The sequence below is a fragment of the Scyliorhinus canicula genome, chromosome 2 (genome assembly GCF_902713615.1).
Source record: "Scyliorhinus canicula chromosome 2, sScyCan1.1, whole genome shotgun sequence".
NCBI classification, from domain to species: Eukaryota; Metazoa; Chordata; class Chondrichthyes; order Carcharhiniformes; family Scyliorhinidae; genus Scyliorhinus; species Scyliorhinus canicula.
The window spans coordinates 196,897,581-197,850,122 of record NC_052147.1 but is presented as its reverse complement, the minus strand read 5'-3'; the positions used below and the strand labels follow the sequence as shown (position 1 = coordinate 197,850,122).

The window sequence follows — 952,542 nt, the reverse complement described above, 5'->3', positions numbered from 1 at the left end:
TTACTGCCATTCAATTAGATCATGGCCAATATGGCCTCAAGACTTGCATATTACATTTTTTCACTCCAATCACTTATTTTCATTCTACAATGCAGTTTGCTACCTGTTTCTCGGTGCTGCAAAAGTAATTTTCCAACCTGCTAAAGCTATTATTTCTCCAGCACTCTGCTCTGGTCCTCTACCTGCAATGATACTGATATCTCCATCAATCTTCTCCACAAATCTTTCACATCAAAACTTCAAAACATTTCTCTCCTAACCTTGTTCAGTGTCTTTTTAAAATCCTCATGATCTTCTTGGTATAAGTACAACCTCCAATAACCAGGAAAGAAACTTGAGTGCTCTTTGTATTCACCTTATCTGTCATCTCAGGTTGGATTATCTCCAGTTATGTTATTGCTCCGCCAAAACTGCCTACTGCTCCAAAATCAAACACCACCACCAAGAAAGCACAACGGCGCCTATACTTCCTCAGGAAACTAAGGAAATTCGGCATGTCCACATTAACTCTTACCAACTTTTACAGATACACCATAGAAAGCATCCTATTTGGCTGCATCACAGCTTGGTATGGCAACTGCTCTGCCCAGGACCTCAAGAAACTTCAGAGAGTCGTGAACACAGCCCAGTCCATCACACGAACCTGCCTCCCATCCATTGACTCCATCTACACCTCCCGTTGCCTGGGGAAAGCGGGCAGCATAATTAAAGACCCCTCCCACCCGGCTTACTCACCCTTCCAACTTCTTCCATTGGGCAGGAGATACAAAAGTCTGAGAACACGCACGAACAGACTCAAAAACAGCTACTTCCCCGCTGTTACCAGACTTAAATTACCCTCTTATGGACTGACCTTATTAACACTACACTCCTGTGTGCTTCACCCGATGCCGGTGTTATGTAGTTACGTTGTGTACTTTGTGTTGCCTTATTATGTATTTTCTTTTACTTCCTTTTCTTTTCATGTAGATCTGTTGAGCTGATCGCAGTAAAATACTTTTCACTGTACCTCGGTACACGTGACAATAAACAAAATCCAAATCCAATCACAATAGTACAGCACAGAAAGAGGCCATTTACTCTGTGCCAGCTCTTCCAAAGAGCAATCCACATCGCTGCCTTTTCCCATGTCCCTGCAATCCTTTCTTCTTCAAATTCCAATTCCCAACATATCTGAGCTACTACTAAATTTGTATCCACTGCCCTTTTAGACAGTATATACCGAATCCTAACCACTCATTGCACAGTAGATGTTTTTCTTCATGTTTGGGGAGGTCATGTCTGACAAATCTGTTGGAGTTCTTTGAGAAAGTAACAAGGAAGTTAGACCAAGGAGAACCAGTGGACATGATTTATTTAGATTTCCAGAAGGCCTTTGACAAGGTACCACAGAGGAGACTGTTAAATAAGTTAGGAGCCCATGGTGTTAAAGGTAAGATCCTGGCATGGATAGAGAATTGTCTGACTGTCAGAAGGCAGAGAGTGGAGATACAGGGGTCTTTTTTAGGATGGCAGCCGGTGATTAGTGGTGTGCCTGGGTCGGTGCTGGGACCACAACTTTTCACAATATACATTAATGATCTGGAGGAAGGAACTGAAGGCACTGTTTCTAAGTTTGCAGATAATACAAATATCTGTAGAGGGACAGGTAGTATTGAGGAAGCAGGTGGCCTGCAGAAGGCCTTGGACAGGCTAGGAGAGTGTGCAAAGTGGTGCAAAGAATGTGATGTTATGCACTTTGGAAGAAGAAATGGAGGCATAGACTATTTCTAAATGGGAAGTTGCATTGGAAATCTGAAGCACAAAGGGACTTGGGAGTCCTTGTTCATGATTCTCTTAAGGTTAATGTGCAGGTTCAGTCGGCAGTTAAGAAGGCAAATGCAATGTTAGCATTCATGTCAAGAGGGCTAGAATACAAGACCAGGGGTGTACTTCTGAGGCTGTATAAGGCTCTGGTCAGACCCCATTTGGAGTATTGTCAGCAGTATTGGGCCCAGTATCTAAGGAAAGGGTCCAGAGGAGGTTCAAAAGAATGATCCTTGGAATTAAGAGCTTGTATGAGGAAGGGTTGAGGACTCTGGGTCTGTACTCGTTGGAGTTTAGAAGTATGAGGGGGCATCTTATTGAAACTTGCAGGATACTGCCTGGCCTGGATAGAGTGGAAGTGGAAAGGATGTTTCCACTTGTAGGAGAAACTAGAAGTAGAGGACACAATCTCAGACTAAAGGGACGATCCTTTAAAATAGAGATGAGGAGGAATTTCTTCAGCCAGAGGGTGGTGAATCTGTGGAATTCTTTGTTGCAGAAGGCTGTGGAGGCCAATTCACTGAGTGCCTTTAAGACAGAGATAGATAGGTTCTTGATTAATAAGGGGATCAGGGATTATGGGGAGAAGGCAGGAGAATGGGGATGAGAAAAATATCAGCCATGATTGAATGACGGTATAGGCCGATTGGCCTAATTCTGCTCCTATGTCTTATGGTCTTAACTCTGGTTCTCTTGCCAATCACCTGTGGCTTCTGGTTATTAACCCTCCATCTACTAGACAGAGTTTCTCATTAGTTACTCTGTCAATTTTTCTTTTTAAACACCTCTATCACATCTCGTAGCCTTATCATATCATAAAAGGGGCTGTTTAGCACAGGGCTAAATCGCTGGCTTTGAAAGCAGGCCAGCAGCACGGTTCGATTCCCGTAACAGCCTCCCCGAACAGGCGCCGGAATGTGGCGACTAGGGGCTTTTCACAGTAACTTCATTTGAAGCCTACTCGTGACAATAAGCGATTTTCATTTCATTTCATTTACAGTGCAGAAGGAGACCATTCGGCCCATTGAGTCTGCACCGGCTCTTGGAAAGAGCACCCTACCCAAGGTCAACACCTCCCCTATCCCAATAACCCAGTAACCCCACCCAACACTAAGGGCAATTTTGGACATTAAGGGCAATTTATCATGGCCAATCCACCTAACCTGCACATCTTTGGACTGTGGGAGGAAACCGGAGCACCCGGGGGAAACCCACGCACACACGGGGAGGATGTGCAGACTCCGCACAGACAGTGACCCAAGCCGGAATCGAACCTGGGACCCTGGAGCTGTGAAGCCATTGTGCTATCCACAACGCTACCGTGCTGCTCCTTTATGTGGTAAAGGAGAATTCTCAACTTCTCCAGTCTATCCACATAACTGGTGAATCTATTGAATCTCTTCATACTTCTCCATAGCTTTCATGTCCTTCCTAAAATGTGGTGCCCAGAATTGGACATACATCCCCAGCTGGGAACCAAATTAGTCTTTATATAAACTCAGCATGACCTTTGCCACACAATGACAAACTTGCTCCTCGACTGTCTATTCCTATCCTACTCCACCTCCTTCAACTCTAAATATGCGGAAATTGATTTAACTTGTGCTTTAAATTGAGGCTCTCCACCCATAACTGCGACTTTAACTTACTCATTGGGCCCACATCTACAATCCACATAACACTGCCATCAACCTCCTTTTCACATTCCTTAAAAAAAATCTATTTATTCTCGTTTTCAACAATAAACAACCAAAGAAAATAACCCCATATACAATAACAATCCCCTACACAAAACTGACCCCCCTCCCACCCATATACAGATCAAAGCATCTACCCATATATTCCAGGTAAAAGAAAACACCACAAATTAACAATTCGTAAACAGTGCAACCGAAGACAGCAATACCGCGCCCCTCCCCCCCACAATGCTCAATGGCAACAAGTCTCGGAAGTGTACAATAAACAGCCCCTATAAATTGTGAAACCTCCCTTCGTCCCCTTTAGCAGAGACTTCACCTTCCTGAGAGTCAAAGAAATTCAAGTAGGTCCCCCCCCCCCCCCCCCCCCGCCAAGCTGTGTCACAGGATGGAGAAGCTAACCTCCACCCCAACAGGATCCGCCTCCGGGAAATCAGCAAGGCAAAGGCTTACATTTGCAACACACACGCCTGCCACCCGAGCCGCCCAAGCCAGTCCGACCCCCCACAAAGGCTTCCAGAGGCCCTGGTTCCAAGTTCACGAGCACTAACCGCCCAGATAACCTTGAAAAACCTCCCTCCAACAAATCCCTCACATTCTACGTAACTCCTAACCGGGGGGTCTCTCACCTCCCCCCTCCCCTCCTGTCCACCATCCTCAACTTCAGGCCCTGCTCACTGGGCTTGGCCTGCCCCATCCCATTGTTACCAGTATCAGTCCCTCCCCCAACCTTTCACACCTCCTAGGCACATCAAAACATGTCCACAGCCCCTCCCCCACCATAGACCCATTCACTGGCCAGCTTGACCTAGCCAGTGTGGAGGCCCCTGCCCAGGTCTCAATCCACTCCACCCTGCCTGGTCCCAGGAAAACAAAGAAATACCCTTCAACACACAACTCCAGTGTAAATACACAAACCCCAAAGAACCATCATTGCAAAAGAAAATCCCAACTCTTAACTTCTCCAAACTCATTTAGCACATATAACAACACCCCCCCCCCCCCCCCCCCCCACCTGCCCTCCGTGCAAGACCAATTCCCAGTCCAATTTCTCACTTCTGGCCCAGTCCTTCTGCCTTCACAAACATCTCCGCCGCTTCCACTGTCACAAAATGAAAGTCTTTGGAGTTGTAGGTCACCCTCAACTTAGCCGGGTACACTGCAGAACCGCACCCTGCTGTTATACAATACCGTCTTCACTGGGCCGAAGGCTGTCCGCCACCTCGTCAACTCCACAGTAAAGTCCTGGTATATATGTATACCAGCTCCACCCCACTGCACCTCCCGCTTCTGATTTGCCCAACACAGGACCTTCTTCACTCGGTACATACAAAACAAATCAGCACTGCTCTTGGCAGCTCATTCACCTTTGGTTTAGGCCTCCACGTCCTTTGACCCCAACCCAGTTCGTACCGAGAGGTGTCTTCCCCTTACCCCCAACAGCTCCGCCAACATCTTGGCAAAATATTCCGTCGGCCTCGGGGCCCTCCATCCCTTCAGGCAGGCCCACGATCCTCAGATTTTTTTCTGCCTAGATCTGTTTTCTAGGTCCTCCACTTTGGCTCACAGACCATTGGTTGGCCTCCATCACTCTCTGCAGCTCCTCACCCATCAAGGTGAGCTGATCACGGTGTTGCGACATGGCCTCTTCCACTCGCTTCAGTTTCTCATCCTGCTCCTGCACCTCAGCCGGTGTTCACGGCATGGCCGTCTTCACCGGGGCAATCATCTCCACCACCAGCACCGTCAAATCTGCTATCATCCCCTTCCTCATCACCTCCATGTGCTTTATGACTTGTTTTTCAAGTTCCACAAATATCACCTCGGTCACCTTTTCTGCCATGAACAGTGCGGCCCCACCCAGCGACCCAGCCTCCGCCATCCTTCCAGTTGCCGAGCCGACCCTCCCACTCGACGGTAAACCTTTATTCACCCACTTTTTCACACATTCTGCAAGAAGTAGCAGCTTTCCTTTGGTTTTTGGACACCGTTCTTCTTATGTTTTCCTGCACTTATTTAACCAAAAATTGCCCCTGGAACCGGGCATTAAATTCTAAAAAATCAAACCTCGAACAGGAGCCATCCAATGTGTGACCTCCTCCTACATGCTGCCACCGGAAGACATTCCTGTGACATTTTACTATGTCAGAGGCAATGTATAACGGAAAATTGTTTAGTTCATTCATATTTTCCTTGAATCCCATAGTTTATTCCCATTCCCATTCACACATTTGAAATGCAAATGTCGGCCTGTCACTGTCACTGATCTAACATTTTTCACACCTCTGCTAAAATTGCTATGGGATTTTCCCTCTAAGGCAACCAATCTCAATTTTGTCAATTTTTAAACTACTGCTTTTGCTTAAATCTTTTCTTTAAGCCTTGCTAGTTGCGAGCTATCCAACTCTTGCAACACATATCCCTCAAATCTGGCTTCAACCTCACCCCTTCATAGTACCAAAACCTGTAAGTCAATTTGTTTGCAAACTGAAGCTTCAAAGTCACAAATGGCATCCATTGTGAGTAACTGGCTCCATCTCTCCCTCTCACTCTGCCCATCTTCAATATCTCCTTTACAACCCACCTCAAAGGCACTGATTTTCTCCTAAATCCAGGCTTGTCAGATTCCATGCAGACACTGCATTTATGACAATAGTGTCATAACCTCCATACAGATATTTTTAGAATAATATTTGAATTTCCAGTCTGGACTTCCAGACTGGAAGGATTACATGACAACATTTCAAGTTTTAAGACCTTTTCTGTAATAAACTGGAAGCACCTTTGTCTAAACGATATTCAGTTGGCAACTCGTATTGTAAACTGCATAAAAGAACCCCATCAAAAAATGCTCCTCCATGGTTCTACTTAAACTGACCATGAGATGGACATTTCATTCTACAAGAACTAGCCCGAAGCTATTCTCTATGGACATTTCATTCTGCAAGAACCAGCCCAAAGCTATTCTCTAGGTGCCTTGCTTCTTTCTTCCTTTTCCAGCTGGATAACTTCTAATTCCTGAACTGACTTTCACGGTGAGGGAAGAATTGAGATGCTTCCTTTTAGCAAGATAGGCGGATCTTGGTTAACTCCTCACAAGCTCAGTTTCTACAATCTTAGCACAAGCCCCCATGTTTTGCGTGGTGATTCACAGGTGATTTTCTCTGTTAAAGTTCAATACTAACTGCCTCTGTCTTCCTTCTCCCTCTCTCCTTGCCTGCCCAGATTATTGCCAATTTACCTGTGTAAGGTTCAAGGATATGTTCAGAACCAATCCCACAATGATTTCTTATGGGCTCTTCCGCCATCAAATAGCAATGAATTACTTTAGTCTTGAATTCAGGTGGGAATGCTAATTAGCTGTCCTTGAGACTCTAGCTCCTTTATCTGGAATTAATTAGTTTAAAGCATAGCCATTTACAAAACCTGATATTTGCAACATATGCCTGTGGCTAATGGTCTATCTACTGTTAGCACAGCTGCCCCTGTCATTGTTTACAGGTGTGAATATCACATAATGTCTTCCCAGTAAGATGTCCTGGGTCCCCCCCCCCCGAACATTTACCGACCAAGTCACCAAAGCTTGTTGTTAGGCAAGAATTCAGAACAAGTTACATGACCCCTTTTATTCTGCCATTTTACCCGACATTAAAGAGACAATACTAAAACATAACAATGTTGCAAACTTAAAATTTGTAACAAATGGTTTTTCCTCATTTATTAATGCAATGTCTGATATACCCATAGAGTTTTTGTCAATTACAATCTACTTGTTTCCCTCAATATTATCTTCTAGACCTATGGAGTAAGCTTCTTAATCAGTCTTGCCTCTTGCTTTGACCCAGAAATTGTTTGTGCACACTCAAACTACCTCTTCCATCAAGATTTGAACGAGAAAAAAATATTCTCTAGCTAAATGTCAGCACATTTAAGGTCCAATTTACATTGTGTATTTTATGTTTGCCCTATTATGTATTTTCTTTTCATGTACGGAATGATCTGTCTGAGCTGCACGCAGAACAATACTTTTCACTGTCCCTCGGTACATGTGACAATAAACAAATCCAATCCAAGCCTTCTGTTCCCACCAGCTCGTCTGGTCTCCTCTCCTTCAATCTCTCCTGCGCAGGCTTCAGATTCCTGATGTTCTGTCTGATCCCCAAACCAAACTTCCTCCCTCCAACCACTTGGTTACCAAAGTCACTTACTTCCAATTGTGTAATGGTGACTGTCCTGTCTCCCTCATCCCATAGCTCATTACCGGAAGACAAAAACCTCCCATACTCCCATCACCCTCATCCTCTCCAAACTACACTGGTTCTCTTTGTTTTCAGCATGTTTCGTTCACAATTCCAGTTCTTGTTTATTATTGTCACAAGTAGGCTTACATTAACACTGCAATGATATTACTGAGAAAATCCCCTCGTCGCCACACTACGGCACCTGTTCGGGTACACCGAGGGAGAATTCAGAATGTCCAATTCACCTAACAAGCACGTCTTTCGGGACTTATGGGAGGAAACCCATGCAGACACGGGAAGAATGTGCAGATTCCGCACAGACAGTAATCCAAACTGGCAATTGAACCTGGGTCCCTGGTACTGTGAAGCAATAGTGCTAACCACTGTGCCAACGAGCTACTCCTGCAGCATTTTTCTTTCCCATTTCTACAGCACGATGGCACAGTGGTTTGCACTGCTGCCTCACAGCACCAGCAACCTGGTTTCAATTCCGACCTGGGTATCGTGTTGCACATTCTCTCCGTGGCTGTGTGGGTTGCCTCTAGGTGCTCTGATTTCATGGGATGGCATACCTACATTGCAGAAGGATGCCATTCGACCCACTGAGTCTGCACTGACATTCCGAAAGAGCACCCCACCCAGACCCTATCCCCGAAACCCCACCTAACCGTTGGACAATAAGGGGCAATTTAACATAGCCAATCCACCTAACCTGCACATCTTTGGACAATGGGAGGAAACTGGAGCACCCAGGCAGACATGGAGAGGATGTGTAGACGCTGCACAGTCAGTCGCACCGTCCTTCCACGGCCCCAAATTTGCAGGTTAGTTTGTTGCCATGATAAAGTGCCACTTGGTGTCAAAGAAAGTTAGTTGGGGTTACGGGGATAGGGCAGGAGAGTGGGCCTAGATAAGGTGCTCCTTCAGAGAGTCAGTGCAGATTTGATGGGCTGAATTGCCTCCTGCACTGTAGGGATTCTAATCTGTAGTTGGTTGCTGCTTGTTCATTCTCTGCATTTTGGAAACTTGGTTCAGTTAACCACTGCTTTGCCAGCAACTTTCCTGCTTCCAAAAAACTTTATTCATTTTCTCCTTATATTGTAAAGTGCTCTGGGATTACTTTCTGGATATGAGAAATATTGTCCACTGCAAAATTTGGATATGTTTACTAAACTCACCTTTTGATCTGCATGATTCTATACAGCAGTTTCCTCATCTCACTCCATTGTTGGAAGGGGACATTAGGAAGGAATTTGAATGTATTGTTCATGTTAGAATGTATTTTTCTCAAATTCTAGTTGTTATAGTTAGAGTGCAAGAACTTGCCTGCCTTGTTAGGAGGGGATAGTGTATCAAAAATAGAAATTAAACAGGAACTCTTTCAAATTACAACCAGCAAAATGAAAAGGAATGTGCAAATGCTGAAAGCTGGAATAAAAACAGAAATTGCTGGTAATATCTTTAGCAAACAGGGTTAAGGAAAATCCCAAAGCCTTTTCTTCATATATAAGGAGCAAGAGGGTAACTAGAGAAAGGATTGGCCCACTCAAGGACAAAGGAGGAAAGTTATGCGTGGAGTCAGAGAAAATGGGTGAGATTCTTAAGGAGTACTTTGCATCGGTATTCACCGAGGAGAGGGACATGACGGATGTTGAGGTTAGGGATAGATGTTTGATTACTCTAGGTCAAGTCAGCATAAGGAGGGAGGATGTGTTGGGTATTCTAAAAGACATTAAGGTGGACAAGTCCCCAGGTCTGGATGGGATCTATCCCAGGTTACTGAGGGAAGTGAGAGAGGAAATAGCTGGGGCCTTAACAGATATCTTTGCAGCAACCTTGAACACGATGAGGTACTGGAGGACTGGAGAATTGCTAATGTTGTCCCCTTGTTTAAGAAGGGTAGCAGGGATAATCCAGGCAATTATAGACCAGTGAGCCTGACATCAGTGGTAGGGAAGCTGCTGGAGAAGATACTGAGGGATAGGATCTATTCTCATTTGGAAGAAAATGGGCTTAACAGCGATAGGCAACATGGTTTGGTGCAGGGACGGTCATGTCTTACCAACTTAATAGAATTCTTTGAGGAAGTGACAAAGTTGATTGATGAGGGAAGGGCTGTAGATGTCATATATATGAACTTCAGTAAGGCATTTGATAAGATTCCCCATGGTAGGCTGATGGAAAAAGTGAAGTCTCATGAGGTCCAGGGTGTACTAGCTAGATGGATAAAGAACTGGCTGGGCAACAGGAGACAGAGAGTAGTGGTGGAAGGGAGTTTCTCAAAATGGAGAACTGTGACCAGTGGTGTTCCACAGGGTTCCGTGCTGGGACCACTGTTGTTTGTGATATATGAAATGAAAATGAAATGAAATGAAATGGAAATGAAAATGAAAATTGCTTATTGTCACGAGTAGGCTTCAATGAAGTTACTGTGAAAAGCCCCTAGTCGCCACATTCCGGCGCCTGTCCGGGGAGGCTGGTACGGGAATCGAACCGTGCTGCTGGCCTGCTTGGTCTGCTTTAAAAGCCAGCGATTTAGCCTTGTGAGCTAAACCAGCCCCTTTATACATAAACGATCTGGAGGAAGGTATAGGTGGTCTGATTAGCAAGTTTGCAGATGGCACTAAGGTTGGTGGAGTAGCAGATAGTGAAGGGGGCTGTCAGAGAATACAGCAGAATATAGATAGATTGGAGAGTTGGGCGGAGAAATGGCAGATGGAGTTCAATCCGGGCAAATGCGAGGTGATGCATTTTGGAAGATCCAATTCAAGAGCGAACTATACGGTAAATGAAAAATCCCTGGGGAAAATTGATGTACAGAGAGATCTGGGTGTTCAGGTCCATTGTACTCTGAAGGTGGCTGCGCAGGTCAATAGAGTGGTCAAGAAGGCATACAGCATGCTTTCCTTCATCGGAAAGGGTATTGAGTACAAGAGTCGGCAGGTCATGATACAGTTGTATAGGACTTTGGTTAGGCCACATTTGGAATACTGCATACAGTTCTGGTCGCCACATTACCAAAAGGATGTGGATGCTTTGGAGAAGGTGCAGAGGAGGTTCACCAGGATGTTGCCTGGTATGGACGGTGCTAGCTATGAAGAGAGGTTGAGTAGATTAGGAATATTTTCATTAGAAAAACAGAGATTGAGGGGGGACCTCATTGAGGTCTACAAAATCATGAGAGGTATAGACAGGATGGATAGCAAGAAACTTTTTCCCAGAGTGGGGGACTCAATTACTAGGGGTCACGAGTTCAAGGTGAGAGGGGAGAAGTTTAAGGGAGATATGCGTCCTTTACGCAGAGGGTGGTGGGTGCCTGGAACGTATTGCCGGCAGCGGTGGTAGAGGCTGGCACGATAGCCTCATTTTAAGATGTATCTAGACAGATACATGAATGGGCAGGGAGCAGAGGGATACAGATCCTTAGAAAATAGGCGACAGTTTTAGGTAGAGGATCTGGATCGGCGCAGGCTTGGAGGGCCGAAGGACCTGTTCCTGTGCTGTAATTTTTATTTTCTTAATGTGGTAGTTTGTCAGCATTTGTAAACGAGAGCACAGATGCGTCTGTCAATAAATTGACTTTCTACTGATGCTGAATAACTTTTACGTAAGCACTCGCCTCCACCCTATCCCTGTAACCCAGTAACCCCACCTAATCTTTAAAAAATATATATATTTAGAGTATTCAATTATTTTTTTTCCAATTAGCGTGGCCAATCCACCAAACCTGCACATCTTTGGGTTACAGGGGTGAAACCCACGCAGACACGGGGAGAATGTGCAAAATCTACTCAGTGACCCAGGGCCGGGATTCGAATCCGGGTCCTCAGCGCTGTAGGCAGCAATGCTAACCACTATGCCACGTGCCGCCCTCTCATCATTTTTTTGGACACTAAGGGGCAATTTAGCATAGCCAATCCACCTAACTTGCACATCTTTGTGTGCAAAGGAAACCGGAGTACCCAAAGGAGACCCACGCAGACATGGGGAGAAAGTGTAAACGCCACTCGAACAGTCACCTGAGGCCAGAATTGAGCCTGGGACCCTGGAGTTGTGAGGCAGCAGTGCTAACCACTGAGCTACCCTCCCACCCCTAATGTTTGTGGAAGGGGGAGCGATCAAGCAGGTTGCTTTGGCCTGGATGGTATTGAGCTTCTTGAGTGTTGTTGTGGCTTTAATAATCTTTATTGCCACAAGTAGGCTTACGTTAACAATGCAATTAAGTTACTATGACATGCACCTAGTCTCCACATTCCGGCACCTGTCGGGTACACAAAGAGAGAATTCAGAATGTCCAATTCACCTAACAGCACGTTCTTCGGGACTTGTGGAAGGAAACCGGAGGAAACCCATGCAGACACTGGGAGAACATGCAGACTCTGCACAGACAGTGAACCAAGCCGGGAATCAAACCTGGGACCCTGGCGCGGTGAAGCAACAGTGCTAACCAAGGACAGCATGGTAGCACAGGTGGATACCACTGTGGCTTCACTGTGCCAGGGTCCCAGGTTCGATTCCCCGCTGGGTCACTGTGTGGAGTCTGCACGTTCTCCCCGTGTGTGCCTGGGTTTCCTCCGGGTGCTCCGGTTGCCTCCTACAATCCAAAGATGTGCAGGTTAGGTGGATTGGCCATGATAAATTACCCTTAGTGACCAAAAAAAAGGTTAGGAAGGATTATTGGGTTATGGGGATAGGGTGACAGTGAGGGCTTAAGTGGGTCGGTGTGGACTCGATGGGCTGAATGGTCTCCTTCTACACTGTATGTTCTATGGTCACTCTGCTACCATGCTGCACTCACCCAGGCAAGTAGAGAGTATTATATTACACTCTTGACTTGTGCCTTGTAGAGGTGGCAGACTTTGGGGGGGGTCAGGAGGTGAGTTACCGTAGGATTCCTAGCCTTTGACTTGCCCTGGTAGTATTGATATGGCTAGTCTTGTTCAGTTACTGATCAATGGTAACCCCCAGGATGTTGACTGTGGGTGATTCAGCGATGGTAATGCCATTGAATGTCAAGGGATAGTGGTTAGATCCTCCCTTGTAGGAGATGGTCATTGCCTAGCACTTGTGTGGTGTGAATGTTACTTGCCATTTGTCAGCCTAAGCTTGGATATTGTTCAGGTCTTGCTGCATTTGGACATGGACTGCTTCATTATCTGAGGAATTGTGAATGGAGCTGAACATTGTGCAGTCATCTGCAAACATCCCCACTTCTGACCTTATGATAGAAGGGAGGTCATTGTTGAAGCAGCTGAATATGGTTGAACCTAGGATACCCCTGAGGAACTCCTGCAGTGCTGTCCTGGAGCTGAGATGAGATTAGAATGAGTGAATGACAAAACAAAGGTGAGCAGTGTGTCAAAGGACACTAGGAACAAGGAACAGATGGCCCAAGTGGGGTGGGAGCAGGGGGGACAATGGTGAGGGAAAAACAGATCAATGGAAGAAATGAAAATGAATGATATAAATAAAAATGGGGTGAAGGTGGAGGAGAGAGTTCATAGTCCGAAGTTGAACTCGATGTTAAGTCCAGAAGGCTGTAACATGCCTAATGGGAACATAAAGTGTTGTTCCTCCAGTTTGGTTTCACTGGAACATTGCAGCAGGCCAAGGATAGACATGTGGACATGAGAGCAGGACGGTGAGTTGAAATGACAAGTGACAGGAAGGTCTGGTTCCTGCTTGTGGACAGACCGAAGCTCTTCTGCAAAGCGATCACCCAGTCTGCATTTAGTCTCTCCAATGTAGAGTAGACAGGATTGGGGAGCAGCATATGCAATAGACAGATTGTGCAAGGCTCACATTTAACACATTCTGTGGTATTTGCTGATGGACCCCATAGAATCCTTTCACCGACTCCCAGTTGAGAACCCTTGTCCAATGTAACATCATATCTTGCTCATCCATTACTCTGTGCTCACTGACCTAAATCGGCTGCCAGTCCCTTAATGCCTTTGATTTAAAGTTCTCATCCTTGTGTTTAAATCCTTTCATGGCCGTGTCTTTCCCTATCTCTGTAACGTACTCCAGTTCAGGAACCCTACATTTCTCCAGATCTTGTGCATCCCAGCTCACGTCATCCAATCATTGACAGAAGTGGGGGAAGGAATAGGCGTGGTTGGGGAAGAATACGATGTGATAATGCTCTCACCACAATATCCCTCCCTCTGGTGGCATGTTATGATGCTGGAAAGTAACCCAGCAGGCACTAGAACTGAACACAGAGCTGGTTTATAATTCTATATAACAAACCTAAAGGTCCATTTTAAACTGGGACAGGAAAACGAAACACATGGCAAGGAGATGGCCTTCAGAGTCCAGGACTAACTTTAGAGCCTGCAATGGGGTCTCCAATAGCACCCCACTCCCCTCCCCCCACCCGACTGGAGAAACATGTGTCAAGCCTCTAATGTGATCAAGGGCTCAGTAAGGCAGTAATTTTCAAACTCAGGGTTGCAACCCGCGAATGGGTTGCAGACTGATGTCGGGAGGGTCGCGAGGCCATTGTTCATGGCATTCCCGATTGTGGGAAGAAGTGCCCAATGGCTGCGATCAGCTTTTAGAATTCCAGCCGTCCTGTGCATGCATGCCCCCTCAGCAGTGCACAGGCCCAGAGCCCAGCGAGGCAGACCGCTTCCTCCTGACATCAGCCCACTGACCGCGGAGTAGATTCTTTTAAAAAATCGATGGAGTCTTCTCTCAGAAGCAGCAGCAGAGAGAAGGTCATTGACGTGCATTGACGTGAGGTAATCTGATTGCAAGACAGATAGATGTCAGCAGTGCTACTGTGAGCCCCAGGGCCTCTGGTGATCAACAAAGCTGGAATCAGGAACAAACCAGTGTAAAGAAGTTTTATGCAGGGAAGTACTGGCAAATGAAAGATTAAAACCCTCAACACTTCAAAGGCATTTGAAGACTAAGCATGGCAAGTTCGAAGACAAACTTCTTGACTTTTGTCAACGGATGCCATGAGAACTTATATCATCAGCTGAAATCCTTAGCAGAAATGTAACATTGAATAACAAAGCAAGTGAGATTGTGAGGACCAAGCAGGCTCACCTGTCGCATTAAAGGGAAGCAAAAATGGTAGGTCGTGAAGTTTGGGCTGCGTGGGCCGGTTGGTAAAAATGTGTTCTGGACAAAAAAGTTTGCAAAACACTGCTGAAAGGCATAATTCTCTCCCCCACTCAATCAGACAGCAGTAGCTCCATATTGCTGGAAGTGCCACTGAGAGTGGTGACTGCTATTGATAATTCAATGAGGGCTTCATCAATGATCATTCCTGGATCTACAGAAAGAGGTGGGTGGGGTGGGATGGGGTTACTGATGTTGAGGGGTTGGATACAACGGTGGGAGATTCTGTTCAGCTGACCCTCCACTTCCCGATGCTGGATTCCTTGATCGAGCATCCTAATAATGTTGGGAGTTCTGTGTGAGTCTTGTTAAAGCCCGACGCCACTATTAAATCCCAATGGGTTTTAAGTGACTCTTCAGCCTAATTGACATTCCATCACTAATGCGCAGAATTCCGGTGTTCGGCACTTCCCAATTGCCACTAAATTAGGGAATGTTTTCCCAATGTCGGGAATCAGACAGGGTGTGCACCGAACCGTTTCTCCCAGCACCTTTTGCTGTCCCCCACATCATGCCTTCTCCGGTTAATTCTATTCAATTCCACTTCAGGCGACACAACGGACGCTCAACGAAGGAGGAAGCAGTAAAATTGGAAGCAGCAAAAATGGAAGCTAAGGCCAGAACGGTTCGAGGGCTGCAAGTCCAAGACAAACTGTGGTGAGAGAGTCGGCGGTCAGGGCTGGTTGGCCGGCCTCCCCTGTGTATCATCTCCCCCGTTCCCTCACTTTGCTCACCTCGGGGCACAAACTCCTCGAGCTGAATGTTGTGGAGGTGAGCGGGTCAGTAAATTCCCGTCTGATTTGCTGATATGTTTCCGAATCTGGGCCATGTTTATGGAGGAAGGTCGGGCAGGGGGATGGTTCATTTTAGGGTCCAATCTAAAACAATATAATGAAGGAAATTAATTCAGGGACCAATTAAAAGGAGCCGCTCCTGGTAGGGGCATTTAACGTTAAATCATAATATGAAAGGAGGGGCTGATAAAGCAACCCACCCCCTGCTGTGCCCATAGGGCCCGGAATGCCTCGAGAGTGCCCGTGGACACCAAGTGCTCCCTCACCAGGGACACCTGGATGCGAATGAAGCCACGGAAGAGGTGCAGGGAGTCTGGCTGGACAACCCCCTCGGTCGCTCGCTGCCTGGACCTGTGAAGAGTGTATTTCGCCATGCCCAGGAGCAGGTTCACGAGGAGGTCCTCCACCTTTCCTGCTCCTCTCCGCACCAGGTGCCTGGGGGCATGGGGGTGGCTACCCACCCAGAAGCTGCAGGTAGCTTGGTAACATAATTAAACGGCCTATTAAGCCCAATGGGCAGTGGCTGACTGGAGATCACTTCAAGCGAGCATTTTGAATTCTCGTTTTTAATCTCTACAGCTGGATTTACAATGGAAGACACCATGTCTAGGCACAGGGCCCCAACCTAAGGAGCCTATCAGTGAACACCAGTCAGAGCCTGATAGTCCGAGCTTCTCAGTGGGCAATTGGGAGCGCCATCAAAATCTGGTCAAGTCCCCTCAGAACGTGACTGGTCGGTTGAGGCGACTGGGGAGGAGATCTGGGTTTTACTTTTGAGAGTGAAAGCCATGACCCAAGGTCAACCTGCCAGTCAGCAGAGGAGAGTAGGCGAGGGGCGACTCGACCCAGCCAGGGCGGAGGAGGAGGAGGAGGGCAGGCCAGGCCAGCCAGCGCTGCTGGGCGAAAGCCATGAGGTGGTGAGCCAGCCGGGCGGGGCCAGCAGCCGTTGAGCAGAAAAGTGGGCAGGTGAGGGGGGACATGACCCTGAGAAGGGCAGGCTAGGCCGGCCGAGCCGGTGAGGTGTGGGGCAGCAGGTCGGGGCCAGCGGGGAAGGGGACCCACAAAATGTAAATCCGCCTCTTGTCTCTACTGTTTCGCAGATTATCACTTTTCAGCAAGTTCTTCCGAATAGTTTTAAATTTCGGACCCATTCATATTTATATGCTAATTTTCATTTTCGCATATTCGCATTTAATGTATCTAAATTATTAAACAACAATCCATGTTTCATATTCTTCAGTTGGTTCCCACCCCCAACTACATTTTTAATGCCTCCAGACTATGCCGTTTAAGGTTCTCTAATATTCACTCAAAGCTATTTTTTTAAAACTTGAGGTAAATACTGTTACTCTTGTCTACAATTTCCACAGCATTTTTGGTGGTGCTGAGAATTGAACATACTGCATAATGCAATAATGCTCCTGTCGGCATGAATTGTCTTGTGCATATAGACCCCAATAAATACTAGGTAAGCCTACTCATTCAGTGCTGTAGATTCTACATAATAATTTTCAAACCTGGGGGTACTTTGTGACCTTTGCAAATTGCCACCTGTTTGTGATACAGTTAGGGCAGCACGGTAGCATTGTGGATAGCACAATTGCTTCATAGCTCCAGGGTCCCAGGTTCGATTCCGGCTTGGGTCACTGTCTGTGCGGAGTCTGCACATCCTCCCCGTGTATGCGTGGGTTTCCTCCGGGTGCTCTGGTTTCCTCCCATAGTCCAAAGATGTGCAGGTTAGGTGGATTGGCCATGATAAATTGCCCTTAGTGTCCAAAATTGCCCTTAGTGTTGGGTGGGGCTACTGGGTTATGGGGATAGGGTGGAGGTGTTGACCTTGAGTAGGGTGCTCTTTCCAAGAGCCGGTGCAGACTCGATGGGCTGAATGGCCTCTTTCTGCACTGTAAATTCTATGATAAGGGGAGTTCTTTTACTTTATTACATTAGGCATAAACTCATTTTCAACAATTAGTTGACAAAGACTTTGAGAATTCTTGTGGGGTTACTTACTAACAAATGAGAATGCCTCTATTTACAAAGAACTAATACCAGGATATTGCCTTTAATAGTTCATGCAGAGAATCTTTAGCTTGTGAGCTGGCAAAGGAGTGGAAGGAAAACATATATCTACGTCAACCTGGTTACTCTATAAAGTTATAAATGTTATAAAAGTTATAAAGTTTTACCCTGACTAGCCATGACTCGTACCTTCAGAAAACCAACAGGGACCTCATCATCTTCAAAGAGGTCCAAAGATGCCAACACCGTTTTACATTTCTATGGCAGAGTTCCAGCCAACGGAGATGGTATGTCTATAAGGAACAAAAGGGAATCTGACTCTTCCATTAAACCCCATAGGATTCCAGATCTGGGAAAATACATCATTTGTCCAACACCCAGGAGAAGTGGGAGTTTTGGCACCTGAACCTCTCCCCCACCCACCGCCCCAGGGAAATTGCGTGGCCCTCATCCACACTGTGTACTGCTGAAACGTTGGAACTTCTGTGTCTGTGCCTTCAAAACTAATTAATCTCTATGTGCCTTCTCCCATCATGGAAGTTCTTGCTTATGGAAAGACAGATCACCGTGCCATAGTCAGACTGCTACCTTTTGAAGGAATGCACCATTGGACATTTGATTCTGGACTCATGTAAAATCATAACACTTATTTTTCTCATGGTCGTGCCCTGTACCCCTTTCTTACCCTTATCCATCTTTTATTGTACAAGTGCAAAAAGGGACAGGCGTTGTGAAAGCTTCTTCCTGTATTTTGTGTGTGTTTAAAATAAACCTCCCTCTTATCATTTTTGCTGTGGTGTTATTTGAGGTTTGACTTGGCTCAATATTATGCATGTGAAATATATCTACATTTAAACAGTAAGTAGAAAAACTCTGCAGGGTTTGAAATACCCACCTGAATGTAACCACTTTAAGCCCATTTTCATGTCCACCCTGTATCTTGTTTTAGCCTCTCTTTAAATACTTCCCTTTTTCCAATTTAAATCATACTACAGCATTTGTCTTAACATCCATTTGTGGGTAAAGCATTCCATTTTTTCCTCTAACTGTGGAAATATGTCTTCTCCATCCCTTCTCCATTTTCCTGATGATAAACCTGAGACTTGGTCCTTTTGTTACCAATCCACCAACCAATGCTAAAGATATTTCACTATTTCCTTTCAAAACCTTTCATTATTCTGAAAACTTCTGTTGAACGCTTGCTCTATATTCTCTGTTCTGTGAAAAAGCTCCAAGGTACCTATCTTTTCATGATAACTTTAATTTTCCTGTTCCCAATTTCAACATAATTAGCCTTCATTTTACCTTTACTTAAGCTCTAATTCCTATGAGTAATATGTAATGCATGCAATTATATATATATATATATGGATAGATTGATATAGTATACCTATATATGTTAAAGTATAGATCAAGTTATATAATTATATTCAAATGATGTAAAATGATATTTGCTAGAAGCTTGTCTGATTAAATAATTGAGCATTTTAGCTTTTTTGTAAGAATAGTCACGCACGCTTTTGTAAATTATCCTTTTAATTCTCTTCATCTCAATATTGTGCTGCAGTATCTCATTGTTGATTATCACATTAAATAATGCATTATGCTCAAAATAAAAAAAAATGAAGCCTTTAAGCCCATGAAGAAGTGCTAATGGACAGCATTCAGTTTTTGGTCTCCCACAGGCATGTGAAGCTTACTGCACTTGAGGCCTGACTTCTTAATAGGCTTCAATAAATCAGTCATCATTATGAAGCTCAGATTTTGAACCACAAATTGCAGCTTTGTTTCTGTTTAAAACTCCAAATAAAAAGGTGTAAAACTAGAGGCAAATACCATGCCTGCGGTAAACCATCAGTATTTAGAGACTGAATGCTTCAGCAAGAAGGAGCAGATGTGCAGCACTCGGGGAATTTGAGAACCTCAGTGGCTGGGTAGCTGGTTGGAAGGGAACAGAGCCTAGACACAGCAGAATGAACAGAAGGCTACAACTGTGGTAACCAAAAAAATTGAAAATAGCCAATCTCCAATGGTACTGTGGACAGATACATTATTTCATAATAGACATGTTCATGTTTGGGAAAACATTAGAGCCCCTGATTTAGTGTATTGTAAAAATCATGTTTGTAGTTTAGTTATGTTTAATAATCTAATCATATCAATCAACCCAATATTCCACTTAATTGTAATCAATGTCGGCACTGTTCCTATGTGATTGCATCTTTATGAAGATGTAGCTCTATTCCTTTCTGACAGGTGAAGTGTACCACATGGTCTGGGCCTACGTGCAAACGTACGAACCTGTGGTTCAATTACAGAGTTATTGATGTGAAGACAGTCACGGTTGAATGGCCTGGTGCCTGGAGCTGAGACTCGATACAAACTCTCTGTCCATTAAAACATATATCAGTTGTACCAAATATAGGATTCAAAACTGAGTTAAGTGACCTATTTTATGCTAGAACAACTGTCAGCCTTCAGCCTTGAGTTCTATGTTTTAAATCCACTAAATTCATTTAATGTGGCATAACTTGTTAATTATGCAACAATGCCTTAAAAGGCAACGGTTACTTTCAAAGAGGAACTATATAATCAACCGTATGTGTTACTTTGGTTCTGTAAGATTAAGTTCTGTATTCTAATAGTTTTTCTTTTGTTCTTATTACTTATGATCCTGTATTAATTTAGTGTATACTGCTATATTTTGTAAATGCAACTTGCAACCTCATCGTTACTCACCGATTATCTTTACACGCTGGTTTCATAGGTGTTATTTGTGGATTATGTATGAAATAGTTCTGTAATTTCTGTATTAATCTTAAAGTTGTGTGATGTACTATTGTACTCTTTTGTTATGCTGGTCACTTTTAATGAACTTACACCATACACTGTTAGCTCCCTTTGAATTCCACACTAGTGATTCAGTTCTTCAGTCATAACATTGATAAGTTTTAATGAGAATTCTCGAGGATATGCAATATAGACAGCTGTAGCTCCATCAAACACAGAGGATGATGAACCACAGAGTACGAATGATGCCCACACCACACGATTCTCTTGTCTCAGATAGGTGGACAAGGAGACTTTATGATGGTGGGTACTGCTTATCACAATGTGTTGCAATATCTTTGTAGGAAACCATTAAACTTAATGAAAAGACAAAGGAATTCTGTAATGAGGAGTTCTGTTCTGCATGTGACTGGCACCTTAAGAAACCAATCGGAGATTGTCTGGAAGCGTAACTAATCATGAGAATGGGCAGTGCACCGACAAAAGTACAAAAGACAGTAGCTGCTACCAGCCCTTTGTGCAGAGTGTGAAATTCAAGACTTGCAGAGTTGAAAGGCCCATCTATGAACAGCAAGACCGAGGTTGCTGAACCCAAAGTGACAGAGAGAGGAGCCCCATGTATTAACCTACACAAAAGGCTAAATTGGGATGCAAGGCCCCTGTTAAGCCAGCAGTCACTGCCTAACCTTTTGATAGGTATTATTTTCATTACTTAAACATTTCCTAATATTTTGATGCCAGATCATCTCTTATTGCCTACTGTCAAACAAACAAATTATTCTGAACAAAGTAGGTAAAGACAAGTTAGAGTGACACATGCAGAAAGCTCTTGACAGAATTAATAAATCAAATTCTATTTTTAGTATTCTGGGATTTATTGATGTTTTGGGGATTGGATTCCTGAACTCTGTCCATTGTTCTATGAAAACTGTAAATGAATGGCCATTTTTTGTTCCATAGTAATTTAAAGCTGGCCATGCGTACACAATTACACAGCTAAAAATAGATAGCTGGTATTTGGACGTTTTAGGGAATGTGCTGTCTGCATTGGGAAATTGTCTAGGGTTTAATGCTGAGGGTCTGGGAGGTTTGCAGGATGTATGGGATGTAATGCCTGAAGCATTAGACTGAACCTTTGATTCAGCATGTTGTGGAGAAACAAACAGGGTTTGACCTATACGGAGGTATGGAAAGTGGAAAACAAACCTGATTCCATGGGTGTGAGGGCCTGGTCTGATGATACTGGTTTATATGTTTGAAAGAGAATACTAAAAAGATTGAATTACGTTTATTGTGATTGATTCTGTATTTATATCTATCTGTTTCCCTCTCCAGCACTCACGCTGACAGCTGTTGTTAATTGGAATGTTTACATGTTCTTACATTTATATGCTGTTCATAATTCCAGTGGGAACAATATTTACAGGTGTATAATTCAGTGCATTTGGTCATTTTAAACTGATTTGTTCTGTCATGTATGCAAACACATTGGGCAAAATCTTCCAGGCTCCAGATGATTGAAGACAGAATGTATGACTGACGATGCATATTGGGAATCTGTGGAAGTCCTGGTGTGCGGGCCTACGTGGAGATTAATTGGGCAGTTTCAACTTCTGAAAGGCAATTCCCCTGTATTCTGGGATCCTACGTGAAATCATCTTGGGCGGAATTCTCCGCACCCCACACCGGGTGGTAGAATCGCGGGAGGGCCGGGCGAATCACGCCACGCCGCCCTGGCACCCCCCGCGATTCGCCCACCCCCCCAAAATGGCGTGTCGCGTTTTGCGACAGGCCGCTCGGAGAATCGCCACTCGCCGTTTCTCACGGTGACCGAATGGACCGAGCGGTCTGCTGAACCCGACCGGTTCACGCCGGCGCCAACCACACCTGGTCGCTGCCGGCGTGAACAGTGCGTGACCAGTAAGTGTGGGGCCTGTGGGGGGTGGAGGGAGGATCGAGCACCACGGGCGTGCTCAGCAGATGTCTGGCCCGCGATCGGTCCCCACCGATCGTCGGGCCAGCGTCTCTAAAAGATGCACTCTTTTCCCTCCGCCGCCCCACAAGATCAAGCCGCGATGTCTTGCGGGGCAGCGGAGGGGAAGATGGCAACCGCGCATGTGCGGGTTGGCGCCGGCCAACCTGCACATGCGCAGCTGACGTCACTTCGGCGCCACCGGCTGCGTCATTCCCGGCACGCCGCTTCTTGACGCAAGCGTCAAGGCCTGGCGTGCGGAATTCACGCGCCGCCGCTCCTAGCCCCCCGGGGGGGGGGGGGGGAGAATAGGGGGCGAGGAGCACTCTGGGTTTCACTCCGCCGTCGGCTGTTTGTCTCCCTTTGGGAGAATTGTGCCCTCTGACTTTGGGTTAGAGTCGGAAACTTCAGAGTTCCGTGGTACGTACCTGGATTGTTACCCAGGAAATCTTATAATCCCTACATTTCAGAGGTAGGCCATTTGGCCCATCTTGTCTGCACCGGCCCTGCTCCGATAGAGAACCCTACCTAGGCCCAATCCTCTGCCCTATCCCTGTAACCCCACCTAACCTTTGGACACTAAGGGCAATTGAATGCACCTGTTCATCCTTCATTGATTCACAGGTTTTCTGCTCAGAAATTGAATATCTGTTCTGTCAATCGAGCTGGAAGCTTTTGTTATGACAATTTCTATTATGAATGCTTGGCTGGGTATCACAAACTTCAGTTCGGCAGCTGGTCTAATTGATCCAAGAATTAGAATTCCTGCAGTGCACAAGGGGACCAGTCGGCCCATCGAGTCTCCACTGACTCTCTGAAAGTGCACCCTACCTAGACCCCCATCCTATCCCCACAACCCTCCAAGCTACATATCTTTGGACACTAAGGGGCAGTTTTAATAAAAGCTAATTCACCTAACCTGCATATGTTTGGACTGTGGGGGGAAACCGGAGAACCCGGGGGAAACCCACGCAGACACGGGGAGAACGTGCAAACACCACACAGACAGTCACCCAAGGCCAGAATTGAAACCTGGTCCATGGCACTGTAAGACAGCAGTGCTAACCACCAATTATTGAAACCTTTACCTGTCTATAATAATAGAATATTCCTTTGATGTGGGTTCTTGTTTGTTTGCAACCTTAATAGGCACTTGAACAATTGCAATTTTTCCCCCTTGGTTTTTTGTCCAGTATTTATGATGGGGGTTTGAATTTGGGGCTTCCTTGGATTCTTAGAGGTTTAACGGTCTTCTGGTGATTTCAAAAAAGTTTCCATTGACATTGCAGGTATACTGAGAACTGTACATAATGCATACTATGAGTGGATATGGAGGATACGTGGGGGTATAGAAGTGGTTTGGGGTGGCATGGTGGAAATTGAGGTGGCATGGGGGAATGTGAGGTAACAGAGGAATCTGAGGAGGCAGAGGGTGACATGGGAAAATGTGAGGTGACTTGTTGGTGTGGTTTAGGGTGCCTGGAAACAACGCTGGGAGCTGAGCTGCTGTGTTGGAGGCAGGTCTTCTAACTGCACCCACACTCCATAGCAGCCTGCAAAACGTGCAGTGAACCCCTGTGTGTAAGGACGAAAATCCCTTGAAAAGTCTGACATGGACTAGGGGCACAATTTGCCAGCCGCAAAAGTGTGCAGATCTGATTTCTTCAAGCTCGGTTGAAAATTCAATCCCTTAACTTTGTTGCTCCAGACGCGATGCTGCTATTTCTATGGTTAACAATCCATCTACATTTTTAACTGCTTTCTCAAATGGTCTTGCCTCCTTCACCGATTTGTGCACGTATGCCGTCTAACTGATCCTGTAACTCTCTAGAATTGTATCTTTTATTCTGTATTGTATTGGATTTACTTGTGTATCCTGAAAATGTATCATTTTATACTCTGCATTAAATTTCACCTGCAGACTTCCGGTGGTGGCCATGGAGTGAGTGGTCGCATATTTTGTGGCTCCCGCTCAAGGCAGCCTTTTATGGTCTTTTCCCCGCTCGAAGGGCAAAGTATTTGAGGGCAAAAAGTACAGGAGTGCCTGGGGAAGGTAATACTCCTCTAGTGTGGCTGGGTATGGATCAGCGAATGAGGAGCGCTATGAGAATGGAAGTGCTGTTGGAGCAGGAGTTTTTGTGGGAAAGATGGCAGAGGGAAAGGGAGCTGTGCTGCCTGCTCTGTGGTCGACGAAGCAGTTGTTAGAGTACGTGAATGAAAAGCAGAGGAAAGAGGCCCTGAAAGACCAAGCCAAGGTGGTGGAACTGCTGAGATATGGCATCAACCAAATTGAGCAGAGGCTGGAGTCCCAGGGCCTGGCGATCCAGAAAGTGGAGGAAGCAGTGGGGGAGCAAGAGGGGCATTTGGCCTTGTTGGTGGCTGAGATGGGAGTGATGTGGTAGAGCAGGAAAAGCTGAGGCAGAAGGTGGAAGATTTGGATAATCACTCGTAGGCAAAACCTAAGGAGTGTCAGGGTGCCTGAAGGCATTGAAGTTGGGGAGGCTGCGTTGTATGTCGCAAAAATGTTGGAGAAGTTGATGGGGGGAGGGTCTTTGATCGGCGCCTGGAGGTGGACTGGGCGTTGAGGAGGAGGTGACAGGCAGGCGAGCTGCTGAGGGCGATGGTGGTGCAGTTGTACCATGTACCTGAGAAGGGAATGAGCTGCGGGTGTACCAGGACTTGGGTGCGGAGCTGGTGAAGACGAGGGCCAGGTTTAACCTCTTTGGGGTACTGTATCCGCCCTGTCTGTCCAGAAGGGAGAGTGGTATTTTGACACGCCAGAGGAGGCGATGGAATTTATGAGGGACAATGAACTGGGAGGAATCTGAGGACATTGAACTTTGGAGGAGAATTGAGTGTTCTTTGGAGTGTTTGGTGGTGGGTTTTCAGGGGCAGGTTTTGATGGGGAGCAACAATGGTGAGTGTGAGTGTGCCTTTTGTTAATCTTGAGGGATAGATGGTTGGGTTGGTTGGGGGAGGGAATTTGGAGAGAGGCAGGACGGTTGAAGGCCTTGGGTGGGGGCCACCATGCTAGCTGGGCGGGATATTTAACGGGAGTGAAGTGGGGGGCTGCCAGGAGGAAGGCATGGGGGAGGAGGGGGGAGTTGTTTTTTTGTTTGAGGGTGGGGGCAGAGGATTGCTGACATGATTGTGGCTGGTATGTGCACTGGCAGTACTTCCAGATCACTTTTTTTCATGTTGGATAAGACATTGCTGGCGGGCGTGGCCGACTCGGAGTATTCAGTGATTGTGGTTTCTGACCAAGTGCCGTACTGAGTGGATTGGATTGGATTTGTTTATTGTCACGTGTACCAAGATACAGTGAAAAGTATTTTTTGCGAGCAGCTCAACAGATCATTAAGTACATGAAAATAAAAGGAAATAAACACATAATAGGGCAACACAAGGTACACAATGTAACTAGATAACACCAGCATCGGCTGAAGCATACAGGGTGTAGTGTTAATGAGGTCAGTCCATAAGAGGGTCGTTTAGGAGTCTGGTAACAGCGGGGAAGAAGCTGCTTTTGAGTCTGTACGTGCGTGTTCTCAGACTTTTGACGGGGCTGGACACATGGTTTCGGGGTGATGGCAGGCAGGGATTGAGCGCTTTTGTATCTCCTGCCCGATGGAAGAAGTTGGAAGAGTGAGTAAGCCGGGTGGGAGGGATCCTTGATTATGCTGCCCGCTTTCCCCCGGCAGCGGGAGGTGTAGATGGAGTCAATAGATGGGAGGCAGGTTTGTATGATGGACTGGGCGGTATTCACGACTCTCTGAAGTTCCTTGATGTCCTGGGACCATGCAGTTGTCATACCAGGCTGTGATGCAGCCCGCTAGGATGCTTTCTCTAGTGCATCTGTAAAAGTTGGTAAGAGTTAATGTGGACATGCTGAATTTCCTTAGTTTCCTGAGGACGTATAGGCGCTGTTGTGCTTTCTTGATGGTAGCGTCGATGTGGGGTGGACCAGGACAGATTTTTGGAGGTGTGCACCCCTAGAAATTTGAAACTGTTAACCATCTCCACCTTGGCCCCGTTGATGCTGACAGGGGTGTGTACAGTACTTTGCTTTCTGAAGTCAATGACCAGCTCTTTAGTTTTGGTGGCATTGAGGGGGAGATTGTTGCCGCTACACCACTCCACTAGGCTTTCAATCTCCCTCCTGCGCTAACCACAGGTTTTCACCGACTGGGCTGGACACATGGTTTCGGGGTGGTGGCAGGCAGGGATTGAGCATTTTGGCTATCTGTTTATAGGGGGCAAATTTGCCAAGTTCGAGGAACTGGGGGAATGGCTTTAGGAACCTGCAGGGTTGGGACTTTGTAAGGAGAGAGGTGCTGTCCTTTCCTGGGCTGCCATCCTTAGGGTTGCAGAACAAGATGCTGTCGAGGGACAAAATAGGGGAGAGGAAGGTGTCAGATGTCTACAAGGAGTTAATGGAATAGGAGGGAGCCCTGTGTGGTCATTAAGCACAAGTGGGAGGAGGAGCTTGGAGGAGAGTTGGGGACAGAGACATGGGAAGCCTTTTGGAGGGTAAACGTGTCCTCATAATGTTCAAGGCTATGCCTCATCCAGTTCCAGGTGGTACATAGGGCGCATATGATGAGGATGAGTAGGTTCTTTGAGGGGGTAGAAGGTAGGTGTGGGCAGTGCGCGGGTGGGCCCGTGAATCATGTCCACATGTTCTGGGCGTGCTTAAGATTGAGGGGTTTCTGGCAGAGGTTCTCTGATGTGATGTCTAAGGTGTTGGGTGTGTAGGTGGTCCCGTGTACAAAGGTGGCGATATTTGGGGTGTCGGAAGACCTGGGAGTCCAGGGGGTGAGAGAGGGCAATATTATGGCATTTGCTTCCCTGATAGCCCGAAGATGGATGTTGCTCAGGTCGCAGGACTCAGAGCCACCATAGCGGGTGTGTGGGTGAGCGACCTGGCAGAATCCCTGATGTTGGAGAAGGTTAAGTTCGCCTTGAGGGGGTTTGCAGATGGGTTCACCGGAGGTGGAAGCCGTTTATTGATTTCTTTCAATAGGTTTGAGAGGCCAACAAGGGAGGCAGGGGAGACTTCCGGTGGCGGACATGGAATGCATGGTCGCATACAAGGCAGAGATAGCTCAAAGCCGTTGATTTGAGCTCTTTTAACCCGAAAATGGGGGAATTTTGTTGGGAAAGTGTAGCTGAAGGTGTGGAAGAAACGTTCTCCCTGGGAATCTCATGTCTGCTGGCCATTAGACATGGCAGAAGAAGGTTAAAGAATTGGCCAAGGTGTTCAAAGAGACCTGTGGCACAGCAACAATTGGAAAGATGACGGAGGAGGAAGGGATGTCGCATACTGGAAAACTCCAGATGGAGCAGCTCATGGCATTTATCAAAAAGGAGTTCCGCCAACAAAGAAAGGAATGCTGAAAGACCGATTGAAGGCGATCGAAGGAGAAGTGCATCCCTGAAAGGCTCGATGGAGAGAGTTGAGAAGTGCTTGAAGGCACAGGGGACACAGATCCGGGAGATGGAGAGGGTAATATCTGACTATTGTGATCGGGTAGTGGCATTGGAGGCTGATAGATTACAGGTTTATTGATTTACTAATTGCTTCATTGATTTATTTGGGACCTTTCAGAATTGATGCAGTATAATTATTTAATTCAGTACTGAGACAGAAAATGGAATATCCACAAAGCCAAAGTCATGGTTTCAGATAGAAATATGAGTAAGTTATAAAATTGGTTAAACTTTTGAATACTGTCCATGAATGTCTCAAATGTTGTGAATAATGTACTGCAAGTAAACGTAACGTAGGGAGTTTAAACTTGGGACAAGAGTCGTGGGAAAGTTAATTAATTAATTTGGAGTAATTGATTAATGTCTAATTAACCAATCGTCGGTTAAGTGACTGACACTTTCCTGAACAAATCAAGGGGGTCTCAGCTGAGAATTAGGACCAATGAAACTAAGGGGCTAAGCCCAGTTAAGGATTCACTTAAGAATTTGACTGATTAGAGAGACGAATTTTAGCTGTTGGAGAATCCTTGAAGCATTTGTGAAAATTACTTTTAAAAAGGCCTTTTGTTGAAATTACCTTTAATTTGTAAATCTGGAGTCACTATTATTTTGAAGTTTGTGCTTTCACTTTTCAGTGTTTCAAGGATATTTCAATGTACAAAGAACAGCTTTCCGATTTAATTTTGTGCAAATGTACCAAATTAGTTCTTAAAGAAATAAACAGTGCTTCGTATATCTATTCAACCAGACTGAGACCTTGGGCTGGTTTTTCCATCCCGCTGTGCCAGATTTCTGGTTCTGCTCTGGTTCTCCATTTCTCCGTCTGGTCAATGAGATTTCCCATTGTGGGGCAGCCCCACTCCGTCGGGAAATCCTCGGGCTGCCGGCAAAATGGAGCATCCCGACAACAGAGAATCCGGCCCCTTACCTATGAGTGAGAGATAAGGGAAAACTTACAACTTGGCGAGTCAGGTCGGGGAGAACAACGGAAGAGATACCGAATACCTTTCCGGAGTACCGGACATGGAAGATCAGAAGCCAGGTAAGGGATCTACAAATCTGTGACCGTGCGTAGAAATCTGGTGACTCTTCACGTTCTCTTTGCAAACCAAATGTGTCTGGAGTGAACCAAGGTTAAAAGTACTGTTTCAGAGTTGAAATCTGCTAGCAACCTCTAGGGGTGGTCAAGATCCACCAGAGATTTCAATAGAAGAAATATTTGGTTTGGCAAACAATGTTGTAGACAAGCAAATTCAGTGAATCAAGATCAGTACAGAAATTGAACAAAGGTTTTCAAAGCACGATGCTTCAAAGGGACAAAGTGGTCCACTGATGATTTAAGAATGGTTTGGAAAAAACTTACCAGTATGTCACTGGAAAATGCAAAGCTTAAAATGAGCACAGCAGGCCTTAGTCAAAATTGGCAAGGACAAAATAGACCAGTGGAACTCTTGACCTGGGTGGAACATCTTTTCAATGGCTCCCCGAGACACCCAGACAACAAAACCCCGTCCCTTGCACAGCACACTCGATTACCGACCACCGGCCAGTGAGGTAGCAGGGTCCACCCCCAGTGTAAGACGTACTGTCCCGAAAGGAGGGAAACCAGAGACAGCCACAAGCAGTCAGGTGGCAGTCTCACATTTAAAAACAAATATAATTAGATCAAAACAATTCAAAAGGAAAAAATCTCTGAAGATAACCTTACATTCCGAATTGGTAACTGAACCGGAGACTTCAGAATGTTTGGAATCATCGGAGTCTGATGATGATTCTGAAGCAGAATTCAGGAGGGAAATGCTTGAGAGACACAAAAGATCCAAAGCTTAAAAAAAACCAGAAGGTATTCGGCTAGCTCCCTTAAAGACAAAGCGGTATAAAACTCGAATAATAGAAACAATTGCTGGGGAAGGGGACAGGAGGGTCACTCAAGTCCAATATGATCAACATATAGTCCATAAACCTGCTGACCCAGGTAGAATTGACCAGTGGTTCAAAGAATTGCCTAATCCAAAGAAAGGAGGAATGGTAACATGGGAGGGGCTTGAGAGCCAGAGAGAGATTTACAATCTCCACCCACTACATGGAGTTCAAGGTTTGACCGTAATAACCCCTAAACGAGAGGGTGATCAACTTTTGAGAGAAGTCAAAAGAGCACTAGGGGAGGGGGAGCAGCAAATAGAGGATAGCTGGCTTGTAATTAAACAATGGTTGTTAAGACATAATCTGCCAAGAACTAATTGGACTAAAATTACTGCTTGTTTGCAAAAAAAAATTGGAAGATGTATTAGATTATGAACAAAGATTTATGAAAGTTTGGACAGAACACTCAAGACTGAAGTTGCCAGGGGAACTAGAGTCGTTGGATGACAGTACTCTTGAAAGTCTGCATTCCTTGCTGGTTTAAAAATAGATGTGTCCAGTGCATTGAAACTAATGTTTCCTGATTGGGATCAAGGGGTGACAACATACACGGCATTAGTAACTCGATGTGCTCAAATTGATAGAGATTTAGATTCTAAAATCCATATTTTTCAAACAAAGATACAACCAGTTCAATCAGTCAAAAATGCCATGTACAATTCAAATGCTTTTCAAAAATTGCCAGAGGAAGATGCTATTTTTGTGGAAAGGATGGACATTGGGCTAGATCATGCCGAGCTAGATTACAAGAACGGCAAGGACAATATGTGCCTTTAAATTCTGCCCCCATTCCCAATTTCACACCTACATGTTATCCACAATTTCCACGATCCCAATCTAATTCATCCTCAAATGATTGGGAGATTGAGAGATTATCACCAAACTCATTGTGGAACAAGATTTGCAGTTAGCTGGTGCCCGTGGACACAAGGGCAAAGCCTTTTGAAGAAGAAGAGATTCTACAACTTAAGACAAAGAAGAGATGAACTGGACATTAATAAAAAAAATCTAAAAGCCAACAACATTGTTGGGACAATTCTGAGATGTAGACAGAAAACGTAATTCAGCAAGCTACGGTACAAAAAATGTAGTTCAAGGCAAAGAACAAGCAATCAAAATATTACTGGCTGGAATCAAATGGAAATGTTTAATTTCTGTTTTGAACATAAAGATATTTTATTGGACTGTAAGATTTCTCCAGAGGTCATGATTGGGACAGGATTAAGTAATTTAGGATAGACATCTGAGACAGGAAGTTAAAACAGGAAATGGGAATTGGAATATTGGGTGCAATTCAATGAAATATTTTAATCTGGCATTAATACGAAGGGGACAGTCTAGAGGAAGCTAGTAAATTGATAACTATCTCTTGGTAATGCTTGTGTCGTCTGTGCTTTTATTTAAGCGAACAAAGTCTGATACTCTGGCCACCATGCAAGGCATCAAGATCATACGTGGAGAGATAAACAACAACTTTGAGATCTTTTGATAAGATCACAAAAGGTTCAAGAATGTGTGGCATGACATTAGGAGCACTGCGTGAGTGTGCAGATAAATTACATGTGAAGTGACTAATAGGCAGGCTTGTCATAATGCACTAAAGAGCAGGTCCCATGCATGCACACTACTTGACAAACAGCATGGCCGGCAATGGGGCCAACAGAGTGAAACAACATCATTGATCAAGGCACTGACACATATTCCATAGAGAAACTGACTTTAAAATAATTGGGATAGAATCAAACACACAGATACCTGTCGAAATGAGCACAATTGAAGTGACATTGTAAATTATTTGGATAAGAACAAGTAAGGGCCTGGTAGCAAGTAAACCTGGTGAGGAATATCCACATGATGGATGCAGAATTTAGAGAGCAGGAGAATATTTTAAGTCCATGCGTGATGTTATTTTGAATGATATTTGAGTGAGATGATTTGCAAATAGTGTCAGAGAGAAAGGGATAGCATTCCAATTATTATGGGAAGAGAAAACTGGAAAACAAAAACAAAGAAGTGAATTTTCTCCCTGCACAGATCATCCCACTCAAGGGTTAGAGAAGGAAAATGACCAAGAATAATAAAGAGATAAGGGGTGGAAGAGTAGGATCTCACCCTGTGAAAACTGGAACCATATTATATGTTACTCACAAGTTGAAATGACATTTATTTTAGTTTAGTTAACACATAATCTATGTATGGCAACTCAATATAAATTTATAGTCAATTTCGGATCAAAAGCTCATTCCATGACCCGATCTCAGCATCACACTCAACATTGATAAGGGAGAAAGAACATATGGCCTCAAGACAGTGAAGTGAGACGTCAAGGTTGAACAATTGCTGATACAAACTATCAGTCCAAAGCCGTACTGTGGCCTTACAAAATCGAATGGCTCTCGATATATTCTCGCCACGAAAGATGGAACACGTGCCCTGATTGGATCAAAATGTTGTACTTATATTTAAGATAGTTCCAAAGAAATCACTAATTTGACAAAACAAATCAAAAGGAAGTGGAAAAATTAAAACAATCCGAGTCCATCTCTTTGGAGTTGGGCTACGGAATGGTTGGGATCCTTCGGAGTTTCAGTGGTGCAAGGCCTGGTTATGTTCTTTGCAGTTGTTTTTTCTCTATATCTTGGGTTGGATTCGCCGCAGCCTCCGTGCCGAATTCGCGGCCTTTCCCTTTCACGGTTTGGCAATTCTCCGGGACCTGAAAATCGGCGTGACCATGGAGTACGCTGCGCCACCAGGAGGCCATTGCCAGAGGCCCACCCAGCAATCCTCCGCTCCCGACCAGCCGAGTTCCTGATGGTGTCGAACTAATCACTTATTGCCGGTTGGGATGCTGGTGTGGCGGCTGTGGACTCAGTCCATGGCTGCCCTGGTCAGGGGCAGGGGGATCAGAGACCGGGGGAGGGGATTAGATCTGCGTGGTTAGATGCTCGGGTGCACGGCCAATAGGGGGGGGTCTCATTTTTCCGTCTGGCTCCGCGGTCTGAGTCCGCTATGGAGCTCGGCACGCCCACTGGAGGCCGCCACAATGCAAATGCACGGACTCCAAACCGTAATTGTGGGAGCCCATATCCGCAGCTAAAGCTGCAAGATTTACTCCTTAATCCTTCCTGCCAGGGCTTTTTCATGCCCCCTTCTAGCTCTCCTAAGTCCATTTTTGAGTTCCTTCCTGGTTACCTTGTAACCGTCTAGAGCCGTGCCAGGTCCTTGCTTCCTCAACCGTACGTAAGCTTCCTTCTTCCTCTTGACTAGAAGCTCCACTTCTCTTGTCATCCAAGGCTCCTTCACCTTACAATTCCTTCCTCGTCTCAATGGGACAAAACTATCCAGCACTCGCAGCGGCAAGTGCTCCTTAAACAACCCCCACATTACTGTTGTGCATTTCCTCAAGAACAACTGTTCCCATTTTATGCTCCTCAGCTCCTGTCTAATAGCAGTATAATTTCCCCTCCCCCAATTAAATACCTTCCCATACAGTCTGTGGATCTGGAGTCACATGTAAGCAAGACCAGGTAAGGATGACAGATTTCTTCCCTAAATATTAATATTATTTATGAATCTATTAATTGATCTATTTGATTAAGTTTGAAATAATAAAAAAGGGTTGAGTGATAGATTACAGGTTTATTGATTTACTAATTGCTTCATTGATTTATTTGGGACCTTTAAGAATTGATGCAGTATAATTATTTAATTCAGTACTGAGACAGAAAATGGAATATCCACAAAGCCAAAGTCATGGTTTCAGATAGAAATATGAGTAAGTTATAAAATTGGCAAAACTTTTGAATACTGTCCATGAATGTCTCAAATGTGAATAATGTACTGCAAGTAAACGATATGAGGGTACATTCAACGAGTTTTAAACAATCTCATAACTGAGACCAGACATCACATAGAGAGTTTGAACTTGGGACAAGAGTCGTGGGAAAGTTAGTTAATTAATTTGGAGTAATTGATTAATGTCTAATTAACCAATCGCCTGTTAAGTGACCAATAAAACTAAGTAAGGGGCTAAGCCCAGATAAGGATTCACTGAAGAATGTGATCCATTTGACTAATTAGAGAGAAGAATTTTAGCCGTCAGAGAATCCTTGAAGCATTCGAGAAAATTACTTTGAAGAAGGCCTTTTGTTGAAATTACTTTTAATTTGTAAATCTGGAGTCACTATTATTTTGAAGTTTGTGCTTTCACTCTTCAGTGTTTCAAGGACATTTCAATGTACAAAGAAAAGCTTCTCGATTTAATTTTGTGCAAATGCACCAAATTAGTTCTTAAAGAAATAAACAGTGCTTCGTATATCTATTCAACCGGACTGAAAATTTATCTATGAGTGAGACATATGGGAAATCTTACAGAAGCAGAGGTGGGGCTCCTGGGGGGCTTATGCAAAAAGACCCTATAAAGAGCAGGAGAACAGATCTAGAAGGCAGAACCTGCGTATCGGCTTGCTTAAAGGTGTGGAAGACATGAGTACTACGAGATACGTCTCAAGGATGCTGGCGGGGCTGGTGCAGGAGGTGCTGGATAAAGCCCCAGAGGTGGATAGAGCACACAGGTCTCTAAGGCAGGAGCGAGGAGCGGGTGAGCCGCCGTGGGCAGTGATTGAGGCACCACAGGCTTGTGGAGAAGGAGAAGATCCTACGATGGGTCAGGGAGAAGCGGAATGTGAATGGGAGGGGAACAAGGTCTGAATATATTAGAACATTGGAGCAGAGCTGGCAAAAAGGCATGCTGGGTTCTGCAGGGCCAAGCAGCTCTCACTGATCGAAGCAGGGAAAGGACCCCAAGCTGTGCGGGTCTTACAGGCCGATCTCCCTGTTGAAAGTTGATGCCAAACTGTTAGCTAAAATCTTGTCATCAAGGATAGAAGACTGTGTCCCGGAGGTGATAGGGGAAGACCAGACGGAGTTCATTAAGGGTAGGCAGCTAACGGCCAACGTTAGAAGGCTCTTGAATGTAATCACGATGCCCCCAGAGGGAAAGGAGGTGGAGGTAGTGGTCGCAATGGATGCACCAGAAGGCCTTTGACCGGGTGGAATTGAACTAACTGTGGGAGGTGTTGGGGCAGTTCTGGTTTGGTCGAGGTTTCATCAACTGGGTCAGACTACCGTACCAGGCACCAAAGGCAAATGTTTGAACGAACTGGCTGACTGCACTGGGGGACTAAGCAGGGATACCCCCTCTCTCCGTTCCTGTTCGCTTTGGCCATATGGTGCTCAGAGCTTCCAGGGGCTGGTCCGGGGTGGGGTGGAACACAGGATCTCGCTATATGCCGATGATCTGCTCCTGTATGTCTCCGACCCGTTAGAGGGGATGGGAGAGATCATGGAGATTTTAGGGGAATTTGACCGTTTTCCGGGGTACAAATTGAACATGGGGGGAAAAGCGAGATGTTTGCGATCCAGGCACAGGAGCAGGAGAGGAGACTGGGAGAGCTGCCGTTCAGAGTGGTGGGAGGTAGTTTCCGTTATTTAGGGATCCAGGTGGCACGGGACTGGGGGCTGTTACATAAACTAAACTTGACCCGGTTAGTGGAACAAATGAAAGAAGACATCCGAGGGTGAGATATGCTCCCGTTATCACTGGCGGGGAGGGTAGAGACAGTGAAAATGATGGTAGTCCCAAGTTTCCTGTTTGTTTTTAAGTGCCTCCCCATCTTTATCCCAAAGGCCTTTTTCAAGCGGGTAAATAAGGCGCTCTCCGGTTTTGTTTGGGCGGGTAAAACCCTTTGAGTGAAGAAGGTAATGCTGGAGCGGGGCCAGGGATTGGGGGGGGGGGGGGGGGGGGGGGGGGGGGGGGGGGGGGAGAGGGGGGGGGGGGCAGTGGGAGGGTGTACTGGCACTGCCGAACTTTAGCTATTATTACTGGGCGGCAAATATAGCCATGATTAGGAAGTGGGTAGTGGGGGGAGGGTCGGTGTGGGAGTGGATGGAGGCAGCATCCTGTAAGGACACGAGTTTAGCGGCATTAGTCATGGCACCTCTGCCGTTCTCACCGGCCCGGTACTCAACAAGCCCGGTGGTAGTAGCAGCCCTGAGAGTCTGGAAACATGTGACAGCAGAGGCAGCATCAGTTTGGGCTCCAATCTAGCAACCATTGGTTTGCCCCAAGAAGACTAGATGGAGAGGTTCGGGGATGGCAGAGAGATGGAATCGGGAGGCTAGGAGATTTGTTTATAGATGGGAGTTTCCCCGGTTTGAGGGAGTTAGAGGAGAAGTTTGAGTTGACAGGATTTAGGTATCTGCAGATTCAGGATTTCTTGCGAAGGCAGGTTCCAACCTTCCCGCTCTTATCGCCACGGGGGATACAAGCTAGGGCAATTTCTAGAGTATGGGTAGGAGAGAGGCAGGTCTCAGATATCTATAAAGAACTCATGGAGTCAGAGGAAACGCAGACATAGGAGCTAAAGCACAAATGGGAGGGTGAGTTAGGAGGAGAGATAGAGGCAGGTCTCTGGGCGGATGCGTTAAGCAGGGTCAACACGTCCACACCTTGCGCCAGGCTCAGCCTGATACAATTTAAGGTCGTTCACTGGGCACACATGACGATGGCCCAGATGAGCAGGGTTTTGGGATAGGTGTGCGGGAGGGCCAGAGAACCATGTACTCATGTTTTGGGCATGTTTGAAGCTTAGGGGATTCTGGCAGGGATTGCAGATGTCATGTCCACGGTGTTAAAAAAGGGTGGCACCGAGTCCAGAGGTGGCGATTTTCGGAGTGTCAGAGGACCCGGGAGTCCAAGGGGCGAGAGAGGCCGACGTCTTGTCTTTTGCCTCCCTGGTAGCCTGGAGACGGATACAGTTAGAATGGAGGGACTTGGAGCCCCAAAATCAGAGACCTGGGTCAATGACATGGCTGGCTTCTTCAGTCTTGAGAAAATCAAGTTCGCCGTAAGAGGGTCAAGGGTCAATGCTAGGGTTCGTCCGGAGGTGACAGCCGTTTGTAAACTTCTTTGGAGAAAATTAACTGTTGGCGGTGTGGGAGGGGGTTTCGTCTAGATTACTGTCCAAGGAAGGTGGGACCTGTGAGGGAGGTAGATGGCCTTTGCACTATGTTTATAGTTGTTTGTCTATGGTTTACTGTTACTGCTATAAAATCACAAATGCCTTAAAAAAGTATTTTACAAAAAAAACATAAAATCTTGTCTCCTTCACACTGTGTTGCAGATGCAAAGTGTGAATTCTGTTTTTTGTGACACTTCCATAATCCAGTAGGAGTCAGTATTGAAATGGTTTCTCCAGTTTGCCTGCTGGAACAGTATGGAATAAACAGCAAAGTAACAAGAAATCATTCATCAATTTTTATCCCTACCTGAACAGTGCAGTCTTTTAGATGATGAATCGGTTAAATTCATTGCTGCGCTTAAGATCTGTTTTCCTGGCTGTGTGCATGCCTTTCAGCTGAGGTACTGCTGTAACAGAATCATTATTTCAAAACCTACCAACCAGAGATCTTTGTCCATTGAGACTGACTCATAAAAGGCAGAGAATTCAATAAAAGGCAAACTAATTTACAAATAAATGTGGCTCGTGTAAAATAATGAAATAACACTTTTCTTGGTTTAGGTTTTCATATCACCTTTTATTTATTTTTTTACAAAAGACAATTGGGCAATTGTCTCATTGATCATTTGGTGACCGATTATGCAGAATCTTGCACATATCCTAATTTGTACGATCGTATACTTGTAAAGTCTTGTGGATTCTAAAGATCTTGGGATTGGAACTTCGCGAGAAGTGATAACTTTGTATTTTTCATGGCTGCCGCCTTATTTCACTGGCGATAATTATCATCATGATTAGAATTAATTAAAATAAATAAACATTGAGAAACAGAATTAAAACGAGATCAGATGTGATTAAAATAATACCTCAAAGGTCAAAGCTATTTAAAGACAGCAATGTAGAAATTAGGGTTATGTAGGAAATGGTTAAGTACATTTGCATATTGAATTCAAAAGCTGGGCTGGGTAAGACGTCTAGTAGTGTGTGAATTTGAAAATGAATGGCTTCCTGTTTTGAACATCCACAATAAGAAAATAAGACTTGCATTTATGAAGCACTGTTCACGACCTCGAAACGTCTCAAGGCGTGTTATAGCCAATCAAGTATTGTCACTGCTGTAATGTAGGAAACATGGCAGCCAATTTGTGCATCGCAAAATCCCACAATAATAATCTTTAAGAGCAGTAACCAGAAAATCTATTTTTATTGATGTTGATTCAGGGGTTAATATTGGCTAGGACTCCTCTGCTCTCTGATATGGTGCTTTGGAAACATTTACATCCCTCTGAGAAAGCAAACAGAGCCTCAATGGTGCCTCTGATAGTGCAGCACTGCCTCAATGCTGCATTGAAGTGTTTCATAGATTTCATAGAATTTACAGTACAGAAGGAGGCCATTCGGCCCATCGAGTCTGCACCAGCTCCTGGAAAGTGCACCCTACCCAAGGTTAACACCTCCACCCTATCCCCATAACCCAGTAACCCCACCCAACACTAAGGGCAATTTTGGACACTAAGGGCAATTTATCATGGCCAATCCACCTAACCTGCACATCTTTGGACTGTGAGAGGAAACCGGAGCACCTGGAGGAAACCCACGCACACACGGGGAGGATGTGCAGACTCCGCACAGACAGTGACCCAAGCCGGAATCGAACCTGGGACACTGGAGCTGTGAAGCAATTGTGCTATCCACAATGCTACCGTGCTGGCCTTGATTTTTGTGTTCAAGCCCCAGAGTAGGACTTGAACACAGCATCTTGTGACTTGGGGGTGAGAGTTCGACCAACTCAGCCACCTAAGTAGTCTTTGGGAATAAATTGAGGGTCACTGCATAGAATATTGTTGTAGATGTCAGCCAACGAATATGGAATTCTGTTCAAAATGGCTGGCAAAGAATTACAGCACTCATAAATGGAAATAGGTGGTGAAGGAAGGGGAGGGAAACAATGTGTTCATTCTCCAAAACAATTTATCCATCACAGGGTGAACAATCTTACAAATATTTTTCCACATTTTACAGATGCAGATGTGAAATGCATGCATAATTCTTCAAATCAGGCCAGGAGACTTTCAGGGATAAGCAGCCAGTTCAGTTTCTGCTCCTGCTAGTGTTCCCTCTGACCCTTCAGCTGTGAAGAATGTCACACAGAGCTGAAGATTCTGTTTTGTTTAGTTATAAGTTTTCATGCTGACAAAATCCCATGCCACCCACAGCCTGTTAATTGTACAGCTTTGATATGATTTGCTTCATCATGCATTCTGTTTAACATACAACTTCAACCACCACTGGCTTCAAAATAATCTTGCTTAAAGCAAAAAGCAAAGCTGTGTTCTCATGTTCTCTATGATTCAGTTCTAACCACCACAGCTCCACCTGTCAAAGGCTGCCTGTAAAAGGGTTTTGCCTCTGTACATCTATCATTCCCATTTTCTTCAGTACAGAGAACTGATTCCCAGGCATCCTCACATAGAGAAGAATTGAAGTAGAAAATTGTTTAAGTATTTGAAAAATAGAAAATACAACCACAAGGACATTCTAGCATTTGAAGGAGAACATAAAAGCAGACAATAACTGGCTCATAACTGATTTGGCTGATGCAATTACAAAGGATGCACAGAATACTCCAGTTCTCTATCCTGATGTCTCAATAATAGATGTTCATTAGACCAGCTTCCTATTTTCATATATTTTCCACAGAAGACAGCAAACCCTTAGTAACTGGTAGCACCGGATGAAGCTGCATTGTCTGTGCACTTGTAAAAGAGCTTTCTCTGCTCCTCTGCGTAAGCATCCAACAGGATAGTTGTATCGCATTCCTTATTTTGTTGTTTTCTCTCTCAATTGTGAGTAGAGGGGTTCTGCACTGTGCAGCAACTCATTGGGGATTTCAGCACCGTCAATCACCCTTGCAAATCACAACCGAAGATTTTTTTTTTTATCCAGTTGAATTATAGCCAAGTCAAGCTGATTGCCCATCCTCGCAAATGATGCTCGGGGTTTTAACTGACGCCTTGTGTGGACATGCTGCAGCTGGCATTGTCTTTGTCGCCTTGTCTTTTTCGGTGCATCTCCTCCCACTTGCACCTGTTTCTTTTAATCCCATGTAGCATTGGCTTCAGTTTTGGGTTGACCTTCACCAGAGCCTAGGGATCATTTAAGAAAAGGAAATAAATTTTTCATGTGAATAATTCCAGCACATAGCGAATTAGCAATACTAATTTTAATGGGAAAAGTACTTGTCTGTTTTCATGTCTCAGTTACCCTTTCCTTTGAATTTGCAAGACATCTGGGTAGAATATTTCGAAAATATAAAATTTAAGAAGCTTTAATAATTTAGTTTATGTTTAATGTTGTGACATTCATCAAGCCCAGATGATATAATTATGGTATAATGTCTCCTAGCTGCACAATAAGCAGTCATTCAAATGTTTTATTCATTACAGGACACAGTTGTACTGATTAAAGAATATAACAAATGATTTTGGGTACAAGAAAAATTCTAGCTGATAGAAAATAATTTTTCACCACGCTGATCGATGTTGGTGTCTAGCTGGCATGTGCAGTTACGCAATATGTGGTGTCATAGTTTGTAATACAATCAGAACCCAGCTACAGAATTGTAAATCTTTCCACAATATCAGTGATTCTATCCATGATTATAATACAGTGCAAAAAAAGTCTACCTTTTAAATGGTCAATCCAACTTTAAACAGTAAAATCCCTCAAGCTAGCAATCTTATCAAACCAGCTGTATTACTCAAATTTTCTTTGATATCAAAATTAGTGTTCTGACAACACTAGGTAAATATTGATGTTGTCTGTAGTAAGCTAAAGATTGACATGTCAATAAGTTAAAAGTATTAGAGAAGAGCTTTGTTTAAAATGTAAAGAGTAGTCAGCAACTAAAATTACGGCTGTCTGTAATGACCCCCTTTGGGACTGACTGCAGCTCGTCTCGCTCTCCAGATCATATTCATTCAGCTACATGTTCCCAACTTTCAGAGGCAGCCTTCCACTTTGCTGAAAAGTTGGAAGGAAGCAAAATTCCAAAGAGTGCAGTTGGCCACTGATCTATCCAGTTTGCCGAGATGTTGGCCTCTTCCTAGACGATGTGATTCACAGGAGATAGGCTATCTTCAATGTGCACCAGAAGCCCCCAAAAAGGTAACTTTGGAGTGCTGGGAAGAGGTTCCTGCCAGTGTTAGCGATTGTTCAACCATACGATGCATTTGGAAACCATGCAGGGAAACCTTTAGATAACTTACTAGGTCAATCAAGGAATGAGAGTTCACCATCCCTTTGTATTAATGCAGAACACTAAATATGTTTACATTTACAATTATATGCTCCTCTCATAACCTTAAATAACTTATACATTTTGCAGCGAATGCATATAGGATTGCAGCCTTCATTCAAAGCCCGATGTACATTCAGCGCAAAGGGAAACCTCACTGTAATGCAACTGAAACTAACCTTCAGTAAGCAAGTCATCACACAATGGGCTGATTGCTGACATTGGATATTACACCTGAGAACAAAGGTAGCTGGGTAACAGTTAGAGGTGGGAAGAGGAGGAAGCAGTCAGTACAGGGATCCCCTGTGGTCGTTCCTCTCACCAATAAGTATCCCGCTTTGGATACTGTTGGGGGGGATTACCCAGCAGGGGTAGGCTGCAGTGACCGGGTCTCTGGCACGAGGTCCGGTCTGGGGCTCAGAAGGGAAGGAGGGAGATTAGGAGAGCACTAGTTATAGGGGACCCAATGGTTAGAGGTTCAGACAGGCGGTTTTATGGGCACGGGGGAGACTCTCGGATGGCATTTTGCCTCCTGGGTGCCAGGGTTCATGAAGTCTCGGATCGTGTCTTCAGAATCCTTAAGGGGGAGGGTGAGCAGCCAGAAGTCGTGGTGCACATTGGTACCAAAGACGTAGGTAGGAAAAGGGGTGTGGAGGTAATAAACAAGTTTAGGGAGTTTGGCTGGAAGTTAAAAGCCAGGACAGACAGAGTTGTCATCTCTGGTTTGTTGCCGGTGCCATGTGATAGCGAGGCTAGGAATAGGGAGAGAGTGCAGTTGAACACGTGATTGCAGGAATGGTGTAGGAGGGAGGGCTTCAGGTATTTGAATATTTGGAGCACGTTCTGAAGAAGGTGGGACTTGTACAAGCAAGATGGGTTGCATCTGAACCAGAGGGGCACCAATATCCTGGGGGGTAGGTTTTCTAGTAGTCTTCGGGAGGGTTTAAACTAATTTGGCAGGAGAATGGGAACTGGATTTGTCGTCCAGCAACTAAGGCAGCCGATGTTCAGGACATCAAAATGTGTAGTGAGGCAGTGGGGAAGGTAACACTAATAAAGGAGAGTACTTGCTGGCACGGAGATGGGTTGAAGTGTGTATACTTCAACGCAAGAAGCATCAGGAATAAGGTGGGTGAACTTAAGGCATGGATCGGTACTTGGGACTACGATGTGGTGGCCATCACGGAAACTTGGATAGAAGAGGGGCAGAAATGGTTGTTGGAGTTCCTGGTTCTAGATGTTTCAATAAGATTAGGGAGGGTGGGGGGAGGGGTGGCATTATTAATTAGAGATAGTATAACAGCTGCAGAAAGGCAGCTCGAGGAGGATCTGCCGACTGAGGTAGTATGGATTGAAATCAGAAATAGGAAAGGAGCAGTCACATTGTTGGGAGTTTTCTATAGGCCCCCCAATAGCAGCAGAGATGTGGAGGAACAGATTGGGAAACAGATTTTGGAAAGGTGCAGAAGTCACAGGGAGTAGTCATGGGTGACTTCAACTTCCCAAATATTGAGTGGAAACTCTTTAGATCAAATAGTTTGGATGGGGTGGTGTTTGTGCAGTGTGTCCAGGAAGCTTTTCTAACACAGTATGTAGATTGTCCGACCAGAGGGGAGGCCATATTGGATTTGGTACTTGGTAATCATAGAATTTACAGTGCAGAAGGAGACCATTCGGCACATCGAGTCTGCACCGGCTCTTGGAAAGAGATCCCTACCCAAGGTCAACACCTCCACCCTATCCCCATAACCCAGTAACCCCACCCAACACTAAGGGCAATTTTGAACACTAAGGACAATTTAGCATGGCCAATCCACCTAACCTGCACATCTTTGGACTGTGGGAGGAAACCGGAGCACCTGGAGGAAACCCACACACACACGGGGAGGATGTGCAGACTCTGCACAGACAGTGACCCAAGCCGGAATCGAACCTGGGACCCTGGAGCTGTGAAGCCATTGTGCTAACCACAATGCTACCGTGCTGCCCCAAATGAACCAGGGCAAGTGATAGATTTGTTAGTTGGAGAGCATTTTGGAGATAGTGACCACAATTCTGTGACTTTCACTTTAGTAATGGAGAGGGATAGGTGTGTGCAACAGGGCAAGGTTTACAATTGGGGGAAGGGTAAATACGATGCTGTCAGACAAGAACTGAAGTGCATAAGTTGGGAACATAGGCTGTCAGGGAAGGACACATTTGAAATGTGGAACTTGTTCAAGGAGCAGATACTACGTGCCCTTGATATGTATGTCCCTGTCAGGCAGGGAAGAGATGGTCGAGTGAGGGAATCATGGTTGACAAGCGAGGTTGAATGTCTTGTTAAGAGGAAGAAGCAGACTTATATAAGGCTGAGGAAACAAGGTTCAGAGAGGGCGCTGGAGGGATACAAGATAGCCAGGAGGGAACTGAAGAAAGGGATTAGGAGAGCGAAGAGAGGGCATGAAAAATATTTGGCGGGTAGGATCAAGGAAAACCCCAAGGCCTTTTCCACATATGTGAGAAATATGAGAATGACTAGAGCAAGGGTAGGTCCGATCAAGGACAGTAGCGGGAGATTGTATATTGAGTCTGAAGAGATAGGAGAGGTCTTGAATGAGTACTTTTCTTCAGTATTTACGAATGAGAGGGGTCATATTGTTGGAGAGGCCAGTGTGAAACAGACTAGTAAGCTCGAGGAGATACTTCTTAGAAAGGAAGATGTGTTGGGCATTTTGAAAAACTTAAGGATAGACAAGTCCGCCGGGCCTGATGGAATATATCCAAGGATTCTATGGGAAGCAAGAGATGAAATTGCAGAGCCGTTAGCAATGATCTTTTCATCCTCACTGTCAACAGGGGTGGTACCAGGGGATTAGAGAGTGGTGAATGTTGTGCCCCTGTTCAAAAAAGGGAATAGGGTTAACCCTGGGAAATACAGGTCAGTTAATCTTACTTCAGTGGTAGGTAAAGTAATGGAAAGGGTACTGAGGGATAGGATTTCTGAGCATCTGGAAAGACACTGCTTGATTAGGGATAGTCAGCACAGATTTGTGAGGCGTAGGTCTAGCCTCACAAGTCTTATTGAATTCTTCGAGAAGGTGACCAAGCATGTGGATGAAGGTAAAGGTGTGGATGTGGTGTACATGGACTTTAGTAAGGCATTTGATAAGGGCCTCCATGTAGGCTTATGCAAAAAGTAAGGAGGCATGGGATATTGGGAAATTTGGCCAGTTGGATAACGAACTGGCAAACCGATAGAAGTCAGAGAGTGGTTGTGGATGGCAAATATTCAGCCTGGAGCCCAGTTACCAGTAGCGTACCGCAGGGATCAGTTCTGGGTCCTCTGCTGTTTGTAATTTTCATTAATGACTTAGATGAGGGAGTTGAAGGGTGGGTCAGTAAATGTGCAGACGATACGAAGATTGGTGGCGTTGTGGATAGTGAGGCGGGCTGTTGTTGGCTGCAAAGAGTCATTGATAGGATGCAGAGCTGGGCTGAGAAGTGGAAGATGGAGTTTAACCCTGAAAAGTGTGAGTGTCATGTGAGAGTACCTTTAAGAAATGGATGTTTAAGAAATGTACCTTTAAGAAATGAAGCTAATCATATTACTGAAGTGATGTCACGGGGTGGGGGGGAGGGAGCTGAGTTCACTTCTGCTTTTTGGGAGTTTTAGTTTCAGTTTGAGAGAGCAGCTGGGAGTGTCTGTGTGTTTTGCTGAGAGCTGCAGGAAGAAACACCGAGCTGGTCTGTTGATGTCTGCAAATCCAAAAACTATAAATATATTGATGATGTGGAGATGCCGGCGTTGGACTGGGGTGAGCACAGTCAGAAGTCTTACAACACCAGGTTAAAGTCCAACAGGTTTGTTTCAAACACTAGCTTTCGGACCACTGCTCCTTCCTCAGGTGAATGAGGAAGGCCTTCCTCACCTGAGGAAGGAGCAGTGCTCCGAACGCTAGTGTTTGAAACAAACCTGTTGGACTTTAACCTGGTGTTGTAAGACTTCTTACTATAAATATATTGAATGTAACCTCATGTTTGTTTGAAGGATTTCTCTTGGATGTGTAAAGGAACAGATTGCAGGATTGGGTAGTGTAATATTTTTGGGGTTATCTTTGAAGTAATGGGTGTTAAGAGATCCAATGTTTATTTAAAAGGTTAATTTGAGTTCATAGAATAAGCATTGTTTTGTTTTAAAAACCACGTGTCCATAATTGTAATACTACACCTGGGGAAAAAACCGTGTGCTTCAAAAGCAACAATCCATTAAAGGTGGGGGTTGGTTGAACTCCATGATACATTTTGGGGTTCTGAAAGCACCTCTCCCATAACAGTGAGGTTGTCCATTTTGGAAGGACAAATATGAATGCGGAATACAGGGTAAACGGTTAATGGTAGGATTCTTGGCAATGTGGAGGAGCAGAGAGATCTTGGGGTCTCTGTTCATAGATCTTTGAAAGTTGCCACTCAAGTGGATAGAGCTGTGAAGAAGGCCTATGGTGTGGTCGCGTTCATTAGCAGAGGGATTGAATTCAAGAGCCGTGAGGTGATGATGCAGTTGTACAAAACTTTGGTACGGCCACATTTGGAGTACTGTGTGCAGTTCTGGTTGCCTCATTTTAGGATGTGGAAGCTTTGGAAAAGGTGCAAAGGAGATTTACCAGGATGTTGCCTGGAATGGAGAGTAGGTCTTACGAGGAAAGGTTGAGGGTGCTAGGCCTTTTCTCATTAGAACGGAGAAGGATGAGGGGAGACTTGATAGAGGTTTATGAGATGATCAGGGGAATAGATAGAATAGACAGTCAGAGACTTTTTCCTCGGGTAGATCAAACCAGTACAAGGGGACATAAATTTAAGGTGAATGGTGGAAGATATAGTAGGGATGTCAGAGGTAGGTTCTTTACCCAGAGAGTAGTGGGGGCATGGAATGCACTGCCTGTGGTAGTAGTTGAGTCGGAAACATTAGGGACCTTCAAGCAGCTATTGGATAGGTACATGGATTACGGTAGAATGATGGGGTGTAGGTTAATTTGTTCTTCATCTGGGACAAAAGTTCGACACAACATCATAGGCCGAAGGGCCTGAACTGTGCTATATTTTCTACGTTCTATAACTGCATCTTGACTTGATTTTCTCACATCTTTTCCTATTCTTGCAAGAGGAAACTGCCCATAACCTTTACATATCCCAAGTCGGGAATCGAGTGACCCAAGTCGGGAATCGAGCCTGTGTCCCTGCCGCTGTGAAGCAACAGTGCTAACCACTATGCTACAGTGCCGCCCTTACTCCACCCTCCCGTCTCTCCGCCCCTCCCGATCACAATCCACCATTCTATCCCCTCTCGTCCCAAATTTAAATTTAGTTTTTAAGCTTAAAATATTGCCATATAGTTGCCAGTTAACTGTCAGTCAACCGTGGGTACGATACTGACCAGACATCAATTAGATACTGTGGAGCTGGGCTTTGACTGTAAGGCTGATGCTCTCATCCTGAGCTGAGCTGAGCTGTCTGTCACACAGTGAGTTGATAACTGAGTGAGCTGGAAATACAGTGAGGAGGACTGCTAAGATGGAAAATTGGTGAGCGTAAGATACCACGTAAATTAACTAAAGGACAAACGAAAAAGAGAGGGAGAGGGCTGGAATTTAGAGACAATTAATTGAAGTTGGTTATTCTTTGTCTTTTTTTCTCAAATTATTTTTGTAATGGCCCAAAACAAGTTCAATAATTTGAGTTTTCATCACAATGGATTATGTGTGTTGTAGAAACTGTGAGATTTTTTTCTAGGCTTCGTTTCTGGAGTTTCTTGGTTTCAGTGGCAGCAGCTGAAAGCTAGTCAATATACTCAAAGTGGAGGAGGCCCACTTTAGTGAGTGACTGGCTCGTTCAGTCCAAAGCAGATCCTTACTATACACCGCGGCAAATAAACTGACCCATTGTATAAGATGACTCAATTTTTCTACCTCCAAAAGTCCTGTTTTTGCATATTCCCGGTATATATATGTTGACTCTCCTTTTCAGCCATGACATGCTATACTCGCATTAGTAGTCAACCTAAATTTTTTGCTCCACAAATGCATGTTTTCCTTCCCTTCTTACTGGGAACAAGGGATCAAGCGAGCTAGGGTTTCCCAAACTTTTCAATCCTCGGAATCCTTAATGACCTCCCAACAGAATCGGGGAACCCCAGACATTCTCATAATGTCGCCCCTTTTTTCCGCGAACACAGAAATCAAATGTAAACAAGTCTTTCCTAGCTATATCTGTGCATATATTAGGACGAGACACACGTTGATAAATATATTTGCCAGCGACATTAACCCCAGGCCAAGCTGCCCTCCCGTGGCCCCTTATCAGTAACCCCTTGAAGTAGTCCCCACTTTAAGAATGGGTAATCAGGTAATAATTAAAAAGTTCTCTTATTAAAAAAATACTCAAGTCTTATCTTTTGTTTTTTTAATGGGAGGAATGATGCTGGAAAGCTGATTCTGATATTGGACACGTGCACCTCTCTCCCTCACATACATGTACACACACACTCACATCTCTCTCTCTCACGTTCATACACCGCTCTCGCTCACCCCTCTCGCTCACACAGTCACCCCGAGAAGCTAGGTCATTTCAGAGGGTATAGAAGAGTCAACCACATTGATGTGGGTTTGGAGTCACATGTACAACATTACTTCGAAATAAACAATGCCAATTAGGTGTGGGCCATGAATACTGTCAAAACCAGCGAAGCCCACATCCATATTTATTGACTACAGCTCAGCCTTCAACACTATTTTTCCCATGAAACCCATCTCCGAATGCCGTGGTATGGGCCTCAGCTCCTCCCTCTGCAACTGGATCCTGAACTTCCTAACCCACAGACCACAATCAGTAAGGATAGGTAACAACACCTCCTCCAGGATCATCCTCAACACTGGTGCCCCACAAGGCTGTGTCCTCAGCCCCCTCCTACACTCCTTATACACCTATGACTGTGTGGCCAAATTCCCCTCCAACTCGATTTTCAAATTTGCCGATGACACCACTGTAGTGGGTTGGATTTCAAACAATGACGAGACAGAGTACAGGAATGTGATAGAGACTCTGGTGAACTTGTGCGACGACAATAATCTCTCCCTCAATGTCAACAAAACAAAGGAGATTGTCATCGACTTCAGGAAGCGTAGTGGAGAACATGCCCCTATTTACATCAATGGGAAAGAAGTAGAAAGTGTTGAGAGCTTCAAGTTTTTAGGTGTCCAGATTACCAACAACCTGTCTTGCCTCCCCCCCCCCCCCCCCCCCCCCCCATGCCGACACCAACGACTCCATTTTCTCAGAAGACTAAGGAAATTTGGCATGTCAGCTACCTTTACAGATGCACCACTGATAGCATTCTTTCTGGCTGTATCACAGCTTGGTATGGTTCCTGCTCTGCCCAAAACTGCAGGAAACTACAAAAGGTCGTGAATGTAGCCCAGTCCATCACGCACCCCAGCCTCCCATCCATGGACTCTGTCTATAATTCCCACTGCGTCGGAAAGGCAACTGCATAATTAAGGACCCCACGCACCCCAGACATACCCTCTTCCACCTTTTTCCATCAGGAAAAAGATACAAACGTTTGAGGTCACGTACCAACTGACTCAAGAACAGCTTCTTCCCTGCTGCCATCAGACTTTTGAATGGATCTACCTCATATTAAATTGATCTTTTCTCTACACTCTAGTTCAGGGGTGGGCAAACTTTTCCGTGCAAGGGCCACATTCAGAAATTAACAATTTTAAAGGGCCGCATAGTATATTAAGTAAAATAATTACTTCACCCGGTTATGATTCTGGGCGCCTCATATAGAACATAGAACAGTACAGCACAGTACAGGCCCTTCAGCCCGCTAGTTATAGAACATAGAACAGTACAGCACAGTACAGGCCCTTCAGCCCGCGATTTTATGCTGACCATTTATCCTAATCTAAGATCAACCTAACCTACACCCCTTCAATTTACTGCTCTCCATGTGCCCCGAGTCACTTAAATGTCCCTAATGACTCTGACTCCACCAACCCTGCTGGCAGTGCATTCCACACACCCACCACTCTCTGTGTAAAGAACCAACCTCTGACATCTCCCCATACCTTACTCCAATCACCTTAAAATTATGTCCCCTCGTGACAGCCATTTCCACCCTGGGGAAAAGTCTCTGGCTATCCACTCTATCCATGCCTCTCATCACCTTGTACACCTCTATCAAGTCACCTCTCTGCCTTCTTCGTTCCAGTGAGAAAAGCCCTAGCTCCCTCAACCTTTCTTCATAATACATGCCCTCCAGTCCAGGCATCATCTTGGTAAATCTCCTCTGTACCCTCTCCAAAGCAACCACATCCTTCCTATAATGAGGCGACCAGAACTGGACACAATATTTCAAGTATGGTCTAACTAGAGTTTTACAAAGCTGCAGCAAAACCTCGCGGCTCTTAAACTCAATCCCCCGTTAATGAAAGCCAACACACCAAACGCCTTCTTAACAACCCTATCAACCTGGGTGGCAACTTTGAGGGATCTATGTACATGGACACCAAGATCCCTCTGTTCCTCCACACTTCCAAAAATCCTGCCTTTAATCCTGTATTCAGCATTCAAATTCGACCTTCCAAAATGAATCACTTCAATTTATCAAGCAAGAACTCCATCTGCCACTTCTCAGCCCAGCTCTGCTTCCTGTTAATGTCCTGTTGTAACCTACAACAACCCTCAACACTATCAACAACTTCCCCAACCTTTGTGTCATCGGCAACCTTACTAACCCACCCTTCCACTTCCTCATCCAAGTCATTTATAAAAACCACAAAAAGCCGAGGTCCCAGAATAAATCCTTGGGGGACACCACTGGTTACCGACCTCCAGGCGGAATACTTTCCATTCATTACCACTCGCTGTCTTCTTTCGGCCAGCCAATTCTGTATCCAGACAGCCAAATTCCCTGTATCCCATGCCCCTTAACTTTCTGAATGAGCCTACCATGGGGAACCTTATCAAATGTCTTACTGAAATCCATATACACCACATCCACTGCCCGACCTTCATCAATGTGTCTCGTCACATCCTCAAAGAATTCAATGAGGCATGACCTGCCCCTCACAAAGCCATGCTGACTATCTTTAATCAAACTATGTTTTTCTAAATAATCATAAATCCTATCTCTCAGAATCCTTTCCAATATTTTGCTCACCACAGACGTAAGACCGATGGGTCTGTAATTCCCAGGGATTTCCCTATTCCCTTTCTTGAACAGGGGAACAACATTCGCCTCCCTCCAATCATCCGTTATTACTCCAATGGAAAGTGAGGACGCAAAGATCATCGACAACGGCGCAGCAATCTCCTCCCTCACTTCCCGTAGTAACCTTGGGTATATCCCGTCAGGTCCAGGGGACTTATCTATCCTGATGCTTTTCATTATTTCCAGCACATCCTCCTTCTTAATATCAACTTGTTTGAGTCTATTAACCTAGCTCACACTGTTCTCATCGGCAACAAGGTCCTTCTCTCTAGTGAATACCAAAGCAAAATATTTATTTAGGGCCTCCCCCACCTCCTCAGACTCTAGGCACAAGTTCCCTCCACTATCCCTGATCGGCCCTACTCTCACTCATATGACTATAACATTACATTCTGCAGTCTCTCCTTCCTTCCCTATTTACGGTATGCGTTGTCTGTACAGCATGCAAGAAACAATACTTTTCACTGTATATTAATACATGTGACAATAATAAATAAAATAATTGAAGAATAATAACAATAAAATGAGCTGTGAGATATTCAACAATTGAACATCCAGAAGCCACGGTAGCAGAGTATTTGACTGAAGTAATTTCACCTTATTTTGGTCCCAGTAAATTATTTGATTATCTTGAATCTGTCCAGCAACACACTCCCTGCACGAGGTAGAGGCAAGGGCAACCCAACAGATATCAGTATTCTCAGATAAGGAGATATGCACAGCTGAGACAGATTATGAACTGTTTATTTACAGTACATGAAATTAAGAAAGGTACCAATGAAGGACATTCATGTGAGATGAATACCAAAATCAATTACCTTGTATTAACTCCATGGTCACAGCTCAAAATCTCCCAGAGAAAGATGGGAGTCAGGAACAACTGGGCCTCACAGGCTGGTTACAATCGTTCTGCTTGCAGCCTTTACCCATGAAAAGTGAGAGGAGGAGGAGAAGACAATGACAGCAGAGCAAAGACAGGAGATTCATCCTCAGGACCAAGGGGCAGCAGGGCCCCATTCACCCTCTGAGGTTGTGGCTCCCAGAAATGTAATTTGTAGGCACTTTGCATTACCCAGGATGTACAGGACTTGCACAATCTCCCTGGCAGCAAGCACGTGATACAGCAATAGTGCTTTCACTTGCTAAATGTGCAGCTGGTGTGTGACCACAAGCAAATTGTGCAAAGTCTCCTGGAAGCGTCGACAATTCCTATACTTGAAGCAGATCACAGATCCCAGAAATTAAAAAATATATATTTTTATTGGCTTTACAATTATTTACAGTAACATTTGCTGTTGATAACATACAAAAAATTTAAAGAAGAAGAAACAAAAGAAAAATTAGATCTACAAAATAGATATACAAAAGGAAGTAATGAAGGACAAACAGATCTTTATACATACAAGAAAAGGAACCTATGTACAGGTATGGGGACTCCTTATCCTCTCCCTCCGCCCCGTTCCATTCCACCCTACCTCTTTCATCTCTTCCTTCATTGTCTGATTCGGTCTTCCCCTCTTCCCCCCCTTACTTATTGCTGGTCACGAACATGTCTTGGAACAGGCTGGGGAATAGCCTCCACATGAAGTAAAAGCCTTCCTATGATTCACGAACCACGTATTTTATTTTCTCCAATTTGAGGAACTTTACCAAGTCGGACGGCCAGTCTGAGGCCTGAGTGGCGCTGCTGATTGCCAGCCGTGCAGGAATCTTTGGCAGGCGTTAAAGGAGACAAAGGCTGAGGCGTCTGCCCCTCTCCCCATAAAGAGCTCTGGCTGCTCCAAAACCCTGAAGACTGCAGGCATGGCTCTACCCTCACCCCCACAACCTTGGACATGGCCTCAAAGGAGGCTGCCCAGTACCCGGTGAGTCTGCGGCAAGACCAGAACACGTGGGTGTGGTTGGCCGGGCACCTGGGCACTGTTCTCATTTGTCCTCTGCCTCCGGCAAGAACCCGTTCATTTGTGTTCTGGTTAATTTCACCCTGTGCACCACCCTCATGCTCAACCCTGTGCATGAGGAGGTGGAGTTCGGCCAATGCAGTGCTTCCATCCAGAGTTCCCCCCCACCTCTATTCCTAACTCTTCCTACCACTTCTCCCATGCCTCATACAGTGGTGACTGTACCTCCTTGAGTATCCGTCTGTACATGTCCGCCCAGTTACCATCCCCTAGCTTGCCTGCAGACAGAGGTTTGTCCAAAATGTGTACCCTGGTAGCTGGGGAAATGTTGCCGTTTCTTTTCAGAGGAAGTTCCTTATTTGTGTATATTGTAGCTTGCTCCCTTTCGGGAGTTGGACTTTTCCAGGAGTTTCCCCCAGGGTCATTATTCTGCTGTTTATGTGTAACTGCCCTACTGTCAGTATGTCTTCGTCCTGTCTCCACCTTTTAAAGGAGCTGCGCTCTGAAAGCTAGTGTTTTAAACAAACATGTTGGACTTTAACCTGGTGTTGTAAGACTTCTTACTGTGCTCACCCCAGCCCAACGCTGGCATCTCCACATCCTGGCCTTTTAAAGGAGGCATCCATCATTGCAGGGGGGGAACTTATGGTTCTTGCAGGTGGGAACCATGGTGGACATTGAGGTCAGACCGAAGTGGTTTCTCTGTTGGTACCATGTTCTCAGTGTGACCACTACCACTGGGCTTCTTGAATATCTGGCTGGGGGAATGGGAGTGGGGCCACGGCCAGTGCCCGGAGGGATGTTCCCCTGTAGTAATTCTCCATTTTAACCCATTCCACTCCTGGCTACTTATCCCATCTCCGCACTCATTCTGAACACTTCTGGTGTGTCGTCCCTGGGTGGGGGTCGTACCACGTACAGCAGCCGTCTGATGTTCACCGTTGGTTGTCTGCCCTTGACAAAGCCGGCCTGATCCTTTGCGACTACCTCTGGCATGCAACTCTCCAGTTGTCTCGCCAGGGCCTTTGCCAGAACCTTGGCGTCAGTTTTTAGGAATGAGGTGAGTTTGTATGACCTGGACTCCTTTGGATCTTTGACCTTTTTTAGGGATCAGTGAGATTGAGACCTGTGCCAGTGAGGGTGCCAGGGTCCTTCTCACGAGTGAGTCATTGAACCTCTCCTGCAGGTGCGATCCCAGAAATATTTGAGGGACAAAACAGCACCCACAGTTGGCTCCTGAGACACAAGGGTTACCTGCAAAGGGCATGACTGATAATGCCTGTCCAGCGGCCACAAACCATTTCGGAGAGAAGGTATAATGATGCTCATGCCGCTACTTGAATTATGGTGGAGCACACCATTGACTTTTTAACAATGTGATTCTGATGCCTGGACGGACCTTGTGGAAGGTCTAATGCAGGTAGGGAATATATAGTGAATGGTCGAACCCTCAAGAGTATTGACAGTCAGAGAGATCTAGGTGTACAGGTCCACAGGTCACTGAAAGGGGCAACACAGGTGGAGAAGGTAGTCAAGAAGGCATAGTGCATGCTTGTCTTCATTGGCCGGGGCATTGAGTATAAGAATTGGCAAGTCATGTTGCAGCTGTATAGAACCTTAGCTAGGCCACACTTGGAGTATAGTGTTCAATTCTGGTTGCCACACTACCAGAAGGATGTGGAGGCTTTAGAGAGGGTGCAGAAGAGATTTACCAGGATGTTGCCTGGTATGGAGGGCATTAGCTATGAGGAGCGGTTGAATAAACTCGGTTTGTTCTCACTGGAACGACGGAGGTTGAGGGGCGACCTGATAGAGGTCTACAAAATTAGGAGGGACATAGACAGAATGGATAGTCAGAGGCTTTTCCCCAGGGTAGAGGGGTCAATTACTAGGGGGTATAGGTTTAAGGTACGAGGGGCAAGGTTTTTACACAGAGGGCAGTGGGTGCCTGGAACTCGCTGCCGGAGGAGGTGGTGGAAGCAGAGACGATAGTGACATTTAAGGGGCACCTTGACAAATACATGAATAGGATGGGAATAGAGGGATACGGACCCAGGAAGTGGAGAAGATTTTAGTTTAGACGGGCAGCATGGTCGGCACGGGTTTGGACGGCCGAAGGGCCTGTTCCTGTGCTGTACTTTTCTTTGTTCTTTGTATAAGGCACCACACAAAAGATTACTTAATAAGATAAGAGCCCATGGTGTGGGGGCTCGTACATTGTTTCTCTCTGGGCTCTAGGGTGCCTTGTCGTCTCCTTGCAGAGAAAGGTTTTGGTTGTAAATGTTGGAGTTCCTGTCTGTTCAGTAATTCCATTCTCTCCATCAGCTCTGCTAAGGTCTTCTAAGGCAAGTCTGTGCCCCATACAAAAGTCCCTGACCACTAGTGTCTCTCCCCCCCCCCAGTCCTGCCTCTACCTCTTAAAGGTGGTGCCTAGCATGGCTGGTGGGACGTGTGGTTACTGCAAATAATAATCTTTGACACAAGTAGGCTTACATTAACACTGCAATGAAGTTACTGTGAAAAGGCCCTAGTCGCCACATTCCGGCACCTGCTCGGGTACATGGAGTGAGTGTCCAAATTTCCTAACAGCACGTCTTACGGGATTGTGGGAGGAAACCGGAGCATCCGGAGGAAACCCATGCAGACATGGGGAAAACGTGCAGACTCTGCACAGAGGCCTGTCCACAGACAGTGACCCAAGCCGGGAATCGAACCTGGGACCCTGGCACTGTGAAGCAACAGTGCTAACCACTGTGCTACTTTGCCGCCCATATGGGGGCAATGGTGGACACCTTGGTTAAACCGAAGTTTTACCTAATCTGGTTCCAGGTTCTTAGCGATGCTACTACCACTGGGCTGGATGTGTGTTTTGCCAGTGGGGATGGGAGAGCTGTCATGGCGAGGGTTCGGAGGGTCGTTCCCATGCAGGAGGACTCCTCCAACCTAACCCATTCCATGTTCGATTACCCATCCCCTCATCTCTCGGCTGTGGCTGCCCAGTGGTAGTATTGCAAGTTCGGGAGGATGTACAGGAGTTTCACCCATGCGGTGAACCCTGTTCCTAGCCCAAACTACTCCAGTGCCCCCATGAGGTACTTCCACTTCATTTTGTCGAAGGCCTTTTCTGCGTCCAGGAAGACGATCACTTCTCGTTTTCTCTCCCCGGATGGGGTCAGTATCACATTCAGCAGCCATTGCATGTTCGCAGTTTGCTGTCTACAAAGAAAACCAAACCCCAACACACATGTAAACAAATGTAAACAAAACCCCCACATTCAAGAAACAGAGAAACAAAACCCCAATCAAATAGAGAACCCTCCATAAGAAAAACACAATCCCCTTCCCTACTAACTAAGTCCAAATCCCAACTCTCATCTCAGTCCTTCAGCCTTAATGAATGCTTCCACCATCTTGAAATAACAATCCCTCGAGTTGTGCTTCACTCTCAACTGTCCAGGGTAGATCACTCCAAATCTCACTCCCCTGCCATACAATGCCACCTTCACCCGTCCAAACGCCGTCTGCCTTCCCGCCATCTTCGCCGTCAGGTCTTGATATATATCATATACCAACACCTTCCCACTTCACCTCGCGTTTCTGCTTTGCCCAACTCAAGACCTTCTCTGTCACGTGGAACCTTTGAAAGCAGGCTATAACTGCCCTTGGGGGCTCATTCGCTTTAGGCTTTGGCCTGAGTGACCGATGTGCCCTGTCCAACTCGTAGCAGGAGGGTTCTTTCCCCTCCCTAATCAACTCCGCAAACTTCCTTGCAAAGTACTCGGTAGGCCTCGAGCCCTCCACCTCCTCAGGCAGGCCCACGATTCTCAGATTTTGCCTCCTTGACCTGTTCTCCAGTTCCTCCACCTTAGCTCTGAGGCCTTTGTTGGTCTCCGCCACCCTCCGCAGCTCCTCACCCATCGAGGTGAACTGGTCGCTATACTACGACAATGCCTCCACCACCCCTTTCATCTTCTCTCCAAGCTCCTGCTTCTTGACCAATAACTTCATCACTGCCGCCTTTCCCGGGTCAATTGCCTTCTCCACCTACTCTTCCATCGCAGTCACATCTCCCTTCGAAGCACCTCCATATGTTGGCAAACTGCCTCTCGGTCTCCACCAACATCACATCGGCAGAGTTTCCACCATGAGGGGAGCGGCCCCACCTGACGACCCAGCCTCCGCCATCTTTCTTCCTGCAGGACTCACATAATCACTCGATAGCAGACCTTTGCTCACCGCCTTCTTTCCAGCACCCTTCTTCTAGGTCTTCAACATTTCATGTCTTTCTTATAGGGGCTGATTTAGCTCACTGGGCTAAATCACTGGCTTTTAAAGCAGGCCAGCAGCACGGTTCAATTCCCGTATCAGCCTCCCCGAACAGTCGCCGGAATGTGGCGACTAGGGGCTTTTCACAGTAACTTCATTGAAGCCTACTCATGACAATAAGCGATTTTCATTTTTCATTTCATAACTTCCCACACCAACTCATTCACAAACTACCCCTGAGACCGGGCATAAAAGTCCAAAAAACAGAGACTCTAGTAAGAGCCATCTAACATATGACCTCCACCTACATGTTGCCCCTGGAAGTCCCCAATGAACTGATGCTTCTGATGGTCAGCTTGATGCTAAAACTACCCCGGGACTTTTACATCGAATTGCATCTGAAATCTTGGCTTCAATGCAAAATTGGTTGCATAATGGCATCCATTAATGTTAATTTATGAGGGACAGCTATGTGCTATATCTGGAATGTTTATGCTCCATCTGGAATGTAAACCATCAACACATCGCACAGTATTGGAAGGAGATGAGCAGGAGCAGGTAAAACATTGTTAATTGGATCTCCCTTCAACAGAGCCCTTTGGTACAGAGTACTTGTCAGGGAATGGAGTGGGTGATTATACAATCACAATTTACAACACAAAAGTTTGATAGTATTTCCTTTTGAATAGCAGATCAAATCACGAGCAGTGACTTTTTTCTCTTCAGCTGTTTAAAAAAATTATGAGAAAACATTTAATGCGTTGCTTCTCATTTATGATATTACTCCAGAGTACAGTACGCAAGTGGATGAATACCTTGTTGATTTCATCAGAGTAATTTAATTACAACATTTCTTGGCTGTCTTTCCTACTCTTTGACATTGTTACAGGCCTCATGTTTCCTTACTGCCATTACTTGGAACTATTGAGCCATTTCACATTGAAATCCCATCTGTTCTTTTATATATTACTCCTGTATTGTTCAACGGAAGCTGCACTGTCTTCTTCAAGAGGTTTGCTGCAAAGAACTTGTTCTGTTTTCTAAGTAATTGGTTTCAGTTTGCATTGCAAGTTGTTAAAAATGTCAGCAAGTGCAGACATTAGTACATTTTCTTCAGATCCATTGATGGTGATTTCTCTGATGGGCCTCTCATGACTTCATACAAACTTAGTTTTCAGTTTTCACTTCATTTAAATCATTTTGTAGAGCAAGATTCTTTTTTTTTAACAAACAATTTTTAATGAGGTATTATGGCATAACAAACAGCCACATTACAAAAAACAATAGAGTACAAAGAACAGTAATCAGAAAAACAGCCGCCGACATCCATCCCTCCAAGGCCCGCCTATATAACCCCCTACTCTATACTACCCTAGCCCCCCCCCCCCCCCCCCCCCCCCCCCAACCCCCCCTGCTGACGATTAATTCCCCACGAAGAAGTCAATGAATGGTTGCCACCTCTGGGCGAACCCTGACACCGACCCTCTCAAGGCGAACCTGATCATTTCCAGGCCGAGAAAGCTTGCCATGTCGGTTAACCAGGCTTCTGACTTCGGAGGCCTAGACTCCCTCCATTCCAGTAGTATCCCTCGCCGGGCTACCAAGGAGCAGAAGGCCAGAACATCTGCCTCTCCCTCCTCCTGAACACCCAGGTCCTCCAACACCCTAAAGATCGTTACCCCGGACACATTTCCACCCTTGTCTTCAATACCCTGGATATGACATCTGCGAACCCCTGCCAATATCCCCTAAGTTTTGGGCATGCCCAGAAGATATGGACATGGTTCGCTGGTCCACTTGCACATCTGACACACTTGGCTTCCACCACAATAAATCTACTCATCCGGGCCACTGTCATGTGTGCCCGGTGCACCACCTTAAACTGGATCAAGCTGAGCCTTGCGCATGTAACCGACGCGTTGACCCTGCTCAGCGCCTCCGCCCATAGGCCATCCTCCATCTCACCCCCCAGTTCCTCCTCCCACTTACGCTTCAGCTCCTCTGTATGCGTCTCCTCCGCCCCCATTAATTCTTTGTAGATGTCTGAGATGTTCCCCTCCCCCATCCATCCCCTAGACACTACCCGATCCTGAATCCCTCTTCGTGGCAGGAGTGGGAAGGATGGTACCTGCCTGCGCAGAAAGTCCCGCACCTGTAGATATCTGAAATCATTCCCTGCTGTCAGCCCGAACTTCTCCTCCAGCGCCCTTAAGCTAGGAAAGCTCCCTTCCAGAAACAGGTCGCCCATCTTCTCAATCCCCGCCCTTTGCCATACCCAAAATCCCCCATCTAGGCTCCCCGGAGTGAACCGATGATTGTTACATATTGGGGACCAAACCGTCGCCCTCACTGCACCAACAGATCTCCTCCACTGACCCCAGATCCTCAGAGCTGCCACCACCACGGGGCTGGTGGAATATCTCGCCGGCGGAAACGGCAATGGTGCCGTTATCAGTGCCCCTAAGCTGGTGGCCCTGCATGAGGCCGCTTCCATCCGCTCCCAAGCCGCCCCCGTCCCCACCACCCACTTCCTTATCATCACAATATTGGCCGCCCAGTAATAGTCACTACAATTTGGCCGGGCAAGCCCCAAATCCTCTCGAGCATTGCCTTTTTTACCCGTGGGGACATACCCGCCCAAAATGATTTTGTTGATCCTCTTTAAAAAATGAAAATCGGGGGCCATTGGAGCACAAATAAAAATCTTGCCAATATTGTCATCTTAACCGTCTGCACCCTCCCCGCCAGTGATAGCTGGAGCACATCCCATCTCCGAAACTCGCCCCTCATCTGCTCAACCAGCCGGGATAAGTTCAACTTGTGTAACCATCCTCAGTCGCGCGCCACTTGTATCCCCAGATACCTAAAGTTGTCCCTCACTAACCTAAATGGTAGCTCCCCCAGCCGACCCTCCTGGCTTCTTGCCTGGACTACATACATCTCACTCTTCGTCATATTCAGTTTGTATCCCAAAAACCGGCCAAATTCCCCCAGAATCGTCAAAATCTCCCTCATCCTTGCCCCTGGATCCGCGATATATAGGAGTAAATCATCCGCATATAGCGATACCCTATGCTCCAACCCCCCTGAACCAGCCCGTCCCAGCCCCTAGCAGCTCTCAGAGCAATTGCCAGCGGCTCTATGGCTAGCGCAAATAGCAGCGGGGAGAGGGGACATCCCTGTCTTGTCCCCCGGTACAAGCTAAAATTGTCCGAGGTCGTCTTGTTTGCCCTTACACTAGCTTCCAGAGCCTGGTACAGCAGCCTGACCCAGTCAATAAAGCCCCTACCAAACCCAAAGCGTCCCAACACCTCCCATAAATAGCCCCACTCTACCCAGTCAAACGAGTTCTCTGCATCCATGGCCACAACTACCTCTACCTCCCTACCCTCCGGGGGCATCATAATCATGTTAAGCAGCCTTCTAATATTGGCCACCAACTGCCTACCTTTGACAAATCCGGTTTGGTCCTCCATAATCCCCTCCGGCACACAATCTTCTATCTTTGAAGTCAACACTTTGACCAGCAGTTTAGCGTCCACATTGAGCAACAAGATCAGCCTGTAGGACCCACACAGCTCCGGGTTTTTGTCCCGCTTCAATATTAACGGGATGGTGGCCTGTGACATCGTCTGGGGCAGCACCCTTCTATCACTTGCCTTGTTAAAAACCTTAACCAGCAACGGCCCTAATATCCCCGAAAATGTTTTGTAAAATTCTACCGGGAACCCATCGGGCCCCGGAGCTTTGCCCGACTGCATTGCCTTCAAGCCCTCAGAAATTTCCTCGGCCCTAATCAGAGCCCCCAACTCACCCACCTGCTCCCTGCCCACCCTTGGGAAAGTCAGCCTGTCCAAAAAGCGTTTCATCCCCTCGGGCCTCGAGGGGGACTCCGAGCGGTAAAGTTGTAGCCACCTGGGTTGGCCACTTCCTCACACAAAATGGAAGAACGCAAAGGTTACAGGGAAAAATGGACAGTTGCAAAGAGACAAGCAGTTTGCAGAATCCCCCGTGTATTCTAGCTGCTAAAGAAACCAGACAGCATTGTAACTAACCAGCTGCGCATACTAAGTGAGCGATTCACGGTGATTCCCAGGCACAATGGACACAACAGTTAACTGCAATCGCTACATTCTATAGAAGGTCAGACTTCTCGGCGCCAGAGGGAGTCTGAAACAATAAGCCCCAAGAACCGCCCAGTGATCAAGGAACAGCCCTGTTATTGGGGAAATTCAAATCAATCGATTGGGAAGAGACCCAATCGATTGCAGGTTTAGGGAGGGTCCGCCCAGAAGGGCGCGAAGCCTCTGGGACCTATAAAAGTCAGGTCCCAGGACTGATTCTTTCTTCTTGACCAGCCGGCCCTCCCAGCAGAACACCTTTGCAGCAGAAGACCTTGAGAAGGAGAGGCCTGGTCAGCAGCCGCCATCAAGTAAGTGTCATACAACGCACGCTACGAGAGTAGACACTCCTGACCCCTTTAGTCCACACCAACTGGAAGCCTGCGGATCCAGGACAAAGTAAGAGGCCATTGTTCCCTGATCCGGCAGTTCCCTTATTTCAGATAAGTATTGGCCTGTTAGTGATAGGAATAGCCTAGTCTTTTAGTGTTATATGCATGAGTAGTAAATAACTGTGTTATAATAAACGTGTCTTGTATTGAACTTACTAACTGGTATATTGAGTCATTGGTCTGAACTTGAACTTGAATCTTGTGGCGGTATCATAACGATACCTGGCGACTCTAGAGCTAAGTAATAAACAGAGCCAATTGAGTGTAAAGCACACTCACCCAGAACGAGCAACAAAGTCCGTTATAAAAATCCCTGAACGCCCTATTTAGCCCAGCCGAATCCCCTACCAGATTCCCATCCCCGTCGACCACCTTATCGATTCCCCTGGCCGCCTCCCTCTTCCTCAACTGCTGTGCCAGCATTCTGCTGGCCTTCTCCCCTTTTTCATACAGCGTCCCCATTGCCTTTCTCAGCTGCTCCACTGCCTTGCCCGTGGACAGTACCCCAAACTCCGCCTGCAGCCTCCGATGCTCCCTTAACAGTCGGTCAGTCTCTGCCCTATCCGTCCTGTCACTATGTGCTCGGATTGAAATCAACTCCCTTCTCACCACTGCCTTCAGTGCCTCCCAGACCACCGCTGCTGAGACTTCCCCCGTGTCATTGACCTGCAAGTAGTCCAGCACACACTTTCTTAGTCTCTCACACGTCGCCTCATCCGCTAACAGGCCTACGTCCAATCGCCACTGCGGGCGTTGGAAGCTGTCTTCACTGACCTGCAGTTCCACCCAATGTGGGGCATGGTCCAAGATAGTTATGGCCGAGTACCCTGTGTCCACCACTCCCGCCAGCAGATCCCTACTCAAAATGAAAAAGGCGATCCGGGAATACACTCTGTGTACATGCGAGTAGAAAGAAAGCTCCTTAGCCGTCGGCTGTCTAAACCTCCATGGGTCGATCCCCCTCCCCATCTGCTCCATGAATCCTATCAACTCCTTTGCCATCGCGGGCACCTTTCCCGTTCTTGAGCACGACCGGTCCAGACCAGGGTCAGTAACCGTATTAAAATCCCTTCCCATCACCAGCTTGTGCAAGTCCAAATCCAATATCTTCCACAGTACCCTCCTAATGAAATCAACATTGTCCCAGTTTGGCGCATAGACGTTGACCAATACCACCTTCCTCCCCTCCAGCTTACCACTCACCATGACATAACGGCCACCCCCATCCGAACCAATACTATCCGCCTGGAATGGTACCTGCTTATAAATTAAAATCACCACCCCTCTTGTCTTAGTATCCAGCCCCAAATGGAAGACCTGACTGACCCAACCCTTCCTCAGCCTAACTTGATCCGTTACTTTCAAGTGCGTCTCTTGCAGCATCACCACGTCTGCCTTCAGAGCCCTCAGATATGCGAACACACGGGCCCTCTTGACAGGCCCATTCAGCCCTCTAACATTCCAGGTGATCAGCCTGGTTGGCGGGCACTGCCCCCCCCCCCCCCCACCGCCGATCAGCCATCCCCCTTTCTGGGCCCGCCCCCGTCCATGCGTCGTGCCGCCAACTGCCCACCTCCAGGCAGCCCCCACCCCCAACCTCCCCTCCATCCCCAGACCCAAGTCCCTCCCTCGTCAGCAAAATAGCTCTCCTCCCCCCCCCCCCCCCCCAGCAACATCACTCTATAGCCCAACCCCCGCCCTGTATTGTATCAGTATATACTCCCCACCATGCTTCCGCAAACTAGCTCACTTAGCTAGCCTGGTGGCCTCCGGTGCCACAAAGTCTCCCACCTATTGTTCCCTACATCCCCCCCCCCACCCGCCCCCGCCCATCGAAACCACGTCCCTCATCAAACCAAGGCCGAACAATCTCCTAATTACCATAGGAGATATCCCAAGACAGACAGAGACCCCCCACAGCACACCCCATCAATAGTGCAAATTAAAATAATACAAAATAAAACATAGAAAGCCCCCACCAACCACCCCCATCAAAACACCAAAACAAACCAACAATGTAGAACAAGATTCTTAACCTTCCTCTCGTCTCCCACGAACATTAGGCAGCAATATTTTTTTTATATACAATTAGAAATGTCCGAATGAAATCCCTGGCTCTTTTATTGTAATTAAATTCATTTAATACTTCTTTATAGAGCTACAGGAAAATCTTTTCATGCAACATACATTCCTCCCAGAATGGCACTTTCGACATCTGGAATAATAAATTGGCTAATCCTGTGTTACTCTTACTGGCATACGATACGAGAGCAAAATCAAAACTGAAATTAGGAAAGCAAAGCGAGGACGTGAACAAATATTGACAGGCAAAATGAAGGTGAACCCAAAAAGGTTTTATCGATGCATTAAGAGTAAGAGGATAACTAAGGAAAGAGTGGGCCCATAAAAGACTAAAAGGTAACCTCTGTGTAGAATTGTGAGTATGGTTCCGAATGAATATTCTGCATCTGTCATCACAAAAGAGGTCAGTATAGACATTGTAGTGAAAGAGAAGTGTGAAGTATTAGATGTGATAAATATAGGGAGAGAGGAAGCATTGAGGAGATTAGCATCTTTCAAAGTGGATAAGTCACCAGGGCAGAATGAAATGTGCCCCAGACTGTTAAAAGAAGCCAGGGAGGAAATAACAGATGGTCTGACTATCCTCACTGCATGCAGGTGTTGTGCTAGAGAACTAGAGATCTGCTAATGTTGAGCGGGATTCTCAGTTTGCCGACGCCAAAATCGCGAAATGCAATTGGGCGGAGAATAGCTTCTGACGCCGAAATCGGGGTAGGCGCCGGTTTGACGCCAAACAGGATGCCCCGGCAGACTGAAAATGGCGTAAATGCATCGCTCGCCGCGTGGGGTGTAACTACAGTCGGCATATCATTAGCGGGCCTGACACCCCATTCTCTGGGTCCTCCGTGATTCACCGCCTCTGATTGGCCGAGTTCCCGACGGCATCGTTCACTTGTGGTTTTAAAAGTCGTGAACCTAGCGTCCTGGCTGCTGAGCTAGAGAGAGGTAGGAAATGGCGTGGAGTGACTGCGGTTTGCCGGCCAGGACAATGGCGGCGGGGGGGGGGGGGGGGGGGGGGGGGGGCCTCTGCCAGGGCAGGGGGTGGGGGTGCAAACCGAGTAGCCAGGGTGCCTCCCCCCACAGGACTGGGGCAGTGCCCAGGCACTGACCGCTAATATGGTGGCCATCTTGCCGAACACCCACTGACCACCCACCCCGGCCCCTGGTTTACACAGTGGCACCGGCCGTATGGGTGCGCCCACCCCTGCCACAGCATGTCCTCCCCGCCCAGAAACCCTGCCCAACCGGCAGCCACCCATCAGCGGGCCACCCAGGGCCACACCCAAGGCAGCCACCAGTGAGGGCAGTGCCAGCCAACGGTACCCCTGGCAACAGGGATGGGCACCAGACTGAGGGGCCGGATACTAACGGGGCGGGGGTGGGAGGGGGACATGCATGGGTAGGGCCCACATTGCCAATCGGGGCCACCGTGTAGCCCATGAAACCTGGATGGGCATGGGAGTATGCACCATGCTAACATGTTGGCCTTTGACCCTCTGCAGACAATGGCATTCAGACATTAACATGTGATGTTGGCCGCTGTGGTTATGGCCGCAGCTCTGTGAGATACCCTGCAGCTGCGTGTGGGGGAACCGCTCAGAGAGGAGGCTGAGGCCGCAGCAGAGGAACGGGCTGCAGAGGGGCAGGTGGCAGCCGCACAGGCTGGAAGGCCGGCCGCCCAACAGGCCGAGGAGGAGAAGGTGCCATGGTGGCGCTGCATGGCGTTTGAGGACCTGCCGGACCGGGCATGCCGACGTAGACTGCGGATGAGCACACACACTGCACACACCTTCTGCACGAATCCCACATCGTCCCAATTGGGACCATATACACTTACCAGCACCACTAAACTCCTCTCCAGCGCCCCTGTCACAATCACATATCTAACCCCTGATCCGCAACCACCTTCTCAATCTGGAACCATACCCTTTTGCTGACCATTACTAGTGATATATTGTATGTATTACAGCACTGCCCGTGTATTACAGGTACTACGGTAAATTCCTGCCTGCTGGCTCCTCCAAGCAGGCAGCGTATAAAAGTGTAAGCTATCCTGCGCTGCTCCCATTCTGGTTCCAGCTGCAGGAGGCACAACATCGTGCAATAAAGCCTCGATTGTTTCACCATTCTCATCTCGTGGTAATTGATGGTACATCATTGATGAACCATCAATTGGACGCGAGACACGATGAAGATCCAAACTGTGGCTTTAATCAGCTAGTTGTTAGCCCGGTGGTCGACTACAGAAAAAGGCCGACCGCCGGGAACCCTGGGAACTTATACCCCGCCTCGGAGGCGGGGTCTACTTGCCTCTCGACCAATTGGTGAGCAGTCACATGACTAGTCCCAGCCAATCAGACGAGAGGCACATGACCAGCCAGAGCCTATGGGAAACCAATGCTCTGCACCAATGGCAGTGCTCCCACTCATATCGTCACAATCATACCACTACCCCTCAAGCCCTTCCGTCAAATCCAGAGTGAAACACCTGGCTAACCCAGCCCTTTTTAAGTCTCACCTGGTCCTTCACCCTCAGGTGAGTCTCCTGCAGCATTGCTACATCGGCCTTCAAACTTTTAAGATGCGCCAGCACCCTTGACGTCTTTGCTGGACCTCCTAACCCCCGCACGTTTCACGTGACTATCCTAACTGGGGGTCTCTCACCCCTCCCGCCCCCTTCTAATCCACCATCATCATACCACCGGGCCCTGCCCCATGAGCCTGACCTGTCCTTATCCATTGTTAACATTGAACCCCCTCCCCCCTCCCAGAATCTCCCCTGCACTTCCTCTCGAAAAAACCTCACCCAGTATGTATTTCCCCTCCCCCCCCGCTCACCTCGTAGGCCCATCAAAACCTGCTATCCAGGCTCCAATGTCCACAGCCCTTCTCCCATCTCACCTCCGTTCACTAGCCGACTTTAGTTAGCTAGCGCGGGTAGACCCCTCTCCCCCCAAAAGGCGTACTGTCCCCTCCCACCCAGTCCCAGAAGAAAAAGAAAAACAATCCAAACCATACAACTCAATAAAGTAACATATAACTGTCGCAACAAAGAATGCCAATCAAACCAAACAAAAAAGTTAAACTCTATCACAATGTGAGGTCAAGTAAGTTACAATACAGGTCAGTGAAAAGCAAGTTCTAACATTTATACATTTTCCAGCTCCCTAATCACGGTCCACAATCTCTCTTACAGCTCCACTCCTCACTTCTGTCCCAAGCCTTCTGCGTTCATGAAGGCTTCAGCCGCCTCCACCATTTCAAAATAAAAATCTTTGGCATTGTACACCACCCTCAGCTTTGCCGGGTACACCATACCAAATCACAGTCCCTTGTTGTACAGTGCCGCCTTCACTCGGCTGAACGCCACTCGTCTCTTTGCCAACTCCACCGTCAAGTTCTGGTAAAACCGAACTCTAGCACCAGCCCACTATACCTCCCGCTTCTGCTTCGCCCAGTTTAACACCTTCTCCTTCATGTGGTTTTTATGGCAACAGATAATTACTGCTCTCGGTGGCGCATTGACTTTGGGTTTCGGCCTTAGTGACTGATGAGCTCGGTCTAATTCATACCGGGAGGGGTCCTCACCCTCCCCCATCAACTCTGCCAGCCTCTTAGCAAAGTACTCTGTTGGCCTTGAGCTCTCTGTCCCTTCGGGCAAGCCCACAATTCTCAGATTGTGCCGTCTTGAGTGGTTCTCCAAGTCCTCGAGCTTTACTCGGAGACCTCTGTTGACCTCTACCACCCTCTGTAGCTCGTTCCCCATCGAGGTGAACTGGTCGCTGTGCTGCGACACAGCCTCCTCCACTTCCTTCATCTTCTCGACTGCTCTCTCACCTCGGCCGATGTCTTTGCCACAGCCACCCTCGCCGGGGCAACTGCCTTCCCCACCAATGATTTCTGTGCAACTACCATCTCCTTCCTCAACGCCTCCATGTGCCTCGCAAACTGCTTCTCCAGCTCCACAGCCATCACCTCAGTCATCCTTTCCACTGTAAGTAGTGCGGCCCCACCATGCGGTCTGGCACCGCCATCTTGCCAGCGCTTTTGCTGGCCTTTCACTCGATGGCTAACCCTAGCTTCCTCCCTTCTTCACACTGCTCCCGGCAGCCCTTTTAACATCCTTTAGCAACTTATTATCTTTCTTTCTTCAATCCTCCAAAAATTGCCCTTGGGACCGGACTTCAAGCCTCTTAAAATACATCTCAAACGGGAGCCACCCAACATGCGACTTCCCCTCTATATGCCGCCACCGGAAGTCCACCAATGGTGTTTAATGTATCTGCTTTCTGGAAAGCTGATAGAACATAGAAAATACAGTGAAGGAGGCCATTCGGCCTATCGAGTCTGCACCCACTTAAGCCCCCACTTTCACCCTACCCCCATAACCCAATAACCCCTCCTAGCCTTTTTGGTCACTAAGGGCAATTTATCATGGCCAATCCACCTACCTGCACATCTTTGGATTGTGGGAGGAAACCGGAGCACCCGGAGCAAACCCACGCACACACGGGGAGAACGTGCAAACTCCGCACAGACAGTGACCCAAGCCGGGAATCGAACCTGGGATCCTGGCGCTGTGAAGCCATAGTGCTAACCACTTGTGCTACCGTGCTACGCAGTATGATGCCATAGTCAAGGTGATGGAGAATTATGATTTGGCGAGAAACCGATGCCCGGTTGATCCCGGCGCTGGAACCGACTTTCTGTTCAATCCCGTTTCCCGAATCCGGCATCAGCTGCGCAGAATCCTGTCCCGGATCTTTGGAGAGGTTATAAACCTCACGAGGACCATGGGGGATTGCTGACTGATCTCTCCGTGGGCTTCATAGAATATGAATTCCTGTAGTTAGCGGGCGGAGTCCCGCTCAGCTGGGGCTTGTTAGCAAGACCTTCAAATGTAGGTCCTAGATCTGGACCGGCAGTTCCCAATAGGCCTGCCTGAGACGTTTGTTTTGTGTGTCGTGGTAGCGGCTTTATTTTCAGTTTGAAACAAACCAGTTTGGCCTTTCACTCCGTGCCTCGTGGAATTATTACAGATGAGTGGAGTGCAGGTTTGCGTTATGGACCTGTGTGTTCCAAGTTAGGTCTGCTGGTGTTGCATCAGCCAATTGGGCCATGTGATATCAGGCTGGTGATGCATTGAGGTGTCTGGTACACACTGGGGATGCTGGGTCAGTACCATTTTCAAGAGGTCGCACTGGAAGTGGCTGGCAGCATTGTGTGTTCCAAGAAAGTAGTGCAAGACTTCTATTGTGCCGCTGGAGGTGGCTCTACATGTATACATTTCACACCCTGATGTCCAATTTTGTCTGTTATCTTGACAGTTACATTTTTAAAAATACTTCTTCCCATCCTTCCAGAGTTATAGAGATATACAGCACAGAAAAGGCCCATTTTGTCCCATTATGTCTGTCAGTCAAAAACAACCACCTAAGTATTCTAATCCCATTTTCCAGCACTTGGCCAATAGCCTTGCACGCCTTGGCATCGCAACGGCACATCTAAATGCTTCTTAAACGTTATGAGGGTCTCTGCCTCCACCATCCTTTCAGGCAGTGAGTTCCAGACTCCTACTACCTTCTGGGTGAAAAGGTTTTTCCTCACCCCCCCCCCCCCCCCCCCCCCCCCCCAACCTCCTGCCCCTTACCTTAAATCTATGCCCCTTGGTCATTGATCCCTCCACCAAAGGGAAAAGTTTCTTCCTGTCTACACTATCTATGCCCCTCATAATTATTTACATCTCAATCACCAGCGCCCCCCCCCCCCCTCCCCGCATCAGTCTCCTCGGCTCCGAGGCAAAGATCCCCAGTCTATCCAATCTCTCTTCGTAGGTAAAACTCTCCAGTCCAGGGAACAACTCCTTTGCACCCTTTCTAACGCTATCACATTCCTGCTATAATGTGTATTCCAGAACTGCACACAATACTCCAGCTGTTGGCTAACAGATGTTTTATGCAGTTCCAGCATAACCTCCCTGCTCTTAGTTGAAACAACTAAGAATTCATCTTCTCAAGCTTCCATGTGTGAAGTTCTTCCCTACGATTATTTTAAATATATTTTATTCAGTTTATAAAATCTGAATTTGAATGGTTGGTAAGCTAGGGATTGCAGTAATTGCTGTCATCAATAGTATTACTCTTACATTTGGATTCTCCTAGGAACTTGCTACCATTTATATTGTTCAAATCGATTTACATTTTTTTGGACAGTCACTATATAGTCAGCATTGATCAGGAATGATGAATATTATTGTTGCCTCTTCATTCTGATAAAGTTTATACACTATTAGATTTATTTTGAGAAGCACAGGAAATTGACCAAGGATTGTCATATAAGACACCATCAAAGTTTAAAATAAGATTAGTTAGTTAAATTATGTTGGTTAGGTGATAGCAAGATTGCAATTTAAATGCATTTTACTCTCAGTCTACCGGAGGGCTGCAGTGTACTGTGGGGTATATAGAAATCACTGATCTCCCAGCTGCTGCAGCCAGTGGGGAACCCTCTTCCTGTTTGTGGAGAAGGATATAGAAGGATGGAAATCAGGGAAAAAAGGTATTTAATAAAGGAGTTTTTTCGCCAGTGCTAGTAAAGCATTGAATGTGTCACTGGTTGTTTCTAAGCTCTTGTTGAACGGCGTTTCAGGTTAATAGCTAAACAGCCCAGGGGCGGGATCCTCCATCAGCTGATGCCAGAATTGGGAAACGCGATTGGGGGCGGAGAATCGGTTCCGACACCAAAATCATGGCTGGCGCTAGTCTCATGCCAAATTGCAATTCCCCATCGCCTTGACAGCGCCGTCAATGCATTCCAGAATGCACGTATAGTAAATACTCTTGGCATATCATTGGCCGGCCCAACCCGGTATTCTCCAGAGCTTTCACGGGAGCGAATTCCCGACGGCGAGGTTCACTTGTGCATTTAAAAATCGTGAAAGCTGTTGCTAATGATGGAGAGAGAGGGCGTAGGACATGGAGAGATGCGACTGTGGCTGCTGGGCTGGACACTGGCCCAGCTGGCTGGGGGTGGGAAGGGGCCCTACCAGGGTGTTGGGGGGTGGTGACGGGGGAATTGGTCGTGTGGCCAGGGTGACCACCTACAGGACTGGGGCGCTGTCTAGGCACGGACCGCCATTGCTACGGCCTGCAGCCTGTCGGCAGCCATCTTGCTGCGCACCCCGCTGACCACCAACCTTGGACCCTGGTTCTTCAGAGTGCTCGCACACCCCGCACCCCAGCATGCTCCGGACCAGGCATACCGTCGAACATTCCGGCTGAGCAGGGGAATCATGCACACATCTGCTGGATCATGGTATACCTGGCACCCTGGGAGAATGGGGGAAGACACCTGCTCCCGTTGGCCACCAAGATGACAGTCGCCCTGAACTTTTACCCCACCGACTCCTTCCAGGTGCCGAGTAGGAATGTGTCCGTGATCTCACAGAGCGTGGTGTACAGATGCATCCACACCGTCACAGAGGCCCTGTATGCCCAGTTGGCACAAAAAAAACATTTCAATGTGGACCAAGCCCACCACGATGCTCGGGCAGTAGGGTTTGCCGCCGTTGCCGACATGTCCCGGGTCCAGGGGGTGATTGACGGGATGCATGTCTCCCTAAAGCACCTGCAGATGACTGGACGCTCCACACAAACTGAAAGCGGTTCCTCGATGAACATGCAGCTCACATCAGATACCCATCATATCCTCCCGATAGGAGGGCAGTGTGCATGAAGCTTTCATCCCGGCATACTCAATGATTCCCGGCCTCTTCGAGGTGCAGCCCTGGCTGGGGGGTTGGATCCTGGGCAACTTGGGCTATCCGCTGTGGTCGTGGCTGATGACACTGTCCGGAGGCCACAAACCTAAGCTGAGACTTGCTACAACCGCGCCCATGCAGCGACCAGGGGCATGATCGAGTGGTGCTTCAACATCCTGCACTCTGTATGGTGCTGGGAGGGTCTCCCACATCGTGGTGGCAGCTGCGTCATAATAATAATAACCTTTATTGTCACCAGTAGGCTTACACTGCAATGAAGTTACTGTGAAAAGCCTCCAGTCGCCACATTCCGGCACCTGTTCGGGTACACTGAGGGAGAGTTCAGAATGTACAAATTACCTAATAGCACGTCTTTCAGGACTTGTGGGAAGAAACCGCAGCCACCGGAGGAAGTCGACGCAGATAGGGGGAGAACGTGCACACTCCGCACAGGCAGTGACCCAAGCCGGAAATCAAACCTGGGATCCTGGCGCTGTGAAGCCATAGTGCTAACCACTGTGCTACCATGCTGCCCATGTCATCCACAACATGGCACAACGTAGGAGCGATGTGATGGAGGAGGAGGATGAATGGCAGGCCTCATCCAATGAGGAGGATTCTGGGGAGGGTGAAGATGGGCAGGATATGAGTCCCAGGCAGGCAGGGGATGTGGCATGATGTGTGCGCTAGGGCCAACACACACGGAACGCTCTGATTGCCTCCAGGTTTACCGACTGGGGAGGAGGGAGTGGCCAGGGGCACGAACACCACATTCCACCCCCACATCACCCTCGTGGAGACGCCCCTCCCCACACCTGCAACACCCTCTGTGATACTGCAGGGTGTGGGCCCTGGGTTGGCAGTAACACCGAGTCTGGTCCATGGGATGGAGGATGATGACTACCCGCACTGCGATGAGCTCTGGTGCTTCGCATGAAAATGAAATGAAATGAAAATGGCTTATTGTCATGAGTGGGCTTCAATGAAGTTACTGTGAAAAGCCCCTAGTCACCACATTCCGGCGCCTGTCCGGAGAGGCTGGTACGGGAATCATTCAACGGCATCATTCAACAATGTCTGACTCCTGCCCACGGTAACACTTCTCACTGTCCACCTGGGTGATCCTTGCATTAGAGCTGGCCATTCCATCACACGGTGCCATTGGATCCCTCGGGTGGCAGCGGTGGTGATGGGGGGGGGGGGGGGGGGTATACTGGCGGTGAGCAACGACTGATCTTTGGTCCGTGAGCCCAGCCCACGTCAACGTCTGCCCATTCCCCCACACCGCACCCCCTCTCTGGCAATCCCTCACACCCTTCTGACAGAGCACTGAGGCAGGTTGTAACAGTGTGAACAGGTGTTTACATAAACAAATATATACAGAGTCATGCCCTAACCCCTATCACTAAACAGTGCCCTGCACCCGTGCCAAGTTAACTGGTGTCTAACTTTCCAGCCTTACAGGCCCTTACGCTTCCTCCAGATCGGTCCTCAGTACATCAGGAGGGGAGGCAGCCTGCTGTGATTCCTACCCTGCCACTTACCTACTGCAGTCATAGCTACCCTATCCTATCCAAAGGCCAGAGATCGATGCGGAGGCCTACTGCAATGACACTGGTGCCATGACCAGAGGCCTGATAGAGTGGTAATTTGGCCTCCTGAAGATGTGGTTCAGGTGCCTGGACCATTCTGGAAGGGCCCTCCAGCATGGTGCTGAAAGAGTTGCCCGCATCGTGGCGGCCTGCTGCGTACATCACAACATCCCGCAGCAGAGGGGCAACTTGCTGGAGAAGGAGGATGAACACCAGGCCTCGTCCAACAAGGAGGATGCGGGGGAAGGCAAGGATGGGCATGACATGGGGCCCAGGCAGGCACGGAGGCCGCACAACGTGCCAGGCCCAATGCGCATTGCGCATGGGATTCTCAGATCACCTCCTATGGGGGTGTGAGCCCTGGGTTGGCAGTAACAGCGGGTCTAGCCCATGGGATGGAGCCCATTCCAGTCCATAGTGACCGCCCACTCCCCCGGCCCACCCACCCTCCTCGACCCTCTCTGGCCAGCCCAGACGTGTCCTAGCCCCTATCACTATACTTTGCCCTGCACCCGTGCCAATGTAACTGGTGTGTAACTTTCTTGCCTTACAAGCCCTAATGCTACATTTAGGTGGATCCCTAGATGGTACATCAGGAGTGGAGACGATCTGCTGCAATTCCCGTCATGCAGCCTGGATCCCCGTTGACTGCTGTCTTCTGGGGCGACTGGGCCTGGATGGGCTTGGCGGCTTCTCAGGTGTCCAAAGTGGCGAGGTGCTCCCTGTTCTGCCCACTGCCCACCAGATGCACCAGGGACAGGAGTGGGGGGGGGGTCACAGGTGCTGCAGTGTTCTGGCACCTCTCCTGCGGGACTCACTGGTAGGGATCCTCCTCCCTTGGGGTGCCTGATGGCCCCAGGCTACTCCATGGGACGGGGGTATGAGCGGAGTTATCCCCTGAGGCTCCCCCGCCACCTGGCACTGCCAGACCTGGAGGGTCATTCTCACCTCGTCCTGGGTCTGCATGCTTGTGGCCATGGAGCATAAAGAGTGGACCATCTCCATCTGGGACTACGCCACATCAAGCTGTGACTGTGCTGTCATCTTATGGGTCTCTGCCACATCAGCCACTGACTGCGCATCTCCCTCTGGGACTTAGCTACCTCCCTCTGCATCTGTGCCACGTCGGCCAGAGCTTGGGCAATGCCGCCGACGTTACTAGCCATGGCCTGCTGTGACTGCGCTACGCTCAGGAGTGCTGCTGCGATTTCCAGGTGGCTCTGGGACATGGTTGCCTGTGAGGTAGCAGCCCTGTCCTGGGCCTTGGCCTTGGCCTGCACCTGCAGAATGCTGCAGGCCTTCATCATGCTGATCCATAGCCGAAACCCTCACCACCCCCCCCCCCCCCCCCCCCCCCCCCGCAAGTCCTCCACCACAGACGCTACCCATGTGGTGTTGGCCTGGGCGGCACGCATGGTTCCTGCACATGGTTAAACCTCTCCAACTGCACCTGCAGATCCTGGATGCTCACCGACAACCCCTCATGAAGTCCCTGGCTCTATGACTGCATCTCCACGATTGATGGGACTGTCCGTTCCAGAAGCCAGAAACCAGTCTGGACGACGGCTAGAACCCTGGGATCATAGAATCATAGATTTTCCAGCGCAGAAGGAGGCCATTCGGCCCATCGAGTTTGCACCTTGGAAAGAGCACCCTACTTAAGCCCATACCCCCTCCCTATTCGTGTAACTCAGCAACCATACTAAAACGTTTTGGACACTAAGGGCAATGTAGCATGGCCAATCCACCTGACCTGCACATCTTTGGACTGTGGGAGGAAACCGGAGCACCTGGAGGAAACCCACGCACACACGGGGAAAACGTGCAGACACCGCACAGACAGCGGCTCAAGCCAGGAATCGAATATGGGACCCTGGAGCTGTGAAGCAATAGTGCTAACCACTGTGCTACCATGCTGCCCAGTGGGTGCCCTCCGACTGTCCGTCTCCTCGGGTGTTCCTACCTCCACCTGCTTTGTTGGAACATCTGTGCGGTCGGTGCGCAACAGAGGGTGTCCTGGGAGCCTCTCACTAAAGTGTCCAACCGAGAGAGTGTCTCTGGGATGGTGGAGAGTGTTGGAGACAGCTGTGACAGGAAATAAGTGTCAATATCGGAATCGAGCTCCGGGGTGTCGTGGGTTTCAGGCATATGAGTCAACTTCATGTCGGTATCGTCATCACTGCTCGGCACACGGGCGGATTCTGGCTGTGGCTCTGGCCGTGGCTGGGGGAGGGGAACACCAGATGGACCCGTCCCATCAACAGCATCTCCTGCAAGACACAAGATAAGGTGCATGATTAGACTGGGCTGTGAGGATCAGGTGGGGGTGCGGATGGTGTGGGGGTGAGGGTGGTGTGGGTCTGAGGGTGGTGTGGGTCATGTTGGGGCAGGGTTGATGCACGTGGCACAGGGAACTGCAATTAAGCGTCGTCTTGCTTCCTCGCCTGTGGCCGGTCTTCACCCTGGCGACTTCCCTTTCCTCAAGCTCCCCAACCACGTCAAGGACCCAGTGCTCTGCTGCATTAGGGGCCGCAGGTCCGCCCGTCCCCCTCCAGTTTTCTCCCGCTCCTGTCAGTTATGGGTGATCTTCTCCTGGGTGGGAGGGGGGTGGGGGCGGAAACAGTCTGATGCTTAGTAGCTGGTGACTTCACACAGCCATGCCGGCCGATATGGGAACCAGCATAAGATTCAGGGTGAGGGTTCAGCTGCCCTCCGGGTGGGTGTGTGTGTGTGGAGGGAGGGGGGGGGGGGGGGTGAGGTTACGGGCATGTGGGATGGGGTTGGTGCCAGGGGAACAGTGCTGCCTACTCACCCTGGCTGCCCTGAGGAGGTGGTGCAGTTTCTTCCTGCACTGCAGGCTGGCTTGACGATGTTGCTCACTGTGCCCACTGCCTCTACCACCTGCGCCCAGGCCCAGCGAACGGTGGCAGCTGGCAGCCTCCTTCCCAGGCCGGGGTACACGGTGGCGAGTCTCTCCTCCACGGGATCCAGGAGGGTCTCAAACTCGGCATCTGTAAAACGGGGTGCCGTGTTTCTTGCTGCCATCTTGTTGGTTAGGATGCTGTGTGTGGGGAGTTCAGTGTGTATATGCAGCTGCAGCTTGTCAGCCTCCTGAATGTCAATCACAAATCCTGCCCGAGGGTCTCGGGAACGGAGAATCCCGACGCAGATCTTTGAGGCATGGAAAAGTCTGAGGAATCAGTAAATGAGTCATTCTGCCATGGTTAACTATGGCCTTGTCATTTTTAATGGGTTTTAGACCATAAGACATAGGAGCAGAATCAGGCCTCTTGGCCCATCGAGTCTGCTCCACCATTCAATCATGGCTGATAATTTTCTCATCCCCATTCTCCTGCCTTCTCTCCATAATCCCTGATCCCCTTATTAATCAAGATTTCATGGAGAGAGCATGCTTTGATTCCTTTTCCACCTAATCTCATTAAAACCCTGTTTAAAATATCTAAATTGCCCTCAAATAAATCATGACTCCTACCTTTTTCCTGAAAACCTTTCAATATTTACCCAAAAGCAATAAAGACATTTGTGTGAAATAGCTCGACACTCAGGGAGACAACTGCTGAGCTGGTGATTAACTGTTAACTAAACATGGTACTTTGTGGTTAGTCATTTCCAAATGAAATTTTATTATCCAGATCAGACAAAAATCAATGCTAATGTCACATAGAGCTCCCAAAAAGGATTACTACAAGCATTAAAAAAAATAATTCATTGACTATTACAGTAACAATGACAAGGGTTACTATTCCTCATCCATTACAGTCAAGTCAATGTTTTGCATCTCATTTGCTTTCTTTCACATATAATTGCCCTCGTAGATGTTCGAACCTCTCATTTCCCATCTCTTTGGAGATGAACATTTAGAATTGCCAATGAGCAGAGAAGAAACTTACTTATATTTCTGGATTGTTAGTACAGTATTCTTAAAATTAAGATTGATTTAAAATATTAAAATCAGCAAAAATCCATATACATATACCGATATTCCTTCTATGTATATGCGGTAACTTGTTTTTAGTTTGTCTACTTATAAGCTGCATCTGGACAAACGAGCAGGTACTGCAATTTTAAGTGATGTTAAAATTAATGGTGTCCAGTATACTTTCACCTAGATCTGATGTACAGCCATTTATATGAATGAAGTAAATTTTGCAGTGAAGCGTGTAAAGGATAGTCAGTTGCCATTAATATTATGGTTAATTTGTGAGGTGTAGCTACCACCATTTTTGGAAATTAAAATCATAAGGAATGTTTCAGCATGCCACAATAAATTTTGTAAATCTAGTATTTAGTGATTAGACTCGCTGCAATAAGCATTACAGCTGGTTTGGCAAAAGCTATTTACTTCAGATCTAAAGGGTTCTAGATCAGAGTGTCCAACAATATACCGTGGGCCATTTATACTTCTTGCGGCCTGAAAATCCAGCTAATGAAGTCCAATTTTATTTGCATTTGTTTTCTTACTCGCTGGTTCATTCCCTTTGAATTTGATGCACCTCAAAGGCTTATTTTCTGAAAACAGAAAGAGAAAATGTCACCACAGAAGGAGACCTCATCAGCTGTCTGCTGCGAAGGAGCAGCTGAAACAAGCTGTGTAACAGCTTCTGAAGACATTGAGTCAGTGTTTCTGCATGGGTCTGACAGGAATCAGATCTTGCCGTCAAAGCAGTGTCAAAAGATCGCTTTCTCAAAGAGCATCTCTGGAGAACAGGTATTCTTGAATGCCATTGGTAGTTAGTGCATTAAGAGCCGAGGTGTTTTTTTTCTTGTTGTACAAGTGGGAATAAAGATAGCAATTAAGGGTTTTGTGTTCACTGTATTGAGTAGTGTTGTTTATTTTTAATTTTTGGTGTGATGTGAAAGATTTTTATACCGTGATAGTAATAAAGGTTGTTTTAAAATACCACAGGCGGGATTCTCCGTCAGCTGACAGCGGAATTGGGAAACGGGATTGGGCGGAGAAACAATTTTGATTTTGATGGCAAAATCATGACGGCGGCAGTTTCACGCCAAATCACAATTCTCCAGTACCTCAACATGGTGTCAATGCATTCCACTCCGCATGTACAGTAAACACCACTGACATCTCATTAGTGGGCCTGACCGGTATTCCCTGGGGCCTCCACGATTCTCCGCCTTCACCAGGGCAAATTCCCAATGGCGAGGTTCACTGGTGCTTTTAAAAATTGGGAAACAGGCAGCATGCTATGGCTGATGAGGGAGAGAGAGGAGGTAGGAGACGGAGAGGTGTGATCATGGGCTGCAGGTCCTGACACTGGCTGGGCTGGCTGGGGAGGGGGGGGGGTCTTTGCCAGGGTCAGGGTGATTCCCCCATGAGACTGGGGTGTTGTCCAGGCACAGATCGCCATTGCCGCAGCCTGCAGGAAGCCATTTGCTGTATACCCCACTGACCATACACCTTGGCTCCTGGTTCTTCAGAGGGTCACCGTCCGTATGGATGCTCCCACCCCTGCATCCGAGCCTCCACTCTCCCACCCCACCACCCCTCACACCTCAGACCCCACCCAGTGCCCTACCAAACACCGCACCCCAGCCCCTACACTCCACCCCACCACCTCTGCACCCCACCCTCTGCTATACGCCCCCAACCGTCCGCCACCCTCTGGCGATGCATCACGAGACCCACCCAAGGACGACAGCCACGGTGGCCCCCACAGGGCGGCGGCGGACGGGGGCCGCGGAGTGTACTGCTATTCTGGGCGACACCAGCCGACGCTACCCCTGGCAGAATAGATAGGCGGCAGGGCAGAGGCCCACACGTTGCAGGGCATGGGCAGGGCCAGGGGTGTGGATGGGAGAGGGAGGGTCCATGCAGGGGCACAGTTCGCAGTACCAACGAGGGTGGGGGGGGCACCTTGTAGCCCATGGGACCTGGTTGGGCAGTTGGGGTATATACCCCGCTAACATGTCGGTCTTTCACCCTCTGCAGACAATGGATATTGGAATACAACCAGCAATGGTGGCCTTCCTCCTAGTCGCTGCAACCCTGGGGGATGTACTGCGGCCGTATGAGCTGGAGTTGTTTGAGGAGGAGGAAGCTGTAGCAGCGGAACATGACCCAGAAGAACAGGAGGCAGCTGGTGAGGATGGAGAGCCGGCCGCCCAACAGGCTGAGGAGGGGGTCCGAAAGAGGCAACGCTTGTGTACCGGCAGCGCCTGCCGGACCAGGCATGCCATCGAAGAATCCGGTGGAGCAAGGACACAATGTGACATATCTGCCAGATCATGGTGCATCTGGCACTGCGGGCAAATGTGGGAGGAAACCAACTCCCAGTGGCCGTCAAGGTGACCGTCTGTCTGTACCGTTACACCATGGCGTCCTTCCAGGCGCCGGGTGGGGACCTGTCTGGGATCTCACAGAGCTCGGTGCACAGGTGCATCCACGTGGTCAAGGAGGCCCTATATGCCCAGTTGGCACAAATCCATTTTGGGATGATCGACAGGATGCATGTCACCCTACAAGCACCTGCAGATGACAGACATCTCTACACAAACCACTTGATGAACGTGCAGCTAGTGTGTGACGATCAGATGTGCATTATCTGTGTCTGCATGATACCCGGGCCAGCGTGAAGGCGTCACATGGTGTGCACGATGCCTTCATGCTGGCACTCAACGATTCCCGGCCTCTTTGTGGTGCACCCCTGGTTGGGGAGTTGCCTCCTGGGTGACAGGAGTTATCCGCTGCGGCTGTGGCTGGTGACGCCTATCAGGGGGCCGCAGACCAATGTGGAGACCTGTACAACAACGTCCATGCAATAAACAGGAGTGTGATTGAGTGGTGCTTCGGCCTCCTGAAGATGTGGTTCAGGTGCCTGGGTTGCTCTGGAGAGACCCTCCAATATGACGCTTGGTGGGTTGCCTGCATTGTGGCGGCCTGCTGCATTCTCCGCAACATTGCGCTGCAGAGGGGTGACGTTCTCGAGTAGGATGAACGCCAGGCCTTGCCCAGCAAGGAGGATGCAGGCAGGGCGAGGATGGTCAGGACATGGGGCCCGGGCAGGCACGGGAGGCCACACAATGTGTGTGCCAGTGCCTACACACACAATGCTCTGAACGCTTCCAGGTTTATTGACTGGGGGGAGGGGAGGGAAGGGGGGGAAGCTGTCCAGGGGTATGGACACTGCATCCCACCCTAATACTCCCCAGTCAATGTGGAAACATCTGCACAGATAGGTGCCCCCTCACCCCCATCACTAAACTGTGCCCTGCACCCATGCCTACTTAACTGGTTGCTACTTTTCTGACCTAACGGACCCGAATGCTACGTTTAGGTGGATCCTCATAATGGTAGATCAGAATGGAGGTGGTCTGATGTGATTCTCGCCCTGTGACCTGGGTTCACTTTGGCGGCCAACTTCTGGGCGATCAGGCCTGGATGGGCCCGGCTACTGCTTAGGCATGCCCTGTTCTTCCCACCAGATGCGCCTGGGATGGGGGGCAGTGCTGCCGTGTTCTGGCACCTCCCTTGTGGGAGTCACTGGCACAGGCCCCATCATCTCCTCCTCCCTCAGGCTGCCTGGTGGCCCCTGGCTACTCCATGGGATGAGGGTGCGAGTGGAGCTAATCCCTGAGGCTCTCCCACAACAAGGCGCTGCCAGTCCTGGAGGCCTGTTGCCGTCTCGACCATGGTCTGCATTCTCACAGCCATGGAATACCCCTGACTTGTGCCTTGTAGATGGTGGACAGGCTTAGGCTTTGGGGGGGTCAGGAGGTAAGTTACTCACCATAGATTCCGAGCCTTTGACTCTGGGATGTAGATTATCAAGCTTCTTCTTTCGTTTGGGAAAAAATGTGCTTTCCTTGTTTTAAATGTAGTTTTTTTGAAGGCCCTTCAGTGTAGACTGCTTTGCTAAACTAAGATTTCAGCATTTCCATAATGCACAGAAGGATTGTATTCAAAGTGTTGTAATACTGCAGGAACTTTTACTTCATTTTAACCGTGCACTTCAACTTTCTGTATTAACGTGCCAGCCTTTCTTATTGCAGCCAATGTCCATCTTCCCTCTGTATTCTCTGCCTTGGGACTGCCACCTATTCTACAATGTAAGTACAGAGGGTGGGATTCTCCATTGGCTGATGGCAAAATTGCAAAACGTGATTGGGCGGAGAAACAGTTCCAACTTCAAAATCGCGGCGGGCACCGATTTGATGCCAAATCACAATTCTCCGTCACATCGACAGTAGCGTCAATGCTTATGGAACGCATGTACAGTAAACACCGTTTGCATATCATTAAGCTGCCCGACGCGGTATTCTCCGGGCCCTCCGCGATTCTCCTCCTCTGATGGGCCGTGTTCCTAGCAGCACGGTTCACTTGTGCTTTCAAAAATCGGGAAACTGGCATCGTGGTTGCTGAGGGAGGGAGAAGGGGTACGGAAAGTGTCCAACATCGCCATGGTTTTCTGTCAGTTGTACCTCTCATCGGGGGGCTTCTGCCAGGGCCGGAGGGGAGTAGCGGGGGGTGGCCAGGAGGTGGGCTATGGGGTCGGAGTTACAGACACGATCACCATTGCCACAGCCGGCAAGGCAGCCATGCAGCTGCGCCACCGCTAACTGCCCCTGTGAACTTAGGACCACGGGTCACATTGGTGTCCCCCCAGGCCACCTCCCTGGGTGCCCTCTGGCTCCAGCCGACCTATCAGCTGTATGGATGCGCTGCAGCATAATCAGTGCCATCTTCTTGGCTGGGATGAGTGTGTGTGGGGATTGTAATGTATATGTGTGTCAGCCTCCCGAGTGTCAATCAGGACCCGGCGAATCCCGCACTGTTTTATATTGTAATCGACTGTGTTTCATGCAGCGATGGTGCTCATTCTTTAACAGTAACGGAATTGGTCCAGGTGCGGGGCCAGTTTTGCTGTCGTGAAAGTGCACGGATTCTGCGTTGGCGTCAATATTTAGGGCGGGATTTTCTGATTGCCGATGCTGTAATCGCATTTGGCGATTGGCCAGCGAATCTCTTTTGATGCAAAATTGGGGGCGACGCCAATTTTCCCCCACTCCAAAGCGGCGTCATTGGAGAGTACGCCACACTCCGTTGGGACGGCCTCAGGACATCACCTGAAGGCCCTACCCCGATCCTCTGCCCCCGGTGGACCGATTCCTGATGGTGTGGATCACTTTTGGTCTGAGCATAGCAGCTGCGACTGTGACCAGCGCCGCCAGAGTCGGGGGCGGGGGCGTAGAGCCGTTCAGCTTGTCGGGAGGGGGGGGGCTTCGGCGGGGGCTGGGGGTACTGGTGGAGGGTGTCCAGGGATGGTGAGGGAGGTTACTGGGGGCACCATCTGGCAGGCCGGGTCCACGTGCAGCCGCGCCATGTTGTACGAAGTGACCGCTGCAGGTTGCTGCCTGTGCATGTGCGGCCACAAACCCGGAAATTCTCCGTCCGTATCTGCAGGCAAAGCCGGGGGTTTTATGTGGCACAGCTAGTAGCCCCCCACCGGGCAGAGCATCGGTGCAGGGCGGCACCAACTTTTTGGTCATCGTACTAGACACATGCTCTGGACATAGCCTCAAAATTGAAGAATCCAGCCCATAGTCTCAGGATTGGAGAATCCAGCCCAGCTTCTTTTTTGAATTTGTGCTCATTGTGCTGTGTCTATGTGACTCAGGATCTTGCAATTTTCTGTTTTTTTCTCACTGATCTTGTGGGCTGGGCAGTTTTTTCTTTGCTTCTTTGCATGTATCTTGCAACAGATTTCCACTCACTGCAGTGAATTCCTTGACTTTGAAGTTTGTGGTGAAGCTACTTTAACTTTGTCTTTAATTTTTCTTCTTGTGTGCACGTCTCTCTAATCCAACTTCAGTTTTTCATAACTTGAGATACTGATCTGGATTCATGCGTTTAGTTCATATCACCGTGGGTCACCATGTTGGATTATGGTACCATCTTTGATGCAATATATTTTAGGTGATCTCATCGCTACCACCATGTTGTAATATAGTGTGTGGTGATGCCATGATGATGAGGTCTTGAGACTTGTACATTTTAATATGAATCATTTTTTGTTAGCCTTTGACTTATTAGTATGCATGGACCTGTTGTCTCCAAGCAGGCATGCTGCTTACTTACACAGCTTTATTTCTAGACTGTTCACTCAGAATCTCTTACCACTTGACTCTATGCATCATAAGATGGTGCCATTCTCCAGTCCCACATCAACCCTTGTTCTGCTGATCATCTTTACATTGCAGACACATAATACAAAAGCTTCAGTAGTTTTTTTAATTGTTGGAAGAATAGTTTGGTTGCGGTACTAGACTATTTTCTGTGCCTTTCGTAGGCGTGTTGATCCAGACTATGATCATCTTGTACACATCTTGTGCTGGATCTACTTGATTTGTTGATGCTCGCATTTGCAATTTTCATTTTGCCTCAGCCTTTCCATTTTACTGGGGGTAATGTGGAGATGGTGCTGTGCTGAATTCCCCAACCATTCATGAAGTGCACAAATTCTTCACTTGTCAACTGAGGGCCATTGTCGCTCATCACAATGCTAAGAATGTCATAATGATTAAAGTATGTTTTTAGGTATTCTATGATCTCACTGCTAATCATTGACATCATCTTGTCCAACTTCCAGTAATCTGAATAGTAGTCAACAGTGTCAAGATAGTTTCAGTGAGAGTGAGCTCTACTCCAGGCTTCATCATGGTCTGCCTGGGATGTCCCAGGGCAGTCACATATAAACCAATATTCTCCTCCGCTTCCTGAGCCCTAGAGCTGGATTCTCCACCCACTGTTTCTGTTTCAGCACGCCGGCGCGATGCTCCGTTACGCCAGCTGGTCAATGGGGTTTCCCATTGTGGGGCACCCCCACGCCGTTGGGAAAACCCCGGGCTCCCGGCAAAATGGAGCATTCCGCCGGTGGAGAATCCAGCACCAGATGTGAACACATAACATTCATAAATAACATTAGTAGAGGATTTAAGATGGGCCTTAAGGACTAGTAAATTTCTGCTTCTCAGTGAGGTCTGGGTGCAATACAGATGTAGGGCTCGTTTCCCAGCACTGCTAACATAGTTACTACTCTACTTTGTTCAAGTTTCTAGTTCTGCCATTGAGACAGAAAGAATTTCCAATTCATTCTCAAATCTGCTTTCACCTCTATCGGAGCCAGCACTAAATATTCAAAGCCATACTGACTCACCCAGAATTCAATGTCTTGTTAAAAGTTGCAATCTGGAGGTTTAATTATTGTTTTCTGTTTCTTACAATGGCTGGCTCTCTTCTAGCAATCAAAATCCATTTGATTTCAGCTGCATGTTCCTGACACCTGGAGCGGGATTCTCTGATCCTGAGGCTAAGTGTTGACGCCATCGTAAACGCCGTTGCGTTTCTCGACGGCGTCAACATGCCCTCAGGAGCAGCGATTCTCACCTCCACAGGGGGCCTGCACAGCACTGGAGCAACCCAAGCTGTTCCAGCTGCCAATCAAGTCTGCACATGTGCAGTGGGACCGGCGCCAATGCACATACGCCAGTGGGACCAGCGCGATTGCGCGCTTGCACGGTGGCTCCCTTCTCGGCGCCGGCCCCAACGCAACATGGCATATGGCTTCAGGGGCCGGCGCGGAATAAAAGAGGCCCCCAGCCCGAGAGGCTGGCCCGCCGATCGGTAGGCACCGATCACGGGCCAGGCCACAACAGAGGCCCCCCCAGGGTCAGAGCTCCCTCCTCCCCCCCCCACCACGCCACCCTCGGGATGCATGCACACCGAGGTCCCGCCAGGTAAGACCACACGCGGACAGTGCCGGTGACTTTCTGTGCGGCCGCTCGGTCCATCCCGGACGGAGTGTCACCGGAAGGGGGGCGCGTTGAGCGTCCCCCAACTGGCGCCGCTCCAACCGCTCTGGCACCAATGGTGCCGATTCTCCACTCTCGGAGAATCGGCGTCGGGGATGCGTCGCGCGATTCGCGCCCGTCCCTGCGATTCTCCGGTCCGGCCTGGGCTGAGAGAATCCCACCCCATGTTCCATATGGTGAGTAAAAGGGCTTCTATCCGAATCCTATAGTCTCAAAGGAACAACATCAGAGGTTAACGAGTTAGAGGTCACGTGACTATGGCAAGCCACAGTACCCAATAAGCAACTGTGCACAAAAGCATTTCTCTAGATACACATTGTCAATTTTTATATCACCTGCAAACCTGTTAATCATATTTATGTACAAATCAGTGATATATAGTATGAAGGGGAATAGACCAAGTATTGCACATTGCAGAACTCTACTAAAAACAGCCTTCTGGTCACAAAAGCACCCATCGACCATTAGCCTCACTTCCTGCCACTGAATCAATTTTGGATCCAACTTGACACCGTCTCTTGGATCCCATGAGCTTTTAATTTTCTGAGCAGTCTGCCTTGTGTGACTTATCATGAGCTTTGCTCAAACCCACTTAGACCACATCAAACACATTACCTTCATTTTTCACCTCTACAAAGGATGCAATCAAGTTAGTCAGACTTGACCTTCCCTGTCAGCAATACAGGCTGACAGTCCCTGATTAACCAGTGCCTCCCTAAATAATGATTTATACTGTCTTTCTGATTTTATTTCCCCCAACCACCGTGGTTAGGCTGACTGGCCTTTAATTACTTGGTTTATTCCTTATGTTCGAAGGAAGGAGCTGCGCTCCGAAAGCTCGTGTTTGAATCAAACCTGTTGGACTTTAACCTGGTGTTGTAAGACTTCTTACTGTGCTCACCCCAGTCCAACGCCGGCATCTCCACATCATTCCTTATGTTAGCAGTTCTCCAGTTCTCCGGCACCGCACTCATCTGACAATTAGTCAGAGCCTTCGTTATTTTTACCTTTGTTTCTGTTAGCTGTCAGATGGGATACATTTCATCCAGGTCTGGTTCTTTAGCCACTTTCAGGACTGATGAAAACATTAATATTTCCTCCGTCACTATGTTTATTGTATCTAGTACTTCATCCTCTGTTTTAATTGCAATGTCTGCTTTGTCGCTCTCTTGTGAAACTGAATCAAAATATTCAATAAGAACGATGCCCATATCTTCTGCCTCGCCACACAAGTTACATTTTGGTCTCTATTTGGCCATAGTTAATCTCTTGCTCTTTATGCATTTATAAAGCATTATTGGCTTTTCCTTGTTTTTACTTGCCAGAGGTTTTTCATCTCCTCTTTGTTTTTATAACTTCCTTCTTAAGTTTACCCCTTCTAAACACCTCTAGGCTTTCTATTGTATTGAGTAGTTGGCAGCAGACTTTCTTTTTCTGCTTTATCTTATTCTGTATGCTTTTTGGCATTTAGGAGTTTAGATCTTTGGGTCCTGCCCATTTTCTTGGCAGGTATATTTGTTAGGAATCCTCTCTCCTCCTCGAATGCCTCCCAGTGATCTGACATTGACTTACCTTCAAGCAGCTGTTTCCAGACCCCAGAATCAAAGAAGAATCACACTGATCCATATTAAGAGATATTTGGTCAGATGACCAAATGTATGATCCAAGAGGTAGGTATTAAGGAGTGCCTGAAAGAAGGAAATTGAGGTAGACAAATGGAGAGCTTCGGGCCTAGGCAACTGAAGCCGTGGTTACGAATGTTGCAGCAATTAAATCAGAGATATGCATGAGGCCAGCACCAGACGAGGACAGATGTCTCAGAGGGCTGGAGGAGATTATAGAGATAATAATCACTTATTGTCACAGGTAGGCTTCAATTAAGTTACTGTGATAAACCCTTAGTCGCCACATTCCGGCACCTGATCGGGGAGGCCGGTACGGGAATTGAACCCACGCTGCTGGCCTTGTTCTGCATTATAAGCCAGCTGTTTAGCCCACTGTGCTAAACCAGCCCCTAAGGACGGGTCAGGTCTTGGAGGGGCATGAAAACAAGGATGAGAATTTTAAAACCAATACATTGCCTGATCAGGATCCAATGGAGATCAACGAGTACATGGGTGACAGGGGAGCTTGCTGTGAATTAAGACCAGACCAGCAGAATCTTGGATGACAGCAAGTTTCAGAGGATAAACTGTGGGAGACCAGCCATGTGTGCATTAGAATAGTCAAGTCGAGAGGTAAAGAATGCATGAAAGGGGGTTTGAGCAGACGATGGTTTAGATGGGGGCAAAGTCGGGTGATGATACAGAAGTGGAAATAGATGGTCTTTGTACGCCTTCATAATCACTTTGGCCACCTGTGTTGCCACTTTTAGGGAACTGTGGACCTGCATGCCCAGAGCCCTCTGTATATTAATGTTCTGAAGTGTTCCGCCATTTACAGTATAATTCATACCTAGATTTGATCCTCCAAAATGCATCACCTTGTATTTGTCCGGATTAAACTCCATCTGCTATTTCTGTGCCTGAGTCTCCAATTTATCTATATCCTGTTGTATCCTCTGACAATTCTCGACACTATCAGCAACTCCGCCAATCTTGTGTCATTCGCAAACTTACTGATCAGACCATCCATATTTTCCTCCACCTCATTTATATATACTACAACAACAGAGGTCCCAGCACTGATCCCTGTGGAACACCACTAGCTACAGATTCTCATTCTGAAACACATCCTTCCACTGCTACTCTCTGTCTTCCAAAACCAAGTCAGTTCTATATCCATCTAGCCAGCCTACCTGAATCCCATGTGATTTTAGTTTTTGTACCAGTCTGTCATGTGGAACTTTGTCGAACGTCTTACTAAAGTCCATCCACAACCCTTTCCTCATCAATTTTCTTTGTCACTTCTTCAAAACACTCTATCAAGTTAGTGAGACATGACCTTCCCCATACTAAACCATGCTGCCTGTCACTAACTAGTCCTCCAAATGTGCATACATCCTGTCCCTCAGTATCTTTTCCAAAAGCTTCTCCACCACTGATGTCAGGTTCACCGGCCTATCATTTTCAGATTGTCCCTGCTTCCTTTCTTAAACAAGGGAATAATATTGACTAATCTCCAGGCCTCTGGAACCTCACCTGTGGTCAATATAGCTGTTAAGGCCCGAGCTATTTCTACCCTTGCCTCCCGCAGTAATCTGGGGTTGATCCCACCCGGCCCCGGGGACTTGTCTAACTTAATTCAATTTAGGATACTCAACACTTCATCCTTTGGTATATTGATGTTCACTTTTAAAAAATATATATTTTTATTCTCCATTTTCACATTTTGTTCAAAGTTTCCACCCCACCAACAAGCAGTAAACAGTAACGAATACAATGTCAATCCCCTTATTAACAATAACGATTCCAACCTCCCACCCACCCCCAAACAACAGCCCGCATGACAATAAAATAAAACAAACCCTCCCAAGGGAAAAAAAAAGAAAAAGGAATCAGGAATCGCCTATGGTTACCATTGACATATATAGTCCACCCTCCCAACACCCCTCCCCCCTACTATTCAACACCATCCAATCCCCGAAAGAGTACTGTGAATTACACTCATGAATTGTAGACCCCCCCCCCCCCCCCACCACACACAGATTCCTTCCCTCCACTTCCTCTTGTAAACTCCTCTCCCCCAGCGTCGATTCTTTCCCCTAACCTTTCACCCTTGCTAGACTCGCCAAAACCTGGTCTACCAGGCACTGATGGCCGCAGCCCCTCCCCCTACCTCACTCCCGTTCACTGGCCGGCTTAAACCGGCCAGCGTGGAGGCCCCCGCCCGGGTCTCCTCCCCCCTTGCCTGGTCCCAGGAAAACCAAGAAATCTCCTTTAGCACACAACCCCAGCATACACACCCAAGCCCCAAAGAACCATCATTGCAAATCAAAGTCCCAAGTCTTCCCTTGTCCAAATATACAGCATTGACTCATTTAGTACATACACCAACACGCAGTGAAAAAATAAAGTTACATGAGGCTACATCTGTACAAGATCCACTCTTAGTCCCATTTCTCAATTCTACCTCAGTCCTTCTGCCTTTGCAAACCCCTCCGCCGCTTCCGCCATCCCAAAATAAAAGTGCTTGGATTTGTAGGTTGTGGTGAATGTAATTCACACTGTAATATATATGATACCATATTATTGTAAGCGCAGTTGCGGCGCCCGACCACTAGGGGGAGTAGCCCTGGGAATGCATAGGAGTTTGTACAGGGCTCCACCCTTGGCTCCGCCCACGGCTCCTCCCCCTGGACTGCTGTAAAAAGATCGATGCCCAGAGCCACCGACCAGTTCATCCAGGGTTCATCATGTTACAGGCTGGCTCTGTTGTAAGTAGATTAAAACCACTGTTCATATCTTAAAGCACGTGTCTCGTGAATTGATGTTCTCATCAATTTAATCTACTTAAGAAACAGTAAGGAACAATCATGGAATCAGCCCTCAAGCCTGAGCGATTGGAACTCGACCCACAGGATGCAGAGGCAAAAGAAATCTTTTTGCATTGGCTCCGATGTTTTAAAGCCTACCTGGCTGAAGCAAGCACAGCTGAAACGACGGAGGAGCAGAAACTTAGCCTACTGCACGGAGGGTAAGCCACAGAATTTCCACTCAACTAAACTGTACCGGCTCATATACTGAAGCCCTAGCGCTACTCGACAAAATGTATGTGAGGCCTGTCAATGAGGTCTACACGCGACACGTGTTTACTACTCGCCGCCAGCGGCCTACGGAATCACTCGAAGAATTCCTCAGAGAACTAAAAACTCTATCTCGGGACGGTAACTATCAGGCTGTAACTGCTGCAGAACATAGAGAACGTGCTGTCCGCGATGTCTTTGTTGCAGGCCTGAGATCAAATTACGTGCGCCAGCGACTGCTGGAAAAGGGGCCCCAAAATCTTGAAGATACCGTTGAACTTGCTACGACTATGGAGGTCTCATTTCGCAGCCTCACCTCGTTCCCCGCAGACCCCGCGACCCCGTCATGGGCCCCCGACCAGCGACTCCCCCAGGCCTGCGCTGCGCAGCCGCCCAGCCACCATGCTGCCCCAGCCTGCTACTTTTGTGGCCAGCCCCAGCACCCGCGGCAGCACTGCCCGGCCCGCAACGTGACCTGCAGCAGCTGCGGGCGAAAAGGACACTATGCCAGAGTGTGTCTGGCAAAGAAAGCTCCAACCTCTAACCCTCCCATGGCTCAAAGCACTCGTTCCCCGAATTCACAGGCCCGCGGGCCCCGAAATGCTGAAGCCTGTATGCCGACTCTGCCCCCACCCAACATGTGCGACTCATGGGGGTGGCCATCTTAGCAATCCTCCTCCATGCGGCCGGCCATATGTGGCTCACGGGGGCGGCCATCTTTACAATTCTCCTCCATGTGGCCGGCCATGTGTGACTCATGGGGGCGGCCATCTTGGGATCCATCCCCTCCAAACTCTGAAACTTACCTCACGACTACGAACTCAGAGGGCAGTCATCACGGGGCCACTCCAGCACAGCTGATCGAGCCGCCGACTACCCGCAACTCAGCGCAGTCACACTGGACCAATCGTGCCCAAAGCACCTCCACAACTCGATGGCGACGGTCCAAATCAACGGGTACAGCATGCCGTGCCTTTTCGACTCCGGGAGCACTGAGAGCTTCGTACACCCAGATCTGGTAAGATGCTGTTCACTCCCCGTTTTCCCTGCGTGGCAAACTATCTCCCTCGCTTCGAGCTCCCACTCTGTTCAGATCCAAGGGCGCACCGCCGCGACTCTCACAATCCAAGGCGCTAGCTATTCTAACTTCCAACTCTACGTCCTGCCCGAACTCTGCGCCCCACTCTTATTGGGACTCGATTTTCAATGTAATCTCAAGAGTCTCACCTTCAGTTTCGGTGGACCCCTACCCCCACTCACTATCTGCAGCCTAGCCACTTTGCGAATCTCCCCCCCCCTCCTCTCTTTGCCAACCTCACCCCGGACTGTAAACCCGTAGCCACTTACAGCAGGCGATACAGCCTGCAGGATTGGGTGTTCATCCGATCGGAGGTCCAAAGGCTCCTCAGTGAGGGGATCATAGAGGCCAGCAACAGCCCCTGGAGAGCTCAGGTGGTGGTCGTCAAGACCGGGGAAAAATTCCGCATGGTCGTAGACTATAGTCAGACCATAAATAGGTTTACGCTCCTCGACGCGTACCCCCTCCCCAGGATTGCAGACATGGTTAACCAGATCGCCCAGTATCGGATTTTTTCCACGGTGGATCTGAAGTCTGCGTACCACCAGCTCCCAATCCGCCTGGAGGACCGCCACTTCACGGCATTCGAGGCCGATGGCCGCCTCTTCCATTTCTTCCGGGTTCCCTTTGGCGTCACAAATGGGGTTTCGGTGTTCCAAAGAGCAATGGACCGAATGGTGGACGAGTACGGGCTGCGGGCCACGTTTCCGTACTTGGATAACTTTACCATCTGCGGCTATTACCAGCAGGACCACGACGCCAACCTCTACCGTTTTCTCCAGACAGCTCAGAAACTAAATCTAACATATAACAAGGAGAAATGCGTTTTCCGCACGACCAGACTCTCCATCCTCGGCTATGTCGTGGAAAACGGCGTCCTGGGCCCCTCTTAGAACTTCCTCTCCCTCATTGTCCCAGGGCCCTCAAACGATGCTGGGGATTTTTTTCCTATTATGCCCAGTGGGTCCCTCAATATGCGGACAAAGCCCACCCACTCTTTAAGGCCACACTATTTCCCCTGTCAGCTGAGGCGCGCCAGGCCTTCAACTGCATCAAGGAGGACATCGCCAAAGCGGTCATGTGGGCGGTGGATGAATTCCAGGTTGAGAGCGATGCCTCAGAGGTAGCTCTTGCAGCCACACTAAGTCAGGCAGGGAGACCAGTCGCATTTTTCTCCCGAACCCTCTCCGCTTCGGAACTCCGACACTCGGCAGTCGAAAAGGAAGCACAAGCCATTGTGGAGGCTATTCGTCACTGGAGGCACTACCTCGCAGGTAGGAGGTTCACCCTCATCACCGACCAAAGATCAGTTGCCTTCATGTTCGACAACTCGCAAAGGGGCAAAATTAAAAACGATAAAATTCTGCGGTGGAGGATCGAACTCTCCACCTATAGCTACGATATTAAGTATCGACCGGGGAAGCTCAACGGCCCCCAGATGCCCTATCCCGCGGGGTGTGCGCCAGCGCACAGAGCTACCGCCTAAAAGTCATCCACAACGACCTCTGACACCCGGGGGTCACCCGGCTCGCCCATTACATCAAAGCCCAAAATCTGCCTTTCTCCACTGAGGAGGTAAAAGTGGTTACCAGGGACTGCCCGATCTGTGCGGAGTGCAAACCGCACTTCTATAGACCAAACAGGGCCCACCTGGTCAAGGCTTCTAGGCCCTTTGAACACCTCGCGATGGATTTCAAAGGGCCACTCCCCTCAACTAACAGGAACGTTTACTTCCTAAACGTTATAGACGAGTTCTCCCGCTTCCCATTTGCTATCCCGTACCCCGATATGACCTCCCACACAGTCATTAGGGCCCTGCATAGTATCTTCACCCTGTTTGGTTTCCCCAGCTACGTACACAGCGACCGGGGTTCGTCCTTCATGAGCGACGAGCTGCGTCAGTACCTGCTCGACAAGGGCATCGCCTCGAGCAGGACTACCAGCTACAACCCCAGGGGGAACGGGCAGGTGGAGAGGGAGAATGCGATGGTCTGGAAGACCGTCCTACTGACCCTCCGGTCCAAGAAACTCCCAGTCTCCCATTGGCAGGATGTCCTCCCAGACGCGCTCCACGCTATTAGGTCCCTCTTATGCACCGCGACCAATCAGACCCCTCACGAGCGGCTCTTTAGTTTTTCTAGGGGCACTACCACGGGGGTCTCTCTCCCGGCATGGCTGAGGACACCGGGCCCTGTACTCCTCAGGAAGCACGTCAGGGCGCACAAAACTGACCCCCTTGTAGAGAAGGTGCGCCTGCTTCACTCAAACCCCAGAATGCCTTTGTAGAGTTCCCTGACGGCCGTCAGGACACCGTATCCCTCCGGGACCTAGCACCCACAGGATCCAGCACCCCCACTATCACTGCAGAGGTACCCCTCACTCTACACCCCACCCAGCCGCCCCCTCGCGCTCCTGAGCCCACGAGCTCTCTACAATTGTTTCGTGCACCCACACCGGCTAGCTCCCAGCGCCCCCAGTCCCCAGTCGAACCAGACGGGTATGGAGTTCGGGCGCAATCGCCCCCGGAGTCCGCCATCGTACCCCAACCCACAACACCCATCCAGCCACCTCAAGAGGCTGCAACCCCGGTGCTCCGCTGATCGCAGCGGACGACTCGACCACCGGACAGACTCAATTTGTGAACCACCACCCCCGCCGGACTTGATTTCTTTGTAGGGGGTGAATGTAATTCACACTGTAATATATATGATACCATATTATTGTAAGCGCAGTTGCGTTGCCCGACCACTAGGGGGAGTAGCACTGGGAATGCATAGGAGTTTGTACAGAACTCCACCCTTGACTCCGCCCACGGCTCCTCCCCCTGGACTGCTGTATAAAGATCGATGCCCAGAGCCAGCCGACCAGTTCATCCAGGGCTCATCGTGTTACAGGCTGGCTCTGTTGTAAGTAGATTAAAACCACTGTTCATATCTTAAAGCACGTGTCTCGTGAATTGATGGTCTCACCATAGGTCACCCTCAACCTAGCTGGGTATACAATGCCGCACTGCACCTTGCTGTTGTACAGTGCCTTCTTCACCCGTCTGAAGGCCACCCGCCTCCTTGCCAGCTCCACCGTAAAGTCCTGGTATATGTATATACCAGCTCCAGTCCACTGCACCACCCGCTTCTGCTTTGCCCAGCACAGGACCTTCTCCTTCACGCTGTACCTACGGAAACAAACAATTACGACTCTTGGCAGCTCACTCGCCTTTGGTATAGGCCTCCACGACCTATGAGCCCGATCCAGTTCATATCGAGAGGGATCATCCCCCTCCCCAACATCGTGGCAAAATATTCCATCGGCCTCGGGCCTTCCACCCCTTCGGGCAGACCCACGATCCTCAGATTCTGCCGCCTGGATCTGTTTTCCAGGTCTTCCATTTTGGCTCGCAGACACTTGTTGGTCTTTATCACCCCCTGCAGCTCCTTCCCCATCGAGGTGAATTGATCACTGTGCTGCGATAATACCTCTTCCACTTCCTTCAGTGTCTCACCTTGCTCCCGCACCTCCGCCTCGTTCGATACCACCGCCCTCGCTGGGGCAATCACCTCCTCCACCAGCACTTTCATTACCACCCCCATCTCCTTCTTCATCGCTTCCATGTGCTTTGTGAACTGTTTTTCAAGTTCCGTGACCATCACATTGGTCATTTCTTCTGCTGTGAGCGATGCGGCCTCCCCTGGCGCCCCAGCCTCCGCTTTCCTTACAGTTCCTGCGCTGACAATTCCACTCACCGGCGGACTTTCATTAACCCCCTTTTTCACGGCTGTTTTTCTCCCAAACTTGGACATTTCCCCTCACTGTGCCTTCCTACTTTTTCAGCCTCCGTTGCCCCTGGAACCGGGCATTAAAACCACAGAAATTCTATTCCCGAGCAGGAGCCCTCCAGTGTGCGGTTGCCTCCCGCCCGCCATCACCGGAAGTCGGTATATTGACGCTCTCAAGAGCGTTCTCACAACCCTGACCTCAACGTCCGTCATGTCCTTCTCCCTGGTGAACGATACAAAGTACTCATTAAGGATTTCACCCATATCCTGTGGTTCCACACATAACTTCCCTCCATTGCCCTTGAGTGGGCCTACTCTTTCTCTTGCTACCTCCTTGTTCCTAATATATGCATAAAACGCCTTGGGATTCTCCTTGACCATGTTTGCTAAAGACATTTTGTATATAAACCTTCCTCACTGCTGTGATTGTTTCTTTAATCAATATTGTGACCCCTCTTCCTTTTTTAATCACCCCCCCATCATGGTAACCGGCGCCGCGCCAACTCTGTTGGTGCCAATGGCGCCGAATCTCCGCAGAGTGTGCCGGTGTCGGGGCAGCGTGACGTGATTCGCGCTGGTCGAATTCGGGCTGGGAGAATCCCGCCCAGAACCTCCCTTGACAATATCAACCTGCCCTGAGGAATGGTAGTATGTTCTCACTGGAACGACGGAGGTTGAGGGCCGACCTGATAAAAGTCTACAAGCTTATGAGGGGCATGGACAGAGTGGACAGTCAGAAGCTTTTTCCAGGGTGGAAGAATCAATTACTAGGGGGCATGGGTTTAAGATGCGAGGGGCAAGTTTTAAAAGAGATATACAAGGCAAGTATTTTACACAGTGGATAGCCTGGAGCTCGCTGCCAGTGGAGGTATTGGAAGAAGATATAACAGTGATGTTTAAGGGGCATCTTGACAAATACATAAATACAATGGGAATATAGGGATATGATCCCCGGAAGGGTAGGGGTTTTTAGTTAATTCAGGCTTCAATTAAGTTACTGTGAAAAGCCCCTAGTCGCTACATTCCGGCGCCTGTTCGGGAAGGCTGGTACGGGGATTGAACCGTGCTGCTGGCCTGCCTTGGTCTGCTTTAAAAGCCAGCGATTTAGCCCAGTGTGCTAAACCAGCCAATTATCAGCTTTAGAATGTAAGTTGATTTTGCAGAAATAATACATTGTCTTGACTGGGCAAGGTCCACAAGAACACAAGAAAAAGAGGTAGGAATGGGCCACCAGGCCTTTCAAGCCTGCCCCGCCATTCAAAATGATCATGGCTGATCTATGCGGGCTGCAACTCCATTTCTGTTCCATTTCCCCATGTCCCTCCATTCCTCAATCGATCAAATACTTATCCACCTCCACTTTAAGTACTTCGAATGATCCAGCTTCAACCATCCTCCGGGGAAGAGAGTTCCAGAGATTCATCATGCTCTGCGATAAGACATTTCTATGCACCTGAATTTTAAATAGTGTTGACTCAATTTTAGTTTTACCCGTAAAATTGCTTTCTTTGAGTCAATCATGAGGAAAATTACATACTAACAAAAACTTAATTTCTTCAGTCATTTATGTTTACAACTAAGCAACTCAATGCCCTTTGAGGTTTCAGGTTCAGTTGAGGCTTGCTTTTTTGAAAAGGGGGAAAACTGGCCAAACTACCTTGTTAATGGAATAATTCTGTCTCAATTGTTCATCAGAGATGTGCAACTCTGCAGAATAGATTTCTTTCCCAAGATTTTATACATGCATGCCTGTAGATCTAATGCGAGAATGATCCTCTCTGTGATGGTTGCCAGTTCGACAGGAAAAAAAGGCCAATTCAGAAAAGTTAAATGCTGACAGAAGACATTAGTTAGACTGAAGGAGAAAATACATGGAATCGAGGCAAACACAAATAAGCAACCCATAAAACAAAAGAATTGAAGCAGAAGTATGCCTTGATTTTTTTTCATGTTAAAAAAGGAACATCGAGTGCCTCCGGTCAAGAATTAGAGTTACAATTTGAATTTCTCCTAAACATTCAAAATGAATCACGATGAGTGAATTGTTGAAGTGAACCATTTTCTCTATTCATGGTGCTTGTGCCTAGAGTCAGTGTTTTTAATTATTTCTTTGTGCATTTCTTAGATGTTACTGAGGACTTGGGTGATAACTCCTCCTAAATGTCTCCTTTGGCTGAGGACCGGTTTTGTCCAATTATCCTTATATGAAGCACCTGGAGATATTTTCTTCTGTGATAGAAGTGCTATTTAAATGTAAGTTGTTTCTTCTCAGAGTAGTGAGAACTATTTGTTTTATATTGAAAAATAGAGAAACATCTTGGTTGGAAGTAAATGGTAAGAATATATCCTACTTGGATTTCAGCTAAAACATGAATTTACCTGCTTGAAATATTTACCATAATCTTAGTTAAGTGGAAAAAGTTGTAATGCCAATTGAAGCTAATTCTGATCGGACATTCACTGAATTATTCAATTCAATCACACAAAATAGAACAAAAACAAATAAAAAAGTTTTGTTTTTCTGGGTTTCCATTTATTTTATTTATCTTTATTATCCCTTTCCTCAAGATCCTGGGCCGGGATTCTCCCCTACCCGGCGGGGCGGGGTGGTCCCGGCGTACCGGAGTGGCGAGAACCACTCCGGCGTCGGAATTCTCCGCACCTTTAGGGGCCAGGCCCGCGCCGGAGTGGTTGGCGCCCCGCCGACCGACACGAAAAGCCTTTGGCGCCCCGCCGACTGGCGCCACGGCTGGCCGAAAGGCCTTCGCCGGTCGGCGTGAGTCCGGGCATGCGCCGGAGCGTCAGCGGCTGCTGACGTCACACCGGCAGATGCGCAGTGGAAGGAGGCACCATGGTGGAGGCTGTGGAAGCGGCGGAAGAAAAAGAGTGCCCCCACAGCACAGGCCCGCCCGCCAATCGGTGGGCCCCGATCGCGGGCCAGGCCACCGTGGTGGCAAGCCCCGGGGTCAGATCGCCCTGCGCCCCCCCCCGGACCCCAGGGCCCGCTCACCCCGCCTGCTGCCGCCGGCACCAGAGGTGGTTTAAACCACATCGGCGGGAGAGGCCTGACAGCGGCGGGACTTTGGCCCATTGCGGGCCGGAGAATCGCCGTGGGGGGCCCACCGACCGGCGCGGCGCGATTCCTGCCCCTGCCGATTCCCGGGTGGTGGAGAATTCCAGCCACGGCGGGGGTGGGATTTACACCGGAGAATTCTGCCCCTGGTTCCCACTGCAAAATGCTTTCTAGGCAGCTAGGTGTGGAGACTCTGCATTAGTCTGGTTGTACCTTGCCTAATGAATTAATTTTAGTCGGCTGTTTCGTAGATCAGCTCGCAGCGGCACTGCCAGGGTGCCAGGTTGGCACTGCCAGGGGCAAGGTGGCTTTTTGTTTTGCATGGCAATGATCAGGCAGGGGGGTGCCCTGTGGGGATGAGGAGTCCTGGGGATCCTGTTCTGGGGAGTTGGGGCTTGGGGGGTTGTTTCATGGTTTGTGTTGGTGGCTCAAGAGATCGGGACTCTATTTTTAAATGGCGCCTGATCTCTCGCTGCACTTAGGAGTTCCTGATGGCGGAGTTCTTCAGTGCAGAAAATGGGGCTCAGTGCGGCCTCGTTGGGGAGTTCCTCGCTAAGGCCACTGATCTACCCGGATGGGGGTTTGGTAGCAGGGTGTTTCTTGATGCTCCGAGTGCCGGCAAACATCCAGCTAATTTTGCGTGCTATCCGGCTTTGTCCTCCTTAGCTCACATGATGTGATGGGAAATTTGATTGGCCAGTGATTGGATACAGGGGTCAGAAAGTACGATGAACCCAGGTTAGTCATGTTGAGACAAGCAACATGTAAATGGAGTACTGACTGCTCTTCAACATGATTTACTGTACATCCCAGTGCAAAACAGAGCTGTTGACTGGCTGCATTAGCAGGGCGGTCCAGGAGTTTGCGTGGCCACGTTGACAAACAGTTAGAACAAAGAACAATACAGCACAGGAACAGGCCCTTCGGCCTTCCAAGCCTGTGCCGACCATGGTGATGCTCCATCAATGACTCCAGAAGCGAGATTGGACGACAATTGAAGGCTTTATTGGACTAGATGTTTCCTCCAGCAGCGCAGGTACAGAATGCAGGAGCTGGGGAGACACAGACTCTTATACTCTGCCTTACTGGGCGGAACCAGCAGGCAGGCTTCACCAATGATCTTGCTGTCTCAGGTACCTCCCACACCAATGGTCTTACAGCTTCGACCTGGGTACCCTATTACCCCTAATACCGACTACCAGATTCACCCCCTGTTTAAAAAAGAGTCCGGCAGGGGTGGTGGTCTTGCGTTATACAGTGGTAGAGGTTGAGTATGCTGGTACCCGTCGGTGGTACAATGTTTTGGCTTGTTACATGTCACAACTATTTACAGTATTTATTTACATGTACATATCAAAATGAAGCAATTAGTCGATTGGGAGTCCTGGCCGTCCTCTGTGAACGTCGCAGTTTCGGCGGTGATGCAGGCGCCGGCTTGGGCATCCGTGACTCCGGGAGCGTGACTTTGGTTTCCTCGGTAGCTTCATCACCCCTAGATGGGATCAGTGGGAGAACTGATCCACCTGGGAAGGGGCGGCCTTGGGGTGCGCCGGTGGGAGGGTGGGGGGGGGGGTGTGGGTGGGGATCCAGCGGGTGCCAGGTCCCGTGGGGAGACCGTATCTTGTCGGCCGTCGGGGTACGCCACATAGGTACTGAGGGTTAGCGTGAAGGAGGTGAACCCTCTTAACCAATGGGTCCGACTTGTGCGCCCACACTGATTGCGGAGCAGGATGGGTCCAGGAGCTGCCAGCCAGGGTGGGAGCGAGGTCCCGGAGGAGGACTTCCTAGGGAAGACAAGGAGATGTTCATGAGGTGTTTCGTTTGTCGTGGTACACAGCAGTGATCGGATGGAGTGGAGAGCATCGGGGAGGACCTCCCGCCAGCAGGAGACTGGGAGATTTCTGGACCGCAGGGCCAGTAGGATGGTCTTCCAGACCGTTCCGTTCTCCCTCTCCACCTGCCCGTTTCCCCGGGGGTTATAACTGGTCATAATGCCCTTGCTGAGCAGGAATTGACGCAGTTCATCGCTCATGAAGGAGGACCCCCTATCGCTGTGTATGTAGGCGGAGAAACCGAACAGTGTAAAGATACTGTGTAGGGCTTTTATGACGGTGGCTGCGGTCATGTCGGGGCAGGGGATGGCGAATGGGAACCGGGAGTACTCATCAATCACGTTCAGGAAGTACGTGTTGCAGTCGGTGGAGGGAGGGGTCCTTTGAAGTCCATACTGAGGTGTTCAAAGGGACAGGAAGCCTTTACCAGATGCGCTTTCTCTGGCTTGTAGAAGACATTAGTAAAGCAGGGCCCTTATTAAAGGACTATGGTGCAATTCTCTGGAAAACATTTTAAGTGCGGTAGCGAGCGGGAACTGCTATAACCTTCCCGGCACTCGACCTGGCGAGGCCGGCAACGTTATTCAACGTTGATTGGTCCACTTAACAAGGCCCCGCATGCTTCTCGCCATAAATGAAGACTCACCAGCCGATTCTCCGGCACTGCGTTCACTGGCCCCCACTAACAAGGCCGAGCAGCACTTATGTAGCACTTGCTCAGCCAACCCCAACCAGCTCGCAATAATTTTGTTTTTTGGAAATCTTTTTATTGGCATTGCTCATATTTATAAACAATTGTATATATACATCACATTTTTCCTACCCACGTTAATTTAATTTACTGTACAGAGAGGTTTATTCTGTCTTTCATTTAATTGACTGTATATGTATTTTGCCGCCCTCTGGATTGGTCTATAGTCCCTCCCCTTCCCGTACACGCCCCCCCTTTGGCTTCAGCTATGTTTTGCTTTTATTTTCAGGGAAAACCCCCCCCACCCCCCCACCCCCCCCCCCCCCCCCCCCCCCCCCCCCCCCCCGCGCCTGGGTTGCGCAGACTTTTGGTTCCTCATCTATCTTGTTTTTTCATTCTTATCTGATTCCTCGTTACTAGCAAGGTTGTGGGGTGAGAGTGAAGCCATGCCCGATAGTGGCAATCTTCGGGGTATCGGAGCAGCCAGAACTACACATGGGGAAGAGGGCTAACGCCCTTGCTTTCGTTTCCCTAATCGCACGCCGCCGGAGAATCCGACTCGGCTGGCGAGCAGCAGTATCAGCCATAGCTGCAGACTGGCTCGCTGACTTCTCGGAATTTCTCTACCTGAAGAAGATTAAGTACGCCATCCGAGGGTCCGAGGAAGGCTTCCTGGATACTTGGGGGCAGTTTGTCGACCTGTTCCAAACCTTATTTGAGGCCAGCTGGCAATAAAGGTGCCCAGGAGACTGGCCTCAAGATTCAGGGATGCAGATCTGGAGAGGCTGCCAGACACAGTGGAGGCCAGGAGGGATGCCCTGTTTCTCCATGGGTCCCAGAGGGTCAGCCTTAGGGCAGCTTGTGCTGCCTGGGATGAGGTGGTGGCAGATGTGAGCTCGGGGAGTGTGACCAGGAGGACTGGGCTCCAGTGCCAGAAAATGATCAATGAGCTACACTGTGCAGCAGGAGGGAATAGACATCCATGGCCCCCCCCACTGAGACCTTTCCGCCCCATATGGGCATCCATCCCCAACTTCTCATGTGACCCCCAACTGTCCCTTCACCCCCCCCTCACCCTACAACCCCCTCACCCCTTCCTTCACTCTCCCCTTTCCCACCACTGTGAACCACGCGAGTGGATAATGATGCCCTCTCTCTGTATTCTCAGGAAAAACTCTCCCGCAATCTGTGGGAGAGGACCCAGTTTGGCAGTGGTGTGCCGGAAATAAGAATCCTCACCACCTTCGAGGAGCGTGCCCTGGAGGTGACGGGCATTCCCGAGGACCCATCGGTCACCCTCGCGGAGTCTGGCGAATGCTGCAGAGGTGAGCAACTACTGGGTTACACCAGGAGGACCTGTCAAACGTGAATTGTTATTACCTTACTGACTGACCCATCCCTCCCACTGACCACATGTCCATTCTCCCGCAGGTCCTCCAGCCGAATATGCCGGCCCATCCCGGGTGGCTCCCTCTCCAGCCTTCCATGAGACCACCTCGGAGGAGAGCTCCAAGGATGCCACCATAATAGTCGCGCCACAGCTGCCATCCCCTCCCTCCACCAGCGCACATACACACACCTTGGTGGGAAATGTTAGTGGTCAGGCTTCTGGGGCACAACCTGGTGAGCACCACACCGCTGCTGATGTACATCAGGTGGAGGCAGGAACCCCCAGGTGAGACAGCAATCGGAGTTCTGCTGGATCCCAGGACCCACAGGTCCCAGACTGATGCTGAGCCTGTGGACGAGGTCATCCTGGAGCAGATGGAGATGTTAAGATCCAGCCAGGACATTCAGAGGGAGATGTCAGCGTCCCTCCAGCAGATCCATAGCCGCTTGGAGGAGCCTATACAGATCCATGATGACCTTCCTGTTTGATAAAAGCGAGGGTCCCATATGTCTTCTTCACCACCCTAATAACCTCCCTTCTGCCTTCAGAGATCTATGGATAAATGCACCTTTGTTCTTCGGAACTTAGTGTCAGACCTTTTATTGTATACTTCCTTGTTAAATTACTCCTTCCAAAGTGTATTACCTCACACTTATCAGGTTAAATTCCATCTGCCACTTATGTGCCCATTTGACCATTCTGTCCATATCTTCCTGTAACCCCAGACACTCAACCTCATTGTTAACCACCCAGCCAATCTTTATGTCATCTGCAAACTTACTGATCCTACCCCCCACATAGTCATCTATGTCATTCATAAAAATTACAAACAATAGGGGGCCCAGCACGGATCCCTGTGGTACGCCACTGGACACTGGCAGCCGTCTATCATCACCCTCTGTCTCCTACTGCTAAGCCAATTATGAATTCACCTTATCAAGGTGTACTTATCTTCTTTATAAGTCTCCCATGTGGGACCATGTCAAAGCCTTTGCTGAAATCTACGTAAGCTACATCAACTGCAATACCCTCACCTATACACTTGGTCACATGTTCAAAAACTTCAATCAAGTTTGTTCGGCATGACCTCTCTCTGACAAAGCCATGCTAACTATTCCTGATCAAACCCTGCCTCTCCAAGTGGAGATAGAACCTCTCCTTCAGAACCTTCTCCAGTACTTTCCCAACCACTGACATGAGACTCACTGCTCTGTATGTCCCTGGCTTGTCTCTACAACCTTTGTTGAATAGTGGGACCACATTAGCTAACCTCCAGTCCTCTGGCACCTCCTCTGTGGTCAGAGAGGAATTAAAGATATGGGTCAGATCACCTGAAATGTTCTCCCTAGCCTCCCACAGCATTCTGGACACAATTCATCCAGACCATGAGATTTGTCCACTTTTAAGCCTGCCAATTCCTCCAATACCTTGTCATTCCCAATGTTCATTTGCTCAAGAACCTCACAATCTCTCTCCCCGAGTTCTATGACTACCTCCTCATTCTCTTGGGTGAAGACAGATGTGAAATATTCATTCAACATCCTACCAATGTCCTCTGGCTTCACACACAGATTTCCCCCTTGGTCCTTAATGAACCCTATCCTTTCCCTGGGTTATCCTCTTCCCATTGATATACTTCTTGAATATCTTGGGATTTTACCTACTTTTACCAGCCAGAACTTTCTTATATCCCCTCTTTGCTCTCCTAATTGATTTCTTTAGCTACATCCTTCACTTCCTGCACTCCACTAAAGCCTCTGCAGAATTGCTCCCCTTATACTTTCTAAAAGCCTTCCCTTTTCCTTCCCATCGTATCCTGAATGTCGCTGGACATCCATGGTTCTCTGGGTTTGTTACACCTTCCTACTACCCTAGAGCGACCATGTTGGGCATGCATCCTCTCCATTTCATCTTTGAATGCACCCCCCCCCCCCCAACACTGCTCTTCTGTAAGTTTTCCCACAAGTATCTCTTTCCAGTCTACCTTGGCCAGATCCTGCCTTATTTTGTTAAAATCTACTCTTCCCCCAATCCAAAACCTTTTTTTGCAACTTGTGTATTTCTTTGTTCATAACAAATTTAAATTGAACCATGTTGTGGTCGCTATCACTAAAACTCTCCCCCACAAACACATTAACAACCTGCCCACTTAATTTCCCAGAATTAGGTCCAGCATTGCACCATCCCATGTTGTATCCTCTGCATATTGAGTTAAAAAGTTCTCCTGCATACATTTTAAGAACTCTACTCCATCTAACCTCTTAACATGACGGCTATCCCAATTAATTTTGGCAAATTTGAAATCACCTAATATAATTACCCTCTTCATATTTTACATCCCTCCGCGAAATGTGCACATATTTGCTCCTCAATTTACTGCTGGCTATCTGGGGGTCTATAATAAATACCTAGCAACGTAGCTGTCCCTTTATTTTTCTAGATAAGCTTTTGCCATTCCCCAGTTAGAAATCTTCTATTGTCAGTCAAAAAGGGGTTAGAATGAGTCTCCCGTCTGGAAAAAAAAATCACTTTAACCCACTAAAGCAGATATTTCATGGGAATACAGTTAAACAATAAAACGGGCCAGGACCAAAATTATAACCTCGTCGCAGCCTTTGTGGTTGTTTAGCAGCACAAGAGCAGAGAGTAGGTCTGCAGCCTCTGCACCATAAACCAGGCAGAGATTTTTTTTGTGCTGTACAAGCATCTGAATGTAATTTGCATGATATACAAACCTGAATTCGATCCTCCTGCAGAAAGTTGCTGGCTGCTAGACAACAAATACCAAAACTGCTGACAAAAAGTTTCAATGAGAAGATTTCAATGTTCACTGAAAGTGTTAAAATTACCACGTTTAAAAGAAAGTAAAATTACCACGTTTGAAAGAAAGTACCTGCTTGAATGTTTGTGAGGACTTGCTAACCACATGAAATTGGATCTGATGGTAGGTCAGTACCTTGAGGGACACAACATGAATACTAAGTGGCCAGCAAAGGAAGGTCAATTCCACTACTGTTTGCCTAAAGCTCAAACAATTTTCTGTTCTGTAATAGCTATCTTGGGCCATAGGTTTGTCAACTTTCTGATTGCTTTAGTTGACCAATTCCGTGTTTTTTGGCTTGGACGACTAATTGCGCCATCAAGTTTAGAATTGCCTGTGCTTTACAGAAGTGGCAAAAGAGCAGACTGCTCCTAAGGCACCAACATTTATTAACTGAGATTCACAAACCTATTAGAGTGTACATGGAACTAATTCACTGTTAGCTACAGGCCAAACACAAGGAAGATCATTTGTGCTTTGAAAGTATCAACGTTCACAGAGATACAACAGCTGGCTTAGAAATGATGGCATGCTTTTTAAAGGAGAAATATTTTGTTTGCTCAATTTTCTTCTTAATTGTCCTCAGAATACTGCAGAAAATATCCAGCTTCATAATACAATCAGTTGCCCTGTCAGAACAACCGAAAAATGATTTTATTTTAAGGCTTGAGTTTCCGATTAATCGGTTAGCAGGATGAAAGCACCAACTGGTTACCTGGCAAACCTTGGAGATCAAACAGTCTTCAGTTTTTCCATAATTCTGACCTAATATCGATTCTATTGGGGAAAGATGTGATGGATTACATACTTTATAGATATTAGACTTCAACTGCTTATCCTCATTACCTCATAGAGGGGCACACATATCCCATCGATCCATTCCAACTGCAGTCTTGGAAGTTCATCTTTTCTATTACGATCAAAAATGGCCTGAAAACAATAATAATTAGGAATTAGATCTTGCTGGAATCTGACCTGATGTTTAATATGCTTCCGTGGAAATTAGTAAATTCTAAAATATCTTCATTGTTTTTAACATTGCCAGAAATATGTGTTTGCAAAAGGTTTTGGACTGGTTTTCCCTTTATTGAATGCTGAAAGCAAAAGGCTAGAGTTTCGGCTTTGAATGCAATTGGGAAATTGCACTCAAAATGTGCTTGAAATTGCACAGGTTAGGTTACTGATGAAAATCCAATAAAATTTTTGTAGAATCACAAAGGTAAAATCGTCAATGAGCCAGCACAATCATTTATTTGCTTCCTTTAAAAATTATTTGTCGATGTAATTAAGAGTGATAACCCGGTACAGTTTTATTAATATCACTGAAAATACGTTTAATTGGCAAAAATAAGAATATTGTGTGTCCAGAGTCTGCACTATTTGAGTAACTATATTTAAAATGACTAAAAATGACTTCTAAAAAACTACTGATTCATTAATAAGTTTAATTGGCATATTCGTGTCAAGTTTCTTAGTAAATTAAATAATTTTTGAGACGAAAAAGCATTTGAAATGTACCTGTAAGTATCTGTGCACTCAAGAAAATGAGCTTAGTTTGACGAGCCACCTTAAAACAGCATAATCTGCTGAATCTAGCAATTGTGTCCTGCTGACCAATGTAATAAATCACAGAAAGTATGAACATAAAAGGGTGTAACTCACTTGCATTTTAAATTCCCTGGGGCGCGATTCTCCGGAAAAGTATTGTAGTGAGCGGGAATTGCTGCGAGCTTCCCGGCGCTCGGCCCAGTGTGGCTGGCAACGCTATTCCATGTTATTTGGACCTCTTAATGAGGCCTCAAGGACATATCGCCGCAAATGGGGGCTTACCGGCTGATTCGCCGGTACCGCGCTTGCCAGCTCCCCGCTAACAAGGTCGAGCAGCACTTAAGCTGCACTTGCTCAGCCAACCCCAGCCAGCTCACAACAATAGCGCCCAGGAGACCGTCCCCAAGATTCGGGGACACTGATCTGGGGAGGCTCCTAGTCACAGTGGAGACCAGAAGGGGTGTCCTGTTCCCCCGAGAATCCCGGAGGGTAAGCCATAGGGCAGCCAGTGCTGCCTGGGATGAGGTGGCGGCAGCTCTCAGCTCGGGATTGTGACCAGGAGGACTGGCCTCCAGTGCCAAAAAATGGTCAATGACCTACATCGGGCAGCATGAGTGGGTAGCCATCAACGCCTCCCACCCCCCTCAAGGGAGCATCCACCCCCCAACTCCCCATGTGATTCGCAACCTTCCCAACCCCCCCCTTCCCCTTCAACCACCCCCGCAACCCTCCCTTCCCACCACTGTGAACCAAGCATTTGGCTAACGTAACCCCACACCCCCTCCCCCCCGACTCCTCAGGAAAAGCTCTCCCATAATTGTTGGGAGAGGGCCCAGACTGACGGTGGGGTGCCAGAATCCTCACCTCCTTCGAGGAGTGTGCCCTGGAGGTGACTGGGATGGCCAAGGACAGATCAGTCAGCCACATGGAGCCGCAGAGGTGAGGACCCACCAGGCCCCACCCACAGGACCTGTCAAACGCGAGTTGTTATTGCCTTACTGACTGACCCATCCCTCCCACTGACCACATGTCCATTCTCCCGCAGGTCCTCCAGCCGATGGCGACGGCACATTCCGGGCAACACCCTCTCCAGCCTCCCAGGAGACCATCTCGGAGGAGAGCTCCAAGGATGCCACCATAATAGTTGCGTTACAGCTGTCTTCCCCACCCTCCACCAGCGCACATACACACACCTTGGTGGGACATGTTAGTGGTCAGGCTCCTGGGGCACAATCTGGTGACCACCACACAGCTGCTGATGTACATCAGGTGGAGGCAGGAATCCCCAGGCCAGAAAGCAGTCGGAAATTCCCTGTTTGCTCAGATAGCTAACTATATAAACGTTGACCTGGACCAAGTCCAACAGGATGCCCGGGAAATAGGCCTGTCTGCCATCGACGGGGTGCCCCAGTGGGGTAATAGATGGCACACATGATGTCACCTTGCACACACCGGGCCGTCAGAGAGTTCCCTACATCAACAGGAAGGGGGTCCACTCCCTGAACGTCCAGCTCATGTGCAGTCACCACATGAAGACCATGCACGTTTGTGTACATTTCCCAGGATGTGTGCATGGCAGCTACATCCTGGGGCAGTCAGACTTCCCGGCCTCTTTGAGGACCACCCCAGGATGGCCGATTTGCTCTTGGGGGATAAAGGGTACCCGCTGAGGATCTGGCTAATGACGGCAGTATGGAGGCTGGTGACCGATATGAAGACCCGATTCAGCAAGGCCCATGTGGCCATCCGGGCTGTCATTGAGCGGTGCATCAAACTCCTCAAAATGAGATTCCGATACCTTGACCGCTCCGGTGGTGCACTGCAGTATATCCCGTAGAGCAGGGGTGGGCAAACTACGGCCCGTGGGCCAAAGGTCTTTATGCGGCCCACCAAGTCATTAAAAAAAAAAAATTTTTTTTTAAGGTCAATGAGGGGGGGGGGGGGGGGGGGGGGGGGCTGTTGGGTTACTTACTGGTATAGGGTGGATACGTTGACTTGAGTAGGGTGATCATTGCTCGGCACAACATCAAGGGCCGAAGGGCCTGTTCTGTGCTGTACTGTTCTATGTTCTATATGAGGCGCCCAGAATCATAACCGGGTGAAGTAATTATTTTACTTAATATACTATGCGGCCCTTTAAAATTGTGAATTTCTGAATGTGGCCCTTGCACGGAAAAGTTTGCCCACCCCTGCCGTAGAGGGTCGCCCACTTTACGGTGGTCTGCTGTGGCCTCCACAATCTGGCACAGCAGCGGGGTGATGTGCTGGAAGTGGAGGGGACGGAACACGCGACCACCTCTGAGGAGGATAAGCCTGACCAGAAGGGGCTGGAGGGCGAGCCTGGGGAGGACCCGCAGGACCAGCCAGTGGATGGAGGACAGGTGGCAGCGGCAAGGGTCCACTAAACCTGGTGGGCCAGGGAGGCTCTCATCCTTGCCCGCTTCACATAGGACATGGCTTCGTCCATCACCACTCCCCCTGGATTAGGTTTACCTGGAGCTGATGCAATCAATAGGATGTGGCCGTGATATTCACAGGGGGATGTCAGCTGACATTGTGCACCAGGTTCTCCACTGCGGAGTCACCCTAGCAGTGCTGGCCTTGGTGACACACATTGCCAGCACCATCTTCTGCGGCAGTAGCCTCTGAGCCTCCTCCAATCGGCAATGGACCTGCTGGAGTGTCGTTGATATCCGCCTCTGAATATCACGGCCGCAACCTAACCACTGCATCAGCTCCGGGTAAACCTGGTCCAGAGGCTCAGCATCTGACTGGGACCCAGCTGGGTCCTGGCATCCAGCAGACCTCCGACTGCTGTCTCGCCTGGGGATTCCTGCCTCCACCTGATGTGCATCAGCAACTGTGTGGTGCTCACCAGATTGTGTCCCAGAAGCCTGTCCACCGAGGTGAATGTCTCTTGAGGTAATTCTTAGTCTGCAGAAATGACAAAAGTCACTTGTCCTTGCCTTTTTAGTCCTTTTTAAAAAGTACTCAGTGTTTTTCTGCCACTAAATATATCAAGCCACTTTTCGTAAAGCATGTCTTCAGAACAATATATTTACAACAAAAATATCACTACTTAAAAAGTTGAGATCCTGTATTTCAAACATTTTGCAGGTAGGATTATTCTCTAGGATTCCATAAGATATATGGCACAGAAACAGGCCAATTGGTCCAACCAAATGTTACTTGCTAGCCCAAGCCTGGATATTATCCAGGTCTTGCTGCATTTAGACATGGATTGCATCAGTATTTGACGAGTCATGAATGAGGCTGAACATAATGCAAAGTCAGTGTATATTTCCATTTCTGACCTCCTGAAGGAAGGTCATTGCTGAGGCTCGTGGTTTGCTCCACTCAAACCTCCTTCCATCTTTTATCATCCAAATCTATCAGCATAATCCTCAAATCCTTTCTTGTTCATATGTTGGCCGATCTTCCCCTTCAATGCATCCATATTATTCACTTCAACCACTCCCTGTGTCAGGTTCCACATTCTCCCAAATCTTTGAGTTCCTTCTGAATTCCTTGCTGGATTTCTTGGTGACGATCTTATATTGATGGGATCCAGCTATTTCTTTCCCACAAGAGAAAACATAGGCTGGGATTTTCTGACCATTACACTTTTGAGCAGTGAGGCATTCAAATCTCCACTGGATTCTGTGGGACCAGAAGATCCCACCCATTGTCTCCATATCCACTTTATCAAAACATTGCTTTATTTAAAACACCTCTATTAGGTCACCCCTCAGCATCCTATTTTCAAGACAAAAGAGACCCAGCCTCTCAATTCTTTCTCGAAACATATACCCAGAGAAATCTTATTTGCACCCACAACAGTGCCTTGATAAGCTTTTTGTAATATAGCAAACAGAACTGCACACAATACTCCATTCCATTTTTACTTTATAGATATCCTGTTGTATTAATCTCAGAAACCTGTTGACGTATTTTGCTGTTGTGTGACTAATGGAGGACTTTAGAATATTGGCATGAAAAATATTGGGCAATTTAAGGGTTAAAAACCTGGGGTCATAGTGTGTTAGACTGCAGTGATCATGTTTTTAAAATTAATTTTGCTTTGCAGGACCTGGGAGTTTTTAAAAGTCAGAAGGTGAAATTGACCAGAGGAATGTAGTTTTCAGTCTGGGATAATGCACTGTGGTTTGACTGTGAAAAATCCCTGGGGAGTTAATGTGCTTTCAGCCTGGAGAGTTAAGTTGTTTTTTAGCTTGGGGCATTGATGTCATTGCTGGGTGGAGCTAAGGCATGCAGAGCCATTTTGGAAAAGCTTTGGAGGGGAGTTGAAATCTGATCTGTCTGATACTGAGTCCACAATTCTCTCACAGTAGGATAGTTAGAAAAAGAGTAATGATGTTTGATGGAACCATCAATTCACCAGACATGTGCTTTCCGATATGAACAGTGGTTTTAATCTACTTACTACAGAGCCAGCCTGTTACCCGTTGATGAACTCTCGGTGAACTGCAGGCTAACTCTGGACAAGGGTATTTATACAGCAGCACAAGGGGGAGGAGTCGTGGGCGGAGCCAAGGGTGGAGCCCCGTACAAACTCCTGAGCATTCCCAGAGCTACTCCCCCTAGTGGTTGGATAACGCTCCTGCGCTTACAAAGGTACAGTGGGAATTACCAATTTACATTCACCACAATGTTTAAAGCACAGCAGTCTTGTCTGAGGTCAAGGAAGAAGCTGAAATATGCCAGGTAAACCAGCTTTTCTGAAGATATTCAGCCAGAGTATGAAGGGGTTCGAACAGGAGCCAACTCTGTTCTGTAAAGCAAGTATTACTCTGTAGGCCTTGCTGATTTTAAACTGGATTGAGAAATGTATATTGCTTTTCTTGTTGCTTAATGGCGAATTGAGTAGAAGTGTTTATGGGGTAATTATAAGCTGTTCTTTTCAGGTGTGAAGCTAAAGAGTTTCATATAGTATTCCTGGGAATGTTTGATAGGACTGACAGGCAGCAGCTGTAGTTGACCATGTTATGAGTACCCAAAATTTTAAAGATGGCTTGAAGGCCTCACAGACAAAAAGCCCCTCAGCAGCCCCCCTCCCCACACCCGGTCCAGGGGTGACCCCCGACCTGGGACGTTTAAGCCCCCGACCAAGCCCAGCCCCCTGACTGGTTCCCCACTCTCCTCTCCTTCCCCCCCTCCCCCCCCCCCCCCCCCAACCCCCGAGCACTGGGCCAGCAGCTCTAGTGCCCTTGAGCTGCAAGCCAGAAAATGGAAATGGCTACTCACCTCCTCAGTTCCCTATAGCAGCCATTTCGCAGCTTCACATTTTTAAAAAGAAGTACTGAATGACGGCCATGTGATTTCTCACTGGGAAGCCTGTTAATTCCCCGGAGGCCATTACATTCACCTTCAAGCATGCAAATGAGATGGAAATTAATGCAAATGAAGATTAATGATATGCTTGTCATGTTTGATCGTGATCCGGAACTCGCCATTGGGAGCTGGCTGGTTAGATAGTGAACTGATTCACGCCTGGCGTGAATCTTGATTTTGGCCTTTCCCACTATTTAACTGGCGTGCCCAGTTCCGCTCCGGGCACAATGCAGTGGTTAAATCACGCCCTGTGTTTCTCGCTCCACTAATGCTGCCAGATATGCTGAATATTCCCAGCACCTTCTGATTTGATGATTGCTTCCATTCTGACAGCCGAGTAGCTGCTCAAGTGTCAGCATTGGGGGTTGTACCCATTCCCTCTGAGTCAGAGGGGAGAGTGCTCAAACTGAGTCAAGGCTGACATGTTGATACCAAAATGCTGGGAGTGGAGAATGCTAAAGAGGCAGCTAATGACGTCCAAATGAGTTTGTTAAAATATGCAATTATATTTAATCAGGGCATTTGATCACGTCACTGCATTAAAAATATTTATTTATGCACAAGTAAAAATGCCAACACGTAACAATTTCAGCAAACCTTATCTTAGTAAATTGAAATTAAGAACCTTCTTTGTGTATTGCTACAACATTAGGTCCTGTTGCCTACAACATCTGTCTTTACCCTGCACTGCTTATTTTACAAGCCTCACTAAATGGTGAGTGATACATTGCCTTCATCCTTCAGCAGTCATTGCAAACGGAACTCATGCCATTTCTTAATATGTCACTTCACCAGAAATTTTTATCTGGCAGGATAAATAACACTGAAGACCGATTACAATACATTGTAATCCTTAAAATTAAATACGATCGTGTTGTGATTATTTTAGATTTTGGCAGGTTTTTCACTTGCTGTATTAAATTCTTTGCACCCCAAATATTTAATTCCCTTCAGAGTTGAGGTGATTCTAGCACCGGCCACATTCAATTCAATTTTTAAGAATGCCATTTACCATCAAGGTAAATATTGTGGTCAAATTAACCTTTCTAAATAATAAAGTGCTATTCAAAAACGTTATATATTGTTTCTATTTTCTGTAAAGCATACTATGCTTAACCTAAGTTTTTTTTCCTTTTTACTTGGGTATAATTTATCCAAAAGTAGAATTTAAAAAAAATCTCTTCCCTTTCCTTAGCATATTATGTTTATTTTTCTTTCATCTCCTGTGAGGAGGATGGATTTTCAGGCACCTGTCAGAGTTGCTCAATATCCAGTTATTAAGAGTTGCCCAAGGGACTGTGCATTATATCTCTCCGTTGCTGTGGGAAAGTACCTGATCTTTCCCATACAAATGTCTCCAGAAACAACCGCTGACAACAAGAAGTCATTTTGTAAAACTCTTCGGTGAGAGCCCTGTTCCTTCCAATACCTAGTACAGTGTGTTGCTGTCCAATGTACTAGACGACTGCATTACTGTGTCTATCAATGCATTCTTAATCGATTGTTCCCAGTAGGTATAATAAATTATTGTATGTACATTAATAAGCTGAATCTAGGTTTATATTTACAGATGCAGTATAAATTATTATTTTGTAACAAATTATTTCACCATTAAGAGGGAGGGATAGCACATCAAAGTGCTGTCAATGTGTTTATTGTTAAATTATCACAAGGTTTAATTGTCTCCTCTCTGTGGATTTAGGTCATCTGGGGCGAAATTCTCCCATCGGGAGACAAAGGGCGCGATTCTCCCAGAGAGGGAGAAATCGTAAGGCTGCCGTCAAATCCGGGCGGGTTTGACGCCAGCCTCCCCCTCCCCGACCGGGAACCGATTCTGGTCCCCGGTCGGGGCTAGCATGCCGCCGCCGTAAACTCCGGCATCGCGGGCTTAACGAATTTCGTTAAGCCCGCTTGCCAGAGTTTGCGCCGGCTGACGCGTCACATGACGTCAGCCGCGCATGCGCGGATTGGAAGACTCCAACCCGCGCATGCGCGGATGACGTCATCGCGCATTTGCGCGAAACTCGCGCATGCGCGGGCCGGGATGCCCCTCAGCCGCCCCGCGAAGTGATACAGCGGGGCGGCGGAAGGACAAAGAGTGCGCGGGTATCGGACCCGCTGCCCGCGATCGGTGCCCACCGATCGCGGGCCCATGGCACCCTTGGCACGGCCATGGTACTGCCGTGCCAATCGGTGCCATGGTTTTAAAATTGGCACTTTACGGCCGTTTTTACGAACGGCCAGACCAGGTGTGTTTGCCGTTCGTAAAAACAGCCGTAAAGGGCTTGGAATGCGGCCCATCGGCCAGCTGAGAATCGCTGCTGGCTGTAAAAAAACGGCGGCAGCGATTCGTATCGGGAGTCGGGCGTGGGGGGGGGGGGAGAATAGCGGGATGGCGTCAGACTAGCGTGGCCCTAAAATTTTACGAACCCCGCTATTCTCCGCACCGTCGTGAGTGCGGAGAATTGCGCCCTAAGTGCCAACGCCGGAGTGAAAACCGGAGTGTTTCACTCAGGCGTCGGAGGCCGCTCCTCGCCCCCTATTCTCCCACCCCCAGGGGGCTAGGAGTGGCGCCGCGTCAATTACGCGCGTCGGGCTTTGGCGCTGCGTCAAAGAGGCGCTGTGTAAATTATGCGGCTGGCGGCGCGTACATGACGACACCCGTGCATGCGCAGGTTGGCCGGTGCCAACCCGCGCATGCGCGGTTGCCGTCCTCCCCGCGGGCGCCCCGCAAGACATGGAGGATTGATCTTGCGGGGCGGCGGAAGAAAATAGTGCGTCCTTTAGAGATGCTGGCCCACCGATGGGTGGGCACCGATCGCAGGCTAGACCCCTACTGAGCGCCCCCCTGATGCTCGATCCTCCCTCCCCTCCCCACAGGCCGCACACGCAGCATTCGCGCACTGTTCACGCCGGCAGGGACCAGGTGTGGTTGGCGCCAGTGTGAACCCGTCAGATTGGGCAGGCCGCTCGGCCCATCCGGGCTGCAGAATTGCCGCTCGACTGTTAGAAACGGCGAGCGCCAATTCTCCAAGTGGCCTATCGTGAAACGCGGCACGCCGTTTTGGGGGAGGGGGGGTGGGAGAATAGAGGGATATGGACCCCGGAAGTGTAGAAGATTTTAGTTTAGACGGGCAGCATGGTCTGCACAGGCTTGGAGGGCCGAAGGGCCTGTTCCTGTGCTGTACTTTTCTTTGTTCTTTGTTGTTCTTTGGATGAAGGTATGCAGTGGGGCTCCCCAGGGGTTGATACTGGGGCCACTGCTTTTCTTGATCTATATTAATGATCGAGACTTGGGTGCACAGAAGACATTTTCAAAATTGCAGATGACACAAAACATAAAGAAGCACAGTGAATTTTAATGAAGATAGCCATGAATGTCAAGAGGGCATTGTTGATGGAGGAAAACGTGGACACATGGAAGATGAAATTTAACACAGAGAAGTGTGAAGTAATGCATTGGTAATAAGAACAAAGAGAGGCAACGTAAAAGATACAATTCTGAAGTGGGTGCAGCAACAGAAAGACCTGGGGAATCAGCCAAATTGTTGAAGCTGACAGGGTAAGTTTTTAGTAAGAATAATCGTTATTGCGTCTGTTCGGGTACACAGAGGAGAATTCAGAATGTCCAATTCACCTTACAAGCACGTCTTTCGGGACTTGTGGGAGGAAACTGGAGCACCCGGAGGAAATCCACGCAGACATGTTGAGAAAGTGATTAAAAAGGTATACAGGAGCGAGGTATAGAGTACAAAGGTAAGGAGGTTATAATGAATCAAACACTGACTCGGCCTCAACTGGAGTATTGTGTTGAATTTTGGTACCACACTTTAGGAAGCATGAGAAGGCATTAGAGAGAGTTCAGAAAAGATTTACGAGGATGGTTCCATTGATGACGGGCTTCAGTTACGTGGGAAGATCGGAAGAGCTGGGGTTGTCCTTTGTGAATGTTGAGAGGAGGTGTTTAAAATCATAAGTGGTCTGGACAGTGTTGGTAGAGAGAAACTGTTCCCATTTGCTGCACTGTCGAGTACCAGGCAAGACCAATTTAAAGTGATTGGCAAAATGACAACATGAGGGAAAACATTTTTATGCTGTGAGTATTTAGGAGAGTGGTTGAGACAGATTCAATTGTGGCTTTTAAAAGGGTATTTGTTAAGCTCCTGAAGAGAAAACATTTTGTAGGGCTACAGAGAAAGGGCGGCAAAGTGAGACTAGGTGAGTTCTCTGGCAGACAGCCAGAGTGGACATGACAGGCTGAATAAGAACATATGAAGTAGGAGCAGATGATGGCCTAGTTGCCTCTTGAGTCTGTTCCACAATTCAACATAATTATGGTTGGATTACCTCAGCTGTTCCTCATAACCCTTGACTCTCCTATAGTTCATGAATTTGTCCACCGTGCATTGAATATATTAAATGACGGCCTCCACAGGTCTCTGGAAATGAATTCCAAGGATCCACAATCCTCTGAGAGAAGAACTTCTTCCTCATCTGCTCTTCAATGGTCATTCCTTATTTTGAAACTAAGCACCAGGAAAGGAAACATCCTCTCAACATCTATCCTGTCAAAACCTCCTCAGGATATTATGCTTTAAGCCTCATTCCAATGAGTATAGCCCAACCTGTTCAACCTTTCCTCATGAGATATCAACTTCATCAAATAAATTGATCCAATAAAACTTCTATGACCTGTCTCAAATGCAAATTTGTTCCTCCTTAAATAAAGAGACCAAATAGTTGGAGAGTTGCAGCATGACATCCCGACTTTTATACTCCATTCACTTTGCAATAAAGGCCAACGTGTGATTCGCCTCCCTAATTACTTCTATACCATGTTACAGAAAAGGGAGAGAGGAAAACTGAACTGCTTTATTTTTCACACCTTCTGTCGTCCATAAGCCAGTGGTGTTTTAATTTTTGAAATAGAATGTGGGGTGTTTGCCAAACCCTCTGTTTCTGATGCCAATTTTAAAGTAACTTGCATCAGACACTCTTTAGGGTTAAATCAGAAGTATTGGGTGAGAGTTTGCATACTCCCCACAGATGCTTTGCAGTGGTGGAGGTGGCCCATCATTGTGTGGCAGCGGGATCTTCCAGACTCACCCCTGTCAACAGTTTCCCGTTGTTTGTGCCCTCCAGCACTGGGGAATGCATGGCAGGGTGTCACCATCGGTGGGGTGGGGGGGGGGGGGGTGGAGGGCGGGGGCTGGGGTGTGGGGGTGGTGATGGGGGCACCCATAAGCCCGGTGTTACTCTGCACAACCACGGGCTACGATGGGTGTTCAGCTGGGTGCACAGCAAGATGGCTGCCGTGCAGGCCATGGCAATGGTGGTCCGTGTCTTTACGCTCCGGTCCGGGTGGGGGGGGGGTGGTCACCCCAACCCCACAGCCCATCCCCTAGTAGTTCCCCCCCCCCCTCTCGTCACCCCCCTTGGGCCTGGCAGAAGAGCCCCCCCACTCAGCGGCCCACCCCCCAACCCGTCCAGCTGCAGGGCTGGCAGCCTACTGCATGTCCTACCTCCTCTCTCTCCCTCATCGGTTATGGAGCCTGTTTCCCAATTTTTAAAACCACAAGTGAAACTCGCCCTAGGTAATTCTCCCTGGCGGAGGCAGAGCATTGCAGAGGCCCCGGAGAATGCTGGGTCAGAATACTGCGTCAGGCCTGCTAATAATATGCGAATGGCATTTACCGTACGTGAGGAATAGAATGGATTGACGCCGCTGCCGAAGCACCAGAGGATGGCATTCTGCTGTCCGCCCGGTGCCCACCACAATTTTAGCTTCACAACCGATTCTTTGCCCTATCGTCTTTCCTGATTCCGCTGTCGGCCGGCGCAGAATCCCGCCCTTAGATTCTGAAATAGAGAATCCCGCCCCATGTTCCCCTGCTGGAGCTGAATTGCACCTGATTTGTACTCCCAGCTCAGGAAGTGATTCCCAATCCTTAGCCATGCGTTGGATCTCCTTGTCAGTGCTGGCCTGTTGAGAGAGGTGGCTGCCAAGCTATGGGATGTGTTTGACAAATTCCAGAGTCTCCCCTCCAACATACATGGGATGTGTAATGTTTGACTGACCAGCTGTGGGTTAATATGAGTTTTGTTTTGGCAACATTCAAGAACTGGCTGAGTTTCTTGCTCACAGAGCTGAAGAGAGTGGCTTGTAAATTTGGTGCAGAATAGACAATGACACTGCAGTCATCCTCAAACTGTTGACCATGTATGTTTATGGTGGTCAGTTTAGATTTGGCACAGAGGGCAATGAGTTCAAAGAGTTTTCCATCTAGGCAGTATTTAATACTCAAACCAGAGGCAGTTTATCTTGGAGGTGAATAACCACTGTCAGATAGATTGTAAATAGTATGGGGCTATCACACAGCTTTGCTTGACTCAAGACAGTTGCTGTCATATCATCATAAAACAATGCAGGATTGTAATGAAGGTTCTCACAATTCTAAATCTTTGGAGCAGAATCCAGAGAGCCTCACAATTTACTATGTCAAATGCTTTGGTCATGTTGATAAAAGCAGTGAATTCCTGATGTCGTTCTTGACATTTTTCTTAGATTTATCTGACAACAAAGACCATGGGCAGGATTCTCCGCTTGCCGACGCCGAAATCTCAAAACGCGATTGGACGGAGAATATCTACCGATGCCAGTATCAGGGTAGGCACCGGTATGACGCCAAATCGGGATGCTCCAGCTCACCGAAAATGACATAAATGCATCGCTCGCCGCGCGGGGTGAAAGTCTAGAAGGCAAATCATTAAAAAAATTTTTTTTTTATTTTTTTTATTTTCGCGAACGCAGTCCCCCACTACCACAAATTTTGTAGTTGAGTATCCCGCATTTTGGGACATCGCAGGCGTCAGCACACCCGAAGTGCAATGGGCTAGCCTCGTCCTGGGCGAACCACCATCTTGATCATGGTTTCACCCCTGCCAGGTAAGTATTAGAAGGCAAATCATTAATGGGCCTGACCCCTATTCTCCGGGTCCCTCAGAGATTCACCGTCTTCGATAAGGCCGAGTTCTCGACAGCGTCGTTCACTTGCGGTTTTAAAAATTGTGAGCTTGGCATCCTGGCTGCTGAGCGAGAGAGAGGAGGTAAGAAATGGCATGGACTGACTGCGGGCTGACAGCCTGGAGACCGGCCGTGCAGGGCCCGGCGGAGGGTAGGGGGAAGGGGGAGGGGTCTGGGCCAAGCAGCTGGGATGCCCTCCCTATGGGCGGTGCCTTACTGACCCCCATTACGGTGGCCATCTTGCTATGCACCCACTGACTACCCACCCCGGCCCCTGGCTCTACACAGTGATACCGACCGTATAGGTGTGCCCACCTCCGTACCCCATCCCTGCCACAACGTGCCCCCCCCCCCCCCCCACCGGCCCCAAACACCCCTTCCACCTGGCAGCCACCCACTGGGGGACCACCCAGGGCCACAACCAAGGCAATCCTCAGTGAGGGCCATGCCAGCCAACAGCACCCCTGGCAACAGGGGGTGGCACCACGACCGGGGTCACTGATCGGGCCGGATACCGAAGGGGCAATGGTGCGGGGGTGGGAGAGGGCCATGCATGGGTGGAGCCCGCAGTGCCACCATGTAACCCATGGAACCTGGTTGGACATGGGAGTATACGTCATGCTAACATTTTGGCCTTCCACCCCCTGCAGACAATGGCATTTGGACATCAACCTGCAATGCTGCCTGCTGTGGTGATGGCTGCAGCCCTGTGGCCGCGTGAATGGGGGCCGCTGAGAGAGGAGGGGGGAGCTGCAACAGCAGAGCGGGCAGCAGAGGGACAGCTTGCAGCCGCACCGCCTGGAGGGCTGGCCGCAACAGGCCAAGGAGGAGGAGGAGGTGCCAAGGAAGTGCCACATGAGACCTTGCATGTACCAGTGCCGCCTGTCATTCGAGGACCTGCCGGACTGGGCATGCCGTCGGAGACTGCGGATGAGCAGAGAGACAGTGTGACACATTTGCCACATGTTGGCACACCTGGCACTGCAAAGGTATGGGGGAGGCCACCAGCTCCCGGTGACCGTCAAGGTGATGGTTGCCCTGAACTTCTATGCCACGGGGTCCTTCCAGTCGCCGAGTGGAGACGTGTTTGGGATCTCACAGACCTCAGTGCACAGGCCCATCCGCGCCATCACGGAGGCCCTATATGCCCAGGTGCCTCAATACATCCAGTTCCATGTGGACCAAGACCACAAGTATTCCCGAGCAGCGTTCGCTGCCATCGCCGGGATGCCCCGGGTCCAGGGGGCAATAGACAGGATGCATGTCACCCTACGGGCACTGGCGTATAACAGGCCGCTGTACACAAACTGAAAGGGGTACCACTCGAAGAACATCCATCTGATCTGTGACTGTCAGCTGCGTATCGTGCACCTCTGCGCCTGATACCCGGGCAGTGTGCATGACACCTTCATCCTAGCACACTCGGTGATACCTGTGCTTTGACAAAGGGTCATCTGGACTCGAAGCGTTAGCTCTTTTCTCTCCCTACAGATGCTGCCAGACCTGACCACCCCCTCCCCGCCCTCCAACCCCCCCCCCCCCCCCCCCCCCCCCACCACCACCACCACCCCGGTTGCGGTCGTGGCTGATGATACCTATCCAGAGGCCACAGACCAACGCCCCCTCGCCAAACACGATTTCGGCACGGGGTTGCGGAGAATCCAGCCCAGTGTTTCTGAGAGGAATTCCTCAGCCACAGAAGAACGTGTGTCAGGATTTTCACAGCTATGGACAGAGGGAAATACCTTAATAATTTCTACAGCATGATTTATTTCCCTTCTTGAAGATAATTACAATTGTCGCATTCCTGAAGTCAGGCAAGGTTGGGGGGTTTGGGGAGTCTTGTTGTGAGCAAGAGCCCAGCAGCTTTGAAGATCTGAGCTGGAATACCATGATGGCCGCCAGATTTTCATTCTTGTTGATTGCTTGTTGCAGCTTTCCTATTGATGGCGGTTCAACGATGGATTCTGCAACAGAGAACTGAAGGATTCACCTGGAAGGCATCAGCTGCCTCTGTAGATTCATGGTTGAGGATTTTAAAAAAAAAGTTCCTTTCAATGTTAACGATGGCATTGTCATCTTTAAGAAGAGAAAGAACATCCTGTGAGTGAAGAGGATTTTACTCATTTGATCTAGGTCTATCAATGGCCCTGGTGGAATCAAAAAAGTTTTGCATGTCATGATGGTTTGTATATATTGGATCTCATGGGCTTTCTCTTCTCACCACATGACCTTTACTTTCTGATTTATCTTTCTGCATCAAACTTGAGCTGTTGGAATGCTGCCTTCTTGACTTGCGACCTTGGGTTTTTCTGGCAGACAATGAAGGCTACTTGTATTTGTCTTGGTGATGACAATGCTCACACTCAATGGCCTGGTCACAGGAGTCTAGTATAGCTGACTTTATTTGATTCCACTGTTCCGGAATTCAGTTAGCTATGTGAAAATTTACCACATTGTTTGTGAACTGCACTTGGAGTTGCTCTCCTTGGTTGGCCTGTGTTAGGGCTGTCATAATATACACACAGGTATATGATGGTGCACAGACAGGCAGTGATTGACACACAGGCAGACCAATGAACACACAGAACACAGCAGCCAATCACCAAACAGGACATGACCACTATAAAGCCAGAGGGCACTAGTTTTCCCGCTCTCTTGGGATGCAGCCTCTGAGACAGTCAGAGCCCATGAGCCACAACTAGAACATACACCATGTGGTAGTAAGATAGTCTGGTCAGGTTAGCCTCAGGTCTCCAGTCAACTCAGCATAGTGTCAACCCACAGTTAAAGTATGTATAATAGTTAAGAGTTCAATAAAATCAAATTGCATTTCTTCAAGTGTTGGAAGCCTGTCTCTCTCACTGCTGCAGTAAACGCAGTCCTCGCAGACCCAGCATACCCAACACATCATGGTACCAGTGAGTCATGCTCGAGTTTGATGGACCTACCTTGAGATAGTCTGCCATTGACCAGCGATCAGCCATCCGGTAACATGGACAGCGTCCACCCTCCACCGCTGCTCCGCATCGCCGGCAACCTCGGTGCAAACGGGAAGATTTTCAAGCAGAAGTTTCAGCTCTATCTCGAAGCCACCGACCTCGAAGCCGCATCGGATGCCAGGAAGATCGCTCTCTTCCTCTCTACAGCCGGGGACCACACCATCCACATTTTTAACTCCCTCACCTTTGCTGAAGGCGAGGACAAGACAAAGTTTAAAACAGTCCTGCTGAAGTTCGACAGCCACTGTGACATCGAAGTCAACGAGAGCTTTGAACGCTATGTGTTCCAGCAGAGGCTTCAGGATAAGGATGAACGTTTTCAGTCCTTCTTAACCCATCTCCGTATCCTCGCGCAGTCCTGCAACTACGGCTCCACTTCCGACTCCATGATCCGGGATCAGATCGTTTTCGGGGTCCACTCCGATCCCCTTCGCCAGCATCTCCTTAAAGTTAAGCAGCTCACCCTCACCATTGCCATCAAAACCTGTGTCCTCCACGAGCACGCTAACAACCGGTAGTCCCGGTACTCCCATATCAAGGTGGCAGAGACGACGCGGCAAGGCCCCTATGATGCGGAGCAGGTGCAGGCCGTAAAACAGCTCCAGGGTCTGAGTCTGGATGAGGGCGGCCATTTCGCGCGCTTTTCCCGGGCTCCTGCGCATGCGCACCATGACCAAGGAGACGGAAAGGCCGATGACTAAACTGCGCAGGTGCGCACATCGTTCAACCGCACCGCGCATGCGCGGTGGCGCATGGAGCGTCCTGACGTCGGCGCCATGACGTGCAACAACTGTGGCTCAGCCCATTTAAAGCGGCAATGTCCCGCGAAATCTCGACGCTGTCTCCATTGTGGCAAGCTTGGCCACTACGCAGCCCTGTGCAGATCTGCTCAACTGCCCAACACACAGTGATCCCAGCCACAGTGCAGGAACGTCCGGTCAGTACAGCAACCCGTTGCAAACTCCGACTCCGACATGGTTCCAGATCCCGACACCGAGGGCCTCACATCCCCATTCCGTGTGGGCATCATCACCAAGCACACAATGCTTTCAGCCAAGAAGGTGAAACAACTCCCTGTGATGAGCATTGATCCGGACGATGAGTGGTGTGCCACCCTTACGGTCAACAAGGCTCGCATACGCTTCAGGCTGGACACCGGCGCTTCAGCGAACCTCATTTCAAAGTCTGACCTTGACACCATCCGCGTCAAGCCAAGCATTCTTCCACCGGCCTGCCAGCTACTCGACTTGCTGCCAGTGGCTCATGCCAGCTTGCGGTATCCCATCGTTCTTCAAAAGCAACGCTGCGTTTTGAAATTGTAGGAACCAACAGAGCTTCCCTGCTCGGTGCTCAGGCCTGCAAAATCTTGAATCTTGTGCAGCGGGTTCACACCATGTCGTCCGCGGAGACAACGGCCTCGCCAGATGTCAACTTCCAAACCCAATTAGATGACACCATACCACAATACCACAGTGCCTTCGAGGGTATGGGCACACTCCCCTACCGATACAAGATACTACTGAAGCCGAATGCCACACCTGTGGTTCATGCACCATGCCGGGTGCCGGCACCCCTTAAGGACCGCCTCAAGCAGCAGTTGCAAGACCTCCAGAGCCAGGGCGTCATTTCTAAGGTCATGGAACCCACGGACTGGGTTAGCTCCATGGTTTGCGTCAAAAAAAACGTCAGGGGAACTTCGCATTTGTATCGACCCCAAAGATTTGAACCGTAACATCATGAGGGACCACTACCCTATACCTAAACGAGAAGAGCTCACCAGTGAAATGGCTCACGCCAAGTTTTTCACGAAGCTGGATGCTGCCAAGGGGTTTTGGCAAATACAGCTGGACGCGTCCAGTCGGAAGCTCTGCACATTCAACACCCCGTTCGGCCGCTACTGTTACAACCGAATGCCCTTTGGCATCATCTCCGCCTCGGAGATGTTCCACCGAATAATGGAGCAAATGATGGAGGGTATCGAGGGGGTGCGAGTGTACGTCGATAATATCATTATCTGGTCCACAACTCCTCAGGAACACATCAATCACCTCAAGCGAGTGTTCCAGAGGATCCACGAGCATGGCCTCCGGCTCAACAGAGCCAAATGCTCATTCGGTCAAGCAGAAATAAAGTTCCTTGGCGACCACATTTCGCAGTTCGGTGTGCAGCCAGATGCAGACAAGGTGTCGGCGATCAACGCCATGAAGACCCCGGAGGACAAGAAGGCGGTCCTCCGCTTCCTAGGGATGGTCAACTTCCTTGGGATGTTTATCCCCAACCTTGAATCACACACCACAGCTCTCCGCAATCTCGTTAAAAAAACGACGGACGACTTCCGGTTGCGGTGATGCGGAGCTAAGCCTCACGTTCGGTAGCTCCTGCTATTTTCAGTCTTTTGGGCTCTTTTAAGGGCCAGCAGCGGTACTGGTTGGACTTTTCCCCGTGTGGGAACACTTCCTCTAAGATTCTCCGCTGGTGGATGGCCTGGACCAGGAGCGGAGCGGTCAAAAAATCGGCTTTGGAGCAGAGAAAGGTGCGAGGCAGGAAAGGCAAGATGGCGGCAGGCAGGGAATCAGCAGCTTGGCAGCGGTGGCTGCGGGAGCTGAAGGCAGAGATCCTGGAACCACTTAAGGCTTCCCTGGACAAGCTCATGGTGACCAAAACAGCTCAGGGTGCGGAGATCCGAGAGCTTTGGCAAAAGGCCTCGGAGAGCGAGGACGAACTCCTGGGCCTGGCAGTGAAGGTGGAGTCGCACGAGGCGCTCCACAAGAAGTGGTCAGCGAGGATGGAGGAGATGGAGAACCGCGCCCGTCGGAAGAACCTGCGGATTCTAGGCCTCCCAGAGGGGCTGGAATGTTCGGATTTGGGGGCCTATGTGACTATGATGCTGAACTCGCTAATGGGCGTGGGGTCGTTCCAGGGACCATTGGAGCTGGAGGGTGCCCATCGGGTGCTGCTGAGGAAACCCAAGCCAAACGAGCCGCCTCAGGCGGTGCTGGTCCGTTTTCACCGCTTCGTCGACCATGAGTGTGTGCTGAGATGGGCGAAGAAGGAGAGGAGTAGTAAGTGGGAGAATGCGGAGGTCAGGATCTACCAGGACTGGAGTGCGGAGGTGGCAAAGAGAAGGGCTGGTTTTAATCGGATGAAGGCAGTGCTCCACAAGAAGGGGGTCAGGTTTGGCCTGTTGCAGCCGGCACGCCTCTGGGTCACTTATAAAGACCGCCAACTCTACTTTGACTCTCCGGAGGAGGCCTGTGCTTTCGTCCAGGCAGAGAAGCTGGACTTGAACTGAGGACTGGGGGCTGGGGAATGGTGTACACAGCCCAGAGGCTTTGTTCTCCTTGGTATCCTTTCGCTTTTATCGGTTCTATTTGATGATGTCTTTTTGCTGTTCTGCTTTTTTGCTTTTTTGGGATTGTTATCTGTTTACTTGGGCATTTTGTCGCGTCTGTTTTTTTTTCCACTGGTTGAGAGTTTGGGAGTGGTTCGCGTTCCTGATGGGTCATGTGCCCGTTTTTTCCTGCGTGTTGGGTCGGGGGGTGGGGCTCGGGATGGACGCGGGCTTCTCTCCCATGCTGGAGGAGCAGTGGGCGGGGCCGGCACTGGGGTGGGGGAGGGGGGGGGGCGCGGTGGTTGTATTGCACTGGGGAGGGTCATTGGGGTGGCGGGAGCAGCCGGGGTCAGCAGGAGTCGGCTGACTTACGGAAGTACAATGGAAGGGGTTACGCAGCTAGGGGGGCCCCTAGCTTGGGGGGGGGGGGGGGTACTGGGTTTCTGCTGGAATGGCCGGGAAGGAGCTGGAGCATGTAGAGGGGGTCAGGATGGGGGTCTGTCGCCGTGGGGAACGGGCTCAGCGGGGGGCGCGGGCACGAGGCGGACTGAGGAAGGGTAATGGCTAGTCGACGGGGGAGGGGGGCAGATAGCCCCCTGATCCGGCTGATAACCTGGAATGTGAGGGGACTGAATGGGCCGGTTAAATGGGCCTGAGTGTTTGCGCACCTGAAGGGGCTGAAAGCGGATGTGGCCATGCTTCAGGAGACACACCTGAAGGTGGCGGATCAGGTTAGATTGAGGAAGGGGTGGGTGGGCCAAGTGTTTCATTCGGGGCTGGATGCAAAAAATCGGGGGGTGGCGATCCTGGTGGGGAAGAGGGTGTCGTTTGAGGCGTCGAATGTGGTGGCAGACAGTGGAGGGAAGTATGTGATGGTAAGCGGCAAGCTGCAAGGGTAGCGGGTGGTGCTGGTGAACGTATACGCCCTGAACTGGGACGATGCGGGTTTCATGCGGCGCATGTTGGGCCGGATTCCAGATTTGGAGGTGGGGGGGCCTGATACTGGGGGGGGGGGGATTTCAACACGGTGCTGGATCCGCCACTGGATCGATCTAGATCCAGGACAGGTAGGAGGCCAGCGGCGGCTAAGGTGTTGAGGGGGTTTATGGGCCAGATGGGAGGGGTGGATCCGTGGAGGTTTGCGAGGCCGAGGGCCAGGGAATTTTCATACTTCTCCCATGTGCATAAGGCCTATTCCCGGATTGATTTTTTCATTATGAGTAGGGCGCTGACTACGAGGGTGGAGGATGCTGAGTATTCGGTGATAGCCATTTCTGACCATGCCCCGCAGGGGGAGGATCTCGAGCTGGGGGAGGAGAGAGACCAGCGCCCGCTTTGGCGCTTGAGGTGGGGCTGCTGGCGGACGAGGTGGTGGGCGGGCAGGTTCGAGGATGTATCGAGAGGTACCTGGAGGCCAATGACAATGGGGAGGTCCGAGTGGGGACGGTCTGGGAGACACTGAAGGCGGTGGTTAGGAGGGAGTTGATCTCCATTTGGGCCCACAGGGAGAGGAGAGAGCAGAGAGAGAGGGAGAGACTGATGGAGGAGATGGTGAGGGTGGACAGGAGATACGTGGAGGCTCCGGAGGAGGGATTGCTGAGGGAGCGGCGTAGTCTCCAGGCCGAGTTCGACTTGCTGACCACCAGAAAGGCGGAAGCTCAGTGGAGGAAGGCACAGGAAGCGGTGTATGAATATGGGGAGAAGGCGAGCAGGATGCTGGCGCACCAGCTCCGTAAGCGTGATGCGGCCAGGGAGATAAGGATAGGGGAGGAAATGTGGTGCGCAGGGGGGTAGACATTAATGGGGTCTTCAGGGACTTTTAACAGGAACTGAATCGGTCCGAACCCCCAGCGGAGGAGGGGGGGATGGGGCGCTTTTTGGACTGGCTGAGATACCCGAGGGTGGAGGAGGGACAGGTGGAGGGACTGGGGCCGTCAGTTGAGTTGGAGGAGCTGGTCAAAGGGATAGGGAGCATGCAGTCGGGGAAGGCGCCGGGGCCGGATGGATTCCCGGTCGAATTCTATAAGATGTATGCAGACCTGTTGGGCCCCCTGTTGGTTAGGACCTTCAACAAGGCAAGGGAAGGGGGCGCTCTGCCTCTGACGATGTCTCGGGTGCTGATTTCCTTGATCCTTAAGTAGGACAAGGATCCCCTGCAGTGTGGGTCATACAGGCCGATCTCACTCTTAAATGTAGACGCCAAGCTGTTGGCGAAGATTTTAGCCACGAGGATAGAGGACTGTGTGCCGCAGGTTATCCACGAGGATCAAATGGGGTTCATGAAGGGGAGGCAGCTGAACACTAATGAATGTTATAATTGAATGTTATAATGATGCCGGCGGTAGAAGGGGAGGCGGAGATAGTGGTGGCGTTGGATGCGGAGAAGGCCTTTGATAAGGTTGAGTGGGGGTACTTGTGGGAGGTGCTGGAAAGGTTGGGGTTTGGGGAGGGGTTTGTCAGGTGGGTGAGGCTGTTATACGAGGCCCCGATGGCGAGCGTGGCCACGGATTGGAGGAGGTCGGAGTATTTTCAGTTATACCGAGGGACGAGGCAGGGGTGTCCCTTGTCCCCCCTGCTTTTTGCGCTGGCAATTGAACCCCTGGCCATGGCGCTGAGGGAGTCGAGGAACTGGAGGGGGCTGGTGCGGGGTGGGGAGGAGCACCGAGTGTCGCTCTATGCAGATGACTTATTGTTGTATGTGGCGGACCCGGTGGGGGGAATGCCAGAGGTGATAAGGATTCTCCGGGAATTTGGGGATTTCTCGGGGTACAAGCTCAACTTGGGGAAGAGCGAGCTGTTCGTTGTACACCCGGGGGACCAGGAGGGGGAGGGGGATTGGTAGACTCCCACTAAAAAGGGCGGAGAGGAGCTTCAGGTACTTGGGGGTTCAGGTGGCCAGGGGCTGGGGGGCCTTGCATAAGCTTAACCTCACAAGGCTGGTGGAGCAAATGGAGGAGTTTAAGAGGTGGGACATGTTGCCGCTGTCTCTGGCGGGTCGGGTGCAATCAGTCAAGATGACGGTGCTCCCGAGATTTCTGTTCCTGTTCCAGTGCCTCCCCATCCTTATCCCAAAGGCCTTTTTCAGGCGGGTTAATAGGAGTATTACGGGGTTTGTGTGGGGGCATGGGACCCCGAGGGTGAGAGGGGTGTTCTTGGAGCGGGGCTGGGATAGGGGGGGGACTGGCGCTGCCCAACCTCTGTGGGTATTATTGGGCTGCCAACGCAGCGATGGTGCGTAAGTGGGTAATTGACGGGGAAGGGGCAGCATGGAAGAGGATGGAGATGGCGTCCTATGTGGGCACGAGCCTGGAGGCGCTGCTAACGGCACCGCTGCCGCTCCCTCCAACGAGGTATACCACGAGCCCGGTGGTGGCGGCAACCCTCAAAATCTGGGGGCAATGTAGACGGCACAGGGGGGAGGTGGGGGCCTCGATGGGGTCCCCGATACGGGGGAACCACCAGTTTGACCCGGGGAGAATTGATGGCGGGTTCCTGAGTTGGCACAGGGCAGGTGTTAGGAGGTTGAGGGACCTGTTTGTAGATGGGAAGTTTGCGAGCCTGGGTGAGCTGGAAGGGAAGTTCGGGCTCCCCCCGGGGAACACCTTTCGGTACATTGAGGTAAGGGCGTTTGTCAGGCGGTAGGTGGCGGAGTTCCCTCTGTTGCCGCCACGTGGGGTCCAGGACAGGGTGCTCTCGGGGGTGTGGGTTGGAGAGGGGAGGATCTCGGCAATGTACCAAGTAATGCAGGAGGAGGACGAGGCCTCGGTGGAGGAGCTGAAGGGTAAATGGGAGGAGGGGCTAGGTGAGGAGATTGAGGAGGGGACATGGGTGGACGCCCTAGGAAGGGTGAACTCCTCCTCTTCTTGTGCGAGGCTTAGCCTCATACAGTTTAAGGTGCTGTATAGGGCTCACATGACCGGGACAAGGATGAGCCGGTTCTTTGGGAGCGAGGAGAGGTGTATTAGGTGCTCAGGGAGCCCAGCAAACCATGCCCATATGTTCTGGGCATGCCCAGTGCTGGGGGAATTTTGGAAGGGGTTAGCAAGGATGGTGTCGAGGGTGGTAGGATCCAGGGTCAATCCAGGCTGGGGACTCGCAATATTTGGGGTTGCAGAGGAGCCGGGAGTGCAGGAGGCGAGAGAGGCCGGCACTCTGGCCTTTGCATCCCTAGTAGCCCGGCGGAGGATTCTTCTTCAGTGGAAGGATGCGAGGCCCCCAAGCGTGGAGGCCTGGATCAATGATATGGCGGGGTTTATTAAATTGGAGAGGGTGAAATTTGCCCTGAGGGGATCAGGGGTTCTTCAGGAGGTGGCAACCATTCCTAGATTTCCTGGCAGAATGGTAGAAAAAGGCCAGCAGCAGCAGCAACCCGGGGGGTGCTTTATTGATATTTTGTGAAAATTTTAATAAAAATTATTTTAAAAAAATCAAAAACGACGGACCTCCAGTGGCTCCCCGCTCATGAGCGAGAGTGGCGTGAGCTCAGGGCGAAACTCACCAAGTCCCCGGTACTGGCGTTTTATCAACCCCGCCAAGGAGACGAAGATCTCCACCGACGCGAGCCAGGCTGGCATTGGGACAGTACAACTCCAGCGGGACGAATCCTCCTCCTGGGCCCCAGTCGCATATGCATCCAGAGCCATGACACCTACTGAGCCACGATATGCTCAGATTGAAAAAGAATGCCTGGGCCTCCTCACAGGGATTGACAAATTCCATGACTTCACCTGAGCGTCTATCTGACAGATAAAGTCCGACTGCTCACACAGCTTGGTGATGGATCTAGAGAGTGCGTCGGCCACAATGAGCTCTTTGCCTGGGGTGTAGACCAGGTCAAAATCGTAGCGGCGGAGTTTGAGGAGGATCTGATGCAGCCGTGGCGTCATGGACTCCCCAAATTCATGGTCGAGAAGGACCACAGGCCATTGGTTCACATCATCCAAAAAGACCTCAATGACATGACGCCACGGCTGCATCAGATCCTCCTCAAACTCCGCCGCTACGATTTTGACCTGGTCTACACCCCAGGCAAAGAGCTCATTGTGGCCGACGCACTCTCTAGATCCATCACCAAGCTGTGTGAGCAGTCGGACTTTATCTGTCAGATAGACGCTCAGGTGAAGTTTTCTGCATCCAACTTTCCGGCCACTGATGAAAGGGTCGTGCAAATTCAGCAGGGGTCAGCTAGGGATCCTTTACTCCAGCGGGTCATGCGACATCTCACGGATGGTTGGCAAATGGGGCAGTGCCCACAGTTATATAGTGTAAAGGACGATCTAGAGGTAGTGGACGGCATACTAATGAAGCTGGACGTGATAGTAATCCCACAGAGCATGCGAGAGCTGGTCCTCGGCCAAATCCACGAGGGTCACCTGGGGGTCGAAAAGTGTCGCCGTTAAGCCCGAGAGGCAGTATATTGGCCAGGCATCAGTCAGGATATCGCCAACACGGTCCTCAATTGCCCAACGTGTCAAAGGTTCCAGCCCGCTCAGCCTAAAGAGACTCTACAGCCGCATAAAATGGTGACCTCCCATGGTCCAAAGTTGGTATTGACCTCTTTCATGCAATGGGCCGAGACTATGTCCTCCTCATGGACTACTTTTCTAAATACTCCGAGGTGGTCAGACTGACTGACCTCACATCAGCAACAGTCATCAAGGCATGCAAAGAGACCTTCGCCATCATGGCATTCCACTTACGGTCATGACTGATAATAGTCCTTGCTTCTTCAGCCAGGAGTGGACGGATTTTGCCCGGCAGTACAATTTTACGCACGTCACTTCAAGCCCCCACTACCCCCAGTCGAATGGGAAGGCTGAGAAGGGGGTCCACATTGTTAAAAGACTGTTGTGTAAAGCTGTTGATTCGGGTTCAGACTTTAACCTGACGCTGTTAGCCTACAGGGCGACTCCTTTGTCCTCTGGCCTGTCCCCAGCACAGCTGCTAATGAACCGCACACTACGGACGACGGTGCCGGCTATCCACATCCCGGACCTTGACAATTTTCCGGTCCTGCCAAGGATGCAACAGTCTCAGGCCCAATGCAAGTCAGCGTATGATGCCCACGGCACAGATCTCCCTGCTCTGGTCCCTGCTGACCGAGTTTGTGTTCAGCTGCCTGACGGTGGCTGGTCCGCCACAGCTGTGCTGGCTAAGCAAGCGGCCCCGAGATCGTTCCTCGTTCGCATGCATGATGGCTCCTTTCTTCGGCGTAATAGGCGGGCACTGCGGCTACCTCCACGCTCGCCACCTCAACGTGATGTCCTGCCTCACATGCTGGTTCCTCAGGACGCGCCCTTCCACGAGGCCACCGATCTGCCAGTTCTTTTACCGGCCTCTACATTGGAGGCAGTTCCGCCCGTTCTAGTGCAGGCGGCCCCTGACCCACCCTTGAGGCGGTCAACCAGAATTCGTCGCCCGCCGCAGAGACTGAATTTATAGACTGAATGTTGCTTTACCTTGTGATCCGTTTACACATCTGTACATATTGTTTCTTCCTAATTTGTTATCTGCACCAGACACCTTCACATGTAAATACATTAACATACTTTGTATATAGTCAGACTCCTACACACACACACTCACTATTTATTGACCGACACACATTTTTGTTTAAGTAAAAAAAAAGGGGGGGAGATGTCATAATATACACAAAGATATATGATGGTGCACAGACAGGCAGTGGTTAACACATAGGCAGACCAATGAACACACAGAACACAGCAGCCAATCACCAAAAGGACACGACCACTATAAAGCCAGAGGGCGTTTCCCGCTCTCTTGGGATCCAGCCTCTGAGACAGTCAGAGCCCGTGAGCCACAACTAGAACATACACCATGTGGTAGTAAGATAGTCTGGTCAGGTTAGCCTCAGGTCTCCAGTCAAGTCAGCAAAGTATGTATAATAGTTAAGAGTTCAATAAAATCAAGTTGGAAGCCTGTCTCGCTCACTGCTATGGTAAACGCAGTCCTTGCAGCCCCAGCTTACCCAACACATCAAGGGCTGAGGCCTTAAAATGTCTTGGTGCTAGGTGGATGTTCATCACGGCAAGTCTGACTTCTGTCCAGAAGGCAGTAGTCCCCTGCATGGATCGAATGACACAGGCATCACTTAGATCTTTGATTTGACATAATCCCGGAGAATCATAGAATTTACAGCGCAGAAGGAGGCCACCCTGCCCACCAAGTCTGCACTAGCCTCTGGAAAGAGCACCCTACCCGAACCTACATCTCCAACCTATCCCGATAATCCAGTAACCCCATCCAACCTTTTTGGATACTAAGGGCAATTTATCATGGCCAATTCACTAACCCGTGCATCTTTGGACTGTGGGAGGAAACCGGAGCACCCGAAGGAAACCCACACAGACACAGGGAGAACATGCAGACTCCGCACAGACAGTGACTAAAGCCAGGAATCGAACCTGGGACCCTGGAGCTGTGAAGCAACTGTGCTAATCACTGTGCTACCGTGCTGCCGGAGGTGACAATGGAGGATCTAGGATGCTTCCATGTGGTTTCGTATTTCCTTCTGTTGGAAGAAGGTGTTCATTATAATGAGGCCTTGCTGGGCACGCATTAACAGCAGGAGGACATCATTTGCATTGGCGTTTCCCAGGCCATTGTCCTAAACTTCAGACACTGGAGTCACGGCCAACCCTGGCATTAAAGACCTCAGACCGATGATCTTTCTTTCTTTTGGATGGCAATGGCGAATTCATCAACATCAGAATCGAATGTTTCCTTAAAATTTAATAATAATAATCACTTATTGTCACAAGTCGACTTCAATGAAATTACTCTGAAAAGCCCCTAGTCGCTACATTCCGGCGCCTGTTTGGGGAGGCTGGAACCAGAATTGAACCCGCGCTGCTGGCATTGTTCTGCATTGCAAGCCAGCTATTTAGCCCACTGTGCTAAACCAGCCCCTAACATTTCATCAGAATTAAGGCTCTAAGCATAAACGCTAATTATAGTGACATATAGTGACTCATAATGGCTAACCTGTAGGTGAAATGGGAGTCAGGGGAGTTCTGGGGAATTCTGTCAGTGCATCCAAGATCCTATTCTGATGGCAAACCAACTCCATCAGTATGAGGATCACTGTCAGCCTTTCTTTTGCAGTCAAAGGTGTATCCTCTGATTGTTTCTTCATCTGCCCCTCCTCAGGAAGCAGCTCTGACTGAGGGCCAATTTATTGTTAATTTGGAATTTTGATATTTAATATGAGATGAATACAGTTCTTCTTTCTTTACAGACGCCCTAGACATTCTCCATGAGCATTCTAACATTCCAAGTCACAAAATGCTTCCTTTGACCATGAAGATGGAGATCCTGCAGGACAGGAGAAAATAGGACAGCCTCTTGTTAGGGCACACTTTCTCGTCCCTTCTCTATTTGGGGTGAGCCGAGGATATCTGGAAGAGGACTGCTTGGTCACAGATACTGCTGCCCAAAGACAGCTCTGTCCTGAAGCAGGTATCCAATGACCTTCATGTCTCTATTGCCTGTGTACAGATTCTTAACCAGGGATCCCTATGTTCACAACCCTACCCCTGTTGCTAATTCTCCATTCCACAGTGCTTGGTAAATGGACCCTGGTAGAAGCCTACATGTGATTTTGTTTAATGTGGCAACCTGTCATTGCCCACATAATCTTGACAGGTTGGTGGTTATTTTTCAGTGACGTATCGAACCAGGTGATTGAGACTACTTTGCCGCTGCAGACGTCCTCCTTCTGTACAGCCTCCCAGAAGCAGTTTCCTTTTGCCAATTCTGCTATTGAAAACCTCTTGGATTGTGCTTTATCTGGCACCCCACCTCCACCTTGCTACCATGGAGGACCCTACTGGAAGCAAGGAGCTCCCAATAGCATTCCACAACATATTATCGGAGTGCACAAGCTTCTCCAACATGCCAAGATGGCTACACAAGGAGAAGGGGGAGTTTGTTTGATAACACATCTGTAAAGCACTTTGGGACTCATTACTATGTTAAAGGTACTTTAGAAATGTTGTTAAGTCTTTGCGAATGCCAGTAAAGGGCCTGTTTGAGATTCACTTTTCAAAATGTGTTTGTAATAGACAATAACGTACACAGTGCATGGTGCAGTCAATATTCTAAGGCACTTGTTAGCCAAACTAGCAATTCTTAAAATGGTACCTCTTACATTGTTTTAGTTATTTTATTGTGATGCTGGGAGGAGCAGGGAAATCTTCATAGCTTCACATTACATTCACAACTTACTGAAGGTCATGTCTCATGCCTTCCAGATTGTCCAAAGCTCCTGTCCTCTCTTCTGGACTCTCCAGAGGACTCCAAATGGTGTCTGAACTGGCTGGATCTTAACGCCTCTTTGTGAGCTGGCTCCTGCACCTTGCCCATAATAAATAAAATAGGCTGATGTACTGAGTGTGCATGGACCTCCTGCCTCTAGTTATGTGTAGCACTGGGATCGTGCTCCAATTCAACCATGAACCAATTTCCAGGCCAAGGTTCATAATCATTACAACAGTGTTTAAAACAAAGTACAACTTTCTAGTTTCTGAAGTGGGCAGTTGAGATCTTCATTTATTGGCAGCAAAGTTTTGGATATATAGAAAGCAAATTGGAGAAATATTTTTAAATCCTTCATTCGTTGTCACTACAATTGAACATGTCTTTGCATTGGTTGGAAAAGGAACATAAATGTTCACGTGATTATCACAGGGTGGACAATATTCTCTGATTTGAACATGCGTTTTGAAAGTGAACGGAACTGTGAAAGAAATGGGCTTTGACTTACTGAAGGGGTGAGTTTCAGCTCCGATCTCTCCCTGTCTCCTTGTTCAAAGAATTCACTAGTAACCAGTTCTGCAACCTGCAAGAGGATTAGAGGTTTCAGTGAGGGGAGAATCTGTTCTGTGAATGTTTTCTCATCAGCTTTCATCATTACTTTTGATTCTCCATTGTTAGATGCTGCAGTTCTCTTTTGTCAACGTCTTAGCTAATCACTATGAATGAACAGCACTCTGAACAGATGTAATATTGCATTTAGAGTCAAATGGCATTCGTTAAAATGTATGGAAGCATATTGATAGCTCTGAAAATTGAACCACGAGAGAGGAATTTCTACCTTAACATGGTAGAATGCAAAGCTTTTCTCTCTTCGTTATAAAAGAACCAAAAATTTGGCTTCCCACACTGAACTGCAAAAGTTCTCCTCCATCGCACAACCAGCCAGCTGGTTCAGGAAATGTAAATATTTCTGATGACAAAATTGAAGTTTGAATTCTCTGCATGAAGAGAAAAGTCTCAGTGGACAGTAAGTTGCTATTGAGCAGAGGGGCAGGTAGTGGAGATGGGGAAATGGATAGCATAAAAGAAAATAATTTGTTCGGAAATTACAAAATGGAGCAAGGCCCAAACAGTCCATGTTGGTATTTATCCCAATAGCATTTGAATGCAGCTTATGGTTAATTTGTAAGTTGTTATACTTAAAGGTTTATCCTAGTAACTAGGCTGCTGAAATTATATTTTCTCAAAACATCAGGGTCATAAGATCATAAGAAATAGGAACAGGGAGTAGGCCATTTGGCCCCTCAGGCATGCTTCACCATTCAATAAGATTACCGTAACCTTAACTCCACTTCCCGTCTGCCTCCCCATAACCCTTGATTCCATTGTCAATAAAAAATCTATCAAACTCAGCCTTGAATATGTTCAATGACCCAACCTTCACTGTTTTCTGGTTCTCCACTAAAGTCTAGCATAGCTGCCCTTTGAAATGGCTGAGCAAGCTACTCAGTTGAATCAAACCATTACAAAGTTTACAAAAAGGAATGAAATTAGACAGGACCACCCAGCATCGATATAGACACAGGAAACAACACTAAACCCATGTTGTTCCTGCAAAGTTCTCTTTACTAATGCCTGGGAGCTAAAAGTGGGAGTGCTGTCCTACCAACTAGCCAAGCAACAACTGTGATGCTGGGGACCTCAGGAAGAGGCCGAGATGGATCATATACTTGGTACTTCTGGATGAGGCTGGTTGCAAATGCTTCAATCTTGCCTTTTGCATTAATCATTGAGGATGGTGATCCTCCAGTGATACACACTGAAACATGCCTTACAATGGCACAGACACCATCATTGCCACCTGTTCTGGAGGTGGCGGAACAGTGGTATATGGTCAGGACGGAATTGCCCTGGGAATCTTCAACATTGATTGAACGTGACGTTTTGAACGAACCCCATGACGTTTCATGGCATCGGGTCAAACATGGGCAAGGAAACCTCCTGTTAATTACCACCTGCTCCACCCCTCAGGTGATGAATCAGTACTCCTCCATGCTGAAAACCAATTGGAAGAAGTGCTGGGTGGCAAGGGCACAGCTGGAGAACCTCACTATCCATCACCAAGAGTGGCTTGATAGCATCATTACTGAACAAGCTGATATCCTAAAGGACATAACTGCTCGACTGAGTCTGCGACAGATGGTGAGAGAACCAACAAGAGGAAAAAACCTTGTCTTCAACAATGCAACTGTTACAGATGTATTTGTCCATGAGAGCATTGGTAAGAGTGACCACCACACAATCCTAGTGGAGGTGAACTCCTGTTTTCACATTGATTGTGCCCTCCATTGTATTGTGTTGCACCACAACCATGCTAAATGGAATAGATTTCAAACAGATCTAGCCACTCAAACCTGGTCATCCATGAGGCACTGTGTGCAACCAGCAGAATTGTTCTCAACCATAATCTGTAACCTCATTGCCTGGCATATCCCCCATTCTACTATTACCATCAAGGCAAGAGATCAATCCTGTTTCAATGAAGAGTGCAGGAGGAAATGCCAGAAGCAACAGCAGGCATACCTAAAAAGATGAGGGGTGGGATTCTGTTTCTGAGACTAAGAGCTGGATTCTCCGATTCTGCGACAATGTCCACAGGAACCGTCTGATATTACGACCGAAAAGCCGGCACCGCCCCCACACCGATCGAACGCCCGGTGGGGGGCTAGCAGCGTAAAGACCCCCTCGGCTGTACCTGCAGATACGGCCGCAGAATGGCCGGGTCCGTGGCCACACACGTGCACGGCGGCGGCCTGCGATGGCCGTGCTGTACGACATGGCACTGACCGCGTGCAGACCCAGCCTGCCAAAATCTGCCCACCTGTAAACTCCATCGCCACCCTTGGGCCACCCCCCCCCCCCCCCCCCCCCCCCAGCCCCCGCCGAAGCTCCCCCTGTCAGCGGAACGGCTCCCCCCCGACTGTGGCGGCGCTGGACACAGTCCACAGCCCCACGCGAGGTCCCTGAAACTTGTGAGGACACGTTGTCGGGGACTTGGCCCATGGGGGGGGGGGGGGGGCGGAGCATCGCAGGAGGGCCTCTGGTGACGTCCTGAGGCCGTACCGACGGCGTGAGTACGCCATTTTTGAGGGGGTGGAGCATCGGAAAAATCGTGCCTCCTCCGATTTCAACATAAAAATACATTCTTCTATCGATCGCCGAACGGGATTTTGGCGTCGGCGATCGGAGGATCCAGCCCTAAGAATTGATGCCGACACAGAAATTTTGGACGTTCATGACAGCAAAACTGGTGCCGAGCCTGGATCAATTCAGCAACTGTGGAGGGGCTAGCACCGGCGCCACATGGAACACAATTGATTCCAATGAAAAACGGTGCAGGATTCATCGGGTCCGTGATTGACACTTGGGAGGCTGACAAGCTGCAGCTGCATATACACATTATAATCCCCATACACACTCACCCCAGCCCACAAGATGGCGCACCCATACAGCTGATAGATTGGCTGGGCCATAGGGCGCCGAGGGAGGGTGGCCTGGGGTGACACCTATATGGCCTGTGGCACTAAGTTCCCTGTGGGCTGTTAGCAGTGTGTGCAGCTGTATGGCTGCCTTGCCGTCGGTAGCAATGGTGTTCCGTGCCCATCCATCCTGACCCACAGCCTACCTCGTGGCCATCCCCACTACTCCCTCCGGCCCTGGCAGAACAGCCCAGGCCAGCAGCACAATTGTCAGGAAACTATGATGACGTTGGTCACCTTCCGTACCCCCTTTCTCTCCCTCAGCAGCCACAATGCCGGTTTCATGATTTTTAAAAGCATAAGTGAAAAGCGCCACTGGGAACTCGGTGCATTGGAGGCGGAGCATCGTGGAAGCCCCAGAGAATAATTATAATAATAATAATTGCTTATTGTCACAAGTAGACTTCAATGAAGTTACTGTGAAAAGCCCCTAGTCGCCACATTCTGCCGCCTGTTTGGGGAGGCCGGTATGGGAATTGAACCCGCGCTGCTGTTCTTGTTCTGCATTACAAGCCAGCTATTTAGCCCACAGTGCTAAACCAGCCCCAGAATACTGGGTCGGGCCCGCTAATCACGTGCAAATGGTGTTTACTGTACGTGCGTTCTGGACCGCATTGACGCCGCTTGTGATATTATCATAATTGTAAGAACTGCAAGGGTTAATGAAGTGTCTAGGGAGCCACTAGAGGGAGCTACAGTTACCACTATATAAGGCAGTGATGCTAAGCCTTGTTGGAGTGTGTGTGCAGGTGTTAGCTAGAGAGAGTCAGAAGTACAGATAGTATTTGTGAGAGCAGATCATTGTCTATATCAGTAGTGAGATTAGCTGTAGATGAGTGTAGTTTAAATGTTAATAATCAACTGTGTATTCTTTAGGAGTACGTTTCAAATCAAAGTTAGTAATGTTAATAAATTTATAGCTTTGTTTAAGTTCAAGCTATTTTATTGTCTTTGTGAACACTGTGCCAACCATCCTGAGATAAGCAATACAAAGAACACCACATGTTACCAGGAGTGGAAAACTTTGAATAGTAACAGTCCCACATGGTACCAAGAGTCTATTTCTGTTAGGAAATAGTTAGATTAGGAAAGAATAGCATTAGGAGATTGAAGAAATAATCCAGAAGCTACAGAACTCATAAAACGAAGACTAATCGGAAAATGGAGGGTCTCAAGATGCCTGCCCACTTCAGGGTAAGTGGTAAACTATGCCAGAACTGGGCTTTCTTTAAACTGAAATATGAAGTTTTCCTTTCTGCCTCTGCGCTTGAAAGTACCTCAGACCAAAGGAAATAGCACTCCTGTTAAATTTGGCTGGACCGCAATCATTAGAACTTTTTAATTTGTTTGAATTCAGTGCTGATGAGGATAAAACTAAATACACATGGTGCTACAAAAGTTCAATACACACTGTAAGAAGCAGGTGAATGGGGCCTCTGAGCGCTCCATGTTCAGAAAATGGTTGCAGTTAAGAGGGGAGTCAGTAGATTCTTTCATAACAGCTTTAAAGTTGCGAGTGCAGTCCTGTAATTTTCCTTCCGCCTCCGATTCAATGCTGCGTGATCAAGTTGTGTCGGGGATAAATGATGAGCATTTGTGAGAGAAAATGCTAAAATGACCAGCTTTACCGCTTAAAGACGCGATTAATATGTGCAAGGGCAGTTAACAGGCATCGGCTGAATATGCAATTTGTGGCAAAAGAAAAGAGCGCAAAATTGGGAAATGTGGCTGACACCGTTAATGCTGTGTCGCAGCAAAGAAAACTGCGTATAACGACTGACAGATATTTTGAGAGTGACGTCACAAATGTGATGACCTGCACACGCTGTGGCCACATCCACTGTAAAAAAAATTGGCCGCCAATCGGCAAACAATGTTCCGATTGTTGTAAGTTGAATCACTTTGCAGCACAGTGTCATTTATCAATTTCTCCAGTAACCAAATTTTAAAAGTCCTACAGTGATTTCAGACGGATCCAAAGTGTTAAGAGTGAAGCGAAAAAGATCGAACATCATAGCGGATAGTGAGGATTGCTCACCATATTCACTGTCGGATACTTTCATGATTGAAGCTGTCACTGGGATTAATTTACTGGATTGTGATGAGAGACCAGTACAAGAGCTCTCGAAGATAATTAAGGAGTGGACCGTATCATTAGAAATAAATGGCGAACACATACCATTTAAAATTGACACAGGAGCACACACAAATATTATCACGGAACGATCTTTAAGACCACTTATAAGAAACCACTGATAACACAATCCACTTGTATGCTCACAGATTACAATGATAACACAATAGTCACAAGAGGGTCCTGCTGTTTTGTAAACAATGAGAACATTGAGATACCCATCGACTTTGAGGTGGTAGAGGATGAGAAATAATCATAATTTGGGGTGGATGCTTGTGAAAAATTGAAGCTAGTTGAAAGGGTTCACTCAACCAGTACTTCAGCTGACTGAGATGAAGAGTCAAGGGAAGACAGGTGTTGTGGACAACCTCTCCAAAGCTACCACTGATGCTGAAACATCAAAATCCAAGACAACCACTAATGTTGAAGCATCAGAACCCAAGATAGTCCAATTAGTGGAATCTCAAGCCTGTTTCTTTACCGAGATACTACCAGTGGCTGACTGAAAACTACTTATAATCAAAGCTGAATCTGAAAAGGATTTGACGCTCCAGAAAGTAAAGCAATACCTAAAAGGATGGCCTACTTGATGTCGATCTGCCTTTTGAGATATACGAGATGATCTTTCTACTGTAGATGGTTCCCTGCTCAAGGGAGATAGGATTGTGATTCCTGGCAGTTTACATATAGGGGTTCTGCAGCAGATTTACGAGGGTCATCAAGCCATTGTAAAGTGTCGTAAAAGAGCCAGACAGTCGGTGTATTGGTCAGGAATAAACAGAGATATTGACCAATATGTGCAAGCATGCACAATCTGCCAGATGCATCAAACGGTACAGAGTAGAGAAAGCATGCAAGAGGTGGGAATCATTACCAGTCCATGGAGCAAAGTGGGCATGGGTTTATTTTATTTCCAAGGTCATGACTATCTAGTGGTCATAGACTATTACTCCAACTTTCCAGAGGTGATGATGCTGAACGATTTGACTGCCAGATCTGTCATAAAGGCAACAAAATCAATTTTTTGTGCGCCATGGGATACCTGTCAACATTGTCTCTGACAATTGTCCGTGTTTCTCAAGTTGGGAGTGGACACAGTTTGCAGAGCAATACAATTTCAATCATATTACTTCCAGCCCATGTTATCCTTAGTCAAATGGAAAAGTAGAGAAAAGAGTAGAGATAATAAATAAATTATTCCGCAAAGCAAGTGATGATAGTCAAGATATATCGTTGCCGTTGTTAGCGTACAGAGCGACACCGCTGTCAACTGGATTATCACCTACTCAGATGTTAATGAGTAGATGACTTCGCACCATTCCTTATATGGATAGTAGAGAGATACATGAATGTATCACAGCAACAAAAAAGAAGCAAAAAGAGGACTATGATAAGTGAACCAAACCTCTGTCTGAACTTCGAAGAAGGTGACTTTGTACAGATTCAGAATCCAGAGGAGGATGGCACCACGTTGCAAAAACTCTGAAACAAGTAGCACCAAGGTCCTACTTAGTCAATACAGGACAGGGATGGCTGTTCAGGAGAAACAGACGAGCATTGCTACATATCAAACATAATGCTCAACCTCAGCTTCAGAATGTTATCGCACCAGATAACATCTTCAAGAACATTGACTTTCCAAATCCTTATTTGACACAGACACAGCAAGAAGATATGGCAGAGCAATCGAATACCTTGAACATGCCATTAAGGAGATCTACAAGAAGAATCAGACCACCTGAAAGACTTAATTTGTGATGACAGTATAATTAAACATTTGCTCATCTAAGTGAAATGAAATGAAAATCGCTTATTGTCTCAAGTAGGCTTCAAACGAAGTTACTGTGAAAAGCCCCTAGTCGCCACATTCCGGCGCCTGTTTGGGGAGGCTGGTACGGGAATTGAACCCACGCTGCTGGCCTGCCTTGGTCTGCTTTAAAAGCCAGCTATTTAGCCCTGTGCTAAACCAGCCCCTGCAGTGATGTAACAGTTGTTTATGAATTAATGTACAGGGTTATAGCGGGTTTATGATAAATACTAGCAAAAAGTCAGATTCACACCTGAAATATAATGGTTAAAGAAAATATCGCAGCTTATGTTACAATAATGTTCTTTTACAAAGAAAAGCCGCTTTTGGTATTATCATAACTGTAAGAACTGCAAGGGTTAATGAAGTGTCTAGGGAGCCACTAGAGGGAGCTACAGTTACAACTATATAAGGCAGTGATGCTAAGCCTTGCGGGAGTATGTGCAGGAGTTAGCTAGAGAGAGTCAGAAGTACAGATAGTGTAAGTGAGAGCAGATCATAGCTTATATCAGTAGTGAGATTAACTGTAGATGAGTGCAGATTAAATCCTATTAATCAACTGTGTATTCTTTAGGAGTATGTGTCGAATCCAAGTTAGTAGTGTTACTACATTTATAGCTTTGTTTTAGTTAAGGCTATTTTGTGGTCTTTGTGAACACTATGCCAACTATCCTGAGATAAGCAAAGCAAAGAATACCACATCGCCATTGAGGTGATGCAGAATTGTGATTTGGCGTCAAATTGGCGCCTGCCACGATTTTAGCGTCGGAACCTATCGCCTTTTGCGATTTCGTCATCAGCGAACGGAGAATCCCGTCCGAGGTGTGAACCTGGTGAAGCTACAAAACTGGACTATTTGCATGTTAAATAGCAAAAGCAGTGTAAGGGTGCATTAATAGATTTAGTAAAAGGGGGATAGATCTAACACCCCTGAATTAGCGTAAAATCATATGTAAGTCAAATGCTTAGACCTCATGGACCTGAGATCAGCAGAGCTCACCAGCAAAGCTGTTTACTTTTAGAAGAAAAGACAGTTTCTAGCTAAGATTTTTGATGAGTATTTGGGTGAAAGTTTAATAGTAAACCTACGTAAACCAGATCAGAATTTTAAAGCAATGTTCTGTGTACTGACTGACTGGATAATCAACGTCTGTATCTGTGACTTGGTGGAAAGTGTTGTATTAGAATGCTCTCCCTGTGATTGCTGTACTAGAGTTGTGTTAGAGCTGTGGGGGCTGTGAGAATGCTACTTCAGAGGTTTATCTGGGGTAGTTCCCTTTCTGCTTGAATCATGAATAAACTATTGTAACCTTTTCTGGGGCCTCCTGTGGTTAGTTGGAAGAAGTTCAGCAATGGATCTTCCCACGACCAAAGTATTGGATCTAAGCTGTGTAGCACTGCCACATGCAATTGTGAATGGTGGTGGACAATTAAACAACTCACTGGAGGAGGAAGCTCCACAAATATCCCCATCCTCAATGGTGGGGAAGACCTGCACATCAGAGCAAAAGACAAGGTTGAATAATTTGCAACCATCTTCAGCCAGAAGTACCAAATGGATGATCCATCTTGACCTCCTCCTGAGCATCACAGATGCAAGTATTCAGCCAATTTGATTCACTTCACATGCTATCAAGAAATAACTGAAAGCACTGGATTACACAAAGGCTACGGGATCTAACAACATTAGAACTGAATACTTGTTCTCCAAAAGCAAAAACACTGGATCTACCTGGAAATGTGGAAAATTACCCAGGTACGTTCTTTACACAATAAGCAGGACAAATCCAACATGGCTAATTACTGCTCCATCAGTTTACTCTCAATCATCAGCAAAGTGATGGAAGAGGCCATCAACAGTGCTATAAAGCAGCACTTACACAGTCATTAGCTCTTCACTGACACTCAGTTTGAGTTCTACCAAGGTCACTCAGTTCCTGACCTCATTACAGCCTTGGTTCAAACATGGACAAAAGAGCTTAACCCCAGAGGTGGGGTATGATGTGAACCAAGGCTGTAATGAGGTCAGGAGCTGAGTCCTGTTTTGGTCGTGAATAGGCACCGAGAACAACCCCAATATCAAATGGGACTTTGTTTTTTTGGGCCCTGGCGAGGAACGCCCTACTGAGGCCGTACTTACCTCAATTCCTGCATAGACTCAGCCCTTCAGTGCAGGAAGAGATCGGGGCACCATTTTAAAATGCTGCCCCGATCTCTCAACCCCCTCAGCCAGCCCACTACAGCCTCTGTACCCCCCCCCCCCAACTTGCCTCTTAGGAGGTTCTCGAGCCCCCACTCACCCCACGTATTAAGGGCTGGGATCCCCAAACTTGATCTCTGGCATGGGTAACCTGGTACCTGGGCACCTTGGCATTGCCAGCCTGGCACCCTGGAAGTGTCCCTGCCACCCAGTGCCATCCAGGAACCCTGGCAATGTCAGGGTGGCACTTCCAGGGTGTCTGTCTGGCACTGCAAGGGTGTCCGTAAGCGTGCCGAAGGTGCTAGGCTGGCAGTGCCAAGATAGATTGGTGGCAGTGGGAATACCAGGGTACCACCCTGCCAGAGCCCGACAACACTGGGCCTCTGATAGCTTGGGAGACCCCCAGGTGCCATTACGCCTGGTCCACGTTTGTGTGCTAAACTAGTGCTAAGCAAAGTCTCCCAGGTGCAGGCATTTGAACGCTGGCCTCAGGATAATCTGTCAGGCATATTTAAATGAGCCTAATGGGTCATTTAAATATGTAAATCTTGATCTTGCGAGGCGTTCTGAACCTCACAAATCCCACGGGAGGCCTCTTGTGAGATTTGAATGGCCTCATCATGTTGCTCAGTCGGGTGCGGCGAGGCCATTCGATTGCACTAGTGAGGTTAGAGTGACTGCCCTTGACATCAAGACAGCATTTGACCAAGTGCAGCATCAAGGATTCCTAGCAAATTGAATTCAATGAGAATCAGCGGGGGGTGGGGTGGGAGTGAGGAACTCTCCACTGGTTGTAGTGATTCGAGCACAAAGGAAGATGGTTGTGGTTGTTGAAGACCAATCATCACTGCTAGAGTTCTTCAGGGAAGCATCCAGCACCCAACCACCTTTGGCCATTTCATCAATAATCTTACCTTCATCTTAAAGTCAAAGATGGAGATGTTCATTGATGATTTTACAATGCCCAGTACCATTCACGACTCCTCAGACACTAAAATAGTCCATGTCCATATGCAGCAGGCCCGCATCAACAGTCAGGCTTAGGCTGAAATGTGGCAAGTAACATTCACGCCACACAGGTACCAGGCAATGGCCATCTTCAAATAGAGAGAATTTAACCTCTCTGCATGACATTCAATGGGAATACCATCCCTGAATCCTTCACTATCACCATCCTGGAAGTTACCATTGATCATAAACTGAACTGGGCTAGTCAAATATTGTGGACTGAATTCTCTGTCAGCGGGATCCTCTATTTCACCGGCAGTGCACTCACGCCCGCGGATTGCCTGATGGCGTGGGGGTGCCCACAATGGGAAACCCCATTGGCCGGCTGTCTGGACGGAGAATCCCGCTGCCGACGGGGGCATGCTGCACCAGAAAACAAGTGCGGCGGGATGGAGGATCCCGTCCAGTGCCTACCAGGGCATGTCAGAGGTTGGAAATCCTGTTGTGAGTGAATCAGCTTCTGGGTGCAATATACCGGCTGGGTTGCGCTCGACCGGGAGTGTGGAGCATCCAGTACATTCTGGGTGCTTTCCAGCAGCCAATACGCCTCACGGATCTACTCAGATCTCGCGAGGCATCAAGATTAGGATCCCCACCACAATAGGCGTGACCAAGCCGCACTCACTTAAGTAGGTTGCAAACGTACTTGGACGTGCTGACTCAGTATCTACCAGTCTCCCCAGGGAGGCTCAGCCGGGCACCGTTCAGTACTGGTCCACACAAACATGGCCCAGGAGGAACGGCACCTAAGCCAATGGAGGCCCCTGTGTGGTTAGGAAAAGGCAAGCTGACACCCTGGGCCTCCCCCCGGAATGAGGGCACCTTGGCACTGCCAGGCTGGTTGGGAATTTGCGAGGTGGCAGCCAGAACGTATGTCAGGAGAGAGGTTCTAACTTACCCCTGCAGCTCGTTGGAGGTCGTTGGTCTTCTTCCGACATTCAATGGTGGTCCTCCTTGTCATGTTGCCCGCACTGGCAGCTGCCACTGCCTCCCTGCTACTCATCCTCTGACCCTCTTGGGGGAACAGGGTGCACCGCCTCTCGTCCACAGTGTTGAGAAACCTTGTGAGGTTGGCATCCCCAAAGCAAGGAGCAGTCTTCGCGCTGTCATGCTTGTGTGATGACTGGGAATGAGTGATGAGTGTTAGCGGTGAGCAGCTGAGATCCAAGTCAGGCAAATCAGATGCCGAGGGAACCAGTAATGTTGAGCATCCCATGGGGGCTCACTTTTGGCACTCTAAGCCGTTGAATACGGGCCACGATCTCGCCAACGTGACCGTTGCGAAACTCTCTGCCAAACATGCCCAAAACCAGGTTTTAATTTTAGTCTGCTGAATTGCGCCCTATGATTTTCTGAATGGCCTGCTCCCATCTCATTAATAATGGATTCAATCATTCTTCCAATGACAGATGATAGGCCAACTGGTCTATAATTTGCTGCTTTCTGTCTCCTTCCTTTCTTGAATAACAGTATTAGATTTGCGGTTTGTAAATCAACTGAGATCATTCCACAATCCAAGGAATTTTGCATCCACTATGTCTCCAGCCAATTCTTTTATGACCCTGGGCAGCATGCCATCAAGCCCAGGGCAGTCGTCAGCCTTTAGTCCCAATAGTTTTCCCAGTACCTTTTCTCGAATGATTGTAATCATTATAAGTTTCACCCTCTCTTTTTTGCGCTTGATTTTCAACTATTTTTGCGATATTTTTTCTGTCTTCTACAATGAAGATTAATACAAAATATGTGTTCAATGCTTTTGCCTTTTCTTTGTTTCCCATTTTAATTCATTAGTGCCATCCTATAAAAAGGGACCAATGCTCACTTTGGCTAATCTGTTACTTTTTATATACTTGTAGAAACCTTTACTGCCTGTTATTATATTTATAACGAACTTTCTCTCCTGCTCTAATTTAACTTTCCATTCTTTTTAGTCATTCTTTGCTGGTTTCTAAAATTTGTCCAATCTCTTGACCTACCACTAATCTTTGCAATATTATATGCATTTTCTTTCAATTTGTTTTTGTAATAAACCAAAAGGGGAGAGATTGGCTAACCCCAAAAATTGATCCTATTCTGAGCTTTCCCAAGTTGGCGACAGATGATGCGTCCTTCTCATAAAGTATTTCTTTCTCAATGGAATACATTCCCACATCTAACTGCAAAGGGTTGTCAGTTAGTTAAACACAATTATATCTGTAAAAGAGATACACCTTTGAAAGAAAAACTAAACATTCTAAATCTTGCTAGGTTCATTTTGTAAAGGTGCCTCTACACTCACCTTTAAAAATTTCCTGGCGAAGATGAACAACCACTTTGCCCTCCTTTTCTCATTATATTCCAATTCAATGAGATGCTTCACTGCAACAAATAAACCTAATTTATTGGGTCCCCATGCTTATTTTACAGGAAAAGATGGCCTTTAATGAAGGACAGATTCCTGGTCCTCAAGTTCTGTCATGATTAACATATTTCATACATTCTGCATAAATTCATTTTTAAAGTTTTAAATTACTAATATGATGATATTATATGGCTAAAAGCTAAAAGATAAGTCAGTTTAAAAGGCCATGCATACGGGACTTGCTGACCTGTCTAGATATCTCCCAAGGTTTAGTTACAGCCCCCAGGTCGCAGGCAGTCATCAGCATCGACCTACAATGACAACACAGTTCCATCAGAACATTCCTTACACATCTGGAAAGCTTTATTCAGAAGCTTAATCTATCATGAAATATTTAAAAAATGATCTCCAAAGGTTTTCCCTGTGGACGGAAGCAGGCTATTTGAATGCATTTTTAAAATTTGTTTTTGTAATAAACCAAAAGGGGAGAGATTGGCTAACCCCAAAAATTGGTGTGGAGTTCATGGTGTTCTGTTAAACCATGCGTGTGCATTGTGTTTCAGGTACAATGTTAAATTGGTGCGAGCCGATCTATTAAATAATTGCTGTGTTCAGCCAATGCTCCTCACATTGTTCATTGGTTGCATGCATCAGCAACAGGCCCAGATATACTTGTAGAAACTCTTACTAACTGTTATAGTGAGTGGCATGGTAGCACAGTGGGCGGAATGGTAGCACAGAGGATATCACTGTTGCTTCACAGCGCCAGGGACCTCGGTTCGATTCCCGGTTTGGGTCATTGTGCGGGGTCTGCATGGGTTTCTTCCGGGTGCTTCGGTTTCCTCCCACAGTCCAAAGATGTTCAGGTTAGGTGCTGTAAATTGCCCTTAGCGTCCAAAAAGGTTGGGTGGGGTAACTGGATTATGAGAATTTGGTGGAGGTGTAAGTTTAAGTAGGTGCTCTTTCCAAAGGCCGGTGAAGACTCGATGGGCCAAATGGCCTCCTTCTGCATTGTAAATTCTATGATTCTACGCGTGGCTAGCGCTACTTGAAAACAATCTGTACGTCCTTGGAGGGGAGATGCATTCTGGCTGCATGAAGTGGTCGATGTTTTCTTCAAAAGTCTGTGATAGGTTAAACAATGACTGAAATGACTGAAATCTAAGGATTTCGGACACTGTCTGCATCCTGGGGAACGTGGAAAGAGGAGCATCATCCTTTATCTACAAGCAGGAAGCCCTCCAGACATGCATTCTGGAGACAAAGTGAACATGTAGAGGTAGAGAACCACTTCAGGCATATTGCTCTATGAACATGGATGCACTACAGGATCTACAGGTTTAATGATCTGACATGTGTTGCTAAGGCAAGTGAGTTCATCTTTAACTGGTGTATCCTGCCAATGCTTAATTCTTACCAACTGTTTTTGCCAACCTTTCCAATGCATAATTCACTCTACCCTCATTACCCATCTGCCAACAATCTCTATCAATCAATGTTGAGTTGTTCATTTCATCAGCTTTAACTCACTTTTGTGTGCTTAGCACTGTCACAAACATCACACCCACAATTCATAGCTCAGTCACACCTGCAGCTATTTAGTCATGACAGTTAAATTGCCCAAACATATTGCAGAATACTCAATGGACAGAGGAACATAGTAGGAGCAAGAGAAAGCCTTTTGGCCCTTTGAGACATTCAGTAAGATCATGACCAATCTGGTAGAGGTTTCAGCTCTACTTTCCTGTCCGGCCTCCATAACAGTTGACTCCCTTGTCTGAACAAAACTCTGCTTTAAATACATTCAAAGACCCAGCCTCCACTGCTTTTTGGGGAAGAAGATTACACACACCAATGAGCCTTTGGGAGAAAAAGCTTCTCCTCGTCTCTCTCTTAAAAGGGATCCTCTGATTTCTAAACTATGTCCCCTAGTTTTAGTCTTCCCCACAAGAGGAAACCCTTTGGATATCCACTCTATCGATTCCCCTCAAGATCTCGTGGGGGCGATTCTCCGAGCACCTCGCCGGGCTGGAGAATCGCCGCAACCGCGTCATGACGCCTCGATGCCAGCGCACGATTCTTGGAGGTGCGGAGAATTGGCGCCATTTGCGCTGGTGTGTTTGGCGCGGCGCCGGCCCTGGGCTGCTGGAATCAGCGGGGCCACCGATTCTCCAGCCCGGATGGGCCAAGCGGCTGCTCCGATACGACAGGGTCCCGCCAGCGCCATTCACCCCTGGTCGCTGCCGGTGGGAACTCTGCGGGAACGGTCGGGGGGGGGGCAGCCTGTAGGGGAGGGGGGCTCCTTCACCGGGGGGGGGGCCTCTGATGGGGTCTGGCCCGCGATTGGGGCCCACCGATTGGCGGGCCGGCCTCTCCCCCCCTGGGTCTACTTCCTGGCGAGGTCGGCCCCTGAACACCGACCCCATGTTGGTTGGGGCCGGCATGCAAAAGAAGTCCCCCGCGCATGCGCAGGTTGGTGCGGCTGAACTGCGCATGCGCAGGTTGGTGCGGCGCCCATTTGGCACCGCCTAAGGAGGCTGGAGCGGCATGAACTCATCCAGCACCATGCTGGCCGGGGGGGGGGCCAGAATCGTACGTAACCGGGCCCGGTTCGCGCCATCATGAAACGCGATGGCGCTCATGACAGCGAGAACTCTTGGGCCCGATATTGGAGAATCACCCCCTATATGTTTCAATAAGACAACTTCTCATTCTTTTGAACTCCAATGGGTATAGGCCACAGGTTAGTTCAACCTTTCTCCACAAGACAGCCCATTTAATCCCATGAATGATTCCAGTGAACCTTTTCTGAACTGCTTCTAAAGAAATTGTATATATTTTTTTCAATATGGAGATCAAGACCGCCCACAGTACTCCAGATGTCTCACCAAGCCCCGGTACAGCTGTAGGAAAACATCCCGCCTTTTATATTCCATTACTCTTGCCTTCCTAATTATTTGCTGTAGCTGCATACTAACATTTTGTGATTCATGTAAGAAGATACTTATGTACTACAGTTCTGCAATCTTTCTCCACTCAAGTAATGTACTGCTTTTCTATTCTTCCTGTCAAAGTAAACAAGTTTGCACTTACCCATTTTATACTCCAACTGCCAATTTTTGCCCACTCACTTAACCTTTCTATATCCCTTTGCAAATTCTCTCCCTGTTCTTGACAATTTACTTTCCTACTTATCTTGGTGCCATCGGCAGATTTAGCTGCCATTCATTCACTCCCTTCATTCAAGTTGTTGATATAGGTTGTAAACAGTTGAGGACCCAGCAGTGATCCTTGTGGCACTCCACCAGGTACAGCTTGCCAATCTAGAAAAGACTAATTTACCTCTAGCCTTTGCTTCCTGTCAGCTGACAATCTTTTATCCATGAAGCTGTTATCTCCTACAGCATGTGCCCTGATCTTGTGTAGTAACCTTTAAGTGCCTTTTGGAAATCCAAGTACACCACATCAGTGACCACATCTACTGTTCCCCTTTATCCACCTTGAATATAGCTTCATCAACATCTCTTTCTCTTTCAGAAAGACATGTTGGCTCTGCCTGGTCAGATCGTGATTATTTAAATATCGTCTGTAACTTCTTTAATAATGGATTTTCCTCCTTTCCCTTTGGCAGATGTTAGGTTAACTAGCCTATGGTTTCCTGTTTTCTGCGTCCCTCCTATCTTGAATAAAGGTGTTACATTAACTATTTTCCAATTCGCTGGAACATTTCCAGAACTTAAGGAATTTTGGAACATTATAAACAATGCATCTGTTGCTTGTGCTGCATTTTATTTTAAGGCCCTAGGATGCAGGCCATCTGGTGCTGGCACTTGTCAACCTTTAGGTCTAATAGTTTTCTCAGCATCCTTTCTCCAGTGATGGTGATTGGATTAAGTTCATCCCTCCCTATCATCTCTTGATTTTCAAGAACCTCTAAGTCCTCTACCATGAAGGCAGACACAAAATACCTGATCTGCCATTTCTTTCTTTTCCAATGTCAATTCCCCAGACTTCCTTTCTGGAGGCCCAACACTAGTTTTAGTTACCCTTTTCTTACTCAGATAGTTATGGAAAGAACTGATGTATTTCTCTCAGTCATGAAGGATAAGCTGCCAAATAATAACAGACAGCAGGAAAGAACTGGAGGAGACTACGCACACTTTGACTTCCATGAAGTACATGCTGCTCGGGATCATGGGAAAGGAAATCACAAGGACCAATGATGAGGAAATCCACATAAACAAACTTCCTTCTCCTTCCACTTCACCAATGGCCCACTATCTCTTCTGACTCACAAGATGTAGGCGGTGTAAGCACACTCTCCTTCCTTACTCCTCTTCCCTCACCAGAGCCCTTTTGTATTTCAGATAACCAAGAATTGGAACCTTTCCAATCAAATGTGGAGGAGTATGACAGTGAAGATGAAGATGGATCAGTACTCAATCTTACTCTCACAGGCACCAACTTAGGGACTGACGGTGCATATATTTGCATATCGGAAAGAAGACGAGTCTGCATGGGAAACACCATGCATAAGTGTGCAGGAGCGAGGATGTAACTGCCAAATCAGTGGAGGGTGAAATAACACCCAAATTCTGCAGAGGAGTAGAATAGGGATGGGCTAGGCTTCAGAAGAAGGCTGTGGTATGTAACAACATGCCTGGTATCATAGAATGTACAGTGCAGAAGGAGGCCATTCGGCCCATCGATTCTGCACTGGCTCTTGGAAAGAGCACCCTACCCAAGGTCGACACCTCCACCCTATCCCCATAACCCAGTAACCCCACCCAACACTAAGGGCAATTTTGGTCACTAAGGGCAATTTATCATGGCCAATCCACCAAACCTGCACATCTTTGGACTGTGGGAGGAACCGGAGCATCCGGAGGAAACCCACGCACAGACGGGGAGGATGTCAAACTCCGCACAGACGGTGACCCAAGCCGGAATCGAACCTGGGACCCTGGAGTTGTGCAGCAATTGCGCTATCCACAATGCTACCGTGCTGGTATACTGGGAAGCTTGTCAGAAAGATTGTTCTCAATACCAAGGAGGAGCCCAGCACCAACTTGACACAGGGCTTTGTACAAGATGGAGTTGTCTAACATGGAGTGAGTGGCCACTTCAATCAGGATGACTGTGGACCCCACGAAGATGTAGTGTCGGCTGGCCAATGTCACAGCTTCTATTGCAGCACAAAAAGCTTCCAGCAAGGTCTGAGTGCAGCAGTTTAAGCTCAGGCAGCTGCCATTATGGTTGCAGATACCACTGTTCAAAGGGGCTTCAATAACAATTGGACTGCTGAGTTGCTGCCCTGGGAGAATGGTATTGGAACACAATCCTGCTGTACTTTCTCAAAATGGTAACATTTCTCCTCCCGCCCCTGACAGTCAGCTCAGACTATTGATAGAAAACTGAGGTGGTAAAATCTGAAGCCAATCCTCTAGGCTCAGAGTTGCTGAAGGTTGCCCTTCAAAACCACCTGCAGTCTCTTCAACTGAAGGTCAGCAGCCTTTCATCACCCATGCAGCAGGTTCTGGGGAAGCACCTCATTGGAGCTCTGGGATAGTCAAAGAAAAAACACACTAAGGGTGATTAGTTTTTCATGTATTATATCATGATTGAATTGTAGAATTGGATTAGTGCCTTTTCTTTGTTTTTTAGAATCTTTGTGCTGCCAGAAAGAGGGACGCTGTGAATTTCAATGATAGAGAAGAAGTTTGGGACTTGGTGAATAGAAAGTGCCGTTGAGGTTACTCATATCACTAATCGATTGTGTAGGGTATGGGGAGAAAGTGGCTGCCGATGATGTAGCCTCCCTTCCACTTTGTGTTCCTACACTTCCTGTTAATGGCCAGGTTGTGCGGCACAGTACATAAATCGTGATACATACTCAGCTGAGTACTACCAGGCTCCTCCCGAGCACCCCAGGCAACAGACAATTTAAGAATGCAAATGGTGTGCTCCATAATGTTCCTTAAGGAAGCATGGTTATCATTGTAGGCATGCTGTGCACATGAGTTCCGGACAGGCGTATGAGCAAATAACCCTGCCACACAGTAGCATAAACGTTCACAGCAACTGTTGCCTAGTGTTGTAAAAATATGGTTCATGGTTTATATGTTTTAGAATACATTTTAGTTTTAGGAATTAAAGTGTTAAACCTACTATAAATGGAAAACCCTGATCGAGAAAATGGTAATGATTCTGATGTAAATGCAATTCAAATAAGCTTGCAGTTGATCACACTCTTATGTTTATGTTCAAGGTCAGAGTTAACAGTGTTAACAGAGTTAATAATATAATAGAGCCAGAAGGCCCATCCTTACTTCAATAAAAGATTTAAATTATGTATGTTGCTGAAAGGAAGCTGTAAGTAGTGTTGTAAACATGGTGTTTCTTCGTGAATCCAGGGGATCTGGAAAAAGGGTCGCAAACTCCATTGGAAATACTGCTGCCGCACGGCGCCGGGGTCCCAGGTTCGATCGCGGCTCTGGGCCACTGTCCGTGTGGAGTTTGCACATTCTCCCCGTGTTTGCGTGGGTTTCACCCCCCCACACCCCAAAGATGTGCAGGGTAGGTGAATTGGCCATGCTAAATTGCCCCTTAATTGGAAAAAATGAATTGGGTACTCTAAATTTATTTTAGAAAAGAATTTTTAAAATAAAATTTAAAAAAACTCCATTGGCAATATAAATTAGTTATATGGCCTACAGAATCAAAAGATAGAATGATAGATATAATAATATATTTACATTTCTGCTTCAAAACATCTCAAAGCATGCCTTATTGTCATAAAGACAGGCTGTGGGGATGGTATTTTCATTTATTTACTGACATAAAGAAGTAGTTCAGTTTAGGAGCAGACAGATCCAGTTGCAGCTTTGCTTTGGTGTAGACTTTATCTCACCAGATTGAGGAAGCCAACAGCAGATGGAGTCAACTGGAGCCTACATTTTAAGCAGAGAAAATACTAACTTCGCCATTCACTGTGGAATGTGGGTAAGGATCTATCTCATATTTGGATTCAGTGAGGGAAAACCAGCTGGAAGGTTTATTCCAGCTTGGAGCTAGTTGAAAACATTTACAACGTCCTCAAAGAGCTTTGTGGCAGAAGGCAGTCAGCAGAATTAGCCTAGAAAGAAATTGGAAAGCAGTTGGGTAGCTGCTTGCAACCAGAACAAGGAGCTGAAGCAACCAGAGCCATGTGGTTCATAAAGAAAAAATGGGGGGGTCACACAACCAAAAAGTTAATGGTAAGATCCCATAGAACCTTACCTCTGGGAAGAGCTGGAACACTGAGGAGAATTAAAGTGAATTCCGGAGGGCTGTGACATACCTTTGAGTTGGTCTCTTGAGAAGTGAATGTAACTTCAAGACTATTGTAATATAAAAAGGAATTCTTGGGGGTGGGGGGTAAAAAGTGGAACATAGTTCATAGCATTGGTACCTGTAATTATGAACGATAGAGCCTTAACATCTGAGTTCCAGGGCAGTAGAACTGGGGGGTGAGGGGGGGGGGGGGGGATGTACCCTAAAGATTTGTTCAGGAACATCCCACCCCCAGAGGATCCCTGGTAAGGTTTGCACAGCAATTGCTTGGGAAGCTCAAGCTTCTTTTGGGCAATTGCCCTGCACTGGGAACATCTGAAAATATCACTTAAATTGCAAACTTCAGACTGTGTTACATCAATAGTTGCCCAGAAAAAGTTAGAAGAATTAAAAACCATTTCTAGCTTCTGGATAACTATTGCACAGATCCAGAGCGATACCCCCACAACCCCCCCCCCCCCCCCCCCCCCCAACGGTTATAGCCCCAAACCCCAGCCGCAGTGGGACACACACCACCCTTCCAATACTACACCCTCCAACCCCCATGGGTCTCTCCAACTCCCCTGGCTCTCATGGGACTCTCACCACCCCAAAACCTTCCCAGGAAAATCCCCTATCATCCCCCCAACTCCAGAGTCCTACCCCAAGGTCCAACTCGGAAGTTCCGTTTTCCACCCCCCCTCTTTCCTTTCAGGTCTGATTCCCAATCACATGCCCCACATTCCCAGGCCCATAATCTGACAACCCCTCTCCAGACCCGACTCCCAACTAAAAACATGAAATCTTGTGGTATAGTTCTGCTGGTTGATTGATGGTTGGGTGTTAGGATTTCTCTTTAAACATCCCCAGCAGGATCATATCACCTTGCCAGCCACAGGAAATGCTGTCCTTGCCCTATTTTGATGTTGCATTTGAGGCTGCAGCAGTTGGTATTTTAGTCATGAGCTCTTTTGTAAAGTGGAAGCACCCCGGACATTAGTCCTTGCTGAAGTTGAGGTATGGGGACACAGCCTCCTGCTGACAGCACTTTTCCCCCTACTATAATAATAGTAATCGCTTGTCACAAGTAAGCTTCAGTGAAGTTACTGTAAAAAGCCCCTCTTTCTTATTCCAGCAGATTGCCCTGGTCCGTGTGATTCTCTTCATTCTCCCAGCTCTGCTTAAGTTACAAAGAAAGCCCTACTAGGCCACTAAAGTATGGAAACAATTTGTTTTAGTACAAACTTCAAAATCAGCAAATTATGTACATCAACACCAGTCAGACCACTCTGTGTAGAGTATTTATACTTCAGGCAAGTATAGGAAAGTTCCAAACATATATAATTGCATCAGCAGACAGAAAAATAACTGATCTGTAAGTACTTAATGATCTCTTTAATTAGTGCTGGAGAGGTGGGTGTGAGGGTCTACTTTCAATTTAACTTCTGTTCAACTTTGCAAAGTTATGGCAGGAAGCAGACTATTCAAAATTGCAACGTTGGCATCAAATTGACACCATGACGTTCAAACTCTCTATGCTGCTGGCAATCATTAGGAGCACATACACAAGCCCCTTTACCAAGATTGAACCTCACACTTCTTGTTGTAATCGTACGTGCATACCTCAAAACCCATTGCGTGTTAGGAGCCCATGTTCGCACTGAAAGAACAGGCGCTTTACAGCCCAATTTCTCGCCCATGCAATCTCTTTGCTATGTGACAATTTCAACTTTTTTGGCATTTATTACCAGGCAATGAAATATAAATCTCTTGACCTGAGCATTTCTCGTTGATCCTTTACATTCCAGTTGTGCTCTCCTGAATTAACGAGTTCAAAAAATTTCATTCTTCGCCTGGAAAAGAAAATTGTCGTAGTGTGTAAATTTTAGATTATTAGATTATTTCTAGACATTATATTCGTCATAGAATCACAGAAGCCCAACAGGACAGTTGGGCCCATTGAGTCTACACCGACCCTCTGAAAGAACACCCTATCTAGGCCCATTCCACCGCCCTCTCCCTGGGCGGGATTCTCTAATCCAGTGGCAGAATGGCCATGCCGCCGTAAACGCCGTCGCGTTTTACAACGGCATGAACGGGCCAACCCCACGACTAATTCTGGCCTGCAAAAGGAGCCAGCACAGCACTAGAGCGGTTCTCACCGCTCCAGCTGCTGATCCCGGCATGAACTGGGAGCCGCGGGATCCGCGCATGCGCAGTGGCGCCAGCGACAAGGCGCGCATGTGCAGTGCCTTCCTTCAACGTGCCGGCCCCGATACAACATGGCGCAGGACTGCAGGGGCCGGCGTGGAAGAAACGAGGTCCCCAGCCAGAGAGGCTAGCCCGGCGATCGGTGGGCCCCAATTGCGGGCTAGGCCACACCGGCGCCCCCCCCCCCCCCCCCCCCCCCCGGGGTTGGATCCCCCTTTCCCCCCACAGGCCGCCCCCCGACCCTTCCACGCCAAGTTCCCGCCGGCTGAGAGCATGTGTGGATGGTGCCGGCAGGACTCGCCGTTTTCACAACGGCCGCTCGGCCCATCCCAGGCCGAGAATCGGCGGGCCGGCTACGTAGAGCAGCCCCCGACTGGCGGCGTGCCAACCACGCTGGCGTCCATTCTCCACTCTGCAGAGAATCACGTGCCGGCGTCGGGGCGGCGTGGCGCGATTCGCACTGGTCGCAGGGATTCTCCAGCCCGGCCCCGGGCTGAGAGAATCCCGCCCCCTGTAACCCCATAAGCCAACCTAACCTTTGGACACTAAGGGACAATTTGGAATGGCCAATCCACCTAACCTGCACATCCTTGGACCGTGGGAGGAAACAGGATCACCCGGAGAAAAGCCATGCAGAGATGGGGATAATGTGCAAACTTGACATAGACAGTCACCTAAAGTTGGAACATAAACAGATGTTCAATGGTAAATTGAAAATTAAAGTTGCACTCTGTCCATATTACAAATGAGAAAAGAAACAAATTTTGTTCAGGCGGATTCAAATCCTCTTACTCTGTGGCTGTTTCAAATGCTGTCTGGGGAGTTGAGAATCTTTGTTCCCAGTTGGCACTGATGAAAGTTAATTGGTGCCTTTTTTATATACACATTGATACACAAAACAAACAGAATGTAGAATAAATCCTGCATAAATAGGAATCAAAACAAAATTTAAACCAAACATGCCGCTCTCTTGACTATACCACAGCAAAAAAACACTCAATTCAAATATAGTCTTTCTTCTCTTTGAGGGAAACGCATGCTAATAGGTAGAATGCCTGTTCATGCTAATGAATGACATGTGGCAGTAATCGGAGCTTTATGCAAGGATCATTTTAACCGAGGTGGATTTTAGAGGGAATTGTCTTGGGATTACACTGCCAGGCTGATTCTGCTGTAATTAGTTCCGGCTGGACAAACACTACCATAGCAGAAAACTGTGCAGGGACAAGTTTGCAATTTTCAGCAGTGTGGGACTTCAATACCATTTTTTGTTCAAGCAGTAAACCATTACTAGACTTCAACAATTAAACAGTTGCTTTTAGAAATATGTTCAATAAAATTAACCAAATTTTTGGTTTCTGATCAGTTTGATTTTTTCCAGACAAGGTTTAGACCAAGAAAAAAAGCCAGTGTTTAGACTTCAATCATCAATTAAAACTATGTTGATTGAATTGAAAGAGGCCTTTCAACTTATTTTATCTCACTTTTCTCCATTACCCGCTTTATAATCCTTCTAATACAGCACACAATTATTGGTTAAATGGGTTCAGTTAATTGACTTTCCTATTATTCCCCACAACCCATCAATATATTGATTATCAGTTAATTGACCTTACTACTCCTGTGAGCTACACATCCATATGGCGATTATCCACTGTATAAAAAAACTTTACGACACCTGCCCCACATTTCCCATTCACAAGTTGGAGTTTATACCATTTTGCCTTGTAGCATCTGAACGTATTGTTTAGGGTCTATCTCATTAAGCATTTTATTCCTCTGGATATCCATTTTCAAAGCTGGAAGGCTCTGGTTTTTCAAATTGTTCCTTCACAACTCATCACTCTCATGCCAGGGATCAATCGTGCTGCTCTCCTTTGCACTGTCTCTAGGGCTTAGATAGTGCCTTTATGTCACTGATCAGAAATGGATGTGCCATCACTATGGTTTGATGAAGGCACTTCACTATGGTTTGATGAAGCTGCTTTCACATATCCTTGAAAGATGTGGCTATCGAATTCAACATTCTGTTTGTTTTGACATGCTGAGAGATACTTCAATTAATATCCCTGAGTTTCTTTATGTTTCTGTCACAGCCTGGAAGAAATTGGTCGACACCATGAGTGAGATTGGCTGCGAGTGAATCAGCAGCCTGTTTCACAGTGCACCAATTATCCTTACCGCTGACATCTACCCTACTGGAGTTAATCCGTTTCAATCCCAAGAAGCGCTACCCAACTGACAAAGGATCCCTTCTGTTTTTACTTTCAAAACTTGCTTTGATCCATATTGAACTTAATTTGCACTTATCAACCCAACTGCAAATCTTTTAAGCTTTCATTTTCATGACCTAGAATGATTCTTTCCTCTTGAATCCAGAGTCTTCACTTAACCCCATCTACCTTGGTGGCATTTGCAAATGTAATTACTTTTCATTGCCAGCAAATTGGTCACCTATTGTGACCAAATTGGACTGGAACAGAAATGGTTCCCGCACAGATCAAGTAGCTAGGACAGGGGAGGCATACTACTTAGTTTTTCCCTTATTTTGACCGAGCACCCCTTACAACTCTCTTTGCTTCCATCCTTTTAGCTAGTTACTAGTTAACAACCATGGCTAAACCTTGATAATCATTGCCTTTAGTTTATTTAAAAAGAGTCACATATAGTACTGCATCAAAAGCCTTCTGCAGCCAAAGTATGGCCAGCTCACTTTTTAATAATGCAAAGCTTATAAATTAATTTTATGGATATTGGCAAAACAAGTTGCAATGATCCCTTGGTACTTCTGTTATGGCCTCCGGTGATGCTTACTTAGAATTTTTGAACCATAAAAACAATGGGAATATTTGCAGACTTCATATTGATAATCCGTCTATAAAAAATATAAACCTTTGAAGTTAAAGTTGCAGTTTAATCCATTTCTCTAGAGGAATCTGCTTGAAATTATCACTCTCGCAAATGAAAATTGTTTTGTTACTCCTCAGGCCAAACATAAATTGATTCCGTGTATTCGATTACTTTAAGATTAAATAATGTGACCGCTTAAAAAAAAAACTCTATATACAAATGAACCTTATTAGACCACATCTGGAAAAGTAATCAAACGGTCTGAACAAGTAACTCTCCCATAAAATCAGTCAGTGAGTATTCTCTGTTGCCACAAAAACCTGGCTGTTCTTTACTGGCACATTTACTGTTGAGTTAATGTCTATAATATTAGCTTCAAGAGTGATAGCAGTGCATTTAGCAGTGCTGTTCTGAATTGGCTTCCAGTGAATTAATGAGAGTAGGTAGATTTTACATAAATCAGTATAGACCTGAGCTTTAAAAAAAGACTGTGAGAGCGGCATGTGTTGCAGTGGTTAGCACTGGGACTATGGCGCTGAGGACTCGGGTTCGTATCCTGGCCCTGGGTCACTGTACGTGTGCAGTTTGCACATTCTCCCTGTGTCTGCGTGGGTTTCACCCCACAACACAAAGATGGGTAGGTTAAGTGGATTGGCCACGCTAAATTGGAAAAAAATAAATAATTGGGTACTCTAAATTAAGAAAAAAAAGTATGTGAGCATATCAGAAGTATATGTCCATGCATGAATGGATTTATTTTACATTCGGTTAAGTATAATTGGGTCTAGTTTCACACATGTGTAACCTTTGTTTAGATACTCAATCAGAAAAAGCCAGTCAACCTGGTGATAATTAGTGTAGTACTGGAGAAGCAGACATTCCATGCCTGTTTTTCAAATATTGGCATCCATACCTGAAATCAGAATATGTGGCGGGATTCTCTCAGCCCAGGGCCGGGCCGGAGAATCGCCACGACCGGCGTGAATCATGCCACGCCGCCCCGATGCTGGGACACGATTCGGAGAATTGACACCATTGGTGCCAGCGGGTTCGGCACGGCGCCGGCCGGGGGCAGCTCTACGGGCCCCCCCCCCAAGCGGCTGCAACAAAAAACCCGAGTCCCGCTGGCGCCGTTCTAACCTGCTCTCAGCTGGCGGGACCTCAGCGTGGAAGGGTCCGGGGGCGGCCTGTGGGGGGAGGGGGGGTCCGACCCCGGGGGGGGGGGGGGGGGGCTCTGTTGTGGCCTGGCCTGCGATCGGGGCACACCGATCGGCGGGCCGCACTCTCGGGCTGGGGGTCTCCTTTCTTCCGCGCCCTTGGCCATGTTGCGCGGGGCCAGCGCAGAGAAGGGAGCAACTGCGCATGCGCACGTTGGCGCCAGTGCCACTGCGCATGCGCAGACCCCCGCGGCGCCCAGTTGACGCCGGGATCAGCAGCTGGAACGGCGAGGGTCGCTCCAGTGCCGTGCTGGCCCCCTCTACGGGACAGAATTGCTGATCCTGAGGCCATGTTGATGCATTGGGAAACATGATGGAGTTTCCGACGGTGTCAACAATTAGCCTCAGGATCACAGAATCCCGCACATGATGTTTAGAAATATGTGGATGGTTATCCGAGGACAGTGTATCAAGAAACTGTATGCCAGCAAGGAATTTGGGTGAGGAGAAAATTAATCTTATTAAAAAAAACATATTGGGACATGAAAATTGAAACACAACTGTATATGACATCTCTTTGTACATGGCTAGGGATAAGCCAAACTGACTCAAAGGGCTGAACGTGACCAGAAGATTCCAGACATCGGGGCTCAAATTGGGTTGCATGACAGCTTGGGTGGGAGTCAGGACTTGGGAGCAGATTTTGCTGCTTTCATCTAATTAAAGGCTGACGGGCATGGGAGGTGGCCAATAATGTGTGATGGTGGTTAGGTACGAGTGGGGAAGTCCCAGCCACTGAAAAGCAGGCACCATATTTAAAGACATAAGCAGCACTCAGTTTAAAAATATCTCACAGAAAAACATAATGAATGAACACTAAACAAGGGTGGCCCCTTTAAGATGGCCACATGACCCAAGGAAACTAATCAGGGACCAGGATAGGGATTCATCCTAGCAAGTGCAGGCTATTACCTCAGATCGATTCTGGACACAGACTGGAAGCCACAAGGTTACAAGACTCTGTAAAAAGTATGTTGCAAATAAACATTAGCTGTACGATCTAACCTGGGCACCTTGGCACTGCCAGCCTTGCACCCTGGCAGTGCCACTTGGGCACACAGGTGGTGCTGCCAGGGTACCATGCTGGCACTGCCAAGGTTCCAGGTGGCAACAGCAGTGCCAGGCTGCCACCCTGCCTGGATACCAGCCACCTGGGGGCCTCCGATCACCTAGGAAACGGCCCAAGTGCCATTCTGCTTGGTCCCCATTTGTGGGGACCAGTGCTCAAAGGCACCAAGCTAAGGTCTCTTCGGTGAGGGTCGTTAGATCCTGGGAGCCGGTTCAATCTGGTGAAGGCAGAATTAAGTGAGTTTTTAAACTCACTTAACTTTGCGAGTCTGTGTCCACCCATTGTGGGCAGGTTCCAAATTGCAATGTCTTGTGAAATCTCATTATATCTGGGCCCATCGGGACGGAGCATCGGGGGAGGGCCTCAGGTGACATCCTGAGGCCGTCCTGATGGCATGCAGTATTTTTTGAGGGGGCAGAGCATCAGAAAAACAGCACTGCCCCCGATTCCAGCGTAAAAATGGATTCTCCAGCCGATTGCCAACCATTGCAACCTACATTATGAAGTTAAGGAAAATTGCAGAACAATGTAACCATGGAACCACCCTGAATGATATGCTGATAGATCGCCTAGTTTGTGAAGTCAATAATGAGGCCATTCAGAGATAGCTGTTAGCAAAGACAGATGTCAATTTAAAAAAGATAGTACTAGCAGTGGAGAGCACTGAGAAGGGTGCACCGGAACTGCAAGGCATGTAAAATGGTGGCGCAGTTCATCAGTTAGGGCAGGAAGCTGAATCTGCAGTGGTGCCAAAAGGAAAGTTTTAAATGGAAACATATGGAGCAGGGTCAAGCAGAGTGTTACCGGTGTGGCAGTAATTACTCCCCAGAAGCTTGCAGATATAAGGAAGCAGATTGCTATTCATACCACAAGAAGGGGCACTTGAGGCACCAGTATAATAGCAAGCCAAGCCTGCTCAGCGCTAAAGGCGGTATCATATTGCAAGTTCACAGAGTAGAAGATTTCCCTACAAATGATCTGAATGTTCATTCACTCAACAATGTGAAAGCGGGTAATGTAACTCCCATCACAGTGGTGCTTTTGGTTAATGGTAAACCTATATGGATGGAAGTAGACATCTCGCTACCATAATAGGGAACACATGTACAGGTAATTGTGGGCCTTTGGGTTTAAGGAACACATCAGCAAAATTGGCATCCTATACAGGACAGGCCATCAAAATCATCCCACCATCCCAGTGAGGTGTCAGCAGCAATCTGCCCAACTCCCACTAATAGTTGTATCAGGCCGAGGAGCAAGTCTACTGGCCTGCGACTGGCTCAAAGAAATTAAATTAAATTGGACAGACATTTTTCAAATAAAAGAAGGGGGTCCACGCAAATTAATAAACAAGTACAAATATGTATTTTGTGATGAGCTAGGAAAAGTTAAGGATCTGCAGGCCAAGATTCACATAGACCCAGAGGAAGCCCACAGTTTTTCAGGGCCAGGCCCGTGCCTTATGCCTTGATAGAAAAGGTGGGGACAGAACTGAAAAGGTTAGAAGAACTGGGAATCATCTATCCCTCTAGTTTGCAGAATGGACATCCCCATAGTCCCTGTGATAAGACCAGACAAACCGTCTGCTTCTGTGGGGACTCCATTCCAAAGATACAAGACAAGTATCCCAATCCAAAGATAGGAGACAAGTAACCCATTGCAAAGATAGAAGACAAGTATCCCATTCCAAAGATAGAAGACAAGTACCCCATTCCAAAGATAGAAGACAAGTATCCCATTCCAAAGATAGAAGACAAGTACCCCATTCCAAAGATAGAAGACAAGTACCCCATTCCAAAGATGGAAGCCAAGGAACACATTCCAAAGATGGAAGATTTGTTTGCAAAGCTGGCCAGAGACGAATCTTATATGAAGTTAGACCTGAGCCATGCTTATCAGCAGCTTGAGTTGGATGATGCTTCCCAAAGGTATGCTCCAATTAAAACACACGAGGGTTTGTTTCAGTATACGAATCTGCTGCCTTTTGGCATATCGTCAGCTTATGCCATATTCCAGAGAAGGGTGGAAAGTTTGTTGCAAGGATTGCCAGGTGTAATAGTATAGCTGGATGATGGGGGATCGACGGAAGCCAAGCACCTAGCTAACTTGGAAGAGGAGGTAAGAAGATTTCAAGAGGCTGGAGTTGTCTCAAGAAGGAGAAATGTACTTTTCAGGCCATGAAGTGGCTTACCTGGGATACCGGGTAGATGCACATGGGTTGCACCCAGTGGAGGAAAAGTTAGAGCAATAAAGGAGGCACTGGTCCCCAGAAACTCATCTGAGCTTAAGTCCTTCTAAGGAATGATGAATTATTATCGACGTTTTCTGCCAAATTTGTCAACATTAATGGCCCAGATACATGTGTTACTGAAGAAGCACCAGCGTTGGGTTTGGAGGATGTCTCAGAGAGAAACTTTCAACAAAGTAAAGTAGTTACTACATTCATCTTGTTTATTGGAGCACTTCGACCTATCGTGAAAATTGGTGTTAACTTATGACACACCTCCTTATGGCGTCAGTGCGGTTTTATCTCATATAATATATGATGGGTCTGAAAGACCTGCAGGATATGTCTCCAGAACCCTCTCAGAGGCTGAAAAAGGCTATTCTCAGATTGAAAAAGGGTTGACTGTCATGCATGGAGTAAAGAAGTCCCACCGGTCTGTGCACGGAAGGCATTTTACCATTGCAACGGCCCACAAACCACTTTTGAGTCTTTTTAAGGAAGACAGGGCTATTCTGTGAATTGCATCAGCAAAGATTCAGCGTTGGGCATTAATCTTATCAGAATACACGTCTACATTCCAACACCAGCTTGGAATGCAGATAGCAAATGTGGATGCACCGAATCGTCTACCATTGCCTGAGATTGTGAAAATTACATCATACTTTGGGGAGCAAAAGTCGTCCCAGTACCAGAAAGGGATTTGCTCTTGGTTGAATTACATCATGCCCATCTGGGTCTGTCAAAAATGAAGATGCTCGCCCGGAGTTACGTTTGGTGGCCTGGTATAGATGGCAAACATTGAGAGGTTAGTGAAGCACAGCAATCAGTGCCAGTTGCAACAGAGGTTTCCTGCTACAGCCCTTTTGTATACTTGTGAATGGTTAGGCCAGCCATGGGTGCGCGTCCACATTGATTATGGGGGGCCATTTTTGGGCATGATGTTTTTGCTCCTGATAGATGCCCATTTGAAGTAGATGGAAGTGTTCAAAATGAAGTCTATGATGTCACATGCCACAGTTAAGAAATTGTTTCAGTGTTTTGCATTCCATGAAGTACCTGAAGTAATTGTGTTAGATAATGGAACGGCCTTCATGAGTGCTAAATTTCAGAATTTCACCAACTACCCAGCATCCAATGGACTGGCTGAACGAGCAGTCCAAACTTTCAAGGCAGGTCTTAAAAAGCAATCAAGTGTGACTGCGGAAACCAGAATATCTTGATTTCTTCTCGGATACTGGACAATGCGGCATTCTACAACAGGACTGCTGCCAGTGGAATTATTGATGGGTCAGCTTCTTAGGACCAGGCTAGATCTGGTGTTTTCAAATTTGTCTGGGAGGTTAGAGGCCAGTCAGAGCAATCAGCAGAAAAACTATGATTCAGGCAAAGCAGTAATGTCATTTGCAATAGATGAACCAGTGTATGTCAGAAATTTCGGAAGCGGACCAAACTGGGTCCCAGGAGTTGTAGCTAAGACTTCCTGTTTATGAAGTGAATGTACAAGATAGGATTGTCAGGAAACATGTGGATCATGTACGTGGTTGAGAGTTATCCCAGCAGCCATTACTACAACCTGAAACCATATTGCCAACAGGAAATATTGATGATTGTCCGAGCAGTGAAGTACCGAGTCAACCTGTCACAGTAGAGTCTGCTGTCACCACAGAAACAGATGAGGTTGAGTTGCCAGTACCTGAGGAGATAACGAGTGCAGTGGTTTCTGTAGAATGTACCCCAGTAGAAGCATCCAGTTCTGTGGGGTCATGCCACTTTACCAGACAACAGAAACCACCAGAGGGGCTAAATCTATGATGGACTGGTTGAATGGGTTAAATGTTATATTTATTGGAGAATGTATAGTTTAACTATTATTATTGTGTAAAAGGACTTGTTGGAGTGGGGGAAGGGGGAGGTTTGTGCCATCTGGCACCTTTAAGGGGCGATTGGCTATTAGGATCACATGACCTGGGGAAACCAATCGGGGATCAGGGTGGAGTTTCATCCTAGCAAGCATGGGCTTTTGCCTCAGATCGATTCTGGATGCTGGCTGGCGGCCACAAAGCTGCAAGACTCTGTCAGGTAGTGGGCGCAATAAAACGGCCACATTGCATTCAAAAGGCGGCATGGCCGGTAGATGCTGGGAGATCCCTATTCCAGGATCAACTCGTCTCGCCATACCTTGCAAGATTTAAGGGAATCTCGAGTGATGTCGCAATCTGAATCCCACCCATGTGGAGGGTCACTGTCTGGTAAATCTGCATATTAGAGCAAGACAGCTAGTTTCACTCTAATATGCGCTCCCTGATCTACCAAGGCCCTGGGATCTAACCCCTTTGCTCAGAGATCTTGGCCCAGCACCGTTCACTGCTGGTCCCCACAAATGGGGAACAGACGGAACAGCACTTGTGGAGGTCTCCCAAGGGATTGGAAGCCCCAAGATGCTTGCACTCTGGGAAGGGTGACACCCTGGCACTGCTGGTGCCACATTAGCACGATCAGCCTGCCACCCTGGAACTGCCACATGGGTGTCAGCCTGGAACTGCCCGGGTGGCAGGGGCACTGCCAGGGTGCCAGATTGGTGTTTTTTCTGCAGTGGGGATCGGGCTTGGGGGCACCCTGTGTGTGAAGCGGGATGCCGGAGTGGAGGGGGGGGGGGGCGAGAACTCCCTTATAGGTGAGTTGGGGCTTGGGGGGGTTTGGGGGTCGAGTCAGGGTTTGAGAAATTGGGGCAACATGTTCCAAACTCTTCTTGCACTGAGGGGTTCCGGCGAGTGGTGCTCCTCAGAGCAGGGAACGGGACTAAATGTGACCTCGGCGGGACATTGCCCATTGAGGCTCTGAATTGAAACAGAGTCCTGATAGATAGCATGGTGTTTCTTGGTGCTGCGAGTGCCGGGAAACACCCGGCTAAACATGCTTGTCACGGAACTCTATTCCAATTTGGTTAGATCGCGCCCAATACGTTGTAAATAAAGATTAGTTCTTTCATACCCAGCTGGTAAGCCAAAGCTATTACAAAGGGTTTTCAAGGAATAGCTGCAGTGAGAGGAAGAGTGGCTCCCAGGTTTAGCGATACTTCCCTGGAAGTTGCAAGGGCTCGGAGGAATGTTTTGCCCAGTTAATGGGAGGAAGACTCCAGCAAGCCCCACTGGGTTGATGTGGTTGGAAGTTACAGAATAAGTTAGCAGTCCCAGGGTGTTTGCATGAACATGGTTGCAGTACTGCAAGTGATTCCATAGAATACCGACAGTGCAAAAGGAGGCCATTCAGCCCATAGAGTTTTTACTGACCCTCTGAAAGAGCACCTTACCTAGGTCCACTCCTTTGCCCTATCCCTGTAACCTCATAACCCCACCTAATTTACATATCTTTGGACAATAAGGAGCAATTTAGCATGGCCAATCTATCTAACCTGCACATCTTTGGACTGTAGGAGGAAACTCACGCAGATACGAGGAGAACATGCAAATGCCACACAGTCACCTAAGGCCGAAATCGAACCCGGATCCCTGGCGCTGTGAGGCAGCTGTGCTAACCACTGTGCCACTGTGACATCAGTCAATGACGTGTCATGATCTGACAAGGTGAGTTAATCTCGTTATACCAAGCTCACAGCCTTGAATGTCGCTAAAGACACCAACGAAATAGGAGAAGAGATTGCTGACCCTGGCAGAAGGCATGACCAGGCACCAGCATTCGCAGCGAAATGCACAGGTGCTTCACAGCAGATGCCCTGGTCACTCAGCACTGATGGCTGCCTTGCCAATGCTAAACCTCACCAACCACTTCTCATATTTTATTGTGCCTGGAAGCAGGACTCCCAGTGAAACTGGCACAGAATGGCAAGCTCAACTGGGCTATGAGAGATCATGCATGAGTCGCACCTGATCTGCCTGGTCAGTGGGCCCAGAGAGAGGGCAGTCGCTGAGGCGGAGGTCAGCATTGGGGATCCAGGTGAGCTCCCGCTGAGTTGCAGTGTCCCGATGGCACACCACCCCCACAACACCCCTCACCACCACCCCAGCTCCCCCGCACCACTCCAACAACACCCCTCACTACCCCAGCTCCCCTGCACCACTCCCACAACACCTCTCATCACCCCTCACCATCCCCACACCACCCCTCGCCACCCCCACACCACTTTCTCACCACCCCAGCTCCCCCACACCACCCCACAACACCCCTTACACCGGGTCGGGTATGTTTTGGCGCCGCCCTTTTGGCACCGATCATTTGACACCGCCATTTTGGTGCTAAATTGATTTGGCGCTCATTATTTTGGCGCCCAGCAGTTTTGGCGCCTTTGTTGTGTATTGAATATATTGCCAGGAATGTAATGATAGGTTAATAGGTCGGCACCAAATGATCGGCGCCAAAAGGGCGGCGCCAAATAGTCCCATTCCCCCTTACACCACCTTCTCACCACCCCATCTTCCCCTCATCACCCCCACAACACCCCTCATCACCCCCACATCACCTTCTCACCACCCCATCTCCCCAGCACCACCCCCACAACACCCAACCTCCCCCTCACCACCCACCACCCCAACCCGTGATCCAATCATGTGGTCTGTCTTGTGTCTTGCAGAATCACCTTGTGACAAGGCGGGCCCTTCTCGTGTCCCACTTCCTTGACCCCAGGTGGAGGGAAGGTTTGGTGGTGACGTGGAGGTGGGGTGGACGGAGGGGTTGGGAGTGGGGGTTGGTGGGGTGGAGGTGAGATGGAGGTAGGGGTTGGGGTGGTGGGATGGAGGGAAAGGTTGGTGGTGGGGTGGGAGGTAGGGTGGAGGGAGGGTTGGGGTGGCAGGCGTTGGTGAGGTGGAGTGGAAGGAGGGGTTGGGGGTGGGGGCTCTCTGCGCAACCATGGGCCATGGTGGGTGGTCAGTGGGGTGCGCAGCAAGATGGCTCCCTTGCAGGCTGCAGCAAAGGTGGTTAGTGCCTGGACACCCTGGTCCCGGGAGGGTCACCCCGATCCCACGACCCATCCCCTGTTCGGCCCCTCGCTACTCACCCCCCCCCCCCCCCCCCCCCCCCCACTCCCCGAGGCCCTGGCAGATGCCATGTCTCTGGGAACATGTCCTACCTCCTCTCTCCCCCTCAGCAGCCACAGAGCCTGTATCCCGATTTGAAAACCACAAATGACCTCATGATCGTTTATTCCTCTTGGCGGATGCGGTGCATCGTGGAACTCTGGAGAATACCAGATCGAGCCCGTTAATGATATGCCAAAGGCGTTTACTGCATATGTGAGTAGAATGCATTGACGCCACTGTCGAGGCACTGGAGCATGGCACTCTGTTGGGCGTCCGACTCTGCTCATGTGCGATTCTCCACCCAATCGCCTTTTGTGATTCCAGCGTCAATGGACCTTGCAGATAGATATAGATAGATTGAGCCTGTGGGCAAAAATCTGGCCGAAGGAGTATAATGTGGGAAAACTTCAAGTTGATCACTTTGGCAGGAAGAATTTTTTTTTTTTTTTCTTTTTTTTTATAAATTTAGATTACCCAATTATTTTTTCCAATTAAGGGGCAATTTAGCGTGGCCAATCCACCTACTCTGCACATTTTTGGGTTGTGGGGGCGAAACCCACACAGCCACGGGGAGAATATGCAAACTCCACACGGACAGTGACCCAGAGCCGGGATCGAACCTGGGACCTCAGCGCCGTGAGGCGGTTGTGCTAACCACTAGGCCACCGTGCTGCCCTTTTGGCAGGAAGAATAAGATGATGTTCATAAGATGATGAGGGGGATAGGTAGAGTGGACGCTCAGAGACTATTTCCTCTGGTGGATATAGCTGTTACAAGGGGGCATAACTATAAGGTTCGGGGTGGGACATATAAGAGGGATATCCGAGGTAGGTTCTTTACTCAGAGAGTGGTTAGGGTGTGGATTGAACTGCCTGCTGTGATAGTGGAGTCGGACACCTTAGGAACTTTCAAGCGGTTATTGGATAGGCACATGGAGCACACCAGAATGACAGGGAGTGGAATAGCTTGATCTTGATTTCAGACAATGCTCGGCACAACATCGAGGGCCGAAGGGCCTGTTCTGTGCTGTAATGTTCTATGCCTATGTCTAATAAGAAAAGCAGAGTATTCATTGAATGCAGAACGACTGCAGAATGCTGAGATGCAGAGGATCACGGCATTCTCATGCATGAGTATTAGAATGCAAGTGCAACATGTAATCAAGAAGGCTAAAAAGGAATGCTATCCTTTTTAAGCCAGGAATTGAACATAAAAGTATGGATGTTATGCTTCAGTCAGACAGGGCACTGGTGAGGCCACATCTCGAATACTGTACACAATTTTGGTGTCATTATTTAAGGAATGTGTAAATGCATTGGAGGTGGTTCAGAGGAGGTTTACTAGATTGATATCTGGAATGAGTGGGTTGTCTTATGAGGGTAGGTTGGAAAGGTTGGGCTTGTTTCCACTAGAAGAGTGAGGGATGACTTGATTGAATGGTATTGACAAGGTGGATACTGAAAGGCTAATTATTTTTGTGGGTGAGGCCAGAACTAGGGGTCACTGTTGTAAAATTAGGAGTCGCCCTTATAGGACAGAGATGAGGAGAAAGTTTTCTCTGAGAGTTGTGCGACTTTGGAACTCTGTGCCTCAGATGGAAGTGAAAGTGGGGCTAATAAATATTCTTAAGGCAGAAGTAGATAGATTCTTGTCGGACAAGACCATCAAAATTTATTGGGGCTAGATGGGGAATGTGGAACTCAACACAAACAGATCAGCCCTGATCTTATTGAATGTCGGAACAGGTTCAAGGGGCTGAACGGCCTGATCCTATTTCGTATGTATGTAATTGACTGTCAGGGCAGCATAGTGGTGCAGTGGTTAGCACTGGGACTATGGCGCTGAGGACCCGGGTTCGAATCCCAGCCCTGGGTCACTGTCCGAGTGGAGTTTGCACATTCTCCCCGTGTCTGCGTGGGTTTCAGCCCCACAACCCAAAAGATGTGCAGGTTAGGTGGATTGGCCACACTAAATTGCCACTTAATTGGAAAAAAAGAATATTTGGGTACTCTAAATTTATAAAAAAAGTAATTGACTGTCAATGGAATCAGGTCTGGGTTCTATTCTGACATGTTCCCCTTCTAGTTTAGCAATCCTTCCACCTCCAATCATGTCAGCCCGGGTTTGGTAAAATTTTGGCCAAAAATATCTAAGGGCGAACTTGGATATTTTGTTTAATTTGAATACCTTTGAGTTTTGAATTTAGTTTAATGAATAAAGCTACCATTATGGTTAAGCCAATTGAATTTTACAAGAGTGCACTGTTAGATGTCCCTGACTTACTCTGTGTTAATGACATCCTATATTGATGACCTTTAACCATGTAATACATATAATGAACCACAATTTTATAAATGTTTGCTTTGCTTGTGAATTTCATCATTTAAAATACATTCCACATTTGTGCGAAGGGAAGAACTTGCATTAATATAGCGCCTTTAAAGGTTGGAGTCAGCTACAAATATTCATATCTAAAATTGCCACATAATAAGTTTAGAACTAGTTTAGTTCAGCTGACTGATGGAATATTGACACCCAACATATAACCCAAATCTTGCCTTTTCAGAATCCAATTTCATCCTCTTTAACTCATTCCCCCATTACTTTTAACAGCCCATATTATGTTTAAAAAGGTATTTGAGATCCTTGCCTTTATTAATAGATGAATAGAATACATAAGCAAGGACATTATACTGTACCTTTATAAAATTACTGGTTAGGCCTCAGATAGAGTATTATGGTTCAGTTCTGGACACCACAGTTTAGAAGGATGTTAATACTTTAAAGAGAATGCAGAGGAGAATGGTACCAAGGTGAGAGGCTTTCGTCATGTGGAGAGATTGCAAAAGGTGGGGTTATTGTCCTTAGAGCAGAGAAGGCTAAGAGGAGGTTAAGAAGAATTCAAATAGTTTTGATAGAGTAAATAAGGAGAAACTGTTCCCAATGCCAGAGGGTCGGTAACAGGAGAACACAGATTTCAGGTAATTGACAAATAACCAGAGATGAACTGAGGAAACTTATTTAAAAAGACAGTGATATGTTGTCATCTGAAATGCACTGCTTGATGTGCTATTAGCAAAACGTTTAAAAAGGGAAAACGATTACAGGGCCACGAGGAAAGAGCAGGAGAAATAAATTAATTGGATCGCTCTGCCAATGAGCTGACAGAGGCATGATGGGCCGCATGAAGCTTTTCTGGGCTGCATCATTCTACGATTTGATGATCAGTATTAATTGGTTCCATGGATAAAGTAATGTAAAAACGTCTCCATTTTTTCCTTTAACTCTTGACACAAAGTAATGGCCATCATATAATAGCACTGTTAAACACACTGTCAGTCACATGTGTGATGGAGATTTAAACCACAAAAGACATGAGAGGGGTGGCGCAGTGGTTAGCACAGCTGCCTCACGGCGTTGAGGACCCGGGTTCAAACCTGGCCCTGGGCCACTGTCCATGAGGAGTTTGCACATTCTCCACGTGTCTGCGTGGGTTTCACCCCCACAACCCAAAGATGTGCAAGTTAAATGGATTGGTCACGCTAAATTGACCCTTAATTGGAAGAAAAATAACTGGGTCCTCTAAGTTTATTAAAAAAACAAAAGACATTTGGTCCATTGTCTCTATACTGCCTCTTCATTGGTGCAATGAAAAGATAATGACGGTGCTCTCTTCTCGGTCTTGTTTCTCCCTTGGTTTCGTTTTTTTCTCTATTCTTCCATCATGGTCTCGTCTGAGCTATCCCTGTAACAAATCATTCCATGTTCCGTGTCCTTTGTGTAAAGAAATCTTTCAGTCAGGAGAGTTTGAGTTTAAGATCTGAAAATCTAATGCAACGCACTGCAATTTCTATAACAGTTAATAATCTGTGTGCAGATCGAGGGGACAGATCTTGATTGCGTAACCATGTAAAACAGGTGTTACTGAGTAGCAGCTACTACATCTGTTCCACTTTTCAGTTCCATTGCAGTCAATGAAAATAGAAATGCGGATCAATGTAAAATAGGCTGTTAAACAAAGTCAATATCAATCCCCTTGTGTCCATGAGCATTAAGAGGAAGAATAAAACAACATTGCTCTTATAAGCACCGTTTGCTACATTGAATAAATTTCATTTCCAAGATTAATATATTTGAAATTCATATTCCTCCAAATATTGTAAATGTATCGACACTTACAGTTCCTCTATAATTTCCATTTTAAAATCCATATTTTTTCTATATTTTTTAATGTTATTTTACAATTTCAAAATGTTACTTACATTCCTAATGCTGGAAATTATAATAAGTTTTGGATTTGTGTGGAAGCACTGATTCTGTCATCTGATCTAAATAAAGGGTGTTAAATTTCTGTTGTGTTTCTTCAAGGCTTCAAAGGCAACCCATCGGTTGAAATCAAGGTTGCATGAGCTACAAAAAGGAGGCAACTGCCTGCTGCATTCTCCAGCAGCTCTACCCAAGACCCCATGAAATCAATAAACATTATCACTTCTGCAAGGGCATCTTGGAGAACAATGGGATTTTTTTCCAGATTAACAGAGATGTGATTGTTATATGAGGTACAAAAGTGGATCGAAACCTACTCAAAGTAGAGTGTCAGATCAGTTGCTAGTATTGACTGTTTCAAAAGCTGCATGATGTCACTGTACACCCTGGAGGATAGACTTGCAAATATATTGTGCCCCTGTGTGAAAGAAAGAAAAGAAAAATATTATTAAAGTACATATTAGAAACTAAGAAAAATTCTAACTAGAAAAATTCTAATTATAACTTGGTTCAAGTGATTGTCTTTGTTTTAGCGACTCGATCCAGTGGACGGAATTTAATGCCGCCTTCATTACACAATCCCCTCCCCAGGGCTGAGGTCTGAGATGGATGTGCCATTTGATCAGGTAGGACTGCGCAGGGTGAGGTCCCTTCTGACTCCTCTCCCAATTAAGTCCAGGGCAGGAAGTCTTGCTTGAGGGTTTGCTTGAGGCCTAGTAGGAAGATCGGTCAGATCAAGGGATCGTTTCAGGAAGGTTTTGGGAGGAGCGGGATTATGATGATGAGACCCATCCCCCTCTTCCTTTCCTCTGATACTCCTTCCTGCATTTCTCACTCTCACTTACCTTTCACCAAGGATCTATCACCAGGGATCCATGGTGAAGGTACAAGTGTATTACTCCTAGTGGTGCTGCTGGTAATGGGGAGATTCCAGTCTTCGATTGGCTGTCAGCTCTCTGGCTGGGGGTTCCACACGATTGGGGAGTGTCATAATATGCACCCATGCGCATCATGAGGTAAAAGCAGGCAGTGACAGACACCCAGGTGTGCCAATCAACATACAGAACAAAACACAACCAATCACCAGACAGAACACCAGAGGGGGGCTTCCAACTATAAAACACACGAGGCATCAGCACTCTGCCTCTTTCCACTGGTGACAACTGTAGTGACAGTCAGGGTGTACAAATCATTCAACACCTTCTACACGTGGATCAGAGCTAGCCTGGTCTAGATAGTTAGAGTTAGTTTACTTAGAGTAGTAGCGAGTAAACCCACAGGCAGCTGTGTGCTTCGTTACTGAAGTTCAATAAATCTTACTGAACCAACGCGTATGTTTGGTGTATGCTTTATTGTTTATCTGCATCGTGTTGCAGTCCGTGTTACCCCAGGGTGAATAACACAATAGGGATGTCCTGGAATTACATGTCTCCTGTGAAGCCAGGACCCCTAGCAGCCCCCCCCCTCCCCCACTCCCACATTAAACCTTTCCCCAAATATTGGATGCAACATAATCCCAGCTGTTTAAAATGGAACATAGGTTCAACAAGATATTCCAAAATTGATTGCAAATGTCTTGACTTTAACATAGCCAGTTTGCTGGCTAGATGAGCTGATTTTTATTAATTTAGAAATTCCTGTAACCAGCAATGGACAGAGCCTTCTATTAGTTAGATTTTCCCCTGCCAGTTTAATGTCAACAATAGATTGACCTAGGAGTTGCTGGAAGTGTAAAATGGACAAAGCATGACACCCTCAGACCGAACAGGGCACACAACTGGGAATTTCCTTAATCCATCAGATTAAAGTATTGGAAAATAAACAGTGTGAGATCAGAAAAAGGTTGTGCAATTTAAAATGGTAAATTCAATGTCAAACCAGATACAAAAAGAGAGAAAAATTGAGAATGCAGTAAGCAAGAGAAAAAGGAGTCAGAAAGGAAGAGTAACTTTTAATTAAACTTTTCTTAAACTAAAGCCCGAAGAAATGGTTCTCTGCTATTGTAACAGTTAATATTTAGTGCCAGAGTTGTTGACTGGCAGTAGTAAACACTTGGGGCAGAATTCTCCACCTCTTGCAGTTTTCCTGTGGCAGAGATGGCTTGCCATCAACTGACGGGAGGATCCTCTCGTCTCTCCAAAGTCAATACTGATTTACATTCCTCGCCCGTGTCGCCATCGGGGAATCCACGGTGACGGTCGACTTTGGCGGAACCGGAAGATTCCGCTGACAGGACAAGAATTTCACTATTACCACATCACTAAAAGTGTCCATGGACTTGAAATTATTCACTGTAACTTTGGGCCGAATTCTATTCTCCCCTGGGTATAGGTTGGCAGGTAGGCTTGGGGTGTGACATTTGGCATGATGCCATGCGTGCCTTTCCCAGTGCCTGTCCACCGACCCACGACTCCACCACAATTCCACATGTAATGGGGGAGATGTTAGGTTGTCCACCCATCATTTGACGAATTGAAGGTCTAAAGTAGCCAATTAATGGCCACTTTGCCACAGCAGTAGAGGAAGAAGCCAGGTTTGAGGTATGTCAGGTCCCATTACTGGGGCAACATTTAGGAAAGGAGCGTGCATCATATGGGGCCCCCTGCCCCCCACTCCCTCCCCAAGGTCCGGCTCCTTTGCCACAGGTTTCCGTTGCTCATCCCCCAAGCCTGTGCACTCAGGCTCCCCACCTACCTCACCTTCCTCAGTAGGGTCTCCTAGCTGGTCCCACCGAGAACCATCCCAGCCTCCATCTTTCCTCTCTCCGCCTCCAGCGACGGTTTTCTCTGGGACTGGTTTTGGCCACTGTTCCCGGTGGCATTGTTGGAATCAGAGCGTTGCCAGCCATTTGATTGACAGGCAGTTCTCAGAGGTAGGGTTAAGGGGAATGAAAGTCTTGCCCTGAGCCACTGGAACTGACTGGGTTCTCCGATGCCTTTTTCATTTGGGGAGGAGATAGGGAAGTTCAGTAATCCATAACATCCTGTCCTTTCTGTGGCAAGTTTCCTTCATATTTATAATAAATGGACTTCATGTTGGTCAATGCATTTAACTAGGAGCCAATTGTAAGATGCCAGTTCTCACATAGCCAGCAGTGGAGCAGTGCATCCCATTCAGAAAAGTCTCGATTTCCATATTTAATTGCATATTTGGCCTTGCCTGAAGTTGTTGTGGTATTTGCTATTTACCATGCCATAATTTTCACAGCAAATTTTTCCACTTATAATTTATGAGCCACCTTGGAGTTAAATTAGTTACCAATAATTTTCCTTGTAAGAAAGAATGTGAAATTCACAGACTACCTCATCAAAATATGTTTCGGGCTCATTATTTCTTTCCTCTGTGGCTTCTGTTGCAAGATTAATTATAAAAAGATTTTGCTGTCATATAAAATTTTATCGCTACCAACCGTAACCAAAACAAATTATTTACTTGATTATTAATGATTAATTGTTACTGAAAAGATTCAGTTTAAAATGTTAATCTCAATATTTCTTTTTGAAGCCTTCTTCGAATCTCAAAATGCCAAGCACGATTTAGTGTTTTTTCTGATGTACGGTAAGATTCGGGATTCTCTGACCCCCGGCCGGGCCGGAGAATCGGCGGGGGGGGGGGCGGTGTGAATCCCGCCCCGCCGCTGGCTGCCGGATTCTCCGGCGCTGGCGGGAATCGCGGTGCGCCGGTCAGGGGCCGTTGGCAGTGCCCCCCCCCGCCAGCGATTCTCCGGCCCGCGATGTGCTGAGTGGCCGCCTGTTTTCGGCCAGTCCCGCCGGTGTAAAATACACCAGGCCCTTACTGGCGGGAGCTGGCTCTGCGGTTGGCCTGCAGAGTCCTCGGAGGGGCGGGAGGGGGGGATCTGGACCCGGGAGGGGGCCCACGGTGGCCCGGCCCGCTATTGGGGCCCACCGATCCGCGGGCGAGCCTGTGACGTGGGGCACTCTTTCCCTCCACGCCGGCCGCTGTAACGGTCTGTCATGGCCGGCGCGGAGAAGAACCCCACTGCGCATGCGCTGGGATGACGTCAACACACGCTGGATCTCCCGCTCTTGCGCCAACTCTTACACCGGTTGGCGCGGCGCGAAGCCCTTCGGCGCCGGTTAGCGCGGCACCAACCCCGCCGGCGCCGGCCTAGCCCCGGAAGGTGCGGAGGATTCCGCACCTTCCGGGTGTCCCGACGCCAGAGTGGTTCACGCCATTCCTCGGCGCCGGCATGGCCCACCCTGCCGGATAGGGGAGAATCCCGCCCATTAATTTTCATTCTGAATGCCTCTGAAATAGTCTGGAATTTCAAAGTGTTCTTTGGTGGACTTTGTTTTTTCTCAATACTATAGGAAGGGTAATGCTAAATTTACTGCTGTGGCACAGCGTTTCATGGAAGCTTGAAGAATTTACATTTCTCTATTTAATTATATCTCACATCCTTTCTGTTTTAACTTTGGTTTCTGTTGAGTTAGTTGGTTGGAAGGAAGATATTTGATATGCCTTTCCGAGTTAATATGGATTTTACATCATATCTTAACAAAGGAAACCTATTGAAATGTAGTATTTTGTAACATTGAGGTTCTGTCATACATTTTACACTTCAATGATAAATATAGTATAAAACAGATTTTTAATCTAGCCAGGAGATGACAGGGTATGTTATGGTCTTGGAAGCAGACCCAGAGTGTGAAGACGAATGATATTGTATGACAACAAGTCTGAACCATTAAGCCATCTGACATTTAAAGATGTTCACCACAGACACAGCTGACTGATTTAGGCTGCACTGGCTTTGATCAATTTACTCAGTGAACTTTCACAATTCTTTTTGAACGCAAATTATCCCAATGCAGCAAATTACTTCAGAGTAGAAATACTGTTGTGCTGCATTAATGACCTGAGGTATTACCTTGCCGTATGAATATGTGAACATATGAATTCAGAACAGGTGTCGGCCATTCGGCCACTCGAGCCTGCTCTGTCATTCGAATAGTTCATGGGGTAAAATTTTAAAGCACATGCCATCCCGACAGTCAACATCTAACATGCAGCCGCCAACTCTTTAACTTTCACTGCCACTTCATGATTACTTGAGAGTTGACTGGCAGTGGGTGAGACTTCCATCTGGCCTTGGAAGGAAGTCCTGCTCATGAGAGCTGTTGACCAATCAGATTGGCCGACTGCTCTTCACCTGACCACACACAGTGCTCCAGTGGTCAGAAGTGGTACTGCAATGCTCTCCCTGGAATGAAGTCCAGGAACCTTCAAAATGGTAACTCCCAGGGCGCGGCAGGGTAGGGGAGGCCATGGGTGGGAGAGGGTGGTTTGCAGTGTCGCGGGGAGGGGTTAGGTATGTGGGGAGGGGGTCCCAGAGCTCCAATGTCCCAGGCGGGGGGTTCTCCCAATTCTAAGGCGGCCTTCAGAGCTCACCCCACAACCTCTCACCCGAGATGGGGAGAAGTGCAAATGTCTCTTTCTCACCCTACCAGTCTCGACATTGAGGCTGGGCGGGATGAGGCTATGAAGTGGTCATTTAGGGCTTTAATAGGTGAATGGGCATGGTTTCCCGCCCGAGGCCCTGCCCGCTCAAGTGTGAAATTGCGTTTGTGCTTGAGTGGTTGGGTTTTTGGGGGGAATCCCATCCAATCAATTTTACACTCCCATGCCTCAGAACCCACCTTGGGGGAGTGTCAAATTCTGCGCATGGTTGGTCTGATTGTGATCTCTGCTCCACTTCCCTTCCTACTCTTTATACCCTCTGACCCCCTTGTCCATCCAGAATTTACATATTTCTCTCTGAGAATGAAAGTTCTACAAACTCAGCGTCTCTCTGAGCAAAAATAATTCTCCTCACCTCTGTCCTTATTTTTAAATCGTGTCTCCTGGCTCTAGTCTCTTCCTCAAAGGGAAAAAATTATTTCAGCATCGACCCTGTCAGGTCCTCTCAGGATCTTATGTTTTAATAAGATCACCTCTAATTCTTCTAAATCCTCATGGATAGAGGCCAACCTGCTCACCCTTTCTTCATAGGATAGCCCCCTCATTTCAAATCTCCCTCATTCCAAAAGTCAATCGTAGAACACCAATGATTAATATTACAATTGTAACATTGAAAAAAATGGGCTCGATTCTCCGGAAACATTTCTAACTGGTAGCGAGCAGAGAAAACCGTGAGCTTCCTGGCGCTCGGCCCGGCGAGGCTGGGAACGCTATTCAGCATTCTGAAGGGTGAACAGCAAGAGGTCGTGGTACATATTGGTACTAACAACATAGGTAGGAAGAGGACGAGGTTCTGCAGAGCAGTTTAGGGAGTAAGTTAAAAAGCAGGACCTCTAGGGTTGTAATCCCAGGATTACTCCCTGTGCCATGTGCCAGTGAGGCTAGAATTAGGAAGATAGTACAGCTCAGCAAGTGGCTAAACAGCTGGTGTAGGAGGGAGTGTTTCTGGACCGTTGGTATCTCTTCCGCGGCAGGTGGGACCTGTACAAGAAGGACGGGTTGCATCTAAACTGGAGGGCCATAAATATCCTGGCTGGGAGGTTTGCTAGTGTCACACGAAGGATACAGGGTGTAGTGTTAATGAGGTCAGTCAATAAGAGGTCATTTAGGAGTCCGGTGACAGTGGGAAAGAAGCTGTTTTTGAGTCTGTTCGTGCGTGTTCTGGACCCTTTGGTGGCAATATTTGGGGTTTAAGATACGCCGGAGCTCATGGAGAGGGGGAAGGCCGATATCTTGGCCTTCCCTCTCTGATTGCACGGCGGCGAATTTTGCTGGAGTGGCGGTCGGCATCGCCAACGGGTTAGCGGCTTGGTTGGGGGACCTGTACGACTTCCTGCGATTAGGGAAAATAAAGTATGAGTGAAGGAACTCTTCAGGGGAGTTTGAGGAAAGGAGGGGGATGTTTGTGACCCTGTTTGAGGGGCTGTTTGTTGCGGGGAATGGGGGATGAAAAAGAGGAAAAATCTGTACAGACTGTATAGTTGATTGTAGGGAAGCATGTTTCCCGAGGTGTTTGTTCGCTGTAACCTCTTTGATACATGTTTGTAATAAAATAGATTTTTAAAAAAACAATTCAGTAAGTTTAAGGTACTGATGGATAAGTGCAGTCCTCAGGTGAGGGTGCAAAATTGAGGGAAGGCTAATTGCAACAATATTCGGCAGGAACTGAAGAATGCAGATTGTGGGCAGATGTTTGAGGGCAAATCAACATCCGGCATGAGGGAACCTTTCAAGTGTAAGTTGATAGGAATTCAGGACCGACACGTTCCTGTAAGGATGAAGGATAAGTATGGCAAGTTTCAGGAACCTTGGATAAAGAGAAATATTGTCAGCCCAGTCAAAAAGATAAAGGAAGCATTTGTCAAGGCCAGGAGTCTGGGAACACACAAAGCAAGTGTGGAATACGAGGAAAGTCGAAATAAACTGAAGCAAGGAGTCAGGAGGGCTACAAGGGGTCACAAAAAGTCATTGGCCAGCATCTCAAGGCTTTTTATACATATGTAAAAAGAGCAAGAGGATAGCCAGGGAGAGGGGGTGGGCCCACTCAAGGACAGGGGAGAGAATATCCAAGGGGCCAGAGGAAATGGGCAGCAGGGTCGTGCAGGCTATCTAACTATCTAACACCTCTTAACGGCAAGGTACCCCGGACCCGACCCTGGCACGAGCAACCTGGCACCTGGTAACTGCCAGGCTGACACTGCCAGTGTGCCTGGGTGGGAGTGCCAAGGTGCCAGGCTGGCAGTGCCAAGATGCCAGCAGGAGTTCCAGAGTACCACCCTGTCCAGAGCCTGGCCACTCAGGGGTCACCAATGGCCTGGGAGACCCCCTCACATGCAGTTACGACTGGACCACGTTTGTGTGGATCAGTAGTAAATATGTCGAGGCCTCGCTGGAGAGGCCGTTAGTTCCTGGGCTCAGGGAGAATACGGTGCAGGCATATTTAAATTAGCCTAATAGATCATTTAAATATGCTGATTTGGATCATGCCCAGTGAGGGCGAGATCCAGATTGTGACGTCTTGCGAGATTTCGCTAAATCTCGCGAGGCGTTTTGAGCATCGCAAATCTCATGACAGGCCTCTCGCGAGATTCAAAGGCCTTGTCCCGACACCAAGTTGGGTGTGACGAGACGGTTAAATTTCGCCCTGTAATACTAGGTGGCTGACTCAATCAAAAGATTGGAAAAAACTAGTAAATGTATTTTGGTGTATACAAACGTGAGATTATTCACTTTGGATCTAAAAGTGGTAGAATAGGGAACTTTCTAATTTGTGAAAAGCGATAAACAGTGGATCTCTAAAGGGTGTTGGGGGGCAACATGGATATGTTAAAATGCCATGGACAGATACAGAACACAACCAAAAGCCTAATGGAATGTACATCTTTCTATTGAAAGAACTAAAATACAAAGGGATAAAAGTTATTCTTCATCTGTATAAAGCCATGGTTATGTCAAAGCTGGTGTACTACAGGCAGTTCTAGACATCACACTTTAGGAAGGATGTAATGGTCTGAGACGAATTGCAATGTATAGTATAACCTGAATGATACCAAGGATAGCTTACACTAACGAGGGTAGTACTCCCCAGAATGTAGAAGGTTAAGGAAGATATCAAGGGAAATTGATCGGGTCGAAATAAATAAACTGTTTTCTGTGACAAGAGACTCCTCAGTACCTTAGAGAATGGAAAGCAGGGCAGTCCAAAGTTCCACTGAAAGGCTGAGGGAAATGCAGCCTGACACACTTGAGGGTTCTTCTCAAGCCACCCTGAGTTATCAGGAACTCTCCAGCTCCTCTGCCTGTGACCCAAGACTTCTCCAACAGCAGTGGCCACAGGGCCCAGGGCTAACAGAGGATATCTGCCATGGTCACAAAAGGCAGTGGGGAAAAGACGCAGCAACCTGTTCCCACCACATTTGCAGATGTTGGCGTTTAACCTCACTGCAGCATGTGGAAGCGTTTCAAAGAGTTGAGTTGCTCACAGTAAGGTAGCACTGGTGTTTCTATTCTTATGTTAAGGGAGAAATGTTATTGTCACATTAAAATTTTGTTGAGCTTTATTTATTTATCTGTGTGTTTTTTCATATGGCCTCTCATGACCCTTCAGAGATATAGGGGACAGGATTCTCTCACCCCGGGGCTGGGCCGGAGAATCGGCGGGACCGGCACGAATCGCGCAACGCCACCCCGACACCGGTCCGTCGATTCTCCAGAGAGCGGAGAATCGGCGCAATTGGCGCCAGCGTGGTTTGCGCGGTGCCGGTCCGGGGGCCCCCCCAGCGATTCTCGCCCCAGGATGGGCCGAACGGCCATGCTAAAAAAGCCGAGTCCCGCCGGCGCCATTCACACCTGCTCTTACCCGGCGGGACCTCAGCGTGGATGCATCTGGGGGCGGCCTGGTGGTGGGTGGGGGTGGGGGGGGGGGGGGGGGGGGGGAGAGGGGGGGTCCGGCCCCGATGGGGGTCTTCCGCTGTGGCCCGGCCTACCGATCGGCGGGCCGGCCTCTCGGGCTGGGGGGGTCTCTTCTGTTTCGCGCCAGCCCCTCTAGCCCTACATCATGTTGCATCGGGGCCAGCACGGAGAAGGGAGCCACTGCTCATGCGCGCATTGGCGCTGGTCCCACTGCGCATACGCAGACCCGCGGCACCTATCTGACGCCGGAGATCGGCAGCTGGAGCAGCGTGGGTCGCTCCAGTGCTGTGCTGACCCCCTGTAGGGGTCAGAATTGCTGCTGCTGAGGCCATGTTGACGCCGTCAAGAAACGCGATGGCGTTTACGACAGCGTCAACACTTAGCCTCAGAATCAGAGAATCCCACCCTGGTAGTTGGATGTGTTTAAGGGACACTGGCTGCCCACTCACAGATTGAGATGCAGTCCTCTGTTTGATCACCAAGGAAGAACATTGTGATGTGCTATCAATGAAGAACAGGGAAGGCAGCTGATATTATGTTGCTTCGTGGTGACCAGATATTTGGGGTCAGTATGAGGTGGTCGCTTACTTCCTGTGTGTTAACTTCCATGGTACGCACATCAGCAACAGCCCATTAATGTGGATCCCATTCCATGTGACTCTCTACTTTCCTATCCTCTTCAACAGTTGAGGCTTCTGCCTCCTCGTCCTCCAGGCTGATGTTATCAATCCTCTGCATGGAAATGTTAAGCAGTCCACGGCACATAACAACTGTCTGTGACACCTTTCTTGGATCATACTGGAGAGCACCCCAGAATGATCGAGGCAGCGGAAGTGCATCTTCAGCTGATCAATTGTTTGCTCTGTAATGTTCCTTGTTGTGCCATAATTTAAATTGAATCTCCCACCTGCCTCACTGTGAGGGTTTCTGCAAAGAGGGAAGCCCTATCACCTAACATCCAGCCCCTCATTTGTGGCCTTAGAACAAACAAGTACAGCCCCTGTGTGTGTTAAGCACATAGACGTCATGGCTGCTGCCAGGGCAGTGAGTCCACACCTGTATGATTTACTTCTCGTGCATCACAGATTAACTCTACACAGTGATTAAAATCTGCATGTTCCTGAGTGATTAGAATCCCTTTCTGTTATTAAATGTGGCTAGTTGCTCAGACGGAGCTCTGATGGCAACATGGGTGCAGTATATTACACCTTGAACATGTGGGGAGATGGCTAAAGCTGTGAATCCCATCACTCTTTCTCTTTGGCTGCCTTCATCCATTCAGGATCTTAGGAATTCTCCAGCCCTCTTATACAATCCATTTGTTTCCTCTTTGATGCAGCGGTGAGTGGCTGTTGGAGAGATGCTGTAGCTCCTGAAAGGAACCGGTTACTTAGAATTTAAGAGCTGAATTAACCTTCAATTCCACTGGACATTGGGTTCCCACCATGTCCCCATGGATCCAGATAATCCTGCATTGGAACTTACAGTTCTGTGACTATGTCCCTGGAGAGGCGTCCTCTCTTCAGGCATAGTCTCTCTGACATTTGCAGGAAAGTCATTCTGGTCCTTGTCACAATATGTGGATATTGTAAATACATAAAGGGTTGATGTAATGTTAATACTCTAGTCATTAGATGGTGCTACAGAGCAACCATATAAATATCACATGCCTCCTTGACTTCTGGGAGACAAATGGAGATAGATGGAGAGAGTGGAAGAGAGCAAGATAGAGTAGTTGTGAGATAGTTGAACTAATAGTATAGTTAATGGTGTAGATGTAATAGGTTAGTGTAATCTTTACTTCACTAATTTCTTGGTAATATGTTTGAATCTAATTCAGTGTTGCGTAATAAATTAGCTTTGTTTGTTAACTCTGCTTGCTGTTCTTTGTTAACACTACCACTACCATGCTGAAAGAACTAAAACAAAGAACATAACAGTCCTATGTGCCAGGAATCTGCGTCTGCCTCTGCCTTGCTGTCTGAGCTTATGTCATTGTGTTCCATCCTGCTGCTGCTGGTGGGCTGCCTGCACTGGTTCCAGCATTGCTCCCTCCTGGCACTTGAGGGTGAAGGAGTACAGGGTGGGTGATTCTTATTGTGCAACACGCTCTCTCTTTCTTTCAAGGCAGCCTCTGAAGTATTGTCCCCTTAGGGACTCCGATATATGATGCCACTTTACTGACTGACTCCTCTATTCTTAGGCTATGCACTTCCCCTTTGATTTTCGGAGCCGACCTTTCGGATTAGCCACCTCATAGCTCAGTCTCTGGGCCTCAGAATGTCAGATTATCAAGTTTGAACAGAGAGGGAAAACTCTCAAAAGACAATGCAACTTCCTGTTACAGCTGTCTTGCTAGTCAGAAGAGCTCTCACGCTTAATTGGACGTAAGTCACCAGCCTTCAGCTTGGGTCACTGTCTGTTCGAAGTCTGCACGTTCTCCCCGTGTCAGCGTGGGTTTCCTCCGGGTGCACCGGTTTCCTCCCACTAGTCCCGAAAGACGTGCTGTCAGGTAATTTGGACATTCTGAATTCTCCCTCTGTATACCCAAGCAGGCGCTAGAGTGTGGCGACTAGGGACTTTTCACAGTAACAATGTAAGTCTACTTGTGACAAAAAAAGTTTATTTAAGTCGCAGGAGATTTATGTCAGTCACATTTAATCGGGAAGGGTGCATTAAATCCTGACAAGTCACATTTGAATTGTCTGCCAGTGGTTGGTTTTGAATATTTATGAGGTTCCTGCTGTTTCCAGGCACATTTCTTGCTTGCTTACCCTCCCGCTGCTGGCAAAATCGGGAACTGTTTCCCATTGCCAGGGTTCTAGTGGGTGACCCACTAATTCTCTGCCCCGGTGGGTGGTGGAGGCTGGATCATTAAAAGTATTTAAAGTGGAGGTGGATAAATATTTGATTGATCGAAGATTAGAGGGTGATGTGAAATGGAACAGAAAGAGTTGAGGCCGGCATAGATCAGCCATGGCGGGACAGGCTTGAAGGGCCCGGTGGTCTACTCCTGCTTCTATTTCTTGTGTTCTTCTGACCTCCGACGCAATTCTACGAGCCTGCCCACCATCTTGCCCGCTCCAGCGGACTCCTCAAAACCCAGCCCAACATATTGGGAATGTTTTTGTTTTGGAGGAAATAGCCAGTGTGCAGTACCTCACTCTGAAGAATCATAACCGCATGGTTGAAGTGGTGAAGCTCTAGAGTAGCTGAGGTGCCATATAGCTGTGCCAGGGCAGATCCACTCCTAGAGGAAGAAAAACATTTTTGAAAAATCAGAAAGTATTTTCTTCACTTTCAAAATTTAAATGTTCTGCCTTCCAGAATGAGTTCTACCACATTCCTTTACTTTTAGGTTTACTGATTAGTTCTTGAAAGTTCTTTTGGGTCCAAGTGCAATTTGTCACTGTGAACTCAGCTCAATGATGGACTTACATTTCCTAAACAAGTACTAAGAACAACTCACTAACAAACTTATTTAATCTGATTTGGAAGGCAAACAGATGTAAGAAAAACGGTTTTGACTAAATGAAGAACGCTAAATCCTCTCAAGTGTCGATTTTGATTTAGGGAGGGATCAACTGGTCGCGTTGCACCCAAAGGACAGCACGGCACGCCTGGTAGATACGGCGGGAGATCTCTCTTCTGGGATCTACCCGACTCGCCACACCTTGTGAGACCTTAAGCGATCTTGCGAGACATCATAATGTGTATCCCACCTAGTGTGGGCTGGATCACTTTTTAGCAAATCTGTATATTTGAGTGAGACAGCTTGTGAGATAGCTAGTCTCACTCTAATTTGCATTTCCATGATCTACCCAGGGCATGGGATCAAACCCTCTCACCTTGCAGGTCTCGGACCAGTACCATTCAGCGCTGGTTCTCCCAAACGGGGACCAGAGGGAACGACACTCATGGGGTCTCACAGGGAATTGGAGGCTCCCAGGTGCTTGCAGTTTAGGCAGGGTGTCACCCTGGCAATGCTGTGACATCTTGACACTGCCACCCTGGCAGTGCCACCTGGGCACCAGTCTGGCACTGCCAAGATGCCCAGGTGGCACTGCCAGCTGTCATGGGCTCTGCTAAGATGTCAGGCTGATGATGCCAGGTTCCGAGCGCCGGGAAACACCCAGCTAATCGAGCGCTTTATGGGACTCTGTTCCTATTCGAGTAGATCGTGCTCAAAGTGTTTTACGTGTTTTTAGATCCAATTCCCGTTTTCATGTTGGAATTTATTCATTGCTGCTGATATCATTTCAGTTATACTGCACCTTACTGGATTTTACACAGGAGAGGTGACCATGATTTCTATAAATAAAATGGGGTAATTGTTAACAATTGTATTATTAGCACAATAATAAATTGAGATGCAGTTTTCAAAGAGAGGTGGGGGTAAAAAATTAAACTTTTGAAATTAATTAATCTCTGAAGCTGCAGTGCCTGGTGGGTTATCAGAAAGTAGCTTTTCAACTAGAAATAAAAACAGAAAGTGTTGGAAAAATTAGGCACGAGTTCCAAAGAAGTCATATTGGACTTGACGCGTTTACAGCCTTTCTCTCTCTGCAAGTACTGCTGGACCCGCTGAGTTTTTCCAGCACTTACTCTTTTTATTTTAATATCTCCACCATGTGCTTCAACTTTGTGTTGATAACATCTGCTTCCCTTGTGTTGTTACTCGTGTCTTAATAAAGCTCGTAGTCTCAAATGTGGAGAAGATGCTTTATTGTGAATTCGTTCTCTCTTCAGAGCTGTTACCTACGGCTACCTTCAGTGCTACTTGCTGGTGTGTATCTGTGTCCTGCTCCAAGTTCTGCCCTCCGTGAAGTGTGTCCTCACTTCCTGTCCCCGTCTATTTATATGGCTCTCCCGTGCCCCCTCTAGTGTTTGCTCAGTTGTATTGCATCTAGTTAACTTGTGATCACCACATCCCCCTTTTTCTCTTTTACATATTTGCTGTACATCGTTAAAGAAAATTATAGAAAACAGTTACTTATGATATGCGTATCTATACAGGTGATGGTGCTATTGCATATTTTACAAAGCCAATGTATTTATATGTCCAATCTTAATAAAAACATTTATGAGTCCAAACTTGATGAATTTGTTCAGAGCTTTTTTTCTTTTTGTTGTTGATGACGTGGTGATATTGATATTGCAAGTCGACTGTGAATGTTGTTGGTGTTCCTTGTTATTTTAAGTACCCAATGCATCACCCCGAGGTGTTTGCATGGTCACCTCACTGATGTTGACTGGCATGGACTTTTTTCTGTGCTTGTGGTATTGATTTATTGTCTTATCCGCCTTGGATGCTGGTGTGCTTGCTCGTTCTGGAGCAGACGTGAGTTCGTGCGATTCGTTGTCATCCCATGACATGTTTGTAGTCTTGTCATCGTTTTGCAGTGTGCTGTGGCATTGTCCTTCATGTGCCGAGTAGTACCATTGTGTACAAGTCGTTGTTTCATTGCTGTTGTTTCTGTCGTTCCTGTTTTTGGTGTTGGCACTGTCGTTGTTCCTGACTTTGTTGTTTTCGTTGCCGTTCGTGTTGCTGTTTTTGTCGTTTCTGTCTTTGGTGTTGTCGCTATCTTTGTTCCTGACTTTGTTGTTTTCGTTGCCGTTCTTGTTGTTTCTGTCTCTGTCGTTGTCGCTATCTTTGTGCCTGACTTTGTTGTTTGTCTTGTTATACTCTATTCGTGTCCCGAGTGGATAATTTGAGTCATTGAGCATTTCGTCTCGAGAGTGGTGCGAATGGTCTGATGTTGCATCGGTGCAGGTGACATCAATCATTTGTGGAGAATTGGATTCCTCATCTTTGCTTTCTTGGTGCTCCTCTTCCGGAGTCAAATTCTTCTCGATTTCATTTGACGCGGTGTCTCTGGATTCTTGGCGCTCCTCTTCTGGAGTCAAAACCTCCATGATTACAATTGACGTGGTGTCTGTGGACTTCTGGCGCTCCTCTTCTGGAGTTGAAATCTTCATGATTTCTGTTGATGTTGTCTCACTGGACTCCAGGTGCTCCTCTTCTGGAGTCAAAATCTGCATGGTTTCTTTTGGCTTGGTCTCTCTGGACTCCAGGTGCTCCTCTTCTGGAGTCAGAATCTGCATGGTTTCTTTCGGCGTTGTCTCTCTGGACTCCAGGTGCTCCTCTTCTGGAGTCAAAATCTGCATGTTTTCTTTCGGCATCGTCTCTCTGGACTGTTGGGTGGCCCGACTCTGTGCTTCTGTACAGACAAGCTGAGAACTGTCAGTCTCGCTGTGATCCTGTACGTCGAGTGCGATCACCTTGTTACTGTTTTCGCTCTGTGCTTCGGTACAGACAAGCTGAGAACTGTCAGTCTCGCTGTGATCCTGTACGTCGAGTGTGATCACCTTGTCACTGTCTTCGCATGCAGTGGGTAGAGGTGCATTGTCTTCTTCTTGTTCATGTGAGCTTGTTAAACTTTCATAGTCTGCTTGTGGTTGCTCAGATACGGCAGGTTGACCTTCATGGTCTTGTGCATGCATGGTGTCAGTGGTTAGATGTACGTTGTCTTCTTCTTGTTCCTGTGAGCTTGGTAGACTTTCATAGTCTGCTTGCTGTTGCTCAGATACAGCGGGTTTACCTGCATGGTCTTGTTCATGCATGGTGTTCGCCAGGGAGTGTTTGCTTGCATCCCTTTTGGAGTCTTTCATCACTCGCACTGTGGAGCCTGTCATCGCTCGCTCTGTGGAGTCTTCCTGTGCTCTCTGTGTGGCGTCGTCTTCGTCTAGGGTATTGCTGTCATCCAATGTATCGACGAGCTGCCATGGCATCATGGTGTTGGATTCATCTACCATGAGTAGAGTCGTGTTGAGCTTTGCAACGGTGTCGCTGATGCTGTGATCAGCATGTCCAAATAACTCCTCCATGTCGGAGTAGTATTCTTTGAAACCCATTTCATCTTCGTTGGCTTCTTCTACCACGAGTTGATTCGTGTTGAACTTTGCGACCGTGTCGCTGATGCTGTGATAAGCATATCCGACTGACTCAGCTGTGTCTGAGTAGTATTCTTCGAAAACCAAATCATCCTGGTTGGATTCTTCTACCACGAGTTGATTCGTGTTGAACTTTGCGACCGTGTGGCTGATGCTGTGATAAGCATATCCGACTGACTCAGCCATGTCTGAGAGGTAATCTTCGAAAAACAAATCATCTTTTGTTGTTTCGGAATTCTTTTTGTTCTCTTCACTTTGGGTGGTGCAGACTGCTTTTTTCAGGGTGTTGTGCAAGTTGTTTTTTACTGTTGGTTTAAGTTCAGGCGTTTTTCTGTGTTCTGAGGCAAGAAAATTTGTGTTTACCACTTTAAGTGTCTTATTTTCAATTTTCGGGCATTTCCCTTTAAAGTGGGCGTGGTCGGGATGCTCAGACGTCATGACGTCACGCGTAGGAATGAATTGCGCATGCGCAAATCGGCTTTCCTTCCTTGTGCGGTTCTGTGTCCATTGCGCATGCGCGGCTTGCGCATGCGCATGACGATCCGCGACCAAGACTTTTTTTGACTGCGCGTGCGCGGCTTGCGCATGCGCATAACGATCGGCACCGCGATCTTTTTTAAACTGCGCATGCGCGGCTTCCGGTTCCGGCGCATGCGCAGACGCGATTTGTAGTTCTTTGCTTACCGGAGACTGCAAAATGTGCTCCGACGCCATTTTTTCGCGGATTTCAGGGATTTTTCTTTCCCACCAGGACTGGATTTCTAAAAGTTGTAAGTTATCTTCTCTTCCCGATCTGGACAGGATTTCAGCGTTTTGGCTTTGTGAGAAATTCTTGTTATTTCTTCTTTTTGATCTGTACTTTTCATTCGCGATTTCTTGTTCTTTTCGTGATTTTTTAAGTTTTGCATCACTCAGTCTCTGTGCAGTTTGGACTCTGAGCATGCCTTGCTGTTCAAATTTCTCACAGTACTCTTCAAATTTGTTTAGTAACGTTTGTAAGCTGTTTCTGTCTTCATCTTTTGAGTATTTAAATCCATTATACACTTTCCTATTTACAGGCCCTGCGGTGAGAATTGCTATTTTAATGTTGTCTGAGGCTTCTTGTACATCATTAGCTGTGAGATAAATATCAAACATTTGTTTAAACCTTTTCCAGACATTTCTTACAACGCCAGTCTGGTCCAGCTGATCTGGGTATCCATACCACTTCCTCGAATTAGCGATGTCTTCCCAAGTCAAATGTCCAGTAGGAGATTTCCATGCCATTTTGAGCTTTCTGTATCTGCCACTGAGTTGTCCTGTAGTAAGCGTCTGAAGCCACTCCTGGGTACCATGTGTTGTTACTCGTGTCTTAATAAAGCTCGTAGTCTCAAATGTGGAGAAGATGCTTTATTGTGAATTTGTTCTCTCTTCAGAGCTGTTACCTACGGCTACCTTCAGTGCTACTTGCTGGTGTGTATCTGTGTCCTGCTCCAAGTTCTGCCCTCCGTGAAGTGTGTCCTCACTTCCTGTCCCCGTATATTTATATGGCTCTCCCGTGCCCCCTCTAGTGTTTGCTCAGTTGTATTGCATCTAGTTAACTTGTGATCACCACATCCCTTGCAGTGTATATTTTAAACCAATTAGCCAGAAATCGCTGATCTAAATTGCCAGTTTCTGTAACCGAAGCTATAAGTGTTTGGTTAATAAAATACATCAATTCAGAAGGCTAAAATCAAAACTGAATAAAGAAAGAGCAAAATTACTTTGAAATTATTTTCATTGTGTGTATTGGATATGGACAGAGCTGGATATGTGCTGGTTCAAAATGATTATTGGTAAAAGAGTTAACAATATATTCACAACCATCAGAACTTACTTTGCCTGGAACGCATTGTTAGTGCCTCTGTGGTCCAAGTCATGACACAGGCAGCCTACCATTAGACCAAGAACTTCTGTGTCTGTTAAAAGTTCCTGAAAATCTGCAGTCTGGCAAAACAACAAGCATATATATCAGGCAATGTTGGGTGGCTCCATAGCTTTTGGCAGTGGGGTTAACTGAGAGCAAGGTAGAAATATTTATAGCAAGTGAGCTTGATTTCAGAAAGAAAAGTCATATCCAATAAGCTTAATTTTACAGACTGGAGTTATACTGTCCCACAGCTCCATATTCACGTGGCTTTTTTTTTGAACACTTTGTTTTATTTGTATTGAGGTATTATAAAAACAGGATAGAACTGCAGAGAAATCTAACATGGAAAGCACTTGACAGGAATCTTCACTGGCACTTCACTGGCATTAAGCTGAGGTTTGAAGAGGTCACAGTGGATTACCAACATGGAAGTCACATATTTTGCATAGTCAGCCATCTTGGTTTAGCAAACAATGGTTGACTCTGCATTTAAACACCTGTGTAAAAGGGAGAATTGTGAGCAATGGCATGGGTTGAAACAGCTCCACATGAGGAAGAATTAATGCTGGAATTCTATAAAACAGAATATTATTTACATTATTAGAATATAATAATATTTTAGGAGAAGCTGCAGCAAATTTATCCCCAAAACATTCATTCATGGGATGTGGTGTAGCTGGCATTTATTCCTCATCCCTAATTGCCCTTGAACTGACTGGCTTTCTGGGCCATTTAATGGTCAACCACATTGCTATCGGTCTGGAGTCACATGTAGGCCAGACCAGGTAAGTGTGATGATATGCTTAAGAGGTCTTGTATATATTAATGCATACAACCTCCAACCAGCAGGCGACAGTGTACACCTACCATGTGACGCTGTGCCTTGGGAGTACATTGTGTTGGTGGATAGATGTATTTTGCAGTAGCTCAAGGATAGTTAGTGTTAGTAGTTTGTTGTATGTTTATTCCAGTTATCTTTATCTTTAAATTATTTTAACTAGTCAGATGTTCCGTAGTGTATCATTCATACCAGTCAGTGTACAAAACATGACAGTAAGGACAGCAGATTTCCTTCTCTAATGGACATTAGTGAACCAGCAAGGTTTTTACAACAATCAACATCAGATACATAGATACATAGAAGATAGGAGCAGGAGGAGGCCTTATGGCCCTTCGATCCTGCTCCACCATTCATCACGATCATGGCTGATCATCCAACTCAATTGCCTAATCCTGCTTTCTCCCCATAGCCTTTGATCCCATTCTCCCCAAGTGTTATATCCAGCCACCTCTTGAATATATTCAAATTATATTAGATATTAGACTTTTAATTCCAGATTTTTATTCAATTCAAATTTCACCATCTGCTGTGGTAGGATTTGAATCCAGGTCCCCAAACATTACCCTGGGTCTCTGATTACTAATCCAGTGACATTACCACCACCTCCCCCTATTACAGCCCTGTATAATATGTGGTCAATTATCTAGTAACCTACTAAGAAAAACACTTGACCTTAGTCTGATGAACTTTGTGATTCCAGCCTGGGAAGTACAGCAAACAATCTTATTGCAGGGATTTCTTCTGCACTTATATCAAAACAATTTTCTTTGTGATTTTAGCAGATGCATTTATCTTCAATGAATAAACTGACGTTTTTGACAATAACATTGGCTGACAGTAAATTTTAGACATGTACAATGGAACTTGTCACTTAAGACACTGCTAATGGGAGATGATTTCTCACGTGCAACTATAAATTACAAAGAAGGTTGGCTATTGTAACTGACCTGTAATTAAAAACAACATGCCAAATATGACCAACAACTAGAGCTGTCCAATTGTAATGAAAGCCCAGCTGTACATTAGCTGAAAACCAATTGACCAGAGTTTACTGTCGCTGATGAATGAATAACACTCGCTGTTTCTTAGACTTTCCTTTGGCCATTTAATTTCCATAAGATTTTGCAGCACAAGTTGCTGCGAGTGGGTTTACAGTGCATCCAGGACTTCTGTAAATGGAGCTAGCAACTGTGTATGCCAGTCAGATAGAAGGATTGGGAAATGAAAGGTTGAGTTGCAACCAAGATATGTTGTTAAAATAGTGATTGCAGTGCTAAATAAAATACAGAAAATTAAAGAGAGGGAAGGAAAAGTCAGATTAAAAGAAGGATTCCAATTCTTCTGGTTCACAATTTTTGTGTACTGGCGGGCTGGAAACCTAAAAAACAATCCATTTCCATGGAGAGTTTGTGACCACCAGGTAAAAAGTTTTCACGCCTTCACATGTGATTATTAGATGCTATATTGCAATGTAGATGCATTTTTAAAGTCATCTTTCCAACATCTCCTGCAACCAAGCCGAGGCCAAATATAGGGCGGGATTCTCTCAACCTGGGGCTGTGCCGGAGAATCCCCGCGACTGGCGCGAATCGCGCAGCACTGCCCCGAAGCCGGCACGTGATTCTCTGCTATGCAGAGAATCGGCACCATTGACGCCGGCGCGGTGCCGGTCGGGGGCCATTCTATGCGGCCGGCCTGCCAATTCTCGGCCCGGGATAAAACTGCCGAGTCCCGCCGGTGCTGTCCACACCTGCTCTCAGCTGGCGGGAACTCGGCGTGGTAGGATCGGGGGGTGGCCTGTTGGGGGGGGGGGGGGGGAGGGGGCTCCGACCCCGGGGTGGAGGGGCCTCTGTTGTGGCCTGGCCCACGATTGGGGCCCACCGATTGGTGGGCCGGTCTCTCTGGCTGGGGCCACCTTTCTTCTGCGCAAGCCCCTGTAGCCCTGTGCCATGTTGCGTTGGGGCCGGCGCGTTGAAGGAAGCCACTGCATATGCGTGGATCCGTGGCGCCCAGTTGATACCGGGATCAGCAGCTGTAGCGGCGTGGGTCGCTCCAGTGCCGTGCTGGCCCCCTGTAGGGGCCAGAATTGCAATTGCTGATCGTCAGGCCATGTTGAGAAACGGCGTCAACACTTAGCCTCAGGATCACAGAATCCCGCCCTCGGTAATTTGCATTTCTTTGGACTCAACCAATGAAAACGAGAGGGGGACTCTGATATTTGGGCAGCCCAGGATCTCCATAAATCTTTTCCAAACTTACATTCTGGAGAGGACACTCCAGTTTCACTTCACAGTGTTAACTGCAGAGTGTTAACACAACAGAGGAGTCAAAGTTAGCAGTGATAAAGTCCTAATGTTTGAATGTGAGAATGTTTGCTATATGCTGTCTCCAATGGTGGGAGGGACCATTGTATCCCATTAGTTAACCACCAACTCAGGTTGGGCAGCTCCCCCCAACTAGTAAGGTGTTGATCCATCATTGCTTCAGTGGGTGCTTCGAGCTCAGAGTCTCTGCTTAACCAGTGCGTGGAATCCATTGCACCAGGCGACCAAACAAAAACAAACAAAATGTCAACTCTTTGATCAAACTGGACCATGTGCACATGACTGACAGACAACTTGTAGCTGGTTGACAACATGTGCAAGACAGCTGTGATCAATGTGCAACTTGATTGGCTGAACATTGAAATGGCTTCTTTAAAACACATCAGGCTCACCGAGAACTGATCACTGAGAGAAAAACATTATGAAATGAAATGAAATGAAAATCGCTTATTGTCACGAGTAGGCTTCAATGAAGTTACTGTGAAAAGCCCCTAGTCGCCACATTCCGGCGCCTGTCCGGGGAGGCTGGTACGGGAATCGAACCGTGCTGCTGGCCTGCTTGGTCTGCTTTAAAAGCCAGCGGTTTAGCCGAGTGAGCTAAACCAGCCCCATTACGCGTTCATTGGCAGGATGGATTTGAGACGAAACATGTGAGCAAGGCATAGGTTTTACTGTAAGCAACCCACTACTCTTGATGATAGAACCCCCCAAAATGGTTCAGAACACGAGTCCTCCATCCATCCGCAACTCGCATATGGCCAGTTACCTCATTAGCATCTATGCTTCAGTAGTGTGCTCCACTACAAAGTTGAAGGATCATGCATAGCTTGATGCTGCTATCAGCAGAATCCCTAAGTTAGAACATCTTTAACTACTGGGGGATTTCAATGCAAGAGTGGGCTTGAACTACGAGGCATGGTCCCCCTGCTTCACGGACTGGATTCTCCCGGCCGGCGGGATGCTCCATTTTGCCAGCAGCCATGGGGTTTTCTGACGGCATGGGGCTGCCCCACAATGGGAAACCCCATTGACCAGCCGGTGTAACAGAACATCCCGCCAGCGGGGTGAGACAGAAATGTGGCGCGGCCGGGGGGGGGGGGGGGGGGGGGGGTAGAGAATCCAGCCCCATGTTTTAGATGAGATAACTGAGAATGGACAGATACTACTTGAGCTTTGTTGCTACATTAACTTTGTGTAATGGACCTTTCAAATCATGCCACAAGGAGTCCTATGATATTGTGGGCCGGATTCTCCGATTCTGCGGCTATCCCTCCCCCAATGTCCGCTCTCCCCAATCCCCTGCCCACCACATATCTATGCACCATCCCCCATGATGCGTCCACTGCCCAGATTTGTAGGGGGAGGGTGCTGGTGGGTTGGAGGTTATTTTACGAGGAAAGGTTGGACACGTTGGGCCCTTATCTACTGGAGATTAAAATGTGATCTTATTGAAGCATAAGAGCCTAAGGGAACTTAACAGGGTGGATGCTGAATGTTTCCTTCCCCTCGTAGGAGAGACTAGCTCAAGCGGACACAGTTCAAAAATAAGGGGCCTCCCATTTAAGATGGAGTTGGGAATTTTTTTTTCTCTCAGAGGATTATGAATCTTTGGACCTCTTTTCCCCAGAGTGTGATGGAGGCAATGTCAATACACAGTGAATGGTGGAGCAGGCTCAACAGTCCGTGTGATCTCCCCCTGCTATTATTTCTTATGTTCTTGTGAATCTGTCAGCATTGAGAAGGAAAAGGGTCTGATTTACATTGGGAAAGTAGGCCTTGAGTCTGTTCACACTGGCTAATTTTTTTTGATATGTCTTTGAAAACGGTGCATGAATTGCTTTTTGATTTGATTTTTGACAAAATATCAACATACATTTCCTCAGAGGTTCACCCAATCAGTCACTGTAACTTGGACATATGGCAGGTGGAAACACCGCTTTACAGATTATCAGCCGGGCCCTGTCGATTCTTCACCAAAGTTACAGAACCCCCAGTAACTGTTTTCCTTCGATAAATATTAAATTGCAGATACAGATTCCACTCTGGTGATTCTACCTTTCTAATAGGGCACGTTATTTAGCAAGCATGAATAGTACAAATATTTTCTGGATAAAACATAAGGACGATATGTTACCAGGTTAATATACAGAAACAAATCATTGTATGCAAGTTTTGGTATTTTCCCACTTCACAGCAAATGTTAAGTAGCAGCTGTATAAATAGATCTTTTCAGAAGGTGATTAGAAATAAACAGGTTAGTGTCTGTTTCTTCTGTGTGCCCACCTTCTTCCCTCCATCCCTGTCCCCATCCAACTTCCCCCATACATAATGCTGTCTATCCATTCTCCCCTTCATCCTTTCAACTTTCCTCCTCCTTTCTTGCCGTCATCTAGTTTTCTCCTCACTCACCCACTAATCCTGCTTCACTTGGATACTTAACTTGCTCTTGGCTCCCGTGTGCAACTGGGAATGAACAAGTGTATTTGAGGGTAATTTTACACCTGGGATTTGGTTGCTTAGTCAGACTTGAATTGAAATAAAACCTGAAGATACGGACTGTTGGTAATTGGAAATATTTCAGATGCCATACTGCATCAAAACAGACTTTCATCAGTCCCCTGGATTCAAACAATTTGAAGGAAAGACTCCAACAGAAGTATTAGTTTGTCTTTCTTCATGGCAGCTCATTATCTTTGTTTACTTATTGCTGTCTCTGCAGGCTTATATTTAACTGTAACTCTTCTTTAACTCTGATTTATTATGATGATTTTGTTTTCGTTCATTTGTCCAATTAGAATGAAAGGTCCAAGTAGTAGGGCTCCTCAGTTTGATTTAATTTTACATCCTTCATGATGTTTTTTGCTAATGCTACAAGATTCTTTACATTATAACCTACATGCCAATTTCATACATTTTAATTGGCTAAGTAATAAAATCTTGATTGTTTATTTATAAATTACTCAATGTACAATTAGTAAATAGATGGAGACAAAAAAATGCCTTTGTTTGCCTCATGCACTAAGCAAAGGAGCTTTTTGGAACTTCTCAACCCAATCTCCTTGGAAGATTGGTTCCAAGTAAGGGGAGAATGTTTCTTGCCTTCATAATTATCCTAAGGACCTTTATATTGAGCATATTTTGTAGTGGGTGGAGAAGCAATGGTGCTTGCTACAACCTGAAAGCAAGTTGCCCAAAGCAAGTTGCCCACAAAGACTTCGGGTGGGATTCTCAGTTGCTCGACGCCGATATCGTAATCGGTGATCAAGCGGAGAATCCATTCTGACACCCAAATCGGGGCTGGCGCTGGTTTGGCACCAGGCAACATGCTCCACCCCCTCAGGTGTGGCGTAATCGCGTCACGTGCCGCACACCATTACAACATCATTGGCACGTCATCAGCAGGCCCTCCCGCGATGCTCCCAATGGGCCTAGTTCCTGACCGCACGGTTGACGAGTGGTCTGAGCAGCCTGGAATCCGGTGTGGCGGCCGCGGACTATGTTCAGTACCACACCCAGCGGGATCTGTGCCACTGGCCGGGGGGGGCTTCGGCGAGGACTGTGGGGACTGGTGGGGAGTGGCCAGGGGATGGCCTGTGGGGGCACGGATGGGGGGTTGGGTCCATGCACAGTCGGCGCCATGTTGCGCAGCATGACTGCAGCCGGTCGTTGCCATGTGCATGTGCAGCCATGGACCCGACCATTCTCAGTCGCTGAAATGGAGACTTCAGCCCCTTTAATTTTTTTTAAATTTAGAGTACCCAATTATTTTATTTTCCAATTAAGGGCCAATTTAGCGTGGCCAATCCACCTAACCTGCACATCTTTGGGTTGTGTGGGTGAAACCCATGCAGACACGGGGAGAATGTGCAAACTTCACACGGACAGTGACCCAGAGCCAGGACTGAACCCGGGTCCTCAGCGCTGTGGGGCAGCAGTGCTAACCACTGTGCCACGTGTCACCGTTCAGCCCCTTTCCTGACATTATTTTCAATCTGGTGCCAAATAAAGGAAATCGTCAGGTCTCCGGCACTGGTGATATCACCAAACAGAATCGGTAGCTGATCCCATCGAATAATCTTGACAGATAGCAAACCACTTCACTTTCAATTACCTTTTAGATAAATTACTGGGGATTGTTATTTTCTTTTTTAATGTGTTTTTTTTTCAGAATGGAGAAATTTGACATTCCAGAAAATACAGGGTGGAATTCTCTGGTCTTGTCTGTGGTGGGACCCATTGCGAGCGAGAACGGAAAACTTGGCGTTCCAACACAAACTCCATTCACTTTCAGCGGCACTGGAAAATTCCAGCCAGGATTGAGGACGGATGCATTTTCGGTCATGGGGCTGGTTTAGCACAGTGGGCTAAACAGATGGCTTGTAATGCAAAACAATGCCAGCAGCACAGGTTCAATTCCCGTACCGGCCTCCCCAAACAGGAGCCGGAATGTGGCGACTAGGAGCTTTTCACAGTAACTTCATGGAAACCTACTTGTGACAATAAGCGATTATTATTATTATGAAATTAATTGATCAGGGCTGGAAAGGTTTTTTACAGTGGTAACTATGAACAGAGTACACCATGAAAAATCCAGTTACACCTCTTTCAACAAGGTGTAATTTTTTTTACAGGATTTTTACAGTGAGATTAATGGAGTAAAAGTCCATCCTCTGATCAATTCAATGATTTTTACTTGATTATAGTCAGGGGGGACTTTAACAATTCATCCTTCTAGAAGTGTGGAATCACCACAGCAAATTCTGGATTTTCATGTTTCGCTGCACATGTATGAACTCTAGAATTTCCTGTCAAATTCAGAGTAGTAATTCTGATCATTTTGCTGTTATTACTACCACAAAATCCAGGTGTATATTGTTGAATTTCCTCCATGATTTATTCCAAATGGCTGGAAATGTTACTCCTGGCATGTGATTTAAACAACATTTGTTAATTTATAACATCCAATCCAGTGGACACCCTTTAGGGTAGTTTGTTCAATTGTGGCTGCAAAATCTTGCAACAACCTTTAGCTATGTGTTTAAGCAAAATCATCTCCTATGCTTTATTTACTCATTGTCCTTCCAAAATCATAAACTAATTTCTTTGAAATCTTTTTAGCATTACTATGAATAGCTGTATTGGGACATGATAATGACGACACAAATTAATTTACCTATCAAAGCTCAACAGTGTAACAGCATGGCGGTATTGAAATTGTATTCAAAGTTCTAGAGGATTCTGTATTAAATTTATGTTATTACAAGCAAATTAAATTTGACTAGATAAACAAAGATAACATAAAATGCAAAAAATATTTCTGATAAATATATTGGGTAAATCCAATACATATTTTCAACAAATCTGAACAACTTATTTTAATACTTTGCATCATAGTGATTACTTAGAATACTCACTGTTAAGATTGCAAACATGCACTGAGACACATTAAATGCATGCCGCCAGTTGTGGTAGAGAACCATCCTATAGTTCTTCCGGACAGTCAGCAACCATCTGCACAAAGTCTGTAAGACACAGCTTGTAAATACAGTGTATGGAATAATAAATTGCATTTATATAGCAGTTTTTAAAAAATAAATTTAGAGTACCCAATTATTTTTTTTCCAATTAAGGGGCAATTTAACATGGCCTACCCAGCTACCCTGCACATCTTTGGGTTGTGGGGGCAGAACCCACGTAGACACGGGGAGAATGTGCAAACTTCACACGGACAGTGACCCAGGGCCTGGGATCGAACCTGCGATCTTGGCGCTGTGAGGCAGCAATGGTAACCTCTGCGCTGCCGTAGTGCCCTTATTTAGCAGCTTTTTTTATTTTATAAATTTAGATTACCCAATTATTTTTTCCAATTAAGGGGCAATTTAGCATGGCCAATCCACCTACTCTGCACATTTTTGGGTTGTGGGGGCGAAACCCACGCAGACACGGGGAGAATGTGCAAACTCCACACGGACAGTGACCCAGAGCCAGGATCGAACCTGGGACCTCAGCGCCGTGAGGCGGTTGTGCTAACCACTAGGCCACCGTGCTGCCCTCTTATTTAGCAGCTTTAATGGAAAATAATATTCAAGGCTCTTCACAGAGGAGCAGTGGATTATAGGCACTCGTGGCAGGATTTCATCAATTTCATGTACGGACTCTAGAATCTCCTGTCAAATTCAGAGTAGTAGTTCTGATCATTTTACTGTCATTACTACCACAAAGTACAGATGCATATTGCTGAATTTCTCCATGTTTTATTAGGAAAGATGGCTGAACATATGGTCAAAAAGTTACACTTTGAGGACACTTTTAGAGACACGGTAAGATGCAGAACGGCAAAGATGTTTAGAAAGAGATTGAGATGACTGAGATTTATGTAACCAACTAAGAAGCAATGGAATTTGATAGGTCAAAGAAAAGGAAGGGGTAGTCTGTGACATCTGGCCAAGGGAGGAGGTTATACTGGTTTGAAATCTTTGAAAAATGTATGAGCTTTTGGCTGACTTTAAAGGCATTAATGGATTCTGTACCATAGGGTTTTTTTGCATAGTGTCCTGTGGTATGAGAGTTTGAAGGCCTAGCTACCTTCCAAAGTACTAATGGATTCTGCCCTGCATGGTTTGTTGGCACAGATGTCCAGGAATGTGTGTTCAATGGGTTTTACAGTTTTCTGAAGATTCTGAAAGTGCCCTTTCAATTGATTTTTTTTAGAGTTATGAGTTTTTCAATGACTTCCAAATGTTATAGGGCTTTTGAGTTTTGCTTATAAAGTAGATACTGTGCGAATGGGTTGGTAGGGGTGAAGGAAACTGAAGGAAATGGAGAGGTAAATGGGATTGAAGGAGTATTTGAAGGGAGGTTGAAAGGGTTGGGAGTGTGGGTATAAAGGGAGTGTGGGGTGTGAAGGGTGTTAAGGGGTGAGAGTGAAACAAGCTTTGCATTAACCTGAAGAACAGGATCAAAGTTTCTGGGAATGGAGGCAGATGTTTTAACCTGGCTGCCTTGCCATCAGCCCACTTCTGTCACTATGGCAGCAGACTCAAATCAAGGCTGTCCCATCCTCCAGCAGATAAAAGTCCTGCTTGTCGGCACTGCAGAAATGGAAATTCCATGTCCATGATGAAAACCCAGCCCTACCTCACATTCTTTTAAACTCCAGAGAATATTGATGCAATTCGCTTAGCCTCTCATCACAGTTCACAGTGACAGCATCCTGATGGTGACTTTTTGCCCCTCATTCAGGGTGCAATGACACATTCAACAATCAGGGAAAGGGATGTTAGATTGGTGATGATACTTGGACAAACAGAGGGATTGAGGCAGTGCAAGATTTGCAAAATGGTAATATGAGTGAAAGATATCAAAAGTGAGGAGAAAGGCCCAAATGGGACCTGCTGATGATGCCACTCCACCCCAATTCAATTGTGATGGTGGGATATAAACAGCCAGGTGAAGGGACTTCAATGAGAGAGGAAGGAGTTACTGCCCATTTGTCAGGACACTGACCCAAATATCAATAAACTCATCCAGGATTACGTCTCACAAATTTTACGTCTGTATGAGAAGCAAATATCTTGAATAATACACGGAAATTACATTTTATAAATCACTCGACATGTATTTGGATGAATTACCTCATAATCAATTTTGAATTTCTGCACCATTCCAAGCTCCATGAACATTCTGAGAGCTGCAGTGATCATAGCATCCTTGTCAAGAGAGAAGTCATTGAAATGGAATTCATCAATACTGAGTTCAGTAACAAGTGGGAGGTTTGCTGCCTGCAAATGGAAAGAATTCTCAGGCTGTTAATAATTCAGCATCGAGGTTTCGCTTTAACTTTTCACCTGCTCTGCACAACAAAATAATGCATTGAGACAGAGCGAGAGTGAGAGAGACTTTCTTTCATAACTCCAAAAAGTGCAAGATAAGCTACAACTGCAACTTGGGGAGATGTTTTAAAAGCAGTCTTTAGTGATGATGGTGCATCAAATTACAAGTCACAGACCTTTTCAAAGAAATGATGCTTTGCCGTTCACCCACCATTCTATGAAGTGAAATCTTAGCCCATTTCATCTTTTATTTGCCAGTACAGAACTTGAATATTGCTGAAAAGAGAGGCATGTTGCCGAAGTTTTTTGTCTGGCACACATCGGACAAATACAAGAATGCCGAATTTCAAATGATCACAACAATTTATACTACGGGATTGATCGACAAATAGACACTGATGACCAAGGCATTGCCATGGGAAAAGCCACAGAAAACTCTTGGCTCCCAAGCTCCTGGGTAATTCAATAAAAAGCAAAGTTTGAACATATTATTTTTGTTTGTTGAGAACAGGCCCTTGGGGATGAATATGGGCGGGGCTCTCCGACCCTGCGCACCGAACTCTCGCTAGGCGCGGGGGCGGAGAATTACCCAAAATAGGCCGCCACGCCGGCACGTGATTCTCTGCCGACTGGAGAATCACCGTAATTTGTGTGTGCGCAATCGACGCAGCGTCGGTCGGGGGTCATTGGAAAAGGCCCCCCGGCGATTCTCCGCACTCGACGGGCCGAGTGCCCGCCAAGTCCCGCCGGCATGATTCTAATGTGGCTCAACCAGCGAGAACTCGGAGTCGCGGCTGATGTGGGAGTAATGGTCGGGGGACATGGGGATCGGACACTGGTGGGGGACTCGACGACGGGCAGGCCCATGATCGGGAGCCATCGATTGGCGGGCCATCGCGATCTGGGAGTGACCTATCTTTCTCCGCACGGGCCGGCAGTGTGGCTCCGCCATGTCGGCGGCGCCCGCGCCGACGTGGGCCACCGCGCGCATGCGCAGATCCACTTGCGCCCACCATGCGCGGCCACGCGATCTGTCCAGCAGGGCTCCGCCGGCAGCAGAGCTACGGGACGCACACCAGAGGCCTGCTAGCCCCCTGGAGAATGGGGAATCACCCTGGACTTTCAAAGAAAAAGTCCTGAGTGGTTCTCGCCCGTTATCCGGCGGGCGTGGGGATTTAATCCCCCAAAGGGAGAATCCCGCCATATATGTTGTTTCTAGCAAGTATAAATGAGCCATGTTATGAGCTTGGCAGATTATTGTAAATTGGTTGTTAGTGTAGCTGTTAGCACACTCAGAATTGTCCAACAAGTGATGCCTAATTGTGGAATCACAATAGATGCTTTGTTTTAGATTTTATTATCTATAAGTTTGCTGATGACATGACTGTAGTGAGTCAGATCTCAAACAATGATGAATCAGAGTACAGGAGGGATATAGAGACCCTAACCCTAAGCCGGTGGTGGGGGGGGGGGGGGGGGGGGGGGGGGGGGGGGGGGAGGCGGGTAATTCTTATAAAGCACACTTAACAGGCCTGTGAACGGAATGGCAGTGACTGATTGGGATGACATTGGAAACTGATACTGCTATTTGGAAGACCCTACTCTGGAGTTGCTGGTAACTAGGAAGCAGCTGTAAATGCAGTTTGACTTGGTATCCACGGGGAAGGTGGTGGGACAGCTATGGCACTTGACGGGATGGTTTACGGGCATGGGGGAAAGCCGGCCACCTCTTGGGTCACCAGTTGAGGCGGCAGCCGGCTTTCCGGGAGATCATACAGATCAGGGATGCCGGCGGCAGCTTGGTTTCTGCTTCAAGGGGGGTTAATGCAACATTTTAGTCTTTCAATAGGGATCTTTATAGGTCAGATCCCCCGAGGAATGGGTTGGCATGGTGGAGTTTTTGGATGGGATGCCCTTCCCGGTGATGGAGAGAGAGAGTAGGGAGGAGTTGGAGGCTTCATTAAGCTCTGAGGAAATGCTGAAGGGCATTGGCTGATGCAAACAGGTAAGGTCCCTGGCCCTGATGGCTTTCCCGTTGAGTTTTATAAGAAGTCTATGAACCAATGGGTGCCATTCATAGTGGATATGTTCAATGATTCTTTGACTCGGGGATCTCATTGCCTGATACATTTTCGCAGGTCTCTATCTCCCTTGTTTTGAAAAAGGATAAGGATCCCATGGAACATGGTTCATATAGACCCATCTCTCTTTTGAACATAGATGCCAAGATATTGGCTAAGGTACTGGCACTGCGATTGGAGTCTTGTGTCCCGGAGGTAATTGCAGAGGAACAGGCAGCCTTTGTGAAGGGACCAAAAGAGAAAATGCTGGAAAATCTCAGCAGGTCTGGCAGCATCTGTAGGGAGAGAAAGGAGCTAACGTTTCGAGTCCGATGACTCTTTGTCAAAGCTAGAGTCTGTGAAGGGGCGGCAGCTATCGACTAATATACGGCATGTGCTGAATGTGGTCCTCTCCCCTTTTCCAGCCCCTGAACCAAAGGTGATTGTATCTATGGATGCTGAGAAAATATTCAACAGGGTGGAGTGGAGCTACATTTTTGAGGTGCTTGGCAAATTCAAATTTAGCAGTTTATCACATGTTGTCTAAAGCCCCTATGGCCAGTATATGCTCTATTGCGTTGAGTTCAGAGTATTTTCAACTGAATAGGGGGACAAAGCAGGGGCGCCCATTGTTTCCGCTTCTGTTTGGCAGCGCCAGTGGGCTCCGCTGGCCAGCGCAAGTTGGCTTGTGCTGGTGTGATCCCAGCGCATGCGCAGTGGGGTTCTTCTCCGCACCGGCCATGGCGGATGTTTACAGCAGCTGCGCAGAGGGAAAGAGTGCCCCCACTGGACAGGCCTGCCCGCGGATCAGTGGGACCCGATCGCGGGCCAGGCCACCACAGGAGCAACCCCCGGGGCCAGATTTCAGGTTAACTGCTGGGAAAGGGGAGTCAATCTGGGTGTATTGCCTTTTTGTCTTGTCAGATGTAGCTTCCGGTGTCTGGGTACCTGAGTGGACCATGATTGGTCCATGCTTCATAGGTTAAATTAAATGTTTGGTGAGGAGGGTGAGATCCAATTTACTGAGTATTTCAAATATTTATGGGCAAATCTTGTCAATGTAAGCTGCTCCGCTAGAGTGGGTAAGGGCAAAGTGGGAGGAGGAGCTGGACCCCTATTCTCAATGAGGATGTGTGGAATGAGGCCCTTTGTAGGGTGAATTCCACCTCCTCTTGTACACAGCTCAGCCTCAATCACCTTAACGTGGTACACAGCACTCACCCAGCTGAGGCTAGAATAAATGGGTTCTTCACCGAAGTGGAGGACAGGTTTAAGCGGTGCTCTGTGGGCCTGCTAACCACACCCACATGTTCTGGTTGTATCCAAGGATGGTAAGGTTTTGGGTCTCCTTCTTAAGCATCATGTCAGCGATTCTTAACACTGATCTGGAACCGTGTCCATTGGTGGTCGTTGTCGGGGTTTCGGACATGCCGGGGCAGCAGACTAGGGTGAGGCAGATGTTCTGGCATTTGTGTTACTGATAGCCCTGGGGGTAACTCTGCTGGGTTGGAGATCTTCCATTGCACTGAGTGCCTTTTCTATATTTGGAAAAGGTCAAATACACCGTTAGGGAATGGTGGAGGGGTTGTCCCTGAGATAGCAGCCATAAGCTCATACTTCAAAGAATTAGTTCCTATCAGCTGTTAGAAGGGGGGGGCATTATTATTATTGTTGTGGGTTGGTAATTTTTGTTGTGTTGGTGGGAATTATAAGATTGATTGGGGGTTTTGTTGGTTTAAAAAAAAATATTGTTATTATGACACTGTACTATTTAAGAGCTGCTTTCTGGGCTGTTTGGTGTTGATGTTGTGTTTGTTATCAATGAAAATTTTTAAATAAAAAGATATATTTTAAAATTATTTTTTGTTTGTCAGTCGTCCTGTGCCACCTTTGTTTGTTTGCCCCAACCAGGTTACAGGTTGGCAACATCTAAAGCATCGTCTGCAGTGCACAAGGCATGCAGATAAAGAGCCACGTCTAAAAATGTGCTGCCTTTCATGAATATATGGATATATATCAGAACCTCACCAATGCTGCATGACAATGTTAAGGGAATTAGCATTAATATATGTACAATTCTCAATGGTGGCCAGTATTGATGTATAACTTATGTTAATACTATTTGTAGCATGCTGTATTATACCTTTACAATGCAGTCATTAATCATTTGAAAAACACCAACTAGTAATAGAACATGCTTTCTCCACAGTTTGAAAGTTGGCATTTGCCCAGTTCATTGGGGCATAAACAAAGCACTGCATTATGATAGGACAATACTGTAATACTAAAATATATCACATTCTCAAGATTCAAAAAGTGATTAAGACTTCAGTATGATATTAGGCAGTATTATGGTGGCGTAGTGGCATTGTTCCTGGACTAGTAATCCAAAGGCGCAGGGTAATACACTGGCAACCTGGGTTGGAATCCCACCACGACAGATAGCGAAATTCGATTCAATAAAAATCTGGAATTAAAAGTCTAATGAATACCATGAATCAATTGTCATAAAAACCCATCTGTTTCACCAATGTCCTTTAGTGAAGGAAATCTGTCATCTTTACCTGGTCTGGTCTACATGCGATTCCTGACCCACAGCAATGTGGGGGTGAATTCTCTGCCACCCAGCAGTGCGCCATTCGCTGGCAGTGGGATTTTCCATTGCAGCGACCCCACGCCATCGGGAAACCTGTGGGCGGGGGTGCGCTGCCGGCGGATCGGAGAATCCCGCCTGCGAGGAATTCACCCTGTGGTTGACTCTTAAAGGCCCTCTGAAATGGCCTAGGAAGCCATTCAATTCAAGGGCAATTAGGGATGGGCAATAAATGCTGGCCTAGCCAGTGACACCCACATCCCATGAATGAATTTTTTTTAAACTCACTATATTGGGAAATTTTGTGAGAGGTGCTATATGGATTCATATTTTTCTGAGGGAAAGGCAAAGAAAATAAAAAATTAAATCCACAGCCACATGTAATAATTTCCTTACATGTCTTAATGGGCTCCATCTTGCACTCAAATTCACCTTTGAAATGGAGCAGTCAACTGAACACCCTTTCCTTGATGTACCAGTTGCAGAATTGGGCAGGAGGTTCTCACCATGGTCTACCGCAAGCCTACCGTCACTGATCAGAACATGAGTTAGGATTCTTACAGTTTCACACGGAATAAGATTGGCCTTATCAACAACGCTGTGAATAAGGCTTGAGCCATTTGCTCACCTTACAAGCTTGATGCTGAAAAGGGCTCATCAAAGACATCCAGTGGGATAATGGCGACCCTGATCAGATCATTTCACTGTGGGTCTCACACAGACTCACAAATGGGCTGAAGGCCATCGCTTTCCACCCTGTGAAGTACCCAGTCCTGAAAGAGCAGGTATCTCAAACATTTGAGCAACAGGTGACGCTAGCTGTTTCACGCTGCTACTATGCACTAGCAACACGGGTGGTAAACGGCACTAACAGGATACTATAATCAAACCAAAACGATGTTCTGCTTATAACATAAATTAGCACTGTGATTTAATAGTGGCAGCATGGTAGCACAGTGGGTAGCACTGTCGCTTCACAGCTCCAGGGTCCCAGGTTCGATTCCCGGCTTGTGTCACTGTCTGTGTGGAGTCTGCACGTTCTCCCCGTTTCTGCGTGGGTTTCCTCCGGATGCTCCGGTTTCCTCCCACAACTCCCGAAACATGCGCTGTTAGGTGAATTGGATATTCTGAATTCTCCCTCTGTGTACCCGAACAGGCGCCGCAGTGTGGCGACTAGGGGCTTTTCACAGTAAATCCATTGTACTGTTAATGTAAGCCTACTTGGGACAATAAAGATTATTATTGTAATATTCCTTTGTCAATTTAATCTGCTGGCTGCTAAAAACCGCCCAAGCCCTGCAGAACAGAACTCTTAAAAAAAAGTGATCATTGCAGTCAAACATATTCTAACCACAGTCCTGTAACCCTTAAATTGCCCAATACATTAGTAATCCAATTTTCCTAAAATCTTCCAATCGTCACCCAACTCACTCCCAGTCAGCACACAAACATGGCACAATGTAGACCTGCTCCATGCTTCGAAGATGCCGACCTGGTTAGGCTTTTGGACGCCATGTAGGTGCAATATGACATCCTGTTCTCCCGAGGGGACAGAGGACCTGCAGCAGAGCCGTCAATGCCTCTTGAGAGGCAGTGGCAGTCAGTACAGGCAGTGTTAACAGGAGGACCACCGTACAGTGCAGGAAGAAGACCAACAACTTCCACTGAGTTGCAAGGGTAAGTGAACACCGCCCCCCAGCATATGTTCCGCTTGCCACCCCCTTGGCTCGACACCCCACCCACTTCACAAGTCAGTGTCTGGCACCTCACACCCTCCCCATATCCAATCACTGTGCTTGTGCCCCAGCAGATACTGGCACCCATCAGCACAACCCGTCCAAGTCAAGGTGAGGTGCCCACACATTCACCTGCTGAAGACCCCGGATGCATCACACATGCAGCTCACAATGCCTCCTCTCTCTTCCCGCAGAAGTTAGCACATAATACGGTGAAAGGGCCAAGACGGCGACAAAGTTCCAGATTTAGAGTCCTCACCCCCTATGAGGAATGGGCCCTGGAGATCATGGGGTTGACTGAGGAAAAAGCAGTCACTGACAGCGAGATTGGTCTGTGCCGTAGAGGTGAGGATCCAACTCCCCTTCACCCAGATGACCCGTCCCCAGTTAGTTGTGCCTGTCAGACAAAATGTTACTTTCCTCTCACTGACCGCATGTCCACTCTATCACAGGATCTCCACCTGAGGGGGCTGGACCATCCGGGGTAGCACCCTCCCCCCCGCACTCCCTCCCCGCACCTCCCACCACCCGAGAGACTACCTTGGAGGAGAACTCCGAGGAGACCATCAACGGGGCATCACATCTGTCATTGTTTGTTTGTTGTTTGTTGTTTGTTATTTAAAACATTGCAACACCTACCAAAAGAGCAATCTAGCTTGTCTCATTCCCCAGTCCAAGTCCATACCCCTCGAAATTCGTCACTTCCAAATATATATCCAGTTCCCTTTTGAAGCCTCCTATGGAATCGCCTCCACCTCTCTCCCAGGCAGCTCAGTCCAAATCCCAACAACACTCTGAGTAAAGAAGTTTCTCCTCATCTCACTCCTAGTTCTCTTGCTGACCATCTTGAAATTGTGACCCACTAGTCACTGACATACTAAATAGTGGAAACAGAATATCCTTATTTACCCTGTCAAAATTGTTCATAATGTTGAACACCTCAATAAGGTCACCTCTTAATCTTCTCTGCTCCAAGGTGAACAAGCCCAATTTCTCCAATCTTTCCTTGTATCTAAAATTCCTCATTCCTGGTATCCATTCTAGTAAATCTCCTCTGCACTCTCTCCAGGGCTTTAACATCCTTCCTTGGTGCCCAGAACTGAACACAATAATCCAAATGTGGTCTGGCCAATAATTTGTAGAGGTGTAGCATTAGTTCCTTGCTTTTATACTCTATGCCTCTATTTATAAACTCAAGCATGCTGTAAGTCTTCTAACAACTGTTTCAACTTGCCTGACCACTTTCTGAGAATTATACACTTGAGCACCAAGGTCCCTCTGCTCCTGTACTCCCCTCAAAGTTGTACCATTCAGCCTATATTGTCTCCCTATGTTTCTTCAACCAAAATGCATTACCTCACATTTCGCTACGTTGAAGATCGTCTGCCAGGTGTCTGCCCAATTGTCATCCTCACAACTCACTATTCTCCCTAATTTAGTATCATCTGTAAATTTAGAGATTTTACCCTCAGCACCCACTTCTAAATCATTTATATAAACCAGAAAAAGCAAGGATCCCAACACTGAGCCCTGGGGAATACCATTTTTAACTCGACTCCAGTCTGAGAAATACCCATCTATACATACCCACCGGTTTCTATCTGTTAGCCAATTTCTAATCCATGAAGCCAAGGACCCATCAATCCCAAACATTTTTAATTTTCTAACCAACCTGTCATGTGGCATTGTACCAAATGCTTTCTGAAAGTACAAATGAACAACATCCACGGCACTACCTTCATCCACTGCTGGTGTCACCTCGTCAAAGAACTCAATTGAATTTATCAGGCATGACCTGCCCTTGACAAACCATGTTGACCTACTAGTATTAACATATTTTTCTCTAAGTGTATATCCCATATTATGGCCTCCATCAGTTTTACCAATTGATGTCAAGCTGACAGGTCTGTAATTTCCTGGGTTATCCTTTGCCCTATTCTTAAATAACAACGTCACATTTGCAATCCTCCAGTCCCTCAGGATTAATCCTGTGTTCAGAGCGGCCTGGAAACTTTCTGTCAATATGCTCCCTTATCTTTCTCAGCAATCTAGGATGCATCCTATCCGGGCCGGGCGACTTTTCTACCTGGAGTGTTGGCAGCCTTTTAGCACCTTTTCTTTTTCTATCACTATACTGCTCAGTTGCTCAACACCCACATTTTCAACTGGGCCATTGTCACCATCTTCTAATTTGGTAAAGACAGAAGCAAGGTACTCATTTAGTACCACTGCCATACCCTCCGCTTCAGAGAGCAGTTTACCCTGCTTTTCTATTATGGGCCCCACTCTATCCTTCACTAATCTTTTACCATTAATATGCTTGAAGAACATGGGCGGGAGTCTCCGACCCTCCGCCAGGTCGGAGAATCGCCGGGGGTCGGCGTGAATCTCTCCCCCGCCGGCTGTCGAATTCTCCGGCCCCCCCAAACCTCCCACTGACATGAATCGCGGTGCCCACCTCGGAGAATGGTGAGGACTGGCACGATGCTATGGGCCCTGGGACCGCCTGAATTCCCCGGTCCGCGATGGGCCGAGCGGCTGTCCATTTAGGCCGGTCCCGCTGGCGTAAATTAGAGATGGTACCTACCGGCGGGACCTGGCTCTGCGGGGGGCCTCTGGGGTCCTCGGGGGTGGGGGGGTGGGGGGGGCTTGGCTCGCGATCGGAGCCCACCGATCCGCGGGCGGGCCTGTGCTGTGGGGGCACTCTATTCCTCCGCGCCGGCTGGTGTACCGGTCCGTGATGACCGGCGTGGAGATGAACCACCCTACGAATGCACTGTGACACATGCTGGCTCTCCTGCGCATGCGCCAACTCGCGCCAGCTGGCAGAGGCCCTTTGGTGCCGGTTGGCGTGGTGCCAAGCCCCTTCTGCGCCAGCCAGCGTGGCGCAAACCACTCCAGCACTGGCCTAGCACTTGAAGGTGCAGAGGATTCCACACCTTTGGGGCGGCCCAACGCCGGAGTGGTTCATGCTACTCCTTCGCGTCGGAGTTGCCCACCCCGCCGGTTTCCAAAGAATCCCGCGCCATTTTGCTATTTGTTTTAGCACAGTCTGCAGTCCTTTCCTCATATTTCCTCTTAGCCTTCCTTATTCCAGTCTTAGCTACTCTCCTGCATTTGAGATACTCTTCCTGATTTATATTGCTATTTGTGTTCCAGCATGAACCATAGGCTTCTTTTTTCTTCCTTATTCATCAATATCTTTAGTCATCCAGCTTTGGATACCCCGTGTTTATTTCTCATGGGTATGTATCTAGCTTGCACCCTATTCATCTCTCCTTTGTAAATTTCCCAATGATTTATCCACCAAAATGCGTTTCCAATCAACCTGCTACAGTTCAACTTTCAGTCCACTAAACTTTGCCCCTTTCTAGTCTGGGATCTTAATCCTTGACTGATTTTTATCCTTTTCCAACTTAATCTTGAATTGTATTGTATTATGATCGCTACTTCCCAATGGCTCCCCCACTCTGACATTCTCCACCTGCCCTGTCTCATTTCCTAGGACCAGATCCAGCACAGCTTGCTCCCTTGTAGGACTAGAATTATACAGTTCAAGAAAGTTCTCCTGCACACACTGAAGGAATTTCTCCCCTTCTGTGCCCCACACTCTACCCATTTCTCAATCTACCTTAAGGTAATTGAAATCCCCAACTATCGCAACCCTATTTACCCTGCAGGTTTCCATAATCTGTCTACAAATGCTCCCTTCCACTTCTTCCCCAGTATTTGGAAGTCTATGGTAAATACTAAACAAGGTAACCACTCCCTTCCTGTTTCTCACCTCCAACCATATAGATTCTAATTCAGGAACTGCATCTCGTTCAAGAACGATAATATTATCTTTGATCAAGACTGCTACACCTCTTCCCTTTTTACCCACCCTGTTCCTACTAGAACACCTTGTAGCCAGGAACGTTAAGTATCCAGTCCTGTTCTAGCTTCAGCCATGTTTCTGTCAATGCTACTATGTCATATGCCCCTAGAGCAATTTCTGCTTCCAGTTCCCCAATTTTGTTCACTCTCCTCAAGTTATTTGCATACATACAATTTAACTCTGCCTTTACCTCTTTCTTGCCATTTGGGAGGTGACCATTTCTTTGTTCACTGTCAACACTCAAGCCTTCTCTCACTTCCTTTTCCCTATTTCCCATCTTCTCTCTTTTGCCCTCATTGGTACTTCTAAAACTAGGCCCATTAGTCAACCCACCCGCCTGCCTTACAAGTTTAAATCCACCTTCCACCAGTGCAGAGACACATACCACAGTGGGCGACATTGGTGGACATGATTCCGGGGCACAATCTGGTGAGCACTACACAGATGCTGATGCACATCAGGTGGAAGCAGGAACATCCAAGAAAGTCAGCAGTCGGAGGTCTGCTGGATACCCGGACCCAGCTGAGTCCCAGTCAGATGCCGAGCCTCTGGGCAAGGTTCTCCCGGAACTGATTCAGATGCTACGGCACGGCCATGATATTCAGGATGGGATGTCAGCGACACTCCGTCTACTGCATAGCCGATTGGAGGAGTCTGAAAGGCTACGGACGCAGGAGATGGCGCTGACAATGAGTGGTACTGAGGTCAACACTGCTAGGGTGGCAACCACGGTGGAAAGCCTGGAGCACAATGTCAGCACCTTGAGTGGTGGTGTCCAAAGCATGGCTCAGTCTGTAACAACCATAGTAAGAAGTCATACAGCACCAGGTTAAAGTCCAACAGGTTTGTTTCAAATCACTAGATTTTGGAACACCGCACCTTCCTCAGGTGACAACTATCGCTGAGGATCTCTATGGCAATGCTTCTACCAATCAGAGCCCACTTGCCAACCAATTTGAATTCTCTTTGCATACTATATAAATGGCTGTTTTCCCCTTATGCCGCTATTTTTGCAAAGTGTTCTGATGAGTGCAAGGTGAAATGCTTTGACGTGCCTCTTTTTCAGCAATATTAAAAATTAAAAAACAGAAAATGCTTATGGCAAATGTCAGGAGCAAGATTGAGTCAATAGCCAGAAAGATTATGGAAAGTATAGGAGGGATTTAAAAATAATAATACAACAAAGAGAGGCTTTGACAAAAGGCTTGCAAGCAAAATTGAATATGAAACCAATTGATAAACACAGAAAGTGTGAGAGTTTAACTTGGAAGAAGGCTGAGTCTATTAAGACCCTAGGGGAAATCTTCAAGCAGAGGCAGGGGACATGAGTGAAACATTAAATAAGCATTTTGCATCTATCTTCATTTGGGTACATCGAGCCCAAGAATCTACTTGCTGAATGTCAAATTGCTTTGCAAAGTAGATTGAAGTGGAGAAATATTAAAAAAGGGAAACATTACTGGAATTCAATCTGTCACATGTTCCACAATATCACTTTGCTAAATATAGGTCTGGCAAAAGAAGAGAACCTCCGCCAGTGAAAACAACTGTCAATGGTGAATGGTTCCTATTGATTAATTCTAGAACAGTCAAACTATACTGATGTAAACTATCCAAGCAAATTAAATTCAATAGCAATTTATCCAGTTATGCTAATTGTCAATTTATCCTTTAAATGTGGAATCCAAACTAATGCCAACAGACCCATGATGGTAAGAAGGCTTTCTCTATTGCCAAAGGTCAGTGGCAGTGATTCACCAGGTAGAATAGCCACAGCAATATTTTGTGAATATAAAAATTATATCCACACATTAAAAGATTCATTCTGCACCAATGTAGTGGCAGTCATGAATACTGCAGAGAACTAATGAGTACTCATGTGGAATATCCAGACTTTAAAACAACATCAAATGCATGCAACTACCCTTAACGCTAAGCAAATTTACATGTCAACAGCATTCACAGAGCACGGTAAAATATGATACCACTGTTGTCTTATATAATTAAACATCTAAAAAATATTGTACACAGGAGCCTCTCGAACCTTTAACCTAGTTTTGCTAAGGCAGTCAAGACGGCACATTTATGACCCCTGAAGGGGTACTTGTTACATGAGTTCTAGTACTGATGATATCTGATATATGTTGAAATTCAGGGCTTGCATTTTATTACATCATTGGCTTGATTTAAAAAAGAGTATTCTGACAGATGTTTCAATGTTTCCTCATTCTGAAATTTGTTATCAGAGATAAAGGATGTATATCAATATCCTCCACATAAGAACAATAGGCTATATGATTAGATCCTATATAAATCCAGCAGTTGACTTTATCTCACTGTGACAGTTTATGAAAAGGTCTTTCTCCTGTTGCACTCGTAGAATAATCTTCAAGTGAATAGATGACAACAGCTAGTTTCCAATAATTCCTACTGATTTTGAAGTCCCAGGGATTTAAATATAAACTGTGCAGGAAAGTCTTTAAAAATGATTGGATAGAGTACACAGTTCGCTCATTTAAGGTTTTCAGTTTCAGGATTTGAAAGCAGTTTTTGTACACATGGCCAATGATAAAAAAAGTAAGGCGTTATGTCTAATGCTGATGGGGCCATGAGTAAACAAACAATGAGGCATTGAAACTGTATGTAGTAGGAAATTATTGAAGTAAACCACAAGCACCTACATTTCCTACAGCATGCTTTAGAATAAGAACAGAAGGAACAGAAGCAGCAGTAAGTCATTTGGCCCCTCGAGTCTGTTCCACTATTCAATAAGATTATGGCCGATCTGATTCTGACCTAAATTCCACTTTCTTGTTTGCCCCCCCCATAATCCTTGACTACCTTGTCGATCACAAACCTCTCTGGATCAACTTAAAATATGACCTAGCCTCTATTGCTCTCGCCGGATGAGAATTCCAAAGATTAATGACTCTTTGAGAGAACAAATTCCTCCTCATCTCTGTCTCAAATGGAAACCTCTTTTTTAAAAGGTGCTCACGAGGGGAAACATCCTCTCAGCATCTATCCTGCCAAGCCCCCTCAGAACCTTATGTGTTTCAATAAGATCACCTCTCATTCTTCTAAACTCTAATGAGCTCATACATTCCTCATTAGAAAAGCCTTTCATCCCAGGCATAACCTGATTAATGAACCTTCTCTGAACTTCCTTCAATGTGAGTATATCCCTCCTTAAATGTGGTGACGAAAACTGTACACAGTCCTCTAGGTGTGATTTCAGCAATGCCCTGCACAGTTGTGGCAAGACTTCCCTATTTTTGTAATCCATCCGTCTTGCAATAAAGGCAAAGATTCTATTTGCCTTAATTACTTGCTGTATCTGTATGTCACTGTTTTGTGATTGATATATGAAGCCACAAATCCCTCTGTACTGTAGAATTCTGCAGTTTCTATCCCTTTAAATAATATTCTACTGTTCCATTCTTCCCTTCAAAATGGACAACCTCATATTTTACTTACATTATACTTCATCTATGTTTTGCCTACTGTCTTAACCTATCTATATCATTTTACATGATGTGGAGATAGATAGGTTAAGACAGTAGGACAGTGAACAGTAGTTCACCTGAGGAAGGAGCTGCACTCCGAAAGCTCGTGTTTGAATCAAACCTGTTGGACTTTAACCTGGTGTTGTAAGACTTCTTACTGTAATATCCTTTTACAGACTCATTATGTCCTCCTCACAGTTGCTTTCCTACTTATCACACAGGATCAGAGGTGAGGTGGTAAGATGGATACAGAACTGGCTCGGTCACAGAAGGCAAAGGGTAGCAGTAGAAGGGTGTTTTTCTGAATGGAAGGTTGTGACTAGTGGTGTTCCACAGGGATCTGTGCTGGGGCCTCTGTTGTTTGTAGTATACATAAACAATTTGGAGGAAAATGTAGCCGGTCTGATTAGTAAGTTCGCGGATGACACCAAGGTTGGTGGAGTGGCAGATAGTGTTGAGGATTGTCAGGAGATACAGCAAGACACAGATAGGTTGGAGACTTGGGCAGAGAAATGGCAAGTGGCGTTTAATTTGGACAAGTGTGAGGTAATGCATTTTGGTAGGTCTAACATAGAGGGGAAATATATTGTAAATGGCAAAACACTTAGGAATATAGAAATTCAGAGAGAACTGGGCCTGCAGATCCACAGATCTTTGGTGGCAACACAAGTGGACAAGGTAGTCAAGAAAGCATACGGAATGCTTGCCTTCAATGGACGGGGCATCGAGTATAAAAACTGGCAAGTCATGCTGCAGTTGTATAGAACCTTGGTAAGACCGCACTTGGAATATTGTGCGCAATTCTGGTTGTCACACTACCAGAAGGATATGGAGGCTTTGGAGAGGGTGCAGAGGAGGTTTACCAGGTTGTTGCCTGGTCTGGAGGTTGTTAGCTATGTGGAGAGGCTGAATAGAAGCAGATACATTAACGGCGTTCAAAAGGCATCTTAACAAACACATGGATAGGATAGGTGTAGAGGGATACGCCACAGGAAATGCTGAGGGCTTTGGTCAAGCGTGGTATCATGACTGGTACAGGCTTTGAGGGCTGAAGGTCTGTTTCTGTGCTGTATTGTTCTTTGTTCTTCTTTGTTATCTTTGTATCCTCGGGAAATGTGGCTACAATACTTGGTCCTTTCACCCAAGTCAGTAACATGGATATAATTAGTTGAGGCCCCAGCACAAATCCCTATGGCACCCCATTCATTACAGTTTACAACCTGAAAAATGGTTCCTTTTTCCCAACTCACTGTTTCCTGTCAGCTAACCAATCCTCTATCCATGCTAATATACACCATGCGGCATGGAGGCGCAGTGATTAGCACTGTTGTTTCACAGCACCAGGGACCCGGGTTTGATTCCCGGCTTGGGTCACTGCCTGTGAGGAGTCTGCATGTTGTCCCTGTGTCTGCGTGGGTTTCCTCCGGATGCTTCGGTTTCCTCTCACATTCGCGAAAGACGTGCTTGTTAGGTGAATTGGATATTCTAAATTCTCCCTCTGTGTACCCGAACAGGCGCTGGAATGTGGCGATTAGGGGATTTTCACAGTAACTTCATTACATATTAATGAAAAGCCTGCTTGTGACACTAATAAAGATTATTATTGTGAACTTTTATCTTGTGTAATAACCTTTGTTTATGATGCCCAGTTGAATGCAGTTTGGATCCCCTTTATTCATCCTGTTTCTTAGAATCCCTACAGTGCAGAAGGCCCATTGAGTCTGCACCAATCTCTGAAAGGGTATCGACTGAGGCTCTCTGCCCTGCACATCCCTGGACTCTGAGGAACAATTTTATCAGAGCCAATCCACCTAATTCCACACAGTCACCTGAGGCCGGAATTGAACCCAGGTTCCTGGTGCTGTGAAGCAGCAGTGCTAAGCACTGTGCCATCATGCCGCCCCTAATGATTATTTCATCCTCAAAAAACTCCAATTAATTTGTCACACCTGATATCACTTTGATATGAGTATTGGACTCGATTTTTAGTGGACTTTACTGTTTCAGCAACTTTAAAATATAAAGCAAACATTTTGCCCCTCTAATGCGGAATTATGCACTGGTGCTGTTCTGCCTCTGCAGTCAGCTTTTAGCCTTTATAAAAACATTTGGAGCTATATCTCCTTTAGGACCTGCTTGCACTGTCCCCATGGCGCCAGCTGAGAATTAATTGAAATGATTAATTAATTGATTCATTTGTTGATCTTGCTTGATACAATGAAGCCAGCTTAGTGCAGCAATGATGAATGCTGCATTCTGTATAAAACAGTGGTTATCCAAATATATAAAGAAAGATAGGTAATTACTAGCTGCTGCATTGAACCAACACTATTTCAACAGAACTATACTCAGATCACATCACTGGCAACACTCTGAATGCTTTTCCATCTTGACCTCTCCCCCAAACCTGTAATGCAGCTGTGAATATGCTCCTTGAGTCTAATATCTGGAACTAATATTTGTGGTCTGAAACTTGGATTCAGAGAGACAATAAGCGTGATTCTCCGTAAAAGATTTCTCAGTGTCGTAGCGAGCGGGAACTGCCGGGAGCTTCCCGGTGCTTGGCCCACCGAGGCCGGCAACGCTATTCAACGTTAATTGGTCCACTTAACGAGGCCCCACGGGTTTCTCGCCGCAAATGAAGGCTCGCCAGCCGATGCAACAGCACCGTGTACGCCAGCCCCCCGCTAACAAGGTTGAGCCGCACTTAAGTAGCTCGCAACAATGATGTCCAAGAGGTCGGTCCCGAGATTCAGGGATGCAGATCTGGCCAGGCTCCTAGATGCAGTAGAGGCCAGGAAGGATGTCCTGTTCCTCCGAGGTTACCAGAGGGTCAGCCATAGGGCAGCCAGTGTTGCCTGGGATGAGGTGGCGGTGGCTGTGAACACCAGAAGTGTGAGCAGGAAGATTGGCCTCCAGTGCCATAAAAAGACTTACACCGGGCAGCACGAGTGAGTAGACGCCAATGCAACCCCACCCACCCCGAGACCTTTCTGCCCCCACGCGAACATCCCCCCATAACTCTCCACGTGATGGGCAACACGGTGGCACAGTGGTTAGCACTGCAGTCTCACGGTGCCAAGGTCCCAGGTTCAATCCCGGCTTTGGGTCACTGTCCGTGTGGAGTTTGCACATTCTCCCCATGTTTGTGTGGGTTTCGCTCCCACAACATTAAGATGTGCAGGGTAGGTGGATTGGACACGCTGAATTGTCCCTTAATTGAAAAAAAATTAATTAGGTACTCTAAATTTATAGAAAATACTCCCCATGTGATCCCCAACCCTCCCTCAACTCCCCTTCTCCCTTCAACCCCCCCAACCCTTCCTTCACATCACTTTGAACCACACGTGTGACAAACGATGCCCGTCCTGTGTCTCCTCAGGAAAAGGTCTCCCACAATCAGCAGGAGTGGGGTGCCGAACATAAAAATCCTCACCTCCTTCGAGGAGCGGGCCCTGGAGGTGACTGGGGTGGCCGAGGACAGAGTGGTCACCCACGTGGAGGCTGGAGGATGCCGCAGAGATGAGGAACAACCAGGCTCCACTCGGAGGACCTGTCAAACATGAGTTGTTATTACCTTACTGACTGACCCATCCTTCCCAATGACCACACATCTAATCTCCCGCAGGCCCATCCCGGGTGGTTCCCTCTCCAGCCTCCCATGAGAACACCTCAGAGGAGAGCTTCGAGGAAGACATGGTTGAGGCATCACAGCTGTCATCCCCACCCTCCACCAGCGCAGATACACGCACCTCGGTGGGAAATGTTAGTGGTCAGGCTTCTGGGGCACCATCTGGTGAGCACCACACCGCTGCTGATGTACATCAGGCGGAGGCAGGAACCCCGAGTCGGAGGTCTGCTGGATCCTCGGACCCAGCTGGATTCCAGCCTGATGCTGAGCCTGTGGAAGAGGTATTCCCGGCACTGATGGAAACGATATAAAATGGTCAGGACATACAGAGGGAGAGGTCAGTGACACTCCAGCAGATCCATGGCCGATTGGAGTCCCAGAGGCTACGAGTGCAGGAGATGTCATCAGCAATGTGTTACACCAAGGCCAACACTGCTAGGGTGGCGACTGCAGTGGAGAGCCTGGTGTACAATGTAGGCAGCATTCTTGAAGGTGTCCAAGGTGTTGCACAGTCGGTCGTGGCAATGGCTGAGGGTCTCGGCAGAGTGGCCGCCTTGCTGGGGAATGTCACCCAGTACCAGGCTGAGGTTCTGCGGGGCATGTCTGCTCTCAGATGGGAATGGCTGAGGAGCTGTTGAGTTTGTCCCAGTTGCAGGTGAGCAGAGCATTACTGAGACACTGCCGAGCATGTCTCAGTCACTGAGGAGCATTGGCGGGGCATCACCATCGGGATAGTGGGGAATTGTTACATACAATAAACAGTTTGATGCCTCTGTCACTTTCTTCCACAATGCGGGCTGACCTCTAAACCCTTGGCCCACCTTCCAGCACTCCAGGCTTGCCAGACCCTCACCGCTGTCCTGGTCCTATGGTTAATGCTTCAGCTTGTCATTCAGCCCTGCTGGTCCGCCGCCACCTCACCATCCTCGTCCTTGTTGTGTTCCGCGATATAACTGTTATAATGATGTACACATAACATCTAGTTGTTTAACTAGAGAGATGATTTATTAATTAACACGTGGAGAGATAACTAACAAACTATTTTACAGACAATGGCTAGTAGGCGAATTTAATTAATTCTCCTGGAGCTACTCTAAGTGCGACTATCTTCTTGTATGATGTCTGACGCCACCTGCTGGTCGGAAGTCATACCAATAACCATGTGCACTGATATGCAACCATATCCATTTCACCACATCCCCCTTCCTTTGGAGGTGTTAACATTTACAAATGTGACTGTTATTTAAACAACCTGATAGCCATGATAACTTTCACATATACTGTACACAGTTTATTACAAGTTCAGTCTGTCAGGTTTGTGAGATAATCTGGTTGATCTCCTGAGCGATGGCTGAATCGGTGATCGTCCACCACCTTCATTTGTTGCTAGTGTTCCTGCTTGTTCCGTATTCACTGCTGCATATGTTTATCTGATTGCTGGCTCGGTTGGGTGGTTTGTGTCCTCTTCAGCTGTTTTGGGATGACACACAAGCTCTTCTGCTGGAATCAGCATGAAAGGCTGTTGGAATTTCAATAGTGCTCTTCAAGACTGACCTTCCTCAGTAAGAACCAGAAATGAATGTGGACCTGCCTGTTGCAAAACCTGTGCCAGTCTTGACCATTGATTGCCATTGGCATCCTTGAGTTTGACGGTATCATCTAGATGCAGTGGCTGGAGCTTGTGAATCTTTCGTAGACCTCTTTCTGCCTTCTCTTTTGAAAAAGCAATTTTCGCTCCAGCCATCGATCCACAGGGGGAGTTGCAATGGAAGACAGGTCGTCTGCAGCAGTCTATTCATTAGCAGGTATACCGGTGGCATCCATTGACAAGTGGTGCCAAACTATAGCTTAGTAGCACCAGATAGATGTCTTCCTGGCTATCAATGGCCTTCTTTAGCAGCTGCTTCACAATGTGCACACCCTTTTCTGCCTTCCTATTCGACTGGGGATATAGAGGACTGGAAGTGATGTGCCTAAAATCATAGTGACTATTTCTGCCTTTATTAGGAGCAACTTCTCATCGGAGACTGGAAGCAATGCAGTGACGAGATTGACATGTAATTACACATCCTCATCAACCAGGTGTACCTCTTTGATGTCCATGGCTCGAGAAAGCATGTCAGCGACGGTAAGGTACTTGCCTGGTGTATGTATGAGGTCAATGTCATAGCGCTGGAGCTTTATCCTTAGGCAAATTCTTGGGGGCATTTGGCACAAACTCTTTTGCACAATGGATACAAGTGATGTGGTCAGTCTCCACCAAATACGTTGGCAGCCCGTACACATAATCATGGTATTTTTCCAAACCCTGACTAACTGAAGGCATTTTTTTTCAATCTGTGCATATCTGCGCTCCGTTTCAGACATCGCCTGGATGTGTATTCCACCTGCAGCCAGCTGTCGTCTGAACCATGCTGCAGATATACTGCTCTTAGGCCATCCTCGGATACATCGGTCAAAATATTTGTCTTTTTCACCAGACAAAGAAGGTGAGGACTGGCGCTGTCGTCAGCGTGATACGCAGTGCTTGTCACTTCTACTCATATTTGGGAGGCCATTGAAACACTACGTCCGTTTTTATTGAATCTTGTAGTTGGGAAGCTTCAGAGGCCAGCTTGGGAATAACCTTGCCCACAAAGTTAATCAACCCTAGTATGCGTAAGATGCCTTTTTTGTCTGTGGGTCGTGGCATCGTTGGAATGGCCTTCATCTTTTCGTTATCCAGCTGCACACCTTGTGCCGAGAGCCTGTCCCCTAAAAAGCTGATGTATCAACCCAGTTTTGGCATTTTGTTTTATTGAGCTTGAGGCCATTTTTCTTTATTCGTTGTAGGACTCTAAGAAGCCTTCCATCATGCTCCTTACGTGTGGAGCCCCAGATTATGATATCATCGACATAAACGCAGACTGCTGATAATCTTTCCACTAAGTGCTCCATGGCACGATGTAAAATTTCAGATGCTGAAATTATGCCGACCGGCATCCTCAGGAAACAGTAGCGTCCGAAGGGTGTGCTAAACGTGCTCAGCCTTGTGCTCACTTTGTCCAGCTTGAGCTGCCAGAAGCTTTGTGAAGTGCCCAACTTGCTGAAACACGTCGGTCCAGCCATCTCGCACACTATTTCTTCCCTCTTCGGGATTGGGTAGTGCTCCCTTTTGATGTTCAGGTTGAGGTCCTTGAGGCCCATGCATATCCTCAGATCACCATTCCTCTTTTTATCACACACCATGGAGTTAACCCAGTAGGTGGGTTCCTCTATACGCCTGATGACTCCTAGAACCATCATTCTGTGTAACGCAGCCCTCAGTTTGCCCTTCAGCGGAGCAGGTACATGTCTCAGCGCATTCACGACAGGCTTCACATTCTCCTTCAGCTGGATGCAATATATAAAAGGCAGAGTGTCAAAGCCTTGAAATACCTCCAGATAGTCCTTCATGATAGATTCAACAGATACCTGTTGGTGGGTTGCTATGGTTTCTGCAGTGTATACCTGCTTAACCAGCCCAAGCTCTTCACACGGTTCCATCCCAATGAGCGATTCACGCTCTGTCTGCACTTTGGGGAATGTTATCATACACGTTCTGTCTTTGATAGTTGCTGAAAACTCACATGCCCCTAACATCCTGATCTGATGGCTGTTGTAGTCCTTCAGGAGTACTGCTCTTGGGACCATTTGTGGCTTGATTTTCAGTCGACAAAATGATTAGATTAGCCATCGCTCCCGTGTCGAGCTTACATTTGATTAGTGTGCCATTAACCATCACCAAAATTATCCATCTATCCTCTATGGTCTTCACATCCACATAATTATGGCTGTAGCTTGTGAGGAAAAATTTGCCGCTTTGACTGGTCAGAGTATTCGTGTCCCCTGTCGCGATTATGTTCCCAGCAGCCAGGTCATCAATGCATATCTCATCATCCACACTAATTGGCTCTGTTTGGTCAACTGCTGGATGTCTCTCGTTCCACCACACTTGTCCTTGTTATATCGTTGTGGCAAATGTCTATTGCCACATTGCTGGCACAAAATGGCAGATCCTGTCGGCTGCTCAAAATGGCCGCCCGCAGTTTTTCAACTGCGACACAGTGCTGATGATGTCAGCATCTTCTCCCATATTGTCACTAAAATGTTGCAAGCTGAGCGTACTTATCTGCTGTGTAGCCAGCTCACTTGCATGGCAGATCTTGATAGCATTTTCTGATTTCAAGTCTTCTTCCCGTAACAATCTCTCACGGAGCTTATCATTCGATATCCCAAACAATTTGGGCGCGGATCATCGATGACTTCGGATTACTGAAATTACATGACTGGGCCTTCAGCCTGAAGTCGGTTACAAAACTAGCAACAGATTCACCTGCTTTTTGAGTATCTGTACGAAATAAGCAACAGCCAAATGTTTAATTTTTCTTTGGAGAGCAATGCCGACAATGTACTTTATCTGCATTGTTGTTATCTTTAAATGTTCTGCACTCCTTTTTTTGTAATAAATTTAGAGTGCCCAATTCATTATTTCCAATTAAGGGGCAATTTAGCGTGGCCAATCCACCTAATCTGTACATCTTTGGGTTGTGGGGATGAAACCCACTCAAACACAGGGAGAATGTGCAAACTCCACATGGACAGTGCCCAGAGCCAGGATTGAACCTGGGACCTTGGTGCTGTGAGAGAGTGGTGCTAACCACTGCGCCACCGTGCTGCCAAAAATGTTCTGCACCCCTGGTACCATGTTGTGTTCTGTGATATAACTGTTGTAATGATGCACACAGAACATCTATTTGTTTAACTAGAAAGATAATTTATTAACAAACACGTGGAGAGATAACTAACAAACTATTTTACAGACGATGGCTGGGATTCTCCCCTACCCGGCGGGGCGGGGGGTCCCGGCGTAGCGGACTGGTGCCAACCACTCCAGCGTCGGGCCTCCCCGAAGGTGCGGAATTCTCAGCACCTTTAGGGGCTAGGCCCATGCCGGAGTGGTTGGCGCCACGCCGACTGCCACCAAAATCGGCGCCAACGGCCTTTGACTTCCGCCGCCCGGCGTCGAGGCTGGCCGAAAGGCCTTCGCCGGTTCGCCATGCGCCGGTGCGTCAGCGGCCACTGACGTCACCACCGGTGCATGCGCGATATGGGGGGTCTCTTTTGCCTCCGCCATGGTGGAGGCCGTGGCGGCAGCGGAAGAAAAAGAGTGCCCCCACGGCACTGGCCTGTCCGCCGATCAGTGGGCCCTGATCGCGGGCCAGGCCACTGTGGGGGCATCCCCCCGGGTCCGATCGCCCCACGCCCCCCCAGGACCCCAGGGGCCCGCTCGCGCCGCCAATCCCGCCGGCACCAGAGGTGCTCCAATTCCTGCTGGCGGGAGAGGCCTGTCAGCGGCGGGACTTCAGCCCATTGCGGGCCGGAGAATCGCCGCTGGGGGGCACACCGATCGGCGCGGCGTGATTCCCGTTCCTGCCGATTCCCAGGTAGCGGAGAATTCCGGCCACGGTGGGGGCGGGATTTACGCCGGCCCTGGGCGATTCCCCGACCCTGCGGGGGTCGGAGAATTCGGCCATATGGCTACTAGGTGAATTCAGTGATTTCTCCTGGAGCTACTCTAAGTGCGACTATCATCTTGTACGGCTCATTACCAATTGGAAGGTGTCTCCCATCACGTGATGGATGCCAGAAGCCTTGGCAGTCGGTGGGGGTTATGGGTGGTTGGTGGGGCAGATGGGCAAGGACCAGGGTTTCCCCAGAATGGTTGCCTCTCAGTTGCCCTCCCAGCATTTTCGGCCTGTCCCACTATTCACCAGACTCATTTCGCTCGAGCAAGACCACAACTAGGCCGGAGACTCACGCCCAATGGGTGGAATTCAATGCCCTTCTCTAAGGTATGTTTGGAAGGGTGGGAGCATATAATCGAGCTACAGGGTGTGGGGTGGGGGCACCGCTGCCTCCACCTCTGCTCTGTTAAGTCTGGGATGGGAAGGCTCATGGACGATTTACCCCTCCAAAGACAAATGAGGCCTTTAAGTGGCCTGTAATACCCACATACCACCACTGGTATTCAACCAGCAACAGGTAAAGCAATCTCCACTTAGGGAGTCCTAATAGCAAACCCTGTTGTGTTTGCTTGTGGACTCTCAGGCAAGTCCCTCATTCAAAAGCGCTCAATGTCAGATTGAGAGACCTAGAATTAGGAAAGAGGATCCCGCAGAGAGCCATCCCACTGTCCTTTGTTCTGGTCCCCTGCTCCTACTATCCCAGCAACTCCCTGTGTGATCCCTGTCCTGTCCTCAATGATCTGTGGCCTGCTCTCTTGCTGATCCTGGGTCATTGCGGCGAGCACTGATGGCAGTTACCACTGGTTCTCGCCTGCTCTCCTGCGTTGGACACAACTCCCATCAACTGGATTAAATGTGACCAATTCTATGGAAGTTGTAAGCCCTCCGAGTGGGGCATGCAGTGCCCCCAGTGACTTCCAGTATGGTCTGCATGTCATCCAATGCTGGGAAGGAGGCCACATGTGCAGGCATGCTATGGATATTTCAGAAGTCTCATGACTGCCAGATTGTGGTTTCAACACTGCTGGATGATTTGATGCACATTTTCCAAACCTGGGCCATGAAGAACCACCCATTGTAATCACTTGTCACACATCAAAGAGCAGTCCTAAAGCTGCAATAGGAAACAACTACTAAAGTCAGCCATCCAACTTTCAGGAACACTAACCTCTGCTATTGCATAGTCCACAGATTTATTGTGAAGTGTTCCAGGAGGTATTTTGGTGAGTTCCTGGACTTAGCAAGGAAGGAACGAAGCTACACCTGTACAGGGGGGACAGTGAATTTGGTGACCAAGCACAATAAAGGGTGCAACAGGTTTGGAGGCTGCAGTTGCAGTGCTTCTGCGTCTGCAAAACAACAGGATGATGGGGTAGAGGCAATGGAGAGGGGAGGTTCTGCCCGATGCCCTCTGCCAAATTGGAGCCGAATCCCTCCATGCTCCTTGACAATGACTGGAGGAGGCTGTCTTATCATCCTCCTGATGCATCCTCAGCACCTGGGTTCCCATCAGGGTTCTTAAACCCTTGAAATCCTCATCTGAGTCCCCTGTAGCAGAAACCATTTGTGACCTCATCCTCCAGGGAGTCGGGAAACAAACAATCCTGTCAAACAGGCCTGGCTGCAACACCATTAGTGCCCAGTGACTCATCATGTGCAGATTCCAACTCTGTACTAAGGTACCCATGGTGTAAGTATCAAACTTGGTGGTTCTGAGAGTCAGATCAAGTGACAGGACCTCTTCATCAAGGCCTCTCTCTTTCTCCTGGGTGTGCTGATACTGGGAAGACGGCAGTACTTAGGTGTCTGAAAACAGAAAATCTGCAAGGGAAGGACTGGGGAGGTGGAAGGGGTATTGGGTTGGAGAATAAAGCAAGAGGTATAGTACCACTGTCAGCAGTTTCAACATCATTCCAGGTAGCAGGATGAGGGTGAGAGTTGAGCTGAAGAAAGGGCAGAAGACAGCCATATTCCATTATCCTCAATATTCTCAGTGACGCCAGATGCTATCGGTTCTGTTGAAATGAAAAATGAAATGAAAATTGCTTATTGTCACGAGTAGGCTTCAATGAAGTTACTGTGAAAAGCCCCTAGTCGCCACATTCCGGCGCCTGTCCGGGGAGGCTGGTACGGGAATCGAACTATGCTGCTGGCCTGCTTGGTCTGCTTTAAAAGCCAGCGATTTAGCCAAGTGAGCTAAACCAGCCCCTGTTGCAGCCGGTGGCACAACGCAGACAACTATCTCCTTCAAAGGGCTCAGGAGAAGCGGGTATCCTTGTCCGCTGCTGGTTCTGCTCTTCTCCATGCAGTTATGGGTGACTTTGTCCTTCGAGAGAGGAGGAATGTCATTGATTGTGTTGCACTGTGTTTGTGTGATGTGTCTGCCACAGCTGACTAGCTGGAGGTCTGTGAAAGCAGCGCAAGCTGGGTGTGACGTTGGCAGCATTTGTGTGAGGGTGAGATGGAGTATGAGTGTTAGACCTAAATCCTGATTGATGTTGGGGTGAGTGAAGGGGATGTGGTGCATTAAAGCATCACGAGATGTTGTCGGGGTGGTGGGCAGGAGATGTCATGTGAAGATACATTCACTGACTTTGACCGCTCATGTGTGAGGTCATTAAACTCCTTGGGGCACTGCTGCCAGGTTATTGGGGCCAAATTGTCCGCTCTGGGAACCTGCTCACAGTCTCTTCAGAGGATGGTCTACTGGTCCCCCTTAACAATAATGGTCTCTCTTCTCCTGTCCATCTCTACCACGAAAGTCTCCAGCAGTACATGTGTGAACCTACCTCTTTCCATCGAATCCATGGAATCTCTACAATACAGAAGGAGGCCATTTGGCCCATCAAGTCTGCACTGACCCTCTGAAAGAGCACTCTACAGAGGCCCACTCCTCTGCCCTATCCCTGTAACCCTGTAACCCCACCTAACCCTCACATCTTTGGACACTAAGGGGCAAATTTAGCATGGCCAATCCACCTAACCTGCACTACTTTGGACTGTGGGAGGAAACCAGGGCACCCAGAAGAAACCCGTGCCGACCTGGGGAGAATGTACAAATTCCACACAGTCACCCAAGGCCAAAACCAAACTCGGGTCCTTGGCGCTGTGAGGCAGCAGTGCCACCCACCGTGCCACCATAAAGCCCAATGCCCTTGAAATTCTACTTTCCTCCTTCAAAATTGAAACAATGGGAGTGTCTCTCCGGCCAACTTGTGCCCGGCGTAAATTTCATTATTTCAAGAGAATAGCAGGAGAGTCTCTAAACGAGGATCAAGCTGGGCGCTGAACAGAACGTGCTGCTCCTAGCCCACTGCTACTGACGTAATCTGGTTCACATCCAGTTAGAGCGTTAAATATTTCGGGACAGTTCTCCTCAAAATAGTGTGAAGCCGGTGTGAATCACGACCGGTCTCCTCCAGGAGACCAGGAGCTGGATTCTCCATCAGCGGGATCCTCCATTTCGCCGGCAGCGGCGTGGGGGTGCCCACAATGGGAAACCCCGTTGTCCGGCTGCCGGAACGGGAATCCCAATGTAAGCAGGGGCGTGCAGCACCAGAAAACGGGTGCGAAGGGACAGAGAAGCCCACCCCTGATGTGATGATCACATTGAGGGGCCCTGAGGACATGGGAGTCCCCAGGTGGTTAGGGACATGCCAGGGCAGTATGTCAGAGGGCACTGCCAGCCTGGCACAGCCATTGGGTGGGGTTGAAACTCTGTGGAGTTTGCACGTTCTCCCCGTGTCTGCGTGGGTTTCCTCTGGGTGCTCCGGTTTCCTCCCACAGTCCAAAGACGTGCAGGTTAGGTGGATTGGCCATGCTAAATTGCCAATCGTGTCCAAAAAGTTTAGGAGGGGTTATTGGTTTACGGGGATAGGGTGAAAGTGAGGGCTTAAGTGGGTCGGTGCAGACTCGATGGGCCGAATGGCCTCCTTCTGCACTGTATATTAATTGTCTATGGTCTACGGAAAGGAGGGATCTGAAAGGAGGGCATGAAGGTGGGGTATGGGGGGAGCATTGTGAAGCCAGGTTAGCCAGTGTGTTTAGGCCACGCCCCTCTCAGTGTCAGTGCCAAACCCACACCCCTCCAAAATAATTTCTAAGCATGGGTGGATTGTAACCTGGATCGTGTCCAATCTGCCCGGTGGGAATTGCACCTCGTATCCCACCGGAGTCTGCATCTAGACATTCTTTTGTGGGAGTTCTGCCCACTAGCTTTCAGTAACATAACAGCAAAATATTGCGAATGTTGGAAATCTGAAATAAAAGTAGAAAATGCTGGCTTTCAGTGACAGCCTTGTACGATTCATTTCTGCTTCCCTTAGGGGAGCAGATTGCCTTTAAGAGCAGGAGGCTGATGGTTCAAGTGCTGTCAGCATGTGCTGCTTTGACCCCCTGCTGTGAACTCAGGCAGCCTGACGTGCAGTCCCACTTGGGCTATTTCTACAATCAGGTAAAGTTTACTGGCTGCTCGCAACGGGTGAGAGCCAGCAACAAATTGTGACCCTTGTGCCCAAAAATGGGTGTACACAAAATTCCATCCCTTCTAAATTCTAGCCCTTAATCTTCCAGTTTAATGAGAAAAACATTTTAAATAAATATTCAGTGTATTAATTTATTGATGGACTTTAACGCTGGTGCTGGATATTAAATTGGTCAATAATGTTTGAGCTTCCAACCATTAGAATTGAAGAGTCAAATAGAATTTTAAGAAGGCAAAAGAATGAAATAATTGGCATACCTTTTATGAATGTGATGGGTTGTCAGTTGATGCAAATTAGCGAAGCAATTTTTTTTTTTAAAGATCAAAGAACAATACAGTACAGGAACAGGCCCTACGGCCCTCCAAGCCTGTACCTCAAGCCTGTACCTGTCATGATACCACCCTTGGCATAACTCTTAACACTTCCTAAAAGAACAAAACTCACATGATTTCTGGATAGAGTGATATAAGAACATAAGAACTAGGAGCAGGAGTAGGCCATCTAGCCCCTCGAGCCTGCTCCGCCATTCAATTAGATCATGGCTGATCTTTTGTGGACTCAGCTCCACTTTCCGGCCCGAACACCATAACCCTTAATCCCTTTATTCTTCAAAAAACTATCTATCTTTACCTTAAAAACATGTAATGAAGGAGCCTCAACTGCTTCACTGGGCAAGGAATTCCATAGATTCACAACCCTTTGGGTGAAGAAGTTCCTCCTAAACTCAGTCCTAAATCTACTTCCCCTTATTTTGAGGCTATGTCCCCTAGTTCTGCTGTCACCCGCCAGTGGAAACAACCTGCCCGCATCTATCCTATCTATTCCCTTCATAATTTTAAATGTTTCTATAAGATACCCCCTCATCCTTCTAAATTCCAACGAGTACAGTCCCAGTCTACTCAACTTCTCCTCAGAATCCAACCCCTTCAGCTCTGGGATTAACCTAGTGAATCTCCTCTGCACACCCTCCAGCGCCAGTACGTCCTTTCTCAAGTAAGGAGACCAAAACTGAACACAATACTCCAGGTGTGGCCGCACTAACACTTTATACAATTGCAACATAACCTCCCTAGTCTTAAACTCCATCCCTCTAGCAACGAAGGACAAAATTCCATTTGCCTTCTTAATCACCTGTTGCACTTGTAAACCAACCTTCTGTGACTCATGCACTAGCACACCCAAGTCTCTCTGAACAGCGGCATGCTTTAATATTTTATCGTTTAAATAATAATCCCGTTTGCTGTTATTCCTACCAAAATGGATAACCTCACATTTGTCAACATTGTATTCCATCTGCCAGACCCGAGCCCATTCACTTAACCTATCCAAATCCCTCTGCAGACTTCCAGTATCCTCTGCACTTTTCGCTTTACCACTCATCTTAGTGTCATCTGCAAACTTGGACACATTGCCCTTGGTCCCCAACTCCAAATCATCTATGAAAATTGTGAACAATTGTGGGCCCAACACGGATCCCTGAGGGACACCACTAGCTACTGATTGCCAACCAGAGAAACACCCATTTATCCCAACTCTTTGCTTTCTATTAATTAACCAATCCTCTATCCATGCTACTACTTTACCCTTAATGCCATGCATCTTTATCTTATGCAGCAACCTTTTGTGTGGCACCTTGTCAAAGGCTTTCTGGAAATCCAGATATACCACATCCATCGGCTCCCCGTTATCTACTGCACTGGTAATGTTCTCAAAAAATTCCACTAAATTAGTTAGGCATGACCTGCCCTTTACGAACCCATGCTGCGTCTGCCCAATGGGACAATTTCTATCCAGATTCCTCGCAATTTCTTCCTTGATGATAGATTCCAGCATCTGCCCTACTACCGAAGTTAAGCTCACTGGCCTATAATTTCCTACTTTCTGCCTACCTCCTTTTTTAAACAGTGGCGTCACGTTTGCTAATTTCCAATCTACCGGGACCACCCCAGAGTCCAGTGAATTTCGGTAAATTATCACTAGTGCATCTGCAATTTCCCTAGCCATCTCTTTTAGCACTCTGGGATGCATTCCATCAGGGCCAGGAGACTTGTCTACCTTTAGCCCCATTAGCTTGCCCATCACTCCCTCCTTAGTGATAACAATCCTCTCAAGGTCCTCACCTGTCATAGCCTCATTTCTATCAGTCGCTGGCATGTTATTTGTGTCTTCCACTGTGAAGACCGACCCAAAAAACCTGTTCAGTTCCTCAGCCATTTCCTCATTTCCCATTATTAAAACTCCCTTCTCATCCTCTAAAGGACCAATATTTACCTTAGCCACTCTTTTTTGTCTTATATATTTGTAAAAGCTTTTACTGTCTGTTTTTATATTCTGAGCAAGTTTACTCTCATACTCTATCTTACTCTTCTTTATAGCTTTTTTAGTAGCTTTCTGTTGCCCCCTAAAGATTTCCCAGTCCTCTAATCTCCCAGCAATCTTTGCCACTTTATATGCTTTTTCCTTCAATTTGATACTCTCCCTTATTTCCTTAGATATCCACGGTCGATTTTCCCTCTTTCTACCGTCCTTCCTTTTTGTTGGTATAAACCTTTGCTGAGCACTGTGAAAAATCGCTTGGAAGGTTCGCCACTGTTCCTCAACTGCTAAATAAATGAATCTCTAATATTCTGATACTGAAGACTGATTTATTTTTGCATTTCCCGACAGATGAGAATTCTAATCTAATGTTCCATAGAAAACACTCTCTCTACTCGGCTGTCAATCACCCAGCAGAAAAACATTGCTGCCAAGAGTTAGATGTTGCATGCTGTATATTTTTTCTTTCTGTCTGTGTATCTTTGCCATTCTGTTTATCCTTGCATCATGTATTGCCTTGTATATTATTAAAGTATATATGGTCTCATTAAAATCTTTTTGTAGCCACATTGTCACATTGTTTAGTTCAAGAATCCATATTTTTCTTTCTTCTATGTAATAAATACTTCTGTGCTTGAAATCCTCAGGCTTCGCTGCCAATGAATCTGATGGCTGTGTTTATCTTTCATCTTATGCTGATTATATTAATATTTGAGTCAGTCAATTTATGAATGTTACAGTAGATAATTAAATTAAGTTCAAAGGACCAGAATTACCAAAAACGTTGGTTTATTAGCCCTCAGACTAACGCTCAGTACTTTGAGAATATTGAAGTAATGTAAGCTTCTAACATCAGTGTCCCAAAACTTAGAGGCTAGGGACTGGACTTTTAGGTTCTGTTGGGGGTGGGGACAGAGGCAGGCAGGGGGTGGGAATAAAGGCAGGCCGAGCCCCAGCCGTGTGTCTGATTCCCATTGTCATTCTCAGTGTTTGCAATTTACATCAGTGCAGGGAAAGGCGGCCCTGAGAACTACCCTATCCACTGAAAACACGAGGAAAAAGTGCAGAATCAAACCCGGGTCCCTGATGCTGTGAAGCAACAGTGCTAACCACTGTCCTACTGTGCCACCCAAAAAGTGAAAGAATTTTTTTTTTCAACTTTAGTTTGTCATGAGGATGTTATTCCATTAAAGGAGCTATAATGAATAGAATGTGGTGATCACTCGCTGACGAGGATGTTTGTCCACCTAAGATACTCCGTACTACTGGTCACGGGTTCTGTGGGTCCTTGCGTATGAGCCCGATCCTCGAGCCGGGTCTTCAATCACTCACTTGGCAGAAGTTTCCAAAAGATGGGATCAGTCCTTAGATGCCAGGTCACGGATATTCCTTTCTCAGGCTCCTTTTCTGGGCCTCCTTTGCTGCAGGTTTTCATGAAGAATTGGGTCTCCTCTGAGCAACGGTCTCCTAGGCATTGACAAAAATGTTCCATTTCTTGAGGTAAGCCTATAAGGGGTCTTTGAAGAGCTTCATTCACCCTCCTATTGTTCGGGATCCTTCCTTCAGCTGGCTGAAGAAGATTTGCTTTGGCAGTGGGGATTCTGACATCTTAAACATATGGGCGGCCCAACGGAGTTGGTTGTGGATGATCACAACCTCAATAATGGTGCTATTAACTCCTTCAAGGATACTAATGTTAGCATGCCTTTCCTCCTAGCTGACTCAGAGCTAAAGTACATTTGGATTTTGAAATATATTTTAAGCTGTGTTGTTTGAGAGCCTCCTTGATGTAATGTTCATCCGAACAAGCCTCAGTGATTACTTTAAATTTTTAAACAAAGTTTAATGCCTTAATTGATGTATGTAAGCCTCCTGTAAGCTAATGTGAACTATCTCTCTGACAGGTATTGCAGAATCCAGTGCAGATTCAAAATCTCTAGTCAGGCTACACCTTCGCCTGGTGAATAAGAACATCAATTACCCATCCCTAAGAGTGTACAAATAAGGGTCATCCCAAAATGATGTCAGAGGAGATGTGTGCCAGGACACTGTGCTTTAACAGGTGCTGCTTTCGGACTTTGAGCTTGTAATATTAACAAATGATATGTCTAAACCCTCCCCTTCCTCTGTCCCCATCCCCCCTTTCTTTTCCTCCCTCCCTCTCCCTCTCCTCTTCCCTCTTCCTTCACTCCCCTCTTCCCTCTCTCCTCTTCCCTCCTTATATAGACAGAACCATTGTACTTCAATGAGAAAATATATTTTCCTGCAAGAAATTTGTAAAAATTGAGGTTTTATGTCATTGTGCAGCTGATAAAATTAAATGTTAACTGGTTTCAAAGTTTTGTATTTGTAAAATTACCTTTGTTAATAAATGTTTTACATTAAACTTTACAAGCTTCCACAAATGTCTTACTGAAATATCAAAACACAGCATATAAATGAATAAGATAATTGAAGTAAACAAGGCAGAAACATAACATGATTGACATGGTGGCACACTGGTTAGCACTGCTACCTCACAACACCAGGGACCCATATTAAATTCAGACCTTGGGTGACTTTATGGTGTTTGCACATTCTCCTTGTGTCTGCATGGGTTTCCTAGAACCATGGAATAGTACCATAGAAATCCTACAGTGCAGAAGGAGGCCATTTGGCCTATCGAGTCTGCACTGACCCTCTGAAAGAGTACTCTACCTAGGTTCACTCCACTGCCCAATACCCGGAACCTAACCTGTACATCCCTGGACACTAAGGGGAACTTAGCAAGGCCAATACACCTAACCTGCACACGTTTGGGCTGTGGGAGGAAACCAGAGCACCTGGAGGAAACCCACGCAGACATGGGGAGAAAGTGCAAACTCCACACAGATAGTCACCCAAGGCCGAATTGAACCCGGGCTATGAGGCAACAGTGCTAACCACTGTACCACACAGTTGGGATGCTTGCAGAAGTAGAGTTTAGCAAGGGGAAATGTTTAGATTCTCTCTTGTTAGAAATAGCTATAGATGATACAGGTAAAAGGTTTAATTGAGAACTCATTAAGAGTAATTAACTAAATCATATTACTATGAGAGTGAGGAAAGCCGAATAGCTGGGAACATTTTACAAGTTGCTTGAGACTTGCTTAAGATTGTAAGAATAATGACGTCAAATAGCTAATAGGCCCCATTGTGTGAAAGAACGGGCAGTTCCGTTTCTATGGTAACAACCAGTCTAGGGTGTTAAGTCCCAGTGAAGAATGTGTTTTTCTCAAGAGATGGAATGGGAAATTCACACCAATATAATTAAATACATATCTCTCTAAAATTGACGGACAGACAGTTTGGCCGAATTGAGTGAATTATAAATGAGTTAAAGCCAATCACAGCTGTAAAGAAAGCGAGACCTTAAGAGAATAATCTCCTTATGAATCACTTGTTGGGATGGAAATATCCATTCCGGAATCAATCAATCTCTTTCTGAAACCTATTTTCTTTGCTTGCTTTTGCTAAATCACCATCTTTCTTCTGTTTAAATCACTAAGTCATTTTATACTGTGTATTATAATTTGAAGAATTACCACAATTTGTAATTGAATGAAAACTCAACTACTGTATTCACTAAAGACAATCAATCTGACCTAATTTTGTATTGACAAATAAAGTTCACCAGTGGCACAAGATGACAAATAACGTTCAACTGAACTTTGCCAAAAAAGCACAGACTGTTATTTGGGAACTAAGAAGGGATAACGGATATGCAGGGTTCTGAATAGACATAGAGGTCCATCACTTCCTCTTTATATACTTATAGAAGCTCTTGGTATCAGTGTTTCTATTTTTTGCTAGTTTCAGTTCATAGTTAATCTCATCTTTTTTGCTTCTATTTTTAGCAGCTTTTTGCTGACCCCTAAAGTCTCCCAATGCTCAAATTTACCACTAGCTTTTGCAGTATGGTATGCCCTAATTTTTGCCTTTATGTCTTCTTTGACTTCCTTGTTTAGACAATGTTTTTCTCCCTTTTACAATTCCTCTTCTTCTCAGGAATACACTTTAATTGAGAGGTATTTAATATCTCCCTGAAAATCCACCTTTGTTCCTCAACTGTCCTACCCTCAATTATTTATGCCCAGTATACTTGGGCCAATGCATTCATCAGGCCGATATAATTACCTCTGCCTAATGCTAAAACTCTAATATGGCACCCTGTCCTCTCTCGCTCAATATGAATTTGAAATTCTAGCATGCTGTGATCACTCCTTTCAAGAAGATCCTAGTGACAAGACTATCTAAGGCCATCTAATCTCTGTGCCATGTAAGAATTCAGCCACGAGAGAGTTTTCCCCAATTCCCATTGACCTCAGTTTTACTAGTGCTACGACCACGGCAGATGTTATTTGCCGAGCAAGACTGGTTCCAGAGGAGAATCTGCCTTACTGATCTTAACCCGTTTTTCTTGAAGGAGGAAAAGCATTGAAGTCCAGCAACAAATTTAGCACATTAGATCAAAGTTATGGAGTTAAAACAGCCTTACAGATCAACCTGGCAAAATCCCACTTGGTCAGAACACACAAGTAAACTGCTTTCTTGGTAACAGCTCACCATACAGATTTTTAACTGTAAAAATTCAGTAATATGACCCAAGGCAAAGCCTACTGTCACTTTAATAAAGGTATGCCACATGACTCCTCAAGCACTTCTACTCTGATGTGGAGTTCCAAAACGAAGATTCAGAAACAGCAGGATTCTCTGATCCTGAGGCTGATCCCGGCATCAACTGGGCGCAGCGGGGTCCACGCATGCGCAGTGGCACCTGCGTCAATGTGCGCATGCGCAGTGGCTCCCTTCTCCCTGCCGGCCCACACGCCAAACAGCCCGAGAGGCTGGCCCGATCGGTGGGCCCCAATCACGGGCCAGGCCACAACAGATGTCCCCTGGGTCGGACCCCCCTCCACCCCACAGGCCGCCCCCCGGACCCTTACACACCGAGGTCCCGCCGACTAGGAGCAGGTTAGAATGGCGGCGGCGGGACTCGGACTTTTGTTATGGCCGCTCGGCACATCCTGGGCCGAGAATCGGCGGGGGGAGAGGGGCGGGCGCGTAGAGAAGCCCCCGACCGGCGGCGTGCCGACCACACCGGCGCCAATGGTGCCGATTCTCTGCTCTGCGGGGAATCTCGTCCCGGTGTCAGGCGGCATGGCGCGACCAGCCCAGGGCTGAGAGAATCCCGAACAAATTGCTTTCTGAAAATAAATACTTTTTTGGCTTGACTGGATGGCTGTTCCAAATTCACACATTTTACACCTTCTCCCAGCACAGATCTGGGGCGGGATTTTCCATCCTGCCAGACCCGTTTTCTGGCATGGCGTGCCCCCACCGGCAGTGGGATACTCCGTTCAGGCAGCCGGCGAAGTGGAGGATTCCACCGACAGAGAATCCAACCTGGTCTCAAAACATCTTCCCCACACAGCCACACCACTCAGCTAAACCCTTTAATATCTTTTTTTTCCCTTTCATCTCAGATTCTCACCTCAAAACCTTTTCGAACTCAACATTGTCCAAACATAACAATTAAACACCAGCCAGCTTTGCATTGGCCAAGAATCGAACCTGGGCCTCCCGCGTGGCAGGCGAGAATTCTACCACTGAACCACCAATGCTACTCCAACTTTTCTAAACATAAGAATCTTTCATCTTTTCCTATTTTGCTTCCACTTTTGAGTCAATAAAATTCAGTATTCCTTTGTAATCTGCAAGAGTTCCTTGTCACTTTGAAACTTCCACGTTGAAAGTCAACAGTCCCTATTTATCTTATAATGCAAATGTTAAACCCACAGTGGCATTGTGGGTAGCACAATTGCTTCACAGCTCCAGGGTCCCAGGTTCAATTCCTGGCTCGGGTCACTGTCTGTGCGGAGTCTGCACGTCCTCCCCGTGTGTCTGTGGGTTGCCTCCGGGTGCTCCGGTTTCCTCCCACAGTCCAAAGATGTGCAGGTTAGTTGGATTGGCCATGCTAAATTGCCCTTAGTGTCCAAATTTTCCCTTAGTTTTGGGTGGGGTTACTGGGTTATGGGGCTAGGGTGGAGGTGTGGACCTTGGGTAGGGTGCTCTTTCCAAGAGCCGGTGCAGACTCGATGAGCCGAATGGCCTCCTTCTGCACTGTAAATTCTATGATTTACTTGTAAATCCAACATCACCATGACCTTTTATTACAAATGCATGAACATTGCGGGTGGGCTTCCGCCGTCCGTGATGTGATTTGTGGTGGCAGAGGTGGCCTGCCATTGGTTGGCAGTGGGACCTTCTCGGACTGCTTTTGTCATAGAGGTCATAGAATCTACAGTGCAGAAGAAGGCCATTAGGCTCATTGAGTCTGCACCAGCCCTTGGAAAGAGCTCCCTACTTAAGCGCACACCTCCGCCCCATCCCTGTAACGCAGTAACCTCACCTAACGTTTTTGGACACTAAGGGCAATTTAGCATGGCCAATCCACCTGAGCGGCACATCTTTGGACTGTGGGAGGAAACCAGAGCACCCGGAGGAAACTCAAGCAGACATGAGGAGAACGTACAGACTTCACCTGAAATGAAAAAATGAAATGAAAATCGCTTATTCTCGCAAGTAGGCTTCAAATGAAGTTACTGTGAAAAGCCCCTAGTCGCCACATTCCGGTGCCTGTTTGGGGAGACTGGTACGAGAATTGAACCGTGCTGCTGGCCTGCCTTGGTCTGCTTTAAAAGCCAGCAATTTAGCCCTGTGCTAAACCAGGCCCTCATAACCACATAAACCAATGTAACCACATAAACAGTGGCCCGAGACGGGAATTGAACCTGGGACCCTGGAGCTGTGAAGCAACAGTGCTAATCATGGTGCTACCATTTCCCATTGTTTGCATGCTCAGTCGCAGATGGGCACTGTTGGCAGGACTGGAAGATCTCCATGGCGGGAATGACTGGAAAAACTCACCCTACAACTTTACCATTTGGTCTCTTAGCTCTCACAGACAAGTTGTTTCTATTAACCTCCCCCCTTGTTTAATTAATCACAGTCTTCTTTACAGAACAGCACAATATCCCCAAAAATATGTTTTTTAAATATCCATCATCACACTAGCTCTCCTTGATTCAACATTTAGTCAAATGCTGTTGTAATGTCAAAGGCAGTGACTCACCTCCCAACATCCATAGCCCAAATCGGGAGGATGGTATTTCCTATTTTCCATTTGTCAGTCTTTACATGTTTCTTCTACAGGATCTGCATCCTCAATTTTACGTTCAAAAGAATGCTCCATTCTTTCATAATTATCAAACACTGCACATCACAGTCATGTCAGCTATATAGGGCGTGGGAGTTAGTTGACACCAGGGTGTTCTGAAAACTTCAGTTTAAAATGCCAGGTCTCTACAGATATCAATTCAGTCAAGGATCATCTGGTTTGATAGCAAACTATATTATTGTGAAAAGGTGCTGTTCAGCTTCAGCCTTCTTCCTTGATTTGCACAGCCAGTCAACTAATCAGAAGTCTGAATGAATTAAACTTAAGAAAAGAACTGAGCAAAGTTATGTTTAAATTCCAAGTAAAAATGCAGGGTGGGATTTTACGTCCGCTGACGTCGGAATCGCGAAACGCGATTGGGCGGAGAATCGGTTCCAATGCTGAAATCGTGGATGGCACCGTTTCACGCCAAATCGCAATTTTCCGTCGCCTCAACAGTAGTGCCAATGCAGGTACAGTAAACACCATTTGCATGTCATCAGCAGGTCCGACCCGGTATTCTCCAGGGCCTCCGGGTTTCTCCACCTTTGTTGGGCCGAATTCCCGATGGCAGGTTTCATTTGTGCTTTTAAAAGTCGTGATACTGGCGTTGTGGCTGTTGAGGGAGAGAGAGGGGGTATGGAAAGTGTCCAACATCGCCATAGTTTACTGACAGTTGCGCTGATGGCCGAGGGTGCTTCTGCCAGGGCCGGGAGGGGGGTAGAGGGGGAAGGCGAGGAGATTGGCTGTGGGTCAGAATGGATGGACAAAGTGCTCCACTGCCGTGGCCTGCAGGCAGCCATGCAGCTGCGCATGTGAACTTAGAGCCACATTCCGTATGGGTGTACCCCCAGGGCACCTCCCCTAGGTGCTCTTTAGCCCCAGCCGACCCATTAGCAGGATGGGCGAGCTCCACCCTAACCAGTGCCATCCTGTTGGCAGGAATGAGTGTGTGTGGGGATTGTAATGTGTATATGCAGTTGCGGCTTGTCAGCCTCCCGAGTGTAATTCATGGATCCGGCGAATTCCCGCATCGGTTTCATTGGAATTGGTTGTGTTCCAGGTGGTGCCGGTGCTAGCCTCTCCACAGTCGCTGAATCAGTCCAGGTTCAGCATCAGATTTGCTGTCGTGAAAGTCGGCGAATCCTGCCGAGGCATCAACACTTTGTCTCGCCTTTCAAAAGTCAAGCTCATTTGTATAGGTGGACACCATACTCATCAGCTGCAGCTGGTGCATTGTAACTGATTATTGTGCACCAAAAGAGGGCTTAATTGGCCAAAGTTGCACTTAAAGAAATGAGTAGAAATTCAAATACCCCCAGTATATCACTTTGCAGCTGCAGCTTAAATGATGTCTGGGAACAAACCTTACTCTTCCTTTTCCATCACTGAGAATGGAGTGCACTTTATTAATTGCTCATCTTTCTAAATGCATAGATATGATCATATTCCTCCCTAGGCATTTTAATGTTACCACAGCAACATGTTGACCATTAAAAGTAACAAGTTGAAGGCACAAAACAGACACCTGCACAATGTTCCTTGTTGTGAAATGTAACCTAAGGTGCTTGTGTTTGAAAGCAAACATATTCTTCATTATTCATCATTGTAATATGTGGGGGCCAAGATTCTATATAGATCTCAGCTGATTCTGGGAGCATTGTAATTGCTTTGTACAGATTGGAACATCTGTCCACTCCTCACGAGGCAAAGGAATGGCCACGGAGTGGAACGTGTGGTGGAGATTTATTCAGGCACTTCCTGCTGCTTGGATTTGAAGAGCGGCTGTCAAGTGACTGGTAACTTGGAAGAGAATTTGTGGTCCCACCGATGTAGCCCAGATCAGAAATGCAATTTAAATTTTACTTTAATTTGGAACATCGGTCCCTTTGCTCAGAGGGCCCCATTGATAAATTTGGCCTTGGATCTTGTTCTCATTATGGACGGAAGATAACAGAGCACTCTGCAGGCTTGGGCAGGTGGATGCTAAGGGTATGCATTAAGTAATACTTGTGTGTGTACGATGCAAGTTAATAAGGTGCCATTCTTACATTGATGTTGCATGCTCTGCTGAACTCGGCACTGGAGGACACCATTGGCTGCAATCTTGGCATAACCATTGGGATCTTTACCTGAGGAATTTCAAGGTTTCATGTCTTTTTCATGTAATGTTTGCAGGATAACATTCCGGATGCGTGGTGGCTGTACTCAGTTTGTACTAGAAGAACATTGAAACTACCATGGGCCCACTGACTACATGTATAGTAATTTGTTGATCTGGTTGAAGGACTGCGCCCAATTCTCCTCCAACTTCTACGGGAATTGTTCTTGTATGAAAGGTGACATGAATCTTCTCCAGTGACAAAAAGAGCAAATTATAAACAAGGATAGTAGTTTGGCTGCTTCTTAACCTTCTCCTCTGACTCTCTGTTTGGGAGGTATGTTTTCCCGGAGGAGCTGAACTGCAAACAATTTACAATCCCATGGGAGCGCAAACCAATAAGTAATTCAGTGTTGCATGCCATGCAAATTTATGCATGGCGTGGAAAAAGAGGAATTCCCAGGGCATCCCTCTATCGGGCCACCATCTTAAGCGGGTAGCCCAATAGCAAGGTCCTGCAGGCGGCCACCTCCAACCCCGCACCCCAAATTGGCCCCAAACCCCCCCGTCGCACCGCAAATCAGCATCAATTCTTCTCCCCCGCCGCACCGCACAGCAGCTTCCCACCCGCAGATTGCCTGGGTGTCACCCCAACCCTCAAGTATGGGGATGACCCAACCTGCCCCCTCTCAGACCCCTGTAATAGGGAGGAGTTGCGGGAGAAATATGGGTTCCCTTGGGGGGAGGTTTTTAGGTATATGCAGGTGCGGGATTTCACGAAGAAGGTTTTCCCGACTTTCCCGGTGGTACCACCCTCCTCGCTGTTGGAGGGGTTGTTATCAGTGATGGGGCCGGAGGGGGAGGTCTTCTTGGCGATCTATGGGAGGGTTGTGGAGGAGGATGTGGCATCTCTGGAGAGGTTTACGGCCAAATGGGAGGAGGAGCTGGGGATAACAGAGGGATTGTGGTGCAAGTGGTGTGAAGGTTGAATGCCTCAACCTCGTGTGTGAGGCTGGGGTTGATACAGCTAAAGAATGTCCATAGAGCGCACCTGGCGAAGTCGAGTATGAGCCGGTTGTTTGAGGTGGTGGGGGTGGAGGACATTTGTGAACGGGCGTGGGAGGGGCCCGGCCAGTCACGTACATATGTTCTAGTCTTGCCCAAAGTTGGAGAAATTTTGGAGGTTGTTTTTCAACACCATGCCAGCGATCCTGCATGTGGATTTGGAGCTAAGTCCACTGGGAACCATATTTCGTGTGGTCGGACGTGCCGGAGATGCTTTAGCCTTCGTCTCGCTGATTGCTCGCAGGCAGGTCCTGTTGGTGTGGAGGTCAGCTTCTCCACCCTGTGCCTTGATGTGGCTGGGGGTTCTGTTGGAGTTCCTGTATTCGGAAAAGGTCAAATTTGTCTTGAGAGGGGCAATTGAGGGGTTCCACAAGGATTTGTTTGTATTAAATTTTAAAGAGCTGGTTAATGTCTGCTGTTAAGTGCAACTACGAATCATTTGTGCCTATGTGGTATCATCAGCTACTACCAATTTCTGCTGTATGAAAGAATTATTTTAAAACACCAGCTTGAGAAATTGTTGAGCACTGATCTCCCTTGAAGCACCAATTTGAAATGTTTTTTTAGTCACTCCATGCACATTTCCTGAAATAACAGTTAGGGCCCTAAGGAGCCCAATGCACAATGCACACATAGACCCCAGCACTCAAACTGCTTCCAGATTACCATAATGTATACATTGGTGCAGTGACGGATTCTGGTCTTTGTCCCTGATGAAACAGGCCTTAGGTCAAGCACAGCATATGTTACAGATATAAATGTTTTTATTACTGGTCCCAGTGATTAAGAATACAAGGTGCAGCATAAACATGTCACAACATGTGTTGCTGATATTATACTGTTTCAACTAAATGTTAGACCAACGCACAAGAGCTTCAGAAGTAATAGAGTTGCTCACAGCTAAACTGGACTACTTGGTCTTGCCTAACAAATGGTCGCAAATAAAATATAAATGCCCATAAGAAAGCACTCACTATTGACTCCTATTCCAATTTCCTTAGAAAGAAATCTGATCAACATTTAGACTTGAATTACTGTAAAGTACAATATTAGTATGAATATTGTCTTAAACCTAAACCACCATTAGCAATGAGGCATTTTAATAATACTCAAAGGACATAATTGAATAAAACAGTGAGTTTTAATTTCTTACAAATTTGTTATCAAGCTCTTGGGTGAACTTGCAAAATGAAAGGAAAAAATATTCACAATATGAATTAATAATTGCTGTGATCAAATATTAATCTTGTTGACATTTTCAGGGCTGCACATTTAGGACAAGTAGTTTACTCACAGCTCATTTTACATCCATCAATAGACAAATGCATTTGGACTCCCAGGTGGCCATCCCAGGTGTGGCCGGTGAGTTCTGGGCACCGGGTGAATCCAGCTTCTGGGTATTTAAATGAGCCATTCAGACCTGGATCTTGACCAGAGAGGGCGAGATCCAGACCATGCTGGGTGGAGTGGGCAGGTGACTTGTGATCAGCCTAGCGCAGAGCCAGATTTTGGGCTTGTGCACGATTCACAGCAGTTGCTCTTCAAAAGCGATGCCCAGAAAAAGTGTTTGATCAAGAAACAGGAATCAACCTTTTCTGCTAGGGTAATAACATAATATTGGTCCTTGCTTGTAGGTTATTTTGTTTTGGTAATTCAAGAAAACAACCCAATAATTAATTGTTGAAGCACTAACGATAAAAAAAGATTGTGGACTTAGCTAGTAATGATTGTAAAGCATGGTAACATTGTATGCACACTCCCGAGTCTATGATCTGCTAAATCTCTGATTATTTGTTGCTGTTGTAAATCATTTGTGGGTGTTCCTGACTGTGGGCTGACATGTAAAAACAATCACAAAACCCTTAACGTCAAGATCCCATATTTTCCTTGATGTACAAATGGTACAGTTAGTTCTTTTGTACCTGACTATGTGCAGTTTACACAACAGGAATCTAATAATCTTGAAATGGTCAGAAATACTTAGAACTGTTGTTTGCAAAGTCATCTATGTGCAGTATTATTCCTACAATTTTAGATTGAAAAAAAATTATTCTATTGCATTCACCACAGAATCATTCTTCCCTTGTTCTAACCGTCCCTGGGAGCCAAACATTTCATGAATTATTCTCTCACGATTGTATAATATTTAACCGAAAAAATTTAAGAAGCAAGAGAATGTAAGATATATTTTCAGTGTTTGTGCGACCTACCTTAAATTTGTCCACTTCAGTCTTTAAACATGTCGCATGATAAGAAAGGACCTGTAATAGAATTAAATAATATTAGACGGTGCATTTACATCAGTTCCAGGAAGCTGCTGGAATTGAGCAACTATTAACATGTATTGTCAGTGATGCAATAACAGAAAGAAAGCCCTAACCAGTTCTTTATGTCAAAGGTCTAGGGTGTCATTCAGCAGACTGAAGTTAAAATTCGCTAAACACCGCGTTTACTGGGGTGTTTCTCGGCAGCTGCAGCGCCGGTAAACATCCCGCTGTCCAACTGCACTTTACCGTTTTTTTCTGGCCTCAGTTGTTTCTCTGCCGAGTTTGCAATTAAGAGGCATTTCCTGCTGGCGAGCTTAAAGGCTGCTCACAGATTGGGGTGCCATTTTGTCCAACAACCTCAAGCTTTTCCTCCCCATTTTATTGACCCCCCTTACACCACACCACCCCCACCACCTTGGGGAGGCCCCTGGGAACACCACCTCCACTTGGCAAAGCCCCCTCCCCAGGCCAGACACCTGGCAGTGCCAATCTGCCACCTGGGCACCTTGGCAGTGTCACCCAGGCACCCTGGCAGTGCGAGACTGTCACTGCCAGGGTGCCAAGCTGGCAGTGCTAAAGTGCCCAGGGTGCCACCTTGCCCCATCCCTGCCCATCCCAGGTCTCTAATGGCCTGGGAGATCCCCCCCAGGTGCTGTTATGCCTGGTTCACCTTTGTGCGGACCAGTACTAAACGCCGCCCCGATGAGGTATCCCAGGTGTGGCCGGTGAGTTCTGGGCACCGGGTGAATCCAGCTTCTGGGTATTTAAATGAGCCATTCAGACCTGGATCTCGACCAGAGAGGGCGAGATCCAGACCATGCTGGGTGGAGCGGGCAGGTGACTTGTGATCAGCCTAGCACAGAGCCGGATTTGGGGCTTGTGCACGATTCACCTGTTGAACTCTGTTCTGTGCCAGTTGCAATGAGGTCATTGAATTGTGCCCATGGTTTATATTAGGGTGTTAATAATGAAGAGTGACCAAGATATGTTGAACAGGGTTTTGCTGGCGTTAGGAGCCTGGCATTGGCATCATTTCCATGGTCCCAACACTGCACCAGTTTAAGGGCAGGTTTAGCAGCCACGTGGTGGTTGCAACAAAATGTGTATTGTAAGGAATACAAGGGGTTAACAATAAGGTAATAATACTTCTCACCACTAGATACCGATACATAGCAGTGGTATAAATATGTGACTTCTAGGATTCTGGGAGAAGGTTGTACGGCATAAGAGAAATCAGGTGTATAGCATAGAGTTCTGTTGTAAGAGATATTGTATTGTTTTATTTAATAACTTAGTCCCTGTTGACTGGTTAGAATCTTTAATTTAGTAGTGTAACATAAATCAGCTTTGTTCAATAACTCAGCTTGATGTTCTTTGTTAACACTACATTCTGTGAGCATCCTGATAGGCCCAACAGAGAACATCACATGGCATCATAAGTGGTCACCAAGGTAGTTTAGTTAGTTTAGAGAGAGTAAGAGAAAAAAAAATCTCAACGGAAAAAAATCTCATCCAGACTCCGATGGCTAAGACTTCAAACCGAGAAGTCCAGTCAAAGCTCAATGGAAGATCTACAGACTCCGAAGCAGTTCAGCACTACAGGTTAAGTAGGTGTGAACTGGAGGCAATTCAAACAACAATTTGAATTCTACCTCTCAGCCTTAAACCTCGAAGCGGCCAGTGATAAGCGAAATATTGTGCTGTTACTGTTAATGGCTGGACCTCTGGCTATTGAATTGTATAACTCATTCCACTTTGAGAATGCAGTGAGAAAAATACATATAACTAAGTTATTGAAAAGTTTGATAGCCATTGTGGGCTGAAAAGAAATGAAAACCTGAGTGAAAGATTGCAAAGGCAACAAAAAGTAACGCTAAAAGATCGAGGTAAAATGTGCCATGCGAGCTTACTCGCTAAAAATAGATGTTCCGAAATATTCAGCCGGAAATGTGGCGCGAAAGTGCACAATGTGGTTGACGGCATTGAAACTGTGGCGCAGTTGAAAAATCAGCACGCTTCAGTCGGCAGCAGTGTTATGCTGCCGCACTTTGGAAAACGGGGCGCTCTGGAAGTTGACTGTTTTGCGCATGCGCATGATCATTCTGTGCTTGACGCAAACAGTGTCATTACATGTACGGGTTGTAACCACGCCCACCTAAGAAAAAAGTGGCCAGCCTTTGGAAAATAATGTGCAAAGTGTCACAAGCAGAATCATTTTGCTGCACAGTGCCGCACAGTTACGAAAACACCTCCATTTACTTAAAGAGGTTTAGTGAATGCAAAGAAAACTGTTCAGAATATTCAGAAAGATAATAATGCTGTACAAATGAGTAAAACTGACACAGTTCCAGACATGTTCAACCTGGAAGATACATTCTTTGTTGGAATAGTAAAAAAGATTGAAGATTCTTTAAATTCTTTTTCAACAAGACAAAATTTGAAACAAGTCTCCACAGTCCACAACTCAAATGACTGGACAATTCCATTAACGGTGAATGGAACTGACATTTTATTCAAATTAGACACAGGTGCTCATGCGAATCTCATCAAGAGATTGGACTTCGCCAAATTAAGTCAACAACCTACCATTCATGATACAGATTGTAAACTACGTGATGAAAGTGGCAACAAAATCAATCCAGGGGAACATGTAATCTAGCAGTGCAACACAAAGATACAAGGATGCATTTGAAGTTTGAGATCGTAGGTCCCAAAAGATCAACACTACTGGGCGTGCAGGCATGTGAGTCATTGCGATTAGTGAAAAGAATTCACAGTGCTGACCAGATTGCAGCCCATCACAAGATAAAATAGATGCTATCATTGGAGGATTTCCAAATGTATTTCACGGTATGGGTACACTTCCATTCCAGTATAAGATTCAGTTAAATGAGGATGCCAAACTTGTGATTCACCCACTGAGGAGGCTTCCAGCTCTATTATCAGAACACTTCAAACAGGAACTAAACTGAATGCAGCAGTTGGGAATCATCACAAAAGTGAGTGAGCCGACTTCTGGTGAGGGCTATGAAGGAATAAGCCGCACATTTGGTGATTCCCGTTCGAGTCGGACTTTTGGACTTTTCCCCTGATTTTCTACCGGACTTGAACTGTAAAACTGAAGACAGAGGCAATTGTGTGCTGAATTCCCACATCGGTGCACGGAGAGAAGGACTAGAAGTGCTCGTAAAGGCAGAAACAGAAAGATAGAGAGGGCTTGGGCTGAAGCTGAAGCGGGAGACAGCATGGCGGAGGACCAGACCTCTGGTTTGTTGACTCAGCGGTCAACAGAGTTATTCAGGAAGGCTTTGCTAAGCAGAAACGGGACTGCTTGGACCCGATAAAAGAGTTGATTGAGCGGCTGGAGCTTAGATTGGACGCCCAAGATCGGGCGATCCAGAAGGTGGAGAAGGCATTGGCTGAGCAGGAGGAATGTCAAACTGCGGTGGAGTTGGAGGTGGGGATGCTGAGAGACCAGCAGAAGAAGTTCCTGAAGAAGGTGGAGGACCTAGACAATAGGTCCCACCGGCAGAACTTGAGAATCGTTGGGCTCCCGGAGGGATCCGAAGGAGCGGACGCTGGGGCATACATCGCAGATATGTTTGAGAAGCAGCTGGGTGATGGGGCATTCTCCCGACCCTTGGAGGTGGATAGGGCTCACAGAGTACTCGCGAGGAAGCCGCAAACAGGAAACCCCCCCCCCTGGGGCAATGGTGGGATGACTCCACATGTACTTGGATAAGGAGCGCATTCTACAGTGGGCCAAGCAAACATGGAGCTGTAAGTGGGACAAAAGTATCCTGCGGGTCTACCAAGACCTGAGTGTGGAGGTGGCCAGGAGGAGAGCAGTTTTCAACCAGATTAAGCCGATCCTTTTTAAGAAAAAGGTGAAGTTTGGACTGTTGTATCCGGCCCGTCTCTGAGTCATGCACGAGGAACAGCACTTTTATTTTGAGTTGCCTGAGGACGCGCTGGACTTCGTGAAAAGGAAAAGACTGGTGGTGGATTGAGAACTTTTGAACTTTGCTGCAGCGTTCTTGCTTTTTTTTCTTTTTGTTTCTCTGTTCTTTAAAAAAAGTTTCTCGTTTTTCGTTTTGTGGAAGCTGTTTGTAATGCCTTCTGTATTGATTTAGGAGCAGTGGCAGAGCTGAGTGAGTTAAGGTTTTCATTTGCACTGTCGGGGGATGGAGGTGTGCTTGTTTAGATTTTGCTGTTTTTCTGTCGGGCAATTATGTGGAGATTGTTTGATGTTGGAGTATGTTTGTATGAGCGGGGGAGGGGGGGTGGAGAGTGTGGGGAGGGAACAATAGATTGGAGACTATCCGGCACCATAAATGGGGGCCACCAAGCTAGCTGGGTGGGCTAGCTCATGGAAGCGCAGTGGGGGGTGTGCATATGTTCGGTTTATTAAAGGGGTTGGGTTACAGAGTGTTACTAGGGGGAGGGGGGTAAATATTCTGCTGACGAGGGAGGGACTTGGGTTAAGGGACAGAGAGGAGGTTGGGGGCGGAGGCTGCCTGGGGGCGGGCCGGTGATGGCACGGAGCATGGGCTGGAGACGGGCCCAAAAAAGGGGATGGCTGATCAGCGAAGCGGGGGGGGGGGGGGTGCAATGAGCCCCCCAACTAGGCTGATCACCTGGAATGTTCAAGGGTTAAATGGGCCGGTCAAGCGGGCACGTGTGTTCGCGCATTTTAGGGAACTGAAGGCGGACGTGGTAATGTTGCAGGAGACGCACCTTAGAGTAACTGACCAGATTAGATTGAGGAAAGGCTGGGTCAGTCAGGTCTTTCACTCGGGACTAGATTCAAAGATTAGAGGGGTCGCGATCCTGATCAATAAGTGGGTGGTGTTTGAGGCGGATAGAATAGTTTTGGATGTGGGACGTTGGTACATTATGGTCAGTGGGAAACTGGAGGGGGTGCAGGTGGTATTAGTAAATGTGTATGCGCCAAATTGGGATGATGTGGAGTTTATAAAGAGGATGCTGGGGAAGATACCGGACCTGGACTCGCACAGGTTGGTCACGGGAGGAGACTTCAACACAGTTATTGACCTTGGCTTAGACCGGTTAACCTCGAAAACGGGCAGGGTGCCAGCAATGGCAAAGGAACTAAAAGGGTTCATGGAGCTGATGGGGGGGGGGGGTGGTGGATCCATGCAGATTTGGGCAGCCGAGGGTGGAGGAGTTCGTCTTCTACTCACACGTGCATAAAGTGTACTCCCAGATTGATTTCTTTATTTTGAGCAGGGCCTTGCTGGCAGAGGTGGTGGACTCGGCGATCACAATCTCAGACCGTGCTCCGCACTGGGTTGACCTGCAGGTTAGTAAAGACAGTAACCAGCGCCCGCAATGGAGGTTAGATGTGGGACTTTGAGTTGACGAAGGGGTGTGTGAGCGGCTGAGGTAATGTATTCAGAACTACCTGCAGGTCAACGACACGGGAGAAATTTCAGCAGCAGTGGTCTGGGAAGCACTGAAGGCGGTGGTCAGAGGGGAGCTGATTTCGATACGGGTCCATAGGGAGAAGGTGGACAGGGCAGAGACGGACCGACTGGTTAAGGAGATACTACAGATCAATAGGAGGTATGCGGAGACCCCACAGGCAGGGCTTTTAAGGGAACGGCAGAGGCTACAGGTGGGGTTCGACTTGTTAACCACAGGGAGGGCGGTGGAGCAGCTGAGAAAGGCGAGGGGGGGAAATCTATGAGTATGGAGGGAAGGCCAGCAGAATGCTTGCACAGGGGCTTAGAAAGAGAGAGGCAGCCACGGAGATAGGGAAAGTAAATGACAGAGATGGGAACCTGGTTGGAGATTCAGCAGGGGTGAATAAGGCGTTTAGGGATTTCTACAGTAGGCTGTACAGGTCGGAACCCCCTACGGGGCCGGAGGGGATGAGGCACTTCTTGGAGGGGCTGAACTTCCCAAAGGTGGACGGGGAGCTGGTAGAAGGGCTGGGGGCCCCGATCGGGTTGGAAGAGATAGTGGAGGGTCAGGAGGCCATGCAGGTGGGTAAAGCCCCGGGGCCGAACGGGTACCCAGTGGAGTTTCATAAAACGTTATCTGGGATATTGGGGCTGGTGTTGATGAGGATGTTCAATGAGGCAAGGGAAAGAGGGGTGCTGCTCCGACGATGTCACAGGCCACGATTTCACTGATTCTGAAGCGGGACAAGAACCCGGAGCTGTGTGGGTCCTACAGGCCGATATCCCTGTTGAATGTGGACGCCAAACTGCTGGCCAAAGTTTTGTCCTCCAGGATTGAGGATTGTGTTCCAGACGTTATTGGGGAGGACCAGACGGGGTTTGTTAAGGGAAGGCAGTTGGTGGCCAATGTAAGAAGGTTGTTAAACATGATCATGATGCCCCCGGAAGGTAGGGAGGTGGAGGTAGTGATCGCAATGGATGCAGAAAAGGCTTTTGATCGGGTAGAATGGGATTATCTGTGGGAGGTACTGGGATGGTTCGGATTTGGGTGGGGTTTTATTGACTGGGTCAGGTTGCTGTATCAGCCTCCTGTGGCAAGTGTACAGATGAACAGGACAACCTTGGACTATTTTAGACTGCACCGGGGGATGAGGCAGAGGTGCCCCCTCTCCCCACTGTTATTCGTGCTAGCTATAGAGCCATTGGCAATTACTCTGAGAGCCTTAAGGGGCTGAAAGGGGCTGGTCCGGCAGGGGGGGGGGGGACAATGGAGGAGACATGTGGGAGCAGAGGGAGCATAGGTCTGGTCCCCAATCTGTAATAATCACCGGTTTGCCCTGGTAAGTATGGATGGGAGGTTCCGGATATGGCGGAGAGCAGGGATTGAGAGGATGGGAGATATGTTTATAGAGGGGAGCTTTCTGAGTATGAGGGTGCTGGAAGAGAAGCTTGGGTTGGCGAGGGAAAACAAATTCAGGTATCTGCAGGTGCGGGACTTTCTACGTAAACAGGTGTCAACTTTCCCGCTCCTACCACTAAGGGGGATTCAGGACAGGGTAGTTCCCAGAGGGTGGGTAGGGGAAGGGAGCGTCTTGGACATTTACAAGGAACTTATGGGGTCAGAGGAGACGCAGACCGAGGAGCTGAAGTGCAGGTGGGAGAAGGAGCTGGGAGTAGAGATAGAGGATGGTCTATGGGCGGACGCGTTGAGTAGAGTCAACAAGTCCGCAACATGTGCCAGGCTCAACCTGATACAATTTAAGGTCGTTCACCGGGCTCACATGACAGTGGCCCGGATGAGCAAATACTTGGGGTGGAAGACAGATGTGTGCAAAATGTGCGGGAGCACCAGCGAACCATGTCCACATGTTTTGGACATGTCTGAAGCTTCGGGGATCTTGGCAGGGGTTTGCAGATGTCATGTCCACGGTGTTAAAAACAAGGGTGGCATTGAGTCCAGAGGTGGCGATTTTCGGGACGTCGGAAGACCCGGGAATCCAGGAGGAGAAAGAGGCAGACGTTCTGGCCTTTACTTCTCTGGTAGCCCGGAGACGGATACTATTAGCATGGAGGGACTCAAAGCCCCCGAAGTCGGAGACCTGGCTATCGGACATGGCTAGCTTTCTCTGTTTGGAGAAAATCAAGTTCGCCTTGAGAGGGTCACTGTTAAGGTTCGCCCGGAGGCGGCAAACTTTTGTTGTCTTCTTCGTGGAAAATTAATCGTCAGCAGAAGTGGGGTGGGGGTCAGTTTAGCTTGGAGTCGAGGATTAATAAAGGTGGGACCGGTAAGGGAGGGAGACAGCTTTTGCATTTTGCTTATAGATTCATGTACATTGTTTATTGTGTTGTTGTTATAATACCAAAAAATAACTCAAGAAAATGTTTATTTTTAAAAAAGTGATCGAGCCCACTGACTGGGTCAGTTCGATGATGTGTGTAAAGAAACCGAAATGGGATCTTCGAATATGTATAGATACAAAATATCTAAATGACAACATTAAAAGGGAACATTATCCCATTCCAAAGCGTGAAGAAATTAAAGAGGCAATTGGTGGTGATTTTATGTGACCCGTCCACTGCGGACGGGTCAGGTGACTTCCATGTTTTCACAACAAACATGTTCCAGAATGGGATAAAACATCTGGGGTGATATAAAATAAAAATAGACTTCTGAGGGCTGAGGTCCAATGAGGTCTGCAGTTAGGTGTTTGAATTTGCAGTGCAGATACAGTGAGCAGCATTCCTTTCAGTTTCAGGAATAGCATCGCACAGCAATAAATTGTGGCACTAACAATTATACTCAAAGACAAGAGACAAGTACAATAGAGGCTCTATTGTTGTGCGATGCTATTCCTCCATCAGCAACTGTAGACTAGGGTCTGAGTGACTCACACGCATATTTATACACAAGCTCCCTGTGGGCGGAGCTAGCCGGCAGGGGCTTACTGGAGGAACCTGTATTACAGGTATAGGCATACATCCCCCTACTGCAAGTACACATCACTACAGTGGTTATATCACCACAGGGTCTGATTGCATCCAAAAGCTCTGACCGCATCCGGGCCTGCCGATGGCACTCGCTCAACAAGCGCAAAATCCAGGACAAAGAGTTACTCATCTGCTCGCAAGTGAAACTGCAAATAAATTTGTGGACACATTTTGTTGACATTGATTGTGATTTTCTTGTTCGTTAGACAGTTTCAAAGTGGTTGCAGTTTCTATCGAGCACTCTGAACTCTAAATGGACCTCTACTACCTCAGTTATTTCTTCATTGTGGTCCTTCTGAGAATGCCACTCTGGCAAGAGGAGCAGGAGAAAGAAAAGTAGCCACAATAGAAGGATAGAACAAACATAGCCACAGCTTGAGAGAGACCAATTAGAAAGAGCCTTATTGGGAAAAATCTTTGCCCTATCAATGGTGTAGGACCCAGAGCAGAATATCTACATTTCTCTGAGTTGCAATGCATAAAGAGACCTCACCTCCCTATGGACACTGTCACAGTGTTGTATTGCTTCTCGCAACAAGACCAGTAACTATCTGTCACCACATCTTATTGCCTGTTTCAGTCAAGGTCACTGCGGCTGGAGGTTCTTTGCCTCTGGCTCCTTCTGGCTACCACACGTGTATCAGTAATATCACTGAGTCTGCAGTTCATTCTTGCATCGCCTTGTTTGTTGCAGCACATACATTAATCATTTTTCCATTGGATACCTGTAAGCAGCAGGATTGACCCCTGGAGTTTCCACATATTGCACAACTCCATTACCTTCATGAATGACAAGGGCTTCCTGATGTGATTGTAGTGTACCATGATTGTGACTATGTTATAGATGGAAACAAGACTCCTGATTTAGAACAATGTATGAAGCAATATAGATACTCACGTCAAGAGCCACGGATTGCTTTGCCCAGGACTTATTCACTTGATCATACATTATGGTGTTGTTGATACCAAGGCCACAGAAAATGACAAATGCCTGAAACAAGTTTCAACAGAATCAGAATTTAAGAATGTAAGTTCTACCTGTATAATATTTCTCCATTGTTAAGTACCTCACATTAATAATGACTTTAAATTTTAAAGTTATACTTTGACTTTTTCATTTCCATGTTTTAGATGATTTTTTTCTGCAAAAAGTGAACCACCCTTGTGTAAAATAGCATTCAATTCCATAATTGGAGATAAACCTAGAGCTTATCAACATGCATCATTTTCTAGCATTGCTCCATATATTGAACAATGTCTTTCCAATACATTTTACTTGTTTGTTTGCCAGCCACCTGACTTTCACTGGCCATTCCAATCTTGAAAATTGTAATGCAGATTTTGAAGACAGAAGTTATTTTCTGGGTCTTTAAAAGATTGATCTGGTGAAAAGAAAATTAGATCCGAGAAAGAACAGTAGAAGCCTTTGGTTATAAATATCGGCTGTTATGTTTAATGGTGAATATTTTTGCAATTCTGTGACTGCTAAATAGAATTGATGACAACAACATCACCCTTATGAATGAAGTGTGTCTTTATACAATGTTGCTCAATGACCATAATAAGTCTCATAATTTTTCAGGAATCTACAACTAAATCCACATAGAATGAAATGACATTATGCCTATCAATACTCTTAAGGGTTCTGCCATTTACTATATAGTTCCATCTGTACCAGACCTTCCAAAATGCATTACCTCACATTTTTCCGGATTAAACTCCACATGCCATATCTCTGCCCAAGTCTTCAACCACAAGGTTACTATTCAAACCAGTTACATTTTCCCTAAATCATTTATATATATTACAAACAGCAAGGGTCCCAGCATTGATCACTGAGGAATACCATCACAGCTCTTCATTCAGAAATGCACTCTTCCACTACTACTCTCTGTCTTCTCTGACCGAGCCAGTTCTATATCCACCTTGCCAGCTCACCCCTGATCCTGTGCAGCTTCACTTTCTGTACCAGTCTGCCATGAGGGACCTTGTCAAAGGCCTTACTGAAAACCACATCCACTGCCCTACTTTCATCAATCATCTTCTTCACTGCTTCGAAAAATTCAATCAAGTTCAAGAGACACGACCTCCTCTTCATGAAACCATGTTGCCTCTCGCTAATCCGTCCAATGATTTCCAAGTGGGAGTAAATCCTGTCTCGAAGAATCCTCTCGAATAATTTCCCTACCACTGATGTAAGGCTCACCGGCACGTAATTACCTGGATTATCCTTGCTGCCCTTCTGAAAGAAAGGAACAATATTGGCTATTCTCCAATCCAATTGGACCTCCCCTGTAGTCAGTCAGGATACAAAGATTTCTCTCAAGGCCCCAACAATTTCCTCCCTTGTCTCTCTCAGTATTCTGGGGTATATCCCATCAGGCCCTGGGGAATATATTTCAAGACCCTCAGTACCTCCTCCTTTTTGATTTCAACATGACTCAAAATATCTGCACACCCTTCCCCAGACTCATCATCCACTAGTCCTTCTCTTTGGTGAATATTGGCACAAAGTACTCATTTAATACCTCACCCATTTCCTCTGGCTCCACACAATCATCAGCCCCCAATCTACATTCTTCAGTTCCTGACTAATATTGTTGTAATTAGCCTTCCCCCAATTTAGCACCTTCACCTGAGGACTATACTTATCTTTATCCATCAGTACCTTAAAGCTCACTGAAGTGTGGTCACTGTTCCTGAACTGCTCCCCCAATGAAACGCCGACAACCTGGACGGGCTCATTCCCCCAATACCAGGTCCAGTGCAGCCCCTTCCCTAGTTGGACTATCTACATACTGTTTCAAGAAGCCCTCCTGGATGCTCCTTACCAACTCTGTCCCATGCATGCCCCTAGCACTAAGTGAGTCCGAGTCAATATCGGAGAAGTTAGAATCACCCACCACAACAACCTTGTTAGTTTTACACTTTGCCAAAATCTGTCTACATATCTGTTCCTCTATCTCCCGCTGGCTGTTGGGAGGCCTATAGTAAGCCCCCAATGTTGTGACTACACCCTTCCTTTTCCTGAGCTCTGTTATATTACTTTACGTAATATATATATTACTCTTTGAACCAGCCAAGTTGATGAAAGAGACAATAGTCTTCTTTTAAAGATGAATTAATTTAATGAGTAATATAAATAATATTCTGTGAGTCCTTTGTACTTAATATTCAACTAGTAAAAGAAATAAAGTACAGTAAAGATAACTAACTAACTAGACAATGTAATAATGAAATAACTTATAACTTCTCTCTCTCTAGATAATCTATGTCTTGTCTGTTCACTCTCCTGAAGCACACTCTTAGAAAGAGCGGGAACGTCTTTCTTGTACCATCTGATAGTGAGACATCTAGTGTTGAATTGACTGTACTACATTTACATACACTAATCATGTATATTCATATACAGAGATCACTACAAGCTCTACCCATATTGCCTCGCCGCAAGAGCCCTCTAGGTGTCCTCCCGCACTACAGCTGTGATTTCTCCCCTAACCAGTAGTGCAACTCCCCCACCCCTTTCACATCCCCCTCTATCCCGCCTGAAACATCTGTATCCTGAAACATGAAGCTGCCAATCCTATCCTTCCCTTAATCATGTCTCTGTAATGGCAACAACATCATAGTTCCAAGTACTAATCCAAGCCCTAAGTTTATCTGCCTTACCTGTTACACTTCTCGCATTGAAACAAATGCACTTCAGTCCACCAGACCCTCTTTGATCAGCAACTACCGGGGCAGCACGGTAGCACAAGTGGATAGCACGGTGGCTTCACAGCACCAGGGTCCCAGGTTTGATTCCCCGCTGGGTCACTGTCTATGGAGTTTGCACGTTCTCTGCGTGGGTTTCCTCCGGGTGCTCCGGTTTCCTCCCACAGTCCAAAGACGTGCAGGTTAGGTGGATTGGCCATGCGAAATTTCCCTTAGTGACCAAAAAGGTGAGGAGGGGCTATTGGGTTACAGGGATAGGGTGGATTTGAGGACTTAAGTGGGTTGGTGCAGACTCGATGGGCCGAATGGCCTCCTTCTACACTGTATGCTCTATGTTCTATGTTCACACCCTGCCTGCTCTTCCTCTGAGTCTTACTGGCCCTATTCTCTAATTCCCCTTCAGTTAATTGACCTTTGCTTTCCTTCCCACCTTACTCATGTGATCTCTGACGTCATTTTATATAAATAAAGGTTTTAGGCAGTAGCCGTTACATGGAACATGATGTCAGAAGTGTGCAGTTGAAATTGAGTGGAATTTGAGAGCAGTCAGAGGGACAACAGTTGTCTAAAGCAGCCAAGAATCATTTAAACTTCACTCTTCAACTCTGTACAGGATATCGATGGTTGTGAGAGCCATTATGGCTTTGAATATTCCAATACCTGCTTCTATGGAGATGATTCACGAATAACAGAAAAATACAGTGCAGAAAAGTTGATGGGGGGGAGGAAAAGATGTCTTCCCTGGAACTGGACAGGGCCCGCCGAACACACCAGGTGAGCAGAGTAAGAAGTCTTACAACACCAGGTTAAAGTCCAACATGTTTATTTCAAACACTAGCTTTTGGAGCACTGCTCCTTCCTCAGGTGAACTTTAACAGGTTGGATTTTAACCTGGTGTTGTAAGACTTCTTACTGTGCTCACCCCAGTCCAACGCTGGCATCTCCACATCATAACTCCAGGAGAGGCCACAGGAAAATGAGCCACCAAGGACGATGTGCTTTCATAGTTACCTGACGAAGGAGCGGGTCCTGAAATGGGCCAAGGAAAATCATGAGGTGTGGTGGGAAGGCAGCAACAATTGGATCCACCAGGATATCGGGGCAGCGCTGGCAATGAGGTATGTGGCCTTTAATAAGGCAAAGTCGGCACTATGTAAGAGCAGTGTGCCTTTTGATGTGTTGCACCCTGCGAGGCTGAGTGTAACACACAACTCCAAGAATCACTGTTTTGAGACAGCAGCGAAGCGGGAGATACTGTTCTTTTCTTTGTTCATTGGATCTGGGCCCTGGTGGGGGCTACCTCACTAGGAGGCAGAGTTCAGCTAGTGAATGGGAGTGAAGTGGGGGGGGGTGGGTAGGGGCTACAGCCTGTTGGACCTGTTAGGCAGGTTTTGATGAGCCTAGAAGGTGTGAATGGTGAGGGGAAGGGAATGGTGAAGAGAGATTATTTTTTATTGGGAGGTGGCTGAGGGATTTCTCGGATGGGGCAGGAGAGGGAAGGGTATATTTCTGACAGTGAACTGGGTTTTTTCTTTGTCTCACTTTATGGGTGGGGCTGGTGGCCATCTTGGGTGGGCTCTGGTATTAGGGATTTGGAAGATAGAGGGGATAATCCCTCACAGTGAAAATGGCTGACTTGGGGAGGGGGGGGGGTGGGTGAGAGACATGGTAGGGGTTTGGGGGGGCCTACTGAAACGAGCGAGCGATTTCTCTCATTTGAAGATTTTAAGGGCTGATGTGGTGCTTCTGCAGGTGACCCACCTGCGGGTGAGGGGTCAGACTAAGCTTCGGAAGGGCTGGGTGAGCCAGGTATTCCACTTGGGCTTTGATAATAGGGCAAGGGGTGTGACAGTCTTAATTAATCAAAGGTCTGTTTTCAGGCAGGTAGGTCATGGCGGATCAGGGAGGTAGGTGCGCAATAGTTACTGGGATGTTGGAAGGTAAGCAGCGGTGTTGGTGAATGTGTACGCCCCAAAATGGCATGATTTAACGTTAATGAAGAGATTGCTGAGCGTAATACCAGACTTGGCCACGGAGCAGTTGGTTGGGGGGGGGGGGGGGGGGGGGGGGGGGTGGACTTGAACAGTCTCCTGAATCCCAGATTAGATCAGTCGAAGATAAAGTTGTTTGCCCCTTCAGGGGTAGCAAGGGTTTATGCCGGAGATGGGGGGGAGGGGGAGGGGTAGGTGGGTGCCTGGTGGTTTATACATCATGGGGGTGGGGGGGGGGGGGGATCCTGGAAGTTTATACATCCTGGGGTAGGGAATTTTATTTTTTCTCTTCAGCACATACTCACGGATTGAGTTTTTTATGATGCAAAGGTCTCTTTTGTTTGGGGTGAGGAAAGCACATCACGCTCCACAGCTGGTAGATCTGACATTTGAGATGGGTCCGATTCAGCATCCATCATGGAGCTGGATGTGGGGTTATTGGCAGACCTGGGGTTCTGCGGATGTATATCAAGGGCGATAGATGAGTATATGGGGTATAATAAGGATGAGTTGGTCTCCCCTTGGTTCTGTGGGAGGCCTTGAAAGCAGTGGACAGAGGGGAGATAATCTCACATAAAGCACGTATAGATAAGAAGGAAAGGGAGGAATGCCAAAGGTTAGTAGATTATATCTTGGAGCTAGATCGCAGATACTCTGGGGGACCAACCCCAGATCTCCTAGTTAGCCGGAAAAAGCTGCAGATGCAGTTTGACCTATTGTCCACAGATAAAGCGGTGCGCTAGTTGTGGCACTCGGGGGGGGGGGGTTATGTACCTGTATGAGGAGAATGTCAGCTGTCTTTTGGCTTGCCAGTTGAGGCAGCGAGTGGTCTCCCAAGAGATTATTCAGGTCCGAAACTCGGGTAGCGGGCTGGTGTCTGTGCTGGTCAAAGTCATTGGGGACGTTTGAAGCATTTTATAACAACCTTTATACGTCGGTGGAGGAGGGGGTGTCAGGTATGATGGATTTCTTGGAGGAGTTTGAGTGTCCCAAGATGTAGAAGGAAGAGCGTGAAGGGTTGGAAGAGCCGTTGGGTGCGGAGTAGGTTGTGACAGCTATAGGGAAATTGCTACGGGTAAGGCCCAGGGGCCGGATGGGTTCTCGGTGGAATTTTATAATAGGTTTGCAGGACTATTTATACCGTTACTGGCCGAGGTGTTCGAGGATTCGGTAACATGAGATTCCCTAAATTAGACACTGATGCAAGCAACCATTTAACTTCTTTTAATAAAGGACATGGTAGAATGCAGGTCATAACAGTCTATTTCTTTATTGAACGTCAGTGCCAAGGTATTGTCTGAGACTGGCACTGAGACTGGAGCAATATCTCATGTTATCGGGGAGGATGAGACAGGTTTTATTAAAAGTCGGCAATTGTAATCTAATGTGTGGCGATTGTTAAATGTTGTGCTGCTCCCTGAGGGATATATCAGCTAGTGCATTGCTTGAATTGAACATCAAGTTAAATAAGTTAAAGAGGCCGTGATAACTCATGACATCCCAGGCAACAGAGTGAAGCTTGGAGTAGATCTGTTCACAGTCTCACTGATATAGATTATCTTGTCACAGTTGACTGTTATTCAGACTACTGAGAGTAAGACCAGCTGATGTCAATAATTGTGAGATGGAGAGTGCATGGAAGCACACTTCAGTTGCCATGACATTCCCGACATTGTGATGAGCAACAATGGCTCTCAGTTCATGAATGAAGAATTCAGGCACTTCATTAATGATTGGGAAATTCAGCACTGCATCATCTTCAAACCAAATCCAGGTAAATGGAAAGATTGAAACAGCGGTGCCAAAGGGATCAGCAAAAAATTGAGTAGATCTTGAACAGGTGTACACAAAGCAGTCTTACAGTGGAAAAACACACTTACTGAAGGCATGGAACGTAGCCCAGTCTAGTGATTAACATCACTACACACCCTGGCTACTTGGCTACTCTTTTAACAACTAAAATAGTATTGAAGCCAGAAGTAGTAACAGAAGTGACAAAATCAAAGTGAAATAACAGAAAGCCAAATTTCACTACGAAAAAACTTCCAAGTCGTTGTCAGAATTGAGCTTTGAAGAGCCAGTCAGATGTAAACATTCAATGGACCCAATAATAGTCTTTGCAACCTGAGTGTAGAGATGTTATCACCTTGATCATAGATGCTAAAAGTGAATGGTTGGATCTATTGTCACAGCCATAGACGCTGACATGCAAACAGAGAAGCTGCTCTTTCAGAGTGGACAGTTGATAAGACAGATTTGATTTTGCGAACTGAACAATCAATCTCAGAGATCAGCTGTTCCCCATTAAATGCGACGGACTAGAAACAACAATTGCCACAGCAGCATTTGGCCGAGTATGGCATCAAGGAGCCCTGGCTAAACTGAAGTTAATAGGAATCAGGGGGGAAACTCTCTGCTGGTTGGAGTCTTACCTGGCACAAAGGAAGATGGTTGTGGTGGTTGGAGGTCAATCATCTCAACCTCCAGGACATCACTGCAGGAGTTCCTCAGGGTAGTGTCCTAGGCCCAACCATCTTCAGCTGCTTCATCAATGACCTCCCTTCCATCATAAGATCAGAAGTGGGAATGCTTGCGGATGACTGCACAATGTTCAACACCAGTCGCAACTCCTCAGTTAATGAAATAGTCCATGTCCAAATGCAGCAAGACCTGGGCAATATCCAGGCTCGGGCTGACAAGTGGGAAGTTACATTTGTGCCACACAAGTGCCAGGCAGTGACCATCACCTACAAGAGATGATCTAACCATTGATATTCAATGGCATTACCATTGCTGAATCCCCCACAATCAACATCCTTGGGTTACCACTGATCAGAAACTGAACTGAACTAACTACCTTACTAGGGCAAGTCAAACCTAGAAATCCTATGGCAAGTAACTCACCTCCTGACTCCCCAAACCCTGTCCATCATATACAAGGCACAAGCCAGGAGTGTAATGGATTACTCTCCACTTGCCTGGATGAGGCAGCTCCAACAACACTCAAGAAGATTGACACCATCCAGGACAAAGCAGCCCATTTGATTGCTACCCCTTCCACAAACATTGGAACCCTCCACCAGCGACAGCCATGTGTACCATCTACAAGATGCACTGTAGTACCAAAGTTTCTACCATCTAAAAGGACAAGAGCAGAAGAAACCGGTGAACCCCACCACCTGGAAGTTCCCCTCCATGTCACTCACCATCCTGACTTGGAAATATATTGCCATTCCTTCACTGTTGCTGGGGCAACATCCTCGAACTCTCTCCCTAACAGCATAGCTACCTACACCTCAAGGACTGCAGCGGTTCAAGAAGGCAATTCACCACCACCTTCTCAAGGGCAACTTGGGCAATAAATGCTGGCCTAACCGGTGATGTAAACCTCCCGTAAATGAGTTTTTAAAAAAGTGTTGGATTAAATGCTACAGAGTGAATGCAAGTTTAAAATATCTGGATGAAATGACATGGGTTGAATAGCCTGCCACATCTAGATAACCCCTGAGAATGTAATTTTGCTGCAAAAATATCTCTGCAGGATTTTAATTATTGACAGTTGTAGTTTCAACGAGTTTCTCTGATTTTAAATCAAAATAGTGGAAGTTACTTGGCTGATCTCACAGTAAGAAAATACTAATTGGTTTCTTTACCTCAAAAAGTCGCTGATCATCGTCATCAAAGTGTTTCCCATCAAGCCTATTGAGGACTTGTGCCACTCCTGTAAGTCAAATAAATGTTATTCGTAGACATGACAAGCTGCAATGGATTTTTCTGCCCCACAATTCCCATCGTAAGTCATTGTACTTTTGGCCATCTCACCTGCGATTTTCCCTGCCTGGAAAATCCTGGCCTCAGTTACTGAATTCAAAGATAAATCATCTAAACATGGTGCCCAAGGCAACTGATTTGAACATTTTCATATTTAACCAGTCTAAGTTTTATTTTCAATTTTTAAAAAACGTAATTCTTGCTCTTTAAATGAATTTATATTGTCTTCCCTTCCTCATTTATCTTTTCCTTGTATTTGGCATCATATATTGCTGAGAGATTGCACCTTTGACCTGCTGACAGAGCATCAGCAATGGATTGTGAAATCATCCATTGATCATATGTACGAATGGCCAAGGTGCCTTGTTTTGCTTAATCTGTGCATAGGGCATAGATATTTCTTGGTGTGTCTCTTTTATGACATGGCAGAATTTCCAGGAGAACTACAGCACCAACTCTCCATGGCATGCATTATTAGAGTCATAGTGTTATAGGCCGAGATTCTCCGGGGCCCCCCACCAGTTGCAGGATTCGCTAAATCCCATGTCTGGTCAAAATTGGAATTCGCGACAGGCATCTCCCGGTCCACCATGTTACGTGCCAGCGGGAACATGCAAAGTGGTCATCATTCATTTGAATGTTAATATCGATTTGGAATCCCAATTCTACTGCGGTTCATGTTGCTCCCGCCCTACCCCAGAGAAGAGTCATGCAGGCGTGGTTTGTGTAAGTATTCAAAAACAGGTTCCTGGCGGCTTGCAGTCTGAGGGATGACAAGAGGGTGAATATCCTCTCTCCAATTGCCTACAGGTGGCTAGGAGACTCCTTCAAGGGAGGTGGGGGAGGGGGGGGGGTCAGGGGGGCTTGTGCTGGGCTGGAGGGGCTCAGGCTGAGGATTTACCCTGGGATGGAGCCATTTGGCTGCTCTTCCCAGCTGCAGCCTTTAAGCCCTTTAAACAGTCAGTATCTAGAAATTAAAGTTCTCTCATCATAAAGTGAAAGTGTTCCCATCTATACCCCTGAAACCTTTAAACAGTCTGTCAGTATGCCAAACTCAAAGATCTGTGGGATGAAGCTAAAAATAATGCCTTTGAAGTGGTGGAAACCTTTGAAGTGGTTTTTACACAGTCAATTTAATTGTCTTTTAAAGTGCTGACGCCTGTTTCATGCCTAGAAGGCTAAAAGCTTTGAACTGCTTAGTTTACATTCAAATTCATGCACCGTTGCCGCTTAAAAGCTTTTCTTGATTGACAGGTCAAAGCAATTTCAAAGGGGCATTAAGATCGTTTATATATATATAGCGCTGCAGTGATCCATTAACTCAGGGATGCAGAGGGATGGCGCAGTGGGTTAGTCCTGCTAATGGGCCAAGGTCCCAGGTTCGATCCTGGCTCTGGGTCACTGTCCTTGTGGAGTTTGCACATTTTCCCTATGTTTGTGTGGGTTTCGCCCCCACAACCCAAAGATGTGCATGATAGGTGGATTGGCCACGCTAAATTGCCCCTTAATTGGAAAAAATTAATTGGGTACTCTAAATATTTTTTTTAAACTCAGGGTCGCAGGCGAGTCTAATCTCCTGTCCCTATTGTTCAACACTCTGTTCTATTACCCCATTTATCTTAGATTAATAATTTCTCAGTATATGCTGATCAGCTCATGTGTGTTCCCATCAAAAAGAATAGAACCATCTGGAAGTAAGTCAGTCCTCAGTAGAATTCCACCATCAACTAGAAGAAAGAGTGATTGAGGAGGAAGAAAGAACCAAAACAGTGTTGCTTTTCCTCCCTCTTTTCTTTCCTTTCCTCTCCATGGAGGGATATCCAAGTTTAGCATGTTACTTCACCCTGCTACCCACACAGTCGTACTGAGAATTATTGAAATGATCCACATGAGGCAGAGGAAATCAGCATGACAGGCAAAGCTTTTTAAAAATAAATTTAGAATACCCAATTATTTTTTCCCAATTCAGGTGCAATTTAGCGTGACCAATCCACCTAACCAGCACATCTTTGGGTTGTGGGGGTGAAACGGGGAGAATGTGCAAACTCCACATGGACAGTGACCCAGGGCCGGGTTCGAACCTGGGTCCTCAGCACTGTAGTCCCAGTGCTAACCACTGCGCCACTTGCTGCCTTTGACAGGCAATGCTGGAATGTACAATGAACCCTGTCGCATCTCGAGATTTTTCTCTTTTGCTATTTGCCTGCTTGATAATATATTGAGTGCGATTCAGCGGACAAAAGTTAAAGTCTGCTTTTGGGCACCTGTGGTGGTGTGTTCCTTGGCAGCCGCATTGGTGAGATTGTGGCCAGTATTCAATGGTACTTAGTACCACAAATGAGCCCGTATGTAAATCTTGCCATTCTGGCTCCCTTGCCATCTGATGCGCCCGACATCAAGGCACTATCTGGTAAGCACCACACAGTTGCTGTTGTGCATTAGGGAGAGGTAGGAACATCCGAGGGAAACAGCAACTGGAGATCCCAAGATGTAACTGAGTCCCAGTCAGATGCTAAGCCTCAGGACAAGATGCTCCCAGAGCTGATGCAGATGATAGACCAGAGCTGTGAGATTCAGGAGGGGGTGCCAATGACATTCCAGTGACTGCAAGGTTGATTCGGAGGAGTCCCGAAGCCCTCATGTGCAGGAGGTGGTGCCAGCAATGCGTGGAACCCAGGTCAACATTGCTAGCATGGTGACTTCATTGAAAAACCTGGAGCACAATGTCTGCACCTTGAGTGATGGTGTCTGAGGCACAGCTCAGTCTGTGATGACCATGGTTGAGGGCCACGTCATCATTGTCCAGCCGCTGAGGGGTGCGTAGACATTGCCAAGGCACTCCAGTGTGTGGCCCGGTCACTGAGGGCCATCGCTGAGTGTATCGACACAATGGTCCAGACAATGGGACGTCTCCAGGACTGGCAGTGCCAGATGACTCAGGAGCTTCTGGAGTTCACTCCAGCTGCCTCTCCATCCCGTGGAGTCCCCCAGTGCACTACAGGAACTGTCAGGGAGGAGGAAGAGCTGGAGGCCTAGCCACCAAGGAGACTACGGTGATCTCCAGTTCTTCTGAATCTTCCCCTCCTGACACCGGCGCATTTCAAGGGCACAGGCAGATCAGGGTAGCACAGTGACATCATTGATACCAGTGAGTTGGTCAGAGTTCTCCTCCTCAAAGCCCTCCAGAGGACATCTGGAAGGGGTGTTGTGCTGCTTTGGGGCAGGGGGGAATGGGGGGATGGGGAAGATGTGGGTGGGAAATGGGAGGAAAGCAGTGGGAGGAATTGTTGGGGGGTGGAAATTGGGGAGTGATGTTGAGCTGACAAGTACAGCCTTGTCCTAGGAGAATTTGGAGATGATGTGGGCCTCCTTGGTCTTCCTGGAATGTCGGACCCTCAGCGCAACCTGTCCTCCATCCTACGGTTCCTCCTTGGGGTAGTCCTTCAGTCGCTCCTGGTCCGCCTCCTCTTCAGACAAGTCTGCATGTCCTACCACCTCCTCCTGCTCCTCCTCCTCCTCTTGTCACCTGCTGCTGCTCCAGGTTGCGGAGAGCACAGTAGACCACCACAAAGTGGGAGACCCTCTGGGGGGTATCCTGCTGGGTACTGCTTCACAGCGCCAGGAACCCAGGTTCGATTCCCACTTGGGTCACTGTCTGTGTGAAGTCTGAACGTTCTACTCATGTCTCCGTGGGTTCCTCTGGATGCTCCGGTTTCCTCCCACAAGTCCCAAATGATGTGCTGTTAGGTGAATTGGACATTCTGAATTCTCCAACTGTGTACCCGAACAGGCGCCGGAATATGGCGACAAGGCGATTTTCACAGTAACTTCATTGCAGTGTCAATTTAAGGCTACTTGTGACAATAATAAAAGATTAGATTAGTGGTCAAGGCATCGGAACCGAATCTTGAGGAGCCCGATGCACCGCTCAGTGACAGCACGGGTGGCAGCGTAGGCCGCAGTGTATTGGATCTCTGCCTCGGTCTCAGGCCTCCGCACCTGCATCATCAGCCATGTCCACGCAGTTATCCCTTCATCCCGGCATTCTGGGGTAGTCCTCAAAGACACCAGAGATCTCAGAGTGTCCCAGGATGTTGCTGTCATGCTTCAATGGTAGGGGGAAAGCACATGCATGATTCTGAGGTGGTAGTCACAAAAGACTGAACATTCAGAGAGTGGAACGCCTTCCTGTTAATATAGGGCACTCCCTGATACCCCGGTGCTCGCAGGCCGACATGTCTGTGATTGATGGCCCCCATGGACATGGGGCATCCTGGCGACGGCAGCGAATCCTGCAGCCCGGGCATATTGGTAGGCCTGTCCGGGTTGAAGGTATATAGTCTGATGCTCGGGCATACGTCACCTGCTGGATGCACCTGTGGGCGGATGACTGCAAGATGCCACACAAATCCCCGCTCGAGTCCTGAAATGACCTGGTGGCTCAGATGTTTAGGGCTGCAGTGACCTTCATGGCCACTGGGAGCAGGTGTCCTCCTCCCTCAGGTCATCCGTTTTGGTAGCAATAATAGCAAAAGGGATTATTGTTTAAATGTTAAAACATTAAAACATGTCGCTGTGCAGAGAGACCTGGGTGTGCTAGTGCATGAGTCGCAAAAAGTTGGTTTACAGGTGCAACAGGTGATTAAGATGGAGTTTTGTTCTTCATTGCTAGAGGGATGGAGTTTTAGACTAGGGAGGTTATGCTGCAATTGTATAAGGTGTTAGTGAGGCCACACCTGGAGTACTGTGTTCAGTTTTGGTCTCCTTACATGAGGAAGGATGTACAAACGCTGGAGGTGTGCAGAGGAGATTCACTAGGTCAATCCCAGATCTGAAGGGGTTGGATTACGAGGAGAGGTTGCGTAGACTGGGACTATACTCGCTGGAATTTAGAAGGATGAGGGGAGATCTTATAGAAACATATAAAATTATGAAGGGAATAGATAGGATAGATGCGGGCAGGTTGTTTCCACTGGCGGGTGAAAGCAGAACTAGGGGGCATAGCCTCAAAATAAGGGGAAGTAGATTTAGGACTGATCTTAGGAGGAACTGCTTCACCCAAAGGGTTGTGAATTTATGGAATTCCTTGCCCAGTGAAGCAGTTGAGGCTCCTTCATTAAATGTTTTTAAGATAAAAATCGATAGTTTTTTTGAAGGTGAAAGGGATTAAGGGTTATGGTGTTCGGGCGGGATAGTGGAGCTGAGTCCACAAAAGATCAGCCATGACCTCATTGAATGGCGGAGCAGGCTCGAGGGGCCAGATGGCCTACTCCTGCTCCTAGGTCTTATGTTCTTATGTTCCTTCATGGGGTGCCATGTGTGCAGGGATATGGCACAGGTGCCGCACTGTTTCTCTGCTGAGACGTAGTCTGCTGTGGCATAAGGTGTCCGTCAACTCATTGAATGACCAACAACACTATTACACATTGGACCACCACTGGCCTCCCCTTCTGTGTCTGTTCTCAGCCTGATAGGTCTTCAGGGTGTGCGGCGACCCCCTGCACATGTGGTGCCGCCTCCAGTCTCCATTGTCCCTGCTGCCTTCTGTGGTGTCTGCCCACCTCGGCTGCCACAGGCACAGCGAGGGCAGCCTCTGTGGTATTCACACCAGCAAACATAGCTTTATCTGGAAGGAATTGGAGAAGGAGGGAGACCTACAGTCCGTTAGGGCTTCCATCCCAGGATCTTTAAATCCCCAAAGCCTCGCCCACCTTTACCATGACTGTCCAGCCTTCTCTAAGAGTGTCATTCAGTGAGCCAGTTGTGCTTGCTTACCTTGCTCTGTGCACTCACCCAGGCCACAACAGGCCCCAGACCTCTGCTGGGAACATTAAGGAGGCTGTGCTCAGCTGCCCTCCGATCATCCACACACTTATCTTTGGCCATGTGAGGATGCGCAGTGCTGAAGCCTGCTGTTTAGTGTTTGATTGTTCGCAGCTGCTTCTATGGTGCTGACGCTCCTACAGTATAGGCACACAGTCCAGGCATCAAAGTTTGCTGGACATGCAGTGCTCTAATCATCCTCTGAGACATGGAACCTGTGCCTTCAAGGATGCACTTGAGAATTCAAGGGTGTGAAGAGCTCTCATAACTAACAAGGCTAATCCCTCATTTGAAATAGCCTTCAACTGTGGAGCTAGAGGCTGCTCACAGTCAAAGGAGGTGAAATTGACTTTGAGGAGAAAAGCCACAGCAGGGCTCTGTCCTGGGGAGTTTGGTGGAACAGACAGGCTACAGCTGTGGTTGCCCCTATTATGGGTCTCCACTACATTTAAATATGGCTTGTAAGCCTCGCAGGCAGAAAGCCCCTCATCCTCTCCACCCCCCCACCTCCCACCGGCCCAGGGGGGACCCCTGACCTGAAAGATTCCAGCTCCCTGAATAACCCCCTGAAGAGTCTCCCCCCTTCCCAAGCACTGGTGCAGCAGCTGCGGTGCCGTTGAGCTGCATGCCGGTAAATGGAAAAGTCTACTCACCTCCTCACTTCTCCTCTTAACCATTGCACCAGCACCTCATTTTTGAAAATGAGTACTAAACGGTGCCCACATGACTTCCTGCTGGGGACTCGGGTAATTCCCGGGAAGTCACTGCATTCAACTTCAGCCTCGTTAATGAGATTGAAATGAATACATATTAGGGCGAATGATATTCTCGCCATTAAAAAAAAAATTCCAATTGAGGAGCAATTTAGCGTGGCCAATCCACCTACCCTGCACATTTTTGGGTTGTGGGGGTGTGAGACCCATCCAGACATGGGGAGAATGTTCAAACTCCACATGGACAGTGACCCAGGGTCCTCGGCGCCGTGAGGCAGCAGTGCTAACCACTGTGCCACCCATCCGAAGATGGGATCCGAAACTCACCATCGGGAGCAGGCTGGGTGAATTGCAAAATGGTTCGTGCTCGACACAAATCTCGATTCTCCCCCTCCTGCTATTCGCCCGGCGGGCTCTGATCCGCGCTGGACTCAACACAGTCGTTGAATTGCACCCATTAGTTTTGAAAACTAATCACATCGAATGTTCAAATAAATTTCAAACAAATGACAAGGTTCACTAAACACATACCAATTATCTGATGGCCACTGTTCCATATTGGTACGCAAAGGACTGAACGAGTATGGAAACCAGAAATCTGATCAGCCTAAATGAAAAACCAAAAGTTAACTTAAATGGTGTATTTGACATCAAAAGTCAGGCTTTAATCTTAATTGAGGACTGATTAAATTATTGCACAGTAGAAGTTAATCAGACAACAAACCTTCTGAAGATATCAACTAAGCAGATTGGTACAGCGGGGCACTTAGAAGCAATCCATGTACAAACACAGGTAAAGTAAGTAAGCATCAGGTAAGCAGGAATAATATTTAACTATTTCCATGTTCCATTATAATGAGTATAGAAATGCCCCTGCTGCTATAGTTAAATGCATTCCCCAAATTTAATATATGCTATGAATTATGACTCTATTTGGTCAAACAGAAATAAATGGGACACTAATACGGTATTAGTTTGTTGCATGTTCTATATTTAGAGGTTATTAAGTTTCAAAGTACCTAGATAATGAAAGACATATATCGTTTTAAGGAACAACTATGTCAAGTAACTCAGTGATGTGCAATGATCCAATATGCGACTTTTTATAACATAAAATTTTCGGGTATAGGGAGGAGTATATTATGAAAACTATAATATTGTCCAGGAAATGTGCAGTATAGTTCAAAAATCTAATTTATTTTAATTGAGAATCCAAAAACAGGACTTTTCGGAATCCTTTTGCATTTAAACTTGTCAATCAGTGGAATTTGTAACTATCCATTTGCGCATGGAGACAGTTAACTGAAGCTCCAGATGTATGTCCTCTGTAAGAGTAATCTGTTATTTCTACTTTCTAACCATTTATCTGAAGAGATTTTATAGAAGAGGTTTCATAGAATCAGAACAGTGCAGAAGGAGATGATTCGACCCATCGAGCCTGAACCGACCCTCCAAAAAAGTACCCTCCCTCAGCCCACTGCCCTGCCCTATCCCCACAACACCACCTAGCCTGCACAACTTTGGACTGTGGGGGGAACCAGAGCACCCGCAGGAAACCCACACAGACACGTGGAGAACCTGCAAACCCCACACAATCACCCAGGGTCAGAATCGAACCCGAGCTCCTGGCGCTGTGAGGCAGCAGCGCTAACCACTGTGCCACCATGCTGCAAGAAAAGCAAAAAACATTTTCTTAAAGAAAGTTAGTCAAACATTTGATAGTTTCAGTTGGTAAGGTCAGTGTATGGCTGAACCGTACTGAACAGAAGGTTCCATGTTCAATTTGCAGCTTGTGGGGAATTAGCTAATCTCATTGAGCTCCATGTCCCTCAAATAAAAATAAATCAGACAGCTTTTCTGCTCCTGTTCACTTTCCAGTGGCCCCAGTTGTATACATGTAGATGAGAACAGGATTAGGTTCAGCTTTGGTTTCCCCTCTCTACCTATAATTGAATGATCCATTTATGATGTCTGATTTCACACAAGCCTAGTGACGACTTTGTGAGATGTCAGATGGCATCAGCACCCATAGAACTATACCCCAACATGAATCACAACTTTCAGTGTGGGAAGAGAGAAAATTGAAGGAGTGTGTTTTTCAAAAATGAAACTGGAAAAGTGAAGTTAGTAAAGACCATCTGCGGGATTTTCTGTCGGTTTTCTGTCAGATGGGTATGAGGGATGGGCTGGTCTGGGCTGGCAAGACAGGGGATGCGGGGGGCAGAGGGAGGGGGGATAGGCGGATGCTGTGAAAGTGCTGGGCTCCCCCCACCGACCACCCCAGGGATCAATGAGATATATCTGCCATTAACTTGGTCTGCAATGTTCTTTGGTTAAGCAATAGACCACAATAAATTATTTTTGTCTTTGGGGGTCTGGTGGAACTTTAGATTTTTGAAATAATGTTTGCTACCATAGTGTTTTGAGTCTTTTATTCCTCATTTCTACTGAGTCTTTTATTGCAGTAACATGCATCCTCATATGTGTCCTAATTCTGATTAGGAACAACATTAATAGGAACTGGGGGCAAATCACCCATGTGTTCCCCCAGCTGCAGCCATGCATGGTAGCACAGTGGTTAGCACTGCTGCCTCACAGCGCTAGGGACCCGGGTTCGATTCCGACCTCGGGAAACTGTCTGTGTGGAGTTTTGCACTTTCTCCATGTGCCTCTGTGGGTTTGCTCCGGGCGCTCCGGTTTCCTCTCATAGTCCAAAGATGTGCATTGGTCATGCTAAATTGCCCCTTAGAGTGGGGTTGCAGGAATAGGTCGGGGATTGGGCCCAGGTAGTGTGATCGTTCAAAGTTTTGGTGCAGACTCGATGGACCGAATGGCCTCCTTCTGCACTGTAGGGATTCTCTAATTCTCTGATGTCCTGCAGAAACCAAAGGAAGTAATTATTTAGCTCACTGGGCTAAATCGCTGGCTTTTAAAGCAGACCAAGCAGGGCAGCACTGTAGCATGGTGGTTAGCATAAATGCTTCACAGCTCCAGGGTCCCAGGTTCAGTTCCCGGCTGGGTCACTGTCTGTGCGGAGTCTGCACATCCTCCCCGTGTGTGCGTGGGTTTCCTCCAGGTGCTCAGGTTTCCTCCCACAGTCCAAAGATATGCAGGTTAGGTGGATTGGCCATGCTAAATTGCCCGTAGTGTCCTAAAAAGTAAGGTTAAGGGGGGTTGTTGGGTTACGGGTATAGGGTGGATACGTGGGTTTGAGTGGGGTGATCATTGCTCGGCACAACATCGAGTGCCGAAGGGCCTGTTCTGTGCTGTACTGTTCTATGTTCTATGTTCTAAGCAGGCCAGCAGCACGGTTCGATTCCCGTACCAGCTTCCCCGGACAGGCGCCGGAATGTGGCGACTAGGGGCTTTTCACAGTAACTTAATTGAAGCCTACTCGTGCCAATAAGCGATTTTCTATTTCTATTTCTAATGGGCAGGAATAATAATTTATTTTTAAAGAGATGATTTTAAAATTAACAAATATAGCTTGCCTTCCAATCTGAACGTGAGAGAAAATTTTGCTTTGTAATTACACACAATTACGTTAAAGCAAGAACTATCTGCAAGACAGAAATTCCCACAGAAGAACTTAAATGGCAGAATTCAAGTCAACTGTGACAGATCAGAAACATGTTTATGCACACGTAGAAGCAGATGTTTTGATATGTTACAGGCAAATAGAATTGACTTTAAACCCTTTCTGTAAAATATCCAAGTTAACGCTGTGAAGGATCAAGGCTCACTTCTAGAAAGACTTCCTCTTGATTCTGCGGAGACAGGCTTCTGAAATTAGTCAATTTAATATAATGGTACATGGAATTCGATGCAAATAGATTTGAGTTCAGCATCTATTATGAGACTGTCAAACTAATGTCAGCCAGGTATTATTGTATCTTTAGGCTGATGAGCATTAAGTAGCCTGACTCTCATGATGAGGTATTTATTGACAATACTGGAAATACATTTGGTAGCTTCCTGCCTTTCATCAGCTCTTCTTTTCTGAGCATTATAGAAATGAACACACAAAGGCTTTGTTCGGTAGTCTCAGTTCACAGACAGGTTCATTTTTTATGTACTGGTGCAGGTTTCGGGCTATTTGGTGAGTTTGTGAAATGTTAGACATTATATTACAAGTTGAGTATCTTCATTGGAAACTTTTGGGGCTGGATGCGTTTCAGTATTCAGATATTTTTGGATCCACCGTATATATGATAGGCCTACTTACATTACAATACCATAAGCCTAGGCTAGCTATAGTCTACAAATACTCGGTTCTTTCTCCACCTCTCAATTCTCACACACCCTACCTATTAACACTTACTACATCTGTAATACAATATTATATTACTTTTTAACATACAAATTAACTACATATCCATTCAAATCATTTGGTTTTTTGATATGCTGGGTTTTCGGATGTATAGTTAAAGGATATTCGACCTGTAGTCTGTGAGCCCAGGGGTTGTAAAATTAGTGGAACAGTGGGATGGACACTGGCCTATTATTTCTAGGTATCATTTACTATCTTCGGTGGATGTAAAAGATCTTCATGTCACAATTCAAAGAAGATGGGGGAGTTCGCCTGGTGTCCCGGCCGATTGTTATCCCTCAGCCAACATCGGCAACAGATCATTATTTCATTCCAGTTTGTGAGACCTTGCAATGCACAAATTGACTTCTGTGTTTCACTCCATTGACAGTCACTACCTATCAAAAGTAGTTTACTGGCTGGAAAGCACATTGAAGGATCCTGAGGTCATGAAAAGTGTTATAAAATGCAAGTTCCTCTTTATTCAGATACAAATGCAGCCCAAGTTGATGGACGAGTCTCCTCTCTCCGCTAGCTGTGAAGATTTTGTACAGAATAAGTTTGGGCAATTTCAAGCCAGTTGCTTGTAATCTGGTGTTAATTGGCAGTCCCACTCAGATGCTGCAGGATGGCAGACGTGAAATGGGAAAAATGTTGCATTGATGCAGTAGAGGGTGCTCTTTTCAGCTTGAGGCTGCAGTCGGTTGTTCGCATAATAAAGTAAACTTTATTGTGCTACGATATATCTGACTGTGGACTGCTTGCTGGTGAAAGGCTGAAACTGAAGTGTTTCATTCTTCAGTGTAAACATTTCTCATCTTGAGGAGCACAAACATTGGGGGTTGCATGGGGGTTAGAAGTTCTAATTCGGTAGAATGTGCGAGTGTTCTGCCAATTTAGTTTAACTTTAATAATGTGATACATAGGGCAGCACGATGGCCTAGTGGTTAGCACAACCGCCTCACGGCGCTGAGGTCCCAGGTTCGATCCCGGCTCTGGGTCACTGTCCGTGTGGAGTTTGCACAGTCTCCCCGTGTTTGTGTGGGTTTCGCCCCCACAACCCAAAAATGTGCAGAGTAGGTGGATTGGCCACGCAAAATTGCCCCTTAATTGGAAAAAATAATTGGCTAATCTAAATTTTAAAAAAAAATGTGATACATAGATGTTGGCCCAAACCACACAGCCTGCCATCCTTGTCATTGAAAAACTAGGAATACACAAGCAGGCTGCTTCATTTCAGGGGCAAAAATCTTCTGTTTAACCCTATAATATGCCAGTTAACAGTGAAAAGCTTTTGAAATGAAAATCGCTTATTGTCACAAGTAGGCTTCAATGAAGTTACTGTGAAAAGCCCCTAGTCGCCACATTCCGGCGCCTGTCCGGGGAGGCTGGTACGGCTTTTGACATTGAGCATATGACAAAAGTTATCATACCCATTATGTTCTTTACAATAATGTTTATTTTGAAGCATTGTAAAGGGATTTTAATGGGTTTCTTTATTTAAGTTTGTTTTCAAAATATTTTAGTCATATTTTAAAATAAACCATGGTATGGAATTATCACAGTGGACCTCTATTAATCTTGTGGCACTAAACTGACATCACAACTGTTACAACTTCAGATGATTTTACATTACAGGACTATAGATGTCAAGTTCTGCCTCTTATCGATTATACTCCTTCATTTAACCTGATATTCAGGCAAGCCACCCACAAAAATAAAGGTCTAGCAAATCTGTATTCAGGATGCATCTTTATATCTTTCTAAATACAGAACGGTTCTCCATTTGCTCACTGTAGCAATTGGTTCCCATGATTATAAAGTGGAGCCTCAAGGAGATCAGCATCCAGCAGATATGTTGTAAAATGGGACAGCACCTCACAGAAGTAACTCTCCTAAAACATGAGAATTTGTACAGTTATGTCATTTGAGAACTAGTTTGAAGGTTTACTCACTTCAGTGTCGAACCGTGGATCTTGATATGCATCACTGATGTTCACTGGAAGACCTGTTGAAGCCACAAGCTCAGCAATGCTGTTGTTAATTAGCCAATCTGGATATGATGTTTTTTCTATGCTGTCTTTAAAGCTTTTGAGAAACATAAAGGACACATTTACTTTAAACTCACAGCACACATCACTTTGTTTAAACTGTTGTACAGTTAAATTGGCCAAATTAGACAGATGTACATTTAATCAACTAATTTCCTGAATACAACCATATTACGACTAAACTTTAAAAGTACTTGTCGTCACCAAAGTGATGAATGGTGTCTCTGACAGTGCTACTAAGTATCATTGCTCACCAGTGCCAGCTTGCCGATGTTCAGTTTTCATCTTCCAACACCAGTCATTTCCAGGCTTCATTACAGTCTTGGTCCAAACAGAGACCAATAACTTAGACCAAAGAGAGCTGAATTCCACAGAAAAGTGAGAGTGTCTGCCCTTGGCACATAGTCAGCATTTGGGTGAGCATATCACCAAGGTGTTCTAGTAAAATTGAAGTCAAAGGGAATCAGTAGGGAAACTGTTCACTGGTTGGAGGCCCACCTAGCACAAAGGAAGATTGGTGTGGTTGGTGGCGACCAAGCATTTCAGCCCTAGGATATTGCTGTAGGAGTTCCTCAAGGAAGCATCCTAGGCTCTACCATGTCCAGCTAATTAATCAATGGCATTCTCTCCAATATAAGATCAACAGTACGAAAATCCACTAATGATTGCAGTGTTCAGTTCCATTCGCCATTCCTCAGATAGGAAGAACTGCATGCTTGTTCACAGCATCAGCTGGACATCATTCAGGCTTGAACTGATAAACAGCAAGTAATATTTGTTTCACTAAAGTGTCAAGCAAAGACTATCTCCAACACGAGAGAGTCAACCACCTTGGGATTCAAAGACATTGGTCAAAATTCTCCCTTTCAGTGTCTAAGGGTGGGTGATCCTCCGTCGGCCGACACTGGATTCGAGAAAGGTGATTGGGCGGAGAATCAGTCCTGATGCCAAAATCATGGTGGCCGCTGGGTTCACGCCAAATTGCAATTCTCTGGCGCCTCGACAGCAGCGTCAATGCATTCCACTCCGCATGTACAGTAAACGCCATTGACATATCATTAGTGGGTCTGACCTGGTATTCGCTGGGGCAAAGGCAATCCTCCATCTCCGCCGGGGATAATTCCCAACGGCGAGGTTCACTGGTGCTTTTAAAAATTGGGTAACAGGCACTATGGCTGATGAGGGAGAGAGAGAGGAGGTGAGATATACAGAGGAGCGACCATGGGCTGCCAGTCATAGATGTTTATAGCATGGAAACAGGCCCTTCGGCCCAGCGTGTCCATGCTGCCCAGTTTCTATCACTAATCTAGTCCCACTTGCCCATATTTGGCCCATATCCCTCTATACCCACGCTGCCCATGTAACTAACTGCTTTTTAAAGGACAAAATTGTACCCGCCTCTACCACTGCCTCTGGCAGCCCGTTCCAAATGCTCACCACCCCCTGTGTAAAGAAATTTCCCCTCTGGTCTCTTTTGTATCTCTCTCTTCTCACCTTAAACTTATGTCCTCTAGTTCTAGACTCCTCTACCTTTGGGAAAAGATGTTGACTATCTACCTTATCTGTGCACCTCATTATTTTATAGACCTCTATAAGATCACCCCTAAGCCTCCTACGCTCCAGGGAAAAAAGTCCCAGCCTATCCAGCCTTTCCTTATAACTCAGACCATCAGGTCCCGGTGGCATCCTTGTAAATCTCTTTTGCGCTCTTTCTAGTTTAACAATATCCTGGGTGACCAGAACTGAACACCGTATTTCACATATGGTCTTACCAATGTCTTGTACAACTTCAACAAGACATCCCAACTCCTGTATTCAATATTTTGACCAATGAAACCAAGCATGCTGAATGCCTTCTTCACCACCCTGCCCACCTGCGACTCCACCTTCAAGGAGCTATGAACTTGTACTCCTAGATCTCTTTGTTCTGCAACTCTCCCTAACTCCCTACCATAACTGAGTAGATCCTGCCCTGATTTGATCTACCAAAGTGCATCAACTCACATTTATTGCATCACCTCATCTCCTGACACTCGCCCAACAGTCTGAGAAGCAGGAGGTGCAACAAATATATGCAGGCTTGTTCCCTAGCCCATAACGCTATACTGTGCCCTGCACCCATGCCAACTAAACTGACTTTATAGGGCCTAACGTCTAGGTGGATCCCGAGGTGGTACAACAGGAGTGGAGGCGGCCTGCTGAAAATCCCATCCTGTGACATGGAAGGCAGCCTCCTTCTGGGGCAACCGGGCCTGAATGGGCCCGGCTGCTGCTCAGGTGTCCCAGGTGGCGTGGTGCGGCCCTGTTCTGCCCACTGCCCATGTGTTACGCCAGAGACAGGAGAGGTGGCTTCCAAGGCGCTGTGGTTTTCTGGCAGCTCCCCTGTGGGAGTCAATGGCATGGGCCCCATTGCATCCTCCTCCCTCAGGGTGCCCATATGGCCCCCGGGCTACTCCATGGGATGAGGGTGCAAGTGGAGCTAACCCCTGAGGCTCCCCTGCCACCTGGCGCTGCCAGTCCTGGAGGCCCGCTCTCCTCTCGACCAGGGGCTCCACGCTCGTGGCCATGGAGCACAGGGGGTGGACCACCTCCGCCTGGGACTGCACCACATCACCCAATGACTGTGCCACCACTTTCTGGGTCTGTGCCACATCGGCCAGTAACTGCACCATCTCCCTCTGGGACTGGGCTACATGCCTCTGTGTCTGTGCCATGTCGGCCAGTGCCTGGGCAATGCCACTGACGCTCTCAGCCATGGCCCGCTGAGACTGGCCGACTCTCTGGAGCATAGCTCCAATGTCCAGGTGGCTCTGGTACATGGATATTTGTGATAGGGCAGACTTGTCCTGGGCCTCAGCCTTATTCATTGTGGCTGGGGACTTCAACAAGGCCAACCTCAAGAGTGTACTGCCAAAATTCCACAGCACATCTCCTGTCCCACGAGGGGCGACAAACACTGTTGACCACTGCTACACAAAAATACTGTTCCACCCTCAACCACACTTTGGGAAATTTGACAATAAGACGATGCTTCTTCTCCCAGCATAGAAGCAGAAACTTAAGCGGGAGAATCCGGTTAAGAAGGTAACGCAGTGCTGGTCCGAGGAAACAGAAGAACTCCTACATGACTGCTTGGAGTCAGTGGACTGGTCCATGTTTAAGAACTCAGCGACCAACCTAAACGAGTATCCACCACCATCACAGACTTCACCAACAAATGTGTGTACGACTGTGTGCCAAAGAAAGTATTACATATGTTTCCCAACCGGAAACCATGGCTTAATCGGGAGATTGACTCCCCACTGAAGGCCAGGTCTGAGGCGTTCATGTCAGGTGACCCTGACCTATACAAGAAATTCAGGAACGACCTCCGCAAAGTCATCTGGGATGCCAAGAGACAATATCAGACCAAGCTAGAGTCGCAGACGTGTTACAGACTCTCGTCGGTTGTGGTAAGGCCTAAACAACATAGTGAGCTACAAAGCGAAGCTGAGCAGTATCTCCAGCAGCAGCGCACCCCACCCCGATGATCTAATTATATTCTATGCTCAGTTCGAGCAGGAAACCATCAAACCACTATCACCTGTCCCAGCAGCCTCGGACACACCCATACCCACCGTCACAGCTTCTGAAGTCAGGTCGGCATTCCTGAAAATGAACCCTCGGAAGGCGACGGGTTTGGATGGGGTTCCTGGCCGTGCACTCAGATCCTGCACGGACCAGCTGGCACATGTGTCCGTGGACATCTTCAACCTTCCTTCCGAGGTCCCCACCTGCTTCAAGAAGACCACCATCATACTGGTGGCAAAGAGGAACCAGGCAACGTACCTCAATGAGTACCATCCGGTGGCCCTGACAGCGATCGTAATGAAGTGCTTCGAGAGGTTGGATATGAGCCATATCAACTCCATACTCCCAGAATGCCTAGATCAACTGCAATTCGCATACTGTAGTAACCGGTCCACAGCAGATACCATCTTCCAGGCCTTACACTTATCCCGAGAGCATCTCGACAACAAGGACTCCAACATCAAACTCTAATTTATTGACTACAGTTCCGCCTTCAACACCATAATCCCAGCCAAACCCATATCAAAAGCTCCAAAAATCAGGACTTGGCCGCCCTCTACAACTGAATTCTCAACTTCCTGATGCATAAACCACTATCAGTAAGAATAAGCAACAACACCACCTCCACAATAGTCCTCAATACCGGGGCCCCGCAAGGCTGGGTACTTAGACCCCTACTCTACTCCCTATATGCACACTACTGTGTGGCAAAAGTTGGCTCCAATTCCATCGACATGTTTGCTGATGATGCGACCGGAGTAGGTCGGATCTCGAACAATGATGAGTCAGAGTACAGGAGTGGGATAGAGAACCTAGTGGAGTGGTGTAACAACAACAATGCCAGCAAAACTAAGGAGCTGGTCATTGGCTTCAGGAAACAAAATATTGTACAAACCCCGGTCTGCATGAACGGGGCCGAGGTGGAGATGGTTGACAGCTTCAAATTCCTAGATGTGCGCATCACCAAAATTCTGTCCTGGTCCACCCACGTTGATGCTACGACCAAGAAAGCACAACAGCACCTATACTTCCTATGGAAACTAAGGAAATTCGGCATGTCCACATTGACTCTTACCAACTTTTACAGATGCACCATAGAAAACATCCTATTTGGCTGCATCACAGCCTGGTATGGCAACTGCTCGGCCCAAGACCGCAAGAAACGTCAGAGAGTTGCAAACCACCCAGTCCATCACGTGAAGCCACCTCCCATCCATTTACTCTGTCTAACACCTCCCGCTGCCTTGGGAAAGTGGGCAGCATAATGAAAGACCCCTCCCACCCGGCTTACTCACTCTTCCAACTTCTTCCATCGGGCAGGAGATACAAAAGTCTGAGAACACGCACGAACAGACTCAAAAACAGCTTCTTCCCCGCTGTTGCCAGACTCCTAAATGATCCTCTTATGGACTGATCTGATTAATACTACACTTGTGTATACTTCACCCGATGCCTGTGTCTATGTATTTACATAGTGCACCTTGTGTTGCCCTTTTTACGTATTTTCTTTTCATGTACCTGACCTCATTACAGTCTGGGTACAAACATGGATAAAAGAGCTGAACTCCAGAGGTGAGGTGAGAATGATTGCCCTTGATATCAAGGCAACAACAACACCTCCTCCACAACAGTCCTCAATATCCCCGCAAGGCTGTGTACTTAGCCCCCTACTATACTCCCTGTACACACACGACTGCATGGCAAAATTTGGTTCCAACTCCATCTACAAGTTTGCTGACGATACGACCATAGTGGGCCGAATCTCGAACAACGACGAGTCAGAATACTGGAGGGAGATTGAGAACCTAGTGGAGTGGTGTAGCGACAACAATCTATCCCTCAATGCCGGCAAAACTAAAGAACTGGTCACTGACGTCAGGAAGTAAAGTACCGTACATACACCTGTCAGCATCAACAGGCCAAGGTGGAGATGGTCAGCAGTTTCAAATTCCGAGGGATACACGTCACCAAAAATCTGTCCTGGTCCACCCACATCGATGCTACCACCAAGAAAGCACAACAGCACCTATACTTCCTCAGGAAACTAAGGAAATTCGGCATGTCCACATTAACTCTTACCAACTTTTACAGATGCACTATAGAGAGCATCCTATTTGGCTGCATCACAGCCTGGTATGGCAACTGCTCGGCCCAAGACCACAAGAAACTTCAGAGAGTCGTGAACACAGCCCAGTCCATCACACAAACCTGCCTCCCATCCATTTACTCCATCTACACCTCCCACTGCCTGAGGAAAGCGGGCAGCATAATCAAAGACCCCTCCCACCTGGTTTAGTCACTCTTCCAACTTCTTTCATCGGACCATAGATACAAAAGTCTGAGAACACTCAAGAACAGACTCAAAAACAGCTTCTTCCCCTCTGTTACCAGACTCCTCTGATGGACTGACCTGATTAACACTACACCCTGTATGCTTCACCCGATGTCAGTGTTATGTAGTTACATTGTGTACCTTGTGTTGCCCTATCATGTATTTTCTTTTATTTCCTTTTCTTTTCATGTACTTAATGATCTGTTGAGCTGCTCGCAGAAAAATACTTTTCACTGTACCTCGGTACACGTGACAATAAACAAAATCCAAATCCAAATCTGTTTTGACTGAGTATAGCATCAAGGAGCCCTCACAAAACTGGAGTCAATTGGATTCAGCTGGAAAACTCTCCACTGGTTGGGTCATACCTGGCACAAAGGAAGATGGTTATGGTTCTTGGAGGTCAATCATCTCAATCCCGGGATATCACTGCAGAGGTTCCTCAGGATATAGTCCACGGCCCAACAATCTTCAGCTGCTTCTCAGTGACATTCCCTCCACCATAAGGTCAGAAGTGGAGATATTCACTGATAATTGCACAATTTGTGACTCCTCAGATATTGTAGCAGTTCATGTCCCTCTGCATCAAGACCTGGACAACATTCAGGCTTGGGTTGATGAGTGACAAGTCGCAAGTTACATTCATGTCACATAGTTCCAAGCAATGACCATTGCCAACAAGAGAGAAGCTAATGTACTCTCCACTTGCTTGGATGAGTGCAGTGCCAATAGCTGAGGAAGGTCAAGAAACTCAATTCCTTCCAGGACAGTGCAGCCTGTTTGATTAGTACCCCATCTACCACACCATCAACGCACGGTGGCAGCAGTGTGTACCATCTACAAGATGCACTGTACCAATTCACCAACGTTCCTTCGAACTGCACCTTCCAAACCTGGGACCTCTACCAAGAAGAACAAGGGCAGCAGGGACACATGAAGACCACCATATGCAAGTTCCCCTTGATTTGGAACTATATCGTTGTTCCTTCACTGTCACTGGGTCCACATCCCATAAAATAATTTAAAAAGAAATGCAATCACTGAATTCGCCAACATCAAAATCCTCTGGGCCATGAGACTTAAGTGGACCAACCAAATAAATAATGTGACTACCGGAGGAGGTCTGAGACTGAATATTCTGTGGCCAGTGACTCACCTCCAGTCTCTCCAGAGATTTTCTGCTAGTTTACAAGACACAATTCAGGATTATGATGGAATACTTGCCATGTCTGCATGAGTGCAGTTCCAGCAATACTCAAAAAGCTCAACACCATCCTAAATAATGCAGCCTGCTTGATTGGCACCTTAATAGTTCACTCCCTTCACCACCAGTGCATAAGACCATAAGACATAGGAGCAGAAGTAGGCCATTCTGCTCATAGGATCTGCTCCACCATTCAATGAGATCATGGCTGATCTGACACAGTCCTCAAGAAGCACTGCAGCATCTCCGCTAGTCTTCTTCGACAGCACCTGCCAATCCTGCAACTTCTGCTGCCTTGATAGACAAAGGCAGCAGACGCATGGGTACACAACCATCTTCAAGTCCCCATCATGTCACACACCTGGCTGGATTGAATGCAACTGCTTGCAGCAAAAAACGTGGGGTGGGATTCTCTCACCCCGGGGCTGGGCCGGAGAATCGCCGTGACAGGCCCAAATTGCGCCACGGTCTCGATGCCAGTCCAGAGAATCGGCACCATTGGCGCTGGCGTGGTTGGTGCAGTGCCAGTCAGGGGCCGCTCTACGTAGCTCTCCCGGCGATTTTCTGCCCAGGATGGGCCAAGCAGCCACGCAAAAAAGGCCGAGTCCCGCCGGCACCGTTCACATCTGCACTTACCCGGCGGGACCTCGGCATGGTTCCATCCAGGGGCGGCCTGGTTGGGGGGGGGGATCCGAACCCGGGGGGAGCCTCCGCTTGTCTGTCGTGTTATTGACCCTGGGGTAACACAGACTGCAACTGGATGCAGTGAGACTGGAAAGTAGACACCAAACTTAGACATTGGGACATAGATTTATTGAACTTCACTAACAAGGCACACAGCTCACTGTGGGTTGACACCCTACTACTCTAAGTGTGCTAACTATAACTAATTAGACTAGACTAACTCTGAGCCACGTGTAGAAGGTGCTAATTGATATATACACCCTGACTGTCACTAGTTTTCACCAGTAGAAAGAGGCAGAGTGCTGAAGCCTGTGTGTTTTATAGTTGGAAGCGCCCCTCTAATGTTCTGTCTGGTGATTGGTTGTGTTCAATCCTGTGTGTTGATTGGCTAACCTGGGTGTCTATCACTGCCTGCCTTTACCTCATGATGTGCATGAGTGCATATTATGACAGTGGCCTGGCCCGTGATCAGGGCCCACCGATCGGCGGGCCGGCCTCTCGGGCTGAGGGCCTCTTTTGTTCCGCGCGCCCCCTGTAGCCCTACGCCATGTTGAGTCGGAGGTGGCGCGGAGAAGGGAGCCCCTCCGCATGTGTGCATTGGTGCTGGTCCCACAGCATAGGGATGCTGGTCCCACTGCGCATGCACAGACCCGTGGCGCCCATCTGATGCCGGGGATCGGCAGCTGGAGCGGCCTGGGTCGCTCCAATGCTGTGCTGGCCCGCTGTAGGGATCAGAATCGCTGCTCCTGAGGCTGTGTTTACGGCGGCGCCAACATTTAGCCTCAGGATCAGAGAATCCCGCCCATGGCCTCTGGGCCCACTTACTTGCGGAAGGAGTCCCATGTCAGCCTCTGATAGCTACAAAATCTCTACTGATCAATCAAGAGAGTGGGAGAGGCAGGATTCCTGGTCGCTGATGGTAGGATATCACCTCCCAATCACCCCTTGTCACACTTCACTACTACCCCTCCTCACACCTTCCTATCCCCCCTCCTCACACCTCCCTACCATCCCTCCTCACACCTCCCTATCCCCCCTCGTCACACCTCACTACCACCCCTCGTCACACCTCCCTACCACCCCTCATCACACCTCCCTACCACCCCTCGCCACACCTCCCTACCACCCCTCATCACACCTCCCTACCATTCCACCTCACACCTCCCAATCACCCCTCGCCACAGTCACTACCACCCCTCCACATACCTCCCTCCCGTCCCTCCTCAGACCTCCCATCACCTCTCGTTACACCTCCCCACCATCCCTCCTCACTCCTTCCTATCACCCCTCCTTACTTCTCCATATCACCCCTCGCCATACTTCCCTATTACACCTCCTCACACCTCCCTACCACCCCTCCTCACACCTCCCTAACACTCCTCGTTAGATCTCCCTACTACCCCTCCTCACACCTACCTATCACCACTCATTACACCTCCCTACCACCCCTCCTCACACCTCCCTACCACCCCTCCTCACACTTCCCTACCACCCCTCCTCACACCTCCCTACCACCCCTCCTCACACCACCCCATCACCCCTCCTCACATCACCCTACCACCCCTCCTCACACCTCCCTACCACCCCTCCTCACACCTCCCTACCACCCCTCCTCACACCTCCCTACCACCCCTCCTTACACCTCCCTACCACCCCTCCTTACACCTCCCTACCACCCCTCCTCACACCTCCCTACCACCCCTCCTCACACCTCCCCATCACCCCTCCTCACGTCACCCTACCACCCCTCCTCACACCTCCCTACCACCCCTCCTCACACCTCCCTACCACTCCTCCTCACACCTCCCTACCACCCCTCCTCACACCTCCCTACCACCCCTCCTCACACCTCCCTACCACCCCTCCTCACACCTCCCTACCACCCCTCCTCACACCTCCCTACCACCGCTCCTCACACCTCCCTACCACCCCTCCTCACACCTCCCTACCACCCCTCCTCACACCACCCTATCACCCCTCCTCACATCACCCTACCACCGCTCCTCACACCTCCCTACCACCCCTCCTCACACTACCCTACCACCCCTCCTCACACCACCCCATCACCCCTCCTCACATCACCCTACCACCCCTCCTCACACCTCCCTACCACCCCTCCTCACACCACCCTAGTACCCCTCGTTAGACCCTATCACTCCTCACCACACCTCCCTATTACACCTCGCCATACATAGAATTTACTGTGCAGAAGGAGGCCATTTGGCCCATCGAGTCTGCACCGGCCCTTGGAAAGAGCACTCCACTTAAGCCCCACACCTCCACCCTATCCCTGTGACCCCACCTAGCCTTTTTGGTCACTAAGGGCAATTTAGCATGGCCAATCCACCTAACCTGCACATCTTTGAACTGTGGGAGGAAACCGGAGCACCCGGAGGAAACCCACGCACACACGGGGAGAACGTGCAGGCTCCGCGCAGACAGTGACCCAGCCGGGAATTGAACCTGGGACCCTGGCACTGTGAATCAACCGTGCTAACCACTGTGCTGTCGTGCTGCCCTATTTCCCTAATCATATCTTCCTATTGTCTCTCACCACTATTACTCAATGCCACACCTCTCTGACATCCCTCCTCATACCTCCTTATTCCCTTGTCACACCTCCCTATCGTCCCTCATCACATCTCCCTGTTACTCAACATCAAACATTTCTACCACCCCTTGTCATACCTCCCTATCATCTCACGACACACCTCCCTATCATCCTACATCACATCTCCTTATTGCCCCTCCTCACACCTCCCTTTCGCCCCTCCTCACACATGTGGTTCGTTGAATTCCAGCATTCCACCTAAGCAGGTCTGCCACCTAAACCGACAATCTACTCCAAGGTTACCACTACAGTGGCATAAACCCATTGTATAGTGTTAACGTACTTATTGAGTATGGTATGTACCTACTGGCGACAAACAGCCCAGAAAGACTCAGTGAAGCATTTCTGCTTCATTTCTGGGCCTCAGCGAGGAATGCTCCATCGAGGTCGCACTTAATCCCATTTCCTGCACTAACAAGTTCTGCTCACCAATGCAGGAAGAGATTGGCGGTGCCCCGATCTGTAGACACCACACCAAGGCCTCCAGAGCCTCCCCCCCCCCCCCCCCCCCCTCCAAAGCCCAACTCACCATTCAGGGGGTCATCGAACCTCCCACACCCCACCTCATAAGGGCAGGACACCCCGGGCCCAACCCTCAGCATGGGCATGATGTCACCTGGGTATCCTGTCACTGCCAACTTGACACCCTGACAGTGTCCCTGCCGGTCTGGTGGTGCCACCTGGGCACCCTGGTAGTGCAGAGTGGCACCCGGATGGGTACTTCCAAGGTGCGCAGGTGGCACTGCCAATGCCACCCAGGCATTGCCAGCCTGGCACCCTGGCAGTGTCAGAATGCCACCCTGGCCAGAGCCCAACCACCCAGGGCCCCCCGATCACCTGGTAGGCCCCCTCAGGTGCCATACGCGTGGTCCACATTTGTAGAAACCAGTGTTAAATGGCAGCCGCTCGAGGTGCTCAAGACAAAGCCATTAGGTGCCAGGCGCTGGGTAGAACTGGCGAAGGCAGATTTCAAGTGAGACTAATTGCTCACTTTAATATGCAAATATGGGTCCCGACCTCAGTAGGCAGGATCCAGATTGTGACATCTCGCTGGATCTCATTAGGTCTCACAAGGTGTGACAAAGCCAGTAAATCTCGCAAGAGGCCTCTTGTGACATTACCGGCCTCATCATGTCCCGAGTTGGATGCGGCGTGGCCGATAGATCGCTCCCCCAGAACATTAAAAATTAGAAGCAGTTAATCTAATCAAGGCAAAGAATTCTAGTCTGGCTGTTTATATTCAACGTGTTATAAAATACCTGAAAAGCCGAGCATATATTTTGTACACTGACCCACTTCTCTCTGCACTTTTAGCTGAAGTGCAGCACAAGGACACTCCTAAAAGATTAGCTGACAAGTTCAGATTTATGAATGTAATTATAAGTGTGAAGGTCAATGCAATATAAAACCATCAACTTGCCTCGTTGGGATTATTTACTGTTTCCTCCAATAGTGCTGCTTTGTTATCTACCATACAAATCAACCAGCCTCATTACCATTTAACATGAACTCAAGTCAACAAGTTAGAAAGACCCATTAGAAGGAACATTATTGAAATGTTATTTTATTTCAGAAATGCTTCACTGAGTCTTTCTGGGCTATTTGTTGCCAGTAGGTACACCTATTGAGTATGGTATGTACCAACACCACTCAATAGATACGTTAACACTATACAGTGGGCTTATGCCACTGTAGTGCTTACTTAGGGTAACCTTAGACTGGATTGTAGGTTTAGGTGGCAGACCCAAGGTGGAGACTGCTTAGGTGGAGTGCTCGGATGGCCAGAGGAGGCTGCCATGATTTGGAAGCACACATCTTACTTGAATATGACTGGTGAACCAGGGATGTTAAATGGGCTGGGATGATGTCAGCAGCTTCAGGTAGGTCCAGAGAGCGAGAGAGAGACACAGATGGACAGACAGATTCACAGATAGGCAGGAAGAGTCAGACCTTCGGACTCCAGGTGGTCATTCCCAGAGGTAGTTCCAGAAGATACGCTGGGGGTCCCCTTGGAAGTCCCAACACAAGGACTCCACTGAAAGTGCCTGGGATGTTTCAAATTCCATTAGTCAATTACCCAGTGTCTGGAACCCTCCAAAACTCTGAGCTAGAATCAGACAGCGAGATTCTCCGTTGTCGGGATCCTTCGCTTCGTCGGCAGCGCACTCACTCCTTCAGATTTCCCGATGGGGTGGGGGCGGCCACAATGGGAAACCCTAGTGGCCGGCTGCTGGGACAGAGGATCCCACTGCCTGTGGGGGTGCGCTGTACCAGAAAATGGGTCTTGTGGGATGAAGAATCCCACCCAGAAACTTTGGATGGTTCCAACTCACTGAGCAGAATAGTTATCCAAGAAACATTAGAAGGATTAAACAAGTTTGAACTGCAGCGTCACTATTCTACTCACGTTCCGATTCCTCACTGGACCCCCGTCTATGCCCCTGACCCCATAATTACCTCCAGACCGCTCAACTACCTTCCCAGACCCAACTACCTCCCAAACTCCTGAATATCCCATCACACCCACCCCATTCATAACACCGCAAACTCAACTACCTTCCCCACCTGTGACTACCCAGTCATCTTCGATTATCGTTCATGAACACCCGAGCCCCCGACCATCCTGACAATCCCCAGCCTCTTGACTACTAGCATACCAACCTCCCTGGCTACCTCCAACATTATCCCTGATAGCCCAGCTACCCCCAACCCTTGACTTCCCAACTACTCCTAAACTACCCTTGATTACCCTCTAGAACCCCCAACACACCTTCGCCCCTCACCCACCCACCTGCTACCCTACCCCAATCGCCAACTGTCCAACAATGACCCCTGACTACCCTCTCAAACTCCTTGACCCTACCCCCTCACCCATCCATCCACATGCCATCCTATCCCCTCAACTACTTACCTTCACTCAATGTCAAAGAGGCTTGGGGACATTTAAACATACAGGAATATGGCAGCTAGTGCCATAAAAAGTGGACATGACTTGGCTCCCTCCACTGCTCCTGCACAATGAGTAAAGGACTCCAAGAGCAGGAGGCCCAGTTCGGAGGTCTGTGTGAGAAATATGGAGCTCCAGCAAGGTAAGTAAATAGGGAGGAGTAACAATCTGACAGTGATTGCCACTCCACGGAGATAGATAGATCAATGACAGAGATAGAGAGATAAATTGATCAGTTGATAGATCGAATGGTAGATCGATAGATTGATTGGGAGAATGATATATAGATCTTGCTGTAACAACTGATGGCAGTGGTAATAAGGACAGACCTTTCATGAATCACACCCGTGGTGGGAGAAAACCTGGAAATATTATACTGAGAGACCAATGATTTTCCTCATGTGCTTCAGCAATACAGGTTCAGCAAACGAGCTGTTGTCACATTTTGCTCCATGCACTAATTGGTTTTACCCGATTGTCCTCAATGTGTGTTTAATTTATCACCGTCAGTAGTTTACTTCATTATTCACGCTTGGTGCTGGCTTTGAAATCTCTTTGTAAGGAGTGGTGGGAATGGATATCCCTTTGAGGGATCTGAACATTCTGGATAATTAAGAGAAGGAAGAGGAATTCATAATGGTCAATAAAGTGTTGGTGCAATAAAGTCTGAGATGGTTAGGCCAAAGCAGTCACTATCTGGGGACCAGTGGACGTGATTTATTTAGATTTCCAGAAGGCCTTTGACAAGGTGCCACATAGGAGGCCGTTAAATAAGTTAAAAGCCCATGGTGTTAAGGGTAAGATCCTGCCATGGATAGAGGTTTGGCTGACTGGCAGAAGGCAGAGAGTGGGGATAAAGGGAACTTTTTCAGGATGGCAGCTGGTGACTAGTGGTGTGTCTCACGGGTCGGTGTTGGAACCACAACTTTTCACAATATAGATAAATGATCTGGAAGAAGGAACTGAAGACACTGTTGCTAAGTTTGCAGATGATACAAAGATCTGTAGAGGAACAGGTAGTATTGAGGAAGTAAGGGGGCTGCAGAAGGATTTGGACAAGTTAGGAGAGTGAGCAATGAAGTGGCAAATGAAATACAATGTGGAAAGGTGTGAGGTTATGCACTTTGGAAGGAGGAATTTAGGCATTGATTATTTTCTAAATGGGGAAATGCTTAGGAAATCAGAAACACAAAGAGACTTGGGAGTCCTTGGGCGGGATTGTCCGACCCCCCCCCACTGGGCGGGAGAATCATCGGGGGGGGTGGGGGGTGGTGGCGTGAATCCTGCACCGCCGCCCCAATGGCGGCTGCCGAATTCTCTGGCTCAGTTTTTTGGCGGGGGCGGGAATCGCATCGCGCCGTTCGGGGACCGTTGGCAGCGCCACCCCCCCCAACCCCCACCCGGCGATTCTCCACTCCGCAATGGCCGAGCGGTCGCCAGTTTTCAGCCTGTCCCGCTGGCGTGAATTACACAAGGTATGTACCAGCGGGATCTGGTTCTGCGGCCTTGGGAGTGCGCGCGGGAATCTGGCACCGGGGGGGGGGGGGCACATGGTGGCCTGGCCTGCGATCAGGGCCCACTGATCTGCGGGCGGGCCTGTGCCGTGGGGCCACTCTTTCCCTCCGCACCGGCTGCTGTAAAGCTCCGCCATGGCCGACGCGAAGAAGAAACCCCTGCGCATGCGTCAACTCGCGCCAGCCGGCGGAGACCCTTCGCCGCTGGTTGGCATGGCACCAAACACTCCAGCGCCAGTCTAGCCCCCGAAGGTGCAGAGGATTCCGCACCTTCCGGGCGGCCCAACGGTGGAGTGGTTCACACCACTCTTTGGTGCCGGTACGGCCTGCCCGCTGGATACCGGAGAATCCCACGCCTACTTCATGATTCTCCTAAGGTTAATATGCAGGTTCTGTCGGCAGTTAAGAAGGCAAATGCAATGTTAGCATTCATGTCAAGAGGGCTAGAATACAAGACCAGGAAGGTACTTCTGAGGCTGTATAAGGCTCTGGTTCGACCCCATTTGGAGTATTGTGAGCAGTTTTGGGCCCCGTATTTAAGGAAAGATGTGCTGGCCTTGGAAAGGGTACAGAGGAGGTTCACAAGAACGATCCCTGGAATGAAGAACTTGTCGTATGAGGAACGGTTGAGGACTCTGGGTCCATACTCGTTGGAGTTTAGAAGGATGAGTGGGAATCTTATTGAAACTTGCAGGATACTGCGAGGCCTGGATACAGTGGATGTGGAGAGGATGTTTCCACTTGTAGGAAGAACTAGAAGCAGAGGACACCATCTCAGACTAAAGGGACGATCCTTTATAACAGAGATGAGGAGGAATTTCTTCAGCCAGACGGTGGTGAATCTGTGGTGCTCTTTGCCGCAAAACTGGAGGCCAATTCACTGTGTGTCTTTAAGACAGAGATAGATAGGTTCCTGATTAATAAGGGGATCATGGGTCATGGGGAGAAGGCAGGAGAATGGGAATGAGAAAATATCAGCCATGATTGAATGACGGTGCAGACTCGATGGGCCAAGTGGCCTCATTCTGCTCCTATGTCTTATGGTCTTCTGAACCTGCATTTATTCAGCCCTCGACATGTACTTCAGCATGTGGGAGGAGGCCAGCTTCTGTTTTACATGGCCACTGGGACACAGTTGTACCACGTGGTACATTGGCAGTCTGTCGGGCATACTTGTATCAAATGATTGACCAGTACTTTTGATGGCAAGGGCAACATTTTCACTGGTTTCCCCAGCCAGAAGACAATGGCAGGACATGGTGTAGGTATTTCACCAAGTGCAGGATTCTTTTCTGAGCGAGTTGCCGAAGATGGCACTCACACGAGTATGTGACCGCCTTGAATTAACCTAATATGTGACCATTTTAATTCAATTATTATCCAGTCGATATCTGATCATTTTCCACGTGATTTCTTCTTCTCCTGAAAGTTCTCCCAGTGCTTTCATGACGGAATGCCTGAAATATTTGAACAAAGTTCCATTTTTCCAGAGCATAGGGTTAATTCCTGCATCCGTTGTTGCTGATCCCACTGAGAAATCACAAAACAGAAAAGCAACTTCAGCTTGTGGCGTCGGCATCAATTTGCTGTTCCTCAGCTGCCACTTTCACCAACAAGAAATGTGTGTTGTGTAGTTTTCACATTGAAAGAAACAGTGTGTACCAAGTGGAAGCGGCTGTGCATAATATTTCAAATGATACCTCTGATCTTATAGCAGCTCTCAGCTCAGGGCTGACCGTGTTTGAAAGGCTCAGTAGGAATGTGAGCAAAATGAGGACGTGTAATTACCTTCACTCTCCTGTTGATAGAGCAAATTGCTTTCTAATTTGCTAAATATCAAACTCTTCAGGTTTAAATAGTGTATTCTTCAGTCTGATACGCTGATTTCAAAATCCAGCAGCATGAATTCCTTTTTCCTCCTCTTCTTTAGGTAGGAAGGAGCTGGTAGTAAACTGATCAGCCCTAACTCAGCCCTGCAACAATCTCAACCACATTGTTCCAATTTAAACAAGCAGAAGGAAATGCAACCTGAATTTAAAGGATACATCACGGGATTCTCTGTTTGCCGACGCCCGATTGGGCGGAGAATAGATTCCGCCAAAATCGCGGTGGGCGCCGATTTGTCGCCAAATCGCGATTCTCCGTCACCTCGACAGCGGCCTCAATGCGTATTGGAATGCACGTACAGTAAACACCGTTTGTATATCATTAGTGGGCCCGACCCAGTGTTCTCCAAGGCCTCCGCGATTTTCCTCCTCCGATGGGCTGAGTTCCCAACGGCGCAGTTCACTTGTGTTTTTAAAAGTCATGAAACCGTCGTGGTGGCTGGTGAAAGAGAGAGAGAGGAGATGGGACACAGAGAGGAGCGAATTCAGGCTGCTGGGCCGGACACTGGATGGGATGGCTTTGGGGGGTGGGGGCTACCAGGGCCGGGGAATGGGGGGGGTGGTGCGGGGTGACCTCCGAAGGACATGAGATGGTGTCCAGTCCCAGGCCGTCATTACCGTGGCCATTTTGCTGCGCACCACCTTGGACCCTGGTTCTGCAGAGTGACGCTGGCCATATGAGTGCACCCAACCCGTCAGCCCCACACCCCACCCTCCACCACCTGCTGGTGGCCCACCGAGGGCAACACCCACAGTAGTCCTTATGGGGGTTGCGGTGCATACACCTGGCGAGGGCAATGCCAGCTGACAGTACCCCTGGCATCAGGGCCAGAGGCCCTCACGGTGCCGGCCACCAACGGGGCCAGGAGTGCGGTGATGGGAGGAACATTCAGGGGCAGAATCCGCGGTACAAACTGGGGCCATCATGTGACCGCTGGACCTGGTTGGGTACAGGGGTACGCACCACGCTAACATGTCGGCCTTTCGCCCCCTGCAGATGATGGTTATTGGAATTCAACCCGCAATAGTGGCCTTCCTGCTAGTCTCCTCAGCCCCGGACGATGCCCTGCGGCTGTACGAGCTGGCGCTGCTCGAGGAGGATGAGGAAGCTGCAGCAGCGGAGCATGCAGCAGCGGCGCGTGCAGCAGTAGAGCGTGATGCAGAGGACAGGTGGCAGCCGCACAGGTTGGAGAGCGAGACACCCAAAAGGCCGAGGAGGAGAAGGCGGGAAGGAGGTGCCACAAGAAGTCTTGTGTGTACCAGCAGCGCCTTTCATTTGAGGACTTGCCGGACCAGGCATGGTGTCGAAGAATCTGGCTGAGCAGGGAGACAGTAAGACATATCTCATAGATGATGGCACACATGACACCATGGGGGTATGGGGGAAGGACACCCGCTCCCCGTGGCCATCAAGGTGACCGTCGCCCTGAACCTTTACGGCATGGGGTCCTTCCAGGTGCCGAGTGAGGACCAGCCCAGGATCTCACAGACCTCAGTGCAAAAGTCTCATTCCCTCTCTAAAGCCTGCCCATTCTTCCCCTGCACACCCCCCCCCCCCTCCCCGCCTCTCACACCCATCAGATAGACCACTGAGGCAGGTTGTAACGGTGGTAACAGGTATTTAATGTGAACGGATATATACAAATTTGTGCCCTAGCCCCATAACTAAAATGTGCTCTGCACCCGTACCAACTTAGCTAGAGCCTACCTTTCTGGCCTTACGGGCCCTATCGCAGCATTTAGATGGTTCCCCAGATGGTACAACAGTAATTGAGGCGGCCTGCTGTGATTCCTGCCCTGAGACCTGGGTCCCGGTTGGCGGGCGTCTTCCGGGGTGACCGGGCCAGGCTGGGCTCGGCTGCTACTCGGGTGTTCTGGGGGGCGTGTTGCCACCCCATTCTGCCCGCTGCCCACCAGATGCACGAGGGAAAGGGGGGGAGGGGGAGCCCAAGGTGCTGCTGTGTTCCAGCACCTCCCCTGTGGGAGTCACCTGTATGGACCTCATCACCTACTCCTCCTTCGGGGGGCCCGATGGCCCAGGCTACTCCATGAGACAGGGGTGCGAGCGGTGCTATCCCCTGAGGCTCCCCCACTACCTAGCACTGCCAGTCCTGGAGGCCCACACTGATCTTGACCAGGGTGCGCATTCTTACTGCCATGGATCACAGGGAGTGGGCCATCTCCATCTGGGACTGCACCACATTAGACATTGAGGGCGGAATTCTCCGCTCCCGCGAAAAATCGGGAAGGCCGTCGTGAACTCGGCCGAGTTTCACGACGGCCTCACCTTATTCACCCCCACCCGGGGGGCTAGGAGCGGCACTCCGTAACTCTCGGCTGCCGGGCCTTGACGCTTGCGTCAAGGCGGTGTGCCGAGAATGACATGAAGGCGGCTCCTAAGTGACATCAGCCGCGCATGCGCAGGTTGGGCGGCTCCAACCCGCGCATGCGCGGCTGACGTCACGATGGCTGACGGCTCAAACCCGCGCATGCGCGGCTGCCGTCTTCCCCTCTGCTGCCCCGCAAGACGTGGCGGCTTGATCTTGCGGGGCGGCGGAGGGGAAAGAGTGCGTCGCTTTGAGATGCCGGTCCGACGATCGGTGGGCACCGATCGCGGGCCAGTCCCCTCCCGAGCACGGCCGTGGTGCTCATCCCCTCTCCGCCCCCCACAAGCTTCAAACCAGCTTTTGGCGCCCATGTTCACGACAGCAGCGACCAGGTGTGGTTGCCACCGTCGTGAACCAGTCGGGAACGGCAGGCCGCTCGGCCCATCCGGGCTGGAGACTCGTCGGTCGCCGTGAAAACGGCGATTCTTCCGAGCAGGGGGGTGGGAGAATCGCGGGGGACGCCAGGGGGGCGTGTCGTGAGTCGCCTGGCCCTCCTGCGATTCTCCCACCCAGCGTGGGGAGCGGAGAATCGTGCCCCGAGTGTGCCACCACCTTCTGGGTTTGTGTTACATCAGCCAGTGACTGCGCCATCTCCCTTTGGGACTGGGCCACCTTCCTCTACGACTGTGCCTGGGCAATGCCACCGACATTCCCAGCCATGGCTTGCAGTGATGGGCCACGCTCAGAAGCACCGCTGCAATGACCAGGACGATCTGGGGCATGGTCGGCTGTGAGACGGCAACCCTGTCCTGGGCCTCGCCAGCATCTGCACAGAATGTCCAGGCGTTGGACACGCTGATCCATAGCCACGACTTTCATCCCCAATGCCTCCACCGCGGACGCCACCCATGCCTGGGTGGCAGGCATTGTCGGCACCACCTCTTGCCCCTGCACCTGGGGAACTGGATGCTCGCCGACAACCCCGCATGTAGGTCCTGTCTTTGCGACTGCATCTCCACTATAGATGGAACTGTCTGTTCCAGAACTCGAGACCTGTTTGAACAGCAGCTAGTTCCTCGGGTCGGCCTGCCCTCCGATTGACCGTCCTCTCGGGTGTTCCTACCTCCACCTGCTGTACTGGAGCTGCTGTATGGTGAGCACCAGATAGTGTCCCAGGAGCCTCTTCACTATCATGTCCAACCATGATGAGTGCTCCGGGATGGTGGAGGGTGTTGAAGACAACTGTGACAGAAAACCACTGTCACCCTCCGACCCGAGCTCTGTGTCACAGAGGGCTGGTGTCCGAGCTACTCTCCCTGTCACTGCTCGGCTCACGGGGGTGCTCTGGCTATGGCACTGGCTGGAGGAGGGGGGCGCCTGTAAGACACAAGACAAGATGCATGTTCAGACCGCGGGCGAGGGGGGATGGGGGTGGCGTAGGGTGAGGTTGTGTGGGGGTGAGGGGTGAGAGTGATGTGGGGTGAGGGTAGCGTTGGGGTGAGGATGAGGGTAGTGTTTGGGTGAGGGTGATGTGAGGGTAGTGTTGGGGTGAGGGTGATGTGAGGGTGAGGGTAGTGTTGGGGTGAGGGTGATGTGGTGGTGAGGGTAGTGTTGGGATGAGGGTGATGTGGGTGAGGGTGGTGTTGGGAGGGCGGTTTGGATGTGAGGGTGGTATGGGGTGAGAGTGGTTTGGGGGTCACGGGGAACAGCAACTAAGCGAGGTCTCACTTCCTCACCCGTGGCCGAGCTCCACCTCAGCGACCTCCCTTTCCTCCAGCTGGCGACCACGTCTAGGGCCCTCTACTTGGCCATGGTGAGTGGCCGCAGGTCCGGGGATCCCCCTCCTATCTTCTCCCACTCTCAGCCTCATGGCCTCAGTGGCCCAGGCACTCGGCCATGGCGGCCAGTATGGATGCTGGCATGTAGGGTAGGGATGGGGGTTCGGCTGCCCTCCGGGTTGGGGGGGTAGGGTTACGGATGTGTGGGATGGGGTTATAGCCAGGGGCACAGTGCTGCCTACCCACACTGGCCGCCCTGAGGGGGTCATTTAATTTTTTTCTGCACTGCTGCTACGATGCACTTGCGCCCAGGCACGACGAATGTTGGCGGCTGACAGCCTTCTTCCCAGGCTGGGTTACAGGGTGAACCGCCTCTCCTGCACTGTGTCCAGGAGGACCTCCAACTCGGCGTCAGTGAAGCGTGGATGTGCTCTCCTTGCCGCCATCTTGTTGGCCGGGGTGGTATGTGTGGAAAGTGAAATGTGTATGTGCAGCTGCAGCTTGTCAGCCTCCTGAGTGTCAATCGTGGAACCAGCAAATCCCACACTGTTTCTCATTAGAATAGATTGTGTTCCACGTGGCCTCAGTGCTAGCCCCTTAATCAGTCACTGAATCGGTCCAGGTGCTATGCCAGTTTTGCTGTCATGAAAGTCCATGAATTCTGCGTTGTCGTCAACACTAGCTTTAAATAGGCTCGGGCAGGCTTCCAAAATTATGGAGTGAGAAGGAATTAATTTTTTGTTCCTTGATTGGATTTGGGGGGTGTGGAACAACCTGTCAAACATATTAGAATGAGGATTGGGAGTTGAAATCATCTGGGGTTTACACTGGAATCCCTCAATCTCCATTATATTCCAGCTGGTGTTAAAATCAGAACTCATCTGAAAGTGATTTATTACCATACAGCAAAAGACCTGAAAACCTATTAAAGCCAATAATGTATATATTAATAACCAGTGGTTTCAAAAATGTAATGCAATCTTGTAATTTAGACAACATTTATGTTCAACTTTTCTCTGTAGTTAATGATGCAACAATGAAATACCTGTTTAAGTTCAAGATTTGCGTTGAATTTGTATCATTCATTCTCAATTTCCTAAGTTCACAACAGCAAGGTCCACAATTTTCCAACTTGTATTGACAACAAACAAGGGTTCTGCCATTTGCCACAATCAGGAATCTTTAGACACCACCGTATTCTTGTTAAGTACAACATGGACCTTACCCGATTTCAGCATCTGCGCTGCATTTGGGAGACAGGAGCTCAAAAGATTTTGTAAACTTTACCACCTGCCACAAAATAGAGAGAAAAAGTGAGCCATAATGTGCAGCAGAAAAATGTCTTTATTCCAAGCAGATAGATCATTCGGTTAAAATGTCATTCCACCTCTAAGAGATGGAGTTTAAAAAAAATTTCCAATGAAGGGGCAATTTAGCGTGGCCACAGTTGCTAACTGTGATCTTTCATACGAATAACACGTCTAGCATTAGTTATTAGTCCATTATATTGGAAAAATCATATGGACGGAATGAACATTTAAAAAAAGATATACCTCTTATAATACAAATGAATGGATGATTAGACATCCTTGGGTTCAGCTTCTTCCATTGCTTACAAACGTTTTAGCTCCAGAAAGGCTTTCTGACAATTTAAAAGTATTTTGTTTCTCACTTCATATTTTGATCATGTCCTACTTTGTGCCTTTTGGAGCCAACTTACCGGTGACTCGATGTTTTCAAGGAGCAATACAGAACAGCGTTCGCACTTCAGCAGTGTCTGTGCACGGTGCATTATTTTCCTCACAATCTTTTCCAAATCTGTTTGCTCTTCAAACAAATCATTGACTACTTCCAGCAGAGCCTATTCATGACAATAGGGATAAAATTGCACATTAGTATCAGAGTACCTAATTCAATGGCTATATGAGAAATGAAAAATGCTCGGAACTGCTGATAACCAATGTACAAGTTAAAAAAAAAATAATTCCTGTGGTTTGGCTATCACTGGCTAGGCCCATCCCTAATTGCCCATCCCTAATTGCCCTTGAGAAGGTGGTGGTGAGCTGACTCATTGACCCCTGCAGTCCATGTGGTCTAGGGACACCCACTGTGCTCTTGGGAAGGAAATTCCAGGATTTTGACCCAGTGACAATGAAGGAAGGGTGATATGCTTCCAAGTCAAGATGGCATGTGGCTTGGAAGGGAACTTCCAGGTGGTGCCCTAGTTATTCTAGGTGGTATTGGTTGTGGTTTAGGAAGGTGCTGTCTAAGGACCCTTCATCATAGATTGTCATAGAATTTACAGTGCAGAAGGAGGCCATTCGGCCCATCGAGTCTGCACCAGCTCTTGTAAAGAGCACCCTTCCCAAGGTCAACACCTCCACCCTATCCCCATAACCCAATAACCCCACCCAACACTAAGGGCAATTTTGGACACTAAGGGCAATTTATCATGGCCAATCCACCTAACCTGCACATCTTTGGATTGTGGGAGGAAACCGGAGCACCCAAAGGAAACCCACGCACACACGGGGAGGATGTGCAGACTCCGCACAGACAGTGACCCAAGCTGGAATCGAACCTGGGACCCTGAAGCTGTGAAGCAATTGTGCTATCCACAATGCTACCGTGCTGTCTGCAGTTCATTTTGCAGATGATACACACTGTCACCACTGTGCATTGGTGTTGGAGGGAATGGATGGGTGTCAGTTAAGTTGTCCTGGATGACGTGGAGCTTTTTGAATGTTGTTGGAGCTGCACTCATCCAAGCAAGTGGAGAGTATCCCATCACACTCCTAACTAGTGCCTTGTAGATGCTGGACAGCCTATGTGGAGTCCTGAGGTCAGTTATGTGCTGCAGAATCCTTGCCTCTGACCTGCCCTTATAGCAGCATCATTTAACTGGCTGGTCCAGTTCAGTTTCTGGTCAATGGTAACCCCCTAGACTGCCCCCCCCCCCCCCCCCCCCGCCCCCCGCCTTAGATGTTGATAGTGGGGGAATCAGCAATGGAAATGCCATTGAATATGAAGGAGCAAAGGTTCGAAGTGGCCATTGCCTGGCACTTGTGTGAACAAAGAACAATGGCATGAATTTTACTCAGCCCAAACCTGGATATAGTTCAGGTCTTGATGCATTTGGACATGGACTGCTTCATTATCTGAGGATTTGCAAATGGTGCTGAAAATTGTTCAATCATCATCAAACATTATCACTTCTGACCTTATGATAGAAGGAAGGTCACTGATTAAGTAACTAAAGATGGTTGGGCCTAGGACACTTCCCAGAGGAACTAGTGAGGTGATGTCCTGGGACTGCGATGATTGACCTCCAACAACAACAATCATTTTCCTTTGTCCTAAGTATGACTCCCAACAGTGGCAGGTTTTCCCCCTGATTCCCATTGATTCCAGTTTAGCTAGGGCTTTTTGGTGCCATACTCGATCAAATGCTGCCTCAATGTCATTCTCACCTCAGCTCTGGAGTTCAGCTCTTGTGTCCATGTTTGAACCAAGGCTTTAAGGAGGTCAGGAGCTGACCAGGAGTGACTCTTGGTGGAGCCCAAACTGAGCAGGTTATTGCTAAGCAAGTATCGTTTGATAGCATTGTTGATGATCCCCCCCATAGCTTTACTAATGGAGACCAAGCGTAGATGATGGGCGGTAGTTGGCCAGGTTGAATTTGTCCTGCTTTTTGTGTACAGTACAGAACTGGCTAATTTTCCACATTGCTGGGTCGATGAAATGTTGTGGCTGTACTGGAATAGCTTGGCTAAGGGTGCAGCAGGTTCTGGAGCACAATTGTTTTCAGTATTATTGCTGGAATATTGATCAGGCCATAGCCTTTGCAGGATCCAGGGCCTTCAACCACTTCTTTATATCACATGGAGTGAATTGAATTGGCTGAAGACTGGCGTTTGTGATGATGGGGACCTCTCGAGGAGGCCCAGATAGATCATCCACTTGGCACTTCTGGTTGAAGACTGCCACAAATCCTTCATCCTCATCTTCCACACTGATGATAAATTCTAAGTGGTATTTTTTGTTCTTTTTGAAACAGATTACTTATTTTTATTTTATAAAAACAATGCTACAATTCTCCAATACCAAAACACCTAAAACTGAGACATTTCTTGGGTTGGATTCTCTGTTTCTGCGGTTATGTGCTGACATTGGCGTGGGAACTGTGCCGTTTAGTGACACCAAAATCAGTGGAGAATCCTCACCGATTCCGGGACCGCTGAGGGGCTAGCAGCCGTGCCGGGTAAAACTTCCAGCTCCCGCGGCAGAAACGGCCGGAGAATGGCTGGGTCCGTGGCTGCGCATGCGCACAGCGACGACCTGCAGCGGTCGCGCCGTACAAATGGTGCCGGCCGTGTGCGGACCTGACCTACCAAATACGGCCCTTCAGAACAACCCCTGGCCATCCCCCACCAGTCCCCCCAGCCCTCGCGGAAGCCCTCCCGGACAGCAGCATGGCTCCCGGACAACTGTGGCGGCACTGGACACAGTCCTCAGCCGCTACGTCGGGTTCCCGAACACTCAGACCACGCGTCAACTGCGCGGTCGGGAACTTGGCCCATTGGGGGCAGAGCATCGGGGGACGGCCTTCGGGTGACGCACCAACGCCGTTCCAACGCCGTGTGACGAGTGATGCGATGACACCATTTCATAGGGGGCGGAAACTCAAAAATCGCGTCAAACCGGCGTCGCCCTGATTTGGGCGTTGGAAGGGATTCTCCGCTTGATCACCGATTATGATATAGAGTGTTGCTAAAATCGCCCAAAGAAGATTTTGTGAATCCCTAACTCAATCTAATTTCTCACATGACTCCAGTTGACAACTCTTTGCTAACAACTTAATGAACGTGATGCTGATGGATTGTCCCAGTTTAAAGGTGGAAGGAATGGGACAGGATCTTGTTGAAACATTGGGGACTTGCCTGCCAGCCGGAAGAGCTGTTTAGTGACCCACGCTGCTTCTTCTCGGGAAGAGTTGTTGAACTACACACCAATAAGGCAGTGACAAAGCCAGTGGTGGCCTCTTCCTCTTGAATCAGGACCGGGGAGCACTGGACTCCCCCGGAGACCTGTCAGCCAATCATAGGTTGGCAGTCTGGTGCCCAGGAGTACCAAGGGGAAGGCCATGGCTGCTGCCAGAAGGGCAGGTGCCTGTGTCCCAGCATCGCAGACTGATCCAGGACACAGGTACTCCCACCTTACGAACAGGGAACTTACAGCTATAAATTAATTTAATTTCAGCATGTGAACCAACATCAGGAGTCGGTGTAAATTATCCCAGATATACAATCCCATTATGTACCTTTTCCTTTCTTTGTAACACTAATCCATAGGTATGACCGAGAAGTGAACTCCATTGCTTATAACTACCTAGCTGTGGAACACTATAATCAATTCTTAATCCCCCTTAACAAACATTTTCTTTACTGTTCTGGCTAATTTTCAAACATATTTTAGTGAGGGACCAAACACGCAGCAAAAATAGTGAAAGAATATTAAATTAGTGCTTTCTGCTGAGTTTGCTCAGCTATTTCTTCATGCTTAATGATGTTAAATTTTATCCACAGATGGACTAGCTAGTTTGAAAGTATAGGGAAAGAGTGAGTGTGTACAGACACGCACGAGGGACTAGTTAAATTCTGTTCTCTGTGCGAAACTTGGTTGCATGAGCAAGAATGATAGACCTAAAAACAATTGGCATAAGTGCAACTAACAGCTGTGCAGAAAGCTAGTTATAGGCATGGAGGTTGCTCAATATAGATGGCACCTACATAGAACATTACAGCGCAGTACAGGCCCTTCGGCCCACGATGTTGCACCCTCCTGCGAAACCCTTCTAAAGTCCCTCTACACTATTCCCTCATCGTCCATATGCCTATCCAATGACCATTTGAATGCGTTTAGTGTTGGCGAGTCTACTACTGTTGCAGGCAGGGCATTCCACGCCCTTACTACTCTCTGAGTAAAGAACCTACCTCTGACATCTGTCCTATATCTATCTCCCCTCAATTTAAAGCTATGTCCCCTCGTGCTGGACATCACCATCCGAGGAAAAAGGCTCTCGATGTCCACCCTATCTAATCCTCTGATCATCTTGTATGCCTCAATTAAGTCCCCTCTTAACCTTCTTCTCTCTAACGAAAACAGCCTCAAGTCCTTCAGCCTTTCCTCATATGATCTTCCCTCCATACCAGGCAACATTCTTGTAAATCTCCTCTGTACCCTTTCCAATGCTTCCACATCCTTCCTATAATGTGGCGACCAGAACTGCACACAATACTCCAAATGCGGCCGCACCAGACTTTTGTACAACTGCAACATGACCTCATGGCTCCGAAACTCAATTCCTCTACCAATAAAAGCTAACACACCATACGCATTCTTAACAACCCTCTCAACCCGGGTGGCAACTTTCAGGGATCTATGGACATGGACACCGAGATCTCTCTGCTCGTTCACACTACCAAGAATCTTACCATTAGCCCAGTACTCTGCCTTCCTGTTATTCCTTCCAAAATGAATCACCTCACACTTTTCTGCATTAAACTCCATTTGCCACCTGTCAGCCCAGCTCTGCAGCTTATCTATGTCCCTCTGTAACTTGTAACATCCTTCTGTACTGTCCACAACTCCACCGACTTTAGTGTCATCTGCAAATTTACTCACCCATCCTTCTACGCCCTCCTCCAGGTCATTTATAAAAATGACAAACAGCAACGGCCCCAAAACAGATCCTTGTGGTACACCACTAGTAACTGGACACCAGTCAGAGCATTTACGATCAACCACCACTCTTTGTCTTCTATCAACTAGCCAATTTCTGATCCAAACTGCTAAATCACCCTGAATCCCATGCCTCTGTATTTTCTGCAATAGCCTACCGTGGGGAACATTATCAAACGCTTTACTGAAATCCATATACACCACATCAACTGCTTTACCCTCATCCACCTGTTTGGTCACCTTCTCGAAGAACTCAATGAGGTTTGTGAGATCACAGATCACAGAATTCCATTTGGGAAAGGGTTAAGGACATTTCCTGCACAGATAAGCTTAGGCCTGGTTAGAATTGGGTCTATTATTCTTGCTCATGCAACCAAGCTTTGCAACTAGTCCCTCTTGCTTGTGTGCACACACTCCCTCTTTCTCTATACTTTCAATGCTAGCTAATGCCTGATGCACATTAGGGAAGATAAAGAATGAGTTGAGGGGCTCAGCAGGGGAGTTTGAGAAAAGGTGGGGGATGTTTGTGACCATGTTTGAGGAGCTGTTTGTCGCGGGGGGGGGGGGGGGGGGGGGGGGAAGCGGGGGATGAAAAAGGAGGAATACCTGTACAAACTGTATAGTTGATCGTTGGGAAGAATGTTTCCCGGGGTGTTTATTTGCTGTAACTACTTTGATACAAGTTTGAATAAAGTATGTTTTAAAAAAAAACCAAAAGCATTAAAAGCTTTGCAGGACACTAATAAAAGATCACTATGCAGCAACCTTGAGAGATGAGACCTCATAGCTAATGGTTTAAGTCAGTTTCAGACAAAGGGTGTAAGGGTTAATTCGTAACCTATGGCCAAAGTAGACCTGGATGAGCAGTGTTGTTGATCCTCGGCGGGTATCCAACTTGGAAGTATAATCGACATATTTACTTGTTTGTTGCCATGTTTATGTCCAATGAAACTCTCTTAGGACTGGACTAGAAATCTTACTTGGTATCATGCCAACATTCAGTTAGTTCTTATCATCCTCTACACAGGGGACAAAATTCAATCGCTTCTGAAAATAGTTGCAGCAATCACAATTCCCTCCTCACCCCATCTGAGTTCTAATGAAGGTAGCATGCAAACTTTGTGCTGCCTTCACATTTACATGATTGTAGCATGCAATTAGAAGTAACCATGCTGTTGTGTGGCTGTACACCTGAGCAGCCAGCATAAAATTGTGAAAGGATAGAATCATTTAAAGTCAGCTGCAGTCTGTGGAGGTGAGAGAGGCATTTTGAATGAATAAAGTTGTAGAAAGCCTTCTAAAAATGAATTGGATCTGGAAAAAGAAGATCAATGGAACAACAGGGTAAAGAATGCACTCCAGATTTGTCCGATACTGCACAGGAAGCCTTGCTATCGGGGGAAAGAGGTTCTCTGTCCACAGAGAGCAGGAATCCCCCAGGACAGACACTGAAAGAAGTGGGAGCAGATAGTCATCGCGATCAATGCTGGCAGTCGCGCCTTGAAGATCTGGATGCAGTGCCAAAAGAACATAGTGACCTCATGGGAGTAGTCAAGGTGAGTGAATGCATTTTCAATTGCTATATCCTTACAACTGAACTTCAAGCCTCACGCACTGCAGAATTCATCTTTTTTTAAATTCATTTACGGGATGTGGGTGTCGTTGGTTAGGCCAGCATATTTATTGCTCATCCCTAGTTGCCCTTCAGAAGGTGGTGCTGAGCTGCCTTCTTGAACCATTGCAGTCCTTGAGGTGGAGGTACACCCACTGTGCTGTTAGGGAGGGAGTTCAGGGATTTTGCCCCAGGGACAGTGAAAGAATGGTGATATATTTCCAAGTCAGGGTGGTGAGTGACTCGGAGGGGAATCTCCCGGTATCTGCTGTTCTGTCCTTCTATATGGTAGCGGTCATGGGTTTGGAAGCTGCTGTCTGAGGAACCTTGACGAGTTACTTGTAGATGGTACACACGGCTTCCTCTGTTTGTCGGTTGTGGAGGGTTTTAATGTTTATGGAAGGAGGAGCAATTAAGCGAGCTACTTTGACCTGGATGGTGTCAAGCTTCTTGAGTGTTGTTGGAGCTGCACTCATCCAGGCAAGTGGAGAGTATTCCTTTACACTCTTGACTTGTGCCTTGTAGATGGTGGTGTTGGGAGACTGTGTGGAGTTTGTACTTTCTCCCCGTGTTTGCGTGGGGTTCCTCCAGGTGCTCCGGTTTCCTCCCGCAGTCCAAAGATGTCAGGTTAGGTGGGTTAGCCATGATAAATTGCCCGTTAGTGTCCAAAAAGATTAGGTGGGGTTATGGGGATAGGCTGGAGGCTCTTTCCAAAAGCCGGTGCAGACTCGATGGCCGAATGGCCTCCTTCTGCACTGTAAATTCTATGATCTCTCATTCTATGAAGATCCATAGACAACTGGTTGAAGGAGGTGAGTTACTCGCCGTAGGATTCCTAGCCTTTGACCTGCCCTCGTAGCCACAGTATTAATATGCCTAGTCCACTACAGTTTCTGATCAATGGTAACCCCCAGGATGTGGGGATTTCAGTGATGGTAATTCATTGAATGTAAAAGGACGATGGTTAGATCCTCTCTTGTAGGAGATGGCCATTGCCTGGCACTTGCGTGGCACAAATTTGTCAGCCCAAGCCTGGATATTGTCCAGGTCTTGCTGCATTTGGATCTTGGTCCAGTGCCAATATTGAGGACCCCCAGGGCAACTCCGTCCTGACTGTATACCACTGCGCCGCCACCTCTGCTGGGTCTGTTCTGCTGATGAGATGGGTCATACCCAGGAATGGTGATAGTGGTGTCTGGGACATTGGTTGTAATGTATGATTCGGTGAGTATGACTATGTCAAGCTGTTGCTTAATTATTCTGTGAGACAGCACTCCCAACTTTGTCACAAGTCCCCAGGTGTTAGTAAGGAGGGCTTTGCAGGATCGACAGGGCTTGGCCTGCCATTGTCATTTCCGGTGTCTGGTTCGATGCCGGGTGGTCATTCCTTTTTGTGTTTTCGTGGTGGCAATCAACAATTGACAATGGCATCATCATTGGACTTTTAATTCCAGATATTTTATTGTGTTTAACTGCCATCACCAGCCATGGTGTGATTCGAACCCGGGTCCCCAGATCATTATCTGGGTCTCTGGATTACTAGTCCAGCGACAATACCACTATGACATGCCTCCCCAATCACACAGATTGATTGATTGACTGATATTTATTGTCACATGTACCGAAGTACAGTCAATAGTATTTTTTTGTGGCAAGGGAACGTACACAATACGTAAATGAGGAACAAGGGTCAAATAAGAGCAGCATAGGGCGTCGTGAATAGTGTTCTTAAAGGGAACAGATCAGTCCAAGGAAGAGTCATTGAGGAGTCTAGTAGCTGTGGGGAAAAAGCTGCTCCTATGTCTGGATGTGCGGGTCTTCAGACTTCTGTATCTTCTGCCTGATGGAAGGGTCTGGAAGACGGCAATGCCTGGGTGGGAGGGGTCTCTGATAATGCTGTTTGCCTTCCTGAGGCAGCAGGAGGTGGATACAGAATCAATGGGAGGATGGCAAGCTTGTGTGAGGTAAGATCCTCATGGACAATAGTGAACCCAATGGGTTTTTACGACAATCGACAATGATTTCACGATCATCATTAAACATTTAATTCCAGATTTTTTATTGAATTTAAATTTCACCATCTGCAGTGGTGGGATTGGAAACTGGGTCCCCAGAGCATTACTCTGGGTCTCTGGTTTACTAGTCCAGTGACACTATCACTACGCCACTGCCTCCCCTGGAATGATTCTGTGATTCCCAAACCCAGTCCTATTGCTGCTAACTTTCAGCAGTACACGATAAGAGTGTGGGTAGTGAGCCCACATCATTGCGGGGGTGAGCATTTCAGACTGCCTGCAATTTTTATGGAGTTGGGCCAACCTCTGAAGATGATGTGGTTCCTATTGGCTCAGACGAGTCAGGAACTGTAGAGATTCCAAGTATGGAATCGGGAACCTTTTCACAGATAAACTTAAAAGGTGTGGCCAACTTCACATATCATGCTGAAATGCTGTATGATGAACTGAATATCTTCCTAACGATAGAGGTTTGTTCTTAAAAGATAACTGACAATTAATTTGACCAGCATAAGTGGAAAAGATTTATGAAGCATTGGATAATATGCTCTTCTGCATAGAACAATGCTGATATTCAGATTTGGTTGTGTCAATTGTCCCCTGTGATTTGATCTTTTCATAAATGTTAGTTCCAAAATCTGTTTCTCTGCTTCAAAGTTTGAGCGGATAGCTGAGCTCTTTCAAACATTTCAAAGGCTTTAATGTACTCTTTAATGGAGATTTTGTTGATATAGTTGTGCAATTGAATATTATTGTGAATGCTTGGCTGAGTTCCAATCTCTATCAATGGATTTATTTCAGCAAGGGTTGTTACTTTACTGCCAAGAGACTGATTTATTTTAGCTTGACAGCTTTATAATTACCGAGTGGAATTATGGTTTTTCTGCAGTAGTTGTTGACTGATTGCTTTCTTATTTTGACAGTTTTATGAGCAAATCAAAGATTTCCCAATGTTATTATAGGGATCAAGAGTTCTGTACATGGTGGATACAGGGTGAGGGGATATAGGAGATGGAAGAGTGGGCATGGGGGATATGAAGGAATCATAGAGGAGACATAGAGAGCAAAAGGCTCCAAAATCATATAAAGAACTGGGCAAATGTCCCAGCATACAGAAGCGAGCCTTCTAATCTGCCCACCTTGGCATCTGGCTGCCTCTGTTTTTACCTTGGGCCTGCTTCCAGAAGTGGCAGCCCAGACACCAGCCACTTCAACCACTTCACCATAAATATAGCATAGGTGGGCATTACCAGCAGGAGGTGTGATCGTGACCTTGGGAAATGGTCCGACTTGCTATTCCCGCCTTGAAGATGAAAATTTGGTCCATGGAGTCTGATGTTTCGGCTTCTATTGCAGCATGAGCAGAAGCCACACAAAGTCTGGGTGCAACAGTGAAATCTCATATTGAAGTCATGCAAGTGCAGCTTGCTTCCTAACAAGCTGAGATTGCTGCTATCACGGCGACCGAAACCAATGTTTAATGGGGCTTGTAACGTCTCACAACAGTTCAGCAATCTGTCTTGCAAAACCATTGCTAAGAATGCTGAGGCTCCACCCAAGGGAATGGCAGTGGCTCCGTGCAGCATGAACCTGCTGTCCTATCTTAGATGACTGCATTTCCACAGAATCCCTACAGTGCAAAGGAGGCCCATCAAATCTGCACCGACCCTCCAAAAGAGCACTCTTCCTCGACCTACTTCCCTGCCCTATGCCCATAACCCCGCACAATGATCATGGCCAATCCACCTAGCCTCCACATCTTGTGGGCAGAAACTGGAGCAGCCGGAGAAAAACCCACGTTTGTTCTCCCAGCACTGCCACTTCATCAGTTCTCTTGCTGTTGCCTGTGAGCCAATCATCCAGACTGTTGCTGCCAATGCCGAGATGATGCAGTCCAAAGCTGAGTATTCAAGGCTCAGTTTTTCAATCACATTCTGAAAGTCTGCACTATGCATTGCCTCCCTCTCACCTACAAAGGTTAGCAGCCCATCAGAAGCAATGCTGCACCCACTGGGGAGTGCTGGGTAGGATCTGGGACAGGCAAAAGCCGCATAGAAGACAGTCATTCAGAAATACACAAGGGCAATTAATTTTTTAGAAATATATTCAGAGTACCCAATTCTTTTTTCTTCCAGTTAAGGGGTAATTTAGCTTGGCCAATCCACTATGTCAGTGCCGTGAAGCAACAGTGCTAACCATTGCTTACCCCTTACACGCCCACACCTTACCCTTTTTCATTACTGAGTTGCACAGCATCCTCTTGCTGACAATATTGAAATAAAAGCCACGACAAAATAAACATTCAAAATGAACTTTATCAATGAAACAACTTAATTTGCCATATAAAAGTCAATTAATTGCCCTTGCAGGGGTGGCACGGTGGCATAGTGGTCAGTGGATAGCCCAGATATTCAGTATCCACCCTCTGGTTTCTCATGTTGGCTCAAATGCTGATGGTTAAGTGGACTGGCAGAAAATAAAGACATCTTGATGCCGTCAGGGTATTGGGCATTGACCTGCATAGTTGTGTTGAACATGGTGACACACTAACTGCCCTTTGAGGGAGTGCTACATCTCAGAGTTTACATGCAGTCAATGCTGCACTGCAGCTTTGAGAAGTTTGCTGTCCTTGTGAAGCTAATGCTCATGCTATCTGCTTCTCCCTTTGCAAACAGAACATCAATGGCTTAGTTATTCAACTGTCATGATGTGGAGATGCCAGCGGTGGACTGGGGTGGGCACAGTGAGAAGTCTTACAACACCAGGTTCAAGTCCAACAGTTTTGTTTCACATCACTAGCTTTTGGAGCACAGTTCCTTCAACCGATGAAGGAGCTGTGCTCCGAAAGCTAGTGATTCGAAACAAATCTGTTGGACTTGAACCTGGTGGACTTGAACCTGGTGTTGTAAGGCTTCTTACTTATTCAACAGTGGCACCTTTAAATAGATCTGTCAATGATCAACTGTGTGAGGTTAAGAGAGGGTGTTAACAGGAGCACTGATATTGAAAATACCACCTAGTCTTCAGATAGTGTTTCAAACTGAATGGTGTCATAATCTGCCTGGTGCAACTCTCAGTGCCCACACTAACTACACATCCAGAATAGCATCCAGTGCTGCTGCACTAAAAGTGTGCACAAACTGAGGGCAGCACGGTAGCGCTGTGGTTAGCACTGCTGTCTCATGGCGCCGAGGTCCCAGGCTCGATCCCGGCTCTGGGTCACTGTCCGTGTGGAGTTTGCACATTCTCCCCATGTCTACCTGGGTTTTGCCCCCACAACCCAAAGATGTGCAGGGTAGGTAGATTGGCCACGCTAAATTGCCCCTTAATTGGAAAAAAGTGAATTGGGTACTCTAAATTAATTTTTTAAAAAACAAGTGTGCACAAATGGGACAGACACAATTTTGGACCCAAAACAGCAGCCATAATGCCAAAGATGTGGGCACTATGTAACTGAATTTTGCAGCCAAGTGTCTCTGCTTCTATGGTATTACAACCTCCAGCAGATCTGCAATGATATGGGCTCACTGATAGACTGCTACCTTGGACTGTGTCTTTAAGGCCTTTGCTAATAAACAAGAAAATCCAGGCAACTGAAGCTATTTGAAACAGTCTGATCCGCAATTTCTTGCAAATGTTAAGATCCAAGTTTATGATTAAATTTATTTCTTTAAGATTATTTTACATCAGCAACAGATGATAATGCCTCTGTGACAAAGTGACATCTGGAGTAGCTGATACAAGATGTTTTTGAAGTGAGAGTCATGAATCTCCTTGGCATTGCTGATGATGAGTCAGAGCATATGACATTTTTAATATTATATAATATTATTGAGCTAATTTATTTATTAAATGCCAGAACAAGGAATTGAATTTGCAGACATTAAGATTGTTATGATGTATGAAATGAAAGCGAGCGGAGGGAATTCATTTTCTTGACTTCTGTTTACCTTAAGAATAATAGCACAGAAATTTATTTACCAATTTGTACTTTTGGACAACTGATAAAAGGCAACAGGTGCAAATTAAATTGTTTCTGTTAGGATTGGTGTTATCAGCCTTTTAATTCAAAAAACAATGACAGCATTGATTTAGCTATTTAAAAATTGGTACTTCTATTTATGAAAGGGCAATGGTGCGAATGGAATCAAAGATTAATTTGCAGTGAAAATGTCAATTTTTCCAAAAATACTGGACTGGATTTTAGTTTTGTGGTAAAGCAACAGTACTTAATATTAGCCTTGAAGAAAGGTGTCGACAAAAATCTAGCGATCTCCTAGATTTCACCTTTCCTGACAGAAGTTTGAATTTGGCACCAGGTCAAGGAGATCTCCAGGTGTCCAGTAATAATAATATCAACAACCAAGATAATCAGCTAATCACATTGAATTATTCTCACAACAACGCAGGATTAAAAGTACTAAATTCCTTTACTTTGCATTTATATTGTCAATTTGCGATACAAACAAATATAACTAAACTTTATTATCATAATGGAGAAATTTGACATTTTGCAAATATAGAATTAATTTTCCAGGACCAGTGAGCATGTTTAGTAGTAGTTATGAAGTTATCATGCCATTAAAAACCCAGTCACAACCTGGTCCAATTTGTATTTTTTACAGCGAGACTAATAATGTAGAGGTGGGAGTTTTCATTAATTCACTGGTTGCTTAGGAAGTGTACTCAGTGGAGATGAGGGTGGGAGCCCCCACAGTGTATCCACTAGAGGAGCATAGCATCACTGAAGAAACCTCTGGATTTTTGCTTCATTCTGCACATATGTGAATTCAAAGTTCTGTTAGTTTCAGTCGAGAAATGATGGAGAATGCCGTCAGTTTCACAGTCTCTTACCGCTATAAAATTTATGGCAGTTCGTTTAAAATGGGGGGAGTGAGTTGGAAGAGTGTCATTAAATTAGAAGCGGGGACTTTGTTACTTTCTCGTAGCAACCGAGACCTGAGGATTCAGTGAAAACCGTAAACAGCAGAAAATAGAAAGTAATGCTGCACAGCGGAGCAGAGGCCATAAAAGAGCCCAATAACAAAATAGGTATTACATGCATTTCTGTCAATACTTTGCGGTGCCATATACTGAAAGTATCATGAAAAAACATTCCTAACTGCAGTGAACCGTTACTCAATCATGTCATTGGAAAATAGGCATGACAAAAAGAAATATAAAATAAACTAGATACTAGTCGAACTTTCATGATGCGTATAGTGTATCAGAGGTTACACTGAGCAGCAATTGTGGTAAAACAATATGCTTTCAGACCGACTGATTTGTCTAGCTTCTTTCCTCATGGCTGATTTGTACATTCCTTATCATTTCAATGATTTTGTAAAAAAATACTTTGAATAATGCACAAAATGATTTGAAATAAGTGTGACATTTAAAGGAAATGTACGCTATGTAAGGCTTTAATAATATTATTGACAAGGCCTTTTCACTTTTCATGTTTCGAGCAAGAATCAATGTCATTCCCTTGACTTCACCAACAGTCAAACGTGATCTCATTAATACTACATGCAGTTTCAGTCTCAGTCACTTGGACTTTACATGTTTAAGTAAACAACAGTAGGCTGTAATTTCCCTTCGGCACTGGGAAACAGAAATCTGAACAGTTTCTGGGTGCGAAACGGCCCCTGGGGGAAGGGAGTCACTCCTTTGGATTTTTCATTGCGCAACATTGGCATAAAGACAGGTCGCAGCATGTAATTTATAAGGACTAGAGTATAAAAGTAGAGAAGTATTGTTGCAAATGTATAGGGTGTTGGTGAGACCATGGGCGAAATTCTCCGACCCCACGCAGGGTCGGAGAATCGGCCGGCGGCGGCGTTATTCCCACTCCCGCCGGGTTTTGAATTTTCCGAGCGGCCAAAAACCGGCGTTGTGCAAATCCCGCCGGCAGCCTCTGAGAACAGCTGGCGCTGGCGGGAAGTCATTTAGATCAGTAGGTTTATAACGGCGTCGACCATTGATGATGGTTGACTCCGTTCAGTAACCTACATCGAGTGCGGGGGTAGCGGCGTTGGAGAGGGGTGGATGGAGGGGAGAGGGGTGGATGGGGGGGGGTTGCGGCATTGAGAGGGGGGGTTGCGGCATTGGGGGGGGTTGCGGCGTTGAGAGGGGGGTTGCGGCTTTGAGAGGGGGGGTTGCGGCGTTGATGGGGGGGTTGCGGCGTTGAGAGGTGGGTTGCGGCGTTGAGAGGGGGGGATTGCGGCGTTGAGAAGGGGGGGTTGCGGCGTTGAGGGGGGGTACCGGCGTGAGAGAGAGGGGTGGGGGTACCGGCGTGAGAGAGAGGGGGGGGTACCGGCGTTGAGAGGAGAGGAGAGGAGAGGGGAGGGGGGTACCGGCGTTTAGAGAGAGGGGGGGCGGTACCCGGCGTTGAGAGAGAGGGGGGGTACCGGCGTTGAGAGAGGGGGGGTACCGGCATTGAGAGAGAGGGGGGGCGGCGTTGGAGGGGGGGTAGGGGTGGTGGGGAGGGGGTTAGGGGTGGTGGGGAGGGAGGTAGGGGTGTTGGAGGGGGTAGGGGTTTTGAGGGGGGTAGGGGTGGTGAGGGGGGTAGGGGTGGTGAGGGGGGTAGGGGCATTGGAGGGGGGTAGAGGCGTTGGAGGGGGTAGGGGTGGGGGGGAGGGGGTTAGGGGTGTGGAGGGGGGTAGGGTGGTAGGGGGTAGGGGCGTTGTGGGGGGGTAGGGGTGGTGAGGGGGGTAGGGGTGTTGGAGGGGGGTAGGGGTGGTGAGGGGGTATGGGTGGTGAGGGGGTAGGGTGGTGAGGGGGGGTAGGGGGCGTTGGAGGGGGGTCGTGGGTGGTGAGGGGGGTAGGGGTGGTGAGGGGGGTAGGGGCGGTTGGAGGGGGGTGGGGCGTTGGAGGGGGGTAGGGGTGGTGGGGGGGTTGGGGTAGGGGGGCAGCACGGCGTGCAGAGGGGGGGCAATGGATGCCCGGGCCAACGCACCGTTGCCGCCCCCTACTGCACGTCGCTGCCCCCTACCCCAACCCCTCCCCACCCACCCCTACCCCCCTCCAACGCCCCCTACTCCCCTCCAACGCCCCTACCCCCTCCAACGCCCTACCCCCTCCAACGCCCCTACCCCCCCTCACCATCCCTAACCCCCCTCACCACCCCTACCACCTCCCCACCACCCCTACCCCCCTCCACCACCCCTACCCCCCTCCTCCCCCCCTCCTCCCCCTCTCCACCCCCCCTCCGCCCTCCTCCCCCCCCTCCGCCCTCCTCCCTCCTCCCCCCCTCCCCCCTCCTCCCTCCTCCCCCCCTCCCCCCTCCTCCCTCCTTCCCTCCCTCCCCTCGCTCCCCCCCTCCTCCCCTCCTCCTCCCCCCTCCCCTCCTCCCTCCCTCCTCCCCCCCTCCTCCCCCACTCCTCCCCCCCTCCTCCCCCTCCTCCCCCTCCTCCCCCCTCCCCTCCCCCCCTCCTCTCCTCCTCCCCTCCCCCCCTCGCCCCTCGCCCCTCCCCCTCCCCCCCTTCCCCCCTCCCCCTCCTCCCCCCCTTTCCCCCTCTCCCCCCTCCTCCCCTCCTCCTCCTCCTCTCAACTCCGGTACCCGTCCCCTCTCTCTCTCTCAACGCGCCACTTCCGCAGCGGGTGAAACTGACGCGTATCGCGTCAGTCCACTGCTGGCCCTTTCGGGAACGGAGATTAACGGCTTAAAAGAAGGCCCCGACGCCGGAGTCATCCGCACCGCTTTTGCCCGCCGGAAATGGGCGTCACGCATGTCTTCGGAGAATTTCGCCCCATATCTGGAGTATTGTGGCCAGTTTTGGTCTCCTTATTTGAGGAAGGATGTGGTGGCATTGGAGGCATTTCAGAGGAGGTTCACCAGATTCATTCTGGGGATGAAAGGGTTGATTTATGAGGAAGGAGTGAACAGTTTGGGCTTATACATGCTGGAATTTAGAAGGATGAGAGGGGATCTGATCGAGGTGTATAAAATACTAAATGGGATTGATGAAGTCAACATGGACCAAATCTTCCCCATTCTAGGGGCAATCTAAAACGAGAAGTCGTTTAGGGACTGTTAGGGACCTGGAGCTTGAGCTGGATGAACTTCGGATCATTCGGGAGGCAGAGGGGGTCATAGATAGGAGCTTCAGGGAAGTAGTTACACCAAAGACTGGAGATAGATGGGTAACCGTAAGAGGGACTGGGAAGAAGCAGTCAGTGCAGGGACTCCCTGCGGTCGTTCCCCTGAGTAACAAGTATACCGTTTTGGATACTTGTGGGGGGGACGACTTACCAGGGGTAAGCCATGGGGTACGGGCCTCTGGCACGGAGTCTGTCCCTGTTGCTCAGAAGGGAAGGGGGGAAAGGAGTAGAACATTAGTAATTGGGGACTCAATAGTCAGGGGCACAGATAGGAGATTTTGTGGGAGCAAGAGAGACTCACGTTTGGTATGTTGCCTCCCAGGTGCAAGGGTACGTGATGTCTCGGATCGTGTTTTCCGGGTCCTTAAGGGGGAGGGGGAGCAGCCCCAAGTCGTAGTCCACATTGGCACTAACGACATAGGTAGGAAAGGGGACAAGGATGTCAGGCAGGCCTTTAGGGAGCTAGGATGGAAGCTCAGAGCGAGAACAAACAGAGTTGTTATCTCTGGGTTGTTGCCCGTGCCACGTGATAGTGAGATGAGGAATAGGGAGAGAGAGCAATTAAACACGTGGCTACAGGGATGGTGCAGGCGGGAGGGATTCAGATTTCTGGATAACTGGGGCTCTTTCTGGGGAAGGTGGGACCTCTATAGACAGGATGGTCTACATCTGAACCTGAGGGGCACCAATATCCTGGGGGGGAGATTTGTTAGTGCTCTTTGGGGGGGTTTAAACTAATTCAGCAGGGGCATGGGAACCTGGATTGTAGTTTTGGGGTACGGGAGATTGAGAGTATAGAGGTCAGGAGCACAGATTTGACTTCGCAGGAGGGTGCCAGTGTTCAGGTAGGTGGTTTGAAGTGTGTCTACTTCAATGCCAGGAGTATACGAAATAAGGTAGGGGAACTGGCAGCATGGGTTGGTACCTTGGACTTCGACGTTGTGGCCATTTCAGAGACATGGATAGAGCATGTCGGGCCTCACGGTAGCATGGTGGTTAGCATCAATGCTTCACAGCTCCAGGGTCCCAGGTTCGATTCCCGGCTGGGTCACTGTCTGTGTGGAGTCTGCACGTCCTCCCCGTGTGTGCGTGGGTTTCCTCCGGGTGCTCCGGTTTCCTCCCACAGTCCAAAGATGTGCGGGTTAGGTGGATTGGCCATGCTAAATTGCCCGTAGTGTAAGGTTAATGGGGGGATTGTTGGGTTACGGGTATACGGGTTACGTGGGTTTAAGTAGGGTGATCATTGCTCGGCACAACATCGAGGGCCGAAGGGCCTGTTCTGTGCTGTACTGTTCTATGTTCTAGCAGGGACAGGAATGGTTGTTGCAGGTTCCGGGGTTTAGGTGTTTTAGTAAGCTCAGAGAAGGGGGCAAAAGAGGGGGAGGTGTGGCGCTGCTAGTCAAGGACAGTATTACGGTGGCGGAAAGGATGCTAGATGGGGACTCTTCTTCTGAGGTAGTATGGGCTGAGGTTAGAAACAGGAAAGGAGAGGTCACCCTGTTTGGAGTTTTCTATAGGCCACCTAATAGTTCTAGGGATGTAGAGGAAAGGATGGCGAAGATGATTCTGGAAAAGAGCGAAAGTAACAGGGTAGTTGTTATGGGAGACTTTAACTTTCCAAATATTGACTGGAAAAGATATAGTTCGAGTACATTAGATGGGTTGTTCTTTGTACAATGTGTGCAGGAGGGTTTCCTGACACAATATGTTGACAGGCCAACAAGAGGCGAGGCCACATTGGATTTGGTTTTGGGTAATGAACCAGGCCAGGTGTTAGATCTGGAGGTAGGTGAGCACTTTGGAAACAGTGACCACAATTCGGTGACCTTTACGTTAGTGATGGAAAGGGATAATTATACCCCGCAGGGCAAGAGTTATAGCTGGGGGAAGGGCAATTATGATGCCATTAGACATGACTTCGGATGTGTTGGTTGGAGAGGTAGGCTGCAAGGGTTGGGCACACTGGATATGTGGAGCTTGTTCAAGGAACAGCTATTGCATGTTCTTGATAAGTACGTACCAGTCAGGCAGGGTGGAAGGGGTCGAGCGAGGGAACCGTGGTTTACCAAAGAAGTGGAATCTCTTGTTAAGAGGAAGAAGGAGGCCTATGTGAAGATGAGGCGTGAAGTTTCAGTTGGGGTGCTTGATAGTTACAAGGAAGCAAGGAAGGATCTAAAGAGAGAGCTGAGACGAGCAAGGAGGGGACATGAGAAGTCTTTGGCAGGTAGGATCAAGGAAAACCCAAAAGCTTTCTATAGGTATGTCAGGAATAAAAGAATGACTAGGGTAAGAGTAGGGCCAGTCAAGGACAGTGGTGGGAAGTTGTGTGTGGAGGCTGAGGAGATAAGCGAGATACTAAATGAATACTTTTCGTCAGTATTCACTCAAGAAAAAGATAATATTGTGGAGGAGAATGCTGAGACCCAGGCTATTAGAATAGGTGGCATTGAGGTGCGTAGGGAAGAAGTGTTGGCAATTCTGGACAAGGTGAAAATAGATAAGTCCCCGGGGCCGGATGGGATTTATCCTAGGATTCTCTGGGAAGCCAGGGAAGAGATTGCTGAGCCTTTGGCTTTGATTTTTAGGTCATCATTGGCTACAGGAATAGTGCCAGAGGACTGGAGGATAGCAAATGTGGTCCCTTTGTTCAAGAAGGGGAGTAGAGATAACCCCGGTAACTATAGGCCGGTGAGCCTAACGTCTGTGGTGGGTAAGGTCTTGGAGAGGATTATAAAAGATACGATTTATAATCATCTAGATAGGAATAATATGATTAGGGATAGTCAGCATGGTTTTGTGAAGGGTAGGTCATGCCTCACAAACCTTATCGAGTTCTTTGAGAAGGTGACTGAACAGGTAGATGAGGGTAGAGCAGTTGATGTGGTGTATATGGATTTCAGTAAAGCGTTTGATAAGGTTCCCCACGGTCGGCTATTGCAGAAAATACGGAGGCTGGGGATTAAGGGTGATTTAGAGATGTGGATCAGAAATTAGCTAGTTGAAAGAAGACAGAGAGTGGTAGTTGATGGGAAATGTTCAGAATGGAGTTCAGTTACGAGTGGCGTACCACAAGGATCTGTTCTGGGGCCGTTGCTGTTTGTCATTTTTATAAATGACCTAGAGGAGGGCGCAGAAGGATGGGTGAGTAAATTTGCAGACGACACTAAAGTCGGTGGAGTTGTAGACAGTGTGGAAGGATGTTGCAGGTTACAGAGGGACATAGATAAGCTGCAGAGCTGGGCTGAGAGGTGGCAAATGGAGTTTAATGTGGAGAAGTGTGAGGTGATTCACTTTGGAAAGAATAACAGGAATGCGGAATATTTGGCTAATGGTAAAATTCTTGGTAGTGTGGATGAGCAGAGGGATCTCGGTGTCCATGTACATAGATCCCTGAAAGTTGCCACCCAGGTTGATAGGGTTGTGAAGAAGGCCTATGGTGTGTTGGCCTTTTTTGGTAGAGGGATTGAGTTCCGGAGCCATGAGGTCATGTTGCAGTTGTACAAAACTCTAGTACGGCCGCATTTGGAGTATTGCGTACAGTTCTGGTCGCCTCATTATAGGAAGGACGTGGAAGCTTTGGAACAGGTGCAGAGGAGATTTACCAGGACGTTGCCTGGTATGGAGGGAAAATCTTATGAGGAAAGGCTGATGGACTTGAAGTTGTTTTCGTTAGAGAGAAGAAGGTTAAGAGGTGACGTAATAGAGGCATACAAAATGATCAGAGGGTTAGATAGGGTGGACAGCGAGAGCCTTCTTCCGCGGATGGAGGTGGCTAGCACGAGGGGACATAGCCTTAAATTGAGGGGTAATAGATATAGGACAGAGGTCAGAGGTGGGTTTTTTACGCAAAGAGTGGTGAGGCCGTGGAATGCCCTACCTGCAACAGTAGTGAACTCGCCAACATTGAGGGCATTTAAAAGTTTATTGGATAAGCATATGGATGATAAGGGCATAGTGTAGGTTAGATGGCCTTTAGTTTTTTTTCCATGTCGGTGCAACATCGAGGGCCGAAGGGCCTGTACTGCGCTGTATCGTTCTATGTTCTATGTTCTATGTTCTATATAGGTTGAGAGATAGTAGATTTAGAACTGAGATGAGAAGGAACTACTTCTCGCAGAGGGTGGTGAATTTGTGGAACACGCAGCCCCATAGTGCAGTGGAATCTGAGCTATTAAATGGTTTCAAGAAGGAGATAGGTGTATTTCTGATTTAAAAACGGGTTAAAGGGATACGGGCAACAGGTGGGGAGGTAGATTTGAGACCGGGAACGGATCAGCTATGATCTGATTGAATGGCAGAGTAAGCTCAAAGGGCTGAATTGCCTACCTCTGCTCCTAATTCCTCTGTTCTCTATCCATCTGAAGGTGGCAGGTGGGCACTCAAAGCTGGGCAGCCAAAAACAGGCCTCACAGCTGGAGAGGGGCAGCAAGAAGGTAACTAAAGGAGAGTGTAATTCAACACAGAGGTACACTCTCCCTAACCTTTGAAAATAATGTATTTATTATGTAGGGTAATGGGTTAATAGATATGTTAATGATACCATGATGTTATTAATGATGTAAGTGTGACAACAAGGGCCAGGTAACCAAGAGACTCCAAGAAAGCAAGACGCAGAACAGTCAATCTCCTGAAAACCATGTACTTGTTATGAAGTCTTATAAGCAGTGTTAAGTAAATAGGTTTTTAAAAAACTACATACCCACTATCTCAAATCACTCATCGATGTCCACAAAACAGCCACCATTATCTTGGGGCGAGGCGGGGGGGGGGGGGAGTAGGTGTGACCTGTGGCTGCTCTCATACCCAGGAGGGGCCTCCAGGCCTGCCTGGGGCTCTGGGCTCCCAGTGTGCCACTGGGTGCTCACCTTCAGGCACCAAAGCAGTCCCCTGCCAGGGCGGGAACTTGGAGGTGAACTGGAAAACTCCAGTCTGCCTCATTTAAATGGACTTAATTAGACCTTAACAAGCTTAATCAGCTTCATGCGGCATGTGAGTGGATAGGGCTGCTGGCCTCAATCCTGTCTTCCCCAAAAATGATCCAGAGGCAAATGAACCTGACTGACATCCAACTCCAATATTCTATTGATCTTTATAATTCTATGTCTACATTAATTCCTACAACATGAAAATGATAACAAATCAATATCTCATCATAACACAGTTTTCTCCTGCGATACTTTATTTAATGTTGAACCCCTCATAACAGTGCACTAATTAAAATTACCTTAAAAGTATCTCAATCATAGAAACATAGAATCCCTACAGTGTAGAAGGAGGCCATTTGGCCCATCGAGTCTGCACCGACCCTCTGAAAGAGCACCCTACTTAGGCCCAATTCGCTGCCTTATCCCTATAAACCCATAAACCCACATAAACTTTGGACACTAAGGGGCAATTTACCTTGGTCAATCCACTTAACCTGCACATCTTTGGACTGTGGGGGAAACCGGAGCACCCGGAGGAAGCCCATGCAGACACAGGGAGAATGTGCAAGCTCCACACAGTCACCTGAGGTCGAAAACAAACCAGGGTCCTTGGCGCTGTGAGACAGCAGTGCTAACTACTGTGCCACTGTGATGATATTTAATGATATTAAATATCATTTAACATTCTTGCTTCACAGCGTCAGGGTCCCAGGTTCAAATCCCATCTACGGTCACTATATGTGCGGAGTCTGCACATTCTCCCTGTGCCTGCATGGGTTTTCTCCGGTGCTCCGGTTTCCTCCCACAAGTTACAAAAGATGCGCTGTTAGGTAATTTGGACATTTTGAATTCTCCCTCAGTGTTCCCAAACAAGCGCCGGTACCTTGTGTTCCCCTATTGTGTATTTTCTTTTATTTTCTTTTCTTTTCATGTACTTAATGATGTACATAATGACGTGTTGAGCTGCTCGCAGAAAAATATTTTTCACTGTACCTCAGTACACGTGACAATAAACAAATCCAATTCAACTAGGGGCTTTTCACAATAACTTCATTACAGTGTAAGCCTATTTATGACAATAATGTTTATTATTATTATTATTAGTTTGCCGGTTTAATTTTCAGCTATGAATCTCTGAATACATCGTACTTTGGAAGATTCTGATTTGCACATCAGTTTGACTTCCACACCATTCAGTCTGCTTCATTTTCATTAAAACCATCAAAAATACAATGATCTGTACTTTAGGCTGTACTGTGGGACCAGACAGGGCTGCCCGCTCTCCCCGCTGCGTTTGCGCTGTCCTAGAGCCACTGGCGATTGCGCTGAGAGCCACAAAGGGATGGAAGGGGATGGTTAGGGGCGGGGTAGAACATAGGGTCTCTCTTTATGCGGACGACCTGCTCCTGTACGTGTCGGACCCAGTGGGCGGGATGGGAAGTATACTGGAAATGTTGAGGAAATTCGGCCAGTTCTCAGGATACAAATTAAATATGGCCAAGAGTGAAATGTTTGTGGTGCAGGCAAGGGCCCAGGGGAACAGATTGAGAGGGCTACCATTTCGGCTGTTTGAGGAAAATTTCCGGTACTTGGGGATCCAGGTGGCACGAGACTGGGGCAGGCTGCACAAGTTAAATTTGGCCAGGGTGGTGGAGCAAATGAAGGGAGTGTTTTGGAGATGGGATGCACTCCCGCTGTCGCTGGCAGGGAGGGTGCAGACTGTAAAGATGACAATCCTCCCTAGATTTCTATTTATTTTTCAGTGCCTCTCGATATTTATCATACAGTCCTTCTTCAAAAGGGTTAACAGGATGATCATGAGCTTTGTCTGGGCGGGAAAATCCCCGCGGGTGAAGATGGCGATGCTGGAGAGGAACCGCAGCGAGGGAGGACTGGCTTTGCCGAGTCTGATTAATTATTACTGGGCGGCCAATATCGCTATGATAAGGAAGTGGATGGTGGGTGCGGGGTCTATCTGGGAGCGGGTGGAGGCGGCTTCGTGCAGGGGCTCCAGCTTGGCAGCCCTTGTCACGGCTCCGCTACCGCTGCCGCCGGCCAGGTACTCCACCAGCCTGGTAGTGGTGGCGACCCTGCGGATATGGGGCCAGTGGAGGAGGTATGTAGGGGAGGTGTCTGGGCATCAATCTGCGACAACCATCGGTTTGCCCCCGGGAGTATGGATGGGGGGTTTCGGGCATGGTGGCTGGCGGGGGTGGGGAGGGTGGGCGATATGTTCCTGGAAGGGAGCTTTGCGAGTTTGAGGAGCTTGGAGGAGAAATTTGGTCTGGTAAGGGGAAATGATTTTAGGTACCTACAGTTGCTGGATTGTTTCTGTAGACAGGTCCCATCTTTCCCACGCCTCCCGCCATTGGGGATCCAGGACAGAATAGTCTCTAGGGGGGAAGGAGGGGAGAGTAGAGTCTCTGATATTTATAAGGTGCTCATGAAGGAGGAAGGGTCCCTGACGGAGGAACTGAAACTCAAATGGGAGGAGGAGCTAGGCGGGGAAATGGAGGACGGGCTGTGGGCAGAGGCCCTGAGTAGGGTAAATTCGACCGCAACATGTGCCAGGCTCGGCCTGATTCAATTTAAGGTCGTCCACCGGGCCCACATGACGGTGGCTCCGATGAGCAAACTCTTTGGGGTAGAGGACAAATGCGCTAGGTGCGCAGGAGGACCAGCGAACCACTTACACATGTTTTGGGCATGCCCTAAGCTGAGGGGGTACTGGGAGGGATTTGCGGGGATCATGTCCCGGGTGCTAAAAACAAGGGTGGCGATGGGTCCAAGGGTGGCATTTTTTGGGGTTTCGGAACACCCGGGAGTCCAGGGTGAGAAAGAGGCCGATGTTTTGGGCTTTGCTTCCCTGAGAGCCCGGCGACGAATATTATTGGCATGGAGAGACTCAAAGCCCCCGAAGACTGAGTTGTGGCTTACGGACATGTCAAGTTTCCTGGGTATGGAAAAAATTACGTTCGCCTTGAGGGGATCTGTACAGGGGTTGGTCCGAAGGTGGCAACCATTCATTGACATCTTTGCGGGAGAGTAAGCGTCAGCAAGGGGTGGGGGGGGGGGGGGGGTAGAGTAGAGTAGGAGGGATAAATTGGCGGCTAGTACCGGTGGGAGAGGAGCGGGCTTGTGCAGAATGTTATGACTGAAGTATTGAATGTACGTGGATGTTTGCACATTTTTGCCTTTTTTGCTTTCTTTCTGTTGATGTTTGTAACTGTTTACAATGCCAAAAAACTACCTCAATAAAATTGCTTGTTAAAAAAAAAATTACAATGATCTAAAATTCTACCGGTCAGAGCTTCATAATTAGCAGCGCCGGCCCTAGGGTTGCTGGCGCCCCGGGCAAGCTGAACTTCAGCGCCCTTGGGGGGGGGCGGGGCCTTGGGGGGGGGGCCTTGGGGGGGGGGTCGGGTCGGGCCGGGGCGGGGGGGGGGGTCGGGCCGGGGCGGGGGGGGGGTCGGGCCGGGGCGGGGGGGGGGGTCGGGCCGGGGGGGGGGGGGGGGCCGGGGCGGGGAGGGCCGGGCCGGGGCGGGGGGGGGGGCGGGCCGGGGCGGGGGCGGGGGGGGGGCGGGCCGGGGCAGGGGGGGGGGCGGGTCGGGCCGAGGCGGCGGCGGCGGGGGGGGGGGGCGGGTCGGGTCGGGCGGGGGGGGCGGGTCGGCCGAGGCGGCGGGGGGGCGGGTCGGGCCGAGACGGCGGGCGGGGCCGAGGGGCGGGCGGGGCGGACGGAGGGGGAGGGGGCCGCCCTGGGGGAGGGCGGCCACCGCGCATGCGCTGGTTGGCACCGGCCCAACTGCGCATGCGCGGGACCCGAGTCTTTGGCGCCCCCTAGCACATGGCGCCCCGGGCTACTGCCCGAGTTGCCGGTACCTTGGGCCGGCCCTGATAATTAGTATGCATTCTTCATATCCAGTTAATATATCAAATAATCTATAATTTTTATATCAGATGCCAATAGATTTTTGTAGTCATAAATGTTACTAAATGATTTTCGAAAGATCAAGATGTATGATATTCGCCACCTTACTCTCAGCTGCTTATTTGGTTAAATCCTCAAAGAACGCCATTAAATGTAGGAGGCATTGCCTTTTTATGAACCTACTTGGTTTTGTTCATTGCCACTCTCTTACTAGGTTCCCTTATATTCCTTCCATTATAAAATATTCCATAACTTTCCCAATGATATCAAGCCAGTAAGTTTGAATTCCAAAGTTTATCTTTGTGCCTACCATTCCTAAGTGAATCAATGGACATCACATAAAGTTTTCAAAAGCAGATTCAAAGGTTGGTTAGATGGTGCAGTATGTTGGAACACTGCTGTCCAGGCACAGCTTTAATCCCCCCACCCTGTCATGTGAATGTAATCCACAAAGAGCAAGCAACTCCACTGAGGGGGAGTCACTGCCAGCTCTGTGCTGTGGTCAAATGAAAGTAAACATTGCTGGAGAATCGGGGGAACATCACTGATCCTTCCTCTCAATTATAACAAATATGATATTTGACAAGACCTACATAAGGGGCTGAAGAAGAATAAAGTGAGGGATTTCATGCCCTTATTTAAAGTAAAATAATTTTAAGAAAACGTAGCAGCCTCACTTTTTGACTTTGAACATGCAGTCAGCCCCACACTGATTATGGAGAAGGATGTGTGGAGCGAATGGTCAGAATGAAGTCCCCATGGCACACTCCCTTTACTTACTCTGCTCCTGTCATACTCCTTTCTGGAAGCAGCAAATAGCTGAGCATTCGAGATTGCTATTCCACAGAATGGGAGGTACATCCCCAGCACCTGGACAACAAAAAACATTGGCACTTAAATGTTCAATATTCAAAAATTCAGTTTATCAAAGATCCAATTGCAAAGCAGGCAGAATTCTTGCACATTAGGTTCTTGCAACATTTTACGACTGATTATTTGGCAATAGGAGCCATATTGCAGAAAGGACAATTTGAACAACATTGGACAAATCCTAACATCCACTCATATGGGGCAGCAGTGGTGTAGTGGTATTGTTGCTGGCCTAGAAACGCTGGAGATTTTGAGTCATGCTCTGGGACCCGGGTTCAAATCCTACCATGGCAGATGGTGAAATTTGAATTCAATAAAAATCTGGAATTAAAAGACTGAATTGTCATAAAAACTCCTTACCTGGTCTGGCCTACATGTGACTCCAGATCCACAGTAATGTGATTGACTCTTAACTGCCCTCAGGGACAGGCAATAAATGCTGGCCCAGCCAGCAAAGCCCACATCCCATGAATTAAAAAATTTACGAGAGGCACTACTGTAGGTTTTAAAAGAACGTTGTCTTGAATTTAGACTTGATTTAATTTAGTTGCATGCAGCCTAATTACTAGATGCCAAATTAACTCTTCTGGTCCCGCTGAAGGTGCCCCCCCCCCCCCCTAGCACCCCCCCCCCCCCCCACCCTCCCATGGCAGTCCACCCCCGCGGAGCGTCCGTTAACCCCAGCCAAGGATCCCCCACCCCCGCCGAGCACTAGAGTGGCAGTCCCAGTGCCCCCGGGCTCTTTGCCTGTGAGTAAAGATGGCTACTCACCTCCTCGGTTTCCTGCAGAAGTCCTTCCACCGGGTTCACATTTTTTCAAGGGGTACTAATTGCCGCCAATGTGACCACTTTCTGGGGAGGCCTTTGGATATGAGGTGGCTCTTGTTAATTGTATGGAAATGGGGTTCAGTGATGATAATTGGTTTCTCGCCACGCTACGGCGAGATCCCAATTTCACCTATGGGAGTGCGCTGGTTGCATCGCAAACTGTTTGCCGCCTGGCGTGGTTCTAATTTTTGGCCTTTCCCACTATTCTCGAACGAGAGCGTAACATGGCCGGAGAATCGCGGCAAGGTATTTATTTATTTATTTAAAATGCATTTAGAGTACCCAATTCTTTTTTTCCAATTAAGGGGCAGTTTGGTGTGGCCAATTCACCTACACTGCACATCATTTTGGGTTGTGGGGGGTCAGACCCACGCAGTCACGGGGCGAATGTGCAAAATCCACATGGGCAGTGATCCTAAGCCAGGATTGAACCCGGGTCTTCAGCGCCGTGAGGCAGCAGTGCTAACCACTGCACCACTGTGCTGCCCTGTGTCCATGTTATTTGAAGATATATTCGCTGACCTCGAACCTTTCTGAACTCATCGAACTTCTTGCGGTATTGCAACCAGGCCCTCACGGCTGGTATCCTGGCATTACCAACACAGCTATCTGTTCCCACTGCCTTGACTATGAGTCTGGAAGGCCTGTGGATCGAGGGCATCTCTCCTCCTTTCCACCTGTTCCACCAAGACCTCCAGTGCAATGTCTGAAAAACTTGGAGCATTGTTTCTCCAATGCTATTCCTTTCCGTGCTCTTTCCGAGAAGCGTTACTTCCTTTATAGATCATAGAATTTACAGTGCAGAAGGAGGCCGTTCAGCCCATCGAGTCTGCACTGGCTCTTTGAAAGATCACCCTACCCAAGCCCACACCTCCACCCTATCCCCATAACCCGACCCAACACTAAGAGCAATTTTGGACACTAAGGGCAATTTAACATGACTAATCCACCTAACCTGCACATCTTTGGACTGTGGGAGGAAACCAGAGCACCCGGAGGAAACCCACGCACACACGGGGAGAATGTGCAAACTCCGCACAGACAGTGAACCAAGCCGGGAATCGAACCTGGGACCCTGGAGCTGTGAAGCAATTGTGCTAACCATCATGCTACCGTGCTGTTCCTGAATTACTCCTCGTACCTACACCTCCCCTTTAAGTGATGCAAGCTAGCTTTAAGTGGCACTCAGAAGTTAAGATTTTGGACTGCCCATTGATGCATGCAACCAAATAACAGCGGACTTATTGCTGCCTGCCCACAGAAATCAAAGGTGGGGTGGCATTTCAATAAACAGTGTGGATGAATTCAGTTTAGAAAATAGTATTACCAAAAAAAACGCCAGTCGTTAATTCACTTGCTGAATATTACATGTACAACAGTAATTAGAAGATACTCATGTAGCAACTGCTTATATGATTGCAATGAAAGTGTTTCAGATCAGCATTACTCATGAAATCATCCTGGAAATCCATAATCAAAAGTTGGGTTTAGTTCTATAACCTAGCCCAGGGTTTTTCAAAGTGCGGGTCGTGACCCACGGTGGTCCTGATCTCAGGGGAAGTGCCCAACCTGGCACCACTTCCAAGGCCTCTGTCAGTGCGGTAAATGTGAACTGCAGTAAAGTCCCGAAGGCTAGTGACTTAGAGAGTGTTATTGTGGACTAGCACCCTTTCACTCTCGGTCAAGACATGGTGCTGAGCTGATGTTTAGTCAGAGGCTGAGGTTAAAGAGAGCAGCTACTTCATCACTGCTCACCATGTCGGCACAGACACCCGCGACGTTGTCCCCCGTTCGCAACGTGTGATTGGGTTTCTGCTCACACTGCACCAAGGTGCAGTGAGGCTTTTATTCTGTTGCGTTGCCCACAGCTGTGCATTTCATTAAAAGTTTTAATGTCAACTGAGCACCAACAGAATGATGGAAACACGAGGAAAGCAGCAAACACAAACAAGAAATAACTGTTCACAGGGGCGACACCGGCTTTTTGTTCCTTTATTTACAGCTGGGCATCCAGAACAAGCGCAGAGTTTGCAAAAAGCCAAACGGGCGACACATTGGGAGATGTAGCTAAAGTTCAAACAGCGTTAGTTTCAATAAAGCCTTTCAGGATAGAATCATAGAATTTACAGTGCAGAAGGAGGCCATTTGGCCCATTGAGTCTGCACCGGCCCTCGGAAAGAGTATCCCACTTAACCCCAGGCCTCCACCCTATCCCCATAGCCTAGTAACCCCACCTAACATTTTTGGACACTAAGGGCAATTTAGCATGACCAGCCCACCTGACCTGCACATCTTTGCACTGTGGGAGGAAACCGGAGCACCCGGAGGAAACCCACGCAGGCACGGGGAGAAGTGCAGACTCCGCACAGACAGTGACCCAAGCCGGGAATTGACCCTGGAGCTGTGAAGTAACTGTGCTAACCAATGTGCTACCGTGCTGCCCTAGATAGAGGAATGGAAGAAATTGAAAGTAGAATGGTAAACTGAAACTAGTTCTGAAGTAAACATGATGGAACAACTATTGTCTACTTGTGCTGAATTTGATGCAGCTAAATCACTGTTAGTTTTTGTGACAATGGAACTGGTACTTTTGAGTATGAACTCCTCCTGAAGTACTGTGTCCATCAGCAACATCTGAGCGAGATGATTTATATGTCATTATTCAAATTACATTCAAAGTATTGGAGGTTGGAGTTTCCAGCTTCTTCATCAGTGGGTTTTAGTAAGACCAATCATTGGAGAGAGGCTGTCAGGCTTTTAGATTCTATTTTTAAAAATGATTAACCCATCACAAAGGAATTATGAAGATATCATTAATTCTACACTCTGGCATAAAGAAGTAGAAACTGCTTGGAGGTTGTTTATAAATATGGAAGGCATAATCTTAAAACCAAATGGGGATACCGTACCAGCATTTTTTGATTGTGGCAACATTTTGTGACGATCAATGTGAAAATAAGATGCATATCCTTTCTTACCTGAGAGACATTCAGATTTATCCTGGGGAACATTTAATGCACAGCACTAATTCATGGTTTGAGAGGCAAATATTTCATTGATTTCATAGAATTTACAGTGGAGAAGGAGGGCATTTGGCCCATAGAGTCTGCACCGGCTCTTGGAAAGAGCACCCTACCTAATTGCATACCTCCACCCTATCCCCATAACCCAGTAACCCCACCCAACACTCAGGTCAACTTAATTACAATGTTTTTTTTCAAGGTTAGTTTGAAGTTTGTTGCTAAATTTCAATATGTATTTGAATGTTGGATTAGGGGCAATAAAAAAAGGGTGGCACGGTGGCGCAGCGGTTAACACGACTGCCTCACAGCGCCATGGACCCAGGTTTGATGCTCAGCTCAGGTGACTGTCTGTGTGGAGTCTGCATGTTTTTCTCGTGTCTGAGTGGGCTTCCTCCGAGTGCTCCGATTTCCTCTCACAGTCCAAAGATGTGCAGATTAGGTTGATGCTAAAATTCCCCCTTAGTGTCCAAAAGGTTTGGTGGGGTTCCGGGGGTAGGGTGTGGGAGTGGGCCAATGTAGGATGCTCTTTCAGAGGGTCAAAGCAGACTCAATGGGCTGAATGGCCTCCTTCTGCAATATAGGGATCCTATCATTCAATGAACAGCCGCTGCAAGCTTTTACATTGAGAATGGGAGCCACTGCCACCTTTTAAAGTGGATATAAATGAGGCTGAGTGGAATCTTCCAGCCAGAAGCGGCAACAGAGAGCAATTCATGTGCCCTGCACGTACACTTGACGTCAAGCACTGTCCAGGTAAGTGCTTTTGGCGCCAAATTACGGAGCAGTGTTGCTTCCATTTTCCAGCTGCAGACAAGCAAGTGAACTGTGAAAATAAATGGTTTTCTTAAAAGTAAGAGATGGCCAGAGACTCAAACGGGCAATATACCTATTGGAAAGATGAGAAGGGAAGATTTTGAAAGAGAAATGGTGGGTGAAAAATTCCTTTTTGAGCTTGAGACCCCAATGTCAGTTATTAACTTGCAGCTGACCTGCAGTACCACATTAAAAATACGTAAAAAGCCCATGAGCCTTCAGCATTCTGATGTAGCACCTCCCAGGGGTGTCCAGTGCTGAGTAAAATAAGCATTTTGTTGCTATTGTCCTTCATGAGGAAATACATTTACATGGTTGGATTTTCCGTTTTCATAATGATGAAGTCAGCACAAAGGAACTGGCTGACTTCTGCACCTGATATGCGCATTGCCCTTTCCACCTCTGAACCTGAGTCAAGTGAAATTGTGAGAATCAATCAGGTTCCATTTTTGCATTAAAGATAAGCAAATGTGGCGTGTTTCACAAAGGTCCGTCGACATGAGTCGTGTAGGTCAGCTGATGTGAGTGTCGATGATCGGCCGGTTGGCAAAAGTGGGTCCCGGGAAAAAAAGTTTGAAAAACACTGACCAGTCCATTGCAGCACTAAGATATTACCACAGCTCAGGACAAACTGATTTATGGCTCCCACACTGCTGCTGTCATGATATGATCCTCCCTCCCTGATAAGGGCTGAATAGATGAGAGGGGAATGGAAAATCAAATACATTCCCAGGTCGAACAAGTCACTTTCCTGTTTGCCACCCTCTGAAGAATCATTGGTGCTTAGTTTGTGAACACTGTGAAGGATGAAAGAGAAAAAAGATGGACTTCCGCCCCCTTTAAAACCGAAAAGTTATAACTGGGACAATGAAAGAGCAACCACTAATATTTCCGTATCACATGTGAAAAACATTTATCTTCCTTTGATATCAGCACGAGCAAATCTGCAGGCAAACACAAACATTTGCATATCTCTGGGAGCAACCTGTCAATATCACATGATTAACATGCATCATTTTGAGGCATTGTGAGATGATCTTTTGGGGCTCTGAATAAACAGGGCTGTTCCTTATCATTCTTTATTATCAAAGCCACCTACTTAGGTTGTTTTCATGAAGATCGATTATAATCGCATCATCTAATTCACCTTCTAATAGAGCTTCTTGGAACTATGGTTGCTGTTGCTGATATTTGATGCACATAATATAAAGTGTGTTCTCTTTAGTAACAATTGCAATTATTCAATGTCCTTACACGTTATTATTCAGCTTATAACTGTGCAGATATTGAGTTATCAGTCATATTGAAGTTTGGCTCATCTAAAATGTAATCTTAGAGCTTACTTCAATGAAATGATCTACCTGAGCCTTTTAGACTGTGAATGTTTGTTGACAATATTTGTGACATGTTATAGCTGTTACTTTATAACACAATAATCAGCTCATTGCAAAGTTACTGAACATTGAAGCTTTAGAAAGTAATTAGTTTCATGCTCCAATACTTCCAATAGAGTAAGCAACTTAATTGTGTTAAAATATTTGAAATTTAAGGAGTGAATAATGTAAATTTTTGTTTATGCTGGGGAAATCGTAATTCCACAACAATGATTTGTAGATTGCATTCCCTTAAGGTTGTGTAATCTGGCCAGGTTGTTGTAAATACTTTTTGAAAACTACAGGAAATTCCTGCTGTTGGCGAGGGTTACGTTCCCATGAAACCTTGCAAAGGGTGAAATCACGAACGACAAGCATGCTTTACAATGGGAATCATTTAGATAGATTCAAGTCACCTTGACATGTAGAAAGGAACAAAGGCAATAAGAAATGTGCCTTTAATAAATTTAAAGAGACATTTACTGGATAAATTGTTTAATAAAGCAATAGAACAGGAACTATGGGAAATTTGACACACTACTGTATTTGAGAATGGGGGAAGTGGCTGATGTAGGGCAGCAATGGTAGCACAGTGGTTAGCACAGTTGCTTCACAGCTCCAGTGTCCAAGGTTCGATTCCCGGCTGGGTCACTGTCTGTGCAAAGTCTGCACGTTCTCCCTGTGTCTGTATGGGTTTCTTCCGGGTGCACCGGTTTCCTCCCACAGTCCAAAGATGTGTAGGTTAGGTGGATTGATTGCCCTTAGATTGAAGATTGTCGAGATATTGCACTGTGATCAGTATATAAGAATCCTTCTTATTTATTTCCTTTGTTTTCATTTCTTTTATTTTATTTTATTATTTTGGTCTGTGGACCCATAATTGGGATGTGCCTTTAAGCAGAAGACTCAAAGTTGAAAACAGCCTGCTTGCCAGGGCACTGTGTTCCCAGGTTTTGGGTGCGATTCTCCGAAACGGAGAGAAACAGCCGATGCCGGAGTGAAACCCGGAGTGTTTCACTCCGGCGTCGGAGGCCGCTCCTCGCCCCCTATTCTCCCCCCCCCCCGGGGGGCTAGGAGCGGCGGTGCGCAAATCTCGGGCGCCGGGCCTTGACGCTTGCGTCAAAGCGGCGTGCTGAGAATGACGCGGCCGGCGGCGCCTAAGTGACGTCAGCCGCACATGCGCAGGTTGGTCGGCTCCAACCCGCGCATGCGCGGTTGCCGTCTTCCCCTCCGCTGCCCCGCAAGACATGGCAGCTTGATCTTGCGGGGCGGAGGAGGGAAAAGAGTGCGTCTCTTAGAGACGCCGACCCGACGATTGGTGGACACCGATCGCGGGCCAGACATCTGATGAGCACGCCCGTGGTGCTCGATCCTCCCTCTGCCCCCCACAGGCCCCACACTTACCGGTTGCACGATGTTCACGCTGGCAGCGACCGGGTGTGGTTGACGCCGGCGTGAACCGGTCGGGTTCGTCAGGCCGCTCGGCCCATCCGGGCCAGAGAATCGCCGGTCGGCGTGAGAAACGGCGAGCGCCGATTCTCCAAGCGGCGTGTCGCAAAACACATCACGCCATTTTGGGGGGCATGGGAGAATCACGGGGGGTGCCAGAGCGGCGTGCCGTGATTCGCCCGGCCCTCCCGCGATTCTCCCACCCAGCGTGGGGAGCGGAGAATCGCGGCCTTTGTATTTTGGAGAGGAGATGTCAGACTGCTCGGCACCGAGTAGATTTTAGGAAGTAGGTTTGGAAGGAGTTGGTTTGATTGGTTAACTGGCAACTGGTGGGTTGTCCAGGTACAGTGTTCTGCCTGACAACGGTCAGTGATTGGTTTCTGCATGATGCTTTCTGAGAGAACTGGGCTAGAATTTTTGACCTTGGAAGTGAAAGAAACTCTCTCTCTCCTGCTTGCTGTAATGAAAGAACTGCTTTATTATTCTGAAAGAAGTGAGAGCCTGGCACATTTTTGCTGTGAACCTGAAATGATGCTGAGTCTGCAGAGAAAGTAAATATCCTTGCCAGATAAAATCATCTCAAGCCTAGAAGGAAGAAGGACCAAAATGAAAGCCTGAACCTCAGAAAGACATTAGGCGTGATGTTCCGGAAAGATGTTGTAGCGAGTGGGAACTATCACAAACTTCCCGGAACTCAGCCCAGCAAGGCCGGCAACGCTATTCAATGTTAATTGGTCCATTTAATGGGGCCCCATGAGCTTCTTGCCGTAAATGAAGGCTCACTAGCCAATTTGCCGGGACCACGCTCGTTAACCCCCCACCCGCTAACAAGGTCGAGCAGCACTTAAGCAGCATTTGTTCAGCCAATCTCAGCCAGCTCGCTGGGAGCCTAGGGAGCCTCCAGGACGCAGTGGAGGCCAGGAAGGATGTCCTGCTCCCTCGAGGGTCCTGGAGAGTCAGCCACAGGGCAGCCACTGTTGCCTGGGTCGAGGTGGTGGCATCTATGAGTGTCGGAAGTGTGACCAGGAGGACGGGCCTCCAGTGCAGGAAAAAGGTCAACGACATGCACCGAGCAGCATGAGTTAGTGAACACCAATGACACCTCCCCGAGAACTTTCCACTCCTAAGTGAGCATCCACCTCCTCAACTCTACATGCAACCTCCGACCCTCCCTCCATCCACCCTCTCCCTTCAGCCCCCCCCCCCCAACCCGTCCTCCACATCGCCCTCCCAGCACCGCTAACAAGGCCCTCTGTGTGTCCTCAAGAAAAGCTCTCCTACAGTCACCAGGCGAAGGCCCAAACGGGGGGTGGGGTGTTGGACTTAAGAACCTTCACCTCTTTCGAGGGACGGGCCCTGGAGGTGACTGGGGTGGCCGAGGAAAAGCAATCACCAATGCAAGACTGGTGGACGTCACAGAGGTGACCAGGCCCCACTCGGGGGACCTGTCAAACGTGAGTTATTATTCCCTTACTGACTAATCCATCCCTCCTACTGACCTCATGTCCATTCTGCCATAGGTCCTCCAGCCGACAGTGCCGGCCCCATCCCGTCTGGCGCCCTCTCCAGTCTCCCAGGAGAGCACGTCGGAGGGGAGCTCCGAGGATTACACTGTCAGTGCATCACAGCTGTCATCCCCACCCTCCACCAGCACAGATACATGCACCTCGGTGGGAAATGTTGGTGGTCAGGCTTCGGGGGCACCATCTGGTGAGCACCACACCGCTGCTGATGTACATCAGGTGGAGACAGGAACCTCCAGGCGAGACAGCTGTCGGAGATCTGCTGGATCCTTGGACGCAGCTGGATCCCAGCCTGATGCTGAGCCTGTGGAAGAGGTATTCCCGGAGCTGATGGAAATAACAGGGAGCGGTTTGGACACTCAAAGGTCAGTGACACTCCAGCAGTTCTATGGCCGATTTGGAGGAGTCCCAGAGGTTATGGGTGGAGGAGATGTTGTCAGCAATGCATGGCACCGAGGCCAACACTGCTAGGGTGGAAGCCGCAGTGGAGAGCCTCGTGCACGACATTGGTACCATTAGGGCAGCATGGTAGCATTGTGGTTAGCACAATTGCTTCACAGCTCTAGGGTCCCAGGTTTGAATCCGGCTTGGGTCACTGTCTGTGCAGAGTCTGCACGTTCTCCCTGTGTGTGCATGGGTTTCCTCCGGGTGCTCCGGTTTTATCCCACAGTCCAAAGATGTGCGGGTTAGGTAGATTGGCCATGATAAATTGTCCTTAGTGTCCAAAATTGCCCTTAGTGTGGGTTACTGGGTAATGGGGATAGGGTGGATGTGTGGGCTTGGGTAGGGTGCTCTTTCCAAGAGCCAGTGCAGACTCGATGGGCCGAATGGCCTCCTTCTGCACTGTAAATTCTATGAAATTAGTGAAGGTGTCCAAGGCGTCGCGCAGTCGGTGACGGCCGTGGCTGAGGGTCTCGACAGAATGTCCGCCTCACTGGGGGATGTGACCCAGTACCAGGCTGACCTTGATGAGGTTCTGCAGGACATGTGCCACTCTCAGACAGGAATGGCTGAGGCATTGCAGAACTTGTCTCAGTCACTGAGGAGCATCGGCGAGGGCTTTGACATGATGGTGCAGACCATGGGGAGCCGCCAGGTCTGGCAGCGCCTGATGATGCTAGAGTAGCAGGGGTTCGAACCAACTGCCAATCTGTCCCAAGGTGAACCGCAGGCTCTATGGGCACCGACCGGAAGGAGGGGGCATAGAGTGCCAACCTGGACTCGTCTCATGGAGTGGCCAACGTGGCTACCAGCTTCCCCGGGTTCCACCCCTCTGATGAGGCCATGTCACGCAGCCACCACCCGAAACAGAGCTGCACGGCTGTGCATGTGCTGCCAACATTGAGCCGGGGCCCTCCAGCTCCAAAGCCCTCAGAGGACATCCACCAGGGGCATCGAAGGCCACAGGATGAGGTAAACAGCTGGCTACCTCCACCTCTGATGTGCATCCTGGGGACTATTGACACCTAGACTTATTGGTAAAATAAGGAAGACAAAGCACATTGAGGATCACTGAGGGCACCGATTGAGGGGGTGGGGGGGGTAGGTTGGGGGTGTGGGGGGGGGTTGCGGCATCAACGGGAGGGTGGGGAATTGTTACACACAATAAACACCCTTATGCACAGCCAGTATACTGCCTCTGTCACTTTCTTCCGCAATGCGGGCCGACCTCCAAACCCTTGGCCCATCTCTCCAGGCATGTCCCCCTCCCCGTAATACTCACCCACTCTGGCCGTGGACATGTCCCCGAAGCTGTGTCCCATCAATGGGTGTGCGGATGTTGGCTGCTGCATGTGTGATGTTGCCTTCCGCACTGTTCAGGCACAGTGCCCAGGCATCATGATCTGATTAGGATGCTGGGCAACGACATCCACATCTAAATGGCTACCCACCAATGGGAATCCACTTGGGTTGTGCTCACTTAACCACGATTGCCAATTCCCTATCAGCAGTAGCCTTCAGCCACACGGCCAGAGGCCTTGGCAGTCTGTGGGGTTTATGGGTGATCAGATGGGCAGGGGCAAAAGTTGCCCCCGGAACAGGTACACAAGATCCAGGGGTTGGCATGGTGGCGCGCATGGTTGCCCCAGCGGTTGCCCCCCCGAGCGTTTGGAAAGATATGCTCCATATGTCAAAGCAAAAATCAATTTTCTAAGCAATGCTTTTCCAGTAAAAAAGCGGAACAAAATCAATCAACACAGTTGATGATGTATGCCTCAAAGACACGTTTTTCATCGACATGATCTCTAGTGACAAGCTAGTCAAGCCATGCAAAATGACATCGCATTTATGACGATTTGCAGCAATAGTCAATTAAATGCAAATACTCTAAAAGACAAATGGACAGTTCCATGTATGATTAATGACACATTAATAAACTTCAAACTCGACACAGGAGCGAAGGCCAACCTTATCAGTTTGTCAGATTTAAAAGAGCTGAGAATGAAGTACAGTGAAAAGTGTTTTTCTGCGGCCAGGGAAACGTACACAGTATGTACCTAATAATAATAATCTTTTTATTGTCACAAGTAGACTTACATTACATGGCAATGAAGTTACTGTGAAAAGGCTCTAGTAGCCACATTCCGGCGGCTGTTCGGGTACACAGAGGGAGAATTAAGAATTCCCAGCTGTACGTGAATTGAACCCACGCTGCTGGCCCTGTTCTGCATCACAAACCAGCTGTCTAGCCCACTGACCTAAGCCAGCCTATAGTAGACTAAAGAATAATCGACAGAGTACATTGACAAATGATACGTAAATAAATAGTGATTGGTTACAGGGCCAAACAAGAGCTGCGTAGGGTGTCGTGAATAGTGTTCTTACAGGAAACAGATCAGTCCAAGGGAGAGTCATTGAGGAGTCTTGTAGCTGTGGGGAAGAAGCTGTTCCTATGTCTGGATGTGCGGGTCTTCAGACTTCTGTATCTTCTGCCTTATGGAAGAGTCTGGAAGGGGGCAAAGCCTGGGTGTGAGGGGTCTCTGACAATGTTGTCTGCCTTCCTGAGGCAGCGGGAGGTGTAGACAGAATCAATGTGAGGATGGCAAGCTTGTGTGATGTGTTGGGCTGAGTTCACCACACTGCAATTTTTTGTGATCTTGGGCTGAGCAGTTGCCATACCAAGCTGTGATGCAGTCGGATAGGATGCTCTCTATCGCACATCTGTAGATGTTTGTGAGACTCGATGCAGACATGCCAAATTTCTTTACCCTCCGTAGGAGGTAGAGACGTTGTTGGGCTTTCTTGACTGTTGCATCAGGGAATATACAGTGAATGGTAGAACCCTCCGGAGTACTGGCAGTCAGAGAGATCTAGGTGTACCGACCCACAGGTCACTGAAAGGGGCAACACAGGTGGAGAAGGGACTCAAGAAGGCATACGGCATGTTTGCCTTCATTGGCTGCAGAATTGAGTATAAAAATTGGCAAGCCATGTTGCAGCTGTATTGAACCTGAGTTAGGCCACACTTGGAATATAGTGTTCAATTCTGGTCACCACATTACCAGAAGGATGTGAAGGCTTTGGAGAGGGTGCAGAAGAGATTTACCAGGATGTTGCCTGGCATGGAGGGCGTTAGCTATGAGGTTAGGTTGAATAAACTCGGTTTGTTCTCACTGGAACGACGGAGGTTGAGGGGCAACCTGATAGCGGTCTACAAAATTATGAGGGGCATAGACAGAGTGGATAGTCAGAGGCTATCAGTGGGGGGGGGGGGGGGGGGGGGGATCGTGCACTGTTTCCTGAAGTCGATGATCAGTTCCTTGGTCTTTCCGACATTTAGAGAGAGGTTTTTTCGGTGCACCATGCAACCAAATGATTTATCACCATTCTGTAGCCTGATTCGTCGTTGTTTGAGATACGACCCACCACAGTCGTATCATCTGCAAACTTATAGATTGAATTGGAGTTAAATCTTGCCACACAGTCATGTGGTATATGGAGTACAGTAGAGGACTGAGCACACATCCTTACGGGGCTCTGGTGTTGAGGACTATTGTGGAGGAGGTGCTGTTGCCTATCCTGACAGATTGTGGTCTGTTGGTGAGGAAGTCAAGGATCCAGCTGCACAGGGAGAGGTCAGGTCCAAGATTGCAGAGTTTGGTTATTAGTCTTGTCGGGATAATGGTTTTGAAGGAGGAGCTGTAGTCTGACATAGGTGTGCTTGTTGTCGAGGAGTTCGAGTATTGATTGTAGTGCCAGGGAGATAGAATCTGCTGTGGACCGGTTATGGTGATAGGCAAACTGCAATGGAACAAGACCATCTGGGAGGCTGCCGTTGATCCGCCTCATGACTAGCCGCTCGAAGCCCTTCAGCCCTCCAAGCCTGCGCCGACCATGCTGCCCATCTAAACTAAAATCTTCTACACTTCCTGAGTCCGTTTCCCTCTATTCCCATCCTATTCACGTATTTGTCAAGACATCCCTCAAAAGGGCAGCACAGTGGCGCAGTGGGTTAGCCCTGCAGCCTCACGGCGCTGAGGTCCCAGGTTCGATCCCGGCTCTGGGTCACTGTCGTGTGGAGTTTGCACATTCTCCCCGTGTCTGTGTGGGTTTCGCCCCCACAACCCAAAGATGTGCAGGGTAGGTGGATTGGCCACGCTAAATTGCCCTTCAGTTCAGTCAGTAGTTGTTGAGGAACGCTACATTGTTCTTCTTTGGTACTGGTATTATGGTGATCTTCTTAAAGCAGGTGGGAACCTCAGAGTGGAGAAGTGAGGTGTTGAAGATATCTGCGAATAAACTCGCCAACAAGTCTGCGCAGGCTCTGAGTGCTCGCCCAGGGACTCCGTCGGGGCCCGTCGCTTTCCGTGGGTTTACTTTCAAGAAGGCAGCTCTTACCTCTGAGTCTGTAGTATTACTGAGAGACTACAACAGAAATGAAATTACTACGCTAGGAGATTTTGAGCTCGATGTTAATGTGAAAAACAAAGTTTGTACTGTAAAATATTCCATTGTGGAGGCGGAACGTGAATCTCTTCTAGGAGTGTAAGCATGTAAGAAACTTAAGCTAGTTAAGCGGGTTTACAGTGCAGACAGCACTGCAACCAGACATTGAATTCCATACTGGAGGAACTTCCTAGATATTTCAAGGCTTTGGCACTTTACCGTACACGTATAAGATTCAGTTAAAGAAGAACGTGAAGCCAGTAATGCATGCACTGAGACATGTACCAGCTCTATTGTAAAACATATTGAAGGCTTAGCTAGACAGGATGACAGCTTTAGACGTAAGCAAGCGCATAGAAGAACCTACAGACTGGGTAAACTCTATGGTTTGTGTCAAGACGAGAAATGGCATCCTCCGAATCTGTATGAACCCTAAAGATCTGAACCTCAACATTAAAAGAGAACATTATCCAATACTGAAAAGGGAGGAACTAACATGCGAGGTGGCAGGAGCAACATGTTTCAGTAAGTTAGACGCTTCACATGCCTTCTGGCAGCATAAATTAGACAAAGAAAGCACAAAGTTATGTACCTTCAACACACCTTTCGGAAAATATTGTTTCCTAAGGATGTAATTTGTCATAATTTCTGCATCAGAAATTTTCCATCGTGCCATGTTTCACATAGTTGAAGGGATTCCAGGAGATGACATAATCATCTGGGGATCAACACCAGAAGAACAGGACAAAAGGCTTTTCAGAGTTTTGAAGAGCATTAAAAAGAATGGCTTAAAGTTGAACAAGACTAAATGTCAAATTGGTGTGGACAGTATCACTTTCTTGGGAGATAAGCTCTCTGCAAAAGGCATTCAGCCTGATCAAGATAAAATAAGGGCAATTTTGCAGATGCCACGTCCCAATGATAAAAAAGGTATACTAAGAGTATTAGGGATGATAACTTTTGTTGGAAAATTTATTCCCAATCTTGCAGCTAAAACTGCACACCTCAGAGAAACAATCAAGAAAGACGCGCTATTCCAATGGTCTACTACACATGAATAGGAATGGCAAGCATTGCAATTATCATTGACAACAGCACCATGCTTGACGTTTTTCCATCCAGAGAAAAAGACAAAAATTTTGATGGACGCATCAAAGGATGGGTTGGGAACAGCCTTATTACAACAAGATCTGGAAGGAAACTGGCTTCCAATAGCATATGCATCCAGATCAATGTCACATATGGAACGCAAGTATGCACAAATTGAAAAGGAATGCCTAGGTTTAATTAATAGTCTTACTAAGTTCCATGACTATGTATATGGTCTTCCGTTTGCAGTGGAAACTGACCACAGACCATTGGTTGCAATAGTTTAAAAAATCTGAACAAGATGTCCCCGAGGATCCAGCGCATGATGATGAAGCTACGATATGATTTCAAGCTGATTTACACACCAGACAAGCATCTCATTGCCGCTGATACACTATCCTAAACCACAGGCATAGAAGAGATACACCAGTTGGATGAGGACATTCAAGTCCATGTAAATCTTGTCACTGAGTCTCTTCCGGTATCTGATGACAAATCAAGATTGATAAAGGAAGAAACGATAATTCACAGTCTTACAAAAGGCGATAACATATCTTCATGGGGGATGGCCTAAAGGTTCTTGCTCAACTATTATAATGTAAGGGCAGAGTTAAGTGATGCAAATGGATTTGTGCTTCGACAACAAACAATTCCAGAATCATTAAGGTCAAGGATTCTTAGCAAAATCCATGAAGGGCAACTGGGAAGAGAGAAGTGCAAGAGAAGAGCCGAGTCAGTCTATTGGCCGAGCATCAACCGTGATATTGAAGCAAACTGCAGAGAGTGTAGGAAAATGAACAGCTGCACACAGTGCAGGAAGCTAAAAAACTGAACACGGTGTAGGAAGCTTCAGTTCAAACTGCTGAAAGAGTGTTACTCCAAGATTAGAGAGGTAACCAATCTTTCAAAAAAGGAGGCAAAGGATACTTGATGACAAATCCACGAGAAGACTCCAACCATTGCAACCAGGTGACACAGTTGACTGGAAGATTCAAGTGGGAATGGATGGTTAAAGTATGCCAAGGTACTGCAACAGGCAGGTCCTCATTAATATCTAATCATGACTGATGACGGAACAGTCTTGAGGAGAAACAGAAGAGCTCCGCTGAAGGTTCAGCAACCTTTTGTAGTGAATCCACAAGAAGAAATTGTGAGCAATCCCAAAACAGTTGAAAAAGATAAAGTTCAGCATACAGCGCCAGAACAAAATAAAAATGCACAAAGGCAAGAAGAATAGCAAGAAACATCCACAACAACAACTGAAGGTGAAACAAGGACACAAATGCAACCACTGCTCAGAAGATCTACAAGGCAAAGATGTAAATCTGAGAGACTAAATTTGTGATGAACTGTAAATAGTTTAAATGTTTTAATGAATTATGCATATGGCTTCCAGTGGCACGCGCGAGAGAAACGGTCGCGCTGGAGAGGGGCTCCCGCCGGTCGGCGGTATTTCGGCGTTTTCCGGGGGTTTCCCCGTGGTTTCGCCGGTCGCGATTTCTTCGGCCGTTGGGGCCTGAGGGACGGGCGTCGGGTCGGGCAGGTTTGGAGCTGGTCGGGACCCCCGTGAACAGAGGAGCAGGGGCATCGAGCCCGAAGCACGCGGTGGGAGAGGAGCGTGGCCTGAGGCGAGGCCTAAATCCAGCACAGAATGTTTGGGATGTTTGAAGTCCAGTTCCGGGAGAAGAGATGTTTTGAACTTTGATTTTTGAAATTTTTTTAATTAAAAAAAAAAGATATTTTAAAATGATTTTTATTATATATTTTTTAAATTTAATTTTTTATTTTGATTATTTATTTTATTATTTATCTCAAGATTGAGGAACGAAGGAGAAAAATACTATGTGGTTAAGGGATGCCAAAAACAGCTGTGAAGAAGGAAAGAAACGCGGTTTCGCCGCCAAAGGAGAGGACCGTAAAAGAGCTGACAAGATGGCGGATGCCGGACCGCGTGGTGGGGCCGCACTACTTACAGTGGAAAGGATGACTGAGGTGATGGCTGTGGAGCTGGAGAAGCAGTTTGCAAGGCACATGGAGGCGTTGAGGAAGGAGATGGCGGTCGCACTGAGATCATTGGTGGAGGAGGCAATCACCCCGGTGAGAGTGGATGTGGCAAAGTCATCGGCCGAGGTGAGAGAACAGGGTGAAAAGATGAAGGAAGTGGAGGAGGCCATGCCGCAGCACAATGACCAGCTCACCTCGATGGGAGACGACAGTGGCGGAGGTCAACAGAGGACTCCGAGCAAAGATTGAGGACTTGGAGAACCGCTCGAGGCGACAAAATCTGAGAATTGTGGGCTTGCCTGAAGGGGCAGAAGGCTCAAGGCTAACTGAGTACTTTGCTAAGAGGCTGGCAGAGTTGATGGGGGGTTGAAGACTCTTCCAGGTATGACCTGGACCGACCTCATCGGTCGTTAAGGCCGAAACCCAAAGTCAATGAGCCGCCGAGAGCAGTAATTATCTGTTGCCATAAATACCACATGAAGGAGAAGGTGTTAAACTGGGCGAAGCAGAAACGGGAGGTGCAGTGGGATGGTGCTAGAGTTCGGTTTTACCAGGACTTGACAGTAGAGTTGGCAAAGAGACGAGCGGAGTTCAGCCGAGTGGAGGCGGCACTGTACAACAAGGGGGTGTGATTTGGTATGGTGTACCCGGCAAAGCTGAGGGTGACGTACAACGCCAAAGATTTTTATTTGAAATGGTGGAGGCGGCTGAGGCATTCATGAAGACAGAAGGCTTAGGACAGAAGTGAGGAGTGGAGCTGTAAGGGAAATTGTGGACCGTGATTAGGGAGCTGGAAAATGTATAAATGTTATAACTTTCTTTTCACTGATCTGTATTGTAACTTACTTGACTTCACATTGTTATAGAGTTTAAGTTTTTGTTTGATTTGATTGGCATCTTTGCTCCTTTTTTTTGTTGCAACTGTTATATGTTACTTAATTGAATTCCAGGAACTCCAGGCGAGCTTTGACCTACTATCTACCAGGACGGCGGTATGCAAATTGAGGCGAGCAAGGGGGGCAGTTTACGAGCATGGAGAGAAGGCGGGCTGTATGTTTGGGGCGGGGGGGGGGGGGGGGGGGCTGGGGGGGGAGAGGATAGAGCAAAAGGTGTCCTTATATGCCGATGACTTGTTAGTATACGTGTCAGAACCAAGTGTGTCAATTGGGGGAATACTGGAGCTGGTTCGGGTGTTTGGGTCTTTCTCAGGGTACAAATTAAATCTAGACAAGAGTGAATATTTTGTGGTGTCTCGGTCAGGGGTGGGGGCAGGGGTGGGGGGTCTGCCATTCCGTAAGGCAGGGACTCACTTTAGATATCTGGGGGTGCAGGTTGCTCGAGATTGGGGGGGCTCCGTAGGTACAACATTTCTAGTTTGGTGGGGAGGGTGAAAGCTGATCTAGCAAGATGGGATGGTCTCCCTCTGTCACTGGCGGGTCGGGTACAGGCGGTTAAAATGAATGTGTTGCCGCGATTCCTGTTTATTTTTCAATGCCTGACGATTTTCCTGCCAAAGGCATTTTTTAGAGAGATTGAAGGGATGATTACCTCGTTCATATGGGGAGGGAAGGTGGCCAGAATTAAAAAGGTGATACGACAGAGGGAAAGACAGGCAGGGGGATTGGGTCTTCCGAACCTGATGTATTATTACTGAGCGGCGAATGTGGAGAAGGTACGGAGCTGGGTCAGAGGGGTTGACTCCCAATGGGTCAAAATGGAGGAGAGTTTGGGTAGGGAGTCAGGATTGAAGGCGCTAGCGACAGCGCCGCTCCTAAAGGCCCCACTTTGGGATGGGGGCTGGGTCAAGGGAAATGCCGATTCGGGCGAACCATAAATTTGAGCCAAGGAAGTGGGATGGAAATTTTTGGAGATGGAAGGAGAAAGGAATTAGGACAGTAAATTATTTGTTTCTTGGGGGTCGTTTTGCGGGATTGAAGGAGTTGGGAGTGAAGTATGGGCTGGAGCAGGGGGAAATATTTAGATAGATGCAGGTTCGAGACTTTGCCAGAAAGGAGATACAGAGCTTCCCAGTAGAGCCAGCTTCCACATTGCTGGAGGAGGTGCTGACAGCAGGGGGACTGGAGAAGGGGGTAGTATCGGCGGTTTATGGGGCTATTTTGGAGGAGGAGGAGGCACCGCCAGAAGGGATCAAGGCAAAGTGGGAGGAAGAGTTGGGAGAGGGTATGGAGGAGGGGTTCTGGTGTGAGGTGCTCCGGAGGGTGAACGCCTGCACCTCGTGTGCGAGGTTGGGGCTGATACAGCTGAAGGTGGTGTATAGAGCGCACCTTACAAGGGCGAGGATGAGCCGGCTCTTTGAGGGGATAGAAGATGTATGTGAACATTGAAGGGCGGGGGGGGGGGTGGGGCGCAAACCACGTTCATATGTTTTGGTCCTGTCCAACGCTGGAGGATTACTTGAAGGAGGTGTTTCGGGTAATTTCTAAAGTGGTGCACATGAAACTGAACCCGGGCCCTCGGGAGGCCATATTCGGGGTGTCAGACCAGCTGGGGTTGGAAACGGGTGAGGAGGCAGATGTTGTATCCTTCGCCTCGTTGATCGCCCGAAGGTGGAAACTGTTAGGGTGGAGATCAACCTCTCCACCCTGTGCCCTGGCATGGCGGGGGGACCTGCTGGAACTCTTGACGCTTGAAAAGGTCAAATATGAACTGAGGGGAAGAATGGAGGGGTTCTACAATTCATGGGCGTTATTTATTATGCACTTTTGAGAATTGGTTCACATCAAGCATTAGGAGGGTTGTGGGGAGAAGGACTGTAAGTGTTTTTTCTTTAATTTAGATTACCCAATTATTTTTTCCAATTAAGGGGCAATTTAGCATGGCCAATCCACCTAGCCTGCACATCTTTGGGTTGTGGGGGCGAAACCCAGGCAGACATGGGGAGAATGTGCAAACTCCACACGGACAGTGACCCAGAGCCGGGATCGAACCTGGGACCTCAGCGCCGTGAAGGACTGTATGTGTTAATGGTGACTATGGGTGATTCCTGATTTATTTTTATCATTTGTTTATGTTGACAATGTTTGTTGGGTTTGGTGGGAGGATGGGATCATTGTTATTGATATGGGGATTGACATTATATTCGTTATTGATGATTATTGTTGGGTGTAAATCTGGGAGAAAATGTGAAAAAGGAGGACAATAAAAAAAAGTATTGTAAAACAAAGTCATGAATGTAAATAATTAAATTTCCAAAGGAAAGGGGATGTGATGATATGCACAAACAATCATGGCCGGGATTCTCCGACCCCGCGCCAGTGCGGAGAATCCCCGAAGGGACGCGACGCCGGCTTACCTATTCTCCGCCGCCGATTCTCGCGCACCCGCGGGATCACCGCCGCGCCAGTCGGGTGCCGTTGAAAGTGACCCCCCCCCTCCCCCAGCGATTCTCTGGGCCCCGATGGGTCGAGTGGCCACTGAGTTCGGCCGGGTCCCACTGACGTGGGTTACTCAGGTCCCGCACAGCGGAACCTGGAAGGTGTGTCTGCGGGGGCCGTCCTGGAGGGCGGGCGGGGGGATCCGACCCCAGGGGGGGCCTCCACGATGGCCTGGCCGGCGATCGGGGCCTAATGAACGGCGGGCGGGCTGGTTCCATGGGGGCCTATGTTCCTCCGCGCCGTGCCCCTGTAGGGCTCTGCCATATTGCCCAGGGGCTGGCGCGGAGATAGGAACCCACGCTTATGCGTGGAATCACGCCGGCCGTAGTGCATGCGTGAATGCACGCCGGCCGTTCCGTGCCGGCTGGAGATGTGGGGACCACTCCGGCGCCGACCTAGCCCTAGACCCAGGAAGGGGATCATTCCTCATTATCGGGGACCGTTTACGCTAGAGTGGTTGGGGCCGCTTTTCACACCGGCGTCAGAACGTGGCCACGGGATTGGAGAATCCCGGCCTATGTATATAATGATGTACATGACCTCTGACCAGCAGGCGGCAGTGTAAATCTACCATGCGACTCTGTATACCTGGAGGGGTTGGGAGATAGCTGTTTTGGTGGATAGTCATACTTGCAGTAGCTCGAGGGTAATTTGTTCGTATTAGTATATATATATTCTTCTATTTATCTTTACCATGCATTTGTTTTATAATAAATTACTTTGACTAGTCAAGAACTAGGTGTTCTATTGTGCATCATTCCTACCGGCCATAGCACAAAAACATGACCCCTGCCCCTCCCATGTGCTCCATAAAGCCCCTCAACTCCTTCACCACTGCCGCCAACCTCAACGACTTGGGACTCATCCAGTCCAAGCTCGGATTCAGGACCATATTAAAATCCCCCCCAATAATCAACCGATGCACGTCCAAATCAGGAATCTTCCCTAACACCCGCCTCATAAAGTCCACATTATCCCAATTCTGGACATAGACATTCTACCAGAACCACTGACATCCCCTCGACTTTCCACTAACCATCACATATCTCCTCCTGGCTCGGCCACAATACTCCACACCTCAAACACAAACCACTTATTAACCAACACCTTCACCCCCCTTGTCTTCATCCAGCCCTGAATGAAAACCTGCCCTACCTATCCCTTCCTCAGCCTGTCTGGTCCCCTATCTTCAGGTGCGTCTCCTGCAAAAAGGCCACATCCGCCTTCAAACTCCTCAGATACGTGAACACACCCGACCGTTTAACTGGCCCATTCAACCTCCTCACGTTCCATATGACCAGAGTAGGCGGGGGACTCCCCGCTCTCTTCCCCTGCCGATCAGCCACATTCCTTTCTGGGCCAGGCCCCACCCGTCAAGCGCCCTTCCAGGCCCGCCCCAGTTCCAAACTGCGCCACATCAACCACACCCATGTCAGCAACCCTCCCCTCCCCAAACCTCAAACAAAAAAAAACTCCCTCCCCCACGCCTTCCTCCTGGCAACCCCACTATACTAGCCCGCTCAACTAGCATGATGGTCACCGCCCAAGGCCTCCAATCATCCTACCTCTCTCCAATTCCCCTCCCACCAACCATCTATCCCTCAAGACTAACAAAAAGCACACTCACCATCGTTGCCAATCCTGTCAAAACCTGCCCCTGAAAACCCACCTCCAAACACTTTAAAGTACACCCAAAACTCCACCAAATTTCAATGTCCTCACACTGCTCCCAGTTCATTGTCCCTCATAAATTCCATCACCTCCTCTGGCATGTTGAAATAAAACTCTCACTTCTGGAAGGTCACCCACAGGCGGGCCGGGTACAGTACCCCAAACATCACGTGCATTTTAGAGAGGGCAGCCTTAATCTGGTTAAACCTGGCCCTCCTCTTCGTCAGCTCTGCACCTAAGTCCTGGTACACCCTCAGCTCATTCCCTTCCCAGGCACATTTCTTGATCTGCCTCGCCCACTGCCTCCCCGGTCCAGAAAGCAGTCCAATCGCACCACCATCGCCCTCAGCTGCCCGCCTGCCTCTCACCTCGTCCTCAGCGCCCTCAGCACTCGGTCCACCTCCAGGGGCCAATCAAAGGCCCCCTCCCCCATCAACACCTTTGCCACATATACCGCGGCCTCTTCACCTTAAATGCCTTCATTGCCTTATGGAGCGATTCTCCAAATCTTCCACCCCAGCTTTTTCTGGCTCTCCCGCAACATTCCCATCTCAGCCACCAACAAGGCCAAATGCCCCTCGTGCTCCCCCACTGCTTCCTCCACTTTCTGGATCGCCAGGCCCAGGGTCTCCAGCCTCTGCTCAATTCACTCGATCCCAGATCTCAGCGGTCCCACCACCTTGGCTAGGTCTTCCAGAGCTTCTTTCCTCTGCTGCCAAAACTTTTCATTCAGGTACTCCACCAACTGCTCTGTCGACCACTGAGCAGGCAGCACAGCTCCCTTGCCCTCTGCCATCTTTCCAAAGAAAACTCTCCTGCTGCAACAGCACTTCCTTTCTCGTGGCGCTCCTCATTCACTGATCCATGTACCAGAGGAGATTTCCTTCCCCGGGCACTCCTGTACCTTTTGCAGTCAAATACTTTGCCCTTCGGGCGTGGAAAAGACCCAACAAAATCTGCCTGGAATGGGAACCACCAAATGTGTGACCACTCAGTCCATGGCTGCCACCAGAAGTCTCTACCAAAAGGTTTTCAAGAAGCAACTAATCTGTCACCATAGACTGTGTAATGTTCCAATTTGATCATGTTTGACAATTAGCATTGCGATATGAGAATTGTGTTTGTATTACATTGGAAAATGTCATAGTCAAGAACTGGCAATGTTCCTGAGCAATGAATCGTTAATGCTAATATTGATACAATAGTCTGGAGCATTGCTGACAGTTGTTTGCTCTCACGGTGTTGAATCCAAAGGAAATGATCACAAGGGAGCATTAAAGATACAAAGGTTTATTCACTCTCTGATCACCACCACTCCCTGAAGGGTCTCCCGCCAATGAGGGAGCTCTGCCCCCTTAGCGGGGCAGCTCATCTTCCCTGAGATTCACAGGGAACCTAATCAGCCTGGTCCTGGGACTCTTATTTAGGATATAACGCTCCTCCACCCCCCCGCCCCCACCCCACGTCCGGGCACGCACACGTCGAGAAAGGTCATGGGGGAGGACCCCTGTATTTCTTGGGTCGAGGCTGCTGCTTGGGCGTCGTCAGAGCTAGGCATTTCGGCGTCGGAAACCTCACTGGATTATGACGGGGGAGATGGCGGCATCCCCAAAAGCCTTGCTGGGCCCACCAAGAGGGCGTTGTTGACTATAGATGCCTGGCTGCGGAAATGGATCTAGTACACAAGCCTTATTTGATACCTCCCAGTCTGCCGCACAATGGTGTTTGGAACCCACATCGTCCCATTGCCAAAGTTCCGTACGTGGACAGTGTCCCCAGGCACGAAATTCCGAGGTGGCGTATGTCTGCCAGGGCCGTGATCCACCCGGTCCTGCCTGCGGTGGATCTTCCCCCCTATATGGGGCAGCACGAAGCTGAGATGAGTCCGGGTTCGAAGATCCCGGCAGCTCTGCCGGTATCACTCTGGTGGTAGGGTGTACGTGGTGTGGTAACTCAAGAGAAAATGCGCAAAATGCGTGTCGAGGAATCCCTTTGTTTATTTTGTACATTCCACTGTTAAATGTCTGGTCTGCCCGCTCGGCCACCCCGGGATGATACGGCGCAGTGCAGACGTGGCAAACCCAGTTCGTTCGCATGAACATCACAACTTCCACGTTGGTAAAAGGCGTTCCGTTATCCAAATATAACATTTCTGGGATGCCGTCGATACTAAACGGCCTGGTGCCAGGAGTGACTTGCTGGCTGTCTTTGAATTCACCTACGGCATGCGGTGGATGTCCAGCCACTTTAAGTGGGCATCAATGAGAAGCAAAAACACGACCCCTGAAAGGGTCCGACAAAGTTGGCATGGAGTTGCACCCATGAGCAACCATGTCACTCCCATGGGTGGAGGGATGCCACAGGCTGGAGTTTCTGTTGCTCCTGACAGATCCTGCAGCGTTGGACGAGCTGCTCAATCTCCCTATCTAGTCCTGTTAGAATTTTCTAAGTCTCTATGAGACCCCCCTCATTCTTCTGAACTCCAGCGAGAACAATCCCAACCTAGTCAATCTCTCCTCATACGACAGTCCATTTGAATTGGATGAGCATTGACATGGACCATGATCCTAACAGGCATCACCGCGGTAGAGGAAATGCAGTTCAACTGCTGGCAATCGACCTTGGGTTCCTCCACGAAAACAGTGTGGAACCGGAAAGGAAGGCAGGGCCTGGCGGGACGCCACCGGATGGGCCATCCCCTGAATGTCGCTCTCTGCGACCCACGCCAACCATGTGCCCTGCAATAACCAGGATCTATCTCATCAGGATCGGGGGAGGGGTTCTGTCCAACTCCTGGGTTCTGGGGCAGATGGTCCGATTCCGGGTGGCCATTGCGTAAGGTCGGGATTGCCCGGTTGAGAGGGCGCTGCTCTCTGGAAGGAAGCACATCCTAGACTGAGGACCTCCATTCTTTGAAACTCCTGTATTCCCAAAGTGTAGGATGAGAGCAGCCACTGAAACAACTTCCTGAGGCCGACGGAGGTGCAGCTGAGTACTACATAAATACCGCCATCTCCAACTCCACTTTATCCTCATCGTCAGTGTTGAATTCGAAGGAAGCAACCACATGGATACAAAGGATACAAAGGTTTATTAACTCTCTGATCACCAATGTATACCACTCTGGTAGTCACCACTGATGTATATATTGTATATAGAGGATGTTGTTATAGGTGCTTTACGGTAAGGCCCCTGTACTACAGGTACGGGGGTAGATCCCTGCCTGCTGGCTCCGCCCAATAGGCGGAGTATAATATGTGTGCTTCCCGCATAGCAGCCATTTCATCAGCTGCTGTAGGAGGGCACACATCTCAGCGTAATAAAGCTTCGATTACATCCTACTCTTGCCTTTGCGTAATTGATAGTGCATCAATCACCACTCCATGAAGGGTCTCCAGCCAATGAGGGAACTCTGCCCCCCCAGCAGGGCAGCTCATATTCCTCGAGAGTCACAGGGAACCCAATTGGCCCTGTCCCATGATTCTGATATAGATTATAACACACAGGTACATTAGAAAATGAAAATGAAAATCGCTTATTGTCACAAGTAGGCTTCAATGAAGTTACTGTGAAAAGCCCCTAGTCGCCACATTCCAGCGCCTGCTGGGGGAGGCTGGTACGGGAATTGAACCGTGCTGCTGGCCTGCCTTGATCTGCTTTCAAAGCCAGTGATTTAGCCCAGTGTGCTAAACTGAAGTGCATCAATAGAACAGTTTTTTTTATTAAAAATATTTTATTAAGGCATTAATGGTTTTAAAATAACAAAAGACACAAGTACAGATATAAACATAGTTCAAAGCATAACACACCGCTCCATCTACCACAGTTCCCGCCTAAGTTAGACCGACATAGTCTATCTCCCTCCCCCCAAACCCCCCCTTGCTCCTTTACCCCCCTCCTTGCTCCTTAACCCCGCCCCCCACCCCTCCTTGCTCCTTAACCCCGCCCCCCACCCCCACAATATTGTATCTGCTGATGGTTTGATTTTCTCCGAAGAAGTCGATAAACGGCTGCCACCTCTGAATGAACCGAATGATGAACCTCGCAGGGCGAACTTGATTTTCTCAAGCCTGAGAAACCCAGGAGGCAAAGGCTAAAACATCAGCCTCTCGCGCCCCCTGGACTCCCGTGTCTTCTGACACTCCAAAAATCACCGCTTCTGGACTCTTCGGGGACTTCGAGTCCCTCCACGCTAGCAAGATCCGTCTCCGGGCTCCCCAGGAGGCAAAGGCTAAAACATCAGCCTCTCTCGCCCCCTGGACTCCCGGGTCTTCCGACACTCCAAAAATTGCCACCTCTGGACTCGGTGCCACCCTCACCTTTAACACCCTGGACATGACATCTGCAAATCCCTGCCAGAATACCCTCAGCTTCGGGCATGCCAAAAAGATGTGGACATCATTTGTGGGCCCTCCTGCTCATTGCCCACATCTGTTCTCTAGCCCAAAAGACCTGCTCATCCGGGCCACCATCATGTGAGCCCGGTAGACCACCTGGTATTGTATCAGGCTGAGCCTGGCACATGATGAGGTGGTATTGACTCTGATCAGGGCACCCTCCCAGTGGCCCGCCTCCAACTCCTTTCCCAATTCATCTTCCCATTTACGTTTTATCTCACCTATCTGGGTTTCCTCCCACTCCATTAGTTCTTTGGAAATTTTCGATACCTTCCCCTCCCCCACCCCCATTCTAGAAACTACCCTGTCCTGTATCCTTGTGGCGGAAAGGTAAAAACCTCCCTTATCTGGAGATATTGGAACCCATTCCCTCCCGGAAATTCAAACTTCACTTCCAGATCCTCCAGACTGGGAAAGTTCCCATCAATAAACAGATCCCCCAGCCTCTCAATACCCGCTCTCTGCTGCCTCCGAAATCCCCAATCCATCACCCTGGCACAAACCGATGATTACCACAGATTGGAGCCCACACCAACGCTCCCTCTACTCCCATATGCTTCCGCCATTGCCCTCAGAGTCTCAGGGTCGTCATTACCACTGGGATTGTAGAGAACCGGACCGGCGAAAACGGCAGAAGTGCCATTACCAATGCCCCCAAACTTGTGCCCTTACATCAGGGGTGGGCAAACTACGGCCCGCGGGCCGCATGCGGCCCGCCAAAGGTATTTCTGCGGCCCACCAAGTCATTAAAAAAAATAATAATATTTTTTTTTTAAATTTTTTTTTTTTTTTTTAAATTTTTTTTAAGGTTAATGGGGGGGGGGGCTTTTGGGTTACTTACTGGTATAGAGTGGATACGTTGACTTGAGTAGGGTGATCATTGCTCGGCACAACGTCAAGGGCCGAAGGGCCTGTTCTGTGCTGTACTGTTCTATGTTCTATATGAGGCGCCCAGAATCATAACCGGGTGAAGTAATTATTTTACTTAATATACTATGCGGCCCTTTGTGAATTGTGAATTTCTGAATGTGGCCCTTGCACGGAAAAGTTTGCCCACCCCTGCCTTACATGATGCTGCCTCCACCCGCTCCCATACTGGCCCCTTCCCAACTACCCACTTCCTAATCATGACTATATTCGCTGCCCAGTAGTAGTTCCTAAAGTTCGGCAGTGCCAGCAGTCCCTCCCCTCGGCTCCGCTCCAGCAACACTTTCCTTACTCGTGGGGTTTTACCCCCATACAAACCCAGATATCACCCTGTTTACCAGCTTAAAAAAGGCCTTTGGAATAAAAATAGGGAGACACTGAAAAACAAACAAAAATCTTGGGAGAACCGTTATCTTTACAGTCTGCACCCTCCCCACCAGTGACAACGAGAGCATGACCCACCTCCGAAGTCCTCCTTCATTTGTTCCTCTAATCGACCCAGATTTAATTTGTGTAGCGGCTCCCATCCCCGTGGCACCTGAATACCCAGGTAACGAAAACTACCTCCCAACTTAAACGGCAGCTCCTCCAGCTTCCTCTCCTGACCCCTCGCTTGGATCACACAAACCTCACTTTAACTCATATTCAATTTGTACCCTGAGAACCTGCATAATCTCCCCCATTCCCCCTAAAGGGTCGGCAATATATAGGACTAGATCGTCTGCATATAGTGAGACCCTGTGTTGCACCCCCCCCAGACTAGGCCCTTCCAGTCCTTTGACGCTACCAGCGCCATCACCAATGGCTCTATAGCCAAGGCAATCAATAGAAGAGTTAGCCTGACCACACATCGATGGTAATGATGTGATGCATTATAAATATGATATGAAGAGGGTGGCAGCTGTTCCATTTGTTAACACTTTTTTTGAACCACTGGAAGGTGAATGTATGAAAACAAAAGCTTCATTGATACTGTCGATGAACAGCTGCTGTCTTTTACCCATTCAACAACAAACAATTCCTCCTACAGTTAATGAGAAAGTCATGACATTCATTTAATTTAGTCTTTTGTGACAAGTTTTCCCTGTATTTATAAAACATTTTTTTTAGGAATACCATTAAGAATCACTAGGGACTGGATTTAACATAGAGTTGACAGAGGTCTCATTCATTGTCTATCGACCCTGCGAGACCCTCCATTACCTCTTTTCAGGAGACTTGCTGATTCATTTGCCACTGGCACTTTACAGGGCAGCGGCTGGCTTGCTCATGGAATCAGCGGCTTCAGGGAGGATGTCCCTACCATCGAGAACTGCCAGCCAATAGAAGGATGGAGGCTCAACTCACCAGTACAGGGAGAGTGTTTGTGGATCGGGGCACCATTTTTAAATGCCACCCTGACCTTCTGCACTGTAAATTCTATGTAGCCTCCACCCAATCCATCTCTAATGGGGTCCCCGAGCCCCTCCTGACCCACCTCTTAAGGTCAAGGCAACAGACCCGATCCCTGGCACGGGCAACATGCCACCCTGGCAGTGCCTATGCCAGCCTGGGAGTATCACCTGCACACCCTGGCAAGATGCCCAGGTGTCTGTGGGAGTGTGAGAGTGCCACACTACCCAGATTCCAACCACCCAGGAGTCTTGAATGGCCTGGGAGACACTCACTATGCTGTTACGCCTTGTTCACGTATGTGGAAACCAGTGCTAAACGACGCCAAGGTGAGGTCACTTAGGCGAGGCTGTTAGCTCCCAGACCCCGGGAAATTACAGCGCGGACATACTTAAATGAGCCTAATGGCTCACTTAACTTAACAGCGAAATGTAGATCCTGATGCCTCACGAGATTCTGTTAAAACCGCGAGGCACTTTGAGCAAGTTTTAACAGCCTTGTTGTGTCACCAAACATCACTCTTCACACAAACAGACCGCTGTCTAGCCAATTACTCATACCCCCATTTGACTAGCCACGACTGATCATCACCCTCATCTTAGACAGTACTATCCCTCCACTTATGTTGTCCATCCATCCTTCAATTCCACTTCTCACACTTGTAGATCTCTTCTTTCATTTCGTGCGGGACAAGAGCACAGAACACCAGGGAGAGGCAGAGAACCAATGACGCCTTCCAAAAATCACTGTGGCTATTTGAAAGCTATAGAGGAAAAGAGGCTGAAGACAAAGCAGGCCTAAGTGTTCCTGGCCTTCCGAGATGGAGAGGTGGGAATCTCCCAACTACCTGGTGACTGAGTTGAATTTCACCCAGTCATATGGCAAACAACATTCGCTCATGTTGAATTGATATTAGCAGCTTCTAAAATATGATCAAGTACACAATTATAGGTTTCCAACCGCCTACACTGACTGTTCTAGATCATGTGCGGGATTCTCTGTCGGCTGACGCCAGAATCGGGAAATGCGATTGCGTGGAGAATTGGTTCCGGTGCCGAACTCGCGGCGGGCGCCGATTTTATGCCAAATTGCAATTTTCCATCACCTCGACAGTGGCGTTAATACGTTCCAGAACGCACATACAGTAAACACTATTGGCATTTCATTAGCGGGCCCCAACTGGTATTCCCCGGGGCCTCCGTGATTCTCCACCTCCAATGGGCCGAACTGCCGACGGCGAGATTTACTTGAGCTTTTAAAAATCATGAAACTGGTGTTGTGGCTGATGAAGGAGAGAGAGGAGGTAGGAAATGGAGAGGTGCGACCGTGAGCTGCCAGGCCGGGCACTGGCCAGGCTGGCAGGGATGGGGGGTGGAGCGGCCCTGCCAGGGCCGGGGGAGGGGGGGGGGGTGAGGGGGGAACAGGCCGTGTAGCCAGGGTGACCCCCTGTGGGACTGGAGAATTGACCAGACACGGATCTCTATTGCCGTGGCCTGCAAGGCAGCCATCTTGCTGTGAAACCCATTGACCACCCACCTTGTCCCTTGGTTCTGCAGAGTGCCAACGGCTGTATGGGCGCTCCCACCCCCACACCCTAGGGAGGGGGACATACAGGAGCACGGTCCACAGTGCCAACCGGGGGCAACATATAGCCCATTGGACCGGCTTGGGCACAGGGATAGGCACCATGCTAACATGTTGGCCTTTGACACCCTGCAGACAATGGATATTGGTATATAACCAGCAATGGTGGCCTTCCTGCTAGTCGCTGCAGCCTCAGGGGATGTCCTGCAGTTGTACGAGTTGGAGCTGCCCGAGGAGGAGGAATCTGCACCAGTGGAACAGGAGGCAGCCGCCCATGGGGGAGAGCCGGCTGCCCAACAGGCCAAGGAGGAGGTGCAAAGGAGGTGCCATATGTGGCCTCGCGTGTACCGGCAACGCCTGTCATTCGAGGACCTGCCGGACCGAGCATGCCATTGATGACTCCAGCTGAGCAGGGAGACAGTGCAACATATCTGCCAGATTATGGTGCAATAGGCATTGAGGGGGAATGAGGGAGGACACCCACTCCCGGTGTCTGTCAAGGTGACGATCACCCTGAACCTTTACGTCACGGACTCCTTCCAGGCGCCGAGTGGGGAGCTGTCTGGGATCTCACAGACCTCGATGCACAGGTGCATCTGTGGCATCATGGATGCCCTATATGCCCGGTTGGCACAATACATCCATTTCAATGTGGACCGAGCCCACCAGGATGCCCTGCAGCGGGGTTTGCCGCCACCAGCAACATGCCCAGGAACCAGAGGGTGATCGATGGGATGCATGTTCCCCTATGAGCGGCTGCAGGTGACAGGCCGCTCTACACAAACCGAAAGGAGTTCCACTCGGTGAACGTGCAGCTCATATGTGACCATCATATGCGCATCATGTACATCTGCGCCCGACGGCACACTCGGCGATTCCTGGCACATTCAAACCTGTCCCCCAGCTCAGGGGGTTGGCTCTTGGGCGACACGAATTATCCACTGCGGTCGTGGCTGATGACGTCTAACCAGAGGCCAAAGACCAACGCTGAGACCCGCTACAATGAAGCCCATGCAGTGACCAGGGACCTGATCAAGTGGTGCTTCTGCATCCTGAAGATACGGTTTAGGTGCCTGGAAATCTCTGGAGGGGCCCTCCAGTATGAGGCTGAGAGGGTTGCCCGCATCTTGGCACACTGCTGCGTCCTCCACAATATCACGCAGAAGAGGGGCGATGTTCTGGAGGAGGAGGATTAACGGCAGGCCTGGTCTGAGAAGGAGGATGCGGGGGAGTGTGACGATTGGCAGGACATGGGGCCCAGGCAGCCATGGCAGGCCACACGTCGTGTGCACCAGGGCTAACAAGCACAGGATGCTCTGATTGCCTCCTGGTTCATCGACTGGGGAGGGGGGTGGGTTACTGGCATGGGGCACGGACACCGCATACCACCACACACACCACCACCCGTTCCGCCTCCCCCTGGATAACCAATCCCCCCCTCCCCACTTGCAATCCCCTCTGTGATACATACCTGCCGCACAACTACAGGTGTGCAGGCCCTGGGTTGCCAGTAACCGCAGGTCTGGTCCATGGGATGGAGGATGATGACTACCCGCTCTGTGATGAGCTCTGGAGCTCCGCATCGCTTGTCAGCGTCCGACTCCTGCCCACGGTAGCACTTCCCACAGTCCACCTGGGTGATCCCTGCATGCGAGCTCGCCATTCCATCACACAGTGCCTTCGGATCCCTGGTGGCGGCAGTGGGGATGGTCTGGGGAGATCACACGATGTCTACCCATTTCTCCGCCCCCCCCCGCACCCCCTCTCTGGCCCAGACCAGACCAACCCTCACACACCCATCTGATAGAGCACCGAGGAAGTTTGTAAAAGTGTGAATCGGTGTTTAACGTGATAAGGCATATGCAGATTAGTACCCCAGCCCCTATAACTAAACTGGGCCATGCACCCACCCATGCTAACTTAACTAGTGTCTAACTTTCTGGCCTTACAGGTCCTTATGCTAGGTCTAGGAGATCCCCAGGCGTACAGCAGGAGTGGAGGCGGCCTGCTGTGATTCCTGCCCTGCGACCTGGGTGCTCGTTGGCAGCAATCGTCTGGGGCGACCCAGTCCTGTACGGGTCCGGCTGCTGCTTGGTTGTCCCAGGTGGCACGGTGCTGCCATGTTTTGTCCACTGCCTACCATATGTGGCAGGGACAGGAAGGGGGAGTCCGAGGTGCTGCGATGTTCCGTCCCCGCTCCTGCAGCAGTTTCCGTCACGGGCCCCATCACCTCCTCCTCCCTTGGGATGCTCGATGGCCCCCAGGCTACTTCACGGGACGGGAGTGTGAGCGGAGCTGCCCCTGAGGCTCCCCCGCCACCTAGCGCAGCCAGTCCTGGAGACCCGTTCTTATCCCGACCAGGGTCTGAACGCTCATGGACATGAAGCACAAGGAGTGGACCATTTCCGCCTGGGACTGTGCCATTACCTTTTGGAGCTGTGACACATCAGCCAGTGACTGCGCCATCTCCCTCAGGGACTGGGCCACCTCTCTCTGTGCTTGCACCACGTCGGCCAGCGCCTGGGCAATGCCGCCGATGTTCTCACCCATAGCCTGCTGTGATTGGGCCATGCTCAGGAACACTGCTGCAATGTCGAAGTGGCTCTGGCACACGGCTGCCTGGACCTGGGCCTCGGCCAGAGGCTGCACAAAATGCCATAGAAAAGGAGTGTTAGACAGTCCGATCCATGCAGCCCTGGGGTTGGGTAGCTGATGGCCTCAGTGGCCAGGGCACCCGGCCATGGCCGCCAGTATGGGTGCTGACATGTGGTGCAGGGTGGGGGTTTTGCCGTTCTCCTGGTCGACGAGGGGGGCGGGGGGGGGGGGGGGGGAGTTACAGGTCAGTGGGACCGGGGTTGATGCCAGGGGCACAATGTTGCCTCCTCACCCTGGCTGCCCTGAGGAGGTTGTGCAGTTTCTACCTGCACTGCAGGCCAGTCCGGACAGAGTTGCTCATGGCACTAACTGCCTCTGCCACCTGCGCCCAGGCACAGCGAAAGATTTATATCTTTTCCAACAATTTCACTATCACTGACGTCAAGCTCACTGGTTTATAATTACCTGGATTACCCTTGTAACCCGCCTTAAATAACGGTACAACATTGGCTATTCTACAAACCTCTGGGATCTCACCTGTGGCCAACAAGGACACAAAGATTTCTGTCAGAGGCCCAGCGATTTCATTTCTTGTCTCCCTCAGAAATCTGGGATAGATGCCATCTGGGCCTGGGAATTTGTCCACCTTAAACACACCTAACACTTCCTCCCTCGTAATAATGACTTGTTCTGAAGTGTTTACACATCCTTCTGAGACACCACCAATCAACATGTCCCTCTCCTTTGTGAATACTGATGCAAAGTACTTATTGAGGATCTCACCTACTTCCTTTGGTTCTAGGCATAATTTCCCTCCTTTGTCCTTGAGTGGACAAACTCTAGCTACCCTTTTGTTCCTAATATACGTATAAAATGTCTTAGGCTTCTTCTTAATCCTGTCTGCCAAGGATATTTTGTGACCCTTTCTGCCCACCAAACATCCTGGGCGAGATTCTTCCATATGGGGAGAAATCGTAAGGCTGGCGTCAAATCCGGGCGGGTTTGACGCCAGCCCCCCCCCCTTCCCGACCGGGAACCGATTCTGGTCCCCGGTCGGGGCTAGCAGCCCGACGCCGTAAGCTCCGGCATCACGGGCTTAACGAATTTCGTTAAGCCCGCTTGCCGGAGTTAGCGCCGGCTGATGCGTCATATGACGTCAGCCGCGCATGCGCGGATTGGAAGACTCCAACCCGCGCATGCGCGGATGACGTCATCGCGCATTTGCGCGAAACCCGCGCATGCGCGGGCCGGGTTGCCCCTCAGCCGCCCCGCGAATGGATACTGAGGGGCGGCGGAAGGAGAAATAGTGCGCGGGCATCGGGCCCGCTGCCCGCGATCGGTGGGCACCGATCGCGGGCCCATGGCACCCTTGGCACGGCCGTGGTACTGCCGTGCCAATCGGTGCCATGGTTATAAAATGCGAGTGTTTACGGCCGTTTTTACGAACGGCCAGACCAGGTGTGTTTGCCGTTCGTAAAAACAGCCATAAAGGGCTGGGAACTCGGCCCATCTATCAGCTGTGAATCGCTGCCGGCCGTAAAAAAAACGGCGGCAGCGATTCGTGTCGGGAGTTGGGCGTGGGGGGGGGAGAATAGCGGGAGGGCGTCGGAACAGCGTGGCCGTAAAATTTTACGAGCCACGCTATTCTCCGCACCGTCGGGAGTGCGGAGAATCTCGCCCCCTGTTTGGACTCTTTTTTTCATTCCTTGTATTCTTCAAGTGCTTCATCTGTTTTTAGTTACCGAGACTCTCAATTTCCCTGGTCATTCACAGTTCCTGAATCCTGCCTTTCCTGTCTTTCCTTTTTACCGGCAAATGCCTGTCCTGCACTCCCATCAACTGCTCCTAAAAAGACTCTCACATGCCAAATGTGGATTTACCCTCAAACAGCCTCTCCCAAACAACAGTCTCCAAATCCTGCCTAATCAGGTAGTAATTAGCCTTAATCCAATTTAGCACCTTAATCCTCAGACAACACTTGTCCTTTTCCATGAGTATCCAAAGCTTATGGAATTGTGGTCACTGTTCGCCATATGTTCCCCCACTGCACCTTTGATGACCTGGCCGGGCTCGTTCCCTAGTGCTAGATCCAGTATAGTCCCCTCGCTCATCGGACTATCCAAATATTGTTCCAAAAAACCTTCCTGGACACACTTAACAAATTCCTCACTATGAGGAAAATTAAAGCCTCCCACGACAAGATCCCTATTATTTCTACATCTTTGGGCAGCACAGGAGCACAAGTGATTAGCACTATGGCTTCACAGCGCCAGGGTCCCAGGTTCGATTCCCCGTTGGGTCACTGTCTGTGCGGAGTCTGCACGTTCTCCCCGTGTCTGCGTGGGTTTCCTCCAGGTGCTCTGGTTTCCACCCACAGTCCAAAGACGTGCAGGTTAGGTGGATTGGCCATGATAAATTGCCATAGTGACCCAAAAAAAAAGGTTAGGAGGGGTTATTGGCTAACGGGGTTAGGGTGGAAATGAGGGCTTAAGTGGGCCGGTGCAGACTCGATGGGCCGAATAGCCTCCTTCTGCACTGTATGTTCTATGTTCTATGTTCTACCCAGAATCTGCTCACCTATCTGTTCTTCAACTCCCTGTGGGCTGTTGGGTGGCCTGTAGTACACCCCCATCATAGTGACTGCCCCTTCCTGTTTTTTGAGTTCTACCCAAGTGTCTTGTTACTTGATTCCCTCTGTAAAGCTAGAATATGTTCTCTAACCAGTATTGCAACTTCCCCACCTCTTTTACCTTCCATATTTAGCTTCCAGTCCTGTCCCTTTTTAAACCAAGTCTCTGTTACCGCAACCACATCCAAGTTCCGCACATGAATCAAGGCTCTAAGTTTATCTGTCTTACCTGTTATACTCCATGCATTGAAGCAGATGCACTCCAGACCTCCAGGCCCACTGAGTTTGACCTCCCCCAGCCTACCCTTCCTCTTAGCCAGCCTGATCCGGTACCATGCTCATCCCCAGTCTCTACACTTGCTGGCTTACTGTTCTGATTCCCACCCCCCCTGCCACATTAGTTTAAACCCACCCGAACCATACTAAGGTCAATGAGGTTGGGTATTTTTCTAAGAATTATTGGTTAATTCACTTGTGTTGTGTTTCCAATGGTGGGTGAAAGCAGAACTAGGGGGCATAGCCTCAAAATAAGGGGAAGTAGATTTAGGACTGAGTTTAGGAGGAACTTCTTCACCCAAAGGGTTGTGAATCTATGGAATTCCTTGCCCAGTGAAGCAGTTGAGGCTCCTTCATTAAATGTTTTTAAGATAAAGATAGATAGTTTTTTGAAGAATAAAGGGATTAAGGGTTATGGTGTTCGGGCGGAAAGTAGAGCTGAGTCCACAAAAGATCAGCCATGATCTAATTGAATGGCGGAGCAGGCTTGAGGGGCCAGATGGCCTACTCCTGCTCCTAATTCTTATGTTCTTATGTTCTTATGTTGTGACTCTGAGTCAAGTGGGGCTGGAATTGACCACGCACTAGCCCAGACTGTCATAACACCAGGTATTTGGATTGTTACATGGTGTTTCATACACCATAAATGAGCAAGAGCAGGCGATGGATGTAATAATATCATGTAACATAATAACCAAACTGTATGCATAGATTACAATTCTAGCATCCGACCACAGGTGGCGTGGCGACAGGAGACGATCACTGGAAGAAGACACCCACATGTGAGACAGGACGTATTCTCCTGGGCAACACAGGGAGACACAAGCTGGACAGCAGGCACAGACTGCAGTCACAGATCAAGCAGCTCCTGAGTCAACAGCAATTAATATTAGTTAATCATTGTTGTTTGTATTTTGCTGTCGTATCCAACTGTAATCTTAATATATGTCGGAGAAACCCTTTACTGTTTTCTAAACTCTACTTCCAAACTGTACTCAGCTAGTTGCAGATGCTGAGCATCAGAGGCCGTTGACAAAGAGGATTATTCTAGAGTAGCAGCTGAAAATGTGTCAGGTTTTTCGGCCTTTCCAGTTGCATTGTGCTTGACTGGAGAGAGCCCGGAGGAGGCCATCTTTAACATGGGTGCCAAGGTGTTTCAAGCCTTTGCATCTTCAAGGAAAGACTGGTCACCTGCTTGGACATGGCAGACCACCAAATGCATATTGGACCTGACCAAGAGCCTGCACACACAGGCTATCAGTTCAGAACGGATGAAGAAATCATTACCTTGATAATTCAGTGCCTCACTAAAATGCAGCAATGTGCAGGAAACAAAATAATTCTTCTGGTGTCCTACTGCAATGTGTTCAGCTGCTTATAGAAACAATTTTCCTTAGTGAAGGCTGCTCCGAATTTTCCTTCTCTTTAAAATCATGTTTATTGCAAAAATTGAATGTCATCTCCAACAACAGATTCCTAAAATGCATATCCTGATTGTACAAATGTTGGTCAGATGAGTTGAAACTTGAATTTTTCACACTTTTAAGAATGTGAATTTGGAGGTTTCCTTGGGCCCTGATTGTTTATGTTGGTTTTAAGTTTAGCAGATTCTAATAAGATTGGGAGGCTACTTGTGTATCTTGATGTAGGTAAAATGGTTGCAGCATTGGTCGCATTTTCAGGTCTAAGGTCCATAGAAGAAAGTCCATGTCAGTCAGTTTGAGGATTGCGAAAGGAAAGGTTGGTGCACCGCCCAATGAAGCACACAATATAAGAGCAGCAAACTGTCGTGTTCAGCACACTGAGATAACACAGGGTGCAACTGGATGCAGTTTTAACTGAAAGATACTCCAATCTGATTTATTGAACCTGTCACACAGTTAGCACAGTTCTCTGTGAGTTCACTCTTTGCTGACCTAAGTGTGATTACTCTGTCTGACTGAACCAGACTAGCTCTTAGCCACATGCTGGAGGTGTTATGTGATATATACACCCTGACTCACTCTGTAGATGTCCCCAGTGGAAAGAGGCGGAGTGTGAGTGCCTTGTGCCTTTTATAGTGGGAAACCACCCCCAAGTGTTCTGCCTGCTGATTGGTTATGTCCTGTTCTCTGTGTTCATTAGCTGCCTGTCTGTATCTCATTATGTGCATGTCTGCATATCATGACATCTCCCCTTTTGAAATGTTTTTCTGCAACATATGTGAAAGTATTTACATGTGTAGGCCGAAAAACTAACTTTTTACATACTATGGCAGATGGAACATATGTACATGTGAAAACAGGTGTCTAATGTGCAAAAACAGAACATAGCAAACAAAACAAATGTTCATAAGTCCAGTGTCTGGGGCTTGCATCTGATCCTGGTCGACCGCTGGAGAGGTGGTGGTGGGGACGACGGTGCCTTGATAGGCGGGATTGAAGCCGGACTGGTGGCCTCGTGAATCGAGGTATCAGGAGGTGGCACAATAACAGATGGAAACAACGAAGAATGTGGTTGTGGGCGGGCAGCTGTGCGCAGTGCCCATCTGTTTCACCGCACAACTGAGCCATCAGCCATATGCACAACATACAATCGAGGAGCAGCCTGTCGAACAACAACAGCTGGAGCTGACCAGCCTCCATCAGGTAGCTTGATCCGAACAGCATCCGCCGGGGATAGCACAGGCAAATCGGGGCATGAGCGTCATAGCCTTGCTTTTGCCGGTCCCTGAGTTTCTGCACCTTCTGCAGTACCGGGAGGTGATCCAGGTCAGGCAAGTGTGTGGCTGGAAGAGTCGTCCGCAGGTCCTTGTTCATCAGGAGTTGAGCCGGTGACATGCCGGTAGACAGAGGGGTTGCCCTGTACGCAAGCAGCGCAAGGTTGATGTCAGAAGCAGAATCCGCGGCCTTGCAGATGAGCTGCTTCACTATGTGCACCCCTTTCTCAACCTTCCCTTGGACTGCGGGTAATGTGAGCTGGAAGTGACATGGTTAAATTGATATGACTGGGCAAATCTTGACCACTCTTGGCTGCTGAAGCAAGGACCATTGTCACTCATGACAGTGAGTGGAATACCATGCCTGGAGAATGTCTCCTTACAGGCCTTGATGACGGTCTTGGAGTTGAGGTCCGAGAGCTTCACGACTTCTGGGTAGTTGGAAAAATAATCAATGATTAACACATAATCACGACCATTGGCATGAAAGAGGTTGATGCCCACCTTGGACCACGGGGAGGTCACAATTTCATGCTGCTGAAGCTTCTCCTGGCTCTGTGCTGGCTGGAGGCGTTGACAGGTCAGACAATTGAGGACCATATTCAAGATGTCCTGACTAATACCAGGCCAGTAGACAGCTTGGCTGGCTCTACGCCTGCACTTCTCGACACCCAGATGTCCCTCGTGGATTTGCCGGAGTACCAAGCTCTGGAGACTGAGTGGAATGACAATGCGGTCCAGCTTGAGGAGGGTACCATCAACCACCGTCAGGTCGTCCTTCACATTGAAGAATTGAGGGCACTGCCAATGGCGAGGTGGCACATGACACGCTGCAGAAGAGGGTCTTTGGCTGTCTCGTCGCGAATGCAAATCACCTTTTCACTGACGCCGGGAGGTTGCTGGCCCACAGCTGCCCCTGTGATTCAATCTGTTGGATGAATGTCGGCGGTTCACTCGGCAAGGTTATGGAGCGGGACAAGGCGGGACAAAGAGCAATAATGAGCTCTTTGCCAGGCATGTACACTAGTTCAAAGTCGTACCTTCTGAGCCTGAGGAGGATGCACTGCAGCCGGGATGTCATGTCGTTCAGGTCCTTGTGGATAATGTGGACCAGAGGCCTGTGGTCCGTCTCGACGGTGAACATCGGCAAACCATAGACATAATCGTGGAACATGATAATTCCAGTGAGAAGGCACAGGAAATCCTTTTCAATTTGAGCGCACCGCTGCTCGGTGGGTATCATCGCCCTTGATGTGTAGTCAGCCGGTGCCCAGGATGAGGTGTCATCGCACTGGAACAACACCGCGCCGATGCCATCCTGGCTCGCATCTGTCGAGATTTCCGTTTCCCTGTCAGTGTCAAAAAATGCCAATACTGGTGCAGTGGTGAGCTTGGCTTTCAGCTCCAACCACTCTGCTTGATGAGCTGCCTGCCGCTCAAAGGCAGTGGACTTTTTCACCAGGTGTCTGAGGGCCGTGGTGTGTGAGGCCAGGTTTAGGATAAACTTGCCAAAACGTTTACCGTGCCTAGGAAGTGCAGCACCGCCTTCTTGTCCTCAGATGTCTTCATGGTTCGATGGCCTTGACCTTGTCTGTGTCTGGGCGCACACCCTGCTGAGATATCTGGTCACCTAAGAACTTAAGTGTTGACATGCCAAAGCAACACTTGGCCCTGTTCAGCTGAGGCCATTGGCATGGACACGGCGGAATACCTGCTGGAGACGAGAGATGTGCTCTTCGGGGGTCATGGCCATATGATAACGTTGTCCACATACACACGAACCCCTTCCATGCCCTCCATCATCTGCTCCATGGTTCTATGGAATATCTCCGAGGCCGAGACAATGCCGAACGGCATACGATTGTAGCAGTACCTGCCAAATGGTGTGTTGAAGGTGCAGAGCCTTCTGCTGGATTCATCCAGCTGGATTTGCCAGAATCCATGTGACGCATCTAACTTTGTGAAAAACCGGGCAGGTGCCATCTCACTTGTGAGTTCCTCCCGCTTCGGAATGGGGTAGTGTTCCTGCATTATATTCTGGTTGAGATCCTTGGGATCAATGCAGATGCGCAGCTCCCCCGAAGGCTTTATTACACATACCATCGAGCTGACCCAGTCAGTCGGTTCTGTAACTTTGGAAATGATGCCCTGGTCCTGAAGATCCTTGGGCTGTGCCTTCAGGCGCTCCTTCAGTGGAGCCGGGACCCGGCGTGCTGCATGGACCACAGGCGTGGCATCAGGCCTTAGCAGGATCTTGTATCGATATGGCAGAATGCCCCTCCCATTAAACACATCCGATTACTGAGTGAAGATGTCGTCAATGCTGGTTGGAAGATCCGCTTTGGGGGAGGTCATTGTGTAGACCCGCTGCACAAGGTTTAGCTGCTTGCATGCATGTGCGCCGAGCAGGGAGGCCCTGCCTGGCTTGACGATTTCAAACCTTAGCCTGGGGTGAATGCTCCTTTTGGAGACAAGCAGATGGCAGGATCCCAGTGCTGTGATGACATTGGCGTTATAGTCCAGGAGCTGGCAGGCTGCTGGAAGGAGCTTGTGTGGCTTCCTGATGCGGTTGAATTCTGCCTGTGAAAGGAGACTGGCAGAAGCACCTGTGTCCAGCTTGAACTGGATAGAGCATTGATTCACTTGCATCACTGCACACCATTCGTCCGCAGAATCCACAGTGAGGATGGACAGGCTTTGTGATGATGTTGGTGAGGCATGTTCACATGTGGCAATGATGCCCACACGGTAGTGGGACTCCAGGCAATCGTCCTCTGGATCCATTGAACTGTCAGGATCAGAATCCTGTAAACCTTGTTGTACACTCCAAATGCACCTGCATTGGATTGGGAGCACTGGCCCTTGACTGTTGGTGCAGACCTGCACAAGGCTGACCAGTATCCAAGCTTTCCGCAATTTAAACATTGCCTGCTCTTGCAGGGCAGTGTTTCTTTAAGTGGGCGGTGCCGCAGTGCGGGCACGTCATGACGTCGTTACGCTCCGTGCACATCGCACATGCACAGTGCAGTTGGCAGACGTTCGCACCTGCGCAGTGTGGTGATCAGCCACTTCGTTATCCCATTTGCATCACGCATGCGTGGGGCTCCGGGAAAAGCGCGCAAAATGACCGCTTTCCTCAATGCTGAGGCGCTGCATCCGGGCGATTGCCTGCACACTCTCTGCCTCGTGGGAGGCAAGTTTCTCATTTTAAGCCGATTTGTATTGGGAATACTGATTTTTGGCATGTTCATGCACTGTACATGTTTCAATCGCGACTGACAGGGTCATATGCTTGATTTTTAAAAGCTGCTCTCTCAGAGGGTCAGTGTGCATTCCAAAAACGATTTGGTCTCTGATCATGGAGTCAGCAATATCACCAAAGTTGCAGGACAGCGCTGGTAGACAGAGATTAGTTAAGAAGGAGTTGAAAGATTCATCTTTACCTTGTAGGCGTTGTTTGAATATATAGCGCTCAAAGATTTCATTGGTGTCCTCTTCACAATGACTATCGAACTTGTCCAGGATGGTCTGAAACTTTTTCTTGTCCTGGCCTTCGGTGAAGTTAAACGAGTTGAAAAGTTGGATGGCTTGATCACCCGCCGTTGAGAGGAGAAGCGCAATCTTTCTTGCATCAGATGCACCCTCGAGGTCTGAGGCTTTGATGTACAGCAGAAACCTTTGCTTGAAAGTCCGCCAGTTGGCACTGAGATTGCCGGAGGTCCTGAGCTGTTGAGGAGCCTGGATCTTCTCCATGGTGCCGGGATACATTTGCTGGTCGTCACGGAATGGATTGAGGTAAACCACCTAGGGATAGCAGTCTCCTGGTATCATGTCGTGTTAAGCACACTGAGATAACACGGACTGCAACTGGATGCAGCTTTAACTGAAAGATACTCCAGACCTTGAAGTTAGTTCAATCTGATTTATTGAACCTGTCACACAGTTAGCACAGTTCCCTGTGAGTTCGACTCTCTGCTAACCAAAGTGTGATTACTCTGTCTGACTGGACCAGACTAGCTCTTAGCCACGTGCTGGAGGTGTTATGTGATATATACACCCTGACTCACTCTGTAGATGTCCCCAGTGGAAAGAGTCGGAGTGTGAGTGCCTCGTGCCTTTTAAAGTGGGAAACCACCCCCAAGTGTTCTGCCTGCTGATTTGTTATGTCCTGTTCTCTGTGTTCATCAGCTGCCAGTCTGTATCTCATTATGTGCATGTCTGCATTTCATGACACAAAAATAGATGGCAACAAAGGATTAAAATGGAACAAAATGCCCACCGTGACTGCAGCAATTGAGACCTGCGGCTTCAATTTATTGAAGGAGCTAATCTTGAAAAGCATTGTTGGTTTCAGCCATTTTAAATAACTTTTAAATTGGTACTTTAAGACCTCCCTGTGAACTCAGGATCAAAATAGAGATACTTCTATAGTGGGACCAGAGACATTCCTGATTCTAAAGATAGTTTGCAGCTTGGAAAGTTCTGGCAGTTCTCAATACATGCTCAGTTCATTATTATAGCTCTTTAACCATTTTGCGCTCTGAGAATTTGTTCAGACTCCCGCTACATAAAATCAGGTAACATGGACTCTAGCTGGCAACGTCTTTCCCCCCAGCTTCACTATAATTTGCATGTTTGCCTGAATATGCATATGTGATAACCATGTGTCCATTGTATCAGCAAAATGCCACTATTATTGTATACCTTTTCACAACTAACGTTAATTTCTTATTATAATTAAACCATATTGGAAATAAGAGGCGAGATTCTCTCAGCCCACAGCCGGCCGGAGAATCACCGGGCCGGGCGTGAATCGCGCGGCACCGCCCCGATGCCGGTCAGCCGATTCTCCGGAGAGTGGAGAATCGGTGCCATTGGCACTGGCGGGATTGGCGCGGTGCCGGTTGGGTGCCGCTCTATCAGGCCACCCCGCCGATTCGCCACCCGGAATGGGCCATGGGGCCGTAAAAAAATCTGAGTCCCGCCGGCGCCGTCCACGTGTGGTCTTACCCAGCGGGACCTCGGCGTGCATCCATCCGGGGGTGGCCTGGTGGGAGGGGGGTCTGGGTCTGCCACCGTGGCCTGGCCCGCGATCGGGTCCTACCAATCGGCGGGCCGGCCTCTCGGGCTGGGGGCCTCTTTTGCTCCGCGCCGGCCCCTGTCATCCAAAGCCATGTTGCATCGGGGCCGGCGCAGAGAAGGGAGCTACCACACGTGCACGCAACCGCGCCGGTCGCACTGCACAGGCGCAGACCCGAGGCACCCATTTAACGCTGGCATCGGCAGCTGGAGCGGCGTGGGTCATTACAGTGCCGTGCTGGCCTCCTGTAGGGCTCGGAATAGCTGCTCCTGAGAGCATGTTGATGCCGTCATGAAATGCGATGGCATTTACGATGGCGTCAACACTTAGCGTCAGGATCAGAGAATCCCGCCCAAAATGCTTCTCATGTTCATTCGCAAATTAAACTTCCTCGACCATTACCAGTTTTTTTCTATTTAAATTCCTTCTCAATGAACAATAAAGGGGTAATATAATAGGCTGCAAGAAAAAGCATGAATATGGAAAAGGACATTTGATTTGAAATGGAATTACAATATCATGAATTATTCCCAGTCCTGTATATTAGGTTTGATTTACACTTAACATTTTGAGTGTTTTTCTTGTGTACCACTAAATGTATAACAACAGGAGCAGAATACTGATAAAGTAGTAAAACATTTTTAAAAAATCATTCAAAGGACGTGGGCTTTGCTGGCCAGGCTAGCATTTATTACCCATCCCTAATTGCCCTTGAGACGGTGGTGGTGAGCTGCCTACTTGAACTACTGCAGTCTCTGTGGTGTAGGTACACCCACAGTGCTGTTAGGAAGGGAGTTCTAGGATTTTGACCCAGTGACAGTGAAGGAATGGCAATCTGGTTCCAAGTCAAGATGGTGAGTGACTTGGAGGGGAATTTGCAGGTAGTGGTGTTCCCTTGTGGCTGCTGCTCTTGCACTTCTAGATGGCAGTGGTCGTGTGTGGAAGGTGCAGTCGAAGGAGCCTTGGTGAGCTGCTGTTGTGCATCTTGTAGATGGTACACACTGCTGACACTCTATCGGTGGTGAAGGGAGTGAATATTTATAGATGGCGTGCAAATCAAGCGGGTATCAAGCTTCTTGGGTGTTGTTGACGTTGCACTCATTTATCAAGTGTTTATTGATATTTGGAGTCTCGATGTTATAACTTTATAACAACCATAACATATTGCATTTAAACAGGGCCTATAACAAATTAGAACATCCTAAAATTCTTCACAGGACTTTAAGCAAACAGATACAAACTACTGAATATCTCAGTCCCCAAGTCTTGGAGATGCAAAGTGACCAGGATAGGCTGCAAAGGATATAAACCGAGGGATTATTATCAGCATTATGTTGAATTAAACATTTTTGTGCAATCAAGAGGTAACCATCCAATTGACAAATTATTGTAAGTCTGTAAATCAAACAGCAGCTGATTGTTTTTACCCCATATATTTGTGATCAATGTGCAGATTTTTGGGGTGCTCTATATGAAATTTACAATCTAACTTTTCCAAACCAATGCCTAAAAATAGCAAGATGTAGTTTATGACTTGTTTGCCATCAAGAACTGTAATTTTAATGTACTCTTCACTTGCTGAATACAGAGGAAAATTCCGAGACAACTCAATTAGTCTGCTGTAGATGTAGTTGGATGATCAATGTTCTCAATGTAATCACATCATTATAAAATAAAAAAGTTCCACTGAAGCAAATTTCCTCTAAAATAGAACACAGTGAGGACAAAATGTAATACACTATTGCTGCATTGTTCCTATTTAGATGCAAATAACCCTTACAAAATGTTACAGGATGGTTTTCAGTGGGGCAAAATGTCATTCTTTATTTTAAAAAAGGCTGTTGAAATTCTTTGCCCGTTGAAACCTGAAAACAATAGGGTTGATTTTCACCCCTTAAATACCTCCAAAACGTGTAGAATTGGGGAAATACAGATTGTAAATGTGGGCAAAATCTCTGTCCAAAGTATAAATTTCCAACTACAACAATAATGGCACAGGAACCGCCTATCCATGACTCTACATAAAGAACTGTTTTTTTTACAGTGCTGGATTAACAAGGTGTTTTTTGCATCGAGGTTCAAGTCTGATTTGAAAAAAAAATTAATTTAGCATACCCAATTCTTTTTTTCCAATTAAGGGGCAATTTCGCATGGCCAATTCACCTACCCTACACATGTTTTTGGATTGTAGGGATGAGACGCGGGGAGAATGTACGAACTCCACACAGACAGTGACCCGGGACAGCATTGATCCCGGATCTCTGGTGCCATGAGGCAGCAGTGCTAACCACTGCTCCACCGTGCTGCCCCCCGATGCAAGTCTGATATAGTCACAACTTTTTTTGGGCTCGTTGAAAATGATAAGTTTCAAGGTCTTGGGCGGATCCAGGCACAACGGGTGAATCACACGTGAGCCACAAATAGGGCTCCATTCCGGGTACGAAACCCGTGCGAGTCACCCGACTTGCTCCGCCCAGCGCGATCTGGATCCCATCCTCACTGGGTGAGATCCAGATCTGAATATTTCAATGAGCATTTAAATACCCGGATGCCGAATTCACCCGGCATTGCTACTCACCGGCTGTGCCTGGAAGACCTCCGCAGGGTGCCATTTAGTACTGGTCCACACAAACATGGACCAGTCGTAACAGCATCTGGGGGTGTCCCAGGCCATTGAAGACCCCTAGGTGGTCAGAGACAGGGCAGGGTGGTACCCTGGCCCTCCACCTGGTACCTAGGCATCTAAGGTGCCTGGGTTCCAGGTTGACACTCCCAGGAGTCAGGATGAGGAGGACCTTACTAGGTAGAAGGGGTGAGGGGTTTCCTGAGGGCCTCCCCAAGGTTGGGGGGTGAGGGGGCTGTTGCAAATGCGGGAGGGGGGTGTGCTGTAAGTGGGTGGGGGTGGAGATCGGGACTGCCAGAAAATGGTGCCCCGATCTGCGAGATTTTCTTGCTGGCAAGCTGAAATTTCATTTGATTAGAGTTGCATGTAAACCAGCAAATTTCTGCCCCATCAGTGTATCAGATGGGTTTTTATGACGATGCAACCACTTCAGGGTCACTTTTGCTGAAATTAGATGTTTAATTTCATACTTCCTTTGAAACTGTATACAAATTCTGAAATTGCAATGGTACAATTTGAACTAATGCTCTCTGGATTACCAGTCTAGTAACATAACTGCTATAAAATCTATGTTTAAAGAAGAAAAATCAGATTTTAAAAAGACGATAGACAACCAACGCGATCAAACCAAACTTGTTCTAAGTGTAGCAGCAAGCGGGAAATGCTGGGAGCTTCCCAACAGCCATCCCGGTGAGGCCGGCATCGCCATCTAACATTAATTAGTCCACTTAACGAGGCACCATGGGCTTCACCCTGCAAATGACTGTCTCACTGGCTGATTCATCGGGACTGTACTCGACAGCTCTCCGCTAATGACGGGGAACAGCACTTAAAGCTGTCCCGCAGAGCAAACTGATGTACCATCAATTGAACGCGAGACGAGTTGCTGAACAAAAGTATGGCTTTAATATACTAGATGTTAAGCCCTGCGGTCGATTACAGTAGAAGGACGACCGCCGGGAGTACTGGGTATTTATATCCCGCCCTGGAGGTTGGGTTAACTCAGCCTCTCGACCAATTGGGGAGCCATCACATGACTGGTCTCAACCAACCAGTCGAGAGGCACATGACCAACCAGGGCCAATGGTAAGCCGGTGTTCTGCACCAATGGCAAGCAGCTATACTAATCATACCACCACATTCACCCCTTGCAGAGAAAGAAGCTGCGGGGGGGGGGGGGGGGGGGTGTCAACGAGAGCTCGGGAGGAGGGGGGGGAGATCGGGTGGTATGAGTAGTAAGGAGAAAAAAAATGTATCCTTGGCCTCCCACTGGCCCAGACATTTAGCAACAGTACATAGTGTCCATACAAGGTCCATGGTGGTGTTGAAGTTAAATGGACTCGATCAGCCGTTTCGTTGCCCGTGATGTCCTGGCAGACCGCCGCAGGGGAGTTGGTGACGTTGGTTCAGCCGATGGTGGTGGTTCAGCTGATGTCCTGGACTCCGGGAGCGATGGTCCTTGAACTGTCTCCGAACCCCGGGCTGGTGGTGGAGACGCCATGGATGGGGAAGGGGTGGCCTGGGTGGGGTGCTGGGCGAAAAGTGGCGGGGGGGGGGGGGGTCTGTGGTGAAGGGGGGGAAGGCCGCACGCCGACGGGTGCCAGGTCCCGGAGGGAGACCGTGTCCTGCCGACCGTCGGGGTACTCCACGTACGCATACTGTGGGTTAGCGTGGAGTAACTGGACTTGTTCCACCAATGGGTTGGACTTGTGCACCCGCACATGCTTCCGGAGCAAGATGGGTCCGGGGGCGGCCAGACACGTCGGGAGAGGGGGGTCCGGAGGACGACTTCCGTGTCAGGGTGTACGAAGCTTTCCGTGCTCCCGGAGTCCAGCAGGCAGTCCGTCTCGTGCCCGTTGACGTGGATTTGCGTCGTCGTCTTGGCGAGCATGCGTGGATGTGACTGGTCGAGCTGAATGGCCGCGAGCCGTGGAGAAGATCCATAGTTGTCGGCGGCCGAGTGGGTGCTGGCAGGAACTTGTGTGCCTGTCCAGGATGGCGGCGCCCAGGACCCGCACATGGAGTCGGGGCCCCAAGATGGCGGCACCCAGGACCCGCACGTGGGGTCGGGGCCTCAAGATGGCGGCGCCCAGGACCCGCACGTGGAGTCGGGGCCCCAAGATGGCGGCGCCCAGGACCCGCGCATGGCGTCCGGGGCCTAAGATGGCAGCGCCCGCAGGACCCTTGTGGTTGCTGGGGGTGGGGTTAGCGGTGCCGGCGGGCCGATCGAAGTGGCTGAGAGCGGGGGCAGAGAGGCGCGCAGGCTGGATGCAGTGGCCCGGGGGTGGGGGGGGGGGGGGAGATTGACGCGGTGCGCTGGAAGGGCCCGGAAGGGCCCAGAGGAGGAGATCTCCGGTCGCTGCGCAGCACAGCAGCAACCGATTTGGCCTGGCAGACCGTCGAAAAATGGCCCTTCTTCCCGCAGCTCTTACAAAGGGTGGAACGGGCCGGGCAGCGCGGGCGAGGGTGTTTGGCAAGCCCACAGAAATAGCAGTGGGGCCCCGCGGACTTGTCGGGGCGTCCCGTGGCGCAGGCCTGAGGGGGGTCGGGAGCAGCGGATGGTGGTGGGGAAGCGTGCCAGGAGGCCCAGGGCGCTGCAGCACTGCTGGGGACATAGGTGCGGGCGTTTAAGTCGGCGACCTCCAGGGAGGTGGAGAGAGTCCGTGCCTCAGTTAGCCTGAGGTCGTCTTTTTCCAGCAGCCGCTGGCGGATTCCGGCGGACTGCATCCCAGCCACGTAAGCATCTCTAATCAAAAGTTCCATGTGCTCAGTGGCTGAAACTTGGAGGCAGGCACAATTCCTCCCCAGGACAGTGAGGGCCCGGTAAAAATCATCTAAGGACTCACCTGGGAACTGTTGTCTGGTAGCCAGCAGATGTCGGGCGTACACTCGGTTTACCGGCTTAAGACATTGTCCTTTTAGCGTATCCATGGCCACGTCATATTCCTTTTCTTCCTCTATCATCGCGTAGGCCGCCATGCCCACGCTGGAATGGAGAATATGAAGCTTCTGTGCCATGGTGGGGGGGCTGCTTGCGGTCGCCAGATAGCTATCGAAACACGCCAGCCAATGCTTGAAGATTGCCGATGCGTTCGGAGTTTGCGGGCTGATGAGGAGGCAGTCGGGCTTGATCCGGTGCTCCATCTTCAAATTTCTAGTATATTAAATTGATGTACCATCAATTGAACGCGAGACGAGTTGCTGAACAAAAGTATGGCTTTAATATACTAGATGTTAAGCCCTGCGGTCGATTACAGTAGAAGGACGACCGCTGGGAGTACTGGGTATTTATACCCCGCTTAACCCAGCCTCTCGACCAGGCGGGGAGCCGTCACATGACTGGTGTCAACCAACCGGTCGAGAGGCACATGACCGACCAGGGCCAATGGTAAGCCGGTGTTCTGCACCAATGGCAGGCAGCTATGCTAATCATACCACCACACAAACCCCACAAAGTATGCAGCCATGCCACTAAGAAGACCAGCTCCAAGATTCGGAGATGTCGGCGTGGCCAGACGGTTGGACACGGTGAAGTCCAGACGCGATACCCTGTTCCTCCGAGGGGCTCAGAGGGACAGCCACAGGGCAGCCAGTGCCACCTGGGAGGAAGTAGCAGCGGCTGTCAGTGTGGGGCGTATGACCAGGAGGACTGCCACCCTGTACTGCGAGAAGCTAAAAGACCTCTACCGGGCCAAATGTGTGAGTTCGCATCAGCCCCTAGCACTGGTCCCAGCTGTCACCCCCCTCCCCCACTACCATGCTCGTGGCACGGCCGCCACCCAGCAGTAGTGCCCACACATGCCTTCCAAATCCATGCACCTCCCACCCACGATACATGAAGTGTGCAGCTCAGAATACCTTCTGTGTCCCCGCAGGAGATGCTGGTCCACAACTGATGGGAGATGGCCCAGATGGGCGACAGGGTGCCGGACCACAGGGTCCTCATCCCCTACAAGTGTCTGGAAGTCATGTGGTGGCCGAGGACAGATAGGTCACCACGTTGAAATTGGCCTACATCGCAGAGGTGAGTAATGGGCGGGAGTAGGGGGGAGATGACAGACGTAGCTGATGTGTTAGGCAGGTTGGTTTGATGTTGACTGCAACTGGATGCAGTGAAGCTAGAAACAGACGTCTGACACAGGAGATGATCCAACACTGTTTTACTTAACTAGTGGACTGCTGTACATGTTCAGCTGTGGGTTGACACTCTACTAATCTAACTGATGACCTCTTACTGGCTTGACCAGACTTACTAACTGCCGCATGGTGATAGTGCTCACTAGCTTGTGCACTCTGACTGTCTCAGTAGCTGGGTCCTGAGAGAGAGAGAGAGTCTTAAAGCCCTATGGGCTTTATAGTAGTGATGCCCTGTCTGGTGATTGGTTGTTCTGTGTTGTGTGTTCATTGGTCATCCTGGGTGTCAATCACTGCCTGTCTGCATCTAATTATATACATGAGTGGATATTATGACAGTAGCCAAATCGTATGTGAAGCAGGTGAGGATGAGAGACTCCCTGGTCCTCCGAGCATGCAGGAACATCGCCACTGCTGCCTGTCCTCCATCCTCCAGCTGGGCCTGCGGGCCCTCCCTGGGCTCGTCCTCCAGCGCCTCCTGGTCTGGTGCCTCCCAGTCCTCCTACTCGGAGGTGGCCACATGTTCCTCCTCCTCCATCTCCAGCACGTCGCCCCACTGTTGTACCAGGTTGTGGTGGTCACAGCAGACCACCACAAAGTGGGCAACCCTCTGGGAGGCGTATGTAGTGCATCACCAGAGCAGTCAAGGCATCGGAAGCACATTTTGAGGAGTTCAATGTACCGCCCAATGACAGCCCGGGTGGCCACATGGGCCTTGTTGAATCGGGTCTCAGCCTCGGTCTCCGGCCTTCACACTGGCGTCATTAGCCAGGTCCTCAGCGGGTACCCCTTATCACCCAAGAATCAACCGGTCACCCTGGGGTGTACTCGAAGATACAGGGGTTCTCCGACTGTCCCAGGATGTAGCTTTCATGCACACCCCCGGGGAAGCATGCACACACGTGCATGACCATGAGGCGGTGGTCGCACACAAGCTGGAAGTTCAGGGAGTGGAAACCCTTCCTGTTGAAGGCGACATTAGCGCCATCTATTACCCCCTGATCCTGCGGCATCCAGCGATGGGAAGAATCCTGCCGACCAGGCATCTTGATGGGTTTGGTCCATGTCAAAGTTTAAATAATCGACTGCCCGGTCAAACAAGACATCCGTGACTTGGCTGGGATATGCCACACAGGTCCCCGCTCGAGCCCTGGAATGATCCTGAGGAGTAAAAGTTCAGCGCTGCGGTGACCTTGATGGCAACTGGGAGTGAGTGTCCTCCTCCTCCAAGTGGTGCCATGTCCGCACCGTCTGCTTGTTGAGACGGAGTCCGCACCGTCTGCTTGTTGAGACGGAGTCTCCCGCGGCATATGCTGTCCGTTATTTGTTCGAGGGACCAGCGATGCCTGTACACGTTGGGCTGCCCCCAGCCTCTCCCTCTGGATCTCTCCCTGGCCGATTGGCGGCTGGGTCCTCAGGGTGTGGGGCGGGACCCTGCACATGGGCTGCTGCCTTGAGCCTCTGTCAATGCTGCTGCTACTGCCTTCTCCGGCATCTGACCTGCCATCAGCACTACCAGGACAGCTACTGCGGCATCCAGGATACCATCCATGTCAAGTAATATATGTAAGGGATTGCTGAGGGTGAGGGACAGTTAATCTGCTATGGCTCCCAGCCCGGTAACCTCCGGTCCCCCATCACATCCCTTCACATCCCCTGCCATCCCTCAAGGTACCATCCAACATGCCCTGCACACGCGGGGATGTCCCCAATGCTGAGACCCAGCTCTTGGATGTTTGGATGTTGGCTTCTGGCTCTGTGGTGCAGGAGCATCCGGTGTTAAGGCAATGTCCAGGCCTCATGGCTTGTTTGGGATCCTCGGCAATAACTCTCACCTGCAACATGCAAGGCTACCCACGGAGATCCGCTTGGGAGCTGTGAAGTGCTCACATTATTGGTATTTCCAATTCCCTGTTGGCAATAGACTTCAGCTGTGCACCCAGAGGCCGCCCGGTTGGTGGGGGTTATAGATTGTCGGTGGAACAGATAGGCAGTAGCCAGAGGTGCCCCCATTATGGTGCAGATGATCCAGCTGCATGGCGGACCAACGGATGCTGGGCCAGCCCCACCCCCAGCCAGGGACGGCTCCCCCTGTCGTGATCTCTGTATATGTATATACATAAAGGTTTAATGTATAGTCAGTACAGTTAAATGATTACTGGAAGGCAACACTAATAGGGGGGATAAATATAGGCTCAATCTGTTTTTCCGCTCTCTTCAGGTGTGTTGTGACTAGAGAACAGAGGTGTAGAGTTAGCAGAGAGTACAAGTATAAATATTCATAGTTTAATCTGGTTCCATCTTGTTTAATTTAAAGTGAGGCTAGAAATAGGAGGATAGTGCAGCTAAACATGTGCCTAAACTCGTGGTGTAGGAGGGAGAGTTTCAGATTTCTGGACCACTGGGATCTCTTCCGGGCAGGTGTGACCTGTACAAGAAGGACGGGTTCATCTAAACTCGAGGGGCACCAATATCCTGGCTGGGAGGTTTGCTAGTGTCACTCGGGAGGATTTAAACTAACATGGCAGGGAGTTGGGAACCAGAGCGTTGGCTTAGAAGGTGTCATAATTGAAGGGGAAATAGAGAACAAAAATAATAGAACATCACCCTCAGGCAGAGAAAAAAGGTGACAAGTGTGAAAAGGGAGATGGTCAATGCAGGACTGAGGGTGTTGTACCTAATGCACGCAGTATACGGAACAAGGTAAATGACAATGTTGCATTGAAATTGGTCGTTACGATGTTGTGGGCATCACAGAGACGTCGCTGCAAGGGGATCAGGGCTGGGATCTAAATATACAATGATATATGTCCTTTTGAAAGGACAGGCAGATGGGCAAAGGGGCTGGTTTGCATTGTGAGTAAAGAATGAAGTTAAATCGATAGCAAGGAGCGATATGGAATCAGAAGGCATAGAAGGTGGATAGAGTTGAGGAATCGCAAAGGTAAAAAGACCCTGATGGGAGTTATGTACAGGCCCGTAGCAGTCATCTGGATGTGGGCAGAAAATAAATCAGGAGATAAAGAAAGCATGTGAAAAAGTCAATATCACAATAATCATGGGTGACTTCAATATGCACGTGGACTGGGAAAATCAGGTTGGGAGTGGATCCTGAGAAAAGGAATGTGTGGAATGTTTAAGAGATGGGTTTTTGGAGCAGCTTGTGGTAGAGCCCACTAGGGAACAGGCAATTCTGGATTTGGTGATGTGTAATGAGGCAGACTTGATTAGGGATCTTAAGGTGAAGGAACCCTTGGGGAGCAGTGACCACAATATGATAGAATTTACCCTGCAGTTTGAGAGGGAGACGCTGCAATCAGATGTAACGGTATTACAATTAAATAAGGGTAACTACAAAGACATGAGGGAGGAGCTGGCCAGAGTTGATTGGAAAAGGAGACTAGCAGGGAAGACAGTGGAACAGCAATGGCAGGAGTTTTTGGGGGTTATTCAGGAGGCACAGCAGAAATTCATCCCAAGGAGGAGGAAACATGCTAAGGGGAGGACAAGGCATCCATGGTTGACGAGGGAAGTCAAGGACAGCATAAAAGCAAAAGAAAAATCATACAAAGTGGCAAGGATTAGTGGGAAGCCAGAGGATTGGGTATCATTTAAAAGCGAGCAGAGGACAACTAAAAAAGCAAAAAGGGGAGAGAAGATGAAATATGAGTGCAAGTTAGAGAGTAATATAAAAGAAGCTAGGAAGAGTTTCTTTCAGTATATAAAAGGTAAGAGAAAGGCAAAAATAGACATTGGGCCACTGGAAAATGTGGCTGGAGAATTAATAATAGGAAACAGAGAAATGTCAGATGAACGGAACAGTTATTTTGCATCAGTCTTCATGGTGAAGACACAAGTAGGATACCAGAGCTCCAGGAGAATCAGGGGATAGAGGTGAGTGCAGTGGCCATCACTAAGGAGAAGGTTCTGGGGAAACTGAAAGGTCTGAAGGTGAATAAGTCACCTGAACTGGATGGACTACACCCAGGGTCCTAAAAGAGATTGCTGAGGAGATTGTGGGGGCATTGGTGGTGATCTTTCAGTCCCAAAGGACTGGAAAGTGGCTAATATCCCACTGTTTAAGAAGGGAGGGAGGTAGAAGATGGGAAATTATAGGCCGGTTAGCCTGACGTCGGTCATTGGTAAGATTTTAGAGTCTGTTATTAAAGATGAGATTGTAAAGTACTTGGAAGTGCATGGTAAAATAGGACTGAGTCAGAATGGCTTTGTCAAAGGGAGGTCATGTCTGACAAATCTGCTAGAGTTCTTTGAGGAGATAACAAGGAAGTTAGACAAAGGAGAACCAGTGGATGTGATTTATTAGATTTCCAGAATGCCTTTGACAAGGTGCCGCAAAGGAGACTGTTAAATAAATTAAGAGCCCATGGTGTTAAGGGTAAGGTCCTGGCATGGATAGAGGATTGGTTGACTGGCAGAAGGCAAAGAGTGGGGATAAAGGGGTCTTTTTCAGGATGGCAGCCAGTGACTAGTGGTGTGCCTCAGGGGTCTGTGCTGGGCCCACAAGGACACGCAGTAGCTGTTCCTTGAACATGCTCCACATTTCCATTGTGCCCATCCCCTGCAATCCCTCCCCATCCGATGCATCCTAAGTCTTGCCTCATCGCATCATAATTGCCTTTCCCCCAGATATAACTCTTGCCCTGTGGTATATACCTATCCCTTTCCATCACTAAAGTAAACGTAATTGAATTGTGGTCACTATCACCAAAGTGCTCACCTACCTCCAAATCTAACACCTGTCCTGGTTCATTACCCAGTACCAAATCCAATATGGCCTCGCCTCTCGTTGGCCTATCTACATATTGTGTCAGGAAACCCTCCTGTACACATTGGACAAAAAGAGACCCATCTAATGTACTCGAACTATAGCGTTTCCAGTCAATATTTGGAAAGTTAAAGTCCCCCATTACAACTATCCTGTTACTTTCACTCCTATCCAGAATCATCTTTGCAATCCTTTCCTCTACATCTCTGGAACTTTTCGGAGGCCTACAGAAAACCCCTAACAGGGTGACCACTCCTTTCCTGTTTCTAACCTCAGCCTATACTACCTCAGTAGACGAGTCCTCATCAAACTTCCTTTTTGCCACCGTAATACTGTCCTTGACTAACAATGCCACCCCTCCCCCTCTTTTACCACCTTCCCTGACCTTACTGAAATATCTAAACCCAGGCACCTGCAACAAACATTCCAGTCCCTGCTCTATTCATGTCTCTGAAATGGCCACAACATCGAAGTCCCAGGTACCAACCCATGCCGCAAGTTCACCCACCTTATCCTGGATGCTCCTGGCATTGAAGTAGACACACTTTAAACCACCTTCCTGCCTGCCGGTACACTCCTGCAACTTTGAAACCTTACTCATGACCTCACTACTCTCAACCTCCTGTATACTGGAGCTACAATTCAGCTTCAAGTAATGTAACACCCCCCCACTGATGGCGGTCCACCACCCACTCCTGACTGAGGTCATCCTCCCCTGGGTTCTCTCCCCCTCCCTCCCTTGCCCCCTCTGGGGTCTCCCTCCCGAGCACTGGGTCAGCATCCTTGTGTCCCCGGGCTCACTGCCCGGATTGAAGATGTCTCCTCACCTCCTTGGATCTCCACCAGCAGCCATTCCGCCAGCTTCACATTTTTAAAAAGGTACATTAATCAGAGTGCATGTGACCGCTTGCTGGGAAGGCGGTTAGATTACAAGAGGCCGTTAAATAGGGAGTTGTTCCCGTTAATAGTATGGCTATTGGCTTTAATTGGTGATTATTGGTTTCGCACCATGCTGCGGCGGGATCCACATCTCGTCAATGGGAGCAGGCGGTTAGATCACAAACTGATCAGCGCCCGGCGTGGTTCCCGACTTTGGTCTCTCCCGCGATCTAATGGTCGCGTGCGCTCGAGTGTGATGCGGCCAGTAGATTGCGCCCAAATGTGGGGAATAAAGTAGTTTAATGGTTAATCTTCAATGGAAGGGGTTGTTTAGTGTAGGACTCAAATGATTTGTTTTATCTGCAGCACTATCTCTGGAGATCCTAACTGTGTCCATGATTTTGTTTAGCAATTAAAGTAATTGGCCTCCATGGCTGACTGTTAATTATGGGGAAATCTGCCAGTGTCTATGAAAAGGGGTTTCTGAATACTGTGCAATGATAAGCCATTAGTGAAGCAGCCTGCAGTGCGAGGTGTAACATGTCAGCTTAACTCTGACAACTAGACAGCAAGACAACCTTACTGTGCTTCCAAGAAGCAGGCATCAAAGCACAACAAGGTTTACATGGGGTCTTTCCTCCAAAGGATTCACTGCAGCCACATTTTCTTTCTTTCCTTTCTCCCCTTGTTCATCAATTGAAAAATCTGTTATTTACTTTGAAATCGAAACCTTCAGGCTCAATTTGGTGACTTTCTTTTAAAAAAGATAATTAACGGCTGGTTTCCTGACCCATAGCAGGCAAAAGAAAGATTCAAAGTAACACCTGTTAGAATTAGTCAAATGCCAATGTTTCATAATCATGTGGTTTCTTCCCAATGTTCAAAGAAGAAGGCTGCAAGCTGTGGGTATAAAACAACACCACTGCTATTAAGTGTCAGAATTTCATATCTGCTACTGGCTCTCATTCTTCTGAATTCTGCAGCTTTGGTGTTTTGCTTACAGCAAAAGGAGGGAAACAGCTGACATCAATATTTAATTGCAGACATTAATATTAATCACACTGATCTTAGTTAAAGAAGCGAATGTATTTGCCTTTGTCATTTAAAGACGGAACAGTAAGATCTCAACCTTAAATTCTCAAGTTTAAATTGTTTGTGAATTTCAAAATATTTATATTTACCATTGGGCAAAAATGGGTAGATAACTTTGTTGCAGTTGTAATTCTGAATATTAGAATTCAAAATAAAAAATTAAGCCAACGAATGTTACATAGGATTTGTAGGATTGCATGAATAGATTAACATTATTAGATGTACATTGTTAATTCGAGTCTGTGAACGTAGGATTTCATGAATGGAAAATGAGTGTCATGAGCGAAAATAGCATTCAGTCCCCTTCTTGATACACTTGAATTTCCTCAAACCATTTTACTAAGTAACAATGTGTGCATTATAACACCATCACCTTCTAATTCCTCTCTCGGTCATACACTATCCTGATTTAGGATTATAGCTGTTCCTTCATTGTCTCTGCATCTAACTGCTGAAAAACTGCATCTAACAACATTGTGGTATTACATTCAACACACACACTGCAGAAGTTTAAGAAAGCAGCCCAATCAACGCCTTCCCAGGGCAATTAGGAATGGACAATAATTGCTACCCTTGCCAGTGTAGAATAAGTGAATATATGGATACTATTTATGTTTTCTTAAGGAACACACATGTGTTTCCCTGAGTATGAATTTTATCTCAGAATTTATTCATCACTGATTTTACGCTAATTATTCAATACTTAACAAATGTTACAAATTCATGTCTGCTATAGGTGCTCTGCTGACACAATGGTATTAAGTCCCTCAGCAGTCTGAGTGCCTTATTTTTGTCTGAATTAAATCATAATGCTCAATATCTGTCACACTTTAAGTACGAGTTGTGTAGCTGTTACTTTTAGAAGGTGAAAATTGTTGGTTCAGGAGGAATGCAATGTATTACTTTGCCTGACCTCATTAGGTCATTAAACTTTCTCTGGTAATGGTCTGCACTTTGAAAGGGCGGAGGGGGTCGCTGAAACAGTTGGCACCTGATGAGTTCAGTGACGTTTTCGGCTGGTTTCCTGCCTTGGATACAGACCACTGTAATTCCTCTGTTCTGCTTAACAAAGAACAAAGAAACATACAGCACAGGAACAGGCCCTTTGGCCCTCCAAGCCTGTACCGGTCATGATACTAACCTTGGCAAAAACCTTCAGCACTTCCTTGTGCCGTATCCCTCTATACCCATCCTATCCATGTATTTGCCAAGATGCCTTTTGAATGCCGTTAATGTATCTGCTTCCACAACCTCCCCTGGCAACACGTTCCAGGCACTCAATAGTCTCTGTGTAAAAAAAACTGCCTCGCACATCTCCTCTAAACTTTGCCCACGAACCTTAAACTTATGCCCCTGGTGACTGACCCCTCCACCCTGGGAAAGAGTGCTTGCCCATTCACACTATCCATGCCTCTCATAATCTTGTGGGCCTCTATCAGGTCACCCCTCAACCTCTGTCATTCTAATGGAAATTGCCCAAGTCTATTAAGCCTCTTCACATAGCTAACACCCTCAATACCAGGCAACATCCTGGTAAACCTCCTCTGCACCCTCACCAAAGCCTCCACATCCTTCTGATAATGTGGCAACCAGAAATGTGTGCAATATTCCAAGTGCGGCCATACCAAGGTTCTATACAACAGTAGCATGTCTTGCCAGTTTTTATACTCGATACCCCGTCGAATGAAGTCAAGCATTCCGTATACTTTCTTCACTACCTTGTCCACTTGTGTTGCCACCTTCAAAGATCTGCGGACCTGCACGCCCAGATTCTCTAACTTTCTACATTCCGAAGAGTTTTGCCATTTACTGTATATTTCCCCTCTATGGTAGACCCAGCTAATTGCATTACTTCACATTTGTCTGGATTAAACTCCATTTGCCATTTCTCTGCCCAAGTCTCCAACCTATCTATGTCCTCCTGTATCCTCTGAAAATCCTCAACACTATCTGCCATTCCACCAATCTTGGTGTCATCCTCAAACTTATTAATCAGACCAGCTACAGTTTCCTCCATATCGTTTAGGTATACTACAAACAACAGAGGCCCCAGCACAGATCCTTGCGGAACATCACCAGTCACAACCTTCCATTCAGGAAAACACCCTTCTACTGCTACCCTTTTCCCCTGTGACCGAGCCAGTTCTGTATCCATCTTACCACCTCACCTCTGATTCTGTGTGACTTCACCTTTTGAACCAGTCTGCCATGAGGCACCTCATCAAAGGCTTTACTCAAGTCCATGTAAACAACATCCAACGTCCTCCCCTCATAAATCATCTTTGTCACCTCCTCAAAAAACTCGATCAAGTTAGTCAGGCACAACCTCCCCTTCACAAAACCATGCTGTCCATCTCTAATGAGTCAATTTGTTTCCAAATGGGGATAAATCTTGTCCCTGAGAATTCTCTCCAATAATTTACCTACTACCGACGTTATGCTCACCAGCCTATAATTTCCTGGATTATCCCTGCTACCTTTCTTAAACAGCGGTACCACATTAGCTATTCTGCAGTCCTCTGGGATCTCACCTGTAGCCAATGAGGATACAAAGATGTCAATTCAGGAACCAGCAATTTCCTCCCTTGCTTCCCTCAGTATTCTGGGGTAAGTCCTATCCGACCCAGGAGACTTATCTGCCTTAATTTCTTTAAAAGACCCAATAACGTCTCCTTTTTGATGTCAACATGACTCAGACTGTCCATGCACTCTACCCAACAATCATCTACGACAAAGTAATTTCCTTGGTGAACGGTAGCACAGTTGCTTCACAGCTTCAGGTCCCAGGTTCGATTCCTGGCTTGGATCACTGCCTGTGCGGGGTCTGCATTTCTCCCCGTGTCTGCGTGGGTTTCCTCTGGGTGCTCCATTTTCCTCCCACAGTTCAAAGATGTGCAGATTAGGTGGATTGACCATGCTAAATTGCAGTTAGTGTCCAAAAAGGTTGGGGTTACTGGGTTATGGGGATACGGTTGAGGTGTGGGCTTGAGTGGGGTGCTTTTTCCAAGGGCCTGTGCAAAATCGATGGGCCAAATGGCCTCCTTCTGCACTGTAAATTCTATGATTCTATATGATGTAAAGTACTGATTTAGTACCTCACCCATTTCCTCTGGCTCAACACACAGATATCCCCCACTGTCCTTAAGTGGTTCAATCCTTTCCCTGGCCACCCTCTTGCTTTTTACAAATGAATAAAAAGCTTTGGGATTCACCTTAATCCTACTTGCCAAGGACCTTCCATAACCCCTCTTAGCTCTCCTAATTTCCCACTTAAGTACCTTCCTACTTTCCTTATACTCCCCAAGGGTTTTGACTGTCCCCACCCTTCTGGACCGTACAAAAGCCTCCTTTTTCTTTTTGGCAAGGTTTACAATATCCCTAAACTTCCTATACTTATCCTTTGATCTCTGAGGAACGTGACTTTCCTAAATCCTAATCAACTCTCGCTTGAAAGACTCCCACAAATCAAATGTTGATTTACCCACCAACAGCCGCACACAATCCAAATTCTTCAATTCCTGTCTAATGTTATCGTAATTTGCCTTTCCCCAGTTTAGCACGTTAACGCGAGGGTTACCCTCATCCATGTCCATAATTACCTGAAAACCCATGGAATTGTGGTCACTACTCCCAAAATGTTCCCCTACTGAAACCTCAACCACCTGTCCAGGCTCATTCCCAATACAGTTCCAGTACTGCCCCTTCTGTCTTCTGGGGTGACAGGCCTGGACAGGCCCAGCTGCTGCTCGGATGTCCCAGGTGGCATGATGCCACCCATTCTGCCCATAAGATGCGGCAGGGACAGGAGGGGTGGGGTCCGTGGTGTTCTGGCACCTCCCCTGAGGGAATCACCGGCATGGGCCCCATCATCTCCCGATGTTCATTGCCCGATGCCAATATCAAAATCAGCGATCGGGCGGAGAATTCCTGTTTACGTTCTAATCGGGAGCGCCACCTGCCTTCGGATGCTCCGCTCCCTCCAAAACGCCATCATCGGGGAGTACACCACACGCCGTTGGGACGGCCTCAGGACGTCAGCTGCAGGCCCTCCCCCGCTGTTCTGCCCCCGATGGGCCAAGTTCCCGATAGCGTGGTTCAATTGTGCTCTCAGTTTTCATTAACCTCTGTCATAATATACATCCATGTACATAATGGAGTGCAGACAGGCTGTGATTGACACACAGGATGACCAGTGAGCACACAGAACAGAGCAGCCAATCACCAGACAGGATACGACCACTATAAAGCCAGAGGGCATTAGGTTTCCCGCTCTCTCTGGACCAAGCCTCTGAGACAGTCAGAGTTCGTGAGCTAGCCAGTGCAAACACCATGTGGTAGCTAGTAAGTCTGGTCAGGCTAGTTTCAGGTCTCCATTCAAGTCAGCATAATGTCAACCCACAGTTGAACATGTATAATAGTTTAGATGTTAAATAAAATCATGTTGCATCTCATCAAGTGTTGGAAGTCTGTCTCTCGCTACACTGCATCAAGTGCAGTACACATCGACCCAGCCAGCCCAACACATCATGGTACCAGGTATGGATGCTGAAAATTGACGGACCTACCTTGAGTGAATCAGCGTTGACCAGCAAACAGCCATCCGGTGACATGGAAAACGTCCGCCCTCCTCCGCAGCTCCACATCGCCGGCAACCTCGGTGCAAATTGAAAGATCTTCAAACAGAAGTTCCAACTCTATCTCAAAGCCACCGACCACGAGGCGAAGACAAGACGAAATTTAAAACAGTCCTGCTGAAGTTCGACAGCCACTGCAACATTGAGGTGAATGAGAGCTTTGAACGGTACGTTTTCCAGCAGAGGCTTCAGGGTAAGGATGAGCCTTTTCAATCCTTTTTGACCCATCTCCGCATCCTCGCGCAGTCATGTAACTATGACTCCACAACTGATTCCATGATCCGGGATCAGATCGTTTTCGGGATCCACTCCGATTCCCTTCGCCATCAGCTCCTGAAAGTCAAGCAGCTCACCCTCACCATCGAAACGTGCGTTCTCCACGAACATGTTAACAATCAGTACTCCCACATCAGGGCGGCAGAAACGGCAAAGCAAACCTCCCACGAGGCGGAACGGGTACAGGCCATCGCACAAATGCAGGGCCAACAGATCAATGAGAGTGGCCATTTTGTGTGCTTTTCCCAGGCCCCTGCGCATGCGCGCCACGACGGAGGGGACGGCGAGGCAGAAGATCAGCCTGCGCAGGTGTGTACTTCGTTCGACCGCACTGCGCATGTGCGTTGGTGCACGGAACGCGCTGATGTTGGCGTCATGACGTGGCCGAATTGTGGCTCCGCCCATTTAAAGCGGCAATATCCGGCAAAATCACGACGGTGTCTACAGTGTGGCAAGCTTGGCCACTACGCAGCCCTTTACAGATCTGCTCCACTGCCCAGCATCCAGCGATCCCAGCCACGGTGCAGAAGCGTCCGTTCCATACAGCAGGCCATGCCAGACTCCGACCCCGACAGCCCAACAGATCCTGATGCTGAGTGCCTCAAATCCCCATACCGGGTGGGCATCATTACGAAGCATGCGCTGCCTTTCTCCAAGATAGTGAAGCACCTCCCGATCCTCAGCGTGGATCCCGACGATGAGTGGTGTGCTGTCCTCACGGTCAACAAGGCTCGATTCCGGTTCAAGCTGGACACCGGCGCATTGGCGAACCTCATCTCAAAATCCGATCTCGACACCATCTGCGTCAAACCAAGCATTCTTCCACCGATCCACCAGCAATCCTGCCGACCTCTGCGACCACCACATTGGCGGAGGTCCCGCCTATCCAAGTGCAGGCGGCCCCTGATCCACCCTTGAGGCGATCAACCAGAATTCGTCGCTCCCCGCAAAGACTAAACTTATAGACTGAACTTTTGCACAATTTTGTTACCTCATCGTTTTGACCTCTGTAAATATCATTTCTATCGTTTCATCTGCCCTGTATCTACACTAGCGACACCTTCCTATGTATATAAGATCATTTTAACACATCTGTATATAGTCACGCACATATACACGCACATGCACCTTACTATTTATTATCTGAACACAAACACTGTAAAGAAAAGGGGGGGAGATGTCATAATATATATCTATGTATATAATGGAGTGCAGACAGGCAGTGATTGACACACAGGATGACCAGTAAGCTCACAGAACAGGGCAGCCAATCACCAGACAGGATAAGACCACTATAAAGCCAGTGGGCACCAGTTTTCCCGCTCTCTCGGGATCCAGCCTCTGAGACAGTCAGAGCTCGTGAGCTAGTCAGTGCAAACACCATGTGGTAGCTAGTAAGTCTGGTCAGACTAGTTTCAGGTCTCCATTCAACTCAGCATAGTGTCAACCCACAGTTGAACATGTACAATAGTTTAGATGTTAAATAAAATTGTTTTGTATCTCATCAAGTGTTGGAAGTCTGTCTCTCGCTACACTGCATCAAGTGCAGTACACATCAACCCAGCCAGCCCAACACATCAGTGTGGTTCAATTGTGCTCTCAGTTTTCATTAACCTCGCATGGCGGCTGCGCACTGTGTCCAGCGCCGCCACAGTCGCGGGGGTGGAGAAAGCCCCTGGCCATGGGAGCTTTGGCAAGGGCTGGGGGCTGGTGGAGGGTGGTCCGGGGGGGCCGATGGGGGGTCCGGGGAGCAGTATCTGGCAGGTCGGGTCCGAGCGTGGCCGGAGCCATGTTGCACGACGCGACCGCTGCAGGTCGTCGCCCTGCATTTGCGCAACCATGGACCCGACCATTCTCCAGCTGTTTTTGGCATGGGAGCCAAGACTTTTACCCGATGTCGCTGTTAGCCTCTCACTGGTCCCAGAATCGGTGAAGGTTCGCTGTCAATTTTGGCATCGGAAAATGCCACATTTCCCATGCCGGCGTCGGCACTTAGCCGCAAAATCGGCTCTTCGTCTCAGAAACGGAGAATCCCACCCAGGGTGCAATGGTTCAAGAAGATTTAATACCACCTTCACATGACACTAAGGGATGGACAATAAATGCCAACGATGCCCAAATCCCAAGAAATAATATATGTTTAAAAGTTTTAATGATGCAATGTTTTAAATATGTCAGTAATTTAGAAGCTTTCTGCTCTATGGTTTATATTGTATAAGCACCAATGCAACACTGCAAATTATTTTAATATGTATGAAGAGTAATTAGAGCTTGTCTGATTAGTGTTATTATTGCGCTACTTTATTTGACAGGGAAACTGCTATCTAATAACTGACATATAATGAATATGTAGCAGGAGCAGTATTTCCATGTTAGAACAATTGCAGCAAAATTCTTTGCTGATGGGCCAGTGCTTGTAGAACATATTAAGCAAAGTGCTCAACAGAATGTAAATTCCCTGCAGTTTGAATCTTTTGCATGTTCAAAGCAATTGAGTGAATTACTAAAATTAAATCTTCAATTCTAACCTTATGCTAGTTTTATAGATAACCTGATGTTATACAGTAATTGTTGTGAAAACAATTGCTCAGAGGAAGTGAGTTTGGAGATAATAAGTTAAAGCTGTATTTAACATGCTTGTGTCTTTTTTTTTAAATATAATTTTTATTGGAATTTTTTACAGAAAATATAAAACATAACAACAAACAATGAAATGCAACAAAATAACCCATAATAACTGTAACACCCCCAGACTGTATCGACGCATGTATCACATCCCCCACCCCCCCAACCCCAATGAACAACAAAAGACTTAAAAACAAATTTAAATTAAATAAACAAACATAGTCATCGTCCCCGCCCCCCCACCTTTTCCCTCCCCCCCCCCCACCTTTTCCCTCCCCCTACCCCGCCTCCCCCCCGGGTTGCTGCTACTACTTTCCCTGTACCCTATCGTTGAGCCAGAAAGTCGAGAAAAGGTTGCCACCGCCTAAAGAACCCTTGTACCGACCCTCTCAGGGCGAATTTGACCTTCTCTAGCTTAATGAAACCCGCCATGTCATTGATCCAGGTCTCCACGCTTGGGGGCCTCGCATCCTTCCATTGTAGCAAGATCCTTCGCCGGGCTACGCAAAGGCCAGCACACCGGCCTCTTTCGCCTCCTGCACTCCCGGCTCCACCCCAACCCCAAAAATCGCGAGTCCCCATCCTGGCTTGACCCTGGATCCCACCACCCTCGACACCGTCCTCGCCACCCCCTTCCAGAACTCCTCCAGTTCCGGGCATGCCCAGAACATATGGGCATGGTTCGCTGGACTCCCCGAGCACCTGACACACCTGTCTTCACCCTCAAAGAACCTACTCATCCTCGTCCCAGTCATGTGGGCCCGGTGCAGCACCTTGAATTGGATGAGGCTAAGCCGCGCACACGAGGAGGAAGAATTAACCCTCTCCAGGGCATCAGCCCATGTCCCGTCTTCGATCTGTTCCCCCAGTTCCCCCTCTCACTTAGCTTTCAGCTCCTCTACTGACGCCTCCTCCGCCTCCTGCATAACCTTGTAGATATCAGATATCTTCCCCTCTCCGACCCAGACCCCCGAAAGCACACTGTCGCTCACCCCCCTCGCGGGAGGCAAAGGGAATCCCTCCACCTGCCGCCTAGCAAATGCCTTTACCTGCACATACCTGAACATGCTCCCCGGGGGAGCCCAAATTTCTCCTCCAACTCCCCCAGGCTCGCAAACCTCCCATCAATAAACAGGTCCCTCAGCTGTCTGATGCCCGCTCTGTGCCAACCCTGAAATCCCCCATCAATGTTCCCTGGGACGAACCTATGGTTCCCCCTTAACAGAGCCTCCATCGAGCCCCCCACTTCTCCCCTATGTCGCCTCCACTGCCCCCAAATCTTGAGGGTAGCCGCCACCACCGGACTCGTGGTATACCTCGTAGGAGGGAGCGGCCACGGCGCCGTTACCAGGGCCCCCAGGCTTGTATCTCCACAGGACGCCCTCTCCATCCGTTTCCATGTTGCCCCCTCCCCCTCCATTACCCACTTGCGCACCATCGACACATTGGCCGCCCAATAATACCCCAAGAGATTGGGTAACGCCAGCCCCCCCCCCATCTCTACCCCGCTCCAAGAAGACCCTCTTCACCCTCGGGGTCCCATGCGCCCAAACAAAGCTCATGATGCTGCTAGTCACCCTTCTAAAAAAGGCCCTAGGGATAAAGATGGGCAAACACTGAAAAAGGAACAAGAACCTCGGGAGAACTGTCATTTTGACGGACTGCACTCTACCCGCCAACGATAGAGGCACCATGTCCCACCTTTTAAATTCCTCCTCCATCTGCTCCACCAGCCTGGTAAAATTAAGCTTATGGAGAGTCCCCCAACTCCTGGCCACCTGCACCCCCAGGTATCTGAAACTCTCCACTGCCCTCTTAAATGGGAGTCTCCCAATTCCCTCCTCCTGATCACCCGGGTGTACTACAAATACCTCACTCTTGCCTAAATTTAACTTATAGCCCGAGAAGCCCCCAAATTACGCTAACAGCTCCATCACCCCCGGCATTCCCCCTTCTGGATCCGCCACATACAACAGCAGGTTGTCCGCATACAGCGATACACGATGTTAACATGCTTGTGTCTTTAAGGTTGTCTCTGATACTGCCGATGCGGAAGTCATTTAAATGTAGATATGTTGAATTCAATGTTAGCAGAATCACAAAATTATTACAGCACAGGAGGCCTTTCAGCCCATCATGTCTGCGCCAGCTCTCTGAATGAGCAATGCATCTAGTGATATTCCTCTCCTTCACCCCATTTCCTTTTTAGATAATAATCAAATTTATCCTTGAATGGCTCGATTGAACCTACCACTGCCACACTCACAGGCAGTGCATTCCAGATGTTAACAACTTGCTGCATTAAAAAGTTTCACCTCATATCCTCATTGCTTCTTTTGCCAATTATCTAAAAACTGTGCCCTCTCATTTTCAATCCTTCCATCAGGAGAAACAATTTTTCCGATTCAGACCCTGGATGATTTTAAATGTCTCTATCAAGTCACCTCTCAACTTTACCTTCTCCAGGAAAACAGTACCAACTTCTCCAACCTACCTATCTAATTGAAGTTCCTCAATCCTGAAACCATTCTCGTGAATCTTTTCTGCACTGTCTCTAATGGCTTCACGGAGACAGTGGCCAGGATTCTCCGAGCCTCCACACTGAAATCGCGCTCAGTGCAGGGGCGGAGAATGGGGCGTCAGACCCGCGATTGGGTCCGACGCCGAGAAGTGATCCACCAGCCACTGGAGAATCGGCATGAGTCGCGCACGCTCAGTCGATGCGGCGCCAGTCGGGGGCCGTTGAAAGCGGCCCCCGCGGCGATTCTCCACGGTCAACCGGCCGAGTTTCCGCCAGCATGGTTCACGTATGGTTCCACCGGGCGGGAGCTCAGTGTTGCAGCTGCGGTGGTCTTCCTGGTGGGGGCAGGGGAATCAGTCTCCGGGGGGTCCTCCACGACGGCCAGGCCCGCGATGATCAGCGGGCACGCGCGATCAGGAGGAGGCCTATCTTTTCCATGCTGGCCCGCTGTGTGGGTCCGCCATGTCGTGCAGGGCCGACGTCAACACTTAGCCACCATTTTGAAGAAATCCGGCCTGCGTTTCGGTGGATTGCCCCTTGTTTATGGAGGGAGGCTGGATGAAGGGAATAGAAAACAATGTAGATTGGTCATCACAAGCTTTTAATAAATGTGATGTATGTTGCATGCAAGTGTTTTTTTTAACATACCAGTAGGTCGCCCATGATGCTACTCATAGGCAACTAGCACTTGGTTTAGAGAAGTACTTACAGAATTACAGAAGGGGGTTATTTGATCCATTGTGTTTCTACCACCTTTTATTGAAGAACAATCCAGTTCCCCACTACCCTGTTCTTTCTCCATGTCACAGCATTTTCTTCTCATTCAAATATTTATCCATTTCCTTTTTGTATTTTGTTATTAAATCTATATTCACCACCCTATCAGGCAGAGACTTCTAAATCCCAACCATTCGTTGCATAAAATAGATTTTCCTCATGCCTCTGGTTCATTTGCCTGCCACCTTAAATCAGTGCCCACTCATTAATGGCCTTTTAGCTGCTGGAAACAGTTTCTCTTTATTTACCCTTCATGATTTAAGTCAATCACCCTTCCTCTTAAGCCATCTCTGCTCTAAGGAGAACAGTCCCTGCTTCTCCAGTCTATCCACATTACTGTAATCCTTCTGGCGCGATTCTCTTGCCGCGTTGCGCTCGAGCGAGAACACAACATGGCCGGAGAATCCCAGAAGAGGCCTCCAGTCGACCTCCTGAGAGCCTCTGCACCTTGCAGGATTCACTGAAGTCCCGCGAGATATCGGAGTCAGAACTCCGCCCAAAATGGTGGGACCGAATTATGCTTGCGGAAATAGGTCATAAACCTACTTACGACCTACCTGCCCGGGCTCCACCGGCCTAGGGAGGCTGCAGCCAGGCGACAATCAATGCTGATCCACATAAACATGGACCAGGTGGAGCGGCACCCGAGGGGTCTCCCAGGCCATCAGAGAGCCAGGGGGTCAGGGTAAGTGCAGGGTGGCTCCCTGTCCTTCTCCATGGAATGCAGGCACCTTGGCACTACCAAGTTGCCACCTTAGCATTTCCATCCAGGAACTCCCAAGGTGCCTGGGTAGCACAGCCACGCCGGCAGGAAAGGTGCTTGGGTGGTAGTGCAAAGGTGTCTGCATGCTAGGGTGGCACTGCCAAGGGCCAGGGGTGAGCTGGACCATGCGCATGAAATGAGAGTGGAGGGGGGTGGAGTGAAGGGTGGGGGAGTGCAGGGCAAGTATGTCGGGGCCTCTGGATGGTTCGGGGGTGATGGCTGGGAGTCCTTGAAGAGAGAGAGTGCTGTGAGGGGGCTTACCTCATAGCGGGGTATCCTCACTTGGGGGCTGTGGGGTAGTGCCCATGTGTGTGGAGGTGACATTTCCCATTGGTGGGGGGTGTGGGGGACACACAAGCTCACTTAGAGATTAGGGCACCCTTTCAAAATGGCTGCCTGATCTCTGCGTTCAGCTCTCCAGTGATAAAAGAATTCTGGGCATGATTCTCCAGCCATGCTGCACTTGAGAGAGAGCACAACGAGGCCGGATAATACCAGGTGAGGCCTGCAGCGTGCCTCCTGACAGACTCCGCGCCATGCGGGATTCACCCAAGTCCCATGAGATGTCAGAGTCAGAGCTCTGCCCCAAATGGGCGGAACCGAATGGCGCTCACGGAACAAGGTCATAAACCTACTTACGACTTACCTGCCTGGGATATACCGGCCTCCCTCAATTCTCCAGCCTCCCCAGGGAGGCTGCAGCCAGGCGCCGATCAGTGCTGGTCCACGCAAACGTGGCCCAGGCAGAACGGCACCTGGAGGTCTTGCCAGCTGATTCGCCAACTCTGTGCTCGCCAGGTCCCCACTAACCAGGTTGAGCAGTCCTTAAGCTGTACTTGTTCAGCCAACCCCAGCCAGCTTGCAACAATGGTTCCAACGAGACCAGCCCCAAGATTCGGGGACACTGACCTGAGGAGGTTCCTAGACATGGTGGGGGCCAGGAGGGATGTCCTCTTGCCCCGAGTGACCCTGAGGGTCAGCCATAGGACAGCCAGTGCTGCCTGGGATGAGGTGGCGACAGTTGTCAGCTCGGGATTGTGACCAGGAGAACTGGCCTCCAGTGCCAAAAAAGGTCAACGGCCTACACCGGGCAGCACAGGTGCATAGACACCAATGCTCCCCACATCCCCCAAAGGAGTATCGACCCCCCAACTCTTCATGCGAGCCCCAACCCTCCCTCCACCCCATCACCTTCAACCCTTTCCCCCCAATCCCCCAATCTTCCCTTCACATCCCTCCTACCATCACTGTGAACCATACATGTGGCTAATGATGCCCCCTCTGTATCTCCAAAGTAAAAGCTATCCCATAATTGTTGGGAGAGGGCCAGACTGGCGGATGTGTGCCAGACCTTAGAATCCTCACCACCTTCGAGGAGTGTGCCCTGGAGGTTACTGGGGGTGGCCGAGGACAGATCGGTCACCCACATAGGGCAGCAAACGGGTGCTCCACCAAGAGGACCTGTCAAACATCAGTTGTTATTTGCCCTACTGACTGACCCATCCTCTTCCACTGACCACATGTCCATTCTCCCGCAGGTCCTTCAGCTAACGGCACCAGCTTATCCCGAGTGGCCCACTCTCCAGCCTCCCTGGAGTCCACCTTAGAGGAGAGCTCCGAGGATGCGTCACAGCTGTCATCCCCACCCTCCACCAGTGTAGATAAATGCACCTCGATGGGAAACATTAGTAGACAGGCTTTGGGGGCACAATCTGGTACATCACACTGCTATTGATGTACATCTGGTGGAGGCGAGACAGCAGTCAGAGGTCTACTGGATCCCAGGACCCAGCCAGGACCTAGCCTGATGCTGAGCCTGTGGAACAGAGTTACCCAGAGCTGATAGAGATGATAGGGAGCGGCCGGGACATTCAGAGGGCGATGTCAGTATCACTCCAGCATGTCCATAGCTGCTTGGAGGAGTCCCAGAGGCCATGGGTGCAGGGGATGTTACCAGCAATGCGTGGCACTGAGGCCATGACTGCAAGGATGGTGACCGCAATGGAGGGCTTGCTGCACGACGTCAGCACCATTAGTGAAGGTGACCAAGGTGTTGCGCAGTCGGTGACGGCCATCGCTGAGGGTCTCTGCACAATGTCCGACTCACTGAGGGATGCCACCCAGTACCAGGCTGACCTTGATGGGGTTCTGCGGGATATGCCCGGCTCTCAGATGGGAATAGACAAGGTGCTGCGGAGCTTGACCCAGTCTCTGAGGAGCATTGCCGAGGGCACCGAAACAATGGTGCGGATCATGGGGAACTGCCAGAGCTGGCAGAGCTCAACCAGTTGCCCCTCCATCCCAGGGTGAACCCCAGGGCCCTATGGGCACCGAGCGGGAGGAGGGGACGCTGGGTGCCAACCCAGACCCATCCCATGGAGTGGCGACAGTGGCCACCAGGTCTCTCGAGTACTACCCCACTTATGAGGCCGCGTCTTGAGGTCAGCACACAGGACAGGGTGGCACGTCTGTGCATGTGCCGCCGACAAGTGAGCCAGAGCCCTCTGGCCTCAGAGCCTCCAGAGGACACCCGCCAGGGGCATCGAAGGCCATGGGTCGAGGTAAGCAGCTGGCTGGCTCCACCTCTGATATGCATCCTGGGGAGACACATAGATTTAGTGGTAGAGCTAGGAGGGCCAAGCAGATCGAAGATCACTGAGGGCACCGGGGGAGGTGGTGGAGAGAGTTGTATGGGGTGGGGAGGTGGGGTGAGGGTTGGGGGGGCAGCACCATCGGGAGAGTGGGGGCTTGGATTACACAATAATCACCCTTGTGCACAACCATTATGACCCCTCTGTCACTTTCTTCCGCTAAGTGGGCTGATCTCTGATCCCTTGGCCCATCTCTCCAGACATCTCTCCTTCCCCGTGGCACCTACCCACCCTCCAGCTATGGACATGTCCCTGGAGCTGTGTCCCATCCCCTGGGTGTTCGGATGTTGGCTGCTGCGCGTGTGGTGTTGCCCCCACAGGCACAATGTCCAGGCATCAAGGTATGATTGGAATGCTAGGCAATAATCCCCACATGCTACATTGCCCGCCCCCACATGGAGATCCACTTGGGATGTGTGAAGTGCTTACTTAACCACGATGCCATCCCCCTATTAGCAAGTGCCTTCAGCCGCACGGCCAGAGGCATCGGCAGTCGGCGGGGATTATGGGTAGTCATTGGGGCAGACGGACAGGAAAGAGGGTTCCCCCGGAACGGGTACACACGATCCAGAGGTTGGCATGATGGTGCCATCAGTGGTTGCCCCTGGTTGCCCCCCCAAGCTCCGCCCGCACCGTCCTATGGCGGTCCAACCCTGCGGCGAGACCCCACCTCCAGCCGTGGGTCCTGCACAACCCCCCACCGAGCACTGGGGTAGCATGCCCAACACCCCCTGGTTCTATGCCTGTGAGCAAAGATGGCTCCTCACCTCCTCGGGTCCCCACAGAAGCCCTTCCACCAGGTTCACATTTTTCAAAAGGAGTACTAATCGATGCCAGCGTGAGCGCTTGCTGGGGAGGCCGCTGAATGACCGGAGGCCATTGGAAATGGGGTCGCTTTCGTTAATTGTAGGAAATGGGGCTTAAGTGGTGATAATTGGTTTCTCGCCAGACTACGGTGAGATCCCGATTACGCCTACTGGAGCAGGCCTGTTGCATCGCAAACTGTTTGGCTCCTGATGCGGTTCTCGTTTTCGGCCCCTCCTGCTATTCACCGGCCATGTTCCACTTTAGCCAGAGTGTAACGAGGCCAGAGAATCGCACCCTGAGTGTCATTGAAGAGCGGTGGGGAACTCTGAAAATCCCGCCACAAATGAACTTAGAAATTTTTCCGGAGAATTGCGTTCTTCATCTCTGAAATTGTTCCAGTACATCTCTCCTTTATCCTCCTCAAAGACTCACAATCTTCCTGCAGTATAAGAGTGTTCAAGCAGGGCAGGGGTTAATGCAGGACTAGGGGAACAATATTGCCCACATTGTGATGTAGATCAGTGTTCTTCAAACTTTTTTTCCGGGGACCCATTTTTACCAACCGGCCAACCTTCGGGACCCAACCCGGCCGACTTTCACAACCCGCGCCGTCCGACCTGCGCGACCCACCATTTTCTCTTACCTTGTTTGCTGCTGACAAAAATGGAGGAAATGGTTTTGGGTCCGTTTGGCCCTCATACACGCTCCTCCAATGGAACCTGTTGGATGAAGGTGAAGCCTTCCTGTGTCGGAAAGTATGGAGTCTCCATCTGTCCAAAGTTCTGCATTTTTTACCGGTAAAATTTTATCAAATAAACCCCCCCGGACTTGTAAAAAAAAGAATAAAATAAATGAAAAAAAAAAAATTTAATGAATAAAATAAATGAATAAAACCCCCCCGAACTTGTAAAACAAAACGCTGCGACCATTCAAAAAAAAAGTGGGCGCACTGCGCATGCGTGCCCGATCATCGGCGCATTTTTTTTACATGTTTGCAGCCAATTTGTAGGCCGCTTGTCGTTGCCGTTTTTAACAGCCGGCTGTTGTGGCTGTTGCGAGCAGATTTGCGCGATCGGGAGCGCCACGACGGATGACTCCACGACGCTCCTGACACTCGCCCGCAACCCACTCGCGGGTTGCGCCCACACGTTTGACAATGCCTGATGTAGAGAATCAAGTGATAGTACACATGATGGTGTGTAGAAGAGTGTAGAAGGAACAAGCATGGAGACAGCACCCATGCAGGGCAATACCTTGGAGAAGAATAGTTATGTGTTGTTAAAAAAGACTTAATAGTCAACCATACCATTCTCCAGACCTCTCAGAGAGACACCAAATAACCCTTGCAACACTTCCCAAATTGTGGTGTCCAGAATTGGACACAATACTCCACAATACTTGAAGAGGAATTGGGCCTGGAGTATCTGGAGACTATTTGGAGGGTAAACAAAGATTGGTCAGGAATGTCCTTACCACACCTCCAGTTGTACTGCTGTTACATTTGAGGGAAGTGGCATGAAAAACCTGTTTATGGGCCGAAGGAAATTCAGAGATGTACTGGAACAAGCTAAAGAGGCACTAGTAAAGTCAGACGGCCTGACACACTTTGATCCCAAGTTACCTTTACAACTGGCTTGTGACAAATCACCTTACAGGGTGGGAGCACTAGTTTCTCACATGATACCCAATGGTGAAGAGAAGCCAATAGTGTTTGCATCAGTGTTTGAACATAGAAACATTGATCTATGTACAGGTAGAAAAAGAAGCTCTAAGCATCATCTTTGGGATCAAACGTTTTTATCAATATCTATATAGACGGAAATTTACTTTACTAGTGGATTATCGACCACTGACAACGATACTGGGGCTGCACACTGTAATTCCATCTCTAACAGCGAGCCAGCTGCAGAGATGGGCGTTACTGTTGTCAGCTCACACCTATATGATGAAATATCATGAATCAAATCTCCATGGGAACGCTGATGGACTCTCCAGATTACCTTTACCTAATGAGTCGTTAACACATAGTGCGAGTGGGAATATTTTCAATTTTGAAGTTGAAAACACTCCTTTGACGGCAGGACAAATTAATATTAATAAAAATGTTTATTGTCACAAGTAGGCTTACATTAACACTGCAATGAAGTTACTGTGAAAATTCCCTAGTTGCCACATTCGGGTACACAGAGGGAGAATTCAGAATGTCCAATTCACCTAACAGCTCGTCTTTCGGGTCTTTGGAAGGAAACCGGAGCACCCGGAGGAAACCACACACACATGGGGGGAATGTGCAAACTCCGCACTGACAGTGACCCAAGCCGGGAATCGAACCTGAGGCCCTGTCGCTGTGCAGCAACAGTGCTAACCATTGTGCTACCGTGCCGCCCACGAGTTATAAGTATACCAGAAATAAACCACTCCTATCAGACGTTATGGACATGGTTCTTGATGGCAAGACCTCGGGTGTAAACCTGCAGTTGAACGTATGTTACCCAAAAACTTGACCTATCTGTTCAGCCTCGTTGTCTCCTCTGAGAATTAAGGCTATCATTCTGCCATGGTTAAGAAACCTGCACAAAAATAACTTCATGAAGGTCATTGTGACATAGTAAGGAAGAAGGAGATAGTAAGGATGGCGGAGATAGCCAGAAGCTACTTTTGGTGGCCAGGACTCAATAACGGAATTGAGGAGAAGGCAGGGATGTGTTTGCCACCACTGGCATCATTCCACCTATGGGAATAGCATAAGGGCCATGGTAATGCCGGACCCGTTCGAAGGGCGGATGTTCCTAATTGTGGTCAATGCACACACAAAATGGCATGAAGTCGGCATGTTTCCCTTTTTGCTCTGTTTCCTTTGTTTGTAACTGGTAATCTGCAGGAATAGATCCAGAGTGCATTCTGGGAAGCAGGGAGAAAACCAGGGAGCACCCTGGGAAGGTAGGTAATATAAAATCTTAACCCCCAGGTTCCAGCGGCCTTCATTTTCGGGAGCGGGAGAGAGAGATGGGGAGCAGTTTGGGAACAGGTAAGTGATAGATATTCTGCTATTCTAAGTGATCTGACTTGGGAGAGAGGGGGGGGGGGGGGGGGGGGGGGGGGGGGCTGAAAAGTGACGTCTCAGGAAAGCTGTGACCTGATTGGGAAGCTGGTAGGGAATCTGCACTAAATTTAAAAATTAAGCATTGTTAAACTAATTAAGCATAATTAATTAATTACTTAATCATAATTTAGAGGGGTATCTAAGCCAGAGACCGGAGAGTACTCTATTTAGCATTTACATTTATAGTAGAAATCTAGTGCTCGGAAACATATAGTTAACAGTAACTGTTTTTTAAAAATTATTTTTTAATTTAATTTACTAATTAGTGAATGCAATGTCAATTAGAGGGGTGCAGTGCTCTGACTGTGCGATGTGGCAGGTCTGGGAGGATTCCAGTGTCCTGGATGGCTTCATCTTCAGAAAGTGCATCCAACTGAGTCTCCTCACAGACCGCATGGTTCGGTTGGAGCAGCAGTTAGATGCACTTAGGAGCATGCAGGTGGCGGAAAGCATCATAGATAGCAGCTATATAGATGTGGTCACACCCAAGGTGCAGGCAAAGAGATGGGTGACCACCAGAAGGGGCAGGCAGTCAGTGCAGGAATCCTTTGTGGCTGTCCCCCTCTTGAACAGGTATACCCCTGTTTGTATACTTTGGATACTGTCGGGGGGAATAGCCTATCAGGGGAAAACAGCAGCAGCCGGTGCAATGGCGTCACGGCTGGCTCTGATGTTCAGCAGGGAGGGTCAAAGCGCAGAAGAGCAATAATCATAAAGGACTCTATGGTCAGGGGCACAGATAGGCGCTTCTGTGGACCTGAAAGAGACTCCAGAATGGTATGTTGTCTCCCTGGTGCCAAGGTCCAAGATGTCTCAGAACGGGTAGCGGGCATCCTGAAGGGGGAGGGCAAACAGGCAGAGGTCATGGTATATATTGGTACTAACGACATAGGCAGGAAGGAGGATGAGGTCCTGCAGCAGGAGTTCAGGGAGCTAGGCAGAAAGTTAAAGTTAAAAGACAGGATCTCAAGTGTTGTAATCTCGGGATTACTCCCTGTGCCATATGCCAGTGAGGCTAGAAATAGGAAGATAGAGCAGCTAAACACGTGGCTAAACAGCTTGTGTAGGAGGGAGGTTTTCAGTTATCTGGACCATTGAGAGCTCTTCCGGGGCAGGTGTGACCTGTATAAGCAGGATGGGTTGCATCTAAACTGGAGAGGCATACTTATCCTGGCCGCAAGGTTTGCTAGTGTCACACGGGAGGGTTTAAACTAGTATGGCAGGGGGGTGAGCACCGGAGCAATAGGTCAGAAAGTGAAAAAATTGAGGGAGAACTAGGAAATAGGGCCACTATGGCTTGCCAATTCCCTGGAAGTGGCCTCCTGTAATCTGGAGGCCTACACCTCCGACCGCGCGGCACCCTCATGGGCATCGTGGGCCCCACCAGCTGCTGACTCGAGTACACCGCAAGCCTGCGCCACGCAGCAGCCACCCAACTCCGGAGGGCCCAAATGTTATTTTTGCGGCCAGAGCAAACATCCCAGGCAGCGCTGCCCAGTGCAGAATGCAACCTGCAACGTATGTGGGAAGAAGGGCCACTTCGTTTCCGTTTGCCAGGCCCGGTCGGTCGCCGCTGTTTCCAGACCTGGCATCGCTACAGCCCCCCACGTGTGATCCAGGGGCGCCGCCATCTTCTCCACCACAAGCCACGTGTGGCCCGTGGGCGGCGCCAACTTCTCCACCACAAAGTACGTGCAGTCCGTGGGCGCCGCCATCTTCGACGACGCCCACCATGTGCGCCCCATGGGCGCCGCCATCTTCGGCGCCATTTTGGACTGCTCCTCAGGACCGCTGTTCGTCGGGCCGTTCGCTGCCTGCTGATACCTCTGCCACCGCTGATCAGTCCAGCAACTCCCAACATCTTCCACAGCTCGCCTCCATCCCCCTGGATCAGTCTCGACCCCGCAACCTCGAGACCGCTCCGACGACAGTAAAGATCAACGGGCACGAGACGACCTGCCTCTTTGACTCCAGGAGCACAGAGAGTTTCATCCACCCTGCTACGGTAAGGTGCTGCTCCCTCCCGGTACTCCCCGTCACCCAGAAAATCTCCCTGGCCTCCGCATCTCATTCCATTGAAATCCGGGGGTACTGCATCGTCACCCTCACCGTTCAGGGCGTAGAGTACAGCAACCTCAGGCTCTATGTCCTCCCTCACCTCTGCGCTTCCCTGTTACTAGGTTTTGATTTTCAATGCCACCTCCAATGCCTTACTTTGAAATTCGGCGGACCCCTGCCCCCCCTCACCGTCTGCGGCCTCACGACCCTGGAGGTCGATCCACCTTCACTGTTTGCAAACCTCACCCCGGACTGCAAGCACGTCGCCACTAGGAGCAGACGGTACAGTGCCCAGGACAGGACCATCATCAGGTCGGAGGTCCAACGGCTTCTGCGGGAGAGGATCATTGATGCCAGCAACAGCCCCTGGAGAGCTCAAGTGATGGTAATGAAGACTGGGGAGAAGCACAGGATGGTTATTGACTACAGCCAGAACATCAATCGGTACACGCAGCTCAACGCGTACCCCCTCCTACGCATATCTGACATGGTCAATCATATTGTGCAGTATCGAGTCTTCTCCACAGTTGACTTGAAGTCCGCCGACCACCGGCTCCCCATCCACCCGGAGGACCGCCAATACACTGCGTTCAAAGCAGATGGCCGCCTCTATCACTTCCTTAGAGTTCCCTTCGGCGTCACCAATGGGGTCTCGGTCTTCCAGCGAGAGATGGACCGAATGGTTGCGGGCTGCGGGCCACCTTCCCGTACCTAGATAACGTCATCATCTGTGGCCACGATCAGCAGGACCAAAACGCAAACCTCCAAACATTCCTCCATACCGCCAAAATCCTTAACCTCACATACAATAAGGAGAAACGCGTGTTCTGCATCAACCGCTTAGCCATCCTTGGCTATGTAGTGGAAAATGGAGTCCTAGGTCCCGACCCCGACCGCATGAGCCCCCTCCTGGAACTCCCTCTCCCTCACTGCCCTAATGCCCTGAAACGATGCCTGGGGTTTTTCTCGTATTACGCCTAGTGGGTCCCGAATTATGCAGACAAGGCCCGCCCACTCATCAAGTCCACAGTTTTCCCCCTGACGGCTGAGGCCTGCCAGGCAATCAACCACATCAAGGCGGACATCGCCAAGGCCACGATGCACGCAGTCGACGAGACCCTCCCCTTTCAGGTGGAGAGTGATGCATCAGACGGAGCTCTGGCCGCCACCCACAACCAGGCGAGCAGACCCGTGGTTTTATTTTCCCACCTCCTCCCTGCCTCCAAAATCCGGCACTCCTCTGTCAAAAAGGAGGCCCAAGCCATTGTGGAAGCTGTGCGTCATTGGAGGCATTACCGGGCAAACCGGTGATTATTACAGATTGGGGACCACATGTCTCCTCCATTGCTCCCTCTGCTCCCACATGTCTCCTCCATTGCCCCCAGACTCTCAGGGCCACCACCACCTCGGGGCTGGTGGAGTACCTTGCCGGCGGGAATGGCAGAGGCGCAATTACCAACTCCCTCAGACTGGTGCCCTTGCATGAATCCGCCTCCATACTTTCCCATGCCAATCCTCCCCCCACCACCCACTTCCTGATAATGGCTATATTCGCCGCCCAGTAATAGTTACTAAAACTTGGCAGCCCGCCCTCTCCCCGACTCCGCTCAAGCATTGCCTTCCTTACTCGCGGGGTCTTGCCTACCCAAACGAAGCCAGTGATCACTTTGTTGACCCGTTTAAAAAAGGACCGTGGAATAAAGATGGGGAGACATTGAAATACAAACAGGAATCTCGGGAGGACCGTCATCTTCACCGTCTGCACCCTCCCAGCTAGTGACAACGTGAGCGCGTCCCATCTCCGAAAATCGTCCTTCATTTGGTCTACTAGTTGGGCCAGATTTAATTTATGCAGCTGTTCCCATTCCCGCGCCACTTGAATGCCTAGATACCTAAAGCTTCCCCATACTAATCTAAACGGCAGCTCCCCCAGTCGCCTCTCCTGTCCCCTCGCCTGGACCGCAAACATCTCACTTTTCCCCATACCCTGAAAACCGGCCAAATTCCCCTGGAATCCTCAAGATTTCTTCCATCCCCTCTATTAGGTCCGATACATACAGAAGCAGGTCATCTGCATAAAATGAGACTCTGTGCTCCTCCGCGCCCCCCCCCCCCCCCCCCCCCCCCCCCGGACCAGCCCCATGAGGCTCAGAGCGATTGCCAGCGGCTCTATAGCTAGCGCGAACAACAGTGGGGAGAGGGGGCATCCCTGTCTCGTCCCCCGGTGCAGTCTAAAGTAGTCTGATGTTGTCCTATTTGTTCATCCGCTTGCCACAGGAGCCTGATACAGCAACATGACCCAGTCAATAAAGCCCCGCCCAAATCCAAACCGTCCCAGTACCTCCTAATGGTATGCATTCTTTAGTTACATTCTTGGTTTTGTCCTTTCTTTAAAACTGAGGATACAAAATCAGAAAGTAGACAGATGTGCCAGTAGTTTGCTGCTTTCTAAATGTAATTCTGTCACAATTTCCACAATGCTGCATAAATGTGTGTGCATTTAACATACATGTTAAAATAACTTAAGAAAATTCAAGAATATTTGGCTCAGTTTCTGTTAACCATTGAAATATTGAAAAAAGTATCAGTTCTGAATTAAAAAATGATTGAAGAAGAGATAATATCACTTCATTCTAAACTGTGGTATACTGAGAAATTGTTCTTAGAGGTTATCTGACAGCTAAATGAGTAAGTCCTTTACCTGGTGTAATGGTGTCTTATTGAGTCCAGGAATTTCTGATGTTTGACTTTGGCCTGTGCTGAGTTAGCTGTTCTCTGCTGGATAGTGATGGATAGAATTGGACTAATAACCAGCGTCATCTTCTGAAAAAGTTGTGAATCTATTAATATACTTGCACGTTTGCACACTTGGGGGCGCGATTCTCCGAGGCGTGGAGAATCGGCGCCATTTGCGCCGGTGCGTTTGGCGTGGCGATGACCGCGGGCCGCTGGAATCGGCAGGGCCATTGATTCTCTGGCCCGGATGGGCGGGTGGCCGCGCCGATACGACAGAGTCCCGCTGCCGCCGTTCACCCATGGTCGCTGCCGGGGGAGACCTCTGCGGGAACGGTCGGGGGGGCAGCCTGTGTTGGGGGGAGGGGGGCTCCTTCACCGGGGGGGGCCTCCGATGGGGTCTGGCCCACGATCAGGGCCCACCAATCGGGGGGCTGGCCTCCCCCCCCCCCCCCCCCCCCCCCCCCCCCGGGCCTACCTTCTGGCGCAGCTGGACGCTGAACACCGACCCCATGTTGAGTCGGGGCCGGCGTGCTAAAGACGTCCCCCGCGCATGCGTGGGTGGGCACCGCGAAAGGAGGCTGGAGCGGCGTGAACTGCTCCAGCACCTGCTGGCCCCCTGTGGGGGCCAGAATCGGTCGCACCCGGGTCAGGTTCGCGCCGTCATGAAACGCGAATGTGTTCACGACGACGCGAACACTTGGGCTCCATATTGGAGAATCGCCCCCTTGATCTATGACAATTCGCTTACCGCCTCAACCGGTCCACAGCAGACGTTATCGCCCTGACCGTACACTCAGCCCTGGAGCATCTCAACAGCAAGGACTCTTACGTCAGACTCTTATTCATTAACCACAGCTCCGCCTTCAACACCATAATCCCAGCCAAGCTCATATCCAAACTCCAAACCTAGAACCTGGCTCCTCCCTCTGAAACTGGATCCTCGACTTCCTGACCCACAGACCACAATCAGTAAGGATAAACAACAACACCTCTTCCATGATAGTCCTCAAGCCCCACAAAGTTGCGTACTTAGCCCCCTCCTATACTCCTTATATGCATTCCTAGGTGTGCACATCACCAACAATCTGTCATGGTCCACCCACGGTGACGCTACCACCAAGAAAGCACAACAGCGCCTATACTTTCTCAGGAAGCTAAGGAAATTTGGCAGGTCCACATTGACTCTTACCAATTTTTACAGATTCACCATAAAAAGCATCCTACTCGGCCCAATACCATAAGAAACTACAGAGTCGTGAACACAGCCCAGTCCATCACGCAAACCGGCCTCCCATCCATTGACTCTGTCTGCATCTCCCGCTGCCTTGGGAAAGCGGGCAACATAATCAAAGACCCCTCCCACCCGGGTTATTCTCTCTTCCAACCTCTTCCAATGGGCAGGAGATACAAAATTCTGAGAACACGCACTAACAGAATCTAAAACAGCTTCTTCCCCGCTGTTACCAGACTCCTGAATGACCATCTTATGGACTGAACTGATCTCTCCATGCATCTTCTCTACTGTTGTTAGCATTACAGTGAATGCTTCACCCGATGTCTATGTATTTACATTATGTATTTATCATATGTCCTAAGTTTTTTCATGCTTGGAACAATCTACCTGGGCTGCACACAGAACAATACTTTTCACTGTACCCCGGTACACATGACAATAAATCTAAACCAAAATTAGCAAAAAATGTAATTGCCTCAAAACATTTGTAGCTAAATAGCAATCGTAAATATTTCAGACTGCCAAATTATCTCTTTTGATAACCTTTTATTTACAAATGCTTTTCTCTACAAAGGCACAGTGGAGCTTTTTTTTTTGTTTTGAAACCCTAAGGATAAATAAATTAGCCAGAAGACGGGAGCTCACAGTTATTCCTCCCTTGTAACAAAATATCTGTGTCGAGCTTCAGAAATATATTTTTTAATTGTATCAAGAAATGGTTACGTACACATGACACACTAAAAGCTACGGGTCCTGACAGCACCACAGCTGTTGTGCTGAAGACTTGTGTTCCAGCACTAGTCACGCCCTTGCTAAACTGTTCCAGCACAGCTACAACATGGCATCCAGCCAACAATGTGGAAAATCGCCCAGATGGAATTCTGTTTGCAAAAGATAGGAAAAATTCAATCTAGCCATTTACCACCTCATCAGTCGACTCTCAATGATCAACAAAATAATGAAAGGTGCCGTTGATAGTGCAATCAAGCAGCACTTACTCAGCAATGATCTGCTTCTTGATGTTCAGTTTGTGTTCTGCCAAGCACTCAACTCTGGACCTCAGTCCTCGTGCTCTAGACCTTTGGGCAAAGAGAGATAAAAGAGCTGAATTCCAGCAGTGAGAGTTACCACACTTGACATCAAGGCAACATTTGATCGAGTGTAGCGTCAAGGAGCCCAAACAAAATTGAACTCAATGGGAATCAGGGGGAAACTCTACACTGGCTGGAGCCATACCTAACACAAAGGGATATAGTTGTCGTTGGAAGCCAACTATCCCAGCCCTAAGATATCACTGCAGGTGTTTCACAGGCTGTGGATGGGATCCAACCATGTTCAGCTACTTTATGAATGACCTTCCCACCATTAAGGTCAGAGGTGAGATGGTTATTAATAATTGAAGATTTTTCATATCATTCCCTACTCCTCAGGTATTGAAGCAGTCAGTGCCCGCATGGACAACATTCCAGCTTAGGCTGATGAGTGGCAAATAATATTTCCACCACATAACTACCAGGCAATGACCACCTTCAACAAGAGAGATTCAAACCATCTCCCCTTGACATTTAATGGCATTACCATTCCTGAATCCTTCACTACCAACATCCTGGGGATTACCATTCACCAGAAACTGAACTGCTCCAGCTGTATAAATACTGTGACTACAAGAGTGGGAATTCAAAACTGAGTAACTCACCTCCTGATTGCCCAAAGCTTACCATCCACTGGCAAGGCACAAGTCAGGAATATGATGGAATACTCTCCATTTGCTTGGATGACTGCAGCTCTAACAACGTTAAAGAAGCTCGAAAGCATCTAAGGCAAAGCTTCATTGGTACCCCTTGCACCATTTTGAACATTCACTCCCTCCACCACTGACGAACAGTGGCAGCCGTGTGCACCATCTACAAGATGCACTGCTGCAACTCACCAAGGCTCCTTCGACAGCACCTTCCAAACTCATGACGTCCACCACCTAAAGGATAAGGACTGCAGCCAAATGGGAACACCACCATCCCCTCCATGTTATACACAATCCCAATTTGAAAATACACCCCGTTGCTGGGTCAAAATAAGGGAACGTTTGACAGAACAGTGTTATGGGTGTACAAGCAGTTGTTCTTGATGTGAGCCCACCACCACATTCTCAAGGGCAATTAGAAATGGGCAATAAATGCCAGTGACGTCCACATCCCACAAATAAATTTTTTAAATGTTTATCTAATGTTTTCTGCGCTAGTTTGACATTTCTTATTTTACAATGTGCTCTTTTCTTATTCATGATCCGTCATGCTTTCCAGCATGCTGAAAACAAGCTCATCTCCAGAAGGGATGTGATTAAATATTAATAGCTTGTTCACTGGACTGGTCAAGCACAGAATTGCCACTACTGAAATCATTCATGCCAGATTATTTTTTTTCTTATTGTCATGCCTGCAATGATTACCCAGCTTGACAGCAAGGGCAGATATGCATTTACTGCACAGACTTGATATCAGGGTTCTCTGCCCTTTCTAAGCAAACCAAATATTATTTAATTCGCAATCAGATAATAATTGTAACAAGCATCCATGGCTACTAAAATCTGGAATCAACAGGAAATTTGGGTTGTTAACCCTCAGCAATCGGGAATAATGTGAAGTCAAGTGCTGTAACCTTCTGTAACAACTGCTAGCAATGAGAGGATTTGCCTTTTGGTCACCATGTTCTGTTCTGTCTGCAGAAAAGGCTCTGTCAAGGTAAATGATGGTGAAATTGATCATAAGGTGTGATGATCGGTATTTACCTTTAATACCTTGCCCCTTTAAGAGGCTTGGAACCCTGGGGGACTCCGCCTCTGGCTATGCCCCCTGGAAACAGGATATAAGATGAGACTCAATTTTGCGAGCACACTTCTCTCGGATGCAGTCCTGTTCTCTGTATATTAAAGCCTTTGATTACTGACCTCGCTCTCGCGTCGTAATTGAGAGTGCCTCATAAGGAGAAATCTTTCAATACTTCCCCCAACACTTTCAGCATTATTGCTTTGGTTTCTGTGATTACAAGAACAGTTTCAAATATTAGTTACCATTAGTGCTTGAACTACAGCAGTGCCATAGAAATGGGGAAATGTTACTTTATTTCTTCAAAGATTACCGTCATTAAAACTTCCATTATCTTCAATCCTTCATATTTTCATTTATGCTTGAATTTCAGTTTTATGTTTGCACAAATTTGTAGCAAAGGCATGTGACTGATTACTACATACCATCAAAGATTAGAGCCCTGTTTCGGTGACCACGTTGCGGCCGGCGTGGATCGGGGTGCACCAAGTGAACAGTGGGAGACGGCAAAGTCAAGATTTGCGCTGAGCGCGAACCATTTTGCGATTCATCACCCTGCTCCTGATGGTGGCTTCTGGATCTCGCCCAAAAATGCCGAGAATAGTATTAACCTTTATTTGCATTCATTTCAATCTCATAAATGAGACTGAAGTTGCATGCTGCTGTCTCCTGGGAATTAACTGACTCCCCAGCGAGAAGTCACACGGGCGTCTTGTTGTTCTCCTTTTCAAAAATGTGAAGCTAGCGCAATGGCTACTAAGGGGAAGTGAGGAGGTAAGTAGCCATTTCCATTTCCCGCATGCAATCCAAAGGCTCCGAGCTGCTGCCCAGTGTTTGGGGGAAGGGGGAGGGGCTGTGCATCTGTGAGGCCTTCAATCCATCATTAAATATTATGGAGACCCATAACTGGGGCAAACACAGCTGCAGCCTATCTGTCCTACAAGCACTTCCAGGACAGAGTCCTGCTGTGGATTCTATCCTGAAATTCAATTTCACTCCCTTTGACTGTAAGCAGTCTCGAGCTTCACAGCTGAAGGCTATTTCAAATGAGGAATTAGCCTTGTTACTTGTGATAGCACTTCACGCTCCTCAACTCTCAAATGCCTCATCGAGGGCACACATGCCATGTCTCAGAAGATGATTAGCACATTGTATGTCCAACAAACATTGATACCTAAACAGTGTGCCTGAATTAGCACCACAGAGGCAGCTGTAGGGATAATGGGCAACAGTGTTAGGCAGATATATATGAGGACCAGTGGTTGTGTGTATGATGGCGTAGGTTAACACCCTATCCAGCCAATGCAGCCTGCATGGGTGGGTGCAGCCATGTTGGTTTCAACTCGGGCTGTCCCGCCCATCGCGGGGTGGGGAGTGGGAGTGGGTACTCACCCTGGCTCCCCTGACTAGGTCATTGACCTTCTTGTGGCACTGGACGCCTGTCCTGGCTGTTATGGCCTCTGCCACCTCCCTCCATAGGTGCCGGCTGAGGTGTGGTGCGACACTGCAGCCATGTCCTGGGTACAGGGCCTCCCTTCTCTGCTCCACTGCGCCTAGAGCACCTCGATGTCGCGCTCCTGGAACCTCGGCACTGCGCGGAGGGTGGCCATTTTGCCGGGTTTCCAACGGGGGTGTCTTTTGTGCTGCGACGCTGCGCGCGTCAGTGACGGGTGACGCCATCGTGAATGGCGTCACGTCGCTGCCAGCCCCTTCTGGGTCAGAGGTTTTCCGACGTTCCAGTTGGCCCGGCGCCGGAGTGGTTCGCGCCGTTTTTGATGCCGGCGTCGGCCCATCACGCCGATCGCGGAGAATCCCAACCCATCAGTTTCACTTTCATAACAACCACAAAATTGGGACGATATGTTTTTTACCCAACAATGTATCAAAAATTTGAAAATACAAGTCACACAGTTGAAATAGAATCATCAGTGGCTGTACAACAAGGACTGAACAACTGAAGTACATGTGAATCAACTGAAGTACATCTGATGTATGGTTAAGAAGTGAGACATCTGTATTGCACAGATTTCCCTTTCATTAATAAGCATACGCTATTTCTTAGGCCATTTTATTATTGAGAAAAATAATCTTGTTTAGGTGTCAGGGCAGATACAGATCAGGAATGTCTGCACAGGATGTCATTTATCCACAGTCTCTCCATTACAGTATCAAAATGTTTCATATACAGTTTCAGGATTTCTTCATTTATGACCCTACCCAGAAATCTATTTCTTTTTTGATCACTCTCTGTACCTGTACCTTCCTGATGTCTATTATAGATTTACTTTTCATTTCCTTACACCTGTACTCCATTGGTCTGATGTCACAGTTCAGGTGAAGTAGCATTCAGGATTTACCCCCTCTAATACTATTTACCATTTTATAAACCCCCCTTGTCATCAGCGGCTGTCCCTCAAATCTTAGGGTCGCATGTTTCTGCCATGTGACGGAACAGGTCAATTTTTGATCATTAGATCTTTGGGCAAATGGGGCACCTTTTCCAGTTCCTTCCCCATTTGGGGTGACCAGAGGGTATCCTGAAGAGGATTGCTCAGTCACATGCTGCTGCCCAAAGACACTTCTGTCCCAACACTGATGTCAATCAATTTTCACACATCTGTCATCTGTGTGCAAATTTTCAACTAGGGTCGCCACAGGACTTGGCAAATCGACTCTGGTAGAAGCCTTCAAGTGACCTCCTATAATGTGGGGACCTGGGGTGCCATTGCTGACCACACGATCTTCATGAACTGGTGGTCAGAATTTGGTGAAATGTCAAACCATAGTGATCGGACCACCTCACCACTGTTGCCTTCCTCCACCTTCTCAGCAGGTGAGACATAGAATGTACAGTGCAGAAGGAGCCCATTCAGCCTATCAAGTCTGCACCGACCCCCTTAAGCCCTCACTTCCACCCTATCCCCGTAACCCAATAACCCCTCCTAACCTTTTTTGGTCACTGAGGGCAATTTATCATGGCCAATCCACCTAACCTGCACTTCTTTGGACTGTGGGAGGAAACTGGAGCACCCGGAGGAAACCCACGCAGACACGGGGAGAACGTGCAAACTCCACGCAGACTTCCCCAACAGGGAATCGAACCTGGGACCCTGACGCTGTGAAGCCACAGTGCTCTCCACTTGAGCTACCGTGCTGCCCTTAGTCTTTCTTCTCCTGTTCTGCAGTTGAGAACTTTTTGGACCACATTCTAGTACCTCATAGTAAGAAGTCTTACAACACCAGGTTAAAGTCCAACAGGTTTGTTTCAAACACGAGCTTTCGCAGCACTGCTCCTTCCTCAGGTGAGTACCTCACCCTAGCCTTGCTGCCAGGGGTAACCCTAACAGGAACAAGGAACTTGATGGCATCGCTCAAGGGATCATTGGGGCACACAAGCCTCTCCACCATGTCAAGGTGCCATTCATGGAGAGTAACCTCCATTGGAAAGAATCTTCTATTTAAGGCTGAAAGACTAAAATATTCTCAATCTGTCCTCAGAATTAATTTCTTTAATGTAGGGATTCTTTAATTGTGGGTCTTATCTGCATCCATATTCACTGAAACCTTATGTTTCAGTGGCCGCCAGGATACAGTGAACAGGATACAGTACCTTGCAAATTCACAGCCTTTGCCACCTCGAAGAATAAGGGCAGAAGACAAGGGGAGGCAGTGGCGTGGTGTTATTATCGCTGGACTAGTAATCCACAGACCCAGAGTCATACTCTGGGGACCAGAGTTCAACTCCCGCCATGGTAGATGGTGAAATTTGAATTCAATATAAATCTGGAATTAGAAGCCTAAAAGGTGACCATAAAACCATTATTGATTGTCATAAAAACCCACCTGCTTCTCTAATGTCCTTTAGGGAAGGAAATCTGTCGTCCTTACCTTGTCTGGCCTACATGTGAATCCAGATCCACAGCAGTGTGGTTGACTTTTAAATGCCCTCAGGAATGGGCCATAAATGCTGGCCGAGCCAGCAAAGCCCACATCCCATGGATGAATTTTTAAAAAGATGCATGGGAATATTACCAACTGGTTTTCATTTGTTCATGGGATGAGTGTCACTGGCTAGGATGGATTTTGTTGCCCATTGCTAATTGTCCTAGAGAAAGTGATGATGAGCCACCCTCTTAAACTGCTGCAATCCATGTTGTGTAGGTACATGCACTGTGCTGTTAGGAAGGGTGTTCTAGGTTTTTGACCCCGTGACAGTGAAGGAATGATGATATATTTCCAAGTCAGGATTGTGTGAGGCTTGGAGAGGACTTGGCAGGTGGTGGTGTTCCCATGTACCTGCTGCCTTTGTCCTTCTAGATGGTAGAGATCATGGGTTTGGAAGGGGCTGTCAAAGGAGGCTTTGTGAGTTCCTGCAATGCATCTTGGTTTATTGTATGTACTAATGCCACTGTGTGTTGATAGTGGAGGAACTGAATGTTTAAGTTGGTGATGGGGGCACCACTCAAGTGGGCGGCTTTTTCCTGGATGGTGTTAAGCTTTTTGAGTGGTGTTGAAGCTGCACTCATCCAAGCAAGTGCAGAGTATTCCATCATAATTCTGAATTGTGCCTTGTAGATGGTAGATGGGCTTTGGGGAGTCAGAGGTAAGTTATTTGCCAAAGACTTTCAAGCCCATCCCGCTCTTGTAGCCACAGTATTTATATTGCTGCAAGTTTCCCTCCAAGCCGCACACCATCCTGACTTGGATATTTATCTCCATTCCTTCATTGTCACTGGGTCAAAATCCTGCAACACCCTTCCTAAGAAGACTGTGGGTGATCTTACATCACATAGACTGCAGGAAGTCAGTTCATTAGCACTTTCACAAGGGCAATTAGGAATGGGGAAGACATTCTGGCTTTAGGAGTGCCACTCACATCCCATGAGGGAATAAATAAAACTCAAAGTAATAATAATGATCATAATCTTTATTGTCACAAGTAGGCTTACATTAACACTGCAATGAAGTTACTGTGAAAAGCCCCGAGTCACCACATTCCATGCCTTTTCGGGTACACAGATGGGGAATTCAGAATGTCTAATTCACCTAACAGCACGTCTTTCAGACTTACAGTCTAGCCAGAGCAATATGCAGTTTAACCACGATCGTCTGACTGTTTGAACCATACAATGAATTGTTCTATTTGTTTTGTTGTTTGCTGCTCTGCAGTGATTAGACTTTGTTGGGGGGATTTTCCAAACCAATCAATCATTGACTTCAGGGACCTATCCATTCCTTACAAGTTTAAACTGTTTGGTGGAATGAGGATTATTGGCTTTAAGTAACTCTCTTTTTCAGAGTGACTAATTAGGTAATTAAAAACCACTGATGACAAACATGTAAGAAATGAAACATTTTGTTTGTTAATATAATGGAATCCTTTTATTGATTATTTCTTGTAATAATCATGCAGATATAGTGGCAAAAGCAAAGTTGCCAAAAACAAATTTTTGTGACTCTGTGGTTGTGAAATATTGCTTTGTAATATTTCCAGCACTGCAAGTACCACTTTTCATCCAGATTGCACCCTTAGCATGCTGCTGCATCAGATGCCATGTTGCTGAGGGCATTCGTAGGTGGGCACAGGGTGCGCCAGCCAGAAAGATGTTGAATAGGCAGTTTGCGACATCATTGATTTAAAATCAGTGCTGCCTCGCTGAAGCTTAGTGTTTCAGCTTGGGCACTCTTTTAACCTCACACAGCTGAACATGCAATCAGCAGCTCAAAGAGCCCCCATCAGGACTTTTTACAAGGATAATCAACTAATTTCCGCTTCGTTCCTGATGGTTATCTGCTGGCTCACGCTTCAATTGTAGCAGAGCTTGGTTTCCAGCATTGATGCAAGTTGACGATATTACAGTCCTGACATCAAGGATCCTGCACAAAATACTTGCTCCCAGACATGGGTGCTGCACTTTGCAACAGGGCCGGCTCAAGGTACCGGCAACTCGGGCAGTCGCCCGGGGCGCCATGTGCTAGGGGCGCCGCGTAAAAGACTCGGGTCCCACGCATGCGCAGTTGGGCCGGTGCCAACCAGCGCATGCGCGGTGGCCGCCCTCCCTCAGGCCGCCCTGCACAAACATGGCGGATGGATCCAGGCTCGCTGGTGGTCACTCCGGCGCCCCCCCCCCTCGGGCCCCCTCCGTCCCCCCCCCCTCGGGCCCCCTCCGCCCCCCCCCCCCCACCCGGTCCCCCCCCCGGCCCCGCCCACCCCGCCGGCCCTGTCCCCTCCCGCCGCCCCCCCCGAAGGTCGCCGAAGTTCAGCTTGCCCAGGGCGCCAGCAACCCTAGGGCCGGCGCTGCTTTGCAACCCCATGGCCTATACATCATGACAGGGAGAATGAACCAAAAGCAACGCGCAGGTAAAGCTGCTCAAAGAAGGAGAAAGAGGAGAGGGAGAAGGACTCTAATGCTAGACTTACTTTCCAGAGGGAAGTCAGAGATTGCTTGTGCTCTGTTTCACGGAGACATGGCTGACTCCTGCCTTACCTGACTGTGCTTTGCAACCTGAGGGCTTCTCAATTAATCGGGTGGGCCGCACAGCGTCTTTGGATAAGACAAAGGGCAGTGAGGTTTGTTTCTGCATCAACACCTCTTGGTGCTCAGATGTGGCAACCCTGACGAGTTATTGTTCCCGGGTCTCGAATGCTTGACTATGAAGTGCCATCACAACCATCTTCCGCGGGAGTTTACATCTGCCATTTATTACAGTGGTCTATATTCCACCGCAGGCGGAAGTGAAGAAGGCATTTGATGAATTGTTCATTGTTATAAATAACTTTGAAACAAAGTACCCGGAGGCCTTGTTCATTGTGGCCGGCGATTTAACCAGGTCAATCTCAATAGTACATTTCCAAAGTTTTACCAACATATTTCCTGTCCCACCAGGCACCCTAACATCCTTTACCGCTGTTATACAAACATCAAGAAACTACAGAAAGTCGTGAATACAGCCCAGTCCACCACAAGAACCCACTTCCCATCCATTGACTCTGTCTACACCTCCCGCTGCCTTGGGAAAGTGGGCAGCATAATCAAAGACCCCTCCTGTGATGATATACATCACTGTAAATACACAAGGGGTTAATGTAAATACACTTAAACTAGATAGACACTAAAGGGAGCACCAGAGACATGGCACACAGGCATGTGCGGAGGGGAAGACGGCAACCGCGCATGCGCGGCTGACATCATTAGGCACGTCGGCCGCGTCATTCTCGGCGCGCCGGGCCTTGACGCCAGTGACAAGGCCCCGCGGCCGAGTTTCCTGGCATGGCCCTCCGAGCCCCCCGGCGGGGGGAGAATAAGGAGCCAGGAGAGGCCTCCAACGCCGTTGTGAACCTCTCCGGGTTTCACAACGGTGTCGGGCCTTTGGGAGAATTCCGCCCTGTCTATATTTCCCGCTGCCTTGGGACAGCGGGCAACATAATCAAATACCCCTCAATCCTGGTTATTCTTTTATCCAACTTCTTCCATCGGGCAGAAGATACAAAAACTTGAGAACTCGTTCTAACAAATTCAAAAACAGCTTTTTTCCTACTCCTACTAAACTCTTGAATAGCCCGTCTATATATTAAATTGATCTTTCTGTGTATTTTTCCTTTTTTAAAGTTGTAATTTGTTTTGTATGTTGTGCTTATGTATATATGTATGGAGTGATCTATCAGATCTGTACACAGTCATACTTTTCACTGTACCTTGGTACATGCGACAGATTTTATCAATAAACAAGTAAGCAATAAACTCTGAGACCATATCTGATCAGGGTGTTCAGGAGACAATTCTTCTATCTGGTAGGGGCTGGTTTAGCTCACCAGGCTAAATCGCTGGCTTTTAAAGCAGGCCAAGCAGGCCAGCAGCACGGTTCGATTCCCGTACCAGCCTCCCCGGACAGGTGCTGGAATGTGGCGACTAGGGGCTTTTCACAGTAACTTCATTGAAGCCTACTCGTGACAATAAGCGATTTTCATTTCATTTTTTCATTTCATCTGAACCCCAGGGCCGTGTCTAATACATGTGCTTCACTAAGGACACCCTCCACATGCTGCGGACACAATTGCAGCCTCAATTCAGGGCAAGCACAGAGTTGCTAGTGGCTGTGAAAGTGACTGGCTGTGTACATTTAGGCTGGAGCATCTCCCAATTTTCTTCTCACTGTTGCATAATGGAGTTGATTCTGAGGTTCTGTATTCCAAAATAGCTTCACAGAGAGGCAGGCGGAGCAAGCACGTAACTTGACCAAGATTACAGGCTACCCATAGTGCCATTCACTGCACACATGTTCCTTTACAAGCACCACATGAGGTGTATCACAACCAGAAGGAATTGCATTCCTCAATATTCTGTTGGTGTGGTATATGATGAGCCATCAATTGCACGTGAGACGAGTTGCTGTACAAAAGTTAGGCTTTAATAAGCTAGAACTTAGTCCTGCGGTCGACTACAATAAATGGACGACCGCCGGGCGTTCTGACTATTTATACCTCGGTATGGAGGCGTGGTTAACTCAGCCTCTCGACCAATCGGAGAGCCGTCACATGACTGGTCTCAACCAATCGGTCGAGAGGCACATGACCGACCAGGGCCGATGGTAAGCCGGTGTTCTGCACCAGTGGCAGACAGCTATGCAAATCATACCACCACATTCACCCCTTGTGGAGAAAGAAGCCGGGGGGGGGGGTATCAACGAGAGCCGGGGGCGGGGGGGGGGGGGGGGGGGAGAGAGAACTGGTGGTATGAGTAGCAGCCGGGAGAACAAAAATTTTCTCTCCTTTTCTTTTATTACATTTTTGGCTTCCCACTGGCCCAGACAATTAGCAATATTACACAAAGTCCCAACAAAGTCCATGGAGCTGTTGTAATTTAAATCGATTCGATCAGTCTTTTCGTGGCCCGTGACGTTCTGGCAGACCGCCGCAGTGGAGTAGGTGACGTCGGTTCAGCCGATGGTGGTGGTTCCGCTGACATCCTGGAGTCCGGGAGCGATGGTCCTTGAACAGTCTCCGTCACCCGAGCTGGCTGTGGAGACGCCATGGATGGGGAAGGGGTGGCCTGGGTGGGGCGCTGGGGGGAAAAAAACAGGGGGGGGTCTGTGGTGAAGCGGGGGGGAGGCCGCACGCTGGCGGGTGCCAGGTCCCGGAGGGAGACCGTGTCCTGCCGACCGTCGGGGTACTCCACATACGCATACTGCGGGTTAGCGTGGAGTAACTGGACTTGTTCCACCAACGGGTCGGACTTGTGCACCCGCACATGCTTCCGGAGCACGATGGGTCCGGGGGCGGCCAGCCACGTCGGGAGAGGGGATCCGGAGGATGACTTCCTGGGGAAGACAAGAAGACGTTCATGAGGTGTCTGATTCATTGCGGTACAGAGGAGTGAGCGAATAGAATGTAGGGCATCGGGGATAACCTCTTGCCATCGGAAAATAGGGAGATCTCTGGACCGGAGGGCCAGTAGCATGGTCTTTCAGATGGTACCATTCTCCCGCTCGACCTGTCCGTTACCCCGGGGGTTATATCTGGTCGTCCTGCTAGAGGCAATGCCCCTGTTGAGCAGGAATTGACGCAGCTCGTCGCTCATAAAGGAGGACCCCCGATCGCTGTGTATGTACGCGGGGTAGCCAAATAGGGAGAAGATGGAGAGGAGGGCCTTGATGACGGTCGATGTAGTCATGTCGGGGCAGGGAATGGCGAAGGGGAAGCGGGAGAATTTGTCGATTACCGCCAGGAAGTAAATGTTGCAGTTGTTAGAGGGAAGGGGCTCTTCAATGCTGAGACGTTCGAAGGGGCGGGATGCTTTGATCAGGTGCGCGCGCTCGGGGCGGTAGAAGTGCGGTTTGCACTCTGCGCAGATGTGGCAGTCACGGGTTACTGTCCTGACTTCCGCGATGGAGAAAGGCAGGTTGCGGGCCTTAATGAAGTGGTAGAGACGGGTCACCCCTGGATGGCAGAGGTCCGCGTGGAGGGAGCGGAGGCGGTCTATCTGCGCGCTGGCACAGGTACCGCGGGACAGGGCATCAGGAGGCTCAATGAACTTCCCAGGACGATACAAGATCTCATAGTTGTACGTGGACAACTCGATCCGCCACCGTAAGGTCTTGTCGTTCTTAATCTTGCCCCTTTGTGCATTATCAAACATGAAGGCTACTGACCGTTGGTCTGTGAGGAGGGTAAACCTCCTGCCGGCCAAATAGTGCCTCCAATGTCGCACGGCTTCGACTATGGCCTGGGCTTCCTTTTCCACAGAGGGGTGGCGGAGTTCGGAAGCCAGGAGGGTTCTGGAGAAGAAGGCCACGGGTCTGCCCGCTTGGTTCAGGGTGGCCGCCAGAGCAACTTCTGATGCGTCGCTCTCGACCTGGAAAGGGAGGGACTCGTCGATGGCGCGCACCGTGGCCTTCGCGATGTCCGCTTTGATGCGGCTAAAGGCCTGGCAGGCCTCTGTCGATGGCGGGAAGGTCGTGGTTTGAATGAGGGGACGGGCCTTGTCAGAGTAGTTGGGAACCCATTGGGCGTAGTAAGCGAAGAAACCCAGGCATCGTTTGAGGGATTTGAGGGTATTGGGGAGAGGGAGTTTCATCAGGGGGCGCATGCGTTCGGGGTCGGGGCCTATCACTTCTTTACGCACTACGTAGCCGAGGATGGCTAGACGGTCGGTGCTAAACACGCACTTATCCTTATTGTATGTGAGGTTAAGGAGTTTTGCGGTTTGGAGGAATTTCTGGAGGTTGGCGTCATGGTCCTGCTGATCGTGGCCGCAGATGGTGACATTATCAAGATACGGGAAGGTAGTCCGTAATCCGTACTTGTCGACCATTCGGTCCATCTCCCGTTGGAAGACCGAGACCCCATTTGTGACACCAAATGGAACCCTAAGGAAGTGGTAGAGGCGCCCATCTGCCTCAAACGCGATGTATTTGCGGTCACTCACGCGGAGGGGGAGCTGGTGGTAAGCGGACTTAAGGTCCACAGTGGAGAAGACCTTGTATTCCACGATATCGTTTACCATGGCGGAAATACGGGGGAGAGGATACGCGTCCAGTTGCGTAAACCGGTTGATGGTCTGGCTATAGTCGATGACCATCCGGTTTTTCTCCCCAGTCCGGACCACCAGCACTTGGGCTCGCCAGGGACTGTTGCTGCCCTCGATGACCCCTTCCGTCAGCAACCTCTGGACCTCGGACCTGATGAACGACCGGTCCTGGGCGCTGTACCGTCTGCTCCGTGTCGCGACGGGTTTGCAATTGGAGGTGAGATTAGCAAACAAGGAGGGGGGTCCACTTTGAGGGACGCGAGGCTGCAGACAGTGAGGGGGGGTATAGGGCCGCCGAATTGGGAGGTCAAGCTCTGCAGGTTGCACTGGAAGTCCAGTCCTAGGAGTGCCGGTGCGCAAAGGTCAGGGAGGACAAGGAGTTTAGAATTTTTAAAAACCTTCCCTTGGACCGTGAGGTCCACGATGCAGCACCCGGTGATGCGGACGGAGTGTGAACCTGAGGCTAACCCGATTTTGTCTTTTACAGGATGGACAGGGAGCGCGCAGTGTCTTACCATGGCAGGGTGAACGAAGCTTTCCGTGCTCCCGGAGTCCAGCAGGCAGCCCGTCTCGTGGCCGTTGAGGTAGATCAGCGTTGTCGTTTTGGCAGGCGTGCGTGGACGTGACTGGTTGAGCTGAATGGCCGCGAGCCGTGGAGAAAATCCATATTCGTCGTCGTCATCCGAGTAGATGCTGGAAGAACCTTGCGTGCCAGTCCCGGAAGACGGTGCCCAGGATCCGCACGTGGAGTTGGAATCCCAAGATGGCGGCTCCCAGGACCCGCACGTGGAGTCGGGGCCCCAAGATGGCGGCGCCCAGGACCCGCACGTGGAGTCGGGTCCCCAAGATGGCGGCGCCCAGGATCCGCACGTGGAGTCGGCGCCCCAAGATGGCGGCACCTGGGACCCGCACGTGGGGTCGGCGCCCCAAGATGGCGGCACCCAGGGCCCGCACGTGGAGTCGGCGCCCCAAGACGGCGGTGCCCGTGGGGCCCTCGTGGTTGCTGGGGGTGGGGTTAGCGGTGCCGGCGGGCCGATCGGAGCGGCTGGGAGCGGGGGCAGAGAGGCGCGCAGGCCAGGCGCAGGGGCCCCGGGGCGGCGAGTGGAGAGTTGCGCGGTGCGCTGGAGGGGCCCGGAAGGGCCCGAAGGAGAGAGAGAGGTGCGCAGGCCGGGCGCAGGGGCCCGGGGGCGGGGTGGGGGGGGGAGTTGCGCGCCGTCCAGGAGGGGCCAGCAAGGGCCCGGAGGGGGGGGGGGATCCCTGGTCGCTGCACGGAACAGCAGCGACCGTTTTGGCCTGGCAGACAGTGGAGAAGTAGCCCTTCTTCCCGCAGCTCTTACAGAGGGCGGAGCGGGCTGGGCAGCGCGGGCTGGGCAGCGCGGGCTGGGCAGCGCGGGCGAGGGTGTTTTGTGAACCCACAAAAATAGCAGCGGGGCCCCGTGGACTTGTCGGGGCGTCCCGCGGCGCAGGCCTGAGGGATGTCGGGAGCGGCGGATGGCGGTGGGGAAGCGTGCCAGGAGGCCCAGGATGGTGCAGCGCAGCTGGGGACATAGGCGTGGATGTTTAAATTGGCGATCTCCAGGGAGGTGGAGAGAGTACGTGCCTCAGTTAAGCTGAGGTCGTCTAAAGAAGAGTAAGGTAGAGTATGAGAGTAAACTTGCTCAGAATATAAAAACAGACAGTAAAAGTTTTTACAAATATATAAAACAAAAAAGAGTGGCTAAGGTAAATATTGGTCCTTTAGAGGATGAGAAGGGAGTTTTAATAATGGGAAATGAAGAAATGGCTGAGGAACTGAACAGGTTTTTTGGGTCGGTCTTCACAGTGGAAGACACAAATAACATGCCAGCGACTGATAGAAATGAGGCTATGACAGGTGAGGACCTTGAGAGGATTGTTATTACTAAGGAGGTAGTGATGGGCAAGCTAATGGGGCTAAAGGTAGACAAGTCTCCTGGCCCTGATGGAATGCATCCCAGAGTGCTAAAAGAGATGGCTAGGGAAATTGCAGATGCACTGGTGATAATTTACCGAAATTCACTAGACTCTGGGGTGGTCCCGGTGGATTGGAAATTAGCAAACGTGACGCCACTGTTAAAAAAAGGAGGTAGGCAGAAAGCAGGAAATTATAGGCCAGTGAGCTTAACTTCGATAGTAGGGAAGATGCTGGAATCTATCATCAAGGAAGAAATTGCGAGGCATCTGGATAGAAATTGTCCCATTGGGCAGACGCAGCATGGGTTCGTAAAGGGCAGGTCATGCCTAACTAATTTAGTGGAATTTTTTGAGGCCATTACCAGTGCAGTAGATAACGGGGAGCCGATGGATGTGGTATATCTTGATTTCCAGAAAGCCTTTGACAAGGTGCCACACAAAAGGTTGCTGCATAAGATAAAGATGCATGGCATTAAGGGTAAAGTAGTAGCATGGATAGAGGATTGGTTAATTAATAGAAAGCAAAGAGTTGGGATTAATGGGTGTTTCTCTGGTTGGCAATCAGTAGCTAGTGGTGTCCCTCAGGGATCCGTGTTGGGCCCACAATTGTTCACAATTTACATAGATGATTTGGAGTTGGGGACCAAGGGCAATGTGTCCAAGTTTGCAGATGACACTAAGATGAGTGGTAAAGCGAAAAGTGCAGAGGATACTGGAAGTCTGCAGAGGGATTTGGATAGGTTAAGTGAATGGGCTAGGGTCTGGCAGATGGAATACAATGTTGACAAATGTGAGGTTATCCATTTTGGTAGGAATAACAGCAAACGGGATTATTATTTAAACGATAAAATATTAAAGCATGCCGCTGTGCAGAGAGACCTGGGTGTGCTAGTGCATGAGTCACAGAAAGTTGGTTTACAAGTGCAACAGGTGATTAAGAAGGCAAATGGAATTTTGTCCTTTATTGCTAGAGGGATGGAGTTTAAGACTAGGGAGGTTATGTTGCAATTGTATAAGGTGTTAGTGAGGCCACACCTGGAGTATTGTGTTCAGTTTTGGTCTCCTTACTTGAGAAAGGACGTACTGGCGCTGGAGGGTGTGCAGAGGAGATTCACTAGGTTAATCCCAGAGCTGAAGGGGTTGGATTATGAGGAGAGGTTGAGCAGACTGGGACTGTACTCATTGGAATTTAGAAGGATGAGGGGGGATCTTATAGAAACATTTAAAATTATGAAGGGAATAGATAGGATAGATGCGGGCAGGTTGTTTCCACTGGCGGGTGACAGCAGAACTAGGGGACATAGCCTCAAAGTAGATTTAGGACGGAGTTTAGGAGGAACTTCTTCACCCAAAGGGTTGTGAATCTATGGAATTCCTTGCCCAGTGAAGCAGTTGAGGCTCCTTCATTACATGTTTTTAAGGTAAAGATAGATAGTTTTTTGAAGAATAAAGGGATTAAGGGTTATGGTGTTCGGGCCGGAAAGTGGAGCTGAGTCCACAAAAGATCAGCCATGATCTAATTGAATGGCGGAGCAGGCTCGAGGGGCCAGATGGCCTACTCCTGCTCCTAGTTCTTATGTTCTTATTATGTTCTCCAGCATCTGCTGGCGGATAGCGGGCGACTGCATCCCAGCCACGTAAGCATCTCTGATCAGCAGTTCCATGTGCTCCGTAGCTGAAACTGGGAGGCAGGAGGAATTCCTGACCAGGACAGCGAGGGCCTGGTAAAATTGGTCTAATGACTCACCGGGGAGCTGTTGTCTGGTGGCCAGCAGATGTTGGGTGACTACTCTGTTGACTGGTTTAAGAAATTGTCCATTCAGCTTAAGCATGGCGGCCTAGTAATCTTTCTCTTCCTTGATCATCGCGTAGGCTGCTATGCCCACGCTGGAGTGGAGGATGTGAAGCTTCTGTGCCATGGTGGGGGGGCTGGTTGCAGACTCCAGGTATCCTTCAAGACATGCCAGCCAATGTTGAAAAATATCTGCAGAGTTCTGAGTTTGCGGGCTGATGCGGAGGCATTCGGGCTTGATCCGGAACTCCATCTTCAAAAATCTAGCTTATTAAATTGATGAGCCATCAATTGCACGTGAGACGAGTTGCTGTACAAAAGTTAGGCTTTAATAAGCTAGAACTTAGCCCTGCGGTCGACTACAATAAATGGACGACCGCCGGGCGTTCTGACTATTTATACCTCGGTATGGAGGCGTGGTTAACGCAGCCTCTCGACCAATCGGAGAGCCGTCACATGACTGGTCTCAACCAATCGGTCGAGAGGCACATGACCGACCAGGGCCGACGGTAAGCTATGCAAATCATACCACCACAGTATACATCATGTATCATGCACTAACAATGTCATTTTCCTACGGCAGTCTGCTGTATCAACTGCATTTGAGTCACCACAACAAATAAAGGGGCGGCACTTTGCACGCCACAAGATCCAGCCAGCGAGAACGGCATGAAAATTCCAGCAAGGATGCCTATGAGCAACAAGGCTCATGATGCCGGTGCATAATTCCTCGTACCTCTGGGCAGCAAATATGCTGCCTTATGAAATGTGATAGGACAGGTCATTGGGGTGCATGGACAGCTCTGGAGGAGCCCTGCACTACACAACACAGTATCTGTCATGCTTTGTATTAGTCTGGTGCATGCTGCGCAGTCCTGCCATTGTAACAACACAACCCTTACTACTCCCAGTGTGCGACCAGCTGAGGAGGAAGAGGGAGGGAGGAGGCAACCAACATGACCTCTTTCTATCCATTCATTCATCCAAGTGTGATACTGTACCAGTAACCACAACTTCAATTTCCCATTTGCCACCACACTCACACCTGACCCTCCCTCAGTTACTGATCATCACAGTGTCTTTAACCATATCAAAATAATCCAAACCAATATAAAATAAACAGTCCAAATCAAATTTATATCTCAAAATATCCCAATTGTATACAAATATCAACTGACCACTATCGCTTCGTCCCTGTGGCAGGAAATGTGGCAACTCTGTGCATGAGCAATGGTCAACACCATAGGCTGCACTCAGAACCCAGTTGGGTCACATGAGACCCCAGGCCGCAGATTGTCCACCGCTGCGTTAGACTTCAGATGGCCTTGGAGATGATGTCAAGCAACTCTGGACCTAGAAGACCTGGCTTCATATAGCATCGTCTCACCATAGGCGACAGCAGTCTAGGCTGACAGGCTGTGGAGTAGCAATGCTGATAGGATATATTCTGTCATTTCGAGAGAGGACAGAAGGCTTGTGTTTCACAGCCCAACTGCTACTGCTAGGGAGGGGCACCTGTGCAATTTTAACGTGTCGGAGGGAGGATTGCTCTGACACCCTCGCTGCAACTCCCTTTGCTAATTTTAGTGATGGTGACCATGAAACTACCATTGATTGTCGTAAATTCCCAATTTAAGGAAGGAAATCAGCCATTCTGGACTCCAGGTCCACAGAAATGTGGTTGACTCCTGACTGCCCTCTGAAATAGCTTAGCAAGCCACTCTGCTCAAGGGTAATTAGGGATGGGTAAGAAATGATTATCCTTGCCTGTGACCCCATATCTCATGAAATAATTAAAAACTTTGTATCTGCAGCTATGACAGCAGCAGTCTGAGCCTGCAGGGCAGATAGTTGGTCTTGCATGATTTGGTCTGCAGTATCCAGATATTGAATGGCTTCTGCTTGGGCTGCACTGAAAGCTGTCAGCTATCAGAATCAAGGTCAGGTCTGCAAGTGCATTAATAGAGTTGCTGACCACTCCCAAACTAGAAAAACTGGCTTCCAGTTCTATGAAAAGCCCTGTGCCAAGCTTTCCAGGCTCCTCCAAGCTCCTTGACAGTGACAGCAGGATTTCTGACACACCTGCTAATGCATTAGGCATTTTATTGTGCATACCCAGCTGCCTTTTCGCCAGAGATCTGGCACCCTTGTCCTCTGCCCTGTCTCCTTTGTCTCACCAGGTGCAGAACTGTTGCAGAATATGAAAGACCAAGTTGTGTGTGATTGTGTGATAAAGCTGTTGTAAATTGTTTCATATTGAAACCTGAGCTTCTCATGGGTTTTAGAAATAGAGGCATAGAGCAGAATAGTCAAGGGGCGGTATTCTCCGTCGGCGGTTTCTTCTGCTTTGACGGCAGCGCATTCACACCTGGGGACTTACCAACGGCATGGAGATGGCCACAATGGGAAACCCCATTGGCCGGCTGCCGGGACGGAAGATCCCATTGCCGGCAAGGGCATGCTGCACCAGAAAACAGGTGTGGCGGGACGGAGAATCCCACCCAATAGGTTTTGCTAAACCTATAAAAAACACCCCACTGTGAGTCTGGATCCTAATTATGGGCACCCAAATATATGAGGGAGAGAGTTAAAGGGGTGGTGCGGTTAACGAATCTAAGAAAAGGAGAAGCACCAAGGCCCATAATTTATCTTCCTGATCCTGGTGAGGATGAGGCAAAGTTATGAACGTAGTTAACAGTCATAATTGCTACAATGTTTCTGGGTGACTAATGGAGGTGTGATGAATTGTACAATGTGTGAGGCTAGTGATGCAATTGGTAGGATATGACATTTGAAGGTGCATTCACTGACCTTGACAATTTGTGTCTTTCGGTATTGTATCCAAGTCTTTGGGCTGGCATGGCAGCACAATTGCTAGCACTGTTGCTTCACAGCGCCAGGGATCTGTGTTTGATTCCCATCTTGGGTCACTGTCTGTGCGGAGTCTGCATGTTCTCACCGTGCCTGAGTGGGTTTCCTAGGGTGCTCTGGTTTCCTCACACAGTCTAAAGATGTGCAGGTTAGGTGGATTGCCTATGCTAAATTGCCCTTAATGTCCAAAAAGGTTAGATGGGATTACTGGGTTACGGGGATAGGGTGGAGGCGTGGGCTTAAGTAGGGTGCTCTTTCTAAGGGCCGGTGCAAATTCAATGGGCCGAATGGCCTCCTTCTGCACTGTAAATTCTATGATTCTATGATTATTATTTCTAGACTCCTGGCATAAACCACCATGCCTTCTGATCCCACTGCCTCCACAAAGTTGGCTGGTGAGCCTTCTGTAAATAGAAGACATCTCTACTCCTTTCCATCTCTGGCACAGAGATCTCCAGTACTGCATCAAAAGCTCTTGAAGCCACTCTCTATTAACCACTTTCCGGGCCACAGTTTGTAGGCCACAGTCAGCAAAAAGCTGTTCAAAACAGAAAATAGCAAATAGCACTACTTACATACATTTACATTGTATTTTCAGAAACATTTCTATGACGATTTATTAATGGCTTAATTATTTTGATCACCATTCTGAACGTAAGGCCAACATTCAATTCGTGTCCATGGTACAAAAAAACTTTAATTGGTGAATCAGAGCCACTTGCAAAAGTATATCTTATTGTATTGTGACATATGCAGAGAGTTAAATCCCCCAAAATTGACATCCAGTCAGGTTCCCAACACCATCTCACCCTTTTCCAGGTTTCCATGGGGTGGGATTAAAGTTGAGCAGGGAACAGACTTGAATCTATAAGGTAAGCAATTAAAATAAGCAACTTGCCATGGTGAGAAAGGCAAGTGTGCAGCTTCTTGAATGACACTAATGGCTGGAGGTGCTTGGTCAGTGAAACAGAAGAGCTCCATCTATGGCCAGGTGGGAAGTCACTGTTCAAAGCCTCTTTTTTCTATGAAAACATAATAATTGCTTGGCAGATGATGGTCAACTTCTAGGATTGCATTTCATCTGTCACTCAGCTTCAGCTGCATGCAGCTGGCATTCTTCACCGCAGAATGGGAGGAGTTTACGCTGCTCCACCTTCCATCTCTGATGGAGGGTGCAGAAGAGAAACTGCACAGCCACCAACTCCAGCAGCAATGGCACTAATATTAGCAGCAGCTGCCTTCTCCTCAGCCACATGCTTCTCCATGAGGACTGAAATTCAAGCGGAAGGAGGTGAGACCTGAAAACAATGTGTACTGACGGAAGATCAACCCTCTTAATATATCTGGGCGCCAGTGCCTCAGGAGGCTCAGGCTCTCAATTTGGGCCATTGCTGACATCTGCAGCCTCCTTCCCAGTGGAGCAGGTAGTGTATTTCCAGTGGTCAACATGGTGGCTTTCACAGGATGGTCAGCCCCATCCCAGAATTCTGCCTCTTGTCCTGCAAAGAGCAAAAATAGAGAGTTGTGAGTGTTCATAATGGCTGGGTGGGCAGGAGGGAAAGACAACACCTGTGAAGGTATACAAAGAACCAAGGGTTGGAGGGTTATGTAGAACGGGCAGGATGGTTGAGTTAAGGGCAGGATGAGATCAGCCATGATCGAATGGCAGAGCAGACTCGATGGGCCAAATGGCCTAATTCTGCTCCTATATCTTATGAACTTATGGGTATGGAAGAACAAGAGGTTGAAGATGAGTGCAAGTGTTTGGTGTTCAGAGAGAGGAAAGAGTGGAGCTGCAAATTCTAGGAAAGTCAGAGTTCGGGGCTTAGCAGCTGAGAATGTTCTGTAACTCACCTTTCCTACCCTCCTGACATCCTGGATCCTTTTGTGCACTGTCTGCAGGTTGGAGGGAAGACACTTTGGCTGGAGACTTCCTCGGCTACTTCAAACCATGTCTGCTCAATTAGTGAAGTTGTCCTCTTCCTCCGGTCATTTGGCCATCTCACCCCACCACAGCACCCCTCCACCCTCCCAGCCCCCCCCTGCCGCGCACCCCCCCCCCCCCCCTCTACAGCAGGATCTCTGTGTAAGTTTGAGAGAACCAGGAACTTGCCTTTCAAGATCTCCTATTCATTCCTGTAAGTGTTGAAGCCTTAAAAATTCATGAATTCAGGAAGTCCCTTTCATTAGAGATATTTCCTTTGACATATGTGTTGTCTCCCCCACTATGTTAATTGGCAGCAGATCAGACAACATCAGCTCCACAGATTTACACTTAGCTGATATGATTGTCAAGTACCTGTCATCAAATTAGCTTGTAGCCCCAATGACCCAAGCCTTCGTCTTCACACCCCAGCTCAAAATGTTTAAGGCTGCAATTGGTCCTCAGGCTGTTTTATACCTTTTTTCTCGAATCTCCAGTGCGTTTCCGTTGATGTAATTCACTTTACTTTGATTCTCACTGATAATTACCATATTTTCCCTAATGGATAATTAGAAGGAATAACTATTTCACATATTCAATAATTTATCAACATCCTTTTTCTGAACCAGATGATTTCCTTTTGTGTTTTCTGATGAAAATATGTTAAAGAGCTAAGGCTCAAAATTGGAAGCAATTTAAACAAATATATTCAGAAAGCGTTGTAAAAACTCAGCAGGTCTGACAGCATCTGTGAAGAAATGAAATGAAACGAAATGAAATGAAAATGAAATGAAAATCGCTTATTGTCACGAGTAGGCTTCAATGAAGTTACTGTGAAAAGCCCCTAGTCGCCACATTCCGGCGCCTGTCCGGGGAGGCTAGTACGGGAAGAGAGAAACAGGGTTAATGTTTTGCGTCCAGCATGACTTGTCTTCGGTTGATCCCTTCAGATCTACTGAATTTCCCCAGCACCTTCTGTTTTTATATCAGATATCCAGTATCCACAGTATTTTGCTTTTAAACAAATATATATATACATTTGTTGTAGTTTGAATACAATATAGTGCTGAAACATCCAAGTAAATTTCCTTTCATTGATTGCCTGGTGAAAAGCTGAATAGGCTGAAATTCTATTAATGGAATATAATACATGCTGTACATAAAATTTGTAAGTAAATGTTCTCAATAAACTTTCAATGTAACCTCATACATGAAGTGCACTGGTCAATAAGGTTGACAAAAGTTGCCTGGAATTAAATGAAACCATAAATTGAAACAGTGCATATTATACACATTTATACTTAGCATGGAGTGATTGAAGACAGTAATCTAATCCCTTGGCTCAAATGGTGGTTATAAATTACTTGGTCTTTGCCACTGTAGTTAATAACATCACCCAAACCACTCTGGATTTGATCACCAGTTCTAATCTCTTCAAGCTATACATTATTCTGTGTTGCTATTATCCTCCAGTAACAAGGGCACGTATATAAAGTATTTGAGATTATATAGTGCCTGCATAATCCTGCAGTGTCTAAAATGTTGTTTCTCTTTGCAATGAATTGTTGCACATTCTTTGTGTTATGCCAATATTAACAACATAAAAGTGTACAAATATTGACATTGGAGGGAATACAGAAAGGTTTTACTAGAATAAAGTTGGATTCTAAGGGGAGAAATCTGTTCATATAGTATTGCTATACAGGTTATGTCAATTCCCCCAGGGCAGACATGCTATGCCACTACGTGAATTGCTTGCATATCATTCTCCATTGCTTTCATGGTCTACACAGGTAGCATCAAGTGGGGCATCTGTTCCGTGGAATTGGTATAAGTCTGCTTATCACTACAAAGAAATAATTCCCCAAGGATTAACATTCAAGGAGAGATTACAGTAACTAGGGTCATATGCTGGAATTTAGAAGATTAAGGAATGATTTAATCAAAGTTTTCAATATATTAAGAGAATAGAGTAGATAGAAATTATTCCGGGTAGAAATTATTGAGGAAACCAGGACCTGGGGATGTAGTTAAATTTTAGAGGCAGACCTTCAGGAGTAAATTTAGGAAATACTTTTTCACGCAAGGGTTGGTAGAAGTTTGGAATTCTCTTTCACAAATTAACGATTTTTAAATTTTAGAACTGAGATTGATAGACCTTTGTTAACAAAAGGCATTACAGGATATGAAACAACTATAGATACATAGAGATAGGTGACAGATCAGTCATGATCTCATTAAATGGTGGACAGGCTCATGGGGTTAAAGGGCCTCCTCCGGTTTCTATGTCAGTATGCCAAGTTTAAAGGTCTGGAACATGAATTTTATCAGCACAGTGAGGAAAATAGTCCTCTATTTGTGAGGATGAAGACCAAACCATTGAAATATATATATCCCCACAGTATGCTAAGTTTAAAGGTCTGTAAGATGAAGGTAAAGTGGAGGAAACCTTTGAAGCGGTTTTCACCTTTTGAAGTATTGAAGTCAATGTGTATGGCTAGGAGGCTGAATGCTTTGAACTGGATTGTATACATTTAAATTTCACACTCCATAGCCTCTGAAAACATTGTGATTGACAGTTCACTGGACTTTCGAAGGGTAGAATCAGATGGTTTATTTTTATAGATCTGCAGGGATCCAATACGTCAGGATAACAGCTGTTACTCTAACTGTAATTTTTTTTAATGAGTCTGCCTCTTTGTTCTCGAGTGTACCATATAAAGTGAAGCGGCCAGCCATAGCTGTCCTTTCTTCAAGAACAATGGAAGAGAAGATCAAGGCCATACAAGATGCCACTGCACCTAAAAATGTCAGTGAGTTTAATACCTTCCTTGCTATGGTCAATTACTATGAAAAATGTATTTCAAATCTAGCTACAGCATTGACAGCATTACACGAGCTATTGAGGAAGAATCAGGGGTGGCAATGGACGGAGCATCAAGTGGAAGCTTTTTGAGTTGTGATGCAAGCATTACAGTCATCAAACCTCTTGGTGAACTTGATCTAGGGAAATCAATCATGCTGGCATGTGACGCATCCCCCATGGCATATGGGCTATTTTATCCCACAAATTGGTAGATGGTTCAGAATGCCCTATCACCATTGCCTCAAGGATCCTTGCTGAAGCAGAGTGAAACTACGCCCAGATTAAGAAGGAGGGCTAAACAGTTATATTCAAATGAAGAAATTCCACCGGTACATGTACGGTCGACAGTTTGACATAGACACTGACCATAAGCCACTTCTGGGCCCGTTAAAGGAACGTAAGCCCATACCGCCCATAACCTCAGCGAGGGTGTAGCATTGTGCCCTGCTGTTGGCAGCTTACAACTATGCTTTTCAGCATCAGCCTGGAACCCAAATTGCTAATATGGATGCATTAAGTCGTCTGCCCCTACCCAAGAGCATTCCGCCACCACTCGTACCCCAGGAGATAATTTTAACCCTAAACGTCCTGAACACCCTACCAGTCTCTGCAGGGCACCTCTGCAGCTGGACCCAAAGAGATCCTATTCTTTCAAAGGTCAAACAAATGATACAGACCTGCTAGCGTTATGAGAATTCTGAAAAGCTGACGCACTACTTCATTCATCAAGACGAGTTGGCATGTGAAGACTGCTTGATTCTGTGTGGATCACAGGTGGTTATCCCACCTCAGGTCAGGAGGCCCCTCCTTCAGGAGTTATACAATGTCCACCCAGGAGAAACAAAGGTGAAGATGTTGGCACACTGTTACGTCTGGTGGTCAGGCATGGCAAAGCCACTGAAGAATGAGTACACCCTGGCCAAATACAGCAATCTCTGCCATCTTCCCCCACCCTTCACCCCTGAGAATGGCCAGGTAGCCCGTGGACTGGTGTTCAGTTTGGTTATATGGGCCAGTTCCTGGGCAAGATGATTTTGTGCTGGAAGATGCCCACTTTAAGTGGCTATCAGTTCAAGAGATGGGGACCACCAGCTTTGAGGCAATGGTAGATGCCTTGTGCCACGTGTTTGCCATTCATGGGATTTCTGAGTCAATTATTCTGGACAATGGCACCCCCTTCACCAGTGATGATTACCAGCATTTTGTGAGAACAAATGGCACATGACACACAAGATCAGCCCCCGACCACCCAATGACAAATGGTCTGACTGAGAGGGCCATTCAAACTTTCAAGAATGCCATGAAAAAGCAATCCAATAAACCACTTTGCCCAAAGTTGACTAATTTTTTGTTGTCGTACAACTCAACCCCTCATTCAACCATGGGGGTCACACCAGCTGAGTTGCTCATGTGCCATTGATTGAGAACCTGATTGGATCCTATATTTCCAAATTTGGGGGGCGGCGGGGGAGGGTGGAGACACGTCACCACCGGCGCATGCATGGTATGGGGGGTCTCGTTCGCCTCCGCCATGGTGGAGGCCGTGGTGGCGGCGGAAGAAAAAGAGTGCCCCCACGGCACTGGCCCTCCCGCTGATCGGTGGGCCCCGATCGCGGGCCAGGCCACCTTGGGGGCACCCCCTGGGGTCCGATTGCCCAGTGCCCCCCCCAGGACCTCGGGGACCCGCTCGCGCCACCAATCCCGCCGGTACCAGAGGTGGTTTAAACCACGTCGGCGGGATTGGCCTGTCAGCGGTGGGACTTCGGCCCATCTCTCCCTACAGATGCTGCCAGACCTGCTGAGATTTTCCAGTATTTTCTCTTAGGTTTCAGATTCCAGCATCCACAGTAATTTGCTTTTATCATCAAGTCCATTGGATGTAGGGACTCCCTCCTGAGACCTCATTGGCCAAGGACCTGAGAATATTCTGAAAAGACGCAAATGGAGGAGGATAAAGGTAGACCCCTAAGACACACCATAGCGAAGACTCGGCATGGAGGTGACCTTGATGATTTGAAAGACTGATCAGAGATAGAAGGAAGCAGCCAGCAAGACCAACCTTCACAACGACGACCCCAGGGAACGTGAGACTCAGAGAACCAGGACTGCGGCATAACTGAGTCTATCTGTACGGGTAGTATTATGAATCTATTGTGAATGGTATTGGGATAATATAAGGGTTAATGTTATTATGTTAACTAAACTTGGTTGAACTTTATCCTTGTGTTGCCCTTTGTTCACCTCATCAATAAAGACATCTGGGTAAACATTTGATTAATAATCTGGTTGAAGTGTTGGAGATTTTACAGATACAACAACCCGGATTGCCGATGTTGCGCAATTGACAAAACATACCTGCCAAATGATGCTGAGGCCTTCCAATTGGCTGAGCTCATCGTCAACTAGCGCCAGTGATGCACAGGGAACCAGGCGGGCCCTGAAGTATTTTCATTGGGCCTCAGGGTATACATGTATCTTGGGCACAGTCCCCTTAATTTTGCCCAGGCTCTCTGGAAGACCTCCGCAAGACTTTGTAAAGTCGATCGGTGCCCATTTGGAAGATCCATGCCAGTCCATCCAGAGGCGTTATAGCCAATCGTGGCCCTGCAGACTCGGTCCGGGGCCCAGCATATTACTAACGTGAATATAAGGGAAGATAAGGCCCAGTCAGAATTCTCAAAGGGAAGGAAAAGGGAAGACGTATTTGAAGATGGCATCAGACTGGAGGTGGCAGAAATGGTGAAAGACAATCCATTAAATAAAACAGCTGGTAGGGTGGAAGGTGTGGACAAGGGAAACCTTATTGTGATTATGGGAGGGAGGTGAAGGGGTGAGAGCAGATGTGCAGAAAATAGAATGCGTCAAGAGCCCTGTCAATCACATTGGCTCGAACCCTTGGTGAAGGAAAAAAGGAGAGATATCAGATCCACGAGTCTAGAAGGTTACTGTGAAAGCCCCTAGTTGCCACATTCCGGCGCCTGTTCAGGGAGGCTGATACGGGAATTGAACCGTGCTGCTGGCCTGCCTTGGTCTACTTTCAAAGCCAGCAATTTAGCCCTGTGCTAAACAGCCAGTCACTGTCAGCACCGACCCAGCCCCGCAGTCACAGTAGGTACAGCAGTGGACAAAGAGGAGAAGTTGACCTCCTACACTCCCTACTTCAGAGGGACTTACGGACTTTGGGGGGAAGGAATTTTATAACACCCCACGGCACTCATGGGATTAATCTCTCCGTGAACCTCATGGAACATAGAACACAGAACATACAGTGCCTACTTGTGACAATAAGCGATTTTCATTCATTTCATTTTCATTCATATCAGCACAGGTGCAACTAAGTCAGGGAAATTGTGAAAACAGAATAGAGCCCTTACAGGGAGTGAGGGTGGAGGAACTATAGTCACAGTAGCTTGGGGGAATGAGTCGGCTTATAGTAAATATTGGTTGATAATTAAGCTGCAGGAATGCAGATTGTGAAGTAAAGGAGCGGAAGGAAAGAGACAGAGATATATACCATGTGACGGTGAAGGATGAATAGAAATTGGAAGTAGAGACAATGCAGTTTCCAGTTCAGGATGAGAATGACTAAAACGCCTCATGACAGAAAAAACAGCAATAAAAGAAACAATTTCAGGAAGAAGACAGTGCAGGCAAATCTTCAACCATAGTCTAGAAGAAAATGAAGAATTGGAATAAATCCTAGCTATGACTCTCAGATTGTCACCACATCAGAAGCATTTAAGCGCATTCCGCTGAGAAAATGAGGAAGTGAAAGCACATCCCCCCTAGATGTTTATAAACAGTGTGGTTAGGTTCATAGCAGGACATTTGAGATATGTTCAAGTGTGAAGGGAGATGAAAATAAACAATCCAGATATCTGGATTGTCTGAAGCTTTTACCCTGTCAATTGCAGCCAACTAAAAGCTATATCTCTTTGAAAGAGAATAAAAGCTGGAGCAGATCAAAGGATCTGAGTGGGGTTAAAGCCTTGTGATGTGTTTTAGCTTTCTATGAAGTAAAAGTTGCTGCTTTCTACACTTCTGTCTAAGGCAGACGGTGTAAGGGACAGGTAGGTGAAAAAGCAATGATTTTTCACTGTTTCTGCCTGGACTGGCAGGGGTGACTGATAGTGGGGTGTCTGATATAGATGTCTCTGATATGGAAGTCTCTGAAATGGGGATCTCTCAGATAAGAGGTCTCTCTGATATGGGGGGTCTCTGATATGAGGGTCTAAAGGGGGTCTGATGGAGGAGTCTGATGGGGGTCTCTGATTTGGCGAGGTCTCTGATATGTTTTTTTTCTGATATAGGGGTCTGATGGGGATCTCTAATGGCGGTCTGGTGGGGGGGGGGGTCACCCTCAGGCATGTCTGCTGTTGGGGGTGGGGGGGGGTAGGGTAATCTAGCAATTTGTGTGGAGGATTGTGGGGAGGATGCCTCCACATGTCAGTGGAGGGGGGGCAGGATTTGCTTTGTGAGGGGGGTAGGGGGACCAGCCACCAGACCTTGATATCAGACCACACGCTCAAAATGACGGCCCATTAGCGCGATTTGGAACAAAATCCTGGGAGTTCCTGCCATGTATAAATTTGGGAGAGTGAATCACTCCTGGGCGCTGCTCCGAGCACCAGCACAGACCAGAAGCAATTCTACTCTGGCGGGAAAATAAAATAGTCTCCCAAAAGGAGAATCCTCCCCTATTTCTCCTCCGGTTTTTCTCTTTTTCTCGTGTTTTGCTCTTACCTCCTTTACTTTGCTTCTGGATGACGGACATTCAGGATCCTGCTATTCATACCTACTCTGGACACAGCATCCTTTGTCACTTTACTTCTCCCATTACTACTTCCTTTGACCTTGTAAATCGAAGTCTCTTATTACTTAATATCTTATATCTGCCACCCTACCTTCCCCTTTCTTCTTCTTCACACCCTATCCCTTTTCATTTGATAAAACCTATTACCTTTCCAATTTTCCCAGTTGTGATGGAAGATCATCAAACTGATTTTTTTTCTCTCTCCACAGGTGCTGCCAGACCTGTGGAATATTTCAACATTTCCTGTTTTTATTTCAGATTTCCAGCATCCAGTATTTTACATTTGTGGGTTATGACTTGTTTTTTTGCAGGACTAGAAGATCCTCTTTATCCAAGTGATCATATATTACAATTCTAATGATTCTCTCAAGCATTTTTCTATTACTGATGTCAAACTAATCTTACAAAGGTCTGACTGATCTGCTTTTTAGAAAAAAAGAATAATTTATTTAAATAAAGATGTGAAGTATTTTTGGATTTGTATATGGCACTGAAAATAACTATTTTATAATTAGAATGAAAATTTGAAAGTTGTTTAAATTTTAAATTTTCTGAGCTGATTTTGTTTATTTACAAAATAATTATCAGTTATTTTGTGAATTGCAATTTTCTTATGAAAATGAATGGTCCATCAAACTAATTATGAAGTAATATGGTCTCCAGGGTGTAAAATGCTTAAGTTATTATACCGAGCTTAAATTGGAATATATGGAACAAAATTCAATTAAAATACAACATTAATCAACACTCTGTGGTGCAATAACTTTTCAAATGACTATAAAATGAGTCAATTAAATTGAAGCAACAGAAAAAGAAGCCGGTCTGAGGAATACATCATTGTCAGCTTGCTCTCAATCATCATCTTGAAAAGGATCACAATGCTGGCAAGGGGTTATTACTCACCAATAATGTGCTCACCAATGGTCAGTTTAGGTTTCGCCAAGGTCACTTGGTTTCAGATCTCGTTGTTTCAAAAATGGAGCCAAATTCCACAAGTGAGATGAAAATGACTGCTCTTGACATCATGGCAGTATTTGGGCTAAGTTTGCTACCAAGGAGTCAGAATAAAACTGAAGTCAATGGAACTGGGGGAGCTCTCCAATGTCCAGAGTTATAGTTGGCACAATTAAGACAGCTGTGCTAATTGGAGACAAATCATCACAAGTCATGGAGCAAAATTTCAGAAATTCCTCAAGGCTGTGTTGTAAGGATCCTCCTGTTAATCCCCGTCTGTCCATTTTAATTTTTGTTATTCTGCTATATCAATTTCTGTACCTGGAAAATTAATGGTCATTAAGCTAATTTAAATAAGTCTGCACACGATTATTCGAAGGTTTAGGAACGAACGCCACACCTGGGAGACTTCGCAATGGCGTTGTTTAGCAACGGTTCTTACAAATGTGTATCAGATGTAACAACATCCCAGGCTACCGGAGACCCCAGGGTGGTCAGGATATGGGCAGGGTGGTACCCTGGCACTCCCACTGACACCTTGGCAGTGTCACACTAGAACTGCCTGGATGCCTAGGCGGCACTGCCAGGCTGGCAGGGACACTGCCAGGGTGCCAGGCTGGCAGCACTAAGGTGCCCAGGTGCCAGGTTGCCCATACCAGGGATCAGGCAAAGGGTACCTTGCCTTTAAGTGATGAGGCAAGAGGGGGCCCCGAGGACCTCCTAAGAGGTACGTTGAGGGGGGGGGCTGCAGGCCACAGTGGGATGGCTGAGGGGATCGAGAGATTGGGGAGGCATTTAAAAATGGCACCCAGAACTCTTTCTGCACTGACAAGCTGAAGCTGTCAGTGCAGGAAGTGAGGTAAGTGCGGCCTCGGCAGGGCTTTCCCCACCAAGGCTCAAAAGAAAAACAATGTCCCGTTTGATAGCAGGGTCATTCTTGGCGCCACCCCGCTATTCACGCCCAAAATGGGCTCTGTTTTTTTTCCATTAAATCGTGCCCATGCTGTCTGATCTGAGTATTTCCAGCATTTTTTGTTTCTAATTCAGGATGGTGATTTGGGCATTGGATGATGGTAGTGCAGCTGAGGATTCTGTGTTAGAGGTGATTGTTGTCAGGTATTATAAGGTGTGGATGTTACTGCCACTTTTTGGTCATTGCTTATGTCCTTCAAGCTGGTTTAAGCTACTTCATTGGCAGGCAGAGGAGTTGTGAATGGAGCTGTACACTGGAATCATTAATGAATAGATCCACAGCTGACATTAAGACGGAGAAATCATTATTAATGAAACAGCTGGATGACTGGGCTGAGGGCATTACTCTGAGGAACTCCTAGGACTGCTATTCATGAATATCCAACAATCATTACAATCTTCCTTAGCGTCAGATATGGCTGCTGCCACTGGTGTTTTTTTTTTGCTTCCCCCTCATTGCCACAGTGACTACTGTCATGATAGGGAGATATTAGGAATTTGGGCCCAGAAGTGGGATCGAAGATGAACCAGGCAAATTAGGGGGTTAAAACAGAATGAAAAAAACAAGACAGCTCACAGCAGAGTCAAAGCCCACACCTGGCTGAGTCACATGGTCCCATTCAGACTTAAACTCAATGGCGGAAGGCACGTTAGGGGGATTCATGTGAGAGCCATTCAGATGAGGGGCATTCCTGCATGACCAGCCATTAACAGAATCTGATGGCCTAATGACCTACAGCTCTGTTTTCTTTTGCGTAAATGGGAGTGAGATATCAAGCAGCCCAATTACAGACTGTCCCAGTCTGGACATTCCAGGGGAGGACCTTTGTTTGAAGGGTTGGATGGAGCTTAGAGAGAAACAACTTAGAACAAGAAAAAGATGTGTCATAAGACAGGACCTGCCACGAGATACTTAATGAAATCTGCTACAGAAAGAAGGATGTGAGCAGCCATGAGGCAGGTCAAGAAACCTGCTCCAAAAAGAAGGCTGTAGAGGTCACCCAGGCAGATCATGAAGGAAGCTGTTCCAGATTACAGGCTTTTGAAAAGGGTTCTGAAGGAAACTGACTTACAGCAGAGAATTCTTTGTAAATACAATGTAGCCACAGAAGTTGGCCATTCCCTCAATACAAAATGGAGGAACACAAAGCTTGCAGGTTAAAATGGACAATGTTTGCAGCACAAGCAGGCTGCACCAAGCCAATGTGTATTCTGACTGCTAAGAGAGCAGACAGCACCGAAACAAACATTCCGCATACTAATGAGGCAATCTCCGGGATAGTTAACATAGCAATGGAACGATCCCAGGGACAATGGACACAAATAGAGCAGTGATTGCAACAGTGTATGGGAAACCAGACACCCCGGCACCAGCGGGGTTCGAAAACAAAGCACCTGAAGGCCCGCCCAGTAGCCGAGAGACAGCCTCAGTATTGGGGGGGAATTCAAACAAATCGATTGGGAAGAGACCCAATCGATTACCAGCAGGTAAAGGGTCCACCCAAAAGGGCGCAAAGCCCTAGGACCTATAAAAGACAGGTCCCACACTTAGTTCGTTCTTCTTGACCAGCCCTCCTCTCTGGACCAGCCCTCTCGACCAGCCTTTTACTGAAGAAGACCTTGACCGAGAGAGAGGAGAGGTTTGGGACAGCAGCCGCCAGCAAGTAAGTGTCTCACAACGATCGCTACCAGAGATAGACACTCCTGACCCCTTTTTAACCTGAAGTCTGCGGACCAGTGCAGAGCAAGAGGCCTTGTCCCCTGATCCGGCAGTTCCCTTTAAGATAAGTATTGGTTTATTTAGTGGTAGGAATAGTTTAGTCATCTTAGCATGTGCATGAGTAGATTATAATTGTATTATCATAAACTCATTTGTTTGAACTTACTAATTGGTGTATGGTTTTATTGCTTTGAACTTGACCTTGAAACTTGTGGCGGTATCTTAACGATACCTGGCGATTCCAGAGCTAAGTAACGAAACAGAGCCAAATCGAGTGTTAAGCACACTCACCCAGAACGAGCAACAACAAGAATCATCTTTGCCTGTCTATGTAAGTGGAAAGAGAGTTGTGTTTTATTTAGAGTGATGTTTGATGGGAACTGACTGTGTTAAGATTAAGAAACTACATGTAATCTGTTAGTGATAGAACTGTGAAGTAAAAGTTTAAATATTGTTTTCTTTTCTTATGTTTTAATAAAACCTGATTTCTGATATTCTCACTCCCAGAATGAATCGATATTTCTGCACAATCTTAAAACTTAAAAAACGTTACACGTCTGGTTCAGTATCTTAGCCATTGCTGAGGCCTGACCAGGCGTCTGTTACACTACACTTCTAAACTTACTTCATTGGATGTAAAGCATCTTGATATATCCAGTATCTTGAAAAGCACAATATAAGTGCAAATCTTTCTTTCTTTTATTGGCTTCAGTTTGTCTCAGGCTTTTAGGTTTCATACTTTGTTGAATATTGCCTTGATGTCAAAAGAGGCTAGTATTAGCTATTCCTGATGCACAGTTCAGGATCATGTCTATGATGAGGTCTGGAACTGAATGGTTTTGATTTTGAGAGCCTCTGATGGTGTTATGATACCCTGGGCAGGTGCGTGGTCTGTTCCAGCACCACAGATCCCGGAGTCCCAACATAAGTGTATACACCAATAATTTGTGTATTTTCGAAAATTGTTAACCCTTGACTGTTCCAATGAGTTACAGGAACCAGTTTTAGAAGTAAAATGTTAACAAACTGTTTATTTATAAGAGTAAAATATGAACATATAGGGGAAATAATGGAAGGATAGTCTACTCGCCTACCTATTCCCAAAACCCTGTCCCACGCTCCACCCAGACACACACAAGACAGACACACGATAAGGGGTAGGGGAAGAATTAAAATAATTTAAGGAAATTGAAGGAAAAGATTTGAGATTAATCTTTGCTGTTGCGGTTGAGGCCCCTGTAGGCACCGGTGTTCTCCGAATGCAACCCTCTGGGGAATGGATTTATACAAGGGATTCAAGTCAGTGCAATTCTGTCCTTCAAAAACCAGGAGTCTTACAAAGGGGATTCAGGTTGGTGCAATTCTCTCCTTCCAGCACCATATGGAGCCTCCATCTCCCTGAGATATTAGTGGAGCTCTATATCTGAGAAATTACAGACTTTTCAATTCACTTGATCTCTTTGCAGAGACTGCAACTGTATCATGAATATGGTTATCAGATTGGGTTTCTCCCAGCCATTCCAACAGAGGATTAAAGTATTACAAACCTGATGAAAAACTGCATGCGGTCTTTCACCCCAGAAGTTCCCTTCACAGGTCGGGCTAGAAGCCTTTTAAATTGCCTGGCAGAGAGAAGGCAGACAGAGAGAGACAGAGGGTGCCTTCCTGGCTGAATCTCTTCACAGACCTCAGGACAAAATGAAACTCTTCACATGACCCGCATTTCTTCCGGATGATTCTGAATGGTTTCACCAATCGCAAGCAACAATAGGAGATGGCTCAGAATTCTAGATTCGCCAATTGGCTGTTTGCCAAGTCTACCTCACGGGCTCTGCCACAGAACCTAAAGGGGAGTCCTGGGCTAGTCCATTATTTTAAGCAAAAATCCCAACATTGCAGCAGCCAACAAGAAGGCTGTAGATTAAAGGCAGTCAGCAGGACAGGAATTTTAAAAAATAGAACAGACAAAAGTTTTACAACAGTATCTAACAAGTGACATTGAGGTCCTGAGTGATCTCAAAATTAAAAGCTTTGGTAAATTGACGTTCCCGTCTGATATATTTTCAAAAGGCAAACCCAGATATAAACTGAATCTGTATCATTTGTAGCTAGGAGCCCAGTCAGTAGTTGGTAATTAAACTATCTGGAATAAACATTCCCAGGTAAAGGTAATGCTGATCAGGTACAGAGTGAGTTTGTAAGATCATAAGCTGCCCCATTCCCAGCTGATGTGAATACTGGACAAGTCTGAAGCCAGAGTGAAAACTGGCTTGATGGATCCTAGCCTTTTCTTTAGAAGGATGGAAAAACATGGAAACATAGAAAATAAGAGCAGGAATAGGCGGCAAGGTGGCACAGTGGTTAGCACTGCGGCCCCACAGCTCCATGGACACGGGTTGAAGTTCAGCCTCGGGTGACTGTCAGTGTGGAGTTTGCACTTTCTCCCCGTGCCTGTGTGGGTTTCCTCCGGGTGCTCCGGTTTCCTCCCACAGTACAAAGATGTGCGGGTTAGGTGGATTGACCATGCTAAATTGCCCCTTAGTTTACAAAAAGGTTAGGTGGAGTTATTGTGTTATGAGGATAGGATGAAGGCATGGGATTAAGTAGGGTGCTCTTTCCAAGGGCCGGTGCAGACTCGATGGGATGAATAAGCTCTTTCTGCACTGTAAATTCTATGATAATCAGCTTTTCGAGCCTGCTGCATCATTCATTATGATCAAGGCTGATCATCCAACACAGCAACCTGTTACCACTTTCCTCCCCCCACATCCTTTGATCCCTGTAGCCCCAAGAGCTTTATTTAACTCCTTTAATACATACACGGCCGGATTCTCTGTTCCTGAGACTAAGTGTTGCCACCGGGGCAGGATTCGTGGAGTTTTACGACAGCAAAACCGGCGCCACACCTGGACTGATTCAATGTCTGTTAAGGGGCTAGCACCGCCGCCACATGTAACACAATCGATTCCGAAGAGAAACGGTGCGGGATTCAGCAGGTCTGGAATTGTCACTCAGGAGGCTGACAACCTGTAGCTGCATATACACACTTCATTCCCCCACACACCATCCCATCCAACAAGATGGCAGCAAGACGTGCAGCCCATAGGCTCTCTGAGTCGTAACTGAAGACCCTGCTGGACGCCATGGAGGGGAAGCAGGTGACCCTGTCCCCCGGGTTGGGAAGGAGGATTCTAGCAGCAGCCATTCACCAGGCCTGGACGCAGGTGGCAGAGGCCCTCAGCGTAGTGGGTAACACATTCCGGACCGGCCAGCAGTGCCGGAATGAACTGCACAACCTCCTCGGGGTAGTCAGGGTGAGCAGGTAGTACTGTGTCCCTGACCAACCCCCGTCCCACAAACCCATAACCCTACCACCCCCTTCCAGAGGGCAGCCGAACCCCCACCCTGCACGATGTGTATGCATCGATCTGTCTAACACTGTGCGTTTTCTGTGTCCACCACCCGCCCCCTGGCAGGGCCCACCCCAGCTCGCCCAACCAGTGTGTGGATCGGCAGCCAATGGTCGCACCTCTCCGTGTCCTACTTCCTCTCTCTTCCCCATCAGCCACAGTGCCTGTTTCCTGATTTTTAAAAGCACAAGTGAACCTCGCCATTGGGAATTCCCCCGGTGGAGGCGGAGAATCGTGGAGGCCCCGGAGAATACCGGGTCAGACCCGCTAATGATATGCAAACAGCATTTACTATACGTGCGGAGTAGAATGTATCGACACAGCTGTCGAGGCACCGGAGAATTGTGATTTGGCGTGAGCCCGGCACCCGCCATGATTTCAGCATCAAAACTGATTCTCCGCCCAATTGCCTTTCCCAATTTCAGCGTTAGCCGATGGAGAATCCCGCTCACAATTTTTTGGTCTCACTTGTTTTTCATGGTGGTGAATTCCACAGGCTCACCACTCTGTGGATCAAGAAACTTCTCCTCATCTCCGCCCTAAATAATTCACCCTGTATCCTTAAACTGTGACTCCTGGTTCTGGACTGGCTCAGTGCTGTGGGTTATCGTCACCCCTTACCCCGAACAGTGACCCGCTGACAGCGCCGACATACTCACATCACCTTGGATTGCAGTGTGAGGGTGGGATAGAGTTGGGGGGGGAGGAATAAGGAAAGGCTGAGGAATGAGGGTGGTGGGGAGGGGGGGAATGATGGACAAGGCCACGTCCTATGTGAAGCGGGCAAGGATGAGGGCCTCCCCAGCCCTCTGGGCTTGCCAGACCCTCGCCTGCCCTCCATCCACTGGCTGGTCCTACGGGTCCTCCCCGGGCTCATCCTCCAGCCCTTCTTGGTCTGGCTTCTCATCCTTGCAGGTGGCCACATGTTCCTCCTCCTCCACCTCCAGTACATTGCCCTGCTGCTATGCCAGGTTGTGGAGGGCATAGCAGACCACCACTAAGTAGGTGACCCTCCGGGAGGTGTACTGCAGTGCACCCGTGCTGCCTGGTGAGGTCATTGACCTTCTTGCGGCACTGGAGGCTAGTCCTCCTGGTCATGGATCCCAAGCTGATGGCCGCTGCCACATCTTCCAAGGCAGCACTGGCTGCCCTGCAACTCACCCACTGGGACCCTCAGGGGAACAGGACATCCCTCCTGGCCTCTCCAGGTCCCTGTCTCCAAATCTTGAGGCCAGTCTTCTCAGAATCATGGCTGCGAGCTGAGTAGGATTGGCACATGGGGCCTCGTTAAGTGGACCAATTAACATTGAATAATATTCCCGACCTCACCAGGCCGACGCTGGGAAGCTCCCAGTAGTTCCCGCTTGGTACTGCACTTAAAAAACATTCCGGAGAATCGCACCCAGTATTCCTGATGTAGTCTCACTATGGCCCTGCACAGCTACAGCAACATTTCCCTACTTTTATACTCAACTCCCCTCAAAATAAAGATCAACTTTCTATTTACCTTCCAAATCACTTGTTGTACACAGCAAAAAGTCTTACAACACCAGGTTAAAGTCCAACAGGTTTCTTTGGAATCACTAGCTTTCGGAGCGTAGCTCCTTCATCAGGTGCAGGTGAGGAGGGATGGGGGGAGAAGGTTGGACAACACCAGAGAAAATGAATGAGGCATTTGAGGCCTTCTACAGAGGTGTGTCCAGGTCCAGGCCCCAAGAAGAGGAAGTGGAAATCGGGTGCTTTTTGGATGGGCTTGTGTTCCCGGAGATGGAGAGGGGGAAGGGACAGGGACTGGAGGTGTCACTGGAACTACAGGAGGTAATGGAGTTGAGTGGTGTGATGCAGTCAGGGAAGGTGCTGGAGTCAGATGGCTTCCCAGTAGATATTTACAAACAGTTTTGAAGGAGTTGGCCCCACATCTTTTGGGGATATTTAATGATTCATTGGCAGAGGGAGAACTGCTGGTCACGTTGGCTCAGGCATCGATTTCTTTAATCCCAAAGAAGGATAAGGACCTGGTGTAGTAGGGGGTCATAGGGGTCCATCTCCCTTTTAAAAACAGATGTGAAGGTGCTGGCTAAGGTACTAGCTAGGCAAATGGAGAGCTTTGTGCTGGAGGTGGTCTCTGAGGATCAGATGGGTTTCATGAAAGAGTGGCATCTGCCGAGCATAGACGATGATGTTGAATATGGTTATGAGTCCGCTGAAGGGTAAGGTGCCAGAAGTTATTTGTGTCTGTGGATGCAGAGATGTTTGACAGGGTAGAGTGGAGGTATCTGTTCGAGGTCCTGGGGAATTTTGGGTTAAGGCCTACGCTTATATCCTGGGTAAGGTTATTAGATGCTACCCCATGGCTAGTGTAAGGGCAAGCTCAAAGAACGCAGGAGATTTCCAGCTATATAGGGGCACGAGGCATGGGTGCCCGCTGTCCCCATGGCTGTGTGCGCTGGCTATCGGGCCTTTGGCCATTACACTCCGGGCATCGAGAGAGTGGTCAGGGCTCATTAAAATGGGAGCATAGGGTCTCGCTGTATGCGGATGACTTGCTACTTTACATTTCGAATCCATTGGACTGCATGTATAAGATAATGGGCATATTGGGGAAGCTTGGCACTTCTTTGGGATACATATTGAATGTGGTGAGAAGGAAAATGTTTCTGGTAAATGCACGGAGGAGGGGTGCAAATTTGAGCGCCCTACCATTCAGGCTGGCCAAAAGCAGATTTAGATATTTGGATATTCAGGTGGGTCACGATTGGGCCACGATGCATAAGTGGAATTTGGCCAGTTTGGTGGAGGACGTAAAAGCGCATTTGAAGAGATGGGATGCCCTCCCACTGTTACTGGCAGGGAGGGTACAGACAGTCAAGATGAATGTCCTCCCAAGGTTTCTGTTTGTTTTTCAGTCCCTCCCAATATTCCTGGCAAAGGCATTCTTCCGGAAAGTGGACAAATTAATTTTGACATTTATTTGGGCAGGCAGGATGCCACGGATTTAGTGGCTTTTTTTGAAGAGGGGTAGTGGGTGGGAGGGCTGGTGCTCCCAAATCTGCTATCCGCCGGCGTGAATTGGACATAGATCCACACGGCGGGACCTGGCTGGTAGGCCGGCTGGTGCGGTCGTCGGGGGGGGGGGGGGGGGGGGGGGGGGGGGGGGGGGGGTATCCGGCCCTGGGAGGGGGGGCACGGTTGCCTGGCCTGCGATCGGGGCCCACCGATCTGCAGGCGGACCTGTGCCGTGGGGGCACTCCTTCCTTCCACGCCGGCCTCTGTAGGGCTCCGCCGTGGCCGGTGAGGAGAAGACACCCCCCTGCACATGTGGTGCTAGAATATAGAATACACCGGCCGGTCTGTGTATGCGCGGAACCACGGCAGCAGATCTGCGCATGTGCTAACTCGCGCCGGCCCTTCGGCGCCGATTGGCGCGGTACCAACCCCTCCGGCGTCGGCCTAGTCCCCGGAAGTACGGAGAATTCCGCAACTTCAGGACGGCCTGACGCCGGAGTGGTTCGTGGCACTTTTTACGCTGGCATCGGGCCATTGCAGGGATTCGGGAGAATCCCGCTGAAGAAGTATTCACACCACAGTCTTAAAGATACCAGGTCTTGAGTGTTGTGTGCTGGGCCACATCTTTTGAAAAGGGGTTTTTGGTTGATGGGATCTTGTAAACAAATTGGGACAGCTTAAAGGGGGAATTTATTAAGGGTTACACATAGAGTGCTGTAGCTGTGTGGGGTATTTATGTTTATAGTTGATAAAAATGCTTACTGTGTGTGTTTATAAAAATGTTAACTAAATTCGTAGAATAAACTTTGTGTTTGATTAAAAGTGCTTAAGGTCTCTGTTGAATAACACCTGAAAGGTAGACCCTTGTGCTCCTCATAACCAAAATCTATAAACAGCTGTGGGTCAGGTGAACTCCATGATATACTTTGGCATTTTCTAAACCCTGGTCCATAACATACCTTTGCAATGTGGGTTACACATAGAAGAAAACCCTAATATGATCCGAAACCACTATCTCACACAAGCAAAAAAAAACAACATTTACAACATGTGAAACTGGGAGACATTATGGGAATTTTATATGTTACCTTAACACTGACTGAGTAAGCTATTGATAAACTAAATATTGAGTTTGAAGGATGTCATAAAATACAAAAACAAAGCCTTTATCAAATTCAGAAAGTCTTGTTCTAATGTTATCTCTGAACAATTTCCGTTGTGCTGTCCGTGCATTGGAAGGGTTAGTTGTTCTTTTAGCACATTACCGATTTTGCTACCAATGCATTTTGGTAGACATAGAAATATGGTCAGCTGCATTGATAACACCAGGGAGTGTAGTAAGCATTTTAGAAATGCTTTCCATGTTATTTAAGTTTTAACATCTGGCAGCCAGCACTTATGCAATGAATCATATAGAGCGAAGAAGGCTCAGAATACAGCTACATTGGCTCAGCATTCTTAACAATTATTCTGATTTTTTCAAACATGAAATAAAAGTATTTAATAAATCACTTGTTAAGTTTTATTTCATCCTACAACTGCTTGATTTTTTTCTCAGTTTTTAAAATTTCAGTAATACTGTTACCTCATCAAATTTTTCTGTTATATAAATTTGATCTGTAGTTTTGCAAAGATCTTCTGGGATTCAGAGGAATTATATGTTTTAAATGTATAAAAATGATGAATTATTTAATCACTTCAGTAATTAATAGCTTCTTATTGAAGAATATGTTACTGCCTAATTAACGTGATTAATGGCAACTTACAGTTTTTACACCTCCATCTCTGAGAGTTTATTATTTTTATTTAAATATTATAATTCCCATCCTTCTTTTCATATCCCTCCATGGTCTCATCCCTCCCATGGAGTCATAGAGGATTACAGCATGGAAAGAGGCCTTTCGGCCCACTGTGTCAGCACTGACCATCAAGCAGCTAACTATTCTAATCCCATTTTCCAGCACCTGGTCCATAGTTTTGTGTGCTATGGCATTTCAAGTGCTTATCTAAGTACTTCTTAAAAGTTGTGAGGGTTCCTGCCTCTACCACCCTTTCAGGCAGAGAGTTCCAGATTCCAACCACCTTCTGGATGAAAAGGTTTTTCCTCACATCTCCTCTAAACCTGCTGCCTTTACTTTAAATTTATGCCCCTTGGTAATTGACCCCTCCACTAAGGGGAAAAGTACCTTCCTGTTCACACTATCTATGTCCCCCATCATATTATATACCTCAATCAGGTCCCCCCTCAGCCTTCTCTGCTCTAGGGAAAACAACCCCAGCCCATCCAGTCTCTCTGGTTAGCTGAACGATCCAGCCCAGGCAACATCTTGGTGAATCGCCTCTGCACCCTCTCCAGTGCATTAACTTCCTTTTTATAGTGTGATGACCAGAACTGTACACAGTACTCTAGCTAGGGGCTAACCAGTGTTTTAAAGAGCTACAGCATAACCTCCCTGCTCTTATTTTCAATGCCTCAGTTAATAAAGGCAAGAATCCCACTGACCTTCTTAACCATCTTATCTACTTGTCTTGCTGTCTTCAGAGGTCTGTGTACCTGCACCTCAAGATTCCTGTGATCCTCTGCACTTCCTAGGGTCCGACCATTCATTGTATATTCCCTTGCCTTGTTAGTCCTCCCAGAATGCATTATCTCAAACGTTTCATGGTTACATTCCATTTGCCATCTTCTGCCCATCTAACCAACCTGTCTATATCTTCCTGTAATCTATGGCCTTGCTCGTCACTACTTACCACACCATCAATGTTTATATCATCTGCAAACTTACTTATCATACCTCCTACACTCATTTCCAGATCATTAATGTATATTACAAACAACAAGGGATCCAGCACCGATCCCTGCAGAACACCAATGGACACAGGCTCCCAGTCACAAAACAATCTTCAACCATCACCCTGTACCTCATACTACTAAGACAGTTTTGGATCCAGTTTGCCAAATTGCCCTGGATTCCAAGGGATCTTACCTTCTTCATCAGCCTCCCATGTGGGATTTTGTCAAAAGCCTTACTGGTCCATGTAGATTACATCAACTGCACTACCCTCATCTACACACCTAGACATCTCCTCAAAAAATTCAATCAAATTTGTAAGACATGATCTCCCATTGACAAAACAATGCTGACTATCCTTGATTAATCCTTGCCTCTCCAATTGGGGATTAATTCTGTCCCTCATGTTTTTTTCCAGTCGTTTCCCGACTATTGATGTTAGACTGTAATTTCCAGGTTCGTCCCTACTTTCCATCTTGAATAATGGCCCCATATTAACTGTCCTGCTGTCCACTGGTACCTCTCCTGTGGTCAGAGAAGGTTTGAAAATATTTGTCAGAGCCGCTCCCACAGTAACCTGGGATACATTTCGTTTGGTCCTGGGGTTTTATCCCCTTTTAGGCGTGTTAAACTGTTAATACCTCCTCTCTCATAATGTTAAGTCATTCAAGTAAATCACAATGCGCCTTCCTGATTTCCATACCTACATCATCATCCTCCATAGCGAACACAGATGCAAAGTACTCATTTAAAATCTCACCTATATCTTCTGGTTCCACACACAAATTGGTACTTTGGTCCCAAATGGGGCCTACATTTACTCTTGTCAACCTCCTGCCCTTAATATACTTATAAAACACCTTTGGATTTTCCTTTATTTTATCTGTTAGTGCTTTTTCATGACCCCTTTTCTCTCTCCTAATGTCTTTCTTAAGAAACCCCTTGCACATTCTACATTCCTCCAGGGCTTCTGCTGTTTTGAACCCTCAGTATCTGCCATGAGCCTCCATTGTTTTCCTTATCCCCACCCTGGATATCACTTGACATCCAGGGTTCTCTGGACTTCTGTTCCCACCCTTCGTTATCATGGGAACATGTTGACCCTGTACTCTCTCTATTTCCTTTAAGAATAAATCCCACTGCTCTGATGTAGCTTTTCCTGCAAACAGCTGCTTCCAGTTAACTTTGGACCAATCCTGTCTTATTTTATTAAAATTGACCCTTCCCCAATTAAGAACCTTAATTTCTTGTCTATCTTTGTCCATTGCCCCAACTACCTTAAATTCTACTGAGCTATGGTCACTGTTTCCAAAATGCACCACCACTGAAACTTCATCCGCTTACCCGGCTTCATTCCCTAAAAGTAGATCCAGCATTGCCCTCTCCCTTGTAGGACTCATTATGTATTGGCATAAAAAAGCTTTCCTGGATGCTTTTAAGAATCCTCCCCCCTCTAAGCCTTTTACACTTTGACTATCCAGTTAATATTGGGGGAATTAAAATCCCCTACTATTATTAGCTGATTTTTCTTACAATTCTCAAAGATTTGCCCACATACCTGGCCTTCTACTGTGGGCAGCACGGTAGCGTAGTGGTTAGCACAGTTGTTTCACAGCTTCAGGGTCCCAGATTCGATTCCCGGCTTGGGTCACTGTCTGTGTGGAGTCTGCACATTCTCGCCGTGTCTGTGTGGATTTCCTCCGGTTTCCTCCCACAGTCCAAAGATGTGCGAGTTAGGTGGATTGGCCATGATAAATTGCCATTAGTGTCCAAAAAAGGTTGAGTGGGGTTACTGGGTTCCGGGTGTAGGGTGGAGGTGTGGGCTTGGGTAGGGTGCTCTATCCAAGAGGAGGTGCAGACTCGATGGGCCGAATGGCCTCCTTCAGCACTGTAAAATTCGATGATTCTATCTCTCTGACTGTTCGGGGCCTATAGTACACTCCCAGCAATGTGAAAGACCCCATTTCTGTTAATAAATTCTACCCCTATGGCTTCATTTGAGGAACTTACTAAGAAAACATCCCTGAGTACTGTTGTGATGTTCTCCCTGATCAATACTGTAACACTCTTGAGTTCGTCAGTCTTACCCGTCAGGTTCCTTGCATTGAAGTAAATGCAGTTTAGCATACCAATCCCCCCAATGTGCCTTATCATACCCTTGTCTGTTCTGCCCACTGGACTTACCTGGTTTATTCTCTATATTTGACTCCAACTTCTCACCCACTGTACTGTTACTATGGATCTCATCCCCCATTATCCCACCCCCCATTGCTCGGCCCAAGACCGCAAGAAACTTAAGAGAGTCGTGAACACAGCCCAGTCCATCACACGAACCTGCCTTCCATCCATTGACTCCATCTACACCTCCTGCTGCCAGGGGAAAGCGGGCAGCATAATCAAAGACCCCTCCCACCCAGCTTACTCACTCTTCCAACTTCTTTACTCTTTCATCAGGCAGGAGATACAAAAGTCTGAGAACACTCAAAAACAGCTTCTCTCCGCTGTTACCAGACTCCTAAATGACCCGCTTATGGACTGACCTGATTAATACTACACTCCTGTGTGCTTCACCCGATGCTGGTGTCTATGTATTTACATTGTGTACCTTGTGTTGCCCTGTTTTGTATTTTCTTTTTCTTTTATTTTCATTCACTAAATGATCTGTCTGAGCTGCCCGCAGAAAAATACTTTTCACTGTACTTCGGTACATGTGACAATAAACAAATCCAATCCAATCCAATCCCTTCTAAATTATTTTAAATCGTGCCGAGTAGCATGAACAAACCTCCCTGCTGGGATATTTGTCCCCCTCCAATTCAGGTGCTGATTAAGATGCCATCTGCCCCAGACGTAATCCCAATGATCCAACTATCTAAAGCCCTCCCTCCTGCACCAACCCACTAGCCACATGTTTATCTGACCTATCCTCCTAATTCGATATTCACTAGCCGGAGCACAAGAAGTAACCCTGAAGGGGTTGGTTTAGCACAGGGCTAAAGAGCTGGCTTTTAAAGCAGACCAAGGCAGGCCAGCAGCACGGTTCAATTCCCATACCAGCCTCCCCGAACAGGCACCGGACTGTGGCGACTAGGGGCTTTTCACAGTAACTTCATTTGAAGCCTACTTGTGACAGTAAGCGTTTTCCTTTCATTTCATATCACAACATTAGAGGACCTGTTTTTTAACCTTCTGCCTAACTTCCTGAATTCATGTTGCGGGGCCTCATCCCTCTTTCTACATATGCCATTTGTACCAATGTGTACTATGTCTTCTGACTGATCACCTTCCTCTTTCAGAATGCCCTGTAGCCGCTCTGTGACATCCTTGATCCTGGCACTAGGAAGCCAACATACCATTCTGGAGTCACGCCCATGGCCACAGAAACACCTGTCAGTTCTCCTCATTATTCAATCCCCAACCACTTTAGCTCACTTTGTCCTTTTCCTCCCTTGCTGTCCACCAGAGCCAACTGTGCTGCCACTGAATTGGCTGCTGCTGCTGCTTTCCCCTTTGGGGCCACACCCCCCCCCCCTCCCCCCGCCAAGACGGAAGACGGTGTATCAATTTTACCGGGGAATAGCCACAGGAGATTCCTGCTCTATCTGCCTAGCCCCGTGCTCTGCATGGTGGTCACCCATTCCCTCTCTGCCTGCGGAGTTTGAGCCTGTGGTGTGACCATCTCTCTATATGTGCTATCGCGATACTCTCCACTTCGTGGATGCTCCACAGCGTCCCCAGATACTGCTCCAGCTCTGAAACTCGAGCTTCCAGGAGCTGCAACTGGAGACACTTCCTGCACACATGCTGACCCTGGGAACTGGAATTGTTCCTGGTCTCCCACACTCGTGCTTAAGCGTAATGATGCCGGTGAATAGCGGGAGAGGCCAAAAACAGGAACTGTGCCAAATGCCAAACAGTTTGCAGCAACCGGCCCACTTCCATAGGTGAATTCGGAATCGCGCCATAGCGTGGCGAGAAACCAATTATTAGCACTTAAGCGCAATTTCCATACAATTGAATAGAGCCACCCGTCATCCAGCGACCTCCCGTCACTCAGTGGCCTCCTCAGCAAGCGCTCACGTTGGCGCCGATTAGTACACCTTTTGAAAAACGTGAACCTGGTGGAAGGGCTTCTGTGGGGAGCTGAGGAGGCGAGTAGCCACCTTTGCTCACAGGAAAAGAGCCTGCGGGCGCTGGGATTGTTGCCCCTGTGCTCAGTGGGGGATTGGGGACCTTTGGCTGGGGGTGAGGGGACCCTCCGCAGGGGTGGGCCACCATGGGAGGGTGGGCGGGGTGGACTATGGGGGTATTAACTCTCTGCACCATCATGCCAATTCCTAGATCGTGTGTACCCTTTCCAGGGACAATCCTTGTCCCTGCCCGTCTGCCCCTGGACCACGCATAATCCCCACCAGCTGCCAAGGCCTCTGGCCGTGCAGCTGAAGGCTATTGCCAATAGGGAATTGGCAATCGTGGTTAACTGAGCACTTCACACAACCCGAGTGGGTTCCTGTGGGTGGGTGGGTTATGCAGCATGCGGGAGTCATTGTCTGGCATCCCAAACAGACTGTGATGCCTGGACACTGTGCCTGTACACTGCGGGCGGCAACACCACATGTGCAGCAGCCAACATCCGAACACCCAGGGGATGGGGCACAGCTCCAGGGACATGTCCACGTCCGGAGAGTGGGTGAGTGCCAAGAGGAGGGGGCCAGCACCCGGTCCAGGTGATGCTGTGAGCGGGTGTCCAGGGTACAGGGTCCGGGGCCTGGTGAGGGCGGCCGTCTTTGGCCTGGGATACGAAGGGAAGGCGTTCCAAGTAAGGTGGTAGGGTGGGGGGGGGGGGGGGGGGGGGGGGCAATGGGGGAATGGAGGGTCCCAAGGTGGAAGTCACAGCTGTTTGCCAGTCCAACACCCTCTCCCAATGCCTCACAGATATTGAACACTACGGCAAGGATGTTGGATGCAGAAGTTGCCCTAGTGATGGTGGTGCTACGCGATGCGGTAAGAGGCCGGAGAAGGGGACAGAAGCAGCAGCGTCTGCAGATGCTCGAGGCAGCAGCCCATGTGACAGACCCCGCCCCACACCCTAATGACTGGGCCACCATCAGGCCAGGGAGGGACCCTATGGGGAAGTCCCGCAACGGCCCAGGGTGTACAGGCATCACTGGTCATTCGATCAAATGAAGGACAGCACGGGCTGAAGAGGCTCAGAAAGGAGATGATGTGACACCAATGCCATATCCTTGAGGACTTGGCACCACATGTAGGAGGAGGACAGCCGCCCCCAGTGGCCGCCAAGACCTCAGACCTCAGGACAACAAGACATCCCTCATGGCCTCCACCGCGTCCTGGAGTCTCCCCAGGTCAGCATCCCCGAATCTTGGGGCTGATTTCTCCTCGGCGCCATTGTTGCAAACTATCTGGGGTTGGCTGAGCAAATGCAGCCTAAGCGCTGCTCGATGTTGTTAGGGGTGGTTGGCGAGTGTGGTCCTGGCGAATCAGCTGGCGAGCTGGCATTTGGGGTGAGAAGCAGTGAGGCTTGTTAAGCAGACCACTTAACGTTGAATAATGTTCCCGGCCTCGCTGGGCCGAGCACTGGGGAACTCACGGCAAATCCCACTGAGTACAGCACTTGGAAATCTTTCCGGAGAATCGCGGCCAATATGTCCATCATAGAGTAGTGTTTCTGGATCTTCCTTCATAGCAGTTTTTACACCAGTAATAACGTAAGGCTAATACACCAGAAGCTACTTTTGAACAGAAAAACTGGACGATTCTGTTTCCATCCTTTGCCCAGAGGAAGAAAACCTTAGTGTCCCAAACATTGCCTTGACTCAGGATAGACTGGGCAAGTGAATGGAGCGTGGGTCTCAAAAGTCGGCCAGTTGGGTCCCAGGAAAAAGAATGAAAAGCACTGACCTACCCACTGACTAGTGAGCAAGGAATAGAGGAACATATTTGCAGAGAGATGTAAAAAACTATCGGGTCGCAATAAAGGAGGACTTTAATTATCTTAATATAACTGGGACAATAATAGTTTAAAGGGTAGAGAGGTAAGAGTTTCTGAAGTGTATTCAGTATGTTTCCATCCCAACACGGAAGGAGGTGGATACGATCTTGAGCCCGCAATCGCCTTCTGCAGGGTCAGCGGTGTGGGAGGAAAATCCTGCGAGGATCAGGAAACACAATACTCACCAGATAGATTGTGTTCCCCAATTTACTCCGCCCCTCGCTGGCAACGTCGCAAGATTCATGCCATAAAATAAGTGATCCCTATTTTAATACTTTTGCATTCATTTAAATATTGTGAGTGCCCCCTGTGGCATCACGTTGGTGAGGTTTACAAGACCTTTGGCCAGACATGAGGCAGTCGAGGGGAATCCCCCCAGGGACGCAGAGGTAAGTATAGCCTCCAGGAGGGGTAGAGGGACATGCCCAGTCAGCGCCATGGCACAGCCCCCGGCACAGGTTGGCATTGCCAGGTTGGCACTGCTGTGTTGGGAGGCTGGGGGCTGTTAGGCTGCAATATTGATCGGGGCGCTATTTAAAAGTGGTTTTCCGATCTCTTTGGAGTCTGTGCCAACCCTATGAGGCCCCACCCTGTCTGAGTGATGGCGTGTAACTTGTCCACTCATTTTATTTGGTCTAAGAGGCCCATGATTTGGAGAGATAGCTGGTCTGTGCAACTGGAGAGTTATACGTAAGTTTTCTATCTGAGCGTGATACTTGGTCCGGTATTGCTGGACCTGATTCAAGCGGATCAAGTGGGACAAGAGTCAGTAGAGGAACAGTAGAGGAACGTTTGAGGGACAATGATGATAGCCTCAAAAGGTTCAGGTTAACTACGGAAGGAGCAATCCAGAGCAAAAATAATTAATTGCAGAGGGCCAGTTTGATTGGAGTGAGGACGGTTCTGCTCCATCTTTAAAATGGAGATGGTTCATGATGAAACATTGACAGCTGCTTTTAAGATAAATCACTCCCTACATGTGGGTATCCTATAGCTTTGTAAAGTCAGATAAAGACATTTGAATCCTTTGGAATAACAGAAAACTCTACATTTTCAACCTTGTATGAAAACATCTTTCCCCCTCCCACGCCACTCACAGAAAACAGGGATACTGACTCAGTTAGATGGGACAGCTTGCCCATAAAAACCTAAGCAAGAATAAAGATGAATGCACCAACCCCACCACCCCGACTTCTTTGTCTGTTTATGGCTCAACTGTTGTGTGATTCTGATAGGTTCCTGGCCAAATCCTTTTGGAAAGGCAAATGGTGAAAAATTCATTTCAAGTTTCTGCATTTCCCTAAGCTCAAGTATTTTTGAACCCCATTCTGACTAATCTTAGATATTAGCACAGTGTAGTACTAGCCAAGTGTAATAATACTCTGGGTCAGAACCCACGATGGTTACTATTATAAACTGCGCAAATCCTATTGGCTGGGGACAATTAGAACAATACAAGACAGGAACAGGTCCTTCGGCCCTCCAAGCAATTGGTTATTCCAAATCTTGGGCGGTATGAGCCCCCCCCCCCCCAATAAGGGGGGGGGGGGTGTGCAATCACTAGTAGTTGCAGCTGTATAAATAGAGCTGGCCTGTGTGTTACTGGCTTGAGAAGGAAGCAGTGGTGAACTATATTGTTGTCAATAAAGTTACTTTCTATTTGACTCTACAAACTCGTGCTGGATTCTTCGTGGCCCTCAAGAAGTTAGTAGGCCTGAAGCCACCAAATCCATTCCAAATGAGTTGATTTCAACCTAAAAGAAAAGTGCATTATCAGTTCCCCGCCACAAGGAGGCGGCAACTAATGGATGGATGTCAATTCATTCAACAGAGTCCATTCAAGTTCTTCCATGTACACTCTTGACGATCTCCTAGCACCCCACAAACTCCAGCAGACAGTAACCTTGAAAGTAGTTGCAGTGCTCTCAGAAACACACGGCAATATCAACATGAGTCAAGAACTCCACATTCCAATCACCATTCCACTGCACGTGCCCTTCCACCTCACCCATCAACCACACTGATTTAAAAGAAAACCATTGTATCAATGCGCACAAATATGTTAACATTATATTAAATATTCCCTGCAATAAATCATTTTTTTTAAGTACAACCACAACAATATAAGGTTTTAAGCACATTGAGCCGTTGACCCTCAGACTTGCCCTTAAATGGCAATAAGACTCATTCTTCCTGTGCCAGTAGAAAATGAAAATATAAGTATTTGATGCATTATTTATCAGCATTATAACTCATCCACACACGCAAAAACAATCACCATTAATGAAATTGCAAATTGAAAAGGTCCTGATTACGACTATTATCAGCATATCATGATATGTTCCTTAATTATTTTATTCAAGTTCATAAATTTCAAATATATCTATGAAACCGTTGTTCTCTTGTATGAGTTCATAAAGTACATAACTTTGAAGGAAATCATGAAGAAATCTTTTGACACAAGTAATGTTTTAAAGAAAACAGAATTGTAGTTGTTAAAAAATTATTCATATATTAATGAGGTATATAACATATTGCATTTAATAGTTTAACAACACAATGAAATGAGTCTCAAATTTGCTAGGAGCCAATCGAAAATATCCTTCTCCCTACTGGGGAACCTTTTCCTCCCATTTGTGTTCCTGGGTAAAACAGCGATATTTATCGACACACCTTCAGCAACTGTGATTAGAGGGCAATTTGGCTAAACATTCGAAAATGCACCTTCTATTACAAATACGAAATTTGTAAGATTGGAGGGCGGGATTCTCTCAGCCCGGGGTTGGGCCGGAGAATCGCCACGACCAGTGCGAACCGCAGAGCGGTGAATCGGCGCCATTGGCACCAGCGTAGTCAGCGCGGCACCGGTCAAGGGCCGCTCTATGGCCCCCCCCCCCCCACCCCGCCCCAAGCAATTCTCATCCCGGGAAGGGTCGTCGGCCATAACAAAAAAACCAAGTCCCACCGGCGCCATTCTAACCTGGTCTTACCCGGCGGGACCTCGGCGTGGAAGGGTACGGGGGCAGCCTGTCGGGGGGGAGGGGGGGGTCTGACCCTGGGAGGGGCCTCCGCTGTCGCCTGGCCCGTGAACGGAGCCCACCAATCGGCTGGCCAGGGGGCCTCCTTTTCTCCGCGCCAGCCCCTGTAGCCCTACGCCATGTTGCGTCGGGGCCGCCGTGGAGAAACGAGCCACTGTGCATGCGCGCGTTGGCGCCGGTGTACTTCAGAATTATCCCTCATGTCCTGGTTAGCCTTTATCCCCCAATCAACAACAATGAAACACATCATCTGATCATTACCACATTGCTGTTTGTGGGAAAATACTGGGCTCAAATTGGCTAGATTACAGTAGTGACTACACTTCAAAAGTACTTATTGGCTATAAAATGCTGTAGAAAGTCCCAGGGCTTTGAAAAAAACTATACAGTTGCAAGTCTGTCTTTCTTTTCCTCCATTTTATAAGGGTTATTTATTTTGAATCCCTCTGAGATGTGATAAAAACGAGTTATTGCTCATTTGCTTTCCATAGACTGCCTTGCATGCAAAACATTACTTCAAAGATATTATTCATATCAAGCACATTTTGATTGTATAGCAACCAAATGTGAAAAATTATGTGTAAAATGGATTGGGACGCAAGACAATTTTCCCACCCAATGTTTTTTTACTGTTCGCCTCAGTTGACATACAATTGCTCTTTTGTGTGTATTTTTTGACAATAACAAAAATTTTACAGAAACAACTGCCCCCTGAATGATAGATTGAACAAGCATTGGGTAAATTTCTACATATCATTACAGTGCTGAAATTTAGTTTTAATGAGTATGGTACAGTCACAATGTCCTGCTAATTTAAATAATGATACAAATCAGAAATCATTCTATTCAAATAAATTCACAATTTCATAAACCCAACAAATCAAGTGATGCTTATAATAGCGGTTTTAAAATGGATACATTATTTTACAATTCTTAAATTGCTGACACAACCCTGTAAAATTGACCTTCGGCTTTTCCATTAAGTCTTGGAAGAAGGAATCAATGTATTTTGTGTAAACCACATAATATTGCTGTAATATTCATCATAATAAAAATAAAATAGCATACTCATTCACTTTTCTATTCTGCATGTCAGTTTTTAAAATCACTAGTATCTAAAGAAAATACAAAGGTCACAGTTAATTTAACTTTGATCAAAGTATCAAAATGTACATTGTAATAACACATTGTTTGTTGCAGGCAACCTTAAAGATTTTATCATTTTCAAATTATTTTAGTAGCATTAGAATCCCTTTTATGCAATGACTTTCTCCTAACCACGCTGGATTTGGAATAGTCGAAGTGCATTATCAAAATCGTCAAAAATATTCAGGATAACTACTGTGCTTTGTGCTGTTTTATTTTATTATAAATATAACCATCAAAAGATAATCATTGATGAACAAGAAATAAAATCCAACCTTTTCATCATCCTCAGTGAAGGGAGCTCCTCCTGTATTTTTGTTTATAGCTTGGGCTACTCCAATAATCTCACCATCACTGTTTCGAATTGGCATGCACAACAGCGATTTTGTCTTGTATCCTGTCAATTTATCAATTTCATCTCTGAAGCGACGGTCCTATGCAAGAAAATGCAAAACATAGGTTACCCAGTTCCTGTTTTAGTGGTGTACAGCATAAGGACAAACAATACTGGATAAGTGCTGCATGACTGATTTCACAACACTCCATTTGCACAGTAGGGTATTTTTCAGTTCACAGTTAGATTGATGGCTCCAAGTGGTTGATAGACCCCTTAAAATGGAACTATGAATCCCAGTATTTGTTATATGAGGGATTAAACACTTATCATAGAATCACAAAATTTACAGTGCAGGAGGAGGCCATTTTATCAAAACAAAGTTTATTATAAGAATGTAGTCAACATATATAAAACAAGAATTTGGTATCAATTACAAACATGAAGAAAACACAACAGCTATTGTAATCTATGTATATAACTCTTAATGAATCCCTCTTAGTAGCTGTTACAATTCAATACACAATCCAATAAAACAAAACCCCTTTCAAGGGCATGGCTCAGCACACTGTAATCTCACTTGAATGGGTTCAGTTCCAACCAGCAGATTCAAAACTCGTTCTGGAAAGCGACTCTATCTTTGAAGTTACAAAGACAATTTGCCACACCCAATGTACTTTTACTTCCCTGGAACAGTTTCAAAATGCAAAGAGGGAAACACTGCTTCTCTTCTGCAGTCCAAAGCAACAAACCAAAACTGAAATCTAACCCAGTAACCCCACCTAACCTTTTTGGACACTAAGGGAAATTTAGAATGGCCAATGTGCAGCTAACCTGCACATCTTTGGACTGTGGGAGGAAACCGGAGCACCCAGAGGAAACCCACACACACAAGGGGAGAAAATGCAGACTCCGCACGGACATTGACCCAAGCCGGGAATTGAACCTGGGATCCTGGAGCTATGAAGCAACTGTGCTAATCACTGTGTTACCGTGCTGCCCACGCAAATGAAATGTCTGTTTTTATAAGGATGCAGTTGAAGGAACGCAAACACAGTAAATGGGTTTTTATGAAAGTGACCGTTTCTATTAAATAATGAATTCAAAAATAGGCAATTAGAAATTTATTATATTTAATTTTAGCCTGGCTCCTGAGGTCTACCCATGGTGGATTCTGGATGAGTTGACATGGTAGGTGTAAAGGCAAATGGTAATGAGAGTTGGCATGGGTTGGTACTAAGTTGGCACAGACATTTAATCTCAAATATTGCAAATAAATTATTTAAGTTCATGTACATTCTGTGGACGGGGAGAGTACTCCTGATGAACCAGTCGGGAAATGCATTGTGACAAGGTACACTGAACCAGACACACTGGGAAAGTGTTAACCACAGGTCTGTGTTGAGGTGGCTAAATTGGCTGGGTTACAGTAGAGACAACACAAACGTACCAATCAATGGCATTTAAATTTTTTTTTACCCAGGATCAGGTTTTCTGTGCCATTCAGTGGACTCACAGTGGTTCTCACTAGACCTGAGAGGTACAGGCCCTAATCTTTCTGACAGGTTCAGGCCCTAATCTCTCTGATAGATTCTGCATCTCAGAGATCGGGTGCCCTTTTTAAAGGGCCCTGGTCCCAGAATGCTGCTGCAGCCCCCCCCCCCCATCCTATTTGCTGGCAAAGGCCCCCCTCAGTTCCCCCACCCGTAAGCCATCCTGCAGTCTGCCCCAGTCCTCTCTTCAGTGACTCCCCGCAGTTCCCCCACACACAAAGAGCTTTCAGGTGCTGAGAACAAAGGGACAGCTTCTTTTTTTAAAAACTGCGGTTAGAAAACTAGCTGCTCCTCTGAGTTAATGGGCCCCTGCAGTGCTATACAAATAATCGAGTAATCCTCCCTTTGAATCTGCCTGGACCTGGGGACTTCTGGTGGCATAATGGCGGGGGAAGATGCGCATGAGCTGGGTCTCGCTGGAGTAGTGTGCGTTTTGAGATTTTCTTAGTCCCACAGATTGTGTACTCTCATAATCCCACATATTTATTGTAATAAAGGTCTTGAATGACTGAAAAGCCCAAAATATTCAGGGAAAAGATGGCTGGGAGCAGAAACTCGTCAACAGAGTCTGAGGCCTCTCAGATCTCATCGATAAAAAAAATGGTGGAGTCAGTTTCTGGTGCTCCGTCCGCTCCACCAACAGCTGAGGTGCTTTCTAGTACCTTGGCAAAGGAATTCGAAAAGCACCAACGAATTGTGTCAGAATACAGCAAGAAATCAATTGAAAAGGCCTTGGCCCTATTTGAGTGGCTCCAGGGTAAACTAATCAGACTGTTGAAGCCCAGGGAGCCACAATCAAAGATGTGAAGGCTGCCTTGTCTGGCCACATCGATTGGATTACCTCACTGGAATCGTAATTGAATCGTGATCAAAATTAATACATTGTTGAGAGCCAAAATGAATGGCCTAGAAAATAGGTCCAGGAGGCAAAATATACAGATTGTGAGATACCCAGAGGTGTGGAGGGGCCAACACCCACAGAGTACTTCCTGGGCATGTTTGGCAAGATGGCGGGTAAAGGTGGATTCACATCCCCTCTTGAATTGAACCGAGCCCATCACACACTTCAGCTGAGGCCTCCTCCTGAAGATCCACCACATGCAGTGATAGTGACGTTCCATAGCTTCAAGGGAAAAGAGAGTATTTTGCGATGGGAAAAGGAGCACCACGACTTAAAGTGGGAAGGCCACTGCATTAGGTTCTATCAGGCCATGGGTGCGGAACAAGTATAATCTATTAGAGCGGAGTCCGTTTTGGTTTTGTAGCCATCTAAGATGGACACTGGGCTACAAAATGGAGAACTGCTAAGACTGCAGGGAAAAACAGTCATAGTGAGGACACACAGCTTGCAAAAGACTGTTTTGCATTTGGCACGTACAAAAACCAGTTTCCAAAGAGTTGCAGAGTTTCAGCCAAAGGTGCAAATGGGAAACAGATCTGCATATTAATGAGGTGATCCCGGCCCAGGCCCAGGGACAATAGAAACATTTAAGTATCGATGGATACTTTTCCATAGACGCCCAGACAGAATGGCGCCAAAGCAACCAAAACAAAGAGCCGTAGGGACCGCCCCAAACATCGAGAAACGACCCTAGGATTGGGGAGTTTGAAAGATATCGATTGGGAAAGACCCAATCGATACCTAGCAGGTGAAAGAGCCCGCCCCAAGGGGCACGGACTTCTAGGACCTATAAAGAGAAGGTCAAGCACATTACTCGGTCTGTTGCTCCCAGATCTGTTGCTCCCAGATCTGTTGCTTCCAGACTCCGGCCCAGACCTGTTACATCGCATCCTGACTCCAGTTTCATCACCGGCCGTTGAGCATCAGCCATCGAACTGTAAGTGCCAACACAACGATCGCTACGTGATCCAGACCTTGCTAGCCCTTGACAACTTTGCCAATCAGAAAGTTACAGACCAAGAACGGGATGAAGGCCTTGCTCCCTGACCTTGCCTGTTCCTGCCTAGATAAGTATTTAGCTGTTTAGTATTAGAAGTAAGTTAGTCTCTTTAGCGTATGCATGAGTATTTATTATATTTTGTTATAATAAACACCAATCGTTTGGACTTACTAATCGGTGTATGGATTTATTACTTTGAACCTGACCTTGATATACTTGTGACGGTGTCTCAATACGACAGCTGGCGACTCCGAGCATAATTACACATACAGAGTCATAGTAGTGTTAAGCACACGGCCTTTAAACGGAGGCGTGTTAATCACACTCCAGTAAAACGAGCAACATTTAGTGGCGACATCCTGATGGGACGCGGTTACAAGTGGCACCCCCACTCCGTCGAGGACCCAGAAATTTGATTTAGAAATCCAATTGAGAAAAAGGAAAAATCACAAGTAATCAAGGTGTTCAAACCAATAAAGATAATTCGGAAGTGTGTTTTGTGCATGCGTACTAACAGGGTTGTAAGGTTAACCTGAGAGCTTTTCGTTGCGACGAACTGTCGGGAGTTTTGTAAACGGAACATAGCGAAAGCCTTACCCGTCTTTTAAAACATTACCTCAACACCCCCTGTTCCAAATTTAAGTAAGAAAGAGAAAATGGCCATGCAGGCAATGGAACGCCTCATGAACCCAGAGCAGTTCTTGGTCGCAGCGACCAGCAGTAGCAGAGTAGGTCAGTGTCCCGTGTGGGAGCTGGAACTCCGCAAATACCTGAAAGGAAAGGGATGGCCCCTTTGGAACGAGTTTAGTATGAATGAGGAGACAGGTCCCGGGAGTATAGGACATACTTGGTGGGAAAACCGCTCTCAAATTCATAAGAAAAATCTTAGTAAATCACGCAAGCCGATGGCAATCGTGTCCTGTTTGGCACAGTTGCGAGGCACTGAGGAGGTCGTTCAGACGCTCCGAGCAGAGTTAGAAGAGAGAAATAGGATGAGCAAAGTTGATGTCAGGGACATAGAAAAGGAAAACATGGAACTAAGAGGGAAGCTAGCAGAGAAGGGTAGAGAGGTGGATGATGCCAAGAGGGCACATCAGTCATGCCTAGCCCATCTGAGCAGTTCCCAGACCCAGTATGAAAAAGCCTATCAAGACGTGCAACGTGCCGTCCTGATAAGAGAGGAATCGGAAAAGCAGGTAGAGACATTGCAGAGGCAATGCTCTGACCTTAAGGCAGCATTAAGAGCACTCCATGCTGCCACTACTGAGCAAAGACAAAGTACAGTGGATCATGCCAAGTGTAGGAAGCAGATTGCGGAGCTGCAATCTCGGCTTTCCGTACAGAATGGGTTCCAAAGTACTTTTGGAACACAGCTAGATGAGGAGAATGCCCCAGACTGGCAGGAACTGAGTGAGACAGCGCAGCGCTATGTTCAAGGAACATGTGCGCCAGCAGCGCAGCAGAAAAGGAAAGCACCCCAACCCCCCACAGATCAAATAGCTACCGCACCTATGAATCCAGTCACCACCCAAAGGAAAGCGACCACAGAAGGCGCACCCGATATCACCTACACCACCCCCTTAACTGTAACACAACTCAGGGACGCGTGTGAGAAAATCACTCTGTTTCTCCCCACCGCAGACCCCCACCAATGTTTCGCGAAAGTGAAACAACAGGCGACCATGTACGGCCTGGACGAGAGAGAGCAGGTTAAGCTCACGGTTCTGAGCTTAGACCCGTCTGTAGTAGCAGCCCTCCCCGACCCGCAGAACGTTGGCGGAGGCACCCTAGAAGAAATGAACACCGCCATTTTAGATGCAATAGGATACAATAGAGGAGACCCAGTCGAAGGACTAAATAAGTGCCGACAAAAGAGGACAGAGCATCCCACAGCATTTGCAGGAAGGCTGTGGATCCATTTCACCGCAGTTTTCGGCGAGTTAGATAGAGCGCATTTGAACCGTGACAATATGGTCAAATGGACGCGCACCATAATCTCCCATGCCACAGATGCAGGACAGAGTGCTTGCAATAGCTATGACCCCTCAGAAGAGGCCCATAACGAGTAATGGGTTCTGAAAAGATTGTCCCGCGCTTGGGAACAATCGGTTCAGGGCAAAAGTAAAATAAAAACCCCAGAGAAAGCTCAGGCTGCAGCGGACACTCAAGCAGTAAAAGCGCACCAAAGCCCCGCATGGGTAAATGAAGGGAAGAACAGCCCTCCACAGAAGTCGCTCGAATGCTACAACTGTGGCCATTTAGGACATTTTGCTAAGAAATGCAATGCACCCCAAATATCACAGAGAGGCCAGCAGACAGGCACTCTGAACAGAAATAGAGCAAAGCCGATCCATAGTATAGGAATACAGTCAGGACAGACCAATGTGGACGGAATGGACTGACGGTGTTCGGGCTCCCCCACTTGGGTCTGTGACACTCTTTGGGATCAATCCGGAAGACCGGTAGTCACAGCAAAGGTTAGAGGGAAGCCCATAGAGTTACTTTGGGACACAGGAGGGTCCCGCACCACAATTAATTCCACCACCACGGCACAGGCAGACACGTGGCCGACCACCTCCACCATCACACTTAGCGGTTTTACAGGACACTCACAGCAGGGACACATTACAGCCCCCGTAGCAATCCAGCTAGGGAACATCTCTACCAAACACCCCGTCGTTTTAGTAAATCTTCCCCGTACAGCAGAACACATACTGGGAATAGACTTTATGAATGCCCATAGCCTGTCGTTCGACCCAGTAAACCAGTGTGTCTGGCGAATGGCAAGGTCAGACAGAGCACCCGCTACTCTCACAGTAGGAGAGTATGCTAATCGGATTAGCGCAGTAGGCGACTATTCTTTCGACCTGACTACACTAAGCACGGACAAACAAGTGAGAGCAGTTTTAAATAAACACAGGACAGCATTTGCCAGTCACCGGCACGACTGCGGCAGAAGGTTTGGTCTGCCCAGCTCAGCTCAGAGTTACTTTCGAGGGGCAAAATTATTTATTCGACGCAACAGGAGAGGCGGACTCTTTTGTTAAAAGACACAGACTGGGAGCGGTGTAATGGGGTCTTTAGTTCTGTTGACAGGCGTGGTGGATTGTTGCACCATGGGGGTTTCATTTTTTTTTAATTTAGAGTACCCAATTCATATTTTCCAATTAAGGGGCAATTTAGTGTGGCCAATCCACCTACCCTGCACATCTTTGGGTCATGGGGATGAAACCCACGCAAACACGGGGAGAATGTGCAAACTCCACAAGGACAGTGACCCAGAGCTGGGATCGAACCTGGGACCTCGGCGCCGTGAGGTAGCAAAGCTAACCACTGTGCCACCATGCTGCTCCTAGGGGGTTTCATGTTTGTTACTGTTTTTTTCTTGTTCTTGTTTGGGTTATGTTCATATACTTCTTGTTTAGATTTGGGGTTTTACACTATGTAACATTTTGTTTGTTATAATAATATATAGCTTCATTTCAGTCCGCAAGATATTGGAGGTTTTGGTATTTTGTTGTTTCCATCTATTTAATGTTTTCTCAAGTCGGGAGTCTCCCTGCCAACTAAAGTGTTAAACGGGAGCAGTGTTGAAGGGTTCGCTGTGGCTCATTGTAGTAGTTTTTTTTAGATAATGAGCTTAGAGCTTTTGGTTTGTTTGAGTTTGTTAGATGTGGGCTTTAGTAGTTTTTGTTTGCCTCACTTCTATTTGTATTTGTACTTGGGTGTTGTTGTATTCAAAGGTAATGGCATTGGAGGGGATGGAGGTACTTTGCTGATGGTGTCTGTAGATTTTCCTTTGTCCAGTCTTATGACTTGGTTTGGTGGCCATCTTGGGTGGATTTGCTTGCTTCACCTTTTAAGTATTGTTACGACACCCTGGGTGAGTGTGCAGTCTGTTCCAGCCCCACAGACCACGGAGTCCCAGCATAAGTAAATTAATCAATAATTTGTGTATTTTCCTGAGAAAATTAGTTACAGGCACCAACTTTATAAGAAAAACATTAACAAACAGTTTATATAGAACAAGAGTAAAAGATGAACATATAATGGAAAGAATGGAACAATGGTCTAAAACTCTAACTATTCCCACACCCCATCCCACCCTCCACCCAGAAACATACAAGACAAACATATAGTCGGGAATAGGGAAGGGATGAAAAATAACAGGGATTAAAAGGGTATGAGAGATTTGAGGATCTTCGCTGTTGACATTGAGATCCTTGTCGGCGGTGATCACTTCATAATGTGAGGTATTGCAAACCATCAGTGAGTTTGGATCTTTGAAGGACTACCATCCATTAGAATTCCCAGACTGTAGGTTTTCCTCTGGGGAATCAATGGTCTTCACACAGGACATTCAGGTCTGTGCAATCCTATCATGCGACCGCCAGATGGACTCTCAGTCTCCTGAGAGTTTTCGGCAGATTTGACACACTCTGCTGTTCAACTCCTAGCCTAGTCTCTGTGCGGAGAGTTCTCAGACTAGGCTTTGCCCATCCATTCAGACAGAGGATTAAACTGTTACAGACCTGGTGGGGGTACCTGTTCATAGCCTTTCAAACCAGTAGTTTCCTTCACAGGTTTGCTATTGCCTGCAGATTTTAAATAGGAGTAACTTCCACAGGTTTGGGTTGGGAGCCTCTTAAATCACCTGGCAGAGAGAACGGTGAGAGAGAGAATGCCTTAAAGCTACTTCCTCCTGAATCTTTCATAGAACTGACAAAATGCCCTTGTTTCTCCTGCAGCAGAAGTTTCTGAAAAGCTCCACAAATCCCAAATGGGAATCAGTTCAAGGCCAAGATTCCAAATGTGTTGAATGGCTTTTTGCCAAGTCCATCAACATGACATCACAGGCTGTGCCACAGAGCATATTGAATCAGATGGGGTCTACCAGATCAGTCCACCTAGCAGCATGCACCGGATTAAACGAGAAACACGAAACAGACCAGGATTTAACCTTTCCTTACAATATCCCTTTGGTAAACACAAGGGCCAGGATTCCCCAAAATCCCAGCCAAGTGTTGACGCCGGCATCAAAACCGGCGCGAGTGACGCCGGCATCAACGGGCCTCTAGGCCCAGTCATTCTCCCCTTCCTCGGGGGGGGGGGGGTAGCACGGTGCCGGAGTGCTGTGCGTGCTCTGGCGCCGAAAGCCGCCCCTACATGCCAGCACGGGTCTGCGCCGGCGCGGGTCGACGCGCGACACCCAGGCAACATGCCGGAGCCCGACAGGGGCCCGGGGTGGAGGAACATAGGCCTCCCCGTGGAATGAGCGTGCCCGCCAATCGGTTGCCCCCGATCGCGGCCTGGCTACCGTGGAGGCTCCCCGGAGTTGGCTCCCCCTGCACCCCCCCCCCCCCCCCCCCCGCAACAGGACAGCCCCTGCAGCCAGAACGACGAGGTCCGCCTGTAGGACCACATGTGAAACACGCCGGCGGGACTCTGTGGAACTCGTCGGGCACTCGGCCGGTCGAGTGTGGAGAATCACCGCAGGGGCCGCTTTCAATGGCCCCCGACCGGCGCCGCGGCGACCACGCTGGCGCGATTGGCACTGATTCTCCCGTCTAAGGCCCAGAGAATCCCACCTCAGGTGTCTTTGTACCCTGATGAAATGAAATGAACATCGCTTTTTGTCAAATGAAGTTACTGTGAAAAGCCCCCAGTCGCCACATTCCGGCACCTGTCCGGGGAGGCAGATACGGGAATTGAACCCGCGCTGCTGACCTGCCTTGGTCTGCTTTAAAAGCCAGCTATTTAGCCCTGTGCTAAACCAGCCCCTCGATCTTCTATTGTATGTGATGGACCCGATCACCACAATGGGTGGTATCCTGGCACTGTTGAAGCCTTCTGGGACTTTTTGTGGGTACAACTTGAATTGGGAGAAAGGTGAACATTTTCGGCCACTCTGCTGGGGAGGGGAGCCAATCGGGGGGGGGTTGCCGTTCCGTTTTACGGATTCTCATTTTAGGTATCTGGGGGTGCAGGTCACTCGGGATTAGGCCCAGCTTCATGAATTGAATTTTACGAGCTTGGTGAGTAGGTTCAAGACTTACAGAGGTGGGATATTCTCTCTCTGTCCTTGGTGGGCAGAATTCAGTCAGTGAAGATGAACATGGGTTTAACATGGTTTCTGCTTTTGTTCCACTGTTCGCTGGTTTTTCCGCTGAAATCTTTCCATGGGAGAGTTGAGAGATTGATTTTGTCCTTTATTTGGGAGGATAAAGTAGCTAGGATTTGGAAGATGGTCCTTCAGAGGGACCGGCAGTCAGGGAGCTTGGCATTGCCGAGCTTGATATATTATTACTGAGTGATGAATGCGGAGAAGGTGCTGGGGTGGTGTGGGGATCCTGAAGCTGTATGGGTGAGGATGGAGTCAGGTTCATGCAGCCTAGTGAACTTCAGGATGGATGGGAGGTGGTTGCAAGAGACGTCAGCTCGTCCGACATCTGCCCAAGAAATGCCATCCAGTGCAGGAAGAGGATAAATGATCTCATTTGTTCCACCCGGGTAAGTCAACCTTCAGCTCACTCGATCTCATAATGTCATCGTGCACTCAAATGGTTACACTACTTAAAGATCTTATATAATATTAGCGGGGGACATTACCACAAATTGTCACACGGAGACTTTCCCATCACCAGCATTTGATCTGTCATGTTGCACACACTGCTTTCTCAGCCTGTACTGGGGCAGGTTCAGCACACACAATAGACATGCACCCTTCTGATCCTCTCCTCCGTCTCTTCTCAACTCATTCCATTCATTTCTCTTCACGGAGGCCAAGCTCGTCCACAACTGGAGGGTGACATCCCAGACGGCAGACATGCAGGAGCTGTCTCAATTTGAGGAGGGTTCTGCTGAGCTGCAAAGACAAATACAGTATTGCTCTTGTGGCGAAGGCAAGATTGGCCTCTCCCAGCAAACCTGTACGTGTTAAAATCTGTGTGTACGTGTTAACCTAAGGAGGGGTTAAAGGAGTATTATAATCCAATTTGTCCATGTTTAATAAATAATGTTTCCTTGTTATTAAAATGAATTAACAGTCCTGTGACTCTGCTCCTCCACGTTTTATAAGAAAAATGTTATACAGCCGGATTCTCCATTCCTGAGACTAAGTGTTAACACTGGGACAGGATTGGTGGATTTCTATGACAGCAAAACTGGTGCCTCACCAGGACCAATTCAACGACCGTTAAGGGGCGAGCAGTGTCTTTCAGCAGCTGTTGGTGATGGCGCGGGTATTCTCGTGTCCCCCACCCCCGACCCCAGCCACAACAGAACCCGTGTGTCGACCAGCGACAAAGATGAGACCAACATGGGCGGGAGCCCTCGACCCGCATCCCGAGACACCCCGGAGCCCGAGTCCGGGGAAGATTTCCCATCACAGCTGGTTTAGCACAGGGCTAAATCGCTGGCTTTTAAAGCAGACCAAGGCAATCCAGCAACACGGTTCAATTCCAGTACCAGCCTCCCCGAACAGGCGCCGGAATGTGGCGACTAGGGGTTTTTCACAGTAACTTCATTTGAAGCATACTTGTGACAATAAGCGATTTTCATTCCATTTCATTTCAGCTGTTTCCAACACCCTCCACCATCCCAGAGACACGCAACTCAGCTGGGCGCCTTAGTGAAGAGGCTCCTGGGACACTATCTAGTGCACATCACACACATCCTCTGGCACTGCAGGTGGAGATAAGTACTCCTGAGTGGGCCATAGATGGAGAGATGGAGGGCAGGTCGACCACAGTGACTAACTGCTGTCCAGATGGGTTTTGGGCTTCTGGAACAGACTATTGTGGAGATGCAGTCACAGAGCCAGGGACTACATGAGGGGTTGTCGGAGAGCATCCAGTACCTACAGGTGCAGTTGCCCAACCGCGTGCAGGAGCAGGAGGTGGTGTTGACAATGTGTGCCACCCAGGCCAACACCGCATGGGTGGCGTCCACGGTAGAGGACTTTGGGTAAAGGTTTTGGCCATGGGTCAACATGTCTAAGGCCTGGGGCAATCTGTGCAGGTGGTAACCAAGGCCCAAAACAGGGCTGTCCTATCACAGGCAGCCATGTGCCAGAGGTTCCTGGACATTGCAGTGACGCTCCACAGCATGGCCTAGTCACAGCAGGCCATGGCTGACATCACCGGCGGCATTGCCCGGTCACTGGCTGATATGGCACAGACCCAGAAGGTGGTGGCTCAATCGCAGCGTGATGTGGTGCAGTCCCAGACGGAAATGGTCCACTCCCTGTACTCCATGGCTTCAGACCATGGTCAAGACGAGAATGGGCTTCCAGGACTGGCAGCGCCAGGTGACGGGGAGCCTCAGGAATTAGCTCCACTCCACCTAAGTCCCATGGAGTAGCCCGAGGTCATCAGGTACCCCAAGAGAGGAGGAGGTCATGAGGCACATGCTGGTGACTCCCGCAGGTGCCAGAACACAACAGCGCCTCGGACTCTCCCCCCCCCCCCCCCCCCAGACCCTGGCACATCACATGGGCAGCGGGCAGAACAGAACAGCACTACACCACTTGGGACACCCGAACAGCAGCCCCTGTTCGGCATGCCAGTAGGGACTACAGTGGGCATTGCCCTTGAGTGGGCCATGTGATGTCCTGCCGACGGGTGGCGGCCGGGTTGGGGGGGCTATGACGGAAGGTGGGGTACGAAGGAGGATGGAGGGGGTGGGGGCAGCCATATGGTCAGTGTCACTGTGCAGAACCAGGGGCCAAGGTTGGTGGTCAGTGGGATGTGAAGCAAGATCGCTGCCTTCCAGGTAATGGCGGTCTGTGCCTGGGCACCACCCCAGTCACCTGGCCCCACGGTCCATTCCCCTGTCACCTCCCCTTGCCCCCCCCCCCAGCCCTGGCAGGGACCCCCCCACCCCAGTCAGCCAAGCCAGTGTGTGACCTGGCAGCACACAGTCACGCTTCTCTGTATCCTACCTCCTCTTTCTCCCTCATCAGCCAAAACGCCGGTTTCACGATTTTTAAAAGCAGAAGTGAACCATGCCGTCAGGAAGTCCGCCCATCGGAGGCAGAGAATGGCGGTGGCCCCGGAGGATACCGGGTCAGGCCCGGTAATGATATGCAAATGGTGTTTATTGTACTTGCGTTCTGGAATGCATTGACGCCGCTGTCAAGGTGACGGAGAAATGAGATTTGCCGTCAAATCGGCGCCCGCCGTGAATTCGGCGTTGGAACCGATTCTCCGCCCAATCGCGTTTCCCGATTCCGGCATCAGCTAACGGAGAATCCCGCCCATATGATTCTCAGGATGTTTAACAGTATTTTCTGAGAGATTATTTCCCCTTGTGGAAGAGTCTTGGACCAGAGGGCATAATCTCAGAGTAAGGGATGACCAATTACTAAAGATTAAAGAGAAAGGTCACCACCTCTGACAAGCCTGGGCCCAGGACCCGCCCAAGACAGCCACCAACTCCGACCTCAAGACAGGACACAGAAAAACAGTTTGTCCCAATCAGGAACCTACCCCTCCCCCCATATACATGAAAAAAACTTTCCAGAGACAAGACTCAATCCTCCCACTCCCCACCAAACAAATACACTAAACTCACTGAACTTTGCCCAAGCAGATCCAACAAGCCCCTCCCCCCAGGTCACTCCCGTTCACTAGCTGAGACTTTACAGCAAGCAAAGGTAACCCACTCCCCAGGGTGTACGTTCAAAGAACAAAGAAAAAACAACACTCCCCAACCCATTCCAGCTACAAAAGAGTTACCATAGCCTAACACCCTTACAGTAAGTCTCCCCGGGGGCCATATATTCCCAACTGTTGCCCTATCCGCTAGCCCCCAACAACTGGAGCCCTCTCAATCCCAAATGGACACCAGGTAGAAACTACAAAACATCTCAAACCAACCCCTCCCAACCGTCCCCATTAAAGTTCAAATTGAATTCATTCCATCAAGTCCAAGTCCATGCTCCTTGAAAACTGCCTCCGCTTCCTCCGATATATTGCAAAAGTCACTCTCAGCCTTGCCAGGTATGCCTCTCCAAACCTGAATCCACTACCGAATAGTGCTGAGTTTGCCTTATTAAAAGTCTCTTTTCCAACTTTGGTCCAACATCTTAATATATCCTAATGATGTTTCCTTCCCACCTCGGGTCCCGATTCACTTTGGCCCATTGCGGAACCCACTCCTACTCCTAAAAGTTGTGGAATCCAATAATCACCGCCCGCGGAGGCTCATTCACCCCAAGCTTCTGCCAAAATACTCGGTGGGCCCGATCCAACTCTGGAGGGGACATTCGCCCGACCCCCTCAAAATTTGACAAACAGCTGAGAAGAGTACTCAGTCGGTTCAGGCCCTCCAACCCCTCCGGCAACCCCCTGATTCTGAGGTTCTGTCTCCTCGACCTGTTCTCCAAGTCATCCATCATTGCCCTCAGAGCCTTGTTCAGCTCCTCCAACACTGATGCCACATAAAATAAAGTGAAAACAATATAATGTGAATTATTTACAAATGCAATTTAAATCTGAAAAATACCCTTGCTGCCTTTGTTCTCTCAACAAGTTGTCTGTTAATAATAAGGGAGTTGGACAGAAAAGTTGTGATCTTGATGCAGAGTCTCTCTGTTTGACTAGGAAACTCTTATGCCCCCCCCCCCCCCCCCCGCCCCCGCCATAGCTGGAGAATTGTCAGCTGAAAAACATCCTATGCTCTGGAATTGCATGTCCTTCCCTGTATCCTGCCAGCACTTCAAATTTTAATTGCAATCCCATGGGGAATCAGGAAAAGGCAAGGGAGCAGAAAAGGTGCACACTTCCCGTTTCGCCGTCAGGGCTGGTGCTCCACTGACAGAATTCCACCCATGATTCCATTCTAAATGCTTGCACAGGCAATTTCACTGTTCATTGTTGAAGTGGAGTGGATGAAATTCTGGTTTAAGGATTCAGAATTTGTTCCTCAACCCTGATCAAAATGATCACAAGAAGTGTGTATCCACCAGATTTTTTACAACATCTTGCTAGTTTTGGTTATAACGAAACAGATTTAACACTTTTTTTTTAAAGAGTACCCAATTCACTTTTCCCAATTAAGGGGCAATTTAGCGTGGTCAATTCACCTACCCTGCACATCTTTGGGTTGTGGGAACGAAACCCACGCAAACACGGAGAGAATGTGCAAACTCCACACGGACTGTGACCTGGAGCCAGGATCGAACCTGAGACCTCGACGCCGTGAGGCAGCAGCACTAACCACTGCGCCACCATGCTCCCAACAGGTATTATACTTGACTATAGAATAGATGGCTCATTACATTTTAAAACGTCAGTAGCTCGATAAGTTTGCAGCCATCTGTGCCTGAGAAAAGCTGACTAAATCATACATTAAATTAAATTATAGACAGCATCAATTAAATACTTTTCATCTTCATCCCCCCTGGGAGGAAAGAAGATACAGTTTATTCTGTTTTCAGCTGCTTTGCTTTGGTGGGCAGGTGGGTGCAAGGCAGTTTTAAGAATTCAGAATTCGTTACTCAAGCATATAAATCCTTAACATCACTTAGGATTTCTTGGCTTGTCAACGGGCTTGATTCATGCAGTAACCATGCCTGCTGACCACAAGCTTGTTGAACAAGTTTCTTATTGGTTTCTACTGGGAACTCTGCATTTCATCAGCAGTCAGAATAGAGTTTTCTACTATCTCAACATTGTGTTCGCAAGGATAAAGTCTAACATATATTAAATTTTCATCTGATTTTAGTTTGAATTTTTTAGCTAGGATCATGTATAAAATGTTCAATGTGGTACGTGTTAAAGTAATACAAATGGTATGCAACAAGATAGTCATTCCTTATTACATTCAAACTCAGAGTTAGAAAGAGATGAAAAGCATGCTGTACCCTTATAGAAATTCCAATAGCTGCCTGTTCACGATTACTGATTTTTTCAAAACATAATAGGTAATGATCCATGGTGATCGAAAGCGAGTTATCCCTCAAACACTGTTCAACCCAGAATATTTCTCAACATTGAAGAAGAAAGTAAGCAACAAATTCCAAAATGCATAATCAGCTGAAAAAGCCGGGTTTTCACATTTTTTGGGGAATGTACACACATTTGAGTGGACAGAAAGGAAATTAAGTTCCGTCCTGAATATCGATTCAATTGCTAACTGGTGTCGCACTTGACCAGCTAACGAAGCTTTAAAACACAATTGCAACTGTTGGGCAGAAGAAACCATTTCAGTGGAAGCAACTGGAATTTCCACTAAGGAGGAATTTAATTTAAAGATAATTTGTTGAATACAACCTCTGGAGACTCTCTGGAGACCTTCTTCGAGGTGTTAGCTGAAAGAAACTTAAAAGAAAAGTAGCAATAGTCAATAATTTGAAAAGATTAACAACAGAATGAATCTGCTTATTAAGAAATATATCATAGAGCAGTAGCACACAATGTGGGGTATTGGCAACTTTTTCTAATGAATCTGCCTCCACTCCGTCAGTTTGTGAAAGATAATTTTTAGATAAATTTTGCAAAGACCTGCACGCCTGCTGGAGTGACCAATCGTGCACACAACAGGAGTATGCAAAAATCATGGGGGTGGCTCCTGACTTGTCAAAAGGCATGGAGAAGATCATGTTGGAGGAAACCATAATGGTGTAAGGGTCCGTCCTCTTGATTCCCTTTTGTCCCCTTTCTTTATTTTTGGCATTATCATTTCTGATTCATGGATGCTTCACGGACGTGTATCTTTATATCAAGCAGCAGAGAGAATGAGGAAGTCAAACGTTACAATAGTGAACACAGCTTTGGAGAGAAAAATTCACAGACTTTTTGGCACCCAAGAGATGGGGTGGGACTTGTTCGATTGGTTGGTTAGTGGCCAATGAATTGGCCAAAAGGTCGTATTCTGCCCGGTAACATGTGGTGGGATTGGGTCCTGCCTGAATGAGCTGGTTTTCAGAGAGCCTGGGGAAGTTCAGTTTGAATCCTGGACATTCTGGGTAGGACCTGCTCCCTCTCTCTCTCATGTTTTCTCCAGAAATGCTGTGAGCTGCTGCATTTCTGAAACTGCAGATCTGCATTTGAGATCCAACCTACAATGGAAGCATTACAGGCTGCAAACAGAGGCCTGGATCTAAAACCTTAATTTGTCTGTTTAAAGACAACCATCTAAAACAAATACTATTTTTCCTTTTACTTATTCTTTTCACCCTTCTCATCCCCTCTGTGTGTGTCTGTCTTGTGAGTGTGTGGATAGGGTGGGAACAAGTTAAATGGGGGGATTAGGAATTAGATAATGGTTAAGACAGGCCAACAAGGGGCGAGGCCACATTGGATTTGGTACTGGGTAATGAACCCGGCCAGGTGTTAGATTTAGATGTAGGTGAGCACTTTGGTGATAGTGATCACAATTCGGTTATGTTTACTTTAACAATGGGCAGGGATAGGTATATACTGCAAGGCAAGAATTATAGCTGGGGGAAAGGCAATTATGATGCTATTCGGCAAGATTTAGGATGTATAGGATGGGGAAGGAAACTTCAGGGGATGGGTACAATCGAAATTTGGAGCTTTTTCAAGGAATGGCTACTGCGTGTCCTTGAAAAGTATGTACCTGTCAGGCAGGGAGGTGTAGCCACTGTAGCCACCTAAAATGGACACTGAACTAAACAAAATGGAGAATCGCTAAGACTGCAGGGAAAAACAGTTTAGCCAAGGCAGCAGCCTGCAAACACTCATTAGCATTTTGCAAGCAGCAAAACTAGTTTCTGGCCAGGTGGAAGATCTCAAACCAAAGGTGATAATGGCAAAACGCTTTACATACTAATGAGGCAGTCCAGATCTAGGCACACACAATGGCAACATTTGGGTTTGAATAAGATACTTTGAGTGGATGTCCAGACAGAGCGGCACCAGAAGTATCCACTATAGAAACCGCCCCCGCCATCAAGAGAGACCCTCACATTGGAGGAATTCAAAAGATATCGATTGGGAGTGATCCAATCGATACCTGAAGGTAAAGCCCGCCCAGAAAAAGGCAAGGACATTGGGGACCCCTATAAAAGATAGACCCCTACCCATGGTCCTGTCTGTTATTTCGTGCTCCGGCTTTGACCAAGAACTCCAACCTGTATCCTGACTCCAGCCGTTGAGCACCAGCCGCCGAACCGTAAGTGCCAATACGACGCTCGCTACGCGAACCAGGCCCACTAGACCCCCAGTGACCAGCACGCTTTCTGAAGGTTGCAGACCAAGACCGGAACGAAGGCCTCGCTCCCTGACCTTGCCTGTTCCTGTTTAGTTAAGTATTCTGATTGCTTAGTCTAGTCATAGCTTAGTCCCTTAGCGTGTGCATGCGTATTTATTATAATTGTATAATAAATATTGATCGTTTGGAACTTACTAATCGGTGTATCGTTTTATTACTTTGAACCTGACCTTGGAATATTTGTGAGGTGTCTATACGGCATCTGGCGACTCCTGAGCTGAAAATACATACACAGAGCCTAGTAGTGTTAAGCACACGGCCTTTAAACGGAGGCGTGTTAATACACTCCAATAAACGCGTTTTATACCCATAGCAAAACGTGCAACAGAGGAAGTTGTCGAGCAAGGGAACTGTGGTTTACTAAGGAAGTTGAAGCACTTGTCAAGAGGAAGAAGAAGGCTTATGTTAGGATGAGACATGAAGGCTCAGTTAGGGCACTTGAGAGTTACAAGTTAGCCAGGAAGGACCTAAAGGGAGAGTTAAGAAGAGCGAGGAGAGGACACGAAAAGTCGTTGGCGGATAGGATCAAGGAAAACCCTAAGGCTTTCTATAGGTATATCAGGAACAAAAGAATGACTAGAGTAAGATTAGGGCCAATCAAGGATAGTAGTGGAAAGTTGTGTGTGGAATCAGAGGAGATAGGGGAAGCGTTAAATGGATATTTTTCATCAGTGTTTACACTGGAGAAAGACAATGTTGTCGAGGAGAATACTCAGGTTCAGTCGACCAGGCTAGATGGAATTGAGGTTCACAAGGAGGAGGTGTTAGCAATTTTGGAAAATGTAAAAATAGATAAGCCCCCTGGGCCAGATGGGATTTATCCTAGGATTCTGTGCGAAGCCAGGGAGGAGATTGCAGAGCCTTTGTCCTTGATCTTTATGTCGTCTTTGTCGACAGGAATAGTGCCGGAAGACTGGAGGATAGCAAATGTTGTCCCCTTGTTCAAGAAGGGGAGTAGAGACAACCCTGGTAATTATAGATCTGTGAGCCTTACTTCAGTTGTGGGTAAAATGTTGGAAAAGGTTATAAGAGATAGGGTTTATAATCATCTTGAAAAGAACAAGTTGATTAGCGATAGTCAACACGGTTTTGTGAAGGGTAGGTCATGCCTCACAAACCTTATTGAGTTTTTTGAGAAGGTGACCAAACAGGTGGATGAGGGTAAAGTGGTTGATGTGGTGTATATGGATTTCAGTAAGGCGTTTGATAAGGTTCCCCACGGTAGGCTATTGCAGAAAATACGGAAGTATGGAATTGAAGGTGATTTAGCAGTTTGGATCAGTAATTGGCTAGCTGAAAGAAGACAGAGGGTGGTGGTTGATGGCAAATGTTCATCCTGGAGTTCAGTTACTAGTGGTGTACCGCAAGGATCTGTTTTGGGGCCACTGCTGTTTGTCATTTCTATAAATGACCTGGAAGAGGGTGTAGAAGGATGGGTTAGTAAATTTGCAGACGACACGAAGGTCGGTGGAGTTGTGGATCGTGCTGAAGGATGTTATAGGATACAGAGGGACATAGATAAGCTGCAGAGCTTGGCTGAAAGGTGGCAGATGGAGTTTAATGCAGAAAAGTGTGAGGTGTTCACTTTGGAAGGAGTAACAGGAATACAGAGTACTGGGCTAATGGCAAGATTCTTGGTAGTGTAGATGAACAGAGAGATCTCGGCATCCAGGTACATAAATCCCTGAAAGTTGCCACCCAGGTTAATAGGGCTGTTAAGAAGGCATATGGTGTGCTAGCCTTCATCAGTAGGGGGATTGAGTTTCGGAGCCACAAGGTCATGCTGCAGCTGTACATAATTCTGGTGCGGCCGCTCCTGGAGTACTGCGTGCAGTTCTGGTCACCACATTATAGGAAGGATGTGGAAGCTTTGGAAATGGTTCAGAGGAGATTTACTAGGATGTTGCCTGGTATGGAGGGAAGGTCTTACGAGGAAAGGCTCAGGGACTTGAGGTTGTTTTCGTTAGAGAGGAGAAGGCTGAGAGGTGACTTAATAGAGACATATAAGATAGTCAGAGGGTTAGATAGGGTGGACAGTGAGAGACTCTTTCCTCGGATGGTGATGACCAACACGAGGGGACATAGCTTTAAATTGAGGGGTAGTAGATATAGGACAGATGTCAGAGGAAGTTTCTTTACTCAGAGAGTAGTAGGGGTGTGGAACGCCCTGCCTGCAACAATAGTAGACTCGCCAACTTTAAGGGCATTTAAGTGGTCACTGGATAGACATATGGATGAAAATGGAATAGTGTAGGTCAGATAGGCTTCAGATGGTTTCACAGGTCGGCGCAACATCGAGGGCCGAAGGACCCGTACTGCACTGTAATGTTCTATGTTCTATGTCTAAGTTGTATTTGCTGCATATTTCATTATGGTTCTTGTTAAAAAAAAGTAATTTGTGTTTAAACTTACAAACCTGGTGACTGTAATTATTGGGCAGCCATGGGCCAAAGACTTCATGTATTTTTCTTAATATGATTTTATTAATTCAATTGTGTTGCAGCTCTGGGTCAAGGAGGCTGGAATTGACCGCACCCTAGCGCAGGTTGTTGCAACAATAGAATGCTTTATAAATGTACTGCAAGAGACGGGAGATGTCAACTGTTAAATGGGTAGTAACAGGGTTCATGCACATGATTGCACAAGGTCTCATGGCACAAGCTCTTCCAGAAATTACTCTAATTTATTTCAGCTCGGTTTCTAGGTTGGCCACAGTTGCAACTGGTTTCAGTTCAGATTTATTGAAAAGTAATCCAAAACGTTGAAATCTATTTTAATAAGAGTGCTTTTTTCCAATGTTTGTATGTATTACGCGGGATTCTCCAAACCCCCGCTGGGTCGGAGAATCCCCGGGGGGGGGGGGGGTGGCGCGAATCCCGCCTCGCTGTTCCGACGCCGCTGCCGTATTCTCCAGTGCCGGTTTTTGGATGGGGGGGGGGAGGGGGAACATGTCACGCCGGTCTGGGACCGTTGCCAGCGGCCCCCCCGGCCAATTCTCCGGGCCCGATGAGCCGTCGGTTTCTGGCCAGTCCCGCCGGCGTGGATTGGACATAGTCCCACACGGTGGGACCTGGCTGGTAGGCAAGCTGGTGCAGTCCTCGGTGGGGGGGGGGGGGGGGGCGGGCGCGGAGGGATTCGGCCCCGGGGGGGCCCCCACGGTGGCTTGGCCCACAATCGGGGCCCACCGATCTGCGGGCGGGCCTAAACCATGCCGGCGGTTCTGCACATACGTTAACTCGCGCAGTCCCTTCGCGCCCATTGGCGTGGCGCAAACCCCTCCAGCGCCGGAGAATTCCGCAACCTCCGTTTGGCCAGACGCCGGAGTGGTTCACGCCGTTCTTGGCACCGGCGTCGGGCTAATTCACCGATTGCGGTGAATCCTGCCCATTGTCTATAATATGACGATAGTAAAACATCAGCCCATTGCCAAGATCAGTTCAGGTAGAAGCGCTGGATTTATATCAACAATTCAGCAGATTGTGGATTGGGTTTATTTACAGAAAACTTCTTCTCTATATTTCTCTCCATTCATTCACTATGCTTTGCTTTCAAACAGCCCTTTCCCACATAAGCAACAACAACCATTCTTTTCTCTGCCTAATATCTTGGGGCACCAAATCTGAACAATTGGGCAATAAAAAATTGTGTAGAGACCCATAACACCTTTGGTGCCTTTTGTGTTGGGATGCATATTATGGGGCAACCCCAGGCTTAGGCAGAGAACATCTGTAAATCAGACAGGGATAATATGCCTCCAAAATGAACATTAAAGGTTAGTGGTCAACACTTCAATCAGTGGAAAAAATAAAAGGCCACAGGCAACCTTGTAATAATTCAAACATTTTTGTCTTTTCATGTAAAGTGCAGCAGGGCTTTACGGTGTGGCTGTTGACAGTTTCACCGATGGTTTTATAGAATTACGATTGCAGCAACACTTAACTTCCCTGCACCCATTTAGTGGAGTATTCTTAACCCTACCAGCCCCAGCCCATCCAAAAACCCAATAACTGGAAACCTAAATTGTTCCAGCCAAATTCAAGATGAGTTGGTTTCAAGCATACACCGCAGGTATGGGAGGTACGGACACAGTGAAATCACCCCACCAAGTCAAATAGTAATGTAATATAAAACTCAATTACTCAGTTTAGAACTAATCATTGGTTGTTTGTAAAAATAAGCTTCATTAATTTTCTTTAAAATCTTACAGTCATTTATTTTTACATATTTACTCTTAAGTATTGATTTAAGTACAGAATGTAAATTCCTCTATTTACAAACCAGTCTCATCACCAAACATTGTCAGATTAGCTGTGGTAGTGCTTAAGACTAATAATCTCCCTCAGGCTTTTATTATACATTTACATTTATTAGCCTAATATTTCAAATTTGACTTCATTAATGTTGCATGCAACAATATTTAGCTAAAGTTAAATTAGAAACATTCTTTGTTTCAGCTTCATATTCACTGGAAACTGAATTAAAACTGTATCTGAGTCAATTCCCTTTACAACATTAACAGTCTTCAGAACGAAACAATGAAGGAATCCCTGCAGAAGCTACAAAGAACAATAGTTTACAAGTTCTGGGAAATAATGAGTTAGAGTAAGAAATTATGTAATAACTCTTGATACTAAAACAGAACGCAAGGGATGTGTAAGTGGGTGCATTGTTACTTAGAGGGAATTGGAACAACTAGTTCAGAGGATCGTACACATATACGAAATGTAGGAATTTAAGGAAAGACTTTGGAGGTTAGAAGTGGGAGAGATTCCTGATAACTATTTTTTTCTTTACTTGCTGCCCATGAGTGTGAGAGATGTTCAAGAGCTTCTTGCAGACTGCTCTAACAGTCCCAAATGTGTGCGAGCTCTGTTTGAGGTCAGATGAAATAAAGTGAAGATTACCAATGGAAGAATTGCTAGGATGGACAACTAAAGGTGTACGTTGTTCGGTAGACTTACAAGAGCCATAAAGAAATAGATCATTTGCCTTGTTAAAAGACCTGGAAAGATTGTGTTGGAGGAAACCTAAATAGAATTATTCAGTAACCGTACTATACGAAAACAAGAGCTATGCAATTTTTGAAATTGTTGTAACCCGCATGAGACCTACGGGGTCGGACCAATTAGTGTTCCCGTGAGTCTCGACGAGTATGAGCTTTCCCACTGAGGGCGGGGACCCCATCAGCAGAGCAATAGACACATTGGGTGCGATTCTGCAGAAAGATTTTGAAGTGTGGTAGCGAGCAGCAACTGGCGAGAGCTTCCCAGCGCTCAGCCCGGTGAGACCGTCACTGCAATGCAACGTTAATTGGCCCACTTAAGGGGGCCCCATGGGCTTCGTGCTGCAAATGACGGCTCACCAGCTGATTCGTGGGACCGCCGTCACCAGCCCCCCGCTAACAAGTCAAGCAGCACTTAAACTACTCTTGCACGCCAACCCCACTCAGCTCGCAGCCATGGCACCGAGAGAACCGGTCCATTTTTTGGGATGCAGATCTGGGGAGGCTCCTAGAGGCGGTGAAGACCAGGAGGGATGTCCTGTTCTCCAGAGGGTACTGGAGGGTAAGCCACAAGGCAGCCAATGCCACCTGGGAGGAGGTGGCAGCAGCCGGCAGCTCAGGCAGCATCACCAGGAGGACCGGCACCCCATGCCACAGGAAGGTGAGGAAGGAGCAGTGCTCCGAAAACTAGTGTTTGAAACAAACCTGTTGGACTTTAACCTGGTGTTGTAAGACTTCTTACTGTGCTTGCACCAGTCCAACGCCGGCATCTCCACATCCTGGGATAACACAGGCTGCAACTTGATGCAGCTTTGACCAAAAGATACTCCAGACGTTGAAGAACATTCAATGTGATTTATTGAACCATTAGCACAGTTCTCCATGAGTTCGACTTGTAGCCACCGAAGTTGGCCATTCCCTGAATACAAAATGGAGGAACGCAAAGCATATAGGATAAAATGGACAATGTTTGCAGCGCCAGCAGGCTGCACCTAGCAGGTGTGGATTCTGTCTGCTAAGAAAGCAGACAGCACCAAAACGATTCCAGATACAATGGACACAAATGGGGAAGTAACTGCAACATTGTAAAAGGATACCAGACACCCAGGCACCAGCAGGGTTCGAAAACAAAGAGCCTGAGAGCCCGCCCAGTATCTAAGGAACAGCCTCAGTATTGGAGGGATTCAAACATATCGATTGGGAAGAGACCCAATCGATTCTAAGCAGGTAAGGGAGTCCGCCCAAAGGGGCGCGGATCCCTGGGACCTATAAAAGACAGGTCCCACACATGGTTCAGTCTTCTTGTCCAGCCCTCCTCTCTCTTTGACCAGCACTCCTCCATGGACCAGCACCTCGACCAGCTTTTGCCAAGAAGACCCTGAAGGAGAAAGAGAGAGGTTCGGACAGCAGCCGCCAGCAAGTAAGTGTCTCACAACGATCGCTACCAGAGATAGACACTCCTGACCCCTTTTAACTTATACCAACCTGAAGTCTGCAGACCAGAGCAGAGCAAGAGACCTTGTTCCCTGACCCGGCAGTTCCTTCGAGATAAGTATTAGTTTATTTAGCGGTAGGAATAGCTTAATCCTTTTAGCGTGTGCATGGGTAGTTATTATAATTGTATTATAATAAACTCAGTTGTTTGAACTTACTAATTGGTGTATGGTTTTATTGCTTTGAACTTCACCTTGAACTTGTGGCGGTATCTTAACGATACCTGGCGACTCCAGAGCTAAGTAAAGAAACAGAGACAAATTGAGTGTTAAGCACACTCACCCAGAACGACCAACAGACTATCTTGCTAATCTTGCTATAGTAACTCAGTCTAACTAATCAGTCTGCTGTAAGCCACGTGGTGGGTGTGATGCTTTTGATCTGCCCCTGTCCTACTCTCTAAGTGTCACCTGTGGAAAGAGACAGACCATGTGTGCCTTGTTCTTATATATGGATTGTGTAATGCCCCCTTGTGGTAGTGTCACCTCTGGGTGTCTTGACTGCCTATTGGTCGTGTCCTATTCTATGTGTTCATTAGCTGTATGCCTGCATGTCATGAATTCTTTGGTGCTCCCTCTAGTGTTTACTTAGTCGTAGTGTATTTACAGTGATGCATATCGCCACACCAGTCAGATGCTGAGCCTTTGGACCAGTTTACCCGGAGTTGATGCAGACGTTGGGTGCAGCTGAAAAAGTCAGAGAGGAGTCAGAGAGGCTACGGGCACAGGAACTGGCGCCAGCAATGCGTGGCACAGAGGCCAACACTGCTATGGTGGCGACCACAGTGGGGAGCCTGGTGCATGTTGTCAGCAGCATGAATAGAGCTGTCCAAGGCATGGCTCAATCGGTGATGGCCATGGCTGAGGGCCTCAGAAGGGACTCACTGGGGGACGTGACCCAGTACCAGGAAGACCTTGGTGACGCGCTGCAGGACATGTCCCAGTCACACGTGGGCATTGCCGAGTCACTGCAGAGCATGTCCGAGTCACTGAGGAGCATCGCCGAGGGTATCAACACAATGGTGCATCGTCACATCGGGAACTGCCAGGGCCGGCAGAGCCATATGACACAGGGGCAACCGGGTTTCGAACCAGCTGCCCCCTCATCACAAGGTGAACCCCAAGGCACTACGGGCACCGACCAAGAGGAGGAGGCGCTGAGTGCCAACCTGGAGCCATCCTACGGAGTGGCGACAGTGACCACCAACTCCCGGAGTTCCACCCCACTGACAACGCCAAGTCTCGCAGTGAGCACCTGGGACAGTGTGGCACAGCTGTGCCTTTGCCACCATCAAGTGCGCCAGGACCCTCCGGTCCCAGAGTCCCCAGAGGACGTCCGCCAGGGGCATTGAAGGCCATGGGGCATGGTAAGCAACAGGCTGCCTCCACCTTCGAGTGCATCCTGGGGAAACACCTAGAACCAATGATAGAGCACGGAAGGCATCGAGAGTCACTGAGGGGGCACTGTGAGAGGGGTGAAGCAAGAGGGGAATAGGTAAGGGGTAAGCAGAGGTGTGCATTGGGGGAAAGGAGTGTGGGAGGGTGAGGGTATGGGGAGCAGAATGGGGGCAGCACCATCGGGATAGTGGGGCAGTGATAGACACTTATATGTGTTACATTAAAAGACCTTCACCACAACCATTATGACGCCTGTGTTATTTTTTTCCCGCAGTGCGGGCCGACCTCCAAACCCTTGCCCCATCTCCCCAGGCATGGGGGTCCTGCCCCCCCAATCCCCCTTGGGCACACTGTGATGGATGTGAGCCAGCGCTCAGCAGACAGGTAGGGGTCAGACTGTGGCATAGATTGAGGAGCACCGGCGCTCAGCTTTCTGCGGGTTATAATCACCCCTCTGCCCTCGACAGTGACCCGCTGGTGGTGACGACACAGTCACAGCACCCTGGATTGATGTAACACAGACCCTGGGAGGGTGGGAAATGGGGGGACGAGAGGGAGTTGTAGCAATGATGAACCAGGCCACATGCTATGTGAAGCGGGCGAGGGCGAGGTCCACCCTAGCCCTCCAGGCTCTGGCTGGTCCCCCGGTTCCTCCCTGGGATCGTCCGCCGATCCCTGCTGGTGCCTCCTCCTTGTCCTCCCCCTCCCCCTCAGAGGTGGCTATGTTCCTCATCCTCCACCTCCAGCACGTCGCCCCGCTGCTGTGCCAGATTGTGGAGGATACAACAGACCACCACAAAGCAGGTGTTTTTCCGTGAGGGTTACTGCAGGGTACCACAGGAGCGGTTCGGGCATTGGAATCATATTTTGAGCAAACAAATGCACTGCTCAATGACAGACTGGGTGGCCACATGGATCACTGGCCTCCTTACTGGCATCATCAGCTAGGTCCTAAACATGGGGCTAAACATATCACCCAATAGCCAGCTGGCGATCCTGGGATGGTCCTCAAAAAGACCAGGGATTTCTGACTGCCCCAGAGTGTAGCCATCATACACACTTCCTGGGAAGCATGCACACACGTACATGATCCTAAGGTTGTGGCCTCACATGAACTGGATGTTCATAAAATGGAACCCCTTTCTGTTGAGGAAGGGCACTCCCAGATGGCCCGGTGAGCGCAAGGCGACATGCGTGCAGTCTAACAGGCCCCTGGACCTGGGGCATCCCAGCGATGGCCCAAGTGGGAGCAGAGTAGAGAGGTCCTGACTGGGACCTGTGTACATCATGTAAATAGTTGTGTATATAAATAAAGAACCAGTTTCTCTACGCCTCTCGTGTGGACTCCTCTGTGGTCACAATATTGGTGACAAGGATAAAGTGGAGCTACAGATGGCCCTGCTAATTGTTGGAAGTCAGACCATCTCTATGCATACCACTGGGGAAAGGTTTTCACTACTTTCAAAATGCCGCTCTTTGAGAGATTGAAATGAAAATCGCTTATTGTCACGAGTAGGCTTCAATGAAGTTACTGTGAAAAGCCCCTAGTCGCCACATTCCGGCGCCTGTCCGGGGAGGCTGGTACGGGAATCGAACCGTGCTGCTGGCCTGCTTGGTCTGCTTTATAAGCCAGCGATTTAGCCTTGTGAGCTAAACCAGCCCCTGTGAGCTAAACCAGCCCCACATTGGATGTGTTTGATGCGAGTATAGAAGATTGGATGCAATACGTAGAGCATATGTGCTACTTCTTTATGGCTACGGTGATAAGCGCCAGACAGTGATACCGTTGACTGCCTGTGGAGTGCCCACCTTCAGCATTATCAAAAACTTGGGCGTGATTCTCCGCAAATGCGGAGAGTCGTGAAGGCTGCCGTGAAACTGGCCGTGTTTCACGGCAGCCTCCGCGCCCCCTCCCGGGACCCGATTCTGCTTCCCGGTCGGGGCTAGCAGCGGGGCCCCGTGAACTACGGCATTGCAGGCTTAGCGAACTTTGCTAAGCCCGCGCGCCAAGGGTAACGGCGGCTGACGCGCACGATGACGTCAGCTGCGCATGCGCGGATTGGACGGCTCCAACCTGCGCATGCGCGGATAACGTCATCACGCATATGCGTGAAACCTGCGCATGCGCGGGCTGTCATGCCCCTCAGCCGCCCCGCGGACTGATCCAGCGGGGCGGCGGAGGAACAAAGAGTGCGCGGGGTTCGGACCCGCTGCCCGCGATCGGTGCCCACCGATCGCGGGCCCATGCCACCCTTGGCACGCCCGTGGTGCGGCCATGCCAATCGGTGCCATGGTATTCCGAAACGGCACTTTGCGGCCGTTTTCACGAACTGTGAGAGCAGGTGTGTTGGAGTTCGTGAAAACGGCCGTAAAGGCCTGGGAACCCGGCCCATCGGATAGGGGAGAATCGCTGTTCGCCGTAAAAAAACGCGAGCAGCGATTCGTGTCGTGGGGCGGCCGTGGGGGGGGGGGGGGAGAATAGCGGGAGGTTGGGAAAAATGTCGGGAAGGCCCTCCCGCTATTCTCCGACCCGTCGTGGGGGGCGGAGAATCGCGCCCTTAACGTACCCTGCATCCCCAGACACAAATAGGTTTGAAGAGCTGGTAACGCAAGTGGCAAACCATTACAAACCCAAGCCATCGGTGAATATGCCACAGTACCAGTTTAACACGACTGAAAGAACCCCAGGGGAGTCTGTAATTGGGTTTTTGATGCATCTGCAGAAGCTGACTGAGTTTTGTGATTATCGCCCTTCTATTTCTGAAATGCTACCGGGCAGATTGGTCTGTTGTGTGAATATTATGACAATTCAATGGAAGTTACTCGCCGGACCACTGCTAGATTTAAAGAAGGCCATGGAAATCTCTCTGTCAAGAAAAAGTGCAGAGAAGGGTGTTGCATGATATGGAAGTCAATAGTGTAGGGCGCGCCCCCTCCCGGTGTATGGCACTCTCTAAACAGAAACCACTGGAATCCCATCCTGGGCAGAACACGCTGAGATCAGGGCTGAGGGTCCAGGAATGTGTCGACCAGGCAGGACCCATCCCCTGAACCAGAAAACGTAGGCGTTAGCCCAGATCCAGCACCTTTCTTCAAGAACAGCCAGAAGATGACTGTACGCAGCTACGTTGCATCGCAGCACCCAAAGTTGCCTCTATTAGAATAGCCGTTCAAGTAAACGACCATTCTTTGGGAATGGAATTAGACACGGGAGCCACTGTCTTGGTCATTGGCAGGCAAACATTTAAGAAAATCAAATCAGGAGTACAATGTCTGCAGTTACAGGATACTGAGGCACAATTGGCCACATATATAGGACAACCTATATATGTGGTCACAGCATCGGTGCCGTTTTCTCACATCGGATGGACGACAGTGGGGAGTGGCAGGTTGCATTCAACTCCAGAACACTGGCTGTGGCTGAGCGCAATTATACAAAAATCAAGAAAGAACATAGAACATACAGTGCAGAAGGAGGCCAGTCGGCCCATCGGGTCTGCACCAATCCACTTACTGGTGGCGGACGAGTACATCTTGATGCATCGGCCGGGCAGGCAGATCGTGAACATGAATGCATTGAGTAGACTCCTGCTGCTGACGAGACCACCAATGCCCCCAGAGCCGACAAAGTCATAGCAGTGATGCATTTCATGGACACTTTTCCAGTTATGTCAGCCCAAATATATGAGTGGACACAAACAGACCCCTTATTGTCTAAAGTTTGCCATAAAGTCCTATATAGCATCAGAAACTGCCCAACGAGTTAAAGGCTTTTACCATCAAAATAGCTGAGTTCAGTGTGGAAGATGGTATCCTCCTCTGGGGGACCTGCATCATGGTCCCATACGAGGGTCAGGACCTCATACTGAGGAACCTGCATAATGGACACCCGGGTGTGGCCAAAATGAAAATCCTCGATCGCAGCTATGTCTGGTGGCCGGGCTTGGACACGGAGATAGAACAACTGGTCCAACAATGCAATGTGTGCCAGGACCTGCAGAAGCTCCCCCGCGCTGCACCTCTCTATCTCTCTAAGTGGCCGGGATGGCCTTGGGTACAGCTTCACGCCGATTTTGCCAGCCCTTTTCAAGGCTCTATGTTTCTAATCATAAACGATGCCCATTCTAAGTGGCTGGAGGTCCACAGGATGTCATCCATGACTTTGAGGGTGATGATGGAGAAACTGAGACTCTTGTTTAGCATACACGGTATCCCAGAACTGTTAGTCACTGACAACAGCACGCCATTTACTGATGAAAAGTTTGGGGTTTCATGAAGACTAATGGGATGGGCATATCCACAGGGCCCCATTTCACCCAGCTTCAAATGGGATAGCTGATAGAGTGGTGCAAACATTCAAGACATTATTAAAAAATCAGACACACATCCCTCAACACACACCTGGCCAGATTCTTATTTTGTTACCGCACCACTCCATCTGTCACGACCTGCGTTGCACCATCAGAACTTTTGAAGGGCCTTAGACTTCAGACCTGCCTCAGCCTTGCTTTTCCAGACATTGGTGGAAAAATACACCGCGATCAAGAGCAACAAGGATGCTGCCCACACAGAAGTAAACTGACCAGACAATTTGTACCAGGTGACGCAGTCTACATTCGGAACTTTGATGATGACACCAAGTGGGGTTCCAGGCACGGTAGATCGACAGATAGGACCGATATTGTACAAGGTTCGAGTACAGAAACCAAGAAATGAAGAGGCATATCATATCATTCATTTCCGCAACAGGAGGCCAGTTGTATTCAAAACTCGCCCAGAGGAGACAGGTTCGATTCAGACAGCCCTGGCACCAGCAGTTTTGAGGCCATTGCCCCAAGGGTGCACGATGCATAACCGCAGGTGAAAAGAACCAGTGCCCTCCTACTCCAACTTCCTCGGAGAAGTCGGACATTGGGGTGGGGGATGTTATAACCCACATTAGACCTACGGAGTCGGACCAATTAGTCTCCTCCTAAGTCTCGTTGAGTACGGGCCCCATCAGAGTCCCTATGGACATTGAAGAAAAGTTCAGCCTGAGCGGGAGCCGAACAGAGAAGTCTGACTAGGACCTGTGTACATTGTGGAAAATGTTGTGAATATAAATAAATGACCAGTTTTTCTACACCTCTTGTGTGGACTCCTCAGTGGTCACAATAGGAACCAAGAGCATTGTGTAAATACAATGATCGGTAATGTTTTGCCTTCAACAGGATATTTTATTCGGATTTCATACTTTTGTAGCAAATGCTGCACGCTTTATTATCTAATTGTTACTCTTACAGACTACATGCAATAGAAAATCACTCCTTGTGATGTTTTGGTCATTCTCCACACCCCAGACTTGGCCACATTATATAAATAAAGCTCAATCAGATAGTATCCACACAGTAAAGATCAGGCAGATGCTAAAGGTGCATTCTACGACAAATGTCTGCCAAGAGACTGAATCTGAGAAATTACTCCATTTTATTTTTAGAATAAGTAAATATGCTGGTGAACACTGCAACTGCTGACTTGCATTGCCAGAAAAGACAGCGGAATTAACAGGTACAGTAGCTCACAGTTCCTAGGTTAATGGTAGCTCCGGTCTCTCAAAAAGGATTATTTTGACCATCACAATTTAGAGAGCAATTAATACACAGTTTGGTTGTGTTCCCCAGTCTCTCAAAATATGTCCTGTGTCTGCAACTCTAAAGCAAGCATCTTCTTACATGACTCTTCCTTCCTAAGTATTCATGAAATAATTGATTGTGTCCATGATGCTTTTTGGGCACAACAATTTTCAGGCACCGAGGAGGGGGAAAGAACAACAATTTGTAGGTGACGTATACTGGCAGACACTTGTTGACTCTTCACGAAGCCCTTCTTCCGGGATTACATTCGGGAAGCAGGGCTCCAGCCGAAGCGCCAACACCTTGGCAAGTAACTTGACATCTGCATTCAACAATAAGATAGATCGGTATGACCCACACACTGTTGGGTATTTGTCCTTCTTAAGAATCAAAGGGATAGAGACCTGTGTGAGGGTGGAGAGCCATGCACCCCGGGATAAGGAATCATTAAACATGTCCACAATCAAAGCTGCTCCGAGAACTACTTATAGAATTCAGTCGGAAAGCCATCCAGACCATGGGCTCTGCCAGTCTGCATCAAACCGATGCACTTTAAGATTTCATCAGGGCTCAACGGGGATTCCAACTCACCGCTCATCTTCACATCCACAGATGGGATGGATAGACTGTCCAAAAAGTCAGATCTGGCTGACCCTTCCGTCGGAGGTTCCGATCTATAAAGATCACGATAGAATTATTCAAAAGCCGCATTGACCTGAGAAGGGGCAAAACAAGGTCACTGCTCGAGTTGTGTATCTGTGTGATATCACGGGAGGCACCTGCCGTTTAAGCTGGTGAGCCAAAGGACAACTGGCCTTCTCCCCATATTGGTAAAACATGCCCCGTAAGCGTCACAATTGATTCACTGCCCTGCCAGTCGACAATAGTTCGAACTGTGTTTGCAGCTTTTTCCCACTTGCCAGCAACTCCACGGTAGGATCAAGCGAGTACTGGTAGCCCACCTCAAGAATGGAATCCATCAGCCTCTGCTGCTCCACCCTCCCTGTCCTCATTAAATGCACTTATATAGGAGATAATTTCATTCCTAAGGACCACCTTAAAGGACGCCCACAACGTGGAAGGTGAGATTAATATCAGTTTTCTTAAATTTTATATAGACCTCTATGGCAGTGCTGCGCTCACAAAACTTCTTTTTTTTTAAATATAATTTTTATTGGAATTTTTTACAGAAAATATAAAACATAACGACAAACAGTGAAATGCAACAACATAACCCATAATAACTGTAACACCCCCAGACCGTATCGACGCATGTATCACATCCCCTCACCCCCCCCCCCAACCCCAATGAACAACAAAAGAACTTAAAAATAAATTAAAATTAAATAAACAAACAAACATAGTCATTGTCCGCCCCCCCCCTTTTCCCTCCTCTCCCCCTTCCCCCTCCCCCCCCCCCCGGGTTGCTGCTGCTACTGTCCCTGTACCCTATCGTTGAGCCAGAAAGTCGAGAAAAGGCTGCCACCGCCTAAAGAACCCTTGTACCGACCCTCTCAGGGCGAATTTGACCTTCTCTAGCTTAATGAAACCCGCCATGTCATTGATCCAGGTCTCCACGTTTGGGGGCCTTGCATCCTTCCACTGTAGCAAGATCCTTCGCCGGGCTACTAGGGACGCAAAGGCCAGCACACCGGCCTCTTTCGCTTCCTGCACTCCCGGCTCCACCCCAACCCCAAAAATCGCAAGTCCCCATCCTGGCTTTACCCTGGATCCCACCACCCTCGACACCGTCCTTGCCACCCCCTTCTAGAACTCCTCCAGTGCCGGGCATGCCCAGAACATATGGGGCTCACAAAACTTCTTATCCGCTAATAGTGTTGTGTCTAACTCCCATAGCAGATGTTGTGTGGGGCCAGACTCCAGCAGCAAATCAACATTTGCAGGGCATGGTCCAAAATCACAACTGCTGAGTACTCAGCCGCCACCAGTAAAGGAAGGAGAGACCGATTTAAAACAAAAAAAATTATTCCACGAATATACCTGACGCACATGCAAAAAAAAATCTTTATCGCCTAGGTGCAAGAAGCGCCAGGGATATACCCCCCCCCCCCCCCCCCCCCCCCAATCTCTTCCATTAAAGACAACAAAGCCCTGGTCACACCCAATGTAGCAACATATTTGGGTTTGGACTGATCCAGTCAAGGGTCCGAAACACATTTTAGGTCTCCACTCAAAATGAGCTGATGCAAGTCTAAATTGGGGAAGGGGGGGGGGGGGGGCAGCAGGGTATTAATAAACTTGTATTATCCCAATTTGAGGCATAGATATTAACCATAATCACAGTGGTGCCCACCAGGGACCACAGATAATAACCATTAGGGTCAGCCAAAATCTCAGAGGCAGAAAATTGAACTCTTTTGTCAACTAAAACTGTCGCACCCCTGGCCCCTACCATCCCGATCCACCCCGTTCGCAGCCAGCTCTGGTCTCTGACGCGCAAATGGGTCTCTTGCAAAAACACCACATCGGAGTTTAAGCTGTTAAGGTGAGCAAGTATTCACTATCTTTTTATTGGGCCATTCAAACCCCTAAAATTCCAGGTAACCAAACAAATTGGGGTTCTCCGACCCCCACCCCCACTCAATCCGGAGTCAGTCATTTCCACCAAGAAAGATTACCCAAAGGATATTAAAAGGTACAGCAAACAGGCCCACCCAAGTTGACCATTCAACCAAAAGACTGGACGAAGAGAAATCTGCAGACAGCGTCAGCAAACTAGTCCCTCCCCCAATGCCATCACCCTCAAATACAACCACACCCAAATGCAAATACAAATAGAGGCAAGGTAAACACAATACTAAAATCTACTTACAACAAACCTAAACAAAACAAGAACTCTAAGCTTATAATGTAAAAAAAGCTATTATGAGCTTCAGCCAATCCTTCAAAACTGCTCCTGTCAGCTAACTCTTAAATTAGCAGGGAGGCTCCCGACTGGGGGTAAGAAAAATGGTTACAGACAACAAAATACTAAACCTCATAAACATTGTGCACAGAAAGGGAGCTAAATATTATCATAACAAATAGAGCCCCATATAGCGCTATATCCCAAATCTAAACAAGAATTAGAAAAATTAAGCCCCGACAAGGACAAAGCAAAATACAAGAACAACCATGAAAACCCCATACAACAATTCAATATGCCCATCAACAGAAACAAAAACTCAATTACACTGTTCCCAGCTTGTGCTTTTTTACCGAAAGCGTCCACCTCACCCTGTGAGTCTTTTCCTTCAAAACCAGGGAAGGTAGATCACACTGAACTGCACTCCACTTTTGTACAAGGCAGCCGTGGCTCTACTGAACACAGCTAGCTCCATACCCACATCTTGATAGAACCTGATGGCGCGGCCTCCCCCAGAGTTCCTTCGCTCAACTTGAACCCCGCTTTTCACCTTGAAGCAGTGAAGCCTCACTATTACCCCATGCGGTAGATCGTCAGAGTGAGGCCTCAGCCAGAGTGTGCGATGGGCTCTGTCCAACTCGGGAGGAAATGTGAATATACCCTCGCCCACCATCTTACTAAACCTTTCTGCAAAGTACTCCATGGACATTGGGCCTTCCATACCCTCCGGCAGCCCCATAAATCAAATATCTTTCCTCCTGGTCCTATTTCCTAGGTCATTTATCTTGACCTTCAACAACTTGTTCGCTCCAATTCCAGCGAGGCAATCCAATTGCTGTGGCTCGAAGGACCACTTCAATATATCTTTGATCGTGGCTCCATGGACTTCCACGGTTTCACTGATTTTCCTCAGAGCCGCTTGAATGGGGGCCAAGGCCTCTTCCCTTGATTTCCGACCATCATCCGTCACAATTTGTTGATGCTTTTCAAATTCCTATGCCAAGGTACTAGAAAGCACCTTCGACATTAGTGGGCTAGCCAGAGCACCAGAAACTAACTCTGCCATTTTACTTGCTGATGACCTACTTAAGCAAGGAGTCATTGGCAAATAGGGTTAAGGACAATCCCAAGAAATTTTACACGTACATAAAAAGCAAGAGGGTAGCCAGGGAAAGGCTTGGCTCACTGAAGGACAGGCGAGGGAATCTATGTGTGGAGCCAGAGGAAATGGGCGAGGTACTAAATGAATACTTTGCATCAGTATTCAAAAGAGAAGGAATTGGTGGAAGTTGAGTCTGGAGAAGGTTGTGTCGATAGCTTAGGTCACATTGAGATCCAAAAAGACGAGGTGTTGGGCGTCTTGAAAAATATTAAGGTAGATAAGTCCCCAGGGCCTGATGGGATCTAACCCAGAATACTGAAGGAGGCTAGAGAGGAAATTGCTGAGACCTTGACATAAATCTTTGGATCCTCACTGTCTTCAGGTGATGTCCCGGAGAACTGGAGAATAGCCAATGTTGTTCCTTTGTTTAAGAAGGGTAGCAAGGATAATCCAGGGAACTACAGGCCGGTGAGCCTTACGTCAGTGGTAGGGAAATTACTGGAGAGAATTCTTCGAGACAGGATCTACTCCCATTTGGAAGCAAATGGACGTATTAGCGAGAGGCAGCACGGTTTTGTGAAGGGGAAGTCGTGTCTCACTAACTTTATAGAGTTTTTCGAAGAGGTCACAAAGATGATTGATGCAGGTAGGGCAGTGGATGTTGTCTATATGGACTTGAGTAAGGCCTTTGACAAGGTCCCTCATGGCAAACCGGTACAAAAGGTGAAGTCACACGGGATCAGGGGTGAGCTGGCAAGATGGATACAGAACTGGCTAGGTCATAGAAGGCAGAGAGTAGCAATGGAAGGGTGCTTTTCTGATTGGAGGGCTGTGACTAGTGTGTTCCGCAGGGATCAGTGCTGGGATGTTTGCTGTTCGTAGTATATATAAATGATTTGGAGGAAAATGTAACTGGTCTGATTAGTAAGTTTGCTGACAACACAAAGGTTGGTGGAATTGCGGATAGGATGAGGACTGTCAGAGGATACAGCAGGATTTAGATTGTTTGGTGTCTTGGGTGGAGAGATGGCAGATGGAGTTTAATCTGGACAAATGTGAAGTAATGCATTTTGAAGGTCTAATGCAGGGAGGGAATATACAGTGAATGGTAGAACCCTCAAGAGTATTGAAAGTCAGAGAGATCTAGGTGTACATGTCCACAGGTCACTGAAAGGGGCAACACAGGTGGAGAAGGTAGTCAAGAAGGCATACGGCATGCTTGCCTTCATTGGCCGGGGCACTGAGTATAAGAATTGGCAAGTCATGTTGCAGCTGTATAGAACCTTAGTGAGGCCACAGTTGTTCAATTCTGGTTGCCACACTACCAGAAGGATGTGGAGGCTTTAGAGAGGGTGCAGAAGAGATTTACCAGGATGTTGCCTGGTATGCAGGGCATTAGCTATGAGGAGCAGTTGAATAAACTTGGTTTGTTCTCACTGGAACGACGGAGGTTGAGGGGCAACCTGATAGAGGTCTACAAAATTATGAGGGACATAGACAGAGTGGATAGTCAGAGGCTTTTTCCCAGGGTAGAGGGGTCAATTACTCGGGGGCATAGGTTTAACTGTGCGAGGGGCAAGGTTTAGAGATGTACGATGCAAGTTTTTTTAAACAGAGGATAGTGGGTGCCTGGAACTCACTGCCGGAGGAGGTGGTGGAAGCAGGGACGATAGTGACATTTAAGGGGCATCTTGACAAATACATGAATAGGATGGGAATAGAGGGATACGGACCCAGGAAGTGTAGAAGATTTTAGTTTAAACGGGCAGCATGGTCTGCACAGGCTTGGAGGCCGAAGGGCCTGTTCCTGTGCTGTACCTTTCTTTGTTCTTTGTTTGTTCTTTGATCTCTGAAAGGCCTTAGACTCAGTCGATGAACTTCTGCTGTCCACCTTCTTTCCCCTGATTTTGTTTGGGCAGTTCAGCCATAGAAGATCCTTATTCCATTAACTATGTGGGTTTTGAACAGAAAACAGGGCAAAATAACAGTACCTAGAGGGAGCCACCTTGTAGGGACGGCACGGTGGCACAGTGGTAAGCACTGCTGCCTCATGGCACCAGGGATCTGGGTTCGATTCCCCATGACTGTGGGTTTCCTCCGGGTGCTCTGGTATTCTTCTACAGTTGAAAGATGTGCAGGTTAGGTGGGTTGGCTGTGCTAAATTGCCACTTAGGGTGGAGTTTCAGGAATAGGGTGGGAGGTTGGGCCAGGGTAGGGTGGTCTTTCAAAGGGTCGGTGCAGACTTGATGGGTCTCCTTCTGCACTGTAGGGATTCTGTGATCTTCTATGATCATAATGATAGTTACTTCAGAAAAGTAGCTACAACAGTGAAGGTGCTGTATGTTGAGGAACATTGGCATTAGCCACCAACATGCAGTTCAACAGGATGAGCAAGCACCAGAGTAACAATATCTGTCCCTCAGGAAGAAAAACTACTGATAGGAGAAGAACACTGGCTGCAACTATTTCAGAGTTTCATCACCTGAGCTGATCCAGGGGTACATTTACCTTGTGGCAGTATAATGAATCTCTTCCAATCTACGTTACTACTGTTGTCCTACATTTCATCAGTAAATTATCAACATGGGCTATCTTTGGCAACTGCAAACCAGACATATGCAGTCTGGTGTTTTAATTTGTGATGCAGTAACATGCATCATGGGAGTTATGTCCAGGCCCCCCGAGCAGTAGTCAGGGTGTGGGGCAGCAAATAAATTAGGAAATGGAGAAAGGTGGTGAAAAAGGCAATATCATAATGATCATGGGGGACTTCAATATGCAGGTGGACTGGGAAGATCAGGTTGGTAGTGGATCCCAAGAAAAGGAATTTGTGGAATGTCTAAGAGATGTTTTTTGGAGCAGCTTGTGACAGAGCCTATTAGGGAACAGGCAATTCTGGATTTGGTGATGTGTAATGAGGCAGACTTGATTAGGGAACTTCAGGTGAAGGAACCCTTGGGGAGCAGTGACCACAATATGATAGAATTTACATTGCAGTTTGAAAGGGAGAAGCTGGTATCAGATGTAATGGTATTACAATTAAATAAGTGTAACTACAATGACATGAGGGAGGCCCTGGCCAGAGTTGATTGGAAAAGGAGACTAGCAGGGAAGACTGGAACAGCAATGGCAGGAGTTTTGGGGGGTTATTCGGGAGGTACAACAGAAATTCATCCCAAGGAGGAGGAAACATGCTGAGGGAAGGACAAGGCATCCATGGATGACGAGGGATGTCAAGGACAGCATAAAAGCAAAGGAAAAAACATACAAAGTGGCAAGGATAAGTAGGAAGCCAGAGGATTGGGGATCCTTTAAAAGTGAGCAGAGGATAACTAAAAAAGCAATAAGGGGAGAGAAGACGAAATATGAATGCAAGCTAGCAATGTAAAAGAAGCTAGGAAGAGTTTTTTTCAACACATAAGAATGTAAGGGAGAGGCAAAAATAGAAATTCGACCACTGGAAAATGTGGCTGGAGAAGTAATAATAGGAAACAAAGAAATGGCAGAGGAATTGAATTGTTATTTTGCATCAGTCTTCACGGTGAAAACACCAATGGGATGCCAGAGCTCCAGGAGAATCAGGGGACAGAGGTGAGTCCAGTGGCCATCACTAAAGAAAAGATTCTGGGGAAACTGAAAGGTCTGAAGGTGGATAAATCACCTGGACTGGATGGACTACACTCCTGGGTTCTAAAAGTGATAGCTGAAGAGATTGTGGAGGCATTGGTGATGATCTTTCAGGAATCACTGGAGGCAGGAAGGGTCCCAGAGGACTCAAAATTGGCTAATGTAACACCACTGTTTAAGAAGGGAGGGAGGCAGAAGACGGGAAATTATAGGCCGGTTAGCCTGACTTCGGTCAGTGGTAAGATTTCAGAGTCCATTATTAAAGATGAGATCGTGGAGTAACTGGAAGTGTATGATACAATAGGACTGAGTCAGCACGGCTTTGTCAAAGGGAGGTCATGTCTAACAAATCTGTTAGAGTTCCTTGAGGAGGTAACAAGGAAGTTAGACAAAGGAGAACCAGTGGACGTGATTTATTTCCAGAAGGCATTTGACTGTTAAATAAGTTAAGAGCCCATGGTGTTAAGGGTAAGATCCTGGCATGGATAGAGGATTACCTGACTGGCAGAAGGCAGAGAGTGGAGATAAACGGGTCTTTTTCAGGATGGCATCCAGTGACTAGTGGTGTGCCTCAGGGGTCTGTGCTGGGACCACAACTTTTCACAATATACATGAATGATATGGAAGAAGGAACTGAAGGCACTGTTGCTAAGTTTGCAGATGATACAAAGATCTGTAAAGGGACAGGTAGTATTGAGGATGCAGGCGGGCTGCAGAAGGACTGCGACAAGCTAGGAGAGTGGGCAAAGACGTGGCAGATGAAATACAATGTGGAAAAGTGTGAGGTTAAGGGATGTACTTCTGAGGTTGTATAAGGCTCTGGTCAGATCCCATTTGGAGTATTGTGAGCAGTTTTGGGCCCCATATCAAAGGAAGGATGTGCTGGCCTTGGAAAGGGTCCAGAGGAGGTTCACAAGAAAAATCCCTGGAATGAACTGCTTGTCGGACGAGGAATGGTTGAGGACTCTGGGTCTGTAATTATGAAGGGAATAGATAGGATAGATGCGGGCAGGTTGTTTCCACTGGCGGGTGAAAGCAGAACTAGGGGGCATAGCCTCAAAATAAGGGGAAGTAGATTTAGGACTGAGTTTAGGAGGAACTTCTTCACCCAAAGGGTTGTGAATCTATGGAATTCCTTGCCCAGTGAAGCAGTTGAGGCTCCTTCATTAAATGTTTTGAAGATAAAGATAGATAGTTTTTTGAAGGATAAAGGGATTAAGGGTTCTGGTGTTCAGGTCGGAAAGTGGAGCTGAGTCCACAAAAGATCAGCCATGATCTCATTGAATGGTGAAGCAGGCTCGAGGGGCCAGATGGTCTACTCCTGCTCCTAGTTCTTCTGTTCTTATGTTCTTATGTTATGTACTCGTTGGAGTTTAGAAGGATGAGAGGGGATCTTATTGTAACTTACAGGATACTGCGAGGCCTAGATAGAGTGGACATGGAGAAGATATTTCCACTTGTAGGGAAAACTAGAAACAGAGGACACAATCTCAGACTAAAGGGACGATCCTTCAAAACAGAGATGAGGAGGAATTTCTTCAGCCAGAGGGTGGTGAATCTGTGGAACTCATTGCCGCAGAAGGCTGTTGAGGCCAAATCACTGAGTGTCTTTAAGACAGAGATAGATATGTTCTTGATTAATAAGGGGATCAGGGGTTATGGAGAGAATGGGGATGAGAAAAATATCAGCTTTGATTGAATGGCGGAGCAAACTCGATGGGCTGAGTGGCCTAATTCTGCTTCAACATCTTATGGTCATGGTCTCTGCAGTAAACTATGATGCCTGGAAAGTTGCATTTATGTGAAAAAATTGAAATGTAAGAAGTGAATTGGTGAGATTAATTTATTGAGCATGTATATTTGTGCAGATGTGTGTGGTTATGCACCAATGGAGACTTTTGGTTCTTAATGTATCTCTACCTGTTGTGTTCCTCAGGATGTACCAAGGGTAAGTGATTGTGAAATGTCCATGAAAACAGAAGACCATCTCCTCCTCGCCGCAACCAACCCTGAGCTTGCTAAAATTCTGTTGCCTTACATTCCAAGAGATCAGAAGTATGTTTCACTGACAATCTCACTCCTATTTACGGAGGACTCCACCAACCTGCTGACAAGCTTTGCATGTCCTCATGATGTAGGGTGCATTTCCTTGTGAAAGCTTGTGTCTTTTTGCAGCTTTTGGGGCTACTACATTCCTTCCGAGAAGGTGGTCCATAGGTTTTCCCTAAAGTGTTAAAGCACGATCCCATATCTGCACATAAGGCTGTACTGAGTGTGCCACGGTACCTGACACAGACATGATGCACTTGATACCTCAAGCTAATGAAGTCTTCTCTGAGCACATTGTACACACATCATTCAGGTTGCTCAAGATCTGGACAGACACTCAATCAGAGCTTCAGGAAGTTGCTGCATTAATGGAACTAAGTGAAATAAATGCACCGTGCGTGTGGTCCAACACCTTCTGCTAGAGGGAGAGATCTTCTTTCACAAACTTTTTAAAGAAAGGATTTGGAGTAGTTGACACCTTCACGAATGCCTCCAGTCCTCTAAGAATTCGCCTGCTGACAGCCATTCCATTACCCTCACCAAATTAATTCTCCTGTTCCCTCCCTATTGATAGATTTAGATTATTTCATGCTGCTAAAATGTATGTTGTCCTCTTGTTCTTCCTCTTATTTTGAGAATTGTCAATGATTAGGCCTGTGCATCCTTAACCTACAGAAAGAACACACGGGACAGCAGAGAACATGTTAATATTACAATGTAAAGGCAGAAGTGTATTTTAAATGACTGATTTTACTGCCTGAATAGTATGATAGTTGACACACATATATTGTGTTCACTACATGCTATGTACAGAGGAGTATATTTACCTTTTAAGGTTTTGGGTCACCCATGGAGGTAAGATATTAATTTCTAGAAGGGATTTGTCAGTTATCTCAAAAAGGCAGTCCTCTAGGTCAGTGGAATATCCTTCTTGAACTGGAATCTTGTGTTCTGGCATTATAATTCAGCTCGACCTAGGTGAAGGAAAATATTCTCTTAACAAATGACACTGATTAAGTGAACAGATGTAGCAATTTTATCTGCATGGATGAGTTGAGGGTCGGTCATTCAAGTCTAAGGATAGCATATGTCATTCATGCCTTGGTGTACCAATTCATGCATATGGCATATCAATTAACTTGCACTAATTCAAATACAGAAGGTGAATGTACATACATTTTACCCCTACTGCATGTTTTCCTCCATTTTCATAGGATTAATTGACATGCTTCCCTTAGAAATATCAATTTACAATAGCCCCCAGGTTAAGTGCACCCTTATTTGAGGTTCTGCACCAAGCCTAGCATATTAGTTTTAAGTGTCATATCATTGCTGCATTATATACCATTGTAATAAAATATTTACTGCACAAGCCGTTTGTCAGAGATGCCCTCAAAATCCATGACTGTCCCCTGACCCTTTGTTCCTGTGTGAATATTGGCTTACCTTTGTGAAATTGTTGATGCTGCTGGAACTTGTCACTGTTTCATCCGTGGTCTTTAGGGGTCAGGCAGAGCATATTCACCCTTTAGCTCCTGTAAGGCATGCTGTCCTTGGTGATTTCATGACCTGTTGAGTTGAAAAATGCCTCTCTTGTCTCCGGGGCAGTATCTACAATCTTGAGCAGAGACTTATCCTTGAGGAAGCTTTCTTTTGTAGGCTCCTGAGACTTGGTAGCCTGGAATTGTATTCTCTGTAGCTACTTTAATATAATCAGGTGTTAGATATAGTAGTTAAGTCGCAGTTAAGCTACCTGAGGAAAGCAAACCAGCATCCAAATCAGAATTGGTCCTATTTCTAATGTTACACAACTACCTAAGATGCTTACTACAGGAAAGTTGGGATGTATGAATGGTACAAAGTTAAGAAATCCTGGTTTTAACTCAGGCCATTCAGCTCCAGGAAACAATTAAACATGGACAAAGAGTCAGCACAGGTGTGAGAGGTTGAATGGCCTCATTCTGTGCTGTAAGAATCCTTGCACATTTACTTCACTGTATCAGCACATTTCTTAAGAAACCCTTTCAGCAGATCTGATGAAAGGTCATCGATCTGAAATGTTGGCTAGAGTTTTGAGCTCATGGAGGGTGCCCTGCTGACGGTCCCAAAAACCAGGGTAACCCCATCTCAGCCATCTGTGGGCAGCAAATTAGCTGTCAAAGGAACTGCCAACCTTTGAAAGGACAACTGTCCATCCCCAGGCCTTGTTGGTTAGTCAGAGGGCCAGCAGCGTCATTAGGAGCAGTGGCTACTGCTGGGACTGCTCCTGGAGAAAGAAGATGCCACCCTTGAAATCAGATACATGGGATCTGGGAGATGGGGTGGGGAGTGGTGGGGCGGAGGAAGTCTGCCCCACAGCCATAGCACATTGCGGATGGGCCAAATTGCTCAAGAATGGGACTTCTTCCCCTCAATAGGAGGAAGCCCCACCTTCGAGAGCTTGTGGTCAATCTTGCAGCATCAGGGCTCAGCAGTTAGTGCTGCTGAACCTACAAGAAGAAGCCCAAAACCCACGTAGGCCTTGAAAAACGGTTTGCCCACTCCCACCCAACTGCCTACACAAACCATATTTTGTCATATGCAGCATATTATTCAGGCCAATAGGTTTGCTAGCAGGTATGGCAGGTGGGCGACCGATTTCAGCGCCCACCCACCTTGCGCATTAGGAGGATCAGGTCAGGGGTGGCTGGCAAGGTGGTGGGCTAGCCACCTGACCTACTTTACATGTGACCACCCCCAACCCACCCCTCCCTATCTGGCAGGGACATGCAGAAATTGTTATGTTATGTCTAACATAACAAACATCTAAAAGATATATCTTTTTCTAAACAAAGCAGAGCTTAGCATCACCTAGCCGCTGCAATTTTCAGATTAGCTTCAGGCTTGCCTTCTCCTCTTTTTCTACAGCTTCCATCATATCCTGGCCTTTAAGAATTCATCTTTTCAGGGAAATGCGTCATTTAACTTCCTACTGTCCTTGGTTGTACTCCATGCATGTGTGAGTCGCTGAGCGTCAGGCACAGAGTATTACACACAACAGCTCCATTATGTCACACACTCCGGCCTCGGTTTGATCACCAATGGTGTTTTGCAGGAGGCACCTGCTTTTCACATTTGACTCACAGTGAGCAGCAACTTGAGGGGTATTAGTCTGCTAATAAACACAACGGATTTTACAGGTTAGGAAAATGGCTCCTCTAAAAAGCCATATATATTGAATATAATATGAGAGAGTAGAATTATTGTGGATGAATGGGTAAAGTTGCAGAAAGTTTAGTGTTACCCTTAATTGGCTGTGGACGAAGGATTTTATTTGGCGCTTTTTGCATTGATATCAACTTCAACACATTATTCTCTATCACAATTTCACACCACAGTCTCAGATACTAACCTTTTCCACTGACTATTGGCGCCTGTATCAGTCATAGACTAATTCATAGCGGATAGTCTTCCCTGATTTAGAACCAATATAAACACAATTTAGCTTTCGAGACCCTTAGATTTTCAGTGTGTGCTTCAAATGTGGTAGTCGGGGTGAATTCAGGTGCATGCACCGTATACAATTCCACATATTTTATCCCCTGTTATGACAAATTAACAAGTTCATCATATAACAGCTGAGACCTTGCCCCAGAGATTTGACCAAGAAATGACTATTGCTCTGCTCCTTCATATTCTCACTGTCATCTTTTGCTGGAGTTTATATCACGGTTGCCTCTCTCAGCGAGAGGAATGTGTTGCAGGGTGCAAATTTCTAATCCCTTGACAAATCAAGTATTCTCACCTGCAGGACAGAGTGCAGTCCCAGACCATAATAGAGCTGCAACTGTGACCAGCAACATGAATATTGTTCAGGGGATAGCAAGCATCAATGAAGCAAGTGAAGAGGGGGCTGAAGATTGCGGTGTCTCGGTTGACAGAGAGGACAGGAGGCTTTAGGGGGTGAGAAGGAGAAGTGGAATTGGAAATGAAGAATGTTTCTGTGACCTAAGTAGAAGAAGGTTGAAATATGCTTTTGTGGTTACAGAGATTAGAGGAAATAGAGTGCTTCTATATATAGGTAACTTTATGGGAAATAATATGCAGGGACTAAAACACTGCTGAATCTGGGTAGGTCTAGCACAAATCGGAGTGTGTGTGAATACCAAATTTAAACACACCTTTCTGCAGTTTGTTTTCTTTCCATTGAAATTGAGGGGTGCGACTTCACATAGATGGGGTTTCCAATTATTTCCAACCTAAATGATTTGCTCAGGCTACAGACCTTTAGTAATTTTCCATTCACCACACTGGACAAACCCACATTTCCATTCCCAGTCACATCACTGCTAATAGGTGATAATTGGATGGTCTTTTGAATGCTGATTAACCCAAAAGTCACTTTATTGTTTCTATCAACATGAAAAGAATGCACATCATTCAAATTCAGCATGAATAATCTAATTATTTGAAATGTGTTGCAGTATTTTTTTTACATTTGAGAAGAAAATATGACAAAATGTACACACAAATAGGTAGATGTATATGAGTCAAATCTCCTTGGACATACAATCCCGATGGTTACACTACGGTTCCAGCTGCTCATATCTTCTAGCACTCACACCGTCAATATTTACAGTGGGGATTTCCCCACCACCCCGGTGCTGGTCATGTGTCTATGAGCCGAGAACTCCAGATAGCTACTGCTACCTACACATCTATATTCTAATACACCTCACCTTGCTGAGCATATTGGCTTTTACAGGTAAGCCAAGTCCCATCATCAACTGGAGCAGGAATTCTTGCATTCTATACCTCCACACAAGTAATTTTCTGTTCCCTTTGCACTATCTCCTAATTTAGTATCATCTATAAGCTACAATATGCAATTCTTCATCCAAGTTACTAATAAATACAGTAAAAATACGATGTCACAAAACAGACCCCTGGGAACACCATGGCCAGGATTCCCCCTCCACCCGTGGTTGGGATTTCCACAGCGGACACAGTCTACCATGTCAGTGACCTGTTCAAAACGTTCAATTGGTTAATCAGGTGTGAGTTATCTTTATCATGGCCACCCCGGCTCTCTCTGGTCAGCTCATATTTTCTCAAACATTGAGTCATTCTATTCTTAATGACCGATTCAAATAACTTCCCTAGAAAATTGGAGCCTCTACCATCAATATCCATAGCTCCAGCTCACAACATGCGAGTGCATGTTGCCACAGCAACTATGTCTCCTTGGTGGACCTGTTGGCTGCAACAGCTAGTGTGATTCAGACTGATGCCAACAGCACAGGGTTCAATCGCTCTTCTGGCTGAGGTGGATTCAAGACCTGCCTCCCTGCCCTACTCATGGTGGAGGTTGTGGCACTACAGCCCAGTCCTGACGTTAGGCAGATAACCGAAAAAGAAGAATTTATCTACAATTGGCATTAAACGCATGGGCCTGTCATTACTTGGATCCGACTTCTAACCCTTCTTAAATAATGGAGTGACTTCAGCAATTTTCCAATCAAATCCCTCAATCGCCCAATTGAGAGTTTACCGTTGGTGATAGGTAAATAAATATATGATGAAGCTGTGACAAACAATTCACAAATCACTTCTATTGTGTTATTTAAATAAATGCAATGAATAAAGAAAACATAAGTTGTAACAGTGGCGGCACAGGAGCACAGTGGTAAGCACTGGTGCTTCACAGCGCCAGGGTCCCATGTTCGATTCCCAGCTTGGCCCACTGTCTGTGTGGTGTTTTCACGTTCTCCCAGTGTCTGCGAGGGTTTCCTCCGGGTGCTCCAGTTTCCTCCCACAAGTCCCGAAAGACATGCTGTTAGGTAATTTGGACATTTTGAATTCTCCCTCTGTGTACCCAAACAGGCGCCGGAATGTGGCGACTAGGGGCTTTTCAAGGTAACTTCATTGCAGTGTTAATGTAAGCCTACTTGTGGCAATAAAGATTATTATAATAAAAATAATCCTATCCAAAATTATTCACCTTCAAAAATTTCAGAGTAGAATTAAAAGCTGAATAATCATCTTGTACACATTGATAACCTGTTATTGTTCTTCACAATATCAAAATAAAAGTCCCATAGTTACTGCCCCTGACTTCTCATGTATATGCCTGTTCTGATTAATATTCATTCCAGCCCCACCTCACTCCACTCCAGGCAATAAAAGTATTACAGAATCAGCTGTAATTACCAACTTGTACTCTTCTTTCATCTCTATCTATCACTGTGGATTCAGAAGGTTTCGACATCCTGCTGTCATGTAATGAAAAACATTAAGATACATTTGACTGTCCATATTTATTTAGCATTTCTCATGAAACCTTTGACAATTGAAAGGGATTAAAAATGAATATGTTCTTATCTGGCTTGTCAGACTTTTGTTCTCCAGTGTCCCACCTTCAGCATTTGATTTTCTTTGTATGCAATCCTGCATTAATATGTGTACATTGCACAATGCTATAAATAGATAAGACTCAGGATATCCTTCAAACACTCTTTAACTATCAATCTCAGAATGATTGGACTGGGAAAAATAATGCTGTGTTACGAATGCACACTTATTCATGCACAATACAACATTAAGTTGTGAATCTCGAGCACTTGCTGGTAATTTACCCAACTCCACTGCTTTCTCTGCAAAGCCAGCATCCTGGCCTCAATCTCCCTATTATTTTGAAGAACCTGCTGGATTGGCACATTAAGGACATTAGAAATGCCACAGAAAGATAACACCGATAATTAAGAATAGACATATTCTTTAATTGATCGTTAATACAATGTCAATAAATCCCTTTGACCCAGAAAGGGAACAATTTAAAGAATTTACTCAAGAGTCCAGAGAGCTACTCTAACTGTGACTGTCCTACGATCTGTGCTACTACCAACTGCCATGTTGCATCAGTCACGTGATGCATGTCTGGTGGCACCCACTGGCAGGGAGTCATACCCGTGATTAAATACATTGATAAATGGCTTTGTACATTTATACAGTTATATACAGATATGCATGAACACCAATCACCACAGCCTTCAGCTCGGAGAGCGTTACCAGGAGGACCGGCACCCAGTGCCATAAGATCAACAACTTCCACTGGCCCGTTGTTGTGAAGTGGCACTGGCTCCGCCCAGCATACCGTGCCACGACCCACCCATGTCCAGCAGTGCTGGCCCCCCTGCCACCTCCCGAGAGACCTCAGAGGGGAGCTCTGAGGAGCCACCATAGATGTGTCACAGGTGTCAACCCCACCCTCCATGAGCTCAGAGACACATACCTTGGTGGACGAAAGTAGTGGACAGGCTTCTGGAGCATAATCTGGTGAGAACCACACAGTTGCTGATGCACATCAGGTGGAGGCAGGAACGCCCAGGGGAGTCAACAGGCGGAGGTCTGCTGGATCCAGGACACAGCTGGGACCCAGCCAGATGCTGAGCCTCTGGACCAGGTTTACCCGGAGCTGATACAATCGATAGGGTGCGGCCATGAGATTCAGAGGGGGATGTCAATGTCACACCAACAGGTCCACAGCCGATTAGAGGAGTCCCAAAGGCCCGCAATGCATGGTACTGAGGCCAATACTGCTCAAGTGGCAACGCAGTGGAGAGCCTGGTGCACAACATCGGCAGCATGAGTGGAGGTGTCCAAGATATAGCTCAGTCAGTGACAGCCATGGTTGAGGGCCTCGGCAGCATGTCAAGTCGATGGAGGTCCTGTGCCAGGCCCAAATGGACCATTCCGAGGCGCTGTGGAGCATGTCCCAGTCTCAGGTTGGCATTGCTGAGGCACTCCAGAGCATGTCCCAATCACTGGAGGACATGTACCGATCTCAGGTGGACCTGGCCGGGGCGCTCCAGGGCATGTCCCAATCACTGAGGAGCATCGCTGAGGCTGTCGACACCGTGGTGCAAACATTGGGGAGCCGAAGGCCTTGACATCTATCATCTTGAAGCGCTTTGAGAGGTTGGTCATGCAACACATAAACTCCATACTCCCAGGATGCCTTGATCCACTGCAATTCGCGTACCACTACAACAAGTGCACAGCGGACACTATCTCCCTGGCCCCACACTCATCACTGGAGCATCTTGACAACAAGGAATCCAACGTCAGACTCTTATTCATTGACTACAGCTCTGCCTTTAACACCATAATCCCAGCCAAACTCATATCAAAACTCTAAAACCTAGGACTTGGCTCCTCCCTCTGCAACTGGATCCTCAACTTCCTGACCCATAGACCACAATCAGTAAGGATAAACAACATCTTCTCCATGACAGTCCTCAATACCAGGGCCCAGCAAGGCTGCGGACTTAGTCCCCTACTATACTCCCTATACATACATGACTGTGTAGCAAAATGTGGCTCCAACTCCATCTATAGGTTTGCTGATTACATGGCCACAGTGGGTCGGATCTCAAACAATGATGAGCCAGAGCACAGGAGGGAGGTAGAGAACCTAGTGGTGTGGTGTAACAACAACAATCTCTCCCTCAAAGTCAGTAAAACTAAGAAGCTGTTGAAGTGAAGTATCATAGACACCCCTGTCTGCTTCGATGGTGCCGAGGTGGAGATGGTTGACAACTTCAAATTCCTAGGTATGCACGTCACCAACAATCAGTCCTGGTCCACCCACATCAACACTACAACCAAGAAAGGACAACAGCATCTCAGGAAAGTAAGGAAATGCAGCATGTCCACATTGACTCTTACCAATCTTTACAGGAGCCCCATAGAAAGCATGCTATCTGTCTACATCACAGCCTGGTATGGCAACTGCTCAGCCTAAGGCTGGAAGAAACTACAGAGAGTCATGAACACAGTGTGGTAGTCGGTATTAGGGGTATTACGGTACCCAGGTTGAGGCTGTAAAACCATTGGTGTGGGAGGTACCTGAGACAGCAAGATCATTGGTGAAGCCTGCCTGCTGGTTCCGCCCAGTAAGGCAGAGTATAGAACAAAGAACAAAGAACAAAGAAAATTAGAGCACAGGAACAGGCCCTTCGGCCCTCCCAGCCTGCGCTGATCCAGATCCTTTATCTAAACCTGTCTCCTATTTTCCAAGGTCTACTTCCATCTGTTGCCGCCCGTTCATATACCTGTCTAGATGCCTCTTAAATGATGCTATCGTGCCCGCCTCTACCACCTCCGCTGTTAAAGCGTTCCAGGCACCCACCACCCTCTGCGTAAAAACTTTCCACACACATCTCCCTTAAACTTTCCCCCTCTCACTTTGAAATCGTGACCCCTTGTAACTGACACCCCCACTCTTGGAAAAAGCTTGTTGCTATCCACCCTGTCCATACCTCTCATAATTTTGTATACCTCAATCAGGTTCCCCCTCAACCTCCGTCTTTGCAACGAAAACAATCCTAATCTACTCAACCTTTCTTCATAGCTAGCACCCTCCATACCAGGCAACATCCTGGTGAACCTCCTCTGCACCCTCTCCAAAGCATCCACATCCTTCTGGTAATGTGGCGACCAGAACTCCACGCAGTATTCCAAATGTGGCCTAACCAAAGTCCTATACAACTGTAACATGACCTGCCTACTCTTGTACTCAATACCCCATCCGATGAAGGCAAGCATGCTGTATGCCTTCTTGACCACTCTATCAACCTGCGTTGCCACCTTCAGGGTACAATGGACCTGAACTCCCAGATCTCTCTGTACATCAATTTTCCTCAGGACCTTTCCATTGACCGCTCTTGAATTTGATCTTCCAAAATGCACCACCTCGCATTTGCCTTGATTGAACTCCATCTGCCATTTCTCTGCCCAACTCTCCAATCTATCTATATTTTGTTGTATTCTCTGACAGTTCTCCTCGCTATCTGCAACTCCACCAATCTTAGTATCGTCTGCCAACTTGCTAATCAGACCACCTATACGTTCCTCCAGGTCATTTATGTAGATCACAAACAACAGTGGTCCGAGCACGGATCCCTGTGGAACATCACTAGTCGCCCTTCTCCATTTTGAGACACTCCCTTCCACCACTACTCTCCTGTTGCCCAGCCAGTTCTTTATCCATCTAGCTAGTACACCCTGAACCCCATACGGCTTCACTTTTTCCATCAACCTGCCATGGGAAACCTTATCAAACGCCTTACTAAAGTCCATGGATATAATTATTGTAATATGATGCCCCTGGCACACTATTCCACAAGGTGAGCCAGCCTCCAAGCCCCTGCCCCAGCCCCCAGGCATGGAGGTCCTGGATTTCCCCCCCCCCCTCCCCTCAAGGCATACCATGTGCGTGTGATGGGTGTGAGCACACACTCAGCAGGCAGGCAGGAGTCAGACTATGGCAAGGATTGAGGAGCACCAGCACTCAGCTCACAGCAGGTTATTACCACTCTGCCTTCGACAGTTACCCTCTGACAGTGCCAACACAGGCCCATCACCCTGGAGTGATGTAACACAGACCCTGGGAAGGATGTGGAACAGGGTGGTTGGGAGGAGTGGGGGGATTGGGTGTGTGGGGGTGGTTGGGGGGGGGGGGGGTTGGGTGCTGGGGGGGTGTACACGGGCTGGGTGGAGGATGGGAGAAAAGGTGTGCTGGGGCAGTGGGTTGGAAGGTGGGGGAGGGCGGGGGAGAGCGTGAGATGGCAGTGAGCATGAGGGCCACCCTGGCATTCCGGGCATGCCAGAACCTTTCCGCTGCCACCTGACCTCCATCCTCCAGCTGGGCCTGCGGCTCCTGCCTGGGCTCATCCTCCAGCTCCTCCTGGTCCAGTGCAACCTCGTCTTCCTCCTCCTCGGTGGCCGTATGTTCCTCCCCCTTCACCACGTCACCCCGCTGTGGTCCAATGCACCACTCAATTACAGCCCGGGTGGCCACATTGGCCTCATTGCATTGGTGCCCGCATCGGTCACCAGCCCCCATTGTGGCGTCTTCACCCCCAAGAGCCAACCGGTCATCCTGGGGTGATCCTCAAAGGGGCTGGGGATCTCCGACTGCCCCTGTATGCAGCTGTCATGCAAGATTCCTGGGAAGCCTGCACACACGTGCATGAACCAGAGGTGGTGATCGTACATGAATTGAACATTCAGAAAGTGGAACCCCTTTCTCCCTGATGCCCCGGTGCGCGCAAGGCGACATGCATGCCATCTATCATCTATTACCTCTGAGACATCCCGGCAATGGTGAAGAATCCTGCTGCTCAGGTATCCTGTTGGGCCTGGTCTGTGTCAAAGTTGATGTGGTTAGTTTTCCGGCCAAACAGGGCATCCGATACCTCATGGATTGACTTATGGGCCATAGCTTATGATGTGCCTCTTAAGTCCCCGCTCAAGCCCTGAAATGATACTTAGGTGTAAAGGTTCAAGGCTGTGGTGACCTTGGCGGACAATGGGACCAGGTAGCCTCCTCCTCCACGTGGTGCCAAGTCTGCAAGGAGATGGCACAGGTGCTGCACCCTCCCCTGTTGAGGCGGAGCCTCCTGTGGCACATGCTGTCCATCATCTGTTCGAAGGATCAGCGACGCCTGTAACCTTGGGCCATCACCATCCACTCACTCTGGGTCCCTCCCTGGCCTGTTGGTTGCCTGGGTCCAAAGGTTGTGAGGCGTGTCCCTGTACACCTCAAGGCCCTGATCCTCTGCCGCCACCTTTGCCGGCATCTGGCCATGAGGTGTGGTGCTCCGCGGTGTCCAAGATATTGTCAATACCATGTAATATCTGTAATCAATTGGGAGAAGGTGCGAAACTAACAACCAGCAGTGTCCCCCAACCCGGTGCTGGGGCCCAGCCCCTGGGTGCTAGGATATTGGTCGCTGCGTTCGCGGTGTTGCCTCCCACAATGTTCAGGCACAGTGCCCAGCCATCACTGGTCTAATTGGGATGCTAGGCAATAACTCCTAAATACTACATGCTCACCAGGCCATCTGGGAGTGCCTGACATTAACAGGAAGGGGTTCCATTCCCTACATCCAGCTAATGTACGACCACCACATGAAGAACATGCACATGTATGCACGCTTCCCAGGGAGTGCGCATGACAGCTACACCCTGGGTCATCCCTGGCCTCTTTGAGGACCACCCCAGCATGGATGGCTGGCTCTTGGGGGATAAGGGGTACCCGCTGAGGACCTGGCTAATGACGTATGTACGGAGGCCGCAGACCGAAGCAGAGACCCGGTACAACGAGGCCCATGTGGCCACTGGGGTTGTGATCGAACAGTGCATCGGACTCCTCAAGATCCAGTTCCGATGCCTCCAATGCTCCGGTGGTGCACTCCAGTGAACCACCCCGGAGGGTTGCCCACTTTGTAGTGGTCTGCCGTGTCCTTCACAACTTCACACAGCAGCGGGACAATGAGTTGGAGGCTGGTGATAAGGAGCATGTGGCCACCTCCGCGGAGGAGGAAGAGGAGGTTGAGGATGATGAGGCGGCGGCGGACCAGTGGATCAAGGCATTCTGGGAGTATGGAGTTGATGCCTGGGGAGGTAGGCCAATGGTTGAGAGGTCGGCCCGCATTGTGGAATAAAGTGACAGAGGCATAATACTAGTTGTGGTCAAGGGTGTGTTTTACAATTCCCCAGTCTCCTGCCTCCACCCCCTCTCACCACCCCCCACATTCCCTACCTACCCCTCCCTCTCCCTTCCCCCGGGGCCCTCAGTGATCCTCGATGTGCTTGGCCCTCCGAGGTCTACCTCGACATCTAGGTGTCGCCCCAGGATGCACATCAGAGGTGGAGGCAGTCAGGTGCTTACCTTGCCTTCGATGTCCTCTGGAGGCTCTGGGGCCGAAGGGCCCTGGCTCACCTATCGGTGGCACATGCACAGTCGTGCAGCCCTGTTCCCGGTGCTGTCTGTGAGATGCGGCCTCAGCAGAGGACTGGAAGTCGGGGGAGCTGATGGTCACCGTTGCCACTCCATGGGACGGGTTCAGGTTGACACCCAGCGCCGCTCCTCCACAGTGCCCACAGGGCCCTGGATTCACCTTGGTACTGGGGGCAGCTAATTTGAGACCCGGCTGAGCCTGCATCATCTGGTTCTCCAGCCCCGACAGTTCCCTGATGTCTGCACCATCGTGTCGAGACCCTCGGTGATGCTCCTCAGTGACTCAGACATGCTCTGCAGCATCTTGACAATGGTCATCTGCAACTGGGATAAGCTCCTGCAGTACCTCAACTATTCCCATCTGAGAGCGGGACATGTCCCGCAGAATCTCATCAAGGTCAGCCTGGTACTGGATAACATCCCCAGCAAGTTGGACATTCTGCCGAGAACCTCACCATGGCCATCACGTGATACCTTGGACACCTTCACGAATGGTGCCGACATCACTGGGATCGCCACCTCAGCAGAGTTGGTCTCGGTGCCGGCCACATCTCCTGCGCCTGTAGCCTCTGGGCAGCGCCGGCCCTAGGGTTGCTGGCGCCCCGGGAAAGCTGAACTTCGGCGCCCTTGGGGGGGGGGGGCGGGGCCTGGGGGGGGCTGGGGGGTGGGCCTGGGGGGGCGGGCCTGGGGGGCGGGGCCTGGGGGGGCCGGGGCGGGGCGGACCCGAGGGGAGGGCGGGGGGGGGGGCGGACCCGAGGGGTGGGGGAGAGCGGACCGAGGGGGGAGCGGACCGGGGGGGGGCCGCCCTGGGGGAGGGCAGCCACAGCGGGGGAGGGCGGCCACCGCGCATGCGCTGGTTGGCACCGGCCCAACTGCACATGCGCGGGACCCGAGTCTGGCGCCCCCTAGCACATGGCGCCCCGGGCGACTGCCCGAGTTGCCGGTGCCTTGAGCCGGCCCTGCCTCTGGGACTTCTCTAATCGGCCATGGATCTGCTGGAGTGTCGCTGACATCGCCCTCTGAATGTCCTCACCGCACTCCATCAGCAAATCCATCAGCTCCGGGATGACCACTTCCATAGGCTCAGCTTCAGGCTGGGTCCTAGCTGGGTCCTGGGATCCAGCAGACCTCCGGCTGCTGTCTCGCCTGCGGGTTCCTGCCTCCACCTGATGTACATCAGCAGCAGTGTGGTTCTCACCAGATTGTGCCCCAGATATATGACCTCTAACATTTCCCACTGAGGTGCGTGCATCTGCACTGGTGGAGGGTGAGGATTACAGCTGTGATACTTCGATTGTGTCTTCCTCGGAGCTCCCGTTCGAGGTGGTCTCCTGGGAGGCTGGATAGGATGCCACCCGGGATCGGCCGACTCTGTCAGCGGGAGGACTTGCATGAGAATTGACATGTGGTCAGTGGGAGGGATGGGTCACGTTTTACAGGTCCTCTGGTTTGAGCCTGGTGGTTCCTCACCTCTGCGGCGTCCGCCAACCTCGGTGTGAGTGACCACCCTGTCACCTAAAGGGCCCGTTCCTCGAACGAGGTGAGAATTTTTAAGTCTGGCACCCCACCGCCAGTTTGGGCCCTCTCATGGCAATTATGGGAGAGCTTTTCCTGAGGGGGCATCATCAACCACATGCGTGGTTCACGGTGGTGGGGGTGTGTGTGAAGGAAGTGTTGGGGGGTTGAAAGGAGGGCGGTGAAGGGAGGGTTGGGGGGGTGGATGCTCTCGTGGGGGTAGAAAGTTTTGGGGGGGGTGTTGGTGTCTACTCACTCATGCTGCCCGGTGTAGGTTGTTGACATTTTTATAGTCCTGGGGGTCAGTCCTCCTGGCCACATTCCCGGGGTTTACAGCCACCGCCACCTCATCCCATATAGAACTGGCTACCCTGTGGCCCACCCTCCAGGACCCTCTAGGGAACAGAACATCTCTCCTGGCCTCCACTGCGTCTAGCAGCCGCCCCAGATCTGCACCCCTGAATCTTAGGGCCGATCTCCTCGGCACCACTGTTGCGAGCTGGCTGGGGTTGGCTGAGCAAGTGCTGCTTACGTGCTGCTCGACCTTGTTAGCGGGGGGCTGGCGAGTGCGGTGCGGGCGAAATGACTAGCAAGCCTTCATTTGCGGCGAGAAGCATGTGGGGCCTCGTTAAGTGGGCCAATTAATGTTAAATAGCATTGCCGGCCTCGCTGGACCGAGCACCGGGAAGCTTGCGGCAGTTCCCACTCACAGCCGCACTTAGAAATCTTTCTGGAGAATCACCCCCTATGTAGCCAATGGATAACCCATGTTGCACAAAGCCACCCTTTCATTTGCTGTGGTGGTTGAAACAAAGCTGACACGGATATTCCAACAGAGAGAATGCATTGTGATTGCTGCCTGGATATGGGGCACTGGCCTGATGATTTCCCACCGACTTTGACAAAGGGTCATCTGGACTGGAAACGTTAGCTTGTTCCTCTCCCTACAGATGCTGCCAGGCCTGCTGAGATTTCCCAGCATTTTCTCTTTTGATTTCCCACCCAGGTTCACACAACAGTTAGACATTAACGGTGTTGAATCCCTTTCAGCGGCAGTACAAGGCAGAGTTGACTTTTGGTTCCCGCAAAGTGATTTATGTACAGTTGTTGATACTCTGCACTGTGGGGAAACCATGCAACACCTCATGGTTATTCCACTTGTTTGTTTCTGGATAGAAGGTGAAGCTGAATCTCTTTGCATGCAGAGTCTCAGTGACCTCGAGTAGGCAGCATGGGCTTGCAAACTGTGAGATGTTGGTTGTATTGCCAGCAGCAGGCAGGAAGCAGGCAGATGCATAAATGTCCGCAGCCATGGTCATCCTAAGAGCAGCAGACATTGCTGTCTGCGGCCTGCTCTATCAGAATGTTTGTCTTACATTTGGTACAGGAGAACAGAAATTTCCTCAGCTAAATATTTTGAAGACTCAGTATTTTCAGATCATGCTCCAAATTCCATACTGACTCCATTCCTCTCCCTGGCAGCAGTACGAGACAAAGCCAGTCCCATTGTAACTTGACCCTGAGATGAGTTTCCGACCTCATATTCACATCATCGCTAAGGTCATCCACCTCAATAAAGGACCTAACATTTTCCCTGTCTCAGCTCAACTAGGCTTGACTATTCCAATGTACTTCTGTCTAGTCTCCTGCATTCAATCCCTCATAAATCTCTGCTACCTGTGGCTTATCTTGCACCGAGTCATGTTCTCCTATCATCCCTGTACTCACTGACTCTTGGCTCCTAGCCAAGCAATGTCTTGATTTTAATTCTCTAATCTGGTTTATCTTTAAATCTCTCCACAGCCATGTTCCTCCCTCTCTCTTTGAGTCTCACAACACTGTAACATATCCGAACTCCTCTAATATTTGCTTCTCCGTTTTAAATCTCTCCACTTTTGGTGGCCATGCCTTCAATTGCCTCGGCCATGGTTTTCAAACTCAGGGTCGCGACCCTTGGTTGGGTCACGAGCGGGTGTCGGGAGGGATGTGGAGTGATGGGTTGTGGCATTCCCGATTGCGGGAAGAAGACCCCAACGGCTGCAGCCAATTTTAAGAATGCCGTCAGTCCCCAATTGGTTGCGGCGTTTGAGAGGGCGGGTTGGTGTGAGGTTGGGTGTGTGCTGGTCACTGCACATGTGTGGTGGAGGGGGGGGGGGGGGGCAGGGGTTGATGGGAGTCCACTTGGGCACGCGATACTAACAGTAGTGGCCCCAGCTTGGAGCTCTGCTCTGGTGCTCACCCTCTGCGCGGTGCTCGGCTCGTTCCCACACCACCGATCGGCAGTATGTGACCTGCGGGCTCTGTGGTCAAGCTGTTCAATGGCCGGCACAATGTTTGCTTGCACTCCCACGATGTGAAGTACTGGTCGGGAAGTGGCCAGCAGTCTGCCACTGGGCTGGATGCAGCTGACAACAGTGACAGCTACTGGACAGTGAAAGGGAAGCCAGGCCAGGTTTGTCGGCGAGGAATACCGATCTATAGGGCTGACACAAACCTACACAGTCATCACTTTGTGTCACCTCTCTATGGAAACCAGGAAGTAAATGCTTTTGGTGGGAATGGAGAAGGAGATGACTTGGATGTTTGGATAGTGCAATACAGTGGAAATATTGTGCCATTGTATGTGTTTGACAAGTTACTTCATCTTGTCTAAAGTCATAATTTGTAAAGTAAAAACAAGATTGTACTTTTTTCTATACTTGTTTAAATTTCTAAAGAAATGGGAATATATTTAAAACAAAGTTTGTGTGTAAATGATGGAGTCTTCCGGTTGCGGCGATGCAGTGCTAAGCCGCACATTCGTTGGCTCCCGCTATTTTTGGACTTTCGGGCTCTTTTAAGGGCCCGCAACGGCACTGTTTTGACTTTCCCCCGGGTGGGAATGCAGCCTCTGTGCTTGGGACCGGTGGATTGTCTGGACTAGAACTGGAGCGACCAGAAAATCAACTTTGTAGCAGAAGAAGGTGCGAGGCAGAAAGGACAAGATGGCGGCGGGTGGGGAACCGGCAGCGTGGCAGCAGTGGGTGAGGGAGCAGCAGGAGCTGCTGCTGCGCTCATTCCAGGAACTAAAGGCTGAGATCCTGGAGCCGTTGAGGGCATCGCTGGACAGGCTCGGGGCGACTCAGACAGCTCAGGCTGTGGAGATTCGGGAGCTGCAGCAGAAGGTTTTGGAGAACGAGGACGAACTCCTGGGCCTGGCAGTGAAGGTCGAGTCGCACGAGGCGCTTCACAAGAAATGGTTGGCAAGGATGGAGGAGATGGAGAATCGCTCCCGCCGGACGAATCTGCGGATTTTGGGCCTCCCGGGGGGGCTGGAAGGTTTGGATTTGGGGGCCTACGTGGTCCTGATGCTGAACTCACTGATGGGTGCGGGGTCGTTCCGGGGATCCCTGGAGCTGGAGGGTGCCCATCGGGTGCTGCTGCGGAAGCCCGGGCCAAACGAGCCACCCAGGGCTTGGTCGATCGTGAGTGTGTGCTTCGTTGGGCAAAGAGGGAGAGGAGTAACAAGTGGGAGAATACGGAGATCCGGATCTACCAGGACTGGAGTGCGGAGGTGGCGAAGAGAAGGGCTGGGTTTAACCGGGTGAAGGCAGTGCTCCACAAGAAGGGGGTCAAGTTTGGCCTGTTGCAGCCGGCATGCCTGTGGGTCACCTATAAAGACCGCCAACTTTACTTTGACTCCCCGGAGGAGGCCTGAGCTTTTGTCCAGGCAGAGAAGCTGGACTTGAACTGAAGACTGGGATCTGGGGAACATTGTACACAGCCTTATCCACGGCTTTGTCCTCCTTGATATCCTTTCGCTTTTTTCTTTTTGGTTCTATTGGACAATGTTCTTTTTTTGCTGTTCTGTTTTTTCTTGTCTGCTTTTCGGGACTGTTATCTGTTTATTTGGGTGTTTTATCATATCATGTTGGGATTTTTATTATTTCACAGGTTGCGGGTTTGGGTGGGGTTCGCGGCCCTGTTGGGTCATGTGCCTGTCTTCCCGCGTTTTGGGTTGGGTTGGAATGGGGGCACGGGCTTTTCTCCCGCGCTGGAGAAGCAAGGGGCGGAGTCGGCATTGGGGGAATGGTTGTGTGACACTGGGGAGGGTAATTGGGGTGGCGGGAGCAGCCGGGGTCAGCAGGAGTCGGCTGACTTACGGAAGTACAATGACTGGAGTTACGCAGCTGGGGGGGCCCTAGCTTTGGGGGGGGAGGGGGGAGGTTGGGGGTGGGGGAGGGGAAGAGGGGGGGATACCGGGTTGCTGCTGGAATGGCCAAGAAGGAGCTGGAGCGTGCAGAGGGGGTCGGGATGGGAGTCTGTCGCTGTGGGGAACGGGCTGAGCGGGGGGCGCGGGCACGTGGCGGATTACGGAAGGGTGATGGTTAGTCAACGGGGGAGGGGGGCAGGTAGCCCTCCAATCCGGCTGATCACCTGGAATGTGAAGGGACTGAATGTGCCGGTTAAACGGTCCCGCATGTTCGTGCACCTGAGGGGGCTGAAGGCGGACGTGGCTATGCTTCAGGAGACACACCTGAAGGTGGCGGATCAGGTTAGGTTGAGGAAGGGGTGGATGGGCCAAGTGTTTCATTCGGGGCTGGATGCAAAAAACCGGGGGGTTGCGATCCTGGTGGGGAAGAGGGTGTCGTTTGAGGCGTCGAGTGTGGTGGCAGACAGTAGCGGGAGGTACGTGATGGTGAGCGGCAAGCTGCAAGGGGAGCGGGTGGTGCTGGTTAATGTATACGCCCCGAATTGGGATGATGCAGGTTTCATGCGGCGCATGTTGGGCCTGATTCCAGATTTGGAGGCGGGGGGCCTGGTAATGGGGGGGGGGATTTCAACACGGTGCTGGATCCGCCACTGGATCGATCCAGTTTCAGGACGGGTAGGAGGCCTGAGGCGGCTAAGGTGCTGAGGGGGTTTATGGACCAGATGGGAGGGGTGGATCCATGGAGGTTCGCGAGGCCGAGGGCCAGGGAATTTTCATACTTCTCCCATGTGCATAAGGCCTATTCCCGGATCGATTTTTTCATTTTGAGTAGGGCGCTGATTGCGAGCGTAGTAGACGCTGAGTACTCTGCGATAGCCATTTCGGACCATGCCCCGCATTGGGTGGACCTCGAGCTGAGGGAGGAGAGGGACCAGCGCCCGTTGTGGCGCTTGGAGGTGGGGCTGCTGGCGGACGAGGCGGTAAGGGGGTGGGTTCGAGGATGTATTGAGAGGTCTCTAGAGGCCAACGATAATGGGGAGGTCCGAGAGGGGACGGTCTGGGAGGCGCTGAAGGCGGTGGTTCGGGGAGAGTTGATCTCCATTCAGGCCCACAGGGAGAGAGGGGAGCAGAGAGAAAGGGAGAGATTGGTGGGGGAGATGGTGAGGGTGGACAGGAGGTACGCGGAGGCCCCGGAGGAGGGATTGCTGAGGGAGCGGCGCAGCCTTCGGGCTGAGTTCGACTTGTTGACCACCAGAAAGGCGGTGGCTCAATGGAGAAAGGCTCAGGGTGCTGTGTACGAGTATGGGGAGAAGGCGAGCAGGATGCTGGCACACCAGCTCCGTAAGCAGGATGCGGCCAGGGAGATTGGTGGTGTTAAGGATCGGGGAGGAAATGTGGTGCGAGGGGGGTAGACATTAATGGGGTCTTCAGGGACTTTTATGAGAGGCTATATCGGTCCGAAAATCCGGCGGAGGAGGGGGGGATGGGGCGCTTTTTAGACCGGCTGAGATTTCCGAGAGTGGAGGAGGGACAGGTGGAGGGTATGGGGGCACCAGTTGAGCTTGAGGAGCTGGTCAAAGGAATAGGGAACATGCAGTCGGGGAAGGCGCCAGGGCCGGATGGGTTCCCGGTTGAATTTTACAAGACGTATGCAGACCTGCTGGGCCCCCTGTTGGTTAGGACCTTTAACGAGGCAAGAGAGGGGGGGGCTTTGCTCCCAACGATGTCTCAGGCGCTGATCTCCTTGATTCTTAAGCGAGAAAAGGATCCCCTGCAGTGTGGGTCATACAGGCCGATCTCACTCTTGAATGTGGACGCCGAGTTGTTGGCAAAGATCTTAGCCACGCGATTGAGGAATGTGTGCCGCAGGTTATTCACGAGGATCAAACGGGGTTTGTGAAGGGGAGGCAGCTGAACAGTAATATATGGAGGCTCTTGAACGTCATAATGATGCCGGCCGTAGAAGGGGAGGCGGGGATAGTGGTGGCGCTAGATGCGGAGAAGGCCTTTGATAGGGTCGAGTGGGGGTACTTGTGGGAGGTGCTGGAAAGGTTTGGGGAGGGGTTTGTCAGTTGGGCAAGGCTGTTGTATGAGGCCCCGATGGCGAGTGTGGCCACGAATAAGAGGAGGTCGGAGTATTTTTGATTATATCGAGAGACGAGGCAGGGGTGTCCCTTGTCCCCCCTACTTTTTGCGCTGGGAATTGAACCCCTGGCTATGGCGCTGAGGGAGTCGGGGGATTGGAGGGGGCTGGTCCGGGGTGGGGAGGAGCACCAAGTGTCGCTCTACACTGACAACCTTTTGTTGTATGTGGCGGACCCGGTGGAGGGAATGCCGGTGGTGATGGGGATTCTCTGAGAATTTGGGGATTTCTCAAGGTATAAGCTTAACTTTGGGAAAAGCGATCTGTTTGTGGTACACCCGGGGGACCAGGAGGGGGGGATTGGGAGGCTCCCGCTGATGGAGTCTTTCGACAGAGGCAGCGGCAGAGAGAAGTTCACGGGCCCAGCATGTACACTGATGCTACGCGCCATGTGTGTTTTGGGCGGGAAATCATGGAGGAAAGATTCCTCCATTCTGTAGCTACCAGCAAGCAAGCAACAGGACGGTGTGAAGAACTGAAGATGGATTATTTTGTAATAAGGCAGAGAGGATCAGAGACACAAACAGGCCAGGATCTCACAATTGAATCCGCTGGAAAGAGCTTCCCAGGAGAATCCATGGCCGGATAATGCACTGCTGGTGTGAAATGAATCCATAGCTCCAGGGCCCCTGCTGAACAAACAATAAGAAGAAACTGAAATCAGGAACAAAACAGTATAAAGAAGATTTCTTGAGATATGGCTTTAATTGTGCCAATGCAAATCAGGATGCAGAGCCCATGTGTGTTATACGCAGGGAAGTACTGGCAACTGAAAGTTTAAAACCCTCAAATCTTCAAAGGCATTTGAAGACTAAACATAGCGAGTTCGAGGACAAATTTCTTGATTTTTTTTCAAAGGATGCAGCGAGAACGTAAATCGTCAGCTGAAGTCCTCGGCAGAAATGTATGATTGAATGACAAAGCAATTGAGATTGTGAGGACCAAACAGGCTCACCTGCCACATTAAAGCAATAATGGCGTGTCACTAAGGTCGGCTGGCATGGGTCACGAACGTTGGCTGGTGTGGCGGCCGGTTGGTAAAAGTGAGTCCCGGGAAAGAATGTTTAATAAACACTGGCCCAGGCCCTGATCTCCAGGCTACCTTCCCTATGGCTCTCTACCTCACTCTGCTCCTATGAGACACTCTGAAAAACTACCATTTTCCCAATTTTCCAGCTTCTGACCTAAAATATTTTCCACTTCGGCTCAGTATCATATTTTGTTTTATAATGCTCCGATGAAGCATCTTGGGATATTTTAAAACGTTAAAAGTGCTATGTAAATAAAAGTTTGTGTTGATGCCCTGAGTTTGGTGTCACAGCTTCAGGAGGTGGCAGATTTCAGCGATGGCCTCCTGATTGAAATGCAGACACCTCGAATATTGGTTGTTGCTGAGGAAGCAGAGAGGAAAATTAACTCCTGAACACTTTCAGCCGGCATGGCCTTCTGCTGAGATTCTTTCTCGACCTCTTTCTCCTTCCCCTTCTCGTCAATTGTCCTACTCGTCATGGTGCCGCGTCATCCTGCTAGTCATGCTCAATGCCAGTTAGACCACCCATGTGCAAAAGCAGCTGGATTCTGTACAATAAACATTGAAATTTGGAGAAAAATACTTCACCACAGGCCAGACCACCCCCTGTGACATTTTAAACAGCTACAGAAAGTTATCAAAATATATAGAATTGCAGCAACAGCCGAAATAAATAAATCAGTGACTATTATGACGTGGTGTACTTTAAAAGAATTGGTGGTGGGTGTGTCCTTTATGATGTGCAGCATTATGTGCAGCTATGCATGGTTGATTTTTGTTTATTCATTCATGGGATGAGATCACCGCTGGCTAGGCCAGTATTTATTGCCCATTCCTAATTGTCCTTGAGAAAGTGGTGGTGAGCTGCCTTCTTGCTGCCATCGCTGTGGTATTGGGACAACCAGAGTTCTATTAGGGAGGAAATTCCAGGATTTCTAACAAGCAATAGTGAAGGGGTCGTGGAGTTTTACAGCATAGAAAGAGACCCTTCAGCCCATCATGTCTGCACCTGCCATCAAGCACCTATCTATTTCAATCCTATTTTCCAGCACTTGGTCCATAGCCTTGTATGCTAAGTGTTCATTGAAATGCTTCTTAAATGCTGTGAGGGTTCCCGCCTCTCCCATCCTTTCAGACAGTGAGTTCCAGATTCCCAACACCCTCTGGGTGAAAAAGAATTTCCTCAAATCACCTCTAAATCTCCTGCTCATTACCTTAAACGAACAGCAATATAGTTCCAAATCTGAATGTAGAGTGGCTTTGGGGGGAAACATCCTGGTGCTGGTGTTCCCATTTAGATACTGCCCTTGTCCTTGTAGATAGTAGAGGTCCTGGGATTGGAAGGTGCTATCTAAGAAGCTTTCGTGAATTACTGCAGTGCATCTTGTAGACGGTACACACTGCTGCCACTGTGCATTGGTAGCGATGGGTGGGAGTTTTTGTGGATGGTGTGCCAATCAAGTGGGCTCCTTTGTCCTTGATGATGTCAAGTTTGGTGAGTGTTGGAGCGACACTCATCCAGGTAAGTGGAGAGCATTCCATCACACTCCTGACTTGTGCCTTGTAGATTTTGGACAGGATTTGGAGAGTCGAGAGGTGAGCTACTCACCAGAGGAATCTGAGGCCTCTGACTTGCTCTTGTAGCCAAAATATTTATGTGGCTAGTCCGGTTCATTTTCTGGCCAATGGTAGCACCCAAGATGTTGATAGAGGGATGTGAGGGATTCAGTGATGGTAATGCCATTGAATGTCAAGGGGTGATGGTTAGATTGTCTTTTGCAAATGGTTACTGCCTAGCACTTGTATGGTGCAAATTTTACTTGCCACTTATTAGCCAAGACTGAATGTTGTCCAGGTGCATATGGACATGGACTACTTTAGTGTCTGATGAGTTGTGAATGGTGCTGAACATTGTGCAGTCATCAATGAACATTCCCACTTCTGACCTGATGATGAAGGAAGGTCATTGATAAAGCAGCTTAAGACGGTTGGGCCTAAAACAGTACCCTGAGGAACTCCTGCAGTGATGTCCTGGAACTGCAATGTCTGACCTCCACAACCTCTTCCTTTGTACCAGGTATGAATCAGTGGAAAACTTTCCCCCTAATTTTCATTGACTCCAATTTTGCTGGGGCCCCTTGATGCCTCGATTAGATGCTGCCTTGATGTCAATGGCAGTTACTCTAACTTCACATCTGGACTTCATCTCTTTGTCCATGTTTGAACCAAGGGTGTAATGAGGTCAGGAGCTCTGTGACCCTGGCAGAACCCAAACTGAGCATCATTGTGCCATTTGATAACACTGCTGAAGACCCCATCCATCACTTTGCTGAGGATCGAGAGTAGACTCATGGGACAGTAATTGCCCCATTGGATTTGTCTTGCTTTTTGTAGACAGGACATAACTGGGTAATTTTCCACATTGTCAGGTAGATGCCAGTGTTGTAGCTGTACTGGAACAGCTTGGTTAGGGGTGAAGCAAGTTCTGGAGCACAAGTCTTCAGTACTATTTCCAGAATGCTGTCAGTGCCCCTAGCCTCTGCAGTATCCAATGCCTTCAGGCATTTCTTCCAATTCATAGAGAGGGAATCAAATTGGCAGAAAACTGGTACCCGTGATGCTGGGGACCTTAGGAGGATTCCAAGATTAATCAACCTCGAAGCACTTCTGGCTGACCATTGTTGCAACTGCTTCAGCCTCATCTGTTTTACTGATGTACTGGGCTTCCCCATCATTGAGGATGGGAATATTTGTGGAGCCTCCTCCTCCAGTGAATTGTTTAATTGTCCCCTACCATTCATGTCCAAATGTGGCAGGACTGCAAAGCTTAGATCTGTTCCATTGATTGCGGAATGGCTTTGCTCTGTCGCTTGCTGCATCTGCTGTTTGATGCAAGTAATCCTGTTCTGCTGCTTCACGAGATTGATACCTCATTTTTACACATTCCTGGAGCTCCTCCTGGGATGTCCTCTTGTGCTCTTCATTCAAACATGCTTGATACCTTGGCTTGATGGCAATGGTAGAGTGCCATGGCCCTTGGCAATGGGTCATGAGGTTACAGATTTCAGTTGAATACAGTTCTTCTGCTGATGATGGCCCACAGCGCTTCATCGTTTCCCAGTCTTGAGTTACGAGAACTGTTCGAAATCTACCACCTTTAGCATGGTGGTAGTGCCACACAACATTATGGAGGGTATCCTCAATGTGAAGATGAAGCTTTGTCTTCATAAGGATTGTGCAGTGGTTACTCCTCCCTATATTCTCATGGACAGTTGCATCTGTGGCAGGCAGGCTGGTGAGGATGAGGTCAAGTATGCTTTTCCCTTTTGTTAGTTCACTCACCAGCAGACCCAGTGTAGCAGTTAAGAAAGAGCTGGGGCCTGGATCTCCAAAATAACAGCACAAGCTTAAAATTAGCATTGCTCATTGAATTACATCATGATCTGCATGCTGCCAGTAGACATTAGGTGCATGTGCATTAACTCCTTTACCAATGTGATGCCCAACATACTTCACATCAGTCGTGCCAATGCAGCCATTTTGGAACCTTAAGCGGCCATGTGGCACCCAAAAGAATAGGCGCTACTGAACTCAATTCCACCCCACAGTCTTTGGAGGAGGAAAAATTATTTTTGTTGATTTATTAGGGCTGAATTTGTAAACTGAACATAGAAGTACAAATCCTTAAGTTCATCATTTGTGTTGAAAAATGTTCATTATTCTTCACTTTTCTGTCAACTATTGTGAATACAGTTTACAAGATAATCGAAATCGTGAGCTCAGATTTTGCAGAACGTAGAACAAAGAAAATTACAACACAGGAAAGGGACGTTTGTCAAGACACCCCTTAAACGTTACTATCGTACCTGCTTCGATCATCTCTTCTGGCAGCAAGTTCCAGGCCCCCACTATCCTCTGTGTAAAATACTTTGCCCCTCACACCTTAAACATATGTCCCCTAGTAATTGACTCTTCCACCATGGGAAAAAGCGTCTGGTTATTCACTCCGTCCATGCCCCTTATAATTCTGCAGATTTCTATCAGGTCGCCCCTCAACCTCCATCATTCCAGTGAGAACAAACCGAGTTTATTCAACCTCTCCTCATAGCTAATCCCTCCATACCACGCAACATCCTGGTAAATCTCTTCTGTACCCTCTCCAAAGCCTCCACATCCTTCTGGCAGTGTAGCGACCAGAATTGAACACTATATTCAAAGTGTGGTCTAACTAAAGTTCCATACAGATGCAGCATGACTCGCCAATTTTTATACTCAATGACCCGGCTGATGAAGGCAAGTATACCCTATGACTCCTTGACTACCTTCTCCACCTGCGTTGCCACTTTCAGTGACCTGTGGACCTGCACACCCAGATCCCTCTGCCTATTGAGAAGCATGGTAGCATAGTGGTCAGCACAGTTGCTTCTCAGCTCCAGGGTCCCAAGTTTGATTCCCGCTTGGGTCACTATCTGGGAGGAGTCTGCACATTCTTCCCGTGTCTGCGTGGGTTTCCTCCAGTTGTTCCGGTTTCTCCCACAAGTCCCGAAAGACATGCTGTTAGGTGAATTGGACATTCTAAATTCTCCCTCTGTGTACCCAAACAGGTGCCGGAATGTGGCGACTAGGGGATTTTCACAGTAGCTTCATTGCAGTGTTAATGTAAGCCTACTTGTGACAGTAAAGATTATTTTATCAATACTCTTAAGGGTGCTGCAGTGAAGGTACAAATAAAACCAGTTACATTTTCCTCCAAATCATTTTAATATACTACAAATTGCAAAGGTCCCAGCACTGGTCCCTGCAGAACATTACTAGTCACAGCCCTCCATTCAGAAAGGCACCCTTCCATTGCTACTCTCTGCCTTCTGTGACCGAGCCAGTTCTGTATCCATCTTGTCAGCTCACCTCTGATCTTGTGTGACTTCACCTTCTGTACCAGTCTGCCATGAGGGACCTTGTCAAAGGCCTTACTGAAGTCCATATAGACAACATCCACTGCCCTACCTGCATCAATCATCTTCGTTACTTCCTCTAAAAACTCTATCAAGTTAGTGAGACACGACCACCCCTTCATAGAACCATGCTGCCTCTCGTTAATACCCTAATTTGCTTCCAAATGGGAGTAAATCCTGTCTCAAAGAATCCTCTCCAATAATGTCTATACCACTGGTGTAAGGTTCACCGGCCTGTAAATTTCTGAATAGATATGTTTGATTATTGTGCTTTATAATTTAGGCTATATAATTAAGACTATTAGCTTATTAGCTGCAGAGAATAGATTGGCAGCTGGCAGCATCTGGATCATACTATGGACTGCACTCTGACAACCATGAGAGAATTCTTCACATGCCTGTTGTAGCCACCTGGGTTGGCCACTTCCCGACTCCAAAATGGAGGTCCGCTAAGAATACAGGGAAATTCAGCCAGATACAGGGAAACAAGCAGGTACAAGGTGTCCTATGTATTAGGACTTGCAGAAACCCAGACAGAACTGAAACTGGCAACTTTCTGCATATTAATGAGCGATCCCGGGAACAATTGGAAACATTAAGAGTAATCGAGACCAAACCAGACTCCTCGGCGCCAGCAGGAGCCAGGACAAAGGAAGGCCAATGGACACCTAGGAACCACCCAGCGATCAGGGAACAGCTCCAGTATTGGAGAAATCGATTCAATTGGTTGGAACTTAGTCCAATCACTTAGAACCAAGTCCGGGGTCCGCCCAAAAGGGCGCGAAACCCCTGGGGGCTATGAAATAGAGCCCCCAAGTTCAGTTCGTCGTTCTTGGCAGGGTCTCTCAGCAACTCGAAACAACTCTTGACCGTGACTCTCAACAACCAGAGACCTGCCTAGCAGCTGCACCAACCAAGTAAGTCTCCAGTCAACACACGCTACGAGATAGGCGCTCCTAGCTACTAGTCCATACCAGCTTGAAGCCTGCAGACTCAGAATCGAATGAAAGGCCATTGTTCCCCTGACCCGGTGGGCCCTTTCCAAAGCTAAGTATAGGCCTTTTAGTGTTAGAGATAGTCTAGTAAGTAGTGTTTTATGCATCAGTAGCGATTGACTGTGTAATAAATGTGTTTTGATTTGAAACTTACTAACTGGTGCATTGAGTTAATGATCAGCACTTGAACTTGAACCTCGTGGTGGTATCATAAAGATACCTGGCGACTCTAGAGCAAGGTGATTAAACAGAGCAAATTAAGTACAAACACAATTAGTAACACTGTTAACACAATTGTGCAAATCTCTGCTCCAATCTTGGAAATTTGAATTTGTTTTATGGATCCCATGGGCATTCTTTTTTTAATATAAATTTACAGAACTCAATTCTTTTTGTTCCAATTAAAAGGCAATTTAGTGTGGGCAATTGACCTACCCTGCACATCTTTTGAGTTTTGGGGATGAGACCCATGCAGACACAGGGAGAATGTGCGAACACCACATGGGCAGTGACCAGGGGCCGGGATCAAACCCGGGTGGGTCCTCGGCGCCATGAAGCAGATCCATGAGCATTCTTTAATATAGTTTGACAATAATGTTAAACGTATGTGGTGTAAAAATCAACTTTCTAATTTGCTCTCACACCACACCATTCCAAAGTCAGATTTGGATCTGAGTCTGGGGATAAATTGCCATTTTCTCAGCACTGTGGAAGGAGCAACAATTTTACAATTAAACAAAAATAACAACTTAGTCTGCTATTGTGAGTTTATCTTGGAATGTCTTGGAATCTTACTCTAAAAGTGGTGTTTATGGAGGCAATGATCTTATGTTCAAAACCATTTATTTGCATGCTAACTATTTACAAAGGTTAAATAAGATCAAGACATAGCTCGAGCTCTTCCCCGTGATGTTTCGCACTCAGCTCCTCTCAGCAAGTGACACCACTGTAACCTAGCTCCCTATGCACATGTTTGGTAGCTATCATTAGAGTTAACCCCTTACTCTACACCTTCTCCTCTTCCCCCGAGTCTTTATCCCCATACTATTATACACAAATTCACTTCTAACTCTCTAAATGTCTCTTCTCTTAAAGGGCATGTCTCTTTGGTGGTTTCACCAGTTTCCCTGAACAAGTGCCGAGCTCTTTCTGAGGTAGATGGGGGTCCCATTCCGGTCAGTTTGTGTGGGTTGTCACTGTGGTGATATGCATCACTGTAAATACACAAAAGGTTAATGTAAATACACGTAGACTAGATAGACACTAGAGGGAGCACCAGAGACATGACACACAGACATTCAACCAATAGGCCAGTAAGATAGGACACAACCAATGGGCATCCACGACACACACAGAGGTGACACTACTACAGGGGGGCATTACACCAACCCATATAAAAGGACACAGCACACATGATCTTCCTCTTTCCAGTGGAAACACTTAGTGAGTACACAAGGTTGATTGAACACATCACTCCTACCACGTGGATTGTAGCAGACTGGTTCGGCAGTCTGAGTAGCTATAGCAGGATTAACAGGAGAGTCGCATCCAAGTAGGAGAATCGTTAACAGTTTAATAAATGTGTTAAACCTATCTCGAAGTCTGAACCTTCCTTTATTGGAGTGCACATCAAGGAAGCAGCTTATGCTACATCAAGAGCATAACAAAACAGTCACTTCTTGTTTCCCTTATTTGTGGTTATATAGATGTGACGTCCCCTTGAGTTTCAGGGTACCCTTCCATTCTGTTAATAGTTTTCTCTCCATTGGAATTAGGGTAGATCTGTTCCTTTGAATGATTTCTGACTATGTCTTGACTAGATAGGATTTCAGTTACTGTGTCGTCTCAATTACCGTAACAGCGCAGTTCTGGTCTCTGATATATATACATGTCTCTTCCCCTTCTAGAATTAGAACGTCTTGAGCCCTATGCTTAAAAGTATGAACTTGACTTGCGCAGTAGACTTATTCCTTCTTCCTAGCTCAATCATGGACTTGCACCATGACAATTGGGGCTGGAAAGGAAATCAGATCTTTGGCACATCAGAGAGGCTTGTTAGGTTGGGGTTATTTTCCTTCGAGCAAAGAAGGCTGGGAATGGGGGTGGGGAGAGAACCTGATAGAAATGTAAAAAAATTATGAGGTACATGGATACGGTGGATAGGAATAACTTTTTCCCCTTATTAGAGATGGTTGTAATCAGGAGACATAGATTTAAGGTATGGGGCAGAAACTTTAGAGGAAATTTAAGGGAAAACATTTTCATCTGGAAGGTGGTGGGAATCTGGAACTCACTGCCTGAAAGAGTGGTTGAGGCAGGAACCCTCATAACATTTTTAAAAGCATTTAGATGAGCACTTGAAATGTCATAGCTTACAAGGCAACAGACTAAGTGCTGGAAAGTAGATTTAGAATAGATAGGTGCTTGATGGCCGGTGCCAAAGGGCCTCTTTTCGTGCTGTAAAACTCTGTGACTATGACAGTAATGGCTCTATATACCCCATTGTGGACAATGAACTCAAAATTAATTAACATGACACTCTTTTAACTACATGCGCCTAGTGGTACACAAGTCAGACTTTCATTTGATTCCATAATGAACTTTACCTGGAACATGTGGCTAGCCTGCGGGTGCCACACTGCATCAAGCATGGCTGACCAGGAGTCTCACTGGCCAACAAGCACCTGTCTATTCTAATCCCATGTTCTAGCACTTGGTCCTTTGCTTTGTAAGCTATGGCATTTCAAGTGCTCATCTAAATGCTTCTGAAATGTTGTGAGGGTTCCTGCCTTTACCACCCTTTCAGATAGTGAGTTCCAGATTCCCAGCATCCTCTGGGTCAAAAAGGTTTTCCTCAAATCCCTGTAAATCTCTTGCCCCTTACCACCTGCCATTGGTAAGTTGGAAAGACTTTACAAGTCAATACTCAACCTATTGGCTACATTATGGGTTCACACCTTCCTTGGTCATCATGTCCTGGGGTGGGAGTCGAGCCCAAAACTTCTGGCTCAGAGGCAGGGGCACTACCCACTGCACCATACAACCTCCATGATACTCTATATCACAAAATAATTATTGTTATCCAACACATTGACAAATCAGCATGTTTATTATGTTTATATTTTGAGGTTCATTACGTTGTATACCTCAAGCCCGTACTAGAATCATGAATGGCTGTACGAAAGGATTTTACTAAATTGAATGAATAAATGAAACCACTAGTAGAAGGTTTATGTGGAATAGTTCTGTTTGTGACAGCAGTTCTTAAAAAGATGAATGGTTTTAATAAAATTTATCCCTTCTGGAGGCATTTAAGCAGTATTATCTCTTTTATTAACCAGCAGCGCTGGTAATCATAATTCAACTGATAATATCCCATTGTGTTAAGCCTCACCTTCTACGTCATTGCAGATTTTTTAACAGAGATGATCAATCCCTCTAGAATTATGAAATCAACAGAATTCCGATCAAAATTCTGAAGAAATACATTTAACATCAGCTAGTTAATCATTTCTTTAATGTGCATCCTTCATTTCAAAGAACCATAAAATCCCTACAGTGCAGAAGGCGGTGATTCGGCCCATCGAGTCTGCACCGACTTCAAGTGAGCAGTCTACCCATATCCACTCACCCGTCTACCCCGACCTAACCCCATAACCTAAACTGCACATCCCTGGACACTAAGGGGCAACCTGTCATGGCCAATCCACCTAACCCGCACACCTTTGGACAGTGGGCGGAAACCGGAGCACCCGGAGAGGAAATGCACGCAGATACAGGGAGAACGTGCAAACTCCACACACAGACGGTCTAGCTTTTCTAAAGCTAGACCGTCTGCTAACACACACTAGCCCGCAAATGAATTTGTCACAATACTCTATCATAGACTCTGCTGAATATTTTGAATAATCTTTCATTTTGAAATCTAGCTTTCCCAAGATGCTGCAATCGGAGTATATTTGGTCACGCTTCATTGTATCTTTTATGGCTTGTGTCAGAAAAGGAAGCATAATGCGCCTGAACTTCTGTGGAGCTGCAATCAGAGTTGGATTATCACTCCACTCCTACTTTCTTACCTCAAAATCCTTTTGATCCCATCTCGCCCAACCTCAGGCTGGGTGAGAACTGTGCAAGCAGTTCTTTCCTGGTCAAGGTCTTCAGAGTCGGATGCAAGTTTAAAGGCCCAGCCCCTTTTAAGCCAGGGAAAAGGTACGTTTGCCAAGTAAGTGGTTAGAAACTGGAGTAGGGTTTGGGCAGCTGGGGGGTGGGGGAGGGGGTAGTGCAGGCCATTGGGCAATCGGGAGGGGTCACGTAGTTGGGATTGGGGACAGAGCAGGCAGTATTGGGGCAACAAGCAATTGGTGAGGGTTGGTCAGTGCGGGGGGGGGGGGGGTGGAGGGTGTGGGTCAGGCAGTCAGAGGAGGACAACAGTCATGTGGGGGTCAGAAGTCAGATGTCGAACAGGTCAGACAGTTATGGACGGCAATAGTGGGGGGGGGGGGGGTATGGATAGCCATGGGAGTGCAGAGGTCACGTCAGGCCAGGCCCGGGAGGGTATTCGGGGATTGGGGGATGACCTGTAGGGGCTGGAATAGTGACTGTATGGGTATGTACAATAGTTACCCAGAAGCTAGAAATGGTTGTAATTCTTCTGACCTTTTCTGGGTAGCTATTGATGTAATACAGTTGAAATCATCCAAATTTTGTAATTTAATCACATTTGCAGATGGTTCACAGTGCAGGAAAATTGCCTCGGGGAGGTTTGCACTTCCTGGGGAAATGTTGTGCAAACCTTACACAGGGGCAGGCAAGGGTGTGAGTTCTCCAGTGCATCTGTGGGGTACCCCAAAGTTACATTGTCCTGGTGCTCAGAGGCTACAGCCCAATCATTTGCCAATGTAATAAGGTAATAATCCCATAATGGAACAGGAGCAGGAGTAGACCATTTTGCCTGTTGAACCTTCTCACCATTCAGTAGGATCATGGCTGAGCTGATTGTTGCTTTAACTCCATTTTACTACTTGTCCTCCATAATGCGTGACTCCCTTGTGAATCAAAAATCTGTCTAACTCAGCCTTTTTTTTTAATTTAGAGGACCCAGTTATTTCTTTTCCAATTAAGGGGCAATTTAGCGTGGCCAATCTAACCTGCACATCTTTGGGTTGTGGGGGTGAAACCTATGCAGACACGGGGAGAATGTACAAACTCCACACGGACAGTGACCCAGGGCCAAGATTCGAACCCGGGTCCTCAGTGCCGCAGTCCCAGTGCTAACCACTGCACCACATGCCCCCTTCTAAATCAGCCTTTTACATATTCAATGAGCTAACCTCCACTACTATCTGTGGAAGAGAATTCCAAAGCCTAACAAATTTCTGGGAGAAGAAATTCCCCCTCATCTCTGTCTTACTTGAGAAGCCCCTTAGTTTTAAACTGTCTCCCTTACTTCTAAGTTCCCCCAGAAAGGGGAACATCCTCTCAGCATTCATCCTGTCAAGCCCCCTTCAAAATCTTATGGGCGGAATTCTCCGCTCCCGGGAAAAATCGGGAGGGCCGTCGTGAACTCGGCCAAGTTTCACCGCGGGTGCATCGCGCCACGAATGACACGGCCGGCGCGCTTAATGACGTCAGTCGCACATGCGCAGGTTGGCCGGCTCCAATCCGTGCATGCGCGGCTGACGTCATGACGCTGACGGCACGAACCCGCGCATGCGTGGTGGCCATCTTTCCCCTCAGCCGCCCCGCAAGACGTGGCGGCTTGATCTTGTGGGGCGGCGGAGGGGAAAGAGTGCGTCCGATTTGGACGCCGGCCCGACGATCGGTGGGCACCGATCGCGGGCCTGTCCCCTCCCGAGCACAGTGGTGGTGCTCTTTCCCCTGTACTCCCCCCACAAGCCCCAAACGGGCATATCTCACCCGTTTCACGACGGCAGTGACCAGGTGATGTTGCCGCTGTCGTGAAACGGTCGCGAACGGCAAGGCGCTCGGCCCATCTGGGTTGGGGAAATCGCCGTTCGCCGTGAAAAATGGCAAGCGGCGATTCTTCCGAGCGGGGGAGGGGGAGAGAATCGCGGGGGGGCGCCAGGGGGGCGTGAAATTTGTCGGGGGGCCCTCCCGCGATTCTCCCACCCGGCGTGGGGAGTGGAGAATCGCGCCCTATATGTTTCAATTAGATCACCTCTCACTCTTCTAAACTCCAATGAGAATAGGCCCAACCTCGTCAATCTTTCCATATTTTCCATTCCAGGAATCAGTCTAGTGAACCTTCTCTAACTGATTCCAATGTAAGTACATACCTGAACTTCTGTGGAGTTGCAATCAGAATTGGATTGCCATTCCACTCTTGCTTTCCTCCCTCAAAATCTTTCGATTTGATCTCGCCCAACCTTACCTTAAGGCTGTGTTTATTTGTGCGGCAACACTAGGGGGAGCACTTCCCAATCAGGCTCACATGCAGTCAATTGACAGCATTAAAACAAACAAGTCGGCTTGGCACAGACTAATAATGAAGTTTCAGTTACCCATTTTTAGGTCTGTGCAGTCCTTAACCAATTGCAGGTTCTTATATTTCGTCCACCTAACATTTAGCAACTGTTCCCTCTGTAAAGCATACTTCTAACAATTCAGTAATGACAAAGATATGTAATCAGGACATTTTAGTAAATGAGATTCTCAACTTCAAATGTGGAGAATTAAGTATAACATTTAATTTAAGGATTTAATAGTTTTTGATAATCAATCACAAAGTATGTTGATTAAATTATTTAAGAAAAAATGAATTACCTAACATGGGGCTCAACATAATGTCTCTGAGATTAAGAGTCCCATTATCCATGAATTGAGGTGCCCATGCTTTGTAGAAGCTCCCTGGGCAAAGACATAAGATATTGGATCTAATCTAAGAAGAAAGCACTCACATAAAATATCATTGAGATTGCAATTCCATCATAGATCAGGATATAGGATGAATTATTGCCAAAGAAGTATGTTTTTCTATGTGCTACAGTACTGCACTGAAATGCACAGTGGAATTCGCATTAAAATGCCACTTGGTTACATTACAGGCAACATGCAGGCATGGACATATTGGAATTCCCACTGGAGCTGCTCGCACTGCAGATTTCAATGCAGTGTGAGAATACAACGCAAACTCTTGCCTCTGACCAAAAAAAGGCCCCATGTTCTATTCCCATAGTTTAATCTAAAGTAGTTTTCTGATTAACATTTTCTATACCTATAGTCATTTAATAGTATCGAACTTCAATATTGCTAAAGGAAAAGATACATCCTGTGAAAGCTTTACATCTTGCACTCATCAGGACATGTGCATGAATGTCAAATTTCTAAGAGTGCAAATGGTGTAACAAAAGGGTGTTTAATAAAAGGATGTTGATTAATAATAATAATCTTTATTGCCGCAAGTAGGCTTCCATTAACACTGTAATGAAGTTACTGTGAAAAGCCCCTAGTCACCGCATTCTGGCGCCGGTTCAGGTACACAGAGGGAGAATTCAGAATGTCCAAATTACCTAACAGCACCTTAGTGGTGATTAGTTGGCAAGTCGACTGCCATTGGTAAGTGTTGCCATGGAGAATGCATCAAGGAGCTATTCCCCATGCTTTGCTTTCATTTTTTAAAATGGTGCAATGCCTGGACATATTCTTTTGCCTGCAGAGGACATGTCCCTGAATATGAATATCTGTAGCCTCTAGCAAGCAGATGAGAGGCACATTGTGAGTCTCCCTGGTAACCTTAATTTGGCTGTTGGTGCAATTCTTAGCACGGCATGTGCTGTCCAATCACAGAATCACATCTAATGTTAGAAATGTGTGTTCTATCTATTGCAAACATCCGAAGAAACATGCGGTTTGTTACACTCTGCCAGTCTTTGGGATGCATGGTCTACGTACCAGCCATTACACTGGCACTGATATTTATATATCGCATCACACATTTACATGGTAAGCAGAATATCTTCTTCTGAACAGTATAAAAGAACACAAAGAGAACAGTGGAGATCCAGGATAAAAAAGCACAGAGTGGCAGAGACCCAGGATAAAAGAACATAAGGGGAGCAGAAGATACTCAGGCTGAAGGACCATGGAGAGCAGTGGAGAATTGAGAAGAGTGTGAGGAGAGTGTTGGAGATCTAGGATAAAAGAGCAGAAAGGCAGCAGCGGAGACCTGGCCTATCAGAGTGCGGAGGGAGTGCCAGGTATGTGGAATAAAAGAGTATGATGGAGGCGAAAGAGCAATGGAGACCCAGGATAAACGAGTGATGGAAATCTTGGATAAAAAGCTTGGGAGGCCAGTCTGTGACATCCAGAGCAGACTGACTGCGTCTGAGAAAATCAAAGTGTGGCATCATAGGAACAGGCAAGTGATTGGCTGGTTAGAATTCTACTCGTTCCACTTCTTAAATTCTGGTGATTTATCCGTAATTGTACTAATAAGATTATTATTAGTAGAATCATAGAATTTACAGTTCAAAAGGAGGCCATTCAGCCCGTCGAATCTGCACCGGCCCTTGTAAAGAGCCACACCTCCACCCTATCTCCGTAACCCAGTAACCCCACCTAACCTTTTTGGACACTAAGGGCAATTTAGCATGGCCAATCCACCTAACCTGCACATCTTTGGACTGTGGGAGGAAACCGTAGCACCTGGAGGAAATCCACGCAGACACGGGGAGAACATGCAGACTCCGCACAGACAGTGACCCAAGCCGGGAATCGAACCTGGGTCCCTGGAGCTGTGAAGCAGCAGTGCTAACCACTCTGCTACCGTAGTAAGGTTTACTTGCAGTCATAAAGCTTATTAGTAGCATCACAGAATCAAACATTAATCTCTTCACTAAGAAATAAATTGGTAACATTTGAAAATGGAGATTGTTGGATTTTTATTTCACATAAATCATAATTTAGTTGAATGACAGAACAGGCTTGAGAAGTTGAATGGCCTTCTCCGTTATGTTCCACACTCAGGCTTCAATTGCGAGTTACTGTCTAGCTCGGTCATGAGAAAAGTATGTAAGTCTAGTTATCAAGGAGATCTCTGTCCATTATATTGTGTTGAAATTGCTGTTTGTGAGATCAAGGGGGATTGGGGAGTAGCGTGTGCAAGCTGTTGTCTGCGCTAACTTTAGTTTCAAAGCATGTGTTTTTTTGAGACAGTCCCCAGCCAAAAGAGGAACTTAAACTTTGAGTTTCTGGAAAAGGGGGGTTGTAACTTTGCGTTCCTGGCCATGACATCAGACTTCTGGGAAATCAAACCGTGACCTCAGGTTGCAAAGGAAAAGGAAGCTGATTGGGGGTGGGAGATTGGGGGTGGGGGGAGCTAAGTGAGTGAGAGACTTAAAAGACTGGAATCTGATGACCATCAGAGGGAAACAGAGTTGTGAAGGACTGTAGCTGCACTTGGTACCATATGTGTAAAGGGGGCTGTTCGTAAATCTCTTAGATCGAGCTTTGTTGTATTGGCTATTTAAATTTTAGTTTATAGTTTGTACTGAATATAATTTGCCTGTTAATTGATGTTCAATCTATGTTGATTTTGGTTTGATTGTTAAAGTAAATGATGTAAAAAGTGAAATCTTGTCCATCTCTTTCTTTCATTGGAGTTACTTGGTAAGTTCAGTTCTTATAGTTCATTTGACTCAGTGCTAAAAAAAAATTAAGAACAAACACTTAGTATTTTGGCAAAGGGTCTGTGTTCTGAAGAGACTGTTGAGCTGAATTCTCCTCCAGTTGAAAATATGAAAGCTCGGATGCGTTTGAATGTATTTTTAAAACATTATTGCAAATATGTATTGAAAAGATGTAAGCTGGTGAAGCTGAAATAAATTATTATTTAACATTTTAGATGGATAAAGCCTTGCAGGTGAAGAAGCTGCTGCTGGAGCGGGGTTGAGGGGTGGGGTGGGGGGGGGGGGGGTGGCAGGGCAGGTTAGCTCTTCCAAATTAAATGAGCTACTATTGGGTGGCAAATATAGCCATGGTGAGAAAGTGGGTAGTGTGGGAGGGGTCGGTATGGGAGCGGATGGAGGCAGCCTCTTGTAAAGATACGAGTTTGGGGGTCTTGTTGACGGCGCCTTTGCCGTTCTCGCTGGCCAGGTACTCCAGACGCCCGGTGGTGGTGGCGGCCCTGAGGGTGTGGGGACAGTGACGGCAGCACCTGAGGCTGGAGGGGGCTTTGGTTTGGGCACCGATCTGTGGGAATCACCAATTTGTTTCGGGGGGGGGGCTGGATGGGGGGTTTCGGGGGTGGCAATGGGCGGGGATTGAACGATTTGGGGATCTATTCATTGAGGGCAGCTTTCGGAGCTTGGAGGGGTTGGTGAAGGAATTTGAGTTGCCCACTGGGAATGGGTTCCGGTATTTGCAGATGAGGGATTTTGAGTAGAAGCAGGTACCATCCTTTCCTCACCTGCCGCCCCAGGGGCTACAGGGCAAGGTGGTGTCAAGAACAGGGGTAGGGGAGGGTAAAGTGTAGAAATTTACAAGGAATTGATGGATTGGGAGGGCTAATGAAGCACAAATGGGATGAAGAGTTGGGTAGGGAGTGGGAGGAGCCTCTGAGGAGGGTGAATGCATCCTCATCATGTGCTAGGCTTAGCCTTATTCAATTTAAGGTGGTCCACAGGGTGCATAAAACACTGGCCAGGATGAGCAAGTTTTTTGAAGGGGTGGAAGATAGGTATAGGCGTTGTGCAGGTGGGCCCGCGAATCATGTCCATATGTTTTGGGCATGTCCGAAGCTTGAGGGATTCTGGCAGAGGTTTACCGACGTTATGTTGGAGATCCTGAAGGTGAAGGTGTTCCCGAGTCCAGAAGTGGCGTTCTAAGGAGTGTCAGAAGACCCGAGAGTTCAGGGGGCGAGAGAGGCCAATATTTTGGCCTTTGCATCCCTGGCAGCCCGGAGATGGATCTTATTGGAATGGAGGGACTCTGGGTCCCGAAACCAGGGATGTGGATGAGTGACCAGGCAGAGTTTTTCAGGCTGGAACAGATAAAGTTCGCATTGAGAGGATCTGTGGAAGGGTTTTCCCAGAAATGCAGCCATTCATCAACTTCTTTGAGAACAGTTAAGATGTCAGTAGTCGGGGGAGGGGTGGGATGAAATGGGGAGGCCGGGGAGCTGGGGGTAGGGGGGGCAGGATGGTGGGGTGTTGGGTATTTAGTTGATTTTGTTATTTGCAGCCCTGTTGGTTTGTTTTGTGGTTGTGTTTGATGTGTAAATATATAAATGCCTCAATAAAATATATTTTTTTAAAAACATCTTAGATGGATGTCACAGCTTCATGGAGAGAATATATTAAGTAGTGGCTCAGTGAACACTTTCTTAACGAATACCTACACAAAAAATGAATCAAATTACACTTTTTCAGCAGCCAGAATTCTCTTACAATATTCAAAGTGTGCTGAAGATGCCTAACATGGAGCATCAGCCAAAACAATTTACCACATGTTAATAATGATGAATCTTTTAACTACAAAACGTATTCTTTGGATATATTAAAACTGGTTTCCTTTTTTAAAATATATTTCATTCCAAACATTATCAAATTCTCACATACAAAGGTATAACTATATAATGCAAACATTATCATTTTTATTTTAATCAAGTAACAATAACGATCCGAAATCACCTATCCCCCCTCAGCCCAACTATCCTCCCTCCCTCAGTCCCTCCCCATCTAATCCACCACCACCCCCCAATTACTGGCCACGAACAGGTCCTTAATGAAAGCAATGAACGGCATCCACCTGGAATAGAACCTTTCTTCCGACCCTCTCAAGGTATATTTAATCTTTTCCAATCGCAAGAATTCTGTCAGGTTTCCCAACCAAGGCCATGGGAGGTACCGCCAACCTACATCCAAGAAGGGCTTGCCTCCAGGTCACCAAGGAGGCAAAGGCCAAGACATCAGAACTCCTCCCCTCAAGGAGCTCTTGGAGTCTGACACCCCAAAGAATGCCAGCAGCAGACAGGGCTCTAATTTGACCCCAACGATCTCTGGCATGGGCTCAAAAAACAAGACCCGGACCCCAACTAGTTTGGGGCAGGACCAAAACACGTGTGAGTGATTTGTAGGCCCTCCTGAATGACACTCACACCTGTCCTCCACCCCAGGGAAGAACCCACTATTGTGCATTTTAGTTAAGTCCGTTCTATGTACAATTTTAAACAGTGGCGGACTGGCCAGGGTGTCAGCTTGCCCGATGGCAAGTGGGCCCCTGATGAAGTGGGCCCCCTATATCAAATAAAAATGCAATAAAGAAACAAACACAGACAACTGTTTTAGTAATAAAAAGGAAGAAGAAAAAAAAGAGAACAGGACACAAATAAGCAGTGCATGAAAAGGAACGAAGAAGGGGAGGTAGTGGAAGGATGTGGAATAGGGGGGCCCGGGTCGGGCATAATTAAGGAAATTCCATGTTTTCAGCAAGAGTGTGTGAATTTTTTTTTTTTGAAATAATTTTTATTGAAAAATTTTGAAATTATACAACAATAACGCACCTTAGTAAAATACCAAAAATAACAATAATATTAACAATCATAAACATTCGCCCCCGCCTCCAAGAACAACACAGCATTTTAACAACAACGCAAATTAACACAATATAAAGTTACAGAATAGACACTACCATAAGGAACACCCCCCCCCCCCCCCCCCCCCCCCGGGTTGCTGCTGCTATTGACCAAGATACCTATCTTTGAGCTAGGAAGTCCAGAAAAGGCTGCCATCGTTTATAGAACCATTGTATTGATCCTCTCAGGGCAAATTTGACCCTTTCCAGTTTTATAAATCCCGCCATGTCACTGATCCAGGTCTCCACACTTGGGGGCCTTGCATCCTTCCACTGTAGCAGAATCCTTCGACGGGCTACTAGGGACGCAAAGGCCAGGACACCGGCCTCTTTCGCCTCCTGCACTCCCGGCTCTACCGCAACTCCAAAAATAGCGAGTCCCCACCCTGGTTTGACCCTGGATCCAACCACCCTCGACACCATCCCCGCCACCCCCTTCCAGAATTCTTCCAGTGCTGGGCATGCCCAGAACTTATGGGCGTGGTTCGCTAGACTCCCCGAACATCTGGTGCACCTATCCTCACCCCCAAAGAACCTACTCATCCTAGTCCCGGACATGTGGGCCCGGTGCAGCACCTTAAATTGGATGAGACTAAGCCTCGCACATGAGGAGGAAGAGTTGACTCTCTCCAAGAGTCCCGAGCCCAAGTCCCGTCCTCTATCTGCTCCCCGAGTTCCTCCTCCCATTTAGCCTTCAGCTCCTCCACTGACGACTCCTCCACCTCCTGCATTACCTTATAGATGTCAGACACCTTCCCCTCTCCAACCCACACCCCCGAAAGCACTCTGTCCATCGTCCCCTGCGAGGGCAGCAAAGGGAATCCCTCTACCTGTCGCCTAGCAAACGCCTTTACCTGCAAGTATCTGAACATGTTCCCTTGGGGAAGACCAAATTTATCTTCCAGTTCCCCCAGGCCCACAAACCTCCCGCCAATAAACAGGTCCCTCAATTTGCTGATGCCCGCCCTTTGCCACCCCCTGAATCCCCCATCCGTGTTCCCCGGGATGAACCGATGATTGCCACCCAGTGGAGCCTCCATCGAGCCCCCTGTTTCCCCCCTATGCCGCCTCCACTGTCCCCAGATTCTTAGGGTCGCCGCCACCACCGGGCTCATGGTAAACCGCTTAGGGGAGAGCGGCAACGGCGCCGTTACCATGGCACCCAGGCTCGTACCTCTACATGACGCCATCTCCATTCTTTTCCACGCCGCCCCTCCCCCCTCCATCACCCATTTGCGCACCATTGACACATTGGCCGCCCAATAGTACCCCAGAAGGTTGGGCAGCGCCAGCCCGCCTCTATCCCTCCCTCGCTCCAGGAACACCCTCTTCACTCTCGGAGTCCCATGCGCCCACACAAAGCTCAAAATACTGCTAGTCACTCTCCTAAAGAAGGCCCTGGGGATAAAGATGGGCAGGCACTGAAAGAGGAACAAGAACCTCGGAAGCACCGTCATTTTGACGGACTGTACCCTCCCCGCCAACGTTAATGGCAGCATGTCACACCTCTTGAACTCCTCCTCCATCTGATCTACAAGTCTGGTGAAATTATGCTTGTGAAGAGTCCCCCAGTCCCTGGCCACCTGCACCCCCAGGTACCCAAAGCTCTCCCCTGCCCGCCTAAGCGGGAGCCTACCAATTCCTTCCTCCTGGTCTCCAGGGTGCACCACAAACACCTCACTCTTGCCTAAATTTAATTTATAACCTGAAAAGGTCCCGAACTCAGCTAGCAACTCCATCACCCCCGGCATCCCTCCCACCGGGTCCGCCACATACAGTAACAGGCCATCGGCATACAACGACACCCTATGTTCCTCCCCACCTCGCACCAAGCCTCTCCACCTCTCTGAATCCCTCAACGCCATCGCCAGCGGCTCGATTGCCAGTACAAACAACAAGGGGGACAGGGGGCAACCCTGCCTGGTCCCTCGGTAAAGCCGGAAGTACTCCGACCTCCTCCTATTCGTGGCCACGCATGCCATCGGGGCCTCATATAGCAGCCTTACCCATCTAATGAACCCTTCACCAAATCCAAACCTCCCCAACACCTCCCATAGGTATCCCCACTCCACTCTATCGAAGGCCTTCTCCGCATCCAGCGCCACCACTATCTCTGCCTCCCCCTCAATCGCCGGCATCATGATGACATTCAACAATCTCCGCACATTCGTGTTCAGCTGCCTTCCCTTCACAAAACCTGTCTGGTCCTCGTGCACAACCCCTGGCACACAGTCCTCTATCCTGGTGGCCAGGATTTTTGCCAGCACCTTAGCATCCACATTGAGGAGAGATATGGGCCTGTATGAACCACACTGCTGGGGGTCCCTGTCCCTCTTTAAAATTAACGAGATCAGCGCCCGCGACATCGTCGGGGGCAAAGTCCCCCCTTCCCACGCTTCGTTGAGTGTCCGCACCAGCAAGGGGCCCACTAGGTCCACAAACTTTTTATAAAATTCCACCGGGAACCCATCCGGCCCCGGTGCCTTCCCTGACTGCATCTGCCCGATCCCCTTAACTAGCTCCTCCAGCTCAATCGGCGCACCCAACCCCTCCACCTTCTCCTTCTGCACCTTCGGGAAAGAAAGCCCGTCAAGGAACCTCTCCATTCCCCTCCTCTCCCCCGTTGGCTCTGACCGGTACAGTTCCCCGTAAAAGTCCTTGAAGACTTCATTCACCGCTACCCCCTTCCGCACCACATTCCCACTCATCTCTCACTCCAGCAATTTCCTTAGCCGCATCCCGCTTGCGGAGCTGATGAGCCAGCATCCTACTCGCCTTTTCACCATGTTCGTACACTGCCCCTTGTGCCTTCCTCCACTGTGCCTCCGCCTTTCTAGTGGTCAGCAAATCAAATTTAGCCTGCAGGCTGCGCCTCTCCCCCAACAGTCCCTCCTCTGGTGCCTCTGCATACCTCCTGTCCACCTCCAGCATCTTTCCCACCAGTCTATCCCTCTCACTCCTCTCGCTCCTCTCCCTGTGTGCCCGGATGGATATCAGCTCCCCACGAATCACTGCCTTCAGGGCTTCCCAGACCATCCCCACCTGAACCTCCCCCGTATCATTCACCTCGAGGTACCCCTCAATACTTGCCCGGACCCTCCTACACACCTCCTCCTCCGCCAACAACCCCACATCCAACCGCCACAACGGGCGCTGGTCCCACACCTCCCCCATCTCCAACTCTATCCAATGCGAAGCGTGGTCGGAGATTGCAATGGCCGAATACTCAGCCTCCTCCACTCTCGGAATCAGTCCCCTACTCACCACGAAGAAATCTATCCGAGGGTAGACCCTATGTACGTGGGAGAAGAAAGAGTACTCGCGTGCCCTCGGCCTCACAAACCTCCATGGATCCACCCCACCCATCTGGTCCATAAACCCTCTCAGTACCTTGGCCACCGCCAGCCTCCTACCCGTCCTAGAGCTGGACCGATCCAGTGAAGGATCCAACACCGTATTAAAGACCCCCCATGATCAGACCTCCCGCCTCCAGATCCGGGACCCGTCCCAACATACGCCTCATAAAGCCCGCATCGTCCCAATTTGGGGCATACACACTAGCCAGTACCACCTTCTCTCCTTGTAGCCTGCCCCTAACCATAACATACCTACCCCCCTTTCCGCCACCACCTCCAATGCCTCAAACAACACATTTTTCCCCACCAGAATCGCCACTCCCCGGTTCTTCACATCCAACCCAGAGTGGAAAACCTGCCCCACCCATCCCTTCCTCAGGAGGACATCTGCCTTTAGCCCCTTCAGATGAGCCAGCACCCTCGACAGCTTCACCGGCCCATTCAACCCTCTCACATTCCAGGTGACCAACCGGATCAGAGGGCGTCCCGCCCCCCCTCCCCCGTCGACTAGCCATAGCCCGTCGACTACCTGCCCCAGGACAGCACCCCCTGCCCAACCCAGTCCCCACAGCGACAACACCTCACCTCTGTCCCCCCCCAGCCTCCACCAGCTCCTTCTTGACCCTACCAGCAGCAACCCGGTATTCCCCTTTCCCCCCCCCCCCCTTCCCCCCCAGGCTAGGAACCCTCCCAGCCGTGAACCGTCCTCCATTGTACTTCCGTAGGTCAGCTAACTTCTGCTGACCCCGGAAACCCCCGCCAATAACCCGACCCCTCCCAAAGTGGGATCATCCCCCAATCTATCCCTCCTCCAGGCACCGCTCCAGCGCGGGGAAGAACCCGTTAAGGCCCCGCCTCCCCCGTCACCGTCTCCGCCCCCCAGCCCCACAGCGCGGGAAACCAGAGGAAAGCCCGCGCTTTCGCACTGCCCCACCACACCCTTCTGACGCAGCTCCCAAATACCAGCCCCACTCCGTACCCCCAACCCGACATAGAATACAACATACCCCCCCGACCCTCCCCGCAAGATACACAACTCAAACAATGCCCCACAGCAAAAAAAAACATAGCAGAACAACACCCCCGTAAATAACCATATCAAAATTGCAAAAGTACAAAGAAAAAGAGAACACAGCAACAGCAGAATCCAGCACTAAAATATTACAACCGACCCCGCAACCCCCAACCCCTAGTTCAAGTCCAGTTTCTCAGTCCGCACGAAGGCCCACGCCTCCTCCAGGGAATCAAAATAATAATGCCGGTCCGAATAAGTTACCCACAGGCGTGCGGGCTGCAACATTCCGAACTTTATCTTTTGCCTGTAAAGCACCTCTTTCGTCCGATTAAATCCGGACCGCCGCTTAGCCACCTCTGCACTCCAATCCTGGTAGATCCGTACTACCCCATTCTCCCAGTTGCTGCTCTTCACCTTCTTGGTCCAGCGCAGCACGCACTCCCGATCACTGAACCGGTGGAACCTCACCAGCACCGCACGCGGGGGTTCATCTTCCTTAGGCCTCCTGGCCAGCACCCTGTGCGCTCCCTCCAGCTCCAAGGGCAGATGGAAAGACCCGGCCCCCACTAGCGAGTTCAGCATTATAGCCAGGTAGGTTATCAGGTCCGACCCCTCCAGCCCCTCCGCAAGGCCCAAGATCCGCAGGTTTTTCCGCCTCATGCGGTGATCAAGCTCCTCGAAGCGTTCCTGCCACTTCTTGTGGAGTGCCTCGTGCCCCTCCACATTACTCACGAGGACCACAGCCTCCTCCTCTCGTTCAGTGGCCTGCATCTGCAACTCCTTGATGGCAGCACCCTGGGTGGTCTGAATCTCCGACAGCCTTCTGTTTGTTTCCTGCAGAGAGCTCAGTACCTCAGCCTTGAAGTCTGTGAAGCAGCGCAGGAGAGCAGCTTGTTGCTCCTGGGCCCACAGCCTCCACTCCTCTGGAGCTCCTCCGTCTGCCATCTTGGATTCCTTCCCCCGTTTTTTCTGGGGAGCTGCTGCCGTCTTTTCCCCTTTCCACTCCGAGTTAGAGTCATGGACTGCGGGGAAAGTCATTCAGCACACCTTCCCCCACCGGGAGACGTCGAAAAATTTCCGTTTTGGGCTCTAAAAAGAGCCAAAAAGTCCGTTTAAAATGGGAGCTCCCAAATGTGTGGCTTCCTACGTCATTGCAGCCACCAGAAGTCAAGAGTGTGTGAATTTAAAGATAAAGTTACAATTCGTGATTTGAGATGGTCGGCAACTTCAAAGGATATCAAGCAGTAGTCTTGGTTCAGCCGGTACATCGGTCCGGGGCCCGGAGAGCCAAGAAGGGGTCCGTGAATCTCTGAAGGGCCCTTAAAAATTATAATTAATTAGATAAATAAATTTCCAACTTCTTTCTAACTTAATAAAATATAATTGTTTTTAAAAAGAGCAATACCAAATAAAAATGTAATAAAGAAACAAACAAATAATCACTCAGTGTATGAAGGAACGAAGCAGTGTTAAACAGATGTGAAAAGGAGTGGAGGGGGTGGGGGGGGGGGCTGGTTCACCTGGGTCGGACATAGTTGGAAATCCACGTTTTCAGCAAGAGTGTGTGAATTTAAAGATAAAGTTACAGTTTGTGATTTGAGATGGTCGGCAACTTGAAAGGATATCAAGCAGTACATAGGGTCGTGAGGCCACCGAAAAGGAGAAGCGGTACCTTTGACCGTGAATCATGAGGTCAAAGATATTGAAGTGATAAGCCATGATCGGTAAACTCAAAGGGTTGCGACTTGTAACACTACACTGGTATCAAACTGGACATGTTAACTTTGGTCATGGGACCATTCTTAATGTCTTACTATAGTCGGACCAAACTTCTAAATTTCAACAGTTGTCTCAGTTGCTTGCTGGTTTGAACATTGGACAGTGGATTGTCTCCTCTTCTGAAGCTGCATAGGCCACAGTAGTATTGACTAATGAACATAGCCTATTGAAGTGTAAGTAAGTTATTTTATATTTTTTATCAAGTAGGGGTTTATCTGGCATTCCTTCAAGTTATTCTTGCAATCATCAATATTCATTTTTCCCAATGTGGGCTATTTTTAATTAAGTTTTTATTTCAGGAATATTACCCCTACCAGCATGGAAAAGAAAAAGCACAAATCTGGGTCACTAAAACGCAAAGAACAAAAAGAAGCAGAAAGGAAGGAATCAGCCAAGTGATGCAGGCCTATTACAGAGTTTATAATACCACAAGCACAATCCACATCAATATCCAGTTCTGCAACAAATAATCAAGAAGCAAGAAACAATGCTCATGGTGATGATGCAATGACATGCGAGTTACAAGAACAGAGAAGAGCTACTTTGAATGTAGAGACAAATACAAGTGCATCCATTACTAATCAACCAAGGCCCAATATTTCTTCTGCCGTCCTTGTTCCGGTATCTGTACTGCCTGTAGTTGCAACATCTGAACACATAGCTTCAACTAGTGACAGGGAATCAGATATTCCTTCAAGCATAAATGACTTGGTTTCTGAAGCACATCCTGTAAATGAACCTACGCAAGAAAATGAAAGATCAATTACTGGAATCTTCCAATATCCATCACGAGCAAAGCTAAAACAGTTTTTTGCTGAACATCCACTTCAGCCACTTGATGATCTGCCATTTGATGCTCGTTTGTATGAGAGAAAAATTATGAATGACTCAGTCCCAAGAAAATGGCTAACATATAACAAAGAAAATAGATGTTTATATTGTTCATACTGCTTAGCCTTTGAGTTTCCCAACACTTGTAATCCATCACCCTTTGTACGTGGCTTTAGTGACTACAGGCGTATTAGCCAGAGCTTGACTTTACATGAATCGACAACAACACAAGTCAGAAATGCTCAGCAATATATCAGTGTGGTTAATGATGGCACCTTAGATAAATTTTTTGCAGCATCACTAATTAAAAGGAAAGAAGTATTGAAGCAGAGAAGTATTGTCATGAGGATTATAGACATCATAAAGATGTTAGGCAAGCAAGCACTTCCTTTTCGAGGTCACAGAAATGAATCGGCCTACACTCTAGATAATGAGGTTCTGAATCATGGCAATGTTTTAGCTACAGCGCAGTTGATGGCAAAATATGACCCCATTATGGCAGCTCACGTTTCTGCAGTGCAAAACAAGTCTAAACAAAGAATCAAATGATTAGAGCAACAAGGAAAGGCTCAAAGTAAAGGGCATGGTGGACTTGTTACATACCTGAGTAAAACAACTATAAACATGTTAATCAAAATTATGAAGAATATGATACAAGAAAGAATTAGTCATGAAGTTTCTCAAGCAAAATATTATTCTATTCAGGTTGATTCAACACAAGATAATTAATCCATCGATCAGTTTAGCATTATTATTCGGTATGTGCTTAAAGATATTATCTGTGAGCGACTACTTTCAGTTGTGCCAAGTAATGATGGTACAGGACAGGGACGTTTTGATCTATTGATTGAAACATTACAGCATCTTAAAATTGACCCCCAAAAATGTTTATCTGATAGCACAGATGGCGCTGCAAGCTACCATGGCCAGTATAATGGTTTACAAAGTAAAATTGCTGATGCGGCTGATCAACATGTTCATATATGGTGCTATGCCCATGTCTTGAATTTGGTGATAACTGAAACAACAAAATGTTGTGTGCCGGCAGTTTCTTTTTTCAATTTGCTCCAGAATATAGCAACTTTTGTGAAAGCATCATACAATGAAATGAAAATGAAAATCGCTTATTGTCACGAGTAGGCTTCAATTAAGTTACTGTGAAAAGCCCCTAGTCGCCACATTCCGGCGCCTGTCCGGGGAGGCTGGTACGGGAATCGAACCGTGCTGCTGGCCTGCTGTGTCTGCTTTAAAAGCCAGCGATTTAGCCAAGTGAGCTAAACCAGAGAATGGCTGTATGGATAGAAGTTGTTGGAAAACATCTAGGACAAGAAAAAATGAAACGATTAAAGCTAATTGGTGAGACCAGATGGTCAGGAAAATCCAATGTGCAGCAACAACTATATTTGGACGTTTGATGATGCCCCTGCCAGTACTTTCGTAAATCTATTGACATGCTTATCAATGATACAAGATTCAGAAAAGTTTGATGCAAAAACAAAACATGAAGCAAATGTTTTACTTCAAAGTCTTCTAAAGTTTGAAACCATATTGACAGCATTTACTTACTTGTATATATTTGAAACTATAACCCCGTTTTATCTACAGACAAGTGGTTTAGATATGTTTACTGCATGGAGTTTGGTAGATTCGGCTACAACAAAGTTGAAGGAACAGACAAGAACATTTGATAATGTTCACAGCAAGGCTTTGGAATTTGTAAATAAATGTAATGACAGGATTTCACAGATGAATATGGATGAAAATCAAACATTGGAAATTGATGCGTTGGAAACAGCATTGCCAGATAAGGGGCAGAGGAAGAAGAAAAGAATGGCAGATGAGCTTATTGATGATGAAAGAAATTCCTCAGATTCTCTAGCTGATTTTCGAGTAAATGTGTTTAACCTAATAATGGATCGCATTGTCCAGTCACTAGAATCACGCTTTATACAACAGTTGTATAAAGATTTGTTTGGACCCAGCAAAGTTTAAAACTATTGCAGAGAAGGGCCTTGAAGATGAAGCATTGGAAGGTATTATTAAATCGTTTCCACAAATCAGCAAAGATCAAGTAATATTGGAATTGTTTTCTTTTGCTTCAAACTTTGATGTATTAAAGCTATTGCTTAATGATGGTGAGAATATGGATTCCAGTTGCAACAATTGTAAAATTTGCAGCACTTGCCCATCGTGTGTACTAAAAATTCTGGCATCCAACAGACTTCATGACAAGGCATATGATAACCTTTATGAACTTTATAAAGTCATCTGCACACTATCAGTTACTCAAGTCCAATGTGAGAGGACATTTTAAAAGCTAAAGATCATAAAGACAAGGTTAAGAAATTCGCTGTCTGAGGAGAATTTGGAATCATACATGTTGTTATCCATTGAAAAGGAATTGTTAGATGAATTGGATGCAGAAGCAATTATTGGCAGATTTGCACAATCATTTAGCGAACACAAACGATTGCTCTTAATACATGTATAGTGGACTGCATGGAATGCTCTATTGTGCTTTTGAACTATCTGTTAATGTGTAAATTGTGCAGTTAACTATTTAAAAATATCAACCAATTACTTAAAATTAAAAAAAAAATTCAATTATAACATTCTGTATTTACATTTGGTACCTACTGCCAGTAATATGTACATGTACACTGTAATTACTAAGAAATACACATTTTTTTCCACAAAAATTTTAATTGTAGGACTTCCGGTGGCGGCGATGTTCGGGTGAGCCGCACATTCGGAGGGCTCTCACTCCGGCGGGGCTTAGCAGCTGATTCCCCGCGATAGCGGGACCACGGGGGCGGCAAAAAGGCTGCCGTGAAAGAAGAGGAGAGCGGGCTGCAGCGGATGGAATCGTGGGAGGCCAGCAGGTAGAGGAAGAAAGAGAGAGAGAGAGACGGAGGCAAGGAGGAAACTGACCTGAAGGGTAAGATGGCGGACCCACGGACCTTCCTTCCTCCAGGACAAGGAAAAAAAGTTTGGAGTTGCTGAGGAGGGACAGCTTGGACCCACTTCAGATGCCCAGGAGGTAAAATTTAAGGAGCTGGGCGAAGGAAGGCGGCAGCGAAGGTGCTGAGGAGCGGGCTGCGGCACATGGAACAACGGGATTCCAGAAGGCAGAAGAAGAAGGAGAAAAAGGGACAGAGACAAGGACCTGAAGAAAATTACCTGGGACCTAAGATGGCGGACACACGGACCCCGGACTCAGCAATCCAGCAGGCGCTGGATAACATGCTCCAGGTAATGAAGTCCAGCTTTGAAGCGCTGAAGCGGGACAGCTTGGACCCAATCCAGAAAGCGGTGGATCAGCTGAACCAGAGGCTGGACGCCCAGGATGTTAAAGTTAAGGAGCTGGGAGAGGCGGTGGAGGAGCAGGCGGATGCGCAAACGGTTGCAGCGCTAGAAGTTGACGGCCTGAAAGAGCGGCAGAGAAGACTGCTGGACAGAGTGGAGGAGCTGGAGAATAGAGTCCGCAGGAACAATCTGAGGATGGTCGGCCTCCCGGAGGGGGCTGAGGGAGCTGATGCTGCAGCGTTTGTAGCAGACCTGCTGAAGCAGCTGATGGGGGCCGAAGCCTTTCCTCGACCGCCGGAGCTGGAGGGGGCACACAAAGTGCAGGCAAGGCAGGGACGGCCGGGCGGACCCCCCCGCCCGATGGTGATTAGGTTCCACAGGTTCGTGGACAAGGAACGGGTGCTGCAGTGGGCAAAGAGTGCCAGGAGCAGCACGTGGAACAACAGTGTTCTCCGCATTTATCAGGACCTAAGCCAGGAGGTGGCTCGGCGGCGAGCAGCCTTTAAGAATGTCAAGGAGGTGCTGTTAAAGAAGCACGTGAAGTTTGGTCTGCTGTTCCCAGCTTGGCTATGGGTCACGCACCAGGGTCAACACCACTACTTCTCCGAGCCCGAAGAAGCGATGGATTTTGTGAGGGACCTGGGGCTGGTCCCGAAAGGAGGCCCCAAGGACGCGAGTTAGGGCCCGAGGATTTCTGTGGGAAGGAATGCCGAATGTGCCTGGACTGCTGCTCAACGGTTTGCTGGGCCAAAGGGGCCAAGCGGAACATTTGAGACTCTTTCCTTTGTTCATGGACATTTATGTGCTTTTTCTCTTTTTTCTGAGTTTTTTTTTTCTGTTTGGGCTGGTTTGTGCTTTTTGTGCAGCTCGCGGAAGACACTGGAGCCGGCTTGCCCCAGTGGGTGGGGTGGAGGACGGGGAAACAATGGGAATGAGACAGGAAGGCGCCAGAGTGTTGAGTCACCGGGCTAGCAGATTGGCTAGCCAAGGGAGTCAGATGGGGGGGGGAAGTTACAGCCAGTAGATGGCAGGAGTGGGGGTATCGGGGGATGGGGTTAGGGGAGGGGGGGGGTTGTTCTGCTGACGGGAGAGGGACTTGAAATAGGCACTGGAAAGGAGGTCGAGGGTGGAGGCAGCCAAAGGGCGGGCCAGGAATGGCGTGACGCACGGGCCAGGGGCCGGCCCGAGAAAGGCTATGGCTGACCGGCGGGGTGGGGGGGGGTGGGATGTGCCCCCCGACCAGGCTGATCACCTGGAACGTCAAGGGACTGAATGGGCCGGTTAAGAGGGCGCGGGTGTTCGCGCACTTGCGGGCCCTGAGGGCGGAAGTAATTATGTTGCAGGAGACACATCTGAAAGTGTCAGACCAGACCAGGCTAAGGAAGGGCTGGATTAGCCAGGTCTTCCACTCGGACTTGGACTCGAAGTCCAGAGGGGTGGCAATCATGATCAACAAGCGCGTGCAATTTGAGGCAGAGGGCATATCCGCAGACAGGGGGGGCAGATACCTGATGGTACGGGGCAGACTGGAGGGGAGAAGAGTGGTGCTGGTGAATATATATGCCCCGAAATGGGATGACGTGGACTTCATTAAAAGAGTGCTGGGGAAGATCCCGGACTTGAATTCTCGCAAGCTAATAATGGGAGGGGACTTTAACATGGTCCTTGAGCCGACTTTGGATCGGTCGTGTCCCAGAACGGGTAGACTCTCAGCAATGGCAAGGGAGCTGAAAGGGTTTATGGAGCAAATGGGGGCAGTGGACCCCTGGAGAGATAGACAGCCAACAGGAAGGGGCTACTCGTTTTACTCGCACGTCCATAAAGTATATTCCAGGATAGATTTCTGTGTACTAAGCAGGGACTGTATGGGGGAGGTAAAGAACACGGAATACTCAGCAATTACCATTTCAGACCATGCCCCGCATTGGGTGGACCTGCAGTTCGGGGGAGCGAGCTATCAACGCCCGCAATGGAGGCTAGATGTGGGACTGCTGTCGGAGGAGGGGGATCTGCGAGAGGCTTCGGAAATGTATAAAAAATTACCTGCAGGTGAATGACACGGGGGAGGTCTCAGCGGCGACCTTGTGGGAGGCGCTAAAGGCAGTAGTGCGGGGGGAGCTGATTTCAATTGGGGCCCACAGAGCCAAGGCAGACCAGGCAGAGATGGATAGATTGGTCAGGGAAATGGGTCGGATAGATGAAGAGCACGCGGAGTCCCCGGGGGTGGTTTTACTCAGGGAGAGGCAGAGAGTACAGGCGGAACTGGGGGCACTATCCACGAGCAGGGCCGTGGAACAGCTTAGGAAGGCGAGGGGCGTGGTGTACGAGCATGGGGAAAAGGCTAGCAGACTGTTAGCGCAGCAACTCAGGAGGAGGGAGGCGGCCAGGGAAATAGGTAGAGTGAGGGACGAGGGGGGGCGCAAAGTGGAGGACCCGGCAGAATTGAATAGGATATTCCGGGACTTCTATCGTAAGCTGTATACTTTGGAGCCGCCAGAAGAACCGGAGGGGATGAAAAGGTTTCTGGATGGGTTAACATTCCCAACAGTTGGTGGGGGGCGAGTGGAAGAGCTGGGGGCCCCGATTAGAGTAGAGGAGGTATTGGGGGGCCTAAAGGCCATGCAGTCGGGGAAAGCCCCGGGGCCGGATGGATACCCAGTAGAGTTTTATAGGAAGTTCTCTGAGCTGGTGGGCCCGGTCTTGGCGAGGGTTTTCAATGAGGCAAGGGACAGAGGGACCCTGCCGCCGACAATGTCACAAGCCACCATATCTCTGATATTGAAGCGGGGTAAAGACCCGGAGGCGTGCGGGTCCTACAGGCCAATCTCCCTGATTAATGTAGACGCCAAGCTCCTGGCAAAGGTACTGGCGGGTAGAATGGAGGACTGTGTACCGGAGGTGATTGGGGAGGATCAAACGGGGTTCGTGAAAGGTAGGCAGCTGGCGACCAATCTGAGGAGATTGCTCAATGTGATAATGATGCCCCCGGCGGGTAGAGAGGTGGAGGTAGTGGTGGCAATGGACGCCGAGAAGGCCTTTGACCGGGTGGAGTGGGACTATCTATGGGAGGTGCTCGGACGGTTTGGGTTCGGGGAGGGATTGGTGGATTGGATCAAATTATTATATCAGGCCCCGAGGGCCAGCGTCAGGACCAACAGAGAAGTGTCGGAGTACTTTAGGCTGTACCGAGGGACCAGACAGGGCTGCCCGCTCTCCCCGCTGCTGTTTGCGCTGGCCATAGAGCCGCTGGTGATTGCGTTGAGAGCCGCAGAGGGTTGGAAGGGGATGGTGAGGGGCGGGGTTGAACACAGGGTTTCTCTTTATGAAGACGGCCTGCTCCTGGACGTGTCGGACCCAGTGGCTGGGATGGGAACTATACTGGGAATGCTGAGGAAGTTCGGCCAGTTCTCAGGATACAAATTAAATATGGTCAAGAGTGAAATGTTTGTGGTCCAGGCAAGGGGCCAGGAGAACAGATTGAGAGGGCTACCGTTTAGGCTGGTTGAGGAAAATTTCCGGTATTTGGGAATCCAGGTGGCACGAGACTGGGGCAGGCTGCATAAGTTAAATTTGGCCAGGGTGGTGGAGCAAATGAAGGGAGAGTTTCGGAGATGGGATGCACTCCCGCTGTCAGGGAGGGTGCAGACTGTAAGGTGACAATCCTCTCTCGATTTTTGTTTATTTTTCAGTGCCTCCCGATCTTTATCCCACAGTCCTTCTTCAAAAGAGTTAACGGGCTGATCATGAGCTTTGTCTGGGCGGGAAAATCCCCGCGGGTGAAGAAGGCGATGCTGGAGAGGAACCGCAGCGAGGGAGGACTGGCTTTGCCGAGTCTGATTAATTATTACTGGGCGGCCAACATCGCTATGATAAGGAAGTGGATGGTGGGTACGGGGTCTATTTGGGAGCGGGTGGAGGCGGCTTCGTGCAGGGGCTCCAGCTTGGAAGCCCTGGTCACGGCTCCTCTACCGCTGCCGCCGGCCAAGTACACCACCAGCCCGGTAGTGGTGGCGACCCTGCGGATATGGGACCGGTGGAGGAGGCATGTGGGGGAGATGGGGGCGTCTGTCTGGGCGTCAATCTGCGACAACCATCGGTTTGCCCCCGGCAGTATGGATGGGGGGTTCCGAGTATGGCGGCGATCAGGGGCGGGAAGGGTGGGTGATATGTTCCTGGAAGGGAGCTTCGTGAGTTTGAGGAGCTTGGAGGAGAAATTTGGGTTGGTAAGGGGAAATGATTTTAGATACCTACAGTTGCGGGACTTTGTTCGTAGACAGGTCCCATCTTTCCCGCGCCTCCCGCCAATGGGGATCCTCGACAGAATAGTCTCTAGGAGGGAAGAAGGGGAGGGCAGAGTCTCGGATATATATAAGGTGCTCATGAGGGAGGAAGGGTCCCAGACAGAGGAACTGAAACTTAAATGGGAGGAGGAGCTAGGCGGGGAAATGGAGGATGGGCTGTGGGCAGAGGCCCTGAGTAGGGTAAATTCGACCGCGACATGTGCTAGGCTCGGGCTGATCCAATTTAAGGTCGTTCACCGGGCCCATATGACGGTGGCTCGGATGAGCAAATTTTTCGGGATAGAGGAAAAATGCGCTAGGTGCGCAGGAGGACCAGCGAACCATGTTCACATGTTTTGGGCATGCCCCAAGCTGAGGGGGTACTGGGAGGGATTTGCGGGGGTCATGTCCCAGGTGCTAAAAACAAGGGTGGTGATGAGTCCAGGGGTGGCAATTTTTGGGGTTTCGGAAGACCCGGGCGTCCAGGGGGAGAAAGAGGCCGATGTGTTGGTCTTTGCTTCCCTGATAGCCCGGCGACGAATATTATTGGCGTGGAGGGACTCAAAGCCCCCGAAGACTGAGTGGTGGCTTGCGGACATGTCGAGTTTCCTGGGGATGGAAAAAATTAAGTTCGCCTTGAGGGGATCTGTGCAGGGGTTCACCCGGAGGTGGCAACCATTTATTGACTTCTTTGCGGGAGAGTGAGCGTCAGCAGGGGGGTGGGGGGAGGGGGGGGGTAGAGTAGAGTAGGAGGGAAAATATGGCGGGTAGTACCGGTGGGAGGGGAGCGGGCTTGTGCAATATGTTACGATGGAAGTATTGAAAGTACGTGGATGTTTGCACACTTTTGCCTTTTTTGCTTTCTTTCTGATGATGTCTGTAACTGTTTATAAAGCCAAAAACTACCTCAATAAAATTGTTTATTAAAAAAATTTTTTTTAATTGTACCCTTTTTTCCATATGTATTTTTTGAAAATTTTATTTATTCGTTATGAAAATTAAATGATAGCATTGTAGTTGTGGATGGGCCCCCATTGTCTCCTGGCAACCAATATTTTTAGACCCAGTCCGCCACTGATTTTAAACTGTATCAGGCTCAGCATAGCGCAGGAGGAAGTAAAGTTCACCTATGATCTCACTCCACACCCCTCTCTCCAGCCCTAGGCCCAGCTCTTCTTCCCACTTCCCCTTCCCCTCTTCTCGACACGGTTTCCCCGTTTCCAGCAAACACATATATATCGGAGGTCTTCCCTTGCGCCATCTCATCCCATGATAGCATGCTATCTGTCAATGAGGGTGTCAGCAACTGGGGGAAAAAAGACAACTCTTTACAAATAAAGTTCTTCACCTGCAAATACCTAAATGCACTCACCCTCAGGAGTTGAAATTTCTCCTCCGTCGCCTCTCGACCCGCAAACCTACCTTCCACAAATAAATCCCTGAACCTTACAACGCTTTTTCTAATCCAGATTTTGTGCAGTGAGTCCATTCCCAACAGAGCAAACCTATGATTATTACAAAGTGGCAACAGTAATGACATATCCTCCAGTCCAAAATGTTGCCTAAATTGGTTCCAAATTCTTAAAAAATAGCCCTACCACCGGGCACATCCAGAGCCTGGCTGGGGAGAATGGAAGAGGGGCTGTAACCAAATCCTTTAATCATGACCACACACATGACTCCTTCTCCATTCGACCCCACCCCGGCCCGGTTCCTCAAACCACCTTCACACTTTCCCAATGATGGGCACCCAGTAATAGAGCATAAGGTTTGGCAGAGCCAACCCGCCCAATTGCTACCCTCTCTGGAGGAAGGCTCTTCTAATCCTGGGAGTTTTCCCATCCAGAAAAAGGCAGAGATTAATCTATCAACTCTGACGAAAAAAGATTTAGGGAGGGAGATTGGAAGAGATTGGAACACAGATAGAAACCTTGGCAAAATGTTCATTTTGACCGTGTTTATTCTACCGGCCAACGATAATGGGAGGGTACCTCTTCAGCTTCCCCTTCACCTCCTCTACCAGGCTGGCCAAGTTCAGTTTATGTAACAGTGCCCAATCATGCATCACCTGAATTCCTAAAAACCTAAACGTTGTCTTGGCCGGGTTAAAAGACAGCCTCACCAAATCTGTCCTCTTCCCCAGGGAATTCACCGGGATTATTTTGCTCTTGCTCATATTTAATCTGTACACTGAGAAGGATCTGGATTTTTACAAGTTTTCTCCCATACCTGTGACAGGATCAGAGACACAACAACAAATCATCCAATACCCTGGACGGGATTCTCTGAGCCTCCGCGCCGAAATCGCGATCGGCGTGGGGTAGCGGGGACTAGGCATCAAACCCGAGATCGGGTCCGATACTGCTCCCGTAATTCTCCGATTCCCAGAAAATCGCCACCAATTGGGCGTGTGCAGTCGACGCGGTCCGGTCTGGGGCCATTGGCGATTCTCCAACTGGCCGAGTTCCCGATGGCGTCGCTCTCTCATGGTTCCACCCGGCGGGAACTCGACGTGACGGCTGCAGACTCAGTCCGCAGCTGCCCTGGTGGGGGGGAGGGGGGGAGGGGGGGGGGGTGTTATTCACAAGGGGGACCTCCAGGGAGGCCAGGCTACTGATCGGGGGCCAACGATCAGTGGGCGCGCGCGATCTGGGGGGGCCTATCTTTTTGGTGCCGGTCCGCGGTGTGGGTCAGCCATGTCGCGCGGTGCTGCCGCTGTGTGCATGTGCGGACCCCCCGACCTGAAATGCAGGGCCTCGTATCAGCAGCCGGAGCTGCAAGGACTACCCTGAGGCCCTGCTAGCTCCCTGCAGATCAGAGAATCACCCTGGACTTACTCCAGGTATGTCCAGAGTGATTTGCGTGCGCTTCTTCACGGGCATGGGGACATAGCCCCATAATTGGATAATCCTGCCCCCTATGTTCTTCACTCCACCCCCCCCCCCCCAATACCTGCTGATTTAAGCGTAATGACCAATGGTTTAATCACTAGTACAAACAATAGTGGGGAGAGCAGGCATCACTACCTTGTGTCCCTGCGCAGTCGAAAATATCCTGAGCTCACCCCATTTGTCTGGACATCAGCCGTGGGGGCATTATACAGCAGTTTTACCCAGGAAATAAATGTTGAACCAAAACAAAATACAACCTTGAAGACCACTTGACTCTATCAAAAGCTTTCTCTGCATCGATGGAGATGATTACCTGCAGCATCTGCTCCACAGAGGGCTACCACTGACCACATTCAAAAGTCGCCTGATAACTGGCGGCCCCAGACAAACCCTGTCTGGTGCTCAGTGATCACATCTGGTAAACACCCCTCCAAACATTTTGTCAAATAGGCCGATAACCCATACTCCAGGGAATCTTCGTTCTTTTTCAAGATTAGAGAAATCGAGGCCTATGTTAGCGTGGCCAGCAGTATCCCACTTAGCAGAGAGCCATTGAACATTCCCAGTAAGCACGGCGCCAACAGGCTGTGGACTGTTTGTAAAATTCCGCCGGAAAACCATCCAGCCCCGGTGCTTTCCCCAATTGCCTGGAACCAATATAGTCCATAACTTCCTCCAATCCTAACAGGGCCTCTAGCCCCTCCCTCTCCACCCTTTTCACCACCGGGAAGTCGAATTGCTCCAGATCCGAGCTATCCTCTGGTCATTCAGACTTGTACAGTCTCAATTAAAAACCCCAAAGGCTCCATTAATCCTGTCTGGAGCAGTAACCAGTTCTCCCCCCATCATCTTTAACCTGGGCTATTTCTCAGGTGGCTGACTGCCATCTCGATTGATGAGCCAATAAACAACTAGCTTTATCCCTGTGCTCAAAATGTCCCTCGCGAACAGTGAAGCTGGCTCACCGCATTCCTCATCCTTTCAAGCAAAAACATATTTGTAATAATAATAATAATTGCTTATTGTCACAAGTAGGCTTCAAATGAAGTTACTGTGAAAAGCCCCTAGTCGCCACATTCCGGCGCCTGTTCGGGGAGGTGGGTACATGTATTGAACCTGCACTGCTGCCTTGTTCTGCATTACAAGCCAGCTGTTTAGCCCACTGTGCTAAACCAGCCCATTTGTAGCCCCTTTCTCTCTGCCAACAACTCTGAAGTAGGGGTCTTGGAATACTGCCGACCCCTCTCCAAGATTAAGTCCACCAACCTCTGTTTTTCAGCCCTGCCAACCTTATTCCTGTGTATGATATTATTTCCCCTCTGACCACTGCCCTCAACGCTTCCCAGAACGTGGAAGGCAAGACCTCCCACTCTGCTTGGAATCCAAGTAGTTCCCTATGGCCGAAGCCATCCTTTCACAAAACCCCTTGTCCGCCAGGGTGACGCATCTGACGGGGGTGGGGGGGTGCGGTGACACTGTGCCTGGCCTGTCTCCAATCGCATTGTCATAGTATGGAGCATGGTCCAACATTACAATGGCCAATCACCCAGCTCCCACCACCACCCGGGAGTAATGCTTTCCCCACTATAAAGAAATATATTCTGCAGTAGACCCAGTGCATGGGAGAGAAGAAGAAAAATGGAAAACCCCGTGCCCTTGGGTGACTAAATCTCCATGGATCCACCTCCCCCCCCCCCCCCCCCCAATTCTGTTCCATGAATACAGGCAACTCCCTTGCCATCCCGGAAGTAACGAGAGACCTGGAATTTGACCTGTCCATCCTCAGGTCTATACACAATTGAAAGTCGCCCCCATAATCATTCTGTGCGAGTCCAGATCAGGTATGGCTGCCAACACCCTTGATAAAATCTGTGTCATCTCAATTTGATGCATTAATGTCTGATATTGCCACTGACACACCCACCAGCACCCCACTCACCATAACAGAACGCCTCCAAGATCAAAATACCAGTCATCGTAAAAGCCTTCCTCCTGTTGATCAAGATCATCACTCCTCTCAGCCTTGAATCAAAACTTGAGTGAAATACCTACCCCAACCACCTTTTCCTCAGTCTTGTCTGATCCCCAATCTGCAAATGTGTCTCCTACAAGAAGACTACCTCTGCATTCAAAGTCCTCAAATGAGTCAACACCCAAGACGTTTTAACAGGACTATTTAGTCCCTTAACGTTCCACATAACCAACCTCATGGGAGTGGGCAGGGGGGAGCTCTGGGCCCCCCCTCTAGTAGAATCAGCCATATCCCCGATGTGAGGACCTCTAACTGGTCTCCAACCTACCACGAATCCAGGCCCACCCAAAATAGACACTGCCTCAACCTCACACAGGTTCATATGTAAAGAGGCCTTCGTTGCCAGCATTTTATCTACCCACCCCTCGACTCCCCCCTTGGTTATCTAACCAACAACCACCCCCTTCCAAACAAGCACAAACCCCCCCTCCCAGCTCAAGATAGGCACTCACTCCCTCCCCCCCCCACGTCCAACACAGAAAACCCAACCAACCTGAGGCCATTCATTGCCTTACCGCACAAACAAAACAGAAACCAATCCCACTCCAAGCATCAATCTGCAACCCCCAGCCCCACTTTGCTTCTGTTAACTAGCATAACTGTGAGCCAGGCAGCCCCTGTCCAGCAAGTCAAAGAATGAAAAAGGAAAACCCTCCCAGACAGAGTCAGACACTCACTTATCCCAGTTCCTCATTCAAAAAAAAAACAATAATCGAAAGCTAGTTTCGAATCACTAGCTTTCGGAGCACAGCTCATTCACCTGAGGAAGGAGCTGTGCTCCGAAAGCTAGTGATTCAAAACAAACCTGTTGGACTTTAACCTGGTGTTGTAAGACTTCTTACTGTGCTTACCCCAGACCAACACCGGCATCACCACATCAAAAAAAAACAAAAAATACATATTAGGAAACAAAAGAGTCCACACCCCTCATCAATCAATTAAACTACCCCATACTATCATATGTGAGAAGAATAAGAAAATGAGACTGCAAATAGCAAAAACATATAAAGTGGCAAGAACTATTAAGTTGACCATGTGAAATTCCAAAAAAAACCCAAAACATCTCGTAACCACAATCAAATCGCTCCTAACCTGTTCCTCCTCACAAAGTAACTCACCTCCTCTGGTGTATTGAGGTAGAGGTCCTGTTTTTAAACATGACCCATATCAAACAAAATACTTTTGCAAAGCAGCACCTTGGCCTTGTTGAACCCAGCTTTTTGCTTTGTCAGTTCCACCTAGATTTAAGATCCGCTCTTTATTGAGAAACCTATGAAGGTGGACTATTACCGCCTGCGGCGGATATCTGGATTTTGTTTTCGACCATAAGACATATGAGCAGAATTAGGCCACTCAGCCCATCGAGTCTGCTCCACCATTCAAATCATGGCTGATATTTTCTCATCCCCATTCTCCTGCCTTCTCCCCATAACCCCTGATCCCCTTATTAATCAAGAACATGGGGTAGTTTTCTATCATTGCAACCGGTGGGCCCGGTCCACCTCAGGTTCGCAAAGACCCTCTCCCCCACCAACATCCCGAGTTCCTTTGCCACAAAATCTGTGGCACTCGGGCCTTCGATGCCCTCCGGTAGCCTGACAATCCGTAGATTTTGGTACCTGGACCTGTTCCCTCGGTCTTCAACTTTGGTTCTCAAAACCTTTTGGGTCTCTGCCATTAACAAAACCTCAGCCTCCAAAGAAGCAATTCGGTCACTATAATCCAAGACCGCCTCTTCCACCTCATGGAACTTCACGCCTTGTACCTCCATCCACTACTTACCATCTCCAAAATTACCTGAAGGTGGTTACACCGCTTCCTCAATTTTCCTGGAAAGATCATCGACTGCCTTTATGGCAGTTTATGGAACTGCCCCACAAGGAATTCCAGCAGTTTCTCCGTTGGTTCCAGGAAAGGCGTCGACAATCCGGAGGGCTCCGCCATGTTTTTTTCTCCTCACCACGAGATACTGCCGAATCTGCCGGTGTGGAAATGTTCTTTGTCTACTGTCTGGTTTTATCCCCTGCAGGCTTCCCACACCGGAGGAGAGCAAGTTAAAATTATTTTTTCTTCCTGAAGTTACACCTGTAAGTCGGGTGACAAGAGCCAAAAGTGCATTGCTAAATGGGAACTGCCTTGTACGTGACCACTCACATCATCCCTACCACTGGAAGTCCAACTGCTTTTCTACATGGTAACTTTTTCTGTAACAATGGTCTCACCCTCATAAAACGAAAAAAATAAATAAACGTGGCCAAAGTCCCCGAAGACTATAGGTTGCTCTCCCCTATGAGAGCTGACTGATGGTGATTTAACCTGAGAGTCACCACACTCAGACGAGGGGCAAGATTGAGAAGGTGAGGCCTTCATGGATAACCTCAAAAATACAGAACAAACCAATATCACAAGCGTTCTAAAAAACAAAGTAAAAGTGTGAAAATGCACAATTGTAATGTGAAATATTACTTATTATATGGCTCAATTTAAAATTGATTTGCTTTATAGGAAATGTCATTTTAAAAATCCATGCAAAATATTTTGAAGCAAATTGAATTCAGCCGTTGCCATTTCATGAGCAAAAACCAGACACAGATACCACAAGATAAAACAAGCTGTCCAACTGCTTTCCTAGTTTTAAGTTTTATGATTACTTATAAGTGTGAATGGACAACTATGTTAAATGGGAAATGGGCACAAATAATCTCACAAACTATGCCTGTACCTTTTCATAGAGTCACAAAGGTACTAAAGCAGAGAAACAAACCATTCAGTTCATTGAGTCCTTGGCTCTCTGTAGAACAATCCAATCAATCCCATCTCCCTGTTCTATGTCTGTCGCCCAGTAAATTTATTTAGTTCAAGTGCACATTCAATTTTGTTTTGAAATCATCCATCGCCTCCACTTCCACCACCCCTTTGAGCAGTGAGCTCTCATCCATTACCGCTCTCTGCCTAAGAGTTCTTCCTCCTATCCCCCCTCACCTCTTGCCCATAAACATAAGCTTAAATCTATGCCCCCTAGCCCTTACATCATCAGACATTCAGAAAAAAACTTTTCTACGTCTAAACCTGTCATAAACATGTGCACCTCTATCAAATCTCCTTGCAATCTCCTTTGCTCCTAGAAGAACAATCACCACCTTCCCCAACACAACCTTGCAGCTAAAATTAATTAAGCCTGAAACCATTCTCGTAAATCTCAAAGAATCTTACAACCTTCCTAAAGAGTGCTGACCAGAGTTGGACACAACACTTTACTTGTGGTCTCACCAGAGCTTTATAAAGGTTCAGTGTAACTTCCCTGCTTTTGTACTCAAGACCTGTATTTGTGAAGCCCAAGATCCTATATGCTTTTCTAACTGCTCTCTTAATATGTCTTAAGAACTTCAAATATCTGGGCAAATGGACTCCCAAGTATTTCTTACCCTGTACAGTCTTTAGAACTGTGCCATTTAGTCTATATTGCCTCTCCCTATTCCTTGTGCCAAACTGCATCACCTCACATGGGGAGGCGATGGCCTTGTGGTAATGTCACTGATCGAGTAATCCAGAGACTGTGGGTGAGTATGCCTTTTGTTCTCTTTGTATGTTGGTGGTTGGAAGGATTCAGGGGGGAGGGGCGGACTGGAGGGATGAGGAGAAGTCAAAGGCTCGCTGGGCAGGCAAGTTAACAGGTGTGAAGTGGGGGGTTGCAAGGAGGAAGGCGTTGGGGGTGGGGGGGGGGGGTGGAGGCGGAGTTGGTTCTTTGTTTGAGGGTGGGGGCAGGGAGGGGGAGGGTTGCTGAATGGGTGTGGTTGGTGTAGCGTGGTTGAGAAGGGAGAGATGGCTGCAGACATCCGAGGGCGGACATGAAGGGGTGCTTGACACAGGCCGGAGGATGGCTCAAAATGGGGTATGGAGGGAGGCGGGGAGCCCCCTGACGAAGCTGGTCACGTAAAACGTGAGAGGACTGAATGAGCCCTTTAAACGGTTGTGTGTATACGCGCATCTGAAGTCAGAAGTGGTGTTTTTACAGGAGACACACCTGATGTTGGGGATCAGACGAGGCTGAGGAAGGAATGGGTGGGGTAGGTGTTCCAATCGGGGATGGATATGAAGATGAGGAGGGTGGCGATATTGGTTTATAAGAAGGTGGCGTTTGTGGTGGGGAGCATTGTGGCCAATCCGGGGGAGTAAGTGATGGTTAGTGGGAAGCTGGAGAGGATGCCGGTAGTCCTGGCAAACATTTATGCCCCGAATTGGGACGACGTGGACTTTATGAGGTGTGAGCTGCCATTTGGGGCTATGTGGAGTTGAAGAACACGGGGAAGGTCACAGCTGCCTTGCTGTGGGAGGCACTCAAGTCTGTAGTTAGATTCAGGTGCACAGGGAGGGGGTGGAGAGGGATGAGAGGGCAAGGCTGGTAGATGAAAATTTGAGGGTGGACAGGAGGTACTCCGTGGGGCCGGAGGAGGGGTTGTTGAAGGAGAGGCAGAAGCTCCAGATGGAATTTGGGTTAGTGTCTATGGGAGGGGCAGTTCTGGAGAGCCAATGGGGCAGTGTATGAGTATGGGGAAAAGGCGAGTAGGATGCTGGCCCATCAGTAGAGGAAGTAAGCAGCGATGAGGGACGTTGGTAGAGTGAGGGGCAAGAGGGGTAAGGTGGTGATGGACCCAGAGAGCATGAATGGGGCATTTGAGGCCTTTTCTAGGCGGCTGTGTGAGTCAGAGCCCCTGATTGGTGTTGAGGGGATGATGTGGTTGGAGGTGAAGGAGGTGCAGGTTCAGGACCTGGGGGTCCTGATTGAATTGAGGGAGGTGCTGGATGGCATGGGTACGATGCAAGCAGGGAAGGCCCTGGAGCCAGACAGGTTTCCAGTTGACATTTATAAAATGTTTGGGGCTGAGCTGGGACCACTGTTGTTGAGGACGTACAATGAGGTGAGGGACAGGGGTGTACTCCCCCTACATTGTCGCAGGCTTCCATCTCCCTTGGAGGGGCAGAAGGTAGAGATAATGGTGGCGATCGATGTGGAGAAGGATTTTGATCAGGTGGAATGGGCCGAGTATAGGGTTTCGCTATATGCTGATAACTTATTATATATTTCGCACCCAATGGGCAGCATTGGGGGGTTATGGAGAACTCTGGGGAATTTGTCCGGTTTTCGGGATATAAATTGAACATGGGAAAGAGTGAGGTGTTCCCCATCAATGCCAGAAGGCAGGAAAGGAGACTAGGAGGGTTGCCGTTTAGGAGTGGTGGGGATGAACTTCAGGAACCGAGATAAGGTATTCAAGTGGCATGGAGCTGGGCCCAACTACACAAATTGAACTGGGCCCGATTGGTGGAGGGGAAGAAGGTGGATTTTAAGAGGTGGGATGTATTGCCGCTGTCGCTGGCTGGGCGAGTACAGACAGTGAAAACGACGGTGCTGCCTAGGTTTCTGTTTGTGTTTCAGAACCTTCCTAACTTTGTCCCTAAGTCTTTTCTTAGGAAAATTAATGGGCTGATCTCAGGGTTTGTGTAGGTGGGAAAGGTAGAACAGTGGTTAGCACAGTTGCTTCGCAAATCCAGAGTCCCAGGTTCGATTCCCGGTTTGGATCACTGTCTGTGTGGAGTCTGCATGTTCTCCCTGTGTCCACATGGGTTTCCTTCTGGTGCTCCAGTTTCTCCCCACAGTCCAAAGATGTGCAGGTTCGGTTGATTGGGCATGCTAAATTGCCCTTAGTGACCAAAAAAGATTAGGTGGGGTTATTGGGATAGAGTGGAGGTGTGTGCTGTGTCCAAGGGCTGGTGCAGACTCGATGGGCCAAATGGCCTCCTTCTACACTGTAAATTCCATGTCTATGTCTATGCCCTGCGGGTGTGGTGGACCTTTTTAGAACGGGGCTGTGGGTAAGGGCTGGCATTGCCAAATTTGATAAATTATTATTGGGCGACGAATATTGCAATGGTGAGAAAGTGGGCTGTGGTGGAGAGGTCAGTCTGTGGGCAGGTGGAGGGACCTGTGGACATCATGTAGGGGAACAGGTTTGAGGGCTTTGTTGTTGGCGCCTTTGCGATTCTCGCCAGCGAGGTACTCAGTGGTGGTGTTGGCTTTAAAGGTGTGGGGGCACTGTATGCATAATTTTGGGCTGGAGGGTATGTCGTTGTGGGCGCCGAGCTGCGACAACCATAGGTTTGTCCCAGAACGGCTGGAAGTGAAGTTTTGAAGGGTGGCGGCAGGTGGAGATTGTGTACTTCAGGGACTAAACATACAGGGAGCAAATTTGTGGGGCTGGAGTAGTTGGAGGAATTGTATGAGTTGTCCAAGGGGAATGGTTTCGTGGGTGGCACGGTAGCACAGTGGTTACCACGGTTGCTTCACAGTGCCAGGGACCGAGGTTCGATTCCTGGCTTGGGTCACTGTGCGGAGTCTGCACGTTCTCCCTGTGCCTGCGTGGGTTTCCTCCGGATGCTCTGGTTTCCTCCCACAAGTCCCAAAATACATGCATAATAGGTGAATTGGACATTCTGAATTATCCCTCAATGTACCCGAACAGGTGCCGGAGTGTGGCAACGAGGGGATTTTCACAGTAACTTCATTGCAATGCTAGGTTGGGTGAGGTTACTGGGTTACTGACATACAGGGATAGGGTGGAGGTGTGGGCTCGGCTCTTTTCAAGGGCCGGTGCAGACTCGATGGGCCGAATGGCCTCCTTCTGCACTGAAATTTCTATGATTCTATGATTTAATGTAAGCCTACTTGTGACACAATAAAGATTATTATTTTAGGTACCTGCTGGTGAAGGGTTTCGTGAGGAGAGAGGTGCTGTCCTTCCCAGGACTGCAGCCTTCAGTGTTGCAAGACAAGCTGTTATTGGAGAACGAAATAGGGGTGGGGAAGGTGTTGGATATTTATAAGGAATTGATGGAGAGGGAGGGCGCTCCATTGGAGGATATTAAGCACAAGTGGGAGGAGGATCCGGGAGGGGAGGTGCCGACCTGGTCATGGACGCAGGCCTTGCGGATAGTGAATGTGTCCTCATTGTCTGCAAGTTTACGCCTCATCCAGTTTAAAGTGGTGCATAGGGCCCACATGACGGTGGTAAGGATGAGCAGGTTCTTTGTGGGGGTGGAGGAAAGGTGTAGGTGGTATGTGGCGTGGCCCGCAATTCATGCCCACGTGTTCTGGGAATCTAAAAAACTGAAGTGGTTCTCAAACTTGAGAAGTGGTGATATTTGGTTTGTCGGAAGACCCGGGAGCCCAGGAGGAGAGAGGCCGATGTATTGGTCTTTGCCTCCCTGATAGCCCGGAGGCAGATTTTGTTGTGTTGGCGGGACCTAGAGCCGCAGAAAGCAAAGGTGTAGATGAGTGACCTGGCAGAATTCCTGAGTTTGGAAATGATCAAGTTTGCTCTGCGGGGGTTCGGTAGAGGAATTCACCCGCAGGTGGAAACCGTTCATCGATTTCTTCAGGGAGAATTCATAGGTCAGCAAGTGGGAAGGGGGACAAAATGGGGAAGGTGGGACATGGTGGGGTATTGGTGTCAGGGGAGTTGGAGGGTGTGGTTATTTGTTGGGTTGATGTGTTGTTCTTCTGATATTGTGTGTATATTTGTTAAACCTTGTTACCTCGTTAAACTGATATTAATTTTGCCTTGGGGATATTGTTACCAGATTTTATTGATTACATATCTGTAAGGGATTGTTGTCTAAAGCAGTATTTGTTTGTTATTCCAGATAGTAATCTTTTGGGGAAGACTAATTTCAATAGTGTAGATGTGATCTTGTGCATTTAAGTTTTCTTTTCATTTGGTTAATAAACATTCTAATTTAATATTTAAAATCTCAAAATCCACTGGAATTTGTGGCTCCTGCCTTCAATAAACATATTTTTCTCAGGGTAAATTACAAAAATAAAAAGGTTGTGATAGCTTGCCAAGTTTCCCTTCAGGGTTTAGTTTGCACAGTACTTACCACTTGCCAGGCCATAACACTTTGTTTTCTAATTTCTAAGCCATTTAAATGTACATCTAAAAAGCAATGGTTTTAGTACTGATCGTTGGGGAACACCACTGTCAACCATCCCCAGTCTGAAAAGCAACCATATCATGACTGTTTTCAGTCCTTAAATCATTTTTTTATTCAAGCTCACACTGACCTTCCTATTGTGTTAACTATCTAAATGTGGTACTTTGTCAAAGGATTTCTTAAAAGCATATGCACATCATTCATTCTTTTCCTTCATCACCTTTCTTGCTATTAAATCAAAAAATTCAATTAGATTAGTTGAGCGTATTCTGTCTTTTGCAAATCCATGCTGGGTCTCCTTAAATTACTCAAACCTTTCCAAATACCTGTTGCTTTTTCCCTGATTCTTATTTCTAAAATCTTACACATCACTGATGTTAAACTGACTGGTCTATGGTTACTATGAATCCCGTCACATGTGTTCCATAATAAGGACTTCACTTTCTGCCACTCTCCTATCCGCTGGCACCTCCCCACATCTAGGGAAAATTGAAAGATTATGGCAAGCCCTTCCATCAGCTCCACCCCCAGTTCCTTTAGCAACCTGGGAGGCAAAATAATGGTGATCTATCCATTCTAAGCACAGAAATCCTTTCGCGTACGTCTTTACTATTGACTTTCACCCTATCCATTGCTTCAACCATCTCTGCTTCTATTGACATTTTGTCAGCATCCTCTTCATTAGTGAACTCAGATACAAAGTACTTATTAGGTATTCTAGTTATGCCCTGCACCTCCAAGCACTTATCACCTTCTTTATCCCTGATAAGCTCCACCCTACCTCTGGCTACCCACTTACTCTTTACATGCTGGTAGAAAATTTTAGAGTTCTATTTTATGTTGCCTCAAATTGTATTCTCAAATCCTTTCTTTTCAAGTCATACTTTCCCCTTCACTTCTCCTCCAAACTTATTGTATTTGGCTTGGTTCTCTCTTGAAGAATTCACCTGACATGCATCATTGGTTTAATCACATTCCCTATTCATCCAAGAAGCCTCGGATTTGGTTCACCTATCTTTCACCCTTGTTGAAACGTACTTAGTCTGAAACTGAATCATCACATCTTTAAAGATCATCCATTTTTCCACTACAGTTTTTCCAACAATATTTGGTTCAATTTTTTAAAATATAAATTTAGAGTACCCAATTCATTTTTTCCAATTAAGGGGCAATATAACGTGGCCAAATCACCTAACCTGCGCATCTTTGGGTTGTGGGGGTGAAACCCACACAAACACGGGGAGAATGTGCAAACTCCACACAGACAGTGACTCAGAGCTGGGATCGAACCTGGGACTTTGGCGCTGTGAGGCAGCAGTACTAACCACTGTGCCACCGTGCTGCCCTATATTTGGTTCAATTTTATTCTGGCAAGATCCCTTCTCCAATTGCAGTTAATAGATTGTTCCTTGCTTTTCTCCACTGCAAATCTAAACCTTATGTTACGATGATAGCTCGTATCCAAGTATTCCCCCACAGACATTTGGTCCACTTGGCCCATCTCTTTATCCATCATCAGTAATGTCTCCTTCCTAGTGGGTCTCCAACAGTGTTCTCTCTCAGGCTCGCTCTTCTTCTTCTGCTGCTTCTGCTTTAGTTGTGTCAGAATTAGAGACTAATATCTATATTCTGCCAGCATTCATATGGGTAATACTAGCTGAACAAGGCACGGACTGCTGAGATGGTAGACCTAATAATGAAAACTTTAAATAAATGGAAATAATCTAAAGTTAGGTCTTGACGATTTCAAATGATGGGGCTGTGATTATTTCCTTTGGCAGCTTGTTATAATGTGGGATTTTCCTTGCGAAGAAAGATTGGTGATACACTGTCTTGGAAGCAATGGTCTTTGCGGTTTGCTCTGACTTCTGCTAACTCCGCTGCTACTTTTAACTGTGGGTCTCTCTCAGATTCACTCATTTTATCACTTTGTTTTTAGAAGGTTGTTTTGTGATACTGAGAGGTTTGCCATCGTTGATTCTCCAAGCAGGAATGTTTCATCTTTTTCAGTAGTAACAAACTGTTAATGGCCTATTGCTACTCTGCCATTGCTTATCCCATGTCTTACTCTAGGTATTAAAAGTGCTTGACTAAGTCAGGTGAGAGCCTTGGGAATTCACGTAAATCTGGATCCTACGATATACAATGGACCACAATGAGATGCTAGCATCCTGCTGGTCAGACTGATCACCACGATTCAATAAATCCTCTCATCCTATTTACTTTAACTAGCGTCAAAGCACAGTCAATTATATTTCAAGGAGTGTTGCAATAGCAGCATTGTAATCTACTTTCCATTTCTCTACCTCTGAAGGTGTTCTCGAGGAAGCTGTGACGAGTAATCCATACGTGTCCAGGACCTCAAAGCACCCAGTGCCACTCTTTCATATCATTACAAACACCAGCAAAGGCATATCCATGCTAGCAGATTCAGATCATGAACTGCACAGGACACAACTCAGCAGAAACAAGGAACACATGGCAGTAGCAGTGAAACAGTAGAATCTCCTGTCAATGTACAGACCAGACAATGTACATCCTGAATGGACTGACTTTGGAAAGAAAAACACTGAATTATAATCAAGGGACATATTACTACTCAACTTGCTGCAAAGGCCAGATGGCAATTGTCTTATTCACTGACTGCATCTGAAAAGTGTGAATGAATGGATTTGTAGAACTGCCTGCTACCAGGAGGCAGTTCCATAGACACAAGCAGCAGGGATGCAAGGGCAGACGCCAGAATTTCAGTTGTAATCTCTTATTGATGAGCAGACTGCTGCCTTATAGGCCAGTTCTTTAGCCTGGACCAAACTCTGGCTTCTGCTTTCCATATCCTTGATTACATTGAGAGAATAGTAATCATCTTTATGATTGTCACAAGTAGGCTTCCATTAACATTGCAATGAAGTTACTGTGAAAATCCCCTAGTCGCCACACTCTGGTGCCTGTTCGGGTATATTGAGGGCAGTTCAGGATGTCCAATTCACCTAACAAGCACGTCTTTCAGGACTTGTGGGAGGAAACCGGAGCACCCGGAGGAAACCCACGCAGACACAGGGAGAACGTGCAGACTCCACACAGACCGTCACCCAAGCTGGGAATGGACACGGATCCCTGGTGTTGTGATGCAACAGTGCTTTTTTTTTTATAAATTTAGATTAGCCAATTATTTTTTCCAATTAAGGGGCAATTTAGCGTGGCCAATCCACCTACTCTGCACATTTTTGGGTTGTGGGGGCAAAACCCACGCAGACACGGGGAGAACGTGCAAACTCCACACGGACAGTGATCCAAAGCCGGGATCGAACCTGGGACCTCAGTGCCGTGAGGCGGTTGTGCTAACCACTAGGCCACCGTGCTGCCCTGCAATAGTGCTAACCACTATGCCACCAAAGCTTCATTGAACTCACACTTATCAGTAGGTGAATCAATTTCCAGTAATAGTGATATGGCTGGAATTAATATGGATGAAGCTGCTGCATCCCAGGATTACAATAGCACAAACCCATTGGCCATCCTACACAAATAATTGTATATATGGCAGTGGACATGAAGGACCAAACAGCCGTTTTAATACCTTCAGCTGGGAAAGTATGATAAATTTGATTACTGTCCTAAATTAATTTGGTGCACATGATAATGCTTACATACATCAACTCAGATCTGACAGCAAGAGGGTGAGTCATTTCTTTCTCTCAGTGCCCCCTGAGTTCCACTCAGCCCTTTCAGACTGACTGAAATAACCATGCTGGTCCTACTGAAATGAATGAAGTGACCATGATTCTGGAGTACACTGGTGAACTGTTTATAGAATTTTTTACAGTGCAGAAGGAGGCCATTCAGCCCATCGAGTCTGCACCAGCTCTTGGAAAGCTGAAACCCAAGTTCAACACCTCCACCCTATCCCAATAACCCAGTAACCCCACCCAACACTAAGGGCAATTTCGGACACTAAGGGCTATTTATCATGGCCAATCCACCTAACCTGCACACCTTTGGACTGTGGGGGGAAACAGGAGCACCCGGAGGAAACCCACGCACACACGGGGAGGATGTGCAGACTCCGCACAGACAGTGACCCAAGCCAGAATCGAACCTGGGACCCTGGAGCTGTGAAGCCATTGTGCTATCCACAATGCTGCCGTGCTGCCCTTATTCTTATGGGCATGGGTTTATGGAGGAAATTTTACCTTGGCCTCAAAACCAAGTAAATTAGTCACAGTGGACAGCAGGTTCCTCGTTTGATGTGACAGCAAGGAAAGTTGTGAATGTTGGCAGTCCAGTAGCTGCAGTTTAGACTTGAGTAAATGAACCAAGTTCAAATTTCAGTCCTTTGGACCCTTATTTTCAGCTGCATTGTTCAGAGAGCAGGAAATAAATTTGTCCAGAAAAGAACCACACCAACAGCACTGTGGGAGAAAAGTTTGAGAATAAGCACGCATAGACTCGAAAACAGCTTCTTCCCTCTGTTACCAGATTCCTGAATGGCCCTGTTATGGATTGAACTGATCTCTCTACGCATCTTCTCTCCAGTTGTAGCACTATACTCCAGTATATTCCATATGCTGCACCCGATGTCTAAGTTTATGCATTTACATCATGTACATTGTGTATTTATCGCATGTTCTGTTTTCATGTATGGAGCGATCCATACGTAGAACAATATTTTTCACTGTACCTTGGTACACGTGACAATAAATCTAAACATGCAGCATTTCATGAACAGAGTCAAAAATGTAGTAAATTGTTTCTTGAAGCTATTTGTCACATTTGCTCTGGAAAGGTCAATACTATTTTCTGTTGAATGAATGAATAGCGAGACGCAGCAGTCTATAAGAAACTGGGTGATGGGAAGAGTGAAGAAATAGAATAAGAATATTCCTCAAAAAATCATTAGCCGTTCACTTCAGGTCTGTGAGTGACAGCTTATCTAAAGATCGCATTCGTCTCTTGAAGACAAAACGTTTCCAAAATATTTTAAACTGTCAGAACAATTTTAGTGGTTCATTGGGCTCCATAATTGAAGTGTGAAGTGGCACGTTAATCGCCACGCCGAATTGAAAGAGAAACAACGTGAAACTATTTGTGGGACGCTTCCCAATCTCGAATTTATGAGCAGAATGGAAATACGTTTTTACCCATGTTGAGAGGTGAAAATTGTGGTTGAAAAGCATTTTCTCACGCTTTGCCCAAAGGGACAAGTCACGGCAGCATGAGTGGAACGCGAACATGTGCAGCACTGACAGACACAAACACTCACACAAGCTCTGTTCAAAATATTTACTTTTCTCTGCAGTGAAACTGATGTTGATGCAACGTGAAAGACGTAACTTTGGAGCGCCGCCTACTGCCCCGGACCTTGCATCATCGAGCTAAACGGCAGAGTTCAGCACTTTGGCACCATACACTTCACTTGCAATAAACAATTTCTCCATCACAATCTCGGTGTTGTGTTCGAGGGAATTATTTCCAAACGACGCATTTGATTGAAAGGCATCGTCAGGGTCCTCTGTTGCCACTGGGTCAGTGGCTTCTGCAATTTTCTCCAATATACAAACTCCAAGCGAGCCCTATGGCTTCATCCCGCGTAATTGTTTTCTATCGGTATTAGGACACTGGATTACATGTTCCATTGTGTTTCTCGATAGTGATGGGAATCGATCCCTTAGTAACTAACCAAAGCCCGCAACAAGAGTTGTCGAAATATTCCGAGCAAGAGGCAGCAATGTTCTGCATTGTTCAGCACGATTGGACACTGTCCAAGATTGGCCTACATTATATTTCTGTGTATTGTTCTAGTCTTTAAGAGCTCGACAAAGAACTCATTACATTTGCCTTATATCGTATTTTTCATACTGAACCGCACGACTGGGATGCATGTTACGATTTACAGACACTGGTCAAGCAAAGGTGTTGTGGGGATTTGACTCCAGTCATGATGATGGCGAGGAAGCAGCCAGCGATGCCGGATTTTCTGGATCACGTGTGTGCAAAGGTTCTGACTATTTTGCTGCTCCAGGATTACAATCTTGGTCAGGAATAGAAAACCATGTCCAACATCACAACAAATATTTGTTGTGCCAAACAAAGCATGTCATACTATTTCGCTCAAGCGTGTTTAAACCGTGTTCACGGCGTTGTTGTGTGTTATGCCAACTATTTATATTTTTATTTTACTTTTCTTCCAAAATATTTGAAGCAAGGGAAAATTCTGCCTCTGTTCTCCAGTTGGACCTGCTGATAACATTTCCGGCAGAGCCCCCCTCTCCTTTCTTCACCTTTGTTAATTCTCAAATAAGTGGCTACTGCTCCCTTTATTTTAAACGACAGCATTTATTCCGGCTAGCATTGCTGTACACAGACTAGCGGGCAAATGTCTAAACCAATCATTGTTGGACCTATTCCTAGTCCCCTTCTGATAAGCACTTTCTAGGAACAATATCAATCAGATTACCATGCACAGGATCAACTCAGACCTTGCGTTGCACTTCTTAATTTAAAATGACCGAGGGAATGTTTTGATATAGTGTCTCATTCAGCACGGACACAACTGAAAGTAGAATTCCATATGTGCACTGCATATTGGTGAGAAAGAGATCGATTTGTTAAAGTCCAGACATGTGTATCAATACATCGGGTTTGCCCAGATAATCAAATAAGGTGAAAGTGGTGCCAATATTGATGTTTCCGCTGGTGTAGTTTCACTGATTCACCAATTTACTTATGAATGGTGAATTAAATATAAAATGTACGCGATTAAAATATTTTCCTTGCACAAACTGTGAAAAAAAACCTTTATTTCAGTTGCAGCGTTTAAATTAAATATATGTTGTTTTCTTACACTGACTATAAGCAGGTCCTTAATTTACTCTGGGGCGAGGGACAGGAGAAAGTTTCCTTTCATTTTTCTTTGGTAATTTTATGGCATAATTCTGTGCATTCTTCGTGATAAGTATCTTCGAATTACAAACTGAAACTAATGCAACCTTATTTTGTGCAAGGTGATCTTACCTGATAGGCGTCAGGGATATTGACCGTCTGCCCGTGTTCAGCCACGTAACCAATGATTCCTTTCCCCCAAGGAACCTGCACCTCGCTGGAGTTTTCCGTACTGCTCGAAGGCAGCACCGTGGTCCCTGCGTGCACATCAAAGAATTTGGAGACTAGAGTCTTTTTGTTGGAAGTTCCCTCCACCAGGAACAGCGAGCAACGGTCAGCATCGACCAGGATGCAGACAAAAATGAGGATCTTGTAGCTCAGACTGGTCAGGTCCAAGTCATTGGAAATGTCTTTGACGAGTTCCAGGAAGAATTCTCTCTCATTTATGTCCCTCAGTTCGTATTTATAGTCGATGGCCGTCGGCGCGTATTGGGGGATGTTGACCCGAGATTCCAGTAAGGCGCTCAAGATGTGAGCTGTGGTGGGGGGCAGCGAGCTGGCTTTCCGCAGGAGGGCTCGCCTCCTCATGCTGCAGAGTGGCTCCTTGTCCCTGGAGTTGACATGCTCGTCATAAGTCCTGTTGACCGTCATCGCCTTGGATCTGGCAAAGTGCTTCCTGAGCTCTCTCTGCGAGGGTCTCCTCTGCAGCCCGTCCCCTTTGTTAGCCCAGCACTCCTTAACAGGCAGGCTCTTCTCTTCTGAGGTGGCAATCGATGGGGTTTTGCTGAGATGGTTCTGTTTGAGCCATTTCTCCACTGTGCTGGATTTGCCTTTCCTCAGCAGGTATTCTTCGAAAAGATCCGGATGGTCATCCAGAAAAGTTTCCACTTCGGAGAAGTCTAGCTTTGTTGAACTCGACATAGTTGCGACTGGGGAAGTGTTAGCCAATGTAACGAATTATGTCGCGCAGCAGCAGCATGGCCCGGTGTTTAACCTGTTTGCGTCCAGTCGTAAGTCTACAGGTTAAAATTCACGCATGTTTAAAGCGAATAATCCCTTTGAGCGCCAAACTGCAATGCCTGAAAGGTGGATACAACCGCACTAAGTGTGGGTGAAATGATCTTTCACTGGCGATTGATGGGAGCAGGCTGCTGTTTGGTGCCTTCTGGTGTCCTGAGAAGCAGATGAGAGCCCATTCCGCTCTCTTATCTTCCCATGTTGGGAGTGCTGAATCTGCGTAAGGAGGCACGGCCAGTAGTGACAGATAAAGCGTGGATCCTCCTGATCCACTGACGTAGGCGGTTACTGTTTGCTGGCGAAGTCTACTCTGATCAAATAAAAAGAATCGCCTCACTGATGCAGTAACATTGAGGTGTTATTATCTGCTGTCCTTGCCAGGAGAGGGAATCTGTACAATTTCTTCTAAACCTTCTTGGGAAATCAGAATAACAAACTGGTGCTCATTGAGAAACTCTGCATAGGTTTCCCGATGTATAAAATGATATCTCTATTGTCAGAATACCAGAGACTTGTGAATAAGAGATTATTAACAACCGATCCTTTAAAATAACGTTGGGATATTGGGACCATAATATGTGAAGCGTGTATTGCTGATTAAAACAATGATTTTTATTATTTCCAGCAACTAGCACAATGTTCATTTTATTGTTCTGCCCAACTAATCAATATACTATTGAATGAATAGCCAGAGTTAAGCAGATGGAGGACGCGAGGCGCAATTCCCAGCCCAATCCCGCGTCCTGAAATGAATGGATTCTAATTGGCTCGAACAAGCAGCGACTTCAGTGAGGAGAAATGCTCAATGCAATTCACTCAAAACGCCTGGGATTTCTGGCCACCGCCCCCGAATGTCTCGACAACCAAAGGGTTGGTCCATATCCTGTGTCGTAGGACCTCTTCCCCGCTGAAAGCTCCTCCCTCCCGTGGTGTCAGGAAAAGATCCAGCACAAGAGCCAGGGTTGTTTCTACAATTCATTTCTAGGCACGGCGCCCACTGGGCTGGGCTGGGGGATTATTTTCACACGAAAAAAGAACACACGGCAGCAACACGAGCAGGCTTTAAAAAAACACTTGATTCTCACAAAGGTGGAATGAGTGGTCTGGATGCTCTTTAATGTGGGTTGATGGAAGTGTTATTTGTTGGCAAGTGTCTGATAGCCTGGAAGGAAAGAGCACAGCCCTTGTGCTGTAACCCAGTTTCAAAGCAGCCGAATGCCTGTCAGCTGCCCCGGCTGCAGGCTCCGTTTTAATTCATGGCCTTGAGTTTTTCTGAAAGACGTTCACATTGATGATGAAAACTGGCTGACTTGTTCAGCCAAACGCATGCGCGCACACTTCCTTCCCATTGGCTGGGTGGCATTCCCCCTCCCCCTCCCAGACAATTTATACAAATACTAATCCATGAGGTCCAAATACAGGATTGGACAGTCATCCCATCCTGCACAGTCCCGCACAGAGTTCATCCCATCCCGCACAGTACCGCACAGAGTTCATCCCATCCCGCACAGTACCGCACAGAGTTCATCCCGTCCCGCATAGCCCCGCACAGAGTTCATCCCGTCACGCATATTGGGTACCCCGCACAGTCCTGCACTGTTCATCCCATCCTGCACAGTCCCGCACAGAGTTCATCCCATCCAGCACAGTCCCGCACAGAGTTCATCCCATCCGGCACAGTCCCGCACAGAGTTCATCCCATCCAGCACAGTCCAGCACAGTGTTCATCCCATCCCGCACAGTCCAGCACAGTGTTCATCCCATCCAGCACAGTCCCGCACAGAGTTCATCCCATCCAGCACAGTCCAGCACAGTGTTCATCCCATCCCGCACAGTCCAGCACAGTGTTCATCCCATCCTGCACAGTCCCGCACAGAGTTCATCCCATCCAGCACAGTCCCGCACAGAGTTCATCCCATCCAGCACAGTCCAGCACAGTGTTCATCCCATCCAGCACAGTCCAGCACAGTGTTCATCCCATCCTGCACAGTCCCGCACAGTGTTCATCCCATCCAGCACAGTCCAGCACAGTGTTCATCCCATCCCGCACAGTCCCGCACAGAGTTTACCCCATCCCGCACAGTCCAGCAGTGTTCATCCCATCCCGCACAGTCCCGCACAGAGTTCATCCCGTCCCGCATAGTGGGTACCCCGCACAGTCCTGCACAGTTCATCACATCCCGCACAGTCCCGCACAGTGTCTACCCCACACAGTGTTCATCCCGTCCCGCCCAGTCCCGCACAGTGTCTACCCCACACAGTGTTCATCCCGTCCCGCACAGTCCCGCACAGTGTCTACCCCACACAGTGTTCATCCCGTCCCGCCCAGTCCCGCACAGTCCCGCACAGTGTTCATCCCGTCCCGCCCAGTCCCGCACAGTCCCGCACAGTGTTCATCCCGTCCCGCCCAGTCCCGCACAGTGTCTACCCCACACAGTGTTCATCCCGTCCCGCCCAGTCCCGCACAGTGTCTACCCCACACAGTGTTCATCCCGTCCCGCACAGTCCCGCACAGTCCCGCACAGTCCCGCACAGTGTTCATCCCGTCCCGCACAGTCCCGCACAGTGTTCATCCCGTCCCACACAGTCCCACACAGTCCCGCACAGTGTTCATCCCGTCCCGCACAGTCCCGCACAGTCCCGCACAGTGTTCATCCCGTCCCACACAGTCCCACACAGTCCCGCACAGTGTTCATCCCGTCCCGCACAGTCCCGCACAGTGTTCATCCCGTCCCGCACAGTCCCGCACAGTGTTCATCCCGTCCCGCCCAGTGTCTACCCCACACAGTGTTCATCCCGTCCCACACAGTCCCACACAGTGTCTACCCCACACAGTGTTCATCCCGTCCCGCCCAGTCCCGCACAGTCCCGCACAGTGTTCATCCCGTCCCACACAGTCCCACACAGTCCCCGCACAGTGTTCATCCCGTCCCGCCCAGTCCCGCACAGTCCCGCACAGTGTTCATCCCGTCCCACACAGTCCCACACAGTCCCGCACAGTGTTCATCCCGTCCCACACAGTCCCACACAGTCCCGCCCAGTCCCGCACAGTCCCGCACAGTGTTCATCCCGTCCCACACAGTCCCACACAGTCCCGCACAGTGTTCATCCCGTCCCGCCCAGTCCCGCACAGTGTTCATCCCGTCCCACACAGTCCCACACAGTCCCGCCCAGTCCCGCACAGTCCCGCACAGTGTTCATCCCGTCCCACACAGTCCCACACAGTCCCACACAGTCCCGCACAGTGTTCATCCCGTCCCACACAGTCCCACACAGTCCCGCACAGTGTTCATCCCGTCCCGCCCAGATCCCGCACAGTCCCGCACAGTGTTCATCCCGTCCCACACAGTCCCACACAGTCCCGCACAGTGTTCATCCTGTCCCGCACAGTCCCGCACAGTGTTCATCCCGTCCCACACAGTCCCACACAGTCCCGCACAGTCCCGCACAGTGTTCATCCCGTCCCGCACAGTGTCTACCCCACACAGCGTTCATCCCGTCCCGCCCAGTGTCTACCCCGCACAGTGTTCATCCCGTCCCGCACAGTCCCGCACAGTGTCTACCCCACACAGCGTTCATCCCGTCCCGCCCAGTGTCTACCCCACACAGCGTTCATCCCGTCCCGCCCAGTGTCTACCCCGCACAGTGTTCATCCCGTCCCGCACAGTCCCGCACAGTGTCTACCCCACACAGTGTTCATCCCATCCCGCCCAGGTGTCTAACCCCCATAGGTAAGTTCATCCCGTCCCGCACAGTCCCGCACAGTGTCTACCCACACAGCGTTCATCCCATCCCGCCCAGTGTCTACCCCACACAGTGTGCATCCCGTCCCGCACAGTCCCGCACAGTGTCTACCCCACACAGTGTTCATCCCGTCCCGCCCAGTGTCTACCCCACACAGTGTGCATCCCGTCCCGCACAGTCCCGCACAGTGTCTACCCCACACAGCGTTCATCCCGTCCCGCCCAGTGTCTACCCCACACAGTGTTCATCCCGTCCCGCACAGTCCCGCACAGTGTCTACCCCACACAGCGTTCATCCCGTCCCGCCCAGTGTCTACCCCACACAGTGTGCATCCCGTCCCGCACAGTCCCGCACAGTGTCTACCCCACACAGCGTTCATCCCGTCCCGCCCAGTGTCTACCCCACACAGTGTTCATCCCGTCCCGCACAGTCCCGCACAGTGTCTACCCCACACAGTGTGCATCCCGTCCCGCACAGTCCCGCACAGTGTCTACCCCGCACAGTGTCTACCCCACACAGTGTTCATCCCGTCCCGCACAGTCCCGCACAGTGTGCATCCCGTCCCGCACAGTCCCGCACAGTGTTCATCCCGTCCCGCACAGTCCCGCACAGTGTGCATCCCGTCCCGCACAGTCCCGCACAGTGTGCATCCCGTCCCGCACAGTCCCGCACAGTGTGCATCCCGTCCCGCACAGTCCTGCACATTGGGCACCCCGCACAGTCCTGCACAGTTTATCCCATCCCATACAGTCCCGCACAGTGTATATCCCGCACAGTGTGTATCCTGCACAGTCCCACACAGTGTTCATCCTGTCCTGCACAGTCCCGCACAGTGTTCATCCTGCACAGTCCCGCAGAGTTCATCCCGTCCTGCACAGTCCTGCTCAGTGTTCATCCCGTCCCACACAGTCCCGCACAGTGTGTACTCTGCACAGTCCCGCACAGTATTCATCCCACCCCGCACAGTGTTCATTATGTCCCGCACAGTCCCACACAGTGTTCATCCTATCCCGCACAGTGTGTATCCCGCACAGTGTGTATCCCGCATAGTCCTGCACAGTGTTCGTCCCGACCTGCACAGTGCCGCACAGTGTTCATCCCGTCCCGCACAGTCATCATAGAACAGTACAGCACAGAACAGGCCCTTCGGCCCTCGATGTTGTGCCGAGCAATGATCACCCTACTCAAACCCACATATCTACCCTATACCCGTAACCCAACAACCCCCCCCCCCCCAATCTTACTTTTTAGGACACTACGGGCAATTTAGCATGGCCAATCCACCTAACCTGCACATCTTTGGACTGTGGGAGGAAACCGGAGCACCCGGAGGAAACCCACGCACACACGGGGAGGACGTGCAGACTCCACACAGACAGTGACCCAGCCGGGAACCGAACCTGGGACCCTGGAGCTGTGAAGCATTTATGCTAACCACCATGCTACAGTGCCGCACAGTGTGTACCACGCAAAGTCCCACACAGTGTTCATCCCGTACCGCACAGTGATGCATGATCAATTGCACAAAAGACTCAGATTGGTACAACTGTGGCTTTATTGCAGTCAGATGTGTGGCCTCCTACTGCAGCTGGCAAAATGGCAGATCAGTAGAGGACACGCATATTTATATGGCTCCTTATGGGCGGAGCCAGCCGGCAGGGGCTACCGGCGAACCTGTAATACAGGTCCTACCTTACATCCCCTAATACAGGTGCACACAGTGGTTCACCACATTGACCCCCTGTTAAAAATGAGTCCGGCGGGGGTGGTGTGGAACTATATACAATGTTGTAAATTATGTATAGTGGGGAGGGAAAAAAAATGTCTATTTTGACGGTCCGGTGCCTGTCAGAGGTTCAGTCGATTCGCTGCTTTGATAATTCGCTGAGAGTGACGTAACGGTGGCGGCGATGTCGGTGCTGGTGGTGCTGGTGACACCGATGTCGGTGCTGGCAGTGTTGGTGCTGGCCAGTAGTCGGATGACCCCGGGAGCATGCCAAAATCTTCATCATCCTCTTGCGTGGGCAGGGGAAGGAGGGATGGACCTGGTGGGGTTAGTGTTGGTAGCGCCGGGGGAGGGGAGGGTGGCACATGGGTGGGGAATGTTTTGGAGTGGAACCTGATGGAGCCAGGTCCCTGAGGGAGACAGTATCTTGGCGGCCATCAGGGAACTCCACGTAGGCATACTGGGGGTTGGCGTGGAGCAAGTGTACCCTGTTGGATGTGCCTGCGGAGAAGGAACGGTCCTGGAGCTGTGAGCCAAGTCGGGAGCGACACCCCGGATGTGGACTTCCTGGGGAAGGTAAAAACATGTTCATGGGGTGTGATATTTGTGGCGGTGCACAGAAGTGACCGGATGGAGTGCAGTGCATAAGGGAGGGCCTCCTGCCAGTGAGAGGCTGGGAGGTTCCTGAACCGTAGGGCCAGCTGGACGACCCTCCATACCGTCCCATTCTCCCTCTCGACCTGCCCGTTTCCCCGGGGGTTGTAACTGGTCGTCTTGCTGGAGGCGATACCTCTGCTGAGCAGGAACTGACACAGCTCATCGCTCATGAATGAGGATCCCCTGTCACTGTGGATGTAGTCGGGGAAACCGAACAGAGCGAAGATTGTGTTGAGGGCCTTGATGACGGTGGCAGACGTCATATTGGGGCATGGGATGGCGAAGGGGAATCTGGAGAACTCATCGACCACACTGAGGATATACGTGTTACGGTCGGTGGAGGGAAGGGGCCCTTTGAAATCCACGCTGAGGCGTTCAAAGGGGCGGGAAGCCTTCACCAGGCGCGCGCGGTCCGGCCAGTAGAAGTGCGGCTTGCACTCCGCACAGACCTGGCAGTCTCTGGTCACTGTCCGTACTTCCTCAACGGAGTAGGGCAGATTGCGAGCTTTGATGAGGTGGTACAGTCGTGTGACCCCCGGGTGACAAAGGTTGTCGTGTAGGGCCCGGAGTTGGTCTACTTATGTGCTGGCACATGTACCTCGGGAGAGGGCGTCAGGGGGCTCGTTGAGTTTGCCGGGGCGATACAAAATCTCATAATTATAGGTGGAGAGCTCGATTCTCCACCGCAAGATTTCATCATTTTTGATCTTGCCCTGCTGCGTGTTGTTGAACATGAAGGCTACCGACCGTTGGTCAGTGAGGACAGTGAATCTCCTGCAGGCCAGGTAATGCCTCCAATGCCGCACAGCTTCAACGATAGCTTGGGCCTCTTTTTCGACGAATGAGTGCGAATTTCAGAGGCATGAAGGGTGCAGGAAAAGAATGCCATGGGTCTGCCTGCCTGATTTAGAGTGGCGGCAAGGGCAACATCTGAAGCATCGCTTTCTACTTGAAAGGCAGTGTCTCGTCTACTGTGTGCATCCCGGCCTTGGCTATGTCTGCTCTGATACGGGCGAAGGCCTGTTGTGCCTCGGCCGCGAGGGGAAATTGAGTGGATTGTATGAGTGTGTGTACCTTGTCCGCGTAGTTTGGGACCCTCTGGGCGTAGTAGGAGAAGAACACCAGGCAGCGTTTGAGGGACCTGGGGCAGTGGGGAAGGGGAGCTCCATGAGGGGTTGCATGCGGTCGGGATCGGGCCCCAGAAGTCCATTTTGGACCACATGGCCGAGGATGGCCAGGCGGGTCGTGACGAATGATGGAACCATCAAGTCACGAGACACGTGCTTTAAGATATGAACAGTGGTTTTAATCTACTTACTACAGAGCCAGCCTGTTACCCGTTGAACTCTCGATGAACTGCAGGCTGGCTCTGGACACGGTTATTTATACAGCAGTCAAGGGGGAGGAGTCGTGGGCGGAGCCAAGGGTGGAGCCCTGAACAAACTCCTGAGCATTCCCAGAGCTACTCCCCCTAGTGGTCGGATAACGCTACTGCGCTTACAATGGTATTGGTAAATACAGTGTGAATTGCTACGTTACATTCACCACATTCACCCCCTGCAAAAAAATCAAGTCCGGCGGGGGTGGTGGTCTACAAAGTAAGTCTGTCCGGTGGTCGAACTGTCCGCTGTGATCTGTGGAGCACCGGGGTTGCAGCCTCTTGCGGTGGCTGGATGGGTGTTGTGTGCTGGGATACAATGGCGGACTCCAGGGAGGGTTGTGTCCGAGCTTCATACTCTTCTGGTTCGACCGGGGACTGAGGGCGCTGGGGGCTGGCCGGCGCAGGTGCACGGAACTGGTGGAGCGAGCTCGTGGGCTCGGGAGCGCGAGGGGGCAGCAGCATGGGGTGTAGGGTGAGGGGTCCTTCTGTGGGGGTAGAGGGGGCGCTGGATCCGGCGGGTGCCAGATCCCGGAGGTATACTGTGTCCTGGCGGCTGTCAGGGAACTCAATGAAGGCGTACTGGGGGTTGGAGTGGAGCAGGCGCACCTTCTCAACAAGGGGGTCGGTTTTGTGTGCCCTGACGTGTTTCCTCAGGAGTACCGGGCCCGGTGTCCTCAGCCATGCCGGAAGTGAGACCCCCGTGGTAGTGCCCCTGGAAAAAATGAAGAGATTCTCGTGAGGTGTCTGATTGGTCGCTGTGCATAAGAGGGACCTAATAGCGTGGAGCGCGTCCATGAGGACTTCCTGCCACTGGGAGACTTGAAGCTTTCTAGACCGGAGGGTCAGTAGGACGGTCTTCCAGACCGTCGCGTTCTCCCTCTCCACCTGCCCGTTCCCCCTGGGGTTGTAGCTGGTAGTCCTGCTCGAGGCAATGCCCTTGTCGAGCAGGTACTGACGCAGTTCGTCGCTCATGAAGGGCGAACCCCGGTCGCTGTGCACGTAGCTGGGGAAACCAAACAGGGTGAAGATGCTATGCAGGACCTTACTGACTGTGTGGGAGGTCATGTCGGGGCACGGGATAGCAAATGGGAAACAGGAGAACTCATCTACGACGTTTAGAAAGTAAACGTTCTTGTTAGTTGAGGGGAGTGGCCCTTTGAAATCAATCACGAGGCGTTCAAAGGGCCTAGAAGCCTTGACCAGGTGGGCCCTGTCTGGTCTATAGAAGTGCAGTTTGCACTCCGCACAGATCGGGCAGTCCCTGGTGACCGCTTTTACCTCCTCGTTGGAGAAAGGCAGGTTTCGGGCTCTGATGTAGTGGGCGAGCCGGGTGACCCCTGGGTGGCAGAGGTCGTTGTGGATGACTTTCAGTCTGTCAATCTGCGCGCTGGCGCATGTCCCGCGGGATAGGGCACCCGGAGGCTCGTTGAGCTTCCCGGGTCGATACTTAATATCATAGCTGTAGGTGGAGAGTTCGATCCTCCACCGAAGAATTTTATCATTTTTTATTTTGCCCCTTGGCGAGTTATCAAACATAAAGGCGACCGATCTTTGGTCGGTGATGAGGGTGAACCTCCAGTAACTAATAGCCTCCTCAATGGCTTGTGCTTCTTTCTCGACTGAGGAGTGTCGGAGTTCTGAAACGGAGAAGGTACGGGAGAAAAATGCGACTGGTCTCCCTGCCTGATTTAGTGTGGCTGCTAGAGCTACCTCTGAGGCGTCGCTCTCAACCTGGAATGGAGTGGATTCATCCACCGCCCGCATGGCCGCTTTGGCGATATCCTCCTTGATGCAGTTGAAGGCCTGGCGTGCCTCAGCTGACAGGGGAAATCGTGTGGCCTTAAAGAGTGGGTGGGCTTTGTCCGCATATTGAGGGACCCACTGGGCGTAGTAGGAGAAGAAGCCCAAGCACCGTTTGAGGGCCTTGGGGCATACGGTCCGGGTCTGGGCCCAGGACTCCGTTTTCCATGACGTAGCCGAGGATGACCAGTCTGTTTGTGCGGAAAACGCATTTCTCTTTGTTGTAGGTGATGTTTAATTTCTGTGCCATCTGGGAAAAACGGTGGAGGTTGGCGTCGTGGTCCTGCTGGTCCTAGCCGCAGATGGTGACATTGTCCAAGTACGGAAACGTGGCCCGCAGCCCGTACTGGTCCACCATTCGGTCCATTGCTCATTGGAACACCGAGACCCCATTAGTGACGCCGAAGGGGACCCGGAGGAAATGGAAGAGGCGGCCATCGGCCTCGAATGCCGTGTAGTGGCGGTCCTCCGGGCGGATTGGGAGCTGGTGGTATGCAGACTTCAGATCCACTGTGGAAAAGAGCCAATACTGGGTGATCTGCTTTACCATGTCTGCAATCCTGGGGAGGGGATACGCGTCGAGGAGCGTAAATCTATTTATGGTCTGACTATAGTCGACAACCATGCGGAATTTTTCCCCGGTCTTAACAACCACCACCTGAGCTCTCCAGGGACTATTGCTGGCCTCTATAATCCCCTCACTTCGGACCTCTGATCTGATAAATACCCTATCCTGCAGGCTATATCGCCTGCTACGAGTGGCTACGGGTTTACAGTCCTCTGTGAGATTGGCGAAGAGAGGAGGGGGGGGAGATTCGCAGTGTAGCGAGGCTGCAGATAGTGAGTGGGGGCAGGGGCCCGCCAAAGCTGAGGGTGAGGCTCTTCAGGTTACACTGAAAATCTAGGCCTAATAAGAGTGGCGCGCAGAGGTCGGGCAAAATGTAGAGTTGAAATCTTGAGTAGCTAGCGCCTCGGATTGTGAGTGTCGCGGCAGTGCGCCCCTGAATCTGGACCGAATGGGAGCCTGAAGCAAGCGAGATAGTTTGCTGCACGGGGAAAACAGGGAGCGAACAGCGTCTTACCAGGTCTGGGTGTATGAAGATCTCAGTGCTCCCGGAGTCAAAAAGGCATGGCGTGTTGTACCCATTGATTTGGACCTCTGCCATCGAATTTCGCAGATGCTTCGGGCGTGATTGATCCAGGGTGACTGCGCCGAGTTGCGGGCCGCGTGACGAGCGCCCGGGGACGTCGTACTCTTCCGATGAGTTGTCCGAGCGTGGAGATGCAGGTCGGGCCCGTGGATCGCACGTGGCGGGTGGCGAGGAAGATGGCGTCCAAGATGACGGCCCCCATGAGTCGCACGTGGCCGACCGCGTGGTGGAGGTTTGCCAAGATGACGGCCCCCATGGATCGCATGTGGCGGGAGGGGGCGGGGTCGGGGCATAGGCCGCAGCGTTTCGGGCCTGCGGGTGTGGGGAGCGATTACTTCGTGCCGCTGGGGAGTTGGAAGCTGGGGCCCTTTTTGCGAGGCACACTCTCGCGTAGTGGCCTTTCCGCCCACAGCTGCTGCAGGTCGCGTTGCGGGCTGGGCAGTGCTGCCGCGGGTGCTGATTCTGGCCGCAGAAATGGCAGGCTGGAGCAGCCTGGTGGCTGGGCGGCCGTGTGGCACAGGCCTGGGGGAGTCGCTGGTCGGGGGCCCATGATTGGGTCGCGGGGTCCGCGGGGAATGAGGTGAGGTTATGGAAGGAGACCTCCATCGTGGTAGCAATTTCCGCAGTTGTTTCTAAGTCTTGGGCCCCCTTTTCCAGCAGTCGTTGGCGCACATAATTAGACCTGAGGCCCGCTACAAAAACATCGCGTACAGCAAGTTCTCTATGTTCAGCCGCGGTAACCGCTTGATAGTTACAGTCATTAGATAGATTATTGAGCTCTCTTAAAAATTTGGCGAGTGATTCTGTAGGCCGCTGGCGGCGAGTCGTGAACACATGACGTGCGTAAACTTCGTTAATGGGCCTTACATACATCTTATCGAGTATCGCTAGCGCTGCAGTATATGAACCGGCCGAGTTTAGTTGCGTAGAGATTCTGTGGCTCACCCTCGCGTGCAGTAGACTTAACTTCTGTTCCTCTGTTGTTTCGGCTGTGCTCGCTTCTGCCAGGTAGGATTTAAAGCACCGCAGCCAGTGGGAGAAGATTTCTTTTGCCTCTGCATCCTGTGGGTCGAGTCCCAGGCTTCCAGGCTTGAGGGCTGATTCCATGATCGATCCTGACTGTTCTTAAGTAGATTAAATTGATGGAACCATCAATTCACGAGACACGTGCTTTAAGATATGAACAGTGGTTTTAGTCTACTTACTACAGAGCCAGCCTGTTACCCGTTGAACTCTCGATGAACTGCAGGCTGGCTCTGGACACGGTTATTTATACAGCAGTCAAGGGGGAGGAGTCATGGGCGGAGCCAAGGGTGGAGCCCTGTACAAACTCCTGAGCATTCCCAGAGCTACTCCCCCTAGTGGTTGGATAACGCTACTGCGCTTACAATCGTATTGGTAAATACAGTGTGAATTACTACGTTACATTCACCACACCGAACACATACTTCTCTCTATTATACGTAAGGTTGAGAAGAGTGGCGGTGCAGAGGAATTTAGCGAGGTTGGCATCATGGTCCTGCTGGTCATGGCCGCAGATGGTGACATTATCTAAGTACGGAAACGTGGCGCGCAAACCGTACAGGTTGACCATTCGGCTCGAAGGGAGTGTATGGACGGTCCGATTTACGGATGGGGAGCTGGTGGTAGGCGGATTTCAGGTCGATTGTTGAGAAGACCCGGTACTGTGCAATCTGATTGACCATATCAGATATGCGTGGGAGGGAATACGCGTCGAGCTGCGTGTACCGATTGATGGTCTAGCTGTAGTCCACGACCATTCTGTGTTTCTCCCCTGTTTTTACTACTACCACTTGGGATCTCCAGGGGCTATTGCTGACCTCGATGATACCCTCCCGAAGCAGCCGCTGGACTCCTTGTCCTGGGTGCTGTACCATCTGCTCCCGGTGACGACGGGCTTGCAATTCAAAGTTAGATTGGCAAAGAGGGAGGGGGGGTCAACCTTGAGGGTCGCGAGGCTGCAAATGGTGAGTGGAGTTCAGGGCCCGCCGAATTTGAGGGTGAGGCTCTGGAGATTGCACTGGAAATCCAGGCTCAGCAATAGTGCAGCGCAGAGGTTGGGGAGGACGTAGAGACGGAAACCGCTGAATTCTACGCCTTGGATAGTGAGCGGGACTGTGCAGAACCCTGGGATCGGGACGGAATGGGATCCGGAGGCTAGGGAGATCCTTTGATTGGCGAGGTGGACCATGAGGGAGCAGCACCTTACCGTATCCGGGTGTATGAAGCTTTCGGTGCTCCCGAAGTCCAGCAGGCAAGAGGTCACGTGGCCGTTGATTTTCACCGTCGTCGAAGCGGTGGCCAGGTTGTGAGGACGAGACTGGTCCAGTGTCATCGAGGCGAGTTGCGGTTGGTCGTCGGAGGTCTCGGGTGGTGAGCGTCGGTGGCCCAGATCGTGATGTGTAGTTGGCGTTCCAGCCCCGAGGGGAAGACAAGATGGCGGTGTCCGGAGATCCTGTGGGGAACAAAATGGCGGCGCCCATTGGGTGCACATTGCAGGGGAGGGACAGTATGGCAGCGCCCATGGGGCGCACTTTGGTGGTGCTGGGCAAGATGGTGGCGCCCATGGGCCGCACGTGGACAGAGGGGGGAGATGGCGGCGCCCACTGGCCGCACATGGCCCCAGGAGGAGAAGATGGCGGTGCCTGTTGTGCGTTTGGCAGGGGGGAGGGGGTGATAGCGGGCGCGATAGCGGGCGCGATAGCGGGTGTGAAAGCGGGCGCGATAGCGGGCGCGATAGCGGCGACTGCACGGGCCTTGGCACACAGCTACGAAGTGGACCTATTTACCACAGGACTTGCAAGTGGCGGCGCGGGTCGGGCAGCGTTGGTGGGGGTGCTTCTCCTGACCGCAGAATTAGCAGCGGGGAACCCCAGGGTGCGCGAATTGGCGTGCAGCGCAGGCGTATTGACTTGGCAGGGCCCCAGCCGGGGGCGTCGTTTGTGGGGTCCGGGAGGGGTAGGATGGGTGGGCCGCGTGGCAGGCCGGGTAGGCCTGGACATTACGAGATGCGACCGTCATGGAGAGCGCTAAAGTTTTTGTCTCCATTAGGTTGAGCGTGGCCCCTTCCAGCAGTCGTTGTCGGATGGGGTCCGACGCAATCCCCGTTACGAACGCGTCGCGCATGAGGAGATTAGAATATTCAGTGGCCGTAATGGCCTGACAGTCACAGTCCCGGATGAGTGGGATTAGGGCCCGCCAGAAGTCTTCAATGGACTCACCAGGGAGTTGAGAGCGAGTGGCGAGTACATGCCTGACGAAGAGCGTGTTTGCTTTCTGCGCGTAGTTTTCTTTTCGGAGTGCCATCGCTTCCGCATAATTCGGGGTGTCCTGGATCAACGGGAACACGCTGGAGCTCAACCTGGAGTACAAGACCAGTATCTTGTGAGCTTCCGTCGGCGTGGGGGTTGCAGCGTTGATGTAAGCCTCAAAACAAGCCAGCCAGTGATTAAAGTCCTTTCTGGCATCGGGAGAGTGCGGATCCAGCTGCAGGCGATCTGGTTTGATCCTACAGTCTAGGAATCTCCCAGTCTCCCACTGGCAGGAGGTCCTCCCCGACACACTCCACTCTATTAGGTCCCAACTTTGCACGGCCACAAACGAGACCCCTCATGACCGCCTATTTGTTTTCCCCAAGAAATACACCTCAGGGGCCTCGCTTCCGCCCTGGCTGAAGACACCGGGGCCCATCCTGCTCCACAGGCACGTCAGGAGCCATAAGTCCGACCCCCTGGTCGAGAAGGACCAGCTCCTACACTCCAAACCCCAGTACGCATACATCGAACAACCCGATGGCCCTCCGGAACCTAGCACCTAGTGGGTAGCACCCACTACCACCGCCACCCCATCTTACCCCACCTAACCTACGCTGACCAACGCCCCCACCCCTACATGGCACCCGCACCCCCTCCTGCCCTCCATTCTCCCTTCACCGACCCACAGGAATGAAGCTCCAGAAGACATGCTCCTGGAGTCCACGTCTGTAACTGCACCGGCGATTTCACTACCGATGCCAGCACGGATGAGTTTGACGCCTGGGCCAACGGCGATACCAGAGCTTCGGCGTTCACAGCGCACAATCTGTGCACCGGACAGTCTGAACTTATGAACCCATCACCCCCGCCGGACTTCATTTTTTTAACAGGGCGTGAATGTGGTGAATGTATTGCTGTAACAATTCACCATGTGCTTATCTGTATTATGCTAATACCTATGGACCATTTTATGGTATTACCTATAATGTGGCATGCTGGGGCATGTGTGGGCTCCGCCCCTGACTCCACCTCTTGAGGGGAGGTATAAAGAGCAGTCGCCCTGTAGGTGACTCCCACTAACAGGTCAGTCGCAGGCAGGCACTGTTCTAGTTGATTAAAGCCACACTTTACTTCTACTCCTGGTTTTGTGTGAATTGATGGTCGCATCACCCGTCCCGCAGTGTTCATCCCATCCCGCACAGTCCCACACAGTGTTCATCACTTCCCGCACAGTGTTCATCCCATCCCGCACAGTCCCACACAGTGTTCATCACTTCCCGCACAGTGTTCATCCCATCCCGCACAGTCCCACACAGTGTTCATCACTTCTCGCACAGTGTTCATCCCATCCCGCACAGTCCCACACAGTGTTCATCACTTCTCGCACAGTGTTCATCCCGTCCCACACAGTCTCGCAGTGTTCATCCAAACCCGCACAGTTCTGCAGTGTTCATACCGTCTTGCACAATGTGTACCCCGCAGTGTGTATCCCGTACAGTCCTGCACAGTGTTCATCCTATCCTGCACAGTGTGTATCCTGCACAGTGTGTATCCTGCACAGTGTTCATCCCATCCCGCACAGTGTGTATCCCGCACAGTCCCGCAGTGTTCATCTCATACAGTGTTCATCCCGTCCCACACAGTGTTCATCCCATCCTGCATAGTCTTCATCGCAACCCGCATAGTCCCACACAGAGTTCATGCCGTCCTGCACGGTCCCGCACAGTGTTAATCCCATACAGTGTGTATCCCGCACAGTCCCACAGTGTTCATCCTGTCACGCACAGTGTGTATCCCGCACAGTCCCGCAGTGTTCATCCTGTCACGCACAGTGTGTATCCCGCACAGCCCCGCAGTGTTCATCCCATCCCATACAGTGTGTATCCCGCACAGTCCCGCAGTGTTCATCCCATCCCACACAGTGTGTATCCCGCACAGTCCCGCAGTGTTCATCCCATCCCATACAGTGTGTATCCCGCACAGTCCCGCACAGTGTTCTTCCGATCCCGCACAGTGTGTATCCCGCACAGTCCCGCAGAGTGTTCATCCCATCCCGCACAGTGTGTATCCTGCACAGTCCCGCACAGTGTTCTTCCGATCCCGCACAGTGTGTATCCCGCACAGTCCCGCAGTGTTCATCCCGTCCCGCACAGTGTGTATCCCGCACAGTCCCGCAGAGTGTTCATCCCGTCCCGCACAGTGTGTATCCCGCACAGTCCCGCAGTGTTCATCCCATCCCATACAGTGTGTATCCCGCACAGTCCCGCAGTGTTCATCCCGTCCCGCACAGTGTGTATCCCGCACAGTCCCGCAGAGTGTTCATCCCGTCCCGCACAGTGTGTATCCCGCACAGTCCCACAGTGTTCTTCCGATCCCGCACAGTGTGTATCCTGCACAGTCCCACACAGTGTGTATCCCGCAGTGTGTATCCTGCACAGTCCCGCACAGTGTTCTTCCGATCCCGCACAGTGTGTATCCCGCACAGTCCCGCAGAGTGTTCATCCCATCCCGCACAGTGTGTATCCTGCACAGTCCCGCACAGTGTTCTTCCGATCCCGCACAGTGTGTATCCCGCACAGTCCCGCAGTGTTCATCCCGTCCCGCACAGTGTGTATCCCGCACAGTCCCGCAGAGTGTTCATCCTAACCCGCACAGTGTGTATCCCGCACAGTCCCACAGTGTTCTTCCGATCCCGCACAGTGTGTATCCTGCACAGTCCCGCACAGTGTTCTTCCGATCCCGCACAGTGTGTATCCCGCACAGTCCCGCAGAGTGTTCATCCTAACCCGCACAGTGTGTATCCTGCACAGTCCCGCACAGTGTTCTTCCGATACCGCACAGTGTGTATCCCGCACAGAAATAATAATATAATTGCTTATTGTCGCAAGCAGGCTTCAATTAAGTAACTGCGAAAAGCCCCCAGTCGCCACAAATCGGTGCCTGTATGGGGAGACTGGCACAGGAATTGAACCCGCATAGTCCCGCATTGTTTATCCACATGATGCACTATCAATTACGACAAGACGACAGTAGAGAGTAATCGAGGCTTTATTACGCAGAGATGTGGAGCCTCCTGCAGCTGCTGCCGAAATGGCTGCAGCTCGGAGAGCCCACACATTTATACTCCGCCTACTGTGAGGAGCCAGCAGGCAGGGATCTATCCTTGTACCTGTAGTACAGGGGCCTTACCGTAATATCCTCGTATGCAGTATACACAATACAACAGTGGTGACTACCACATTCACCCCCTGTTAAAAAAGAGTCCAGCTGGGGTGGTGGAAACTATTTACATACAGGTTGTTTAAAATTTAAGAAAGAGGTTACAAATTTAGTCGGTTGGGTGCCTTGATCCGTCGATGCGAGCGCCGCAGTTGTGGTGATTCAGGCGTCGGTTTGGTCGTCGGTGACTCCGGGAGCGGGTCAACCTCATCTTCATCCCCGGGTGGGACCAAGGGGAGGGAGGATCATCCTGGAGCGGGGGCTGTGGTGGGGTGCGCCGGGGGGAGGGAGGGTGGCACCAGGGTAGGGGGGTTGTGCGGGGACCCAGCTGGCGCCAGGTCCCTGAGGGAGACTGTGTCTTGGCGGCCGTAGGGGCACACCACGTAGACGTACTGCGGGTTCGCGTGGAGTAGCTGTACCCTCTCAACCAATGGGTCCGCCTTGTGGAGCCGCACATGCTTGCAGAGGAGAACATGTCCTGGAGCTGCCAGCCACGTTGGGAGCGAAACCCCGGAGGTGGACGTCCTAGGGAAGGCAAAGAGATGTTCATGGAGGGTTTCGTTAGTCGCAGTGCACAGGAGCGACCGAATGGAGTGCAGGACGTCGGGGAGGACCTTCAGCCAGCGGGAGGCCGGGAGATTTCTGGACCGTAGGGCCAGCTGGACGGCCTTCCAGACCGTCCCATTCTCACGCTCCACCTGCCCGTTCCCCGGGGGTTGTAGCTGGTCGTCCTGCTCGAGCCAATGCCCCTTTTGAGCAGGTACTGGAGCAGCTCATCGCTCATAAATGAACTGTGAACTACGCTGTGAACATAGGTGGGGAAACCGAACAGAGCGAAGATGGTGTTGAGGGCTTTGATGACGGTTGCAGACGTCATGCCGGGGCATGGGATGGCAAAGGGGAATCTCGAGTACTCGTCGACCACATTGAGAAAGTACGTGTTGCGGTCAGTGGAGGGGAGGGGCCCTTTGAAGTCCATGCTGAGGCGTTCAAAGGGGCGGGAGGCCTCCACCAGGCGCACACAGTCTGGCCGGTAGAAGTGCGGTTTACACTCCACGCAGATTGAGATACCCTCAATTACGACACAGGAGAAAAGATAGGTAATTCAAAGGCTTTAATCATCTGAGAACTGAACAACAGCCGAGAAGTGTGCTCACCACATGCTGCTGAGTGAGCCTCATCTTATATACCGTTTCCTGGGGGCGGAGCCAGAGGCGGAGTCCCCCAGGATTCCAAGCCCGGTCTTAAAGGGCCAATGTATTAAAGGTAAGGTACCGTTACAGCAGCTACTGATACCATTCATCACATTCACCCCCTGTTTAAAAAAAAACACATAGTCTGTCGGGGGTGAAGTGGAGTTATAAGTTCAGTCTTGTGGGTGGTTTGACCGTCCGTGCTGACTTTCTCCGCTCCGGTGGTGGTGCCGTGGATACGGTCGGTTTTGATGGTGGTATATCCGGGAGCACGGTTGACTGAGCCTTTGCCCGCCTTGGAGCGGGGGGGGGGGGGGTATCTGGGGTGACTAGGGTGATCGGTGCCGGTGCCAGCTGGGGGGCAGGGGGCGCTGTCGGGGTCAGCAGTCGGTGCGGGGAGGGGAGCGGCTGTAGGGGGGGGGGGGGGTCGGTGGGGAAAGCGTCGGGGTCGGTGGGCGAGTCAGCGGGTGCTAGATCTCGCAGGGAGACGGTATCCTGCCTGCCGTCGGGGTGCTCGACGTAGGCATATTGAGGGTTCACGTGTAGCCGTTGGACCCTCTCGACTAAGGGATCCGTTTTATGGCTCCTCACGTGTTTCCGGAGTAGGACTGGTCCCGGAGTCGTCAGCCAACGTGGAAGCAAGACCCCAGAGGTGTACTTCCTGGGGAAGACAAACAAACGATTGTGAGGGGACTCGTTCATGGCCGTACAGAGGAGCGACCCAATGGAATGTAGGGCATCGGGTAGGACCTCCTGCCAGCGGGCAATAGGGAGACTCCTTGACCGTAGGGCTAGAAGGACAGCCTTCGAAACTGTTGCGTTCTCCCTCTCCACTTGCCCATTTCCCCGCGGGTTATAGCTCGTCGTTCTGCTCGAGGTGATGCCCTTGCTCAGCAGATATCGACGCAGCTCATCGCTCATGAACGATGTACCCCGGTTGCTGTGGATATAAGCGGAGAAACCAAACAGTGTGAAGATGCTGTGCAGTGCCTTGATCACGGAGGCCGAGGTCAAATCGGGACAGGGGACAGCAAAAGGGAAGCGGGAGAACTCATCGATCACGGTGAGGAAATAGATATTGCGGTTGGTGGACGGGAGGGGCCCTTTGAAGTCCACACTTAGTCGCTCAAAGGGCCCAGAGGCCTTTATCAGGTGTGCCCTGTCTGGGATAGAATTGTGGTTTGCATTCCGCACAGATCTGGCATGCCTTGACCTCCTCTGTGAAATAGGGTAGGTTGCGGGACTTGATGAAGTGGGCAAGCCGGGTGACCCCTGGGTGGCAGAGGTCATCGTGGATGGCTCTCAGGCGGTCTTTTTGCTCGTTGGCGCACGTGCCTCGGGACAGGGCTTCTGGGGGCTCGTTGAGCTTCCCTGGGCGATATTTAATATCGTACGTATAGGTGGAGAGCTCTATCCTCCACCTCAGTATCTTGTCGTTCTTTATTTTGCCCCGTTGTGCGTTATCGAACATAAAGCGACCGACCGTTGGTCGGTGACGAGGGTGAACCTCCTACCAGCTAGGTAGTGCCTCCAGTGCCGCACGGCCTCCACTATGGCTTGTGCCTCCTTCTCGACTGCAGAGTGCCGAATTTCCGAGGCGGTGAGGGTTCGGGAGAAGAACGCTACCGGTCTGCCCGCTTGATTGAGGGTAGCAGCCAGGGCGACGTCTGATGCGTCGCTTTCTACTTGGAAGGGAATGGCTTCGTCCACCGCGTGCATGGCGGCCTTGATGATGCCGGCCTTGATACGGCTGAAAGCCGACTGGGCCTCAGCCGTCAGGGGAAAAACTGTGGTCTTAATGAGTGGTTGGGCTTTGTCCGCATATCTGGGGACCCACTGGGCATAATAGGAGAAAAGCCCCAAGCACCGTTTGAGTGCCTTGAGGCTACAGGGGAGGGGGGAGTTCCTTAAGGGGACGCATGCGGTCGGGGTCTGGGCCTAGGGCCCCGTTTTCCACGACGCAGCCGAGGATGGCTAGCCGGGTTGTGTGGAACACGCATTTCTCTTTGTTGTACGTGAGGTTGAGGGCCCGGGCAGTCTGGAGGAACTTCCTCAGGTTTGCGTCGTGGTCCTGCCGGTCATGGCCGCAGATGGTGATGTTGTCCAAGTACGGGAAGGTCGCCCGTAAGCCGTACTGGTCCACCATTTGATCCATCGCCCTCTGGAAAACGGAGACACCGTTTGTGACACCAAAAGGGACCCTGAGGAAGTGAAACAGCCGACCGGCTGCTTCAAAAGACGTGTAGGGGCGGTCCTCTGGGCGGATAGGGAGTTGATGATAGGCCGATTTTAGGTCGACCATGGAGAATACCCGATACTGGGCGATTTGAGTCACCATTTCTGCTATGCGGGGAAGTGGCTACGCATCAAGTTGCGTAAAGCGGTTTATGGTCTGGCTATAATCCACTACCATTCGTTGCTTTTCCCTCGAGCGGACTACCAATACTTGAGCCCTCCAAGGGCTGTTGCTGGCCTCTATGACCCCCTCTTTTACAAGCCGCTGAACCTCTGACTTGATAAAAGTCATGTCTTGGGTACTGTACCGGCGACTCCTGGTGGCGACGGGCTTACAGTCGGGAGTGAAGTTTGCGAAGAGGGGGCGTGTCGCCATGCTGCATACTGTGAGTGGGGGAAGGGGTCCTCCGAACTTCAGTGTCAGGCTCTGGTGGCTGCACTGAAAGTCCAGACCGAGCAGCAGGGGGGCACAGAGTTGAGGGAAGATGTAAAGTTTAAAACGGGTGTATTCAGCGCCTTGAATTGCGAGGTGAGCGACACAATACCCCGTGATTTGTACCGAATGGGACCCAGAGGCGAGGGCGATAGTTTGGGAGGCGGGGTGGGTGCGCAGAGAGCAGCGCCTTACCGTGTCTGGATGGATAAAGTTCTCCGTGCTCCCGGAGTCGAATAGGCAGGGAGTGTCGTGGCCGTTGATTCGCACCCGCATCATTGAGTTCCGCAGGTGTTTCGGCCGCGATTGATCGAGCGTGATCGCTCCTAGATGCAGGTAGTCAGAGTCCTCGGTTAAGTCTGACTCACAAAATGGCCGCCTGGAGTCACAAAATGGCTGCCACCGTGGGCCACACGTGTCGGGGTTCGAAGATGGTCGCCGCCAAGATGGCCGCTCCCATGACTCGCATGAGGTAGATGACGCGTCAGAAGTGGGCGTGTCTGGCCGCCGCACGGCCGCGTTGCGGGGCCTGTGAGACCGGGAGCTTGATTTCTGGGCCTGGTGAGGATTTTGTTTGTGACCTTTGGGGCCAGCCGGGCAGACTTTAGCGAAGTGCCCTTTCTTCCCACAGTCAATGCAGATCGCGGAGTGGGCCGGGCAACGTTGCCATGGGTGCTGACCTTGCCCACAGAAATAGCACGGGGAACCCCCGGAGTGAGCGGATTGCCGCATGGCGCAGGCCTGTAGCATGGCCGAGTCTGGAGGGGATCGAGAGGGGTTTGCAAGGCCCGCGGAGTGTGTACGGAGGTTACGGTGGGCCGTTTCTAGAGAAGGGGCGAGCGTTACCGTGCCTTGGAGATCCTTTGCCCCATCTTTTAGGAGCCGCTGCCGGATGTACGAGGACCTGATACCAGACACAAAGGCATCGCGAATATGCAAGTTCATGTGGGTTTCTGCCGTCACTGCTTTATGGTTGCAGTTCCTCGCGAGCACAGTGAGTCTCTCCACGTACTCGTCCAGAGTTTCCCCGGAACGCTGGCTGCAGGTTGAGAGCAAATGTCTGGCGTGTACCTCATTAATCGGCTTCACGAAGCGTTTCTTCAGTATCTCGACCGCAGCTTCATAATTTGCAGCGTTCTCTATCGCGGAGGAGAGTCGGTGGCCAACCCGGGCATGTAGTATACGCAGCTTGCGAGCGCTGTCGACATCAGTCGCTGAGGAGTCAATATAGTCCTCAAAACACCGGAGCCAATATTAAAACATTTCCAGGGCTTCCGGCGACCGAGCGTCCAGGTTGAGTTTCTCCGGCTTTAGAGCGCTGTCCATCTTGATGCGTCTGATGATTAAATTGAGATACCCTCAATTACGACACAGGAGAAAAGATAGGTAATTCAAAGGCTTTAATCATCTGAGAACTGAACAGCAGCCGAGAAGTGTGCTCACCACATGCTGCCGAGTGAGCCTCAGCTTATATACCGTTTCCTGGGGGCGGAGCCAGAGGCGGAGTCCCCCAGGGTACCAAGCCCAGTCTTAAAGGGCCAATGCATTAAAGGTAAGGTACCGTTACAGCAGCTACTGATACCATTCATCACACAGGCCTGACAGTCTCTGGTGATAGCCCTGACTTCCTCGATGGAGTAGGGCAGATTGCGGGCCTTTATGAAGTGATAAATGCAGGTGACCCCTGGGTGACAGAGATCATCGTGCAGGGTGCGGAGTCGGTCCACTTGTGCGCTGGCACATGTACCTTGGGATAGGGCATCGGGGGGGGGCTCGTTGAGCTTACCGGGGCGATACAAAATCTCGTAATTGTAGTTGGAGAGCTCGATCCTCCACCTCAAGATTTTGTCATTTTTGATCCTACCCCGCTGTTAGTTGTTAAACATGAAGGCAACTGACAGTTGGTCAGTGAGGAGAGTAAATCTCTTGCCAGCCAGGTAATGCATCCAATGCCGCACAGCTTCTACAATGGCATGGGCCTCCTTTTCGACAGAGGGGTGCCGAATTTCGGATGCATGGAGGGTGCAGGAAAAGAATGCCACGGGTCTGCCTGCCTGGTTGAGGGTGGCGGCCAGAACGACGTCTGATGCATCGCTCTCGACTTGGAGGGGTAGCGTCTCGTCGACTGCATGCATTGCGGCCTTGGCGATGTCGGCCTTGATACCCGGTTGAAGGACTGGTGAGCCTCGGCCATTAGCGGGAAAAGGGTGGAGTGAATGAGTGGGCGGGCCTTGTCCGCATAGTTAGGGACCCACTGGGCGCAGTACGAGAAGAACACAAGGCATAGTTTTCAGGGCCTTGGGGCAGTGGGGGAGCGTGCACATGCGATCGGGGTCAGGCCCTAGAACTCCGTTCTGAACCACATAGCCGAGGACGGCTAATCGGTCTGTGCTGAACACGCACTTCTCCTTGTTGTACGTTAGGTTGAGGCGTTTGGCGGCGTGGAGGAATTTGGAAAGGTTAGCGTCGTGGTCCTGCTGGTCGTGGCCGCAGATGGTGACGTTATTCAGGTACGGGAAAGTGGTCCGCAGTCCGTACTAGTCAATCATTCGGTCCATCTCCTGTTGGAAGACCGAGACGCCGAACGGAACCCTGAGGAAATGGTAAAGGCGGCCGTCCGCCTCAAACACAGTGTACTGGCGGTCCGCCTTGCGAATGGGGAGCTGATGGTAGGCAGATTTCAGGTCCACTGTCGAGAAGACCCGGTACTGTGCAATCTGATTGACCATATCAGATATGCAAGGGAGGGGGTAAGCGTCGAGCTGCGTGTACCGATTGATGGTCTGACTGTAGTCAACGACCATCCTGTTTTTCTCCCCTGTTTTCACAACTACCACTTGGGCTCTCCAGGGGCTGTTGCTGGCCTCGATGATGCCTTCCCGCAGCAGCCGCTGGACCTCAGACCTGATGAAGGTCCTGTCCTGGAAACTGTACCGTCTGCTCCTGGTGGCGACGGGTTTGCAATCCGGGGTGAGGTTCGCAAACAGGGAAGGTGGGTCGACCTTAAGAGTCGTGAGGCTGTATCCAGTAAGAAGTGGTAGGGGCCCGCCAAATTTCAGGGTTAGCCTCTGGACGTTGCACTGGAAGTCCAGGCAGAGTAGCAAGGCAGCGCAGAGGTTGGGGAGGACGTAGAGCCGGAAGCCGCTGAACTCTACGCCCTGGATGGTGAGGGTGGCGGTGCAGTACCCCCGGATCGCCATGGAGTGGGATCCGGAGGCCAGGGAGATTCTCTGGTTGGTGGGGTGTACCGTGAGGGAGCAGCACCTTACTGTATCGGGGTGGATGAAGCTCTGAATGCTCCCGGAGTCCAGAAGGCATGATGCCTTGTGCCTATCAACCTTCACTGTCGTCGACGCGGTCTTGAGGTTGTGCGATCGGGACTGGTCGATCGTGATGGAGGCCAGCCGTGGCTGGTCGGCAGCAGTTGCAGGCGATGAGCAGCCCGATGTGGTGCCCGACTAGCAGGGGTCCTGAGGCGGGGAAGATGGCGGTACCCACGGGCCGCACATGACCTGAGGCAGGCAAGATGGCGGCGCCCACGGGCTGCACGTGTCCTGAGGCAGGCAAGATGGCGGCGCCCACGGGTCGCACATGTGAGGCGAGCAAGATGGCAAGCAAGATGGCGAGCAAGATGGCGGCACCCACAGGCCGCACGTGTTGTGAGGGGAGCAAGATGGCGGCGCCTACGGGCCACACGTGGTCTGAGGCGAGGAAGATTGCGGCTCCCACGGACCGCATGAGGTCTGAGGCGAGGAAGATGGTGGCGCCATGGGGGTGCGGGGGCAACAGCGGCGACCGAGCGGGCCTGGCACACAGCAACAAAATGTTCTTTCTTACCGCAGGCCTTGCAGAGCGCACTCCGTGCCGGGCAGCGTTGTCGGGGTGCTATGACTGTCCGCAGAAGTAGCACTTAGGTCCCCCTGGGTTGTTTGGCTGTCGCGCGGCGCAGGCCTGGAGTTGACTGGGGGAGGCCGCTGGTGGGGTCCACAATGCCCAGGAGGGGTGGGCCGTGCGGTCGGGGGCATACGCCTGTATATTGCATGAAGCGACTGTGAGCTAGAGTGCTAATTTCTTGGTCGCCGCGAGGTCGAGGGTAGCCCCTTCTTAGAGTTGCTGGCGGATGTAGGCTGACCCTATGCCTGTAACGAACACGTCTCTAAGTAGCAGGTCACAATGTTCAGCGGCCAAAATGGCCTGGCAATCGCAGTCTCTCACTATGTGTTGCAGGGCACGCCAGAAATCTTCCACAGATTCACCAGGGAGTTGATGCCGTGTGGAGAGGAGGTGCCTGGCGTAGATTTTGTTGGTCTGCTGAGTAGTTCTCCTTCAGTACTGCCATGGTCTCAGTGTATGTCGGCGCGTCCCGGATGAGGGGAAAGATGTCTGAGCTCAGCTGCGTGTAAAGGATCTGGAGCTTCTGTGCCTCTGAGGGTGGTTCAGTCGCAGATCCGATGTATGCCTTGAAGCAAGCTAGCCAATGTGCGAAGACCGACTTGGCATTGTCTGCTTGAGGGTGCAGCTGCAGGCGATCTGGCTTGATGCGGAGATCCATTGTTTTAAAATCTCTGCATGATAAATTGATGCTCTATCAATTATGACAAGACGAGAGTAGAGAGTAATCGAGGCTTTATTACGCAGAGGTGTGGAGCCTCTCCGCCTACTAGGCGGAGCCAGCAGGCAGGGATCTACCCTTGTACCTGTAGTACAGGGGTCTTACCGTCATACCCTCTTATGCAGTATACACAATACAACAGTGGTGACTACCACACCGCAGACCCGCAGTGTTTATCCCGCACAGTCCCACAGTGTTTATCTCGCAGTGTGTAACCCGCAGCGTTCATCCCGCAGTGTGTTCCCCGCACAGTTCCGCAGTGTTTATCCTGCACAGTGTTTATCCCGCACAGTCCCACACAGTGTTTATCCCATGCAATGTTCATCCCGCACAGTGTGTATCCCGCAGTGTTTATCCCAGTGTGTACCCCGCACAGTCCCGCACAGTGTTTATCCTGCACAGTCCCACACAGTGTGTATCCCGCAGTGTGTATCCTGCACAGTCCTGCACAGTGTGTAGCCCGCACAGTCCTGCACAGTGTCTATCCAGCACAGTCCCACACAGTGTGTATCCCGCAGTGTGTATCCTGCACAGTCCCGCACAGTGTGTATCCCGCAGTGTGTATCCTGCACAGTCCCGTATAGTGTGTAGCCCGCACAGTCCTGCACAGTGTGTAGCCCGCACAGTCCTGCACAGTGTCTATCCAGCACAGTCCCACACAGTGTGTATCCCGCAGTGTGTATCCTGCACAGTCCCGCACAGTGTGAATCCCGCAGTGTGTATCCTGCACAGTCCCGTATAGTGTGTAGCCCGCACAGTCCTGCACAGTGTGTAGCCCGCACAGTCCTGCACAGTGTGTAGCCCGCACAGTCCTGCACAGTGTGTAGCCCGCACAGTCCTGCACAGTGTTTATCCCGCACAGTCCCGCACAGTGTTTATCCCGCACAGTCTCACACAGTGTGTATCCCGCAGTGTTTATCCCGCACAGTCCAGCACAGTATGTATCCCGCATCCCACACAATGTTTTTCCAGTATTCCACAAATTGGGTATCCCGCACAGTGTTTATCCCGCATCTCGCAGTGTTTATGCCGCAACGTGCACAGTGTTTGTCTCGCAGTTTTTATCCCGCAGTGTTCACCCCACACAATGTGTATCCCGCACAGTGTTTATCTTGCACATTGTGTATCCCGCACCGTGTTCATCCCGTAGTGTGTATCCCGCACAGTGTTTATCTCGCAGTGTTTATCTCGCATAGTGTGTATCCCACATCCCTCACAGTGTGTATCCCGCACCCGCAGTGTTTATCCCGCATCCTGCACAGTGTTCATCTCGCAGTTTTTATCCCGCACAGTGTTCACCCCACACAATGTGTATCCCACACAGTGTTTAAGGGGCTGGTTTAGCTCACTCGGCTAAATCGCTGGCTTTTAAAGCAGACCAAGCAGGCAAGCAGCACGGTTCGATTCCCGTACCAGCCTCCCCGGACAGGTGCCGGAATGTGGCGACTAGGGGCTTTTCACAGTAACTTCTTTGAAGCCTACTCGTGACAATAAGCGATTTTCATTTCATTTTCATTTCATTTCATTCATTGTGTATCCCGCACCGTGTTCATCCCACAGTGTTTATCCCGCACAGTATTTATCCCGCACAGTGTTCATCCCGCAGTGTTCATCCGGCACAATGTTTATATCCCGCAGTGTGTATATCCCGCACAGTGTATATGCTGCAGTGTTTATATCCCACACAGAGTTTATCCCACACAGTATTTATATCCCGCAATGTATAGCCCACAGTGTTTATATTCCACACAGTGTTTATCCCGCACAGTGTTTATCCCACACAGTATTTATATCCCACAGTGTTTATCCCACACAGTATTTATATCCCGCAATGTATAGCCCACAGTGTTTATATTCCACACAGTGTTTATCCCACACAGTGTTTATATCCCGCAGTGTATATCCCACAAAGTATTTATATCCCGCAGTGTATATCCCACAGTGTTTATATCCCGCACAATGTTTATATCCTGCACAGCGTACATCCTGCAGTCTTTATATCCTGCACAGCGTATATCCCGCAGTGTTTATATCCCGTAGTGTTTATATCCTGCAGTGTATATCCCACACAGTGTTTATCCCGCATAGTATTTATATCCTGCAGTGTATATCCCAGTGTTTATATCCCGCACAGTGTATATCCTGCAGTGTTAATTCCGCACAGTATTTATATCCTACAGTGTATATCCCGCAGTGTTTATATTCCACACAGTGTATATCCCGCACAGTGTATATCCCGCACAGTGTTTATCCCACACAGTATTTATATCCTACAGTGTATATCCCACAGTGTTTATATCCCGCACAGTGTATATCCCGCAGTGTTTATATCCTGCAGTGTATATCATAGAACATAGAACAGTACAGCACAGAACAGGCCCTTCAGCCCTCGATGTTGTGCCGAGCCATGATCACCCTACTCAAACCCACGTATCCACCCTATACCCGTAACCCAATAACCCCCCCTAACCTTACTTTTTAGGACACTACGGGCAATTTAGCATGGCCAATCCACCTAACCCGCACATCTTTGGACTGTGGGGGGAAACCGGAGCACCCGGAGGAAACCCACGCACACACGGGGAGGACGTGCAGACTCCGCACAGACAGTGATCCAGCCGGGAATCGAACCTGGGACCCTGGAGCTGTGAAGCATTTATGCTAACCACCATGCTACCGTGCTCCCCCACATATCCCGCACAGTGTTTACCCCACATAGTATATATACTGCAGTGTATATCCCGCAGTGCTTATATCCTGCAGTATTTATATCCTGCAGTGTATATCCCGCAGTGTTTACCCCGCATAGTATATATATCCTGCAGTGTGTATCCCGCAGTGTTTATATCCTGCAGTGTATATCCCGCACATTGTTTACCCCGCATAGCATATATATCCTGCAGTGTATATCCCGCAGTGTTTATATCCTGCAGTGTATATCCCGCAGTGTTTATATCCTGCAATGTATATCCCGCAGTGTTTATATCCTGCAGTGTATATCCCGCAGTGTTTATATCCTGCAGTGTATATCCCGCAGTGTTTATATCCTGCAATGTATATCCCGCAGTGTTTATATCCTGCAGTGTATATCCCGCAGTGTTTATATCCTGCAGTGTATATCCCGCAGTGTTTATATCCTGCAGTGTATATCCCGCAGTGTTTATATCCTGCAGTGTATATCCCGCAGTGTTTATATCCTGCAGTGTATATCCCGCAGTGTTTATATCCTGCAGTGTATATCCCGCACATTGTTTACCCCACATAGTATATATATCCTGCAGTGTATATCCCACAGTGTTTATATACCGCAGTTTTTTTCCTGCACAGTGTATATCCCGCAGTGTTTATATCCCGCACAGCGTATATCCCGCAGTGTTTATATCCCGCAGTGTATATCCCGCACAGTGTTTATATCTCGCAGTGTTTATCCCGCAGTGCATATCCTGGACAGTGTATATCCCACAGTGTATATCCCGCACACTGGAGATGTTTATGGAGCCCTGATGTTGATAATATCCTGGTGGGAGCCAATCACCTAGTTCTGTCAACACTGTCTGCTGTTATGAATTGCAAGTGGGAAATAAAAGCTTTGTTCTGTCAGGAAGCAGTGCTCGGTGTTTCGGCAGCCTCATAGTCTCCATTAATTAGTTCCATATATCTATGTACATTTGCAATATTACCATACCTACAGTAAATGATTTAATCTGGACTGTGTTGTTCCTTCGGCATTGAGTGTCCCGGTTGGGGGAGTCGTGTCCATTATTATGTGACGTTAATGGTAACACTTTGAAAATAATGATGTCAACAAATAAGGTTGTGAACACCCAAAAAGCCAGTTGTACAAAAAACACATTTTTGTTTCTGATTTCAGAATATATGGAGGGCAAGCTGTTAGTCACTGCTCTCCATGCTGTCAGTCACTGCTCTCCATGCTGTCAGTCACTGCTCTCCATGCTGTCATTCCAACTCTAGCACAAGTGCCACTGTTAGAATGTGTGGCTCGAGCATCGCCAAATCCAAGTGACTGCCTCAGTCACCAACTGTTAGGGTTTAATATTCAGTTCTAGCAAGCTGAATCACGCTGGAAACAAATACACACCCCTCCAATATTTATTTACCTGTTGTAGAAGATGTGTCATGAAGGTGGTTGTGCATTAAACCATGCCAGTGGAGTTTAGTGCCACTGTGCCCTCTGCAACCGGAGCTTGAGACGGCTGTCCCAACTGTTTTTGCTTCACTTGTTCCTTTTAAAGGGAAATATTGTTCAATATATTTTAACTATTAATCGGATAATGTTTGACAAATGTAGGTTTCTGTTTAATCTTCTTTGTATAATACTTCTCTCTGAACGGTTTTTAGAAACATTTATGCCATTATGTCTCATTGTGAGGGTGACGGAGTGGAGGCGAGGAGAAGGGGCAATAATGGGCATTTAAACTGGTGATCCGATAATTTGCACATATTCCAAATTGCTGATACCAACATATGCAAATATTCAAACTGAATATCTTCTCCAGATAGCAGGCGGTCACAATTCATATACGGCGTACCAATTGATAAAACTCGGCATTAATAAAGTATTTTCACATCCTCATGGCACTGCAAAAAGCTTCGCAGCCAATCATTTTAAGTATATTTTCACTGTTTTAGATATATGGACTCAGCAGTCAATTAATGTATTGCGAGGTCGTGGAAACAGCAAGATAAATCGGCAGCCAAACTGTTTTCAATGGCGTTGGATTAAATATGCAGCAAATGTGTGTGTCACCAGGCGAACTTGCATGTTCTGCGAACAGTGAGTACTCTGGGATCTTTTACTTGCACAGAACAGGCTGATTTGTGGCTCAGTTAGATGACACCTTTGACATGTGACAATGAATCATTAACTCTGCATTGCATTGAATACCAGGCTCGATGTGCGTTCATGTCCTGAGGAGGCACTCAAATTAACGACCTTCTGCTTCCGAGGCAATGCAGCTAAATTTGAGTTAAATAAGAAAGCCTAGGCTTTTAAGGGCTGGTATTAGTGAGCGTGGTCCATCGGTAGTAGTTTTGGACGTACTTGTGTTAGAGAAGCAGAGAGGGAGCGAGGCAACTACAAAAACATAAATTGCAGCCATGAGATTATTTTAAGAGTTAAAATGGCTTCTGCGGCCTTTTTCATCCATATTGGTCTTTGGTGGTTGCAAAATCCGGGGATGTCCTTGTGGATACCAGGTTAAAAGAGCCAAACGTGCATATGGTCGGAAGCAGGCAGCAATGCCCAATTTCTGCAATTAACTCGAGAGAATTTGGTAATCAGGAAAATCTCCATGGGAGAGGAAGCGATGTTATTAACACATGCTAAAAAGGTAATTGAATGCATCGTTAACCCCGAATTCTGGGCGCGATTCTCCCGACTTACGAAAAATCTGAGAATAGCGGGCGCCGTAAATTTTTACGGACACGCTGGTCCGACGCCCTCCCGCTATTCTCCCCCCCCCCCCCCACGCCCGCCTCCCGACACAAATCGCTGCCCGCCGTTTTTTTACGGTGAGCAGCGATTCACTCCTGGCCGATGGGCCGATTTCCAAGGCCTTTACGGCCGTTTTTACAAGCGTAACACACACCTGCTCTGACCATTCGTAAAAACGGCCGTAAAGTCCCGTTCTCGGGAACCATGGCACCAATTGGCACGGCCATACCACGGCCGTGCCAAGGGTGCCATGGGCCCGCGATCGGTGGGCACCGATCGCGGGCAGCGGGTACTTACCCCGCGCACTCTTTCTCCCTCCGCCGCCCCGCTGGATCCATTCGCGGGGCGGCTGAGGGGCATACCGGTCCGCGCATGCGCGGGTTTCACGCATATGCGTGATGACGTCATCCGCGCATACGCGGATTGGAGTCGGCCAATCCGCGCATGCGCGGCTGACGTCATCTGACGCGCCAGCTGTCGCTAACGTTGGCTAGCGGGCTTAACGAAATTCGTTAAGGCCGCGATGCCGGAGTTCACGGCCGCGCGATGCTAGCCCCGACCGGGGAGATGAATCGGTTCCCGGTCGGGGGGGCGGAGGCTGGCGTCAAACGCGCCCGTTTTTGACGCCAGCTTCCCGATTTGTCGTAACTCGGGAGAATCGCGCCCTCTGTCTTTAACTGGCAGCCATGATGTGGAGATACCAACGTTGGACTGGGGTGGGCATAGTAAGAAGTCTCACAACACCACGTTAAAGTCCAACAGGTTTGTTTGAAATGACAAGCTTTCGGAGCACAGCTCCTTTAATCAGGTGACCATTTCACTTCATCAGTGCGCAGGTTTTGTGGCATCCCTGAAAAAATTTATCAGGTTGAAGATGAAAGGGCTGCAGCGATTAACGGCTCTCAAAGCCTTTAACTATTGAGACAGGACAGCTGCTTCTTCACTCCCAGGTTCTGAAGAAAAACAAATAGAATGGATTCCAAATCTAGAACTACTTGGATGTCAGGTTAGGATATGGAAAAAAAGAGAAGTTTATGTCAGATCCCGAATGCCTAGATTTTTGAGGAGGGCAGTGTGTGTCAGGCTCACTGACTGATTCAAACTCTCCACCCAGGCCCTGGAGGTTTGACATCTTTCCGCCCAGGAGGAATTTGGGTCGCTGTGAAAAGGAAAACTTCCTCACTCCGCTCTGCCGGAGATTCTGGCTGCTCTGGGCAGGTGGGTCCTGTTGTTGCAACTCTGCTTCCTCATGGCCACCCCACTCTGCCACCTTGACCTCTTGCTCCTCCTGGACCAGCGCCTGTGTGACAGGGTGAGAGAGAGAGAGAGAGCGCACAGATTGTGAAAACTAAAGAGAAGCTACTCTCCTTCATCAAAAGAGAAAATGCTGGAAAATCTCAGCAGGTTTTGCAGCATATGTCGGGAGAGAAAAGAGCTAACGCTTCGAGTCCAGATGACCCTTTGTCAAAGCTGGATTCCGAAGAAGGTTAAAGGTGATTTGATCAATCCCATGATATTAAGGAGAACAGACACCGTAGGTAGATAGAGAGAAATTACTTATGCTGTTTGTGGAGTCGAGGACTGGAGGGCATAGTATAAAAGTTCAACAAATGGTATAAAAGTACAGGAAGAGAGGCACGGTAGCACATGGGTTGGCACTATTGCTTCACAGCGCCAGGGTCCCAGGTGCAATTGCCAGCTTGGGTCACTGTCTTTGCGGAGTCTGCATGTTCCCCCTGTGTTTGGGTGCGTTTCCTCTGGGTGAGATAGAGATAGAGAAATACAGCACAGAACAGGCCCTTCGGCCCACGATGTTGCGCCGAACTTTTGTCCTAGGTTAATCATAGAATTTTGGACAATTTGTCATGGCCAATCCACCCAACCTGCACATCTTTGGACTGTGGGAGGAAACCGGAGTACCCGGAGGAAACCCACGCAGTCACGGGGAGGATGTGCAGACTCCACACAGACAGTGACCCAAGTCGAAATCGAACTTGGGACCCTGGAGCTGTGAAGCAATTGTGCTATCCACAATGCTACCGTGCTGCCCTTAAGAAGTTAACCTACACTCCCTTATTCTACCCTAATCCAAGTACCTATCCAATAGCCGCTTGAAGGTCCATAAATTTTCCGACTCAACTACTACCACAGGCAGTGCATTCCATGCCCCCACTACTCTCTGGGTAAAGAACCTACCTCTGACATCCCCTCTATATCTTCCACCATTTATCTTAAATTTATGTCCCCTTGTAATGGTGTGTTCCACCCGGGGAAAAAGTCTCTGACTGTCTACTCTATCTATTCCCCTGATCATCTTATAAACCTCTATCAAGTCGCCCCTCATCCTTCTCCGTTCTAATGAGAAAAGGCCTAGCACCCTCAATCTTTCCTCGTATGACCTACTCTCCATTCCAGGCAACATCCTGGTAAATCTCCTTTGCACCTTTTCCAAAGCTTCCACATCCTTCCTAAAATGAGGTGACCAGAACTGCACACAGTACTCCAAATGTGGCCTGACCAAGGTTTTGTACAGCTGCATCATCACCTCACGGCTCTTAAATTCAATCCCTCTGCTAATGAACGCTAGCACACCATAGGCCTTCTTCACAGCTCTATCCACTTGAGTGGCAACTTTCAAAGAACAATGAACATAGACCCCAAGATCTCTCTGCTCCTCCACATTGCCAAGAACCCTACCATTAACCCTGTATTCCGCATTCAGATTTGTCCTTCCAAAATGGACAACCTCACACTTGTCAGGGTTAAACTCCATCTGCCACTTCTCAGCCCAGCTCTGCATTCTATCTATGTCTCTTTGAAGCCGACAACAGCCCTCCTCACTATCCACAACTCCACCAATCTTCGTATCATCTGCAAATTTACTGACCCACCCTTCAACTCCCTCATCCAAGTCGTTAATGAAAATCACAAACAGCAGAGGACCCAGAACTGATCCCTGCGGTACGCCACTGATAACTGGGCTCCAGGCTGAATATTTGCCATCCACCACAACTCTCTGTCTTCTATCGGTTAGCCAGTTTGTTATCCAACTGGCCAAATTTCCCACTATCCCATGCCTCCTTACTTTCTGCATAAGCCTACCATGGGGAACCTTATCAAATGCCTTACTAAAATCCATGTACACTACATCCACTGCTTTACCTTCATCCACATGCTTGGTCACCTCCTCAAAGAATTCAATAAGACTTGTAAGGCAAGACCTACCCCTCACAAATCCGTGCTGACTATCCCTAATCAAGCAATGCCTTTCCAGATGCTCAGAAATCCTATCCCTCAGTACCCTTTCCATTACTTTGCCTACCACCGAAGTAAGACTAACTGGCCTGTAATTCCCAGGGTTATCCCTATTCCCTTTTTTGAACAGGGGCACGACATTCGCCACTCTCCAATCCTCTGGTACCACCCCTGTTGACAGCGAGGACGAAAAGATCATTGCCAACGGCTCTGCAATTTCATTTCTTGCTTCCCAGAGAATCCTTGGATATATCCCGTCAGGCCCGGGGGACTTGTCTATCCTCAAGTTTTTCAAAACGCGCAACACATCTTCCTTCCTGACAAGTATCTCCTCAAGCTTATCAGTCTGCTTCACGCTGTCCTCTCCAACAATATGGCCCCTCTCATTTGTAAATACTGAAGAAAAATACTTGTTCAAGACCTCTCCTATCTCTTCAGACTCAATACACAATCTCCCGCTACTGTCCTTAATCGGACCTACTCTCACTCTAGTCATTCTCATATTTCTCACGTATGTGTAAAAGGCCTTGGGGTTTTCCTTGATCCTACCCGCCAAAGATTTTTCATGCCCTCTCTTAGCTCTCCTAATCCCTTTCTTCAGTTCCCTCCTGGCTATCTTGTATCCCTCCAGCGCGCTGTCTGAACCTTGTTTCTTCAGCCTTACATAAGTCTCCTTCTTCCTCTTAACAAGACATTCAACCTCTCTTGTCAACCATGGTTCCCTCACTCGACCATCTCTTCCCTGCCTGACAGGGACATACATATCAAAGACACGCAGTACCTGATCCTTGAACAAGTTCCACATTTCACTTGTGTCCTTCCCTGACAGCCTATGTTCCCAACTTCTGCACTTCAATTCTTGTCTGACAGCATTGTATTTACCCTTCCCCCAATTATAAACCTTGCCCTGTTGCTCGCACCTATCCCTCTCCATTACTAAAGTGAAAGTCACAGAATTGTGGTCACTACCTCCAAAATGCTCCCCCACTAACAAATCTATCACCTGCCCTGGTTCATTACCAAGTACTAAATCCAATATGGCCTCCCCTCTGGTCGGACAATCTACATACTGTGTTAGAAAAGCTTCCTGGACACACTGCACAAACACTACCCCATCCAAACTATTTGATCTAAAGAGTTTCCACTCAATGTTTGGGAAGTTGAAGTCGCCCATGACTACTACCCTGTGACTTCTGCACCTTTCCAGAATCTGTTTCCCAATCTGTTCCTCCACATCTCTGCTGCTATTGGGGGGCCTATAGAACACTCCCAACAAGGTGACTGCTCCTTTCCTATTTCTAACTTCAACCCATATTACCTCAGTAGGCAGATCCCCCTCGAACTGCCTTTCTGCAGCTGTTATACTATCTCTAATTAACAATGCCACCCCCCCCCCCCCCCCCCCCACCTCTTTTACCACCCTCCCTAATCTTGTTGACACATCTATAACCAGGGACCTCCAACAACCATTTCTGGCCCTCTTCTATCCAAGTTTCCGTGATGGCCACCACATCGTAGTCCCAAGTACCGATCCATGCCTTAAGTTCACCCACCTTATTCCTGATGCTTCTTGCATTAAAGTATACACACTTCAACCCATCTCCTTGCCTGCAAGTACTCTCCTTTGTCATTGTTACCTTCCCCACTGCATCACTACGTGCTTTGGCGTCCTGACTATCGTCTACCTTAGTTGCTGGACTACAGATCCGGTTCCCATTCCCCTGCCAAATTAGTTTAAACCCTCCCAAAGAGTACTAGAAAACCTCCCCCCCAGGATATTGGTGCCCCTCTGGTTCAGATGCAACCCGTCCTGCTTGTACAGGTCCCACCTTCCCCAGAATGCGCTCCAATTATCCAAATACCTGAAGCCCTCCCTCCTACACCATTCCTGCAGCCACGTGTTCAACTGCACTCTCTCCCTATTCCTAGCCTCGCTATCACGTGGCACCGGCAACAAACCAGAGATGACAACTCTGTCTGTCCTGGCCCTTAACTTCCAGCCTAACTCCCTAAACTTGTTTATTACCTCCACACCCTTTTTCCTACCTACATCGTTGGTACCAATGTGCACCACGACTTCTGGCTGCTCACCCTCCCCCTTCAGGATCCTGAAGACACGATCAGAGACATCCCTGGCCCTGGCACCCGGGAGGCAACATACCTTTCGGGAGTCTCGCTCGCGACCACAGAATCTCCTATCTATTCCCCTAACCATTGAATCTCCTATTACTATTGCTTTTCTATGCTCCCCCCTTCCCTTCTGAGCCCCAGAGCCAGACTCAGTGCCAGAGACCTGGCCGCTGGGGCCTTCCCCCGGTAGGTCATCCCCCCCAACAGCATCCAAAACGGTATACTTGTTTTGAAGGGGAATGGCCACGAGGGATCCCTGCACTGTCTGCCTGTTAGTTTTCTTTCCCCTGACTGTAACCCAGCTACTCTTGTCCAGTACCTTTGGTGTGGCTACCTCCCTGTAACTCTTCTCAATAACCCCCTCTGCCTCCCGTATGATCCAAAGTTCATCCAGCTCCAGCTCCAGTACCTTAACACGGTCTCTGAGGAGCTGGAGTTGGATGCACTTCCCGCAGGTATAGTCAGCGGGGACACCGGTGGTATCCCTCACCACCCACATCCTACAGGAGGAGCATGCAACTGCCCTAGCCTCCATCCCCTCTTACTTTACAAAATTAGCTGCCCCGTGGACCAACTGGACCTCCGCCCTCCGACTCTACTTCCAGTCAGCTGTACTCTAAACTCCTGGCTCCCTTCACGCTCTTTGATAAATATATGAAATTAAATGTCAGGAGCACCTTACTCCCTCCTCACCTAACTCCCTCAGTCACCAAACTCTCACTGTAGCACTCAAATGCCACAAGCTCAGCACTCAGTGCAAACAGGTGTTCCTGTTTCCTCCCACAAGTCCCAAAAAAAGTGTTGTTAGGCAAATTGGAAATTCTGAATTCTCCCTCTGTATACCTGAACACGTGTCAGAATGTGGCGACTAGGGGCTTTTCACCGTAACTTCATTGCAGTGTTAATGTAAGCCTACTTGAGGCAATAAAGATTATTACTCAAATATCCTATGGAGGCACATATCTTTGGACATTACCATTTACAACTATAAAGATCCAGGAGACCCCGAGACGGTGAGCTAAGTTGTGTTTTATTTAAGTTTAAGGAAACGGCCTCTATGGCAGCATACAACACAATATGTCTTGTTGGGAATAACAAAAGTGTGGTGCCAGTCCGGGCCAGCTTATGAAGAGTAAGATAACAAGCCGGAGCTGGGCAGAAGTCTCACGGGCCATCAGTTAAGCATATCTCCATGAGTCTCATAAGGACTATTACATTTCCCAATCCCCCTCCCCCACCCCAGTGACCAGTTGAGGGGGCCTTCTTCACTCTTTCACAAGTGGCTGTGCCTCTGCCAGCCGCAGGATTGGGACGGGGTCGTATACCGAGTTGGTGATCGCGTCTTCAATGTAGAATGACGGAGAGTCACTGCCAGGTAACGACATTGTCAGGAAGTGCTGATGCATCCGTGCCCATATCCGAGGCCAGGTCGTCATCGTGCTGCTGGCCCAGCTGTTGGTTCGTGGTGGGTTGTTCCTCCTGGCTGTAGGATGGCACAAAGGCACAGCATGGTAGCACAATGGTTAGCACGATGGTTTCGCAGCTCCAGGGTCCCAGGTTCGATAACCCGGCTGGGTCACTGTCTGTGCGGAGTCTGCATGTTCTCCCCGTGTCTGCGTGGGTTTCCTCCGGGTGCTCCGGTTTACTTTGGCCATTACTTCATCTTGCATAAAGCTGACCCAGTGCCAAATGGACTCCGAGCCCTTCCATCTCTTCTATGCCTGTACAATTGCAATCAAATCCCAAAAGATGTGCTGTTAGGTTATTTGGACATTCTGAATTCTCCCTCTGTGTACCTGAACAGGCGCCGGAATGTGGTGACGAGGGGCTTTTCACAGTAACTTCATTGTAGGGTTAATGTAAGCTTACTTCTGACAATAAAGATTATTATTTTTATTCAAGGTCAGTGCAGGTACTGATGCAGGTTCTGCATTATTTACTCCAAGGCGGGTTCCCTGTCCTTGAGGTGGTTCACCTGCTTCCGTATGGTCTTCTTCCTGATTCTGACTTGGTACGAAACCAGACACGTGTTCTCCATCATCACCCCTGGGACCCACTGGGCACCATCTCCAAAACTGCAGACATGTATGGTGTCCCCTGGTTTGAAACCTCTATCAGGTGTTTGGTGGTAATGGTATTTTCCCTGGAGGTCTTGCTTTTTTTCTACTTTCTCATTTCTCATTCTTATTCGCCTGCCTACCCCCCCACAATAACTCCTGATCCCCTTATTAATTAAAAATCTATCTATCTTGGTCTTAAAGACACTCAGTGATTTGGCTTCCACAGCCTTCTGCGGCAAAGTGTTCCACAGATTCACCACCCTCTGGCTGAAGAAAGTCCTCTTCATCTGTTTTGAAGGATCGCCCCTTTAGTCTGAGATTGTGTCCTCTGGTTCTAGTTTTTCCTACAAGTGGAAACATCTTCTCCACGTCCACTCTATCCAGGCCTCGCAGTATAAGTTCCAATGAGATCCCCTCTCATCCTTCTAAACTCCAACAAGTACAGATCCAGATTCCTCACCGCTCCTCATATGACAAGCTCTTCATTCCAGGGGTCATTCTTGTGAACCTCCTCTGGACCCTTTTCAAGGCCAGTACATCCTTCCTTTCATACAGGGCCCAAAAATGCTCACAATACTTCAAATGGGGCCTGACCAGAACCTTATACAGCGTCAGAAGTACTTCCCCGCTCTTGTATTTTAGCCCTCTTGACATGGATGATAACATTTCATTTGCCTTCCTAACTTCTCACTGAGCCTGCATGTTAACCTTGAGAATATTGAACAAGGACTCCCAAGTCCTTTTGTGCTTCTGATATCCTAAACATTTCCCCATTTAGAAAATAGTCTCTGCCTCCATTCTTTCTTCCAAAGTGCATAGCCTCACACGTTTCTGCATTGTATTCCATCTGCCACTTCTTTGCCCACTCTCCTAATCTATCCAATTCCTTCTGCAGCACCCCTGATTCCTAAATACTACCTGTCCCTCTACAGATCATTGTATCATCTGCAAACTTAGCAAAGGTACCTTCAGTTCCTTCTTCCAAATTGTTAATGTATCTTGTGAAAAGTTGTGGTCCCAGCACCGACTCCTCAGGCACACCACTAGTCACCAGCTGCTATTCTGAAAAAGACATCTTTAGCCCCACTGACTTCTGCCAGTCAGCCAGTCCTCTATCCATGCCAGTATCTTATCCTTAACACCATGGGCTCTTAACTTATTTAACAGCCTCCTATGAGGCACCTTATCAAAGGCCTTCTGGAAATCTAAATAGATCACGTCCACTGGTTCTCCTTTGTCTAACTTCCTTCTTGCCTCCTCAAAGAACTCTAACAGATTTGTCAGACATGACGTTCCCTTGATTAAGCCATGCTGACTCAGTCCTATTTTATCATGCACTTCATCTTTAATGTGTAAGACATTTAGCTGCTGTTGTATAATGAGTCAAAAGCTCTGCTCCTTTTCACCAACACCTTTATTTCACTTTAACAGACTCTGCACAAAACTCTATCACATTATCTGACACAAAGGCCACCTGAAGCCCCTTTACATATGTGTGTCAATTATTGGATACTTAACATAAATGAGACAACTAATTGGAATGTCTCTTAACCCATTACTTAACAGTCTCCCCTTCCTTGGAGAAAAAAAAATAATTAGGTGAAAACAAAATTACAAGAAACTCAAAAACACACGCATTTTCCCCCCCTTCTTTTCTTTCCATTTTTGGAAGAAAAAAAACCAGTCACAGAAACAGGCGCCCTTCATTAACAATATCCAAAAGTTTCTGTGAGCTAGCCCCTCTTTTTGTAAAACAGTTTGACAATTGATAGCCTCTGTCCAACATCTGTTTCAAACGCGCGATGTCGATCCTTTACCTTTTTTCATTGACATCTTTTGTAGAGTGCACATTTTCCCACAGGGAGTATTGTCAACGTGACATTCAGTAGGTATATTACCCAAGTCCCCTAATCCCAAAATTTCTGTCACTATCTGAGATATATAAGAGGCCATATCCACCGCCTCTCCAAGGCTTAACATCCCAGCTGCCAAAGTGCTTTTGGCCACTCTCCTTATTTTCTTTGTTTCCCACACAAGAGGGCAACATTTATCATTGTTCCGCAAAAGAAAAATTATAAAATCTCCTGCGCTTAAAACCCATCACATAAATTTGCATAGGACGCATCACTATAAACTATGAGTTTCAAGGGCCTACAGTCACCTAAAACCTGGAACCTCAAAACACACTCCTGCATTTTTAGTTTGACCAACGCTTTATTTGCTCTTATTATGTCTTCCACTTTGGGATCATTCATTTTTGTACTCAACTCTTAAGACATCAAAACTCACATCCGGTCTAGTCTGTCTACCTAACAATTCAGTTGCCCAATTAAACTTTGCAGTTGCTCTTTTTCCATCTTTGAAACCATTGCATCTTTTTGTGAAACCTGGCCACAGCTAATTGCTATGAGGTTGATGCTTTCCAAATAAGATTGCTGACATAAAGTTGCCCCTAACTTTTTCTGCCCGATTTCTAGTCCAATATATTTAAATGCACCGGAAGCCTGACTTCCAACCCGGAATTATTTCCTCAAACCAGAGATTACAATAGCTTCAAAATCACTAGTCCCACCCCACAAAAAAATCATGGACATGCACCATAAAGATACTAGAAAGATTTCCCTAATAGTGCCAGTAAAACATTGCCGGATCTGCTTTCAACTGGCAACAGCCTAACTTTAACAAAACTGACCTTCCTGAAAAACACCAGACTCTAGATGCATCATTTAATTCATATACACATTTGTTCAACTTCCAGGAGTACCTCTTCTGTGTTAGCTGCCTCTTTAGGAGGACGGAGAAAAATGTCTCTGTGGAGCTGATGCCCATGCAAGAAGGCAGCTGTTATATCTATAGATTTGCATTCCCATGCCTTTGTTGCTAGTAGAGCCAAGAAGATCTTGTTCTTGAAAATACAGAAAAATGTGTAATTTGAAACATGGAAGTCTGGCAATATCTGGTCTGAGAGGATACAGGGAAAGATCTCACAAAAGGTTAATAGCAGCTGCAAAGAGCAGGATTATAAAATGCAGATTCTTTCTCACAAGCAGGCTTAGCAAACACACAGGATCCTTGCAGTAAGCTAAAACAATGGCTCACACCTTCATTGAATGTAACTATCTTAGGAAGCATCTGGAAAAGCATGGATGAGAGTTTCAATTGAATTAAGTAACGAATGTTTAAAACAGGCAGGTCTTCCATGTCATAACCAAGTGAAATTTTAGCATACAGCTAAAGGCAAAGGTTTCACACCTTCACTGAAATTAACTCTTAGTAAACAGCTGGAAAGGATGGATATGTTCAGTCGAATTTGGTGTCAATTCTAAGTGTGAAATTCTACTAACATCAAGTCAATTAAAAGAAAACTGGAGACGACCTGTCTACAAGAAACATAATTTAAAGTCAAATTCAAAGGCAAAGTTATGAGCTGCGGACAATTTGAAAATTAAATTATTCAAATGACAGAAATTAAAAGTAACACCTATTGAAACCAAAGCATCTTTGAATATCACAAAGGAACTTTGAACATCACAATGGACAATGTAATCAGATCTGAGAGGTGAGGCCATGCCCAAAATGAATACTTAGTTATATTAGAATGTTTACATCAAAGATACTTTTTAAAATCAAAGTGAAATAAGTTAATTTACAATAAGGCTCTAAAAACTTAATAATTGTTAGAAAGAGAATATAAACCCAGGGAGCAGAAGCAGACCAGCAACAGGAGGGGAGGAGAACTCAGAGAGAGGAGAGAAGCATATTTCAGCTCTCACAGCTCGGTCATGGGAAAGACAAGACAAGCAGCCGAGTTTAAACAGCTATACAGCTAAGGAAGACTAGAATTTAAACAGGAGTCAGAGTCAGCTGAGAGATAGCTAGCAGAGCCAGCTCTTATAGCTCAATACATGGGATCAACAAGACACAGCAGCAGAGCTAACCAGCGAACACATCTCAAGAAGACCAGACTTTAAAGAAGATTGATTGTCAAGTTGGGCCTGAAGGTCCCTTCAACGAACCAGAAGGATCCAGAAGCAAGATCTTTGACCTTTCTGTAAAGAAAGTGTTTGCAGCTTTTAAAAGAAAAAATATAATAATAAAGTAACTTAACTTAACCTAACCTGAAAAAATTTTTTTTTCCTAAAGTCTACTTTACTTACTTAGCAATGCAGGACCCAGGACATCGATGCTACTAAGTGGTAAGTAGATAAAATCTTCGGTGAAGGTATGGGTTATACCGGGGATAACTTGAAAATATAGTTTGACCAGAATAGCACCCACTGAAGCCTGCATCGGAGTCAGGGAGTGAGAATCCCTGTTCACCATGTAGAATGTCAGCCCTTTTTGGTATAGGGGGGATTCTAAGAATAGTGGTGAGTTTTCAAAAACAATCTTTAAAATAACCTTTCCTGCCGTAGGTGAATCTACCCTTAAATCCTGATCCTCTAAGTTTTCTTCAAATCCCCTTGCCACAAGCCTGGCCGTTGCCTTATAAGTTCCATCCGGAAGAACCTTTTCCGTGCAAATCCATCTGTGGATAGAGCTGTTTGTCCCCTATCCGGTACTTCCGTGTATACCCCAAATTCACTCCAACTATGCAGTTCTTGATGTTTGGCATCTTTGATAACTTTTTCATCTAATTTATTGGAAGCCACCAAAGTCTCATGTGCTCTACTAATAACAGTTGCATCAGTCCATTGACTAGACCCTTCAGGCAAGTATGTCACTTTTGTACCAACTTTTGACAGTTGCCTTTTTGGAAAAATGGTGTGTTCCTCTACAGAAACCCTGTTTATGTCAGTTAACTGGTGCTCAATGTTCTGTAACACTTGCGCACTAGATAACCAGATAAGGTCTGCAAGACATAACGGGTGACAAGATGAAGGCATGTAAAATCGTCGGCTCCAACGCACCCCTCCCTGATGAGTTCAAAGAATTCTATGCCCGCTTTCAGCAAGAGGTCAGCGAGAGTGAGCCCTCCACCCCAGAAGCCATGGATGAACTTGTATCTGAAATCACCACTGCAGACATCAGAGCAGCCTTCTCCAAGGTCAACCCACAGAAAGCCACGGGCCCGGATGGGGTACCCGGATGAGCACTCAGGTCTTGCGCGGATCAGCTGGCGGGCGTATTCGCAGACATCTTCAACCTCTCTTTACAACAATCTGAGGTCCCTGTCTGCTTCAAGAAGATGACCATCATCCCTGTAGCAAAGAAAAGCCAAGCAGCGTGCCTTAATGACTATTGCCCAGTGGCTCTGACATCCGTCATCATGAAGTGCTTCGAAAGGTTAGTCATGGCACGAATCAACTCCAGCCTCCCGGATTGCCTTGATCCACTACAGTTTGCCTACCGCTGCAACAGGTCCACAGCAGATGCCATCTTCATGGCCCTGCACTCTACCCTGGAACACCTAGATAACAAAGACACTTATGTCAGACTCCTATTTATCGACTGCAGCTCAGCCTTCAACACCATAATTCCTACAAAACTAATCTCCAAACTCCGTTACCTTGGCCTCGGCTCCTCCCTCTGCGACTGGATCCTGAACTTTCTAACCCACAGGCCACAATCAGTAAAGATAGGCAACAACACCTCCTCCACGATCGTCCTCAACACTGGTGCTCCATAAGGCTGTGTCCTCAGCCCCCTCCTATACTCCTTATACACCTATGACTGTGTGGCCAAATTCCCCTCCAACTCGATTTTCAAAGTTGCTGATGACACCACCGTAGTGCGTCGGATTTCAAACAATGACGAGACAGAGTATAGGAATGAGATAGAGGAACTGGTGTGACGACAATAATCTCTCCCTCAATATCAACAAAATGAAGGAGATTGTCATCGACTTCAGGACGCGTAGTGGAGAACATGCCCCTGTCTACATCAATAGGAACGAAGTAGAAAGCGTCGAGAGCTTCAAGTTGTTAGGTGTACAGATCACCAACAGCTGTCTTGGTCCCCCCATGCCGGCACTATAGTTAAGAAAGCCCACCAGCGACTCTACTTTCTCAGAAGAGTAAAAAAATTCGGCATGTCAGTTACGACCCTCACCAACGTCTACAGATGCACCATAGAAAGCATTCTTTCTGGTTGTATCACAGCTTGGTAAAGGTCGTGAATGTAGCCCAGTCCATCACACAAGCCAGCCTCCCATCCATTGACTATAATTCCTGCTGCCTCAGAAAGGCAGCCAGCATAATTAAGGACCCCACGCACCCCGGACATACTCCCTTCCACCACCAGGAAAAATATACCAAAGTTTAAGGTCACGTACCAACTGACTCAAGAACAGCTCTTCCCTACTGCCATCAGACGTGAATGGATCTACCTCGTATTAAGTTGATCTTTTTTCTACACCTTGCTATAAGTGTAACATTGTATTCTGCAGTCTCTCCTTCCTTCCTTATGTACGGTATGCAGTGTTTGTACAGCATGCAAGAAACAATATTTTTCATTGTATACTAATACATGTGACAATAATAAATCAAATTAAATCAAAACCCTGGTTCCTCGTGATGTCTGTCTGCTCTATCTAAATTTGAAAATTTGTAGTCTGTACCCATTATCCTTGATGGATGTACCCTAACAGTTTGATTGCCATGTTGCAAATTGTTTTGCCATCTATGCCTATGATCTTCCTTGGACCTTTCCATTCATTAAAATTGTCTATACTTGCTGAAAAATGGTATTTGATGGCCATACATTATGCCTTAAAGCTCTGCGAATCCTTTCAGAGACTTCGGTTTCCAAAAAGGCTTTTCTACTGCTATGTAATGCATTTAAATGCTCAGCAAAGGCAGAACTAATTGTAGTCTCTTTTCAAGCTGGAGGTTGGTCATCCAAAATGGTGGAACTTTAGGATTTTTACCAAACACTGATTGATAGGGACTATAGCCCCCAACCATCTGCAATGAATTCTTTGCATGTACCGCCCATGCTAAAGCTGAATTTAGCCTGCAATTCGGTCTATCTGCCAAAATTGTCCAGAGCATGACATCGATTCCAGCATGGTTTCTTTCACAGACACTATTACTAAATGGGCTTTCCACAGCTGTATTCATAACTGTGATATTCACGTTTTCACACATATCCCTAAATTCATCATTAGCAAATTCTCCCCCATTGTCCGTAATGAATTTGCCGGTGGACCCATACCTGTCCCTATCCATTTGATCCAGAATTACTCTCTTTTCTTTACTTCGTACAATCGTTGATTTACTAAATCTGGTTGCTAAATCTAGAAAATAAATATATTATTGGCTTTATCCCAGATCTTAAGGTCCATGGCCACAATGTCGTTAAAATCCCTGGCCAAATGTAGGGTCACTATCAGTCATGCTGGTGTCCTTCTGTACTTCCTACAAACTTCACAGCGACCACTAACCTGTTCTATCAATTTAGTATAGTCTTCATCCCTTACCCCTGCATCCTTTAATACATTTTTCAGCCTCCGAGGAGACGGATGCACAAATTGCTATGCAGTTTTAATATAACAAGCTTTTTATCAGCTAAAGTCCCATTTTCAACTGCCATTAACACATCCTTAACAACTCTACTTGAAATATTATTTGTCAGTAATGGAATACAATCATGTCCCGACTGTAAATTGTAAGTCCACTGTCTTTCCAAAAACCGTTGCCTTATCCTGTTCCATACCCAGTTTCACATGTGCTTTCTTCATCGACGGTCTGCTCAGAAGCAAAGTTGATACAACATCCGTGCTAATGAAATGATTCACTCCGGCAATATTGCAAGGGATCACCACTCTTTTCAGCGACTTCAGAGTAATATCATCCCCAAACCGGAAACTTGTGGAACTTTCCAGTTCCTTAACCTTGTTACGATTTTCAGCATTCAAGGAGTCCAGGTAACATTTTAACCAGTAGATGTGCAGCCACTGTCCAATACAGCACAATTGAAGGATTCTGCAACCAACACCCTCATTACCGGCGTAAAACTGCTTGTTAATAGGACAATGCCTTCTTTCTGGTCACTATCTTTTTCCTCTTCTGACTCTTCCATGTCATGTGTCGCTTCAAACACTATTATAATGTGTTGGACAGTTGAAACCATAATGGTATTGAGAGTCACATCGAAACAAATCCATTTATCATACCCCGGGCATTTCTGGGGTTCATCTTCCTATTGTAGGTTCTAACTGGGTTTCTGTATTCAAAATTTCCGGGTCTCAATCTCCTTCTATCGTCTTGGACCTGCTCGTAGCCGTACGATTTTGCCATCCTGTTAGTAGTGCATCTTCCATATTCTGCTTTATTGCAGGCTGACCTATTTGGGTCATCAGAGCCATCGGAATCGAATGTTTCCCCAGAAACATAGAACATAGAACATAGAACATAGAACGATACAGCGCAGTACAGGCCCTTCGGCCCTCGATGTTGCACCGACATGGAGAAAAAAAAAACTAAAGGCCATCTAACCTACACTATGCCCTTATCATCCATATGCTTATCCAATAAATTTTTAAATGCCCTCAATGTTGGCGAGTTCACTACTGTTGCAGGTAGGGCATTCCACGGCCTCACCACTCTTTGCGTAAAAAACCCACCTCTGACCTCTGTCCTATATCTATTACCCCTCAATTTAAGGCTATGTCCCCTCGTGCTAGCCACCTCCATCCGCGGGAGAAGGCTCTCGCTGTCCACCCTATCTAACCCTCTGATCATTTTGTATGCCTCTATTAAGTCACCTCTTAACCTTCTTCTCTCTAACGAAAACAACCTCAAGTCCATCAGCCTTTCCTCATAAGATTTTCCCTCCATACCAGGCAACATCCTGGTAAATCTCCTCTGCACCCGTTCCAAAGCTTCCACGTCCTTCCTATAATGAGGCGACCAGAACTGTACGCAATACTCCAAATGCGGCCGTACCAGAGTTTGGTACAGCTGCATCATGACCTCATGGCTCCGGAACTCAATCCCTCTACCAATAAAGGCCAACACACCATAGGCCTTCTTCACAACCCTATCAACCTGGGTGGCAACTTTCAGGGATCTATGTACATGGACACCGAGATCCCTCTGCTCATCCACACTACCAAGAATTTTACCATTAGCCAAATATTCCGCATTCCTGTTATTCTTTCCAAAGTGAATCACCTCACACTTCTCCACATTAAACTCCATTTGCCACCTCTCAGCCCAGCTCTGCAGCTTATCTATGTCCCTCTGTAACCTGCAACATCCTTCCGCACTGTCTACAACTCCACCGACTTTAGTGTCGTCTGCAAATTTACTCACCCATCCTTCTGCGCCCTCCTCTAGGTCATTTATAAAAATGACAAACAGCAACGGCCCCAGAACAGATCCTTGTGGTACACCACTCGTAACTGAACTCCATTCTGAACATTTCCCATCAACTACCACTCTCTGTCTTCTTTCAACTAGCCAATTTCTGATCCACATCTCTAAATCACCCTCAATCCCCAGCCTCCGTATTTTCTGCAATAGCCGACCGTGGGGAACCTTATCAAACGCTTTACTGAAATCCATATACACCACATCAACTGCTCTACCCTCGTCTACCTGTTCAGTCACCTTCTCAAAGAACTCGATAAGGTTTGTGAGGCATGACCTACCCTTCACAAAACCATGCTGACTATCCCTAATCATATTATTCCTATCTAGATGATTATAAATCGTATCTTTTATAATCCTCTCCAAGACTTTACCCACCACAGACGTGAGGCTCACCGGCCTATAGTTACCGGGGTTATCTCTACTCCCCTTCTTGAACAAAGGGACCACATTTGCTATCCTCCAGTCCTCTGGCACTATTCCTGTAGCCAATGATGACCTAAAAATCAAAGCCAAAGGCTCAGCAATCTCTTCCCTGGCTTCCCAGAGAATCCTAGGATAAATCCCATCCGGCCCCGGGGACTTATCTATTTTCACCTTGTCCAGAATTGCCAACACTTCTTCCCTACGCACCTCAATGCCATCTATTCTAATAGCCTGGGTCTCAGCATTCTCCTCCTCAATATTATCTTTTTCTTGAGTGAATACTGACGAAAAGTATTCATTTAGTATCTCGCTTATCTCCTCAGCCTCCACACACAACTTCCCACCACTGTCCTTGACTGGCCCTACTCTTACCCTAGTCATTCTTTTATTCCTGACATACCTATAGAAAGCTTTTGGGTTTTCCTTGATCCTACCTGCCAAAGACTTCTCATGTCCCCTCCTTGCTCGTCTCAGCTCTCTCTTTAGATCCTTCCTCGCTTCCTTGTAACTATCAAGCGCCCCAACTGAAACTTCACGCCTCATCTTCACATAGGCCTCCTTCTTCCTCTTAACAAGAGATTCCACTTCTTTGGTAAACCACGGTTCCCTCGCTCGACCCCTTCCTCCCTGCCTGACTGGTACGTACTTATCAAGAACATGCAATAGCTGTTCCTTGAACAAGCTCCACATATCCAGTGTGCCCAACCCTTGCAGCCTACTTCTCCAACCTACACACCCTAAGTTATGTCTAATGGCATCATAATTGCCCTTCCCCCAGCTATAACTCTTGCCCTGCGGGGTATACTTCTCCCTTTCCATCACTAACGTAAACCTTTTTAAAGCTTCTGTCATCTGATTGAATACGGTTTCCTTATCCGCAAACTGAACTCCTGTCAAAAGCAGGAGCATATCCATGTTGCTCACTCTAGCACAGTCAAGTAATTTAAAGGTCAACACAGACTGTGGAAATTCCAGGTTGTGTTTCTGCAGCCTTTTATATAGTCTGCCAAATTCCATTATATAGTCTTCAATGGAGAATTCCTCTAATTTCCAGAACCTATCAAAATCTGACCATGCTTCATACGCACTTAACAAGTCGTCCTTCTTATAAATCTTAACCATATGACATAATAGAGTCTGCAGACCTTCTTCTGAGTCTAACTCTTCCAATTCAAGCTCAGAAAACACTTTGCTCCGGATTTTACTGTCATAGCGTAGAGAAAGAGCCAATGCCATACCTTGTTTTCTTTTACCTTTGTCCACATAATTACTGCATTTCTCCATTGGTCGTACGATCCCCTTTCAGAAAATAAGTCATATCCTAGGTTCAGCCATATATCTTTGTTTTTTTATCTTCTCACTCACTCCTTAGTTTGGTCTCCAAATGTTTTATCTTTCAACCACTTCCCATTTGCACAGCAACCATCCTCTGCTACCATTTGTTAGACGTTTAGCTGCTGTTCTATAAAGAGTCAAAATCTATGCTTCTTTTCACCAACACCTTTATTTCACTTTAACAGCCTCCCAACAAAACTCTAACATCACATCATCTGACACAAAGCCACCTGAAGCCCCTTTACATATCAGTGTCAATTATTGGATGCTTAACATAAATGAGACAACTAATTGGAATGTCTCTTAACCCATTACTTAACATAATGGATTCTAAAATCTTGCCAATGACCGAAGTCAGGCTAATCGGCCTATAATCTCCTGTCTTCTGCCACCCCCCTTCTTAAACATGGTTGTTATGTTTGTCATTTTCCAGTCCTCTGGGACCCTTCCTGCCTCCAGTGATTGCTGAAAGGTCACCACCAATGCCTCCGCAATCTTCTCAGCTATCTCTTTCAGAATCCTTGGGTGGCGTCCATCCGGTCCAGGTGATTTATCCACCTTCAGACTTTTCAGTTTCCCCAGAACCTTCTCCTTAGTGATGGCCACTGCACTCACCTCTGTCCCCTGATTCTCCTGGTGTTCGGCCCCGGGATTCTCCGAGCCTGCGCCGGGTTGGAGAATCGCCGGTCACACCGGAAATTCCCGCCACGCCGCTCCGATGCTGGGACGCGATTCTCCGGCAACAGGAGAATCAGCGGCAGTCGCACGCGCGCGGTCGGCGTGGCACTGTTGAAAAGGCCCGCGGCAGCGATTCTCCGCGGTCGACCTGCCACGTTACCGCCAAGTTCCGCCGCCGTGGTTCCAACCTGGTACCACCCAGCGGGAGCTCGGACCCACGGTCGCGATGGCCATTTTGGTGGTGGGGGGAGGGGGGATCAGACTCCAGGGGAGAGCCTGCACGACTGCTAGGCCCACGATTGGGAGCTACCGATCAGTGGGCACGCCTGATCTGGAGGGGGCCTACCTCCTTCCGCACAAGTCTGCTGTGTGGCTCTGCAATGTTGCAAGGTGGAGGCATGGAAAGGGCCACCATGTGCATGCGCTGGCGCAGAAACGGCCACCACACGCATGTGCTGGCACGGAAACAGCCACCACGCACATGCGTAGACCCGTGCCGGCAGTGCAGGACCGCGTATCGGCTCCGGAACAGCGCGCAGCACTCCGGTGCTGTGCTGGCCCCCTATGGCCCACTGAATCACTGGACCAAGAGGCCCACTGATGCCAGCGTGCAACACTCCGGTGTTTACACCGGTGTCAACACTTGGCCGGGATTTTGGAGAATCCCGGCCCTGGTATCCCACTGGTGTCTTCCACCGTGAAGACTGATGCAAAGTAACTATTCAGTTCCTCTGCCATTGTTTCCTATTACTACTTCTCCAGCCTCGTTTTCCAGTGGTCCAATGTCTGTTCTTGACTCTCTCTTATCTTTGATATATTGAAAAAAACTCTTGCTATCTTCTTTTATATTACCAGATAGCTTGCACTCATATTTCATCTTCTCCCCCCTTATTGCTTTTTTAGTTGTCCTCTGCTCGTATTTAAAGGCTTCCAAATCCTCTGGCTTCCCACTAATCCTCAACACATTGTATGCTTTTTCTTTTGCTTTTATGCTGATCTAGACTTTCCGCAAAACCACAAAAGCTCCTGCCATTGCTGTTCCACTGTTTTCCCTGCTCGGCTCCCCTTTCAATCAACCCTATCCAGCTCCTCCCTCAGATCTTTGTAGTTACCTTTATTTAATTGAAATAATGTTACAGCTGATTCCAGCTTGTTCCTCTCAAACTGCAGGGTAAATTGAATCATATTGTGGTTACTGCCCCCTAAGGGTTAGAACATAGAACACAGAAAAATACAGCGCAGAACAGGCCCTTCGGCCCACGATGTTGTGCCAAACCTTTGTCCCAGATTAATCATAGATTATCATAGAATTTACAGTGCAGAAGGAGGTCATTTGGCCCATCGAGTCTGCACCGGCTCTTGGAAAGAGCCTCCACCCTATCCCCATAAACCAGTAACCCCACCCAACACTAAGGGCAATTTTGGACACTAAGGGCAATTTATCATGGCCAATCCATCTAACCTGCAAATCCTTGGACTGTGTGAGGAAACCGGAGCACCCGGAGGAAACCCACGCACACACGGGGAGGATGTGCAGACGCCGCACAGTGACCCAAGCCGGAATCGAACCTGGGACCCTGGAGCTGTGAAGCCATTGTGCTATCCACAATGCTACCGTGCTGCCCTTAAGAACAAATTAATCTACACTCCATTATTCTACCATAATCCATGTACCTATCCAATAGCTGCTTGAAGGTCCCTAATGTTTCCAACTCAACTCCTTCCACAGGCAGTGCATTCCATGCCCCCACTACTCTCTGGGTAAAGAACCTACCTCTGACATCCCCCCCGTATCTTCCACCATTCACCTTAAATCTATGTCCCCTTGTAATGGTTTGTTCCACCCGGGGAAAAAGTCTCTGACTGTCTACTCTATCCATTCCCCTGGTCATCTTATAAACCTCTATAAAGTCGCCCCTCATCCTTCTCCGTCCTAATGTGAAAAGGCCTAGCACCCTCAACCTTTCCTCGTAAGACCTACTCTCCATTCCAGGCAACATCCTGGTAAATCTCCTTTGCACCTTTTCAAAGCTTACACAGCCTTCCTAAAATGAGGCGACCAGAACTGCACACAGTACTCCAAATATGGCCTTACCAAGGTTTTGTACAGCTGCATCATCACCTCACGGCTCTTAAATTCAATCCCTCTGCTAATAAACACGAGCACACCATAGGCCTTCTTCACAGCTCTATCCACTAGAGGGGCAACTTTCAAAGATCTATGAACATAGACCCCAAGATCTCTCTGCTCCTCCACATTGCCAAGAACCCTACCATTAACCCTGTATTCCGCATTCATATTTGTCCTTCCAAAATGGACAACCTCACACTTTTCAGGGTTAAACTCCATCTGCCACTCCTCAGCCCAGCTCTGTATCCTATCTATGTCTCTTTGCAGCCGACAACAGCCCTCCTCACTATCCACAACTCCACCAATCTTCGTATCATCTGCAAATTTACTGACCCACCCTTCAACTCCCTCATCCAAGTCATTACTGTAAATCACAAACAGCAGAGGACCCAGAACTGATCCCTGCGATACGCCACTAGTAACTGGGCTCCAGGTTGAATATTTGCCATCCACCACCACTCTCTGACTTCTATTGGTTAGCCAGATTGTTATCCAACTGGCCAACTTTCCCACTATCCCATGCCCCTTACTTTCTGCATAAGCCTACCATGGGGAACCTTATCAAATGCCTTACTAAAATCCATGTACACTACATCCACTGCTTTACCTTCATCCACATGCTTGGTCACCTCCTCAAAGAATTCAAGAATTCAATAAGACTTATAAGGCAAGACCTACCCCTCACAAATACGTGCTGACTATCCCTAATCAAGCAGTGTCTTTCCAGATGCTCAGAAATCCTATCCCTCAGTACCGTTTCCATTACAGACTAACTGGCCTGTAATTCCCAGGGTTATCCCTATTCCCTTTTTTGAACAGGGGCACGACATTCGCCATTCTCCAATCCCCTGGTACCACCCCTGTTGACAGTGAGGACGAAAAGAGATCATTGCCAACGGCTCTGCAATTTCATCTCTTGCTTCCCATAGAATCCTTGGATATATCCCATCAGGCCCGGGGGACTTGTCTATCCTCAAGTTTTTCAAAATGCCCAACCCATCTTCCTTCCTAACAAGTATCTCCTCGAGCTTACCAGTCTGTTTCACACTGTCCTTTCCAACAATATGGCCCCTCTCATTTGTAAATACTGAAGAAAAATACTCGTTCAAGACCTCTCCTATCTCTTCAGACTCAATACACAATCTCCCGCTACTGTCCTTGATCGGACCTACCCTCGCTCGAGTCATTCTCATATTTCTCACATATGTGTAAAAGGCCTTGGGGTTTTCCTTGATCCTACCCGCCAAAGATTTTTCATGCCCTCTCTTAGCTCTCCTAATCCCTTTCTTCAGTTCCCTCCTGGCTACCTTGTATCCCTCCAGTGCCCTGTCTGAACCTTGTTTCCTCAGCCTTACATAAGTCTCCTTCTTCCTCTTAAGACATTCAACCTCTCTTGTCAACCATGGTTCCCTCACTCGACCATCTCTTCCCTGCCTGATAGGAACATACATATCAAGGACACGTAGTAACTGTTCCTTGAACAAGTTCCACATTTCACTTGTGTCCTTCCCTGACAGCCTATGTTCCCAACTTATGCATTTCAATTCCTGTCTGACAGCATCGTATTTACCCTTCCCTCAATTGTAAACCTTGCCCTGTTGCATGCACCTATCCCTCTCCATTACTCAAGTGAAAGTCACAGAATTGTGGTCACTATCTCCAAAATGCTCCCCCGCTAACAAATCTATCACTTGCCCTGGTTCATTACCAAGTACCAAATCCAATATGGCCTCCCCTCTGGTCGGATAATCTACATACTGTGTTAAAAAAGCTTCCTGGACACACTGCACAAACACCACCCCATCCAGACTATTTGATCTAAGGAGTTTCCACTCAATGTTTGGAAAGTTGAAATCACCCATGACTACTACCCTGTGACTTCTGCACCTTTCCAAAATCTGTTTCCCAATCTGTTCCTCCACATCTCTGCTGCTATTGGGGGTCCTATAGAAAACTCCCAACAAGGTGACTGCTCCTTTCCTATTTCTGACTTCAACCCATACTACCTCAGTAGGCAAATCCTCCTCGAACTGCCTTTCTGCAGCTGTTATACTATCTCTAATTAACAATGCCACCCCCCCCCCCCCCCACCTCTTTTACCATCCTCCCTAATCTTATTGAAACATCTATAACCAGGGACCTCCAACAACCATTTCTGCCCCTCTTCTATCCAAGTTTCCGTGATGGCCACCACATCGTAGTCCCAAGTACCGATCCATGCCTTAAGTTCACCCATCTTATTCCTGATGCTTCTTGCGTTGAAGTATACACACTTCAACCCATCTCCGTGCCTGCAAGTACTCTCCTTTGTCAGTGTTACCTTCCCCACTGCCTCACTACACGCTTTGGCGTCCTGAATATCGGATACCTTAGTTGCTGGACTACAAATCCGGTTCCCATTCCCGTGCCAAATTAGTTTAAACCCTCCCAAAGAGTACTAGAAAACCTCCCTCCCAGGATATTGGTGCCCCTGTGGTTCAGATGCATCCCGTCCTGCTTGTAAGGTCCCACCTTACCCAGAATGCACTCCAATTATCCAAATACCTGAAGCCCTCCCTCCTACACCATTCCTGCAATCATGTGTTCAACTGCACTCTCTCCCTATTCCTAGCCTCGCTATCATGTGGCACCGGCAACAAACCAGAGATGACAAATCTGTCTGACCTGGCTTTTAACTTCGAACCTAACTCCCTGAACTCGTTTATTACCTCCACACCCCTTTTCCTACCTACGTTATTGGTACCAATGTGCACCACGACTTCTGGCTGCTCACCCTCCCCTCTTCAGGATCCTGAAGACACGATTCGAGACATCCCTGGCTCTGGCACCCGGGAGGCAACATACCTTCCTGGAGTCTCGCTCACGACCACAGAATCTCCTAACTATTCCCCTAACCATTGAATCTCCTGTTACTATTGCTTTTCTATTCTCCCCCCTTCCCTTCTGAGCCCCAGAGCCAGATTCAGTGCCAGAGACCTGGCCGCTAGGGCCTTTCCCCGGTAAGTCATCCCCCCCAACAGCATCCAAAACGGTATACTTGTTTTGAAGGGGAATAGCCACGATGGATCCCTGCACTGTCTGCCTGTTCATTTTCTTTCCCCTGACTGTAACCCAGCTACTCTTGTCCTGTACCTTGGGTGTGGCTACCTCCCTGTAACTCTTCTCAATAACCCCCTCTGCCTCCCGGATGATCCGAAGTTCATCCAGCTCCAGCTCCAGTTCCCTAACACGGTCTCTGAGGAGCTGGAGTTGGGTGCACTTTCCGCAGGGAGAGTCAGCGATGGTATCCCTCACCACCCACATCCTACAGGTTCTTCGCCTTAAGTTCCTTAATCAACTGCCTCATTACACATCACAAAATCCAGAATTGCCTGTTCCCTAGTAGGCTTTATCACAAGCTGCTCAAAAAAAATCTTAGACGTTCCACAAATTCCTTTTCTTGGTACCCACTACCAACTTGTCTTTCCCAGTCCACCTGCATATTGAAGGCCCCCATGATTATTGTAATATTGCTTTTTTTACATGCCTTTTCTATCTCCTGATAAATTTTCTGCCTCAGATCCTGACTACTGCTAGGGGACCTGTACATAACATTTTACCTTTACGATTCCTCAACTCGACCCACAGAGATTCTACGCCTGCTCTGCCTGAAGTTGGATTCCTGCCACTTTCTATATTCTCTGTTCTATTACATGGTCTGGAAACTTTACTAATCTCACCTGAGTCCTCGTCATTAACCTGCACTTCTACCTTCTCCTTTAACTTTGATTTTCTAATTCTCCATACAACAGAACAATCCCCCCCGCCCCCCCCAACTATTTAGTTTAAAGCCCTATCTGCAGCCCTAGTTATGCGAGTCGCCAGGACTCTGGTTCCAACATGATTCAGATGAAGACCGTCGCATTGGAACAGGTCCCCTCTTCCCAGTATTGGTGCCAATATCCCATTCCTCCCACATCAATCTTTGAGCCACGCATTTACTTCCTTAATCTTATTGACCCTGTGCAAATTAGCTTGTGGCTCAGGTAGTAATGCAGAGATTATTCCCTTTTTAGTTCTGCTTTTTAATTTAGCTCCTAGCTGTTCATACTCCCTTAGCAGAAACTCTGTTCTTGTTCTACCCACGTCGTTAGTACCTACGTGGACCACGACAACTGAATCTTTACCCTCCCACTCCAAGTTCCTCTGCAGCCCAGATGACATATCCTGAACCCGAGCACCAGACAGGCAACACAATCTTCGGGATTCTCGATCCTGGTCACAGAGAACAGAGTCTATACCCCTAACTATACTATCCCCAATTACGACTACATTTCTTTTCTCTACCCCCCAACTTGAATGGCTCCCTGTGTCATGGTGCTGTGGTCAGTTTGTCAATCCTCCCTGCAGTCCCCATTCCTGTCCATGGAGGGATCAAGAATCTCAAACTTGTTGGACAAAGTCAAGGACTGAGGCTCCTGCAACCCTACCTCCTGGATCCCTCGACCTGCCTCACTCACAGCCACGCCCTCCTGTCCCTGACTACTGGCCACATTCAAGGTATTTAATCTAAGGGGCATGACTGCCTCCTGAAAAACAGTGTCCAGATACCCCCCCCCCCCACCCGATGTGTCACAGCATCCGAAGCTCGGACTCCAGCTCATCAACTCTGCGCCGGAGTTCCTCAAGCAACCAGCACTTACTACAGACATGATCACTGGGAACCACAATGGGTCCAACAGCTCCCACATCGCCTGACTCACCATCTTTATTTTATTTAATACATTTCTAATTGCGTTTGTACTTTTTTCTATTTAAACTTTTAAAAAAATATTTCTCTTATTACCTCAGTATGAAAGCAATTTAAACAGTAATTTAAATTGATTTTCAAATTTAGCACAGCTTCCATATTAGCCAATCAAATCATAGCCCTCCTGTGATGTCATGTTTCGGTTTTTTTTCCTCAGTTGGAACTGTCAGTTTCAGATAATCACTTACCTTCCCAGGCTACTCTCTTCCTCACGCTCAGCTCCCGAAGTGAAGGCCTCTGACTCTCTGAGGTGGGTTTTTTATTTCACTTACCTTCCCAGGCTACTCTCTTCCTCACGCTCAGCTCCCGAAGTGTAGGCCTTTGAATCTCCGAGGTGGTTTTTTTTATATCACTTACCTTCCCAGGCTACTCTCTTCCTCACGCTCAGCTCCCGAAGTGAAGGCCTCTGAATCCCGAGGTGAGTTTTCAATATCACTTTCCTTCCCAGGCTACTCTCTTCCTCACGCTCAGCTCCCGAAGTGAAGGACTCTGAATTCCCGATGTGAGTTTTTTATATCACTTACCTTCCCAGGATGCTCTCTGAGTTTCTCCTGCTCACAGCACCCAAAGTGAGTTTCTCCTGCTCACAGCTTCCAAAGTGAGTTTCTCCCGCTCAGCTCCTGAAGCGAAGGCCTCCAAATCCCCGAGGTGAGTTTTTTAATATCACTTACCTTCCCAGGATTCTCTCTGAGTTTCGCCCGCTCACAGCTCCCAAAGTGATTTTCTCCCGATCACAGCTCCCGAAATGAGTTCCTCCCGCTCACAGCTCCCGAAGTGATTTTCTCCCGATCACAAGCTCCCGAAGTGAGTTTCTCCCGATCACAACTTCCAAAGTGAGTTTCTCCCGCTCCTGAACTGAAGCCTCAGAATCCCCGAGGTGAGTCTTTTATATCACTCACCTTCCCAGGCTGCACTCGGAGTTTCTCCTGATCACAGTTCCTGAAGTGAAGGCCTCAGAGTCCCCAAGGTGAGTTTTTTATATCACTTTCCTTCCCACACTGCATTGAGTCTTTCCCGCTCACAGCTCCCGAAGTGAGAAGGATAAGTTCAGGCAGGTCCGAGGTGTCAACCCATCAGTAGCTCCACTGGCGTAACTCCGGTCATGATGTGCAGTATTGTCTATCAGTGGAACAAGAGCCGCGCCAGCTTTGTTTTGAGGGAGCTGCTATTCTATTTCCTCATGCTATGCGTGAACATTTTAGCTGCCCGCTCCACCAAACCACTTGAGGATGGATGTCCTCAAGAGCAGTCCTGATGTGCTTTACCCATTTGGTGTGCATGAATGTTTGGAACTCTGCACTGGTGAACAGGGTCCCGTTGTCTGTGACAAGTACCTCCGATGTCCTGTAGGTGCTAGACAATTAATAATAATCTTTAATGTCACAAGTAGGCTTACATTAACACTACAATGAAGTTACTGTGAAAAGCCCCTAGTCACCACATTCTGGCGCATTTTAACCTAATTGGGGTAGTTTGTCATAGTAGCCCCCGAGATAGTAGTGGGCATTCGGTGTACATCCAGCCATTTAGAGTGGGCATCCACGAGGACCTGAAACATCGACCCTATAAATGGGCCAGCGAAGTCAGTGTGCAAACGCACCCAGGAATGCCCTGGTCATTACCGGGGTGGAGCGAGCCAAACGGTGGTGCTTTTGGTGTTCCTGGCATGTCGAGCACCATTTTAGAACTCTCTTCCTGTCGCTGTCAATTCCAGGCTGCCACACATAGTTCCTCGTAAGCATCTTCACCTTTGAGATACCAGGGTGTCCACTTTGCAGATCCTGCAGGATAGTGAATCAACCCAACCGCAGGATCACAACAGGAGGATACCATCCTCCACGTCGAGCTCTTGTTACTTCATGAGATAGGGCTGCAGCTCATCCAGGGGGCTTCCTTGCAATCCACCATGCAGGACAATGTGGTGTAGCTTCTCCAACATGGGGTCTCTGAGTCCACGTGTGGACTTGTGCCGCTGTCATGCCATAAAGTTCAGAGTCACCACAACTTTGCCCATTACTGGTGGAGAGGGAGGACTCAAAGGCAGTAGGAATCGACAGAGGGTGTCTGCGTTTGCTATCTGTACTCGTGGACGATGCACCAACATATATTTGTAAGCCTCTAATAGCAATGCCCAGTGTTGGATCTGGGCCAAGATATTGAAGGAATACCCTTGTCCTCTTTGAAGAGGCGTAGCATGGGCTTATGGTCACTGTTAATTACAAAATGGCTCCCGTCGACATACTGGTGGAACATTTTCACAACGTATATCAGGGTCAATCCTTTGTCCCCAAAACAACTTCAGTTCAGGTAATGTTTTCAGATGCCGGGGCTCCCTTTATGGCCTGCACCATTTCCTCCACCGGTAATACATTCCCAGACCAGACCCCAACAGTGGCTAGGATACGGGATCGAAACCCCAATATTTTTGTTTATTTTGTAAAACTGTGCAGAGAGAACACTTCACACCAGGAGTGATTGCACAAAGAAATAGGGGTTTGGTATTTTAAAACAAAACTTTATTAACACAATATTAAACTCTTTAACATCACACCCAAATATAGCTCATGATTATCCCTTAAACAATACCAAATGCAGTTAACAAAATACCCTTAATAACTATCTCTATTCCCAATTAAAAAAAAGAAAAGAAAAACATATATTTCTTAAACCATCTGATATCCCAATGGCAAAGATTATACTTGCTTTCCTGAATATATTTGGCTCCTGTTAGAACCCCTGCAGACTCTGGCCGAATGTCTTCAAAAACCTGTTTCAACTGGTTTGTTTCAGCTTCCTGAACAAATCCTCAGACAAGTCTACACTGCTTTAAGTATCAGTAATCTTTTTTAACAATCCTACTGTGAGAGCAAAATACCATACTTGTGGATTCAGTGTTAGTCAGATCAGAACTCAAATCAAAATATTTCTCAAAATGTCTGAAGACCTAAGCTCCACCCTGCAATGACATCATCTCCCCAAGCCCAAAACAAATGAACTCCCCAGGCTGAAAACACCTTAATTCCCCAGGGACTCAATCCCCCAGTGAAGAACAGTGCATTAGCCCAGGCTTTTACAATGGTCAATTTCACTCTGAGCTTTCTGGTCTTGCCGAGCAAGATTCTTTTAAAAACATGACTACTGCAGTCAAACACACTCTAACCCAGGCTATTAACTCTTAAATTGTGAAATGTTTATAATCCAATATACCTAAGATCCTGCATTTCGGGTGCAAGCCATCCTTCTCCATGGGAGTATCTCGGCTATGTAACACTCTTCGCCCGGAATACACACTTGCCTCTCTTCATCCGGACATCCATTTTGAGAACCACCTGAGGACCTTGACCAGGTGCTCCTTCTCAGTGGTTCCTGAAATGAGCACATCGTCCAAGTGTACCGCTGCTCTGGGCAATCCCTGGAGGCAGCCTTCCATTATTTTCAGAAAGATCAAGGACAGTAGTGGGAAGTTGTGCGTGGAGTCCGAGGAGATAGGAGAGGTGCTAAATGAATATTTTTTGTCAGTATTCACGCAGGAAAAAGACAATGTTGTCGAGGAGAATACTGAGATACAGGCTACTAGATTAGAAGGGCATGAGGTTCATAAGGAGGAGGTGTTAGCAATTCTGGAAAGAGTGAAAATAGATAAGTCCCCTGGACCGGATGGGATTTATCCTAGGATTCTCTGGGCAGCTAGGGAGGAGATTGCTGAGCCTTTGGCTTTGATCTTTATGTCATCATTGTCTACAGGAAAAGTGCCAGAAGCCTGGAGGATAGCAAATGTTGTCCCCTTGTTCAAGAAGGGGAGTAGAGACAACCCCAGTAACTATAGACCAGTGAGCCTTACTTCTGTTGAGGGCAAAGTCTTGGAAAGGTTTATAAGAGATCGGATTTATCATCACCTAGAAAGGAATAGTTTAATTAGGGATAGTCAACACGGTTTTGTGAAGGGTAGGTCGGGCCTCACAAACCTTATTGAGTTCTTTGAGAAGGTGACCAAACAGGTGGACGAGGGTAAAGCAGTTGATGTGGTGTATATGGATTTCAGTAAAGTGTTTGATAAGGTTCCCCACGGTAGGCTATTGCAGAAAATACAGAGGCATGGGATTCAGGGTTATTTAGCAGTTTGGATCAGAAATTGGCTTGCTGTAAGAAGACAGAGGGTGGTGGTTGATGGGAAATGTTCAGCCTAGAGTTCAGTTACGAGTGGTGTACCACAAGGATCTGTTTTGGGACTACTGCTGTTTGTCATTTTTATAAATGACCTGGAGAAGGGCGTAGAAGGATGGGTGAGTAAATTTGCAGATGACCCTAAAGTCGGTGGAGTTGTGGGCAGTGCAGAAGGATGTTACAAGTTACAGAGGGACGTAGATAAGCTGCAGAGCTGGGCTGAGAGGTGGCAAATGGGGTTTAATGCAGAAAAGTGTGAGGTGATTCATTTTGGAAGGAGTATCAGGAAGACAAAGTACTGGGCTAATGGTAAGATTCTTGATAGTGTGGATGAGCAGAGAGATCTCGGTGTCCATGTACATAGATCTCTGAAAGTTGCCACCCAGGTTGATAGGGTTGTAAAGAAGGCGTACGGTGTGTTAGCTTTTATTGGTAGAGGGATTGAGTTTCTGAGCCATGAGGTCATGTTGCAGCTGTACAAAACTCTGGTGCGGCCGCATTTGGAGTATTGCGTGCAGTTCTGGTCGCCGCATTATAGGAAGGATGTGGAAGCATTGGAAAGGGTGCAGAGGAGATTTACCAGGATGTTGACTGATATAGAGGAAAGATCTTATGAGGAAAGGCTGAGGGACTTAAGGCTGTTTTCATTAGAGAGAAGAAGGTTAAGAGGTGACTTAATTGAGGCATACAAGATGATCAGAAGATTAGATAGGGTGGACAGTCAGAGCCTTTTTCCTCGGATAGTGATGGCTAGCATGAGGGGACATAGCTTTAAATTGAGGGGAGATAGATATTGGACAGATGTCAGAGATAGGTTCTTTACTCAGAGAGTAGTAAGGGCGTAGAATGCCCTGCCTGCAACAGTAGTGGACATGCCAACATTAAGGGCATTTAAATGGTCATTGGATAAACATATGGATGATAAGGTAATAGTGTAGATGGGCTTTAGAGTGGTTTCACAGGTCGGCGCAACGTCGGGGCCGAAGGGCCTGTACTGCGCTGTAATGTTCTATGTTCTATGAGACCCTGAAGGGGAACAGAGTGTATTCGTACAAACCCCTGTGGGTATTAATGGAAACATACTTCCGCAATGCAGTCCCAGCTCCATTTGGAGATACACGTGACTCATGTCGAGCTTTGTGAGCGGGTTGCCCCGACTAACTTCGCCTACAGGTCTTCCACATGCAGTATGGGATATCGGTCCAGATGAGAGGCCCTGTTCATTGCAAAAGTCACCACAAAGGTGGACTGAACTATTTAGCTTCAACATCGGGACCAATAGTGCTGTCCATTCCGCGAATCGGACTGGATGTATGATACCCAAGCTTTCCAAATGGCACAATTCGGTTTCTGCCTCCACAAGTAGGGAGTAGGGGACCAATTGTGCCTGAAGTATTTGGCTGGGCTTCCAGGTCGAAGTAGATTTTCACCCTGGCCCCTTTTGTTTCTCCTCGGCCCTCCTGGAAAACCTCTGGATATTTCCTGAAGGCCTCGAACAGACTATCGTTGCCCATCCTGAAATTTGCTGCCAGTCCGGGCGAAGTGTCTGTAGCCAATCGCGGACCAACAGGTTGGTCCCCAGCCCTTGTATCACTATCAGCGGAAGCCTGACTGTCTATCCATAGACAACTGGGGTCACAGTGGTAAATATGATAAAAGCTGCCTGGAATACTGTCTTGGTATCTCGCAAGCACAAAGGCAGGATGCCCAAATGGAGCCGATGAAAAATTTGTTGGATTAATGATGGGGACAGCAGCTCCGTGTTGTATTAGCTTTTTTTTAAAGTTTCCAATTAAGAGGCAATTTAGCATGGCCACTCCACCTACCCTCCACATCTTTTGGTTGTGTGTGTGAGACCCACGCAGACACTGGGAGAACATGTAAACTCCATATGGACAGTGACCCGGGGTTGGAATCGAACCCGGGTCTTCGGCACCGTGAAGCAGAAGTGTTAACCAGCACTGAGCCACCCCTCAATCTCCACTGTCGGGGTGACCGTTAACTGGAGCCTAACCCAAATTGGGGTTACTTTACAGACCGTGATGTAATTCAGCTGCATTAGGTCATTCCTTTGGGTGGGACAATGTGCAAGGCCCTGGCTCGGGGTGGCCTTGTCGTCTGGCCAGGGTTCTCTGTCAATTCTGGTGTCCTTGGCTTCTGTACATTCTGTGACCGTAAGTGCAGCAACGTCACGGGTACTGCATGTCATCCTCCAGGGAGACGTCCCGTTGGTCAGTCGTGGCCCTTCAATCCAGACGCGATGCTGTTCTCTTGGTCATTGTTTTGGTGGCGATGGTGTCACGTGAGCACTGTCCTTAAGAGGTCATCGTACATAAATACGGGGCCGGTCCAACACTATGGATGCTGTAATCCATGGATCCCTGGAGCCTCTTGCCCTCTTCTCAGCTTTGTTGCTTAGAATCATAGAATTTACAGTGCAGAAGGAGGCCATTCAGCCCATCGAGTCTGCACTGGCCCTTGTAAAAACCCATCTGGTTAACATGTCCTTCAGGGAAGGAAATCTGCCGTCCTTACCTAGTCTGGCCTACATGTGACTCCAGACCCACAGCCATGTGGTTGACTCTTAACTGCCCTCTGAAATGACTGAGCTAGTCACTCGGTTCAAGGGCAATTAGGGCTGGGCAACAAATACTGTCCCTGCCAATGATGTCACATTCCATGAGAGAATAAAAAAAGTTAGGTCGATTCTGATCCTGGTTTCTTACTGCTCACCGCAGGAACCAGCCCCGGCAAGCAGGCCACAGGCCAAATGTTGACACATGTTTGGGAGTGGATCCGGGAGTACCTCCTCACCTCTCCAAGTTGATGCGATAAGATTAAAACCCTTAAATTTACAGTAAATAACTAATGGAAGATAAAGAACGAGTGAAGTGTTCTCTTTACTTTGCATCTTCCGACTGTATGGGAGAGACGTGCACTGTTCCAATCGGAGTTCATTCGGCAGCAGACATAAACACACAATCCTGGAGAGCTGTGAAGTAATTTGATTACCTCGGTGCAGGATGATTTCAGCAGCTGAAAAGCAGCTGCTTAGAGTAGAGCAGCCACAGAAATGTTCCAGCTTCCCTTTGAACAAATTTACTTCCCGTTTCATTTGTTGTTTTAAGAGGGCTAACAACCAGAGACCAAAGATGAAATGTGGAGAAGAAAGGAATGTGTTGTTAACTGAGGCCAGCCACTGCCCGCTGGGAGAGATACTGATACATCGTATAAGTTTGTGTGTTCCGTGTAAACCAGTGCCTGGGTGCCACGTGATAGGGTCAATTCAATGGCTCTTTTCAGGTCCAAGTTTGGCTCCGCCAATAACCTCCTCTGGAATGCCACATTGTTGATCCCACACACCAAACAGTCTCTGAGCATCTCAGAGAGGGATGGACCAAACTCACAATACATGTAGTCGCCTCAGGAATTTTGTCACTGACTCCTCGGTAGTCTGTGCAACTGTGTTAAACTGATACCGCTGCACGATCACAGACAGTTTTGGGTCATAGAGATTCACCACTAACTCCACAAGTTCACCAATGGATTTTGAGTCCAGAGCTGCAGGATAAATGAGGCTCTTGATTATGCCAAAGGTTGGTCAGGCAGGCGGTCAGGAGGGTTACCTTCCACCAGTTCTCTCCTCTGATACCATGTTTCTGAAAGAAATACTGTATTCACTCGGTATAATGGGCCCAATCCTCTGTGCCTGCATCAAAGGCCTCTCATTTACCAAAAAGTGGCATTTTTGAAATTCCTTTGACCTCATTCCTGGATGGGAGTATTCCATTGTGGCCAGGATGGCCAGAATCGTGGTCGTTGTTTTTACCTCGTCACCAGTAGAAAGTTCCAGGAGACCTGAGAATGTGAGTTAACTGGAGGTTTATTTCAGTTTAAAGAAACAGCTGCTACAGCAGCATACGCACAATAATAGGTCCCGATCAGGACTAACGGAAGTGCTGGACCCAATTCGGGTCAGCTTTTAAACAGTAAGGTAACGAGTCCGAGCAACACCTTCGGGGAAGCCGTATTCTACAAGTCCCGTAGGGAGATCAATTAGTGTATCCCCATGACCCCCGTAAGGGTTATTACATCACTAATTTTTTAAAATATAAATTTAGAGTACCCAATTATTTTTTTTCCCCCCAATTAAGGGGCAATTTAGCGTGGCCAATGCAGCTATCCTGCACTTCTTTGGATTGTGGGGGCGAAACCCACGCAAACATGGGGAGAATGTATAAGCTCCACACAGGCAGTGACCCAGAGCTGGGGTTGAACCTGGGACCTCGGTGCCGTGAGGCAGCAGTGCTAACCACTGCACCACCATGCTGCCCATTACATCACGAAGTTTAACCATCTATTCAAATCAAAAATCTGAAACAAGTTCCTTAGACATGACCTCACTTTAACAATCTATGCAGGCTCTTTCTGATCAGTTGAGAAATCTTGCACTTTCCAATCACGTTTTTAAAAAAAAATAATTTTTATAAAAATTTTTACAAAATATAAACATCACAACAATATTAACAAAATAACCGCGGTAAAAACCCAAGAACAACACCCACCCAACTTCAAAAACAACTGCAAACAAAAGAAAAAACAAAAGAACACCCAAACAACAAAAGGGAAAGAGATAACACCCGCCACATCCCATAAACCCATGTACACAGTTCTCCCTCCCATCGAACCAAACCCCCCCCCCTCCTCCCCTGGGTTGCTGCTGCTGCCGGCCTATTTCCCTCCCGCTCCGCCAGGAAGTCCAGGAAAGGCTGCCACCGCCTAAAGAACCCTTGTACTGATCCCCTCAGGGCAAATTTATCCTTCTCCAATTTAATGAACCCCGCCATATCATTGATCCAGGCCTCCACGCTTGGGGGCCTCGCATCCTTCCATTGGAGCAAGATCCTCCGCCGGGCTACTAGGGACGCAAAGGCCAGAACACCGGCCTCTTTCGCCTCCTGCACTCTCGGCTCCACTGCAACCCCAAAAATTGCGAGTCCCCAGCCTGGCTTGACCCTGGATCCCACCACCCTCGACACCATCCTTGCTACCCCCTTCCAAAACTCCCCCAGCGCTGGGCACGCCCAAAACATATGGGCGTGGTTCGCTGGGCTCCCCGAGCACCTAGCACACCTGTCTTCGCCCCCGAAAAACCTACTCATCCTCGTCCAGTCATGTGGGCCCTATGCAGCACCTTGAACTGTATGAGGCTAAGCCTCGCCACCATACCCTTAGTTATTACGCATTGGCACACGCTGTGATTGTGAAAGGCACTTTTAAAAATTATTTCATGTGATGTGAGCCTTTGAAAGGCCTGCATTCTTTCCCCATTCCTGATCGCCCTTGAGAAGATGGTAATGAGCCACATTCTTAACCCTTTGCAGTCCATCTAGTGCAAGTACACCCACAGAGCTGTTAAAAACGGAGTTCCAGGTTTTTGACCTAGCCACATTGAAGGAACAGTGATATAATTCAAAGTCAGAATGGTGTGAGGTGGTTTTCCCATGCATCTGTTGTCTTTGTCCTTTGAAGTCGTAGAGGTCACAGGTTTGGAAGGTGCTGTAAAAAGGAGCCTTGATGAGTTGTTACAATGTATCTTGTATATGGTGCTCACGGTGCCGATGATGAAAGGATTAAATGTTTAAGGTGGTTGGTGGGCTTGTGATCGAGCAAGCTGTTTTTCCTTGTTCGCGTGAAGTTTCCAGAATGATGTTGGAATTGCACTCATCAATGCAAATGGAGAGTATTCCATCACACTCTTGGTTTGTGTCTTGGTGGAGAGGCTTTGAGGAGTCAGAAGGTGAGTTTCTCATCACCAACCTGACTGGTTCTTGCAGCTGTTCCACTTCATTTTCTGGTCAATGATAACTCCCAGGTGCTGATGATGGGAGATTCTGTGATGCCAATGTCATGGAATGTCAAGGGACAATGGTTAGATTCTCTATTGCTGAAGATTATCATTGCCTAGAACTTGGGTGGCATGAATGTTATATTGCCATTCATCAGCCCAAGCTTGAATGTTGTCCACATCTTACTGCATATGGGCTTGTCTTTCTTTTCTATTATAGACTAATACTTTCCTGATAACAGAAATTATGCTAACCGATCTTTAATTCCCGTTTTTTTTCTCTCACCTTTCTTAAATAGCGGAGTGACAATTGGAATAGCCCACAAATTGAGAGAAGATCAATAAAAAATAAGTTAGGTTGCCTACATTATTCTCACCTATTTCCTTTAAAACTGTTGGATGGAGAACCTGGGGATCTCACTTTTTAGTGCCACTCATTTTTTTATTACTGTTATTTTACTCACATAACTTTTGGTTAGTCCCTTTCCCATATTCAGTATTATTTTCCTTGGAATGTCTGGCATTCTGATCTCTTTCTCGACGGTAAGAAGTTGCAAAGCAATTATTCAGCATATCCATAATTTCTTACTTTTATTTACAATATGATTGTTATCATTGTTCAAGGGCCTCATATCACTACTTTTTTTCCTAATATAAATATTAAAAAGTATTGATTTTAATATCACAGAATTTTTACAGTACAGAAGGGGGTAATTTGGCCCATTGAGTCTGCATCAGCTCTCCATACGAGCATTATGGCTTTGTGCCATTCCTCTGCATTTACCCTGTATCCCTGAGTATTCTTTCTATGCACATTTATTTTCATACTCCCTTTTTGTATCTCATACTGTTTTGTTGCCTTTATTATTCTTTGTATCTTTTCCATTCACTGGGATTTGTGCTACTTTTGCATTTTCACATGCTTTTTCTTTTGATTTTATGTTGCCTTTTATCTCTTCATCCATTCAAGACTTTTTAGAGTTCTTGCCTCTTAGGGGTTTAAACTGGTTCTGTGTTACATTAAATTCTTTCTTGAACACCTCTCACTGATCTTCTGATGGAACAGACCATACACAGACTTTCCCAGTTAGTTCAACCCATTCATATTATCGCTATTTGATAAATGTTTAAACACACTTGGGCTGTTAAATAAATCTGGCTCCTTGCTCGTTACTAAATCTCATATGGTATATGCCAGAATTCAAGGGATTTGAACTTGACATCAATTGGTTACAGCAACCTTTGGGATGTGCCAAACAGCACATCCCAATATGTTGCAGCATCTGGACAGTAATTCACAATTTCAAAATAATTAGTTATCATCTGTTAGGTACCGGCGTCAAATGGGCGCCGCGGGTCTGCGCACTAGCTTCCTTCTCCACGCCGGCCCCGACGCACATGGCGGAGAGTTACAGGGGCCAGCGTGGGGTAATAGAGGCGCCCACCAGGAGAGGCCGACCCGCCAATCGGTAGACCCTGATCGCGGACCAGGCCACGGTGGAGGCCCCTCCCAGGGTCGGATCCCCCCTCCCCCCCACCAGGCTGCCCCCCGCAGGATGGTCGCCGAGGTCCCGCCAGGTAAGACCACATGTTAACGGCGCCGGTGGGATCTGGGCTACCTTGGCGGCCTCTCGGCCCATCCGGGCGGAGAATCGGCGGAGGGGCCGCTCTACCGGCGCCTCGCCAACTGCAGCGGCGCCAATGCCGCCGATTTTCTGGTCACCGCTGGACCGACGTCAGGGCGTCGTCGCGTGAATCGCCCCCGGCCCGGCGATTCTCCGACCCGGTCCCGGGGTCAGAGAATCCTGTCCCCTATTCCTCAGAGGTGTGACTGCCTCGTAGTATAGAGCATCGGTGAGTTTTCTCCTTCCTAATGTGTCACAGACTCTGCAGCACAGTCTTTAACTCAATTACTCAGTGCCTAATTTCTCAAGCTAGTAAGCACACTTACTGCAGACACATTTGCCCTGTTTCATAATGTTATCCAGGAGCTCTCACATGCTGCAGCCTTTTAATTTTTAAATAATTTTTATTGGAATTTTTTACAGAAAATATAACAAACAATGAAAAGCAACAATATAACCCCATAATAACTGTAACACCCCCAAGACCGTATCATCGCATGTATCACACCCCATCCCCCACCCCCCCACCTCCCCCCCCAAACCCAGTAAGCAACAAGAAAACTTAAAAATAAATTAAAATTAAATAAACAAACATAGTCATCGTCCCAACCCCCCCCCCCCCCCCCTTCCCCCCCTCCCCCCCGGGTTGCTGCTGCTGCTGACCCCGTACCCTATCGTTGAGCCAGAAAGTCGAGGAAAGGTTGCCACCGCCTAAAGAACCCTTGTACCGATCCTCTCAGGGCGAATTTGACCTTCTCTAGCTTAATAAAACCCGCCATGTCATTGATCCAGGTCTCCACGCTTGGGGGTCTCGCATCCTTCCATTGTTGCAAGATCCTTCGCCGGGCTACTAGGGACCCAAAGGCCAGCACACCGGCCTCTTTCGCCTCCTGCACTCCCGGCTCCACCCCAACCCCAAAAATCGCGAGTCCCCAGCCTGGCTTGACCCTGGATCCTACTACCCTCGACACCGTCCTCGCCACCCCCTTCCAGAACTCCTCCAGTGCCGGGCATGCCCAGAACATATGGACATGGTTCGCTGGACTCCCCAAACACCTGACACACCTGTCTTCGCCCCCAAAGAACCTACTCATCCTCGTCCCAGTCATGTGGGCCCTATGCAGCACCTTGAATTGGATGAGGCTAAGCTGCGCACATGAGGAGGAAGAGTTAACCCTCTCCAGGGCATCAGCCCATGTCCCATCTTCGATCCGTTCCCCCAGTTCCCCCTCCCACTTAGCTTTCAGCTCCTCTACTGACACCTCCTCCACCTCCTGCATTACCTTGTAGTAATCAGATACCTTCCCCTCCCCAACCCAGACCCCCAAAAGCACCCTGTCACTCACCCCCCTCGCGGGAAGTGAAAGGAATCCCTCCACCTGCCGCCTAGCAAACGCCTTTACCTGCAGATACCTGAACATGTTTCCCGGGGGAGCCCAAATTTCTCCTCCAACTCCCCCAGGCTCGCAAACCTTCCATCAATGAACAGGTCCCTCAGCTGTCTGATGCCCGCTCTGTGCCAACCCTGGAACCCCTCATCAATGTTCCCCGGGACGAACCGATGGTTCCCCCTTAACGGAGCCTCCATCGAGCCCCCCACTTCTCCCCTATGTCGCCTCCACTGCCCCCAAATCTTGAGGGTAGCAGCCACCACCAGACTCGTGGTATACCTCATAGGAGAGAGCGGCCACGGCGCCGTTACCAGGGCCCCCAGGCTTGTATCTCCACAGGACGCCCTCTCCATCCGTTTCCATGCTGCCCCCTCCCCCTCCATCACCCACTTGCGCACCATCGACACATTGGCCGCCCAATAATACCCCGAGAGATTGGGTAACGCCAGACCCCACCATCTCTACCCCGCTCCAAGTAGACCCTCTTCACCCTCGGGGTCCCATGCGCCCAAACAAAGTTCATGATGCTGCTAGTCACCCTCCTAAAAAAGGCCCTAGGGATAAAGAAGGGCAAACACTGAAAGAGTAACAAGAACCTCGGGAGAACCGTCATTTTGACGGACTGCACTCTACCCGCCAGTGATAGTGGCACCATGTCCCACCTTTCAAATTCCTCCTCCATCTGCTCCACCAGCCTGGTAAAATTAAGCTTATGGAGAGTCCCCCAACTCCTGGCCACCTGCACCCCCAGGTATCTGAAACTCTTCACTGCCCTCTTAAACGGGAGCCTCCCAATTCCCTCCTCCTGATCACCCGGGTGTACTACAAATACCTCACTCTTGCCTAAATTTAACTTATAGCCCGAGAAGCTCCCAAACTCCGCCAACAGCTCCATCACCCCTGGCATTCCCCCTTCTGGGTCCGCCACATACAACAGCAGGTCGTCCAGATACAGCGATACCTGATGTTCCTCCCCACCCCGCACCAGACCCCTCCACCTCCCTGACTCCCTCAACGCCATAGCCAGAGGTTCAATCGCCAGTGCAAAGAGCAAGGGGGACAGGGGGCACCCCTGCCTGGTCCCACGGTAGAGCCTGAAGTACTCCGATCTCCTTCCATTGGTAACTACACTCGCCATCGGAGCCGCGTAGAGCAACCTCACCCATTTGATGAACCCCTCCCCGAATCCGAACCGCTCCAGCACCTCCCACAGGTACCCCCACTCAACTCTATCAAAAGCTTTCTCTGCATCCAGCGCCACCACTATCTCCGCCTCCCCCTCCACCGCCGGCATCATAATAACATTTAGCAATCTCCGCACGTTCGTGTTGAGCTGCCGTCCCTTGACAAATCCTGTCTGATCCTCGTGTATCACCCCTGGCACACAGTCCTCTATCCTGGTGGCCAGGATCATCGCCAGCAACTTAGCGTCAACATTGAGGAGCGAGATAGGCCTGTATGATCCACACTGCAAGGGGTCCTTATCCTGCTTCAGGATCAGAGAGATCAGCGCCCGCGACATCGCCAGGTGCAAAGCCCCCCCCCCCCCCCTCCCATGCCTCATTGAAGGCTAGCACCAACAGGGGGCCCACCAGATACGCATACTTTTTATAAAATTCCACCGGTAACCCATCCGGCCTCGGTGCCTTACCTGACTGCATTTGACCAATCCCCCTGACTAGCTCCTCCAACTCTATCGGCGCCCCCAGCCCCTCACCCAGCTCCTCTTGAACCTTTGGGAAACATAGCCTGCACATGAAGCTCTCCATCCCCCCCCCCCCCCCACCATCGGTGGCTCCGAACGGTACAGTTCCTCGTAGAAGTCCCTAAAGACCCCGTTTACCTCTGCCCCCTTCTGCACCACATTCCCACCCTTATCCATCACTCCACCAATTTCCCTAGCTGCATCTCGCCTACAGAGCTGATGCGCCAACATCCTGCTCGCCTTCTCCCCATACTCATATACCGCGCCCTGCGCCCTCCTCTACTGTGTCTCCGCCTTTCTGGTGGTCAACAAGTCAAACTTGGCCTGCAAGCTACGCCGATCCCCCAGCAACCCCTCCTCCGGTGCCTCCGGGTACCTCCTATCCACATCCAGGAGCTCCCCCACCAGTCTCTCCCTCTCCCTCCTCTCCCTCCTTTCCCTATGGGCCCGGATGGAAATCATCTCCCCCCCGGATCACTGCTTTCAGAGCCTCCCAGACCATCCCCACCCGGACCTCCCCCGTGTCGTTGGGATCAAGATACCCCTCAATACTTCCCCGGACCCTCCTACACATCTCCTCATCAGCCAGCATCCCCACATCCAGGCGGCATAACGGGCGCTGGTCCCGCGCCTCCCCCATCTCCAGATCAACCCAGTGCGGAGCATGGTCTGAAATTGCTATGGCCGAATACTCGGCATCCTGCACCTTCGGGATCAATCCCCTGCTCAGGATGAAAAAATCTATTCGGGAATAAACCCTATGGACATGAGAGAAAAAGGAATACTCCCGCGCCCTCGGCCTCCCAAACCTCCAGGGATCCACCCCTCCCATCTGGTCCATAAACCCCCTCAGCTCTTTGGCCGCCGCCGGTCTCCGACCCGTCCTTGAACTGGACCGGTCCAGTGGGGGATCCAGCACTGTGTCAAAGTCTCCCCCCATGATCAGGCCCCCTGCCTCCAGGTCTGGAATGCGGCCCAACATGCGCCTCATGAAGCCAGCATCATCCCAATTCGGGGCATATACATTAACCAGCACCACCTTCTCTCCCTGCAGCCTACCCTTCACCATAACAAATCTGCCCTCCTTGTCCGACACCACCTCAGACGCCTCGAACGCCACCCTCTTCCCCACCAGAATCGCCACCCCCCGGTTATCGCGTCTAATCCTGAGTGAAAAACCTGCCCCACCCATCCCTTCCTCAGATGAACCTGGTCCGCCACCTTCAAGTGGGTCTCCTGGAGCATAGCCACGTCCGCCTTCAGCCCCTTCAGATGAGAAAATACCCTAGTTCTCTTAACCGGCCCATTCAGCCCCCTCACGTTCCAGGTGGTCAGCCGGATCAGAGTGCAACCCGCCCCCCTCCCCCGCCGGCTAGCCATAGCTCATCAACTGCTCGCCCCAGGCCAGTGCGCCCCGCCCGACCCGTTCCCCATGGCGATAACGCCTCTCCTCTACCCCCCGGCCCACACCAGCTCCTTCCTGGCCATTCCAGCAGCAACCCGGTATCACCCCCCCACCCCCCCACCCCCCCAGGCTAGGACCCCTCCTAGACGCGACGCACCCTCCATGGTACTTCCGTGAGTCAGCTGACTTCTGCTGAACCCGGCAACTCCCGCCAAAACCCGTCCCCTCCCGACATGGAGTCATCCCCCCCTCTTGCCACACCTCCTTGGCACTGCTTCAGCGTGGGAAAAACCAGTAGAGGCCACGCCCCCACCGCCAGCTCCACCCCCCCTGCCCCGCAGCGCGGGAAACCAGAGGAAAGCCTGCGCTTTCATACTGCCACACCCCACCCTTCTGACGCAGCTCCCCAAAATCCAGTTTCACCCCGACCCCCAGACCCGTACAGAAGAGAAAATAAAAAACACAAACCCCCAACATTCCCCACATAACCCAAAACAATACCCAACAGACCCACCCGGAAACAGATCAAAAAACCAGCATAAAAAAAAACATGTCAAAATTACAAAACAGCAACAGCAAAAACAGCAACGACCCTAGTGTGCCCCCAGACCCTAGTTCGAGTCCAGCTTCTCCACCTGTACAAAGGCCCACGCCTCCTCCGGGGACTCGAAGTAGTGGTGCCGGTCCTTGTATGTCACCCACAGACGCGCAGGCTGCAGCATTCCAAATCTGACCTGCTTGGCATGCAGCACCGCCTTCGTCCGGTTGAACCCGGACCGCTGCTTAGCCACCTCCGCACTCCAGTCCTGGTAGATTCTCACTACCAAATTCTCCCACTTGCTGCTCCTCTCTTTCTTGGCCCAGCGCAGCACACACTCCCGGTCGCTGAATCGATGGAACCGCACCAGCATCGCCCGCGGGGGTTCATTTGTCTTGGGCCTGCTGGCCAGCACTCTGTGAGCACTCTCAAGCTCCAGGGGCAAATGGAAGGACCCCGCTCCCATCAACGAGAAGATCCGACCCCTCCAGCCCCTCCGCCAGGCCCAGAATCCTCAAATTCTTTCGCCTCGTGCGAACGTCCAGCTCCTCCAAGCGGTCTTGCCACTTTTTGTGAAGTGCCTCGTGCAACTCCACTTTCCCCACGAGGACCACGGCCTCCTCCTCCCGCTCAGCGGCCTGCTGCTGCAACTCCCGAATGGCCACCTCCTGGGCCGCCTGGGTCTCAAGCAGCCTGTTGGTAGTCGCATTCAGGGAGTCCAGCAACTCAGCCTTCAGCTCCGCAAAACAGCGCAGAAGAGCAGCTTGCTGCTCCTGCGCCCACTTCCACCAGTCCTCGGGTGTTCCGCCGGCTGCCATTTTGTCCTTCTTCCCCCGCTTTGCTTGGGGAGCTGCTGCATCCTTTTCCTTTGCCCCACTCCGGGTGAGCACCATAAATTTCGGGGAATGCTCCTCCAAACACCTTCCCCCACCGGGATTTGTCGAAACAGCGCCGTTTTGGGGCCCTCAAATAGGCCCGAAAGTCCTTTAGTAGCGGGAGCTGCCGAACGTGCGGCTTAGCTCCGCATAGCCGCAACCGGAAGTCCCACATGCTGCAGCCTTGACACATCACCTGTCCTGCCATCCTTAATATGTTTCAAATAATTACCTAATTAAAATATGAAGTTATTTCTGGTACTTTTAAAATATATTTTATTAACTTTACCACCAAGTTGTGAACTGTTTTAAACCTTAGGGATATAGTGTAGAACTTACCCACTTACCAGATTCTCACCGAACAACGAGTTTCTTTCCCTGCAGTAGAGTAACAACCAACCATAAAGGATGAGAAAGATTGAAAAAAAATGAATGGAAACAAACACGTTCTTCCCACCTGCTCCCCTTCACCGAATTCCCTTCTCACCAAATTCCCAAGCCTGAACCCAGTTTCTTAGCTGCACTCAGTTTGCCTAGGTCACACTAAATAACTGAACAAAGTTTGCTTACACGACTTACAAGACTGACAAAACAAGTAACTTTTTCTTTCCTCTACAAACCACCTTTATTCCTTGTGATTTGCATGATAAATGTAAAGAAGGGCACACAAGGTCCATTTGTTTCAGATAAATGTTATTTATTGTTCCCTTCTCCCTCCCAAAGCCTTCCATGACCCTGGAGAGAGAAATTCATCTGCGTAGTACTTCTTGAAGTGGCACTTGTTGTGTTATGCTGCTTCGGATAACACAGGCTGCTACTTGATGCAGTCTTAACTAAAGGATGCTCCAGACTCTGAAATGAGTTCAACGTGTTTATTGAACTATTAACACAGTTCTCAAATTAGTTCGACTCTCTGCGAATCTAACTGTAGTAACTCAGTCTAACAGTACCAGCTTGCTCTAATCTACGTCCTGGGGTGTGATGCTGCTGATCAACCCTGTCTAACTCTCTAGATGTCTGTCTGTAGAAAGAGGCCGGGTGTGAGTGCCTCATCTCTATTATTGTGTTTATGTCATGCCCCCTTGTGATGATGCCACCTCCGAGTGTCCTGACTGTCCATTGGTTGTGTCCTATTCTGTGTTCATTGGTTGCATGTTTGCATATCATGACAGCACTATGCAGACGTATGCTGATTCTGTGGATGCAGGCATTGCTGCAGACTGCCACCTGCAGAAACAGTGTAGTTTTCCTTGTTGACGCCCCCATGGACTCAACAGAAGAAAACTCTGCTCTACAAATACATTTCTCCCCTAACAAATCTTTGGAGATACTGATAACCTACTTTTGAGTTCTCTCATGGTAAATAACATCAGATGAATTATTTGATGTAGAATGTGTCATTCCACACACAGCTAGTTAACAGTAATGTTTTTAAGGGCTTTGCTTCATGTCTCCATTATGCTAAGAATGCTCAGTGTGCAATCTTTTAATAGATTTTTATAATATTATTAATCACTCAATGGCATTGTTGTGAGTGAAACACATACTAAAATCACTTCACTTGTGCTCGAAGACAGCATTTTAGTTTCCTTTGCATAGGTTTTAGAACACACACACGACACATCATCTATTGCTACCTACACTGTTCGTTGGCTGCACACAATAACAGGAATCCTGATATCATGGGTGGCTGGCACTACTTAAAGGTAGTTTCCACTTGTTAAAGGGGAGGGGAATTGTGGCTGTAAGTTTTAAATTGAACAGGTGCCATGATACTTTGTGGAGTGACTGACCATGCGAGAGCAGGCACCAAGATTTACACACATCGCACAGGGATTTTGGTGCCAAGGTTTGGAGAGAAGAGACATTCTGTATCCACAGGAGTTCCATTAGTCACATGTTTGGAGGGCACTGGGAAGAATAGTAAAATAGGTCAATCAATATTAGGTTATAGCTTCAAGAACATGGGTCTGGATTCCCCCAAAAAATGACTAAGTGTCATGATGGGCGGATTTGGAGGGGTACTTTGTGCCAGCTGTCATGGCGTGATCGCGATCTAAATTCACCCGCAATTTGTGCAAAAATGAGTCCCTACGTGAATCTTGCCATGCCTGGCTGCCTCACCATCTGATTCACCCACTCAGCTGCTCACCACTAACAAGGGTGAGCTGCTTTTAAACGTTCCCTCAGCACTCAGTCCCAGTCAAGACATGAGGATGGCAGCGTGGAAACCTGCTCCATGCTTTGGGAATGCCGATCTGGCCAAGCATCTCGATGCAGTGGATGAGAGGGGGGAACCTTGCACCTCCAAGTGGGTAGGAGAATCAGCAGCAGCACTGCAAGGTATTGGCAGCTGCAATGAGTACAGGCAGCATGACCAGGAGGACCACCATCCAATGCAGGAAGAAGATGAATGACCTCCTACGAGCTACAAGGGTAAGTTACCACCTCTCTCCTGCCATCAGTCCCATCTACCACCATTCAATTCCCAACTCCCAACTCCCCACCAATTCAATTAGGGCGGCACGTTAGCACAGTGGTTAGCACTGTGGCTTCACAACGCCAAGGCCCCAGGTTCGATTCCTGGCTGGGTCACTGTCTGTGCGGAGTCTGCATGTTCTCTCTGTGTCTGCGTGGGTTTCCTCCGGGTGCTCCGTTTTCCTCCCACTAGTCCCGAAAGACGTGCTGTGCTGTTAGGTAATTTGGACATTCTGAATTCTCCCTCTGTGTACCCGAACAGGCGCCAGAATGTGGCGACTAGGGGCTTTTCACAGTAACATCATTGCATGTAAGCCTACTTGTGACAATAAAAGATTATTTATAAAAATTAAAAATTCACTGACTGACATGTGAAACCCGCCTAACATCCGCCCTCCAAGCTTGTTCCTCAGAACTCCCCGGCACCTACCATCACAACCTCTTCATGTCAAGGCGCGGTTCCCACACATGCCACCTGCTACAGGCCCCCTGATCTATCAAGCATGCGGCTCACAATGTCCTCTCTTTGACTCCACAGGAGAAGATAGCCCATAGTAGGTGGGAAGGGGCGAAGACGAAGAGGACTGGATGGAATCCTAGAGATCTGACTTCTCACCCCGCCTAGGAGAAGATCATGGGGTTTCTGCCAGAGGATAGAGCAGAGACGAACAGCAAGGTTGGCCTGCACAGAGAAGTGAGGATCCACTGCACCTTCATCAAGATGACCTGATTTAAATGAGTTGATGTCAAATACAATTAGCCTTCCCTTTCACTGACCACATGTCCATTGTCTTGCAGGAACACGATCTGATGAGGCCAGGCCGTCTGGAGTCACTGCCCCCTGCCCCCAACCAAAGAGAACACTTCGGGGAAAGGCTCCAAGAAGACATCAGCAATACATCACAACTATTTTCCGCGCCTTCAACCAGCGCAGAGACACACACTTTGGAGTCACCAGGGCTCCATGGGCACCCCAGGGAAGAGGACGCACTGGAGCCCATCCTGGGCCTTCTACCAAGGAGACTAAGGCAGTCTCCAATCCTTCTGAATTCCCCCCACCGCCCCGCCCTGACACCGGCACATCCCAAGAGCAGCGGGCAGAACAGGGTGGCATGGTGACACCTGTGACACTGGTAGGTTGGCCGGGATCCTCTGCCTCCAGGCCCTCCAGAGGACGAATGGCAAGGGCATCAAAGGCCACAGGGCACGGAAGACAGAAGGTTGCCTCCACCTCTGATGTACATCCTGGGGACACACCTCGATGTAGCGATAGACCATGGAGAATCACGAAGGGTGAGGAGCACTGAGCGGGCACTGGTGAGGTCACTGTCTGTAGTCTGTAGCTAGGGGGAAATGGAAACCTGTCACATTAACATATTCACCAGTAAAACATATCATACCTGAAACATGTGAAGGCTCTGTCATTTTGATCTTCACAGCGGGCCTGCCCGCACACACCGCTCTGTTTCCCCAAGTTCCTGATTCCCCCAGTTACAACCGTCCAAGATCAAAAGCCCCCGATGCAGACTCTATCTTGAGGATGGGTGTGAGCTCGCAGTTAGCAGAAAGACAAGAGTCAGACTTAATCAGAACCTGAGAAGCACCAGAGCTTTCCTCACAGCGAGTGGTCATCACTCTCCTGCCTTGTGAATTGCTGACAGGGCCAACACAGGCCCATCACCCTGTAATGATGTTACATAGCCCCAATGAGGGGAAAACAGAGTGGTCGGGGAAGGGCATGGGGTAGAACTGATGGACTCACAACATTGACTCATATGAATCTAGAGCCTATGAGGGTTCTCCTGGCATGTCGGACCCTTGCCAACACCTGTTCTCCATCCTCCGGCGCCTCCTCGGGCTCATCCTACAGCACTCTGGTGCTCCTCCTCCTCCTAAGACAAGGTTGCATTTTCTTCCTGCTCCTTGTCCAGCTTGTTGCCCCGCTGCTGTGCCAAATTGTGGATAGCACAGCAGACCACCACAAAGCAGGAGAGGATATGGCGGGCGTACTGGAGAGCCCCGCCAAATCTGTCCAGACAGCGGAACCTCATTGTGAGCAGCCCGATGCACTGCTCAACGACAGCACAGGCAGCGTGGGCCTCATTGTAACAGGTCTCCGCCTCAGTCTCTGCATTGGCATCAGCAGCCATGTCTTCAGCATGTATCACTTGCCCCCCCACAATCCAACCCGTCATTCTGGGGTGGTCTTCAAAGACATCGGGGATCTCCAAGTTCCCCAGGATGTAGCCGTCATGCATGCCACCAGGATAGAGTACACACACATGCATGATCCTGAGGCGGTGGGTGCACATGACTTGAATATTTAGGGTGCGAAACCCTTTCCTGTCAATATAGGACACTCCCTTATACTCCAGTGCTTGCAGGGCGATATGCGTGCCATCTATGGGGCATCCTGGGATGGAGATAAATCCTGCAGCCTGGGCATCTCGGGAGGCCTGGTTCAGGTCAAAGGTAATGTAGTTGGATGCCTGGGCATACTCTGTATCCGTCACCTCCCGGATGCACTGTGGGCTGATGATTGCAAAATGCCTCAAGTCCCTGCTCGAGCCCTGAAATGACCTGGTGCCATAGAAATTGAGGTTGACCTTCAGGGCAACCGCACGTGGGTGTCCTCCATGGGGTGCCATACAGTTCCCTGTTGAGAAGCAGTCTTCTGCTTTGCAGTCTTTTGCTGTTCACCAGCTCATTGAATGACCATCAACTCCTGTACACCCTGGCACGTCTTTGGCCTCCCCTTCTGTCCCCCTCCTCAGCTTGACAGGCGGCCTGGTCTTGAGGGTGTGCGGCGGGCCCATGCACATGTGGTGTCGCTTCCAGACTGCATTCGCCTTGCTGCCTTTTTCGGCTGTGACAAGCAGAACAAGGGCAACTTCCGCAGGGTTGACATCAACATTCATTTTTGTCTGTGGAAGGATTTGGAGAAGGAGAGAGGCCAACAATCAGTTAAGCCTTCCCAGGACCGTCAACCCCCCCCCCCCCCCCCCCCCCTCCCCCGCCCCCCACCTTTACCATGGCTGACCCACCTGATCTCACCATTGGGAGCGGGTCGGGTAAATGGCAAAATGGTTCGCGCCCGGCACAAATCCCGTTTTTGTCTTTTCCCACCATTCACTCAGCGCAATTGGATCAGTGACATGTGCAACAGGGTGGGAAAATTACACCCATGGATACTGTACTAAAAGAAGTTTAACAATCCAAAAAGTGTCATCAAGGTGAGTGATGTGGCGCAGTGGTTAACACTGCTGGCTCACAGTGCTGAGGACCCAGGTTCGATCCCGGCCTCGGGTCACTGTACGTGTGCAGTTTGCACACTCTCCCCGTGTCTGCATGGGTCTCACCCCCACAACCCATAAAGATGTGCAGGGTAGGTGAATTGACCATGCTAAATTGCCCCTTAAATAGGAAAAACAAATTTTAAAAAATCAAGGTGAGTGAGTGCATCTGGAAATGGCACATTTGCTAATTGTCACGTGTACTGAGGTACAGTGAAAAGTATTTTTCTGCGTGAAGCTCAAACAGATCATTAAATAAATGGAAAGAAAATACGTAATGGGGCAACACAAGGTACACAATGTAAATACCCAGACACTGGTATTGGGTGGAGCATACGGGAGTGTAGCATTAATCAGGTTAATCCATAAGAGGGTCGTTTAGGAGTCTGGTGACAGTAGGGAAGAAGCTGTTTTTGAATCTGTTTGTGCTAATTCTCAGACTTTTGTATCTCCTGCCCAATGGAAGAAGTTGGAAGATGAGTAAGCTGGGTGGGAAGGGTCTTTGATTATGCTGCCCGCTTTCCCAAGGCAGCGGGAATTGTAGATAGTCAATGGATGGGAGGCGGGTTTCTCTGATGGACTGGGCGGTGTTCACGATTCTGAAGTTTTTTGTGGTCTTGGGCCGAGCAGTTCCCATACCAGGCTGTGATGCAGCCAGATAGGATGCTTTCTATGGTGAACCTGTAAAAGTTGGTAAGAGTCAGTGTGGACTTGCCGAATTTATTTAGTTTTCTGAGGAAGTATAGGCGCTATTGTGCTTTCTTGATGGTAGCGTCGACATGGGTGGACCAGGACAGATATTTGGTGATGTGCACACCGAGGAATTTGAATCTGTCAACCATCTCCACCTCAGCCCCGTTGATGCAGACAGGGGTGTGTCCAATACTTTGCTTCCTGAAGTCAATGACCAGCTCTTTAGTTTTGCTGTCATTGAGAGATAAATAATGTTGTTACACCATTCCATTAGTTCTCTTGGCTCATCAAATAAGGCAATGGGAGGCAGACAGGGAGATCATTCAGGTTGAGGACCGAGGGGGCAAGTTGGTCTCTGATCCGGAGGAGGTGAATGGGATGTTCAAGGTTTTTTATGAGAAGTTATATCGGTTGGAACACCTAAAGGTGGACGTGGATAGTGGAGATTTTGGGAAGTCTGGAATTTCCCAGAATGGATGAGGAGCTGCAGGAGGAGCTGGAGGTCCAACTTTGTTTGAAGGAGATCCAGGGTGAATTGAAGCAGATGCAATCAAGGAAGGCACAGGGGCCAGATTGGATCCCAATGGAGTTCTATAACAAGTTCATTGATCAGTTGCATCCATTGTTGATGGGCATGTTTAGGAACTCCGGGGTGCTCTCCGGGAACATGGGACAGGTCTCCATTTTGCTGCTTTTGAAGAAGGACAAAGACCCCAAAAGGTGTGGGTCATACCTTCCGATTTCCCTGTTTTTAAAAAAATTTATTCTCCTTTTTCACATTTTCTCCCAAATTTACACTCAACAATAAACAATAAGCAGAGACAGGGATGCCCCCTCTCCCCGCTGTTGTTCGCGTTAGTCATAATAGAGCCACTGGCAATTGCACTGAGAGCTTTGAGGGGCTGGAAGGGGTTGGACCGGGGGGGGGGGGGGGGGGGGGGGGGGGGGGGGGGAGTGGTGGAGCACAGAGTCTCGCTTTACGCAGATTACCTGCTCCTGTATGTATCGGACCCAATAGAGGGGATGGAAGAAATCAGGAGGATTTTGGGACAATTTGGCCGGTTTTTGGGGTATAAACTAAATATGGGGAAAAGTGAGATGTTTGCAGTCCAGGCAAGGGGACAGGATAGGGAATTGGGGGAGCTGCATTTAGAGTAGTAGGGGGTAGCTTTAGGTATCTAGGCATCCAAGTGGCGTGGGAATGGGGACGGCTGCACAAACTAAATCTGGCCCGACTAGTCGACCTAATGAAGGACGTTTTACGGAGGTGGAACGCGCTCACTTTGTCACTAGCTGGGAGGGTGCAGTCGGTGAAGATGACGGTCCTCCCGAGATTCCTGTTTATGTTTCAGTGTCTCCCCATCTTTATTCCGCGGTCCTTTTTTAAACGGGTCAACAAAGTGATCACTGGCTTTGTCTGGGCGGGCAAGACCCCGTGAGTAAGAAAGGTGATGCTTGAGCGGAGCCTGAGAAAGGGCGGACTGGCGCTGCCGAACTTTAGTAACTACTACTGGGCGGCGAATATAGCTATGATCAGGAAGTGGGTAGTGGGAGAGGGTCGGCATGGGAGCATATGGAGGCGGCTTCATGCAAGGGTACCAGTTTGGGGGTGTTGGTAACGGTGCCTCTGCCGTTACCACCGGCACGGTCCTCCACCAGCCCCGTGGTGGTGGCAGCTCTGAGAGTCTGGGGGCAACGGAGGAGACATGTGGGAGCAGAGGGAGCATCGGTTTGGTCTCCAATCTGTAATAATCACCGGTTTGCCCCGGGAAGTATGGATGGGGGGTTTCGGAGATGGCAGAGAGCAGGAATTGAGAGGATGGGGAATATGAAGGGTGCTTTCTGTGTTTGAGGACGCTGGAGGAGAAGTTTGGATTGGTGCGGGGGAAACAAATTCAGGTACCTGCCGGTGCAGGACTTCCTACATAGACAGGTTTCAACCTTCTCGCTCCTACCACCAAGGGGGATACAAGACAGGGTAGTTTCCAGAGGGTGGGTGGGAGAAGAGAGCGTCTCTGACGTTTACAAGGAACTCATGGAGTCAGAGGAGACGTAGACTAAGGAGCTGAAGCGCAAGTGGGAAGAGGAGTTGGGAGGAGAGACAGAGGATAGTCTATGGGTAGACGCGTTGAGTAGAGTCAACGCGCCCACAACATGTGCCAGGCTTAGCCTGATACAATTCAAAGTCGTTCACCGGGATCGGATGAGCAGATTCTTTGGGGTTGAAGACAGATGTGCAAAGTGTGCGGGTGGGGGGGGGGGGGGGGGTGTGGCAGTGAACCATGTCCACATGTTGTGGACATGTCCGAAGCTCAGGGGATTTTTTTGGCAGATCTCATGTCCACGGTGTTAAAAACAAGGGTGGAACCGAGTCCAGAGATGGCAGTTTTTGGGGTGTCGGAAGATCTGGGAATCCAGGAGGAGAAAGAGGCAGACGTTCTGGCCTTTGCTTCCCTGGTAGCCCGGAGATGGATATTATTAGCTTGGAGGGACTCAAAGCCCCCGAAGTTGGAGTCCTGGCTATCTGAGATGGCTAGCTTTCTCTGTTTGGAGAAAATCAAGTTTGCCATGAGAGGGTCAATGTTAGGGTTCGCCCGGAGGTGGCAACCGTTCGTCGACTTAGAACATAGAACATAGAACAGTACAGCACAGAACAGGCCCTTCGGCCCTCGATGTTGTGCCGAGCAATGATCACCCTACTTAAACCCACGTAACCCGTATACCCGTAACCCAACAATCCCCCCATTAACCTTACACTACGGGCAATTTAGCATGGCCAATCCACCTAACCTGCACTTCTTTGCAGAAAATTAATCGTTAGCAGAAGGAGGGTGGGGGAGGGGGTGGGGGGGTTAGTTTAGCTTAGAGTAGGAGAGTAATAAAGTTGGGACCTGTAAGGGAGGGAGACGACCATTGCAAGATGTTTAAAGATTCATGTACATTATTTATTTTGTTGTTGTTGTAGGACCAAAAATATCTCAATAAATTGTTTATTAAAAAAAAACAATAATCAGTAACAAATGTAATATCAATCCCCATATCAATAACAACGATCTCATCCTCCCATCAAACCCCAGACATTGGCCCGCATGTTAACATAAACAAATGACAAAAAGGTCAGGAATCACCCATAGTCACCATTAACACATACAGTCCCCCTTCGCCCAGCCCTCCCAGACCCTAACCCCCTCATGTTCGATGTGATCCAATTCTCGAAAGTGCACAATGAATAATGCCCATGAATTTTAGAACCCTTCCATCCTTCCCCTCAGTTCAAATTTGACCGACTGAAGCGTTAAGAATTCCAGCAGGTCCCCTCCGCCACGCCAGGGCACAAGGTGGAGAGGTTTCTCTCCATCCTAACAGGCTCCACCTTCAGGCGATCAACGAGGCGAAGGCTACGACATCTGCCTCCGCGCCTGTTTCTAACCCCGGCTGGTCCGACACCCCGAATATGGCCTCTCGAGGGCTGGGTACAGTTTAATATGCACCACTTTAGAGGTTACCCTAAACACCTCCTTCCAGTAATCCTCCAGCTTTGGACAGGACCAAAACATATGAACGTGGTTTGCGGGGCCCCGCAACGTTCACACACAGCTTCTACCCCTTCAAAGAGCCGGCACATCCTCGCCCCTGTAAGGTGCGCTTTATACACCACCTTCAGCTGCATCAGCCCCTACGTCGCACACGAGGTGGAGGCGTTCACCCTCCGGAACACCTCACACCAGAACACCTCCTCCAGACCCTCTCCCAACTCTTCCTCCCACTTTGACTTGATCCCTTCTAGTGGTGCCTTCTCCTCCTCTACAATAGCCCCGTAAACCGCCAATACAACCCCCTTCTCCAGTCCCCCAGTCGTCAGCATCTCCTCCAGCAATGTGGAAACCTGCTCTACTGGGAAGCTCTGTGTCTCCTTTCTGGAAAAGTCTTGAACCTGCATGTATCTAAATATTTCCCCCTGCTCCAGCCCATACTTCGCTCCCAGCTCCTTCAATCCCGCAAAACGACCCCCAAGAAATAAATCTTTTAGTGTTCTAATTCCAATCGCCTCCCATCTCCGAAAATTTCCATCCCAATTCTCTGGCTCAAATCTATGGTTCCCCCGAATCGGCATTTCCCTTGACCCTACCCCCAACCTGAAGTACTGTCGAAACTGCCTCCATATTCTGAACAAAGCTATTACTACCGGACCCTCTGAGTATCTTCCCGGGGCCGTCGGGAGCAGCGCTGTCGCTCGCGCCTTCAATCCCGAACCTCTACACAAACTCTCCTCCATTCTGACCCATTAGGAGTCAACCCCTCTGACCCAGCTCCGTACCTTCTCCACATTCGCTGCACCATAATAATACATCAGGTTCGAAAGAACCAAACCCCCTTGCCTGCCTTCCTCTCTGTAGTAGCACCTTTTTAATTCTGGCCACCTTCCCTTCCCATATGAACGAAGTAATCATCCCTTCAATCTCTCTAAAAAATGCCTTTGGCAGGAGAATCGGCAGGCACTGAAAAATAAACAGGAATTTCGGCAGCACATTCATTTTAACCGCCTGTACCCGACCCGCCAAAGGGAGACCACTCCACCTTGTCAGATCAGCTTTAACTCTCCCCACCAAACTAGAAATGTTGTACCTACGGAGCACCCCCCCCCCCCCCAATCTCGGGCAACCTGCACCCCAGGTATCTAAAGTGAGTCCCTGCCTTACGGAATGGCAGACCCCCCACCCCCGCCCCCACGCCTGACTGAGACACCACAAAATATTCACTCTTGTCTAGATTTAATTTGTACCCTGAGAAAGACCCAAACACCCGAAGCTGCTCCAGTATTCCCCCGATAGACACACTCGGTTCCGAAACGTATAATAACAAGTTATCAGCATATAACGACACTCTATGCTCTATTCCCCCCCCCCCCCCCCCCCGCACTATCCCTTTCCATACCCCTGAACTTCTTAATGCGATGGCTAATGGCTTAATCGCAAGTGCAAACAGCAGGGGGGGACATAGGACATCCCTGCCTAGTCCCACGGTGGAGAGGAAAGTATTCTGAGCTGATGTTAATTGTGTGGACACTGGCCCTCGGATCCTTACGTAACAGCTTTACCCAGTCCACAAATCTGGGTCCAATTCCAAACCGCTCTAGAACTGCCATCAAGTACCCTATTCTACCCCATCAAACGCTTTCTCGGCGTCCAATGCCACAACCACCTAGAACATAGAACATAGAACATAGAACATAGAACACTACAGCGCAGTACGGGCCCTTCGGCCCTCGATGTTGCGCCGACCCGTGAAACCATCTGAAGCCTATCTGACCTACACTATTCCATTTTCATCCATATGTCTATCCAGTGACCACTTAAATGCCCTTAAAGTTGGTGAGTCTACTACTGTTGCAGGCAGGGCGTTCCACACCCCTACTACTCTCTGAGTAAAGAAACTGCCTCTGACATCTGTCCTATATCTCTCACCCCTCAATTTAAAGCTATGTCCCCTCGTGTTGGTCATCACCATCCGAGGAAAAAGACTCTCACTGTCCACCCTATCTAACCCTCTGACTATCTTATATGTCTCTATTAAGTCACCTCTCAGCCTTCTCCTCTCTAACGAAAACAACCTCAATTCCCTGAGCCTTTCCTCGTAAGACCTTCCCTCCATACCAGGCAACATCCTAGTAAATCTCCTCTGAACCCTTTCCAAAGCTTCCACATCCTTCCTATAATGTGGTGACCAGAACTGCACGCAGTACTCCAGGTGTGGCCGCACCAGAGTTATGTACAGCTGCAGCATGACCCTGTGGTTCCGAAACTCAATCCCCCTGCTTATAAAGGCTAGCACACCATATGCCTTCTTAACAGCCCTATTAACCTGGGTGGCAACTTTCAAGGATTTATGTACCTGGATGCCGAGATCTCTCTGTTCATCTACACTACCAAGAATCTTGCCATTAGCCCAGTACTCTGCATTCCTGTTACTCCTTCCAAAGTGAACCACCTCACACTTTTCCGCATTAAACTCCATCTGCCACCTCTCAGCCCAGCTCTGCAGCTTATCTATGTCCCTCTGTATCCTATAACATCCTTCAGCACTATCCACAACTCCACCGACCTTCGTGTCATCTGCAAATTTACTAACCATCCTCTACCCCTCTTCCAGGTCATTTATAAAAATGACAAACAGCAGTGGCCCCAAAACAGATCCTTGCGGTACACCACTAGTAACTGAACTCCAGGATGAACATTTGCCATCAACCACCACCCTCTGTCTTCTTTCAGCTAGCCAATTACTGATCCAAACCGCTAAATCACCTTCAATTCCATACTTCCTTATTTTCTGCAATAGCCTACCGTGGGGAACCTTATCAAACGCCTTACTGAAATCCATATACACCACATCAACAGCTTTACCCTGATCCACCTGTTTGGTCACCTTCTCAAAAAACTCAATAAGGTTTGTGAGACATGACCTACCCTTCACAAAACCGTGTTGAGTATCGCTAATCAACTTGTTCTTTTCAAGATGATTATAAACCCTATCTCTTATAACCTTTTCCAACATTTTACCCACAACCGAAGTAAGGCTCACAGGTCTATAATTACCAGGGTTGTCTCTACTCCCCTTCTTGAACAAGGGGACAACATTTGCTATCCTCCAGTCTTCCGGCACTATTCCTGTCGACAAAGACGACATAAATATCAAGGACAAAGGCTCTGCAATCTCCTCCCTGGCTTCCCAGAGAATCCTAGGATAAATCCCATCTGGCCCAGGGGACTTATCTATTTTGACATTTTCTAAAATTGCTAACACCTCCTCCTTTTGAACCTCAATTCCATCTAGCCTGGTCGACTGAACCTGAGTGTTCTCCTCGACAACATTGTCTTTCTCCAGTGTAAACACTGACGAAAAATATCCATTTAATGCTTCCCCTATCTCCTCTGATTCCACACACAACTTTCCACTACTATCCTTGATTGGCCCTAATCTTACTCGAGTCATTCTTTTGTTCCTGATATACCTATAGAAAGCCTTAGGGTTTTCCTTGATCCTATCCGCCAACGACTTTTCGTGTCCTCTCCTCGCTCTTCTTAACTCTCCCTTTAGGTCCTTCCTGGCTAACTTGTAACTCTCAAGTGCCCTAACTGAGCCTTCATGTCTCATCCTAACATAAGCCTTCTTCTTCCTCTTGACAAGTGCTTCAACTTCCTTAGTAAACCACGGCTCCCTTGCTCGACAACTTCCTCCCTGCCTGACAGGTACATACTTATCATGGACACGCAGTAGCTGTTCCTTGAAAAAGCTCCACATTTCGATTGTACCCATCCCCTGCAGTTTCCTTCCCCATCCTATACCTCCTAAATCTTGCCGAATAGCATCATAATTGCCTTTCCCCCAGCTATAATTCTTGCCTTGCGGTATATACCTATCCCTGCCCATTGCTAAAGTAAACATAACCGAGTTGTGATCACTATCACCAAAGTGCTCACCTACATCTAAATCTAACACCTGGCCGGGTTCATTACCCAGTACCAAATCCAATGTGGCCTCGCCCCTTGTTGGTCTGTCTACATACTGTGTCAGAAAACCCTCCTGCACACACTGCACAAAAACTGACCCATCTATAGTACTCGAACTATAGTATTTCCAGTCAATATTTGGAAAGTTAAAGTCCCCCATAACAACTACCCTGTTACTCTCGCTCCTGTCAAGAATCATCTTTGCAATCCTTTCCTCGACATCTCTGGGACTATTCGGAGGTCTATAGACAACTCCCAACAGGGTGACCTCTCCTCTACTGTTCCTAACCTCGGCCCATACTGCCTCAGTAGACGAGTCCTCAAGCGTCCTTTCTACCGCCGTAATACTTTCCTTGATTAACAATGCCACACCCCCCCCCTCTTTTACCATCTTCTCTGTTCTTACAGAAACATCTAAATCCTGGAACCTGCAACAACCATTCCTGTCCCTGCTCTACCCATGTCTCCGAAATCGCCACAACATCGAGATCCCAGGTACCAACCCATGCTGCAAGCTCACCCACCTTATTCCGGATGCTCCTGGCGTTGAAGTAGACACACTTCAAACCAGCGTCCTGCTTGCCGGTGCCCTCTTTCGAACTTTTAACCCTATCCCTGACCTCACTACTCTCAACATCCTGTACACTGGGACTACAATTTAGGTTCCCATCCCCCTGCTGAATTAGTTTAAACCCCCCCGAAGAGCACTAGCAAATCTCCCCCCCAGGATATTGGTACCCCTCTGGTTCAGGTGAAGACCATCCTGTTTGTAGAGGTCCCACCTACCCCAGAATGAGCCCCAATTATCCAGGAAACCAAAACCCTCCCTCCTGCACCATCCCTGTAGCCACGTGTTCAACTCCTCTCTCTCCTTATTTCTCACTTCGCTAGCACGTGGCACGGGTAACAACCCAGAGATAACAACTCTGTTTGTTCTAGCTCTCAGCTTCCACCCTAGCTCCCTGAATTTCTGTCTCAAATCCCCATCTCTCTTCCTACCTATGTTGTTGGTACCTATGTGGACCACGACTTGGGGCTGCTCCCCCTCCCCCTTAAGGATCCCAAAAACACGATCAGAGACATCACGAACCCTGGCACCTGGGAGGCAACATACCAACCGTGAGTCTCTTTCGTTCCCACAGAACCTCCTGTCTGTTCCTCTAACTATGGAGTCCCCAATGACAAGTGCTCTGTTCCTCTTCTCCCTTCCCGTCTGAGCAACAGGGACAGACTCTGTGCCAGAGACCTGCGCCCTATTGCTTACCCCTGGTAAGTCGTCCCCCGCAACAGTATCCAAAACGGTATACTTGTTATAGAGGGGAACGACCACAGGGGATCCCTGCACTGCCTGCCGGTTCCCTCTCCCTCCCCTGACGGTAACCCATCTACTTTCTTCTTTTACCTGAGGTGTGACTACCTTCCTATAACTCCTCTCAATAACCTCCTCCGCCTCCCGAATGATCCGAAGTTCATCCAGCTCCAGCTCCAGGTCCCTAATGCGGCTCTCGAGGAGCTGGAGTTGGGTGCACTTCCCGCAGATGTAGTCAGAAGGGATACTAGAGGTGACCCTTTCCTTCCCACATTCTGCAGGAGGAACATTCAACTGCCCTAGCCTCCATTCCCACTGGACTAACTTCCCAACAACTGAAAAATAAAAAAATAAAAAGCTTGTTAGTTTAGCAATCCAACGGACAGAGCTTTTTTTTTTTGGTTAGAGGAGGAGGATGGGTGGGAGACACTACGTAAGTAGTGTTTCGGGTAAAGCTGTCACTCGAGAACAGCCCCTTCACAAACCACCTTCAACTTACGCTGACCGCACTGCACGTATGCAAATCTCCCCGGAACAGCCAATCAGAAGCTCTGCTCTGCTGCCCTCTGCTGGATGCTCACCTTCCGTCGAACTCCTCGGGTCACTGATGCAGGTGCACCTTCAACTTACGCTGACCGCACTGCACGTATGCAAATCTCCCCAGAACAGCCAATCAGAAGCTCTGCTCTGCTGCCCTCTGCTGGATGCTCACCTTCCGTCGAACTCCTCGGGTCACTGATGCAGGTGCACCTTCAATTTACGCTGACCGCACTGCACGTATGCAAATCTCCCCGGAACAGCCAATCAGAAGCTCTGCTCTGCTGCCCTCTGCTGGATCTGCTGCCCTCTGCTGGAGATACTGATACTGGACGGTTGCTTAATGTGGTGCTTTTCCACGTGACTGGTCCACCGGAGATTATTGCATGTCTGGACGCAAAGAAGGCATTCGACCGAGTAGAGTGGGGATACCTATTTCCAGTATCGGAGACCTCTGTTTCCTTTCCCTCCGCCATACCATAACCACATTCAATACCCTCCTAATGTTCAAAAAGAGCTGCCTCCGTCTCACAAACCCCATCTGATCTTCACCTATCCGATCTCCCTGCTGAATGTAGATGTCAAATTGCTGGCCAAGGTGTTGGCTTTAAAACTGGAGTCGGCCCTTCTGGAGTTGATAGAGGCCGATCAGACGGCGTCCATGAAAGGGCGGAGGTGTCGACGAATGTGCGACGGTTGCTTAATGTGGTGCTTTTCCACGTGACTGGTCCACCGGAGATTATTGCATGTCTGGACGCAAAGAAGGCATTCGACCGAGTAGAGTGGGGATACCTATTTCCAGTATCGGAGAAAGTTACAGAAGGTGAATTATATGAGCTTGTTGGGGAGGGTCAAGGCAGACCTGCAGAAGTGGGACAGTCTCCCACTATCGCTGGCAGGTTCAGTTCAGTCGGTTAGAATGAACATATTGCCTGGAATCCTATTCGTGTTCCAGTCCCTCCCAGTATTTCTACCCAAATCGGCTTATTACAGGATTAATCTGGGCAGGCAAGGTCTCAAAGATTTGCAGGGGAGCCTTCAGAGGGTGTAATAGGCAGGGGGCCTCACACTGCCAAATCTGTTATATTACTATTGGGCGGCTAATACAGAGGTGTTGGGTGGTGCGGGGACCCAGGAGCCATCTGAGTAAGGATGGAATCAGATTCAGTTAGGGAGATCAGCTTGGGAGTGTTAATAACAGCGCCACTCCCGGGTGTCACCGACAAAATATTCAACAAATCCTGTGGTGACAGCCTTGCTGATTGGAAATGTTGGCGGAGCTGCCTCATAATTTGGTGAATATTTCATCGACTGGCTCCTATCTATGCCAATCACTTATTCAAACCAGCAAGGCTGCATGCCACATTTAGTGTTGGAAGGAGAGAGGGTTCGAGAAGGTGGGGATCTACTTTTTCAGGAGCAGTCTGCTAGCTTGAAGGAGTTAAAGGAGAAATATAGGCTTTTGGAACATGAACGGATTTAGGTACCTTCAGCTGCGGAACTGGGTTTAGCAGTTTTCTCCAGTTTTTCCGGTGGTTCAGACACCCACCTTGATGAAGTGGATTTTATCCTGCGCAGAATCGGTGGAGGGTAGTACCCCCGGGATGTACCAAAGTATAGTGGGGGAGGAATTGGGTTTGGTTACGGGGACGAAGGCGAAATGGATGGAGGAGTTGGGGCCAATACTAGAGGAAGAGATGTGGTGTGAGGCATTGAGGAAAGTGAATGTTATATTGTCTTGCAAGTTCAGTTAAAGGTAGTTTTTCGAGCCCACCTTAATAAAGCGAGGATGAGCAGCATTGTGAAGGGAAGATAGGTGCGAGCATGTTCAAGGGGCCCACCGATCACACGCACATGTTCTGGTTATGCCGCAAACTGGTGGAGTTTTGGGGGTCCATTTTTGACACCATGTCAGCGATCCTGACTGTAGAGGTGAAACACTGCCCACTGGTGGCAATTTTTGATGTCTCCGAGGTTCCGGAATTGCGGAGGGGAGCTGGGGCTGACGTCTTGGCCTTTGTATCATTGATGGCTCAGAGGTCTATGGTATTGGGCTGGAGGATGGCGGCACCACCAAAGGCTTCTGCATGACTAGATGATTTGATGGTGTTTGTGTGTCTCAGGAAAGTCAAATACACCTTGAGAGGATTAATTGAGGAGTTTTACCAAAGATGGCAACCATTCATAGTGTATTTCAACGATTTGGTCACTATTGGAGTTTAAGGGAAGGAAGGGGGTTTTACTTGTTTACAGGTGGGTATCTCGGGTGGAGGATGGAGGTGAGAGTCTTTGTAAAAAGTGTTTATTGATGGAATGATTTGAAAGAGTGTTATGGTTCATGTATTTTATATTCTTTTGTATGAAATATGAAAAACTTAATAAAACTAATTTCCCAAAAGAAAATACTCCAGGGTCTCGCTCTTCCCCATCTCTGTAATCTCCTACAGCATGCCTCCAATTCTGCCCACTTGCACATGCCCAATTTTAATCGGCCCAACTTCGAAAGTCATGCTTACAGCTACTGAAGCGTTGAAACACTGGAGTTCTATCCTTAAACTTCTTTTTACTTAAAAAGATACCTCTTTGATCAAGGTTTTGGTTATTTGCCCTAATATCTGTTTACATGGCTTAGTGTCAAATTTTGTTTGGCGCGGTGTCGTGTTGTTACATTGAAGGTGCCATAAAAATACATGTTATTGTTATATCCTTTACCCTAACACAAGCTCAAGGACTAGGAAACACTGAAACACCTGTGTTTTTTTTATTATTTAAAGTTTCCCTTTCATAGTGTATGAGATTGGTATCAACGAGAACTCTTGCATCAGGTGATTGTAAGGGTATCTTAAAATCTCCACCCCTTCACAAAAGCTCCAGTGTATTTGTTATAGTTTACATAGGGCAAATGTGGCATGTGGCTACCACATCCCATTGTGGTTTGTGTGCATGTGTTGGCATGCAAGCTTGTTTAGTGGTAAAGGTAGCGGCTTGTTTATGCATAACTTTGATGTTTTCGGAGGTTTATTTCACTTGAACATTCCATGAGTCATTAATCCTGTGTAGTACTCATCCTCATATAGCCATTGCAGATCAGTATTAATAGGTTTTAAAATCTTACTTTTACTATTCAATTTGGTCCACCTATCCTGACAGCTGACATTCACTGTATACACTCACATTTGAAGAATCACCAATTTTGTTCGGATATCACATTGTTATGGGCCTGGGTTTAGAAAACTACAAAGTATATCATGGAGTTCACCTGACCTATAACTTTTAATAGATTTTGGTTATGAGGAGCACAAGGCCCCACTTTCCAGGTGTTATGCAACAGAGACCTTAAGTTTTTTTTGGAACAAAACAATGTTTATTTCATGAATTCAGTTAACATTTTATCAACTACCAACACAACTACCCCCCACAGATACAGTACTCTATATGTAACCCTTAATAACTTTCCCAACAACATCCATAAGCCAAACACCTTTTTTAACAAAGCAGTAGGTATAAATTATTTATACAAGACAGTTATCACTTTTAAATTACAGAGAGAAAGACAAAATGAACCTTCCTTGTCTGAATTCAGCTTTCAACTGCCTAAAACGAAAGTAAAACACGAAGCCACAAACAGCTTCCAGCTCAAAATGAAAGTAAAAGCCAGAGACACAACCCAGCTCCACCCACACAAAGACATCACTACAGCTATTTGATAAACACCCATTTCTTAAAGGCACACCCCCATGACAATACCGTTAACAGTCTTCATGGAACTGTAGATCAATGATAGTCAGAGCTTTGAGGAAAGGAGAAAGAATTGACAAAACAATGGATCTACTGGCTGCTAGCAGGAGGCATGTTTCTCTCTCACCCCTATCCCTAATAAAAGAGCCTGGTGACAGTAAATATATTTTTAAAATCACCAATGATACAACCATTATTGTTGATGATTTAAAGAAGCAGTGTGTTTTCAGTATCAACCAAGCCAGAAACTGTCAAGCGTAATCACATGGGATAGTAGCCTAATTACAAAGTATGTAGTACGCAAGTTGATGTTCCTTATCCATCACTACCATCCTTGATAGCTTTTCCAAGAGAAATTTTTTTTAAAAGTGGAAGACATTGCTATATTTCTTTGTATTGAAAAATAATGGACTCTGGAGTCTGTCTAGCACACAAGACATTGTGCTAGTTTATAACAACCTCGTCACCTATTTCCTTAGCTTCTATATAAATCAATATTTTCTTTCAAATGTAATGATTGTTTGACACCTTTTTATCAAAGCAGATTCAATGCAAATTGCTTAGGTTGTGCGATATGGATATGAAAGGAATGTTTCAACGGGCTAATGCAAATCAAGGTGGGTCAATAACCATTTGTTCCCAATTTTAGGAAACTTGGGGGAAAATTGAGCAGGTTTTCACTAGGGACCAGCATGGAGGCAGATGATTATTCAAAATTGCACCACTGGCCAGCATGTATCTCCAGCTCCATCCTGCCCATAGGCCATTTTCCCCAGAGGTGGGGGGGCGGTGCCCATAAGTGGTGGGTAGTGAATTGGAATTATTAAAGGCCTATTATTGTAGGAGGCTGACCTCCAGGTCTCCCTGCAAGTAGCAGGGCTGCCTGGAGGCAGACCAGGGGACCAGCACTCCAGGCAATCTTAAAGGCCCTAAATATCTGCCTGCGTTCAACAGCCATCACAGGCCACCCTTTTGGAGGTGTTTTCTACACTCTCATTGTGGCTACAAAGCCCTTTTGATTTTAAGTTTGAAAAAGATGGAGACATACACACCTGGTTTGGGGCAACCTCTCTCATACTTACCTGCCATGGCATCCTGTGGCTGTTTTCAAGCTCGGGAGCCTCCTTTTGCCCCTCCAGCTTTGAGAATCCATCCACCATTCTTAATTTGACATTGAGCCCACCCTTTTATTAACTGGTCAATTCAAGGAAAAATCACAGACAATAACCATTTCCTACACAGTGTGGACTTGTGACCCCATTTGAGCTTGAAAGCAGAATTCTGCAGGAAAATCTTACCCTGTGTTTCCGGAGCTTTGCTTTATACTATACTAGGCATCTATTCGCCAGGGTAAGGCAGTGCAGTGGCCCATACAGACATGGCCTGCAGCAAATGAATTTCCCCACTCCCCACCCATCCAACATTTTAAACCATCAATGGTTACTTTGATCAGTTTCAAAACAAGTTTTTCACAGAATGTAACTATTGTAAATAAATATACTGCACAGTAATATGGTCTTATAAAGTAGTGGTGAATTTACATAACTTACACATTTTTTCTGCTATGTTGTTTTGTACATTAACCATGAACATTTAGTGTAAATTTTTAAGATATTCAAGGCAAATATGTCAGATAGTTTTTAATTTCTATGATGACATCAATTTGTATTTACAAGGTAGAGAATAAGACTACACATTCACGCCACAATGTAAGAATTTTGGATGTTCTTTATTTGAGGTGCAGTCTGTGCATCATAATTGATTTAATAAATGGCTATAACTAGCAAATACAGATATTACTAACAGTTTGAATCTTCAGTTTATCCCATTGCTCATTTACTTGTCTTCAGACGAGTACAGATATGTTTCACTTATTTCCAATTTTCTGCTTCCATCATGTGTGCTCTCTACATCTACTCAAAACAGGGTCAGTCAACCATTTGAGTACCTATGTCTCAATATTTCACTGCACTACTCAGTGCAGTACCATGAGGAGCTTGACACCAGTAGCGGCAAAATTCCTAAGACGGGACTGCTTTGTCTAAATCCTTAGGGGGATTTTAACACAAGAATGGGCAGGGCCCACTTGTCTGAAACATCAAGGAAGATATTAGATAAACGGAAATAGACAGCAACTACTTGAGCCTTGCTATTACCATGAGCTTTGTGTAACTAACACTTTTTTTCCAGAGCAACCATGCCACATGTCCTGGAGCCAACCAAGGTTAGGATCAGGTCCAGAAGGTGCCATCACTAGACTTGACTGTCTCAACACATGAAGTACCACATTCGGGCTGCAACACAGATCACTCTCTGGTGTATTAGATCAGGATGTAACCCTTGAACCTTTTTCATTCAAAGCAAAAAGGACATTCTCATATCAACTTCACCCATACTGTCTACACAGATAAAAGCCAACAGTTCCTCGGCTCCACCAAACAGGCACTCTCTGGCAATCCCACAAAAATACTTTGAGACAACATTTACAATACTATACTCAATATAAAACAAGAACAAAATTGAGTCTAATATTGCGTGGTGGAGCCTGTCAAGGAAGTCAAGTGATCAGCTCTCATCAATTACAAGAGAGACCAGGTAGTCAATTCTGAATACACTGCAGCTGGTAAAAATAAAGCCCAATAGATTGCTGGGTGATGTACCACTGATAACTGGTTACAACTTCACCAGAACATCCAGATGTCCTGATATCGGAGCATGTATAAAGAGATCAAAAAAACAATGAGTCCATCAGCAAAAAATAGACCCATTTAAAACAAAGGTAGGATGGTCATCATTGACTGCAATAAACAGATGGAGAGATGAGTGGAACACAACTTTCAGCTGTATTCTGGAGAAAACGCTCTCATTGAAAAAGTTTCAAACATTACAGAAAGTCTGTTTGTCAGGGAAGAGCTTGATATTGAAGTCACCGTGAATAAGCTGAACAAAGCTATTGACTTTCTGACCATTGACAAAGCTTCAGGTGAAGATTCTATACAATCTGAACTCAAAGATGGTGAAGTCACACGGGATCAGGGCTGAGCTGGCAAGGTGGATACAGAACTGGCTAGGTCATAGAAGGCAGAGAGTAGCAATGGAAGGGTGCTTTTCTGATTGGAGGGCTGTGACTAGTGGTGTTCCGCAGGGATCAGTGCTGGGACCTTTGCTGTTCGTAGTATATATAAATGATTTGGAAGAAAATGTAACTGGTCTGATTAGTAAGTTTGCAGACAACACAAAGGTTGGTGGAATTGCAGATAGCGATGAGGACTGTCAGAGGATACAGCAGGATTTAGATCGTTTGGAGACTTGGTCGGTGAGATGGCAGATGGAGTTTAATCCAGACAAATGTGAGGTAATGCATTTTGAAGGCCTAATACAGGTAGGGAATATATAGTGAATGCTAGAACCCTCAAGAGTATTGACAGTCAGAGAGATCTGGGTGTACAGGTCCACAGGTCACTGAAAGGGGCAACACAGGTGGAGAAGGTAGTCAAGAAGGCATACGGCATGCTTGCCTTCATTGGCCGGGCATTGAGTATAAGAATTGGCAAGTCATATTGCAGCTGTATCGAACCTTAGTTAGGCCATACTTGGAGTATAGTGTTCAATTCTGGTTGCCACACTACCAGAAGGATGTGGAGGCTTTAGAGAGGGTGCAGAAGAGATTTACCAGGATGTTGCCTGGTATGGAGGGTATTAGCTATGAGGAGCGTTGAATAAACTCAGTTTGTTCTCACTGGAACACAGAGATTGAGGGGCGACCTGATAGAGGTCTACAAAATTATAAGGAGCATAGACAGAGTGGATAGTCAAAGGCTTTTTCCCAGGGTAGAGGGGTCAATTACTAGGGGGCATAGGTTTAAGGTGCAAGGGGCAAGGTTTAGAGGAGATGTACGAGGCAAGTTTTTTACACAGAGGGTAGTGGGTGCTTGGAACTCACTGCTGGAGGAGGTGGTGGAAGCAGGGATGATAGTGACATTTAAGGGGCATCTTGACAAATACATGAATAGGATGAGAATAGAGGGATACGGACCCAGGAAGTGCAGAAGATTTTAGTTTAGATGGGCAGCATGGTCGGCACAGGCTTGGAGGGCCGAAGGGCCTGTTCCTGTGCTGTACTTTTCTTTGTTTTTTGTTCTTTGACCAGCACTCCTACAGCATCTGCACATACCACTTGACCATTTTGGACAGAAGGAGCAGGTGTGTATGATCCAAAGGTTGTTACTTCATACAGAACAAGGGCCGGCACAGCAACTATCAAGCTATTTCCCTGCTAAACATTATGGAAAAATGTATTGGTCCATGTGGTCCTTGTCAGTCTGCTGATCTTGACCTAAAGTATCTATCCTGAATCAGTTGGATTTCAGAACTGGAAGACTGACATGATCTTCACTGTCCAGCAGCTGCAAGAGAAATGCAGTAAATAAAGAAGAGCACTGTATACTGTCGTACCAAGGTATTTGATTATCAGAGCAAAGATGGTCTACTTAAGCTGAAGAAAACTGGTTTCCCACCAAAACTGCTCAGTGTGATCTCCTCCTTCCATTATAATATAATTGATAAGGTCAACTATGATGAGATAACATCGGAACCCTTCGAGATCTGTAGTGGAGTCAAACAGTGTTCTGACACTGGCATATTTTTCTCTTTGCTGCTGTTATTTACCTTCAGTTGATCTATCGAGGGTGTACTTGCATACCACAATCAATGGAAAGCTGTACAGCATTGTCTACCTGAAATCCAAAACAAAACTGGACCAAGTCATCTTCAGAATTGATCTTTACCTATGATGCTGCACATCAGCTTCAGTGGCAAGTGGACAGACTCTCTCATGCCTGTAAAGAGTTTAGTTTGACCAGCAACATCAGGAAGACGAATGTCAGGGTCCAGGATGTTGTCATACCAGCATCAAACAGCATTGGCAATGTGATGCTGGCGGTTGTTGATGGCTTCACATATCTAAGCTCCACATTCACCTGTAATCAGGGGCCGATGTAGACTTAATGGGCCAAATTGCCTCCTTCTGCACTGTAAATTCTATGAAATCACAGGTAGTTTTAACTGAACCAACATACATGGGACATGCTCCACGAGAATGTGGCAGAATGAAAAGTTGTAAATGCCCTCCAAAACTACATATTACATTGTGTCATATTTCCCAATTAGGAGGAACTTGCATCTAAATTTTAATCATGTAAATCAACATACGGCATCAATAATATAAAAGTAATGAAACACAAGTTGCCACAGAATGACCAAAGATGAGATCATCTGGCAACAAGTGCTGGCAAGGATGGGTCATTTCAGCAAGGCAAACGGAATGGAATGAGATGCAAACGGAATGGAATGAGATGCAAACTAGATGAAGTGAACAGCTCAATTGAGAAAACACAATATACAAACAAAAGGAGGGGAAAACTGTTGGAAACTGTTAAAATGGGCTATAAAATAGTCAAGTAACAGAAAAATATCACCAGAGATAAGCAGTGCAAAGAATGTCAAGCACAAAAACTAAGCACTTCAAAACACAACTGTAAAAGTGAGATTAGGAAAGAAAAAGTGGAGGAGCAGTTGTAGGGAAAACAGCAGAATTACATAATAATTATTTCTAACTAATTGGTTTTCAGATTATATATTCTGATTCTAAAAATCAGTTTTGAAGGTATATTCAATAAGTGGACTAAAGGCTAGTGTCCTGGTTTCACCAGTTCTCCAATGTTAAATCAAAACAACTCAATTTCCCGGATAGCAAAATGTCATTTTCTGCCATAGAATTGATTGCATTAGATCATAGAATAATACTAGGTCAGAGAATTGGAAAAATAAAAATCATCAAAGGCACTTGCATGTGAGCTTCCTGAAACTAGGCATTGCACCCAAGGAGAGAAAAGAACAATAGGGTTCATTAGAAGTCAGGCATACAACAATAACAAATAATCACGCTCACAGCTTCTTTTTGTATCCCACTGGGGGTGGGGTGGAGGTTTGGACAGAGTGATTGTGGTGAAAGGCTAATTTTTGCATCTTGGAAGTACTGAGTTTCAAGATGAGGATGGGCTGTGCCATTGTTGGCTTGGATTGGACCTCAGATAATGTTGGCTTGGATTGGACCTCAGATAAGGAACAACAACTTGTTGTGGTCAACAGAGAAAGGAATAGAAGAGGGTTGACCTCACAAAACGCACTAACTGCATAACATGGTGTATTGGTAAATAAATGCTTCCATGACTTATCGAAAGAGCTGTGCTTCAGAGGTTAAATCTGTTTCATCAGATGGTGGCAGATCTCTGCAGCCTCCATCAGATGGTGGCAGATCTCTGCAGCCTCCATCAGATGGTGGCAGACCTCTGCAGCCTCCATCAGATGGTGGCAGACCTCTGCAGCCTCCATCAGATGGTGGCAGACCTCTGCAGCCTCCATCAGATGGTGGCAGACCTCTGCAGCCTCCATCAGATGGTGGCAGACCTCTGCAGCCTCCATCAGATGGTGGCAGACCTCTGCAGCCTCCATCAGATGGTGGCAGACCTCTGCAGCCTCCATCAGATGGTGGCAGACCTCTGCAGCCTCCATCAGATGGTGGCAGATCTCTGCAGCCTCCTACAGGAAGGGATATACTCCCTCCTGTACCTGGTGCCTGCATTACCTGCTGGAGACTTATCCAGGACATTCCAGTTGGCTGCACACAAATGCATAAAGCAGATCACAGATAAAAATTTTGACTGTAAAATGAAATTAATTTTGCCTGTAATATTAGTCAGAATGAGCAGGCAGGTCTGCGTCTCTGGCTGGCTTCCCACAGGTGCAGGGTGTCATTAAATGCACACACATGGCACTGCACACACTCAGACCAATAGGAGATTTTGTAAAGTGCAGGGGTTTTATTTTATCACAAGGAAAGGTTTATGAAGGTGTGTACCAGCGTCTCAAGGAGCCGCCTTGATATTTCCATGCTGTGGCAGTCCATGGTTCCCAACTTCTATGGTTTGCAGATAGATTTAGGGGACAAAGGATGCCCCGTCAAATTTGGTTGATGGCATTGATTAGACATTTGTAGTATAATGGTGTTCGACATAGCAAGGGTTAATATGGGGCTCAAAAACTGTACCACCCACATCCGATGTAAAGTGACACATGACATCGACAGAGGTGTATGAGAGGCTAGAGTAGAAGTCAGCACCTCTCAGGGCTATATTTTTGTACATATGTATAGATCTATGTGTTACCAATAAGTGCTACTATTCAAACTTTTTATTTTTTTTATTTAAAGTGCCCTATTTTTTTTCCAATTAAGGGGCAATTTAGCATGGCCAATCCACCTACTCTGCACATCTTTGGGTTGTGGGGGATGAGACCCACGCAGGCATGGGGAGAATGTGCAAACTCCACACGGACAGTGACCTGTGACAGGAGTCGAACCTGGGTCCTCGGCGCTGTGAGGCAGCAGTGCTAACTACTGCGCCACCGTGCTGCCCCCTATTCAACCTTACAAGTCTCTGAACCTCTTTATGAGACCTACTGAACAAATCTTTAAAGCATCATTCAACCAACTGAGCCATAGTGTGGTACCATGAAAGCCATATGACAACTTGATATGCCACTGAGCAAGCCATCAACATGTCAAGTTGCAAATCAGGTGCCTGCCAGAGTTGGAAGCACTCTTCAGTATTTGCCAGTGAGGATGATTCAGAATGATTGTGGTATACTGTGTTCAGCCCAACATTACATAGCAGTGAGGAACAAGACACTGAGCACACATCATCTGCAGATGAATCCAATGAAAAACAGGAGGATTGCAAACCCAATGTAACACCAGCTGCTCAAGATTTCATTATAGCTGTACGGTTCAGTTAGTTACAACCACTGAATGTAACAATCACATCTAATGGCTACTCTCATTTCTGCTCCGTCCCTACCCCACTCCCAGCAACAAAATCAATCCTGTAACCTAACATTCACCCATTGCTCCCCATTAATTTATGTTTTCCAATTCATCAAGAAGCAACTGAAAAGACAGGTTGCCACTTGGCAACCAAGAAGGGCAAAAATGGTAAAATGGTACAAGTTAATAAAATTAATAATGGAAACTTAACATAATAGTTTCTCAAACACATATGTATATCTTTAGTGAACTATAAAGCTTTACTATTCCTTTTATTTCTGCTCTTTTATGGTGTTTCAACATAAGTAGAGCAGACTGCTCAGGTCACTGCTTGCTGAAATGCTTTTGGCTGATGACCTCAGAGGGTTGGAACCCGAGGGGCTCAGCCAAAGACTATTCGACTTGCATCGGTGCAGGGGCAGCCTCAATCATCAGGAGAGGAGGTAACATGTTGGGTACTGGCTGGAAGGGTGAGGGGGTGGGAGTTGATGTAGAAGAGTAGGTGAAGGTTACCTCTTGTAGTTCTGCTACACTTCACTCCTACAACTCTTCTGGAGAGTAGCTTGGTATCAATGATGTTCTATAAGGTTGAGTCGCACAGTTTTCTTCAGAAATATAAGACCAATAACACTTTTTCAAACATATTTTCTGTCATTTGAACTGGAATTACTTGAAGGTATTTTTGTTTACTGGGTTAACATGAGTACGAATTACTATAAATTTTTGTTTTTTTGGATTATTTTCGATTTTGCACTTCATTGTTTTACTTTTTTAACCAATCATTAAAGGGAATTTTGCTTTTAATTTAAGCAATATTGCCATTTAGAAGGGCATTCCTCTGGGAACCCCTCCTGCCCTCAGAAGATGACAAGTTACACAGAAATTAAGGTATATCTCGTCAGGTGCAATCTGCTCCTGCTAGTCAATGTCAGTTGATAGTCATTTGGGCACGTCCATGGAGATGTCTGTTGCTTAAGCTTCACAAAGGAGAATGTCAGAACTTGCTGAAACAAAGGAACATATGGCTTGGAACCAAATTTACTTATGGTAATGCAACAAATTATTTTCATATTACTAAGGCACTTTGAAAAGGTACCTAACTTTATTTTAGAAGTTGCAAGTTTGTTACACGTTCAAATCATTTCCATTACCATAGGAAGAAACTACTAACAAATTAGCACTGAACATAGAGAAGCAGATTAACTACTTAAGTGATTACTCCTGGCTAAATTTTTGAATGACTAACAAAAAAGTACATTTCAAAATTAAATTAAGCATTTAATTAAAGTTTTTACTACGACGATGCTTTCTTTAAATAAGCAATGAGGTCAGCACGTTCAGTTTTCTTCTTGATACCAGCAAACAGCATTTTTGTTCCAGGAATATATTTTTTGGGGTTCTCCAAATATTCCATTAGAGTGTTTTCTCCCCATGTGATGCCTGCACATAAATTCAAATTTTACTTCAAGGACAGATAATGCTGAAATGCAAGCAAAGTTGCAGTCTAAATTGCACTACCTTTATTCTTGTTTGCATCAGTGTAGCCATATCCTGCAGCTGTTCCGGTCTTGCGCCCAAAAAGACCCCAGAGGTTTGGGCCAACCATATGTTTTCCACCTTTTTCAATTGTGTGGCACACAACACACTTCTGTACAAACACTTTCTTTCCTTTCTCTGGATCGCCCATTTAGACTCTAACTTGACAAAAAGGAAAACATTAAGGATTGTACATGCTGTCAAATTTAAAAATGAATTGATTCAAAATATACTTCTGTAAAATGAAATCATATAAATTAATCTGAAGCTTTATTATGCATCGATTCTACAACATTAATTTAGCTCGGTGGGGTTAATTTTTCCCTACCGAATGACCCATGCATACATAATTCACGATGTGGAGATGCCGGCGTTGGACTGGGGTGAGCACAGTAAGAAGTCTTACAACACCAGGTTAAAGTCCAACAGGTTTGTTTCAAACACGAGCTCGTGTTTGAAACAAACCTGTTGGACTTTAACCTGGTGTTGTAAGACTTCTTACTGTACATAATTCACAGAAGAGAACAAAGACCATCCCACCCATCCCATCTCACTTATGTTTGGCAAGCATTCCCAATAGGTCAGGGAAAATGTTCAGGAAATAAACAATAACTTTTATTTAAAACACAAACACTGGTTATAACTATGTGATAATATAGTACATAACAATTGTATTCTTGGTTGCTGGGCTGCGGCTGAAATCAACTTTAAAAGGACAGAGAACATCTTCCATTTGGCATGGAAAATTGACTTCCGGGGAGTGAGGAGACATCATTGTCACTTTGGCATTTTGACAGTATCTTGACCAGGAACATTTAAGGGGAGCTGGATATGCATTTTGCATCCCATTATTCTCCCTCAGCACAATGGATATTTCATTTGCAGCCCACATGTGTTAGTAGAATGACAAGGAATACTTTTAAACGCCAGGGAGATAAAGATTCACTATGTGGAGAGGGTTCCTAAACATCAATGTTGTGCCAATTGTATCAATCCCAAAGGAATTTTCTGGATCTTCAAGAGTAGCAATACTTTTTTCATAGAATTTACAGTGCAGAAGGAGGCCATTCGGCCCATCAAGTCTGCACCGGCTCTTGGAAAGAGCATCCTACCCAAGCCCACACCTCCACCCTATCCCCATAGCCCAGTAAGCCCACCTGACAGTAAGGGCAATTTTGGACACTAAGGGCAATTTAGCATGGCCAGTCCACCTAACCTGCATATCTTTGGACTGTGGGAGGAAACCGGAGCACCCGGAGGAAACCCACGCACACACGGGGAGAATATACAGCCTCCGCACAGACAGTGACCCAAGCCGGGAATTGAACCTGGGATCCTGAAGCTGTGAAGCAATTGTGCTAACCACTATGCTACCGTGCTGCCCCACGGTATACCTTCAGAGATTCTGGTTCACCAGGGAAGACAAACTGCAGCTCATCAGATGGTGCTGCAAGTGACAGTGAAGGTAAAACTTGCTTTCAATTATTTTGCCTCTGGCACTTTCCAGGGAACCAATGGAACGATTAGTTACTATGCAGTCTGTGTAACAAAAAGTATATTATAAGGAATACAAAGGGTTAACAATTTGATGTTAATAATTCTCACCACCAGATGAAGATAAGGAGCGGTCATATAAATGTCATGTGACACCTGGGATTCTGGGAGAAGGTGTTTAGGAGTGTAATGACTTAGGCCACGCCTTTGAGATTGGCCAATTAGAATACAAGTTCCCTGATTAGTGGCCCAATCAGGGAACCCCTTTGTGTGTATATAACAGGGAGTGTCAGATCCTCTGCATTCCTGATGTAGACAGCAGACTGAATGGTCATGGTTGTTCAGTTGTTGGGTTTGTAAATAAAAGGAATTCTGGTGACGGGACTTCTGCCTCCATGGACTTATGACAAGGAGTGAGATAGATTAGTTGCATAGTGTAGAGTTCTGTAGTTAGAGATATTGTATAGTTTAATTTAATAACTTATACCTTGTGACTTGTTCAAATCTTATTTAAGTTGTTTAAATAAATCAGCTTTGTTCATTTACTTAGCTTTTGTTCTTTGTTCAACACTACGTTTTCAAGATACCCTGATAGACACAAAGTGAACATCATAGTCTGGAATACAGATAGATGTTTGATTTATTTTTTTTGTCAGAGCAAGGGTTAATGTTCAACTTGTGCGCAACCATTTTCACTGGATACTTCAGGTAAACTAGATTCCCCAATAGCATTCATTAATGGTACATTCATTTTATGGCCATCCACCATGCACCAGCATTTGCTGATATCTAGAAAGTCAAGGATTAGATCCTAAAAAAACACAGATATACTCTGCTGCCTTGGTTTCTGGCCTTTCTGTGGCATGCATATGCATCAGCAGAGCAAAGGTATAATGAAGTGTACAATTCCACCAGATCCATCATGATAGGAATGGTAAAGCAGCACTTTACAGGTGTGGGTATATAAAATATTCTTGATTTTCAGGTCTGAAAACACAATATTCAAATACATTGGCCTAGATTCCCTGATTAGGTGTAGTTCCCAACCAGGAGTGAGGCACAGGAAGAAGAGCACCTTCCTGACCGTACCCCACATATATTTCCAGAGTTACATCATTAGTAACGTCTTCAAGTGCTTCCAGCTACAACCATAAGATGATAATACTGTGATTTAGAACTTTCACATTACTGGAGAGGAAATCATATTCTGCTGCAACATTTAAAGGCTGCCAACAGCTTCAAGGAACAATGATTATTTTTTGTAAGATGCAGGGGCTCGTTTAGCAACTGGGCTAAATTGCTGGCTTTGAAAGCAGACCAAGGCAGGCCAGGAGCATGGTTCAATTCCCGTACCAGCCTCCCCGCACAGGCGCCGGAATGTGGCGACTAGGGGCTTTTCACAGTAACTTCATTTGAAGCCTACTTGTGACAATAAGTGGTTTTCATTTCATTTCATTTTTCATTTCATTTGGATACAAAATTGGCTTGGCAACCAAAGCAAAAGGTGGTTGTGGCGGGTTATTTTTCAAACTGGAGGCCTGTGACCAGAGGTGCTGTTGGGTCCACTGTTATTTGTTATATATATTAATGATTTGGATGAGAATGTCAGAGGCATGGTTAGTAATTTTGCAGATGACACCAAGATTTGTGGCATAGTGAAGAAGATTGTCCAGTATCTCGGCCAGGCACGGTCGTGTCTCTGCCCTCGGATCCCTCTGGCAGGCCCAGTATTGGAATATTTTGTCGCCCGGGTCGGTTGTCCTGATCCTCGACCTTCCCTTTCAGGCTCCCTTGGGTTGCCACTAACCTCTTTATCTCAGCCTCCAGGACAACGATCCGGTCACCCTGGTCCGTTGATGCCTTTTCGAGTTCTTGAATCGTTGTCCCTTGGGCTTCCAGCCTCCTTCCCATCCTGTTGAGCGTTGTCTGCATGACAGACAGTGCCTCCTCTATCACTCTGACTGCCGCTTGGATCTCCACCTTGATTTTGTCCTTCATCACGGTAATTTCCTTTGTTAGGAACACCTTGCAATCATCTTCTGGATGGAGTCGAGTTGCCGGTCTCTGTCTCTCGGGGTAGCCGGGGACCCCTCGCTACTCCTGCCCTTTTCCGCAGTTTCTGGCTTCCCTGCGGCCTCTCGAGCTACTACTGCCTGGCAATCTTTTCTTCTTTTCTGTCTTTGTGGGTGAGGGGAGGGAATGAGTCCGATTTTTCAGGCCAAATTCGGCCAAAAGTGCCCATTTTGCTGTGTTCTGGAAGAGAGCCAGCCACCTGGTGTGTGACTGCTCAGCACATCCCTGTCACTGGTATGCTGGTGTTCATGAACCTGGTGAGCTTCCTCCCAGCCCTCTTCATCTGGGTGAGTATTTTCATAGCTTCTTTCATTCAAACCACTCTTGGTACTTGACGAAGATTTGCTTTGCAAATTCCCTGGGAAGAGAAAGGCTTAATCTACAGTGTCCTGGAAAGAAAGATGATTTGAGGAAGGAAAACAAATTCATAAATTTAGTTGCATTGGTGAGGAAAAGAAGCATCAAAGTCCTGTCAGAAGATTTCAACAGGATCTTGACCAATTGGGCCAGTGGGCCGGTGAATGGCAGATAGAATTAATTTGGGTATATGTGAGGTGATGCATTTTGATAGATCAAATCAGGGCAGGACCTACTCAGTTAATGGTAGTGAGTTGGGGAGAGTTACCGAACAAAGAGATCTTGGGGTACAGGTTCATAGCTCCTTGAAGGCGGAGTCGCAGGTGGACAGGGTGGTGAAGAAGGCATTCAGCATGCGAGCTGTTATTGGTCAGAATATTGAATACAGGAGTTGGGATGTTTTGTTGAAGTTGTACAAGACAATGGTAAGATCGCACGTGGAATACTGTGTACAGTTCTGGTCACCTTATTATAGGAAGGATATTATTAAACTAGAAAGACTGCTGAAGAGATTTACGAGGATGCTACCAGGACTTGATGGTCTCAGTTATAAGGAGAGGCTGGATAGGCTGGGACTTTTTCCCTGGAACATAGGAGGCTTAGGGGTGATCTTATAGAGGTCTATAAAATAATGAGGAGCACAGATAAGGTAGATAGTCAACATCCTTTCCCGAAGGTAGAGGAGACTACAACTAAAGAGCATAGGAGAGATACAAAAGATACCAGAGAGGAATTTTTTTCACACAGAGGGTGGTGAGCATCTGGAACGGGCTGCCAGAGACAGTGGTAGAGGCGAGTACAATTTTTTCCTTTATAAAACAGTTATAGACAGTTACACGGGTAGGATGGGTATAGAGGGATATGGGCCAAATGCGGGCAAGTGGGACTAGCTTTGTGATAGAAACTGGGCAGCATGGACAAGCTGGGCTGAAGGGCCTGTTTCCATGCTGTAAACATCTATGACTCTATTTCAAAGTTTGCAAAATTACACACAATTCAGAAGTGTAATAAATAGGATAGTAACAAACTTCAGGATGACAGACAGATTGGTAATATGGGCAGAGACTTTGCAGACAAAATTTAATGCAGCAAAGTATAAAATAATGCAGTTTAAAAGGATGAATAAGAAACAACATATGCTCTTTGGTACAATTTTAAAGGCGGTGCAGGAACAGAGAAACCTGGTCATGCCACATTAAGATGGTTGTTAGAAAAGCATAGCAGCCCATGGTTTCACAAAGGCGTGAGGGGAATTTCACACACCTCGCCCTGACATATTTGCCGGGTGATCCAGTCTCTGGAGTGGGACTTGATCCACAAACTTTTGATTCAGAGTGTGAGCATTACCAAATAACTCACAGTGGACATATCATGTGCTGCTTTTTAAATTCTGTGAACTACTATGTATAAAATCTTCTTCAGCAATGAGCCTATTCCCATTCACAGAATAATTACTGCATTAATTTATGATGTGGAGATGCTGGCGTTGGACTGGTGTGAGCACAGTAAGAAGTCTTACAACACCAGGTTAAAGTCCAACCTGTTTGTTTCAAACACTAGCTTTCAGAGTACTGCTCCTTCCTCAGGTGAATGACCTGAGGAATGACCCACCTCTACCACTGCCTCCTCATTAATTTATAGACCTCTATAAGACCTGAGGAAGGAGCAGTGCTCCGAAAGCTAGTATTTGAAACAAACCTGTTGGACTTTAACCTGGTGTTATAAGACTTCTTACTGTGCATTAATCCAATGCAGGATCTAACCATAGCCCTTTGACATTCAATGCTATTATCGCTGAATCAGCATCCTGGGGTTACCATTGTTCAAACACTGAACTGGACTAGCCATATTTATACTGTGGCTGCCAGAGCAAGTCAAAGGCTAGGGATCCTACAGTAAGTGACTCACCTCTTTACCCCACAAAGCTTGTCCATCATCTACAAGGCACAAGTCAGGAGTGTAATGCAGGGTTTTTCAAACTCAGGGTCGCGACCTGCAAGTGGGTCATGGGTGGGTGTCGGGGAAGTTATGGCGTTCCCATAATCCATCTGAAATATGTTCCCAATTGCGGAAGGAAAATCCCAACTGCCGTGGCCAGCTTTTAAGAATGCTGGCAGAGGGCAATTCCCAATTGGTTGCGATATTTTAGGGCGTGGGGTGACGCAAGACTGAGCTGTGAGCTGGTCACTGCGCACGCGGGGGGGGTGAGGACAGAGGCTGACGGGCATCCACATGGGCACACAATGCTAACAGTGATGGCCCCAGCTTGGAGTTCTGCTCTGGTGCTCACCCTTTGTGCGCTGCTCGTCTCGTCCCCTGCCACCGATTGGCAGTATGTAATCTGCAGCTCTGTGGTCAAGCTGTTCAACGGCCGACACAACGGCCGCTTGCACTCCCACGACGTGAAGTACTGGTCGTGAGTTGGTCAGTGAGAGGGAAGCCAGGCCAGATTTGTCAGCGAGGAACACCGAACAAACAAAGCCAGTCAATAGAATCATAGAATCCCTATTGTGCAGGCCATTCAGCCCATTAAGTCTGCACTGGCCCTTGGAAAGAGCACCCTACCTAGGCCTACATTAACATCCCATCCCCTAACCTAGTCCAATGTTTTGGACACTAAGGGGCAATTTAGCATGGACAATCCACCTAACCTGCACAAAGATGTGAACTGTGGGAAGAAACCAGAGCACACAGATGAAACCCATGCAGACATGGGGAGAAAGTGCAAACTCCACACAGGCAATCACCCGAGGCCGGAATTGAACCCGAGTCCTTGGTGCTGTGAGGCAGTTATGCTAACCACTGTGCCACCATGCCCCTCATAGTCAACACTGGAAGAAACCTACACATCACTTTGTGTCGCCTCGCTCTGGAAACCAGGAAGTAAGTGCTTTTGGTGAGAATGGAGAAGGCGATGACTTGGATGTTTGGATAGTGCAATGTAGTAAGAAATATTGTGACATTATATGTGTTTACAAGTTACTTCATCACATATGAAGTCATAGTTTGTAAAGTATAGGACGGGGTATCGAGTTTAAAAGCTCAAAAATTATGTTACAATTATATAGAACTTTGGTTCGGCCACATTTGGAATACTGTGACTAATTCTGGTCACCGCACTACCAGAATGATGTGGAGGCTTTGGAGAGTACAGAAAAGGTTTACCAGGATGTTGCCTGGTATGGATGGTATTAGCTATAAGGAGAGATTGAATAAACTGGGATTGTTCTCCCTGGAGAGACAGAGGCTGAGAAGCGACCTGATATATGTTTATAAAATTATTAAGGGTATGGATAGGGTGAACAGTTGGAGACTTTTTCCCAGGGCGGAAATGACAATTACAAGGGGGCACAAGTTCAAGGTGAGGGGGGAAAGGTTCAGTGGAAATGTGCGGGCAAAGTTTTTTTACTCAGAGGGTGGTGGTGGCCTGTAATACACTGCCAAGTGAGATGGTTGAGGCAGATACATTAGCGACCTTTAAGACTTATCTGGATAGGCACATGAACAGATGGGGTATAGAAGGATACAGGCGGTTAGTCTAGATCGGACTCGAGATCGGCGCAGGCTTGGAGGGCCGAAGGGCCTGTTCCTGTATTGCTCTTTGTTATTTGTTCTTAAAGTAAAAACAAGATTGGACTTTTTTCTATACTTGTTAAAGTTTCTAAAGAAATAGGAATATACTTAAAACAAAGTTTGTGTGTAAATATAAGGATGAGCAAGTTCAACTGAAATTGTTTTCATTTTCAGTCGTAAAAAGTCATAAACGTGGAAAATTCAGGAATTGGAAATTCCTCCATTTTGTAGCTACCAGCAAGCAAGCAACAGGATTGCGTGAAGAATTGAAGATGGATTATTTTGTAATAAGGAAGAGAGGATCAGAGACACAACAGGCCTGGATCTCACAATTGAATCTGCTGGAAAGATCTTCTCAGGAGAGTCCACGGAAGGACTGATGTACCATCAATTGGACACGAGTCGAGATGAAGATCCAACATTAGGCTTTAATAGACTAGTTGTGTGCCCGGCAGTCGACTCACACAGAAAGGCCATCTGCCGGGTCCTACGGCTTCTTATACCCCGCCTTGTAGGCGGGACTACTAACCTCCCGGCCAATCGATGAGCAGTCACATGACTAGTCTCAACCAACCAGCTGAGAGGCACATGACCGGCCTGAGCCAATGGGCAGCGAGGGTTCTGCACCAATGGCAGATAGGTACCGTAAACCTCCTAGTCATATCACCACATTCACCCCTTGTGGAGAAAGAAGCCGGGGGGGGGGGGGGGGGGGGGGGGGGGAGGGGGGCTGTAGGACTGGTGTTATGACTAGAGCTTGCGAGGTGTACCGAGGTAATTGGTGACTGCCCACTGGATCGCGATGAGTGTACAAAACAACGAACAGTGTACATGTAAACGAGAGAGAAAAAATGTGCAACTTGTACATTGGAACTCTGGATGACACGAGGAGTCCGATACAAGTCCAGTGAAAACATCAGATCGAGATGATCAGTCTGTCAGGCGCCCTCGATGTTCTGCTGGACCGTCGCAGCGATGCCGGTGATGTCGGGCCGGTGGCCCTCCTTGCCTCCGGGAGCGGCGGCTGTGATCCTGTGTCCGTACCCCTGGTCGGTGCCAGTGAAATTCTGGCTGGGGGAGCGGGTTCCTGTGCGCTGGGTTGCGGGGACGCCGGGGGCGCCGGGGACTGGGAGAGGTGGGGGTTGGTGTGGGGGGTTGAGGCCGCACGCCGGCGGGTGCCAGGTCTCGAAGGGAGACCATGTCCTGCCGACCGTCGGGATACTCCACGTACGCATACTGCAGGTTCAACCAACGGGTCGGACTTGTGCACCTGCACATGCTTCCGGAGCAAGATGGGCCCGGGGGCGGCCAGCCAGGTCGGGAGTGGGGATCCTGCGGACGGCTTCCTGGGGAAAACAAGAAGACGTTCGTGAGGTGTTTGGTTTGTGGTAGTGCAGAGGAGAGACCGAATTGAATGGAGGGCGTCAGGGATGACCTCTTGCCAGTGGGAGATAGGGAGATCTCTGGACCATAGGGCCAGTAGGACGGTCTTCCAGACCGTACCATTCTCCCGCTCGACTTGCCCATTACCCCGAGGGTTGTAACTGGTCATCCTGCTAGAGGCAATGCCCCTGCTGAGCAGGAATTGACGCAGTTCGTCGCTCATAAAAGAGGACCCCCGGTCGCTGTGGATATACGCGGGGTAACCGAACAGGGAGAAATGGATAGAAGGGCCTTGATGACTGTGGTTGTGGCCATGTCAGAGCAAGGGATGGCGAAAGGGAAGCGGGAGTATTCGTCAATCACACTTAAGATGTAGGTGTTGCGATTGTTGGAGGGGAGGGGGCCCTTGAAGTCCATACTAAGATGTTCGAAAGGGCGAGACGCCTTTACTAAATGCGCTTGCTCGGGGCGGTAAAAGTGCGGTTTGCACTCTGCGCAAATGTGGCAGTCTCTGGTAACGGTCCTGACCTCCTCGATGGAGTAGGGCAGGTTGCGGGTCTTGATAAAGTGGTAAAACCTGGATGGCGGAGGGCGCTGAGGCAGTCAATCTGCGTGCTGGCGCAGGTAATGCGGGACAGGGCATCAGGAGGCTCGTTGATCTTCCCAGGACGATACAAGATATCATAGTTGTACGTGGACAACTCAATCCACCATCTTGATTTTGCCCCTCTGTGCATTGACAAACATGAAAGCCACTGACCGTTGGTCTGTGAGGAGGGTGAACCTCCTGCCGGCCAGGTAGTGCTAACAGCTTCAACTATGGCCTGTGCCTCCTTTTCCACCGAGGAATGGCCGGGTTCGGAAGCGTGGAGTGTCCAGGAAAAGAAGGCCACGGGTCTGCCCGCTTGTTTCAGGGTGGCCACCAGAGCTACATCGGACGCGTCGCTCTCGACCTGGAATGGGAGGGACTCGTCGACAGCACACATCGTGGCCTTTGCGATATCCGCTTTGATGCGGCTAAAGGCCTGGCGGGCCTCCATCGACAGTGGAAAAGTATTCGATTGGATGAGGGGGCGGGCTTTGTCGGCATAGTTCGGGACCCACTGGGCATAATAGGAAAAGAAGCCCAGACAGCGTTTGAGGGATTTGAGGGAGTTGGGGAGAGGGAGTTCCATCAGGGGGCGCATGCGTTCTGGGTCGGGGCCTATCACTCCGTTACGCACTACATAGCCGAGGATGGCTAGACGGTCGGTGCTAAACAAGCACTTATCTTTATTGTAAGTGAGATTAAGGAGTTTTGCGGTACGGAGGAATTTTTGGAGGTTGGTGTCGTGGTGCTGCTGGTCATGGCCGCAGATGGTGACATTGTCAAGATACGGGAATGTCGCCAGTAAACCGTATTGGTCAACCATTTGGTCCATCTCCCGTTGGAAGACCGAGACTCCATTTGTGACACCGAATGGAACCCTAATAAAATGATAGAGGCGCCCAAATGCCTTGAACGCGGTGTACCTGCGGTCACTCGCGCGGATGGGAAGCTGGTGATAGGCGGACTTAAGGTCCACCTAGGAGAAGACTTTGTACTTCTCAATCCTGTTAACCAGGTCGGAAATATGAGGGAGAGGATAGCGTCCAGCTCCGTAAACCTGTTGATGGTCTGACTGTAGTCAATGACCATTCGGTTTTTCACCCCAGTCCGAACTACCAGCACTTGGGCTCACCAGGGACTGTTGCTGGCCTCGATGACTCCTTCCTTTAGTAGCCTCTGGACCTCGGACCTGATGAAGGTCCGGTCCTGGGCACTGTATCGTCTGCTCCTAGTGGCGACTGGTTTGCAAACCGGGGTGAGGTTCGCAAATAAGGAAGGGGGGTCCACTTTGAGGAACACGAGGCTGCAGACAGTAAAGGGAGGGGGGGGGATAGGGCCGCCGAATTTAAAAGTCAGGCTCTGCAGGTTGCACTGGAAATCCAGTCCTAAGAGTGCCAGTGCGCAGAGGTGGGGGAGGACGAGGAGTTTAGTTTTTAAAAACTCTCCCTAGGATCGTGAGGTCCGCTACACAGCACCCAGTGATGTGGACGGAGTGCGAACCTGAGGCTAGAGCTATTTTATGCTTTACTGGGTGAACGGGGAGCGTGCAGCGTCTTACCGTATCAGGGTGGACAAAACTTTCTGTGCTCCCGGAATCTAGTAGGCAGCTTGTTTCGTGTCCATTGAAGAGTATCTGTGTTGTTGCCGTAGAGAGCGTGCGTGGTCGCGACTGGTCGAGGGTCACTGCAGCTAGTCGTGGCAGCAGGTCTGAGTCCTCCTCGTTAGCAGAGTAGTCACTGGTGGGGTCTTCTGTGTTGCTCCAAAATGGCGGCACCCATCGGTCGAACGCGGAGTCAGGGCCCCAAGATGGCGGCGCCCAGGACCTACACGTGGAGTCGGGGCCCCAAGATGGCGGCGCCCAGGTCCCGCACGTGGAGTCAGGGCCTCAAGATGGCGGCGCCCAAGACCCACACGTGGCGTCCGGGGCCCAAAATGGCGGCGCCCATGGGTCACTCGTGGGCGCTGGAGTCAGGGGCAGAGAAGTCCGTGGGTCGCTCGCGGTGGCCGGGAGCGGCAGTAGGGAGGCCTGTGTGCCGCACGGGGCCCTGGGGGAGCACAGGGGGGGGGGCGATCTGCGGTCGCTGCGCGGGACAGCAGCGACCGACTTTGACTGGCAGGCCACTGAATAGTGACCTTTCTTCCCGCAGCATTTACACACTGCGGAGCGGGCCGTACAGCGCGGGCGGGGGTGCTTGGCCAGGCCACAGAAATAACAGCGGGGCCCGTGAGCTTATCGGGGCATCCCGCAGCGCAGGCCTGGGGTGGGCCAGAGTCGGCGGAGGACAAGGGGGTTGCATGCCACGTTGCCCAAGGGGCTTTCACGCGGCCGGGGGCATATGTGCGGGCGTTTCGGTCAGCAACCTCCAGACAGGATGTGAGGGTCCGTGCTTCAGCGAGGCTCAAGGTGTCCTTCTCTAGCAACCTACAACAAAGGCATCACGGATTAAAAGTTGTGTGTCCTCTGCCGCAGTAACTTGCAGGCAGGCGCAATTTCTCCCCAGGACAACGAGGGCCCGATAAAATTAATCGAGAGACTCACCAGGAAACTGTTGCCTTGTAGCTAGGAGATACCGTGCGTAAACCTGGTTAACAGGCTTGAGGAAATGTCCTTTCAGAAGGTCCATGGCCACGTCATAGTCTTGTTCGTCCTCAATCGAGTAGACGGCGGTGCCCACGCACGAGTGGAGGATGTGGAGTTTCTGCTCCTTGGTAGGTTGGCTATCTGTGGTGGAGAGGTAGCTGTTGAAACACGCCAGCCAGTGTTTAAAAGTTGCTGACGCGTTCGTAGCATGCGGGCTGATGCGGAGGCAGTCTGGCTTGATCCGTAGCTCCATTTAAAACTTCTAGTCTATTAAATTGATGTACCATCAATTGGACACGAGTCGATATGAAGATCCAACATTAGGCTTTAATAGACTAGTTGTGTGCCCGGCAGTCGACTTCCACAGAAAGGCCGTCTGCCGGGTCCTACAGGTTCTTATACCCAGCCTTGTAGGCGGGACTACTAACCTCCCGGCCAATCGGTGAGCAGTCACATCACTAGTCTCAACCAACCAGCCGAGAGGCACATGACCGGCCTGAGCCAATGGGCAGCGAGGGCTCTGCACCAATGGCAGATAGGTACCGTAAACCTCCTAGTCATATCACCACAAGGACAAAGCACTGCTGGTGTGAACTATATCCAGAGCTCCAGGCCCTCTGGTGAACAAACATTAAGAAGAAACTGAAATCGGGAACAAAGAATAAAGATGATTTCTTGTGATATGGCTTTAATTGTGCCAATGCAAATCAGGATGCAAAGCCCATGTGTGTTATACGCAGGAAAGTACTGGCAAATGAAAGTTTAAAACCCACAAATCTTCAAAGGCATTTGTAGACTTGGCAAGTTCGAGGACACACCTTTTGATTTTTTGCAAAGGATGCAGCTGAAGTCTAGAGCAGAAATGTAACATTGAATGACGAAGCAAGAGAGATTGTGAGGACCAAGCAGGCTCACTTGCTGCATTAAAGGTAAGCAATAATGGTGTGTCACAAAGGTCGGCCGATATGGGTCCATGGTTGGTAAAAGTGGGTCCCAGGAAAAAAGTTTGAAAAACACCAGTGTAATGGAATACTCTCAACTTGCCTGGATGAGTGCCGCTCCAACAACACTTAAGAAGCTCGACATCATGTCACAGACCACGATTTAGCTGATTCTGAAGCTGGACAAGAACCCGGAGCTGTGTGGGTCCTACAGGCCAATATCCCTGTTGAACGTGGACACCAAACTGCTGGCCAAAATTTTGTCCTCCAGGATTGATGATTGAGTTCCGGATGTTATTGGGGAGGACCAGACGGGGTTTGTTAAGGGTAGGCAGTTGGTGGCCAATGTAAGAAGGTTGTTAAATGTGATCATGATGCCCCCGGAAGGTAGGGAGAGGTAGGGAGGTATTGATCACAATGGATGCAGAAAAGGCTTTTGATCAGGTAGAATGTGATTATCTGTGGGAGGTACTGGGACGGTTCAGATTTGGGCGGGGCTTTATTGACTGGGTCAGGTTGCTGTACCAGCCTCCTGTGGCAAGTGTACAGACGAATAGGACAACATTGGACTATTTTAGACTGCACGAGACAGGGATGCCCCTCCCCCCACTGTTGTTCGCGCTAGTTATAGAGCCGCTGGCAATTGCTCTGAGAACCTCAAGGGGCTGGTCCGGGGGGTGGGGGGGTGGAGCACAGAGTCTCGCACTATGCAGACGACCTGCTTCTGTATGTTTCGGACCCATTAGAGGGGATGGAAGAAATCATGTGGATTCTAGGGGAATTTGGCCGGTTTTCGGGGTATAAGCAAAATATGGGGAAAAGTGAGATGTTTGTTGTCCAAGCGAGGGGACAGGAGAGGCAATTGCGTAGCTGCCGTTTAGATTTGTAGGGGGAAGCTTTAGGTACCTAGGCATTAAAAAAAAGTGGCGCGGGAATGGGAACAGCTGCATAAATTAAATCTGGCCCGGCTAGTAGACCAAATGTAGGATGGTTTTCGGAGATGGGATGCACTCGCATTGTCATCAGCTGGGAGGGTGCAGACGGTGAAGATGACGATCCTCCCGAGATTCCTGTTCGTGTTTCAATGTCTCCCCATCTTTATTCCGCGGTCCTTTTTTAAACGGGTCAACAAAGTGATCTCTGGCTTTGTTTGGGTGGGCAGACCCTGCGGGTAAGGAAGATAATGCTTGAGCGGAGTCGGGGAGAGGGCGGGCTGGCGCTGCCAAATTGTAGTAACTATTACCAGGTGGCGAATATAGCCCTGATCAGGAAGTGGGTGGTGGGGTCGTCATGGGAGGGTATGGAGGCCGCTTTATGCAAGGGCACCAGTTTGGGGCGTTGGTAACTGCACCTCTGCCGTTCCCGCCGGCACAGTACTCCACCAGCCCCGTGGTGGTGGCAGCCCTCAGAGTCTGGGGGCAATGGAGACATGAGGGAGCATCGGTCTGGTCCCCAATCTGTAATAATCATCGGTTTGCCCTGGAAAGTATAGATGGGGGGTTCCGGATATGGCAGAGAGCAGGGTTTGAGAGGATGGGGGATATGTTTATAGAGGGGAGCTTTCCGAGTATGAGGGCACTGGAGGAGAAGTTTGGGTTGGCGAGGGAAACAAATTCAGGTATCTGCAGGTGCGGGACTTTGTACGTAAACAGGTGTCAACCTTCCCGCTACTACCGCTAAGGGGGATTCAGGACAGGGTAGTTTCCAGAGGGTGGGTTGGAGAAGGAGCGTCTTGGATATTTACAAGTAACTTATGGGGTCAAAGGAGTCGCAGACCGAGGAGCTGAAGCACAAGTGGGAGGAGAGAGTGCCAGGCTCAGCCTGATACAATTTAAGGTCGTTCATCAGGCTCACATGGCAGTGGCCCAGATGAGCAGACTCTTTGGGGTGGAAGACAGGTGTGCAAAATGTGCGGGAGGACCAGCGAACCATATCCACATGTTCTGGGCATGTCCGAAGCTTAGGGGATTTTGGCAGAGGTTTGCAGATGTCATGTCCACGGTGTTAAAAACAAGGGTGGCGCTGAGTCCACAGGTGCCGATTTTCGGGGTGTTGGAAGACCCGGGAATCCAGGTGGAGAAAGAGGCAGACATTCTGGCCTTTGCTTCCCTGGTAGCCCGGAGACGGATACTATTAGCTTGGAGGGACTCAAAGCCCTAAGTTGGAGACCTGGCTATCGGACATGGCTAGCTTTCTTTGTTTGCAGTATCCGAGGCTGGGCGAGGAGGATGGAGCAGTGTTGGAGGGGCTGGTGGGGTGAGCAGGAAGTGAAGGAGGCGATTTGCACGATGCATGCAGGGAAGGCGGCAGGGCCCGATTTAATTTTAGAAGAAATGTAAGGATAGGTTAACGCCATTGATGCTGGGTATGTTTGAGGATGTGACAGGGAGGTGTGTCTTGCCGCAAACGATGGGTCAAGCTTCTATTTTGTTGCTGCTAAAGGAAGATAAGGATCCGGTGGAGTGTGGGTCTTACAGGCCCCTATCTCTACTGAATGTAGATGTCAAGATATTGGCAAAGGTGTTGGTGTCAAGGTTTGGAAGGATGTCTCCCGAAGGTGATTGGGGAGAACCAGATGGAGTTCGTGAAGGAAGGCAGTTGTTCTCGAACATGAGGAGGTTGTTGAATGTGGCCCTGTCTCTGGCAGAGGAAATGGAGACAGAGGTGATGGTGGCACTGGACGCAGAGAAGGTGTTTGATCAGGTAGAGTGGCGTTACTTGAGCCGAGGTTTGTGGCGTGAGTGCGGCTGTTGTATAAGGGAACGATGGCGAGTGTTCGCACTAACAGCATGAACTTGGGGTATTTTTCACTGCACTGGGATACGAGACAGGGGTGCCTTATGTCGTCCCCCCCCGTTGTTTGCATTGGCTATAGAGCCCTTGGCCATTGCGCAAAAGAGCTCGGGGCTGCAGAAGGGGATAGTTGAGGGGGGGTTGGAGTATGGGGTGTCCCTATAGGCCAATGATCTGTGGCTGTATATCTCAGAACCGAGTACGTTGGTGGGAAGTACAATGGAGCTACTTCAGAGATTTAGGACGTTCTCGTAGTATAAATTGAATTTAGGAAATAGCAAGTATTTTATGGTCTCCCCGCCGGGAGTAGGGGTGGGGGTGGAGGGACTGCCTGAAGCTGGAAAGGTTTTGGAGGACGGTGTTCAGTACAACCTCAGAGGTCTTACAAGTGAACGAGGAGCCTGGTCCCCTAGAAACCATATTCGGGGTACCAGACCGGCCCAGTTGCGGGCGGGAGCGGGGGCAGATGTCATAGCCTTCGCCTCGCTGATCGCTCGGAGGTGGGTCATGTTCGGGTGGAGGTTGTCTTCTCCACACTGTGCCTCGGCATGGCGCGGGGACCTACTGGAGAGTTTGAGCCTGGAGAAGGTGACATGTGAGCTGAGGGGTGGTGAAGGAGGGGTTCTACAATTGTTGGGGTTTGTTCATCATGCACTTCAGGAGTTAGTTACCGTTGATTATTGAGGGGTTGGATTGGGGCGGGGGTTGGGGAGGGGTTTTTCTGGGTTTGGGTGGGATTGTTTTTGTATTGTTGGGGTTGTTCTTTTTTTTCTTTTGTACTGTGAATATGGTGAAAAGTTGTCGAAAAAAATATTTTTTTGAAAAAGGAATACTAATTGGTGCCAGCATAAACACTTGCTGGGGTGGCTCCCATTAATTGTATGGAAATAGAGCTTAATTGGTTTCTCGCCATGGATCCCGATTTCGCCTAAGGGAGCGGGCTCATTGCATCGCAAACTGGCACCTATAACGATTCTTGTTTTCCGCCTCTCCCGCTATTCACCAGATTTGTTTTACTCAAGCGAGAGTGTAACGAGGCCGAAGAAATGCACCCTCGGTCTCTGTTCACCTTCTGTTTCCTCTGAACAGCGGTCACTTGCTGCTCAACTTGCTCAGTGAATGTTGCTCCTCATTAATTCATTCCAAGCACAATCCACAGCGTGATCAATAGTGTTAATGCATGGCTGGCAGGAGGTACTTGGGGATAAAGGTGGCACGGGACTGGGGCAAGTTGCATAAGCTCAACTTGGCCCGACTGGTGGAACGAGTGAGGGAGGAGGTTCGGAGGTGGGATGTGCTCCTGCTGTCACCAGCGGGAAGGGTGCAGACTGTTAAGGTGACGATTCTCCTGAGATTCTTGTTCATATTTCAGTATCTCCCCATTTTCATCCCAAGGTGCTATTTTAAGAGGCTGAATAAAATTATCCTGGGATTTGTCTGGGCGGGGAAGTCCCTGCGGGTGAGGAATGTGATGCTCAAAAGGAACGGGGGGAAGGGGGGCTGGCGTTGCTGAACTTCAGCAACTACTACTGGGCGGCCAACATAGCGACGATAAGGAAATGGATGGTGGGTACGCTGTCAGATTAGGAGCGGATGGAGGCTGCTTCGTGCAGGGGCACCAGTTTTAACAGCCCTGGTTACGGCGCCTCTGCCGCTCCTGGTACTCCACCAGCCCTATAGTGGTGGCGGCTCTTCAGATCTGGGACCAGTGGAGGAGGCATATAGGGAAAATGAGAGCATCGGTGTGGACCCCAATCTGCGGCAATCACCGATTTGCCACCGGGTAACATGGACGGTGGGTATCAACTGTGGCGGAGAGGGGGGATTGCGAGGGTGGGTGATCTGTTCCTGGAAGGGAGCTTTCCGAGCATGAGGGCGTTGGAGGTGAAGTTTGGGCTGGAGGGAGGGAATGACTTTAGATACTTAAAGGTGCGGGATTTTGTGTGCAGACTGGTGCCGTCCTTCCCATGCCTCCTGCCAAAGGGGAGGCAGGACAAGGTAGGTTCTAGGGGAGAGGTAGGTGAGGGTAGAGTCTCAGATATTTACAAAGAACTAATGGGAGCAGAGGATACACAGACTGAGGATCTGAAGCTTAAGTGGGAAGAGGAGCTCGGGGGGAGATGGAGGATGGTATTTGGGCAGAAGCTCTGAGCAGAGTAAACACGACTGCAACTTGCGCTCAGCCTGATCCAGTTTAAGGTCGTGCACCGGGCCCACATGACGGTAGCCCGGATGAGTAAATTTTTCGCACTGGAGGAAAAGTGTGCCAGATGCGCCGGTAGGCTGGCTAATCACGTGCACATGTTCTGGTTGTGCCCTGGACTCAGGGGTACTGGTAGGGATTCGTCGACATCATGTCCTGGGTTTTGAAAACTGGGGTGGCAATGAGTCCTGAGGTGGCAATCTTTGGGGTGTCGGAGGACCCGGAAGTCCCGGAGGAGAAGGAGGCCGACGTCTTGGCCTTTGTTTCCCTGGTAGCCCGCCGACGAATACCGTTGGCATGGAGGGACTCAAAGCCCCCGAAGACCGAAGTATGGCTATCAGACATGGCAAGCTTTCTCGGTCTAGAGAAAGTTAAGTTCGCCTTGAGATGTTCACTATCAGGGTTCGCCTGGAGGTGTCAGCCATTCATTGACTTATTCGCGGAGAATTAATCGTCAGCGGGAGGGGGGGGGCTCAGGTAGAGTAGAGTAGGGGGTGGTTTAGGCATGTCCTTGCGAGAATGGAGTTGTGGTTTGCACTATGCATTATTTGCTTTTCTTTTCTTTTTGTACAGAACTGTACAATGTCACTGTTTTATATGCCAAAAATACCTCAATAAAATTGCTTATTGAAACAAAAATAGGTTAATGCATTCTAATTAGCCTAAATGAGGCAAGAATAATTCTTAATTGGCTAACAGGGTGTGTGATTAATCTTGTGAGAGGTCTACGTGGACATAGATCATAGAATTTACAGTGCAAAAGGAGGCCATTCGGCCCATCAAGTCTGCACCGGCTCCTGGAAAGAGCACCCTACCCAAGGTTAACACCTCCACCCTATCCCCATAACCCAGTAACCCCACCCAACACTAAGGGCAATTTTGGACACTAAGGGCAATTTATCATGTCCAATCCACCTAACTTGCACATCTTTGGACTGTGGGAGGAAACCAGAGCACCCGGAGGAAACCCACACACACACGGGGAGGATGTGCAGACTCCGCACAGACAGTGACCCAAGCCGGAATCGAACCTGGGACCCTGGAGCTGTGAAGCGATTGTGCTATCCACAATGCTACCGTGCTGCCCCATGGTCAGTTTATAGTTGGTTTCTCGAGCGTGGTGGCCATCTATTGATGAAATTTCCCCAGTCTCCTGACTGGATTTCTAAGGTGGCCCTCTTAAGATGTCAATTACTTGTGGGAACATCCCTCACATTAAAGTTGGTTTGTTGCTTCTTGTTAAGATAAAAAAAAATGTATTATATCTCCCTTGCGCATTTGTGCAAGATGAGGAAATATGCTGTCATACCCTCATGATTGATATCTTGAGCTCATATCTCAAAATCTCATTTAATTGATATTAAATTAGACCCTTATCTGTTACTGTTGTTTTGTACAGGTCATTTGAAGATTACTGTTATTTCTCTCTGGCTACTTGGAATGAGTTACTTTTCTTTTACAACAAAGAATAGATGCTAAAGTTGCTTTTAACCTAAAAGCAAATAAAGATGTTTACAAAGTACTAATATAGTGTTATGTATAAAATAGAAGTGAGAATAGTTTTTATGTCTGCTTTTACTTGAGATAAGATAGCATGCGATGTCTGGGAACGTGGATTCATTTGATGTCTAATTGATTTATCGGACTTCATTAAACAGGCATTTATTGATATGTTTTTGCTGAGACAACTGTTTTGCTATAGTATGTTTGTGTTGTATTGGTCAGTGCTTGGTATAAACTTACAGAATAGTTTTGGAAAACTTACATGTTACAGTAATTGCACAGTCTATATAAAATACATATCAATGCTTGAAAGTGATTGGTGTGCTGAATATAATAGTACATTCAATTAACATTAAAAGTGAAAAGAACTAGAGAGTTACAAATGTTAATGACAGAACTTAATTCTAAACTTACAAAATCAGAGATGGTTACTGTTGCAACCCCCTTGGAGGTCACAGGGTGTAGACTATCAGGTTCCCCATGACTCTGTTGAATAAAGAGGGAAGTGTGTGTAGTATAAAAACCCCCACCTAAGTGAGGGTCGGGGCGGGAAAACCCTTCCCGGAGTGGAATAGTGTAATTTGCGTATGTTAATAAACCCAGTTTTTGCATCCTACCATAATTTCCTTGTGGTCACTGTGCAGATTCTAAAGTTACATACTATAAAATAAAGTGACTTCTTTCAAAAATCACAAGTTAAACTGCACTAATTTAATGCACAAGCTGGATGTTTTAACAGTTGTATTTCTTTGCACAATAGGACTTTGAATTTTTAAAACAGAGCTGATAATTTTAATTGGATGGTCCCATACCAGTGATTGTTCAACCTTGACATCTTGCATCAGGAGCTTCAAGAGCCATATTTTCTTCCGCCCGTGTCAATTTTGAATGTGATCATAGAAGGAGGTCATTCGGCCCACTGAGTCTGCACCAGCCCTTGTAAAGAGCACCCTACTTAAGCCCACGCTTCCACCCTATTCCCGTAGCCCAGTAACCCTACCGTTGTAACCTTTTGGACACTAAGGGGCAATTTTGCGTGGCCAATCCGAAGCAGGCACTCCCGGCACAGACTTTGGAGTTGTGACGTTTTTGCTGCCTTAGAGAGTGGCTGTTGCTGCTGCTCTCTCTCTGTTGCTGCTGCTCATCAGTTTGTTGCCTGTTCCCAGTGCAGTTTGCTGCTGAGCTGACTGGAGAAAGGAGGGAGGAGGGAGGGAAAGAAGGAGAAGAGGGTAACTTCAAGACCAAGGTGGGAGCGGAGCCTCTGAACTGCTTGTTTGCTGGGCCCCTCCCAGGCTGAGGGCCCTGCCCAGCCTAGTCTTCCCATCCATCGACAACTGCCTTCAGCTGTGCTTGTCCCAGGGCAGGGGGATCTAGTAGATGTGTGTGTTTGCTGAACCCGTGGCTTCTTTTGGCAGGGAGGATCTCTGCTATTTCATCGGTGTGGTTGTTCCAGGATGGGAGCATGGACTGTGTATTTGCTGGGCACTTTCCGGACTGAAGACCTCGCAAACCAGCACCTACTTTCCATCACTGTGGTCGTCCTAGAGTGGGGGTACAGACTGTGCATTTGCTGGACCGCTCCTGGGCTGAAAATCTACTTTTGCTCCGCTATCCTCCCACCCACCAGCTTCAAAGGAATCTCCCATGTCAGGCACCAGCCCACCCATGGTGTCCCACTCTCTCGCTGTGTCCCTTCCTCTCTCCCCCCTTCCTCCGCATATCTTCCTAGGAGGGGGTATTCTCCCACCTCACTCTTCCCCTAACCCCCCACCTTACCTCCCCCTCCCCACCCAGCCTCGTCTATTTTAAAGTCTCCTGACAAGACACAGCCCACATCGGAGTGGGCATGGCACTTGCTGTATTGATCACTTCACCTATGCTGGGGCCGTCAAAAGTCACCTATGCAGGGGTGGTGACCTCCTCGGCCTCCATCACTCATGCAGTACTGTCACCATTCCAGTTAGGAAGCTGGGGTCAAATGCTATGCTCAGTCCACCATGACCATAAAGGTATGCGTTCACGCAATGGCCGGGGTCATCGGCCACTTGGCCATTGTAGCCGCCTCTTGCATGTACGGGATGTTGTGTTTTTCCTGAGGTCTGAGCGGGTGGTCCACCTTACCCCTGAAAAGGAGTTCACGGTGGGCGAGATCTATGTGGCAGTGGACCCTCTTGAGGGTCATACTTTCAAATATCCTAGCCTACCGCCCTACAGAGCTCCTCCTCCCCCCAATTCCAATTACTGGGGGACGTTAGTTCTGAGGTGGCGCTGCTCCCTCTTGGCCTGAAGGATGCCCCCCTCAGGCATTTCTACTCCTTCCAGTGCCAGGCTTTCGTCCGCTTGGCCTGGGAGGATGCATTAGAGGGGGGGGTTGGAACTCTCCCATCAAGGGAATACTTACCATATTGTTTAGTCTACCGATGCTGTGCGGTGCCATGCCTGCAAGAAAGTGGGGCATATGCGGAGGAGTTGCCCTGCCTCCAAAGCCAAATGGACACCAAGGCGGCCACAGCTGGGAGCGCCACTCTCTCTCCCTCCACTGATGTTACCCGGAACACTGGCTCAGGGGCTACTGAAACACCTTGCCCCTTGAATGCTCCACCTCATCCGGTGCCCATTGACGCCTCAGCATCGGATATTGGGCCCGCCATCACTTCAGCACGGGTCAACAATGGGGGGGGGGGGGGGGGGTGGTCAGTGATGTGCGTGACCCTGAGCCCATGTCTAAAACCACCAAGTCACAATCCCGGGGGCAGAGTGTCGAGGGGCGAGAGTGAGAAGAGGGTGGAGGTTTACTCGGTACTGGCCACCCGTGTAAGGGGCGCCACTCCTAGGAGGGGGGGGGCAAAAACATCATGAACCCCTCCCCCCCCCCCCCACTGCAGAGAGGGTGATGGCCTGACCCTGCCTCTCGACATCACACCCTGTCCCTGCAAGAAAACGGAGAAAGTGAAGCCTGAGCTGTCGCGGCCCCTGAGCAGGACGCCTTGGCGCCAAGTGCGAGTGGGACCCCCGAGGGCTCATTCCACCCTGTGCAATTTGTTTCATTTTCACAATGGCGGAGGGCTGTGATGCCTTCCTGACCTCAGAATCATTGGGCGGTGGAGGCGTGAAGGCCCCCTCCCCCCCGACGGAACCTCCGACGCCATGTGCCTGAATTTCCGTTCTGGAGGTTTTCCCGGATCTGTCCGGCGCCAACAGAGGAGAGGGGGTCTGAGCTAGGGAGTGGGATCGAGGCAGACTCAGGGCTGGTTGGTTAGTCCATGCCATCCGCCACACTCAATGTGTCAGGGAACTCAGTCCCAGACAGCGACTGGCCAGACGAGGACGTCTGCTTGGTGGGGAGGATGGAGTCCACCTGTAGCGAGGTGGTGGACTCCCTCGTGCCGGACACCGAGTCACCCCCCATCCCCCAGGGGAAGTCCAGGATTTCCTACATGCAAACCGCAGTCGCCGATACAGAGTGCAGCTAGCCCTCGACCAGTGGTCGGCCATGGCGCTGAATATTAAGTATTTTCCACAGTAGATCTCAAGTCCGCCTACAATCAGCTCCCCATCTGCCCTAGCGACCGCAAATACATTGCTTTCAAAGCAGATGGGTGGCTCTACCACTTCCTAAGGGTTCCTTTTGGTGTCACAAATGGAATCTCGGTCTTCCAACGAGAGATGGACCGAATGGTTGACCGGTATGGTTTGCGGGCCACGTTTCCATACCTCGATAATGTCACCATCTGCAGCCACGACCAGCAGGACCACGACACCAACCTCCGCAAATTCCTCCATCCCGCAAAAATCTTTAACCTCACATATAACAAGGATAAATGCGTGTTCAGCACCGACCGTCTAGCCATCCTCGGCTACGTAGTGCATGATGGAGTTATAGGCCCAGATCCCGAACGCATGCGCCCCCTCATGGAGATTCCCCTCCCACACTGCTCCAAGGCCCTGAAACACTGCCTGGGATTTTTTTCTTATTATGACCAGTGGGTCCCCAACTATGCGGATAAGGCCCGCCCACTAATCCAATCCACGGTTTTTCCCCTGTCGATAGAGGCCCGCCAGGCCTTCAGCCGCATCAAAGTGGACATCGCAAAGGCCACAATGCACACCATCGACGAATCCCTCCTTTTCCAAGTCGAGAGCGACGCGTCCGACATAGCTCTGGCGGCCATCCTCAACCAAGCGGGCAGACCCGTGGCCTTCTTCTCACGCACCCTCCATGCTTCAGAAATCCGCCATTCCTCGGTGGAAAAGGAGGCCCAGGCCATAGTAGAAGCTGTGCGACACTGGAGGCATTACCTGGCTGGCAGGAGATTCACTCTCCTCACCGACCAACGGTCGGTGGCTTTCATGTTCGATAATGCACAGCGGGGCAAGATAAAGAACGACAAGATCTTACGGTGGAGGATCAAACTCTCCACCTACAACTATGAGATCTTGTATCGTCCCGGGAGGCTAAACGAGCCTCCTGATGCCCTATCCCGCGGCACATTTGCCAATGCACAGGTGGACCGCCTCCGGGCCCTCCACGAGGATCGCTGTCATCCGGGGGTCACTCGATTCTTCCATTTCATTAAAACACGCAACCTGCCCTACTCCATCGAGGAGGTCAGGACCGCCACCAGGAACTGCCAAATCTGCGCGAAGTGCAAGTCGCACTTCTACAGACCAGAGAAAGCGCACCTGATAAAGGCTTCCTGTCCCTTTGAACGTCTCAGTATGGACTTCAAAGGGCCCCTCCCCTACATCGACCACAACACGTATTTCCTGAGCGTGATTGATGAGTACTCCCGGTTCCCATTCGCCATCCCCTGCCCCGACATGACCGCAGCCACAGTCATAAAAGCCCTACACAGTATCTTTACACTGTTCGGTTTCCCCGCCTACATACACAGCGATAGGGGGTACTCCTTTATGAGTGACGAACTGCATCAATTCCTGCTCAGCAAGGGCATCGCCTCGAGCAGGACGACCAGTTATAACCCCCGGGGACGCGGGCAGGTGCACCAGCTGAGAAAGCAGGTAGCCACAAGGGAAATCGCACAAATTAGGAATAACAGTGGCACACTAGAAACAAACCCAGACAAGGTCAAGGCCTTCTACCAGGGGCTGTACACCTTGGAGCCCCCAGCAGAGGACTCGGGAATGAAATGGGTCCTTGATGGACTGGATATGCTAGTTGTGGGGGATGACAGGAAACAGGGCCTGGAAGCACCGTTAGAACAGGGAGAAGTCATGGAGTGTATTAGCTCCATGCAGGTGGAGAAGGTGCCGAGACCGGACTGCTTCCCGGCAGACTTCTACAAACAATTCACGACAGCACTGGCCCCGCACCTGCGGGAGATGTTCACAGACTCACTGGCAAGGGGCATGCTGCCGCCTATAATGGCACAAGCCTCAATATCGCTAATACCTAAAAAAGACAAAGACCCAACAGAGTGTGGTTCCTTCAGACCCATCTCGCCAGTAAACATAGATGCCAAAGTATTGGCCAAGATCCTAGCCAAGGGGCTGGAGTACTGCCTACCAGATGTAGTCGCAGAAGATCAAACAGGCTTTGTCAAAGGTACACAGCTAACATCGAACATCAGGCACCTGCTGAACGTGATCATGACCCCATCCGGGGAGAGAACACCTGAGGTGATCATCTCCCTACACGCAGAAAAGGCCTTCGACAGAGTCGAATGGAAGTACCTTGTAGAGATACTGGAGTAGTTTGGCTCGGACCAGGATATACCGCCTGGGTGAAACTCCTGTGTAACACCCCCACGGCGAGTGTAAGGACAAATACCACCAGCTCTAAATACTCTAAATACTTCCAGCTGCATAGGGGCACGAGGCAGGGATGCCCGTTATCCCCGCTGCTTTTCGCCCTAGAGATCGAACCATAGCGATCGTGCTCAGAACAACAAAGAACTGAAAGGGGATCCGAAGAGGCAGAGAACATAGAGTCTCGCTCTTCGCGGATGACCTGTTCCTCTACATCTCGGACCCACAAAGTAGCATGGAAGGATTCATCACGCTCCTGAAAGGGTTCGGAGCCTTCTCAGGCTACAAACTTAACATGAGCAAAAGTGAGATCTTCCCGGTGAACCCGCAAGAGGGAGGGACAGAGCTGATGGGACTGCCTTTTAAACAGGCCTGGCACAAATTCCGCTACCTGGGGATCCAAATCGCCCATGATTGGACAAGTCTGACACAGGAAGTTAAAAAGGACATGCAGAGATGGAACACACTCCCACTCTCCCTGGCATGGAGAGTGCAGAAGATCAAACTGAATGTGCTGCCCAGATACCTCCATGGGGGACTAGCCCTCCCAAACCTGCAGTACTACCACTGGGCAGCGACAGCACAAAGAACAATGGGGTGGATAAAGGCACCGGAAGCCGAGTGGGTGCTTGCGGAGGAAGACTCCTGCAAGGGGATTTCCCTCCGGGCCCTAGCCACTGCGGCACTCCCATCCATACCCAAGTAATTAAACAGCCCAGTAGTGTGGCAACACTCCATTCGTGGAACCAGCTGCGACAACACTTCGGCCTAACCGAAATGTCCGATAAGGCCCCCATCTGCAACAACCACAGGTTCACGCCGGTGTTCACAGGCGCCTCCTTTAATAGGTGGAGGCAGGACTGGGGGACATTGACATTTAGAGATCTGTAGAAAGATTTCAACTAACAGGGGGCAACGAATTCAGGTACCTGCAGCTCAAAAACTTTTGACGGGAAGAAATAACAACATACTCAATGACCGCTGCGACAGTCACAACTAGAAGAACTACTGGACGCAGACATTTGAGGCAGAAGGAACTGTAACAACACGTACGGACAACTGATAGAGAGGGCCGACACCAAACGACGCAACAAGGGAGAAGCGGGAGGAGGACTCAAAATAGGGCGGGACTCTGGAGCGAAACACTGCACAGGGTCAACTCACCTCAACCTCCACATGCGCAAGGTTCAACCTGATGCAACTGAAAGTGGTACATAGAGCCCACTTGACCAGAACCCGAATGAGTAGGTTCTTCCCGAAGATAGAGGATAGATGTGAACGGTGCCAAGGAGGCTAGGCCAACCCCTGCCACATGTTCTGGTCTTGCCCCTGGCTTGCCGGCTACTGGACAGCCTTCTTTGAGGCAATGTCTAAAGTGGTGGGGATGAGGGTGGAGCCATGCCCGAAAGTGGCGGTCTTCGGGTATCAGATCAGCCAGATATCTTCATGGAAGGATGGCCAACACCCTTGCCTTTGCCTCCCTGATCGCCCACTGTAGAATCCTGCTTGGCTGGCAGTCTGCAGCACCACCTAAAGCTGGAGACTGGCTGTCCGATCTATCGGAATTTCTCCAAATGGAGAAAATCAAATTCGCCATCCGTGGGTCGGAAGAAGGCTTCCACAGAACATGAGAGCCATTCACCCGGCTGATCCGGGACCTGTTTTGGCCAGCAACTAGGTATCCAGGGATAAAGAGAAAGTAGCTAAGACACAAAAGTAAAGAGGGGAGAAGAGAGGGTCCGAGGAAACAAGAAAGCGCAACTGAACCTAGCGGGATAGCCGGGAGCCGCAAGGAGGCGGGTGGAGGGACACAACAATGGTGGTAGCCAGGAGGGAGAAAAAAGAGGGGAGCACAGGTGGGAAAGGAGACACAGGGGACCACAACAGCTTCAGCAAACGCGGCAAGGAGAAGGAAAAAAATAAAAGAACGAAAAGAAGAAACAATGAAATAAACCCATGTCAACTGCAAAAAAACAACCGGAATGTAAATAACATTAGGAGCACCACCCAGGTGCCCCCCTTGCAAAATTCTTATCATCTTGTGTGTATTTATATTGTGTTATGTATAACAAATACCAATAAAAGCATTTTTTTAAAAAATCTTCGCCAAGGTGATGTGTTTGCCCCTTGGCTCCTTGCTGGACCGTATGATCCACCTGACCAGTCCTACACGGTCCTGCGCGTGCAATCCATGACAACATCCATCTGGTCCGGGACCTAGTCCATCATTCCCAGAGGGCTGGTCTGCTGAGCGCCTTCTTGTCCCTTGATCGGGAGAAGGCATTTGACAGGGTGGATCACAAATATTTATTTGGGACTTTGCAAGCATTTGGGTTCGGGATGCATTTCGTCGCCCAGATCCAACTTCTGTACACTGCCGCAGAGTGTCTCATTAAGGTTAACCGGTCCCTGGCAGCGCCCCTTTGCTTTGGGAGAGGAATGGGTCAGGACAGCCACTTCTCTGGCTAACTCTATTCTATTTGCGTGGAGCATTTCCTGAGCCTCCTGTGGAGGTTGTTGGGACTGGTTCCAATGCATGGGCCGAGCATTGGGGTGGTTCTCTCGGCTTACGCTGATGACGTGCTCCTCATGTTCACCAACCATGCTGATCTGCGGAGGATGCGAGAGTGCCAGGCTGTGTACTCCGCCACATCCTCTGCCAGGATCAACTGGGCCAAGTGTTCCAGGCTCCTGGTCGGTCCATGGCAGATGGACTCCCTCCCAGAGAAACTCAGGCCTTTCACCTGGTGCAGAACGAGTCCCGTCTACTTGGGAGACTATCTTTGCTCAGCTGAGGAATCCTGGCCGACGAACTGGCCAAGGTCATTGGAGGCCAAAGTCACTGATCACTTGAGACACTAGAGAGGACTGCTCAGAGTGCTGTCTTACAGGGCTCAAGTTCTCATCATAAACCAGCTGATAACCTTCATGTTGTGGTACCGGCTGGTCACTTTGACCCCTTCCGCTGACTTTGTCACAAAGCTCCAGAGAATGCTTGTAGAGTTATTCTGCGACAAGAGAATGTCGCTGGGTCGCTGCTGTGTTTCTGAGTCTCCAGCTTAGGGAGGGTGGCCAGGCACTGATGTGCCTTCACATCAGGGTGGCGACCTTCCGCCTTCAGTGAAACCTTTACATTGAGCCCCTTCCACAATGGTGTGCCCTGGCAACACATTTCTTCCTCCAGGTGCATGGCTTGAGTTATGATATGCAGCTCCTGTTCTTAGATCTGCAGAGTATTAGTTATCCTCTGCAGGTGTTGCCCATGTTTTACCAGGACCTTCTAAAAGTCTTGAGCATGGTCGCTTCGCACCGCTGCTCTCCCCTGTCAGGAGTGGTGGCTGTCGCCAGGGAGCCACTAGTCAGGAATCGCACCTCCAACAATACCATTTCAAGTGGCTGGCGGAGGAGTAAGCCGTGGCTGCCAGGGTGACTAGGATCGGGGACATACTGTGGCGGAGGAGTGGGCTCGATGACACCCCATGAGTTGCGCAACGCATGACGGTGGACGTCCGACTCGTGGCCAATGCCATCCGAGACCTCAAAATGGTTGTGCTCAGACCCAAGGGCACTCGCGGTCTGGAGGACGCGCAGGTGTGCGATGATATCCCATCTGAGTGCACCCCTGCTCGGATGGAATTCCAAATTGGCCCCAGGCTGGAGGCTGGTGCCTCACAATCCTAGCCACTTCACGTAAATGCCCCCGTGTCTTTTCGCACTGCACACAGGGGTTCTTGTACGGGCTGCTGCTGCACACACTACACCTCCTTACCCCCACCCTTGTGTAGACACCCCATGATGCACCTTGTTGCCGTCCGGCGGCAGGCATTCCCACTGGAGATCCCTCTATGGAGGAGTTCTCCCCCTCAATCTTGGGGACCTGGGGTAGAGGATGTTGCATGCAGCAGTGCTGTGCAATCACCGATTGCACCACTTAATGGACTCGCAAGAAGCCTTCCATTTTTGAGGCCTTGTGGAGTCCGTGGATCACCTCTGTGTTACATGTTATAGGCTGCACTCCCTTTTTAGTATTCTGACAAATCCTTTTTGAAGTTTTATTTGCACTTCAGCCCCACGCCCCTGATCTACAGCCACCCAGTGCGGAGAGGGGCTGGGAAGGTGGAGGACCTCCTTGTGAACCTGTTCCTGGGTCTGGCGAAGTGCGCCAGTTATAGGTCCAGGCAACGGATGACCGAGGGGATCGTCCGACCAGACTGTCTGCCCCTCTTCAGTGGCTACATATGCGGCCGGGTGTCCCTAGAAAGGGAGCATGCAGTGTCCACGGGCACGAGGCCTTTTGAGCATGGTGGGCACCACAGGGGTTGGAGTGCTTTATTGACTCCTTTAATTGCACCATAATTTGATGTTTTTAAGTTTCCATTAGGTTTTAGTTAGCAGTGTCTCTAACAGGAGCAGCCCTTTTTGCTTTGTCCTCAAATTTGTTTCCTTTCTTCTACTTGGTTGACCTCAAAAGAGTGGCCAATCCACCTAACCGGTACACTTTTGGACTGTGGGAGGAAACCCATGCACACACGGGAAGAAAGTGCAAACGCCACACATCCACCCAAGGCTGGAATTGAACGTGTGTCCCTCGCGCTGTGAGGCAACAGTGCAAACCCGTGCCATCGTGCCGCCATGTGCTAATAAGACCAAGTCATGTGATGAGTTTGTGCACCAGAATTCAGTGCAAAATGAACTTCGAGTGGCGGCCATGGTTTGAGTTGTCACACACAGAGCAGTTCCTGCTTGAAGGTGTAGAAAAGAGCTCTTTTTACCCAAAATCGGGTGTAACTTTGACGGAAAAGTGTAACTGAAGGTTGAGGGCGAAGTTTCCCTGGGAGTGGCATGTCTGCTGGTTAACAAACCCAGCAGAAGGTAATTGATCTGGCCAAGTTGGAAGAGACCTGTGGCACAGCAGCTAGTGGAAAGATGGTGGAGGGGGAAGGGTCAATGCAAGTTGGAAAGCCCCAGATGGAACAGTTGATGGCTTTCATCAAGGAAGGGTTCCGCCAGGAGAGGAAGGAGATGCAGGAGGATTGATCGAAGGCCATGGAAGGGGCTTTGGCATCCCTGAAGGACTCTATGGAGAGGGTGGAAAAATGTCTGGGGATCAGGGGTCGCAGATCCAAGAGGTCGATCTCTGAATACAGCGATAGAGTGGTGGCACTGGAGGCGGAGGTGGGGCTCTTCGGAGACCTTTGCAAGACATAGAGAGGAAAGATAGAGGAGCAGGAAAACAGGATGAGGAAGCAGAATCTGCAAATAGTTGGCCTGCCTGAAGGAGTGGAAGGTGCGAGGGCCACGAGGTACATTTCGAGGATGCTGGCGGGGCTAGTGGCGGAGTGGGTGCTGGACAAGGTCCCTGAAGTGGACAGAGCGCACAGGTCTCTAAGGCAGAAGCCAAGAGCTTGGGAGCCGCCGCGGGTTGTGATCTTGATTGGATTGGATTTGTTTATTGTCATGTGTACCGAGGTACAGTGAAAATTATTTTTCTGCGAGCAGCTCAAACAGACCATTCAGTACATGAAAATAAAAGAAAATATATAATAGGGCAACACAAGATACACAATGTAAATACATAGACCCCGGCATCGGATGAAGCAGACAGAAGTGTAGTATTAATCAGGTCAATCCATAAGAGCGTCATTTAGGAGTCCGGTAACAGCGGGGATGCAGTTGTTTTTGAATCTGTTCGTGCGTGTTCTCAGACTTTTGGATCTCCTGCCTGATGGCAGACGTTGGAAGGGTGAGTAAGGCGGGTGGGAGGGATCTTTCCCAAGGCAGAGGGAGGTGTTGATAGAGTCAATGGATGGGAGGTGTGTTCGTGAGATGGACTGGGCGGTGTTCACGACTCTCTGAAGGTTCTTGCGGTCTTGGGCCAAGCAGTTTCCAGACCAGGCTGTGGTGCAGCCAGATATGGCGCATCTGTAAAGGTTGGTAAGAGTCAGTGTGGACCTGCCGAATTTCCTCAGTTTCCTGAGGAAGTATAGGCGCTGTTGTGCTTTCTTGGTGGTAGCATCGCCATGGGTGGACCAGGACAGATCTTTGGTGACATGCACACCTAGGAATTTGAAGCTATCAGCCATCTCCACCTCAGCCCCATTGATGCAGACAGGGGTGTGTCCAGTACTTTGCTTCCTGAAGTCAATGACCAGCTTTAGTTTAATTTTGCTGGCACTGAGGAATAGATTGTTGTTATTACACCACTCCATTGGGTTCTCTATCTCCCTCCTGTATTCTGACATTGTCGTTGTTCGAGATCTGACCCCCTTTGGTCGTGTTGTCAGCAAACATGTAGATGGAGTTGGAACCATATTTTGCCACAAAGTCGTGTGTGTATAGGGAGTATAGTTGCGGACTAAGTACACAGCCTTGTGGGACACCGGTATTGAAGGCTATCGTGGAGGAGGTGTTGTTGTTTATTCTATGGGTTAGAAAGTCTATGATCCAGTTGCAGAGTGAGGAGCCAAGTCCTGGGTTTTGGAGCTTTGATATGAGCTTGACTGGGATTATGTGTTGTAGGCAGAGCTGTAATCAATGAATAGGAGTCTGATGTTGGAGTCCTTGTTGTCGAGATGCTCCAGAGATGAGTGTAGGGCCAGGGAGATGTGGACCGGTTGCGGCAGGATGCGAATTGCAGTAGATCTAGGCATCCTGAGAGTATGGAGTTGATGTGCTTCAACCTTTTGAAGTACTTCATTACGATAGATGTCAGGACCACCAGACGGTAGTCATTGAGGCACTTTCTTTTGCACCACGGTGTATGATGGTGGTCTTCTTGAAGCAGGTGGGGACCACAGAGCAGAGTAGGTACAGGTTGAAGATGTCCGTGAACACATCTGCCAGCTGGTCCACGCAGGCTCTGAGTGCACGACCAGGGACCCCGTACAGACCCGTCGCCTTCCGAGGGGGTCACTTACAGGATAGCTGATCTGACTTTGGAAGCTGTGACGGTGGTTATGAATGTGGCCAGGGCTGCTGGGGCAGTCGACAGCGAATTGATGGTGAAACTCCACAAGTTTGTGGGGAAAGAGATCTTGCTGTGGGCCAGGGAGAAGTGGAACTGCGAATTGAAGGGGAATGAGGTCCGAATACACCAGGCCATTGGAGCTGAACTGGTAAAATGGCATGTGGGGTTCAACGGGACCAAGACAGTGCTGTATCGGCAGAAGATCAGGTTCGGGGTGCTCTACATGGCAAAACTGTGGATGACTTATGAAGGCCGGGAATATTATTTTGAGACCCCAGATGTGGCTAATGACTTTAACAAAGAGCACAAACTTGGGGAGAACTGAATAATTTTGGGAGACGCAGGTGCTGGCACTCTGGAGTTACGGAGAATACTGGTAGAGTGGGGGTTGGAGGGAGGATGGGGTTCCTTTTCCTCCGATGTGAAGGGGTTTTCTTCTTTTTTCTGTTGGGTTGACAAAGGGTAGCAGAGGTGAAAAGTTTGTAAGAGGACAGCTGTCCCCCTCCTGCTTTCTGTGACTCTGTTTTTCTTTTTGTTTGTCTTTAGGGGAGATAACCTGTGGTTCGAGATGGGTCTTTGTTTGGGTGGGTGAAGGTGAGCCGCAGGGAGACTTCATCACAGAACAAAGAGGCGAGGGTGGGGAGGGGTGGGGGTCAATAGGAGGAGCCTTTGGGCAGGAGTTGCCACGCTGGCAGTTAATGCTGGTGAGAGAGGTGGCCTTTGTTGGGGGGGGGGGGGGGGGGGGCGCGACACGGCGAGGTTGGAGAAGAAACATGCTCAGGGGCGGAGAAAGGGGCAATCTTGGATGGGCCAGGTACAGAGTGAAATTAATGGGGGTAGAGCCGAAAGGGGAGAATGGCAGATGGCAGAGGGGAATGGAGGCATAAGCCCACGGTAAGGCTTATAACATGGAACGTGCAAGGGCTCAATGGACAGGTGAAAATATCTCAGGTCTTTACGCACCGAATGGGTTTAAAAGCGGAGACACAACTCCGCGTGAAGGACCAGATTAGGCCAACAAAGGGATGGGTGGGTCAGATATTCCACTCGGGGTTTGATTCAAAGTTGTAGGGATGGCCATTTTGATGTGGAAGAAAACGGGGTTTATGAGGGACTCAGGTGAGAGATATGTGAGGGTGAGCCGGTGATACTGGTGAATGTGCATGCTCCAAATTGGGATGATGCAGCTTTTATTAGAGGGTTGCTGGCAGTGATCCAGGACTTTGGGATTGGGGCTGGTTTAGCTCGCTGGGCTAAATCACTGGCTTTTAAAGCAGACCAAGCAGGCCAGCAGCACGTTTCGATTCCCGTACCAGCCTCCCCGGACAGGCGCCGGAATGTGGCGACTAGGGGCTTTTCACAGTAACTTCATTGAAGCCTACTCGTGACAATAAGTGATTTCCATTTTCATTTAATTTTTTTCATTTTCATTTCACTTTGCCATGCACCAGTTGATTATGGGAGGAGATTTTAATTGTGTCCTCAAGCCGAGGGTAAATAGATCTCGCCCCCCCAGGTGGATACTGGCAAAGGAGCTTGCCGGGTTTCTGGAAAAGATGGGTATGTGAACTCGTGGCGCTTCAAGAATCCAGGGGGAAGAGAGTATTCCTTTTTCTCATATGTTAATAGGGTATATTAAAGAATTGAATTTTTTGTGGTGAGCCGGGAGGTTTTGGTTGAGGTGGAGGGGGCAGAGTACGCGGGGATAGTAATCTCAGACCATGCGCTCCACTGGCTGGAGATTCAGCTTAAATCAAGATGAGAAGAGGCTGGGATGATGACTCAATTCGGGATTGTTGACAGATAGAGGGCTTTGCGATAAAGTGCGGGCTGTGATTAAAGATTATGTAGAATTGAATCAAAACGGGGACTTATCGGCGGCTACATTTTGGGAAGCACTAAAAGCGGTGGTCCGGGGGGAGATTATCTAGTTCAAGGCACATGCGGATAGGGAAAGGAGGGAGGAATATATAAGGCTAATAAACAAGATAGTTGAGCTAGATAGGGAGTACTCAAGGGCGCCCACCACAGAGGGATTGGCGAGGAGGAAAGTATTACAGCGGCAATTCAATGGGTTGATGCCAGGGAAGGCAGTAGGACAGCTGCATAGGGCAAGGGGGTTGCAGTACAAATACGGGGAGAAGCCAAGTCAAATTTTAGCGCACCAGCTACGAGGGCAGGCCATGTCTAGGGAATATATTGAAGATGCAGACTGGGACAGGGGATCTGGTGTTGGAACCGGGGAAGATAAACGAGGCATTTAGGAATTATTATCAGGAGCTGTACAGGGTGTACCCAGGGGGGTGAAGAGGAGGACATGGGATGGTTTTTAGATAAACTAGAGTTTCCACAGTTGGAGGAAGAGAAGAGGCATGCACTAAAGAAGCCCTTTGGGATGCGGGAGGTATTGGACAGTATAAGGGGTATGAAGTCGGGGAAGGCCCCAGAGCCCCATGGTTACACGGTGGAATTCTATAAGGAATTTGCGGCGGTCCTGGTACCATGTCTCTCGGAGACATTTAATGAGGCGTTGGAGGAGACGATGACGCAGGCAATGATCACATTGATCAGGTGGTGAAGATAGTCAAGAAGGCATAAGGCATGCTTATCTTCATTGGCCGGGGCACTGAATATAAGAATTGGCAAGTCATGTTGCAGCCATATAGAACCTTAATTCGGCCACACTTGGAGTATAGTGTTCAATTCTGGTCGGCACACTACCAGAAGGATGTGGAGGCTTTAGAGAGGGTGCAGAAGAGATTTACCAGGATGTTGCCTGGTATGGAGGGCATTAGCTATGAGAAGCGGTTGAATAAACTTGGTCTGTTCTCACTGGAACGACGGAGGTTGAGGGGCGATCTGATAAGAGGTCTACAAAAATTATGAAGGGCATAGACAGAGTGGGCAGTGAGAGGCTTTCCCCCAGGGTAGAGGGGTCAATTACTAGGGGACATAGGTTTAAGGTGTGAGGGCAAGGTTTAGAGGAGATGTACGAGGCAAGTTTGTTACACGGAGGGTAGTGGGTGCCTGGAACTCGATGCCGGAGAAGGTGGTGGAAGCAGGGACGATAGTGGCATTTAAGGGGCATCTTGACAAATACATGAATAGGATGGGAATAGAGGGATACGGACCCAGGAAGTGTAGAAGATTTTAGTTTAGACGGGCAGCATGGTTGGCACTGGCTTGGAGGGCCGAAGGGCCTGTTCCTCTGCTGTCCTCTTCTTTGTTCTTTGACACCAAAGGAGGGGAAAGACCATTGGAATGTGGGTCGTATAGGCCCATATCGCTGTTAAATACAGATGTGAATGTGCTGGCTACGTTGGTGGTGGGAAGGATGAAAGGTTGTGTCCCGGGGGTGGTTGCGGAGGACCAAACATGTTTTGTAAAGGACAGGCAGCTTTCTAGTAATTTAAGAAGGCTGTTGAACGTGATCATGACCCCATCGAGAGCCCAGGTACCGGAGATTGTGGTATCCATGAATGTGGAGAAGGCATTTGACGGGGTGGAGTGGCGGTACCCGTTTGTGGTCTTGAGAAGGTTCAGGTTTGGGCCGATGTTTGTGGCATGGATGCGCCTGTCATACGTGTGGACCAATGACATGGGCTCACAAAACTTTGAACTGCACAGGGTAACAAGGCAGCAGTTCCCACTGTTGCCTGCGCAAGAGATAGAGCCTCTGACAATGGCTCTTAGGGGGTTGACAGAGTGGCGAGGGATTACGAGGGGATGAAAGGAGCATTGGGTGTCGCTATACACGAATGACCTACTATTGTATGTTTTGGACCCGCTGGAGAGCATGGAGAGGATCATGGGCCTGTTGGGGAAGTTTGGGGCATTTTCAGGATATAAGCTAAATGTAGGGAAAAGTGAAGTGTTCCCAGTGAACAAGTTGGGTTGGCGAGCCAATCTAGGGGTGTTGCCATTCAAGGTGGCCAGAAACAGGTTTAGATACCTGGGGATTCAGGTAGAGAGGGAATGGGTGATGCTACATAAATGGAATCTAACAAAGCTGGTGGAGAAGGTTGGGGAGGATCTGAAGAGGTGGAGCATGCTGCACTTGACTCTGGCAGGGAGGGTCCAAGTGGTGAAGAAAAATATTCTGCCGGGGTTCCTGTTCATATTCCAGACACTTCCAATCTTTGTACCGAAGGCCTTCTTTTGAAAATTGGATATGATTATCTCAGACTTTATATGGGCAGGGAAGACACCAAGGGTTAAGAGGATCCTGTCACAGAGACAGAGGCAGAAAGGAGGGTTGGCACTGCTGAACCTGCTACATTATTACTGGACGGCGAATATGGAGAAGGTGAGGCAGTGGTGGGAAGGAGGGGGGGCAGAATGGGTTAGGATGGAGGAAGAATCCTGTAGGGGGTCCAGCTTGAGGGCTATAGTGGCGGCAGCATTGGCAATAGCGCCAAGGAAATACACGGAGAGCCCGGTGGTGCAGTCCACAGTAAAGGTCTGGAAACAGCTGAGGAGTCTTTTCAGGATAGAAGGGATGGCTGTGCTGTCGCCACTGTGCGAAAGCCATGGTTTCGAGCCTGGGGGGATAGATGGTATGTATAGGAAGTGAAGTGAAGTGGGGCTGGTTAAGGTGCGGGATCTGTACTCGGTAGAGGTGTTTGCCAGTGTAGAGGAACTGAAAGAGAGGGTAGAGCTCCCAAGAGGAAATTAGTTTAGGTACCTGCAGGTAAGGGACTTCATGTGGAAGGTTTGGAAAGAGTTCCCCAGGTTGTCAAGGTACACGCTGTTGGGACGACTGCTGCTTCCGGATGTGGAAGGGGAGGGCAGGATCGGAGAGATATACGGGTGGCTGGGAGTGCAGGGAGATGAGCAGGAGGTGAAGATTAAGAAGTGGGAGGAAAGCTGGGAGGGAAAATAATCTGGGGAGCATGGAGTGAGGCACTATGAAGGGTAAATGTGACATGCAACAATGAGCCTGATACAGTTCAACGTGGTACACAGGATACATATGATACATATGACTTGGGAAAGAGTGAGTGGGTTCTTCCAGTGAGTGGCAGACAAGTGTGAGAAGTGTGGGCGGGGACCAGCAAATCACGCACATATGTTCTGGGGCTGCGAAAAGTTGGAGAGATTCTGGGCGAGAGTGTTTGCGTTGCTAACAAGGCTAGTGGGGGAGAAGTTGAGCGATATTTGGGGTGATATTTGGGATATCAGAGAGGCCGGAGCTGATGCAGGGGAGGAAGGCCAACATTGTGGCCTTCGCCTCTCTGATTGCCTGGCGAAGAATTCTGTTGGAATGGCAGTCAGTAACACCACTGGGGTGGCAGCCTGGCTGGGTACTTATATGACTTTCTTCGGCTGGAAAAGATCAAGTACAAATTAAGGGGTTCAGCTGAGGGCTTCAAGACAAGATGGGGGATGTTCGTGGTTGAGTTTGGGGAGCTGTTCGTCATGGGGGGTAAGGGTGGGAGGAGGAGGGGGTGAAAAAGGGAAAAGAACTTGTACAATAATAATAATCGCTTATTGTCACGAGTAGGCTTCAATGAAGTTACTGTGAAAAGCCCCTAGTCACCATATTCCGGCGCCTGTTTGGGGAGGCTGGTACCGGGAATTGAACCCGCACTGCTGGCATTGTTATACATTACAAGCCCGCTATTTAGCCCACTGTGCTAAACCAGCCCCTAACCAGCCTACAAACTGTACAGTTGAGTGCTGAGGAGTTTTGCCTTCCTCCCCTGCATCAGCTCCGGCCTCTCTGATGTCCCAAATATCACCCCAAATATCGCTCAACTTCTCCCCCACTAGCCTTGTTAGCAACATTGTTTATGTTTTGTAACCTTTTATATAAGTTTTGAATAAAATACATTTTGAAGGAATTCAGTGCTAAACCATATTGGTTAACATACTTTGATTTTGTATAAACTAAACCAAAACTAATCATTAAGCATCAACTTTCCTACATTATTGCTCACCCTGTGGAAAATTTCCCTTCACAACTTCCTCTTCAATTCAATGTACCATTCAACTTCTTTTCCTCTGGCGCTCCTGTTATCATTACATTGGTACTACTGTTGCCTTGTTATATGACTCTTGATTCTGACACCATTATCCACCATATCAAGTCATTCAACTAGCTCCCACCCAGACCATTCTCAGGTACAAGCTTCCATCTTTGGACACATGTCTTTGGTCCAGATTCACGAGCATTCAGCACATAACCATTCTTTTCGACAGCTGTCAATTAACCCACATTGACCATTACCACACTTCCTTCACCCTGGTCAAATCCTATTACAGTATTCTATTATCCTTCCTGGAGGATAAACACTGGAGTGTTTTGGCAAATTGTATACAATTAAATTTGGATGAATTGGTCCCACGTCCAACACCCTTTACGTCAAACATCCTGACGGGTAGCCCGGGCTGGATCACTCTGACAGGATGGCATGTCTCAAATCTCAACCCCAATTCCCCACCAAGCCGACTGACCTCCATCTCTAAAACGTTGCTCACTCGAGCCGCAACTTATCCCCATTGTCGCGGAAACTCTTATCCACAACCCCACCGATGATCATCCCTGTGAGTCATCTATTGATGGTTGAAATCTCAAAGAGCTCCGTTGACTGATCCCCACCGCATTCCCGCCAGCTGTACGCTATCAAGGTACAGGTGGATGTGAGGGGTGGATGTGAGGGCTACGTACCCGTCAGGATATCTTGGCCCCTCTCTGGCTCTCCACCTGCTCCAGGCGGGTAACAACCGTTAGCCGCCCTCGCGCTCGAAAACCATCACGTTCTGCGCCTGCTCGCCCCGATCAGCCCCGCCCGGGAGAATCTGGGCATCATCGGCACAATGGCAGCGGCCTGACGTCACATTCATTCATAACGTCAGGTTCCAAGAACAAACAACCAAAATTAGATATAGCGAGGGAATCTTGAAGGCTCTGCCACCAAGGCGGGACATAGAAACTTGCAAAATGCATATTTCCCTGGAATTTACATGGGTACGAATTCTCCTGTCAGCAGCGAAGCGAGGGTGCTTGCCACTGATCTCAAAGGAAGGCAATCTAGCGATTTCTGTAGGGAGAACTTTACCTCACTCAGCCTTCATTTGATTGTACAATTATTTATGGGGGAATCCCAGCATCAAGCTGTTGTGGTGTCATCAATCTACATCATCAATGAATCGCAACAATTGTCAGAAAGCCACCAGGAAACGAAAACAGCAAAAAATCGATTCATTTTTAGAGATTTTACACAGAGACAAAAATAAGGATTGGACCATATTCATGGAGTGAAGGTAGACGCCGAAATAACATGACATGTTTCAAGTTATTTTAATAAATCTAACAATTAATCACAACGGAGTGTGGTAAACCACTGTATTACATTGTGCTGTTGTATTGTTACATGCCTGGGCTTGTCCCTGCTGGCTCCGCCTGTAGCTCCTCCTCTCGGGCTCATGTATAAAGGTGGCCACCCTCCACCCCTGCCCTCATTCTAGGACCGGCTGCCAGCAGGTGTCTTTCAGCTGATTAATGCCAGTTTTTCTCCCGACTCCTTGTTTGTCGTCAATTGATGGTACAACACGGAGACAATTATAATGTTATATGTATCTTTTATCTATTGTTCAGCAGTAGTTACTGCTCAGAACACCTTTGAAAAACTGTTAGATGGATCTCAAAATACAACGAGCTGGATTCTCCGATTTTGAGACAAAGTGGCTAGGCAGGCGTGGAAACAGTGGTGTTTTACGACAGACAAAATGGCGCAACAGCTGCACCGATTCACTCACCATGCCCGACCAGAGGCTACTGGATGTGGTCGGCGGCCCGTACGAAAGGCAGGTCGCCGAGGCAGAGTTCGGCGGCGGGCAAGCAAGTGAGACCCTACTTAGTTGCGGATCCCCATAGCACATGTGTGCCCCTTCACCCCACCCCTCACCCCACCCCCCCTCACCCCTCAACTCCCCACCCCCTTCAACCCCACCTCCCCCCCACCCCCCCACCCTCCGGTCCTCTAGCTAATCATACATGTCGTCTCGTGTCTTACAAGACCTGCCGGATATGGGGCCGGTCCATTCAGAGCCCCCCCCCCCCCCATCCCCCAAGTAGTGTCAGTGCCGTCCAAACATCCGAGCACTGATGGGGGGAGCAGCCCGAACACCAGCCCTCTGCCCGAGACTCAGGATACCCCGGAGCTCGGGTTGGAGGAGAACACAAACTTTCTGTCACAGCTGTCTCCTACACCCTCCATCACCCCAGAGACCATCACCTCGGTTGGGCACATCAGTGAAAAGGCTCAATACTTTTCACTGTACTTCGGTACATGTGACAATAAATCAGATCAAATCAAAATCCTGGGACACTATCTGGTGCGCACCACACATCGCATCTGGTACAGCAGGTGGAGGTGGGAGCAGCCGAGGGGCCGGACGGTCGGGAGGCATGCTGGCCAGCCCCAGGAACCAGCTGCCGTCCAGACGGGTCCGGGGCTCCTGGAACATCCGGTCCCAGCCACCGTGCAGGTGCAGTCAGAGATCCAGGGACTGCAAGAGAGGATGACGGTGGGCATCCAGCACCTGCAGGTACAGATGGAGGAGTCCATCCGCGTGCAGGGGGTGGTGCCAATCATGCACGCCACCCAGGCAGACACCACACGGGTGGCATCTGCAGTGGAGGCATTGAGGTTGTTGGTTACGGCTTTGGATCAGCGTGTCCAAGGCCTGTGCAGGCTACTTAACAATGAAGTGTCCCTTCCAATCGCAGGTCCATGTGGGCTTTGCCCATCTTAGTACACGTTCCTTGTCTTGGAAATTGTGGAGTCTGCTGATTACAGCCTGCAGTGATTCCCCATGTTGTGACTTCTGGCGAAGCGACCTATGGGCCGGGTAAACCTAGGGAGGACCTAGGTTTAGTGAAGACCCCCTCCCCCACTAGCTTCCCAAGCATTTTTGAGATATACTCAGTTGGGCTCTTACCTTCTGTGCCCTCTGATAGCCCGACTATCCGCATGTTCTGGCGTCGAGACAGGTTCTCCAGGTCGTCAAGTCTGGACTTCAGGATTTTTTGGGTTGTCATAAAAGTCATTATTTCAATCTCTAACGGGGTAATTCATTCGTCTTGCTCCTTAATCATCCTCTTCATTTCCCAGATCATCGCTTCCCAGACTCTGGCCACTGCTCCACCCTGTCCATCGACCCATGTAGGGGGGCCATCACTTCTTTGATAGCCATCTCCATTGCCAACACCCGGTCCTCCTTCACTCTATTTCTGTATTTTTGGAATTCTAATGCGATGAACTCTATCAGCCTCTCCATCGAGGACTGGGATATCGTTGATGATACTGCAAACTCCGCCATGTTTGGCTTTGCACTGTCACGAGGGTCCATTGACTCCGATGCGGGGGTTTTGTTCGGTTTATTTTCATTCCCTTTGCATCCCGTTAGGTGGCCCACCGATATTCCAAACTGGACGAGTTATCGACTGAGGTCAGGTTTGTATGATTGTTTCAAGTTTGGTGCTCGTTCATTGGGTTAAAAAGGTCCAAAAACGAGTTTCCAGACGGGAGCCACCTTTTGTGCGCCCACTTAGGTCATGGCTGCCACCGGATGCCAACCCGCAAACTTTTTCTAGAATTTAATAGGGAACCCATTCGGACCTGGAGCTTTATCACACCCAACCATAAGCAAGAACAAAATCCTAAGCTCATTAGCTAAAAGAAAAAATAATGAGCTGCAAATACCCCCATTAACTAACTCTACATCTACACTACATCTAGCACAGAGTAAAACCAGAAAAATTATCATACCAACAACCAGCCCCCTTGTCTACATCTAACCTTAATGCAAAAGGATAGAAGGAAAAAGAAAACCAACATCCATCCCACAAACAATCATAAATATACAAACTCTAAACTTGCTCAGAAATCCCCCTCAGCAAATCCCCATAATCATATTACCTCACCCACAATACAAAAATCCCACAATAAATGCAGATACAAATGCACCTAACAATTAACAATTAGTTTACCCCAGGTCCGTGCTTCTTTACAAACTCATCCGCATCCTTTGGCCCATCAAAGTAATAGTCTCTCTCTTCAAAAATCACTCGAAGACGAGCCGGGAATACCACACTGAATCACATATCACTTTTATACGATGTGGCCTTGGCCTTGTTGAACGCCGCATGCTTCTAGCCAGTTCTGCTCCACCTTGATATATCCTGACGACATGGCCTTCCCATCTATAGTCTCTGTGGACCTTCGCTGACCTCAGGATCTGTTCCTTGTCTTGGTACCTGTGGAACCTGATGATGATTGACTGTGATGGCTCCCCAGATCGGGGCTTCTGCCTAAGTGACCAATGGGCCTGGTCCAATTTGGGTGGGGATGGCAATCACCCCTACCCTACCATCTTCCCTAACATCTTGGACATATAGTCCTTAGGGTTTGGGCTCTTTAGATCCTCTGGCAGTGCAACAATTCTTAAATTTTGCTATCTGGTGCGGTTTTCCAGATCGTCCACCTTGGCCTTCAACGTTTTATGCTCGTTAACCAGCAACACCAATTCCTCCTCCAGTGAAACAACCCAGTCACTCTTGGCTGAGAGTGCCACCTCCACCCCTTGTATCACCATGCCTTGCTCCTTTACCTTCTGATCTGTCTCCTCTTAAGGCCGCACACATGGGGGGTGGAGCTCCTTCCATTGCCTTCTCAAGAGACCGCCTGCCGCTGCTTCTTGATTTCATCTGCCAATAAGCTTACTAGCATCTCGGCGTCCATGGAGAAGCCAGAGTCGCAGCAGGAGTCTCCGTCATTTCTCCTCCAAAGAAGCTCGAGGGGTTTCTGAGTCCGATGATGATTCTTTGTCCATCAGCTCCCTTTTATTATACTTGCTGAGCATTACTTTTATGTGGGGACCTCATTGCATCAAACTACTCAAATTCCCCCCCAAAACATCACCCATAAACAGGGCAAAAAATGCCCAAAACAAGGTACCCTGCTGGGAGCCACCGTGTGACTGCTCATCGCATAGCTGCCACTGGAAGTCAACTCCAGGCATCTTAAACTCTTTCTGTCCAATTTCCCTGTTATCTAGACTGTAACTTGTACTTCAGGAAGCCTGCCTCTTTGCAGCTCCCGTCCTGTCCAGTCTTTCAACTGGCAAAGTTGAGGGATGTTCACTCCCCAAGATCCTGTCTCCAATTGCCCACAAATTCTGCTGAAACTAAAACATAAAAGTTTAAAACATAAGCACCACCGCTTCTGTATTTATTTACTCTTCATGCCTTAGCCCTCTCTAAGCACAATACAATTGAAGAAGAAGATAGATGGTATGGAGTGTCACAATTCAAAGTTGTTCCTGTGAATAAAACCTTGTTGTTGAATAATGAAACAGTTGAGCAAAAAACTGATCCAGGTAATATGACTGATGTATCAAACCCCCACACATACAAACATCATTGTCCAGCATGAATCTGACTGTAGGTTTAAACCTTCCAGCCACAGAAACATTACATTAAACACACTAAAACTATTCCTTATTTCTAATGTTTAGCAATACAAATACAACCTTTCTTTTTCTAACACTGTCCCCTTTGCAACAATGAAATCTTAGTAATCATAATGATAATTAGGGTGGCACAGTGGTTACCATTGCTGCCTCACAGCGCCAGGGACCCGTGTTTGATTCCAAACTTGGGTGACTGTGTGGAGTTTTCACATTCTCCCCAGGTCTGCCTGGGTTTCCTCACTGGAAACACTGGTTTCCTCCCACATTCCAAAAATGTGCAGGTTAGGTGGATTGGCCGTGCTAAATTGCCCCTTTTGTCCAAATTTTAGGCGGGATTGCAGGGATTGGGCCTGGTTGGGGTGCTCTTTCAGAGGGTTAGTGTAGTCCTGATGGGCTGAATGGTCTCCTTCTACACTGTAGAATTCTGTGGTTCTATGAAGATTTCTTTACACTGGTGTTACAGCCACAAAAATGTAATATGACCAATCTCTAACCACACAACGTGTTACATCATACAAGTACAGTTTTCTAAGTTCACAATTACACGTCACATTATATTTGAACTTGAGATGTTGTACATCCCAGTCTCATTTTAAACAAGTTCTTTTCAATCAGTTTGAGCCATGACCATTACTTCCTCTCTCTGAAGTTTCATAGTTTGTTCTAACCCTTCAGTTTTTGTGCATAATTTCTGAACTATCTCAGTCCAGTTCTCAGTCGAGTTTGAACGGTCTTTGGCAAACTGTTCACTTGCCTTTCCTCCAACTACGACATCTTGTGTAGTATCACCAACAGCATTTTTAAATCAGAGTCTCTGGTCATTGACTCAGAAAGATCACTTTCCAATGTCAGCACTTTTGGTTCACAATTCATACTTTCCAACTTTGTAAGTACTTCAGTTGTTTTCTTATTGTCCATTACTGACTTTGCTATCATCAGTAATATTACGTGGATCAGTTCTTTGCTCAGCTGTATCAGTATTCAACAATTAGTTTGTATTCATAAGAACAACTTTCAAATTGTGACACTCCATACCTTTGAAGTTCACAAATCTCAGTATTCTTCTCATGACGAAGTTCTAACAGTTTGTTAATTTTGCTTTTCAATTCTGAATTCAACCAATTATTCTACCAGAACCGAATTTTCTTGTTCCATGCATTTCTCACAATACTTCATAAATACTACTGATGGTTGAAGTTCACCAAGTTTCAACAGAAGATAAACCTTTGCTAGGTTTGCTTTTTCAAGTTTATCTTTAAGACAGTTCAAATCCTCCGTCAAATGTTTCAGTTTTCATGACTGATTCTCAATTGTTCTCATCAGTTCACAAATGCCTCTTTCATGTGTGAAAGGTGATTTTCTCTGTTAATCATGTTTTCTTTCAATTTCTGTTATCTGTAATAAGTGTCTCATCTTTCTCCATGTGGTTTCAAAAGTTTGTTAAGATTACCATGATCAACCGGCTATTGCAATACAGTTGTCATCACATAACTGTCTCCACAAGCCAAATCATTACCTCAGATGAAATATATTCCTCCAATAGGTAATTAAATAATAATTCCCATGATAACAGTTCAATTTACAAAGTTACTTCTTAAATTAACATTACACAAAGAAACAAGTTAATCCCTTCCATTAGTACCTCTTACTAATACTATTTTCTCCATAAAACTGCCTATATCATCGACTACCATCAATGATTAATCTGCTTCTGTATCTCTTAAAATTTAGTTTATTTATTTATTTTGTTAGACAAGGGAAAACTTCTTTTCAAACAAAACATCCAGAACATCCAATAGTCTGACTTTGTTCACCAATACTCAAATAATTTGCTGAACTATCTTGAGACCTATCCCGCTTTCTCATTGATTCTGAAAGATGTTTCACATGCACCACTGCCACAGTTTTAACAGCTGTTTCCTGTTCATAATCTTCCTTTTTTATCACTGCAACTGGTCTCTCATTTAATTTCGAACAATCTGCCCTAATATGTCCCACTTTGTTATGAAGGAAACACTTCGGCCTCCAAATGTCACTTCCACCCTCAACACCTTCCTTTTTAATCAGAGGTGAAATTTCCTGACCATTCCCAACTGTTCCGTCTCTTTCTTGATTATTTGTTCTCATTTCTGATTTCCACCTTCTATCCTTCTCATGTTTAAAAGGATGATGGAAAAAAAGGTTTGGTTCTATGGACCAGTTCAGAATCATCATCATCATAATAATAATAATCTTTATGGTCACAGGTAGGCTTACATTAACATTGCAATGAAGTTACTGTGAAAAGCTCCTAGTCGCCACATTCCGGTGCCTTTTCAGGTATACAGAGGGAAAATTCAGAATGTCCAAATAAGCTAACAGCACATCTTTCAAGACTATTGGGAGAAAACTGGAGCACATGGAGGAAACCCATGCAGACACGGGGAGAACATGCAGACTCCACACAGACAGTGATCCAAGCCAGGAATCAAATCTGGGACCCCGTGCTGTGAAGCAATAGTGCTAATAGCTGTGTTGCCTGTCCAGCAGTTTTAACTTTTTGTTCCTCACCATACATCCTAATAACTAAAGGAAGTCGATCTTTAAATTTTTATAAAATAATCGTTTCTCTAAGGGCTTCACATGTTCCCTCTATCTTTAACCCCCGTTTCCAATGATCAAAATTTACTTCATCCTCTTGAATTCAATACGAGTTTGTCCAGGCTCATACTCAACAAGGATAGTATTCTTGTCTACATCATAATCGACAGATAGCTCTTCCAACAAAGGTGCATATACCTCACCAGCTCTACCTACCAATCTACTTTGTAAAACTAATGTCCAAATTTATTTTGGCCATTTAATCTCTTCAGCTATTTTTTTCAAAAGATATGAAGAACGTTTCCACATCCTTTTCCTCAAATTTTGGAACCGGTTGTATAAATTAAAATATTTCCCAACTTGGTTCATATCTAGAAATACTTCCTACCTTAACCTGCTTTAGTGTATATTTTCTTAACTGCTAGCAATTTACGCTGACATTCTCTCTCTTTCTCATTTTCCCATTCTGCCATTGCTAACTTCTCCATTTCCAATTTGCTTTGAAAAGCTCTCTCTTTTTCCTGCATTTCAAATTTCTTCATTTCTATTGCTCTTTCTTTTTCGTTTTGTTCATTTCAAATTGTTTCATTTGTAAATTAATTTTAGTAATTCAATTTCCTCACCTTTTGGAAATACTTGATCTTTCTGACAACCCTTGCAATTTTAAATTTTTCACGATGCTTTCAATGTCAGCTTTCCTTACCCCTGCAGGTAATTCCAACTCAATTTATTTGTCAATTAAGTTACCGTCTCTAAATCAGCCAAAGTTACACCCTCCATCATTAGGAGAGCCTTAGCAACTTCCAATGCCACTTTAGATTCTAACCTATACAATATCCCTCACAGCAACTCCAATTCTTTTGTCCAGTACCCCACTTATTCTTCTTAAAAGGATACACAGATCCCACCATTTAACAATAAATCCTGGAAGAGGTTTTGCTATTCAGCATCCAGGAATATGCTTTCCACGTTTCAAAATATTGCAACAAATTATTACTAATCAGCATCCAAGGATACTGAGGGAAGTGAGAGTAGAAATTGTGGAGGTATTCTGACCATATTTTTCAGGCTTCCTTAGACTCAAGGATGGTGTCAGCGGACTGGAGAATTGCAAACATTGCATCCTTGTTGAAAAAAGGATGTAAAGAGAAGCCTGGCAATACAAGAGTGATGGAGAAACATTTAGAAGGACAAAATGAATCATTTCATCAATAATTGTGGAATAATTAAGGTAAGTCAGCATGGGCATCTTAAGGGAAAATGGTGTTTAATTAATTTGCTGCAGGTTTTGAAGAGGGAACAGAGAGGTTTACGGGCAATGCTGTTGATGCTGTACATAGATTTCCAAAAGTCTTTTGGTACAGTACCACACAACAGGTTTGTGAGCAAAGTTGTAGCTCTGAGAGGGTCTTTAGTGTTTGAATTTTCTTCCACAGAAAGCAGTGGAGGCCATATTTTTCAATATACTCAAGGCTGAATGAGACCTTTTTTGATTGATAAGGGTGTCGAAGGTTCTGGGGGCAGGCAAGAAAGTGGAGATAAAGGCAACAATTCATAGAACATAGAACAATACTGCACAGTACGGGCCCTTTGGCCCACAATGTTGTGCCGACCATTTATCCTAATCTAAGAGCAACCTAACCTACACTCCTTCAATTTACTGCTGTCCATGTGCCTGTCCAAGAGTCGCTTAAATGTCCCTAATGACTCTGACTCCACCACCTCTACTGGCAGTGCATCCCACGCACCCACCACTCTCTGTGTAAAGAACCTAACTCTGACGTCTCCCCTATACCTTCCTCCAATCACCTTAAAATTATGTCCCCTTGTGACAGCCATTTCTGTCCTGGGGGAAAGTCTCTGGCTATCCACTCTATCCATGCCTCCCATCACGTTGTACACCACTATCAAGTCACCTCTCTTCCTTCTTTGCTTCAGTAAGAAAAGCTCTAGCTCCCTCAATCTTTCTTCATAAGACATGCCCTCCAGACCAGGCAGCATCCTGGTAAATCTCCTCTACCCTTTCCAAAGCATCCACATCCTTCCTGTAATGAGGCGACCAGAACTGGACACAATATTCCAAATGTGGTCGAGCTACGGTTTTATAAAGCTGCAGATAAACCTTGCGGCTCTTAAACTCAATCTCCCTGTAATGAAAGCCAACACACCATATGCCTTCTTAACAACCCTATCAACCTGGGTGGCAACTCTGAAGGATCTGTGTACGTGGACCCCAAGATCCCTCTGTTCCTCCACACTTCCAAGAATCCTGCCTTTAACCCTATAATCAGCATCCAAATTCGACCTTCCAAAATGAATCACTTCACATTTATCTAGGTTGAACTCCATCTGCCACTTATCAACCCAGCTCTGCATCCTGTCAATGTCTTGTTGTAATCTGCAACAGCCCTCAATACTATCTACAACTCCATCAACCTTCATGTCATCAGCAAACTTACTAACCCACCCTTCTACTTCCGCATCCAAGTCATTTATAAATACCACAAAGAGCAGAGGTCCCAGAACAGATCCCTCCGGGATACCACTGGTCACCGACCTCCAGGCGGAATACTTTCCATCCACTACCACTCGCTGTCTTCTTTCGGCCAGCCAATTCTGTATCCAGGCAGCCAGATTTCCTTGTATCCCATGCCCCCTAAGTTTCTGAATGAGTCTACCATGGGAAACCTTATCAAATGCCTATTGAAATCCATATACACCACATCCATTGCCCGACCTTCAAAGAATTCAATGAGGCTTGTGAGGCATGACCTGCCCCTCACAAAGCCATGCTGACTATCTTTAATCAAACTATGTTTTTCCAAATAATCATAAATCCTATCTCACAGAATCTTTTCCAATATTTTGCTCACAACAGATGTAAGACTGATGGGTCTGTAATTCCCCGGGATTTCCCTATTCCCTTTCTTGAACAGGGAAACAACATTCGCCTACCTTCAATCATCCGGTACTACTCCAGTGGAGATTGAGGATGCAAAGATCATCGCCAACAGCACAGCAATCTTCACCCTCGCTTCTCGTAGTAACCTTGGGTATATCCCGTCAGACCCAGGGGACTTATCTATCTTGATGCTTTTCAAAATTTCCAGCACATCCTCCTTCTTAACATCAACCTGTTTGAGTCTATTAACCTCACACTGTTCTCATGAGCAACAAGGTCCCTCTCTAGTGAATACTGAAGCAAAATATTCATTTAGGGCCTCCCCCATCTACTCAGACTCTAGGCACAGGTTCCCTCCACTGTCCCTGCTCAGCCCTCCTCTCACTCTGATCATCCTCTTATTTTTCACATAAGTGTAGAACGCCTTGGGGTTTTCCCTAATCCTTCTCTTTAAGCCCCCTCCTAGCTCTCCTAAGTCCATTTTTGAATTCCTTCCTGGCTACCTTGTAACCATCTAGAGCCGTGCCAGATCCTTGCTTCCTCAACCTTACGTAAGCTTCCTTCTTCCTCTTGACTAGAAGCTCCACTTCTCTTGTCATCCAATGTTCCTTCACCTTACCATTCCTTCCTCGTCTCAGTGGGAGAAAACTATCCAGCACTCGGAGCAAGTGCTCGTTAAACAACACCCACATTATTGTTGTGAATTTCCCCAAGAAAAATTGTTCCCACTTTATGCGACGAGGGGCTTTTCACAGTAACTTCATATGAAGCCTACTTGTGACAATAAGCGATTTTCATTTCATTTCATGCTCCTCAGCTCCTGTCTAATAGCAGTATAATTTCCCCTCCCCCAATTAAATACTTTCCCATACTGTCTGTTCCAGCCCTCTCCATGACTATGGTAAAGGTCAAGGACTTGTGGTCAAGGACTGTCACCAAAATGCTCTCCCACCGAGACATCTGACACCTGGCCTGGTTCGTTACCAAGTCCAATATGGCCTCCCCACCCCATCTCGAGTCACCCTATCTACATATTGAGTCAGGAATCCTTCCTGTACATACCTGTCAAAAACTGCTCCATCCAAAGCATTTGCAGTAAGGAGGTTCCAGTCAATATTAGGGAAGTTAAACAACTCTGTTACTTCTGCACCTTTCCAAGATCTGCCGTCCAATCTGTTCCTCTATCTCTTTGCTGCTATTGGAGGGGGGTCTGTAGAAAACTCCCAATAAAGTGACTGCACCTTTCTTGTTTCTGACTTCCACCCATACTGACTCAGTTGTGGTGATATGCATCACTGTAAATACACAAGGGGTTAATGTAAATACACAACGACTAAGTAAACACTAGAGGGAGAACCAGAGACGTCATGACATGCAGACACACAGCTAATGAACACATAGAATAGGACACGACCAATGAGCAGTCAAGACTCCCAGAGGTAGGTGACCACAAGGGGGCATTACACAACCCATATATAAGGACAGGGCACACATGCTCTGTCTCTTTCCACAGGCGACACTTAGAGAGTAGGACAGGGGCAGATCAGAAGCATCTCACCCACCACGTGGCTTAGAGCACACTGGTTAGTTAGACTGAGTTACTAGCAAGATTAGCAGGAGAGTCGAACTCATAGAGAACTGTGCTAATGGTTCAATAAATCACATTGCACTTACTTCAAAGTCTGGAGTATCTTTTGGTCAAAGCTGCATCGAGTTGCAGCCTGTGTTTTCCCAGAGTACAAAACACAACATGGTACCACTTGTGCCTGTTGAATCTATATAGTTCAACTCAGCAAGATCCGTGACTACCAGCAACAACACCCAGGCAAGATGATCGCGATTCCGGTTCCTCAGCAGCTCACTGGTGCTCCCTCTAGTGTTTACTTAGGCATAGTGTATTTATATTAACCCCTTTTACAGTGATACATACCACCACATCAGTAAACCCTCCTCAACTACCTCCTTTTCTGCAGCGGTGATGCACTCCCTTATTAGCAGTGCTACGTCCCCTCCTCTTTTACCTCCCTCCCTCTTCTTCTGAAAACATCTAAACCCCAGAACATCTAACAACCATTATACAGTGAATGGTAGAACTCTAAAGAGTATTGAAAGTCAGAGAGATCTAGGTGTACAGGTCCACAGGTCACTGAAAGGGGCAACACAGGTGGAGAAGGTAGTCAAGAAAGCATACGGCATACTTGCCTTCATTGGCCGGGGCATTGAGTATAAGAATTGGCAAGTCATGTTGCAGCTGTATAGAACCTTAGTTAGGCCACACTTGGAGTATAGTGTTCAATTCTGGTCGCCACACTACCAGAAGGATGTGGAGGATTTAGAGAGGGTGCAGAAGAGATTTACCAGGATGTTGCCTGGTATGGAGGGCATTAGCTATGAGGAGCGGTTGAATAAACTTGGTTTGTTCTCACTGGAACGACGGAGGTTGAGGGGCGACCTGATAGAGGTCTACAAAATTATGAGGGGCATAGACAGAGTCGTTCGTCAGTTTTCCCCAGGGTAGAGGGGTCAATTACGAGGGGGCATAGGTTTAAGGTGCAAGGGGCAAGATGTTTAGAGTAGATGTTTGAGGCAAGTTTTTTACACAGAGAGTAGTGGGTGCCTGGAACTCACTGCCGGAGGAGGTGGTGGAAGCAGAGACGATAGTGACATTTAAGGGGCATCTTGACAAATTAGGGTTAGGGAGAATTCAGAATATCCAATACACATAACAGCATGTCTTTCAGGACTTGTGGGAGGAAACCGGAGCACCCGGAGGAAACCCACGCAGACACAGGGGAAACATGCAGACTCCACATGGACAATGACCCAAGCTGGGAATCGAACCTGGGACCCTGGAGCAGTGAAGCAACAGTGCTACCCACTATGCTACCGTAAATGTATCATGCCCATATTCTTCCTGAATGTTGAAGGAAGGTAACCACTCCTGTTTGATACCGCAGGGCGGGGCCGCTCCTCCAGAGTGAGAACGGAGCGGGGACAGCTCTCCAAGCTGCTGGGTGTGGTTGGCGCTGGGGATTCACTGAGTGGGGCGTGGCCAACGCCGGAGAGTCACACAACCGGGCGGGGCCAGCACTGAGCAGTCACGGGGCGAGACGGGGCCAGCGCTGCGCAGTCGAGGGGCGGGACAGGCGAGGCCAGCGCTGCGCAGTCGCGGGATGGGGCGGGGCGAGCGCTCTGCGGGGCGGGGCCAGCGCTGCGCAGTCGCGGGGCGGGGGTAGCGCACTGCGGGGCGGGGCCAGCGCTCTGCGGGTCGGGGCCAGCGCTCTGCGGGGCGGGGCTAGCGCTCTGCTGGGCGGGACTTGCGCTCTGCGGGGCTAGCGCTCTGCGGGGCGGGGCTAGCGCTCTGCGGGGCGGGGCTAGCGCTCTGCGGGGCGGGGCTAGCGCTCTGCGGGGCGGGGCTAGCGCTCTGCGGGGCAGGGCTAGAGCTGCGCAGTCGCGGGCTGGGGCGGGTAGTTGGCAGTTTGTTTGCACCGAATTTGCAACGATGGAGGATAGTGGAAGTTCGCGTCCCATGGCGAACCTCGATCATCCGCCCAACAGCCGGCTCTTTTTGGTCATCAGCAAATCGACGTCGGAGGACGTGATCCGGGAGAAGTTTTCCTTCTTTGGGGAAATCCAGGACATTTGGGTCGTCCGGGACAAGCAGTCCAAGGACCACAAGGGCATCGCCTATGTTAAGTTCGCTAAAGCGTCGCAGGCCTGTAGAGCGATGGAGGACATGCATGGCAAGGCCTTGACCGGGGACACCAAGCCTATCAAGGTATGCCCCAGCTGCTACTCCCACTCCTGTTTATAATGGAGTCGGGCAGGCTCGGTTTTCCGTTGTGTAGGTGCTTGGCCTTGTGTCCCAATAAACGGGGTGGGAAGGTCGCTCTTCACATCTCGCTCGGCCCCAGACATCCAGCTAGTTAGTCTTGATTGAATTTGTTTATTGTCATGTGTACCGAGGTACAGTGAAAAGTATTTTTCTGCGAGCAGCTCAACAGACCATTAAGTGCATGGGAAGAAAAGAAAATACATAATAGGGTAACACAAGGTATACAATGTAACTACATAAGCATCAGCATCTGATGAAGCATACAGGGTGTAGTGTTAATGAGGTCAGTCCATAAGAGGGGCATTTAGGAGTCTGGTAACAGCGGAGAAGCTGTTTATAAGTCTGTTCATGCATGTTCTCAGACTTCTGTATCTCCTGCCCGATGGAAGAAGTTGTTATTGTCTAGTTGTTATTGGAGCAGATATTCTGCTGCAATTACCGACCTTCCTGATCTTTCTTTGCAAGATCTCTATATTTTACGTTGCAGCCAAAGTCGCGGAAGAGAATTGGCTGTGGGTGCTTGGGGCTCAGTTGGAGCTTTAAAATAATTCACTATTTTATGTAATAATTTAAAATTGCTGTTATTTTCCTTGTGGAGTCAAGAAACCGTTAGAACAGTATCGGATCTGATGATTTGGTAAAGAAGGAATAATCGAAGGTACTTGACTGAGAATGGATTCCAATTGTATTGAGAAAATGAGAATTAAGACGGAATAAACAAGGAAGAATATTCAGACAATGTTCAAGATATAGGGTAGATGGATAAAAAGTAACGGTGTAATTAAATAAGTAGCAAATACTCAACATATTTGGAAAGAAAAATGAACTAACGTTTCAACTGGAATGTCTTCAGAACTGCAGGTATGTAGAAATGTGATGGGTTTTATGCTATTGAAGGCAAAACATGAATCTCTTTTTCATATTTTCACTTCCACGCATCTGTTCATTGTTCTGGGTGGCAAATTCATTATCTCTTTGCTATAACCATTACCTCTCCCTTTGCCTTTTGTTCCCATGGGACCCATTTTATATCTACCGTTCAGTTCTTAAATAGAATCATGTTTGACTTGAAATGTTGATCGTTTCTCTCTCTGCAGATGCTACCAAACCTGCTTAATAATTGCCAGCAGTTTGTAGACTCTTTCGGATGGCTGGTGCAGAAGTGATGTGTCAAATGATTTCCCAAGATTCCAGAATGGTCTTGGCAGATTTAAAGTAAACAAACATTACTCAGCCACTCAAAAAAATTAAGGCAGAGAAAACAATGGAGCTTCTGGGATAGAGAATTTCAGTGAAGAAAATTCTCCTCATCTTAAATGATAGCCCTGTGTTGTGGATTCCTCAGGAAAGGGAAACAACATCTGTGTCTACTTTGACAAGCCCCTTCAGAATCCTGTATTTATCATGATATAATCTTTCAATCATAACTGCAAAGATTATAGGCCCAATTTACTCAGCTTCTCAACACAAGACAACCTTGTCACCCCAGGAACCAATCTATTGAGTCTTAGCTGTGCAACCTCCAATGCAAGTAGATTGTTCCTTAAATAGGGAGACTAAAACTAACTGTGCACTGTCACACAATAACCCTGTAAAATCGAAGCAAGACTTCCTTATTCTTGTACTCCAATCCCCTTGCAAAAATTCCCAAAAGTAGTTTGCTGTCCCCACATCCTAACTTTGTGTTCTATGTACATTCCAGTCCCTTTTCACATCAACATTCACAGGTTTCAAGCCTTTTTAAAAGAAAATTCTGCTTCTCTTGTCTTGGGAGCAAATAGAATAACCTCACATTCTCCACATTATACTCCATCTACCACCTTGTTGTCCATTCACTTAACCTGTCTATATCTGTTGGCAGCCTCTTTGTGCCGCCCACGCAATTATAAATTGCTTTTCAGTATTGATCCTCATTGCACTCCTGATCACAACCTGCCAACTTGAAAATTCCCCAATTCTTTACTATTTGCTGCCTGCCCAATAAGTAATCTTCTATCCAGGCATACATTACTCCAAAATCAATAAGCTTTGTGACACCTTGGTCATCCAGGTGTGTTACATCTTCTGATATCCCCTTTGTTCACTACACTAGTGATATCCTCAGAAAACTCAAATTTCTAATTTCCCTTTTGTTGGCTTTGTCTCATCATACTTTGACTTTCTGGTGCATTGTTAAAACCTCTCTAGAGATTCCTGCATTTCCCCAAAGACTGATTTCAGGCTAATTGACTTGTTTCCTCTCTGCCTTGTTTTTTGAGTAGCGGAGTTATGTTTGTTTACTTTGAATCTGCCACTATCATTCTGGAAATTTTGGAAATCATTTGACCCATCGTGTCTGCACTGGCCATCGAAAGAGCACCCTTCTCTACCCAATCCCCCACTCTATCCCTGTTACACCACCTAATCTGCATATCTTTGGACTGTGGGGGGAAACGAGCACCCAGAGGAAACCTACGCAGACATGGGGAGAACATGCAATCTCCACACAGTCACTCAAGGCTGGAATTGAACCCGGGTCCCTGGTGATGTGTGGCAGCAATGCTAACCACTGCCACAATGCTGCCCACATGCTATATGTAACCCAAAATGTCTTTATCATTTTTAACAATATTTTGTACCCATGTAAATCTCTTCCTGCCAGTGTAGGTCAGCAATTAAAGAGCTGATCGTGAAACAAGATTTGGTGCAAATTAAGATAGTGAACCAGAGTATTGGATAACCTCAAATTTACCGGGCGTAAAACAAGAGAATTGAAATGAACTAAAAGTCAAATTGTGCAGAATCAAAAAACAAAGAAAATTACAGCACAGGAACAGGCCCTTCAAGCCAGCACCGACCATTCTGCCCATCTGAACTAAAAACCCCGACCCTTCCGGGGACCATATCTCTCTAATCCTATCATGTATTTGTCAAGATGCCCCTTAAAAGTCACTATCGTATCTGCTTCAAAAGGGAAAATGCTGGAAAATCTCAACAAGTCTGGCAGCATCTGTAGGGAGAGAAAAGAGCTAACATTTCGATTCTGATGACTCTTTGTCAAAGCGAACAGACAGAGAAAGTGGGTACTAATGGCCACAGATACCAAGGGGAAAGAGTGTTAATGGCAGTCCCCAGAGAGGCCAAAAGATGTGAAAGGTCAAACAGCAGGGAAACTAACATCAGAGGATGAACTGTAGGTGTGGGGGGGAGGGGAAGGGGCAAGCAAAGAGGGGAAAGGTGCAGGAAAGGTGGATAAGATTGGGGGGGGGAATTAAATGTATATTAAGAAAGAAAGAAATGGTAAAAGACAGTTAAAATGGAATGAAAACAAATGGGTTGAGGTGGGGCTGATCATCTGAAGTTGTTGAATTCGATGTTCAGGCCGGAAGGCTGTAGTGTGCCTAACCGGAAGATGAGATGTTGTTCCTCCAGTTTGCGTTGTGCTTCACTGGAACATTGCAGCAGGCCAAGAACATGTGGGCATGGGAGCAGGGTCTTTTGTTAAAATGGCAAGGAACAGGAAGGTCAGGATCCTGAATGCGCACAGACCGAAGATGCTCAGCAAAGCGATCACCCAGTCTGCGTTTGGTCTCTCCGATATAGAGGCGACCACATTGGGAGCAGCGAATGCAGTAGACCAAATTGGAAGAGATGCAAGTGAAACGCTGCTTAACCTGGAATGAGTGTTTTGGGCCTGGAATGTTAAGCATGGAAGAGTTTAGTAAAGGGGCAGGTGTTACACCTTCAGCGATTGCATGGGAAGGTGAGATGGGAGAGGTACTGGGTATTGTGGAGTAGACTAAATTGTCTCGGAGGGAATGGTCCCTGCGGAATGCTGACAGAGGGAGTGAAGGGAAGATGTGTTTGGTGGTGGCATCACGCTGGAGTTGGCGAAAATGGCGGAGGATGGTGCAAAGTACTCATTTAATACCTCACCTATTTCCTGGTTCCACACACAGATTCCCTGCCCTGTCCTTGAGTGGGCCTACCCCCTCTCCCTGGCTACCCACTTGCTCTTTTTATATATGTATTAAAAGCCATGGGATTTTCCTTAATCCTGCTGGCCAATTACTTTTTGTGACCCCTTTTCGCCTTCCTGACTCCTTGCTTAAGTTTCTTTCTACTTTCCCTTGTATACCGCACTTCCTTCATGTGTTCCCAGTATCCTCAAGCATAATCAAGGATCCCTCCCACCCGGCTTACTCATTTTTCCAACTTCTTCCATCGGGCAGGAGATACAGAAGTCTGAGAACACGCACGAACTGACTCAAAAACAGCTTCTTCCCCACTGTCACCAGACTCCTAAATGACCCTCTTATTGACTGACCTCATTAACACTACACCCTGTATGCTTCATCCGATGCCGGTGCTCATGTAGTTACATTGTATATCTTGTGTTGCCCTATTATGTATTTTCTTGAATTTTGTTTAATTCCCTTTTCTTCCCATGTACTGAATGATCTGTTGAGCTGCTTGCAGAAAAATACTTTTCACTGTACCTCGGCACACGTGACAATAAACAAATCCAACCCAATCCAATCCAATCCTAACCATGACAAATGTTTCCTTTTTCTTTTTGACTTGGCCCACAATATCTCACGTTATCCAAAGTTCCAGAAACTTGCCATACTTAGCTTTCATCCTTACAGGAACCTGCTATCCTGAATTCCTATCAACTTACACTTGAAAGCCTCCCACATGCCAGATGTTGATTTGCCCTCAAACGTCTGCTCCCAATTTACATTCTTCAGGCCACCAATTTAGCACTTTCACCTGAGGACCTTTATCCATCAGTACCTTGAAGCTTACTGAATTGTGGTCTCTGCTCCCCAACTGATTGGAAAAATGAAGAGTGTGAGAAGTATTATGCATGTGTGAACAAAGAATGTGGACCATATATAGATGTATATACAATGCTTTACCACAATGAAAAGTTTCACCTGAAGAATTAGGAAAATACATTTCCGAAAATATTTTTGGGTGTGCAAAATGTGTCCAGACTTCTGGTACTGTGTGCCTTCTTGTGTCTCTGTCGGAAATGTACATGTGAATGAGAACGAGCAACATATTCAGGGAAACAAAAAAAACTTGTAAAATATGTCCACTCAGTGACAGAGAAGCGAAGAACCGGTTAAAACAAACCGGCAAGGATTCGGTTTCATTTTCCTATTAAATCATAAATAACGGTCAAATATCTCCGAAATGCCCGCGCAGCATTGTGGAATCACAGCAGTCGTACAGTCGGAGCCAGCGCTGCGCAGTCGCACGGCGGGGCGGGGCCAGGGCTGTGTAGTCAGTGGGGCGGGGCCAGCGTTGCGCAGTTGCACGGCACGGCAGGGCGGGGCGAGCGCTGTGGCGACAGTGGGGCGGGGCCAGCGTTGCGCAGCTGCGGGGCGGGGCCAGCGTTGCGCAGCTGCGGGGCGGGGCCAGCATTGTGCAGTCACAGTGGTGTACGTAGTTGCCATTTTGCGTCGGATTTGCAACAATGGAGGATAGTGGAAGCTCGCGTCCCATGGCGAACCTCGATCATCCGCCCAACAGCCGGCTCTTTTTGGTCATCAGCAAATCGACGTCGGAGGACGTGATCCGGGAGAAGTTTTCCTTCTTTGGGGAAATCCAGGACATTTGGGTCGTCCGGGACAAGCAGTCCAAGGACCACAAGGGCATCGCCTACGTTAAGTTCGCTAAATCGTCGCAGGCCTGTAGAGCAATGGAGGACATGCATGGCAAGGCCTTGACCGGGGACACCAAGTCTATCAAGGTACGGCGTAGCTGCTACTCCCACTCCTGTTCATAATGGAGTCAGGCTCGGTTTTTCGTTGTGAAGGCGCTAGGCCTTGTGTCCCAATGAACGGGGCGGGAAGTCGCTTTTTGCGCGGACATCTAGCTACTGTAGTTAGTCTGGTTGTTATTGGAGCAGATTATTTATTCTGCTGCAGCTACCGACCTTCCTGATCTTTCTTTGCAAGATCTCTATATTTTACGTTGCAGCCAAAGGCAGGGAAGGAGAATTGGCTGTGGGTGTTTGGGGCTTAGTTGGAGCTTTAAAATAATTGACTTTTATGTAATAGTTTAAAATTGCTATTATGAAGTCAGGAAACCATTGGAACAGTATTGGATCTGATGTTTGGCAAAGAAGGAATAATCGAAGGTACTTGATTGAGAATGGAAGTCAATTGTAATGAAAAAAACGAGAATTAAGACTGGATAAGCGAGGAAGAATATTCAGACACTCCAATGTTTAAGATATAAGGTAGATAAATAAGTAGCAAATACTCAACATATGTGGAAAGTAAAATTAGTTAGTGTTTCAACTACAGGAGTGTATAAATGTGATGGGTTTTATGCTATTGAAGGCAAAACATGAATCTCGTTTTCATGTTTTCACTTCCACACAGCTATTCATTGCCCTGGTATTTACATTCATTGGGCAAATGCTTTGTCTCTTTGCTCCAACCATTACCTGTCCCTTTGTCTACCAAATAATCTTACACACAGAATTATACAATTTAAGTAAGGTTTGTCAAAAAAATAGAAAATCTGATTTTTTATTTCTGTAAGAGTGCTGCTTATAAATGAGAACTTCACCTCCCTTTTTTCCAGCTCTATCTTTTCTAAGCACTTTGCTGTATCCATGAAAATAAAACACCCAGCTGTCACCATTATTCACCCACCATTTTCATTATTTCCAGTATGTCATAGTCCCACATTTGTATTTGTCCCTCGCCAATTTGTGGCACTTGTGTTTGCATGCAACTGTTCTAAACCCATCTTGTATCTCTTGGAGTTCTTAATCTGCTCCTACCTAATAAACTACTTCATTCTCCAGTATTATCCAACACACACTCTCCTTTATGCACCTTAGTCCACTTCTACTTCTATACTCTGGTGTCCACCTCCTCGGTGGCACAGTGATTAGCACTGCTGCCTCACAGCTCAAGGGACCCGGGTACAATTCCAGTCTCGGGTGACTGTGGAGTTTGCACTGTCTCCCCTTGTCTGCGTGGGTTTCCTCCAGGTGCTCCGGTTTCCTCCCACAGTTCAATGATGTGCCTGTTGGATGGATTGGCCATGCTAAATTGCCCCTTAGGTGGGGTTACTGGGTTATGGGGATCTGGTGGAGGTGTGGGCTTAGGTAGGGTGTTCTTTAAAGGGCTGGTGTGGACTCGATGGGCCGAATGGCCTCCACTGTAAATTCTATGATTCTACAGTTTAATTTAAACCCTCCTGACCACAATAGTGAATGTCTCACGACAAAGAAGTAGGAGCAGCTGCCCGTTGAGCATGCTCTGACACTCAAAGTGATCATAGCTGATCTTAAGCTTCAGCCCACTTTCTTACCTACCCTTTGTATCCCATGATTTGCTGAAGTTAGAAATCTCTCTCTCAGTCTTTAATATGTCCAACTATGGAGTATTGCCAACCTTTTTGGGTAGAGAACTTCAGTGAAGAAAATTCTTCTCTTACTCTTAAATCATCAGCCCCTTCGCCTGACTCTGTGCTCCAGTGTTTCGCTTCCTCAGCGAAAGGAAATAACCTCTGTGTCTACCTTGACAAGTCCCTTCAGAATCCTGTATTTATCAATGATATTTATCACCTTTCAATCATAACTGCAGAGTATGGGCCCAGTTTACTCAGCATCTCATCACAAGACAACCTTGTCATCCCAGGAACCAATCTAGTGAGTCTTAGCTGTACCATCTCCAATGCAAATAGATTGTTCCTTAAATATGGAGACTAAAACCGCGCACTGTCTCACAATAACCCTGTAAAATCGAAGCAAGACTTCCTTATTCTTGTACTCCAACCCCCTTGCAATAAATCCCAAAATATAGTTTTTGTTCCTGCATCCTAGCTTTGTGTCCCTTGTACATGCAAGTCCCTCTTCATTCACGTCAGCATTTACAAGTTTCAAACCTCTTCAAAAATATATTCTGCTTTCTTAGTCTTACAATCACATTGAATAACCTCACACTTCTCCACATTATACTCCATCTACCACCTTGTTGTCCATTCATTTAACCGGTCTATATTTGTTGGCAGCCTCTTTGTATCCTCCTCACAATTGTAAATTGTTGAGTATTGATTCTTATTGCACTCCACTTGTCACAACTTGCCAACTAGAAAATTCCCCGATTATCTCTACTACTTGCTGCCCACCCATTAAATAATCTATCCAAACTAATATATTACTCCAAAATCATAGATTCGCTGCAGTGCAGAAGGGGCCCATTGGCACCGACCCTCTGAAAGAACATCCTACCGAGTCCCAAGCCACTGCCCTATCCACATAACCCATAGACACTAAAGGGCAATTTAGCAAAGCCAATCCACCTAACCTGCACATCTTTGGACTGTGATAGTAAGCTGGAGCACCCGAAGGGAGCCCGCACATTCACTGGGAGATCATGAAAACTCCACGCAGTCAGCCAAGGCCGGAATTGAACCCAGATGTCTAGTGCTGTGAGGCAGCAATGCTCACCACTGCCACTCTTTCTTGTGTCTTTCTTGTGTGACACCTTATTGGATGCCTTTTGGAAATCCAAGTGTACTGCATTTTCTGATTCCCCTTTGTTCACGCCACTAGTTATTATGTAGAATCATAGGATTTACAGTGCAGAAGGGGGCACCCTACTGAAGCCCACATATCTACCCTACCCTCGTACCCCAGTAACCCCACTTAACATTTTTTGGACACAAAGGGCAATTTAGCATGGCCAACTCATCTAACCCGCACATAGGGGCAGCAGGGTAGCATGGTGGTTAGCATAAATGCTTCACAGCTCCAGGGTCCCAGGTTCGATTCCCGGCTGGGTCACTGTCTGTGTGGAGTCTGCACGTCCTCCCCCTGTGTGCGTGGGTTTCCTCCGGGTGCTCCGGTTTCCTCCCACAGTCCAAAAGATGTGCGGGTTAGGTGGATTGGCCATGCTAAATTGCCCGTAGTGTCCTAATAAAAGTAAGGTTAAGGGGGGGGGGTTGTTGGGTTACGGGTATAGGGTGGATACGTGGGTTTGAGTAGGGTGATCATGGCTCGGCACAACATTGAGGGCCGAAGGGCCTGTTCTGTGCTGTACTGTTCTATGTTCTATCTTTGGACTGTGGGAGGAAATCGGAGCACCCGGAGGAAACCCACGCAGACACGGGGAGAACGTGCAGACTCCGCACAGACAGTGACCCAGCCGGGAATCTAACCTGGGACCCTGGAGCTGTGAAGCTATTCTACCCTGCTGCCCTAAATATCCTCAGAAACATAAATTTCCCTTTTGTGATTCCATGTTGACTTTGTCTGATCATACTATTATTTTCTAGATACATTGTTACGATTTCCTTTAAAAGAGCTTCCTGCATTCCCCCAAAGTATGATTTCAGGCTAATTGGCCTGTTTTCTCTCTCTGTCTTTTTGAATAGCAAAGTTTGTGAACTTCCGATCTTTCAGAACCATTCTGGAATCTAGGAGAATTCAGAAAGGCATAACCAGCATGTTCGTTATCTTTGCAGCCCTAGGTCACCAGGCCCCAGGAATTGGTTGGATTTTAGTCCCCTAAGTTTATCCAGTACTACTTCTCTGCTATTACTGTTTTCTCACTTTTGTTAGTTCTTCAGTTTTCTACTGTGAAGACATTCAAGTATTTTGTCCAATGGTATTTTGTTTTATACGTTTGTGTAGTTTATTTAATAGAAATTTGTGAAATGGCATTTTGTCAGAGACCCAAATGTCTGTGATATTTCCTCATTCTCCATAATTTTTCTGTCTCTACCTGTAAGGGATCAACATTTATTTTAGCTACTTGCCTTTTTTTTTAATAAACTTACAAAAGCTCTTCCAATCTTATTATTATATACCTGGTCAAATTACTCATTGTATTTGTTTCCCTTCATCGACTTTTTGTCAGTTTTGCAACTATTTGCAATATCAAAAGCCTTTAACACTGATTAACTTCCTTAGTAAGCCAAAGATTGATCTTGCTTGCTGAGTTTTTGTTTTTAATGGATGTACTTTTGTTGAGAATTTTGAATTGTTTCTTTAATGTTTCCCACTTTATTTATGGCCATGCCTTTCAGGTTAGAAGATGGTAGTAGTAATGAGGAAACTGGACTGGTAATCTAGAGGTACAGGCTGATGTTCTGGGAAACTGGTTCAAATTCTACTATTGCAGCTGGTGAAATTTAAATTTGATTAATAAATCCCAAACATAAAGCTAGTCTTCATTAATGGTGACCTTGACAACTATACTCAATTGTTGTAAAAACTCATCTGGTTCACTCGTATTCTTTAGAAAATGAAATCTGCCTTTCTTTCTTTGTCTGGCTTACATGTGACTCCAGATACACAGTAATGTGATTGACTATTATGCCCTAGCAAGCCACTCTCTTCAAGGCAAATGGGCAACAAATCCTGGCCTTGTTAGCAATGTACACATCCCATGAAAGTATATGGTCACATAGGTTCCAGCACTGTTGAGATGCCATCTGTCCCTTTTGCGTAGGTGGCTGCTGCCCCAAAACTATTCAGAAGTACCCATGAATCTGAAGTCCCCCTTCTGCTACATACCCCATGCCACACATTGATCCTCCCTGTTTCTACCCTATTGTCTAATTTCCTCACTCCTGAAATTCTTTGTGCATCACAACCATTGGCTCACTCCTTTCCACTCTTCAGGATATTCTGCACCCTTTCAGTAATGCCCTTTACCCTGGCACCATGCTCGCAGCATACCATGCCAAACTCACAATGGCAGTTGCAGAGGCGGTAGTCTTGTCTCCCTAACTGTGGAGTCTCCTATAATGACTGCGTTTCTACTCTTTGCTGTTTAGCCCCTGTGGCAGTCTCTTGGTATTTGATGCCAAGGCCTGGACTGTATTCCTTCATGGTGTTGACAGCCTCCAGTGCTGAGCACCAGTTTGAGAGTTGCACACACCTTAAAGATTCCTGCACTTCCTGCCTCTTTCTATTCCTCAGGATGGCCAACCGTCGACTATTGTGACTCTTTGCCTGTAAAGTGGCCACCTCCTGATTCAGGAAATTTCCTCTTTATTCGCTTGAGTCTTGGATCAGTTCCCACTCCTATTCTCAGGCTTGGTCTACTGTTGTTTTTTTTTAAATCTGCTCTTGTCTCACTGAGTTAAGAGTCATAAGAGTTTACAGCACAACCCATTGTGTCTGTGCCAGCCATCAAGCACCTATCCCGTCTCATCCTGTTTTCCACCACTTGATCTGTAACCTTGTCTGCTATGGTGTTTCAATTGCTCGTCAAACTGCTCTTTAAATGTTAAGAGTTCCTGTCTCTGCCAATCTTTTTCAGGTAGCCGGTTCCAGGTGCCCAGAAAAAACAATTTTTCCTCAAATCCCCACTAAATATCCTGCCCCTTCCCTTAAATCTATACCCTGGTTACTGAGTCAATTCCCGGCTTGGGGTCACTGTCTGTGCGGAGTCTGCACGTTCTCCCTGTGTCTGCGTGGGTTTCCTCCGGGTTCTCCAGTTTCCTCCTACAAGTCCCGAAAGACGTGCTTGTTAGGTAGTTTGGACCTTCTGAAATCACCTCTGTGTACCCGAACAGATGCCAGAATGTGGCGACTAGGGGATTTTCACAGTAACCACATTGCAGTGTTGATGTAAGCCTACTTGTGACAATAAAGATTATTATGTCGTGGCGCTGTTGCGATTTACCCATGCATCGTTAAGTGCCATTTGTTGTTTTACCAATTAAAATTCCTACAATGCAAGAGGCCATTCAGCCTATCAACTCTGAAAGAGCACCCTACCTAAACCCACTTCCCCCATCCCTGTAACACCACCCAACCAGCACATCTTTGGACACTAAGGGGCAATTTAGCATGGCCATTCCACCTAACCTGCACATCTTTGGACTGAGAGGAAACTGGAGCACCTGGAGGAAACCTATGCAGATACGGGGAGAAAGTGCAAACTCCACACGTACAATCGCCCAAGGCTTGAATTGAACCCAGATTTGGCAGCAGTACTCAGTGCCACCGTGCCATTTACTGGTCTCAGTCTGTGCTACAAGAAAATGTAAATATTATAACAACATGCTGTAAACCTCTATGACTCTAATGCAGGTGTTTTGCTGCAGCTATTGTAATGCTACTTACAATGCTGTCTCAGCAGTTGAAATATTTACGTTTAAAATGTTTGCTTTTTTGTTATTGGAACAGCTGAAAATCATGATATCAGAGGATATTTACTCTTCACAATTCAAGGTTTAAATTTAAAAAAACACTGCTGCAAGCAAGTATGTAAACAGTACTCCCACCACTACACCCTTAAAAAAAAAAATATTCATAAAAAAGTTAATGAATAAAGATTTCAAAATGAGTCCTCAAGCGTTTTTCGGAAAAGCTTTCAAAACTTACTGCGGCTTCTACTCAGTTAAGAAAAATAGTTATTCAGTACAGCTGACTACAGCTGAACAGAACTATTACGTTATGGAATACTTAAGTCTGTTAAACATTCATTGCATTTCTCTTATAAATGCACTTACTACAGCAGACAGCTACAAAATCTCAACCTGTCCTTTATAAATCCATGTGGTTTTCCTGAGACTGTGCTCTTTAAATTCAAAATTCATTTTATCTTGTATCATGGCCACCGGAAACTTCTCCATGATCACATTTACCCTGATCGATACCTGACTCATACCTCCTTCACTTTTTGGACAGAAGTCTTAAATTGGAAATCTTCAATCATTCTTGTCTCATCTGATATTGTGGCTAAAGTCTCATTTTTTTCTGCATTTTTAATGTTTTTTTTAATGCTAGTTTAGTTATCCTAAGCTTGTGATCCCTTCTACCTTAGTGGGTCTCCAGCACTTGACCTTGCCCTCACCAACTGACCTGTTGCAGATGCATCTGTCCATGATGTGTGGTACCGTGATAAATAGGGTAAACCGATCTAGCAGCTCAAAATTGGATATTCATGAGGCACTGTGGGCCCTCATTAGCAGCAGAATTATATTCTTCCACAGTTCATAACCTAATGGTCCTACGAATCTCTCACACCACTTAAGATTTGAGCTGGGCGAATCAACCTTGGTTCAATGAGGAATGCAGGAGAGCATGCCCGGAGCAGCACCAGGCATACCTAAAAATGAGGTGTCAACCTGGTCAACCAAGGCTGTCATGAGATCAGGAGTTAAGGCGGAAATCAAACTAAGAACCAGAAGCAGCATTCTACACACGAGGTATTGAACCCACATCAATGGATAAATCCCTGTAGTCCTGCTCTTTCCATTTGAGTGCTGGTGGACATAAAACAACTAACCACAGGTGGAGGCGCCACTAACATCCCCATCTTTGCAGGTTAGTGCAACATTCAGGGTTGAAGCTTTTGCAACTGCCTTCAGCCAAAAGTGTCTAGTAGATGACCTATCTCACCACCTCCTGAGGTTTCCATCACAGATTCCAGTCTTAAGACAATTTGATTCACACCACGTGATATTAAAGAAAGAGCTGAAGACACAATACAGCAAAAGCCCAATTGTAATACTGAAGACTTGTGCTCCAGAACTAGCCAAATCTTAAACCAAGCTTTCCAGTGCAGCTACAAAACAGCATAAAAATGTGGAAAATTGCGCAAACATTACCAGTCCACATACACCAGGACAAATATTTCCTTTAGAACGTACAGTGCAGAAGGAGGCCATTTGGCCCATCGAGTCTGCACCGACCCACTTAAGCCCTCACTTCCAACCTAGACCTGTAACCCAATCACCCCATCTAACCTTTTTGGACACCAAGGGCAATTTAGCATGGCCAATCCACCTAACCTGCACATTTTTGGACTGCGGGAGGAAATTGGAGCACTCGGAGGAAACCCACGCAGACACGGGGAGAACGTGCAGGCTCCGCGTAGACAGTGACCCAGCAGGGAATCGAACCTGGGACCCTGGCGCTGTGAGGCCACAGTGGTAACCACTATGCTACCGTGCTGCCCAGTTCCGACCCATTGGTCTTATCTCAATCATCAGCCAAGTGATTGTGGGTGTCCTTGACAGTACTATTAGGTATCGTTGGCAGTACTTGCCCAACGATCTGCTCATCGTTGCTTAGTTTGGTTTCTACCTTGGGCAATCGGCTCCTGGCCCTATAACAGCCTTGGTACAAATAAAAGCAAAGGAGCTGAATTGAAGAGGTAGAATCCTTGACATCGGGGAAGCATTGGACATCAAGGAGCCTTAAGAAAATTGAAGTTGGTGCATTTTCACAGTAATTTAATTTGAAGCCTACTTGTGACAGTAAGCGATTTTCATTTAATTTCATCATGGAAATCTCCTTTGTTTGAAGTTAACCTAGAACAAAGGAAGATCATTGTGATTCATAAAAACAGAAACTGCTGGAAGAACTCGGTTGATCTAGCAGAATGTGTGGAGAGAGAAACAGTTAACATTTTTTGAGTCCATGGCTTTTAGCTTGGTTTGATTGGATTTGCATTTCTAAACAATCTAATTGTTCGATTAGAATTTCACACAGCCACTGCTAGAACTAAAAACAGCATTAGGTATTCTCCGTTGTCGGTGGGGGGGGGGGGGGGGGGGGGGTGGCTATTGATAAACTTGTAATTTTCAGAGGGGAGCCACAGCCAACTAGGCTGGATTTCTAATCCTACTGAATCTGTATACCAACAATTTTATCAATCATTTTTGATCCGGTCTAACGAGAATTCCCAAAATGTAATTTCTTAACTTCTGAATCAGAATTCCGTATCAAATAGCTCTTTGAAGCTTTGCTGAGAAGTTTACTCCATACACATATTATGTATTTACACACTTGATCCTACAATAATCAAGATACACTTGGATATGGATAAAGAAAACCCTTCAATGTTAAGTTTACAATCTAATCAATATGTGTATCTAGTTGCTTATAATATGCAGTGCTGGTGTGTTTCAATCTTTAGGATTAAAGCAGGATGCTTACATCTAATATTTTCTTATTTTTAAGTTACACAGACACAGATTGCTGGTGAACTAATGGCAAGTGAAATAATATTTAGCATATTTTTGCATATTTCATAATATGAAAGCATATTTTGATTATGCCATGAGTTCAGATTTGTCACAAATTGCAGAACCATTTATACGATTTGCTTTGCAACAACTGAAAGGACTACCCTTCTAGCCATTAACCTCACCATTGCATGTCTTGAATTTGCTACGTTTATGTAATTAGTATGAATTAATCTCATCATGACCATTTAGGGTTCCAAATTCATATGTGAGTCTGCTATTAATAACCTGTGATTATGGTCCTGGAATACCAATCCATACAGCAGAAACCCAGAAGGGAATCACGATTCGTAGCATCTGACTCCCCCAGCTATTATGGGGCTGATTTAGCACAGTGGGCTAAACAGCTGGCTTGTAATGCAGAAGAATACAAGCAGCGCGGGTTCAATTCCCGTACCGGCCTCTCCGAACAAGAATGTGGCGACTAGGGGCTTTTCACAGTAACTTCATTGAAGCCTACTTGTGACAAGCAATTATTAACATTAAATTGTTCCTGGAGGTTTTTTTTAACGTTTCATGTTTTTCTATCTTTTCCTGTCTCGACTGCAGTTTTTCTCTTTTGTAAGTTATCTCTAAAAGACCCAACTTGCTTATCGGTCTTTCTGTACCTTAAATTTCATTGGTTTAGTAGATAGACATGTGCACCAATTGTTTGAGGTCCCTGATGATCCAATTATGCTGCTGTGCCATTATCAATTTGTATTTCTAGTGCAAGATAAAATGGTGCTGTTGCTCGTTCTGGGTGAGTGTGCTTAACACTCGATTTGGCTCTGTTTCGTTACTTAGCTCTGGAGTCGCCAGGTATCGTTAAGATACCGCCACAACTTTCAAGGTCAGGTTCAAAGCAATAAAACCATACACCAATTAGTAAGTTCAAACAAATGAGTTTATTATAATACAATTATAATCTACTCATGCACATGCTAAGATGACTAAACTATTCCTACCACTAGATAAACCAATACTTATCTTAAAAGGAACTGCCGGATCAGGGGACAAGGCCTCTTGCTCCGCACTGAGTCCGCAGACTTCAGGTTGGTACGGGTTAAAAAGGGGTCAGGAGTGTCTATCTCTGGTAGCGATCGTTGTGAGACACTTACTTGCTGGTGGCTGCTGTCCGAACCCCTCTCTCTCGGTCAAGGTCTTCGGTAAAAGCTGGTCGAGAGGGCTGGTCAAGAAGAACAAACTAAGTTTGGGACCTGTCTTTTATATGTCCTAGGGCTTCGCGCCCTTTTGGGTGGACCCTCTATCTGCTGGGGATCGATTGGGTCTCTTCCCAATCGATTTGTATGAACCCCCCCAATACCGAGGCTGTCCCTCGGCTACTGGGCGGGCCTTCAGGTGCTTTGTCTTCGAACCCCGCTGGTGCCGGGGTGTCTGGTATCCTATACAATGTTGCAATCACTTCTCTATTTGTGTCCATTGTCCCTGGGATCGTTCCATTACCATGTTAACTATCCCGGAGATTGCCTCATTAGTATGCGGTATGTTTGTTTCGGTGCTGTCTGCTCTCTTAGCAGACAGAATACACATTGGCTTGGTGCAGCCTGCTTGTGCTGCAAACTTTGTCCATTTTAACCTGCAAGCTTTGCGTTCCTCCATTTTGTATTGAGGGAATGGCCAACTTCGGTGGCTACACTCCCTCCTTGTGATTCTCATGAGAAATCATGAAGGATCACCCAAGTACAGTGTCTTTGGGTCCCCTGACCTCAGCGAGTTCCATGACTTATATCCTGTCCTCAATTATGGCAAAAAATTTTAACTAACAATTTCTGATTGGCGCTATGTCAAAGGGGACATGCATTATCAATTGGAAACGGGAACCTCTAACTATTCTCAATAAACTACTCTCATCTCTTATTTAAACACTCTACAACATTCTAAACCCGTAATCATTCACACAGCAGCATCATTTGGGCAGCACGGTAGCATGGTGGTTAGCATAAATGCTTCACAGCTCCAGGGTCCCAGGTTCGATTACCGGCTGGGTCACTGTCTGTGCGGAGTCTGCACATCCTCCCCGTGTGTGCGTGGGTTTCCTCCGGGTGCTCCGGTTTCCTCCCACAGTCCAAAGATGTGCGGGTTAGGTGGATTGGCCAGGCTAAATTGCCCTTAGTGTCCTAAAAAATAAGGTTAATGGGGGTTGTTGGGTTACTGGGATAGGTATACGTGGGCTTGAGTAGGGTGATCATTGCTCGGCCCAGGCCGAAGGGCCTGTTCTGTGCTGTACTGTTCTAATTCTAATTACATTTCATTCTCTCTGACTCGGCAGTCGAGCGCAGAGGTACATCATTGATAGAATCTCTTTAATTTACAAAGGCATCAAGTGTAAAAATAAATACATGATTACATTTCCAGGGGTTCGGGGGACTGATGGAATCCAAAAATAGGGGATCTCGCTCTATACACTGTTGAGACATGAGTGCGGTAGGCTCTCCTTCTCCATTTCCTCATCCTGAGGGTCTGGACTATAATACAGAGAACTGCAATCACCAAAAGTGATTCAATGACGTATGACGAGGAGTACCATGTCAGAAATCTGGTACACCAGGTCGGGGTACTGTTACCATTGACTGGGAAAGGGGGTTCGCGTCCACGCGCAACCACGCAGATGCCACAAAAGCTAAAAACATAGCAATTGGAGTGCTCTTCATCTTTTCTCTTATCTTTTCTTTCCTTCCTGGGAACTTGCTGTGCTGTTGCTTCGGTTCCTCTCTCGAACGTCCGCAAGCTATGGGATCAAGCATATTATCTGTCAGTGTTCAGCTTAATGTCTTGGCTTTAAGTATATCTATCCTCTTGTTCCAAATTTCCCTTTATGATGGTCACCTCCATGTGACTCCCTCATTTTTTTTTTCAAAAGTGGATTTAGGACCAGACATATACTTAACTACTAAACCAGTGCGAGCCATCTCGCAGAGTGTTGCAATTTACAATCCCAAAATGTTCCTGGATGTAAATAGCATATGGAGTGGCGGCCGAAGGGCTACCTTAAACAAAATGAAACCAAGCTTTAGAAATGAGAAAGGTCGAATGAGTTGCGTATGGGCCGCGACGTAAGAGTTGAATGGGATCCCGGGTAGGGCGTGCTGTGCTGTACCCGAGCTTAGCTGACCAGAGGGGAGAGGGGGGGGGGGGGGGGGGGGGGGGGGGGGGGGGGTCCTCAGACAGGGCGGATCCTTAATGCCGTTTCTCCACTGCCTGAGCGACCTGAAACGAACGGGCAAGAATGTAGTCATTGTTGAATTGCAGCCTCTATTCCCAGAATAGAGGGGCACCTAAAAAAAAAAGGGAGCCAAGATGCTCCTAGTGGGGTGAAGGGTGAAGCCTTGAGCTGGGCTTCAGACATTTCAGAATAAATGTTGTCGGGAACAACATCTGTAAACAGAAGACAAGTCGTGAACATTGATCGATTCAGCAGAAGACATCTCAAGTGATATGGCGGGGGAATGTGAGATGGTCACAAACTTTTCAGCTGAAAGTCTTGTGGCCAATCCTCCTAGGCGTTCTGAGTTGAATGAAAGACAAACATAGAACAAACAAACATTAAACATACTGCAGGTTCCATCAGAAAGGACAGCGCTTCTCTCAAGCGGTTCCTTATACTTCATCATCTGGACACCTCATTCATTGTCCTGTGCGAACAGGGTCGCAAAGGGGTTGTTGCCGTGTCGGGAGTCAGACATCAAGTCATCCTCTTCTCCCGGATCCCATACCCTTGTACGGATCAGGCATGCAATTTTGGCATTGTGTGACCGGGCTCACTCTCATCATTTTGGACAAGTCTCCCTGAATTGTCCCTGTGCCAAATCGTGGGGTCCAAATGTGAAGGAGCGTTGTCGGGGTCGTCAGTGTTGGGCGGTGGGTTTGGATGTGGGTCTGGATTTTTAATGCAAGTGATCTCCATGGGGTCAGTGGAGTCGGGGTCGACGTCGCTGAAATGGGGGCTGTAGGGTGGAGTGCTGTGGCTGTCCTCAGTCTCTGCTGTGGCAGCTTGTGGGCGTTCCAGGGCGTGGTCTGGAGTCAGTGGGCGGAGTCGAGGTAGAGTACAATGAGGAACTGGTCTGTGAGGGGGATGGTGGAAATGTGTCTCTTGTGGGCGGAGCGAGGTATTCTGCTGCGTCTAGCAGGACATGGTGCGAGTGGTTTGACTGTGTTCCATAAGCCTTTAGCTGGTTAATATGGAACCACGCAGTCTTACCGTTGGGATACTTTATCCTATATACTGAGGGGCTGATTTTGTACGAAATTGAGTACGGGCCGGAAAATTTTGGTGCCAAAAACGTGCTGGGGTTATATACAGATAACATCACTTGTTGCCCAACCTGAAATTCTGTGGTGTGGACATTTTTGTTGAAACGGGCCTTGCTCTGTTTCCGCCTTTTACCCACTTTTACTGTGGCTGCTAGCTGAGCAGACCGTACAGTCTCAACTAGTTGTTTAACGGCTTTCTCGTGTGTGAGGGTCATCACTTCTGGGCTGGTCATGTCGAGTTCTAAAAGGAATTCTGATCCTTTCATAGGGCGTCCAGTCATGAATGTGTGTGGGGTGAAACCTGTAGATGATGAAACAGTATTTCTTATGAACGTAAGAGCGAATGGGAGCACTGAATCCCAAGTTGAATTGTTCTCCTGTACCATTTTCCTGAGGGTCGATTTTAGTGTCGGATTCATTCGTTCCACTATCCCGCTTGACTCGGGGTGATATGCAATGGGAAAATTCTGTTTGATTCCGAATATGGTCAGGATGTTCTTCATGACCCGTCCTGTGAAATGAGATCCCTGATCTGATTCTATACTTCTGGGGAGTCCCCATCTAGTAAAGATGCGGTGGGTCAGGATCTTTGCGGCTGTCTTTGCTGTGTTGGTGCGGGGAGGGAATGCCTCTACCCATTTGGTAAAGGTATCTATGACCACCAGAACATATTTATAGCCATTCCTGCAAGGGGGCAATGGACCTATAAAATCGATCTGGAGGTTAGTCCAGGGGCCATTAACGGGGCGAGTGTGGCTGAGTTGTGCCGCCTTTGAATACCTCTCTGGGTTATTCTGCGCACAAATTAAACAGTTCGCTATGTAGTGGGTAACATCTTTTAAATTGGGCCACCAACAGAGTTGTCTAAGGTGTGCTGTGGTAGGGACGATCCCTTGGTGTCCATGACCATCGTGGAATAAGGCAATCATTTGATTCCTGCCTTTCTCAGGAACCACATATAACTGGTCTTTGATAATCACACCCTCATGTGTGGTCAAAGCGTGTTTGAATCTGTCGTTCTGGGCCACAAAGTTTCCTTCTAAAGTCTCCTGGAGATTTTCGTCCTGCTTCTGTGCCTGTACTAAATCTTCTATGTCTGTCTGTGCGACCTGAACTGAACTCACAGGGGCGCTAGCTGGGGGTGTCCAAAAATGACCTCGCCTGGAACCTGCTTTAGCCAGTGCGTCGGCTTTCACATTTCCAGGGGGGGATGATCGATGGTGGCTTCGAACTTTGATAATGCCATACGTCCTATCCTTTGCCTGTTCTAGGATATGGCGGAGTAATGGGGCTGATGGAAGGGGCTTCCCGTCCGCGGAGACAAAACCTCTTGGCCTCCACAGGGGTAGAAAATCTGTGAGGCTATTACATACATATAGACTGTCCGAATATATGTCTGCTGGGCTGGGGAACGAATCTGGGTGGTCCACTGTATGCTATGGTCGCGGGCTCTGCTGCCTGCGCGCCTAAGTGACCTGGTAACTTTAGTGCTATTTCCTCTAGTGCGCGTCCCTGCGCATCTTCCACATAAATCCCACATCCAGTAATGCGTTCGCCATCTAAAACTGTGGATGAACCGTCCACATAGATTTTCAAGGGGGCACACGTGTCCGTGGGCTGGGGGCTCTGGCTTGAATTCCCTATCTTCCTGGGGGCGTCTTAGCAATGAATGGTCCTGTGTTGTGTAGGGGTGCTGCTATCTCGCAATCATGGGGTTGTCCTGGATATTGTAGGTTGTCCGCTAAAAATGTGTGTGTCTTGGTTCGTTTAACTGTAATGTCCCGTCCTTGTAACAGAAGTGTCCACCTAGCTGCTCTTATCTGGCTCACTGAACCGTCCTTCAGTCGACCGTCTAAAAGTAACTGTGTGGGGGTGTGTTCGGTCAAAATGGTGATGGGGTTGAGTCCGGTAATGTATGAAAAATATTGTACTGCCCAGAACACCGCGAGCAGGTGTCTTTCGCTGGCTGAGAAACCTTGCTCCACGGGGTCTAACAGTCATGAGGCATAAGCCACTGGCCGTAGCTGCTCATGCCGTTCCTGAAGGAGCACGGCCGAGAGGGTCAGATCGGTGCTAGCTACCTCTGTTGCATAGGGGGAGAGCTGGTCTGGGACTTGTAGCGCGGGTGCTGCGCTGAGGGCTTTCTTTAGCTCTTCCACAGCCTCTGTATGCTGCGGAAGCCATTCCCAAGGGGCTCCTTTCTTCAGGAGGCCTGAGAGTGGGGCTGCCTTGGTCCAACCAGTCCTATAAACGACCGGAGGGCTGAAACATCTTGGGGAAGGGGCAATTTGACGATCGATTCAATTCTTTTGAACTCGATCTCGCGTTTGCCGTGCGTGATGACTGTACCCAAATACATCATTTTATTCTCCAATATTTGGGCCTTTCTGGGGTTAACTTTACATCCAATACTTTGCAATAGTTCCAGGAGTTCGGACAGAAGCGTGATGTGCTCTGCCTTGGTGTCTGTCTGCAGTAATAGGTCATCCACATACTGTACCACATACTGTACCAGACATTCGGGTCGAGAAAATTTTGCTAGTCCATTTGCCAGCTGTCGGTGGAAAATGGAGGGGGAATTGTGGAATCCTTGTGGGGGGCATGTCCACGTATACTGCTGTCCTTTAAATGTGAAGGCAAATTTGTACTGGCACGCTTTTGCCAATGGGATTGACCAGAAGCCGTTGCTAATGTCCAATACCGTGAAATATTTGGAGTGGAGTCCCTGCTTGAGCATGGTCTCTGGGCTTGTTGCTACCGTGGGGGCTATTGCTCGGGTAACTTTGTTGAGTTCCCGATAATCTATGGTCAGACGCCATGATCCGTCGGGTTTCCTCACTGGCCAAATAGGGGCATTATTAGTTGAGGCTACTGTCCTAACTACACCCTGCTCTAATAAGTTCTCTATAACTTTTCCAATTTCTCCCTCTGCTTCTAGCGGAAATCGGTACTGTCTCTGTGGTCTCGGGTCAGGTCCAGTAACTTGAACTTGTCCAGTCATTCTGCCGCAGTCGTGCCGGTGACTGGCAAATGCTGTCCTGTGTCTGTTCAAAACTGCCCTAACCTGTTTGTCCGTGCTAAGCGTGGTAGGATCAAAAGAATAGTCGCCTACTGCGCTAATCCTATTTGCATACTCTCCTGTGAGAGTTGCGGGTGCTCTGTCAGATTTTGCCATTCGCCAGACACATTGATATACTGGATCGAACGACAGGCTGTGGGCATTCATAAAGTCAATACCCAGTATGTGTTCTGCTGTGCGGGGCAGATTAACTAAAATAACGGGGTGTCTGGTGGAGATATTCTCTAGCTGGATGGATACAGGGGCTGTAATGTGTCCCTGCTGCGTGTGGCCTGTTATTGAAGCTGTAGTGGGCTACGTATCTGCCTGTGATGTGGTGGAGGAATTAATGGTAGTGCGGGACCCTCCTGTGTCCCAAAGTAATTCTATGGGCTTTCCCCGAATTGTCGCCGTGACCACCGTCTTCTGGATCAGTCCCAGAGGGTGTCACAGACCCAAGTGGGGGAGTCCGAACAACGCCAGTCCGTTCCATCCACATTGGTCTGTCCTGACTGCATCCCTATACTGTGGATTGGCTTTATTTGTTCCTGGTCAGAGTGCCTGTTTGCTGGCCTCTCAGATTTCTGCGGGGCGTTGCATTCCCTAGCGAAATGCCCTAACTGTCCGCAGTTGTAACATTCTTGTGATTTCTGTGGGGGGCTGTTCTTTCCTTCATTTACCCATGCGGGGTTTTGGTGTGCTCTCACTGCCTGAATACTGCTGCAGCCTGAGCTTCTTCTGGGGTCTTTACTTTTACCTTGCCTTGGACAGATTGCTTCCAAGCGCGGGACAATCTTTTCAATACCCATTTTTCATTATGGGCCTCTTCTGAGGGGTCATAACTGCTGCAGACGTTCTGTCCTGCATCTGTGGCGTGGGAGATGATGGTGCGGGTCCATTTAACCATATTATCGCGGGTTAAATGTGCGCGATCTAAATCACCAAAAACTGCAGTGAAATGAATCCACAGCCTTCCTGCGAATGCTGTGGGGTGCTCTGTCCTCTTCTGCCTACACTTATTTAGGCCTTCGACTGGGTCTCCTCTGTTGTACCCTATCGCGTCTAAAATAGATGTATGCATCTCTTCGAGGGTGCTTCCTCCAACGTTCTGTGGGTCGGGGAGGGCTGCTACTACCGATGAGTCTAAACTCAAAACTGTGAGCTTAACTTGCTCTCGCTCATCCAGGCCGTACATGGTCGCCTGTTGTTTCACTCTTGCGAAAAATTGGTGGGGGTCTGCAGTGGGGAGGAATGGGGTGATTTTCTCACACGCGTCCCTTAGTTGTGTTACGGTTAAGGGGGTGGTATATGTGATCTCGGGTGCGCCTTCTACGGTTTCTTTTCTTTGGGCGGTGACTGGGTTCATTGGTGCGGGTGCTATCTGGTATGTGGGGGATTGGGGAGCTTTCCTTTTCTGTTGCGCTGCTGGCGCACATGTTCCCTGAACATAGCGCTGAGCGGTTTCGTTTAATTCCTGCCAATCTGGGGCATTTTCTTCATCTGGTTGTGTTCCAAATGTCTCTTGGAACCCATTCTGCACAGAAAGCAGAGATTGCAGCTGCGCAACCTGCTTCCTACATTTCGCATGGCCTACGGTGCCCTTACGGTGCAGCATGGAGTGCCCTTAAAGCTGCCTTTAGGTCAGAGCATTGCCTTTGCAGTGCCTCTACCTGCTCCTCTGAATCTTCTCTTATCCGAACTGCGCGCTGCACATCCCGATAGGCTTTCTCATACTGGGCTTGGGAGCTGCTCAGATGGGCTAGACAAGACTGATGTGCCCTCTTGGCATCATCCACCTCTCTATCCTTCTCTGCCAACTTCCTTCTTAATTCTATGTTATCCTTTTTGACATCGCAAATGTCGACGTTGCTCATTCTATTCCTCTCTTCTAATTCTTTGCGGAGTGTCTGATCGACCTCCTCTGTGCCTCGCAATTGTGCCAAGCAGGACACAATTGCCATCGGCTTACGTGCTTTACATAAACTCTTTTTATGAATTTGAGATAGGTTCTCCCACGAAGTATGTCCTATACTCCCGGGACCTGTCTCCTCATTCACACAAAATTCACTCCAACGGGGCCATCCTTTCCCTTTGAAGTACCAGCTCCCACACGGGACACTGACCTACTCTGCTGCCGTTGGTCGCTGCGACCACGAACTGCTCTGGGTTCATGAGGCGTTCCATTGCCTGCATGGCCATTTCTCTTTCTATGCTCTCCTTTAATTTGGAACGAGGGATAATAAGGCAATGCTTATAAAATACGGGTACAGCTTTCGCTATGTTCCGACTTATAAAACTCACGACAGTTTGTCACAACAAAAATCTCTCGGTTTAACCTTACAACCCTGTTAGTTACGCATGCAAAAACACACTTCTGAATTAGGAGTACAGTAGTCCCCCGTTATACCGCGCTCCGCGGTTCGCGATATACCGCAGGGGGGCTTATGGACCCCAACTATCAGTTGTGTCAATTTCAGCGGCCGGCTCACTTTGATCCGGAGAGGGAAGCTGCTCTCTCACTGAAACAATCAGCCGGCCGCTGAAATTGACACTGCCGGCTGCTCTCTCCCTCCAATCCAACTTTTAAGTTTTAATGTTTCTGATTGGAGGGAGAGAGCAGCGGGCAGTGTCAATTTCAGCGGCCGGCTGATTGTTTCAGTGAGAGAGCAGCTTCCCTCTCCGGATCAAAGCGAGCCGGCCGCTGAAATTGACACTGCCGGCTGATTGGAGGGAGAAAGCAGAGAACACAGGAGGAGGTCATACGGGCCTCTGCAAGACCAGCATGGTCTCACATCGCCCCTCCCCTCTGTAGCTGGGGTTCAGGCTGTGGCTGCTGGGCTTCAGGCTGTGGCTGCTGGGGTACTGTGGCTGCTGGGGTACAGGCTGTGGCTGCTGGGGTACAGGCTGTGGCTGCTGGGGTTCAGGCTGTGGCTGCTGGGGTTCAGGCTGTGGCTGCTGGGGTACAGGCCGTGGCTGCTGGGGTACTGATTGGAGGGAGAGAGCAGCCGACAGTGTCAATTTCAGCGGCCGGCTGATTGTTTCAGTGAGAGAGCAGCTTCCCTCTCCGGCCGCTGAAATTGACACTGTTTTAATTAGATCCACGATGGGGTTTTAAATTTATTTAAAAAGCTATGCTAGCGCTTCCCATTGTGAGTCTACGGGGGTCTGACCTCTCCCCCCGCCCCCCGTAGACTCACAAGGGGAAGCGCTAGCATAGATTTTAAAATAAATTTAAAACCCCCATTGTGGATATCCGCGGCTCGGATACAACGCGGGTGGCTGTCTTGGACCCCAACACCCGCGTTATAAAGGGGGACTACTGTATTGATTTCAACTACTTGAACACTTGTGGTTTTTCCTTTTCCCAATTGGATTTCAAATTCAAATTTCTGGGTTCTCTCGGAGTGGGGGGCCACTTCTAATCGAGTCCCGTCGGATGTCGCCATTAAATGTTGCTCGTTCTGGGTGAGTGTGCTTAACACTCGATTTGGCTCTGTTTCGTTACTTAGCTCTGGAGTCGCCAGGTATCGTTAAGATACCGCCACAAGTTTCAAGGTCAAGTTCAAAGCAATAAAACCATACACCAATTAGTAAGTTCAAACAAATGAGTTTCTTATAATACAATTATAATTACTCATGCACACGCTAAGATGATTAAACTATTCCTACCACTAGATAAACCAATACTCATCTTAAAAGGAACTGCCGGATCAGGGGACAAAACCTCTTGCTCTGCACTGAGTCCGAAGACTTCAGGTTGGTACGGGTTAAAAAGGGGTCAGGAGTGTCTATCTCTGGTAGCGATCGTTGTGAGACACTTACTTTCTGGTGGCTGCTGTCCGAACCTCTCCTCTGTCTCAGTCAAGGTCTTTTTCGGTAAAAGCTGGTCGAGAGGGCTGGTCAAGAGGAGGGCTGGTCAAGAAGAACGAACTAAGTTTGGGACCTGTCTTTTATAGGTCCTAGGGCTTCGCGCCCTTTTGGGTGGACCCTCTATCTGCTGGGGATCGATTGGGTCTCTTCCCAATCGATTTGTATGAACCCCCACAATACTGAGGCTGTCCCTCGGCTACTGGGCGGGCCTTCAGGTGCTTTGTCTTCGAACCCCGCTGGTGCCGGGGTGTCTGGTATCCTATACAATATTGCAATCACTTCTCTATTTGTGTCCATTGTCCCTGGGATCGTTCCATTACCATGTTAACTGTCCCGTAGATTGCCTCATTAGTATGCGGAATGTTCGTTTCGGTGCAGTCTGCTCTCTTAGTGCTAACATTGGCTTGGTGCAGCCTGCTTGTGCTGCAAACTTTGTCCGTTTTAACCTGCAAGCTTTGCGTTCCTCCATTTTGTATTGAGGGAATGGCCAATTTCGGTGGCTACAGTGCTTGCTGTGAAGTTTGCTGCTCCAGCAATTTGAGTTGCTGTTTTTTGAGTTGTCTAAATTTTATTTTATTTTTATTTTAAAAAACAGGTCTTCATTGCACAGTCTAGAGGATCTGGCAGCCACCGTGATGTTGAAGATGAAGAGTTGACTCGAATTTTTGTCATGATTCCAAAATCCTTTGCAGAAGATGACCTGAGGGAAAACTTTAAGGTACATCTTTACATACATTTTTTTGCATTCTTGACTCTTAACGTTTCCTCCTGAATCCTCATGTTCAAAATAATTCTTATTTGCCTATTATTGTTATTAACTACAGGATGTTGGCATCACTGGCTTTTTAAAACTACATTTACGGGATGTGGCCGTTGCTGGTCAGACCATTTATTGCCCATCCCTAGTTTCCCTATAGAAGGTGGTGGTGAGTTGCCTTCTTGAATCGCTGCAGTCCTTGAAGTGTAGGTACACCCACTGTGCTGATAGGGAGGTTGTTCCAGGATGTTGCCCCAGCTACTGTGAAGAAATGGCGATATATTTCTAACTCAGGGTGGTGAGTGACTTGGAGGGAAACTCCAGGTGGTGAGGTTCTCAGATATCTGCTGCTCTTGTCCTTCTAGATGGTAGTGGATGTGTGTTTGGAAGGTGTTTAAGGAACCTTGGTGAGTTACTGCAGTGCATCTTGTACCTGGCACACATTGGCTGCCATTGTTCATCGACAGTGGAGGGTTTGAATGTTTGTGGAAGGGGGAGCAATCAAGTGGTCTGCTTTGTCTTGGATGGTGTTGAGCATCTTGAGTGCTGTTGAAGCTGCACTCATCCAGGCAAGTGGAGAATATTCCTGCCATTGAATGTCAAGGGACTGTGGTTAGATCGTCTCTCATGGGAGATGGGTCATTGCCCGCCACTTGTGAGGCGCAAATGTAACTTACTACTCGTCAGCCCAAACCTGGATATTGTCCAGGTCTTGCTGCATTTGGCTATGGACTGCTTCATTACCTGAGGAGTTGTGAATGGTGCTGAACATTGTGCAGTCATCAGCAAATATCCCCACTTCTGACCTTACGATGGAACAGAGATCATTGATGAAACAGCTGAAGATGGTTGGGCAAAGGACCCGACCCCAAGGAACTCTTAGTGATGTCCTGGGGTTAAGATGATTGACCTCCAACCACCACAACATCTTACTTTGTGCCAGGTATGACTCCAACCAGCGGAGCGTTTTCCCCCTGATTCCCATTGACTCCAGTTTAGCTAGGTCTCTTTGATACTATACTCGGTCAAATGCTGCCTTGATGTTAAGGGTAGTCACTCTCGCCTCTCCTCTGGCATTCAGCTCTTATGTCCCATAGAACAGTACAGCACAGAACAGGCCCTTCGGCCCTCGATGTTGTGCCGAGCAATGATCACCCTACTCAAACCCACGTATCCACCCTATACCCGTAACCCAACAACCCCCTAACCTTACTTTTAAGGACACTACGGGCAATTTAGCATGGCCAATCCACCTAACCCGCACGTCTTTGGACTGTGGGAGGAAACCGGAGCACCCGGGGGAAACCCACGCACACACGGGGAGGACGTGCAGACTCCGCACAGAGAGTGACCCAGCCGGGAACTGAACCTGGGACCCTGGACCTGTGAAGCATTTATGCTAACCACCATGCTACCGAGCTGCCCATGTTTGAACCAAGGCTGTAATGAGGTCAGGAGCTGAGTGACCCTGGCGGAACACAAACTCGGCATCCGTGAGCAGCTTTTGCTGCGTAAGTGCCGCTTGATAGCACTGTTGATGACTCCCTCCATCCTGTTGCTGATGATGGAGAGTAGACTGATAGGGCGATAATTTTGCTGGGTTGGATTTGTTCTGTTTCTTGTGTACAACTTTCTATTGTTGTAGCTGTATTGGAAAGCTTGGCTCGGGGAGCTGCAAGTTCTGGAGCACAAGTCTTCAGTACTATTGCTGGGATATTAACAGGGCCCATAGCCTTTGCAGTATCCAGTGGCTTCAGCCGTTTCTTCAAATTATGTGGAGTGAATTGTATTGGCTGAAACCTTCGTCTGTGATACTGGGGACCTCTGGAGGAGACCAAGGTGGATCAACCACTTGGCACTTCTGACCGAAGATTGTTGCAAATGCCTCAACATTGTCTTTTGCAGTTATCTGCTGGGCTCCTCCATCGTTGAGGATGGGGATATTGTGGAGCCTCCTCCTCCTCCAGTGAGTTGTTTAATTGTCCCGCACCATTCATGGCTGGATATGGCAGGACTACAGAGCTTAGATCTGATTCGTTTGTAGAGGGATCGCTTAGCTCTTGTCTATTACTTGCTACTTGTGCTGTTTGACATACAAGTAGTCCTGTGTTGTAGCTTCACCAGGTCGACACCTCATTTTTCAGTATGCCTGATGTTGCTCTGGCGTGCTCTCCTGCACTCTTCATTGAACCAGGATGTGATTGAATATAATTCTGCTGCCCGTCTTGAGTTGCTAGATCTGTTCGAAGTCTACCATTTAGCACGGTGGTAGTGCCACACAGCATGATGGAGGATGCCCTCAATGAAGGCAGGACTGCACAAAGACTGTGCGGTGGTCATTTCTCCCGATACTGTCATGGACAGATGCATCTGCAGCAGATTGGTTGGAATGAGGTCAAGTATGCCAACGTTTATTGCCCATCTCTAGTTGCCCTTCAGAAGCTGGAAGTGAGCTGCCTTCTTGAACTGCTGCAGTCCCAGAGGTGCAGTACATCCAGAGTGTTCTTGGGGAGGCAATTCCAGTGTTTTGACCCAGTGACCGTGAAGGAACAGTGACGTATTTCCAAATCAGGTTAGTGAATGACTTGGAGGAGAACCTCCCAAGTGGTGGGATTCCCAGGTATCTGTTGCTCTTGTTCTAGCTGGCAAAGGTTATGGGTTTTGAAGGTGCTGTCTAAGGAACCTTGGCGAGTTACTGCAGTGCATCTTGTAGTTGGTACACACGGCTGCCACTGTTTGTCGGTGGTGGAGGGGTAAAATATTTGTGGGAGAGGGCAGCATGGTGGCGCAGTGGGTTAGCCTTGCAGCCTCATGGCACCGAGGTACCACGTTCGATCCCGACTCTGGATCACTGCCTGTGTGGAGTTTGCACATTCTCCCTGTGTTTGCATGGGTTTCGCCTCCACAACCTAAAGATGTGCAGGGTAGGTGAATGGCCATGCTAAATTGCCTCTTATTTGGAAAAAATGAATTGGGTACTCTAGATTTCTACGGGGGGAAAAATTGTGGAAAGGGTGCCAATCAAACAGGTTACTTTGTCCTGGGAGGACGGTTAATCGCCGTTTACCTTCTCTGGTAGCTACAGTAGTGTAGTCTTTGAATTTGGAGTCAGCCCTAAGTTAACAACTGACTCTGGGGTTTCAACATCAAAAGGAATTTTTCACCCACATCTTTCAAAATCTGAAACTTCTCTTCTAATTTGCCAGTACGTCCCTACATATAACACACATGGGCTTGGCATCCTTCTTTGCATTGGCTGAATTGGCAAAACCATACCTCAAGGAATTATCTTCATACAGCTTTGTTCCTGAGTTAAGTTTCTTTGCAGGCTGTTAACCAAAGGCCCTGGAGTTCTGTACAGAGCTAACACCAGCACTGCTCTGTCCTGCCTTGGACTCTTGAGCAACTCTCTGCAAAAGATTCTGTTGCGATCCTGTCCAGTATGTGCACTGTCTATTCGAGTCCCTGGCTGTCTCTTATTGTTAAGAAAACTCTGCGACTTCATAGTCCGCTTGTCAGCAGCTGGAAAATGGGAACAACTGTGCTCTGTAATTTGACATCACAAGGTATACAAGTGTGCATGGTCGTGACCTGCTCTCTGCTGTCATTTAAAGCTGAAAGACTGCACGTGGTCTCATTTCCTATTTCATTTAAAAGGCAGCAACGGCTGCCATTCTCTATGTAAAAGCTGGTAGTGGCCATTGGGTGCTTCTCCCATGATGGGGGCCACTGGGAACGACTCTATCATTCCGCGACCCTAATGACACCTGCCCACAGCCCTCACTTTGGAAAATCCTGTATTAGACGTTCGGAAAAGGGTGGTGATGAGATGGCAAAACGGATCAGACTTTTGGAAAAACCAGACAAGTGGAGGCTTTGAAGGGATGACATTGTCCCTATGTCAGCTCTCACCATAGGCTGCTCGCAACATATTAGACTTTTACCTCGGTACCACCTACGTGTTCACTTGTTACAAGTACAAATTAAATCTAGACGAGAGTGAATATTTTGTGGTGTCTCGGACAGGGGTGGGAGGGCTGCCATTTCGTAAGGCAGGGACTCCCTTTAGATACCTGGAGGTGCAGGTTGCTCAAGATTGGGGGTGGGGGGGAGGGCTCCGTAGGTACAACCTTTGTAATTTGGTGGGAAGGGTGAAAGCTGATCTGGCAAGATGGTACGGTCTCCCTCTGTCACTGGCGGGTCGGGTACAGGCGGTTAAAAAAAATGTGTTGCCGCGATTCCTGTTTATTTTGCAATGCCTGCTGATTTTTCTGCCAAAGACATTTTTTAGAGAGATTGAAGGATGATTAGCTCGTTCATATGGGGAGGGAAGGTGGCCAGAATTAAAAAGGTGCGACGACAGAGAGGATGGCAGGCAAGGATTTGGGACTTCCGAACCTGATGTATTATTACTGGGCGGCGAAGGTGGAAAAGGTACGGAGCTGGGTCAGAGGGGTTAACTCTCAATCAGTCAGAATGGAGGAGAGTTTGGGTAGGGGGTCGGTTTTTAAGGTGCTTGCGACAGCGCCGCTGCCTACAGCCCCGGGCGATGCTCGGGGAGTCGGTTGTAATAGCTTCATTGAGAATTTGGAGGCAGTTTCAACAGCACTTCGGGTTAGTGACACGGTCAAGGGAAATGCCGATTCGGGGGAACTCGGAAGTGGGATGCAAATTTTCAGAGATGGGAGGAGAAAGGAATTAGGACACTAAAATATTTGTTTCTTTGGGGTCGTTTTGCGGGTTTGAAGGAGCTGGGAGCGAAGCATGGGCTGGAGCAGGGGGAAAATTTAGATACGTGCAGGTTCGAGACTTTTCCAGAAAGGAGATACAGAGCTTCCCAGTAGAACTGGCTTTCACATTGCTAGAGGAGGTGCTAACCACAGGGGGACTGGAGAAGGACGTAGTATTGTCGGTTTACAGGGCTATTTTGGAGGAGGAGAAGATGCCGCTAGAAGGGATTAAAGTAAAGTGGGAGGAAGAGTTGGGAGAGGGTGTGGAGGAGGGGTTCGGGTGTGAGGTGCTCCGGAGGGTGAAAGCCTCCACCCCATGTATGAGGTTGGGGGTGATACAACTGAAGGTGGTGTATAGAGCGCACCATACAAGGTTGAGGATGAGTCGGCTCTGTGAAGGGGTAGATGTGTGTGAACGTTGCGGAAGGGGCTGCAAACCACGTTCCTATGTTGTTGTCCTGTCCCAAGATGGAGGATTACTGGAAGTAGGTATTTAGGGTAATCTCTAACGTGGTGCATGTGAAACTGGACCTGGGTCCTCGGGAGGCCATATTAAGGGTGTCGGATCAGCCGGTGTTGGAAACGGGCGCGGAGGCAGATGTTGCAGCCTTCGCCTCGTTGATTGCCCATAGGCGCATCCTGTTACGATGGAGATCACCCCCTCCACCCTGTGCCCAGGCCTGGCGGGAGGACCTGCCTGAATTCTTGACGCGTGAGAAGGTCAAATTTGAACTGAAGGGGAGGATAGAGGGGTTCTACAATTCATGGGCCTTATTCATTATGCACTTTCAAGTATTGGATCAGATCAAACATTGGGAGGGGGGGCTTGGAGGGTTGGGGGCAGGGGGACTATATGTGTTAATGGTGACTGTGATTCCTGATTCCTATTTGTCATTTGTTTATGTTAACATGCGGGCCAATGTCTGGGGTTTTGTGGGAGGATGGGATCGTTGTTATTGATATGGGGATTGACATTACATTTGTTACTGATTATTATTTATTGGGTTTAAATTTGGGAGAAAATGTGAAAAAGAATAAAATATTTTTTTTAAATGTTCACTTATTACGTTAAAGGTTGATGAAAATATTAAAAGACACAGATATGTATGTAATAATCCTGTGTATGTAATAATCATGTGTATGTAATGTGATTTCTATGGAGTTTATTAACTACCTTGGATGCACATTTCAATTTCAGAGAGGGAAAGATGGCATATTATGGTTGTTCTTTAGTAAATACTGTGACCTATTTTTGGGCCAGTGGTAATAATTGGTCTTATGACGTTTTGCACAGATCCCATGGTTGTATCTTGCCTCCAATGCCTGCCTTGTGAATTCTTGATTCCAATAATGAGTGATAAGAGAATAATAAATTGTAAACATTAAGACAAAGGGATTGTGATATAATTGCTGAGCATAATCAAGCTCGAAGTCAATAGATTATTGGATATGGGGATAGTTCAGGACGGTGAGGTAGAAGATCATCCACTGTCCTGTTGAGTGGAGAGGAGGCTCACCGGACCAAATGTTCTTTATCTTTTTATGTTCCTATGTACACCTTTTGTAGTTCTAACCTACTTCCACAAAACCCTCTGTCTTGGTCAGCTGACTCTATTGTAAAATACATAATATTGATGCAAATACACTGACTGGCTAGGCGGTTGGGGAGTTCTGGTAAAATGCCCGGTGCCGTGTAACCTCAACGTAACTCTACAGCTGGGCCTATTTCCCAGAGGCAGGAGTGGCTGCAGCTTGGCCAACTGGAAGCTGGTGACCAATTGGAAATAATTAAAAGATTAATTGACACCCATTTTCCTAGACCGCCAACAATTTATTAGTGTCAGAACAGACCACTGTGAGGTCAAGAGGCTGCAAGCTACATAGAGACAGCACCCAAACGGGTGGGGGAGAGGGGGTGATCCTTGTTTCCAGGGACTCCATGGAATTCCAGAAGCAGTTGCACTTGCACTGACCCCTCTGATCGCGAGACCTTCCTGTCTTGCCCTGACAAATTTTTCACCTCCACTTTGTCTAAGAAGACCTTCTTAATCCTTCAAGCCTCAGCAAGGGGAATTTTGGTTGGTAGTGCTGCTGATGTCGCAGTGCTGCTGGCCCTCTGAGCTTGTTGTGTGGTGGGTCAACTGGCCTTCCTTATTTGATTTTGGGACTGGCAGCGGCGACCACTTAATTATCTGCTCCAGAACGATTGCCACGCCGATCCCACTGCACCCCATGAGTTGTGACCTCCAAATGGTCCCAATGTTGGACCTGCCCTGTGCCAAAAATTCCCAGCCATTGTAACAAATAACAGAGAGATTTTAGATAAAAGTCTCCAGTTATTAACTTAAAATATAAACAATTTATTTTTTAATACCTTGTTTCTCCGTCATATTTAACTTTTTAGGATGTTATCAATACCCTCTGAACTTGTTTACTTTGTGTCTCAAAGATCTCCACTGTACATATATTGACTGTTTATGACTGACTTTCATTTGTATAGCCACATATTGAACTCTAACTTCAGTTTACATTTATACCAGGAATTTGGAGATATTGAATACTGCAGTGTCATCAAGAACAAGAGTACAGGGGAGAGCAAAGGCTTTGGCTATGTGAGATTTCTGAAACCATCTCAGGCTGCTCAGGCCATTGAAAACTGCGAACGATGTAAGACTTGTTCCCAAAACTGAAGTAAACTTTTCAAAATAGATCTCGGTACCAGAAATGGACTGGAATAATTTAAAGTTCATATATTAAAAAAATATAATATATATTGTTTATATAGGAACGTATAATATTATTCCTCCAATATAATAGCTGTAAAACTGAAGTACGTGTATTTATCTAAGTTTGTATTGAATATTTTATCATTTCCTATTTTAAATGAACTTGAGTTAAAAGCTGATCCCACACTATTTCGAAAGGGTGGACATTGACTACAATAGTAGCTTGGTGGCATTCCTTTATTGTGGCATTTGATCTCAAACCACAATGTTCTAATGAAATCACATTACAAAATCTATCTACTAATCTTGATCCATTATTGTACAGCTTTTAAGATGGTTGCATAGGTAGCACAAAATATAAGCCTCGCTGGAGTTCAGCTACTGAGATATAGATCTTTATATAATGGGGTGGTGGGGAAATAACAAAGAATGTTCGTTAGTTACTCAGTTAAAGTTTGTCCCAATTCTGCGTGTACTGAGATCACATTATAAAAAGGAACTTGTAAAAGTTGGCAATGAAGAAAATTGTACGATCAGAAGGCGGAGGTTTATACTGTTATCAGTAGTCTAGCTGTCTTTGCATTACTTTGCTTCAGACTTGAAGCATGCACTAGATAAAATGAAATCCCTAGATAAAAAGCTTTTTAAAATTTGAAAATGTCTAATTTGCGTTTTGGGAAGGAACTCTGCACAATAATGTTCAAAAACTAAGCAGTATACTGATGCAAATCACATGTTGGGGAAGGTATCTGCCTGTATTTGGGGCCAGGGTGCCTTTTTTGAAAATTGTATAACATTTAAAAAAACTAATGGTGGGGGGAATTACACCACTTGGCAATTTGTGGTACAGTAAAAACTCAAGGCGGTTAGAGACACCCTCTGAGAATCTTCAACTATGTGCCTGCATGCGCGCCCGCACACAACTAAGTTTGAAAATGAATATTATGTATTTGTGTGAATTAAAATTCTACATTTATAATATATGACAAAGGAGATCATTAGAACATTCTAATTCTACACTTTTCATAATGTTACCGAAAATGCATATAGTGTAATATGGTTCACATGGTGCAATATTATGTGTTCCTGCAATGTTTTCCTAGATTATGCGGAATTTACACAATTAATTGACATTATGACTGAGTCTTCTACATTAACTAAAAGTTTTGATATTATCTGCCTATTGGCAGTTTGGAATAGTCATGCAGGTGTATAAATTTGTAAAACTCATAAACCAAATGAGGAATATAATAGGAAATTTTGTGAAGACTGCAATGTGAATATATGAAAATGTAATTGTATGTTAGTATATCTGGATGTATATCAATAGATCTGGATCCTTCATTCCCACTGCTGATGCCGGTGTGGTGTCATGAATAAGTCATTCAATTTCCTGCTTCTCTAGGTGACCACCTCGTTTACTTGAGTGGCTACATCGTCCCTGAAGAAGCTGCATGAATATGGCGGCACGGTGGTGCAGTGGTTAGCACTGCTGCCTACAGCGCTGAGGACCCGGGTTTGATCATGGCCCAGGGTCACTGTGTGGAGTTTGCACATTATCCCCGTGTCTGCATGGGTTTCATCCCCACATCCCAAAGATGTGCAGGTTCGGTGGATTGGCCACACTAAATTGTCCCTTAATTGGAAAAAAATAATTGGGTACTCTAATTTTTTTTTTTAAATAAGCTCCATGAATTGCACAACTATAAACATGTTCAAATTCTAATTGGCACCAAACTTTAATGTTTCTTGATGTCTAATTGGTGATTAGCTGCACAAATATTCCAAAATATGCACAAATAATTACAAATCGTTTGTGTTCCATTCATGTAAGACCATTATACAAAGGTGTTGGGGAATTTCAATTACTTAATGGGAATCTCAGCTCAACAATTATTAGAACCCTAATAAAAAATTCCAAAATAGTAGTACAGTAAAATGTAGTTGGACTTTGAAACTGAGATTTGCAAGAAAATACTTTTTTATCACTATGGGTATCGATGATCAATTGTCTAAGCTATGTAATTGCAAATTAGCTACTATCTGTTTTGTGTTGCTGAAGAGTTCCTTGCATTGATTGTAAAATACTGTAGGTAACTAAAGAAAGCTAGATTTGGGGGGAAAAACAAAGTCATCTTTATTCGTGAGATTAGAAAATAAACTCCACCAAGTTGAGTTTAAGCCTATTTCATACTTAATAAAATGCATTTCTCCATTTTTTTTGCACAGCTTTTAAGGCAATACTTGCTGAGCCAAGAAACAAGCCTACATACTCTGAGAATGACTATATGGGTGGGGCCAGACAAGAACAACCTTCTTACGGGTCAGGGTTTGATGCTCCAAGAGGTCAAAGTATGTTTTCTTTTGGTAAGTGTACGTAATTATGATTAAAACTGGATGAGTAATAGATTTAAAGTGGTCAAAGCATTTCTTGTGAATATAGTAGATGCATAAAATTACATTAGTGAAGTTGTTTTGAAGCTGATGTGATGGCTATAAAACCTGCCATGCACTATAAGGAGGGCTGAGATTCCGCATTGGAAAACTGCATTAGGGAGTATTTTGTTTTATAAATAAACTATAAACTATTTTTAAAAAATGGATATCCACACAATTGTGCTGTTCTGGATTTATAGAAAATAATTAACCCACAAAGTACCGCATATATGCTTAAAACTGTGTAATTTGTTGTTCACTTTTTTTAATCACTCTGAATTGATTTCCCCCCTCCAATTAAAATGTTAATTCTCTTCTGTGATAACAATGTTCAAAATGTGTTTCAGCAATTCATATTCACTGGGGCTAGATTCTCCGTTATTGGGACTGTGTCCCCACACCGACGTCAGAAATGTGGACTATCACGCCAGAAAAACGTGGATTCAGCAGCTTTTGCTGCAGCTACGGTCCCCTGCACTTAGGGGTCGGAGACCGCGCATGCGCACATCGGTGGCCTCCAGCGGCTGCGCCGTGCTCCTTGGCAGACTCTGACCGCAGAGCTGGAGCTGGAAAATAAACCCCCTGATCGGCCGTGTGCCTGCTCCTGACAGCCCGCATAAACATTTCCCGGCCACATATAAGGCCCCCCGCCCTCCAATCGGCCCCGCCGCGGACTGAGTCCGCAGCCGCCACGCGAGTATCTTGACCAGCTGGACCATATTAGATCCACGCAGTCGGGACTTAGGCCAATCGGGGGTGGAGAATGGCCCCAGGTAAGTACTAGGTGGTGGGAGTATGCTGTTTTCCGGGCCGGCCTGCACAATCGGGGAACTGGTCCCGATTCCGTGCGGGGAAATGGATCCCTGCCGGCCATGATTCCAGCGTTGGGGTGCGGAGAATCCAGCCCACTATCATTGTAGTTTTAAGTAATTGTAAAATGCAGCACCACACTTGTACTTAACTATGCTTTATCCCAGATGGTAGTGAGGTTAGATTTATTCACAGATGTTTTGTCTTTCTTTCTGATTATCTACTAATGCAGCAGGCGAATTTACCAACTTTGGAGTAAGTGAAATGAGAAGTGGTGGTGAAATGAGAGCTGAAGTTCGAAATGAAATTAGAAGTGGGGAAAATATATCCACATGTCTTTCAGTGTCTACTAGAGGTGTACTTACACATGAGCAAGTTTATAGTCTCTTCGATATCATCCCAGGACTGGAATATTGTGAAATTCAGAGAGACCCCTATTTGGGTTATGGTAAAGGCAAGTACTATTAAACTTGTAAAGTGTAAACTGTGTGTAAAATGGGTAATTGACTATTGTCCTTTTGAACAATTTTTTCCTCATTTCATTCATCCCCCAGTACATGTACACATTGTGGAGATTATCCCAGGTATTTTGAGCTGCCCAGAGTGCTATATGTATTACATTCCTATTTCTCATCCAGTAGAGAAAAGGCTCGCCTTTATTACATACCTTTTCTGGTGCCTTGGTTGAGATCAGGGACATGTATGATTCATGTGGTAAAATCCGCATGCACTGTTGCATATTCATCAATTGTAACCAAATATTTTTATACTACAGAAGATGCATGTTATTCTGACAAGCTGATATGGACAAAAATGAGACAATTTCATAACCCTTGATTAAATCTTTAAAAACTCATAGGCATGTGTAAATATTAATGGGTGGGGGGGTCTGTTAAAATGTTTTGATATGGGGAAGCAAAACTGCCGCCTTCTGTCCTTGTATTTTATCATATTTGAGATCATGTATCTAAAACCCGCTGCTGAATTAGGCATGTGGACCATTCCTAGCATGCAATAATTGAATTTTGGTTTAAGAAGTAATATTTTTGTTCCTACAAAAACTTGGCTTGGCAGCACTAAAGACTTTTTGACTTCTTGCATGCCTGATGAGTTGACAAATGTGTATTTGAGGATTTTCGCAAAAGATATGAAGCTATGAATGTGTGCTATTCATTGCTATAAATTTTTCTAAGCTTAAAATAAAATGTTCTAATACTGGAACTCTGACTAGCAATAGATAAGAATGCAAAGCTTGTGATTCCGAATCAGAAAAAAGATTAATATGTCTGATCAGGACATGGTCGTGAGGTCCAGAGAGGTGGGGGCTGTTATCTATCCTTTCCTTTTTTTTGAATTCAAGAAGTTGTTCAGGGAAAATGTTTGGATCTAATTTTTTTTATTGTCATCAACTATAGTTTTTATATGCAAAATATTCATAGGAACTGGAATTATTGAATCATTTCCTTTTGGGATTATGGAGACCTCTCTTTAATGCTCTAACTTTAAAGATACTTCAATTAGAATATTATTTGTAGCAGACCTAAATTAACTAAGCCTTTTAAAATATTAAAAACAAATGCAATTAAAACATTTCAAATCTGACATGTTTGTCTCTGTTCCAACAGATAAGACTTTCAGAGTGCATGACTGAAAATATTTATTTATGTTCCTATTGTAATTGCTCCATGTTAGAAATTGTGTACCAATTATGTAACTTTTCTCTTTTTGCTGTCTGCAATTGGTGGAACATGATACACAATAAGTGTCTTGTTTCATCATATGATCATAAAATTGAAAGCCTGGTTTACCTGTAGATGGCACAGTTGTACAGGTTTTGACCATAAATACCAAAATAGGAAAAATATTAGTGTAACAGAATGTATTTTGTGATATCAAATATTTTCTATTTCATATTAAAAATGTGCTATTGGAACTGTAATTCTACAGGAATTTCCGTGAACTATATTTCATATGTAAAATTTAAAATCTTACCTGTGAAGTGTTGCTCTAATGACTTGAGGACTGCTTGAGATTTACAAAGTAACAAATTTAATGTGTAATGTTAACATCAGTTGCACAGTGTTGTGTGTATGAAAGAAATGCTAATACTCTTAAAGGTGGGATAACCTCTAACAATGAAGTACATTTATTTTAGGATATGCTCTTGTTCGATACAACAATGTGGCATCAGCAGTATACGCCAAGGAAAAGCTGCATGGATTTGAGTATCCACCTGGTAATCGAATAGGAGTTAATTATGTTGAAGATGATGCCAGTGACAGACGATCAAAGTAAGACCACTGCAGAAATTGACGAGTGCTTTTTTTTTGTTTCTGTATGATGGTGCTCCATGCAAAATTATTTCAATTGTTTTCTATTTTAGCCCAGTTGGAACGATGGCCGTACAACTTGTGGCGGCTCAGATGATGTCACTGGCCTGTAACAACCCTGTTGGCCAGCAGATGATGCCAGCATCACCTGTGAGTACTATAAATGTTAGTTTTTACTTTCTGTTTTCAAAGATAGTTTTTTTTTGGATTTTAAGAATTTAAAAAAAGTTCACTGGCTCAGCTGTAAACGGTGCGGGTTAAATCTATATTTAAGTATTCTGTGTAACATTCCCACCGTACCTGCGCTTATTGGCAAGAAAAAGTAATTTACTAAAAAGTATTGTAACCCTTATTTCTCTTCTGTCACAGAAAATGTACTGAAGAGGGGGGAGGGTTTGGTATAGGATATCTGCTTGTATAGAAGTGTGATCTATCCTTTGTTTTTAAGCCTTTTGTGTTTTATTTTGTAAACACTCAGCATGACGTTTGATGTAACTCTGTATTTTCTTTGTTAGCCACCAACAGCATGTGGCTGATTGTGTCACATCTGCATTCCCATACCATTTTGTTGGTAAGAGGAGATGAGTAATAAAACCTATTGTTATGGAGATAATCGATGTACTTGTATGTTTGGTACAAGGGTAAGACAGTGATAATTCAGTACTACTTTGACTGCGGGACCATTAAGTACATAAACAAGTGAAGCACATTTGTTTGTATTGTGAAAGATTATGTATGTTTTTCCTTAATGCATGGAGCTAAAACAATATCATCCTGATCCTACTGGTGAATAATCAATCATTTCTGTTGGAGATAATTGCTTTAATGTGTACTTTTTAGAAAACTAAAAACATTTTATGCATGGTGCAGCAGATTGTACTGGTGTCTAACGTTAGTCAAATTGGAATAAATTATTTTAAACCCTTTGTTTTACAATGAACACATCTTAGATCTGTATTCTGAAGTGTACTGCAATCCTCACCAGTTACATCAGGTGTGTTCAGCTGAATGTTATTTGCTCACTATATGCAAGAACCTTGACAGCACTACTTTCCATATCTTGGAGAAAAAACTTGTTAAGGTGGGTCAATTGGTAAAGTGACGGTTGGGAAACCAATTACAGTATCAGATGGTTTTGGTTCGCCATGGTAAAGAAGAAGCAATCTAGAGTAATAATTCTTCAAGGCGAGCCAATTTCTTGGCATTTATTCTTTCATGGGACATAGACATTGCTGGCAGGACCGGCATTTGTTGCCCTTGAACTGAGTGGCTTACCAAGGCTTTTCAAAGGGAATTTAAGAGGCAACCACGTCGCTGTGGATCTGGAGTTATATGTAGACTACTTGGGGTAAGGATGTCAGATTTCCTTCCCTGACAGCACGGTAGCACAAGTGGCTAACACTGTGGCTTCAAGAAATGGTCTTTTCATGGCAGAGAGGACAGCAGTGCACCTGCTTTGGCTTCAGCTCCAACACTGAAAACGAAACCAAAGAATGCAGACGCACCCAAGCTTTTCTCAAAGTGAAACATAAAAGCAGAGCCAGAGCTCATCTCCACCCACACTCTGACATCACTGATAAACACCCATTTCTTAAAGGTACTCTCACATGACAATACCAGCCCTTTCACTCGTCTCTCATATCTGAACAATCTCCCGGGAGGCTGCCTGCTGCCTACGCTGGCTAGCCAACAGACAGCTGGCCTTCTCCCCATATTCGTACATTGCCCGTCTTGACCACCTCCACTGGCGCGCACCTTGCCTGTGGACAACAGCGAACTGTGTCTGCAGTACCTTCCTGCTGACTAAAAGTTGGGGTGGGATCTTCTGAATACTTGCCATCAACCTTTAAAAGTTAATTTATCTGCCTCTGGCACTCCTTCTTTGGTGCATCGTATGTGAGATTGTCTTACCTCTCGCCACAACTTTCAAAGCCTCCCACAGCACTGGCAAGACCACCTTGATTTTTATTAACTCCACATACTCACCTATCGCCCTCGCCATCTTCACGTAGAACCCAATGTCCGTTGGCAACCCCACATAAAAATTCCATGCCAGTTGCCATGCCGGCCCCTTCGCCAATACCACATCCACCAGTTATGGGGCATGATCGGCAATTACAATCGCTGAATACGCCGGCCTCCTTACCCCTGCCAACAAGGACCTCCCTATGTAGAAAAAATGGATCCGAGAGTACAAGTTGTGTACCAGTGAAAAGAAAGCGCACTCTCAGCATGTGCGTGTCGTTTCTCCTCTTCTCTTCTCCCCCCCCCCCCCCCCCCCCCCCCCCCCCAAATTAGAATCAACTGATGTGTGTATATACTCGGTCTCCTGCAGCAGCACCTCATCAGCCCTTCAAGTGAGTGAAAATTCTCACATGCTTTACAGGCCCTCCCAATTCTCGCATATTCTGCATTCAAACTGGGGGTCCCTCTGCCCTGGCCCTGCATATCAGCCATGTCCACTGTGAGGCATTATACAATTCCTTTTCCCCCTCCCCTTCCAGATTTCTAAAACTAGAGCCCACCCAAGATGGGCCCTCAGCCCTGCCCCACGAATGGGACCAAAAACTATTGAAATGAAATGAAAATCGCTTATTGTCACAAGTAGGCTTCAAATGAAGTTACTGTGAAAAGCCCCTAGTCGCCACATTCCGACGCCTGTTCGGGGAGGCTGATACGGGAATCGAACCGTGCTGCTTGGCCTGCCTTGGTCTGCTTTCAAAGCCAGCGATTTAGCCCTGTGCTAAACAGCCAGTCACTGTCAGCTGGTTACTACCCCCCCCCCCCATCCAAGAAATCAGTTAAAACTGTTCCACAGCTGCCCCCCCCACCTCTGTTCACCAGCCAACTCCAGTTTGACCGTGGGTGGCCCCCACCTCCAGCTCCATAACAAAGGAATTGCAAACAAACTTCCCACACCCAAACCAACCACCTCACACATCGAAACACCCCCACCCACTTCCCCTTTTTGTCTACAACCTCCTGAAGTCTGTTCTATCCTTTTCACTACCTTTCTGAGTTTCATGTCACCGTGGCTCTGAAATTATATCCTGGGCCTATAAATCTGATGAATATGCATGGAAAGGAAGAGCAATCCAGCTCTAACCGTTGTGGGCCACTGCTTACACTTTCCTCCAGTCTGAAAGGCAAAACCATTCACCATTGTTCCCTGATTCTTAGCCAGTTTTCTATCCGCTCAGTGTGGTCCATGTGCTTCGGTTTTGTCAACACATCTATTATGCGGTGATACTTCAAACACTTTTCAATCACATGCACCACCGTAATCCGTCCTACCTCTTCGACCCAAGAACTCAATCAATTGGTAAAGCTGGTCATACGCAATTTGCCATTATAATAGGAATGTATGAAGTGTACTTTTTAATGCAGATTTATGTCGTTCTTTGGATACCTATTAGGAAAAATGGTAAATTAACAATACCATTATTTAAAAGTATGCACCACTTCTGACTTGTGTAGATAAAATACAAACATAACATTTTGGTGTGCTATATGCCAAGTCTCCTAAATTTGGATAGTGCCAAGGCTTTCTACTTTGACTTTGGTTACTGGTAAGCGCTTGTAGTAACCAATGTAATTAATTAGGCAGCACCTTCTTGGCTGATTTTAACATTGTGCTAATTATGCAGATGTGACTTAACAGGAGACTGAACACCTGTTTGTACTTTGCGCAAACGTTTTTTACTTTGTAACATTTTTGATATGTAGAAATTTCTGAACACAAACGTTTAGATGTTGCAGGTACAGTATGTACTGAAGATTAGGTGTAGATCCACTTAGTTGCATGGTTCTTATGCAGGAAAATGTTTTTTTTTAAAACAAATGTGTAACATAACTAAAATTTGTTGCAGGTATTTGGAGGAAGCAGCAATCCCCCACCGTTGTCTAGGTTGCAAGTTGACTTTTCAATACCTGCACCTCAAAACTTTGCTGCTTCTGATAGTACTGTCAGAGAGAGACTCTTTGTGGTCTTCAATCCAACTGTTCTGCCCCTTGATGTATTGGAGGACCTGTTTTGGTAAGGAACTGTATTAGACTTTTGAAATCTGTACATTATTTTGTATTTGAATTTAACTTTTTTGTATTTGATGTTGTTTTGAAGGCTGGTTTAGCTCAGTTGACTGGACAGATGGCTTGTGATGCAGGGCGAGGCCAACGGGACAGGTTCAGTTCCCTTACCGGCTGAGGTTATTCATGAAATACCTTGTCTGAGGTGTGGTGATCCTCAGGTTAAATCCCCACCAGTCAGCCTATGGTCATCTAAGATTATGGTGACTTTACCTTTACCTATGTAGGGTGGCATGGTAGCACAGTGGGTAGCACTGTTCCTTCATAGCTCCAGGATCCCAGGTTTGATTCCCGGCTTGGGTTGCTGTCTGTGCAGAATCTGCACGTTCTCCCTGTACCTGTGTGGGTTTCCTCCAGGTGCTCCGTTTTCCTCCCACAAGTACCAAACAATGTGCTTGTTAGGTGAATTGGACATTCTGAATCCTCCCTCAGTGTATCCGAACCGGCATCGGGATGTGGTGACTAGGGGCTTTTCACGGTAACGTCATTGCAGCATTAATATAAACGTACTTGTGACAGTAAGGATTGTTATTATTATTTAGTGTGTCATTTTGAGTGCAGAGTGTTCTTATAAGCCTTTCTCAGTAATTGTTGTCTGTTGAGGGTTCTGAACAAGTATGAGCTTTGAGTGGACTTTTTCACTGATCTGTAAGCAAGACCTGTTTTGCTAGATCTCTTATTTTCTTAGTTATTACTGTTACAACAGTTTTGCTGAGTTACTGGAATTGTTAAACTTGTATAATTAAGTTCCTTGTTTTAAATAACACATTTGACTGCCTCCTTTGCAGTCTCAAGTTACTCCAGTATTTTTTTTTTGTTTGCTATTCAGTTTGCTGTTTGAAAGAATCAATGTTCAGGTATATTATCCCCTTTCTCTTTGAAAATGGTACTACATTCGGAAATGTAATGAATTGTGAAGGAGAGCAGAAAATTGGAGAAGAGTATATTAAATGAATGGGTAGAATGAAGATAGATGCAGTTCAACCCAAGTGTGAGAGAGCAAAAGTATCAAATGTGACCTAATTGGGAAATGCTGTGGAACAGATGAACAAAGTGGTCTAGGACTTTAGGCTACATATACTATTTAAAAGCTGGCTCATAATTTGAGTACTGGTAAAACATCACCCAGAATATTGCATCAGTCAATTCTAGCCTTTGAATGGAATATGAATTAGCCACAGCGAAAGGCCTGCTAGAGCATTGTTCTCCCACTGGAGTAAGCGATAGCACAAGGACATATCAGTTTAAAAATGAGTCCAAGAAAATAATTGTTCCCAAAAAAGTTGGATTGTTGGAATACTGCTCCAGAAGACCAAAGACTGAGTTAGAAAGAATAGCGAGGTTAAGAGGAGGAAGAATTGGAATTGATGATGAGCCGCTGCCACGGGAGTAATTTGTGGAGAGGCTTAATGAGCCAAATAATCACCACCTGTTCCTGTTTTCCTCTACTGTTTTTAAACCTTTCCATTAACTGGTTAACCAAATCAATGATATGTGAATTTTCTATTTTTTTGTCACTAAACTGTTGCTGATGCCTAAATTAATCCCTAAATGAATCACTAAGCAGCTCCACTCTGTTTTTGATTTTGGGATTTTCTCATTCTCACTTGTGGTGAAGTACCTCTTGCTCTAAACATTTAATAAGTAATAAATATATGAAATAGTCTGACAGTGAGCTGATTTTGAATGCTGTACTTGCACATGATTTATTTTTCTTAAATTACGTTTACTGTCTTTCATATGCTAATGTGTTTTTCCTAGTCGTTTTGGGAACCTGATTGAAGCATATTTGGTGCCAGGACGTAACATTGGCTATGTTAAATTTGCTGAAAGGCACAGTGCTTCTAATGCCATGGAAACCTTGCATGGAAAGGTTGTTAATGGTATCAAGCTCAAAGTTATGTTGGCTGATCCTCCAAGAGAAGAGTCGCACAAACGACAGCGTACACACTAAGATGGTCCAGAAAACATTGTGAAACGGTAAGCTTTTTAAAAAAACTTGATTTATACAACTGAATGACGCAATGGCCATAATTTGCTGTTGGTCATTTAACAACATTTGCCGTTAATTAAATTTGCCCATGCATGTTGAGCATTGTAATTTTTGTAGTGCTAGTTGCTGAATGCACAAGTTAGTTTAGCACAGTGGGCTAAACAGCTGGCTTTTAATGCAGAACAATGCCAGCAGCGCGAGTTCAATTCCCGTACCAGCCTCCCCGAACAGGCGCCGGAATGTGGCGACTAGGGGCTTTTCACAGTAACTTCATTGAAGCCTACTTGTGACAGTAAGTTATTAGTATTAACGGACAGCGAACAAAGCTATTCATCTCCTATGTAGGTAGGATTAAAAACTGTATCTCTAACAGTACAAGAACTGAGAAGGAAGTGCAAGTTAGAATGGGTGGTTTCATTGTCAAACAAAGAAGCGAGAGAAAGCAAGCCTGATTGAGAGAGAACGAGAAAAGGAAAGTAAAATTTGAGTGTTTACAGTTTAAAAACTTCCAACAGTTAGCACCTGAAGGGGACAGACTGCACATTTGTGATTAATTTTCAGTGCTAAATCGAGTGACTGGTAATAATTAACAATCATTTGAGATTTTAAAAAGGTACTTGTACTGAAATGGACAATTAACTTTTTGTGGTGAGTTTAATTTGAATCTTGCAATCAAGTATCACAACTTCATACCGCACAATGGTTAGCCTGCTGACCCGATGCTGTTTCCATAAAGCTTAACGCCAGAGTTGTGTACCTTGAAAAGCAGCTTTTGGAATTATGTTTAAAACATGCATCTGCCTTAGCCTTAGTTGCAAGTTGCTGTCGCATTTGTGCATAAATAATGGATGCTATTAGCTCTCCAATATTTAAACAAATAATGAGCAATTATTTTGTGAGTAACTGCTGTATCTAGGGTTAACATTCAGCCCAGACAAATGAAATGCAAGAAAATCACATTAAAAATATTGTCTTCAGGAATCTGTTGAACATAAAACATACAGTGCAGAAGGAGGTCATTCGGCCCATTGAGTCTGCACCGACTCACTTAAGCCCTCACTTTCCCCCCGTAACCCCATAACCCCTCCTAACCTTTTTGGTCATGGCAATTTATCATGGCCAATCCCCCTAACCTGCATGTCTTTGGACTGTTATTTTACATCTGGACAGCATAAAGCAACCTTCCATTGATGCTAAAACTCACCAGGTTTGTTTTTTTTAACTACATTTGAGTATAGGCCAATAGCTGGTATATGGTAGAGACATTCCTTTCAAATTGGACTTGTTACATTAGCCCCAAATTTTGCCAAGTTTTCTGCTTTACACATATCTGATCTTGGAGTTCTCATTGCTGTAATTGCATGCAAAAGCAAACAGTTAATTTTGCCAATATCTGCTCTTATGTCACAGAGCTCTAGTTAAAGAAATTTCTTAATATATACCTTGCCAAATAATTTGATTTATTGCGTTTAATGATTTAAGAGTGTTTCTCTCAACTCTGGCAAAATGAATGCCCAGTCAGCAAAATTCTTCACTTGGGGTTTAAGGATACAAATACACATTATATTCACATTTTTTAATCGAATTGCAACATTAATATTTAGCTTATATAATATTATACTGAATAACAATTTTTTGTATGCGTTCACTGTACTCTAGTGTTTCTTTTGCCTCTTTGACAACTTACTGAGATTTATTTGTCTCTGGGTAGCATTGTAACTAAAGTTTAGCATTATTTCTACATGGTAAACTTTACTATAAATATTCAAAATTTATTATATTTAAAATTTATAATGGCGACGAGATGCTCCAAAATTTAAGGATGTGCATGACTCAATTGGCACAATTTATTGACCATCATTCTCTGTGCTAGTTCTTCCAAAAACCATAACTGATCTTATGAAGTGCAATTTTTAATTTCACCAATTATTTAAAGGCAATGGGAGTTGTGCTGTAATTTCTATCTACAATCATATAAGATTTGTATAAGCTCAATAAGCATCCTAGCTGCCTGATACTTCAGTTTGAAATCTGAACTATTTTGCAACTTTCTATTTAAATATGCTTATTTTTTTTCTGCATCTAAAAAGATCACTGGTTTGTTGGATTAATTCCACATATTGGCCTTATTTTTACATTTTGCAGTGCTTTACAAATTCTTTTGTGATTTATTTTTTCTTCCACCCCCCCCCCCCCCCCCCCCCCTCACCTAATGATGTAAGAACGCAATGTAATTTAATTTTCTTTGCGTACACGCACAAAACTGGCAATCCAATTGCCTATGTAGTAATGGATATTCCCAGAACTAAATTAGGGGGGGAGGAATGTCTTGTTTGTTTTCAGCGTTTTTTTTCTGCAGGGCAAAGGACTGACTAACTAAACAGGTTGAAGTCTTATAGGGACCCGTGATATGCTAGGCCTATTTCAAATGCTTTGAATATATGGCTTAAAGAAAAAAATAAATCTCTTAATTTTCATCAGGGAATTTCCTGGAACATTTGTACTGTACCTGTAGACTTTTATTCCTTGTTAACAGATTATTTCTACATTTTCACAGCACTCTTTTATAAATGTTTTTGTTTCTGCAGAGTGGGGACAAATGACATGACACATCAGCTGACTGACTGGCTACTTGACAGTACGCAGTGACTTCCACTCGTGACCTTTGCTAGTAACTGAACAGTTATTTTTTTTATTTTCTGGGAATGGGCAACGGGTGAAGACTTTGACAGATTGATTACAGTGTATAAGATAGGAATTTAATAATAGCTTCAAGAAACTTGCTCTAATCCATGTAACCTCTGCATTCCCAGCCATTAGAATTTGAATTGTACCTGTTAGCTTTGTTGTCTTAAATAACCTGTACAAAACATAATAAAACTTACTTGTGAAACATTCTGGTTCGTATACTTTCTGTATGGCTTTATTTCAGAATATTGTAACTGAAGTACTAAGTAAGTAAAAGCCATTGCATCAATATGTAAACTGATTTGGGCAGTACCTGAAAGAACACTAGATTAAACAAATAGTTTGTCAGTATCCACATTAACATATATATATATACCTTATGCTCTGGGAACACGATTCATTTGTAGAGAATCAATAAAATTACATTTAGTAAATGTCATCTTTACATGGCTTCTGTCCTTTGGTGAGAGCACAGAGTATTTAACTCTATATTCTGATGCATTTCATGTTAAATATCTTACTTTTACTTTTGACAAATACAGGCATATTTTAATGAATAGTGGTTATTTTTTAAAGTCAGATTTATTTAGATTTTTGTAAATTAAAGTAACAATGAGAATTAAACTTAAAATGGAAGCAGTCCATAATAGTTGAAAAGGAAGTGCTGGTACCATGTTAGTAATTTATATATTAAAAAAACTTCCTCTCTACTGATCCAGTACTGCTTACAAAGAACAAAGAAAATTACAGCACAGGAACAGGCCCTTCGGCCCTCCAAGCCTGCACCGACCATGCTGCCTGTGTGAACTAAAACCCCAGCCCTTCCAGGGACCATATTCCCCTATTCTCATTCTCTTCACGTATTTGTCAAGACCCCGCTTAAAAGTCACTTTCGTAACTGCTTCCACTACCTCCCCCGGCAGCAAGTTCCAGGCTCCCTCCATCCTCTGTAAAACAACTTGCCTCGTACATCTCCTTTAAACCTTGCCCCAGGCACATTAAACCGATACCTCCTAATTACTGACTCTTCCCCATGGGAAACAGCCTCTGGCTATTCATTCATTCCATGCACCTCATAATCTTGTAGACTTCAGGTTGGCCCATAACCTCCGTCATTCCAGTGAGGAACAAAACAAGTTTCCCCAACCTCCTCGTACCTAATGCCCTCCATACCAGGCAACATCGCGGTAAATCTTTTCTGGTCCCTTTCCAAAGCCTCCACATCCTTCTGGTAGTGCGATGGCCAGAATTGAATACTATATTCCAAGTGCAGCCTAAGGTTCTATAAAGCTGCAACATGACTTCCAATTTTTAAATTTAATGCCCCGGCCAATGAAGGCAAGCATGCTTTCGGCCTTCTTGATTACCTTCGCCATCTGCGTTGCCACTTTCAGTGATCTGTGCACCCAATCCTCTGGCTATCAATACTCTTAAGGGTTCTGCCATTTACTGTATATTTCCCATCTGTATTAGACTTTCCATATGCATTACCTTTTATGCATTACATCAATCATCTTTGTGACCTCGAAAAACTCATCAAGTTAGTGAGACACAAACTCCCCTTCACAAAACCGTGCTGCCTCTCGCTAATACGTCCACTTGCTTCCAAATGAGAGTACATCCTGTCTCAAAGAATTCGCTCCAGTAATTTCCCTACCGTAAGGCTCACCGGCCTGTAGTTTCCTGGATTATCCTTGCTATCCTTCTTAAACGAAGGAATAACATCGGCTAGTCTCCAATCCTCCGGGACATCACCTGAAGACTGAGAATCCAAAGATTTCTGTCAAGGCCTCAGCAATTTCCTCTCTAGCCTCCTTCAGTATTCTGGGGTAGATCCCATCAGGCCCTGGGGACTTATCCACCGTAATATTTTTCAAGACGCCCAACACCTCGCCTTTTTGGATCTCAACTTGACCCAGGCTATCTACATACCATTCTCCAGACTCAATGTCCGCCAATTCCTGAATTTAGTCTCCCCAGTGTAGAAGAGAGAGCACAGTAGCACGTGGCTAACACTGTGGCTTCACAGTGCCAAGGTCCCAGATTTGATTTCCAGCTGGGTCACTGTCTGTGCGGAGTCTGCACGTTCTCCGTGGGTGCGTGGGCTTCCTCCAGGTGCTCCCCAAAGAAGTGCAGGTTAGGTGAATTGGCCATGATAAATTCCCCTTAGTGACCAAAAAGGGTAGGAGAGTTTATTGGGTTACGGGGATAGGGTGGAAGTGAGAGCTTAAGTGGATCGGCGCAGACTCGATGGGCCGAATGGCCTCCTTCTGCACTTTATGTTCTGAGAGCTCCAATTGGGAGCAGCGAATACAGTAGTCTAAATTAAAGGAGGTGGAAGTAAAATGCTGCTTCACCTGAAAAGAATATTTGGGGCCTTGGACAGGGAGGACGTAAAGGGGCCGGTGTTGCACCTTCGGTGATTGCATGCTAGTCTTTGATTTTGATCAAGTACAACCCATCGGTGAAGAATGAGCTGGATTAATATATTACAAAATTCACCACTTTGAACTGTACTCAGCAATAAAAAACATCTCTGGTTAGTAAGAAAAATGTGGGGTTATGAAAATACTTAAAAGTATTTTGCCAAATTGCTGTCTTGGTAAAGCTATTGATAGCCTTGGATGTGCTCATCCATATATATATATATTTCATATGTATATGATGCCAATAAAATCTTGATTTAGAATTTAGTGCACGCACAAATTTAATACAATTAGTTCAAGAAGCTATATTAATGGCATTTTTAAAAAAAATTTAATTGGTGTGTAATATAGACGCAGTACAAATTAAATTTGCAGCACTGTCATTCAGTCTTAATTTAAATCAAAATTAAAGCTCCCATTACCTGGTGTTATTGATAGCTGTCTCAGTGCTTACAAAGTTCCATGTGGTTAATTATGGATTGTTTTTTAAGCTACTGAGATTCGTGGCTAATACTTAAATTTAGTTATTTTCTATTTCAACAGAGCAAAATTGTTGATGGCCCATTTTCAGACATAACCAGTGGTGTGCTATTAGCATACACCTAAGCCAGGAGGATTGAGGTTGATTTAGAATTGGACTTTGACCTTACTGACATTTGGCCCAACATTAATAAGAAAGGAACAGATCATAAATACTGTGCAGTCAAGGGAGTGCTTCTGCAGTCTGGATAACAATCCTGACCAAGTAGATCCTGTGCTGCTCAATTCAATTGCAATCCAATTTCTGTAAGGTGATGTAAAACAGAATACGGACTCAATTATATTTTAAACCTAAAAAGCATACATGATCCAATATGGAGTCAGACGTTTTTCAGGTGTCCTTAAAAGGCAGGATAGTGGTCCCTGGAATTGACCTTTATTGCGCCATTTTGTGCCTGTAAAGTAGAAAACATTAAGGCCAATTTCTGTTCCAAAGTTTAGTCATTGATGGATAGAATGCCAGAGTTTCAAGACTATTTCAATCGTATATTAAGTTTTACATTAAAAAATTCCTTTTAAGTTCGAACCCATATTGGGCCCAAGTAATTCTAAATGGCATTACTAGGAAAATAAATTTTTTTGAATGAATGTAACAATGTTGCTGCAGCATTTGATTAATCTTTTCTAAATTGTGAAATAGTTCGTTGTCATGCCAAGAAAGATGCATGAAGTAAAATGAAGTATTTTAAATATCTTACAAATAAAATGTCTGTTTCCAAGCTGCAAGGACATTAGTGTTATGGGCCAGGGTTTAGAGAACCCCAAAGTGTATCATGGAGTTCATCTGACCCACAACTTTTAATAGATTGTGGTATGGGGAGCTCATGACCCACTTTACAGGCATGGTACAGCAGAAATGGAAAAGTATTTATAAAAGCAAAACAATGTTTATTCTATGAACTCAAGTTAACCTTTTTAAAACCTACAGTGAACATCTTAGCAACCATTAATTCAAATACAACCACCAAAGAATACAACACTAAGTAATGCTTAATAACTTCCCAAACAACATCCAGAAGACAGAAGAAACACCTTTCAACAGAAGCACATTCGATTAAAGTCACTACTGTTCTTAGTTTTAAATCACCAGGATTGATTTACTGTCTTTAGATTACAGAGAGAGATTCATACACCTTCTGGCTGTGACTGCAGCTATCCAGATCTGAAAACAAAATTAAAACACAGCCTGCTCAAAAACAAAAGTAAAAAGCTGACAGACATCCCAGCTCCACCCACTCTCTGACATCACAGCAGTAGTAAACACCCATTTCTTACAGGTACTCTCACATGTCACCTCCCCCCAAGTAAGAAAAAACCATCAACTTCAAGATGGTTTCATTTTTCACCTTTTCACCATTCTTTAAGAAATGCACACAGTAAATATACTTTTTGGTTTCAAAAAAACAACACATGCAAACAGGTATAAAAATATAGTCCATTTTTTCTCGTTTTTCTTTCTCCAACTGAAACCCTTCTCGATTGATAGTCTCTCTGAACAAGAAGGTCTCTGTGCAATCCGTCCATTTCTCTACGCCTCGGCATTTCTCTTTAACGTCCAATCTGATCAAAGAGTCCCTTGTAATTCTCCAACACGGGAGCATTGGGTATCACAGTTTTCAGGCAGTCAAATGCCTGTTGAAACTCTGCTGTCCACTGAAAGTTTGAGGTTTCTTCAGCAAGTCCATCAGTGAGCAATCACGCTACAAAACTTTTGCACAAATGTTCGATCAAATCCACTCATGCCAATAAATCACATTATTTCCCTTTGTCTTGAGGCTATCGGAAACTCCTCAATAGCTGTTGTCTTCACATCCCTTATGATGACTCGTCCCTGTCCAATTGGGCAGCACGGTAGCATTGTGGATAGCACAATCGATTCACAGCTCCAGGTTCGATTCCGGCTTGGGTCACTGTCTGTGCGGAGTCTGCACATCCTCCCCGTGTGTGCGTGGGTTTCCTCCGGGTGCTCCGGTTTCCTCCCACCGTCCAAAGATGTGCAAGTTAGGTGGATTGGACATGATAAATTCCCCTTAGTGTCCAAAATTGCCCTTGGTGTTGGGTGGGGTTACTGGGTTATGGGGATAGGGTGGAGGTGTTAACCTTGGGTAGGGTGCTCTTTCCAGGAGCCGGTGCAGACTCGATGGGCCGAATGGCCTCCTTCTGCACTGTAAATTCTATGATCTATGATCAGTTGTATGGCCAAGGAAAGTGACTTGGGCTTTTCCAAATTCACTTTTGGCTAGGTTTATCACCAAATCTGCCTCCTGAAGTCAATCGAATAACCCCATCAGATGTCTTAAATGTTCTTTCCATGTCTGGCTGAAAATTACCAGATCGCCGATGTGTACCGCACAATTGGATAATCCTGAAACGACTTAGTTTATCGTTTGAAATGTGGCTGGGGTGTTTCTCATGCCAAATGGCATAACTGTGAATTGGTATATACCATCTGGAGTCACAAAAGCTGAAATCTCCTTCAGCCTTTCAGATAAAGGTACCTGCCAGTAACCTTTAAGTAAATCCAGTTTAGAAATAAAAGCTTTCTCAATGCAATCCTCCAAACGTGGGATAGGATAAGAGTCTGTTCTTGTAACTGCATTAACCTTTCTATAGTCCACATACAACCGTTGGGTATCGTCTGGTTTAGGTACCATCACTATGGGTGAGCTCCATTGGCTGCAACCCACTTCAATTATGCCATTTTTAAGCATACTCTCAATCTCTTTGTTAACCTGTGCCAATTTTAAAGGGTTAGGTCTGTATGGATGTTGTTTGATTGGAACAGCATTTCCCACATCTACATCATATATAGCCATTTTTGTACTTCCCAGTTTATCTCTACAAACTTGCCCACGTGATATCAATAACTCTTTCAGGTCAGTTTGTTTTTCCTCTGGAAGATAACTCAACAATTTATCCCAATTTTTAAGGACATCCTCGTTTTCCAATTTAATTTGAGGTATGTCAAATCCACAGTCATCTGGATTTAGTTTGTCACTGAGTCAGAATCATTAAAACCTCCTTTTTCTCTCCCTCCCTTTCAAAGTACCTTTTAAGCATATTCACATGACACTCTGGGTGACTCTTCCTTCTATCTGGTGTTTTTACCACATAATTCATGTCACTTAATTTCCTTTCAATCTGATAAGGTCCTCAAAACCTAGCTTTTAAAGGTTCACCTACCACTGGTAACAATAATAAAACTTTATCTCCACTGGCAAAGCTACGAACTTTGGATTTCTTGTCCACTACCTGTTTCATCACATTTTGTGCAACTTTCAAATGTCTAGCCAATTCACCTGCTCTATTTAATCGTTCCCTAAAATTTGACACGTAATACAATGTAATTTCTGATTTCTCACTCCTCAATGTTTCCTTAATCAATTTAAGTGGTCCTCTTGCCTCATGACTAAAAATTAGTTCGAAAGGACTAAATTTGGTTGACTCATTAGGTGCATCCCTAATTGCAAACAGTACGAATGGAATTCCTTTATCCCAAGCCTCTGGACAATCTTGACAATAAGCCCTCAACATTGTCTTTAATGACTGATGCCACCTTTCCAATGCTCCCTGTGCTTCTGGATGGTATGCAGTTGATTTAAATTGTTTTATTCCTAAGTTATCCATAACTTCTTTAAATAGCCTTGAGGTAAAATTCGATCCTTGATCTGATTGTATTTCTGTGGGTAGTCCATATCTAATGAATTTTAGTATCTCCTCCACAATATTTTTAGCTGTAATATTACGTACTGGAATTGCCTCTGGAAACCTAGTAGATACATCCATTATAGTCAAAAGGTATTGATTCCGTCTTAGTTTTAGGAAGCGGTCCTACGCAATCAATTAGGACCCGTGTAAAAGGTTCCTCAAATGCTGGAATGGGTATTAAGGGTGCTGGTTTTATCACTGCTTGATGTTTCCTATCACTTGACATGATTGACAAAATTTAATTACATCTTTATGTAGTCCAGGCCAATAAAAATGTTTTTTTATGTTAGCTTTGAGTTTTCCTTATTCCCAAATGACCTCCCACTGGTACCTCGTGTGCAACTCGCAACACGTCCTTTCTATATCCTGCCAGCAATACTACTTGATGAACGTCTGCTCACTTTTCATCTGCCTGCAGATGTAGAGGTCTCCATTTTCTCATCAAGACATCACTTTTACGGTAATAACACTCTGGTATACTCTCAGATTGCTCTTCTGTGTATGCTTTCTGATACATCCGTTTTATTTCTAAATCTTTTTGTTGTAACTCCACCAATTTTCCTGAACTAAAAATATCCACCTCATTCTCCACCTGTTCTTGTTCTTTTTCACCATCTGATCAAAAATCATTTCTGATAATTGCACTTCACCTTTATCTTCACTCTTTGATTTCTTCTCTTATCTTAACCTGTGACTTTGCGACCTTGTTACTACAGAATCTGGAAAAATCCCAGGATATTCATCATTCAACATTTCAGTTGTCTGATTTTCCACTAGCTTATCAACCACAGTAGGCATCACTTCCATCTGCGATCCAGCGATATCATTACCCAAGATAAACTGTATTCCTGGACAAGATTGTTTCTCTACTCCTATTCACACTTCACTGGACTTTCCAACCTTACCTTACATATAATTGAACACTACTCTCACCCTGGATTCCACATATTACCACCTTTTCTGGCAGCATTCTTCCCAAACTACATAACTCCTCATCTCATACCATTTAAAGATTGACTAGCTCCCCTATCTCTTAAAATTGTGACTTCTTTACCTGCTCCTCCTGATACACATGAGTAAACTTTACCCACGCAAGTAAATTCTTTAAAGACATCTGGCACCTTCTTGTCAATCACCTCTTGATCAGGCTGTAGAATCTTTTGCACCTCCTTCACTTCACTTGGGCTTTCCTTTACCACTTTAACAAACCCCGCTGTCTTTTCCTGTTTTACCACATCAGCCTTCCCAGTGCTTTTCTTCAACCACCAACACTGTGACTTTATATGGCCTACTTTATTACAGTGAAAACATTTGAAACTTTTCATTTCTTTTTCACCCTCCTGGATTTCTTTTTTAAGTTGAGATACACACTCCTTATTATCTGCCATCAGATCACCTTTACCGCTTGAGTATTTCTCATGTCCCCAGTTTCTATCCTTCACAGGCTGAAACTGATGTCGGAAACCAAGCTTTGATTTATGAACTAATTCATAATCATCTGCCATTTTGGCTGATAACCTCGCAGTTTTAACCCTCTGATCTTCCACCTGAGTTATCACTACATCAGGAATTGAATATTTAAACTCCAAAAGTATAATTTTTCTCAGAGTTTCATACGTTTGGTCTATTTTCAAACCCTTCATCCACCTATCAAAATTACTCTGTTTGAGCCTTTCAAACTCCATGTATGTTTGACCAAATTCTTTCCGTAAATTTCTAAACCTTTGTCCGTAGGCTTCAGGCACTAGTTCATATGCACCTAAGATGGATTTTTTCACCTCGTACGTCCCAGACACCACCTCCGGTAGTGATGCAAAAACTTCACTAGCCCTACCTACCAGCTTTGTTTGAATCAGTAATACCCACATGTTCTGTGGCCATTTCATTTGTTTAGCTACCTTCTCGAATGAAATGAAAAAGGCTTCAACCTCCTTCTCGTCAAACCGTGGCAATGCTTGGACATAAATAGATTTCCACCAAGTCTTCGACTTTGATGCTCTTTCTCACTATTCTCATCACTATCCAACTGTACGTTTCCCTTTACGTCTGCCAATTTTAACTGACTGTCATGTTTCATGGCCATTTTCTGAAGTTCAAACTCTATCTTTTTCTCTGATCTGTATCTCCCTTTTTCTTTTTGTTCTGCTAGGACTATTCTTTGTTTTCTTTTTTTCCTCTCTCTCTCTTTATCTTTCGTATTCAAGCTGCTGTAATTCTTTCTCATGTTCCATTTGTTTAATTTGCAACTGAATTTTTGCTATTTCCAATGAGTCAAACTGCATCTCGGACAACTTTAAATGCTTAGCCACCCCCATAATTACCTCATCTTTTTGCATTTTGTCTGCTTTTAGTCTGTAAGGTACTGTGTGACCGTCTTCTAAGCCTCTGAAAGAGCCATTGTCCACAACACACTCCCTACTTAAACTAGAATACCACACCTGAAAAGCAACCACAATATGCTCACCCCTCACTGTTTTTAAGTTCGCTAAACCAATCCAATAGATAGACTTTTATCCCGGATGAGCCTCCAATTTGTTCTGGGCCAGGGTTTAGAGAACCCCAAGTGTATCATGGAGTTTACCTGACGCAAAACTTTTAATAGATTGTGGTATGGGGAGCACACGGCCCACTCTACAGGCGCGGTACAGCAGAAATGGAAAAGTATTTATTAAAGCAAAACCATGTTTATTCTATGAACTCAAGTTAACCTTTTTACAACCTACAGTGAACATCTTAGCAACCATTAATTCAAATACAACCACCAAAGAATACAACATTAAGTAATGCTTAATAACTTCCCAAACAACATCCAGAAGACAGAAGAAACACCTTTCAACAGAAGCACATTAGGTTAAAGTCACTATTGTTCTTAGTTTTAAATCACCAGGATCGATTTACAGTCTTTAGATTACAGAGAGAGATTCATACACCTTCTGGCTGTGACTGCAGCTATCCAGATCTGAAAACTAAATTAAAACACACCCTGCAGCCTGCTCAAAAACAAAAGTAAAAAAGCGGACAGACAGCCCAGCTCCACCCACTCTCTGACATCACTGCAGTAGTAAACACCCATTTCTTACAGGTACTCTCACATGACATTAAGCAGGGTAGTACATTACACATTTGAACAATGCCAATTATGCACCGCTACGAGAACTTTTGACTTGGGTACGGTTGACTTCAATGGAATAAGACGGACTGCCCACAGTAAACTGGGACGATGTGCAAATGTGTCAAATGACTGAAGAACAGTGGAGAATATTTAAATAAACAACTAACAAAATAGAGAGAGAGTATATACCCCTGAAGGGAAAAGCTCCACTTCATAAAATAAAAACAGCCATGGACAACTAAAAAGGTTAGGGACAGCATAAAACTAAAATAAAACATCCAAAATGCAAAACACCGCACAGATCCGGACAAGTGGAATCGATACAAAGACCAGTAAAGGGTCACAAAAGCAGCTTAGAAGAGCCACTTAAAGGGATAATGGAAGGAAACTTGCAAGGGAAATCAAAAATAAATTTGGTAGTTATATCAAGAGAAAGTGAGTAGTTAAGAGCAATGCAGGCCCACTAAAAGCTGACAAAGGAAATGGCAGACGTGTTGAATTACTTTGCCTCAGTATTTATAGTTGAAAAGGAGGATAACTTGCTGGAAGTCCTGAAAAAATGAATAGTCGATGGAGGACAGGGATTTGATACAATTACTGCCGTACAGCATCAGTAACTGGAAATAAATGGAACTAAAGAGTGATCAACCCCCAGGATCTGATGGTTTCCATCTGAGGGTGTTAAAAGAAGTAGGGGAACATTTTGTAGATCTACTCATTCTAATCTTTCAGAGTTTCCCAGATTCAGGAGTAGTCCTTCTGGATTGGAAAATTGCACATGTCACTTCACTTTTTAAGAAGGGAGAAACCAGGGAATTACCCAGTTAGCCTAACATTTGTGGTGGGGAAATTGTTGGAGGTTATAATCAGGGATAGAGTAACGACACCTCAAAATTTTGGTCAATCATGGAGAACCAGCATGGATGCGTGGAGGGAAGGTCATGCCTGACAGACCTCATTGAATTTTTTGAAGAGGTGTCTTAAGGTAGTAGATAGGGGAATGTCTATGGATGTTATTTATATGAACTTTCAAAAGGCATTTGAAAAAGTCCCACATAAGAGCTTGTTAACTAAGGTGGAAGCGATTGGAGTTGAGGGCAAATTATTGACACTTAGGAAATTGAGTGGCAGGCAACAGAGTTGAGATAATGGGTAAGTACTCTTAATTGGCAGCATGTGAATCTGTTCAAAATTGTGGCAAAAGGGATTCAATGTAAGCAAGTGTGAGGTTATCTATTTTGGACCAAAAAGTAGAGCCAAGTACTTTCTAAATGGGAAAGTACAGAGGATGTCCAAAGAGACTAAGGGGTTCAGGAGCATAGATCTTTAAACTTCCACTGAACAAGTACAGAAAATAATACGGCTAATGGAATGCTATCTTTTATATCTTGGACTATAAAGACACAGTAAGAAGTCTTACAACACCAGGTTAAAATCCAACAGGTTTGTTTCGAATCACTAGCTTTCGGAGCACTGCTCCTTCCTCATTCACCTGAGGAAGGAGCAGTGCTCCGAAAGCTTGTGTTTGAAACAAATCTGTTGGACTTTAACCTGGTGTTGTAAGACTTCTTACTGTGCTCACCCCAGTCCAACGCCGGCATCTTCACATCATGGCTATAAAGACACAGGTTATGCTGCAGCTTTACAAAACTGTGGTTAAGACCCCATTTGGAGTACAGTGAGCAATTCTGGGCACCACACCTTGGTAAAGAGTGCAACATAGATTTACACAAATGCTGTCTGGACTACAGAGGTGAAGTTACGAGGGAAGATTATACAAATTAAAGTCTGTTTTGGCTATAATTCAGAAGGTTAAGGGGTGATCGGATTGAAGTCTTCCAAGATATTAACAGGAAAAGACAGAGTAGATAAAGATGAACTATTTTCACTGGTTGGCGATTCTAAAAATTAGGACCAGACCGTTCAGGAGAGATGTTGGGAAGCACCTCGTCACACAAAGGGTTGTAGGGGTTTGGAACTCTCTCACTGACAACAGTTGAAGCTAGAACAATTGATTTTAAATCTGAGATGGGTAGATTTTCATTAAGCAAAGATCATTAAGGGATATGGACCAAAGGCAGGTATATGGAGTTAGGTCACAGATCAACCATGATCTCATTCAGTGGTGGGACAGGCTCAAGGGGTTGATTGTCCTACTTGTGTTCCTATGTTGTGCAGTATCATTGACATGTATATTTGTTTATCATTAAAGAGCCAGCCTTGGTACTCTGATGTAATTCCAGAAATAGATTTTATTTTAACATTTGTTAGATTAACTGGTTCTTATTTTGGCTTGTTCAAAGACAACATGATAATGAGCACAACAATTGATCTGTCCAGTGTGTTACCACCTGCTGCCATCCATTTTTCTTTGGCTAATCTCTTATAAGGTGGTTTCTGAAAGTAAATGGAACATCACTTCTGTTTTGTTTGTGTGTGCACATTCTATAAGCATTTTTCTGTGTTCCATTTCCTGTCGGCTAACAAAAGCAAATCTGTGATGCCTTTCATGATCTCATGCCGTCCCAAAGTGCTTTTCGACCAATTGAAGTAACCATCATTTGGAGGTGGTCATTTGGTCTGTTATGTCTACGTCTGCTCTTTGCGAGAACAGTTCACCTCCCCCCGTCTTTCTCCCTGTTGTCCTGCAAACTTTTAATTTTCAGATAATCCTATTTTCTTATGGAAGCCACAATTGAACTTGCTTCCACCGCGCACTCAGGCCATACAGTCCAGATCCTTGATAGCAACCAGGTTCTTAATGGCAACCAGGTCCCCAAATCGTAAGATAAACAAACCCCATTTCTTGTGGAGGCACTCCTCTAAACGTCTTGGAGCAAATTTCAATTTCTCCCAAGTATAGGAACTCCATTAGAACCCCGGGACATGGGGGAGCGTCTGAACTTCACCCCAACTAGACCTGCCTGCAAGCGATTAACGAGGCGAAGGCTAAGACATCTGCCCCCGCACCCGTCTCCAACTCTGGCAGGTCTGACCCTAAATATGGCCTTCAGGGCGCCAGGCTCCAAATCTACATGTAGGACCTCTGACATTGTGCAAAATGACCGCCAAGATTCCTCCAACTTCGGGCAGGACCAGAACATGAACATGACTAGCTGGGCTCCTCCTACATTGATCGTAGCTATCCTCTTCTCTTCCCCCCCCCCCCCCCTCCCCCAAAACATCCGGCTCATCCTTGCCTTCATTAAGTGCAGCCTGTGTATCACTTTCAATTTAATGAACCCCAGCCTCGTGCATGAGGTTGAGGTGTTAGCTCTCCGCAGCATCTCACCATAATCACTCCCCCAATGCCATCCTAACTCCTCCTCCCACTTGGCCTTAATCCCTTCCATGGCCACCTTATACTCCTCCACAATCTTACAATAAATCACCAAAATGACCCACCCTCTAGCCCCATCACCGACAGCACCTCTTCCAGCAACGAAGAGGATGGTGCCACCAGAAAGTTTGGGAAGATCATTATAAAGTTCTGCACCTGGATATATCTGAAGCCCTCATGCTGGAGCCCAAATTTCACCACCTCCTCCAAGCTTGCAAACCGCCCTTCCAAAGACAAATCCTCCATCTCCTTCACCCCTCTCTCCTCCCATCCCTGGAACCTCTCATCCATCCTTGTTGGCTCAAACCCATGGTTCCCTCTTAGCGGCAACACCCTCAAGCCAGCCTTCAATTTAAAATGCTGTCTTAATTGCCTCAAAATCTTCAGCGTGGCTACCACCACAGGATTCTCTGAATACTTCCCTGGGGCAAACGGTAGAGGCACCGTTGCCAGCACCCCCAGCCTCTCACAGGAACCCACTCTATCCGCACCCATAAGGCTATGTCCCTATTCCAGCCCTGCACCTTCTCCGCATTCGCCTTCCCAAGTTCGGAAGGGCACCCCCGACTGCCGACCCCTTTGGAGCACCACTTTCATTATCCTAGCCAACTTCCCTGCCCACACAGAAGAGACCAGCCTATTCATCCCTTAAAAATGACTTTCGTAAAAATACCGGCAAACACTAAAACAGAAACAAAAAACGTGGCAGAATGTTCATCTTCACTGCCTGCACTGGGCCTACTAATGACATGGGGAGACTATCCCACTGTAACAAGTCCTCCTTAACCCTCCCAACCAATCTCGTAAAATTGAGGTTATGAAACCGTGCCCAGTCCCGCGTCACCTGCACCCCTAGCAACCTAAAATGAGTTGTTGACACCCGGAATGGTAACCACCCCCCTAACTCTACCTCCAACTCCCTTCCTTCTGCTGGGAAAGCACCACATTCAGAAGCCACTGCACATTCGGCAACATCTGCCTGCCCATAATGAACCCCGTCTGATCCTCCTCAACCACCTTGGGGAGGCACTCCTCCAAACTCCACGCTAACACCTTCGCCAATATCTTAGCATCCATGCTCCAAACAGAAATGGGCTTGTACGATCCATACTCTACCGGATCCTTATCCTTGTTAAGTAATAGATGGATGTATGCCCCATCATCTCCGGCAATAGAACAAAGAAAATTACAGCACAGGAACAGGCCCTTCGGCCCTCCCAGCTGCGCCGATCCAGATCCTTTATCTAAACCTGTCTCCTATTTTCCAAGGTCTACTTCCCTCTGTTGCCGCCGGTTCATATACCTGTCTAGATGCCTCTTAAATGATGCTATCATGCCCGCCTCTACCACCTCCGCTGGTAAAGCGTTCCAGGCACCCACCACCCTCTGCGTAAAAAACTTTCCACGCACATCTCCCTTAAACTTTCCCCCTCTCACCTTGAAATCGTGACCCCTTGTAACTGACACCTCCACTCTTGGAAAAAGCTTGTTGCTATCCACCCTGGATCCTTCTCCTAATCAATGCATACTCAAACATTTATACCATCAGCGGGACCAACTTATCCTTAAATTCTTCATAAAATTCCAGGAACCCATCTGGCCACGGCACCTTACCAGACTTCATCTCCCCAGCACTGCCTGCACAACTCCCTCCCCACCAAAAGTCCTGGTTCCTCCGCATATCTCCCATTTACCTACAAAACCTCTCAATCGTCACCACTCCTCCCGTGCCTCCCTATCCACCTTCGCCTTGAATGAAATGACCTCTCCCTCACTACCACCTTCAACGCCTCTCAGACCACCATTGGCAAAATCTTCCCATTCCGGTTAAATCCCACATACTCCTCAACCACATTCCCCATTTTAGTACAAAAATGTTGGTCTGCCATCAAACCCACATCTGGCCGCCAAGCCAGCCTCTGGCCCCTTCTCCAAAACCACATCCACACAGTGTGGAGCATGGTGCATGATAGAAGCACCTTCCCCAACACATACAGGTTGATCCCTGAGTTCACTTTATGCACCAGCTAAAAAAAATGAGTAGTCCTTGTGGATGTAAAAACCTCCACGGGTCCTCCACCACCCCTCCCATCTCCTTCATAAACCCGGTCAGCACCCCCCCCCCCCCCCCCCAAGCTGGCCAAGGGGCCAGCGAGCATGGCCAGGATCTATCCACCTTCGGGTCCAACACTGTATTGCATTCCCCCCTCCAATATCAACCGGTAAGTAACCAAGTCCAGAATAGCGCAGCAGCCAACATTTTCTTCACAAATACAGCGTTGTCTCAGCTACAGCCATAAACGCTAACCAGCCTCCCTTCCAATGCACCCGTTACTATCATGTACCTACACCTCTGGTCCACCATCTCCATCTGGAACCTCACTCGTGTGCCCACCTGTATCCCCCACCCCTCGCAACCCCGGTCCTTGCTGTCAAAGCCCAAATGAAACACCTGGCTTACCCAGCCCATCCTCAGCCTCACCCGGTCCTTCACCCTCGGGTGGGTTTCCTGTAACAGCGCCACGTCCACTTTCAGGAAGTGTAACCTCTTGTTGCCATTTTGCTGCTTTTGCCTGTCATAAATTTGTGTCCCCTGGTTCTCGATCTTTCCACCAATGGGAACAATTTATACCTATCTACTCTGTCCAGACTCATTTCTGTCAAATGTAGGAAACAAGGCAGTAAAATGTGGAGCAGCAAGCTACCACAAATAGCAATTTCACAATCACCAGGTAATCTGTTCTTGTGATGTAGAACAAAGGTCCTGGCTCGTCTTTTGGGTGTCAGATAAATTCTGAAACTGTTTGGCAGCATTTGACCATCAATTCACTCTGAGAAACTAGTTGGAGTAAACTGGCTTTAATCGGCTTACAACTGAGCCTGCCTGCGACTGCACGATACTGAGGGCGGTCTCGCAGGACCGCAGCACTTATACTCCCTAAAGGGGGCGGAGCCCTGTACATGCTCCTCATCTCCCCCTGTGGGCAGAGCCGCACAGATGGAGCTCACAGGGACAACAGTAAGGTACAGTGTGAATCATCAGTTACACATTCATTCCCTGTTAAAAAATATCAAGTCCGGCGGGGGTGACGGGTTTACGAGTTCAGTCGGTCCGGCGCCCTGATCGTGCGTTGCGACCGACGAAACACTGGTGTTGCAGCCGTTTCGGATGGCTGTGGAAGGATGTTCGGTACGGGTCCGGGGATGGCTCTTCCTGAGCTCCGTTCCTGCAGACTGGTGTGTGGGTGGGAGCGCGGGAAGCAAACAGGTGCGGGGACGTGGGGAGTGGGAGGTAGTGTGGGGGGTGTAGTGGTGGTAGAGCCTGCGGGTGCCAGGTCCCAGAGGGAAACGGTGTCCTGTCGGCCATCGGGGTGCTCAACATACGCGTAGTGGGGGCTCGAGTGCAGGAGCTGGACCCTCTCTAGCAGGGGGTCGGTCTTATGTGTCCGGATGTGCTTCCGAAGGAGGACAGGGCTCGGTGTCCTCAACCAGGATGGAAACGAGGCCCCCGCAGTAGTTCCCCTCGGGAAGACAAATAAGCGATCATGAGGAGTCTGATTTGTGGCCGTACAAAGGAGGGACCTCATAGCATGGAGCGCATCGGGGAGGACCTCCTGCCAGTGGGAGATCGGGAGATTCCTGGACCATAGGGTCAGTAGGACGGTCTTCCAGACCGTTGCGTTCTCCCTCTCCACCTGCCCGTTCCCCCTGGGGTTATAGCTGGTAGTCCTCCTCGAGGCGATGTCCTTGCTGAGCAGGTACTGACGCAGTTTGTCGCTCATGAAGGACCAACCCCTGTCACTGTGGACATAGTTGGGGAAACCGAACAGGGTGAAGATGCTGTGCAAGGCTCTGATCACCGTGGGGGTGGTCATATCGGGGCATGGGATGGCAAAAGGGAAATGGGAGAACTCTTCTATAATGTTGAGAAAGTAGGTGTTACGGTTGTTCGAAGGGAGGGGCCCTTTGAAATCAACACTCAGGCGTTCAAAGGGCCGGGATGCCTTTACCAGGTGGGCCTTGTGGCTCACAGATGGGGCCCACATGGATGACAGTAAGGTACAGTGTGAATTACCAGTTACACATTCCCTACCAGCCTCCCCGAACAGGCGCCGGAATGTGGCGACCAGGGGCTTTTCACAGTAACTTCATTGAAGCCTACTCGTGACAATAAGCGATTTTCATTTTCACATTCACCACAGCCATCAAAACATTTTAATCCAAATTTTAGGCATTAAAATTGATCCCATGATCGTTCACCCTATTTCCTAGTTAACATCCCTGATACCACCTGATATGTTTTGAAGCTTTTATTCTGGGTTATCTGATGCCTATAACTCTACTCCCTTCCTGGTCTAAACCAGCTAGCAATGTCAGTTTTAAACACGATCAGCAGTTTGTGTGTATCTCGGCAATTCCACTGAGAAAGTGGCTCGAGGTGAGTGAAACTTTGTCCAGACATGATGACACCAACAAATGCTTGATCTCTGGTCACTAAGAATGTACTAAGCAATAATTGCAGCAAACCGAGCTGAGTTTAGTGCTTGGTTGCTATCAATGGAATAATTTGATTTTTGAAAAAAAATGATTCATTGAAATGGATGCGTTTTAGTGTGTGTTTGCAATTCAATTTCTGGTTATGCTGCTTCAGATGAACTGGATGATAGACTGTAAATATTTGGCTGAGCTGGAGGCATGATAATGCTCTTAATGCAAGGAAAAACTAATCTTTACGAGTAAGCTTTAGGTGTACTTTGTCAGTTAATTCAGAGTAGAAATTTTGGAAAGCAGCTCATGGTAGTTCCCTAATTGCTGCCTTTCTGAAATCTGATTAATATCTCACAAAATGAGGGAGGCTGCAGAAAGGGAAATTGTCCAGGTGCGGGACAGGACAGGGAAGGGAAGTTGGTAGTAGCTCCAGATCAGATTAACAAGGTCTTTAAGGAATTCTATGAGAGGTTGTACAGGTCAGAGCCACCTGGGGGAGGCCAGGAGATGCAGGAATTTCTAGATGGGCTGGAGTACCCGAGGTTAGGGGAGGGGGACAGGGCCACATTAGAAGGGACGATAGTGGATCAGGAGATAAAAGATGCGATTGGGAGGATGCAGTCAGGGAAGGTGGCAGGGCCAGATGGGTTCCCAGTGGAATATTATAAAAAATTCAAAGATAAGCTGGTACCGCTGATGGTGGGTATGTTTGAGGAGGCGATAGGGAAGGGGGTGTTACCACAAACTTTGGGGCAGGCATCGATTTCCCTGTTGCTTAAGAAAGGTAAGGATCCGACGGAGTGTGGGTCATATAGGAACATATCACTTTTAAACGTGGACGCAAAGATATTGGCGAAGGTACTCGAAGGTAGGCTGGAGGAGTGCCTCCCGCAAGTGAAGATCAGACGGGATTTATGAGATGGAGGCAGCTTTTTTCGAACATTAGGATGGTTTTGAAAGTGGTTATGGCCCCGGCAGAGGGGAAGGAAACAGGTGGTTGTGGCATTGGATGGCGAGAAAGCTTTTGACCGGGTAGAATGGGGGTACTCGTTCTGGAGCGGTTTGGGACTGGACCAAGCTTTGTGGAGTGGGTAAAGCTACTATACAAGGAGCCGAGGGTGAGTGTCAGCACAAATAACATCAGCTCGGTATACTTTCCTCTCCACCATGGGACGAGGCAGGGATGTCCTATGTCCCCCTGCTGTTTGGACTCGCGATTCAGCCATTGGCCATCGCGTTAAGAAGTTCAAGGTATGGAAAGGGATAGTGCGGGGTGGGGGGGTGTAGAGCATAGGGTGTCCTTATATGCCGATGACTTGTTATTATACGTGCCGGAACCGAGTGTGTCAATAGGGGGAATACTGGAGCTGCTTTGGGTGTTTGGGTCTTTCTTAGGGTACAAACTAAATCTGGACAAGATTTCCATCCCACTTCTCTTGCTCAAATCTATTGAGTGGTGTCTCTGGGTGGGGGGGGCTCCTATTCTGTAGGGCAGGGACTCACTTTAGATACCTGGCGGTGCAGGTTGCTTGGGATTGGTGGGAGGGGGTCTCCGTAGGCACAGCATTTCTAATTTGGTGGGAAGGATGAAAGCTGATCTAGCAAGATGGGATGGTCTCCCTCTGTCACTGGCGGGTCGGGTACAGGCGGTTAAAATGAATGTGTTGCCGCGATTCCTGTTTATTTTCCAATGCATGCCGATTTTCCTGCCAAAGGCATTTGTTAGAGAGATTGATGGGATGATTACCTCGTTCATATGGGGAAGGAAGGTGGCCAGAATTAGAAAGGTGCTACTACAGAGAGGAAGGCAGGCAGGGGTTTGGGTCTTCCGAACCTGAATTATTACTGGGCAGCGAATGTGGAGAAGGTACGGAGCTGAGTTAGAGGGGTTGATTCCCAGTGGGTCAGGTTGGAGGAGAGTTTGTGTAGGGGGTCGGGATTGAAGAAGCTGGCAACAGCGCCACTCCCGAAGCCCCCAGGGAAATACTCAGGGAGTCCGATAGAAATAACTTTGTTGAGTATTTGGTGGCAGTTTTGCCAGCACTTCAGGTGGGGGCAGGGTCAAGTGAAATGCCGATTCAGGGGAACCATAGATTTCAACCAGGGAAGTGGGATGGAAATTTTCAGAGATGGGAGGAGAAAGCAATTAGGATACCAAAAGATTTGTTTCTTAGGGGTCGGTTTGCAGGATTGAAGAAGGTGGGAGTGAAGTATGGGCTGGAGCAGGGGGAAATATTTCGATGCATGCAGGTTCTAGACTTTGCCTGAAAGGCGATACGGAGCTTCCCAGTAGAGTCGGCTTCCACATTGCTGGAGGAGTTGCTGACCACGGGGACTGGAGAAGGGGATAGTATCGGCGGCTTTGGAAGAGGAGATGGCGTCGCTGGGAGGGATCAAAGCAAAGTGGGAGGAAGAGTTGGGAGAGGGTATGTAGGAGGGGTTCTGGTGAGGTGCTCCGGAGGGTGAACGCCTCCACCTCGTGTGCAGGATTGGGGCTGATACAGCTGAAGGTGGTGCACAGAGCACACCTCACAAGGGTGAGGATGAGCCGGCTCTTTGACGGGGTAGAAGATGTGTGTGAACGTTGCGGGGAGGCCCCGCAAACGACGTTCATATGTTTTGGTCCTGTCCAAAGCTGGAGAATTACTGGAAAGAGGTTTTTAAGGTAACCTCTAAAGTGGTGCACGTGAAACTGGACCCGGGCCCTCGGGAAACGGATGCGGAGACATGTTGTAGCCTTCGCCTCGTTGATCGCCCGAAGGCGAATCCTGTTAGGGTGGAGATCAACATCGCCACCCTGTGCCCTGGCGTGGCGGGAGGACCTGCTGGAATTCTTGACTCTTGAGAAGGTCAAATTTGAACTGAGGGGAAGGATGGAGGGGTTCTACAATTCATGGGCGTTATTCATTATGCACTTTCAAGAATTGGATTGCATCGAACATAAGGGGGGGGGGGGGGGGGGGGGGGGGACTGTTGTGTGTTAATGATGACTGGGTGATTCCTGATTCCTTTTTGTCATTTGCTTCTGTTAACATGCGGGCTAATGTTTGGCAGGAGGATGGGATTGATATTGATTATTATTATTGTTATGGATATGGCGATTGACAATGAACTTGTTACTGATTATTGTATTGTTGGGTGTAAATTGGGGAGAAAATGTGAAAAAGGAGAAGAAAAATAATTTTTTAAGAATCCACAAAATGTCATTGCAGGTAATGACTAGTACTATTTGGTGTGCAGGTAATTTAATTTAAGAAATACACTATTCACGGTTGTCCCAAATGTTGTTCCAGAAGTTGCACCTGCAAAGAACCAATGAGGTAGATTAAGTGATCTAAGCACTTAACACTCCCAAATGGAAGCTGATTCCCCTTTTAGATATTTACCTCAAATTATACTTTTCTAAGAAATGTTTCAGGAAGTGTAAGCATAACCATTGTTAGGTGGTTTACATATAAATAATGGAATTATGCACTAAATGTTATGCATTTTAAATATGCAGTCAGGTATACCATGTATACAAATCATTTTCCTACTTCCCAATTCAGTTTGTCCCTGTAACTAATATCAGTATAAGATTTTGCTTTTGTCCTGCCTTGGGGGGAGGCATTGGCATTGCAGTATTGTCACTGGGCTCGTGATCCAGAGACACAGGGTAATGCTCTGGGAACCTGGGTTTGAATCCCACCATTACCCATTATCCCACCAGATGGTGAAATTTGATTTTTTGTAATGACAACCATGAAACCATTGTCAGTTGTTTTAGAAACCCATCTTTCCTTTCGGGAAGGAAATCTGCCATCCTTAATGGTCTGGCCTGCATGTGACTCCAGACCCATAGCAATGTGGTTGACTCTTAAATGGCCTAGCTAGCCACTCAGTTCAAGGCAATTAAGGACGGGCAACAAATGCTGGCCTTGCTAGCGATGCCCACATACCATGAAATTCTAAAGAAAATAGCCCATGCAAATATAAGAATATCAGAGATTTGAGGCATACAGAGATGATTCACTGTGTTATCCCAACTAATACTACTGGATATGTCAAATTCCAGGATGGAATCTTGATAGATTCTAACTTTTATTTTTTGTTTAGAAACGTGGAGGTCTGCTAATGAACTTTCAATAAAAGAATAAAACATTTATTAAACGAGAAGAGATTAACTACTTTACTCTTCCACTTTTGATTTGGGCTTCTAATCTCCACTCTCTAAGAATTCTCCTTGCAAGTACCTCCTGAACTATGCTTTCACTTTGATATACCTTCAGTTCAACGAGAGGCAGAGAGAGCGAGTGAACATTAGGCGTTATTAGTCATGAACTTGCCTAGCCAGAGTCGGTTGTACAGATGAATGCCGCCCATAGGCGGCCGGTCTATATATGGCCCCGATGAGGGCGGAGCCAGAGGCGGAGCCCACCAGGGTTACAATACAGTACCTGGAAGCATCTCGTATCACCACTTCCAGGTCATAGGTTACAGTATCATACATGCATTAGGTAAATACATTCACCACATTCACCCCTGTTTTTAAAAAAAAATAATCAAGTCCAGCGGGGGTGACATGGGGTCATTAAATATTCAGTCTATCTGGAGGCCGGATCGTTCTCTTCGACCTCATCAGCTCTGGCGGTGCGGCGGGCACAGTTGTTGCAGGTGGTGACTCCAGGGGGTTATGTCTGGAGCTTGAGCCTCAGTCCGGGATGTCGGAGACTGTTGGGGTGTGGGGATAGGGTAGGGGGTGATGGGTGGCGGCAGTGTCGGCGCGGGACAATACAGGAGACCCAGGGGAGCGTACAGGGCGCTGGGGGTGGTGGCGGGCAGCGGGAGGGGGGCGCGTTGGCAGGGGAACCAGCTGGCGCCAGGTCCCGTAGTGAGACTATCTTGCTGTCCGTCCTGGTGCGCGATGTAGGCATACTGGGGGTTGGCGTGGAGCAGCTGGTCCCTCTCGACCAGGGGGTCTGGCTTATGGCTCCTCATGTGCCGCTGGAGAAGGACTGGTCCCAGAGTTGTCAGCCAAGATGGAAGCGAGACCCCGGAGATGGACTTCCTGGGGAAGATAAACAAACGATTGTGAGGGGTCTTGTTCGTGGCTGTGCAGAGGAGCGATCTGATGGAGTGGAGGGCGTCTGGGAGGACCTCCTTCCAGCGGGGGATCGGGAGACTTCTAGACCTGAGGGCCAGAAGAATGGCCTTTTAATACCATCGCGTTCTCCCTCTCCATCTGCCCGTTTCCCTGTGGGTTATAGCTCGTAGTCCTGCTCGAGGCGATGCCTTTGCTGAGCAGGTACTGACGTAGCTCATCGCTCATGAACTATGTGCCCCGGTCGCTGTGGGCGTAGGCAGGGAAACAAGATTGTGAAGATGGTGTGCAGTGCCTTTATTACAGTGGCCGATGTCATGTTGGGGCATGGGACAGCGAAGGCGAAGCGGGAGTACTCATTGATGACGGTCAGGAAATATATATTACGGTTGGTGGAGGGGAGGGGCCCTTTGAAGTTGATGCTTAGGCGCTCAAAGGACCGGGAGGCCTTTACCAGGCGGGCCTTGTCTGGCCGGTAGAAGTGCGGTTTGCACTCCGCGCAAACTTGGCAGTCCCTGGTCATTGTCTTGACCTCCTCGGTGGAGAAGGGCAGATTGCGGCCTTTAAATGAAGTGGGTAAGCCGGGTGACAGAGAGCATTGTGGATAGCCCAAAGTCGGTCATCTTGTGCGCTGGCGCATGTGCTGCAGGACAGGGCATCTGGGGGCTCGTTGAGCTTCCCAGGACGATACTTGATATCGTAATTGTAGGTGGAGAGTTCGATCCTCCACCTCAAGATTTTGTCATTTTTTATTTTGCGTTGTCAAACATGAAGGCGACCGATCGCTGGTTGGTGACGAGGGTGAACCTCCTACCGGCTAGGTAGTGACTCCAGTGCTGCACTGACCGAGGAGTGTCGAATTTCAGAAGCGTGGAGGGCCCCAGAGAAGAATGCTACTGGCCTGCCAGCCTGGTTGAGTGTGGCGGCCAGTGCGACGTTCTCTACCTGAAAGGGGGTGGACTCGACTACCGCGTGCATTGTGGCCTTGGTGATGTCGACCTTGATGCGGCTGAAGGCCGAGTGGGCCTGATCCGTCAGGGGAAAAGTTATGGTTTGAATAAGGCTTTGTTCGCATAGTTGGGGACCCACTAGGCGTAGTACGAGAACAGCCCCAGGCATCGTTTTAGGGCCTTGAGCCTGTGGGGAGGGGGGAGTTCTGTGAGGGGGTGCATACGGTCGGGGTCGGGCCCTAGGACTCCGTTCTCCATGGCGTAGCCGAGGATGGCTAGTCGGGTAGTACGGAAGACGCACTTTTCTTTGTTGTATGTGAGATTGAGGGATTGGGCGGCCTGGAGGAACCTTTGGAGGTTGGCATCGTGGTCCTGATGATCATGGACGCAGATGGTCACATTGTCCAAGTACGGGTATGTAGCCCGCAAACCGTACTGGTCCACCTTTGGTCTACCGTTCTCTGAAAGACCGAGACCACGTTAGTGACGCCGAAAGGGACCCTGAGGAAGTGGAAGAGTCGGCCGGCTGCTTCAAAGGCAGTGTAGTGGCGCTCTTCCGGGCGGATTGGGAGCTGGTGGTAGGCCAACTTCAGATCGACCGTTGAGAACACATGGTGCTGCGTGATCTAGTTACCATCTCCGCTATGCGGGGGATCGAGTTGCGTGAACCGGTTAATTGTCTGGCTGTAGTCCACAACCATCCGATTCTTTTCACCGGTCCGGACGACCACCATTTGCGCTCTCCAGGGGCTGTTGCTGCCTCGACGATCCCTTCACTCAACAATCGCTGGACCTCCGACTTGATAAACCTCATGTCTTGGGAACTGTACCGCCTGCTCCTGGTGGCGATGGGCTTACAGTCAGGAGTGAGGTTCGCAAAGAGTGAAGGGGGGGGGGGAGACCTTGAGGGTCGCGAGGCTGCACACTGTGAGGGGGGGGCAAGGGTCCGCCGAACTGTAAGGTCAGGCTTCGGTGATTACATTGAAAGTCCAATCTGAGCAGTAGGGGGGCGCAGAGGTGGGGGAGGATGTAGAGCTTAAAACGAGTGTACTCTACGCCCTGCATCGCGAGATTGCCGATACAGTACCCCCGGATCTGAAGCAAATGGGACCCGGAGACAAGGGAGATTGTTTGGGAGGCTGTGTAGGTGTGGAGGGAGCAGACAGACTCCAGCGAAGTGCCCCTTTTTTCCACAGTCGCTGCACGTCGCTGTGCGGGCTGGGCAACGCTGCCGGGGGTGTTGGCCCTGACCGTAGATGTAGCACTGCGGTTCCCTGGGCTGGGCTGGTGGACGCGCGGCGCAGACCTGCGACGTAGTTGGATCCGACGTGGGCCGTGACAAGGGTGTCCACGAGGGGTTCGCCAGGCTCGCGGGGAATGCACTGAGGTTCTGGTAGGCCACCTCTAGCAAGGTAGCTAGATTTACCGTTTCCCGCAGGTCGGAGGTCCCGTTTTCTAGCAGGTGCTGCCTGATGTAGTTCGAGCGGACCCCCACCACGGAGGTGTCCCGGATCTGTGAGTTCATGTGTTCCTCCGCCATCACATCTCGAGAGCTGCAGTTCCTCGCGAGTAGGGTCAGGGTTTCCAGATACTCGTCCAGCGATTCTCCGGCGGGTTGACGGCGAGTAGTGAGGTTGTGTCTGGCGAACACCTCTTTTACGAGCTTCACAAAGTGTGCCTTGAGGGCTGCGACCGTCGCCTCGTACGTGGCCGCTTTCTCGATCATTACTGAGAATCGATGGCTCATCCGAGCGTAGAGGAGTCGCAGCTTGAGGGTCTCCGTGGTAGGCGTTGTGGAGGAGTCGATGTAGGCCTCGAAGCATCGAAACCAATATTTCCTTGGCTTCGGACGCGCGGGCGTAGAGTTCGAGCCTGTCTGGCTTTAGAGCGGCTACCATAGTGCTGTCTATGATTAATAAATTGATATACCTTTAATTCACTGAGAGGCAGAGAGAGCGAGTGAACATTAGGCTTTATTAATCATGAACTTGCGTAGCCAGAGTCGGTTGTACAGATGAATGTCGCCCAGAGGCGGCCGGTCTATGTATGGCCCCGGTGAGGGCGGAGCCCACCGGGGTTACAGTACAGTACCTGGAAGCAGCTCTTATCACCACTTCCAGGTCAGGTTAAAATATCATACATGCATTGGGTGAATACATTCACCACACACTTGGACGCCTTGAACAAGGATTCACCTCTGGGGTTTCAACCTCTCCTGATGTACCTTTCCCTTGAATTGCCATGTGCATTCAAGCTTCACCTTCTACACACTCTCAGATACTCAGCTGTGTCAACAGAACACTGCTTCACGTGTCTGTATCAAGAAGTCACCAACCTTGACTCTCAAATCTGGCTACTTCCAAGCCCACTTTGCCTTGATTCTGCTCCCTTTCACTCTAATTCAGAGCCTTTTCTCATGTTCCTTTAACCTCACTGAACTTGATGTTTCAGATTTACTGGGCTTTCTGACTTAAATTAAAAGTCTTCCTGAGACCTTTCTCTTTTTCCTTCAGGACGTGCTCCCAGCAATTCCCCCTCCCAGTGGACTGCTGACAACTTGGTATTTCTCTTCAGATCCAGAACTCGCTCTATTCAGACTAACTTTTAACTTTATAAGAACTAATTTAAAATTCTTAGTTATTTTCCTCCGCAATCTTCCGGTCTATCCAGCTAGAGAAAGTAAACTGCTCCCTTCACCTTGGAGCATAGCGATCAGCTGAACTCCTGTGCTTCCCTGTGCCCTCTCTGTTGCTAAGTAAAAGCCCAGTTGTGGGAACAAGACCTGTGTAATAGTTGTACTGTTCTAAGTAGTTCTTAGTTAAATAGATCACTATTGTGATTAAACACTGCCTCAGCAACTGCTTTTTGGTCCAACATAGACCTTTCAATTGAATTAATTTGATTTATTGTCATGTGTACTAAGGTACAGTGAAAAGTGTTGTTCTGCGTATAGTCCAGACATATCGTTCCATATATGAAAAAACATAGAACATGCATAAATACACAATGTAAATGCATAGGTACACGCATCGGATGAGCAGACTGAGTGTAGTACTACTCAGTAGAGAAGATGTGAGGGGATCAGATCATAAGAGGGTCAATCAGGAGTCATTCAAGCATGGGATTGCAAGAGGAGAGGTGCATCCCTCAGCCACCAATTTTACTTTTATGTTCTCTTTTGTACTAGTTACTGATGTTGGGTGGGCTTCTATTTGGGGTGCCTCTATACCACGTTAACAATCAGGGTTAGAAAATACCCAAGTGCCTTTTCTCATGGGCTAGCAGCCATGTCAGCAATGTAGCTGTACAGTTCATTTCGTTTACCAGAATAATTTGTCTTAAAACACAAAATGATTTTGTATCAAAATTGTCAATGACCACAAAGAAGAAAGGAACAAATTTGATATTGATTTATCTGTACTATTCTGCAAGCTATCAATATCGGCTTACATTTATTGGCTCGGATTATCTCCTCAAAATGGGGGCTGGTGATGCAAGCCTTTGGCCCTACTGAGCCAGAATACAATTTCACCAAGGGTGGATGGTGAGTCGAGTAGAAACTTCACCTTGAGCTGAAGGCCAATTAATATCAATGTAGTAATTCTTACCTCAGAATTTTACTTGCGTGACAAGTGACAAGGGGTGGGGGGAGTGGGTCTGGTGGCAGCATTTAAAGGGAGGCAACGGGTTCTGCACTTGGCAAACATTTATTGGGGCCTTTTGATTTAATAGCATGGAAGTGGAATTATTTGTCTTGGCTTTTGGCCCAGTTGCCGTAAATCAGCCTGGCAGGGAGCTAATTGAAAAGGGGCCTAAGAGGTGAGTGAGACTGGCGTTTCTGCAACAAGGGGAAGGGTGACACCCTTCCCTTCGCCAGCATAATTTCAAGGAGCATTGTTCAGGTGACATGGTGTCATGCATTCTGGAGGGCTGAGAGGGCAAATGGAAACAGACTTGTGTGACCTACGGGTCACCTGCAGGGGCAGCCTCTTGATGAGGATGTGACAGAAGGCCACAGAGGGGACTGGTAGCGTTGAAGGTACCCAGTGGACAGGGTTTACAGATAATGGATCTGACATTTTTTGCGGAAGTGTCTTTCCTGAAAGGCCGATCGATGTGCCATTATGACTGAGGATGCAAGCTTGGTTTGGATTGGTGGACATCCAATGCCAGTGGCTCTAATTTCATACACTTGGGCACCTTCAGAGACCCTCTGGAGATATGTGCAGCATCTCCCAATCAGCCACACATCACTGCACCAAGGTTGTGATTGATGCAGGCTTAAATTCAGAGACGGCAATTGCAATCGGTGATTGTCCTGTGTGAAAAAATAATGATCATGCACACGTGACAGAAAAAGAAGCAGAACAACAGTGGACATTATTTAAGGGAATTCAGACAAAATATATTTCACCGACAAGAGCAGCCATTGTCCAACTGAAGCTGGCATCCCTAGGCCTGAAAATACTCCTGGTCTAGTTTGAATGTAGCTACCCAGTTAATAGAATTCGATGAGCTGCTGACTGGTAGTTAGAGGGTGAGAAATTGGCTGGCTCCCACATTTTGGTCGAAGAATAAGTTGGAGCTGAGGTTTGGGAAAAAGAGTTTGCTGCAAGTAATTGAACATGATGTAACAGCAAGGAAACTTTATTCTTTTCCATTGAGCCAGGATAGGGTTCCCATGCCTTCTGCAATTCGCTGTCAATAATCACCACGGGGTATCAATATGCCTTGCACCAGAAAATTGCAGTGTGATCCTATAGCTAGAATATTTAGTTCAAATATGTAAGAAGCCTCCCAAACGAATCAGGCTGCTGTGCTGCTCCTCCATTTACAAACCTACCTCGGCATTTCATCAGATGTTGTTGGAGGGCATTTTGTGATACTGGACTATTATATAAATTATAGGTGGCCCTGTAACTACATTTGTGCTCCTAGATTACTTCAGAATAGTTCTGATGAGACAAAAGGTACTGATTTCTGGGGTAGGTGGGACCTCTACAAACGGGATGGTCTACACCTGGACCAGAGGGGTACCAATATCCTGGGGGGGAAATTTGCTAATGCTCTTCGGGAGGGTTTAAACTAGTTCAGCAGGGGATTGGGAACCTGAATTGTAGCTCCAGTATACAGGAGGTTGAGAGTGGTGAGGTCATGTGTACGGTTTCAAAGTTGCAGGAGTGTACCGGCAGGCAGGAAGGTGGTTTAAAGCGTGTCTATTCCAATGCCAGGAGCATCCGGAATAAGGTGGGTGAACTTGCAGCATGGGTTGGTGCCTGGCACTTTGATGTTGTGGCCATTTCAGAGACATGGATAGAGCAGGGACAGGAATGGTTGTTGCAGGTGCCGGGGTTTAGATATTTCAGTAAGCTCAGGGAAGGTGGTAAAAGAAGGGGAGGGGTGGCATTGTTAGTCAAGGACAGTATTACGGTGGCAGAAAGGACATTTGATGAGGACTCGTGTACTGAGGTAGTATGGGCTGAGGTTAGAAATAGGAAAGGAGAGGTCACCCTGTTATGAGTTTTCTATAGGCCTCCGAAAAGTTCCAGAGATGTAGAGGAAAGGATTGCAAAGATGATTCTGGATAGGAGCGAAAGTAACAGGGTAGTTGTTATGGGGAACTTTAACTTTCCAAATATTGACTGGAAACACTATAGTTCGAGTACTTTAGATGGGTCCGTTTTTGTCCAATGTGTGCAGGAGGGTTTCCTGACGCAGTATGCAGATAGGCCAATGAGAGGCAAGGTCATATTGGATTTGGTACTGGGTAATGAACCAGGACAGATGTTAAATTTGGAGGTAGGCGAGCACTTTGGTGATAGTGACCACAATTCAATTACGTTTACTTTAGTGATGGAAAGGGATAGGTATATACCGCAGGGCAAGAGTTATATCTGGGGGAAAGGCAATTATGATGCGATGAGGCAAGACTTAGGATGCATCGGATGGGGAGGGAAATTGCAGGGGATGGGCACAATGGAAATGTGGAGCTTGTTCAAGGAACAGCTACTGCGTGTCCTTGATAAGTATGTACCTGTCCGGCAGGGAGGAAGTGTTCGAGCGAGGGAACTGTGGTTTACTAAAGTAGTTGAAACACTTGTCAAGAGGAAGAAGGAGGTTTATGTAAAGATAAGATGTGAAGGTTCAGTTGGGGCGCTCGCGAGTTACAAGTTAGCTAGGAAGGACCTAAAGAGAGAGCTAAGAAGAGCCAGGAGAGGACATGAGAAGTCTTTGGCAGGTAGGATCAAGGATAACCCTAAAGCTTTCTATAGATATGTCAGGAATAAAAGAATGACTAAGGTAAGAGTAGGGCCAGTCAAGGACAGTAGTGCTTGGAGTTGTGCCTGGAGTCCGAGGAGATAGGAGAGGTGCTAAATGAATATTTTTCGTCGGTATTCACGCAGGAAAAAGACAATGTTGTCGAGGAGAATACTGAAATACAGGCTGCTAAACTAGAAGGGCTTGAGGTTCATAAGGAGGAGGTGTCAGCAAATCTGGAAAGAGTGAAAATAGATAAGTCCCCTGGGCCGGATGGGATTTATCCCAGGATTCTCTGGGAAGCTAGGGAGGAGATTGCTGAGCCTTTGGCTTTGATCTTTATGTCATCATTGTCTACAGGAATAGTGCCAGAAGACTGGAGGATGGCAAATGTTGTTCCCTTGTTCAAGCAGGGGAGTAGAGGTAACCCCGGTAACTATAGACCAGTGAGCCTTACTTCTGTTGTGGGCAAAGTCTTGGAAAGGTTTATAAGAGATAGGATGTATAATCATCTGGAAAGGAATAATTTGATTAGAGCTAGTCAACACGGTTTTGTGAAGGGTAGGTCGTGCCTCACAAACCTTATTGAGTTCTTTGAGAAGGTGACCAAACAGGTGGATGAGGGTAAAGCAGTTGATGTGGTGTATATGGATTTCAGTAAAGCATTTGATAAGGTTCCCCACGGTAGGCTATTGCAGAAAATATGGAGGCATGGGATTCAGGATGATTTAGCAGTTTGGATCAGAAATTGGCTAGCTGGAAGAAGACAAAGGGTGGTGGTTGATGGGAAATGTTCAGACTGGAGTCCAGTTCCTAGTGGTGTACCACAAGGATCTGTTTTGGGGCCACTGCTGTTTGTCATTTTTATAAATGACCTGGAGGAGGGCGTAGAAGGATGGGTGAGCAAATTTGCAGATGACACTAAAGTCGGTGGAGTTGTGGGCAGTGCGGAAGGATGTTACAAGTTATAGAGGGACATAGATAAGCTGCAGAGCTGGGCTGAGAGGTGGCAAATAGAGTTTAATGCAGAAAAGTGAGAGGTGATTCATTTTGGAAGGAATAACAGGAAGACAGAGTACTGGGCGAATGGTAAGATTCTTGGTAGTGTGGACGAGCAGAGAGATCTCGGTGTCCATGTCCATAGATCCCTGAAAGTTGCCATCCAGGTTGAGAGGGTTGTTAAGAAGGCGTACGGTGTGTTCGCCTTTATTGGTAGAGGGATTCAATTTTGGAGCCATGAGGTCATGTTGCAGCTGTACAAAACTCTGGTGAGGCCGCATTTGGAGTATTGCGTGCAATTCTGGTCGCCACATTATAGGAAGGACGTGGAAGCATTGGAAAGGGTGCAAAGGAGATTTACCAGAATGTTGCCTGGTATGGAGGGAAGATCTTATGAGGGAAGGCTGAGGGACTTGAGGCTGTTTTCGTTAGAGAGAAGAAGGTTAAGAGGTGACTTAATTGAGGCATACAAGATGATCAGAGGATTAGATAGGGTGGACAGTGAGATGGTGATGTCTAGCACGAGGAGAGATAGATACAGGACAGATGTCAGAGGTAGGTTCTTTACTCAGAGTAGTAACGGTGTGGAATGCTCTGCCTGCAACAGTAGTGGACTCGCCAACATTAAGGGCATTCAAATGGTCATTGGATAGACATATGGATGATAAAGGAATAGTGTAGATGGGCTTTAGAGTGGTTTCGCAGGTCGGCGCAACATCGAGGGCCGAAGGGCCTGTACTACGCTGTAATGTTCTATGTTCATTGGCTTAGATGCCTGTTTAGAAGAGGCAATTTGTAGAAATAGATAGTGTATACACAATGCTTGTTAATATCGGAAAGGACACAAAATGGCTGTTAACTATTTTAGCAATACTGAAGACACAAAATGGCTGAACTAGCCACTTTCCTTTAATGTTAAATTACAAACTACCTCATGAGAACCTAGGGAGTATTTCAACAGCCGCTGATAACAGCTTCCCAGAACAAGAAATGCTATGCGTCCTTAATAAGATCAAGGACCCTAGTTGCAGACAGGACATCATTGTTAGTTTTGAATGACTTCTGTATGAAGTTAGGGACGGATAAGACAACACCACTTGAACCATATATGTGATAACTGGGATGCTAGGAAAATTGATTGACTGCATGTAATGTAGTGTGACGCGAATATAGTTGATTGATTGTCTGTAAATGAGAATACAACTAATTCCGCCCCTTGAATCCTTAGCTCAAGTGAGAAAAGGTGCTGTCAAAGGCTGCGGAGTCTCAGGCCTTTCCTTCCAGAATTCTGATATAATAAACTGCTTTTTTACTTATACTCGGGCCTTTGTGTAAATATTTTCACCTCCTAACAGATGTGCTTTGAAGTGATAATGGGACAGAGATGGGATGACCCCTTTCACCCAATTTCCAAATGGTGGTAGTCCATTTTCAAGCAAGAAATTGGTGGACAGCAGTTGCAAACCCGTCTATAAACTGTTGTGCAACTATTAACAATTGTAGATTTTTATCATGAAGTAAATAGTGGAAAAATAGAAACAGTATAAATGGACTAATTAGATCATTCAAATGAGCCAGCAAATATCCAATGAGGTAAAGTAGCATTCTCCAAAATGTAGAGCTTTCTATGTTTTCAAAGAAAATTACCATGCTGAAAATGTAAACTAAGCAACTAAGGGATATTGGAGGCGGTGGATTGGATTGGGCTGCATTCTTTTCATAATTCTTGCATTTTCTTCCCCCTAGTTTTGTAGCTTATTTTCTTCCATTTTAATAGTTTTTCCATGTTACCAGATTACTTGTCTGAGAGATCGATGCAGTGGTGTAGTGAGAAATATGAGGTGCAGGAGCTTCAAGAAAATGTGTTGGCCATATCATTTCCAAGTCTACCATTGTAGTTTTCCAGTGAATCCCCAAACGTAAGTAAAATTATGATAAAAGCAAATTCTCCAGCATTTTCTGTTTTTGTGTAAGCTTTCTAAGTGAAAGGTATTAGTACCGGGAGGCATTTTATTTTGAACCATGTGGTATTTTGTACCATTAGTCTTTAGCATAACAATTATGCAATAGGTTAATTATTTAATGCAGTCCTATTAAAAACATAAATTATGGAGAACTTTACTGTCTCGTGACTAGGGGATGGTATGTAGAGGGTATAATGCTTAATTTATATTGATATCCTAAACACTGGTGTACAATGTCAAAATTTGAAGATGACTTGAAAGAATGGCGAACTATGAGGAGAATATTGGTAGACTTCAAGAGGATATAGACAGGCTGGTAGAATGAGCAGAGAAGTGGCAGATAAAATTTAATGTAGTGCAGTGTAATGTGATACTTTTCAGTCAGAAGAACAAGAACCTAAAATAAAGGAGGCAATTTTAACGGGAATGCTGGAGCAGAAGGTGTATTTGTGCATTAACCACTGAAGGTAGCAGTGCAGGTTGCTAAAGCAGTTAATAAATTATAAAAGGGGCACAGAGTACAAAAGCAAGTAAGTTAACCAACCCTCATGAAACACTTGGGGGCTGGTTTAGCACAGTGGGCTGGCTTGTAAATCAGAACAAGGCCAGTAGCGCGGGTTCAATTCCCGTACCAGCCTGCCCGAACAGGCGGCGGAATGTGGTGGCTAGGGACTTTTCACAGTAACATCATTTGAAGCCTACTTTTGACAATAAGCGATTTTCATTTCATTTCATTTCACGTAACGGGAAGGAAGTGAAGGGTTCGAAAGGATGCAGAAAAGATTTACATGAATGGTTCTGAAGATGAGAGACTTCAGTTATGTGGATAGATTGTCAAAGTGAGGAATGTTCCTCTTAAAGACTACGGAAGACAGCCGTACTAGGAAGGATTAGCACACAGGACATGAAGTGCATCCACGGCATTTGCTTCAGATTATTGCTTCATTGGCAATTGGAATATCATTTTATCTCCACACAAAATAGAAGTAGTGCTAGAAGTTCCTCCACCTCCCCCCCCCCCCCCCCCCCCCCCCCCAATCTCAGTCAGCTACATTTAGCTCCCCTCTTGAATGTGTTCATTGTTGTTTAAGTAGTTAAGTACATTGTTACAGTTTTGCTCACTGTTGACAGACGTGATGTATAATTGGTGCCTTGACCATTGGAAGCAGTAATCCTGTTCAAAGGTTTGACCTGCTGTTTCATTTTGTAACAGCTTTGTTTTCAGTTATAAGGTGGAAACTTAAATTTCACCTGTGCCTATTTAAGGATAAGTGATTCCTCCTGGATTAAATTTGAACCATTAATATATTTCTCTGACCTATTAACATTTATTCAGTGATATGTTATGCCAGGCATTCATTTTTCAACATAATAAATATCAGCATTTTTCTTATTCTTTTTAGTTATGATGTGGAGATGCCGGCGTTGGACTGGGGTAAGCACAGTAAGAAGTCTTACAACACCAGGTTAAAGTCCAACAGGTTTGTTTCAAATCACTAGCTTTCGGAGCACTGCTCCTTCCTCAAGGTGAATGAAGAGGTATGTTCCAGAAACATATGTGATATATAGACAAAGTCAAAGATGCAAGACGATACTTTGAATGTGAGCATTTGCAGGTAATTAATTCTTCACAGATCCAGAGATGGAGTAACCCCACCTCTTTAACCTGGGGTTCTGCGTACGTGGGCTGAATAGGCCGGTTAAAGGTGCCCGTGTGTTCACACATTTGAGGCAGCTGAAGGCGGACATGGCCATGCTGCAGGAGACACGCTTAAAGCTGGGAGACCAGCCGGGCAGGTGTTTCATTCGGGACTGGACTTTAAAACAAGGGGGGTGGCAGTTCTGGTTAACAAAAAGGTGGCATTCGAGGTGGGAAAGATAGAGGCGGACTTGGGGGGGGGGGGGGGGGGGTGTAGATTTATTATGGTTAGTGAGAAGCTGAAGGGAATGGCTGTGGTGATGGTGAATATAAACACCCCAAACTGGGATGATGTCACGTATGTCAGGAGAGTGCTGGGGAAGATTCCAGTCCTCAACTCGCACCGGCTGATTATGGGTGGAGGTTTTAACACAGTTCTAGATCCGAGACTAGACCGGTCGAGTTCCAGGTCAAGAAAGGTGTCAGCAATGGTGAAAGAGCTCCGGGGGTTCATGGAGCGCATGGGAGGGGTGGATCCGTGGAGATTTGGGAGGCCAAGGAGCAAGGAGTACTAATTTTATTCCCATGTGCACAAGGTGTATTCCAAGATAGACTTTTTTGTAATGGACAAAACACCGTTATCTGGGGTGGCGGGCGCTGAATATTCAGCAATAATGGTGTTGGATCACGCCCCACACTGGATAGACCTACGAGTGAGCACAGGAAAGACCCAGAGTCCGCAATGGAAGTAAGATGTAGGGCTGCTAGCGGAGGATGAGATCTGTGAGTGGGTGAGGGAGGCCATCCGAGGGTACATAAAGAGCGACGACATGGGTGAGACCGTGGCAGGGGTGGTTTGGGAAGCACTGAAGGCGGTTATCAGAGGGGAATTTATCTTGATTCGGGCCCACAGGGAGAAGACTGAACGGGCGGAGTTGGACAGGTTGGAAGGGGAAATTTTACAGATGGACAGGAGATATGCGGAGTCTCCGGATGAGGAGCTCCTGAAGGAGCGTCAGAGACTTCAAATGGAATTTGGGCTCCTGTCCACAGGTAAGGCAGAGGGGCAGCTGAGGAGGGTAAAAGGGGCGGTCTATGAATATGGGGTGGAAGCTAGTAGGATATTAGCACATCAGCTGAGGAGGCGGCGAGGGAAATTGGGAAGATAAAGGATATGAGGGGGAAGGTGGTGGTGGACCCGGGGCAGTAAATAATATGTTTTGTGAATTTTATAGTCGACTTTACAAATCGGAACCCCCAGCCGGGGAGGAGGGGATGAAGCAATTTCCGGGGAGGCTAATGTTCCCGAAAATAGATGAGGAGCTGGTGGAAGGCCTGGAGGGCCCAATTGGGTTTGGGGAGGCGATGCAATCGGGTAAGGCCCCAGGACCTGACAGATACTTGGTGGAGTTCTACAAAAAGCTTTTTGGGTTACTGGGGCCGCTCCTGGTTAAGGCTTTTAATGAGTCTAAGGAGTTGGGACTGCCCCCCACAACGTTATCACAAGCATTGATCTCTCTCATTTTTAAGTGGGATATGGGCCCAGAGAGCTGTGGATCATACAGGCCGGTCTCTATTGAACGTAGACGCTAAATTGCTGGCAAAAACTTTGGCCACACGTATAGAGAATTGTGTCGCGGAGGTTATCGGGGAGGATCAGACGGGATTTGTGAAGGGTAGGCACATGAAGTCCAACATTAGACGGCTCTTAAATGTCATAATGATGCCAGCGGAGGGGCGTGAGGTCGTAGCTATGGATGCAGAAAAGGTCTTTGACCGGGTAGAGTGGAAGTACCTATGGAATATTCTAGGCAGGTTTGGGTTCGGGCAGGGATTTGTGGATTGGGTCCAGTTGCTATACCAAGCACCGGTGGCGAATGTAAAAACCAACCGGGTCCGGTCAGAATATTTTAGTCTTTGTAGGGGGACAAGACAGGGATGTCTGCTTTCCCCTCTGCTGTTTGCCCTGGCCATAGAGCCCTTGGTAATGGCCGTTAGGTCATCGAATGTCTGACAGGGGATAGTGAGAGGGGGTGTGGAGCACAGGGTCCCCCTCTCCGCAGACGATTTACTCCTTTACATCACAGACCCGGTGGGGGGGATGGCTGGAATTATGGAGGCACTGGAAGAATTTGGGCGGTTTTTAGGCTACAAGCTAAATATGGGAAAGAGCGAGATTCAGGCACGGGGGCAGGAAAGGAGATTGCGGGAGTTACCTTTTAAAGTGGTGGGGATGAGTTTCCGGTATCTGGGGATTCAGGTGGCTAAAGATTGGGGGCAGCTTCACAAGTTAAATTTGGGTAGAACAGTTGATCAAATGAAAAGGAATTTCCGCAGGTGGACATGCTCCCCCTGACACTGGCGGGGAGGGTGCAGACAGTGAAAATGATAGTCCTCCCAAGATTGCTGTTCTTTTTTTCAATATCTCCCGATTTTTGTCCCAAGGGCCTTTTTTTTAGGAAATTGAATGCGGAGATCTCTGGTTTTGTGTGGGCTGGTAAAACCCCGAAGGTGAAGAAGGCACTCCTGGAACGGGTCGCAGGGAGGGGGGGCTTGGCCCTCCCAACTTCTATTAACTATTACTGGGCGGCCAACATATCAATGGTCAGGAAGTGCGTAGTCGGGGGTGGGGGGGGTCGGGTTGGGAGCGAATAGATGTGGTATCTTGTAAGGGAACGAGCTTGGAGGCTTTATTGGTGCTCCTGCCAGTCTCACCAGCTCGGTACTCCACAAGTCCGGTCATGGTGGCAGCCCTGAGGGTGTGGGGGCAATGGAGACAGCACATGGGATTGGAGGGGGCGTCAGTGTGGTCACCAATTTGTGAAAATCACTATTTTGTTCTGGGGGGTCTGGATGGGGGCTTTAGGAGGTGGCAGCGGGCAGGGATTGAAAGATTTGGAGATTTCTTCATTGAGTAGGGTTTCCTGAGTCTGGACGCATTGGAGGAGGAGTTTTGAGTTGCTGGGTGGTAATGGATTTTGGTACCTGCAGGTACGGGACTTTTTTTGGAGCTGGTTCCAAGCTACCTCGCCTCTCCCTGAGGGGACTACAAGATATGATGTCAAAAACGGGAGTTGGGGAGGGGAGGGTCTCGGAGATATATAAGGAATTGATGGATTGGGAAGGGGTCCAGATCTGGAAAGTGGGAGGAAGAGTTGGAAGACGGGATATGGGAAAAGGCCTTGAGCAGAGTTAATTCATCCTCCTCGTGTGCCAGGCTTGGCCTGATCCAGTTCAAGGTAGTTCATAGAGCTCATATGACTGTGGCCCGGATAAGTAGGTTTTTTGAGGAAATGGAGGATAGGTGCGGGCGGTGTGGGGGTAACCCGGCAAATCATGGACATGTCCGAAGTGGGAGGGGATTTTTGCAAGGATTTGCGGACGTCATGTCAGAGGTCCTGGAAGAGAGGGTGACTCTGAGTCCGGAAATGGCAATATTTGGGGTATCGAAAGATCCGGGGGCCCAGTGGGGGATGGAGGCCAATGTCCTGGCCTTTGCCTCCCAAGTGGCCCAGACACTAATTTTGGTGGGACTCAGAGCCTCCAAAGTCAGGCGTATGGGTTAGCGACATAGCAGGGTTTCTCAGTCTGGGAAAATTTAAGTTCGCCTTGAGAGGTTCAACCCATGGGTTCACCCGGAGGCGGCAGCCGTTCATCGACTTCTTTAAGGAAAATTGAACATCAGCAGTAAGTGGGGGAGGAAAATGGGAGGCATGTTAGTGTAAGACAAGGACAGGGAACTTAATTTACGGGTAATTAGGAGATTGGGTGGGGTGTAGTCGGGTATGTTATTTTAATGTTCAGAAGAAACAGTTTGTTAAATGTTTATATTTTGCACATGCAGGTCAGCATTACTAGACTGTATAGCACTTTGAGATATTCTGGGAGCATGAAGGATGCTAGATGAATAAAAGTTAAATTCTTTCGCTCTCTGTCACACACGCACACCTCAGAAATGTTCTAAATTTACAGATGGTAGCAAATGGGAGCAGTGGCAAATAATGAAAATTGATGTACACAAAGTGAAAATGGGCAGAATAGTGTAAAATACAGGTAAATGACATCAGCTGTAAAATGTATCAACAGAAACATGACCTGATGATTGTTTCTCCTGATGGCCTCATGAATTCTTGGCTGAGCTCCAAGACTCACTCATGAGTTAGCTCAGCAAAGGGTCTGTTTAAATACACTAAAGTGGAATGTTTGCTTTAATTGATTGACATCTTTGAGGTTATAATTTTTTTTCTGAAGTGTTTCTTTGAGGTGAAGCTTCTGTTATTGGTACCATCTTTGTCTAATTGCTTTTATAACCCTATAAAAGTGACTTTTTTCAAAGAAGATTTTTGAATGGGTATTTTTTAAGTGCATTTAAAGACTTAGTATTGGATTGGATGATTGGATTGGATTTGTTTATTGTCTGTATTTTTCTGCAAGCAGCTCAGCAGATCATTAAGTACATGGGAAGAATAGGGAATAAAAGAAAATACATAATAGGGCAACACAAGATATACAATGTAACTACATAAGCACTGGCATCGGATGAAGCATACAGGGGTGTAGTGTTAATGAGGTCAGTCCATAAGAGGGTCATTTAGGAGTCTGGTGACAGTGGGGAAGAAGCTGTTTTTGAGTCTGTTTGTGTGCGTGTTCTCAGACTTCTGTATCTCCTGCCCAATGGAAGAAGTTGGAAGAGTGAGTAAGCCGGGTGGGAGGGATCTTTGATTATGCTGCCCGCTTTCCCCAGGCAGCGGGAGGTGTAGATGGAGTCAATGGGTGGGAGGCAGGTTCGTGTGATGGACTGGCCGGTGTTCACGACTCACTGAAGTTTCTTGCGGTCCTGGGCTGAGCAGTTGCCATACCAGGCTGTGATGCAGCCAGATAGGATGCTTTCTATGGTGTATCTGTAAAAGTTGGTACGGGTTAATGTGGACATGCCGAATTTTCTTAGTTTCCTGAGGAAGTATAGGCGCTGTTGTGCTTTCTTGGTGGTAGCGTCGACGTAGTGGACCAAGACAGATTTTTGGAGATGTGCACCCCTAGGAATTTGAAACTGCTAACCATCTCCACCTCGGCCCCGTTGATGCTGACAGGGTACTTTGCTTCCTCAAGTCAATGACCAGCTCTTTAGTTTTGCTGGCATTGATGCTGAGATTGTTGTTGCTACACCACTCCACTAGGTTCTCTATCTCCCTCCTGTATTCTGACTCATCGTTATTCGAGATCCGGCCCACTAAGGTCGTATCGTCAGCAAACTTGTAGATGGAATTGGAACCAAGTTTTGCCATGCATGTGTGTACAGGGAGTAGAGTAGGTGGCTAAGTACGCAGCCTTGCGGGGCCCCAGTGTTGAGGACTGTTGTGGAGGAGGTGTTGTTGTTCATTCTTACTGATTGTGGTCTGTTGGTCAGAAAGTCGAGGATCCAGTTGCAGAATGGAGAGCCAAGTCCTAGGTTTTGGAGCTTTGATATGAGCTTGGCTGGGCTTATGGTGTTGAAGGTGGAGTATTGTTATTACATTGGTTCTATCGTGCATGCTGGATGAGTTGCCATGAAGGTGCCATGGGGGATATGTAGGGCTTGGAGGTAACATGGGAATGGGTGAAGGGGTGTGATGTCTAGAGGGCTTTCAAGCCTTTAATACAACTGGCATGAAGTCCCAGAAAACTGAGGTGGGCCTTCAGCTCATCTTGGTACGCGCCCACCTCCATGTCTGCATTCAAACTGCTTCTGGGGTCAATAGGCCTGACTGAATCCAGCCCCTGCTTCTCTGGAGTGAAAATAGTGCATGTCAGTGCCATTTATATGGAGACGTGTCTGCTGAGTGGGGAATTTCCTCATTCAAGCTTCCCACCACAATGACTAATTTCCCACCCACTGTTTTGATGTTTAAACTGCAACATTTATCCCAAAACCCAGCCTGAACTAATAATAGCAATTTGATGTATTTGAGACTTCTCTGTCTTGAAAGCAAAGAAGGATTTTAGATGATGAAACTTTTATTTTTTGCAATGTACTCCGTTCTAGAATGTAAGCCGCTGGTTCAGGTAAAGGTAGCTAAAGTAAAATTGTGTTTCAGGCAAATTTGCCCAGCTTTAAACCATTGTGAAATTCCTGTTTTCACTATGTCTCTATACCTAGCTTGTACCTTTGCTCAAAGCAATTTAAATACAAAGTGCCTTTTAAAGGTTGTCCTATTTTCTGCACTGTCAACACTATTTAGATTTAGTCTTTTAAACTTTCTCCTCCGGAGGCTAAATACTGATGCTAAGGGCAGATCCTCTGTTCATTTCTCCACAGCTTGTGCGCTTGCGCTTTCCTCCTCAGTTTAAAAATAATTATTCATTGGAAATGGGCGTCGCTGGCTAGGTGAACATTTATTGCCCATTCCTAATTGCCCTTGAAAATATGTTGTTGAGGTGCTGCCTCGACCGCTACAATCCCTGTGGTGTAGGTACACCCACAGTGCTGTTAGGGAGAGAGTTCCAGAATTGTGACCCAGCGGCAGTGAAGGAATGACACTATATTTCGAAGTCAGGATGGTAAGAGGCTGGCAGGGGAACTTACACATATTGATGTTTCCATGCATCTGCTGCCCTGGTCCGTCTAGATGATAGCTAAGTTTGCAGATGATACAAAGATATGCAGAGGGACAGGTAGGATTGAAGCAGGGGGCTACAGAAGGATTTGGACAGGCTAGGAGAGTGGACAAAGAGGTGGCAGATGGAATACAATGTAGGAAACTGTGAGGTTATGCAATTTGGTAGGAAGAATAGAGGCACAGACTATTTTCTAAATGGGAAAAGGCTTAGGAAATCAAAAGCACAAAGGGACTTAGGAGTCCTAGTTCAAGATTCTCCTAAGGTTAACAAGACAAGGGATGTACTTCTGAGGTTGTACAAGGCTCTGGTCAGACCTCATTTGGAATATTGTGAGCAGATTTGGGCCCTTATCAAAGGAAGGATGTGTTGGCCTTGGAAAGGGTCCAGAGGAGGTTCACAAGAAAGATCCATGGAATGAAGAGCTTGTCATATGAGGAACGGTTGAGGATTCTGGGTCAAATTTTGGGCAGCACGGTAGCATAGTGGTAGCGCTGTGACTTCACAGCGCCAGGGTCCCAGGTTCGATTCCCTGCTGGGTCACTGTCTGCGTGGAGTATGCACATTCTCCCCGTGTCTGCGTGGGTTTCCTCCAGGTGCCCCGGTTTCCTCCCACAGTCCAAAGACGTGCAGGTTAGGTGGATTGGGCATGCTAAATTGCCCTAAGTGTCCAAAAAAGATTAGGAGGGGTTATTGGGTTGGGAGATAGGGTGGAAATGAGGGCTTAAGTGGGTCGGTGCAGACTTAGAACATAGAACAGTACAGCACAGAACAGGCCCTTCGGCCCTCAATGTTGTGCCGAGCCATGATCACCCTACTCAAACCCATGTATCCACCCTATACCCGTAACCCAACAACCCCCCCCCCCCCCCTTAACCTTACTTTTATTAGGACACTACGGGCAATTTAGCATGGCCAATCCACCTAACCCGCACATCTTTGGACTGTGGGAGGAAACCGGAGCACCCGGAGGAAACCCACGCACACAGGGGGAGGACGTGCAGACTCCACACAGACAGTGACCCAGCCGGGAATCGAACCTGGGACCCTGGAGCTGTGAAGCATTTATGCTAACCACCATGCTACCCTGCTGCCCAAAACTTGATGGGTCGAATGGCCTCCTTCTGCACTGCAATGTACTCATTGGAGTTTAGAAGGATACGGAGGGATCTTATTGAAATACAGGATACTGAGAGGCTTGGATAGAGTGGATGTGGAGAGGATGTTTCCACTAGTTGGGAAAACTAAAACCCGAGGCCACAGCCTCCGACTGAAGGGATGTTCCTTTAAAACTAAGATGAGGAGGAATTTTTTGAGGGGGGGGGCGAATCTGTGGAACTGTTTGCCGCAGAAGGCTGTGGAGGCTAAATCACTGTGTGTAAGACAGAGATCGATAGATTCTTGATTAATATGGGGATCAAGGGTTATTGGGAGAAGGCAGGAGAATGGGATTGAGAAGCATATCGGCCATGATTGACTTTCTGTGGCGGCCATGGAATGAGTAGTCACACATTAGGTGGTTCCTGCCCGAGGTTGTTCTTTTTGCCCATTAAGGTAAACCTTACAAACAAGGAATGTAACTAATAAAGGGCAACAGTCAGACCTGGAAGACTTTTCAAGGTGCAACATAGGAAAAGATGGCGGGGTGATCTATGGCGCTGCTGCCCACACAGTCATCTGCAGAGCAGCTGATGGTGATCTTAATGGGTGGCATGGTAGCACAGTGGTTAGCACTGTTGCTTCACAGCTCCAGGGTCCCAGCTTCGATTCTCTGCTTGGATCGCTGTCTGTGTGGAGACTGCATGTTCTCCCCGTGTCTGTGTGGGTTTCCTCAGGGTGCGGAAGACTCAATTTAATCAGGGGCAATCACAGACATTCTACAAGATGATACCAGTCTTCTGCTGTAAATCTGGTTGGGGATCAGCAGAACCACCAAGGGAACGATGTAAATGACTAAAAATATTGCTTTGTGGTTCTGCTGTAGTTGTGGTATGAAATATTTCAGTCTCCTGTGGAATTTCAGAGCCATGATGTCATCTCTCCTCTCGGGCATTCCTTCCAGTTGCATGAATTCACCTGTTTGCCAGCAATGACAACACTATTCCTTGATTCCTCTACTACTCTATCCAATTCCTGCATCTGTCATTTTCCAATTTATTCTGGTGACAGAATTATCACTTGTGTTCCTCATCGGTGAAACAAGCATAATGTTTTACTCACGACATTTAGTAGGGATTAATACTGATTTCAGCCAACTGATTGGCTTTATGTACTGTTTGTGAAGCTTAGTCATAACATCATGGAACATATTTTTAAAAATCAGTCGATCAAGTATCTTGAAACCTACTGACTTAAATAGGGTAGAAATGAACTATAACACAATATATTTCTAAAGAAATGTAATTTAATGATGCTTCTCCTCCAGATGTGATTATTTTTATGTTGAAAATATACAAGAATTGGGATGTGTGGAGAGAGCCTTAAATAAGTTAGTTGTTCCTTCAGACAGGAATCATTTTCATGATGGAAAATATGTACTGTCAGAACTTCGGAACACAACACTATCAGGAACTCTTGAGTAATGTTGTTGACCTTCACCCACATATCCATGAGCTGAAAGAAGCTGTGGATATATGTGTTCCCTAAATCTAACGACGCACTGAAGAAATAATAGCAAAAACAAACCACAATCCTCCTGTTCACAGCTAAAAGTAATTTTTAAAACCAATTCAATTCTACAATGGCGGCACTAGCACAGTGGTTAGTGCACTGTTGCTTCACAGCTCCAGGGTCCCAGGTTCGATTCCTGGCTTGGGTCACTGTGCGGAGTCTGCATGTTCTCCTAGTGTCTGCGTGGGTTTCCTCCGGATGCTCTGGTTTCCTCCCACAAGTCCTGAAAGACATGCTTGTTAGGTGAATTGGACATTCTGAATTCTCCCTCCGTGTACCCGAACATGTGCCGGAGTGTTGCGACCAGGGGATTTTCACAGTAACTTCATTGCACTATTTATGTAAGCCTACTTGTGACACTAATAAAGGTTATTATATTTTAACATTCAAAGTTGAATGGTCTTTAAATGTAATGTGAAGATGGGCTGGATTTTTTATTTAAAAAAAATATATTTTTATTCAAGGAATGACACATGTACAAAAAGAATCAGAAGAACAACAAACTATTTAATAAATACCCCCCCCCCCCCCCCCCCCCCCACCCCCCACCTTGCTGATCACTCAAACCTCCTTACCTGGACTTTTTATTTTAAATATCCACTTTTCTCTGTTGCTTTAAAGAATCTATGCTTTGTTTTTTTTAAATAGTTACATTTAATACCTAACATTTTTAGCAGCTTCAGTAATTAGTTCTGTGATGTGGCTTTCAGAGAAATCCAACATATGTTGCTTCTGAATACCAGCTATAATAAATTAATTGTTAAATTCTACTTGTACAGCAGATACCTCTTGACTACTTTTAAAATGTAATACTAGTATCAATGGGAATGCTTAAAATTGGCTGGATTTTTAATTTTCTTCTGTTAAATCACATTACCATAGGTAGTGTTCACCAAAGCCAGGATTCAAAAGTTGCAATTTAATGCTTTTGTACTAAGATTCAAAGAGTTTACACGTGTAGTAAAAGTACTGTTAAATCATCTAATCTAAGAATATGTTTGAATTTTGAAAAAGAAATACAAGGCATCGAAAGCTTCACTTTAAAGGTAAGATTTGGAATGTTTAAAATTTTCCATTCTTTATCCTATCACATGGTGATTTTGTTGGATGCCAAAAATCTTAGTAGTTGTTGAATTTGTTTTGTAAGCTGTCAGCATTTCCACCTCATTTACTATATAATTGTACATGCTTATATATCATATGATCTTATTCTTCCCATCGTGTCTGTTTCTGCTCTTTCCTTGAATAATCTAAAATTAATCCCATCATGTTATTTGCCCCCTTAGTCCTGTATTGTTCCCTGTTTCAAACATTTATCTTGAAAAGTGCGGTGACCTCTGCCTCAGCCACTCCCTTTGGAAAAACGGTATATACTTTCATGGGCCTGTGCAAATAATCCTAATTGTCACCTCATTCTTAAATTACATTCTAAATTAATGACCTCTCGTTATTGAATGCTTTACCTGACAGCCCTTCACTCATCTGAAATACTGAGACAAAGTTCTAGTGCAATTGTCATCTACTGGCATGCAGTTATAAAGATCAACCAAATCATCTGGGGTTTTTAAAACTACAATCTGTAAATAGTCGTATTCTTGTTAGTATCCTGATCTTCTCTGTCCCTGTTTCTACTTTTTGGCAGAATTCCAACTTTTTGATTTGTTGAATTCCCTGCTTTAAACTATTTTTCTGAGTACCTCTGTAATCTTTTGTTTCACTTTGCACGTACATAATCCAGAAAGATCATGTTCTGTTGTGAGAATAGGCTTCATCCTGTATTACATGTACTAACTGTATTAAACGCTGAGATGTTGAAATGCTGAGGGCTTTTTGGTAATTTTATACAAATTCATTGGTCCTCAGTCTTGACAGAAATCAAAAGGAAACAAAGGGAAATTTTGGGTAAGGTTCTCCATTCAGGAGACAAGTTGTCCTGCCAGAGTACAATCGTTCCTGGTCCCCTCTGGAGGTTGGATTTAAACTGCAGGTTTGTATTGAAGACAACAAGCACCAGGTTTCAGAACAGTTTAAAGGTATGTTGAAGTGTTTATAAAAAACTTTTTTTTGTTCTTTTAAACAGTCTTTTAAACTGGTTATTGGTTCTTTTAAATAAGTTTTTTGTGATTGAAGATGATTATTTAATATTTATAAGTGAACACAAGTTTTGTTTGTTTAAAATTTGTGAAATTACTATGTAAATCTGCCCTATATTATGAAACTTTTACATGTGGCATGCTTAAAAGTGTTTGTATGTTTTAATTAACAATGTGGCAACTGAAAATTTGGTTGGGAAGAAATGTCAGAACTTTTTGGATCACTAACAATGGAAGTTCTTGAAGCAGGACAAAATGTAAATAAAAATGTTTCCTTAGACCTGCAGAAGGGATCATAAAATTGTGTCACTTTCCTTGTAACGTTGGATTTTGTTATGATTTGTGTTTATCATTACTATATTTCTGCCTTTTTAAAAAAATAATTTTTATTCAAGATTTTTAATAACAATAACAATAACAAATTTTTCTCCCCGCAATTTAAAACAAACAAGGCGTGTTTCCACACCAAGACAAGAAAATAACTCTTTCCCCCCCCCCCCCACAAAAATAAATAATAACAAATAGCAATACAAGAAAGAAGAAAATAACATAACAAACCCACTGCTGCAAAAACAAACCTCCCAACCATCCAAACCCCCCCCCCCCCCCCCCCCCCCCACAGGTTGCTGCAGAGACCGACCACTCTCTACCCCTTCGCCAGGAAGTCGAGAAAGGGCTGCCACCGCCGAAAGAACCCCTGTACCGACCCCCTCAGGGTAAATTTCATCCTCTCCAACTTGAGGAACCCAGCCATGTCGTTGATCCAGGCCTCCGAACTCGGGGGCCGCGTATCCCTCCACTGTAACAGAATCCTGCGCCGGGCTGCAAGAGACGCAAAGGCCAGAATGCCGGCCTCTCTCGCCTCCTGCACTCCCGGCTCCAAAGCTACCCCAAAGATCGCGAGCCCCCAGCCCGGCCTGACCCTAGACCCAACCACTTCCGACAAAATCCCCGCCACCCCCTTCCAAAACCCCTCCAGGGCCGGACATGTCCAAAACATGTGGGTGTGGTTTACCGGGCCACCCAAACACGTCCCACACCTGTCTTCCCCTCCGAAGAACCGGCTCATCCTTGCCCCCGTCATGTGCGCCCTGTGCAGCACCTTCAGCTGAATTAGGCTGAGCCGTGCACAAGAGGGAAGAATTCACCCTCTCCAGGGCATTTGACCACGTCCCATCCTCAATCTCTTCCCCTAGCTCTTCCTCCCATTTCACTTTGAGCTCATCTACTGAGGCCTCCTCCTCCTCCTGCATTAGCTGGTAAATAGCTGAGATCTTTCCTTCACCGACCCACGTCTCCGAAAGCACCCTGTCCTGCACCCCCTTGGCGGCAGCCGCGGAATCTCCACCAACTACCTCTTAACAAAGTCCCTGACCTGCATATACCTAAAAGCGTTCCTAGGGGGGAGGTTCCACTTCCCCACCAGCTCCTCCAGAGTCGTGAACTTCCCATCGAGGAAGAGGTCCCCAAACTGTCTAATGCCTGCCCTGTGCCAACTCCCAAATCCCCCACCCGTTCTCCCCGGCGCAAAACGGTGATTACCCCGTATCGGGGCCCAAACTGAGGCCTTCACTTCCCCCCCCCCATGCCGCCTCTGCTGCCCCCAGATTTTAAGGGACGCAACTACCACCGGACTCGTAGAGCACTTTGCCGCGGGGAATGGGAGCGGGGCCGCCACCAAAGCCTCCAGGCTCGTACCCCCACAGGACGCTACCTCCAATCTCTTCCATGCGTCACCCTCCCCTTCCGTCACCCACCTGCGAATCATCGCCACGTTCGCCGCTCAATAATGCCCACACAGGTTGGGCAGCGCCAGGCCCCCTACCTCCCTTCTTCGCTCCAAAAATACCCTCCTTATTCTTGGGGCCTTCCTCGCCCACACAAACTCCAGAATCGACTTATTCACCCTTCTGAAAAAAGCCTTCGGGATCAATATGGGGAGGCACTGGAAAAGAAACAAAAACCTCGGGAGCACCGTCATTTTAACCGACTGGACCCTGCCCGCCAACGAGAGCGGCAGCGCATCCCACCTCCTGAACTCTTCCTCCATCTGCCCCACCAGCCGTGAAAAGTTAAGCCTATGCAAAGTTAGGTCCTAGCAACGTGGACCCCAAGATACCTAAAGCTCCTCTTCAACGCAAGTTCCCCTATCTCCCTCTCCTGACCCCCCGGATGCTGGACAAACAGCTCACTTTTCCCTACATTGAGCTTATATCCCGAAAAGTCCCCAAACTCCGCAAGTATCCTCAGCACCTCTGGCATCCCCTCAGCCGGGTCTGCGACATACAGCAGCAGATCATCTGCATACAGCGACAACCGGTGCTCCTCCCCCCCCCCCCCCCCCCCCCACAATCCCCCTCCAACTCTTCGAGTCCCTCAGCGCCATGGCCAGGGGCTCAATTGCTAACGCGAAGAGCAGGGGAGACAAGGGGCATCCCTGCCTCGTCCCTCTGGAAAGCCGAAAGTCCTCCGACCTCCTCCCATTTGTCACCACACCAGCCACCGGGGAGCTGTACAGCAACGTCACCCAGCTGATGAACCCTTTACCAAACCCAAACCTCCGCAACACCTCCCACAGGTAACTCCACTCCACCCTATCAAAAGCTTTTTCCGCATCCATGGACGCCACTATTTCTGACTCCCCAGCCACTGGCGCCATCATCATGACATTCAGGAGCCTCCGCACATTGGCATTCAATTGTCTCCCCTTCACAAACCCCGTTTGGTCCTCATGAATCACTGTGGGGACCACATCCTCCACCCTCCTGAACAGCACCTTTGCCAACAACTTGACATCTACGTTAAGGAGCGAGATCGGCCTATAAGACCCACACTGAAGGGGATCCTTGTCTCGCAAAGAGATAATTGCCCTGGACATCGTCGGCGGCAGAGAGCCCCCCCCCCCCCCCCCCAAAGCCTCATTCAAGGTCCTCACCAGCAGCGGGCCCAGTAAATCTGAAAATTACTTATAAAATTCCACCGGGAACCTGTCAGGCCCCGGCGCTTTCCCTGTCTGCATGCTCCCCACCGCCTCCAGCAGCTCCTCCAACTCAGTTGGGGCCCCCAAACCCTCCACCCACTCTTCCCCTACTCTTGGGAACTCCAGCTTGTCCAAAACGCGGTCCATCCCGCCCGCGTCCCCGGGGGGTACCGCCCGGTACAACCCCTCATAAAAGGATCTGAACATCCCATTGATGTCCTTTCCACCCCGCACTAAGTTCCAACCTGCATCCGTGGCTACCCCAATTTCTCTAGCTGCCTCCCGCTTCCGGAGCTGGTAAGCCAACACCCGACTTGCCTTCTCCCCGTACTCATACACTGCCCCCTGTGCCTCCTCCACTGCGCTTCCGCCTTACGGATGGTTAAAACGTCAAACTCCGCCTGGAGACTGCGCCGCTCCCTCAGAAGCCCCTCCGGGGTGTCTGCATACCTCCTATCCACCCTGACCATCTCCTCCACTAGCCTCTCCCTCTCGACCCTCTTCCCCCCTCTCCCTGTGCGCCCGAATAGATATCAGCTCCCCCTAACTACTGCCTTTAGCGCTTCCCAAACCATCCCAACCTGCACCTCGCCGTTGTCATTGGTTTCCAGATATCCCTCTATACCCCTACGGATCTTCCCTCACACTTCCTCCTCTGCCAAAAGCCCCACATCCAACCTCCACAGCGGCGCTGATCCTTTCCCTCCCCCAGCTCCAGGTCCACCAAATGCGGAGCATGATCAGAAATGGCTATCGCCGAATACTCCGCTCCCACCACTCGGGATCAGCGCCCTGCTAAGCACGAAAAAGTCAATCCGGGAATACGCCTTATGAACATGGGAGAAAAAGGAGAACTCCCTACCCCCCCAGCTCCAAAAAACCTCCAAGGGTCCACCCCCCCCCCCCCCCCCCCCCCCCCCCAATCTGATCCATGAACCCCCTCAGCACCAAGGCCGCTCCCAGCCTCCTGCCCGTCCTAGACTTCGAGCAATCCAGAGCCGGATCCAGCACCGTGTTAAAGTCCCCACCCAGAATCAATCCCCCTGTCTCCAGTTCCGGGATCAGGCCCAGCATACGCCGCATGAAGCCCTCATCATCCCAGTTGGGGGCATAAACATTAACCAAGACCACCCGCTCCCCCTGAAGTCTCCCACTCACCATCACATATCTACCTGCACTATCCGCCACCACTTTGGACGCGACAAACGACATGCTCTTACCCACCAAAATTGCCACCCCACGGTTCTTTGCATCAAGCCCCGAGTGAAACACCTCTCCCACCCCAGCTTTTTCTTAGCCTCACCTGGCAGGCCCCAATCCCCCCTTCACCATCCATTCCCTCACAGTCCCTGCAGCAACAACCCGGCACCCCCCCCCCCCCCTCCTCCTCCCCCCCCCCCCCCCCCCCTCCCCCCCACCACCCCCCTCAAGCTAGGGCCCCCCTAGCTGCGTTACCCCCAACATTATGCTTCCATGAGTCAGCTGACCCCGGCTACTCCCGCCATAACCACGACCCCCCCCCCCGGATGCCACACAGCCAGCAATCCCTCCCTACCAGCGCCGGCCCCGCCCCCAATTCCTCTGGCGTGGGAAGAAAGCCCACGCTTCCAACCCGAGCCCCGCCCCCGACCCAACACGCGGGAAAAAGACGGACACATGACCAATCGGACCCCAACCTGCTCCCCAATCCACCAGTGGAAAAAACAAAAGAAAGCACCAGAATAAATAACCAACAGCCCCAAAAAACCTCGAAAGAACCCAAATAACCATAACCAAAAAAGCAAAAACAGTGAAAACAAACAGGAAACAACCATCAGCAAACACAGCCAATACAGGCGAAAGGATACCTAAGAGGGCAAAGCCTCCAAACAAAGTACATTTCCCCCCAGTCCTCAGTTCGAGTCCAAGTTCTCAGCCTGGATAAAAGCCCAGGCCTCCTCCGGAGAGTGAAAATAGAGCTGGCGGTCCTTGTACGTGACCCAGAGGCGAGCTGGCTGTAGAAGGCCAAACTTCACCCCCTGTGGAGCACTCCCTTCGCTCGATTGAAGCCAGCTCTTCTCCTCGCCACCTCTTAGCCCAATGTCCAAAAGAAACAAACCTTCCGTTTCATGGTTCAGCAAGACCTCCCTGGAGAATCTCCTCCAGGCTGTCCAGGAAAGCACAAGATCCTCTTTCATCGGGATAAGAGCAGGAGTTCCAGTTCTGAAAAATCCGAACGTCCGTGTTCTCCCACCTCCTGCTCCTCTCCTTCTTCGCACACCTCAACACGCACTCCCGGTCAACCAAGCGGTGAAAACGGACCAGGACCACTCTGGGCGGTTCGTTCGGCCTGGGCTTCCGCTGCAGCACTCGATGGGTGCCTTCCAGCTCCAGGGGACCACGAAACGACCCCGCACCCATCAGCGAGTTCAACATTAGGACCACTTAGGCCGCCAAATCCGAACCTTCCAGACCCTCCGAGAGGCCCAAAATCCGTAGATTCTTCCGGTGGGAGTGGTTCTCCATCTCCTCCATCCTCCCCTGCCATTTCTTATGCAGTGCCTCGTGCGACTCCACTTTCACTTCCAGGCCCAAAAGCTCATCCTCATTCTCCGAAGCCTTGTGCCGCAGCTCCCGAATCTCCACGGCCTGAGCCATCTGAGTCGCCACCAGCTTATCCAGCGAGGCCTTAAACAGCTCCAAAATCTCAGCTTTGAGCTCCTTGAAGGAGCGCTGAAGCAGCTCCTGCTGCTCCCGCGCCCACTGCTGTCACGCTGCTGCTTCCCCGCCCGCCGCCATCTTGCCTTTTCTGCCTCTCGCCGTTCTGAGGTAAAACCAATTTTTGGACCGCTCCACTGCGAGTCCAGTCCATCCACCGGCCGCTGGGCACACTGGCTGTGTTTCCCCCCCCCCCGGTGAAAAGTCAAAACAGCGCCGTTGCAGGCTCTTAAAAGAGCCCGAAAGTCCAAAAAAAGCAGGAGCTGCCGAACGTGTGGCTTAGCTCCGCATTGCCGCCACCGGAAGTCCATTATATTTCTGCCTTGTTTACTTGAATTATCTTATTTATTTACAATTATCTCATAACTAAGTGTTTTGCGGTTTCAGTAAGACATTTATAGAAGCTGTAAAGTTTAGTGGAAAACATTATTGACAAAAATAATGTTATAAATACAAAACTTTGATACCATGTTAACATTTAATGTTTAACATGAGCAGCTACTGAATGACATTCCGTTTAATAACTACCTCAACTTTTCCAAATTTCTTGCAATAAAATATATTTTTTCACTAACGCAATGATCAATAAAATATATTTTTTTCATTTTAATGCAATTATCAATAAAATATATGTTTTACTTGAACACACTGGTTTTCTTGTCTTTCTATAAATGGGGGAGGGTGGGGGGAGGGAGAAGAGAGAAAGGGGGTGGTGGTAGGAGGGTGGGTTCAGTGTCCAAAAGCAGGAGCTGTCAGCTGAAGTCGAATTGCCCTTGCATCATCTGGGGCCTGGGATTGCACACCTGCATCAGAAGCATCAAAAGAACTTCAGTAATTTTAAGAAGCCAAGCTAAACGTGTGATGCACCAGCGGTGGTGTGGAGCATCATTCCATATTTTGAATCTGCACTGCATTCTACAATACCTGTCAGAGAGATGGTTCACGTTAGCTTACAGGAGGCTTGCATACATCAACTAACATATTAGCTTGCACGAAGCTTGTATATGTCAACTAAGGCATTAAATTTTCCTAAAGCATTTTAAGTAATCACTGAGGCTTATAAGGATGAACAATTACATCAGGGAGACACTTAAACAGCACCGCTTAAAATACATAGCAAAATCCAACTTACTTTAGCTGAAGCTGATCACACACACCCTAAATCCATTCTATCCATTATAGTTCTTTTAATGGAATTAACACTCATGACAAACCAAAGTTAAAAATATAAATATCTTGCACTTTCTGTGCATTTTAAGCATCTTTGAAACAAAGAATATTACAGCACAGGAACAGGCCCTTTGGCCCTCTAAGCCTGCACCGAACATGCTGCCTTTCTGAACTAAAATTCCCTACCCTTTCAGGGACCATAGCCCTCTATTCCCATCCTATTAATGTATTTGTCAAGACGCCCCTTAAAAGTCACTATCGTATCTGCTTCCACTACCTCCCCCGGCAGCGAGTTCCAAGCTCCCATCAACCTCTCTCTCTCTCTCTGTTTTTTCCTTGCTCGCTCTGTCTCTCTATTTCTGTGTCTTTGTGTCATAACCTGGGGTTAAGCAGGTCATGGGACTGGAGGATTGATATTCCCAAAGAGTATCAGTACAACCACTTAGGTTGTACTGATATCATGGTTGTGTTGTAATTCACTGACTGACCACTAGGAGTCTCATTAGTATATAAGTGAATGTTGAAGTCGGGTGACCTGAGACCAGAGGCCCTTGGGTCCATATAGCCTCCACTGACCAAAAAACTATTCTAAATCTACACTAATCCCTTTCGCCCATAGCCTTGACTGTTATGATTTTTCAAGTGCTCATCCGAGTACTTTTTTAAGTTGTGACATTTCCTGCCTAAACTACCCTCCCAGGCAGTGCATTCCATATTCCCACCACCTGCACAAACTGTGTATGTAAAACATTGGTTAGGCCGCAGCTAGAGTATTCTCTGTTATTCTGGAACCCACATTATAAGAGTGATGTGATAGCACTTGAAAGGGTGCAGAGGAGATTTACCAGAATGTTGCCTGGGCTGGTGAGTTTTATTTCGGAAGAGAGATTGAATAGACTTGGATTGTTTTCATTGGAGCAGCGGAGACTGAGGAAGCAACATGATTGAGATGTATAAAATTATGAGGGGCATAGATAGAGTAGGCAGAAAAAACCTTTCCCCTCAGTGGAGGCATCAATGGCCAGAGGGCATAGAATTAAGGTAAGGGGCAGGGGTTAAAGGGGATATAAGTGTACAACATAAATGTACTTTACCTGAATGCTCTTAGTATTCAGAATAAAGTAAATGAGTTGATGGCGGAAATCATCGTGAATGACTATGATTTAGTGGCCATCACTGAAACATGGTTAAAGGATGGTCATGACTGGGAGTTAAATATCCAAGGGGATCAAACTATTCGGAAGGACAGAGTGGATGGTAAGGGAGGTGGTGTAGCTCTTATTAAGGATGACATCCGGACAATAGTAAGGGATGACATTGGTGCTATGGAGGATAAGGTTGAATCCATTTGGGTGGAAATCAGGAATAGTAAGGCGAAAAAGTCATTGATAGGAGCAGTCTATAGGCCACCAAACAGTAACATTATGGTGGGGCAGGCAATAAACAAAGAAATAACTGATGCATGTAGAAATGGGACAGCAGTTATCATAGGGGATTTTAATCTACATGTCGATTGGTTTAACCAGGTCGGTCAAGGCAGCCTTGAGGAGGGGTTTATAGAATGTATCCGCGATAGTTTCCTAGAACAGTATGTAATGGAACCTACAAGGGAACAAGCGGTCCTAGATCTGGTCCTGTGTAATGAGACAGGATTGATTAATGATCTCATAGTTAGGGATCCTCTCGGACGGAGCGATCACAATATGGTGGAATTTAAAATACAGATGGAGGGTGAGAAGGTAAAATCAAACACTCTTGTTTTGTGCTTAAACAAAGGAGATTACAATGGGATGAGAGAAGAGCTAGCTAAGGTAGACTGGGAGCAAAGACTTTATGGTGAAACAGTGGCGAACCTTCCAAGCGATTTTTCACAGTGCTCAGCAAAGGTATGTACCAACAAAAAGGAAGGACGGTAGAAAGAGGGGAAATCGACCGTGGATATCTAAGGAAATGAGGGAGAATATCAAATTGAAGGAAAAAGCATACAAAGTGGCAAAGATTAGTGGGAGACTAGAGGACTGGGAAATCTTGAGGGGGCAACAGAAAGCTACTAAAAAAGCTATAAAGAAGAGTAAGCTAGATTATGAGAGTAAACTTGCTCAGAATATAAAAACAGATAGTAAAAGTTTCTACAAATATATAAAACAAAAAAGAGTGGCTAAGGTAAATATTGGTCCTTTAGAGGATGAGAAGGGAAATTTAATAATGGGAGATGAGGAAATGGCTGAGGAACTGAACAGGTTTTTTGGGTCGGTCTTCACAGTGGAAGACACAAATAACATGCCAGTGACTGATAGAAATGAGGCTATGATAGGTGAGGACCTTGAGATGATTGCTATCACTAAGGAGGTAGTGATGGGCAAGCTAATGGGGCTAACGGTAGACAAGTCTCCTGGCCCTGATGGAATGGATCCCAGAGTGCTAAAAGAGACGGCTAGGGAAATTCCAAATGCACTACTGATAATTTACCAAAATTCACTAGACTCTGGGGTGGTCCTGGCGGATTGGAAATGAGCAAACGTGACACCACTGTTTAAAAAAGGAGGTAGGCAGAAAGCGGGTAATTATAGGCCAGTGAGCTTAACTTCGGTAGTAGGGAAGATGCTTGAATCTATAATCGAAGAAGAAATAGCGAGGCATCTGGATGGAAATTGTCCCATTGGGCAGACGCAGCATGGGTTCATAAAGGGCAGGTCATGCCTAACAAATTTAGTGGAATTTTTTGAGGACATTACCTGAGCGGTAGATAACGGGGAGCCAATGGATGTGGTATATCTGGATTTCCAGAAAGCCTTTGACAAGTTGCCACACAAAAGGTTGCTGCATAAGATAAAGATGCATGGCATTAAGGGTAAAGTAGTAGCATGGATAGAGGATTGGTTAATTAATAGAAAGCAAAGAGTGGGGATTAATGGGTGTTTCTCTGGTTGGCAATCAGTAGCTAGTGGTGTCCCTCAGGGATCCGTGTTGGGCCCACAATTGTTCACAATTTACATAGATGATTTGGAGTTGTGGACCAAGGGCAAGGTGTCCAAGTTTGCAGACGACACTAAGATGAGTGGTAAAGCAGAAAATGCAGAGGGATTTGGATATGTTAAGTGAATGGGCTAGGGTCTGGCAGATGGAATACAATGTTGACAATTGTGAGGTTATCCATTTTGGTAGGAATAACAGCAAAAGGGATTATTATTTAAATAAAATATTAAAACATGCTGCTGTGCAGAGAGACCTTGGTGTGCTCATGCATGAGTCGCAAAAAGTTGGTTTACAGGTGCAACAGGTGATTAAGAAAGTGAATGGAATTTTGTCCTTCATTGCTAGAGGGATGGAGTTTGAGACTAGGGAGGTTATGCTGCAATTGTATAAGGTGTTAGTGAGGCCACACCTGGAGTATTGTGTTCAGTTTTGGTCTCCTTACCTGAGAAAGGACGTACTGGTACTGGAGGGTGTGCAGAGGAGATTCACGAGGTTAATCCCAGAGCTGAAGGGGTTGGATTATGAGGAGAGGTTGATTAGACTGGGACTGTACTCGTTGGAATTTAGAAGGATGAGGGCGGATCTTATAGAAATATATAAAATTATGATGGGAATAGATAGGTTAGATGCGGGCAGATTGTTTCCATTGGCAGGTGAAAGCAGAACTAGGGGGCATAGCCTCAAAATAAGGGGAAGTAGATTTAGGACTGAGTGTAGGAGGAACTTCTTCACCCAAAGGGTTGTGAATCTATGAAATTTTTTGCCCAGTGAAGCAGTTGAGGCTACTTCATTAAATGTTTTTAAGATAAAGATAGATAGTTTTTTGAAGAATAAAGGAAATAAGGGTTATGGTGTTCGGGCCGGAAAGTGGAGCTGAGCCCACAAAAGATCAGCCATGATCTAATTGAATGGTGGAGCAGGCTCGAGGGGCCATATGGCCTACTCCTGCTCCTAGTTCTTATGTTCTTATGATATGAGGAAAATACTTTTTACCCAGAGGGTGGTGGGAGTTTGGAACTCGGTGCCTGAAAGGGTAGTGGAGACAGAGACCCTCCTATAATTTAAGAAGATGAGCACTTGCAATCCCAAGGCATATAAAGCCACGTGCTGGGACATGGGATTAGAATAGGTGGTGTTTTCTGACTGGTATCGGCTCGATGGGCCGAATGGCCTTTTCTTTGCTGCATTTGTCACCCTCCAGGTGACAATTTTTCCTCAAATCCCTTCTAAACCTCTTGTCTTTCATCTTGAAATTATATCCCCTTGTTGTTGACCCTTCAAGTAAGGGGAACAGCTGCTCCCTATCCACCCTGTCCATGCACCTCATAATCTTATACACGTCAATCAGGTGTCCTCTCAGCCTGCTCAAAAGAAACAACCCAAGCTTATCCAGCCTCTCTTCATAACTAAAATGCTGCATCCCAGGCAGCATCCTGATAAATCTGCTCTGCACCCTCCCTGATGCAATCACATCCTTTCAGTGGCACAGTGGTTAGCATTGCTGCCTCATAGCTCCAGGGATCCGCGTTCAATTCCGGCCTCTAGTGACTGTGGAGTTTGCACTTTCTCCTTGTGTCTGCGTGGGTTTCCTCCGGGTGCTCCGGTTTCCTCCCGCATTCCAAAGAAATGCAGGTTAGGTGGATTAGCTATGCTAAATTGCCCCTTAGTGTCCAAAAGGTTAGGTTGGGTTATGAGGATAGGGTGGAGGGGTGGCTTAAGTGGGGCTGGTGCAGACCTTCTGCACTGTAGGGATTCAATGATTCCTATAATACATGTTCAGCACTGAACACAAGACTCTACCTTGTGGTCTAACCAAAGTCCTGTACAGCTCCAACATAACCTCCCTGCTCTTATAATCCATGCCACAACTGATGAAGCCTGAAGGTATGCCTCCTTAACTGCACTATTTACTTGTCTTGCTGCCTTCAGGGATCAGTGCACAAGCACTCCAAGATCCGTCTGATCTTCCTAGCATCTTGCCATTCATTGAATACTCTCTTGTCATGTTACTCATGTGCATCACCTCCCACTTTTCAGGATGAAATTTCATCTGGCGCTGATCTGGCTATCTGACCAATCTGTAAATACCCTCCTGTAACCCAAGACCACCTTCACTGTCAATCACTCGGCCAATCTTCTTGTCATCTGCAAACTTACTTATGATCCCTATAGTATACAGCTGGAAACTCCATACCATAGGGCAGCATGATAGCACAGTGGTTAGCACAGTTGCTTCACAGGTCCAGGGTCCCAGGTTCGATTCCTGGCTTGGGTCACTGACTGTGCGGAGTCTGCACGTTCTCCCCATGTCTGAGTGAGTTTCCTCTGGGTGCTCCGGTTTCCTCCCACAGTCCAAAGATGTGCAGATTTGATGGATTGGCCATGCTAAATTGCCCTTAGTATCCAAAAAAAAAAGGTTGGGTGGGGATGCTAGATTACGGGGATGGGGTGTGGGATTGGTTGGTGCTCTTTCCGAGGGCCAGTGCAGACTCGATGGGCTAAATGACCTCCTTCTGCACTGTAAATTCTATGAAACCGGCCTCCAGTCACACACACAGCCTTTTGCATCCAACTTGTCACATTACCTGGATCCCATGTGCTTTTACCTTTGTCATTTCCAATGTGGGACCTTGTCAAAGGCTTTTCTGAAGTCCATATAAACTACATTAACTGCTCTACCCACCCTCATCTGCACACCTGGTCACCTCCACAAAAACCTCATTCAAATTTGTTAGGTGACTTCCAGTCGAGTCTATGAGTTGAGCAGTTGCACTGGCGGTGGCTCCTGCCAGGGTGCTTTTTATTAGGCCTTTTCTGCCCAGTTTATTGACTAGTCTTTGGAGGAAATTGGTGTTTGATGGAATAAGATCTCCTCATATGAGTAATGTCTGGTAATTATGGCACAAAGCAGAAGTTGGGTTCCTCAAGTCTCGGCAGGGGGGAACTGTATCATTGGCCCCTCAGTGGCCGACTGAGATGTTGGTTAGCTTCTTGGCTAACGAATTTAAGAAGCAGCGGCAGCCGGTCGCTGAGGATCTGGATGGAGGAGGCTTTGGCCCCAGACGGCCAAGGTGGATGGCATGGTGGCAGTGGTTAGCACTGCTGTCTCAATGCTAGGGACCCAGGTTGCCCGGATGAGCAGGTTTTTTTTGCATAGAGAACAGGTGTGGGCGATGTGCAGGAGGGCCCACAAATCATGTCCACATCTTTTTGGCATGCCCGAAGCTGAGGGTATTCTGGCAGGGATTTGCAGATGTTATGTCCAGGATGTTAAAGGTGAGGGTGGCACCGAGTCCAGAGGTGGTGATTTTTGGAGGGTTGGAAGACCCGCGAGTCCAGGGGGTGAGAGAGGCTGAAGTTCTGGCCTTTGCCGCCTTGGTAGCCCGGAGATCTTACGAGCGTGGAGAGATTCGAAGCCCCCGAAAGCAGGGTTATGGGTTAGTAACATTGCTGGGTTTCACTATAGTTGAAAGGTGTGAAATTTCCACAACACAATGTCACCCGGCTTAATGCCCAGATTACTCCCTCTGTCATTAATGGGTCCTACTCTTTCCCTGATTATTTTCTTCCCCTTGATATACTTACGGTCTATCTTGGAATTTTCCCTAATCTTACCCGCCAGTTCTTTTTCATGCCTCCTCTTTGCGCTCCTAATATGAGTTCCCCTCCCCCGCTGCACTTTCTATTCTCCACGAGAGCCTCTGTAGATGTGCCCTATTTGTACCTGATGAAAGCCTCTCTTTTTCCCTCCTGTCCTGAATATTATGAGACATCCAGGGAACATTTGGATCTTTACTCTTGTCATTTCCATTTTGAACACCCCGCCCCCACCGTTGTGCTGTAGATTTACCCAGAAGTAGCTGTTCACAGTATACTTTGGCCAGATCCTGCCTTATTTTAATAAAATCAGCCCCCAATCCAACACCCTTTTAGCAGACCATCTTTTTCCTTTTCCATGGCAGATTTAAAACTTATGGTTGTGATCACAAAAATGCTCCCCCACTGTTACCGTGAATACCTGTCCAGTTTCGTTCCCCAGAACTAGGTCCAGCACTGCACCAACTCTTGTTGGATCTTAAACACTTGGATATAAAATGCTCTCTTGAACACATTTCAAGAAATCTGTTCCCTCTAAACCAGGGGTGGGCAAACTACGGCCCGCGGGCCGCATGCGGCCCGCCAAAGGTCTTTATGCGGCCCACCAAGGTCAAGTCATATAAAAAAAAAAGTTAATGGGGGATTTGCAGATGTCATGTCCAGGGTGTTAAAGGTGAGGGTGTTGGGTTACTGGTATAGGGTGGATACGTTGACTTGAGTAGAGTGATCATTGCTCGGCACAACATCGAGGGCCGAAGGGCCTGTTCTGTGCTGTACTGTTCTATGTTCTATATGAGGCGCCCAGAATCATAACCGGATGAAGTGCCATTTTTGAAAAGTAGAGAAAAAGAGGGCTAAAGGCAGGATGCCGCCGGGGGAAGCACTGAGGTATATGCCGCACGCTAATTGGTTACAACCGGGACTATTAATTTACTATGCGGCCCTTTAAAATTGTGAATTTCTGAATGTGGCCCTTGCATGGAAAAGTTTGCCCACCCCTGCTCTAAACCCTCTACAATGTGACTATCTCAATTACTGTTCGGGAATTTGAAATCCCCTAATATGATTGCTCTATTATTGTTTGTACACACCTCAGTGAATTGTCTACATATCTGCTTCTCTATTGCATCCTGACTATTTGGTGGTCAATAATACACTCCAGCAATGTAACTGCCCCCTTAAACTCTCCCCACAAAACCGCATTAGACGACCCTTCCAAGATATCATCCCTCCTGACTGCAGTAACAGACTCCTTTATTGATAATGCAACACCACCTCTTTAACATCCTCCCCTGTCCTGCCTGACAATCTTGTACCCAGGAATGTTTTTCTCAAAATATTTTATTGAGGCATTTCTAATTTTAACCATTTTGAGCATCAAATTTCAACAAATACAAAAACACAATATAAACAACAAGCTCCCCCGAGCACAAACCCTAGCCAACATGGTTTACACAAATATTGCCACCTTCCCCAACCACCCCTCCGTTGGTTCACCTGCCCTTACTCGCTTCTCCCATACCTCCCCTTCCACCCTCCCCCCCCCCCCCCCCCCCCTCCCCCCTGCTGACAACTTAAATTTTCTTGAAGAAGTCGATGAACGGCTGCCACCTCTGAGCAAACCGCTGCAACGAACCTCTCAAGGCAAATTTCATTTTCTGGAGTCTGAGAAACCCCGCCAGGTTGCGAACCCACACCCCTGACTTTGGGGGCTCCGAGTCCCTCCATCCCAGTAAAATCAGTCTCCGGGCCACCACGGAGGCAAAGGGCAGGACGTCAGCCTCTCTCACCCCCTGGGCTCCCGGGTCCTCCGACACACCAAAGATTGCCACCTCTGGACAGCACCACCCTCACTTGCAAGACCTCTGACATGACCTCAGCAAATCCCTGACAGAAACCCCTCAGCCTTGGACACGCCCAAAACATATGGACATGGTTCGCAGGAGCCCCCGCACAGCACCCATACCCATCGTCCGCCTCCTCAAAGAACCTGCTCATCCGGGCCACAGTCATGTGCGCCCTGTGGACCACCTTAAACTGTATCAGGCTGAGCCTGGCACACAACGAGGATGCATTAACTCTCCTTCGGGCCTCCTCCCATAACCTGGCCTCCAACTCCCCACCCAGCTCTTCTTCCCACTTTCTCTTCACCTCCCCTATTGGGACTCTCTCCCACTCTATCAGCTCCTTATAGATCTTTGAGACCTTCCCCTCTCCTACTCCTGTTCTCGACACCACCTTATCCTGCAGTCCCCGGTGAGGCAGGTGCGGGAAGGTCGAGACCTGCCTCCGCACAAAATCCCTCACCTGCAGATACCGGAACATATTCCCACCTGGCAACTCAAACTCCTCCTCCAACTCTCCAAGCTCAGGAAGCCCTCATCAATAAAGAGATTCCCAAATCTCTCGATCCCTGCCCACTGCCACCTCCAAAACCCCCCCATAGAACCCTACCGGAGCAAAGCGGTGGTTATCACATATTGGTGTCCACACCGACACCACCTCTAACCCCATAAGCTGCCTCCACTGTCCCCACGCCCTCCGGACTGCCACTACTACCGGGCTTGTGGAGTACTGAGCCGGCGAGAACGGCAGAGGTGCCGTTAACAACGCCCCCAAACACGTGTCCTTACATGATGCCGCCTCCACTCACTCCCACACCAAGCCCTTCCCCATTTCCTGACCATCGCAATAGTCGCTGCCCATTAGTAATTAATGAAATTCGGAAGTGCCAGCACCCCCCCGTATTATCCCCTGCCAGACCATCACCGTTCTCAATGTCAATGGCTCTGTAGCCAAGACACACAACATTGGGGAAAGTGGACATCCCTGTCTCATTCCCCGGTGTGACCAGAAGTAATCTGATCTCACACGATTCGTCCGCACACTCACCGCTGGTGCCTGGTATAGCAATCGGACCCAGTCCATAAATCCCTGCCCAAACTCAATCCACCCCAGGACCTCCCATAAGTATTTACTCCACCCGCCCGATCAAAGGCTGTCTCTGTGTCCATAGCCACCTCGCACCCCTCTGGAGGCATCATAATAAGACCATAAGACATAGGAGCAGAATTAGGCCACTCGGCCCATCGAGTCTGCTCCGCCATTCAATCATGGCTGATATTTCTCATCCCCATTCCTCCTGCCTTCCCTCCATAACCGCTGATCCCCTTATTAATCAAGAACCTATCTCTCTGTCTTTAAGACACTCAGTGATTTGGCCTCTACAGCCTTCTGCGGCAAAGGGTTCCACAGATTCACCATCCTCTGGCTGAAGAAATTCCTCCTCATCTGTTTTAAAGGATCGTCCCTTTAGTCTGAGATTGAGTCCTCTGGTTCTAGTTTTTCCTACAAGCGGAAAAATCCTCTTCACGTCCACTCTCTCTAGGCCTCGCAGTATCCTGTAAGTTTCAATAAGATCCCCTCTCATCCTCCTAAACTCCAACGAGTACAGACCCAGAGTCCTCAAAACGTTCCTCATACGGCAAGTTCCTCATTCCAGGGATCATTCTTGTGAACCTCCTCTGGACCCTTGCCAAGGCCAGCACACCCTTAGATATGGGGCCCAAAACTGCTCATATACTCCAAATGGGGTCTGACCAAAGCCTTATACAGCCTCAGAAGTACATCACTGGTCTTATATTCTAGCCCTCTTGATGTACATAGAACATAGAACAGTACAGCACAGAACAGGCCCTTCGGCCCTCGATGTTGTGCCGAACAATGATCACCCCACTTAAACCCACGTAACCCGTATACCCGTAACCCAACAATCCCCCCATTAACCTTACACTACGGGCAATTTAGCATGGCCAATCCACCTAACCCGCACATCTTTGGACTGTGGGAGGAAACCGGAGCACCCGGAGGAAACCCACGCACACACGGGGAGGACGTGCAGACTCCGCACAGACAGTGACCCAGCCGGGAATCGAACCTGGGACCCTGGAGCTGTGAAGCATTAATGCTAACCACCATGCTACCGTGAGGCCCCTTGTAATAATATATAATCGCTTATCGTCATTTAGGCTTCAATGAAGTTACTGTGAAAAGCCCCGAGTCGCCACATTGCATTTGCCGCCTTAACTGCCAACTGAGCATTTCCCCATTTAGAAAATAGTCTATGCCTAAATTTCTCCTTCCAATGTGCACAACCTCACACTTTTCCACATTGTATTTCATTTGCCACTTCATTGCCCACTCTCCCAGCTTGTCCAAGTCCTTCTGCAGTCCCCTTGCTGCCTCAATACTACCTGTTCCTCTGCAGATCTTTATATCATTTGCAAACTTAGCAACAGTGCCTTCAGTACCTTCTTGCAGATCATTAATGTATATTGTAAAAAGTTGTGGTCCCAGCGCAGTCCGCTGAGGGCACACCACTAGTCACCGGCTGCAATCCTGAAAAAGACCCCTTTATCCCCACTCTCTGCCTTCTGCCAGTCAGGTAATCCTCTATCCATGCCAGGATCTTACACTTGGGCTCTTAACTTATTTAACAGTCTCCTTTGCGGCACCTTGTCAAAAGCCTTCTGGAAATCTTAATAAATCGTCCACTGGTTCTCCTTTGTCTAACTTTCTCTTTACCTCCTCAAAGAACTCTCAACAGATTTGTCAGACATGATCTCCCTTTGACAAAGCCGTGCTGACTCAGTCCTATTTTGCCATGCTCTTCCAAGTACTTTGTGGTCTCATCTTTAATAACAGACTCTAAGACTTAGTAATGGTCACTGCACTCACCTCTGCCCCCTGGTTCTGCTGTAGCTCTGGCATCCCACTGGTGTCTTTCACCGTGAAGACTGATGCAAAGTAACTATTCAGTTCCTCTGCTATTTCTTTGTTTCCTATTATTACTTCTCCAGCCACATTTTCCAGTGCTCCAAAGTCTATTTTTGCCTCTCTGTTACCTTTTATATATTGAAAAGAACTCTTCCTATCCTCCTTTATATTACTAGCTAACTTGCACACGTATTTCATCTTCTTCTCCACCCCCCCCCCCCCCCCCCCCCCCCCCCCCTCCCCCTCCATTATTGCTTTTTCAGTTGTCCTCTGCTCACTTTTAAAGGCTTCCCATTCCTCTGGCTTCCCACTAATCCTTGCCACTTTGTATGCTTTTTCTTTAGCTTTTATGCTGTCCTTGACTTCCCTTTTCAGCCATGGATGCCTTGTGACCTCCCCTTAACATGTTTCCTCCTCCTTGGGATGAATTTCTGTTGTGCCTCTCTAATAACCCCCAGAAACTCCTGCCATTGCTATTCCACTGTCTTCCCTGCTAGTCTCCTTTTCCAATCAACTCTGGCCAGCTCCTCCCTCATGTCTTTGTAGTTACCCTTATTTAATTGTAATACCGTTACATCTGATTGCAGCTTCTCCCTCTCAAACTGCAGGGTGAATTCTATCATATTGTGGTCACTGTTCCCTAAGGGTTCCTTCACCTTAACTTCCCTAATCAAGTCTGCCTCATTACACATCATCAAATCCAGAATTGCCTGTTCCCTAGTAGGCTGTGTCACAAGCTGCTCCAAAAAAACATCTCTTCGACATTCCACAAATTCCATTTCTTCGGATGCACTACCAACCTGATTTTCCCAGTCCACCTACATATTGTAGTCCCCCATGGTTATTCTAATATTGCCTTTTTTTATATGCCTTTTCTATCTCCTGATTTATTTCTGCCCCACATCCTGACTACTGCTAGGAGGCCTGTACATCTCTCTCACCCTTCTCGGCTGCCCTACCGCCTTACCTATGGATAACAGCCCAAATTCCATTTGCAACCTCTGGCATTCCTTTAGCAGCCCCTTCTCCAGGGCCTCTGCATATCTCCTATCCACCTGCAGCATTTCTTCCACTAGCCTTTCTATCTCCACCCGTTCCGCCTTCTCCCTGTGTGCCCGATTGAAATAAACTCCTCCCTGACCACTGCCCTCAGTGTTTCCCAAACTGTACCTCCCCCGTATCATCAATCCCTACATATCCCCGGATGGCCTTCCTCACCCGCTCACACACCTCTTCCTCTGCTAACAGTCACGCATCCAGCCTCCATTGCGGGCACTGCCCCCTTGTTTGCTCACTTGTAAATCCACCCAGTGCGGGGCATGGTCCAACACTACTATTGCCGAACATTCAATGTCTATCACCCCTACCAACAACATCTTATCCAACGTGAAGAAATCTATTCGGAGTTCACCTTGTGCACATGGGAGTAAAACAAAAATTCTTCCTCCCTCGGCCTCCAAATCTCCACAGATCCACCCCCCCATGTGCTCCATGAACCCCTGAAGCTCCTTAGCTGTAGCAGCCGGTGAGATCTAGAACAGGATTCCTCCCCAGTACCTGCCTCATAAATTCAGCATCGTCCCAGTTCGGGGCATAGATGTTTACCAATACCACTGGCTGGCATCTCCTCCAGTTTCCCTCTTACCATAACATACCTACCTTCAGAGTCAGCTGCTATATTTCCCACCTCGAACGCCACAAGCTTATTGACCAAAATTGCCACCCACTTTGTGGGGGTCATTAGTACTTCCACCCCCCCCCCCCCCCCCCCCCCTCAATCCCCCAGCAACAACCCTTTCTCATCCCTCCACTGACCTTCCACTCACTTCAGTGAACTAACCCGCCCAGCCAGCCTGGCAGCCCCCAACCATGGCGCCTAGCATCCTGATTCCCTTCTCACTTGCTCGAACATTAGTGCAGACAAGCAAAAACAACCCCACCCCCCCCCCCCCCACCCCCGAAGCCCATCATCCCCGAACAAAGAGCAAACCTGAAGCTGAAAAAGAAACATAATTGCCCCAAACATAATTTAACAGCAGCATCACTGCATCTCCACCAAAGTTTATAGTCCATCTTCTCCTGCCAGCCCATTGTCTTTAACAAATTCTACTGCCTCCGCCGCTGAACAAAGTACAACACCCAGCCCGTCATAGGTCACCCACATACATGCCGGGTACAGTAGCCCAAACATCACCACCTCCTTGTAGAAGGCTGCCTTGACCTTGTTAAAAATCACTGCCCTCTTGGCCAGCTCTGCACCCAGGTCCTCGTACACTCTGATTTCACTGCCCTCCCACGTGCAGTGATTCATCTGCCTGGCCCACCTCATTATTTGTTCCTTGTCCAGGAACTAGTGCATCTGTACCACCATCGCCCTCGGCAGCTCGTTCCCCTTGGGGTTCCTCATTAGCGCCCTGTGTATTTAATCCACCTCCAAAAGCCCTGCAAATGAACACTCTCCGAGCAGCTTCTCCAGCATTCTCCCCACATATGCGCCAGCATAGGCTCCTTCACTCCCCTCCAGCATCCTTATGTTCTGCCTGCGTGACCGGTTCTCCAGGACTTCAACCTTCTCCTGGAGCCGCCTCTGCAGGTCCCGCATCAACCCCATCTCCGCTGCCATTTCGGCAAACTACTTGTGTTCCCCTAGCACTCCCTCCATCTCCTAGATTGCCTGACCCTGGGCGGCCAGCTTTGTTTCCAGGCGGTCGACCACTGCCTTGATCGAATCCACCAGCCGAGCCAGATACTCCAGGCTCTCCTTACGTTGCTGGGTGAACTTCTCGTTCAAGAAGCTCACCAGCTAGTCCGTCGATCACTGAGCCGGCAGGGCTGTTCCCTGCCCCTCCACTATCTCCACGTGCGCTGCAGGCGCAACACCAGCTCCAAGTGACTTATTCCCTCTTTTTCGACCGGTTCTGGCCCTCAGCTCCATACACCAAAGGGTCAATCTCTTCCACTCACTCTCCTGCCCCTTTTTTCCACCTCACATCCACCTGTAACCGGGGGAAAAGGTCCGAAAAAACCGCCACGAGCAGGAGCCACCAAATGAGCGACCACTCACTCCATGGCCGCCACCGAAAGTCCTGTACCCAGGAATGTTGAACTGCCAGCCCAGTCCTGCCCTTCCTCAGCCATGTCTCTGTAACAGCAGCAAAATCACAACTCCACGTGTAAATACACGCCCTTAACTCGTCTGTCTTACCTATGATACTCCAAGCATTGAAGTAGAGGTCATCCATCCCCGCCTTACTCCCTTGAAAGGTAACATGCTGTGTCCCTATTAGGCATTAACACTTTGTTTCCCCTCCCCCCTGCTGAATTCATTTGTTGGTCCAATACTGGTTCAGGTGCAGACTTCCTGATGCAACCATCAATTCAACCGGAGACACGAGTTGGAGTAAACTGGGCTTTAATCGGCTTACAACTGAGCCTGCCTGCGACTATGCTGAACTGAAGGCGGACTCGCAGGACCACAGCACTTATACTTCTCGAAGGGGGTGGAGCCGAGGGCGGAGCCCTGTTCATGCTCCTCTTCTCCCCCTGTGGGCAGAGCCATGCAACGGCTCACAGATGGAGCCCACAGGGACACAGTAATGTACAGTGTGAATTATAGTGGTTACCCATTCACCACACTTCCTCAGAAACAATTCCAGAAATTAAAATCCCTCCTTCCTGCACCAACTCTTGAGCCACGTATTCATCTGTCCTATTCTCCTATTTCTGTAATCACTATTGTGTAAATAAATAATCTTTATTATTGTCACAAGAGGGGCAGCACGGTGGCACAGTGGTTAGCATTGATGCCTGCGGCGCTGAGGACCAGGGTTCGGGTCCCGGCCCTGGGTCACTGACCGTGTGGAGTTTGCACATTCTCCTCGTGTTTGCATGGGTTTCACCCCCACAGCCCAAAGATGTGCAGGGTAGGTGGACTGGCCACACTAAATTGCCCCTTAATTGGAAAAAATAATTGGGTACTCTAAATTTATTTTAAAAAAATGATTGTCACAAGTAGGCTTACATTAACACTGCAATGAAGTTACTGTTAAAAGCCCCTAATCACCACATTCTGTCACCTGCTTGGGTACACAGAGGGAGAATTCAGAATGTCCAATTCACCTAACAGCACGTCTTGCGGACTTGTGGGAGGAAACCCACACAGATGCAGGGAGAACGTGTAGACTCCGCACAGACAGTGACCTAAGACGGAATCAAACCTGGGACCCTGGCGCTGTGAAGCAACAGTGCTAACCACTGTGCGGCCCAGTGGCACCAGGAGAAAGTCAGAGATTACAACTTTTGAGAACGTGATCTTTAGTCTACTGCCTATCTCCCTAAATTATAAATACTATTATAAAAGATTAACCCACATAAAAATTCCTCTCCAAGAAAAAAAAGTGCAAATAAACAAGCATAAATACTAATCTAACATCAGGGTAAGCAGGCCAAGTTAGCGCTGTCCCATGATTTAGCATTCAACTGCTTCAGCGCAGCACTTGCTGCAAAAGCCTCTCAAAGAACCGGTTCGGAAGTTTGAACTTGGTTGGCTTTCAGTGTGCCTAATAGGTACAGCACAGGAACAGGCCCTTCGGCCCTCCAAGCCTGCGCCGACCATGCTGCCCGTCTAAACTAAAATCTTCTACACTTCCGGGGTCTATTCCCATCCTATTCATATATTTGTCAAGATGCCTCTTAAACGTCACTATCGTCCCTGCTTCCACCACCTCTTCCGGGCCGTGAGTTCGAGGCACCCACTGCCCTCTGTAAAAAAACATACCTCGTACATCTCCTCTAAACTTTACCCCTCGCACTTTAAACCTATGCCCTCTAGTAATTGACCCCTCTACCCTGGGAAAATGTCTCTGACTATCCACTCTGTCTATGCCCCTCATAATTTTGTAGATCTCTATCAGGTCATCCCTCAACCTCCTTCATTCCAGTGAGAACAAACCAAGTTTATTCAACCTTTCCTCATAGCTAATCCCTCCATACCAGGCAACATCCTGGTAAATCTTTTCCGCACTTTCTCTAAAGCCTCCACATCCTTCTGGTAGTGTGGCGACCAGAATTGAACACTATACTTCAAGTGTGGCCTAACTAAGGTTCTATACAGCTGCAACATGACTTGCCACTTTTTCTACTCAATGCCCCGGCCAATGAAGGCAAGCATGCCGCATGCCTTCTTGACTACCTTTTCCACCTGTGTTGCCCCTTTCAGTGACCTGTGGACCTGTACACCAAGATCTCTCTGACTGTCAATACTCTTGAGGGTTCTACCATTCACTGTATATTCCCTACCTGTATTAGGCTTCAAAATGCATTACCTCACATTTGTCCGGATTAAACTCCATCTGCCATCTCGCCGACCAAGTCTCCAGACAATCTAAATCCTGCTTATCCTCTGACAGTCCTCATCACTATCTGCAATTTCACCAACCTTTGTGTCATCCGCAAACTTACTAATCAGACTAGTTACATTTTCCTCCAAATCATTTATATATACTACGAACAGCAAAGGTCCCAGCACTGATCCCTACGGAACACCACTAGTCACAGCCCTCCAATCAGAAAAGCACCCTTCCATTGCTACTCTCTGCCTTCTATGACTGAGCCAATTCTGTATCCGTCTTGCCAGCTCACCTCTGATCCCGTGTGACTTCACTTTTGTACCAGTCTGCCATGAGGGACCTTGTCAAAGGCCTTACTGAAGTCCATGTAGACAACATCCACTGCCCTACCTGCATATTGACTGGGACTCACTTAGTGCTAGGGTCTTGGCTAGGGCAGATTTTGTAAGGTGTATCCAGGAGGGCTTCTTGATGAAATATGTAGAGAGTTCAACTAGGGAAGGGGCAGTACTGGAACTGTATTGGGGATGAGCCTGGACAGCTGGGTGAGGTTTCAGTAGGGGAACATTTTACGAGTAGTGACCACAAATCCGTAAGTTTTAGGGTACTTTTGGATAGGGATGAGGGTAACCCTGGCGTTAAGGTACTAAACTGGGGAAAGACAAACTACAATAATATTGGACAGGAATTGAAGAATTTGGATTAGATGCAGCTGTTGGAGGGTAAATCAACATCGGACATGTGGGAGTTTTTCAAGCGACAGTTGATTAGGATTCAGGAAATTCACATTCCTGAGAGAACGAAGGATAAGTATAGGAAGTTTAGGGAGCGTTGGATAACGAGGGATATTGTGAACCTCGTCAAAAAAAAAGATACGTTTGTACGGTCTAGAAGGGTGGGGACAGTTGAAACCCTTGAGGAATATAAAGAAAATAGGAAGGGACTGAAGCGGGAAATTAGGAAGGCTAGGAGGGGTCATGAAAAGCCCTTGGCAACTAGGAGTAAGATAAATCCCAAAGCTTTTTATTCATATATAAAAAGCAAGAGGGTGGCCAGGGAAAGGATTGGACCACGTAAGGACAGTGGGGGGGGGAATCTTTGCATTGAGCCAGAGGAAATGGGCGAGGTACTAAATGAATACATTGTATCAGTGCTCACGAAAGAAAGGGACTTTGTGGAAGATGAGGGGCAGCAGGGTAGCATGGTGGTTAGCATAAATGCTTCACAGCTCCAGAGTCCCAGGTTCGATTCCCGGCTGGGTCACTGTCTGTGTGGAGTCTGCACGTCCTCCCCCTGTTTGCGTGGGTTTCCTCCGGGTGCTCCGGTTTCCTCCCACAGTCCAAAGATGTGCAGGTTAGGTGGATTGGCTATGCTAAATTGCCCGTAGTGTCCTAATAAAGTAAGGTTAAGGGGGGGTTGTTGGGTTACGGGTATAGGGTGGATACGTGGGTTTGAGTAGGGTGATCATGGCTCGGCACAACATTGAGGGCCGAAGGGCCTGTTCTGTGCTGTACTGTTCTATGTTCTATGTTCTATGATTCTTGGGTAGGGTGTGTGGACGGTCTGGATCATGTTAACATCGAAAAGGGAGAGGTATTGGGTCTTTTCAAAGATATTAAGGTATATCAGTCTTCTGGACTGGATGGGATTTACCCCAGAATACTGAGGGAAGTGAGGGAGAAAATTGCTGGGGCCTCAACTGACATCTTTGTATCCTCATTGGCTCCAGGTGAGATCCCAGAGGACTGGAGAATAGCTAATATGGTACCGCTGTTTAAGGAACGTAGCAGGGATAATCATGGAACTTATAGGCCAGTGAGCCTCATGTCGGTAGTAGGTAAATTATTGGAGGGGAATTCTCAGGGACAGGATTTATACGCATTTGGAAACAAATGGACTCATTAGCAATAGACAGCATGGTTTTGTGAAGGGGAGGTCGAGCCTCACTAACTTGATCGAGTTTTTTGAGGAGGTGACGAAGATGATTGATGAGGGCATGATTTCAGTAAAGCCTTTGACAAGGTGCCTCGCGGCAGACTGGTACAAAAATTCTTCATTAAATGTTTTTTTTTCCTTCATTAAATGTTTTTTCCTTCGTTAAATGTTTTTAAGGTAAAGATAGATAGTTTTTTGAAGAATAAAGGGATTAAGGGTTATGGTGTTCGGCCCAGAAAGTGGAGCTGAGTCCACAAAAGATCAGCCATGATCTCATTGAATGGTGGAGCAGGCTCGAGGGGCCAGATGGCCTACTCCTGCTCCTAGTTCTTATGTTCTATGTTCTTATGTTCTAAAAGGTGAAGTCACACGGGATCAGAGATGAGGCGGTAAGGTGGATACAGAACTTGCTCGGTCACAGAAGGCAAAGGGTAGCAGTAAAAGGGTGATTTTCTGAATGGAAGGTTGTGACTAGTGGTGTTCCACAGGGATCTGTGCCCCTCTGTTGTTTGTAGTATACATAAACGATTTGGGGGATAATGTAGCTGGTCTGATTAGTAAGTTCGCAGATGACATGAAGCTTGGTGGAGTGGCAGATAGTGTTGAGAATTATCAGAGGATATAGCAGGACATAGATAGGTTGGAGACTTGGACAGAGAAATGGCAAATGGAATTTAATCCGCACAAATATGAGGTGATGCATTGCCTCACTGCCAACTGAACCTTCACGTTAACCTTAAGAGAATCCTTGCGGGCTAATGTTTGGGAGTTTGGTGTGAGGATGAGATCGTTGTTATTGGTATGGGGATTGACATTACATTCGTTACTGATTATTGTTTATTGCTGGGTGTATATTTGGGCGAAAATGTGAAAAAGGAGAATAAAAATAATTTTTTAAAAACCTTCAGAGAACTTTGAACAAGTACTCCCACGTTTCTTTGTGCTTCAGATTTCCTCAGCATTTCCCCACTTAGAAAACAGTCTATGCCTCCATTCCTCCTTTCAAAGTGTATAACCTCACACTTTTCCACATTGTATTCCATCTGCCACTTCTTTGCCCACTCTCCTCGCCTGTCCAAGTCCTTCTGTAGCCCGCCTGCTTCCTCAATACTACCTGCCCCTCCACAGATCTTTGTATCATCTGCAAACTTAGCAACAGTGCCTTCTGTTCCTTCCAGATCATTAATGTATATTGTGAAAGGTTGTGGTCCCAGCACAGACCCCTGAGGCACACCACTCGTCACCAGCTGCCATCCTAAAAAAGACCCCTTTATCCCCACTCTCTGCCTTCTGCCAGTCAGCCAATCCTCTATCCTTGCCAGGGTCTTGCCCTTAACACCATGGGCTCTTAACTTATTTAACAGTCTCCTATGCGGCACCTTGTCAAAGGCCTTCTGGAAATCCAAATAAATCATGTTTGTATTTTTTTTTTTGCATAATTGTTTACAATTTGGAATGCACTTCCTGAAACGATGGTGAAAGGAGATTCAGGAGGAACTTTCAAAAGTGAGTTTGATAAATGCTTGACCGAAAGAAAATGCAGCGCAGGGGGAAAAAGGCAGGGGAGAGGGACCACTTGGAAACTTCATTCAAAGAATGAGTACAGATACAATGGACCAAATGGCTGCCTCCTGTGTGGTATTATTCTGAGTGTATTCTTAGAACAGATTAAATGTGTAATTTTTTTTTTTAAACTGCAATAATTAATAAGTATGGACTTGAACAGCTTTTCATAATTTGAGTTAATTGCATTTAAATGGTTGAAAAGCATTACGCTATCTGTTACTGCACATGGTTATGACATGTCTGTTTTTTGGGCTTATGGGAATGAAGACGCTGAGATGGCTGGCTAATGAGCTGAAAAATTACTATGAGAAACTTTTGAAGAGGCTTTTTAAGCAGAGCAGAACGCAGGTTATTAAACAGAAATATCCGGAGAATATGAATGAACAAATCATAGACATAATTCTATACTGGAGGACTGCGTAGGCTCACTGACAAAGTTGCTATCTAGGCAACTGAGTTAACCGAGTGCAAACGGCAAGACCTAACTTACAATGGATAAAAACATTATATAGATAAATGACTGGATTGTCAGTGCATTATAGTCAATTTGAATTTCTACAAATGCTTATATCTAACTTTGATATTAATTCTGTAGCAAGGATGCATTAATATTTATCAGATTAACATAATCATTAAATCATTGGGGATGATTTAAGAAACATTAAAGCCCTAAATTTATGAATAATCCCTTGGAAGAATGCATAAACTTTTATATTGTGAGTCATGTACTTATATCCCCAGAGTATTTAAACAGACACAAACTGCATTTTGTGAAATGAAGGAGGTAGAATTTTGTGTGGAATATACAAAGTTTGTGCTGAAGATGCCGTTTCTCTGAAGTCAATATGCTATGGCTTTAAAGCCCATGAACAGTCTCCTGGATTGCCAATTTCTCTTATAAATTGCAACTCCAAAATGTCTATGAAAACCTTTGCTATGTATCCGTTCAATCTGATTGATAAATTGAGTCTTCCCGATTAAATTGGGTTTATTTGTTAAAGGCATTATAATGTCCTGAAACCTGTCACCATCCAATTAATCCAGACATTGCATAGCAGTTCGTGCCTACATGCCGCAGATCAGGGACAACATTCAGGCTTGGGCTGACAAGTGGCAAGTAACATTTGCACCACGTAAGTGACGGGCAATGACCATCTCCAACAATAGAGAATCCAACTATTGCCCCTTGACATTTAATGGCATTACCATCGCTGAATTCCCCTCTATCGACATCCTGGGAGTTACCATTGACCAGAAATTGAATTGGACCAGCCATATAAATACTTCAGCTACAAGAGCAGGTCAGAGGCTAGGAATCCTGCGGTGAGTAACTCACCTTCTGATCCCCCAAAGCCTATTCATCATCTACAAGGCACAGGTCAGAAGTGTGATGGAATATTCTCAATTTTTCTGGATGAGTGCACCTCCGACAACACACAAGAAGCTCAACACCATTCAAGACACAGCAGCCTGATTGATTGGCACCCCATCCATCACCTGAAACCTCCCTTCATGTCTGATGCGCAGTGACAGCAATGTATGTCATCTGCAAGATTCATTGAGGCAACTCACCATGGCTCCTTTGACAGAACCTTCCAAACTCATGACCTTTACCAACTATCAGGACAAGGGCAGCAGACGCATGGGAACATCGTCACCTGCAGATTCTCCTCAATGCCACTCACCATTCTGACTTGGAACTATATCGCCGTTCCTTCACTGCCATGTCTTCACACCCATGTCTTGTGAAAGAATAAAACAAATTATCTCTCCAGATGCTGAGAAGGTCTTTGATAGCGTGTAATGAGCCTTCTCATGAGAAATGCAAACTTTTCCTTGGCTGTTGAATCTCTGGCTGCCAGATTCTCCCAAGGGGAGATTTGTGTTTGTCAAAGATATGAATCATCTCGATATTTGGAAAATATTCTGAATCTTTCGCCCCTAATACTTGCCTTGTGTATGCTGTTGAACTATGTGATCAATAATAACAGATTGAAGGCTGTGGTCCCGGACAAGGTTTTATCCTCTTTGGTGTTGGAATCTTCTTTTGTTTGATTACTTAAGGATATTGGTCTTTAGAAGTTCAGACAACTCTTAAACAATACTATTTATATCCCAATATATAACTCTAAACTTGGCACAATTCGTGAGAACATCAATAGATTGGCTAATCTCTACATTCTCATTGGGCTGATTCAGTGCTTTAACAACGAATATTCTTCTGTTTCTGCCCCCTTTCAAAGATTCACTGTGTTTTTCTTGGCCCACCTTTCTGGCACTGAATTGACAGATCCTTCAGTTCACTTGGATTGATAAATGTCTGCAGATTAAAATTAATTGTTGCAGTATTCACATGGAGCTGCCTGTCATCTGTAACTGCCTATATTTACTAATTCTCTACAATTTTGTTAAATTTTAAAGTACCCAATTCTTTTTTTTCCAATTAGGGGCAATTTAGAGTGGCCAATCCACCTACCGTGCACATCTTTGGGTTGTGGGGGTGAGACCCACGCAGACACAGGGAGAATGTGCAAACTCCACATGGACAGTGACCCGGGTCCTCGGTGCAGTAGGGCAGCAGTGCTAACCACTGCACCTCCCACTGCCCATTAAGTCTCTACGATTAACATCTGTATAGAATCATAGAATGGTTACAGCACAGGACAAGGCGATCCAGCGTGTGGAGCACCTGCTTGCTCACCACAACTGCAATTTAACAAGTCCTTTTCCCCTGTGTCTTCTGCAAATGGGAATGGAAAAAGACTAATATCTCTCAGCAACCACCCCCCCCACCTCACTCACCACCACAAACAAACCCCCCCCCAGTTCCTATTTTGTACTTTGGCAGCAGGCAGTATTGAATACCTGCCGTAATTATGATTTAGCAGATCTGGAGAATTTACTTATTGGGCTGATGAGACCTAGGCTGCCATTTTTGGACAGTATAAGGTCTGTCCGCTGGCCCTTCCAATTGTGAACCTCATAAATCTTCTCATTGGTATTAGGTTAGAGCCGAAACAGCTCAGAGTTGGAACTGCCGATTTTAAATCCAGATTCTGAAAAAAAAATGAACGCTCATGTTTTGCACATATTAAGGTAGTGATTCAGGGCAGCACAGTAGCACAGTGGTTAACTGGCACTGCAGCGCTGAAGACCCGGGTTCGAATCCCGGCCCTGGGTCACTGTCTGTGTGGAGTTTGTACATTCTCCCCGTGTCTGCGTGGGTTTCAACCCCACAACCCAAAAAACATGTGCAGGTTAGGTGGATTAGTCACGCTAAATTGTCCCTTAATTGGGAAAAAAAATAATTCGGTACTTAAAATTTTTAAAATTAAAAAAAGGTAGTGATTCAATCAGATTGATTGCTCTACTACAACCAGAACAATCACACTATTGCCAAAGACAATGGAGTGGTTCAGACAGTTGGTGGAAAGGTAGAACTGGATGAATTAGATGAATTTGCGATATCTGGGGCTGCATTGGGAGACGAGACAGTGGTGTCCACTTTCGCTATTGCTGTTCGCGCTGGTGATTGAGCCCTTGGCGATAGCTTTGCTTGATTCTGATGAGTGGCAGAGGATTGTGAGGGGGGAAACGGCACGGTCGCAGTGGGTAGCACTGTTGCTTCATAACTCCAGGGACCCAGGTTCAATTACCGGCTTAGGTCACTGTCTGTGTGGAGTCTGCACGTTATCCTGGTGTCTGCGTGGGTTTTCTCCGGGTGCTCTGGTTTCCTCCCACAAGTTATGAAAGACGTGCTGTTAGGTAGTTTGGACATTCTGGATTGTCCCTCTGTGTACCCGAACAGGCGACGGAATGTGGCGACTAGGGGATTTTCACACTAACTTCATTGCAGTATTAATGTAAATTACTTGCGACAATAAACATTATTATTACGAGCACATTTGGAAGCTAACCTCCTATTGGGATCTGGAGTCTATACTAAACCCCAGATTAACAAAATTCTGGTTGGGGAATAACCTGATTGACAAAAAGGACAATCATGAGGATTCGACATCTGGCGGGAAGGAGAGCGGTCGCGGGCGACGGAGCTCCGACAGTCGCGTCCCATTCCCGGGTGAGAAAAAGAAATGCGCAAACCGGCCGGACTGCACCCCCACCCCCCCTCCCACACCCGGCAGGAAAACGTGGGGATCAAGCGATGACCGAGCCAGCGGCAGGGACCGACCACCCCCCTCCTCCACATGGCAGGAGAATGCGAGGACCGAGCCAGCGGCAGGGACCGACCCCCCCCCCCCTCCACACGACAGGAGAATGCGGGGACCGAGTGAGGACCGAGCCAGCGGCAGGGACTGACCCCCGCCCCATCCCTCCGGCGGCGCCCACGAGGCAGGCGGCGGAACGGAGGAGGTCTCCCGGCCCAGCCAGAAGCCTCTCTCTCGCGACTCTCCTGACCCGGTGTGTGGGTGAGTGAGAGGAAAAAACACAACTTCCCCCTTTTTTTTAAATAAAAACTTTTGAAGAGAAAACTTTTAAAGAGAAAAAAAAATATTTTCTTTTTTTTTAAATTTTTAACATTTTTTGAAAAAGGGTTTTAAGAGGGTGGGGGGGACGTGTTAAAGGATAGAAGGGAGGGGGAAAGAAAAATAGAAAAGAAAAGGGAAAGGGGTGAAAAAAAATTGCCAGAAGGGAGCCAAAGCAGAGGGAGAAAGGGCACCAGAAGCAGAAGGGGCAATGAGCGAGCCCGTTCAGGCGAGCTAGCCACTGCACAAAGTGGCGGAAAGGAAGGACCGCCGCAACAAAAAGAACTGGACAGACCGGCGCTTTTTCCCCTTGGGCCAGGCGGGAACTGGAACTGGAAGGCATTCTTTGCCGAGGCGCTGAGGGAACATCAGCAGGAAAACAAGGCAGAGGCCAGAGCAGACATGGAAGCCACGGTGCAGGCAGCAATGGCCAGCGCACTGACGGAGGTGCAGCTCTCCCTGGGCTGAGCAGAAGAGAGACTGGAAGCCCAAGAGGAGAAACTGGAAGCCCAAGAGGCGACCGTTAATGAGCTGCAAAAAGCCGCGACTGACAAGAGCGACTGGATCAAGGCCCTGGAGAAGAAGGTGGCGAGACTGGTCACAACGCAGGGGAGCCTGAAGGGCAGAGTGGACGATCAGGAAAATCGCTCAATAAGGCAAAATGTAAGGCTAGTATGTAGGGCCTTCCAGAGGGGATCGAGGGTAGAAACCCCACGGCATACGTTGCCGAGATGCTGGGTAACTTAGTGGGGGGGGAATACTTTCCCCAAATCCCATAAATGGACAGAGTACACCAGTGACTGCGCCCAAAGCCCAAGGCAGGGGATCACCCGAGGGCAGGTATAGCTAAACTGCCCCAGTATCAAGACAGAGAAACAATCCTGCGCTGGGCCAGGCAAAACAGATCCTGCAAATGGGAAGGACACTTCATTGGAGTGTGGTGATCCAACCACTGTATATATGTGTGCTTGCAGTAGGGGATGTATGGCCGTACCTGTATTACAGGTTTCTCCGGTAAGCTCCTGCCAGCTAGCTCCGCCCACAGGGAGCTGTATAAATATTCGTAAGTTTCAATGAGATGAAATTCTACAGCTGCCGCTGGAGGAATAGCATCTCACTGTAATAAAGCCTCTCTTGTATGTCACTCGAGTCTTTGTGTACAATTGTTAGCGCCACAATTTATTACAGTGGGATTTTCCTTACACCATGGACATCAGGATCAAACCTGACCGCCTGCAGCTGGATCCGCAATCGCCCCACGCCAGGAAAGACTTTGTTCACTGGCTTGCAGTTTTTTAGGCCTACATCTCTTCAGCGGACCCTCCACCTTCGGAGGCTCAAAAACGACAGCTTCTTTACTCAAGACTCAGCTCCAGCATGTTTCAGCTAATTCGAGACGCGCCTGACTACACCCGGGCCATGGAACTGCTCAAAGAGAACTACGCACAGTCGATGAACACCCTGTTTGCGAGGCATTAACTCTCTACTTGCGTCCAACAGCCGGGTGAGTCGATTGAGGACTTTTGGAGGGCCCTTATACCTCTAGTACGAGACTGCGACTGCCAGGCCCTCACGGCCACAGAACATTCCGACTTACTCATGCGGGGTGCCTTTGTTACGGGTATTGCATCGGACCCCATTCGGCAATGACTGCTGGAAGGAGCCGCTCTCGATCTCGTGGCTACAAAGACTCTGGCGCTATCAATGACGGCCGCCTCCCGTAGTGCGCGATCCTACCCCGCTAGCCACTAGGCCCACCTGTCCTACCCCTTGTGGACCCCGCAAACGGCCCCCCCGGCCCCCCAGCAGCCGCCCCACGCACTACGCCTGCGCTGCTCGCCGCACCGCGCACCCTGGCGGTAACCGCTGCTACTTCTGTGGTCAGCAGAAGCATCCCTGCCAGCGCTGCCCGGCCCGCACTGTGACCTGCAAAGCTTGTGGCAAGAAAGGCCACTTTACAGTGGTGTGCCAGTCCCGGACGGTTGCCGCTATCGCGCCCGAATCCCCCCCCCCCTCGCCTCAGCCGATCGCACAATGGGCCCTGCCGTCCGCTGCCCCCGATCCCACGTGCGATCAGTGGGAGCCGCCATCTTTCGCCACCCCGCCATGTGCGCACCATGGGCGCCGCCATCTTCACCCGCCGCCTCCATGTGCATTCCATGGGCGCCGCCATCTTGTCCCGCCCCTCGGGACGGGACCACGGGACCCGGGTCGCTGCCGCTACTCGCCGGACTTGTCAGACTCGTCGGCCGATCGCCCGCTACTCGTCTCCGTGACCAATCTCGACCAGTCCCGTCCTCGCAACCTGGCACCCTCTTCCACGACGGTGCTCGTCAACGGCCACGTGACCTCCTGCCTCATTGACTCCGGGAGCACCGAGAGCTTCATTCACCCGGACACAGTAAGGCGCTACTCCCTTGAGGTCCATCCCGCCAACCAGCAGATCTCCCTAGTCTCCGGTTCCCACTCTGTCACGATCCGGGGATTCTGCCTGGTTAAACTCACTGTACAGGGCATGGAATTCGACCGTTTCTGCCTGTACATTCTCCCCAACCTCTGTGCGTCACTCTTACTAGGCCTGGATTTTCAAAGCAACCTCCAGAGCCTCATCCTCAAATTCGGCAGACCCCTACCTCCCCTCACCATTTGCGGCCTCGCAACCCTCAAGGTTGAGCCTCCCTCACTCTTTGCCGATCTGACCGCAGATTGCAAGCCCGTCGCCACCAGGAGCAGACGGTACAGGACCCAGGACAAGGCCTTCATCAGGTCCGAAGTCCACTGGCTGCTTCGGGAGGGTATCATCGAGGCCAGCAACAGTCCCTGGAGAGCCCAGGTGGTAGTGGTTAAAACTGGGGAGAAGCACAGGATGGTTGTGGACTACAGTCAGACCATAAATCGGTACACCCAGCTCGACGCGTACCCCCTCCCCGCATTTCTGATATGGTCAATCAGATTGCACAGTACCGGGTCTTCTCTACAATTGACCTGAAATCCGCTTACCGTCCCTACACTGCCTTCGAGGCGGACGGTCGCCTGTATCAATTTCTTAGGGTTCCCTTCGGCATCACTAACGGGGTCTCAGTATTTCAACCAGAAATGGACCGAATGGTTGACCGGTACGAACTGCGGGCCACGTTTCCGTACTTAGACAATGTCACCATCTGCAGCCATGACCAGCAGGACCATGACGCCAACTTTGCTAAATTTCTCCACACCGCATCTCTCCTTAACCTCACGTATAACAAGGAGATGTGCATGTTCCGCACAGGCCGTTTGGCCATCCTCGGCTACGTTGTCCAAAACGGACTACTGGGGCCCGATCCCGACCGCATGCGCCCCCTCAAGGAGCTTCCCATCCCCCACTGCCCGAAGGCTCTTAAACGATGCCTGGGGTTCTTTTCCACTTATCCAGTCCACACAATTTCCCCTCACGGCCGAGGCACAACAGGCCTTCGCCTGCATTCGATCTGACATAGCCAAGGCCGGGATGCACGCAATAGATGAGACACTGCCCTTCCAAGTAGAGAGCGACGCTTCAGATGTCGCCCTTGCCGCCACGCTGAACCAGGCAGGCAGACCCGTGGCATTCTTTTCCCGCACCCTCCACTCCTCCGAAATTCGACATTCGTCTGTTGAAAAGGAGACCCAGGCAATCGTTGAAGCGGTGCGGCACTGGAGGCATTACCTGGCCGGCAGGAGATTCACTCTCCTCACTGACCAACGGTCGGTAGCCTTCATGTTCAACAACACGCAGCGGGGCAAGATCAAAAATGATAAAATCTTGCGGTGGAGGATCGAGCTCTCCACCTTTAACTACGAGATCTTGTATCGCCCCGGCAAGCTCAACGAGCCCCCAGACGCCCTCTCCCGAGGTACATGTGCCAGCGCACAAGTGAACCAGCTCCGTGCCTTGCACGAGAGCCTTTGCCATCCGGGGGTCACTCGTTTGTACCACCTAATCAAAGCCCGCAATCTGCCCTGCTCCGTCGACGAAGTACGGACAGTCACCAGAGACTGCCAGGTCTGTGGAGTGCAAGCCGCACTTCTACCGGCCAGACCGCGCTCGCCTGGTGAAAGCGTCCTGCCCCTTTGAACGTCTCAGCATAGATTTCAAAGGGCCCCTCCCCTCCACCGACTACATCCTTAGTGTGGTCGATGAATTCTCTAGGTTCCCTTTCGCCATCCCATGCCCGGATATGACGTCTGCCACCGTCATCAAGGCCCTAGATTCCATATTCACTCTGTTCGGTTTCCCCGACTACATCCACAGTGACAGGGGATCCTCATTCATGAGCGATGAGCTGCGTCAGTTCCTGCTCAGCAGGGGTATCGCCTCCAGCAGGACGACCAGCTACAACCCCTGGGGAAACGGGCAGGTAGAAAGGGAGAACGGGACGGTATGGAGGGCCGTCCAGTTGGCCCTACGGTCCAGGAACCTGCCAGCCGCTTGCTGGCAGGAGGTCCTCCTTGACGCGCTCCATTCCATTCGGTCACTGCCGTGCACCGCAACTAACCACACACCCCATGAACGTGTTTTTGCCTTCCCTAGGAAGTCTACATCCGGGGTGTCGCTCCCGACTTGGCTCACGACTCCGGGCCCAGTCCTTCTTCGTAGGCATGTCAGGCACCACAAGGCGGAACTCCTGGTGGACAAAAGTACGCCTGCTCCACGCGAACCCCCAGTATGCCTACGTGGAGTTCCCCGATGGCCGCCAGACACAGTCTCGCTCCGGGACCTGGCTCCCTCAGGTGCCGATCCCATGCCCACGCCCCTTCCCACCCCCCCCCCCCCCCCCCGCGCCACCCTCCTTTTCCCTGGTGCCCCCGTATTCGTCCCCACCAGGTCCATCCCTCGTTCCCCTGTCCACGCTGGAGGACATGGAAGATTTTGGCTCGCTCCCGGAGTCATCCCGCCACTGGCCAGCACCAACACTGCCAGCACCTGCACTGTCGTCACCAACACCGCCTGTGCCGACGTCGCCACCACAACTACGTCGCTCGCAGCGGAACGTTCGACCGCCGATCCGACTCAACCTGTGACCGGATTGCCTGATGGACTCTTGGGTTTCTTTTGTTTTGCCCTTTTGTAAATTGATCACTTTATGTATTATAGTTCCACGTCACCCCCGCCGGACTCATTTTTTACAGGGGTGAATGTGGTGATCCAACCACTGTATATATGTGTGCTTGCAGTAGGGGGATGTATGGCCGTACCTGTATTACAGGTTTCTCCGGTAAGCCCCTGCCGGCTAGCTCCGCCCACAGGGAGCAGTATAAATATTCGTAAGTTTCACTGAGATGCCATTCTACAGCTGCCGCCGGAGGAATAGCATCTCACTGTAATAAAGCCTCTCTTGTACTTCACTCGAGTCTTTGTGTACAATTGTTAGCGCCACATGGAGTTTACGAGGTCATTGGGGCAGACCTAGCCAGGAGATGGACCGAATTCAATAGAGCGAAAGCAGCTCTTCACAAGAGCAACGTGCGTTTTGGTATGCTGTACCCAGCGAAACTCTGGAAGGGGTGAGGCACCGCCAGCCTCACTTCCCCCCCCCCCCCCCCCCCCCTCCACCACGGCAAGTGCACCCTGAACAAAAAGCAAACCGCTTCCCGAGGGACCGCTTCAGGTGGGAGACTAGGCCCCAGCACAAGGGAACGAGAGTAGCGGAGAAGGGAGAGCAAGTGAGAGGAGTGCAGGGTAGGATGGGGGAAGAGCGGGCAGAAACCACGAGAGGGGCCCACCGCACTAGCAGGAAAGCTAGCGCCGGAGGCATGCAACAAATCAGGGCCGCAGCGCGCCCCCAACAGGGGGGACAGCGCCAGGCAGAGGGGTGGGGGCGGGACCACTCAACAGATGCGGGAGAGCAAACGGGGATAGGAACAGGGGAAAGAGGGACAGAAGAGAGGTATACTGGAGAGGGGAGAAAAAGGCGGGGGAAGGGAGGGACTGGGAGGGGTTGGGGGGGGACACAGGGAAGAAGGGACAACAAGGCTAGAAAGAGAATAACAATCATTGCTCGGCACAACATCGAGGGCCGAAGGGCCTGTTCTGTGCTGTACTGTTCTATGTTCTAATAGGGCTACAAAGTGCCACAACCAAGGGCTCGGAACAAAGAATCGCTACAAGCAACCACTCAGTACGGTCTCTGGGCGAAGGGAGACTCCAGAGTGCAGGGGACTACCCATGTGGCGGACGCACAGTGGGCAGCCATGTCAGGTGCCCCCTGGACAAAGGGAAACCCCGGAGCGCAGGGACCCGACCGCATGGAGAGAGCAGAGACAGCGGCCATCCTGGACGGCCCCCTAACAAAGGAGACCCTGGAGTGCAGGGGTGCGTCCACCAGGTAAGTATGGTTAATCCCACAGGAGCGAGGGGGCAGAAGCCACCCACCAGGATAGTCACCTGGAACGTAAGGGGACTTAACGGCCCAGTGAAAAGATCCAGAGTCCTCACCCACCGAAGAAATATAAAAGCCGACATAGCCTTCCTCCAAGAGACACACCTGAGAGAGCAGGACCGACTGCGGGTAAGAAAGGGCTGGGTGGGACACACCTACCATTCCTGCTATGGGACAAGGGCCAGGGGGTGGCAATACTGATCAGCAAGAAGACGATGTTTAGGGCGACAAAGACGGTTACGGACCCGGGGGGAGGGTACGCCATGGTCAGCGGGGCCCTGGATGGGGCACCGATAGTACTAGTTAACGTGCATGTGCCCAACTGGGCCGACATGAGCTTCATCAAAAAGACCATGGCAGAAATCCCTGACATAGCGACACACCGACTAATCATGGGGTGGGGAACTTCAACTGTGTACACGATCAGAATCATGTCAGACAAGGGAGGTAGGTACATAATGGTGAGCGGGAAGCTGGAGGGAGTGCAAGTGGTGCTTGTGAACATATATGCTCCGAATTGGGACGATGTGGAATTTATGAGGCGGGTTTTAGGTAAGATCCCAGACTTAGAGTCACATAACCTGATCATGGGAGGGCATTCAACACAGTCATTGATCCGGAATTGGACCGGTCAAAATCCAGGACAGGGAGGAGGCCAGCTGTGGCAAAGGAATTGAAGGGGTTTATGGAACAGATATGGGGGGGGGGGCGGGGGAGTAGATCCATGGAGGTTTGCATGGCCGAGGACGAAGGAGTTTTCCTTCTCACATGCCCACAAGGTATACCCTCGCATCGACTTTTTTGTTCTGAGCAGGGCGCTAATACTGAAGGTGGTGGATACTGAGTACTCAGCAATCGCAGTGTCGGGTCATGCCCCACATTGTGTGGATCTACGGGTTAGTGTGGAGAGAGGGCTTTGGAGAATGGATGTGGGGTTGTTGGCAGATAAAGTGAGCTGTGGGTGGGTTAACAAGTCCATCCAGAACTACATGGAAACAAATGATACGGGGGAGGTCTCTGCAGCGACGGTCTGGGAAGCTTTGAAGGCAGTAGTCAGAGGGGAATTAATCTCGATATGGGCCCACAAAGAAAAGGTGGAACGGGCTGAGAGGGATAGGTTAGTGGAGGAGATACTCCAGGTGGACAGGAGATACTCGGAGGCCCCGGACGCGGGGCTACTGAGGGAGCGGCGGAGGTTACAGGTGGTGTTTAGGCTGTTGACCATAGGGAAAGCGGTGGAACAGTTGAGGAAGGGAAGGGGGTGATCTATGAGTATGGGGAAAAGGCAAGTAGAATGTTGGCTCACCAGCAGGAAAAGAGAGGTGGCTAGGGAGATAGGTAAAGTAAAGAGGGGTAAACGAGGTGTTTATGGACTTCTATAGTAAATTACATGAGTCGGAACCCCCGGCTGGGATGGAGGGGATGAGGCAATTTCTGGATCAGTTGAGTTTCCTGAGGGTGGAGGAGGACCTGATGGAGGGGCTGGGAGTCCCAATTGAGATTAAGGAAATAATCAAGGGGCTGGAGGGCATGCAGTCGGGAAAGGCCCCGGGGCCTGACGGCTACCCGGTGGAATTCTACAAGAGGTTTTCAGAGATATTGAGCCCACTGCTGGTGAGGACATTTAACGAAGCAAGAGAGAAGGGGTCCTCCCCCCAACAATGTCGCAGGCCTCGATTTCATTGATCCTGAAACGGGAGAAGGATCTGGAACAATGCGGGTCATACAGGCTGATTTCTCTACTGAATGGGGATGCCAAACTGCTGGCTAAGATACTGGCCACAAGGATAGAGGACTGTGTCCCGGGGGTGATAGGGGAATACCAGATGGGATTTGTAAAGGGCAGGAAACTCAAGGCCAATGTTCGAAAGCTTCTAAATGTTATTATGATGCCCTCAGAAGGAGAGGAGGCGGAGGTGGTGGTAGTGATGGATGCGGAGAAGGCCTTTGACCGGGTGGAGTGGAATTATCTGTGGGAGGCGCTAGGAAGCTTTGGGTTTGGTGAGGGCTTTACTGACTGGTTGCAGTTGCTCTATCAGGCACCAGTAGAGAGTGTGCATACAAACCGGCTGAGGTCGGGGTATTTTAAACTACATGAGGGACGAGGCAAGGGTGCCCCCTCTCCCCGTTACTGTTTGCTCTGGCCATAGAGCCTTTGGCCATGGCGTTAAGAGCCTCTAGGAGCTGGAAAGCGCTGGTTCAGGTCGGGGCGGAGCATCGGGTCACGCTTTACGCAGATTACCTGCTCTTATATATTTTGGACCCACTGGAGGGGATGGGGGAAGTAATGCGAATCTTGGGGGAATTTAAATTGAACATGGGGAAAAGCGAGTTGTTTGCAATCCAGGTAAGAAGGCAGAAGAGACTGGGAGAACTGCCGCTTAGAATGGTAGGGAAGAGCTTTCGCTATCTGGGAATCCAGGTGGCCCGGGAATGGGAGGCAGTGCACAAGTTAAACCTATCCCGGTTGGTAGAACAAATGGAAGGGGACTTTAAGAGATGGGACATGCTCCCGCTATCACTGGCGGGGATGGTACAGACCGTGAAAATGACGGTCCTCCCCCGATTTTTGTTTGTCTTTCAGTGCATCTCCATCTTCATCCCAAAGGCCTTTTTCAAGCGGGTGAATAAGGTTATTTCGGGCTTTGTGTGGGCGAGTAAACCCCGCGAGTGAAGAAAGTGTTGCTGGAGCGTAGTCGGGGGAGGGTGGATTGGCACTGTCAAACTTCTGCAACTATTACTGGAAGTGGGTAGTGGGGGAGGGGACAGCATGGGAGCAGATGGAGGCGGCGTCATGTAAAGACACCAGTTTGGGAGCACTAGTAATGGCACCTCTGCCGTTCTCGCCGGCCGGATTCTCTGAGGATCTGGGGCAATGGAGGAGATATAAGAAAAGTGGAGGGTGTAGTGATCTCTGTAGGTGTATGCACACAAGGGGTTAATGGGTAAATAGCAGCACTACATGATCGCTAGAGGGCTGGACCAACAGGGGTATAAAAAGCAGTCACAGGGGTTTCACTCTCTCTCTCTCTCGTGGGTGTACTGTGAATAGAGTAACATTAGAATCACAGAGTAACATTAGAATCACATAGATGGTTAGTGGGGTTATGTTTAGTTATTATTGTTAAATCTTGTTAACCAATTTCTAGTTTCCATGTTAAGGTAAAGAACTCATGCATTAATAGTTATAGTTATTCAATAAATCTTTGTTCTTACTGGACGAGTTTGAGTCTTCAAAAAGATTCAGAGGACCTCGCCATCAACCAAGGATTGAGTAAAACGAGTTATCGACCACGCAGGTAACACCACAGAGGGAGCATCGATTTGGACCCCGGTTTATAATAAACACAGGGTGGGCCAGATGGCGGGTTCCGGAATTGGCAGAGGGCAGGAATTAGAAGGATCGGGGATCAATTTGTAGATGGGAGCTTTCCCAGCTTAAAAGCTTTGGAGGATAAATTTGAATTGCCAGCAGGGAACGGGTTTAGGTATTTGCAGGTGTGAGACTTCCTGAGAAAACAGGTGCCGGCCTTTCCACTGCAGCCGCCATGAGGGATGCAGGATAGAGTAGTTTCCAGTACTTGGGTGGGAGTGGGGAAGGTATCGGATATTTACCAGGAGCTTTCGGAGGCGGAGGAAACTCTGGTGGACGAGCTGAAGGCAAGTGGGAGGACGAGCTAGGAGAGATAGAGGCGGGGCTATGGGCAGATGCCCTGAGCAGGGTTAATACCTCCTCATCATGTGTCAGGCTTAGCCTGATACAATTTAAGGTCATTCACCGGGCACACATGACAGCGGCTAGGATGAGTAAGTTTTTCGGGGTAGAGGATAGGTGTACGATGTGCGCGGAAAGCCCAGCAAATCGTGTCCACATGTTTTGGGCATGCCCGAAGCTTAGAGGGTTTTGGCAGGATTTTGCTGAGGCATTGTCCATGGTGCTAAAAACATGGGTGGTGCCGAGTCCGATATTAACGATCTTTGGAGAGTGGGAAGATCCGGGAGTTCAGGAAGCGAAAGAGGCTGACGTCTTGGCCTTTGCCTCCCTGGTAGCCCGGAGACGGATCTTATTAATGTGGGGGGACCCGAAGCCCCCGAGTGTAGAGACCTGGGTTAGTGATATGGCTGGGTTTCTCAGTCTCGGGAACATAAAGTTCGCCTTAAGAGGGTCAATGTTAGGGTTCTCCCGGAGGTGGCAGCCGTTTGTCGACTTTCTCGGGGAAAATTAAATTAAAATGTCAGCAGATACAGTATTCCAAGGGGGGCGGGAATTGTTGGTGTATGGTTGAAGTGCGTGAAGATTAGGCTGGGGGGGGGGGGGGGAGAAATGTTTATTTTACTAATTTGATGTCATTGTTTATGTTACTGTTCTAAAAATGTTCAAATGCCACAATTAAATTTTTTTTTTTTTTTAAACTGTGTACAGGATCCAACGACTGACAGAGCATGCTCCAAAATGGGGAAAACCTCAAGCATGGCAAAGGAAGTCGGTCACTTTTTGGAACAGATGGGGGCGGTGGACCCTTGGAGGTTCGCCCACCCAGGGGAGAAGGAGTTCTCTTTCTTCTCCCCAGTGCACAACGTATACACTAAAATTGACTTCTTTGTGGTGGGGAAAATGGTGCTTCCGGGGATACACAATGTGGAATGCTCCACAATTGTGATATCCGACCACGCTCCACACTACATGGACGTGAGGCTGGAGACGGGCAGGGCCCAACGCCCCACATAGAGGTTCGACATTGCCCTACTAGCTGACAAGGCCTTCAACGAAAATATATCGCGGGCAATAGCAGAGCACATGGAGAACAACCAAAACGGAGAGGTCTCACCCCCCACATTCTGGAAAGCGCTAAAGGTCATAGTAAGAAATTGCACAAATCAAGGATACCAGAGGCACATTAAAAACAGAACCAGAAAAGATTAACAAAACCTTCAAGGCCTTCTACCAAGGGCTGTACACCTCAGATCCCACAATGCGGGAGTCCAGGCTGAAATGGTTCCTAGATGGACTGGAGATTCCAGTTGTGGGGGAGGGCAGAAAATAGGACCTGGAAGCACCACTAGCACTGGGAGAGATCATGGACAGCATTAGCTCCATGCAGGCAGGGAAGGTGCCGGGGCCAGACGGGTTCCCGGCGGACTTCTACAAAACTTGCAACAGCACTGAGGGAGATGTTCACAGACTCGCGAGCGAGGGTCACACTGCCACATATGCTAGCACAGGCCTCAATCTCGCTGATACCTAAGAAAGAGAAAGACCCAATGGAGTGTGGGTCATACAGACCCATCTCACAGCTGAACGCAGATGCCAAAATACCTGCCAAAATCCTAGCAAAAAGGCTAGAAGACTGCGTACCAGAGGTGGTCGCAGAGGACCAGATGGGCTTTGTCAAAGGGAGGCAGCTAACCTCGAACATCAGGCGCCCGCTGAATGTGATAATGACCCCATCCAGGGAGAGAACACCAGAGATGATCGTCTCCCTAGATGCAGAAAAGGCCTTTGATAGAGTCGAATGGAAATACCTCATAGAGGTACTGGAGGAGTTCGGGCTTTGATCAGGGTTCACCTCCTGGGTAAAATGCCTATAAAATGCTCCCATGGCAAGCAGACGGACCAACAACACCAACTCCCAATACTTCCAGCTGCACAGGGGCACCAGACAAGATGCCCACTGTCCCCGCTGCTGTTTGCTCTAACGATCGAGCCATTAGCAATTTCTCTCAGAGCAGCAGAAAACTGGAGGGGGATCCAAAGGGGTGGCAGAGAGCACAGAGTCTCACTCTATGCAGATGACCTGCTCCTCTACATTTCGGACCCACAAAGCAGCATGGACGGAATCATCCTGCTCCTGAAAGAGTTTGGCGCCTTCTTGGGCTACAAACTCAACATGAGCAAAAGCAAGATCTTCCCGGTACACCAACAAGTAGGGGGGCAAAACTAACGGGACTGCCATTTAAACCAGCCCTACATGACCTGGGGATCCAAATAGCCCATGACTGGAAAGAGATCCACAAATGGAACCTCACCAATCTGACGGAGGAAGTAAAAAAGGATCTGCAAAGATGGAACACACTCCCATTCTCCCTCGCGGGGAGAGTCCAGACCATCAAAATGAAGGTTCTGCCCAGGTACCTCTTCCTACTTAGATCTATCCCGATCTACATCCCCAAGGCCTTTTTCAAAGCACTATACAAACTAATCATGGCGTTCATATGAGACCGGGGGGGGGGGGGGGGGGGGGGGGGGAGAATGCTGGGATCCCAAAGAAGGCCCTCCAAAAAACAAAATCCAGTGGGTGGGGGTGGGGGGGGGCTAGCCCTCCCAAACCTACAATTCTACCACTGGGTGGCGACAGCCGAGCGAATAAGGGGATGGATCAAGGAGCCAGAAGCCGAGTGGGTGCGCGCAGAAGAGGCCTCCTACATGGGGACCTTCCTCGGGGCACTCCCATCCCCACCCAAAAAACACTCCAGCAGCCCGATGGTGATAGCCACCCTCCATTCCTGGAACCACCCACGGCAGCAATTTGGCCTGACCAAAATGTCGGATAAAGCTCCCATCTGCAATAACCATAGATTCACACCAGCGCTGACGTACGCCACCTTTAAAAAGTGGGGACAGGATGGAGGGACACTGACAGTCAGGGACCTATACACGGACGGCAGGATCGCAACACTGGACGAACTGGCATAGAAATTCCATCTAGCAAGGGGGAAAGAGCTAAGGTACCTGCAACACAAAAACTTCCTACGAAAGGAGATAAGGATGTACCCACAACCGCCACGACAGACATTACTGGAAGAGTTACTGGATGCAAGCATCCTTGATAAAGGGAACTGTAGTGACATGTATGACCGACTGGTAGAAAGGGCCGACACCGTACTGGATGCAACAAGAAAGAAATGGGAGGAAGACCTGGGGACTGAAATAGGGTGGGGCTCTGGAGCGAAGCACTGCAGAGGGTCAACTCCACCTCCACGTGAGCAAGGCTTAGCCTGACGCAATTAAAAGTGGTACATAGAGCCCACTTAACGAGAAACCGTATGAGTAGGTTCTTCCCGGAGGTGGAGGATAGATGTAAACGGTGCCAGGGAGGCCCGGCCAACCATGCCCACATGTTCTGGTCTTGCCCCAGGGGCATTGGACAGCCTTCTTTGAGGCAATGTCCAAAGTGGTGGGGATGAGGGTGGAGCCATACCCGAAAGTCTTCAGGGTATCAGACCATCCAGATCTATTTATGGGGAGGAGGGCAGGCGCCCTTGCCTTTGCCTCCCTGATCACCCGCCATAGAATCCTATTCGGCTGGTGGTCAGCAGCACCACCCAAAGCTGCAGACTGGCTGTCCGACCTCTCGGAATCTCTCCAAATGGAGAAAATCAAATTCGCCATCCGAGGGTCAGATGACGGCTTCCACAGAACATGGGAGCCATTCACCCAAATATTCCGGGATCTGTTTGTGGCCAACGAACCAGCAGAAGAATAGCCAAGTAGCCAAGAATCAGCGGAAAGTAGCCGAGGCGGGAGAGTGAGGGATTTTGGGGGGGGGGGGGGGGGGGACAGATAAACCTAAGAGAAAAGAAAGGCGAACCACAGGAGAAGGGGATGGGGGGCAGAAGGGCGGGGAGGGGGGTAAGAGGGAGGAGACAGGGAACAATAGAGGGGAACCAGAGAGGTGGGGGGGAGGCAAGGGAATGACAGCCGGAAGGAGGGCACGGGAAACAATAACAAACTTGGCATCTACAGGAGCAGAGAACAAGGAAAATACGGGCGACAGACGGGACCATCGGCTGAAGCAGAGGTGAACGCGAGACAACAACGGCAGCGAAATCCGTCCAGGAGAAGCAAGTGACAACACCAAAACCAGATCCATTCGCGTATTGCCCTCTGTAATTGTTTCTCCGGCACCCATATGTACCTCCCCAGTTTCCCCCCCACCCCACAAACAGATGCCTACTTATGTGTTAAAAATAATATTGCCAATTGTAGAGTTGCTGTTGAACTAGTGCATAATACCTGACCAGTTATTTTATTCTAACTTTTGTTTTGTTTGTGCGTGTTACCTTCTCTTCTATGTATATATATATATATATATAGATTTTAATCCGTGTACATAATGGTAAATATACTTTGTTCAAAAAGACAATAAAAAACATTTATATAAAAAAAGGACAATCACTAATTTAGTATGCAAATTCACAAGGTTTATTGGTCAGTAAAGATTTATTGTGATCCACTAGTTGAGACATGGCATGATACAGTACTTGACCCCAGGACATCCAACTGGCAAATGTCCACAAACATTAACTTCTAGCAAGTGCTCTACTAATAACTCAAATTGGTCTACAGGCATGAGGTCAGAGGTCCATTGAAATTAATTTGGGAAAAGCTACTAAATACAAAGTCATAGATTACTTTTTTAGACTAAGTCTCAAATTTCAGGAAACTACTGACTGGGCCCTGTGAGGTGGCAAGAAAACATATTTAAAACCCAGCAGGGAATGAAAGCAAAGGCTAAATACAAGGTCCAGGCTCATAGTTTTACAACAGGAGAGAGAGTGCTCATGTTATTTACCTGTGTCAGGCAAATGCCCGTAAGTTAGATTCAGTGGGCCATATCACATTGGAAGAAACAAGGTAAACTATCTGGTATGCACCCCAGATAGACACAGATCACACAGAGCGTATCATTTGAACATGTGAAAGAAGTATTGGGTTAGAGGAGATGAGAACAAGCATGAGTTCTTATTAGTTACGATGCAGGGGAAGACGAGGGTCAAATTCTGACAGTGACTTCCCTATAATTCATTTGGGCAATGAGGAAGCATTGGAGAATTTAAACCAGTGGTTAAGTCATCTCCCAGATAAGAGCAGGAGCAAACTGACTGAGTTACTGCAGACCTATAAATGTATTTGCAGGAATAAAATGGGTTAGCGGTTAGCAACATGGCATGGTGTGGGGGCACCATTTCAATCAAACAACATCCGTATAGAACATAGAACAGTACAGCACAGAACAGGCCCTTCGGCCCTCAGGTTAAGTCCAGCTATGTGTGGTAGTCACCACTGCTGTATATATCACACACAAGATGTAATACGGTAAGGCTCCTGTACTACAGGTATGGGGGTAGATCCCTGCCTGCTGGCTCCGCCCAGTAGGCGGAGTATAAATGTGTGTGCTCACCGAGCTGCAGCCATTTCGGCAGCAGCTGCAGGAGGCAACACATCTCTGCTTAATAAAGCCTTGATTACACTCTACACTCGTCTTGTCGTAATTGATAGTGTATCAATTTATTAAGCAGAGATTTTGCAACAATGGTCCTCCGCATCAAGCTTGATCGCCTGCAGCTGCACCCTCAAGCAGACAACGCCAAGTCAGCCTTCGAACATTGGCTAGCTTGCTTTGAAGCCTACATCGGATCTGCAGCAGGATCACCCTCAGAGGCACAGAAACTCCAGATCCTGTATACACAGCTGAGCTCCGATATCTTTCCCCTCATCTGGGACGCACCTACCTTCGCTGAGGCCATGGCGCTGCTGAAAGAGAACTACACCCAGCAGACCAACAAACTCTACGCCAGGCATCTCCTGTCCACACAGCATCAACTCCCCAGTGAGTCTGTGAAAATTTCTGGCAGGGCGAGGGACTGCGATTGTCAGGCCGTTTTGGCCGTTGAACATTCTGAACTCCTAATCAGGGATGCTTTCGTTACGGGCATAGGGTCGGCGTACATCCGCCAGCGCCTCTTAGAAGGGGCTACCCTCGACCTCACGGTGACCAAGAAATTCGCGATCTCACTAACGGTCACCTCCCGTAATGTACAAGCGTACGCCCCCGACCGCATGGCACCCCCTCCTGGACATCGTGGACCCCACTGGCGAACACCCCATCGTAGACCCCCACCAGCGACCGCCCCCAGCCTGCGCTATGCAGCAACCAGCCAACCCCGGGGGACCCAAGTGCTACTTCTGCGGACAGACAAAGTACCCCCGGCAGCGCTGCCTGGCGCAGAGCGCACTCTGCAAGGCCTGTTAGAAGAAAGGACATTTCGCTGCTGTGTGCCAGGCCCGCTCGATCGCCGCTGTAACCAAGCCCATTGTTCCTGCACCCCCATGTGCGACCTGTGGGCGCCGCCATTTGTGCCCCCACAAACCACGTGCGGCTCGTGGGTGCCGCCATCTTCCTTGCCTCAGGACATGTACAGCCCGTGGGCACCACCATCTTCCCCCCCATCAAGCCTCATGCAGCCCGTGGGCACCGCCATCTTTAATGCCACCCGCCACGTGCGCCCCGTGGGCTCCGCCATCTTCCCCGCCTCAGGACCCCTGCTCGTAGGGCACCTCATCAGCCGCTTATTGCTTGCAACCACTGTCGACCAGATAAGGGCCTTCCAACACCAGCTACAGTACGCCTCCATCACGATCGACCAGTCCCGGCCGCACAACCTCGCAACCGTGTCGACGACAGTAAAGGTCGATGGGCACAAGACATCATGCTTTCTTGACTCCGGGAGCAGAGAGAGCTTCATCCACCTCGATACCGCTCGCGGTACACCCCATCACACAATGAATCTCCCTGGCCTCCGAATACTGCACCGCCACCCTCACCATCCAGGGCATAGAGTTCAGCGACTTCCGGCTCTACGCCCTCCTCAACCTCTGCGCTGCCTTGCTACTCGGCCTGGACTTCCAGTGCAACCTCCAAAGTCTCACTCTGAAATTCAGCGGACCCCTACCACCTCTTATTGTATGCGGTCTCACGACCCTTAAGGTCGATCCGCCTTCTCTATTTGCAAACCTCACCCCGGATTGCAAACCCGTCGCCACCAGGAGCAGATAGTACAGCGCCCAGGACAGGACCTTCATCAGGTCTGAGGTCCAGCGGCTACTGCGGGAAGGCATCATCGAGGCCAGCAACAGCCCCTGGAGAGCCCAAGTGGTAGTTACGAAAACTGGGGACAAAAATGGGATGGTCGTTGACTACAGTCAGACCATCAATCGGTATACGCAGCTCGACGCGTACCCCCTCCCATGCATATCTGATATGGTCAATCAGATTGCACAATAATGGGTCTTCTCAACAGTGGACCTGAAATCTGCCTACCACCAGCTCCCCATTCGCAAGGCGGACCACCCGTTCACTGCGTTTGAAGCAGACAGCCGCCTTTACCACTTCCTTAGGGTTCCCTTCGGCATCACTAATGGGGTCTCGGTTGCCTTCATGTTCAACAACACACAGCGGGGCAAGATCAAAAATGATAAAATCTTGAGGTGGAGGATCGAGCTCTCCACCTACAATTATGAGATTTTGTATCGCCCTGATAAGTTCAACAAGCACCTCGATGCCCTATCCCGAGGTACTTGTGCCAGCGTACAGGTAGACCAACTCCGGACCCTACACGACGCTCTCTGTCACCCGGGGTCACCCGGTTCTTTCACTTCATAAAGCCCAGCAATCTGCCCTACTCCATTGAGGAGGTCAGGGCGATCACCAGAGACTCCCAGGTCTGCGCGGAGTGCAAAACGCACTTCTACCGGCCAGACCGCGGGCATCTAATGAAGGCTTCCCGCCCCTTTGAGCGTGGATTTCAAAGGGCCCCTCCTCTCCACCGACCGAAACACGTACTTCCTTAGTGTGGTCGACGAATACTCCAGATTCCCCTTCGCCGTCCCATGCGAAATATGATGTCTGCCATCGTCATCAAAGCACTCAACACCATCTTAGCCCTGTTCGGTTTCCCTGCCTACATCCACAGCGACCGGGGATCCTCATTTATGAGCAATGAGCTGCGTCAGTACCTGCTACAACCCTCGGGGAACCGGGCAGGTGGAGCGGGAGAATGGGACGGTCTGGATGGCCGTCCAGCTGGCCCTACGGTACAAAAATCTCCCGGCCTCCCGCTGGCAGGAGGTCCTGCCCGATGCCCTTCACTCCATCCTTCACTCCTACTTTGCACTGCGACTAATGCAAGCCCCCATGAACATCTCCTTGCCTTCCTCAGGAAGTCCACCTCCGGGGTTTCGCTCCCAAAGTGGCTGGCAACTCCAGGACCCGTTCTCCTCAGCAAGCATGTGCGGCTCCACAAGGCGGACCCGTTGGTCGAGAGGGTACAATTACTCCATGCAAACTTGCAGTACGCCTACGTCACGTTCCCCGATGGCCGCCAAGACACAGTCTCCCTCAGGGATCTGGCACCAGCTGGGTCCCCCCCCCGCCCTGGCGCCACCCTTCCTCCCCCCAGCGCACCCCACCACAGCCCCCGCTCCAGGACAATCCGTCCTCCCCTTGGTCCCACCCGGGATGAAGGTGAGGTCTACACGTTCCCAGAGTCACCGGCGACCGAGCCAACGCCTGCATCGCCACCGGGACTGTGGCGCTCACAACGGAGGATCAAGGCACCTGATCGGCTGAATTTATGAACTTTCCCCAAAAAGTTTACCTTAAAATGCATATACATAGTTTTCCACCACCCCTACGGGACTCTTTTTTAACAGGGGGGTGAATGTGGTAGTCACCACTGTTGTATATATCACATACGAGATGTAATACGGTAAGGCTCCTGTACTACAGGTACGGGGTAGATCCCTGCCTGGTGGCTCTGCCCAGAAGGCGGAGTATAAATGTGTGTGCTCACCGAGCTGCAGCCATTTTGGAAGCAGCTGCAGGAAGCTACACATCTCTGCTTAATAAATCTCGATTACATTCAACACTCGTCTCGTCATAATTGATAGTTTATCACTGTTATCGCAGGTGCAGAAGGAAATTGTGTATATGCTCCAGAATGACCTTATTGAATTGAGTTCCAGTGATTGGTGCTCCCCTGTCACCATGGTGCCCAAACCGGATGGAACCCAGAGACTGTGCGTGGATTACAGGCGAGTGAATGCTGTAGCCAAGAGGGATTTGTTTCCTATTCCACATTTGGAAGAATACATCAAAAGAATTTGATGGTCAAAATTCATCATCAAAATAGACTTGCTAAAGGGATGTTGGCAAGTGTCCTAGACTGAGAGTAAATAAGGAGATCTCCATTTTTGTGATTCAACAAGGACTTTGTCAATTCAAAGTTCTGCCGTTCATGATGAAGAATGCCCTGCAACTTTTCAGAGGCTCACAAACAGAATGATTCAAGGGTTAAGTCACTTTGCTATGTCCATTGATGACTTAGTGGTGTTCAGCTAGAGTTGGGAAGAACATCTACATCAACTGAAGGAACTATTTAACCGTTTAGAAGAAAATAAAAGAGATTTTTGGGAATGGTGGCTGTAAATTCTCATGTTATTTCTCATGGGCAGCACGGTAGCATTGTGGATAGCACAATTGCTTCACAGCTCCAGGGTCCCAGATTCGATTCCGGCTTGGGTCACTGTCTGTGTGGAGTCTGCACATTCTTCCTGTGTGTGCGTGGGTTTCCTCCGGGTGCTCCGGTTTCCTCCCACAGTCCAAAGATGTGCAGGTTAGGCGGATTGGCCATGATAAATTGCCCTTAGTGACCAAAATTGCCCTTAGTGTTCGGTGGGGTTACTGAGTTATGGGGAAAGTGTGGAGGTGTTGACCTTGGGTAGGGTGCTCTTTGCAAGAGCCGGTGCAGACTCGATGGGCCAAATGGCCTCCTTCTGCACTGTAAATTCTATGAAAAAAATTCTATGATAATGCATGCTCTTATATTTTTTAAAATAAGATAGAACTAATAAGAAAAGGGTTGAGAAATGAAACATCTTTCCAATTAAGACATTTTGTTTTTAAAAATGGGATGATGTGTCATGGACCTAACCAGCAGCAGCTAGAAATCTGCCTCATAACAGCAGTAAAATTAATGTAATAAGACATGATGGGATGTCCAGCAGCAGGTGGCATAGGTTCTGCCTAGCGACAGCGGTACCCAATAGTCAAAAGGTATAATGAGTTGCGATTTTAAAAGTAATGAGATGCAGGTGTCCAGACAAATTATACTAAGCTGCCAACATCCTTAAAGTGGAGATGCCGGCGTTGGACTGGGGTGAGCACAGTAAGAAGTCTTACAACACTAGGTTAAAGTCCAACAGGTTTGTTTCAAACACGAGCTTTCAGAGCGCAGCTCCTTCCTCAGGTGAATGCAGAGGTATGTTCCAGAAACATTTATATAGACAAAGTCAGAGATGCTGGACAATGCTTGGAATGCGAGCATTTGCAGGTAATCAAATCATTACAGATCCAGGGAGAGGGATAATCACAGGTTAAAGAGGTGTGAATTGTCTCAAGCCAGAACAGTTGGTGGGATTTTGCAAGTCCAGGCCAGATGGTGGGGGGTGGATGTAATGCGACATGAATCCAAGATCCCTGTTGAGGCCGCACTCATGCGTGTGGAACTTAGCTATAAGTTTTTGCTCGGCAATTCTGCGTTGTCGCGTGTCCTGAAGACCGCCTTGGAGAACGCTTACCCGGAGATCAGAGGCAGAATGCCCTTGACTGCTGAAGTGTTCCCCGACTGGAAGGGAACATTCCTGCCTGGTGATTGTCGCACGATGCCCGTTCATTCGTTGTCGCAGTGTCTGCATGGTCTCGCCAATGTACCACGCTTCAGGACATCCTTTCCTGCAGCGTAAGAGGTAGACTACATTGGTCGAGTCGCACGAATATGTGCCGCGTACCTGGTGGGTGGTGTTACCACGTGTAATGGTGGTATCCAAGTCGATGATCTGGCATATCTTGCAGAGATTGTCCTGGCAGGGTTGTGTGGTGTTGTGGTTGCTGTTCTGAAGGCTGGGTAATTTGCTGCAAACAATGGTTTGTTTGCGGTTGCGCGGTTGTTTGAAGGCCAGTAGTGGGGGTGTGGGGATGACCTTGGCAAGATGTTCATCTTCATTGATGACGTGTTGGAGGCTGCGAAGAAGATGTCGTCATTTCTCCACCCCAGGAAAGTACTGGACGACGAAGGGTACTCTGTCAGTGGTGTCCCGTGTTTGTCTTCTGAGGAGGTCGGTGCGGTTTATTGCTGTGGCGCGTTGGAACTGTCGATCGATGAGTCGAGCGCCATATCCCGTTCGTACGAGAGCATCTTTCAGCATCTGTAGGTGTCTGTTACGCTCTTGTCTGTACACTTTTACAACACCCTTAAAAGCAGAGAGGCAGTTTACACATAACAGCCAGGGACAGCAGTTTTATATTTAACAGTCTGTGAGGCCAGTCTCCAATCTAACAGCTACGAGTCCAGGCTGGCTTCTACGCCGTAGAGCCAAGGCCTTGGACAAATCTTTGTAATGGCAGTTTGAATATCTCCGCTGGACCAGGTAAAGATGTTGCTCTTTGGAACACAAGGAACATTCTACATAAACTGTATGTGTTTTAGCGATTCATATACTTAGTGGTCTTAGAGTATTGTAGCCTTGTTTGTGTGTATGTGTCACTTCTTTAATTTAATAAATCTCCTTTCATTGTTACACAATGACTGGGTTGGTTATTCTCACTGGGGTTTCACTTGACTCCTCACACTATTCCAAAAAACCTCCCCAAAATATACACCCCCACAAACCAATGTTCCAAGTTGGGATACCCTCACAGATATGATTAGCGTGGCTCGTGACACCTGAAGATGCCTGGCAGTGTCCTATTTTTATATCATTTTTGAAGGCAGCTTATGTAACATTCAATCCAAGTTGTGCCCCTGTGTCAACACCAACACTATCCTGCAGTTACAATTCTTGAGCAATGGGAAGAGTGCTTCTGGCTTTCCTACTGCAAACTAACCTAAACAAACTAACCTTTTAGATAAAATTCTAGCCTTGAGGCCATCCTTCTACTCAATCAGCATCTAAGTTTTGACTTCTGGTCACTGCTAATGTTAGACTCCCTGGAGCCCAATTATGTAAGCAAGCCCCAGCAATAACTCTACATGTTCTTTCTTAAAGCTGCATTTCAGTATTTTGGTACTTAAAAGAGATATCAACTTCAGGACTTCTTAACAACATTTTAACAATATGTACAAATAAAGATGTAGTTCATGTGCAGTACAATTTGATAACTAAAGCCTTACTAATTACACACACGTGTCACTGTGGTAAAGTCTAACATCCCCTGCCTGGACGCTGTTATCAAGGAGCAGCATAGCATAAGATAGTTGATGAGTTAAGGGTCGACCCTTGAAGGATTTCCCAGATGATGATAATGAAAAATGAAATGAAAATGATAATGCAAGGGTAGTTAGAAATGCCAATGCTGGAGATGGTCTGGAAATGTGAGAATGGAACAACTGAAGGTAGTCTCATTGAACTGATCATAAATTGCAGCACTTGGCCTGTTTCCTGCCTTCCTCTTCACCCTTGACCCGCCTCCCATTTTACAGTGGGCAGTGGAGGTGTTACCCAGCCCATCCTTGGGCCTATTGAACTGCTTAAATGGTGAATTAATGGCCAGTTGGATTGGCCAGCAACTCTCTATGGTGGGACTTCTTCCGCCGATTGGGGCAGTAATTTTGACCTGAGGCAATTAAAGCCCCTCCGAGCGTAAAATGGCTTTGGGGCAGCTGGCGTTTTAGTAGGTTGGCTCCTGAGCAACATTTTAATTGTGAGGGCAGGGAATACAGCAGCCCATAAAATCCAGCCTTTTGTTGCAATACATTGCCGATGAAATATGTTGTGCCGCTAAGGCCAGAGTGCTGATTTGTATGCATGAACCCGACAGGACAAATTCTGTTTTATCACAGGAAATCACAAAGCGCAGTCAGATCCTTAATGGGAAAAAATGATCAACAAACCATTTTGGCCTGAGTTGACGCACCTTCTTGGAGGCCTGTGAATATTGTGACATGGGATAAAAAGTAGTGGATTAAAATTAGTTCAAACAATTTAAATATTTATTCCAAAGGTGGCTACAGTTCAAATGTTTGACTACCCTATTCTGATTCATAATTAGAGCTGTTAATTTCAGAGAGTTACCAAGATATCCAATAAAGAATTCAGCAGGTGGGGAGAATGTGGAGCTCACTGCCTTGGACAGTGGTTGAGGTGAATTGTAGAGATGTGTTTATCCAACTTCCCCTTAAACATATGGCAGTGAAATGAAATGAATGAAAAATGAAATGAAATGAAAATCACTTATTGTCACAGGTAGGCTTCAATGAAGTTACTGTGAAAAGCCCCTAGTCACCACATTCCAGCGCCTGTTCGGGGAGGCTGGTACGGGAATTGAAGTTGCGCTGCTGGCCTGCCTTGGTCTGCTTTAAAAGCCAGCTATTTAGCCCTGTGCTAAACAGACCCTAAACAGGAGGGTATGCTGATAGGCTAATTGAATTTGTCTCCGATTTGCTGGGAAGTGTACTCCAGATTCTAACGACTTGGTACATAAAAAGGTTTGTCCACGTGTTGCCTCTGGTTCTTTTCCAATCACTATGGATCAGTGACTTCTGGTTCTCAACCAATGGGAACAGTTTCCTTGGAACAGTCTGCTCTGTCCCGAGCCTTCATGATTTTGAGCACCTCTATAAAATTTCTAAGTCTTTCTGTTCTCTCAGGAGAACGTCCCTGGCTTCTCCAATCTATCCTCTTGGCTGGAGTCCATCATCCCTTGAACAGTTTCCGTAGATCTTTTCTGTGCCCTCTCCTGTGCTTCACGTCCTTCTGCAAGTGTGGTGCCCAATGTTGGATCTCCATTTGAGGCCAAACCAGTGTCTTTTAACATTTGCCAGAACTTCCTGGGTAGAATTTAGTAGGGTATCTGACAAGGTCCCACAAGGCTGACTGGGGAAAAAAATGAGATCCCTTGAGATATAGGGGAGGTGGTGAGTTGTATCCAAAATTGGTTCAGCATCAGGAAAGAAAGGATAATGGCTGCTGAATGTTTTTGCAAATGGAAAGCGGTTTCCAGTGGCATTCCACAAGGTTCAGAGTTGGGACCCTTGCTGTTTGTTTTTTATATTAATGATTTGAAATTAAATGTGTCAGGCATGATTGGAAAACTTTCAGATGACACAAAAAGTGGCCATGTAGTTGATTGTTAAGAGGGTGGCTGTGGACTCCAGGATGATATTAATGGCTTTGTTGAGTGGGTGGAAAAGGGACAAATGGAATTCAATTCAAAGAAGTGTGAGGTAATACATTTAGGGAGCTCAAATAAAGCAAGGAAATACTCAATAAATGGCATGATACTGAGGGATTGTGGAAGTGGGAGAGTGTGGAGTGCATGTCCTTGAAGCTGGCAGGACAGGGGGATAAGGTGGTGAAGAAAGGATATGGAATGTTTTCCTTTATTAGCCAAGGTACAGAAAACAAAAGCAGGGATGTAAAGCTGGAACTGTGTAGAGTGCTGGTTGGGCCACAACTGGAAGTTTGTGTACAGTTCTGGTCACCGAATTAGGAGATTTGCGAGAATGATTAATTGATTGATATTTTATTGTGACATGTACCGGAGTACAGTGAAAAGTTTTTTTCTGCAGCCAAGGGAATGTTCACAGTCGTACATAGTGGACACATAAAAAACATAATTGATAAATGGTACATCAACAAATAGTGATTGGAGAGCAACATAGGGTGTTGTGAATAGTGTTCTTACAGGGAACAGATCAGTCCAAGGGAGAGTCGTTGAGGAGTCTAGTATGTTTGTAGAATGTTGCCGGGACTTAAAGATTTGTAGCTGTGAGGAAGGATTGGATAGGCTGGGGTTGTTTTCCTTGGAGTAGAGGAGGCTGGGGGATTAGCTGTTGTATAGAGTTGTGAGAGGACTGGTGTTGCTCGTTCTGGGTGAGTGTGCTTAACACTCAATTTGGCTCTGTTTCGTTCCTTAGCTCTGGAGTCGCCAGGTATTGTTAAGATACCGCCACAAGTTTCAAGGTCAAGTTCAAAGCAATAAAACCATACACCAATTAGTAAGTTCAAACAAATGAGTTTATTATAATACAATTATAAACTACTCATACACACGCTAAGATGACTAAACTATTCCTACCACTAAATAGACCAATACTTATCTGAATAAGGAACTGCCGGATCAGGGGGGACAATGGCCTCTTGCTCTGCACTGGGTCCGCAGACTTCAGGTTGGTACGGATTAAAAGGGGTCAGGAGTGTCTATCTCTGGTAGCGATCGTTGTGAGACACTTACTTGTTGGCGGCTGCTGTCCGAACCTCTCCTCTCTCTCGGTCAAGGTCTTCTTCGGTAAAGGCTGGTCGAGAGGGCTGGTCAAGAGAGGGGGGCTGGTCAAGAAGAACGAACTGAGTTTGGAACCTGTCTTTTATAGGTCCCAGGGCTTTGCGCCCTTTTGGACGGACCCTCTATCTGCTGGGGATCGATTGGGTCTCTTCCCAATCGATTTGTTTGAATCCCCCCAAAAATGAGGCTGTCCCTTGACTACTGGGCGGGCCTTCAGGTGCTTTGTCTTCGAACCCCGCTAGTGCCGGGGTGTCTGGCTTCCCATACAATGTTGCAATCACTTCCCTATTTGTGTCCTTTGTCCCTGGGTTCGTTCCATTACTATGCTAACTGTCCCGGAGATTGCTTCATTAGTATGCGGAATGTTCGTTTCGGTGCTGTATGCTCTCTTAGCAGACAGAATACACAGTGGCGTGTTGCAGCCTGCTTGTGCTGCAAACTTTGTCCATTTTACCCTGCAAGCTTTGCGTTCCTCCATTTTGTATTGAGGGAATGGCCAACTTCGGTGGCTACACTGGATAGGGTGGACAGGAAAGACCTGTTCCCTAGCTGAGAGGGCAATTACCAGGGGGCATAGATTTGAGGTGATTGGTGTAAAACTTAGGAGGGACCAAGGGGAAATCCTTTCTCACCCAGATATTGGTGGGTGTCTGGAGTTCACTACCCGAATTGGTAGTTGGGGTTGAAATGTTAAACTCATTGAATGGGTACCTGGATCTGCACCTGAAGTGCTGTGACCTGCAAAGCTGCAGGCCAGGTGCTGGAAAGTGGAATTTAAGTGAGCAGTTAGTTTCTGTTTTCTTCTCTCTTTGTGACCAGCGCAGACCCGATGGGCTGAATGGTCTTTTTCTGTGCCATAACTTTTCTATGGTTAGCATTTTTAATCAAGCCATGTTTTAAGCTACTGTGCACAATATGCCAAATTACAGTATCCATCATTAAATTTTCCTGCTCACAAAACTTTAGTAATTGTGCAAAAGTAGTTTCTTAACTTTCATTTTACAGTTGGCTGCAGTTCCTAACCATTGTGAATCAATACGCAGTTGGCAAATGATGATCAGGAGTGTGTTTGCAAATGTATGATTCTTAATTTGTTCTCCTTCACATAGCATGGGGAATGATTGAAGACTAAGAAATTGCACAGTGGCAATTTTCAAGATATCAAATCCTTTTAGAAGATGTTGCATCATCCCACTGTGCTCATTTAGCAAGTTATTAGTTATCTTTTCCTTTGTCAGCATCCATGTTTATGCTGCTTCAATGAAGAGCTAGATTCTTGGAAAAGAAGCGCATACATTCCAGTGCACCAAAGTTGAACATAGAACATACAGCGCAGAAGCAGGCCATTCGGCCGATCGAGTCTGCACCGACCCACTTAAGCCCTCACTTCCACCCTATTCCCGTAACCCAATAACCCCTCCTAACCTTTTTGGACACTAAGGCAATTTAGCATGGCCAATCCACCTAACCTACATGTCTTTGGACTGTGGGAGGAAACCGGAGCACCCGGAGGAAGCCCACGCAGACACGGGGAGAACGTGCAGACTCCACACACAGTGACCCAGCTGGGAATCGAACCTGGGACCCTGGTGCTGTGAAGCCACAGTGCTAATCACTTGTACTACCGTGCTGCCCACTAAAAGTGTTGATAATGTCAAAATTCAACGAACTTGTGTGATATTAAATAGTACATACAGCACAGGTGGACCAAACATCTCACTTCCGGTGATTTCCTCTGACCTTTTAACTCCATCAATATATTCTTCTATTCCTTTATGAAAAATGAGGTCTTGCAAGAGATAACTATAATTAAGCATGCACAATGTCTACAGTGTGTAGCGGCTGGGGAAAGGTGACGGGATAACCTTTCCCATATTTTCTCACCTTTCAGCTGATCGCAGTAAGATATATTTTGAGAAGGAGTATTTTAAACCTTCACAGTGTTGTATCTTTAAAGAATAGACACAAACAGGCTTTCTGGTAAGTTTAAATCAAAGGGTTCACTTTTATTTCACAACACTTAAAGCAAACACAATGAAATGCCTGCTCCCTCAAACATACAGACACACATACACAGAAAAAGAGATGTGTTCTGGATTTGAAACATGCATTTAGATTGCTAACACAGTAACGAGAAACAAGTCATGTGTTTTACCGAGTCCTTTATGAGGAAAAGCATTGTGGGCCTGAACGATTTTCTCTTTTGGTTCATTGAAGATACTGGGGTTTGGAAATTTCTGGATTTTTCAGACGTAATTGTGGCTAACCTTCTGTAGAGAAAAATATAATCTCGCATGTGAAAAAAAAAATTCTCTTTCACAGCCTGGGATGATAGTCTTTTAGAGGCAGGGCTCTATCCTACTTTGCAGAATGTGATTCCCTTGGTACTGCTGGTCCCAGACTGCCTTGGTGAATTCCCTTGTGGAATGGTGTTGTCCCTGCCTCTCCAGTTAATTTTGGCCATGCAGTGGCAGTTTCAAAGTGTCCCATTGTCCACATTATGTGTGGAGGTGATATGATTATTATACAATGGGGGGCAAGTGGGATGATTGATATCCTGGCAACATAATGGTTATGATTATCTCACTGAAAGCCCTTATTTGACATTCCATCTTCATGGTGCTAACAGGTCTGGTAGCTATTTGTTTGAATTTCCCTGTCCCCTCTCCCCCCACAGTGGATTTAATGCGGGGGTGGAGTTTGGGGAGTGGGTGGTGGTGGACAGAGCAATGGGAACTGAAACATTGCTTTCGTGTGGGTGTAAAGTAAAGGCTGGATCATGTGCTCCCACCCATCATGGTACAATGCCATTCTGGCCAGAGGCTGGAATGAAATAATTTTGCATCCCATTAATGGATGCAGACGAATTGCCGAGCAGATACTGCTGTTGGCAAGTGCGAACTCGAGACCCACTTTCCAGCCTGACATTGCATTCCTGAAGCCTGCAGTAAAATTCAGCCCCTGATTTCTAAAATGTCTTCAAAGAAGTTGGCCGCCTATGTGATTTTTATGCCAAGTAAACCTGACCTGGAATTACCCCCTGTCTGATTAACCACACTGCCAGCAGGGTATCGTGCCAGTCCAGAATACTTCTGGACCAATGTAGTATGGAGATATCAGGACTTACCTGAAGAAGGTCTGGGACAGCCTGTGGAGATCAAGATGGAGGATGGTCCAACAATCCTGGATCCTGGAACACCATGTTCTGCAGTGGATGGGTGAAACATCAACCAGTAAGATCTGGAGCTGCAACAGCTTCCAGAAGGTGGACCATCTTCAATGGTGGGCGAGTTAGTTTCTGGGGCAGCACAGTTACACATGGCCTTGGGTCAATGTCTGTGTGGAGCTTGCACATTCTCCCAGTGCCTGTGTGGGATTCCTCTGGATGCTCCAGTTTCCTCCCACAGTTCAATGATGTGCAGGTTAAGTGAATTGGCCATGAGCAATGCGCGGGGTTATGGGGATAGGGCGGGGAGTGGGTCAAGGTAGAGTGTTCTTTTGGAGGGTCCCACAGACTTGATGGACAGAATGGCCTTCTGCTGCACTGTCGGGATTCTATGATTCCAGGACATGGATCACCTGTCTTCAGATCTTCCAGAAAGTAGACCTTTTATCTTCCAATGGTGGACCAGTTAATGTCAGGGCACTTTTTAAATATGGCACCTGGATATGATCACTGGCGCAGCCATCCTTCCTGCCCCACAGAACAAATGCTGGGAAATCCCGGACCTCAAAATGAATTAGGCCAGTGTGGGTGATATAGCACAAATTCCCATTGGTCTCCATGGTGGGAAACAGTTCCCATTCCAAACCCCAGCACGGAACTTAATCCCAGAATGGAAAATTGCGTCCATTGTCTTTTAATTCTCTTACATTGAAATAGTGAGGGCACCTGGAAAACCCATTGACATTTTTAAGAACTTCCCAGTCATTTTGTCTTTCTGCCCCATAAAACACGATCATGGAAACCATGGTGAGACATGGGGTGGGATTTTCCGTCGCCCCCTTTGTCCACGGTATGTTTTCTGGCAGTGGAGGCGGCTTGTCATCCGGTTTATCCAATGTCTGCACGGCTCGCCCATACAGCTACCAGGAAATCTGCTGCATGGGGACATCTTCGGCGAGACCAGCAGATCCCACCAGTGGGAAGGACTGGAAAATCCCGTCCGTAGTGTCCATTATTCAATGTTGCTTTCTTTTTAAAAGTACACAGTCCACTGTCCAATTATCTTCATGGGTATGAAATTACTTTTAAAAGTGGAGGGTAGGAGATTTCCGGAGACAATAAAAATTAAAAATTACACTGATCGAAATTTGCTCAGAATTTAACCAGATGTACAAATTCATGAAGTGAACTAGTTTTGTCCTGAGCTTCAGTATGACTATGTCAAAGCATGGTATGAAGTTGCAACTGTTAATTTTGGTCTTATCTTCGACCCAGGGTATCGATGCTTTGGGTCCTATGACATTGCTGTGCTCATTTTTAATTAGCAAACTTCATAGTATACTCAGTGAGAAGTCTTACAACACCAGGTTAAAGTTCAACAGGTTTGTTTCAAACACTAGCTTTCGGAGCACTGCTCCTTTCTCAGGTGAATGAAGAGGTTTGTTCCAGAAACATATATATATATAGACAAAGTCAAAGATGCCAGACAATGCTTAGAATGCGAACATTTGCAGGTAATTAAATCTTTACCGACCCAGAGATAGGGGTAACCCCAGGTTAAAGAGGTGTGAATTGTCTCAAGCCAGGACAGTTGGTAGAATTTCGCAAGCCCAGGCCAGATGGTGGGGGATGAATGTAATGCGACATGAATCCCAGGTCCCGATTGAGGCTGCACTCATGTGTGCGGATCTTGGCTATATGTTTCTGCTCGGCGATTCTGCGTTGTCGCGCATCCTGAAGACCGTCTTGTAGAACGCTTACCCGGAGATCAGAGGCTGAATGTGGGGGTGTGGGGATGAAGTGTTCCCCGACTGGAAGGGAACGTTCCTGCCTGGTGATTGTCGCGCGATGTCCGTTCATTCGTTGTTGCAGCGTCTGCATGGTCTCGCCAATGTACCACGCTTCGGGACATCCTTTCCTGCAGCGTATGAGGTAGACAATGTTGGCCAAGTCGCACAAGTATGTACCGCGTACCGGGTAACAACTGACAGAGTACCCTTCGTCGTCCAGTACTTTCCCGGAGCGGAGAAACTACAACATCTTCTTCGCAGCCTTCAACACGTCATCGATGAAGATGAACATCTTGCCAAGGTCATCCCCACACCCCCACTATTTGCTTTCAAACAACCGCACAACCTCAAACAAACCATTGTTTGCAGCAAACTACCCAGCCTTCGGAACAGCGACCACGACACCATACAACCCTACCATGGCAATCTCTGCAAGACGTGCCAGATCATCGACACGGATACCACTATTACATGTGAGCACACCACCCACCAGGTACGCGGTACATGCTCATGCGACTTGGCCAACGTTGTCTAACTCATACACTACAGGAAAGGATGTCCCGAAGCATGGGACATTGGCGCGACCATGCAGACGCTGCAACAACGAATGAACGGACATCACGCGACAATCACCAGGCAGGAATGTTCCCTTCCAGTCGGGGAACACATCAGCAGTCAAGGGCATTCAGCCTCTGATCTCCGAGTAAGCGTTCTCCAAAGTGGCTTTCAGGACGCGCGACAACGCAGAATCGCCGAGCAGAAACTTATAGCCAAGTGTTCGGCCTAAACCGGGACTTGGGATTCATGTCACATTACGTTCAACCTCCATCATCTGGCCTGGGCTTGTGAAATTCTACCAACTGTCCTGGCCTGAGACAATTCACACCTCTATGTCTGGCATCTTTGAATTTGTCTATATATATGTTTCTGGAACATACCTCTTCATTCACCTGAGGAAGGAGCAGTGCTCCGAAAGCTAGTGTTTGAAACAAACCTGTTGGACTTGAACCTGGTGTTGTAAGACTTCTTACTATGCTCACCCCAGTCCAACGCCGGCATCTCCACTTCATAGTATGCTGGCATAGGTACCAGTTCTTACTTTGTAGTTAAGAGATATCATATTGTACTACAAAGCTTAAAGTATCGCAAGAAGTGAGGAGATATTGAAGTACCTTTGCCAGAGGATAGGATCTAGAATGCAACATCAGAAAGGAAAAACAAGGTGCACAAGGAACTGGAAGAAGCAGATAGCACTAGTAAAAAATAATAAGGTTATCAAGTAGGGCCAGTCTATGGTGTAATGTAAGATGATCAAAATTAGGTTTCCAGTGCATATATGTAAATTTAATTAATGTGGTCAATAAAATAGATGAGCTGCAGGTGCAAAAAGCACCTGGATAAGTACCACGGGCTGAATGGCCTCCTTCTCTGGTGTAACCATTCTATGATTCTAGGAATGATCCTTCGTCAAGGAAAGTTCACTTTCATCACAAAGATTTTCTGTAACATGGAAGGAAGGGATTCTTTTTCGAAGGGATTCTTTTTCAGACTTTTATTTACAGTTTTCTGATAATACAAAATAAGAGCTGAATTGTTCACGTTAAAAAATATGACATTTCTGCAGTGGATGGGTGAAACATCAACTAGTAGGATCTGGAGCTGCAGCAGCTTCCAGAAGGTGGGCCATCTACCGGATATCTCAAAGTGCTTTATAGCCAGTTAAATACTTTTTGAAGTGTTGTCACTGCTGTAGTGTAGAAGACATGGATCCTGCTTTTTGCTCAGCAAACTCCCAAAAACAAAACGTGATAATTCACAGATAATCTGTTTTTCTGATGTTGGTCGAGGGGTAAATATTTTCAGGGACCCTGAGAATATCTCCCCTGCCCTTCTTCAAAGTAGCGCCATAGGATCTTTTCCACCCACCCAAGCAGGCAGATGGGGCCTCGGTTTAATGTCTCAGCTGAGAGATGGCACCCTCAATAGTGAAGTGCTCCCTCAGTTTTGCACTGGAGTCTCAGCCTTAATTTTTGTATTAAAAATCTGGAGTGGGGTTGCGATTCAGAGGTAACATGTTACCAATGGAATCTTAGCTAATACATCACTCTGGTGAGAGAACCCTGATCTAACTGGGACCAGTGGTAGGATGAGATGGGGGATGGTCCTCTTGAATGTTCAGGATTACCAATACCAATACACAAAGGTATTGGTTACAAAAAATTTAATGCAGTTCATCATCATCTTCAATTGGTTTTTTAAGCGACCACTAGACGGCACACAGTTGTATTTAGAATTTTATCTAATAAACACTTGTATGAGAAGATAATTAGTCATTGTATAGGTGTGCCATGTTAGTAAGAATAAATAAAGAACAAATGAAGGGGCTGTATTTGTTAAACTTCAAGATAAAATTGTAGAATAGTGCAGCCCAGAAAGAGGAACCTCAGTTCCCAGAGTCTGTGCAGACCAGTTAGTGGCACTCCCCCGCTATCCTCCTGACCCGGCAATTCTTTTTCCTTCATGTATTTATCTAATTCCCTTTTAAAGGTTACTACAGCATCTGCATCCACTGACATATCAAACAGTGCATTCAAAATCCTCACCATTCATTGCATAAAGCACCTTTTAAATACCTCCATCAAATTTCCTCAGCCTTCCTGTTACGAACCATACTGATATTAAATGCAAGGTATCCCTATGAACACTGGTTTGCAGTTGTGTATTTGTTTTTATTCTGGTATAATGTGAAGAACTGTGTATAAGACATTGAGGAACAGTTCAGTCATGTGTGCACAATTAATAAAGAATATTTATTATCTTAAGAGAATGACAAAAACACACGTGACAAGAAAGACTATAAGACACAATGGCACTCACAATGTTACATGAAAATATTCCTTAGCCCCCAGACCTATGTTTACCTGAACTCTGAGTCAACCCTTTTCCCAAACAACATCCAATATTGAGTAAGTCTTTCAGCTAAATCCAGCAAATAATTAACACAACCAGGTTAAGGTCTGGAAAATAGTCTTCAGGTTCAATGAAAGCAGAAAATGGCTGCTTCTTTCGGGTGCCTAGATCTGCAACTTGCTGCAGTTCTGTTGTTACCTGTCTTTCCTTCTCCTCAGTTAGTGTTCCACAGTTATATAATTTATTTCCCTCTGATGTTATTCATCCTATGGAGTTGGCTTTTGGACAGGTACATGCCCATTTCCTTATCTCTCCACCTTGAAGTTACCACCTCTATAGCCCCATTGTTTTCTCAAGTTACATGTGCAGAATACTTGTCTTCCACTGACAGGCGAATTTGCATCTCATCATTGTGCCAGGCATCTGCCTCTAATCAACTCCCAATCTAATTTTGCTTTTTCTTTTTTTAATGTTAATTTTTCCCTCTTGTCAATATTCTTTACTCTAAGGAGAATTGCCCCAGCTTCTCCATTCTATCCATGTAATGGTAATCCTGATTTCTGGTAGCATTCTAGTAAATTTCTTCTGCACCCTCTCGAAGGCCTTCACATCCTTCCTAAAGTGTGGTACAAAAAAATCAGACACATGAATCCATTTTGAGCCAAACTTGTTTTATATAAGCTTAGGATAACTTCCTTTTTTTGAACTATACATCTCCATAAATTCTTATATGCTTTGCTAAACCATCCAATCAAAGATGTTTGCAATCATCATTTAAATAGTTGTTTGGTAGTACAGAACTGGAGTATTACTGAAAAAAATACATTTTTTAGAAGATTTTCAACTTGCACTCATCAGGACAATGACAAAATTACCAATGTCAAGGGAAACAACAGGCATGATTTAACCACCGCATTGTGCCCAGCGCAGATCTGGGCGCGTCAGTTAAATGACGGGGAAGGCCAAACTTAAGATTGGCGCTGGGTGCAAATCAGCTTGCTATCTAAATGGCCTGATCCCGATTGCAAGGTCTGGATCAAGCCCAAATATGACAAGCATATCATTAGTCCTCTTTTGCATCCATTTCCATCTCATTTACGAGATTGAAGTCAAATGCTACAGCCTCCTGGGAATTAACTGGCTCCCCATCGCAAATTCACACGGGCATTATTTAGTACTCCTTTTTAAAAATGTGAGGCTGATGTAATGGCTGCTGAGGGGAACTGAGGAGGTGAACAGCCATTTCCAAGCTGCTGCCCCAGTGATCGCAAGGGGTGGGTGACCGTTCAGGGGCCTGAAGCATTCCAGGTCGGAGGCCGCCCCTGGCCCGGGTGAGGGGCTTTTCATCTGTGAGGCCTTTTCATAGAATTTACAGTGCAGAAGGAGGCCATTCAGCCCATCGAGTCTGCATCGGCTCTTGGAAAGATGACCTACCCAAGGTCAACACCTCCACCCTATCCCCATAACCCAGTAACCCCACCCAACACTAAGGGCAATTTTGGACGCTAAGGGCAATTTATCATGGCCAATCCACCTAACCTCCACATCTTTGGACTGTGGGAGGAAACCGGAGCAGCCGGACGAAACCCACGCACACACGGGGAGGATGTGCAGACTCCGCACAGACAGTGACCCAAGCCAGAATCGAACCTGGGACCCTGGAGCTGTGAAGCCATTGTGTTATCCACAATGCTACCGTGCTGCCCATTCCTATTACGCCCAGTGGGTCCCCAACTATGCGGACAAAGCCCGCCCACTGATCAAAGCTACCAACTTCCCACTGGCGGCTGAGGCCCACCAGGCCTTCAGCCGCATCAAGGCAGATATTGCCAAAGCCGCAATGCACGCGGTGGAAGAGTCCGTCCCTTTACAGGTGGAGAGCGACGCGTCAGAGGTCGCCCTCGCCGCCACCCTCAATCAGGCTGGCAGGCCAGTAGCATTTTTCTCCCGTACCCTCAACGCCTCTGAAATGCGCCACTTCTCAGTTGAAAAATAAGCCCAAGCCATCGTGGAAGCTGTATGGCACTGGAGGCACTACCTCGCTGGTAGGAGGTCCACCCTCGTCACCGACCAACGGTCGGTAGCCTTCATGTTCGATAATACACAGCAAGGCAAGATCAAGAACGATAAGATCTTGAGGTGGAGGATCTAACTCTCTGTGGTGATCTCTACCACTGTATATATGCTTGCATTAAGGGATGTATGACACCTGTATTATAGGTTTGCTGGTAAGCCCCTGCCGGCTAGCTCCGTCCCCAGGGAGCAGTATAAATATTCATAAGTTTCCCTGAGATGCCATTCTACAGCTGCAGCCGGAGGAATAGCATCTCAAGGTAATAAAGCCTCTCTTGTACCTTAACGAGTCTTTTGTGTGCAATTGTTAGCGCTACACTCTCCACCTATAATTACGATATAGTGTATCGTCCTGGGGAGCTCAACGAGCCCCCAGATGCCCTGTCCCGCGGCACGTGCGCCAGCGCGCAAGATGACCGACTCCGGGCCAGCCACGATAACCTCTTCCACCTGGGGGTCACCCGGCTCCTCCACTACATCAAGGCCTGCAACCTGCCTTACTCCACCGAGGAGGTCAGAGCCATGACCAGGGACTGCCAAATCTGCGCGGAGTGTAAGCCGCACTTCTATCGACGGGACAAGGCCCACCTGGTAAAGGCATCCCGGCCCTTTGAGCGCCTCAGTATCGATTTTAAAGGGCCCCTCCCCTCCATCAACCGCAACACTTATTTCCTCAACGTCGTTGACGAGTTCTCCCGCTTCTCCTTTGCAATCCCCTGCCCCGACATGACCGCGGCCACCGTCGTTAAGGCCTTACATAGTATCTTTACCTTGTTCAGTTTTCCCACTTACGTCCGTAGTGACTGTTTATGAGGGATGAACTGCGTCAGTACCTGCTCGGTAAGGGCATCGCTTCGAGCAGGACTACCAGTTACATCCCCTGCGGAAACGGACAGGTGGAGAGGGAGAACGCAACGGTATGGGAGGCCGACCTCCTGGCCCTACGGTTTAGGAATCTCCCAGTTTCCCACTGCCAGGAGGTCCTCCCCGACGCGCTCCACTCCATTAGGTCCCTCCTTTGCACAGCCACAAATGAGACCCCTCATGACCGCCTGTTTGTTTTCCCTAGGAAAGCCACCTCCGGGGTCTTGCTTCCGTCCTGGCTGAAGACACCAGGGCCCGTCCTACTCTGCAAACACGTAAGGAGCCATAAGTCCGACCCCCTGGACGAGAGGGTCCAGCTCCTTCACACCAACCCCCAGTACGCATATGTAGAACAGCCCGACGGCCGACAAGATACGGTTTCCCTCTGGGACCTGGCACCCACAGGATCCCCTACCACCACCCCAACCTACCCCACCCCCAACCTGCACCGACCAGCGCTCCCGCCCCTACATGGCCTCCACTACCCTCCTATACTCTGTCCCCCCACTTCGCCGACCCACAGAAATGAAGCTCCTGATGACACGCTCCCGGAGTCCACGCCTATGCCCAAACCGATGAGTTCACCACCCATACCCCCACTGACGAGTTTGACACCTGGGCCTGCTGCGATACCAGAGCTCTGGCGATTACAGCGCACGATCAGGGCACCGGACAGACTGAACCTGTGAGCCCTTCACCCCCGCCAGACTTCAATTTTTTAACAGAGGGTGAATGTGGTGAATGTATTGTACTAACCATTCACCACTGTATTACATTGTACCACGCTGTTGCCCATGTGGGCTCCACCTATGAACCATTGTACTGTACTACACGGAATGTACCAGGTTGGTGCCCATGTGGGCTCCGCCCCTGGCTCTGCCCCCTTGAGGGGAGGCATAAAGAGCAGCAGCCCTGTAGGCAGCTCTCACTAGCAGACCAGTTGCAGGCAGGCACTGTTCACTTCAACTTTCTGTCCTGCGTGAATTGATGGTCACATCACCCCTTATCCCCTTATTAATCAGGAACCTATCTATCTCTGCCTTAAAGACATTTAAAGAGACCAAATGAAAATGAAATGAAAAGAAATGAAAATCGCTTATTGTCACAAGTAGGCTTCAAATTAAGTTACTGTGAAAAGCCCCTAGCCACCACATTCCGGCGCCTGTTCACGGAGGCTGGTACGGGAATTGAACCGTGCTGCTGGCGTGCTTTGGTCTGCTTCAAAAGCCAGCGTCCCCCCTCCCCTGCATTCCCTACCCAACAAATCCCCAATCCTTCCCTCCCCCCATTCCTCTCCACCGTATTCCCCTCCTTCCCACCCATTTCTTTCCTTCCTTCCCCTTCACCCCTCCCTAACTACCCTGTTGCACCCTTCAAGAGTCTGTCACATCACCCCAGGACACAGCAGATTACCACAATGCGGGAGACCCTTTGTGTGATGTACTGTACTGCACCACCAGAGCAGCCCAAGCATTGGAACCTCATTTTGAACAGTCCGGTGCTCCTCAGTTTATGCCAAAGTCTGATTCCTGTCTTTCTGCTGACAGTGCGCTAACACCCATCCTCTGAACAAGGTCTGCATTGGAGTGTTTGATCTTGGACCACTGTGCTCAGGGGTTGGGGGGAGCAGTGGGCAGCAGCGGGTGGGGATGGGGTGCAGACAGGTCCGTAATGTGACAGAGGCTTCACATGTATCAGGTGTGATATGTGTTAAATTTCCATTCCCCCTAGCTACAGATAGTGCCCCCCCCCCCCCCGATCAGTTTCCACAAACTTCTTTATCTTTCGTGGTCTACTGCTATGTCCAGGTGTGTCCCCAGGATGCCCATCGGGGCTGGTTTAGCTCACAAGGCTAAATCGCAGGCTTTTAAAGCAGGCCAGCAGCACGGTTCGATTCCCGTACCAGCCTCCCCGGACAGGCGCCGGAATGTGGCGACTAGGGGATTTTCACAGTAACTTCATTGAAGCCTACTCGTGACAATAAGCAATTTTCATTTCAGAGGTGGAGGCAGCCTGCTACTTTTCGCGCCCCGTGGCCAAGGGCATCTTGGCGGATGTACTCTGGAGAGCCTGGAGCTGGGCCTCCCGGCCAACTAACCGGTGCCACTGTCATCACTGTGCCACTCTGTTCTGCCTGCTGCCCTTAAGATGCGCCGGTGTCAGGTCAGGAGGGGGGAAGAACTGGAGACCACTGTCGTCTCCTTGGTCTGCACCCCATCCCCACCCCCTGCTGGTGGTAGGACTCGGGTTGGACTCCAGTGCCTCCTCCTTAATGAGCCTGTAGAGAGGGCCCTTGTGGGTCCATGGGATAGAAGAGCAGGTGTAGTGAGCACCATAGTGTTCTGAGTCATCTGCCAGTGCTGGCGGCTCCCCATTGTCTGCACCATAGTGTCGACACCCTCAGCGATGGCCTCAGTGACTGGGCCATGCTCTACAGTGCCTCGGCAATGTTCACCTGTATCTGGGACATGTCCCTCAGAGACTGGGACATGATGTCGGGACCCTCAGCCATGGCCATCACAGACATTCCTTGGGCACCACCATTCAAGATGCGGACGTGGTGCTGCATCCTTTACACTGTGGTCCCCAACCTATTAGTGCTGGCCTCAGTGACATGCATTGTCAGCATCATCTCCTGCACCCGTAGTCTTTAGGACTGTTCCAAACGGCTATGTACTTCCCGGAATGTCGTTGACAGTGTCAGTGTTGTGCCCTATCCTCTGCATCATCTCTCTGAATACCTTGTCCAGAAGCTTGGCATCTGACTGGGACTCAGCTGAGTCCTGGGATCCAGCAGGCCTCCGACTGCTGACTGCCTTGGATGTTCCTACCGCCACCTGATGTGCATCAGCAACTGTGTGGTGCTCACCTGATTGTGCCTCAGAAACCTGTCCACTAATGTCACCAACCCGAAGTGTGTGTCTTTGCGCTGGTGGAAGGTGGGATTGATAGCTGTGACATCTCGATGGTGGTCTCCTCGTAACTCTCCTCTGAGTGGCAGGGGGAAGCTACTCCGCAATTCTTGGCTCCATCAAATGGAGATCCTGCGAGGCAATGGATATGCGGTCAGTGAGAGGTTAGGATAATTTTGTCTAACGTGAAAAATTCACTTGAGATAGGTCATCTGGGTAAAGAGGCAGTCGATCCTCACCTCTGCAGTGCAGGCCAGACCTGCTGAGATTTTCCAGCATTTTCTTTTTAATTTCCGATTCCAGCATCCGCCGTAATTTGCTTTTATTCTGTTCAAGTTGACTGTTTTTCCCAATTAAAAAGGTAATGGTGAGTCAGGGGTCACTGTTTTAAGTCGCATAAGGACAGTTCTACATCATTGAGCCAGATTGAGTGAATGGCGCAGAAACAAGCCATTTGTTTCAACCGGTTTATATTTGTATTTATGTCACACACACGCTTCCACTTCAGAATATTGTATCAGCATATCTAGATTTGATATCAGAAAGTGTTTTTTTTGGTCTCAGAAATGAAGAGAGCTCTAGGAGAGGCTGCCAGCTCATGGAACGCATTTCACTGAATTCCTTCAAATAGCAGCTGGACCTGTTTCTGGTTGGAATTGATCCAGGCCAGATTGATCTCTTAGATCAGTTTGATCACCCAAGAGGGTTGGAGAGAAATTTCCTTGCGGCGACCCCCCCACCCCCCACACACACACACACTAACTGGATTGGGATTTTGTCTGGATTCTTGCCTCTACCTGAAGATCAGATGCTTTCGGGAGGGGTACAGAGTGTATACATTGCGCGACACACAATATCACAATTGTGACGGACAGGCAGGATGGACCAGAGGATCTTTTACTTGCTATCATTGCTTGCACAACCGGAACTAAACTGATGAAATCCATGCTGTCAGCATGTTTCCTTGATTGATCACAGTTAACTGTGAGCTCATTCCAGTTGATGTTTTCGTTTTGTGTATTGCTGCCAACAGTAGGAATGACCAATATATTAACCATTAGCCACACATGGTTCAATAGGAATCCAGGTGTGACCAACAGTGTTTTTGAACTGGTAATTACAAGTGAGGAGGTGACATGAATAGACAGCTAAGTTGCATCTTCTTGGGCACCAAATGGTGCTATAAGTGGAAACATACTTTTGTGTGCTTGTATAAAGATTTTCATTTGTCAGTAATAGTGAATAACAGCTGCATTATAAAAACAGAAGATGTAAGGTCCCACCGAATAAAAAGCTATGACATTTTTTAAAAGCCCACTCTATCTCCATTCACATTCAATGACTGAAAAGACCTGCTTGTCAGCTCTTTCCAAACTATTAAAAAAATGGCTTTGGCAGTCAGACCAGTATGCAGCATTCTCTATGTGTCTGCATGCGCATTAACAGAGCTCTGCCTTCCCTAATTTTATAGCAGTGCAAGCAAAAGTTGAAAACAAGGCTGCTTGCTCACACATTTATAAAAATAAAGCAATTCTGCATTACTTGGTGCAGTGTGAAACAGTATCCCATTTTTACGTTCTTTCAACCCACTATTCCCTCAATAGGCCAGTCAAAGCACATTTGGGTAAAGGGTAAAGTACAAATCTGTATCTTTCCCAAATAGTTTTCTTAAAAGATGTAAGTATTTTAAAAAAGCAGGTTATACAAGAATGGATTGTCAATATTGCAAAAACATAACATTTCATGGGTTGCAGTCATGAATTTTACCTGAATCTACCCTGTTTTAAGAACACAATGATGATAGAAAGAACTTGCATTTATATACTTATTTTGGCAATAAATGTTACGATGCAAGACACGTGGCAGCCAATGTGTGTACAGCAATGTCCCACAAACAGCAATGAAGTAAATTACCTGATAATCCATTGAGGGATAAATGTTGGCCAGGACAACTCCCCTCTTCTTCAAATATCTTCATGTAATCGTTTGTGCCCAATTGAGCAGGCAGTCGGAGCCGTGGTTAATGTTTCTGCCATGAACTATGCTGATGGCATCTGTGAGGGTATTCCAACTTGAAACACCGATTTGTGGGGTGTATAGTTTTGTTTTTGGAATGGAGAATGAGGTGTCACGGGAAACACCAGTCAGAGTAACCAGCCCCGTCGTCATGTGACAATTATGAAAGACTATTTATTAAATTAAAGAAAAGATGAACAGGACTACAATACTCCAGGACAACTAATTTTATGAATCACTAAACACACACAGTAGATGTAGAATGTACCCTTTCTTCCAAAATATGTAAGATCCCTGAACTTAAGACTTCCCCTTTCCCCAAACAACATCCAAATGAAAGAAATGTATAAGTCAAATCCATCTTATAGTTGTTACCACTACAATACAGGGATGATAATCAAGTCTGGGTAACGCCTTTTCCTGGTCCAGTGAAGATATTTAAACTACCTATATGAAGGTTTCTGCATGACCTAGGCTCTAAGACTTAGATGTAAAAACTGGCCTAAATTTGAAATGATCTCCAAAACCATTGTCTCCCGGCACTCAGAATTGTGGGATTGTAGCTGGACAAAACAGAGAAATCGTTCCACAACTTCACCATCGCAGGTCACATATCTGAAAATTTATGTTAATTGGTCCTCATGACACATCTGGGACAGCACGGTAGCACAGTGGTTAGCACTGTTGCGTCCCAGCTCCAGGGTTCCAGGTTCGATTCCCGGCTTGGGTCACTGTCTGTGCGGAGTCTGCACTTTCTCCCTCTGCCTGCGTGGGTTTCCTCCGGATGGCCCGGTTTTCTCCCACCACTCCAAAGATGTACAGGTTAGGTGGCTTGGCGGTGCTAAATTGCCCTTAGCGTCCAAAAAGTTTAGGTTGGGTTACTGGGATAGGGTGGAGGTGTGGACTTAAGTGGGATGCTCTTTATGAGGGCCAGTACAGACTCAATGGGCCGAATGGCCTCCTTCTGCACTGTAAATTCTATGATTCGATGATCTGGTGTTGAATCTACTGTTAAGGAATAGTATTTGGCATCTTTTACTTCATTAGTGAATTGGTTTCTAAGCTGCTCTGCCATTATAATGATGAAGTCATCGTAGGTTTTGTTCGTTAAAAAGTTGATCTTTTCTGAGCCACAATATTGATAATTTTCAAATGCTCTTTGAGAAGCTCGTCAAATTCATTGAGATATTCAAGGCAGGCTAAAAAATTTCCTTTTTGAGTTGACAATGATGACTCATCTTGGACTTTCAGAGGGAGTCTCAAAAAAGACAGCAGATTTTCTGTGCCAACAACGCATCTCATCATCTTCCTCCAATAAGAACACTCCTTTTCAAACTGAGCCGATAACGCAGAATCAATTCTTCCAGATAATTTATATCTTTGAAAAAATGCACACGTAGGACATGGTTGTCCGGAAAACCTTCTATGTGTGGTAGCGGGTGGGAATTGCCACGAGCTTCCCAGCGCTCGGCCCAGCGAAACCGGCAACGCTATTCAACATTAATTGGTCCACTTAAGGAGGCCTAATGGGCTTCTCACCGCAAATAAGGCGTTGCCAGCTTATTCACCGAGACCGCTCACCAGCCCCCAGCTAACAAGGTCGAGCAGCACTTAAGCTACACTTGCTCAGCCAACCCCAACTAGCTCACAACAATGGCACCTAGCAGACCAGTCCCAAGTTTTGGGGACACTCATCTGGACGTGGTGGAGACCAGGAGGGATGTCCTGTTCCCCCGGGGGTTGCGGAGGGTGAGCCACAAGGCAGCCATTGCTGCCTGGGATGAGGTAGCGGCAGCCATTAATTCAAACAGGATGACCAGGAGGGCTGGCCAGCAGTACAGGAAGAAGGTCAACGACCCACACCGGGCAGCACGAGTAGACACCAATACCCCCACCGGCCCCAAGGGAGCATCTCTACAAGTGACCCCCAGCTCACCCTCTCCCTTCCCCCTCAACCCCGCCATCACGCTCCCTCTCCCACCACTGAACACGCATGTCACTAATGATACCCTCTCTGTATCTCCTCAGGAAAAGCTCTCTGACCCTCCACGTGGAGGCTGACAGATGCCACAGAGGTGAGGGATCACCAGAGTTCACCTGGAGGACCTGTCAAATGTGAGTACTGATCACCTTACTGACTGAACCATCTCTCCCACTGACCACATGTCCATTCTTCCGCAGGTCCTCCAGCCGACGGCACTGGCCCATCCAGGGTGACCCCTTCTCCTGACTCTAAGGAGAACACCTCGGAGGAGAGCTCCAAGGATTAACCATGGTTGCAGCACAGCTGTCATCTCAACCCTCCACCAGCGCAGATACCACATATCGGTGGGACATGTTAGTAATCAGGCTCCTGGGGCACAATCTGGTGAGCACCACACTGCTGCTGATGTATGTCAGGTGGAAGCAGGAACCCCCCAGGCAAGGCAGCAGTCAGAGATCTGCTGGATCTGCTGGATCCCAGGACGCAGCTGGGTCCCAGCTTGATGCTGAGCCTTTTGAAGTGGGTTACCCAGAGCTGACAGAAACAATAGGATGTGGCCAGGACGTTCAGTGGGAGATATCAGCGTCGCTCCAGCAGATCCATAGCAGCTTGGAGGAGTCCCAGAAGCTACGGGTGCTGAAGATGGCGATGGCATTAAGTGACACCGAGGTCAACACTGTTAGGGTGGCAACTGCCTTGTGCGTGACGTAGACACCATGAGTGAAGGTGTCCAAGGCGTTGCACAGTCGGTAATGGCCATGGCTGAGGGTCTCGGCAGAATGACCGGCTCACTGAGGGATGTCACCCAGTACCAGACGACCTTGATGAGGTTCTGCGGGTCATGTCCTACTTTCAGATGGGCATGGCTGAGGCGCTGCAGAGTTTGTCCCAGTCACAGGTGGGCATGGCTGAGGCACTGTAGAGCATGGCCCAGTCACTGAGGAGCATCGCCGAGGGAGTCGACACCATGGTGTGGACCATGGGGAATCGGCAGTTCTGGCAGAGGCAGACGGGGCTTGGACCGGATGCCCCTCTGTCCCATGGTGAATCCCAGGACCCTATGGGCACCGGCGGAGGGGGCTCTAAGCACACAGGACAGGGTATCATGGCTGTGCATGTGCCTCCAAGTGAGCCTTGGCTCTCCGGCCCCAGAGCCCCCAGAGGACGCCCACCAGGGGCATCGAGGGCCATGGGTCAAGGTAAGTAGCTGGCTGCCTCCACATCTGATGTGCATCCTGGGGAAACACCAAGACATAGTGGTAGAGTTAGGAGGATCAGGCACATTGAAGATCGTTGAGGACTCCAGGGGGTTGGTAGGTTTGGAGTGGGCGGGGAGGGTGGTCGGGGGGGGGGGGGGGGCAGCATCACCGGGAGTGGGGTATTGTACATCATATAAGAAATTCGGCATGCCTGCATCAACTCTCACAAACTTCTACAGCTGTGCAATAGAGAGCAGCATCCTATCCGGCTGCATCACCGCCTGGTATGGCAACTGCTCGGTCCAAGATCGCAAGAAACTGCAGAGTGTGGTGAACTCAGCCCAATGCATCACACAAACTTGCCACCCCCACATTGATTCTGTAAACACCTCCTGCTGCCTCAGGAAGGCAGACAGCATTATCAGAGACCCCTCCCACCCAGGCATTGCCTTCTTCCAGATCCTCCCATGAGGCAGAAGGTATAGAAGTCTGAAGACCCGCACATCCAGCCACAGGAACAGCTTCTTCCCCACAGCTACCAGACTCCTCAACGACATACCCTCAGACTGATCTGTTCCCTGTAAGAACACTATTCACGATGCCCTATGCTGCTCTTCCTCATATATTTCCTTTGTTTGGTCCCTTGTTCCGCACTGTAACCAATCACTGTTTGTTGATGTACCATTTGTCAATGTTCTCTGTTGATTATTCTTTTGTCTGCTATGTACGTACTGTGTATGGTCCCTTGGCCGCAAAAAAATACTTTTCACTGTACTTCGGTACATGTGACAATAAATCAAATCAAAACAAATCATATTAAACAACTTTTTGCACAACCCTTATGATGCCTCCCACAATGCGGGCTGATCCCCGGGCCCTTTGGCCATCCCTCCAGGCATCACCCCCCCACCTCTCCCCAAGGCGCTCACCCACCCTCCAGGCATGGACATGTCCCTGGAGCTGTGTCCCATCTCCTGGGTGTTCGGATGTTGTGTGTGTTGCCTCCTGCAGTGTTCAAGCACAGAGTCCAGGTATTAAGGTGTGATTGAGATGCTAGGCAATGACTCCCACATGTTACATGGCCCACCTACCCACGGGAATCCACTTGGCATGTATCAAGTGCTCACTTAACCACAATGGCCAATTCGCTATTGGCGATAGCCTTCAGCCGTACAGCCAGAGGCCTCAGCAGTCGGTGGGGATTATGGATGATCAGTGGGGCTAACAGGCAGGGACAACATGATACAGGGATTGTCATGGTGGTGCTTTGAGTGATCCCCCCCCCCCAGCGCTTCCCCCCCACCCCATGGCAGCCCACCTCTTCGGAGGGTCCCCCACCCCGCGCCGATCACTGGGAGGCAAGCCCAGCACCCCCTGGCTCTTTGCCTGTGAAAAAAGATGGCTACTCACCTCAGCTTCCCACAGAAGCCCTTCTGCCAGGTTTACATTTTTCAAAAGGAGTACTAATCGGTGCCAGTGTGAACACTTGCTGGGGAGGCCACTGAATGACAGGAGGCTGTTGGATATGGGGTGGCTCTCGTTGATTGTATGGAAATGGGGCTTAAGTGGTGATAATTGGTTTCTCGCCACGCTATGGCGAGATCCCGATTTCGCCTACGGGAGCGAACCGGTTGCATCGCAAACTATTTTGCCATCTTGTGCAGATCTTGTTTTTGGCCTCTCCCGCTATTCACCGGCCTCGTTACGCTTGAGCAAGAGCGCATCGAGGCCAGAGAATCACACCCATTATCTTAATATGACTTTTGGAAGTTTAATAATCAATAATATCTCTTCCAACATTTCTCCAGTTGGAGTATCAATTGACAAATGATTGTTTGTTTTACTAGGGAATAATTTACAAACACTTCAAAAAATATATATTTTTATTAAAAAAAGATTTTTATTCCAACAAAAAATCAACAATACAACAAATCCTAACCCTTACTATACAAAAGGTACACCTACTCCTCCCTCCTCAACCCAAAGAGAAAACAGAACCTTAATAAAAAAATACAAAAAGGCAAATCCGATCCCCAACAGCTGGCCGTAATGCGTACCCTAGTCAGGTGTGCCCTGTGCACACCATGAACTGGATCAGGCTTAACCTCACACATGAGGAGGTGAAGTTGACCCTGTGAAGAGCCTCACTCCAACCTCCCCCCTCAAATACCAAACCCAGCTCACCCACCTACTTCCTCGTTACTTCCTCCAACAATGCCTGCTACGTCACCAACATCTGCCCATAGGCATCCAAAATTTTACCCTAACTCGGAGAAGAACTGGACCCTGTCCTTATGTGAAGGCAACGATACCAGGGAAATGAAGGAACTCCTTGCACCTGTAAGTACCTGAATACATTCCCTCTTGGGAGCTGGAACTTTTCTAGTAACTCATTTGGGCCGACGATCCTACCCTCCAAACATGTCCTTCAACCTCTCCAACCCTAAACATCTTCAATGCCCTATACGATGAACCTAAGCCAAACGGCACAAAAGTATGTTTCCTGCAAATTGGAGGCAGCAGTGGCATGGAACCCAGTTTAAAGTGCTGCCTTAACTGATTCCAAATCCTCAAAGTGGCTATCACCACCGGGCTTGAAGAGAATCTAACAGGGGAAAATGGGAGTGGTGCAGTAACCAGGGCCTTGTGACTCAACCCTATGCACGGAATCTCCTCCATCCGCCCCCACATAGAGTCCGGATCCTTGAACCAACCCTGCACCGTATCAATATTTGCCGCCCTGTAATGACATAACAGATTTGGTAATGCCAAACCCCAACTGCCTATCCCTTTACAAAAATGTCCTACAAACCAGAGGAGTCTTATCAGCCCTAACAAAAGCAGATGTCAATTTATTAACCCTTCAAAATAAATTCTTGGGCAGAAAGACTGGGTAAGACTGGAACAAAAACAAAAACCTCAGGAAAATATTCATCTTCACCGCCTGTGCCCTTCCCGCTAATAATAATAATCTTTATTGGTGTCACAAGTAGGCTTACATTAACACCGCAATGAAGTTACTGTGAAAATGCCCCTAGTTGTCCCCACTCCGGCACCTGTTCGGGTACAGTGAGGGAGAATTCGGAATGTCCAATTCACCAAACAAACATATCTTTCGGGATTTGTGGGAAGAAAGCAGAGCATCCAGAGGAAACCCAAGCAGACACAGGGAGAACTTTCAGACTCCGCAAAGATAGTGATCCAAGTTGGGAATCGAACACAAGTCCCTGCAGCTGTGAAGCAACAGAGCTAACCACTGTGCTCCCGTGCCGCCCAGACCAGGTCAGAGGGAGGGCATCCCAACTTTTCAAATCGGCCTTCTCCCCATCCACCAGACTAGAAAAGTTAAGATTATGGAGCGAGGCCCAGTCATGGCCAACTGGATGCCCAGATACCGACAGCTAGTCCTGGCTGGTCGGAACTGAAACCTCCCCGGCTCAATTCCCCTCCCAGGGAGGTTCACCGGAAAATATTCATTATTGCCCAGATTCAGTTTGTACCCCGAAAAGGAGCCATATTTCCTGATCAGCTCCATTATCCCACCCACATTGGAGTGTGGGTCCATGATATATAGTGACGAATTGTCCGCATGTAAGGACACCCTATGATTTCCCCACCCATGCTCTATTCCCCTCCATCTGTTAGATGACCTCAACGAAATGGCCAGCGTCTCGATTGCTAAGCCTAACAAATGCAGAGAGTACAGGCACTCCTGCCTTGTACCCTTCTTTGGTTGGAAATAACGTGAGGTCAGGGTATTAGTACATACACTCGCAATGGGAGCCTGTACAAAAGCCTAATCCATGAAATAAATATTGGTCAGAAGCCAAACCGCCCCAGGATCTCAAAGTGGTACCCCCACTCAACACTATTGAACATTTTCTCCGCAGCCAATAAAATAATCACCTAAGGAGGGCGACAACACAGCGTTCAACAATCTCCTTATATTGGCCAACAACTGCTGACCCTTAACAAATTCATTCTGCTCCTCCGAAATAACACCAAGTAGGGAGGGCTCCAAACACCTGAGCCAACAATTTAGCCATAAGACCATAAGACATAGGAGCAGAATAATAATAATAATCTTTTATTGTCACAAGTATGAAGTTACTGTGAAAAGCCCCTAGAATTAGGCCATTCAGCCCATCAGATCTGCTCCGCCATTCAATCATGGCTGATATATTTCTCAACCCCATTCTCCTTCCATCTCTCCATAACTCTTGATCCCCTTATTAATCAAGAATCAATCTCTGTCTTAAAGACACTCAGTGATTTGGCCTCCACAGCCTTCTGCGACAAAGTGTTCCACAAATTCACCACCCTCTGGCTGAAGAGATTTCTCGATATCTCAGTTTTAAAGGATCATCCCTTCAGTCAACATCAAAATTTAACAGAAATAGCCTGCTACGATCCATATTCCATGGTATCCTTGTCGTTCGTCAGGATCAAGAACACTGATGCCTGCGCCAGCGTGGCCGGCAACAGCCCCCCCCCCCCCCCCCCCCCCACCCCGCGACACGGAATCATTGAACATATCCAGCAAAACTGGGCCCAGCTGACCAGCAAACTGTTTGTAAAATTCAATGGGGAACTCATCCGGAACCAGTGCTTTGTCTGTCTGCATTAACCAAATACAGCTCATGATCTTCTCCAGCCCAATTGGCATCTCCAACTTCTGTCTTCACTCCTGTTCAACCTCAGGGAAGGTCAACCAATCAAAAAATTGTTTCACTGATGAACCCTCCTCTGGGGCCTCTGACTCATACAACCCATGGTAGAAGGCCTCAAACACTTCATTAACCTTCTCTGGGGCAGAAACCAAACCGCTATCTGAGTCCCTAACTTGCACTGTCTCCCGGGAGACAGCCTGTCATCTCAGCTGGTGAGCCATCAGACGACTGGCCTCCCCATACTCATAAAAAGTCCCACTCGAGTGTCGCAGCTGGCTCACTGCCATACCCGTTGACAGCAACTCAAAATCCATTTGTAATTTCTGTGTTTCCATCAATAACTCCAGTATCGGGGCATTAGAGTACTGGTGGTCCACCTCAAGAATGGAGCCCACCAGTCTCTGCCTCTCCACCTTTCCAGGTTAATCCCCATGCACCTTATAAGAGATTATCTCTCCCCTAATAACCACCTTCAGGGCTTCCCAGAGCGTGGAAGGCGAGACCACCTCATTCAGTTAAACTCAATGTACTCCCCAATGGCAGAGGATACATGTTCACAGAACCTTTTATCTGTGAGCAACGCTGTGTCCAGTCCAGTGGCGTGCAGAGGTCTGGTGATGCCCGGGGCAAATCTTGATTGTATGCCCCAAAGCCCCACGTAAATATTTCATTAAATATCACCAAGAAACCTATAGAAAACGTAGTTGCACCCGTTCTAGAGCTATTCACTGACCTCTTTATCTTTAGAACATAGAACGATACAGCGCAGTACAGGCCCTTCGGCCCTCGATGTTGCACCGACATGGAAAAAAACTAAAGGCCATCTAACCTACACTATGCCAGTATCATCCATATGCTTATCCAATAAACTTTTAAATGCCCTCAATGTTGGCGAGTTCACTACTGTTGCAGGTAGGGCATTCCACGGCCTCACCACTCTTTGCGTAAAAAACCCACCTCTGACCACTGTCCTATATCTATTACCCCTCAATTTAAGGCTATGTCCCCTCGTGCTAGCCACCTCCATCCGCGGGAGAAGGCTCTCGCTGTCCACCCTATCTAACCCTCTGATCATTTTGTATGCCTCTAATAAGTCACCTCTTAACCTTCTTCTCTCTAACGAAAACAACCTCAAGTCCATCAGCCTTTCCTCATAAGATTTTCCCTCCATACCAGGCAACATCCTGGTAAATCTCCTCTGCACCCGTTCCAAAGCTTCCACGTCCTTCCTATAATGAGGCGACCAGAACTGTGCGCAATACTCCAAATGCGGCCGTACTAGAGTTTTGTACAACTGCAACATGACCTCATGGCTCCGGAACTCAATCCCTCTACCTATAAAGGCCAACACACCATAGACCTTCTTCACAACCCTATCAACCTGGGTGGCAACTTTCAGGGATCTATGTACATGGACACCGAGATCCCTCTGCTCATCCACACTACCAAGAATTTTACCATTAGCCAAATATTCCGCATTCCTGTTATTCTTTCCAAAGTGAATCACCTCACACTTCTCCACATTAAACTCCATTTGCCACCTCTCAGCCCAGCTCTGCAGCTTATCTATGTCCCTCTGTAACCTGCAACATCCTTCCGCACTGTCTACAACTCCACCGACTTTAGTGTCGTCTGCAAATTTACTCACCCATCCTTCTGCGCCCTCCTCTAGGTCATTTATAAAAATGACAAACAGCAACGGCCCCAGAACAGATCCTTGTGGTACGCCACTCATAACTGAACTCCATTCTGAACATTTCCCATCAACTACCACTCTCTGTCTTCTTTCAACTAGCCAATTTCTGATCCACATCTCTAAATCACCCTCAATCCCCAGCCTCCGTATTTTCTGCAATAGCCGACCGTGGGGAACCTTATCAAACGCTTTACTGAAATCCATATACACCACATCAACTGCTCTACCCTCGTCTACCTGTTCAGTCACCTTCTCAAAGAACTCGATAAGGTTTGTGAGGCATGACCTACCCTTCACAAAACCATGTTGACTATCCCTAATCATATTATTCCTATCTAGATGATTATAAATTGTATCTTTTATAATCCTCTCCAAGACTTTACCCACCACAGACGTTAGGCTCACCGGCCTATAGTTACCGGGGTTATCTCTACTCCCCTTCTTGAACAAAGAGACCACATTTGCTATCCTCCAGTCCTCTGGCACTATTCCTGTAGCCAATGATGACCTAAAAATCAATGCCAAAGGCTCAGCAATCTCTTCCCTGGCTTCCCAGAGAATCCTAAGATAAATCCCATCAGGCCCCGGGGACTTATCTATTTTCACCTTGTCCAGAATTGCCAACACTTCTTCCCTACGCACCTCAATGCCATCTATTCTAATAGCCTGGGTCTCAGCATTCTCCTCCACAATATTATCTTTTTCCTGAGTGAATACTGACGAAAAGTATTCATTTAGTATCTCGCTTATCTCCTCAGCCTCCACACACAACTTCCCACTACTGTCCTTGACTGGCCCTACTCTTACCCTAGTCATTCTTTTATTCCTGACATACCTATAGAAAGCTTTTGGGTTTTCCTTGATCCTACCTGCCAAAGACTTCTCATGTCCCCTCCTTGCTCGTCTTAGCTCTCTCTTTAGATCCTTCCTCACTTCCTTGTAACTATCAAGCGCCCCAACTGAAACTTCACGCCTCATCTTCACATAGGCCTCCTTCTTCCTCTTAACAAGAGATTCCACTTATTTGGTAAACCACGGTTCCCTCGCTCGACCCCTTCCTCCCTGCCTGACTGGTACGTACTTATCAAGAACATGCAATAGCTGTTCCTTGAACAAGCTCCACATATCCAGTGTGCCCAACCCTTGCAGCCTACTTCTCCAACCTACACATCCTAAGTCATGTCTAATGGCATCATAATTGCCCTTCCCCCAGCTATAACTCTTGCCCTGCGGGGTATACTATCCCTTTCCATCACTAACGTAAAGGTCACCGAATTGTGGTCACTGTTTCCAAAGTGCTCACCTACCTCCAGATCTAACACCTGGCCTGGTTCATTACCCAAAACTAAATCCAATGTGGCCTCGCCTCTTGTTGGCCTGTCAGCATATTGTGTCAGGAAACCCTCCTGCACACATTGTACAAAGAACGACCCATCTAATGTACTCGAACGATATCTTTTCCAGTCAATATTTGGAAAGTTAAAGTCTCCCATAACAACTACCCTGTTACTTTCGCTCTTTTCCAGAATCATCTTCGCCATCCTTTCCTCTACATCCCTAGAACTATTAGGTGGCCTATAGAAAACTCCCAACAGGGTGACCTCTCCTTTCCTGTTTCTAACCTCAGCCCATATTACCTCGGAAGAAGAGTCCCCATCTAGCATCCTTTCCGCCACTGTAATACTGTCCTTGACAAGCAGCGCCACACCTCCCCCTCTTTTGCCCCCTTCTCTGACCTTACTAAAACACCTAAACCCCGGAACCTGCAACAACCATTCCTGTCCCTGCTCTATCCATGTCTCTGAAATGGCCACAACATCGAAGTCCCAGGTACCAACCCATGCTGCCAGTTCGCCTACCTTATTTCGTATACTCCTGGCATTGAAGTAGACACACTTCAAACCACCTACCTGAACACTGGCACCCTCCTGCGAAGTCAAATCTGTGCTCCTGACCTCTATACTCTCAATCTCCCGTACCCCAAAACTACAATCCAGGTTCCCATGCCCCTGCTGAATTAGTTTAAACCCCCCCAAAGAGCACTAACAAATCTCCCCCCCAGGATATTGGTGCCCCTCAGGTTCAGATGTAGAGCATCCTGTCTATAGAGGTCCCACCTTCCCCAGAAAGAGCCCCAGTTATCCAGAAATCTGAATCCCTCCCGCCTGCACCATCCCTGTAGCCACGTGTTTAATTGCTCTCTCTCCCTATTCCTCATCTCACTATCACGTGGCACGGGCAACAACCCAGAGATAACAACTCTGTTTGTTCTCGCTCTGAGCTTCCATCCTAGCTCCCTAAAGGCCTGCCTGACATCCTTGTCCCCTTTCCTACCTATGTCGTTAGTGCCAATGTGGACTACGACTTGGGACTGCTCCCCCTCCCCCTTAAGGACCCGGAAAACACGATCCGAGACATCACGTACCCTTGCACCTGGGAGGCAACATACCAAACGTGAGTCTCTCTCGCTCCCACAAAATCTCCTATCTGTGCCCCTGACTATTGAGTCCCCAATTACTAATGTTCTACTCCTTTCCCCCCTTCCCTTCTGAGCAACAGGGACAGACTCCATGCCAGAGGCCCGTACCCCATGGCTTACCCCTGGTAAGTCGTCGTCCCCCCCCCCCCCCCACAAGTATCCAAAACGGTATACTTGTTACTCAGGGGAACGACCGCAGGGGGTCCCTGCACTGACTGCTTCTTCCCAGTCCCTCTTACAGTTACCCATCTATCTCCAGTCTTTGGTGTAACTACTTCCCTGAAGTTCCTATCTATGACCCCCTATGCCTCCCGAATGATCCGAAGTTCATCCAGCTCAAGCTCCAGGTCCCTAACACGGTTTTTGAGGAGCTGGAGTTGGGTGCACTTCCCACAGATGAAATCAGCAGGGACACTGACGGCGTCCCTCACCTCAAACATTCTGCAGGAGGAGCATTGTACTGCCTTCCCTGACATCACCTCTAGATTTAAAATAAAACAAGAAGAAGAAAAAGAAACGAAGAGCTTACCTGATATTCCATCAAACCCTGCTCCCGGTGAAAGGTAAGCAAATTTAAAGGCACTCACTCACCTTCACGACAGGCCCCAAGCTGCCTTTAGGTCATCTCTAAGGTATAGGACGGCTGCCTGAGGTTAAATTGCGCTGTAAGAGTTAGTCAATTTCCCCTTAGCACTGGGATTCGAGGGATATTGTTCTCTTCTTCAGTCATTTTGCTTTGCAGCAATGGGTGAGATGTTATGTCTCGAAAGTTGTGCCTCCCTCCTCTGCAACCCCCATGGAGAAGGATAAGAGCAGCAACGTCATGGAAATACTGTTATGACCCTTGTGGAAACAAACTACAAACAACCCAACTAAGACCAATATACAAGACTTCACTTTTATATTTGCAATCACACCAAAATCAACGTAAATTAAACATGAATTAACAGGAAAATTGCAATAATATGACCGATAAATTACACATAGCAGATACAAAGACATATCTCACACATTTCGGTCAGCTCATTCAGCACGTATCACTTTCATTTCAGCCACAATATCCTTCAAAACGTTGAACTTCTTCAAATCAAATTCCATCTTCATTTCTCTAAAGCTTTAGCACCAAGTCTCATCAAACTACTTCACCCAATTTCCACAAATATAATTTTCACAGTCAACACATTTCCAGATCCCTTCTTCTTCACAAAACCCTGGTCATGTGGGGCCTGTTTTTGCACTATGCCAGTGCATAAAGGGTCCCCAAATCTAGATATAAAAGCTCTGTTCAAGATCCGAGCTCCAGCAGCTTGCAGTCAAGTCTCTGAGAATCTCCCATTTATAGGACCCTGGGCTTTAAGTATAAAGGGTAAGAGGGCAAAAGTTAAGAGGCCATGATGAATCTTTATAAAATACTGGTTCTGTCCCAAATGGGTGCCCCTGGCCCAAATGTCAAATTCTGGGCACGACAGTTTAGTAAGTTGACAGCTACAGAGAGGGTGCAGAGAAGAGTTTTAAAATAGATCAAAATATAAAGATAAAGAATAAATAAAACTCACCCATGGTGGTATTGCCGTCGATTCTGGAGAATTCGCGCCCTTTCTGCTCCTTCTCCAGCCGCCGAGTCCAAAGCTCCACCCGACTGCGGTGCGCAGGCGCGCTCCACCCGACCGCGGTGCGCAGGCGCGCTCCGGCCGACCGCGTTGCGCAGGCGCGCTCCGTTCTCTTCACGCTGCTGCCCCCATCCAACGGCTGCCCGGGGCCAGCGCACCGTCGGCCCCCCCCTCTGCACGCCGCTGGTCCAGTCTCCATGAGGTTCACTGAGATCAGCCCGGCTCCAACATCAGGTCCACAAAATGCCGAGCATGTTCTCATATAATGATAGCCAAGTACTCCGCCCCTTCATACCAGGAAGAAGAGACCTACCCATCCCAAAAATCAATCAGGGAATAAACCCGATGGACATGGGAATAAAAGAAAACTCCTTATCGCTTGGAAACTTAAATCTCTATGGGTCAGCCCCCCCCCCCCCCCCCCCCCCAAAATCTGTTCCATGAATGCCAATAAATCTCGTGCCACCCCTAATGGACTCAGAGACTTGGGACCCATCCTACCTACCTAGGATGCAAAACACAATTGAAATTCCCTCCTTCCCATAATTAGATGACGTGAATTAAGATTTGGGATAGATGCCAGAACCTTATTAATGAATGCCATGTCATCCCAGTTCGATGCATACACATTGGCCAAAACCACCGGTGTGCCCGCTATAGACCCACTGTTGATTCCGTACTTCTCACCTGGGTCTGTTAATATGTTGACCGCAGAAAATGCCACCCTCTTATTAATCAACACAGCGGCCTGAGGGATAGATCTGCCCCACCAAGTCCTCCCGCAACCTGGTTTGATCCTTGATTCTCAAATGTATCTCCTGTAGAAAAACTGCATCCACCTTCAAACTTCTCAGGTACACAAACACCTGGGACCTGTTTACTGGACCATTAAACCCCACCACATTCCAAGTTATCAACAGGGGGCCTCTGATTCCCCCACCCTGACCCAGAGTCAGCCATATCCACCTTGTGAGGCAATCCAGCAATGCCCCAACCTGCACCAGCTCTCAGCCCACCCAAGATGGCCACCACCTCCCCCATCAAGCCATTCCAAAAACAAAGGAACCATCACAGTCAGCAGTCAACCCTCCCCCTTTCCTCCCCTGCCTCCTCCCAGCCCCACCCATCCTGAGAACCAAACAAACAACCAACAGAAGAACAAAATAACCCCTCACCTCTTTTCTGTCCCCAAACCCAAACAGAACAGAAACCCCCCCCCCCCCCAAACAATGGTAACAAGCTGCATTCATCTCCCCTTCTCTACTCCCGTTAACTAGCTATCCTGCTAGTAGGCTGACCCCCACACAGGGTAGAAATCAATGTCAATTTAACAGTATATCAATGATCAGCCCCCCCCCCCCATACCAGACTTTAATACAGAACAATAGAGAAAAAGCAACACCCAACCTCCCCCCAAAAACGCCAACAGTACAATAAACAAATCCCAATTTTGCCCAGAAAAAACATCCACCAACAAGCCCAAACACAAACCCATGGCTCCCCCATATTACAAACATTCCAAAAAAATACAAATACAGATTAATTTAACAAAGAACAACAAACTCCATAGTACTTTGGCACTTTATTTCACCCCCGGTCCGTGCTCTTGACAAACTCATTATCATCCTCCTGCGCATCAAAGTAATGGTCTCTGTCCTTGAAAGTCACCTGAAGACGAGCCGGGTACACGACATCAAACCTCACTTTGCTCTCATACAGAGTGGCCTTGGCCTTGTTAAACAGTGCACGCCTTAGAACATAGACATAGAACATAGAACAGTACAGCACAGAACAGGCCCTTCGGCCCTCAATGTTGTGCCGAGCAATGATCACCCTACTCAAACCCACGTATCCACCCTATACCCGTAACCCAACAACCCCCCCTTAACCTTACTTTTTAGGACACTACGGGCAATTTAGCATGGCCAATCCACCTAACCCGCACATCTTTGGACTGTGGGAGGAAACCGGAGCACCCGGAGGAAACCCACGCACACACGGGGAGGACGTGCAGACTCCACACAGACAGTGACCCAGCCGGGAATCGAACCTAGGACCCTGGAGCTGTGAAGCATTTATGCTAACCACCATGCTACCGTGCTGCCTTCTCGCCAGCTCTGCCCGAACATCTTGGTGTATTCTGATGGCATTACAGTCTAAATGGTTGTTCTCCCACCTCAAGACCAGCTCCTTATCCAGGTATCGATGATCCTGACTATGATCGCTATGGTGGCTCCCCACGTGGGCAGCATGGTGGCACAGTGCTTCGCACTGCTGCCTCACAGCACCAGGGACCCAGGTTCAATTCTGGCATCGGGTGACTTCCTGTGTGGAGTTTGTACCTTCTCCCCTTGTCTAAATGGGTTTCCTCTGGTTTCCACCCACAGTCCAAAGATATGCAGGATAGGTGACCTGACCATGCTAATATTGTCCAAAGGTTAGATGGGGATAGGGGCGGGGGATTGGGGCCTAGGTAGGGTGCTCTATTGGAGCAAGGGTTGGTGCAGACTCGATGAGGCCAATGGCCTCCTTCTGCACTGTAGGTATTCTATGATTCTATGATCTGGGTTTCCGCCTCAGTGACCGATGGGCCTGGGCCAACTCAAGAGAGAAAGACCCTTTCCTCACCAACTTTCCAAACATCTTGGACATCTAGCCCATGGAGTTTGAGCCCTCCAGGTCCTCCGGCAGCCCAGCGATTCTTACGTTTTGGCATCTGGAGCGGTCCTCCAGATCATGAACCTTGGCCTTCATCACTCTGAACTCCTCAGCCAACAATCCCATCTCTGTCTCCTAGGAGACAATCCGATCATAATGGTCAGAAAGTGCCACCTCCACCTTCTGTATCGTTGCCCCTACCTCTATCCAGCGACCCACGTTATTGAAAATATGGAAAGATGTGTCATATGAAACATGGAAGTCTGGCAATATCTGGTCTGAGAGAACATAGAACATAGAACAGTACAGCACAGAACAGGCCCTTCGGCCCTCAATGTTGTGCCGAGCCCTGATCACCCTACTCAAACCCCACGTATCCACCCTATACCCGTAACCCAACAACCCCCCCCCCCCAACCTTACTTTTATTAGGACACTACGGGCAATTTAGCATGGCCAATCCACCTAACCCGCACATCTTTGGACTGTGGGAGGAAACCGGAGCACCCAGAGGAAACCCACGCACACAGGGGGAGGACGTGCAGACTCCACACAGACAGTGACCCAGCCGGGAATCGAACCTGGGACCGTGGAGCTGTGAAGCATTTATGCTAACCACCATGCTACCCTGCTGCCCGAAACATGAGAGGATACAGGGAAAGATCCCACAAAGGGTTAATAGCAGCTGCAAAGAGCAGGATTGTAAAATGCAGATAGCCTTAGCCAAACAGGCTTAGCAAAAACAGGATTTCTGTATGAAGCTAAAAACAATGGTTCACACCTTCATTGAAAGTAACTATCTTAGTAAGCATCTGGAAAAGCATGGATGAGAGTTTTAGTTGAGTTAAGTGATAAATGTAAACCTTTCAAGTTATAACCAAGTGGATTTTTAGCATTACGCTAAAAGCAATGATTCACACCTTCATTGAAATTAACTATCTTAGTAAGCAGCTGGAAAGGAAAGGATGAGGTTCAGTTGAATTTGGTGACAATTCTAGGTGTTAAATTCTGCTAACACCAAGTAAATAAAAGAAAACTGGAGACTATCAGTCTACGAGAAACATAATTTAGAGCCAAAATCAAAGTCAAAATTCTGAGCTGAGGACACAATTGGAAAATAAAACTACAGAAATGACAGGAATCAAACCAAAATTCACACCTCTATTGAAACCAAAGCATTTTTGAATATCACAAAGGAACTTTGAACATCACAAAGGAAACAATGTAATCAGAGACCTGAGAGGTGAGGTCATGTCAAAATGAATACTTAGTTGTATTAGAATGTTTAGATCAAAGATACGTTTTACAATCAAAGTGGAAAAATAGTTACTTTACAATAAGGTCATAAAAACTTAATAACTGTTAGAAAGAGAATATAAACTCAGAGACCAGAGCAGGAACTACCAGAACCAGAACTCAGAGAGAAGCAGAGAAGGCACAAGAGAAGCAAGCCGATTCAGCTTACAGCCAGCTCGGTCATGGGAAAGATAAGACATAGCAGCCGAGCTAAAACAGCTAATACATCTAAGGAAGACTAGAATTTAAAGAGCAGGCAGAGTCAGCTCAGAGATAGCCAGCAGAGCCTGCTCTCATAGCTCAGTACATGGGATCGACAAGACATAGCAACCGAGCTAACCAGTGAATACATCTAAAGAAGAACAGACTTTAAAGAAGATTGATTGTCAAGTTGGGCCTGAAGGTCCCTTCAACCAACCAGAAGGATCCAGAAGCAAGATCTTTTTTCTTTCCTGTAAAGACAGTGATTGCAGCTTTTAAAAGAAAAAAATATAACAATAAAATAACTTAATTTCACCTGAAACAGTGGTTATTCCAAAGTCTACTTTACTTACTTAGCAATGCGGGACCCAGGATCAATGCTACTAAGTGGTAAGTAGATGAAATCTTCGGTGAAGGTATGGGTTATACTGGGGGATAACTTGAAAATATAGTTTGACCTGAATAGCACCCACTGAAGCCTGCATCGGAGTCAGGGAGTGAGAATTTCTGTTCACCATTTAGAATGTCGGCCCTTTTTGGTATAGGAGGAATTCTAAGAATAGTGGTGAGTTTTCAACAACACCCATCTCGACCTTGGCCGCCCAAATTGGGGCCAAAGCCTTATTGCCTTCTCCAGATTGTCAGCAACAGTCTGCTGCTGTTTCTTAAATTCGTTGGTCAAGAAGCGAATCACCATCTCAGTCAACCATTCAGCGGCCAATGGCATAGAAGAAGCCTCTGCCATGTCTCCCCGCCCCCCCCCCCCCCCGCTGAGACTTGAGGAACTTCTGAGTCTGACGATGAATCCTTGCGTGATTTGAGGTATGAGGTGATGGATTTTGGATGGAGTAACACGACAAGGGAGTATTCAATGAATGGCAGGACACTAGGGATCTTGGGGTTCTTGTCCGCAGATCCATGAGGACAGGTGAACAGGGTAGTTAAAGATGCATACAGGACACTTGGCTACAGAATTCACCTGCCTGTAACCCACGCTCTGCCTCTGGGTTCCATCCAGTTAGGACACCATGACGATAGGGGAACTCTAATCACTGGAACTCAATTCAATAAGGTAATTCTGGACCATATACCTAATTTCCTTCTGCACCTGCAATAATTTAGTTGGATCCAACATATATGGATGCTGTTAGATTGGAATGGTGTCCCCCACACCTACGTCATGCATTGCTACCTGGTTTATTCCCTCAAATACATTTATAGGACTGCAGTAACTCAGTTAGTTTGCTCCGGCTCTTATCTGGGAGATGACTTAACCACTGGTTTAAATTTTCCAATGTGCCCTCATTGCCCAAATGAATTACAGGGAAGTCACTGCCAGAATTTGACCTCTCGACTTCCCCTGCATCATTACTGAAAGGGATGGGTTAATGCTGCTCACTGAGGATACTTGGCAGTCTTCCAGGGCCAGGATGCTTACTGAAACATGAGGCTCCAGATGTCCAGACTCAGGCGTTCCCATGCATCTTGCTGACTTTCCCAAATGCTTATCTTATCTATTAGACTTATTTACTTCACTGTATAAATCAGGCCTTTTTGCTCATTCGTTGGACTTCACCTCGGACCTGAGTCACGACAGGTGCCAGGAGCCGAATCTCACAGCTGCTGTCGAGCAGATGGGCGTGAGATTCTTGTGTTATCTTCTTGTTTAGTATTCTTTTTATATTATATTCTTATATCATATTATTCTCATCAATGAAGTTGAGTAAACAAATGTCTGTCGTTCTCATAATTACATTTGTCCAAATCACAAAGACCCCTTCCATCGGGCAGGAGATACAAAAGTCTGAGAACATGCATGAAAAGATTCAAAAACAGCTTCTTCCCCGCTGTTACCAAACTCCTAAATGACCCTCTTATGGACTGACCTGATTAATACTACACTCCTGTATGCTTCACCTATGCCGGCGTCTTTAGCGCACCACGGTAGCATAAGTGGATAGTACTGAGGCTTCACATCGCCAGGGTCCCAGGTTTGATTCCTGTGTCTCTGTGGGTTTCCTCCGGGTGCTCCGGTTTCCTTCCACAGTCCAAAGATGTGCAGGTTAGGTGGATTGGCCATGATAAATTGCCCTTAGTGACCAAAAAGGTTAGGTGGGGTTATTGGGTTACGGGGATAGGGTGGAAGTGAGGGCTTAAGTGGGTCGATGCAGACTCGATGGGCCGAATGGCCTCCTTCTGCAATGTATGTTCTATGTGTATGTATTTACATTGTGTTCCTTGTGTTGCCCTATTATACATTTTCTTTCTTTTCATGTGCTAAATGTTCTGTTTGAGCTTCTCGCAGAAAAATACTTTTCACTGTACCTCAATACACGTGGCAATAAACAAAATCCAAATCCAAAGAGCCCTTGGAGTAATCCAAGACAATTACGAATAAGAACTCACGCTGGTTCTCATCTCCTCAAACCCAGTACTTCTTCAACATGTCCACATAACACACTGTGTGTTTTGCGCCTAGCGGGAGTGCATAATAGATAGTTTACCTCGCTCAATTTCCTTTCAATGTGGACACTGGATCAAACTTTCAGGGTTTCGTCTGACACAGGTAATAAAGTGAGCACTCTTTCTCCTGTTGTAAAACTATGAGCCTGGATCTTGTTATCAGCCCTTGCTTTCATTCCTTGCTGGGTTTTTAATATGTTTTCTTGCCACCTCACAGGGCCCAGTCAGTAGTTCTCTGAAATCTGAGACTTAGGGCATGATTCAGCGGCTTGCCGCACCCAACTTGATGTCGGGACGAGGCCATTGAATCTCGTGAGAGGTCTTTTGCGAGATTTGCAGCGCTTGAAACATCTTGCGGGATCCAACGAAATCTCACAAAACGTCACGATCTGGATCTTGGCCTCATTGGGCATGACCCAGATCAGCATAATTAAATCATTCAAATATGCGTTCTCCGGATTCTCCCGGCCCCCGGTATTCAACGTCAGGGCGCGTTTTGTATTGGTCCACACAAACATGGCCCAATCGTAATGGAACCTGAGATGGGATCTTCCAGGCCATTAGAGACTGCTGGGTGGTCGGGGACAGGGCAGGCTGGCATCCTGGCACTCACTGTGACAACCAGGCAGCTTGGCACTGGCAAAGGCATGAAGCAGATGAGCATTTTTAAATCCTCATTTAAATATGCAGGATCTGTTTTAAGCCAGATGTTCCCAGCTCCTTCAATTCTCCATGAATGGGGGTCATTTGATGACCCCATAGCGGGGTGATGCTCACCTGGAGGGAGGCTTGTTGTCATCAATTGGGCAGGGGTCTGATGCCAACGTTTGGGGGTTGGTCTTTCCCAGCAAGAAGTGTGGGTCGTTGACGGCGACAAAGGAGTGCTGGAGGGTACGAAAGAAAATCAGAGTCCATTCTGGGCTGGTTGTGCCAGGAACGGCCCTGCTGTCTAATGGCACTTTGCTGCTATTTTGGTCCCTGGTAAGCAGAGCTCCTCAGTGCAGAAGAGATCGGGGTGCCAATTAAAAATGGCGCCCCAATCTCTGGGCCCCCTGGCACAAACCCCTCAACACCCCAACTCACCTATAAAGGGGTCCTCAGGCCCCCTGCACCCCACCTCACATGGGCACGGCACCCCTGGGCCTGATCTCCCGTGTGGGGGAAAATGCCAGCCTGGCAGTGCCAGTGTGACACATGGGTGGCACTGCCAGGGTGACTGGCTGTCAGTGTTAAGGTGCCCAGGTGGCACCAGCAGTGCCAGGGTGCCAGCCTTCCCAGAGGATGATCATCTGGGGGCCTCCAATTGTGAGGGGAACCCTCCAGGTGCCTTTCCGCCTGGTCCCAATTTGTGGGAATCAGTGCTGAACTGCGTCCAGCTGGGGTCTCCTTAGCAAGGCCAGTGAATGCTGGGTGGTCGTTCAATCTGGTGTAAGCAGAGTTCAGTGAGTTCTAAACCCACTTAACTATGCGGGTCTAGGGCAGCACGGTGGCCTAGTGGTTAGCACAACAGCCTCACGGCGCTGAGGTCCCAGGTTCGATCCCGGCTCTGGGTCACTGTCCATGTGGAGTTTGCACATTCTCCCCGTGTTTGCGTGGGTTTCGCCCCCACAACCCAAAATGTGCAGAGTAGGTGGATTGGCCACACTAAAATTGCCCCTTAATTGGAAAAAATAATTGGGTAATCTAATTTTTTTTTTTTTTTATCTATGCGGGTCTGGGCTCTGCCCATTGTGGCGGGATCGAGATTGTGATGGGCTCGCGAGATCTAACAACTGTTGGGAACCTTAGGAAAGGCCTCTCCAGGGATCTACCGGCTGCGTCCCATCCAGGACATGGCCCGTAAATCTCGTCTGGGGTGTTAGTCGAAGATCAGGATGCTCGTTAAAAATGGTACCCTGATCCAATTCAAGGTGCTGCACCGGGCCCACATGACTGGGACGAGGATGAGTAGGTTCTTTGGGGGTGAGGACAGGTGTGTCAGGTGCTCGGGGAGTCCAGCGAACCATGCCCATATGTTCTGGGCATGCCCGGCACTGGAGGAGTTCTGGAAGGGGGTGGCGAGGACGGTGTCGAGGGTGGTGGGATCCAGGGTCAAGCCAGGATGGGGACTCGCGATTTTTGGGGTTGGGGTGGAGCCGGGAGTGCAGGAGGCGAAAGAGGCCGGTGTGCTGGCCTTTGCGTCCCTAGTAGCCCGGCAAAGGATCTTGCTACAATGGAAGGATGCGAGGCCCCCAAGCGTGGAGACCTGGATCAATGACATGGCGGGTTTCATTAAGCTAGAGAAGGTCAAATTCGCCCTGAGAGGGTCGGTACAAGGGTTCTTTAGGCGGTGGCAGCCTTTTCTCGACTTTCTGGCTCAACGATAGGGTACGGGGACAGCAGCAGCAGCAACCCGGGGAGGGAAAAGGGGAGGGAAAAGGGGAGGGAAAAGGGGGGGGCCGACAATGACTATGTTTGTTTATTTAATTTTAATATTTTTAAAGTTCTTTTGTTGTTCATTAGGGTTGGGGGGGTGGGGGGATGTGATACATGCGCCGATACGGTCTGGGGGTGTCACAGTTATTATGGGTTATTTTGTTGCATTTCATTGTTTGTCGTTATGTTTTATATTTTCTGTAAAAAATTCCAATAAAAATTATATTAAAAAAAAAAAAATGGTACCCTGATCTCCGAAGGCTCTGCCGACATCTTCAGATTTTGCATACCTAATTCCCGGCACAGTTCACCCCAAACTCCAAAAGCATTTCCAAGTGTGGATGGATTGCGATCTGGATTACGCTGAACCACCCAGCGGGAATCGCACCCCGTTTCCCATTGGAGACCACACTTAGAAATCTTTTGGGAGAATTGCGTCCATAATGTTTTGCAACGTTTTCTGGAAGTTTCCTTCTTACATATAGGAAAGTTCACTTCACTATGGGCTCATTAAGCTTCCTCATCAGCTTCCCACATAATTCCAAGCACTGTATTTGAATTTTTAGGTTAAATTTTTAAATCATTCTATTTACATGCCAGTTTTTGAAGATTATTCTCTTCTATGTCTTTGACATGGATAGAGTGGATGGGCAGGCACTCTTTCCCAGGGTGGAAGGGTCAGTCACCAGTGGGGCATAAGTTTAAGGTCCATGGGGCAAAGTTTAGAGGAGATGTGTGAGGCAGGACTTTTACACAGAGGGTGGTGAGTGCCTGGGATGCGTTGCCAGGGGAGGTTGTGGAAGCAGATACATTAACGGTGTTCAAAAAGCATCTTGACAAGCACATGGCTAGGATGGGTATAGAGGGATATGGCACCAGGAAGTGCTGAGGGTTTTTGGCCAAGGTTGGTATCATAACCGGTACAGGCTTGAAGGGCCGAAGGGCCTGTTCCTGTGCTGTATTGTTCTTTGTTCTTTACTCATTGGTTAAGGTTCCAGTCAATTCTGTAGCATTTTTTCCTGCTTCCATTTTAAATATATCTTTGTTTTTAAGTTCCATTTTTAGTTTCAAACATTTCAATCCTCCTTTTTAGAGATACAAGTTATAAACAGTTTATTTCTGTGCCACTGTAACTCATTCCTTCTTTGATCAAAATTGTTTTTGGCTGCTCCACGAACGTCATTGAGATGATTTTTATGTTCAGGCAAGCAGGTTTGATATACCTTCCTGGTCTGATCTTTGAACTTTTAAAAAACCTTTCCGTTTCTCCTGACCCCATTCCGTTGAAATGCAATTTAATTATCTCTTTATTTTGGATCTTTCAATTTTCATTTTAATGTTTTGAGATTGTAATTAGTCTTTAGAACTCTGTCCAATTGCCTGGATTTTTGCATTTTTATTTTCTATCTCAACACTGACAGGCACTGTCACTCATGTGCTGTCTCAGCACTGATTTAATTCTGTATTAACTGTCATTAACCCTTTAACTCTGAGGACTCAGTCCTTTCTGTGACGAATTTTGATTTGGAAATTCTGCTGACATTGTTTCTGCCTCTGTACTGTCAATTACTAGAGTTATTACATCAGTTTATTTTCTTGCATCAGTTGTTTTTATAACTGCATCACAGATAGATGAGGAAGTTTTACTCATAGGAACTATTCCTGAACTGTGGCAGGTTGTCCCAGGCTGTGGATAAATAACATTGCCCACTTACATCATTTCCCAATATAAAAGCTACATTTTAATGTGTAATATAGAAACAATGCCAATGACAACAGCACAATTTAAATTCACTCTACACAATGGGCTAGGTGCACACATCCCATCAATATCCCTTACGAATAAATGTTTATTCAAAGAACGGTTTCAAAAATCTATGGGCGGAATTTTGCACTCCCGTCAACAGTGGGATTTGTGACAAGTGGAGGCACTATATTTGGCGCAATGGAAAAGTCAGTTTTCTGCCAGGGGAAAATTAGTTTGGAATTCTGTCCTCCCATCTTTGCTGCCAGGTTAAAGTGGGTGCCGAGTTTCCTGCTGAATCTGTATCAAGAAGCACATTTGCATTTATTTGCATCTCATGATTGCTCATTAAAAAGCCAACTTGTTGGAATTATGTAACCTCTTAAAACGTCTATAAAGTCGTTGATGAACTGAAGCCCACTGTTTTTTTAAACTTTTAAAAAATAAATTCAGAGTACCCAATTCATTTTTTCTAATTAAGGGCCAATCCACCTACCCTGCACATCTTTGGGTTGTGGGGGCGAAACCCACGCAAACACGGGGAGAATGTGCAAATTCCACAAGGACAGTGACCCAGAGCCTGGATCAAACCTGGGACCTTGGCGCCATGAGGCAGCAGGGCTAACCCACTGTGCCACCGCACTGCCCCCGCACGCCACTTGTATACAGTCGGGAAGCAGACCGTTCTAATTTCTCACTGGCAGAGCACTTCATTTTAAGAGGGTCAGAGTGGGTGTGAGTATGGTAATGTGTGTTGGCTCTGAAGGGATGAAAGGTGGATGGTGATAGGGCCCAGGTAATGGGGAGAGGTTCAAGGTGACAGTGGAGGAGAGGACTGGTGATGGGGGAAAGTTGGTGAGTGACAGGGAGGGTAAGGGTGGTGGAGCGTGTTTGAAAGGTGACTTGGACCATTTTTACAAACCGCCCTTGATCACATAGTTTTTGTTTTTTGTTTTTTTTTTGTTTTGTTTTAAATTTTTTAATTAAAAAAAAAATTTAGATTACATAATTATTTTTTCCAATTAAGGGGCAATTTAGCGTGGCCAATCCTCCTACTCTGCACATTTTTGGGTTGTGGGGGCGAAACCCACGCAGACACGGGGAGAATGTGCAAACTCCACACGGACAGTGACCCAGAGCCGGGATCGAACCTGGGACCTCAGCGCCGTGAGGCGGTTGTGCTAACCACTAGGCCACCGTGCTGCCCTTTTGACCACATAGTTAGTCAGTCAGTACGATCCCTCCAGGTGGGAGGAGGGTTTTTTCAGGTGAATGAAGTAGCATAATTAGCTGAGTAAAGGGACACCCTAATAATTATGAATCAACTGGGGTGTCAAACATGGTCAGTTGTGTTATCCTGTCCATGGCGAAGCCTGCATTGCAGTAGATTTATTGGGTCTCATAACATTGAGATCCCAGCCAGGTGTGGAGCTGCCCATTCACTCTGTGCCATTTGCTATTGTCAAGAAAACCTGTCAGGATAACTCAAGAAATTGTAATATTTTTCTGTTGGTAATATTTCTCGTCATACTTTTAAACTGGGGACCTGAGTGTGAATCAAAGGAAGGGATATAGTGTCTGTGAATCTAAACTGTAGCTTTGATATTGTAATGGACTTAGCAGTACTTCAAACAGATATTAACTTAAGGTAATTTAGTAAGGATGGTTACAGAACAGGAATAAATTTGAATGGATGTTGTTCAAAGGATAAGACATGCAAGGTGTGAAAGAAAGGTAAGCTAGATAAATTATGGACAAGGTAAGTTTACTTTTCTTTTAAATTCTGAGAGCTAAAGTAAAGCGATTGAGTTCATCGAGTCTGGGAGAAAGTAGTTCTAAAAAAATTGGGTGAGACAATGGAGAGATCAAAGGGAACTGTTTTCGAGCTCAGCAGGTAGCAAAAACAGTTGGTTAAACCCCAAGTATGCAGTGTGAACAAAGCCAGATCTGAAAAGCCAACTGCTGGCAACCTCAGATGGCTCTCCAAGAGATCATTACTGGCACTGTGTGACAAAAGATGCGGGACGTTTATGGATCTTAAATCTATAAATCATTGTTGAATAGATGGGAAAGGTTAACTCTGTAGGTAGTGAAATTAAGATTACTTGGAACTGTGTTTTAGTGTTGGTACTGTGTGAAGCTATTTTTATATTGAAGTGTATATCTATTTTATGTTATTGATTATTCTTACTTCTTAAACATTTACTTTACTAAAAAAAATCATTACACGTCATCGGGGACATCATTTCTGGATTTCAAAATCTCTCCTCATACTATGCAAATTTCAAACACAAATGTTAGGGCTGTTTTTCAAGTTCCCCTTCTGGGATTTGAACAGCTCGCCGTTTACCTTCAGCTGTGCTCTTAACACAATCAGCTGTAGTCAGAGGCAGGGAGGATGGTGGAATGCCTCAAAGGGCACAGCTGGTGGAGGGCAGCCAACTCGGAGCTCCAAACCTCCATCCACCCATGTGAATAGTCATGTCTGGCAAGGAAACCTAGGATGAGTGTTTCTATGTTGCCAAGGCAACAATCTCTCATAGAGGACACAATTTTCTGAGATGTCGAGTTTGGCACAAAAACCAGGTAGAATCCCACCGGCGTTGTAGGTGAGAAAACTCACCATATATTCAGCCTCTTTAAGAAAAATTATTTTTTCCATGAGTTTCATGTCGCACCCGTGATAGCCGACCCCTGAATCACCCCAATACAACTTAATCTCTGTAATCAGTGGGGTGCTCCTTTCAAATGCCTCCCCAGCACTTGTTCCAAGTCCAGTTGGGGGATGGCTGCCAGAAAGATTACACCATGTTTTCCAGTAGGAGCCCTCAGCAAACTTCTTGATGGTGTCGAGCAGAGGTGGTCAGGCAGACTTCCAACCAGAAAAGTGACCAATCCCACCTAGAAGGCTGTGGCCACAATTGTCAGCACCACCTCACTCTAAAAGAGGACGGCGTTGCAGCATCGCAAGACGATGAATGACCTTCTTCATGCAGCCAGGGTAAGTCTGCCTCCTCATGTCTCCCTCAGCACTCCTCAACACACCCCTCACACCTCCATGTTGATTTTATTCCCACCGACATCATGGGGTCACAGCAGCTGTCATGCAATCCCACCACCCCCATAATCACCCAGTAGCTCTGGTGACCCTCAAATATCCATTCCTACTCACCTCCCATGCATACCAGATTTCAGTCCCATCTGATGTGGCACAACTTCCATCTTCACTCTCTCCATCTGTGTCATTGCAGGGCAAACTGGAGCACAACAGCCATGAGCAGACACAGCAAGCTGAAATGATGCCAAAGTGCAAGACCCCAACCCCATTCTAATACGAGCCTTGAGCTTGCTAGTGAGGAACAGGACCGCACCTGTGCAGAGGGCGAGGTGGGGGCCAAAGCCACAACTGAGAATCCTCAAACATCCAGCCATGGTGCAAGCCTCATGTGAGTGACCGTTCTCTCACCAATGTTCCCCTGCCCCGCATTAATGCCATCTCAATTCCATTGCAGGTCCATCAGCAGACCAGCCCAGTCCAGACCAAACCTGCGGCCCTGGACACCACAGACAAAGCAAGTCCGAGGGAGACATCTCAGACAGCAGCATTGAAGAGGTGTCCCATCTGTCACCTGCACCCTCCACTAGTGCAGATACTTGCACCTCTGTGGGGTTACCTAGTAACCAGGCTTCTGGGTCACTCACTGGTGAGCATATTACATTGATGTCTCAGGGATCAGGCACTTGGATCGATGCTGGAGCCTAGGACCTTGCTGATGCCCAGGCTGATGACATGCCCCTGGGTATGGTTCTCCCAGAGCTGCTGGAGCTGCAAAGTCAGAGGAAAGTCAGAGTTGCAAGCATGAGGAAGGAATGACAACATCCCTCCTCGGACTGCAAGCCCGACTGGAGGAATACTGTCGCCTTCTGTCCGAGGAGATAATGCTATCAGCCCAACGTAATGAGGGTGACGCCCACAGTGGAGATCTTGGCGCAACACATGAACTCCATGGCAGGGGATATCCGCTCCATGATTCAGCTTACGACCTAGATCACCGCGTTCCATGGCAGGTCGTCTTCAACTCTCTGTCAGGCAGGAGTCAGACATTTTGTGAGAGGTTTAAGATGAGCATTTCTCTGTCCTCAATGCAAGTCATCATCATTCTCCTGCAGCATCTGCTCAGGTGCACTGGCTTCTTGCCCATGAATGGAGTGACCATGTTGATGACCTTCTGCTGGCCCCACAGTCGTGAGAAGAGGTGAGATCCCATTCTGGGAGACATCTTGACGGCCAAGTCCTGATCATCCCAAAATGACAGGGTCCATAGTCCTGCACCACATGCGGGCCCTGGTCATCCCTGAAGGTCCCTCTTCCACAGGTTTCCCCTTGTTGTCCCCCTCAACCTCATCCTTATCCGAGGAACTGTGGAGCTTCTCCATCTCCCCTGGTCTAGCTGCTCCCCCACTGCAGTGCCAGGTTGTGCAGAGCGCAGCAAACCATAATGATGTGGGACACCCTCTGGGGGATTATTGGAGGGCTGCCCCTGACTGGTCCAGCCACCGGAACCACATCTTGAGCAGTCCAATCGCCTACTCTACCAGGGCACACGTTAACGCATAAACTTAGTTGTAGCGAGTCTTTAGAGATCTACCTTGCGGTTCAAGTGCAGTCTCGCATACATTTAAAAACTCGGTAGAAATTTGAGTTACACTTCTCGGATGCGAAGTAAGAATCTTTTATTGCCTCTACTGATTACAGTTGAGAGAAACTTATGTCTATTCTCAATAAAGCCTTGCCAGCAAAAGACTTAAAGAGAAGTAAGTTATAAAACAATTTTAACTTTCAAAAATACATAAATGGTTTCTTGCTTAAAGGCAAAGACAGTTTGCACAGACTTCAAGTGTTTTAGAAGGGAAAATATGAAAATAAGGATAGTGAATAGTCAAGTAAAAGGAAAATGTTATCAGTCTGAGGCCATCTGTCCCTACCTCTATGTCGTCTGATGGGTTTGGGTGAGTTTCAAATACATTTGATTGGATAGTTAACTGCCAATCCTCAATGTGCAACATAAGTTTTAAAGGTTTCATGTTTGAATTTTTGTGTGTGCGATGGAATGTGACCTTGTGCTGTCAGCGAATCTGGTTTTCTGCTGACTCACATTTTATCCATATTCGGAACAATGGTGGATTCATTTTGTTATGGTGCTCAGTCCGACCTTGATCTGATTACAGGTATAGCTCACTTTTAATATGAAACTAATTTTCAATTCTGTTCATTAGAACAATAGTCAGTTCATATTGTCAGTAAAAATGTTGCATTTATCTCCAGCTAGTTTGTGGATATGTCAAGTTCTGTACCTCTGTTCAAGTTATGTGTTTTGTCATGACTTAAGGTTATGAATACTGAATTCCTTTTTTTTTCAAATGGGTTTTAAAGACTGGGCTTTAATATTTACATTAAAATGGCCTTTTACCTATCAGAAATAGCTGATTTCCTTCAGTCCTCCCTTTGATAAATCGAAAGATTAAGTGAGATATATCACAATAAAATAAACGAAGAAGTAAATGAGATAGGATAGGTAAAAGCGCGAAGAGGAACTCATTCACATTGTAACAATCTTCAACAATAGAGTGGGCAAGCTTTGCATTGCAAGCATTACGGCAAAAATTAATAAAAATCTTTAAAAATTATTATTATACAACAACAATTAATCAATTAATTGAATTTGATTCTACTGATTTGGTATTAATTTTTTAGCGATACAATCAAATAATTGATTGGTTAGTAACGGTTCAATAATAATAGTTTAGTTCAATTTCATTGTCTGGTGGTGCAGTGGGATTAGTGTGAACCATTCTGATTGGTGGGACCTTTGCATTTAGAGAATAGTTGGCTAACGCATTTGATCACCAGGAATGTCATGTAAACGATGAATCCTGCTACACAGGAGAAAAAGATTATTCTTACTGTGGACATTCCTGTGGGTGCCAACCACCCGCAAATTTCTCCCAGATAGAGATATCTGAGGGTGTGTCAAGCTTTCTGACTTCTTTTTGCATGTGTGCTACTAGATCTTTAACTTCTTTTTGAATTATCTGGAACAAAGGTGCAACACTCCGCACCAATCAGGACGCAGGTGCCACCTTTTTCGGCTAGCACATAGTCAAGAGCCATTCGATTTTGTAGTGCCATGGTTCAAATTGCTCGCATTTTGTCAGAAATGTTATCTAGGGCAGTGGCTATATAATCAGCTGCGTTTTGTATAATAGTTGTTGTTTTATTTAATTTGTTGGCAAGTCTTATTTCCCAATAAAAAGGAATAATTTTAGCATAGATTGTGTTTTGTGCACTAAGGGCACATTTATTTCTTTGAGCGGGTAGTCCTGATAAAGAAGGGAGATGAGGGAAATGACTTAGTGAAAATGGATAAATTGCTTAAAACATTAATATACTGATTAAAAATGTATATCATGATTACATAATTCAGTAATAAACGATTAATAATAATAATTTCAGTGATTATACAGCAAAATTACTGAAGTTGAGTATATGATTTAGTAATTATTGGTAAAGTCATTATCAAAATTGATTATGTAATTCAGTAATAAAATTATTAATAATAATTCACTAATAAATGAATAATAATGCAGTAAATAATAGTTCAACAAAACCTTTCCATTTTGATGTTATTGGCTAGTGGTGCATATGAATTAATATGAACCATGTGGATTGGTGGGGCACTATGTGTAGGCATTCATTAGCCGAAGTATCTGATCAGCAACATTAGTACGTAAATGATAAGTCCAAATATGCAAAATAGGAAAAGTCCCTGAATGATGTTAATTCCTGTGCCACCCAACCATCCGGAAAGCCAACCCCAAAGAGTGTAACCAAAGGGTTGGTCAAGTTTTTTTTTAAACTTTGTATTGGATGTGTATTGCCAAGTCTTTGACATCTTCCGGATTATACACAAAAGCCTGTTGAAAGGGTTAAATTCCCTGCAGAAACAAAAGGGGCGTATTGCTTGGATTGATGCCATTTCCATCTTTCTCAAACTTTTAAAATATATATGTCACTCAAATGGACTGGGAGTAAAAGTTGGATTGCTGTCGAATTCCTGCTGTCTTCAGAACAGTTTTCTGAAACATAGATTTGCTTTTAATCAGAGTTCTTTTTAAAAGCAGCTTCCACTGAAGTTTTAATTTCCAAGCTAATTTTAAACATTTATTTTAAAATATCAAACACAATAACTGATTGAATATATGATTGAATCAATCTTGCGCTGAATGAACTTAGCTTTCTGTCGATGAATTCACCGGCTCTGTTAAAGAAAGCACAGCCAACAAGATTTGTTAATTTGTAAAATTAATAAAGCAACATTCAAAATAATGACAGTTTTTCTTTCTCAAGTTAACAGTTCTTGGCAACTTTTTGACGATATGTGACTTGCGGCATATCCCTGTAGCCAGGAGGCGGGTCTTCAGCGTGGGGCTCCATTTTGTAATCATGAATTCTGAAATTCGCAAAATGGCTGTCTTCAACATGGGAAAGGAATTTCATATCTGTTCTGGAATTCTTTTTCGGAGTGAATACAGGGGTCGGATTTGTTGTTAACGCAGGAGGAGAAGCAACAATTGCCGTGCTATATTTAGCAGTTGCTGTTTCGGACTGGGACTGAGGTCTGGGTAGGATCAAGTTTAAAGCTGCAGACAGTTCTGGTCTTAAACCAGTGACAAAATGGGTTTTAAATGATCCTAATGCACTAATTTCACAGTTTTTCTCTTTTGGCTGGAGTTCCATTCCAGAAAACTCCTTCCAAACTATTTCAATCATTTCATCATAGTTTTTGAGATCTTTTAAATGGTTTAAGACCCAGGCTGTTGTCTTTATCACTTCAACGCCAAGTTGTTTGGTGCTGAATGGGTGCTGAATGTATTACACTTTGTACGCCACGAGACTCGTTGTTCAACTGAACAGACTTTTCTTGTTTAACAATCTCACAGTCTATTAAAGTTGCCATGAGAGGCTTTTGGATCGGGATCAGCAGCATTTCTTGGTCGGTTTCAGAGTAAGATAACAGTTTGTTCTGGGGAAAAAGGGTCCTTGAACCCGGAACGGACAGATAGTCAATTTGGCCAGACTCCCCCTGTGGTACTCCAATCAGTGTATTAATTGTTTTTCTGTCAGTAGCAGCATTCAATAATGCAGGATCTGATATCGATACCGCTGGGACAACTCGGGCCTTAGTTAAAATCATTTCAACTCTTGCCGTTGGTGTGGCTGTTTGCTTTGGAGAGTTGAACTGAGGCTTTAAAGACAGATTTGAAGGCTTTTGAGCTGTTTATTTGTCTGTCAGTAATTTATTATGACATTTCATGGTGTCCATGTCACTTTCCAAAATACATTTTTCCTCAAGTAACTGGCAATTTTGCCTTTTAAGACCATCATTTTCTGATATTAACTTTTGAAGTTTGGATTCTGAGTCAGTATTTCTCTTTTGGAGTTCATCAATTTGTAATAGTAATAGCTGAGTTCTGCATTTTGAGTCTGCCAACTGTGTTTCAGTTTGATCAGATTTCTCGAGCTTAGATTTTGCAGCTAGCAATTGGTTTTTCTTTGGCAATTTTAAGTTCGCAATTGTGTTTGTGATTGTTTCTTGCTGCTTACGGAGCTGTGCCATTACTGCAAAAGACCATTTCATATGTTTCTTTTTGGTCAATCGTGTGTTTTTGTTCCCCAAACCTTTTTGATATCGTCAAGGAACCATGTCCTTTAGGGATGTCATATTTTGATTCAATTTTTGTAGCAACTTGAGACAATCCAAAATGTCTATAAATTGAAGATCTAAAGTCTCCCAATATATCGTCAACAGAGACATCTGGTACAGCGCTACCTCCCCTTGAAGTTGTGGGAAGTTGTTCTCTACCTTTTGAAGGAACTGAATCTATTTTAGGATTTTTGCCCGCCATAAACTCAGCCGTACACCCAATTTTTAAGGTCGTCAACAAAGTTTTGTGCAATCTGACAATCACACCGCCGCGACTATTCGTTATTCAGTCCTGTTTTATTTAGTTTTACGACCTGCACCCGATTTAATAACGCTTTCTTAAAAAGGTCCTTTCTAAAGGGGTTGAAGCACTAGATGGTGCGGCTTTAAGATTTAATGGGTGAAGAAATAGATTTTCTTACCCAAATCTAGCCGTTTTTCTTTGGTTCTTCCATCCTTCTGGCCTTTTTTTCAGTCTTCTGATTTCCTCAGACTCTGCTCCCCTCCCCTTTTGCCGACTACGCCAATTGTAGAGATCTACCTTGCAGTTCAAGAGCAGCCTCGCATAACTTTAAAACTCGGTAGAAATTTGAGTTACACTTCTCGGATGCGAACTAAGAATCTTTTATTGCCTCTACTGATTACAATTGAGAGAAACTGATATCTATTCTCAATAAAGCCTTGCCAGAAAAAGACTTAAAGAGAAGTAATTTATAAAACAATTTTAACTTTCAAAAATACAGAAATGGTTTCTTGCTTAAGGCAAAAACAGTTTGCGCAGACTTCAAGAATGTTAGAAGGGAAAATATGAAAATAAGAATAGCGAATAGTCAAGTAAAAGTATAGATCGATCCGGATAGAAAATGGCTGTCCGGACTCTCATGTTTAAGGAAAATATTATCAGTCTGTGGCCATCTGAAATCCTTTAATATTTACATTAAAATGGCCTTTTACCTATCAGAAATAGCTGATTTCCTTCAGAGTCACAGTGGTTATTTGGGGCCTCTGCACTGGCACGTTCCGCCACCTACTGAGATACCCTTTGTCCCCGAGGAACTATTCCTCCAGTCACAGCTCTCCCTCAAAAATGAGCGTTCACAGATGTAGCTATCATGGATGCATCTCAGGAAATGGGCACACACCTCCGTTATGCACATGATGTGGTCATACACGATCTGAACATTGAGGGAGTGGAATCCCTTGTGGTTCACAAACCCCGCCCATGCTGCCATAGAAATGCAGAGCAACGTGGGTGCTGTTGATACTATGCACCTGGGGCAGGCCTGTTGTGCAGGCAAAACCCAAGGCCCTGACATTCTGGCTTGCTTGGTCCTGGTCAAAGTCGATGCACTGAGGGGCCCTTGTAAATTGTGCATTTGTGATCTCCCGTATGCACAGCAGCCTGGGAGATACTGCACGTGCCTCCCATGCAGCCCCAAAACGAACCATTTGCTGGCAAAAGAGTTCAGAACGGCAGTTACTTTCAGGGCCGCAGGCAAAGGGTGACCTCCCAGTCCATGTGATGCCAATTCCTGTAGCACAGTTGGGTCTACCATCCCCCGGGACAGATGCAGTCCTCTCCAGCACTGGACCTCTGACATCTGGGAAGTTCTCTAACGTTAGACCTGTGGCCAATAATGTTTCCTCTGAGGCTTTGCCAACTGTGGCCCTTCTACTGGAAGATCAGTGGGCCTTGCCTCCTCTGCAGGATGTTGATCCTGCCCACATGCTGCGGCATGTCATTGTCACTGCTGCTACTCCACAGCTCTCAACAGAACTGCCAGCTCAACTGGCACCATGATTCTCTCGAATCAACAACTTCAAGTAAGCAAACGTCAAAGTGAGCGATGAGGAATCTTGACAATGCCTGAATCACACCCTCTCACGATGTGGGGACATCCACGCCTATGCGATCACCTTTCCAATGCACCTCTCCCATCTCTCTTACACAATCGCCCCTTTCTACTCCGCCGAATAGACGTGCCTTGGACTTCCCACATTTCGTTCGGGGCATCATGGAGAGGTAGGTGTAAGCCTTGGTATTCAATGCTTGGGGATGCTGCTCCCAAAGTGTTAACCATTGGGCACCAATCAGTGGAACGCTAAATTGGCACAATTGGCTCGTCAAGGAATGGTCAGGGAGTTGATTAGGCGTTTGGCCCAATTTCCAACTTCTGTATGGGTTTATGAGTAGAGACATAACACCACCTAGCTGTCTATGTGAGATATATCCATTTGCCACAACCACCACTTCCCTTATTTTAGAAATATTGCGGTCTACTAGGTGTGATTTGATGGCTATTAGCGTGCTGTTTCTGAACTCTTCTGATATTATTTCTTCCTTTATATCCTCAAAGGTTTCCTCTAACTTCATTGATCAAAAACCACCAGTCAAACAACATTTATTTTTTCCTGAAAATGCTATAACTTTTTCTTTAAACCCTTAAGTTTTATTTGATATGCTTCAGGGACACGCTCGTACTCATTAAATATTGCAGTTTTAATTGTCTCATAATTTGAGGATTGTTCTTCCAAAAGATCTGAATAAACGTACATTGCTTTGCCGATTAATATGCTTTGCAAAATAAGTCTTTTGGCCACTCTTGCTTTGTAACATTTTCAAACAAAACAAAATAGCTCTCAACTCGATCCTCAGTTAATTTCAGCACAAGGTGACGATTCTTAGACAAATTAAAACTCAGAATGGAATTCAATTTATCATTTGAACTATTTCCTCTGTCACCCTATGGCCTAATCTTTCATTTAACCAATGCAAATGTTAATTTCTTTCTCTCTTTGAAACTCTCTCTCCTGTTCTTTCTTCCCTCTTGCTAACTTCTCTTTGTGGAGTTTAATTTCAAGCCTTTGAATTTCTCTTTCTTTTCCCTTCCCCTCTCATTCAAGTTCAAGCCTGTTTATTTATTTTTCTATTTCAAGCTGCTTCATCTGCAACTGAATTCTTGCCAACACAAACTGCGCTGTATTTGGGTTTGACTTTTCTTCTTCTAATCCCAAATGATTTGGATTTGTTTGTTGTCACGTGTACCGAGGTACAGTGAAAAGTATTTTTCTGCATGCAGCTCAAACAGATCATTTCGTACATGAAAAGAAAATACGTAATAAGGCAACACAAGGTACACAATGTAAATACATTGACACAGGTGATGTGTTATTGCCTCAAATATATCTGCTTTTTTTATCCCTGATTTTAAGTCTAATTTCAACTTTCCTGCTAATATTATTAATTTATTTTTGGTGAATTGTTGCAAATCACTCAGGGATAAATCATCCCTCTCCAGAAATGTTTTAGTGATTGATAATGCCAAATTGCTTCTCAATAAATACAACAAAGTTCACTGTGAAATTCTGTTAGCTTAAATCTTAGCTAATATTCCAGCACACCTTGTATTACTCGTTGGATTCAAAATCCCTCCAAAAGCCCCCAATTTTGTTACAATCCGGTAGGGATCCTTAACATTTCAAGAGAAATTTGAACAGCCACAAGATTTCACTTTCTTTAAACAACACAAACTTTATTGTATATACAACAAATTAAGAAAATAATCTTATACCCACAAAAGCTGAGCTCTTGGGTTCCCTTTCTATTTACCCCAAGAATTCTCTAATATGTTTCTTCAAGTTATTTACTCCAAAAGAACAGTCATAAGAATCCCATAGTTCTCTTGAAACTATTTTTTAAATTCTCAGCTCCAGTTGCTCTCAAAGGTAAAAGTTTAATTTACCATTGCTTGACTGTGGATGCCTCAGTCCCTTGTTTGGATTACTTTTCATTATTTCCAAGCTAATCAGTTGGTTGCTTTCTTTGACATAAGACTCAAGGAGGGCTACTGTAGATTCTTCCACACGTTTTAAAGGAGGCAATTGTCATAATATGCACCCATGCACATCATGAGGTAAAAACAGGCGGTGACAGACACCCAGGTTAACCAATCAGCATAACCAATCAACATACAGGACATAACACAACCAATCACGAGACAGAACACCAGAGGGGGGCTTCCAACTATAAAACACACGAGGCATCAACACTCTGCCTCTTTCCACTGGTGACAACTGTAGTGACAGTCAGGGTGTATATATCAGTCAGCACCTTCTACACGTGGCTCAGAGCTAGTCTAGTCTAATTAGTTAGAGTTAGTACACTTAGAGTAATAGAGTGTCAACCCACAGCCAGCTGTGTGCATTGTTACAGAAGTTTAATAAATCGTATTGAACCAACGCCTATGTTTGGTGTATGCTTTACCATTCATCTGCATCCTGCTGCAATCCTTGTTACCTCAGGGTGAATAACACAACAGCAACCTTCCAAATTTGGTTGCCTCACAAAAGTCAAACTGAGATAAAGCCTCACTTGCATTCCACAGTGAATAATGACGTTAGTTTTTGGCCGATAGCACAGGCCTAGCTAACTATAGTTTACTTTGGCTATCTCTTAGCGAGCTGCAACTACACCAGGTTCAAACAGCAATGCGTGAGCTTGGATGGCTCTGCATCCTTTTATATAGCCTCACCGGATCAGGGCCGATGCAAGGGTATTAGGCACCTGAGGGAGAATCTTCAGCCTTGTATTGCTCCCTCCCCACAATTGAGTTTTGAAAATGAATATTGTGTATTAGTATGAATAAAAACTACAGATTGATTTTACATGGAAAAAGATTATGATATTGGTTGTGATTATCATTGTTCTACACTTTTCACAGGATAAGTGTTAAGATGGGTTAATGAAATATTCCAATTAGATGTTTCATTGATTCAATACTGACACTGATATGTAAAAAGGCTACAGGTGGCCTTTGGGGCATGTGATGTGATGGTTGAGTTTGGTGCAGAGTGTGTTCAAGGAAAAATAAAGGTGTTTGGGAAAAGGAGCAGAGCTCTTGACTCTTTACTCAACAGCAACTGGAGGCTAACAGTGGTAACAGAGGATGGTTGCTGTGTAAATGTAAAGGGTTGAAAGATACAACTTTTCCAGAAGAAAATAAGATCTGCATCAACCAAGGAGTGAGTGAGAAGGGAAAAAAAAAAAGGCTTAACCTAGGATAAAGATGGCCGGATATGACTACCTGCCATTATTTTCTGAAAGGGGATCGTACGACCAATGGAGAAGTGCAGTTGTTATGTGGACTAAGGTGACTGCCTTGGGAAAGAGGAAACAAGATATGGCATTGGTTCTTTCTCTACCATATGAGAGTAACATCTGAAGCAAAGTGTTTTCAGTCCTGGAATTGGAAGAGTTAGACTCAGAAGAATGTCTGGAGACGCTATTACCCTTTATGGATAAGATTTATCAAAAGGATGACTTGTTAAGTGTGTATGAAGCCTGGTCAGGATTTGATAGATTCTGGAAAACAGGATATCTCTATTGAGGACTATATAATGGAATTTATCAGACTATACAAAAGGCTGCACAAACACCCCCTGGAATTTCCACAATCTGTGTTGGCATTTAAGTTACTAGACTGTGCTAGAGTGTCCAATATGGACAGGCTCCTGGTTTTGACAGGAGTTAAGTTTGCGAATAATGATACCTTATTTGATCTGATGATAGAGGCCTTAAATAAGTTTCTGGGGAAACATTCAATTCCTATGGCTCTTATGACACAAATGGGTCAGTCAGCAATAAAGCAGACTATGCAAGATACACTACTGACAGGGTGGCGAGACCGTACGGCTACGAACAGGTTACGAAAATATGGAAGGAGATCGGGACCCGGAAATTATGAGGACAGAAACCCATTTAAAACCTACTAGGGCATTTCACAGTAATTTCATTGAAGCCTATTTGTGACAATAAGTGATTATTATTATTGTAATAGGAGGAGGGACATGGAGAATGGAAATAGGAAAATGAACCCCAGAAATGCCCGTGGTATGATAAATCGATGTTTTCGGTGTGACTCTCAATACCATTATGCTTTCAACTGTCCAACATGTTATAATAGGGTGTTTGAAGCTACACATGACATGGAAGAGTCAGAAGAGGAAAAAGATAGTGACCAGAAAGAAGGCATTGTCCTATTAACAAGCAGTTTTATTCCGGTAATGAGGGTGTTGGTTGCAGAATCCTTCAATTGTGCTGTAATGGACTGGTTAAAATGCTGTAGTGGCTGGTTAAAATGTTACCTGGACTCTTTGAATGCTGAAAATTGTAACAAGGTTAAGGAATTTGCAAGTTCCACAAGTTTCAGGTTTGGGGTTGATAATACTCTGAAGTCGCTGAAAAGAGTGGTGATCCCTTGCAATATTGCCGGAGTGAATCATTTCATTAGCATGGATGTTGTGATCAAGTGAGATACCTTTGCTTCTGAGTAGACCATCAATGAAGAAAGCACACATGAAACTGGATATGGAACAGGATAAGACAACAATATTTGGAAAGACGGTGGACTGACAATTTACACAGTCGAGACACTATTTTATTCCAATACTGACAAATAATATGTCAGGTGCAGTTGTTAAGGATGTGTTATTGGCAGCTGGAAATGGGACTTTTGCTGATAAAAATAGTGTTTTATTAAAACTGCATAGGCAATTTGCGCATCCGTCTCCTCGGAGGCTGAAAAATGTATTAAAAGGATGCAGGGGTAAGGGATGAAGACTAAGCTGATAGAACAGGTTAGTGATCGCTGTGAGGTTTGTAGGAAGTACAAAAGGACATCATCAACAATATATTTATTTAGCATTTTGTAGATTTAGTAACCAGATTTAGTAAATCAACCATTGTACAAAGTAAAGAAAAGAGTAATCCTGGATCAGATCGTGGAAAAATGGGTAGGGACAGGAATGGGGCAACCTGCAAAATTCCTTACAGGCAACGGGGAGAATTTGCTAATGGTGAGTTTATTGATATGCGTGAAAGTGTAAATATCACTATTATGAATAAAACAGCAGAAAGCCCATTCAGTAATGGTGTGCGTGAAAGATACAATGCAGTAATAGATGACATGCTCTGGAAAATTTTGGCAGATAGATCAAATTGCAAGTTAAATTCAGCCTTAGCATGGGCGGTACATGCAAAGAAGTCATTGCAGATGGTTGGGGGCTATAGTCCCTATCAATTAGTATTTGGTAGAAATCCTAAAATTCCGTCCATTTTGGATGATCAGCCTCCAGCTTGGGAAGGGACTACAACTATCTCTGTTTTGCTGAGCATGAAATGCATTACATAGCAGTAGAAAAGCTTTTTTGGAAGCAGAAGTCTCTGAAAGAATTCACAGAGCTTTAAGGCATAATGTATGGCCATCAAATACCATTTTTTAGCAAGGAGACATAGTATACATAGAACATACAGTGCAGAAGGAGAGCATTTGGCCCATCGAGTCTGCACCGACTCACTTAAGCCCTCACTTCCACCCTCTCTCCGTAACCCAATAACCCCTCTGAACCTTTTTTCAAAGGGCAATTTACCATGGCCAATCCACCTAACCTGTATGTCTTTGGACTGTGGAAGGAAACCGGAGCACCCGGAAGAAACCCATGCACACACAGGGAGAACGTGCAGGCTCTGCAGACAGTGACCCAGCAGGGAATTGAACCTGGGACCCTGGCGCTGTGAAGCCACAGTGCTATCCACTTGTGCTACCGTGCTGCCCTAAACAACTATAAGAGACACAATTTTAATGAATGTAAAGGCCCAGGGAAGATCATAGCATAGATGGCAAAACAATTATTTTGCAACATGGCAATCAGACTGTTAGGGTACATTCATCAAGGATAATGGGTACAGATTACAAATTTTCAAATTTAGGCAGAGCAGACAGACATGATGAAGAACCAGTGTCATCTAGTACGCATGTGTTACAAAACTATGAGGGCCAGTTAACTGATATAGACAGGATTTCTGTAGATGAACACAATACTGCTGATGAATTAGAACAGGCCATTTTTCTGAAAGGACAATTGTCAAAAGTTGGTGCCAAAGTGACACACTTGCCTGAAGTGTCTAGTCAATGGAAGGATGCAACTGTTATTAGTAGAGCAGGGAAGTCCACTGGAAAGTATAAACACTGGTTGAATGTACAGCATACAGGGGAGGGTGTCAAGACAATGGATTGGGAACACTGAGTTCAAAAATGGAGGGCACAGAAACGCAGTGACAGTTCAGATAGTATATCGGATAGTGAACAGGTTCACAGGAAAAGAGAACTATTGAAAGGACATCCCACAGCAGAAGGGAAAGATCAAGCAGTACCAGTACAGAACGAGATACCAGGCAGGATAGGGGATATAGTTTGTCAAGGTCTCGGAACATGGGTAAGACTATGAATGCTACGAGGAGTAGAAGCCCACATGCACGTGAGATTTTGGTGGCCTCCAATAAATTATATGAAAAAGTTATCAAACATGCTAAACAGCAAGAACTGCATTGTTGGAGTGAATGTGGGGTGTACACGGAAGTACCGGAGAGGGGGCAAAGAGCTCTATCCCACTGATGGATTTGCATGGAAAAGGTTCTTCCGGATGGAACTAATAAGGTAAAGGCCAGGCTTGTGGCAAGGAGATTTGAAGAAAACACAGAAGATCAGGATTTAAGGGTAGATTCACCTACGGCAGAAAAGGTTATTTTAAGGATTTTCTTATCTCTATTAGCCACAAAGGCATGGGAACGCAAATCTATAGATATAAAAGCTGCCTTTTTGCAGGGGCATCAGCTTCAGAGAGACATTTTTCTCCGTCCTCCTAAAGAGGCAGCTAACACAGAAGGGGTGCTCTGGAAGTTGAACAAATATGTATATGGATTAAATGATGGGTCTAGAGTCTGGTATTTTTCGGTATGGTCAGTTTTGTTAAAGTTAGGCTGTTCCCAGTTGAAAGCAGATCCGGCAACGTTTTACTAGCACTATAAGGGAAATATTTCTGGCATCTTTATGATGCATGTTGATGATTTTCTGTGGGGTGGGACTAATGATTTTGAAGCTATTGTAATCTCTGGGTTGAGGAAAGAATTCAGTGTTGGAAGTCAGGCTTCCGGTGCATTTAAATATATAGGACTGGAAGTTGGACAGACTAAGTTAAGGGCAACTTTACGCCAGCAATCTTATTTGGAGAGCATCAGCCCAATAGCAATTAGTCATGGACGGGTTTCATAAAAAGACGCAGTGGTTTTAAAGATGGAAAAAGAGCAACCGCAAAGTTTAATTGGGCAACTGAATTGGTTAGGTAGACAGACTAGACCGGACGTGAGCTTTGATGTATTAGAGTTGAGTACAAAAATGAATGAGCCTAAAGTGGAAGACATAATGAGAGCAAATAAAGCGTTGGTCAAACTAAAAATGCAGGAGTATGTTTTGGGCTTCCCGGTTTTAGGTGATCTTAGGCTAATAGTTTATAGTGATATAGAATTTGCAGTGCAGAAGGAGGCCATTCTGCCCATCGAGTCTGCACTGGCTCTTGGAAAGAGCACCCTACCCAAGGTCAACACCTCCACCTTATCCCCATAACCCAGTAACCCCACCCAACACTAAGGGCAATTTTGGACACTAAGGGCAATTTATCATGGCCAATCCACCTAACCTGCACATCTTTGGACTGTGGGAGGAAACCGGAGCACCCGGAGGAAACCCACGCACACACGGGGAGCATGTGCAGACTCCACACAGACAGTGACCAAGCTGGAATCGAATCTGGGACCCTGGAGCTGTGAAGCAATTGTGCTATCCACAAGGCTATCGTGCTGTCCAATGCAAATTTATGTGATGGGGTTTCAAGCGTAGGAGGTTTGATAATTTTCCTTTTGGGGAACAATGGTAAATGTTGCCCTCTTGTGTGGGAAACAAAAAAAAAGGAGTGGTCAAAAGCACTTTGGCTGCTGATACTTTAAGCCTTATAGAGGCAGTGGATATGGCCTTTTATGTATCTCAGATATTGAAAGACATTTTGGGATCAGGGGATTTGGGTAACATGCCCATTGAATGTCACATTGACAATAAATCATTGTGGGAAAATGTGCACTCTACAAAAAGTGTCAATGAAAAAATGTTAAGGATAGACATCGCAAGTTAAAACAGATGTTGGACAGAGGGGAGATAGCAAAGATTAAACAGGATAGCTTGTCCGACTGTTTAATGAAAAGTGGGGCTAGTTCACAGAAACTTTTGGATATTGTTAATGAAGGGCGCCTGTTTCTGTGACGGTTTTTTTTTTCCTTCCAAAAGAAAGAGGGGGGGAAATGGCGTGTGTTTTTGAGTTTCTTGAAATTTTGTTTTCACCAAATAATTGTTTTTCTTCAAGGAAGGGGAGACTGTTAAGGAATGGGTTAAGAAACATTCCAATTAGATGTCTCATTGATCCAATAATTGACACTGATATGTAAAGAGGCTACAGGTGGCCATTTGGGCATGTGATGTGATGATAGAGTTTGGTGCAGCGTGTATTCAAGGTAAAATAAAGGTGTTTGGGAAAAGGAGCAGTGCTCTTGACTCTTCACTCAACAGCAGCCAGAGCTAACAATAAATACTGAAAGAAATGCACGTTATAAAAAGTGATATTGCTCACATGATGTAATACAATGTGTTCCTGCAATATATGCAATTTACATAATCAATTATCATTCAGGTCGAGTGATTTAGATTAAGTTATGTTCTTTGATACTATTTAATGATTTGCAGCTTTGGAATAGTCATGTAGATGTACAAATTTTTAAAAACTCTTGCGTAAACAGAATAAGAAATATAATAGGAAATTTTGGGAAAGTCTGCAATCTAAATATATAGAAATCTACATGTATAATCAATGCTAGATCTAGACCCTTCATTCCCACTGCTGAAGCCTTTTTTATACTGAGGTCGTAATTCCATGAATAGTTTATTCAGATTTTTACCGCTCTAGTAGACTACCTATTTTGCCTCATGGTTGCATTGGCCCCAAGTGACATGGTTAATTTTCCAGTCTAAGGAATGGCTCCTGAATTTAATGAACTTTGGAAGGTTATAGTTAGGGCATCTTCAATGTTCTCACTTATTTCCTTCAAAAGTACATGATGGAAACCATCTGGTTCTGGGGAGTTTGGCACTCTTTAGTGCCAACGCTTTCTTCATTAATATTATTTTGCTTGCATTAATTGTGATGAATTTCTATCCCTGATTCAATGTTAATTTCCATGGGATGTCAGGCATGCTACATCGGAATATGTGTCTTGACCATGTAAAAGGTATTTCCTTAAAGTGGTCAATGAGCTAAGAATTTGTGTGTATTGTAGCCATCTGGGATGGCCACGTCCCGATTACAAAATGGACACTTTGCAAAGAATGAAGGGAAAATGGACAATGCTGAGAAAGCAAGCAGGTGCAAGGTTTGTCTGTTGATTGGAGTTGTAGCTCCCAGACAAGACCGATACTGCAAAGCCGTACTAATGAGACATCTCCAGGGACAAAAGAGTAACATTTAGGTAAACGATACTAAGGCAGACACCCCGGCGCCAGAGGAGACTAGAACAAAGCAGGCCAACGGCCATCTAGGGCACGCCCAGCAATCAGGGCACCCTCCCCTTTATTGGAGGAAATCGATAGGAATGATCAAGATGCGGTCCAATTAATTGGGGCCAAGTTCAAGGCCCGCCCAAAAGCGCGCAAAGCCCCTTTGTGTATAAGAAGAAGCCCCCAAGAGAGAATTGCTCTCTTGGCCTTGGCTCTCAGCGAGGAGAGACCTGCCTAGCAGCTGCACCAGAACAAGTCAGTCCTAAGTCAACACACGCTACGAGACAGACGCTCCTAGCTACTATTCCGTACCAGCACAACCCCAGCAGCCTCAGAACTGGAAAATGGCCATTGTTCCTCTGACTGAGTGCGCACCCGAAGCTAAGTATTGGCTTTAGTAGTAGTGATAGTTTAGTTGGTAGAGTTTTGTGCATGAGTATATTTGACTGTGTGTAAATAAATGAGCATTGATTTTGAACTTACTAACTGGTGTATCGAGTCTTTGATCAGTATTCGGTTTTGAACCTTGTGGCGGTATCGAAAGATACCTGGTGACTCTTGAGCAAACATAATTAGAATTAAGGAAGGTGACCATGTTAACCGCCATAAACAGAGCCAATTAAAGAGAGAACACAACGAGCAACAGTATACAGCCCCCTTTTAATTCATAAATGGTTCTATTTAAAAATAACCTAGCAGGCAAGGATTAATCTGAAACACGATAAAGGTTAGTTTATTGCAAAAAATACAGCTGAAAGTTACTTAGTTCAAAGAGGCGGCACGGTAGCACAGTGGTTAGCACTATTGCTTCACAGCGCCTGAGACCCGGGTTCGATTCTCAGCTTGGGTCACTGTCTGTGCGGAGTCTGCACTCTCCCCCCGTGTCTGCGTGGGTTTCCTCCGGGTGCTCCGGTGTCCTCCCACAGTCCAAAAATGTGCGGGTTAGGTGGATTGGCCTTGCTAAATTGCCCTGTAGTGTTCAAAAGTTAGATGGGTTTGGTGGGTTCCGGGGATGGGTGGAGGTGTGGGCTTAGGTAGGGTGCTCTTTCGGGGCTGGTGTAGACTCGATGGGCCTAATGGCCTCCTTCTGCACTGTAGATTCTATGATTCTATGCTAAAATTATTAACTGAAATAAAGATACAAAGGCCTGTGTATTATAGGGGATGGGGGGCAGATGACTCAACCTCTGGAAGGAAAGTTGGCTAGAAGCTGACTCCCTCCACACCAGCATGCCCTGCAGCACAACACACTTCGGGTGGGATAAGTTGATTGACAGTGGGACTTCCATGCCTCACTGAGCAAAACGCCCCACCCTTGGTTAATTGGCTGGCAGCTCCAGCAGTCCCAGTGACACTGCCAGGATAGCAAGCAGTCCCAACAAGGTGGATCAATGGATCATGGAGTGAGGGAAATCCATGGTGTTGGTCAGGGAGGGTTTGGTCAGTTTAAGGAGGGAGCAGGGTCTGGGGGTTTCGGACATTAGAAAGGGGGTTACCATTTCCGGAGGGCTTCCCCCGATACAAAAAACACATCCCTCAAAGATCCTACCTCCCTATCAGTTGATTTCAAAACTTTTTAACAAATGCAGCCTGCCCGCTCCTGCAAATGTCAACCATATTATGTTGTGGGCAGCTTATTAGCGGGGTCATTAACAAGCTAATTTGACCCTTGATTATTTATTTAAGTATGGAGGACTTAATAAGCATTAATAAGTATTAAGTATTAAGGAACCGGGAAGTGTAGAAGATTTTAGTTTAGACGGGCAGCATGGTCGGCACGGGCTTGGAGGGCCGAAGGGCCTGTTCCTGTGCTGTACTTTTCTTTGTTCTTTGCTCTTTGAGGATGGGCTGCTGACTTTGGTGTTATAGGGGTGAGCTCAGGGTGGGTAGGAAGGTGCTGGGCTGGATATCTGCCCTATTTTACATGTATTTACCACCGAAAACATGCCCAGCGGGGCACATTAGATTTAAAAACAGATAAAGATAAAATACTGAATTATGAGATTGCAAATCAGTTTCTGAGACATATTGGGCGTGATTCTCTGTAAACATTTCCAAGTGCAGTAGCGAGTGGGAATTCCCACGGGCTTGCCAGTGCTCGGCCCAGCAAAACCAACAATGCAATTCAATGGTAATCGGTTTAACGCAACCTCATGGGCTACTCACACAAATAACGTCTCACCAATTGATTCGCCAAGACCGCACTCGCAAGCTCCCCGCTAACAAGGTCAAGCAGCACTCAAACTTCACTTGCTCAGCTAACCCCAGACTGCTGGCAACAATGGGCCGAGAAGAGCAGCCACAGGATTCAGGGACGCTAACCTGGGGAGGCTCCTGGACGTGGTGGAGACCAGGAGGGATGTCCTGTTCCCCTGGGGGTCCCAGAGGGTGAGCCACAAGGCAGCCATTGCTGCCTGGGGTGAGGTGGCGGCAGCCGTTAGTTCCAACAGTATGACCAAGAGGACTTGTCAGCAGTGCAGGAAGAAGGTCAATGACCTACAGCAGGCAGCACGGGTGAGGAGACTCCAATGCCCCCCCCCCCCCCCCCCCCCCCCCGTCTCCTCACCATCATCCAACTCACCAAGTGACCCCTAGCCCTCCCTCCCCTCCCAACCTGCCTTCACACCCCCTCTCCCACCACAGTGAACCACGAATGTGGCTAACCATACCCTCTCTGTGTCTCCTCAGGAAAAGCTCTCCCATAATCGGCGGGAGAGGGCCCAGACTGGCGGAGGGGTGGCAGATAGAAGAATGCTCACCTTCTTCGAGGAGAGGGCCCTAGAGGTGACTGGGGTGGCCGCGCAGGGGCTGGAGAACGCACAGAAGTGATGAACCACCGGGCCCCGTCGGAGGACCGGTCAAATGAGAATACTGATCGCCTTACAGACTGACCCATCCCCTCCGCCGACCACATGTCCATTCTCCTACAGATCCTCCAGGCAAGGCAGCCAGTCCATCCCGGGAGCCCCCTTCTCCTGACTCGGAGGAGAACACCTCAGAGGAGAACTCCGAGGATGCCACCGTGGTCGCAGCACAGCAGTCATCCCCACCCCCCCACCAGTGCAGATACACATGCCTCGGTGGGACATGTTAGTGGTCAGGCTTCTGAGGCACAGTCTGGTGAGCAGCACACTACTGCTGATGTACAACAACAGGCAAGACAGCAGTCAGAGGGCTGCTGGATCCCAGGACTCAGCTGGGTCCCAGCCTGATGCTGAGCCTCTTGAAGTGGGTTACCCGGAGCTGACGAAGATGATAGGGAGCTGCTGGCATGTTCAGAGGAAGATGTCAGCGTCATTCCAACAGATCCATAGCCGCTTGGAGGAGTCCCAGAGGCTACAGGTGCAAGATATGGAGACGGCAATGAGTGGCACCAAGACCAAAACTGCTTGGTTGGTGACCGCAGTTGAGAGTCTGGTGCACGATGTCGGACTGGGGGCTAGGGGAGTTTGGAGTACAGCACATTAAACAACTTTTTGCACAACCATTATGATGCCTCTGTCACTTTCTTGTGCAATGTGGCGTGACCCCTGAATCCTTTGCCCATCTCTCCAGGCACATTCCCCACCCCCCTCCCCGTGGCGCTCACCCAGCTTTCGGCTGTCTATATGTCTCTGGAACTTGTCCCATCCCCTGGGTGTTCCGATGTTTGCCGCTGTATGTGTGGTGTTGCCTCCTGCAGTGTTCAAGCACAGTGTCCAGGCATCAAGGTGTGATAGGGATGCTAGGTAATGACTCCCACATGCTGCATGGCCCACCCACCCACAGGAATCACTTGGCATGTGTGAAGTGCTCACTTAACCAATTCCCTCAATAACGATAGCCTTCAGTTGCACGGGCAGAGGCCTCAGCAGTCGGTGCGGATTATGGGTGTTCGGTGGGGCAGACAGGCAGACAGGTGTTGCACCCGGAATATTGTTGGGATCCAGAGGTTGGCATGGCGGTGCCGCAAACGATTGGCCCCCAGTTTGCTCCCCCAGCGATTTTCCCCCACACCCCCATGGCGGCCCACTCCTTCAGAGGGTCCCCCACCACCCACCGAGCACTGGGGTGGCAAGCCCAGCACCCCCTGGCTCTTTGCCTGTGAGCAAAGGTGGCTACTCATCTTCTAGGCTCCACACAGAAGCCCATCTGCCAGGTTCATGTTTTTAAAAGGGAGTACTAATTGGCACCAGCGTGTCCACTTGCTGGGGAGGTTGCTGAATGAAAGGAAGCTGTTGGATATGGGGTTGCTATCGTTGATTGTATGGAAATGGGGATTAAGTGGTGATAATTGGTTTCTCGCAACACTATGGCAAGATCATGATTTAGCCTATGGGAGTGGACTGGTTGCATCGCAAAATGTTTGGCGCCCAATGCAAAGCTTGTTTTTGGCCTCTCCCGCCATTCACCAGCCTTGTTACGCTTGAGCAAGAGCGCAACGAGGCCGGAGAATCACACCCATTATTGCAGGACCATTGGTCGAGTTCCTTCTTTCCGAAATGAATGGGTTGAAACCGGAGGTTTGGTCCAGCAGCTGCGATGGCTTCTGTAGTTGAGAAGTTGGAGTTTTGTGTTTTCAGGCGGACTCAGCAGCTTTTTTTTGAGGGAGAGAGAGAGGGGCAGTTTCCTGTTCCTTATTAATTCTGCAGTTATGGCTTCTGCAGGTGGTCTGGACTCTTACAGCACAACAGCAGTTTATTTCTTAGCACCTTCCTCTTTTTTTTCCCTTGACCAAGAACCCTCTCTGAAGTTGTTTCTTTGAGTTCTTCCTGGGATTCTGCACACAAAACGGTTGTTCGCAACCAGATTTTATGCCGTTTCAAAACTTAAAATATCTAATGTTAAATCATGCTTCCATATTAGGTAATGGTTTAGCTTGAGGGCATAGTTCCATTCATTCTCATGTTTGTAAAGGTAGTTAATCTTTTAAATGTCTCAGTCATTAACTTGAAGAGTTCCCATTCTCCCAGGTTCGAGTAGGCAGGAAAGAGCTAGCCACAGATCCAAGGAAGCCTCACTGAGTTTCTGGTTACCCCTTGGGTGGCATAGAAAGTTGACTACATCACAGTGAGGCATAGATAAAAGATATAGTTGGGAAATTGGTTAAGGTGAGAATTTGATGGAGAGGGAGAAAGTGGTGCTTCTATTTTTTCAGCCTCTGGTAGTTGGTGAGTTCTCTTTATTGGTCTTATTTAGTTAGGTGAGTATAACTATCTGTGCAAATTATTATCGAATTGACTAATTAAATAAATAAGATTGGATAGAAATGGTAGGGCTGGTGGTGTGCCATGACTGCAGTTTGTGGGATATGTGGGATGCACTGCAATCTCCCAGACAACCATATCTGCGGTAATTGCTTAGGCAACTATGGCTCAGAGTTGTTGAGTTGGAGCCTGAGTTGCAGACATTGCACGGCATCAGGAACGGGGAAAATTATTTGGCCACTTTGTTACAGGAGGTAGAACCTTGGAATTGATCAATGGTTAAGGACAGCAGAGTTTCAGGCAGATATGGGGAACCAGCAAGTAGTGATGGAGAAGGCTCTGCCCCTGACTTTATCCAATAGGTATGAGATGCTTGATACCTGTGTGGGTGAGGAGGAAGACTGCAAAGTGGATGAGCAGATTGACCAGGGCACCATGGTAAAGAATGCCATTTAAGTGGGGCCTCACGGTAGCATGGTGGTTAGCATCAATGCTTCACAGCTCCAGGGTCCCAGGTTCGGTTCCCGGCTGGGTCACTGTCTGTGTGGAGTCTGCACGTCCTCCCCGTGTGTGCGTGGGTTTTCTCCGGGTGCTCCGGTTTCCTCCCACAGTCCAAAGATGTGCGGGTTAGGTGGATTGGCCATGCTAAATTGCCCGTAGTGTAAGGTTAATGGGGGAATTGTTGGGTTACGGGTATACGGGTTACGTGGGTTTAAGTAGGGTGATCATTGCTCGGCACAACATCGAGGGCCGAAGGGCCTGTTCTGTGCTGTACTGTTCTATGTTCTAAGTGAGTGGAGCAAAGAGGAATGTGGTAGTGATAGGAGACAGAATAGTTGGGGGATGGATACTGTCCCCTGTTGCTGTGACCAGGAGCTCCGAAGGATATGATGCCTGCCCAGTACCCAGGTTAAAAATATCTCTGCGCAGCTGGAGAGGAACTTTGAAGGGGAGGATCCAGCTGTCGTGGTCCATAGGCACAACCAGGAATGATATCCTACTGAGAAAATTTGTGGGGTTAGGGACCAAATTAAAATTCAGAACATAAGAAGGAAATCATCTCTGAAATGTTACCTGGGCCACACACCAATAAGCATAGGGTCAAACAGATTAGAGAATTAAATGTGTGGCTCAAAGATTGATGTGGGAAGAATGGGTTTCGATTCATTGGACAATGATATCAATACTCAGGGATGTGAGTCACTTGAACTGGGCTGGAACCAGTGTCTCAGGCTGTGGACAGGACTTTAAAATATCAGAGTGGGAGGAAGGTTCAAGCGAAGGGAGAGTTAGGAATCCAAAGGTGGAGACATAATACAAGCAGAGCGGGACGGGGAGGGCCAGAGAGTTCAAAAGAAATTGTACATCGACAAATTGAAATTGAGGTTTCTTCATCTGAAAACACAAAGCACCTGCACCAAGATAGATAAACTAATAGAACAAGCAGAGGTAGATGATTTAGATTTAATCACCATTACAGAAACATGATTACAAAGTGAGAACCCACCCAAGCCCACTTCCTCCACCCTATCCCTGTAATCACACCTAACCTGCACATTTTTGGACACTAAGGGGCAATTTAGCATGGCCAATCCACCTAACCCACACATCTTTGGACTGTGGGAGGAACCCGGAGCACCCGGAGGAAACCCACGCAGAAACAGGTAGAAAGTTCAAACTCCACACAGTCACCCAAGGCTGGAATTGAACCCAAGTCCCTGGCGCTGTGAGGCAGCAGTGCGAACCACTGTGCCGCTGTGTCAGGATACACAATATTTTGGAAAGATAGACATAATGACAGGAGGGATAGCCCTGATAGTAAAAGATGACAGAAGGACATAAGTGAGAAAAGATTTGGCTTCAGAAGATCATGAAGTAGAATCGGTGTGGGTGGAAATTGGCTCAGTGGCAGAAAAGAAAGGGTAATTGCTGATTGGTGTTTTTGTAACTGGAAGGTTGATTTCCAGTGTTGACCCACAGGATTCCCTGTTTTTTGTGGTATATATTAATTATTTGGATGAAAATGTAGGGGAAATGAACGGGAAGTTTGCAGATAACACATAAATTGGCTGTGAGGTTGGTAGTGAGAGGATTGCTGTAGACTGCAGAAACAGATCAATGGATTGGCCAGGTTGGCAGAAAAGTGGCAAATTAAATTCAACCAAGAGAAGCATGAGGTGATGCATTTGACGAGGTCAAACAAGGCAAAGGAGCACACAATAAATGGGAATGGATAGTGTGGGGTGTAGGGGAAAGTGAGCGACCTTGTTGTGAGAGACCGGTTAAGCGATGGGCCACAAGATAGCAGGTGTCAGTCTTTATTGTCACAAGTCGGCTTACATTAACACTGCAATGAAGTTACTGTGAAAAGCCCCTAGTCACCACACTCTGGCGCCTGTTTGGGTACACTGAGGGAGAATTCAGAATGTCCAAATTACCTAAAAGCACGTCTTTGGAACTCATGGGAGGAAACCGACGCAGACACGGGGAGAACGTGCAGACTCCGCACAGACAGTGACCCAAGCCGGGAATCGAACCTGGGACCCTGGCGCTGTGAAGCAACGGTGCTAACCAATGTGCTACCATGCCATGGAGTATAATGTCGGGAATTGTGAAGTTATTCACGTTGGTTATAAGAATTGAAAAGCAGAGTATGTATGAAAAGGTAGAAACTTGTAAGTGTTAATGTTCAAAGAGATTTGGATGTGCTTGTACAATGAACACAGAAAGTTACCATGAAGGTGCAGCAAACAATCAAGAAGGCAAAATATATGATGGCCTTTATTGCAAGCAGATTGGAGTACAAGAATAATGATGTTTTGCTGTGATTGTATAGGGTTTTGGTGAGACCACATCTGGCATACTGCATGCAGTTCTGGTCTCCACATTTCAAAAAGGATACACTTGCATTGGAGGCAGTGCCGCGAATATTTATTAAACTGGTCCTTGGGATATTGTTTTGTGATGAAAGGTTAAGTAAATTGAACTTAAATTATCCGGGGTTTAGATGAATGAGAGGTGATATCATTGTCACCTACCAAATTGTGAAGAGGCTTGATAGGGTAGGCGCTGAGCGATTGTTTCCGCTGGTCAGGCACTCTAACACACAGGCGTAGTCTCAGAATAAAGGGCCAATCATTGAGGACTGAGATGAGAAATTGCTTCACTCAAAAGGCTGTGGATCTTTGGAATTCTCTACCCCAGAAGGTTGTGGATGCTCCACCACTGAACACATTTAAGGCTGCAGACAGATTTTTGGTCTCAGGGATTGAGATATATGGAGGGAGGGTGGAGAAATTGAGTTGAAACCCAAGACTGGCCGTGAAAGTACTGAATGGCAGAGGAGGCTTGACGGGCCATATGGTCTACTCCTGCTCGTAATCCTTGTGTGTTGTGAAATGTGGATTGAATTTCAAATGTTTTCACAGGTCTGGATATGTTTACCTGCGCTCCACTTAAAACCTTCTAGAGTTTGACCACATTACAGTTAAAAAAGGTCAGATGACTTTTGGCAGCCATCTTTAAGACTGTTTGTGTCCATGTAAAAAGATGAGTATTTTATAAACCAAATTACAATTACACATATGCAAAACATAGAAATTTTACAACACTGAAGGAAGCCATCTGACCCATCAAGTCTGCGTTGACCAAAAAG

General features: G+C 47.7%; 3 protein-coding genes and 2 non-coding genes across 13 annotated transcripts; 1 reads left to right on the top strand and 4 right to left on the bottom strand.

Moving 5' to 3' along the window:
- Positions 1-38,490: 38,490 nt before the first annotated feature.
- Positions 38,491-575,366, bottom strand: LOC119961865 (dual 3',5'-cyclic-AMP and -GMP phosphodiesterase 11A-like). 4 transcript variants are annotated; one of them, XM_038789316.1, is made up of 22 exons: positions 501,025-501,324; positions 500,406-500,552; positions 499,634-500,247; positions 458,679-458,837; positions 323,884-323,973; positions 297,500-297,640; positions 297,005-297,069; positions 274,831-274,963; positions 269,098-269,173; positions 261,913-261,980; positions 253,453-253,545; positions 244,084-244,134; positions 201,524-201,670; positions 199,304-199,411; positions 190,692-190,801; positions 185,039-185,129; positions 172,804-172,904; positions 155,389-155,466; positions 146,550-146,613; positions 133,782-133,856; positions 104,587-104,670; positions 38,491-40,034 (listed from the first exon to the last, which is right to left on the bottom strand). In XM_038789316.1, exons 3-22 carry the CDS (start codon positions 499,742-499,744, stop codon positions 39,891-39,893), a joined length of 1,989 nt encoding a protein of 662 aa, XP_038645244.1. In that variant the 5' UTR covers positions 499,745-500,247; positions 500,406-500,552; positions 501,025-501,324; the 3' UTR covers positions 38,491-39,890. The 4 variants fall into 4 exon arrangements, with proteins under 4 accessions (XP_038645244.1, XP_038645242.1, XP_038645245.1 ...); XM_038789314.1 differs by lacking the exons at positions 499,634-500,247; positions 500,406-500,552; positions 501,025-501,324 and adding an exon at positions 574,277-575,366; XM_038789317.1 differs by lacking the exons at positions 499,634-500,247; positions 500,406-500,552; positions 501,025-501,324 and adding an exon at positions 474,467-474,511.
- LOC119962527 lies at positions 117,435-117,594 on the bottom strand. The gene has a single exon (XR_005459902.1). It is a non-coding gene; the product is annotated as a U1 spliceosomal RNA (small nuclear RNA).
- Positions 237,042-237,112, bottom strand: trnag-gcc. The gene has a single exon. It is a non-coding gene; the product is annotated as a tRNA-Gly (tRNA).
- A 102,863-nt stretch (positions 575,367-678,229) lies between the features above and the next one.
- On the bottom strand, positions 678,230-717,718 carry LOC119961864 (cytochrome c-like). Of its 3 annotated transcripts, none has more exons than XM_038789312.1 (3): positions 717,582-717,718; positions 678,668-678,847; positions 678,230-678,589 (listed from the first exon to the last, which is right to left on the bottom strand). In XM_038789312.1, the coding sequence occupies exons 2-3, from the start codon at positions 678,834-678,836 to the stop codon at positions 678,444-678,446; spliced, it is 315 nt and encodes a 104-aa protein (XP_038645240.1). In that variant the 5' UTR covers positions 678,837-678,847; positions 717,582-717,718; the 3' UTR covers positions 678,230-678,443. The 3 variants fall into 3 exon arrangements, with proteins under 3 accessions (XP_038645240.1, XP_038645239.1, XP_038645241.1); XM_038789311.1 differs by having other exon boundaries at positions 678,668-678,843; positions 717,582-717,717; XM_038789313.1 differs by lacking the exon at positions 717,582-717,718 and adding an exon at positions 717,368-717,532 and having other exon boundaries at positions 678,668-678,843.
- A 13,615-nt stretch (positions 717,719-731,333) lies between these two features.
- rbm45 (RNA binding motif protein 45) lies at positions 731,334-780,656 on the top strand. Of its 4 annotated transcripts, none has more exons than XM_038789307.1 (10): positions 731,334-731,649; positions 758,487-758,609; positions 765,919-766,045; positions 768,334-768,471; positions 769,583-769,804; positions 771,506-771,641; positions 771,734-771,845; positions 775,550-775,716; positions 777,528-777,746; positions 780,348-780,656. In XM_038789307.1, the coding sequence occupies exons 1-9, from the start codon at positions 731,374-731,376 to the stop codon at positions 777,718-777,720; spliced, it is 1,494 nt and encodes a 497-aa protein (XP_038645235.1). In that variant the 5' UTR covers positions 731,334-731,373; the 3' UTR covers positions 777,721-777,746; positions 780,348-780,656. The 4 variants fall into 4 exon arrangements, with proteins under 4 accessions (XP_038645235.1, XP_038645238.1, XP_038645234.1 ...); XM_038789310.1 differs by having other exon boundaries at positions 731,335-731,649; positions 771,734-771,830; XM_038789306.1 differs by lacking the exon at positions 731,334-731,649 and adding an exon at positions 737,134-737,446.
- Positions 780,657-952,542: the final 171,886 nt, after the last annotated feature.

Excerpts from the sequence above, each read along its gene's own strand:
- LOC119961865 (XM_038789314.1), bottom strand. The coding sequence starts at position 575,065 with ATGTCGAGTTCAACAAAGCTAGACTTCTCCGAAGTGGAAACTTTTCTG. Across the intron at positions 172,905-185,038 it reads TTATGATTCTTCAGAGTGAG|GGGCACAATATATTTGCAAG; the intron begins GTACTGCACACT and ends TCTTTCACACAG. Across the intron at positions 133,857-146,549 it reads CTTGGGAGATATCTAGACAG|GTTGCAGAACTGGTTACTAG; the intron begins GTCAGCAAGTCC and ends ATCCTCTTGCAG.
- LOC119961864 (XM_038789312.1), bottom strand. The coding sequence starts at position 678,836 with ATGGGCGATCCAGAGAAAGGAAAGAAAGTGTTTGTACAGAAGTGTGTT. Across the intron at positions 678,590-678,667 it reads TGATGCAAACAAGAATAAAG|GCATCACATGGGGAGAAAAC; the intron begins GTAGTGCAATTT and ends ATTTATGTGCAG.
- rbm45 (XM_038789307.1), top strand. The coding sequence starts at position 731,374 with ATGGAGGATAGTGGAAGTTCGCGTCCCATGGCGAACCTCGATCATCCG. Across the intron at positions 768,472-769,582 it reads TCAAAGTATGTTTTCTTTTG|CAGGCGAATTTACCAACTTT; the intron begins GTAAGTGTACGT and ends CTACTAATGCAG. Across the intron at positions 769,805-771,505 it reads CTATTTGGGTTATGGTAAAG|GATATGCTCTTGTTCGATAC; the intron begins GCAAGTACTATT and ends CATTTATTTTAG.